This window comes from Natator depressus, chromosome 9 (assembly GCF_965152275.1).
Source record: "Natator depressus isolate rNatDep1 chromosome 9, rNatDep2.hap1, whole genome shotgun sequence".
NCBI classification, from domain to species: Eukaryota; Metazoa; Chordata; order Testudines; family Cheloniidae; genus Natator; species Natator depressus.
Window position 1 is genome coordinate 42,538,894 of NC_134242.1, and position 1,096,175 is coordinate 43,635,068.

Consider the following 1,096,175-nt stretch of genomic DNA (forward strand, 5'->3'; position numbering starts at 1 on the left):
GGAAGGTGGGCTGGGGCTCTACCTTGCTCACCCAACATCCACAGAGCCAGCCAGTCACATGTAAGAAAGTGAGCTGCATCTAGTAATGGAGTGTAGTTTTGTGGACACTACCTGTGCACCTCTCAGAGCTCCAGCAGACTTTCTACTAGACAGACAGGGATGTCAGCAAGAAAGATGGGAGTGGAATGGAGTTATCTGAAAGATTAATTCAACCAGATTCTGAAATAAGAACTTCAGCAGCGATGGAATTGGTAAACATTTGCCCATATATTTTTTTTTTTAAAAAGCCACCATGTTACAGGTACTCCCTTTCATACAAGGTCCAGTTTGAGACTGGAGTGCAAAGGCAGTGTAATGATCAGTGCAGGCAGTACCTCCACCAACAGGTGGTGCTGTATCTTTACCTTAGTGGTGTTGTCTTGTTTTGATACTATGTTGTCATCTTGGTTGGGGTGGAGGTGGCGCTAGGAGAAAATTGAATCCTGTCTGTGTGTGCTGAAGTTGTTACATAGTGTCCCAAAAAATCCTTGTTGACCTGGAGTTGTCAGCAAATATCGTGTAATAACCGTTATTCAAATTCCTTCTCCTATTCACTGAAGATGCAACTTGGCAGGCTGAACTGTCACACTATTTGCAGCATCCCAATACATCCTTTGATTTCTACAGTGAGTAATACAGTAGAGTGGTGAGGGAATGTTTGCTATGTCTCTTCTGAATTATTCCTTCTCTCAAACATAAATGGAAGGTAGGAAAAGGAGGGGGAGAAATTACACAACATTTAATATCGTGATGTTAGTTTAATTTAAAAATGACACAGAGACCATCTCTTTAAAAAAAAAAAGACACTATTACAAATTGTACATCTTCTTTGGATCCTTCAGTATTATTTCAAACTATTTTAAAAGATCAGTATTCAGAACATTTTTAAAAATGCTGAGTTTTGTACTTCCACTTAAAATTTAAAATACTGCTACAGAATTAATTCAAACAGCTTGATGGTTTCATTCTGTACAACAATGGAAATTGGTAATGAGTCACAGATCGGAACTCACTATTATCCCGACACAGCCTTTGCAGAGCTGTACACACATTTAAAAAAACATTCTTTAAATGTTGGACCAGATTCTGATTTCATATACATTGGTGTAAACCCACTGTAGTCCCTTTAGATTTACACTGGTTTATGGAGATCAGAATCTGAGCCAATGTCTTCAAAAGGTTTTATTAAAAACAACAGGAATTCTCATTTTACAAGTACCACGATGCAAATTTTCTCACTGGTACCTTATTCAGTTAAGCCCTGATCTCACAACTGGATCTGCACAGAGTCCCGCTAAAGTCAACTGGTCTCCACATGGAATGCAAGGGTTCCTCTGTAGATCCAGATCAGTGGTGGCCAAGCTCTCCCATGAATCCAGTGAGTCATACAATACAAGTTTAACAGAAGGCAGAATTTAACCCAGTGGGTTCTTCACAATGGAGACAAAGTCTGTTGCTGTGCAACTGTTTTCCTACCACAGGGATGCATATTATGGACAGCAAAATTAGCATCTACTTTCTGCAACTAAAACCATTAAAACCCATATCATTCAAAACCAGATATATGACATTACCGACTGAAAGTTAAATAATATCGACTTTGTCATATATGTAGGTAGGAGCAGCAAACATCATATTAATTGTTGAGCATTTGTACTTCCTATAAGGTGTTCCAGCACGGCACAATGCCACGGACCTGAGTAGGGTTACACCAGTGTACACAACAGAAGAGTCTGACCCAGTGGCTTCAGCTTGGAAGCGAAGATCCTATGAATCAGAATCATGAGAAAAGGGGTAGTGGATCTGGAATAGGTGAACAGAGGGAAGGGAGACAACCGAGGTGACCCCTCTGCACAGACGAAAGAAGAACTATGATTGGGGGAAATCTAAAAAACTACTCCTTTCATGAGCTCTGGGGACAAAAATCACATCAATGGGGCAGGAAGGAGTCAAAGCTCTGCCCCCCTCCCTTTTGCACTGGCTTGAAGAGCAGAGTGCAGCTCCCCATTCCCAGCTGCTATTTCAAGAGCTAGTGTAATGTGCTCATTCTCTGCACACTTGGAAAGGGTGTATGTGTGTGTGAGAGAGAGAGACTGACTGACTGACTGACTATCTAAATGTCAGGAATATCTAACAAAGGTCAACTTGAATAGCTCATGAAACCCAGAAGGGGAGAACTGGTTTGCACCTGGCTAGAAGCCCCATGGCTTATTTAGTCACCTGTGACTATGTGGTATTATTGTCCTAAATTACTAATCGGGAGACTTTCACAGGGCACAAATGGCAATTAGGCACCAACCCCCATTACAATTGCAAACTGCCATTTATGCCTTTCAAAAGTCTTCCCCAAAATGATTTGGAATTAAAATATCCTGTGTCCCCAAGAGGATGCTACATTGAACAAACAGTGCTGAGTGATCATCAGACATTTAAATTCAATTTAGTAATTCATTGAACATCATAACTTTTAAAAAGGTAAAAATTCCAAAACAAATCAACACTGAACACTTCCTCTTTGATTGGACACAATCACCATCACAATTCCAGGATATAAAGGACTGTTTCTCAAGGTTGGTAGGACAATAATGCAAGTCATAGATTTTAACTTGTTGAACTACTGCCTATCTTAGCAGGCAAACTTGACAGTGGGTCCATAATCATAGGCCTGTCTTTAAGGAATCAAGAACCATGGGATTATTTTTAGCCACTCTTTATTAAAAGGGGCCAAATTTTCTGCTGTTCATGGAGTTCAGCGGCGTGACACCAGCAGTACGTTGGTTTAACTGCACAGAAGAAAACTCAGGTGGCCAACTGCAGCTGAAGGATACTCAGCCCCTCAGACAATCAGACCTACTAATCTGACTGGAAGTTCACACAGTAGATATTGGATAATTGTGGTGGAGGATGTGTAATGCTTTCTGCTATTGTACAGATCGGAGAAGTTGCATCACAGGAATCCTTAATGTAAGGGGTGCATTATGGAAGAACTGTCAAGGCACATCAATGTTTAGGCCTAAAAATCTCAACAATATCCTTCTAAAACTGCTTTGAAAATCAACAGAAGTATCTATGCACAGTAGAAGTTGAGTTGCTAACAGTGCATGTTTCTGAAGCCGGGCAAAGTCACTTTCCCATGAGTGTAAATTAACTCATTTTGGCCTTGGTTAACACGCTTCACCAAGTTTTTCTCAAACAGCAGTGGATGGTAAGCACCCATGGTGCAGGCGTGGTCATGGTATCTCTGGTAATAGTGGCAGATGTCTGTCTGTCGTTTGGAAGGGAGGAATTCATAAATATTCACTTCATCACAGAGGGTCATCATGATCACAATGCCTGGCAGGGGAAGAGCAAGAACCAGTTAGTCAACCGGGGGGCAAAAAGGTTATGAAACCAACCATCTTCTTGCTTAAATGTGAGACAGGAGGTTTATGCGAAATATCCCCTTCTGTCTCCCAAGATGGGAGGCGGTGGGGTTTCCCTGCAAGAAGTGGTCTTCTTAAAGTTCAGACCACATGGAGAGGGAGAAAAGGCTGTGCTTGGAGGAGGCTACTTTCTGAAGCTCCTTGAAGTCTGCACAATTGTTGAGCCACTTGCTCATTCACACACAAATTGGTTACACCTCCAAAATCACAGATGCTGTGACTGGCAGCTGCATCCTGTCAGACACGGCACAGTCTGCCCCATTAAAGCCCCTCATGGAGATACTGTGTGACAGCAATATACCATGAGTTATAAGATCAGCATTAAAAAATGCTACTTCTTCTTGATAGCTGGGTGAAAACTTGCGGAGTAGCCAAGCATGCACTATATCAGTGGTTCTCAAACTGTGGGTCGGGACCCCAAAGCGGGTCGCAACCCTGTTTTAATGGGATCACTAGGGCTGGTTTAGACTTGCTGGGGTCCGGGGCTGAAGCTTGAGCCCAACCACCTGTGGCTGAAGCCAAAGCCTCAGGGCTTCAGCTTCGGCCATCGGTGGCGGGGCTCAGGTTACAGGCCCCCCACCCAGGGCAGCGGGGCTGGGGCTTTGGTCCCCTCACCCAGGGTGGTGGGACTGGGGCAGGCTCAGGCTTCAGTCCCCACTACTATTTAAGTTGGCAAAACTGGCCAGTCTCAAGTCTAGGGGAGGGTTTTGTGTTGTGGGGGAGGAGTGCAACACCTCACCTAATGAATGCACAGCCAGTAAAAATCACAAATCTAGAGAGGGCTTGTTTTGCAGTTCAACACCATTGCACAGTATGCTACTCTTCAAGCTCAAAGCAATTTCCCTTGATGGAACAGTGTTGCCCTCATGTGTCTTATGTGAAGTATACAAGCAATTCTAGAATGCAGTTAATAATGATGATCAGCCAGATTCCGTGGTATGTTCTGTGCAAAGCAACTGTTAAAGGGGGAACAATTAATCCAGGTTTACAGGCTGCTTTCACCTTGCTAAAGCAGCACAAAGCACCCAGGGCATACCAGGGAATCTGGATCAATATTTATTTTCTAGCATCCCGCTGAATTATGCCGAGTTTCAGATCTGAATGTATTTTGTGACATCTGGAAGGACGACTAGGGAATCTACTAAGGCTGCACAACAAATTCTTTTTAATTTTGTGACTACTTTGTCAAACTGTAGTCCCCATTTTTAAAAAAATATTTTGATCAGACTTTACCATAAGTAACTATTTCCACTTACATGGGGCTTTCCAAAGGTTCCCAGAGCATACTGAACAATTTAAGCTTCACATCATCACTGGGATACACAATGTAGTTGTAGCTGTGTTGGTCACAGGATATTAGAGAAACAAGGTGGGAGAGGTAAGCAGAGGCTACTTACTGCAACTGGAGGTTCTTTGAGATGCGTGGTCCCTATCTGTATTCCACACATGGGTACGCATGCACACCATGTGCCTGAGGTCCAGAAATTCTTCAAAGCAGTCTCCATTGACCTGCACATGCGCAGTAACTCTCCTCATGCTCCTGACAGAGACTGTAAGAGGCAGTGTGGGTTGACGCCATTCCAGTTCCTCTTCTTACTGCAATCCAACTAGATCCAAAGCAGAGGGGATAGAAGGTGGGTAGTGGAATACAGATAGGGACCACACATCTCAAGGAACCTCCAATTACAGCAAGTAATCTTCATTTCTTCTTCAAGTGCTGGTCCCTATGTGTATTCCATATCTGGGGGACTCTCAAACAGCACATTCAGACCGGAAGATGGTGTGAGGAAACTGGCAGCAGAGAGGTTTGTAGGACTGCTGTTCCTATAGCTGCATCCGCCATTGCTGCTTGAGTTAGAGCATAGTGTGATGTCAAAGTATGGATGGAACTCCAAGTTGGTGCCCTGTAGATGTCTTGTAGTGGAACATCCAATAAGGATGTCGGGGAGGCAGCTTGTGTCCACGTGAGGTGAGCTGTGATACGCCCAGGACGGGGGAGCTTCGCTGTTTTGTAGCATTCTGAGATGCATCCTGAAATCCACTCAGAAATCCTCTGTAATGATATAGCTTGTCCCTGTGACCTTTCTGCCATAACAACAAAGTATCTCGGAGATTTTCTAATGGATTTGGTTTTCTGCAGGTAGAATGTCAGGACAAGCCTGACGTTAAGGGAGTGAGGTCTCTTTCCTCAGAAGAAGCATGGGGTTTTGGGAAGAATACAGGTAAGTATTGATATGGAACTCAGACACAATTGTGGGAAGGAATCTGGGATGTAACCTAAGGGAAAACTTCTGCTTGTGAAATACTGTATAAGGAATGTCTGCCATTGTGGCTACCAGGTCACTGACCCTTCTTGCCAAAGTGATGGCTACTAAGAATGCCACCTTGATGGACGGGGGATCATGGCACTTGTTACCAGAGGTTTGAAGGGCAGGCCTGTAAATGTTGAGAGGACAAGGTTAAGGTCCCACTGAGGCACAGGTTTAATAACCAGTGGGAAGTGTCCTGATCAAGCTCTTCATAAATTGAACCATGGTTAGGTGTGTAAAGATAAAATGCCCTTCCACTGGGGGGAGAAAGACACTAAATCGCTGTTAGGTGTACTCACAGTGAACTGAGGGTGAACCCTGAGCTCTTCAAGAAGAGGAGATAGTCTAGGATAACTGGAATGCTCACAGTATTAAGTGACTCTCCTCATCCAGCCTCTCCTCATCCAGAAAGGACTAGAACTGGGCTCAGTCTTCCATGGGGAGTTTGTCTTTACATTCTGTAGGCCTGGTGTAGGTGTTAAAATTGTATTTTGCTAATAAAGCTTTGTAATCAGCTATACAAAACTGGAGGACTGCAGAGGAGAAAACGTTCCTACCAGGAGATCCACTCTCTTTGAGCCTTTATGGGCCAAGGTAGATTTTTGGTAGCATGGCTGAGCTCTCTCTGTAGTCACCTGTACCACCAACAAATTACGGGCAGGATGAGAAAACAAGAAGTCAGCATCCTTAGCGGGCACAAAATAGCATAGGGGCACAAGATGCTGGTGTGTGCTAAACCTCTCTGGCTGGTTCTAATATGGCCTGATTAGTTTGGAAGGGCCACCCTGGTCGGTCCCTGTGGTTGTAAAATGTCCAGTAGTTGATTCTGAGGGTCATGGACCTCCTCTAGATGAATTTGTAGATCATTAGCGACCTTGTGCAACAACTCCTGGTATTGCTAGTTGTCATCCAGAGGAGAGGGCAATGAAGGAGTGACAGTGGTGTCCAGAGATGATGATGAGGCCCCTATCGGAACCGGTTCTGGTTCTTCCTCCTCAGACACATATGGAACCAGCTGATGAGAGGAGGAGGAGTGGTATGACTCCTGAGAGGGGTCCAGGCACCTGCAATAAGGAAGGATCCATTGCTCATGGTGGCCCCCCTGGGAATCAATATTAGGTGTCCCTGGGAGGGTCATAACCAGACAGATAATATGTCTTGGCTGTCTGTTAGGGCTCCTGTGTCTCCACAGAGATACTGGTGCAGCTATCTCCTCCAACTCCTCTGATTCCATCAGTACTGGGGCTCTCCTGTGTGATGGATAGAGATGGGACTTCTCTTGAGACAATGGTAATGATTTCCCCTCCAGGATAAGGATGTCTCAGGAGGGCAGGGCCCAAAAGGAGTGGAGACTGCAGGTAGGGGAGGAAGACATCCTCTGGCATTACAAAGGTCTCCACACAGCCTGGAGTCCGAGCAGTTCCCATAGAAACTCCTGAAGGGCCCAGTTCATCTGATGCAGCCAGGCTTTGGATAGATGAGATGGTACCAATGAGGAATACTGTCGGAACCAGCGGCTCCTTCTTTTTCCTTGTTTCTTGAAACCCGGGACCCTGGGCATAGTCCAGGGACTGAGGACAATTTCGCCTGACTGGAGAGGGGGAGTATTCTATTCCATGCTAACTAGAATTCCTAAGCTAAGATATAAACTATTTACAAATAAATTTTACAGGCTGTGCAACAACAGAGGACATGATTCTGACTTAGGCCATGGGGCAGTAAGAAGAAACTGGAGAGGTGTTGATCTGCACTGCCTCTTATATCCTCAGTCAGGCACATGAGGGGTGTTATTGTGTATGTGTGGGTCAATGGACAGCGCTCTGAAGAAACTCCAGATTCAGGCATGTGGCATGCATGCGTACTCATGGCATGGCCTTAGCAGGTCAGATCACAGCCAGAGTGGTTATGAGGGTCACTGCACATAGGGCTTGGCCAGTGGGGCCATAGCGGGTATGCTGGTCCCTATGTGTATTCCACACAGGGGAAGAATATCTTTTATTGGACCAACTTCAACTCGTGACAGAGACAAGTTTTCAAGCTACAAAGAGCTCTTCTGTAGAGGTCACCTGAAGAAGAGCTCTGTGTAAGCTCAAAAGCTTGTGTCTCTCTCTCTATCGTCACTGGGAGACAGATTATACTCATTTTACAAATGGGGAAACTGAGGCATAAAAAGTCAAGAGACTGGGCTGTGCAGGAGTCCTGCCTTCTCAATCCCTTGCTCTAATCAATAACCATTTGCTTTGTCTTTTCCTTCTAAAATTAGCTGTCTCCCCCAGTACACATTAGTGTTGAACAGGAACCAGAAATAATTTAATAGCTTAGAAGGCAGAAATATGAGTTTGTAGAAAGAAAGAAGAATTCTGACCGGCAGAAATATGATCAGCTAACCTAACTTTGTTAAGGTCTAGTTCTGCGCCTACATGGGGTGGGGGGCAATATCTTACAGTATGAGTGCCCTCTTGCAAGCAGTAGGATGGTAACCAAAGCAGAACAATTTTGCCACCGACAAAGCAAACAAGACGACAACTCCACTGTAAGTGGTTTTCTTATAAATCGCTCCTTAGCGGTCGGTTCCTTTTCATTTTGTTGCTGATTAAATGAGGTTGTGAAGAGGAGAAAACCTGCCCACAATAGAATTTCTGTCTGGGAGGAAAATGGACCTCTTCACTAATGTTTTGAGATTAGCACAAGGTGATGAAACAAAAGGGCTTTAGAACAAGAGATAAGGCTGGCTGAGGGGGAATTATTTACCATTTTTATAGCTATTATGAAGTTCTGAAAACTTTTTCCCCTTATCAAATCTTTCTTTTTGAACTGTGCTTATCCCATAATAGGTAATGGCTCATCAATTTGAAAAATAAAACTATTTGTTGACTCCAATAGAGAGCTGATAAATTTATTCGCTTGTTAAAATAAAAAAGTAATGAAAAGGAATAGCAGTGAAAGCCCTGAAAGACTTCACTGTGCTTCAGATCAGACCAGATATGAGTTGCTCTTTTCCTATTGGCTAGAAATGCTGGTAACCAGTAAAAGGTGATTGCACCTTTTATTGACAATTGACATTGTTGCACCTAACATTCCTGCATGCACCTGTGTTTGATCTGAGTATAGCTATTTCTGGAGTCAGTGCTACACAGAACAGTTTGAGAGCCACTGCTGGGAAATGCTGATTTCTAACATAATTAAGCTGCTGTTTTGAGATGGGAAACGTTGCATTTTACAAAGTTGACCATTGTTAGGAAGCTCTAAAGGGCTGCTTTGAATCTGATAAACAGAAAGCACAACCATTATCAGCGCTTCAATAAACTGAAGAGCCCCATCCAAAATTAATAAAGTCAAATATTTACTGGGCAGATACATTACCAAGCATTCCAGAAGAAGGTGGATTGGGCTGAATATCCTCCAATGAGTTCTCCTGCAGGATATCCCAGAGCTCCCACTGCATTTTTGGGTTCAGGATATAAAAGGGCTGTTTCGGATGTCTGGTACGATACTCCTTGTAGTTTGCAAAGAAATTGTAGTCTGGTTTTCTGTACCACTAAAACAGAATTAACAAGTCAGATCCTTTCCCCCCTCCCCTTAGGACAAGATCTCTCATAAAACACCTAAAGAATCTACTATTGCTCTGCACTGCTGCGGGATCCAGTAACTTATTTTTCATGTAACAGGCTGCCCTTCAAAATTCCACCTGCATTCTAATTCAGAGGGCAAGGTGCTGATGGAAGAGCTAGCATGCACCAGACGGGTGAGCCCATGGCACCCATAATGGAATACAAAAGTCTACAACAATATCCACTGTGTAACTTTAAAGATGCTGTGAAAGAACTTTCTTTACAAGTGGAATGTAATTTGACATGCGTATCACACCAGGCTGTATTGCAATTCACAAAGCAATGTAGGCAAAAGGCACTTTTCCCTCCCTTCTTGCAGTCTCTATTATAAGATACCCTCATACTGAAGACTGATGGGGAACCATCTCATCTTTTAGTGGTCTGTTATGGAGTTCTAATCCTTCTAAGTTTCTCATCTCTAATGCATTAAGATCTTCACATGTCAGTGGTGGGTGTGTCAGTGATCCAGTTCATAAAAGTGTCTTACCAACTACTCCATTTTTATTTGCATTTAGGGTCTGATCCAAAATTCAGGGGAAAGAACCCCAAGGACTTCAATGGACTTTGGATCATTAATGGCTGCCGGATATTTAAATTGTGAGATTCAGGAGGAAGATTTTCAAAGTTCTTTCTTTGCTACATGAAAGCAAGCAGCCCACTAGCAATAAAATCTGGAAAAGATCCCATTTCTTCTCCTTTCCGTTCCCAAACGTTTTAGGAGATACTACCTCTCTCCTTCTAGAATACCCAGCTAGCAGGACTGTTCACGTGGCCTAGAAAGACACTGACAGGACAACCTTACGTGCAGCGCGTCATTTTTATACCATTCTCAATTGTTATATTTATCTCAGAGAACAAAAGGTCATATTCCAAGGCTAGCACACAAGCATCTTTGTCACAACATTGCACCAGAAGATGATAATGTACAGTACGTGCGGTGAACTGTAATTGTGTGTATTTGTGAGCTTACAAATTTATAAGCTTTCCTCTCACTACCTTACTTCAGTAAAAATACTGAAGGAGAGCTCATGTTTCTTTAAACTCTGGGACCATCTAGAAGAGAGGAGGTTTTACTAGGCAATAAGTACCAGCCTAGCTCATTAGAGGCTCTTAAGCATGCTACATACATACCCTTGCTTCGTTGGACTAGACAAAGGCTTGGACATTCAGATGACATTTTATAAGCAATGTCTCTGACCAAGGAAGTAGTTTATAAACACTCATTTATAGTTAATTTCCAAATGACTTCACTTAGATTCTAATACACTAGTACAATGCTGCGAAGTGGGCTTTAGGAACACTGCAGGGACTCCTTGTTTAGTCGTATCTGTATCCATTCAAAGTGAAGAATACATGGAAGTGTTTTTATAATCCTTGGCTTTCTAAAAGTTAAAAATGATTGTGAACGGGAACCAATCTGGTAGGTGACCTCTGAGCACACTTCCCGCATTGGGCTCCGCACATGAGATAGACATTTGCTCACCTATCTCCTCCTGGTTCGTGGATCACTCTGGGGCTTAGGTTGGGGATAGGTGTCCAGACACCTAGAGTGGGGTGCAGTGGGCATGCTTGAAGGCAGAAACTTATTCTGGAGGGAACTTTTAGGCTGAAAACATAAGTGTCAAGTTTAGGTGCCTACAGAATTCAGCAGGAGTTTTGTGGAGCCTAAAAATGGGATTTACGATCAGGACCTAAGTGACGTGTTCCAGGTGACACAGGAAGTCTGTGGCAGAGCAGGGAATTGAACCTGAACCTCCCAGTCTAGTACCCTAACCACTGGAGCAGCGTGCCTCTCTTTCCGAAAGATGACTTTCAATCACACAGTCCAGAGTTTTAGGCCCTGCGCCGGGAGAGGGAGGACAGTTGTTTCAGAGTCACGTCTTCTGTCTGCTAATTACACTGGACTAGCTTTTGAAGCTGTTGCAGTTTATCACTTTGCATGCTTTGCTTGCTGAGATTGTTTGATGTAGTGTAATCCTTAGCTTTGTTATTGTGCCGTTTGAGTGATGATCCTGTGCTTTCTGGCTCTGGCCTATTATGCTGAAGCTCCATAAAATAGCATATTGACAGAATATTAACTTATTATTGAAACTGTCAAGGTAACTTATTGTTTTTACAATGATGTAACTATTGCCTTCAACTGAGATATTCCAGTGCAAATCAGCAATGAGGAGACCTAACAGAAAAGGGAGAACAATGAGGTCTTGTACCCTAAGAAGGCTAAATCAAAGGATGGTGCAGTATCTCTGATATTGAAATTCTTCTTCAGTGCAAATGCTGAGAGGTATTTTTTATTATTTTTAAAATGGAACAAACTCTCTCCCATTTCTGACTATACAGACTGCACAGTCAAAAAACACACTGCAAAGCGAGAAGAACCGCCCTTGGTTTTATTTTCTTATAATTTAAAGGGAGAGAGATGGTTCAAAGCTTCTGACTTCTGATTGGATGAGGGGGGCATAACAGCATACAGTTCTGCGATAAAGTTCTGAAGATACTGCCCACATGGGTGATCTACCCAGTTATTGAGAGAGGGAGATGTGATGACTGCTAATGGAGCTATTGTGCAGCTACTTTGCAGTCACTACACAAGTAACTCCAGTTTATGAATCCAATACCTACAAAACTCCAGCTGACATGAGTAAGGGAATTTGCTGGCTTTTTAATAGAGCTTTCTTATCAATTATAAGCCATTAAAATATACCTAATGACAGACTGGTGCTTTCAAAACCAACATGGCCACTGTGGTCAGACTGTCCAGCCTAACTTTTGGGTTCTTGAGACAGTGAAGACTATTACTCTACGGCAAGCTTGAGAATGCTATGTACAATAGTGGTCACCCTGATGTGAGATCAGCCAATGGGAAACTTACTGTGGCAATAAAAGATAGACAACTCAGGGCCCTTCACCCTTGCCTGGAAAAGACACACATTTCCTTTGAGCAGGGCTATGATTTTGTCATGGAAATGTTTTGCCATGAAAAAGGGGCAAGCTGGGGACCTCAGGGGCAGGGGCGGAGAGGTGAGGAATGGACAGTGAGCCCACCCTGCACTCACCATGCACCAGCTGCTCCTGTCCTGTGGGGCTGGGCCTGGCTCCCCACTCTGGGCACTGCAACCTAGCACACAGGGTTGCAACATCACATGGGGGCATTTCATAAACTTTACTCAAATTCAGTTTCCCTGACTGCTGTGACAAAAATCATAAGAGCTGATCGCATGCAGGGATGGCAAAAGGCACTTGCGAACACATACACTGCTACATCGAGCACGCCAACTTTAAAAGGAATGATCCTCAGCATGCAGACATATATGGCAAGAAATGAGGTCACAGCTACCCTGTAAATCTCATTTACTACACTGTTCTTCACTTACCTGATGAATTTCTGCATGATAAGGTGCTGGATCCCAGACAATTAAGATTCCAGTATTGTACAATATATCTGTGAGGAACTTCTGCTCTTTGACAGTTACAAGCTTGAATGAGAAAAGGAAAGATGATTACTAACACAGCAGAATATGTACCAATCTGTGGAAGGTCAGGCAGTCAAGTATTACTAAGCATAGCTCTACCCATCGACTACTAAGGACAACAGGTAGGATTGATTGAAGTTCAAAAAGTGCTCCATTATCCTTGGATTATACATGCTATAGAAAAGGTATTTCCTTGTGTCAGCTAGCAACCATGCCCTGTCCTTTTAATTCTGCTGCTACTCCTGCCTCCAGCAGGTCAGGATGTAGTGGAGTGTCAAAGGAGCAATGGCTGCATATCTATGCATGTCACATCCCTCTTTCTACCTGTCTTTACGCAGAAAGGAGAGGATACGGGCCACTCACAGCAGCTTGAAGCATGTGTGGACTTCAGCCACTAAAATTGCAGTCACTCAAATTAGCTGGGAGAAGAGTAGTAGCAGTAACTGAGACATCTAATTCTACATGTATTTCTCCAACTTTGTGGAAATTACAGACACTCTGCCAAAAAGGAAAAACAGATGGATAAGGCAACAGGCTGCTCAGATCATATTTCGTTAAAAAAAAAAAAAAGCATGCATGGGGCAAGTTTTAACAATCCACACTTCACAGTCACGCTAAATACAAACTCATGGAGTTACACTCAGAATAATGGTCCAAGTGTCAATTTCCCCAAACAGCCACTAGCGCTAAGTTACAATGACAAAAATCAGCCGGGGGCAGCTTTATCCTTTTAGTAATCCAACAACTGCCACAGGGCAGGTGAGAGAGTTGAACTGGGGAAGTCCACTTTGGAGCACTGTTTACAGGAAATAAACAGGGGCTTGTCCTTTTATTCATAAGCACAATTCGAACAGACGCTTCTTGTTAACATCTGGTTAGGAAGAGGGCAGTCATAAAACCCTGACTATGCCAGACAGCCCCTCAGAAATCCAAGCCAAATGGGAGCTACTTCAGAATGAGTTGATTCATCTTTTTAAATATGCTATTTCCCCTCAGCCATCGCTAGCATCCAATCGCTATTCTGGCTGTCCCTGTCACTAGTACATCACAACCATGTCTGCCTGGCCATTCCAGATGCTTATTATTCTATAAATGAAAAAGAGTTTGCTGGTGTATGTTCTTAATTTTAAAAAGAGAGAGAGAACATTAGGTTTGAGGCCCAGAGTCCTGCCATGTGTACTGCATGGCTTCCTCAGCCTACGCCATTTAAAACATTTCGGTCACTTTTAAAAACGAGGCTGCCGAGTTTGAAAGTGCAGCTTGGTGCACACAGTCCTTTGCAGGTGCAAATGACAGGATTTAAGTTTTTAACTCCCAGGCTTGTGGGAGCTAAAAGCATTTGGAGAGGATGGGATTGCAGGGAGAGGGCGAGGAAGAGTGGCAGAGAGTAGCAGTGACCGTGGTGTCAGACTGGGGTGAAGGCAGGAAGGGGAGGAGGGACACAGCAGAACAGAGGGAGAGGGGATTCTTGCCAGATATTTTACAAAACAAAATGGGTCCTTTTTAGCACCATCCTGGGCAGAGGAGAAGGTGGGCTGAGAAGAGCGTTTCAGGAAAGAGTCCACGTGTCGGTAAGCGTAGGTAGGAAGTGCAAGACTCACAGTGCAGGGTCATGAAGTGAGACGTTATAAGCTGACAGGAGAGAGTTCTCCCATCGGCTTAATAACTCCACCTCCCTGAAAAGCAGTGACTATGTCGGTGGGAAAAGCTCTCCCACCAACATAGCGCTGTCTACACCGGCGTATAGGTCGACATAACTACATGGCTCAGGGGTGTGGATTATTCACACCCCTGAACCAAGTAGTTATACCAAAGTAATTTTGGAGTGTAGACCCGGACTCAGAGAGGGGAAGAAGAGCTGTTCAGAAAGGAAGGGGAAAGAATGTAAGTGTATGAATCAAGCAGTCACAGGCCTCTCTCTAGACTAGTGGTTCTCAAAGCCGGTCCGCCACTTGTTCACGGAAAGCCCCTGGTGAGCCGCGCCGGTTTGTTTACCTGCTGCGTCCTCAGGTTCGGCCGATCGTGGCTCCTGGCCAATGGGGGCTGCAGAAAGCGGAGTGGGCCAAGGGACATGCTGGCTGCCCTTCCTGCAGCCCCCATTGGCCTAGAGCAGTGAACTGTGGCCAGTGGGAGCCGCGATCGGCTGAACCTGGAGAATTACCTGTGGACACGGCAGGTAAACAAACTGGCCTGGCCTGCCACAGGCTTTCCCTGAACAAGCGGCGGACCAGCTTTGAGAACCACGGCTCTAGACTCACCCAGCAGCATGAATGCAGAGATGGAGCAAATGCGAGAGGACCTTTTCAAGGTCATAACTGTAGGGTTGTTGCCATCTTTCCTGCCTCCATTTTTAAGCAGGGCAGGTACTAGGAACAACTGAAGGCTAAGACATATGCACCAAATTTCTATTGCAGTTGTCACTGCCTCTTACTTCTGCAACTAATCTGATAACTTCCTGCCACCTCATTTACAGCCTGCTATTGTTTGCTCTGCATGACCTTAATTTGTTGACTGTCAGTTCTAGGTTCCACATTTAATCAATGGAGCTAACTGATCTCACCACTTATTGCCTTTAGTGCCTATCTGTTCTGCTTAATCAATTGATTGATTCTTTCCACTCAACCAACTGTCATTTAACTGCTAACACACTTACTTGTCTTGCCCAGCTGTTTTGCTAATTAACTGCCAGAGGCATTGATTATTGCCTATTTGATCTGGTCTTATTTAGCTGATTTCACGGTTTCCTGATTGCCTTGCTAATTCATCATATAACCCGCTAGTACACTTATCATCTATGTAATCTCTTTTGGATTAATTAACTTGTTTGATTAGAGCCTTTTAGACCATATTTGCTGACTTTTACCCTAAGAATGGTATCCCTTTACCTACCCCAGCCTCCTACCTCGTTCCTTTGTTGTGTCATTGTCTCCTCTCTACTTCTCCATCATCCATCTTCCCTTCCTTTTAACACTTATTATCCAGGAACACGTGTGTCCACATGGGGAGTTGTATTGGCATAACTACAGCTGCATAATTATATATCTATATCTATATATATAGTGTCGCAGAAGCAGGACAAATGTTTTCACTGGCACCGTTTGCATATCATAACTAGGCTGGCACTGGATATGTGGCCCCAGGAGATAGCTTCCAAAGTGGAGAACATACTATTGACCCAGTAACACAATTACACACAGACGAGTAAGGACATAAATTGCCTCCAGATTGCTGAACATGTCTGCTATGGGAAGATCAGTTTACAAAGGGACAAAGTCCAATTCTTAATTTATGTTGCATTCACTAGTCAGGAAGCAGAGACCACTGGGACGCAGCAGGCATCAAGATAACACAAATCATGGGAGAGGAGAATTCTGATGAGGAAGACAGATTAAGATTTATGAGCAACAAAAATTAATGTAAAGGAAGAGGAACAAACATGGATTAGAGAATTTGGTTACAATTTCCAAGGCAGTACAGGGGATTTACCCTTGAATTTTAATAGAATACATGTAGCTAAACCCCCTGTACTTCTCTGAAAAAAGTCAACCCTTATTCCAAAGCAGCAACCCAGAAGACTCAGGGCTAGTCTACTGTGGTAGTGCTTTTATGTGGCTTGTGTGGTCACAGCAAAGTGCTGGGAGACAGCTCTCCCAGCGCTCTAAAAAAACCCACCTCCTCGAGGGGCGTAGCTCCCAGCGCTGGTGCACTGTCTGTACTGGCACTTTACAGTGCTGAAACTTGCAGTGCTCAGGGGGGTGTTTTTTCACATCTCCGAGTGAGAAAGTCACGCTGAAAATTGCCGGTGTAGACAAGCCCTCATTCTCTGAGAGCAGATGACTGAACTTCAAGCCCGAAGAGCAAGGAGACAGAGTGAAGAGGTGAGCAGGTAGTGAACTGGCCTGTTCTGGAGTATGAAGCTCTGTTTTTCTTCCTACCTGGGTGGTTTCAACCTGTGCTCCCTTTCACTAGATTGTAACAAGCTCTTCCTGATTAATCCAGCTAAGAAGTGATGGCTTCAAAACACTTACTGGATGGATAGCTGGGGTGCTGTGACCATTGCTTATTTCACAACTCTCTCACTGTTTAATTGTATTCCCCTTGTCTGCCTGTTGTAACTACTTGTTGTCTGTTGTCAAATCAAATTTATTAATAGCAACTTAGCCGTAAGCCAATGCACCAAAAACAAAATATATTACAATATAACTTAAAAGTAAATCCAGGATTTTATAATATCACAATACATATAAATACAAATTTAAACGAACATAAATCAATTAAACCATATATAATCACCGTGCCATTTATCTTTTCCTGATTTTAGCTGCTGGCCATGCAAATAGGGCAGCCACTCAGATCACAGATATATTGTTAGTCCCTAATAAATATACTGTTCTCTGAGATGTTGTAGAAAAAGGCACCCAGGACAAAAAAAGCACGGAAAGCCATTCTGACCGCAATACAGTACAAATTACAGTATAATAAATAGGGTAGGCCTTCCATCTGCCCAGAGCTGCAGGGACAGAGGTGGTTATGTTTCTCAGTGCCAGTATATCAGCCTTCTGATTTAAGCTGTCTGCACAGATTGAAAACTGAGAGCTGTTAAGGCCCTCCTTAACTCATTATTAGACAAACTCTCTAGATATCCGTGAGTCTTTTTAATAAGGGGGAACCAAGGTGACACAGTTGTAATGGAAACAACAGCCTTGCTTAGTTGTTTATTAATATCCTCTAATCTCAAATTGATTAGGGATTTCACTTATTTAAACAAATCTAATCATTTTGAATTCTTGGAAGCCTAGAGAATGCAAAGAATTTTGAATATTCTGTCACCAAGGAAATGAACATGACAAAGCCCAACTGAGCTGTTCTTCTAAGCACAGCCTTGGCAAACATTGTGGGTATATTCAACAAATGCAAAACCAAAAGTTAATGTTAGTATTGCACTTTGGAAAAGATCAGAATTCATGTCTGTCTTGACTCTAAGAAGAGCAGCTGCAGTTCTATTTGGGACACCAAAAATCATCCTAAGGAATTTGTTTTGAAACACTTCCACTCCCATTTGATCATTCCACCCCCATGTTTCTGCACCATACAAATTCTGAGTGCATACCTTAGCCTCAAACACTCTTAGGGCTGATGCAATTAAATTCCTCCCATGAATCCAGGTGAAACATAACACAGCTTGCACTGAATTTGAGGCCTTCTCTTTGGTCACCTGAACATGTTTATCCCACAATCCATTTTGTGAGAACCAGACACCCAGATAGAGGAAAGAATTAACTTGTTCAATATATTGCCCATCAATCCTCCATTTATGCAACCTCCGTCTTTGACTAAAAACAATTACTTTAGTTTTGGAATAACTTATCAAAAGGCCCTCCCGTTGATAGTATAAACCAAACACATTTAATGAATGCTTCAGTCCCACTGATGTTTGTGACAATAGAATTATATCGTCTGCATATAATAAGACAGACAAAGGGTAATCCATGATTTGATGGGGAAAATACTGATCCCCTTTTAATGCCAAAATAACATCAGTAATATAAAGGTTAAAAAGGTTGACAGCCCTGTCAACCCCTCTTTGTTATCGGGACGGAATCAGTTAGTTGCCTATCCAGGCCTATCCTAAGATTGGCCTCTTTTTGCCTGGGAAGAGCTCTTAAAAGAATAAAGTAATGGGGGACCTATCTCCAATTTGTCCCACAGAAGCTATCAATAGAATCAAACGCCCATTTAGATCAACAAAGGCTGCATACAATTGTCCTCCCTTCAGGGAGACAAAAATTTGTAGATCAAATAAGAAAGAATAAAACCATAATCTGTAGTGGAGCAGCCATTTTGAAAATCAGCAAATTGTCTTCTATTTTCTGCCCAATCCTCTAGTCTCTCCAAAAGATATCTAGTATAAATTTTAAGACAGCATTCAATAGAAGGCTTGGGTGATAATTCCCTGGGTCTTTCCTATTCCCTTTTTTATAGACTGGAATAATAATATCAATAGCCCACCCTGAGGGTAAAATCCCTGTATTATTAATATTGGAGAAAAGTTTAACCAAAACAGCGGCTCACCAATCAATCTTCTTCTTAAATCATCCCACAGGGAAAAAATCCTCCCCTGATGTTTGAATACAATCTTGTTGCTTGATCGAAAAATTAACTTCCTCACTGATTACTGCAGACCATTCTTGAAACAAACAAGGAACAGGGGCTACCAGAGCTGATTGTGCCAAAAAGATAATACATGCCCTATCATTATAAAGTGCAGAAAAATATTTCTCCTAAGTATGCTTGGAGATCAGAGCTTCAGTATTACTCCTAACCTTCTTGGAGCCCAGTGCTATCAGTTTCTAAATATATACTGCCCAGTTTCCTGGTCCCGTGCAGGGAGCCTGGCTCCTGCTTGGCATGGACAATGAGAGAGGAGCCCCCAGCCAGGAGTAGCAGGGTAGCGCCGGCAGATTGTAGCAGGACAGGACCTGTGTGCTACTGGGTGCACATAGCAGCGAAGCAGCCCACAGAAGTGCCAGAAGCAGTAGGAGGCAGTAGGCCCTTGTCCCGAGAAAGCAGGGCACAGTTCTCCTGAGAAGATCAGGGTTCCTCCTATATGCGAACTAGGTCCTGGTAGTGGAGGCAATGGACCTGTTTGTTCCCGGTTGGAAGATATGGAACTAATGAGGAGGGGGGAGATTTAAAGAGTCAGTGCCTGGTATAAGGGTAAGATCCTAAATGCTGAGCGAGCACTCGGTCACGAACTCTGGTTACAGCAAAAGGTTGAAAGGACAACTTGAGAGCAGAAGGAGCCATGCTGAATTAACTAAATTTACCAGGTCTGGTTAAAACCCATCAGCAAGCCCATAAATCTTAGTTAGGAAGGCCTCTCTCCCATCTGCCTCCTAGCTCAATCTAAAATTACAGATTTTATAAACCCCCCAGTGACGAGGATGGATTTGGACAATATCTTCTAAGGAAATGGAGATCGGAGACTGCCTACCCTCTGGTCTGAGCCTTATACAAAGAGTGACATGGAAGTTGCTGTACACAGAAATCAGAGCTAGGTCAGTTCTCCCACGACTATGACCTGGATGGATTCCTGAACTCTCCTCTGAAAACTACCCTGAGATTGTCAGACCTTTTAAATGTATCTACAGAATCAAATATAAATTTTTCTACAGATTTTAAATCAGACCCTGCACCTGGTTATGAACAATGTATAAGGCTTGGAAAGCTTATTGATAGAATATTTACAGACATTTCTGAAATCAAGAATCTGTCTTTGATTTCAAGGTCATGCTGGGGAGTCTATGGCAGATATGGCAACAGTTTAAAGACCAGAAGAAAATTGTTTAACTATTTGTGTATCTTCTAGTTTCTACAAAGCCAAATAGTGGACTTGATCTGTCTCCTGCAGGTAATCAGTATGGTGGTTCTGAGGTAGGAGTTTTTGGCTAATGGTATTGAAAAGGGCTTTTCCCCGTATGTCATTTTATTCCTGTACCTCCTTCCGCCATACTCCCTTCCAGGCATATGTCCCATGAGCCTGTGCTCATGGCTCTAAATATTCATTCCTGCCCAGATAAAAACCCTAGTATTCTGATAACCGTAAGCATGCGTGGGTTGTGGCTTTGACTTTACAGGAAAGGTAGAGACTCTGGTTGATTTACGCTGCCAGATTTATACATTACTTGAGTAAGAGGTATTTGGCTCTTTAACCAGAGATAAGACTGTGAAGATTAAACACAGGTCTATGAGAATGTATGTTGGTAACATTTACGTTAAGAAGATCTGGGGCATGAAATATCTTCTGAGTTTTGGAGGATACAGGATAGAGCAGGTTAAAAGGAACCAGTTTGGGAATGATTAGTTGAACTGTTCCACTCTAGGTTAAGTGATAAAAGAAAGGGTAAGGACTAGGGCTGTTAATTAATTGCAGTTAACTCATGTGATTAACTCAAAAATTAATTGCAATTAAAAAAATTAATCATGATTAATCACAGTTTTAATTGCACTGTAAACAATACAATACCAATTGAAATTTATTAAATATTTTTGGATTTTTTTTACATTTTCAAATATATTGATTTCAATTACAACACAGAATACAAAGTGTACAGGGCTCACTTTATATTATTCTTTATTACAATATTTGCACTGTAAAAATGATAAAAGAAATTGTATTTTTCAATTCACCTCATACAAGTACTGTAGTGCAATCTCTTTATCGTGAGAGTGCAATTTACAAATATAGATTTTTTATTGTTACATAACTGCACTCCAAAACAAAACAATGTAAAACTTTAGAGCCTACAAGTCTACTCAGTCCTACTTCTTATTCAGCCAATCGCTAAGACAAACAAGTTTGTTTACATTTATAGGAGATATTGCTGCCCGCTTTTTATTTACAACGTCACCTGAAAGTGAGAACAAGCGTCCGCATGGCAATTTTGTAGCCAGCATTGCAAGGTATTTACATGCCAGATATGCTAAACATTCATATGCACCTTCATGCTTTGGCCACTATTCCAGAGGACATGCTTCCATGCTGATGACACTCATTAAAAAAAAAAAATTCGTTAATTAAATTTGTGACTGAACTCCTTGGGGAAGAATTATGTCTCCTGCTCTGTTTTACCCGCACTCTGCCATATATTTCATGTTATAGCAGTCTCGGATGATGACCCAGCACGTATTCATTTTAAGAACACTTTCATTGCAGATTTGCCAAAATGCAAAGAAGGTACCAATATGAGATTTCTAAAGATAGCTACAGCACTCGACCCAAGGTTTAAGAATCTGAAGTGCCTTCCAAAATCTGAGAGGGACAAGATGTAGAGCATCCAAAACTTAGAAGATATTTCATGTCCCAGATCTTCTTAACTTAAATGCTACCAACATACATTCTCATAGACCTAGGTTATAGAGTTGTTTAATCTTCACAGTCTTATCTCTGGTTAAAGAGCCAAATACCTCTTACTCAAGTAATGTATAAATCTGGCAGCGTAAATCAACCAGAGACTCTGCCCTTCCTGTAAAGTCAAAGCCACAACCCATGCATGCTTACGGTTATCAGAATACTAGGGCTTTTATCTGGACAGGAATGAATATTTAGAGCCATGAGCACAGGCTCATGGGACATATGCCTGGAAGGGAGTATGGCGGAAGGAGGTACAGGAATAAAATGACATACGGGGAAAAGCCATTTTCAGAAGTTATAAAAGTCTTAAAACACTCCGATGTGGAAACTACAGAACCCGAACTAAAGTAACTCCTCGCTTAACGTTGTAGTTATGTTCCTGAAAAATGCGACTTTTACCAAAACAATGTTAAGCGAATCCAATTTCCCCATAAGAATTAATGTAAATAGGGGGGTTAGGTTCCAGGGACATTTTTTTCACTAGACAAAAAACTATATTATATACTATGTATAGAATTTGTTTGCAGGCTCTACCTCAGAGGTGGGCAAACTATGGCCCAGGGGCTTCATCCGGCCCTCCAGACATTTTAATCCGGTCCTTGAGCTCCTGCCGGGGAGCGGGGTCCGAGGCTTGTCCCACTCCACACAGCTCCCACAAGCAGCGGCATGTCCCCCCTCCAGTTCCTACACGTAGGGCTCCACATGCTGCCCCCGCCCCAACCACTACCCCCCGCAGCTCCTATTGGTCGGAAACCATAGGCAATGGGACCTGCAGGGGTGGCACCTGCAGACAGGGAAGCGTGCAGAGCCGCCTGGCCTTGCCTCCGCATAGGAGCCAGAGAGGGGGACATGCTGCTGCTTCTGGGAGCTGCTTGAGGTAAGCACCACCAGGAGGCTGCACCCCTGACCCCCTCCTGTGCCCCAACCCCCTGCCCCAGCCCTGATCCCTCTCCCACCCTCCGAACCCCTGTCCCAGCTCAAAGCAACATCCTGCACCCCAACCCCTCATTCTCAGCTGCGCCCCAGAGCCCACACCCGCAGTCAGAGCCCTCATCCGCTCCCACACCCCAACCCCCAATTTCATGAGCATTAATGGCCTGTCATACAATTTTCATACCCATATGTGGCCCTTGGGCCAAAAAGTTTGCCCGCCCCTGCTCTACCTGTTTTCTCCCTCCAGAGAGAAATGACACCTCGAGGTGCTGCTACATAAAGGTCCCAAGAGTGTGAGGTAGAGATCTCATGTTCAAAGCCAGAGATGTGGCTCTATTCTTCCATAAATACCATAAGAAAAGCTGCCATTCACCATTGATCACTCTGCTGTTGGTGTTATTCCTACCTCAATCCTTGCAGTGAAGGAGAGACTGCGCAATAAGAGAGCTCAATTGGGCCCTCAGTCGCATACTCAATACACTTTCCCTCTCTGTCGTGTAGCACACTTGCCAGGCAGACTTACCTGTGAATTAACAAGGCGGATTGTTGTCTTTTCCCCCACATCACTCTGAAACCCTATGGTAGGAGCCCCATTAAATCTCAAAACTGCATCATGGGTGTCTGAAAGCAGCAAAGAGGGAAGAGTTATTAAAAGTTAACCAATGGCTATTATGTGTGAGTGGGGGAAAAGCATCTAACTCAGGTATGTTAAAAATATGGCAGGTATATAATCAATACAGTTGATAACTGTTTGTTAGAGATACAGAGCTGGATTCATCAGAAGTATTAAAAAGGTTGATTTTTTCATGCTGGCATTTAAATGATTACTATATGTGCTGTTTTCTCTGTCTCCTAATTTGGTTTAAATGAAACTAACCATTTCCAGCTGTATGTATTTTATTGTAAAAACTCAGCACACATGTAGAGAGCACAAGCTGACATCCAAAAAACCAGCTCAGTACAGGTCCCCAAAACACACTTGGGTAAACAATTCTCCTTGTGATTTATTACAAATCAGTGACTGGGAAATAATGAAGAGGAATGTCCTTTATTTCTCAGGGCCTGAAAAAACAGATGCTCAATAGCCTGTGGACTGAGCCTAGTGGCTAGGGTGAAAAATAACTATGCTACCTCACAGCTCAACATGATGCCTCCTGCACTTTAAAGGAATAAAACAGCTGTGTAATGTTAATAGCTACTTTGCCAAATGTAACTTACTATACTCTTAGTTGTGTTCTACTTTCCCTTCATGGCTTCACTCTCTTTTCTTTCCGATAACAGATGACAGCATAGATTTTCCTGAGTTTTGTTTCTGTGTCTTCCTTCATAGTCTCTCCTCCCTATTATTACTAATATTATCTATTTGGATTGCAGTAGCGCTTAAGAGCTCCAACTACAGCAAGGCTGTGGTAGGCCAGAGGTTCTCCTGTTACAGAGAACGGATACGTTAAATAATGAATAATAAAATAAATAATAGTACCACCTAAACTCTTCTACAGCATTTTTCATCAGCATATCTAAAAACACTTTAAAAAGGAAAACTGTGTCATTACTCATATTTTACAGATGGGAAACTGAGACACAGAGCGGCAAAGTGACATGCTCAAAGTCACCCAGCAGGCCAATGTTAGAGCCAGAAATAGAAATCAGGTCTCCTGAGTGACAGCCCAGTGATCTACCCACTAGGAAACACTGCCTCCTCCTCTCCTTCTTCCTTCTCCAGAACCAAAGGGCTTGTCTACATGGGAAAGTTTTATCAGTTATACTGGGATATGCTATCAGTGTAGTTAAACTGATACAGCGATAGCAGTGTAACTACCCCATATGGACACCCATTCCCATTTAAGAGTGGCTTTCCCCCGCCCCCCACCAGTTTAGCTTAAACTCTTTCCAAAGTGACATAAATTAAACCAAACAAAGGCACTCAAATGGGAATCTGAGTGTTCACCTGGGGAGTTATATCGATATCACTATAATGCTTCCTGCAGCTGCCATGGCCATCCCCTGTCCGCAGCCTGCCTTACCCATTCTCTTTAGGGCAGTGGTCTCCAAAGCGGGGTGCGCACACCCCAGGGGTTGCGCAAGACCATTCCTGGGGGTGCGCGGCAGGAGGCGCACCACCAAAGGCTCTCCCTGCTCCGTCTTCGGCAGCACGCTGGCGGCAGCTCTCTTTTTTTTTTCTTTTTGGTTCCCTAGAGCTGGCCCTGGGGGTGCGTGATCCAAAAAGTCTGGAGACCACTGCTTTAGGGGACTTCGGCTCCCTAGAGGTCTCCAGAGTGGAGCCTGCAGCTGCTTTGTACCGCTGCAACCCTTCCCTTGCAGTGGGAATTCTACCACTGGGGCCTCCATCATATTGTATGGTGCAGAAATCAGCACGGATCTTGAGCTGAATCCTGGCCCACACTTAGTTCAATTAAACCAATTGTGTTTTCAAGTGTTAAAGATTAATGTACACATTTTAAATGTGTACTAAGGGTACACACTAAGGGTACCTGCTCATTCTTTCTGCTCTCCACCACACACACCTTCAATCAATAAGAATCTTAATTGACTATTTCAAGATGGTTCAAGTGTCTTTGTGAATTCTCAGATTAATTTTACACGGAGAAAGTCCTATGGGTAAATCAAGTGTGACGGTGGATTGTTCCAGCCTCACAGAATTCAAAAGCCAGATGATGTGTTTTATCCTAACAGAGTAATACCAACCTATCTCTGGTCCCAGATGCGAGGACTTCAGAGCTCCTGCTGAGGACACGACAGCGCATTGACGGAAGTGGCCGACTTCTTGGCTGAGGTTTTTTTCTGGTAGATACTTCTGCCATTCAGAGGTATTGAACGGACCGTCTGACCCATGGATCATTGTCACATTCACTCTGTCCCGGAGCTCGCAGAGCAGTTTCTCTGGACTGAGTCTGGCAGTATTCCTTCGCCCTTTGTAAGTCACATTGTACTTGTTCATGGACTGGTAATTGTTTTTGACCTTTTGCAGCCTAGGTATGAGATTCTTTGATGAACTTTCCTCATTCCAGACATTCACAGAGAGCACTGATTTCTTGGACTTTACCACTGCATTGTTTCCTGGAGGGGTTGGAGAGATGCTGCCATTTACTTTATCCAGTTTGACCAGCAAAGCAACAGAAAACTGGCCCTTCTCACTGACAGGTTTGCTTGAAAGGAGTCGGGATGTAAATACGTCTCCTTTTCCCAGAGCTCTGAGAATCTGAAAACTTTTGCTTTCTGTTTTGAAGGGAACGTAGTAGCCTTTTCTTGTTTCCCTCCACAAGCAAATAGTCAGAACCACAATCAATAACAGGAGTCCATATATGAATTTTTTCAATAGATTGATGGCAACCATAATGTATGGTGCATCAGAATGAGGTGATTAACACAGGGCAGGATGCTGGGCCTGAAAAAGAGGGCAAGAAACAACTAATCAAAAGAAGCAGCGAGGGAACGAACTAGAAATTTTTTCCAGACTTCTCAATCCATCTAAAGGTCTGATCTAAAGCCACTAGCATCAATGGAAAGACTTTACTGGGCTTGGATGAGGTCCTAAATTCAATATCAACCCAGGCCCATGCTCCTTATTTGAGTTATATGGGAGACCTCCCCCAGCCCCAATTCCATATTTTTCCTTCTCCAAAGAGTGTATGGGTGCAGAACTTTCATGCCAGCCGGGTGAAAATCCCCACTTTGCTATTTCTTAAATAGATATTTAATATCTGAAACGACATCACCAGCTCAAGGCTCCCTGCCCAAATCTGTCCCTGGTTCTTGCATCTGGTCAGAAACTACCATTTCAATAACAAACCTTGTTTAAAGAACACTGTGGAGAACGCGGATTTTATAAACAACATGTGAGTTTCAAGATAGCTGCACTGAAACCTTAGTGAGCTCATAGGAAACTTCTGCAAATCTGTAAGTGACTGACCGCACTTCCAACACGTAGTCTCATTAAACAGCTGGCTGGAGCCAATAAGTCTATGTTAGTGTTTTGCTTTTTTTTTTTTTTATTCTCAAAATGCTCTTGATTTGATATTAATTTAGGGTACAATACAGAATATCTAGGGGAAGAGAGGAAGCTTTCTGCAGCACAGCGCTCCAACAAATGCAGAACACCCCACCTTCTGCAGAAAATAATTGAGCAGCTGCGTGGAGGAGACGGAGAGTTTGGGTTGTTAGGGGAAAGACCGTCTGTTGCTAGAGTGTTGTGATGCCGAGGCAGCAAATCAACAGCAGGAAAGCACAGAGGGCAGGTCATTATTCACCCTCTGTTCAAAGCACAGGGGAGCACACTGGGACAGGTGTAAACGAAAATATGCTGGCAGTCTAAAAGCAGCTGTGGCATTTACAGCAGTGCATGGTGCCTGGACATAGGTGGGCATTGAAGGTGACCAGAGCATGGTTGCCAGCTCTGTACATGCCAGTGCCGTCAGGTATGTTTTTCAAGCTATGTCGATACTTAGCTGTGCCACTGTATCACTTCAGTGTAGCCACTCGCTACAGCAACGGGAGGGCTTCTCCGATCACTTTAGTTCATCCACCTCCCCGAGAGGCGGTAGCTAGGCTGAGGGAAGAATTTGTCCATCAACCTAGTGCTGTCTACACTGGGATTAGGTCGGCTTAACTACGTAGCTCAGGGGTGTAGGTTTTTCACACCCCGAGCAACTTAAGCCGGTCAACTTAACTTTTTAGTGTAGACCTGCCCTCAGGATATGAGAGCGGCAAAGAGAGGGCAGATGTTTGAGTGGTGTGAGGCAGCCAAGAACAAGGAATTGGAAATGCTATGTGGAGGAGCCGGGCACTGGCTCCCCGCACCCTACGTGTCTGTATCTGACTATCTGTCTCCCAGGGTGAGGAGAGTAGTCCAGCCACCTTGCAATCCAACCAAGGGGGATGGTTTCCCGCTCCAGAAGTGCACAGGAGTTGGTGGGGAAACTAGCAACCATACGCACAGTGCCTGTTACTCAGGATCGACGCTGGAAGTAATTTTTCTGGCCCAGAGCCATAGGTAGGGCTTCTGTTCTTCGGGATGTATAAATTTTATTGTTCAGAGTTTATTTTTAAGTTCTATGTAAATGTCCAAAAACAGGTGGGGTTTAGGGTTTACTGTAATGAGTGTAGTATACACCATAATGAGTTATATTACTTATTACAGTAGTATATATTATAATGAGTACTCTCTTCTTAATGTTTCTTAGTGTACTTTAACATAGTGCTGTTTGAAACAGTACTACAATAAAGCACACTAGGGAACCTTTAGTGCACACCAGCATGGTACAGGGTATGGGGTACAGGCTCCATCTATACTAGTGTGAATAGATTCAGCACCTGAAATACAGGCAATCAAATTTTGACCTCTTGGAGCCAATCTTATACTTCTGATTGAACAAACCCAGTATCCCCAAGTTTCAGCCATTCATTCATAAGCACAGATGTCTGACCATATAAAGCTCCCTTTATTTTCTATTTCTATCATCCGTGAACTCTCAGAGAAAGGAATGGGGCCACTTAAAAGGCAGGTGATGGTACAGACTGAGCCATGGAAAATAGATCTGCAAAACTAGGGCCAAATATGCAAACCTTTCCTTGTGTTTGTCTTACGGCTGGTCTACCCTACAGAGTTAGGTGGCTTAACTACGTCCTTCAGAGCTGTGTAAAATTTCACACCCTGTGCAATGTAATTAAGATGACTTAAGTGCTGGTGTAGACATCACTAGGTCAATGGAAGAATTCTTCTGCAGGCCTAGCTACTGCCTCTTGGAGAGGTGGAATTTACTACAGTGACAGAAGAACCCCTTCTGTTACTCTAGTAAGTGTCTACACTACAGTGCTGCAGTTGTGCCGCTGTAGCATCTCTAGTGTAGACATAGCCCCAGCAACAGGAGCAGTCCCATTGAAATCAGCAGGACTCATGCGAGTGAAGACTACTCAAGTCCATATAGAGCTGATCCTGGGTCTACTAAAATTAACAGGAATTTTGTCAGCTTGCTAATAGGAGCAAGCCCCTGTGAACTTAACACTTAACCACTATCTAGCACTCTACATCCTCAAAGCACTGTCCAAATATTGACTGGCTAAAGGACTGTTATCCCAATAAAGACAATGCAATCTATTATTAGACTTCAAAACAAAGTCTCCTCTGTATTATTTGAACTGCTAATGTATTTGTTACCTGTTGTTGGCTAATACTTGAGTTAGAGCAACCACTACTCATTTTTAAGTATCTGCAGGTTTTCTAACAATGGTGAGAAGCTGTGTTCTCTTACAAATCCAACAAGCCAGAGTGATGAGCAGATTTCTAATGAAGTTCACAAGCCACCTGCAAAAAAAGAAAACTTTATTAGAGAAATACCAAATACCAACAAGGATTTTCTTAGGTATGTGCTGGAGTCTTGCAGAGAGAATTCTGATCGTCAGACCTGTCTACCGCCAGCAGCAAAAAAATGTTAATCAAGTAAAACCCTTCCAAGAGCTCAAACGTCTATTGAAATGAGCAGGAATTGTTTAAACTTTGTCTGTGACAAAGCAAAACATCTTCTATCTTTCTGACTTAAAAAAAAACCCTAGAGAGTCTTACACCAAAATTTAGAGCCACCTAGCAGTTTGCATGTTCCATCTGCAGCCTGGCTAGCAAGGATATTACAGTGCACCCTGGTATTATTTTAAACCCCTGGAGAGCAGTACGTTTTCAGCAAATTTAAAGTGAATATGTGATGTTATTTTTAGAATCATTTAGTTAAACAGTGTCTTTGCGAGTTTCTCCTGAGTCTGAGACGCTCTGTCTTCTGACTAGTCACTTTTTGCTCTGCAAATATCTTATTGTACGTTCTGCAAAATAAAGTGTTCTTCCTGTATTATTGTATTCCTTCAGCATAAAAGCCACACCACCAAACAAACATGAAGAGTTTTATCTGCTGGAGAGGCTTAGTATTGCTTTTCACAATAGCACTACAGTACTTTGCATTCAAGTCTCTTTCAGAGGCCCCATTAGATGAGGGCCCCACAGCACTGAGTGCTGCGCAAACAGTAGCCTAAAATAAATTATTTCCTGTTTTCAAAAAGGATGTGGAGGAAGGAAACCATTTACAAAGTAAGTGATGGAAGCAGACACAATGAAAGAGAGAGGGAGACTTTACAAACCATTATGAGCCTGCAAAAAGTTACACACATGCTTAACTTTATGTTAACACTGAAATTAGCAGAACTGTGCACATGAATTAGGTACACTTGTAACTGTTTGTAGGATAGGGGCCTAGATTATTAAAACTTCTTTTAGTGTCAGTAGTGAGATAACATTAAAAGAGTGCAAATAGGCAGATTTGCAACACACATGCATTCAACCCACAGAATCAGTTGTTAAAATTCAAATAGGTTCCCACTTTCATTAAGGAACTTTTAATCACAAGTGTTTGTTATAACATGCTTCAGTAGGACATAATGGTATTTGCCTTTATTGACAGTCGTACATTAAACTAGTCTTTTTATAAATCAGTTCCTGGAAAGAGTTGAAGGAAGTTGTGAACTTAAAAATTTCCCTTCAGTCAGGAGTTTGGGGGTTTGTTTTTAAACCTGTTATTGTTTCAAGTAACAAAATTACAACAACAGATTGGAGGAAAAAATATCAATTTCATCAGTTTGTTTACTTGGTGTACCGGACAGCACCCCTGCTGGAATTAGGAGTACCAAACCCCTTTGCTTGAAGTAGTAATAACAAACAGGAAATAAATTGGTTCCAACATCAGCACCCCCAATACAAAAATTGTTCCAGCACCCCTGCATTGTGCCTAATCAGCTTCATGGTTTCCCCTGTACTGTTGGTAGGCTCTAATTCTGCAATCAATTATGCATATACTTAATTGTTCACATTGGTAATCTCATTGGATCAAATCCCCTATTGTTTGTGTGGACCTTCTGCTCAGCAAGAAGGGAGCGAAAATCATTTACCAAGTAGGAAAAATGTGGCTGTGAAAACTAATGATTTGTCAGGGGGCTTCCCAGGTAGGAGTAGTACCTAAAACTATATGTAATGCCGACAGACCACAGTCGGTGGCGGGCGGGATCGAACCGGGGACCTCTGGAGCTTAGTGCATGAGCTAAAAGCCAACCAGCTGTTATGCAGACTCAGTTTATCTCTCTCTTTAAGCTGTCTTGGTGCCACTAGATGGGACAGAACACCGCACTCAGGAGGTGTATGGGTTACATACTTGCCTTTCCCCTAGTTGAGGAAGCGCGTCCCGAGCTTCAGAGTCTTCCCAGTTGAGCCCCCACTTGTAACACCAACAGACCCCGGTTGCTGGTGGGCAGGATTGAACCGGGGACCTTTGGAGCTTATTGCATGAGCTAAAAGCCAACTGGCTGTTAGCTAAGGCTGTAGAGCAGACACACACTCTCTCTCTCTCTCTCTCTCTCTTTGTCTCTCTCAGTGCCACTAGATGGGACACAACACCACACCCAGAAGGTACATATACGCTTTTTTTTTTAACTGATTAAATATCAAGCTGATGGTGTCCATTTAATACACAGAGAATAGCTTTTACCCTCCTCAACCTAATATGAACTGGCACAGTTCCGCTGACTTCAGTGGACCTATGCCAGTTTACACAAGCGGAGACTCTGGCTATTAGTTTTGTAAATTAGTACTAATTTACTATTCATCTTTTTGCATAAGGTGGGACACAGCATTAACACAATCCACGAAAGACGGAGCTCTGAAAATACCATGTCACTGGGCAAAAAGCAAGCCAGAGCATTGACAAGAATACAGTGCATTGTATACGAGGTCTGCCATGAAGTTGGTAGTATGAGATGTTCCCAGGCTGCTTTACAGTTTGGCTTGATGTGTCACATTGCCGTAGCTGAGCTCAGCAGAGGTGCTTGAGATGGACCCCCACTGATATAAGCTAGAGGGAGCTGCTGGCAGCATTCTCTGTGCGGGAGATTTTGACTTTGGAAATCCCTCCTTGCCGCAGCCCGGATATATTAGCTTTGCAGGCGTGCTGAAAAACCCGTCTTTCCTCCCCCATCTCTCAGACTTCTGGGCAGGTGGAGGGCTAAGAGGTTCAGTGGCTATTTATTAGTGGACAGTCTTTTATATTGTGTTAATATATGGGCATCTACAGGTGTTTTAATATACTTGGGGCGGGGGAATAAAATCTGCCTGGGGACTGACCCTTTCATTGCTAGGGCATTCTTTAAATCATTTATGTTTTCCATGCTTAACGTTTCCCAAATGTCTTCAATTTATTTAACCTAGGGACATCCTTCCCTCCCTTTTCAATTAACTGTGATTTCACATGGGACTGCAGCCAGGAAATATGAGAGTAGTTTGGCATTTAGCTCACATTTTCTCTTGACTGGTAGATCGGGAAGAGTAGCCAATCTCATATAGAAGCAGAGTCACTTCCAAAAAATTGATAGGCACCTTCAGAACTTGTCTGAACTCACTCAACAGCCTGTTCCCCACTAAGCAGTGTAACCATCAAGCCTGTGTGTGTTTGGGGCCTTCCCCAGCTATAGGTCTAACACTCTCCCCAATCTGTCCAGTAGGAGGTTGCCAATTCACGTTGATTGGAAACCAGGTGCTTAGCACTATATTATAGGGTCCTGATCCTTGAGGGGGGCCTTTAGGTACTTCTGTAGCACAAATAATACGTTGCTTCGTTTTATAAGTTTGAAAGAAAAGTGAGCAAAGAATTTAAAAATGGACTCTACTGAATCACAGAATGTCCTTTGTTCATTTATTTTCACAACCATGGGTTAGTATTAATAAGACTTCATGGTGTACTGAAGTAGCATATTCGTAAAACTTATGTCCTAACAACATGAGATTTCTCTAGATCATCCTGCTACTGAATCTGCTCTGGCAAGGGGGAAGAAAATCATTTTTCTACGTAAATGGAAAAAAAAAAAGGTACAAATTAGGGTAGTGCAGACAGGCGATGTTCTATTTACATAACTGTAGATAAAATATTTGTTATAGACAGACACATTCATTCATACACCACAGGGGTGAACATAAAATGTGCTCCTATAAGTGAAACTTCAGAAAGCCTTCAAATATCATAATTATACGTCTTATATCAGGAGTGCAGAGCTCAGATAGCAGTACAGTCAAATAGGTATTTACATCAATAATGCAATATGCTGTCTTCTTCAGATCTACTGACATCTGTCATGTGGGATTATCAAGAGTCAGTTTCTCCAGAGCAATAGCACACCAATTTGTCAGCCAACAATGACAAAAATATAAGTATTCTAGTGGCAAATCTTGGTCCTATGCACAAAGCCTGAGTCAAAAGATTTTGCAGACTTCCCTAGAGCATTCCAGGAGCGAAATCCTATTCACGGGCTCAAAGACAGGCAGGCATAAACATAAGTACCCTGCTGAACTCAACCAGCAGTTCTGTACCTGTACATACATTATTCACAAGCCCACCTCCTCCCACTCCCCAAACTCCTTCATGCAGCACAGGGACCGCTTCATCAAAGAGCCCACTGGGTTATAATGGTGGCCAATGCCACTGAGTGGAGTGAAAGGGCAGCTGACTCAATAGGGAGGCTGCCACTGGTGTTCCATCCCAGAGATGAAAAGACATTCCACAAAGTCGCTGCTGTCATGTGGGAGAGTCTCTGAGACAGGGTGTCCATGGCTAATGTTATTTTTACAGACTCTTGATAACATCTGGGTTTCCCAAAGGGAAAGGCTACACTATAGTGCTACATCGGCTGGTAAAGACACACTATGCCGATGGGAGAGTGCTCTCCTGTCGCCACAGTTACTCTACCTAGGCGAGAAGTGGAAGTTATGTCAGTGGGAGAGCGTCTCCTGCCAACATAGTGCCAGTGTGGACAGCAAGAAACTTGCATCGCTGGGGGGGGGGGGGGGGGAGGAGAAGTGGCTTTTTCACACCCCTGACCAATGTAAGTTATATCAACTTAGGCTGTAGCGTAGACCTGCCCTAAGGGAAGAATAAGGAGCATATTTAGTGTTACGGAGGCCTAAGCTAGGAAACCAAAAAGATGTGAACTAGACTTATTGGAAAAGGGGTTTGGAATTTGAAGGAGAAGACATAAGGGGTGAATAAATAGGAAGGCGTAGGTGAGAACCAAACCAACTTTCAAAGATGGAGGAAGAATTAGGCCTCCAGAAATAAATCACATTAAATCCATGCCTGCTCTTCTAAAAAGTCAGAATTCCTTCACAGGGGCCTGGGCAATGCGCTGGCAAATGCCCAGACCCTCTCTAGATAAGCCATGACTGTGTCACTCTTGCACAACTGATGAGGTAACTTTGGTTTTGTGATTAAACTATCTGATAAGGATAGAATGGAACATGGGCACACATTTGCCAATGCGTAGGAACTGTCCCTCTGAAACAGTCAAAGAGTCATGAACAGATCCTATTCTCAGCAGATCCAGCCGATCCCAATAGAAAACATGTACCCCTATTTCCCGTTCTCAGATCTGAACCTTGAAAATGCATAAACAAGGTGTGTCGGTTGCTTTAGTAGACTTACACTGCCTGTGAAAAGCTCAGTGTTGCATGAAAATAAACAGCTGTTAACAGCACGTTTAAGTAGGTGTTTCTAAAACTACCAAATAGAACCAAAACCAGAAGGAGAGGAGAGTGAGGGTGGGTGGGGGGAGCCCCTTCAGTTTACATAAAGAGCATGGCTTAATTTAAAATGAGACACATTAGACTGACAAGCCACAGGACACCAGCTTATCTGTTTTGATTTTAGGAGAGTAAGTTATTCCATTAGCTTTGCATAAATTGAAAAACAGGTGCCAGGAGAGATATGACAAAAAGTCCCAGCCAAAAAAAGAAACTTTTAGAGAGCATGAGAGAAAGATAACTGCTCGGCTGCAAAACAAGTAAGCGTTAAACTTAAGGGGGAGATAATGCTATCAGTGAGGCCCTCATTTCTGGTTGTGTCAGCTCTTCCTCAGCTCTATGCTCAGAAGTTTATGTCAACAGTACCTGGGTGCTCTGAAAGGGAACTTTGCATTCAATATGTCAGCATTCCCCCCCCCCTTTTTTTTTTGCCAAACTTTAAAAGAGTTTTGCTTTTGCTCTTTGTAAGCATTCAAATAACATCAGTAAACAAGCTTTGTCAGACACCTGTGAGGAGTCTTAATTTCAAAAAGTGACCACCAAAATGGCATGCACAAAATGAGCTACAGTGCACCCAATTTCCTACTTTTGGCCCAGATCCTCAGCTGCTGTAAATCAGGATTGCTGTGTAAAGACATTGGACAGTGTACACCATCTGAAGATCTTGTTCCAAATGTATAAATCCTGCATTTTCATTTACAGTTAAGCATAGGCATTAATTTTAAACATTCTGATTTGAGCTGGTTTGCACTAGCGTTACTGAAATAAAAAAATGTTGTGTGCTTCATGCAGAATCAATTCCAGACACAGGATTGAGAAATGAGTTCAATTAATAGCTATGGTACATACTAATAGCAACTAGTGGAAGAAAATAAAAGATCATTTGTCCAATAGTACTAGTCTATTTCTGTGGAATAGACACAGTTCTCCACAAGAGGAACTTGAGATTCCTGTTTCTATTTTTATCCAGCCAGAAACCCGCTTTCAAACATACATACATACATACAGGAAATTGAGAAAGAAAAGTGGAGAGACTTGCCAAGCCTCACACAAATAATCGGGGCTCAGGAATATCTGACTTTCAGTCATGTGCGCAGTGGACTAGGTCATGCTGCCTCTCTGACAGCTACCGAATCTAGACTGAACTGACTGCAACAACAAAGTTGTTCTCTCTCTCTTTTTACAGTACCTGAATATTGTTAAGTCGGAACTAGAATAGGAAGGACCTTATAGCATGTGGCTATGTACACATCAGGGTGGATAAAAATCAGTGATTTAAAAAAAAATTGATTTTTTATTTAAATCGAATTTTTTTTTATAAAATACTTTTTGAGGAAAAAACCTATCTAAAGATAGTTTTAATTAAGATACATTATAGCTCAAAGAGAAAAGGAGTACTTGTGGCACCTTAGAGACTAACCAATTTATTTGAGCATAAGCTTTCGTGAGCTACAGCTCACTGCTGTGGAAAAAGGCTAATGTAGTGCCAATCTTTAAAAAAGGGAAGAAGGAGGATCCTGGGAACTACAGGCCAGTCAGCCTCACCTCAGTCCCTGGAAAAATCATGGAGCAGGTCCTCAAAGAATCAATCCTGAAGCACTTACATGAGAGGAAAGTGATCAGGAACAGTCAGCATGGATTCACCAAGGGAAGGTCATGCCTGACTAATCTAATCGCCTTTTATGATGAGATTACTGGTTCTGTGGATGAAGGGAAAGCAGTGGATGTATTGTTTCTTGACTTTAGCAAAGCTTTTGACACGGTCTCCCACAGTATTCTTGTCAGCAAGTTAAGGAAGTATGGGCTAGATGAATGCACTATAAAGTGGGTAGAAAGCTGGCTAGATTGTCGGGCTCAACGGGTAGTGATCAATGGCTCCATGTCTAGTTGGCAGCCGGTGTCAAGTGGAGTGCCCCAGGGGTCGGTCCTGGGGCCGGTTTTGTTCAATATCTTCATAAATGATCTGGAGGATGGTGTGGATTGCACTCTCAGCAAATTTGCAGATGATACTAAACTGTGAGGAGTGGTAGATACGCTGGAGGGGAGGGATAGGATACAGAAGGACCTAGACAAATTGGAGGATTGGGCCAAAAGAAATCTGATGAGGTTCAATAAGGATAAGTGCAGGGTCCTGCACTTAGGATGGAAGAATCCAATGCACCGCTACAGACTAGGGACCGAATGGCTAGGCAGCAGTTCTGCGGAAAAGGACCTAGGGGTGACAGTGGACGAGAAGCTGGATATGAGTCAACAGTGTGCCCTTGTTGCCAAGAAGGCCAATGGCATTTTGGGATGTATAAGTAGGGGCATAGCGAGCAGATCGAGGGATGTGATCGTTCCCCTCTATTCGACACTGGTGAGGCCTCATCTGGAGTACTGTGTCCAGTTTTGGGCCCCACACTACAAGAAGGATGTGGATAAATTGGAGAGAGTCCAGCGAAGGGCAACAAAAATGATTAGGGGTCTAGAGCACATGACTTATGAAGAGAGGCTGAGGGAGCTGGGATTGTTTAGTCTGCAGAAGAGAAGAATGAGGGGGGATTTGATAGCTGCTTTCAACTACCTGAAAGGGGGTTCCAAAGAGGATGGCTCTAGACTGTTCTCAATGGTAGCAGATGACAGAACAAGGAGTAATGGTCTCAAGTTGCAATGGGGGAGGTTTAGATTGGATATTAGGAAAAACTTTTTCACTAAGAGGGTGGTGAAACACTGGAATGCGTTACCTAGGGAGGTGGTAGAATCTCCTTCCTTAGAGGTTTTTAAGGTCAGGCTTGACAAAGCCCTGGCTGGGATGATTTAACTGGGAATTGGTCCTGCTTCGAGCAGGGGGTTGGACTAGATGACCTTCTGGGGTCCCTTCCAACCCTGATATTCTATGATTCTATGATTCTATGGAACAGGGTTTATAAATTCTAATTCTATAGTATGAGACAATGTATTAATGTAATGTTTAAGAAAAGTTTGTAAATGAGTTCCAATAGTTCATGGATTAGGGACCCAATCTTATGGGGTTCCAGGGGCTTCTGTATAGATTATTTAGGTTAATCTATCCAATGGGACTCAGTGCTCAGTCTAGAACAGGGGCGGGCAAACTTTTTGGCCTGGGGGCCACATCGAGTTTCCAAAATTGTATGGAGAGCCGGTTAGGGGAGGCTGTGTCTCCCCAAACAGCCAGGCATGGCCCGGCCCCCACCTCCTATCTGACCCCCCCCCCCCACTTCTCCTCCCCGATGGCTCCCCCGGGACTCCTGACCTATCCAACCCCCCCATCCCCTGACAGCCTCCCCCCTGGAACTCCTCCCCCATCCACCACCCCCTGCTCCCTGTCCCCTGACCACCCCCGGACCCTCCATCCCTGAGTGCCCCCTGCCACCCCATCCCCCTGCTGCCCCATCCAACCCCCCCCCCCTCATTCCTGACTTGCCTCCCCAGGACTCCTGCCCCATCCAACCACCCCTTCTCCATGTCCCCTGACCACCCTGGGAACCCCTGCCCTTGACTGCCCCCCGCCACCCCATCCAACCTCACTCTCCTTCCTCACTGCCCCCCCCACCCCCCCCGCGGGACCTCTGCCCCATCCAACCCCCTTGTTCCCTGCCCTCTGACCACTCCGACCCCTATCCACACTCCTGCCCCCAACCAGCCCCTCAAACTCCCCTGCCCTCTTTCTGCGCTGCCTGGAGCACCGGTGGCTGGCGGCGCTACAGCCGCGCTGCCCAGAGCACCAGGTCAGGCCGCGCCTCTGCAACTGCGCTGCCCGGCTGCCCAGAGCATTGCACCGGCAGTGCAGCGTGCTGAGGCTGCGGAGGAGGTGGAACAGCAGGGGAGGGGCTGGGGACTAGCTTCCCGAACCAGGAGCTCAGGGGCCGGGCAGGAGGCTCTCGTGGGCTGGATGCGGCCCGCGGGCCATATTTTGCCCACCTCTGGTCTAGAAGATACCATCGGAGTTGCTTAGTTTTGCAGTTCTCAAACTGTAGATTTGTGTCTCCAGAGGTAACATGCTTGGTAACAGCAAAAATGTTTTAAAATAAATAAATAATATCGAGAGGTGAAAAATAACAGACCTCAGCTCTATTGTCCCTCTGCAAATTTGTGTATGCAGAGTCAATCTCTTACCTCTCTCTAAAAGTGCAAAGTTTCAAAAAGTTCAATGAATAGAAGATTGTTGGGGGTGGAATAGATCTGGACAAGGAGAAGAAGTCTGGAGATAAATGTGAAACGCGAGGGACATATGCTTGTTTTGTTAAAATATTGTATGTTTGCTCTTGAAGAAAAAAATCCAGAATACTTAACATTGTTGTTTTAAAAAAAAAAGGAGTACTTGTGGCACCTTAGAGACTAACCAATTTATTTGAGTATAAGCTTTCGTGAGCTACAGCTCACTTCATCGGATGCATAAAGTGGAAAGTACAGTGAGGAGATTTTATATACACACAGACCATGAAAAAATACCCATTGTAAGGAGAGTGATCACTTAAGATGAGCTATTACCAGCAGGAGAGTGGGGTTGGGGGAGAGAAAACCTTTTAACAAGAACGTCTGAGGAACAGTGGGTGGGGGGAGGGGAGGAATAAACAAAGGGAAATAGTTTTACTTAGTATAATGACTCAACCACTCCCAGTCTCTATTCAAGCCTAAGTTAATTGTATCCAATTTGCAAATTAATTCCAATTCAGCAGTCTCTCCTTGGAGTCTGTTTTCGAAGTTTTTTTGTTGAAGGATAGTCTCTTTGAGATCAGAAATTGAATGACCAGAGAGATTGAAGTGTTCTCCGACTGGTTTTTGAATGTTATAATTCTTGACATCTGATTTGTGTCCATTTATTCTTTTACGTAGAGACTGTCCAGTTTGGCCAATGTACATGGCAGAGGGGTATTGCTGGCACATGATGGCATATATCACAGTGGTAGATATGCAGGTGAACGAGCCTCTGATAGTGTGGCTGATGTGATTAGGCCCTATGATGGTGTCCTCTGAATAGATATGTGGGCACAGTTGGCAACGGGCTTTGTTGCAAGGATAGGTTCCTGGGTTAGTGGTTCTGTTGTGTGGTGTGTGGTTGCTGCTGCGTATTTGCTTCAGGCTGGGGGGCTGTCTGTAGGCAAGGACTGGCCTGTCTCCCAAGATCTGTGAGAGTGATGGGTCGTCCTTCAGGATAGGTTGTAGATCCTTGATAATACGTTGGAGAGGTTTTAGTTGGGGGCTGAAGGTGACGGCTAGTGGCGTTCTGTTATTTTCTTTGTTGGGCCTGTCCTGTAGTAGGTGACTCGATTTCTGATCTCAAAGTGACTATCCTTCAACAAAAAAACTTCGAAAACAGACTCCAAGGAGAGACTGCTGAATTGGAATTAATTTGCAGATTGGATACAATTAACTTAGGCTTGAATAGAGACTGGGAGTGGTTGAGTCATTATACTAAGTAAAACTATTTCCCCTTGTTTATTCCTCCCCTCCTTTCCCCCCCCCCCCCCCACTGTTCCTCAGACGTTCTTGTTAACTCCTGGAAATGTGCTGGAAATGGCCCACCTTGATTATCACTTCAAAAGGTTTTCTCTCCCCCCTCCCCACTCTCCTGCTGGTAATAGTTCATCTTAAGTGATCACTCTCCTTACAATGGGTATTTTTTCATGGTCTGTGTGTATATAAAATCTCCTCACTGTACTTTCCACTTTATGCATCCAATGAAGTGAGCTGTAGCTCACGAAAGCTTATGCTCAAATAAATTGGTTAGTCTCTAAGGTGCCACAAGTACTCCTTTTCTTTTGCGAATACAGACTAACACGGCTGTTACTCTGAAACCTGTCATTGTTGTTTTAGTTAAATAAAACAATTTAAATGTCTGTCTGGTGATGTTCTCCTCCTAATACAGCATGGCAAGAAAACCCTTAAAATATTAATGATTAATCTGTTGAACTGGAGATAGTTCACCTCCCATGACTTCATAAATATCTGCTTCAATTACCTTTTGTAAATGAAATAACCAAACCATCATTCATTTTCTGACATAGCTGTAAAACTAATCTGAAAAGTTTTCAAAATAAATCACTGTTTGAAGATGTATAGTGTATACCTTCTAAAAATGAAACCTACATCTATCTCTGACTTGTGAAGAATATGTATTAAGGTTATAACAACCAACAAGAATGTACTTTTATGTAGAAAACCATGATTAAATCAAGTCTTCTTGACTAGTGATTTAAACCATGATTTAAATCAAATACACCCTGGTACACATTACAGGTTACGCAGGTGTAAGTTATGTCACTCAGAGGTGTGAATAAACCACCCCCCGAGTGACACAGACCTCAGCGCTGGGGTGGACAGCACTATGCTGGCAGGAGAGCTTCTCCTGCTGACATAGCTACCACCGCTTGAAGCGGCTGGAGTAATTAAGAATTACTGTAAGCACCGTCGTGTGGCCATATCCTTTGTTTCTTGTGTGATACAGGCAGCTCAACTAATTTAATGTAAAGGAAAAACACTAAGATATTGAAAGTTTTGGTTTGTCTTTTTTTTTAAAAAAGGAGTTTGACCTTCATAGAGCAAGTGTAATCAGTAAGCTTGCTTAGTATGTACTCTTTGATCAGGACAACAAATGTCAGCTGATTAAGGTAAGCAGCTATCAGAGAAAATGATGTGCATTGTATTGATATATCTGCTGATAACTGATGGGATCTTTCATTTCATTTATTCCCTAAGTAACTGATGTTTAATATACTTTCACACACTGATGGACAGATAGAATCAGAGCATCCACCACTTAACGCAGAATTTCAGATGTATATTTTATACAGTGGGGCGTTAAACACATCAGAAGAAACGCTGATACGAGTAAATGGAATTTAACAGAGCCCCAGTTCACACTTAAAATTTAGAATGATCTAGCTATGCCGCTCAGCACTGTGAAAAACTCACACTCCTGAGCGCTGTAGTTAAGCTGACCAAACGCCTGGTGTAGACGCTGGAAGAATTCTCTCATCGACCTAGCTACCACGGCTCAGGAAGTGGATTACCTGCATCAAGGGAAAAACCCGTCCGTTGATTTAAAAGCTGTACCACTGCAGTGCCCAAAGTGCAGACACACCCTAAGTGAATTTCCAGCACAGCAGTAAGTTTTCATGGTGAGCTTTGGTATGGGCTGACATGGCAGTGCCCAGGCAGGGACACAGATCAGGTGGGGAGCTGGGTTCCAGGCTGGGAGCAGCGTAGAGGCAGCATGCTCATTGCCTTGCAGCGTTCAAGAACCTCTTGCATCATGCGGAGTTTAGTGGCTTAATAGAGCACCTACTGGAGGCTTTGGAAGGTTATGAGTAAAATGTGTAGCTCTTGGACTCTCAAAAGTGATTCTGGTGGGAGTGGTGGGTATTGGAATCGCATATCAACAGTGATATCAAAAGGCTTAGTACCTTATTTTTTAGGGAGCACGAATCAGTGTGCTTAGTCTTATACAAACCATACAAAAATATGGCTCCTGCCCCTAATTCTTTTACATTCAGAGGCCTACACTGTGGTTTAATTATGGCCTGTGTTCATACCCCCCACCAAGAAGAGAGGAGAAGCTGCTAGAGGAATTCTGGCCAAATCAGCCTGAATTCCTCCTAGGGCCAGGGAGCACTGCTTGACAGAGTGGCAGCTCTGCCATCATTTAAAGACTGTGCAATCATTTCCCCTCCACACTGGGTCTGCAGCATCTACCGATGTGGAGGATGGGAGAGGTCAGGTCCTGGCCCCCGCCTCACTCCATCACCTTTTGGGAGGCTGATGCTTATGTCTATGCTCCGCAATTGGTTTGTGACGGCTCCTGCTCAAGGATCAAGGTAAAGCTCTTCATCCTTCTGCTTTCATGGGCCAGCCTTAATCTAGTCCTTAATTAGAAAGAACTGTAGTTCGGACAAACAATGCACAGGAATACCAGAAAACTGCCTAATCGAAGTATGGCTCTCAGTTACACACATGCTTCTTTCATTGGTGGATTATCACTCCTATGTTATAACTGAGGCACAGTTATATAACCTTCACCTGGTATTGACTGGCACAGCTCAAATACAATGCAGCTTCATGATATGAAGACACTGGAGCCTGCAGAATATTTATTACTAGTGATGATGCATGAGAAGCAACAAGCTCAGCTTGATTCCCAGAGCCTGGCATGAGTTTGGAAGACTGGTAGTTCAAAAGTGTTCAGTTTACTTGCAACTATTAGGCTGAATCAGTGAGATGACAGATACATACCCCATGGGTTCACTTTTACAACAACTTCTCGAAGTGGCCTTGCATTTAAACAATACACTTCCTCTCTTAGGGTTCAAGCAAACCATGGAACTGCTTTCTTTTGTGGACTCAAAAGGAAATGATTGCTTGTTGTTTTAAAACCTCAGTTAAAGACTTATTTCCTTTTGAATGGAATGGAAAGTGAATGGAACATGCTGGAATAGCTTTTCAGAGGCTTTTCTCAGCTTCTCCTGGATTCAATCAATTTCAAATTGCCAGTAAAATGCTGCCAACTGCTAGGTATACGTTGTGAGGGGCTTTTAAAAATTCAAGGCAGAGCCACGCCTTAGCAATCATTTACTTTTCCTGGCAGTCTGTGAATCGGCCTTACGCACTAAATCATTCGATTATGTTATTAAATCTTTTCAATGCAGTAAATGCTTCATTGGTCATTTCATTTAATAATGTCTCCAATTTTTCTTACACTAGCAGTTTCGAGTTCAGCTAGAAAAAAATGACTCGTTCATGTGATGCATAAACATGACTGGGAAAAATTTTACTGCTTTCTCATTAAAACATAGAGCTGGGTTTTCAGAAGTGCTCAGTGTTAGCCTAATTCTCTTCCCACTGAAGTGCTGGTAGATCTCCCACTGACTTCAGTGATAACAGGGTTAGCTCAATGGTGGACTAAGTTATTTGGGACTTTTTTCCCCTCAAATATAACACTCCACCTAATTTTAAAAGATATTTCTTTGTCCTAGAATTATTTTCCTACATCCCTTTCAGTTGTGTGTGTTGATGACACATTCAACTTTTGGCCTCCTCCCTGCAACCCCAGGGAATATCATTACTAGATTACTCGCCACATCCTGGCAGATCTAATTACTTAAAATAAGAGATTGCTCAACGGGGAAATAAAACTGAGTGTGTTGGCCAATATAAGCTGGGCTAATATATATAGACACACAGACACATACTATCAATATGTATTATTCACACCACATATATTATACATGAAGGACACAATATCAGTATAACATTATATTATATAGAGTTCCAGCAGTTAGAAGGCTGGAATTGGCCTATGTCGTTCTATAATCCCGTTCATTTATGTTAAATATCCCAATAACACCCTGCATTAGCTGAAGTAAGGTTTGGCTTAAGTAGCTAGGAAAACTGGCAGGATTAGGATATATGAGTGTTTTGCACAGGATCTAGTCCAGGGGTGAATATAGCTGTACTGCTTGATAATAGTGACCATAACATAATAAAATTTAACAACCCTGGAGAGATGGGGGAACACCAAAGCAGCCCATCACGGTAACATTTAATTTCAGAAAGGGAAACTACACAAAAGTGAGGAAGATAGGTAAACGGAAATTAAAAGGTACAGTGCCAAAACTGAAATCCCTGCAAGCTGAATGGAAACTTTTTAAAGACACCATAATAGAGGCTCAATTTAAATGTATGCCCCCAAAATTAAAAAATATAGTAAGAGGACAAAAAAAGTGCCATTATGGCTAAAAAAACAAAGTAACAGAAGCAGTAAGAGGCAAAAAGGCATCCTTTAAAAAGTGGAAGTTAAATCCTTCTGAGGAAAACAGAAAAGAGCATAAACTCTGGCAAGTGAAGTGTAAAAATATAATTAGGAAAGCCAAAAAAGAATTTGAAGAGCAGCTAGCCAAAAACTCAAAATATAACAGCAAAACAAATTTTAAATACATCAGAAGCAGGAAGCCTGCTAAGCAACCACTGGACGATTGAGATGCTACAGGAGCACTCGAGAGAAGGCCATTGCGGAGAAACTAAATTTATTCTTTGCGTTGGTCTACACAGCTGAGAATATGAGGGAGATTCCCAAACCTGAACCATTCTTTTTAGGTGACAAATCTGAGGAACTGTCCCAGATTGAGGCGTTATTAGAGTAGGTTTTGAACAAATTGATGAATTAAACAGTAATAAATCACCAGGACCAGATGGTTCTGAAGGAACTCAAATGTAAATTGCAGAACTACTAACTGCGGTATGTAACCTATCATTTAAATCAGCTTCTGTACCAGATGACTGGAGGATAGCTAATGTGATGCCATTTTTTAAAAAAAGGCTCCAGAAGTGATCTTGGCAATTATAGGCCAGTAAGCCTAACTTCAGTGCCAGGCAAATTGGTTGAAACTATGGTTAAGAACAGAATTATCAGACACATAGATGAACACGATATGTTGGGGAAGAGTCAATATGTTTTTTGTAAAGGGAAATCACGCCTCACCAATCCACTAGAATTCTCTGAGGAGTCAACAAGCATGTGGACAAGAGGGATCCAGTGGTTATAGTGTATTTAGATTTTCAGAAAGCCTTTGACAAGGTCCCTCACCAAAGGCTCTTAAGCAAAGTAAGCAGTCATAGAATAAGAGGGAAGGTTCTCTCATGGATTGGTAATTGGTTAAAAGATAGGAAACAGAGGGTAGGAATAAATGGTCAGTTTTTAGAATGGAGAGAGGTAAATAGTGGTGTCCCCCAAGGGTCTGTACTGGGACCAGTACTGTTCAACATATTCATAAATGATCTGGAAAAAGGGGTAAACAGTGAGATGGAAAAATTTGCAGATGATGCAAAACTACTCAACATAGCTCAGTCCAAAGCAAACTGAAGAGTTACAAAGGGATCTCACAAAACTGGGTGACTGGGCAACAAAATGGCAAATGAAATTCAATGTTGATAAATGCAAAGGAATGCACATTGGAAAAACATAATCCCAACTCTACATATAAAATGGTGGGGTCTAAGTTAACTGTTACCACTCAAGAAAGAGATCGTGAGTCTTTGTGGATAGTTCTCTGAAAACATCCACTCAATGTGCAGCAGCAGTCAAAAAAGCAAACAGAATATTGGGACTCATTAAGAAAGGGACAGATAATAAGACAGAAAATATCATATTGCCTCTATATAAATCCATGGTACACCCACATCTTGAATACTGCATGCAGATGTGGTCGCCCCATCTCAAAAACCATATATTCTGATTGGAAAAGGCACAGAAAAGGGCAACAAAAATGATTAGGGGTATGGAACAACTTCCATATGAGAGATTTAATAAGACTGGGACTTTTCATCTTGGAAAAGAGACAGCTAAACGGGGATATGATAAATGTCTATAAAATCATGACTGGTGCAGAGAAAGTAAATAAGGAAGTGTTGTTTACTCCTTCTCATAACACAAGAACTAAGGGTCACCAAACGAAATTAATAGGCAGCAGGTTTAAAACAAAAAAAAGGAAGCATTTCTTCACACAACACTGTGTCAACCTGTGGAACTCTTTGCCAGAGGATGTTGTGAAGGCCAAGACTATAACAGGGTTAAAAAAAGAACCATGTGTGATGGGTGGGGTCACAGAAACCCCCTCGGAACTTCCACCTGATGTGCTGGGACTACCTCTGAGCCTGTTTTCCCCGGCAGCTTGGGACTCCAATATCTTGCCTTGTTTGAGCCAGACATGCTTGCCTGCTGCAAACACAGATCCAAGTCTGAACCATGTCCCCCACAAGCTGCAGGCTTAAATGAAAACAGCTTAAGAGGTGCTCCTGTCTCCAGCACCCAGATACCCAGCTCCCAATGGGGTCCAAACCCCAATAAATCCATTTTACTCTGTATAAAGCTTATACAGGGTAAACTCATAAATTGTTCGCCCTCTATAACACTGATAAGAGAGATACGCACAGCTCTTTGCTCCCCCAGGAATTAATTACTTATTCTGGGTCAATTAATAAGAAAAAAGTGATTTTATTAAGTATAAAAAGTAGGATTTAAGTGATTTCAAGTAATAACAGACGGGGTGGGGGTGGGGAGAAAACCTGGATTTGTGCTGGAAATGGCCCACCTTGATTATCATACACATTGTAAGGAGAGTGATCACTTTAGATAAGCTATTACCAGTAGGAGAGTGGGGTGGGGGGAGAGAAAACCTTTTGTAGTGATAAACACCCATTTTTTCATGGTCTGTGTGTATAAAAACATCTTCTGTATTTTCCACAGTATACATCCGATGAAGTGAGCTGTAGCTCACGAAAGCTTATGCTCAAATAAATTGGTTAGTCTCTAAGGTGCCACAAGTACTCCTTTTCTTTTTGCGAATACAGACTAACACGGCTGTTACTCCGAAACCAGACAGAACAAAGTAAGTTATCAAGCAAAATAAAATAAAACATGCAAGTCTACGCCTAATACAGTAGGAAACTAAATGCAGGTAAATATCACCCTCAGAGATGTTCCAATAAGCTTCTTTGACAGACTAGACTCCTTCTAGTCTGGGTCCAGCAATCACTCACACCCCTGTAGTTACTGTCCTTTGTTCCAGTTTCTTTCAGGCATTCTTTGGGGTGGAGAGGCTCTCTCTTGAGCCAGCTGAAGACAAAATGGAGGGGTTTCCAGGGGCTTATATGGTATCTCTCTTGTGGGTGGAACCCCCTTTTTCCCCCTGTGTAGAATCACAGCTACAAGATAGAGTTTTGGAGTCACATGGGCAAGTCAAATGTCCATGCATGACTCAGTTCTTTACAGGCCGACGCCATTGCCCACATGTTAGTCTGAATATTCCCAGGAAAGCTCAGATGTGGCTTGGCATCTATCAAGGTCCACTGTTAGCCAAATACTCCCAATTACTTGAATAACCCCTTCACACTATGTTGACCAAATCTGCCTTAGGTGCTTTCTGCAGCAAACACTTTAAATACAAGCATAGAGTCAACGCTCATAACTTCAGATATAAAAATGACACATGCATACGAATAGGATGAATACATGCAGTAGAACATAACCTTTGCAAAGATATGTTACATGGCATATCTGGCATAAAACATATTCCAGTTATGTCATATTTACACTTGTAAGCATATATCTATGGATCATTATGGGGTGCAACGTCAAACCATGCTCTGAAGTGTCCCTACCCTCTGTTTGCCAGAAGCTGGGAGAGGGCGACAGGGGATGGATCACGTCATGATTACCTGTTCTGTTCATTCCCTCTGAAGCACCTGACATTGGCCAGTGTTGGAAGACAGGACACTGGGCTAGATGGACTACTGGTCTGAACCAGGATGGCCGTTCTTATGTTCTTATTTACAAGCCTAGGAGGTGCCTTCATGCCTTCGGTATCTGGAATGTACGTGATCAAAACAAAGATAAGGGGTACACCATGATACCAGAAAAACAAGGCAGAAAGATTATTGGATAAATCTAGCCTCAGATGATGCATACAGTACCTTATTACTTTTAAACTGGTTGGGTCTCTAAAGGATAGCTTTAAGGGTATAACTTTGGAAACAAGCCTTCTTCCTAAAAAGAATTCAGCGGCACAGCAAGAGATTGCTATCTGGAAACTGGTATTGTATGGAACCTTTTTTCCCTGTGCTGTGCGATTACTGCCTTTTAGCTGCCAGCCTGACTGACACTGGTTATTCAGTTGCTTTAGTATATTCTGTAACGAAACAAACTGTGGTCAAGCAATTGACGATACAATTCACCAACAAGTGTCCTGGCAACCACCAAAGTAACTGCCAAGTCACGCACTGCTTTCTCCATAAGAGACTCTTGACACAATGCATTAATGCAAAGGAAAGTTGGAATAGTAGCTGCATCAGTATGTCCCTGGTCAACAGACACAGGCATGTCCCTTCAGAATTACTACACTGAAAGGAGGAATCCAGTTCTCTTCTCACAGCAGTTTTACACAAAGTATAACTTAGCTAGGAGCCTTACATTGGTCCTTAAATCGACTACTCGGCCAGACTATCTTATGTCCATCACTGCTGATCTTATCGTACCACTGCAGCTTTTGGTAACCACATGATTACCAGCCACATAGTGGCATTCCTTGGTAAACATTCTTTTGAATAACTTGGTCTTCCATTCTAATAATATGCCGATGCCAAGAAAGCTGCAAACCAAACCAGTGCTGATGGAGGCAATTACTGGTTTCTACTTCAAATATCTTCATTGCTGATCTTGTCCTGCCACTTAATACAGAGCAGCTGACAGACTATGAGAATCGAAAACAACAAATCAGTGTTCTTCAGCCTTCCTCAGTGCCCACGTTTCACTACCGTACAGTCGAGTTGGGATAAGTGTGGTTCTATAGATCCACAGCTTTGTAGCAAGCTTGATGTGACAACATTTCCAGAAAGGCCACTGAAAGACCCAAAACATGGCAGCAACTACTGCTATACAAGTGTCTGTATAATTTGAGCATCCTCCAGAACGGTCTATGAATCTTTCTACGTATTTGACATCAGCCACCTGCACAATATCCCATCTGGACAGGTTAAACCTAAGCTAGCTGTAACCAGGAGCTCAAGTCTGCTTGCTGGGAATGGCCAGGTTTTATCCAGTCTAATAACCAGACCAATGTGTGCTGCTTCCTGCCCAGCTACTGAAGCGCTTGACGTTAAACACATGCTCAAGTCTTTTTCGGGATTGGAGACTAGTTGAGAAAAGAATCAGGTTCATGATTTCCAAAGGATGACTAGTACCTTCTTTACAACCACTTCAGGTTCAAAGGACCACATGAAGTCAATGGAGCTAAGTCGATATACACTAGCTGAAGATTTGGCCCAAAGTGAGCTGTGTTTTCATTTGGCCTCTCTAATTGCACACACTCTATTTGTAGGTACATCTGTTTGTGTAAGCAAAAACCTCTACTGGCGCATACAAACTGATGTCCCCAGAGAGACTGAAAGTAAAATTATGAAAGACTAATGCAAGTTTGATGCAAAGTGTGCAGATAGCCTATAGTTACACCATCTCAGGCTGTGATTTTATCAGATCTCAAAAACTAACCAGATTCAGGCCTACTAAGTACTTATACAACAAAACAAAACCTCTCAGCTACAGCAGAAAGGGGTATTGGTAATTGCACAGGGGATATTCTTTCCTCCCAGTCAGCTCTGAACCAATGCCCATAGACTTTGTGAGGGGCATTGTGCTACTCACACTTCTGTCTTACGGATGAGGCATAAAATAGAGGTCCTAATTGGTTGTGATCATTAGTGATCCCATGGCATTTTTCACAAAACTCGTGTTTGCTAGCCCCAGCATACTGGCAAACTACCCACTTGGGTAGTTATGCTTTGCTTTTGTTTTAATACCACCATCACTTTGCCAAACTCAAATCCAGTTCACCTCAAATTCCTGCATGCTGCCTGTACTCTCAGAGGAGATTTTTTGTCTGCCTTGTTTATAAGCCACTTTGTAATGGAAGGCAGTACACAAAACATTAAATAATATTCTATCGCACCTCAGTACCAGTCCAATTATGAGGTGTTATCAATAAATCTTGCACCAATTGTCATTATTCTGCACACTACAACAATGTTTCCATATTTCAATGTCCAGACTTTTACAGATCATTTGCGTGGTACCTTTCCTCATCCTCAGGGGTTACTTAAGAGTTGTTATTCTTGGCTCATACTAATTGGGAGAAAAATCTAATTCCTTCTGTTTCAGCTAAAATAATTAAACGGAACAATAAAAATTGACACAGAACTCGACTTGATGAACACTACTTTGATGCCAGGTATGGATCTGTTATCTGAACTCCCTTTGCCCTAACTAGTAAAATGAAAATTGAAGTGAAAAATATGTCAAAGTTTGGAGTTACTGTACAAAAAACTCCTGAGCAACAACAAGGTGTATTACATGCAGGACTGTAACTGAAAAACCAAATGAAGTAGATATGCATGGATCCATATTAAATAAAGCCATAACATTAGTCAATGAATAGGGTATATCTCATCGGGATCATCCGCTCTTCCTACCTGGGTGATCTCATTCCTATTTTATAGCATCTCTCTGCCTGAGCAGCTCAGTTCTCAAATTATGAATATTTATGACTTCACCCACCATGGAAACTAACTCTTTGGCTCATGGAAAAACACTGATCTGCCCAATAACTACCAGCCCATGCTTCTGGATGGTTGTGGGCACTTCAAATAAATGGCCCTGTTCTCTGTTCTTCTCTGTGCACACAGAAATAAAAACAGAAATCCATCACTTTCTCAACCGCCTCCCTCTCTGTCTCTAAACAAATAAAATACTGCAGTGCAAAATGTGTGTGGGATACAGAACAACCATTAGAGTTTTTGTGTGGAGGAATGGGGAGTTAAGTAACAAGGGAGAAGGAGCAGTGTGCAACATGGACAGCAGGTACCATAGGCTGGGGGAGGCTGTGCCTCCCCAAACAGCCAGGCGTGGTGCTGCCCACGCTCAGCCTCCAGACCCCCTCTTCCTGCTTCCCGCTCTGTGTCTCTGTGTGCCGTGCGCCACCCACCCTCCCATTGCTACGGGTCTGGGGAGACTGCAGCTGCACGCCACCCACCCCGAGGTTTCCACCTGCCCTCCTGGTGCTCCAGGGCTAGGGCCACGCCACCCACCCTGCTGGCGCTCCCTTGGGAGGGGGCTAGCCTGGGGCAGAGGCTGATGGCTGTGGCAGGGGAGGGGTCTCCAGGCTCTACCAGGGGGGTGTCTTGGAAGGGGCAGGGCCTCGGGCAGATGGGGAATGTCTGAGGGCTGGTCTCCCCCAGCTGGCGGTTCATGCGCCGCCCATTGTGTGCAACCAGAAAGAAGCAACACTGGTGTCAAAGCAAGAGGACACTGTGGGAAGAATGAGCGACAGTCTTTAGAGAGCAGCCTTCTAGTGTTGATCTCAACATCTGGGAACTGGAGAAAACAAGTAATAAAAAAGACCCTATTTGAGAACCTTTTCAAGAAATTCCTGTACTCTGGGTAAAAACATGAACCTGTGCCAAGTGTTTTGCAACATTTTTATGGACTGTCTACCATGTCTTATTATGCTAGTAAATGATCACTTAGATTATTACCATATGTTTTCGGTGGATACTTTCTTCGGAATTTCAAAACGTTTGTGTTCAAAATATAATTTACATATTAGTTTGTTGTGGGAGTATTTATCACTTACTGTTTTACTGTTACTGCTAGATTTCTGAAATGATTTGTTTTTATTGCTCAATATAATCATGGAAGCATGGAATCATAGAACCACAGGCTTAGGAGGTACTGCAAAGATCATATAGTATAACCCCCTGCCAAGATGCAAACATCCTAGGTGAAGACTTCCTGTTTAAAAGTCAAGTTTTAATAGGCATTTGTGAATTTTAACATTTAATTTTTTCAAACTGTTTGGTATGTTGTCAGAGATAAGGATTTACACAGATTTAGATAATCCTTATGATTTATTAATTATTTCCCCTATAAACTGGGTTTAGAATAAATTATATCATTTAAACAATGGTACAAATAGCTGTAGGAAGTATCTTCCATTTACAATCTCATTTTTTCTAAAGCAGTGAACTCAGTAATACTCAGTGAGAGTGACTTTTTATACCATTTTGTTTCTGGGTCCAATCTAGTCAAAAAGGGTTATGAACATCCATCATCTGCAATGTCTACAACTTCAGTCATCCGTTGGTACTACCAGCAGTTTGCAACTAAACATACGTCAGACAGTAAATTACCTGTATCAAAAAAAAAAAAAAAAAAAAAAGCTTTCTTCCTTTTGCAGTAAACCCATGGATGAGTTTATAATCAGGATTAGCAAATTTCAGCACAACTCCACAGATTAAAAGATTACTTGGTTCATTTATGCAACAAATTCTCCCTTTCGTCTTGTTCCGAATGAACATTTCATTGAAATGGTTCAATCATTATGACCAGGCTGCACTCCATCCAGCAGACCAGACATTGTTGGAAGATTGCTGGATGCAGTATGAGAAGAAAATTGAACAGTGTGCAAAAAACATTTACAGGAAATTTGTTCATGTGAGACTTGATGATAAAGCAACGTACACTATGATCCAGTCATATGTGCTTGTGTGACAACAGAAAATGAGATTATCTCACAGAAACAATCACTACATCAGGAAATGCCCCTACAGCAGAATACTTAAAAGAAGCAGCAGTAAAAGCTATTAAAAAACTGAATGAAAATGTCAGTGTCGAGTAACAGGTTTCAGAGTAACAGCCGTGTTAGTCTGTATTCGCAAAAAGAAAAGAAGTACTTGTGGCACCTTAGAGACTAACCAATTTATTTGAGCATAAGCTTTCGTGAGCTACAGCTCACTTCATCGGATGCATACTGTGAAAAGTGTAGAAGATCTTTATATATACACACAAAGCATGAAAAAATACCTCCTCCCACCCCACTCTCCTGCTGGTAATAGCTTATCTAAAGTGATCACTCTCCTTACAATGTGTATGATAATCAAGGTGGGCCATTTCCAGCATAAATCCAGGGTTTAAGAAGAACGTCCGGGGGGGGGGGGGGGTTAGGAAAAAACAAGGGGAAATAGGTTACCTTGCATAATGACTTAGCCACTCCCAGTCTCTATTCAAGCCTAAATTAATTGTATCCAATTTGCAAATGAATTCCAATTCAACAGTTTCTCGCTGGAGTCTGGATTTGAAGTTTTTTTTTGTTGTAATATCACAACTTTCATGTCTGTAATCGCGTGACCAGAGAGATTGAAGTGTTCTCCGACTGGTTTATGAATGTTATAATTCTTGACATCTGATTTGTGTCCATTTATTCTTTTACGTAGAGACTGTCCAGTTTGACCAATGTACATGGCAGAGGGGCATTGCTGGCACATGATGGCATATATCACAGTGGTGGATGTGCAGGTGAACGAGCCTCTGATAGTGTGGCTGATGTTATTAGGCCCTGTGATGGTGTCCCCTGAATAGATATGTGGGCACAGTTGGCAACGGGCTTTGTTGCAAGGCTAGGTTCCTAGGTTAGTGGTTCTGTTGTGTGGTATCCAACACATTATTAAGGATCTACAACCTATCCTGAAGGATGACCCAACACTCTCACAAATCTTGGGAGACAGGCCAGTCCTTGCCTACAGACAGCCCCCCAACCTGAAGCAAATACTCACCAGCAACCACATACCACACAACAGAACCACTGTTCTGAGAAAACCTGGATTTGTGCTGGAAATGGCCCAACTTGATTATCATACACATTATAAGGAGAGTGATCACTTTAGATAAGCTATTACCAGCAGGAGAGTGGGGTGGGAGGAGGTATTTTTTCATGCTTTGTGTGTATATAAAAAGATCTTCTACACTTTCCACAGTATGCATCCGATGAAGTGAGCTGTAGCTCACGAAAGCTCATGCTCAAATAAATTGGTTAGTCTCTAAGGTGCCACAAATACTCCTTTTCTTTTAGTGTCAAGTAAGTAGCTTTGTCACAGACAATGCTGCCAAGATGAGAAGAAATCTAGTAGAAAATAATGGAGGGAACCTGATGCTTAGAACACATGGATTCAGTGCTCATTTGATGTATCTTTTAGCCAGCGACCTAAGTATAACTCCAGGAACTAAGGAAAATATTGCTAAAATTGCAAAATACTTCTGTGACAACCACTTTGCTTTAGCTTCAGCGAAGAGAGGAGAATCCAAGTTAATTCTCCCTCACAACGTAAGATGGAACTCAGTGGTTGACTGTTGTGATCTATTTATGAAGAACTGGCCATTTCTGATGATAATTTTGGAAGCAAATTGTGACAAAATACATGGAACTAATCAGCAGCAGGCTAAAGAGAAATGTATAAGCTATGCTGAATACACTGAAACCGATTGCCATAGCCTGAGACAAACTGCGGACAGATTGTTCTTGTATTGCTGCTGTTGTTGAAATTTGAAAAGAACTTCAAGAGACACTGAAGAAAGAAATAGTAAAGAACCAGATGGACCAAGTACTTACTCCACCCCATTTTCTTGCCACATTCACAACCCAAAGTACAAAATTAGTTGCCAAACTGTTGAAGAAGAAGATACTGTTAGGACATGAGCATCTAATTCAGTCCTGCCAACCATAATACATTTCAGGGCTGTACATGTTTGCTGATAATATTTTAAAGAAAGTCGCACCTCTGAACTGATGGAAGTCACTAGCTAAACACCTGGAACCAGACTTTGCTGAAAAAGTCTGAAGGCAGTCAACTTAGGAAATCGCTGTCTCATTTTCAAGAGACTTAGGCAAGTAGAAACTTAAAGCTCCAGTCACTTTACAGGCTGACCTGAAATAATCAGTTTAATACACTAACTCCAGTTGATCCCTCTGTTTAATAAATTGTTTAGTTGTAAATGTAAAACATATTTTTAAAAGAAAAGTTTATGTATCCAAAACATTTAAGTTTGTTTTGTTTAATAAAAATATATTCTGTGTGCTATTTTGTGTTTAATTAAATTCCTGTTACTATCCTAATGCGGCTTAACACAAATCATAAGCAAAAGGTTAAATATTCAGTTAATAAGCAATATATTATTCACAATTTTCTAACATACTAAAATGTATAATTAATAAGAATATGAAAATATTAACCTCTAAAATTTCTTAAATAAATGTATATTGTTATAGTGTACCCTCTTGGCTAACAAAAAGATGTACCAAATCTAGTCTAAAAGCTCTATTTAGCTTTAAATCAATATATTTAATGGTTATATCAACCAATGAGATTGCCCCTTTCTTTACAAAATAATTGAAGAACAAATGGAAAAGTTGATTAAAATTGATTATTTGAATTGAGGCTTTCCACTTGGTGATTTAAACCATGATTTAAATTGCCTTGATTTAAAAATCACCTTTACTGAAATCGATCCACTCAGCAATGAATGCTGTTGAACTGGCAGCCTTGGAAACCAAAATATTTTCAGTAGCACACACTGGACGCGCGTTTTGGCAAGTAATGTTAGTTGAGTCAAGCTCTAATGCAGTGTCTTCACAGAACTGGACATGATAATAGATTTAAGCAAATATTGTTCCACATTACTTCTACTCCTGGGCATTTCAAAGATATTACAAGGTGCTGAAGTTATAACAGATGATGGTTTAATTTGGATTTAGAAACTTTAAAAAACACAATGAAAGATTTAAGCAAGATTTTGCAGAAAGAGAACCCCTAGCACTGAATTTTAAAAGGCTATAATTGGCCTTACAGAAGTTATCTATATTAGACATAAACTGAACAGAGATGGCTTACTTGCTGACCCAGATACATTAATGCAATAGTTTAAATGCCCACTCTTAAATGTAAACCAGATTCACAGAGATTTACGGTCATGCCAAACTATTTTGTAAATCCATTCCAAATCTATCTGGTCAATAAAGCCCTAAGGGAGTTGCTGGAAAATGACCTTGCCTGGCACTGCGAAGGCAGACAGACATCAACAGGCATCTGAACAGCTAACAGAGAATGAGAACAAATCCCTGCTGGGCCAGATTCTCAGCTGCTATAAACTGGAATAGCTCCAACCAATGGGACTATACTAGTTTACACCAGCTGAAGATCTGGCCCACTGCGTTTTGACTCAACATGAGTCCCGAGAAACCCAGAAAGAGGCATAAAAGACTGGACTAAGCTATTTACTTATTTATTTAATTTCTATTTTATCCACCTACCTAAAACCCTCGGCATATTAAGCACCACAAAAATAGCTTGAAACATACAAAACACCTCTGAAAAGTCTTATATTTTAAAATCCACGCGTGAAAACTTCTTAAGCGTCAGCAACCCCTTTGCCATCACCACTCACTCCATGGGAAAACAGGTATGATGAACAGTGTCCCCAAAAACCAAGTCTGGGCCCTAATGAATCAAAAAAGGTAGGACGTTCAAGAGACTGGGACTGAGAATTCCTTACCCGCAGCTCCATCCTGAGTAAATCCCTGTCTGCCACGCACTGGAGTCAAGGGAGATTGACTTTAGTGGGCACTGGAGCTCAGAGTTTTATATTGCTCAGGATCTGAATGCCAATGCCTTGGACCAGCAACAGTATTGTGCAGGGAGGACTGATATCTCTCAGATATGTGGGACCAAAATCATTAGAGTTTTATATGTCAAAGTTAACATTCAACTGCATCCTGAAATTGACCGGTAGCCAGCACAGCGCACCAGTGTGATGGGACCTCTGTAAAATACTGCTTAATTAATGCATGGGCCATTACCTTCTGTACTAGCTGCAGTTTCTTGACGGATTGAAAGGGTGGCCCTCAAGAGGACTGTGTTGTAATAATCCAGCCTCCAGGAGGGAAATCACAGACAAGGCCCAACACCAACCAAAAAGGATGTGAGTTTCTTGCGAAGTGCAGCTGAGAGACGTGAGCGAGTCAGGGAGAGAAGGGGAATCAGTCAGCCGCTTGCCACTTCCTTTCTGTCTCTCCCTTCACTCCCCTTGCTCTGGGGGAGTAAAGCTGGTTGACAAGAAAAACTTTACAAATTTTTTTTTCTTCTCAAAATTTATGAAAAATTGTCTCAAGGTCTGCAAAGATTTGAGCAGACCTAGGTAGAAGGACTAGGGGAGAGGGAAGGGGGACCCCAGAGACCTAGGGCTGCTGCCAAGACTGATCTCCAAAGACAGGGATAGTTCCAAGGAAGGCAGCAGCCAGCAGAGCAAGGGGACATTTTTTGAAAAGTTGAGATTTTCGTCGAAATTGTTTTCCAACCAGCTCTAGTTGCCAGACCTGACAAAATGAAGAGAGAATGGTGAGCACAGGTAAGAGACAAAATTCAGGGAAGTTCAAAGAAAGAATCAGAAAAGAAAAATAACTCCAAGAGTGTACTGGCAGTGAAACCGAAAAAGGAAAAGTTCACTTTCCCGAAAACTCAGAGGAAAAATAGTGGTAGAAAGAAAGCTATTTTAGAGCCACCTGGAATAATCACATAAGATCATCTTCACCAACTGTCAGACTTTCCTCTTCCCCCCGCTGGCAGGCTGGGCACCAGCATAGAACTCACGAACATACACCCCCCAGGGATGGCTCCTTAGGCAACGAAACAGGTTTTGGGAAAAGTAATAAAAAGCTCGACCAACAGAGCGTGGCTGGGAAAGGTCAATGTAACAGCACGTGCAAGCGCTTGCAGTTCCATTCTTAAATAGGTGCCTCATTTCATAGTAGGCTGGTTTCCCCTTCAGTCACATAAACCCACTGATGCTTCACACACACACGCATCTGTCTTTGACTCTCACAAATACAGAACATTACTGGAAGTGGAGTTCTGCTCCCATAAAGGGGGCAGTGCCCTGGCAACTCGCACAGATGTGTACGTTCAATTTGTTGCAGGCAAGCAGCACTGGGAGCTCCCCACATTCCCAGGTTACTACCCTATATTCCCAGACTAGCCAGGGTACCACTACTGCTGCTCTATCTCCCATGTGCGTGCTTAAAACCAGAAGCGGCACCCATCTGTATCGTTTTTTGTTTGTACATGGCAATGCCTAGGAACCCCAACCAAGGATCAGGGATGACTGTGCTATGCATTGTACAGACAAGTAACAAAGACAGTCCCTGATGCCAACAGCTCAGGTTCCAGGTGTCATTGAGCACACAACAGAGAAATATGGTGGGTGGGAGAACAAAGTAACAGAACAAAGAGTTAAACAGGAAAATAGAAGTCTCAGCACATCGCTTGCCTAATCAATGCCAGATGGGAGGGACTTGCAGGCATCAGAGCAGAGTTTCAAGGAAGGATTTAGGACAAGGTAGCAGCTTTATGGAAGTGCATGGGCCTCCCACTTAGAGGGCCAGTTCTTCCCATCTCCCTCTTTCTATACAGGTTCTTCTTCTGCTCTCATCCTCCTAGTATCTGAGCACCCTCCAGGAGCATCTCTGGTGTGCTAATGCTCCCTACACCTCCCAGGGAAACAAAAGAGCTAAGGGGCTTCTCCAAGACAAACTGGATAAGACGAGCCACTTTATGGAAGATGGAGCCTGCCAAGAACTGTGTCCAGGCAAAACTCCTAAGCTACTCAAGAGAGGAGCCTTCACTCTTGCTGCTAAGATAAATAGCTCCACAAGCCTGCAGCTCCCTAGCAGTCCCCTCTCCCAGCCACCCGCTCCTTCCATCTGGTTAGGGGCCAACTGGCCCTGGAGAAGCCAGCCAGCTCTTCCTCCTTCTGCCACAGATATTATTTGTGTGCATAAAAAGGGACATGAAAGAGTCCCTGAAATATGGGAAGTCCTGTATAATAAATACAGCCCCTCCCACCACGCTTAGCTGATCAGTCTGAAAAGAGGCTGCCTTGCCTTATAGCCTCAGGGCTACAGTCAGATGATGACAAGGTTCTCTTCTTCTGCCACAAGAACAAGAGCAGGTATGCTGCAGTTGTTCAGTGGGGAGTAGCTAATGCTTCCACTCCCCACCATGAAGGGGATCAGCAGCTGGCGCAGGTTATATCAGCTGACTGCTGGGAGTTGTAGAAGGGACAGAAAGCCAGCAAGGAGGAGCAGCCACTGGAGCTCAGAGGGACAACACAGGGAAGCACAAAGCGTCACTGCTGGTATTTCAGTTCTGCCCAAGACTAGTGAAGCCAAACCCGTGAGGAAAAAAAAACAAAAAAAACTTTGATATGTCTCACTCTGCAGCAATTAGTAACTGATTCATTCCAAATGCACAGAGTAGCTCCCACTACGTAACTGCAACACACAAAGCCATTTCCTAGCAAATAAAATCTAGAGTTATCGCCGTCAAACACAGCTGCTACTCTGAAACACAGTACAATGCACATTTTAAAAACCGCGAAAAGCATAGCTGGATTTAACTGTTGTGTCCCTTCCACATCAGAAACTGGTCATATCTAGACATTAGCATACTTTAAATTTTATCAGTGTTTTGCAATTTTTGATCAGTTTTGGGCAAGGTAACAGAAAGCAGAGACCCTTTAATTTCAAACACTTGCCAAGGCAGATTCCACCCTCGTCCCACACCGGGGAACAGTGTAAAGGGAAGTTCAACAAAACATGTTGCACCATCAGATTGCAAAACAAAGTAAGTAAGATTTCCTAGTCATGAGAGCCTGCCTCCTTTGCTGTAATAAAGTTAATCGAGCACTGACCTAGTTACCAGCCAAATTACCATCAGTCATTAGAAACGCTTAACAGAAGCAACACCAAACTAAATACAGGCCAATTAATTTCTTTCTCTCACGTTCACTAGCTATAACGTTCAGAAACTATTTGTCTAGTAAACCTTGACATGAACACTTTACATGTTTACAGAGCTTAGAGCATGAAATCACAAGGTGAATCAAGTGTCCAAAAGTCACTGAAACAATTAGGCAGTTATTCTTTCCTCTAACACATAAGGTCTGCTTTATTTTCCAATTCCATTAGTCTGGAATCACCATAAAGCAGCAGCATCACCTTCTTCTGCCCAAATGTCAGACGCGTACACCACCATCACGTGACGGCAGATTCCAAAATTGATCTTAAATACCTAACAGACAAAGAGAAGGTTAACAGGTGACGATCACAGTCTGTTCGTGTCCACATGGGGAATAAATATACAATGATGGGCTCTTCGATCTAGCAGAGGAAGATATAACACGACCCAATGGCTGGAAGTTGAAGTTAGACAAAGTCAAACTGAATAAGGCATAAATTAAAGGAAAGGGAATTATTTTGGGGAAGTTCTATAGCCTGCGTTGTGAAGGAAGTCAGACTACCACAGTGGTCCCTTCTGGCCTTGCAATCTATGCATCTATTCAAAGACCTATCTGCAACGTCCAAGTAATTGCTGAAAAGCATCTCCCCAAACAAGAACAATTATACTTCAATTACCTTTTTCATGGGGTGGGGAGGAAAGGAGGAAGGGGAAAGAGAGTCTGAATGCCAACTGCTCAGCTTTCAATGAGCACCCCTGTATTCACAAATCAATGTGTGAGAGCGCTGGGGGAAAAAAAAAACTTGATATGGAGACAAAATCCAAAAGACATTTTAAGCAAGGAGTAATGTAAATATTATTTACAGTCCCCTTTAAATATTATTTACAGTCCTATTCTTTGCATGGTGCTTCTTAACATTTCTAGTTATTACCATGACACACCTATGTCTGAGCATTTCTGCTGTGGGTTTAAACATACACTAAAAAGAAACTGAGGCCCAGATTTAGAAAAGCATTTAAGCATGTGCCTAAGTCCCACTGAAGCCAAGTCACATGCAAAAGAGTGCTGCTGAATCGAAACCTAAAGTGCTAGTGATAGCTTACTGTGGCACAGCAGACTACAGATGTGTGACCAAAAAAAGTTTGATGGCTTGGGCTGGATGTTTGTCATCTCTAGCCTGAAAAATACTGAATAAAGTGTATCTCTGAAACAGGGCTGTATATATCACAGGCCAGTTCCAACACCTGCAGGTTTCACAACTAACAGCTTCTAGCCTAGACAATACCAGGAAGTACAAAGTGCCATGCTAGCTGCTATGCATTTAAACATCAGTCTACTTTAAACAAAGCTGAATTTTGGTATGGTTCAAGTTTTGGGTGAAGGTAAAGGTCACATTTTATTTAATTCCAACAGATTTCCCCATTACTTTGTTGACCCAGCATAAAAGGAAAGCATGATTCCACTACCACTTAGCTGAGATATGAAATCAGGGCCTGTATGTTGCCCAAGTAGGAACAGGTGTGTTTTTTTTGTTTTTTTTAACTCAGCTGCTTTTTTTAGGTTTAACAAACATCTGTCTGTACTGCTTCATGAGAGAGATGAGATAGGTGTGCTAATATCTTTTATTGGACGAACTTCTGTTGGTGAGAGAGGATATACACCTTAACAGACTCAAAACTGCCTTTACCTACCTGCTCCAGGTAAGCAGCGCCGGGCCGGAGCCCAAACCCCTCCTGCACCCGAACTCCCTGCCCTGAGCCCCCTGCCAGCACCCCTTCCTGCATCACTTCCCTGAGCCCCTCCCGCACTGTGCACCCCCTCCTGCACCCCAACCCCCTTCCCTGAGCCGCCTCCTACAACCAGCACCCCTCCACTGCCCCCAACCCCTTGCCCTGAGCCCATTCCTACATACTGCACACCGTCCCACACCCCCTCCCACACTCCAACCCCGTCCCCCAGCCCTACATACAATTTCCCCATCCAGATGTGGCCCTTGGGCCAAAAAGTTTGCCCTCCCTGCTCTAACTGGAACTCCCCTGTAGGGCTGGTCAGAAGTTTTCCTTCTCAACCATTTTTTGACTAGACAAAGTTTTTTGTGAGACATGTCTATTTTTCATGGAAAAATGCTTTATCCTGGAGGGGCAGTGGGAACAACCCACAAAATATTTCAATGTACAAATGCTGTCAGGGTACCTGTAATAGGGTGGCACCCACCTCTTGCGAGCACCTTCTGGCTGAATGCATGCGCCTGCAGTCATTCAGTTTACGGTGACCCCGTCAGTGGTTTCTCAGGCAGGTTTTCAGTGACTTACCCCTCCAAGCTCAGCCCCAAACACAGTCTGTATGTGACACAGAACGGACACCTTCCAGGGTATACAATCTACCAGGGGCCTATCCCGTACCCCTCTGTTGGTATCTCGGTGGCCCTATCTTTAACTAGTCTCCTCCCTAGAGACACTATTTTCCTTCAGTCCTCCCAGGTCTCCATCCTTACTCAGTTCCAACAGCCAAGAGCTCCTTTTCACTCCTCCAGTCCCTGCCAGCAACTGTCTTGGGCTCAATCCCACCAGCCAGCCAGTAGTGCTTTCTTGCTCCCCCAGTCCCTGCCAGCACTGAGCTGATCCTGCTGCTCTTTCAGTCAGCCAGGAACACAGTCCTCTCTCCTCCAGCTCCAAACAACAACTGACTGTTTTTGGCTCTGCATCTCCTTTTGATATCGCCCTTCTGGGCCCTGACTGGCTGCTCCCTGCAGCTCCTCTGATTGGCTGCTTCCCCGGCAGCCATTCTAGGCTGCTTGGAGGACCTCCATTCTGCTCCTCTCTGTGATGGAGCATGGCAGGTGGCCTCTGAGCCTAGTCAACCCCATCATAGTATCTCATAAGAGTTGTAGTTTGCGTGATTTATTTTCCAGTTCTTCTCTCCAAGCCAGGCTCCCCTGATGGACTACATCTCTCATGATGTACCATGGCCAGGGACTTCCATGCTATACCACCTCCCCTCTCCAAGAAGGGAAACCGTGATGGGAGATGTAGTACAACCAGGAAGCCCAGCCCACAGAGGAGAACTGGAACATAAAGCACCCAAACTGCAACTCCCATGATGCATCAAAGTGGCATTTCCATTTTCAGATTAAATTTTTCATTATTTGAAATTCCACTAGAAACTTTTTTTGAAGTTTTATCTTGGGAAAAACAAAACAAAGAACAAAACAAAAACCCATTTTTGACCAGATCTGCTTCACTCCAATTTAGCAACATATGGACAAAGTGATCAAGACCCTCAAGTTGAGAACCCCTGATTTAAAACAACATAGGGATAACATCCCAAAACTAAACCTTTTTCTGATTAAAAAAAATTACACTTTGTTGGCAAATTGAGCAGTCTGTTGAGCTTTCTGGAGTGTAGGCAGCAGAGATCGCGTTTTTAAACATTATTCATATGTTCAAGGACACTTGTATCAGTTCCTTATTAAAAGAAAATGGATCTCCAAAATATTATATTTAAATATATTTGGCATGGGGATGGGGTCAAAGTTAAAGAGTGTGTCAAAACTGGGTAGTTTTTAAAAAACGTATTTCCTATCCAGGAGTTTGTTTTCTCTACCTCTTTCAACGTAGTTAACAAGCTAAAAATATGAAACTGACTAACTTCCTATACTGGGGAACTGACAATACACAGTAAACAATTATAATAATAGAGATTATCTTCTTCTTGAAACTTCTTCAGTAACAGTAATTTTAATAAATAAATAAAGCCACTGCCCAGGCTCAACACACGATTTTCAAAGACTTATAAATCTCACTCAAACCCAATTTCCTCTGGAACAAAGCCATTTCGTAAGATTTGTTCCAATGTTCAGCTACCTTCTAGTTTGCCCACAGGGCCAGGTTGCAAGAATGTTTCCACAATGGAAAAGTGTGGGTTTTTTAATCTCCTCAGATTCAAGAATGGCTGAACAGTTTTTGCTCTTTTTTAAAAAGGTACTTTCCGCCAGAGGCTAAACTGGAGAATTTCAGCGGCAAGGGTGAAAATTGCAGTAAATTCTGAGTGAGGAAGCTAGAGAGTTCAATGGAAACTATCACATAGCCTTAGTTAGAGGAGCTAGTTCTGTTATAATCTCTTAGTGTTTATCTCTGTGAATTGCAATTATTGGGACGAGATTAAAGCCCTCATTTCAGGGCAACTCATCTCAATCAGTATGGCCTACACGCTTTTCTAGATTTACTTGAGCAGAACTAGAAAGAGGTGCCAGAGGGGACCGGTATTAGGAATATGATGCTCTCTGGAATAGTTCATGGTTGGACTTATCCCATAAGAAGTTAATGTTGCTTCACAGCCAATTCCCGCTGATGGAGATTCCTCTATAGCTGCTGGAAACCCCACCAGGATTCTGCCAAAGACATCATGGCTCCTTCTGGAGGAGAATACAGGACGGCCAGCCCTCCACTCAGCTGCCTCTGTGTACCTGCCATGTGGATATCTATACTGAAAGGTCAGAAGGCCACTGAACTCTCCCTGCTTGGGCACAATTTCACCAGATCCCTGTGCACTCCTTCCACAGGGTTCCGTTACAGGAGTGAATGCTGCAGCTCAGTGGCCATCCTAAGGATGGACTGGCAGATGGACACCCACCAAGACCTCCCACAACATATCTCGACCCAGTGGTTCTCTCTCACTTTGTCCATCTTTTCTCACATCCCTGCCTTTACTCTGCAATTCTTTGTGCCTTTTTATTTTTACGCTTTTACATGTCTCTCCTCTTCCTCTCCACTGCTCCCCACGTCCCCCCTGCTAATTCTGATCCCCCTCCCCATGCTCCCACTCACCAAAAGTCTACACTGCTTTAGTGTTCCAGGGGAGTGCAACACAAGGCTGAACCAAGTGCCACAGGAGCAAGGCAATGAAGCTTGGCCTGAGTTCACAGCTGTTTACATTGGGGCTACTCCTACTGCCACCCACCTGAGCATGCAGAGACAATGGGAATAGGAAGGGACGGCGCACCAACCCATTTACAGTGTGGTTCCTATAGTTTTTGTTAGTCACACTCTCATGACTCCCACCAACTAGTCTGATACACCAAAGGGGGCTCCACCCTCATGCTAGGAAACATTGCTCTACCTAGAAGGAAAGCAGCAAGTGATTAATTTAAAGAGTATTTTGTTCAGACAGAGATCCTGGAGTAGGAAGGAATCCCTAATGAACCTTTCAATCAAAACCTCAGCTAAGGAAGCTTGGTTACTTGAGAACGCAGTCATCCACGGCAGAGACTGATAATCCAATCTACAGCTGTATTACTTCTAACATTACACTGCTAAAACAAAACCAAAAAAACACAACTCCTGTAGCAGCAGCAAGCTTGGTCAGATCATCATGCAAGAGACGAGGCTCAATGTGCAGTTGGGGTATATGTCCAGGAAATGTACAGAGCTTACACTTTACATTACTTAACCCTGAGAGGTGAGTGGGATCAAAGCATACTGTAAAACCCATGTGAGAGTGAAAAAAAAACTGTTGAACTGAACTGTCTGAATTTACCAGCAACTGTTGCACACCATGAAAACATGTTTATTTCCTCTTGTTATCTTAAAGGGATACAGTCATCAAAAAAATCACACTGTGTTGGGTTGGATCACAGAAACCCCCTTGGAGACTGCCAACTGATGTGCCAAGACTACTTCTGCTCCTGCTTTCCTGCCCTGTCAGCTTAGGACTTCAGTGCCCTGCCTGGTTTGAGCCAGACCTGCTAGCCCAGTGGTTCTCAAACTAGGGCCGCCGCTTGTTCAGGGAAAGCTCCTTGCGGGCCAGGCCCGTTTGTTTACCTGCCATGTCCGCAGGTTCTGCCAATCACAGCTCCCACTGGCCACGGTTCGCCGCTCCAGGCCAATGGGGGCTGCGGGAAGCAGCGCGGGCCGACGGATGTGCTGGCTGCCCTTCCTGCAGCCCCCATTGGTCTGGAGCGCTGAACCGTGGCCAGTGGGAGCTGTGATTGGCAGAACCTGCGGACGCAGCAGGTAAACAAACTGGCCTGGCCCGCCTGGGGCTTTTCCTGAACAAGCGACAGCCCTAGTTTGAGAACCACTGCGCTAGCCTGCTGCAAACCCAGACCCAGGTTTGAACCACGTCCCCTAACAGCTGTAGGCTTAACTGAAAGCAGCTTACAAAAGTGTTCCTGTCTTTAACACTCAGGTGCCCAACTCCCAATGGGGTCCAAACCCGAAATAAATCCGTTTTACCCTGTATAAAGCTTATACAAGGTAAACTCATAAATTTTTCGCCCTCTATAACATTGATAGAGAGATATGCCCAGCTGTTTGCCCCCCACCCCCAGTATTAATACATACTCTGGGTTAATTAATAAGTAAAAAGTGATGTTATTAAATACAGAAAGTAGGATTTAAGTGGTTCCAAATAGTAACAGGCCGAACAAAGTGAATTACCAAGCAAAATAAAACAAAACACGCAAGTCTAAGTCTAGTACAGTAATAACAACTGAATGCAGATAAAATCTCACCCTTAGAGACGTTTCAATAAGTTTCTTTCACAGACCGGACACCTTTCCAGTCTGGGCACAATCCTTTCCCCTGGTACAGCCCTTGTTCCAGCTCAGGTGGTAGCTAGAGGATTTCTCATGACTGCAGCCCCCTTTGTTCTGTTCCACCCCCTTATATGGCTTTGGCACAAGGCGGGAGTCCTTTGTCTCTCTGGGTCCCCGCCCCCAGTGGAAAAGCACCAGGTTTAAGATGGATTTCAGTACCAGGTGACATGGTCACAATTCCTGTGAGACTCCAAGCCTTCATTCCTCCCAGCCTGACTCACAGGAAGGCCTGCCTGCAACCAGAGCCATCCACAGTCAATTGTCCTGGCTGATGGGAGCCATCAAGATCCAAACCACCATTAATGGCCCACACTTTGCATAATTACAATAGCCCCTCAGAATTATATTTCATATTTCTAGTTTCAGATACAAGAGTGATACATTTCTAAAACTAGGATGACCACACTTAGTAGATTATAAGCTTTGTAATGATACCTTACAAGAGACCTTTTGCATGAAGTCTATTCCAGTTACATTAAATTCACACTCATTAGCATATTTTTATAAAATAATATAGAGTGTGTCACACACACTTTGTTCTAGAACTTGTAGCTAGAAAAGGTTAAAGCAAGTTGAACTGTAAATCAGAGGCTGAGGGACAGATTTTCAAAAGAGCTCAGCTCCCAGCAGTTCCTGGATGAGTACTGGGAATATCTGAAAGTATGGCCACTTTGTTTTGCTGCCCAAACAGGAGCCAGGGCCCTCACTGAGCAAAGTGCTGATGCACCTGGATAACTTTACGCACACAAACAGAGGGCGGTGGGACTGACAACTCCTGTACTTAAAGTCAGGCACATGCTTATTTTGCTGAACTGGGGCCTCAGCTCTTTGGAAAGTCTGGTCTCAATCATGGTTGATGAGCACCTATGAAAATCTGCCCCTAAATGGGCCAGGATCCTCAGTCAATGTAGCTACTACACCAAGTTAGACCACCTGAGGAGTTCTTCCCTATTCTCTATATTTTCAGTCTGTTTACTGTGAGCATTTGGTGGCATTCCGTATATAGTCAGTCTCACTTTGCCCTTGTGAAGTCCTTTAGGACCTGACCCAAAGCCCACTGAAATCACTAGGTGTCTTTCCACTCACTTCAATGGGCTTTGTATCAGACCCTTACTCACTTCTCTCTCCTGTTTGCATGGGAATTTCACACAGCAACAAGGGAGAGAAAACCTTTTTTTAAAAGGTAGCTGTAAAACCACAAAAAATAGCAAAACTCCAGGGCTAATGCAGCACCTGACACTATTTTCCACTCGGTTATTTTTAAACTTACACAGTTCCAAATTGACTGTGTAACTTACTACTTCCCTTTTCTGCCCCCAGTGAACACCTCTGAGTAATTAATCTTGCAATACTAAAAGCGATCTGAAAAAGGAGGAAAGTGTGTGTCATTTCTGGCTTGTGATGTATAAAGGTGGTCAGAAAAGCATTTAACGTGTTTTTCTTTGCTTGCTTTTTATATTAGATATTCAGATCTTCTCTACTCTGGTTAAAACTGTTCACGAACACAACTCAGACTTCAGCAAATCAGGGAAAACCTTGACATTCTTGATATTCCTAAGGCAGAAAAACCTCTTTAAAGTAAAAGCACAACAAGAACCTTTCAGATATTTTCCGTGCAAGAAACAAGAAGGGAACAAAACGAAATATTCTTTTATTTGCTTTTACTTTGAAGGTCACCTTTAAAATTCTATTATGTTTCTCCCCGGGGTGCATTATGGTATAACTTGCTAATTAAGGCCCTGAACCTGAGAAGTTTTATGCAGGAGCTTTATCGACTGACTTCCTTGGAACTACTTGATTGAAGTCCAGAAAGTTAAGCTCTTGAGTAACCTTTTGTAGAATTGGAACCATAAGCCAGGACCCTACAGCGAGGTCTACGAAGGTGCAGAGTTCTGCCCATGTGATGCTCATTGCAGGACTGGGGCCTTTGTAACTTTATGCAGATTACTCACAAGAGTAGCCTCAGCAGAACCACCCATAAGTAACTTTACTCATTTAAGTAAGTGTTCGCAGAATCAGGGCCTCAAGTAAGGAACTCGAAGCATGCAACATGTTGAATTAACTGTGCTTGTCCTTTGAATAACTAAAAACAGCCTGAGGATGCTTAGTGTCATGACATATTTTGTAATATTAGAAATGAAACCTTACAAAGGGATTCTGTAAGGAAGGAAGGAAAGAAAGAACAGCCTGTAATCAACTACACAAAAAGCTCTCAGATGATTTTCAGCAGCATTGTCATGTGAGTGGGTTTAGAAAGCTGCCCATTAGATCCAATTCCAGGCCATCAGTGGCTGATATTTCTTAAAGGATTTCACGGGTCTCCCAACCCCTGCTTCAGAACCCATGTTCCCATACACATTGTATATACTTTGGGCCTTTGGGATGTAGTATAGGATTACAAAATGGAGCTCCTGTGCTCTCTTATCCTAAACCTGAGAAACCTTACCAAAACTTTTGTCAAAACCAATATACTTCCTCAAAAAGTTTTGGTTTTGACAAATCAGTTTTTTCCAACCAGTTCTATTCAAAACATTATGTAACAGAAGTTGGCTTTAACTCATCTCTGTCAGTACTTCCTCATTAGCAAGGTCTGTCCAAACTTAATTTGCCCCAGGAAAACCTGGTATTCTCTCTATTTGCTGCTGTAAGTTACGGACAATGAGAATGCAGCACATGTAAACCAAGGTTATACAAATTGATATTAGCAAATTCCACATCATATCAAGCTTCCTTCTCTGCTCTTCTGCCTACATTTTAGATTTTTGTCTCACTTTCTTCTTCTTTTCACTAAATTAGAATACTAGAAAACAAAAAACAAAACAGAAAAGGAAAGGAAATACATTGGGGCTGTGATGCCAGACTGGGATTTCTACAATGTAAATTCCACATGGAGTCTGACCCAGAGATCTAACAGCTGTAGGCTGGGCAAGCCGATCAACTGACCATTCCAATAATGTCAACTGACCACCTGTTATTTGACCATGGTCAAATAATGTCATATATTCGACCATGGTCAAATAATGTCATATATTCTAGCAAGAATGCTCTGATGTAGGCGCTGGGCTATCTGTTTGATTACATCATGATGCCATTTGTTAGCAAGCCTACTTAAATGTTTTGATCACTCACTTTACTACATGCTAATGCCACTTGTTAGGAAAAAGGTAAACGAACTGAAAGCTGAACATCTTGATTGGCTGGAATTTTCTAGAACATTATACGTATGCATATATATCTTCATTTGTGTACCTGGCTGGCTATCAATGTACATGGCAGTTTACAAAGCACATTAAAAAAAGTTAAAAGGCACAGTCCGTGCCCTGAACAGCTTGTCTAAACTGATTAGACAAACATACAGAAATTAACTCAGAAGAGAGTAGGGGAGGAAGAGGAGGGTTCACAGTCATTAAACCTCCTCCCTCAACACAAGAGAGGCTTTTGTATGTTACCATTCCTGATGTCTGATTGGTGTCCGTTTATTCTTTTACATAGAAACTGTCCGGTTTGGCCAATGTACATGGCAGAGGGGCATTGCTGGCACATGATGACACATCACACAATCCATTGTCTACAGCCAAGCCCTAAGATACAACCGCATTTGCTCCGATCCCTCAGACAGAGACAAACACCTACAAGATCTTTTTCAAGCATTCTTAAAAGTACAATACCCACCTGGGGAAGTGAGGAAACAGATTGACAGAGCGAGACAGGTACCCAGAAATCACCTACTACAGGACAGGCCCAACAAGGAAAATAACAGAACACCACTGGCCATCATGTACAGCCCCCAGCTTGAACCTCTCCAGTGCATCACCAATGAGCTACAACCTATCCTGGAAAACGATCCCTCACTCTCACAGACCTTGGGAGGCAGGCCAGTCCTCGTTTACAGACAGCCCCCCAACCTGAAGCAAATACTCACCAGCAACTACACACCACACCACAGAAACACTAACCCAGGAACCAATCCCTGTAGCAAACCTCGTTGCCTACTCTGTCTCCATATCTACTCTCGCGACACCATCAGGGACTCATTCACCTGCACATATACTAATGTGATATATGCCATCATGTGCCAGCAATGCCCCTCTGCCATGTACATTGGCCAAACTCGACAGAATAAATGGACACAAATCAGACATCAGCAATGGTAACATACAAAAGCCAGTAGGAGAACACTTCAATCTCCCTGGACATTCAATACCAGATTTAAAAGTAGCCATCCTTCAACAAAAAAAAACTTCAAAAACAGACTTCAAAGAGAAACTGCAGAGCTACAATTCATCTGCAAACTTAACACCATTAATTTGGGCTTGAATAGGGACTGGGAGTGGCTGGCTCACTACAAAAGCAATTTTCCCTCTCTTGGTATTGACACCTCCTCATCAACTACTGGGAGTGGACCACATCCATCCTGACTGAATTGGCCCTGTCAGCACTGGTTCTCCACTTGTAAGGAAACTCCCTTCTCTTCATGTGCCAATATATTTAGGCCTGTATCTGTAATTTTCACTTCATCCATCTGAAAAAGTGGGGTTTTTTTACCCACAAAAGCTTATGCCCAAATAAATCTGTTAGTCTTTAAGGTGCCACCGGACTCCTCGTTGTTTTTGTGGAGTCAGACTAACACGGCTACCCCTCTGATACTTACTCTTTTTTGTTACTGGTGTTACAATAAATTAGTAATCAGTTAATTAGTGCTTTAAAACATTTGGCCATTTTAGACATTATTTGACCAATAGCTAACCAATTATTTTTGGACTGATCAAGTGTCCATCAGCTGTATTTTCTGCTGCCAAGTGGGGACTCAAGGGTGCTTTTTTGGTTTGACCATTACAGACATAATGGCAGGGGTTGGGAACAACAGGGGAAGACTCCTCTTACCACATCTATGTCCTGTCAGCTCAGAGTACTCTCAGTGAGGGTGAGAGGTAAGAAAGGGCAACTTAAAATAAAAGTTAATAAAAAAAGGGGGGGAAAAGAAGGAAAGATGTTATGGTGGCTTTTCACAATGCTGCTAGGTAAAATAATCCAAGATCTCAGGTGAAACCCACCCCTCCAAAAAACTCAGACTAAGAACAAAATAATGAAGAATGCAACCATTCTTCGGACAGCCAGAGAGCTCATGCAAGAGGGATGGCCCTGAGAATGGAATGCTGCTACAGTGCTGAAGCTATTAACTCCTCGGAGATGGCAGGGCTGGAGCTCTAATGCATTCACAAGCCATGCTGGGAAATCCCAGTTAGTAGCATCAACGGATTAAGAGCACATGAAGAAGATTTCCTGCTTGTGGCTCTATTCACCGAAGACTTTATGGTCCCCCTAGTAAGTGCTCCTTTATGTGATCTAAACTGGGTGGGGAGGATGGAGTAGTGAAGAAACACATGTATATAGATTAGATTCCTTTTAGTCTGCATTCAACATAAATTAATTAACCAAACCAAAGAAGCAGACACTTGTCTGGTGGTACAAGCTGGAAAACAAGTGGAGAGGTTTGAGCAACATTTTACAGCACGGACAACATTCCACATCTGGTTCTCCCCACAACCACTTGTGTGAACTTCCCTTTATACGTGACTGCAAAGCAAACTAAGTATAGTGTATAGTATAGCATAGCATAGCATATACCGTTGTAATAAGTAATGTATATTATATACATTATTCATTACTGTATATTCCAGGGGTGGCAAGCTATCAAACCGGGGGGAGCTCAGGACCTCTGCCGTGCAGCAGGGAGGAGGAGTCTCAAAACTTCTGCCCAGTGGGGTGGGGTGGGGGGGGTCTCGGAGCTTCTGCCCAGCAGGAGCAGGGCTGAAGCCCTGATCCCTGGCAGGTGTGTCCCAGCTCTCGAACTTCTGAAGATTGTCATATGGAGCTCAGACGGTCAGTAAGATTGGCCACCCCTGCTATATACAAAGAGAAACCCCAAAACACCCTGATTTTTGGCCATCTACACAAAACTTAAAAATTGCTAAGGAAGCCAAGGAACCTCCTGTGAAGGATCCTCACAGTGCTAAACCAGCAATGAGTGCCACACCACTTCCTAAGGGGGCAGGGAACCGCCAGGCCTGATTCTCTGTTGCCCTGTTCAGTCATTTATACCCGTGCAAAGCCAGTGTAAAATGCCACCACACCAGAATGATAGCGTCTTACACTCACTCTGCACTGGTGCAAATGAACGCACAAGACACATGGCAACAGAAAACGTGTGGCTCCTCCTCCCCGGCAGACAGCAATGTGTCCATCATTGAGGCTGTGTTATGCTAGTCTTGAACAGTGCTGCAAAGTCTCAGAGGGGTGCATCAAAGAGACAGAAAGGATCTCTGCAGCACTCCCTTGAGTTCAGAGCCCATCCCTAAAAGAGGCTGGGCTTCTCTATAGCATGTAGAGACATCAGGAAAATTCCCCACTGGCAGAAGCCTGGGGAAACTCACTGGACTTAAGTGGAGTTGCATCATTTCACTCGACTGCTGAGTTCTGTCTGCCCTTATGATCAGCTTTCTGAGATTTTTCAAAATAAATGATGCTCTATTAATTCAAGTTGTGTTAAAGGGAATTAGCACCAGATCAGCCACTTTCTCTCCAGTCCCTTCCAGATTTTCTGATTTACCCCTATATACATCTCCATAAGGAAAGGCTCCAGATTTACTCTCAAAAGGCATACTATAGCCTGTTTAAAAAACAAACTTATCTAGTCATATCTCTCTTCCTTGGCCTCACCAGGCACCAGTTTCACAACTGTGACATTAGCCAACTTATTCCAGAGAATAACATGCCATTTCCCTGGAGAGAAAGCATTCAACAGTGAAGTAGTTCTCATACAGCAGTATTTCACGGCTCAGCCTACCCTACTGTTGCCCTGAAGGCCATTGGCAGCACCAGCAGAGAGGAGAAACCACTGAAATCTTTTCCAGATGAAGCCAGTTGCAGACTGAATCCTTGCAATCTCAGTCCATTTTATTCTACAGCTGGTCCCAGGGGTAAATTGATTCTGTGGGTCTCCTTACTCTGCTTTGAGAAGGAGAGAAGGAAAGGGGGAGAACACAAAGAAAATGAAAATAGAATGAAAAGAGAAAAAGACAGAGGGACAAAGAATAAATGGGGGGAAGGACAGAAAGGACACACTTCTGGTCGGAACACTGACATGCCACATGTCTTCTCAAAGAGGACTGTGAAAACAAAAATTTGTATGTGGGCTACCAAGAGTGAAGTATGAGTTGCACAATGCATTACCCTAGAACAAATCCATGTGTGCGTCCTTCTTAGAGATTTACTATCTTCTATTTACATAGCTCATCTCATCCTGAAAGAAATTATTTCATCTGCTTCAGACATGCAATCTCCTCTGGGATGGAATGCCACAGCTGTTCAGTACTATGCAATGGTTTAAGACAGGAAGTGAAGAAGAATATGGTATCCAGTTGAAAGTCTAGTGATTATTTCCAGCTTTCTGTCAGAATGTATTTAGCTAGCACTCCAGAGCTAATACCATTAACAAAGGTACCTCAAGCTTGTCTACACAGAGACTTAGTGCATGGCAAGCCAAGGTTAAATCTACCCCACACTAACTGACAATGTGAAGCCTCTGACCACCCAATAATAGTTCTGTGGTGTGTTCTTTGACAGAGCAGTAGCTCAAAATGCACTACAGAACTTTTAGTGCATGGTAGCAAGGTCCACATGGCCAGTAAGTGTGCGGCAAGCTATGCACTGTAGATTCACACCCCAGCTTGCCGTACACTAAGTCTCCATGTAGACAAGCCCTTAGTCTGAGATTATTAGATGCCATCTCCAGCAACACAGCCTCTGGGTTTGGAGGAATGAGCTAACTCTTTTTCTCATCCCCATAGCGAGAGGGAGACAAAGCAGATTCAAATTTAACAGACACTCGCTAGCCAGTCTAATGGAAAAGGTCATGGCCCCAGTTCTCTAGTGCTGCTCAAACAAAAAGGCTGGAAGACCACCAGATCCTCCCAGCTGAGAATTTCCTCACTATTGGGAAGTTCCACAAGTGGCACGGGCATGGCATAACAGCCCTCTGCCACCTCTTGAGCACAGATATACCGGGGTGGGCCCAGGAAGGGGACTGGTGGAGTGGGAGGGGCATAGTCAGAGTGCTTTGCATTCTGGCTATTCTGGGCTCAGAAACACCCATGGGTGGGAAGCAAGCATAAATTCATAGGCTGCCAGCTGAGGCCAGTATACAGGAGGCACAATGGGTGGTATGAAGCCACCTTTGCCACCCACATCCAGGTGTTCCTCCAGAGAGGTACAGCTCAGAATCTTGCCTGGATGGCCCAAGCCCGTTCAGGGATAGCATGCTGGAAGAATTCCAACACTCACTCTGCCTAGAACATCATGGTGCCCTTCTCTACATCTTTTTTATCAGTCTCTGGTTAGCAATTGCCGAGAAAAATTGTCAAGCCTTGCACACAGCTGTGGGCCATCCTGAGAGATCTCTCCCCAGGACAAGCATCCAGCAGCATTAGAAATAACAGCAAACTCCAGATAGAAAGGCAAGTGACTAGCTATGAAGTTAAAATCTGAAATCAGGAGGCAAAAAACAAAACAAAACAATGAAGACTTTCCAAAGTCTAACTAGGACTATTCTGGTTACCTCGAAAACTCCTAACCAGCTAGTGCAGCTCTTTGCATCTCCTGGAGGCAGGAAACAGGTGAATGTTATCAAACAAGAAGTCCTTTTACTGCCATTGTTTTCTTTCCTTTCCCCTCGGCCTGTAGAGGAAGATAACTAACTTGTCTGGGCTGGTGTAGGAGGATGTTAAAGTGGTTCCAACGTTTATCTTATGACATCACCACTGGCCTGGCAGATTATAGGCAACCAATAGGCAGGCACCATTTTTTCTACTTAGTTAATGGTGCCGCAAGTTCTAATGCCTGTTGGCTTAGGAAGGCAGATGGTTTACTTTAAACATGGTACATGTTCAGGCCACTGTTAATAGTTTATTGGGGGGGGGGGATTATTGATCAAAGAACCAACAGGGGAGGTAATACTCGCAATTTTCATTCCAATCCCCTCCTGTTTGTAGAAGGTGGAAATTCACTTGCCCCCATGGTTGAGAAAAAAATGGAAGGAAAGGAAATGATCAAGAGGTTACCCATTTTCTCTAGTATAGCACAAATATCTGCTCTGACAGGAAAAACCACCACCACCTTGTGGGTTACCCCAGAATTTGACACTCCTGTGTGTACCCCAGAACTTGACAGTACAGCAGTGATCCATTTTGTATGTTCAGCCACTGCCAGCTGAAAACCAATAGAGTTACACAGCTAGCTATAAAAGATAAGTAAATGGTGTCATCATCCTGCCTCGGAGCAGTCCAGGGGAGTTTTTCCTCGGGCAAGGAGATGACACCTAAACTCCGCATCAGCCGGACAGAAAGAGGGGCCCTGGAAGCCCAGCTGCTGATCACTCAAAACCATCTCAGACCATGAGAGCTAGGAGGATAGGTCCATCAATGGCTATTAGCCAGGATGGGCAGGGATGGTGTCCCTAGCCTCTGTTTGCCAGAAGCTGGGAATGGGCAACGGGGATGGATCACTTGGTGATTACCTGTTCTGTTCATTCCCTTTGGGGCACCTGGCATTGGCCACTGTCAGAAGACAGGATACTGGGCTAGATGGACCTTTGGTCTGACCCAGTCTGGCCGTACTTATGTTAGACTGTGGGTACCTATATCTGTGATGTCCTAAACCTATTGCCTATGTGTGTGTTTGCTTAAACTCTTATTGATAGTAGCTTTAGATAAAAACATGCTTGTTTGTATCAATAGTTTATCAGATGGATGCACTGTGTTCCCATTGATTTATTCCAGATACCGTCCAGACAGAAACAGTTAAGTTACCACTGCTTTTGGTTTTAAATCCCTGGGTAACGTGTACTGTTAAAAAACAATATTTTGGAGTAACTGAATTGTCATCCCAAAATTAAAAACCAAGCTACCACAATCCTCCTATACATAATCATCAAGCCCGGCAGGTTAGGTTAATTATCATTAAATAGAAAATCATTAAGCCATTCCTAGAACAGCAGCACACAATCTGAAAAGGCCCCAGCCCAAAAACAACAGCATTGCTACTCAGGCAGCTCTTTCCTTCTGATGCTCGTGGGCTGCCATGGGGGGAAACTAAGAAACTATTAATATAAACAACAAAGCAATTTGAAGCAAAGCATTTGACACCCAAACCTCAATAACAAACGAAAACCAGCTGCCAGCGATTAAACTAGAACCTGGTCCGTACAATCCCAGTGCTGCTGCTACTACAAAATCTGACTGGTTATGGTTGCTACAAAGTAGATACTTGCTTCACACAGCTGGTTAATCTATTGCAAAAAGGAATTGAGCCCTTAGGTTTTGTAAGGAAAAATAGTACAGTTGCAAGCGAATCATCCTAAACTCTTGTTTACAGTAGTTTACGGGTTTCAGAGTAGCAGCCGTGTTAGTCTGTATTCACAAAAAGAAACGGAGCACTTGTGGCACCTTAGAGACTAACAAATTTATTTGAGCATAAGATTTCGAGAGCTACAGCTCACTTCACTTCACTTCTGCCTGTCAGAGTTGGCAGCAACAAGGGCCGGGTTCAGTATCTAGGGGTTCCAATCCAATAACACAATGCAAAACCAGCTCGAGACCCCACCCAGTGACCTGGGACAAATATATACCACCCCCGCTGCGTGCCTCCAAGAGGCAATACTTCCCCTCTCGCAAGCACAGAGTCTGAGTGTAGCAAAAAGCCTTTTAATAACAGAGAGAAACAATGTGGCATTATGTTGGGGAAACACCACCAACAGGATTCATAACACAACCCATGAGCAAAAAAACCCACCCCAAGCAAATTGGGGCATCTCCTTTCCCTTTGGTTCTTGAGTCCAGCAACCCAAAATCACCCAAAGTCCCACAAGTCCAACGACCCAAAAGTCTCTGTCCCTGGTCAGGGCAGCCCCAGAGTTCGAAAGTTTATCTGCAGAGTTTTACCTCCCAACCTGGGTGGAGATGGGGGAGGGAGGGGCATTAAGGGGCACCTTACGTGGTCCAAAGCTGATGGCCCCACCTCTCCATGGGGCTCCGCTCTGCCCCATGAGCTGCTCTAGGCATCCGACAAACTGCTCTGCTCCACCAGCTGCTCTGCTCCACAAGCTGCTCTGCTCGCCGTCCCGCAAACTGCAATGCTCTGCTCTGCCAGCCGTCTCGCAAACTGCTCTGCTCCACAAGCTGCTCTGCTCGCCGTCCCACAAACTGCTCTGCTCCACGAGCCGCTCTGCTCTGCTCGCCGTCATGCAAACTGCTCCATCATATATCTTCAGGCTCCCCCACTACTTAACACAACACTCAGTGATTTCAGCTCTTAGTAAGTTTAGCTCTTTTGTGATTTCAGCTTGTAGTAGGGGAGCCTCAGTGCTGGTGCACCATTGGCCCAAAGTGTATTCAGCTCAGCAGCCTGTAACTAGACTCCTAATGGAATCAAAATTAGCTCTGATATTCCACAGTGGAGAGAGGAGGAAGTGCAATTAGCATGTAAGGCCCTCACCAGGGGGCCCATGCCACCAAGTATTAATGCATCCGATGAAGTGAGCTGTAGCGCACGAAATCTTATGCTCAAATAAATTTGTTAGTCTCTAAGGTGCCACAAGTACTCCTTTTCTTTTTGCAAATACAGACTAACACGGCTGCTACTCTGAAACCTGTCATTATGCAAGGCACTGAATTTAGCCGTATGGAGTAGTTTACGGTGCATCGGAGGAGGGTTCACAAATCAACGTGAAGTTAGGTCGGCAATGAAGATGATGGAAATCCAACCAGAACTGGCATCTTCTTGAAAAAAATCAGACCTTAGCAGAAACAAATATTTAACTCCCTTTATGTTCAAGCTGATCCTCCTTGCACTTGAGAAAGTCATACAAGGGGCGCCAATAAAGGACCAGCCACTCTGCTGTCTTCCAAAATTATGAAGTTGGCAAAGACTCAAAAATCTTTTCATTCCCCTCTTTCAAGTTTTGTCAGGGAACGTTCCACAAAAGCAGAGAAACTGGAGCTTGCTGGGATCCGTATGATCCCTTCAACAACAGAAACCTTCTTGGGATTCAGTCATCAGTGACGCCAGCAACCAGCATAACTGTGCCCATACAAACATCAGTTGTATACAAAGGAAAGCCATGATTTATATTTACCTATCTGAGGTTCTTCAGTGCCTCCATAACCACAGTATCTGAGCACTTCACAATCTTTTAATGTAATTATCTTCACCACACTCCTGTGATGTAAGACGCTTTATTCTCCTCATTTTACAGATGGGAAACTGAGGCACAGAGCAATTAACTGACTTGACAAAGGGCAGACTGGAAGTCTGAGGTGGAGCAGGGAACTGAAACTGGATCTCCTGAGTCCCAGGCTAGTACCCTAACCACTGGCCCATCTCTCCTTGAACCAAGAATATACTCAACCAGGGCCAATCATGCTTTCTTGGTCACTGGCTACCACGTGCAAAATCAGGGCTAATCCCCCACATGAACAAGGCCTTACTATCCATAACACCAACAGTGTTAGGCTGTGCTTAAGAGCTTGCATCTCCTTTCCCGTGTCCTACATCCAGTGACTAAAAAACACCGGTTTCTTCCTCCCCAGACAACGGTGACTTCAGCAATACTTACTGGGGCACCATCTCTAGCAGTGAGAGCAAAGAGGGGGAGTGAGTCCCAGCTGGTCTCAATCCCTCTTCACCATTGCCACTTCCTTCACAGCTGCATCATGCAGCTCCTCTACTGGGAAATAAACAGCTCCAGTAAGATTATCGGGGTTTATGAGGGAACATCTAGGAAAACAATCCCTGTATCTTGCCTTTTAAAACGATGCTGATGCGAATAGCCTATGGCCGTATATACCATAGGAAGAAAAACTCACCTGAGAAAGGCTTGGGACATTGGGCTATTCTAAACTTTGTTCTATCTAAAAAATCATTTTTAAAAAGGGATCATGTGGTCCTGGCCAGTATTCTGTCTCTAACTAAAACAGGGTCTAACGCTCAGGGCTACCATGGCCAGGATCAGCTTCTACAGTTACTACACCACAAGCACTTTATTTGCGTAGGACTCAGACATACAATATAACAACTGTTGTATTTGAAAAACAAATTCTGTAATCTACAAAAGCTGGCTGTATCTGAGTAAGATGCTGGGAAATGAAGAAATGGGACTGAGTTTTACTCTCCTTTATTTAGTGCAACCAAACAAAAACCCTGGGAGAGAGTGTGTGTAATTTTACTGTGGGGATATAGACCACACACCTACACGTACACCCACCACCATGGTATCTGAACATCTATTTGAAAAACTGCTAACCACAGGTTTTTCCCTGGGGTTCTCTCAGGCTTGGTCTACTCTAGGAAATTAGGTCAATATAACTATGACACTCAGGAGTGTGAAAAATCCATACCCCTGAACGATGCAGCTAAACCAACCTAACCCCCAGTATAGACAGCATTACATTGATGGGAGAATTCTTCTGTCGACCTGGCTACCACCTGTCGGGGAGATGGATTAACTCCAGCGAAAGGAGAGCCTCTCCTGTTGGCATAGGGAGTGTCTTCACTGAAGCACTGCAGCAGCGCCGCTGGAGTGGTTTATGGGTAGACAAGCCCTCAGCTAGAGTATTAAATACATCACTGCACAATAAAATGGTTACAGCACCACCGTAGCATTCCTTCGTACTGAAGAATCAGTCCCTGAAAAACAACCTTAATGTCCATGAAGAATTGGTTCAATGCAGCAATGGCTGGAAACTGGCCAACACAAAAGGGGAAGGAGTAGGTTCTGTGGTACACACCCTGCCTCTGCCTTTTTTCAAGAAATACTTCACTTTGGGCTTGATGCAAAGCCCACTGAAGTCAACAGAAAGACTCCCAGAGACTTCAGTGGGCTTTGGATGAGGCCCTATGTGTTTAAAAGTACGTAACTTGGAAAAGCAGGTAGATCCTTGTGTGTTGTTAAAGGCAGCAGAAGTTACCCTGTTTTCTTTGGGTGGCAATTTCATATCTGCTGGTCCAGCCGAGAACAATCTGTCTTTTCATCCTGGCCAAAACTTTGCCGTATCTTGGGACTCTAATGGTACATGCGGGATAAATTCTGCCTTCAGATATACCAGCGAATCCCACCTGACTTGCACTATAGTTTAAGCAATAGTGTGTTTACTATTCAGCTGAGGTGACGTCAAGAACGAACCTTTAGTTAGGATAGGCTTTTCAGAGAAGAAACACTATATGGGCCAAACCCTGATCCTCCCACTTAATGCAGATGGACCCTGACTAAAGCTCTACCAGTGCCCCCAAAGTCCAATTGGAATCAGAGTATGGCAGTGTCTCCACAGAGCCACCCAGCCATGGCTATTCTCCAGGAGGCAGAATCCCAAACTCCACACACACACAGCCATATGTATCAGTGGGGTCCTCATGGAGCAACAGCTGAGGGAAGTGGGGCCTGCCTCAAAGTCTCATTTGGGATGTGGGGTCCTAGCATAAGGGACAGCAGGGAAGGCAACATAATAGCCCTTTTCCCCACCACCAGGCTCCAGAGCAATCCGCCATGAATAGGGCCCATCGGCCTGAAGAGCCTTCCACCCCTCATCAGGCCGCTGAGGTGGGAAGACAGCAGCCAAGCCTCTGCAGCCCCACCCACAAGCATTAGTGTTTGGAAGGTGAAGCTGCACTGGGAACCATCACACAGGTCTGCAAGGATTCCTGCTGCCCCAGGGCTGTAGGCAGCTAGCACAGACTCTTGTGCAGAGATGACAGGGGCCAGGATCAGTAAAGAGCTACTGGGAAGATTTTTCCTGACCCTACCCCCGCTTCCTCCACACACACTTCTTGATTTGTAACCAACTGCAGTGAGTGCCTATTTGCACAACTTGTTCTGAGCCAAGCTTTCTGGCTATAAACTCCTGCTTGTTAAGAAAACTGGAGACAGTTTTAAGCCATCCTTTGCACCAGCAGTGAATGCACAATTTTTTTTAACACACTGAGATTTATAATTTGCAAACTGAAGAATAACATTAGTCACTTAGATTGTCAACTCTCTGGGGCAGGGACCGACTTTTAGTTCTCTGTTCGTACAGTGCTTAGCACAATTAATTAAGTTTATCTGCGCAACCTTACTATGGCCCCCTTTTGTGTGCATTATAATACGAACTATAATTACACGGGTATATACAATTTTTTCCACAGGACCCCTTCCACATTCAGCATGCTGGATGGGCCCACACTGGGGATGAATCAAAGCTGTGTAGTGAAGACAACAGTTGTCTGTAGAACCCCTGCTTCATTTTTTGTAGAAGTTGGAAAATGTGTCGTGAATGAGGCAAGGGATTGCAGAAAGGGAAAGGATGGTGTCATGGTTAAGGCAGTTGAATGCTGCCCTGGAAAACTGGATTCAATCCTGCCTTGCCGCAGAGTTCCTATGTGATGCCGGGCAAGTCACTTAAACCAAATTTTTAACTGTGTTCCTCATTTTCTACATGTCTGACTTTAGACCCTGGGATCTGATCTGCAGAAGTGCCGAGCGCTCACAGCTGCAACTGAAGACAATGGAAGCTGTGCTTTGAACATATAAACTGCTATATAATGCAAAGTACCCTGAAAAATCAGGTCCTAGACATCTCAAACAGGGCACCCCAAAACAGTTAACACTGTTTACCTTATTCCTCTGTGCCTTGGCTCCCATCCATAAAAAGGGATAACACCCCACCCCCTACACTTAAGGGGTGCCGGGAAAATAAATTCAACAGTGTCTGTGAAGCTGTCAGGTAGTATAATGTTGAGTGTCATAGAAAAGCCCCGGAAGAAATTAATATTTCTATCTTCAGAGCAAGGTTTGAATAGAGAGCGGTAAATAAGGCCTATGGCCACACATTGAACAGTGAGGATAAAAAATTATTTAAGAGCTGCTCCTTGAGAAAGCACCATCCATTATGTGCCCTGAATGAGGGAGGGGTTTTGTGGGAAAAAAATAGCAAGAGATTATGTAATTAAAGAATGTTATCGTGCATATGCACAAAGGGGCCAAAACTAAGGGTGCGCAGGCAATCTGAATTCTGGCATTTCTTAACTTTTGAGTGTTTGATTTTGCAACCTTAATGTTCTTTTAGCATAGGAGGCATTTGTGAATACTTACAGTATAAATTTAAACAGCTCAACTAATAATACACAGCTATGTCCTGCGGACAGGATACCGTTACTCGGAGAAGATAAACCTTTACATTTCCTTTTGTGTGTGCACACAGGCATTTAAATTCTCAGTTTTAACCAGACACTAATACAGTTAATGTTGTTAAGGTGCTGCCTGCTCTACAAAATGGAACCTTGTTATAGTCAGATCTGATATTGTGGTATTTGTAGGGTAGACTGGGCCTGTCTTTAAGCAAGCAAACTCCATGGATTGTGTTCACTTTTATGTATTTTTTTGAAATCCTCCACACGGTTCAGATGTACACCTTCATTACTTCTGGTTGTCTCAACAAAAGACTGCAGGGGAAGTGGTCTGTGGACACCAGGCACTGTAGCAAATAATAAAGCTACAAATGTCAAGAGCATCAAGGAAACTCTCCGCCCTTCATTACGGCAACTGCTAGGACAGAACAAGAAATGTTTCAGACTGCTATAATTCATTCCAGTGCAATCTCTCTCATGTAGCTTATCCTTACACAAAAGATGCTATCAACATCCAAGATATGTATTTTGGGGGAAATTAAACCATTTCAGCGGAATATGATGCAAAAACCTTAGATATCCAAATGCCATTCTATGAATATGAAAGGACTAAAAGGACGCATTCTTCAAGAGCACCAGTTTTTAGTGAAACAGCAGCGAGCCCTATAGCATTCTACCGTTGTGAAGAACAACATATGTAACAGTGCTGGATGGCAGCGTATGCAGATAAGACTAACAAAAACCTAACAAGCTTAGGAGAAACTGAAGGGTTCCCTGCTCCCCTTCAAGTGGAAAAGAGGCTTAAAATGAGATTAAAATACAACCAGCATGCTCCACAGTGCACTACAGATAAGTGTTCAATCTGCTGTGACAAGCAAGACAACATTACTTACTGCTAATTCCTTGCTTTGTACCCTGTGTCTCCCCATCCTCTGAACAGAGACATTCAAGTATCATGGCTCCACCTACCAAAAGCAAGCAAGCAGAATATCTGACAGTCAAGCACTGTATATAAGGCCCCAGCCCACTGCCTTCTTGACAGTTAGAAAACGTCCAGAGTGATAGGAAGAAAGGAGGATAGAGAAAATATAGGAGAGAGGAAGCCAGATGGGAAGAGAGCAGAATGTGTGATGTGAGGAAAGAATGAGAGAAAGATGACAAAAGGAATTACCGGTGAGTAATTTTCCCTTGTCATACATCCCTCTTCCATCCTATGATCAACCACTGTAAGGATACAAGACAGGCTTCAGCTCAGAGTCCCAGATTCATAGAGGAGGAGAGGAGTACAACTCCCTTCAGTCTGTTTATATAGTGTTGTATCACATTAATACAGACGTGTAGGAATGGGGGTCCCAAGTACACAGAGCCCAGTATTCTCAAAGTTTGATGCTTAGCCTCTGCATGGGAAAGGACCACTACTTGAGCTGAGAGGAGCCTGAGAGTGTGGGATTCATAGGGAGACATGTGGGGCAGGTGGGCCCATAAGGCTTGGAAGGACCGTACAAATGGAGGGATATTCTTTGAACAAGGGGACATACTGCTATTGGGCCAAGAAAAAAGGCTGTAGGGGTTGAAGATGCAGCCAGAGTATGAAGCCCATACAGGGTGCCCTTAAGGTGGATGATCTAAGCAACTCCTAAAGATAGCTTCAAGATTGTGATGCATACTATTCAAATGCTTTGTAGTCAGTAGGGTATTATTAAGTTGAAGGCAGTCAAACAACTGCCCCAGTACGCCTGTATGCACAAACTGAAGGACTTATCTTAGTTATGCAACCAGATGCTGAGGACAATTGCAATGAAAGATGCACAAACAAGGTTAGATTAAAAAGCCTGTGGTTACTGAAATCCAGTCAATTTAATTTACTGAAGGGATTGTGGAGGCAGGTTCTCCAAGAGTAATCAAAGATGTTCTGCATGCAGTTGCACTTTTACCCTTATGGCCAACTTCTGCTTTCAGAATCACATCCATGACTTGCACTAACTTTAACAGAAGCTGCCCAGTTCATATCTGACAAGAGAGTTTGGCCAGAACTACCATCTTAGGGCTTCCTGCAAAGAATTATGCACATGCTTACCTTTATGCATATGGGTAAGTCCCACGAAAGACAATGGGATACTCCCATGTGTACAGCTAATCACACACATGAGTCTTTGCAGGACCACTCAGGGCCTTTGATAAAAGTTATCGTTGCTCACTGTCATCATACAATGTAAAATCCAAGAGGCTGTGAAGGAAAAGAAATAGTGAAGCTCGCCATTTATTTTCTATCTGAACAAATTTCAAGATTTCTAAGCATCAAGCACATGATACTTTCTCTATTCATCTATCTAGATGAATGTGGGACCCCATTACCATCGTTATCAGTGTGCCTCACCATCTTTAATGTATTTATTCTCACAACACCCTGTGAGGAAGGTCAGTGATATTATCCTCATTGTACAGAGCTGAGGCACAGAGAGGCTAAGCACAGTCACACAGGAAGTCTGTGGTGGAGGTAGGAATTGCACCCAGGTGTCCCAAGTCCCAGGCTAGTGTGCTAACAACTGGACTCAATGTAAATTAGAGAAATGTGACCCTCAAAAGCACCAGATGCTCACAAGAACTCTGAACTAACAACTGGCCTGTACATTTCACTAGGGCAAGCTTTTTCCCACTGACAGAAAGACCAGATCACAGCAAGTCACAATATTTCAGTACTTCCACTTCTGATCCTGGCTAGGGTTGGAAAGATTAGAAGTGTCCTAAAATGACTGACCTTCCATTCAGACTCACCCTGACTTTTGAGATCCTGGCTTCTGTGAATGAAGTCCCTGATAAAGCATAAATTCATATAAACTCACTCAATTGATACTTGGCTGTAAGGAGCATACTGCTGAGGTTCATAAGTAAAACACTTTTCATTTCATTACCAGAAGCCAAATATCAATCTACATCTTTCAGGCTACCTGAGCAATAGATGCACTGCTCATCCTGCCAGAATCTAAGCTATTTATTCTCTGGAGGAGGAAGGCAGGGAGACAAAAACAAGACAAAAACCAAGCATCAACAGCATGAAGTTTAGGAATTTAAACCCTAAGAGTCAGGAAATTCCAAAGTGAAGGTTCTCACAGTAATCAGCTCATCTGCAGTGACATATTGTCCTGAGCAGTCTATGTAGTCAGCCCCCACTCACCCATGCATCGCTCTTAAAGTGGTGTCCTTCAAACACAGCTCTTTCTCCTACTCTGAGTTGCCATTCCCTCATCTCTCACTACTGCCCCTGCCTTACGCACATTCCACAGGCAAAAGGGAGGAGGCTAACTTCATTAAAATTATTCTCTGTAAATAATTTGCTTGGCTCTGGTAAAACAGATTTGGCTTCCTTTTCTCCTCCCCCATCCTAGAAACTTGGGCAAAAAAATAATAACAATAACATAATGTGAAACACCTTCCTTTTTCCCCACAGGAGTGAGGGTGCCAAGAAGAGAGATAATACTGCATTGTGCCAACTGAAAAAGAAATTTCAAGGGAAAATTCTGCCAATAAGCTATAAGTTAGTGGGAAGTAATTCTGGAGAATGTTAGGTTATTTTTATATGAATACTTTAATTATCAGAGACTGAAAAGTGACTGTTCAGGTTGACAGTGTCTCGTTAAGCAACTTGCCAAGGTCACAAAGCAAGTCTGTGGCACAGCCAGGAAAGAATACCAGATCTCCCAAGTCCTGTCCCAGTCCAGTACCTTGACCGCCACTTTTGCCTGTCAGTTCAGAAGTCTTGCACCAGATCCAACCAATAGTAATATGTGGTTTGTGGTATTCAGGCTGCTCTTCATTAATGCTTCTTCAGATATATTAAAGGTTAACGATCAGGGATGAAGAATTGCTTCTTTAAAATTAAAAAAAGATGCAAAGGTTGCCAAACATTTCGAACAATCCTGCACTATTTACACCAGGCATGGATTGCAAGGTTTAAAGCAGAACTCCCCAAAATGAATCCAACATAAGTATGCAAGACCCATCAAACACCAACCAGGTATCCTGCTGGGAAAACTAACATCATAAGGAGCCAGGCACAGTGCAGGCATTATATAAGTTTCTCCAGACAGCTCAGCCTCTGGCAATGTACCTCAGTTCTGACCTGCAGAACCCCTTGATGTCTATGTCATCCTGAGTCTCTACGGGGGAAAAAAAGAAGTTGCAGGCTAACAAATACAAAATAGGCCCCTGATCCTGCCAATCTTATCCCTGCAGCAACCCCCACCCCCCACACAGCCCCAAGACTTCTTGCAGGCACCAGGAGTAGGCCCACATTTCTTGGTTGCAGGATCAGGTATAAAAAGGAGTGCAAATAGGAGGTACCCACCAGTACGCAGAACTGGCAAGAGATTTTTTAGCAGGTACAAGGTACCAGAAAGACATGAGGCTAGCCCCCACACTCCGAAGGGGGAGGAATGGGGCTGCACTTTGCTCATTAAAGGAGCAGAACGCGGCTAGGGAGGGCATTAATTCTTTAAGTGGTTTTAACAGTACAATACATATGCTAACAAACTTAAACAAAGGTTTTGTTTAAGTTTGTTAGCATATGTATTGTGCTGTTATGTTGGTCAGGAGTCCTCAAGAGGGAAGAGGTGTAGGGGGGATGGAAGGTGTTTAAACAGTGTTTTTTATTCTGTTTCTCCCTATTGGTCTGAATTATCCATGACATCCATACAGCATCACATCAAGTCCAAATCATTAGAGGAATGCCTCTACTTGCACTAACCAGAGGATGTCTGGATTCTAATGTCAGCCCAGTTCTGCAGCCTAACAGGAATCAGGTGTTGTCCCCAGTGTAAACATAGAATTCTTCTTTGCAGCCAAACTAATCTAACATGCATTTTGTTAAATGGAACTGGAGCAGCAAAACAAAGAAAACAAATGCCTCATTTTCCAGTTTTGTGGGTGAGAGAACTGTAAATGAAGATTATAATGCCGGACACTGACGGCCTTAAACCAGCCGCCTCAGGAATCTGCCAAGGACTTTGCTGAAAATATGTTCCTGATCTTAGCAACGGAGCTAAGACTTATCACACATCTGCCCACCTTTATTTGAATGAAGCTCCTTCTGATCTGACAGCTCAGGCATTGTCAATTTCATCCAGAACAATTTATAAACTTGGAACCTAATCCTGTAAACCTGTAATCATTTGATCAATCCCACGGAAGACAATGGAACTATTTGCATAACTATGGACAACTTTTGTGGACTGGTGAGTGTTTCAGGAGTCTGTTCCTATAAAGGAAGTTGAATCCCCCATTGAAATGCAATGTTTGGGTACCATACCATAAAGCAATTTAGGATACAGTTCTACTTAAAATTTGTCTTTTAATAAGTCATACATAAGCTGAAATGGCTCCTCACCCAACTCCCATATTCCATATAAACAGACTTAATACTACATATGTGGGGGGAAAGTGAGTAGTTAAGCATGTTGATGTTTGTATATACAAAGGGGGATATCGGAGGGGACGGAAAGATGGTGGGGGCCCCGGACTGGGTGGAATCACATGGAAGGTCATGTGGGGAGGTCACGTGCCCCCCTTGTGGCCCTCCCATGAGTACCACACTGGCAAGAAAGGATTTCTACTCACACCTCTGGGTATAAAAGATAGTCAAGCATTAACTCATCAACTACCCATGTCAGGAACAAAACAACATCTCTTTTCATTCAAATTATATGGAACTACACTAGCTTCCTCCTGAAAAAGGATAAGGTCCCAAGTTGGGTAACACGAGACTGATCACTTCTGTAGAACCACAGAAAGGAACAACCATAAAACCTTCATCCACTGCACTGGACAACAGAAAGCACAAAACAGGACAGCTCTACGTTCAGAACAAAAACCTGATCAGTAAGGGGCTAAATATTTACTCCTTCTGGATAATATATTCCAAAACTCAGAGATGTAAAGCAACTCTGATATGTGCAATGCATTTCTAGAGAACTACTGTCTTGTACGCTGTCCAATCAGACTGCTGGGAATTACCTCCATATTCCATTCAGTGTATAGTAATATATTGTAATAGTTACAAAAGGCAAACATTAAAATACAGTACTGCATATTAAAATTTTATTCTTCTGTACCATATTATAGTTGAGAAATAATAGCTGCTTCACTAATTTGGGAGGAGGGAATTTCAGCCCTACTGATGAAGGATTTACAACATAAGTGTTAACTTGGGTTAATAATAGGAAAGCTGCCAACTAAAGATCATATATATAGACTAGTGCTCACCTCAAACTCAGTACCTCAGCCAATAAACTGTTTACCCTCCCTCCCATCTTCAGTGCTCCATTGTGTGGGGCAGAGTATGGTGGAATAATGACTCACTTGTTCCCTCCTGACTGGAGACCCCTTCTGTTAAGTGACAGAAGATTACAGGCAAGACTGATGTCACCAAAGCATCCACCCAGTTATGAAATTTGTAGATCAGACTCCCTCTCTCTGTTCCTAAGGAGAAAAAATGAGAAAAGTCAAATTATAAAAGAGAAACAGAGTTTCCCATTGTCTAGGTATTCTAGGCACTACGCACTTATGGGCTATACTTTAGGGGGTTATGGGTAGACTTCAGAATAACTCTGGGTACCCTGGGAAAAGGGAGCAGGACAGAGCAGCACTCGCACCACCCTATAACTGAGTATACCTCACACAGCACTTGCCTGACACCACTGGTTGATGCAGAAGAAGGTGCTCACCCCTACCCACTCTGGGAAGTCCAGCACCACTACAGTTATGCAAAAAGAAAAGGAGTAAATAAATTTGTTAGTCTCTAAGGTGCCACAAGTACTCCTTTTCTTTTGGCGAATACAGACTAACACTGCTGCTACTTTGTAACTACAGTTATGGACTCACTTTCCCTGGGCCTGCTCCAAAGCTAATTGAAGTCAATGAGAAGTCCTTCCATTGGATCAGCCCCCTGGTGCTCAAGGAGCACAAAGAATAAGACTCTGGTTGGCACCTACGCAGGTGCACAAGGCCATCTGACCTCGTATTCACCAGCACAATGCCAGCCACAGACTAGCACTGAACCAGCACCTACAATGTCTTCTGATACCCATGATCCAGAGCACACTTTCACAGGGATAACTGCATCCAAATAACAAGAACAGTTATCTCTATGGAGGTTATGGAGAGGATGGTTTTTAAAACCCCTGCAGAGGTAACATCAGCTCTATAGTTAGATTTATGTTCTGTGGTTGTCGCAGTGGCGTACAGGCATATTTTAGTTACTAGCTATTTGGCAGCTCCAGGTTCCCAAAAGAAATAAACATTGCCAGCATAATTTTGGCAGAGCACAATTTGGCAGAGCAATCAAATTCTGTATTTGCATATTTCCACTGTACCGAGACAAGTTCTCATTGCCTGTGGAGGAGAGAAGGAGAGAGGTTATGTCTCCTTTCCCCCTGCTGCCTCAGTGGGAGAGCAGTGGTGCCATCCTGCCATCTGCCAGTTTCTATTAGATAAAAAGATGAGAGAAACTAAACAAATGTTTGAAAAGCCAGTGGGCAATATGAGTAAACAAGGTACCATCTTGCCTGGAACCCTCACTGGTTTCTGTGCAGACTTTACTAATGAAAGAGAAAAGAATAAAGTGCAGCAGAGAATTAAATTCAAAACTTGATAAATTTGCTAACAGAGTTATAAACTTGGGAGACATCCAAGGCCTCTGCAACAGCTTGCCATGCAAGAGGCAACTATTGGAGAGGTGATGGCAAACCTGATTAGAGAAAATGAGCCACTTAGTAGCTACAAAGAATCAAACCACAAGTCACTGAATTAGATGAAGAAAATGAATCAGCAAACTCAATTGTTTCTTTTGAGAATGGGCTTCCTAGAGCTCACAGAGCCAAATTATATTTAATGTCTGAGATCTGCAGACAAAAATGCACGTTTGCACACCTACATGTGCAAGGGCAACTACCTACCACAACTGCACACATATATCCAGCATGCAGGTTTCTAAGTACCTATTTGCACACACAAGTGTACAAGTCATGGATGCAACTGTGGTAAGTGTACAAATTTGCACACCTGTCTGTGAGCACAAACATCATTTTTTTAAATCTGACCTTTAAACAAGAGGTGGAAAGTGTCCCTTTATCATGTATGTGGAGCAGAGCCTTCAAATGGATCCTGAAGGTGTCTGACAGCACTGTTAATAAAAAAAACCACAAGAACGGACTCATGTGCTGTCTGAAAACAATACACTGATATAGTCCCATAGGTTTGCATGGCACTTTACAGATACAAAAAAATATATTGACAGGCACCGAAAGATGTATCCAGCGGGACTTGAAAGAAACCAGTTGCCTACTCTCGAACATTTCCCTAGTGAGTGGGGAAGCCAATCCTACCAGCTTCTGCAGAATCTAGGCCTTTTGAAAAGCTCCGGTCCTAGCCTTTTTTGTTGCAATGCTAAACCTCAGAATATAAAGGAGTGTAGATCAAAGCAGTGCCGTCTTCCCAAAACTGTAGGCTAACAGCCGCAGCACTTGGAACAGTTCACAGCTTTCCCAAACTGCAGCAGAGAGAAAGCTGACCAGAAAGCTGTGAGGACGGGTTTGAGGCCTGTTGTGTTGGTCTCGCTCATTAGCTCAGTAACCTAAATCAGTGTTTCTTAAATGCATCACCAGATTTTTCTGACAGCCTCCGAAGTGCTGCAACAATCACTGCGCTGTTACATATTCATGTAGCTTTGTAAACAAAATAAATCATAATGCGCATTGATTCCCTTCAAAATATTACTGTTCAGTACAGACAGAGCTGAACTATAAAGGCATGGGGTTTTTTTTTCAAGTCACAAAGCATATTCACTTGCTAATCGCTATGTTTACATCTCACGCTACCGTAGCTCCGTAAACAGCTATTGGCCAAGGTCACTGTCAGGAAGATTACCGCATGGTGTTTGGGTAGGTTGAGACTGTTCGTGACAGAAGGTGGAAGAGTTAAAATTGCCAGTGGATATCGGAAAGTTTTTTTAAAAATCAGTGCCAGAAAATGACTCTGAATGTGATACAGAGATGGTACCCAAGGAGCCAACTGCTGCTAAGAAAAGCAGAACACAGAAAGAAGAAAAATGAACATTTCAGGACCAGTAGGAAATGCAGTTTTGTGATTCCATTTCTGAGCAAGTTGCCGTGTGCGCTGTTTGTACAAAAGAAATGCATCAAATTAAAATGTATGCAATGCAATGTCACTACAGCATTCACACAGGGAAGCTGAACAACACTTACCACGGTGAGTTTCAGAGGCACGAGCTGTTAAACAATGCAAAAAACAAGCTTGAAAAACAACAGTGTCAGCTCAGAGATTTTTTTTTTTCTAATAAAGCAGATGAGATACGGGTGGCTACTTTTAAAGTTGCACTACTTTTGGGGAAAGCAAGAAAACCATTCAGCAAGGGAGCATTCATGAAGAAAACTGTTCTGGCCGTACAACCAGAAAATACACCACTGAGCAACAACATGTTACAGAGGAGCACATGAGATCTGGCAAATTTTCTACAAAACAAACCAGCTGAAAAAGTCACAGTGAGCCCTTTCTACATCCTGCGCTTGGATCAGAGCCTTGATGTCCTGAGGAATCCCAAGGTAATCATATGTGTTCACTTTTTGGACTGTGATCACCATTGTTCTTCTGAAGGTATTTTACGTCAGGTGAGCCACAGTGATAGGCCAACTGGCAAACACATTTTTCAATGGGTCCAGGCAAGAATGGAGGAGTGCCGTGTTAGCTTTGACAATCTGTGTGGCTTGACAGTGGACAGGACAGCAGCTTTGTAAGTGCACAAGGTGGGTGCTGAACTGCTTCCAAGAAAGCTGCACTCAGCAGCTTTTTTTTTTTGTTTCACTGTTTTGCCCATCAAGAAGCTTCAATGAAAAGCATGGATGAGGTTGAATCCGTAGTGAAAAAGTGCATCACTGCTGTCAACATCAGTGATGTCAATGAAGGGAGATGAGCAACTTTGTGCGAAACGGGCTGTGAGACACATACGGTGCTGCTGAATTACAACCCGGTCTGCTGGCTTCGTTTTAACGACAGTGAACAGAGGTTATTTGAGCGCCAGGAAGAGCTCGTTGAGGTTCTGAACACAGTTTTGCCAGAACTGTCCCAAAAGCTACAAGATTCAGAAGCACATGGCTGTTTGCTCTTTTTGAAAGAGTTTTTACCCATGATTGCTTCCTTGAACCTGGAGCTTCAGAAACCTCAGATAACGATATCTGACAGCATTGAAGTAATTAATACATTCAGGAAGACAATCATTGACATCATCCAGCCCCTACAGGAGGAAAGAGACTTTTCAGTTTTTTAGAAGCTTAGTCAGTTTCTCAGCTGTCAGGATAATAATGTGCAGCAAAAGGTCAGTTTCACTGTCACTGAATACCTGAGTATCCTCTTGGAGGATCTTGAAAATCATTTAAGTGAGGGAAACTTTTTCAGTCAGTACCCCTTGGCGACCAACCCATTCAGGAATTCTGGTTGAGGCTTTTTGGCTGCAAACAAACTAACTGCCTTACAAAACAGGTTAGCTTCCTTTGACTCTTCAGATTTAAGCAGTCTCAAATACCTTATTCTGTAAATGCGCAATAATGCAAGAATGAAAACATATTTCAATCAGCCTGGTATTACAGTACAGGAGTTCTGTAGTAATGTGTACCCGTTTGAGGACATCTACAAACCCCGAGCTAAAGTTGCTTTTCTTTTCTTGTCCCTCTTTTCTACTACTGTGCTGTGTGCACTGCATTTTCTGAAGAACAAATACCAAAACTGCCTCACTGATGCTAAGCTGAAAGTTTCTCTTCTAGTTTCACAGGAGACCCAAGATCCTACAGACTTTCCATTCAAAGAGCTCCTGAACCTTTGCAAGTAGTCTGATCCACACAATGGATGTGTTAAAACCCAGAACTTTAATTTCATTGTCACACTGTATTAGTAAAGTACAATATAACAGGAATATGTTTGTAGTTACTACAGTATTACCATTTTTATTACTGGATTGGACTGATTTTTTTTACTGTGAAAGAGAAATTTTTTGACATATTTGCAGATATGTTTTTTTCATTATTATTTAGACTTTATTATGTAAAAGCATTTTTAAATTTAGATCAGAATTGTTGTACAGATATCCACCTTTTACCAAAAAAGCAAAGGAAACACAAAAAAGACAAGAATGTGCAAAGCACCTTATTTGTGTTTCTATTGTGTTTAGATGCAGTAAAGAATAGAGACAACTGTACATTATTTTTATTATTGAGTCTGCAAAAAACCAAACAATCACATAAATAAATTACCATGATTTGCACATGTAAATGTACATATTTATTTCTTTTCCCTAACGTTAATTAAGTATTTCAGGAAAAACTGTCAGAGTGGCCACCAAAAAATTTGCTGTGAGGACCCCTGAAAATAAAGTCACTGTTCTTGTAAGTAAGCACAAGGAGCTCAGACAAAAACCAGGGGATTCTGCCTAACTAGAGCAGACAGAGAATTCCACTTGATAATCAGCCTTCCTCTCCCATGATCTAAAACAGACTGTGCATTATTCAAGTATCTGCTGAGCTCCCCAGGGTAAGATGCAGACATTGCCATGAATCCACAGAAGCAGGGGTGAAAGTAGGCTGGTATGGGCTGGTACGATGTACCGGTAAGAAGAGGCCGCCGGTACCAGCCTGTACGCAGCAGATGTTAAGTGCTTTAACATTGTTGTCCCTATTCCCACACACACATACATCAGCGACCCTACCGGCAGGGCCACCAACTGGGGGGTAAAAGGGGCAGCTGCCCCGAGGGCTGGTGATTTAAAAGGACCCGGGGCTCCCGGCCACCGACGCCCCTACCGCAGCAGCAGCTAGAGCCCAGGCCCTTTTAAATCACTGCCAGAGCCCTGGACAGCATGAGCCAGACAGCGTGGATGGGCTGGCTGGGGAGGCTGACCCGCCCAGTCCCGCCCCGTCCCTTCCACCTGAGGCACCGGGCCCCCGTACTGGTAAGTCTTCTATGTTACTTTCACCCCTGCACAGAAGCCACTTTACCAGGTGATATGTGCAGTACCTAGTAGCCAACAGCCCATTCTCCATTGCATTTTCTACAGGAGAGTGAGAAATTAAAAGGAAAAAATCTAAGAATGAAAGGGTAGAAACCGCCTAATCTCCTTTCACTGGGACAGTATGACAAAGTCCATTCTGCTTCGAATTAGGCTAACAGCCTATCCTGAGGGAGAAAGACAATAAAAGCATAAGGAGATGGTATTAAGGAATTTAGATCCCCATACAGTTAGCATTTAAATGGTCCCAACTCAGCTCTGAAGTTAACACCTTGTGGAGTTAGTAACTTTAGGAGAGCGTCCACACATTTATTGCTGCTATAAACAGGTGGAGACAGCTGTCTATATAGCCATCTATGTACTTATATGGCTTTCTTTGCCATGGTATACTAAAGCCCTGCCTAAGTAGCTAAGAAAAACAAATATAAAAATAAACTCTTGCTTTGCCAGCTGTAGGGGAAAATTTGGATAGGTAGAGGACTTTTTTCAATATTATTTACAGATAGATACACACACACACACACACACACACACACACACAGATGGGTGGGTGTGCATGCACATGCAAGCTTGTGCACATGATATTCACAGACAGGCCAACAAGGAAAAGCTACCTGAAAAACCTGGGATTGCATTAGGTTCCTGAAGTCAGTGGTATTTTTATTTCTTGCAGGAGTGAATTCCTTAGTCTAGGTCCAGTTCCCACTGAAGTTCTGACTATCTCCAGTGCTCACATGTATTCCTGTATGTCTCAGCTGACCTAACCCAATGGGGTGCTCAATCTAACGAATATCAGGCAAGGTACCTTGAATGGCACTCAGTTTTCAATGGGGAGTCAGCAAAAAGAGTAGAGCACTGCGGTGCTGTATTCACAGCAACCAAGTTGCTGAGTAGATGGATTACTGCATTTTGTGCTATTGGGAGTCATTAGAGGGGGTGTGGTTTTATTCCCAGGTATACTGAATTGCAGTAAATAAGCCTAGCAGTCACAGACAAAAAGATCATCATGGCCATAACTGATAGGATGGGGTAACAGTCTTCTAGCCAGTCGCACGGTTAGTGGGCATTTTTCAAAGCCATGGATACTTGCATATTGAATAGCATTGAGAAATCCAAAAGTAACCTGCAGCAACATTATAACCAGTGGGCAGGTGCCCTCAACAGAGGAGAGTTCCTCAATGTGCTTCCTATCAGTATCACCTCTATCTTGCCTCTCTTGAGCTTTGGCCTGCTTCTCTCCATCCAGCTGCTGTCCTCTGCATGGCACTGGAAGATGGTGCTGTTTACACTGATGGTTTGTTATTGAGTGCTGAAATGTGTAGTGTTTCATGTTAAGAAAAACAGCTTTACATAACTGGTTTAAAGAGACACAGAATCACAGAGTTTCCAAAGTGAAATATTGAGAGAACTAGGTTCAGAGAAGGGTGATGAGAATGGTTTGAGGTCTGGAAATCACATCTTACAATGAGAGCCAAAGGTGCTAAAGAGAAAGTTAAGAGATGCACAGTCTATAATTACCTACGGGGGGAGAAGATGTGATGCTTTTTAATCTAGCAGACAAAGATGTTACAAGAGCCAAAGACTGGAAGTTGAAGTCAACAAGTTTCAAACTAAATACGATGTGCATGTTTAACAGTGAGGGCAATAAACCATTGGAACAGATTATCATAGGAAGTAGTGGACTCTCGATTACTTCTTAGAGTCTTTAAATCAATGTCCTTCTAAAGGACATTCTAGTTCACCTGCAAGTTGATGGGCTACACACAAGAATCACTGGGGAATTCTACAGTCTGTGTTATGCAGGAGATCAGACTATTAGATCAATGATCCCTTTTGGCCTTGAAGTCGATGAAAATTTTGGACCTACCAATCTTGACAGCATCCCTTTCACATTCTAGTTTTTAAACTGGCACATCTGAATGTACATAAAAGGCAAGTTCAAAAACAATCACATGCCCTTTACTATTGATTGGCATTGGAGCTAAATGATGCCAGCCAAGTGACACAACCTTTAAATACACATTTGGTGATGAAGACTTATATGTGGATGGAGATTAAGTAATACCAGATCTCATAAGTCTGCACTTTGTCAATGATTAGACGTAATCCATCTCTGTCTCACATTGGGAACCCTACTTTCCTCACACACATTTCCAAATTACATCATGCGATTTAATCAGTAACAGCTACAAGCGCTTTGCTAAAATTCAGGCATTTCTATCGTTCGTCCTGATACAACTCCACGTCTCAGTAAACAAGGCTAGGTTTAAATCTATGCACTGTTCCAAGGTTTGACTTAACCAAGTTAAAACAAGTTTCCAAAGAAATGGTAACCTCATACATTATTATACAAAGCATCCTTGTTGACACAGCCTTGTCACAAACTTTGGTTGCACAGGACTTTTTGTCTTATAGGAACATAAGGCCAACTCAAGAAAATGTTAGGTGATGTCTGAGAGATCCTAACAGACATTACAGGGAATTTGGTACATGTCCAAAGAGAGGATGGCTCTTCTTAGTCAAAGGAACAATTTTAAATTCACTTTCCTATTTAGCCAGAGAGGTACCTAGTTGGAACAATGCGTCATAAAGGCCTGTAAATAAAAGCTGCAATCCCTTGCGTCCACTGCCTGAAACGGAATTATTTCCTCAGGAAGATTGGGGGTATTTTGTCTATTAAAAAGGAGGTACTGTGAAGATATACAAAAATATGACTCTAGTTATCTCCTTCACTTCCATAAGGGTAGAAGAGTCAGAGTGGACAGATCTAGCTTGGGAGGCACAAAATGGGGGAGCACCATCTCTGTGACACTGTCCCTCCCTCTGGGACCCACCAAGGAGCCTCTCTGTTGGAGCTCTTCTTAGTTAGTCCACCCCAGGTTTTCAGGGCTATGAGGGGCTGATGCCAGGAAACTGCCATTCTCTGCAACATGCTGGCCTCCACAGACCAAGGATATATTCCTGGCAACACTTTGGGAGTCCTACATAAGTAAAAGGAAATAGGTTATTTAACTTAGGCTCAGCACATGTGTTTCCGGCAAAGCAGCAGCTTCTGATGGGCCAAGTAGCTGTGTTGCCAGTGAGGAGGAGAAGCCAGGAGAATAGCAGAGGGCTAGACTGGAGCTTCCCTTTCCTGTTTATTCCCAAAGTCTGCAGGGTAAGGAGATAAAACCCACTCCACAGCCCCCTAAACCCTCCCGCTTCTGAGGGAAAAGGAAGTTCACCTACCAAGAATTTCCTGGGACTTTCTCCCAAATATTTCCTTGGGAGGATACAAAATGACCCCATGTCTTTAAGAATTCCTTACCTCTTTTATTTAAGACCTTGGAAATACTATAGTTCCTGGAAAAGGCTACTGTATTAAGAACTGCTGTAGCACTGTAAGTATGGGGGTTTATTTCTTCCTGGACTAGAACAGATAAATCCCAATCCATTGGGACCCAGTAGCAGTTAAAGGAATTAAGCCCCCACCACATTTAAGGCATATCTACACATACAGTTCTCAACATATCTGGTAAAGAGGCTCTATATGCCAGTGGGAGAGAGCTCTCCCATGGGCATAATAAACCCACCTGCGCGAGCAGCAGAAGCTGTGTCGGCAGGAGAATGCCCTGTGCTGGGGCTGGGGGGGAGCGGTGGAGAGGCAGCAAGCAGCCCATGGAAATGCTGCTACCCAGAGCACAGAGGCACCTCAGGCAATTGCCATTCATCATACAGGGTTTGTAAAAGTAGCCTCTGCATAGCCAGGCAGGAAGCACATAAAGGCTGTCAAAATTAATGGCAAGGAACTCCTTGGGTGGAGGGATACAGTGCAGAAATTTCTGTAGTCAGGAGAAACCTTGTTTAGGAAAAAACTTACTGCCAGGGCAGATGGCAGAGCTTTTGTTAGTAGGAGGTCACAAAATCCTTGTGCCTTTGGCTAAAGTGCACATGGAAACTGAGGATTTGGAAGCTGAATTGATTGTGGCAGCTGTACCCAGTAACCCATCACAATTATTACTGGGGAATGACTTTTTCAATGTAGCTTGGGCTGTAAAAGGGTCTGCCAGCAAGAAGGAGGAATACCATGCTGAAACCCCAGAAGGAAAGGGTGAAGTCTCAGGAACTGCGGAGGGGAATGGGAGAGTGCCTCTTTAATTCCTCTGCAGCAACGGGAAACAGTCTGCTACCAGCGGTGGGTGTAGTTGAGACCAGTTCCTGCTGCCCGGTGGCTAAAGGCAGCATTTCCTCCCGGGAAGAGGGGAGCGTATTGCCAGTCAGTGAGAAAACTGTTCAGGTTGCGGGCTGCCAGCAGGTTGCAGCTGAGCAAGGGATAGACCTCACTCTAGGGGGCAGAGGAAGATGTGTCCTAGAGGGAACCCCAGAGGGTGATGGAATCCTCGAGACCACTGAGGTGCTTGAGGGTTCCATAGTGGCTGCCAGTGAAAGGACTGTTCTGGCTGTTAGCTGTGAGCCCTTCACAGCTGAACAAACGATAGATCCCACTCTAGAGAGCACAGAAGTATGTGTCTTAGAGGGAGGCGCAGAGGGGGGAGTTGAGAAGGAATTTGGGGAAGTACGGGAATATCTCCTCACTGATTACATGGGAGGGTTTGCCCAGGGCAGAACAGTTGTTCCAGCATCTGTGCTCCCAGGCACCCCACCTGTGGCTTAGGTTTTAAGAGGGAACTGTGTAACTGACCCCTGAGGGGAGCAGTCATACAACTGACTTCTTGGGGACAGAGAGAGGGGTGGCAGATGGTATCCCAATAAGGTCCCACTTTTGCAAAATGCTGTTCCTGATGTACTTGTGAAAACGAACTCTGTCTTTTTAGTAGGATTCTCATCCTGTCTTAAAGACTTGAGTGTCAGTGAAAATGCTAATGACCCACCGGAGAAAGGGGAGGAGGAAGCCATTTCCCGGGTGGGTAAGATTACTCCTGAGGGAATTATGCGCCACTGTGCGTGCACAGAATTCATATCCCCTGCAGATTTCTTTGCTTCCCTGCAGAAAAATGACTTTCTGACAGGGAAGCAAAGGGAAGATGCAAGAACTGTCATGCACCATTCCCTAGCTACGCAGGTACATCATTTCAGGCACCCTGAAGCAGCCAGCGGAGAGGTAAATCACCGCAGGGCTGGGGACACCCAGCCTGTGGCTCCTACCCTGAGCTGAGATCAGCTGCTAGTCCCGGCTAGGCTGGAGGAGGAGAGAATTGGACTTCCTCTTCCCGTACAAGGAGTGGCTGGGGCTGCATCAGACCCACCCCCGGAAACCTCCCACAGCAGCAGGAAGCTCAGCATCCTCCCCTGCTTCCTGTCCCCATAGCTCCTCAGCTGTGGGGGGAGGGGTCACTGTATGGGGAGCTGCTCCCCCATCCACCCAACCCCCGTGCATTCAAACCTCCCATACCCAGACACCCCTGCCAAGCCTTGCCCCATACGCCCAGAACCCCCTTAGCCCTCCATACCCAAACCCCACCGAATCTCAACCCCCTGCACCCAGAGCCCCTGCCCCCAGACCCCCAACCCTGCACCAAGACCACCCCCACTGAGCTCCCATCACTCAAACCCCCACCCTGACGAGTCCCACCGCCCTGGACCACCGAGCCCCACATCCAGACCCCCATGCCACTGACCCCCAACTAGCTGCACCAAGACCCCCACCCCACCAAGCCCCACTCCTCCAGCACCCAGACCCCCCGCTTCTGAGACCCCCATGCCAGACCCTCCGCTGAGCCCCAACCACCTTCTCCTGGAAGCCCTTGTAGAGTCCCATTGCCCCTGCACCTGGAACCCCCCCAATGAGCCTCTGCACATCCAGATCCCCCCAAACTTAGACCCCCCACTGAGCTGCCTGCACCCAGATTGTCCCACACAGAATACTCTCACCTCACACTTGGATCCTGCCTGGTTGAACCTGCCTGCCTGACATCTGGGTCTCCTGGTGCAGAGGGGCAGGGCCCCAGGGTGTTTCTGGGGCAGGCCCAGCCCTTGTACTGTGTCAGGGTCAGATGCGGCGGGAGGAGGGGGGGCCCGCAGGGTGATCTCCCGCCTTCATGCAGCCAGTGGCCTGTGCTTCCCACTGCCATGCTGGAGCCTCTGCATTTATCTACTGACAAATAAAGCTGTAGAATTATGCAGAATTTTAAAATATTGAGCACAGAATTTTAAATTCTTTGGCACAGAATGCCCTCAGGAATATAAGATCCACCAAGCAGCTAAGAAAAGCTCAAGGGCCAGGCAGGAGGGTCCCATGGGCCGGATGTGGCCCGTGGGCCATAGTTTGCCCACCTCTGATTTAGAGTGAGAATTTGATATTCATAACCGATCTATGTAGTATATTAAGCTTAGTTTGCGTGTTTTGTTTATTTACTAGGTAATCTGCTTTGATGCGTTTGCTATCTCTTATAATCACTTAATTATAGTTTATTATAGTTAATATAACTTAAACTTGCAGCACAAGATGGTATAATTTTGGATTTACATTCCAGAGAGGAGGTGCATGCCTTAGGAACTGGGAGGTGCCCTAGCTGTGCCTCCCCATACTGAGCTGATCACAGCATCTGTATGTAAATGCAGCTGGCTGTAAAGTGGTAGTGCAGGCTGGTCACAGCAGTACAGTGTAAAAGGAGCCCAGGCTGGTGGGTCAGGGGGGCTCAGTGGTACCCCAGTTCCACATGGCACTCCAGGGGGGACCCATCACACTGGGCATTTGTCCCATTTGTTCTTGCCAACTGATCAGCTGAAAAAGAGCAAACTGGACAAATGCACATTTTCCAAAAAAGAAAAAAAAATGGGGTTCGACCCCAACCGGGGTGCAGAGCAATGTGGGGGGGGCGGCGCGAGCAGCAATGCCAGCTCTGCACTAGACGAGGGCTCAGGAGAGCACCTCAGCCTGAGCCAGCCCTGTGGGCAAAGGGAGAGAGAGGGGGTCGGGCCAGCCCTGTGCAGGTAGACGTCAGGGAGCTTGGGCCAGCCCTGTGCATGGGAGGCCTGGGGGAGCAAGGAGGCCTTGGGCCAGCCCCACGGGCAGGAGGCATGGAGGACTTGGGGACCAGGTGAGGGCCTTGGGCTGGCCCCGTGTGGTGTCCCATTTTCCCTTGGGAAACATATCGTCACCCTACTTAGATGTCCCCCTTCCTAGTTAAGCTTGAGCTCTGGAAATAGCCAGTCCCTCTTTGCATTTGCTCCACTGTACTAATTTTCACTTAGCCCTGGGTCTACCCTGCACAAAGTTAGACAATAATCTGATAGATGTGGAAGGGGATGGGAAAAAGTGCTAGGGGAAAAAAACAGATATTTTTTGTAAAATAATAATTATATAATAATTGTGTAAAATAATCAATATGATTTCCTGCTCAATTTCTGAGGGATTCCTTTCATTGACTAACCTCCTCTTCTACTGTGCTAAGCAAAAGAGAAATGTCTGAGGGGAAACGAGAGAGTATAGCAGGTGTAGAGCATAATACTCCCAAATATTTAGTGCAGGTCCAGCAAAATGGGAAAGTTGGGTGTAGTTTTTTTGTAAACTGACTTGTGATATGCACACTACAGCACAGATAAGAGAGTGAGTAACTCCCCTTATTTAACCCTCTTTTAGCCATGAGTGTAACGCATGTGGAAGGACAGAAAAGGAATATGTGCATTAGAAGTTACATCTATTTTTCAGCTATCCAAACTCATTTTCTGTAATCTGCATCTTCCACCCTTGAATAATGCCGGTGAAACTCCACTGCTATTTTTGGACAAGATGAGACGGTGCTGAATTATTTAAACAAGCAAAGATTTAAGCTGCTGCTTAAATGTGTCTTAAATTATGAATATACGCAGTTTATGCAAGGATACTTATAAAATGGAGGGCATGAACCTTATGCTAGAAAATCTTATTTCAAGAGCAAGGAAGGCTTTTCACATTTAACAATAAGACCTTTTGAAATCCTCTTTTTCACCCAGAGCTCAGAAACAATCTTTCTTTCATTATGTTCAGCAGCCATGGGATTTTACTGACACTTGTCCCTATCAGATGCTTTGTTTTTAATGTTAGCAGTGATTATATCAGTTTACAGCAAACAGTTATGTGGGATAGGGTGGAACATTACAAATGGGCATATACAGAAGATAGAGGGGGAGGGAAAGAGAGAGGTAGCTGATCCACAGGAATAAATAAGCATAGCTCCATTTACAAGCTGACATTCTGCCCCTTCCTGTTTATGCTTTTACAAAGTGGGGGGGAGGGGAATGGAGAAAATTTAATATATAAAATTCATTGAAAATATTCTTTTCTGAAACTTAGAAAAAACACTTCAAGCTCCGACTACCATCTCTCTAGTACAGCCACTAAGAAAAACTAGTTCTTCTGGTGTTTTTTCCCATCAAAACACCATCGTTGTTGGATCATATAAAAGTAGTTCTGTATTAAAATCACAAATGAGTTTGATTCCCCATAGTTTAAATTCCAGGGTATTACTAATTAAGAGGTCTCTTGGTTTTTGGTACTGTTTCTCTCCCTCTATGTGTGAAACTTGAAAACTGCTAATTGTGTTAGTACATTCTAAGACAGAGTCTGTTCTCAAACCAATTCTTTGTAACAACAACTACTCACACAGAGAGAGACTCAGAGCAATACTCTGTAACAACAGAAACAGCAACCAGAGACTCCCCGCCCTTTTGTTGTATTCATCTCGCTTTGTTAACAATTGTGATTAAAATAGAGATAGAGGATGTATGTGGATGGATGCTTGGTGTGGATAATAACTGAATGATCAGGGAGGTGCCAGCCTAAGAATCCAGTGTCCATCAGCCGAAGAAGGCGTCAAGTGGATATAACCAGAGGACCCCCGGAGGGCAGACTGGAATCCACCCAACAGCCTCAAGAATAGGAGAACCAAAGAACAAGATAACATCTGGCAGCACGGAGCCATCAGGAATGTGCCATCTGCTGATTGATTCAGCAACAGCATGATGAAGCAATTCCCATAGACTGGCATAGGAAGAAATTCCTATAAAAATGGATTCTAGAAAGTGAGAACTTTGGGGTCTGATTCTGCAAACCAACTTCCAGGAGCATCAGATGTGCATCTGACGAGGCCCTGCTCCCTCCTCATGTCCAGGCCACCTGGCCAGTGACTTGGCATGAGCAACTCTAAGGCTGGTAACTATGATAACAACCTTGCAGAACGTGTGTGTGTGTGTGTGTGTGTGTGTGTGTGTGTGTGTGTGTGTGTGTGTGTGTGTGTGTGTGTGTGTGTGTGTGAATGAATGTGTGAATAAATATGAAATTGAATAGAATGTTATAGCTATAACTAACTGCTTACTGTGATTCTTTCTGTATTCACAATAAATGTGGCAGTTTGCCTTTACCCCTTTAATAAGATCCTGCTCGTTTTTATTTTATTGGTTTAACATCGTCACCCTCACATTATAGAGTATAGTTAAACCCAACCGTTCTTTTCATTAATGATAAAGCAGCAATTTAAACCAGGGCCAAAGTCTGTGCTCCTCACTTGAGCAGAAAGCCCATGGGACTTTTGCTTAACTAACGATAGGAGAATTTTGCCCTACAGGTGAATACTTTCAAAAATATACAAGCAGTAGCATATTTAAACCTGGACTGTCACCTTAAAGTTCAAAAAATTTACAAATTCAGTCCACCCGCTGTCTGGCAACATCAAATGTTCAATCTGTTAGTCTGAAAACAAAATATCTGGAATATACTTATGCAGTGAAGTATTTGTACACAGTATTCTACTAACGTGAAATCTGCAAACAAAATCCAAATCTTTATGTACAAGCTTCGTAGCTGAGACCTGTTAGCAATGCGTGCAATATGAAAATTAGAATCCCTATTAGTCTTCTTTAAAGAAAGGAAATTACTCCAGTACTAACAGCAGTACATACACCATTGACAGGTTTCAGAGTAACAGCCGTGTTAGTCTGTATTCGCAAAAAGAAAAGGAGTACTTGTGGCACCTTAGAGACTAACCAATTTATTTGAGCATAAGCTTTCGTGAGCTACAGCTCACTTCATCGGATGCATACTGTGGAAAGTATAGAAGATCTTTTTATACACACAAAGCATGAAAAAATGGGTGTTTACCACTACAAAAGGTTTTTTCTCCCCCCACCCCACTCTCCTGCTGATAATAGCTTATCTAAAGTGATCACTCTCCTTACAATGTGTATGATAATCAAGATGGGCCTTCTACCCCCCTCCCCCCCCCCCAAACCCACTCTCCTGTTGGTAATAGCTTATCTAAAGTGATCACTCTCCGTACAATGTGTATGATAATCAAGTTGGGCCATTTCCAGCATTATTAAGGATCTACAACCTATCCTGAAGGATGACCCAACACTCTCACAAATCTTGGGAGACAGGCCAGTCCTTGCCTACAGACAGGCCCCCAACCTGAAGCGAATACTCACCAGCAACCACATACCACACAACAGAACCACTAACCCAGGAAACCTATCCTTGCAACAAAGCCCGTTGCCAACTGTGCCCACATATCTATTCAGGGGACACCATCACAGGGCCTAATAACATCAGCCACGCTATCACAGGCTCGTTCACCTGCACATCCACCAATGTGATATATGCCATCATGTGCCAGCAATGCCCCTCTGCCACTGGACAGTCTCTACGTAAAAGAATAAATGGACACAAATCAGATGTCAAGAATTATAACGTTCATAAACCAGTCGGAGAACACTTTTATCTCTCTGGTCACGCGATTACAGACATGAAAGTTGCGATATTACAACAAAAAAACTTCAAAACCAGACTCCAGCGAGAGACTGTTGAATTGGAATTCATTTGCAAATTGGATACAATTAACTTAGGCTTGAATAGAGACTGGGAGTGGCTAAGTCATTATGCAAGGTAACCTATTTCCCCTTTTTTTCCTAACCCCCCCACACCCACACCCACACCCACCCCTACCCCTGTTCCTCAGACGTTCTTGTTAAACCCCTGGATTTGTGCTGGAAATGGCCCACCTTGATTATCATACACATTGTACGGAGAGTGATTACTTTAGATAAGCTATTACCAACAGGAGGGTGGGGTGGGGGGAGAGAAAACCTTTTGTAGTGGTAAACACCCATTTTTTCATGCTTTGTGTGTATAAAAAGATCTTCTGTACTTTCCACAGTATGCATCCGATGAAGTGAGCTGTAACTCACGAAAGTTTATGCTCAAATAAATTGGTTAGTCTCTAAGGTGCCACAAATACACCATTGAAGTGTTCTTCTCATATATATATGTGTGTATATATATAGTGATGGGGCAAGGCCAGATGGCTATAGAAAAGTACAGAGCAATAGATATATTAGCTCCAGGCTAACCAAATTCTTGGTACCAGGATAAGCGAAATGGCAGCTGCTCCAGGTCAATTAAGACACCTGGGGCCAATTAAGAACTTTCCAGAAGACAGGGAGAAGGCTAGGTTGATTGGGACACCTGAAGCCAATCAGGGGCTGGCTGAAACTAGTTAAAAGCCTCCCAGTCAGCCCAGAGTGTGTGTGTGTGTGTGTCTCAGGAGCTGTGGAAGGAAGTTGTGTTATTGGAGAGGCTGAGTAGTACACACCATATCAGGTACAAGGAAAGAGGCTCTGAGGTAAGGATGAAGTGGAGCTTGAGAAAGTGAGTGCTGCTGTGGGGGAAGTAGCCCAGGGAATTGTACATGTCATGTTTCTAAAAGGTCAGCTACCATAGCTGATACTATTAGGGTCCCTGAGCTGGAGCCTGGAGTAGAGGGTGGGCCTGGGCTTCCCCCTTCTTTTGCCCCCTGATTAATCACTGAGACTGGGAGGCAACAGAGACTGTGCAAGGAAGGATAATGTCTCCTCACCTCCCTTGCTGGCTTATGATGAAAATGGCTTAGTAGATTGTGACCCTTCTCCCTAGAGAGAAGGGTTACGTGGAGGGTCACAGTGAGCCTCTGAGGCTAGCGAAATCTGCCAGGAAACGCAGGACCCATGGAGGCAATATATAGTACATTTGTATTCAAAAGGGGAAAACTACATGGAGCATATAGAAATGCAGTATTGATTGTTACATTATCTCAGTGGGTTGCTCGTTCTACATGTTGAACTGATGGTCAACATTTGCCAACTTATTCAGCACATCAAAAATCAAGGGAGTTTTTGCAACAGGAACAGTAGTTTAATACCAAACCCCTTTATCTATGAAGTGTTTTGAGCAAAGTTTAAAAATTCAAAATCAAACATACATATCCAGAAAGACCAGGCTTTCACAGCAAAAATTCATAAGAAACCACTTTCTCTGGATGTGCAAGTTGAAATGTTTATCTCAACTCTTGAACACTATCGACAGTTAGCCCTTTCTTACTTTCCAAGTGGAAACTTGCAACTATACAACAAAGGGTATCTTCTGTTTCTTTTGTTTTCTTTTAATTCTTCATCTTTAAAAAAATAAACTAATTATATTGTTTTTAAAAAGCACAGATTTCTGCCACTAAAATCTACACTGAAAATAACTGCTGGTCTTTTGGAGAAGCAACAGTTGATTGATCATTTCTTTTTAGACTATGTTGCAGCCCAATTTCTGATAGAATGGATTTATTTATAGCAATATTTTATTTGAAAAGTACTTGATAACAGCTGGGATTTCTCTCTAGGGAACTGCATGAGCTTTAAGGGGGCGGGAGGGAGCAAGCAATGCAGTGTCCAGAGTTGAACTTGCGGTGCAATTAAAATTTTGCTTTAAAAAAATCCCTAGCAAGATCAGTGCCCTCCTTCCACCTCTGCAGAGAGCAAACAGCCCAGAATCAGACTCACGCCATGGTGCCCAGAGAAGTCGCCCACTCTCTCCCCCAGCCCCGGTACCCCGGAGCCCAGGTCGGGTTCCCTCGGGTGTGCCAATCACACGCCTGCCCGGTGCCTTGCAGCAGACCCAGAAGTTGCTGGTGCTACTCACTTGGGGTTGCAGCTGCTGCGCTCAGCACGGCCCGGGCAGCTCAGCCGCTGGTCTGCGGATCCCTTTGTTACCGCCCGGCCACTTGGCAGCTATTCGCAAGCCACTGTCCTCGCCGGTTGCTTGCCACCGAGGAGAGAAGCCAAGCTCATCCCCAAGCCGACAGCACGGCCCGGGCAGGAAGGGGGAGGATGTTATGCAAAACTTGGAGGCCAGGGTGCTGTACAGCGGCCCGGCGCTGAGCCTACCTGCTGCGGGGGGAGGTGCCGCACCGCTGCCCCCTCCCCACGAACCGGGCTGGCCGGGCTCCCCGGTTCCCCCGCCGCTCCCCTCCCTGAAGCCCCCCCAATCCCGGCTCCCCCACCGTGGGGAGGGGCACAACGGTCCCCACCGGGGGGCTGGCGGCAGCGGAGCCCCCACGTGTTTCCCTCCCCGCTCCGGGGGCGGGGGCAGAAATCAGGGAGAGTCCAAACGACCCCGGGGAGCCAGCGCCCAGCCACCCTCGGAGCCCCGGCCGTGTTCCTCGCCCCCTCCCCGGGCCAATGCAGGCGCGGAGAGACGGGCCGCGGGGCTCTGCCGCCTTTGTCTGAGCCGCGGCAGACGGCGCGTCTCGGGAGCCCGCCCGGCCGCCCCCCCGGAGTGGGCTGCCCCCCGGCCCCCCGCCCCGCGAGCACCGAGCCCCGCTCTCCCTGGAGCGCAACGCCTCCCGCCCCGCCGGGCGGGTTTCCACCGCCCAGCTGCAGCCTGAACCCTGACCTACCGCCTCAGTGGTGTGCGGTGGGGCTGCGTCTCCTCCTCCCCCAGCCACTGCCCCTGGGCTCTCCCCGCCGCACTGCCCAGCCAGTGCCTATGGGCTGGGCGGACAAGGCAAGCAGCGTGGTGCGGCTCCGCTCCTCCGGCATAGCGGAAACAACGGTGCGGAGGGCTGCCAGTGCTCCTGGGCCAGCAACAAGGCGAGGCTTTGTGTGTGTCCGAAAGTCCAGGGTCGTAGGAGAAGACGGTGGAGACCAGAAGCGAATAACAAGAGCTCAGAGTGTGCTGAGGAGCCTTGAATGAAACAGGTCCCCCTCAACTTCCCCTTTCAGCTCGAGCATAAACCCCTCCAGCCACGCTCTCATCATTCCCCCCACCCCACCCCCGGACTGTTCGGGTTGGCCGGGGGGGGTTGATTCTCCGCTGCCCTGGCCCGTACAGTCTTTGTCCTTTGGTGTCACAATGGCAGCCGAAGTGTAATGATTACACGAGGCGCGGGGGGAGCGGGGCCGACACTGGAGGACTGATAAAGCTTTTGTTACAAATGTACCTTCCAAGCCTTGCATGAAAGAAGCTGTATCATCTGAAAAGTACGGAAATTAGTACCGGTAATAAATAACTAATGAAACAAATAGCAGACGTGCACTACTTTTTATGAATCGCCGTTCTCACTTGGGGGGCGAGATACACACTGAATTGCACTGAGAATATTTTTTTAAAATTCATACTTTTGCCCCCTCTTAATATTGTCCTTCAGACTTTTGTACCACTACAGATACAGAAAGGGAACAGAACAGCAGGTTTTCTATTAGGTGCTTGGGGAGCAGGGAGTGTACTCATGCTATGAAATGGATTGTTATTGATAATGAAAGCCTTGGTCTACATTGCAGAGTTAGTTCAATATAAGACATCTTACATCAACCTAACTCTGTAAGTGTCTACACTAGGGCATGGCTACACTTGCGAGTTAGAACGCATTAAAGCAGCCCCAGGCACCCTAACTCACGATGCATCCACATTGGCAAGACACGTAGAGAGCCCTGACTCTGCAGCTGGAGAGCTCCTGGTAATCCACCTCTACAAGAGGCATAATGCTTGGTGCGCCCCGGCTGGAGTGCCGCAGCATCAGTATGGACACCCTGGTCTGTTAATGCGCTCTGATCGGCCTCCAGAAGTGTCCCACAATGCCTGTTCTGGCTACTTTGGTCATCACTTTGAACTCTACTGCTCTGCTCTCAGGTGACCAACCATCAGACCCGCCCTTTAAATTCTCTGGGAATTTTGAAAATCCCCTTCCTGTTTGCTCAGCAAGGAATGGAGTGCTCTCAGCGCATCTTTCCAGGTGATCATGCCTCCACGTGTCAGGCGATCCCCAGTATGGAGCAATGGCAAGGTGCTGGACCTCATCAGTGTTTGGGGGAGGAAGCTGTCCAGTCCCAGCTGTGCTCCTGCTGTAGGAATTACAATACCTTTGGGCAGATATCAAAGGACATGATGGAAAGGGGCCATGACCGGGACGCACTGCAGTGCAGGATTAAAGTGAAGGAACTGCAGAATGCCTACCGCAAAGCCCGCGAGGCAAACCACCGCTCCAGTTTTGCCCCTGCGCACAACCTGCCGTTTCTACAAAGAGCTGTATGCAATACTTGGGGTCGACCCCACCTCCACTCCAAGGACCACCATGGACACTTCAGAGCCCAGTTCAACAAGGCAGGAGAAGGAGGAAAGCAGGAGTGAGGGTGCTGAGGAGGAGGAAGACACCCTGGCATCCCTAGATGCATGCAGCAAGGAGCTGTTCTCAAGCCAGGAGGAAGGTAGCCAGTCGCAGAGGCCAGCGCTTGGGGGAAGGACAAACACCAGAGGACGTGCCCGGTAAGCGGCCTTTATTTTGGGAAGGAAGTTGGGGCGAGAAGGGTTAGGGCTGCATGCATGCTTAGATGCGGACTAGGGTGGTGATGTGCTCTCTCACATCGTGGTAATTGGCCTCAGTGATCTCTTCAAAGGTCTCATGCAGAAGCTGTGCAATGCACTTGCACAGGTTCCTTGGGAGTGCTACTGTGCTCCTTGTCCCAGTCAGGCTAACATGTCCGCGCCACTGTGCCATGAGGGGCGGGGGAGACCATTGCTGCACACAGGCAAGCTACGTATGGGCCAGGGCGGAAGCCGCATTGTAGCAGAAGACTCTCCCTTGCTTCCCAGGTCACCCTCAGCAGCGAGATATCTTCCAGGATGAAATCCTGTGGAAAATGTGGGGACAGTGTTCAGTGTAGGGGCCCCCTGCAGCTGCTGGCTCTCCCCAAGACACAGAACCTCAGAGGACAGTACGGCAGTGAAACAATCAGTCCCCCTCGACCCTGTGTTCTTACTCACCATTTTGGGGCTCCTGTGGGTTATGTGCGCTCAATTTGGGACAGGCAAATTCTACTATTGTTTAGACTGTGCTTGTCTTTAAGTACAGGGGAACTCTGCTTGCTCTGTCTGGTGTGAACAATACTGCCTCTGTTAAGTGTTGCATTTTTGCCTTTACAGATGCAACCTTGAGATCTCAGCCGTCCGTGTTATCACCGGCCGAAAGACTCCAAAGAATTAGGAAGAGGCCACGTAGAAGCAAAGAAGACATGCTGCATGAAGTAATGCAGCAGTCCCATCATGAAAATCGAAAAGCGCAGGAGTGGAGGGAGAGCGAAAGGAGGTTCCACAAGCAGAATGCGGAGCACTGGCACGAAAGCGCGGAGTGCCAGCACCAAAGCACGGAACAGCTGATAAGTACTGTGGAGCGCCAAGCGGACTCGATCCAGGCGCACGTAGCCATGCAGGCGGAGCACTACCCCCGCCCTGCAGCCCTTGTCCCAAAACTCTTTCCCTTGTGCCCCCATTTCACCTCCAACCCACTTTCCCCAACATCCGGGTTCTTACCACCACCAGTTGCCTCCAACACCTGTAGCTTTACCACCCAGCCCTGCAAACTGCGACCCTTACCCACTGCACTCAACCCCCATCACCATGCATTTTAGCCAGCCTGAAGTGCAGCACTCATTACTCAGCCTTCCTGTCTGGAGTGCTGTGCATGAGAACAGGACATACACAAATCTGTGATTGAACCATTCCCCACCCCCTTGTCCTTTCTGTTTCCCAAGTAGTTGTGTTTCTTTTCAATAAATGGATTTTCTTTTCAATAAATGGCTTTTTTGGCTTTGAAAACATGCTTTATTATTGCATTAAGTAAAACATACCTTAGCCCAGGAAAGCAACAGGCACTGCAAGTCAGTGTAGCAAACACAGATTCCTACTAACATTAGAACCACTGTGGAGGGCACCAAACGTTACTGGTGGCTTTCAGCCTCAAATTGCTCCCTCAAGACATCCCTAATCCTTGCAGCCCCGTGCTGGGCCCCTCTAATAGCCCTGGTCTCTGGCTGTTCAAATTCAGCCTCCAGGTGTTGAACCTCCGCGTTCCATGTCTGAGTGAATCTTTCACCCTTCCCTTCACAAATGTTATGGAGGGTACAGTATGGGGATGTTGTCATCAGCCAAGTCCAGCTTCCCATATAGAGAGCAACAGCGGCCCTTTAAACGGCCAAAATCACACTCCACAGTCATTCTGCACTGACTCAGTCTGTTGTTGAACCACTCCTTGCTGCTGTCAAGGCTCCCTGTGTAGGGTTTCATGAGCCATGGCGTTAAAGGGAAGCGGGGTCTCCAAGGATCACAGTGGGCACTTAGACTTCCCCTATGGTGATCTTCTGGTCTGGGAAAAAAGTCCCAGCTTGCAGCTTCCTGAACAGGCCAGTGTTCCAAAAGATGCATGCGTCATGCACCTTTCCGGACCAGCCTGCATTAAAGTCAATGAAACTCCCACGGTGATCCACAAGCGCCTGGAGAACCATCGAGAAATACCCTTTCCAATTAACGTACTCGGAGGCTAGGTGGGCTGGTGCCAGAATTGGAATATGCGTCCCATCTATCCCCCTTCCGCAGTTAGGGAAACCCATTTGTGCAAAGCCAGCCACAATGTCATGCACGTTACCCAAAGTAACGGTTCTTCTGAGCAGGATGTGATTAATAGCCTTGCAAACTTGCATCAACACGATTCCAGCTGTCGACTTTCCCACTCCAAACTAGTTAGTGACCGATCGGTAGCTGTCTGGAGTTGCCAGTTTCCAGATTGCAATAGCCACCCACTTCTCCACCAGCAGGCTAGCTCTCAATCTCGTGTCCTTGCACCACAGGGTCGGGACGAGCTCATCACACAGTCCCATGAAAGTGGCTTTTCTCATCTAAAGGTTCTGCAGCCACTGCTCGTCATCCCAGACTTGCATGATGATGTGATTCCCATCACTCAATGCTTGTTTCCCGAGCCCAAAAGCGGCATTCCATGGTGGTGAGCATGTCCGTGAATGCTACAAGCAATCTTGTGTCGGATGCATTACGCGAGTTGACATCATCGTCTGACTCCTCACTGTCAGTTTGTAGCTTAAGGAGTAACTCAACTGCCAAACGCGACATGCTGGCGAGACCCATCAGCATATTCTTCAGTAGTTCGGGCTCCATTCCCGCAGAACGAAAGGGAAGACAGAGCGCACAGTACAAAAAGTGTTGAAAGATGGCGCCAAATGTGGATGGAAGCACAGGGATTGCTGGGATGTGAAGCGATGCGTCATGGGGGGTTGGGACAGGACCCAGAATGCCCCACACCCAGTGTCCCCTTCCCACAAGCCACAGCGCCAGAATGGGAAGAGGTGCTCTGTGGAATAGCTGCCCATAATGCACCGCTCCCAATGCCACTGCAAGTGCCGCAAATGTGGCCACACCAGTGCGCTTGCAGCTGACTATGTGGACACACTGCAGCACTTTCCCTACTGCGCTCTCTGGGGGCTGGTTTAACTCACAGTGCTCTACAGCTGCAAGTGTAGCCATGCCCTAAAATGCAGCTCCCACCAGTGTAACTTGCCCACTACACCAACTCCATCTCCCCTAAAGGCATAGCACTTAAGTCAATGTGTTGCCAACTCTCATGATTTTGTCATGAGTCTCATGAGAATTATTGTTTTTCTTAAAGCCCCAGCTCCTGGACTCAAGTGGATATATGAGGATTTCAACCTTCATTCTTAAAGAAAAAGTAAGTTTCTAGCCCTCATGGCTGTGGAGAAAACTTCAAAATGAGACCCCAATGCACCCTAAAAACTCAAAAAGCAGATGGCAAATAAAAAGAACCCCAAATGTATTATTTTTACATCATAATCTCATGATTTTAAAGCCAAACTCATGATTTTTGGAGAGCCTGACTCATGCTTTCTGAACATTTGAGGTTGGTAATACTGTGTTTGCAGTTCTTGCATTGGTCTGACATTGCTTTTCACCCGTAGTTTTTGCAGAATCCTCAATCAGCCACATTAAAACAAGACTCCATCATCAACAGTAGATCTATGCTTAATAATAGATGCATTCATGCCAACAACACTCAGGCGCCTCTGACAAAAAGATCACACCCCTCCCTACCTTCTTTCTGATATCACACTAGAAAGTCATATGACCTGCTTCTATTCCACTATCCAAGACCTTCACTAAGGCCATGTCTACACTAGCAAGCTTACAGCAGCTGAGCTATACAGATACAGCTATGCCACTGTAAGATCGCTCATGTAGCCGTCTATGCTGACAGGAGAGAGCTTTCCTGTTAACACAATAAAACCACCTAAATGATCGGTGGTAGCTATATCAGCGGGAGAGTGTCTCCTGCCAGCATAGCACTGTGCACACGAGCACTTATGCCTGCAAAATTTATGTTGCTCAGGGGTGTATTTTTTCACACCCCTGAGCAAAAAAAGTTTTGCCAACATAGGGGGTAGTGTAGACATGGCCTGCCATTGTCCCTGCCAGCAGACATGGTTAGTAGAACTGGAATTTAAATATGAAGAGCCAGGCCATTCTACTTACTGTTCCAGCAATAAACTTAATTATTCCCTTGCAAGTATGTACTACAGTAGGGTCTTTCTCGATGATAATAAGGGCATTTAGGGTGTCTATTGTTGTACAAAAGTTTCTCCCTTCTCTCCCATAACAGCACTCTTGGATCAATCCATAAAGCCCCCACTCCTGTCCCCCACAGGAAGACTTTTTGGAAAAGACTCTGCACCTTTTCCCTAGTGCAAGTGACCTTGTGTATATGACAAAAATACAACCATGTCAGGGAAACTGGTTACAGCACAGTTGTCCTCTAACTTGATTACAACATGATTCTATTTTGAAGTGTATTGTAGACCTTAACAGTATTTTGTAATCAGGTTGCAGCCAAATAACTTTCCTTGGCTTGTTGGCTTACTGTGGACAGCCCCTTTTGGGGAGCTTTTCTGGCTCCCCTCTCTGCCAGCCGTGCTGGCTGTTTTGGCTGATGTTAGAACTGATGGTGCACTTTGTGGCGGAAGCTGTGGGAGAGGGGTGTACAACAGGCATCCAAGAGCAAAATATAGCCCATATATAGCATCATAAAGTGTGGCTCATGCTACTCTTTCTTCAGAAGCAGAGAGAGAGAACAAAGCTACTCAACTGCAGGTTTTTACTGCTCTGAATCACACTTCATATCTCTTCCTCTATCAAGGTTGATACAAACACAAGTAAATATGATTATCTGCATAAATACATTTTGTAAACTATATATAAATTATCCTCCAAACAAGCTGCTAATGGAGTAACTGTTGTCACAAAAACGTCAACTCTGGAACCCAAGAGATCCTTGGCACATGACCAAAATAATGCCCTCACTCAGGCCTGTGCAATTCTTTGGAAATCTGATTTTGCTGGGGACAGCATTTGACTTGCTCTATAGCATGGGTCACCTCTATTAGAGAAGTGCTAGAAAAGAGGTACAGAACCTATGACATCCCACTGCCAAAAGTGAATGGGAAGCGTTAACAACCAATCGGAACCTAAAAAATGGGATGATTGAAAGGCTGAGTTTGTGCAGTTCTTCTGGCAGAAGTGCTTTTGCTTGTGCCTAACTGTGTTGCAGATCCGCTAGGAAAGGATCGAGGTCAGAATGCGATCCTTAACTGAGTATTTTTCCAAACTTTTTTGTGCTTAAATCTCTGTGTTTTAGTAGCTCTGAGCCATAGCCTTCCTCCCATAGAATCATAGAATATCAGGGTTGGAAGGGACCCCAGAAGGTCATCTAGTCCAACCCCCTGCTCGAAGCAGGACCAATTCCCAGTTAAATCATCCCAGCCAGGGCTTTGTCAAGCCTGACCTTAAAAACCTCTAAGGAAGGAGATTCTACCACCTCCCTAGGTAACGCATTCCAGTGTTTCACCACCCTCTTAGTGAAAAAGTTTTTCCTAATATCCAATCTAAACCTCCCCCATTGCAACTTGAGACCATTACTCCTCGTTCTGTCATCTGCTACCATTGAGAACAGTCTAGAGCCATCCTCTTTGGAACCCCCTTTCAGGTAGTTGAAAGCAGCTATCAAATCCCCCCTCATTCTTCTCTTCCGCAGACTAAACAATCCCAGCTCCCTCAGCCTCTCCTCATAAGTCATGTGCTCTAGACCCCTAATCATTTTTGTTGCCCTTCGCTGGACTCTCTCCAATTTATCCACATCCTTCTTGTAGTGTGGGGCCCAAAACTGGACACAGTACTCCAGATGAGGCCTCACCAGTGTCGAATAGAGGGGAACGATCACGTCCCTCGATCTGCTCGCTATGCCCCTACTTATACATCCCAAAATGCCATTGGCCTTCTTGGCAACAAGGGCACACTGCTGACTCATATCCAGCTTCTCGTCCACTGTCACCCCTAGGTCCTTTTCCGCAGAACTGCTGCCTAGCCATTCGGTCCCTAGTCTGTAGCGGTGCATTGGATTCTTCCATCCTAAGTGCAGGACCCTGCACTTATCCTTATTGAACCTCATCAGATTTCTTTTGGCCCAATCCTCCAATTTGTCTAGGTCCTTCTGTATCCTATCCCTCCCCTCCAGCGTATCTACCACTCCTCCCAGTTTAGTATCATCCGCAAATTTGCTGAGAGTGCAATCCACACCATCCTCCAGATCATTTATGAAGATATTGAACAAAACCGGCCCCAGGACCGACCCCTGGGGCACTCCACTTGACACCGGCTGCCAACTAGACATGGAGCCATTGATCACTACCCGTTGAGCCCGACAATCTAGCCAGCTTTCTACCCACCTTATAGTGCATTCATCCAGCCCATACTTCCTTAACTTGCTGACAAGAATACTGTGGGAGACAGTGTCAAAAGCTTTGCTAAAGTCAAGAAACAATACATCCACTGCTTTCCCTTCATCCACAGAACCAGTAATCTCGTCATAGAAGGCGATTAGATTAGTCAGGCATGACCTTCCCTTGGTGAATCCATGCTGACTGTTCCTGATCACTTTCCTCTCATGTAAGTGCTTCAGGATTGATTCTTTGAGGACCTGCTCCATGATTTTTCCAGGGACTGAGGTGAGGCTGACTGGCCTGTAGTTCCCAGGATCCTCCTTCTTCCCTTTTTTAAAGATTGGCACTACATTAGCCTTTTTCCAGTCATCCGGGACTTCCCCCGTTCGCCACGAGTTTTCAAAGATAATGGCCAAGGGCTCTGCAATCACAGCCGCCAATTCCTTCAGCACTCTCAGATGCAACTCGTCCAGCCCCATGGACTTGTGCACGTCCAGCTTTTCTAAATAGTCCCTAACCACCTCTATCTCCACAGAGGGCTGGCCATCTCTTCCCCATTCTGTGATGCCCAGCGCAGCAGTCTGGGAGCTGACCTTGTTAGTGAAAACAGAGGCAAAAAAAGCATTGAGTACATTAGCTTTTTCCACATCCTCTGTCACTAGGTTGCCTCCCTCATTCAGTAAGGGGCCCACACTTTCCTTGGCTTTCTTCTTGTTGCCAACATACCTGAAGAAACCCTTCTTGTTACTCTTGACATCTCTTGCTAGCTGCAGCTCCAGGTGCGATTTGGCCCTCCTGATATCTTTCCTACATGCCCGAGCAATATTTTTATACTCTTCCCTAGTCATATGTCCAACCTTCCACTTCTTGTAAGCTTCTTTTTTATGTTTAAGATCCGCTAGGATTTCACCATTAAGCCAAGCTGGTCGCCTGCCATATTTACTATTCTTTCGACTCATCGGGATGGTTTGTCCCTGTAACCTCAACAGGGATTCCTTGAAATACAGCCAGCTCTCCTGGACTCCTTTCCCCTTCATGTTAGTCCCCCAGGGGATCCTGGCCATCTGTTCCCTGAGGGAGTCGAAGTCTGCTTTCCTGAAGTCCAGGGTCCGTATCCTGCTGCTTACCTTTCTTCCCTGCGTCAGGATCCTGAACTCAACCAACTCATGGTCACTGCCTCCCAGATTCCCATCCACTTTTGCTTCCCCCACTAATTCTACCCGGTTTGTGAGCAGCAGGTCAAGAAAAGCGCCCCCCCTAGTTGGCTCCCCTAGCACTTGCGCCAGGAAATTGTCCCCTACGCTTTCCAAAAACTTCCTGGATTGTCTATGCACCGCTGTATTGCTCTCCCAGCAGATATCAGGAAAATTAAAGTCACCCATGAGAATCAGGGCATGCGATCTAGTAGCTTCCGTGAGTTGCCGGAAGAAAGCCTCATCCACCTCATCCCCCTGGTCTGGTGGTCTATAGCAGACTCCCACCACTACATCACTCTTGTTGCACACACTTCTAAACTTAATCCAGAGACACTCAGGTTTTTCCACAGTTTCGTACCGGAGCTCTGAGCAGTCATACTGCTCCCTTACATACAGTGCTACTCCCCCACCTTTTCTGCCCTGCCTGTCCTTCCTGAACAGTTTATAACCATCCATGACTGTACTCCAGTCATGTGAGTTATCCCACCAAGTCTCTGTTATTCCAATGACGTCATAGTTCCTTGACATCACCAGGACCTCCAGTTCTCCCTGCTTGTTTCCAAGGCTTTGTGCATTTGTATATAAGCACTTGAGATAACCTGTTGATCGCCCCTCATTCCCAGTATGAGGCAGGAGCCCTCCCCTCACAACCATTCCTGCCTGTGCTTCCTCCCGGTATCCCGCTTTCCCACTTACCTCAGGGCTTTGGTCTCCTTCCCCCGGTGAACCTAGTTTAAAGCCCTCCTCACTAGGTTAGCCAGCCTGCTCGCAAAGATGCTCTTCCCTCTCTTCGTAAGATGGAGCCCGTCTCTGCCCAGCACTCCCCCTTCATGGAACACCATCCCATGGTCAAAGAATCCAAAGCCTTCTCTCCGACACCACCTGCGTAGCCATTCGTTGACTTCCATGATTCGATGGTCCCTACCCAGGCCTTTTCCTTCCACGGGGAGGATGGACGAGAACACCACTTGCGCCTCCAACTCCTTTATCCTTCTTCCCAGAGCCACGTAGTCCGCAGTGATCCGCTCAAGGTCATTCTTGGCAGTATCATTGGTGCCCACGTGGAGAAGCAGAGAAAAGAGATGAGATATGACACACAGTTAATAGATGGCTCTGCACAATTTCGATGTTCATTAGCTCTAGTCTCTCCTATGGCATCACTCACCATGCTCCACCAATGATGCCAGCCTCAATAATGCAGTTGCCTGTTTCTTCCACAATTATACCATGCATTTCCACTCGCCCGTACATGGAATGCTCTCCCATCTCCAGTCCACCACTACCTTTTCATCTTTCAAATTCCCCTCCTTCTATGCTGCCCAAAGAAAATGACACAACAGTTACAATTTTTAAAAAAAGTCTTGAAAAAGCTTTCATGGGTAAAAAACCCACTTCTTCAGATGCATGGAGATGTCCTACTTCTGACAGCAGAAATCTGTGCATGGGGTTTGTAGATGCGTCTATGGGTAGCCAGAATAAAAGCGAGTATGCATATTGATTTTGCAGAGTTAATTTGTGTATATTTTGTTGGTTTGGGGAAAAGTTCTGAACTATGATGTTGCCTCTTAGCAGGGTCACATGGTGTAGGGCAAAGCTACCTAAGCACACAATTCATTATGCATTTATATTTCCTGTTCGTGGTTTTAGTAAGCAATTAAAAACAAGATATTTTGCAGGTTGCAGTAGCAGTAACTGATAGATAGTAACCTGATGTCACTCTGGTGCTGAATTATTCACATTATACACTCAGCAACCTAAGAGGATTACATTATCTCTGATTGCAGTTACAGATAACACCGCCTGAAGGGGAGGCAGGAGAAACCGATCTATTTACAAAATCTGTGTCGGTGAGTTGCAGTATACTGGAGAAGAGTAAAGGTTTCCCTGAAAGCACTGACTTCCAGGAGCCAGACTATGCAAAGAATCATAAAGAAGTAGAAAGAGTCAAACCGTCCAGAGTTAAATGAAAAGAATGTAACAGCCCCTAGACTTTTGATCCTTAATGAAACTAGATCTTTACCTTGGTAAGGACTGCAGGATTAGCTCCAAATAAAACAAACCCAGAGGTCAGACTAGAGGGATTAGATGCTCCATAATCTGGTTTCTCACTTCTGGGATGTGTTTACACTAGGAAACATCTTTCTCATCTTTCAGCAACGGAGAGTTGCAACAGTGCTACCACTGGTGTGTAGTATACTGGCTGGAGGCATTTTTTAAATCCATGTCCTTTAACCCCACTCAGAGCCCAATCTACACTTTGTGCATATGCTGTCAGTAGCATCAGTAAAGCTCCATTGTTGCTGAGGAAATAACATATGTGACATTTTCTAACATAGACATAGCCCAGGAGTCCTGAGTTCAAGTCCTGCCATTGCTCTGAAATGAAAGTAGGTTAGATGGTCTCACCTTAGGTTTTGAGAACTTCTTTCCACATCACAAGGACGTTGCCCAGTGGTCTATTTTTACTCAGAGCAAAGTACTGGCACAGAAGAGGGATGCTGCAAGTCAGGCAACGTGTGTATGGGGAATCTTGCACAACTTTCTTCTATACTATGTTTTTGTCTACCCAAAAATATCAATTCCCCACCCTTAGGCACCACATTCACCATTTAACAGAGAGAGAGAGTGAAAGTGTGTGTTGGATTTTGATTGAATAAGGGGTTTGTCTGGTATGGTTTCTGCCAGCAGGATCGTAGCTGCATTATATATACGGCTTAAAGCTAACCTTCCCAGTCACATGCAAGTACCAAAACATATAAAATATGGGGAAGAGAGAGGTGTTTATTGTTAAATATACTTTTAACTCAGTGACAATCAATGCCCATGATATTGTTTAGACTAGACACGAACCAATATCTTTTAAGGGTTAACAGAACCTTGGCCTTTTGGGTGCTTTTCCATCCCTTCTTGTTAGCTAATTAGGATAGAAAATGTTCAATTAGCCTTTTATAATTAAGCAAACAAGTTGTGACAGGCCATGCATTTCTGGGAGGTTAGAAAATACATTACAGTAGAAAACCAGCAGTTAAAGTTACTTCAGTCAATTGAGATTAAGATCCCAGCTAATATTAGTACAAAATCTACTTTGTTCTCAGAACCAGTTAAAACATGTCAGTGTTACAATGTGACAGGACCAACCCATGTTTTAACCATGTTCCCAGATAAGGCGCTAGTCCTGCAAAGTAAAAAGGAGGTATCACAATTCTGGAACATAGTTTGGTCTCATCTATAGTGCAAGACCTAACCATATGAGGGGAATACTCTGAGGCAGTGGTTCTCAAACTAGGGCCACTGCTTGTTCAGGGAAAGCTCCTCGCGGGCCAGGCCCGTTTGTTTACCTGCCACGTCCGCAGGTTCTTCCAATCACAGCTCCCACTGGCCATGGTTCGCCGCTCCAGGCCAATAGGCCTGCGGGAAGTGGCGCAGGCCGAGGGATGTGCTGGCCGCCCTTCTCGCAGCCGCCATTGGCCTGGAGCAGCGAACCGCGGCCAGTGGGAGCCGCGATCGGCCAAACCTGCAGACAAGGCAGGTAAACAAACTGTCCCAGCCCGCCAGGGGCTTTCCCTGAACAAGCGGCGGCCCTAGTTTGAGAACCACTTCTCTAAGGTAAAATCTTCTTCCACAGTAGATGTTACAGTGCAGGTGGGATCTTAGACTAATTTGCCAGAAATACACTGCCTGAAGGGTTGCGATGCTACAACTGCAGGATTATCTCCACCCCAAGGAAGCTTTATTTGCTCAGTGGCAGCCAGGATATTTAGTCACAGCCAGGATAAGTCACAAAAATTTCACTGGGCTAGAGAGTACAGGACCTTTAAAGCCAGCAAGTCTGCAAAACTGGTAGGTGTCTCTTCACTGCGCAGATGACAAGAGCAGTCTCTCCTCAAGACAGGTCATTAAGACAGGAAGAGTGGATGCACAACTATCCCACATGGTGTTTGTTTAAATGGAGGTAGCAGGCAACCATAACATGACCAAAACTTTAAACACTTGGGATGGAGGTTATAAATCCACGGATTCCCAACTGAGCCAGAACAGCTGGCAGGTATAATGTATAAGAGGCAAAACAGCCACACTTGTCAAAGGGTTATACACTGTAGTTAGGAGAAATGAACAGTACCAGGTTAGGAATGAATACAAAAATTATGCTCCTACACCACAGTGACTCTTTGCATATACCATCATGCTCTAGTGCCATCTAACTCATGATGACTCACATCAACCCCTTCATTCCTCCCTCCCCATCACAAACGGGGGTATGTTAATACAAAACAGTCCCGAAGCATTTCCAGTTCTCTAGAAGTTTTGCCATTTCTTTCATCAAAGTCCTGTTTCTGAGCTAGAAACCTTAGAGAGCTTTTATGGTTGAACTTTATTTTTGCCCCCACAACTAGACTGAGGTGAGAGCATTCTTTCTTTTTATATTTGTTTTCAATTAGAAAGTCAACACAACCTCTAACCAAAAATGGTTTCAAAAGCTATAACTTTAAGAATCCATAAGGCAAAGTCAAACAAGCCAAGGCAATCAAAACATTCTGAATAGCAAATACAATAGTAAACCAACTTTATTTCACATGAGAAAGTATGGTCAGAGCACTGCACACATCCAGATTTTGAGCCTAAGCAAAACAAAACAAAAAAAAAACAGTTAAGTTTCGTGTACACAAGGAAATGGAATGGTTGAGTAAAAATGGTTTTATCCTATTTCAGAAAGGTGGAACCAAATTGCAGGTATGTTTGCTGAAGCTGTATTGGAAGTGATTTAGCCTGGTGTACAGTTGCACTTAAAGTATTTGAAATATTCCCAAAATAATTGCAGGGTTTAAGCAGATGGGGTACCCGAGCAGCACCAGTGGTACTCATGGTACACATATAACCATCCTATGCTCACCCTTTGAAGCAAATGAATACATTAACAGCAAAGAATACTACTCCATTATGCATGCCTTTGGGACACCACAACACATTCATGGATGTCTACATCAGATGAACAGGCAGGGTGTGTAATGCCAAGGTGTTCTGAAGGTCCCGTCTGTCTCAACATGGGCAAGTTGGTACATTGTCCCCCTCAATACAGTTATCAATGGGCTGACCTTTTCCACCGATTTTAGTTGACTCAGCATACCCTCTGCTGCCCTGGTTGACAAAGCATTATTCTGATTTACACTAACAGGACAAGAGGAAGTTCACTGCACACTGAGCAAGTGGTGGATTGTGCCATTCATTGGCCAATGGAAAGAAAGATGGCACTGCTTACACACTCATTTAACACCATACATGTGATTGGGGCAGGTTGTGTGCTTCACAATATGTATGAGGAGAAGGGGGAGTACTTGGGGAGGGAAGAGCTTGACAGCAATGATTCTTTGGGGTCTGCATACAGACAACCACCAAACATATCTCTTGCTGGTACAGAATCTGTTACAGCAATGGTCATGAAGGATGCCTTGTGTGGTCACATTCTCAAGCTGCATGGGAATACACTGGTTAATGGATGTGTCTGGCACATGAGGGCTGGTGCCTAGAGATAAAATATGTTTATGCATGCATTAAAGAAACAAACATTCCTTTCACTTTAAACTTTATTGAAGCTAATCATGGAGAGACCAGCTGGTCTAATATAGTTCAAAGATCATAGGCAGTATGTTTCCTGTATTTATCTTGTTAACTGTAGTTTATCAACCTGCACACTTAACGGGCCAGATCATTAGCTGGTGTAAAGCAGCACAGCTCAACTGCAAACAGTCAGTTGTCACCACATGAAGAGCTCATCTTATGTTTTTAAGTATATGCCAAAATGCCCAGATGTGCCAAGAGTTAACAGGGCTGTTGGAACTTTACATTTTATTTTCTTACTTTAAAACACCTGTTTGAGTTAAGCTTTTGTTTTAAAAAAAATTATCAGTTGAATAATATTGTGCAATACCATACCAGAAAAAATTGCAGAAATATCCAAAGACAGGACCCATGGTTCTTCTGTCTGATGGAAAGACAGTGGTTTTAGGGAGGATTTTATTATTTGTTTCAGTAAGACATTAGCAATCTCCCAAATGCTCTTTTAGTATTCAATAGCTAGCAGTTCAAACTTTACATTTCCAACACACTTGACAAATTCTAATATTGAATTCATATGTAAGATAGTCAAGTAGCTGAAACTTCATTTGTAAATTGCAAACTGTGAAAGTTTAGAGACAGATTCTGCAACCCTTACTCCTATTGAGTAACTTATCCATGCAAGTGTTCCCATTGAGGTACTGCTAAGCATTACGCAGTATCAGTAAATGAAGCAAAATATTGCCCTTAACATTTAGGATTCCCAAGGAAACAGTTTAAGAAATTAAGACTCATGTTTTACTAGAGCCTAATTAGAACTCAAACCTCAAGTACTTTACTTTTGTTCTAATTCTAGAATCCACCATTTGAGAGAGTCCTAAGTTTGGCCAAGTAAATTCTTCTCTCTCTGTCAGAGATGTTATCATTGGCACACAGAGGAATTATAATAGGAAGTGGACACTGATGTGGATCACCCTCAGTCTCTCCTATTGAAGTTGTTCCACTTTAATTAAATAATTGAATAATAAAATATGAATTGGGCCAGAGAGAGTGAGAATAACTGTATAGCCTAGTGGTTAGGGGACTTACCTGAGAGGTGGCTGGACCCTGTTCACATTCCTTCCCCTCAGAAGGAAGGGGGGCTTGAACCAGAGGTCTCTCATATCCAGAGTGAGTACCCTATCTACTAGGCTAACGGTTATAAGGGAGGTCCTCCCCCTCCCACCAACCCATTTTGTTTTGGGTCCCACATGCTAGTAAGGTGGTTGACTGCCTACCTTCCCCCAGTTTTTGGATTGCTAAACTGACATAGGCACCTCCCTGCACCCAGGCGCCCATCTCAGTGAGAGGGGCAGGACTTAGTACACCCTCTGGTCAAAAATCTCCTATTGACTGGCTTTGTGGACCACATTTTAAGATTCCTGTCTCTTCCAATTCACTCTGTAGGAGCCTATGCAGCTAACTTAGGCTTTGTGGATTCTAGCAGTCTAAAAGTTTGGCACCTCAACACAACACCTAAGTCCCTTCATGGATCTGGGCCTCCGTTCCTATTTAGCTTCCACTTGAAGCTAGGGAATGAGCAGACTTTTCTGGCCCAGTTCCAAATCTATGTGAACATTGCAAATTCAGGAGTAAACTTAAGTATTATTGGGCTTGTTTTCTATCATGCTTTCCCCTTGTGGCAGCGGGAGGAGCAGCCAAGCATTGGAGTTCTCTAACCACTCACAATAGCCAGAGCAGCACTGCATTACTGAGTTTCTCTCCTGCTGCAGGATTATGCCTCCTACTGTATTTGCATCTTAGAAGATGCCCATGTGCAGCTCCTATAAAAGATATGCATCTTTTAAAAAATCAGCTCTTGAGACTGATATTATACAGGAAACTCAGAAGGAACTTTTCCTTCTTCATGCTTCTGTGATAGATTCACCCATTATGCAACAGCTACATGTTGTGACTTATATGATTGCTGTGCTTCTAGGAATGAAGTGTTTGTACGAAGTTGGAAAGAGGAGGTAGGGTATTAGATAACAGAGTCTTTCAACCATCCTGTGTCTCAACTAATCTGGCTCCATTAATGCCTTGGAAATTCAAGCTGCATTCACCTGACAGATGATTCAGTATTTCCCTTTGAGACATCTGCATTTTAATTAGTTGAACTAAAGTCATAGAAATAAAATATTTTTTTAAATATACAGGTTGTGTTTGTAGTGGAGCGAGCACCCTGCTCCGGGGAGAAAAGGGTTAAAACAAGCTCTGGGAAAGGTCTGCCCTGAGGAGCCAATCAGGCAAAGGCAGGTAGCAGCCAATCCAGGCCGGTAGGGCTGGTATAAAAAGGGCTGTGAGCTAGGTAGGAGAGAGAGTCTCACTCCAGCCTTGGGGTGGGAAGGATGGGGTTGCCTGGGAGCACAGGGTATCTTCAATAGAGCAGTGCTGGGGAAGAGGCAGGCTGAGCTGGGGAGCCCAGGCCTGGCAACCTTCCAGACTGAGGCCTGACAGGAGGTACTGGGGCTGCAGGGAAAGGCAGCAGGTTCAACCCCCTAGCCAATGATGAGTGGCCACTTCAGACTGCAGTTTGCCCCTGAGGGATGGGGCTAGATGCAGACTGACAGTGCGTCATTGAGGCGAGATGGACTCAAGGGAGTGGGGTTCCCTGGTTGAGGGGCAACACCCCAAGGTAAGGGGCACCGTAGTCCAGGAGGTATGTGGGGCCTACACAAAGTGGAAATAAAGGGACTGCAGAGGGGCAGGTAAGGGCAGGGAGAAACCGGCCAGAGGAGGGTGCTCCTGAGCTGGATAAGCTAATTCCTGGACTGACCAGCAGGAGGAGTCACGCTGGTGAGTCAGCAGCCTTGCTACAGTGCTGCTTACGTTCTCATGCCAACGTATGGTTGTCATATCTAATGCACATTCTCATGTAAAAGTAAGGTCTGATACGCCGATACTGAGTACGTGCAGCTCCTACTGACTTTGAACAGACCACAATAGCTCTAAAAAGCAAGCCTTAAACCCCCTGATTTTTTTAGCAGGGGAAGGGGCAAACAACTTGTGTTGTTGTATGGTTACTTTCTAGTCCCACAAATGATAAACTGAATGCACTCAAGGTACAAAACAGAACTATTTGTCTTACTTTTCTGCCTTAGCAGCTGGCTCTAATGGAAGAATGTGTCAAGTGCTATTGACTAGTGTATGAAAGCAAAGTATGCTCTGTAGACTGAGCACCAGGAGCACTTACTATAAAACACTGCACGACTACAAGTACGATAATTACTTTTGAAACACATAGTACATTGGAAAAGCTTACAGCTGAGGCAAAAGATAAGAAATGTTTGTTGCTAAAGGAAAAGTGTTTAGGATTCTTGTGCTGGGATCCTGGATAAACAAATAAGTAAAGATAATTAAAAAGTTACCAACGGATAAATATATATTTAGGAATTTCTTGGCCAAATTCAATACTATTACATGGACTTTCAGTGGAAGTTTGCCTGAGTAACAATGGAGTTGTCACTCAACAATGGGCTCAGGATTTGGATGTATACCCCATATACATAGTTTGCTTTAATTGAGTTATAAGGGTTCAAATAATAGAGCCCATGCATGCCTACTGTTCTTAAACAATAAGTGTCTGTTTCAAGTAACAATCTCTCAATGACCAGATTGCTCTGTGAACAGCACTTAAGAAATCTGAGTAGAATTTTTCATTCCGTGTTCATAGGTTGGTCTAAAAGGAATATGCAATGAGGCAGGGCTCCAAAGGAAAAGCAACAGGCCTTAACCAAAAGCAAACCAAACTGCCATATTGATAATTGTGTTAAATGAAATGGGCGCGCGGAGAGAGCTCCCTTTTATGGACACCCAGCCAGTTAGCCATAAAATCCCCCGTTAGTAGTTGTTCTCTACTTGCTTTACCTGTAAAGGGTTAAAAAGTCTCCTTGCATAGGTAAAAGGAAGGGAGTGGGCACCTGACCAAAAGAGCCAATGGGAAGGCTAGAACTTTTTAAAATTGGGGGAAAAACTTCCCCTTTGTCTGTCTCTGTTCTCGGGAAGAAGAAGGGACAGAGCAACGATACTGTAAGAACTTGTGCCAGGTATGAAAAATCATCCAATCATACCTAGAAACTACTAATTTAAAACCCCAGATACTTAAGTAGATCAGGAAATGTCTAGGAAGACATGATTAGGTTTATCTCTGTTTTTTTCTTTATGGCTTATGGACTCCTCTGTGCTAACACCAAATGCTCTTGTTTTGCTTGTTTTTAATAAAATTTACCTTTTTCAAGAACAGGATTGGATTTTGTGTCCAAGAGGTTTGTGCACATGTTGTTTAATTAGCTGGTGGCAACAGCTGATTTCCTTTGTTTTCTTTCTCAGCTCTTCCCTGGAGCGGGGGTGAAAGGGCTTGAGGGTACCCCCACAGGAAGAAATTCCCAAGTACGCCTTCTTGATGTCTCAAAGGGGTTTTTGCACTTGGGTGGTGGCAGCATCTCCCATCCAAGGTCAGAGAAAAGCGGTAACTTTGGGAGTTTAATACAAGCCTGGAGTGGCCAGTATTAATTTTTAGAATCCTTGCAGGCCCCTACCTTCTGCACTCCACGTGCCAGAGTGGGGAATCAGCCTTGACAACAATATAGCCACAGCCTACCTTTCTGTCAGGGTAAGGCCGCCACACCTCAGTTTCCTTCTCTGGTAGGATAAACCACACATTCCAGGGTTTTAAGAGCCCCATAGTACAAGAGCTGCCCCCTCAGCAATCTTCCACCCAGTTCCTCACTCTGGGCCACCATCTTCCCTCCAAAGCTCTGTGCACCTTCACACTGAGTCACAGTCCTCTGTCAAGGATGTATCAGCCTTCTTCTCTCTCCAGGGTACAGCAGTAATACTCTGGCTCTTGTGTCTCTGTGGGTGACGCCCTTTCCTACATCAAGAATGAATCCTGGGTCTGCTGGCTCAACCAAAGCTAGAGTGAGTAGCAGACCTGCTGCAGTGACTGCCCCCAGCAGAAGGTGTTGAGTTTACTGTTAGACCTAAATGCCTGGCTAAGAACACAAACACATTAAACATCTAATAATAATAGTCACAATGAGTCTTGTGGGGGGGTTTGATGAGTGACTTCACTGTGTGGGTTCCTTAAAAAAGCTAAGTGAATGCAAACATAGGAATAAATTCAGCCACAAGATTGTTTATACCATATCTAGCACAACGAAGCCCCAATCCTGCTAAGACTCTCTGAGCATTACTCTTATACAAATGGTAAGTAAAGAACAACCTCAAAGCTCTGGCCAAGGGTCCTTCCATAGTCTGCTGGCAGCATGGGTCTACCCCTTTAAGAGTTGCATGGACTTTGAGGTCAATTTAGGTCCAAAACACAAAGAAAGCTTTACAAAAATGAATGGTAACTGAAATGTTTTCAAGACATGTATAAACTTTCAACTGAAACAGTTACTCTATAAAGGAGAAACTGCAGCATTGGCAACAAACATAGTGAAGCTTCCTACTTAAGTATAACAACAGGGAGTGAGCCTGATTAGAAACTTGCTCCAAACCAATGTTGAAATTGACTAGTCAGTTTTCTTGATCTGAGTGGAGTGAAATGCACAAAGCACTGTCTTGGTTTTTCAAAAACAGCAATTTATGAAATGTTAAATAGCATTCTACAACTTTTTGTCTCAGAAACCTGAGGATACCTTGTGTGATGGGCATGGAAGTGTGTGTCAGGGTTAGAACAATCTATTCATCCACCTCTACAGTACTAATGGTCACATTGAGAACTCTAATGATATTATTAATTGCCAGTTAAAACAAATGAGTCAACCCAGGCAAAGGGGAGAGTAGAATTTAGCAAAGCTAATCTAAGGTGTTACTATTCATGCGGGCCCTGAAGTCAATTCTGTATTTTGGATGTATGCATACTGATTAAAACCTAGGCATAAAATCACATCTTTGCAAAGATGTAATGTCTGATTAATGCCAACAAATAGTTATTGTTCTGTTAAAAGAAAATAACTGTCTTTATGGTATAAAAAATTAGAAAGAATCCTCTTCAGTTCTACTTTTTCAACAATAGATGGTGCTAACTTCTACATTCATTACAATATTCCCAAATTAAATGGTCAGGGTAGTCTCTGTATTGACTCTATGCTTGTCAGAGAAATTATCAGTGCATCTAATAGTATGGTGGCTTTTTGCAGGGCTTCATTCAGAAGACTAGGTGGCCTCAATAGATAAGGGTGCCATCAGTGATCAAATTGGTGCTCTTAATGAACATCCCCAGATGAAGGCAGAGGAGGAAAGACAGGTGAGGCCTCTACAACATTCGTTTCCCTAGGATCCCATTAGCCCAGTACAGCTCCTTATGCTGTCTCGATGGAAAACTCCTTGTCTAGGCTTCAGAGTAGCAGCCGTGTTAGTCTGTATCCGCAAAAAGAAAAGGAGTACTTGTGGCACCTTAGAGACTAACCAATTTATTTGAGCATAAGCTTTCGTGAGCTACAGCTCACTTCATCAGTCCTCCCTTTCTTCTTGTCTAGGCTATGATTCAACTTTGCATGAATTCCATGATAAGGCACTTTGAGGAGGAGAGAGAAGGGAGAACTGCACAACCCACAGGTATGCCACTAACCATGCAGATATCATTAACACTGCCGTCTCCTCTACAGCCTTAGAGGAGCTCCACTGCAGCTTTCTAACAGAGTCCCATATTCCACTACAGCTTCAGCGGCACCCTCTGATCTTCAGTTTTCTGGTCAGAGCCTCATCCTGGGGAACTGTCTCTGAGGGATTGTCATAGAGTGACTGGTCCCTTTTTAAGAGGGGGCAGGTCCAGTGCACGTGTGACTCATCAGCCACCTCTAACTGGATTTTCAGAGCACCTGAGCCAGGTAAGTGGGAGAGCACAGACTGGAAGGGCAAGGAAAAGGGCAGTTGAGAGGCTGGCAAGTGCCAGCTGACAAGACAGGGAGATTAAAGAAGGTCTCGGGGAAAGCTGCAGAGAGCAGGACAGGCTGTTGCTGCAGGAATCAGGGCCTGCTGCAGAGCTAGTCTCCCAACCACCTAGTAAGCACAGCTGGCCTGCAGCAGGCTTCCTGATGGACTGGGTGGGCCAGCAGACATGCTCTTAAGCCAGCAGCAGCTCGCTGGCTGCTCAGTGCTCACTCCCACCTCTGAGACTAGGGCTGTGTTGCCTTGTTCCTGCTGCCCCTGCTTTGCACCCAGCCTTGCCTCAGGCCTGTCTCTGACTGAGACCCCATCTTCTCTGTTACCCTGGTGATTCAGCCTCTGGCCCTCTGCTCTTCTCTCTGGTTCCTGTCTTCACCTTTGATTCTTGGCTCTGATCGCCGATTACTGACATACAGCTTGACTCTTAGCTCTGGCTTCTGGCTGGTGCCTCTAGCTCTTACCATAGCCCCTGGTTTCTGATGTCTGCTGGAAAGAAGGAGAAATTGTCAGGAAGCCAGTGGACGGCTTACCCTGCTGACCTTCCTGGGCTGGAGAGCTGGTGTCAGGAAGCTGGAAAAGGCTGAAGGCTGGGAGATCAGGGGAGGGGCTGACTTTGCAAAGCCAGTGCTGAGAGGTTGAAAAGGGATGATTTCATTGGACTATGTTTTGGGTAGAAGAGTCATGAGACTGGTTTTCCCCTACCCCGCACCAGTTGGATAGCCTGGAGAGTGAAGCCCTGGAACAAGGGCAGAAAGGAACTGGGAACCATGTGCTAATGGACTCAGGGAACTGGTGAACCAGAAGTGATGTCCCTGGAAAAGGGAGTGGAAAATTGCTGTGTCTTGCTCATATGTTCTAGAATTTTAATTAAAAAAACCAACAATGCTATCCCTTTTTGGTAAAATCCAGCATGGACCCAGGAGCATTCTGGTACAATTCTCACTCAGGAAATTCAATTATATTTTGGGTGGACACTCCCTGGTCTCTCTCAATGATTTCCCCCTATTATCTGAGGGGTTCTCCCATCCCCCATAAAGTATTCTGGCTTTCAATGGCAGGGATTTAGCTGTAGGGCAGTCCAGAAGGCTGTGTGTGGGCTGGAAAGCTCATTTGCTTCACTTTTGCAGGATTTTAGTATTAAACGGATGCTTCTATATGCCTCTCACTTGCTCCTTGCAGAATTTCATATGGAAGAGCCTGTGGACTGCTTAGAGACTCCACTTCTCAACAGGCCATGACTGTGGGGTGATGATCTATAATTACACATTAGTTGGCTTATGTCCTAACAGTTTAACCTCAGGGCAATGAACAAATGTCCCCTTAGTGAGATTCCTGCTAGCTCAGAGGTAGCTGGTGAAGTTCCTACCTTTTCTGATGTGACGCAAGCTGTTACAGGCTTCTTGGACTGGGACAATCAAGGACAGCTTTTTTTTAAAGAGCCACTAAACATGTATCCATTTGCTTTTCCAAAACCAACACTTGTGGATGTAAATGGACATTTGCACATGGAAATGGAATATCAGATGGATGGCATGTGACACAAGGCAGCTGGTCCTTTCCAGGAGATGGGTCTCAACCCCACTTGTGACATAGCCAGTTCTCCTCCCCAGGAGGGGAAAATGAAGGTCGAGTGACACAATCAGGCCCCTGGGGGTAGATGAAGAAGAGACACCAGGTTTCTGAATCTGTTGGGGCTCACATTTCTTTTCTTCCCCAATTACTAGGCCTCTCTCCGCTCTGTGCAAGATACTCAATCCCAAGAAGCTTCTCCTTGTCTGTTACCTCAGCCAGCCTCTAACTGACTGAGCTACTCTGCCTCTCCCTCTTTGACTGTTTTTTCCTACTGCACTTTTGGCAGTTTCCTGCCTCAAGCCAACTATCTACTTTCCTGCTTCAGTTATCAAAGAACCTTCAAGCTACAACATTCCTTCTTCTGCTTCTTTTAAAGGGATAGTACCCCCAAAATCCCACTTTCCTCACTACTGCCCCTCTTTGAAGCTCTTTGACTAACAAGGAATGTTAGCCCTATTGTCCCCTTCGACATGGCCACAAGTGCCTGGCTCAGAAAACATTCATCTGAGCTTATCCTCTTGTTTCAGACTCTGTACACTGGGGTCCTGGCTGCTCTGGATGAAATACTGATTAGGTTTACGGAGGCCCAGCCCACTCCCAAAGGGCTGCAGAGCATTTTCCAGGTATGATGGGAAGAGGGCATAGATGTTTTCCTTGGGTTGCTAAGGGAAGGTTTGAGCCTTCAGGCCAAATCCTGTTCTCGGGTGTTAAGTGCAATGAGGTAGAAATTCAGAGCAAGAAAATTGACCTCAGAGGATCATACTGTGGATTAGATACAATGGCAGAAATGACTCTGGCTATAGAGGCAAAAGGATTTTGCCACCAGTGAGCATTGCGGTTCTTGGTCTGTGCCCCATACTTCTTTGATATCCACTAGCCTTTAAACAGGAGATAAAACTGCTCATGACCTGTCAATTATTGATCCCTAAAGTAAATAATAGATGATTACCAGATTTCTTATTTCTCATGGTATTACCATAGTGCCTAGCAGCCCTGGTAATTGACGAAGACCCCATAATTGTAGGTGCTACACAAAAACAGGACAGTACAGACAGAGGCACTGGGTCTCCATCACTCCTGATAGAGAGAAGCTGCATAAAGCAACCCAGCAAGATCCTACCAACCAGCACAAGTGTTGGCAGCAAACAAGGGCCAATCTGTTTTTAGAGAGAGGGTGATTCTGTTCAGTGTTGCATCCCGGCTCTGCTCCAGGAAGTGGAATCCAGGCTTTGCACACTCCCCTCCCACCTGGTCCCAGGGTTGGGGCAGTAGGCAGCTGTGCAGTACCCATTCACTGCTGTGTACCAGGACCCAAGGCCCAGCTAGCTTGATATGTGTACACTAGTGCAAACGCAGGACCTTTAAGTTCACACCTGCAGCATCCACACAGAGGAGTTACAGCACAGCACTTTGTGCACAAAGCTGTTCACACCCTCATAATCCAAACTGCAGGGCAGTGTAGACACAACAGGTATTTCCAAGGGTATAACACCAAGCAGTAGGCTAACAAATTAGAATTTTCTTTTTGATATAGTCACAGAAATAATGAGAACACTTATGTATGTCTCTAAAATGATGGGGAGCATTAGTACAGTATTAAGAGCCCTCAGTTGCTTATTATGCCACGTCAATGGGGAAGTGTAGAAATGTAGGGTTGAAAGGGATTTCAAGAGGTTATCAAATCCATCAACCTGCACTGAGACAGGACCAAGTAAACCTAGACTATCCCTAACAGGTACTTGTCTAATCTGTTGTTAAAAACTTCCAATGATGGGGATTCTACAACCGCCTTTGGTAACCTGTTCCAGTGCTTAACTATCCTTAGAGTTAGGAATTTTTTCCTATTATCTAACCTAAATATCTCCATTACACTATGAAGCGCCATACATTCTCCATTGTGTGTTAAAGGTCAATTAATGTACATGAAGCCTGAAATTCTCAGAATTAGAGGCCCATGTTGCTAATTCCCTTCTGACCAGGCAGAGCCACACGGAGGAACAGGGAAATGCAGGGTGTTGGGTCAATATTTTCAAACTTGGGTACTGAAAGTCAAACACCCAAATCTAGTTTAATTCAGATGCCTAAATATGGATTTAAGAGCCTAACTTTAGACACCTAGGTTTGCAAGTGCTGACTGTAGAGTTTAAAGGCACAGTCAATATGGCCTTGGTATAATTGTTGGTGTTTTGTTTCCCAGGTTCAGGATTACACAATGAGCACCATCAACTACTCTTTGCCACTGCTGCCTCCTTATTAACATCAGGGCTGATGATATGTAGGCCTGGACTTTGGATGGTTCCATCTTTCCTGTCTCTTGTATTATCCATTCACTCTCTCCACCAGAGAGATCCTTTGTGAGGAAACAATGTATATTGCACACTGTTAATTGCACAGCCGTAGAGGTTGGCCTTGTCTACATGGAGCGTTGCACCAGCTTAAGTAAAGTGTGCATTTAAACCAGTTTAGTTAAACCAGTCTGTATACTCTTAATTTTGTTTGAGTGGCTTTTTTCACCTTACTTTGTCTGTTAGCTCAGGTTTAAGCTGAACTGAATTGTTTTCCCAGGTCTTTCATGCTGTATGGTGTGAACTGGAGAAGCACTGAGCTTTCTCGAAATAGTTTCCACAGTAGAAAATGGTGATTATTAAACTTATCCTCCTTTTGTGAAATGCTTTCACATGTAGGGATCTAAATACTATCTAGGTGTTAAGTGTTATGGTCTTTAATGGCCCTTTGGTGCACATTTCAGAGCCCTTATGAGGCAGGAGGGCAAAGGCATATTGTTGTACTTCAACCATCTTCCTTCCTGAATAGTCATTAGATCTCCATTAAATCTCCCCAGTCCTTCTTAAAAATAAGAATATTCAAACTTGGTTGACTAAAGACGGATCCTTCTTTCCTGGATCCTCCTTATGTTGCTTCTTGGACTATGTAACTGAGAAGCAGTGGATGACTGAGGATATAGAGCAGCTGCTCAGCTGTATGTCACTGGGCCAAATTCTGACCTTGGTTACACTCCTACAATTCCTCTGAAACCACCACATTACAGAGTAGAGTTAGCTTGTGTACTAATACTTTGTTCTCCTCGTGAATGGTTCTAGCTACTTAGGGAGGCACTGGGGGTCCTGGGGATGTTGATATTTAATATCTGTATAGAGGGAATATTGTTCTTTTCTGTGACTTCACATCTCTGGTGGCTGGGCAGACACTCGGTGGTGGCTGCCAGTCGTACCATCGTGGGACTGCTGGGGAGGGAAGTCACCTCTTGTTTCTTCAGGCACCATCCACATTCATCTCAGCAGTGCTCCCTGTGATGTGCACATCGAGATGCCTTAAAATCCAACTCTAGAACAGTCTGGCGAAAAGGAGGTGTGGGAAGAATCCCACTGAAGAGAATATCCAAATTGCCAAGGAAAAAGATGGAGACTGGATCTCCAATGCCCCAAGCTGCAACGTGAGCAAGGGCAACTAATGATTTTTAGACAAACTCTCTCCAGGAAATGTTAACAAGTGAATACTCACCTCTGGGAGACTGAGTCATGGACAATGTGCCTGTGATTTTAATTCATGGAGATAACTGAGACACTGGTCTGTATTTAAGAACTATTGCCCCTAGTGGTGCATGAGCTGACCAATGTGTGTACCTGACCAGAGGAAAATGGCTGTAATCTTGATATGGGGAAAGACCATGTTAGTCAAAGAGCCACTGGAGTCTTGCCCCTTAAGCCACAGATTTTAGCAAACTCCCAGTCAAGTTAATAAATATCCTTCAGCATTGACATTTTTTTTTTTAAATTAGTTCACATGAATACTAGAAAAATAGAGATTAGGCAGCAACATTTTCCAGAAAGTGAATGTGGTCGTCCCCACTCCGCCCCCCGCCCATATTCAAGATTGTCCACAGGCAGTGGTGTTAATTAAAATCTTCTTAACTACTTTTTAAAATAAATGAACTGCACCTGTCTCTAGTTCATCTTTATAGATGACCAAATCATAATTGTGTAATGCTGCTGAAACTTTGGAAACTTGTTCTGTACACTTTTGAGTTTGTTGATCCTCTTGCTAGTGGATGTGACTCTGAAGTGTTGTGTTCCAAATGTCATAGTTTATAGTGTATAGTCAAAAAGCTGATGACAGATCTTATTCATACAGCAGAGTTCCAAGTACATTATAGAGCAAATAGAAATGGAATTTGCTGCCAGGAAGTCCCAAAAATATCTAATGATTTCATCAGAGATTATAAATAACTATAGTGAACAGGCTTGATCATCTCACATATTGAGAATTCCCAATCTCGACAGCACAGCACCTAGAAGCCTGATCTCAAGGTGATTTGAGTGCAGAAGTAGGATGGGAGATGAACATTTTATTCAAAGATGCATTGTGATATAGCTCCTCAAGCTAAAGATCTTATCAAAGTTCCAGTCACATCAATAAATATCCTCAAAGTGTGGTACATTTTAATATATATATTTTTTCTGCATTTGAGCTCCACTTTAGGCCACAAGACTTTTCCAGAAGTTGAATATAACCTCTAAATTTTAAGATTAGCAGGTAAAGGTGCTAAAAAACTCCTTAACCCCCTTTTGAAAATAAACTAAGTGAACTGGTCTCTCGCTAAGTCTCTCCTTATAAATTACTGTATCATAGTTGTATAACACAGCTGCAAAACTCGGATCTGCTGCAATGGTCTCATGTATTGTATAACCTGATGCTGTTGAACTTGTACATGACTCTGTAGCTTTTAGTGAAGAATGTCCCAGGCAGTGCAAGAATAGGTGTCAAATTCTTTTTATTTTAAGGAGGAACATCTCCTTTCTAATGCTTCTTTTTCATTTACACTTGCAGTGTTCTAATGTACTAGGAAAAGAACATGATCAGCAGACCCTCCATAGCTCTTTGGACTCCTTTATCAACAGACCAAAAGATTCATTTCTTTTCTCTTTGTAAAGGGCAAGAAGCCGCTAGGTTTTCATCTCCAGGACAATGACCAAATAGTGGATAAAGTCAGATGAATTATTCATCAAAATACAGGGCTCATCACATGAGGGAAGGTGTTCTACAAAACCCTCCATCTTGACCTTCAGCCCTGGCTCCCGCACAACTTGATCTCTGGCTGGATCCTCTGTCCTCATCCCTAGCTCAGTAAAGCTAGTTCAATCCTGTTTCTACCACCCTTCATCCCATCCTCAAAGACAGTTTGGCCAATGCTCTGCCGTTCCTCTCCCTTATCCAGGGCATTTAATGATTAATAGAAATGTCTGTGACAGCTTCTGTAGTGCTTTATTGATTTGAACATGTGTGCACTGTACTAAGAGGAGACCATCCAAAGTATTTTCATGGTAAGATTTGACCCCAGACACCACAGCAAGGAAAGGCCCACAGAAAAGAAAATTCAGCTAAATCTTCTCTGAAAGCCTAATCCAATGAGGTCCCATGAGGGGCTGACCTCCACCCCTGTTAGCATCCCAGTTATTTTTAGTTTTAATGCTTCCATGCCAGAAAGCCTTTGGAAGCTTTAGTAAATGGTGAACGGGGGTATAATAAATCATTAAATTATTCATAACTAAGGGAACATGTCTAAATGCATACGAGAACAAGAGCAAATACTCAGCATCCCTTCCCCAACATGCACTGAACAATCCACCAAATACTCACATGAAAGAGAAAAACAATTATGCACGTAAGTACAGTTCTACTCTGTAAAAATGTCATGGTGCTGTCCCATGTCTCTAGTCTCTGATTTCCATATCTGATGTGCTCACTTTACCAATAAAACATGTATTTTCTAGCTGCTCTGAGAGTCAATCTGGGCTCATTCCTTGTCTTGGATCATTACCAGTAACTAATGATCTGCAGGGCAAATTAACTTATTGTTTTCAGTCGGTTTGCGCACATGCAACTGATTTGACATTTGTAAGCCAATTCTGTTGATTCACAAGAATCAATTCACTCAGCTCTAGTAAACAGTCTTCTGTGAGGCCCGTGGAATGCTGCAGTTCACCAGTCCCAGTGTGACACACTCCTTGGTAGCATGCCAGGCTCACCACGTCTAGGCAGGCACTTCTGCTGCTAAGGCTGTATGGGCACTAATGCCTGGTGGTCCCTACATGCATTCCCCAAGTGCCTTTAACACCATGGTCCTTCCAGAGCCCCACACACTCTACCCCTGTGGCCCACAACTGCCACAGAGCTTTTCTCTCTCGCTGAGCCTCCTGAGTGTTAGGAACAGAGCAGCCACAGATGGATTCACCACATTGCCCTCCCCTCTGAAAAGGATGTGTTCTTGCTTCTGTATGAAACTCACAAGGGGACCCACCATATTCAGATACCACCAGGGCTTGGCCGTGAAGTAACAGTCCAACAAGATCCACCTTAGTGGCCTCCTCTCAGCCTTTTATTGTTACAGCCCACTCAAATGATCCAGTTAGCCAGGTCTCTGCCATCCCAAGTACAGCTGGACAAAATTTTTCAGATGCAATTTTTGTGTGTGCCAAAAATGTAGATTTGGGGTCAACCAAAATATTTCACTGTTTGTGTCGAATGTGTCAAATTGTTTTGGTCAAAAAATCCAAAATTCCCAAAGAGTCAAAACATTTTGACTCTGACTTTTTGTTTCAGATTTAACTTCAGCTTTATTCAATTCTTTTACAAGGTTTAAAAGAAAACCCTCAGAAAATATGTGTAGCATATTAAGGTCTGGCCTGTGGTATACTGTGGGACATCAGTGACGTTTTCACAGAATGGGATTCTTCTGCATCTTAATTATGAAGAAGTAGTACTGGGCTGGGCATTGGCTGTGAAATTAAGCCATGTATGTTGTAGTTTGAGTCTGACACTTAATTTCCCAAGACTTTGAATGATTTTTACCCCCTAGGTAGTGTGAAGTTGAGGCTGTGATCTGTGGACAAGGGTGGTTAACTTAGCTATGTGGACATGTGTATCTTGTCAGGATTCTGCAAGAGCCACTACTAGGTTGGCCCGTATTACTCACTCCTTTATAGTGTAATAATCTGCTGACATGTCCCATTCGATGTATTTAAAACTTTACAAGCTGTGTCTAGAACCAAAAATCTTTGTTTCAAAAACCAAGTAAGCTGCTGAATGACAAACAGCTTCCTTATGGATGTCATCACGTACAAAACCCAACGGCTCAAACAAGGACATGAATAGTTAAAGGCATCATAAATCTTACACTGCCTACATAGTAAGTGGGCCCACATAGTAAGTAATTCTTATCAAGAATAAGGAATACATATTTAATGAAAAACAACTATCACTTTGACCCAAAAAGAATACTATATCATTTCTCCAGGAATTTCAAAATATAAACACAACCCATTTGATAAACATTTCTTTTTTGCTTAATAAGGCTGTGTTTATGGCTGTGGGTTGTGCAAGATTTATGATGCCCTTAAGTATTTATTTCCTTGTTTTTTAAGTGCTTGAGTTTTGTAATTTAGGCATTTAAATTACAAAGTTTTAGTTTCTGGAATTAAACTAACCTTCTTTATTGTGCCTGTGTTACAGAATTTCATACCAGGGGAGCCAATGGACTACCAATCCCACAACAGCCTATGCTAATATTGCATATCTGACTACTTTTGGAAAGCAGATTTTTCAGTCTCTCAGCAAGGCAGATAGCCAGACCACACCATCCGTATTTCTGACTGCTTCATAATCTCACTGTGGTCTGACAAAAAGATTTTTAATTAAAAGCTAAAGACTGGATTTTGCAAACCCTAACAAGCATAGGTTCTCGTCCAATCTCCTTTGGAATCCATGAAAGGGCTCCTATTGACTTCAAAGAGCATTGCATCAAGCTCATAGTGCTTGCCGTAATTGACCATTCCTGGCAGCAAGAGTTCGCAGGAAGGAGCCCTACTGAATCTTCTAGTGAGAAGTAGCAAAATGATCCATCTATGAGTTTCCAATTGGAAAAAATACAATTTTTACCAGTGGCGTTGCTCTCCTGTTGTTGCACACCATGTGCTTAAGGTTATTTCATTTAGGGTCCTATATTTAGAAAGCCCTCTAAAAATTCACCTACAAAACTTGCAGTTGCATCTGTTTGTGTTTGCAAAGGCCCTCTTTTATGGATGAGTGTATGTTTGCATGTAGGCGTTGGGTAAATGCATGTGCAACAGGCAGCTAAATGCAGTTACTCCATCTGCACATGACTGATACGTCCACAGATCTTGAAGGTGTAGTTGGGAAGGTCCTTTGAAATTATGTACCTATAACCATGTTTGGGAAGAGGGATAGCTCAGTGGTTTGAGCATTGGCCTGCTAAACCCAGGGTTGTGAGTTCAATCCTTGAGGGGGCCATTCAGGGGTCTGGGGCAAAAATTGGGGATTGGTCCTGCTTTGAGCAGGGGGTTGGACTAGATGACCTGAGGTCCCTTCCAACCCTGAGATTCTATGAAGTAGACAGTGTTTCACCCTATTAAAGACAAATCATTCTACCCAGGTTTTGATCACTATGCTATGCAGGTGCAGAGCATTGCATAGATAAATGCAAAGTCAAAAGGGATTAGCAGGACATGCTGCTCTGGGGACCCCAAATCTTAATGAGGATGCTACTCTAGGATCACCAAGTTGTTCCAGCGTAGTAGCATGAGGAAGGCTACAGAGAGGCACGTGGAGCTAAGGACATTATTAGCTATCGGCTCAGAGACACCAGTTCTATGCCTACAGCCCATGGTTTTGGTTTTTTAAACCTTGGGCTACTGACAATAAAGGCTACTGTGGATGGAGGTTGAGCCTTCCAACCACTCAGTGGAGAGTACACTGCTTACCAATAGTTAATCTTTGTGGCACCCATATGTACCCTCTACTCACCAAAACCTGCCCAGCTGCACATCTTGGGCTTCACTCTGCAAGTTGCTGCAGTCCCTGGCCCCAATCTAGCAAAGCACTTATGTTCTCATCAAAGTACTTATGCCCCCTGTAGCACTGAGTCCTAAAGGATCAAAACCACAGTGAGTGAAATGTCTCTGCGTCCACTGAACCATAATGCCATTAAACACAGCACTCTGGCCGCACTCCTTTCTCTGACATCTTCACCACCAGGGGCTGTGAGGGGAATGCCACAGAGCCAGCACTGCCAGTTCTGTGTCCCACAGGCCTTCCCACAATGTATGTCAGAGCAGCACTCTTATGTAGGTGAAAAGGGGTCAGAACCGCAGAGAGGATCTTCTTCAGTATCACCACAGAGCTCTCAGTTGGCACGAAGTAGCTCACTTGCCACAACTCACAGCACTGCAGTGTGATCAGTGACATCACCCTAGTGTTATCTGTTGTGGGTGAGAGTCCCTGGGACTAGGATGACCAGATGTCCCATTTTTATAGGGACAGTCCAGTTTTTGGGGACTTTTTCTTATATAGGTTCCTATTACCCCCCCCACCCCACCCCCGTCCCATTTTTTCAGTTGCCATCTGGTCATCCTACCTGGTACTCTCTGAGCAGTCACTGAGCAAGCTTGTCAGCCTTGTCGGAATTGCTTCCTCTGCACCCACTTCAGTCTGTGCACAACAATGCTGTGCAAACCGTCTCTTTCTCTTACTACTCCAACCATCTCCACTCCCTCTTGGAATCCCTCTGTTGGCTTCTGATGAGCTTGTCTTCCAAATCCTTTTCATGTTCCTTGTCCTGCAAGGCTCAGCTCATGCTAGCTTTTGTCGGCCCCTCTATGATCTTTGCTTCTTATGCCTCCTCGTCCTTTCTGCCCAGCCACATGCCAAACCACTGCCTTATTTGTTTACTCCCACTCATCTCTATGCCCATGCAGCCCCACTCCCTTCCAGACCACCACTGAGTGTCCAGTAAAATGCCCTCAAATCCTAGAAAGTCATCCTGGAAGTATATGATTCATTATTCACTATTATTCTCCCTGGTTTGGGTTTCAGTTATCCAATCAGGGATCAGCAATAATACCATCTGACTTCCTGCAGACAACCAACCATGCACCACTGAATAGTAAAAGGAAATAGTACATAAGCAAGCCCTGGAGCCAGACCCTACCAGCTGCTGTCAGTCAGCATTTCTCCATTGACTTCCATGGCAAAGATTGACAAATAGCAAATTATGAGGGCTGTGCAGGAGAGAATCTGGCTCCGAAATCACTGGTTGTTCGTTTCTTGTCATTTGCTTTGGCTCTCCAATTATCTTCATTAGACTTTGAAACATAAATAGTTGTTTAAGGATTTGTCTTTTCAATTTGTGATGAGCCTGCAAATATCAACATATGTTTGCAAAAGATAATGGGGAAGCTTTTGTGGTCACAGCCTTGTGTGTGTGTATGTGTGTGTGTGTGTCTCTCTCTCTCTCTCTCTCTCTCTCTCTCCTTTCATTTGTTTATTATTTTTGTTTTTATTGTTTCCCACTTTCCTCTCAAAGTGTGAACTTTTGTGAAATGGGGTTATGAAAAATAATTGTATTCAAGGTTTGATCACTCTTTATTTCTTTTGAACCAGAGAAAAGTGGTGGACTAGCCCCCTCCGCCTTTGCAGGTGTTTCATGGTTAGTATTGTGTTATGGTGCTATTCAATAAAGGATCCTCCTTCTGTCCCAACAAACTGTTTTCTCCCTTTATTAACAACTTACCAACCTTAACTTTAAAAAAAATAATCTTGATTGCAATGTATTAGTAACAGACATTCCCTTCAGAGACAGCACAATCAGTCTGCATCTTTAGTAACCTTCAAAGTTTAGCATATTTATCCCTTTTTCTCAATGACTTCACTCTAAAATCCAGAGTAGTTATAAGTTTAAGTGTTCATAACAGCCATTTCTCTCATATCTCCCATGCAGAGACACCTGCCATTACAGCTGTATACATAAATACAATTAAATTCACTCACTTAAAAATTGTGTATCTCTTCTTTATTGCCTCAGAACACCCTCAACATCTAAAGTGGCACATGTGTGTCCTTTATATATTGGTAGTTTAACTAAGTCTGATTCTCATCTTTCTTTCATTGGTGTTACACCAATGTGACTCTATTGTCTTCAGGGGAGTGATTTTTCATTTACACCAGTAGAATTGAGAGAATGACCCCACTGTATCTATTTTTACATTAAATTTGTTCTCCCCTTCGCTGCTCACTTTCCACAGCTTCTCTGTATTTGTTGTCATTCTTCTTGCAGTCTGCTACACTGTTCACCCTATAGTTACACTGATTTTCCCCTCTCTGCTTAGTCTTTTTCCTTTTTTTTTAAAATCAGAGTCTCTCCCAAGCAGAACATGAACCTAATAACAGTTAAGCAAGAATCCCGCTGTCAAACACATCGTTTTGTTAGGGGGAATGTAACATGAGTTCCCCTATACCAAGTTTCCTGTTAGAGCCATGGCAGCTGTACCGAGTAGCTGTCTGCTCAAAACAAATGCACTCTCATAACTTAGTTCTCTTAATTGTGTACCGTTGCTGCAACAAAGAAAATGAAGTGGGATATGTATCCCAAAGCAGACTTATAGATACAAACAGTAGTCACAATCCCAATAACACTTCAGTGTGTGTGTATATCTTTCCTTGTGGATGTAGTGCCAATGTATTTGTGTGAGTAAATTTATGTACATGCACAAATGCTTGAAGGAGTGACGTCAATAATTCCAGGTGGCCATTTGCCAATACATTATTAGGACAATGAGAAGAAGTTGAGATTTCCCTTTTATTTGCTGCTTCAACTTTAAAGGAGCCTCACAGGTTTGCTATGGAAGTGCCCTCATTTTGAACAGATCTGTTCAACGGGCTTGATTATTCAGCTCACAGTGGGCTTTCTGACCAAGTCAATTGATCTGAGATTCTCTAGCCGATAACGTTCACTTTTCCAGATATGATGAACATCCATGTGTAAAATAGTTTCTCGTATCTGTTGCCAAAGGCAAGCCGAAGATGCAATTCTTTTAACACAGGAAGTGGTGACATAGGGTTGTATATGAAGAAAATAAAAAGATGTCTCTGCTTCTCGTCATAGCTCACACTCCCTGGTTTTCTCTGTCATTTCTGTTTATACACAAATATGCCTCTCGAGCTAATCTCACTTCCTTTGCTTCTTGTTATAATCTGTCTTTTCCCCCTTTAGCAAGCTGCTTTTTAACTGCATCATGTTTCAAAAGATTTATTTGCCCAAAGTTAAAAGGAGGAGTAATAGGGCTGATTCTCTTTTCACAGTTGTCTGAATCCCGAGTAACTCCCTTGAAATCACTGGAGTCACAAGTGCCAAACCAGCGAGAGAGAGAGAGAGAAGAATCAAGCCCCAGTATAGATGTCAAAGATAATTAATATGTGAGATTTTGTAAGAGCTGTTAGTCTACTCAGATGTCTTTGGGGTTTGGATTTGACAGGTTTGGAGGCCGGAACGTCACCTGGTGTTAGTGTAACTCCAGTGAAGTTAATGGAGTGACATCAATTTATGGCAGCTGAGGATGCGGCCTACGATCATTAAAACTCTCTCTGTTGCCAATATAAGAAAGCTGTTGCTGGTGTCGTGGAGGGATACACTTAGTATGATGTGCTTCTGATGAACCCAGAGATTCCTGCTGGTTGGAGTGCTCAGTCGGTTGATGAGCTGTTCACTAGCATTAATAACGTGTGGTTTGATACAGGTGCTGTTCCATAATGGGTCGATACCAGCTCCTTTTCTGGCTGTGTATCTGAGCATTGAAGGTGAATTCTACTTTTTGCTAGGATGCTCAAGGACAAGGGCTAGAAAAGAGTCTAAGAAGCAGTACTTGTCAGAATGTTACCTTGTTCGACACAAGTTTTATCTTCAGAAAACAAATACCTTGTGGGTTGAGGAGACAAGCGGTATGGATCTTACCTTTTTTGTTTCTTCCCTGTCCATATTTACAGGTATCTTCTTGGCCTGTGTGTTTATTATATAAGGGACAAGGGAATTCTCCCTGGACTCTGGTTTTTAGGGTCCCTGGAACTGAAGAAGCTATGTTATCCATCCTTCAGTTAAGAGAAACTCCTGAGACTGATAAAACCAAGGATTTAGATAAAGCTCTGCTGCGTGGCCGTCTAGACACATGGAAATGAAGTCTTGTTTCTAAAAGCTGGGATGAAAAATAGATGGTTGTTTTGTAAAATGATATCAACCAAAAACATGGAGATTAGAAGAGTCAGATTAGAAAATGCTTGAGTGCTAGATAGGCTGAGTCTTATAAATGTATCTTTGAGATGAAAGATAATGTACCCAATACCCATCACTTAAGTAGGTTTTACCTTGGTAAATCTTGTGGGGTTTGTTTTGTTTAAAGATATGCTCTAGTTCAAACAGGAATTATTTGGGGGAAGTTCTATGGCCCATGTTATCCAGGAGTTCAGACTAGATGATTACAATAGTCCCTTCCGGCCTTCAAATCTATGCTCCTTTGAGCCAAATCCCCAACTGATGTAAAATGGCTCCATTGGCTTCAGCTAAGGATCTGGCCCAATGACTTCAAAATAGTTACTCATGTTTCTCACCAGTGTGAGGAGAATCAGCCCCGATGAATATCTGCACATCAAACGCAAATCCATGGAAAATATCTGAAGTAGAACTCTCAGGAATCTGGACTACCCAGGTGGTAGTGAAGGAATTGATCCTCATCAATTTCACAAATACAGGGCCAGAATCAATGAAGCTCTGCCATTTTACACCAGCTGAGCAGCTGGCCTACTGCGATTAGAGAATCTTTATGACTGATTGTTGATATGGCTACTGAGGTTTGATGCCCTCAAATTTTTACTCCAAGCCACAAAAGGAGAGGTTACATACATGTACAGCAACTGCAGTTCAACATCTTTTGTCCTTAGGGGTGCTCTGCCAGTATGAAGTGTGTACACCCATGCACTCCTGATCAGAGATTTTCATCAGTGGCCATGCCTGCATTGTACATATCATCATGCTCCACTGCAAAAGTATGTAGGGATGGGTGGATGGTAAGGAGCCCCTCCTTTTCCTTTGAGTTATTATCTCTATGAGAGCTTCATGGCAGGAGACACCCAAGCAGTATTTCAACATAAAGACAGGTGGTGAAGAATTGGATGCAGCACTGTTTAGAGAACAGCATCACCAAAGACCATGTCCATCTTGGAAGTAGGTAGGATAGCATAGTGCTTGGAGAACATGTGAACAGAGGACCAGTTCACAGCCCTGAGAATGTCTGTGATGGGTATGCCTTTAAGAAGGGCTGTAGAAGGGGACTAGCCCCTCGTGGAATGGACAGTTACTGTTGGAGGAGGATGCACCCCAGAAGCTTTGTAACAAGCTGAAATGCATCCAGAAATCCACTTAGACTCTTTGAAATCAGCTGACCCTTCATTCTGTCAGCAAAGGAGATAGAGTCTGGGGGAATCCCTGAAGGGTCTAGTTCCATTGAGGTGAGAGGCAAGGGTACGGAGGATAGCCTCTTCCCTTGAGGAATGAAGCTTGGGATAAAATGCTGGCAGTCGAATGTCCTGACTGAGATGGAATTCTAAGGAGACCTGAGGCAGGAAGAGAGGATGGGGATACCAGATCACCTTATCAATGCAGGTCATAAAGTGGGGGGAGGGTCAGCCATGAACACCCTCTAGCTCTTCTACCTTTCTGGCCAAAGATATGGATACGGGGAACAAAGTCTGGAAGGACAGATGGAGGAAAGAATAGCTACCCATAGGCTCAAATGGAGGATTCCTTAAGGGGTTAAGAGCTAGGTTAAGTTTCCAAGGAAGGGTAGTGTGACGGGGCAAGGCCAGATGGCTATAGAAAAGAAGTGGGAGATAGATATATTAGCTCCAGGTTAAACAAATCCCTGGTACCAGGATAAGTGAAATGGCAGCTGCTCCAGGTCAATTAAGACACCTGGGGCCAATTAAGAACTTTCCAGAAGGCAGGGAGAAGGCTAGGTTGATTGGGACACCTGAAGCCAATCAGGGGCTGGCTGAAACTAGTTAAAAGCCTCTCAGTTAGTCAGGTGGGTGTGCATGTCAGGAGCTGTGGGAGGAAGTTGTGCTGTTGGAGAGACTGAGTAGTATACACCATATCAGGCACAAGGAAGGAGGCCCTGAGGTAAGGGTGAAGTGGAGCTTGAGAAAGTGAGGGCTGCTGTGTGAGGGAAGTAGCTCAGGGAATTGTACATTAGGTTTAGTAAGGAGAGTTGTTTTTAAAGGACTAGTTTGGTATGTTATTAAAGAATAATAAATTTTGAGATAAATGTAAAAGGTGTATTAAATAAGGGTAGGTTAAGAAAAGAGCATTTAAAAACATTAAATGATATTGAAAAATAGGTTAAAAAAGAACACACATGGCCAAAAAAGGCAATTTACTAAAGCAGAGATTATTTAGTAAGCACATGGTAAAAAGTATAAAAGGAGGTGTCCTAGTTTACATTGGTATCCTCCAGAGCATTTCTATGACAGATGGACAGAGTGGGGCTAGTAAAATCTATCTCTGTCCTATTCATAACAGTGCAGGGGGACAATAATATGGAAGGTGGGTAGCAATAAATGCTATCTTGCTCCATGTAATTCTGTTGATTATATTTACTTGACATGTAAAGTCTAGATTGCGTCTCCAAGATGCAGCACATAGTAAGGGATGTCAGGTAGGTGCTCTGCCCTCAGAACTTCCTAGGAGAGGAACTGTAAATTAGATAAAATATTGTTTTGCTATTTTCCATGTTGCTAGCATGTCCTGACACATGATTGATATAGGAATGTTCAGACATGTTTCAGTATTCCAACTTCTTTAATAACATGCCAAGAAGTTCCCATAAGAACTTGGTTTGTTTACATGTTTGAATTGCAGTCCCTATTCAGACTGTATTCAGGTTCATTGTGATCCACTGACCTGTCAATAAGTGTAATTTTATATGGACACCATTGCAGAACAGAGTCTCAGTTCTTTGGAACCAAATATATAACCAAAATCAATCTGTTACCTATGGTTTCTCTTGAGTTAGCAAGCAGCTGCACTGAACTACCCTGAATTCTTGTCCCATGTCCCCAGCTTCATGTCACCACACAAGCTCCTACAGCCCAGGCTCCAGACTGATCCTGAATATCTACACTGCAATTAAACAGCCCCTTAGCCTGAGCCAACTGGCATGGGCCAGCTGTGGATTTTAATTGAAGTGTAGACATACCCTACAGAGGTATGGATTCCTTAGTGTCCAGACAAGTCTCCTCCAGCAGTGTAGATCTCCTTTCTAGGGGTCTCCAGCCTTTTGTTCCTTCATTTACTAAGAGTTGAACAATCCCAGACTGAAAAACACCACGTATATTTCTGTCGCTGGATTATCCTGCCCCATTATGGAGACCACACAAGCTTCCACATACAATAAATCAAAGCATGAACTAATGGGGCCCCCAACCCTTTTTTCTTATGTGAACAGTATAATGCAACAAAGATCTTACCAGACACAGCTGGTGTTCCCACTGTTCCTGGCTGAACTATTCCTTATTGGCTGGAATGACAGTTAATTTACTGCCTTTCTATTTGTTCAATCCTATTAACTTCTTTCCTTGGCAGTAGCCTGGAGCACAGCTCTATGTCTCTCAGTGGTACCAAGGGAAAGAGGTATATGGGGCATATGGGAGAAGCAATATCTTTGAGTGATTTGAACTGCCACATTCCTTGAGTGGTTCTTTTTCTCTCTGATCCTCACTGTATACCCAGCTCTCACCTGTGGCTCCAAGTAGCTGTAAATATGCGACAGCGGCCACACCCCGGTAAGCTGCATCGGCAGGCAGGCTAAACCAGATGAGGGTAACTGGAAGTGTGGAAACGGACAGTGATTTAGGGATTGCCCTACCAAGCATACAAAAACTTTTCTGATAGCCAAGGTGAAAGAGATCTCTGACAGCTGTGACTGGCTAGGCTCCTCCTGGGTAGAAAAGAGTTCCTGGCTCCATGCATCTCTGATGTCTGAGTCATCCTCTGCCTCTGGGTCCCCCTTCCATTCCCCCTCCTCATCCAAGATTTCCTCCACCTGGCTCGGTCCACTCTTGACTGGCACATGAGCCAACAAAGTATCTACAGGGGCCTTCGCAGTGGAGGTGGGGTCGCTGCCGAGTATTGCGTCTAGCTCTTTGTAGAACCAGCAGCTCCTGGGGGCAGCATCGGAGGAGCGGTTTGCCTCCCGCACCTTGTGGTAGGTGTTCCACAGCTCCTTCACTTTGACCCCACACTGCAGTGTGTCCTGGTCATGGCCCCTTTCTGTCATGCATCGTGAAATCTGTCTGTAGGCATCATAATTCCTATGACTGGAGTGCAGCTGGGACTGGACAGCCTCCTCTCCGCAAATGCTGATGAAGTCCAGCAGCTCGGCATTGCTCCAAGCGGGGGATCACCTGATGTGTGGAGCAGGTGTGGCCACTTCTAAACACGCGCTGAGACCTCTGCACACATCACCAAGCAAACAGGAAGGAGACTTTCAAATTTCGAAAGGAATTTACAGGTTGGGGATGACGGTTGGTTACCTGAGGGCAGGCTAGAAGAGTTCAAAACAATGACCAGAGAGGTGAGAACAGGCATTGTGGGAAACCACCTGGAGGCCAATTGCAGCACCGTAATTGCCACAGTGTCTACCCTGGCACAGCAGCGTGGTAGCCCTGGCGCAGAAAGCTGTATACCTCTCCTTGGAGTGTTTTTTTTTTAAAGCGCTACAACTGTGCAGTTTCTGTGCACTAAGTGGCTTGGCAGTGTGTACACCTTGGGAGTTACAGCACAAAAATCTGCTTTATTGCGCAGAAACTTGCCAGTGTAGACAGAGCCTAATTGATGTTACCAGAACCAAAGCAAAACAATTTAATCAGACTGTGCTAAGCTTTGCAATACTCAGAACATGGGGTGAGGTGGGGTGGGGGTCTGATCTTAGCCATTGTTCTTGCTCCTAGAGAGTAAATGGATCTTAAAGGGCTGTGTTAGTGTTCTGCTTTTGAACAAGCTACAATAATTAACAGGACGACAATGTACTGAATGTTCCTCACAAGAAAGTGATGCAGGGAAAGTCTGAGTTTCTTTTATGGTGTCAAGTATCAGGGGGTAGCTGTGTTAGTCTGTATCCACATAAACAACAAGGAGTCTAGTGGCACCCACTTCATTGGATGCATGGAGTGAAAATTACAGATGCAGTATTATTATACTGACACATGAAGAGAAGGGAGTTACGTCACAAGTGGAGAACCTGTGTTGACAGGGCCAATTTGATCAGGGTGAATGTAGTCAACTCCCAATAAAAGATGAGGAGGTGTCAATTCCAGGAGAGGCAAAGCTGCTTTTGTAAAAAGAAAAGGAGTACTTGTGGCACCTTAGAGACTAACCAATTTATTTGAGCATAAGCTTTCGTGAGCTACAGCTCACTTCATCGGATGCATACTGTGGAAAATACAGAAGATGTTTTTATACACAGAAATCATGAAAAAATGGGTGTTTATCACTACAAAATGTTTTCTCTCCCCCCACCCCACTCTCCTGCTGGTGATCACTCTCCTTACAATGTGTATGATAATCAAGGTGACCCATTTCCAGCACAAATCCAGGTTTTCTCCCCCCCCACACACAAACCCACTCTCTTGTTGGTAATAGCTTATCTAAAGTGAACGACCCTCTGATAGTGTGGCTGATGTTATTAGGCCCTGTGATGGTGTCCCCTGAATAGATATGTGGGCACAGTTGGCAACAGGCTTTGTTGCAAGGATAGGTTCCTGGGTTAGTGGTTCTGTTGTGTGGTATGTGGTTGCTGGTGAGTATTCGCTTCAGGTTGGGGGGATGTCTGTAGGCAAGGACTGGCCTGTCTCCCAAGATTTGTGAGAGTGTTGGGTCATCCTTCAGGATAGGTTGTAGATCCTTGATAATGTGTTGGAGGGGTTTTAGTTGGGGGCTGAAGGTGACGGCTAGTGGCGTTCTGTTATTTTCTTTGTTTGGCCCGTCCTGTAGTAGGTGACTTCTGGGAACTCTTCTGGCTCTATCAATCTGTTTCTTCAGTTCCGCAGGTGGGTATTGTACTTATAAGAATGCTTGATAGAGATCTTGTAGGTGTTTGTCTCTGTCTGAGGGGTTGGAGCAAATGCGGTTGTATCGCAGAGCTTGGCTGTAGACAATGGATCATGTGATGTGTCCTGGATGGAAGCTGGAGGCATGTAGGTAAGTACAGTGGTCAGTAGGTTTCCGGTATAGGGTGGTGTTTGTGACCGTCACTTATTTCCACTGTAGTGTCCAGGAAGTGGATTTTTTGTGAGGGCTGGTCCAGGCTGAGATTGATGGTGGGATGGAAATTGTTGAAATCATGGTGGAATTCCTCAAGGGCTTCTTTTCCATGGGTCCAGATGATGAAGATGTCATCAATATAGCACAAGTAGAGTAGGGGCGTTATGGGACGAGAGCTGAGGAAGCGTTGTTCTAAGTCAGCCATAAAAATGTTGGCATACTGTGGGGCCATGTAGGTACCCATAGCAGGGCCGCTGATTTGAAGGTATACATTGTCCTCAAACGTAAAATAGTTATGGGTAAGGACAAAGTCACAAAGTTCAGCCACCAGGTTAGCCGTGACATTATCAGAGATAGTGTTCTTGACGGCTTGTAGTCCATCTTTGTGTGGAATGTTGGTGTAGAAGGCAGCCTCTTGTTCATATTCCGACCTATTCATGATGACAACAGCACCTCCTTTGTCAGCCTTTTTGATTATGGTCAGAGTTGTTTCTGAGGCTGTGGATGGCATTGTGTTCTGCACGGCTGAGGACCACACAACAGAACCACTAACCCAGGAACTTATTCTTGCAACAAAGCCTGTTGCCAACTGTGCCCACATATCTATTCAGGGGACACCATCACAGGGCCTAATAACATCAGCCACACTATCAGAGGCTCTTTCACCTGCACATCTACCAATGTGATATATGCCATCATGTGCCAGCAATGCCCCTCTGCCACGTACATTGGTCAAACTGGACAGTCTCTATGTAAAAGAATAAATGGACACAAATCAGATGTCAAGAATTATAACATTCATAAACCAGTCGGAGAACACTTCAATCTCTCTGGTCACACGATTACAGACATGAAAGTTGAGATATTACAACAGAAAAACTTCAAATCCAGACTCCAGCGAGAGACTGCTGAATTGGAATTCATTTGCAAATTGGATACAATTAACTTAGGCTTGAATAGAGACTGGGAGTGACTAAGTCATTATGCAAGGTAACCTATTTCCCCTTGTTTTCCTAACACCCTCCCCCCCCCCCCCCCCGTTCCTCAGACGTTCTTGTTAAACCCCTGGATTTGTGCTGGAAATGGCCCACCTTGATTATCATACACATTGTAAGGAGAGTGATCACTTTACATAAACTATTACCAGCAGGAGAGTGGGGTGGGGGGAGAGAAAACCTTTTGATAAACACCCATTTTTTCATGATTTGTGTGTATAAAAACATCTTCTGTATTTTCCACAGTATGCATCCGATGAAGTGAGCTGTAGCTCACGAAAGCTTCTGCTCAAATAAATTGGTTAGTCTCTAAGGTGCCACAAGTACTCCTTTTCTTTTTGCGAATACAGACTAACACGGCTGTTACTCTGAAACCTGCTTTTATAATGAGCCAGCCACACCCAGTCTCTATTCAGGCCCAAATTAATCGTGTTAAATTTGCAAATGAATTTTAGTTCTGCTGTTTCTATAACAGATTTAAAAGTAGCTATACTTGAACAAAAAAACTTCAGGAACAGACTTCGAAGAGAATGTCCAGGAAGACTGAAGTGTTCTCCCTACTGGCTTTTGTATGTTACCATTGCTGATGTCTGATTTGTGTCCATTTATTCTTTTATGTAGGGACTGCCCGGTTTGGCCAATGTACATGGCAGAGGGGCATTGCTGGCACATGATGGCATATATAACATTAGTAGACGTGCAGATGAATGAGCCTCTGATGGTGTGGCTGATGTGGTTGGGTCCTCTGATGGTGTCGCTAGAGTAGATATGGGGACAGAGTAGGCAAAGAGGTTTGCTACAGGGATTGGTTCCTGGGTTAGTGTTTCTTTGGTGTGGTGTTTAGTTGCTGGTGAGTATTTGCTTCAGCTTGGGGGGCTGTCTGTAAGCGAGGACTGGCCTGCCTCCCAAGGTCTGGGAGAGTGAGGGAACGTTGTCCAGGATAGGTTGTAGATCATTGATAATGTGTTGGAGAAGTTTTAGCTGGGGGCTGTACTTGATGGCCAGTGGTGTTCTGCTATTTTCCTTGTTGTGCTTGTCCTATAGTAGGTGATTTCTGGGTACCTGTCTCGCTCTGTTAATCTGTTTTCTCACTTCCCCAGGTGGGTATTGTAGTTTTAAGACTGCTTGATAAAGATCTTGTAGGTGTTTGTCTCTGTCTGAGGGATTGGAGCAAATTCGATTGTATCTTAGGGCTTGGCTGTAGACAATGATCATGTGATGTGTCCTGGATGGAAGCTGGAGGCATGTAGGTAAGTACAGTGGTCAGTAGGTTTCCGGTATAGGGTGGTGTTTGTGACCATCACTTATTTCCACTGTAGTGTCCAGGAAGTGGATTTTTTGTGAGGGCTGGTCCAGGCTGAGATTGATGGTGGGGTGGAAGTTGTTGAAATCTAGGTGGAATTCCTCAAGGGCCTCCTTCCCGTGGGTCCATATGATGAAGATGTCATCAATATAGCGCAAGTAGAGGATGGGTGCTAGGGGACGAGAGCTGAGGAAGCGCTGTTCTAAGTCAGCCATAAAAATGTTGGCATACTATAGGGCCATGCTGGTACCCATAGCAGTGCCAGTGACTTGAAGGTATAAGTTGTCCCCAAATGTGAAATATTTGTGGGTGAGGACAAAGTCACAAAGTTCAGCCTCCAGGTTTGCCGTGACATTATCGGGGATACTGTTCCTGATAGCTTGTAGTCCATCTTTGTGTGGAATACTGGTGTAGAGGGCTTCTACCTCCATAGTGGCCCAGGATGGTGTTTTCTGGAAGATCACTGATGGATTGTAGTTTCCTCAGGAAGTCAGTGGTGTCTTGAAGATAGCTAGGAGTGCTGGTAGAGTAGGGCCTGAGGAGAGAGTCCACATACCCAGACAATCCTGCTGTTAGGGTGCCAATGCCTGAGATGATGGGGCGTCCAGGATTTCCAGGTTTATGGATCTTGGGTAGCAAATAGAATGCCCCTGGTCGGGGTTCTAGGCATGTGTCTGTACAGATCTGCTCCTGTAGGAGTCTTATCCCTCCCTGCAGGCTCACATGCTCTTCCCAGGCTGCCCTACCTGGCACTCCCAGGTGTGGCTAGCTAGAGTGTTCTCTCAGGTCACACCCCTTCTCCCAGTCAAAGGTCTCATTCAGGAGCCTTCTGCTCAGCTACCACGTCCAAGGCTTCTGGCCTACCGAGCACACCCAGCTTTCTCTAATTAGCACATTAAGCATTCCATTACCACAAGAGTGGTCCCCCTTTCTCCCTTATATCCCCAGGCCTGGTCTCAATTAATCACATGACCTCATTCATTATTAACCACCTGGAGAGGTGAACTGATCTTCTCACAGGTAGGGCTGAGACCCCACTTCCCCTTGAAGGGGCCAGCCATGCTGTGACACTCCCCAGTGAGCTGCTTCCATTGTCTCAGGCTCTGTAGAATTTGAGCCCCATCCAAGGTCCACAGAAATCAACAAGAGTCTTTCCATTGACTTCAATGAGCATTGGATCAGGTCCTACCTCAGGGATGAATTTACACTGTTTCTAAATTGGCCCAGGGAGGGGATTTGTTGCCATAACAGGCCTTGTTTACACTGGGTAGTGAAGTTGTGTGAGAACAGTATAAACTAATACTGTGCTAAATACTCAGCTTAGATAAGGACTGTCACATTCAAGAGCGTGTTGTTTGGTCGTGGGGCTACAAGGAGTGCTGGGTAAGGCTAAAAACTGTGCCACTTAATGTACGTTAATTATCATTAGTTATATAACCCAATGTCATCATCCCATGCAGACAAAGCAATAGTGAGAGCTAAAAGGTCATGCCAGTGAGCAGCAGGAATTTAGAAGCTGCGCATCCCAACTTTAGCTACACAAGGTGCCAACCCCTTTGCTCCCCCTAAGCATCTGCATTCCAGTTTATCAGACTGGGATGGGACACACCTGTTATTTTAGTTATAAACTACTGTAGCATTTCTGGCAGCAGCATCTCACCTTGGTACCAGAGGAGGTTTTTCCAGCATTCTGACATACATCCACTATCCATGGTATTGGGTCAGGAATATGTTCCTCCAATTGGTGAGATGGGATCCAGCGACCCATTGGTCCCAAAACTCTGACTACAACTAGGCTCACACCTTGTGGGGGGGAAGGTGCAGGAAGGGCGGCCTGCACATCCCTCGGCCCACGCCACTTCCCACAGCCCCCATTGGCCTGGAAGGGTGAACTGCGGCCAGTGAGAGCTGCAATCGGCTGAACCTGCGGACCCTGCAGGTAAACAAACTGTCCCAGCCCGCCAGAGGATTTCACTGATGGGCCGTGTGCCAAAGGTGCAGTGTCCATAGTGAAGAAAGTTGTAAGTTAATTTTACAATCCCCCACAGACCTGGTGTTGGCCCCAGGTTGGTAACAATGTCTCTCTCAGTTAACCTGGCAAACGGGCATGGTATAAACGGCAAGAATTGTGAAATCCTGGTATTCACATAAACCAACTCAACCCAATTCAGTCGTGCTACACCCAGGATCATTTGGGCCCCATGAGTCACAAAATCCAGTTGGGAGCAAAGTCAGGCCTAATATTCAACTCAATGGGATTTTTCTATTTGTCTGTCTGTCTGTAACATGAGACTTTGGGGGTTGGTTCAGATCAGGAACAATACTGGCTGAATAGCAGTGAGGTAGGAGATTTGCACTGTGGCTCCCTCCACTCTATGCCTGGCACAGGAAAGATCATTTACCTTTGCTCAATAGGGCAAGGACCATCTCTGAGGCTAAGGGCCTGAGCTGAAGCCCACTGAAATTGGTGGGAGTCTTTTCATTGATTTACAATGGACTTTGGATCTGGACCAAGTTTATACAGTGAGGGTCTAGCACATAGGGTCCCCAGCCTTGATTAGAGCCTGTAGATGATACTATAATACAAATAAATAATATTTATCTGTGGTTAATATAGCAATCTGACTGCTCAAGGTTTATCATAGATCTGTGATTTGTGGTCAGCCATAAAGCAATCTGATTGGTTGACCCAGATTCCATGTGGTATACATAGAATAGGATACTTGTGATCCTAAGAGCACCCAATGTCAGTTGCCACACTTGTCATGATATATACACAAAAGGTAGCATTTGACATATCTCTGGAAAACTAATAACTCACTAATGATTAATATTTTTGGTGTGATGTATGTACAATAAATCCACAAAGGACTTTGAAGAGATGTGCTGGAAAGATGTTCCTAAAATTTGTCCTAAATCACGCCTGCTCCAAACAAAGGCTTGTGGTTCCGCCTGCTTCGATGGGTCTCGATGTAAAATTAAGCAAGGTGTGACCAACAAAAGAAAAGCACATTTACATGCAAAGAAAACAAAGCCATCAGGAGAGCATGTGGGGAAAGATGACAACTCAATCTCAATGGGGGATGGAGACTCCGTCCCCAGCCCCCCAAAGCCTTCCTGCCTCTTGAAGTGGGGTCAGTGAACTTGGGGAAGATATAAGGAGAGAGAAAAAGCCATTTTGGTGTCCTTCACCAGAAGAGACAACGGATCCGAGCACGTGGAGCTCTATGAAGGGGCCTGGCCAGAGAGTCTGGTCAACCATGCTGGAAAAAAGACTTGGTAAGAAACACTTCTTTGAATAAGAGACTCTTGTTTCTGAACTCAGATGTTAGTCTTAGAAGAGTATTGTTACTTTTGTTCGCTTGGAACCCTTTCTATCTTCATTCCCTATCCTTGGTGTCACTTAAACCTATTACTTTTTGTTTAATAAACTTGTTTTGCCTGTACTACAAACAAGTTCAGAGCTTTGACTAAAACAGAGGGTTTGTTAAAGTAATAAACTGCTGGGTGCTGTCTCTTTAAGGGAGCAGCAAACTTAATAACATCTGTAAGTGTTCAGAAAGAGGGCTGGACACTACAGGGCAGATGGTGTTGGGGAAATTCAGGACTGGGAGGGTGCTCAGGTCACCCTGCAAAAAAGTACCTGGGCAGTGGAAGCCAGGGTGATACCTGTCTGCTTGCATGTTGGCTGTTGGTGTCAGAGCTGTGTGCCAGATCATTTAAGGCACCCAGAGTTGCAGAGCAGATGGTGACACAACCACTTACTGGTCTGGGCTGAACCCCACAGTGTCACAATACTTTCAAACATACACCCAATATTCCTGATATAACACGAGGGAATAGTTTCAGATGAGCATGGCTGGGTCTGAGAGAAGTGGAGGTTCCCTCAGAGGTGTTGCCTAGAGGAGTTAATATTGCAGTGGTACTTCAAAGGAAAGCTAACACTTTTTCTGCCACCTTAGCTATGGTGAAAGGTAACTCCAATCTCCCTATTAACTTGCCCCCCACCCATGAAACATCATGGGCCAAATACAGCCAGTGGAGCTGCATGTGCTCACATTAGAGCTGAATGTGGCCAACGGTCATTGGGGTTCTTCTCTTGTTTTCAGTGATGAGGACTGGGCACTAGTGGTGCGTGGTGATGTGTGGCTGTGACATGACCACAAGGGCCAGCGGTCCAGGCGGTATGTGGCAGGGCACGGTCATCAATCACAACCAGAACATGTCTCAGTTTGTTTCCATTTAAAGGTGGGTGAGGTAATATCTTTTGTTGGACCAACTTCTGTTGGTGAGAGAAACAAGCTTTCGAGCCACACAGAGCTCTTCTTCCAGTCTCTAATATCCTGGGACCAACACAGCTACAAGAAACAACACTTTGTTTCCATTGATCAGACTGGGTCATGAAACACCAATTATTCTAATTACAAACTACAGTGCTGTGTCCTTCAGCTCCAGTGTACCTGGGCTTTGTCTGAAGCAAGGATTGTGACAAGGAACACAAGAGCAAAGGGGGAAGGATTGTTTTGTGATTAGGGTGATAGACTAAGATTCAGAACATCTGAGTTCAATTCCTGGCCACAGACTTCTTGGGACAATGCATTTCCCCTCTCTGGTCCTCTGGCCCCCAGCTATAAAATGGAGATGATATTTCCCAACCTCAGAGGGCCATTGTAAAGATAAGCTCAATAATATGTGTGAGGCTTTCAGACACCATAGTGATGTGTGCACTGAAAAAACAAGTGTAAAACGAGTGGCTCTCTACTGAATTCCTCCTCAGCACTAGCTAGCATCTATCTACCCAAACCAAATGGTTCTGCATGTTCCCTTAGGCCAGATACTGGAAAAGAACAGGGTTCAGAACTGCAGCCACCTCCGTCTCTGTGGGCTCAAAGAAGATTAGAAGCGAGGTTCCTGCAGTGATGTTCACTGCAAGAATCTCCAAGCCAGAGCCTCAGCTGCTATAAATCAGCATGACTCCATTGACTTCAATAGAGCTATGCTGATTTACACCAGGTCAGACTATATATACTGTGTTGTAAAGTGTTTAACACTGTGTAATACATCCAAAATGCCACGAAGTGATGAGAAATTTCCAAGTGTAAGGCCATATGCCACATAATAATATAACACAGTGTGCATCAAAGTCTAATTAAATTAGACAATACTACACTCTGTGATTAAACATCCTCCCTGGTGAATCTCCACTGGAGCTCATAGAGTTACACCAGGGATGAACTTGACCTTTTGTAATGCAAATTAAACCAGAATGATACAATTAAATGCAATAGAGCACCATAACACACCTTCGATTCACTGCTCCCCTAAATGATGTCAGAGATTTCAAGTTCCTAAAATGATTTGTCTCCCTGATCAGTCCATCAGTGGACTTGCTCAGTTCCAGTCCTGCCCGATGGAAAATTCTACAGGAAGCTGCAGACATTTTGTGGCATAGTATGTCACAGATTCGGTGGAGTGCAAGAACTGAAGCAGTAAAACCACCAGTGAAGAGAGCCAGGGAAATTCTACAAGTTTTGGTGAAACTGAAAGAAGAAGTTGACTTGCTTGCAGATTTATGCAACGAAGTAGACTGTTTGTCTAAATGGTTAACATCTTTCAGATTCATTTTACTGGCCAGCGTCTGGTTTAAAACCCTACAAGCTATTGAAAATGTAAGACGTTTACTTCAAAGTTCTCAGATTACACTTAGTGAAGAATCAAAGTAGATGATTTCACTTCTAAGTAAAGTGGAGTATCTTTATGAATCTTGGCCTCTGCTTCTTGATGTGTCAACATTTGTAGTAGCTGGCTTGGGCTTGAACAAGATTTCAAGAAGAAAAGAGGCATACAGAGGAAAACATTGCATGATGAAGACAGGACTACCATATATGACCATGAAAACCAAAAAGCTGAGTTCAAAGCTGATGATTTTTTGGTAGCTCAGGACATGCTTATTTGCAAAATTACAAGATCTGAAACAAGCAAAAAAATCAACAGCACAGTTTTATTTATTTGGAACTCAGCTACAAATGATGCCAATTTCAGTATCACAAAGGCTTGAGAACTATCAAAATGCTACATGAGAGATTGATAGAAGAGAATTTTGTTGAAGAAACCTGCCTTTTAAACAAGCTGAGAGAGATTCGGAAAAGTGACTTTAATTAAGTTGTTAAACAAGGTTTACAAAAAAGGACTGCCGAATGTTTTCCCCACAGATCTGCATCACTCTAAGGATTTTTCTCTTGAGACTAATTTTGGTTTTCAAAGGGGAGTGCTCCTTTAGCAAGCTGGCCATGATAAAAAAAACCCTGCCTCCAATACACCATAGGTCACGTATTGGCCTTAGTGACACTATAAGAACATAAGAATAGCCATATTGAGTCAGACCAAAGGTCCATCTAGCCCAATACCCTGTCTTCAGACAGTGGCCGGTGCCAGGTGCCACAGAGGGAATGAACAGAACAGGTAATCATCAAGTGATCCATTCCCTGTCACCCATTTCCAGCTTCTGGCAAACAGAGGTTAGTGACACCATCCCTGCCCATCCTGTCTAATAGCCATTGATGGACCTATCCTCCATGAGTTTACCTAGCTCTTTTTTGAACCCTGTTATAGTCTTGGCCTTCACAACATCCTCTGGCAAAGAGTTCCACAGGTTGACTGTGCGTTGTATGAAGAATTACTTCCTTTTGTTTGTTTTAAACCTGCTACCTATTAATTTCATTTAGTGCCCCCTAGTTCTTGTGTTATGAGATGAAGTAAATAACGCTTCCTTATTTACTTTCGCCATACCAGTCATGATTTTATAGACCTCTATTATATCCCCCTTTAGTTGTCCCTTTTCCAAGCTGAAAAGTCCCATTCTTATTAATCTCTCCTCATACAGAAGCTGTTCCATACTCCTAATAATTTTTCTTGCCCTTTTCTGAACCATTTCCAATTTCAATACATCTTTTTTGAGATGGGGCAACCACATCTGCACGCAGTATCCAAGATGTGGGCGTACCATGTGTGACAGGTTAGACCCTCCTTCTGGGATCCCACTTGATGTTCTGGGGTTTCACGGAGCCCATCTGGAAATCTGAAGTCTCTGCAAACCTAGTTTAGATAGGTCTAGTGAAAAGGGACTGGCTGGATTCTCTGCTCCTTTGTCCCCATCTTCACAATCACAGTTAATTCCAGTGCAAAACAGCCACAACTGCCTGATTGCCGGGGAGAGTCAGCACAGGCCAAAAAGTGAGTGGTGTTAGCCAGAGGGGGGAATGGCTTGAGTGGCCAGGGTTGCATTGATTAAGCAAATCCCCTCAGCAGCTTCAGTGGGGTCCTATGGAGATTTTACATCTGCCCCAGACGGTGGAAATCCCAAGGAAGGGCAAGCAGTGCCCTCTGTAGAAGTGAATCCTCCCTGTTTGCTGGGACCAGCCCAGCCTGAGGAAGTATAATATAGTGTCTCCCACCAGAGTCAGTGACCCTGGAAAGTTTTGCCAATAACAATGTATTTCTAGCATACCGAAGTTAAAAGTCAAGGGCCAAATTCCCCCTTTCCTGATGTCAGTGGAACTACACCAATGATGATTTACTACAGGCCCCATGTAGACCAAGTATAGATGACATAGAAAGCAGTTTCAGTCCCACTATGTTTTTATTCATGTTCACACGACTTTAAAAATAACTTTCTGATTAGTTTTTGTTTGTAAGGAAAGCCCATGAAATCAATGGGCATCTTTCAATTATTGCCACTGAGCTTTGGATCAGGCACTAAGAGAGAAAATAGTGTTAGATCCATACTGGGATCCCTAGCTCTGTTACTATAGTGGGACCACTCTCCTGTGCTGCTGATCTGGTGAATACATTGAAAGCAGAAAGTGCACTGAAGGAATAGAATTGGCTCATGGGCTCTGCCATTATCTCTGCACTGAAAAGACACAGCAACCCCAACCAGACCAGCTGCCTCTGAATAACATCTTAACATATGACACCACTGTTCTAGTTCTAATTTGGTGGAGTGATTTTTGCTTGTCACCAGGCAGAATGCAGAGCATTTCAAGTGCTTTCGCATCATGTAGCCAAATATAACTTAATGGATCGTATAATATTTCACTTGGCTGACGAAAACAAGGGCTGGCTGTGTTAAGATCTGCACTGATTTGCAAATCAAGTGTATATAAAACATAAATAGCTGCAAATGTCAAAGGCTGCCGGAGGCTCGATCTGTTGATTGTTTCTCCAGATACAAAACAGTCATGCTGCTTCCTGCACATCTTCTGCAAATTGGTGATAATATTCTGCAAGCTGCTGATACTGTTTGATTTGTCACCACTGTATTTTGCAGACAGCTGAATCCAAATGCCATTCTTTAAAAGAAACACCAGCAACTAAACATATTGGGCCCACTTTTCAAGTATGGGCGCCTTAATAAGATGTCCAGAACTGGCATTTCAGAGTTGAGTTTGACTTGTAGGAACAGAAAACAGGCCTTACTGTCAAACTGACCCTCTAAAGGAAGGGGTTCAAAAACTGAGCTCCGGTTTGCCAAATTGTTTTTAGTTTCAATACAACTGGGTTGAATCCTGTATTGGTTACTCAGGCAAAACGCCCGCTGGAGTTACTGCAGATTTTGCCAAAGTAAGGAAGGACTGTGGACAAGTTCTGCTCCTCTCTCACATCCACCCTACAAACCTGTAGAGAGTGAAAGACATTCCATTGCACAGGTGGAAGTGGTTTCAGAAGCTATATATTTCTTCTGTATTGAGTACCTTGGTCATGTTCAGCTGTGTAGGATCTCAGGCCCAGATCCTCAAAGGTACTTAGTTGCCTAACTCCCATTGATTTTAGGTGCCTAAAGGGCTTTCAATTGAAGTTAGGCACTTTTGAGGTCCTGGACCTCGCTGTTCAGCTACATTCAGTTCCAACAGCACATGTTGTATAATATTTGTCCTCATTCATTTTTATCAGTCTCCTAATTTACATTCAAGGAAGTTTTGGGCTGCATTCTGATGATGATACAAGAAAGCCTAAGACCTCTTAGGTTTGAGATCTTTTAACTTCTCGTCCTTTAAGGAAGGCCACATAGGACAAAGACTTATTTTTACCTCTAAGGCTGGTAGCAAGTTTCTGATATGTTGACCCATAAGCAGCTGAACTGTAATTACTCTGGTGACTGATGATGGGTTGGGTTGCCATATAGCTCAGGGTCTTTTTGCTGTCAAATTCTTCTTAGCAACCCACACTGCTCTCTTCATCAGTACATTACCTCGTTGGTGGTGGGGGCTCCAAATAATAAATTTGACATCACAGTGTAAGTATTCCAGAAGATTTGAATGCCTTTTCTGTTAAAAAGCAAAAGAAACAAATGTCACACAGCCATTCATTAAGTAATACTAGTGAAAACATAGAATTCCCATTCAAGATATATTAATCAGAATCTATTAACATATTTTCTCCCAGACTACTAACAATGCTTCCTACTTCACATTATGTTGCAGATGTTGATAGTAGATTACAAAAGCCAAACCTTTGACAGCTAAAAACTTAAAATATAGACTTTTCTACCAAACAGTGACTTAATCAATATAAATTGCAGTTGGCTTGAAAATTCTCAACATCAGCTGATTTTTTTCAATAAAGCGTATCACTTTGTGATTAGAATTTAGAAAAGTGGCCCAAAATTGAGCTGCAGACAGGAAAACTGATGAGCAATACCATGCTTTAAATCAGCATGCTCAATAGCAAATAGAAAGGAGAGCATCTTAACTGACAGTTCCACATGCCCCCTGGAGATAATGATGTGGTGGCATGACTGTTCTCTCCACTGCATTTCTAAAGGGACTACAGCAAACCATCCAGGACTCTAAAGCAGCTGGTAAGACCCATTTTTGTTAAAGCTCTGGGGTTTTTTTCTTTTGGATTGAATCATTCATATAGATTTTCACGTTCTAAGGAAATTCCATTTATTATTATTAAGGTTAGGTATTGTTATCCTTGGTAAACCAAGTGATTATTTTAAAACCAGAATAACACATCTCTTTTAGGCAGTGGGTGATCTTTGCTTTCAAAAGCACTTCATTGAGTTAGCAATCAAAAAACTAATTCTAAACAGATCTGGAACAACAGAGAAAACAATGGAGCATTTAAGGTAATTAGTACATTTAGATTTCACTCCTTTTTCTTAGAAGAATCATGGAAAGCTTGATTTGGCTCAAATGATCTTTAAACTATGAGTAGTTCACATACTTACTTACCATACAGAAACGTAAAGCTTTACATAGCACAGCTTTGGGTAGTAAGGTCCTTGGGGCAGTCACTGCAAATGTAGTTGTGTCTTGTATAGCATTCATTCTGTCTGCATTTAATCCAAATAAACAATAATAATAATAGCCACATCATTGGTCAGACTCCTCTGAAAGAAAATATTTGAGTTATATATTATAAAATACATTATTTCTTGGCTTTGTGCAATATGCAACAAGGCTTTTGATATAGCTTTAGCACAGTGTTCAAAGATAATTCTTTAACCATGTAAGAATGGCATTGTTTCTATTAATGTTATACAGACCGATGCTGATAAACAAATGCACTTTATAAAATGTATTTTAATTTAAATTCTCTTGATAGCTACTAAATTAACTGAGACCCACTAAAATTAGCTCATCCATTAGTTACCAATATTTATCAGCTCAGCCTTTCAAACTGAACCCCCAATACATTTCTTATATCTCTGTATGGTTTTATATTACACTGATGAATGCTAGGATCAAAGAGGAATGGAAATGCAAACAATGTAAATGTGTTATACCTAGTGCAGAGTTCTGTTCTTCTTCACAACTGTTTGCAAATGTGCAACACACCCTAGAATTTTTTCTTTTGTGCAGCATAGGACATAGAAACAGAGGACACAGGATTGGAAGGAACCTCCTAGGTCATCAAATCGAGTGCATGCTATTGCACTGGATCCCATCACATAATCCCATTCATAAATGTATCATGCTCCATTTTCAAACTAGTTAGGTTGTTTGCCACCACAACAGAATCACTGATGTGTAGAAAGCTGTTTCTAATTTCCAGCCGAAATTTATTCATGGCCAGGTTATACCATTTGTTCTTGTGCCAACATTGCCCTTTAGCAACATATTTATGGCCAACGAATTGGCATCTTTGAGAAGTAATGTACAAAGGATTTGGGACTAGAGTCAAACATAGAATAGCTTTGTATCTGGTTGCCATGAATCCTCACTAACACACTGTGGCATAGTGTTGCTTTTCATATCAGAGAGGAGAAAAACATAAAAACTTAGCCAGCAAAAATAGTTTTAACTATAATTGACTCTCCATGCTGGCTGCCAAATGCATACCTAATGCTCTAATTTGTCCATTTTATTTTTATATACTCATCCTTCTAAGCTTCTACATGACTCAACAAGGATGTCATCTGCACTGTGATTTGCCTTTCTGACAAGGAAAATAGATACCATTCACTGGGTTCTGCGGTCCATGGTGTTTTGCTGTTAAATTATAGAACTTGCAACTGATTTCCTGTCCCCTCAATATAATCAGAAGCATCCTTGAAAGTCATTTGATTTCATTTATCTCAGAATCCCATTTTGGTGTAATTTCAACAAAAGGAGCCAGACCCTCCTGGAGCGGGTAAAAGTCAGTGTCACTCCATTAAAGTTAAATTGCACCCACTGAGGATATGGCCCAAGGCTTGTATAATATGACCAGCTTGTTAATATCACACAGAAATTTCAGACTCATGGGGCTTCTGTGATACCAGAATATGGCCCCAATAAGATCATCAAAATGCACTGCTTAAAATATTTAATTTTTTAAAATCTTGCTGTATTGAATTATATCACATTTTACAATAAAGCCGTACAATATAAGTGTCAACAAAGCCGTTACTGACAGCTTGGACAGAGTACTTAGTTGGCACACTGAAGATGCATGTGTTCTGAGCATAGCTGGATCCTGAATATGTATTCCTGAAATAGCAACCATACCAGCACTCCTCTGCTTATCTTAGTCCCCTGGGTACAGTGAAGAGGCATTGCTAGACCATGCCCAGATATGTACCCCACCGTTTGCCAAACATTCTCAGAGATGCCTTTACCCTGAAGATAATATTTTTTTGGCATTTACAGGCATTGATTTCACTTGTCCCGACCTGCTCAGAAACCATTGCTGCATCCCTTGTTCCAGTGGAGCAGCAGACTTCTCTGAGAGAGGGACAAAGACACTTCTTACAAATGTTTGTTTCTAATTCCTATAGACCTGTCTAGTCACTGAGGGTCAACTCATGTTGCGTAGTGCCTTACTCCTTGAACAGGCCCATAAAAATCAGTGGGATTGCTAGCAGAGTAAAATACTATTACTGTACTACTTCAGCATGGCAGGATCTGGCCTTGAGTAAAAAAGCTTTAGAGCTTGCAAGTCTTGTTTGGTTCTTACAGGCCTTCAGTATTTTATTATATAGAACTCTGAACGTTTGTTTAAACTCCCCAGTTCCTACAACTGGATTATCCATGGTTTCTTTTATTTTTTCCCACTTAAACATATTTGTATCATAGCTGATAACATGTCATTCAAAATGTGACATTTAAATTTCATAAGAAAATCCATCCTGAAACGTGGAAGCAACTTTTATTTTTAGCCAGGAGAAAATGAGATGATTTATTGTAATGACCATCTGTGATGGGGTGGACTGGCCCCGCACTGGAGCAGAAGGGGTTAAAGCAGCACTCTCAGCAGCCGAAGCCAGGCCCGGCTGGGCATGCTCCAACTGCTGCTGCAGTATAAAAGGGAGCAGCATAGCTCAGTCTGGGTGCTCTGCTGAAGAGGAAGGATGCTTGGTAGGGGCTCCATCCCAGGAGCCGTTACAGCCCTTACCTACGGGAGCTAAAAAGCCCAAGGCCTGCCACTATCGGAACCCCAGGGAGCGTCTGGCGCTGAGAAGCCTGGAGGCCCCTATACCCTATGGATCGCTGCTGCAGGAAAGCTGGTTGGAAGTGACCCAGGGAGGGTGAAGGAGTGGTACCTCCCACCCTCATGAGGTCAGTGTGTTTTGGTGGGATTCCCCGCTGACCCAGTAGTGGACTGCTCCACCGCTGTTAGGGCCCTGGGTCGGGACCCGGTGGAGTTGGGTGGGCCTGGGCCCCTCCCATTGCCTCCCCCTTGTGACGGCCCCCAGGAACCGGCCATTAGGCCACTCTACCATGCCTCCAAGAGTGGCTATATTGACTTTGGCCACTAGGCAACACTACCCTGCCTCCAAGGGTGATTATATTGACTCTGGCCACTAGGCCACGCTTCCCTGCAGACAAGGGGAGGCCTGTTGACTCTGGCCAGTGGGCCACGCTTCCCTGCAGACAAGGGGAGGCCTGTTGACTCTGGCCAGTGGGCCACGCTTCCCTGCAGACAAGGGGAGGCCTGTTGACTCTGGCCACTGGACTATGCAGCCCAGTTGCTGAGCGCAACCATATTGACTTAACCGCGGGGCTATCACACACGTACCCCACTCCAGGGTGACGGGGGGCGTACTGACTCTGGGACACGTGGTCGAGAATGCAGGCAACAGTCGGGACCTGCTAAGAGGCCCCGAGTGAGGAGGGACTACCCGAAGCAAGGTCAGAGTTCCCCTTGCTGGTTAACCACTGGAAAGCAAGATGGATACTGAGAAATTATTGGGATGATTTAGTTGGGGATTGGCCCTACTTTGAGCAGGGGGTTGGACTAGATGACCTCCTGAGGTCCGTTCCAACCCTGATATTCTATGATTCTAAGTGGTTGTTGGAGAACCAACAACTACAGGTGACCCTGCAGCAGCAGGGTCTAGCACAACTGATACAGCAGCTCACTACCCAGCAGGAACAGCTGATGCGCGAGCTGGCCAACCGGCACCAGGCTCAGCAGGAGTGGTTGGTACAGTAAATGGCACAATTGTTGCAACCCGGAGGGGCCTCCCTCCCGGACCACTAGGCCACACTACCCTAAAGTTGAGGGTGGTTGTATTGACTCCAGCCACTGGGCCACACTCCCCTGCAGTTAATGGGAGTCCTATTGACTCCGGAAATTGGGCCACACTCCCCTGCAGTTAAGGGGAGTCCTACTGACTCCAGCCATTGGACTACTCAGCTCAGTGGCTGAGCGCAACCATATTGACTTAACCACCTGGCTACCACACACCCCACCCCAGGGCGACGGGGGGTACTGGCCCTGCAACAGCATCCCTTTATTAAAATTTATTATCTGTCATGCCTCTTGTGATCATCAGATCAGGGATTACTTTTTGTTTCATTGCATAACCCAATGTCCCTCTGCATAGAGGTGAATTTGACCCTCAAATAGTGAATTTAGGATTTTTATTCTGTAAGCCTGATCTTAAATACTGCCCCAGGGGCTAATCTGGGAAGTCATACTAATTGCTTCTAATATAAAAGCAACCAGTTTGAAAGAGCAAAAATCTGGTAATACAACTCTCAGATACTTAGTGCATCAGATTCCTTCTCCCCATTGACAGATCTCAATGGAAAACAAAAAAAGCAATAAAATCTCATAGGATCACCTATGGGAGGCTGGAAATCTGAACGTAGATTGCTGACAGTAGATGCTCCAAGGTTAGTGTGCTGTATGTGTAACAATATATTGCATGTTCAGCATGGTGGCATATGAGATTTTGTTTTGAGTCCTGCCAGACTGTATTTTGCATCAGCTGTTCACTCAACCAAGCAGAAAGTTGGATTGTGTCATGATCTAATTGACTGGAACATTGCAAAAGAAGCAGACAACAGACATGGTGGCATCACCATATTCAACATAAAAATCTAAGGTCAAGATTCTGACCTCGCTACACGGGTGTTAATCCAAAAAAACGCCATTAATGTCAATAGAGTTACTGGAGACTCTGTTGATTTCAATGGCATTACTCTGTAGTTACACCAGTAGTAAACTCAGAATCTGTCCTGGAGGGTTTGGTTTTGGATTTCACAGTAGTTTTGCACCAGAAAAACTCCTTTGTCTAATTTAGAATAGGGTAAGAGAGGTCAGAATTAGGACTGTTTCTGATTAGTCATTGCTTTAAAACACTGAAAATACCATAAAGAGAGTGGGAAAATATATACAAGTTATTGGCACTCGGTAAGTGACAGAAGACAAGTGAAATTTCCTCTGATGTTCACAAAATGTTTGCAGTGTTGTTGTAGCTGTGTTGGCCCCAGAATATTAGAGGGACTAACTGGGTGAGGTAACATCTTCTCTTGCACCAACTCCTGTTGGCAAAAGACAAGCTTTTGAGTTGACCTGGAGCTTAGAGAGGTCATGTATTGAAGGGCAAATCCTGCTCACATCGCTCCCCACACTCCATCTCTGGGTGCAAAGAGCCCCTAGCAGGAAAAGAGTTCTGCAGTATAAAGCAGGAAAGGGCTTGGGAATGGCCATGCAAGGTCATCTGCTGTTCAGTGCAGAACGCAACTATGCAGGGGGCTCCGTGTGCAGCAGTGCATGGGAGTGGCGGTGGCTCAGAAGAGGAGCAGGGACCATAGCCAGCATCATTCCAGCACTTGATCAAGATACTCAACTAGGCATTGGTGGGTACATTTGCTTCTAAGGGCCTGATCCTGGGATTTCAATGGGAGCTGAGGGTGCCCAACTCTGAGTTGAGAAGAGGCATTTCAAGGAATAGAATTATACTCTGTTAATGTGTCAATCTCAAGTGGAATGGAGTTCCCCAGGGAAGGATTTATGCATTCAACTGCTTGTCTTCTGTCTCTGTTGGCTCAATGACCATCACCACTTTGGCATTCAGGTTCCTTGGACTAAACTGCTAATAGAATCATTGTCCATTTCAGAGTTCACAATGAAGCTGGTGCCAAACCTCCTCCTTTGCTTGCTGCTGGTGGTGAAACTGTATCACACTGAAACAGCAGATGATGAAGAACCACAGCCACCTAAAGGGCCTTGTGCAAACTGGATGGGAGGAGCACCAGGCTATCCAGGCCACAACGGTCTCCCTGGCAGAGATGGAAAGGATGGGAAAGACGGGCAAAAGGGAGAGAATGGAGAGCCAGGTCAGCGTGAGGCTTTAATATTCTATACCATTTCAATCAAACATGACCTGATTTCTGTGGGAAGGAAGCCTCAGTAGGTACAGGATTCAAAGTTCATGGAGGTGAATGGAAAGATTTCCAATGACTTCCATGGGCTTTGAATCAGGCCTAAAATTCTCAGAGGTATTTGGAGGTAAATGTGTCATCCCGTATTTAGCAAATGAGAGCACAAGGCACAGAATGTGTATATAGACGAGGGGACAAATATATGCTTTGCCTGGAAAGTTCTGAAATGTTAGGAGCCAGGTAACCGTTTAGAGGAAAGAATTTTCCTGGCTTCTTCCCTATAAAGAAAGCACTGATTCTGTGTAATTACCTGCTCCTGTTGGTGTCAGAGTGTTAAATGAATGTTTAAGGACCTGATTGTTGTTTTTATTTCAATGCAGTGTATAGTTATTTTGCAATACGGAGAAAGCTGGTCAAATTTGCCAATATTTGTTTGTATTTGAAGTCACTGTATTATTCAGTGGCATCAGATATCAATATTACCAACATTTCCATTTTAAGCAACTATTTTATGTCATTTATAAAATGTAGCTTTCACCTGAAATTTGGCTTAGAAGGTCTCTTCTCAAACAGCTGAAATAATTTTTGGGTTATGGTTGGTTAACTTTTTGGTTAGCTTTGGTTTTTTAGGTGAAAAACTTCAGTTTATGCTTTTGAGGATTCTAGAAATAAAATGAAAAATGACAATTATTTCAATTACTGTGCACGTGCATTAACATTTCTAACAGCTATCACTAATTCAAATCTTCGGATCAATATCTGCTTACAAAATAAAGTGGGAAAAATCAGAACTATTGGAACTCTCCTGGTTGGCAGCTAATGGGGCTTTCTCTCAATGGAATTTCCATAGGCAAATTGATGCAAGTGAGTACCTAGGTATAAAAGTACCAAGAAATATTAACAAACTAGTGAAAATAAATTTAGATTCTGTACTCTTCCAAATAGTTAGTGATATAAATAGGGGCCATCATTCATCCCTCAGGCTGTGAGGAAGGGTTCACAGAATAAAAATGTATATCCTGCCTAAGCTCCTCTATAGTTAAAGGGTATGGCTGTACTGTCTGGGCTCTAGGACCCTGCAATGTGGGAGGGTCCCAGAGCCCGGACAATGAAACAGCTCCACAGCCCAAGCCCCGCGAGCTTGAGTCAGCTGGCATGGGCCAGCCGTGGGTGTCTAATTGCCGATGACATACCCTAAGCAGTATACCTGTATATATCCCTCTGACTTATCTGTGTATATCCATCCAACTTATTTTAGAAAATTTAATAGCATTATTAGAGCCTTCCTGTGAGTCTCTGATCAGTGACCATGACTACCACCTCCAATCCTTAAAGCCAAGGGGGTTTGGTCCCCCAGACTTACAAAATTAATATTATGCTTTTATCATAGAAAATGTGGGGGGGGAGGGGGAGAAATGGCAGATGAAATTCAATGTTGATTAAATGCAAAGTAATGCACAGTGGAAAACATCATCCTAACTATCTATACAAAATGATGGAGTCTAAATTAGCTGTTACCACTCAAAGAGATCTTGGAATCATCATGGATAGTTCTCTGAAAAATTTGCTCAATGTGCAGCAGCAGTCAAAAAAGCTAATGGAATGTTAGGAACTATTAGGAAAGGGATAGATAATAAGACAGAAAATATCATAATGCCACTTTATAAATCCATGGGACACCCACACCTTGAATACTGGGTGCAGTTCTGGTCACCGCATCTCAAAAAAGATATATGAGAATAGGAAAAAGTACAGAGAGGGGCAACAAAAATGATTAGGAATATGGAACAGCTTCCATTTAAGGAGAAATTTAAAAGACTGTTCAGCTTCGGAAAGAGATGACTGATGGGGGATATGATAGAGATCTATAAAATCATGAATGGTGTAGAGAAAGTGAATAAGGAAATGTTATTTACCCATTCACATAACACACAAACCAAGGGTCACTCAATTAAATTAATAAGCAGCAGGTTTAAAACAAAAGGAAGTGCTTCATTATATAATGTGCAGTCAACCTGTGGAACACATTGCCAGGAGATGTTGTGAAGGCCAGAAGTATAACTTTTTTTTAAAAAAAGAATTACATAACTTCATGGAGGATAGGTCCATCAATGGCTATTAGCCAGGAGGGTGAGGGACACAACCCCATGCTCTAGATGTCCTGAAACCTATGACTTACAGAAGCTGGGACTGGCTGATAGGGAATGGATCATTTGATAAATTGCCCAGTTCTGTTACTTACCTCTGAAACATCTGGCATGGGCCATGGTCAGAAGACAGGATACTGAGCTAGATGAACCATTGGTCTGACCGAGTATGACCATTCTGATGTTCTTATGTCACAGATGCCAAAATGGTTCAGCATGTCAACTCCCTTATACTCACGTGGGTGGAAACTGAACAGGTATTAATGCACCTAATTCCCCCGCAGGTCTCCTCTTTTTGTCTGATGGAAAAAAAATAAGGTGCCTACAGCGGTGGCTGCATGAAGGGTCAGGGCTATCCTAGCTAAGAAGTTCCAATTTGCCATCATGCAAAAGCACCTATTTGGGACAAATTGGGAACAAACCTACAATTTGGAAGTACTAGCTGAAGAGGAGCATCATATGGATTTCCGAATTAGTCAGCTATGAGGGCTTTGTCCCTTTTCTAACACTAAAACAAAGTTATGATCTGCCAACCTCAGCGGCGTGGCAGTACTTTCAGTTCAGACATTTGCTAATGTATCAATTTGGTTCAGATGACCTGGACTGCCCGAGGTCCAGAAATACTGGCAAGTACTTAAAAACGCTCCAAAAACTCCTCAGGCCCATGTCCATTATGCATTCTTCGTTAACAAAGAGGAACTCGATTAGTCTAGAGTTCTTTGTGAAAGTGTGGGAAGGCAATTTAACACTGCCCTTAAAAGAACCCCAATGGCAGAGCATATTACAAAAAATTAAAAATGCTTCAGGATTGCAGGCTACCCTTGCTGCAACAAAACACCACAGGTTTCAGAGTAACAGCCGTGTTAGTCTGTATTCGCAAAAAGAAAAGGAGTACTTGTGGCACCTTAGAGACTAACCAATTTATTTGAGCATAAGCTTTCGTGAGCTACAGCTCACTTCATCGGATGCATACTGTGGAAAGTGTAGAAGATCTTTTTATATACACACAAAGCATGAAAAAATACCTCCTCCCACCCCACTCTCCTGCTGGTAATAGCTTATCTAAAGTGACCACTCTCCTTACAATGTGTATGATAATCAAGTTGGGCCATTTCCAGCACAAATCCAGGGTTTAACAAGAACGTCTGGGGGGAGGGGGGGTAGGAAAAAACAAGGGGAAATAGGTTACCTTGCATAATGACTTAGCCACTCCCAGTCTCTATTCAAGCCTAGGTTAATTGTATCAAATTTGCAAATGAATTCCAATTCAACAGTTTCTCGCTGGAGTCTGGATTTGAAGTTTTTTTTGTTGTAATATCACAACTTTCATGTCTGTAATCGCATGACTAGAGAGATTGAAGTGTTTTCCGACTGGTTTATGAATGTTATAATTCTTGACATCTGATTTGTGTCCATTTATTCTTTTACGTAGAGACTGTCCAGTTTGACCAATGTACATGGCAGAGGGGCATTGCTGGCACATGATGGCATATATCACATTGGTGGATGTGCAGGTGAACGAGCCTCTGATAGTGTGGCTGATGTTATTAGGCCCTGTGATGGTGTCCCCTGAATAGATATGTGGGCACAGTTGGCAACGGGCTTTGTTGCAAGGATAGGTTCCTGGGTTAGTGCCTATTTCCCCTTGTTTTTTCCTACCCCCCCTCCCCCAGACGTTCTTGTTAAACCCTGGATTTGTGCTGGAAATGGCCCACCTTGATTATCATACACATTGTAAGGAGAGTGGTCACTTTAGGTAAGCTATTACCAGCAGGAGAGTGGGGTGGGAGGAGGTATTTTTTCATGCTTTGTGTGTATATAAAAAGATCTTCTACACTTTCCACAGTATGCATCCGATGAAGTGAGCTGTAGCTCACGAAAGCTTATGCTCAAATAAATTGGTTAGTCTCTAAGGTGCCACAAGTACTCCTTTTCTTTTTGCGAAAACACCACAGAGGTTGCAAAAGGCCATATCCCCGGATGTTTGTGGGTGCTGTAACAAAGAAAAAGGAACTCTGATGCATACACAATGGGACTGTCCAAAAGTCAGGCAACTGTGAAAAGAGGCGGCCACAAGCGCTAAAATAATGTCCAGCTTCAGCTGAAAATGATATCCTAGGTTATTTATCTGCTAAGCTCGGTTTAACTGTGCCATAAAGACGTTAGATTTTGAGGGCAGCAGTGATCATCAAATACATGATTTTACAAAAATGGAAGAATAGGCTTATGCTCAACATAAAGCAGTGGTGTTTGGACCTGTCTGAGTTAGCAGCCAAAGAAAGAATAGCTTATGGCCGTAGACAGCAATTATATTGATTTGAAAAAATGTGGACCCCCCCACCTTTTTGGATAAAAAAGTTGAGATGGCTCAAAGAATGGCAGACCTTCATTCCACCTAATCCCTCCTCTCCTGTGTGCCCTGCCCTCAGCTGGTCTGCTCCTTCCCTCTCCCTATTTATGCTTGGCGTCTCCTGTATTATTATTGTTACCCCCACCCTAACACATTATGTCTATGCAGTATTGTCTGGTCAGATCTTGCAGCTTTGACAGCTTGTAAAACTGTGTAATTCCATCATTCTGTTGGAGATCCCATGAAGCATGTGGTATTTGGAAACATACACTAGCTGTAAGTCATTCCCTTTTAGTCCTTTTCATTGTCTGTTTCTTTATGAAAATCAGTAAAATAATTAATCATAAAAATTATAACTGCAAAAACTTCAAAGTGGATTTTATGATGGGGCCAAAAGTGTGCCATATATGTCCATGCAGGGTGCAAATGATAGTTCCAAAGAGCACCAAGGGACCATTGCAGCTGTATCCACTGCAACCAGAGGAAACGGCTCAATAAAGCTAAGCATCAGATTTGAAATAGTTACACTCCCTTGAAGTATGGGTGTGAATTCCAGCAGGGTTGAGTCAATCCTTTGTCCTCCTGAGATAAATTGAGCTCCATGCTGGAGTTTTTTTTTATGGAAGTCTTTTGAATAAGGATTTAAAATCTCATGGGCCTGTTTTCAATAGGCATTAGTGAGCCTATTAAATATCACCCAACTGGCCACTGGCCAATATCTCCCACTGTTCTCAAACAGGAACTGAGTTTACAGAACTATCATATCAGCACATATGCTGAAGTGAGTCTGATTTGGTTTATTGTTGGAAATTCCCAACACGATCACTCTAAACCATGGATGCCAGGTTTGTATAATTCTTGGTGGTGCCCAGAATGGGTCCAAGCAGAGCCATCCCATCCATAGGACAGACCGGGGCAACTGCCCCGGGCCCTGCGCTTTGAGGGGCCCCATGCATCAAGGGGATGTGGGGTCCAGGGTGGCTTGGGGAGTAAGAGGGGGGGCTCATGCTGGCAGCAGCAAGCAACCTGCCCCAGCCCGCCCCGCTCCATCGGCTCCCAGCGTCGCTCGGGGGAGGGGGCGGAAGCCAGAAAGAGGTGGGGCAGGGGTGGAGGCTTGGGGGAATGGGGGAGGGTCGGAGGAGCAGGGGTGGGAAGAGATGGGGCAGGGATGGGGGATTGAGGGAAGGGGTAGAATGGAGCCGGGGCGGGGGCGGAGCAGGGGTGGGTAGAGGTGGGATGGAGCAGAGTGGGGCAGGCTGGGGCCAGGCCCTCGCTGACCCCTCAGGCCGCCCAGGACTCAAGTCCTGCTTAAGCATGCGGCCCCTCAAAGCGCGGAGCCTGGGGCAGTTGCCCCAGTCCATCCTATGGACAGGAGGGCTCTGAAAATATAAGCCCAAACATTGGTGGAGCCGGGCCCATGTTCCTGAATATTGGTGGACCATGGGCCCATATAACTCGCCACCTGTGCTCTAATCAAAATAACTTTCCCCGTAGGTGAGCCAGGCCCCAAAGGGGATACTGGAGAGGGAGGAGCTCCTGGCACTGAAGGCCCAAGAGGATTTCCAGGAATCCCAGGGATGAAAGGGGAGAAGGGAGAAGGTGCTTACATTTACCAATCTGCCTTCAGCGTTGGGCTCACAAGCAGAGCCCCAGTCCCCAACATTCCCATCAGATTCACAAAAATCTTCTACAACGAACAAAATCACTACGATGAAACCACGGGGAAGTTCCACTGCAGCCTCCCAGGCCTGTACTATTTTGCGTACCACCTCACTGTGTATATAACAGATGTGAAAGTCAGTCTGTACAAGAAGGACAAGGCAGTGCTATTCACCTATGATCAGTTCCAGAAAAACAATGTTGACCAAGCTTCTGGGTCTGTTTTGCTTCACCTGAGTGCTGGAGAAGAAGTTTGGCTTCAAGTGTATGGAGAAGAAGAAAAAGAAAACAATGGAGTCTATGCTGATAATATCAATGATTCTACTTTCACAGGTTTCCTCCTTTATCCAGACGTGGATCTTCATTAAAGTGAGAATCCAGTACATGAGGGAGGAGAGGAAGGATTAGCCAAGGAATTGATTTGGGAACACTCTAGGTTTTCCTAAGCACTATTTCCACATTATGGTTGCTGGAAAACACAGTGTTTTGTAGGGCTTTAGACTAGGTATTATAATCACCATGGATGAAATCCTGGCCCCATTGAAATCAATGGGAGTTTTTCCATTGACTTCAGTGGGGCCATAATTTCACCCCACATCGCCACTTCTGCCCTCTTTCCAAATTCTGAGCCCAAATATCAATATATTAATGAAAGAAATAGACAGAGCTAACATAGTGCCTAGTCCACTGGGATCCTGTTCCATGACAGAGGCTCCCAAGTGCTATGATAATTCAAATAATAAATATAATCATAAATAATACAGCTCCTTGAAATATTTTTGAAGTTCATAATTTTGACAAAAAATTATCAAAATTTTGAATGTCAATGACAAAATTCACAATTTAGAGCTGGCTGAAATTTTTCAAAATGTTGGTGAATTTTTCAGTCAAAATTTCAAATTTTTACCAAAATAAGGAACAAAGTATTTCATGAAAATTATATGAAACTTGTTCCTGTTTTGCACCCAGCTCCAGTAAACACAACCCACTGGCATTGTAATCCTGCAATTTACTCAGGCCTTCTAACTCCTCCCATTGTTTAGTAACATTATGTCTAATTTAGATTGCAAGCTCTGTGGGCAGGTGTTGTGTCTTTTTATTTATCTGTAAAGCATTACATGCACCTATCACACTACATAAAGAACCATAAAAACAACTCAGGGCTATCTTGAATAGTAGATTGTTCCAGAAGCTTCACTTCTTTGGAGACCATATTTCTGTGACTGTTCTAAAATCATGGCATCCCCCTGCAAATCACATACCAGATATTTGGAGAATGGGAGGCACCACCAGGCAGCTGGGCAGGTATTTAAATATAAACACATCTCTAATTAAAACACTGGATCTGCATTGTATTTAAAGATGTAGCAATTCAGCACTCGTGCTGTAATGTGTGTTTGGTTTGACAGTATCTTATAGGTTTAATTTCAGCTGGAGGTCAGGAATGAATTGTTAATTCACCTAGAATCTTCTGTGCCTTCTTCTCTATGAAAAAGCCAGTAGTACCTTCAGTTTAGCAATCACCTTTCCATCCTATAAATATAGATCCATTAATGATTAGAACACCTATCGGGAGATCCTTATCTGGTGTAAATGAGCATAGCTCCATTGACATCAATAGAGCAACACTGATTCACATCAGCCCAGAAACTGGCCCACTTATCTGCAAGACTAGTTCTATGTTGCTATGATTATTAGGATTGGTGATCTTAGTAACATTCCTACCATGAGCTGATCTCTCTCATAGTTTCTTGTTTGATTTTATCTAAAAGAAAATCAGCTTCTCTGATAGATTTAGAGATGAAGAATCCAGTTTTGCTTTGATAGGTTGGTTGTTTTGGTTGGTTCCTAAACTGACACATTACTCTAAATGTAGAATAGTATCACTGCTTCCACTAAAAATTGTTTTCATACCAGTATTTTCTACACTCCAATGAATTAACATATTATAAATAAAAATATTTGGCTCTCTCACTAAATCTCTCTGTGGCTTTTTTGTTGTTGTTGTTTGTTGTTATTTTGGTCAAGGCTGACAAAGGACTTTTTTTCCTAACATAGATGGGCAGCTCAAAAGCCAGGTGCTGAGCCATTTAAAAAAATCTAGGAGGAAAACTGAAGGATTCTTAAGCTGTGTAAAAATAACATAAAGAAGGTCCTCAGTCCTTTTTTGATGCACACTTGTTTTCCCCAGGAATTGAAATGGGGGTTCGAATTTCCCGGGGAAGGGGGTATGAGGGCTAAGGGATGAGACCGTGAGGGCAAAGGTCAACTTTATGGCACAATAGTAAAAACAGAAAAATATTTCATGAGCATTTTATCAGATTTAACTCATATTTTAAAATCACACAAATTAAAGTTGGCTACTCAAGCCTTCTATGAAGTACTACACCTATCTCCTTCTTGGTTTCTTCTTGTAATTTTGCACACCTCTGTTAATGCAATGCAGTACTACCAAATGCAATGCAATACTTCTGGTCCTTCAATTGACATGCTCATTAGTTCATTCATATGATCAGGCAGAAGGTGACTTCTTTCAGAACACAAAAATATCTTCAATGATGAAAAAGAATGCTCAGCTGTAGCGGTTGTGACTGGGAGTAGCAAGAGAAGAATTCCTACTTCTTGCATCACAGGAAACATAGCACAAAGATCAGGTCGAGCCACTAGTAATGACAAAAAAGAAGTTGAAGTCAAATTCTAATTCACTCGTCGTGTGACATTCCACTGTGTGCTCAAATTCTCTATTCTGCCCTAATCATATGGCAGCCCCATATGCTGGTAGTACCTCCCTCCACTCAACTGTCGACGCTTTATAAGACAGGCATTTGTAAAAGATACATCCAGAAGTTGCTGTTGTAGATTTGTGAGTGTTGGTTTAACAAACGCTTCTTGTCCTCTTCACTTAAGGAATCAATATAAGTTTCTTCATAAGTCAACTTCTGGACTGAAGTCCTTGCTTCTTCCAGTATGTTTTCAATGGATCTCTCTCTGATTGATCCAAGTATGGCTTCTATTGCTGGACAAAGATCTACTACTATTGTAACAGATGCCTGGATGGCATTGTTTAATGACCCAAGTGGTTTCAACAGTAGACTTACAAGAGACAGAATGGTAATTGTCTTCTCTGAACATAGAAGCAAAAGTAGTCCACCAGCCTCACTACTTAGATCCACCCCATCTTGGTAGATACTTTCCAAAGCCAGTAATAATGGTTGCAGTAATTTTAAGACATCAGCCAAGGATCGCTCATGAGAAAGCCAGCGGGTATTCCCATGTTGGACTAATTTGAACTTCAGTCCCAGAGCACCTTTTATTTTTTCCCCAAGGTGTTCAATCTTTTTGGACTCTTGTTGAAAAAAAGAGTATAATGAAGACATTAAATTTATGAAAAAAGAAAAAAGAAAAGGAGTACTTGTGGCACCTTAGAGACTAACCAGTTTATTTGAGCATGAGCTTTCGTGAGCTACAGCTCACTTCATCGGATGCATAGCATATCGTGGAAACTGCAGAAGACATTATATACACACAGAGACCATGAAACAAAACTTCCTCCCACCCCACTGTCCTGCTGCTAACAGCTTATCTAAAGTGATCATCAAGTGATCATCAAGGAAGGCCATTTCCAGCACAAATCAAGGTTTTCTCACTCTTCCCCCCCCACACACACACACACAGACACACATACAAACTCACTCTCCTGCTGGTAATAGCCCATCCCTCTTTGAAACCTCTCTTTATAATGCGCATGATAATCAAGGTGGGTCATTTCCAGCACTAATCCAGGTTTTCTCACCACCCCCCCCCGACACACACACACACACCCTCCAAAAACCACACACACAAACTCACTCTCCTGCTGGCAATAGCTCATCTTACAATGTGCACAGCAATAATCCAAGTTTAACCAGAACGTCTTGGGGGGGGGGGGGGTTTGTAGGAAAAAAACAAGGGGAGATAGGCTACCTTGCATAATGACTTAGCCACTCCCAGTCTCTATTCAAGCCCAAATTAATAGTATCCAATTTGCAAATGAATTCCAATTCAGCAGTTTCTCGCTGGAGTCTGGATTTGAAGTTTTTTTGCTTTAAGATAGCGACCCTCATGTCTGTGATTGCGTGACCAGAGAGATTGAAGTGTTCTCCGACTGGTTTATGAATGTTATAATTCTTAACATCTGATTTGTGTCCATTTATTCTTTTACGTAGAGACTGTCCAGTTTGACCAATGTACATGGCAGAGGGGCATTGCTGGCACATGATGGCATATATCACATTGGTGGATGTGCAGGTGAACGAGCCTCTGATAGTGTGGCTGATGTTGTTAGGCCCTGTGATGGTGTTCCCTGAATAGATATGTGGGCACAGTTGGCAACGGGCTTTGTTGCAAGGATAGGTTCCTGGGTTAGTGGTTCTGTTGTGTGGTATGTGGTTGTTGGTGAGTATTCGCTTCAGGTTGGGGGGCTGTCTGTAGGCAAGGACTGGCCTTTCTCCCAAGATTTGTGAGAGTGTTGGGTCATCCTTCAGGATAGGTTGTAGATCCTTAATAATGCGTTGGAGGGGTTTTAGTTGGGGGCTGAAGGTGACGGCTAGTGGCGTTCTGTTATTTTCTTTGTTAGGCCTGTCCTGTAGTAGGTGACTTCTGGGAACTCTTCTGGCTCTATCAATCTGTTTCTTCACTTCCGCAGGTGGGTATTGTAGTTGTAAGAATGCTTGATAGAGATCAAACACCTACAAGATCTCTATCAAGCATTCTTACAACTACAATACCCACCTGCGGAAGTGAAGAAACAGATTGATAGAGCCAGAAGAGTTCCCAGAAGTCACCTACTACAGGACAGGCCTAACAAAGAAAATAACAGAACGCCACTAGCCGTCACCTTCAGCCCCCAACTAAAACCCCTCCAACGCATTATTAAGGATCTACAACCTATCCTGAAGGATGACCCAACACTCTCACAAATCTTGGGAGAAAGGCCAGTCCTTGCCTACAGACAGCCCCCCAACCTGAAGCGAATACTCACCAACAACCACATACCACACAACAGAACCACTAACCCAGGAACCTATCCTTGCAACAAAGCCCGTTGCCAACTGTGCCCACATATCTATTCAGGGAACACCATCACAGGGCCTAACAACATCAGCCACACTATCAGAGGCTCGTTCACCTGCACATCCACCAATGTGATATATGCCATCATGTGCCAGCAATGCCCCTCTGCCATGTACATTGGTCAAACTGGACAGTCTCTACGTAAAAGAATAAATGGACACAAATCAGATGTTAAGAATTATAACATTCATAAACCAGTCGGAGAACACTTCAATCTCTCTGGTCACACAATCACAGACATGAGGGTCGCTATCTTAAAGCAAAAAAACTTCAAATCCAGACTCCAGCGAGAAACTGCTGAATTGGAATTCATTTGCAAATTGGATACTATTAATTTGGGCTTGAATAGAGACTGGGAGTGGCTAAGTCATTATGCAAGGTAGCCTATCTCCCCTTGTTTTTTTCCTACAACCCCCCCCCCCCCCCAAGACGTTCTGGTTAAACTTGGATTATTGCTGTGCACATTGTAAGATGAGCTATTGCCAGCAGGAGAGTGAGTTTGTGTGTGTGGTTTTTGGAGGGGGTGTGTGTGTGTGTCGGGGGGGGGTGAGAAAACCTGGATTAGTGCTGGAAATGACCCACCTTGATTATCATGCGCATTATAAAGAGAGGTTTCAAAGAGGGATGGGCTATTACCAGCAGGAGAGTGAGTTTGTATGTGTGTCTGTGTGTGTGTGTGGGGGGGGGAAGAGTGAGAAAACCTTGATTTGTGCTGGAAATGGCCTTCCTTGATGATCACTTGATGATCACTTTAGATAAGCTGTTAGCAGCAGGACAGTGGGGTGGGAGGAAGTTTTGTTTCATGGTCTCTGTGTGTATATAATGTCTTCTGCAGTTTCCACGATATGCTATGCATCCGATGAAGTGAGCTGTAGCTCACGAAAGCTCATGCTCAAATAAACTGGTTAGTCTCTAAGGTGCCACAAGTACTCCTTTTCTTTTTTCTTTTTACGAATACAGACTAACACGGCTGTTACTCTGAAACCTGTCATTAAATTTATGGCTTTTTTAATGTCTTTTGAAGATTCTGCAGTTCGTACTAGTGCTAGTTGAGTCGATCATAGAATCGTAGGACTAGAAGGGACCTTGAGAGGTCTTCCAGTCCAGTCCTCTGCACTCAAAGCAGGACTAAATATTATTTAGACCATTCCTGACAGGTGATTTTCTAACCTGCTCTTAAAAACATTTAATGATGAAGATTTCACAATCTCCCTAGGCAATTTATTCCAGTGCTTAACTACCCTCACAGTTAGGAACTTTTTCCTTTTGTCCAACCTAAACCACCCTGGCTTCAATTTAAGCCCATTGCCTCTTGTCCTATCCTCAGAGGTTAATGAGAATTTTTCTCCCTCCTCCTTGTAAAAACCTCTTATGTACTTGAAAACAGTTATCATGTCACCGCTCAGTCTTCTCTTCTCCAGATTAAATAAACCCATTTTTTTCAATCTTTCCTCATAGGTCATGCTTTCTAGAACTTTAATCATCTGTGTTGCTCTCCTTTGGACTTTCTCCAATTTGTCCACATCTTTCCTGAATTGTGGTGCCCAGAACTGGATGCAATACTCTAGTTGAGGCCGTATCAGTGTGGACTAGAGTGGAAGAATTACTTCTCATGTTTTGCTTAAACCACTTCGGCTAATACCTCCCAGAATGATATTTGCTTTTTTTTTTTTTTTGCAATAGTGTGACACTGTTGACTCATATTAGTTTGTGATCCACTCTGACCCCCAGATCCCTTTCTGCAGTACCCTTTCTTAGGCAGTCATGTCCCATTTTGTATATGTGCAATTGATGTTCCTTCCTAAATGGAGTACTTTGCATTTGTCCTTTTTGAATTTCATCCTATTTACTTCAGACCATTTCTCCAGTTTGTCCAGATCATTTTGAATTTTAATCCTATCCTCCAAAGCACTTGCAACCCCTCCCAGCTCAGTATCATCTGCAAACTTTATAAGTGTATTCTCTATGCCATTATCTAAATCATTGATGAAGATATTGAACAGAACTGGACCCAGGACCAATCCCTACAGGACTTTACTCGATATGCCCTTCCAACTTGACTGTGAATCACTGATAACTACTCTCTGGGAATGATTTTCCAACCAGTTATGCACTCACTTTATAGTAGCTCCATCTAAGTTGTATTTCCCTAGTTTGTTTATGAGGCCATGCGAGACAGTATCAAAAGCCTTACTAAAGTCAAGATATACCGCGTCTACCGCTTCCCCCCTTTCCATCCACAAGGCTTGTTACCCTGTCCAAGAAAGCTATTAGTTTGATTTGACATGATTTGTTCTTCACAAATCCATGCTGACTGTTACTTATCATCTTATTATCTTTTAGTTGTTTGCAAACTGATTGCTTAATTATGTGCTCCATTATCTTTCCAGGTACTGAAATTAAGATGGTCTCTGCAATGTGTAGAGGAGAGATTAGGGTTACACTTTTCTCTGAGCAAAGCTTGTACTCCACCATGTCTTCCAGAGAAGTTTGCAGCTCCATCAAATGCACAAGCAGCCATCTTTTTGGGGTCCAATTTACAAGCATTTAACTCTTCTAAGATGTGGGTTGTCACAGATGCAGCCAATATGTCTTCTAAAACCTGAATATCTAGAAATGCATCTATTGGCCTACTTCTTAGGATTTACAGTGTCATAAATTAATAATTCATCACCTTCTTGCACTAACAAATTATAATGAAGGTGAGACACGTCCTAGGAGAGAGAATGGTCCTGCAGCAGACTGGACAACAGAGACCTGCCTCTCCTGTACCAGCAGCTGTAGGAAGTGGAGACTCTGATCAGGAGCCTCATGGGTCCAAGACAGTAGCTCTATCAGGTGAACTGAAAGGGTGACTCCTTTTCAATGAACCACTAAGAGGGGTGTTAAGCTGTGCCCATGGGAAGTTGCCAAGACAGGATTCTTCCCATCAAATCCAAAGGAGACTTATCTATCCATCTACCCACCCTATCTAACTCAACCATGCCTTACACCCATGTTTTTATATCTCATCCACCATTGTAGTCTCTGTGCACCTTACAATGTATTTCTTCTTCTCAAATGAGACAACCTTTAGCTGCCCTATGATATGTTGTCCTATGATTAGAGAATTCTTCCAATGCTTCACATGTGTTTCCACTAAGCACTTTTGTGTAGCATATGCAAAAAAAATTGGCTCTATCTCTCTGCGCTGCCACACACAGAGACCTCTGGTTACCTGCCTGACAGCCTTTCTGTAAGATAATGAGAACAACTCGTGGAAAGATTTATTTCCAGATTCTTTGCCCAACACTAACAATGAATCTAAATCCATCATGAATGGCCTCCCTAAGAGAGAATCCCCTAAGGGCCATGAGATTTAAACAAGGAAATGTCAATGATGGATTTCGTAACAATCAATCTGATCATGTTTAATGCAGCTAGCTTGAGAAGGTCCCCCTCCACTCCTTCCTGCCAGGCATATTAATATAAAGAGAATGGAAAAACAAACTGTATGCAAGAAAGGAGACAGAAATGTAGTGACTGCTGTATCTAATGGTGTAAGAGGCTTAGACCAAATGCACCTAGGTTAGACCTTTTATAGCATTATTAAATTTTGAGAATCTAAAGTTTCCAAAAGGCATGGAAGTAGAAATGAATACAGTGCTTACAAATAACTGGACTAAGCACTGGGAGTAAAACCAAATTTAAAGATTCCCAAGCTGGTTTCCTAGAAGGAAACCAATGTCAAAAACCACTTCAGAGCTGCCTACACAGCAGATACAAATGTACTTCTAGTGTTGCCCCATATACCAGGAATGGACTGCATGTACTTCCAATAAGGGAGATAGGATGTTGCTGCAGTTCAGGCAGTAGACTAGGACTCAGAATACCTGGGTCCAGTTCTTGACAGTGCCACAGACTACTTCTTTACATATTTTAATGTTGTATGCTTGAATCTGGGGGACAAAATTCCCAACTCCCAGCCACACGATAGATTTCTTATCCACGTTGTGAATGTTGATTGCATATTCTGCACTTGTTCCACCTGCAGAACTTTCACCGATGCCAATGGCAATTTGCATCCAAAACTACAGTAGCACATATGATAGATCAATGCTACAGTGTGGATCCAAGCATAATTTTGCCCCTAATCAAAGACTGATTCGAAAGCCTGAACCTTCCTATCAGCTACTTTCATCCTTTCATCTCTTCACTGCACTAGTCTGCAAGAATTTACATCATTACTCACTTTTAAACTGTAGGGAAGAGTGCAGGCTTGGGAGTCAGGAGGCACTGATTGTAATCCAGAGGTGGGCAAACTATGGCCCGAGGGCCACATCCGGCCCGCAGGATCGTCCTGCCTGGCCCTTGAGCTCACAGCCGGGGAGGCTAGCCCCCGGCTGCTCCCCTGCTGTCTCCCCTCCCCCGCAGCCTCAGGTTGCCACGGGGGCAGCGCAGCTTGCACCCGCCCACTTCCCAGGCTTTCCAATAAGCCTGTCCTGCCGTTCTGAGCGGCATGGTAAAGAGGCGGGGAGCGGGGGGGTGGAGGGTTAGATAAGGGGCAGGAGGTCCTGAGGGTCAGTCAGGCGACGGGGAGCAGGAGGCGGTTTGATAGGTGTGGGAGTCCCGGGGGGGCAGGGAGCAGGGAGTGGTTGGATGGGGCAGGGGTTCTGCGGGGGGGAAGTCAGGGGACGGGGAACAGGGGGAGTTGGATAGGCGTGGGAGTCCTGGTGGGGGAGGGGCTGTTGGGGGAGGAGGTGTGGATAGGGGTCGGGGCAGTCAGGGGACAGGGAGCAGGGGGGGTTGGATAGGGGGTCGGGTCCTGGGGGGGTAGTTAGGGGTGGGGGATCCTGGGAGGGGGCGGTCAGGGAACAAGGAGCAGGGGGCTTGGATGCGTCAAGGGTTCTGAGGGGGGCAGTCAGGGGGCGGGAAGTGGGAGGGGGTAGATAGGGGCAGGGGCCAGCCTGTATTGGGAGGCACAGCCTTCCCTACCCAGTCCTCCATACAGTTTTGCAACCCCGATGTGGCTCTCAGGCCAAAAACCCCTGTTTTAATCCTTGCTCAGCCACTGGCTCACTGTGTGTAGCCTTTCTGTTTCCTTATTTGTGTTCAGAAATATACATATCACAGGGGTACCGTGCGGGTTGATCAGTTAATGTCTCTGCAATGTTCTGAACATATCAAGCACTATAAGAATAATAAATTTTATTAAATATAATCTCTTTTTATCCATCACTGTATGTTTCATCGCTTTTCTAGTTTGTACATCCCTTGTCCATACTTCTCTCTGAGCTGCTGTTACCAACTTTGTAAAGTGTAAGGCTTTATTTTGCCTCATGATGAATTGTTTGAAAATAGTTAGTAATGAAGAGCATTATAGTTTGCATCATAATGAACACATGAAGGAACCACAGACAGCAGGCCCTAAGCATAGACTCCACAGCTGAGCTATCTGGGTTTTGTTGGGTCTGAGAAGGGAGGTGACAGGCAGAATCATTTGCTGTAAAGATGTGAGGAGCTCCCAAAAAGACAGATGACTTGGAGGCAAAATGTCGGCAATTCCAAAACAATTTGGAAAGTAAGCAGCAAAATAGAGAGACAGAGTCAAAAATCGATTGCCCACTAGATGGCACTGCTGCTGCACTGGAACTATTCGATGGACAAGGACCATCAGGACTCTGAGAGTGATATACCAGAACTATACTTTCAGAGACAGAAGGCCTGCTTAAACCTGGTGTAAATGGGTGCAACTTCATTGAGCACATCTGCTTACATAAAAGTTTGAATTTGGCCCTTAGGACAGAGAGGAATTACAAAGAAAATAAATTTGGACAACAGCACGCAGGGCAAAAATGACACGTGAATTCAGAGTTGTTGTAACTTTGGTGATCCTGGGGTATTAGAGAGACAAGGATGGTGAGGTAATATCTTTTATTGGACCAACTTCTGTTGGTGAAAGAGACAAGTTTTCAAGCTTTACACAGCTCGTCTTCAGGCTCGAGCTCTCTGTAAGCTCAAAAGCTTGTCTCTCTCACCAACACAAGTTGGTCCAATAAAAGATTACTGTGACCAAGAATTTGACTTCAGTTTCCTGAAGCACCTTGTAGCGCTTTAAATGAAATGTTTGCAGAAAAGCCTCAGGAGGGGTTTCAATTCAGAGAAATTATAACTTGTTTAATTGGACATAAAAAGAGTGATGATAGTGTCAGGACCCTTTGGAATGCTTAGAGTAGTAATTAGTTTTAAAAATAAAGACTTAATTTAATAATAATTTAAATTAGAAAATTCAGTAAGGATGGCCATAGGGTGATGTAATTTCACTTCCTGTGGGGAATGACTAAGCAAAACCCCATAGAAAGACGTTGGAGCCCTTAGGAGTATATGAGGATCTCAGACAAGAAGCAGCTAGGGGTCATCTACAGGTCAGCTAAGAGAAACCCCATAGGAATACATTGCAGCCCATAAAAATATGTGGGACTTCTGGTAAAGTCCTGGGACCGTCTAGAACCTTGTTGACAATACTAGACCCCAAGATGGTGGCAGAGGAGGAGTTAACTTTGATGGACATATGCTAATACTGGAAAGCTGATTGGCTGAATTACAATAATAAATTATGTTTATGGCTAAGCTTGAGCGAGCAAACAGTATATAAGAGTGAGAGCCAACAGGCTAAACCCTGTAGTTGGGGATAGTAGTGGGACCAGACGGTAAAGAAGAACAGAAGCTCTGGTAGCAGGGGATCGTAATGGGACCAAGGCCTGAAAGGAGAATAGAAGATACACAGAAGAAGCCATCCGAGAAGCACCAACAGAACCCTGCAAGGCAGAGAGCTGCTGGAAGAGTGGCCCTTGCAGCAGCTCAGGGTTACTGGGGCAACGGCCGCTTCTGCCACCCAGCCAGCAGAGGGCTGCCACAGCAGGCAGCCCAGCAGCTCACAGGCCTCTGTTTCTCTCTCACTCGAGGAGCCATTTTACCTCAGATGCAGCCAGCGACCGCAAGCAGTAGCGAACAGCAGATGGCGCTCACGAAATACTAATCTGACAGATCAGGAGGACTGATCCAGAGATGGGTCAGAGGGATTTCAGGAAGCCTCTGTAAGTTTAACCTTCTTCTGTTTAATACCCTGGAGTGTATGGGTTTCAAGTGTAAATAAAGCTGAATGTCTGTGGTCTGAGTGAGATCTTCCCCCTACCCGTCTAGTAATCGCCCGGCCAGCGCTTACTGGATGTGTAGTATTAAGTGTTTAGTGTTAAGTATTTAATGTTGAAAGCTTATATGTTTAATGGTTATCTTATTATATGTCATAAAGTGATAAGTTTAGCGGTTGTATTGTTGTAAGGTATAGAGTATTAAGTGAATAATTACATTGTGTTATGTGTCCCTTTATTTGATGCGCCGCTTCATTCTTTCATTGTAACCCTTGTCATTTCTCTCTCTATTCTTTCACTGTCACTATTTACTTCTTAATAAATATTATTCCTGTTTCAAAAAGTATTACTGCTTACTTGTCTATTCCTGATCCTGTATCTGTGTAATTGTAGTTGTAATTAAGTTACTGAATATTTTACTTTTCATCTTGGGCCTGGGGCTTAATAGTATTAGAGACATCAAGATTTTGTAACCTAATTCAAGGGCTATCATTTGCATCTGAAACTCTGCAGAATGCCCCTAATAGATGGTGCAGGTAGCCTGTAGTTCAGGTTGCCTGACACTTTGTCAGAAAACCCAGTTTTCAGTTGCTTATAACTTTGCCAAACTTTATCTGTTTGGACTGAAATCTTAACTATGTATATACTGAAGACTGTGAACAGAGAAAAATATATTTTTCTATTAAAAATTAATACAAAAATGTGACAAATTTAACTCCATTTAAAAGCACTCCACAATTACTCATCGGCTCTGCCTAAGCGAAAGTCTGTGCAGGTTAGAATGACACAATTAATTGGATTTGATTTGTTCCCATACTCCTCTTTTCTAATGGAATTACTTTATTCACATGTTCTCACAACACATTTCTGCTGACTTACTGTACAATGCATTGTTTCCAACTTGCAATGTGGTTCTTCTCTGTAGTCATATTAATAAAGGGCCCTCTGCCAGATAGTGTTACAAGACACTTAAAATACAATTGCAGCAAGTTACCATACTATTAAATATACTTCATACAACCAAAAATAGCTTTCCCAGAAATCTAACATAATTGCACGTGAGAAAAAGTGGTCTGAATGCTCTCCAGGACAATTGCTGTATTAACACACAGTCCATCCTATGAAAAGGTTCAAGAACCACTGCTCTGTGCAGAAGTTTGGAGTGCAATTACCATGTATGTCCACTAGATGGTGTAAAGAAATTAATCATTAGAGGGCCCGCTCCCATTTAAGCACCTAAAAGGGGTCACAAGTGTCACATTAAGAATTCCTGGGTGCTGCTGAGCTCATGTGAAAATATGGCTCATATAGTACACTATGCCAGGACTGTGGCATAGGGGAACTGGGAGATGGTGAAGCGGAGGTGTTCTTTTCCTAATGAATCAAGATGCTTCCGTTCTGACTAAATCTCTGCCTCCAGTCCCAAATTACCATGATTTTATATGTATATTACACTTGACACTGCAGATTGTGCATTCTGTATAGTAAGTATTTCAGATACACTATTGCCCTGTCACAGATCTCCACTCCTGTAGCAATGTATTTTGGTAGTTTGTCAAGAATAGGCCATTGGTCCCAATAATACTTTTATTTTATGTAGCACCTTTTTCATCCAAAGGCTTTATGAACACTGTGCCCAACTCATTGTTGCCCCCCAGCCGCTTTGTACAGGCTGTGCAGGCACAAAGAGGCTGTAGAGCAGACATAAGCCCCTCTTATGGAATAACAAGGTCTCAGGAGGCTTTTCTACTAAAGGAGCCACTAGTGCAGGGGCATGATAGGAAGTTTCTGGCTCAGTCAGAGGCTGACAAATAGTGAACAGAAGGCCAGAGATGTAGGAAAGGCATATCAGTGCATATCATATGACAGTGGGATCCCCTACTCTGCCGGGGTTGAAACACGTTCCAGCCACCCCTAATAGGAAAGATACAAGTCACCTCTGATCTGTCCTTGCACCGGCCCTAGCACCAGGGACTACAAAAGTGCTGCAACAGAGTATTCCTCAGATGTAGAACTACTTTTACTGGAACACTCACAGGCTTGAAACCCAGCACGTCCTTCGGTGCTTTGCTAAACTGGGGCCTCAGCAACTTGCCTGGACAGAGAGCCATTAGCAATGTATCTCCAGCTAGCAAAGATGCATAGAGACAGGCCACACCTGGAAACATTACACCCAGGTGGGGTCCATCCAGGATTTCTTTATAGATTTTTAAAATGGTGAAAAATAAACTATGAATCATTCACATATGTTTGCTGCACAATGATACAATGGTTCGTTAGCTAAGCGTAGGGCTTTATCCCAATCCCTTTGCTTTCTTTCATACCTACAGTCCCTTTCTAACAGTTTTAAATGGAACCAGCAGTGACTTTTCACTGTAGAGTATTTCCAAAGCAGCACAGCTCCTATTCCCATTCCAAATAACTACTGAGATCAGCGGTTGGCTGGGGCTGATTGGGGGACAGTACTGATCAGTGAAAAAGAGCTGCCCCTACAAGTGGCACAAGCACTTTCACAGGTGGTTTCCCCATTGGAATGAAGGAGCGATTTGTGGTGTTTTCCTTCCATCTCAGGCCCTGTGTGACCTTGCTACTTTTCAGTGGTTGCCACTGCAATAGCTTTAATCTTGCCCCGGCAGGTGTTCTTGCAAGAATTTTCTAATTGCTGCCCTAATCCCTATGTACTGTGGGCGTTGTACTCCTAATAAGCGTGCAGCTCAATGAATGGTTCCCCCCGGTCCTTAGGGTGCTTTTCAGGGCAGCTGCACCCATTCTTAAAAACAGCGACAGAAAAGTGCGGTGACCAAATGGGCAGTCAAGCTAAAGGGGAAAATTGCCACTTTTTACAAGCAGGGTGGGAAGCAGGGTCCCATGCCTGGTGTCTTCCCCTTTAGCTGTGACTTGTTCGGTAGTCGGAGCTGCTAGTAGGACATGGACCCAGGAGGCCCTGACTCCTGCTCCTGTAGCAATACATTAATTTCAACTGTAAGAGCATCCATTTTAAACCTGATACATCTGGAACTATAGAAAATGGGAGGGACTTATTTTTTATTGGCATCCATTATGAAGCAGAGTTTCAAATGGCCACACACGCAACCTTTCAATATGCAAACATCATTCACAAAATAATGCTTGGTTCTGATCTAGCACTTTCCATATTCAAAGCACTGGATCAACATGAACTAATTAACCCTCTGGCATAGGAAAGGGTTACCCTATTGTACAGATAGGGAAATGGAGACATAAACATGTCCCTAACTCGCCCTCCACTTCCTCTTCCAAATCCTCGGATGGATTGTGGCCTCCTGCAGTAAACCCCATGGGAGGGGAGCGAGGAGGGCAGAGGGCCCAGATCCTCAGAGGTATTTAGGTGCCTGACTCCCATAGAAATCAATGGGAGTTAGGCACTTAAATACCTTTGAGGATCTGGCCAAAATCTCTGAGATTCAGCTCAAAGAGTTTCTCCAAATTCTTCTACTTGGAGCTTGCCCCAAACCCCGTGGAAGAAACTAGGGGTTGGCGCCAAGCTCTGCCATTCCTCTAGGTCACATCTGACCCATGGCATCCACTGGAAGTACAAAGCTAGCCTAAGTGAAATGTATACTTCTGTACAGGATCCAGGCACCCACACAGCTTTCTCCAGCTCCCGGAGACTGCAGTTCCCATTAAGCCATGTTACTATGGTTTCCCCACCTTGGTGCAGCTGTTTTAATAAACAGGTTTGTGTTCTGTCTGTTAATGAAGTGTCACATCTCCACTAGCGCAAAGCAGCCCTATAGATGGCACAGGTGGCCAGGCATAGATCATCACCTCCATGTAGGAGCAAGTTCCAGGGGCTCCTACACTGCCCCCCTCACTGCAGCCTGTGTTGGAAGCATGGCCAGGGGGAAGTGAGCGTGACTTGGGATTCCCTGCGCCCAACAATTCCTGTATGGATCCCTTGGATCAATGCACAGCTGGCCAAGGTGAAGGTGGCTGAAAGGAGAGCTGGCTGGAAATTTTCTAAATGGGAAATTCAATACTTTAAAAAGGAACACGTTTTTCTCAAGAAAGGGGCCTATTTGCCAACCTGCTGGACTAAAATTTGCTTTTAAAATTTATTTTAAATTTTAAAATAATTTAAAATTTGATTTTAAAAACCACTGCCCTGTTGCCCCTAAGTCAGACTCTGCCCACCTTGTCTGTAGCTGGGGCCAAGGGCTACAGTGGTGTTTAGGGAATTTTCACAATGCTGCTTGGCAAAGGTGAGATAAATTATACAAACTACAACCTGGAAGATGAAAAATAGAAATACTCACATATTTTCTGCAAATCCTCCCCTGCTTAGAGAACTTCAGTCTGAACTGTACCTGTTTTTTTCCAGGGACAGTCCTGATTTTGCATGAACATTTCACCTCACTTTCCTGATAACTGGGATTTTCAAAGAATAGTGCCACTGTGTGTATTTTAATATGCTGAATAAATGTGTGTTTAGAATGTGTGAGAAGGTAATTACCAGATTCCTCACAGACTGAGGAAGCTAGATTAAGTCAATTGATATATTTAGGCTTGGAAGGGTTAGATTTTCATCAGCAGGAGTTGATAAACGTTCATTTCGCCATACCCACACATACTGATGAAAAAATATTTCAATCAATAGTAATCAAAATATACAAATTAAAATGCTGCTTGAGATCCTAGAGTTAAAATCCAGTGTTTTAGACTTTTGAATTAGGCTTGTTACAAATGGATTAGAGAATAAATAGTAAAAACAGGGTATAATTTGTTGATATAAGGATATTTACTTTATACCTTTTGACATACTGATAATGTATGTTAACGGTATATGAAGCTTTAACTTTCTGAATAGCAATGTGTACTGTCATTCAATAATTGGCTGGACAAACCCGCACCACCCCATAATTTCACACAACTATGAAAATTTAAAACTAAAATCTAAAAAAAATATGAAAAGTAAACACTGATATTATCCATCAAAATTATAAAGAAATAAAAATCAAATTCTGCCAAGCCTCAATATATTGATCCAGATCAATTCCTTCTTCACTGAGAAAATACTGTGGATTTCCATTATTCATATGCAATATTTATGGCACAGACTTTTCTTTTCAGCTTCAGAAATATTAACTCCAACACAAAAGAACCAACAAAACTAAAAACCATGCCAGATCTAAAATAGATCTTGTTGATTAATCTTATGAGAGCTTGTCTACAGCCCTGGAACTTTAGGTTCCCCTGCTAAGCTGGTAGTCAGTTCAGAAGAGGTACTGCAGAAATACTGTACACAGAGTAGAGCAAACTCCTTGTAGCCTTATAACTGCTGCTTTCAAGTAGATCCTCACAATTATTTGACAAGATGTTGCCTGGCTCTTTTGTCTCTGTAACAGAAATGGAATTGTAAAATTTGAAGTATACACATTTAAATTTTTTTCTAACACAACATGTATTAGGTGAAAAATCAGATTCCTGGGAAGGGGCATATCACAGGACAAGCTGAATTTAGTGCTTTGCAATGATTTGTTTTTATCTCTGCACTATACTATCCTGCAAAAGAACACGAGCACTTTGGACTCAATCCGACCTAGACTTATGTACATGATGAATGCGCCCCGTGCGTAGTTCCTTTGAAGTCAATAGGATAATTCACAGTTGTCATAAATATAAATATATATTAAACACCTTTAAATCCCTCCTGGCCAGAGGAAAAACCCTTTCATCTGTAAAGGGTTAAGAAGCTAGGATAACCTCGCTGGCACCTGACCAAAATGACCAATGAGAAGACAAGATACTTTCAAAAGCTGGGGGGAGGGAGAAACAAAGCCTCTCTCTCTGTCTGTGTGATGCTTTTGCCGGGGACAGAACAGGAATGGAGTCTTAGAACTTAGTAAGTAATCTAGCTAGATATGCGTTAGATTATGATTTCTTTAAATGGCTGAGAAAATAAGCTGTGCTGAATAGAATGGATATTCCTGTCTGTGTGTCTTTTTGTAACTTAAGGTTTTGCCTAGAGGGATTCTCTATGTTTTGAATCTGATTACCCTGTAAGGTATTTACCATCCTGATTTTACAGAGGTGATTCTTTTACTTTTTCTTCAATTAAAATTCTTCTTTTAAAAACCTGATTGCTTTTTCATTGTTCTTAAGATCCAAGGGTTTGGGTCTGTGTTCACCTATGCAAATTGGTGAGGATTTTTATCAAGCCTTCCCCAGGAAAGGGGGTGTAGGGTTTAGGAGGATTTTTTTGGGGGGAAAGACGTTTCCAAGCGGGCTCTTTCCCTGTTATATATTTGTTAGACGCTTGGTGGTGGCAGCAATAAAGTCCAAGGGAAAAAGGTAAAATAGTTTGTACCTTGGGGAAGTTTTAACCTAAGCTGGTAAAAATAAGCTTAGGGGGTTTTTCATGCAGGTCCCCACATCTGTACCCTAGAGTTCAGAGTGGGGAAGGACTTTGACAACAGTGCATAAAGTTTAGCACCTGCGTAAGTCTTTTGACGAGCAGGACATTTGTTTGGACGCTGAGGCCAAGATCCTCAAAGGTATGACGTCGCTTAACTCCCATTGAAATCGGTATCTCTGACTGGGCCCGAAAGCCTCACTTTCTACTGCCCTGCAGCCTGTAAAGTCATTTATACTGGTGCAAAATGAGTGTAAAATGCTAGCTGTGATTCCAAATCAGATTCACCCTTTCATTCAGATACAGTGTGTTTGTACTGCTGTAAATAACTTCACAAGATGCAAGACAGAGACTCAAACCTTAGGTAATGAAATGGTTGAGGCAGACAAAATGCCCTTTTAAAGCGACCTCTATTGGACAGGCTTGGACTATATGATTATTTCCTGCCAACAGGAAACTGCCTGTAGACTGACTAGACTGGGTTCACTTAGAGACAGTATGAAGATCAAGGGCATTCTGTGCTTAAGTTAACCAATGTTTTTTTAATATTATCCCCAAATGAACCAAACAATAGGTTATAGTTCCTGATGAGAAGTTTCACTGAAGAGTCTATAACTCTTTTAAAGAGCAGAAACTCCATTCCATTCTCACCCTAATAATAGAGAGAAATTTTCACTCTAAAGTCAACTTACAAAGGAGACTAGGTATAGATAGCATGTGTTTCAAGCCCTGGATAGCTTTAAGCCGGCTCTTTGATTTTAATCTTTGAACACGTTGTTCCACAGAGAAGGAGCTGGAAAGGACAGTGGACGATTCATGTGATTCAGATTAACTATTACTGGTATACTGACATAGTGGGATGCACTGCTTTTTGACAGCATGTGTGCAAATATGAGAATACCTAGACATGCCACAGCTCTTTGCTGATACAAAAAAGACAGAAAATAACCTCAGAAGCATCCCTATGAGAAATCAGGAAAAGTTTCACAACCTAGATGAAGCTGGTGCCAACAGTTCCCTAGGTGAAGCAAGTGGCTAAAATAGCTGGCCCAACAGCCGTATACATACATAGACAGACAGACACACACATAATCATCATCTCAATATTTGCTACCTCCTTACAACCCAGCAGCCATTTACTTTTACCATCCCCCTAATCAGACTTGGGATTAGTTACATTCTGTAAACTAACACTTGGACTATCAGTATAGTTGCAACAGCGGCTACTACTAACACACCTGCAGTTACTAAAGTCAATGAGAGTATGTCTACCCTGCACCCTAAGCCTGGGCTCTAACTCAAGTTTAAGCCTAAGCCCCCCCCCCCTTCCATCCACACACAAATCAGTCTGACTCGGGTCAGCAAATACTCAGGACTCAGATCCTAGGACCTTGCTGCAGGGAGTAAGTCAGACCCCAAGTCCTGATCGGACTCAGGTCCAAGCCCTGTCATTTTGCAGTGTGGATGTAGTTCAAGCTGCAGACCCAAGTCAAGTCTGTGTAGTGCAGCATGGACATGTTAGCACAGTTGCGAGACCCAGCTCCAGAATTTGTAAGCCCAAGTTTACAATGCAGTGTCGATGCTCAAGCGCAGGCTTGGAAACATTGAGTCCACAAGCTCGGGTCCTACTGCACAATAGTGTGCAGCGTAGACATACCCTGAGAGATTTGCTGTTGTCTTCAGTGAGGAGAGGATTTGACCCTTCATCTTTAACCAGCATGTGCAGGAGAGGAAGAAGAGAAGACACAATGTTAGCAACATCATTAGCTGGGAGAAACACTACAGTGACAGTGTGCAGAGCAGATGATGGAACGTTCCTGTCATGCAGCGCACGTAATAATCCAAAGGAACCTACTATGTCTGTGAGAGTATGACAGAAGTGGCAACCACATAAATTTCTTTCCCATTTTCATCACGTAAAACTTGTCTAAGGACAAGCTTTATTTTACAGTAGCTGACTTTACACATAAGCTAAGGAAAGGGAGAGAGACAGAGGGAGTATTTTATTCCTGAGGGCATTCTGCGCCAAAAAATTCAAGAGTCTGTGCACAGTATTTTAAAATTCTGAAAAATTCTGCAAGTTTTGTCAATAAATAAATGCAGAGGCTCCAGCATGGCAGTGGGGAGCACAGGCCACTGGCTGCACAAAGGTGGGAGATCACCCTGCAGACCCCCCACTCCCTAGACACAGACTCAGCAGTGAGGCTACACCTGACCTTGACAACACAAGGCCTAGGCCTGCCCCAGAAACACTGTGGGGCCCTGCCCCTCTTCGCCAGGTGCAGGGCAGGCAGGCTCAACCAGGCATGATCCAAGTGTGGATGGGCTCAGTTTGGGGGCGGGATTCAGGTGTGGGATCAGAGGATTCTATGTGGGACAATCTGAGTGCAGGCAGCTCAGTGGAGGGTTTAGATGTGGGGAGATCTTGCTGCACAGAGGCTCGGGGGTGGGGGAGGTGTACAGGGGCAATGGGACTCTGCAGGGGCTTCCAGGTGAAGTGGTTGGGGCTCAGCAGATGGGTCTGGGAGGCTCAGCAGATGGGCCTAGGTGCTGGGGAAGTGGGGCTTGGTGGGGGTATGGGGTCAGTGGCATGGAGGTCTGGATATGCAGGGGGTGGGGCATCAGGGTGGGGATTTGAGTGCAGGGAACTCAGTGAGGGGTGGTCTGCGTGCAGGGGTGAGAATCCGGAGGCAGGGAGTCTGAGTGAATGGGTGGGGGTCCGGAGGCAGGGGGCTGGGTGAATGGAGGTTCCAGATTCAAGGGTTGAGGTTCAGTGGGGTGGGGTCCAGGTATGGAGGGCTAGGGGGTTTTGGATGTACTGGGTGATGCTTGGCGGGGGTGTCGAGGTAGGAGGTCAGGATGTACAGGGGGTTGGATGGATGCGGGAGCATATCCCCGTACAGTGACGCCCTCTCCCCACAGCTGAGGAGCAATGGGGGCAGGAAGCAGGGGAAGATGCTGAGCTTCCTGTGGCTGCAGGAGATTTCTGGGGGTGGGTCTGATGCAGCCCCAGCCACTCTTTGCATGGGAAGAGGAAGTCCAATCCTCTCCTGCCTCCAGCCCCGACAAGAATAGCAGCTGATCCTTGCTCAGGGTAGGAGCCACAGGCTGGGGTGTCCCTACCCCCATGGTGATTTACCTCTCTGCTTGTTGCTCCAGGTTCCTGAAACTATGCACTTGCGCTGCTAGGGAATGGTGTGTGACAGCTCTTACAGCTTCCCTTTGCTTCCCTGTCAGAAAGTTATGTTTCTGCATGGAAGCAAAGAAATCTGTGGGATATATGGAATTCTGTGCACGTGCAGTGGTGCAGAATTCCCCCAGTAGTACTTCAAGATAAAAATCAAACTATGCACAGAATAATGTGTGAAAAGCTAGAAATACAGAGTTGAGTAAACTGAAGCTTTATTATACAGTGTGGTAAAATACCAGTACTTCTGAGTAGTATAGGTGAAATTTAGGAAGTGTGGGGCCTTTAGTTCAACCTCCTCAAATCTTTTAAACAGGAGTCACATGTGAAAAGGAAATGAAGGTCAATAGCTGTGTAGGGCCCCAAGGGTCCAGCTACAAAGGCCAGAAAGGAAATTACAGCTGGCATTAATACTGCTGTCAACTCAGAATGAAGAGAGTATAAAAGAAGAGATGCCAAAAGGAGAATTTGAACTTACATGGTTTAGAAATGCAAATGGAGCCAGGTAAGGCAAAGACACTAGCCCTTCACTTTTTTTTAAATGAAGACAGCATGCTCTGAGAGAGTTTTGCTCAAGTAAGGGCAAATATAAAGAGCAAGGTCTCACTGTAATAAAATAGGCACTGTCCTAGTCAGAGTATGGGAATGTGAAATACAACAATTTGGGTCAAAAATCATGGTTACAATTAGGCAATGGGCAGTTATAAAGGAGCAGCCTGTATATAATTTAGTCCAGAATAACGATCACAGTAAAGGTTAGTTTTTCTGATGAGAAATTATGGAATATAGTCAAACCTAAGATTAAACTGGGTAGCATTCCTGAATATGAAAACGTATATACCAGTTATAAACTTCCATTGTACCTTTTAATGGCAAAACTCAGTATGTGAACACTGGGAAGAAAGGCATGTGCCTGCTCCTAAGTATAAATTGTACTAAGAGGTGGGATATAAAATTTATGCCTGGTAACAGTCAGCTTTAGCATACTTGTACTCTTCAACACGGTTATGAGCACATCAACTGCTTCAAGAAACACAAAATATTAAAATATATTCTGGCAAATCAGTGAAGGAAGAATTTAGTTTCAAACATTAAAATAGATCTGGGTATTTTAAATCTTCCTAAAGTGTGATCTAGGATCACAAAGTATGTTTCATTTTTTGGCATTTTAAGAGTACATTATTGCTATATTTATTGTTATTGAAAATTAAATTTCCTGGATGGAAGATAAAATAGCTATAGAAATTGGATATTAAAACCTGAAATTGCAGAAAGCACATTCCCTTCATAGTGCTATGTGTAAATACATTCAGTGTTTTACTCAGAGAAAGACTGGATAGCTTAATCCCACACAATGAGAAACAAAACTCATCTAGCAGATGGTAAAGCCTGCAATTTGTCTTTGCCTAATAAATAAAGTAATGGTGAATGATTTTACAAAATTATGGCTCATCAGGGAATTTCAGTGCGTGACAACATCTATTAAACTGAAAGTACATCCCGGGGAGAGATTTTGTTCATATCTTATTCAACAAGCACATCAGCAAATACAATTGAAGAAAATCTACATGTAACCTCCTCGTGATAACAGTTCACAACTCCTTTCTTCTGTCATCTTTACCGATCTTCTAGTTTCCAGTGGCTCTTCAGAGATAACATACAGATTCTCTCTGGGGTTGTTTTTTTTTTTTAAACAAACAAAAAAGAGACAATCCTACAGGAGGATTCCACACCTTAGCATTGCATAGCTAGAAGAGTAATTTCACTGGATGTCATCATCATCAAAAAGATCTTCAAAATCTATTCCAAAAACAACAAAAGAAAATTAATACAGTGCCTATGCACATGATATTAGCACTCTGCCCCTATTCAGCAAAACAATTAAGTATTTAATTTTTAGCATGTAACTGGTCTCATGTTTGTACACTGTTGCAGGATTGGAGCGTTAGTTGATAATGTACCACACATTCAAGCTGAATTTGACACACATGCTTAAGAGTTTTGCAGATTCAGGACACTGGGTTGCAGATCATAGCTATGTCTGCTACTCCCACGTTTCTTTTTCTAAGAATACACTGTAATCTCACCACAATATGCTTATGATGAAGCCCTTAGCACCCTTTGTTCTATTAAGTAACTTTGGGGTTTTTCTGTGATGTGCATTGAAATCTGGGGTTTGTAATTTGTCAAGGTTTCATGTGCAGATGAGTCTTGTCATTGAAACCTAGTCCTTGTTGGACACTTGCTTATGTGAGAACATTACCATACAATTTGCTATTATTCACAGTTCCGGTTTGGGAGAGGTCCAAGGTTAGATCCCCTTGCTATTCAAATGTCTTGACTTAAATGCACTGGTGGAACTTTATGGAGATGCTTGCATGGCACTTATGCCTGGCTCTACTCTATACAGTCACTCTTTCAGTTGTAAGACACATGCACTAAAAAACTGGATCATTCCAAGTAAAACCACTTTAATTTATGGGTTTACTAACCAGATGTAAAAACAACAACCCTAAAACACTTTGAACACAGACAGAACCCCAAACAGTCTCAAGACATTTTTGAGATTAACCATTCTCCATAGTTTGTGACAATGATGCCTCAACCACAGTAAGTTTTAGTAATACCATGGGTTTGTCAGTTCTTTGCTGTATAGCTGTCAAAGCTATATTATTTACCAAACATGGAAAATGTGTATTGCCCAGGCATATGTTGTATTTCCAATCCAAAACTGGCCAAGAGCATCTTCGCAAGCAGGCTGGCTAACCTAGTGAGGAGGGCTTTAAACTAGGTTCACCGGGGGAAGGAGACCAAAGCCCGGAGGTAAGTGGGGAAGTGGGATACTAGGAGGAAGCACGATCAGGAGCGCGTGAGAGGGGAGGGCTCCTGCCTCATACTGAGAAAGAGGGGTGATCAGCGGGTTATCTCAAGTGCCTATACACAAATGCACGAAGCCTGGGAAACAATCAGGGAGAACTGGAAGTCCTGGCAAAGTCAAGGAATTATGATGTGATTGGAATAACAGAGACTTAGTGGGATAACTCACATGACTGGAGTACTGTCATGGATGGATATAAGCTGTTCAGGAAGGACAGGCAGGGCAGAAAAGGTGGGGGAGTTGCACTGTATGTAAGAGAGCAGTATGACTGCTCAGAGCTCAAGTATGAAACTGCAGAAAAACCTGAGAGTCTCTGGATTGAGTTTAGAAGTGTGAGCAACAAGGGTGATGTCGTGGTGGGAGTCTACTATAGACCACCGGACCAGGGGGATGAGGTGGACGAGGCTTTCTGCGGCAACTCGCAGAAGTTACTAGATTGCACGCCCTGGTTCTCATGGGAGACTTCAATCACCCTGATATCTGCTGGGAGAGCAATACAGCGGTGCACAGACAATCCAGGAAGTTTTTGGAAAATGTAGGGGACAATTTCCTGGTGCAAGTGCTGGAGGAACCAATAGGGGCAGAGCTCTTCTTGACCTGCTGCTCACAAACCGGGAAAAATTAGTAGGGGAAGCAAAACTGGATGGGAACCTGGGAGGCAGTGACCATGAGATGGTAGAGTTCAGGATCCTGACACAAGGAAGAAAGGAAAGCAGCAGAATACGGACCCTGGACTTCAGAAAAGCAGACTTTGACTCCCTCAGGGAACTGATGGGCAAGATCCCCTGGGAGAATAACATGAGGGGGAAAGGAGTCCAGGAGAGCTGGCTATATTTTAAAGAATCCTTATTGAGGTTACAGGGAGAAACCATCCCGATGTGTAGAAAGAATAGTAAATATGGCAGGCCACCAGCTTGGCTTAACAGTGAAATCCTTGCTGATCTTAAATACAAAAAAGAAGCTTACAAGAAGTGGAAGATTGGACAAATGACCAGGGATGAGTATAAAAATATTGCTTGAGCATGCAGGAGTGAAATCAGGAAGGCCAAATCACACCTGGAGTTGCAGCTAGCAAGAGATATTAAGAGTAACAAGAAGGGTTTCTTCAGGTATGTTAGCAACAAGAAGAAAGTCAAGGAAAGTGTGGGCCCTTACTGAAGGAGGGAGGCAACCTAGTGACAGAGGATGTGGAAAAAGCTAATGTACTCAATGCTTTTTTTGCCTCTGTCTTCACAAATAAGGTCAGCTCCCAGACTACTGCACTGGGCAGCACAGCATGGGGAGGAGGTGACCAGCCCTCTGCGGAGAAAGAAGTGGTTCGGGACTATTTAGAAAAGCTGGACGTGCACAAGTCCATGGGGCCGGATGCGTTGCATCCGAGAGTGCTAAAGGAGTTGGCGGATGTGATTGCAGAGCCATTGGCCATTATCTTTGAAAACTCATGGCGATCGGGGGAAGTCCCGGACGACTGGAAAAAGGCTAATGTAGTGCCCATCTTTAAAAAAGGGAAGAAGGAGGATCCTGGGAACTACAGACCAGTCAGCCTCACCTCAGTCCCTGGAAAAATCATGGAGTAGGTCCTCAAGGAATCAATTCTGAAGCACTTAGAGGAGAAGAAAGTGATCAGGAACAGTCAGCATGGATTCACCAAGGGCAAGTCATGCCTGACTAATCTAATTGCCTTCCATGATGAGATAACTGGTTCTGTGGATGAAGGGAAAGCAGTGGACGTGTTGTTCCTTGACTTTAGCAAAGCTTTTGACGTTGTCTCCCACAGTATTCTTGCCAGCAAGTTAAAGAAGTATGGGCTGGATGAATGGACTATAAGGTGGACAGAAAGCTGGCTAGATTGTCGGGCTCAACAGGTAGTGATCAATGGCTCCATGTCTAGTTGGCAGCCGGTATCAAGTGGACTGCCCCAAGGGTCGGTCCTCAGGCCGGTTTTGTTCAATATCTTCATTAATGATCTGGAGGATGGTGTGGATTGCACCCTCAGCAAGTTTGCAGATGACACTAAACTGGGAGGAGAGGTAGATACGCTGGAGGGTAGGGATAGGATACAGAGGGACCTAGACAAATTGGAGGATTGGGCCAAAAGAAATCTGATGAGGTTCAACAAGGACAAGTGCAGAGTCCTGCACTTAGGACGGAAGAATCCCATGCACCACTACAGACTAGGCACCGAATGGCTCGGCAGCCGTTCTGCAGAAAAGGACCTAGGGGTTACAGTGGACGAGAAGCTGGATATAAGTCAACAGTGTGCCCTTGTTGCCAAGAAGGCCAATGGCATTTTGGGATGTATAAGTAGGGGCATTGAAGGACGTGATCGTTCCCCTCTATTCGACACTGGTGAGGCCTCATCTGGAGTACTGTGTCCAGTTTTGGGCCCCACACTACAAGAAGGATGTGGAAAAACTGGAAAGAGTCCAGCGGAGGGCAACAAAATGATTAGGGGACTGGAACACATGAGTTATGAGGAGAGGTTGAGGGAACTGGGGATGTTTAGTCTACGGAAGAGATGAATGAGGGGGATTTGAAAGCTGCTTTCAACTACCTGAAAGGGGGTTCCAAAGAAGATGGCTCTAGACTGTTCACAGTGGTAGCAGATGACAGAACAAGGAGTAATGGTCTCAAGTTGCAGTGGGGGAGGTTTAGGTTGGATATTAGGAAAAACTTTTTCACTAGGACGGTGGTGAAACACTGGAATGCGTTACCTAGGGAGGTGGTGGAATCTTCTTCCTTAGAAGTTTTTAAGGTCAGGCTTGAGAAAGCCCTGGCTGGGATGATTTAATTGGGAATCGGTCCTGCTTTGAGCTGGGGGTTGGACTAGATGACCTCCTGAGGTCCCTTCCAACCCTGATATTCTATGATTCTATGAAATATGAAATTATCTTATTCCTCAATTATGCAACTGGCTATTCTTGAAAATAGTAACATCCAACCATTTTACCACGTTTCGGATTTGAGGTACTGATATGAGACAATCTCTTGTAAACAATAACTTGGTTCACAATTTCTATATGCTACTCGTCAGAGTTTACTAACACAGAGTCAGTCGTGCAACTATGACTGGGCAATTTCATTTGGAATGACCAAATCTGAGAAATAAATTCATTTTGAGATGGTGGAAGCGGGCAAGCAATTTTTATACATTACCCAGTTTTATATTTCATGTGATTTAATTATTACAAATGTGACAAAGTACAAACTGAAATATCACAAAATGTAATTTTTCCATTCAAAAACTGAAGTTCAAGACATGTAAAGAACAAAATAATCCAAAAGCAGGTTTACCTCAAATATGGCAGAAGGTGTCATGCTACATTACTCAAGATAAAATCTAAAATAGGCTTGTCTTGGCTATTCTTGCTTCCTAAACTAATGATTCTTGTTGTTAATTTCTAGCACCAAATACTGTAAACCTACTAAACTAAACTATAAAATAACTAAAATATAAAAATAAAGTAGCACAGGAACTGAAACATGTTGAATTGCCTTACCATTAAAGAAATCTGCATGAACTGCCTTTTCGTTAGCTGCTAAGTCCATCAATAATCCTGTACTTCCTCCTGCCTAAGAAAGAACAGTGTTTTGTCATCTACTGTGCGTAGTTTAGTGGCAAATCATAATATTAATTAATTATCTTGTTCATTCATACAAACATTTACATATCTAGCAAAATAACATGTGAGATAATAGTACATTGCCTCATCTTCTTCCCGCTTCTGTTGCCCTCTGTACAACTCATTTGAGTGGCGTGGCATGATTGTCTCTCCTGCTCCTGGAGCGCTTGGACTTAGCTTGTTTTATCGGTAGTAACCTTCATTTTATCCCAGCCTGTCATTTGCTAAATTTCTTAGTGGAACTGTGACAGAAATAACCAAGATCCCAATCCTGCAGTAAATTCTGTGCAAACGGACTGTGATAGAACACCACAGTAATGTACTGTTTGGGGGGGGGGGGGGAGAGAAAGGGCAAATAGCTTTCTGGAATGTATTAGCAGGAGTGTTGTAAGCAAGACTCAAGTAGTAATTCTTCCACTCTACTCAGCACTTTACATAAAAACAATTATGTAAAAGGTTGTTATAGAGAGGAAGGTGATAAATTTTTCTCCTTAACCACTGGCACACAGAAGGAATGGTCTTAAATTACAGCTAGAGAGATTTAGGTTAGAGATCAGGAAAAAATTACTAACTGTAAGGGTAGTTAAGCACTAGAACAAAGTGCTGTCTAATGACAAAATAAATATACTGAAAATAGATGGAGAAATGTTTTCTCTCCCAGTTGCAGGGATCTCTGAGGATCACCTAACATTGTAGATGTAACATTTCCCATCACACATGTGTAGTTTCAGTTGAGGGTCCAGTCTTAGGCCAGCTGACAGTGGCTGGGGCCAGATGCTTCAGAGGGAATGAACAGAACAGGGAAATTTTTCAGTTAACCATCCCCTGTTGTTCAGTCCCAGCTTCTGGCAGTCAAGAGGCTTAGGGATACAAAGAGCATGGGATTGCATCCCTGACCGTCTTGGCTAATAGCCATTAATCGACCTAGTCTTTTTTTAACCCATTTATAATTTGGCCTTCACAACATCTCCAGGCAAGGAGTTCAACAGGCTGACTGTGAATTGTGTGAAAACGTCTTTAATTTCATCATGTGACCCCTGGTTTGTATGTTTTGTGAAGGTATAAATAACATTTCCTTATTCACTTTCTCCACACTATTTATGATTTTATAGACCTCTATCATATACACCCGTTATCTCTTTTCTAAACTGAACAGTCCCAGTCTTTTTAATCTCTCCTCATAAAAACTGTTCCATACTCCTAATCATTTTTGTGCCCTTCTCTCTACTTTGTGTCCCTTTATTGAACATGTAACCAGCAGGTGGACAGGGCTGTCACTGGGCATCGCTTAACACTGGGGACATAAGGTTTCCCGCCAAAGACACATGGTGCCAGCTGAGGGCTCGGCCTTAGGCCAGGGAATAGGTGGGTCCTAGGAGCAGGGCCCTGTATTTAACTGTCGCTGGCTGGGGAGCCCCCACACCACACCCCAGCGGGGCGGGGCCGGGCCGGGCCTGGCCCCCCCAGCGGCCCAGGGAGACGCACGGGTCGCGCGCAGCTGGACGGGCCGCACCATGCACCAGGCCAGCACAGCCGCCAGACCCCGAGGGAGGGAGAAGTGGGGGGGAACTGCCCGCCCCCCAGGTGCCCCGCCCTATAGAAATCGCGAGGAACCAGCCAATCAGATCTGGGACCGCTGCCCAGACTCGCATCCTGTCAGCACGTGACGCAACGCGAGCTCCTAGTCCGCCCGCTCCCCCAGCGCGAGCCCGTAATTGCCAGCTCAACCCGCGGCATCCCTAACAGCGGGGGGCTGCGCGCGCCACCTCCCCCGCTAGCATCGTCACCTCGTCCAGGTCCACATAAGGCCCTGCGCCCTCAGGGAACATCTCGTCCACTGCTGGCTTCATCGCCTCGCTAGGTCCCCGGCTCGCGAATGGCTCCGGTCAGCGCCGCCTTCCCCCGGGAACCACTTCCGGTCTGAGCTCAACCCGGCAGCTTCCGGTGTCAGGAGAGTCTGCGCAGCTCCACTCTCATGGCCCTTCTGGAAGCCAGGAGGACCGATCGCTCTATGATGCCGGGGAGACCTGAGGCACCGCCCTGGTTGCCGCTGTAGCTCTCCCCGCCCCCTAGGACTACCTGGCTCTCCTGGGGAGAGCGGAGGGCTCCTACCCTCTGAGAGAAGCACAGCTCAGGGCTGCTGTTGGCCCGAGTTGGGGCAGAGTCACCCTGCTCCCTGCAAGGCACAAGCCATGACCAGTCCCGGCGCTTAGTGACTGCTTATGCTACACAAAATTTCCCATGACCCTTTGCAGCGGGGCTAGGGCGCCCCCTGCGCATCACGTGGCCCGGGAGAGGTGCTGGCAAGGGCAGCCCTTGCCAGATCCACACTTCCCTCCTGGGTCATCAGGCCAGAACCAGAGCCGAATTCCCGCCACTTCTTAGTTCTGTGATCATGTATAAGATTGGAAGCCATGTTGTGATCGGCTCAGTCTCAGCTGATGAAGGACCGACAGTCTACGCAGTCTTGGTTAATCCTCTGCCCACCAGCATCAGAGTTAGAAAAAATCCTCCTTTCACGTTAAGCAGAAGAGCAACGGCAACATTTTCAAAAGCACCAAAGTGATTTAGGCCTTCTTGGCACACCAAAGCTGTACCACTTTAACTGCCCTGGCATAATTAACACAGTACGATCTCTTGGCGTGGCTGCCATTAGACAAGAGCGCTATGTTGAAACCAGTCTAACTGTTCCCATACAGGAACAGGGATAAACTATGCTGGTCGCTTGCACCCTCATTAGGGGCTGTGCTGATATACCTATGCAGGGGAAAAGATCACATCCTTAACTGACATAGTTATATGGGTACAAAATCTGCATATAGACCAGACTTGAGGAGCTGGAGTCCCATTTTCAAAAGTGACTGAGACATTTAGGTCCCAAAGATGTTCAGTGACACATAGATTCCTTAAGTGCCTAGGTCACTTTTGAAAATGGGCCTTTATCTTCTAAGAGTACATCTACACTTGCTAAAGGGACAGAAGGGGTTTTTCCATCACTATACTAAATTCACGTCCTCAAAAGTCGGCAGCTAGGTCAATGGGCTGTCACAGACTTCCTGCGTGACGTTGAATGAAGTACTTAGTCTTTCTGTTCCTCGTCTGTAAAATGGGAATAATAGCACTTCACTACCTCATGCGGTTTAGTAGGGATACATACACTAATGATTGTGAGACACCAAGATGCTACAGTAATGGGTGCCGTATAAAGACCTAAAGTAGGTAGGATAAACCTTATTGTTGAACTACCCATAAGTAATTTGCTGTGCTAGGCAGCTTCTGTTTAGGGGAGACTTATACTGTGATATTCTGGTGACAGAGGTTCTGTTTCTCCATTGCCCTGTAACTTTGTCAAGTCATTTACACCTGTTCAGGATGGTTGTAAAAGGTAACCAAATCAGAATGGTAGCACTTTGTGTCCATTCTGCCCAGGTGTAAATGACTACACAAGGTGCAAAGCATTAGAGAACCAAGGCCTAAACTGTCTTTTGCCTCTAGAAAGGTTATTCTCAGTTTGTAGCTGCTAGAGTGAAGCACTAATGCAAAGATAAGCAGAAGACTGGTTCAACTAGTGATGAGACTGTCTTCAAAACAGCATTTATGAAAAAAAATACATTAATAGAAAAAGGAAGGGGATAAAGATGAATAAGAAATATAGTCAGAAGGCACTCAAAATCCCTTTGGGTTCCAGTCACCTGCAAGGCTGCCTCCCTCTCTAGCTGCCAATATGACATTTGAGATTAATGGAGGCTCTTGAACTAACAGTCCTAGACTGTCCATTCTGCTAAGGCCATTGCTATGCAGTACAAAGTGGCCTTGACTTGGCTCAAGATTCCTAGCAGATCATTTCCCCTGTGTAGGGGGGCTCTCTGCTTGTGTACAGCAAGTGAAGGAAGTGTATCTGTGTGACAAAGTGGGAATAGCCTTAGGCTAGCTCCCACTCTGCACACTTTATAAGCACTCTTGCAAGGGCCAAATTGGGAGATAATTTATTAGGATTGGGTGATTACCCAGTTAACAGCAATCAACTCATCAGCTGGGGACTGTTAAATAGGAGACAGGAAGGGTGACAGCGGGGCTGAAACTGGATGGAAGACAAAGAAGTTCAGAGAAATGAGATCTCTATCCCCACCCTCTCATGCTGTGCCTTGAGAATACACTGACTTGAGAAAAGCCTTATGGTGATGGGACATGAAGCTACCTAAAATGTTATCAAAAGTGTATACTGTGAATTTATGTAAGACTATGTGCCGACTGCTTGCAAAGAGAAATCTAGGGTGAGGAAACACAGCCTGTGAATATCCCTCCCACCTGTGCCAAGTGTTCCCTGCCCAACATTTGGTCCTCTGCTGGTGTAAAGGACTTTATGCCATTAGTAGCAACAGCATAAATTAGAGTGGAATCTCTTTTGCACTAACTTGCACTGAATGAGGGAGCCAAAATCAACTCTGCAGTGTTGCACTCAGACATAATGGAGAATTGGGACCACAAATTCTCAATTTAAAAGTCAGGGAGCAGGTGGCAAAGCATTGTCAGTGGAGGGCCCTTGGTGTGGAATTCTGTGTCCAAACTGGGTTATCAGAACCCAAATCTACTGGTCAACAATACTAAGGCTAATCTCTTCTCTTGGCTTTTGCAGAAAGTGAGTGATTATGGGGTTGGAGGATTCTTGTGGTGATTTGGGTCAACAAGTTTTTGATATATTTTGGTCAAAGTCCAGAGACTACCCAATGGGCACTTTTATACATTTTAAAATACAAACAGCCAAAACCAGGATTGAAATCAATGAATTATTTATTTTTGCACAAAAGAATACACTGTATGGAAAGGAAAAGCCGGACTAATTGTCTGCCATTTTACAAACATGGAAACGCTATACAATATAAGGATACTCGAATGTTTAAAAACATTGAAACAACATAACAGACTGAATGGGCAATTCTGGCAAGTTTACTGGCAGCAGTAAATTTCTTTAAAGGTCTCAGCACTAGCTTTAGCAAAATGAGCAAAATCATTAGTGCTCATGATAGGGAACATCATAACCAAGGTTATTTCCAAAAGGGTATTGAGCAAACAGGGTTCTGGCCATTTCGTTGATTCTGTTGTATGCTCCCAGAGTCCGGAAATACTCCACATACGACCAAAAATCACTGGACCAGAAAGGCCAGTATGGCAGGGCTGCAGGTTCCTGATACGGGTCTACAATAAAAATTGCAGAATTAGATTAACATAACATGAAATGTGTTGGTTAGAGCATGACCGGGAGCCTAGACTCCTGGGTTCTAGTGCTAGGCCTCACTATGGAGCAGGTCGCTCACCCTCACTCAGGCCCTGATTCTCTCTAGGGCTATGGCCCTTTATGCCCCCAAGTGGTTCTCTGGTTGGCAGACAGCCAATGTAAAAGCTCTACACTACCAACTCCTTTGCCCCTGGTGCAGGGGGGATGATAGGCAGAGCAGGGAGGGGGCAAAAGAAGGCATGGTCAAAGTACGCTATGATCTGGTATAATGGCCCACAGAGAGCTGTTAGAAGCTGGCACAACTTAGAACTGGGGCTGCTCTACTTTGTGCTGTGGGCTGGTTGGGGACTAGGCCTAGTCCAAAATTAGGTCAGCCAAAGGTGGCTTTAAGTCACCTTTGCCATCGTCCGCCACCACTTTTCGTCTGCCTGGGATAGGAAAGGAATACCATAGTTAAGGTATAATCCTTGTGAACTATTTTACAAGGGTGTTGAGGTGCTTACCCACTTCGTGATTGTAAAGTAAAGTACTGCTATTATTAAGCTAGCTAGAAGTACTCCAAATTGAGTAGGGTGTAACTGAAAATGCTGTGCTCAATATTAGGACATTTCATAGAGAAATGAAATCAGTGGGAGCTTTGCATGAAAATTGATGGCATTGTATAGCTTTATACAGCAAGGCCTTCCAAGACCCTCCCACCTTGAATAATTATTCTGCAAATAAATATGGCTTCTTCTATACACACTGCAAACGATTTCAGTGGAATATTTTTCAGTAGCCCTGTCCTTCCTGCTTGGATGCCAGCCAAGTTTGATTCTTGCTGTCAGCTAAGAGGATCCCAAACTGGAACCCTTTCCCCCTAAACGATGTAAATAGCAGATAACTCTTCTATACTTTTCCATGATAACATTATTAACATTTATTTGGCTGCAGCTTCCTGCATGGTACAGGCCACATCCTGAGACTTCTCAGACACAGTGGGAGTAGCAGCAGACCCACTCTGAGAGCTGATCGTGCAAGTGGATCCATGCAGGTTGACTCTTGCATCAATCAAGCTCTGCTGGGGAGGCATGAGGGGGAAGGCTTCAAATATCAGGATTGGGGTCTAAGGTGCCTTGCGGAAGTCTGAAGCCTCAGAATTATGTCTCTTCTCTGTAGACAGCAGAAACCAAAGGCTATAGAGATGGAAAAAGAGATCCAAACAGGAAATGTCCAACAGTCGCAGACACTCTGCACTTGGCAGACAGCCAGGTTTTGGCTTTGTTTTTAAAGAGGATGTAAAAAATAATCTGGATTTGAGTTGCCAATTCATTGAGCTCAGGGCCTGGTGCTGCCATGTTCTGAGCACCCTTGGGGCTTGATCCAGCAAATCACTTCTGCATATGTGGAACTTAGCTGAAGAAGTACTTACAAACGTAAAGTCACATGTGTGCTTCAGTGCTTTGCTGGATGAAGACCTCTGCTCCCCTAGTGTTTGGGCTACGTCCAAACCCCACTGAAGTCAGTGGTGAGTGTTTCTATTGACTTTGATGAACTTCAGATCAGACCCTTTAGTGGGAACTAGCGGTTCTCTGCAGTCCGGGATCAGGCCCTAATTTCGTAAGATAGAATTTGCAGTGCATAGTCACAGATGGTAACAAAACAAAATCAAACGAATTAGCCACTGTTGTCTGTGGAATAGAGTTCACTGCTTGTATTAGCTGATCTCCAGGTTCATGCTGCAGTCTGCTCCTTGGCACAATGTGAAACAAAAACACATCTGCTGATGAGAGCTGTAAAATATTACCCCAACTAGGTTTTTATATTGTAAAATACACACCAAGAAGAGATATGTGGTTATTTAATTGGGGTGTTGCATCAAAAATTATTTCCTGAGTTCAAATAAAATATTGCACACACCTTAAATTTGTTAAAGCACAGGAAAAATTATCAAAAAAATTGAGTTGTGAGGTGTAATTAAAGCAAGCCAATGAGGCTTGTTGCATGGAGTTAAAAAAAATGTTTGTTTTCAATTAACATACAGTCAAATTCTTTCCATGCCACCCCCACATTGTCCGCCTAGGTTCATGTTTTGATGGGCACTGCTGTTTCCAGTGGAATGTTACGTTACTGGATATCAGCAGATCCAAGACAGTCTTCACTCTCATGCCAACACACATCTCAATGAACACGGTGTGGTGTTTGTGTCCATCATTTTTCTAGCAGTGCTTGAAAAATTGTCTAGCATTGCTGCTCTTTACTCTCAATAAGAATTTAAGCAAATATATGGTCAACACAATTTCCCCATGCTGTTTTCAGAAATAACTAGCTAACATCCAAAGCACCAAAACCTATCAATAAGGCAATTGAAATGTTGTTAGGATGACTTTTTGAAAGCAAAGGCAAACATTGCATACTATGGGCCAGATCCTCAGCTGACGTAAATCTGCATAGCTCCATAGACTATACTGATATTTACCAGCTGAGGATGTGTTCCTATTTTTTTTTAATTGGCTTTCTGGTCATTTGTAGATTGAAAGCTTTTTGTCCTGGAAGTTGGGATTTTTTGCCAATAAGTAGACATGCATCCTGAGGTTCCTGCAAGCCCAATATATTTAAAAGTCTGGTATTTCTTAACTTATGATAGCACTGTTAAACACATAGTTTGGTGATCATCTAAGGACATGCCTTAGCTATCAGTTTTACTGTTTTTATTTTAACTTTGCTAACACATCCTCTCTCTTTGTAATATGCAAAAAAAAAGTTTATATTTTTAATCAATTGCCTAGCAGCACTTCATGTATTTATTTATTTACTTCTTATTTCATACTTTATCAGCAGCAGATGAAACCATTTATATCAGGGCCTGATCCAAAGCCCATTGAGTCAATGGGAGTCTCCCCACTGACTATAATGTATTTTGGATTGGGCCTGCCAGTTACAAGTGGCTCTTCCAATTTTTAGGAATGTAGGGGGCGGAGAGGGAGAAAAAGTCTGAAAAGCATTACCGTCTTCATCCTGCACTGGCCGGGCATCTGTAAATAAATAAGAAATAATCAGTAGCAGGTCTCAGAAGGGTTTGCAGCGTACAAAGAGGTGCTGTGTAGCCCAGAAGCTGACCAGCTCTGCAATGCATTGATAGGGAGCCTACTGACAGCTGAACTTCTGTGTTTGAAACAGCTGAATAAAGAATTCCCTGTTTCCAGTCACTCCGTGGTACAATTTGAATACTGTTTGCTAATAATGAAGGCAATTGTGACTGGTGTATGAATAACATTTGATATCAAATGCAAGTCAACAGATCTAGATTAAAATATTTAAGGCAGATGAAAAAAATAAAGGATAAATATAAAAGTTAACTTACCTGTTAATGGATTCATCAGCATGCAGAGGGAAATTAAGCCAATAAAGATAAACCTCATGGTCTCTGCAAATTATTATTCCTGTTTCTGAAATATAATCTATAAAATGAAATAGAGCAGAATATATCAAAATACCTTTTTTTCTTCTATACAAAAAAGGTTGGAATCATCTATTTTTCACTAAAGTAACAATAAGATTTTTATAACATTTCCAGGTGTCTCTAACCCTCCAACTGCTAGAAGCACCTGGCACTGGCCACTGCCAGAGACAGGATATTGGGTCTGAGGGACCATTGTTTTGACCGAGCATGGCTGTTCTTATAAAAATTGTTAATTGCAAAAAACTTTAAGTATATTAAAAGAACTGAAGTACTAAGGTTTGATGTTCTTCTGGATTAAAAAAATTAATAAAAGTTCACCCGCATTCACGTGAAATTAAATGTCTTGGAAATATTTTGTTTTGTAGCTACTTTAGTTTCATTTTAGAAATTACCCTTTTCCCCACCTTTCTCTTAAGTGAGTAGAGGTCTGTAGCTCTGAGTCAGCTGCAAACATCTGAATGGGCTTCTCTTGCTGTAAAATAAACAACCGTTTAGAGAAGGGTGGGGAATAAGGAAAGGAACGTCACTTACTTAATACACCAATCTGATTTTTTCAGCCTAATCTAAAAGTGTGTAGCTGCACACATCTATAATATATTGCAGCGCCATCCATGGTCAGAAATGTCTAGATAAACTGGGAATAAAATTCCTATAGTATAAAACTAGAGAAAAAAATCCAGCAGCTAATTCAATAATTGCTGCTTACAATATCTCTCTAATTTTTCTCTATAGGAAAAGGTCTTCTCCAAAATAGGTTATTTTGGTTGGCATTTGTTGTAAATTTTGAGGTAACAGTATGTGTGTGTGGGAAAATCTGCTTACAATTATTCAATAGTGCAAGCAAATAAAATCTGTAGTAGTGATTTAAAAATAAATGTAACACTACGGAAATTGTCTGTCACTTTCATAAGAGTAGGTTACTTGCTTAGCTCATGTTATCACTTAAAGAGACTGGTTGACTTCAGTCTTCTGAGTGGGACCCAAAGAAAACCAGGTGTCCAACAATTTGGACGTTGTACTGTTGGTTGTGGTCCCCAGGTAACTGTCCTAAAGGACTGGGTATTATGATCTTCAGACACGGCTCAGTGGGACCCATTAAAGTGCATTCAGCTATTTACATTTATTTCCCAAAGGAGAGGGGCTGGTTTCCATGGGCAAATGGGTACTGTGGATTCACTTCTATGCAGGCTGCTGAGCAATATGCCCAGGACTTTAAAATCCCTAGGAGGAGGAGACAGGTCATTAGCATTGGTCATTTGATTTGTACGTCACTTTCCCTTTTTTGTATATATAAAACTCATGCTGACAACAGGTGCCTCTGTGGGATAAACGCTAGCAAAAGGAGGGTGGGGAAGGCTACACACTCGATCTTGGGCCTAGTGTGTATGGGCACAATCAAATGGCTTTGCAGGGGGCCCCCGCTTTGCTCAGATGGATCTTGCTACTGGAACTCATCCCCGTCTATGCACAGCATTAAGTTATTCCTGCCGGGAATGATTCTGTGGTCTTTGCAACAGGGTGGCTTGCCCTGTAAGTAAGGGCTGGAGGGCCTGGGCCTAGCCGACATGGATTACTGAAAGAGGGCGCATCTCAGAGGATCAGGTAATTTCCCTTCTAAAGGGCAGCTGGAAGCGGCAGTGAGGGGGAATTTTCTTTGCAACATCTATCAAGAATCCAAGGAAAAGGTGCAAGACTCTAAGTCATAACCAAGACACAAAGCACAGTGCACGGCGGTCATAGACTGTATCTAGAAGTGAGTCTGCTATGCCACAAAGCCCAAGAAGAAGAAGAAGAAGGGTGCTCCAGAATGACCTCTGGCCATGAGAATGCGCATGGGTGCTGGCTGACCCTGTTACAGCCTTGACTCACAAAGGCACCTCTGAAAGGAAAAATCTCTGTGGCTTTAGAATACACCAAGCAGTTCCAAATATTGTGGATCTTGAAAAACAATCCTGAGGTAGCAGGCCCCCCAATACACCCTATAAAGACATTCATCCTCTTTTTCAGTGGCCCTAAACCCAGCAGATCCAGCCCTCAGGTGATCTCTCCTACATAGCAGCATCCTCAGGTGGCTGGGAGCTGCTGGAGTGGCTCCTGTGTCACTCACTTTCTCCCTGTGGCCAGCATAGAGGACATGACTGAAAAGGGAGTATGGCCAGAGCACTGTGGTTCGTTGTGATCCCTGATTCCCTCAATGGCACCTTCTGTGCAACAGTGCCCTTTCTCACTTGGTCAGCTCTGCAGATGTGGGTCCATAAATTCAACACATTCGGTAAACCCACAGATGATAATGCTTTTCCTTTTGCCACCCAGTCAATGTATTGCACTAGCAGAAGCCACTAGCAGCTCTGACATATACTAATGCACCCTTGGACTCAATAAGATTTGAAATTTGTAGTTCTAATTAAATAAATAGCATATTACTGCTTCTGCATATAGCCCTGTGATGGTGTATGTACCCCCACACCAGCGTGGAAGGGGTTAAACCCAGGAGGGAGCAGTGGAGGTGAGTCCTCTGAGCAGCCTAGAGTGGCTGCACGGTCTGCAACCTATCAGAGAGGGGTTGCAGGGACCAACCATTTCGGGCTCAGCAGAGCTCATGTGAAAAAAAGGAGCTGCGGGGGCAGAGCCAGGCAGTTGTGGCCTGGGGCTCCAGGGGTAAGGGCTGGCTTCCTAGCTGGTAAAAGAGATTCTAGCACCATGGACAGAGCAGTTGCTGGCAGGGATTAAGGGAACAGAGGCCTTGAAGTAAGGGTGAAGTAGGTGCTGGGCTTGTTGGGAAGTGGCCCAGGGAAATGTTCTGAACAGTTAGAAGGGATGGAGCATGAGGCTGCCCCTAGAGGGTGCCTGAGTTGGGACCTGGAGCAGTGTACAGGCTCAGGTCCTCCCCGCTTAGCCACTGAGGGAAGTGACTGGGCAAATGGACTGCCGTGTACTGACCCCCAGAAGTGGGAGAAACAGTCAGAGACATGGTTGAAGGACTGAGTCATGAAGAGTGTGTCGCGGTTCCTGGAGAGACTGCCAGTCGAGACAGAGCGATGGGGTGCAAACTGTGGATATGGGGCATTGTCCTTGAGCTAATACCCACAGCAACCAGGAGGAGGAGCCAGTCCAGCGGTGAGTGTTGTGCCTTGTGACAAGCCCAAAATATATCTTTTTATTCCAGAACACAATAAAAGGGTTTAGGTTAGGTGAGGAGATATAATTTGTATGGGATGATGAGAAGGCAGCATAAAGGCATAGCTGAAGTAGCCATATACCTTACCTGTTCCTTTCCAGATTCTCACTTTTGAGTTCTTTTTATTTTTGAGATAGAAGAATGATTATATGAAAATGGTAATACATTGTCTGGGTTGTAGGTAGACACCACAGTTACTGTGGAACTCATTGCCGCAGGATGTGGTTTGGGTTAAGATATTGGCAAGATTCAAAGAGGGATTGGGCACTTATATTGGTAACAAGAATATCCAGAGTTAAAAGAGTTAATGCTAACAAGAATAAGATTGGAAGAGTGACAAAAACACATTTCAGGTTTTAAACTAATCCCTAACTATTAGGGATTAGGATGAGACCTTCATTGGGGGCAGACTATCCCACATCTGCCTACTGTGGGGTTTCTCGTATCTTCCTCTGAAGCATCTTGTGCCCACCAATGTTGGAGACAGGATAGTGAACTAGATAGACCTGATAATTGTGTTCTAGTTGATACATGCTTTCAATCTTAACTATCTTATAAAGCTTTTCTCTTTACTAACAACAAATTGAAAATGCCAATAAATGTTAAGGATTTCCATTTTGTAACACTAAATGGAACCTGGGCAATTATAAACAGATAACTAAAAGGAAATTTTAAATAACTATATCTGCTGTAGATCAAACTGAACAAGTGCTCTGAGTTGCTATAATTACTGCTTCCCCATTGTGTCTGTCTCAGACTAAAAATGACATCGGAATACAGAAATATTGAGGAGTTTGATCTGACCTTTTAATTCAGAAGCTTTGGATGGGAGAGGTTGCTTACTTGCTGGGGTAGAATAAATTGCATTTTTAGCACTGTGTGCCAAACCAAATTCCACATTTTCTGGAATCTGCCCAACACATACACTGCGGACTATCTTGCAGCATTTTTAATATTTAGTTGTCCTCCCTTTGTCAGAGTTCATTCATGACAATACTGTGGAAGCAATGATGCACTATGCTCAATACAAATGCTTGTACAGAATCAGATCAATTAGCAGAACTTTTTATTAATGGTCACTGACTTGCATTTTTTCACACTACTGAGCAGTAATTGAAAATTCCATGTTGCCCACAAATGCAAATTTGTTAAAGCAGTAACTACCCTTTCCTGCAGATACCATAGCATTTAACAGCACAGCATCTGCTGAAAGAGCCCAGTGTTTCTTCTTCTGCTACTTTGGAATAAACAAGTCTTTTATTTTTAAGTTACTTGCAAATATTTGTGCTCCTTTGTCAGGGAAGGTCATTAATTCAAAGGGCTTGTGTGGTGCAAAGAGCAAGGCTCAGTTCTTCAAAGTCTACATTCCAAAGTTTGCTAAAGAATTTTTGCAGTAACAAAGCTTCTGCGAATTAATGGCCTTTTTATTGCATTATGGAAGGGGCATGTGCTAAAGAGTATATTCCACTAACCTATCCTAAGAAGGTTGAATCAATAAGTACTTTTTGTAAATATCTCTCTGGGAAGCAAAAGCAGGCATATCAGCCATCTCTGTCAGAGGCCAGAATCAAAAGTAGCATTCACAAGCTCCCCTTGGGAATAGGGGAAATACAGTTTGGACTGCATACTTGTTTATGTGACTTGTTCCCTGATGGGGAATAGTTCTGGAACTGGCAGTACCTGGTGCCTGTCCCAGGGTGGTCCCATTTCTAATGGCCAAGCAATCAATTTTGCACAGACCTAAGCACTGTGTGATGTTCTTTGGAGCAAACCAGGTCTCTTTCTATTACTGACTAGAAATAAAGGTACATGAATAAAAATAAACATGTGGATGCTTTTGCCTTAACAATAGCACTGTTTGGATGGAATTAGAATCCAAAACACACACAAAAATGGGATGATCCCCTAGGGCAAAGCAATAACCTGGGCAGTCTGTTTCTGAGAGAGAGAATGCTTCTCATTTAATAAATAGAGAAACATTCCCCCACATAGTCATGTAATATCTGTTTATTGAAAAATAAATTTGATTTGTACTTTTATCATCACATCTAATTTAAAGTTTCTTGTCCTTTTTGACAATCTGGGGAAACTGCTTATTTACAACTTATGAATTCCACTTTGGTTTTATGAACTGTCTGCATCTTTATATCTTGTGGCTGTCTTCTACTGTGTTCTTACCTCACGCTCCTTGTGCTAAGGGACCAGGGAATGGCACCTAAATGTCTGTCTATGAATAGGTTGGTTGTTAAAGAATATTAGCACCTGAACAGATCTTGATAAGACAGAACAGAGGGATGACTGCATCCTAGATAAACCCAGTTTTCTTCAACTTCTCTGCAGAGGGCTAGGGTTTGAAGGAATAGAATTTCCTCAGGAGAGAGAACAAAGGACATGAGATATTAGTGCCAGCCTTTAAAACCACAGAGGCTGAGCGAGAGAGAAATAAAAATGCACAGGCTTTTTGGGGAAAACATTTTTGCCAGGTGGACAAACTAGAGAGGGAGGAAGTTGACTGCAGAGGTCCAAGAGTGACTCCGTGATTTGGAGGAGAAACCATGTATAGGAAAGGAAGGAGCTGGGACTTCTTAGACACTGACCCAAATCCCAAAGAATGCTCAAGACTGATAAAGAAACTGGAGCAGGGAATGGTGTTTAGTTGCTTCTGATTTTACTTGGATCTGTATTTCTCTTGTGCTTAGTAATTGTTTTAAGAAACCCACTGCAAAGCATATGTCTGTTCACGTCAACTATCCCATGTCCCTGAAAAGGTAAACAGTAAACCAGAGAGCCCACAAGGTTGGAGCTCTAGAAATGATTGTGCTGGAGAGTCTGGGTGGAAGGAGGGAGTCTCAGGGCCTAGGCACTTGGATGGGGTCCCAGATCTCAGAACGGAGTGTTAGATGGAGAATATGCACCCTGAGAATGTGCCTAGAAAGCCAGAGGCAGTGCCTGCACTTGGCTCAAACTCAGTAAAGTTTGAAAGCACACTGGCCCAGTGCTGGAATCTGGACACAGCAACCTGGTGAGCATCCAACAAGGGAAGCCTGACTAGGACTGTGACACCCTGGGCTTAAATAGCCAAATCATTCTCCACAGGGTTTTTTGCACAGTAAAAACACATAACAAAGCTGCTATATACAGAACTATCACTGAAAGCATGGATATCTGAGTACCTCCACCAGGAATACAGCCCAAATGCTACAGATGTAAAGGATACACAGGTGAATAGAGTTGTAACTACACTTACAAGATCTGAATTTGGCCACAAGGAATTATATATACACTTTTTAAAAAATAGCTATTTCCTTTTCAGTAGTTGCACAGCTACATTTTCTTTGCTTTGGGGCTTTTCTTCCCTTTTGTGAAAATGTTGTACCTTTCCAGCTCATTGGAAATTGAGGTGACCTCTTTGTTGCTGGCAAATTGGTTACTGTACTCGAAATTTTCAAGCAATCAGGGCAGAGGAATTTTTACAGCCAGAGTGGATACATTTGCATACTTAGAGAAATAACTGCATAGCTATTAGAAATGACTGTATTGCAATTATTCAAATTCCTGTACGTTGGTTGGCTAATAATGGTCAGGGTGACCCCGTAATTTGTGACAGCTGTGTAATGATCATGAGCAGGACTCAATCAAAGGGCAGGGAAAGAAAGAACTGTGTGCTAGTTACTACGCAGTATCCCTGTGCCACTGTGGGGAGAAAAGTAGAGGATCTGGTTCTACTTTTAATTACAATGGTTTTACACTACATTACATGGAATTCAGGGGAGTTACTTGAATTTATACCATTTTAAGTGATTAGAGTCGAGCCTGGAATCTCTAGAGTATTACTCTCAGGACAAAATTTGTTCCTGTACAGAGGGCCCGCACAGGGCCTAAGAATAGGGCTGGTTGAAAAATTTTCTTTGAAGCTGTTTTTTGACAGAAAATTGGGATTTTGAGGTGCAAGTTTGTGGGGATTGTTTTTTGTTGTTGTTGTTGTTGTTTTGTTTTTAAGAAAAAATGCCTGATTTCTGTGGAAAATTTAGACTTTATATAAAAAATAATATCTCAAAACTGAAAACTTTTAACCAAAAAAAATAAAAATTTTGATTGGCAAATGTCATTGTGGTGCCTTATGGGAGGTGTAGTTTGGGTACCCCATGCCTTTATTCACCCTTTTGGGGCCAGGCTTCCCAGCTAAACTACATCTCCTATGAGTCCCCATGCCAAATCAGTGGTGGATCATGGTGCATCATGGGAAATGCATTCTGGTCCGAGAACCCAGCCCATAGAAGAGAATGAGGCCCCTGAACTACAACACCCATGAAGCACCATGGTGACATTTACCAACTGAAAGATTTCAGTCAAAATTTTTTTGGCTTCAGCTGAAAGTTCTTGGTTTATTTATTTATTTTTGGGGGTCAGAAGTTGTAATTTTCTGCAGGAAAAAAGTTAGTTTTCTGACCACTTTATCTATGTGTTGAACCAATCTAGAAGAATGTCCCGCTACCCACATCTATCATTGGGGGTTTGTTGTTAGCCCCTTAAAAAAAAAAGGTAAACCAAAAAGGATGTGTGGGTATAAACAGCCAAGGTATTTATTAAACCATCAACAGTTCTAAACAAGGTAAACCAGAGGTAAACCAAATGAATAGGAACACAGGTAAAGCAAGGACCCCCACAACAGGTGATATAAAGGTAAGTAAAGGACCGGTAGTATCATGACTGTGACTGAGGATAAATTACCTAGGACGGGACCTAGGTAAGAGGATGGAGGATCAATGGACTGCTACTGTGTCTTGCAGCTCTGAGGACCCTTACGACAACTGGACAGCTCTGGACTCCATCCAGATAGGTGGAACCCCAGGTAAGAAGTGGACCTCAGGATCAGGTGATGACAGCTCTGTCCCAGCGATGACTTGGCTTGAACTCCCCCCTGCAATGTCATGGGTGTGTGTTTGTCCTCACTGAAAGAGTGGCAGCTGGTGACGCACTCTCTGTATGTAAGTGAGAACTACGCTCCCGCAACCAGATGAATGAGCATGGTGTTCAGCATACTCCTCTGAGGCAATCTAGAGAGCTGAGGTGTCTGCTGTGCTTTCCATCAGTTGCATCAGCAGCACCTCCAGACTCTGTCACTCAGAAGGGCAGCCCCTTCCCTCTGCTGTGCAGGCCCTAATAGGTCCTGCTGTTACTGGGCATATCACAGGTCACATGATTTGCTTGGTTTCCCACCTTTCGGTAGAAAGGGCTGGAAACTACACCTGAGGAGGGGGAAGAAGGGCAGCCAAGATGGATTCCTAGTTGTTGTTTGGGCATTCCAAGATGTCGCACCTGTGATGTTAATCACCAAAGTTTTTCCCCTACATATGAAGCATGTAAATCCTACTTAAATGTTTAAGGGTTTAAGCCACCTTTGGCCTCTCCCTGATCCCAGGGCTATGCAGCACCAGTTTGGTCTTCAGGCTGAAGCTAGGGTAGCTTTGTGCTAGCAAGCAGTGAAGCCTAAAAAGCCACCAAGGATTGTATGGCACAGATTTACTTGACCACACTACTTTTTCCCCAGCCATGCCCCTTTCAATGACTACTGGAAATGCTATAGCGGCGCTATGCCACCCCAAGATCCTCTATGGGCTAGGTAAGCTGGTGTTAGGGAAGCTTTGTACCACAGATCAGTGCGAACTTTCCCTCATGTAATGCAGTGCAGGATCTGGCCCAGTATCATCAACCCTTGATTTGCCCACATGGAACAGAAGTGCCAAGGACAGTATTAACCCTGGCATCCAGCCTTCACAAAGTAATACCGCTTCCATTGTCCACAGGGATTGCAGCTCCCCCAGGAGAAGATAGTTTCTGTAACATCACAGTAAGTTCCTTGCAGCAAAAGCCAAATGAAACCGTATTCATTTGATGTTCAGCCATTTAGTGTCAACCATACCTAGTCTTATAGCTCCCTTCTGCCAGTGCACAGAGTACAGCTGGGTCCAGACTTTTCTCCTCATGTCACAATTTGGGAGACCACATATTGGCACTCTGTCTTGAATGTCAATGGGCCATAAAGGTGGGAGATACTAATGGTTCTGTGCTCTGTGCAATCCCCTCTGGCAAAGCCTTTCTAAAACCAGAGGACAAAGCAGAGTCATCTGCCATGCGGGTGGCCATTTTGGAAATACTCAGAATTGCCAGCATTGCACTTCCCACGTGTAGGTTCTGGGACTGGCAGCCAGCCTCCCAGAAATAGACACAGGTATCCAAAATCAAAACCTCACTTTTTGGATCTGACCTCTGTTTATCATGGGCCAAACCAAAACTCAAGATCTGAATATCCCATATTTTCAAGAGATTGAAATCCAGACAGTTTTGCAGTTCAGGTTCATCTCTACTTAGAATGCACCGTGCGTCAGGTATTGAGTTGGTGTCGGATAGCTGTCAGATTCTCATTGTTCACATTTGGACATGGCTTTGAAGCATCATGTGTGGACAGACTGGTCGATATTTACTAAACTCACATTAATACCTGGCAACAAATCATAGTTGAGCCTAGCCCAGATGCAGTTAGCTGAGTAGTCGAGATCAGGCTAAAGCATGGTTTTTAAATTGGATATAACATAGCCTATGTCTACACTAGCACTTTTGTTGGTAAAACTCTTGTTGATCAGGGGTGTGGAAAAAACACCCCCTGACCAACAGAAATTTCAGCGACATAAGTGCCAGTGTGGACAGCACTATGTTGGCTGGAGACGCTCTCCTGCCAACGTAGCTACCACCACTCGTTGTAGATGGTTTAATTATGCTAACGGGAGAGCTCTCTCCCGTCGGCATAGAACGGCTACACAGGAGACCTTACAGCGGCACAGCAAGGTCTGTAATGTAGACATAGCCATAGTTTGCCCTTTCTATGTAGGCCAAATAACATCACAACCCCGTTCGACACTAGAAGACATTGTGGGCCAGATCCCAAGCTGTGCCAATGTACACCAGCATCATCTCTTCAGCTCTTGCTAATTTTGGTTGTTTTGGATGTGTAGACAGGCCCCACATTGCTTTGATAGCTGTCATCACTGGTAGAATTTGCACACCTAAAGAATCTGCAGCAGATAAAACAAGAGGCAGTGGTATTTGGAATTCTGGTGGGAAAGCTCTCATGAGATGTTCCCTCCCTTCTGCATCTACATTAAAGCCTTAATCAAAGGTTTTTTTTAGTTGGGCAATCCTGCACCTCATCCCTACTTAGTTATTCATCGCAGCAATGTCCCAAGGTGAACTAAATCGATAATCTGAAAAACTGGCCACACAGCACTTTCAGACACTTTTGAGGGAAGATGTATTTCCATGTTCATATTACAGGTAAATGTGCCATAGCAATAATCTCCACTGCTTTGTAATATACTCCAATATGTTGTTTTTCAGATTGATTGAATGCCCCAGCTGCACTCTAGGTATTAAGCAATCAGCAGCTGTTCATTGTTTTCATGCCTCAAGACAATAGAGATCATCCTTTAAATATAAGACTTAATTACATCTTTGATGCTATCAAAGAGTGGACAGAGTTTAGCAGCATGAACAAAAGTTTGCAAATACTCCAGCGTCTCTTCTCCCCTTGATTCATGAACCTAGGTTCCTTCAATGTCAGTGGGATTTGTTCATCTCCATTGATAGCTCCATCTTTATACAGCAGCCAGCTACAATAAAATTGATCATAAAACGACTGGTAAAAATAGAACACATACAATGGCTTATATCTCAGAGGTCTGAGGAGGCAGTAGGTGTACTTAATATCAGCAATAGCACACTTCAGAGGAAAATGTATCTGTGAATGTGCCATGGATCAGTTTCAATATTGTGAGCCCTGGAGGTAAAATCCTGATTTGCCCAATGTTTACTCATGTTGAATAGCACCTTACTCCACTGGACTCAATGGGAGTACTCAGGCATTCAAGGTGAAAGAATTGTGGCCTGCGTTGTCAGCACGTGGGAAATGCTAGTATGGCAATCTAAAGCAGACTCCTAAAACGGTTTTGGCTCTTATCAAATCAACTGTTTTGTTCTAGGGTGGTATTTGTAAAAGTGCCTAGATGATTTAGGAGTACAAGCCCCATGGAGTTTAGTGCAGTAAGGACCACAGGGAACATAAGCGGGGATCTGTCAACAGACTTTCCTTTCAATAGGACTCATGCTCCTAAATCACTTAAGCACTTTTGTAAATCCCACTCCTTAACCTTTAAACATTTTTTCTTTTTAAAATACATGTAGATGTTGAGAAGTTTTTAATGAATTAATGAAATGGTAAAAAGCCCCTGTTAATGCAGAGTTAAGTTTGGTCAGGGGTATCTTTGTGCCCTTCCAGAATGCTGAGTTCAGCAAAACTCAAACTTGTGAAAACAACGAAATACAGAGCTAAGACACATGCCCACACAATCTTAACTCTTCTCTCCTGGAGCTGGCAATAACCACTGGGAATTAATAAAGTGAATGCAGCTGGAGTTCACGCAGACAAGTATAGCTGTACTGGATGGTGGAGGAATAAGTTGGCGCACTTGGAAGGCCTGCAATGAGATACCAGGTGGCCCTCTTGGTTGGGGTGTGTGTGTGTGTCCTCCTGACTCTTCTGTGTATGATCAAAGGAACAAGGTGCATGTGAATGTTGGGAAATCCAGTATGCCTCATGTCAGTGCTGCATTGCATAGGCTGTGTCACTAACAGAGTACGGGCCTTTTTGCCACAGGGATTGTCAGCAGTTAGGTGGGAGATGAGTGTGGTCTGTGAGTTTAATGAAGGGTAAGTGAAAGTATAATGTGAGTTGGCATCATACACATAAGGATGAAGGGTTTATAAAAGGGGAGGACAAGGTTGAAAAATTCAGCAGATGCGGTATGCTCTGTGTGGCACAGGCTACAGGCCTGATCAACGCTTAAAATTTCACACCCTGAGTGCCATAGTTAGGTTGACCTAACTCCTGGTGTTGACACGCCTAGGTCAACAGAAGAATTCTTCCATCAAGCTAGCCCCCTCCTCTCAGAGAGGTGGATTAACAACATTGATAGGGGCATGAGGGGAGCTGCAGTGCAGTAGTTGTGCCATTGCAGCAGCTGTAGTGTAGAAACACTGTTGCTAAGTGATTTCTAAGTGCCCTCCATCACTCCCTGTGTATTTTGTTGTAGTGAAATGAGAATAATGGCTGTGCTTTGAAATGTGTAGAGGGTATTGTTCCTAATGGAGCTGGTGAGAGAAATCTTAGCCATGGCCTATGTCCTGAGCACATGACAGTTTTGATGTCTGGTGGTTACAGTAATTCTAAGCATGAGAGAAGACTGGTGTGTCTCTCTCCTTTCCCCATATTCCCCCCCACAACATAAAGCTCTCCCCCCCACACACTCCATTTGCAGCCCACTCTCCTTTTCCCATCCCATGAAGCCATTCACATTTTAGAAACCAGGTGTGCACGAAGAAAAGTTGTGAATCTGTGACCCCTAAGAAAAGCTGTTTTTAAGGGGGGGAGGGTTGTATCCCAAACTTCTTGCACAAATGACCCCAAATTTGGATCACTGAGCCTGCCCACAATCCCATAAGACACAGCAAATTTCAAGACGCTTAGGCAATGGTAAGGATTTTGGAACACTTTGCAGATCATCCTTTACACATTTTTTTCTCAATCTTAACTGTAGCAGACCTGTTTTGCTGTAATATTGGTATTACATTAGCTATCCTCCAGTCATTTGGTACAAGTCTCCCCTTGTTGTAGCCCCAAACCTTATCTCCTACTTCCTCCTAACCCCCTTCCTCTCAGCAAGCATTTGCATATCTCTCCCCACCCTCTGCAAATACTTTGGTTAAATTCCCCCAAAATAACACACCCAACAGAGTTTTTAGCAACAGATCTTCAAAACTTTTCTTGATTTCTGAGTGGGGAGGGACTTGAAGTGACACTAGTTGGCTGCGTTCAGGATCAGGCTTACTGCTTATCCCCTTGTGCTATGCAGCTGCTATAAAAGCTTTCCACCTACAACTCCTCATGTCTCTCTCTCTCTCTGCAAAAGTTCTGTTTTTGGTGTTTGACCCGTAGTCCCTTCTTAGACCCTTAGCTGGAGAACCAAACTCTTTGCTAATAGCACTCTGAATTTTGCTCTCCCAAAGGGTAAGGGATGCTGTGCACTCTCTGGGACTAGAGCCATGGTTTGATCCCCAGGTCCTGGCAAAAAAAGACATTGCCAAAATATGTCAACCTTCAGAAAAGTTGTTTTTTCAGATGGCTGTGTTGAGGGAACCACTGTCCAAATGGGCTCAATTTGGAACACTGACCTACCCCATGAGGCACATCAAATTTCAAGGCAATCTGAGTAACCATGTAGATTTGAGAGTACTTAGAAGAGTTGAGCTATAAATAGAAAGCTGGTCATAACCCTAACTAAGGCAGAGCTGGTGCGCTGATATAATGTGCAAGAAAGGGGTCAGATTCAGATACGCTTGCTCATGTTAAGTAGCTCCACTGAAGTGACTGGGACGCCTATTCAGTGTGAGCAAGGGCATCAGAATCTGGCCAATAAGTTTCTATGCTCCCTGTTGACATGTGGTATGAAGGGAACAAAAACGATGGAAAAAGCTGTAATGGGGCTATGCAGAGGGGTAAGGTAGAGACTCAAGCTGTGCCCTCCCTCCCCCCCATTTTCTATAGTCCCTTTGCCTAATATATGAATGACCAATAAACTGTGGACATGGCTAGAGCTTGACACTTTCTAGCTAATATACTTGAAGGCACTAATTTTATTTAATTAGTATTTAATCCTTATTGAATCTATTTGCCTCACTGAGTTCCACATGCTGGCTATATGTTCAGTAATAAATTTCTTTTAATCCATTGAAAACATGTATCCTTTAATTCCTGGATTGGGTTGATTACAAATTAACATAAATATGGCCAGTTTGACTAACTACTTGGAAGTTTCATGTGTAAGTAGTTTGCAAAGGATTAATAAATAGTTACTCAATGGTTAGATTGTTGTAGAGTCCACCAGGTCAACAAGTGGCTTCTAACCATCTGTAACAGCACCTATTTATGTGCTTAAACAATCTACAACACATACAGTACTAAAGTATCTAATATATTGATAATATCAATTCTCGAAACCACTTATCACATTTTAAAATAAAGTTTGAGCATTAAACTATGTTTTGTAAATTATATAACTCTTTTGGCTAAATTATTTACACTCAAACCCCAAACAATATATTATGATAGGTATTGGTACTGTTTGCAGTAGCAAATTTCTTTGTTATATCAAGCTGAAAACCTAAGCCACGCCAGTATGTATATTAAATAGTAATCAGGTTTACCTCAGCAAAGCAATTGTACATACAGCACAGGGCCACTGAAGAATTTGTCTTATACCCATCTGAATAACTAGCTTTTCCCCTTCATGTTTGCTCAATAGTGCTTTCACTTTTGTTGTTATTCTGTTTGGTTAGATGGATGAGGTCTGTGCAGGAGATGGAACTTTCCTAATTGAATATGTTGCCTCCAAAAGACTACACTGATCAGCATTTTTGCAGTTTGAAACCAAGGTTGTTGATCACCCTGTTCAGTCAGTTTGTCTTCATGGAAAGAGAACTTGCTCCCTCTGCTGTCTGTGTCTGGCACACATTCTTACTCTGCTTTACCTGCCTTCAAGGTAACATTCTCTCAACCCTTATTAGTAGTTTAAGAAAGAACCGAGAAAAACATCAGACAAACCTACAATTCTGTTTGCCTAAAACCTGTATCTGAAGGGAGGAAGCTATTGGAAGTGGGCAAGGGGCCATTATCTCAAAATATTTGGGTTTTGTTCCCCCTTTAAAACTGATGCTTCTGTTTGGCCAGCAGAAGGAAAAAGACTGGCGCTCATGGTTTTCTTTATCTCAAAGCTACATTAACATATCCTTCTTGGTCATACAGGATGCTGCGGACTAGAATTCAGAACAGTTTTTCTTCCTGAGATATGCCACATCTTTATGTTTGTCTTCAGTGCAGCGTTAACTCAAAGTTATCTAAACTGGGTTAACTCATCTTAAGTTGGCCAAGCTCAAGTGAGAGCAATCACTCTGAAAAATAACACTCAATCTGCGAAGCATGATTGTATCAGCAGCAAAGGGCTTGTCTTCACTGCTAAAAAAAGGTGAGGTTTTTTTTAAACCTTGGGTGACTAATGCCTGTGAGCTATCGCAAGAGAAAAACACAGTGAAGACAGGCACTGCAGTTTTGCAATGAGTGACGTTTCAGGTCAACTTCGAGCAGAGGTATAGCGCTGACCATGACACATCTTCCTCATGGCAAGACTATAGTGCCTGGTCTTCATGTTATGGTTCTGGGGCTTTTTTAAGCAGTGAAGATGAGCTCTGAGCAAGGTTGTGAGTTCAATCCTTGAGGGGGCCATTTAGGGATTTGGGGCAAAAATTGGGGATTGGTCCTGCTTTGAGCAGGGGTTGGACTAGATGACCTCCTGAGGTCCCTTCCAATCCTGATATTCTGTGATTCTATGTTAGCAGCAGACAAGCTGTGCTAACTCAAGAATTGACCTGTATCCCTTGTCTGGCCAGCCAGCTTGAGATAAAAGCATCACCATGCTGAAGTTAAGGGTTTCTGTGTGTGGACAGAACTCAAGTTAGGAGCAACACTCAAGTTATAACTTGAGTTAACTCTGCCGTGAAGACAAGCCCAGTCATCCTGTGCCCATAACATGTAATTCACACCTGCATTCTCTGAAACTGACCCTGCACCACTGAAGTTACTGGGAGCTTTTGCCTTTGATTTCAGTGGATGAAGACTCAAACCCATTGGGTAGGAAGGGGAAGGTGTGCACATTTTAATGTATTGAAGAGGCTGCAGGAGAAAGGAAAAGAGCTCTGCAGTCCCTCTTTTGGCCACAGAGTGGTAAGACTGGCAGGGTCACAGAGAAAGCCCAGGGGGATAGTTGGCCTTGAGATCTTCTCCTGAGTAATGTCTGGCAAGAAGCCAGGAGCAACAGGGAACAGCCCACTGGGGTGGAGCAGGCTCTGTCTGATGAACCCTGATTAAAGGGCAGGATCTGGACTTCTAGGGAGAGAGTCCTGGGAAGTGTTCAACTGAGGAATGGAGCACAGGACACTTAAGAGGAAGGGCAGAAGTTGGTTTAAGTTTGTACTTTTTGGGGGGAATTTGTTGAGGGATTCCAGACAAGACCTGAAGGATGGGGGGAATTAGAGGTTGTGGGAAGGGAGCCTGAAAAAAGGCTACAGTAGGAAGAAATCTAAGGAGGCAGCAGCAGCAAGAAGATGGAAAGAGCAGGCCTTGGCTGCTGCTTATAGGTCCCTGGACTGGAACCTTATGTGGCAGGTGGTTCTGGATTCCCCTACCAGCCACTGACATAAAGGGAAGCCTCCTGACATAAAGGGTTGAGAAAGATTTAAAGCCCCGAGGGAAAAGGGTATAAGGACCTTGAGTTGGAGCAGAAGAGCAGGTGTTAGGACACTGGACTTGTTGGACTTAGTTACCCAAAAGGGACGGAACTAAAATCTGACTGGCTGGCAGGCTACGTTGTGGTAAGACCCCACCACAGGACCACAGTGACCATCCACAGGAGGTATTAGAGAGGAAACAGCTGCTACACCATCCCCAGGCATGCCAGCAGTGAGTTCACTTTTCTACAGGGAGCACTTTTAATATAAAGTCTTTAAAACATTTTCAGTGGGCTGCCCATATTTCTCGGATATAGACACTGTAGGGGAAGTCTAATGGATAGCAGGTCTTAAATGTGAGTAGGAACATGTCTGTGAAGGACTAGCTCAGAGCAGATGGAGTGTTAAGAATCTGAAATATCTGTAGAGGAAGGATTGTCAAGTCATTAGGGTGTTTAGTCTGGGACATAGAGGTTCAAATCTCTGCTCAACCACAGACCTGTTGAGTGAATCACTTAGTTTTTCTGGGCTTTAGTTCCCCATCTGTAAAATGGGGATAATATTTCCCTACCTCACAAGGATGTTGTGAGGCTAAATACACTAAAGGTGTGAGGTGTGCTGCTGCTACACTAAAGAGGGTCCTATAAATACCTCGCACAGATACACATACATGCTTACCTTGATATTATCAAGAAAAATAAAATCAGGCTTTGATCTGAGCAAACGAATAAGTTGCATACTATATAAATGAACTGATCCTGAAATCAACAGCCAAACTTGAAATGGCTTCCCTTAAGTCTGCACTGGGTGGTTTTGCTGGTCAATTAGAAGTAAGATTGTCTTTGCATTTCTATACCAGAACAAGCCCAGTGCTTGTAAAAACTTGTAAAACTTTTTTCAGTTGAGAAACTGGGATAAGCTGCATCTACACTAGGAGGGCCTGCAAATGCAGTTATACAGTTCCAGAAAACTTTTTCTAGCGTATGACTGGCTTTCAATAAAATAGGCTTCAATAAGAGCAGGAGTAGTCCCTATTAAGTGTGTAATTTGCATACAGCAGGGCCAGATTAACCTTTTGCGGGCCCTGGTTCCAAACATATTTGTGGGCCCCCATGTAGTCATTGTGGGCTCCAAGTGTGGGCCTGGTGTGGCAGTGCCATTGGTGCCACAGTATACCCGGTACTGAATCTCAGAGACGTTTTTCATTTTGATCACACACCTCTGCATGACTATATACATTGCCATACACAGCTCCCTCAGCCCCCAGTTTTTCTCATTAAGCTGTATATACATGTGGGTTTACCAGTGTCCACAGTGAGCAGTAATTTCACAGTGATCAGGGGAAACTCCCCCCAGATTTATCTCCTTCCTCATTCAGACCTTCTGTAGCCATGTCTCCAGTACCACCCTATGTCACCAGTCACTGTATGTGGTTCTGGTCTCAGCTCAGTAGACTTTCACAGCCAGCAGATACCTGATCAATTCTGACAAATCCCTCCTCAGCGCTCATCCTGCCATTTGAGCAAGCCACTTTGCAAACACCGTTTCCCCAAAGTGAGGACTTAGCCCCTGGGAACCTGAAGTCACCAGCCTTTCTCCCTCTGCTCCCATCTACATGCTAGTCTACTACTTGGTCACCACCACCTCTCCCTATGCTTGTTTCCCTTCTACTTGGACATGCTCCCTAGCCAGCTGGGGCTATTTCTCCCCCTGCAAGCCTGGTCTGCTTCCTCTTTCCCTGCTCCCCTTGAAATTCCTTTCCTACTGGTGACCTCTGTTCCTTGAGGTTAACTTCAGTTTCTTTATCTGCTCCTAGCTTAATGGCCCCCAGTAGTCACAGAGCCACCTGCAGCTTCTCTGGCTACAGCCATGGGGCCAATTGCCAGAGGCCAGCCTTAGATAGCAGCAGGTGCTAGCAAGGGAGGGGAGGCAATTCCAAGGCTGAGCATGCTTTAGACTTGCAATGGCAGCACTAGGGGTTCTAAATTCTCAGTGCTGGCCTTAGGCAGCTGCAGACTCTGGAGTTAGGTGCTTCCCTCCCTAGGCCATGGCTTTAAGTACCCAAGATGCCCATCACCTGCAGCAGAGGCCACCAATTCCCACATACCTCTCAGCTAGCACATATTCATGCAGAAAGTGCAGTCTGAATGATTTTGGAGGCTGGAATGCCAGGAGGTTCCCATCCCTGAGCAGCAGCTCTGCAACAAGCTCACATGCCCCACTCCCCTGTACGACCAGGACCCTGTGAAGACAGTGGAGTTACCCCGTGTGTAACCAGTTCTGTCCAAAACCTGTTGACGTAAGTGGGAGTCTTTTCATTGTCTTCAATGGGCTGTGTATAGAAACAAAGGACCGCATTCTAGACTCCAGGAGCAAAGTGCATTCTATACTGCACTGGTTTACTATTGTAACAGGAAGGTCTCACATTACCTAGTGAATAAGCAACACCTCCTACAGCACCTAACTTTTTCTGAGAGGCCTCCAGCCCAATTACTAAATATAAAGCTGCTTCACTTACCAGGGCTGAAAATATCAGGTAGTACGGTCACAAAAGCAAGGCACTTCTGAATTCACCAGGAATTTTGGATGTGCACAGAACACGGACAGGACTGGTTCCTGCGTGGTTACAGAACTGCGGTCAAGTGGAACAATTTTCAGCTTGTGTGATTGGAGGATATCTGATCCATATTGTAAGACTGTCGTACATAAATGAGGAAAAGTTGAAGTGCTTTTGTTATTCTTTTCTTCCATTCTTCATTTCTATGGGGAATTTGCCAATGTAATATCACGGTCTTCTTTTTAAACAAGCAAAACTAAAAAAAATGGCAATGGCTATTGAAAATAGCAATTCCAGTCCTTGTTAGCACTGGGAAGACCCCAGCATTTTTCCTCAATTTTATCCTACTTTTTCTACAGCAAATTACAGTGGATCAGTATATTTGATTTGGGAGAAATGAAGTAACCCAAATTGAGCTTGACCACTCCCAAATTTTGAGAGTGTTCAAATCTGGAAGGCATGTGCTAGATTCCCTTTCTGAATATTGGATAAATCTGGAAAGGAAAAGTCAATTTCTGCTTCCATGGCTCAGAAGTGGAAATCCTCCTGTGTGCCTGGTACTGTACCTAAAGCTGCCCAGGTCCTCTAGTAGAGCCTCCCCTCCCTTACTTTTCATTTTAACTTTTCCTGGAGGGGTCCACATACCTCCCCTGCTAGGCTTCAGATAGAGAGGTGCACTGTCCATTCATTCCACCCAGTTCCTTCTTTGGGGGCTGCCAGGCAAGGTCACACCAGCATCCCTAAGCCAATCTGGGGAAGTCTTCTGAGGGTGATATCTGGGCCAAAGCCTTCTACTCCTTGGGCATACTTGTTCCCCATTCACAGTGCCACCCCCTTCTAGCAGCCAGCTTTCCATTCACAGCAAGCTGCAGCACATGGGGTCTCAGCTTCCCCACTCTTTCCCCCCATTTCCTGTTGATAGCAGCGGAGGGAATGCTGGGAAATGTAGTTCCTTCCCTGCTTCAGGGCTGGCTCTCTAGGCAGGGAGCTGGCCAAGGAATTACAGCTCCCAGGACCCCTTGGGTTCTCAGCTCCCAGGCTGGATCCCTGCCGCTCCGAGGCTCTCTCTCAGATCCTCCGCTTCTGCAGCACTGCAAGAGGGGAGGAAGCGAGTGTTATGGCCCCCTTCTGAGCTTGGGCCCAGCCATTGGCACCACGGTGAATCCGGTACTGGCATACAGAATCTACTTTCTACATTCAAACTGAAAATCAAAGCTACATTCAGAATGTTAATCACCAACTGCTTTCATATGCATGGTGGGCTAGGTGTCTTTGAAACAGCTGGAATCAGAAATCCTTATTAATTGGAATGGCAGGTTTAAAAAAAAATCTGGAATTCCCAGGTTACCTTCCAAGACATGCTTTAGGCAAAAAAGATTGTTCAAAAGATGTGTTTCTATCACAGGAAAAAGATGGCAAGCAACTTACCGTGGTCTTTCTTCACCTAAGGAGCTGGAGAAGGTCTGAGGAGTGGCCATGAGCATATTAGAAGAAGATGGATGGTCTTGTGGCTACAGCCCTACATTGGCACCAGAAAACTTGACTTGAATTCCTGCCTCTGCCACAGGCTTCTTGTGTGACCTGGGGAAAGTTACTATGGCTTTGATACAGCTACACATGTTGAACTTAAATCCGGTTGATTTTGATGAGACTTCAACACATCCATAAATGCTTGGCTGAATCAAGGCCTATATCACTGGGACTTCTTCATGAGAATGAGGGCAAAATACAGCCACCAAAGCAGGTTTAGAGTAAGGGGAAAGAGTATTTCTATGCTGTTCAATAGCATCCATGTTTCCTGTTGTAAGCTTTTATAGGTAAACTGCCCATTTAGTCTAGTAAAAGACACAGGCTATAAATTAAGCACGGCTATCTATGTAAAGTACAATTACCACTGCAATCTCTCACACAAAGCCCCCTGAAGTTGGTGAGAATCTTTCCATTAACTTCAATGGGCTTGGAATCAGACCTTTACACTAAAACTACTTGTGGTGCCATTTTTATTTTCCATCTGCTGTTCAGAATTTTAAGGAGGGCTCATGGTGAGCCTCTTTCCTCGTTGCTGGGAAGAGATGGTCAGAATTTCCCTCTCTTGTTGCCTTCTTCTTTGTTCTTTGGCTTAACTGGTCTGTGTTATGAGGGGGAAGAGTCTGTGGCCAAGGCATGACAAGCCTCTTTGCCCTAAGATTTCCCACTGCCACTGTATGAGGCTTTCTCTCTCCACACCTGGTGCTAGGCAGCTCTAACTGGGGAAACTTTGTCTCCAATTTCCTTTGGCATCAAATGTTAAAGAAATAAGGGACTTCAAATTCTCTGACACAAAAAGCCAAGATTTGACGACAACAGGCTGGATTCACTCCTGCCTCTGCATGGGCAGCTGTGCTGAAGGAGGCATACACAAAAGCTAGGTACTACAACTGGCCTCCCCTGTGGGTTCTACCAGGGGGAGCAGTTTAATGTTCTAGACACAGATGGGGGATGCACTGGCCCAATTTCTCCTCATCTAACCTCATCATTTTCTGTCTTGGAAGCCTTCTCCCCACAATTACTCAGTGTGGCACTGTGTCCCCCTCTAGTGGTGGCTGCACTACCTATAGAGACTGAGGCCATGACAGCCTTCGCTAGCCTCATTGGGTCCTTCAGTTCAGGCAGTGGGGGCTTGTGTTTTAAGATCCCGAGCTCTCAGGTTCAATCCCAGCTGCCAATGACCCATCTAGGAGCACAGCATTACATGAGCAGTTGTTCAGCTGTACCTTCACTCTGAGCAGACTTTGCACTGCTGGTGCACCACCTGGGAATTACATATGCCACGTAAATGTCTTGTGACGCCGGCTACAACAGTGCCATGTGAACACCTGTTCTCACTTTCAGGTGACATTGCAAACCAGAAGCAGGCAGCATGATCGCCTGCAAATGTAAACAAACTGACTGAACAAGAAGCAGGACTGAGTGGACTTTAGGCTCTAAAGTTTTACATTGTTTTGTTTTCGAATGCAGGGGTTTTTTGTACATAATTCTACATTTGTAAGTTCAACTTTCATGACAGAGATTGTATTACAGTACTTGTATGAGGTGAATTGAAAAATACTATTTTTTTATAGCACAAATATTTGTAATAAAAATAAATATAAAGTGAGCACTGTAAACTTCGTGTTCTATGTTTTAATTGAAATCAATATATTTGAAAATGTAGAAAATATCCAAAAATATTTAAATAAATGGTATTCTATTGTTTAACATGCGATTAGTCACAATTAATTTTTTTTAATTGCCTGTGAGCCCTATTTAAGATCAATCACTAGATGGGGACTGTCCTGCCAAAATGTCAGTCTCCAAACATATTACTAAGTAGTTGATATATGCTTCAGCACCAAATCATAATTAAGACTGGATAATACCGTTTTAACCACATAGTGGGAAGGAAAAAAATATGAGAAGTCTGCACTGTTATCTGTATCCCAGTGGGAAGAATAAACACTTCTGGCTAAGGACTGTGTGGCAGTCCCTCCATGAGATTTGTCTAATAATCTTAAATGTCCATCAAGTCCTTTACTCTTAGATTGTTTTCTGAATGACAATTCCTCCCCCCTGGAAACTACATGGTTCTCAATGGATGTTCCTCAGGAAAGGTGAAAGGTTGAATTGATGATACTGGGATTTGAACCTTTAGCTCCACAGAGAATGGGGACCAAAATCTCTGTGGTGTTAACTGTCACATCTCCTTGAACTTCACCAACTTCCACCTGCAGAAAATTTTGACCCCAGGTTTTTCAAACCTTCTATTTAGACTATTAAACCATTTTCTTTGGCTTAATTCCAGTTTCTAATTGCAAATAGTAGTTTACTACTCCCCCTTAACAATGCATCAGAAAATTCCTCACCCTTATAAAAAATGTACTCACTTATCCCAGTCTGTTTATTACCTTGGCTCTGGCTTAGAGGCAAAGATCCATGCTTTCCCTTCCAACACAGTGTCATTTCTTTCCTCAATATGTGAATTGCATGTTCAGGAGATAACACAAGTCCCACAACACATTCTGAATGTTTAAGACAGCACAATTTCTCATCCCTTTGAAACTGACATAGAAACATAAGCCCGACATGCATAATCAACTAGAGGCCTAATCAAAACACAGTAAACATGATTTACTATTCCTATCAAGTACCTCCCTTCCATGTTCCCTTATAGGCAGCAATATTTCTTAACAAACAACTCCCATTTCTGTAACTGTCTGAGCCACTATCTCATTAATGTGAGATCACCCTCACATTAGTATTTCTCCTCTAGTCCCTTTCTCTCTTTCCCTCCCCTCATCTCTCGCATACTTCCAAGTGTCCCTATGGCAATGAGAAATTCGTATGGCTAATAGTGAATGCCCATTTTTATGTAGGTTACACAGGAGAGTCCTGATATAAAGGCTATAAATCCTTCTAGGTAACCCATTTTTCACTTTTTCCACCCAACCTGGAATGACCATAGCCAATGTTTTTATATCTGGGTCCCAAAGCATTTAATATTTTAAATATTTGTTAGGAAAATGACAAATACTTTTTCCCCGGGACTGAAGCATAATAGAATATCCATGTAGTCTTTCACAGTTACACTTTGAAGTTAGGGCCTCTGAAAATGAGTTCTTCTGTCATACATCTGCAAGGGCATGTGCTCAGGAATCTGTTTAATAAAAGTATTTATTTCTATTTTACATTTATATTCATGTAATGCAGTGCCTTTCATGGGGAGAGCTCAAAGCACTTTATAGGCAGCAGGGGCTCAATCCTTAAGGGGCTGAGTACTCTGACACCGATTCAGTAAAACATTTAGGCACGTGCCTAATTTTAAACTTATGCATAGGGAGTCCCATTGAAGTCAATGAGAATATTCCTAAGAATAGCCATACTGGGTAAGACCAATGGTCCATCTAGCCCAGTATCCTGTACACTGACAGTGAGTGGTGCCAGATGCTTCAGAGAAAATGAACAAAATAGGGCAATTAGCTTCTGCTAGTCAGAGGTTTAGGGATAACCAGAGCATGGGATTGTGTCTCTGACCCTCTTGGCTAATAGCCACTGATGGACCTATCCTCCATGAACTTATCTAGTTCTCTTGCAAACCCGGTTATACTTTTGGCCTTCACAACATAACCTGGCGATGAGTTCCATTCATAAGCTTACAGATAAACATGTGCTGAAGTGCTTTTGCTGGATTGGGGTCACAGAGTGGGTCAGAGAGTGTCTCCCATTATCTTTAATGGACTCTGGACCTTCATTGAGGCCCTGGTTCATCAAAGCTCTTAATCGTGTGCTTAATTATAAGCATATGAGCAATCTCCCTCCCTAATAAGCAAAGCACTTAAAGCGATGCTTAACTTGTTTTTGTACACTAGACAAGATCACTTCCCATTTGATGATGGAAATAGCTGTTGGCACCACAATTATCTGATTAAGAGGGTTTCTTGTGCTCTCCGCACTGCTGTAGGTAGTGCCGGTGCCATAAGTTATCACTGGCTTACTTCCATTTGAACAGTCACCATACATTTTTTTAACCCGCTTACTCAAGACACAAGAAAAGAAGAAAACGCCACTGGCCTGCTGGGTGACCATGGGCAAGTCATGTCACCTCCCGCGCCTCAGTTTCCCCATCTAGAAAAATGGAGATAATGATATTGACCTCCTTTTGTAAAATGCAAAGCACTACCTAAGAGCTAAGACTTATTAAGACAAACATACACTAAATGGGAGCAGGGGAAGGAGGTATCCAGACTATGCTAGTTCAAGGAAACCTTGCGGGATTGTTTTGCTTAGGACACAAAACTGATGAACTATTGAGGGAAGCTCCTCTGAAGTTATGCAAGGGCACAAAAAAAAAAACACTAAAGTGAGAAAAGGCCAAGGCAGGCCCAGTCTATGTCCAAGCACCTTGTTGGCTTTAAATGTCAACTCATCTATATAAAAATAAGGCTGTTTCCTTGTAAGCACAATATGCAGGAAGTTTATTTTTATAAGTAGAAAATAGAACCTTGTCTTAATGAAGAACACTTGTCCCTGGTCAAACATCTTGTCAGTGATAATAATTCTTTTGAACTCCTCAGTGCTTGAAACATCCCAAAAGAATTACCCTCTAAGAAACATGATCAAAAACTCCATAAAAATCATGCAAGGAATTTACTGGATGGGATTCGAAAAGTAGGAAATTGAAAAAATGAAAATACAGTAAAGAGAAACCAATCATAAACTCTGCTAAGATATAGCAGGAAAAGCAGTGTATTGATTCTGACATCAATTACTTAGGAAAGATTTGGAAAATTTTCACAATAGGAAGCCATATGCTTTTCATTATGTGGATCAGCCACTGGACAACTGGAATGCCACCATGATTGCTTCTGTCAATGCTGATGTGAGCCTCTTTTGGAAGGGATGTGAAATAACCTAAATGTATAACAAGCATTCAAAATGAAAGACCCCAGGCAGTGTGCTTCTCATTATGACCGGGGGACAGAAGGATGAAGTTTTCTTGACAAGTTTAGGATTTGATTATGAGTTTGTATCCTAAAATCTTTGTGCACCAAAGACTGTCACTGAAGTCAAATGGGAGGTTGGGATGCACAAGAAATGCAAGTCTGAAAGCTTGATCTGTAGTGGAATCACATCTCTCTCTAGGTACTTATATGATCCAATCACTGTATTATCTGAGCAACTCACAATCATTCAAGCATGTATCCTCACTACATCCCAGGGAGGGAGGGAAGTAGCATTATCCCCATTTTACAGATGAGATGAAGTGATTGACTTGCCTGAGGTCACAGCTGGAGTGTGTAGCAGAGCCAGAAATTGAACCCAGCGTTCTCAAGTCCCAGTGCAATAGCTCATCCAAAAGTTCTACTTTGTATTTCAGCAGATCTCCTAATTCAGCCTGATAAGCTGTCTTTCCCTTCAGCAGCTACGCAGCCAGGCTGTTTGGAAAAGAGAAGTTTCATCCCATCCAGTCAGTTTCTAGTTTCATTCTTCACTCAGCCTCAGGGCACCTCAGCATAGAGCATCCCATCTGCATGTGGTGCTTCTGCCCATTACAGACAGGCATTTAGACCACCCAGCTATGTTGGCGAATACTGTCACTGACCCCACAGCAGGGCGTTGCTGTGGCTCATCAGTCACCGGAGCACGCTGGCTGTGCTTCGTTCTCACAGGCAAGTGCTGTGGGCTCTCCAAGCACAAGGCTCTTCAGGATGTGGCCCTCAGGGGTTCCCAGGAACACTCACACACTTCATACGCAACAGAGGATTCCTTTGTTAGGGCTGCTAGAACACAAAATCTGCAAGCATGATGAACGTTTCTAACAAACATGAACCCAACCATTCCCATGCCAGCCCCTCAGGGCAGTGCAGTCCAGAGAGAATAGGTGACAATATTCCAGTGTAACCCTTCTGCATCATCCTCCTGCCTGCAGGTTACAGACCTCTATCTTCCAACTGCGGACACTGCTGCTCCCTGCCAGCAACAGGTGCATCTCAGCCCAGCTCCCAGGCCATGCAAACCCAGCTCTCAGTTGGCTTGCCATCAGGCCTCCCTTCTGCAGTCAGCTCCCAGGCTGCTGTCTCCCACCTGCTGCTCTGGTGTCTTCCTCAGTTAGGTGCCCTCTGAGCTCTGGCAGTACTATCCTTTCCTGTGCTGGAGGGATTATGGAGGCCTCTGCTGGCTGCATGTTGCACTGAGGGTTAAATATCAAGCCCAGTAAGGATCCAATGGGTTCTTTGCAATACAGGGGCAAAAGTACCTGCACCGTGGGCTCTTCTGTGGAGGGAGAGGGTAGAGGCACAGTTAGTAGGAAATTCCCCAGGTTTCCCGTTAGTGAATTCTCTCCAACTTCCCAGGGACCAGAAGGAGAGTTGCGGGCCTGCAGAACTGGCCCAAGTCACTACCTCCTAAGCCTATGGATGTCTGGAGATCTGCATAGATACAAGATACCCTTCATGTAGTCCCATGGCCACGATGCTGCCCCCTTGCCTCCCACACCCCCAATAGCTGCCTGGTTCCTAGACTCCACTGTCACAGGGCAGAGGTGTAAAACCTTTGGATGCCCTGCTAAAGACCTGGCTTCCCCCTGCTTCCCTGTACGGTGGCCGGGTACATGAGCCAAGACCCTTAGCCGGGAGCCCAGCTGCAGGCCCTAACAAGGGCAGGCTCAGTGTAATCTGCTGAGCCAAATGGAACCAGCTGGGTTGCTGACTGGGAAGAAATATAAACCCAGGTAAGAGCTCAGGGGGAGGCTAGCCAGGCAGGAGGATAGGAGGGGTGTGGCGCTGTCTCTGCTGGCTGACACAAGGCTCAAAGGCCAGGGGACCCAGTGAGGGGTCGGAGCGGGGACTGGTGTTGGGGGAAATTGGGACAGTACAGCCACCGTAAATAAAAGAGCATGGGTGAAGCACCTGCAAAAGGCATCTGAAACCCTTTCTTTTGCCAGCCCAAGCACAGGGCGCAGGGACAAGGGGAAGGAAACTTGTGCCACCCTGTGACACCACCATCAGCTCCAATGAAACACCCTCTCACGGTGGCTGCAACTGTGCAGAGGTTGTTACTGTGGGTTCAAACAGCAGTAACTCTGGAATAGATTTCTCCCCGAGGAGAAAATATTGTGGGGGCGGACCTGCTCCCTCTCTATTCTCCAAAGTGTGGAGCCCTAGTCTATGGGGTTGGAAACAGAATACAGTGAAGATGTTGCTCTACTCCCTCCACTGCTTCGGTCTCTACTGTATCTCATTATCATTCACTGCATAGCAGAGTGTAGCTATAACTCAACCTCGTAGCCATCTCCAGTCAGGTATTTTCTTGCACTCAAGTTGACCTGAGTGGGGTTTGAGGAAACAAAAGTGTTGAATGTCCCAATCAATGGCTCTTAAATAATAAAATGTCAGTTTAAAGTTAGCAGACAGTACGGAATCAGTTTTTAAGTCCTCCATTGATTAAGGCCAGTGACACAAGGCTGACGAAAAATTGGTTTGGCTAACTTAGCAGACAGCATCTGGTTCTGCAAAGGGGCTGGACTCAATAGGTCAGCAGATCAGACTAAAGGGAACCAGATGGAAAGTGCATCAGACTTGGAAAATTCTCCATTGGTTCATGCAGCTCCAGATGAGACATATATACAGGCATGTAGGACTACAAGGATAAGAGATGTTGGCACCCCATCATTTTCCCCTACAAGTTTTAGAGATAAGACAAGAACTGAGTCCATCACTGAAGTTTATATAGAATGGCAGAAGAACTAGAAGACTTGGGGGCTGGGAGGAAGGAGGATTTAGGTAACAGCTGATGGTCTAGGAATCAATTAATGACCCTTACTTGTGTGTTGCTTACTAGATTCCTGTAGATGCCAAAGATATTCCACTAAGCAAAGAGAAAAAATAGATCTTTTCTCTCCAGATAAAAGCCAGGGGCTTGTTTTTCAAAAGTACTGAGCCCTGACAGCCCCTGCTGATTTCAGCTAGAGAATTGGGCACCCAACACTCTGGAAAAAACTAGGCTCCATATTTTAAAAATAATGTTTTTATCTGTGTTGTTATTAATATCTTAGGGCTTCACCCTGCAAATGTATCCACATGAGCATATCCCTGTGCCTGTGAGGAGCCCCTTTACCTTCAGTGAATCACGATCGGGACCTTAGATTGTTAGAACTACAAGAATCTCCAAAATGGAATGTACAGTCCACCACTGGGATTGCTGCTACCACTTGGCTGACTACATTTGCAAATAGTGCACACAGCTAGTCTCTACTAAAACACCCAGTTAGGTTGTTGCCTCATCCTCCCTCCCTCTTGCCTGCTTGTATTTTCACTCACTGCTATGTTTTGTCTAGCTAAACTGTAAGCTATCTGGGACAGGGATACTAGGGGTGAAATCCTGGCCATATTTAGATGAGTGGGAATTTTGTCAGGATTTTACAAAGTATGTTTATGCAGTGCTTAACGCAGTGTGCCCCTCACCTGGTTAAGGCCTATGTGCTACCATATCCTCATAGTCTATATTTACATAAATTCATTACATAAGTAATGTAAATTAACTACACACATTAATGGAGGCGTGGGGGGATTGGGCAGCTCATTGGTTTAAAGTTTTCAGTAACTGTGATTTGGCTCAGCTATAGATATGTCAAATGGCCCCACCATGGTAGGACATGACTTGGAATGATAATGAAACTGCAGTTCCCGCTGTGTCGCAGTGGAGCAGCCTCATTATTATTTCATAACTTACTCTGCTACAGTGTCAATCAGTTTAGATAAACAAATACATGAAAATCAATCTGACTGCCTCTCAGACTCCTACGCTGTGAAACATTTTAAAACGTAAATATCAAAGGGTGGGAAAACCTCCAAAGGTTCTGACCTTTACTCCCAGGACCTGGGATCTGGCTAGTTCTGGTTAGACAGGGAGAAATGAGACACTTTGACAACATGGCTTGAAAAATATTTTAAAAATATACATCTCTTTCCTGTTATGAACTAGATCAGAAGAGAAGTGAACCTAAGCTGCAAAATATATATTAGAATAAAAAAACTCTCAAAGTCTGGGGGGTGGAGGGATATGGACCAAGATCTTGGTTTAGAACTAATAATAAAACATAGTAAGTATGTTTTCAGATCTTAGTTGGGGTCCAATACTTAAAACACTTCTGCACATAAATAACTTTACACAGGAACTTAAACTGGCTTCATTGAGTCCCTGTATTTTTCTGCATCCCACCACTCTCTCTCTCCATATGTCGTCATGCTTCTTTTTCCTATTTGACCCTCTGCTGCCCAGTTGAAGTGCTTGGTAGAAATAGAGCTATTACAGCTAGCTGCTGAAACACAGGAATGCAGTTGCTAAGTCATATCAAAGGCAAGAATTAGAGCTCCCTAGTTTCATAATAACAGGATTTCAGAAGAACAGTTTAAAATCACTTGTTTGCAACAGTTATAGGAAAAAGCTTCAGTGCCACGCAACAGGTAAACATATTGTAACATACATAGTGATTTGGAGCCTGCGGGCCAAATCCAGATATGTCCTAAACACCCACGTTATGCAGGACTTAAGTGCAATCCTGAATAGGAATGGACTTAACCACGTGCTTAAGTGTTTTCTTGAATCAGGACCTCATGCTGGGGTTGAATTTGGTTTCTGGTTTTAGCAGTATATTTAGGGTCCCTATGTGTCTCAAGTCATCATCTTTGTTTAAAAATTGAGGCCCTGATCCTGCAATGACTTAAGCATATGCTTAATATTATGAACTATGAATAAAACTGACTTTAATGGAAGTATTTGCAGTGCATAAATCTTCATAGGATCAGGCCCTGAATTATTATTCCATCCTGCAAGATGGATTTCTGAGTATTTCTCTTTGGATATTTCATCTTCTCTGTTTGGATATCTGATCTGCCCCGGTTTTTGTCATGAAACAGGCCAGTAATGTAAAGAGTCTTCCAGATGGTGAAAGGCTATTCATTGAAGAAGCCAGATAGCATGTTAATATATATCCATAGGCCTCTCTAGTTTCCAAATCTGTCATCTATTGAACTCATACGGGATGAACACGAGAGAGAAATGGGAGCTCTGCTGCAGTATAATGCTGAACAGCTGTGATCAGAGTCTGTAATTACTGGTCCATGTTAAGAAAATGATCAGTTACAGTCACTCACCTAAGCAGTTTTATTCCTTAGTGAAGATTATTTTATAGATGACAATATTCCAGAACAAATTCAGCTGATACCAGATAATAGCAGTGTGTAATCTTTGGTTTCAGTTTGTATGTGCTCCAGGTTGCAATGGGCTTCCAATAAGGTACCAAAGGGCAGTTGCTGAAAGTGCTTTTCTCTGTTTCATGCTGTTCGAAAACTTTACAGCTCTGTTACTTTAATTATGTTTGTACATGACAGTCCATGTATGCAACATATTGTACACATGAGTTGGAGGCTTGAGGCCTGATTCTCCTCTCACATACTCTGGCTTTTTACACCAGTGTTACTCCCATGGAGTGATTAAGCAGGCTGCTGCAAATCCTTGTTCTTCTGTGCAGTTCGGGTAACCAGTATTCTCCTCCTCAGGAGCAAGAAGGGACCGTCCGCTGTAGGCCACTCCACGTCTGCTGCTTTAGGGCCACAAGTGCCACCATATCTGTCACAGTCCTTCTTTGTGGAGGGAGTGATCTATAGATCTGCTAGTTTCCCCATCCCCCGCACTGCAGAACACTCCTCTAATGCAGAACAGGGCACACCACAAGGCACAGCTGTTTTGTGGTCACCCAGCATACTACCAGCGCTCTTATTTGTGCAGGTTCCACTGCTTTCTGGGCCTTCTGCAATCAGAGAATTTTCCCTATCGTGTACGTGCAAAGGTCAAGATCCTCAAAGATATTTAGGCACCTGATTCCCAACTGCTCCAGGCTGAGATCTTTCGAAAGCCTCTTAGCTTTTGGCACCTAACTCTCCTGGGGCCATTTGAAAATACCCTCCTAACTGTCCTTAGATAGAAAGAAATGTTGTGTCCATGTCCAAATACTTCCCCATTGCAACAAGACTGAAGTCAGCTGGCCTTCAGCTTCCGATGGCTCCGATCCCATGTGGAGCTCACTGCAGGATTGGTGACGCCCCTCCAATCCCTATTTCAGCATTAATATTGCTTTGATCATGAGACAAGAGCAATTAGATCAGCGCTGAACTATCAAAGCTGTAAAAAATAACTTTTAATAAGAACTTATTTAAAATATACTAATCTGATTTACTAGTGCAGTAAAAAGTATGTATCATTTTATTGCACTGCTAAATCAGATTAATTTAACAAACATAAAACTATAAAAAGTTCCTATTCAAAAATGTGCAAATCAGATACATTGTTTTAACATAAAGGTACTTGCAAAGGTTGCACCCATTGCCAGGCCCAAGTGATTTCAATGAGAATTTTGCCCAAGTGAAAACTGTAGGATGAAGCCATTTCAACGGACACTTCCTTGTTTAAAATCCTGTATTAACAAAACAAAACCAACAACAAATTTTCCAATGGAACTATTTACAAGCATAGAGAAAGGTGAGACTGTGTGTAAGTCTTTGCAGGATTGGGACCTTAGACCCGTCAGGTTTTTGGAGGAGGGATTTGACTTCAGTGGGATTACTTGAGTGTGTACAGTAAGGACTCTGCAGAAGTTTTTGTAGGATCCGGGCCTATATAAATAAAAGATAGAAAACAAAGTAGTGTTGTCCCCATTTCTTCCATGGGGAACTGGGATCAAGAGGAAGTGACTCATCCAAGGTCAACCAGGAAGCCTATGGTAGAGCTGGGAATCGGGCCCAGATCCTCCCAACCTCAGCCCCACTGCCTTGTTGACCACAAGAGGCAGGATAAGCTAGTAAACTTGGAACTAGCCTAGCACCTGAGACCTAGATTCACTTCCTTGCTCTACCAGAGACTTCCTGTGTGACCTTGGACTTAGCGTTTTTGTGCCTCAGTTCCCCATCGTAAAATGGTAGCACTTCCCTGTTCCTCTGGTGTGTTGTGGGGATAAATACATTACAGACAGTGGGACGCTGAGATGGGGGCCACCATAGAGAGACAAAACCATTCTTACTTACGTTTATTTCCTTTATTTATGACCTCTGTTCACTTTTTGCCCGATAAGGACCACTTTTCCAACCAGGTCTGCACATAAGTACCCATGTACTTTATGTGCCTGACTCTGGCTCTCAAGTCATTTAGGGCTCAGTGTCAAAGGGACAACTCACAAGCTTAAAACTAAGCACATGCCTAAGTGTTTGCAGGATCAGGGTCATCATTCAGCAAGAAAGGGATGAAGGACACAGATCATGCTGAAGTCTATTATATATAAAAATAGTATATTTTTAAAGTTTCGAACTAAATTAACTCCTGATTAAATATCTTTACATAACTTCAGGAAATATCAGTTCAGGTCAAAATTATCCCTTCCAAGGAGATCCAACCCTTAGAAGAGGCCTGAGGCCTGCTAAGGGTGCTGAAGACCAGGTCCACAATCTTGAAAATGGTTCCATGCATGCAGACAGACCCTTGTGTCTATGCAGAGCCCCACTGAGGTCAATAGGGGTGCACCCACATGGAGCAGTTTGCAAGCTCAGGGCTCCGATTTATAGCATCTTGACTATGTCTGCCTTTGATTTCAGCCAACCAGTCCTGTACATGCTGCCTTTTAACACCACCTTTTTCTTTTCATTTTCCTTTGTAGCATGTGTTTTTGGTTTTAACCATTAAAGCAATCTGCCACCTCAGCCCTCTCTGGCCAGTAGAAAGGAAAGAGGCCACCAACCCCAGCCACCTGTGTCAAGGCAACAACAACAAACAAAAGGCAAATAAAAATAAACCAGATTTTTGCTGTTCCTCCTCCCCCACTCAATTCAATGAGAAGCTACAATGCTGCATCTCTCCGTTGTATGCTGTTCTGTGATGCTATAAATTTAGCACTCCCGCCATGCAAGTGATTCCAACCTGGCATCTTTCAGGGAGTGCTGGTGATCTCTCTTGAGCCACTAGAAGCAGAACCCCATAGGGGAGAGGGGCCAGTCATAAGGGCAACAGAACTCTGCAATGTGTGGCTAGGCACTGCGTCCTTCTCCCTTTCTTCCACTGGGGTTTCTAAGTACCTTGCAGGGCAGGATGTTAATATACTTTGTTTACCTTTCAGGGTTAATCATTTTAATGTCTCTCTTCTGCTTGCCTTCTCATCATCTTTGGTGGATTGAAGGAACAATGGCCATGGCTTGCTTTTTTGATTGTTTATTATTTTGGTAGTCTCTGTCCAAACTGCAGGCAAACAAGAAGTGATGGGGCAACCACATCTGCATGCAGTATTCAAAATGTGAGTGTACCATGGATTTATATAGAGACAATATGATATTTTCTGTCTTATCTATCTATCGCTTTCTTAATGATTCCCAACATTCTGTTCGCTGTTTTAACTGCCACTGCACATTGAGTGGATGTTTTCAGAGAACTATCCACAATGACTCCAACATCTCTTTCTTGAGTGGTAACAGCTAATTTAGACCCTATCATTTTATATGTATAGTTGGGTTATGTTTTCCCATGTGCACTACTTTGCATTTATCAACATGGAATTTCATCTGCCATTTTGTTGCCCAGTCACCCACTTTTGTGACATCACTTTATAGCTCTTTGCAGTCTGTCTGCGTCTTAACTATCTGTAGTAATTTTGTATCATCTGCAAATTTTGCCACCTCACTGTTTATCCCTTTTCCCAGATAATTTATGAATATGTTGAATAGTACTGGTCCAAGTACAGACCCCTGGGGGACACCACTATTTACTCTCTCCATTCTGAAAACTGCCAATGTATTCCTAGCCTTTGTTTACTATCTTTCAACCAGTTACCAATCCATGGGAGGACCTTCCCTCTTTACCCATGACAGTTTACTTTACTTCAGAACCTCTGGTGAGGGACCTTGTCACAGTCTTTCTGAAAACTAAGTACACTATATCCACAGGATTCCTGCTTGTCCACATGCTCAAAGAATTCTAGTAGATTGATGAGGAATGATTTCTCTTTACAAAAAACATGTTGACTCTTCCCCAAAAATTTATGTTCATCTATGTGTTTGACAATTCTGTTTCAACCAGTTTGCCGAGGACTGAAGTTAAGCTTACTGACCTGTAATTGCCAGGATCATCTCTGGAGCCCTTTTAAAAAATTGGCATCACATTAGCTATCCTCCAGTCATTTGGTACAGAAGGTGATTTAAATGATAGGTTATAAATCACAGTTAGTAATTCTGCAATTTCACATTTGAGTTCCTTCAGAACTCTTGGGTGAATACCATCTGGTCCTGGTGACTTATTACTGTTTAATTTGTCAATTTGTTCCAAAAAAGCCTCTAATGACACCTCTATCTGGGACAGTTCCTCAGATTTGTCACCTAAAAAGCACGCTCAGGTTTGGGAATCTCCCTCACATCCTCAGCCGTGAAGATGGATGCAAAGAATTCATTTAGTTTCTCCACAATGGCCTTATTGTCTTTGAGTGCTCCTTTAGCATCTCGATCGTCCAGTGGCCTCAGTGGTTGTTTAGCAGGCTTCCTGCTTCTGATGCACTTAAAAATTTTTTTGCTATTACTTTTTGAGTGTTTGGCTAGCTGTTCTTTAAATTCTTTTTTGGCCTTCCTAACTATATTTTTACACTTCATTTGAGAACCAAGAGAAGAGAGACCAAAAGAGAACCAAGCCAGTTTTCTTCAAACCGAGCAACTGTGTGCTTACTAGGACTGATTAAGCACATGTAATTATGTAAAGGGTGCTGTGTGATGAATAACCTCTGAAAGAAATATTAGGAAAGTGATTTAGATTTTCATCTCCTAAAGACTCCATTTACATCCATGTAACTTCAGTAGAGTCAATGTAAGATTCATCTTAAAAGAGGGGAGTGGGGAGAGAAATAATTGAACAGCAAAAGGATCCAAAGCCTTTAATGTTCATTCCTTTGTTTTCTACTGTGGAAAAAGCCCCCATATTTATTACAAAGTCTGCAATGCCCACTCCCAGCTAGCAGCAACTCTCCAATATTTCTGCTGTCATTCCCTAAGAGATCCTGCTCTTTAAGTCAATTGAAATGTAAGGCTACAGTGTCACTTTAAATCTACCTAGTCTGACTGCAATTTTTTCCCCATTCTCAATGTCTTGAACAAAAGCAACATATAACAAGGAATTTGCCCATTTTCTGGGTGGGTCTCCATTAGTGAAAACTTGTGGGTGTGATTTAATTTTCATAATTCTTATCTGTGGATAAACAGCGTTTACATTGGTTTTACATGAACGAGACGCGGTTGACTTCACTGGAGTTGCTCTTGATTTATGCCAGGGTAAAAATCAGGCCCGCTATGAGGCAAATTGTGCAATCAGCTGGGTCAAACTACTGCTAATATTTGCTGTGATCCTATGTGTTTACTCCATAACTTGACTTTTAAAAAAAGGTAGTGGGAAGATTATTCTTAATTGTCATATCAGCCAGAATGTATCTGTTTTAAAAGGGAGAAGGAATTACTTTCATGGAAGTCGAATCTAATATTAGAGCAGCCAACTTTCTTTGACTTGCTGACTCACAAGAACTGAGCAGACAGGCTGAACAGAGGGAAAGCATAACATATGTAATGAAAGTACGCATACACATAACCTCACAGTTTGAAGAAACACAGAATGTTGGGTAAGATGTTGGAAGACCACTCCTCAGAGCAGTTAATAGAGCTGGTTGAAAATTTTCAGATGAAATTTTTTTCCTGTAAAAAATAGTCTTTTTTTCCAAAATCAGTTTTTTTCCAGCAATGTTCACTTTTTCAAAAATGTCTTCCCTTTTCCCAAAAAAATCACTATTTTGCTTTATTTTTCCTTTTCCTATTGTCTTGTTTGTTTGTTTTTTACTTTTTTTACCTTGTCCCCTCTTTTTCAGTGGCAAAACAGGGAGGTGGTAGGGAAAACTAGAACCCCCAAACTTACAGTCAAAAAAATTACAATATTTTTAAAAAAATAATTTTTTTTAGAAAACTCCAAAATTTAAAAAAATCAACATTTCTGAAAAATTACATGCTTGTTTTGTTGTTAACTCCACTCTAGTAGTTAAATTTAGAGTCTGCAAATACTTATACATGTGCCTAATTTTACTAGCTGTAGCAATTCCATTAATTCCAAAGGGACTTCTCGCAGTAGTAAATTTAAGCATGTGCATAAGTGCTTACCGTCATGGTTTTGGGGGAGCTGTTCGATGTTTTAAGATCACAGAGCCAGCTGAAAAGGTTACATTTGGGGCCTGTTAAAAATGACTGTGTCCCTTTAAGTATTGCTAATGGAGAAGAAGAAATATGTTTGCAATTAAACTGTATTTCAGAAGAACCTCAGAGTTACAAACACCAGAGTTACGAACTGACTGGTCAACCACACACCTCATTTGGAACCGGAAGTACACAATCAGCCAGCAGAGCCAAAAGCAAAACAAATACGGTACAGTACTGTGTTAAATGTGAATTACTAAAAAAAAAAAAAGGAAAGTTTAAAAACCACATATGACAAGGTAAAGAAACTGTGTTTGTTTCATTTAAATTCAGATTGTTAAAAGCAGCATTTTTCTTCTGCTTAGTAAAGTTTCAAAGCTGTATTAAGTCAATGTTCCATTGTAAACTTTCGAGAGAACAACCATAACATTTTGTTCAGAGTTACGAATAACCTCCATTTCTAAGGTGTTCATAACTCTGAGGTTCTACTATGATAAGAAATGTTTTCATTGATGACTTTCTATGCTTGATACCTTTTTGTTTAGTCATATGTGAAGTTAATACAAACCCTATGTACCACCTACTTAAATTCTAGCGTGATTGGTTTCCAGCGAGGATGTGTTGACAATTCTCTCAGATGTTGTTAAGTTTAGGGAAGTAAGTATACAGACAGAACTGTTTTTCAGTGGAGACTGACAGAGTAACTCATGTTATAGAAACATGGGAGGTCTGGCATTTCATATTCTCGGATCTGTGGCTATAACCCTCATTCTGATATTTTAATCTTTTCACCAAACTGCAGCTCTTGCTAGACTTACCATATTTCTTACTATTCTCTAATACATACCCCCAGGACTGTTGCTCAGGGAGGGTGGTCTTGGTAGGATCTGCAGGAATTTCAAGGTTTGTTTTGCAGGTTGGCTTCTTGGAAAATGGAGAACAGACGTTGTCTTCCAGCTGGCTCTCTGAATAGCAGTTCTTCTCCCTCACTCAGGAATTGCTACTGTATGACTGCTAGCTTAAATCTCTCCAGCCAGAAATGTTCCTTGCTCATGACCAAAGTCATCTCAGTTGGCATGCTGCCAGGTGCTCCTCTTGACTCCCCCCTGTGTTGTGTAGCATGTCGCCAGACTGCTGTGCCCATTCACTTCAGCTGGGCTCCATGTGGGAGCAGCAGGGCACCCAGGCACTGTACAATGCAGGAGCAGGGCCTGGAGCATTAGAGTATGAGCACACTTTGAGCTAGAGGTGTAATTCCCTGCACAAGGAGACACAGCCACACTACCTTTGAGATGCTTAAAGTAGTGTAGCTGCTGTGATCTGAGTGGTGGGAGGGGCCAACTGTCCAGAGTACATACCTATCTAAGATGCTAGGGGCCAACCACCCCGACTGAGTACCTATCCAAGATGCTAGGCATGTATTTAGGACAGCTAGCACCTCCTGATGCTTGCATCGCGGCTACACTATCTTTAGTGTTAGATCAGAGCTAGTGTGCGATATCTCCTCAAAGCTGGAATTTACACCTCCACCTCCAAGTGTAGACATGCCCTTCATGTCCATTGCTGATGACCAAATACTCTTGATTGATGCTGTCTGATGCTGTGCCTCTGTAGCCAGATCTAGACTAATGTCCTATGAAACCGTGTTCTTGGATTTGCCGTCTGCTAGTGGGTACTCAGCGCGGGACTGGGACCTCATTCTCTGGTTATGTCTCTACCGAAATCAGATGTGTGACTGCAGCACCTGTAGACATACCCAATCTAGCTTTGATCTCGCTAGCTCGAATATCAGTAGCAGTGAAGCTGCAGCAGCACAGGCTAGCCACTCAGGTATATACTCAGGATCTCAGGTGGGGTTGTACAACATGTGCGGCTGTGACTTTGCTGCTATTGTTAAGATAAAGTCCAGAGAAAGTCTGACCTCCACCTTCTAAATTTTGGGTGTGGGAGGGTTTTCATCCAAATACCTAGATATGAATTTACCCCTCCCCATCTACTCCTTTGAAATTTCTCCACTATCCCTCCTGAACTCAAACCCTAGCTCTATTCCAGTCTCAAACCTGAACCCCCAACCTTAGCCTAAGCCTAATAAGGATCTGAACGTTGCCTTCTCAGCTCATCCATGTATTTATTGTGCATCTAAACAGAAGATTCTCTTCTCCTTTGCTGTACTTTGCTATCATTAGTTCTGCATAGAAGGCAGACCTCACTGACCTTGAGTATAGTCAGTTTAATGTTGGAGCTCAGAGAAGGTCTGGATGTTTCATAAGGTGTCTTACATTTGTGACTTGTGAAACAACACCTTCCTAAACAAAGGCCAATTGTGATGTCTATAGGGCTGGCCAAGGTCCACTGAAATCAATAGAAAACTTTTTCATTCACTTCACCAGGCTTTGGATCAGGCCTTTCATGACACTGCATCAGCTAGACTTGGAGTGAGAATCTCGGATTTGATTCTATATGTGAACATAGGGTGACTCTTAATATTTCTGCGTCGTCAGAGGTGTGTGTGTATGGGGGTGGGGGTGGTTAGTGGGCAGAGGATTGGGAATTATAGGAGGATTCTTCCTTAAAATATTTCCTTCAGTTTTCTGCCAATGGGGAGATGTGGGTTTAGGAGCAAGCTCAGATTTCTAAACCCTCAGCGAGGCTGGACATAGCGAAGGGATGAGGCACTCAGTCACGCTACTCCAACAGTATAATCCACACAGCCAAAACTGGCGTCTACTTCAAAGGAGGGAGCTGCTCACGTATACTCTTGGCCACAGGAAAGGTATTTGAGTGGCAGTCGTGTCTGAGAGAAGAGGGGGGCCGGGAACCAGTGAAAACAGGAACAATATGTGAGAGGAGAAAGAGCACTCCAGTTCCAAACAAATACACTCCATGTATGAGATTTGTGGCTTGTCTTTAACAGTATTAACTGAAGGCAAGTAAGTGTTCACCATGATTACCTTATACACTTTGTCTAGGCTTTCTGGTCTGGCTACAAATGAAGGATTTGCTTCCAGTCTATCTTGGTGCCTTTGTGGGCCTCATCACCATAGCATCTGAGCTCATAATCATTTATAGAATTTATGCTTATAACACCCTTCTAGGGTAGGGCAATGTTCTTATCCCCATTGCACAAATGGAGAACCAAGGCACAGAGAGACTAAGTGACTTGCCCAGTGTCACACAGAAAGTCTGTGGCTTGGCCAGGATTTGAACCCTGAGTTCCATTTGACCACCATTCCTTTAGTTCCTCCGCACCTCAGCCCAGAGCTGTGTGAACTATAAAGGGGCAGAATTAATGGAGAGACTCTTCCAATTCTAGGAAAGAAAATGTGACCCAAACCCAATAGAAGAGAGAGGTACTGTTAAATATATTTCATTAGGGCCCAGTTCTGCTCCCACTGACATATAAAAATGCAACTAACAAAATGTCTACCAATGCCCCAAAACAGTGGTTTTCAACCTGTGGTCTGCAGACCCCTGGTGATCCGCAGACTATGTCTAAGATTTCCCAAGGGGTTCGCACCTCCATTCACAATTTTTTAGGGATCTGCAACTGAAAAGAGGTTGAAAGCCACTGTCCCAAAGCCTGAGCTTGTGTGTTATATCCCTTTCCTTCCCACCTCATCTGTCTTTGTCCCGATGAAACTCATGGTGTGTGTGTGGGGGCGGGGGGAATGGATTGTCTTCCTGTGTAGCTCTACAGTATTTTGCATAAGCTGGTCTCTAATGCAGTATCAATAGCAATAAGACTGAATACAGAAGCAGAGTAGAGGTGGATGGAAAAGAAAAATACTGTTGCAAACAATTCTGCAAGGGGTAGACTAGAGGACTGGATGGTAATAGGTCTTTTCCATCTCCATTTTTTGTGAAACAGAGGATCAAAGAGGAGAAAGATAATGCCTGCCCTGGTTTTGCGTTTTTATAGCATCTGGCATAATAGGGTCCTGGTCCAGGATTAGGGCTCCTAGGTGCTAATGCAACGCAAATAATAAATAATAGCCTGTAAGCTTAAGAAAAAAACATGAACTTGATTTCCCCAGGAATTGGCATACTGGATCAGACCCGAGGTCCACCGAGGGCAGTATCCTGTCTTGGACAGTAGCCCCCACCAGATGCTTCAGAGGATGAAACCATGCAGGTGGCCCTTTTAGAATAACCCATCCAGAAAAGGAAAAGTTTCTTCTTAAGCCCCTGTAGTTAGAAGTTGGCTCAGGCCCTGAAACAGGAAGGTTTATATCCCTTCCAAAACTCTTGCTGATGTCCTTAATAGTTACTATTATAACTCTGGATTTTTATGTTATCTTCATAAACATCTGATCCCTTCTGAGTCCTGGCAGGCTCTTGGCCTCAACGATATCTTGTGGCATTGAGTTCCACTGGCTAACTATGGGTTTGTGTGAAAAAATATTTCCTTGTATTAGTTTTGAATTCGCTTCCTTTCAGTTTCATAGAATGGCCTCTCATTCTTGTATTATATATTTTAAAGACAGTCACCATATAGTGGCTATTTAGAAAATTAGAATAGTTTTTGTAACACTTTCACAATTGAGTAATATTTAATGTTGAATTGCAGTGAAAACCTACCTATGATTTCCATGTTAATTATGGTTGTAGCATTCACTGTAACTGTGCCAGTCAGAGTTAATTGGTAATGAATGTTTGTACAGCTCGTACAAAAAGGACTAATGATGATTAAGCCAATTGTTTTGAAGTGTTGCCAAGTTTTAAAATGAGTTATTTTAAAATAAACCCAGATGTATCTATTTTTAAACAATCTATGCTTTATAATCAGTAGCTGGACGCATGAAGCAGAGTTGAATACAGCTCATGTCTGATTCCCTACCTTGCTGTCCAAAGCATGGCCAATTTTCAGGACATATTCTACCAATTATATCTTAATTTTACACTGTCAGAGTGCAGAACTTCATAATGGAAAATGAAGCTGTGAGGGGGGGAGGGGAAGGAGGAGGCTATGTGACTTAAAAAAACATATATTTTTTTAAATTCCACAGAATATCTTCTCTTTTGCACTTCTCTAATTTTGTAATATCCCAGTTGGTCAAGGTCTCTTGTCTCTGCCAATTTGGTTTAACAGCTATCCCCTCTAGGATCTTTTCAACACATTTTAGCATTGAGCGAATCTTTGGGGCTAAGTTTAGATGTCCTGATTGAGTGATTATATATGCACATTCTAAAGATGAACCCAATAGTGTTGCTATATTAATACCAGTAGAGGGCACCAAATATCAGTAACAACAACAACGCTGAGGGCATTGTTCTTTCATTGCAGAAATTATAGTTCCTCCTCGCCCATAATAACTTCTAAAAAGGAAAACAATAAACATACTTATTATAACATAACTTGGCAGAGAACAAGCTATGGTTCATTCAGAAGACCTCTCCTGTCGTGATATGTTATGTTTAAGCAATGGAACGTAGGAACTCAGTATTCACATACTAAGGGACAATATGTGCACCTTAGAATTTAAGGCTGGAATTTTCAGAGGCATCACAGATAGTTAAGAGCCAAGATCCTTGTGAAGTTCAATGAGAGTTGAGTGTCTAATTACTTTAGGCTCATTTGAAAATCCCAGGGATGCACAGGCACAATACTATGTTATAGGATCAATATTCATGTGGCATTAAAATGACTCCTGGGCAGATGCCTATATACCGCATAAGTGGTGCTGGCAACTTCTGTGCAGGGTTCAGTTTCACTCATTGATGATTTGAAACAATGGGAAACAACATGCCATGTATGAAATTGTGGAATAGTTTTCCAAAGGGGAATTGGGGGAAGCCCTGTATCTTGAGGCACTTAAAACTAGACTGAACAATGCTAGAATATCTACTGTAGGGAATGCTCTACTGTGGCAGAATGGAGGAGAACAAGATCTCTTGCACCTCTTGTTTGTTTGTTTTTTTAAAACTTTTTACTGTTCAGATGTGACCCTGCTCTGCAGTTCTCTCATTTAGCCTCAGTGAGGTACAGAAAATATAAATGTTTCTATACATGGTGATCAAGGGGTACTTTCGTTTGCATCATAGTTGGAGAAGAAGAATGATCCCAGGAACAAGGCATGGGGGACTCAGAAGATTTACACCAGCTTGGTAAATGTTTTGCATACTCCAATCAGTGTCTTTTTGGATGAGACAGAATGGATCTTAGAAACTTAATATTAAACTTTGTCATTCAGGATGCTCTTTCATTAATGAAGAAGGAGAGTGGCTCTCCTCAGAGACATATGCCATAATTAACCTTTAATTGTTGCATCTGAATATTTATCTCATATCCTTCTGATATTTTTTCTTCCAAGACATTATAAGCTGAAGCCTACTATTAACAATATTCACTAGGCTACAGAGACTGTCATAGAGTTTACAACACCTTCTACTTTTATTTTTAATCCCCACCACCAAGCTACTAAACAGCAGCATTCACTGCCCTCTCAACTTCCTGTGTGGTGTAGAAAGATGTATTTATCAGCTAACTGCAGTGGGAGTATTGCATTGCAGTAATGTTTCTTTCCATTTGTATAGATCCTGATCCTGTGAGTTTACAAATGCTCCAACTCTCATCAGTGTCACTGGGAATTTATAATGCTCAGCACTCCAAAGAATTGGCCCCAGAATTAATAGTTTATGCACTAAAATAATCACTTAGATCCTTAAAATAGGTACCTAGATGCCTAAATATGGAGTTAGGTGTCCAAGGCCCCGACCCTGTAATGGAGTGGTTCTCAAACTTTTTGTACTGGTGATCTCTTTCATACAGCAAGCCTCTGAGTGTGACCCCCCCCCATATATTAAAAACACATTGATATGAACACTCTTTTAAAGTGGTATTTGTATGTTTGTTAATATCACTTTTCACAGCAGACTTTTCACAGAGTCCCATTGCCACCTTTATTTCTGTGCTGCTGCTGGCTGGGCAGCTCTGCAAGGGAGGCATGTACTTGCGACCCACATGTAACAACCTCACGACTCCATGATGGGTCACGATCACCTGTTTGAGAACCCCTGCAAATGGCTTCTGCACAGGAACAGAGATCTGCTCACACTGAATCAGGTGCAGGCTGGGATCTGGACTTGAACATCCAAGTTCAGAAATTGCTCCCAAAAATATTTTGTACTTACGCAGAAGTTTTGCTCCAAAAATCTCAGCTCACACCTCATTGCCAGCTGCCAGGTTGCTCTTCTAAAGGTATTGGTATATTGCTGGCTATTTTGTTTGAATAGCAATAAATTTTTTATTGTATTTGTATTTGTCTTTATTAAATATTTTGAAATCTCCATGTTGCGCTTGTTGATAGGCTCAGATGTAACACACATTTCAGTTAGTTGCCTCATATTTACAAATGTTCTTCTGGGCTGGGTCTTTTGCAGCCAACAATCTCAAAGCACTCTACACACTACACAATTTCACTTTGTGGCAGGTTGTTGATGTTGTTTACCCATGTCTGCTAGAACTGGGCCTAAATCAAAGCCCTCATCCTGCACAAACTTAACATACTGAAGTTTACATAAGGAAATAGCCCCATTGAATCCTTGCCAGGGGATTATATCTTGTTGGGGTCCCCCCACCCTTCCTTGGTTCTTGTCCCGCAGCCAGAAAGTAGAAGGTCAGAGTGCGAAGTGCTGGCAATGGGATATTTATTGGGGTTAACAAGCAAGCATAACCACAGCTTTTTACACCAGTAGAGCTTCTTCCCTCTCTCCTCCTTCTTAGTGGGCTTAATTATACCTGTAGTACTCACCCCTGGTACCACCCATTACAATTTATGGTCATATTCCGTTTTGGAAGGTGTTGATTCTGGGGGCTTTGATGCCTCCTCTTTTGTACCCCATGAGAGGGGTAGGGAGTAAGGTTGTGTTTTTGCCAGGGTCACCTTTCCTTTGGCTTTTAGTGTTCTTATGCCTCCCCCACTATCCCTCTTGCCCCTCCCAACTGGTTGCTTGACCTTGTCTTGGGGAGAGGAGTTGGGGAAGAACTGTCCTTCAATTGTACATTCATATATTACAGTGGTTCCCAAACTTGTCCCGCCACTTGTGCAGGGAAAGCCCCTGGTGGGCCGGGCTGGTTTGTTTACCTGCCTTGTCCACAGGTTCGGCCGATTGTGGCTCCCAGTGGCCGTGGTTCTCTGCTCCAGGCCAATGGGAGCTGCTGGAAGCGGTGGCCAGTACGTCCCTCGGCCCGCGCCGCTTCCAGCAGCTTCCATTGGCCTGGAGCAGCGAACCGCGGCCACTGGAAGCTGCAATCGGCGGAACCTGTGGACGCAGCAGGTAAACAAACCAGCCTGCCCGCCAGGGGCTTTCCCTGCACAAGCGGCGGAACAAGTTTGGGAACCACTGATATATTAAACTCCCACTATATCCAGCAACACTTTAACTCTATTTCTTATCTTTTCTCATCGTACTAAAAAACCCATCTGGCTGTAGGCAGAAGCAACAAACAGTGTCTTTGTTCCTTGTTCACATATGTCAATAAGGATATAAGACACTAACTACTGTTTTTTTAAAAATCCTCAAAATTCAAATGGGCAAACAAAACCCAAAATTGTATCTCAGGCAAACAAACAGGCCTAAATATTATATTGCCATCACTAACACTCCTGAGTGTAAAATTAAGCATGTGTGTAAGTGGTTGCAGCAAACCCTGATTCCAAGCACCCCACAGCTCTGAGAGAAGCTGGGATCCAGATCTGAGCTGTGTACTTCAGGCCATCTTTTACTTTTCCAGCTGGGTAGGCAGCAGGATACCATTTTTTATGTTGCTGTAGAATCCTAACTTCTGTCTTCCCCCTTCTACATCTTAGAGGAGCCATGTGTCTGTGTCTTTGTGGCTGCTGTATCTTTAAGTGGGGACTTGACTTTTAGTCAACGTACTAAATGTATTTTGTGCCTGCTGAAATTAAGAACCTACATTTTCCCTCTGTTCTATACAAATTAAACTCAAATTTAGTGCAGGAGGCAGTATTTCTTGGCCACTGGAACTGTCCCATTCCCCAAAGACCAGTGGTAAATATCTAACCCTTTCCCTATTCCTCAAAACAACCAGGCAATTGTAAGGAGGCCCCCTACCCCACATACACAGGTATGGTTCTCCATCTCTCTGGCCCCGTGATTACAAAGTTGTGATGCCATCTTCCTTACCCTGAGAGGGCTCTGGCTACATACTGCCCCAGCTTTAAAACAAGAGATAACTACCCTGATTTTAAATGAGAGCTCTGTCTCCACTCACCTTCTGACACTAAAATAAAGGGGTGGACCTGTTCCTGCCCTCCGGCTTCTCCCTTTGAGCTGGGATTTGTCATGTAGCTTGATCTAACCTACACTAAATAATAGCATTAGCCCTGGATCCTCTAGTCTGCAACTAATAAAATATTCTTGGCTACAAGTTGCATGAAATACTGTAGAGCATCAGCCGAAGGAATTAAATGAGCCCCCTGATTTGAAGTCCCTCTGTGAGTCTTTACATCAGGCGCATATTTATAGAACATATAATTTATACATGGTGACAGAAATTGTTGGAAATGGGAGGCAAATTAGGATTTCAACTGTATAGAATTTTCCTAACGAGGAGTAGAGCCAGATTCTGGAAGTCACCTAGTCTCTGATGCAGGGCCAGAACTTGTATCAGTGAGATTTATGGTCCCCTTGACAAACCTGAGCCAGGTTTTGCCCCACTCTTGTTTCCCCGTGGGAACCCGCTTTCTCCAGCAGACCCCACACTCCCTCCTCCTCCCCCAGCTTTTGCTTGAGGTCTTCAGGAGAACACTAACATATTAGTGCCTTTTCCTTCCCCACCCGTATCGCTGCTGGGGAGGGTAGCTCCCTCCCCTGTCCCAGGATCTTTAGGAACAGCTGCTAGTGTTTTCTTCCATTGCTTCAGACCCTTCCATGCTTTTCCTGACCTTCCCCCGGCTTGCTCTCCATTATCTCTTTGGGAGATCATAAAGAATCCACCAAGTCCCAGTGTTGCCTCTGGACTGCATCTTTAGCCACTCGAGGGCTGAAGCACTCCAGAATGTACTGAGGTGGTGGGGGAGATCCCCTCATTGCTGTGTACTCTTTGGGGAAGGGGTTTTTCAGCCCCAGTGTAAGGCTAAAGGACCAGTCGAGAAGCAGCAGTAAGACCTGGCAGAACCTTTTTGGTGTTGCTGGATACATAAAGTGGGAGAAGGCAGGCTGTCTATCTCTAGCAAAAGAGATTGTATATGATCCAAACCCACTGAAGTCAATTGGAGGAGTCTTTCCATTAGATCCAGGGAGCATCAGAGGAGAACTGTGGAAGGTATTCAAAGTGACTGTGAATTAGGGTGTGTTGCTAGACAGCTAGGTTGTCACTGATGGGTTTTATGTCAGAATATCAACTACCCACTGTTTTAATACAGTAAGCCTATTTGAAATGGTAGATCACTGAAGTGTAGGAGAAAAATGGATGATGAAAAGAGAAAGTCATGCTAAGCCATGGGTCAGTGCATTATCCATCTAAGTGCTGATGTGGCCCTCGTCACTGTTACACAAGTGACTCACCGTCATTAATAGATTTATCCTCACAACATCTCTGTAAGGTAGACAAGTGCTATCCCCATTATACAGATGGGGAGCTGCGACAGAAGGTAGATTAAAATACACCATCCTTCTACATGAGGATAGTCATGGATCCTACCATGCCTCCGCATATGTGTCTGCAGTTTCATTTTTGTCCTCAAATGTTAAACTGTTTTGCACCGTCAGTTTAAAAATCTCCTTTCAACAAAAAAGAGGGATGCTCTCACTGTTTTTAATGTTATCCTGTGGGGAGGAAAGTCAGTTAAGCCATAAAAAAGTAAATGTGGAATACATTATCTGGGCCCTCTAGTTGAGCCCTCTGATGATAGGTCCAGCAGCATTGCACTAACAATGCATGGCACTATAGGCACCAGATATCAGGGTGGGCAGGGCAGGATAACGGTGTGTCAACAGCCAAGGCTTTAGTATCAAAGGCAGATTTGAAGAGTGACAAGAAAGACTGCTTTGCAGTTCCCTTCTCCTGACAGCAGTCCTGCAGCTTATACTCAGACAGTCTGCAGGCTCGTTGGAAGAATATTTTAAGTATGTTGCCCTTGGTATTAGTTTCATGGATAATTTTAGAAAGCATATGTCTGGATCTTTAATTTCCACACTCCTGCTGCTGTTCCATGCGTCAGACAGTATCTGACTCTTTCCCAGCAAAACCTTCTCGTCATCATTACTGACACTCAATACTTTTGTTCCAATGTTACTACATTTAGTTGACAGGAAAGTTACAGTACTTTGTATTACACCACTGATTCTGATATGTGCTTAGTAACTAACATGTCAGTTAAAGAGGAAGTATTTCTTGCTATGTTCATCACTTTCCTTGCCATTTCCACTCAACAAGAGCCAGGCCCAAACCTCAGAACCTAATAGCTGTGGACTTTTGGGGTTTTCCAAAATTGAACCCAGATTTGGATCCAAATTTTGCAAATGGTCCTCAGATTTATAATGGGCAAAACCAACACTTGAGAGCTCAATGCTATTGAACTTCCAGGCTGTTCCAAATCCACATCCAGCTGTCACAGTTTGAGCCTGTCTCTAATTTTCAATAATAATTAATCAAGCTGTTTGTTTGAACGGGGGGTTTCTTCCTTGCAATCCCATCTTTTTGCTGCCTTTCATCGTACATTAAAGTCGTAAGGTTGACATCATAATCACTTCCATAGTAACAGACCGTGGTGATGTAAACAAAGGCTTATGGCTCCCTTGTAAAAACGAACTGATGGAGAAAACTCTTTGCTAATAGTCATCTCTGATAATATGGGGAACAGCAAGAATGCAGTGAAAGCCTTTTCCTTTTAGTTACTCTTTCCAAATGTGATGCATATTAGGGGCTCTCTTTAAACCACTTTTCTTCAGAATTATAGGTGGAGCTGCTATTGCCGCCTATGGCTAAGCTTGCCCAAACTTCCCCTTATAAGACTTGTTTTCAGTTGCTTATGTCTTTGTCAAACTTGAACTTTTGGGGCTACATTTTCCATGGCAGGTGTCTGCCTTGGGCTGAATGTGTTTGGGAAGTTTCAGAAAAAATCAATTCAGCCAATTCAGCGAGGAACGAGACTGGGGAAGAGACATTGTTTTGTCCATGTTCAAAAAATTCTTGCAATCTTTTCTTTGAGGAGCCCTAGCACCTCCATGCTTTGGAGCAGGGACTTCAGATTTGGCAAGGGGTTGCCTTAGTGACAGTAGCCTCTTTCTGTCTCTGTGAAAAGTCACCCAAATTTTCCCAAGTTATAATCCTCGAAAAATCTAAGTTTGCACATGCTCAGTGGAGAGTTGTTAGTTTGGTAGCTAAATTTTCCAGTTAATCCATCTGCACTGGGCACATTGCAGGCTAGGGCTAAGCAGGACTTTCCCTGCAATTGCTGCTCCTGTCTGCAGCGAGCAGCAGTGATGCCAGGCACAGGAACTGAGAGCAGGGAGAGACTCTCTCCAGTGTTCCTTCTGCTGATGCCCAGGCAGCATAAAGGAGGAGGCTGCATGACTGAAATGCAGAGAGGTCAAGAGTTGGACCAGAAGATGGGGAAGGAATAGATTGGGACTAGGAGCCAGGGAGGAGAGACATTGGGACTAGCTGATCATGGATCTTGGACCTAGGAGGGAGGAAACTGGATTGGCACAGAGGACAGGCTGGAGGGGACACAGGTAGGGCTGGCAGAACTTGGGGCAGACAGGTCCGTGATCACTAGAGACACTCCTCCAGAAATTTAGAATTGAACCCAAGATTCCCAAGTCTCGCCATTCCTCTGCTGTCAGCAATTATCTGTGAAACCCTCTGGCAAAGTGCATCTCATTCCCCTCAACTGCTGGCCTGCCTGGAAGATGACAGCATACTATTGCCATCATTGCTCAAGTGGCAGAGGTCCGTGCTGAGGCTCTAAAGGTTCCAGCTCTGTAGGGAAGAAATCATATATGATCATGGAATGAAAGACTATATCCTAGCGCATGGTACAAGAAGGCTGAATGAAGGACTCAGTCCTAGTTTTGGCAGCTCCTACTTTTATAGAATGCTTGATTGTTGCACCCTTAACCTTTAAATCTAGTTTTATGTTTAATACTTTTTAGCTCTAGCTTTGAGATTCAATCTTTTTCATTTCTTAAAAGCCCCTGCATTAGTCAAATATCTGTTTTTTCTACAGAAAGATTAAAATAGATTAACAGGTTGTCAAAGGGTGTGCCTGCCCCCAGCACTCTCTTCTGGCCAACCAGCTTAGATGTACCCTGCCTCAGTTCCCCTTGTACTCCTTAAAAACTCTCTTCCAATAATATCCTGGTTTATCATAAACCTTTCCAATCAAAATAAAATAATCAAAGTCAAAATTTCATTCTTCCCAGTCCTACCTAACTGGAGTTGTTTTCTGCTTCCTTGGCATCTGCTCTCTGCTCCAGCCCCAACTCTCCTCCCTGGAGCTGGAGTTGTACTTTAGGCCAGCTGTAGAGCCTCAGCCAGCTTCCTCTCCAGATGGTCCTTTCCCTGAATCAGTCCTGTCATTCTCAAGACCTTCTGCTGGTGTCTCTCTTGTTCTCAGAGAAGAAATAGAATATGTATAGTCTTCTTCCCAAAGCTTGTCCTGTTTCTCTGGGAGAGAGGGCAATCCTACCTTGCCCACTCGACAAGGTTCCTGGTCCCAGGCCCTTAATGACAGGAGCTAGGTCTTTCTCCAAGCCTTAACTATTCCACTGGTACCATCTTCCTCTCTCCCTAGCTCTGCCTTCCTTAAGTCTTCAGTCACTGATAAAGTCCAAGGGATGCATCTTTAACACAGAACAGATATTGACTGACCACTAGTCCTTACTACCTTTAGCAACAATCATCCTGTTTACAGAGGGAATGTGACCGGATGCCTGGATGGGCAATAGGCGGTCGAGGTGTAGAGTCTGTTCAAGGTCTTCCATGAGAATTCTAGGGTAAATCTAGAGACCTCAGTCTTATGGCTTAGACCTTCCCTGTTAAAGTTTAAGGAGACCTGAGATGGCAGGATCAGGCTTGGGGCTTTCCTTTATGGCTCCCTAGCAAGCTGACAAGCCTCTTGTCACAGCAGGACCTCCCCCCAAGGAAGAGTTGGCAGTGCAGATTGTTGCTTTGACACTGATCTTCTATTTCCTATGCATACACTGGTAAACTAGTTGCATTCATTCCCACAAGGCAATTAGCTGGTACTTCATTGTAGCATAGATAATTAAGTTGAAGATAATATTGCTAACATGATTAGTTTCCTGCAATATCTTACATCTTTGATGTTAAGGTTAACTGAACCATCCACATACATAATATTAAGACATAAAAGGGAATTAGCATCTACAAGCTAATCTGGTTACATTGTTAAACTTCTAACAAGATATAGATAAATACAGACAAATACACTTAGCATCTACCCTTGATTTCTATTACTACATATAAGTGGGTTAATGATTGCTGGTCCAGTACATCTCTTTGAAATTCACATACAAGTAGATTGTCTTGATTACATTTCAATGCCAGTTGTTATGGATCACACCCAAGTTGGCTGTTCTGTCAGTGTCACAAGGATATTTTCAAAAAGGCTAAAGGGCATTAGGAACATAAATCCCATTGAAATTCAGTGGGACTTGTGCTCCTAAATCCCTGAATATCCCACCCTAAACTCCCTCTGTTTTCTGTTTGGGGTATCTATCAGGCCCTGTGGGTCTTGAGCGTGGGTTTGTGGGAGTCCTGAGAGTCATCATATGTGACCTGAGTCCATGAAGCCCAACTGGGGCACAAACTCTGCCCCATGCTCTGATTGGGAGAGATCCAAGGCTCGTATTAGGCTGCAGCCCCTATTTCAGCCAGGGGAGGCAACACCAAGCTCTCTGTTAAACTGAGCTGCACCCTGCTGGACTGGTGTTTACCTGCTCCTGTCTTTTGATCCTGACCTGTTGATATGGCCTGACCTTTGGTAACTAGCTACTGATTCCTGCCCTCCAGTTTGTCTGTTTATTCTGATCTCCTGGCATTCCAACCTGGCCTGATTCCTGGTAATTTGCTCCTGGACTCAGCCTGTGCCCAACACTAACCCATAGGCCCATTTCACTAGAAGGGTGGTGAAGCACTGGAATGGGTTTCCCAGGGAGGTGGTGGAATCTCCATCCTTAGAGGTTTTTAAGGCCCGGCTTCACAAAGCCTTGGCTGGATGATTTAGTTGGTGTTAATCCTGCTTTGAGCAGGGGGTTGGACTAGATGAGTTCCTGAGGTCTCTTCCAACCCTAATATTCTATGATTCTATGATAGGCCAAGCTGCCTGTGCTCCAGCCCTGACAGTATCCTAGTTCAACTCTATGCTATAGAATGATTAAGCACAAAGAACTACCCTGAAATAACAATTTATTTGAGCATAAGCATGCATCCGATGAAGTGAGCTTTAGCTCACGAAAGCTTATGCTGAAATAAATTGGTTAGTCTCTAAGGTGCCACTAGTACTCCTTTTCTTTTTATGAATACAGACTAACACGGCTGCTACTCTGAAACCTGAAATAACAGAGTGTCAGGATGAAAGCTGCTTGCCCTCTCCTTCAAGCAACCTGCTGTGGTTACAAGGACACCTTTACTGCCAGCCTGCCCGCCCTCCAGGGAGGGTAATGAAGGGCCTCTTGGCTAACAGACCCTGTGCACATGTCTCCACTGTCTCTGAACCAGAGTAAATCTGCCTTTCCCCCACCTCTTTCTCACTTATCAATAACTTGTGCAGCCCATATTGAGAAATGCCAAACCCCAAAATGACCCTCCCTGAGACTCCCAGGCCACCTCCTCATCTGGTCTCTGGCTAGTCTGTCTCTGTTCCTTTAATAGTGTTGTAGGTGTCTGAGAATATTTATACAGAAAGGGGAAGAAAACAGGATCACTTCTCTCAATACCCCCAAACTTAATGGGGATGCTACTCCTACTTTGGGTTTCGTAAAAACAAAAGCCCAAGTAAAGGAGGGTTTGCAATACCAGCCACTCTGCCAAATCAAGGAAATTTCTAAAGTTACATGGAATGTGCATAATTATTTTCCTTTTATTTAAACCAGCAACAACATGCTATTGAGTGGTGCATACATGTGTGCATATACACGATTAAATCTCCTCATGAAATAAAAAAATTACAGTAAAAATGAGCATTTTAAAGAAATGACACCAGCTGCTGCCTCCATTATAATTACAGAAAACCAATTTCACCATCCAGTCCCTTTGGTGAAATTGTATCTAATGTTGCATTCTAATACCATTTTCATTGTAATAGTTTCCTTTGCCTATCTGCCTCTCTTGAGAGACTCCGTGCTTCTTCCAGAGCAATAGATCTCAATGATGATGCTGAGCCATAATTAGCCTTACTGTAATGTTTGGTGATGGGATAAGTCATATTGCCTACTGTTTTGACTAAATGATGCAATTTGTCAGTGGTCTGCTACACTGACCACGGGACTGGGAATCAGCAACTCTTGAGATCTAGTTCAGCTTTGGGCAGATAACCTACTCTCGTTGGGCCTGATTATCATAGAATCATACAACTGGAAGGGACCTTGAGAAGTCATCTAGTCCTGTCCTTGCACTTGTGGCAGGACTAATTATCTAGACCAGTGGTTCTCAAAGCTGGTCCGCCGCTTGTTCAGGGAAAGCCCCTGGCGGGCCGGGCCGGTTTGTTTACCTTCCAGCAGCCCCCATTGGCCTGGAGCGGTGAACCGCGGCCAGTGGGAGCCGCAATCGGCCGAACCTGCGGACGCGGCAGGTAAACAAACCGGTCCGGCGCGCCAGGGGCTTTCCCTGAACAAGCGGCGGACCAGCTTTGAGAACCACTGGTCTAGACCATTCCTGATAGGCGTTTGCATAACCTGGTCTTAAAAATTTCCAATGATAGAGATTCCACAACCTCCCTAGGCAATTTATTCCCATGCTTAACCACCCTGACAGTTAGGAAGTTTTTCCTAATGTACAACCTAAACCTCCCTTGCTGCAATTTAAGCCCATTGCTTCTTGTCCTATTCTCAGAGGTTAAAGAGAACAATTTTTCTTCCTCTTCTTTGTAATAACCTTTTACATACTTGAAAACTGTTATCATGTCCCCTCTCAGTCTTCTCCAGACTAAACAAACTCATTTTTTTTCACTCTTCCCTCATAGCTCATGTTTTCTAGACCTTTAATAATTTTAGTTGCTCTTCTCTGGACTCTCTCCAATTTGTCCATATCCTTCCTGAAATGTGGCACCCAGAACTGAACACAATACTCCAGTTCAGGCCTAATCAGCACAGAGTAGAGCGGAAGAATTACTTCTTGTGTCTTACTTACAACGCTCCTGCTAATACATCCCAGAATGATGTTCGCTTTTTTGGCAACAGTGTTACACTGTTGACTCATATTTAGCTTGTGGTCCTCTATGACCCCAGATCCCTTTCTGCAGTACTCCTTACTATGCAGTCATTTCCCATTTTGTATGGGTGCAACTGATTGTTCTGTTCTAAATGGAGTACTTTGCATTTGTCCTTATTGAATTTCATCCTATTTATTTCATCCTATTTTTCCAGTGTGTCCAGATCATTTTGAATTATAATCCTATCCTCCAAAGCACTTGCCACTTGCAACTCCCAGCTTGGTATAGTCCGCAAACTTTATAAGTGTACTCTGTATGCCATATCTAAATCATTGGTGAAGATATTGAACAGAACCGGACCCAGAACTGATCCCTGCCGGACCCCTCTCTTTATGCCCTTCCAGCATGACTGTGAACCACTGATAACTACTCTCTGGGAACGGTTTTCCAACCAGTTTTGCATCCACCTGATAGTAGCTCCATATAGGTTGCATTTCCCTAGTTTGTTTATGAGAAGGTCATGCGAGAACATACGAAAAGCTTTCCTAAAGTCAAAATATACCATGTCTACCACTTCCCCCCATCCACAAGGCTTGTTACCCTGTCAAAGAAAGCTATCGAGTTGGTCTGACATTATTTGTTTTTGACAAATCCATGCTGAGTGTTACTTATTACCTTATTATCTTCTAGAACAGTGGTTCCCAAACTTGTTCCGCCGCTTGTGCAGGGAAAGCCCCTGGCAGGCCAGGCCAGTTTGTTTACCTGCTGCGTCTGCAGGTTCGGCTGATTGCGGCTCCCAGTGGCTGCAGTTCGCTGCTCCAGGCCAATGGGAGCTGCTGGAAGCGGCGTGGGCCGAGAGACGTACTGGCCGCTGGAGAGGGGAGACATCAAGGAAGAAGGGCCTGCAGGGAAGCAAGGTTCAGCTAAAGGAGTGAAGAAGGAACTCTGCGGTCCCTGGGTGGTCCGGTGAAGAGCAGGGAACTTTAGTGCAGCCCGAAAGGGGCAGAATGAGCATTTATTTGGATTTTTTAGTTGGATTTTTGTCACGCAGGAAGCAGGCTGGGCTGAACTGAAATGTGCCCAGGCCTGAGGGCTGGGCCACAGAAGATGTAAACAGAGACAGGCTATCGTGGGGCCAAAGAACTGGTCAACAGAGGGCAGTAGAGATGAAGACCTGTGTAACACCACGACCTGATGCCAGGGGGTGCAATGGCAGCCCATGGAACCACAGATAGCGCCTCTGCAGCCAGTATCAGGAGGGCACAAATGTGGCTTAAAGCCATCATAGCTGTCTTTCCCCTGGGCTGTCGGTTCTATGTTGCACTTCTGAGTGATAGCCCTGAATCTCACCTGGGAAATCCAGAATGAGAACAAATCATGCTGACAGCAAAAAGGGAAAAGTTGTTAAACCCTAGCAGTGCATGTGGTAAAAATGGCTAGGATGGGGGCTTACAGGCTTTAGCATTTATTGGCTAAAAATGTCACCGATCTTGTTAAGAAAATTACATATATAGCTTAAAAGGCCAATTTTTGTGCCTGTTTTTCTGTGCTGCTCCCAGTAAGAGAAGGTCTGGATATGAGAGCTAAACTGCTCTCCAGTGTGAAATTGTCTGAGTGGCATGAAGCTGACCTGGAGCGCAGAAACCCAGTGCATCAGGAAAAAAAGGGCTTCTTTTTTTCAATATGATGAATATTTGCCAGTCTTTTTCTGACAAGCTTTTATTACCAGTAAATATCAGTTTAAACCTCATACTGCAATCCCTGACTACAATAATATAAAGACATGAATATAAAAGCATCTGTAAGGTCCAAGTCCAGGTGCAATAAGTCCTTTAAAGTAATATGAAGTTGTATAATATAAGTAGTGTGTGCTGAGAATGGACTTAGCACTGTCTGGAGAATGATCATGTATATCTTTTATTTTGCAAGCTTGTATCTACTCAGGCACCTAAGTAAGACCAGTAACCAGCACACACTTACCATTAGCTGGTCAGTGGGATCAGAAGTATCTATCACTAGCACAGTGAATCAATCCCTTGGAAGTATATATCCAGGAATCTCAGCTCTGAATAATTACACCTCTACCCCGATATAATGCGACCTGATATAACATGAATTCGGATATAACACGGTAAAGCAGCTCTCCGGGGTTGGGGGGGGGGGAACTGCGTGCTCCGGTGGATCAAAGAAAGTTCGATATAACGCGGTTTCACCTATAAAGCGGTAAGATTTTTTGGCTCCCGAGGACAGCATTATATCAGGGTAGAGGTGTACTTGAACTGTTGTCACCTACCATGTACCTCTACTTTGCTCCTCACGCTTACCCCATTTCTCCACTTCTCCCCACTAATCCCCACCTAGTATGGCTCACTCCTCTGGGTAGTCTGAGGAAAACAGTAGTATCGGTATCAGGAAGAATGGTCTGGGGAGTGGGACTCAGGAGATCTGGGATCAAGTTCTAGGCTCTGCCACAGACTTCCTGGGCAACCTTGTTCAAGTCTACTCTTTTTGTGTCTCAGGTCACCAGTAGTAAAATGGGGATGATGATGCTTCCTTCCTCCCACTCTATGTCTGTGAGTACAGTGCCTAGCACTGAGGGTCTGTGATCTTGGCGGAGGCATTTAGGTGCTATTGTGATATGATGAATAATATCAAACTCCCTCATTCTGAAACACAGTGCAAAACAGCAAGTTAAAATGAGAGGCCTTTAAACACCACAACCCTTATAAATATGAACTGGGTGGGGCACAACAGCAATCCATTTTTGCGGAAGGAATACACTCATGTAATATCCTTTTCCTTAGCCTTATTTTATCACAGCTGCAACTGTATCTGCGTAACCTCTGCCTATGAAGGTTGCTGCCTGAGCAAAGATGAGCCTCGCTGTTTTAACATGGAAGAGTTCTCTGGAGTTTCTCTTCTGTCCATGTCTCAAGGTGATTACCAGTGAAATATAGCCAGCAGAAATAGATATCAGGGAGCAAAGAACAGTGCAAATAACCTGATTTTACTCTCTGTATCTGGTTTTGGACCACAGGGCATGCTCTAGTTAATGCTCAATATTCTGTGGCCACAAGTATTTCATTAAATATTAACTTTGAGCTGGCCTGGCTCATGAATCTAAAATATTTAGAAGGGAATATATTATTTTTAAAGACAAATTTCCAAAATCCAAGAGCTAAAAGAACATCAGTGATTTATTGAGCTTCATTGGTGTACAGCACAGAGAGAATTCCTGTCCCAAGGAGCTCACAATCTAAATCAAACGTGTACAGTTCAGTCTAGACACGAGAGAATAAAATTATTTATCATTTATATTACAATGGTGCCTATAGGCCAACCAGGCTGGTGCCCTATTGTGCTAGGTACTGTACAAACATATATAAAATGTCAATTCCTGTCCCATTGAGCCTACAATCTAAAAGACAAGACATAACAGGGGAAAATAATTAGTAATAAAAATAATAGGTTGTGTGCAATTCTTAGCCCATCAGGGGAGGAATTGCAATATATATTTTGAAAGATGAGTCTGCAAATGATGCAAGCTTGTTAGGTATTCTAAAAATAAAAATAAGAAAAATACCCCCTGATTCTGATCTCACAACATGTGAATTAAAATTTCTTCCAGGTTTACACTCAGAATTCAGCCTAATAGATTCACAGTGTTTTTACATCAGTGTTAATGTTATAGGAATCTGGCCTTTTATTTCTAGGATTGGGTCATTGCTGCAAGGCCTCCCAGGTGTGTTTTTAAGGGGGGGATTTTAATGAAGGGGAGGGGCTGATCTGGCACCCAAGTCCCAGAGCAAAGGGGAAGGCACGAGGCTGGGAGTGGGGCCTTATGGAGGGAGAGTGGGAAGGAGCACAGACAGGAGGAGGAGGCAATAGGGACAGAGGCTGGAGTCAGGGTAGGCAGGGATGGAGCAGTGGTGAGGAAAATACATTTGGAGTTGACACAGAAGGTGAGAGGACGTCACTGTCAGGATTTTAAGAAGGATGTGATCATTCAGAAAAATTGCCACTTTGAAAAGTAATGGTCCAATTAGTGCTGCCTTACAGTGGAAAGCACTTATGAGAGCTGGCATTGGCATTATTACCAATTAAGTTTATCAAGATTAATGATATTATGCTGGAGACCCAAGGAATTTAATATTAAGAGCCCAAAAAGCAACTAGTTCTTCTTAGCGTATGCACAATGTACCTCAGGTGGCATGTGACCAGGATTCCGCACCAAATTTGGTCTGCTGGTTGCATCATTAGCTTCCTCGGCCCAGGTCGGATACTGACAGGGAGCACAACATGAACACTGATCTATGCCCCCCAGCATCAAGTTGAGATCATGGATGAGTTTCTGTAAGAGTCATGTTTATCCTTAGATCCTCAAACCCTCTGTGAAATTTCAGAGCCAGGGACTCTCATAACCTCAGTCGGAACATTCTGTACGCACATATATTACTCATTTTTAAAAAAAAAATTCTGATGCAGTGAGGGAAAAATCCAGCTCAACATTTTACCATATAATCATTATTATTGTTGTTGTTAGAGGCCAACCAGACGAGGTGCCATTTGTGTTAGATGCTGTACAAACAGAAGGGAAGATCAAAGCTGCCATTGACTTTAATGAGACTAGGGTTTCACCCTTAGAATCTACATTTTGAGGAAACAAAGGAGAATCCAATGAAGAATATTGGACAAAGTTTGTTTTTAAGAGACTTCGGCCCACAGTATTTTATTTGTGATACAAAATTGTGTTTCAGAGTGGTAGTCGTGTTAGTCTGTATCAGCAAAAATAACGAGGAGTCCTTGCGGCACCTTAGAGACTAACCAATTTATTTGGGCATAAGCTTTCATGGGTTAGAACCCACTTCATCAGATGCATGGAGTGAAAATAAAGGAGCAGGTATAATACATGAAAGGATGGGGGTTGTTTTACCAAATGTGAAGTCAGTCTAACGAGATATTGTGTTTGTATCACAGCCTACAATCCTCTGCATAATTATTTCTGAACTATGGCACAAGGTGTCCTATACAGACCTGAAAGGAGCCATAGCCCACTGGGCACCAAGTCAGGGGCATGCCTGAAAATAAACGATGGACAAGCTCCTTGTGCTCAGCATTTCATTGTTATTTAGACTGCAACATGTTTGTATTTTGTAGGGGTTTCATGTTTCAGAAATTCATCACTTAGGGCCAGCCAAAATCTTAACAACCAGTTCCCTATAAAAAGTTCTGATTTAAGGGATGTGCCCCAGTATGTATTTTTTGTACCAACAGGGTTACCATACATCCGTATTTTCCCGGGAGGAATTTTTAACAATTAAAAATTCCTCCTGGATGGCGATTTAAGAACCAAAAAGCCTGACCTGTCCGGGAAAATACGGATGTATGTTAAACCTGCCTGAAGTTCTTTTTTAAAAAGATGAGCCTGAACTAGAAATGAGCTCCATTTCACATGTGTGGGTCCCCGCCACTCCCTGGGGGTGTGCTAGGGTGACCAGATGTCCCGATTTTATAGGGACAGTATCGATTTTGGGGTCTTTTTCTTATATAGGCTCCTATTACCCCCAACCCCCTGTCCTGATTTTTCACACTTGCTGTCTGGTCACCCTAGGGTGTGCACATGTGTGGGTCCCAGCTGCTCCATGCCCCCCTCATTGAAGCAGGTGTGCAGGGTTACTGCCTTGGGAACTGCAGGGCACCAGTGGACGTGGGGCCAGCTGCAGACAGGGGCGTGGGGCAGGGCTAGCTGGAGGCAGGGGGTACGGGGCTGGCTGCGGGCAGGGCAGAGGGTGCGGGGCTGGCTGGAGACAGGAGGGTGTGGGGCTGGCTGGAGGCAAGGGAGTGTGGGGCTGGCTGGAGACAGGGCAGGAGCTGGCTGGAGACAGGGCAGGAGCTGACTGGAGACAGGGGCTGGCTGCAGGCAGAGCAGGGGGGTGCAGGGCTGGCTGGAGACAGGGGATGGGTGCGGGCAGGGCAGGGGGTGCAGCAGGGGCTGGTGCGGGCAGGGCAGGGGATGCGCCAGGGGCCGGTGCGGGCAGGGCAGGGGGTGCAGGGGTGGCTGGAGACAGGGGCTGGTGCGGGCAGGGGGTGCGGGGGTGGCTGGAGACGGGAGCTGGTGTGGGCAGGGCAGGGGGTGTGGGGCTGGCTGCGGGCAGGGCAGGGGATGCGGCAGGGCTGGCTGAGGCAGGGGGTGCGGGGGCGGCTGGAGACAGGGGCTGGCTGTGGGCAGGGAGTGCGGGGTGGCTGGAGACGGGCTGGTGCGGGCAGGGGGTGCGGCAGGGGCTGGCTGCGAGCAGGGCAGGGGTGCGGCAGGGGTTGGCCAGTCAGTTAGCTGTAAAATCCCTCTTGGTAGCTGTTCTCTGCTTGCTTTACCTGTAAAGGGTTAAAAGTCCCGCAGGTAAAGAAAAGGCACCTGACCAAAAGAGCCAAGGGGAAAGTAGAACTTTTTAAAATTGGGAAAGAAACTTTCCCTTTGTCTGTTCTCCCTGGGTTGCAGGGACACAGAGCAGCAATGCTGTAAGCAGCTTTAAGCCAGGTATGATTATAGATTATCAAATCATACCTCAAACCTACTTATCTGAAGCCTCAGATATGTAAGTAAAATTAGGGAGTGTCTAAAAAGATGCAATTAGGTTGATTTCTGTTTATTTTTTAAGGCTTGTGGACTCCTCTGTGCTAACCCCAGATGCTTCTGTTTGCTTGTAACCTTTAAGCTAACCCCCAAGAAAGCTATTTTGGGTGCTTAATTTTTGGAATTGCTTTTTTAAAATCTAGCAAAAGACTAAGTTCCAGATGTATTTTCTTCCTTTTTGTTTTTAATAATATTTACCTTTTTTAAGAACAGGATTGGATTTTTGGTGTCCTGAGAGGTTTGTGCATTTTGTTTGATTAGCTGGTAGCAACAGCTAATTTCCTTTGTTTTCTTTCTCAGCTCTTCCTTGGTGGGGGTGGGGGTGTGAAAGGGCTTGAGGGTACCCCACAGGGAGGAATTCCCAAGTGCTTCTTCCTGGATCCAAGGGTTTTTTTGGCATTTGGGTGGTGGCAGCATTTACCAAGCCAAAGTCAGAGAAAAGCTGTAACCTTGGGAGTTTAATATAAGCCTGGAGAAGCAACTATTAATTTTTAAAATCCTTGCGGGTCCCCACCTTCTGTAGTCAAAGTGACAGAGTGGGGATTCAGCCTTGATGGGGCTTGATTATGTATTCTATGGCAAATTCTATAGCTCCTCTCCTGACTGCAGAAAGACCTGTCTGCAATGATGATGCACTGGTCCCTGCATAGGTAGGGCAGGCTTAGGTAAACCCAGAGGGACTGTGGTGCACACAACTTCTGTTTGTTGGAGCCCAGCTTTGGGGTAGAATGTGGGAGTTGTGACTTTCACTGTGAGCTACTGATTTCTTTCCCAAACCCCTGTGGACCTCCTGGCTACTCAGATAGTGAATTGAGGGAAAGCTTTGCCCCTCCTTGTATACCCAAAATTCTGACTGAAATGCCTAGGAGTTTTGGGAGCAGGGGGATTGCTGGATAAGACTCACAGCACCTCTTCTCAATAATCTGCTGAATGTATCCACAAATGTATTTGTTATACTGGGGATGAGGGGAGAGGAAGGGATTATTCCTCTGTTTAAGGGATTAAAAACATTACAAGTTTTCTTCACTGGATCTGAAAGTTTTTAAAAGATACATGATGTAATAGTCTGGGCGTCACTAGATGGCAATATTACAGCTGGAGTTCTGATTAACCAAATGTATAGGCAATTAGATCAAGAGAAATGCTTGTATTTGTTGTGATGCAGTTCTCATGTAAGATGTTAGTAAGTTGTTCACCGCCTGAAATTCCTCTAGCAATCTTTGTTTAGGTGCATGGATATGCCCATGTGAACTAAAACATTACATGATGCCACATTATTTCAGTTCAAAAAATGTAAGCATGAGCTGGAAGTGCTCTCTTCCTTCTGGTCGTGTGCTTTAAGGCATAATGCTGCTAGTGATGCTAGCCAGGAACAGAAACTGACTACAGTTGTAGCCAGCCTCTGCTTCGGGGTTCAAGAGGATCCTTGCACATCTGTCCAGGGTTAGGCCCAGTCTGGGTCTGAAGTCATTTAATCAATATATTAAAAACTGATTTATTTTCTCTTTTAAAAACACATACAAAAATGGTAACTTTAACTGAAACTTTGCCCTCATTCCTTCCATGTTAAATGCTACTATGTAATGGCACCAAGGATCTTTCACCTTCAGATCTCACATGTCTCTGAAAAATGGTTGAAGTGAGGTATTTTTGGGGAACTGAAATGCTTAATTTAGGCTCTGTGGGATTCTGTCATCCAATATCCCTGCTGCACAATGGATACCAGAGCTCAGAAATAATCCACTCTCTTTTCAAAATTGCACTGAAATAACATCTGTGAAAAAAATATACAGCTCGGAAGAAAAAAGCATTTTTTGCAAGCATATAATAATAGATAACATTAATATGTGACATTTGAATCCATACTGTTGTGTAGTTGTACATTTCATGGTATCTGGACTAAATGATAAAGCAACCAAACTGAATGTGGCTTGGAAGATTTTGTCTGCATCTGTAATTCATCTACAGTTTCCTTCTTCAGTATAAAGAAAGAAGGAAAAACAAATGCTACAGGAGCAGCCCACTAAGTATAGTAGGTCCGATCCTCAGCCGCTGTAAATTGGCATAACTCCAGCACTTCCAGCTCCAGTTCAGTCAATGGAGCTAGGCTGCTATACACTAGCTGAGGATATGGCCCAGACTGCTGATATCTAGAAAAACTCATTGCTTATTAGTAAATTACATTGAAGTTTCTTCCCAAGTTAACTGTAGAATCAGCTAACCTGTTTTTTGATATGTCAAAACTACCTGGAGGAAAAGAAATGACAATTCTCAATAGTATCTGAGAGGCATGAAGTAGTATAATGGGCAGTATTGAATTTTTGACATTTCCTGCACCACACTATTTACCTTTCCTATGCTATTTGTGGTGTTCAATTTACTTGGAGTGGGGAAATACCGCAAACCCCACTGTAAGTTTAATGACTGCCAATGGTAGATGTCAAGATTATAATGACACTAACCATATAGAAATGAGAACATGAAACAATGGGTGTTACCATACACACTGTAAAGAGAGTGATCACTTAAGGTGAGCTATTATCAGCAGGAGAGCAGGGGAGGGGGGGAAGCTTTTTGTAGTGAAAACACCATCCTGGCCACTATGGATGTAGAAGCCCTCTACACCAACATTCCACACAAAGATGGACTACAAGCCATCAGGAACAGTATCCCCGATAGTGTCACGGCAAACCTGGTGGCTGAACTTTGTGGCTTTGTCCTCACCCATAACTATTTCACATTTGGGGACAATGTATACCTTCAAATCAGCGGCTCTGCTATGGGTACCTGCATGGCCCCACAGTATGCCAACATTTTTATGGCTGACTTAGAACAATGCTTCCTCAGCTCTCATCCCCTAATGCTCCTACTCTACTTGCACTACATTGATGATATCTTCATCATCTGGACCCATGGAAAAGAAGCCCTTGAGGAATTCCACCATGATTTCAACAATTTCCAGCCCACCATCAACCTCAGCCTGGACCAGTCCACACAAGAGATCCACTTCCTGGACACTATGGTGCTAATAAGCGATGGTCACATAAACACCACCCTCTACCGGAAACCTACTGACCGCTATTCCTACCTACATGCCTCCAGCTTTCATCCAGACCACACCACACGATCCATTGTCTACAGCCAAGCTCTACGATACAACCGCATTTGCTCCAACCCCTCAGACAGAGACAAACGCCTACAAGATCTCTATCAAGCATTCTTACAACTACAATACCCACCTGCAGAAGTGAAGAAACAAATTGACAGAGCCAGAAGAGTACCCAGAAGTCACCTACTACAGGACAGGCCCAACAAAGAAAATAACAGAACGCCACTAGCCATCACCTTCAGCCCACAACTAACACCTCTCCAATGCCTCATCAAGGATCTACAACCTATCCTGAAGGACGACCCATCACTCTCACAGATCTTGGGAGACAGGCCAGTCCTTGCTTACAGACAGCCCCCCAACCTGAAGCAAATACTCACCAGCAACCACACATCACACAGCAGAACCACTAACCCAGGAACCTATCCTTGCAACAAAGCCTGTTGCCAACTGTGTCCACATATCTATTCAGGGGACATCATCATAGGGCCTAATCACATCAGCCACACTATCAGAGGCTCATTCACCTGCACATCTACCAATGTGATATATGCCATCATGTGCCAGCAATGCCCCTCTGCATGTACATTGGCCAAACTGGACAGTCTCTACGTAAAAGAATAAATGGACACAAATCAGATGTCAAGAATTATAACAGTTAAAAACCAGTTGGAGAACACTTCAATCTCTCTGGTCACTCGATTACAGACCTAAAAGTGGCAATACTTCAACAAAGAAACTTCAAAAACAGACTCCACTGAGAGACTGCTGAATTGGAATTAATTTGCAAGCTGGATACAATTAACTTAGGCTTGAATAGAGACTGGGAGTGGATGGGTCATTACACAAAGTAAAACTATTTCCCCATGTTTATCCCCCATCCCCACACCCCCCACTGTTCCTCAGACGTTCTTGTCAACTGCTGGAAATGGCCCACCTTGATTATCAGTGCAAAAAGCTCCCCCCTACCCCCGCTCTCCTGCTGATAATAGCTCACCTTAAGTGATCACTCTCTTTACAGTGTGTATGATAACACCCATTGTTTCATGTTCTCTGTGTATATAAATCTCCCCACTGTATTTTCCACCGAATGCATCCGATGAAGTGAGCTGTAGCTCACGAAAGCTTACGCTCAAATAAATTTGTTAGTCTCTAAGGTGCCACAAGTCCTCCTTTTCTTTTTGCGAATACAGACTAACACGGCTGCTACTTTGAAACCTGTATAGAAATGTAAATCCATCCAAACTGTAGCACTTGTCAAGTAGGGATTTCAGTTAAAGGACAACGTTGGAACTTCTGCTCTTCCACCTGTTGAAGTCTGATGCTAACCCACAGCTATTGGGCCTGAATAACAGTAATACAGAAAGTATCATTCATGTGTCAGAAGCTTAAGGAAGAGGACAGGACTATGTCTGCTTAAAACTTCAGATATACTGTTAGCTGGAATAAGTGGTGGAAACTGGACAATGTGAAGTCTTAGCATAATTCAGGACCACTGGTATTCAAGGCTCCTGTCATGGAAGTGAGCCGTACTTAGATATGTGTGGTTAGGGCAGGAAAAAGATGTGGATGGTTGCAGAAAATGATGTTTATATAATATTCCTTTTCAAATATTTCCTTTCCAATAGTTAAATTGCTCCAAGCACATAGGGTTCAGAAACCTGAACATTCCTTACGGTTTCTCCACAGCTATGTACTGGTGGCTCCAGATAGACTCAAGATCTGTGGATTTTCTTCAGTTCACTATGCTAAGGCAGGAAGTTTGATCATTCCCATAGTTCTGAGGACAGATTCAATGTATTGTAAATGACATTCTTCTCTTTGTTAGGCCCGTCTAGTCCCACTGAAGCTAATGGGGTTACACCAGTGTGACTGAGGGCAAAATTCATCTCATATGCCTTTGTACAACACATCCCAGGTAGTAGCTTAGGATACGGGAATCTAAGAAGCAAAATGTTGCTATGTTCATTTGCATACCAGTACCCAGAATGCTTCTCTAGCTTACTCAGGTGTGTTATGATGACTCTTCTGGATCTGTATTCTTGAAACAAACTAATGGACCTATTTGGGGTAGGTATTTAAATTCCTCCTGAAAAACTGCTTAATTTTCATTTTCACTGTGCCACTTCAGCTTCCCCCTAAAGCATTGAGCAGTATGCAAAATGTTGCATCCTTAAAATTGCAGAGCTTCAAATATTTTCTGAAGTTTCACTCTCTTCATAGTCCTATTAGGAATAAAGTGTTTATCCATTACATATGCTTTCAGCAGAAGCCCATTTTACTCCTTTTTTTTCTTCTTTTCACCGAGTGCACAATCCTTGCTATTTACACACAGCTGACTTTCAGCTCCTATGGTAACTGTTAAACGACGAGAAAGAAACTGACAGAGATGTTTGCGCTGGGAATACAGACTCCTGCTGCTTTTAGTTGCAGTCTTAGGCACACACAATGACAGTCAAAGACTGTATAATAATAAAAACTTACAAAAACAATAGTAATTTTTCAAAGGGAATTGTGCACACTTCCTTTTTTTTGGTCTATAAAATGCTGGTGTTAGGATCCTTCGTTGCTGGACAAAATTCCACCCCTTTGAACTAAAGGAAGGGTGGGGTGTGAGAAAACAGAGAATGCTGGTAACTATCTACTGGGAGTGAAGGATAAGTTAGTAATTATTTTCCCTGAGTGGCTGCCTGGATTGGTACACAGCATGCGGACATTTTCATGGTAGTTTAGATGGCATACTTCCTTAAAACTCCTGGTGCTTTTGCAACCTTGGTTAAGGGAACTAGGTTTACTAGCCATATCATCAGACCAAACACTTGACACTCTGGATATATGCCCTCCAAATGGCGCTGATGACTAACGATGCAGCTGTAGGACGCCTGGGATGAATTTACCACTGACTTAATGCTCAATCCGCCCAGCACAGAGTGAAATCCTAGGAATGAAAATACTGTCACAACATAGCAACATCCAATAATGACATTGAATAGCTTGCAAATGATTCCTGGAAGCTGTAGATAGGTTTAAGTTAGCGGCAGATGAACCACTTCTGAATCTGACCCCTTCTCCTTTATAAATAGTGCACCACTTATCAGGTATGGCTTCCAAATAAAACATTCAGTTTGAATTGCAAAATTCTGAGTGGTGCCCAGAACCTGCAGCTCCCATGCAAGCCAGTCCTGGTGGACAGCATCACTCACCATGGAATCACTCACAAATAATGGACAGGTCTTGATTAAGGTGTCTTCATAATGCTTTATTTTAAGACCTGGGGTCTGATAGTTGCATCCTTTCTGCAGTGTGCCCTGCCAATTAAAGAGACTAATGGGTCATGTAGCCAAAAAGGGTTTAAGCTGCTCAGAAGGGGCACTGGTGATACTGGGCACCTGCTATGCATAGAGAGCACATTCCTATGATATTCTAACAAACTGGGGAGCATGGTCATAGATAAAGTAAGCATGTGGAAAGAGGGCATGCCCACAGGAGCTGGGCCCTTGCCAGCATGCTCTTCTCATCATGCTGCATGTACCACAGGCCTGCAGTGAAGTAAATCCATGTCAGGAAATTCTAAAATACACATCACAATGCTGGGAGACAGGGGAGTATGTGCAGTACCAGCAAACCAGTTATGGTTCTGGCACACAGAGGGAGTCAGTTGGTTAGCTTGCATACTGCTGGACAGCCGTTTGTCTGAACTGTGCTGGCTCCTCTGTGCTTTTGCTTGCCCTAGCAACTCATTGCCCCTGCACTGCTGGGACCAGGGCCAGATGGACAGCAGCATCTTGTTATTTACGGAAGTAGTCAGATCTGTGTGGCCACTATGGAGATTTTTATTCTACTTGGCGATCAAGATGGGATTACCTATTCCGTCCAGTCACTGCAGAAACTACCCTCTCTACTGCAGTCATTGAACTGGAGAGGGACAGGGGCTGGTGTGTATGTGTCAGGGGGGAAGTCCAAGAGAAAAATTAGTATGTGAGGAGAAAGGCACTTTCCATGTAGGAGAGATTCAGAGGGTGGGGGCGGGGCGTGCATAGGGACTGAGCCAAAAGATCCCAGACAGCTAAATAGAATGGGACTTTGGAGAAGGACCTAGGGGATGGAGAGAAAAACGTTAGAGGGAGAGAAAATGGAGTGGAAATACAAGTAGATAATGAATAGGGGAAATGGAAAAAGCAAATAAGGAAATATTTATTGTAACATTGTATATTAAAGACATGTTACACTGATGTGTTTTATAGATTTCCCTTTTTTTGTTAGGGAAAAAAGACATACTGGGCAATTCTCCTCCAGATATACCAGCATCAGTTTCAGTGGAGTTAGCCTGGATTGACATTGGTGAAACAGGAAGCAGAATTTAGCCTATAGTGCTGAGCTATCAGTCACCTTTGATGTGAAGTCAGTGGTGTGTGTGTGTGTGTGTGTGTGTGTGTGTGTGTGTGTGTGTGAAAGTATCACCAAAATACCTAAGGCCAAACCTTCTTTTAGCCTGCCTCAATTGTGGAAAGTACAGAGGGCTACAATCTGAGTTATGCACCGTCTCTGTAAAATGGGGGAGCAGATATTCATGTTTATATTTCTCATAAAATGGTTGGCAAATGATGCTCACTAATGTATGAATTATTTTAGAAGTAGTTGCCATTTTTCTAGCACAATAACCAGCAGATTATTCATGGATATCTAACTTTAAATTGTCATAAAGCACTGTACCTCATCAATGGGAAAAATTCAGCCAGTCGCTTTTTGTACAATAATAAAGATTTAAAATCCTATTACATCAAGATATTATATGGAATGCATGCCAAGAAATTATATCAGTTCCTTGGGACTGCAAATATAGAGATTGGTATATATTTCCTAGTTTTAAATATCCTGTGAATTAAATACAAAAACCTAGATGAATGACATATTAAGGTTGCAAATTTAAACACTCAAGCCCAGGAATGAAAAGGTGAAGGTTCTTATTGTGTTGTTTTTAATAACTGTTTGTATTACAGTAGCACTTAGAGGCCTCAGCTGAGACTGGGGCTCAGTTGTGCTAGGTATACCGGCAGGATTTTAAAAGACAGGCTCTCCTCTGTAGAGTTTCTAATCTAAATAGATTAGACAGAGTGGGAGAAAGGAAGTAATATCCCCATTTCACAGATGGGGAAATGAGGCACAACAATTAGGGGCCAGGTTTTCAATTGCTCAGCACCACCATTTGGGGTCCGATTTTCAAAAGAGTTCAACTCCTGTTTAGGCACCGAAATATGAGCCAAATTTTAAAATGTTCTCAGCTCTCACTGTGATCTTTATAGTCAATTTCAAGAGCTCAGCACCCAAAACCAAGCTGTAAAGATATTTGAAAAAGGTATGAGTGACATTGAGATTATAACAGAAGTTGATAGCTTTGTTTACAGTTTATACGTAAACTGAGGTAAACCCACATTACTTTGTCTAGGACAGACTTTTTATAGTGTTTACCTAGGCTAGGCTGTCTTCTTAGCACTTGTTCTAATAACATTATACAGAAGGAATTCATAACTTCGCATATAAGTTTAACACATGCATTTTACAATGATATTAAATGACCAGTGTGCTATTTGTTTTCAAATGATACCTTACAAGGCAAATTTTGTACAACTATCATTGCAGTAGTGTGTCCTGTGAACTGTAGGGACGCTTAGGGTCACAGACCCCCTCCTTGCATGAAAAAATTATCGAAACAAACAAGGGACAGAATAATCTGGAATCAATTACAGATAAATGTATCATTCTGCTTTTTTATGTTTTTTTTACTGGGTGACACTGGATATGATAATGAGTTGAGAGGGGAAAGGGTAGCACAGACATTTGCTATCTTATATTTTCAGAAATGTAAGTCAGCTAAAGTAAATGTCTTTGTTCTCAAGTCCTTATCAAAGTTTTTTTCTAGTTAATATGGTGCGCATGTTAAATTGTCTATGAAGTTATTATACCAGAGTGCTCGTGTGCTAAGCAGTACAAGATAGCTGTGGAACATAATAGTCTCCCCGTAGTGCCTTTTGGTTTGAATTTTTGCCTTTATTTGTCTTTTACCTCCAAGAAGTTGGATGTATCCAATAAGAAATTAAGCCAGATTCCCCTAAGGAAAATTCCCACCCAGAAATAGTCCAGCTGCACTTGCTTTAGAGCTATGTCAAGAGGCTGCATTTTTGGGCAGGCAGTACAACATTGCCAAGAATATTTTCAATCCTTTTTTAAAAGATATGCAGTGGTTACAATAACCAAACAAATGGATAAGTATGTGGCAGATGCCGGTTGACGAGAATCTGCCAAATTTAAGAAAGGAAAAGATGATATGGTAATATTGAAAAGAGGTAGAGGGGGAATGACCTCTGAATTCTGGGGCTTGTCAAAGCACTTTGTTCCCTTCACTCAGATGACTTGTGTAGTGATTATTCTTTAGTTGGCTCTGGGCCTCCTCAAGCTGGACATGGAAAGTTCTTTGCAAAATGTAGATCATTGCAAAATTCCAGATTTAGGCCCCAACCCAGCAAACTGCTGAAGCATGAATATGAAATTAAGCATGTGGTTCTGTTGACTTTCATGAGAGTGACACCAGTGACTTCAGTGGGATTATTCACATGCTGAGGTGTTTTCCTGTAGCTGGGCTTTAATCAGGTGATAAATGGAAATTTAAAAAGCTCCTGGAGAGCAACTGCTTGGGAGGGGGATTCAACAGTGCTCCGTCCTCTGTCTTTCTCCCTAACCTTGTCCTGCAACAGTCTTGTTGTTACAGGTCCATCCCTTTAAGAGCTAGGGAGCCTGGGCCCAGCCGGTCCTGTTCATGTATCAGACTCAGCTGGGAAGGCAGCAAATGATTCGTATAAAGAACTGAAAGAGCTCCATGCAAAGGGGAGCTGTAACCAGGAGATTGACTGGCCCTGGAGCAGAGTGAAAGGCCTCTGGGCTCCTGCAGCCTGAACTGGTCAGGGAAAAGCTCTTGTGTTGTGTTATTTGTGAGTTTATTTGAATTAGCAAACCATGCCCTGAGGAAGGGCCCTAAAGAGACTTTGGGGGTGGTGGGGGTGGTAGTCCTTCCTAGGCTGAGGGATAGGCCAGCAGCCCAACACTCGCCCCCTCTCAACTTGCCTGTAGCAAGCTTTTGCAGCCTTATTAGCATCTTTTCCCCATCACTGATGCCTGCCAGGCTCCTCAGAATCAGAGCCCCCAGAGATCATGGAAGTTGAGAGCTAGCTGTTCTGCCCCTACTCAGTGGGGAATCTGTCTGGGCTAGGATATTATGAAGTACATCTTTGAGCACCAAACAGCCTACTTCCTGAGATGCTGCTCTGTTACCATGGAAAATGGCCTCACAAGCAATAGAAGTAATAGAAAATGATCTTTAGAAGTAAACCTCTGTGATTTAGTTTTAGGAAAAGGAGACATGTACAATGCAGAATAATAATTTGCATATTCCTGCAGAATGAGGTATAATTAGCATGAGCACCTAATACAGTTCTTATGGCTGGTATCCTTCTAGGTTCAGGGGTAAAACTCTGCTGCAGCACCTTGTCTACATAATTTATATGCTCAACTGGTGGATATTTCCATTGACTTCAGTGGGCTGACTATTTCATAAGGGTCCAACTGTGGAGTTTCTTGGAAACAAATTTAATGTGTATAAATATAGGAAGCAGGTTGATTTTATACCAGCTGAAGAGCTGGCCCTTTATATAAATTTAGAGAACATATACAGTAGTTGTCCAAAATAACATTGAGCTCTATCTAAGACATTTAAATTTTGTTTTACAGTATTTGTTCTAGAATAGAAATGGTTTATTCCATTTTCCTTATCTTTAAATTCTTTCTTCTTTTCTATTTACATTCTGGGTTCCTCCCAGAAAGGATGAAATCATCTCATTTTTCTTTAATGCTAAAAATTATGTAGCCTCGGAGTATATATTATTATTTTGTATTGTGGGAGCACCTGTGGGCTGTCGCTCCATTGTGCTAGACACATAATAAGAGACAGCCCCAGCTCCAAAGGACTCACAATCTAAGTAATAGGAAGTGTCAGTAGAGTCCCCATACAGAGAGCCTCCCAATAACTGGCCACAAGGTTCAGATGTTAATCCCGAGAAACAGTGGGAGGCTCAGCCAATTCAAAAAGAGACCCTTGTGTGTGTGTCTGCAGCAGCTCTGGCTCCAGCAGCCTGCAACCCTAGTGGTGTTGCCATGTTACCAGGCACTGTTCATGATCCTGGCTGACCATCAACACATGCCCCAGCTCCATTAAAAGGGATCCCTGCTGTGGAGGCGGCTCCACCTAAAAGATATTGCAGTCCCAGTCTGTGTTATCTTTCCTTGTAAGCTCTGCTGGGTACATGGAGGAAAGGGAGCATGGTTGGGGGCTTCTCTATGCCCTAGTCATCCCCAGCTGCTATATTTGTTCCTCAGGCTCATTGGCAGCTGGTGCAACATAGGGTAGTTGCCCGATGTAGGCTTGGGACCAGAGCAGCATACATCTATCCCAGAACTGAAGAAATGCAAAAGGGGTTTAAAGCCAACTTTGCACCCCTCACTCCTGAGATACTTTGTACACTTCTCAGCTGCAGCTCAGCATCTAGTGCCTGGTTGAAACTCTCAGACCCAGCAAGGTGTCTGTTGTTGTGAGTGCTTATCAGTGCTGGAAGGAAAGGAGAAGATTGAGTCAAGGAGAATCCCAAAGATCTATCCTCTATGTGTGTCCTACAGTTAATCCGAAATATCTTGGTTCATCAGATTGGGTTATCAGGGCCACATCTTCCAGGTTGCTGCTCAACTGCATTTGCATATTTTCATATATGTCCATGTAGATGTGATAAAAACATTTAATGATGTGTGTCAAGGTTCCTTCCCCACTCTGAACTATAAGGTACAGATGTGGGGACCTGCATGAAAGACCCCCTACGCTTATTCTTACCAGCTTAGGTTAAAACTTCCCCAAGGTACAAACTTTTACCTTTTGTCCTTGGACCTTATGCTGCCACCACCAAGCGTGTTAAACAAAGAACAGGGAAAGAGCCCACTTGGAGACGTCTTCCTCCCAAAATATCCCCCCAAGCCCTACACCCCCTTTCCTGGGGAAGGCTTGATAAAAATCCTCACCAATTTGTATAGGTGAACACAGACCCAAACCTTTGGATCTTAAGAACAATGAAAAAGCAATCAGGTTCTTAACAGAAGAATTTTAATTAAAGAAAAGGTAAAAGAATCACCTCTGTAATCAGGATGGTGAATACCTTACAGGGTAATTAGATTCAAAACATAGAGATTCCCTCTAGGCAAAACCTTAAGTTACAAAAAGACACAAAAACAGGAATATACATCCCATTCAGCACAACTTATTTACCAGCCATTTAAACAAAACAGAAATCTAACGCATATCTAGCTAGATTACTTATTAAGTTCTAAGACTCCATTCCTCTTCTGTTCCCGGCAAAAGCATCACACACACAGACAGACCCTTTGTTTCCCTGCCCCCCACAGATTTTAAAGTATCTTGTCTCCTCATTGGTCATTTTGGTGAGGTGCCAGCGAGGTTATCTTAGCTTCTTAACCCTTTACAGGTAAAAGGACTTTGCCACTGGCCCAGAGGGATTTTATAGCACTGTATGCAGAAAGGTGGTTACCCTTCCCTTTATATTTATGACAATGTGTAAATGGACTTTTTCTATTCTATTCAGACTCTTACACTGCATCCATCATCAGGGTATTCGAGCACATTCTCATTGCACATGCCTGTATTAACAATTGCATGTAGTAGCATGTACACATGCAAACTTTCATGTATTAACAGTTGCATTCACAAATACTGTGCATACCGTCAAGGAGACTCTCTGAAAATTTGGCCTTTGATAGCCAAAAATTGACTCAGCCTCAGTCTCCAAATGGTTTTATGGCATAGCCCCATATAGCGCACACTGTAGTAGTCTAAATCAGAGGTGACAAAAGCATAGGTGCACTCAAAGCAGATTGTGGAGAAAAGTCTGCTTCCATTTAAGAACCCTGGCCTGCACTGGTTTGGTCACTTGGCCTCTGGAGAGCTTGCTTTGCAATGTACATAATATCTCTTGCAACACCTGTTCACTTCAGGGCTTACAATAATATATCACCTTGGTGGGTTTTCTGTGTCTGGGCTTTGTCTGAATAAATTCATCTGTTTGGTCAGAGATTTGGTTGAAAGCCTCAACTGTGTGTGTTTAAAAAAAAAAGTGCACCACAGTACTCTGAATTGAACTCTTGTGCTTCCAAAATGGGGGCCGTTTGACCAGAGATGTCTAGGACAGAATGGCTTTGCTATGAGCAGAATTTCTAAGGACTCTGAACTGGTCTAGATTCTACTAGCAATGCTGTTGTTAATGGACCTCTAATCTGGTTCCAGAATGTTGGCAAACCTTGAACTGAATTGGATTACGAGTGGCAGAATGTGAAACATTAAAAATAAATTTTCATTTTTACCTCCACTTTCATGAGTAAGGACACTATGATCATATATATCTTACCTATGGGTCATGGGGCAGAGGAACATGATCCCAGAGTACAGAGGGTAGGCTGCACTGCAGAATTGGACCCCAGAGGGCTTCAAGGCATAGAAAGGTAGGAGCTGAAGGAGAGGGAGGTGTTCCTTCTGGATCTGAAAGATCACTCAGCAGCTGTAAGAGTGGACATTAGTGGATTTTCTCTAAGGTCCAATTCTGCTTTTAGTTACTCCAGCGTAAATACAATTAAATCAATAGATTTACATTGGTGTATCTGAATAGAATTCATCCCTTAGTGTATGCTGATGAATTCCAGTCAGTCACTGAACTATGCCATAGTCTCAAAGAATAGCTGTACTCTGGCCTCTGTGTGAGGTGTTGTGGTTAGAAGCCACTAAACTGTTTGGATGCCAGATAAGATAACCAACTGCTCAGAAGCACAACAAGGATATTTGACAAATAAACTGTTCAAGAAGTTACCTTTCATTGCCAATCAACTATCTGTAAGGGGAATGTTGCCCCCTTACGAACATTCAGTGGGGGTGTTTTAGTTGCTAGCTCCCAGTACTAAAAAGGGGGAAGCGTGGATGGGGAATCAGGACCCTGAGACTGACAGTCCCCAGGAACAATGGGGAGAGGCCAATGCTCCAGGTCAGCCTGAATGACAGGGCGGGCAGGCTAATCAGGGAGTCAGGAGGCCAGGGAGGTCCCATCCTCCCTGTGAGCTGGAATTGCCTGGGTCAGACAGAGTGGGGCCGAGCTAAGGAGAAAGCAGGGGCCCAGGCTGAGCTGGGGAGTAGACCTTGTGCCAGATCCAGAGAGAGCAGACCCTGTCCTGGGAGCAGAGCTGCAACCCCAAAGCCAGAGGCACAGCCCAGAGAGAGCAGACTTGCCCTGGGAGCAGAGCTGCAGCAACCAGAGCCAGAGGGGCCAGAAAAGCAGCCCAGGAAGTAGGTCAGTGCTGGGAGCAGAGTCACAGAAGCCGCCTGCAGAGCAGACCTGTCCTGGGAGCAGAGCTGTAGCAACCCGAGGCAAAGGAGCCAAAGAAGCAGCCCAGGGAACTGGAGGCAGAGCAGCAGCAGCAGTGCTGAGACAGAGTGGTGGAGCTGGGGCTGGAGCAGTCCGGAGCTGGGTGTGGTGAGCAGCTGGGAAGACTGAGGGGGACCCTGGGCAGCAGGCCCAGCACAGGGAGACGCCTCAGCCAAGAGGCTCTGCAGGCCAGGCTTGGATCGTAACCCCGACAGGGCGGGGGCAACACTGGGAAGAAGGATCCTACCACTTAGAGCCTGAGAGCGTGTGGCCACCACCAGAGCAAGTGTCCAACCCACAGCATCCCTGCAGCACAGCCAGGGCCTGAGAAGAAGGCCTGGGACTTACAAGGAACAGGGACTTACAAGGAACAGACTGTGAACTGCCCTGACATTCCAGAGACACTGTTTGTGATGTTCCCTGCCACAGAGCGGGGTGATGTGTTTCCTTTAACCTTTCCCATTTTTCCTTATTCTTTTTAAAATTAATTGTTGATTAAATAACTTGCATTTGCTTTAAATTGTATGTAATGGTCAGTGGGTCAGAGAAGTGCTCAGTGCAGAGAGAGTACCCCGGAGTGGGAACACCCTAGCCCCTGTCTTAGGTGACCATAGCAGGGTTGGTGGTTGAGCCCCCCAGGAATCCTGGGCCCAGCCTGTTGGGGTTACGAGGACTCTGCCAGACAGGAGAGTGGAAGGGGAGTCCTTAAGGGCAGGAAGACCACTGGGTAAAGGAAATGGGAGCGAAGATTCAGATCCTTTCGCTAGCCCACTTCACTGGGGTAGTGCAGAAACCAGGAAAGTTCCCCCGCTTACATATCCGTTTCCCAGAGAGATTCTGACATCCAGACTAGCTGATCCTAAAGACCTTTGGCCAAAACTTTTAATTTTAGTGTTCTAAAATTAGGCACTTAAATCTGTAAACCCTAACCCTAATCCTATGGATTATTAATCCTTCTGTGTAGATGCATAAATACAAGATTAGGAATTCACCCTTGGGAAACTTTGGCTTTTGTTTCCATCATTAGGAAAGGTAACCTATTATCCGGCCTCAAGGAGTCCACACGAGTCCAGACAAAAGCTGTCTGACTGGGATTCTTCTCCTCATTGCGATGTCAGAACACCTAAAACTCTCCCTCACTCTCTTTCCCCCGCCCCCCAAAAAGCATATAAGGACTTCACCCTCGTGGCAGAAGTGCCATCTTAAAATTCTATCTTTTGTGGTTTAGTTAGGGAGTCTGGCTAGAAGTTAAATGGATGCTTTCTTTAGGTGATTTTTAATAAAAGGTGGTTTTAGAATTCTCTAGTTGAAATAACCTGAGAACAGGCTTTAAAGGTTTCTAACAACAGATTTTTTTTTAAATTGTACACTGAATCCCTTTAAGGCAAATTACAATACCTTGTAATATTATAGCTTGCACTAAAATAGAAATGCGTGTTACTTGTTCACTTGAATGCTATTTGTTCCATTGATTATTGCTTAACAATTTTTCTTTCTTTCGAGAGCAAATGGTTCTTATGTTATTCCTGTAAATCTAGCTATTTATATACAGGTATTCAGCATCTTACATATAGAGAGAATACTCATTATTTCAACAATGGTAAAATAAATGGAATGGTATCTAGTGATGCTTTATCAGTATTTCTGGTGACATAGAATGTGTCATTTTATTTTGGTACAGATAGGCATGCCAACATTTTCAAAAATGACTAGTGGTTTTGAGTGAGCTTTTGGGTCCCCTAGCTGAGTCACCTTAAGGGGCCTGATTCCTTAGAGTGGGTGCTCAACACTTTCTGAAAATCAGCCCCCTTTTGAAAATCTTGCCCATAAGACTTTCTCCTGCTCCTATTGAAGTCAATGGCAAAACTCCCAGTAGCTTCAGTGGTTCAGGATTGAGCCACAGGAAAAGCTGGGGCAAGTGATCCACAGAGAAGTATGAAAGGTGTATTTTGTTGTTGTTCCTTATTTCTGGTTTAGTGTTTGCAGATGTTGACATGCTGAAGGCCCAGAGAAACTTTAGGTAGAGCATGCAGAAACCCAGAATGGTTCCTTTTGGTTGCAGGAGAATATCTCATATAAAATCAAAATACATGGCATTCCATACTCAAGATTTGAGTTTGCATAGTCAATACCTTTGTGAAGCTGGAGATATGATAACAGTAACAGAAATTCTATTATGATTTTTTTTTTGGTACACTGATAAATTAAATCTTGGCATGGGTCATTAAGTTCTCAGATGATTTCCTCAAATGGTTCCACAAAAGAATGTTTCCTGTGCCTGTCATGTGTATGCTTAGAGCCAAAGTTTATATGGGCAAAATTCCCATAGACACCAGTGGCAGTTTTGTCTGAATTGTAAGCTAAGGATGGCAAGATTTACCACTTGCTGTAAGGAACAGAGACTCTGAGCTGCAAAAAAAAAAAAAAAAAAAAGGTGCCATTGGGGAACTGTCTATGTGTTTCTGCTCTCATTTCCTCCCCATCTCTTTACACCTCCCACCCAAATATCCCTTTGTCTCTTTCTCCTGCTCTCATCTTCCTGTTCCCTTGCAGGGGCATTCCCCAGACTTCCATCCACCTCCCCTGGGCCTGTCAGCAATGATCCAGCCCTGGAGTTGGCCCCTTATCCTCTTCTCTCTTTTTACAGCATAGTGTTGACACTCATAACTTTAAAAAAGGGAAAATGTGTGTGCTGAGTATCTAACCAGGCTGACTTGAAGGAGCATTTTCTTTCATTCAAAAAGAACAAGGAAAATGTTTCTGTTTTGTTCTAAGATGATAAATGGGTTAGTTTGTGGTTCTTCATCTTAAATACGATCTATGCATCACAAATTCAGTCAGATAGCTCTTTCAGCAAAGGATGATCACGTCCTAAATCAGTGTCCCAAAAGGTTGAGCAGTGTCTGCATCCTAAATCTCAGTGCTTTAGGTAATCTGATTTCACTGATATGGCAGCAGTTACTGATATTTATAGGGGGAAATTTTCAAAATGCAGAGTCAAGCACATACTTTTCCAAAGAATGTTTTGAAACATGCCTTTCATTGCTTAATTTTTCAAGTTGAAAACTTTGGGGGTATTTTTCTTTAGTTCTGTGTAAGTCAAGTACATTTCCAAAATTGCTCTATTTTATATTCTTGCCAAAATGAAGTTGATTACATGGACTGATAAAAATGTTGCAGGAGTTTATCTGAAGAGGCCAGAAGTTGCTGAATATCTAGACATGCCAGATGATTAGCATTTGCCATTAGTTTGAGACAATTTATTGCCATTAAAATGAATACAACATTTTGAATCTGATTTTACATGGTTGGAATGACATGCTTGATTCCTTTATAAAGGGACATTAAGTAGGTGTCTATATTAGTCATTTGGTAATTTTGTAAGGAAACCCAAAGTGGAAAAGAAAACCTTGATTGATGTGTGTCATAAATATAAAGGGAAGGGTAACCACCTTTCTGTATACAGTGCTATAAAATCCCTCCTGGCCAGAAGCAACATCCTATTACCTGTGAAGGGTTAAGAAGCTCAGCTAACCTGGCTGGCACCTGACCCAAAGGACCAATAAGGGGACAAGATACTTTCAAATCTTGGGAGAAGGAGGGCTTTTTTTTGTGCCTTTTGTTTACGTGTTTGTTCTCTCTTGGGACTGAGAGAGGCCAGACAGAAATCCATCTTCTCCAACCCATCCTAATCCAAGTCTCCAATATTGCAACCAGTATAGGTAAGCCAGGCGAGGCAGATTAGTTTATTTTTTGTTTTATGTGAATTTTCCCTGTGTTAAGAGGGAGGTTTATTCCTGTTTTCTGTAACCTTAAGCTTTTGTCCAGAGGGGGATCCTCTGTATTTTGAATCTGAATACCCTGTAAAGTATTTTCCATCCTGATTTTACAGAGATGATTTTTACCTTTCTTTTTTTTTTTAATAAAATCCTTCTTTTAAGAACCTGGCTGATTTTTCCATTGTTACAAGATCCAGGGGTTTGGGTCTTTGATGATTTTGTAACAAATTGGTTAGGATATTATTCTCAAGCCTCCCCAGGAAAGGGGGTGTGTAGGGCTTGGGGGGATATTTTGGGGGAAGACGTCTCCAAGTGGTCTCTTTCCCTGTTCTTTGTTTAAAATGCTTGGTGGTGGCAGCATACTGTTCAAGGACAAGGCAAAGTTTGTACCTTGGGGAAGTTTTTAACCTAAGCTGGTAAGAATAAGCTTAGGGGGTCTTTTATACCCTAGAGTTCAGAGTGGGGAAGGAACCCTGACAATGTGTAAAGGATTTTTCTCATCACTGAATCCAAGAACTGTTTTTAAAGTGGAGGGTCTGATCCAGTGAAGCATTTTAAGTTGAAGCTTGGTTGACTTTAAGCATGAGTCTAGTGCCATTGAGCTCAAGTACCCCAAGGAGAACACAAATCTATTGAAAGTAGATGGTATTATTTCCATGATAGTACAGATATTATGCTATTGTCAGGGCTGGATTAAGACAGTCAAGGTGTACACCATGACACCAGTCCCCGTGGCCCTGACCCATCTTGGAGTAGCAATGGCAGGAAGGTGGTCCATCCCCAACAGAGAGTTAGGGGCAGCAGCATGGGTCCCCTTTCTTTCCACCAGGAATGGCAACAAAGAGGCTCATGGGAGTAGCGGAGGTGGCAACAGGGGTCTTCCTCACCCCTGGAGAGGAAAGGGTGGCAATTGGGCCCCCCCCAGTTCTTGCCCCAGTGTCTGCTTCTGTGACTGGGCCAGCCCTTGCTGGCACATTTCTCCTGCCGCAGTCAGCTGTAGTAGTGTTTACAGGGTTCCTCAGAGCCGCGGGCATCAATGTTAACACCCCATTGAGGCTCATGGGGCAGTTCTCCTTTCAGAGTTTTGTTTGAAGCTCTCTACAAACTCAGGCAGACACCACTGCACCAGTTACTCTCGGATCATGTGTTCAAGCTTTTTTTTTTTTTTTTTTTTTGCAGTCATGAGAGCTAGAAATGCATCTACTGTGAGCTGAGATTCTGATGTAATCAGATGACTCCAAGAGCTGGGTGTATGGACATAGGGCTATATTGTCTTTGCGTTAATCCGTCCCTGGCTATAGTTACTGTAACCCGACCAAAAGTCTAATGCAAGCAAATTAAATAAACCCCAATATTTTTCTATTTAATTTTTAACTTAGCAGACTGATTTTCCTTAAATGTGAAAGTTCAGCAGACTATAAAAGCTTTATTGCTCCCAATCAGAGTTTAAACTTTTGTCTAATATTCATGGTTGCTCCAGCTCATTGGAAGAGCAACAGAAGAAATGTTAATTGCGAATCCCCTGCAAGCTGTTCATCATTATCCTTATTCTCTTCTAATGGGACTTACTCCCAGTCATTCCATTTGAAGTCATGTGGTAATGGCTTCTTACAACCTTTTCTCTTTTAATAATGAGTAATGGCATAATAACAGAACACAGGTACATTGCAAATTCACCCAACATTAATCTTCTCCAGCTATCGTTCTTTTTTGACCTTTTTTCCTATCTTTATATTCAACTCAGTGAGCAGAGAGAATGCATTTGATCATTAAATGACATTGCCTGTTCAGACAATTTTGTCTACATGTTAGGTTAAACCCTAAAAATTACCTTGTGAAATCTACAGCTTCTACATTTGTTAGGCTTTCATTGGCCCTTCCTGGGACAAATTCATCCCTAGAGACCATGGCAATGCACCTTCTAACACCGGAGTGGAGTCTGAGCTCCTATATTTGTGTTCTTCAGTCTTACTGTGTGTTAATGGGGCATTATTAAAAGGCAATTTGAAATATTAAAATAAAGACTTATTTCAAGTAAATTATTGTTAATTTGTATATTTAATAGAAAAGAAATGTCAGAGTGTAAGCTTTACAGACTAAAGTCCTTAGAATCATAGAATATCAGGGTTGGGAAGGGACCTCAGGAGGTCATCTAGTCCAACCCCCTGCTCAAAGCAGGACCAATCCCCAACTAAACCATCCCAGCCAGGGCTTTGTCAAGCCTGACCTTAAAAACTTCTAAGGAAGGAGATTCCACCACCTCCCTAGGTAACACATTCCAGTGTTTCACCACCCTCCTAGTGAAAAAGTTTTTCCTAATATCCAACCTAAACCTCCCCCACTGCAACTTGAGACCATTACTCCTTTTTCTGTTATCTGCTACCACTGAGAACAGTCTAGAGCCATCCTCTTTCGAACCCCCTTTCAGGTAGTTGGAAGCAGCTATCAAATCCCCCCTCATTCTTCTCCTCCTCAGACTAAACAATCCCGGTTCCCTCAGCCTCTCCTCATAAATCATGTGTTCCAGTCCCCTAATCATTTTTGTTGCCCTCCGCTGGATGTTTTCCAATTTTTCCACATCCTTCTTGTAGTGTGGGGCCCAAAACTGGACACAGTACTCCAGATGAGGCCTCACCAATGTCCAATAGAGGGGAAGGATCACGTCCCTCGATCTGCTGGCAATGCCCCTACTTATACATCCTAAAATGCTATTGGCCTTCTTGGCAATAAGGGCACACTGTTGACTCATATCCAGCTTCTCGTCCACTGTAACCCCTAGGTCCTTTTCTGCAGAACTGCTACCTAGCCATTCGGTCCCTAGTCTGTAGTGGTGCATGGGATTCCTCCGTCCTAAGTGCAGGACTCTGCACTTGTCCTTGTTGAACCTCATCAGATTTCTTTTGGCCCAATCCTCTAATTTGTCTAGGTCCCTCTGTATCCTATTCCTACCCTCCAGCGTATCTACCTCTCCTCCCAGTTTAGTGTCATCTGCAAACTTGCTGAGGGTGCAATCCACACCATCCTTATCCACCTAATAAAACAAAACTGGCATATGTTCCTTTATATTGTCCTTCAACTCTGAGCTGGAGGGACCAGTTCTGGTGTCTATTTCCATTATGTTCTTGACCTTCTTATTGAGCTTGAAAACAAGCATGCCAGTTAGTGTCAAATGTAATGATACCTGCTCGTTAAGAATTGGATTGAGACAACCAACTTGTTTCTTAAGGAAGACCACCCAAACAGCCATCAAATGGCAATGAACATTATCACCCTGGGTCAAATTCAAATCAGTGACTCAGAAGTAAAACTCAGTGCCCTATTACCAATTCCTTGAGCTGGCTAGTGCTTTCCATTTAATTAATATTTGAGTTATGATGAGATACTATTCAGAAGATGGAATCATTTTCAATATTATTTTTTAATTTAGTACTAAACTCAGAATTATTTGATGGTTATTGTTGGCAAAGAAATAGGGGGCAGTGCTTTAACTGATATACCACACTGTTGGGTATTAAGGTCATACAGAGATACAAAGCTTCAGCAAGGTTGTCCAAGGGTTGAACATCTGAGCAAATCTCTCCAGTCTTGTGATGATCCTCAGCAAGAGTCCTTATTTGGTCCTGATCAAGGCATTTGAGGAAATGAATATAACAAAACAAACAACAAAAACTTCAGGCCAAATTCTGATTTTCATACTGCCCAAGTTTAACTCCATTAATTTTAATGGGCTTGCTCCTGATTTACTCCAGTGTGAGATGTGAATTGGAATCTTCATTATCTTGACTTGACTGATCAGCCTAAACAATCTTCTAAAAATAATGCCAACAAGGGGAGAGACTGGCAGCAGGTTGGTTGGCCTCCCTTATCTTCCTATGGGTGGAAATCCCTCTTCGCTTGATATTTTGATTGTTTTCTGCATGGTTTTTAGTCTTCATTTAGTTCTCCATAGAGGGGTTTGTTTTCAGTCTGGATTTTACAGCACTAGGTCATCTAGAAGATTAACAAGATAGATAAATCAAACTTTTAGAAGCTCCAGGTATAATCATCTAGCTTTTCTGTCATCTGCCACTTTAATCAGATGGCTTTGTAGACAACACCATCAATCTTGAGCTCTGAAAGTGCTATTTGGGGCCTGATTCTGATCTTTCACACATTGCTGTAAACCAGAATTAACTCCACTGAAGGCAGTGGATTTACAGATATAAATCCTGTGCCAGATCAAAATCAAGCCCATTATCTTCTACAGACCTTAACTAGATATTATCAGTGAGATTAATGAAGACTTGTTAGAGCTGCTTTTGCAGCAGATGGGCAATATGGAGGGCTGCTTGAGTCATCTAAAGAACAACAGGATGACATGATGGAAAATAAACTCCATAAGAACCTACTAATGGGAAAAAACCTTAACACAGGAAGTGGATAGGAAATAAATAATTAATTCCATTCATCACCCCTGAAAAAGAGAGAAATGAGAGAAAAGATATGCAAATGGTTTACACTTTGGCAGGTCACTGTCTAATTTACTATCACAGAGAAGCCTGTTTTCTGTCAAAATGTTAATTTTTGGCAAGTTTTTTCTCTTGTTTTTCTGTTTTCGCGATGAATTGAATTCCTCCCTGCTTATCATTTTCTGTGCTTTGGATCTTTCTGGCCGCTCTTATACCATATTTATTCTGCCAGCACTAGTGGTCTGAGTATTCACACAGAAGGGTGCTTATCCATTTTTCCAGCATTTTTTAGTCTATCAATAAACTTTTATTTTTCCTAGATTTTTTCTTAGTATTTGTTGATCGCAACAAAGAAATTTGAAACTCCATGAACATAACTTTTCTGAACTTAACATAAATCACACTAACACAGTGTCGCTTTGTCGCCCTCTAGTTGCTAGACCTTCAGAGTCAGTACAGTCACAGTGTGAGGGTATTTATAACAGAAGCTGATCACCTGAGACAATCTGCTTTTTTTTCTTTGTAGCTGAAACAGCTAAGAGTTTTTCTGCCCCTAGGGCAAAAATGACCAATGAAACTTTGTGAAATGTCCATTCCGGTATCCTGTGCATTGGTGGTAAACATAAAATAATTCGTGCCTGGAATGTTTGAACATTGTCCAAAACAGCTAAAGCTATCGCCTTTGTGAACCAGCCAGAACCAGCCTGAAAAGCGCTGGCCAGGAAGCGGTGAAAAGAAAGTTGGGGACCATATGCTTTCATTCTCAGACTGTCCTGACAGGTTACTCTAGAAAGAGGTGGCCATTGTACTTTCACCCGATGCTTGACAAGCGTTGCAAGGTTGGTGGGTGATTAATGAAGAACTTATTAGTGTCTGATTCTTTACTGACTGTGGACATTTTACTATCATCACAGTGTAAGGTCCCACCAAAACCAAGGCCAACAGTGCAGCTGTAGATAATTTTTACCAGCAACTTTTCAACTGCAATCGTTATTAAAGTGTGTGTACCAAGTAATGCCACTACATGCCAGCAATTGTGGGGGCACCAAAAGCTTCAGTGGCACAGTAAGATTGCCAGTGATGAACATAAACTGAATATACTGTCAGACCATCTTAAAAACCTAGCCAGAGAGAGGGAGAGATCAACTTCTCTGGCACTTGAACTGAAAGGAGGCCATGTCCTTTTGAGATTTCCCATGACCATGATCATGATGAGTAGCTAGATCACACATAGAGGTTTGAGTCTCCTACTGCCTTTGAGCTAATGGACCTGTGGCCAGCTTTTAAAGGTATTTAGGTGCATAAAGATGCAGATAGATACCTACTGAGATTTTTGAAAGTTAGACACCTAACTCCCATTGACTTTCAGTAGAAGTTAGGCTCCTAACTTAGTTAGGTGTTTTTGTAAATCCTACCAGGTACCTAAAGATCTTTGTAAATCTGGCCCCTGACCCTGGAGTTCAGGCAGTACATGTTCATCCTTTTCTGTCTAGAGGTAGTGGATTCAATCCTTGCTGATGACCCATCTGGAGACGTTGCTACAAGAGGGCCAGATTTTCAAAAAGAGCTCAGCATCCAACAGCTCCCATGTAGGTGCTTAAATTAATGTCCAGATTTTCTAAAGAGTTTCTTTTCCATTTAGTCACTTAATTGATGGAGTCAGATTTTCAAACATGCTCTGCATCCACCACATGCCACCGAGGACAATTATCTAAAGCACTTTTGAAAAAGTTGGCGTAAAGCATTTAAAGGAGTGTGTGGAAAAATGTGGAACCTTACTGGAAAACTTAGTCACTGACCTGGGGATTTTAGAGGTCTGAGCCGTATTGAATTGGTAGAGGAACTAAATGCAGAAATTCTGGATCTGGATGTGGTAGATCCCATCATACAACTGATAATACTCAGAATCCTGTGGCTGGAAGCCAACAGAAGAATAGTAATGATATTCCACTTATAATTTTATTATTGAGTTATAGGACCCAGGATCTTGTGAGGGAAAAGTAGGAGCAGAGGAACAAAAAGCTCAAGAACTATAACTAAGAGTAGGGTGACCAGATAGCAAGTGTGAAAAATCGGGATGGGGGCCGGGGGGGTAATAGGTGCCTATATAAGAAAAAGCTCCAAATATCAGGGCTGTCCTTATAAAATCAGGACCTCTGGTCACCCTAACTAAGGGAAAAGGTCTGGTTTGAACTAAGAAAGCATTTCTGTATGGCTGTATCACAGCAGCCATCTGTGATATATGGAATGCTAAGGTGTAAGCATATACAACTCATGACTGTACCTGTTATGGGACAGTATAACGTTATATTACCTTGCCAAGTTTTTGTCTCACATATAGAATAGGATAGACTTTCTGGAGGAAGGATTTTGCTAGTGATTTCTTGAGTAAATCAAGGTCATATAATTCTGGAAAGGACTCAGTATAGCAGACACCAAAGTATGCATGCAGTAATTATACAGAATATTATAGCAGTGGGCTCAATGTTTGGTAATAATAGCTGAGGCCTGGAATCTACATGTATATGTAAGGTAATATCTCATTAAAATTTGTGGCAAAGTTAAACATGAGTATTATGTTTCTGAGGTTTCTGAATGTTTTTATTGGTGGAATGTCCACATTATTTTCTTCTTGATGCAGTAGGTGAAATACAGATATAGACAAACTTAAATGGATCATAAATTGTGATGCTGACTCTTGTTTAAATTGGGGCATCTGTTTTCTTTCTTTTTGTTTGTAAAATACATTGGTTCATTTCTTGTTTTCAGATGTTAATGCTGTTTTTTATGCAGTATATTAGGTATATATCTGTATGAAATATAGTGCCAAATTCGCCTTAGTTTAGCTCTGTTCACTGCCCTGGAACTGCACCAAGGATTAATTTGGTCCAAAACTTTTGTTTTTTTGTTTTCTTTTCTTAAATTGGGCCACTGAGCTTCTGGAAAACTTAAACTGCTTTCAATGTGGGAGCCAACAAAACTTCTAAAACCATATGGTAATATTCAGACTGAGTCATTGTGACATGATCTCACCCTGAATATAATTTTTTGATGTTTGTATGTCAGCAAGAAAACAGAAAAGTAAGAGGAGGGAGAGAGGTGAAGATTCAGCATATTTTCCCAATTACTGACAATGGTTTGTACTGTGGAGAAACCCTGCAGCTCCTTCCTTTTCCCATCAGTGACATGCACAACAAAAAACAGATTCTGCATAAAATAAGCCTGTTCAGAATTTCTCAGTTATTGCTGGTGATAATCTACCTAAGACTGTGCAATCACCAAGCCTAGCCCTTCGAGAAGGCAAAGTAGAGAATTTATGAGTACAGGACAAATGCAGCATGTTCGAGTGCTTGGTTTTTTTGTTGTGTTTGGTCTCTATATGGGACAGGGACTTTTTCATTTTCTACATAAGTCACAACTTGCCACACTGATTCTAAACAGTCACAAAATTTTATACTTAACTCACATTAGCATGTTCATTCATTGACTGGGTTTAGCAGAGTGAAAGGCCATGGTCAGCTTTCTGCAGCAAGATTAATAGCTTCTTCCTAAGGTAATGTTCTCTCTCTTCGAGTTCCATCCTAGGTGGCTACCACATGACTTGTAGCCAACCTAGTGTTACCGTATCCAGCTGGTTTATACAGTATTACTTTTTTTCATTTCCTAGTGCTGTAAGTTGATTCCCACAACAGACCCTAGCTAATCTTTAGAGAGATGTTTGAAGGTTTAAGCATGACCTAGACCTGGCTTCAGTCATGTCCAAAGATATTTGCAGATTTTCTGTAACTCTCAAGTTACCTAAGCTTGTTGCAGAATTGCAGCTAGAGATACATATCACAAATCCAGCTTGTGCCTTACACCCGCCCTTCTGCTTTCTACACATCTTGCTAGTGTTCCTCAGGGTCCTTCTGTCAATGCTTTTTAGCTGCTCTTCTAGGCAATTCAACCGGGGACCACTATTTATAGCCTCCAGTTGGCTTTCCCTATTGGCCATTCCATTGCTTTAGCTCTGGATTCCTTAAGCAAATAGATTTTAAGCAAATACAGTATTCAGCAGCATTTGCATTCCCAATTGGCCATTCATCTATTTCCAATCTATTTGGGGAAGCATCATTTCTCTCCCTGCTTAGAGAGCTCCTCACCTACCACCTTGCTCCAGACCAGAATTTATGAGCTGACAGAAGAGTTAAGGGTTGGGCAGAGCTTGCATTTGACTCTCTCTGGAGCTACCTTAACTGGCAAAACACAGGATGTTCTGTTTTTGGCCCTTCTTGCCAGACTGTTTTGAAGTTTAAATAATGAGACAGGAATTTCGCCACTGCTAAAGGTTTGTGTCTTGGTGGAAGCTCAGAGCTCTACATTTTCATAAGCAAAACACCTCCTATTCTCGATGTTAACTGCTGTTGGAATAGTCCAGTCCCCACTTAACATACTTGAAAACCATTTTATTGTCTCATTCATTTTTATTTAAGTGACATGTAATGCTCATGGAAGGTGCTGGGGACAAATCCCACCTCCTCAATTACACTGGCACAACTTCAATGACTTCATTGGGGCTGCACCAGTGTTAATGAGAGGAGAATTTGGCACATGAGGGCTGATTATTACTCTAGTAGTGTAGCTCCACTGACTGTAAGCTGAGGATCTATCCCTTGGAGTTTAAAATCCTTTGCAGTTTAAGTCTATAGAATGGATAGAGCATGCCCGATGGCTCTTTCAGATGAATCCCTTTGTTGTTCCTTCTTTCTTTCAGCTGTTAATTTTTATTTACATTAGTTCTTCAGCAGGAGTGAGTAAAGGGAGGCCATTGGCATATCCAGCATCTGTTATCTTGGTGTCTTTTGTCCACTGTAGACCACAACTTCAATTCATTGCTTTTTTTTTCCATCATAAAAACCTAGTTGTGTGTAATCTCTCTAAGGCCGGTTTGTGCTGTCAGCGGCTAATTAACTTTATCTCTCTCAGTGAGACAGGCCACAACATGTCTCTGTTATTGGGTGGAAACCCAGTCCAAGTCCCTTCCCCAAAAACTGCAGCTAAAGTACTTTGGAAAACAATGCCGTACATCAGCTGTTTCAAAAGCCGAGAGTATTGATTCTGAGTATCAGGGAAATGTACCTTTACAAAGCTTTTAAACTATAGTGGATGCTAAAGCAAAGCGAAGGGAAATGGGGGTTATAATAAAACAAAATAAAGTTCCTAATCCTTAATTTAGTGTTTACTCATTGGATATTGTGGATATGGTCTTGTATGTATTGTGGGAGGGATTCTCGGAAGTCTAACTCTGCTCCCATTGAGGTCAAATGGGAGCTTTGCTAGTGATTTCAATGGGAGCAGAATTAGCCCAGTGCTGAGCATTTTGGAGGAATGCTTGTACTGATGGGCTCTTTTGAGTGTCTCCTCCCCCCCACAGCAGCACATGGATAAATAACAGGACAGTTGCAGACTAGCTATTCACCCTGGTGAGGAGTTACTTACATGAGAAACCCTGCTGCCTCCAATGGGCCTGTTTGCGTGGGAATAAGCCTTTCTCAGTATAGCCCTAACTCTGCAAGCTAGCTTGTTCCCCCTGTATCTTTTCAGTGATTTGCCATGCCTGGGGAAGCTCTTACAAAAAATGTTAGACATCACAACAACATACATAAGCATAACTAGGCAGAGAATCTCCAATTATACATGAAAGTGCACTGGAGAGTAAGGATAGCATGACCCCCATAGCACTCACACAAATAGCAACCTGGTTTTGTGCACCTGTAGGTAACACAAGCCATATGGTAGAATCATATTTCCCCTTTCATCCTTTTTCTGTTGTAATAAGGGGAAACGGAACCACAACACAAATCCAAAGTGACACTAAATGCTGAGTCATATTAATTGAGGTAACTACAGCTTTCAATTCAAATAATTTTTCAGCATATGTAGTACATAGCATCTGTCCAGATAGCAGTTAGCCTTACATTTGCTGATATGATCTGAGTCATGCGTTAAATCCAGGAACTCTGAACAAAGAAACTTAATATTAAATATTTAGCATCTTTCTCACTTCAGGAGTTGGTGTGTTGGGGTCAATCCGGGAGGAAAAGTGGTGTGGCTGGTGCACTGCTATGCTCCAATTATACCCATCTGCTTCAACTGCACCTTGGGGACTGTCACAGGGTGCAGCCCTCACCATCAGACTGGCACCTCCTTGTGGTAGCTCTGGTGATTATCTCGAGGCCGATGCCCACGTCTGTGGTCTGCACACTGTCACTCCGACTGCTTCCATCTACAGCTCTTCTCTCAGCTTCTGGAACCGCTGCATCCTCTTTGCGACTCAGCTCTGTGGTTAGGTCACCATCTGTGTTTCCCCTTTCCAAGGGTGCGTATCACAATCCTATTATCCAGCCACTTCCCCAGTGTTGAGTGGGGGGGACTGGACCCACCCACTAGTCCAAATCCCAACCCAGGAACCGCTAAATAGCACCTCCTGCTGGGTGTCTTTAACTTCTGTCAATTCTGCTATATTTCCATGGGCCACTTCCCCGCGGCCCCAGCATCTTTTTCGCCCTCACTTCAGGGCGCTCAGCAGCTCAGTCCTGCAGCCAGCCAGGAGCTCCCCTGGTCCTTGCCAGCAGCTGCTCTGTCCAAGATGCTTACAGTTCTCCCTGCCCTCCAGGTACACAGTCCTTACTCCCTGAGCTCCTAGCAGCAATGGATCCTGTGGCGCCTTGCAGCTCTCTTTTGTCTGAGCCTGTTGGGCCCAGATTGTTTGCTCCCTGCAACTCCTTCCTGATTGTTTCTGCTCCACATAGCCTCTCTGGGCTGCTCAGAGGACTCACCTCCATTGTTCCTTCCAGGGCAGGGCATGGTTAATCCCTTCTATGCCTGTGTGTGTTAGACACCCTCTCATAGGGCCATAGTTTTGTGCATGTTGGGCAGCCACCTGGCTCTATGTAAAGTCTTTGCAACTGCAACTCTCTCCACTGGCGTGATGGCAAATCAAGCTCAGGGCCATTGTGCAGATGAAACTGACCTCTTGCAGAGTCTTGGAGTTGCATTTTTAAAAGTAGTCACCCCTATTGGCTTAATTCTGCTCCCATTAAAGTGCATGGGAGTTTTACCATTTAATTTAATTCAGGCTGGATTATGGCAGTGCTGAAAATCGCAAACATGAACAGGGCTATATTCTGCTCTTATGTACCCTTGGGTAACTCTGATAAGTCAACGGAGTTACTCAGGATGCAGGACAGTCAGATCATCACCTCCCCCTGGAGCTTGAGAAATAGAGGCAACTTTATACATGGCACTTTGACTCTAAAATGCAAAAGCACAACTCAGAATGCCTTTATGCTGAGAGTTCTGCTGCACACTGTAAGCTGAAAGGGTTCAAATTCAGCCCTACATTTCTATCAGAGCTTATTATCCATGAAATTAAGTTTCATTGGGGCCCCAGTGTGTCTTGTAAAAGAGCTTGTGTTTGGACTCCTAGCTCTGGCAAACTGTGAAGTTGTGTTGTCACCCTCCCTATTTTTCTGCAGTCATCCTCGGTTAAACAAAAGCCAAAATCCCTTTGGCAATTCACCACCTGCTGCCCTGACAGCTTAATGTGACTATATATATATATATATATATATATACAAGAGAGAGATTTATTATTTCTGGACAAAGTCCCCTGCCAAGTACCACGCCTGAAAACAAACCCTGTTTCAATTAAAATAAAAAAGATTTAATATTCATTTTTTGTGCTCCATTTAGTGCACAATAAAACCTTAATTTGAAAGCAGGGTATACAACATACAATCAATCTAATCCGGAACTGCTGTTGAGAGAGAAAAGATCCTCACTAAAAAAGATGAGCCAATTTGATCTAGCCTGCCACTTCCACATTTAAATCTAAGTTAGCTAATTCCTTCTCAAGTAAAATGGACTATATTGACATAAAAGTGGAGAAAGTCAGTGGACATCAGTCTCTTAATTTTGATTTAATTAGTCCCCTGATTGTTTTTAGGCTACTTTCAGTGTACCCGCTCAGCTTCAACCAAAGGAAGAGTGATCAGATTTCAGACAGCTGCAGCATATGTCATATGGGAGACACTAAGTGACACTGGTTAGGGTTGGAATATTGATACGGTTGTGCTCTCAGATCTGCAGGGCTAACAATAAAGCCTAAAGCCAGGCAATTAGAGTTGGGCAAATACTTCAAAAAAACTCCAGAACATTGTTCATTCAAATAATCAGCATTAATTCACTTCAGTGATATTTGTAACATCATTCACTGCACCTTTGTTATCCCCAAGTGGAGATTCCCCTAACTGGAGAAGAGCTGAAAATTCCATAAAACCCACTGCAGAACTTGCTCTGCTGGTATAAACTGGGAACCTTCAGATGCCAGGGTGACAAGTGCTAGTATAAAACCCTAAGAATGACAGACTCTCTTTTCAAATGTTTAATAGTGAAATTTTGTCCAGAGGAATGTGTCACAAGTATTTGCACACACATGCTTGCGTGTATGTTTGTTCTCATGCGTTATTCATGCCAGAAGCATTCACTGGCCTATGTGGGGTTAGGAATCAACCAGTTAGGAAGCAGAAATAAAAGTGTATGTCACATGGGACCAATTACACAACAGGAAGAGCAAATAACAAATAGCAACTCCCCAGATCAATAGTCATGGCACATAGTTCTCTGTCAGCGCATTGGCAGGAATACCTTCTTCTTAAACAGTCAGCTAGCTTTAAATGACAAGAAGTTGGATAAGATGTTTGCTATGAATAATGCACTCAAGGTTTTCAGGCAATGAGCAAAACTCCAAGCTCTGCTAGCTTATTCCTGACAATGACAAAAAACCTTTGTGATCTTGCTCTCAGGAAAACATCAGTTGGCCCGAAGGACATAAACCTGATTGGGCAATGGCTTGATACAATATTTTTAGGATTCAGTACCCAACCTCTGCCAAGCCCAACTTTATATCCCTCTCCAAAGAAGGTGAACACTTTTATAAGGCCCCCTGCTTTCACAGGAATACAAGGCTGGCAAACTCCTTGCGCTCTCTATGCTTCCATCCATCGCTATCATTGCATGCAAAACCTGGCCTGTGTCTGCAAGGAGAACCACATGAGCCCTCCTGGTGCTCTGCTGAACACAATGGAGTTCCTTGTAGTCACAATGGTCTGCTCACATGGTTCTCTTTCAGAATTGGGGCCTACATCTAAGACTACTTTGTTGATCAGATGGGCAAGGAACATATGAGAGCTGTGTTACAGAAACCAGTTGAATCAAATCCTGAGGAATTTACTCAGTCCTTACTCAGGCAAATTCAGTGATGTCAGTTACACTGCCACCTCTTTAGATATGGGCAGGGGGATGTTTTCTCTCTCCTTTTCACACACTGTGAGAAAATAAGATCTAGTGGTTTTAGAAACCTTTCCATATACCTGTGAGGTGGACTCATAATTCCAATGCAGAACCTTTCACTTCTATTTTTATTTGTTCGTAGTACAGAGGTACCCAACTGAGGTGGGAGGGACCATATATCCATGGCACCATATATCAATAGTAAGAGACAATCCCCTGACCCAAAGAGCTTAACATTTAAACAGACAAGGCGGGCAATGGTTGGAGGAAATGGGAGTATTAGCCCCATGTTGCCGATGGAGAACTGAGGCATAGAGAGGAAGTCTGTGGCAGTTAGGAGTTGAACCCAGGCTGAGATTCAGCCTAGGGCCTTAACCTCAGAACCACCTTTCCCTTCAAGAACAGTAATTCAAATATGTATCATGTGGGAGCAGTGAGTGAACATTTGTACTGATAGCAGTATGGTGGACCCATGAAATTAGTTGAGTGGTTGCTGTCCAATACCTAGTGATTTCTTGTCCAGAGCCAGTCACCATCTGTGGAGTGCTGAGAAAGAAGCACAGGGGAGTTTGAATCATTGCTGCCTATGTGGTACTTGGTCTCTACAGATTGATAACCGCATTCTCTAGGGCTGACAATCTAGCACATTGCATAAAAGCTAATTTCCCTTAATAACCAAAACAACTTTTTACCAAATGAAATGAATCACTAATGCAGTTGTTTCCACTATTAGTGAATCAACACTTTTCTTTATATTGACTGATCTTCTTATACCTCTACAGAATTTTCAGAGGCTGCCTGAGTCAAATTTATTATTATTTATGTTAAGAAGCAAATAAAGGCCTCAAATGAGATCCCGGTCCCATTGTGCTAGGCATGGTACGTATACATATACATATATGTACACATACATAGTAAGAATCTAAAACAACAAGACAGTCAAAGGAAGTGTTAATATTATCCCCATTCTACAGATGGGGAATTTGGGTTCAGAGAGATTAAATGCTTTGCCAAAGGTCACATGGGGGATATGTCAACATGAACAAAAAAACGTGATTTTTTCAATTAAGTTAATTCAGTTGAAATCTCTGCCCCCCTTCCCCCCGCTTGTGTCAGTGCAGTTTAACATCTCTGAAATTGTTTTAGCTCATTGTCTGGTAGCCTAAGACTCCCACATAAGGGGAGAAGCACTCTTTTTACCCTTGTAGGCAAATCATGGGTGCCTGGGGCAGAGGCAGGAATTGAACCCACATCTCCTAACTGCCACCCTAGTACTTTAGCCTCAGATACTATCACTGAGCTGTAGCCAAAGGTGAGATTTTGACACACATGCTCCCTTTTTTGCTCATGAGCAGTTGCTACTCATGTGAGTAACTGTTCCCCAGGATGAGTAAGAAGGTCACAGTGTGGCCCATATCAATAGTAAAACAACCCACTTTTCTCACATTATTATGCAGCTCCATTATTTGCCAGGCCAGATTGCAGAGGCTCTAAAGCCTTCATTTGGGCGTTGACATAGAATCATAGGACTGGAAGGGACCTCAAGATGTCTTCTAGTCCAGTCCCCTACACTCAAGACAGGACCAAGCATTATCTTGACCATTCCTGACAGGTGTCTGTCCAACCTACTCTTAAAAATCTCCAGTGATAGAAGTTCCACCATTTCCCTAGGCAATTTATTCCAGAGCTCAACTACCCTGACAGTTAAGAAGTTTTTCCTCATATCCATCCTAAACTGTTCCTGCTGAAATGTAAGCCCATTGCCACTTGTCCTATCCTCAGAGGTTAATGAGAACATTTTTTCTCCCTCCTCCTTGTAAAAACCTTTTATGTACTTGAAAACTGTTATCATGTCCCCCTCAATCTTCTCGTCTCCAGACTAAACAAACCCAAACCCAATATTTTTAATCTTCCCTCATAGGACGTGTTTTCTAGACCTTTAATGATTTTTGTTGATCTTCTCCGGCTTTCTCCAATTTGCCCACATCTTTCCTGAAATGTGGTGCCCAGAAATGAACACAATACTCCAGTTCAGGCCTAATCAGCGCAGAGTAGAGCGAAAGAATTACTTCTTGTGTATTGTTTCATCCCAGAATGATGTTTGCTTTTTTTGCAACAGTGTTACACTGTTGACTCATATTTAGCTTGTGGTCCGCTATGACCCCCAGATCTCTTTCTGCAGTACTCCTTACTAGGTAGTCATTTCCCATTCTATATGCAACTGATGGTTCCTTCCTAAGTGGAGTACTTTGCATTTGTCCTTATTGAATTTCATTCTATTTACTTCAGACCATTTCTCCAGTTTCTCCAAATCATTTTGAATTATAATATTATCCTCCAAAGCACTTGTAACCCCTCCTAGCTTGGTATCATCAGCAAACTTTATAAGTGTACTCTCTATGCCATTAATTAAAGCATTGATGAAGATATTGAACAGAACCAGACCCAGAACAGATCCCTGCGGGACCCCACTTGTTATGTCCTTCCAGCATGACTGTGAACCACTGATAACTACTCCGTGGGAATGGTTTTCCAACCAGTTTTGCACCCACCTTATCGTAGCTCCATCTAGGTTGTATTTCCCTAGTTTGTTTATGAGAAGGTCATGCAAGACAGTATCAAAAGCCTTACTAAAGTCAAGATATACTATGTCTACCACTTCCTCCCATCCACAAGGCTTGTTACCCAGTCAAAGAAAGCTATTAAGTTGGTTTGACACGATTTAATGTTTACAAATCCATGCTGAATGTTACTTATCACCTTATTATCTTCTAGGTCAGGGGTGGGAAAACTACAGCCTGTAGGCCAGATCCAGCCCGTCTGGGCTCTGGATTCAGCCCATGCGATTGCCACCCCTCCAGGGCGGAGCAGGCCCAACACCTCTCCCAGAAGAGCCGGCACCACATCCTGCGGCCTCTGGGGGAGGTAGGGAGGCAGAGGGCTCCGTGCACTGCACTCACCTGCAGGCACCGCGCCCCGCAGCTCCCATTGGCTGGGAATGGGGAACCACGGCCAATGGGAGCTTTGAGGGAGGTACATGCAGGCGAGGGTAGCGCGCGGAGCCTTCTGTCCCCCCTCCCCCAGGGGCCACAGAGACGTGGTGCAGGCCACTTCCAGGAATGGCCCGGGGTCAGGGCAGGCAGGCTGGGAGCCTGCCCTGGCCCCAGTGTGCACCGCTGCCACCCTGGAGCTTCTCCAGGTAAGCAGCGCTGGGATGGAGCCTGCACCCCGAACCCCTCCTGCACCCCACACACCAACCCCCTGCCCAGAGCCCATTGCAACACCCCACACCTCTCCTGCACCCCAGCCCCCTGCCCTGAGCTCTCTCCTGCACACCGCACCCCCTCCCACTCACCGGACTCCCTCATGCACTCCAATCCTCTGCCCCATCCCTACATTCATGGTCCTGCATGCAATTTTCCCACACAGATGTGGCCCTCATGCCAAAAAGTTTGCCCACCCCTGTTCTACATGTTTGCAAATTGATTGCTTAATTATTTGCTCCATTATCTTTCTGGGTACTGAAGTTAGGATGACTGGTCTGTAATTCCCAGGGTTGTCCTTATTCTCCTTTTTATAGATAGGCAAATACAGTGCCATTTTCCAGTCCTATGGAGTCTCTCCCATCGTTCATGACTTTTCAGAGGTAATCACTAATGGCTCCGATATCTCCTCCGTCAGTTCCATGAGTATTCTAGAATGCATTTCCTCAGGCCCTGGTGACTTGAAGATTTCCTGAGCAATTTTATCTTTGAAGTGCCACTGTTAGACCCAATGCAGGCGTCGCCTTCCCAGGGATTCTCTGCTCAGACATACAGGTTCCTTAGTTCTGATCTTGCTGTAATTACAATTCTACTATACTTTGCCTATCAGAAAAAGAAAGCTAATTTATCCCTATTTCAAAGCCATTACCTACTTCCTCTTTTGTCATTATTCCTTTGGATTAATAACACAATGCCCCCTTTGATCTATTCCTATTATTCCTAAACTTCTGTCACTCCATTATTTTCAGCCCAGGCCTTAAATTGATGGCTATTTTCAAAGAAATTACAATAGACAATTGAAGGTACCACTATAACTGCATGAAGGGTCAAATTCAGACCTGGAATTCCATTAGTGGATGCAACTCCACTGAAGTTGGTTGCTCATGCTTATACAAGGGCTGGATTTGTCCCAGTGCAAGGCTAAACTGAATTATCTATATATGTTCTTATTCAAAGTACATTTAGTTGGTTGCTTTGTAGTACAGGTAGCTGGTATTTCAGTATGGCACCTCTTTTGCCTTTGCTTTTAGCTTGTTTTCCTCACAAAGGCTCATGCCTCCTTTTCTTTTCACAACTGGCACTTTTAGAGGATCTACCCCATCAGATGCAAGCTCCAAACGCTCACTAAGGGGCCCTGTGTAATCTTGCCATCACCACATCTCTGCTCTCATTTCTTCTGCGTCCCTGGACCTGCCTATAACTTCACCCAGTCCTTTTGCCTTTTGCAACCTTTGGACCTAGTTCTTTCTGATCTCACTGGCACCAGGGTGAGTGTGAAGTAGCTCCACTGGAATCAACGTAATTACAGCAATATAAGTGAGATCGGAATCAAGCCTCATTCCCACTTAGAGCTGGCCAAGAATTTTCCAATGACTGCTTTTGTCTGAACTCTTTGTGGGAAAGGGTCATTTTTGACAAACTTCCTGTTTTTTTTTTAAATTATCAAAACATCCCACTTCAATATTTTTGAAATGAAGGGTTTTGATTTGAATTGACTTTACATTTTGAAATTTAGTAAATTTATACTAAAAAATAAGTAAAAAGTAAAAATCGAACCAAAATATTTTGATTGGATTATCAGTTTGTAATTTTCTTTTCTTTTCTTTTCTTTTCTTTTCTTTTCTTTTCTTTTCTTTTCTTTCTTTCTTTTCTTTTCTTTTTTTTTTTTTTTGAGATTTTGACTTTCTGTCATGATTTCACATGGGAAATTGTTTTGAAATCTCAAAAATTCTCATGGGCTGGGAAAAACATTTCCCACCCTGCTCTGTTCCCATTCTTGGCTTCATGCTTTCTAACATCCTGCCTCCTATGCCTGCATCACTTTCCGTGGCCACATCCACTAAGCAGCCTTTCTGTCCTCCTTCAAATCACTCCTTTAAACTCTGCCTCCTCAAGTAGTCACGCAACCTCCTGCTCCTGGATGGTGCTCCTATGTCTTGTCATGTGTTTATTTGCCTCCTCTTATTTAGATAGAAAGCTCAAAGGGGAAGGACACAATAATAAATCACATTCTTTCTCCACAGTATGAACCACTAAACAATCCCTGCTTCTGATAACAAACCTTGGCTCCACTCCGTCCTTCTCACTCTTCCCTGACAAGATAAAACATGCTCACTATATTTTTCTCCAGCACAATGTAAATAAAGACAAAGGAATCTTGCTAATTTTCCACCACCTGATGCTTCAGGGGTGGATCCCTGCATGAACTGCTTTTCCCTGGTGAGTCTTAGTCAGCTGATCACATGGGTGACAATCAGCTCATGAAAGCATGTCCTGGTGAGCAGAATGTGCCCTTTTGACTTTCAGCTCATACTGTCGCCCTCCCTGCTGTGACACACACATCTTATTTTTGCCAAGCAAAGAGCAGTTTGCACTTAAGATGAAAACGAATGAAATTGCAATGGCGGAGAGCCAAAACTGGTTGTTTCTGCTTTTCCTGCAATAACACGGCATATAGTTGTGTTCTGGGGTCCGAGGAAACCAATGGGAACAATAGCACAACTGTATTCAGGAAGAGGTACATCTTGCTAAGTGATCAAAGAAGAGGAGGAAATCATTTATGCAAAACTTATCATAAAAGCAAATAAGTATTTTTAATATAGGCACATGAGAATTACACAGTTGCAAGAGGATAAATACATTGAAAGACTGGAATGCTTTGAGATCTATTAATGAAAAGCACTGTGTAAACTAGGTATGATTATTATAAAACTGAATTATAAAAATGGCAAAAATGTCAAATAGTACAGTTAGACTGTCTAGCACAGTCTAATAAATAATATATAGACTGTCTTTGTGGCTGGTGAACATAATAGTTAATACATTATTTAACATTTCTGAATACTACATTATTCTGCGTAGACACAGACAGCAGTGGTTAAAAACACGTTAGTTGGTCATGGTCAGACCTATTTTTAAAAACACACAAAAAATGTTTACATTCTCAGCTTTTACAAAAGCTTGTTTTGTTACCTAAATGTGTCAAGTTTTACCTAACAAGGTCTCTTCAGTCTCCATCTTCCCTACCTGCAGAACTCTCAATATAAATGTATGGGCCAAATTCTGCCCGGACACATACCTTATACACCCTCATTGATGTCAGTGTGTTCCTAGGGGCGCAATTTGGCCTTCTGGATAAAATTTTCAAAAGCACCAAAGGCCCAATCAGAGGTGTGACTGCAGCAGGTCACAAGCAGACATGAGCTCGCTTATAGCTAGCTGGCTGGATAACAGCAGCAGTGAAGCCACGTCAGCGTAGGCGGCAGCATAGGCTGTGCAAGCTTGCTCGGGACCCTGGGTACATAGTCATGCAGCTAGCTTGTGCTGTCACCCATGCTGCCGCAGATTCACTGACATCGTTATTCCAGCTAGCTCGGGTATGTCTCCACGTGCTGCAGTCACACCTCTGATTGCCATGTAGAAGTACCTTAGGCTCCTAAATCTGTTAGGTGCTTTTGAAAATTTACTGTATGCTTTCACCAGGGATTAATTCCCTGCAAAGGGCTAGACACATTGTATCTAAAAAACCTATTGACTAGAATATACATTGGGTGCCAGTATGTCAGCATTTACTTACAATCTCCCCCCAGAGATGTCTGAGATGCAATGGTTGTTTCCTATTCTATTTCCTATCCTATTTCCCTGCAGCCATGGACCAGGGATCTCTGGTGGGTTGGTGGGAGGTCCAGGGCTGCGGTGGATCATCAACCTCAAAGTGGCTGTTTGTCCTGGACCCATACCTGTGACGGAATAATTTGGTGAAGAGATCCTCCCATTCTTGTGATCAGCTCCAAGGTGACACTATAAGGCAGTTTTATAAGGGAAGGGATTCTACAGAAGAAAAAAAGTAAGATTGGCCAAAAAATTATTGATGGGAGTATCTCAAAAGGTTCAGATATGGACTGGATAAGGCCCAAATGGTGCCATTTCTGCCAGATGGGCACGGCCCCACTCAGGAAAATGAGAAGAAAATACCTTGGTCCCAATTCTATGTACTCTTCAGAGCTGTTACTAGAATATGGTTGTGGTTATACTCTTTGATCTACTTTTCTGTACTTTGCCCCACTAATCCATCTCCACCAGGACTACGTCTAACATTCGATATGTACCTAAGAAACTTTCAGACAGCTGCCATTTTGAAAAATCAACCTGCTCGAGAAATGTCTCCTTTCGCATCAGATGTCAATTTCTCTCCCAAAATTATCCTGGCCTGTGGCCTATGATAGACAGTGTACAGCACCAATCCAGTGACTGTTTTTAAAATCCAACATCTCATGATGTGTGAGGGCTAGAAATAGGAACCACTAGACAGGCTATTTGTGTATGTGTACATGCAAATGTGCAAGTGAGTGAATATGCATGTAGAGACAAACACACTCAGAATCACTTCATTCCCCACTGGAATACAGCAGTGAGCTGAATTTCCTTGGGTATAGTATAAAAGCCTCACTCTCTCTGTCTAGATGTGACCCCTTTAAATATTGCTTCTCATTTAGAACAATGGATTATTCCCTTCAAAAGTTCCGTCCTGAATTGCACAGGCAACCTGGAGAACTGTCACAAGTCAGATGAGGATATTAATCTAGTGCTCCCAGGTGTTCCTTCATATATGGGTTTCCTTCCCTCATTGTAAACCTGAGGTGGACCCTACATAGAGGGGGGGAAATCATCTTTAATGTTTAACTTAAGTTCTGTGGGAAGCATATTATCCATGAATGTGAGCAAATCAGAATTTCCTTGATTTTCTGGGATCTCAAATTTCATACACCATCCATGGGTTTTCCAAATATCCAGTATAATGATTCTCTGCCAATCCACCTTTCATCAGTTTTCTGATCTAAAGAGTTTGCTCACAACAATTATTCTTTGCGGCCTCTGGCGATTTCATGTGTTAATTTGTTTTCTCGAGTTTGCCTTCTAGCTTATTTCACTTGGAAGTGATACCTTTCGTTTTTGTTCTCCAGGGAAATGATTCTTATGTGTGATCACATTTGTATTACTGGGAATTTCAGACATCACCTTTCATGGAATCTCTTCTCTCGATGACAAAGAGGAAGCTGCAGGAAAGCCCCTTTTTTTTCCTCTGGGAGATATGGGGCTTAATAAAGTCTTCCTTCTCTGGTTTGTTATTTGCCTTGAGCATTCTATGGCTTATTTCAGGATATCCATGCTCTGTACATCATTACTATTGTTACTATGATGGATATTGAAAGAACTGCTTTGCCATCACAGCTGTAGCAAAGAGGAATGAATTTTCCATAGGCCTCAGCTTTGCTGAGGGTACCATAACAGGGCTCATACCTTTTAACCTACCCTGACCTCAACCTCAACTGGGATTCAAGGCCATTTGTGCTCAGTACTGTACTCAGAGATATAACAAAAAGTTACCCCACAAACTACCCCAAATAGTTTACAGCTTCAATAGAAGATGAGAGACAACGGGTGGATACAACAGGGCACAAGGTAACACAAGATTAGTGTAAAAAACACCAGTCATGGTGGGCCCAGCCATTGTCAAGTATTTTGACATCAGTGCTGCTTTGCTGTGTTAAATGACATATTGGTGGTGTGGTGCGTAGTCAGCGCTTGATCCAATTTTTACTGAAGTCAATGGGAAGACTCCCATTGACTTCACTGGGCTATGGCTCACACCTTTAGTTTGTAAAAACCAGACTCATAGCAAAGCTTCCAGAGAACAAGCCTTTCTGTGCCCAGGCCCCTCAAGCCCAACCCTCCTTTATTTTTTGGCTACATGAGAATGGTGTGTTGCTGACATTGGTCAGGCTTGGTTGATTTTCTATATCCTTTTGCTTATTTTTGGATCCAGCATCTCTGAACAGAGGATCCTGTGGATCCTTGGTTGATGGGAGCTTGGCAGAAGGAGCCACTTCTGCTGCATAATACTGTCCTTCAGCTCATTCCTGCAAAAGCCCCTTCGTGGGTGATTATAGCTTTGTGGGAGGTAGGGAGCAGAAGCAAGCCGGGACTGGTTGGAGGATGGACACACTCTGCTGGGTTCTGCCTCCCCCACTCTTGTTGACACCACAGTGCAAGTTGCTGCAGGAAGCATCTGTGGCAACTTGTGAGGGCTCCTTCTCCCTTCTGTGGACCCTCCCCACTCCACCCCCACATGGATTCTGGGAGAAACTACTCACTGGATTGTTTTAAAGTGACGCTGCCCCCTATTAAGGGGCAGCAGGAAATGGAGCAGCGTGGCTGTGTGGAGATAAAGCATCTCTGGGTGAAACCCAGTCACCTCTGGGGAAGTGCTCAAGATCTATGTGAATCTCAGGGATTCACAGAGTTTGTGTACATGCTGCCTGGAAGAATTAGGAGGAGCATGGAGAGCTGGGGTAATAACTTGAATGATGACAATAAAGATGTGCAGCTGATTTTAAGTGACAGTGAAGGAAATAGACCTGCATATGGGCTTGGAAAGCGTGAGACTCCTTTTGTGGAGTTTGGAGCATGAAGTTTGCTTCTCCCCAAACAGGGAGCTTGGATCCTGGATCCACTGTGTCCCCTAGATCAGTTTATTTGTGTTTTGGTGCTTCATCCTAGCCCCTTGCCTGTGAGGGCTTTCCACTGAGTGGCAGGGCTCCATTAGCTGCATTAACTCCTGAGTGAGTTCACCAGAAGGCAAGGGAGGGGGCAAGATCACTGTCCCTCCCCACTCTCTGATCTCCAGCCTCAATGAGGGTCATCTGCAGGGCCAAGGGAAGAAGGTACAGTCACAGAAGGAACTGACTAAGACACAGGCACTTGGAGAGCCATGGTTCGAGGATTCCCCTGTGTGTGAGGATTCTCAGGGGACAATCTGACCCCGAGTTATTTCAATGTGGAAGGTGATTGGTGATTAGACTGACAAAGGTATAGTTGTTTGTAGTGATGTTGTAGCCTTGCTGGTCCCAAGAGATGAGAGGGGCAACATGGGTGACATAATATCTTTTATTGGACCAATGGCTGTTGGTAAAAGAGACAAGCTCTCAAGCTTCAGAGAGTTCTTCTTCAGATCTGGGGAAGGTAACCATCATGTCCAAGCTAAGTACAAGTTGAGACAGTGGCATAAAGGGTTCACACATGCTGTAGGAGACCACTTAAAATTAAGTGGGCAATTAAGGGCTAGCAGGCAGTAGAATGTGTTACAAATTGTTGTAATTTGTAACGAGTGTCTCTGTTAAATCCATGGTTTTTAGTGTCTAACAAAGTTGTGAATGTAAGCTCCCAGACTCATCATTTGAAGGTGTTGTGCAGTTTTCCTTTGAGGATGAGGTCTGAAAAATCAGATATGTAATCAACACTTCGTGAAAAGTGTTTGTCCACAGGTGATATGGTGTTTTTGTCTTTTATCATTTTTCTGAGTGAGTTCATTCGAGAGCATATTGGTTGTGTAATTTCACTCACATAAAGGTACAGTTGTGTTAAAGGAACACAGAAAACATTTGAAATTTCAAAACATCTACATGTCTGCACCCCTTAAAAAAGAAAAAAATAATTCAATTTATAACAACTTCAGTTTTAAAAAAATATTGCTTGAGCACGTGTCAACTTTTAGTCCAAAGCCAATATTTATAACCAAGTTACTAATCTTGAAAGTAAGGTTTTATAACAAAAATACTGCTATAGCCCCTTAACCCCAGCAATGCTAGTGGTGGTTCCTGCTGTGGCATGTCTTGAAAAAATAATGTGTATAGACTATAAGAGGGGTAGATGTGTTAGTCTGTATCCACAAAAACAATGAGGAGTCCATGCATCTGAAGAAGTGGGTTTTCTACCCACGAAAGCTTATGCCCAAATAAATCTGTTAGTCTTTAAAGTGCCATCGGACTCCTCATTGTTTTTGTGTACAGAATAGTTTGTGTTAATTACTCTTAAACCTGTTAGTATGTTACGCCTGGCAAAATATTTAGAATTCAGCTTTCTGCAACAGAAAAATGGTGCTTAGTTTTTTGTCGGGGGTGGGTTTATGAAAAAAAAAAAGAAAGATTAGACAGTATAATGATTTCATGGTTTAAAATCTCTGTGCTAGAAACAACCCAATTAAATTCCTGACATCATCAGTTTTGTTAGTAAATAGTAACCATAGAAGCAGAAGAGTCTTGCATCTCATTATATCCAGCATAGGGTTTCAATGCAAGAGCCATTTGCCTTAGTGTGGAAGTCTAAAAACAAAGGAAAAGTATAGGACACAGATTTTTCCCCCCACTGAGTCAGAACATGGCACTGTAAGAATATCTTTAATTAATTAGCAGGACTTTAGTGGAGGGCAGTGGGTTTCCTTTACTGATTTTAATAAATAGCAGCATAGTACCCAGGAGAAATTTAACCAGGAAAAGGTGAGAGAATGTGTAAATATTAACATAGGACTCCAGGAAATATACTATTATACATTGTATCTAAACGCAAATGCATATTTGAGACGTAGTCTGATTTGTGACCCTGAATATTACATACAAATTGCAGGAACCGTGCGATCCAGCTGTGTAAATCATATGCTACACCTGTTTCAAACTGTAAAAAAATCCTAGATTTATTTGGGTACGTCCTGGCAGTGAAGCAGGTTTAGGAAAGTGTGGATTAGCATGCAGACAGCAAATATGGACATAAAGGAAACAGACTCTCTCTTGCAAAAGACTTTTCAAAATTACTCTATACCACTCTTTATTTAATATGAGATGTACAAGTTAGTTCTTTAAAAACAAACAGAATGCCAACAAATGAATCATATTCTGTTACATATAGAGATATATATGCATAAAATTTCTGTTTTTAAAGGAAACAGGAAAGAATCAATGAAATAAAGCAAAATCTGCTCTTAAGAGGAGAGCAACCAATTTTCGGATTTTGAATAATGCAGATAAATGTATTGCACGATAGATGTAAAATACACTGGAACCAGGTGTCCTTTGACTTAGATTCTGATTCTGCAAACACTTATGCATGTTCTTAACTTTTGCAAGTAGTGAGTTGGAATGATTCTAAAATTAAGTGCTTAAGTGTGTAAGGGCTTGCAGCATTGGGGCCTTACAATATTGATTTGAGTGCTGTTTCGTACATGCCACTAATAAATTTGAATTAATCAAATCATCATGAGCTTGTTTATAGTGACATAAACATGAAAATCCACCAGACTTGGCGTGGAGGTGGGGAGGAGGGGGGAAGTTATCCTTCAGTAATTAAGTCAAACAATAATTTTGGGTCATATTGTGGCCTCAGTTTCAACGGGGAGTTCAGCTGTAAAATCAATGGGACGGTATGGATCATTGTTTTTATTACATTACTCATAATGCTCTGTGAGTTGCATAATAATATAGTCTCTAGGGTACAGAGACATAGCACAGAGGGCTCAGAAACCTCAACAAATTTCAGTCAGCATTGAAGAAGATAATCATTCCACAGAGAAGTAAAATTAAGCCATTTTCTGATAAAGTGGCCTCCTCTAAATGATTTTCTTTAGCTGTATGGACCTGATCCAAAGCCCCTGGTTTTCAGTGGACTTTGGGTCAGAGGCTATATTTAGCAGTTCTTTGTATAAAGTGCAGTGGTTTCAGAGGACTTTACATTTAGGCTTTTCCCACTGGGCCAGATTCTGCTACACGGGGAAATACATGAATACAATATTACTTAATGTGAACATGGGTATCAGAATCTGGCTCTTATAATTTAGACAGCATTTTTAAAAGCAAGTATCCATGTTCTTAACTCCCTGCATGCAAAGAAAAAAAAAGCAAACAAACAAACCCCTTTAATGTGAAATATGTCAGGGAATAAAGGAGTCTGAACTGGAAGTTGCTATCAATCAGTGAGTACCTAGCAGCTAATACCGCTCTGGAGACCTCTTAACTGTGCTGTTTTGATGTGCAGTAAATCTACTGCTGCAACATGTTCATTCCTTTGTTACACGTTTTGGGGAAGGAGAGATTTCATTGCATATACTATTGATATATATGCTGATGCATAAAACATATTATATTCCAGCTGTATATATTCAACATGCTTAATCATCAGTACAATTATTTGTTTGGGGTTATTTTTCTTTTTAAAGGACTTTTTTTTCTTTACCAGTTGTTCATTTATCAAAAGTTGACGTGCCAATGGAGAATATATGAAACCGGTGTTTAGTAAATTTATTCTCCTGACTGATTTATTTGTGTATTGGATATCTATTTAGGTAATCTTGTTGGTATCCATGAAAGGATTATGGTTAGATCTAATGAAGAAATTATATTACTGTACTGTCAACATCAACTATTTGTGGTTTTATTAAAAAAAGAGAACCTTAAGAGAATTTTTTATAACGATTGTTTACTTGGGAAAACTGCATTTTTAACAGAAGAAATACTATCCAGTTTCTAGAATCTTAGCTAAACTATACCAAAATTCCTTTGATCAAAAATATGAAATTACACTTTCAGATAGAGCTGGTCTTTCTAATACATCATCATCAGTTCATTTGCTACAGTTGTGCCTCCATCTGGAGGAAAGCTTTTCTTTGAAAATAAAGCTCTGATTTACATCATATCTACCCAAATAAATAAATAAACCCAATCACCCTGCGGCCATAGTAATGTTTGGAGTGGAAAATAAAGAGATTTTCTGAATAAGAGATGCTCAAAAAAGTGCAGGTGACATTCCACTAGGACAGTGTTTTTCAAACTTTTTTCATTTGCGGACCCTTAAAAAATTTCAAATGGAGGTGTGGACCCCTCTTGAAATCTTAGACATAGCTTGTGGATCCCCTGGTTTCGACAGACCCCTGGCTGAAAACCACTGTTTTATGGTAATGACAACCTTTCATGGACCCCTTAGACATAGTCTGAGGACCCCCAGGGGTTCACGGATCACAGGTTAAAAACCACTGCACTAGGACAAAGTCATTCACCATTCTAAAATATTTAGGAACTGTTGTATAAACAATTTGGGGCGCAGATTTTGTTCTCCATTACACCAGCAAAAAGCCACATTTACATTTGCGGTGTTTCCCAGACAGGTAGGTGGGGGCTCTCTTATACTGTCAGTGCCTAGATAGCAAGGTGGCGAGTGACTATGACGGAGAGAAAAATGCCGCCTCTGCCATGAGAAGCCGTTCAAGAAGAAGAAATGTGGGAGGAAGACTCAGTAGCACAGGTTGCTTCCATCCATGTTTTCAGGGAGAGGTTTCTCCAAAGAGAATTTTCTGGGTTGAAGTTTACAGTATTACTCTTATATTCTCCATCACTCCCTTCCCCTATACTCCATGGCTCACTACTCCATTGTTTCTTTCCTCCAGAACAATCATATTAAACGACAAGTGCCCTATTGCTGATGTCCACCTAAAAGGAACAGAGTAAGCCTGGTGAAGTACCCTTCTGACCATGGGATTGACGCAGAATCGAAGTGTCTGGGGGAAAAGAAAGGATTTGTCAAGAGGCCATTTTTTTTCCTAGAGGATAGGTATTCTGCAGTGCATTTTTTAACCTAGAGGATAGGTATTCTGCAGTGCAGCCACAATTCCATTAAGAAATGGTTTCCTTAGGGCCATATTCTGGACCCCATGCATTTTTGTGGTGCTATTGCTTAGTGCTGTCTCACCTATCACCACGCTGGGTGCAGCATTCCATCCTCAGCTCCAAACCACTGTGCAGGCATCTGCTCAAAGCCTGTCTACTGAGTGACAGAGTGAGTTGCCGGAAAAACTCCTGGTAGAGGAGCACAGTGCACCATCCCCTGCTATACATTAGTAGTAGTCAGGTCAGTGGAAGATATGGGAATAAGACTCCTGCACTTGTGGCTTGCAGCTCTGTGCACAACAGATTTAGTTGGTGTTGGTCCTGCTTTGAGCAGGGGATTGGACTAGCTGACCTCCTGAGATCTCTTCCAACCCTAATATTCTGTGATTCTCCTAAACTAGAGGGCATTTTGTGGAGGCGGTTCTCTAATCCACCCTTATTCGATAGCTCTTGGTTAATGCTGGCTCACCAGGCACATCCCCCTCACTCCTGCAGCCCATTTCCATAGCTCCCTGGTTGCTATGGCAGAGCGGCCCTCCACAGCATATTTGAGGTTTAACTGCCCCTACTTGAAAGGGCGGGCAAGTCCCTTTGTGCAGCCCGTTCCCTGCATAGTGGAACTGTAAAAGTTCTTCTTTTGCTTTGCACAAAGCAGGGGGCAGGATCTGGCCCAGAAAGAGAGAGAGCTCTGGACTTACTTAGGTAAGGATTGCATGTGTCACAGGTAGATTACCCAAAATTTTGGGCTTAAGAAGAAGAAGAAATAGCATTCTCCTGTACTCAGGAGGAAATGAAATGTAGCAGCGTGAATGAATCATGCTCTTTTTAGTACGTCAACTTTCTTTCTTTTTCCAGAAAATGTACTGACCGCATTTCTTCTCTCTTCCCGAAGTAAAGATGTATTCATAAACTTGGACAAGGAGAGAGGCATAACATACCAGACTGAATAGGCTATAGATGGGGTTGTTCTCTCCAAACACTGAGCAGTACTACCTGGGATCATGTCTGTTCTCTGCATACCTTGGAGATCGCCTCTCCCTTCTTCTGGATCCTAATGTAAAGGAATCATCTGAACTTCGGGAGATAAAAATTAGAGCACAAGGTCATCTGGAATACAGTCAAAATAAGGCAGCTATTATTTTAGAAAATTACAGATCTGATTTCCCCCACACATGCCGATCTCCTCAAAAATGTTCCCTGACTGCTTATCCTGTTCTGAATGCTGCTCCATAGGAGGTCTTCAGGCTACCTGCATATTTTTAGTTAGGTCCTTCATTCCCTCATTGCATCTGCATCCCCCCTGGGTCCTACCATTTATTCCTGGGCCTTACCATTCTTTTCCTCCAGAGGCGAGAGGCCCCAGGTAAAAAAGTCCCACTTGCAACAGCTACTGCAAAGTCAAATCTGGCTGAGTACTTCCCATGGCCCCTGCCATCGCAGTATCTGAGCACCTCACAAATATTAGGGAATTTATCCTCACAGCATCCCTGTGAGGTAGGGAAGTGCTATTATCTCCATTTTACAGATGAAGAAACCGAGCCTGAGAGAGGTTAAGGCCAGATCTTCAAAAAAGCACTTGCAACTGGGACCAGGTTTCGCAAAGTGCCCAGTTCCCATTGAGAACAGTGCAGTGCTCCCATTAGTGTAAATGGGATCCTTTGGGTTTCCCCTGTAACTTTATTGGGGTTGGGTGGGAATTAAAGCCTGTGTTCATGGTGTAAAAACAGTCTCCAGAGAAGGAGGCACTGTGCTTTGTTTAATCTCACAGGAGACTTCTCCTCTGGGAGCCTCAGGCAGACCCAGGGCTCCATTCTGAGGACTATTACCCAAAGGCTAGTTAAGGCATCTTTCTCCTGTTGACTGTCAGTGGAAGTTCGGCACCTAGCTACCCTTTGAAAATCTCCCCCAAAAGTTTCAGCCCCCACTCCAAGCTGAAGCTGCACCAGACTAATTGCTGTCCTGCAACAGGCAAGTTAGGACAGATGCCTGAATAAACAGCCTACCCTTGAATATCCCCCAACATGACACGGTTTGATTAGAGTAGCTGATGTACCAATAAGGCTTTTCTTGCTGTACCAATAAGGCTTCTGGATTTTGGAGTTTATTAATTTCATTTTTCAGGGTGTATTTATAGCAATTTTTGAGTTTATGTGGACGTCCAAATATCTGGGGTTTTCAGGGCTTCCTCATTGTGTCCACACACAGAGTACTGTTTTAAACAGCATTACGTGAAAGCACACTTTGGAACTGTTAGTTCCCCCCAACAGGGTCTACACAGATCAATTATGTACAACACATTAGTGCACCTTAGAAACCACACCCCCATTGTCCTCATTACTGCTGCATGCAGACAAGCCCTTAGATACGAGCCAGGCAGCAGGGATGTTGCCTGTATGAACAAACTGCACCAGGAAAGGGGTGAAGTCAATGTGAACTGAGTAACCTTTTCTGATGTTTATTGGATAAACACCCATCCCCTTTTTTATGGTGGTGTTTGTATCTGTTAAAACCTAAAATCAGCATGCAACAGGTATCCCTATCTTGAAAGTAATGTATCAGGAAAACAGTTAATGAGCTCAGCATATTCCATTTCGTTGCTGGCATAAACAAAGTATGTGATGCCTGGTTATAGGAGATTTACATATGATCTTAGGCATCTTTCAGCCAGTGGACATATCCAAGTATAAAATCTGGCACACGGGGACATGAGATGGATTTGTAATGCTCTCCAAAGGCCTTTGACTCCATAAACCAGTTAATGGATTACACACAGCCATAGGCAGCATTTCCATTTCTTATGGCTATAGAGTAATAGTTTGCATTTAATAACTAACATGTCAAATTCTGCAACTCTAAGTGTAAAATGTTGCAATACTGGTCAGGCATATGGTAATACTAATTTATGTATTATGTGGGATTGTGATGAGGGAATATTTAACATAAAATTTATTGCTGACGTGGATATTGACTAATGCTTAGGGCCAGTAGTTTTTGACAAAGATTATTTATTCCTCAAGCAATCTTTACCTAAGGGTTGTATTCTGATATCCTTACTTAATGAACAGTCCCACTGAAGTCAGTGGGATTATTTGTGGTTCAAGATATTATTCAGTGTCAGCATGTGACTCAAAATCTGACCTTAAATTACTATTATGGTTGTTGTATGTTGATGTATATGTAATAAAAAATGGCTGGATTTGGACAGCTAGAACAAAGGCAGGTCCTAGGTACTTGCAGACCATGTAGACACTTCATTGGGGCCCAGCTGTGAAAGCAGGGCTATCATTCTCATGGGTCCCAGTTTGATATAGGAAAGTTCCATCTTTTAGCCACATTAAAGCATATGGGGCTTGATCCAAAGTCTAAGGGTATGTCTACACCACGAAATTATACAAATTTATAGAAGTTGGTTTTTTAGAAATCATTTTTATATAGTCGACTGTGTGTGTCCCCACACAAAATGCTCTAAGTGCATTAACTCGGCGGAGTGCTTCCACAGTACCGAGGCTAGCGTCGACTTCTGGAGCATTGCACTGTGGGTAGCTATCCCACAGTTCCTGCAGTCTCCACTGCCCATTGGAGTTCTGGGTTGAGATCCCAATACCTAATGGGGCAAAAACATTGTCACAGGTGGTTCTGGGAACATGTCGTCAGACCCTCCCTCCCTCCGTGAAAGCAATGGCAGACAATTGTTTCGCACCTTTTTTCCTGAGTTACCTGTGCAGACGCCATACCACGGCAAGCATGGAGCCCCCTCAGCTCACTGTCACCGTACGTCTCCTGGGTGCTGGCAGACGCGGTACTGCATTACTACACAGCAGCAACCCATTGCCTTCTGGCAGCAGATGGTGCAATAGGCCTGATAACCATCGTTGTCATGTCCGAGGTGCTCCTGGCTGCCTCGGTAAGGTTGGTCAGGAGCGCCTGGGCAGACATGGGCGCGGGGACTGAAATAGGAGTGACTCGACCAGGTCATTCTCTTTAGTCCTGCCAGCAGTCCTATTGTACTGTCTTATGGTGAGCAGGCAGGAGAGGAGGATGGCTAGCAGTACTACTGCACCGTCTGCTGGCAGCCAAAGGTGTAAAAGATAGATGGAGTGGATCAAAACAAGAAATACACCAGATTTGTTTTGTATTCATTTGCTCCCCCCTCCCTCCCTCCATGAAATCAACGGCCGACAATCGTTTCGGTGAAGTCTGTCAAGGGCACCTTGAAAAGTTTAATGGAGATTCAGTCCTGCCTGAAATACCAGGGGGAGGGATAGCTCAGTGGGTTGAGCATTGGGTTGAGCATTGGCCTGCCAAACCCAGGGTTTTGAGTTCAAACCTTGAGGGTTCCATTCTGTGTGACAGTTGTTTTTGTTTCTCCTTGATGTAAAGCCACCCCTTTTGTTGATTTTAATTCCCTGTAAGACAACTCTGTAAGCCATGTCATCAGTCGCCCCTCCCTCCGTCAGAGCAATGGCAAACAATCATTCCGCACCTTTTTTCTGTGCAGACGCCATACCACGGCAAGCATGGAGCCCGTTCAGATCACTGTGGCAATTAGGAGCACATTAAACACCACGCACATTATCCAGCAGTATATGCATCACCAGAACCTGGCAAAGCGAAACCGGGCGAGTAGGCAAAGTCAGCACGGTGATGAGAGTGATGAGGACATGGACACAGACTCAAAAGCAAAAGACTCAAAAGACTTCTCTCAAAGCACGGGCCCTGGCAATGTGGGCATCATGGTGTTAATGGGGCAGGTTCATGCGGTGGAACGCTGATTCTGGGCCTGGGAACCAAGCACAGATTGGTGGGACCGCATAGTGTTGCAGGTCTGGGACGATTCCCAATGGCTGTGAAACTTTCGCATGTGTAAGGGCACTTCCATGGAACTTTGTGACTTGCTTTCCCCTGCCCTGAGGCGCAAGAATACCAAGATGAGAGCAGCCCTGACAGTTGAGAAGCGAGTGGCAATAGCCCTGTGGAAGCTTGCAATGCCAGACAGCTACCGGTCAGTCGGGAATCAATTTGGAGTGGGCAAATCTACTGTGGGGGCTGCTGTGATGCAAGTAACAAACGCAATCAAAGATCTGCTGATATCAAGGGTAGTGACCATGGGAACTGTGCAGGTCATAGTGGATGGCTTTGCTGCAATGGGATTCCCTAACTGTGGTGGGGCCATAGACGGAACCCATACCCCTGTCCTGGCACTGGAGCACCAAGCTGGCGAGTACATAAACCGCAAGGGGTACTTTTCAATAGTGCTGCAAGCACTGGTGGATCACAAGGGACGTTTCACCAACATCAGCGTGGGATGGCCGGGAAAGGTACATGACGCTCGCACCTTCAGGAACTCTGGTCTGTTTCAAAAGCTGCAGGAAGGGACTTTATTCCCAGACCAGAAAATAACTGTTGGGGATGTTGAAATGCCTATAGTTATCCTTGGGGACCCAAACTACCCCTTAATGCCATGGCTCATGAAGCCATACACAGGCAGCTTGGACAGTAGTCAGGAGCTGTTCAACTATAGGCTAAGCAAGTGCAGAATGGTGGTAGAATGTGCATTTGGACATTTAAAAGCGTGCTGGCGTAGTTTACTGACTCGGTTAGACCTCAGCGAAACCAATATTCCCACTGTTATTACTGCTTGCTGTGTGCTCCACAATATCTGTGAGACTAAGGGGGAGATGTTTATGGTGGGGTGGGAGGTTGAGGCAAATCGCCTGGCCGCTGGTTATGCTCAGCCAGACACCAGGGCTGTTAGAAGAGCACAGGAGAGCGCGGTGCGCATCAGACAAGCTTTGAAAACCAGTTTCATGACTGGCCAGGCTATGGTGTGAAAGTTCTGTTTGTTTCTCCTTGATGAAACCTTCCCCCGCCCCTTGGTTCACTCAACTTCCCTGTCAGCTAACCACCCTCCCCACTTCCCTTCGATCACTGCTTGCAGAGGCAATAAAGTCATTGTTGCTTCACATTCATGCATTCTTTATTAATTCATCACACAAATAGGGGGATAACTGCCAACATAGCCCAGGAGGGGTGGTGGAGGAGGGAAGGACAAGGCCACACAGCAGTTTAAAAGTTTAAAACTTTAAAACTTATTGAATGCCAGCCTTCTGTTGCTTGGGCAATCCTCTGGGGTGGAGTGGCTGGGTGGCCAGAGGCCCCCCCACCACGTTCTTGGGCGTCTGGGTGAGGAGGCTATGGAACTTGGGGAGGAGGGCGGTTGGTTACACAGCGGCTGTAGTGGCGGTCTGTGCTCCTGCTGCCTTTCCTGCAGCTCAACCATATGCTGGAGCATATTAGTTTGATCCTCCAGCAGCCTCAGCATTGAATCCTGCCTCCTCTCATCACGCTGCCGCCACCTTTCAGCTTCAGTCCTCTCTTCAGCCCGCCACTTACTCTCTTCAGCCCGCCACCTCTCCTCCCGGTCATTTTGTGCTTTCCTGCACTCTGACATTGTCTGCCTCCATGCATTCGTCTGTACTCTGTCAGTGTGGGAGGACAGCATGCGCTCAGAGAACATTTCATTGCATTTTTTTCGCCTTCTAATCTTCGCTAGCCTCTGGGAAGGAGAAGATCCTGTGATCCTTGAAACACATGCAGCTGGTGGAGGAAAAAAAAAGAGACAGTGGTATTTAAAAAGACACATTTTATAGAACAATGGGTACACTCTTTCACGGTAAAGCTTGCTCTTAACATTACGTACATAGCACATATGCTTTCGTTACAAGGTCGCATTTTGCCTCCCCCCACCACATGACTAGTCCCTCCCCCCTCCCCGTGGCTAACAGCAGAGAATATTTCTGTTCAGCCACAGACAAACAGTCCAGCAGAAATGGCCACCTCTGAATGTCCCCTTAAGAAAAGCACCCTATTTCAACCTGGTGACAATGAATGATATCCCTCTCCTGAGGATAACACAGAGAGATAAAGAATAGATGTTATTTGAATGCCAGCAAACATAGACTGCAATGCTTTGCTCTGCAATGATTCCCGACTACGTGCTACTGGCCTGGCGTGGTAAAGTGTCCTACCATGGTGGACGGAATAAGGCTTCCCTCCCCAAAAACCTTTTGCAAAGGCTTTGGGAGTACATCCAGGAGAGCTTTATGGAGATGTCCATGGAGGATTTCCGCTCCATCCCCAGACATGTTAACAGACTTTTCCAGTAGCTGTACTGGCCTTGAATGCCAGGGCAAATTAATCATTAAACATGCTTGCTTTTAAACCATGTATTCTATTTTAAAAGGTACACTCACCAGAGGTCCCTTCTCCACCTGGCGGGTCCAGGAAGCAGCCTTGGGTGGGTCCGGGGGGTACTGGCTCCAGGTCCAGGGTGAGAAACAGTTCCTGGCTGTCAGGAAAAACGGTTTCTCCGCTTGCTTGCTGTGAGCTATCTACAACCTCATCATCACCATCTTCCTCGTCCCCAAAACCTGCTTCCATGTTGCCTCCATCTCCACTGAAGGAGTCAAACAACACGGTTGGGGTAGTGGTGGCTGAACCCCGCAAAATGGCATGCAGCTCATCATAGAAGTGGCATGTTTTGGGCTCTGACCCGGAGCGGCCGTTTGCCTCTCTGGTTTTCTGGTAGGTTTGCCTCAGCTCCTTAAGTTTCACGCGGCACTGCTTCGGGTCCCTGTTATGGCCTCTGTCCTTCATGCCCTGGGAGATTTTGACAAATGTTTTGGCATTTCGAAAACTGGAATGGAGTTCTGATAGACCAGATTCCTCTCCCTATACAGCGATCAGATCCCGTACCTCCCGTTCGGTCCATGCTGGAGCTCTTTTGCGATTCTGGGACTCCATCAAGGTCACCTCTTCTGATGAGCTCTGCATGGTCACCTCTGCTGATGAGCTCTGCACTCACCTGCAGCTTGCCTCTCTGGCCAAACAGGAAATTAAATTCAAAAGTTCGTGGGCCTTTTCCTGTCTACCTGGCCAGTGCATCTGAGTTGAGAGTGCTATCCAGAGCGGTCACAATGGAGCACTCTGGGATAGCTCCCAGAGGCCAATACCATCTAATTGCGTCCACAGTACCCCAAATTCGACCCGGTAAGGCCGATTCAGTGCTAATCCCCTTGTTGGGGGTGGAGTAAGGAAATCGATTTTAAGAGCCCTTTAAGTCGAAAAAAAGGGCTTCGTCGTGTGGACGGGTGCAGGGTTAAATCAATTTAACGCTGCTAAATTTGACCTCAACTCCTAGTGTACGCCAGGGCTAAGTCTTTCCATTGACTTTAATAGGACTTGGATCAAGCCCATAGTAGACATTAAAAAAAAGCACTCACAGAATTTCAGTTCTCCTGTGTAGGGAAGAATGGGGGAAAGATTTGTTGGTGTAAATTTTGGCCCCATGTCTAACTCCCCACCCTCAGGTAATTTCAGTGGTGTTGCATAGGGTGGATGCCAGCATGCAGTCTGTCCCATAGCATCCATTTTCAAAGAAAAGCCCAAACTTTGTGTAAGAATTGTACTGTTGCCACCACAGCGATCTGTACTTCAAAGTAAAACAAACCTCTGTTACATCAGGAAGTACTGGTAAAGGTTCCTCTCAGTTTGTCACTCTCCATTCTCTCTAAGAAGTCTTGCAAGTCAACAGGGAGAATAGATGGTGTGTAATCTGCTCATAGCTTTATGGCCCCATGGTCCTGCAGGGTGCATTGTAAATCTCAAGAATGTCTCCTGAGTGCTTGATTTGTGCAGTAGATGCTCTGATTTAGATATATATAAAAACTCACTTCACCAGGCAGCTCCCTATTGCCATCATAGATGTGACGGCTCATGTCAGCGTTAATTTACACTCACTAAGGGCCTTCACGTTTTCTTGCAGTGTCGGAGGAGAGGGGGTTACTTCCATACACTGGAAAAATTCTGTAGCTGGTAATAAGCCTTGTGTCTGTTCAAAATCCTGGACTGAAGAGTAAGCTCTGGAAGGAGTTAGAGAGGATTGTGAGAGGAGGACTTAGGCAAGAGGAGTTATCATATTTGTAATTTCTCCAGGGTCATAGACGTACCATGGAACTCTGGAGACAGATAGAGGAAATTAAGGTACTTGCTCCAATAAGCTTACAATTTAAGGCCCCGTTCCTAAGCCAAGATCTGCTTGCATAGACCCCTGCAATGGTGCAAAGTCTCATTAAAGTCAGGAGGACTCCATGGGAGTCTGTGATGAGATAGGTTTCAGAGTAGCAGCTGTGTTAGTCTGTATCCGCAAAAAGAAAAGGAGTACTTGTGGCACCTTAGAGACTAACAAATTTATTTGAGCATAAGCTTTCATGAGCTACAGCTCACTTCATCGGAGCTGTAGCTCACGAAAGCTTATGCTCAAATAAATTTGTTAGTCTCTAAGGTGCCACAAGTACTCCTTTTCTTTTTGTGATGAGATAGTGGATCCCAATGCAGGATTGGGGCTCAAGGGTCAAATCCCATTTACTTTACTTCTGTGAAAAATCCCATTGACATCTCTGGCTTTCCTATTGTGAGCAAGCCCTGCAGGAATATTTAGGTTGAGTACTTAGGTTTAAAAAAATCATGAGACTTGCATTTCAGGTTGGCTAACGTTTTTCAGTTCCAGGTTTTTAATGGTGGGTTTATAACACCATTTTGTGCTGTTTGTTTCATATTTGTGTGGAAGGCAAGAAAGCAGGAGATGATGGTTAGTAGAAGGCTAGCCAGAAGAAGTAAGTTGTAAAGTGCAATTCTTCTCAGTACAAATGGCATTATGGGGTTCCACATACACTGTTTCTCACTGATTTCTGGATCACATTTTCTCAGATTGCAAGTAAAAAAATACAGTTTTGAACCGGCAGTGGTGGAAACTCACCCCAGGGCTGTGACAGTCGTGCTGGAACGTTTCCATCTTGTGCATCATAAACAATAGTAAAGGTTCTGCAGGCCAAATCATGGCCTAAAATACGCAGATTTATCTGTATTACACCTATTGTCTTCAGGTTATGCTGTCAGTGACAGTTGTGCAAGCTCATTTAAGGCTAATGGGGTAAGCACTGGTGTGACTAGAGGAAAAATGTGAAGACAGTGAAGTTACACCAGTATCACAGAATTTGATTTTGAATTTTTCTTCGTTCAGTGGAAACAAAAGTATTCACTGGTTTCCCCGAAGGTGCAGATTTCTCCCCCAATAAGTTCTTTTGCAAATGTTGCGTGTTTTAGATGCAGCAGTACTTTGTTTAAAATCAACAAAATTGAATACTAATTAGAACAAACTCTTCCCTACATGTATATTTTATAAGGATTTTATTTTCGACAACTATGTGTTAATATTTGACTGGCACATTTCCTGGGCATTTTTCAGCATTTATTTGTACCAGTCCTGCTCTGAGACTCCAACCTCCAGGCCATCAGTCTGTCACTGTCCTTCATTATGTAATTAACTAGGGGTATCATGAAACAAACAGCTTGAAGTTTGATCAACTTTGTGAAGCTCTGCATGTTTCTACATGTGAATCAGTATGATTTAATTTTTTCAGCAGATTGTAACCAGTAAACACTGGTCTGAAACTCAAACTAGCATTCTTTATTGTAATGCAACCCACCACCCTAAAAGAATAAAACAATTCACAGGTCTCCCTACAATAAGCTTGGGTGTTTTGTCCAGGTGATCTCTGTGGAGTCAAGTTGAAACAGAATCATCCTCTACCCATGGAGCACAAACAAAGCTAGTACTCAGTGGGTATAGGCAAGATTTGACCCCTGGAAACTGGACTAGTGTAGAGTGTAAGGGATAACTTATAATGGCATGTCCTCATGCCAAAAAATGTAATCACTTAAGCAGATATAAGGTGTTTAAATGTATTGACTTGAGCCCGCAGCAATCCTAGAAACCTGGCTTTAAATCCTTTCCAGATGTGTAAGAAGAAAACTAGAAAGGAGAGCAAACTCATACCCACTAATGCTCATGCACTGATGTCGGCTTGTGATGGGATTCTGCCACTGCATACAAGAGTGCATTGGCAACTAACCTGGTAGTGTCATGACGTTCATTCTGTCTCTCTCTTTCTCTCTCTCTCTGTTTCCCTCTAGTGGTTGGATCACATCCATGCTGATAGATCTACTACTACTGTCCACAGACAGAGATCTACTTTAGCACAGGTCATATGCTAATTTGATGCACAACACACTACCATTCACTAAGTACATTCATTTGGAATGGTAGACAAGTACCGTTTTGCTAAGAATCAAAATGAGAGCCGAAAGTTGGTTTCTAGTGTGAGCAGGAATATGAAATTTCAAGTGTGCTCATTTATCTCAATAACCTAATTATCTCCTAGGAAGAGTTTCCATCATATGTTGATAATAAAGTGTTGATCCTAACTGTGAACCTTGCAGTACCAATGACCTTCTGCATAATGTAAAAAGCTAGAGGAAAGACAAACAACTCAAACAATACAACTAAGGCAAAAAAAGAATTCAGCATGGGAGCGACCAAGCACTGAGTAAATCCATCCCATGGTAACAGAGCTATTTGAAAATTCAGTGCATCACTTACAGTACACCAAGCAATTAGTTTTAATTAAATTCAAATTCTGACACATTGTGAAAAACCCCCTTTTCTGAGTGTCCAGCTTGACAAATGAAAGTTAGAGCATTTTGTTCTGCCCGAAAAAGCTATTACAAATATTATGAAGCTATTTGCACTTCTGTTGTGTTATGCCATCTTTTAATTTTTTTTAGGGATTAGTAATTTAGATGGTGAATTTCCTTAATGCAACAGGCACCTGGTTTAGGAGCAATATTTTCTTTAGAAAAATCAGTCGGTTTTACATGCTTAGCTACTTCATAAACAACTTCAAACAAACTAATCCCAATGTGCTGCAATTTCCCTGTAATAGGAACCAGTTATTTTACTACTTGGGGGAGGGGGGGCAGGGAATAAAAGGCCATTCATTTGTTTTATAGGCTATCAGAAATGTGAGACAGATTTTTATCATGTACATTTAGGGTTAAATTGTCCTGTGGTTAAAAATGACATATTCAATATGGTACCATATGTCAGTATGTGTGGAAGACCCTTCCTGAGATCAATGAACAACACAGATGTATATTTCCCTTTACATTTTTTAGTTCAGTTAAATATTGAATTTGGAGCTCACGGGAAGTGATTCCATCAAGAACTGTGTCTTGAGGGAGGATGTACTTAAAATGATAATACAGTATTCACTACTAATATACCAATTTGCCCCATCTATACCACCATTCTCAGTAGTGCTGTCTTTAGGAGGGGGAATTTCTGGAAGAATCACAGTGGGTCAGTGATTTATCTCCCTATGAGGACCATTCCTGTCTCCCTTATTCATATGATTAGTCCCATCGAAGTAAATGAAAATAAACATGGGTCAGATTCAGATACTTTTACTCATGTTGTATAGCCCCATATTCCACATGTACTCTCAGTGACTTCAGTGGGACTATTCAACCAATAAGGTGCTATTCAACAAGAGGAAAGGAATCAGCATCTAGCCCATGTGAATAAAAGGTGTAGGACAAGGCCCATGGTTTTATTAATGCTTATCGGTGCTCGGATACCACAGTACCAGGGGCAGCTTAAGAACCTGAATAGAACAGACCAATAACACTTGCGACTGAACTATTTATCTACTATGTTCCCTTCCCAAATCTACACATGCATTGCAGCTCAGCTCTGACTGACACCCATGTTTTGGCTGAGAAGGTGGCTCAGTGTCCATGGCCATTAAGTCCCTGGCATCTCTGGTGAGACTTCCAACCAGAGTACCACCTGGGACGGTGTTTCTGTGACATAAGCACTCTTCTGCTGGTGACTAGACTCAGATCCCCAACTTGTTTCACACAGACCACCCATGGACCGTCAGGTGATAATGTCCTTTGATCACTAGCAACAGGGGAGAGATAAGAAGTGGTGACCCAGAGATGAAGGACTTTGTAAACATACATTCTCCTCGTCTATCTCACCTTTGCCTGTTTGCAATCAAGACAATAAATCTTCATTGGCTGTCACAAACACTTCCCTCCACCATATGGAGTACCCAGTCCCTTTGCTTGTCTCAGTACATGCCAACCTAATGCAATTCAGACTGTTCCAGGAAAAGTCTTGTTCCCCTCTTGCTTTGTAGCCCTTCCTTCTTTCTCAGCATTCACCATCCAACTGCCCCAATTGCTTGGCACTGTGGGACCAGGGAGGAAATGTTCTGGCAGCTGGTCGGGGAATTTGGCACAGGAAAGCTGAATCTTCATGTTCACCTTGGAGGATGTGTGTGTGGAGGGTCACACAGAAGGAGATAATAGGTGAATGGTGACAAAGTGGAGCTCTGTGCAGCACCACCCATAGCATGTGCCTTGGGCCAACTCCACTGAGAAGAAATTTGGCCCTTAGTTTGGAGCACAAGGCCAGGCTTTTAGTCTTAAGCTTAATAAGAGGATGTCCTGGCTTTTGCTGGGTTTTTATACTGTTAGAATTTCTTTCATAGATTTTTGTTGGTGGTGGTCTAAATAGAACATATGAGCCTTACTGAATAGCTAAGACCTGTGCCTTTCAGGCACTGATTTTTCTTAACCTCAAAAAGGTGTAAGTGTAAAAGCTGCTCTTCATGCAAGCATTTGGACAGGTTGGTCTGGTAATGCCCAGTAAAGGGAAAATATCCCGTGAATAATATGAGAACAGAGTAACACTACGTTTTGACCATCAAAAAGGACTGTGCACATTTTTCCATGTGGAATTCATACAGCACAGGAAACAATTCATGTTATGGAAACACTTATTTCCATTATGCTCACAGAAGTATTGAAGGTAAATGAGAAGAGAAGGTAATGGAATCCCTAGCCAAAAGAGCACGACAGTTTTTCTGTTCTGTTAGAATTTCATGACGTTCATCATTTTTGACAGGATAGAAAACTTCTAGTAAATTACCAGACACAACATTTGAGCAGTGCTTGCTAGCCTTGATATAGTTAAGGATGATTTTACGATTGAGTGCTTTTAATATTGAAAAGTCCATTTTGAGAAGTTTAGAACTCAGTCTTAAAATTTATCCTTAATTGACACATGGCCCTCTGATTCACCTCCAGAAAATATATATAACTTTGGGGGGGTTTTCCCCTAAAAATCCTTGCTTACTGTAAATTATAGAAATGGAAAAAGAAAAATGTATCAAGCTTACTGCTGGTTACAAACGAAGTTTTAGTACTTCTTTGAGGTCAAAGGGCTTGTCTAAATGGGGACTTAGTGTGCAGCAAGCCGAGGTGTGTGCCTACATTGCACCAGCTTGCTTCACACTAACTGGCCGTATGGACCTTGCTCTGACTCACTAAAAGTTCCATAGTGAGCTTTGATGTATGCATATTTTAGTGTGGTTGCAGGGCCCACCGAGACTTACCATGCATTAACTCTCCACGTAGACAAGCCCAAAGACATCTTCGGCTGTTTTTATGTGAACATTTGCCTGTGGTGTTCGCTCTTTTGGTGTTCAGGCCCTGATTCAGCAAGTTACTTCTGCAGGTGCTTTACTTTTAGCGTCTCACTGAAGTCAGTGGGACCACTTCGATGCTCATCTTGTTGAACTGTGGGCCTCCAAAAATAAAATAAGTGGTTAGGTTATTCAGTTTTATGGACTGGCTAAGGGACATGCACATTAAGGGCCTGATCCCCCAACTAAACCAGCATGGACAGACTCCCATGCCCACTCAGAATCCATCCCACTGAAGATTCAGGGGTCCACCACAGTTGGAGCCTGTCTCAGAATTGATGCCTACCTTTAATGTTTTTAATGTATGGGAACTGATCCTGCTTTCACTGAAATCCTTGACAAAACTCCCAGTATCTTCAATAGGAGTATGACTGAGTCCATGGACATGCAGAACCTGATCCTGATCCTGTCTTGCATATTCAAAGTTCCCAATGAGATCACTAGTCATCTTAGATGCTCAGGCAATTCAGGATCAGGGCCAGAGTGGACTGTTTTCATATATTCATATTGCTGTTCTTTGTACTAAGGGTTGATCTGATACTCTGTGCTATAATGCTTTGTGGTTAACTTAGTAAATATGCATTACACAAAAAACAAGAATACCCATTGACAAGGTGAATTGTGATAGTTCCAAGCAAACGGCTGCAGAGTGCCAGAATGTCATGTAAATTGCTTGGTTAAAATCTGTTTATATTATCTATGGCTCTAACCCAAAAAAGCACCTAGCTTTAAGCGCCAGAGTACTCCCTGTGAGGCAGTGTCCCTACTCCTGTGCTCAAAGGTGATCACGCATGTAAGTGCTTTGCCAGATCAGAGCCAAAGTTATTTGGGCTCTATCCTGAAACACCTGTGAAGTGTTGAGCACCCTCAGTCCACCCACAGAGTCAGTGAGAACTGAGGTTCCTCAGCATCTCACAGGAATGATTAGCATATTGCAAAGACAAATCTATGATTTGTAAGGCATCAATCACTTCAGTATTTAAGCACCAATATGATAGACTATTGTTGTAAACACTCATTGAGACTTATTGTTAGACTATCAACGAAATAATATGACATGGAGCATATAATGCTGGCTGTTCCACTGACATAAATTCAGTGGTTTCAATGGCTCTGCATCAGTGTAAATGAGAGCAAAAATTAAAATATATCAGCACATATTACACAATAGTATTTATTAATGCTGATGATTATCACCATCCAACTAGTATGCACACAGACTAATGGCATTGTATATTTGTTTTCAATTTGTCAATTACATAGTTATATGTCTTCAGACAGTGAACCTAATGATGGTCTACGAGGTCTAAATATTGCCCAGGAAATGTTCATCTACTATAAAAATTGGCATACTATTTTATTATTTAAAAATACAATTTAAATCAGTGGCAAAAAGCTACATTCATATAATGTGTGTGGACTGTTTTTTATCTGCAGAGAAAAGAAATTCAGATGTAAAACTAAATATAGATATCCAAAATGGACCATCTTTAAATCACCTTATCCTGCTTGGTTATTACAAAGCTTTCAGAAACTTGAATGTGTATTCACGATTTATGTACTGTAATAACCCAGACGACATATAGTTGTAACTCCAGCTCTGAATTTTCTTTGTCTTTATGTGCGTAATTCAGGCTCTTAACAGTATTTTTTGTGGTTTAATAGTAATATGTTATGATGGGATGGCTTTATTATAACAAAATGAGAATGCATTTAGAAAATATATATCGAGACCAAGCTATTTGACACACCCAGAAAAAGACCAAAAACAGTCTCAGCATATGAATATGTGGCATCTTGATTAACAGCCACATTAGAAAACAGTTAGTCATTTCTGTCGCTGACCAGCTTGGAAGACAAAAGCAAAAATTCCATGGAATTAGATGCCTCAGGCTCTTAAATAGAAATGATCAGACACTATTCATAGAGTATGTATATGGCAAATAATGCTGTTATTTGTCAAGTAAATTATTGGACAGATCCATCATCCTGTCATCCTTTTTTTCTGGCAGAACTCCCATTGAAATCAATGTGAACATTGCCTGAATAAGGTTTCTAGGGATCAGTCCCAAAGTTAAACAAAATGTAACATTGGTTAACTCGTTGCTTTTTCCTTGGGTTCATAAACCCACACACTTGATAATAACCTGGTGGATGTGGTGGATGTGACCCCAGGTTATTATGCTAATAATTATTTCACTGTTACTTCCTGCTCTGCTGTCTGTTTTTTGTATCCACCTGTTGTCTCTCATCTTATATCTAGGCCTTGATCCTGCAAGCACTTAAGCATGAGAACAATTCCATTGAAGGCAATGGAACTACTCCCATGTTAAAACTAAGCATGTGCATATGTGTTTACAGCCCTGGGGCCTTAGATTGCAAATTCTTTTCATAATATGAGGTCCTGATCCCCAACTGGGGCCTCTTAGAGCTACTACAATTCAAATAAATAATAATTGGAGCTCAGAACTGAGAGGTAACTCAAGCTTTTCTCATGTGGCTAGGGTCATTTAAGTGGTTGAGCCATTCTTTTTCTTACTTGATTTTAGTTTGCATGATAAGGGTTTTAAATCAAATTGGTAAGAATTAATCTATAACTGACTTGATGGAAAAAGTTAATAAAGGCAAAAAACTCAGAGGATCTGCACTCCTCACCTTTGAAATATAACAAAGACAACTGATCTACGGTATTAAGCTGCTCAGTCTTTCATTACCACCTATGGGAATTTATAAAGGTTAAATTAGCTACAGGTGGGCTCCCCTATTGTTCCTTCAGAGCATTAAAAGCTTATTGAGAGTTACAAGTTATTTTAAAAAAAATCAAACATAATGGCCTCAAACAAAGCTAGTGCTTCTAGTTCATAACATGCTCTGCCTGCATGGTCATGCAAATTAGCTCAAATTACTGGCTTTTTTTTTTTTTTTGGTGCTTTGGGAATACCTAAACATTTTCATGGGTGCAGAGCACTGTGGGGCAACTCCTGCAACCTGAGCAAAGCCTGCAGAAAACCGCAATGGCAGTGGAACTTGCTACTGCACACTAGGGTCCCAGGCAAAGAGAAGTCATGTATGGGAAGGTAAAGCCCCAATACTCTCCAGTGATGCATAGAGGCTGCAAGGGGCTGGGGGAAAGTCCCCCAGACCAGGAGCAGCATAGGGATAACACAGGGTCTATGCTGCATCATCTTACAAGACCCAGACTAGGGGTTGAGAAGGGGAGTTGCTATAATGCTTTGCTAGGGCTTCTCTGACTTATGCTAGGGTCTCTTTCACACAGTAGCCACCTTCTCACTGCACTTGGGCTGCACCTTCAATAGCGCAGCTCTTCAGAAACACACAGAATCTTTCTCAGCGTGTCTGGCAAATAGCAAGTTTCTAAACACAGAGGGCCAGATTCTGATCTCAATTACTCCATATTTACAATGATCTAATTCCAGCGAAGTCAATAGTTACTCTGGATTCACTCCAGTAGGACCAATCCTATATTTGATACACTGGCAAAATTCCCAGGGAGATTGGAAGTTTTCTGCCTGTGTAGGTAATATGGGATCAGGACCCCAAACAGAAAAATAGTTTATTTTGGTAACACAGTCAGCATGTAAACTCCGTTTTAACAAATTTATAAATGGATATGTACCTTTAGCAGGAAAAGCCCTTCCTGACACTTGATACATTTGCAGGCAGATTTATTGGTTTATGTGTTTTTAATGCCTCCAGGAATCATCTAAAGCACCAAATGGGTTTGCAATGTACTCTCAATGTTGTTTTGCTTGAGAAACTATATAATTGCAATAGAATTTAAATGGCTGCTGAGTTATTGCAAGAACTGACTATTAGCAGTAGAGAGAAATGTATGGATTTCCTGAGTGTGAAATTAAAGGTACTCCTGTCTACAGTAGTGTCTATTGGTCATTATTATAAACTGTTTCCTGAGGACTCTCCTTTGGCATTCAATGTGCTCTACATGGATTTTTGGAATATAAAACAAGCAAACCCACCCAGGATTTTCCAGCCTACTGAGCTTAGGTTTTTGTTGTTGTTGTTTTTAAATCTAGTGATGTCATTAAACACTATTTCCTCCCTCTTCTTTACATCTATTTTCCTTGGGAACCAGGCATTACATTCCCCTGGGGAACGTGTTCCTTTTAGTATGGATTCCCCATCTCTGGAAACCCTGCTGTAAATTGATCCTACTCAAAGGTCCCTGATACCTGTATGGTATAGCTGGGGTTTTATAAGCCACAGAGACTGTCAGATGTTATTCCATGTATCACTTTGCAAATTTTTTTTAAAAGTTCCAGTGACTCTGAAGACAAGAAAACCTTCCTCCCGCCCCCCCATCCCTTTTGTCTGTTCAGGTGGATTTGTGCCCCCACCCCTGGAACTCTGAAGTTAAATTAAAGTGGAACTCAGGAGTCAGACTTTGGCCTGGTTTGAAGTGGAGCTATCTAGATGGTTATATAGCCCCATCCTTATATCTGAGTGCCATGCATTTTGCATGGGATCCAGCAAAACTTATACATAAACAATACTAAATATTTTGGTTTTTTTTCAGAGTTCCTTCCAGCTAAGGATCTCAGAGTGCTTGACATTTTAAATTTCAAGTCGATTATGGTAATTCTGGAAGCTGAGGCAGAAAGCGGTGAAGTGGCTGACTGAGGGCCACCCAGGAAGTCAGTGGCAGCGCCAGGACACGTGGGCTTCCTCAAAGTCCCATGCCTTACAGAAGACCAGGCTGCCTTGCCAAAGCGCTCCTTACTCCTGGGGTATCTCTCTACCCCGTGTACAGAGAGCTTTACAAGTCTGGCCTGAGTGCGTTTCCCTTTCTCCTGCTATTGGGTTTGGTGGCGTCCCTTTCGCACAGATTCTGCCCAGCTCCCAGCCCCCAGGAAGGATAACCCCGACGGTGGGATCTTTGCCGCACTGAAGCCCAGCAGATCTGCCGTGGGTTTCAGTGGGGCAGGAGTGCCTCTCTAGTGCTTTCTCTCCCCGTGGCCCGCGTTTGGGTACCCTGGCTTTCTGATAGACCTGGGCCAACTGGGCGTTGCAGTGCAGGGCGTGTCGCTCAGCCTCGAGTCGCCCGGCGGCCCATTGTGCACGCTCAGCGCGGGGTGGGGGTGTGGGCTCCCCGGGGTGGCTAACACAGCGAGCGGGCTGGGCTGGCGGCGAGCTTGCCCACTAGCTGCAGACAGTGCGGCTTTAAAGGAGACTCCCTCCAGATTTTTTTTTTAAAGTCTAATTATAGCACAAGCCAATGAGCAGATCGGCTGCTCCCCTCCCAGACCCTGCCTAGCGAGCGGGGCTGGGCTGCAACAGCAAGAGCGCCCGGCGCCCTCCCTGAAGGCAGGCGGCAGGAACGCGAGCGCAGCCGGTCGCGGGGTTCGGACGTGCGAGGCTGCTCAGCTGGTGCCGGCGTTCGGAGGCGGCAGCGCTCGGTGCCCGAGCGGACTAAGACCCTCCCAGTCTCCTGCAGCTCGCAACTTCGCCAGGGGCCGGTCCCGCTCCTGGGCACTGATTAGCGGGGCGCGCTGCGGTCCCTGGCTTGGCTCTGCCCCCGGGGGGAATGTGGAAATGGCCGGTGACAGGAGCCCTGGGGTCTTGAGCCGGCAGCGTTTCGGGCTCTTGCTGCTCGCTGCGGCGGCGGCTGCTGGGCTGTGCGGCGGGGTCTCTGCAGTCAAGTCTCCCAGCTGCCACGAAGTGAGGACGGCGTTTCAGATCCGGCAGATCGGCCCCCTCAAGCTGGTTCCCGATGTGCCCACTGCTGGTCAGTACTGTCCTCTTAATCCTTTCCCCCTCCCCAGTCACCCCGCGTTTGCACCAGGCTCCTTTGGGAGCAGGGGCTCTGAAGTTTTCCCGCCTGGACGCGCTTTAAAACCTAAAGGAAACTTCTTTGGAAATCTGGACAGAGGCTAACCAGCACCCAGATCAACATCAAGACAAGGGGGAGACCTAAAGACCCCAAGCCAGAGAGAAGGAGGGTGGGAGGATGCAATGGAGTTTAAATAGATGCGGACAACAGCAGATGAACTTTCCTGCAAATAGTTCAGAGACATGAACGCATTTGGGGATAGTGTCCCCTTTAAGAACTGGTTGAACTTTTCTCTTAGTTACCCCTGCACAGGTTAGGGGCAAAGTTGGGCAGATAATGCCAACCCCATGCATTTTTCTCAGTGGAGGAAAGGGCAGCGATCATAGGCCAAATGGGGGAAACAATGCCAACTAAAACTTAAATGTACATACGTTTTTGCGACAAAGTTTCATGACTCATTTTCACTGTGGAAATCTCTTTTCCGAGCTCCCTTAGAAAGTTCCCTTCAGAAAAGCATCTGAGAGTGTCTGACTGTTGTGGTCCATGTGGCTTTTAAATACAAAACAAAAACATCAACTTTTTTGGATGCCTGAGAAAGATTGAAGACAGGGAACAAAACAGAGAAATGTTTTCAACTTTCCCTCATAGCTAAGGATACTAGATACTCTTTATCCTTGACAAGTCTTAGTGCTCTGCTCTTTCCAGTTCCGTTTTACACTCCTGTGTTTACTTTCCAAGAAGTTGTTATTGCAACAAATCTCAGAACTCAGTAAATCACTGTGGCTCTCTGGATCTGAGAAGACTTCCAAAGTCTCTTGGGTCCCTGCCACAGAAGAGGACATAAATTGCACCATGCCGCATGGCTAGGAGCAGTTTAGGTTTATAGGGCCCAATTATCTCCTGACCTAACTTCACTGGAGAATTTGACCCATACAGTTTTGCGGCTACATTCATGTAAAGTGGAAAATTTTATAGCACCAGTTTTTAACTAGATCACAGGTAGGACAAAACTGGATACATTTGGCACATATTAAAATCAAAGGCAACTCTTTTTTTATAGTTAGAAGTAGTAGCTGTCCTTTTGCTAGTACTTTTTTTTTTTAAAAAAAGTGTGCTAATATAGTTCATTGATTGTCTCCATACATCTGATTTCACTAAAATGGTGTGAAAACAAGATCTGAGAATTTCCTATTCATCACCGCGGTTTTTAACTTACAAAAAAAATGTTGTGATGTCTGGGAAAGACTTAAGACTGCAACATTTTCCAGAATCCCTTACATAGAAAATGGATGAATAATGGAGTCAATAGGGAGCTCTTATCAAGTATAAAGTAAAGTTTGATTTTTTTTCTTTGCTTTCTCTAAACAGATGCACCATAATTTTCTAATTCAGAGGCAAGATGAATTGGGGAAAAGGTTAGGACTGTTTTGTTTAGAGAGGTGAATAAGAGGCAACATGGAGGTATAGAATAATAAACAGAACCTAGCTTTTACATCGCTAATATTGTATCTGTAATATTTATCCCATGTACATTAATGAATGGTATGGAAAAGATCGGTGAGGTGTTTCTATTTAGCTTTGCACACAATTAAAGAACAAACCTATTAAAAGATACCTCTTATACACAGTCCATAATTAATCTGTGGAACTCATCATCACCGGATATTGCAGAGGCAAAGAGTTTTGTCGCGTCAATGGTTAAACACTTATATGAATTATCATCTATCTATCTGGACACTTATATCTGACTATAGCATGCCTGTGTTTTAAGAATATAATACAAAGAGCTAGGATCAAAAGGCATAAGGACTGTCAACCCTGATATTTCAGGTCATAAGTCAACTATTAACTGCCTGTGGTAGGAAGTGATTAAGGCTATAGACATGCAATTGCATAAATGTCCACTTAGGTTGGGTTTTTTTGTTTTGTTTTTTATCCCTTTCTCTAAATCTTTTGGGGTCTGATCCAAAGCCCATTGAAGTTGAAAGACTCCCATAATCTTAACTGGGGTTTGGATCAGGCTCCTGGTGCTGGCCACTCTCATAGAGAGAATTCTAGACTAGATGGACTGTTCCGTTATTGCAACTCGTGAGTTTGTAACCCACTGTGTGGACTCAGTGCAGGGGGTCATTTCCTTCTCCTTGTAAAGCACTTTGAGATCTGTGGATAAAAGTTCTTGTGACACAAAGAGATTCATAGGAGCAGTGTTTTGAAAACCTGAGCTATTTTAGTAGTCTCTTGTGCTAAAAATAGTAGACACCAGGAGTAGGTAGGCATTACAAAAGGGTCTGAGGGATACGTATAAAAGCTAATGAAATGTGTGATGAGACTTGTCTGGACACAACCTGTTTTCTTGCTTCCTAAAATATGCCAGGTTATTTTTGCAAAAGAAGCATTTCTTATACCTCTGTTTCCCTAGTGCTAGATTGTGACTTTCCAGTCTGCCCCATATAAAGGGTGGCTCATATCTGCACCACCCCAGAAGCAGACCAATGAATTAATTGTGACCTGGAACACTCTGATTCTTTCCTTACTCCCTGTATGCTCTAGGGAGGAGAATAAGTTGCTTCACCCCATTTTGTGGAGCAGCTTCTTCCCCCTGTGTGATAGGAATCTACTCTTTGGCTGGTGGGCACAGAGTCAAGGCTCCTCACTCCCCTGCTCCCCTTCCCACCCAATTGTCTACAATGGGAAGTATCTGTCAAGTAGCATCTGTTCTTCATGCTGTGACCAGAGTTACAACCTGGAAAGGCCCAGAATGGTAAGGGGTGGGGTGTCTTACATCTCAGCTATGCATGGAACTATCTAACCCAGGGGTGGGCAAACTTTTTGGCCTGAGGGCCACATCGCGGTTCTGAAACTGTATGGAGGGCCGGGTAGGGAAGGCTGTGCCTCCCCGAACAGCCTGGCCCCGCCCCTCCCACTTCCTGCCCCTGATTGCCCCCTTCAGAATCCCCTACCCATGTCCCCTGACCATCCACTTCTGGGACCCCCTGCCCCTAATCATCCCCCAGGATGCCACCCTCTATCCAACCCCCCTGTCACCTGACTGCCCCAACCCCTATCCACACCCTTGCCCCCTGGGACTCCCACGCCTATCCAACCCCCCGTCCCCTTACTGCCCCCCCATGGAACCTCTGCCCCATCCAACCTCCCCCTGACTGCCCCCCGGGATCCCTTGCCCCTTATCCAACCCCCCCCCCACTTCCCGCCCCCTTACCATGCCGTTTAGAGCAGCAGGACTGGCAGCCATGCCACCCAGCCAGAGCCAGCCATGCCGCAGCGCTGCCCGGCAGGAGCTGGCAGCACGGTGAGCTGAGGCTGCGGGGGCAGGGGGACAGCAGGGGAGGGGCCTGGGGCTAGCTCAAGGACTGGGTAGGACGGTCCCGTGGGCTGGATGTGGCCCGTGGGCTGTAGTTTGCCCACCTCTGATCTAACCCCTAAGTATTTCAGAGAGTTTACAAGCTGGTGGATGACTGTCTCTGTGGGTAGAAATTAAAAAGCTGTTTCTGAAAGAAACTCTCCAAAATTAATGGAAAGCTTGCCTGCGTGTTTGTTTTCCATTCTCTTGCGAAACTCCTACTATCGTAGACAAAACGGGAGAAAGGGCATGTGTTCAGAAGGAAGAGATGGCCTGATGGTGTGCCTGTGCATGGTGAAGTTAGATTTCTCAGTGTAATGTCAAGTAGTAATCTGTCGTGATTTTTTAGAGGAAAGGTAGTCTTCATGGTGTGCTAGTTTCACGTAGAATGTTCGTATTGACTAGCAAACTCTCAAAAATAAATGACGTAAAGAAGAGAATAGTTACAGATGTTTAAAAGTTAATGTGCTTTTAAACTTTGGCTGACATGGAGGTTTCCCTTTAATTAAGTAGGGGGAGGGAAGAAGTGCACAAAGGGCAATATTGATCTTCTCTGTGCATTAAGTGTTCCCAACTCTACCGCTTAACAATATCTGTTGTCAGGCTATAATGCCTTCTATCTTGTGTCCTCTTAATTAAGTATTAGTGTTTTCCAATACATCAGTTCTTCATTTGGTTACCTTTATGGTTGTGGGGTTTTCTTCCCTCTGGCAGGAAACCACAAATTATTTTTATAGTGACCAGCTCTTTCTTTTATTGTTTGATGTTCATATTTTGGTAGCACTTTCAGGCCTCAGTCAGAATTGCAGGCCTCATTGTATTAGGCGCTGTATGAACACACAGGATGAAAAAGTCCCTTTTACAAAGAGTTTACAATCTAATTAGACTGTACACAGCAGAGGGTAATGCACACTAGGAGGGAAAGGGGTGAGGTGAGAGGAACAGTAAGAAGGTCATGCAGTTATAAAGGCTTGCTGAGGGCCTGATCCAACATGTATTGAAGCCAATGGAAAGAGTTCCCTCTGACTTCAATGGCTTTGGATCATGCCCTGTGTGCACAATTGGATAGTTCTGAATCATCTGAATGGCTTTTTTGTTTGTTTTTTGCTTTTTAAAATAAATTTTGTCTCCCTTTGACCTGGCCAGCTGTAGTTGGCTGATTTCTTGTAGGCATCACAGCAGAGATATGATGTGATGGACTTTACAGTTTAGTTGAGGGAAGGATCATCTCAAATCTCTTGTCTCAGTAAGAGGCAACTGTGTCACTTTTACTGTTACATGTTTTTTATGAAGCTTGTAAACAGATGTAATATATGGGCTCAGTCCTGCCATATTCGGGTTATCAAACATTCCCTACCAGTAGAAGGGAGAACACTACCTGCCCATAGAAGTGTGATGTCAACATTCCTCCTTTTCCCTCCAGATCCCACCACCAAAACAAAACCTTTCACTGTACACACAATTTACTCCCTGCGGGGAAGATAGGAGAAGGAATATGACCCATGTGACAGAGGTTAGTCACGTTGCTTAACATACTACAGGAAGGTGCTCAGATACTATAGTCCTGAGGGCAGTACAAGAACCCGAATAGACTAGAATAGCACTTAGAAATCTGAGATGCACCTTTGCATATCAGGCTGAGGGAGGGTGTAGGATGCCTAGGGGGAGCTATTTTCCTTCTACAAGTGGTGCCTGTTAAACTAATAATAAAACTAATTTTTTATATCCTAAAGCACTTTCCAGACTATGGGCCAGATCCTCAGGTAGTATAAGTGGGTGTAGCTCCACTGAAGTAATTAATCGTAGTCCCTGTTCAATGACTTCAGTGGAACTCCTCAGCTGGGTGTAAGTCTGCAGAGATGGTCTTATACAGTAAATGCAGTACACACACAAGTCGCTTCCTGACTGAAATTCAGTAACATGTAGATTAGAAGAAGAGAGCCTGCATGCTGCACAATAGTGTGGAGAAAGGAAATTTTTGGCCAGGGACATCTGAGCAAACCACTACCTTATGAAAAAATGTCTTGATCTCCCTAAGGGCCATTCACTGCAGAGAGGGCTTCTGTTTTTAAGATGTCATCTGAAAGACTCACTTGCAATGACCTGCACTAGTCATATTCTAAAGGGAGCTGTTAGGGATTTTCAGGAGCCTCTTATTCCAATTACTCCAAACTGAGGGAAGGTTGGGATGTTTTCCCTGCTACCAGTGGAATCCATTCAATTTGTGCTTCTAAAAATTTGAATGAAGAGCCTGTGATTCCAGGGAATCAAGATATTTCAAATCTGATACTTAGACACCACAAGGTACTCAAACCCTCCACATCTGGGGCTGCTAGTAAGTGATATATTGTGAGACTAGGAATTTATTTTTAAATTCCATTTGCACATATGCAGTGTTTTACATTCCCATATTTATAAGCTTTTCTGTGAAGCTAAGCATCATAGTATCTGCATCTCACCTGAACACTAATATCTTTAGCCTCACGGCACCCTTGTGAGGTGGTATTCTTCCAATTTTACAGGTTGGGAAACTGAGGCAAAAGGTAAGCAACATGCCTACTTTCACACAATGAGGTGGTGGCACAGTCAGAAACATTCCCTCTCAAAACCAATAGAAAAGCAAGTTCCTCATTCTTCTGCAGGTATACTTTGGGTTTTAAGAAAGGAGCACTTTCTGAATTTAAGCATGACTGTTCAGGGGATGATATCCATAGCATCTACCCATATCCTCATTAATATCTGGAGTTCATGATTAAAAATAGACCACCAGCCTGGACATTCAACCTGAGCAAGAGCAACTGAAAGAAAAAGGGGTAAGAAAACCAAGGAAGGCAGCTGAATGACTAGATAGTATTTCTCTTCAGGTTCAGAAAAGGGACTTTGTATCCCTTTATATTCAACACTTCAAGCAGATCTAGAAGCTGTGTGGGATTGCTCAGTTAGTAGGGAAACCCAGAGGTTCTAGTCAGTGCATGAAAGCTAATCAAGTGGTCTTTCTCTTTTACTAACCAGGGGGTGAGGTTGAGAGGTGCTGTTCTTACCTTTCTAATGAAAGATGTGATAGTCCCTTCTGTGGGACATTTCTAGCCAAAGAACCTAGGGGATGTGAGAATACATTTCTTAACGTAAAAATGCATGAGAGCACTGTAACTTACTGCTTTCACACCAGCAGTATGCCTCACAAGAGCCAATCTCTCATGCATAGATAAACTTGCACAGAAGGTCCACACCCATTTTGCAGAAATTATCAGTCTTTGTGCCCTTTGTTTCTGAAGCCTCTGTCTTTTCCAGTTTGCAGCTTGATTTTCTGCTTAGGCTCAAGTCATGGAAGGTTGACTCTCAAGCCAAGCAGTTAATGGCTGCACCTATCTACTGTGGAAGCAAGCCTCTGGTTAAGGCAGTTGTTGAAATGGTGGGAAAAGAACAGATTCCCTGCTCGCCTCCAGAAAGTTACAAAGGGAATGTAGACAGTTCTGTAGGAGCGGCTAGTCCTGTCAGGTTTGCATATTTCTTGAGCCAAATTTCTCTGCTTCTTCAGATGAAGATTGGACATATCTAGGCTTCATGTCTTTGATTAGATGGAACTTCTCTGTCAGATCCAGCTCCTTTTCCAGGAACAGTTACAGCAGATAACTTCAAGTCCATCCTGTCCAAGAATGACATATCTATAGGCACTGGACTCCAGTCCTTTGTTCTAGATGCTTAACAACTACTTAAAACAGGTAGGTACTGTATATTGTCCAGATGTTGGAAGAATTCCCACAGAGTCTTTAATAACAACTTAATAGGATCAGCTCAACCTATGAAGAAATCTATCTACCACCTATCGGAGATAGAAGCCACAGAGCCACTATCTCAGCTGGGAAGATTCTGTGGAGCTTATTTATTTTGATTCTCCTAAGATCTAGTGATTCCAATAGTGTACTATATCGCAGACTCGGAACAAGTTTACTGAAAACCAGGGTTGCACAACATGGTCCTTTAAAAAGCTGATGACTATCTAGAGTTCTTTCTACACTAGCATTCCCATGGCTGAAGTTGAACCGGTGGTAACAATGGTAGGAAATGTTAGGAGTGGGTTTTTTTTTTTTTTTTTTTTTTTTTTTTTTTATCTACAGACAGTACAATAAGACTTTAGCCCTCTTTCTATTTATAGTAATAGGTTTTCTCCAAAAGGGCAGAGCTAATAAAAAGGGATTAACATGATAAATGGAAACAAAGCTTCCATAGTAATAGGCGGTATGTAAATCAATAAAATCAAAATTAGTAAGAGCTTTTATAAGAATTAATCATGTAAGCTAGCATGAAGATGAGGATCATAGAAATGAAGATATATGTAAAATGTACTCTATACAATACAGCAGATTTTTCTCTTATCTGTAAAAATGTGTATAAAACCCATAGACAAAATTCAGTGTATTGCAAAGACTTTAATTAGATCCCCATTACATGAAAGCATAAAATGACATGAAAAAAGGCATATGCTAAATAATACTTCATTAGATACTCATAATTTATCAGTATATAGCTCCCTGCTTCTATGGGAAAATGTGTTTTGATAGATCAGAATTAATTTCTTAACAGCAGCCAAGTCTGTGACACACTGAGAATTTATGCCCAGTCTTTCAGTCTTGTCAGTCAGTTTGATTAGACATCCTCTTTTAATGTGATTGAATCATCCTGGTTTACATATTATATGTTCTCTAAATACCTCTTAAGATGTAATACGTTTCATTCATATTATATAGAGTACTTTCTGTAGGAAGCACCACTAGATGAAATTATATGTATGCCTCACCTAATATATAACAAATTTCAGAGTAACAGCCGTGTTAGTCTGTATTCGCAAAAAGAAAAGGCGTACTTGTGGCACCTTAGAGACTAACCAATTTACTGTATGCATCCGATGAAGTGAGCTGTAGCTCACGAAAGCTTATGCTCAATAAATTGGTTAGTCTCTAAGGTGCCACAAGTACTCCTTTTTCTTTTTGCGAATATATAACAAGTTATCTTTTCTGTGGATAAAGACAACTGAAGCAACAGATTGTCACCACTTCCTGCTAAGCACTTGTGGCCACATGCTGTTTTGGGAGTGGGGGAAATGCTTAAATTAAAATTGCAAGATGTTTCTGCATAATATTTTATGTTTGGATTTTTTTTAAAGCAGCTATAGCACCAGACCAAGAGCTCAATCCAGAAGGCTAGCTAATTCAGGCAGAAGTGTAATGAAACTTCTCTGATCAAGTGCCATTTACGAACATTGGTCTCTCACTGCAACTCCAGCAATGGAAGGGTTGAATGGTGGTTTGCAGATCATTTAGGAAAACATGGTCATTTTTCATCCAATAGTTAGGTTAACCTTGGGCTAGATTTAAACATTTTTTGTAATAATAATGGTACCCAGATTAGCACTTTACATGTCCTCAGTATTTAGCAACCATTAATCTTTAAAACACCCCTGCGAGGGAGGTAAGGAAAGTATTGTTGTTCCCATTTTACAGAGAAGGAAGTCGAGCCAGGGAGGTTAATGCTTGTTCAAGGCTACACAGTGAGTCACACAGTCCATTTACCTAACCATTACATCACAGAGCTATAAATTTTATAGCTCAGAGGTACAATATACTAGACTCTTACTGCAATGCAGTAATAGAGGTTTCAGCTTTTTGTGGCAAATGTATCATTAAAATGGGAAGCTTATCATTCTTATGCTTTTTGGCCATTGAAAGTCATATAGAGTGTTCCATGGCACTATTATTTTATGATTCAACATTGTAATATCACCCAAAGGCCCAATCAGTTGGAGACCCCATCGTGTTAGGTGCTATACAAACACACAAGATGACATGGTCCCTGATCCAGTGATCTTACACACGGTATGGCATGCAAAATTGAAGCTACTTGGGGCAGGAAGTGCCTTTATTTCCTGTATTGTACAGCACCAGGCTCATTGTCCATGTTTGACAAAGTAGTAATACAAAATGCTGCAACCCCATGTCAGATTTTGGGTAAGCACTGTCCACCGGATGTGTTAATTAAAATAAGATTGCATCTAATTTGCTTATTTTGGAAGATCAGTTTTAAAAGAGGGTGCCAAATGGATTATATTTTCAGTTTATTCATGCATGCATAATTCATGTATAGAGAAGCTTCTCATTTGAAATTTTAGAGTTCTTTTTTGAAGACTACACAAAGCACTCAAAATATTAGAAGAATTCTAGATTTCTCATAGATGATGCTAGTAAATATATTCATTATTTTATGGACTCTGAACCCTTCAGGAAGTGTCATTAATACCTGTAAGGTCCCCAGATGCTATGTTTTTTGCATTTTGATCTCTAATTTAGCTGACACCTGTAGTCAGGCAATTCCATAGTGACTCCTCGGCTGCAGCAGAGAGCAAGTTGTTCCAGCAAAAATCTTCATTAACGAACATTCTCACTTTACCGCTTGACCAACCGTTTTTCTGAGTGTACAGTATGACTTCTATTCAGTCTTTTTATATTTCCATGGGGCTTCTATTGAAATCAATGGAAACTGTATATATGCTTCTGAGGACTGAATTGGGCCCTTCTTGATGTTGTATTTCTCTAATTATTCCCCGACCACAGCTTTTCTAGGGTTCTTCCTGCACAAAATACATATGACAAACCATTCTGGAAAGCCATCCTTTTCAGGGAAGAGGAGTATAGCACAGGTCCCTCATTTTGGTGTACTTGTGTTGAGTCCGTTTAAAAACAAAAAACGAATTTCAGAAATCCACATTCACGATCTCAAAGTATCAGATAGGTCATGGTAGCTTTGCAGGATAGTTCAGCACATCCCTAAACATTAATGGTTAAATGTATTCATTATATCAACAAGGGCCCTATTCATGAAGGGTCTATTTTCCACTCATTATGCATGCATAATTCCCATTAGTGCTACTGGGGGTTAAGTGTGCATAGTGAGGAGGAGAATAAAACTTATGTTTACACATCCATGTTTGCAATTAGAAAATATGTTTTGTGTACTATGCACAAGAAATGGATCAAATTCTCACAAATTCCCTAACATCTACAATCCTTTTCTATTTAACTAAGTATTGGCTTATGGAAAACTTTGAAAGATACAGAATTCTAGAGGGTAGCTGGAGAGTCAATAAATATAAATATTACTATGCTGCTGTTAATATGAAACCCATGTGGGAGTTGTTGGATGTCCAACACTTTAAATAAGTGGCCTGAATTTCCAAATACCAAAATAAGGACCCAGGAGCCTAAGTTTAGGCTCCTAGGTTTGAAAAATCTTAGATAATATTAATAAAGGTAAAGAAGGGTAATTAGAAAATTACAACTTCAGGGTCATTGAAATCAATGGAGCTATGTTCATAGAATCATAGAATATCAGGGTTGGAAGGGACCTCAGGAGGTCATCTAGTCCAACCCCCTGCTCAAAGCAGGACCGATCCCTGACTAAATCATCCCAGCCAGGGCTTTGTCAAGTCTGACCTTAAACTGCTAGGGAAGGAGATTCCAGCACCTCCCTAGGTAACGCATTCCAGTGTTTCACCACCCTCCCAGTGAAAAAGTTTTTCCTAATATCCAACCTAAATCTCCCCCACTGCAACTTGAGACCATTACTCCTTGTTCTGTCATCTGCTACCACTGAGAACAGTCTAGATCCATCCTCTTTGGAACCCCCTTTCAGATAGTTGAAAGCAGCTATCAAATCCCCCCTCATTCTTCTCCTCTGGAGACTAAACATCCCCAGTTCCCTCAGCCTCTCCTCATAAATCATGTGTTCCAGTCCCCTAATCACTTTTGTTGCCCTCCGCTGGACTCTTTCCAATTTTTCCACATCCTTCTTGTAATGTGGGGCCCAAAACTGGACACACTACTCCAGATGAGGCCTCACCAGTGTCGAATAGAGGGGAAGGATCACGTCCCTCGATCTGCTGGCAATGCCCCTACTTATACATCCCAAAATGCCATTGGCCTTCTTGGCAACAAGGGCACACTGTTGACTCATATCCAATTTCTCATCCACTGTAACCCACAGGTCCTTTTCCACAGAACTGCTGCCGAGCCATTCGGTCCCTAGTCTGTAGCGGTGCATTGGATTCTTCTGTCCTAAGTGCAGGACTCTGCACTTGTCCTTGTTGAACCTCATGAGATTTCTTTTGGCCCAATCCTCCAATTTGTCTAGGTCCCTCTGTATCCTATCCCTGCCCTCCAGCGTATCTACCACTCCTCCCAGTTTAGTGTCATCTGCAAACTTGCTGAGGGTGCAATCCACACCATCCTCCAGATCATTTATGAAGATATTGAACAAAACCGGCCCCAGGACCGACCCCTGGGGCACTCCACTTGATACCGGCTGCCAATTAGACATGGAGCCGTTGATCACTACCAGTTGAGCCCGACAATCTAGCCAGCTTTCTGTCCACCTTATAGTGCATTCATCCAGCCCATACTTCTTTAACTTGCTGGCAAGAATACTGTGGGAGACCGTGTCAAAAGCTTTGCTAAAGTCAAGGAACAACATGTCCACTGCTTTCCTTTCATCCACAGAGCCAGTTATCTCATCATAGAAGGCAATTAGATTAGTCAGGCATGACTTGCCCTTGGTGAATCCATGCTGACTGTTCCTGATCACTTTCCTCTCCTCTAAGTGCTTCAGAATGGATTCCTTGAGGACCTGCTCCATGATTTTTTCCAGGGACTGAGGTGAGGCTGACTGGCCTATAGTTCCCAGGATCCTCCTTCTTCCCTTTTTTAAAGATGGGTACTACATTAGCCTTTTTCCAGTCATCTGGGACCTCCCCTGATTGCCATGAGTTTTCAAAGATAATGACCAATGGCTTTGCAATCACATCCGCCAGCTCCTTTAGCACTCTCAGATGCAACGCATCCGGCCCCATGGACTTGTGCTCGTCCAGCTTTTCTAAATAGTCCCGAACCACTTCTTTCTCCACAGAGGGCTGGTCACCTCCTCCCCATGCTGTGCTGCCCAGTGCAGTAGTCCGGGAGCTGACCTTGTTCGTGAAGACAGAGGCAAAAAAAGCATTGAGTACATTAGCTTTTTCCACATCCTCTGTTACTACCACATCCTCTGTCACTAGCTGTTAATTTACACTAGCTGAGGATCTGGCCCTAAGTCTTTTTTTTGATAAATGTTAATATTAGACGAAAGTTTTCTCCTCTTCATACCTTTTAACATTGTAGAGGGGGTATAGAACCATATACAAAAATGGTATAAAGAAATACCGTATTTATTAAAGCAAAACCAAACCCTTCCAAACCACTTTAATCCACCGTTTGTGGTACAATGAAAGAGAACAGGAAGAATCCACTAAAAAAACTATTCACAAAGGGCCAGATTCAGTCATGTCCCATTTGCAGTGATGCTAGTGAGAAGTGCAGAGCGATAACATGGAGCAGGAGTGCTACAGGTGCATGGACGTGGCCTAAGACATTGTTTGAACAGTAGTGAAGCAACCTTAACTACAACACTACTTACTGCTGGCTTGAAAGATGCTGGATATGCTCCCTCCTGGATTTTGGCCACCTGATGTGATCCTGTTCATCTCAGGTTCTTATGCCCCCCCTCACTGTAGTATCTGAACACCACTTTATCCTCCCAGCATCGCTTTGAAGCATGGAAATATTGTGTGACAGGTTAATGACCCCCCCACACACACATCTGGGATGCCACCTGGTGTACTGGGGTTTCACTGAGCCCCTCCTGCTCCACCAGCCTGGATTGCCTCTCCCTGTTTTGCTGAATTAGGCTTTCCAGCCTCTTGCAGCATATGCACACAGGTAGAGCCACACCCAGCTGCAGACACAGACTGAAGTCAGCTCTGTGTAAGAGGATTCATCCAGCACTCACGTGCAAACCCAAAATAATACTGTCTTGCAGTGTATAGAAAGATCTGCACAGCGCAATCTCCTAAAAATTCACCCTCTCCCTCAATGTGGAGAGAGAGATGCACAGCTTCTTGTCCCCCCTGCAGATATGAATTGCACAAAGTGGGTTATGTTATCAACAAGAAATACATTTATTAACTACAAAAGGCAGATTTTAAGTGATTATAAGGGATAGCAAACAGAACAAAGCAGATTACTAAGCAAATTTAAAAAAAAAACACGCAAACTAAGCTTGATTCACTAAAGAAACAGGTTACAAAATATAATTTCTCACCCTAAATGTTGAATTTAGGCAGGATGCAGAGTTTCTGTAGCTCAGAGTTTCTGTTGTTTTTCTTACAGACTGGATCCCTGTCTCAGTTTGGACTCACCCCTGCCTATCCCCTCGGGTTAATTCCTTTGTCCCTTCACGTTCTTTCAGCAGCCCTTCTTTTTGGGTAGGCAATGGAGGAGAATCCAGATCAACCCCCTCCACAGCCCTTAAAAAGGGTTTTCCTAAGGCGGGAATCCTTTGCTTGATTCCCCATCCCCCTACAGTGGAAAAGTGCCAGCAGTGTCCAAGGTGGTATTTTGTATCAGGTGACAGGACCACCTGACCTGGTAGTGTCAGAGCTACGTCCTATGTCGCCTCTCAGGCAGGAGAGTATCAGGCAGTATCTTCACAGTCTTTGTTTCTTCTTAATGGTCCATCAGCCCTGTCTGACATTTTCACTGTTGAACCTGAAGGGATAGTTGTGGGTATCACCCAAAGTAGCACATTTGAAATATGGATACATGGTCAATATTCCTAGCTTCAGATACAAAAAAGTTACATGCATACAAATTGGATAAACACATTCAGTAGATCATAACCTTTTCAATGATACCTCACATGACCCCTCTGGCATGACATATCTTAGTCATGCCATATTATATCATAACTATTTATATGAAGAATATGGGGTGTAACATCACAATATGTATCCCTGTTTCACAGAGAGGGAACTGAGGCACAGAGAGACTAATGCCTAGATCCTCAAAGCTATTTAGGTGCCTAACCCCTAGTGAGGGTCTGGGCTTAAGTGACGGGCCCAAGGCTAGTTCTAGGCCTAGCTCCTAGGCTAGTTCTGCTATCAGTGGAGCAGCTTTTCTCTCCACACTAGCAAAAATGAAAGATGGGGGTTCTATAGCTGGGGAGGCCATAGTGCCTCAGGTACATGGTGTGCTGGCAGCTGACTCTCCCTCCAGTGTTCAGCAAATGATAACTCGGGTTTTGTGTAGCTGAGCTAAGGGTTAGCAGTAGAGGTATCCCCTCACACAGTGTACTTTTGCAGGATGAGCCAGATTGTATCCCAAATGGAGCAACTTCACATTAAGGCTGCCCCCCTCCAGAGTGACACATGGTCCTAGAGATACATGACATTTATATGGGCAATCTAGAATAACTCTCTAATAAGTCTGAAGGCGAGAGCACCAAATGAAGAAATGGAACCGAACTCTGGAAGCTAAGAACTGTTAAAGATCATTGCCTTCAAATGAACCAATCAAAGGAGTGTCTTCAAATTAGTGTTCTCAGGTGTGTTAGACATTGGAGTCTAAAAGCTCTTAGTTTTATCGAAATCTAAGGAAATGTATTTATTGCCATTCCAAGTTTAGTGGGCTAAAATATCACCTCCTTAGTTTCAAGCTTTATGGATTCAAGCTTCAATAAATCAAATTTTCCTTTCCTAATCTGGGTTGCCCTAGATAAGTCAGGAAACATAAAAATATGCCTTCCCAAAAAAGGAACTGTGACTTGACTCTACCTATTTGTGAGTTTAAAGCTTCTGATATATTTTTCTGTCCCTGAACTCTGACCTACCATTCTCTGTATCCCTCCTTCACAGAAATAACTCCTCTGGGGAGGAATTAGTTAAAATGCTAATGTCCTTTCCTCTTAAAGGGCTATTGATTTAGACAAGAATCCAAAAGTTCATTCTAGGGTTACTATCAAAGATGCTGATATTTTAGATCAATAGCGGAGGTGGAATTAGGTCAATTTATGTCAATTTGTCACATTGGTACGCTTTTCTGGAGACTGCCATATTGTGTTTGAAATGGAAGCAGAGTACAAGTCTCTAGCCTTTATGGCTGTGAAGATACCTCCCAAATGGGAACTGAGTGTAACCAATACATCATCCTCTGCCTGAGTCTACAGCCAGCTTGAAACAACAGCACTGAGAGGTTTGAACTGTCCCATCTCCCTCCATGGTGTGTTAACTCTGAAGCATAATAACAATAATCTAAACGTCAGTGTTGTTGACTAGTTGACAGATGAGCAAAGCAGGCAAGAAAGGAGACATGATGATCTGAAGATCAGCACAATGTATTGTCAGTGGTGTTTTGTTTTGGTGTCTCAGGTGGGAGAAGCAAGGCTTATTATTATAAATTATTTATGTATATGATGCCTCAGGGCCTCATTGTGCTAAGCACTGTACAGAGACACACACAATAATGGACAGCCCCAGCTCTGAATTGATGGCAATCTACATAGTCAAAACAGATAGCAGAGAGGAAATACCCTCATTTTAAAGATGAGGAACCGAGGCCCAGAGGCATTGTGACTTGCTTGAGGGTAATGGAGTCTTTTCCATCAGCACACCTGAAAGTGCTTCACAGATTTCCATGTTGGACTCTACATTTTCCTGATCTGTAGTCAGGGTGTGAAGGCTTTTGAAACTGTCCCAAAAAACCCTTCATCTCTCCTATTCTTGGGATGAGAACATTTGTTAATTCAAGTAATCTCAGCAGACTCCCTATCTTCAGAAATAGACCCTACTGCTAAACTCACCCAGTAGGGGCAGGAACCTACATTGGATACAGTTAACTATGCTGGCTACACCTAGCCCTGACCTTTGGAAGTGGGCAAGAGGCCTCTTTTGATGTGATTTCACTGTGGGCTTTCTCTTACCCAGTGCATAATTACTATGTTCTCATTGCAACTGTTGTGAAGAAAATGCCAGTTTGTATCCAGAACAACCAAAGCATTATCCACGGTCAAGGTGTATAGAAGAAAGGAGTGGGGAAGGGGAAGTGCAAAGACCTCCTCCAGCATCACACATTCAAAGAGCACTGCCAGAGAAAGTCTACACTATGAAATTCGGTCGATTTTATAGAAGTCAATTTTTAGAAATTGATTTTATACAGTCGATTTTGTATGTCTACACTAAGCGCTAGAATTGATTTACGGAGCAGTGCACTGTGGGTATCTATCCCACAGTTCCCGCAGTCTCCGCCCCCCATTGGAATTCTGGGTTAAGCTCCCAATGCCTGATGGGGCAAAAACATTGTCACGGATGGTTTTGGATACATGTCAGTTGCCCTTCCCTCCGTGAAAGCAATGGCAGACAATCATTTCGCACCTTTTTTCCATGCAGACGCCATACCACGGCAAGCATGGAGCCCGCTCAGCTCGGCTCACCATCACCACTTCTGTTGTGTCCTGGGTGTCAGCAGATGGTGCAGTACAACTGATAACCGTCATCATCCACCAATTCTGCTGCAACTCTGTTCTCCTGCTCTTGTAAATGAATTCAGTCTCAATAGCAAATTTCTCCATGTTGTCGTCATCCACTGCTTCTGCTGCAGCTCTGCTCTCCTGCTGCCATGAATCCACCTCGCAGGTCCTCTCGTCTTTCTGTATTAATATCTATTCTCGTGGCATCCATCGTCATCCACCGCTTCCGCTGCAACTCTGCTCTCCTGCAGATGCCATACCATGGCAAGCATGGAGCCCGCTCAGCTCACCACTGCTGTTGTGAGCATTGTAAACACCTCACGCATTATCCTGGAGTATATGCAGAACCGGGCTAAGAGACACCAGCACGAGGACGATTTTGATGAGGACATGGACACAGATGTTCCTGAAAGCAGGAGCTGTGGCAATTGGGACATCATGGTGGCAGTGGAGCTGGTTGATACAGTGGAACGCCATTCTGGGCCCAGCAAAAAACACAGACTGGTGGGACCGCATAGTGTTGCAGGTATGGAATGATTCACAGTGACTGCGAAACTTTCGCATGCGTAAGGCCTGTTTCCTGGAACTCTGAGTTGCTTTCCCCTGCCCTGAAGCACAGAAATACCAAGATGAGAGCTGCCCTGACAGTTGAGAAGCGAGTGGCGATAGCCCTGTGGAAGCTTGCTACGCCTGAGAGCTACCAGTCAGTCGGGAATCAATTTGGAGTGGGCAAATCTACTGTGGGGGCTGCTGTGATCCAAGTAGCCAATGCAATCATTGATGTTCTGTTATCAAGGATAGTGACTCTGGGAAATGTGCACGTCATAGTGGATGGCTTTGCTGCAATGAGATTCCCTAACTGTGGTGGGGCGATAGACGGAATGCATATCCGTATCTTGGCACCGGACCACCTTGCCAACCAGTATGTAAACTGCAAGGGGTACTTCTCAATGGTGCTGCAATCGCTGGTGGGACATTTCACGGACATCAGTGTGGGATGGCTGGGAAAGGTGCGTGACGCTCACATCTTTAGGAACTCCAGGCTGTTCGAGCAGCTGCAAGAAGGGATTTACTTCCCAGAACAAAAAATTACCATTGGGGATGTTGAAATGCCAATAGTTATCCTTGGGGACCCAGCCTACCCTTGCTCCCATGGCTCATGAAGCTGTACACAGACAGCCTGGACAGTAGTAAGGAGCGTTCAACTATAGGCTGAGCAAGTACAGAATGGTGGTAGAATGTGCCTTTGGATGTTTAAAAGCTCGCTGGCACTGTTTGCTGACTAGGTCAGACCTTAGCACAACCAACATTCCCATTATTATTGCTGCTTGTTGTGTGCTCCATAATATCTGTGAGAGTAAGGGGGAGACGTTTATGGCGGAGTGGGAGGTTGAGGCAAATTGCCTGGTGTCTGATTTTGAGCAGCCAGACACCAGAGCGATTAGAAGAGCACAGCAAGGCGTGCTGCGCATCAGAGGGGCTTTGAAAACCAGTTTCATGACTGGCCAGGCTTCGGTGTGACAGTTGTGTGTATTTCAACTTGATGCAAACCTGCCCCCTTTGTTGATTTTAATTCTCTGTAAGCCAACCACCCTCCCCCCCTTCGAAATAAAGTAACTATTGTTTTGAAACCATGCATTCTTTCTTTATTTCTAAAAAAGGAAGATAACTGACAAGGTAACCAGGGTGGGGTGGGGGAGGAGGGAAGGGCAAGGCCACATTGATTTGTAGTGTGGCTACAATAAGCAAACTGTTTGTTTGAATGACAGCCTTCTGTTGCTTGGGCCATCCTCTGGAGTGGAGTGGCTGGGTGCCCGGAGCCCCTCTTCCCCCCCCCCCCCCGCATTCTTGGGCATCTGGGTGAGGAGGATATAGAACTTGGGGAGGAGGTCAGGCGGTCGTACAATGGATACAGCGGGGGGAGGGGGGGTCTATGCTCTTGTTGACTTTTCTGCAGCTGCACTAGACACTTGATCATGTCCGTTTGCTCCCCCATTAGCCTTAGCATCACCTCCTGCTTCCACTCTTTGCGCTCCTGCCTCTGCTCTTTGCGCTCACTTAATGCTTTCCTGGCCTCTGCCACTGAATGCCTCCATGCATTAAGCTGTGCCCTATCCGTGCAGGAGGACTGCATAAGTTCGGAAAACATGTCATCGCAAGTGCGGTTTTTTTGCCTTCTAATCTGCGATAACGTCAGAGATGGAGATGATAGGGGGAGCATAGAAACATTTGCACCTCGGGGGAGATAAAAAGGGAGAGTAAACTTTAAGGTGATACATTTCTGAGAACAAAAGGGAGACTCTTTCACAGAGAATCAAGCAGTTCACAGCAGACAGCACATGTGCTTTAGGTGCAAGGTTGCATTTTGCCTTTTATATTGAGCGTCTGCTGGTATGGTGACACATCACACATGGCTGGGCAACAGAATTTGGTTTCCGTGCAGCCATGGTAAGGCAAAGGGTACATGGGGTTGGCTTCTTACGCATAACATGTGGGAATGGTTTCAAACTGCAGCGCCCTCCTTTCCCATAGCAAGCAATGGGTTGGGTTTCACATTTAAAAGGAGGGGCTGCGGTTTTCAGGTGGATGTGCAGCACACACCTTCCCCCACCCCTCTATGTGGCTATTCTCTGGGATGATCCCTTTTAGCCAAGCGCAAACAGGCCAGCATGAACGGGGTCCTTTTACTGTTCCCTTAAAAAATTCCCCTATTTCAACCAGGTGACCATGAATGATATCACTCTCCTGAGGCTAACACAGAGAGATATAGACTGAATGTTGCTTGAATGCGACCAAAACCCAGGACCATTTGCTGCCATGCTTTGTGCTGCAATGATTCCAGAATACTTTCAGAGTACCTCCAGGAGAGCTTCATGGAGATGTCTCTGGAGGATTCCTGCTCCATCCCCAGACATGTGAACAGACTTTTCCAGTAGCTGTACTGGCTGCGAATGCATCCCAATTCTTCAGGCCAAATCAAACATTAAACACTATTGCTTTTAAACCCTGTACTGTAGTTACAAATGTGCACTCATCAGAGGTGCCTTCTCCAGCTTCAGGGTCGGGGATCCCGACTTTGGAGGGTATTGTCTCCAGGGTGATGAAAAGGTCCTGGCTGCCAGAGAGAACGGATTCACTGCTTGCCTGCTGCACATTCTCCTCCTCCTCTTCCTCATCCACAAAATCCTCCTCCCTGTTGCGAGAGACTCCCCCCTTGCAGGTGTCCACGGATAGTGGTGGGGTAGTGGTAGGGTCCCCTCCTAGAATGGCATGCAGCTGATCATAGAAGCGGCATGTATGGGGCTTGACCCAAAGGGACCGTTTGCCTCCTTTGTCTTTTGGTAGGCTTGCCTCAGCTCCTTAACTTTCATGTGGCACTGCTGTGTGTCCCTGTTGTAGCCTCTCTCCAACATGCCCTGTGAGATTTTGGCAAATATATTTGCATTTCTTCTTTTTGATTGGAGTTCTGCCTGCACAGATGCTTCTCTCCATACAACAATCAGATCCAGTGTCTCCCTTTCGGTCCATGCTGGAGCTCGTTTGCGATTCTGGGAGGACGGCATGGTCACCTGTGCTCCTGAGTTCACCATGCTGACCAAACAGGAAATGAAATTCAGAAGTTCCCGGGGCTTTTCCTGTGTATCTGGCTCCTGCACTGGAGTTCAAAGTACTGTCCAGAGAGGTCAGAATGGAGCATATACTGTTATGGAGCATATACCAGAATGGAGGCCAATACTGTTGATTTGCATCCGCACTACCCCAAATTCGACCCAGCAAGGTCAATTTTAGCGCTTCTCCCCTTGCCAGGGAGGAGTACAGAAGTCAATTTTAAGAGTCGTTTAATTCGACAGAACGGGGTTGGTTGTGTGGACGCATTCATTTTAAAATCGACCTAAGGCAGCTAAATTCGGCCTAACCCCTTAGTGTAGACCAGGGCTTAGTCTTCGTCTCATGGGTAATATGGTCTTCTAATGGGACCATGCTGTTTCTTGGACAGCTTGAAATGAGGTTAAATGAAAACTCTCCTCTGCCCATCAACACTCATCACTAGCCCCCAAAGCTACAATTTTGCATGGGGCCTTAGCCTATCTTCCATGATAAGCTAAGGTTCCCCATCTTTAAAAAGAGCTTGGCTTGTTCAGCCTAACAAAGTGAAGACTGAGAGGGGATGTGATTGCTCTCTGTGAATACATCTGGGGGATAAATGTAAGGGAGGGAGAATAGCTATTTAAACTAAAGGAAAATGCTGGTGCAAGAACATACAGGTATAAACTGGCCATGAATAAATTTAGGCTGGAAATTAGAAGAAGGTTTCTAAGCATCAGAGGATCTGGAACAGAGGATCTGGGGAGGGGAAGAGGCAAATAATCTAGCTAGTTTTAAGACCTAGCTTAATATGTTTATGAACAGCATTATATCACAGGGTTCCCTGTGATATCAGGGGACTGGACTTGACCCACAAGGTCTCTGCCAAGCCTATGTCTTATGTGACCTCTCAGTGATTTTAATGGGTTCCATGCAGCTAAAATCCCAATTAACTCTGTGAAAGTATGTGGGTGGATGTCCTGTATTGTATCTTCTAAGTGACTAAAGAGATACAGAATCATAATTCTTAGCAGATTTTTTAACAGTAACTTGGATTCTGCATGCCTAGGGTCTGCCCCATGGGTTTTCAGGGCCTTGATGATCTAATCCTCATTAACAGCCTGATCCAGACCCACTGAATTCAGGGACATAGTAACCTGAAGCTACCTCTTTCTTATGGTTATAACTCAGAATTGTATATAGCTAGAGGCAGAATTATGGGTCTGATATAATGACTAATGAATATCAAAGTCAATGAGTCTTTCCATTGACTTGAATTGTTGTTGAGTTGGGACCTGTGCCTCCAAAACCTTAGAAGATAAGGACATGCCTCCCTCCTGTCCTTCGTGCGAAATGTGTCTCATACAGTTGAAACAGCATAGAGGCAACTGATCACTGTGGTGGTTGTATAGTTACTTAGAAATGACTATCAGGGCTGTTAAATGGTATTTCCAGGCAGTGGTTCATGATATTGTAGCAAACTTTATGGCTTTGCTTACACAATAGTCTTTTTTGCATTTGTACAGCACCTTTCAACATAGCACAACCAAGAGCAAGGTGCTCTGCTCTGTCATCTGTATTTCTCATTTACCAATGCTCTACTCTAAGGTGTAGATTAAGGTGTCATGCCAAATTGCTGAGACAACATTTGCAAGCATTTATTTATGTATCGTGTAGCCATTTTGAATGCCATTAATCTCTAATCAACTCCACTAAGACTGTAAACTCTTGGGAGCAGAGAACATCTTTTTGTTCTGTGTTTGTAAAGCATCTAGCAGAAGGGAGGCATGGTCCACAACTGGGGCTCTTAAGAGTTGCGATATGAATAAATTTATGCATCATGAATGATGAACACATTTATGCATCTTTGGCTGTGTGTTCACCCATTTTGTCTGCTGTGGGCGTATGTTATCTTAGACACAATAGGCCCAATTCGCCACTGTGTTACTCTAGTTTTACATAAGTCATTCCATCTGATCTCAATGGAATTACACTGGCAAAAAAACTGGAGTAATGCAGTAGTAAACCAAGCCCAGAGAGTTTGCTACACTGGGCCATTGTTACCTGCTATTCTAAGTAGTTACAGTGGCATGATCAACTAATTTTCAGAATCAGCCACATACAGAGAGAGTCCTTGAAACTTGTTTGTAATCAGCTGTGGATTTTTAGTTCAGTATGGTGTGATTGCTGATGTTATTGGTGTAGAAAGGTCCTGATTTGGGTCATTGGAAATCTGTGGAAATTCCTCCAGATTTTGCAGAATTTCCTCCTCCTTCCCCTCTTCCAAAAAACCCCAACAAACAAACAGATGACCCCTGGAATTTAATTAACAACTTTGGAAAATCTGGATTTTTTTTTTTACAGTATATTCCTTCCAAATAAAACACTAATACATTGATAAACTGTTCAATACATTTATATTTATCTTTGGTGACTAGCTTCAAATAACAAATGGCCAAGGTCTTCAGAAGTGGCTAGTGATTTGGGGTGTCTCAAATTTTGGGTGTCAAACTTGATCCCTCTAGGTGCACAGCATTTTCTGAATATTATGCCTCTAAGGTTTTCACCAAAAACTGAGGCCCCCAAAATCACTAGCTAATTTTGAAAATCCTACCCTTAGACTTAACATCAGTGAGCTTTACCTTTTCTGGGGAAAATAGTCTTCCATCACTTCCCTGAGATCTGTCCTTTCCCCCTAGAGATCATTTCCTCCCACCCCCCACAAAAGCTTCCAATCCAACCCCAGAGATATTCCAGTTGCTTTAGAATATCTTCTGTGTTCACCTCCCTTTTAGCCCTGACTCTTCTCATATATTTCCTATGCTGAGGACCAAAAGGAGAAAAAATGACAAAAAAAAAAAAGAACTTTTACTCATATGTAGCTTGAAAATTATTTTCCACCTCTTGCCCCCTCAAATGAATCCTATCACAGCAAGTGATGTTATTAGCAGGGAGAACCTACTGAAATGATTGTCAGTGGTAAAAGAGTGTTAACATGTGAATTATTTGGCTTCAGAGTTGAAATGAATGAAGCAGTTCACACCTCTCAGAGCGATTTCATTTTGTCTCCCTGTTGCACTAGAAAGACCTACATTGATTTGCACTTGAGAATTTTCTTTGCAAGTAGAGGGGTTAGAAATAGGGTGACCAGATGTCCCATTTTTATAGGGACAGTCCCGTTTTTGGGGACTTTTTCTTACCCCCCACCCCCTGTTCCATTTTTTCACAGTTGCTATCTGGTCACCCTAGCTAGAAATTTACTTCTTTCATTTAAGAATTAAAGCTTCAACTCTGCTATAAACACTAATCCATGGAAAGAGACATATGTGTGCTTCAGTTTATAATTTCCACTGAATGTATTTCCTGTGGCACTTTTCTTGGTGCACTGTGACAGTGGTATGCCTCCCACACTGGAGAGATGAAATATAATGCCATTAGTTGACACTGGTCCTGAAAAGCACAGAGAGAAAGAGAGAGAGAGATTTATTGTGCCGCTGTAAGAAAGACTGTGTGCGCTTTTTAAATATGTCAAAGGATAGTATTTCTGCTGTGGATACAGAGGGACCTAGACTAGCAAGAATGAATTTAGACTTTTTCAGTTGATTTGTCACAGTTCTGGGAATTTGTCTCATGACAAATGTTATGGGAAACTTAAAGAAACATCTTAGTATTACAAGAAATAACATACTGCTTTTTCTGCTCACTTTGCACATGACTGCTGTTGCAATACACAGGAGTCTGCTCCTCAGCTGGAGTAAGTCACTGTAACTCCATCGAAGTCTCATGAAATCTAGGGTTGGTAAGCCCTTCACCATCCACAATCATCACTCATGAGTCGCTTGAATTGCTCTGCACCACAAACATTTGGCTGGCTGGCCCTGGTATTAGCTCGTTTCATCTAGCCAGGCTTAAGCTATTCAGCACCACTCGCTGGGAGGACAAATCTGGAGGTGGTCTAGACCTTCCATTCCCCCTCAGACTCACATGTAGGGAAAACTCTGGAATGAAAATCCTTTGACTCTATCTATAGGCAGCACTACGTATATTTCAAGGCCGTCCCACACTTCCCATTATGAAATATTCTTTTCAGAGGCTTATAACTTCATCAAATGTTAACCGTTCAATGTGAGATTTTCTATGCCAGGTGTCTGCCTCAGGCTGCTTGGTTGTTTGTTTGTTTTTGTTTTGTTTTGTTTTGTTTTTGTGTGGGGGCAGGATGGAATTTCCGCAGAAATGGTTCAGCCATTTCTGAGACCAAAGCTAAGGGAAAATACATTTTTTCCCATATTAAAAAAAATTCTTATAAACCACTTCCATGAACAGCTCTAGCTGCTCCATGCCTTGGAGCAGGGAATTGAAATTTGGCAGGGGGTACAAAAATCCCAGCTCTGCTGCTGACCCATGTGGGGGTCCAGATTCCACATGATATGGATTTTTTTTTTCAATTTTAAAGCTTTAGAGAAAACAGAAGAAATCACATCCAAAAATCTCCATTAGAAGAAAGTTAAAGTGTGTGAAGTCAAGTGCTCAAAAGTTAGAAATTCCAGAATTAATGTCACATAGAATGTGATAGGTCCTGTGCAAAAAATAGTATGTGATCATGTCCTTTCAGACTGTGTGATTAAAGCCTATGCACAAGGGTACCTGAATGGCACAGGAAACCTTAATTCTGGCATTTCACAACTCTCGAAGGCTGGCTTTTGCAACTTGTTTTTTTAACATAATTTATATAATCTTTATATTGATAGGGTTAATATAGGGATTGCTTTGGCACAATGGTGGAAACAGATCTGGGAGCTCTCTGTATTGGTCCAAGAGAAGGAGGATCCATGGAAGAGCAGGCAGAGTAGACCTCTTCCGCTGCTTTAGCAGAAGAGGGGAAATTGCACCCCATTCCAATTGCCCTTATTTTAGTCTCTGCTTTGCTCATATGTGTGAAATTTTACAGGTTTAGATCCATTTTGCTAATCACAGTAATCCACAATGGATTTTCCACTCATTTTTGCAAATGAGCAAGGTTGTCTGGTAATTATTCTGTTGTAATGATTGTTGAGTTCCCTGATTACTTGTGGCACAAATGATCCTCACAGAAATCACTGTATGCATTTTAAACATTGGTAAGTCAACTATTGACTGTTGGATAATGCAAACATGCCATTTGGCAGGCTTAATTTACTTTGAGAGCCTTGTCTACTTGAATATATAGTTAAAATCCTTTTAAAAATTCAGTGCTTCCAACTTTTGCAATTTGATTAAGAGTCTGATGATATTTGCTGGTTTTTCTTAGAGCCTCAGCTCCTGGAGTTGTGTGATTACATGAAAATCACAGCGTTCATCTTTTAAATATGTATGTTTCTAGCTTTTGTGGAGGAAAGCCTGAAAACATGAATGAGGCCTCAGAAATCAAAAGGCAAATAAAACTAACCCAAATTTATTATTTAAAAAATAATCTCATGATTTTTAAGTCAATATGCTATTTTGGGGAGTGGGCCCGACTCATGATTTTTGATTACTGGGGGTTGGCAATGCTGAAAGTTCTAAGAATCTTTAAGGCTGATAGAAGAGTCTACCAAGATTGCAAAAGTGTTTCCATTTGCTTCTCTCATCCACCTGCTAGGTGTACTCTTCAAATCAGCAGCACTCCTATGGGTACCTGCATGGCCCCACAGTATGCCAACATTTTTATGGCTGACTTAGAACAACACTTCCTCAGCTCTCGTCTCCTACTGCCCCTACTCTACTTGCTCTACATTGATGACGACTTCATCATCTGGACCCATGGAAAAGAAGCCCTTGAGGAATTCCACCATGATTTCAACAATTTCCACCCCACCATCAACCTCAGCCTGGACCAGTCCACACAAGAGATCCACTTCCTGGACAGTACAGTGCTAATAAGCGATGGTCACACACACACTACCCTATACTGGAAACATACTGACCACTATACTTACCTACATGCCTCCAACTTTCATCCAGACCACCCCACATGATCCATTGTCTACAGCCAAGCTCTACAATACAACCGCATTTGCTCCAACCCCTCAGACAGAGACAAACACCTACAAGATCTCTATCAAGCATTTTTACAACTACAATACCCACCTGCTGAAGTGAAGAAACAGATTGACAGAGCCAGAAGAGTACTCAGAAGTTACCAACAGGCCCAACAAGGAAAACAACAGAACGCCACTACCCATCACCTTCAGCCCCCAACTAAAACCTCTCCAGCGCATCATCAAGGATCTACAACCAATCCTGAAGGACGACTCTCACAGACCTTGGGAGACGGGCCAGTCCTTGCTTACAGACAGCCCCCCAACCTGAAGCAAATACTCACCAGCAACCATACACCACACAACAAAATCACTAATTCAGGAACCTATCCTTGCAACAAAGTCCGTTGCCAACTGTGTCCACATATCTATTCAGGGGACACCATCATAGGGCCTAATCACATCAGTCACACTATCAGAGGCTCGTTCACCTGCACATCTACCAATGTGATATATGCCATCATGTGCCAGCAATGCCCCTCTGCCATGTACATTGGCCAAACTGGACAGTCTCTACGTACAAGAATAAATGGACACAAATCAGACGTCAAGAATTATAACATTCAAAAACCAGTCGGAGAACACTTCAATCTCCTGGTCACTAGATTGCAGACCTAAAAGTGGTAATATTCCAACAAAAAAGCATCAGAAACAGACTCCAAGAAGAGACTGCTGAATTGGAATTAATTTGCAAACTGGACACCATTAAATTAGGCTTGAATAAAGACTGGGAGTGGATGGGTCATTACACAAAGTAAAACTATTTCCCCATGTTTATTTTCCCCCCCTACTGTTCCCCACACGTTCTTGTCAACTGCTGGAAATGGTCCACCTTGATTATCACTGCAAAAGGTTGTTTTTTCTCTCCTGCTGGTAATAGCTCACCTTACCTGATCTCTCGTTATAGTGTGGTAACACCCATTGTTTCATGTTCTCTGTGTATATAAATCTCCCCACTGTATTTTCCACTGCATGCATCCGATGAAGTGAGCTGTAGCTCACGAAAGCTTATGCTCAAATAAATTGGTTAGTCTCTAAGGTGCCACAAGTACTCCTTCTCATTTTGCTGATACAGACTAACACAGCTGCTACTCTGAAACTCTTCAGACTTTTAAGTTTTGAGGCAGGGACTGCCATTTTCTGTATATTTGTACAGTACTTCTCACAATGGATCCTGGACTTGGCTGGCTGGCTTGTAGGTCCTATCACAATACAAATGTTAAGGGCTTTGATTTAAGCGAGCTTTCCCTACAGTTCAGTCTGAAAAAGAATGGGCTGATCTCTCCACCTCCAGATTTGTTCTCCCTAAGTCTGTGTGTCTGACGAATATTCTGGGGGGCAAAGGGGAAGAGAGAGCGAGAGCACACTAACATCAGTCCTCAGTGTCAACCAACCAGGTTTATGTGATGCAGACCAGGTCAAGCAAGTTGTGGATGGCAAAGAGACTTACTGACTTTAGATCTTATATTGATCAGCATGAGATTGAGATCCTGGGGTGGTGGGTGTTTTGGGACCATCAGAGGTAGCTAGTGATGGGCTGGCATTTCCTGTTGGCTAGTAAGTGTATCCTATTTGTTTCTTATTGTTGTGACTAAATTGACCATGCATCCTGGTTTTTCCTGGGACAGACCCACTTTTTCATATGGTGTCCCAGGAATTTTTTCTAGGACATCTTAAATATCCCAGGTTTATAACTACAGAACATTTTGTTCTAGGCAGTTTGCTATACGAGTGGAATTTGTTTTGTGTTTACCAGGAACAAATAGTCCAGTGGAACGAGTGTCCAATGTAAAAATGTGTTTGGACTGAAGCAATAAGTCAAATGAGTATAGACGCTATCCAAGCTGTTTGGTTGCTCATAGTGACTACTAATGGTACTTGTTCAGTATTTCATAATAAACTGGGAGTAGTGACACTAGTACGCAGCTGGGGTTTTTTTTAATGTACTTTTATATGATTTTTTTCACAGCCCTAAAAAATACCTCCACAAAAGCCTCAAGACTGCTCAACTCCCCAAGGGACTTTGTGGTGGTTAGTTGTATGTGAGGTGCACCAGATGCCTGTCACAGGGCTGGTTCAGGGTCCTGTGCCTGAAAGGGTAAACCCTCTCCCTCCGTCAGGGAAGTTTAGGTAAAAAGGAACAGGACCCATGAAAGAACTGATGAAATGGAGAGGTTCTTTGTTAGGACAGCCTTGCAAAACCTGGGTAAGGGGTGTTTCTGGTCTTCTTTGGGATTGGCCTTGGTACACCTGGGAAAGAGAGCAGACTTATAAAGGAGGAAGCTCTCAGAGAGGAACAGACAGGCAGGCTGGGAAATGGGAGACCCGAGTGGCAGCACGCTGAGGCTCCTGGTTCAGTAGAAAGCCTGCAAAGCCTGAAGGGGGACAGGAGGAGGACTTGAAGCCCCAAAAAGAGCCAGGAAGGAACTGAGACACTCTCTCTGTGGGCAGCCTGAAATAGGTCCCTGGAAGGGACTAAGAGATGGGAACAGGACTTTGGTGGGGAGTTACTCAGAATGGGAAATAATTGAGCGAGTATTGAGTGAGGGGTTTATGTTGTGGGAAGCCCAAGAAAGAAATCCTGTAGACAGTGTGAGTACAGTGGTTGATGTATATATTTTGGATGTGGGACTTAGGTCCCCTGAAAGAGCTGCAATGGTGTGCAACCCGGCTGTAGGGCCAAGTCTTCAGAAGAAGGGGACCCCTGAACATTTAGAAGTGGCATTAGAGAGGCAGAAACTCTGCTTACTCACACCTGGGGGCTAGGGGGCGCTCTAACTGGTGGATGGCCCCATGACCTTGCCCCAGGTATGGTAAGTTTCCACCATACCTGTCCTGTTGCTATGCGCTGGGAAGGGACAAAGCTGGTAAAGTTCCACTCTAGGGTAATGGGAAGTGGGGTTGCAAATAGGGAGTCCTTTTCCCTGTCTTTTAAAGGCGTGTTATAATGTTTGGAGGCAGGGAGGTTCAGCCTATGTCTTGGAGCTTGTCTTCACGGCAGACTTAACTTGGGCTCAACCACGGGTTTGACCTTAACGTGATCCATGTTCACAATCTGCACGCCTCTGTCCATGCTACATGGAAAGGTAGCTACCGCTCTCTGAGCTATAGCTGATAGGGCAGACCCGGAGATCGCTGTTAAGGTATATTGCTATACCAAGGTACTTGTGAAGATGTGCGGTCACACCAGTCGAGACCTGTTGGTCCTCCAGTCACTTTCCATAGCTCTCTGACTGGAAGTGGACTTTAAGTGGCTCTTAGAGAGTTGGGGGGCTGACTGGGCTCTACCCTCACCACCACAGGCCTGTAGGGAAAAGAAGAAGAATATGGGAGAGGAAGGGACGTTCCCAGAGTTTTGCATCAATAACCTGGAATTTCCCAGGTACTAGTGTCTGGAAAATAAGGGGTACCATTGGTCCCTTGGCAGTCATGCATGGATGTGGGATTGGGGTGAGAACAGCAGTCAGAGTGTGGGTTTCCCCAGTAGGCAGAATGTTACAAATCAAACACCTTTGATCCAACTTAGAGAGGGAACGTAGGGACAGGAGCCAAGGGCCACTGAAAACGGGAAAGCAGAGGCACAGATCAGTGTTGTTGTGGCCAGGATCCCAGCCTGAAATTGGAGAAACTGAGGCATGACTTAGTGTCGCTTTGGCTCAGATCCCAGCTGAAAGTGGGAAAGCTGAGGAAGATAAGGAGTACTGCCCATGTATTCTTTAATTTCATACCCTGGGTAGTGCCCTCAAGATGAGTATTTTGCAATTTGCAGTCAGCTGCTGCCTCAGTCCTGGCCAGACCCAATTTATTGTTAACGGCAAAGTCTGAGATAGAGTCGTTGTTGTTGTGTGGGGCAATCCTTGAATCTCTGAAATAGGGTTTCTGTGAAAGGAAGAGAGTCAGATCTGAAAACTGATTTCAGTGCTTTGGTGAGGGGCATTGCATCTAGCATGAAAAAGAATCATTGTCTCCACAAAAGGCCACAGCTATCAATCCCAGTTATTGGGGTGAGTGGGATCTATCCCTAGGGCACATAACAGCATACCAGCTTGGGTCCTGTCAGGAAACCATTTCCTCCCACAGTTCCTAGAGTGAGCAGCTAAGCTGTCCCACAATACCCTGTGAATGTGAGCAGTGGCACAGTGCAGTATGGTGCTAGAAATCTTGGGATATGTGCCCAATTGCCTGTATTGTTTGTCGTAGCCGGGTACAGCACCAGTGTGGACATGAGGTGTGAGAGCACACTAATGTGGTCATGCTAGCATTGGTTAGGCTACCACGGGTTAGCTTACCCTGTGATTGCCTCACCTGTGCTTAGCATGCAATGAAGACACAGCCTTGATGTGTGCTGGTTCCTTGCAGCGGGGTTGGGGAGGCAACTGCTTTGCTTCTTCCTTTGGATGCAGGAGGAGTAGCAGAGAAAGTTAAGTCAGGGTTTCAAAGTTCCTAGACCCACAAAGTGCAGTGCCTGAGCTGGTGGCTGGGGCGGGATCCTGCTTCCTGCTGAGGGGAGACTTGTTTCTCTGTACGTTGGGTGCATCTCATGGGTGGAGTTGTAGTAGTTTGTGATGGCTCTGCCCATACCTTTGTGCAATTCCTTTGTCCAGTTTAACATCTTTGCAGGGTCCAGTATGGGATGGCGGGGGATGTACTCTCCATAGTGCTGCTGTATTAATTTAGGCTTTGTGTCTGCAGGAGGTAATCATTTGGGGAGCAGTGTTTGGAAACTATTTCTTTTTTCGTTTGGGTTTAGCCTCCTAATCTAAACTGGTTTTTCCTGATTGCTGACCTTTCCTGGAGCTGAGGCAACAGCTGCCCAACATGGATGAGTCCCAAGAAGGACACAACACTGGCTGTTGTTCAGCCCAGCCAGATTTGAATGCAAGGTACTTAGTTCACACCTTCCTGTATTACTAAGTCTAGGAGTCTTTGGGAAAGTTTGCACAATATTAAAAGTTGGGCTTTGGATTAGGGTTTTGTTTGGAAATACTGCTTAAAAAGCCTGTCAAAATATAGCAGAACAGAGAGATTACACTGAGCTGGCTTTTTGATAGTGCCAACACAGGACTACTTTAAACCATAAAAACTATAGCCTCAACTTGTGTAAATTGGCCTATCTCCATTGAAATCACTAGAGCTAGGGCAGTTTACACCAACTGAAGATCCGGCCTTTGACTTCAGAACATGGCTGTTGCAGTATCCTTAGGGGTTTGAAAACATCGCAGAGCACTGGCTGTTTCTGTCCTGTTGATGTTAATGAAAATTGTGTGGTTAAATGCTTGTGCACCAAAGCGAATATTATTTTACCTTTCAGTGGGGGTGTATTTTGATTTAGATTCATGGAGATTTCATTCCTAACACTCAGCCTTATTTTAGCATTCAGGGACCTATGCATATACCTCTAAAAACTGGTTCTCCTGATGCCAGTGGCAAAAATCTCTTTGAGTTCAGTTGACCTTTGGTCCAAGTCCTCAGCTGACATAAATAGTGTCAGCTCCTCCGGTTTCAATAAAACTATGGTGATTTATACCAACTGAAGATCTGGTCATATAGCTTTAGCCTGCTGCTGCTGGGGTGTATTTTATAATAGCAGTTGCACATTTGTGCATGCTAAGTATTTTTAAGATTGCAGAAAATGTCCAATAGGAGCCCTTGGTGTCATAAATTTCCAAAACATTCATATTTGGGGTTGAAATTTACCATAATTGGTCTCTGCCTGAAAGTGATTTGTTTTTCTTAAAGTTTGAGCAAAATCCTTTGAGCTATTTTTTTTTAGTTAAACAAATGTGAGAAAAATGCTTTTCCCTTCCAAAAAACAAAACAAAACAACCCGAAACACAATCTCACCACCCCTTTTTTTTTTACCCTGTATTGCTGCAAACCAGCTGTAGTTTGACATTTAAAGTATAGCATGTACATGGCACCCTGAGGATTAGTCACTCTGCTTGACTTGAAATACAAAATTGAGCCTTTGAAATCTGCAGCCTGCGCATGTGCAGTAGAACTGTCCTGTTCCATCAATAAGTGCACACCTCAGGAACTGAGCACTGTGCATGGTTTCCATTTACTGTGGTAGAGTCAAAGTCTGGCCGGGCACTTTCATCCACTCTCCTCCCACCCCGCAGTCTGTTCACAGTAGAGATGAAGAGACAGGAACAGGCATGTGACGGCCTGGCTGTTTCCTGTTCAGCAGGATTGTCATGGTGTTTGGAATGGACGTGGCCCTCAATGAGGGCCATGTGATATGCTTTAAATGAACGAAGTGTCTCAACGTTAAAATGTAAGGCAGTGATTAGAAAACAGTTCTACCAAGCTGGGAATGGTGCATATAAAGTGGAAGTACATGTATAGCTAGTAAGATGCTCAATTCCAAGAGCTGATCACAAGATACCAAGGTGCTCTGATACCATGATGATCAGTGACCTTACAGAAAAGTAGATGGTGTGACAAAGTTCCTCCTCTGCCTTGGTGGGTCCTGCGCTTATTGGCGGATTTTCTCGCCTCAGAGGTTCACAGCAGCCCTCAGTTTGGCCACTTTCATGGCTCAAATCTGCCATTCACTCAGTTAGCCTCATCACTGGCCAGCATGGGGAAAGGAAGAAGAACAATCCCCGCAGTCTCTGCTGATCCACCTAGTGGATCGGGGAACGGGCCAGAGACATTCCCTGCTGGTGGAACCCACAGTCCAGTTCAACTCCTTTGGTAGGGAGTTGTGGGGGGGGGGGGAGGATGGAGGGAACCCAGGCCCGCCCTCTACTCCAGGTTCCAGCCCAGGGTCCTGTCGATTGCAGCTGTCTACAGTGGCTCCTGTAACAGCTGTGTGACAGCTACAACTCCCAGGGCTACTTCCCCCATGGCCTCCTCCCAACCCCTTCTTTATTCTCACCACAGGACCTTCCTCCTGATGTCTGATGATGCTTGTACTTTTCAGTCTTCCAATAGTACACCTCACTCTCAACTTCTTGCTCCCAGCTCCTCGCACACATACCACAAACTGAAGTGAGCTCCTTTTTAAACCCAGGTGCACTGATTAGCCTGCTTTAATTGATTCTAACAGCTTCTTGATTGGCTGCAGGTGTTCTAATCAGCCTGTCTGCCTTAATTGTTTCTAGAAAGTTCCTGATTGTTCTGGAACCTTCCCTGTTACCTTACCCAGGGAAAAGGGACCTACTTAACCTGGGGCTAATATATGGGAGGTGTGCGAACAAAGACCGTGAAAAAGGTGGCCTGGGTCATCATTGAAAAGTACTACACCCGGCTAGGAATGACTTCCACACGAACAAAAGGGTGTGTGAAGAGAGTGCCATCATCCCTAGCAAGAAACTTCGCAACAAGATAGCTGGGTATGTCACCCATCTGATGAAGCGTATTCAGAGGGAGCTTGTCAGAGGTATCTCCATCAAACTGCAGGAAGAGGAGAGAGAGAGGAGGGATAACTATGTCCCTGAGGTCTCTGCCCTTGACCAGGAGATCACTGAAGTTGACCCAGATACTAGGGAAATGCTGAAGCTGCTGGACTTTGGCAGTCTGTCCAACCTGCAGGTCACGCAGCCCACTGTGGGAATGAACTTCAGAACACCAAGAGGAGCTATCTGAATCCATTGCTGTGCTGTCACTTTTCCAATAAACGTGGGAAACCAAAAAAAAAAAAAAATCAATCTCCCATAGCCATCTGGCCCGACCCTCTCACATAGGGTACGGAGATGAATCGCTATATTGCCAGCTCTGTAGCACTCCTATTGTCCCTCTCTCAAGTGCATTTTCAGAATGGTTTTTGTGGATTTTACTGATCAAAGGTCTGCTGGCTACTGCTCAGCTCCTCAGCATCCCCAGTCTCTGTCGAACAGCCTGACAGTGTACTGCCATGATGCGAGGGTAGCTCAAAGTCTCGTTGAAGGGGAATCTATATACTCAATGAACATGGTCACAGTGAATTTCAAAAATAGCTTTCAACAAATATTTTCTGATAAATGTTTCACATGGCTTTCCTGTGTCAGTGACTGTGCAGTATGCTTGCACCATGGTTGACTGACTGACAGACCATTTCAGTAGGACATTACAAACCATTGAGCAGCACTGAAGAATCCATGCCACAAGTGTAGCACAAGGCATGGTCTTTCCCTGTTCCACAGTGGTATACAAGATGGTACAGTAAATATGCAGCAGGTATAGAAAAAGCATATACACCATCTAGAGAGAATTTAATGGGTGCTAGTCACTGAAATGACATAACTGATCAATTTTCTTCCTTTCGTTTACCTCCGTAATTTGAAAAGAGTATCTTTATTTTAGTGACTGTTCACGATGGAGGAGATTTTTTTTTTAAGGGAAGCGTAGCCATCTCAGCTCTAGGAACAATCATGTGGTTGTGATGTCCTTATCAAACAGAACAGATTGCTGTGTTAGTAAGTCACCTGCCCAGCACTCTTGGCAGCTATGGATCTGAAATCTGATACGTATTCCTGAACCTGTCTCAGCAGTGTTAATGCAGTTTGCCACTCAGTGCTTTCTTCCCCCATCCGTATGCCTTACTGATGGAGACTGTGTTTTGCATTAAGATGTAATGGGATGAATTTATTATCATATTTCCAGCATTATTAAAGTCTTCAGGACAGTGCTAATCAGCTCTAATTAATCTCAGCACCAAGGAATGTAGAGTACAGAAAGCTTATATTAGAGTTCTATAATTGGGCTAAAGGTTCTCCCCCAAAGCTAATACTAAATAAGAGAGAGCTGCCAAGCTTGGTATATGATAACAATACTGACTTAAAAGTATCATTAGGAGACTAAGGATCATTTTGTTGATCTTTTAATGCTTTGTGTATTACATCAAGTTCTTAACTTTCAGGGTCTTTGTGCTGTTGCTTTTTTAAGGATGCCTTTTATATCCTTTCAGCTCTGAATCAGCAGACCTAATCATCAGCTTCCCGCAGCATTCATCCAGGGAGTTTACTGAGTGAGGAATTTCAGGAGAGCAGCTTCCCTTGGGGCTTCCTACGGCTTTCTTAAAGCTTTCTTAAGGAGACATTAGATTCTTCCAGATAGCTGCTTTGGTTCAAATCCTCTGGCCTTTTGCGTGGGCCTGTAAGGTGCATAACATACAGAAATATTATGTTTCAGTTTTACAGGATGGGCACGGAAGGGTTTTAGTTCCCAAACTCCATACACTGTGAATCTGAGCCCTTCCAGGGCTCTCAGAGCAGGGGTTCAGAACACCTCTGTGCAGAGGGGCTATGGGAGCTAAGGGGAAGAGTCCAGCATCCTGAGTAACAATAGCTTGGGGCTAAGGATGTTAGGTACAATTTTCAAAAGAGCCTAAGTCCTATTTTCAAAAGTGACTTAGTCACATAAGAACCTAAGTCCTATTGGCTTTCAATGAGTCTTCAAGCTTTTCTATACAAACACTTAGTGTGCAGCAAGTAGGGATGTAAATCTACCCCACACTAGCTGGCTGCACACTAACTGCATGGACATTGCTGCATGCACTAAAAGTTCCTTGATGCTTTTTGATCTACCCCACTTTGAAGTGGGCGGAGATTAAAGCCCACTATGGGATTTTTAATGCACAGTGGCAGGGTCCACATGGATGCTTACTGCGTGGCAGCTAGAGCGGGATAGATTTATACCCCAGCTTGCCACAAGCTAAGTGTTTGTATGGACAAGTCCTCGTGCTCCTAAGTAGTGCTGTGCAGCAAACACTTCTCTTGTCCCCCAAGAACTGTTGAGATTTTATAAAAAAAAAAAAATTCTCATCCCAAATGAGTACAAAAAGTCAAAATTTTAAACTTTTTTGCAAATCAATAATTCCCAAAACATTTAAGTTCTTGTCAATTGAAATGTTTAATTTCAATAATTTCCAAGCTTTTTGTTTCAATTTCAATTTTTTAATTTTATTTTACCTTTTTAGTATAGTCTAGACAATTTCAAAACAATCATTTCAGACAGAAAAAACAAAACTTTTCATTTTGAAAATGCAGTAATGAGTTCTTTCAACAGTTTCAAAATCTTTATTTCACTTTTTTTTTTTTCAATTTGAGGGAGTCCTCAAAACCAGTTCTTTCCTGGAAATGGTTTTGGTTTCAATGAACCAGCATTTTCTGATGGAAAAACATTGGAAAATTCCCAACCAGGTCTACTCCTATGTCACTTAGATACTTTGGAAAATGTTACCCACCCCTCATTCCTCAACCCTGCTTGCATTTACCTGTGTGCACTGCTGATTTTCTTGGCATCAGTGTGAAGAATTGGCCCATAGTGCTAAGTTAGTCATGTTGTCCATGAAATATATGTAATCCATGTGCGTGGGGGTGGAAAACAGTTGTATTTTCTAAAATGATGGTAGTCACGTAATGGACTTTGACTTTAAATGAGCAACAAACAAACATATTCCTGCAGACATACTTCTATATAGTGTGCACTTTTTATGTTTTCCATATTCATATTCATGCACTAATTAGTCTGTAAAAGCCAAACAAGCAGAAATACTAACAAGTATTGCTCTCGTTGGGCCTGATTCTCCAAATGGATCCAAATGCAAAGCATCCCACTTGAAATCTGTGCATATGGTTCCCTTTGGAGAATTGGAGTCCTATTCTTTCGTTATTTGTCAGAGATCAAATGTTAGTTACACAGGGTGGGATTTCGAAAAGTGTGTAAATGAATTAGAAGCAAAAGTCTTATTGCCTTTTGGCCAACAGTGGGTATGTCTACATCGCAAAGAGAAACCTGTGGTGCCAAGTCTCAGACCCTGGGTCAACTGACTTGCGTTGGTGAGGCTCGGACTACAGGGCTAAGTGTAGATGTTCTCACTCAGGCTGGAGCCTCGGCTCTGAAGCCCAGCAAGGGGTAAGGTCTCAGAGCCTGGGCTCCAGCCTGAGTGGGAATTTTTACACTGCTACTTTTAGCCCTGCAGCCCAAGCCAGAGTGAACTGACCTCGGCTCTGAGACTTGGTGCCCAAATTTTTCCTGGCAGGATTGACATACCCTTGGGCACTTTTGAAAATCCCTATTAACTGTAGTTAGTGACACAAATCTTCTTTTTTAATCTTTCTTTTTATTCACTTGCTGTACTTTTAAAGTTAAACCATATTTATATTTCTCAAACAAAGTATGTATTGAAAGGTTTCAGAGTAGCAGCCGTGTTAGTCTGTATTCGCAAAAAGAAAAGGAGTACTTGTGGCACCTTAGAGACTAACCAATTTATTTGAGCATAAGCTTTTGTGAGCTCACGAAAGCTTATGCTCAAATAAATTGGTTAGTCTCTAAGGTGCCACAAGTAATCCTTTTCTTTTTATGTATTGAAAAGAATGCAGATGTTAAAGATATCTGTCTTAAGGGTGTATCCTGCTGTCCACCACCATAGTAGCTAAGTACCTTCTGTCACAATTTCAGGCCAACTGCACCTGTATTCCTTCTCATGGTCCCTCAAGGGCACCCACGGTAGTTTCTGGCTTCCAGCTGTCTCCTGTCTTGTGCAGAAGCCTGCGTCTTGCTCCCTTCAGAGCAGGATTTTAAGGCCACACAGCTCCCTGAATTTACACTGTGGTGGCCCCCGCAAACCTGGCAACCTAAATGCTCATCTGCATTTTGCTTTCTCCCCAGAGGCTGTGACCACTGTATTGCCCACAGTTATAAGTTAACACAAGCACAGTTTTTCTTAGGTGAAAGTATATTTAAAACCTACATACATGCTAATAAACTTACGAGAGGTCATCCTAACTCCAATCTCAGGCTCTGAGAGGGATCTGGTTTTGAAAACCTACAACTGGGTTTTGCTCCTGGCTACAAGTTCGTGACTGTCTCAAAGTCAGAACCAGAACCCAAGCTGGGCAATTTGGCTGTCTCCTTATACTGCTTGAGCCTTTTATCTCCAGCGTAAATCCACAGACAATGACCCAGTCCTCCTCATGTAGCTGGAAAATGCTGGGTTTTTGCATAACTAGATGTGGGGACTTTGCATTCACCTGTCCCTAGGTATACCCCAGGAAATCCACTTCACATATATTTTCCCCAAAGTCCATTCTTGTCTGGAACATTTTCAATATAGTCCTTTGAACTCCCAGCGCTCACTTCACATCTCTCCCCTAGAGAGGTTACATGCGATCCTGGACCACAATATTACATAAACTTTACATTTTATACAACAGAGCCCAAAGGTACTTAATCTTAATTCAACAAAGTCTCCCAAGGATATGCAGGAAATTGCCATATCTATCACACCTTCCAAGTACAATCAATCGCAATAGCCAAGTCCCTGATGGAGTCTCTGGCACTTCTCCCTTTTGAGGTCAAAACTCTGCTTGGGAAACAGTGGTGTTGGGTTTTGTTTTTTTTTAAGTATTTGTATTAATTTCATTTTTTTTTGTTGGGGGTAAGATTAGGAAAGAGGAGTCACTGTTGTGAGTGTCTTTTTTTTTTTTTTTTTTAATGGTGGAAAGGTTTTTTTGAAAAGGGAAGATTCTGCAATATTTCCTAACGTTGGTCACACTCAGGATTTGCCTGATTTCCAGAAGTTTTTTATTTTTACATTTTTTTTTGTTAATTCCTAAAACCACTCATTTTAGGCAGTTTTTCTTCTAGGGACTTTCTTAACCTTTTCAATTTACTTAAAAATTGCACACTTGAGAGAGGGACTGTGTCTCTCTTTTTTTTTTAAAATGTTTTGTGTCTGCACCAGTATTTTCTCTTTGTGTTCAGTTATTCCTCTTTTCTCTGTCCCTTCTTGCTTTTCCTCTGGAAAATATATATTTTATGAATCACCAAGATATTTATATCTATATTCTATCACCATTCCTTTTATTGACCTTAATGGTGTCTGCTATCGCTATGAATACAATACATAACCCGTGAATATCCATCATGACTGTATATAGTGCAAATTCCATAATCAGGAATACTGAACTTGCATAAAGTACACATAAAAGGATTAAAACAAATTCAGACGGATCTCATCCAGAAGAACCTGTATTTTTATGCAAAATTTAATGAGCTACTTTCTCTGTGGTTGCAAAGCAAAATATGACTTCAGTTCTGTTGCATTGTAAGGCAGGGCCGAATTTGGCCCTCAATATTTAAAGTTACATTTGATTTAAATAAAACTCCCCCAAATTATTATTTTATTAGTAAGGAGGCTTCTCAGTATAAGGCTGGGAATAAAAATGGGCTGTTTTATTTGTATTACAGTAGCACCTATGGGCCACATAACTTCTACTTCAGCCTGGCAGAATTTGACACACACATTTCACACTTCTGGGCTGACACTTTGTGTTCTGTGGTTTCCAGCGGATATGCTGCTCCTTTAAATGTAGTGGGTTTAAGGTATCACTGTGCTATGATTTAGCTCTTAATATTTTAGTTCAGGTGATTTTTGTGCCTGTTGTGTGTGGTGTTCTGGCTTCTTGTGATTTTTAGTGTTTTATCATGATACTCAGCATCGACCAGCGATGGAATAACTGACAAGCTTTTAACAGTGATATGACATAGAATGGGAGCACATGACACTGTGAAGTTATTCAGATCTGGCTGACACTGACATATAGAAAATTAGAGCCCTTAAGGTGCTAACTCAGTTTCAATGTTTCATTTCTTATGGGTTTTGTCTGATGTAGGACAATCCACCTAGGTTGCTAATTTGACTGTAAGAAAAAGCATTTTCTTTTACTTGTATGGTATATATCTAGAAAGTAGTTTTAATTCTTCTATTTCTGGTTTTGTTTTTGTTTTCCAAAAGAATCGGATTTGCAGATCTGCCAGCACAGAGCACCAACCTGTTGCACTAAAAAGATGGAAGAAAACTACCAGACAGCTGTTCGGAGAGAGAGGACTCAAAACATCCAGGCCTTGAACTTTGAACTGAAATATATGATAGTTGGTCATATCACAGCTTTTCAAGGTAGGAAACACATGAAACTTCATGATCCCCACGAAATAAGCATGCTAATGTTGTAGAAGTTATATAATTTTTACTATATAATTTCAGGCAAGGTTCTCTCACTTGTGTTTTTATCATTTCTGCTAGACGTTGAGTCATGGTTTGTGCCTCAGCATTCTGTGGCCTTGATTCAGGAAGACATCCCTCTTCAGGAGAGCACCTGGGCATGTGTTACTTTATGCGCATGTTTAAATTCTCTACTAATTAGACATGGATTTAAGCAAATGCCTAAATGTTTAACTGAACTTGGGCCTACCTTCTAGGCTTGAAAAAGACTCAGACTCGTATTTTCAAAGGCACAAATGGTAGATGGACACTAAGACCTGAAAAAGAGCTCTCTAGCTCAAAGGCTTGTGTCTGTCAAGACATAGGTCCAGTAAAAGATATTGCCTCACCCACTTTGTCGCTCTAATATCCTGGGACCTACACGGCTACAACAACCCTGCAAACATTTGTATCTACATTCTCCCATTCAATGTCAAGGAACAGAAAGTAGAATAAAATGTTTTTCTTCCTGATCCCTGATATAGTTCACAGAGAGAACTATCATCTGACTAGCACCTTAAAATGTTTCACAAACTATTGAGTCACTTGAAGCCTGACTCCTTTTTGAAGAGTTGTGGCACCCAGTTAAATGTGAGTGCATGAAGGAATAGACATTTGAAAGATTATGCTCTGAGAGGAGTGACTGTTCTCTTAATAACAAGTAGAATTGTCTTTCATCTGGAGATTGCTATATTCGGGCTGGTGTCTTCTGGTCACAGTATTACTCAAGAAAATCAAATGCTTGTATAGGACTTTATATTGCAAAGTGCTGAACGCTCTGTCGGCAGTCCAGCAAAGAACTTACGCACAGGCTTAACTTTAAATGTGTGAGTGGTCCTATTGATTTCTGTGGGACTACTTGTGCTTACAAAGCACTTCAATACAGACTTCTTTTTTGTATCTGGGCCTGAGTGCTCAGCACCTTGCAGGATTAAGCCTTAAAATATGCTAAACTGGACCAGGATTCATTTGATTAATAGAATGCGCATCATCCTGTATACTCAGTGTTATCAGCAGATTTGTAGATCTCTTGTCTAGATGCTGCCTTTGGGGGGAAAAAAGATGACTTAAAATAAATAGAAATTAGTAAATGGTTTAAAGCAGTGTGTTTCAACCTGTGGTCCATGAACTCTGGGGTCAACAGACTATCTAAGATTTCCTAAGGGATCCACACTCCATGCAAAATTTTTGAGGAGTCCTTAAATGAAAAAAGGTTGAAAACTACTGGCTTAAAGTATGACCATAACAAATGCTGAAAGTTTAAGAAGACAGTCAAATTACAAACTAAAAGTTTTGCTTTTACTTTTGGATGTTACAAGCTGGAGGGAGGTGAGAGCAGGAGGGGGACAGCATGAGAGACATGGCATTTGCTTTATTTCACAGTTAGTCTTGGAAAATGCTTCAATATTCCACATGGCTTTAAAATCCGGTAGCAAGGCCCTTTCGAGCAGCACTGTGGTAAAGCTGGGAAATACACTGGCATTGTTGAATGCTGGTGAGTGATTGATTCAAGTGATCTTTCAGTATCGTTATAGAATAAAGATACGGTCAGAATAGATTAACCTCTCAACCCCTTAGGTCAAGCCAGCAGTTTTATTCCTTGATGCTGATGAAGACTTCGGAGGAAAGTCTTTGGACATTTCAAGTAGCTTAAATTTCCAGTCGTTTCTTAGAAATGGGCAAATAGGTTGTTTATTGTAAGTTATGGACTGTCTTCTGTCTAGGTTAGGTGAGAACTTTTGATAATGTAACTTTGCTTTGTTGCACTGAGAGCTTCATGTGTTCTTTAGGCTTTCCTTTGCACAAAACCAAAGTTCCTTTCTTCATGTGACATTCTGTTGCTAAGAGTGGTATGATACAGGACACTTACCAAGAGTGAGATCTTTGTATTGAATTAGTTCAGTCCTTTTTGTCCATTTTGTTTTGCTGCTGTTTTACATTATTATAAAAAGTCATGGCTGCAAATACGTGAATCAACTTAGTCTCAACAAACCTTGTTTTAAAGGGCCTCAGGTCTTCCTTAGCCTTGGTGCTGCAGAAGCAATACAGCATCATTCAAAAGTGAGTTGCCACTTCTCCAGTTGCTTATTTTTGAGGGTGTCTGCTGTCTGTGAAATTTTCTTTGCCTCCTTGAATGTTTTACAAGATCTTCCCCTTTTAGAGGGCAGCTCGCTAGTAGACCTTGTTGCCTACTCTTGGGAAACATATGCTCAGATGCTTTTATAGACTCCCACAATTCAAAACCATTGTATTACACACACTTTGTGAGTGTGTGATCCTTAAAACTACAATACAGCTTTTAGGATGGGATTTTCAAAAGGGCTCAGTGTTGGCCGAACTCTGCTCCTGTTGGAGTCCGTGGAAACTGGACTTTAATGCGAGACTAGTTCGGCCAGTGCTGAGCACGCATGAGAATTGGACCCAAAAGCGATGCACTGGGTTAAAACGATACATGAATTTTTAAAAACCCTCCCATTTGGGCAATGTTGTTTCTCATTTTCCTGTGTGGAGGCCAAATCCCATTTACTTAGTTGGGGCCATAATTGGGTTCTGAGAGTATTCGTGGGAAGGCTTGGATATTTGATTAGAGAGGAGATTTTGATGCAAGCAAGGCAATATGAAGAGGGTTCAACTGAATACTCTCCCTGACATGCATGTGAACCCCAAAAGGTTGTATCTATTTTGGACTGAGGAGACTTCATTTTATTTTTATTAAAAAAAAAAAACACACAGACACACACAGGTATTTGAATTATTCTGCAGTCAAAGCTGAACTAAACTATTTTTAACAGCTGCCTAAGTCACGCAACATGATTAGTGTGTAAAACTCAATTAAATGTATTACATCTGTGGACAGACTTGTTATTTTTGGATTAGTGCCCAGTTCAGACACATGGACAGCTTTAGCACTACTGCTGAATCCCTTTTTTTTTCTTTAAATTTTGCAATCTGAGCAAACCCGTGCTAGTGCAAACACTTAATAAATCAAACTTTCACATTCTGCAAACGTCTGAGCTTGTGTTTCTGCCTCTCATGTTGTTGCTGTAATACCTGAGTGGAATAGGAAAAGGGACCACTTGGCCTTGGCTACAGGTCTGGCAGGCACCTTTCCTGGTAATGTTGGGGATGGATGGATGCTGGTAGGCTGATGTCAACTAGCCAATTGGATCATGAGAGACACCACCAGCAATTGGATTCTACGGTGATGAAAGAGACAGACACTCTGTCATCTGAATCAGGCCCTGAGTATCTGAGATGATGCAAAATCAAGAAGTCGTTCTGTATATGACATATTGTAAAGGTTTCATGGGAAAATTCTTGGATTTACTATTATTTAACATGTTATATCATGGAAAAGTCTAAAAGCCATAACCACTGTGCAGACATATTGTTAATGATGGTCCCAGCCACAGTCCCTGGCTTATAGTCTAAAAGAGAAGATGTAGATGGGACAAGCAAGTGGGCCAGGGTGCAGAAAACAGTGTAACAAATAACTAGAATATAGAATGTTTACAGGTCTTAGTCAGCCGGGTATAGTGATCACAGTATGTCAACTTCCTAGCCACTATCAGGTTGTACTTTACCATATGCTGTATGGGAAAGTTCAAACTGTCCCATCCCTCAACCCGACTGTCCAGAAGATCCTCTGTCCCCAGCCTGGGATGACCAACTAATCCTTTTTTTACTTTTAAATTGAACAGAATCTAAAATGCAACCTTATCACTAACAAAGCCTTTCATTCTTTAATTCATTTTGAGAACAGAATATTCTTCCTTGAGCTAAGCATTCTTTTCTTAAAACTTTCTGCTTGCAAATAAACAGCTGAATTGCTGTAGGTTAGAGTGCAACAGGTTAATTTTGCTTGTGGTGATACTACACATTATTTGACACCTTCCCGGCCAGCCACTCCCTGCACTCCTCGTGGGGAGAGTTTCAAACAAGAGGACTTGGGTTCATTGTTAATGGATTAAAAGCCATGCGAGTGTGGAGACTGAAAGTTGCTGTCAGAAGAGGTATCATAGTCTGACAATAAAGCTTTGTTGTGTGCAGACAGCAGAGAGAAACCTGCCCTCCATCCTCAGTGCCTTTTCAATGGAGCACTAACAGGTGCTCTGTATGAGGCCACAGAAGGTTGGCTCTGCTCCTGTCATCTTATGGTGAGGCTAATTTGTGGTAATGAGAATCCAACTGCTAGTAATTTATTCATTTGGCTGATGATCTCTGGGGAGAGGTGGGACAATGTACTTTGAAACCTATGCCAATTTTCAGCCCCCAAATTAGCAGGTGTTAGAGCTGCCAGAAAATGCTTTGTAGAAGTTTGACTGTTTCTGACAAATTTGGTTTCTCACTGGTGTATTTCTCTCATAATTTATTTACTTTTCACAACAGACTACAGGAAATAGATGTTCGTGGGTGCTGAATAAAACACTGTTGTGTGAACAACAGGATATTGGCCATAAAGCAACGTTTTAATTCTGTGGGTCATAGAATCAAAGCAGCCCTACTACGTAACATTTGGGTTCCCCCCTCCAGATTTTGCGTGTTCCCATTAGGGCTCAGTTGTCCTATCAGACACAGCTGTAAGGAAGGAGCCGTTTGAGTCAACGAGTGTAGTTCTTCCCATGGTGCCCTGACATATGGGGATTTCACAGCTGGTGCCATTCCCTGGCCCTTCCTCCCCTTCACCCTTGAGGTGTCTGGAGGGGCTGTGAGGATGGCTTGCCCTGAACAAGGTAGAGAAATGCAAGATGGAGCGATTCCCTTTTACTGTTGTATTGTTAATAATAAGAGTGCCTAGATTCCTCACTGAGACTATATGCATATTAAGGGACACTCCCCCTTCCCCCCTCACCCAATTGTGTGATCTAAACAGGCAATAAGTGGGAGGGAAAATGGAGGCACAGACAGGTGGAGTGAGAGGTGGAGCCAGGCTCAGACCTAAGGACTCCTCACTACCAGGCTAGCGATCTGCCCACTAGACCGATCTGCCCACTAGACCACTCTGCCTCCCACTTTATGACCCCACTACAAAAGCCAGGTCCAGTCTGGCTTTTTCTCAGTGCAGACAGTAAAATGACTGACAGTGCAGTAATCAATGGGCGCTGGATCTTCATGTCACTGGCGTCCCTGCCTGCATGACATCTGGCGTCCTAAGAAAGAAGTAATGTAACTAGCCAGCACCGCCAGCCTCCTGGCTGGCCTATGAAATGAGCATTCTGCATATGAATTTGCTGAGTCACAGGGCTGCTGACACATATCTTACTGAACTTGGAAATATTTGCTTGAAATGTGGGCGACTGGTTAGCAAAGCTGACATGCAATGAAATTTACAAAACAAAAAAAAACTTGGCTGCAGAAATACATTCTGGTTTGTAGTTAATTACTATATGAAATGTAGGCACAGTGTGGTGAATGGATGGCATCCAAAATCAATGAGCTATTTAAAAAAAAAATCCTGCCTGTGGATTATTTACTGCTGGATAACAGAGAAGTAGGAGTCTTGTTTTTAAATAGTTTTTTTGTTATCTCATAATACTTGGTCTTTTATCCGGACAAACTGTTACACACCCCTTTCCACATGCATGACCCTGCTAAGTAGAGTCCTGTACTCTACTGACCTACTTTGCTGAAAGTTAGCCAAGGTGTATAATTTTGTTTTGGCTTGTTGAACAAAGGACTCCCTACAAAGAGAGACCCGGGAAAGGCTCCCTTGGAGTATTTCTCTTCCCCTCCTGCACATGGTTCAATCCCATTCAAATGGGCCAAATGATCTCTGTTTGTAGCTGTGAAAGTTCTGATTTCAGAAAAATATATTTGTCTAAAAGGAAGATTGGAATATCCCTTTTAGCCGTGGCATCTTATGCATGATGAGCATACGTAGTCTTTTGTCTCCTGTTGGTTTTGTGTTGTGTTCATGTTTACCAGTTGGGATGGCACTATATCTTCACAGGTATAAGATACATTTACTTACATCAAGCTCCATCATATTGCCACTGCTGTCTGTTTTATTATTAATAATAATAACACCTAGCTCTTTATAGCACTTTTAATTCATAGCTCTCCCTTGACAAATATTAGTATCATTTCCCCATTTTACAGATGAGGAGATAGGGAAACTGAGAGATGAAGTAACTTTCCCAGGGTCACCTGGAAAGTCAGTAGCAGAGCCAAGAATAGATTCTAGGTCTCCTGAGTCCCAGTCTTGTCCATCATGAGAGGCAGTGTAGAACAATGGATTAGACACTGGCTTGGGATTCTGAATGAAGGATCATCTTTGTTGAAGTTATTCATCTTCAGCGTTATGACGGGGTACCCCTCCTTTCTTCATTTCCTCCATTGGCTCCCTCTCACTCTGTGCATCAGGAAACAGACCGAGAATACATAAGCATTATGAACTTCCCATTACTGCTTCACTAACACTTTCAAGTTAGTCTACATATGGAGAGTAAAAGTTCAGACTTCTTTCTGATCAGTGTCCTTTTCTCAGCAACATATTGAATTATACCTTGCAGTGTCTAATATTCCCTGAAGTTCTAACCTTTTTATATTCTGAACATGTAAAATTAAAAAACCTTTGAGCTGTGCCAGGGAGCATGAATAAATATTAGCATCACATTGTGAACGAACGATTATTGAGCTTGCCCTGCAGTGTGCATCTTGTGTATACTTGACCTCCAAACTCTTCAAATGGAATGAGGTGTTTGTTTGGCTGTGGAATGCAATAGGGTTATTTTCTTGGAGCCAATGCAATACAGTACATTGTCAGAAGTTGTATGTGACTCTCTTTCTGAGTTTTTAAATTCAAACTGACAGGTTTTCATATGAAAAACAATTGTAACTTCTGATGCCATAGAAGAAAAAGTGTGGCTTGTCTACTCTGTGTTGCCTATTTTACAAAGGATGTTGTGTCAGTGTGGTAATTTACTACACACAAATGAATACAAGGAAAGTGTTTTAAACAGTGCATCCTGCACTACTGAATGTAGTGCTATAAATCTTCAAGTAATGGGGGAGGGGGGAAAGGGGAAATCGACAAAACTATAGTCCAGTACAGAGCAATAACATGTATTTAGAAGGCTTATATGTAGGCCAAACTGGTAGAATTTAATATTTCGTACGGCTTGGATGGTATTTTTTATTTATTTTTTTTTTTTTTAAAAAAGAATAAATTAATGCTACAAGTTAACACTCAGCCAGTCAGGTTATGTGTTGATAGTCCAGATCCAGAGAGCAGTGGTATTTCCAGAGCTCTCCTACAGTGGCTGGTAGAACTTTTATGTTTGGATAAAACAAATGAGCCTGGCTTTCCAACAAGGCATGCTTCTCCTGCAGTTTGGCCACTCATTTTCTACATGATTCAGCACAAGACTCCCTACGTATTTTAGCATGCAGTAAGGCTATCCTAACTAGGGTGACCAGATAGCCAGTGTGAAAAATTGGGACGAGGGTGCGGGGTAATAGGAACCTATATAGGAAAAAGCCTCAAATATCGGGACTGTCCTTTATAAAACCGGGACATCTGGTCACCCTAATCCTAACTGTGGCTAGAAGGTCACTTGTATTGCTGAGGTCCTGATCTTCTCTTGTGAATATGAAATTGAAACAAATTTTGGGAAATCCATGAGCACATATGTAAAGTGGAGGGAGGGCAGAGATCCTCAACTGATGTAAATTATCATAGCTCCACTGACTTTACTTATACCAGTTCTGAATTAGGCCCAACAAGCAGGACAAATGCCTGTATTAGTCATACCTGCTTCTTTTTGCTTTTCTAATTTATTTTCCCCAGGCTTCTAGCAGCTGGAAATCAGGTTCTCTTTTTAATTTTTCATTTACTACTTTCTAATTTTATGACTTTTTTAAACCTTTTTTCCCCTGAAGTTGTTGCCAGTCTGAAGAAGTTTTCTAGAATCTATCTAACAAATTCTACTTAATTTAAAAAACCCAGAAAACATCACCAAGTCTTCTCTTTTCTAATATGAACAATGACAGCTTTCCTAATAGTTCATGTCCGAGTGGGATCGAATGTATCACATTATCATCACCATACTGTCTCTTACTATGAAAAAGTTCCTCTTGAGTCAACCGTAAACATAAAATGGCACTGCAGGCAACTAGCGGCTTACATCCCAAAATGTATAGGATGATTAATTTGTAGAAATAGAACATTATAAAACTGCATGAAAAGTGATATTTTGAGTTAAACCAAGGAACATTCATAAAGTCAATTTTTTCATGTGATGCCTCAAAATAGTCTTTCACAGTAATATGTGCTTGGAAAGAAAGTATCTTGATCAGTTGAATAACTGTCAGGAGACCTGTGTTCTGTGTCTGACTCTATACCCCTGAGTTGCTGTATGACCTTAGACAAGAGCCTTTACCTTTCTGCCTCCATTTCCCCATCTGGACAATGGGGATAAAGATACCCCAATGCTTTGAGCTCTGTGGAGGAAAAACACGACACGACAGTTAAATATTATCAAGATGTCTCTTGGAACTTAAAGATCTAGATAGAGCAGGTGAGTAAGGATGTGCAATAAGGAAAGCATGATGACATCTTGTGGATGTGTAACCATCAGCTCAAGCTCACCATGGCTAAGAAAGAGTTCTTAAGTTTTCCCTCTACACCCTCCCCCAGCTCCTTTTTTGATCACTATGGACAATACCACCATCTTGGCCTGATGCTCAGCCCAGTAACCTGAGAGACTTCTTTGACTCTGAGCCCTCTCTAGGTCCTCACGTCCAGATTATGTCCAAATATTTCTGCTCTGTAATCATTGCATGCCTAAGATGCGACCTTTCCTATCCATTCACACAGCTAAAACTCTCGTCCAGGCTCTCACCTTGCGTCTTGATTTCTGCAACATCCTTTTCTCTGCCATAACAGATGCAGTCTTGCCCATCTCATATCCCTTCAGAACGGTGCTGCAAAGATCATTTCACTAGCCTGTTGTTTTCACCATGTCACCCATCTCTCAGAATCTTTGCACTGGCTCCCATTTCTTTATCAAACATAAGCTGCTTGTCTTCATTTTCAAGCCCTTCATGGTCTGTCCCCAGCCTACCTATCCTTTCTCATTCGCTATTGAAATGTTGACTCCTGATTCAGTTTGGCCATGATGATGCCACCCTCCACTGCCCACTGGTTAAATTTTCAAACAAGCACTTTTGTGTTTTCTCCTATGCTGCCTCTCACATTTGGGAGGCGTGCCCCATAAACATCTGGAAAGCTACCTCACTGTCGTCCTTCAGATCCCTCTTATAACTCTCATCTGCCTTGATGCCTACAAAACACTTGATACTGGTTTTGGTGCAAGTGTAGGGTGACCAGATGTCCTGATTTTAAAGGGACGGTCAAGATATTAGGGGCTTTGCCTTATAAAGGCGCCTATTACACCCCACCCCCGTTCCGATTTTTTACACTTGCTATCTGATCACCCTATATGGGTGTGCTGACACCAGTGCTGGTCATGCTGACCAATCTCATTGTTTCCTTATACTCCCCTTTTGTATCTGCCCATTGTCTTGTATTACACTTGGATTGTAAGCTCTTTAGTGCAGGGACCGTCTTTTTGTTCAGTGTTTGTACAGCACCTAACAGAATGGGGTCCTGGCCCATGACTATCCTAGTTGTTATGGTAATACTAATGCTAGTAATAATAGTTGTTAGCCTTGGTATTTTGTCTTCTGAGTTTTGTGGGTTTTCTGGATGTACTAGGAGAGCGCTTTTTTTTTCCCTTTGGCATTTTGTTATATTGACTGTGTGATTAAGATATATATATTTTTTAAAAATTGAAAAATCAAGAGGGGTAAAGGGAGGAAAAGGTATCCTAAAAATTCAGCTGATTTTCAGATAAGCATTCAAAATAGAGGCCTTAGATGAAAAATTGAACAAAAACCTAATGGGAACACTTAATCCTAGCTCTTGATTATAAATCACTGTCTTGCAAACCAGGTCCACTGACATAAATCATGTCCAAAGAAGTCATTACATGATCACTAAAACTGGTAACTGACTGCATTGCAAACATAATTTGTTTCCTTTTAAATGTAGAGAAGACCCTTGTATCAGGTCTTATAATTAATTACATTGAAATAGGCTTATCTCAGCCAATCAGGGTACAGGGATGCTGTAGCAGTACTAGTGGATAATAGTACAGTGAGTCCTCTGTTACACAGTTTCATGAATCCTGTGTGCAAGTCTGCTTTGTGTCATCACTATGTGGTTATTTTTCAACTGTATGGTTTGCAGATCCCTGTACTCTGGATGACTGACAACCATTGTAAGCCAAGCAGAATCCAGGGACTTACATAATAATTGCACTGCTATTTCTATAAAAATATTTCTCCTCTGATTACTAGAAATGTACTGATTGGACTCCTATACTGAGAGCTTTTGATTTTTAGAACATCTATGCGTATTGGTAGGCTTCTTTTAAATAGTCTAAATATAAGTATTTAGAAAGTACTCATTTAGGATCAGGAAACTTAATAGATGATTTGGTGACCTTGATTTTTAAAATTACATGTCAAAAGGTAAAACCTAATTACATTACATTACAAACTAATTTTGGTTTAAAGCCAAAACAAATAAGAAAAGATCAATTTAACCCATGTAGCCATCTGATTGTTCTTGGGCTTCCTTAGTCTGTCTGCCTGACTCCATATGTTGGTTCTCATCTGATACCTAGATTGTAAGCAATTTGGTACAGGGACTCTCTTCATTATCTACTTATCCGGTGCCTAACAAAATGGGGATGGGAGTGGGACGTTTGCATGCTACTGCAGAACAACTAATATGTGATGTAATGTGTCATGTATTTTTTCATTTTAAATGTTCGGGTTTCCCTATTTCAGCCACCTATCATCACAATTACCATCTTGATTCATATTTCTGTGGGAAAACAGGAAAGAGTTAAGACTTGAAATCTGCTGAGTGCTAAATTTGCAGAACAATTTAATGGGGATCTATTGATTAGTGTGTGTGCCAACATTTTTAATGTAACTGGCTTTAAATGACTGCAATGCATTTCTTCAACACCATGAAAGTGCCTTGGCTGGTCATTGCCTCCTCCCTAGTGTGTGAATGTAGAATGGAGGATTAAGTCGATAGATAATTGATGGATAAGTCCCAAAAGAAGGGAAGCATAAAGATAAATGAGCAAACTGTCTATTCATAAAAAGAAAATGTAGAAAAACCTACAAAGAGCAGAGCAAGCAAATAAGATTGAGGGCTTGTCTACGTGGGGAAATTGACTGGAATAGCTATTGCGAAGTAGGATAATCTGGAACAGTTCCCTGAATGGACATTCTATTCTGGAATAATTAATGCACTTTCAAAGCAGGTCAAAAATTTCTTCTAGAATAGTGTTTTTCTACATGGGAAGATAGTCTGGTCACTTTCCTCTTGTAGACCAGCCCTAAAACCTGTGGACTTCACTGGGATACTAGCAAGTGCTTGCTGAATTGGGGCCTTGGCAAACAAAGAACTTGTTCCTGAATGCTTTTATGAGTACATTAATAATAATAGGCCTAGTTTGCAATCGGCCTAATCGAAGTTTGTGTTCTGGTTGAAGACCTTAGGCCTGGCAGGATTTTAGTAGAGTCCAATTTTGATAATTGGAAAAAATCTCCTCCATGCCAAAGGTAGATAATTCATCCCAATAATGGAAACTGTGGGAAAAAATTTAAAAACAGGGCTTTAGGCAGCTGCCAAAGACAACCTGCAATATATGACTAATATTTTAATGATGATTCAGGATTAAATCCCCTTCCCTACCTCCTAAAGAATGATGAATTGGTAACTTGGTTTTGTTGTTTTATTAGTCTGTTATGAAATTGAAAACTGATTAAGCAAGCCCTTATGCTCCTTTTAGATGCAAAATTTAACATGTCCTTTGAGGAAGAATATATGTTATCGTTATGTATTATTACTGTTGGGCAATTCAATAAAAGTAGCCGTTGGAGGTAATCAACTAAAGATGAAAGGGTTGGTTTGTAGGCAATTGTCACTTTACTCTCATTGTCACATTTTTATGCTTTTAAAAGAAAGTGCGTAAGTGAGACTGACAGGGTTAAGAGAGCAGATATCTGAAAGGGAATGTGTTCTGCAGAAAACAATAGCGGCAAATCTTAGCCCTATGGCCCGGTAATAACAATGTTCCATTTCAGCTTGCGGCGTTATATCACCTGCCCACTGCAGAGTGTAGATGAATGACTTGTAAAAGAATAAAAACAACTTTTCCGGATAAAATGGCATTAGGAAGTATTTTTTCATCATACTGAATGTGTTCCAGGAGGGAAATGCCCAGTGGTGGTTTCGATACTTCTAAATCCTCTTAGAGGAAGAGTTTATTATTTTGTCATTCCTGCTCTTAAAAACAGATAAGCAACAAATGAATCCTTTCTAGGATGTTTTTGTACTTTTAAAATGTTTTTTATAGGTTTTACTGATTGGAAATATTGAGAGCATGTTCTCGGAGGATAGATTTTTTTTTTATTTGTTTGAAAAAACTGTTTTTAAATTACAAATTGTTAACATAAAATGGTTATTTATTTATTATGTTACTCCTTGTTATGGGACCCCCATCACAGTAGGCACTGTATACAAATGGAATAAAAAGATAGTCCCTGCCCCTAGATACTTTACAGTCTAAGTGTCACACAGGAGACATTGGGTACAGACAGATGGGAGACTACAAGGAAATAATGAGGCAATACAGGTCAGCATGCTAGGTAGTGGTCTCGGCACTTAAAATAAATTTTTTTCCCTAAATTTAAAACAAGGTAATGTTTACCTCCCCAGATCCAAGTTCAGGGTTCTGGGCTTGGGTTGCAACACTTAACATCATTTCCACAAAAGGCTTGTGCCCTTCAGGTCACACTGTTTGACCTGTTTGTTCCCAGGTTGGGGGTAGGATTGCAGAGATGAACATGCTTGGGAATGTTTTGCTTTAGAAAGGGACCAAGGCGGATCTGGGAACAGTCACACTTGTGGACACTGATCCCTAGATTGATGCATTTAAAAAGTTGTATGAAATAAAGGAAATGGTGAAGGTTGTTCTGAAAGGAAGGAAGGCAAAGCTGATTCTTCATTTACTTGATTTGTAATTGTATACCTTACATCCAAAGCTTGTACAACATGTTGGGATATATGTGCTTTATTATTATTATTACTTATTGTTTATTATGTCTCCTTATTCCTTCTACTTCTCTCTTCTTCTATGCTTGTCCTCGAGATGCTCCTCTTGGAGGTGATGGAGAGAGCATATCTGCCTAGAGGCGACCCCCACCCCCCAATCCTGTGGAGGATCAGCCCATTTTAGTGGTCATTGTGACACCAAAATAACCTAACTCCTCTGGGTCTTGCACTACTCCTGCGGCAGTGTAAATTGGGAGGAGCACTACTGATACCAGCTGAGTCAAACAGGAGTGAATGAGAGAGACTCAGTCCCTTTAAAATTTCCTGCCTTTGCTAACATTGGCATCATTTAACGAAGATATAAATATAAAATATTTTGAAGGTGTATTGTGGCACATCATGGACACCCGGGGCTAGCTGGTCAAACACAGGTTTGCCCAGGCCTGTTGCCAAATGAGCATGTTAATGTATATAAACACAGTTGTCAGCAAAAAGTTACTCTAGATCAGACTCCAAACCATTTTGCTCATTTTTCCCCAGGTACAAAAATGTCCATAAATGTATTCATGTGCAAGTTTGCACTAGTGTGAAACTAACATGGGCTTCTATTTCTGTGCCTGTCTATCTCTTGGATTGCATTTCCATGTTTTTAGCCTTGCATATGGAGTGCAAATTCTTGGAAATGTAACTATTTGAATGCAAGCCTTTTCTTTATTTCTGTTTGTTTCCTTTGGGAATTTGGATTTATTCAGTGTAATATTACATCCACAATTACCGCCATCCTTACATAAAGCTTAAGATGTGCACTGAAAAATCAGACGTTTCAGACTATACTTAGCAACTTGTTTTGTAGTTAATCTGAAATACTTTGTAATTTATATTAAACTATTTTTGGATAAGGGAATATCAAACTCTACACCAGCAGATGCAGAATGTGGCTCTCCATGTATTAAATGGAGCATACAACTGCTTCAAACTCTACCCTGGGTTCATGCTCATTGTCAGTGTACATCAGGGTGCCGGTGATTATCTACAGAGTTCTATTGGCTGTCTCTGAGATTGTCTCCTCCCCTATACTCCACCATGCCAGATATGATTGGCTGGAATACTTTTGCTGTCTGTCTCCAGGATGGAGCATACATCATATGTTTGAAGGAGTGGGTTGATTCCGTAGCCCTATTGATTGGGCTTTGAAATTTTGTGTCTATTTTATAAACATATAGATATTCTGATAGGCATATTGCAAATTAATATATAAATAAATATGGGACAGCTTTAATCTCTTTATCATCCTCTCTCTTAAATATCTCTTAAATTGTGCTGCAAGGAAGTTACATGGTGGTGTAGTTTAAGAGGGTTTGGGGTCTGGATGAGTTAGTAACACGTACTGCTGCTTCACTGCAAACTGCATTCCTTAACAGAGCTCTCTTGAGGCAATGCCCCCACAGAAGCTTTGCTGAGTGGAGAAGGCAGAGATGCACTAATGCATCCTTTTCTCTCGCCCACAACCTTCTCCTCTTGCACCCTGAGATGATGCTGAGTTCCCAGTCATCGGGTCTCTGGTGGAGGTGTTAGAGGGGTGGAGCAGTGGATGCCGGAGAAGAGCAATTCTATGGAGAAAGGACATGGTAAGAAAGAGGGACTTTTGGGGCAGAAGGGTAATGGGGGAGTAAGAGTTCTTGCTGAGGCCAGAGGAAGGATGACAGGAGCAGATAGCGTGCTCAGATGCAGTTCGGGGGTGCTGTAGGAGAAGCGAGAGAGAGGGGCACTGGTAAAACAGTGCTGCTTCTTCCTCACTTCTCCACCCAGTGTTCCCTTCTATGACTCAGCAGGAGGAGAGCACTCTGTGGTTTGTTGCAGAGGAAGTCCACAGGGAGTGGCAAGGCTGGTGAGACCAGGGTTTGGAGGTGAAGAATTTGGGGGTATTCCTCACCCCACTTCCTGTGACCTGCCTCCTATCTGCAGGAGAGGAAGGCCCCTAGCAAGTCGTAAGGGACTCATCAGCCCCCACACTTGTGAGGTTAGTAACTGAGGTTCGCATTTGGAAAGGAAAAGGGCTAGAGCGACTGACTGACTAATGAATGAAAGCTTATGTCTCTAGCAGTCACTTGACATGCCATGCTAAATTCAGAATCCAAAGATGTCTGCAGAAGCTCGTTTTATAGTTTAATTTAAGTCATTCTTTGGCTGAAATGGGGAAAATAATGCAAATCGATTACAGTGATCAGATAACATACATCAACAAGGATTTTTACTGGAAGCAATAGGCATCAAAGAGCCATTAATTTAGTATCCTTGGTATTGCTCCTTTGCATTCAACGGCTGTTATTTCTATTTTGTACTTAAAAACCCTTGGGCTAATTGTGTATGTCTACCAGAAACATGCTTACTGTAACTAATGGCAGGGAAGGGGAGTCATGGAATCTTTTAATTTCTCTGCCCATTCTTGTATTGGTGACTCTGAAGTCTCTGTTACTATACATAGCTTTCAGTTTACAAATAGTGGAGGTTTACTATAAAATCAACAGTCTCTACCTGCTTTGTGGATCTCAGAGGAGGGAGAGGCCAAACAAAGCAGGCTGCTTATCAGAGTCTCCTTTTTTCTGTCCCTGGCACTCTGTGCCATACATGAGGAGACAGGTGTTGCACCGATATTGATGGCTTATTCAAGATTTAGGGGGCTACAGATTTTGGAGGATATGCTCCCTCTTGAGCATGTAAATCTGTATGGATATTTGCTGCTGTTTCATTCGTCATACTACCTCCTGGCAGCAAAAACCCAGCAGGATCCATACTGTCCATCGACTGTGGCTGCTCAGTAGTAGTAGCAGCATAGGGACCTGGAGAGAGGTAATAATGAATTGTTACTCCAGTCTCCTGGCCCAGATTTGTGTGTGGAAAACATGGCAGAGAGTAGGGGAGACTGTCTTTTGGGAGAAGCATCCCCCTTCCTCTATTTGCTCCCACCCATCTGGACCCCCCTGGGGAAGGGGCATCAGCATGGGCAAGGGGAGAAGGTACTCTAAGGGAGTTGCTCCTTACTTCCCCTACTTAAGGGGGAGAGATACACATGGAGTCTCCTTCCATGTATGGCTCTGCAAGAGGATGATCCAGGCCATTCTGATAAGATACTCTCTTCATTCATGTAACAAAATAAGATGGATGATTTTCTGTCCAATAACTCAGAGGACCATCAGCAGTCATCCTGAGTGTACAGATTATTTTCTTTGAAAGAGGGCCTAAGAGTCGGACCCTCGGCTGGTGTAGCTCCGGGGTGATATGCCAATTTATACTAGTGGGGAAACCTATTAGACTCGAAGATTCTGATTCAGCAAGTCACTTATAAGGCCCAGATTTCTGAAGGTATTTGGGCATTGCTGTGCTCAGTGTTGCAACGCCTAACTGATTTTAAGAGTCTGTCTCATCTGCAAGAGGAGCTAAATACCATTCACTTTCACTGAGACTTAGGTTCCTAAATTGCTTTTGAAAATGAGATTTAGGCTCCTACTTCAGTTACGTGTTGCAATGGTGAGTGGATCAGCACCTAACAACCTCTATAAATCTGGACCATAAGCACTTGTTTAACTTTAAACATGTATTTAACAGCCATTGTCTTCATTGGGAATAAGCTCGTGCTTATGTGCTTTGCTGCACGGGGGCCAAAGGGCCCAGGACTGCAAGCCTTTACACATGTGAGTAATCCTTATGTACAGGTATTATCCCATCCGATTGCATGCTTGAGTTAGGATTTGTAGGATTGGGCCCTTTAATGGTATCTCTAGAAAAAGACATGTCTAGAACTCCCATCTCTCAATTGTACTTCTAAAATTCCAGGAAGCAAGGCATGTTTTGAATTTCTTTTTAGCTATTGCAACACAATGTACCTTCTTCAGACTTCTTTTTAATGGAAAAAAGAACAAATTGAATATATTTCTATATAGTAAAATTTTAACCCTGCAGCCAAAACACCAGTCCTCAAAAACAGAAGTGGATGTACATTTACAGATATTAAGCACATCTGAGGAATATTGCTTTTTACCTAATCCTTTAAATGCTACAAAAAGATCTCATTCAACTACAGTCATCTATAAAACAGTACTTAGAAAAGATAATCTTGCCTAAATTTAATGACCAACAAAGGGAAGTTTTAGGGGTACCACTAGATGAGTTTGAAATTAAAAAGACAATAAAACAACTGCAGGAAAAGAAATCCTTTAGCCCAAATTGCTTTGCTATTGATGTCTCCCAGACTTCTGCAGATCAATTCATTATCCCTCTAAATATGTATAAGGTCTCTTATGAAAGCAAAATACTTCCCTTGAGTAATTCATAAACTTGGAAAATAACTTCCTTTCTTCTCTTTTTCTGATGTGTGTGAAAGCTAATCTCAGTGATAAATTCACATGTAACATTTATCTAAAATATTGACTGTCGGGTTAGATAGTATGCGGAATGACCAAGCAGGCTTTGTGGAAGAGAGATGAGCCTCAGGAAATCCTGTTTATGCGGGAAAACCAAACACTGAAACAATGATGATTTTGATAGATACAGAGAAGGTGCTTGACAGTATGCCGTTGCTGTTTCAAGTTGTTTGCCAAATTTAGCCTAGGTACGGAATTTCATTGTGGCTCAAAATACTCCATTTGATGATGTCTGCTATTGCTATTAATGGAAATATTCCTTTTTTATTTAACATAACCAGAGTAACCAGACAGGGATGTCCCTTGTTGACCCTGTTTTTATTATGGTTCTAAAACCCTTCACTGCTCCCCTTGGAGCAAATAATGAGATGAAAGGGGAAAAGACAGCTACCAAAGAACACAAAACAGCTTTATATGCAGCTGACTTGGTGTCTTTATCTTTGATGGAGACAATTACTCCAGATTCTGATTGCATTAATAAAGGTGTTGGCACATAATCCGGAGGTAAAATAAGTTTAATAAATCAGAAATCGATTGCAGGAGAAGTGCCTTTTTAGCCCCAGTTTTCCTGTTTTGGATTTCGCTTGGGGATTCACATACAGGAATTAAAGTTCTTTCCAACCTTAAGAAAATATAAGCATTAAATATCAGATCCTCAGCAGTTGTAAATTGTTAGACCGACATTGAAGTCAATGGAGCTATTGCAATGACAGCAGCTGAGGGTCTTCCTTTAAATATCAAGCCACTGATTCATGGAATGAAGGCAGATACGGATAGATGGCTTGTCAGCATGGGTCAGAGTAGCTCTTACCAAGATGAATATTCTTCCTCACAGAGTATAACAAATGAACATGTTCCCCTGTGCTTTAAAACTATTAAAAATAGTCTTTACACAATTGAATGAAGTATTCACACAAGGCCTGAATCAAAGCCCATTAAAGCCAGTGGGAGTCTTTCCATGACTTTGCATTGGCCTTCTAGCTCCTCACCAGCATGAAACAAACATGTACCTCCTTTAAAAAGACTGTCTGTGCATAAGAAAATGAAAGGAGAGACTTTAATTTCCCCAAACGTAGATATGTTATTGGGAAGCTGAGTGGAATATATTGCTAAATGGCAAATGTGTGAATCATAGTTGGGATGGGTCCTAATAGGCCAGTATTACTAAGAAACCTCCTCTTGGTAACCTGCTACTTAGCCAAAAAAACCAGATTCTTGAGAGTAGAATTACTCACCCACTCATGCAGGGGACCTGCAAGAAAGCAAGAAGTATTAGAATAAAATGCAGCATGTTGATGGGACTTTTTTAATCCTTTTTGAAACTTCTGTTTCATTTGAGATTAATAATCATTTACAGGAACTGTAATTGTAGGAGGAACTAAAATCTAGCCTTGTGAAGGTTTAGTCCAAAATCAAATTGGATTATGATGCTATCTATTTTATTACATACAAGCTAGAAATATTAATTTAAAATACTTGTTTCACAATTCTAAGCCCATAGAGTTGGATCCTCACCTGGTGTAAATTGGTGTTGTTCCATGGAATGGCGCTATACTGATTTATAGTAGCTGAGGATCTGGCCCACATTGTCATTGACCAGGAAGCAATGATATGAAATACTGGGAGGAAACCAATACTACTTTGGTACCAAAATGTAAGGACAGAAATTTACAAAGACTTTTGCGTATTGAATGATACTAACAAGTGTTGTCATGAAACGATTAAGGTTGCAACACATGTGACATAAAACTGGTCTGCCCAAAGGCCCCACTTATTCATGGGGCCTTTGTGCAGAGAGGTCTGATCCGTAGCGCCCATCCACTTAAATGGGTGTAGTCATTGACTTAAATGGGCACAAGATCAGCCCCAAAGTGGCCTGGTTCCTGCAATGGAATACAATCGGAAGGAGCCACTTTTGCCTTTTCCCTCCATTGCACACCCAGGCAGGGGCCATGCATAACAATCTGGCCATTACAATTTACGTTCCAAATCTTGTAACCCTTATGTGAATATTGCTAACTTCAGTGCAGTTACAAGTTGAAAGTTTGCAGGACTGGACACTTTAACAAAACCTGCTTTTTGACACAGAGAAATTGAAATCTAACTGAGATGTTTCTGCCAGAATTTGTTGAAAAACATTGTTTAGAAATTTTTCAATTGGAAAAGAGCATATTTTTTGTGAAAATGTTACAAACTTTCCAGGTTTTTTTATTATTATTTTTTTACTGGCTCTGATTTTTTATTTCTGTACTGAATCTCCTTAATGCAAAGTTATCTTCAGCAATATTTTAATGAATTTGGTACTTCAAGTAGGAATACTTAGAAATTCAAGGACAAGAACCAGAGAAATATAGGAAAATGTTAAGTATTTGGGTGTTTGGTTTTTTTATCTACATATCTGAGAACAGCATGTTTTGAAATAGTCAGCTGATGCAGGGCAAAGATAAAATAAGCCCAGAATGGCATAGGTTGAAGGAAATCACAAAAGAAATTAATGAAGGTTCCTGAAACTTCTTAAAAGGAAAAGGAGGACTTGTGGCACCTTAGAGACTAACAAATTTATTTGGGCATAAGCTTTCGTGAGCTACAGCTCACTTCATCAGATGCTGTAGCTCACGAAAGCTTATGCTCAAATAAATTTGTTAGTCTGTATTCGCAAAAAGAAAAAGAGTACTTGTGGCACCTTAGAGACTAACATGGCTGCTACTCTGAAACCTGTCATTATGCATGAAACTTCTTAGTTATCTGTCATTCTCTAGAACAGTGGTTCCCAAACTTGTTCCGCCGCTTGTGCAGGGAAAGCCCCTGGCGGGCTGGGCCGGTTTGTTTACCTGCCACATCCGCAGGTTCGGCCGATCGCAGCTTCCAGTGGCCGCGGTTCGCTGCTCCAGGCCAATGGGAGCCGCTGGAAGCGGTGCGGGCCGAGGGACATACTGCCGGCGTCTTGTCTTTGTTTGTGTTTGATCTTGGTTTATGATGGTTGTGGGTTTTGTCCCCACGTTTTGTAGCTTATTTTGAAATCAGTGAAACATAAAAAGCCAGTTGCGGAGAGGCACAGAGCAGCTGGAAAATCCCTCTGCAATACTGCTGGGCTTGCTCCCACTGTAAGTGGCAAAGCACCCAATGGGCCTCAATGGGGCAGGAGTAGGAGTCGGTTTGAATGACAGGCAAAGGGGCACAACACCTTTCAGAGCTTGGCATGTGGTTAGAGGAAATGTAGCAATCTGACATTCCTGGGCGAGGTGGGAAATATTTACTAATAAATATTCATGTATCCATCTTTATTGCTTTGACAAATAGGTGTTTAAGCCAAAGCCTGAAAAGACCAAAATCATGGGAGAAGGATAGGGAGACCGCAAACTTTGTGCAAAGTGACCCATGCACACTGTTCTTTCAATCTTCCTTGTGGGGAGAGAGGATAGGGTGGAGGGTTGGGGTTCACTGGGATCCTCCGGCCCCAAGCAAGGCCTTCCCTTTTTGTGCCGCTGCCCTTCCCCTCCTCTCCCATGCTGATGTTGCTCAGCACTTCTGATAGAGGTACAGATGCCGACTCGCTTAATGCTGCTTCTGGGAGAGGTAACTTAGCCACAGCTGTTCACCTGGATGTCTGCTGCCACAGGAGTGGGTGGGGCATGTGTGCGTGGTGAAGAATGTGACTTCTCCAGACTACCCCCAAGCACCAGAGGAGCCTGATCCCTGGGAAATCCATCAGGGAATAAGGAACTATGCCTAGACGCCAACAGTCCCCTCCGTTCTATGCCCCTGCAGTTGAGAGCCATCCTTTTAGTTTCTCCTCAGCTCAAAGAAATGGGGAAGAGTCGTGTCTCTTTCCTTGAGTCACCTCCCGTTGCTGTCTTCCTGCTGATTTTGCAGAGAGGACAATGTGTTGGGTGTCTCAAATTTGAAGTAACACTCCAAAATACGGTATGAGGAACAATTATTCCTGATGTGTCTGAGAACCCCAAAGTGAAACAGAGCCATCTAATTTCAAGGCAGATCCTCAGCTGTGTTGATGGTGGGGACCAAAAGGGGAAGCAGTTACAACTCCTTGATCTTGGGATGGGAGGCAAAGGTCTACTCTCAGAGCTCTGACAGCATGATTGGGGCCAAAGTGAATAAGATTCTTAACTGCAGAACCATCTTTCCTTCCCTAGAGCATGTTCCTATACTTTTTAATTTATGAAGGGAACAGCCATTTTATAACTAATGTGTGTCCATTCCAATATATCACCAATCAGTTGTACATTCCTGCTGCATTTACTGCTGTCTAGTCAAACGCTAATATGACGAGTGTAACAGGTGTACTTCGGCCATGGTCTGTGGTGGTCCGGGCCACCACAACTTGGTAACAGCCAAATTTTTGCCTTCATGATTCATAGTAAGTAGTACCTTCCTCTGCAAGTAATCCCACTGTTTTCTGTGTAACTACTCCTGGAGTAAGCTACTACTCAGGATGGCAGAACTAGACCCTACATGTTTTCCACAGATTTTGCAGGTTAAACAGGAAAGCAATGTATTTATGAAATCGACAGAGCAGCTTATCTGCTGCCTATCTTCTGCAGTACAGTAATGCACTAAACTCTGTGTATATTTTAGCATTCTACTGTTTGAGTTCTTTGAACCCTCAGGTAAACAGTTCTAGGCTGGTTTCCTTCTGCAACAGAGCCTCCAGTTGGTGATTTTACACAGTTGGGGTGCAATCTTGGCTTCACCGGGGCTCCTCGTGTGCTTAAAGGTGTGGCTGAGTTGGAGTGAGATTGGTCCCTTTCCCCTTTCTTACACATTTTAGTTTATCCCCCAGGAAATGAATTTTAACTGTTTTAAGGCTCTCAAGATTTACAGATTAACCACTGGCTTTCCCAGATTCTTGTATATGATGATTTGTCTGATGAGTGATTTGGTTCAAAAAATGGAATGAAACCTTTATGGTGATGTTTAGAGTTATTTGGACAAGTTTTCATCTTGGTTTGTTGTTTCAAACCTATGAGTGGCTACCAACCCATGCTTCAGATAATGCCATTATGATATAGTGGTATCTGAGTCTGCTTTAATGTTTGGATCTTAATTGTGTAAAGGCCCTCCACTCATTAGTCCTATTTTTTGGCTTGCTTTTAACCCTGCTTGCAAGCATTAAGCACTGGGGGGGGCGGTGTGTGTGTGTGTGTGTGTGTGTGTGTGTGTTTAAACCTGATCTCATTCACATTCCATCTGCAGATGTGTCACCAGCCTTTGTCTGGAAATAAGGGGACTTTTCGCATTCTTATACATTTCCTCAAATTAAAATAAAATTAATTCATTAAATATCTGTTTTATATGTCAGGCAAAGAACAATTGTGAAGATTTCTTTTTTCCATTTTCCACAGAGGAAAAATAATTGTACCACTTGAAATACCACCCATTTATATAGTAATTGACACCATGTTTGTCACCATGGTATCTGAGCACCTTTGTTGATTGGTTAAGATACATTTAATTGAAGCACTCCTCTGTAGAGGTGGCACTTCAGAAGCAGCTGCTTAAAAGAAATATTCCCTTTATTATGGAGAGGTGTGTAGTTTCTCCGTGGCTGAAGCTAGCTTAGTACTATAAACCTGATTCTTTCTTTCTTTCTTTCTTTCTTTCTTTCACCTCGCCTCCCACTTCAGCAAAATCAAGACCATCCACCTCAAATTTTCACATGCTGAATTTCATTCTGGGATAGAGTTTGTTTTTCCTGGAAAGCTTGGAACAAATCACACAAGGGGTGAAATTCACCAGGGAGACTTAGGCCCCCGTGTCCCTCCTTTATGCACTACTGGCATTCACAAAACCACTGCTCAGCTGCCGCCTAACCCTGCAGGCACTTAAAGTTCCCTTGGGTGTCCAAGTTTCCACCATTAAAGTGCTCGAAGTGCCTACGTTCAGCAGCTGGACATGCCACAGCCATCTCATTCCTGCCACCATCTAGAAGCTCAGCACCTAAGTCCCAGCACGACTCTCAAATTAGGCATCCCACTACCTATCTTGCCTTTGGGGCCTGATCTGGTAGGAGTGTTCTGAGCATGCCTAAATCATACAAAAGTGGGGGTAGTCCCCTTATAATCTTTATCCCAGTGGTTAGGGCACTCACCTGGGAGATGGGAGACCCAGGTTCAATTCCCACCTCTGCTCTATGTGGAGAAAGGATTTTAAGTTGGGTCTCTCACCTTCCAGTCCCCTTACCACTGGGCTATTGTATGTTCTGGGGTGAGTCTCTCTCTCTCTCTCGCTCTCCCCCGCCTGTTGAAGCTGTTCTAGTGCACATAAATAATTAACTATTCATTGGGGCAGACAGAGTGAGAATGACTCTATAACCCAGTGGCCAGAGCACTCCACTGGGAAGTGGGGAGATAGGCACCTAACTCCCTTGGGCCATGCTCTTCTCCTTGGCATTTCTTATTAGCTAGCTAAGACAGCTCCCCATTCAGCATGCTGACTTTTGAGAGTCCCATTCTTAGGTGCCTAATTCTCCCCATGCATTGTACCGGGGGCCTAGGTCAGGGTGCTGAATTCCACTAGGTGACAGGGTGCCATCTTCCCCTTGTGAATCCTCAAGGATTTTTAGAGACAAGTGTATTTAAAATTTTCTCTCATTCACTTTTCATAGACTTTTTTTCTAAGCCATTTCAGCTTAGCATATTTTATTGATTAATTAGCAGCAATATGTCTCCAGTGTTCTGTTCTGTATAGGTTCTCATTCCACGTTCATCATGGTAGTACTTGAGCACCATCCAGGAGTCCATTTAGCAATGTGATTAACGTCTGTCATGTGGTTTGTTCTCTCCAATTACTCCCTAGAAGGAGGATTGTGTGTGTGCAGTGGAGTGTTTTGTTTCGGTAGGGTTTTATTTTGTGTGTGTGTGTGTGTGTGTGTTAGAGAAGGCAGGTAGAAGATGCACGCCTTACATTTGGAGTTGAAGGTGATGAGGTTTGTAATGGTCCTCAATTCCTTTAATCCATGGTCTCAGACAAGCTCCTAAACCAGCTCTGGCTCCTGCAATGCTTTATTTTTATTGTAGAGTTCCAATGGGCCAGAGGGGTGGAGTTGTTGATCCCAGTCTTCATCTTGTGGTTTAGGTTCTTTTAGATATCCTGGGCGCAGGCCACTGAGTATCTTGAAGATAAGGGTCAAGACTTTGAATTTGCCTCAATATTCTATTGTGTTGTGTGTGGATCCTCAAATTAAAAGCCAAGGTGCACCTTGGAATTATGTTTCCATGACTGATGAAGACAAGTGTTTGTTTACACTAGTTGTTTCGAAGTTTCAACACTCATATGAACATAACTAGCTCTTGACGTTAACACGTTTTAGAAAATGTGAGTGGGTCACATCTAAAGGGTTAACGAGTAAGGTCCCTGATCCTGAAAATCTTGAATTTCTATTCAGGTGCCTTAAGTTAAGCAGTTGTATAAGTGTTTGCAGGATCAGGGATAAATTGGTTTTTAAAATACTGTAACTGAGAAATGACATTTTGTTTGTTAAAATCTGAAAGTTGATAAATGGGAAATAGTTTTATATTTATTTATTTATCTGGATTTTGTATCTTTCTTTACAATGTAAAGATATCAGCATATAAAGCAGGATTACAACTACATTGTACAGTGGTAGGTCCAGATTCAGCTTGTGCTTAAGCATATGCTTAAATTTTATAAAAGTCAATGAGATTTAAGGTTGAGATTAAATGTTTCGTTTAATAGATGTGGACACAATGCTGTTAAAGTAAGCACATGCTTAAGCGATTTGTTGAATCTGGGTCTCACTGAATACATTAAGTTGAAAAAATGCATGTAGTTTTTCAATGCAAACCAAATGTCGATATGCACACTAAAACCAGAATGAAATGAAAAACCCAGACCTTAAATGCTTTTTGTATCACAGTTGTGGGAAATTATACAATAGCATTTCAGCAAAGTTTCTAGGACTGCTTAAGGAGATACAATGCAAGCAGAGATACTTTCGAAGTTTACCAAAGTGTTGGCATATCCCCTTTCCAGGCAAGTGAACCCATGATAAATACAGAGCAGAGAATATTAATCTCCATCCAGAGTATGTTAATAAGTACAAGTTTTATAACATCAGTGCAGCTCTGACTCTTTTCATCCCTTGCAAATTAGGTTGCTGGCATCAATCATCTGTGCAGATGTGAAGAGGGTTTTCATAGAGTTTAAGGCCAGCAGAGACCATTAGATCATCTAGTCTGACTTCCTGTATTTCACAGGCCATAAATTTCACCCAGTTACCCTTGTATTGAGTCCAATAACTTAATAGCTTGTGTTTGACTAAAGCATAACATGTGACTGGCTAAAGCATAACTTTCAGAAAGACATCTAGTCTTGATTTGAGGACATCAAGAGGTGAAGAATCCACCACTTCTTTCAATAGTTGGTTCCAGTCATTAATCACTCTCACTGTTAAAATATCTGTGCCTTATTTCCCATTTGAATTTGTCTGGCTTCAGCTTCCAACCATTGGTTCTTGTATTAACCTTTCTCTGCTAGATTAAAGAGTCCTTTAACTGTCAGTATTTTCTCTCTGAAGATACTTATACATTGAAATCAAGTCACCTGTTGTCACAGAGTGTGGAGGAGTCAAGGCCCTGCATCTCCCTCTTCCTGCGATTCCCCGTGACTCTCAGCCAACCAGTAAAATGGAAGGTTTATTAGATGACAGGAACACAGTTCCAAACAGAGCTTGTAGGTACAGGTCCCTCAGTCAGGTCTCTCTGGGGGCAGGGAGCTTAGACCCCAGCCTTGGGGGCTCCCTCCGATTTCCCAGACCACTCCAAACTGAAACTCCCTCCAGCCATCTCACCCAGCCTCCTCCTCCAGCCTTTGTCCAGTTTCCTGGGCAAAGGTGTCACCTGGTCCCAACCCCTCTCCTGGCTTAGGTATCATCCCTCAAGTGAAGTCACCCCCTGCTATCCCATCCCCAATGCAGACAGTCCCAGTAAAACTCCCCTGCAACATCCTCAGGTCAATCCTCCCCACTCCCTGTTCTGTCACACCTCTCTATCTTCTTTTTCATTCAGCTAAACAGGTTGAGCTCTTTAAATTTCTCACTGTAAAGGATTTTCTCCATCCATCAATCATTTCCGCACACTTTCCAATTTTTCAACATCCTTTTAAAAATGTGGCCATCAGAACTGTATGCGGTATTCTAGCATCGGTCTCACCAAGGCCACATGGAGCTAAAATGACTTCCCTGCTCATACTCCTTACTCCCCTGTTTATCTAGCTACAGATCGCATTAGCCTGTTTTACCACAGGATCGCACTGGGAGCTCATGGTGAGTTCTTTGCCCACTATGATCCCTGGATCCTTAGAGTTGTTGCTTGCCAGGATACAGTCCCCTGTTTGTAGTTCTGACCTGTATTCTTCATTCCTAAATATATGACGTTGCATTTGACACTATTAAAATGCATTTTGTTTGAATGGGCCCAGCTTACCAAGTGATCCAGATGACTCTGAATGACTGACCTGTCCCCATCATTATTTACTGTTCCGACAATCTTTGTGTCATCTGCAGATTTTATCAGCAGTTATTTACTTCCAGATCATTGATGAAAATGTTGAATAGTGTTGGGTCTAGTACCAGTCCCTGGAACCTGACTAGAAACACCCGCATTCAATGATGATTCCCCACTTTTTGAGATCTGTCAGTTAGTTGGTATGGTATGAAATTTGTTGACCTGCAATTGAATACTGCTATGTCACAGGAGTGCTGAAGTTAACACAGACAGAGTGGCTCTCCATCCTCACACACATCTTATCTTACCAACATACCTCAGAAGAGAAGCAGAAATAATACGTCGGTACGATTGTGCGATAATGAACACAACATAGATGAATATAATTTGTGGGGAAGAGTCAGTGTGGTTTTTGTAAAGGGAAATCATGCCTCACCAATCTCCTAGAATTCTTTGAGGGAGTCGTCAAGCATGTGGACAAAGGGGGATCCAGTGGATATGGTGTATTTATATTTTCAGAAAGCCTTTGACAAAGTCCCTTGCCATAGGCTCTTAAGCAAAGTAAGCTGTCATGGGATAAGAGGGAAGGTCCTCTCATGGACTGGTAATTGGTTAAAAGAGGAAACAAAGGGTAGGAATAAATGGTCAGTTTTCAGAGTGGAGAGAGGTAAATAGTGGTGTCCCCCAAAGATCTGTACTGGGACCAGTCCTATTCAACATATTCATAAATTATCTGGAAAAAGGTGTAAACATTGAGGTGGCAAAATTTACAGATGATACAAAACTACTCAAGATAGATAAGTCCCAAACAGACTGTGAAGAGCTACAAAGGGATCACACAAAACTGGGTGACTGGGCAACAAAATGGCAGATGAAATTCAATGCTGATAAATGCAAAGTAATGCACATTGGAAAACATAATCCCAACTATACATATGAAATGATGAGGTCTAAATTAGCTGTTACCACTCAAGAAAGAGATTGTGGAGTCTTTGTGGATAGTTCTCTGAAAACATCCACTCAATTTGCAGCAGCAATCAAAAAAGCAAACAGAATATTGGGACTCATTAAGAAAGGGATAGATAGTAAGACAGAAAATATCATATTGCCTCTATATAAATCCATGGTACACCCACATCTTGAATACTGCGTGCAGATGTGGTCGCCCCATGTCGAAAACCATATATGCTGATTGGAAAAGGCACAGAAAAGAGCAACAAAAATGATTAGGGGTATGGAACAGCTTCCGTATGAGGAGAGATTAAGAAGATGGGACTTTTCAGCTTGGAAAAGAGATGACTAAGGGGGGATATGATAAAGGTCTATAAAATAATGACTGGTGTGGAGAAAGTAAATAAGGAAGTGTTGTTTACTCCTCATAACACAAGAACTAGGGGTCACCAAATGAAATTAATAGGCAGCAGGTTTAAAACAAACAAAAGCAAGTATTTCGTCACACAATGCACAGTCAACCTATGGAATTCCTTGCCAGAGGATGTTGTGAAGGCCAAGACTATAACAGGGTTCAAAAAAGAAGTAGATGAATTCATGGAGTATAAGTCCTTCAATGGCTATTAGCCAGGATGGGCAGGGATAGTGTCCCTAGCCTCTGTTTGCCAGAAGCTGGTAATGGGTGACGGGATGGATCACTTGATGATTACCTGTTCCTTTCATTCCCTCTGGGGTACCTGGTATTCGCCACTGTCCGAAGGTAGGCTACTAGGCTAGATGGACCGTTGGTTTGACCCAGTATGGCCGTTATGTTCTTATGAACCCAGACTTGGTCATCTGTGAAGTTATCCCAAAACTGATGATGCCACCTTAAGTTCAGGAGCCCTGACTGATTAGCGGACAAAACTTTTAAAAGATCATGACTGTCACCAAAAGACAAGTGGCAGAGGCTATGGTAAAACAGCAGGGCCAAGAATCAAGACCTGATCACAGATCCTACAGACTAACCACCTGGCTTCACCTTGCCACTTAAGAGATGGATCGCAGTGAACCCCATTAGAACCTCGCACAGGCATTGCAATTACCTACTATGCAAATGGAGGACAGCTCAATATGTGAATGTATAGAAGACACCATGTCCACCCTATGCAGGACCAGAAGGGATTAAGGTGGTCAGGTAGGCCTATTAACTCCATAGGCTGCACCTGAGGCAAGAGCCAGGGGGCAGGGATTGATCGCAAGCAAGTTCAGGTGGGAAGTAAGAGGTGGGGCCTATAAAGCCAGAAAGTTATAACAGACAAGGGTTGCAGTCACTGCATGGGAGGAGGAGGGGGTTTGAAGTTGGTACACCCAGAGAAAGGGGTCGGAACCAGAAATTGTAGGAAGCTGTCCAGGACTGGGAGAGTAAAGCCCAGAACTGCTGGGTTGAAGGTCCCTGGACTGGAACCTGGAGTAGTGAGTGGGCCTGTGCTCCCCTACTGGCTACTGGGGAAGTGGCACCATCAGGGCAGTACTGGAGAAGACTGCCTAGGACTACTGGAGGAAGACTTAGGAACCCCGTAACGCGGAAACACAGATAGTGACTGGCCCAGAGGGTCAAGTCAAGCAGACAATGCCGCAGTTCCCAGAATGAGAAAGGGACTGCAGATGAGAGAGAGAGAGACAGAGTGCCTGCATGTGACCACAGGAGGGGTCTCGAGCTAATCCCCAGAGTGACCAGGAGGAGGCATCCTCCTAGCGGTGAGCGGAGCACCCCATCACACAGCCAAACCTTGGAACATCTTGAGAATTGCTACCTGTCCCCAGAGGGACAGCCTAGATTTACTCCAGGTCACCAGAAGCCATCAAGTAGATGACAAACTTGGACATCGACCTTTAATGTTGCTTTCAAGTTGTCATCTGAAAGAAGCAGTAGACAGTTCTTAACCCATTTAATAGATGCTTTATGATATTGTATAGTATTAATTTTTTAATCATAATGTTATGAGGTACTAAGTAAAATGCCTTGTAAAAGTCTAAGTATATTACATCTATGCAGTTTCCTTTGACAACCAAATTTGTAATCTCCTGACAAGACCTATTTTCCATGAAAGCCATGTTGACTGACATTAATTATATTCCATCCTTTAATTCTTTATTAATTGAATCCTGTGTCAGCGCTTCTTTTATTTGGCCTGGAACTGATGTAAAGGTAACTGGCCTATAATTAGTCAGGTCATCTAGCATGCCATTTTTGATATTGGTACATATTGGAACATTAGCAGTCACCAGAATAAATAACCCAAGGAATACTATACTGCTGGTATTATTCCTTTTTATATTTAATTTGGTAAAAACCTCCTGTGATATCAGTGGAGCTGCTTACATGAATACAATTATGCTTGGCTTGAGTTTGCAGGATCAAAGGCCTTGGTGCACAAACTCAGACTGGCTAATTATAGTCCTGATAGTTATATGTGAATTGAGTGAACTTGCAAAAATATCTATGGAAGTGTAACTGGTTAGAGATAGATAGACTATACTTTAAGTCTCCTTTGACATGTACAGCCCATGACCACATATTGCTTTGTTGGTTGTAAAAGTCTAGGGCAATTTTATTAACTATTTTCAGAGCTTGCTTTATAGTCCCTAATCCATTTTCTTAAATCCTGTTCCTCCAAATCTGATCTGTGCTTCAGGTAAATTCTACCAGGCAACATTTGTTAGTACTTTATTGGCTAGTTCTTCTGTTAGAGTTCTTGAGAGCCAGTCTTATCTTTCACCATTTAACATTGGAAAAAATCTTTTATTGATATTTGAGCCATTCTACTGCAGTGGGTGGGTTTTCCCTCCTTTCCTGTGGTCCCTCAGTGTTTTATCTTCAGTTCTTTTAAAATCTGGTCAGCCAGTTTGTTTACAAGATTCTTTATGCCTTTTAAATATCTTAATAGTATTGTTTTATGCCTGAGCCTAACAGGTCTGTTTTTGATACTTGCGTATTATCCTTGTAATATAGAACGAACCACAGGATTTATTTCAGAAATATGTTAATCTGGGATTATCTGCCACCAATACTAAAAGAAAAAAGGGGGGGGGGTGTAAAATGGAAATTTTAAAGGGTAATGGCCAAATCTGATGGGACAAAGACTTTGTAATGAAGTAAGGCTAATCACAGTAAAACACAAGCAACTCTAAGGAGAAGTGCTACCAGCAGAGATAATGAGTCACTCCTCCTAGAAGGGAACAGCACAAGGCTTATGAACCATTTATGTCCTGTTTGTTTGTTTTGAGGACTTAAGTGGGATTTAAGAGGTTCATAGGCTTTTGCGCTGGTCCTTTGCACAGGTCTGAATTTCACCCTAAGCTGCTTGAGGCCATGATTCAGGAAAGTATTCCTGTTCTGAAGGATGCTTAACTTTAAGCATGTGCTTAAGTGCTTTCCTGAGTTAAGATCTTCGTAAATTTCAATATGGCTCTGATTCAGCAAAGCGTGTGCTCAACTTTTAGTGCGTGAGTAATTTTTGTCTCTGGTTCAAGCGCCTTCTTCAGCACATGCCTATGTGCTTTGCTGAACCAGGGCCTTTGGGAGTCCTCTCGGCCCCAAGTCCTGCCCATGTTTGTGCTGGCCTTTTTACATTTTTGTATTACGCTTACATAAATAAATCATTCTGGAACTTTGTCTTCCTTGCATTTTTTCTTCCTTCTATTTTACCTTCACACTATTTTTTCTTTCCTTGCTGTATCTTTTCCTTTATCTTTTTCAGCATCCTATTCCCTTTGTTTCTCTTATTCTGTATTGTGTAATAATGGTTTCTGCTGTCCTCATCCAAGGTCTTCCCAGCCCTGTTTTCCTGAGTTCTACATTCCCACGGCCGCCAATCATGATGGACTAGATAGCATCCATTGGGTAAACATAGCTGAAACAGATTAGTATTTTCCAGAAATATGTAATTACTGACACACGTGGCAACTTGACTGTAAATGAATAGGGAGTGGACGGCTGTCTAATATGCAGAATGAATATGCCAACATATCCCTAGGGAAATGGAACATAGCTTTATTCTGACCAAGGTAAATGCAAAGAAATTTTGACGCCTAAGTAGAGCTTTGGAAATGCTAAGAGGTACATTGACTATGCAGCTTTAATTCAGCCCCCTTGTATGTATGCATTATGACACAGTCTTTGGTTACATGGTCACATACTATTTTTCCCCTGGGACCCCATCTCATTCACTGCACAGGATGAACCTGCTCCGGGGATGAATCTGGATTGTGCAGTGAATGATGCTGTTGTCTGTAGGACCATTTCCTCATTTGTTGCAGAATTTGGAAGGTACATAGTGACTCCGGGCAAAGGATTGCAGGAAGGGAAAGGATTGTGTCATGGTTTAGCTCATTGAATGCTGCCATGGAGAACTGGATTCTATCCCTGCCTCTGCCACAGAGTTCCTGTGCGATGCTGGGCAAGTCTCTGAACCAAGCTTTTTCCAGGTGGCCACTAACTATGTTCTTCATTTTCTGGGGGCCAACTTGATACCATGAGGGCTGGTTCATGTACAGAAGTGCTGATCACTGACATCTGCAATAGAAATCAATGAGAGGTCTGTGCTTTGAACATGTGAAGTGGCATATAATACTAGGTACTTTGAAAAATCAGGCCTTAAGTGTCCCGTATTGGGCCCCCAAAATTAGTGGATACTTTTGACCTTAATCTCTGTGTCTCAATTCTCCATTTGTAAAATGGGAATAAGACCCCCTCACCTCCCAGGATGTTGTGAAGATAAATTCATTAATGTTTGTGAAGCACTCAGATACTGAAGTCATGAGTGCCATGCAAAAGCCCATGAGGAAATTAATAATTCTGTCTTCAGAACAGGGTTTGAACAGTGATCAGAAATAAGGTCTGGGACCACACACTGAATGGTGAAGGGAAAACAAAATATTGATAGTTGCTGTTTAAATGAGCCCTGTCCATCCTATGCATTAAATTAGGCAGGAGTCCTATGGAAAAATAGTATGTGATTGTGTAATTGAAGACTGCATCATGATGCACATGCACAAGAGGGCCAAATTAAGGTTGCAGAGGCAACCTTAATTCCTACATTTCATTACTTTTGATTGCTTGACTCGCAACCTTAATGCTCTTTTAATGTAACTTTAGTGTGTAATAGAGTTAGAGCGGGTACTGTATATTGTATGTAATAGATGTTGCACCAGAAACAGAACAGAGATTAACTCAGTCCAAACTACTGCACCTGAGAAAACGTTGTTGCCTCAATGGGACAGGAGAATGAGATTAAGTCCTGGATACAGTCCCACTCTCTAAATTAAGCCTTATGTAACTTTCCCGTTGAATGCCTCTTTTCCTTACATACATAGAAAACTTTATTGATAGTATATGTTTTTAATCAAAACAAACATTATTATGTATTATTTGTATAATTGTAGTACCTGGGAGCCCTAGGCATGAATCATGACCCACTGTGCTAGGTGCTGTACAAACACAGAACAAAAAGATGGCACTAAACTCAGAATCCAAGCATAACACACAATCTGAGATTTTTTAAAAAAAATTATACAGACTAGATATAGAAAATAAAATTGAAGTGAAATATTGGGGAAGAGAGTAGGGAGCTATGATGAAATTTTTGATTCAAAAATCTTTCAAATAGGGAACCCCTATTGCTGCAGTTTAGTTTTGAGGCCTACAAACCAGTGTCTGACTTTTTTTTTTGTTTTTATTCCAAAGTTGTTAGTTGATTTTTGAAAGTTTTTCAAATTTAAAATACCTAAGGCTAGATTTTCAAAAGGCTCAGTCTCCCAGGTTCTGGTGCAATTTGCACCTATAAAATGTGAACCTGCAAAATGTATGCCCAAAATTAATGTGTTTTGGCACCAATATTTGAACGGTGGGTACAAACTGCAGGATGCAACACATTAACTACAGACACCCAACGGAAAAGTGTCCAACTTTTGATGATTTGTCCTACAGCTGGAAAAATACATCATTCTATGGCCTGTAGGTTGAAGAGCAGAACTGGTTGAAAAGTTTTCATCAAATGTTTATGCTTTCATCATAAAATGAAACACCAAAAATGTTCTTTTGTTGGTTTTTGATGAAAACCCAAAACATTTTATGACAAAATTTCATCAAAACTTTTTGGTGGAAGGTTCAGTATATTCTCTGACCAGCTTTCTTGAGAGTTTAATCCTTATGACAGATTCTACCTGACATGTCACAAGGGTATTGGGAGCTTCTTGTTGCTATGGTGTGGGATTAGGATGTTTACAGTTCATGGCCTAGAGTCAAATCTGGGAAAAATCAGTGCACTTTGCCATGAATCTCCAACTCTGTTTCTGCTCTGGAACACCACTGTCTCTGATTAGAATTGCATTCAGTGGGCCTGTTGTTCCCTGCGGTGAGAACAGCATTTAATACATTTATATCTCAGTTCGACAGTAACCCTTTGTTATGCCAGAATTACAGATTAATATAATTAAAGAACCCACATGAGTCAGTGCTGGCAAAACTCAGGAGAGATTCAGTGGTTCATTCCAGTTTCAAATAGAAATTTCTTTATTCTTTACAGTAACAAGTGGCAAGCATTGCTTGGTGGCTCATTATCAGAATAAATGCAGTAGCAACTACATGTCTCGGCACCCTTTCAACAAGGCCAAAAGACAAATGTAAAATGTCACAAACTTTAACAAAACTCCTCGCTTTAAGATGCAACCTTGCAGGTGAGACATATTTTTTCCCTGTCACATTATTTATTAAATCTCTCCCCCACCCACCCTGATGTGTCTGTCTAGAAGAGTATAAATTGACTCCAGCTATATAGCGTACCAGTGAACTGTGCTAAAAATGTTTGTTAGTACTAGCAAAGGAAGCCAGATGCTGACTTAATCATAATTATAAAAATAAGTGTAAATTCAATGCTTTCATTTAGTCCCATTGGTGTAACTGTATCCAGTGTTTTGATCCAATATGACTCTCATAGTAGATCACTCTTTTGGCTTGAGGGACTCCTTGCTCTTTCCAGACCAATAAATCTCAGTGATGCTCCTGAACTAGGTTAGCATTAATATAATATTTGGCAATAGGAAAAATCATATTGCCTACTGACAGTTGCTTTGTGTAGTCTAATACAGTTTGACAAAATGCTCTGTTTATTGGTTCAATGTGAATTCTAACGAAAACAAGGACAGAAGTTGGTGCTTGCTGATTTTAAACATTTGTACATTACTGATCTGCCTTTCTGCAAACTTTTAGGTCTCAATGAAATTTAGCATACAAGTCAAGCAGGAAGAAACTTGGCATAATTGTATTAAATTATAGGTCTTTGAAGTCAGTAAACTGGCAGTGAAAAGTGTGCATTTAGGGCCTGCTCCAAATCCCACTGAAGTCAATGGAGAAACTACTATTGACTCCAGTAGACTATGGATCTAGGCCTCAATCCTGCAAAGACTTTAGGGGTGTATGCCTTTATGCACATGAGTAATTCCATTTAAATTCAAAGCAAAGCACATGCATAAGTGGATGCAGGATCAAGCCCTTTGCTAGCTACACATGCAAATCTATTGCATGTATTCAGTATGCAATGTTTAAATGTTTGTAACTCAAACCATTTTTCCTCCTAATCAAACAAAGTGTCCAGACATCAGTGAGGATTCTGTCAATTCTTGGCCAGATGTCATACCTCTGCTTTTTTTTTTTTCCTTTTAGCCCTCTCCCTAGTGTGGGTGATTTGGCATTTTTTTTAAAAAAGCGTAGCCTTCACTCTTACTCAGCTCAGAAATAGCTGGTAGAACTTTGTCAGCATTTTCCACTCTTGTGGAAGAGTTGTCATATGATGTGTGGCTCTTAAGTGTGGTCCTGAGGATGGTGCCTTTAAGGGCTGAGCCGCATAACCAGTTGGAACAGGTCACAGAATAGAGCAGAGCTCTTACAAGCACCTTAAGCACTGAGTGATTGCTGAACACTGCAGTAAGCAGCTTTTGCCACAGCTCCACATCAGGACCAAATTTTCTGATGGTGAAAATGCATTAACTTCAAAGGAGTTACACCAGCAGGAAGTGTGGTCTTCTGTTCTTCATTGCCTTTGCTGAGGCTGGGTGGATACATTCTCTGGCAAATGGATGAGGAGAGCATCACAGTCCAGGCAGGATATTTGAAGTAATTTTTATCCTAGAAAACACCCAGCATTGGTAGTGGGTCTTAGCATTCACAGCCCTACAGGTAATGGCTACAAAGGAAGTGAACAATTAGAGGGTTTGGATCTGCTTAGTGAAAAATGTAGAAATCTACAGATCCCAAAGTGCAGTCTTGCATGAAATAGGTGAAATGAAATCTACAGTAGGCAATGATGGATGTCTTTAAAATCAGAATAGAGACTGTGGAGGACCCAGTATGAGAGCTAAGGAAGCTAGAGATCTTAGAAAACAGGCACAAATCTCCTTTTTCAGATGCAGGGATCTTGAAAAGGGAAGCAGGAGATCCAATATGTATGCTATTGGTGTCCCTGAACAGCAAGCAGGTGGCAAACCCACTCTCTTCATTCAGAAACTTATTACTAAGAAGTTGTTAGAGCTACCTGGCAAGGAGACAGAGCACTGGAATCAGCACCTAAAGAACTCTGAGACTGGGGTTTTCAAAGGTGCCTAAAGGAGTTAGGCACTCAACTCTCATTCACTTTCCATGGAAGTGGGACATTTAACTCCCCTAGGCCCCTTTTGAAAATCCCACCCTGATTTCAAGTCAAATAAAGTTGACTAGAACATATTCTTTCTGTAGTTCTGGATGACAAGGGCAAAATGTTAGCAGAAGCTATTTTCTTATTGTTGGCAAGCTCTACTCTCAAGTAATGGCCACTCAGGCAAACTGTCTTCAGTTTGATTAATCCTCCTTTAGTTTGTTGCTCATTTTATCATTTGGAATTTCTTGTATTCTTAATTTGACTGCTTTGCAGACCCCCTTGTATCATAAATTATCTGACTCTGCTTCTTCTCTTAGATTTATCCCTCTCTTATTGATTTGTCTGGAATTACTTATGGACAAGCTTCTAAAAAGAATAAGGAATAGCCACTAGTCTGTTGAAACAGTGATTTTTTTTCTTTGTATAATTTTTCATGTATCAGCATTAGAAATATCAAGTGATAAAGCTAAGAAAGCTGGTCTTATCAGCATGATCAATGCAACTGTGTGTGTTAAAGATACTTTAAGAGTTTGCAATAGGACTCCCTACCAAGGAAAGTGAAAATCACTATAAATAAGCATATTTCTTTATGTGAAACAGTTTCTGAAAATGACAGATGATCTTTGGTTATACAGCAGCAGATGGGAAACATTGATATTACTGTGGTAAACACTAATGCACCAAAATGTGAAAGCTAATGTTGTCTTTGATAATAAAGACCACCCCAAAACTTGCTGCTTGACATCATGAATTTGCTGTTAACTTACTTGACTTTGTGGTATCATCTGTAGCAGTGCCAGGAAATCCTGGCAGTGTGGCTGGAGCACTGTTCCATTTGTTCGATCACAGTAAATCCAAGCACTGCAGCAACCCTGAGAGATTGCTCAATTGTACCAACTTGGAAGAGTTTTGTCTAGTCTTAGCTCTTAGTTTATTGCCATGTTCAAACATGTTCAGAAGTACAAGGTGTTTGGGATTTGGATGAGGTTTGCAATATTGTATGAGTTTATCTTTTGAAGCTGATTGATTAACCAAGAGCTTTTCAACACACTATTCCTAAAACATGATAAATGTATTTACTTGACTACATAAACTGTGGGTTTGGTGGACAGATTCAGCCTTCAGATGCTTTGTTACAGTAGAAAGACACACAAATTTGTCACAAAAATGACTTTTTATTTAATGTTGCTAGGAATAAACCCTATTTAGAGAGTGGTAAGTTAATTTTGGCAATTTTAACCTGTAGTATCATGATAAATTGTTAAATATTTGACCTCCCAAGGACTGATCATGTCTTTGTTACAACTCTAAGGCCACGTCTACACTACCCACTGGATCGGCGGGTAGTGATCGATCTATTGGGGATCGATTTATCTCGTCTAGTGTTAGACACAATAAATCGATCCCCGATCGCTCTGCTGTTGACTCCGGAACTCCACCACTGCAAGAGGCAAAAGCGGAGTCGACGGGGGAGCAGTGGCCGTCGATCCTGCGCCGCGAGGACGCCAAGTAAGTGATTCTAAGTCAATCTAAGATATGTCGACTTCAGCTACGCTATTCTTGTAGCTGAAGTTGCGTATCTTAGATCAATCCCCACCCCCAGTGTAGACCGGGCCTTATGGCCCTTCAACATATCAGAGTAGTAATAGACACTGTCAGTGCTGTACTCTCTACTTTCCGCCTTACACTTGGGGTCAAAGTCTGAATCCCCTTACTCATATTGATTAGTACTTTACTCCATAAATTCTTACTCATTTTCAGGCAGGTTGCTCAAGGAGTAAAGGTGGCAGAATCTCTTTACTGGTGTCTCTTTTTATTTTTATATTTTGATGAGCATTTCAAAAGAGTTGAAAATAGAAAATGTATAAAGGGAAGCACTTTCTGGACCAACTTTCTCAAGCTGACTACAATCACCAGTACCCTTTGTCACCACAAGCTGTGTGTATCATGTAGAGAAGCCAACAACAGTTTTATTATTGACTCTAAGACTATTTGCTAGGGCTCCAATTCTGCTCTGGCAGACCCTTATGCTTATAAGTCTCAATGAATCATTTCAGACTATTGTCCATACCCTCCTATGAACATTGCCTACCTCACAACCAAAGATACTTATTGGAATATTTGGAGGGCAATATTTATACCCTTCAATACAGCCAGTATGCAATATCCAGTAGTATCACACTTTACTTTGTTACTGCAGCCCTCAAAGGCCAAAAATATTTGAGCTGAGGGAATTCTGCCAAACTTGCACTGAGGAGCTCAAATCATGATCTTGTTTGGAATAATATATTCAGTGAAGAAGAATTACAGGGAATTAATTTTTCTCTTTGTCTTTTCGCTAACAATTACCTGCCTGTGTTCGTATGGCCATTCTTGGTAATACTGTGAAATAGGAAAGCAGAGGTCAGGCAATTAAGACGTGCCTGTGCAGCACTAAATCTGATCCTGGGAGCAAACTAATTAGCAAATTGAGCAGCCATGAGATCGCATTAAAGCACAGAACTTGTTTCAAGATGCTGCACTATCCCACTTACCTCTCACCCTGTAGTTTAAATCCTGTGAAAGGTCATGAGTTTAAAAAAAAAAAAAAGGCAGCTTATCTCACCCTAATATTGAACAGCTAGTAGAGCGGTCATTGCGACATAACTTCCCAACATGACTGGCTACTACTAACGGTCCTGGCTCATGCCCAGGACTCTGTCTATGGTGACGATGGATTCTGTTTCTTGAAAGGGTTGTCTGTCAAACTCATTCTTGATGACTGGGTGGTGGCTCTTGTAGGATGCCTGGCCATGCACCAAGAACACTCTCTGAAGTCAATGGGGAAAGCAAAGAATGCCGGACTGAGCCTTCAATGTTAGCATTAACAATGAAAATTATTTCCACATTTCTCCATTGCAATAAATTTTCATTGAACAGAAAAACTATAGGTTTGTATTATTCCCTTCTTATTTACTCTCTTACATTATGAATGTGCTTAGAAAATCATAAGTGTCTGCATATTAGAAACCCCCAGTGTTACCTTTGTGTGATGTGTGAGGGGCTTTCTTTTCTTTTGGAGGGGAGAGGAGAGGAGGAGGGGGATTAGTTTAACTAGATCTGGTAAGATAACTGGGGGCTCTTTCCGTGGAAGATTTCAACTTTTGTTGAAAGACTAAAAAGTCAAAAGCCAAACAGTTTTGGATTTTTTGGCAGCTGAAAACTGGAGAGGGAAAAAACGGGGCCTCCAAATTGGCCCCAAAACAACACATTTCAGCTGAGAACATGAATATTTTTGGCTTTCAGGTTTTGGTTTTCCAACGAAAAATCAAAAATTTTCAAGGATAGCAGATATTCTTGAAGAAAATTTTTGTTTAGTTGAGAACCCGATTTTTTGACCAAAAAAAAAAAATCCCACAAATCAGCGCAAAGTTTTCAACCAGTTCTAGGACTAACACTGACACGAATGGAGTTTATATTAGCATGCACACAAAATTACAAGTTAAGTTCTTCTTCTACTTCCTCAGTGTTGGATTCAGAGTATAAGCATGATTATTCTTTGTGCTATTACGGACAAGTAGCTAGGACTTAGAATTTAACACAAAATGAACTACCTAATCTGGCATTTTCATTTTTAAGGAGTTCAATATTTTATATAGTTTGTTTATGAAAATTATTTCCCTTTCCTCACGATACTAAAATAAGAGGAAGGAGTCAGGTGGCACATTAAAGACTAACAGATTTATTTGAACATAAGCTTTCATGGGTAAAAACCCCACTACTTCAGATGCGTCTTTAAGGTGCCACCAGACTCCTGTTGTTTTTTGTGGATACAGACTAATATGGCTACCCCCTGATACTTGTCACTAAGATAAGAGGTTGTTCGATGATATTGAAAAACAACTAATTTAAAATAGAACAAAAGGAAATAGTTTTTACACAAAATAGTTAATCTGTGGAATTCACTGCTACAAGAAATGATGAAGGCCAGGAGCTTAGTACATTCAAGAAGGGATTTGACATTTTCTATAGTGAATGAGAACAGCCTCAGTTATATTAGTTAGGACTCTTAAAAGTTGGAGTTAACAAATTTCTAATTAATAGGGGTTCTCCTGTGGGTAGCTTATTGTGTAACTGTTTGCTGCAGGGTTTCCTGCACATTTTTCTAAAGCAGTTGGTACTGGCCACTCTCAGACTGTGTATAGCCACAGAGACAGGAGACTGGTATAAATGGATCATTGTTCTGAGGTGGTATGCATGATGGGTTGGACCCCTCCCCATCCAGGATGCCACCTAATATGCTGGGGTCCCACTGAGCCCGCCCATTCCACCAGCCTGGGCTTCCTCACCCTGTCCTTGCTGTGCCACGCCCTCAAGCCTTCTCTAACTAACACTAACACGCGCGCGCACACACACACACACACACACACAGAGGTAAGGCCACGCCCAGCTGCAGACACAGACTGAAATCAGCTCTGTGTGGGAGGATTCAGCTCAGGGATTTACCCAGCACTCACATGCACACCTCCTTTGGGGTGTAAACCCAAAATAATATCGTCTTGCATTGTATAGAGAGATCTGTACAGTGCAAGCTCATAAAAATCGCCCCCTCCCCCAAAGTGGAGGGAGATATGCATAGCTTTTTGCCCCCCAGATATGAATTGCACAAACTGGGTTTTGAAATAAACAAAAAATAAGTTTATTAACTACAAAAGATAAATGTTAAGTGATTATAAGGGATAGCAAACAGAACAAAGCAGATTACTGAGCAAATAAAACAAAACACGCAAACTAAACTTAATACACTAAATAAACAGGTTACAAATACTAATTTCTCAACCTAAATGTTGTTTTAGGCAGGTTGCAAAGTTTCCACAGCTCAGAATTCCAGTTATTTCTCTTCACAGTCTAGACCCCATCTCAGTCTGGACTCAGCCGTTGCCTTTCCCCAGCTTAGTTTCTTTGCTTCTTCAGGTGTTTTCAGCAATCTTCCTTCTTGGGTGGGGAGGCAGTGGAGAAGAGCCCTGATTGACTGAATTCCCAGCCTTAAATGGGATTTACATACGGTGGGAATCCTTTGTTTCCAGTGGAAAATACCAGCAGTGTCCAAGGTGGTACTTTGTACCATGTGACGTTATCACATAACCTTGCAGTGTTAAAGAACCATGAGACAAGGTTTATTTGTAACGTCCACAGGAAGGAACTCTGGGAAGACGAGAGATCAGCATATTCAAAGACCCAGTGTCTTTCCTAATGGCTTATCCATACTGTCTGGTGGGCATTGTCCAGGTGTAACCACAGGTGTAATTGTTACATAATCAATATTCCTAACTTCAGGTACAGAAATGATACATGTATCTTCGGCTATCCCTCGATGTGAGGATGAGGTCTGCAAGGAGGTTTATTGGTGAGTTTAAGTGGCTGAGGAGCCCAATTCTTGCCCTGCAGATTTTCCTACAGAAGTGACAGGTGTAATCTTGGAGGAGACATAGTTGTTGGCTGGAGTGTTGTGCTCTTTCTTTCCTCCTTTGTTTCTTCTCTGTTTCATGAGCACATCTGTTCTCCTCAAAGTGAGCTGTGGCTTGGTGTATGGTGTGGCGCCACTGTGTTCTCTTCCACTCCAAGTCCTCCCAGTTTGTTGGGTAATGCCTCCATTTTTAAGAGGTACTTTCAGTGCATCTTTGAAATGCTTCTGCTGCCCTCCACTCGCCCTTCTTCCCTGTCTTAGAGAACAGTACTTGCTTCAGGAGGCGAGTGTCAGGCATACATACATAGTAGCCAGCCCAGCAGAGTTGGTATTTCATGACCTGCACTTCTGTACTGGTGATATTGGCTGCAGAGAGAATGCTGATGTTAGGACGTCGGTCTTCCCAGCTGAAACTGAGAATCCTCCTGAGGCAGTGCTGCTGGAATCACTCCAGCTGCTTGAGACGTTGGTTTTAGGTTACCCAGGTCTCACACCCATAGAGAAGAGTGGGGATGACAACTGCCTTGTAAACCAAGATCTTGGTACCTGTTTGTAGATCCCTATCCATTGAAGACTCATTTGAGTAGCTTCCAAAAGATGTGCTAGCACAGCAGATCCTGTATTCAATTTCTATGTCAATGCTGGTTGTTTGGGAGAGGTGGCTGCCAAGGTACAGAAAATGGTCCACATTTTCCAGGGGTTCTCTGTTGATGGTGATTTGTGGCGTACGAAGAGTAGTGTGTGCAGGTGAGGGCTGGTAGAGTACCTTGGTTTTCCCGATGTTGAGAGAGAGGCCCAGGCTGTGATAGACATCTGCAAAAAAATTTAGGGGTGCTTTTTGGGTGTGTGTGTGTGTGTACGTGCAAGAATGACAGTCATCTGCATTCTGAAGGTCAGTGATGCCAATTCTCATGATCTTTGTTTTTGTTTGGAGATGTCGAAGATTGAGGAGTTGGCCATCCATATGATACTCAATCCTGATTCCGTCAGGAAGGTGGTTGTGAATGAGAGTCAGGCTCACGGCAAGGTAAATGGAGAAGAGTGTTGCAGCAGTGACACAGCCCTGCTTGACACCAGTGCGAAAGGTGAATGGTTTGGCCTCTGAGCCATTGCACAAAATGGTGGCAGTCGTCCCATCGTGGAGTAGTCTGATGATGTAAATGAATTTCTGTGGACAGCCAAACCTACACAGCACCTTCCATAGGGCATCATGGTTGATAGTCAAAGGCCTTGGTTATGTCGATGAATGCCATGGACAGTTCCTGGTGTTGCTCTCTGCAATTCTCCTGAATCTGTCGTGCCATGAAGATCACATCGGTTGAGCGTTGGGATGGTTTAAAGCCACACTGTGACTTCATGTGTATATACAAATAGGATAATCATATTCAGTAAAGCATAACCTTTCCAATGATACCTTACATTACCCATCTTGCATAAAACATCTGAGTTATGCTATATTCATATCATAACAATATTTCTATGAAGAATATGACATTTCTGTGTAATGTCACAGTATGGTAATTCTTTTTGTTCCCAAGTTTGTTTTAAAAACCTGTGGAAGTCGAACTGTTCTTCACTCTACATGTATTATTTAAATTATATGGTGAAAAGTCTGAACGCAAAGAATCCAAAGAGTAATGAGCCATTGAGGTGATTTTATTAAAATAAATGACTTCAGCATCATACTACTTAGCTTCCTGTGATAGTTACTTCAGTGCTTTCTGATTAGGACAACAGTGATGAAACAGTCAGGCAGGAAAAGGACAATGAAAATGCATAAATGTACTGGGGGAAGGAGCTGAAAGTAATATACCATCCTTCTGCAGACCTAATTGATCAGTAGATGAGTAATTATGGATGAATTCTTAAAGACATTGATAGACCGTCACTGCCAGTGTTCTCCAAGTGCACACCTTCTCATGTGAAAGCAAGTACTACTGGGTTAATAGGGATTGCATTACATGAAGAGATGTCTGAGATTTAGCAGAGATTATCAGTTGTACACATACATTTGGAAAGCTGCTGTCCTTAAAAGCTATGGCTTCTAACCAAGTCACATACAGTATTGATCAAGTGCAGAGAGAGTGCACAGGAAAGTGCTTGTCTTGCACAGTAATTCCAGTAGCCTTTAAGGGACGAAACATTTTTCAACAACGTTTTTTTAAAAGGCTGCCCCGGGCTGTCACAGAGAATGACTCTACCCCTGCAGGAGTTCATGCTGTACTCTGCATCTATTTAGGGCCTGGTCCTCCTCTCTTAAGTTAGTAGAAGTTTTGTCATTAACCAGTAATTCCAACCCCAAGTGCTTACAAAAAAGTTGAGACTTACATTTAATAAATGGGTACTGTGAATAATTAAGTATAATACTGGGTACTGTACATCTTCACAAACATAGACCTCAAGCATGCATACATTTTAATAGATGCTCAACATTAAACACACACATAGTCCCATGGACAACTTGAAATCTTAAAGTAAAGAATGAGTAAATGTTTGCAGGATTAGTGCGTTAGATATGTAGCAAGCCTATTCTGTAATACTACCAGTTTAAACTGGTATTTTTCAGATCTCAGGAAAGTTGAAAATCCCAGACTTAATATGTTAACAATAAAAAAAAAAGTGAAAACGAAGAGTGTGTGAACAGAGAAATTAATTTCCTCTTCATTTGAATTTAACATATTTGGATGGAAAGTGTTTTGCTTAATTCCGATTGGGTTCCAGCTCAGAAAGATCTTTGAAATATGGTCACTTTTTAGCACATATGTCAAAGTAACCTATCTTTTGGTTTCTGTTCAGATTTGACCAGCAGATAAACTGCATGAAGCCATTAATTGAGTGGATATAATATCTACAAGAATTTGCAATGATTTTACCATTTTAGTATGTGGATTATCATTATGACGGGGGTTATTTGATTAGCCTGATTGTTGAAAGGAAGCAGGAATAGTATCATCCTGTAGCAGAAAGTGGAATCAGGTAGCAAGGATTGTAGATACAGAGATGTACACATACAGACAGAGTTATGTACTGAATATATCAAAATGTCCTCTTAAAGCAATGTAGGGCTGAATTATTTGATTGCCAGGTGTCACCAATTCAGCAAGACCATCACAGGATTTATAGGATTCTATTTGATCTTTTCAGTAGGCAGAAAGTAAGTTTCCAAATATTTTATTTTTTTCCCTCGAAAAAGTCTCTAATGGGGTAGTGACTATTGCCTTGATCTTGCACAGTCTTCAGCACATGTTTAACTATACACTGTGAGTGGTTCCATTGATCTCAGTGGGACTATTCAGTCTGTAAACATAAGCGTATCTAAATCTCATCAGGATCAAGTCCTTATTTGAAAAGTTATTGGTAAATGTGAAATAACATCGGATCTAAAGGAATGACAATGAAATATTGATAGAATAGCCACTGGTCAACCTTTTAGTCATCTGAAGAACACCAAATTAATTCTTTGAAATAATCAGTGTGTAGCTGATGGCTCAGCCTGGCTTCTTTCATCAAGTTCCATTACCTTTTCTAAACCATATCAGTGCCTCTTGATACTGCTCTGTAAGCAGAGAAAACAGTAATTCAGAAACACTGTTATCTATAGTTCTATGGTACATGTGTTACAGTAGACATGGAAATATCCTGTTGCATAGAGAAGCTTCTAATGGTTGTAACAATCTGGTTCTGGAATGTGATTATATATATATAGACTCCTCATCTTGCTTGGCACTGTAAACTATGCAAATATAATTATTTATTTGTACTACTCACAAGATAGACTAGGCCCAGAGGCCCCCTGTTGGAGGCCTCAGGGTCCTGCCGTCCATCCCAGGAAAGGAGCAGTGAAGCTAAGTCCTCCAAGTGATCTAGAGAGATTGTGCAGGAAAGCAGCTAATCAGGGGGAGGCTGCAAGGGGCTAGCCAATCAAAGGGTTGCAGGCTAGTATAAAAAGGAGCTGCAGTGCAGAAGAGAGTCAGTTCCTTGTTGGAGCCAGAGAAGTGCAGTTGGTGCTCCTGGCTGGCCAAAAGGAACTGCAGTACCACGGACAGCTCAGCGTTGGCTGGGACCAGGGGAGCAAGGAAAAACTCCTGGCTGGCTGCTGGGCCTGAATGTAGAAGAGCCCTGATGTAAGAGTGAAGGACTTGTGAACGCTGAGGCCATGGAGAATTGGCCCAGGAAACTGAAAGCAGTTTCATTAAAGGGACATGGCAGCATGTTGCTGCTATTCTTAGGGTCCTGTACAGACTTAAAACTTTATAAACAAACAGCTGTTTACACTAGCCTATGTGGGGAGATAGGATGGCTCATGATGTTAGTAATGAGAGATTTATGTCAAATCTTTAAAAATGACTAGTGATTTTGAATATTTCAATTTCTAGATGTGCAGCCTGTGTGACACTTTGAAAGGGCCTGATTTGCAGAAGGAAGGCGCACAGCCCTATCTGGAAATCAGGTCTTTTTAAAGTTTTCTCAAAGTTGGGCATCCAGAATCACTGGCACTTTTGAAAATAGAGGCAGTTAATCTCTAGGTTTCTGATTCAAATACAGCTGAGCTAGATAGTGACCTAAATACATTACCATATGATGGCTTTTTGATGGCCTATGCAGAATGGCAAATATCATTGTGAGAATCGGGCCACATGGTTTGAGCCACAAGTCCCTGGCCTGTGCCCCATGTGCAGCTCAGAGAGAAACCTGCACCAGGCATTACAAGCTTTAATGCACTGCAAGTGTAATAAATGAAACAACATTGCGTGGAGGAAACTAATACAATTTTAAATTTAAAAATGAACGTTAAATAGTGATCTGAAGGAATTCAAGCTCTCTGTATTGTAGTAATAACACCCCACTGGTAGCATGCCTCTTAGAGTGCAAGAAGTAGCATTGCTTCAGACTAGGATACGGAGGAAGGGGAGGTTAACCAGTGAAATGTTTATGGTCTGACCCAGCGGCAGAATATGAATGTGCTGTAATCTACTCCTGTTTCAAAGCAGGGTAGATCAAAGTGCACTAGTGAGCATGTGGATAGCAGGGTTGTGGCAGGCTAGTGCACACCCCGGCTTGCCGTGAAGTAAACATTTGTATAAACAAGCCCTTAGTTGTCTAAGCCAAAATTATCCCTGACTATTGCCAGATGATGTGGTGGAGATCACATCCTGGCAATTGGATTACAAATAAATTAGAAATAGATACTATTGCAAGTCATTTTGACCTGTTTAATGGACAGATAATTTTGGAGGAAGCATCTGAAAAAGAAAGCCTTGAAGTTAAACTCTTTGCCTCAGTGCAGACTATGACAGAATAAGATCCAGAGTCTGGAAACTGAAGCCAGACAAAGCAAGACAAATTCAGACTGGGAATAAGGTACACAGCAAGGGTAGTTAATCATTGGAATAATTTATCTAGGTGTGGATTCTCCATCACTTGAAATCTTTAAATCAAGATTATATGTCTAAAAGATACATGGTCTAATTCAACTGCAAGTCATTGGATTTGATACAATTTCATCTAGTAATTCCTGTATAGCCTGTATTCTGGAACAAGTCCGAATATGTTATCGTAATTGCCCCTTAATTATGGCCTTAAATGTGTGAAGATGCTCAATTGATACAAGTCATCATCATGGCTCCATTAAAGTCTTCAATGAAGCTACATCAGTTTACACCTGCTGAGGATCTGGCCCTACTGAGCAAACAATATAGTGTAAAAAAGATGAATTACAGACATTAGCAATGTGAGGTAACTAATTTAATCAACAACAGAACAGAACATTAGTGGTAAATTGAGATGCTGAGGTGAAATTCCTTATCTTTCCATGGGTTTGAACATTCATGTTCTCTTTCTAAAATCTCTTCTGCAAAATTGGCCTTATGAAAGTACTGTATCCCAGCATCACTTTCTCGGGCTCATTAAATAGGAGGAAGTATTTTTTGTATTATCAAATGGGTCAATTGTATCAGATGAATATTGCAAACCAAATTCGGTCAAATTACCCTCGGAATCTGTCAGATCCTCAAACTTTTCCTTGCAGTCTCTCGTAATAAACTCACAAAAGATAAAGGTAAGAATCATTCAGAGTTTACTGAACCAAAGGGCATCATGTTCTTTACAGTTCCATGATAATGATGAATAGTCAACTCATCTTTGAGTTCCAGTGGATATATTTGTTTTATGTAAACTTAAAAAAAATGAAACCTATATAGTATAGCTCTTTTCACACTGGTTTTTTCCATTTGCAAGGAAAGAAGCCAACTATCACATGCTAGAAAGTCTGGCAATTCAAAATGTCTTTGAAAATGCCCTGTCAGTGAGTGTTCTACATTTTGGCTGGTTCTTGGTTTCATAAAGTGAATAAAAATAGTCTATCTTACAGTGTCCTCTTCTTTGATTGTATAAAAGGGACCGATTCAAGAAGGATTGATCTGATGAATGTTTGATCTCAGTCAAGCTAACAATGGAGCTAGTCAGTCACCTATATATCCTTTTATGTCTGTTTCAATGCTTTCCTTTGTACAATTTCAAACCTTGCCAAGCCAATGGTAGTGCTGTGCACTTGTCATAGGGGAGATCAGAGTTCAGGTTTGATGTTAGCTCTCTGGATGAGGATTTGCATATTGCATTGCACTTCAGTATAAATAGGAGGCTAACTGAGGAACTGCAGGTGTGTTGACAGGATCCTTCCTGGTCTCCCTGGCTGGGTAGATTAGCAAAGGTTGCAGTAATATTACTGGAAGCAGAGGCGACTAGCGGGAGGGACACACAGAGGGCATCAGCCAAAGGGTGGCACGTGACCTCCCCATGTGACTTGTCCCCGCCCCCATGTGACTCCCTCATGTGACCTTCCCATGTGACTCGTCCCCAGCCTGGGGGCCCCTCCCCATGCCACATTACCTGACACCTGGCAGCAGCTGCACTCTCCCAGGCAGCCACCGGCCACGCTGTGTGCTGCACCAGGCAGCATGGCCGGAAGAGGAGAGGCTCTGGCTCGCTTCTTCCCTTATGGCTCTGGCCATGCCCCTTCATCTCCCCAGCTGCCGGCCTTTCCCCACCCCTTGGTGTTTTGGGGAGGGTCATGTGACCCTTCGTGCCCTCTCCCCCCCCCCCCCCCCCGCAGGTCGCCATTGCTTGGAATGGAACCCCTTGGGATATCTTATGCTGTTAAGTGTCTGAGATTCAATCAAGACTAAAAAAAGGTGATGTTGGGGAAAACGATCGGAAGATATGGCAGAAATTATTTCCAACCCTTTGATTGAGGGTGTATTGCTCATGTTCATAACCGATTAGATTTCATTACGGCTGCATGCTCCCTTTTCAAGCACTAGCCAGTGTGGGTTTTTTTTCCCCAAATACGTCTGACCAGGAGCATGCGACTTGCTTGCTGATGTGGTCCTCCTATCCACCATGACTATTACTAAGTCACCTCTAGACTGAACTACCCAAAGACACTCTTCCCGAGGTTAGACCTTTCATCCATTTGGCAACTTAAGCTAGAGCAGAATGTGGAAGCCTTCTAGTTAAGCAAAATTTCCCACCATGAGTGTATTACACCATTGTTTGGTAATCTGTGTTGGCTACGTGTGGGCTTCTGAGTGAAGCATATGATGCTGATATTGATCTATAAAGTCCTAAATGGCCTGAGACGTCTCTAGTTGTGAGATCATCTCTCTCTCTCTGAGCCATGTTGCTATAGGTCAGATACCCTGCCCACAGCTCCATCTTTTATATCAAGGGGGCTATGCATTTCATGCAAGGGTCTCTGTCCTTTGGATTACTCCCTTCAGGGCACAAATCTTTTTAAGGGAGCTTTTTGGAAATGGAATTGCTGCTTGAAGGGTGGTGATTAGGAAGGGTGCAGTATTTCTTTTATGTTATCTGCACTCTGCAGTTTGTTTAACTACTGTTTTGTGGGGATGCTACTGGCTATCATCTTTTTTATTGCTTGTGATTTTAAATAATTGTCAGGGACACACAAAGGGTAACTAAAATAAACTCAAATAATACTGCTTAATATTGATACAGTATGAGGACATAATTAATCCTAATGCTGGTGAACAGGCTATTGGCAAGAGATATACCCTTCTCAACTGGTACCGAGGAGGTATGCACTGCTGCTAAATCTCAGGTGACAAAAATTGGTGAGTGCTTGCATATATGGGGACCAATATCCTAATTAAATCCTTGTGCCAGATTTTATATACAAGGATAATGGCAATTAACACAGCACTTCCTTAAACCCCCTGGTCAGAGCCCTGTCCCTCAGGCAGTTAACTAAAGGAGATGCACAAAGGTAAGTGACTGCATCTTTTGAAAAAGGGGACTGACAATGCAAATGTGACTACTACGTTGTTGGTGACTGGTAATGATTGTGGTGAAAGAAAATTGTAGACTCCAAATTCAATAGTGTGGGATGTGAAATATGGTTTGTGTGGGATGGGTTAATTTAACACAGCAGTAAGACAATGTTCCCAAGACCCCAGGAAGAGAAAGGAGTTGCACCAATATTGTCTGTACAATGGGCATATGACCACTTTCTTTGCACTAAGAACAAGCATGTACATGCAGTTAATGACTGTAGTGAATTGCTTGATACAAAATAGAGACCACTGGATTCAATCCACTGTTCTTTAGTCATGAAGAATCCCAGGTATTCTGAAAAATCTGGAGTCCATGTATGGAGCCAAATACAATGCAGAAAAGTACAGGAAAATGTTTTTAAAGTGCTATAAGTCCCTAAACCTATTCATCTTCTGCTCTCTCTCCCCCACACCCCCAAAACTATCCTCATCCTTTCCCTGAGAATATCAATGCCCAGTGATTCTTTAGGCACTTCTGTTTGTTCAGGTTAGGTGCAAAAGCAATCCATCGTGACATGAATGGCCAATCGCATAGCATGAGTTGGGAGCACTCTCATGCATATTCACACTGAATAGCATTCAAGCAATTCATAGGCTGAAAACTATCTGCCTCTAAAATAACAAATAAGAAAAACTACCAAGGTTCTGATACAGCAATATAGTTAAACATGTGAAGTGATCCACTGGCATTAGATACTCACATGCTTAAAATTGAGCATATGCTTAAGCACTCTGCTAAATGAAGGCTCAAATTAGGAAATTTCACAGGCTGTTGTTGGATAATTCATTAAAAGAAAAAAGGGCTAAATTCTCAGCATGAAAGATTCAGTCTGCAGTGTTCACTCAGCTTTGTGTGAGAGACTTGCCAGTTACAGTAGCTGAAATGAAGAAGTTTGTGTACATATGGGTTTGATAAAGGCACTTGAATAAACGAAGAATTCATTCCAAAGTATCTGTTCTCTATAATATTTCCCCAGTAAGTTTCAGACCATGATGTGACTTAGTTCAAACATCCAAAGTTTTGCCATAACAAATAAACATTTCCTCTTCCAAATGGTGGTCTTAGTGTTGTTTTCCATCACTGAGACTGGCACAGCAAATGTTTAACAAAATGACCTAAAAGTAGGCTTGGCGGAATTTTATTTTTATTTTTTTTATCATTTTAATGGGTACCAGTGATGTTTGGTTTTTAAGCATTTTGGTTTTTTTTACTTTTATCTATATAAATTTTCACAGTTGCAGGAACTTTATCGGGGAGGTTAGGCAATTATTTCATGACAGTAGATGCTGAGATTCAAAAAATTAAGGCTTTATACCTGTTTAAAACACACATTGTCAACCTCACTTCTCAAAATGTACAAAGTAAATGGCCTCTAATCAAATGCTGATAAGTTCTCAGGCAGCATTTTTCTTTCTTTGCTGAGCTTTAAAGTTTGATTATCATTAGTAGAAATATTTTTTTGTTGGTTTGTATGTGTATGGTATGTGACAAAGTTCCTCCTCTACCTCAGTGGGACCTGCACTTATTGGTAGATTTTGCTCGCCTCAGAGATTCACAGTATCTTTTGAGCCACACTTTTGTGGCTCAAATCTGCCGTTCACTCAAATAATCTCATCACTGGCCAGCATGGGGGAAAAAAGAATGAGAACAATCCCCACAGTTTCTGCTGACCCACCATGTGGGTCGGGGACCATCTCAGAGACCTTCACCTCTGGTGGAAGCTCCTGTGTTGGGTCAGGAGTTGGGAGGTTTGGGGGGAACCTGAGCCCACCCTCTACCCTGGGTTCCAGCCCAAGGCCCTATGGACTGCAGCTGTCTAGAGTGCCTTCTGGAACAGCTGCGCGACAGCTACAATTCCCTGGGCTACTTCCCCTTGGCCTCCTCCCAGCACCTTCTTTGTCCTCACCACAGGACCTTCCTCCTGATGTCTGTTAACGCTTGTACTCTTCAGTCCTCCAGCAGCACATCCTCTCGCTCCCAGCTCCTTACGCACACACCTCACTAACTGGAGTGAGAGCCTTTTTAAACCAGGTGTCCTCATTACCCTTAATTAATTCTAGCAGCTTCCCAATTGGCTACAGGAGTCCTAATTAGCCTGCCTGCCTTAATTAGTTCTAGAAAGTTCCTGAGTGTTCTGGAATAGTCCCTATTATCTTACCCAGGGAAAAGGGACCTGCTTAACCTGGAACTAATGTGTCTACCTTCGAGCCCTCTCTTGTAGCCATCTGGCCTGACCCTGTCACAGGTGAAATCGACATTTACCGATGAAAAATCTAACCCTTCCATGCCTACCTAAAAAGTAGCTCCTCACTCGCAATACTTTGCAAAGAAGTTTTGGTTAAAACAACTTAAACAACAGCTTATGCAAGTATAACTGAAAAACAAGGGAACATGACTCTTAATTGAGACTTTTGTTATTTGATCAAGGCTGAAGCATAAATCTATTAAAATATTTGTAGTGGTCCATTTAAAAACCAAATTGGAGGTAATCCCAAAAGGAGGGCCCACCTAGCAAATCCTTCTTTAATGTGATGCCTTGACCCTCTTGCTGTTCCTCGGTCTCTCTTTTGGGGAGAGAGTGGTACTGCCCGCATTATTCATAGACAGGCATAGAACTACCAACCATATTATGGCTGACCCCTGTGCTCAGCCTAGCGTGGGGGGGGAAGAGTCTTTGCAGACGTGGCATATGAGGATGAGTTTATTTCAGTGTGTTGTCTTGTGTGAATCTAAACCAATAAGGAATCCGCAGATGCGTGCATATATTGGGCGGTCGCGTTTTTGCCAGAGCCTGTTCACGCTTCTCTTTGGCTGTTTCTGTTTGGCTGTTTTCAATGGCTTCAGCTGCCGGCCAACAGGGCCACTGCCATTGTGATCTGTCGGCGGCATGTGGTTGACTTGGCTGGCTTTTAGTTGGTCTTTGAGAGTGTCCTTGTGTCGTTTCTGTGGGACTCTCAGTGTACATGCTCACATTTTCAGCTGTTCTTATAAAATATGGCTTTGGGGAGATGAACAACATCCATATGAACCAGGTGTCCAGCCCAGTGAAGTTGTTCCTTTATGATTAGGGATTCAACGCTAGTCATGCAGCACTGCTTCAGGACTCCGATGTTCGGTATCCCATCCGACCACTTGATGTACCAGAAATGTAATTCGACAAGTCCGTCCCTTCTAATACACTACTTCCGGGAGGCTGATAATTCCTCCCTCAGAGAGAGAGAAACACAATAGATAAGTGCAAATATTATTTCTTAAAAAATGAGGTGGCACATGTGAAAATTCTCTGGTTGCTTCAAGTGCCTGTTGTAGAGTGTCAATGTTCATGGATAGATTTGAACATATGGATCACTGGTGTTGGCAGGGCAATGAATAAGGTGAGAGTTTCTTTGGCATTGCATTCACCTAGGTATTTGTGAATGGAAAATCACCTGGCAAACTAATTCTAACTTGGCATCTACTCTAAAGAAAAACAAAATATGCTTTACTGTACTATAGTACATGTATATGTATTGTGAAATTACTATAGAGTTCTGGACACAATTAGAGCTTTCTGATTGGTTGCCAAAGATACACCGCATATGCATATGTTTGTCATATCTAGAGAACAACCAACTTTGTTTCCCTTTCGATGTATAATTAGCAAGAAGGGACCATAAACGGTGCATTCCAAGAAGATGAACTAAGGTTCTTGGGTGGTTGAAATGTCCGTCAGTGTTGCTTGCCTTTTGCCTCTTTTAGACACAAGCTGAGACTGTTTAAATCAACCATGAGCAGGGTGGATAAATATCATGATTTTTTTAAAGTTGTTTAAATGTAAATCACATTTACCTCTAAATCAGGCTTTTTATTTATATGTTGCTGGTTCTTTCCTTTCTTCCCCTTTAATAGTTGTAAAGTGCTGAAGTGGATGTTTTGAGGTTCACCCAGACCAGTAGAGTGTTCTGTCACCACCAGACCTGTAACTTCGGTGTCTTAATGCAGACCTGTTATGGCTCAGAGCCCTGGCACCAGTAGCCAGTCCTCAAGCACGCAAGTCTCACCCTGGCTTCCACCAGCCTAGTTATTCCTCTCAGGGTGATACCAAGAGCCCCTCCAGTCCAGAGTCTCCCGAAATCTGTCTACCCAAAAATCCTCACTACCAGACACTAAGACCCCTCCTCCCCGATTTGTCATCCCCGAAGGTGTGAAAACAGCTCCTGGTTATCGTTCACTGTGGCACATGCACTCTATACAGTTGCACACCAGAGATCTGCTTGGTGTAAAAATAAATGAAGTTCATTTAATAGTAAAATCACAGATTCAAAGATGAACTAGTAAGGAAGAGCAAACACAGACAAGTTACACAGAAAATAAACATAAAGACACAACTGCAGGTTCCAGCATGTCCCCAGTCATAGAGAGGATCCAGCATTTCCCAGACAGCTTCCTGCTTAGAGGCTGCCCCTCATTTTCTGGTTCCCTTCCACTTTGATCCCCTTCTCTTTTAACAAGGTTTGCAGGGTGTTTTTTTCTTTCTCGGGTTACGGTGATTCCTGGTTATTCAGTGTGTGTTGGCCGGGGCAGGACTCCTTCTGGGCTTGATAGCTGGGGCATCTCAGTGTCTTCTCATTCACTGTAATGGCTCATCATTGGTCTTTTCCTGGGTTGTACCATGGTGTTTCCTTGCATCTGTTTCTTTGTAAAACATCTGGCTTGGGAGGAGACCCTTGCTGTGAGGTGTATTTGAAATTGTAGTACAGGTCATGAGTGTAGTGTTCTAAACACAGAGATTCATAAGCACAGTCTGTATGCAGATATCCTAATGGCCATCAAGTTCAGAACATTACAACCTTTCATAAAAGACCTTACTCTACATATTTGTATACACAATAACATTGTTTACAACCAGTTGATTCAATTACTTACTCTTTGGGGGTCAGATCTCCTGTTCTCCCCTTGAGGTGTCTATACCCTGATTGTCACAATTTTGTTCTTTTTTTCTCTAATTAGTTTCCTCATTTTTAGTAGAATTTCATATCTGTTAGGTTTTTTAAAAGAAGTTTCACACTTGAAATTCACATCTTTGCTGAAAAAGACAAGTATAAGTCCTTGCTAACTTCCTTACTGTGAGAACAAGACAAAATGAAAATACAAGACTGATAAGCAAGTAGCCGGTACTATATTTGTATCTGACATTTGCTTCTCATATAGTGATCTTCCACAAATCTAGAAAACTGGAATGCTGTAGCCAGGTTGTATTTCTTCGTCAGCATTTGTCATCTGAAGTCAATGAAGCAATTTTGATTTGAATTGCCAAAGATTTTATGCCACAAAGAGAATGTTTTCAGTAAAAAGTAATTTTAACCCCTGATTTTTCAGACTTCATGTACATGCCTAACTTTAAGCACATGGGTGAGCACGGTGCCTGCTTACATGTTTGGGCGTTATTTTTTAATATTTTGTTAATTTACAGAAGTTTTATGAACTTCAGAGAAGATATCTTATCAATAGTGGCATTAAAAACAAGCTATTTAGTTCATTATAAATTTAAATAAAAAATCACAATAGTACAGATTTTCAAATCAGTTTTAAATCAATTATTTTAAAAAGTCAATGATTTGAAATTGATGTTTTACATCACCTTGATTTAACTCACGCCACCCTGACCAGGACGTGCATTGCTTATCCTGAGGTGACCTGCTTAACGTGCAAGTACAGTTACAATGGTTGTGGGGACCCCATAGTGTAGACAGATTATGGAGCAGGTATGCAGCTGCAGTCTGCAACCAATACACTATGTGCAGAAGTGTTATGGATGTTTTGAACTGAAACTTCATTGCTTAAGTCAGAGGTGTCACTCTTTTGGGGGAGAGAGTGGACTTCCATGTTGAATTGTAGTCCATGGGTTAGTGTATAAATTTATATATTAATTTATTAATGCACCCACAGTCAGTATAATGTTTGCACAGAGATCACAGGGAGAGTAAGGCCTTTATGTAGTAACTAAACACTGTTATTTATTAAGTGTGGTATTTTCTCATTCACCACTCAGTGAGAAAATATGCTCCACTTTAGACCATCATTATTTCTGTCCTTTATTTCTCTTCCTTCCCCAATCTTCTCTTGTTTTCTCCCCATTCTCTCTGTGTGAGTCTCCTCCATTGTCTTTTTCCCTGCATTTCTTTCCTGCTGCAATTCCCAACCCAGAGTGCTTCAGTCCTGCCTCTTACCCCTCCAACATGATCAGTGATTACATTGCTAATGTTGATATTGAAGTGTCATCACTGGGTTTATAGATTTGACATCAATCATTCGGGTGGTGGGGGAATCGCACTTCTGAGTCTTTGTTTCAGACATCAGTGCATCAGTTACATAGTTGAGGTTTGAAGGTTATTTCTGCAGTCATTAGTATTAGAAACTTACTTTAAAAATGCTTAGATTCTGGAGAATCTGAATATAAGGGCCATATACTTGACATCCCTCTTGAGTGACATGTCAGTAGACCGCAGGAATCCTCACAGAGATGCCAGCTTGGTCTATGCATTTCACCAGTTGTCTTCTTCAAAAGGCTCAGTTACTTGCAAGGCAGTCTCTGCTGCACTGCACCTAGGGCTCTGGGCTTCTTCGAAGGCCCTTTCCCTTAGATCACTGTGCTGTGATGTTTGAATGCTATGAGCAATATAGCATATGAGGAGATCCTCCACAGTCCATCTGCTGTGTATCCTGAGCTATATATTATAGCACTCCCTAGAAAATGGCTAATGCCTTGTGTTATACAGGGAGCTAAACTAATTTTTATGTATTAAAATGTTGAATTGAGCAATTAATGTCTCTTTATTTAACTTGAATATTACATCTATGAATCTTGTCCAGACAAATTACTTCTACCCCTCTCCCCCCCAAAAAAAGCCCTCTAAAATGAACTCTAAAAGGAAATATCATACTGTGCTGAGCTATTTTATGCCAAGCTAATGGGGCTGCTGGCAAAGAGCCAGATCTCAGCTGGTGTAGACCAGTATAGCTCCAGCAAAGTCAATGGAGCTACGCTGCTTTAGACCCGCTGAGGATCTGGACCAAAGATTCTAAATGCATTGTGTACATTTTGCTTCTGACTTAATTATAGAGTGAAAAGATAAAATTATGATGCATAATTAGGTCTCATATTTGAACAAAATATGGCTGAAATAACTTTGTATTATTAAACTAATCAATTTCATTTAAGACAACTGATTTGTTTTTAAAGAAATTTTTTAAAAACTGGACCTGTTTCCAATACATTTTTATTTCATAGTTTCATCTTCCAAATTTCCATCCGTATTTTGTTTAAAAACTACTTTTTACTGTCTTTAATACTTTTATTTGCAGTCTATATTAAGTGTTTGCTGAATTGTTCCCTTTATTACTATTTCTGTGCATCTTCCAGTCTAAGCAGTGGGGTGTGGAAAATCCCCTAAGAAATCCAAGTTAGACATTTTTAACCCTTTTTAAAAATAAATTTAATATACTGTTCTCCAGACACTTGTAAATTAAACATTTTTATTAAGTAATAAAGAACAAATGTTGTAGAACCCTATAGGTCACTTGTTATGGATTTCCTGTACCAGTGTTAGTGATGGGGAAAATGATATGATGCTGAGAAATGTTGGAGGAGGAAATTAAAAGTTTATTGTTTTATGTGAATCCTTTGGAAGTCTGAATTGGGTCATGCTAGTTTTGAGACTTTTGAAATCACTTTGGGAAATAGTTGCACGGTATTTCAGAAAGGAATATTTCTTTGTTTTTTCTCCAGTAACAAATGCATATCTATGCTAAGTCTGGATGCTCTGGATTAACCCAATGTTAAGTTTGCACAGATGATATTTCAGAAGGCAAGGAAATGCAAAAGCCAATGCTCCCACAAGAAGGTTAACGCAGCAATATCTGTGTGAGAAAGCAGAGGGAGTGAGGGAGGGAGTTCCTTGCAAGAGACTGGAAGCCTGGTGCAGGCTTACTAAATAAGTTAACTAGAGACAACTGGCACAGGGAAGGAACCTCAAGGAGCTGGTTCCCTATAAGAGCTGACTCTGGGAAATCTGCAAGGGAGTCAATTCTGAGCAGGGCAGCAGCAGCAAGCCAAACTCCAGAATGGGTCACATCCTAAGAATGAATAAAAGGACCCTGTGAGGGAACCCCTTCACTCATCTAGGCTCTGAGATAGGAGCCATGCCCTGGGACAGACCTTTGGGACATTGAGTTTACTTTTGAGGTCATTTTCTCTGAATAATCCCTGCCCAAATAAGGGTGGTGATTGGATGAGCAAGTGTGTGGACTCTGTCTGAAAGGGCTCAGAACAGGGAGAATAAAAAGCAGGGCAGTGCAGAGGCACCCCGGCCACAAGAGGGTGCAGGAGGGGCAGCCAGTTTATTTACAATCTGACATCCTGCATGTGTTGCTGTATTAACTTTGCAGCATACCCAGAAACATATCAAGCTACATATTTAAAGGATCGTGCAGTGTACACACTCCTCGAGCAACACCTGAGAGACTGTGTGGTTCTGCATTGTACAGCTGGTTGGAAAATGTTCATCGAGTTTTCTGTCAGCAAATACTGTTTTGATGGAACCACAAATTTTGTGAAGTGTGATTTTAATGAAACTCCAGCAAGATGAAAAAAAATCGAAACAAAAAAAATTTAGTTGGTTTACAGAAAAGTTTCAAATGAAATTTTCATTTTGAAATTTTATTCTATTTTGTGTTTGTCATCTTTATCATTATTTACATTATAATATGACCCTGCCATGTCATGAAATGAATGCCTACTACTGAAAAAAGAAAAGGAGTACTTGTGGCACCTTAGAGACTAACAAATTTATTTGAGCATAAGCTTTCGTGGGCTACAGCTCACTTCATCGGATGCATGCAGTGGAAAATACAGTGGGGAGATTTTATATACACAGAGAACATGAAACAATGGGTGTTACCATACACACTGTAACGAGAGAGACCAGATAAGGTGAGCTATTACCAGCAGAAGAGGGAAAAAAAAAAACCCAAACCTTTTGTAGTGATAATCAAGGTGGGCCATTTCCAGCAGTTGACAAGAATGTGCGAGGAACAGTAGGGGGGGAAATAAACATGGGGAAATAGTTTTACTTTGTGTAATGACACATCCACTCCCAGTCTAACACAAGTTTATTGAATACTGTCGCTCCTCTAAATTAGTACAGTGAATTCTTATTTCATATTCTTGTTCAAAGGGTCAGATTGTTTCATTACAACAGAAACAAAAGACACGTAGAACTAGAAAATAAGAGTATATGTTGAAATGCCTTATAAGTGGCAGCAGTGGCCCTTGAGTTTAAAAAAAATAAAATAAAATATTGGAATATTTTGGCTGTCATAATATGACATATTACATGTAATACTGACATGTCATGAAATAATATAAAAATCAAAACATTATAAACATTAAAAATAAAGTTTAAACAACAAATTCATTTGGAGATTAATTTTCAAAAATGTTCCTAAATGAAACATTCCAAATGGATTTTTTTCCCCCCAGAATTTCCATTTCATATGAAATTTTGAACATGTTTGTTTCCATTCTGGTTTGGAACAACAACAAATTTTGAAAATTCATGCAAAATGGAAATTCTGAGTTTTAACCAGCTTGACTGCATTGCCTCCCAACTTGGGACTCTGCCTAAGTGGCACAATAAAGTTCTCATAGAGGTCCTTGATTTTCCTCTGAATGTTGACTGGAGCCTTCAGGGCTCAGCTCTGCTGTGTTGTTCCACCCTGTACACCCGTGGGAGATCTACAGTAATCAGATAACTAACTCTCAGCCTGTTGCTAATAGGATAGAGACTCTGTATTGTCAAACAGGGCTCTGAGGCAATTCTGATGTACGTTGTGATTATATTTACAATGGAAAATGACAGTTCTCGGAGCAAAGGGGTCTCTGGAGTAAGGACCAGGGGACTGTGCCCAAAAATATGGGTTGGGCTGGGTTTTTATTTGTAAGTTTGGAATTTGCAGAAAAGGGGTGAAGTTACAAAAAAACCTTAAATGCCCAGATATGCTTATATTTTTAAAAATATCTATGATATTCCCCTATCTTTGATGCAATAGCTGGGGATTTTAGAGGATTTCCTCATGTGTATTTCAGTGATACATTTACAATTACATGCAAATAACTACATTAAAAGGATGATAAAGTTGCAAAATCAAGCACTGAAAGGTTAGGCAATACCAGAATTAAGTGGCCTGTGCAACCTTAATTAGCCCCCTTGTGCTTATGCATTATGATAAAGTCCTTAATTACATGATCAAAAGCTATTTTTTCCTCACAAACCTTGCCTCATTCAGTGCACAAGATGGATAGTGCTGACTGACAAAGCAGCTATTTACTATTTTGTAAAAAGAAAAGGAGTACTTCTGGCACCTTAGAGACTTACACATTTATTTGAGCATAAGCTTTCACGAGCTACAACTCACTTCATCGGATGCATGCAGTGGAAAATACAGTAGGGGGATTTTCTATACACAAAGAACATGAAACAATGGGTGTTACTATACACACTGTAATGAGAGTGATCAGGTAAGGTGAGCTATTACCAGCAGAAGAGGGGGAAAAAAACCCAAAAAACCTTTTGTAATGATAATCAAGGTGGGCCATTTCCAGCAGTTGACAAGAACGTCTGAGGAACAGTGGGGGGTGGGGGGGGGATAAACATGGGGAAATAGTTTTACTTTGTGTAATGACACATCCAATCCCAGTCTTTATTCAAGCCTAATTTAATGGTGTCCAGTTTGCAAATTAATTCCAATTCAGCAGTCTCTCGTCGGAGTCTGTTTTTGAAGTTTTTTTGTTGTAATATTGCCACTTTTAGGTCTGTAATCGAGTGACCAAAAAGATTGAAGTGTTCTCCGACTGGTTTTTGAATGTTATAATTCTTGACGTCTGATTTGTGTCCATTTATTCTTTTACGTAGAGACTGGCCGGTTTGGCCAATGTACATGGCAGAGGGACATTGCTGGCACATGATGGCATATATCACATTGGTAGATGTGCAGGTGAACGAGCCTTTGATAGTGTGGCTGATGTGATTACGCCCTATGATGGTGTCCCCTGAATAGATATGTGGACACAGTTGGCAACGGGCTTTGTTGCAAGGATAGGTTCCTGGGTTAGTGGTTCTGTTGTGTGGTGTGTGGTTGCTGGTGAGTATTTGCTTCAGGTTGGGGGGCTGTCTGTAAGCAAGGACTGGCCTGTCTCCCAAGATCTGTGAGAGTGATGGGTCGTCCTTCTGGATAGGTTGTAGATCCTTGATGATGCGTTGGAGAGGTTTTAGTTGGGGGCTGACGGTGATGGCTAGTGGCATTCTGTTATTTTCTTTGTTGGGCCTGTCCTGTAGTAGGTAACTTCTGGGTACTCTTCTGGCTCTATCAATCTGTTTCTTCACTTCAGCAGGTGGATACTGTAGTTGTAAGAACACTTGATAGAGATCTTGTAGGTGTTTGTCTCTGTCTGAGGGGTTGGAGCAAATGCTGTTGTATTTTGTGGTGTTGTCATTGTTCAAAGAGTGGCCCCATCCTTTATGTACTGCACCCCATCCAAACTCTACAATGAATACAGAATTCTTAATTTCCTCCTGGATTTTACCATGCCATTCATCACTATAATACAGTGTTTCACCACCATTCATGTATCTGTTTTCATAACACCTCTTTGAGGTGAGATGGTATAATTATCCTCATTTTATACATGATGATGCACAGAGACATTAGTGGTAAAAGTATATGCTAATTTTAGGTTCCCAGTATGAAATGTTTGTCACAATATTTTAGAAAACTTAGCATTTTAGAGCACTTCATATGTTCAGAGCAGAATTTTCATTGATTTCAGTTGCAGCAGTGAGCACTTACCACTTCTTCAAATGAGAAGCTGGCTCCCAGAAAATGAACACACATTAGTAGCTACCTTCCAGTGTTGTTTCCTATGGGAAGGAATACTGTATATCTTATGTAAATAATAGTTATTACAAAACTTGGAAATCTGTTATTCCAAAAGTCTCACTGAAAAATGCTGAAAACTGCCTGGCTGATTCTGTGTACTGTGAAAGAAGGAATGCAAGGGTTTTGTGTATGTCTGTAAGAGGCAGAAATAACAGGATTGCAGGCCTTTCGGGGACACCAATGTGATGTGTGGATGATTGTCCCACTGTGTGTGCATCCAAAGCTTGTTCCATAACAGAGGGACAGAGAAGGCATAGTGTGGGCAGAGAGTAGGGGTGACCATGGACAGGTGGTATTATGGCTTATTTCAGTTGTGCAATAACTATTTGGGGGACAAGTTGTTAGACCTGCTTACTTGCTCCTCATGCTGATCATTGCTGGTTGCTTGAAGTGCATGTATTTGTGTTTGACCAAAGCAAGATCTGGCCCTATAGTCAGAGGAGATGCATAACTGTTGATTGGGGATGGGGGGCATGTGACCAACCCCCATGCATTGCCTCTGGATCTAGAGGGTTGTGGAGGAACGTTAATGGGAGCAAGCAGCATCGCCAGCAGCTCAGGCCAGGCCCGCCCTGCATGGTGGGGTTTGGGGAGGTCACGCCTCCTCTACCTTCTGACTCATCTAGAAACTGTTGGTAAATGAAAGATAGGGCAAGCGCCGCTGCAGTGTGAGGGGAGCAGTTTCTCCTCAGCAGTGACCCTGCTGTAGGAGTGGAAGAGTGACCTCTGCCCTGGGAACAGGCATGGGGCGTTTGTCCCAGGGTGGTCTGCAAAGCCGGCAGTAGGAAGCGCTGGGACTCCAGCAGCAGGGAAAGAGAAGCAGCCCTGTGTAGCGGTTTGGGGGGGACATAAGAATGGCCAGACTGGGTCAGACCAAAGGTCTGTCTAGCCCAGTATCCTGGCTTCCGGCAGTGGCCAATGCCAGGTGCCCCAGAGGGAATGAACGGAACAGGTAATTATCAAATGATCCATCCCCTGTCACCCATTCCCAGCTTCTGGCAAACAAAGACTAGGGACACCATCCCTGCCCATCCTGGCTAATAGCCACTGATGGACCTGTCCTCCATGAATTTGATCTAGTTCTTTTTTGAACCCTGTTATAGTCAGTCCGCAGCCAGCCTCTTGCTGCTTCCTCCTTCCCTGCGCTGCACGGGCACACGGTGAGTGCCGCTGTCAGGGGGAGCTGTTGCCTCCTCGCTGCTGGGTGTCCCGTCGAGAGGCCTGAGGCCTTGCCTGCCCTCAGTGCCCTGTGGTGCAGAGTCTGGATTGGTCTCCTCTGAACATTTAGCTGTTGCTAAATGGAAGGCAGAAATCTGTGGGGGGGGAAGAGGGGGCATGTGACTCCACATACCCCCCTCTGCAGCATCGCCTCTGCCTGTAAAATGAATAGAAAACTTATAGGCCAAAAATGAGACTTTTATCCATCTAGGGATGGGATCTTAATGAGTTGAGCTGCTGAAAGTGCCCAAGGCTGTGGAACTAAGCACACAGACAAGTCAATCAGATGAAGTTATAACCTTTCCCGTTATAGAGAAGTGGGAGGCTGATTGACATCTGCAAAATGTGTTTACCCCACAAACCTGTGACTTGATATCCTTTTCATCTGAAGAAATATTTTGAAAAATAATGGTCCTGGAAACTAACTGCCTTTGCCTTAGTTTTTATTCTATTTTTCCTTCTTTCAATCTGTCTTTCACTTTTGGAATGGAGGAAACAGAACAATGACCTCAGAAAAATCATTGATACCCTATGATGGAACTTTTTAAATTGTATAGAACTATGCCCTATGGAAGGCAAAGTATAATACACTTAGTACTGTACTGTCCCTTTGATAGTGATCGGGTGACATTCACTATCACCTGATAGTGACATTCACAATGATAACAGCCAAACAATGATTCTGACCACTACTGCTAAGAGATGATGAACATGAGATGCTGCCAAAGAAAAAGGCTGCACAGGAGAAACAATTTAATGCTGGGTTTTACAATAAGTCCTAAGGGAGTTGGGTGCTTAACTCCCTCAGGCTTTTTTGAAGATCCCAGCTTAAAAGCTTAAATGATTCCCTGCCATTTGGTTTAAATTCCCGTTAAAGTTTTTTAATGCAATTGTAAAGTAATGTGCACTTTCAAAGGGTGACAGCTTCCCTTTATTCATGTCTTCCATTGCACTTACAGTGGAATGTTATTCTCAAGGAGCAGTTGGTTTGCTGAATAAAACATAATCTGATCATTATAAAGGCCTATATGCTTTTCTATGAATTTTCGTTGTGCAAATGGATCTTGTTAAAAGGGTTCTAAAAAGATAATACTTCCAAATTGGAAAGTAAGAATGATAAAGCCAGGTTGAAATGAAAAAAAATATTTTCACTGCCACAGATATTCTTTGTAGTGTGAAATAATCATACTCATTGGTGTGAAATCATGGATGACTTAAACTTTACTGAAGTCAATGAAGTTACACAAGCGGTGACTCTGGTGTGATATGTTAAATGCAAAAGAGTTAGGTGCAGATTTACTGTGTAGAATTTGAATGAATTCATGTGAATGAACCATGGACATTTAACAAATTCATGCATTCCCACAATCCAGCATGGACAACGGACTTTAAATGTTATGTAGCGTTTACTGAAGCAGTTTCAATTTCTGTATACGCAATTAATGCTGTGTACCATATGAACAGATTCAGCTTTTGGACTGTGCATTGTTCACTGCATTCCATTGATCAATTATTTTTCACGGTTCAGTATAAGAATAGTGTGCTTAGCTACAATAGCATATAACTTAAGATGCCTGCTTCCTGCTTGGTTGGCTTTTCTTTTATAAACTGTTGTCATTTCCTGCTATATTCATAAATTGAATTTTGTTTCATGATTAAATGCCTCTTGTCTCTGGACCCAGAATTCATGTTTTCTGAACATTCATATAAACTGACTTTCACTCAACCAGATGCTCACGAAAAAGTAAATTAAAAAAAATGTGAACATGGGCAAAGTCTGCTGAAAAATCATCTAAATGTGTACCAGTATCTTTCCTCACTGTTTCCCCAGTACTTTGTCCATGACAACTATTGAGCAGAGCAGCTACAGATGGAGGGGCTTTCCATCAGTCCACTTTGCAGGTTCTTTAGGGTTAAAGACCTCCCAGATTTGGGGAATCCATATGGTCCCATATAGTCAGACAGCAAGTACCAATAGGGGAATTAAGGACACCTACTGTACAATGTTAAAAGACTACATGGTGCTGCACAGCTGATGATAGATCCATTGTTATATATTGTGTACTCATTATATAAGTCTGTTATAGTCAACTCCCCCATATAAATATATTTAGAATTAGGTGCTCATGTTTCACAGGGGAGGAAACCTTGGATGCCATTTTTAATAAGTTTATGCATTGTTTCTGTTGCAAAGTGGATATAAGGTGGCAGTTAGTTTTAACCTTACTGCTCTTGAGCCAAATATTTCACTAGAAAGAGGGGAAAAGATGTGTTGTCTTACCAAAGAATTACATATTTAGTGATAAATATCCTTCTTTACTCGATAGTTGTTGTTCTACTTCGATAAGAGTGTGACAATTTTTGGAAAACTTTTTCTCCGTAAGGAATAAAAATGAAGTAATGAAAACACATATAGTATTGGTGTTTGGATTTTATTAGAACATCAGATACCTCCTGTTTAATTACTCCAGTCTAACCCAATAGTGCTTAGAAAAGATTAGACATTGTTTGGTTCCTCTAATGGATTAATCTGGCCAATGAAGGATGATCAAATTAGACACCTTCCTTCTAATTGGTTGTCCAGCTTCATAACAGATGGCTTATATTCACCTTAATTAGGAACACGGCCATTTATTTATTATTTTAGAGTTTCAGTGGCAGTTGTACTCTCGTCTACTTGTTCTCGGACAGAAAACATGATATTAAAAGCTATGTGAAGTTTTCATAACTGCAGACTTTCAAGTTTTCATGAGTGATAGACTACATTTAGTGTCCTATTTTTCTTTTTTGTGAGGGGGTGGGCATGACCCTAATTCTCTTACAACTTCCTTATCCTCAGAAAAACATACAGTGTTGATACGTGAAGATTTTTTGTTGACATTTTAACTAAAAGTGACCATATGTCTGTTTCATGTGATGTCCCAAAACTTACTTTTGGGATACCTGAGAGTTCCCAATTTTTCATTTAGCAGTCAAAATGTTGGGTCTTTTATAACTAAAAAATGTTTTGAATGCATATTGTTGTTCCAAATAGAATTTGCTACAAACAGTCCAGTGGAATGAGTGGTAAGTGTAATGAATGGTGTTTGGAGTGAGCAGTCAAATAAATACAGACACAATCAAAGCTGTTGTGTTCAAAGTGAATGTTAATGACCACTGCTGACCAGAAAATGGAAATCCCTCCTGTAAAAAAAAAAACATTTGTTTTTTGGTGGGGGAGGATTGGAAAAAAATTTCATCTGCAGGAAGGGTTCTCAAGAAAAATTCTGTGTTGGGGATTTTTCAGCTTCACCTCTGCCAGGCTGGAAGGGACTTGTTAGTGTCACATGTGAAACTGACAAGAGCCTTGCAGTTCCAGTGTTGGAGAGGCAAAGAGTCCAGCTGCTCCCCCGACCCCAAGTCAAGGACCTTGAGCATTCAGTCTCTGCACCTCCTCCCTCCCACAGTGTAACCCAGCTGCAGGAGCTGGAGAGGCAGAGAGCTGGGGTGCTGTGCCTTGGCAGCCCTCTGGGAAAGCTTTTGTCAATTTCACTGGTGGAAAGAGCTGTGAAGAAGTGAAAATTGAATCTCCTTGTGCCAGTATGGCCTGCTTTGTCCTGGGGAGGAGTCACCTGCCTGCCTGGTTTTCTACCCTGGGAGAGGACAGCTTTAATCTGCACGTGATCCCTGCTGATGGAATCTGCCTGCTGGTTGAACTGAGTAAGGGCATAGGTCCTGCCCCAGCCAGGACTGCTCTGTTTTTGTGCAATGCTGCTGACAGCTGTGGATCTCCCAGGAGAGGAGAGTGTTTGAGGATTCCTTGTTCCACTTCAGAACTCATTTCCAGATAGACTTTCTGTTCCTGGGGTCCCTCTGCTAGTGTCTGTCCTGGCTGAATCTAACCTATTGCGTTTAATACCTATGGGGCCAATTTCTGCTCTCACTTATACAGGTGTAAATCCATTGGGTTCAGAGAAGTTAGTGTGGATTTACAAAAGTGTAAGATTATTTAATTACCTGTCTTAGTGGTAGATGCTTATAAAGGTTTGCAGAATCCCTTTTATAACTCCCATATTGCACAAATTAAACCAGTAGTTTTTGCTAGGGACTAAAAATCTTATATACCCAGTGCCAATTTCAAAGTGACCTCAAGACTCCAAATAATGGTAACTTGGCACCCTTCACAGAGCTATGTCCGTGTGCTTCACAGTTAGTTTATGAATGTACCTACTGGTCTGAATTTCTTACTCTGTTCTTCCTTGGGCAGAACTTCCCACAGAAGTCAGTAGAAGGTGTTGCCTGAGTCAAGAGAGACCACGGACCACTTTAATCTGCTGCTGTTGTGGGGTGGAATAATTTTAGGTGACCTACATTCTGTAGTGAAATTAATCCAAGAATGTTACTTTAAAGCAAAAGATATTTATTTTCAATAGGGAGAGACAATTCAAAGACACTTAGTATTTACTGTATATACTTCCTACCAAAAGCTCTCTCCTTGCTAAATCGCCCAACTGATGACAATAAGCACAAACATTAAAAAAAAAATCACAGTCTATTATAAAGGTCTAACTGAATGCCATTAAATCAAAGGAAGATAAAATCTTAGACGTGGTCATTTTGATGATTGGTCTCAATGCCTTCAGAGGCCTCATGCAGCCTGGTGAACAGGGCAGAATAAGGAGCAGTAATGGGATGAATGTGATTTGTGGGTTGGGGAATGTGGATATGTTCCAAATACTTAATATATGATCAGGGTACAGGCAGAGAGAGAGAGAGGGTTGCATGTGAGAGAGATGTATAGAGTATGTATTGCAATAATTCAATATATGCTTTATTTTGCAATGGTTTAAAATCTATTGTAATTATAACTCACATGTTAATAGAGTTCACTTATTTGCTCTGCAACTCAGGCACTTCTGAAGAACCATTAATGCATCATTACCATACTATAAACCTTCAGTGTATTTTTTTTTTTGGACGGGGCTTAGTTTTTAGAATGCAGATAAATTAATTTAAAAGCTTTTTCTGTGCTTTTCCAAGTTTGTCACTGTCAAGGTTCCTCCCCCACTCTGAACTCTAGGGTACAGATGTGGGGACCTGCATGAAAATCCTCCAAAGCTTATCTTTACCAGCTTAGGTCAAAACTTCCCCAAGGTACAAAATATTCCACCCTTTGTCCTTGGATTGGCCGCTACCACCACCAAACAAATACTGGTTACTGGGGAAGAGCTGTTTGGACACGTCTTTCCCCCCAAAATACTTCCCAAAACCTTGCCCACTTTCTGGACAAGGTTTGGTAAAAAGCCTCACCAATTTGCCTAGGTGACTACAGACCCAGACCCTTGGATCCTAAGAACAATGAACAATCCTCCCAACACTTGCACCCCCCCTTTCCTGGGAAATGTTGGATAAAAAGCCTCACCAATTTGCATAGGTGACCACAGACCCAAACCCTTGGATCTGAGAACAATGAAAAAGCATTCAGTTTTCTTACAAGAAGACTTTTAATAAAAATAGAAGTAATTAGAAATAAGAAATCCCCCCTGTAAAATCAGGATGGTAGATACCTTACAGGGTAATTAGATTCAAAACATAGAGAACCCCTCTAGGCAAAACCTTAAGTTACAAAAAAGATACATAGACAGAAATAGTTATTCTATTCAGCACAATTCTTTTCTCAGCCATTTAAAGAAATCATAATCTAACACGTACCTAGCTAGATTACTTACTAAAAGTTCTAAGACTCCATTCCTGGTCTATCCCCAGCAAAGACAGAATATAGACAGACCCACATACCCTTTGTTTCTCTCCCTCCTCCCAGCTTTTGAAAGTATCTTGTCTCCTCATTGGTCATTTTGGTCAGGTGCCAGTGAGGTTACCTTTAGCTTCTTAACCCTTTACAGGTGAGGGAGATTTCCTCTGGCCAGGAGGGATTTTAAAGGGGTTTACCCTTCCCTTTATATTTATGACAGTCACTTTAGTAGTTTTTTTCTAGATAACGACAAGTGTAATTTCTTTTGTACAATTTGCTTAAGATTTTTTTCTTAATTTCCTCGAAACCTTTAAAAATGGTGAAAGATTTCAATTTCTGAGGACTAGGTGTGTTCATGCACACTAGCTATTCATCTTCGGAGACCTGAGATGAAAATGTTGACTTAAGTCACAACTGGGAATGATTTCAGTGATCTTCTCTTGTCTGTGCTGCAAAACTATCCCACAATTTGGTATTTATTTTGTATTTGTACAGATGCTAGAAAGAGAGTCTGTCCGCATGCTCTGGTAGTCTTGAAATAACTTTCAAATTCAACAAAAATAGTGCCCCAACATTAATTGGAGCTCAGTGGTACAACAGTTCCAGGTAACTCACCATCAACCAACCAGATAACTTAAAAGATCAAACCACCACCACCCTACAACTATTCCCCAGCCAGACAATTTTTCTCACCTCAGCCTCATTTTCACAACATGCTTTGAAAGTCGTCATATTTGGGCTATTTTGGACCAAGAGGAGGAAATTCCAAAGCCATCCATCTTCCTTTGCCTGCCAATAGCCCCTTCTCTTTAATACCAACAGAAGTGTGCTGATTTCATCTGTGGCAATATGGCCCCGGGGGAGAGAGGGTCCCTCATCTAAGTCGTAAATTTAAGTCCTAAAGACATTTTGGGGTATGGCTGCTGCAGAAAAACCCAAAATAGAAGAGAGGTGTTGCATATTATTTCAATTGCAGTAGAACCCAGAGGCCTCAGTCAGAATTAGAGCCCCATCGTGAAGGCGCTGTACACATGAAAAAGATAAATTGCTAAAGGAAAAATAATGTGACAAAACAAAGAAATTGGCCATGTATCAGTAACATTGAAGGAGATACCAGTTCAGCATGGGGAATGCTCACAGTGACTATTATGGAAACACATCTAGGGGCTAAAACGCAGGATGAGAACTTGAGAGATTTTGGGATCGCGTCCTGGGTTTGCCACAGACTTGCTGAATGGCCTTTGCCACCTCATTTATCTTCTCTTGATGCACCAGTTTCCTCACCTGTGAAGCAAGGATAACAATAGTTACAGTAGAACCTCAGAGTTACAAACTGACCGGTCAACCACACACCTCATTTGGAGTGAGAAGTACGCAGTTAGGCAGCATCAGTGACCAAAAAAAAAAAAAACCCAAATAAAGTACAGTATTGTGTTAAACCTAAATGACTTAAAAAAATAAAGGGAAAGTTTTTAAAATTTTTTGACAAGGTAAGGAAACTGTTTCTGTGCTTATTTCATTTAAATTCAGATGGTTAAAAGCATCATTTTTCTTCTACATAGTAAAGTTTCAAAGCTGTATTAAGTCAATGTTCAGTTGTAAACTTTTGAAAGAACAACCATAATGTTTTGTTCAGCGTTACGAACATTTCCGAATAACAAACCACCTCCATTCCTGAGGGGTTCATAACTCTGAGGTTCTACTGTACTTCAAAGTGTGTTGAATTCATTCACAGATCAATGTTTGGGATGTAGATGGGTGGAGTGTGAAGTGACTGGGAAAGTGAAATGCACCTGAACCACCCAGGGGAAGAGTACAGGCTGCTGCACGGAGCCCACCCGTAGGGCTCTAATAGTGGCCACACTATTTCCGTGGTTCACTTGATGTGTAGCCCCTGCCATTGCCCACCCTCATGGTGGTCTACCATGATGGTGTCTATGGGACCAGCACAGAGACCTCTTCCTCAGTCCGGGGAGTGGAGGGCTGTTTAGGCTCCTGTGCGTGGGGAGGGACTCTGCCACTGGTCACCTTGACCATCCCATGAAAGTCTTAAGTTGATATAGACAGCCTTGCATTCGTACCTCTGTACCATGGCAAATATTATCCTAATGTCAGGAATGTGCTTTATGACTTTTGGATAGCAAGCCCTATAAAATAACCTTGTCATTCCCAGAATTAGCATGTCTTGGAGAGTGTGATAAATGTTAGGATTGATGGTTTTGAGTACAGCTAGTAGAATTTTTCACTGAAATTTTTTTTCAATGAAAAACGACATTTTTATTTTTATTTTATTTTTTTTTTAAAGAGAATTTGAATGGAATTTTTTCATTTTGGTTAAAAATTTCTAGGGTTTTTTTTTTTGAGAAACTTTTTTCTGGTTTTCTTTTAATCAAACATTCTTACCAACGCCCCGAAATTTCTAGTATAAATAGTTGTAGAAAATGTTTCTGGTTTTGGTTTCCACTGAAGAACAAAAACATTTTAGTTGGCTGTTTAAAAAAAATAAAAATAAAAAAAAATATTGAAATTTTCTGTAAAAAATGTGACTACTGCAACCAGCTCTAGTTGTCAGTGTAATTTTTCCATTTGAGTATTAAGTGGTTTAAACTCTTGCAGCTCTAGATTAGGGTTATTTGCTTCATTAGATCTTTTAAAGCTAAGTAGAGATTTTCATGGTTATCTTTCTTTTTTAATTTTTCATTCTTTTTTGCTTTCCTTTTCTGTTTTCCCACCTCTCTAATGCCCAGGGGAAAATAAAATACTGAAGCTGAAATAATAACTGAAAAGTTGCATATTTTGAAATGAGAGACTACATGAGCGTGGGGAGAAGAATCCCAAACAGAAATTCTGCTGTTTCTAGCCTTGTCTCTGACACCAGGGATGAATCTTTCATATCTCACATTTTATTGTTTTATCCTTTGTTACTTTTTTATGGCAACAGGTTAATTGCTTGCCTGTCAGTTTAAAACAAAAACAATCTTAGCTGTCACTGTATATCAGAGGAACAGTCTTAGGAGGAAAGGACTGCAGAAAAGAAAAAGCTTAGAGTCCTTTCTCATAGCTATATGGAGATTTGAATGAAGGGTTACATTCTGCTCTAAGGTTTCAGAGTAGCAGCCGTGTTAGTCTGTATCCGCAAAAAGAAAAGGAGGACTTGTGGCACCTTAGAGACTAACCAATTTATTTGAGCATAAGCTTTCGTGAGCTACAGGCCAGTCCTTGCTTACAGACAGCCCCCCAACCTGAAGCAAATACTCGCCAGCAACCACACACCACACACCAAAACCACTAACCCGGAACCTATCCTTGCACAAAGCCCGCTGCCAACTGTGTCCACATATCTATTCAGGGGACACCATCATAGGGCGTAATCACATCAGCCACACTATCAGAGGCTCGTTCACCTGCAGATCTTCAATATGATATATGCCATCATGTGCCAGCAATGCCCCTCTGCCATGTACATTGGCCAAACCGGACAGTGTCTACGTAAAAGAATAAATGGACACAAATCAGACGTCAAGAATTATAACATTCAAAAACTAGTCGGAGAACACTTCAATCTCTTTGATCACTCGATTACAGACCTAAAAGTGGCAATTCTTCAACAAAAAAAACTTCAAAAACAGACTCCAACAAGAGACTGCTGAATTGGAATTAATTTGCAAACTGGATACAATTAACTTCGGCTTGAATAAAGACTGGGAGAGGATGTGTCATTACACAAAGTAAAACTATTTCCCCATGTTTATTCCCCCCCCCCCCCTTCCTCACACGTTCTTGTCAACTGCTGGAAATGGCCCACCTTGATTATCAATACAAAAGGTTCCCCCTCCCCTCCCTCCCCACCGCTCTCCTGCTGGTAATAGCTCACCCTACCTGATCACTCTTGTTACAGTGTGTATGGTAACACCCACTGTTTCACGTTCTCTGTGTATATAAAATCTCCCCACTTTATTTTCACGAAAGCTTATGCTCAAATAAATTTGTTAGTCTCTAAGGTGCCACAAGTACTCCTTTTCATTCTGCTCTAAGTTCCAGTAGTGTAAATGAGGTATGCTCCCTTGAGTTCAGTGGAGTGACTCTGGATTTGCATTGGTGTCAGAGGGCAGAAATTGGCCTCACAATTCCACATCACAGTGCAATGTTACAAATATAGCCTCAGACCTGCAAAGACTTAAAAATACATGCTTAACTTTGTGTCTATGGGACTAATCATGTGAAATTAAGCATGTGCTCGTATGTTTGCAAGACTGGGTCACAGGTGTTTTTCTGGAAAGTAAACATTATGCTATTTTAAGTTTTTAATTAAATTGGCAGGTGAGAAGCCCATATTTATGGCAAGACCCTCACTCAAGCACACAGCCTCAGTAAATTATGTGTGTGCTAGGAGGGTCCATGTTGCAGGATGGAAAAGAAATACATCTCTCCCAAATTGCAAAGTGGTAGTCATGTGAGGGGGGTGGTCAGGGAACAGTATTAGTCCTAGAATGAAAAATCTCAACTGTTGACCTAGTCAGTTTTCTATATATCCAAGGAAGTATACGCAAATAATAATAGAACAGTATACACAAGCAAACCAATATTATAACTGCATTTTCAGTTAGATTATTCAGAAGTATTATAGATATCAACAGTGTGTAATGCTGTTCAAATTCTAGATTATACAGGCCCAGAAAAGATAGCTAATGCTCGGTGTAGCACGGTTATTGAGTGATTGACATATGTTTTATATGCCTGTATGGCTAGATCTAAATTTCATGTTTGCTTTAAAAATCATCTATTCCACTACAGCTGGCTTTTGGAATCATATTTCAAGTAAATCAAGCTCCTTTCTGCATGTGCGGCTCCGCTAATCATAATCTATATGGATGCACACTCAGGGGCATCACCTTCTCTTGGTGCATTTACTTAACTCCCATTAATGTAAAAGGCGCTGTGAACTTGCATTGAGATGAGACTATACTCCTGAGTGGGCACTTAACTTTTGACTTATCTATATTACAGTTTCTCATCTGAGGATACTTGCTTTTCTTTCAGTGCCATTTGTAGGTATTTTGTCCTTCCCTGTTTTCATCATCGTAATCTCTTGCAGTCAGCAGATACTGAATAACTCATCTTTTCTGTTGGTTTGTGTTCCCAGTACTGCCTGTACCCTAAAAGGCAAGAAATTGTTAAAAGTCTCAAGGCTGCTAATGTTTGCATTTTGAGACCAACCTTGGCGAGCAGCTTTCATTTATGTTGTGCGGCAGCCCCAGTCTTGCTGCTTAGGAAGCCCTACAGGATAATGGCCCAATTAATCCCCAGTGCAACTGCTTTAACTTAAATCAGTGGTTCTCAACCAGGAGTACACATACCCCACTGAGTACGCAGAGGTCTTCCAGGGGATACATCAACTCATCTAGATATTTGCCTAGTTTTACAGCAGGCTACATAAAAAACGCTAGCAAAGTCAGTACAAATTAAAATTTCATACGGACATTGACTTGTTTATACTGCTCTATATAATATACACTGAAATGTAAGTACAATACTTATATTCCAATTGATTTATTTTAGAATCATACAGTAAAAATGAGAAAGTCAGCAATTTTTCCATAACACTGTGTTATGACACTTTTTTGTGTTTTTATGTCTGATTTGTAAGCAAGTAATTCTAAAGTGAGGTGAAACTTGGGGGTACACAAGACAAATCAGACTCCTATAAGAGGTACAGTAGTCTGGGAAGTTTGAGAGCCACTGACTTAAGTGTTTCATTGGAGGGTGAATTTTGTCCATTTTTCTTTTTAATTTAGATCTCAAGAGTTTGCAGGAACAACCTAGTGCCGATTTAGAAACCCCATTGAGACATTAGGAAGTCAATATATCTTTTCTCAAAGCTGATTTTAACCATGGCTATTCCTGAGAATAACATTTACTTGTGTGAAATAGGGGGCCAGACCCAAAGCCCATTGAAGTCAACAAGAATCTCTTCATTGGCTTCATGGACTTTGGATCAGACTCCTATAGAAAGCTGAGACACAGTGCTCTGTTGGTTAACTCATTTTTGTAAATGTGTTCGGTGGCTGCTCCTCCCAAAGGAAATGGAAGATGAAGGGTTGTGCCCTCCCTCTTTCCCCCGTGCACTTAACAGTCATGGAAAGAAGAGACCAGACAAGCACAGTGAGCACTTAGCCATGTGGAGCGATTTTCAGTTTTAAAGGGACCTTTATAATACTTCTCATTAACACTGAGCAATACACTGGATCAAAATGGAGCATACGTGTTTCAGATACTACAGTCACGAGTAGAGAACTTATAGGAGTCTGTTATGAAGTAGATGTGCACATTACCCTTGGAACATAAAACCGGCTTATGTAGATCCAGACATGAAGTAATAGGCTGCAGACAAAAGAAAGGCCTAAGCAAAACAAATAAATAGCTAGAATGTATAAAATAATTCTTAGGCTTGCATGGAGAGAGAGTAGATTTGAGGTCTGTTATGGAAGATTGAGTGGATCATGGAAAGGAATCATGTAATCTGTATTTACAGTGTTCCATCTTGAGTGATCAGTCTGAATATTTGCTCTGGTTCCACTTATACTGAATTGTTTTCATCACGGGTCTAAATTCGGCATTAGCTGGTGGCATACGTTACATGTGCTGGGTGCACGATCAGCGAGTGTGCACAAGTGCCAAAGTGCTCTCAAGTGTGCCAGTTTGGGGCTTATGGAAAAGTAATGTAATTCCACTTAAAATACCCAGCAGTTCAGAAGAGGAGTCCTCCTCATTAATCAAAAAGATGGGGTCCCAGGGATGTCAGTGGAGAGGTTGCATTAAGACACATCTGCAGCGGTGTAGGTAGTCAAAAGATGATAGCAGGAGGGAGTAAGATAAAGCAGCTTCTCCATGCTTATAGTCACACCAGCATTCCCACCAGCTTTTGTACACTGACCCACTTGAGCCTTTGAGTGTTCTGGGGATGTCTTTTGGACCAAATAGCACTGGAAATGATGTATTCTAAAAAAGTGCCTTTTAAAGTATGCAATATGCTATATATTGAAATTATAAGAGGCATATATTCATAGCCAGATATGATGTAATTTGTGTGTGTGTGTTCATTTACTTGTTTTACATCAATACCATGCAGTATTAATAGGCTGACAATACACTGTAACTCTTAATTATGGGGCAGATTTTCCAAAGCACCTGAACGATTCTGGAAGGTAAGTCCCAGTAACTTTCAGTGAGAACTGTATTCCTAAATCCCTTAGGCACTTTGGAAATCTACCCCTTGTATTCACAAGTCAAGGTGTATTTTACAAAACAGGTGGCTCTGACTATTACTTCCCATATTTTGACTATATTGGGTATTCATCACAGAGTCATCATCATAGAATATCAGGGTTGGAAGGGACCTCAGGAGGTCATCTAGTCCAACCCTCTGCTCAAGGTATTGCTTTGTGCCTTCAAAGATCAGGCCCACAATGAAACAACTTTAAATATGGCAGAAACAAGTCACATCCCCGAAACCCTGCAGCTGGGCATCTTGTCCATGGCATTCTCCACCTGCCTGGGGTGGCCTTGAGAATGATCTTAACAGCGCAGTTCAGACTGAGCTACATTTCCCGGGAGTTGAAGCTCGGGACCTCTGGGGTAGAGCTGGTGGAGTAACACAGGGCCTCTGGCGGATAGCTCTAGTCCTCCCACTGAACTGCCAGGTTTTCCATAGAGGGAACCCTGCTCCCTCCAACAGGACAACATGGGAGGGACTCCTTGTGCAGAAGACTTACTTGTCTCTAACAACTCTACTTTGGGTGTTTCCATGGCAGGGGCTCGGCCAGGCCAGGGGAGTTTCCCTTAATGCTTGTGTGTATATTAGGAATATTTTACAGAGAAGCACAGTTTTTCTTACCACCAAGGAACAAATCTGACTATTGTGATTTTTAGATTGAGATTTTTTTTTTAAAGCAGTAAGTCTTTGCCTGGTTTTAATAGCACAAATACACTGTAGTGGCAGTAGCTGGCATAGGTCCCAACAAGCCATACATAAGCTAGAAATAGCCAGAATACATCATGCTCCAGCCACTCCTCCTCCCCTGTACGAGGCACTCCAGAGAGGGAGCTATGGGAGCTAGCTATGCTGGCTCAATGCCTGCTCGTGTCTTCCCCCTGCCACAGCAATTGCCAGCAGGGGACATGTGGGTGATTTCTGGTCCTTTTGTGCACCTGAGTGTTCCAAAAGGAGGAGAACGGGACAGAGAATCTGCCCTACAGTATCAGTTGTGACCTTGTCCTTTAGGTATAATGCTTCTGCACGCAGCCTGAATAAGGCAGACACCAGTGCTGTGACCAGTCAGTCTTTACTGTGCGGTTTTACTTAGCAGAGATTTATGATGATATTTTATTAAGTTAATAGTCCTGAGTCACTGGAGAATTAAATTGTCAGAGGTGGTGTAAATGGATGTTGATGTTGATAAATGAATATAGAAAAAAGAAAATGTAAGGGGGGAAATTCTGCTTTCAGTTATGTCAGTGGAGCCTTGCTCACTTGAAGGGGTTCGGATGGGTGTGAGGAGAGCAGAACAGGACCCATTCTTTTTTAATTACATTTCCGAAACGGGCCACTGAAATCATTTGTTCTTCTATCACTGTGGTATTGAAACTGACTGAGTGTTAAGTGCTGCTTATTTTTATGTAAAATATCTGACAGTAATGTGAAGCAGAGAAGCTATTTTTAGGAAACACCCTGAAAGAAAATAGGATTCTACAAAATTTACAATTTGTAGCTATTTTTGTAAACATTTTTGCAGGCAGTTGCTGTCACTAAATGACATGTGAAACATCTGACACGTTGAGAATTCCTTTCAAAATGCTACTGGCATTCGAAGATAGCAACACAGTAAATTAAACTTATATTTGCATTTGTCATACAAAAATGCCTATGCCCTAACTAACCAGTCACAGTCTCCTATGGGCCAGATCCTCAGCTGATGTAAATAAGTGTCATTCCATTCACTGTGCTGATTTTCACCTGTGGAGTATCTGTCCCTAGAAATGAAAATCTGAGTTTGGAGTTTACATTATATTCATAAAGGTAGCATTGGTAAATACCATGGACTAGATGCGAAGGGAGTCAGACAATGACTACATTTAGGAACAATGAGGCAAGAAAAACCGAGGTACAGGGAGTAGGATTTAATTTTATTCCAAAGGGGATTTGAAATTGAATGCCAGAAAAAAGAGAGTTCTTGAGATGGGACTGAACAGAGTCAGGGAGGCTGTTCCAAATTGTGACTGCAGCAGAGATGAAAGATACCATGGGCTATGAAGAGAGTGGGAGGTAGAAGAGGAAGAAGTCGAGCTTTTGAGGAGCATGATGAAAGGGCTGGAACGCAGGAGGAGAATAATTCTGAGAGGTTGGATGAGGCAAATCCACAGAGGCTCTTGAAGGGGGATGATATACGGAGATTTACTTTTGTCATCAGTCAAGGGGTAATCCATCTATTGGTGAGGGAGACCTCTGATACTGAATGCAATGAATCTCGGGCCAGACTCTGATACCCTGACTCATGCTGAGGGGATACCTTACTTTTGGAGTAGCCCCACTTAAATGAATGGGACTGCTTGTCTAGTAAGGTCCTGCTCATTATGAGTAAGGGAATCAGAATCTGGCTTCTCCTTATTTTTTTATTGGGTTAGACAAAAGGGAAACAAGTCTGAGATTTCCAAGTACCTTGTATTTAGACATATTCAATGGTTTAATCAAACCATTTTTAGTGGGGTTCAACTTCTTTTATACAAATTCCTAGTATCCCAGTGGTTCCTGTATTCGAGTTCCTGGGCTTCCTCCTTTTATCAAAAAGTGTTTCTGAAAGTGTCACAAAGCTTTCCGCACTGACCCCTTTATAAAATTCCGTTTTGGGTTTCCTGTGTGCAGGTTTGTGGCTAAGACAATAAGTTGCTTATCTTCACAGTGCTGATAGCCTTTGCAGGAGCTCTCACTTGCTTTCAGCTCATAGCTCCAATACCTTTCTTTTTCTTTGGCTGGCTTGGTTAATTTGAGGCTGAACCTGGATTATGAAGAGTCCTATTTAAATGTGCAAATCCTCTCACACCCGCAGGACAGACAGCTCTTTTACACTTGAAGTATAAACTTTTCAAACACTTCTCATTCTACTTAGGCACCAGAGAAAACAACTGTGAGCCTATTTTTAGGGCACCCGCCTATTTAGCAGAGCGATATAAACCCTGCCAAAAATTCACAACATTTGCTTCAGTTTTAAATGAATTGTCTTTGGCCTAGCTGGAGCCCTGCCCAGATGACATTAACAGCCTATTGCCTTCTTCTGTCCAAATTTTATTTTTCTTTTGTTTTTCAAAACGGGAGAGACCCTTGCTGTCACATTATTGTTATACCTTCACAAAGACCCAGTCTTTTATAAAAATTAAGGAGTGGAAGACTGATCTTGGATCTAAGCTTTGGTCTCTTGCTTTCTGTCTGCCCATATGCAGATGCTTAGCTGCTGCTTTGAGGAGCTAATTTTGGTCTGAGTGGCCTGCTTAAGAAACTTCCAGGAGGTGGTATCTTCACAGAGATTTGGTTTAAATATATAACTGTGACTAAATCAAGAAATTAAAGTCCTTTAGATTTGGCATGGATGCTGCTTCAGCGTATACAGCAGAGTCAGAGCAGATAATAGAAGCAGAAAGGCAAGAAATGAATCCATATGGCTAAATGGCAAAGTTCAAGAGGTTATTTGAGCCAAAGAGGCATCCTTCAGAAAATGGACATCCAACCCTATTGAATCCAGTAGATAGGGACGTAATGTATGCTGATTGATGTGTGAAAAGAATATTAGGAGGGCTAACATGGAGTTTGAAGAGCAGATAGCCAAAGACACAAACATAAATAACAAGGAATTCTTGCAGTATATCAGAAACAGGAAGCCTGTGAGAAATTGGATAGGTCTCTATGAGCATGTTACTCTATACCCCAGAATTGCCTACTGCAGGGTTTTTTGCACCTTCTTCTGAGGCAGCTGGTGCAGGCCACTCTCTGCTCTAGGATGTTGGACTAGATGGATCACTGCTCTGATCCAATATGGTAATTCCTGTGTTTTGCATGGGACAATTACAATGGGCTGCAAAATCCCTATCCCCAAATCCTAATGCAAAGTGGTCAAATTCCCTGCAAATTTCATGACACTTCTGCAGTTTCAAGCTGAATCAAATCCCAAATTTCAGGCCCAGTGCTGCATGCTTTGTGCACCCCAAACTCTCGTTGCTGCCTCAGGCCTTCAGTCTCCACTGCTGTTGTCAACAGACTAATAACAGCAGCATGGTGCTTGCTTTTGCAAGCCTGAAAGGCTGCACATATACAGTATCCAAATAGAGTGTAACCTGGAATGGCAAATGGAAGGATCTGTCATTGCCAGTATTGTACGATGTTCCTGGACCTGCTGGAAGTTACCAGCATTACATAGAGAGATTAAACAAATCCTGGAACTTCATAAAGCTTTTAAATATTAACTCTTTCTGCACTGTTCAGAATCCAATTAATGGTTGAGATCAAATGTTTCTCTGCGATTCTCCCCACTCCGCTTCCTTCATCGGGATGAAATTCCCCAAGTACCAAATCTCTCCCCTACCCTCTGAAGAGGAAAAGATTCAGAACTAGTCCCCAAGGTGCCCCTCTCCATAAACATGGAAACATCCTCACCTGGTGCCACTTTCTTTTTTTAATGGCTTATGTCTCCGGCCTCGCTTTGTTAGTTTCTGCTCAGTTACTGTTTGGAGAATTCTCTCCAGCCCTGCTTCTCGAAATTTGCTTTTCAGCATTGATGAATTCCCATTTCAAGGCTGTTTTGACACTATCTTGAAATCGGAAGCTCTTGATTCTAAGAAAGCCTCTTTGCATGAAGGTGTAGAAAGGCAGGGAAGATTTCCAACTCGTATCTCTCTGAGCACATCAGGTAAAAGCTTGTGCTGAGGGGGACATCCGGCCTTCAACAGCACAGCCATTGCCCTGGCATCAGAACCTGTGTGGTTCTGTTGCTGGAGGGAAGGCAGGATTTGAAGGGATATGCATGGGGCATCCATAGTGCAGAGCTCCCGTTATGACAGAGCAATGGGAGGTGGAACAGGGACAGAGTCAGAGCAAGGGTTAAATTAAATTCCCTCTCCTCTCCTGGGCTTGGGGAAGCAACCTTCTGCCCTACAGCTCTTCCTCCTCCTTAGCTGGTTCAAAGGGAGCTCTCCCTCCCTGTTTCAGTCTACTATAATCACTGGGCAAGAGGATGTGTGTCTGAGGGGATCCTCCGGTCTCACAGATGTTGAAGGGCCACACAGCTACACCAGTCAATAGGTGAAGTAGCCTCTTCCAGAGTTTCCTTTTGTAGCTCTTCGCACCCTGACTGGGTCTTAACTATCTTTAGTAATTTTATATCATCTGCAAATTTTGCCACCTCACTGTTTACCCGTTTTCCCAGATCATTTATAAATATGTTGAATAGGACTGGTCCCAGAACAGACACCTTGGGGACACCACTATTTGCCTCTTTCCATTCTGAAAACTGACCATTTATACCTACCATTTGTTTCCTATCTTTTAACCAGTTACTAATCCATGAGAGCACCTTCCCTCTTCTTCTGTGGCATCTTACTTTGCATAAGAGCTTTTGGTGAGGAACCTTGTCAAAGGCTTTCTGAAAATCTAAGTACGCTATATCCACTGGATCCCCTTGGTCCACATGCTTGTCGACCCCCTCAAAGAATTCTAGTAGATTGGTGAAGCATGATTTCCTTTTACTAAAACCATGTTGACTCTTCCTCAATAAATTATGTTACTCTATATTTCTGACAATATTGTTCTTTATTATAGTTTCAACCAGTTTGCCTGGTACTGAAGTTAGGCTTACAGGCCTGTGATTGCCGGGATCGCCTCTGGAGCCCTTTTAAAAAATTGGTGTCACATTAGCTAGCCTCCAGTCATCTGGTACAGAAGCTAATTTACATGATAGATTACAGTTAGTTGTTCTGCAATTTCACATTTGAGTTCCTTCAGAACACTTGGGTGAATACCATCTGGTCCTGGTGACTTACTGCTGTTTAATTTATCAATTTGTTCCAAAACCACCTCTAATGATACTTCAATCTGGGACAGTTCCTCAGATCTGTCACCTAAAAAGAATAGCTCAGGTGTGGGAATCTCCCTTGCATCCTCAGCTGTGAAGACCAATGCAAAGAATTAATTTAGTTTCTCTGTAATGGCCTTATCATCCTTGAGTGCTCCTTTAGCACCTTGATCGTCCAGTGGCGCCACTGGTTGTTTAGCAGGCTTCCTGCTTCTGATGTAGGGTTTCTTCAGGTATGTTGGCAACAAGAAGAAAGTCAAGGAAAGTGTGGGCCCCTTTCTGAATGAGGGAGGCAACCTAGTGACAGAGGATGTGGAAAAAGCTAATGTACTCAATGCTTTTTTTGCCTCTGTCTTCACGAACAAGGTCATCTCCCAGACTACTGCACTGGGCAGCACAGCATGGGGAGGAGGTGACCAGCCCTCTGTGGAGAAAGAAGTGGTTCGGGACTATTTAGAAAAGCTGGACTGCACAAGTCCATGGGGCCTGATGCGTTGCATCTGAGAGTGCTAAAGGAGTTGGCGGATGTGATTGCAGAGCCATTGGCCATTATCTTTGAAAACTCATAGCGATCCGGGGAAGTCCCGGACGACTGGAAAAAGGCTAATGTAGTGCCCATCTTTTAAAAAAGGGAAGAAGGAGGATCCTGGGAACTACAGGCCAGTTAGCCTCACCTCAGTCCCCGGAAAAATCATGGAGCGGGCCATCAAGGAATCAATTCTGAAGCACTTAGACCAGAGGAAAGTGATCAGGAACAAGTCAGCATGGATTCACCAAGGGCACGTCATGCCTGACTAATCTAATTGCCTTCTATGATGAGATAACTGGCTCTGTGGATGAAGGAAAAGCAGTGGACGTGGTGTTCCTTGACTTTAGCAAAGCTTTTGACACTGTCTCCCACAGTATTCTTGTCAGCAAGTTAAGGAAGTATGGGGTGGATGAATGCACTATAAGGTGGGTAGAAAATTGGCTAGATTGTCGGGCTCAACGGGTGGTGATCAATGGTTCCATGTCTAGTTGGCAGCTGGTATCAAGTGGAGTGCCCCAAGGGTCGGTCCTGGGGCTGGTTTTGTTCAATATCTTCATAAATGATCTGGTGAATGGTGTGGATTGCACCCTCAGCAAGTTTGCAGATGACACTAAACTGGGAGGAGTGGTAGATACGCTGGAGGGCAGGGATAGGATACAGAGGGACCTAGACAAATTGGAGGATTGGGCCAAAAGAAATCTGAGGTTCAACAAGGACAAGTGCAGAGTCCTGCACTTAGGACGGAAGAATCCAATGCACCACTACAGACTAGGGACCGAATGGCTAGGCAGCAGTTCTGCAGAAACGGACCTATGGGTTACAGTGGATGAGAAGCTGGATATGAGTCAACAGTGTGCCCTTGTAGCCAAGAAGGCCAATGGCATTTTGGGATGTATAAGTAGGAGCATTGCCGCAGATCGAGGGACGTGATCCTTCCCCTCTATTCGACATTGGTGAGGCCTCATCTGGAGTACTGTGTCCAGTTTTGGGCCCCACACTACAAGAAGGATGTGGAAAAATTGGAGAGAGTCCAGCGGAGGGCAACAAAAATGATTAGGGGACTGGAACACATGACTTATGAGGAGAGGCTGAGGGAATTGGGATTGTTTAGTCTACAGAAGAGAAGAATGAGGGGAGATTTGATAGCTGCTTTCAACTACCTGAAAGGTGGTTCCAAAGAGGATGTATCTAGACTATTCTCAGTGGTAGCGGATGACAGGACAAGGAGTATTGGTCTCAGGTTGCAGTGGGGGAGATTTAAGTTGGATATTAGGAAAAACTTTTTCACTAGGAGGGTGGTGAAACATGGAATGCGTTACCTAGGGAGGTGGTAGAATCTCCTTCCTTAGAAGTTTTTAAGGACAGGCTTGAGAAAGCCCTGGCTGGGATGATTTAATTGGGGATTGGTCCTGCTTTGAGCAGGGGGTTGGACTAGATGACCTCCTGAGGTCCCTTCCCAACCCTGATATTCTGTGATTCTATGTACTTTAAAAAAATTGCTATTACTTTGAGTCTTTGGCTAACTGTTCCTCAAATTCTTTTTTGGCCTTTCTAATTGTACTTGTACACTTCATTTGCCAGTTTTTATGCTCCTTTCTATTTTCCTCACTAGGATTTAACTTCCACTTTTTAAAGGGTGCCTTTTTGCCTCTCACTGCTTCTTTTACTTTGTTGTTTAGCCATAGTGGCTCTTTTTTGGTTCTCTTACTATGTTTTTTAATTTGGGGGTATACATTTAAGCTGAGCCTTTATTATGGTGTCTTTAAAAAGTTTCCACGCAGCTTTCAGAGATTTCACTTTTGGCATTGTACCCTTTAATTTCTGTTTCACTAACCTCCTCATTTTTGTGTAGTTCCCCTTTCTGAAATTAAATGCTACAGTGTTGGGCCACTGTGGTGTTTTTCCTGCCACAGGGATATTAAATTTAATTATGTTATGGTCACTCTTTCCAAGAGGTCCAGCTATATTCACCTCTTGGACCAGATCCTGTGCTCCACTTAAGACTAAATCAAGAATTCCCTCTCCTCTTGTGGGTTCCAGGACCAGCTGCCCCAAGAAGCAGTCATTTAAGGTGTCAAGAAACTTTATCTCTGCATCCCGTCCTGAGGTGACAAGTCAAGTACCCAGTCAGTATGGGGATAATTGAAATCCCCCATTACTATTATTGAGTTTTTTTATTTTAGTAGCCTCTCTAGTCTCCCTGAGCATTTCACAGTCACTATCACCATCCTGGTCAGGTGGTTGGTAATATCCCTACCGCTTTATTCTTATTAGAGCATGGAATTTCAGACTTTTACTTCATTTGATTCTATGCTTTCCTTCACATATAAGGCCACTCCTCTACCAGTACGACCTGTTCTGTCCTTCCAATGTATTTTGTATCCTGGTATTACTGTATCCCATTGATTATCCTCATTCCACCAAGTTTCTGTGATGCCTATTATATCAATATCCTCATTTAATACAAGGCAGTCTAGTTCACCCATCTTATTATTTAGACTTCTAGCACTGGTATATAAGCACTTTAAGAACTTGTCTCCTTTTATCTGTCTGCCATTAGATCTCTTGCTTCATCTGATCATGTATATTTTTTTCTGGATAACCATTTGGTGTATTGAAGTATCCCCATTATCTTTCCCCCTTTCTTTTCCTTCTGCATCTTTTGAGACCTAAGAACCCAGAATTTCTTATCTATGGATTGTTTCTCTTGGTTTTGTAGTAGTAATTTCTTTATTTGGTTTGATGAAGGGGTTGTTCTCATTACAGGTTATGTGGATGAGATTTCACATTGACTGATCTCTAAGGTGAACAGCTGTCTCTGGGGCTGCAGCGAGTGAAATTTAAGCCATGTGAGATTTTTATTGAAATGAACTGAAAAATCCAAAAGGGGGAAAATATGAAGTTGACCACAAAAGAGTCTATACATTGTGACTTCTTTTGAAAGCAAAGCAATGTGATCGCTGCCAGGTGTTGTATGATTCCTCTCTTCCGTCCTCACCCCAAAAGAATAAACAAACAAACAAAACCCCAATCCCTACCCCTACTTGTGCTTGCTCTTTGGGATTTTATTAGGGGCTAAAAATGTGGTATCTAAATTACGTGTATAAAAGTCAGTATATTTTTATTGATGTAATATAGATAGAAAATCAAGCTAAAGCATTTTAGGAGGCTTAATTGCTACCTATAAAAGATGTTAAATATTTTAGCAGTGTATGCGCACTGTTGCACATTACACACAATTTAACATAATATAATGTTAGGTCAAAAAGAAATAGTCAAGTTCTTCTCCATGAAGTTGCTGTAGTGTTGAAAAGACATCTGTAATTGCCAGGCAACCCCACAGTGAGAATTAATCATTGTTTCTTTTAACAGTGAGAACAACTGTGATTCCCCATGACAGACTTTACCATGTTGAATCATTGCATATATTGAAGTTCACATTTGTATTGTCATGTGAAATTGGAAAGTTGGCATGTTTGAAACAATATCTTGGTTATCTACATCTTTGAGATGATGGACTAAGATTCCTCCACAGCTCAGAGCTGTCAGGAAAGTTTGGACTTCAGTGGTAGGTTATTTCCTGGCTGAGAAAGAAATGCGTTGGCACAGATGCAACATACTGTATCCTAGTGGTTTATCTGCAAGTATGTATATTATTAAACAGGGATAGTAGATGGCAAAATCAAAATACAGTTTATCAGTGAAAAATTAGGCACACCACCATTACAACTCCTGTTAATGGATCAGTCACATTTCAGCCAGGCTGCTGCTCCTCATATTTCTCACAAATCTGTTCCAACTCTTCTAGTTTTGAAAGATCCCCAAACTATTTGCAGATGAGGATACCTAATAACATCAGACCGGTGAGTAAAATAGGTCATTCACAAAGGGCATTCCCTAGAAACAGAGCATCTTTGTAGAAATCTGTTTTGGGAATCTCCCCGCAAACTAAACTCTAGAGAATCTCCAAAAGCCAATAAATATAAGAAAAGCAGTTTCTAACCTGCTAAGAATAGCACCAGAGAGGTTTTGCAGTTTATACTCCATTGTAGATTGTACCCCCTGCATCTACACTGTACGTGATATCTCTGGCAGACCAGATTGCAATATCTTCACTAAAGCAGTGCAAGTAATGGCCATTTTAGTTTGCTGGCCATTGCAAAACTTTGAAGAAAAATTCATGTTGGGTGGACACAAAAAAAGAGAAATATTGGCAAATAAGACATACATTGTTTTGTTTTGATTGCCAGCATTTTAAAAATAGTTTTCTTTATTCTTTAATAAAATGGAAGGAAATTTCAAAATGAAAAGTTGTTTGAATCAAAATGTTTTTTGTTTTAAAAATATTCAAGCGACATGTTTGGACTTTTTCTACATAAGCAATTTGGCGAAACAGACACAAATTTGCACAATGTTTTGGTGTAGCTGAATCTGCATTTTCCTCTCAAAGTTTCAGCCAAACCATTTCACCCAGCTCTCATTCTCACTCACTGTGAATACTACCTTACATTGGGGCATCCCATTGAGATCAATGGGACCACTGGTGGAAGAAGGTTCTACTTAAAGTGAGTGTCATGGTATCTGAATCTAGCTATCAACAGTTCAGTATGTTAATCTGTTTTGAATTCAGCCTCTCTGCCAATTTTAAAAATCTTTGCTCTTTTGCTGCCCTTTATTCATTTATTTACTTTTGGGGCTTGTTCAAGCCTGCATCCTCTAATCTAACCCTCATCGACCAATCCCTCTTCCTATATGGAGTGCTATTGACTTGTTAGGACAATTAGGGTACATCTACACTGGGATAAAAGGCCCATGGTATGACTGTGGCTGGCCTGGGTCAACTGACTCAGGCTCACAGGGCTCAGGCTGTGGGGCTAAAAATTGCTGTTTAGACATTCGGGCCCAGGCTGGAGCCTGAGCTATGGGATCCTCCACTCTCACAGGGTCCCAGAGCTCAGGCTCCCATGTGAGCCCAAACATCTACACGGCAATTTTTCATCCCTGGAGCCAGAGCCCGTGAGCCTAAGTCAGCTGACCTGGGTCTGCTGAGGGTTTCTTCTTTCTGTCTAGACGTACCCTAAGGGCCCACTTGCCAAGATCAGATTATGAAATTGGAGCTTTAATTATAAAGACTCATTAGCTTAAGTCTCATTAAAGCTACCTGCAAAAGAAGTTCTGAACCGTAATTAGAATACAGTATTATCTTTCTGCAGTCAATCACCCTCCAGTTCAATAATTCATGTTGGAAGTCTACTGAAACAAAATGGCTAATTTGCTTCTATTGTCTAATTGATTTATGAACAACTCTTATTTTTCATTAGATTGTTGATTAAGTGAACAGAAAACATTAAACATGAACATAAAAACTGCATACAAATGAGAGACTTTAAAACTTGCATATTAAAACCTCTGTTGTGACAGGTATATTTGATATAGCCTCAATTCATAGGAGTATAATAATAATTCTGTAATTGAGTCTCTGTCTCTGGTAATCCATAACTAACCTAAACAAACCAAATATAGGATGTGATCTGCAAAATGCTTCTGAGTAAAAGAGAAGAAATGCATGGGTGACTTCTACAACACAGCTTGAGAAAGAGGGAGAGGAAAATTGTGCCTCAGATAAGCTGTCGCCCCTAATACCAAAGCTATCTGCTGCTTATCTTTCTTTAGACGCAGATTCAGTGAGGTACGTAAGCACACGTCTAACTTTAAGCACATGAAGAGTCCCAGTGAAGTTAGGTGCATGCTGAAGTACCTTGCTGAATCAGGACCTTAAAAATAAAATAAAACAAAAAAAAAAAAGAAAATTGTTATTGAGAAGTGGGGGATCACTCCTTTCTGTGGGAAGAGGCTGGGAAGAAAGAAAAATTCATGAGGTTTTCCCTTATAGAGGTTGTCCCACCTTCCCAGAGTCCAGAGGAAGACAGAGAAATAGGTTCAGTGATGCCCCCTACCCAGCCTGCATGGAATCTGGAGATCGGAGCGTGGGTTTCAGGGAAGAAGAGTTTGGAGGAGGCACCAGAAAATCAGTCTGTGTGCAAATGCTATGCTGCAACTGGAGAAGCTCAGAGCTTCAAGCTCTGTCTAATAAAGAGTATGTTCTATTTAATGCAAATGGAGGGATCTCATGCTATTGCCCAGAATGCTGTACATGCCAGTGTGGTGGCTGCCCCTGGGGCTTCTTATACAGGGGCTTTCCACGGTGCAGAATGGGGGCTAAGAACAAGTAGTCTCAGGTTGGATTACCTTCCCTCTGGATTCTCTGCTGTGCTTCCTCCTCAGACTTCATTCAGATCTCCTGTTCCTGGAGAGGTCTGGGGGCGGAAGGGGGGGGAGTACCACAGAAACAGCTGACTCCCACCCTGTCCCTGCCTACACACACAATACAGCTTTTCACCTAGGAATGAAGAGGTAACACACAGGGAGGGTCCCCTCTGTGCCCATTCCTGGGAGAACAATCCTGCACTACTACTACTGTATCAGAAATGTCTATCACATTCTCTAGATGAATGTACATAGTAAAGCTACTTAAATGAAAACACATCATTGACTCGGTGGTATCTCAGGAGAACTCAAAAGCCTCCCCAAACAAAAGAATCTCCAGCTCCCCTTTATGCTGGCCCTTCAGCATACCCAGGAGGTCAACAAGCTTGAGCTCTGTTGGACTAATGGGAAAATTCCTGCATTAAGGGCCCTCCTCTGATATTGTTTTGCTGCTAGACTCCAGATGTACAAATCTAAGGACTACCAATGAGAACATCTCAACTGATCTCATTGGTCAAGATGGAGCGTGAATCGACTCGCTTAGACCTAAACCCTGGGAATTTGTTTTTGGCAGGGAAAAGTTAAACAAGAATTAATCAAAAGCCAGTTTTATATATCAAAACATTGACAAAGCTTTTCCTTACGCTCCTCTCCCACTGCTCTTTCAAAATTCATCCGCTGTGGTGGTCAGCTACTGAACTGTGGCAGCAACAACAGACTGTTGCTTAAGTTTATGACAAATGAATAAGCGTAGGCCTCGATCCTGCAACTTCTTACCTTTAGGCAAACTTCTGTGACTTTGTGGAACCCTGCTGGCTTCACTGGGGTGCTGGCTTGTTGTAGAAGTATATAGCGTGCTGCTGTGGTGATTTGATTTTTTAAAAATGTTGGAGGTTATTTTGTGTGTCTGAGACAAACCCTATAATTGTTTTTGACTGAGTTATTGTTGCTCTTGTCCTGTGCTATCCTCCAGTAGTCAGTGAGATTGGAAAAACTACTCTAAACTCATCTCTCTATATACATACATATATAGGCAAAATTACAATAGAGAAATATAGGGTTATTAATTTATTGGCACTAATGGACTGTGCATTCTCTCTGTGGAATAACTGTGGCTGATTTCCCCAAAACATCTGGCTAACTATAAAATCACCAACACCTGTACCTCTGCCAGTGCAGATCCATGTGCTGAACACATGCCAGTTGTTTTACTCAAAGGGAGTTGGGAAGATGAATTAAGAAGGAAATCTTTACCATAAGAAAGAACCACATAGGAAAACATGTTAAATTTATCTGCAACGTTGTTCAACTTTTAATCTCTCCACTGAGTTTAATTAAGTTCTCCCTAGGCTTGTGAACCTGTCAAGCTTTTAAAAAGCAAAACCAGCCATGCTTTCCCATATTCATGATGGACCTGATCCAACATCCATTTAAGTCAATCGGAGTCTTTCCATTGACTTCAGTGGCCACTGGATCAAGTCCTTAGGGCTGACTGAAAAGAAAATTAATGGATACCTGCTGTTTCTTAAAGCAGAGAAACCTGCTGGTGCTGGAAATTCCTTTTAACTTTCTTGTGGTAGTCTGATAGCAGACAAGTTCTGAGAAATGTGGGTGGGTGAACGTAGTGAACTCTCAGTAGGGAGCGTCCACTTCGTATTAACCAATTCAGAACCAGGAGAAACGGTTTAAAAGCATTTGTGGTCCATGCTTTGGAAGAAATTAGGAACACAGTTATTGTGAAAACTGCCATTCAGTGTCTAGCTGCCATGGTGAATGATGATCCCTTTTCCTTTTGCAACTGAGAGATGGAATCTTGGCATGTGGGCACAGGGAGTTCAGTTTCCAAGCCAGCTGGCAGTTCTGGGTTAGAAACTATCCATTGTGGAGCACACAGGGTTGCATTATTGCTGTTCCCTGCATAAAAGGCTGTTTTCTTCAGCTTAAAGTTGTTGATAAATGTGCACGTAATCTTTTTTTTTTTTTTAGTTGTGGGGTTTTTTAATCGTCCATCCCCATCATGGCCCCAGTAGTCAAACAGGATGCAAAAATATTTGGCATGTTTCTACTTTGGGAAATAAACAATAGCGCAAACCCTACTTTAAAAAACAAAACAAAACAACCTTTAGCTTGGTTAAACTTAGTACTGTCTCGGGTGGTTATTACTTTTCTCATAGATTTTAGGACCAGGTCAATGACCTAACCAATTCAGCTGGAAATCATGAAACAGTTCATGACCTTCTGAAGCAAACATATTAGTTTTCCTACTGCCAGTTGAACTGTCTAATCAGAGGGTCAAGAAAAGTCTCTCTCTAGAGACTCATGTCTGGTTGCTACTCTCTTAATGAAAAAGTTCCCAGAAGTATTTAGAAAGTCTTATATCTGAACAGATCAGATTTCTGCTTTGCCTTGATGGGCTTTACAAGAAAAAAAATCATTTTAACGAGCTATAACCTTTTAAAATACTTGCCATTCCTTTCTTAATAGCTTACAATACACCAGAGGTATACAAATAAAATACCTCATTTTCTGCTTTGCCCCAAAGTTAGTGGCAGATGTAAAGTATTTCCCTGCCAGAAAATACACAAATATGTCATGCTGCAATGTGTCAGACAGCAATTATATAATGATTACTCCAATACTGTGGAGGATGCGTTCAGATACTAAAGGAATCTAGAGGTATAATTTAGCCCCACTACTTCTCCTTTTATCCATTTGCAATCAATACAATGCTCAGCTCCTGAGGTTCATCATCTATGTCTTCTGTGAATCGGACAACAGAGAGCACTCTACAGTGCATCTGGAAATCCCAGCTTGCTCTCTCTCCAAGCCCAAATGTGTCAAATTTGCAATGCCTTTGAGCTTCAGCAGACCACCAACATTAAATGCCCTCTCTCTCTCTCAAGTGGTAGCATCTTTTTCCTGTCCAATATTAGTACCTGGCACTGTGTGTAGTTAGCATAATTTTTACTTTCTCCATGGTTTTCATTTGCATGAAAGCTGCAGAAGCAATTTCTGGCATTCTCTCCCCCCCCGACCCCCATTTTTGGAATATTGCCCACCGTGAGAATAGTATGGTGCAATAGTGCCATAATATGTTTACATTTTACCTACTTCTTGGTGCATTCCCAGCTTATCACATTTGTCTAGTATACTACCCCTTAAGTGTACTTGTATCATTAAGTTGTAGCTCACAGTTATTACAAATTGCCTGATCCTGGACACACGTGAGTGAATATAGGTGGGACTACCTATATACAGCCCTTTGAGGATAATGGGTCTGTTTCTGATCATATTTACATTGGTATAACTCCTGGTGAAGCTGGAATAGAATTAGACCCCGAATCTCCGTCAGTTCCCTCTGTTGCACTACAGAGCTCATGATTAACCATTAGGGACTTTGATAATGCACTGTCTTGTCTATAGAGATTGTAAGCACATCAGAGCAGGGACTGCCTTGTACTCTGTGAAGGGCCTAGCACAGTGGGGCCCAGACAGTGGTTGGGCTGTGAAGTGAGACTATAATGCAAACAATTAGGGATGCACAAAAGAGGCAAAATAAAAAATGGTTGAGATTTATTTTATTATGCACATTTCAAAGAACTAGGATGAATGACCAAACTACATCTGGTCTTCAGTGTGTGTCCTTATTGTACTGGCAAATATCTACAAAGGTTAGGGGTGAAGGATCCATGCTCTATCTTCAAAACATTTTAAAAACTCTGTTTGTGTATACTATATAGAGAGACAAGATAGGTGAGGAAGTATCTTTTATTGGACCAACTTCTGTTGGTCACCTGTATCCTCAAATCTAGCTCTCCCTTTTGGTTTCTCACCAAATGGAAATCCCCTAGAGCTGCACGTTTGGAAAGCGTTTTGGCAGCAACTGAGTAAAGTTCTTAAAAGTGTGTTAGAGTTTAATAATCAGACTGTTAGAGTATAGAAAAACAATGGGAAACCTGTTCAAAGCCACTGGAAACTGTGTTCACTCAAATGAATTATAGCTGCAGATATTGAAATTCACCATCAAGCCATCTTCGATGTGATGGCACAACAGCTCATTCTAACTTCAAAACACCGTGACCTTTAAGAAGAGCAGTCAGGACAGACTTAGTTCTTCTAAGGCCTGTTCTAATGCAATTAAATTCATTCCATGGTTGGATCAAGGACTTAATCTTTCTAACTAATTTTTAAACATTATACCCCACCGTACCTAGAATCTTAGCCAGGACCTGATTTAAAGAGTGACTGAGAATGATGTGCTGGTCTAATCCCATGGAGTAAAATTGTCTTGGGCTAATTTTTATCTTTATTTTTTAAAATATTCTGTAGGTTGTTGTGGGGTTTTTTTTTGTTTTTTTTGTTTTTTTACCAGAATGCATATTTCAAAAGAAGTCAATGGACAGTTTCTTCACTTCCCCATGCAAACATGTATCTGTGCGTATAGTTTTAGTCTTGGGGTCCAGTTAGCGCAAATGCTGCTCTTTGCAAAAACTTTCCTATCTCTGAAAATGTGCCACCTCGTGCTCCCATGTGATGGCAAAAAGGGAAGGATAGCAGAGTCCCTCCCCCAGTTCCCTTTTATTGCTGGTGGCAGAGAGACAAAACCCAGTGAAGGTTCAACTCATTAGTCTGTTAAGAGACCCTAAACTGGTTCTCTTTCAATCTATTAGATGAAATTTTATTTTCATACTTTTTTCTCATAATGGACATTCCTTAAAATAAAAACACATTGATAGTTTGACACCCCCCAATCCTTGGACAACTCTCTGTAAAACAGTGTTTTGCGCCATCCTCCAGGCCTCATGGTGGAGTCCAAACTTTCAGGGTTCAAATCCTGAAACAGACTGATCTCCACCAAGTATGGAGCTAGGTGAACTCTTTCAGCAAACTGTCTATTCAATGCATTTTGCCTGTTAGTTAATTTATCTGCAAACAGATTTTGATTGTTACAGATTTGCTCGTCAAAGTTATTTGACAAATGATTTGTGCAAATGTATTTCAGCCAGGGGATAGCTCACAGATTACTCATTTGGTGATGTTGCTTCAAGTATTCACTATCCATGTTATGTGGTTGGTCAGCTAAATCAAATGGTATTGTGTCCGCTTTCTGACTTGCATGGCTACCAAACCCACAAAGAACTTTCTAGCTAGCCACATGAACAGAACAGATACCTCTGGATACATATATACAGGATTATTTATGTGCAAATATGTATTTGCAGCATTTTCCTTTCCTTGTACGTTCTTGAGAACATATTTTCCGAACACAGATGTTCTCAAGAAGTAAATAATAGTGCTCGCAAATACTGTTGAAGCACATTCGTCGTTTTTATTTGAATACACTTGCCCAGCGCTTGTTAATACTAATGAGCTGAGAGCATAAAATAGTAGCTACCAGGCTCAAATTCAGCTGGTTTAGATCATGTGAATGATAGTAGAAGTATTTTAATTGATGAAATAATATGGATAGCTGCACCGTCCTCAAGGCTTTCAGCTCATCTAGCTCATCGTCCCATTGCAACGTTAGAAGTCCCTCTGTCTCCTCCTGCAATAGTAGAACTATTTGTTTTATTTTTCTGTCAGCGGAAGCCCACTAGTGTCACTAAAGGTTACACCACATCTGGACTCCAGCCTTTTCACCACTCACATGAACTAGCTGTACTCTAATCTGCTCACTTGAAAAGGAATAAACAATTGCCAGCTCCAATTACAGCATATAAGAATAATATATAATTATATAGAAATGCCTTATAGCAAAATAATAAACAGTTCCAATTTAATTGTTTAGATAAGTAATCTTGGTCAGTGCTTGTATTTTTCAGAAGAATGAAGATGGGCTCAATGGTGAACAGTAAAAAAACAAACAAACAAACAAAAAAAACTTTAAAAAACTCTGTAGCCAATTGTCCTAAGCGCATAATCTTGGAGAGGAGTTTTTGGATAAACTCTTCCATCCAGTGTTTTCTTTAGAAATGATGATCAAGACATCCCAAAGAACACTGGCAGATGCAGTTTGGCACTGAAGTATATGCGGGTCTCCATAGACTGTGTCTTTGATTCATATTTCTGCAGCCAACAGTGACTTCATTGCGTATTGCTGTTTTGTTAATCGTCAAGCAAGAGGACTCCTAAGATTGGCAGTGATGTATTATGATGGCTATATGCAGCAGTGCAGAAATATTTCCAAAATATGGACTGCAGAAATTACCATTCGATTTCACGTGGAAACGGCGAAGCTAGCACCAAGGAAGCTATATATCTGGATCTAAATTGTTTTTGTAACACGAGTGCCTCCTGTATCTATATGTCACTCAACCAGTTGTTTCTCAGTGTGCTGCCAGTCTGGAAGGCGATAGATCTGTCTTTGGCTGGGTGATATCACTTCTGTCACTGTTGTTACGTGCCAGCATTAAATACAGAAAAAACAAAATAATCTAGCACTAATTATTTCAAATGTTTGTCAGTTTCACCAAAAATTGAACCATGTGTTTTCCCCCAGCACCATTTAATCAGCTCCGTGATTAAAGTTAAAGAAAACCTGCAGATTGACTGACTCTGAAGAAGAGATTTTTGTGCCCCCATATCCAAACATATATGGAGATTTATATGCCTAAACTGGGCTTTTCAGTTGCCTAATGGAGTTTGGTATCCAACTCCTATTGAAAATCAGTCCCCTTACAAGCCTGCTGGAAACACATTTCAGCTGAAGAGCCTGGGCCTTCACTGGGGAATCATCAGGTATCATGGAGCCACTATAGCAGTGCCCCCACATCCAGCTGCTGGTGCAAGGGACATTCCTAGGGAAAGGGGACAAGACAGGGTGTGTCTATGCTCTGGCTATCCCTGGTTGCCAGAACCTTTAAAGACCTAGGGTAGCTTCTCATAAATCACAGCAGCCTTGGGGCTTGTCTAATTTAGGCTGGGGACCAACTGCAAGGTAAAGGGAGCATAGGAGTAGCTTTATTTATTTATTTATTTATTTTATTTTATTTAGTATTAAGCACTGTACAAACGTCCACCCCTTGGTGTTGTACTGAGCACAGATTGGCCAGACTAGAGAATCCAAGGGCCAATGTCTATTGAAAGGAGCTACCACATTCTTACACGCTCTTATGAAGAGCAATATCAGCCATTTCATCACAGGGACCGTGGCTGATGTTAGAGATAAAGATGGAATCCTAGAGGCAGTTGATGACATTATCTATAAATGCAATAGCAGGATCCTGGTTTGTTTGTTTTTTTCGCCTGGGTTGTCTGTAATTGAGTCATACGAGAGAGTCTGCTGTATAGGTTTATTAGCTCCTGCTGATTGAGCACTGGACTGCTGTTTTGTGCAATATATATGTTTATGGGCAGCTGTCACACGCTGGCTTTGTCTGTCTATGCAGAGTGTGGCTGTCATTAAAGTTCAGTGTTTTGCCCCCATTTAATCCCTTTTGCTATCTGATGCCAATATATTTTGGCTTTAGCTTTGCTCCTTTTGAACCAACTAGAGACTCCCAATATGGTAACGGCCTGTTTGGTAGGAGCAAGTTGGTACCAAAACACCAGGTTCATGGTAATTTAGTATCATATTAAAATCAGATAAGCCAGGGATGGACAACATTAAGGTACTAGAGGGACACAAAATCTACTAAAATCCTTTCGCCATCTGGGGTATGTGATGCCGCAGGGGGTCAGGTCCTGCCCCCAGGGGAGGGAGGTGATGCAGAGGAGGGGTCAGACCCTCCCCCCACCCCAACCTAACACAAGCTGGGCTGTCTGGAGCCAAATAAAATGATCTGGGGGCCAGATACAGTCACCAGTTGCCCATCCCTGAGAGAAGCAAGTGACCTTTTAAATGCCCAGACTGAACATCTGCAAACATTAAAAAAAAAAAAAAAAAAAACCTAGCTGCAGAGAATGATTCTGATCTCCCTTCTAATGATTTTATACCAGTGTAACTACTGACATCATTAAAATTACTCCTGATTTAGCCCAGTGTGTGAAAAGAATCAGACTGTCAGTATCCTGGATAAATAGCTGAACTGATTGTAAATTAATAGATGAATAATAGGATAAACTGCCCATGAACTCCTGTTTTCCTTGTACTCTCAAGGTATGTCTGCACTGTATTGTAAGCCCACGGTTCAAACTCAAGCCTAACCCCCCTTCCACCTACACACAAATTGCACTAACCCAGGGCTCAAACCCAAGGTCCCTGGACCCCATGAGGGTGGAGGATCCGAGCCTGAGTCAAACTAGGACCCAGGGTTCTAGCCTTGTAGCATAGATGCAGTCCCAGTGGACTCGTGATCTGGGATTCCTCCAAAAGTATTGTACAATCCCATTGGCCAATTGTCTTTGTCCTCCGGATAGTCAAGTTTCATGGACAGTCAAGTTTTCCACACTGCACCACTAACAAAAGGCTAGAGTAGCCACATTTTGGTGGGCATTAGGAAGTCTGGGATGTGAGCAGTGGGACTCAGGCCTGCATAATGCAGTGTAGAACCTGGAGTCCCAGGTTGGGACTGAAGGTTCAACAATTCCTAACCTGGGGTTACAAATGAGTGTGGACACTCAGGGTTAGCACACCCAAGGTCTGCTAACTTGAGTTATACTAACCCTGGGCTTACGCTACAGTGTGGACGTACCTGAGGGCTGGATTCTGCACTCTGTAACACTTTGATTTATGGCGGTGTAATTCCATTGTAATCATTACAGTATAGTTGCACTGATGTAAAACTGGTGTAAAAGAATGGCGAATAGAGGTACACGAGAAGATTGTCATATACCAAAATATCCATTTCCAAACTTGTGACCTTTGAAAAGAGACTTGTAACTATGCATTATCCAAGGGAAATTCTGACCTCTTTTAAAAAATAAAATAATTTGTGCTTTTTCAAACTATTATTAGAAGTACTAGGCCAGATCCTCAGCGCTGTAAACTACACAGTTCCAGAGGTTTCAGTAGAGCTACACTAATTTACACTAGCTGAGGATCTAGCCATTGGGCTTACGCCTCCTAGTTTATGCTATTAGAAAATTCAGGCTGACAACTAAACTTGTTTTAAATAAACAAAAATGAGGATATGATTTCTCTGCATTTTTTCTCTCCTATCTCGTTGAAGTCCCTATTTTCCCCACTTAAGTGACCTGAGTTGTGGTCACTTTCCCAGCAGCAGAAGAGGTCTGGATGTAGCACCCATTAGGGTATGTTTTATGCAGCAATTAAACAGCCTCAGCTGGCCTGTGCTGGCTGACTTGGATTTGCAGGGCTAGGGCTGCAGGCCTATAAAATCTCAGTGTAGATGTTAGGGCTTGTGCTGGAGCCCAGCCTTTGGGACTCTCCTTTCTCACAGGATCCCAAAGCTCAGGCTCTAACCCAAGATCACAATTTTACAATCCCGCAGCCTGAGCCCTGAAAGCCCAAGTCAACTGACCTAGGCTGGCCACAGGTGTTTAATTGCAGTGTACACATACCCTTAGAGTCTCTTAGCTCCATTCAATATATGCCAGAGGGAGTCACTAGAGAGCAACATGAGGGCCTTCCTCTTTCCGGGGGTGGGGGTGGGGGGCCTGAGTGTTTGCGGCTCCTATTGGCCTGAGGGCTTTGGGAGCACACTTGCAACTTGAATTTCCTGCCTTATGGGCATTTTGCTGTCACAAGATTGCTGATATAACCCTGTTCTTTACATATGTTAATTGTTTCTGCTGTCAGCTTCATCAAGAGCAACTACATCCATATGGTCCATATGGCCTGCCAGTGTAAAACCAATAACATACATGATGATTTAACATGAATAAAGAGCTTTCATCCTTCACTCAAGATAGAAAATCAGGCTAAACCTGAAATTAGAATTCCATTTCTTTTAGATTTATTGCTGTTAGCAGAAGTTCTGGAAGTCTCAAGTGAGAGCCTGATCTCTTGAGATTTCCAAATGATAGCTATCCATATACATTTAGATGACACCCCCGTGAACCTGGGTAGACTGATTTACAGCAAGGAGATTTAAATCATGATTTAAATTGCCAGGTAAAAAGCCTCAATTTAAATAATTGATTTTAATCAACTTTTCCATTTGCACTTCAGTTATTTTCTACAGGAAGACACATTCTCATTGGTTGATATAACCATTAAATCATTGATTTACAACTAAATAGAGCCTTTATACTAGATTTGGTACATCTTTTTGCTATCCAGGCGGATACACTGTAACTATGTACATTTATGTAAGCAATTATGGAGTTTAATATTTTCAGATTCTTATTAATTGTACATTTTTCTTATGTTAGGAAAAGATGAATGATCTATTGCTTATTTACTACATATTTAACTTTTTGCTCATAATCTGTGTCAAGCTTCATTAGAATGGTAACTGGAATTTACTTAAACACATAACAGCATATAAAATTTATTTTAATAAAACAAAACAAGCCCTTAGTACAGTACATGACCTGTTGTGCCATATTCATAAAGCTTGACCACAAAAGTTACACATTTGTCCCCTGATTCTTCCTTTCTGTAGAAAAGCCACCTTTAACTCAAAGGTTGTGTTAAAGACTCATGAATTCAGCATATTTATTGTTTGTTTGAATGTTTTAAGAGTTTATAATAAGTTTAGGCCTTAGCATATTTTGTATTAAATTCAGATTTAATTTTAAAGATGTTTATTTTTAAAAAGAAAAACATGTTGTTATAAATAACAAAATACAAAAATCTGATTTAAAAAACCCAAGATTTTTTTTAAAATGTCTACCCTGCTGTGAACCAAATCGAACATCCAAACTTTAAAAGATTGGCTTATCCTTTATTCTTATCAGTAATTCTCATTGCCAGACAACAGAGGGTTGAAGGTGTAACTCCACTAACTGTGAATTTGTCTTGCATACATAAAGATCTGTGTAAAATTGAGAACAAAATTTTGACTTGTAATCCTGTTGCTGAAGGACGTCTAGATGTTGTACTGTAACTTAGCAAACATTGTAAGAATCACAGAGAAAGCCTGAAGGACCTAAAAGCATTCAAAAGCACCAATGCCACATACTGTAGTTTCTGTCAGCTTGCAGCTTTGTAATCAGTGCAAGGAGTCAAAGGCCAAAAAGTCAAATATTAGTGTGGCTTTAAGAGACTGTATTAGAGCTAGACTGTATTAGAGCTACTTGAATTTGTCACGTTTGCTTCCTTATACTACACTGTATGTACATTTTACATTTATAAGTATTTCTGTATTCTGTTGCTTGTATTTTTGCTTCTGATGGCTACTACATGTGCTCACTAGAGTTAATATCATGGTGTGGTTGTTAAAAGGATTTTTTTAAATAACTTTGCTTAAATGCAACATCTGTTCAGTTATTGCATGGTATAATGAATTATTAGTGTTGTGGAGAGCAGCATACACTGAAACACTGATACATCAATTTAAAAATAACACGAGAAATCACAACAATGGGTCAGATCCCCAGCCTGAGTAAATCACCATAGGTCCATTGCATTCACTGGTGCAACACTGATTTATACCAAATAAGGATCTGGCTCAATTTGTGTAAGTGATATATTTTGTTTACATAGTTACTGAGGGCCCAATTGCCCCTTCCACAGGAAACTCACCGAAGAGGGTTAGGGTGTTCTTTGGAAGGTGGTAGCTCTGCAGTGACAGGTGAGTTGGTACACGTGTCCTGAATCTGCCTCAGCCACCCTGTGCAGATTCCAGGACTGGCAAGCACTCTCTGCACAAACAGCTGAACCCCTACAGCTCCCTTTGTACTTGAAGACTAAATAGAGATCCTGAGATATGTGGACCTGATTCTGATCTTGCTGTGGAAGAAATCAGTGGTAGCTCCACTAAAGTGAATGGAGTTACACCAGCTGGCTTGAGATCGGAGTCGGACCTACTCTTACTGCATTTGATGTGTGGAATCTACCCCAGTGCAGAAGACCCATGTGAGGTCCTTTGCATGTCTTAAATAGAGAATTTCATTCTATCAGAAAGAATGCAGCACTGTAGAATGCAGTGTTTATGGCTAAAGAATATTCATAGTAGCTATAAATGGGCCCCCGGGACGGACCCGCCTCTCCTGGTACCTAGCGCTGCGTGCTGCCGAGGCAACACGTGGGGGGGGGCATGCAGGGTCACATGCCCCCGTCCCCAGATTTCTGCTAGGGTTCACACCAGTGTGTGGCCAACAGCAGCCTTTCGACACTATGTAGGAGGGAAGGGATGGGAGCTGCTTCCAGCCGCAGGGGGGAAAGGGATGACTTGGCCCGTGTCTTTGCAGAGCTCATCTCTTTCCCCCCACTCTGTGGCTGGAAGCAGCTTTCCCTTCCTGCTTGCACAGTGTCAAAAGGCAGCTAATACCTCCAGGCTGCTGCTGGCCACTGAAATAACCCCAGTCACCTCCTCTCCCCCGACTACAGTGCGGGCAGTAAGGAGTTAAGCCCTAAGGGGGCATTGTGCACTAGGGCCCAGGGAACTTGACTGCAGGGGCTTCAGCGAACTTGGCCAGAGAGGTGGCTCAGCAGGGGAGGGTGCCTAGGAGATGGAGCAGCCCAGGGCAGGCGGGGGAAGAGGGTGCTAAGTCCCTGCCCAGGGGGCTGCTGTGGAGCCTGCAGGTTTGGGGCATGAACAGGCTAGAAATAGCTTCCCCACCACCACTCCAGAGCTTGGCGGAGAGGCTTCCCTATGCCAGCGCTGTGTGGGGCTTTGGCACATGCAGGGCTCAATCCTCCTGGCCAGCGCCCTGGGGCATCGGCCCAGCCAGAGGCAGTGGGGGAAGGAAGGAGCCTGCTGGCCAGGCTGTTGGTGAGCTGAGCACTTCAACCAGGGGCTGATTCTCTGCACATTGCTGGGAACGGGACGTGCCCTGCCTGGGGGGATATGTAGGAGCAGCAGGGCTGGAGGTGGTGAAGGGACAAAGCAGGGAGAGGACAGCAAGAGGGGGAGCACGTAAAGGGCTGGGTGGGCAGCAGAGGTGATATATTACCGGCCGCCGCCTGGCACCTGCCCACACTCACCAGCCACTGCAGCTCGCAGCACACAGCCACACCGGACAGAAACAGGATGGGGGTTGGGGCCCTGTTGGCCGAGAGCTGGCATGCAGAGGGGGCCAAGCTAATGGACCAGCAGGGGGAGCAGCTGGCCTTGTGCTCTGTGTCTTTGCCCCGCCACCAGTCTTCCACACCCACTCCTATCATCAGCCACTGGACCCCCCCACTCACCGCTGGTGGATGGGCAGCTGGCGAGCAGGGATCTAGCAGTACTGCCCGTACTGATCGGGGGGTGGGGAGACAGCAAATATGGGGAAATTTGCCTGTTTGTTTGGTTTTTTTTAAGTCAGGACACCTGCAGGAGGGCTTAAATAGGGGACTGTCCCTTTCAAAATGGGACATCTGGTCACCCTAGTATGCAGTGTAGTTGCAGCCATGTCAGTCCCAGGATATTAGAGAGACAAGGTGGGTGAGGGTGATGTGTGGCTTGAAAGCTTCTCTCTCTCACCAACTGAAGTTGTCCCCATAAAAGATATTACCTCACCCACCTTTTGTGTCTCAGTGAAAGTTTGTTCTTTTTTTGTGCCATGCATCAAGCATTATTTCTTATTGTGCATTAGCACTGGGAACGAGCGGAGAACCTTAGTGTACAAAATAATCAGCTGCTCAGCATTTGAATTTCTACACCTCCAGTGCACAAACAGAGACAGTCTGGAATCTGTAATGACTTGGCTGATCTCCAGAAGCTAATTTTAAAGGACCAGCAGTTCAGATGGGAAGTTTCCAGAGGTGAGCTGTGTTTGATCAGCTGTGTTGGGCCATCAGACACAACGTCAACCCCACTGTCAAGTATGCTCTGAGCATGATAAACAACTTGAGCAAAACTCTCCCCATGGAAGAAGTCATTGCTTGGCTTTCATTAAAAAGTCACCAGTGAGCTCATATAATTTTAAAATTCAAAAGTTGGCTGAAAACATCCCGAGTTTCACATGGGCTCAAATTGAAATGGGCAGGTAATGAACCTGAAAATAAAGCTAATTTCCCCTGCATATTTTAGAACAAGAGATAGGCCCAACGTACGAAATTTGAGTGAATTTGAATGTCCCCCAAATTCAGGGGCATTCCATTCCAGGAGTTTGTTTCAGGCTCATCTCTTTTCATAATAGAAACGACTTGTAAAATTGTGTTGAAATAGACATTGCTGTTAAAGGGCTGGATCCAAAGCTTGTCAGTGTCCATCTTTCTGTTGACTTGAATGAGCTCTGGATCAGGCTTAGAATGATCTTTTGCAAATCTATAAATGTCTCCAACACTTTCTATTAGACTCCACAAATGAGCACCTGCTGTTTCAGATAAGGGGAAAGCTTTGTAGTAATTTATAAACGTCATACAACATACTCCACAAAGTGAATTAAAAGTATATAATTAAAAACTTTTCAAACAAGATGGTCAGCTCGCTTCCTTTGTACAATCTGAGTGGAAACTGTCCATTGTTACAGAATCCATTCAACTGCATGAGGCCCCATTATTCTTAATTAGAGGGCTAAGGCTATTCAGCCAATTGAGTGATTTCATGGTATTTTATAACAATGGAAAAAAGCATGCAGATTTCCTTCCCTCAAGATTGTTGAGTGCCTAAAAGTGACAGTTTTCATTTTTTTTTTGTGGTTGAATCAAATGTAATTTAATATACTTACATCCCTTCACTGCAAATCTAAAATTAACAAAAATATTCTTTTCATACTGTGAATTTGGCACACTTCAGTTTAGTTTTCAGGAGGTATAATCTACAGTTGACTTTCTTCCCATCACACTAGGAAATAAGTGGCATTATCAGAAACATTTCTATTTTATTACATTTTTTAATTTTTGTTTTTATGGAGTACAGAATTTTCAGAACAAAAAGATTAGAAATAAAGTGTATTGTCATCTGCTAACAAGCTAATGTCCCAATAAAGCTGGTGAAAGCTATTTTACTAGTTGAGACCTTTGTGGCAGGCATTGTCATTTACTGTCTATACAGCGCCTTGTACAATGTGGCCTCTAGTCAACATGGTAATTTCAATGTTGAATAAGCTTATTTTCAGAAGAATGAGACTGTATGGCAGTAATGATGTGAACACTGGAAGCAGATTGATAGTCAAAGCACAATGCCAACATATTCCACTACTAACCTTGATCATAAACTTACCCTTAAAGTGCAGATTCAGGGGGAGATTTGAGGAGTTACGTGCTCAAATCCCATTTACTTTTAATGGGATTTAGATGCCATTTTGCCCTTTCTGCCTTTGAAAATCTCCTTCTACTTACTGCTGTCGTTTTTCATACATTGTTGTTTTAACAGAGCTTTAACCGCTTGAGCTACAAAAACTCCTAGATCTTAGTCCTAGATATTTTTAAAGCAACATTGTTGTGATCTGATAGCATAGTGGGTATGGCCTGGATCCTTCACTGTCTTAGACACTTAATTTTAAGCTCATGAGCAGTTCCTTTGATTTGAATGAGCCTGCTTACATACTTAGTTAGGGTTGCTGGGTCAGTACTTGTGTTGTGAAGTGTCCATGCTGGATGCTTGATTTTTGGTCTCAGTCCCTTGTTCCTAATGCTGAAAGGGCCAAGGGTATGGTATAGAGGTGAGGGGGCAGGAAAGGTGCTCTTTCATTCAACAGTAACTTCTTAAGGATGCCTTAGACTGGCTCTTAAGCATGTCTCATTCAGTCCTGTTTGGACAATGGTTGCAATACACAATTAAGGGTGAGATATATAAAGTGACAATGTGGGAATCTACAGGCGCTGATATGACATGGGAGAACAATCCTTTTTTCCTGTACTGCAGCTATAAGGTTCAATATCATGAATAGAAAAGAACACAAAAAGGGGTCTTAATGCTTTCCTCTTTGTCTTTTATTAACATATTTGTTTTGAATGGTTTCAGTGAAACAAAAACAGTGTTCAGATTTCCACTAGAATAAAATAAAGCAAACAAAAAAGATTAAATAGGGGTGTCTTGGCAAAGAAAATATATTTTATTAGCACAGTGCTATGTAGTTAACTATGTTAGAGTTAAGATTGTGTCCACTATATTTCCACCAGAAACCCCATTTGCAGAATTTTGTAACATAGCTGTAAAAATCTGCTTCAGGCTGAAATTTGGCAAATCAGGGCTCTGCCTGAGAGCGAACTTTTTCTTTTTAAACCAAATTCTAGCTGGATTCTTAAGTTCTAGGATTTAAAAACAACCACCACCTTCCATGGCATTAGTTGCTGTAGTACCATGAAGATGGCTGGAGTTATTCTGATGCACTTGTTTCAATCTGTCAGATGAAAGGCAAGCCTGGGTTTAAAAAATAGTGGCTAAAATACTGATTTACACAATGTACCATGGGGCACCTTGAGTTATCAGCTTAGTTAAATAGTACCCTTTGCTGTCATGAGCCTTCAAATCCAATCACCGAGGGAGTAGTAGCACAGGCAGCCATAATACAGAAAGGCACTGTGCAAGCTTTTCAACATAGTTCTGCCAATGCGTGTTAATCCTGGCCTATACCACCCCAGCTATGCCTCTGCTGGGCCCCCTATAAGAGAAAGTGCAGTTTGTTCCAAATGTTACCAGACTACATTGCGCTGCTGTGATGAGGCCAATAAACCTGTTCAGGCAAGAGCCTCAGCTGGTGTAAAGTGATGTCGAGAAAAGATCAACTATAGATTGTTTTAATTTGATGTAATTTTGTTTTCTTGTTTGTGATGTGAAGCAAACTTCTCTCCAAACCCTTCCCCATCCTCTGCCCAAACATCAGCTGAAAAGCAAGTCAAGCAGAGATTAATATTGAGAAAGTAATTGTCAGAGTGGTAGCTACACCTACATTACTCCATTACTCGTCTGCTGGGGCCCTCTATAAGAGCAGTTTGTGCTTTGATTTTATTCTTTAACCCTCCCCCGAAGCGCTTTCTGCAAGAAGCAGCGCCCGAGTCACAGCATTGTGAAATGGAAACTTTAACGTTTACCTCTCAAGCGTTCTTTGAGCTACTGCCCAGACTTATCCAAGGTTATTTTTTATATGTCAAGCTTTATTCAGTTTTCAGACTGGAGAGAGGTGAATAGTGGTGTCATAGAATCATAGAATATCAGGGTTGGAAGGGACCTCAGGAGGTCATCTAGTCCAACCCCCTGCTCAAAGCAGGACCAATCCCCAATTAAATCATCCCAGCCAGGGTTTTGTCAAGCCTGACCTTAAAAACTTCTAAGGAAGGAGATTCTACCACCTCCCTAGGTAACGCATTCCAGTGTTTCACCACCCTCCTAGTGAAAAAGTTTTTCCTAATATCCAACCTAAACCTCCCCCACTGCAACTTGAGACCATTACTCCTTGTTCTGTCCTCTTCTACCACTGAGAATAGTCTAGAACCATCCTCTCTGGAACCACCTCTCAGGTAGTTGAAAGCAGCTATCAAATCCCCCCTCATTCTTCTCTTCTGCAGACTAAGCAATCCCAGTTCCCTCAGCCTCTCCTCATAAGTCATGTGTTCCAGACCCCTAATCATTTTTGTTGCCCTCCGCTGGACTCTCTCCAATTTATCCACATCCTTCTTGTAGTGTGGGGCCCAAAACTGGACACAGTACTCCAGATGAGGCCTCACCAATGTCGAATAGAGGGGAACGATCACGTCCCTCGATCTGCTCGCTATGCCCCTACTTATACATCCCAAAATGCCATTGGCCTTCTTGGCAACAAGGGCACACTGCTGACTCATATCCAGCTTCTCGTCCACTGTAACCCCTAGGTCCTTTTCCGCAGAACTGCTGCCTAGCCATTCGGTCCCTAGTCTGTAGCTGTGCATTGGGTTCTTCCGTCCTAAGTGCAGGACTCTGCACTTATCCTTATTGAACCTCATCAGATTTCTTTTGGCCCAATCCTCCAATTTGTCTAGGTCCCTCTGTATCCTATCCCTGCCCTCCAGCGTATCTACCACTCCTCCCAGTTTAGTATCATCCGCAAATTTGCTGAGAGTGCAATCCACACCATCCTCCAGATCATTTATGAAGATATTGAACAAAACCGGCCCCAGGACCAACCCCTGGGGCACTCCACTTGACACCGGCTGCCAACTAGACATGGAGCCATTGATCACTACCTGTTGAGCCCGACAATCTAGCCAACTTTCTACCCACCTTATAGTGCATTCATCCAGCCCATACTTCTTTAACTTGCTGACAAGAATACTGTGGGAGACAGTGTCAAAAGCTTTGCTAAAGTCAAGAAACAATACATCCACTGCTTTCCCTTCATCCACAGAACCAGTAATCTCATCATAGAAGGCGATTACATTAGTCAGGCATGACCTACCCTTGGTGAATCCATGCTGACTGTTCCTGATCACTTTCCTCTCATGTAAGTGCTTCAGGATTGATTCTTTGAGGACCTGCTCCATGATTTTTCCGGGGACTGAGGTGAGGCTAACTGGCCTGTAGTTCCCAGGATCCTCCTTCTTCCCTTTTTTAAAGATTGGCACTACATTAGCCTTTTTCCAGTCATCTGGGACTTCCCCCGTTCGCCACGAGTTTTCAAAGATAATGGCCAATGGCTTTGCAATCACAGCCGCCAATTCTTTAGCACTCTCGGATGCAACTCATCCGGCCCCATGGACTTGTGCACGTCCAGCTTTTCTAAATAGTCCCTAACCACCTCTTTCTCCACAAAGGGCTGGCCATCTACTCCCCATGTTGTGATGCCCAGCGCAGCAGTCTGGGAGCTGTCCTTGTTAGTGAAGACAGAGGCAAAAAAAGCATTGAGCACATTAGCTTTTTCCACATCCTCTGTCACTAGGTTGCCTCCCTCATTCAGTAAGGGGCCCACACTTTCCTGGGCTTTCTTCTTGTTGCCAACATACCTGAAGAAACCCTTCTTGTTACTCTTGACATCTCTTGCTAGCTGCAGCTCCAGGTGTGATTTGGCCCTCCTGATTTCATTCCTACACGCCCGAGCAATATTTTTATACTCTTCCCTGGTCATATGTTCCACCTTCCACTTCTTGTAAGCTTCTTTTTTATGTTTAAGATCCGCTAGGATTTCACCATTAAGCCAAGCTGGTCGCCTGCCATATTTACTATTCTTTCGACTCATCAGGATGGTTTGTCCCTGTAACCTCAACAGGGATTCCTTGAAATACAGCCAGCTCTCCTGGACTCCTTTCCTCTTCATGTTAGTCCCCCAGGGGATCCTACCCATCCGTTCCCTGAGGGAGTTGAAGTCTGCTTTCCTGAAGTCCAGGGTCCGTATCCTGCTGCTTACCTTTCTTCCCTGTGTCAGGATCCTGAACTCAACCAACTCATGGTCACTGCCTCCCAGATTCCTGTCCACTTTTGCTTCCCCCACTAATTCTTCCCTGTTTGTGAGCAGCAGGTCAAGAAAAGCTCCCCCCGAAGTTGGCTCATCTAGCACTTGCACCAGGAAATTGTCCCCTACGCTTTCCAAAAACTTCCTGGATTGTCTATGCACCGCTGTATTGCTCTCCCAGCAGATATCAGGAAAATTAAAGTCACCCATGAGAACTAGGGCATGCGATCTAGTAGCTTCTGCGAGTTGCTGGAAGAAAGCCTCATCCACCTCATCCCCCTGGTCCGGTGGTCTATAGCAGACTCCCACCACTACATCACTCTTGTTGCTCACACTTCTAAACTTAATCCAGAGACACTCAGGTTTTTCTGCAGTTTCGTACCGGAGCTCTGAGCAGTCATACTGCTCCCTTACATACAGTGCTAGTCCCCCACCTTTTCTGCCCTGCCTGTCCTTCCTGAACAGTTTATAACCATCCATGACAGTACTCCAGTCATGTGAGTTATCCCACCAAGTCTCTGTTATTCCAATCACGTCATAATTCCTTGACATCACCAGGACCTCCAGTTCTCCCTGCTTGTTTCCAAGGCTTTGTGCATTCGTATATAAGCACTTGAGATAACCTGCTGATCACCCCTCATTCGCAGTATGAGGCAGGAGCCCTCCCCTCACAGACGTTCCTGCCTGTGCTTCCTCCCGGTATCCCGCTTTCCCACTTACCTCAGGGCTTTGGTCTCCTTCCCCCGGTGAACCTAGTTTAAAGCCCTCCTCACTAGTTTAGCCAGCCTGCTCACAAAGATGCTCTTCCCTCTCGTCGTAAGATGGAGCCCATCTCTGCCCAGCACTCCTCCTTCATGGAACACCATCCCATGGTCAAAGAATACAAAGCCTTCTCTCCGACACCACCTGCGTAGCCATTCATTGACTTCCACGATTCGACGGTCCCTGCCCCGGCCTTTTCCTTCCACGGGGAGGATGGACGAGAACACCACTTGCGCCTCCAACTCCTTTATCCTTCTTCCCAGAGCCACGTAGTCCGCAGTGATCCGCTCAAGGTCATTCTTGGCAGTATCATTGGTGCCCACGTGGAGAAGCAGGAACGGGTAGCGATCCGAGGGCTTGATGAGTCTCGGCAGTCTCTCCGTCACATCGCGAATCTTAGCCCCTGGCAAGCAGCAGACTTCTCGGTTTTCCCGGTCAGGGCGGCAGATAGATGACTCAGTCCCCCGGAGGAGAGAGTCCCCGACCACCACCACCCGCCTTCTTCTCTTGGGAGTGGTGGTCGTGGAACCCCCCATCTCAGGACAGTGCATCTCATGCCTTCCAACCAGCGGAGTCTCCTTCTGCTTTCTCCCCCCAGACATATCATCTGGTCCACTCTCCGCAAAGGTACCTGTGGAGAGAACATGAAAGCAGTTAGTTACAATAGCGGTTAGTAACATGAAAGCGGTTAGAATGGGTGTCCCCCAGGAATCTGTACTGGGATGAGTACTATTCAACATATTCATGAATGATCTGGAAAAAGGAGTCAACAGGGAGGTGGCAAAACTTGCAGTTGATACAAAACTACTCAAGATTATTAAGTCCAAAGCAGACTGTAAGTGTGTAGTTCTCTGAAAACATCCACTCAGTGTGCAGCAGCAGTCAAGAAAGGGAACAGAATGTTGGGAATCATTAAGAAAGGGATAGATAATAAGACAGAAAATATCATATTGCCTCTATATAAATCCATGGTATGCCCACATCTTGAATACTCGTGCAGATGTGGGCGCCCCATCTCAAAAAAGATATATTGGAATAGGAAAAGGTTCAGAAAAGGGCAACAAAAATTATTAAGGTATGGAACAACTTCCATATGAGGAGAGATTAATAAAATTGGGATTTTTCAGCTTGGAAAAGAGATGACTAAGGAGGGGTATGATAGAGGTCTATTAAAATCATGACTCGTGTGGAGAAAGGAAATAAGGAAGTGTTGTTTACTCCTCCTCATAACACAAGAACTAGGGGTCACCAAATGAAATTAATAGGCAGCAGGTTTAAAACAAACAAAAGGAAGTATTTCTTCACACAACGCACAGTCAACCTGTGGAACTCTTTGCCAGAGGATGTTGTGAAGGCCAAGACTATAAGAGGATTCCAAAAAGAACAAGATATATTCATGGAGGATAGGTCCATCAATGGCTATTAGCCAGGATGGGTAGGGGTGGTGTCCCTAGCCTCTGTTTGCCAGAAACTGGGAATGGGTGACAGGGGATGGATTAGTTAATGATTACCTGTTCTATTCATTCCCTCTGGAGCACTTGGCATTTGCCAGTCAGAAGACGGGATACTGGGCAAGATGGACCTTTGGTCTAACCCAGTATGGCTGTTCTTATGTTCTTATTTAATCTTCATTCTAGTACATATTCACTTTCCACATCAAAAGTCCAAATCATTACAAGTGTATGTTTTATAAACCTGAATAGTCTTTAGAGGGATGTAAATGGCTTGTTTTTCTGTCTTTTCCATGCATGATTTCAATAGTTCTATGGGGTAGCAGCTAGATTATGTGAGGTGGGAAGCAAATTAAACACTAGCCAGTGGTTATGGTATCAAGGAGTGTTTTAGTTACATGGCATGGAGTTTTTAAGTTATTCATCAAGTCATTTCAATATGATAATATTTGAGAAGTGCAGATGTGGTCTAAGATGGGAGTCTCTATTAACTGAAATATTTGGTCATTTAAGTGATTCTTACTGTCAACTGGGCTTTTTTAGACTTAATATTATAAAGCTTCATCGCTGATTCTGATAATGATACAGATTGCTGAATGACAAGACTGAGAGCAAAGCGTGAAAACAAAGATACTATACATTAGTGAACAAGAATATTCCCTCTTATTCAATGCAAATATTATAAAATTGCTTATACTGCATGGTAAAGCAATTTTTGTAGTACTGGGTTCTTACAATTGCAGTGCATTTCATCCTAAAGCAATCCTACCAGCTTGCCTTACTGCCACATAACAGCAAGACATAGGTTGCATTGAAAGGGTTTTTGCCGATTCAGGAATTTGATGCTTGATTTCTTGGTTCACTTGTACTTGTTACTAGAATGTCAGACTGTTCGTTGTAAACTGGAAATATGTCATTTATTGGTCAAAAAGAGTGTTGCTTTGGAAATGTACCAAATAGACCTGTCAACATACAATGGCAGCTACTAAAGCTGTGTGGATTTGCCCTGCCAAGTATTGCTCATGGGCCTGAACCAAAGCCCATTGAAACCAATGGGAATATTTCCATTGACTTCAGTTGGCTATGGATCAGGCACTAAATAGTCAGAATCTGGTAATCTTGTTGGGGCAATCTGCCAGAGTCATATAATTTTATTATCAGTGTCCCTGTGCATCAATAAGTTTTATAAACCACTTTTCTGTCAACCTTTAATGTATCTATGTTTTGCAGAGGCCTTTGAGTCATTGCTTCGCTTTGCAGAGAATCACACAACCTCCCTGTTTGAGACAGCTTACAGAGCCATGGCAAAAGAAGCTGCAGAGCCTGTCAAAGAACTTTTTACAGACCTCTCTCTATATATTTTGGGTGCTGAGACTACAGTGGAAAATGCAGTTTTACGGTTCTTCGACAGTCTCTTTCCTTTGGTTTACAGTCGGCTAATAAACCCTGGAATTATAGATTTATCAGAGGAATATACCGAGTGTCTACGACTAACAAGACAAGACATAAATCCCTTTGGACGTTATTCTAATGAAGTGGTTACAGAGCTGTCAAAATCTCTTTGGGCAAGTAGGATGCTAAACCAGGCCCTCAATATGGGCATTGAAGTGATAAACACAACTGAACATGCGGCTATTACAAAGGAATGTAGCAAAGCGCTAGTGAAGATGCAGTACTGTCCACATTGTCAAGGACTGACACTAATCAGACCTTGCGTGGGATATTGTCTAAATGTAATGAGGGGCTGTTTGGCCAGTGTGTCAGAGCTGGATACTCAATGGAGGGAGTATATCTCCGCACTGGAATATCTGACTAATGAAATGGCTGGGTCACATGATCTGGAACTTGCACTTCTGGGAATCAGGAATTCAATCAATGAAGCCATTCTGCATGCACAATTGAATGGGCCACAACTCTCTGCCACAGTAAGTACTCCTTAATTGTTTTGAAGTTCACTTTTTTGCTTTCGTTATTTGATGATCATTTGATGTTTTTGCATCAATTAGCAGCCAACAAGACCTTTGTCAATAGTGCATGCATATATCACAGATAATTACTATGGGATTCAGTAGCGACTGACTTAAAATGAAATGAAGAAAATTGTAGACTTTCTGTGGAATTTGCTAAATAGAGAATTTAGAGTACTTTACAAATCTGGTCAATGTGTGGACTTCAGTTGCACATTTGCATGTTAGAACTCCTAGCAACATTTTCAGAAATTATCTACCAACTGGGGATTTTTTAACAAAAGGGACAGGGAGATTCCAATGTGGGGTATTTAGGAAAGTGGGATTGTGAGTGTAAATATCTCTATTTGCTAAGAATTCCTAAAAGCACTTTCTTTAGTGCTAAATATCAAGCTATCAGGAGAAAAAAACCAAGAAAGATGTGGGGGAGAGGGAAACAGTAACATGATATGATGACAATGAATAGAAAATGGATGGAGAATGGAAGAGTAGTGAGATTATTAAAAGCGCTATTTAATGTACAACATTTACATGAGTGAAGGCTAAAAATATGCTGATAGCGGATCTATTTTGTATGGCTGGTGGGATTAGGGAGGCAGAGCTAGGGGTGTTAGAATTACACAGTAAATAATGGCAACATATAACTGACAAGCCTTCTGATAAATTGTTGAAAGCTGGGCCAGAAATTATTGAAATGACTAATGATGCAGCTGGCTAAACTTGTATGAAGTCCAACACCACCATCAATAAAGAATCATGGCAACTGTGCTCAAAACAGGGTTGAGACTAATCTAGGAAAATTCAAATTGATCCCCTTGACTTAGAAGAGAAGGAAACCATACTGAGAACAAGTGAGAAGGAAATGAGTTGCAGAACTTTAGAAGGTTAATTCCTGTGCTGACCTTGGCTTACCATATGATTTAGGGGGAAAATACTTGAGAGACTAAAGAAGGGGGAGGCATAAAGAATGCAATTCCAAACCAGGAAAATTTGTGCCAGATGGACATGCCAGCATGGCAAACCTAAGTGTTTATAGTTTAGAGCAATGGTAAAGATATCAAATTCATCAACACTTTCAATTTTGAACAAATAAGGCAAGACAATGAGAGCACAAATGAAAATGTAAAAAAAATAAGAATATACTATATGATTAAAATATTTGTTTAATGCATGCTTAGAGGCATTGTTATGGTCCATGTTGTCTCAGGCTCAAGAATGTTCTTTCGTCAATCATGCTTGAGTTTGTGGAGACATTTGCTGCTCTGTTTGGCATCCAAGGATAAACTCAGAACATTAGGACAAGGTTGTCTGTGTTCATGGAATGATCCATGATGGTGTTTTCACAGGGATCTTGTGCAGTGTGCGTGAGCCATGGAACTTCCTTCCATTTGATGATGAGTCCATGGTAGCACCATAGAGCTCTGTATGCTTAAAAAAACTCCACCCGTACCCCAGATACTTGAAGAACAAATTATCAGTGTTAGAGACCCATTCCACTCCTCCATCCTGATGCCATTGTTGTGATACATTAGAGGTAGATAAGGCGATCAAGATACTTTGTATATTTCTATGTACTGTATAAGAGGTGCATCTGGTCGCTAGGAGAATTACAGTACATAGACCAAAATCTCCCCTAAATCAGATCCATGCATCACCATTGACTTCCAAGGGGGTAAATGAGAGCAAACTTAGGCTTTCTAACTATTGCAGAAAAAATGACCTGACACATACATTGCATTTGTTGTAGGAACTATTATATTTTAGCATGCATTTTTATGTCATAATGCATTGCATTTGTCAGCACAATAATCAGCACACTGTGATTTTGACGTTTAATGTTGGGGAGGGGAAAATGCACAATGCAGGTGAATATCAGATAATCTAGGGTCTTATCCTGCACCTTGAAGTCAATGAGAATTTTGCCTTTGATTTCAGTGGAAGCACAGTTGGGCCTTGAAGTGTCTTTCAGGCTGAGAAAGTTTCTGCTAATCCTAATGTGAGTGTCTCATCTGAGTCATACATGATTCCCTTTCATTAAACTTAAACATTTTCCTTCAACTTTCCAGATGATCTCAACTAGATAACTACATGGAATTCTTTATTCTTCTTTTCAAAGATCTTCTCATTTGCTTTCACTAGGGGAATCTCAGTGTACGAAGAAGGCTGTATATTCTTTTTCTTTATTATTTTGTGGACTGATCTTTAGGCTGTGTGTTTTGAAGATGAAAAGTATACTGCGGTTCATGTTATCCTGTCTTCCACTCATTTTAGTTTTCAGGTTTCTGTAGGGTAAGATTATATTTGTGTGACAGAGCACATTCTGGTATTTTGAGTAAGCATGCAGTCTGATATTGGTTTAAAACTTTCATGATTAGTTACAGGAGATAACTGTTATTTAGAAGTGTGAGAGGGTCGGGCCAGATGGCTGTAGGAGAGTAACAAAAGGCAGATATATTAGCCCCAGGCTAAGTAGGTCCCCTTTCCCTGGGTAAGGTAACAGGGAAGGTTCCAGAACAATCAGGAACCTTCTGGAGACAATTAAGACAGGCTGATTAGAACACCTGGAGCCAATCAAGAAGCTGCTAGAATCAATTAAGGCAGGCTAATCAGGGCACCTGGGTTTTAAAAAGGAGCTCACTTCAGTTTGTGGTGTGCGTGTGAGGAGCTGGGAGTAAGAGGCACTAGGAGCTGAGAGTGAGAACGCGGACTGTTGGAGGACTGAGGTGTACCAGCATTCTCAGGCACCAGGAGGAAGGTCCTATGGTGAGGATAAAGAAGGTGTTGGGAGGAGGCCATGGGGAAGTAGCCCAGGGAGTTGTAGCTGTTGCACAGCTGTTCCAGGAGGCACTCTAGACAGCTGCATTCCACAGGGTCCTGGACTGGAACCCGGGGTAGTGGGCGGGCCCGGGTTCCCCCCAAATCCTCCCAACTCCTGGACTGTGGGTTGAGAAAAACGGCCAAGCTGAGTGCTGCCGTGACGCTCCAAGGCGAGCAAATCCATCAATAAGCGCAAGACCCACCAAGGTAGAGCAGGAACTTTGTCACAACTGGTGTCGGAAGTGGGATCTGGTGTCCACAGCGCGGCAGAAGAAGGAGGGTGTTTTGAAGAAAAAAAAAGGGAAGAGGGTCTATTTTTATTTTTTTCACCACAATGGAGGAGGTAGTGTGGGCACTGATACAAGCCAGGGCTGCCCAGCAGGAGGCTACTCATGTCCAGGCAGCCGCCCAACAGGAGGCAGTGCGGCTACAGCAAGAGACTAATCGCCTGCTGATGGACCAGGCTGCTCAAGACCGGGCTATGTTGCGGGAACTGGTAAACCAGGTAAAGGCCCTTATAGAGCTGAACCGCAGCCATGATGGGATGCAGATCATGTGGGCCAGCAATTGGCTGCAGAAAATGACGCGGGAGGATGATGTAGAGGCATACCTCCTGGCCTTTGAGAGGACAGACCTGCGGGAGACTTGGCCCCGAGAACAGTGGTCTGGCATCCTCGCTCCATTCCTGTGTGGGGAGGCCCAGAAGGCCTACTATGATTTGCCTGAGGAGGCTGCTGCAGACTACCCCCAGCTGAAAGCAGAGATCCTGGCCAGATCTGGGGTAATGACCGCAGTGTGGGCCCAGCGATATCATGAGCGGAGGTACCAGGAAAACAAAATCTCGCTGTCCCAATTATATGACCTCATCCATCTCGCACGAAAGTGGTTACGAACTGAGTCCCGGAGGAGATACTAGAGGTTCTGGTCAGCGGGGAGTGGGGACACATAGCTGCACAGTGTCCCAAGGCCGAGGAGCCTATGCAGTGTAACCTGGGGAACTGGGCAGACCCATGCTCCCTAATCTACCTTGTGGGGGTCTCACTAACCCCACATATGTACACTAGACCAGTGAAGCTAAATGGGGTAGAGACCACAGCACTGGTTGATTCGGGGAGTGCTATCACGCTTTTCTCGGGGAAGCTCGTGAAGCGTAGTCAGCTGCTTTGGGCTAAGCGTACGGGGATAACATGCGTCCATGGGACAGTTGATTATTACCCCACCATCCCAGTAAAAATCAAGATTTAGGGGAACACTACTGAGGTAGCAGCAGGTGTAGTCCCTAAACTCTCATACCCAGTGTTCATAGGGAGGGACTTCCCAGGGTTTGGAGACTTACTCCCAGTAGGGGAATTGGAGAAAGGGGGAACCACTGAAAGTAGTGATCCACAGTAGAGTGTCAACCCCCAACCTTCTCTGAAATATCCCCAGATTTGTTCTCCACTCCCAGACAGCATAGAAAGATGAAAAGGGAAAGAAGGGCAGCTAAGGCCTTGGGAACCCGAATACTGGCCCAAAGCCAGAGGCTCGCACTCGTAGGTAGGCAGACCCTAGCAGCTGAAAAGGAGGTCACCCAGGAGGGAGAAGCACCTGAGTCTGATCCACACCCTAACGCCTTTGAACCAGTAGAGGCAACAGAGACTGGCCCCCTAGATCTCAGGCAGATTAGCCCTGGGAGAGGAAATTTTGGACGGGACCAGGCTGAAGACCCATGGTACGACAACATTAGGAAGGAGGTGACCGAAATAGATGGGGTCCCCGTGGAAGGGAAAACCCAGGGACCAGGACCCTACTTCATAATGAAGAAGAATCTCTTATACCGGGTTTCACCAGTACAGGGGCAGAAGGTACAGCAGATCCTAGTACCTCAAAAACACCAGAATGCTGTATTAAGTCTGGCCCATAGTCATCTTTTTGGGGGGCATTTGGGGGTAGAGAATACCCTGGCACGGGTCCTGCAACGATTCTTCTGGCTCAGAGTACATGAAGAGGTGCAGAGGTACTGTGCGTCCTGCCCGAAGTGTCAGCTGCACAGTCCCCGTCCCCACTTGAGGGCCCCTTTAGTACCCCTTCCCATCATAGAGGTCCCCTTCGAGCGAATAGCCATGGATCTAGTGGGACCCCTGGAGAAGACAGCCCGGGGCCACCAATATATACTTGACAGGTTTCAGAGTAGCAGCCATGTTAGTCTGTGTTCGCAAAAAGAAAAGGAGTACTTGTGGCACCTTAGAGACTAACAAATTTATTTGAGCATAAGCTTTCGTGAGCTACAGCTCACTTCATCTTTATTTGAGCATAAGCTTTCATGAGCTACAACTTGTCGTTCTGGATTATGCTACTCGCTACCCAGAAGCCGTCCCCCTGAGGAACACGGCCTCTAAAACAATAGCTAAAGAGTTGGTGGTGATCTTTGCCTGAGTGGGGCTACCAAAGGAGATATTAACAGACCAAGGTACTCCATTTATGTCGAAGCTAATGAAGGACCTCTGTACGCTGCTCCATATACATACCCTGAGAACTTCAGTCTGTCATCCGCAGACCGATGGGCTGGTAGAAAGGTTTAACCGAACCCTCAAGGCAATGATAAGGAAAGTGGTAAGTCGAGACGGGAAGGATTGGGACATCCTACTACCCTACCTTATGTTTGCAATCCGGGAGGTACCTCAGGCCTCAACTGGGTTTTCCCCCTTTGAATTATATGGACGCCACCCCCGTGGCATACTAGATATTGCAAAAGAAATCTGGGAAGAGGAACCCAATGAGGGGAGAAATATAATTGACCATGTGTTGCAGATGCGAGAACGAATAGCCCGGGTCACCCCTATTGTACGGGAACATTTGGAAAAGGCGCAGGAGGCCCAGCGAACCCATTACAATTGCCAGGCAAAAGTCTGACAGTTCCAACCAGGGGATTGGGTGATGGTGTTGGTATTCACGGCATCAAGCAGGCTTTTGGCCCAATGGCAGGGGCCCTATGAGGTGGTTGAACCTGTGGGGGAAGTAATCTACAAGATGCGGCAGCCAGGACGCCGGAAACAAGAACAAATTTATCACATTAACCTCTTAAAGCCTTGGCACCAACGAGAGGCGTGTGTAGTGGCCCAAGAGACCCCGATCCAGGGAAATAACATGCAGGAGCAGATCAGGATATCCACTGATCTGACACCAAACCAGAAGAAGGAGGTAACTGAGATGATCAACTGATTCCAGGACGTGTTTTCAACCAAACCAGGCTGGACCACCGAAGCATATCACCACATTATCACAGACCCTGGGGCAAAGGTAACGTTAAGGCCCTATTGGGTCCCAGCAGCAAAAAGGGAGGAGATCAAAGCAGAGGTAAAAAGGATATTGGAGCTGGGAGTCATCAAAGAGTCCCACAGTCAGTGGTCAAGCCCGATTGTGTTGGTGCCCAAACCCAATGGCACCACTAGGTTTTGTAATGACTTTCGCCGGCTGAATGAGATATCCAAATTCGATGCATACCCCATACTCCGTGTCGATGAGTTAGTTGACTGCCTGGGCAATGTCCGATTTTTGACCACCCTTGGTGTAACAAAGGGATACTGGCAGATTCCCCTTGCCAAAGATGTGAAAGAAAAGATGCATTCTCTACACCAGAGGGTCTGTTTCAATATACTGTTCTTCCTTTTGGACTGCATGGGGCACCTGCCACCTTTCAGCGTCTTATGGACAAGCTCCTACAGCCCCACACCAGTTATGCAGCGGCATACCTGGATGATGTGATTATTCACACTCCCAACTGGGAAACCCACTTAGGAAAGGTGGAAGCGGTTCTGGACATGCTAAGACAGGCCTCACAGCCAACCTAGCCAAGTGTGCTATAGGGCTAGCCGAGGCTAAATACCTTGGCTACATTGTAGGAAGGGGCATGGTCAAGCCCCAACTAAACAAACTAGAGGCTATCCAAAATTGGCCGTGGCCGAATCGGAAAAAGCAAGTCCAGGCATTTCTGGGTGTGGTGGGGTACTACCGACGATTTATTCCCCATTTTGCTACCAGAGCGAGTCTCCTGACAAACCTGATAAAAGCCTGGGGTCCAGACATGGTGAAGTGGACAGATGCCGCAGAGAAAGCATTCATGGATCTACAGACAGCCCTCTGCAGTAACCCCATGCTTATAGCCCCAGACTTCAACAAAGAATTCATTTTACAAACAGATGCATCTGAAGTAGGATTGGGATCTGTCCTATCGCAGATGGTCGGAGATGAAGAACACCCAATCCTCTACCTCAGCAGGAAACTCCACCTGAGAGAGCAGAAGTATGCCGTGGTTGAAAGAGAGTGCCTAGCTGTGAAATGGGCCATGGGAACACAACGTTATTACCTTCTGGGACAATGGTTTACCCTTGTGACCGACCATGCACCCCTCCAGTGGATGCAGCAAAATAAAGAGAAGAACGCAAGGGTGACCAGATGGTTCCTGTCCCTAAAACCTTTCCAATTCACCATACAACACCGGGCTGGAAGTCACCATGGCAATGCAGATGGCTTGTCACGAGTTGCCCAATCCTGTAGTGTTGAGCGGGAAGGGGGGGGGAATATGTGACAGGGTCGGGCCAGATGGCTATAGGAGAGTAACAAAAGGCAGATATATTAGCCCCAGGCTAAGTAGGTCCCTTTTCCCTGGGTAAGGTAACAGGGAAGGTTCCAGAACAATCAGGAACCTTCTGGAGACAATTAAGACAGGCTGATTAGAACTCCTGCAGCCAATCAAGAAGCTGCTAGAATCAATTAAGGCAGGCTAATCAGGGCATCTGGGTTTTAAAAAGGAGCTCACTTCAGTTTGTGGTGTGCATGTGAGGAGCTGGGAGCAAGAGGCACTAGGAGCTGAGAGTGAGAATGTGGCCTGTTGGAGGATTGAGGTGTACCAGCATTCTCAGACACCAGGAGGAAGGTCCTATGGTGAGGATAAAGAAGGTGTTGGGAGGAGGCCATGGGGAAGTAGCCTAGGGAGTTGTAGCTGTCGCACAGCTGTTTCAGGAGGCACTCTAGACAGCTGCGTTCCACAGGGCCCGGGGCTGGAACCCGGAGTAGAGGGCAGGCCCAGGTTCCCCCCAAATCCTCCCAACTTCTGGTCAGACACAGGAGTCGTCGACCTGGACTGTGGGTTCAGAAAAACGGCCAAGCTGAGTGCTGCCGTGAAGCTCCAAGGCGAGCAAATCTGCCAAAAAGCGCAAGACCCATCAAGGTAGAGCAGGAACTTTGTCACAGAAGATTAAGCCCAGTTATGCTCTATTTCCTTTAGTCAGGCTAGTTTCTCAGAAGAAATGGACAAGAGTTCTGGCTACCATTTTAGAACTTCCAGCTGTGTGATCGCTGATTGGAATCCTAGGGCCTGTTCCTCAAATACACTCATTCCCCTTTATGCTGCTCTGACAGTATTTGTATCTATTTTATTTATTTGAAACATGCTTTCACATACATGAACTTCCCATTCCTTTTTATATCACTATGTAGTGATCATTTCATGTTTATGAAGTTTATTTTTCAGCTTCAGGAAACAAGGAGATGTATATCTTTTACAACAGCAATGTCTGTAAAAAACACTGTACTTCATTCAGTAGTAAATACTCTAACCATGGAAAACTCAATCCAGAAACAGAGCACTACTTGTCACTTTGTTATCCTAAGCCAACTTTAATTAATTCTCTTTTAGGAAACATTTACAATTTTTGAAATAGCCACATGGAGCTTACATGCTAAAAATTAAAGTTTCATATTAACTGATTGGCTAACTGAAATGAATAATGGAAAGCTGGCTATTTTTTACCATGTGGGGAAAGGGTTAAGTAAACCAATAAAGTGCTTACTATACTTTTTACTCAAGAGAAACTTATTTCGTATGTGTAAGCAAAAAAATCTATTTGCATGAATGGTGCTTAACTTCCTTGAGACTGGCCTATAGTGATCTGTTCCATTACAGCCAAAAGACTTGTCGGATTCACCTGGATGGCATGTGTGAAAGGTCACAGTTAAGCTATTAGTACTCTCTTTCTCTTCAGATTCCTATAGAACAGGCACTGCCATTTGTGCAATGAGGCTGGCATACACCCAGCTACTTAAACTAATGCGAGTCTGCTATGGGCTGCAGCATCAGCAATCATAATCATTATTTTCTGTTTCGTCTGCTGGAATCTAATTGTGTGTCATATTGAAAGGAATGCTGACTGCCTCCTGGTGCCAGATATGTAGACCTAGCTTGTTTACTCTTGATATCACTTTGAGTGAGGCTTTCCTCTTCTCCCTCCCCCTCCCTTTTGGGGGGGGGTTCATTCTAAAGCTAGACACTTAAAATCAACCTTCGTTGTCTGGTCCAGTCCGTGTATTTCATGCATCAATACTTTTTTATTATTTCCTGCAAGGTGGAAGAAAGGTACCCCTGAACAAAATGCTAATTGAGGTGAAGCAGGACTGAAATGCATGCTGCCCACTGGCAACTGTGGGAACTATACACAAATTTCTTATCCAGGGATAAGCCAGATTCCCACATTCACTGTCAATAAAAGGTCACTCTCCCTCAAAGATGATGATTAAGGAAATAAAGGCTTTCAACAAAGCATTTAAAATGTGCTTTTAGTCAATTCCTATTCAGCAAAGTGCATAAGCACATGCTTAACTTTAAGCACATGCATAGTTCTGTTTACTCCAGTGAAACTTAAGCAAATGTTTGTGCATTGATGAATGGATGCCACACTCGCTGCTGTTTGTCCATTTGGGGGTTAGTAATTCTTGGAAAGAAATCAAAGTAAGGTGGTATTGCAGCTGTTTGTGGGGGGCTGATAGGGGCTTGGTTGTGGAATCCTTCTTCACATTGGTGAACAGTTACTCATACAAATAGATAGGTACATTTCATAACTGCAAATGATGCCACCAGAATGATTCATGAGTAAGTACTCACCAAGGTGAGTGAGACTTCTGCGGCTCGGGCTAACGAGATTAAAATCTGATTGAACAAATTCATCCCTAGTGCATCTCCATTGATTTAGAGTGAATTTGACCTTATGCCTTTTTTGATCTTTCTGCACATCACCTTTGGAGTGTTCAGTCTGATATAATATTTTTGGCAGGGAAGAGAATATTTGCGAAAGGCCTATGAACTGAGTGTGTAAAGTAGTAAGGTAGTGGTAATTTAAAGGTTCTCCCCTTTTGGGAACATTAGCATTTGCTTTTCTCTTGAGTCTGCCTTTCACTTTCCTTCCAGATTACCACTACTTAACCCTGTCTCATTTGTAGCTGGTTCTGAAAGGAAGGATGGTCCAGTGGTTAGAGTACTAGCCTGGGGCACTTGTGAGAGCCAGGTTCAATTCCTTGCTCCTCTGTAGACTTCCTGTGTGACCTCACGCAAGCCACTTAGTTTCACTGTGCCTCAGTTTCCCATTTGTAAAAAGTGGATAATAGCACTTAATATCTCACAGGAATGCTGCGAGGCTAAATACCATGAGGATTGTGAGATGCTCAGGTACTACAGTAATGGAGACCATATAAGTATAATATAGATAGTTTTTTTTTCCCAGATGAATATGCTGTGCTTGACCACAGACCCTTGTGTATTTGCTTTCTGTAGAACCACTGGGAAAGGAGGAGGTTTGGGTGGGGCTGCCCAGGTGGGTCCCAGGACCAATCACTCATGAACCTCATGGGACTCAGATGGGGCCTACTACACACGGTCTCATACAAAGGGATTTTAGGGCTGGGATGGACTTAGGCTAAACAGGTTAAATGCAGCATTTGGACATAGAGGGAGAACTTGCCTAGATGGAGGTTTGACCTGGAGTTCTGAAGGATGGTACTCTCTTTCTCTGTCATTGCTCAAAGTTAATAGCATCTGTGTAGATTACGAACAAAAACAGATATATCCTTCATCTGCATCCATTCATGTACTGGCCAAGAAGGTATTAACTCTGACCAGGAGTCAGGCTCCCTCCTGCAGGTGCAGAGTGGTGTGTGATGTGGGGACCATTGGGCCAGGGGAGGTCAGGATTCTGTGGAGTTACGGCTCCTTGTATTCTTCGTCCCCCACATATGCCCTTGTACAAGGCTAAATGCAGTCTGGCCCTTTGAGTATGGCTGGACGGTTTAATGGAGAGTTCTGTTAATATTCAGGAGTTGAAAATAGAAGTAGAAAATATTTGACAGCCTTTAGAAATGTAAAATTTGTCTAGGGCAAAGTTCTGCAGTCTCTACGCAGGCAAAACTCCCACTGATCTCCAGCAAAACACCTATTGACTTCAATAGAAGCTTTGCCCGACAGCTTGATCCTGTGTGAATGCTGATAAGTAATGCATTGTAGCATTCATGGGTCAGGCTGCTGAGCCATGGTGGCTTTTCTGCTCACAATCCAATAAGGTGGGCATTGCAGGCTGGTGGGCTGGCAAGGACTCTGTGTCTCATCCATCTTGGGAAGTATCAAGCTGCTTGCTGTGAATATAATGTTTTCTTAGAGCCCTTGGACACATTTCTGTGCCAGTGGCTGGCTCTCATGGCTGACTGCCCATTTTTCAGATTTTTCTAAGTGCAGCCATTAAGCACATTTGAGTGAACCAGCCAAGCAAGTTAAAACAGGCGGGTCAGTGCATCATTTGCAATCACTGGATTGCATTTAAGCACTTAAGCTTGCAAAGTTGCCAACTGTTGTGTTTGGTGTTTTTCTTAAAGCTGCAACTGCTGGAGTCATGTGACTACATGAAAATATCAGCTCTCATTTAAAATAAAAAACCCCTATAACTTCTCATGCTGCTACTCATCACTGCTCAGTTCATTGGCACAAAGACACAAATGAGTTAGGAGCCCAACTTCCATTGGTTTTTAATGGGAATTGGACACCTAACTGCCCCTTATGCCTTTTGAGAAGCTTCCCAGTGAGGTCAACATGTTTGTTCACATTGCTGAGCACCAAGAATATTTCTCTATGCTATCTACAAACCTCTCTGCATAAGTGTTGGGCAAATGCTGAGTGCTGGTGTCACAGGATCCTTTCACCACTATGGGCACCTTCTCCGAGAATTAGCTAGTCCTTCACACGCCAGGGCTAGAGTGAGACTCCTCCAGCTTCTTGCCCACAGCCCTCTTATAAGGGCCAGCTGGGCCCTGATTGAGCTGGCCACAGCTGTGGGCCCCTACTCACTCAGCTTCCCCAGCTGTTCTTAATCCCTTTTACCCAGCCACAGCCCTCTCCAGGACTGCTTTTAACCCCTTCAGGGGAGGAGCAGGGTGACCACCCTGCTACAGTCCCAAACATAGCTCCCTTCACCTAGGGAGTGACTGCAAGCTACTTCCCTTCAGCCCTCAGCCACTTTCAGATACTGGGCTTTATATGGGCTCCTCCTGTTCCTGTCCAGCTGAGCCCCCTCTCTTTATTTAATCCCTGCTCCCTGGCTCCTCCTCCAGGTGCAGCCTGGGCAGTTAATTGGCCTACCTGGCTACCTTAACCCCTTCAGATCTTGTGCAGGGTGGTCACACCTCGGTGTTAGTGCTTTGGCTCTTCACTTCTTGCAGTAGCATTCAGCAGCATGGAAGACCAAACCCTTCATAAGAAGTGCAGGTTTTTGCTCATAGAATGTCATTGTAAAATTGAAATAATGTGGATTTATTGGCTCTAGTTATTAATTTCAGTAGGTCTGTGCATAGGCTCACTGGTCCACCCATAAATTTTTCTTTGTAGGATCAGGGTCTTAAAATCCAAGATTCAAAAGTGTTGATTTGTACAGCAATATTAGGTTTATTTTTAGAAAGAGGAAGTTGATAGAATGTGGGAAAGACACATATTCCTATGTCTGGATTGTTCTTTGTGCTTCATGAAGATTTTATATGGATACTTGGGTATTTTCTTCTTCTCATTTAATACCTGAAGTTGGTGTATAGGAGAGAGGTTGGAGGAGATTCGAAGGTGACACAAAGAGCCATAACTTCATTGGCTTCAGTGTAGCTCTACTGATTTACTCCCTCTGAGGATCTGCCAGATTGTATTTTCTGTGTTGTACTAAAGAAAACAACAGCTGACAGAAAGCCTGATGGAGTGTGATCATTATATCAAGAGCTGATCATAGGTCAAGTATTATGAGAAGGCAGAGGGATCTGTGACCTGAGTTAATTGAGAAGGACAGGCACAATTAGAGGGGCTGAGAGTGGCTAGGGAGGTTATGCCAGGAGAGTTGTGAGAAAAGAGCTAAGGGGGGGAAAAATGAGGATGGAGACAGGATAGTAGTTAGTAAGTGAGGGATTTTTCTGACATGTAAGTGGCAATTTTAAGGTGTTAGGGAAAGATCCAGTGGAAAATGGAGTAGTTGATGGGGTGATATAGGAGCCGTTCCAATGTCAAAGGGAATTTTTTCACCGACTTCAGTGGGAGTTAGGCTGGGTGCCTAGTGAACAAGAATAAGAAAGCAGGAGGGGTGGATAGTTGAGGTTGACAAGGGATCTGGTGAAGACTGGGTGTATTTTAGATGAGATTGGCTTGACTTCAGCAGTGACGGAAGGGGAGAAGTGAAGAGGTTGTAGTGAAACAAGCAGGGGTGAAAGTAAGTCCAGTGACTTACCGGTACTCTGGGGCCAGCTCTGGCCCCCGGAAGGGGCAGGGCCTAGGGCGGAAGGGGCGGGGCTGAGGGGGTCAGAGCCAGCCCCGACTCACCTTCTAAGGTAAGTGCCCCCCACCGGGGTAGCAGCAGCAGCCCGGGGCTCCAGGGACTATTTAAAGGGCCCGGGGCTCCCCTCTTCTACCACCCTGGCCCTTTAAATAGCCGCTGGAGCCCTGGGGAAGCGGTGGGGCTCCAGTGGCTATTTAAAGGACCGGGGCTATAGAGGCAGCTGGAGCCCCGGCCCTTTAAATAGCCTCTGGAGCCCCCGCTACCCCAGGGCTCTGGGGGCTATTTAAAGGGCCCGTGGCTCCCCTGCTTCTACCGCCCCGGTCCTTTAAATAGCCGCCGGAGCCCTGGAGTAGCGGTGGCGGGGCTCTAGCGGCTATTTAAAGGGCCCAGGCGGTAGAAGCAGGGGAGCCGCAGGCCCTTTAAATAGCTGCCGGAGCCCTGCAGCCGCTGCCCCAGGGCTCCAGCAGCGGGGCTCTGGAGGCAATTTAAAGGGCCTGTGGCTCCAGCCAGAGATTACCCCAGAGAATAGAAGCCAGATAGAACTTGTATAAGTGAGCAAGGCATTTAAGATCAGATTAATTACTTCCCAAAATATCTAAGGGAAAATAAAAAGGTCTTGTTAGATTGGAAACCGCTAGGGAGAATGCCTGATATACAGGGCTGTATGTGAAAGGTGATAATCATTTTTGGATTTTAATCCAGAAGTCACACACAAAAAAGAGAATTTGTCCATGGATGATCCTTCATCTGCTGTCTAAAAGAATTACATGGGATCTGGGTTAGGCACCCTTCAAGGAAGAATTTAGAAGTTCTAGAACATGCATGAAGTACATCATTGTGCCATTCCCCTTCTGGAGTTTGTGAAAGAAAGCTAGCACTGTGTAGATGCACATTTCATTTACTGCAGTGGTATAAGATTCCCATCCTGCAAACACTTATTAGTAGGTGTAATGTTTACCACCATTGTGACTTAACTTTGCATCATCGTTACCCATAGAAAAGAGAATGTAGACCAAGATATATTCTCACTGAAAGAAACTATATTGCTATTTGTACCCTTACAGCTCTGTAAGCTATGTCAATTTTCCCCCAATACCAATCATACTAAAGTTAATCAAGGAAAAAATAAGTATGTTTTAATAATGGCATACGCAAGTTTATATGTGGAGGCATTATTATTGATTTCAGTCAGTTAATTCTCCTCTTCTCGGCCAAATGAATATTTTGAAAGAGTTTCTTCTTGCAGGGTGACCTCAGCAGTCCCTTCTGGTCCTGTGTCTCCCCAAATCCATCTCGCTAAGTTCTTAACTACCAGCCACATGGACTCTTCCGCTATGGTTCATCACCCCTGAAGGTGTGAAACCTGCACCCAATTATGAGTTCACTTTGGTACACACACTCCACATAGTTTGCACAACAGACACATGCTTGAGATAAAAATAAACAAAAAGTTTATTTAATAAAAAAATCATGGATTCAAAGATGAACTAGTGACAAAAAGCAAACACAGACAAGTGACACAGAAAACAAACATAAAGATGACCTCTCAGGCTTAACACTTCTCCATTAGCTAAATTCCCTTCTCCAATGCAAGTTGCCTATTGCCTGTGAATAGTTTCCCAGCATGCCCTCTGTCTTAGAGGGGATCCAGTGCTTCATAGACAGCCCCCTCCTTAGATGCTGGCTCTCAGTTTCTGGATGGCTTTCACTTCGAACTCTTTCCCTTTTAACAGGGTTTGCAGGTTTTTTCCTTTTTCTCAGGCTATGACCTGGTCTGCGCTCCAGAGTTAGGTCAACGTAAGCTGCCTTGTGTCAGCCTCACTGTGGAAGAGTCGTCACTTAAATTTGATTCCTGCCGACATAAGTGCCTCTCTACGCTGATTAAATAAGGCCACCTCCCCGAGAGGCATAGAGTCAATGTCAATGTAGTTAGGTTGACACAGTGTCAGTATAGACACAGCATTGTTTACATTGACTGTTACTGGCTTTCAGGAGCTGTCCCACCCTGACTGTACAATCAATACAAGTGCTTCTGGTAAGGATGCAAACTGCTGGTGCAAGGAGCCAAGTATGTGCACACACAAGCAATTTAATAACTACACTGGCTGCATGCCGAAGTAAGTTAGGTCAACCTAATTTTTTAGTGTAGACATGGCCTATGGTAATTCATGGTTACATGGAGCAGGGGGCTTTCCCAAACTGGGTTTGTTTGTTTTTTCAGTTTCAAGTTGTTTCGGTGTTTTCCCATTAACTTGAATGGTCTACCATTGTCTCTTCCTGGTTGGACAATGCTAGTTGCTTCGGGCCGGTTTTGTGTGAACACCTGGCCTGGTAGGTGCCCTTACTACCTGATTTATTCACAACACTGCTGTGAGGTGATGGTGTAGTTAAAGTATAGATTCAATTACAATTTTCTGTACGTATACACATGCCTGTATTCATAACCATAACCTGTATACAAATCTCCTAGTGACCATCAAGTTCAGGCCATTACAAGCTGTCATAGAAGACCTTCCTTTTGACATATTTTTGTACACAATAACATTGTCTGCAGCCAGTTGATTCAACTGCTTATTTTGGGGGTTCAGACCCGCCTGTTCTCCCGTTGGGGTGTCTGGTCCTTGATTGTCACAGATCCACACCCAGGCTGCAGAGGAAGATGAAAAACTCCCATTGTCCCTGACAATGTGACCAGGGTGAAAATTCTTTCCCGACTCCAAATCTGGCAATCAATTAGACGTTGAGTATGTGAGCAGGGGACACCAGCCAGGCATCTAGAATGGATTCTCTGTACCACCTCAGAGCACTGGTCCATCCTGTCTGTTGTCCCACCTCCAGCAGTGGCCAATCTCTGATAATTCAGAGGAAGATGAAAAACACCTCAAGATATATCAAGCCAATAGTGCATCAGGGCAAAAATTCCTTCCTGACCCCTGCAGGTAATGGGCTAAAGCCTTGAAGTGTGAGACTTGCTTATAGTTATTAGCTTAATGCAGAGCTACATGTATTAAGAGCATGATGAAGGCAATACAGGCACTCTTGTTCTCCCCATGACTCATGAAGAAAGGGGATGAAGAGGGAGACTCGCAGACTCCAAGGCCAGAAGGGATCGCCATCATCACCCAGCCTGACTGCTTGCACATGTAGGCTGCAGAATTTCTCCCTAAAGATAGATTAAAGCATATCCATTAAAAAGAGATCTAATCTTATTTATCGACTCCAAGAGAAGGTGAGTCCACGGCCTCCCTTGGTAAGCTGGTTCAGTGTTTAGTCACCCTTAGAGCTAGGAAAGTGTGTCTTATTTGAAGGCTGAATTTGTCTAACTTCAACTTACCTGGATTCTACACCTGATACAGAGTTCTTATGTGATATTGGGAAAGTCTTTTAAACCAGACTTTTCACTAAGTATGTGTTCCTCATTTCTTGGTGCCTGACCTGAGATTCTGAGGTCTGATTTCCAGAAGTGCAGAGCATTCAACATCTTGAGGACTGTGCTTTTTGAATTATGTATACTGCTAAGTAGTCTGAAAAATCAAATTCTAGGTATGTCAAATTGGGCACCCAAATTAGTAGGTACTTTTGACTTTAATCCCTGTGCTTCAGTTCCCCATCTTTGAATTGGGAATAATACAACACCCTCATGTCACAGAGGCGTTGTGAAAATAAATTAATTACTATTTGTGAAGCACTCAGATACTATATTAATTAGCACCACAGAAAAGCCCATGAAGAAATTAATATTTCTGTTTTCAGAACAGGATTTGAATACTGTGCAGTAAATAAGGCCTGGGGCCACACATTGAACAATGAGAAGAAAATATATTGAATAGCTGCTCATTCACTGAGCACCATTCATCCTGTGTACTGAATGAGGTAAGCGTTATGTGGGGGAAAAGTCTCCAGTTACGCTTGTGTAAGTGTAATAAACCATATATCAAATCCAGCTGCAGCAGATAAAGTTCCTATCTCACAGACTGGGCACTATCCATCGTGCTATTGTAAGGTGTCACAGGGAAAAAAAAAGATGAGGAGAAATGGTGGCCCTTGCAGCTTTCTTAATGTTTAAAGAGATATGTAAACTGAAAGAAACTACAGAGAGAGCTGGCTTCATTGCAGTAGCACATAGCTAAGCGTATGAATTCCATTAAGTCTCCTTACTGCACATGGCCTGAGGATTATCATCTTGATAATATTTAGCATTTCCACACTCATTATTAGCAGTATAATAGCACCTTGAAGACTCCACCAAGATCAGGGCCCCATTGTGTAAGGCACTGTACAAACACACAGTCAGGGTACGTCTACACAACAGCTGGGAGGTGTAATTCCCAGGGAAGATACATGTACATGGGCTAACTGGTCAAGCTGGTGCCTAAAAACAGCAGTGTGACTGCGGAGGCACGGGCAGTGGCTTAGGCTAGCCACCTGTGTACAATCCCACCCAATCTCCTGGTGGCTTCACACCCTTTATAAGTACTTATTGTAGGTAGGTATTATCACTAGTTTACAGATGGAGAGACAAACCCAGAGGTAAAGTGACTTGTCCAAGGCCACACAGTGAAACAGCAGCAGAGGTGGAATTAGAACTCAGGAACGTTTCCTGGTTTCCAGCACTATCCTCAAAGGACATGGTCTTTTCAAAGAGACTGAAATGCCTGAATTAGAGAACTGGTATTAGTTTGGCTACAGAGTCAGAACTTGCTGGATGGCAGAAAGTTGGAGCGCAAAATGAAATAAGTTTCTTAAAGCAAATTCAGAAAAGGATCCAATGTTTTTGGAGACAATCATTTGGATGGTCTGAAAGCAATCGGGGCAGAAAAGAAGAAACAATTTTAGGAGAAGACAGTGTTGTCAAAATAGTCACTTTTAGGAAAATAACTGAGGGTAGAGAAAAAGCTAGCAAACATAGAGCAGCAGGAGATGACTGCACAGTACCTTTATAAATTTGAAGAGGAAATGGCAGTACTGTGAAATAACTTTTTGCCAAGTGAATTCATAGCAATGAAGGGTAACTCATGGTCAGTAACTAACTACTTGGGTAAATAGATTGAGCAGTGTCATAAAACAACTTGTGGAGACTGTGGAGAACACCAGGAACTGAACCTGGGTGCTTCCTTTCTGAAAGTTTACCAGTGTCATAGGATCAACATCAGCTGTCAACAAGTGTGAAACCACAGTTTATGTAGTTAAAATATCACATTTAATTTCTTGTAGCTAGATAGCTGAAAAGAACAATAGAAATGTACAGTGAATGATATGCTAATGCAATACCACAGGGAGGGCACCTGCTAGGGATACCGTGAAAGAACTAATGTTGCAATTCTTTGAGGCCTCTCTTTCTGAGGAACAACCTGAGAGCCCAGGAAATAGGTGCAATGGCCAGCTCCAAGTGAGGAACCCACATATGAGTTATGAGGAACAAGAATTTTTTCCCTGTAAGTTCTGCTTATTAAAACGAAATAACTTATTTAAATGAATTTGTAACAGCTACCAGCTTGGCTGACACACCAGGGATGTCCAGAACTGAAAGCATTAGCTGCTACATCTTGAGCTAAAGGGCCAAGACTAAATGAGCCTTTTACAGCCTGAAATTCTCTGCAGATCAGGCACAGAGGAGGGAAGTGTGAGACGCTCACCAGTGGGTTACACAGTGAAGTCTCTCTTGCACGGATATTGCACGAACCCCTCAGAATGGAATTACTGAGCTTTTTACTAAAGGTCAGGGATGGTATTCACCCTGGATGTAAACCAGTCTTCTAAATCAACATTAAGCTTTTTGTTTGTTTTTGTGTTACATACTTGATAAGACACTATTCTGCAGAGATAGTCAAATAATGAAGAGAGATTTTCAAAAGCGCCCAAGGGAATTAGGTGTCCAACACTCGTTGGGATTTGTTGGTAGCTATCATCTAACTGCCATTATTTTCTTGGTTTACAAGCATTTTGAACCCTGAATACTACAGAAACTTTTCTGGAAATTAGTCATCTGAATGGTTTGGTATATTTGCTTCATTCATTTCCCACTCCGTTTTCAGAAATCTTAATTGAATCAGGAGTTACTGCCACAAATGTTTGCAGAAAGTGAATTTCAGATAGGAATGTATGAGTTTTCACAAAAAAATAATTTTGAATTTGTAAGTGGGAGAGTTCTCATCAGAATTGCTTGAATGCTCATCCAGTAGGAAAATAGATGCAATTTTATTTAATTTACCTGACCAATCACAATTAAGCAGCATGACTCAAATATGCCTACTATTTCCACAAAACTGCATCTGCTCTGTTCTTTGTGTCCTTTCTTTTCTTCTGTATTTTGTTTGGTGTTATTGTCATAAAATTCACAGTCATTTTATATGTGGTCCACTGAAAATATATGCATGTTACTCTATATTACAGAGGATCAATTGGCACACACACACAAAAAGAAATATGCATCTTTTATGGAGCTGACTTTTTTTTCTTTTTAAGGCTGCTGTAGTTTATTAAAAATAATGGATTTCTGTAGCTGCAGTAGTTTGGAATTTTTGGCACTTCTGTTTGTTGTGGTTAATTGTTGGTCTTATAAATTAACAAGGCCTCAGACAATGAAGGTAGAGTGTTGCTGGGTTGGGGTCCAGTCCCTGGTGAAAAATGCAGTTCCAGCATATTGGCAGCTAGACTGCTTGTTATTCATTGTAAGGCGTCTAGCTATGGGAGTGTTAGATGTTTGACGGCATTGAATAGATTCCAGTCAGCCATACAAACTACCTCCACTGAAGTGGAAAGGACCATAAAATTGTTTTAGCAACAGCTAATTCTCGTGGGTCTTTTAGGGCTTTTTTTAACTGTTTGGTTGCCCATAGAAGATTTGCCAATTCAAATAGTAAACATTCTCAAGTTGTTTGTATGGGCTTGTCATTGAATTCACATCTAATTTATCTTAGATTTTTTGCAGGAGCAGAACCTATATTTAAGAACATTTTCCCCTCTTTCCTCCCTCCCCCATTCCTGATGCTCTAATTATGTAGCATTACAAACTAAAGCTTCTCTTTTTTTTAATTGACCTGGTATGAATAGTTTTCAATCTCATTGTCATCAAGGAAAGATTCAAGCAATGTGGATATGCTATTTTTCTCACTTGAAGGAATCTTACTTCCTGCCTCTGCTTGTTTCTTGGCCATTGAAAGTCCAACTAAGCCAGATGCCCCAAGACCTTTTAAAATCAGCCTTGGGGAGAAATTTTATCCTCTTCAACCACTGGCAAGAGGTATAGATGAGTCCTGACTTACTTGAGAGTCTAGAATCGTATAGACTCTAGATGTAAGGTAAAAGGAAGTCCTGGAAGGAGCAGCCTATCATAGACTGTGATAAAAGCTGGGGACAGCAAAATCTATAATAGCCCAGACTATAAGAAGGAGCGCTAGGGATAACCAGGGTGAAACAGCCTTGTGGCTGCAGGAGCAAACCAAACTAAGGTGGTAGTAGGGACCTTGGAGAGGACAAGCACGTGCTAGAAGCAAGGGAATCCAGGCCTTCGGGATGTTATTGCAGAGCTGGAGAATGAAAATGGTCCAGTCAGCCACCCAGATCCTCAACTGGTGTAAAATGGTGTAATCCACTGAAACACCAGCTGAGGATCTGGGTTAAGGAAGCAAAAGGAGCCAAAGGACAATAATGAATCTAAGGGTGCAGGATTTGCATCTGCTGGCATTAGGTGGCCAAGTGAGCTTGGGACCATAAGCAGCATGAGGTGATTCTTCCCCCACCTGCCCCAGCTAACATTGTTACCTGTACCAAATATTTCTTCCATGTAATGAAAAATATTTTAATTATTCTGTATAATTGGCCAGAAATTGGTTTCCCTCCTGTTTTTTATTTCACTGTCAAGTAATTATGTCAACATCAAGTTGATTAACTGCAATAAAAATGGTCTTTACCAGCAACTGGCCTGAAGGTAAAAATACCAGCTGCGCCAGTAAGACCTCAGCCAGCAGGCAGCATCACCCCATCGTCTGTGTGGTGCTGGAACTAAACTGAATCGGGACAAGGAGAACAGCCAGGCTGTAGAGAGACAGCCCAAGGGGCAGAGCTTGGGAACTCAGAGGAAGCCACTGGCTCATGTTATGCTTTCACGTAATCTATAGTGAAGTGGAGTGAAAGTGCCTAATGGCTTCAGTGCATTTCAGTGGTGCTTTATTCTTTATATAGTGAATTTCACTCCTCTGTAGTTAGGCTCCATCATGCTAATCCCCGTGAATGCAACACAAAATTCTTTACCTGGCAGGATTAGCCTCTCGCTCTCCTCCTTTGTCATAGCGGTGAACAGAGGAGGAGATGAGAAGCTTGCACTGCCCTGTGGGAGGAGGGGAAAAAGGAATCCCTGGCTCTTGGCCTTGCTGCAGCTGGTTTTAGAAGGGGATGAAGAGGAGAATCATCTAGATACAGATACACAGTGCTGGGAGTGAAGGCCAAGTCTTCGTACCTGCATACGCAGCTGCCAGGCCTCACTGCAATACAAGGTAAGTGGGTGGGGATCTTTCCCCAGGCAGTCTCTCTCTCCTGGTATAACAAAACTCTGCCCAGGCTGAAGTTGGGGGGGTGGTTGTAGAAAAACTATATGTATGTATATTTAAATACCTCCCCTTTGTACAAGGTTTTCACATATAACTAGTGATTTTGGTGCCTCAATTTTCAGAGGCCCCACTCGAACACCTGAGATGAGATTGATTCTCTGGAGATGGGTGCTTGGCACTTTGACAGTGAGGCCCCTTTAAACTGCCTCAAAAAATATCTTGCCTTTAAAATTGGAAGACCCTCATAACCTATATGCCAGCACCACATAAAGATTGCCTGCCTGCCTGCCCAGTTCTGGGTCTCGCAGCCGGCTCTGACCTTTCCTTTCAAGGCCAAAAGTTCTCAGGCATCTGAATGTAAAGTCTCACTTTTCCAGCAGAGACACCTTGCAGGCTTGAAATCCACTTGCCTATATTTTTTGACAGCAAAATCTTCCCAGACATAGGGCTAGTGGCCATTCTGTGCATTCCGAGGGGCATCTTTGTTATTAGAAAGGTAGTGGGGGAGGGAGTTAGTGAGGCTGTATACAGAGATAGATATTTTAAAATGTATTATCCATCCATACAGACATTCATGTTCATGCACATTCTGTTACTGAACCGTGTTTTATTTGTTTCTTCTGTGTAGTCTTAGGCAGTATATATAGTTATATAAATACATAGATTTCCCTAAGAGTTTGACATATACATAAAAGGGTGCCTAAAGTTAAGCTCCTGCGTCCATACTTCAGCATCTAGATGTCATTGGGAGTTGCTGGGTGCTCAGCATGTTTGACAAGCAGACCGTTTTGTGATCTTCGTTGAGGCTAGTAATAACAAAAGAGTACTTTTTGGTATATTAGAATTTTGTGGCACGGGAGCAGTGTTAAGTTTCTAGGAGGGAGGTTACATAGTCAGTGTAGGATGGGTACTGTGGTTGTCTGTAGACATCCTGGGAAACCCCACCCTGAGGAGTTTGCAGAGGCCAATTGACAGTAAAATCAGGTTGTGATGGGAGGCAGAGAGACAGATGGCGTGTGAGGAATCAGATGGAGCATGCAATGACATAGTGATGGCAGGAGAGGGTATTTCAGGAAATAGTTGAAAATTATGACTGGCAGGGAGCAAGAGTTGGAGGAGCAGGAAGCCATGGGGTGGATGAGGCCCTGGATCTGGGAGGAAATTGGAGGTTTTCACCAGGGAAGTGCCCCCCTGCTGTCCCCTCCTCTTGCTCATGTGGTGCCACAGCAGAAAGACACCAACACCCCTGTATTGACACAGAACAAAAAGAGGGAGCTGTAGGATCCTTGCAGGAATAGGAACTCTGGCACCAATGGGGTTATTGGCTCCTTATCCCATCCAGCTGGCCAGCCTGATTGTCTAGTTACCCCCGTCACCTTTTTCAAGGGGAACTAATTAACATCTGAGTGGTGAGAATGCAGGCTCACCTGTTCACCCCCTTCACTCTGTCACAAAATGTCATCCCCCCTTTTGGGGCCAATTAAACATGCTCTGTAAACAGGGTACATCTCTCAAAGATGGAATTCATTGTATTAAAGCACTAGGCAAAATGTAGGCAACACATTGACCAAGCGCCCTGTGACATACTGGGATACAATCCAGACCCACGGAGGGCTGTCACCCCTGCTCTGTAACTTGCAATGCCTTGCTGCTGTAGTGTCTAACCTGGATTGCACACAACTAGCTAGCAGGTCGTTCCCAGATGTGGTTGTGTAAATGCAGCCTGCCAGTGACATCCTGGCTGTCTCAGCCTTGGTTATAGTGCAGGGTGACCCTAACACACTCCCAGTCTCAGACTTTCCCCACAAATGTATGTTTTGTATTGCCCAGCCCTCTCCTAGACAGTCCAAATATATTAAGTCCATAATTCCTTTCAGGGAATAATATATGCTAGCCTTATTTTATCTTAGTTACCCAGGCACTTTAAATTACACACTGATTAGCTAAAACAAGTTTATTAACTACAAAGAGAGAGATTTTAAGTGAGTACAAGTAATGAGGCATAAAAGTCAGAAATGGTTACAAGAAAAATAAAGATGGGCACTAGGAAGCATTTTAACTTAACAAACTATATTACATTCAGGCAAAATTTCTCACCACATGCTTTCAGCAAGATGACTGACCAAACTCTTCAGGTCAGGAACTACACCCCCAGAGTCCAACAGCTGTTTCCTTTTGTTTTCTCAGGTGCAGTGAATGCAATGTGAATGCAAGGGAGGGAGTCTTGGGGTGTTTTCCTGCCTTTTTTATAGTTTCAGTCCCCCTCTTGAAAAACATTTCCAGCTGAAAACCAGGAGGCAGAGTCTATGTGGAAGGATGTTCCCAGCTGTCTTTTTATTCCACCTGTTTGAGCTTCCTTTGTTTTTCATTCCTGCTTCATGACTCTGTTTACTGCTTACATGCAAATTAAGGCACATATTCCTTTGTTTAGAACACACCTGTTTGCAGGCTTCTGCTTGGGCAGGGCTGTGGGATTTGGAACATGTGTTAATGACATCATACAGGGGAGTCTTATAACTTTACATACAAAGTTCCCACACATATTTTATCAGGACAATACTGACCAGCAAATTGAGTTTGCAAATGATACCTTACAAGGCCTACCTTGTTCAAAGATTATTACAATAGTGTGTAGGGTGTGAATACGGGCAGTGTATTCCATCACACATGCCCACTAAAGCATCCCCTTCTTGTTGCATAGAAATGGCATAAGGGTTATTCAAATATTATCCCCTAGCAACTTCCCTGAGATCTCACTTCAAAGCACAGCTATTCTCTCTGTTAAAACTCAATGGGATTTCATCAGCAGGACTTGCAGTGTGAGTAAATTAAGCTGGATTTGACCATTAGGGTGTGGCTACAGCTTTTTTGCTGTTCAGGTCTTCATTGTCAGCTACAGATTCTAAGATTACGAGAATCTGACTAAACAAAGACATTTCTTTCAGAATCTGTGCCAAATGCTGACTATTCTGATCTTTAGATTCCATGTCTGGTCAGGGATTCCTCCCCTGATTATGAGCAGATCTTCAAGTTGGTACTGCTGTGTCTTTCCTGTCTGAGAATGGGGTATCAGTCAAACAGAGGTGTAATAGGTTGGTTTCATCTGTGAGCTCTCCGGGAAGACTTAACAGTATCTCATTGAAGGTCTCGTGGAACTATGCACGCAAGCACATACAAACATTCAAGCAGCCATTAATAACACGGGTTGCCGAATTCACCTTTGTCAAAAATCCGAGTGTGGCACCGGAACCCACAGAGCAGTATTCAGCTGGCACAAATACCAGTGCTAATACAAATGTACAAAGGACTGAAGGGTATACTCCCCAGCAGGATCCCTACACTATTTGTATCAAGGTGGTATGGGGAAAAGATCTTCATTTTCAAGTGTTCCAGGTGAGGCTGGTATGTCAGGCTATGGTTAAATACTCCCAAGTACTGTATGTGACGACTGGTTGGAATGGCAGTAACAGTCATACATGGATAAAGATGGGACAATTGTCAAGACAATTGTTTAACTAGAAAGATTTGACACTGTCTTGGTTTCATTAAGAATTAATTCGTGCAATGGAGACTAAGTGGTCAAAAGTATGCATGTCTTGGCTGAGATTCCCTTCATTCCTATAGAAATAATTTTCAGTGTCAAAAATACAGATGTCGTCAGCACATACTTCTTGGACTGTATTTCAGGAAGGTCATGTGTGTATATATTGAACAAAAAGAGAGCCACTGTGGAGAGATTTAAGGTGACTGATTTTCTCCCAGCTTGCAGGATGAAGCCTCAGTTACTAATCACTTCTCAGATGAACCACATCACTGGCATTCAGCCCAGTGTGCCACTCAATGTTATAGGCTGCCATCAGGTCAATAAGGACTGCATCAATTTTCTTTCCGTACATTTTCTGTGTCTTGAATCGAGATACCTAATCTTGGGTTCATCATCCCATCCTGAATCCAGCCGAAATGTGAGGCAGCCAAGTATTGTATAGTATTATAGTATTGGCTGCCTCATTAATCTGCATCAGGACTGGTCTGTCCACCAGTTTATAGGTAATACACAGTAGGGAAATCTGGTCAGTAGCTCTTTGGGTCTGACAGTGGTTTCTCTGGCTTGGGAACAGCTAAGACCTTTGCTCTCACCAGATGGCTTTTGGAATGCAACAATCCTGGGTACAATGATTCAGAAATCAAAGCTGCCAGCGTTTGATGATTGGCCCAAAATGAGATACAAACTTTGTTGTGGATATTACCTAGATCAGGGGCCTTATTCAGTTTCAATTGATGTATAAATAGGTGAAGTTCTTGATCAGTAAAAGGAGCCATTAGATTCATGTACACCCTTTTTAATTGCCATCTCTCAGCAACAATCATTTTAACTTCATTGCTGAAAATTTTATCTCAATTAGGAGCTCTGCATTGGTTACCAGCTGGGATGTGATGGAGTTTGCTGTGACTGGGTATTCTCTCTTGCCCAGATTAGAATCTCTGCTCAACCTCTTAATTGTTTGTCAGACTTTGCAACTGGAATGTGTGAAACTCAATTTGGAGATAATTTCTTTCCATCATTCTTGCCTGGGATGATCTAGAAGGTGAAAAAGGTCTCTGTTTCTGTCAAAAACCTCCTGCTCATTCTTGGAGGATTTAAATTCCTGATTTTGTGTGGTTGCTTCAGATGGCCATTCAGAAATGAATATCTGATTCTGAGTCTTTACCCACAAGAGACTCTAACCTGGATTGGAAATCTAACCAGGAACTTCTGGAAATTCCATTGACATTTCTGGAAGCCTGCTATAGTTGTAATTTGCATGCCTGTTGTGATCAGGCATGGCCTATGCTGAGTTCAAGGAACTATATCAAACACTTTATGCTCTGTGATTACCCCACAGTGTAGTCCAGTTGGAAAAAAGGCAAGGTCAGAAAAAGAACCTAAGGTCCATCTTTGCTATGGAAAGTGGGTGGCTGCTTAAGATCATACGGAAGCTGCAGGTTGACTGTCAACACCCACTCCTCTAGTCTTACTTCGTTTACAACATCATCAGGGTATCACTAGTGAGAGTGGTGTGACCACAGTAAACTAAAGGTTCTGAGAAGATGGATAAGACAAGAATTGGCCAGTTGGTAGATGGAGCATTGTGAACATTGATCAGAGTCAGGTCCTTCACTTTTATAGCCTGCCATTCATTAACATCATTTAGACCAGATGATGAAACAGGAGTTGCTGAAATACCTTCTCTGAGGTAGGATGCCATCCTATATTGCCTGTGATGGAGGTTAGACACAACAGCAAAGCCAGAAATTGATTGTGGAGTGTTAGTAGTCAAGTGTGTTTCCTGAAGCACGATGATGTGCTTCATGTTTTACTCCTGTATGATGGAGGATATCTCTCTTGGCTGCTGACATGCCCTTGCTATTGAAGTGCAGCACCTTGAGAGCTAACCCCAGCACCAAGGTTTGTAATGTTGACCCTAATAGGAGAATGACTCCTTAGGGCTGTATTTATCTTTTGATTTTATGATGAGAACTTGAGCTCTGATTTTACATTTTGTCTACATGAGCTTCACTTTTGCTACTGACAGCCGGGGGGACGACTCCACTATGTGGTTAGAAGATGAGAAAAGGGATTTGACTTTAGACCCACCTTTCTTTTTTAAGGACCAAGGGAGTAAAGTGAGCAATAGGAAGTCCAGAGAAGAATTGTAGCTAGTAGCTTTGGCATGAGAATAGATGGAGGAGGAAAAAGTTTGGGGTATAGAAGATTTGGAGTCATCAGCATAGGGGTGGTGGTTGAAGCCATAATATTGCTGATGAGCTCATCTAAAATGTAGATGGGAAAGGGCAGAGGACCGTGGGCAAAAATCTGATGGGACATCAACAGCCTGAGGAAGAGAAGCCACTGAAGAAGATACTGAAGAGTAAATGGAGAGAGAGGAAGAAGAACCAGCAGAGCAGAGTCAGAAAAGCCCAAGGAGAGAAAGAAAAATGAAGTGAAGGTGTGGGTAGACTGAGGAGGATAAGAACACAGACATGATCCTTGGACATACCTAGGATGAGGTAACTGGTAGCCTTGGTGAGAGCAGTTTGCATGGAATGAAAAAGAAGGAAAACTGGATGGCAGATATGCAGGAGAGAGCAAGATAGAAAGGAAGTCAAGGCAATAAAGATGGATTGCACATTTTAATAAGCTGAGGGACAAAGGAGATGAGGGCCATAGGGAGGGTGTTAGAGAGACAGTGGGGGCAGAGAGAGAGTTGTTCTTTTAAGTAAAACCATAACATATATGAAGGAATGGAGCTTCGAGAGAGAGAGAGAGGTTCATTACCTCAACTAACTAAATTACACCATATTGTTATGGCTGATGTCATCAGATGGTACTATTACACACAATCTTCCAAGTTACTTTTCTTAGCTTGCAAGAATTTAGTCTTTGAAGAAAAGCTCTATGGTTGTTAGTTTAGTTATGCAACAGTCCTTTGTGGCAAACAATGGGAGAATTTGCTGTCTGTCTTAATCTCACTAACTAGAGTCAATTTATGGGGCAGAGTGGTTCTTGGGAACCAGTCATTGGTGTGTGGGCTGAGATTTATGAAAGAGGGGACTGCCCATGTGCTGTCTGTGATGACTTTTGCCCAGGACTAGTGTGTCTCTCTGACTGTTTCACTGATCTGCAATGCACCAGGATTTTGCTACTGCTCAGCAGTGTGGTGACACCGGTGCTAGGAGTGGAACACTAATGTTGGAAGAAAGGGAACCAAAATAAACATCTCGTTACTACAGTGTTACTCTTAATCCTTCTCCCAGCTCTCCCAAGACCAAGACCAAGCAAGTTGGTTGGGGCTTACTAATGAGAAAGTGTCGATTCGGTGTGTTTATGTTCAGATGACTGCAGTATAGGGTTTGCTGCACTACTCACTGTCACGGTTTTGTGCATCTTAATTGCAGCCACATTTGCTGTTTGAAGCCAGTTTACTCTAATGTCAGACAGATTCATTGAGGTATGGAAATTGGTTCTGCCACTAGTGCCATTCCATTTTCTGTGCATTTCTTGCCTATAATAAGGCCAGTGCAGGATCCTGCTCCTCTCAATTTCTGTTCTATTTCATTGGGAGTAAAGGGGGTAGTCATGTATCCAAACACCTGCCCTTTTGGGAAGATGTTGAAAAGAATGCATTACACATTTGTATTAGCACTTAATTTTTTTTTCTGGGGAAGCTGGGGAAATTTCTCCCAGTATGGTATTAATTGCTTATCTCTATATATTCAATAGCTTCCCAGCATCAGGAACTGCATATCTACTTCACCCATCCCTTTCCCTCCTATTTCTATATAGTTCTCTTTGGTTTGCATTATGTTATTTATTTAGTTAATAGATCACAACACACTACATGGTACAGTGGCAGCATGTTTGTGTGTCTTTGTTCTCTTCCCCTGTCTTACCTGGGGTTGTACAAATACATCACAGAGGAGGGATGTTTGTATTATTATTGTTGAAGTGCCATCAGTGCTCGCAGTGTACAGTCACAGAATCTAGAGACGCAGAAGACCTGATAGTTCCTCTCACTGCTAGTGCTGATTTCTACCTTACTATATGTTTACCTTATTTACTGCGGTTGTACTTTTATAGTTTTAACTGGTTTCAAGTGAGGCCACTTCCCATGGGGAGACTATTACACAGCTAACAGAGATCTCTCTCTCAGGACTGATAAAGACTTTTCTGCACTAACTGTATTTTTTCCCCAGCAATTGTATCCTTATTACCTCACACTATTCATTCGCTTCTCTGACTTACTCCCCCGCCCCCACTCCTTCCTGTCACTTGATCTTCACAATTTCCATGTCATTTTTTGACTCCTGACTCTTCCCTTCTGTACCTCCAGGGTGTTGCCATATCCTGTTACTCTCTAGCCTCGGTGACCGAATGCACCCCTGTATTCACAATTTACAAACTAGTGTAATAATCTTTATACAAGACGTGCTTTATCAAGTATCATCTGAAAACTAATAACTCACTGGTTGATAGTATCATGGTGAAATGTATGTGGCAACATTAATTAGCTATGATTTCCTCCTGTGTGATGTTAGTAGCGCATGTTCAAACCCACACAACCCTGACTAGGCAGGAGGTTAAACAGGTCTGTCTTAAACAAAGGAATGTGTATTTACCTCAATTTTCATATAAGTAGTAAATAGGGTCCTTGAGACAGCAAGAGGGAGACAAGGCAGCTCTGCATTTCAGCATATACAGGGGAGAAGAAAGAGCATGGGGGGACCTTCACCCTCGGACTCCATGTTGCCTTCTTCATTGTTTAAATAAACTTTGCATTGAGGGGTAATCCTCAGAAGAAGAACCCACTTCAAAGAGGGACTGGACTATAAAAGTGAGGGACAAAACCATCCCAGTCTACCTATCTCTATTTCTCTCTCTCTCTCTCTCTCACCGAAGAAGACAAAGAAACCAGCCTTTTTCAGTTTGAGGGCAGATCCTGACTTGAAAATTTAGTCAGCTATGTTGCTGGAAACATGTAGTAAGATTTTTACCTTGAACCAAATCTAGTTTAAATCTTAGCTACGAGGAAGTGTTTTATCTTTATTTCTCTTGTAACTATTTCTGACTTTAATACCTTGCACATGTACTCACTTAAAACCTATCTCCTTGTAGTTAAATAAACTTGTTTTATTCTTTAATCAAAACTGATGCAGTGGTCTGTTTAAACCAAACTGTTTGCTACTTTAACTGGAGTTACCCAAACTGTTGGATATTGACCACTGCCAGGGGCAATGGGCCTATAATATCTGAACTGTCCAGAACACAAGTTTTGGGGAAAATTCGGAACTGGGAGTGTGTTGGGATCATCCTGCAAGTAGTAACCCAGGCTGCTGGATGCCAGAGTGTGGCGGGGGTGTTGCTGACAGGCTGCTGGGGTCAGAGTTGCTGGACCAGGGCTGCAGCTATACACAGCTATACTCCTCCAGGGGAGGAGCTACAAGAGCAAAGCATTGTTAGGCACCCAAGGTTGCGGGGTAGGGAGTGACACACACCGTCACTGGTCTGGATTGTGCCCTGGAATATGATAGTCCCACCTCACTCCCCTCTAATCGGTCTAAAATCCTGCTGCAAAGATAATTTTACTTTTCTGTTACTCAGATTTTCCACTCATCTTTGCATCTCTCCATGTGTGAAGCAAAGTCACTGTATCTCTTTTGTCATCTAAAACTGTACCATATTTTGACCTACGTGGGGCTCCATCCTCAGTGGAATTTAGAGTACGTACTTAGCACCTAGCAGGGTCTGGCCATGACTACTGCATGTTGCTGCACTAGATATTTCAGTATTAACTCAATTCTTCATAAAGATTTAGACCTAATGTTCCTCCACAGTTTGAAAATAATACTGAATGACTTGTTAATGTTACTGAAATTTGAAAATATATAGTCAGTGAAGCAGCATTGAAACTACGTTTAGTGGCCCAGAATTCTTTTCTTGTAAGAAATGCAATGCATTTTAGAAGTCTTATAGGTGTGAGCCTCCTCCACCATGGCATACCCATTTACATGTGTATTGCTCATTGCTGTTCTACAGCATAACTAAGCTATATTTGGCCCTGCCAACTCAAGTGGATTTGTGTTACAAATAACACAGAAGTCAGCAGCTAAGCTTTTCATAGTAGGTTAACCTAAGTCTTCCATTGTGTCCATGCTGAAAGCTTTAGATTTTTTTAATATGGAAATTCATGGCAGCAGTGGGAACTAGTCAAATATATGCTATGAGGTAAATCCTCAGCTAGTATAAATCCTCTTCGCTTCACTGACTTCAATACAGCTATGCTGACTTAAACCACCTGAAGATCAGGCCCAATAATTTTATTTGTAACCTCTGATGTACATCCCCTGCCTTGTGAATCTTACAAAATAGATAATACCTGGGTTAAGTGAGGAATATCATTAGTAGATTCTGCTTTAGCATTGTGCGGTGGGCCTGTGAAACAATCATTTTTTTTTCAGTATAGGTATCCTGACTCAGCAATTTATCTGCCCATTTTTAATATATCTACCTTGTCTTCCAGTTCTTCTAAAGTCACTTGGATCACGAAACTGAAAACAAACAATGCCTGAGATGGTAAATGACCCCTACGTTTTTTGTTCTTGATCATTTTATGTATACAGTGTTCTAAATAGTGCTAGGTGTTTCTAATGTTTCTCTCTTGACATTTCCAATCTGGTAGGTCAGGAAGATGTTAAGAGATTTAAATAAACTGTCTTCAACTTCTTACTCTAAATACAACACTTCTCTCCACATTTATAGGAGACTGTGTTTATTGACCACATGATATTAATGGTACATTTTTAATGCAAGTTCAGAACAAGGCGTGTGGTGTCAAAGCTAGTGATTGTGGCAAGAAAGCAGGTTAAAAAGGGTGGAAGGAAAGTGAACCCTAGCTGGGGATTTTGCTTTTTTAGGTAGGGATGGCTTTAAGGATGGCAAGAGATGGCAGTGGAGGAGAAGGGAGTATTTCCAATTTTTCGATCAGACATGAAGAAAAATTATGTGAAAAATGTAGAATTATCACCATCCTCAGTTTTTTTCATGTTTTGCTGAAAATACTTCCCCACTTTCCATCTGACTCTTCTCTAGAGAATACATTCTCCTTATCCCAGATTTATGATGAGGTTAGTTAAAAAAGGGTGAGTTGCATTAATGTGGTGCACAGTACTCAACCCTTTAGATCTATGCACAGGGAGTGTCTCTGCGGGTCTCTGGTCCATGCTAGGGCACAGATGAGAGACTGGGAAGAAGCAGAACTACTGAGGGAACAGAGCTACAAACACCATCCACTCCCCACGCGTGGCCCCACAGAGACCAGCAGAAAAAGAAAATGCAGCCCATTGGCGTTGCGCTGCTGAGAACTAGAAGGAGCAGAGCCACTGCCAAGGGTTTAGTGGACAGCCCCAACAGCCTATTCCATGGGATTGCCCATCTCTCTCCCCAGCACCAACAGAACTGAGTGCAAGCATTGTTATGGAGATTTCTTCCCCTAAAACTCCTCCTCCCATGAGTTCCCTCAGGAGGCGAGTGGAGGGGGTAATCCAGCCCCACATTATGACGTATTTACAGTAATATGACCAAGGCTTTACTGAACAAAGAAAGATATTATAGCAGATGAAATCTACAGGGACAGTAATTTGGTGCTAAGAATAAAGAGTTTCAATGCAGTAAATAATAACTGAAGGAAAAGTGTATTTTAAGAATACCTAATTTTAAGTAGTGTGGACAACATTAACCCAAGTCTCAGTTTTCATCTTCTTTTATATCATAGGGATGAAAAGATATAAATGGTGATTACATAAAAACAGTCTATGAATAGAGAAGATGATGTACTTGTTCATGTGAGAATTATGAATGTTTTATAGCATACAAGGCAAAAGGAGTTTATGTGAGAACCTGAGTCATTGTAAATGTAGTTGTAGAATACCAATAGAATTTTGATACACTTGTATAATAATAAATCGTAACTGTACTTTACGTGTTCACATATTTTAACACTGTTTATTTTCAGATGTGTTCTGAGTGAGTTCCCAAAAGCAGTTGGTGCTTTGGGTATATATTAGTCAAGCTGGGTACAGCCTCCTAGTCAGTAATGAATTCTATTTCTTGTCTTGGGGTAGACTTCAGGTACAATTGCCTTTTGGTATTGTTGCTATTTTATTCCATATGGGGAGCATGGAATAAATAATGTGTGAAAACGTGACTATTGTTTAGATAGCCCAGTTACATTCACTCTTGTTGGTTTAGATTTATTGGAAAGTTCCTATGCATCCTTCATCTCTATGACCCTCTCTGCTTTAAGTTCTCTTCACTCACAACTATTCAGCTATCTTGATCGACAAAGAAACGAAAGAAAGAAATGATTAAAAAGCACACCTTAAAGTAGGATTCAAGTTGGAAATTTTGTCAAAGACCATATTGTATCTCTTTATCATGATCCTAATATTAGGATCATTGATTGGTTAGATCCCACTTTGACACTTCCTTGCTTTTTTCCTGATGAGTGAATTCTATGAGTGGACTAAAGACAGCAGCCTTCCTTAATCTGCCATAAAACACATAAATCACAAATGATTTGAGTAGAATTCTTATGGCTTTTTCCTGATTATCTTCATGAAGTGCCTAGTCCTTGGACTTATACAAACATATTTTAAAGTTTTAAGTTTATTAAAGTCCAAAAATACCTGAAGATTTTGGGACTACAAAGGAACAAGTTAATCCGTCCCCTGAGATTTCTAAAATATGAACAGATTGAAGGGCACCTGTGTTCAGGACATGAACGACTTCTCAGTGGAATACTTTCTGGGAGTCCTGATTTAAATACAACTTTTTTGGACTTATTGCCTGTGGAGGATTTCCACTGGCAGCTTTATCCTCCTTAACCCTGTTCTAAAACTCATTCTGTAGGATTGATTATCCTCCAAGTATCTAAACTATGTTGAATTGTCATTGCCTCTTTTAGAGATGGATCAGGGATCTGCCTTGCAAACAAGTGGGTTAGAATAAAACTGATTATTGGAATATAATTGAACAGGTTTTACCCAGAGAGTCTACATGACACTCACCTCTGGACGTACTTGAACTGTATCTTCGTCCTATGAACAAAAGGAGGGTTTGATTTTGCATTCTTGTTTTAGATGAAGACCTGCCTGCTGAATAGATTAACAGATGTGAAGACAAGAAAGGACCAGTGGTGAGCTGGAGCCGGTTTGCACCGGTTCACGTGAACTGGTTGCTAAATTTTGAAGCAGTTTTTAGAACCGGTTGTTAACCCGCTTCCTTGCAGGGGGCGCTGAGGCTTTGATGGGCTCCGGCCAGGAAGTGATGTAATTCCTCCCGCGGCCGCCGGGGGCGCTGCGCTGCGGGAGCCATGTGGGCTGCCGCCTGGCCCTGGGCACGAGCCCTGTTGCTGCTGCTGCTGTTCCCCTGGCCCTGGGGCTCCCGCTGTTGCCTGGTGGGTCCCCGGCTGCTCTGCTGGGCCTGGGCTGCGTCCTGCTGCTCTCCCCGTGAGTAGCCACCACCCTGCCTCCAGCCACCCCCTGCCTCCAGCCACTGCCTGCAGCCAGCCCCTGCCTCCAGCCACCCCGCACCCCCTGCCTGCAGCCAGCCCCTGCCGCACCCCCTGCCCTGCCTCCAGCCACCCCCGCACCCCCTGCCCGCAGCCAGCCCCCATCTCCAGCCACCCCGCACCCCCTGCCCGCAGCCAGCCCTCGGTCTCCAGCCACCCCGCACCCCCTGCCCGCAGCCAGCCCCCGGTCTCCAGCCACCCCGCTACCCCCTGCCCACAGCCAGCCCCTGCCGCACCCCCTGCCCGCAGTCAGCCCCTGTCTCCAGCCACCCCCGCACCCCCTGCCCTGCCTGCAGCCAGCCCCTGCCGTACACACCCCCTGCCCTGCCCGCAGCCAGCCCCTGTCTCCAGCTACCCCCGCACCCCGTGCCCTGCCCTGCAGCCAGCCCCTGCTGCACCCCCTGCCCTGCCTGTGCCAGCCCCGGCGCACCCCCTGCCTGCAGCCAGCCCCTGTCTCCAGCCCCTGCCGCACCCCCTGCCCTGCCCGCAGCCAGCCCCTGCAGCACGCACCCCCTGCCCTGTCTCCAGCCAGCCCTGCACCCCCTGCCTGCAGCCAGCCCCTGCCACATGCAGCCCCTGCCCTGCCGGCAGGCAGCCCCTGTCTCCAGCCACCCCCGCACCCTCTGCCCTGCCCGCACAAGCCCCTGCCGCACCCCCTGCCCTGTCTGCAGCCAGCCCATCTCCAGTCACCCCCACACCCCCTGCCCTGCCCTAAGCCAGCCCCTGTCTCCAGCCAGCCCTGCACCCCCCTGCCCTGCCTGCAGCCAGCCCCTACCTCCAGTCAGCCCCTGCCCTGTCTCCAGCCAGCCCCACACCTCCTTGCCTCCAGCCAACCCCACACCCTCCTGTCTCCAGCCAGCTCCGCACCCCCTGCCCTGCCCGCAGCCAGCCCTGCACCCCCTGCCTCCAGCTAGCCCTGCCCCACACCCCTGTCTGCAGCTGGCCCCATGTCCACTGGTGCCCTGCAGTTCCCAGGGCAATAACCCTGCACACCTGCTTCAATGAGGGGGGCAGGGAGCAGCTGGGACCCACACATGTGCACACCCTAGGGTGACCAGACAGCAAGTGTGAAAAATCAGGACGGGGGTGGGGGGTAATAGGAGCCTATATAAGAAAAAGACCCCAAAATCAGGACTGTCCCTATAAAATCGGGACATCTGGTCACCCTAGCACACCCCCAGGGAGTGGCGGGGACCCACACATGTGAAACGGAGCTCATTTCTAGTTCAGGCCCATGTTTTTAAAAAAGAACTTCAGGCAGGGTTAACATACATCTGTATTTTCCTGGACAGGTCAGGCTTTTTGGTTCTTAAATCGCCATCCGGGAGGAATTTTTAAATTCTAAAAATTCCTCCTGGGGAAAATATGGATGTATGGTAACCCTGTTGGTACAAAAAATACATACTGGGGCACATCCCTTAAATCAGAACTTTTTATAGGGAACCGGTTGTTAAGATTTTGGCAGCTCATCACTGGAAAGGACCATTATGATTATCTAGTTTGACCTACATAACACAGGTCAGATAACTTCACTGGATAATTTCTGCATGACGGGCAAATGGGGAGAGAGCAAAGAGATGCAATTACTTGCCCATGGTCATGTAGCAGAGAATAGAATCCAAGTCTCCTGATTTCCAATCCAGTGCCCTAGCCACTCGACTGTTCGACTTGGATTAAGCGTATATCTACATTGCAGCTACAAGCATGCTTTCTATCTCAAGTAGACAGACAGATGCTAACTCTGCTTGAGCTAGTGGGCCAAAATTTAGCAGAGCTAAAAATAGGTTCAGTCATGGAAAGTGCTGAGCAGCTTCTGGAGAGGCTGAGCACCTCCAACTTTCACTGCAGCTTCTCCTATTCCTTTCAGTGTCTACCTAGGTGTTCAGACTAATTGTTTCAGTAGGATTTCTTCTGTCCAAAACCTTGTGTCTATTTCCTAGCGATCCGTTTTGAAGATGAAAGGGATGTAATCTTATGAGAAGCTCAGTGTCAAATAATTAGTATCTCAGTTTGGTTTCTGAGTGTTGAAAAAGTTTTCTGCGGCTGCAATTCTAAAGGTGCATTGTTTTATGCTGGGCGGAAGAAATGCAGCTGTTTAAAATATAAAAAGAAGCAGTTTCTAATGAGATCAATTTTAAACATTTATAGCAACAATGGTTCTGCTCTGAATAGTGGCTGTGTAAAAATGGTGACATTTTACTCTACAGTGTCCGGTTTACTGACATTAATTACAAAATAAGTTTTTGCTCCTTTTAGTTTTTAAAACTCTTTTGGCCCTGCTGGAGCCAACACAGATGTGGCAGAATGAGCTGAAATCTATTCTTCTTGTAAATCAGCAGTGAAATTTTTTCTAACTTCCAGTCAGTTACACATGTGCAAAACCAATTAAGTCAAGTGTAGTACAGATGCCACTGAGACAATGGCTTGTAGACTATGGTGTTGTACAGATGTTACTGACTGGACTTGAAAGATCTTTGTTACTGGCTATGGGTAGGAAAGAGGTCTAGTGGATTAGGCAATAGATTGTGATTTAGTTCAATTCCCAGCTTTGCCAGACTTTGTGGCCTTGGGAAATTGCCTAATCTACTCTATCCCTTAGTTTACTGTCTGTAAAATGGGGATAATGCCTCCCTTCCTCACAGGGGTATTGAGGATAAAAATCCATTAATGATGGACTGCATAGGTACTCCAGTGATGAGGGCTATATAAGTACCTAGATAGATGAATATAATGAATGAGCAGGAAACAAACCAACTTGACTTTTAGAGCCTAGATTGAATCTCCTGAAATGAAAGTTAGGAAAAGAGAGCTTTCTTTTAACATGTAAACTGAGCTCACTTGGTCTGGAAATCATTTCGAGATGATAAACATAGAAACTAGTGCTGGCTGAAATTTTTAAATTTTTTCATGGAAAAAATGTCTAGATCCAGTAACCACTCGCAAACACACCAATAAATTGTTATCTACAGCCAGGCACTCAGACATCACAGAATATGCACTGAGAAGGAAGTCAAGGATATATACTTTTAACACATTCAAAACCACTTTCACTAAACAAAGACACTCAACCAGAGAGGTAGATTACATCACGGAACAGGCCTCCTAAATGCCCTGAAAACCTGCTTCAATACAGAAATAAAGCCCTTTCCGACTATACACCCCCTAGTTGTCACCTATCACCTCACGCTGGGACCTCTGTGGGGTATCATCAAACTACTACAGCCCATACTCAATGGGGACCCCATCAGGAAAGAAATATTTCCTGAACCCCCCTTTCTGGCCTTCAAACAACCCTCCAGCTTCTCCAAGCTCATCATCAGAAGCAAGATCCCCACAGACCAGGACACCAACTGAAAGTCACGCCAGACTCTGCCAGAAAAACAGATGCAAAACCTGCAAATATATCTCCACTGCTACAATGGTCAACACTCCTAACACACTTTTCAAGATCCATGAGTCCTACACATGGCTAACACAACAGGTCGTGTACCTCATCCAGTGCACTCAGTGCGCCAGTGGCAACCATGTGGGTGAAACCAGACAATCTCTACGCTTGCAAATTAACTCACATAAAGATAAAAGATAAAACCCATATCACCTGGGGGTGCAGACTTTTCACAAAGCGATCGCTCGGTATCTGACCTCTCTGTCCTCATCCTCAAAGGAAACCTCCATGACACTTTAAAAACATGAGCTTTGGAGCTTAAATTCATAACTTTTCTAGACACTAAAAATCATGGTCTTAATCAAGACACTGGATTTATGGCTTATTACAACAATCTGTAACCCGCTAGCCCTCCTTTTTTCCCCCTTTGACTACAGGGGTGCTAACAGGTCACTTCACCTTGAATAGTCCCTGAAGTAGGAAAGCCTTCTGTCGTGCCCTTTACATGAGGAAAAACAACAGATGCCTGACTGAAACCTTGCTGAGCTTTTAAAGCTCATCTTCAGCATGAGGGATGTTGGCGGAGGGAGGAGAGATTTGTTGACCACAATGAGCAATATCATATCCTTTTCGATATACCCATAACGTCTGAATTTTCAGCAGAGCTTCATTGAGCTCAGTTAGGTGTACTTGTCTTAGCAGGTGAACATACAAAAGTTTTGAGTCTGTAGCTTCTGGTCTCAAAAGATTTGTACGTCAGTGTTACTCCATTGATTTCAGTGGCATTGCTTCAAATATACACTAGTATGGATGAGATCAGAATCAGACACACTATTAGATGTTCTGCAAAACAAAGCAAAGCAATCATTACTTCTCAGTTCAGATCCCTAAATCCTATTCTTTGTTCCCTGCTGAAATGTACTGTGGTCTGTTCGCTGATGTAGTAGCAAATAATTTAATGAGACTCCTCTTTGGATCAAAGTTCCCTTTTCATAGGAAAGTACAGAGGAAAGTGATATACACAGAAATCACAGGCTTGAGAGCAAAACAGAAGTAGCTGAAGAACATACCAGTACAAGAAACGTCTTATCCATCAGTGGGTGTGGTTAACTCACTATATGTCACTACCAACAGCAGCAGAGAAATACTGCTAGGAAGGACATATAGCAATGTGTAAAGCACAACACCACATCCCTATACAAAAGGAGCAGGAGGGCACACGTGCAGAGCTAGAGAGTGACTTGTGGCCATGCAGCATCACCCCTCACTGAGTACTAATCCTGCTGTAACCCAGCCGCTGGGCTTCTTTGTTGTGATATGCAGGTGAGAATAATTTACTTTTGTTACATTCCCAAGTCAGTGCTCTTTGTGTGGGGAAATGTTGAACAAGGCTGGTGCATAGGCTGCATGGACACTGGCCTAACAATTACTGTACAAAGCTGCAGGAGAAAGCAGAAGGGAGACATCATCCATGCTGTGGAGCAGCAGCAGAGCCTTGAATATCCTCTCTAAACAAGTAGCCTTCCTGCCCTCTATGAGAGGGAAGGAACAGAGAATCCATGTAGTAGCAGTTCCTGTGGCCCTGCCTTTTGCCTGTGTCCAGACTTCTTGGATTACAATTAATATAGAATTATGTAGAAAAGGAGAGCATAATTTTAAGGCATATGCAGAAAGGGGCAGAGTTAAAGCTATGTGTTCAACCATGACTTGGTCTCTCAAACTGAATGTGATGCCAGGTTTGTGAGGGCTTTTATGGCACGTAATTTCCCACTGCAAGTTTATCTGAAGCTGACTCTTAGTTGTTTCACTTCATAGTATTTGAACCGTTTAGAGACATGCCCAAAGACAGTACATTTCTTCTATTATTGCTTAATAGTTTCTCATCATTTTCCTGAATTCAATTTCTGAGAGCAATCCTTCAAGGATATGTGTATGTTTTAATACAAGAAGGGGACCAATCATTTTTAAGTTTATTTATGCCATGGCAATCTTTTATATACCCCTCATAGCCATGGGAGGGGTGGAGTTGGGGAGGGAGAATTAAAGATAAGATGGCTTATTGATTAAATTTCACAAAATAGAATAACTTGTCTACTTGGTTACTTCTAAAGTGATAGTGTTTGTGGTATAAAGGTGACAGAAAAGTCACATTGGCTTTTGGCATATTTCTCATATTTCATTTTTATTTGGATACATAAATAAGCTAATGCTTTTTTCCCTTTTATCCCAACATTTCTGAAATATTTGTTCACTGAGGATTTGTGTCCATTGCATTTTAATTTTAGTAAAGAATATAAAAAAATTAAACAGCACAACACAATCTCTCAATTCCTGTTACGTCTATTACAGAGGTAAGTGTCTGTCATTCCAGTTATGATTATGGCCCATTCAGTCAGAAACAGAGGACCTGATTCTCATGTACATCAATGCAGCTTTGCATTACTCGGACAGTGAAAAGGGACCTTAAAGTGGATGTAAGTTACATTTATACCCACTTGATAGACCCTTTGCTGGCAGAGCAGTGTAAAATGGCCTCCGCATATAGGAGAATCCAACCCAGCGTGTATAGCCTTTAAAAGAAATGGGCTCAATCCTGAAAAAGTAAGCACAGCTCAAGTTAAAGTGCTTTGCTTGCATGAAAGTCTCAGTTAACACTGTGGGCATGGGGAGGCAGGGCCCAGTCTGTATAGTGCTGATCACTCTGGCCCTGATCCAGCAGAGCACTTACACACATGCTTAGCTTTACAGCATGAGAGTCATTCCATTGGCACCCAGCAGGCTTGAGCTCATAATCCTCTGCACTACAATGGGAGTCAGATATAGGTCACTTGCCCTGCTGGGCCTCAGCTAGCCATTACTTCTGGCTGGCGAAGGCAAGGATAGCAGCCCTCAGGGCTGCTCTAAGTCACAGAGGCTAGACTGGTCCCCTCGTGACTGTCCAACTGGCAGGAGATTGCTGAAGTACAGTGCAATCCAGCTATGCACCTCAGTGCCCTCAGCTGGCCTAGGGAACACCCTATATATGTGGAGGCAAAGGGGAAAATGAGTGGCAATGGCGTTTTTACATGACGCAGGCATTTCTCTTCAACTGGAGAATCCCCACATGCCCTGTTGGGGCAGTTTTCTATTCCCTTTATGGCAGATGCGGCCCTACATTTCCCTAGTTAAAGTCCAGTCAATAACCACTTTGTGTAGATATTTGCCCATGGGGAATAACCATGTTGTATCAAAGAGTTTCTCCCACAAGGGGAGAGGGAGCAAGTAGAAGGGCTAGCCTGTCAATCAGCTGTCAGACACCCAGGCATTTTCATGATGAATTCGGCTCTGTGGATGCTTTGTGGCTTGGCTGATGAAAAAGCAGATTTTTTTTTTCTTTACCAGATTCCCCAGTGTCGCTGTTCCAGTACACCACTTTACGAGTTGTTGTTTTTTAATTAAATAAAAAAATCATATGAAACCTTTTTGGAAAAAACAAAGTTTGAAGCTTAATTTATGCAAAGTTTTAAAATGTTTAGTTCAAAATTATAAAAATTATACTCTTGTTATAGAAACAAAGTTTGATTTTTTTTCACTTATATGCCTAGTGTTGTGTGTGATTTCTATTCAGAGACCAAGATGTAGCAGTGGTTTTTTGCTTTACATAGTAATTGCACATGTATTTTATGGTTTCATATGTATATGCAATAGAGAGAGAACAAAACTTAATTCTCTGTCCTATACATTATGGATGCTCATCCCCCAGGAAATCTTTCTTTTTCATAGAGTAAAACTAGTAGCCTGATCTTCAGTCTTTCTTTGTGTCTCTTCATATGTTTTGAGCTATCATGAATAGGTTGATGTTTAATATGTTAATTTTTTAGAAATTGATTTAGTTTTGGCATCTACTGTAGTTGTGCCATGCTGCTATATTTATAAGCAATGGGAATCTGTCTTCTAGTCTGTGATTTTATACTAGTCTGCAGTATAATTTTTCAATTACATTATCTTAGATGCTTCGTTTTGTTTACCTATACTGTACATCTAGCACTCATAAAATATATGTGACAAAAGAAAGCTACATTGTTGTGCCTTACATGATAAGTCCTGAACCATCTTCCATAAAATGATGAATCTTTGTTGTCATTGAACCAGCACGGAAGTGAATTATCTAAAAGACACCAAGGCTTCAATTGTAAAAAAGTATATTTTCCTGGAGTGTGTCCCAATGGCCAAAAGTTGCAAAGAAAATATTTGGAACAAAAGGTTAGTTCTGATTCGATAGACATGTTTAGCATTGCAAGTACACTTACCTCCCACACTGCATAGCAATGAGAAGAGAACTTGGTGAGAAAGTTCAAATCGCTGAAGATTATCCTTTCACAGATAAACTTTTCTTATAGGTCACTGCTGAAAATTGTCAGATTATACCTCTGAGGAGAAGTGCTTTTTCCACTTAGACATTTTGAAAACTTCTAAATTCTCTCAAATAAAAGTAATCACCTTTTAAATAAGATATACATTTTATGTCAAGATAATGCCTTCTAATGTAAATTAGAGAAATAATAGCCTTTGGAAAAGGCAAACGACATTACTGTGAGTCGTATAGCAAAATATCAGCTTTTCTTTTTTCTATTGTTATCGTTAGTGTTGATGTTTCCTTTCCCCTCCAATCTTGAATTTTCTACAGCTTCTAACCCACAATCTAGAATCTCTTTTGTATTCTCCCTACATCTTTTGTAAATAAACTTGCAGGCTGCATTCCTGTGTCAAAAAAACATGTGGTGTTATGTAGTTCAAATTGTCAACAACTTTCTCATTTGGAATTTCCAAAATAAATTGCATTAGCTCATGAAGATCTGCTAATCCAATGTAAATGTATACACTTTTTATTTGGCTTCTCTTTCTGAACAAATTAAAAACACATGTAGTTTTTCAGGATTGTTAACATATCAGTTACTACAATAACAAGATCCAAAAAAATCACAAAACGTGGTGATGTTTTGTAATCCTCCATCTTTGGCTTAATGTGAACACAATATTGAAAGTAATTAGTAGATTTTTTCAGAAAACATTCTAGATGGTTCTTGTTAAAATAGGGCCCAGTTCTGCTCCAAATGATGTCAGTAGCAAAAGTCCCATTAACTTTGGTGGCTCAGAATTTGGATCCTTAGGGCTTGTCTACACTACCGCTTAAGTTGATGCAACTTCCATAGCTCATGGGTGTGAAAACACAACCCCCCTGAGCGATGTAAGTTACATCGACTTAAAGTGGTGGGAGAGCATCTAGCTTCCACCTCTTATTGACGCGGAGTAATTATGTTGATAGGAGAGTGCTCTCCCGTTGGCATGGTGCATCTTCACCAGACGCGCTACATCGGCACAGTTGTGCTGATGTAGTGCGGTAGTGAAGACAAGCAGTTGGAGGGGAACATACTTCCTAATACATTCAATACTGAAAGGAACTTGCATTTTTCCCTGTAGGTATGTTATGGGTGTTAAGGAGTGTATAGGGGGTCAAAGAGCAGCTATATTTGTAAGTACCCAATCATTTGTGACTTTTTCATGTCCATGTTTATAAAACAGTGTCTTTAGGAGATATGACACTAATTCGCTATAGATGTGTAGATGGTTGAGAGGTTTCCATAAAACAATTTTTTTTGTTGTTGAAAAGTTACCTCTTTTCAACAATGAATTTTTATTACGAGAAACTGTCGACATTTAATCTTTTACGAAAGATTTGTGTGCCTTTAAAAAAATGGTATTGAAAACATTATCAATATGGTTTTCAAATTGTTTTATTTACTGAAACCTGTGTTGCGCAGGCTTTTCTTACAAGACCTACAGCCTCTCAAAAAGTTCCCAAGCCAGATTCCTGGAAGCTTTGACATTGTTTTGAAATAATTTAGTAAATAAGCCCTGACAAAGCAAGTTAAATAAAGTTTCCATAAACCTTTTTTAATGAAAACTGTTGAAAAACCTGGGAAAGCCCTGCTGAATATTCCATTAACCAAACTGCTTCAGAGTCAAGAATGCTTCCCACATGTCTGCAAAGAGTAAAGCAATAATCAGTCAAGAACCACTGTTACCTCTGTGGGGATCAGGGAACACTGATTACATTATGATTATCTTGGGTCTAATTGCCTACGTTTCTTTTTAATGATACTCAATTTGCAAGTGAAATGGATGCAAGTCATGGGTGGCAGAGATGGAGGGGGTGAATTTTCTTCAGTATAATGAAGGAATAACTCTACTGTTAAATGGTATCGATGAGGAAGAACAGGAAATCTTTGAGAGTCGCCCGTCTGGATCCTTAACTGGATGTTCATTCTTATAGCCAGTGAATTCTCTCCTCTCCTGGCTTTCTTTCCAAAACCAAAAATCAGTGAAGAACACTGATCCTCTAGCATTTATCCTCTTTCATCTTTGTAATTTATTTAGACCATATTAAAAAAGGGTATCTTACATTATATTTTTGCCTTGTTTTGTTTTTAATCCGGCTTTGAGCATATTTCTCACATGTTGATCTTCTCATTTTGTTTCATACAGAATAGTAACTAAGGACCTAGTTTTAAATGGGCAATTTGTCAGCTCTACCATAAATAACTATTTTGCTTTCTCCAGCTGAAAACTGATCTACTATTTTTCCAGTATTAGCCATCATCTTAGCTGTCTATGTTCTGGGTCAGATAGCTAGGAGAGTTAAGGTGAATGGCCCATCTTTTGTCAATAACTGCATCCCCCCTCATTGACAAATCTCTGTCTTTCCATTGCAAAGTGTTGCAGTGATGTCCCAGACGTGCAGATGTTAAGATGACATTAAAACAGAAAGCAGGAAGTGTGTGATTTGATGGTAATAATCCTTACAAATGTTGAAGGGAACAAATACCAAACCTGTTCAGCAAATGTAATGATGATAAGGTAGCTTTCATTCATTTGCAGAATAGCATTCCCTATTTGAAAACAATTGTATTGCAGCAATATTTGTACATTATAAACATAACAGGCCATGTCCTCTGCTGATGCAAATCTCTGTAATTCCAGAGACTTCGAAAGAACTCAACCGATTTACACCACCTGAGGATCTGACCCCATAAATCTTCCTTCCGTGTTTTTACAAGACATCGTTTCAAGTTACATTTTGCTGCTTCTACAGCTGGTGTCACTCTGCATACATGCCTAAAAGAAGCTCCCTTAACATGGGATGAAGGATGACTTTTAGCCATGTATTCCACAAAGGAATGTTTTAAATTTTGGGCTGTCACTCAAGCAACTACAAAAGAATCACTCAGAATGATGATTTAATATTTTTGATAGCTACAAAAACATTACAGGAATGAAAATTATTGCAAGACCAAAACTCTGTAGAGCACATTCTGTTTCACATCTCTTGTTGAATTTCTCCTTAATCCTGCAGTAGTGTTGGACCAGAGAATATTAGGTCAGACTCCCAAAGAAACAGCATTTAAAAGTTTATTCAGTTATAAGCATTTCCACCAGAGTGGATAAAAATCAATGATTTTTTAAAAAAATATCAGATTTTTTTTATTTAAATTGGATCTTTTTGATAAAATGCTTTTTGAGGAAAAAAACGATCTAAAGATATGTTATAGCTCAAAGATATCTCATCATGGAATAGGGTTTATAAATTCTAATTCTATAGTATCAGACAGTATATTCATGTAATGTTTAAGAAAAGTTTTGTAAGTGAGTTCCAATAGTTCATGGATTGGGGCCCAATTTTATGGTGTTCCAGAGGCTTCTATACAGATTATTTAGGTTAATCTTTCTATCTACCCAGTGGGACTCAGTGCTCAGTCTAGAACAGTGGTTCCCAAAGTAGGGGTGCCGCTTTTTCAGGGAAAGCCCCTGGCGGGCCGGGCTGGTTTCTTTACCTGCCGCATCCGCAGGTTCGGCCGATCGCAGCTCCCACTGACCACGGTTCGCAGTTCCAGGCCAATGGGGGCTGCGGGAAGCGGTGTGGGCCGAGGAACGTGCTGGCCACCCTTCCCGCAGCCCTCATTGGCCTGGAGCGGCGAACCGCAGCTAGTGGGAGCCACGATCAGCTGAACCTGCGGACGCGGCAGGTAAACAAACTGGCCCAGCCCACCAGGGGCTTTCCCTGAACAAGCAGTGCCCCTAGTTTGGGAACCACTGGTCTAGAAGATACATGTTGACAGCAAAAATGTTTTTAAATAAATAAATAAATAATATATAGAGGTGAGAAATAACAGACCTCAATTCTATTGTCCCTCTTCAAATTTGTGTACACAGAGCCAATCTCTTACCTCTCTCTAAAAGTGCAAAGTTTCAAAAAGTTCAATGAATAGAAGATTATTGGGGGCGGAATAGATCTGGACAAGGAGAAGAAGTCTGGAGATAAATGTGAGAAGTGAGGGACATATGCTTGTTTTGTTAAAATATTGTATGTTTGCTGTTGAAGAAAAAAATCCAGAATACTTAACTTTGTTGTTTTAGTTAAATAAACAATTTAAATGTCTGTCTGGTGATGTTCTCTTCTGAATACAGCATGGCAAGAAAATCCTCCAAATTTTAATGATTAACCTGTTGAATTGGAGATAGTTCACCTCCCAATGACTTCATAAATGTCTGTTTCAATTACCTTTGGTAAATGAAATAACCAAACAGTCATTCATTTTCTGACATAGCTGTAAAACTAATCTGAAAAGTTTTCAAAATAAATCACTGTTTTAAAAATGTATAGTGTGTACCTTCTAAAAATGAAACCTACATCTATCTCTGACTTGAGAAGAATATGTATTAAGGTTATAACAACCAACAAGAATGCACTTTTATGCTGAAAATCATGATTAAATCGAGTCTTCCTGACTAGTGATTTAAATCAATTTGATTAAATTAAATCCACCCTGATTTCCACCCTGCCATTGACAGCCTTTGCCCCGTAATCTCCACTTGCACTCCTGCATATTTCTCCTGACCATTAAATGCATCATGACTGTTTCCATGCTACTTGTTGAAGCGATGTGCATGAATCCTTCAAAGTGGGAGAATTCAGTTTTAGGGTCCAACACGTTTTGTACTTTCAGATTGATCCTGCGCTATGGGAAGAATACTGTGCATCTTGGTTAATGAATCCTTCTTCCCTTGGTGGTTAGGTACAGGGAGTGGATTAACCTAGTTAACCTAAGTGACTACTGCATGTCTCTAGGCTCCATTTTATCGCACAAATACAGCTACAACAAACAAAGCATTTAGTGGGCAGTATAAACCTTGACGTTGGTGGAATTGGCAGTCTGATGGCATAGTTTTGAGTTGTTTGACAAACGTCTATAAAATCACGTTGGCTTAGCTGAACACCAATAAGAGCTACTGTAAATTGCTTTATATTGAAATTAAATTTACTGAATGCTAAGGAAGTTTTAGAAGAAGCTAAAACAAAATAGCCAAAAGCAGCACATATTCAGATGGAATTTTTTCATGCATGTTTTCCAACAGCTGTTTTTATTTTGGGTTTAATTTAAAATATAGTCAACTTAATTCCATGTTCAGTTTCATCAAAGCCCGCCAAAAATCCTCAGATTTTGTTTCACAAAGATCATTATCAGGTTCTGAGCAATTGTATGCTTATTACTTTCATATTTTACATTTCTGGGGTTTCATATACTACCCAAGGGCATGTCTTTACTCAAAAAGTAACATGGGTTGGCATGCTTTTCATTTACCCTTTTTCGTTATTACAGACATACTGTCCTAAGACCTGTTTTAGAAATGAGCCTATTTTATTATTTAACCAACTGTGTTTTATGTTTGTCCGCTGAAAGAAAAAACAGGCTTTTCGGTTAAGGGGTGTGTGTCTATATATAATACGTGTGTGTGTGTGTGCGTGCATGTATATGTGTATCTAATATAATTTTGAGCCAGGTTCTCACTTTTACGAAGGCCCTTTTCCAGTGTTCTGTCAGCGTAAAGGGAGACTTTAAAGTCGGTATAAACAGGTCCCTTTACGTGGCTGGAGCACCGTAAATCAGAATCTGGCCCTTTGTGTCTGAATATATACCTTAAACTTGTAATTTTCTTTTGAGGGTGCTGGGCACTTTCTGTAAACAGCTATCTATACACCTTCAACTCACGTTGATTTCAGCACTCGTTCATGGCACACAGTGCATCTCATTGATCATTCAATATCTTGTATGATAAGGATTTTATTGCTCTGAATTGACAGCATAGGATACTGAAGACCATATGGACAGCACATGTGTAGTGGCAGTACACGTTTTACATGACAGTCTACCCTCATTCTATTCTCAAATATTCCTTAACTCTGAACAGGAGGGATCACATCTAGGATACAGAAAAGTGTTCAGTCTTCATAACCATTCAGTACGTGGTCTCTCTGAAAAGGCTGAGTTTGATGGTGATGGATTTTGTAATGCCAATACATACCTCTTGGGGACTAGGCTAACATCACCTCCTTTCATATAGATAACTGAATAGCCATCTAATAGTATCCATTTCCAGTCACTATTGCTGGATTTGAATGGATGACCTAGGTGAAAGTCTCTGTATCTCATTACCAGTCCAGTGGGCCAGCCAGTCCCTGCACTGAAATATTTAACCTCTGGTTACTCGCTGAATATCCATTTCAATATTTGCAACACTTAGGCCTATTCTGTATATTTTAACATTCAGCCCCAAATTCATGAAGATAAACTGAGTTCTGTTGCATTGGCATCAATGGGGTGGCAGCAGTGGAAATGCAGGATTTGCCCCAGTATCTAGAAGAAATTAACAAACTCATACAGATAGCAATAAAAATAAATTAAATTTGAATGCAGGGAATTGAAAATGGGAAATAAATAGTATTTTATTATTATTATTGCTAGAACATTACGTGGTTTTACAACAAAGCTACTTGCTTATGTCTAGTACTGCCTTGCAGGATGCTGACATTGAAAATGGAATTAAAATGACAGTGTCGTCTTTATACAGCGGTGAGAGGTTTAAGATGTATGTATCTTGTGGTTATGTTTTGTTTACATTCAGGTGACCATATGTTAATGTAACAGATCTGCTCAGTGCTTCTTTCAGTAATTTGCCCACCTGCCATACCTTAGATTTCCTAAGGTTATTGCAAATGAGCCTGATTCAAAATGAGCCTCTGCAGGATCCACAGTGACATAGGTTGTTGCATAGGTTATGGATATCCCACTCCGTAATGTGGATAAAAATTAGGCACTCCATGGGCACCTCTTTCTCGGGGTTAGATATGGTCTCTCAGGAGAAGCAGAACACCTGCTCTTTACGATGGCAGGGTCGTGCTGGCTTTGCACTGTCTTGGGTGAAGAAATGAATGCTGCTGAGAATTGGGGGGTGCGGGCTTGGGATTGCTGGGTGTGAGAGCCTGCAAGTTCACTCAGTCCTACTTCTTGTTCAGCCAATCACTCAGACAAAAACAAATTTGTTTACATTTGCAGGAGATAATGCTGCCCGCTTCTTGTTTACAATGTCACCTGACAATGAGAACAGGCGTTCGCATGGCACTCTTGTAGCCGGCGTAGCAAGATATTTACATGCCAGATGCGCAAAAGCTTCATGTGTCCCTTCATGCTTCCACCACCATTCCAGGGGACATGCATCTATGCTAATGGTGGCTTTTTCTCGATAACAATCCAAAGCAGTGCAGACTGATGCATGTTCATTTTCATTTTCTGAAATGATGAAATGATGCCACCAGCAGAAGGTTGATTTTCTTTTTTGGTGGTTTGGATTCTGTAGTGTCTGCATCAGAGTGTTGCTCTTTTAAGACTTCTGAAAGCATGCTCCACACCTCATCCCTCAGATTTTGGAAGGCACTTCAGATTCTTAAACCTTGGGCTGAGTGCTGTTTAGATCTTTAGAAATCTCACATCGGTGCCTTCTTTGCATTTTGTGAAATCTGCAGTGAATGTGTTCTTAAAATGAACAACATGTTCTGGGTCATCATCCAAGACTGCTATAACATGAAATATATGGCAGAATGTGGGTAAAACAGAGCAGGAGACATACAATTCTCCCCCAAGGAGTTCAGTCACAAATATAATTAACACATTTTTTTAACAAGTGTCATCAGCATGGAAGCATATCCTCTAGAATGGTAGCCGAGGCATGAAGGGGCATACACATGTTTAGCATATCTGGCACATAAATACCTTACAATGCCGGCTACAAAAGTGCCATGCATATGCCTGTTCTCAATTTCTGGTGACATTGTAAATAAGAAGAGGGCAGCATTATCTCGTGCAAATGTAAACAAACTTGTTTGTCTTAGTTATTGGCTGAACTAGAAGTAGGACTGAGTGGATGTGTAGGCTCTGAAGTTTTACATTGTTTTTGAGTGCAGTTATGTAACAAAACAAAATCTACATTTGTAAGTTGCACTTTCACGACAAAGAGATTGCACTACAGTACTTGTATGAGGTGAATTGAAAAATACTATTTCTTTTGTTTATCATTTTTACAGTGCAAATATTGATAAAAAATAATACATACTTTGATTTCAATTACACAGAATACAATATATATGAAAATGTAGAAAAACATCCAAAATATTTAATAAATTTCAATTGGTATTCCATTGTTTAATAGTGCGATTAAAACTATGATTAATCACGATTAATTTTTTGAGTTAATCGCATGAGTTAACTGCGATTAATCGACAGCCCTAGTTATTAGTGGTTTATACTTAATCATATAAAGCACGAGAGAGAGAGAGAGAAAGTACAAAACAATAAACTCTACATACATTTCCTGCCTCAGTTTCCTTACCACTCCAGGGCATTTGATGTGGTGGGGTCAGAGTCCCTTGGGAGTCCTTGCGGCCATCTCTCTAGGAAGTCAGGTAGGGACCCTTCCTCATGCAGGCGTTACATGCTGAGTGGCTTCTCCCTCATGGAATGTCCTCTCCAGTTTGTGTGACCTTGCTTTCTCCAACCCAATGCTGCTTCTCCTACCTGGGTCTTTATTTAAATCCCTCCTGGTCACCTGGCTGCTTTTTGTTCTGGCTTTTGGTAACTTTCCACTGCTCTCCCCTTCCTTGCTCCCCACTCTCTCCAGGAGGGTAAGAGAAAACTGGTTTTCCAAGGATGCAGGGACTCTGGGGATCCAGGAACCCAGAGGCTTGGATTCCCCTCAGAGCATTCTGGTGGGTAGCCATCGAGAGGGCACCTGACCAGATCTGTGACAGACTCCTGCTCTAACCACTAGACACAACCAGCTACATCATAATCTGTGACAGCAGATGGTCAGAATGCTTTTCTATTAGCACCATGTGCCAGCAATAAATTGACTTGTCAATGGATTCTATCATAGGGTGGTATATATAGGAGTGAGGTGTAGCTGATGATCTGGCCCGAGTTGCAAGATCGGAACCTCAGGTAGGAATGACACCAGTCAAGGATATTAATGCCCCATCAAGGAAAGAGTTAGTTGAAATAAATGGTCAAAAGATCCTCATAACATCCACTGTTGTGAGATTACAAACAGGGCATAACACAGCAATGCATATCAACAGACATGAGACAAGATATCTGCTCTGTAAGTGGTGTTCCGAGCACGCTTAAACACCTGCCCATGCTTTTGACTGTCATATTGTAAAGAAAGTGTTACTCTTTGGGTTTGACAGCTTGGATTGAGGCCTTACAAAAAGGACCTTATAAGAGTCACCAAATTCATTCTCAAACTTCATGGCCTGGCCTGATCTGATCTGATTATCATGGGATAAGGTGACAAAAACAACATTAACATTGGGGTGAAGAAGAATGGTATTCTTTCTATTTTTAATAAAATGTCATTTTTGTACTTAGCAACAAACTACAAATGGCCTTCAGGTTGGATATGTTTTGAATCTCTCATGAAGCAAAACAAACCACAGACAGGATTATAAAAAAGCAAGAAATACAAAACCCAGAGTGAAATCACAGCATGTATTTATTGAGCTTGAATGGCTCTTACCACAGCCACAAAATAAAATAAAACCTTCCCCCCACCCACCCCTAATTCTTGGTTAGTGTGAGAGCCAGTTTGTCAACGTAGGGAGGGGATCACAGACTGGAGATCAGGGTTTCACGATAAGCCAGGGAACAATAAATTGTTCTTTGTTTGCCTGTGTTTTACATTACTGGGGACCTGCACTTTGAGAGCAGGAACTCTTGGCATTGGTGGCAAAAGGGCCAGTGGTTTAGTTAGCATAAGTTTGAGGCAGTGGGGTGTTTCTGCTGCTGGCGAGAAAGAGAGAAATTAAACCCTTCTCTTGTGTGTTGTTGCTGGAGGAAGTGTAGGGATATCTGTTATACATGAAGAATTCCACTTATATGTTTAACAAAGTAGAATGGCTGCAAAGCATATAAAGGTGCTTGGGGAGGCTCTTCTAAAATGGATCACTTTTAAATCCATGAAGTGTTTGCAATTCCTATTTCACCGCAAGGAAAACAATTACTGAGGAAAAACAAGTTTGTGTATTCAGAAAACTTTAATTACAGCCTTAAACAGTGACAATGTTTGCTGTTACGCTATGCTGATGCGTGGCCATGGTCATTAATTGGGTACATTATGCCTTGAGAGGGAGGTTGGTGTTTGGAAGGAGAGCTTGTGCTGGAAATGGCCTACCTTGATTATCATGCACATTGTAGGGAGAGTGGTCACTTTGGATGAGCTATTACCAGCAGGAGAGTGAGTTTGTGTGTGTATGGGGGTGGGGGGGTGAGAAAACCTGGATTTGTGCTGGAAATGGCCCACCTTGATTATCATGCACATTGTAGGGAGAGTGGTCACTTTGGATAAGCTATTACCAGCAGGAGAGTGAATTTGTGTGTGTGGTTTTTGGAGGGGGGTGGGGGGGTGAGAAAACCTGGATTTGTGCTGGAAATGGCCCACCTTGATTATCATACACATTGTGAAGAGAGTGGTCACTTTGGATGGGCTATTACCAGCAGGAGAGTGAGTTTGTGTGTGGGGGGGTGGGGGTGTGTGAGAAAACCTGGATTTGTGCTGGAAATGGCCCAACTTGATGATCACTTTAGATAAGCTATTACCAGCAGGAGAGTGGGGTGGGAGGAGGTATTGTTTCGTGGTCTCTGTGTATATAATGTCTTCTGCAGTTTCCACAGTATGCATCCGATGAAGTGAGCTGTAGCTCACGAAAGCTCATGCTCAAATAAATTGGTTAGTCTGTAAGGTGCCACAAGTCCTCCTTTTCTTTTTGCGAATACAGACTAACACGGCTGTTACTCTGAAACAAGAAATTTCTGAGCACTTTTTGTTGTGAGATTTGTTCTGACTCTGTTTCCCTATCTGTAAAATGGGGATGATATAAATGCTTACCTATCTGATATGGGGTGTGAGAGGTAGTTATAATTAATGTTCTTGTAAACCACTGAGAGATCTTTCCATGAAGACCATAGGACTGCAAAGTAGTGGTATTACTAGTTGCCACTGAAGATTGTTACAAAAAGAGGTGAGAAGTGGGCTCCTTCCCCCTCCCCCACCCCAAAAAGATACACCAGGAGCCTAATTATCCTATAATGAAATTAGATAATGCATACCTGTGAGGGGATAATAAAGTTCAGACTGGGAACCTGAACTGAGCATTTCCTGGACTCTCTGTTTTTAAATGAGCCACCTTAACTTTACATTAACCAAGTTTTTTTGCTCTGGGAATTTTCTTCTTTGTTTTAGTTATGCATATTAACACTGTATAAATATATTAAACAATAGCACATGGGGACTGCATTTGTTTACTAGGGAATATAAAATATTTACTAGCTACAGTGATTATAACAGAGTGATGCAAAATTTTCGTTGATCTAGGTACTTTGATGACCTTGGAGCCATATCTGGTACCTGAGCACCTCACTAACATGAACAGATTTTAGGTAGGAAACACATCCCCATTTTACAGATGGGGAATTGAGGCACAGAGGGCTTGATCCTGCACCATTGACTTCAATGGGAGCTGAATCAGGCTCTTAGAGGTTAAGTGGTGTGCTTTAAGGTCACACAGAATGGCTGTGGTTAAGCCAGGAAGTGGAAATAAGATCTTCTTCTAAGTCCCAATCTATACCCACAAGAGCATTCTTCCTTGCAAGTCTATGTTCCCCTCTACGCAGTACATATCTGACATATATCTTGTTCTCCACAGTTTGCTGGGGGCCTATCTAGCTCTTCTGTAGGCTCAACACGTTTACTTTGCCTCTTTGTAAATGATTGTGCTTTGTGTAATGTGTTTACTGCATGCCTGGTTGCTGATGCATAATCAATGCCTCTCAAAACTATTGACACACATTTAACATGTTACCAGAGCTGGTGGCTCATACCCTGTCAATTTTCACTGAAATGTTCTAATAATTATTGAATTTTTATACCTTTTTTGGGGGGGCGGGGGAACTATCACTAGTTCTTGGGAAGGACTGAGACACGCATGTAACTTTAACATACTTTCACTATTGACTTGGTGCCTGATTTCAATAGGACTATTCACATGTTTAAAGTTATGCAAGTGCTTTGCTGGATTGGGGTCTAAAAGCATTTTTCTGAGGTATGATTTACTCCCAAAGATATACATCTAATTTTTAAGTCCAACATTAATTTTTTTTATAACCTCTAACTCCGAAACAGCCTGTCTGATTTGCATCACATTTTCCGCAACAGTTTTTCTCGGCTTTTTGACTAAGCATGAGAATTTTCAGGTCAAAAGGAAGAGTCTCCCTTCCCCCAACCCCTGTGCACAACTTTACCAGAAATTGGCCAGACAAGTACATGAATGGACTTAAGAAATGTCACAGTGTGCTACCAGTGAAGAAATGGTTTATAGACCGAGAAATAATGACAGGACTTCTTGGCTAGATACAATGGTGTGAAGTGGACCCTTTTGTTGTTTTTGTTTTAACAAAGAATGGGTCAGAGATAGAGCTTGGAATGGAATAGACCTGACAGTCACAACTATGGAGCCACAGTCATGGCTCCATAATAAACATTTTCCTTCCTTGTTTCCTGCTCTGTTGGTTTTCATACTATTTCTTTCTTCTGCCACCAAACTTTGCCATACTAATAGCAGTGCCTTATAGCACTTCCAGCACAATCAATCAGAGTTCTGCAGGAAGCAGACAATTTAACAAGACACCTCTGTTAGCCTGTTTTTTTTTAACCCTGGGTTTCTAAGATTAAAGTAGGAAAAATACACAAAAATGCCTTTTGCTTAATATATTACCAGGGCGAGCTTTTGCATGACAAAGTCTAAAGGTACACTATTACAAATTAAAGGTCTGATCTATAGTTCAGGTTTTAACAGCAATATTATATCCCTTTTTGTTCATTTGTCTAGCAAGTGTATCAACTATTAAAGAGAAGGTCAAGCAAGATAAGGTAGACGATCAGAGATCCCTAAACAACAGCAGAAGCTGGGAGGAGAAGACAGGGATGGATCTTTCCACAGTTGCCCTAATCTGTACACTGCCCCTGTCCATGATGGGATACAGGGCTAGATGGACCATTTGTCTGACTCAGGATGGCTGTTCATATGTTCTTACCAGATTATTTAACAAACAATAACAATCCCAAACTAGAAGAATTCTCTCACCACATATAGAGTTATGACTTCCGGTTAGGAATGGGAGCTGCCAGGACACGTACATTTGGAAACCAGAAGACTGATCCAAAGCCAATGTTTTCATTGACTTTATTCCAAAAGAGGTAAGGCTTTATTTTTTGTGCCATGGCCCAAACCTCTTCTAATGAAGTCAATGACACAACTCCCATTGACAACAATGGGAGTAGGATCAGGCTGGCAGTAAAGAAAGTAAAAGAGTGCTTTCTTTGCTCCTTTGTCGCCAATACAAGGACAGTACATTGGAAGAGAAACAGTACATTTTGTTTAGGAGAAACTAGAGGAATCTTAGAATTAGCTTTAGAATACATTAAAAACAACGAGGAGTCCTTGTGGCACCTTAGAGACTAACAAATAAGTTGCCTTACCAAGTGTGAGGTCAGTCTACCGAGACAATTCAATTAACAGTAAGATACCAAGGGAGGAAACTCTGCCGTGTACATTGGCCAAACCGGTCAGTCTCTATGCAAAAGAATAAATGGACACAAATCTGACATCAGGAATTATAACATTCAAAACCAGTAGGAGAACACTTCAATCTCCCTGGTCACTCAGTAACACCTAAAAGTGGCAATTCTTCAACAAAAAAACCTTCAAAAACAGACTCCAACATGAAACTGCAGAACTGGAATTAATTTGCAAACTGGACACCATCAAATTAGGCCTGAATAAAGACAGGGAGTGGTTGGTCATTACAAAACCTAAACCTAATTCCCCCTATACTAATTTCCCCTTACTGTTACTCACACCTTTTTGTCAACTGTTTGAAATAGGCCACTCTCATTACCACTACGAAACTGATATTTCCTCCCTTGGTATCGTACTGTTAATTGAATTGTCTCATTAGACTGACCTCACACTTAGTAAGGCAACTCCCATCTTTTCGTGTATTTATACCTGCTCCTGTATTTTCCACTCCATGCATCTGATGAAGTGGGTTCTAGCCCATGAAAGCTTATGCCCAAATACATTTGTTAGTCTCTAAGGTGCCACAAGGACTCCTCGTTGTTTTTGCTGATACAGACTAACACAGCTACCACTCTGAAACCTTTAGAATACATTGTATCTTGTCACCACTTTAGAAATAGCTTGTAAGTATATTCACCACCAGCTGTATTTCAGCTGTGCTCTGCTTCTCCACATTAATGTTGTATGTTGTTATAATACCTCTGACAGTTCTTGAGTAAGTTCTGCTGTCAATAGTGTTACCCTAAAATTGCTTAATTTGTGTTCAAACAAAATAAAAGCAGGAAGAAACTTGCTAAATATGTCGCCTGCTGTCAGCAAGGAGTAGTAATTGAAAAAAAAAAATGATTTCATAGAAAAAAAAACCTAACAAATGTCTCAATAGTTCTTTTTTATTGTGTTTCCAAGTTTTCTATGAAAGAGGAATCACACTGACATTCTTTTGAGGGAGCTGAGAACTTATTGTTATTGACATGTTTATTTAGCAATAGCAAAATGTTCTAGGTTTATTTCAGCTAATTTGGTGTCTAAGCTTAATATCGCAGCTTCTTTACCTCCTGCACAAATTGTTTTTACTAGGCAGTGTTCATGACACCTGGTGGAACAGAGGGTTTAGGGATTGGTACTTTGTGTCTTTCAGTGGCTCTCAACCAGCGGTACACATACCCCAGGGGGAACGTAGAGGTCTTCCAACGGGGACATCAACTCATCTAGATATTTGCCTGGTTTTGCAACAAGCTACATAAAAAGCACTAGTGCAGTCAGTACAAACTAAAATTTCTCACTGACAATCACTTGTTTATACTGCACTATATACTATACACTGAAATGTAAATATATTTATATTCCAATCAATGTATTTTATAGTGGTATGGTAAAAACGAGAAAGTCAGCAATTTTTCAGTAATAGTGTACTGTGACACTTGTATTTTTATGTCTGATTTTGTAAGCAAGTAGTTTTTAAGTGAAGTGAAACTTGGGGGGTAGGCAAGAAAAATCAGACTCCTGAAAGGGTTCCAGTGTGAGAGCTGAAAGGTGCCTTATTTGAGCTCATCAGCAGACCAATGTATAATTCCTCTTGCAAATATGGCAATCACGGGAGGATTGTAGGTGCTCACAATAGTGCTGTTCTGTCTTCAGTTGGCTTAAGGAAAAAGGGTTATGTCAAACAAAAGAAAGGTCAGAGTCTGCCTTTTAATGTGTACCACGTGGTGAGGCCTTTCTTGGGACATTTATAGTAGGACGCTTTGATCTGATTTCTGTGGAGAAGGTTGCAGCACCCTTTTAACAGGTTACTGTATTGGCTTCCAGGGTGTCATTTGACCCCACTGGGGATGACGAGGGCAGTTCTTTCCTTGTGAGACTCCCTCTCATCAGAGTTTAGCTCCCATTTCCTCTGACCAGTAGACATGACTAGCATCTCTTCTGTTGATCCTGAGGGAGATTTCCTTCTGCCAGGAATCTCGTTAATCTGTGGTCGGCTATTTAAGAGAGATGATCTGGCCGCACTTAGCTCAAGTAAGTTGATTTATAGAGTGAATTGTATTATAATAACATAATTTACTTCATAGGATGTACTATGTTTATTCATTTGCGTCAGTGCATCAATATAGAGATAAAGTATTATCAAAGTTTTTTTACTGCATTATCTGATATGTTGGCCTTAAATGTAGGGCCAGATCCTCAGCTGGAGATCAATTGACGTGGTTTACGTGGAGTTCTGCTGATTTACACCAGGTGAAGACTTGGCCAAAGTGGACATTTTGAATATGATGTTGTATAATTCAGCACAGATTTATGATGATCTGATTCTGGGCAAAGTTAGGAATGTAGAAATGCCTTGTAAACCTTTGCATTGTATATCTTCACTGGGGATACACAACTGGATTTCATTCTCTAGAGGCACCTGTGATTTAATCTTGAGAAACACAAATAGTCATTTCAAATCAAACCAGAAGGGAGTCCCTTGCAGGTTATACAAACCATTCTGAGAGGTGTGACAGGTCGGACCCCCCTTCTGGGATGACAGCTGGGTTTTCACTGATCCTCTCCTGCTCGACCAGCCTGGGTTCCCTCTCCCTGCTTTGCTGAATTAGGCTCTCTGGCCTCTTGTAGCACACATACAGGTAGGGCCACACCCCGCTGCAGACACAGACTGAAGTCCGCTCTGTGTGAGAGGACTCTCCCAGCACTCACGTGCACACCCCTTTTCGGAGATAAACCCAAAATAATGTGTCTTGCACTGTATAGAAAAATCTGCACAGCGCGATCTCCTAAAAATCTGTCCTCTTCCTCAATGTGAAGAGATATGTGCATGACCTCTTGCCCTCCTCCCCCAGTTAGAAATTACATAAACTGGGTTTAATAATAAACAAAATAAGTTTATTAACTACAAAAGGTAGATTTTAAGTGATTAAAGGGATAGCAAACAGAACACAGCAGATTACCTTAGTAAATAAACAAAAGCCACAAATTGATCTTAACACACTAGATAGGTAGGTTACAAATTAACAAATTCTCAACCTGAGTGATAGACAGGCTGCAAGATTCTTAAGGCACAAGTTGCCTTGGCTTTCCCAGGTTTTCTTACACAGGCTAAAAATCCTTATAGCCTGGGTCCATCACTTCCCACAGTTCAGTCTTTGTTCCTCAGGTGATTTCAGGTGTGTTGTTGTAGGGAGAGTGAGGTCCCCTCATGTTATCATTGTCCCTCTTTTATATCTTCCCCTCACTTGCTGGAAAGCTTTTTTGCTGTGATCTGGGTCCAACAGTTTCCATTGGGTAGTGCTATCTCTGAGAGGTTTCTGTTGCACACAGTTCCTGGGGTAATCCTTGTGCTTGTGTGCATTTCTTCAATAAGCCACTAACATTGTTTGGCCTCATCCAATGTAGCACATTTGAAATACAGAGACATGGTCGCTATTCCCAGCTTCAGATACAAAAATGATACATGCATACAAATTAGATAAACACATTCAGTAAACTATAACCTTTCCAATGATATCTTACAAGTCCCATCTTGCAGAAAGTATATCTTAGTTATGTCATATTCATATCATAACCATATTTCCATACAGAATGTGAGGTGTAACATCACAAGGGGCATTTTCAGTTATCTATAGTTTTACAAAACAAGAAAAAGTACAGGGTGATAGTGTTGTTACAGTGACACTAATGTAACGAATGAGCAGTAGTTCTCATTATAAGCTCCACTGGGTGCAGTGTGTGTAGAGAGAGACATACATTCAGCTAAACCAATTTCAAAGCTTGAAGGTGATAGCAAGTTGTACAAAAGCAGATAACAATTAACACAGTAATATGCAGACAGTGAAAGTAATGCAAGTCAAGGAGTGAGCTAGCAAACCCCGCTCCAAGTGCCATTGCTTATCGCCTTCAGTTAGGTGTATTGTATAGCACTGAGCATGTTGCTGATGCTTAATGAATAATTCTCACGAGGACGTTCTGGATGCCAGACCTAAAAAGTGGTGACAAGGTGCATTAATTTAGAGGCATCTTTGGACTAACTGGTGTAACACCATTGGCATCAGTCTTGCCAGTGAAATAACGGGCTTGTCTACCCTCATAACCAAATGCAAATTGGCATAGGCTTTGATGGCATCCACAATGTGTGGGTGTGTTTCGCACAGAAAATTAAGCAAATATTGAAACTTTCGCTTCTAAATCACCTTTGGGTCAAATCCAGATCAGGTTCACAATGAGCCGTTATAAATGGTTAACTGTTTATGTGCGAAGTTGGTGGCTGCAGTCCACTTATCTGATTCACAGAAATCACAACTGCAATTGTCACTAATTGGCACCCTTGTTGGTGGTCCCAGAAAGGCCAAGAAATGAACAACAGTGAAGACTCAACCATAAAGGTTTCACATTCAAATTAGTGTTTCTGAGACCATGTGGGTAAGCTTTTACTGGTACTGTCCAAGCTGCAGCTGTTCTGTAGATAAATACAGGAATTTAAGTCTCCAGGTCTCATTGAAAGAGCTACCAAAAACAAGCCTCAGGGAAAGGGAAATATAAGTGTATTTTAATATCAGAAAACATCTTGCATGTAAATAAACTGCCCAGCTTCCCAGTGGTGATTTCTGGGTCAAATCAATAAGGTATTAGTATGACAGGGCTCTAACCCCAGCATAATTGCAGGAAACCATCCTTAATATACTTATACTCTATCAGTAACAAGGAGCCTAAATTTAGAACCAGATTCTCTCTGAATTAGTCACTTTTGAGGGGTATCTTACTCTTCAAGTGGGTCCATTGTTTTCCATGGACTAGATTGGAAACGCTTTGCTCACATCGATGGGCAGTTAGTACCATGACTAGTCCATTGAAGTTAATGGGACTGATCACGTGGGTGTGGGATCAGACATTTGATGGAGGAGTTCACAGTCTGACTCACTGAAATCAATGGACCTACTTGAGAACTAAGATACTATGCAACATGAGTAAGTGTGGTAGAACCAGAGGCTTATCTATATGGGGAATTATAGCAGTGTAGTTAAACTAGGTAGGTACACTGATATAACTTCTTTGTGTGGGCACTTTTATTCTGGAATAAGAGTGGCTTTTTTCATTTTCACTTAAACCCCTTCCAAAGTCACAGAATCTAAACTGGGAAGAGATACTGAATTAGAACTGTCCATGTGGGGAATTATACTGATTTAACCATAGCAGTTTCAATTCATACCTTTTTATACCTGTATAACTTTCCAAGCAGACAAGCCCTATGAGTATGTGCGTGTGTTTCTGATTTTAGTTTTTAAAAGTTCTGCAGTATGCATTTTATTTTTCTTGAGAGCACTTTACTCTAATACAGTTACTAGACTGGCCTGTTGGAAGAACAAGCTTTTATGAATTTTTATCATATTAATATTTAAGTTTGGCATGCTAGGAGAAACTTCAGTAATATTTTTTAAAAGCTTTTCATTTCACAATGAAAATGAATAATAAAAACACCATGTACCATTACATTTCTGGTTTAATGAAATTAATTTCAAAAGTGATAAAAGGAAATCAAATTAAACTGAAATCTCTTAATAGATTTATTCTTATGTTAACTTTAGAAAATTATCTAATTTTTTGGAGAGCTTTTAAAGTGATTCACTTGGATTGATTCCCAATAGAATTCCCTTTCATTACTAGATTATTGTAATTAATAATAAAATTAGGCTTATCCTTTCCAGGTTGTCAATATCTAAGCACAAATGTCACCACTAACAAGGACTGACTGTCAGAAATGATCAGTACGTGATCTTAGGTGTATTAGTAGGGGGAAATCAATCATTGTCCTCTTCTGGTACTGGCATATTGTTTTATTTTTATAATAGATAACTATTTATCAGTCAGGGTTAGTGAATAGCAATGTGGGTTTTTTTTTAAATCACTAAAGATATGCTGAAAAGCTAACCAGTGAAATGTGTGCATTCAGATTGCTTTGTAAGTTGTTTGATACACTGATCTATGTGCAATTTGAAAAGCAAATGAAGAAAAAAAGAATTGACTGTCAGATTACATGAAGTGCCATAAAAATATTTTTGTTTAGATGAATGTGCCTTTACCAGCCCACAGTTTTGCTGTTGAAAAGGCAGAATAATATACAGCTGGTTTCTTAAATGTTCATATAAATAGGTGTCTCAGTGACTTTACATGAAATTTCCAAAATATATGCTCCCGTCTAAGGCCCAATTCAGCAAACTATCCCTACTCAATGAAGAATACGAGTATGAGCTGCACTTTCAGTATATGTTTTTAAATCCGAAATCAATGGGACTTCAGTTGCATTCAAGCATGTCCAAAACTGCTTTGCTTAAATTCTCTCCCAAATCACTATGGGGTAAATTTTGCATTCCTTATTTGAGCAAAATACCTGTGGAAGATGTTGGGAATTTTGCTAAAGTAGCAACTGCAGAATCTGACCCACTGTTTGTGTATGAAAGGCCAGCATGTCATGGAGCATGTGTCTGTTCTGCCATAGAAAAGACATGCAAAGGAAAACAATATATATTCACATAAGCCTAAAAAGCCCAGCAGGGCATTTACTTTTAATAAGCAATTTCATGGCTGATTTGCAAACTATGCTTTGCTGTCATACTTTGCAAAGTGCTCATCTTTTCCAATAAATAGACTAGCTTCAAAGCTTGACCCTTTTGTTCAAAAAGGAAGATATATTAAACCTTTTTGCATAGATGGACAGAGTCATTACATGATACTTTCCACATAGATATCCAGAAACATAACTTGACCTCAAAATGCATCAGGTTAAACTGTTATATATACTGTTTATATATATATACACTGTAATAGAGTTCATTAAAGTTTTCACTTTTCATTAGAGTTCATTAAATAATTATTCACAGAGAAGTTCTAAATATTTGAAACCAGTCCCTTTGGAGTTCATGGAGCTTGCATTTCTTGTGCAAGGTTTCATATTCGTGAATATTGCAACTAAACTGGGCACTGACTTTTCTCCCCATTATCTCTATATCTGTAAAAATTTCAGTGCCACTTTTTGCAAAACATTTTTGAGTTTCAAGATGGATTAGTTAGCACTGGTCACAATGCTATTGGTTCTGATTCCCTGACTGGCTGAGCCTGTCCCATGCAGTTAGGAGCATCACCGGAGGTTATTTTGGCTCTGTTTTGCTAACGGAGAGGCAATAGTTAGTTTACAGTTTGTGAACTTGAAATAATAATAAGACTTTGTCTTTTAATTTTTCTAATTCAAACAGTTTAGGAAATGCTCAATTATTGTTTGATAGGCTAGATTTGCCCAGTCTATTACTGGATCCTACAAGGCAATTTCCTTCCTAATGTCTCTTCTCTTGAATCTGTGTAATTAATAGTTTCCTAGTACATCTGTCATAGGGTTGAGGTCTAACTAGCCACTGCTTTCATTTAATCTTCCCATAACCTTAAAGGAAATGACTGCCTGAAGTTACTGCCCTGTTTTTAGCTAGAGAAGTTAGTTGTGCTTTCTTGATTTACTGATAATGTTCCAGTATTTTGAGATTGTAAATAACACACATTTATTATGATTTCATTTTATATATTGGACATAGTCCCTTGAGAGGAAGACAAGGAGCTTGGATTGTAAGCCTGGGGCATCTTTGTGACCCTAACAGCATCCCAGTGCAAGAGGGCAAGGGGCTCACTGGCATCTGCTAGTGAGTTTCAGCTGGCCTGACCAGTTCATTAATGTCATAAACTGTATCAGATATATAACATGTAAGGAATCATTGGAAAACTAACAACACGCTGATCATTAATATTCTTGCATGGTGTGTGTATGCTAAATGCCCAAGGGACCATACAAATATGAAGGAAATGCAGAATTAAAATGTGTTTACCAGACAAGCCTGGGTAGTGGGTAAACAGGTTTCTCCCAGACAAAGGACAAGCCAATGCCTCCCGCCACATGTCATCAGAGTTGATTAGCAATCACATGTCAAGTGGCAATTTATTTACATCGGAGATGGCAGGAACAGATCAATTTGCATTCAGCAGACCCCAGGGAAGAAGAAACCAACATGGAACTTCCTTCACTACCAGACTCCATGTCTCCTTCTTCGCAGCTTGAATTAACTTTATTTTGGGGGGTAACTTCCAGAAGAATCCATTTTAAAGGTTCCCTGGACTATAGAAGAGGTCCCTCGTTTTCTTTGACCTAGGAAGAAAAGGGGAACCGGCACCCTGTACTTTGGTGGTAGACTGAGAGACAATTGGCCATGCTGGGCAAAGTTTGATTGATGAGAGAAACCATTTTAAAGGCTTGTACCTTGCTAGATTTGGACTTTTAGATGCATGTTTTCACTTTTATTTGCTTGCAGCCATCTCCACCTTTATTTTTTTTTATTTGGCATCACTTAGCCTAGTTCCTGTTGTTAATAAACTTGTTTTATTTTATTCTAAACCAACCTAGTGCTGTGTTTGAATCGAAATGATTGTTAACTCCAGTTAATGTGGCAAGCTGCTGGATGCTGACTCTTTAAAGGAGCAAAGGAACCTTAGTATTCCTCTGAATGGCCCAGGAAAGGGCTGGATATGGCAGAGATCATGGTTTTGGGGCAATTTGGACAGGGAGTATGTTGGGGTCACTTGGTCAGTAGTAACCAAGGCTAGTGGGTACCAGAGTGTGGCTGGGGTGTAACAAGCCAGCTGCTAGCTCCATGCTGTGAGCCACAGCAGCACAGCATTGAAGGCACTTAGGGTTACAGAGCACGCAATGACATGGGCCCTCACTGGTCTGGATTGCATTCCAGAATGTGACAGCCTCCCAAGACATTTTGCCTTCACACCTTAGACACCTGACACCCAAAAGCTTACAGTAGATCTCACTTGCCAAACATTAGTAAGAGGACTGAGGACCAAACAGGGAGCTAGAGCCTAAGGCAAAAGTTTCCCTGAGCAGCAAGGTACTGACTGAAGAGCAGTCTGCCAGTCTGTTAGCAGCCAGGAGGAGACTTTGGGTGATGGGAAAAGTATCTTATGCCTCTGGATTTTCTCAGGGTCAGTGGTTCTGTTGCTCTGAGTACAGAGCACCAAAATATTGCTGTCACCCATACAGGCCCTTTTCAGTGAATGGGGTTCAGTGAGTATGAGTCAGGGGAGGATTTAGCATCAAATAATCCAATTATTGTGAGATTTAAAACAGCCTCTGGTTGGTGTTAGCCCTCTCAGTAATATGGCATTTTGTTGTTGTTTGCTAGGAAGGAAGGGAAATTAATAGAAGAGTATCACGTACAAAGGACTGTTTCAAGAGCATAATCATCTCTTTTGTCTTGATTTCCCCCATCTGTTTATTGTATCCACCAATTATCTCTTCTCTTAAAATTAGATTGTAAGCTTTTCAGTGGAGGGACTTTGTTGTTTGCTAGCGCAATGGGGCCCTGATCCCTGACTGCAGCCTCTAGACACTACCACAATGCAAATAATTAACAATTAAAATAATCCCACAGTAAACATATACATTAACAGCCAATTTCTTCCCTGTAAAATTTATAGATATGCTTTTCTTTTTTTCAAAAACGGACTGATTGTTTTTAATGACTTGTTGATAATGGATCAAATTTAAAGGGCACATTTGTTCTGTAGAATTTTAAATGTCTGCTTCTGTGTTGTTTAAATCTTTGCAATGTAGAAAAAAGCTAGATGATAGGGAAAAAGTTGTTTTCGTTTTTACTTCAATTTTTTTCCACAGTGAAACTCAGGATGAAAAATGTTAAGCACTTTGTTACAGTTGTTACTATTATGTATTTCTATTACAATAGCACCCATAGGCTCCAACAGAGGTTTTGAGAGGCATTGCACAGACACATACTAAGAGGCTGTCTCTGCCCCAAAGAGTTTACATGCTAAATAAACAAGGCAGAGAGATTGACTTGACCAAGGTCACATAATTGGTCAGTAGCACAGGTGGGAATGGCTTCTGACTCCCAGCCCATTGCCGTACCTATAGGACCCTGCTGCCTCCTGAGAGATATAATAATAGAACTACGTTATTACCTCCAGATCAACAGTTACCCTTCAGGGGAGCTGGCAGGTCATTTACTGAATGAGCTTTTGTTATAGAAGTGCAGTCATTTAATTTAATTAAAATAATTTCCTCATACAAACTGTGGACTAAATATTGTTCTTACTCGGGCAAAATTTCCATAGAGGTGAATGACCATATTGCATAGGAACATAGGAATTGCCATAGTTGATCAGACCCGTGATCTATCTAGTCTAATATCCTAGTGGCCAGAACCAGATGTTACCAAAAAAAGTGAAAGAAACTCTATAATGGACTATTATGGAATAATTTGCCAGAGGGGAAGTTGCTTCTGCTGGCTTATGCCTTGGAGCATATGGGTTTGTATCCCTTATTTTAAAAAAAAGAAATTCTATCTAATATAACAGTCGATGTTCTCATTATCCATATAGATGTATAATGCTTTTTAGTTCTAAGCTCTTGACCTCAATGATATCTAGTGGCAATGAGTTCCACAATTAAATTATGCATTTAGTTACGACATGTCACCTCTCCCCTGGGTTCAGTTTTGCCATCTGTAAAATAGGGATAATGATACCAACCTCCTTTGTAAAGTGCTTTGAGATTTACTTATGAAAAACATTATTGAAGAGGTAGGTGTTATCATTATTACTGCATAAAAATACATTTTGTTTTATAAGTTTTAAATGTTACTTTCAGTTTCATTGCATGTCTTCCTGTTCTTGTATTAGGAGAAAAGCACTGGCTCATCTGTCTCCTCCTATTCATCTTCTCTGTAGACTAAACAGCTGCAATATTTTCAATCTCTCTTTATCTGGAAGTCTTTTTTTGTACCTCTAATATCTTTTGTCACTCATTTCAGAAATCCCCTCTGTTTTTGCCTATATCCTTAATTAAAACTAGTCCTCAATTTTTTGGTTCCCCAACCTAGATGCTCTAAAAGGCTCTGATTTTCAGAGAGTTCTGAGCAACCACCCTGTGAAACTCAAGCTGTTTTAAAGTGCCTCAAATTCAGCTTGAAAAAAATTGAAGTACTCAAAATCATGACTCATATTTGCAAATCTTGGCTAGTGGGATCAGAGCCGATTACAGTATTCCTGGTGAGGGCATACCAATAATTTATATAAACCATTGTAATTTTCAATATTATTTTCTATCCCATTCCTTATCCACCCTACATTTCGTTTGCTTCTTACATTTTTTTTATCTCCGCTTCATATTGAGCGGTGGTTTTCATTAGCTGAGCTGTCCACAATGTCCTGTTCCTGAGAAGTCATAATGAGTAAAGGCTTGCAGGATTTGGCTCTAGCTTACCTAAAGTCAAAATGGATCTCACACATCACTTTTGAAGGGAGAATAATATTTTAACCTGCAATTCAGATAAAGCTGAATGTCTTTATGAATTGTTAGCACATGTGGGGTGGGGCACTCGCTGTTGTTTCTGAGACAAGTTTAGGATTCTGTGTCAGGCACCATCGGAGTAGCAGAGAGAGAAATAGATATAGTGATTGGGTGTGGGCAAGACAAGCAAGGCAATGTTTAGGTGGAAAAAAACAACTGAGGGTCTTGAGCCAATCAATAACCTCTGAGTCAGCTTGGGAAGAGGTGGTGGAATCTCCATCCTTAGAGGTTTTTAAGGCTTGACAAAGCCTTGGCTGGGATGATTTAGTTGGTGCTGGTCCTGCTTTGAGCAGGTGTTTGGACTAGGTCAGTGGTTCTCAAACTAGGGCTGCCGCTTGTTCAGGGAAAGCCCCTGGCAGGCCGAGCCGGTTTGTTTACTGGCCGCGTCCGCAGGTTCGGCCGATCGCGGCTCCCACTGGCCATGGTTCACCGCTCCAAGCCAGTGGGGGCTGCAGAAATGGTGGCCAGCACATCCTTCGGCCCGTGCCACTTCCCACAGCCCCTATTGGCCTGGAGCGGCGAACCGCGGTCAGTGGGAGCCACGATCGGCCAAACCTGCGGACGTGGCAGGTAAACAAACCGGTCCGGCCCACCAGGGGCTTTCCCTGAACAAGCAGCGGCTCTAGTTTGATAACCACTGGACTAGATGACCTCCTGAGGTCTCTTCCAACCCTAATCTTCTATGATTCTATGACCTCCGAGGAGCCCAATGTGAAAAGAGTAACTCTACCCTTAGTTTACCCATGTGGCCATACTAGACAAAACTGCTCTTGTTTACACCTGGGTAACCCCCTGGAAGTTTTGAAGTTTGTCAGGGTAGGTGCTGGACTTGATTTCGCTGGGGCTGCGTGGCTACAGATAAAGGCAGAAAGTTGTTTGAAGGGACACAAGGGCTTTAATAGTAACTCCAGTACTAACCACATGACAATCTCGTATTTTAAAATTTCAAACCTTCCCTCTGTAGAATCAGAGAACATTGTGTTCTGAAATGGGGAAAAGGTCTCCTGATTTAGGGAAATAATATTCCCTCCAAGTCTAGAATGGCATGACATTTTCTCCTTGTTTGATTATATTAAGTATATTAAATATGACCTAAATTTTTAAGGTTGCTCAAGCTGAGAGAGTTCAAAGGATTTTGAATGACATTTTTTTTCAATTTATTTTTGTTAAGCCTTTGCAATAATTGTAAATAATCACTCTTATAAAGGACAAATGGCAGGGGTCAAGTAATCCTTCATGTACATGAGTGTATGTTTCTGTGCTAAGGAAAATCCACAAAAGAAAACGCAAGAGAGACACTTAGATCAAAATTTAGCTAACATTTATCAGAGAAACTAGGATTTAACAGTCCTTGGCATTTAAAGCAAAAAGCCCAAGAAAAATACATGGCATCATAAAACATTATTGATATTCAGGTGGCAACAGCTTATCAGGAATACCAGCTTCTCAATGTAGTTCTTCACCTTTAGAAAATAGGGTTCGGTTTTTATTTTTATTATTATTAAAATGAGACAATAGGAACGGCTTAGCACTATCATAGGTGATAAAGAGACATAACCTTTCATCTATTAGTAACCGAAGTTTGGCTGGCTTAATGCTGAGGCCTGGAAATTTAAAGAAGCAAATTTGAAAGATTAGGTTGTTAATAGTCTGTGTTGATTATGGGATTATTTTAGAAATATCTGAGGTAACTGAAAAATTAGTTGTGCAAAATCCCAAACTTGCTTTATTCTCCAGCCTTACTGATGATTGATTTTTATTGTAAGTGTTGCCAACTCTTGCGATTTTATCCCATCCCACAAAATTTGATGTTTTCTTTAAAGATCCTGCTCCTAGAGTCAGGTAATTAGTGGGTTTGGGGTTTTTTTAAGCATACAAGCTCTCCCAATCCCCTCCATGTTTCTAGCCCTCATAGTGGAAGAGAAGAGCCTGAAATTATGAAACCTAAAGTCTTAAAAACCAGAAAGCAAATATAAAGATTTTTTATTTGTTTTAGAATCTAATTTTTAAGCCAATCTCATGATATTTTATAAATTGAGTTTGGCAATAATGTTGTGTGTTGTGAAACTGACAACAGAGAATTAAGCTCTCAACTTTTTTAGCCTCTTTAACAGAAAAAATCATCTCTAGCAGTAAATTTCAGGTATCCTAAAACCTGAATATGTCTGTTTTTAAATTTTTTTTAATGTTTAAATTTTTAAATTTTTTTTAATGGTTTTTTATTTACACTTGTTATCTTAGAGTTAGAGCAGGGGTCGGCAACCTTTTAGAAGTGGTGTGCTGAGTCTTCATTTATTCACTTTAATTTAAGGTTTCGCGTGCCAATAATACTTTTTACAGAAAACCTCAAAGAAAGATTTTTTTTTCAACTGAAATTTCACAGGGGAAAAATTTCAGTTTTCCCATGAATTCTGCTCATTAGTTAAGAAGTGCCTTAAAACTAATCCACATCAGAGACTTGATTTGGAAGGTCTAATTTTTAAAGCCAGTGGCTCCTAGCTCTTCTGATGTAGTATAATTAGAGAGGTGTTTGCAGTAGCTTGTACTGGGATGTTGGAATATTGCAATGTGTGAGACATATGAGGTGCAGAGCAAAGGATGCAAGAAACACTTTGCCAGAATGTGACTCAGCTGCTTTTACACCCATCTGCCCAGTCTCCTATAGGTTTAAATGGGATTTTTGGTTTATGTTTTCAATTATGTGGTTTTAATCATGGGTGGTGTGGACAAAGTGAATAAGGAAAAGTTATTTACTTGTTCCCATAATATAAGAAGTAGGGGCCACCAAATGAAATTAATGGGCAGCAGGTTTAAAACAAATAAAAGGAAGTTCTTCTTCACACAGCGCACAGTCAACCTCTGGAACTCCTTGCCTGGGGAGGTTGTGAAGGCTAGGACTATAACAGGGTTTAAAAGAGAACTGGATAAATTCATGGAGGTTAAGTCCATTAATGGCTAGGATGGGTAGGGAATGGTGTCCCTAGCCTCTGTTTGTCAGAGGGTGGAGATGGATGGCAGGAGAGAGATCACTTGATCATTACCTGTTAGGTTCACGCCCTCTGGGGCACCTGGCATTGGCCACTGTCAGTAGACAGGATACTGGGCTGGATGGACCTTTGGTCTGACCCAGTATGGCCATTCTTATGTTCTTATGTGCTCTCAAAGGTTTGGAAGAGACTGAAATAAAATATTTCATTCACAAAGCTCTGCCTTGAGCGTATTTAAAGATATGCCCCTCGTGCGGTGAGACCAAAGCATATGCCACTGCTGAGCCGGGTGCATGGCTCCACCTCCCGCTACCGTGTGAAATGTTAGGATTAATCCAATGCATTTAAATCAGATTGCCATAATATAAATTCACTGCGATACGTTACACTGGAATAGGCAGTAACTCGTATTCCTAGCACTGTTGGTCAGCATCTTGCATGTGGCCTCCCAAGTGTTCATTTTCAATATCTACAGTGTGCCTACTTCTCAATTGAAAGTGTCCCTTTGGCTTACGTAGGAGTAACTTTCCTGGAGTGAGTAAACGGAGGTGGATTTATCTGTACTGCACCTGTGCTGAGGAGAGAGAGAGACATAGCTCACTGGAGTGAAGAGATGAAAGAGAGAATATTTGAAGTCATCCATGTTCAGGAATGCTCAGCAAGTGGCAGAAAGAAAGACATGGCTCAGTAGGGTTTTTATAAGTGCAGTAGAATGCACAGTACAGCAAGAATCCAAATACTCAAATGGCATAAGCAAGGAGACAGAGGCAGTGGCTCCCAATATCAAATTAAATACTATGCTGGATGATGGATTTTTTTGTATTGCTTTTGATGTATTTTTAAAGTTTTTAATGTAGAAATAAATATTGAATGATGATAATTTTCACCTTATAAAATGAGGACTGTTGCCCTATTATTAATAGTTATCTGTACTACAGTATTGAAGGGTATTAGTGTGCTAACATGCAGGGGCAGTACCTGGACCCCAGTACACAAGGAGTTAACACCAACTTCACTTTCCCCTCCCCTTGGAAAATCCTCCTGGGGAGGGCTGCTGAAAAAAGAGCAGAGGTGAATGTTTATGGGTCTGCCTGGGAGCTGAGTGATTCCATTTTGCTTATGGAAACATGCACTGAATTTTATCAACAGAGATTTTCTTCTGCTGATTCCTACTTGTTCAGTCCTCCTGTGACACCCCCAGCATACACTGGTGTTGTGTTCACAGCATATACACAGATAAGTTAGTTAAAAACAGAAATATTCTTGCTGGAAGGCTACAATGTAATACTGCTTTTTTTCTTAGAAATCAGAACAATATTGCACAAGAACCCCAAACAGAGGACAAAAACAGGCTGCTCCCTAAGGCAGAGAGACACAAGTCACCCCATCTTGCTTTAATTGGCTCTCTTCAAACTGACTCTGCTTGCATGCACCACACTTTGCAAGCAGGACTGGTATCTGCCCCTGCTTCCCCTTCCACACTCTTAAAGTGATAGCTTCCAATTCCAACACAGTCCTCCTTCCTGGAAGAAGCTAGTTCACAATAAGCAGTTTAATTTGCGTGAAATTCAGATGTTGGCTATTTTAATTAGGAGGGAATAATTTAGGGACCAAAAAATATATGCAGACTAAAACTTTGAAACTCGAGTGCCCAATAGAGCCTAGGCACTGAACTGAGAACCTGTGGCAGCTGTGAGGGCTCACTAAAAGTAAGGCTGCCTTTACTTAAGTCTCTAAATGTGGATTTAGGTGTCTAACTTTAGGTACCCAGATTTGGAAATTTGTCCATAAATCCCAGACAAACCTTAGTTAAGACTGAGTTACTATTAGAAATAGCGCCCTTAAAAATTATGTTAACAGAACGCTGTGCAGCAGTTAAAAGAAACAAAATGTTTAAAAGTCAGGAAATTCAGTGAAGGTTCATTACCACCCTTAACTCTGACCCCTGTATCTCACCCTATGCCAGTTGCATTTTCTTTATGGGCCACAGGCATTGCTAGACCCACCTACATCCCGTGTCTTGACTGGTAAACGACATCTGTGTATGGACTAGATGCTCAATCCTCCCCCAGTTCAACCAGCAGTTCTGAACACAGACACCAACATCCTACTTCTTATGATCTCATACAGGCCAGAGGCACAACCCACCCTCCACACATCCTTCTGCTACAGACTAGAGCCAACATAATTTTGCACCTTAAATTTTAAAGCCCAATAAGGTCTGAAGACCCCAATTTTACCCCATCCGCCCTCCTGATTCAGGCTAGAAAAGCTTCTGTAACTAGCCTGTTCACCCTCCAAATAAGGGTCTGAGCATCCAGATACAGGCCAGAGATCCACCTTACTCCATACACCTTATAACTTCTGGCCAGATTGCCAGGTAAAGACAAGTGGGTGTGGAAACACTTTCTTCAGCCCCTGTCCTATAGAAAGGCCCCACACCAATGTGTAGTTCCTGCTAGGCAGCTTTCTTATGCCCGCTGTCCACACACATTGCACTTCAGGTTGGTCACCAAGTGAAGTGAAATTGTGATGTACGAAAAGGGGATTGAGGCTCACTCTTGGAGTCCATCTCCAGGTGTGGCACAGTTGGGACACTGCATGATGTCCTAGTAGCTGGTAAATTGTCGGTAGCAATCATCTATGTCATGCCTGTTGACATTAACACTCTAGTGCAGGGGTTTGATCCCAAGAAAACAAGGATCCATCTGCCCCGGACAGCCTGCCCCAGACAGCCTCTTGTGATGTGGTGCAGAGATTCCCTCATACGCAACGTGAGCCAAAAGGGACAAACTTGCTTCTGTGCTATTTAGTCTGCTTTTTACTTCAAACAACACAATTACATTTGTTTTTTCTCCTCCTTCTTTGTTACAGGTTGACAAAGTGTGTGGACAGCCCCAAGAAAGAGAAGCAAAACCTTCACCAGATAATATAGTGCAAGCAAAGGACATGGCTGAAACCCAGGCTCTCACGATGGCTCACTCTGCTAATCTAAACAATAAAAGGAGGTAACCCTACGTGAAAGATATCTCTAAGTGCATTGAAATAAACCTTATTCCTCATAGTTTGCATTAACTATTTCTCATGCAGGAGTGTTTAAACCCAATTCTGTCCTCTGATATCCACCCACAACAGTCTTAGGCTTTCCTCGGAGGTGGTGCTAGTCCATTGGGGGCCCTAAACTGGAATCTTGTTGGGATTCCCCACACAAAACACATAATAAAAAGCAAATAAGGGTGCCCCTTGAGCTGCTTGGGGGCCTAAGGAATTGCTTAGTCTGTTTAGGCCTAGCGCTGGCTCTAGCTTTCCTGGTAGTTGCGTAGATGTATTTGAGGGAATAACTGGTCCCTGTAGTGCTTTCCAGTTGAAGCCTGACAGTATTTCTTGCAGGCCAGTCCTGATGTCATTAATCAGTATTGACTCAGTCTTTAATTTGGCAAACTCTTATCGTAAACAATGGGAGCTTTGCCAGAGTAAAAACTGGGTTACTTCAGGACATTGCCCTGTAGGAGTCCATTTGCTCCTGGCCTTTAAGGACAATTGATATTGGGATGGATCATCCATGGGATGGGCTGCATGTGGGGAGAAGGGGGGGATTTCCATGATGCAGCCTTACTCCCCTTTTCTGTAGTGGAGGAAAGAATTTGGCATACACATTCCTCTCCCAGTTGATTAGGCAGTGGGCTTCTGGTGAATTTTCAGGGATTGAGCAAGGCCAGGTCCATCTGCGTGTAGGCCCTGTGCCTCCACGTTGGCTCCAGCCTTCCAGCCACCTGTCAGTGCAGCTACAAAGTAGCTGTGCTACCAAGGTGTCCCTCTGCCATGGTTCTCGTGTGCCTAAATTATGTGGTGGGGAAGAGGGAATTTTGTGATGTGCATCCTCTCTGGCCCCTCACCGGCCTACACACTACTGCCCCCGAGTTGCCTGGTCTTCACCCCCTTGCCGACGTGAACCTTAGATTAGGGTTTGGGTGGGGACGGAGGATGTGCCACAGAAGGGGGCGTGTCTCTCTGTGGAGTGTCTCTTCCATGTGTGGCTTAGGGAAGCTGATCCTACCCAGGGTACGTTTAAGTGAATTTCAGTGCCAGTTTACAAGAGAATTCCAATTACTTATTACTGGCTAAATTAAATCCTGCTATGTCAGTATAAATCGGGAATAATTTCGCTGAAGTTAGTGGAGATGGGTCTGGATTTACACTGGTGTAACTGAGAGCAGAGTTTGGCTTTATTCCACTTGAGTGCCTGCCTAGATGAGTTCAGGCTGTAAGATTTGTACCCATATCTATTTTGATTTTTTCCAAACCTATGTGCATTATGAAACCCAAATACACTGTCTTAAAAAAGAAAAAAGAAAAAAAGTTGTGACTACAGCATACTTATCTATCACATTCTTCTTCAGATTGAAACCAAAGCACAACAACTTGTGCTGGTGTTTGGGGCTAACTGATTTTCATTGTGCAAGCTGCATGAGATGTAAAAAAGCAAGCAGCATGGCTGGTAAAAAGTAAATTAGATTTTAAAAATTCCGTGGTAATAATCTGAAGTATAAACTGAAATACAGTTAACAGAATTTGTTTTTTAAATGTACTGGTCTGGTTCTGTCCCTGACGAGATCTATCTCACTATCTTCACTCAGAATTGCATTTTTAGCAGAATTGGCCTATGAGCCAGATCCTGAGCTGGTATAAATGAGCAATGGGTCACACCAATTTATACAGCTGAGGATCTGGCCCTGAGACTTTTAATTAATCAGAGAACAGCCCTTTGATATTTATTACTATAGATACAAAAGAAAATATAATAAAACTAATATGCTACTAATTATAAAATGTTGCCAAAAGCTGGTGTATGCATCATAACATCAGCTGAGCTGAGCACATCCTTACATTTCGCTGATTAGTGTGATGTGTTATGGAAATGTAGTGAGAAAGGTGTGATGAAGAACCAGCATACTAGGAGTTAACGTATGAGCTGGTGTTGGTAAATATATGGGGGATGGACTTCATCTTTCCAAGACCTGTGGGAAAACAGGTTGCGTAAAGTTTTTGCTTTGCTTTTGGAAATAACTGGAGAGCTATAAATATTGAGAAATATACAGTGATGGACTTACTATTCTTCATCTGTCATTTAATCGCATATGTTATCAATAAAAAGCAATTTTAGCTCATATAAAATTTTATAACTGATGTATGAAATCCTGAGTGCAGTGAGTTATGTTAAAATATATTTAGACAGGCAGATATCTTAACTGTTATGGAGAATCTAGTTTATGAGATTCATTAATCATAATGCTATGTGGTGCCATGACTTCTGGAAATTTAAAATACAAGGAGCAAGATTTTCAGTTGTGTATCTAGGTACTAACATGGCCCCAGAACAGGCCACAGTAAATAGTGGATTTTATCAAGACCCTGGGAGGTGGGGAAGTATTAGCCCTACTTTACAGAAAGGAAACTGAAGAACTGGCTAGATAGAGTGATTTGCTGAGCCAGGAATAGGACCCAGGTCTCCCAAGTCCCAGTCTATTGCTCAGCAAACGAGACTATCCTTCCTACTCATCCTGAATTCAATGGAGATACACCAGTGTACATCAGCTGTAGATCAGGCCTTTGCAGAATGATTCCAAGTTCAAAGAGAAGAATTAGTGTGGTTTACCATGTTTCTTTTCCCAATACACTGAGGGAATCACAGTGATCTGTGCTACAGCTCCTAATCAGACAGCCTGTATTTAAAAAAAATAGAGAGAGAGCGCATCGAGCAGTTGTTTGCCTAGCCCACTATTCTGTAGTAAGCTCCACATGGGCACAGGGCTCCATCTACGCAGAGCCATATAAAGAATCATGGCCGGAATCATGAACATCTTGATTTTCAAAAGATGCTGTGCAGCTGCACCACACACTCACTTCAGTGGGAGCTGAGGGTGCTCAGCACCTTTGAAAATCAGGCCATACAATGATGAATGACTAGCGGATTGAATGAACCTTTTTCCCCCTCTGCGTTCCTCTGAGACAATTACTTATCAGCCTAGCTGCTCTGCTTTTCCATTCTCGTTCTGATAGGATCTGGTTGGGAGCAGGACCTTCTCAGTTCAGCGTTCCTTTTCATGGAACTCCCAGGCCTCGGGTGCTGTCCTCTCCTTGCTGCTTTATGATCCCCGAAGGGGCCCTCTTGTCCAGTGAAATCCCTTGCTACGCTGTTCAGTGAATCTGTGACCATTTAAATTTAAGTTCCCTTTCCCCAGCTCTGGATATTTTCTCCCTCTTTCCCCATAAACTCCTCTTTTGTTTTTGTGTGCCCCATCTTCTTTCGTTTGTTCAGGGGAGTGACTCTCTCTGCTTTGTTCTGTCTCTAGCTCCTCCTTTCTCATGCTCTACAGAGCTAGAAGCAGAACAGTGAGTTACCCTGCTCATCAGCCATGACCGGTTGCTTATTGGTTGTCCCCGTAACTTGCTCATGTTGAGAGAAGAGGGTCAGTGGGGATTCTGTGCTGCCGTGGCTCTCTTAATTCAAACACATGCTGGTCCATGATTCTTCCCTCTCTCCACTGCAGCCCAGGGCCTGTTCCCGCTCTCTCCCTCCCACAGGGACTAATTCTGTGTAGCCTGTAACCTGCACACATCCTCTGTACTGATTCTTTTGCTTTCAATCCCACCACGACCTAAGCCTCGGCATGCAGACACACACACACAGCCACTTCCTCTTCCTTGGGATTTCCCTATGACCAGTAAAGCAATCTACATTACATCAGTATGATACCTCTGGCTAAATAATAGGGGCCACACCACTTACACTATGTCAAGGTGAAAATAGCAAGTTTTATTGATATGGGTTTGACTTAGTGTTCCAAAGAGAGGTTTTCCAACAGAGTATCTACTGAAACTGCCTCAGATGCATAGAAAGTCCTGAAGACAAATATGTACAATGTGGCAATCAAGAGCTTTGGAAAGAATACTAAAAAAAGTCTGGTGGTTTGTAGACCACTTGGAGATACTGCTGCCACTCGATGAGAGGAAAAGATCACCTGCAAAAGTCTGCTCCTACTACTGATTCACTCAACAACACAAAAGAAGCTCGTAAGGTTGTTGAAATAGTTTCTAGGAGGTGTGCTCAAGAATTTTGGCTGGGTCTCTATGACGGCATCCAACAGGCGGCTGATGCAGGTGACAGTAGATGGTTATATGAGGGCATTAGAAAGTCCATTTGTCCGATAAAGAGCAAGACAGCTCCGCTGAAAGATCTGGACGGCAATAGCTTAGCTGATAAAGGGAAGCAACTGGAGAGGTGGATTGAGCACCATGGAATGATATACTCAAGGGAGTCTGTAGTAGACCAACGTGTGTTAGCGGAAGTGCCTGGCTTTGAAGTTATGACTTTGCTGGATGCCAAATCTACTCTAGAGGAACTTGAACAAAACATCAAAAAGATTCCCAGCCACAAAGCTTCAGGATCTGACTTGTTTACCTGCTGAAATCTATAAATGTGCAAACAAATACTTGCTGCAAAGATTGCACAAGGTACTGCTACTCTATTGGAAGGAAGAAACTGTTCTGCAAGATTTTAAGGATGCTCGCTTCATCCAACTCTATAAAATTAAAGGAGCCAGAAGTTATTGTAATAACCACAGAGGTATATCTCTTCTTAACATTGTGGGGAAAATCTTAAGCTGTATTCTTTTACCTAGACTTCAAACTTTAGCTGAGAGAATCTCTCCTGAGAGCCAGTGTGGCTTCAGTTTGGGAAGGTCCACCATAGACATGGTCGTCTCTGTAAGACAACTGCAAGAAAAGTTCAGAGAGAAGCGCATTCCACTGTACAGGGCTTTTATAGATTTAACAAAAGCCTTTGACATGGTTAGTTGGTTAGGGCTTCAGAGTGTTCTGACGAAGCTTATATAATGAAATCCTTACACAGTGGCATGAAGGCAACTTTAATGTATGAAAACCAAAAGTCTGACTCGTTTAACATCAATAATGGAGTGAAGCAGGGTTGAATATGAGCTTCTACGTTGTTTAATATTTACTTTTCTTTCCTGCTTCCACATGCATTCTGTGACGCTCAAGAGGGTGTCTATCTTAGCACTAGACATGATGGAGGTTTGTGGCTCACAATGTTTATGCCCTACAACATCTTATTACCAAGTTCTCTGATTCATGCAAAATCTTTGGGCTAGCACTAAGCTTGTAGAAGGCTATCATACACCAAAGCTCTTCAGAACGAGTTCCAGATATCACCTTCGATGTTATTCATCTGAATGTTATTTACCAGTTTTGCTACTTTGACACTACTGTTACCAGCAATGTAGATCTTGATGCTGAGCTCACTAGTAGAATCAGCAAAGCATCCAAGAACTTTGATCTTTTGCAAGACAAGAGCCTAGAACAATAACAAATTGTCAACTAAAGTGAAAATCTGTATTTATGACTGATGACAAATATGCCGTAAGACTAAACAGCTTTGATATAGATGCTTGCATAAAATTCTTTGAATAAGATGGCAAGACAGGGTGACAAATGTGAAAGTGTTAAATCATGGTGGTATGTCATTCATGGGAACATTGATTTGTAAGAAAAGACTCAGGAAGCTTGGACGTGTCAAGTTAATGCTGGATTACTGGATCCCAAAGAGTGTGCTGTACTCTGAAGCTCACAAAGTGACTAGAAAGAGAGACGGAGTGCTGCATAGATTTTGAGATGCATGCAAAGATCACTTCGTATCTGCGGATGATTCGAAAAGGAATGCAGAATGCTGCTCTGTTTGCTAGAGTCAGCTTGTAGATGGAGCAAGGCATTCTGAGGTGGACTGGATCAAGCTTTTGTGATGACCAGGGACAGAGGAGGAAAGAATCTGCTGCTCAGATTCAGATCATTGCTAGTGCATGGATGTGCCCTACCTGTGGATGGGAGTGTCACTCACACATCGGACTCAGCAGTCATCAAAGAAGTCATCAGCACATACACCGTGCTCTGTAAAGAGCAACAGTACCATTGATCTACTGAGGGATTCCAGAATACTATAAGATAGAGTAGATGTTACTCAGTAAACTAATTAAAAATGCTGATACTCCATCCCTGACCTGGCAACCTACTCAAGTACATACTTAAATTCATCCCAGGACTTCAGTAGGTGCCTAGCTATAAGCACATGCTTTAATCCCTTTGAGTGCAATGGGATTTAAAGATGTGTTTCAAGTTAAGCACATGTCTAAGTCCTGTGCTGAATAGGGATGGGATTCTGAATTGAATCTTTTAATCACATGCTTAGCTCTGGGACATCTCATGCACTTAAAATTAAGCTCATGTGTTAAGTGATCTCCTGATATAACATGTTTGTATTTTGCTGAACTTTTTCTCTCACTAAAATAGATTCCCTAATTCATCTCCGTGTAAATTCAGTTCCTGCACCTTTTTTTCTTAATTCTGCTAAATCTGTTTCCTTTGAGACAATGCACGATGACTGAAATTTGTACAAATACTGCATGGTCTTAGTAAATTTCTAACTCTGAATGTATTTACAACACTACAGCATGAAGAAGATTTATAGATTTAATTACCTTTTTTTTAATTGCACAACACTCTTCAGAGATTAACTGAAACTGGCAACATTGCTGTTGTAGTCATTTTTTAACCTGGAGGTTACTGTAATGTATAGCAGGGATGTCAGGAAAAGTGAAGCTACATGATGATGTAGGAATACACAGAGCCTATATCTCAATCAGTAAATTGGGATTTTATAGTTTATTTCAGCACAAAACACTCTTTGGGCTTGCATCAGAACACTTGGCAAAACGAAAATACCCTCCTTTAATATCTGTTATGTATTTAATATATTTTTCACGCCACTAAACACAGACTGGATACAGATCTACCTACAAATATAGAAATATATTCTGCTTAGCAAAGAAATAAAACATGGCATTTGGTCTCTAATTAGAGAAGGCAGCATTTGAAATCTTACTATGTCAGGGTTTCATTGTTATTTTGTGACCCGGGAGTCTTTTATTTTTATTAAAATAACTAATTTTGAGTTTCTTAAGAAATGTATGAAATCAATTCCACCTATTTGATTTGAATTAAATGTATCTGTTGGCTCTAAGTGTAGGTGTGTTTAATGCTCGAATTTTATCAAAGAGGAAGTACAAAACACATTGTTAATGCCAACTGCAAATCAAATGGCTATGGAGAAGATTAAAACATTTCAGAACAAGTGTTGGTAGTCTGACCCATGCACATAGTGCCCATTGGCCATTTTTTTCCCCAGCATAAGGGCTGCTTTGTGTTTAGCTGGCCTGCTAGGAGCATTACCCCAGTGCAAAGGGGACCCTCTAGTGGCACAGCATGGAACTGGTGTAGCAGTACTCCCATGCCACCATCCCTCCATGTGGTCAGTATGGGAACATGGTGGGTTAATGAGAAAGTGGTCAGGGCATCTCTGCACACTGGCCATCCATGGATGTTATAATGGCTTCTCAGGGCCATTAGCAGTCTCAGTAATTTAGAGCAACCTTCCTTTGCCACCTTATCTCCCAACTCTCTGACTTCCGCTTTGTGCTGCTCAGTGCTGTTGAAAATATAGTCCATTTTCTTCAGTAAAGCTTCACTGGGTATCTAAGGTGCACAAGGGTCTGTGTTGCCTTTTATGTGCATGTATAGCTCCCAACAAAGCCATTGCATTATGCAGAAGTATTGAGGGGTGATTAGACATCCAGAGCCTGATCTCACACTGACTACTCCTGATTTATTCTGGTGTAAATGAGAGCGTCATCAGGCTCCCCACCATATGTGAAATAGTTAATCCAAATATTTCTATACAGCTCAGGATGGCAGAACCACAAAACACATATGTATGCTTGAATCTGGACTGCTAAAAGAGCCATTATCTTGTGGAAATGTGGCCTTTCCTAGAGAGATCCATTTTAGCTGTTTCCTCTGGCATGATCTTGTGAGCTGGCTTTTCTACTTTGGAGGGTGGTTCTTATGCACATGAAGCCCTGTCTCATTCAATGCTATCAGTTGTTGAGTCCCAGAACTGAACAGCACAAAAATCTGTACGTGCATAACCATGAAAAGATTAAACAAATTGCTCATTACCCTGAAAAACGAAGAGTTTCCACTTGTACTTCCTTTTGTGTGGTGCACATTCAAAGCCATTTTTTCCTATCGTTTTCTCATATACATAAGAGCTGACCTGTATTTACAACTTATTCATTCCATATATGGATATGGTAGATTTCAAGTGCATAGAATTTATTTTTAGCATGTTGTTGTATTTGCTGCATTTGTAATTGTAATTTTTGTTTGAAGCTATCTTAGGAAAAAGCTCTTCAGCCACCAGCCTTGATGTTTTTCAGTAATGCATTGACATATTTTTAATTGTATCTATACTTTGGAAAATCTCATGATAGTTTTCCTCATTTGTTTTCGGAGATAATCCTATGCATGTGCTTGATGACCCTTTCTTTCAAATAATTTTTACTTTTTTCTTTGTTTCTCATTTCTTTTCCTCATTTGCCTGAATTCCTGCTTCTCCCCCACCCCCAACCTCTTCTGATTGATGCTTATTCTCCCCGGCCTATTCCAGTTCTCTGCCTCTGAAAGCTTCAAAGAATGACAAATCCAGAAGTTTGAAAAAAATCTCTCGGTAAGAATGAAAACAAGGTGACATATTTTGTTGTCTCTTTGTGTAGCTCATCCAAATTATAAGGCTCTTGGTTCCATTACCAACTCTGATCTAGGAAAGACAGATGTTTGAATACAGCTACTTTAGAAATCAATAATGGTTTATTACCATGTGAACCGTTGGAAAATACAATTTTCCTATTAAAATTTAAATAGCTTATCTTTGTAAGAAATGAAAACAGTAGAAATCAACACATAATTTTATATTTGCTAAGATATTATTTTGAGACTTTGTGTTTATGTATGTGCAACATAACTGAAATCTTTCAAGAATACCAAAGGACTTTACAGCTTTGGGAAAACAGGGTAAGATGAACAGCACACTCTTAGAAGAGTGCACTTTGAGAGAGCAGTGTGTTTGGTAGACTGACCAACCTTCAAGCTAGGCATCTCTGCAACCTTCATACAATGGATAGCCCTTAAGGCGATCCTATGGGGGCAGGTAGTGATGTATCTAAGTCATAGGTTTACTACTTAATTAATTACTGCACCAAGCAGAGAGAAAATGTGTGAGGGGGCGGAAAGGGAGAGGCAGAGGTGCTCATTCCATGCTTGTGAACCCAGAGTGACTGCACAGTTCTGCTAAAATGACATGAATAGGCTCAGATCATGCCTTCCTTAGAACCAAATGATTGCCCTCATGTTAAAACTACAACAGCTGTGTCCCTTCTAGGCTTTAACCATGTGTTAGTTACCCCATAGTAGCTAAAACTTGGTTGTAAAACCTCTTATTACCTAGTGAAAACTAGGCCTAAGAAGGGCTAGAGGAAAAGGAATCCATCCCCCAAACCCATGGTTTGGCAGGAGTGGGTGTCTAGCGACTCTGCTGTGTTTGCTACATCCTGGGGAGTTGAGTATTGCTAAAGGCCCCCTTTGTCCCCAACATAGTAACAAATACCTTGACAACCCCCGTGCAGTGCAACCCACCATATCACCAAACCCCTTGTCCATGGAATGTCCCCCTATACAGCCTGCCCCCTGGAAGCAATTGAACCAGAATGGTTTTGTTGTCTTTCCATACTGCAGTGTTGATGGCATGGGAGAGCAGGAATAGCAACAACTGACCTTTAGAGCGCTAGTTTCAGTCTTTGTGCATGGCTTTGCATCATGTCCAGAATAGTATTTTCATAGCACCAAGGCTTAGACATGAAGGGTACCAGTTAGGAGTACCTAAGGTTACAGAAATACTTCCCATAATCTCACTCCTTGGAATTCTAAATACAGAGAAATACTCTGGTATCTGAGGTAAAGCTGTGGTCATGTTGGTAAATATTTATTTTATATGGTTACCTCAGTAAGACAGGTATAATCATGTATTAGGACATCAGCTGGTTGCCCCGGGAAGGAATTTTTCCCTCCATTCAACATCAGACAACAGGCTATTTGCACTATCCAGACTTTTTGTTTTTCCTCCAAAACATGAAGCACAGGCCACTACTACTGGCAGGGCACCAGACTTGATGAGAGGGAGCATCCTATTTAAGACAAAGCTGACATGGAAGCCAATGGTGGGGTGGTGCTAACCCCCTCTCAACAAGGTTGGGTTTTCTACACTTGAATTGTATGCTCAAGTCACCTAATGGAGGATTGCATGGTTGGTTATAGGTAGCCTTTTCCATCCAGTAATAGCACTGACAGCATCTTAATTAATCACCCCCTGTCTGGGGGGAAGGGTAAAAATATTGACTTTTAGTTATAGACAGAACACATCCATTTAACAGAAAACAAATAATGTTTTCTCTGTTGATACAAAAGCTTTAAATTAAGAATTTTTCAATCCATGTGGGATGCACTAATGCTGTTTGTTAACACTACCTTTTAAACACAATGTAATCTATTAATGCTGTGGTAAATAGGGATGGAGGATACATCAACACCAGGAATACACTTTAAACAAGAGCAAATTAACTTTGCTAGATTTTTTTCTTTTTGAAAGGGATGCAAACTTTTAATTTTACAGAACCATGAACCAAAGATTTAACTTACCCCAGGAATTCACTGCTCTGCTGTTAATTTCTTCTCTTCCTAATTTGTAGAGAGTTCATCAACTACATGAAACGATCCCGAACCTTTTATGCCTCTATAGCAGAAAGGCTGTGTGATGGGGACCTGGTGATGCGGGACAGCTCGACTTGCTGGAATGGAGAGGATGTTGTGGAAAGGTAATTGAGAGAGTCAAATTTTGTACTGAAGATGGACATATTTGCGTAAACAAAACTGGCTTTCCAGATCCTCCTAGTGCTTTAAAAAGCTCTGTATTAGATATGATGCATTGTCTTGAAATGACATATTACTTTATATACTATAAGCAGTTTAATGACCTTCATGATCCTTAAATATCTGATCATTTTATTAACCCAGGAGATCAGGCTAATGGGGTCTTCAAATAGTGTTGTATAATCTCTATGAGGAAAAAAAGCATTTTGAATTATAATGAATTATACAGTGAACTGAAACACTTTCCAAAGAAGACTGAATAACACTGATTTTGGGCCCACTTTTCACACACTGAAGCCCTACAATAACTTGCTGATCCAGTTGCAGATCTTCCTTGCTGGGAGAATAAAGGTCATGCTTTTAACAAAAGTAAGGGCGGAGGGCACGCTAGGTCCAGAAATACCAGATCATGCTGTCTTGATCTTTTTTTAACCCGCATACCAGTAAAGTTTTTCAATGAGGTTAAGTTGTTTGCTTTGAGTTTTGAAAGTAAGAAGAAAGAAGGAAATGGTGCAGCTGTGGTACGTAGATCATTCTGAGTGTGCAGACTACTTTGTTTTATAAGCAAAATGGGAGGGCAAAGAGTATGTACCGCAATTGTTAATTAGACTCCTAAAGTATGCCTATACTGCAATAAACCCCTCACAACTGGCTCAGGTCAGGTGTCTAGGACTCACAGGGCTCAGGCTACAGGGGGGTGAAATTGCATTGTAAATGTTCAGGCTTGAAGTGGAGCCTGAGTTCTGGGACCCTCTGCCTTCATAGGATCCCAGGGTTCCAGAATGTCTACACTGCCATTTTATAGCCCCACAGCCCAAGCCCCACAAGCCTTAGTCCACTGACATGGGCCAGCTGTGGGTGTTTCACTGCAGTGTAGACATACCCCTAGAGTTTAATGAAGTTGGTAGGGTAGGAATGGAACTTTCAGTTGGATGCTCTATTTCTCACCTTGGAGCCTTTCATACCCAGTCTGCCCCCTTCTGGTGGCATAAGTATGTGCTTCTTTGACCTCTTAAACACTATGGCCCCATGTGTTTGTGTAAAACAAAACAAAACAAAAAGCCTTGTCAGCAGACAACAATATTTCATTTCCTAGGCACAATAATTGCTATAATTGCTGAAGTCCGCACTGGCTTCTAGGTAATGGTGGATCCAAGACTTTTGTTTACACTACAGAGAGGACATGAACACTTTTAAAGCTAATGAGGGTCCAGATGGAGGCCCCAACCCTGCAACATGTTGTGCCTAGTCAGATTGCTGCACCCCTGTACACCATGTTGAAGCCAGTCATAAAAGTCAACTCATCCATGTGCTTCACATTACGGGATTGGGGTTCACAGGCTCTATTGTGCCCCTGTACTGTGGAGGTAGTGCAGCTCCAGGTCCTGTGCGCCATCTTCCCTCTGCCCCTTCCAGTCCATGCAGGGCTGGGTGTAAACTTGCCCTCACATTTAGTGAAAAAACTTCCAAACTGAGGAAAGCAAATAACCGGAGCATTACAGAGACTGGCTGATTGAAAGCATAACACCAGTTTCATTTTGTGTACTCTCTGAGCAACTGTGGAACTACAGTAAGATGAGGCCATGCTATGTTTCAGATGAAGCTGAGATACTGGTATCAGCAGCTACCGTCAGGGGACAGGCAGACTAATGTAGATGGATTATTTGTTTCTTTGGAGAATTTGACATTGCATGAAATGGTTTGGTTTTAATCTGAAATATGAGTGGTTCAACCTGCAACATGACAAATGTGACAAATTCAGTTACAGAAATCTAACAAGCACCTCCCACTGAAAAATGACTTGCTATGGTTGTAAAGCGCTTTTCTGTGCTGCGTGCTGATGGCATTACAGTACACACACACATTCAGCATGTTGATGTGCGGCATCTTAAAGACGTGTTTTCTTGCAGCTGGTTCCGATGTTTAGAGCCTTTTGGAATTCTTTGCTGATATTGTTAGTCGGAGTGCTGCTAGAGGAGCACCGCTAGAGCAAAGCCTCTGAAATAATTACGGATGGATAGTCAAGGAGCAGGAATAATGTCTTGGATTGCTGAAGGGAATGCCCTGTGCTGCAAGAGTGGCTTGTACTCCACCAGGTTTGTTCTGATGCTAGGCTACTGTTCAGAGATGGAGAGGGGGCAGGGCTATGGCCTCAGAAACATCCTGGCCTGGCTTGTCCTCTTGGACCCTGAAGTGCCATGATCTGTACAAGATGGTCTCCTGCTTTCCAGTGCTCAGGGAGCACTAGCAACAAAACTATGTTTCTCTCTTTTTTAGTAGCCCAATCCTGCCCTCAACTCTTGTTGGAGGGGCATGTGGTGTAGGTAAAGAGATGCAGAGGGCACTCTTGGGCAGGCAAGCAGTGTGGCATCAACAAGAGAGCAGCCTAAAACCTATTCTGAATTATGCCAGCTACCAACAGCCCTGACAGGTCATAATGGGATTCAGCAGGCAGGAAAGCATAGGGAAGCTCTGGTAGTGCCTGTTCACCCCAGACATCCCCTCTATTCCAGCAGCAGCCGGGAGAGGGTGAGTGCTGGGAAGACTGGCTCCTATGCCACTGGATGATCCATGCAAACCAGAACTGCTGGGCTCTCCCTGCAATGGGAGCTGCTCAGGGTGCAGCACCAACTTTAGGCTCCTATTTTTGAAAACCTTGGCCTCAATCCCAAATGAAATACATTAGGTGAGAAAAATAATTTAGGAATTTGTAGTTCTTTAATATTCTTCATTTGTTCCTCAGGTAATATGAACCAGCTGAAGTCTTTGTACTGAAATTCAGAGTTGGAGATTTAGTTGAATACTGCGTGCAATTGTGGTCGCCCCATCTCAAAAAAGATATATTGGAATTGGAAAAGGTTCAGAAAAGGACAATAAAAATGATTAGGGGTATGGAACGGCTTCCATATGAAGAGAGATTAATAAGACTGGGACTTTTCAGCTTGGAAAAGAAATGACTAAGGGGGGATATGACAGAGGTCTATAAAATCATAACTGGTGTGGAGAAAGTAAATCATCATCATCATGTTCCTATTACGCCTCTGGCATTTAGGGCAGCGACGAAGCTCCTCCACTCCTGTCTGTTTCTGGCAATGGTTCCCCAGCTGTGCCCCAGGTTTTTCAGCTCGACTTCCACAGCTCTTTGCCATGTTGTTTTCGTGTGACCTCATTTTTGCTTGCCTTCAGGTTTCCATCTTATTGCTACTCTGGTGATGGAATCAGTTTCCATCCGAAGCACATGACCAATCCATCTTCAACGCCTCCTGGCAATGATGATGCTCAGACCCTCTTGGCTGCACTGTGTCAATAGATCTTGGTGTTCTGGGCCAAAATATGTGGAGGATTTTTCTGAGGCAGGTTGTATGGAATGAAAACAGTTTGGACATGTCATACTTTCTCATTCCCCAGCATTCTTCACTATAAAGTAGTGTTGAAAGTATACAGCGCTGACAAATCTTGAGTTTGTTTTTGGTGTTGTATTTTGATGATTTTCAGATTGTATTTAAGCTCCTGAAGGTGTTCCTGGCTTTATTGATTTTGTTGGGGATGTCCTGGCTTGTTCCACCATCAGGGTGCTACCCAACTATGTGAATGTTTCTACATTGGTGAGAACATAATCCTCTATGCATACTGGTGATGGTGAGGCAATATTAAGGGCCATGATGTCTGTCTTATTGTGGTTGATTTTCAGTCCAATTTGCTGGCTGAATGCATTGAGTCGAGTTGTTTTTTCTTGTATATGGTGTTGGATATGTGGTAGGAGAGCGACATCATCTGCAAAGTCCAGGTCTTCAAGGGATGAGAAGTGTGTCCATTTAATGCCTCTTGGCATGTCTTCTGTTGTACGCTGCATTACCCAGTTGATGGCAATGTTGAAGAGGATTGCAGACATGACACACCCCTGATGAACTCCTGTTTTGACTTCAAAACTGAGCTCACTGTGATCAACACTGCATGTAAAGTTGAAATAGGAGCTTTTGATGACGTTGATTGTATGGAAAGGAATTCCATATGCCTGCAGAATGCACCATAGGCTGGTCCTGTAAATGCTACCAAAAGCGTTGCCATTGCCATTCTAAGCACTGTTTTATTACGTTTTGTAGAGTGAAGATGTGGTCTGTGCATCCACACACTTTCCAAAAATCAGCTTGCTCTTTTCTGAGAACGCTATCAAATAAGGAGGTGTTATTTATTCCTTCTCATAACACAAGAACTAGGGGGTCACCAAATGAAATGAATAGGCAGCAGGTTTAAAACAAACCAAAGGAAGAATTTCTTCACAAACACACAGTCAACCTGTGGAATTCTTTGCCAGAGGATGTTGTGAAGGCCAAGACTATAACAGGGTTAAAAAAAGAACTAGAAACATTCACAGAGAATAGGTCCATCAAGGGCTGTCCCTAGCCTCTGTCCCTGGCCTCTGTTTGCCAGAAGCTGGGAATGGGCAACCAGGGAAAGGATCACTTGATGATTACCCATTCTGTTCATTCCCTCTGGGGCACCTGGCACTGGCCACTGTTGGAAGACAGGATACTGGGATAGGTGGACCTTTCGTCTGACCCAGTGTGGCCATTCTTATGTTCTAGTTTGGTTTTTGCACTGCTCAGCCATTACTAGAAATATGCAAGTCTGCACACAAAAGTGTCATAAAAGTAAAGTGATTGGGATACAGTTTTTAAAGGAGCTCATGAAAGCGCTTTTTAATCCCAGAAAGAAAGACTCAGGAGAGCCCATATAAAGAGATCATCCAGCATGGAAACAGGCAGAGAGCTATGTCATGTGACAGTATATTTACTTTTGTTAACTGTAAAAGCAATGGGAAAAAACAGTTATTTTAGTCTCTCCCCTCTCATCCCAGCCCAGTGAAATCAATGCTGTAGAATGTGCTTCGCTCTCTCTGTGGGACTCTTTCCAATGTCATTTCTGGTGCTCTGCGTATGAAGATTTTACAGAATAAGATAACATCTACTCTAGGGACAGAAGAGGGTCTTTGAGTCTAGCCATGTCCAGTACTGTTATTGACAAAATGTGTTTCAGTGCATTATAACTCAAGCGGATCGAAAATTTTCCAGATGAATGTTTCTTCCATCGGAAAATGCCAGTTCCTTAAAATCACAAATTCAGTGGGAATGTGTAGATTATGACGAAATTATGTTTTGAGCTGCGTTTTATTTTATATTAGATCATAAATTACAGTGATATATTGTTTCAAAATGTTTTATCAAAACAATACAATTCAGTTGATCTGAAACAATTTTTTTGTGTGGACATTTCATTTCACTGGAAATTTCAAAATGAGATATTTTTGATCCAATCTGAAATTTTGAAATCACCACGTTTCCCATGAAACAGACATTCCAGGTCCCCAACAGCTCTATTTATAACACTATGTGTAAATAGCTTCAATGTAATTGAATAAAAGACTATGGTATCTGGAGATAACTTGGAAATTTAAAATTTAAAGAGCTAAGTGTATGACAAATGATTTGCATGCAGGCTAATTTTGGAGATGTCAGCAATAGTGTAATATTCTAAATAGTAGTTTATAGTGATATAAAAAGAGTCAGGCCCTTCACTGATTAGCACTGGTAGGGTTATAGAAACAGAAATGTAGGGCTGGAAGAGAACTCAAGAAGTCAACCACTCAAGACAGTCTATCCCTCTGTGAGTCTGGTCAGTGCTTCTGTTCCAGGATCCTGCAGTGCAAGAGGCATACTGCAGGATGCACATTAAGTGCTTGTAAAAAATTTTCAAACAAAATAATTTTCTGCCCCCAAAGTCGGGCCTCATAGAAAATTATTACAGGAAAACTTTGTGTTCAATGAATTTTTTTCCATTTTTTAGTGGAAGGCTTCTAAAATAAATTAATTGTTTTGTTTGATTCCAAATCTGAATTTTTCCTTTGGTTTTTGATAACCCCCAAAATATTCCAAATACTGGAAGCTAAGAACATTTGGAAAAGTTATATGGTGGTAAAGTTGCAGTGATTCATTTTTCCTCTTGACAATCGGTAAGTTTTGAAAAGTTGATAGAGAGAGGGAGGGAGAGAAAAGAGGAACAAGTGGGGGTTGAAAGGGGAAAAGAAAAATCTGAAATGTTGAAAACATTTCCCTTTCCAAAGCCCAAGTACAATGGAAATTTTGATTCATATCTAAAATGTCCACTCCAAAATGGAAAAAATTTCAAATGAAAATTGTTCATTCAAAATTTTTGGCAGGAAAAAAAATGTGTTTTTCAACCAGCCCTGTGCACATGGCAGTAAAAGAGGAGAATGTACCTCAGGTCATGTGTGTTGCTGACAATGCTACATGTAATAGCTGGTTGGGGAGGTTGATGTGCCCCCTTGCTGGCAAATATAGCTTCTTTCAGAACCTAACAGGCTGGCATAGTAGCCAGTTCTTCCTCCTCATGCCCTCTTCAGCCATGAGTAGAAATATTGCCTTACTACTTGCCTGAAGATTCATTTCATTAATGCTCTTTCTCCCTTCCCAGTACACCAGAACTGCCAGGGTAAGATTTCTTCGATAATAAATAGCACTGATCCCAAAATATAGACTTACTGCTGTATCAGATAATAGAGCTCCAGTATTAATATGGTGGGATCTCTTTTGAACCTTAGCTTGACGTTACTCAGCCTATGAAACTGGCAGCCATCCCAGTTTTTATTTCCTTGTCCCTTCTTGTATTTCATATGGATATCTGGAAACTGAGCAATATTTATTTATGGCATACACTAATTGACATTCAGGCTCTTTGGGAAAAATAAATACAATGCTTACATTATTTATAACACACAAATGCAACATAAAACACCACGAGACGGTCTTCAAAAATGGGCTGGTACATCAATCAGCAGATATAGCTGACTGTTAAGTTCTACCAAATGATCTGGTGTGCAACATTCACACTGTAATGTCTCATTCTATTGTAGCTTTCTAGATCATGTCTGAGACTTGAAATGACCATACCATGATGTAATATGATGGCAATGTAAAAAAGTTAGCGTTGTGTCAATATATTTTTTTATGAATTTCTATGAAGAAAAAATGTTTGAGACTGAGTGTTTTGTGCAGATTTGTGACTAGGCAAGGGCATGCTGTTCAGATGAGCAACAAAAGACAGCCCCACCAATGACCTCCAAGCCGATGCACTAGGGCCTTCATAGGTTATGGAATGACACCAGTAGGAGTAAGCTTTCTCTCCCCCACTTGCCACTAACACTATCCTGCCTGCAAATAGAGGTGTTTCTTGTGGGAAGGAAGGTTTCACGATTATTTCATGAAACCTTGTGGGAAAAAAGTCTGTCTATAATAATCACAGGGTATTTGTATGCCCCCAACCCTTAGTGTAGTACCTCACAACACCCCTATGAGGAACTTTCTGTGATTTGCAAATACTTCTTCCTTGCTGCTGTTTGAAACTCAATCCCTTTATTCTTTTTAGGTAGGGTCTCTCATCAATCACTAGAGGATTCTGCCTCTCTTTGCCCCACTTACCAACCAGCAGGGTAAAAAGTCTCAATACATTTTGAAGTGGACTGTAAAGGCCCAGTCCTACAAGGGGCTGGCTTCACTGGGAGCTGAGAACGTAGATTATCAGGCTGTGTGTATAGGCCTAGTTATTGTTAGTGAAGAGAGGGATCAGAGACTGGCGCGATGATTTTCAGCACTGGGTGCCTAAAGTTCAGCTCTTGAGTCCATGGGCATTCAGAGGGAACTACAATGTGCTAATCTGTTATGAAAATTGTACTTATGTAGGTCCCTAAGGGCCTTATCCAAAGCCTCAGTAGGAGGTTTTCCATCGGCCTCATTTGGATCAGATCCCAAAAGAAAAACATAGGAACCTAACTTCCTATGGTCTTGGTATATAGTTGAACTATCTTTTCTGATGCAGTCCTTTTTATGTGGCTGGAGAAAGCAAAAGTAGCCCAGCTGGTACACTCTTGGTCCAGGTGCACTGTAGAGATTCTCTGGTGATACTCTCTGAGGAATTCAGCATTTTAGTAGGATGTACAGGTACTTAGAATAGGTACACTATGCTGAAATTAGACAGTCTGTAACCTGATCTTAGATTATGTATTAATTATATTGATTACTTAAGAATCTCCAGTTATCACTTGGAGGGTAGACAGGTTCTTGCCCCAAGATCAGGCCCAGTATTATTTAAATTATTATATAGTTGGGAACCCTGATTGCACAGTTGCAACACTCACAATATAGGAACTCTTTTATATTTACGAGTACAGTTTATCATATACTCACACCATCCCTTGTAGAACAACCTGAAACATTAGCCATCATCTTCCTCATCACCTTCCCCATCATCACCAGTAGCCATCATTCTGGCACCTCCCAAGGACTACATCTCTTTTTCCTACTGCCCCTAGGCTGGGACGCCACTTTTATAATATGTTACAGTGACGCCATGATGTTCAATGTATACAGTGTTCAGTAGGGGATTTTTCCCTTCTCCTTATTTGTATTTCCTCACCTCACTAATGTTGGAGTGTCTTTTTCCTATAGGTTAGTATTTCAATTATCTCAATTTATTATATACATCAGTTCGTTATCATAGCCCTTTTGTGGTTGGATATCACATTAGTTATTTCTGTCCTAACTGGTTATTTCAGTTCTTTCCAAGTTCTAAGTTGTGGCATACCTGTTAAGTTTAAAAGGGTATGAACTTAGGAAAGCCCCTATGCCAATCTGCTTTAATGCATACTCTATGTTAAACGTCACAGTCATGCATGGACCTTATGCTTTAGCTCCATTTATCTAGGTGAAAGGCCCCAGACATATGAATTACTGCTGAATATAATGCAAAGCAGAATATAATGCAAAGCAGTAAATATAATGAAGGCAAGCTAGCCCACTGGGCCACAGTAGCAGTGAATATAATAAAGCAAACTCGCCCACTGGGCTACAAGTTATTTTAGCAATGTTTGTGCAGTTTCCATTTCAAGGCAGAAGATGCAGTAATATATATTAATCAAACACAATTAATCTAAATCTAAAACAGTTGAACAATTGTGAATAAATTTGGTGTTCATTAAAGTGAAGTACTAGTGCAGCTGACTGAGCCAGGCATAATACAGACAGGCATTATGCACATTTCCCCCTGTCGCTGTGCCAGCGGGCCTCAAAGTCTCTCTGATTCTAGAGCCAGACCTATCTAGAATAATGAATCATGCCACATTGTAACTACTCATGCCATGTCTTTGCAGTATGGCTAAATAGTTCCTAGGAGGACACAACCTCCCTCTTTTTCACATGTGACCTAAACTGATGAATACACTGTGGAAAGGCATCGTTATTACTTAAATGTTGCAGTCTTGTGGATTCCAATGCAGGGTTTGGCACGAACCAATGAGAACTGTGAAATTACTGCTGACATATTGGATCTGATGCCTTTACTGATCAAGTCCTCGTGGCTGCTTTTACAATTAAAAAAACCACCACATAATTACCATTTTCTTATAGTGACATTGCAATAAGCTAAAGAACAGTGTTGCTGTTCCTACACAGAGAGAAAACACGAGTAGGGGAAAATCCTAGTGTAATTGGCTTCAATGGGAGCTGCAGATAATCAGCACTTCTGAAAATTAGGCCACTTGTATTTAGGTGCCTAAATATGTCTTTAAATCCCTAACTTAGGCACCCAAATTTGAAAATTTTGGCTTTACTTGCTTCATGCTTCAGATAATACAGATCTCACAAGGGTGTTGTGAAGCTATAATTAGTGTTTGCAAGGCATACAGAAATCCTGTATCAGATGCTGTGTAAATTAGTTCATATTATACCCCGGTAGAATTCTAGCAGCACAGTGCCCTCTAACACCCTGCTTGTGCAATGGCTCCATGGCACTCTGCCTCTGAGACAGCAAGGCATCATGAACAGCCCTCCTGGCAGCCCCTGTCTACTCTCTGGAAATCTCCCATCCCGGTACTGATGCATGTTGACACTGCTCAGTTTGTGAGCTCTAGTGGGATCGCAGCATGTATTGGCATGGCTGCAGGTGGTAACCCAAATCTAGACTACCTCTGTGGCTGCTTTTGAAGCTACTTTTTCAATTACACAGGCGTATTAGAGCATAGTGAACCTTCAGATAGGTCTGGGTAGTGGAAATGAAAGCTTTCAAGTTCTACAGGGAATTGTTCCTCAGATGGAGAAAATCCATAATCATGGGCAGGATGTAGAGTCGTTTTGTATGGTCTTTACTGATCAAAGTGATGTGGTATTTCTGTGTCAACCCCACTTTTAAACTAATGTCCCAGTAGAAGAGTCACGATTGTTAAGGTGTATAAGATTAAAATTCAAAATGATCTGGGCAAACTGGAGAAATTGTCTGAAGTAAATTGGATGAAATTCAATAAGGAGAAATGCAAAGTATTACACTTAGGAAGGAACAATTAGTTGCACACGTACAGAATGGGAAAAGACTGCCTAGGAATGAGTGCTGTGGAAAGGTATCTGGGGCTCAGAGTGGATCACAAGCTAAATATGAGTGAACAGTATAACAACACTGTTGCAAAAAAAGCAAACATCATTCTCAGATGTATTAGCAGGAGTGTTGTAAGCAAGACACTTGGACATTTTGCAAAAGTCTCAAGCAATCTAAGACCATTCATTCCATCATAACATTTCAGTAGTGCTAAGATGAGTGCTTTAGTTTACTGGAGACATAATGGGCTTTGGTGGAGTGAATCTCTAGAGAGGAGAGCAACTGAAGTGGTTATTGTAGTGCATTGAGCTACAGTATGTATTAGCAATGACTAATCTAATGGAGTGAAAAAATAGTAGACTGTATCAAGAAGAACTGAATGTTACTTAGGGCTTGGCTACACTTACATTTTACAGCGCTCTAACTTGCTGGCTCAGGGGTGTGAAAAATCACCCCCCTGAGTGCAGCAAGTCAGAGTGCTTTAAGGCGCTAGTGTAAACAGGATCAGAGCGCTTGGAGCTAATCCCCTCATGGAGGTGGATTACCAGGAGCGCTTTGAAGTTTCCAGTGTAGCCATGCCCTGAGATTTTTCTGGTTTTCCACAGTCATCTAAATATTTCCAAAGTAAATGAAATGCTGCCCTAAAATCTGGATAATTATTCAGGATTTCACAGTGCTCCCTTCTGGCCAGTCCATCCAAAAATATTTTCAAACTTTTATTTGTGGTTCAAAACCTAATATCTTGGACCCGCAGTCTTGCTTCCATTTAAATAAATTAGAATTTTCCCATGGGAACAAGAGCAGGACACTAATCATTAAATAAAATAAAAAGCACTGCTCAATTTAGGACCAAAAATGAAAGCATTCATAATATTAATCGAATTACACTTAAATCAGAAATTACTAGGAAAAATCCTCACTCTAAAACATTAATATTTGACTTTGAGGTAATTTTTGTTGCTTTTATCTTCCCGGAAAGAGCAACAGTTGCAGTAAAACACTTTCCTGGTCATATTTTTATCAATTGTAAAATGTCAGGACTGAAACTTACAAACCTTACTCTGTCATATGGTTTTGACACCTGCTTATATGAAACTGCTACATTTTGAACATTGCAAGTCAGCACTTGCAGTCATAACATTGTGTTATCACAGTCTCTGTGCATTTGATGGATGTCACAGACACTACAGTTTTCAATAAGTAGAATGTTATAAGTTTGTAGTTGATTTTCAAGAGATCTAGAGTAAAAAGCCATTGGAAAAGTAAATGGAGTTACAAATTATATAATATAATCAAACACTGAGCATGTGCTTCTTATTTTAAATGAAAAGGGAATTTTATGGCTTTACTAAAGTTTATGTTCTTAATTAAAGATTAAGAGCAATTATGATCCTGGATCCTGCGATTGTTTCCACTAAGGCAGACCAGGTATCTGCCTGCACTCTGTGCTAGTGGCTCCAACTGCAGGATCAGGGCCATAATTCAACTTGGGATATAAAGTCCCACTATCTCTGAATCATGCAAAACTCCCATTAATTTCAATAGGAGTAGGCATGGCCTTCATTTAGGAAAATGTGCTGTTTAGCTTGTTGAACCCTTTTGCTGATGTCAGATCTTGTTTAAATTAGCGAGGAATGAAACTCAAAAGATCCCAGCAACTTGATTCAATTTGCTTCTTCTTTTTTTTTTTCTTTGGTCTGGAAATTGGGTTGGAAAAAAACAGGTTCACTCAAGATTTTTCAGGGCTTCCAGGTTTCAACAAGGTCAGAAATACCCAAAGAATCACCTTTCGATATTTTCATGTGTCTGGCTCTAGGTCCAGAGAAGACAAGGAAGTGCAGAGGGGTTTTGTTTTGTGTTTTTGTTTTTTAATGATAAATTACTGAGTCTCTTTATATCAACTTTACATATGGTTTGATTTTGGACAAAACTTAGGCCAGTTCTCTCTCAATTTGAACCAGTTTGCCCACATCATGAGGTGTATGAACCCCACACTGGCAGTGACACGGTAAAGGGGAGCCAGAGAGCCAGAGGCAAAAGTAAGAAACAGCCCTGGGAAGGATCATAAGAAACAGGCCCTACTTGCTTATCACAAGGGCCTCAGGCTGGAACCCGAGGAGAAGGCGGGCCTGGGTTCCCCTTATGACCCTCCTAACAATGGGTGGTATAAGCCTCTGGAGTGAGGGAACAAGGACTATGGAGCCCAGATCAGGGCTGAAGTCCAGGTGCAGAAGAACTAAGACATCCTGCTCCGTTTGGAGTTTTTGCTACCCTGGAGGGGATGAGGCTCGCTGTCTGTAGTAAGAAGGAAGCTCTGGAGTGAGGGAACAAGGACTATGGAGCCCAGATCAGGGCTGAAGTCCAGGTGCAGAAGAACTAAGACATCCTGCTCCGTTTGGAGTTTTTGCTACCCTGGAGGGGATGAGGCTCGCTGTCTGTAGTAAGAAGGAACAGAGTAGCTGCCAGCAGGGGCGACAGACACAGAAGGGCTGCTACACTATGCCTAGCCACAAGAGAGCACACTAGCTAGTGAGTAAACCTTCTACAGTCCATCTCTAATTTAACGGGACACTGTCAACTTGACATGTAGTCAATTAAAAAGAGCATTTAAAGCATACTATTTTCTAGGTAGTGCACCCGCCTGCAGTCTCCTTGCCAATCATATTTTCCTAATATTTTTTAAATTCTCTCCCCTGTTGCTGTGTGAAAGACAGATACCAGCAACACAAACAGTGAAACCGACTATATTCAAAGGGTGGTCAAATACACAAAGAGAATCAAATGAAAAAGTGAAGATAATGTGGGTATTTCTCCCACCCCCTGTCCCATCCCCTGGTAATCTCTTTCTGTTCTAGGGATCTTAGGTGTTACTCATAACAATAGCAGGTAAAATCCTTTCAGACGTGATTTTTGAGTTGCCCACTACCAGTTAAATCCACCAGGAACCACTAGCTTCATTACTATTTTTATCCTGAGATCAGTTCATGTATATGCTACAGAGCTCAGTAATGTGCCTAAGGTATAAATAACCTTTGTAAAAATGCTTAAAGCTTGTAATTTTTTTGGTTATTTTTCTGTCTATTTCTCCAGGCTCCTTTCGTCTGCCAGGCTCAACAGAAGTTTCACATTGAAGCATCTGTTTAAATAGCTAAATCAGGAATTTAAAGTTTGGCTCTACTCAGAAAAGTGATTATTAAATAATGGCTTGGGGGTAGGGGAAATCTACATTTGTTGCCTCTCAGTGATTTCAAGGTGAAATTTCCTGAGTTCACAATTTAAGTCTTTTCTAACAGCCAAGCCCATGCACGCTCAGCCTGGAATCTAAAAGTTAAGTTGAGTTCTTACTAAATTATGTTTCATCACCAGTCATAGAGATTCTGCAAGCCAAATTCTGTGTTTACTTAAAACATATGTCAATGCAACTACGTCTCTCCGGGGTGTGAAAAAATCACACCCCAGAGAGACATACTTATGCCAACCTAAGACCCAGTGTAAACACTGCTAGGTAGATGGAAGAATTCTTCTGTCAACCTAGCTGCTACCTCTTGAGGGGGTGGATTTACTACAGCGACTGAGAAACTCCCTCCATCACTGTAACAAGTATCTACATTACAGCGGTGCAGCTGCAGCCCTTGTAGTGTAGAAATGCTCTTAGTTACACCTGTGCAACCCTATTAACCTTCAGTAAGATTATGCAGATGTAGTAACCCTGTCACTGGAAATTAATTAACAACGTACAAGCCAGGCTAGTATCCTGCTTCTCACTCTTCCATCTCTGTATCAGCTCTGTAGTGCGATCAGGAATGAAAAGTAGTAAAAATCTATTTGTCACTTCAGTCAGCAGTTTTGTCTCTTAATACCTCTGATTTCTAGGCAGAAAAGAGGCTATTTCTACATCACCACTTTTCAGAGTAGACCCACCTTCAGTGTGCTCCAGATGTAACCACTGGAATTAAAATTCACAGAAAAACAGCCATGCTGCCCAGTCACTGGTGATAAGTGGGGGGAAGCAATATACCATCATGATGGCTTCTGTATCACTCCTTCCTTCTCACATACTCCTTCCCCCCACTTTATTACCTCTCTTTGGAATTTTGTATGTCATGGAGCCCTTGAGGTGCTCCTGATTCCAGCTGTCTATGGATCATTGCATGGGTCATTAGAACCCCTGTGGGGGAAGAGGGCATGATGCATGCCACAGAAGGAACTGATAAATCAGGGTGACTTGCTTTTCAAAGATTCTGCTTTTAAAAATGCTGTGTTTTTTTGTGATCTGAGAACTTGCCTTGTCCCTTCTGTAATTTTTCTAAGGCACTAGCAAGCATAGAGAAAAGGGAGACAAAATCCTTTTAAGCCTCCGTAGCATCACGATATTTAAAATGTGTTAAGCCTGTTCTGCTCTTCAATGCTAGCAATTTTTGGAGATTACCCATTGCTGGAAGCTGCAAAATACTTTATTCATAAGAAACAACCCAAACTTTATATTGTTACTTCCTAGTATAGCAGAAAAAACGTACTGCACGCCTTGTGTTGGAAATGGACACTGAGAAATACATTTGCCTAATCTGACTGATAGAATGATGCAGAGCTGTGTAATTCCAATATTCCTTGGACAGAATGCTATGCAACTTCTATACTAATCCTTCCATAGAGATAAAGAAGGAGCTGGAGAAAATGTATGCACTTTATTTTAAATCGCCAAAATTGGATGGGAGATATAGTATACCATGGTTTAACCACATTTTCAATGTAGTTAGGGGACATCACAGTTTTGCCACTGCCATTTAGTCAGCCTTTATTGGCTTCAAGAGGCAAATCCTCAACTAGTGTAAATCAGTGGACTTCCATTGGCTTCAATGGACCTGAACCAGTTTACACTAACTGAGGATCTGGCCCTGAAATTCCAAAGAAACTGAAGAGAGTGGCTAATAGTATTTTGTGCTACTGTGCTGGTCTTTAAGCAGTATGGTGCAGAGCATGGCTGGGACCAGGGCAGGAACTGTTACTGAATTGCAGTTTGTTCTCTGGCCTGCTCCTGGAGTAGTGGAACTGTGCGCTGCTCCTGAATCAAGGAAGATGATACATTTACAATCTAGCCCTTTTTGTGTATTATTGTACCCTTTAAAATGTACAGTCAGTCCCAGTTGGGTTATGCTGAATAATTAACACAGTTTACGTGACTATGACAACCTCTGACTTATTACAGCTTTTTGAATATAGCTTTGCATTCTCTTCGGGCAGGCCAAGTTCAGACCTGATGCTAGTGAGAGAAACTCCAGTGAAGTCAAACCCGCTCATGCCAAATCTGAATTGGACCCTGTTTTCCCCCAAACTCTGTTAAAAATGAATCTTCCTTGACGGGTTTTAAATATGTAATTTCATAGAATCATAGAATATCAGGGTTGGAAGGGACCTCAGGAGGTCATCTAGTCCAACCCCCTGCTCAAAGCAGGATCAATCCCCAATCAAATCATCCCAGCCAAGGCTTTGTCAAGCCTGACCTTAAAAACTTCCAAGGAAGGAGATTCTACCACCTCCCTAGGTAACGCATTCCAGTGTTTCACCACCCTCCTAGTGAAAAAGTTTTTCCTAATATCCAACCTAAACCTCCCCCACTGCAACTTGAGACCATTACTCCTTGTCCTGTCCTCTTCTACCACTGAGAATAGTCTAGAACCATCCTCTCTGGAACCACCTCTCAGGTAGTTGAAAGCAGCTATCAAATCCCCCCTCATTCTTCTCTTCCGCAGACTAAACAATCCCAGTTCCCTCAGCCTCTCCTCATAAGTCATGTGTTCCAGACCCCTAATCATTTTTGTTGCCCTTCGCTGGACTCTCTCCAATTTATCCACATCCTTCTTGTAGTGTGGAGCCCAAAACTGGACACAGTACTCCAGATGAGGCCTCACCAATGTCGAATAGAGGGGAACGATCACGTCCCTCGATCTGCTCGCTATGCCCCTACTTATACATCCCAAAATGCCATTGGCCTTCTTGGCAACAAGGGCACACTGCTGACTCATATCCAGCTTCTCGTCCACTGTAACCCCTAGGTCCTTTTCCGCAGAACTGCTGCCTAGCCATTCGGTCCCCAGTCTGTAGCTGTGCATTGGGTTCTTCCGTCCTAAGTGCAGGACCCTGCACTTATCCTTATTGAACCTCATCAGGTTTCTTTTGGCCCAATCCTCCAATTTGTCTATGTATATAAAGAAGTTTTTAGTCATGGGCACTTATATTATTTGAAGAGAGAATGTGATAATTTCCTCTTGGCAAAATAGATCTTTTGGAATAAGGGATCAGATGCTGTGTGTCTTGGCTCTGGCGGGCAGCTTGTCAGTGGAGGCATATTAGAATTGTCAGGGCCACTTAAGTATCTAGAGAATACTGCTTTCTCTTCTTCCTGAACTGATTTTTTCACTGATTACTGCAGTAGATCATTTAAGTAGCAAAAGACAACAAAAGGCCCTGTTCTTTCTTTCTCTGCATAAGTAATGAATGAATACAGTATTTCACTTATAATTTGATTGTATTTTCTGTTTTTAAGTGTTAATATTTGTTCCGTGATTGTACAGTGCCTAGCACAATGTGGTCCTCCTCCATGGCGGGGGCTGCTAGATGCTACCACAGTGCGAATAATTAATAATCATAATCATAAAAATAAATAATTATCCTGTCAATTCGAATGAGAATTGCTATACAAAAAATATTGGAGCTTTCAGATGGCCTATTTGTTGTCAAAATATAACTTGAAAAATTAAGAGCCGTGTCCTAAAGATTGTCCCACCGAGATTTTCAGGCAAGTGTATGTGTGGGAATGTACTGTCTGCACTATAGTTCAATCTGTTTGGCCCTCTACTCCCTGCAATGATGTGTGTCCTTAAGGGCACATGGAGAGAGCACAAGGACTGCAATTGCCCCTGGTCCTTGCTTGGGGTGCACTAAAGGTAGTAGTGGAAAGCTCCTTGTGGCCTTTCCCTCTGTGCATCTGCATAAGAGAAAGGGAGAATCTGACCCCAAATTAGCCAGATATATCATGTCTATATAGGAAAGTTGCACCAGTTTAACTTGAATTGGTTTTTAAATCAATATAATGAAACCAGGGCAAACCACTGTGTGGACAGTATTATTCCAGTTTGAGAGGCTTTGTTTTTCAGTTTAGTTTAAACCTGTTCCCAACTGACTTAAGCTATGTTGAAAAACCCCACTCATAAACCAAAAGAAGAGCATCCACACAGGGTTTGCACTGCTTTATCGAAATGGGTTTAAATTACAGACACCTAAGATTAAATTACAGACATCTAAGACTGTACCAGTGAACTTTCCTATGAAGACAAGACCCTACAATATGAAGAAAACAGAGAAAGGAACAGGGTTGAGAAGACAGTTTTTTAAAACAAATATAAAGAATGTGTCATATTACACAGGGAAGAAACCTCCTGAGTTGTGCTATGTGCACATGGAGACTGAGGTAATACAAGAGGAACTGGGAATCAGTACAGAGATGGAAGCTATTGGCGGAAAGCAAACGATTAAGGTGGGTTTTGAGGTAGTCTTGAGCAGTTCATGCTGAGATACCATATACTGGGAGCCAGCTCATCTGGACACAAGAGGCCAAATTCTGATGTCAGTTACACTGGGGGTAAATCCACAATTACTCCAGTGAAGTTACTCTGGATTTACACTGGTGTAACTGAGATCAGAAATCCAGCTTTGGGAGTCTAGGATCATTTTGACAAGATGGTAAGGGTTAAATTAAGGATATGTTGAATGTCCCTCTGACCCTCGTTATGTCAGGCATTTGGCAAATTATTCCAAAATGGCATGCTTTTAAATGATATATATTTTCTGGTGACCTTTAAGCTTTTGAGGATCATGCTACCAGCAAGCTAACAAGTTTCAGTGCATAGCTGAATTACTTAATAGCTGTCAGATGCACTGGAAAAAGGAGAAGCCTGCATTATATGCCATTTTTACAAGGCAAGAGACTTCATTGATGCCAGAAAGGGACAATTACATTTTAAACCCAGAGCTTTATGCACAGTATGGGATTAGTCCTATTCCTTACTTTGGATTAATAAACTACAGTACTTTCATTAAAATACATGTGGTGTACATAGTGCCTTCACAGAGTGCTGTTTTAATTTGCATCTACTTTTAAAAGAAGGTACTTACAAAAGTCATCACTCATCTGAAATATAGCATTTCCAAATAATTGTATCAACACTAGGAAATAGATATGTGGACAGTGTGATATATTTGTCTGTACTTTTTTCCAATACAATAGAATGTGCCAAGTCCAAACCGAAACAGGATTTAAAAAGGCATGTTGCAGCTTCAGGTTAGGAACAGAAAGTATGGTCCAAAATATTATTTTAAAATCACAAAAAAGAAACTGTTCCTATCCATTTCACTTATACAAACATATAAAGAAAACAATCAATTAAAGGAGGATATTTATATATAGCACCTACAGTAAATAAGTATCAGAGGGTTAGCCATGTTAGTCTGGATCTGTAAAAGCGGCAAAGAGTCCTGTGGCAACTTATAGACTAACAGACATATTGGATCTTCACCAAGCGTTCTCAAAACTATGATACCCACACGAGGAAATAAGGAAACAGATCAACAGAGCCAGACGTGTACCCAGAAGCCTCCTGCTGCAAGACAAGCCCAAGAAAGAAACCAACAGAACTCCACTGGCCATCACATACAGTTCTCAGCTAAAACCTCTCCAGTGCATCATCAGTGATCTCCAACCCATCCTGGACAACGATCCCACACTTTCACAGGCCTTGGGAGGCAGGCCAGTCCTCACCCACAGACAACCCGCCAACCTGAAGCATATTCTCACCAGCAACTATACACCGCACCGTAGTAACTCTAACTCAGGAACCAATCCAGGCAACAAACCTCGATGCCAACTCTGCCCACAAATCTACACCAGCGACACCATCACAGGACCTAACCAGATCAGCCACACCATCACCAGTTCATTCACCTGCACATCCACCAATGTAATATACGCCATCATGTGCCAGCAATGCCCCTTGCTATGTACATCGGCCAAACTGGACAGTCCCTACGTAAAAGGATAAATGGACACAAATCAGATATTAGGAATAGCAATATACAAAAACCTGTAGGAGAACACTTCAATCTCCCTGGACACACAATAGCAGATTTAAAGGTAGCCATCCTGCAGCAAAAAAACTTCAGGACCAGACTTCAAAGAGAAACTGCTGAGCTTCAGTTCATTTGCAAATTTGACACCATCAGCTCAGGATTAAACAAAGACTATGAATGGCTAGCCAACTACAAAAGCAGTTTCTCCTCCCTTGATGTTCACACCTCAACTGCTAGAAGAGGGCCTCATCCTCCCTGACTGAACTAACCTCATTATCCCTAGCCTGATTCTTGCTTTCATATTTATACCTGCCTCTGGAAATTTCCACTACATGCATCCGACAAAGTGGGCATTCACCCACGAAAGCTTATGATCCAATACGTCTGTTAGTCTATAAGGTGCCACAGGACTCTTTGCTGCTTTTACAGTAAATAAGGTCTTTCTTATAAAAAGAAAGCATAGTGACTTCAACTAACAAACCACATTCAACATACAAGTTATTAAAAATCCATGTACTTACTCCAAAGCTGTTGTCCCCTCCACAAGCTCAGAAACACAAATACAATAGATGGATGTAAACTGAAGGGTTTAGGAATTTGTGCTTAAAAGAGAGTATACTGAGAAATGCGGTCTGAAATCTCCCAGAGGATTGTATTGAACTTTGGACAACTATGTAAGGTGAAAGGTCTTCTCTGGTCTTTTGAGCTTTATGTCAAGGTAGGGATCTGTTATATTTGCTTATAGGAATAAATAGGTTTATTAGGACACTGCAAGTAACAACTCCAATACACAGGAAGGACTCAATTTTTTTCCTAGCTCCCCTCCCCCAACCAAGACAACAACATGGTATCAAAACAAAGCAATCACTTAACACTAAGATAAAGATACAGCACCACCTATTGGTGGATGAGCTGCCTGCTTTGATTACTAGAGATCCCCACTTTAACTGTGTTTTGATAGCTCTGTTGCCTGTAGTTAAAAGCCTTTACAATGAATAAAACCATGTGTAACTATGATAAGAAATTTTGTGTGGTTTTGACATCTGAGTTTTGCTACAAGAGTTTAGGTTCATTTGAACTCCAAATCATAAGAAAACTTGGGGGACATAACTCCGTAAGCACCCAAGCAGAAAAAAGGCTTAAATGAAACCCTTGATAATGTTAAGCCATTGAGTTTTGTGCAAATCTAATTAACAGCCACAGCAACTCCTTTTGGCTGGATCAGGCTTGAAAATATTATTTCGGGCTGGTATCTTAAGACTAGATAAATATATGAAGGAAAGGGATTAGGGTGGGGAGTTATGTCAGTATGAATTAATACAAAAAGATGTTGCAGACATTGGCAAGAATACTCCAGAAAAATATGCCCTAAGATCTGTACTGGTTTCTTTTGAGTTCTGCTTTTGAAGTTCTGATTTACATTTAAGACCAGATGTTCCAAAGTGCACCCACAATTGGGGCCAGATTTTCAGAAGAGCTCAGCCCATTGGGTTGCAGTGGGAGCTGCTCGGTACTGAGCGCTTTTGCAAATCTAGTCCTGAGCTCTGTTAAAAATCTGTCCCTTATTGATAAGAATGTGTGTCTAAATCATGCTCTGCATTTGTTCCTGGTTTTTCATTTAAAACCTCTTTTCCTTCATCTTTATCATTATTTTATTTCATTTGTTTATTTGCTGTTTAACATATTTATAATACTGAGAGTGTCCCAGAGGTTCACTGTGGGAGTGGGAAAGACATTTGTGGCCAGGTCCTCTGCTGAAAAGCAACTGCTTTGCACCAAACACAACCACCCTCTACTTCTGGCCCTAACACCGGCACCTCTAGCACTCGTAAGATCATTCCAGTACAAGGGGACACAAAGCCAGCATAGAGGTTCCTATGTCACTATCTCCCAACTTGCTGCGGGCACATGTGAATGGCCAGATGGGGCATTGCAGAGCATGTGCTTCTCAGTACATCAGTTCTCCTGGCAACGGGAGGGGAGGATAACAACAGTTTTGGCTTGTTGGGCTGTTAGCGGACACCATCATCCAGAGTAGCTCTTAGCCTTACAGTGAGGATGCAGTCAGCTCTACATGCAACAGCCTCAGGATCAGGTGAGTGCAAAGGAGGTGAGGGGGCTTTATCTTGGCTCTGCGCCCTGTCCCCTGATCTGTGTTGGGTGCAGTTTGAAACTGACCCAAGGAACTTTACCTTTTAACCCTCAAGGCTTCAGAAAAAGAAGTTTCTATGAACTGCATGAAAGTAATCGGAAGCTTCAAGCTATAACCAATTTTCAGTGCAAGTAGAGACAGCATTAGACATATAAGGAGCATTTATCATATTGTTCAAACTTCTGAGTTGAAGAAAGCAGGTTCTCTTTGAAGAATGTTATTCTTCCAAGAAAAGTACTTCATCCAGACATCTATAGCTACAGTCTCCCTATAACTACTTCCTAGCCAACATCTGCTCCTGATCAAAAGAGTGTACAGGTTCACAGTATGTGCTCCTGGCCACGGGCATGCATAAGATTACTTGAGATCTAGTTTCCTCTTCTCACAGAGGCAACAGTTTTCATGAGCAGAATGTCTCATGCAATTGAGATCCAGAAACTTACTGTGATAACATTGTCATTTACTGCCTGCCGGGACTTGAGCTAACTGAAGTGAAAGCAAAGGCTTGACGTTCTAGCACAAGGGTGCATTGAGCCAGTGTGCTAGTCTGCCTACACGGCTTTCATTGGCTAGTTCTTGTCTGGGAACAAGCTGTGCCCCAAAGTCAAACCTAGTGGAGGGCACTATTGTACATTCAAGAAGAATGATCAGCAAAGTTAAAACAGGACTATGTGTTATAGTTTTGGACTAGCTATTTCTTTCCTTTGTTTGGTAATTAACTGGGGAGAGAAATCTGAGGGGTTGCAAGGCTGGAAAATGTAGATAGAATAGAATTGTCTTCTGTGAAAGGGATTTTAATTTTTTTTACCAGAATTTCTTGCCAGTACTTGAGAGAGAAGACTAGTGGAGAGAAGACGTGAAATGCTTAATTACCCTTTGCCAGGTGTAAAGTGGCATTAGCAGGAGAGATGCAGTTTGCATGATGTGTCATTCAGAAGGTTTGCAAACAGAATACCAAAGCTCTGATTCTGCAAACACTGAAGCACATCAGTAACTTTACCCAACTGAATAGTGCCTCTGAGGTGAGGTGAGCAGAATTACTTGTGGGCACATATATTTGCCGGATCAGTCCACAAGAAGGTGCAAGGGAATAGGTTGTTGCCTTGGGCACTGAGGGAGAGAGATGGCATCTGCTACTCCATTCATTATGTGCATGATCCCTGCATGAGTGACCAACTGCTGCACTCCTCAGTCTGGTATTGGGTCACTTGAGGGAATGGCTTGGCAGCCTCACTAAGCCACTTGGATCTCATCTTCTGCAGGCAGTTGGGTAGTCTCCTCCCAAGGTTTAATAATCCCACCAAAGGGTCTTTCTCATCCGCCACTTTAGGATTTAAAAGTGTGATGTAGCTTACACTGCACAATGCAATGTAAAATGATGAAATCCATCCTTGCACATTAGTTGGGGGTGCTATGTATGGACAGTTGAGCTAGTATCCACTATTAAGGAGTGCTCCGTTCTTTGACTAAAAATGATCTAGCTGTTGACAGCAGGCCATTCTTTTGTAGAAACACATCTATCATTCATGTAGTGCTGTAGAAAGCTTTTATCCTGCTTTATGAATATTACTATCATGAGATGCCTACATAGTATATGCTGATGGCACAAATCAATAATTGTAATGTGTGCTCTTTCTCCTAACTCCGAATCAGGCTTCAAGTAGCAAAGGCCTCCTTAAGACAATTTTTGAGTACATCAGTGCTTGCCATTTTTATGAAGTTGTGAGGATTCACTAAGCCATGGGATGGGGTTTGAAAACTGTGTGGAGAAAAGTAAACCTATATGGGCAAATCCCAAATCCACTAAGTCCATAGAATGGCTCCCATTGATTTCAGTGTTGTGTGGGTCAGGTCCATGCTGAACAGAATGTATGACAAAATAAGCCTTGCTGTACAATTCTGTACATAGTTGCAGTGCAGGAATATAATATAGATGCAACTGTAATAGGTGCTATTTTGATATTGCTGTGTGATACACCTCGTTCTGACCACTGAAGGGCCATCTCTACTGAAGGGTGGTGAAGAGGAATGACTAGCAGGTTTGTTTTATTTTATATAACATTTTTCCTACACAGTCTTTTGTTCAGAAGAAATAAAGAACAGCCCTTGTTTTGTCATAAAAATGAAACTTCCCAATTAAAACAATGCAGTAATAATATAGCAATGTTCCAGTCATTGAGACTCCTCTAAGAAAAACAACGTAGGCATGGCTAAAGTCGACATTTTATTTTTCAGTGGAAAACATTCAAGCTAAAGTTTATTTTCTTGCTCTTTATCCAGCATAATGACTTTCCACTCATTCCCGTTAGAAAGGTCACAGTCAAATTTCCATTAGAAAGGTGCATGGAAAGGGAGAGCATTACTTGATTTCTGAGGCTGCCTAGTGTATTTGCTTTCTTAATCAATGACTTTTCCAGCCAGGAGATTTAATTTTATTTTCATTTATTTGCAATAGCTATGTGTGTATGGTGGTATCAACAAGAAAAGGCAAATCTTACTTTAATCCAGGGCTGTGGAGTTGAAAACTCATAAAATCCGCAGCATATCAGTCAAGTTAAGCAAGCATATTAAAATCAGGTTTAATATTCTACCTAATTCTCATACCTAATTCACCAGTCTGCTCCAGTTTGCCAATTAAAATGGGCTTACTGCTGCTCTGCATCACCTGAAAGGTCCAAAGCAGCTGGAACATACAGATTAATTAGTCATATTATTTTATCATGCAATTGAAATGGCAAGAATATCTCCAGAAACTTTAGAATCATTCTTATGATGATTTTGTTCTAAGCGAAGAATCCATGAATTAGAATCCTGGTTAAACAATGCAAATTTGACAAATTAGAATGAGTCCTTACCTCTTCAGGTGATAGCTGGATACTGTGCCCAGGGATGCAACCTGTGTTACCAGCCATACTACCTTGGAGTGAAATTCCATCAGATTCTCAAGAATGTGTGACATCCCCAACTAATCACCCAGAAAGATGTTAGGTGTGCCTGTACCTTTGAAGAGGCTCTGATGGCAGAAGTAACTGTGGTATCTGCCTACACAGGGGAATAGAATTTCCAGTTTTATGCACACATCTGGTAGGAACAAATATTAGAAGAGTGAATGTATGATGTATGACCAGGAATGCTTGTTAAGTAACTTTCAGGTGGGTTTCCTTTCTTGGGAAGCCACATCTTTGTTCTAGTCTGACTAGGGTGACCTTCTATGTTTTCAGCTTTGCATCAAAATATGACCTAAACTAAAGCAATTTAGCTGAATCTCTATGTGTGTAAAACCAGAACTGAATATGTACTTGCCTATAATATTATACTTGGGTTTGCCACAGTTGGGAAAAGTTACTTGGAAGGAAGGAAAAGCAGGGGATGTTTATTAAAGTTTTGCTGTAGCAATGCAAGGTATTAAGACAATGAGAAAAAAAATCACCAAGTAAGTGAAAGAAGCTGTGTCTTAAGCCATGTTTTTCAAACAAAAGCAGCAAGTATACAAGTGCCATTTCACAGAAAGAACTAAGTTCTTGGAAGAGTGTGCTCACGCTCTCTTTTTTTCAAAACTATGATTGAAAAAGCATCTGAGCCCAGATCCTTGAAGTATGTAGCCCCGTAACTCCCAATACCTTTGAGGGTCTGGGCCTCAGCCCATCCAGGTCAATGAAAAGGAGTTCATTGGGCTTTGGGTCATGACCTCAGAGAGCATCCAGGCAACATTTTAGTATGACCTGCCAAGTAAAATCAAAGATAATCAGTTTGACATTTTTCAAAATAAGGAAAGATATCATCCAAAAGAAGACCTATTGGGTCAAGTTTCATTTCAATGCAAATTAAATATGGTTATTTATAAGTGCATAAATAAAGTCATGTTAATAGAAATGCCAGTACTCTCACTAATCACTAAGCCAGCAAATGCTACCTAAAACATTTCCACTGATTTTATAAATTGTAATTGTGTTCTTGACAGTCTCATTTTGGTGCTTGGCTCAGGTAGTCAGTTCCACGTTTGTCACAGCATACTGAGCTGGTTTCCATTCAATCTCCTCCAAAACACACACTATAAAGCAGCATGTGCCACTTGCTATTTAAGGCCTGATTCAACAACCTGCTTGAGCATGTGCCTGACTTTAAGAACATGAGTCGTCCCACTGAAGTCAGTAGAACTGCTCACATTTCCTGAAGTTAGGCTTTTGATTGAGACCTCACATACCATCCTTTGGTGAACTCTTCCTAGGGATACCCGAGGTGATGAGCCACATGGCTGCCACCTGCCTTTAGAATGAGGAAGCCTTGTCTGTGCCTGCCTTGGGTAGGGTGACCAGATAGCAAGTGTGAAAAATCGAGACAGGGAATGGGGGGTTATAGGTGCCTATATAAGAAAAAGCCCCAAATATCGGGACTGTCCCTATAAAATTGGGACATTTGGTCACCCTAGACCTGGGTCAGCTCCCCATCTCCACTGCTAGGCCTGTGTGGACCCCACTTTCTCTCTATACGTCAGCTAGTAGCACCCTGCAACCGCTTAGCCCCCCCAAGCATATCCTGGAACATCCAGCCCCTATTCCACTGGACACTCACAGTATTTATAGATTCTCTGCTTCCAAAGTGGTAAATACCAGTTTACCAGTTCTCCCTCAGATCACCGCTCTGCTCAACACGCCACACATAGATAAGGTTATGGTGAAAGCAAGTAAAAGTTTATTTAACAAAGAATAGAGATTCCAATGATAGCAAGTAGAAGTATTGGAAACAAATGGGATCAACATATAAAATTCTAGAGCCCAGTCTTAATTAGCAACAATCTATCCCATGTGGTATTTAGCTGTGATGCTCTGGTTACCTTTACCAGACCTGAAAAAGAGTTCTGTGAAGCTTGAAAGCTTCTCTTCCACCAACGGAAGTTGGTGCAATAAAAGATATTATCTCACCCTCCTTGTCTCTCTAATATCCTGGAACCAATATGGCTACAACAACACTGCAAACAAGACACTCTCACGTCCAGTGTCTTCCAGCCAAGGATGCTGGGATCCCTTTTTCAGGAGACAAGATGTATTGTCAGCACCTCTTCTAGGTGAAGTGCTGCACCCTCAGATATACCTTTACAATCCCATGTCTTTACTTATAAACAGGATCCCCTCTTGCTGTTCATTTCTTCCTGTACATTTCCTCTCTTGGAGATTTCACAGTCTTTCGACTGGTATCAGGCTCAGTATGCAAACAGGAGTCCATTGTGAGACATATCATTCCCAATACACAAGTGAACGGACAGAAATAAGCATCTGTTACCTTCTTCTTGAAAGGAACCTGTCTAGGACATGTCACCTCCTGGTGACCTGCCTTAACTCCAAGGCTTTGAGAACATGATTTCTAGGATAGATATAGCTCCTTAAATATTAGCCATACATACATTTTGAAGTGATTATGACGGCCATTGGGCTACTGGCTTTTGATTGAGACCTCACATGCCATCCTTTGGTGAACTATTATGTACATATCTGACCCAGGGGATCCCCTGTAAAACTCTGTATGTGCCCTGTGCCCTCTGTCAGTTGGCACTAAGAGGACCCTGGAGCATAAGTAGATTGCTGAATTAGGGTCAAAATGATTAGAAAGAGGCCTCTTGATATTCAAATATCCTCAGTCAATTTGACCCAAGTCCTACTGCCTCAGAAATCTGATGGAGGGACTATTATTTTTCTGTATAGTAAGCCCATTATACAGCTTCATCAGGCATTCACACACTGCTTTGATTTGTTCATCAGGTATTGTAGTTTCCAGGGTAGGCTGGAAATCTGTCTTTCCAATCTAGAGGACAAAATATAGTGGTTTTTTTCTCATTTTGCTGCTTCATTCCCTCTGTACGTTTATTTTCATTTTCATGCCATGGCAGTGGCTTTAGATTAAAAGCTTGCTTTGATTGACGTCGTTGACAAAACTCAGCATCGCTATATTTGAGACTGAACCATGGAAGATTAAAGCATTTTTTTTCATTCATTTTCTGTTGTCAACCTTGAATCCTATCAGGTGAAAGTTTCAAGAGGCGTAGGTGCTATTTGAATCCTAGTGGTAATTTAGCAAAGTGGTTACATTGATGGCACTGGGCAATTATTTCACAGCACAATTGTGGGCAGATGCATGTATTTTTGCTTACTATAATGAATCTGTGGTTGCCCATCACAGTCATGAGCTAAATTGAACATTTGCAACATCAGGGGTAGAACCCAGGCTATTCCATTCCAAATACTCAGTCCTCTTTTATTTGAACTTAAGAGAATTTCTGTTAGCTGTCATAGTATTCAAGTTCATATCCTCTATAGCTCAGCCAATAGAAGATGACGCACCCACATACAGATATGTGGGTCTAACATTCCATCCACTAGAAGGCAGGGATGACACAATGCTGGACAAGCAAGTACATTAAACATCAGTAAAATAAACTTAAGCTATATGTTGTTTATTCTACAACCTCAGTAAACTACTGCTGTACAAACATCTTGTTTTAACTTTGCATATCTGCTGTGTACTTTTACTGACCTCTTTTTTGTTTGATTTTTTTTTAAACCAGATCTGTTTTGTTCTGGAACCACTCAGTTTGAAATGCAAACATTTCAATATAGCTATTTAAACTACCATATGGATTCCCAATGAAGACCTGAACTCTGATGTTAAAGGGGTGAGAAAATGCAAGATATGTTTTTATTTTCAGTTCTATGGAATTAAGCCAATGCCTCCAACGAACTGATGTGAAATATTAGGTGGATATGCTAGATTCCATAGTACTTCAAGATTGCACAACAGATTCTCCCCTCCCCCCACTTTGCATTGCACAGGTGATGAAAAGGGGCTTGAATTTGGTCTTGACTGCCCATCTGAGAACAACCCTGTCATGGTGGGAGTTCTCAGCTCTCATGTAGCTGGCAAACTCAGGGGAACGTGTCAAAGGTGGGAGGAGGTGAATCGAGGAGAAGGCGGGGTACAGTTGCCCTTGTGTATGATCCCTTGGGTTTGACTGGCAGAATGATTTAACTTTGTCGGAGGTCTGTGATCCAACTTCACTGGAGGAGACCAAGTTTTGGTGACTTGCATAGAGTTGCAACTGTGTGAGCCCCTGATGGGTTTGTCCCTCTGTCTCTATTAAAAAGGTGTAATAATGGGCTTTTATCTTCTTAAAAGGAACAAGGAGTACTTGTGGCACCTTAGAGACTAACAAATTTATTTGAGCATAAGCTTTCGTGGGCTAAAACCCACCTCATCGGATGCATGCAGTGGAAAATACAGTAGGAAGATAGATATACACAGAGAACATGAAAAAATGGGTGTTGCCCTCCACACTATAACGAGAGTGATCAATTAAGGTGAGCTATTATCAGCAGGAGAAAAAACAAAAACAAAAACCTTTTGTAGTGATAATCAGGATGGCCCAATTCCAACAGTTGACAAGAAGGTGTGAGTAACAGTATGGGGAGGAGGTGGAAATAAGCATGGGGAAATAATTTTACTTTGTATAGTGACCCATCCACTCCCAGTCTTTATTCAAGCCTAATTTAATGGTGTCCAGTTTGCAAATTAATTCCAATTCAGCAGTCTCTCCTTGGAGTCTGTTTCTGATGTTTTTTTGTTGTAATATTACCACTTTTAGGTCTGCAATCTAGTGACCAGGAGACTGAAGTGTTCTCCGACTGGTTTTTGAATGTTATAATTCTTGACATCTGATTTGTGTCCATTTATTCTTTTATGTAGAGACTGTCCGGTTTGGCCCATGTACATGGCAGAGGGGCATTGCTGGCACATGATGGCATATATCACATTGGTAGATGTGCAGGTGAATGAGCCTCTGATAGTGTGGCTGATGTGATTAGGTCCTATGATGGTGTCCCCTGAATAGATATGTGGACACAGTTGGCAACAGGTTTTGTTGCAAGGATAGGTTCCTGGGTTAGTGGTTTTGTTGTGTGGTATGTGGTTGCTGTGAGTATTTGCTTCAGGTTGGAGGGCTGTCTGTAAGCAAGGACTGGCCTGTCTCCCAAGATCTGTGAGAGTGAGGGATTGTCCTTCAGGATAGGTTGTAGATCCTTGATGATGCAGTGGAGAGGTTTTAGTTGGGGACTGAAGGTGACGGCTAGTTACTTTCTTTGTTGGGCCTGTCCTGGAGTAGGTGACTTCTGGGTACTCTTCTGGCTCTGTCAATTAGTTTATCTTCTTAGTAACTCTTTATTTAGGGAGGGATAACAGCTGCGGGTATATCCAGATAGACATGCATGTTTGTGTGTAGCTAGAGCTGGACTGAGCTTCAAAGTGAACGCTTAGTTGCTACTGGAGGGAAGGCTGTTCAAGTGTGTCTACACTGTGGAGGGAGAAATGTCTTTTTGTGAGCTTCTCTAGAGGGCAATTGCTGTGTTTATATATAGAACTTCATAAATGCTTTTCTCTTAATTATAAAGGACACTGGCTGACGAATAACTCAAGGGGAAAAGAGGAAGATATAGGGCTTTTTATAGGTTGTTTTTTCATTCCATTTAAGTATCCCGTATAATAATGACCTCCCTGCCTCATAATGAGATTTGTTTACCGCCTGTGTTTTTGTTATCTTATCTCTGTAGTACTTCTTAGAGATGCAAAACCAGCAGGGAACATTATTCCTGAGTAGCCATGACTGCTGGCTATTGTACCAAACATGATCACTTCAGTTCTACTTTGTCATCTCCGTTTCCTTATTTGTTATACTCCACATGTTGCATCTAATCATATCTTTAGATTGTAAGCACTTTGGTGCAGGGGACTATCTTCTGTAGTATATGTGAATGCAATGGCTAGCCCAATGGGGCCCTGAGCTGAGCCGCTCTCTGTGCTATCACAATATAAATAATAATAATAATAATAAAAATAACACCAACACCAACACCATTTGGGGTAATTAGAAGATACATTGGGGATAGAGCATACATACAAAGTAAAGCAAAATGATGAAGAAGATTACCCAAAACAACTAAAACATGGCACTAATAAGTGGCAGTCATCACCCTGATCATTCTGCTTGTGTGTTGAATCCTGTTCCCCACCCTTTATAGAAATGTGTCTTCTAGATTGTACTTTATTCTGCTCAGGGGCTACATTTTTCTGTGTGTCTGTACAGTCCTGGGACGGGTCTGGGATTGGGGGAGAGAGGACAGGATTTCCCAGCTATCAGGTGTTAGAACCCTGTAGAGAGCTTCACATTGATTATTGCTACTCACGGGAGCAGATGTGGCTCCTCAGACTCCACCCTGAATATAAGGAAAGTGGGAGTAGCCTTCTGGAGAGATGGCTCTGGGACAGATAAGTCCATAGAGAAAGGAACCCTGGGAACAACAAAGCACAAGGGAAAAGATTTATACTGCAAGCTCTTAGGAGCAGCCAGGCATGGAGAAAAGAACCTTCAGGGTATCCACACCTGGGGACAAGACCCAGGCCAGGATTCATGTTTATTCACATGGAATTACCCTTTTTCATCAGTAAAATGAAGCCCAAGAAGTGGGTGACTTTTTGACCAACTCTTTACAAGAAGTGCCTAGTTTCCTGGAATTACCTGGGGGCTCCTGTCACATGACAAGCACGCTGCCCATTTTGACCAGGTCCTAGGGTAACTAGATGTCCCGTTTTTAAAGGGACAGTCCTGTTTTTTGGGACTTTTTCTTATATAGGCGCCTACTACCCCCCACCCCCTGTCCTGTTTTTTCACAGTTGCTATCCAGTAACCCTATCAGGTCCTAACAGAAATAAATTGGAGTAATCAAACTTATTTCTGGCCAGTGGCTGACAGGCTGTTTGTAACTGAATAAAGTAGTCAGGTTATGGGAGGGTGGGAGATGTAGGCTTCCTACCTTTTGGTATTCAGTTTTTGCAAAGACTATTTATCTTTCTTTGCTGTACATCTCCCTGGTTGGCTATTAGCCAAAATGCCTGGAGTAACAATGAAGCTGTTAATGGTGCCCCAGTTGAGACTGCCCCCCAACATCTACACAAGGCTTATTGCACAGCCATTTCTCCAGCCACTGCCACCTCTCTTGTTCATTGTCTATGCTGATATCCATCAAAATCTGTTACAAATACACCAGTGCTTCATTAGCCCTACAGAGCAATGCTTTCCAAGATGTTCCCCAATCCCCTGCCCAGCATGCTGACAAAGGGCTTTCTTTAGAAGGAAACTTAATCATGTTCAGACGTGATTTTTAACAGTCGAGTTAGCTGACACAGTGATGATTGCTCAGTGCTGTCAAGGACAGGTTATGTCAGCTAGCTGTGATTAAACCTTGTTCTCAGTGGGTTTGCTCCATGACTGCCTGGCCTGATGTAGAACATGACCTGCCTGTGGCCTGGTGTCGAACATGACCAGTCAGCATCATGTCAGCTAACTCAAATGTTAAAAGTGGAACTGAAAAATTATTACATTTCCTGGCGAAGACAAGGCTTTAGAGGCTACAAGAAACATTTAACATATAACAAAGAGAACTTCTCAGGGCCAAATTTTTGAAGGTATTTAGGTGTTGCTGCACATAGCATTGCAATACCTAAATCCTAATTTTCAAAAGGGATCTAGGTGCTTAGGAGCCAAAATACCGCTGGCAGTCACGACATACCTAAATCACTTTTGAAAATGATTCCTAGGCTCCTAAATCACTTAGGTGATGCAATGCTGACCACAGGAACACCTAAATACCTTCAAAAATCTGGGCCTTAGAGAGCAATTCATGAAAAGAAAAAGAGTCTCATTTGTCAACTTGTTTACTGCAAATAGTTCACCTGCTCTAGCAATTATCCAGTTCACATACTAATGTTGACCATTTAAATATATATGGGTTTCAAGTGTTTTGAATGGATGCTAAAAACTTCAAAATATATAAGTGCTCTGATCCTTTTTATTGGCCATATTCAGTCTTTTATCTGATTTGGATGCTACTAAAGAGTATATTAAATCTTCTTTTCTTTTGCATTTTTTGATTAAATTTGTTGCCTTTTGACATAGATTTATGTTTATTTTTAAGCATAATTGCAAAGCTCAATTTAGAATAGATTGAATTTTGTGAGGTATTCTTGGCAGCCCTTCCAATTTCTGTGTGTGAGAATTATGATTAGATCAGGAAAAGGGGACCTTGAGCTTACAAATGTTCCAGAACTTATTCTCTTGGCAGCTGTGGGTGCAGTAGCCGTTGAAACACTGTTGAAAGCTGTTCCAGTGCTGGAAAAAAGTCGAGTGCAGGAACAAAATTTACTGAACAGCAGTTCCATCCATGTGGTTGTGCTGATACTAGAGCTGGATTTTAAAACAAACAAAACAGACAAACAAGAAAAGGTAGCTTCCTTTCCAAGCCACAGTAGCTGGACATCCACCTTTTTGAATACGACCCAGAGAAATTTTAGTGCTGTTCATAAAAGCATTTCACTCTTTGGTCAGAATGATGATGTCAAGTAATGTTTGTGTTTTTTAATTAAGGGATAATGTTTATGTCATGAGAATGTACAAAGTAGTAAACTGCCTTTTGCGAATGATTAAACGCTGAAGTGAAACTTTGATAACTGCAAAAGCCATTCAAGGCAAGTATTTTCCAATGCTGTGAACATTAGTCATATGTTATAGAAGACTTATGAAGATCCAACAAACTGCAGTAATTGAATATATGTACACACATATATAGCCATTAGATCAGATCTATTATTATCTCTGCTGTATTTTCTCTCACATTCCATCGGTGCTTTTTAAGACAGTTTAGTTGAATAATTTGTGTTTGAGGATTGATCTAAAAAGTGAGTAACTGATAGAGTCCCTGTATAGAGAAGGAAGTGATGCTCTTGGATGTAGACAGAGCCTGCATGGGGGGGATGTAACCTGACAGTAGTATAGCCCAGTAGCTGACTACTTTCCTCTTGGAGTGTTAATAATAAAAATCCTACATGTGATTTTAAAGTTCCATTTCTGAGAATACTTGCACATACAATGTTGAAATTCACTTTTGCTGGAACATTTGGGCCAGTAAAAGTTGATTGCATGAATGTTTGTGGGATGTTAAGACAAAGGGGGCAAGAAGCATATTCATTTTTTTTAAAGTGTGTGACTATCCCTATAAGTAGTGTGTACTATGCACCCAATCCAGTGGGATTCTCAAACGACATGCATTCAGCTGCGAGGAAATAGCAGGACATTTAATAAGTTAACATAACACTGGGCTGAATTCAGCTTTGTCTTGTATTGTCTGAAACTCCATCGACTGCATGTAGAATTTGACCCAGTGAATTTCAGACATAGGAAGAAATATACATGTGGTCTTGATTTCTCAGAATCCATACAGTAGATCAACAGTCCCAGGGTAAGAAAACACACTTAAAACATTTTCTGTGCACTGTCATTTTAAAGACTTGTTCTCATATTGAGTGTGCACAAGTAAACTCAGCTTCACTAAGAAAAGCCAACACTCTCTGTAGTGTCTTAAATACCTGAAGTTGATTCGTGATGGTAAAGTCCTCATTAGCTAATTTGAAAGTGTCCAAGTTAAAGCAAGATAATAAATGATTTGCTGCTGCAACAACACCTGAGGCCAGAACAAAAAATACAAGGGGGGGCGAGGTCTCTATATAGAGTCAAACATAAGAGAAGTTGGCAAAGGGATGTGTTATCATTTCAGGTGTCATGAAACGTGAAATACTAAACTGCAAGTGTGGCCTAGATCCTGAGCTGCTGTCAATTGGCCTAGTTCCAATGATGACACCAACTGAAGATCTTGTCCTTAATGTTTATTATTTGCTATAGCCTTGTTCTCAAAGAGGGAGTTTTAGGAGGAAAAGCTCGCGGTGTGGCAAAACTACAAGAGAGTCAGAGGACATGTTAATAACAAGTAGGAAAATACAGATCCACTGACGGTATTATTTATGGTAGAGTTAATTTTGGGAAAGGTATTTTGTAGAGTATGAGACAGTGAAGAATGCTTCTGCCAGGGCAGAACCAATCCTTACAGAACATTCTCAAGTGCTCTGGCCAGTGTAATTTTAAATGACGCAAATGGCGGTGTTGGTGTTTTTGTATCCCGGAATAGTAGGAACAAGATCTGGGGGTGTTTTAGTGCTCTTTCACCCTGTGTATATAAAAGGTAGGCAACTTGTAGGTGTCACAAACCGAGAAACAAAAATGTTTAATGGGCATAAGGTGTTAACCACAAATTAATTTCACAAAGGGAGAGAGAATAAAAGGGAAGATTGCTGTTTTGCAGTTTCTCTGTGTAGTAAATGAAGAGATAATGGATTCCTGCAAATCCTGTATATGCTGTAGTGCAATGCCACCTAGCAGCATATGAGCATTACACACCTCTCCATAGCTTGATCAGCTGAAGACTCAGAGTCAAATGGATCCCTGCAGTAATATACAAAGGTCCTTTGTATAATCATTAGGGGCAAATTCTGCCTTCAGATACGCAAGTACAGCTCAGATTGAGGTCAACATCTCTTGTATCCATGTAGCTGAGGGCAGAAGGTGGCCCTCACCCAGGACAAGCTAGTGAAAGTACTGGTACCATACTGCTGCTGCTAGAGCCCAGTGTTCAGCTCTTACTGCCAGAAAGTCTGCTGTAAGTAGTAGGGAATTTCAGAGGGCTGTTGCAGAACATGGAACCAGTCTTAAAAGAAGGGGAGAAGAGTTGCGAGGGTGTGGTTTGTGCCTGCAGGACCTATCCAGTTTCTGGCATTCTCTTGGAATTAGGAATCTAACATCCTTTCCTGCTCCAGAGAATCTTTGAAGCAGTCTTATATTGGTCCCAGAGGTAAATTCTAGCAAAAGAGACCATTTCTGTTAGTGTTTTCTAACATAAAAATAAGACTTAACTTCAGGGACTTTTGAGGTCCAGCACCATCATGCCAGAACCACTGGCCTCCTGAAATAATGAGGGTTAGCAAAATTACTGCCCTAAATACAGCAGAGCATCTTCTTACTTGAAGAACGTGCTCTAATAATGCAAAACTTTGAAGTCAGTAGTCTTTTTAAGCTTAAGAGTAAGTCTGTTCAGTGTTATGTTGATACCATTAGCCTCTGACTGCCTTTGGGAAGAAAGCTGCATCCCTTCCCATCTTGGAAGCATCCATATTTCAAGGGAAGGCTGTCACTTTCCTTTGGGAAACCACCATGTTTCGACTTGTTCCAACTCCAACCCACTCTAACCCCTTCTATTTGAACCTGCATTCCATAGAGTTGGGTAGTAGGTGGGATATTTATGCCTGGAGGGTCCCTCGTGCAAGTGACCAAGCCAATCCCCAAATGTGTGATGTAATATATAGTTAATGTACATAAAGAAGACGTTTGTTGTGTGACTCTGGGTGCGTGGTACGCCCTATACACACCTCCTATGCTTGAGTCTGATCAATTTAGCATAGCTTTGCTGTATGCCAAATAAAGGAGCCTGAGTGACGACACTGGAGTTGGAGTGAGTTCTTGGGAAACCAAATGGAAGAGGTTCAGAGAAACCCCAGCGTAGTTGTGCCGTGACATAGATTTGCTCATCTGGAGCAGGTAATATATAGAATCGTAGGGTTAGAAGGGACCACAAGAGTAATCTAGTCTAATCCCCTGTCAAGGTGCAGGATTTGTTGTGTCTAAACCATCCAAGACAAATGGCTATCTGGCCTCCTTTTGAAAACCTCCAGTGAAGGAGCTTCCACAACCTCCCTAGGCAGTCTGGTCCATTGTCCTACTGTTGTTACAGTTAGGAAGTTTTTCCTGAGATTTAACCTAAATCTGTTGCGCCGTAGTTTGAACCCGTTGCCTCTTGTCTTGCCCTCTGTGGCAAGAGAGATCATTTCTCCATCTTTTTTTATGGCAGTCTTTCAAGTATTTGAAGACCGCTATCATGTCCCCTCCTCAATCTCCTCTTTTCCAAGCTAAACAGCCCCAGTGCCAGGTTTCAGAGTAGCAGCCGTGTTAGTCTGTATCCGCAAAAAGAAAAGGAGTACTTGTGGCACCTTAGAGACTAACCAATATATTTGAGCATAAGCTTTCCTGAGCTACAGCTCACTTCATCGGATGCATTCAGTGGAAAATACAGTGGGGAGATTTATATACATAGAGAACATGAAACAATGGGTGTTACCATACACACTGTAACTAGAGTGATCACTTAAGGTGAGCTATTACCAGCAGGAGAGCGGGGGTAGGGGGGACCTTTTGGAGTGATAATCAAGGTGGTCCATTTCCAGCAGTTGACAAGAACATCTGAGGAACAGTATGTGTGTGGGGGGGGAATAAACATGGGGAACTAGTTTTGTAATGACCCATCCACTCCCTGTCTCTATTCAAGCCTAAGTTAATTGTATCCAGTTTGCAAATTAATTCCAATTCAGCAGTCTCTCGTTGGAGTCTGTTTTTGAAGTTTTTTTTTGTTGAAGAATTGCCACTTTTAGGTCTGTAATCGAGTGATCAAAGAGATTGAAGTGTTCTCCGACTGGTTTTTGAATGTTATAATTCTTGACGTCTGATTTGTGTCCATTTATTCTTTTACGTAGAGACTGTCCAGTTTGGCCAATGTACATGGCAGAGGGGCATTGCTGGCACATGTTGGCATATATCACATTGGTAGATGTGCAGGTGAACGAGCCTCTGATAGTGTGGCTGATATGATTAGGCCCTATGATGGTGTCCCCTGAACAGATATGTGGACACAGTTGGCAACGGGCTTTGTTGCAAGGATAGGTTCCTGGGTTAGTGGTTCTGTTGTGTGGTGTGTGGTTGCTGGTGAGTATTTGCTTCAGGTTGGGGGGCTGTCTGTAAGCAAGGACTGGCCAGTCTCCCAAGATCTGTGAGAGTGATGGGTCGTCCTTCAGGATAGGATGTAGATCCTTGATGATGCAGTGGAGAAGTTTTAGTTGGGGGCTGAAGGTGATGGATAGTGGCATTCTGTTATTTTCTTTGTTGGGCCTGTCCTGTAGTAGGTAACTTCTGGGTACTCTTCTGGCTCTGTCAATCTGTTTCTTCACTTCAGCAGGTGGGTATTATAGTTCTTAGAACGCTTGATAGAGATCTTGTAGGTGTTTGTCTCTGTCTGAGGGGTTGGAGGAAATGCAGTTGTATCGTAGAGCTTGGCTGTAGACAATGGATTGTGTGGTGTGGTCTGCACTGGGCCCAGAACAGATCCCTGTGGAACCCCACTTCAGACCTCCCTCCAATCCGAAATTGTTCCATTAATAGTTACTCTTAGTTTGCGGTTGTTTTAATGGTTTATGTATCCACCTAATGGTAGTTCTGCTGAACCAACATTTCTCCATCTTACTTATCAGAATGTACACTCCTTAGTGCAAGGGTCACAACCTAGCATTAAGATAAATGGCATTGGAAGGGATTAATTAGGAGGAATTTAGTACCATGTTGGAGAAGTGGGTTAAATCTAAGGGCAGACCGTATGGACTCCCCAGAGAAGTATTAGGTGGAGTCTGAGATCAGGTGAAAAAGGAACTCCACAAAGTAGTATTAGATTTTTTTAAAAATCCCCCTTACTACACCCTCACCTCCTAAATCAAAACCAAAGAATTCTTGGCAGAGCACAGCAAGGTCCATTGAATGTTATAAATAAATAGTGTTGGCAAAACTCAGTAAAAGTCTGTTGAATGCCACTGAAATATTCAAAAAATAGGACCCATTGTCAGCCATGGAAAAAATAGTATCTATTTGTTTTTATTCTAAGGCAAAGAAAGCCCAGATCAAAGCAGCAGTTTTACAAGGATTGTTTCTGGTGGCTAAAACTTTACAAACAAAATGTGCCACCTTAAGAAATGAATTAAAAAAAAAACATAAAAAGCAAATCAGAGTTGTAGAGGAGAAAACAGAGTAAATTGAAAAGATTCCTGAAAGATCAGGGAGAACAAAATATCTGTTACCTATTTGCATAAATCAAAAGTAAAAAACCAACCATCCTTCAAGTGCAGTTTTCCAGGCAAAGTGTACTAAGTTAAAAAATAAGTCCCAAAAACAAGTTAGAGCCGCCAAAAAAGGTGGCTAAAAATGTGTTACTCTTAAAAAAATAAAGGAAGAGTTACAGTCCCAGAATATAGTAGCTAGTGAGGTCTTTAAAAAGTGTCTTATTAAACAGTGAAAAACTAAAGTAAATGATTTAAGAGAAAGGCTTGTGCAGTTAAAAAGAGCTTTTGCACTGCAAAGCTCAAAAAAAATACCCTAAAAATTCAAAAGTAGTAAGTAAAATGTTAAAAAGTTAAAATATTAAAAAAGAACATTAAAGTATCTAAAAGAAAAAAGAATGCTTACTTTCATAATGAAACCCAGTTATAGCAGTATAGTTCTGCTGTTGTACCTAATGAAATCCTTCGTAATTAAACAAATTATGCAAAAGGAAGTCAGGTGGTAACAACTACCACGACTATACTTTTTTCCCTAAAAAAGTCTTAACAGCCATTCTGGAAAAAAATGGGCTTGTCACAATAAATGTGTTTGTAAATAACAAATTGTGCTGGCTGCTGCATCTAATTTAAGTTAACTATAAATAATTTAATTTAAATCGCTTTAAAAATAAAAATTTCTATATAAATTAACTACATCTAAATATACTAGCAAAAATATAATCTAAACACACACAAATAATAAATTATAATGGTAAGTTACAAAAAATAAACAGTGAAAACTGCCTATCAAAAAAAAGGGCAACAGTAAATTGACTAAAATCTGAAATAGCTAAAATACAAAACAAAAAAAACTGGAGAAAAAAAACAGTAAAACAAAATGTTACTAAAATACAATAATTATCAACGCCCATGGCAAAAAAGTTCTCTCTTCTATAAAAAAAACTTATTCAAAGCTTAAATATAAAAATTAAAAATTGCAGTTTAAAAATGTAAACAACTGAAATATGTCATCTGCTCATAACTTGCAATTTACCAAAACAAAAACAAACAAAAAAATGACTTCAAAAGTTTAAATTCTTTTTTTTTTTAAAGTTCAAAGGCTCAGCTGGCAAGGCTAAGCCAAGCAAGCTAAAAAATATTTTTTGGTCTCTCGTAATAAACTGTTTACAGCATAGCAAGAAACCGCAGCATTTAAAGCAAATATCAACCCAGCACCAAGGAAAATCAGTAAATATAAGGAGTGAAGCCCAACCACCAAAATCATGTTCAAATGTTCAAATTTACGTTTCGTAAATCAAAAAAATAAACAATATCATAGACTAAAAACAAGTCTAAATAATTTAGAGTTAAAACCTATTAAAAATTATACAAAAATGGTCAGTTTATTTGTATCAGTTACTAAATTTACTAAATTGTATCAGTTACTAAATACCATCTGCAGTTACCTAAAAAATTGTGCCAATTAAATTTAGCAAAATGTGGTTAAAACGGTTTAAAAACCTTTCTAAGCAATATTTTAAAATGTGTAAGACTACCAAGGTAGGAGCCAACTATACGAAAAGAAGCTTAATAGGATCGGCACAAAAGCTACACTACTGCAACTTCTGTGGTGTGGAAGAAGTTTGTTTTCCCGCCTCAAAAACTGTTGCAAGAGAATGCAAGATTTGGAAAGTCCCAGACTTTGCTGTTTGCACCTGGCCAGGGACACTTACATGTGCAGGTGTAACGTGTTATAGATAGAATTGCCGGCATGTGGATTCACTGTTGGGTAACAGTATCCAAATTGCATGGTACGTTGAGACAGTGGGACATTGGTAAAGGGAAAACTGCCTATGCTGGTGATAAGTATAGTGTGGTGGCTGAAAAGGACTACTTCTGGTATGGACCCAGGAAATGTTATTTTAACTGGCCTATATTCTGTTTTCACCTAAATTTCCTGTGGTGATAAATGGGAAGATTTTTATCTTTTCTGCCAGTTTTTTATAATGTAACTAAAATAAAAGCAAAGTTAAAATTGCAGACAGATGCTTTAAGGCAGAGCAAGTTTATAATGTGGGATTATACCCTGGTGAGCTATATCAGAGGAGGTGAGTTTGCACTCTGTGGTTTGTACTTTGAGCCTAATATTAATGGTGATTCAAATGATTACAGCTACCATGGTCTTGGGACCGTGTTGTTCAGTAGCACTTTTTTTTTAAAAAAAAGCACAGCAAGATAGGAATATAATGCCAATGAATTGAACGCTAATATAAAAAAGAAAAATAAAAGCAGCGGTATGTAGGCCTGGCTTGACATGATTTAGTGGACATGGGTGCGTCCTTACTTCTTGGGAGACTGGAATATGGAGGTAAATGGATCAGCACTGGAAACAGAATGTCCGTACTAGGTAAAATAAGGGGAGACACCCAGGGAACCATTTACGATGGACAAGATAACAGTTTTCAGAGTAACAGCCGTGTTAGTCTGTATTCGCAAGAAGAAAAGGAGTACTTGTGGCACCTTAGAGACTAACCAATTTATTTGAGCATAAGCTTTCGTGAGCTACAGCTCACTTCACTGGATGCATACAGTATGCATCCGATGAAGATAACAGTGGAGAAGATAAAATTAAAGAGTAAACTGTGTATGGACAGTGCATGCAGTACAGGGATTGGTCCCTACAAATGACTAAGCCAATTTCAAAACATGTAATTCCACATATAATAAATGCAGTGTAATGTGTAAATGTATATAAAGGAAGAGGTTTTTTATGTAACTTTGTATGTGCGGTGCACCCTAGACACATACCCTATGCTTGAGTCTGATCAATTCAGCATAGCATTGCTGTATGCCAAATAAAGGAACCTGAGCGACGAGGCTGGACTCAGACTGAGTCCATAGGGAACCGAGTGTAAGAGGTGTCTGGGGAACCCCAAAAGGTAGGGTCCCCAGGCCCCTGAGGGTCCACTGTAGGTTATGCATGAGTCTGTGCCTCAAACCAGGGCCAGAACAGCCCTTCTGGCGCTTTCGCCACAAGGAGGATACCATTTTTTCTCAATACGTAATGTGCTTAGTGCACTGTATGCGAGAGGTCATGCTGGCCAGGGTATTCCCATGCTGGAGAGAGTGTTCCTGTAATACTGGAAGTGAAAGGAGTCCGGACGTCTAGTCAGATGCCAAAGGAGACCTTGGGGGGGAAAAGTTTGAGAACCAGTGCCCTATTGTATCATCTTGGCCTGTGGGATCTCCAGTACCCACTGCACAGTAACAGTTGGCAAGTGCTGCCTTTTAATTGTTAGCACTGTATCTAGCATTAATGAGAATACAGGGCTGTCTTCATGGTAATATCTTTTTTAAAATGTGTCTGCTCTACTAATTCAAACTAGACGTGGAACTCATATAACTTTTATCAAAAGCATTGAAAAAATCTTTGTTCCTGACTTGGTACAGCTATACTTATAAGAAGACTGTCTCATATTTTTCAACATGAAGATAAAGGAATGTTCAAGCGATTTTTCAGTTTTGATAAGCAGGCTTTTGCAAGTAAGAATTCAAGTTTAATTACAAACTACACTGGGCTATATCCGTGCTTTAATCCCTTCATTTTTAATTCTGGGGACTTCATTAAACAGTGTAGTCTCTTGGATTTCTTTGTTACTTTTTTTCCTCAGCAATAAGTAATGTGCATAAAGCCTTTCAAATAGGATTCAAAATAATATGCAGTGTGCTTCCAAAATACAAAGTGAGGGGACTGTATAATGAATGAACTCCTCAAAATCCCCAAGATTTTGGAAGCTGGAGTGATGGTGTTCACCACATAGCAAAATGTAAAAGGAAGCTGCTCTTTGATGTAATATAATGTAACTTTAAGGAACTTGAACATCAGTAACCTTTTAAAATAAATGCAAAATAGCACAGAATCAATGGATACATTTTAGTAAAGTGATGGTTTCCCATCATCCCTTTATCTTTTGCATTTGTTAAGATTGGGATTTCTAAAGGAGCCTAAGAGAGTTAGGTGCTCTGATCTCAGTTCAATTCAATGGGAGTTGGGTGCCAAAATGCCAACCTAAATTAAATGGTGTTCATATGATTATATATTATTTGTATCACAGTAGCACATAGAGCCCCTAACTGCATTGTGCTAGTGGCTATACAAACACTGAGCAAGGCATAGCCCCTGCCCTAAAAAACTTACATTTAAGATAGACAAGACAGACAAAGCATTATACCACAGAAACTGAGGCACGGAGAGATTAGCAGAGTTGGGAGCTGAATCTAGATCACCTCAGTCCCAGCTCTTTGCTCTAACCACAATATCAACCTTCTTCATCCATTAACATTATGAGAAGCTGAATGTTATCTGAAATTCGTATAATTTATCTTTAATTTTGTTAAGTGCATTTAATGCTGCTGAGCCAGAGGCAGGAGGGCTAGCAGTGTTTCCCTCCAAACAGGTGTTTTGCATAGGCAGTGGTTCCCAAACTTGTTATGCCACTTGTGCGGGGAAAGCCCCTGCTGGGCCGGGCCGGTTTGTTTACCGGCCATGCCCGTGCCGGTTTGTTTACCTGCCGTGTCTGCAGGTTCGGCCGATCGTGGTTCCCACTGGCTGCGGTTCGCTGCTCCAGGCCAATGGGAGTGGCTGGAAGCAGCGCGGGCTGAGGGACGTGCTGGCCGCCGCTTCCAGCCGCTCCCACTGGCCTGGAGCAGCGAACCGCGGCCACTGGGAGCCGCGATCGGCCGAACCTGCAGATGCGGCAGGTAAACAAACCGGCCCGCCCCGGCAGGGGCTTTCCCTGCACAAGCGGCGGAACAAGTTTGGGAACCACTGCCATAGGGGCCTGGATTGGGTGTATGAGGAGTCAGAGATGCATAGAATGTGGAGAATGCAACCAGGCAGAGGACTGGGAGAGTTTTGTGGGTTAAAATTATGTGGGTCTCCTCTTTCCCCTGGCAGCACCCTTCCAGGTCCACCCTATGGGCTAGGGGGTCCAATTCCCATGCTCGTGTACACATAGTCGTGCCAGCTCTCATCGACCTGGGGTGAGCGTAAATAGCAGTGTAGCTGCAGTACTCAAGATAGCGGTGGCGGAGGCATGGATGAGCTGTCGTGGGTAGATACCCACTGGTTTCAGCTGAGTTTGTCCTCAGTACAGCTCAGTGATGCCTCTGCTGCTGCTGCCAGTGCTACCCCAGTTACTCAGCTATTTTATATGTGTGCTGGCTCGATGAGAGCTAGGGCAAATGTGTGAACACAAGCAGGGGAATCACCCCCTGGCTAGTAGTGTAGACAGAGCCTTAGCATGTCTAGTACTGCTGAGAGTACCAGCGCTCCCCTCTTGTACAAGGTCCAGGACTCTAAGTATCAGGGGTTTGCCCATCCCTCTGTGCAGGCAGGGCCAGCCCTAGACCAAATGCACCCCAGGCAAGGAGCATCTTCAGCACCCCCCTCCATTTGTTAAACTTCTGAACACCTTACAACACCCCAAGCCCAGTGCCCCCCAGTCCCGGCACTGCAGGCGGTTGCCTGGGTCACCTGCTCCTAAAACCGACCCAATGTGCAGGTGCACCAAAGAGGTAAGGAAAAGGGCTTTCAAAAGCCTTAACAGGCAGCAAAATAAACTGACTAGTATTTGCAATAGATTCCATATGAACTGAGCAGAGTGTCAAAAGCTACTGACTGATCCTAATCAGTTTAGCCCTGCAGCATGGCCAGAATGGAAGGAATTAGAAGTTAGATTCTTAGGGCCTATCTACATTAGGGATTTTTGTACTGGTCTAGCTGCATCAGTGTAGCTACCCTGGTCCAAAGTCCCTGAGCATAAGTGCTGCACCAGTGTAAAGGGTGGTTGCACAAGTACCATTTTCCCCAGCCAGTTCAAGCTCCACTTTACACCATTGAGGTACATCTGCAAAGAGGGGTTGGGATGGTTCTAGCTATGCTATCAGGCCCTTCATTTACAGTTTAATTAATTTTTTTAATTGAAAAATTCCCAGGTTTTACAAAAGCTGCTATTTGTTTTTTGCTGATTTTTTTCATCTGAATTTTGAACCAGTCAAGTACATGAAAATACTCATTATGTTAGGAAAATCCAATATGTTTTATTAGGTAGGTTTGTTTGTGTTAATAACAAATTAGCCTAATATAAATACAAGGCTGTCTGTTAAATAAAGGCAATATACTGGAAGATAGACACACGTGTGTATGTAACATATGTGTACCTACTGTTAATGTACAGTGTGACGGGATCCCCGGGGTGCAGCTTGGGACTGTGGGACCACTGTGCTCCTCAGAACTCTCTCCTGGGCTGTCTCTCACAATGCCTTGCTAGTGACAAGCAGCAAGCCCCTCCAGGAGCTGTGATCACTCAGCACAACCGCATGTGGAGCCCCACAACCAGCTAGATTGCATGAATGCTCCCAGAGCCACTCATGAATCACACAGAGAAAGGCACCAGCCAAATCCCCCCAGCTCCCAGCCTTGTACCTCAGGAATATACCATCTTGCACTGCTCAAGATGGGCAGTGCAAATTTATTAATTGGTTCACCACTTCATCAATGGAAAGTGGACATACACCATATATGCCTTTGCAAAACCTGAGCAGATTTACCACACGCTTCAACAAACTCACTGGTAAAGATAAACAGTTAAACATATTTACTGACTACAAAAGATAGATTTTAAGTGATGTTAAGTGATAGGCAAAAAGTCAGAGTTAGTTACCAAAATAAAATAAAATGTAAGCATGCAATCTAAACTCTCAACCCTATTAGACTGGGCAACAACTAGACTAAGTAATTTTTCTCACCCCGCTGGATATTGTAGTTCATAGTACACAGATTTCACCCTTGAAATCTGGGCCAGTTCCCTCAGTTGGAGTCTTCAGAGTGTCCTTGTTGCTTGCAGCATGGGTGAGTGAAGGAGAAAGGCCCAGCATGTGGCCACTGTGTCTGTTTTATACCTTCAGTCCTACATACTTGGGGAAAACAAGTCCAGGTATGTCTGGGGGGCATTGCTGAGTCCCCAGGCAAAGATGAGCAAATCCCCTGATGTGGCCTCATGCAAGTGAATCATTGAATTGTAGCTCCCTTGCTGGACAATGGTTGTTGATGGGTTGTTTGAAACCCCTCCCTGGTTTTTGTTACATTCCTTGCTGTTGCCTCTGGGGAGCTAATATCTGGCTGATTCCCCAACTTACAGCATGTTTTAGTGACAACCATACAACACAATTCTCATAACTTCATATGCATTGATGATATACATATATGGATAGAGAAATAACTTTCAGCAGATCATAACCTTTCCCCTGATACCTTACAAGGCATGCTTTATATTTAAGATCACAATTATATGAAAATGAGGAATATGGGGGTTACAGTATGCTCCCCAAAGGTATAAAATGTCACATACAGTTCCTGCAATCAACCACAGCATTAAACTGCTTTTTCGTTCACTACTCTTATTTTTCTCTATTTGCTGCTTTTTTCTGTCCTCTCACCTTCTAATATTAACCCCAATATTTATCCAGGAAACTGAGTTAATTTTTTGCACTGATTTTAATCCAGTTTTAATTTTTTGTAATAAACACTGATACATTCATGGGAAATTTTAAACAAAAGAACTGAAAAAGAAGGGTCCTACTATGCTGGTACAAAATTTCCGAGTCTAGACAACCCCCGGAGTGTGTGATTTCTGGAAGCTGTATTCTTTGCATATTTTAAAATGCATCTGGTGCTGACCCCATGCAGTCTATGAAAGAAAAGTAGGATGTGCAAAAAAAACCCCCACCCCAAATGGCACAAACAGGGTAAACATAGCTAAAAATGCAACAACTGCAAAAAAAGAGAAAAAGAAAAGAGAGGAAAACTAGCAAAAGGAGAAACAGTCATGGAAGGAGATCAAAAGAAGAACAGTGCAAAGAAGGAAAGAAACATTGAAACAATGATGGAGGAGCAGGAAAGACAAACTCAGATTCACTTCAGAATCCTTTTTGCTGGCTGCAATGGCACACACCGGCCATCGTGTAGTGTATTTGGGTAGGGGGCACAAAATCCTGTTTTCACCTAGGGCACTAGCGTACCATGTGTGGGCAAGGTGCAAAACTGGTAGTTCAGAACCCAAAGTACTCTGCTGTTCCACTGCACAGGTACGGCGAGCTTCTTGGAGTGCCAGGTTCCACAGAGTACCCACCAGTGTGCCTCAACCTCGACTCCCCTACTTCATTCTCCATAGACATCCAGTCCTTCGCTTGTCTGAGGTTGACTACAGTGCCCATTGTGATGTGGTCACCAGTCCACTAGGAGCTCGATGGAGAAGATGTCAGCTGCTCAAATGCTGAAAAACACCTTTTTGAATTGAACCCGTGTTGATTCACTCTTTGTGAACCTGCATTCAAAGAGGCTTGTGTCTGTATGAATGTTTGGTGAATGGCTGTTTTGACTAAGATGAGTTCACATACAAAAACATACGTAGGTGCTGGAACTACAGGTGCTGGGGGTGCAGTAGCACCCCCTGGCTTGAAGTGGTTTCCATCGTTGGCAGGGTTTACCATTTGGTTCAATGGCTCTCAGCACCCCGGAAAAAGTATATTTGTTTGTGAACATGCATGTTTCTTATTCACTATTTGTTATACTTGTATTTGAAAAGTTTCAGGGAGCAGAAGCAAAGCGATGTAACTTACATGGCTACTCACACATCCCAAGTAGAAAATTGTCTGCAAGCAGTCCCTGGGATGCAAATTCTTTGATCTAAATGTTTGACAGTTACTTACAGCTGCCAACTACATGCACATTCACAGAAATCCAGGTCAGTTAGCAAACAATTCTTAGAAGAAAAGAACACTGCATTTGTCAGACAGTTACAGAAAGTAACTTGACTAGTGGTGTTTTTCTCATAAACCACTTAGCAGCCTCCAGATAATAACTTTTAGCCATTACAAGTTGTACTAGATTTGAAGCAGAGATTTGATTATTTTATGCAGGTAAAAAGAAAAGGAGTACTTGTGGCACCTTAGAGACTGAAGTGAGCTGTAGCTCACGAAAGCTTATGCTCAAAAAAATGTGTTAGTCTCTAAGGTGCCACAAGTCCTCCTTTTCTTTCTGCGGATACAGACTAACATGGCTGCTACTCTGAAACCAGTCTTTATGCAGGTAGTTTCCTTTCATAACTGGTGATGGAATTAACACTGAGCAAAATTGTCTCTCAGGAGTTAAATGTGAATTGAATTAAATTAAATTAAATCTATAATCCAAGAGAAGGGTAAATTAATGTGACAGGTTTCTTTAAAAACTTTGTTTCCTTATCCAACAAGTTCCTTGGAAAACGAGGCATCTTGTGAATTCCAAGTGCACTGAATTAGTCAGTTTGATCCACTGGCCACACATTGAGATTTGGCAAAGGATGCTAAGCCTTGTGCCTATAGAGGACTGCTGATTGCAAACAGACTTAGAACATAAAAAGGATTCCTATCTAATAGGAAGAATTTTTCCAGTCACATCGTCACACACTGACTTGAACTGTTAACAAAGCTTATATATCCTATACGTACAAGGACTTGCATCAATAACAGGCGCTTATTCAGCTAAAAAATAAAAACATCCCCCAATTCCTATACTACAGAAACCTTGGCATTTTGTGTGTGTGGTTTCTACAGATTTACAAAGGGGTCTACAATATCTAAATCAATTTTTTAAATTAATTGAATGTCTCCCTTTATATTTGCAGACTGTTTTTACAATGCTACTGTAAATACTGTATGGTATTTTTTGTTAATTTACAAGAAAGTTAGCAATAAAATACGCATAAGATATTAATTTTCTATGAATTTTCCGTCTAGATAGTAGTATTTGTGTCAGTAATAAAAGAGAAGAGAATTTGGGATTTTGTGGGGGCTCAGTTCTGGGAATAAGCAATGCCACATTCGAGCAGAACACTCACAGGGATAAAAAGGGTTAAGTACTTCAGGTGCTTCATACTGACTGGCTGTGACGCAAAGTGGGAGTGTGAAATTTCATTGTTCGGTTGTGGCAATGGAAAATTGAACTTCTATTATGCTATACCAAAAATAAATACCATGCTATTTAAATGCCATGACTTGGGTGTGAGTTTTGATGTACTAATTAACTCCTAAGTTTTTGACAGGCATGAGGTTGCACACTACCATTTAGAACATTGTGTGATCCAGGACATCAACTGGTTCGTGATGATTTAGGCCACAATTTAGTAAGGTACTTAAGCATGTGCTGAACTTCAAGCTACTACTTAAAGGAATAAATCATGTGCTTAAAGTTAGACACATGCTTAAGTGTCTTTACTGAATTGGTGCCTTAGTGACTTGTAATATTTGTGAATATCTGGGGAAAATGACCATTTATATAACCAGCCAATTAGAATTTGTCGAAAGCAGGCTAAAGGTTTGTCTTCACATGGAGTTATTCAGGAATAGCTGTTTGTGTCGATTAAGCTACACAGGGACAAAGCACTGTCATTCCAGAATAATAAGAGTGTCTACATGTGGAATGGCTATTGTGCTTTTAATACCCACCATACCTTCATCTGAATCTTAATCTGAAAAACAGAAAACTCAGTAATAATGAGGGATTTCAACTATCCCCATATTGACTTAGGTATAGGTCACTTCAGGACAGGGTGCAGATATAAAATTTCTAGGTACAATTTATGACTGCTTCTTGGTGCAGCTAGTCCTGGAACCCACAAAGGAAGAGGCAATTCTTGATTTAGTACAAAGTGGCACACAGTATCTGGTCCAAGAGGTGAATATAACTGAACTGCTTGGTAATAGCAACCATAATATAACTAAATTTAACATCCTCGTAGGGGGGAAATACCAAAGAAGCCCACCACAGTAGCATCTAATTTCAAAAAGGGGAACTACACAAAAATGAAGAAGCTAGTTAAACAGAAATTAAAAGGAACAGTTACAAGAGGGAAATGCCTGCAAGGTGCATAAAAAATATTTTTAAACATCTTGATAGAGGCTCAAATTAAATATATACCACAAATAAAAGAAAACAGTAAGAGGACCCAAAAAATGCCACCATAGCTAAATAACAGAGTAAAAGAGGCAGTTAGAGGCAAAAAAGCATCTTTTGAAAATTTGAAGTGAAATCCTAGTGATGAAAATAGAAAGGAGCATAAACTCTGGCAAGTCAAGAGTAACAGTATAATTAGGTAGGCCAAAAAAGAATTTGAAGAGCAACTAGCAAAAGACACACAAACTAACAGCAAAAAAAAATTTAAGTGCGTGAGAAGCAAGAAGCCTGCCAAAACATCAGTGGGGCCACTGGACAATCAATGTGCTAAATGGGCACTCAAGGAAGACAAGGTTGTTGTGAAGAAGCTAAATAAATTCTTTGGGTTGGTCTTCACTACAGAGAATGTGAGGGAGATTCCTACACCTGAACCATCCTTTTTAGGTGACAAATCTCAGGAACTGTCCCAGATTAAGGTGTCAATAGAGGAGGTTTTGGAACAAATCAATAAATAAAACAACAATAAGTCACCAGGATGAGAAGGTATTCACACAGGAGCTCTGAAGGAAATGAGATATGAAATTGCAGTACTACTAACTGTGGTATGTAACCTATCACTTAAATCAGCCTCTGTATCAGATGACTGGGGGATAGCTAATGTAACACCAATTTTTTTAAAAGGCTCCCAAGGTTATCTTGGCAGTTACTGGCTCGTAAACCTAACTTCAGGACCAGGCAAATTTGTTGAAACTAAAGTAAAAAAACAGAATTATCAGACACCTAGATGAGCACTATTTGTTGAGGAAGAGTCAACACAGCTTTTGTAAAGGGAAATCATCTCTCACCAATCTATTAGAATACTTTGAGGTGGGTCAACAACCATGTGGACAAGGGTCAATCCATGGATATAGTGTGCTTGGGCTTTCAGAAAGCCTTTGACAAGGTCCCTCACCAAAGACTCTTAAACAAAGTAAGAAGTCATGGGATAGGAAGAAAGGATCTCTCAAGGATTAGTACCTGGTTAAAAGATAGCAAACAAAGGGTAGGAATAAATGGTAAATTTTCACAATACAAAGAGGTAATTAGCGGGCCAGGTTCTCATCTGAGTTACATTGGTATAAACCCAGAGTATCTTCTCATTTTTTATCTCCTCTCCATGCACCACTCACTTTTGGTCATCACCACTTATAACTCCATAATCCTTCCTGTCTCTGAAACTTGCAGATTTAAGGTTATAGTTGATTCCTCCCCCTCCAGGTACTCATTCATAGAATTTAGTTACTTCTCCCTGTATACCATTTCTAAAATCCATCTTCTTGTCTCCATCCCCATTCCTAACACTCTGCTTCACACTGTGGTTATATCTCACCTGGAGTATTGCTACCTTGATCTCAATGGAGCTGCACTAGTTCACACTAGGAGATAATATGCCCTTTTTAATAAGTGATTATAGTTACTTAGTAACTGTTTATTTGACAAAATGTAGCTTGTTTCATTCCCCACCTCCCAAGTATTCCGATGTCTATAGTTCACTACAAATGCTCATGGCCTAAAATTTTTCATTTCGATAACCTAAACACTTCACGTTAAAAGAGTTCTGAAATGCACCTGAAACCCCAAACATCTCTTTTTAGTGTTTTGGCACTCCTCATAAATTAAAAATGTCCAAACCAAAAGCTTTCTTCAGATGCGCTCATTTCCAACTCCCACATAAATCTCTGCTGTATGCTATTTGGAGTCACCCTCTGAATGTTTCCAGGTTACCTGCCTCTGTTCTTGAACCTTACAGTGAAGCTACAAAAAGTAGCAGTCTGGTAAATGGCTTTTAATTTCTTGTCTCTAGACACCACCAAACAATACATAGTAAACTTTGAGAAGTTTTTGGTCAAGTCACACACAAAGTAAACTCATGGTTAGATTTGTGGAGCAGTTTGTTGGGGAGTATAAACATAGCTGAAATGGTGCTATTATCCTAACTTCAGTGGTACCAGTTAAACTTCTCAAAATGTTTTTTAAAGAAGTGAAACAAACTCAAAGTCTGCATCAATTTATCTAAAATGTAAAATGGCCCAGCGTTTGATGGAAACATTGTGACAAAGAGGAGGGGGGCTTATTTTTCATAACCTCAAGTTATATCTTTGCGCTGCCACACTGAAAGAAATACCGTACTGTCACAGCATGCCCTTCACACCAAGCACACAGGGAAGCAATGGAAGAAAATTGGCTAGAATTATCACCACAGAATAATGCATAGCTGAATGATTCAGTGAAGCCCTCATAGATAACCACTGGCTCACAAGGCAGTGATACTTTGAAATAAAATTTGCTAGAAAGGGGATATATGAGGCCTATTATTTGCACCCAACCCTACCCTCACCACCGCCCAGTCTTGGACTTCAATGAAGGAGGGCTACGGTCTAAAGGGGAGCAGCTCCTTCTCCCTGCCTCCTGCAGCTTAAGTGGCTGACGCAAAGTTGCTGGGTGCTGTAGCCCAAACGGGGACCTGGGTTCCAGCAATCAGTCCTGCCGCTCCATGCTGACAGCTTTGCTGTGATTGAGGTATTAGGGTTTTAAAATAGCGGCAGGAGCCAATGACAGGATTCCCTCCTGCAGAGATCTCATATGTTAGGGTGAGATTGGGGCTGCCATGTGGGGGAGAATGTCAGGATGTTATCCTAATGGCTATGCAGTCGTCTCAGAGAGGATGGGAAACCTTGCTTCTCAAAGATTTTCACAAATACCAAAATGATTATGATTGTGATACTTGCTGGATAAAGCCTTTTCTATAAGTGTTTGCAGCAAGAATCCACTGGCGTAGTCAGTCTTTAATATTACTTTTCCGAGCTAAGTGTCAGCTTCTTTAATCTCTTATCAGGTTCTCAGAATTATTTACCTGGCTAACATTTCTGGGTCTAACTACAGACACTGTCTTCTAAACAAAAGTTGGTTTGACTTGTTTTTGCTTCGCTATATTTTACCTGCATTGGACTCTGTCAAAATTATGTAAACCTGTCTTTTTCATTGTCCCTTCTTTCCTTGCTACCAGATTCACCGTGTAAAACATGGTGAAATCTATGTGTACTCTTTCTCTACAAATTGCTTTGTTGTCAGAGAAACCCAAAAGCTCATTCTGTAGTGCACATAACAAATGTTTTAATGCTTAATTTACAAATTGTTAATCGGTGCCTATTCCCTTATCGTCAGTTCTGTGATTGCAGCAATAATGCTCAGCCAGACATCGATCTAAGAGGGAGCTAGTCAAATTGAGTGTCTGGGGTACAGACACTAAGATTTGAAGTTAACATTGGCTGATTGGGATTTCCTAGATTTAAAACCCTGTGCCTCAATATAGACCATACAGTCTTCCCTGGGCCCTCTTTACAATGGTGTTCAGAAACCAGTATTACCCAATTACAGTGTTCAGCATTTTTAATGTTTGCAATGCTGTGATCTTTCCAAACAGAAAAATGGCAACCCCGGCCTGTGGGGACTTACAATCTAAAGATAGACAAATACAGAAACACAAACATTGTCAGCCAGTGAGACTGCGTGACAGAGATGGCTCCTTGGAAGGGATCTGAATGTGAAGAGGGTTGGGAGCTTGTGGATGAACTCAGAAAGAACATCTCATGGCTAGGGGAACAGCATGGAAGAAAGCAACAGAGAGGCTTGTGTGAGAAGCTGATGGACGAGGCTGGAATCAATGAAGTACCAGAGCCAGTGGAGGTCGACACAGGGGGGTGAGGGGTAGAGTTATGCAGAGCTGTGAGGCTGTGCACAATGTTCTTAGAGGAAGGAGAGCCCGTGGAGGAATTCCAGTGTGGGAGAGGCAACGTGGCCAAAATAAGGGCATGGGCAAGGAAGATTATCTTAATGGTAGTTTTTTGTATGAACTGGAGGGGGGCATATGGGTGTCAGGGAAGTCAGAGAGGAAGAAGTTGCAGCTGTCAAGCAGGGCTTGGGAGAAAGCTTCCACAGGATGGAGAGAGAAAATCAAATCCTAGAGCTGTTGAGATGGAAGAAAAGGAAGGATTTGGATGTGCTGTGTGTCCTGGGGCAAGGGGGAGAGAGAGGAATCTAAGATGACCCCCACATTACAGGCCTGGGGAATAGGGAGGATGTTGATGGTCTTGAGGGTGAGGGCTTGAGAAAGAAGATAGGAACTTAGTTTTGGCCGTGTTGAGTTCAAGCTGGCAGTAAGACATCCAGGAGGAAATGTCAGAGTCTCCAAAAGACAGGCCAGGATATGGGACTGGATATATGGAAACAAGACAGGAGTACAGAGATTTGTAAGTCATTGTAAACATGATAGTTGGAACCAGGAAAGTATATTAGATCATCCAAATAAAGTGTGTAGAATGGTAGGAAAAGGGAGCCAAGGTAGAGTAGTTTGGGACATCAGTGGTCATTGCCAGAAAAAAAGGATTTTCAGACCTTCCTAAATGCGCTTATCTTACCTCCTATTCATTTTTCCTGTCATCTGTAAAGCATCCACATATACCTAGTTAAGTGTCAACAGTGACAATGTTATTTTTAACGAGATTTTGGAGTGTTTGATTTTCATTTATAAGATGACAGATGCATAGCAGTCTTCACAAGAACTCCTAGCTGTGACTATGCTATGCTAAAGTTTATTCTGTGTTTGTTACAACTTCAGCAACTCCATGTAGTTAATTGGCCCCCACAGTCATTGATTTTCACTTGCTCAAATAACAGTGAAGCTGAACACTGTTGTAGGTTCTTGCACTGCACGAAATCTATAGCTGCTTCTATCTAGCATTTCCTACCCCAGCAAGGGCCCCTAAATCTCATCCTTTGCTGGCGACCCTTGCCCTGTACTCCTCAAAAAGAAACTATTGAAAAAGATACATTTCCTTACCCCACTCCCCACCCCAGCACAGATTTACTTCCTATGGGAACTACTGACTGTAGATCGTGAATAGCTGGTTAAAATGATCAATGGTTTCCTTCATTGAAAAGAAAATCTAGTTATAGGATGAAGTGTATTATTGTTAGATTTACTATGGTGATAACCCACAGAAATGTTTAAGAGATTGTTGCGCCAATTCATTTTCCTTTAAAGCACAACCTTGTGTAAGTTGACGGTTACCATGGCTTCACATTGCTCAACATTAGTTCCCCTGGAAAAAAAAATACTTGTCTTGTTTTTTTCACTCTAAAAGAAGTATTGTTGTGTAAATTGAAATCTGCACAGACAAAGGAATTTGAATTTAAAAGGAATTTCAATCAAAGCATTAAAAACCCCAAGAAGGAAGAAAACATGTCAATTTGTAGAAACAAACTGACTCTGAGGGAACTGAGAAATCTGAACATCAATAAATTCCTCAGAGTAGCACAGATGTGTTTACAATGATGGGGCTTTCTCTCCCACTAGCTGTCAGGTTTGAGAGAGCTTCTGACTGAGGTATGACATTCGAGGGGAAATTAGTGCCAGGAGGAATTACTTCATTGAAAAGACTACAGTGTGTTTGATGTCTTCATTGGAACTTTCTTCCATAAGAGAATAGATGTTCCACCACATACAGATATGTTATTATTTATAAACTTAAAAAAAAAAAACCTACTCAGAGAGAAAATGCTTTACTATGTGTGGGGTCCATTACCTGGCTAGCCAGTACTTTATGCAGGTGGTTTGTTGCTGTTTATCTTGTATCATCTGATCTAGAAGTCTCAGAGCCTGTCCTGTAATTTCATAGAGAGATGTGGATGCTCACCATTGTATTGGATAAGGCCCTTCATAAGTTCATAAAGTTCAGATCTGCTGAGAAGAAAACATGTCTTCCTCTGTTTTATCCAGCACTGAACATGTTGATAGCTGGCAGGGAGCGGATGAGGCCTTGGCTCTGTTCCCAGTGCACACATATGTTGGGGTGGAGGGGAGTTAGTAATCTGCTACTGGCAATAGTCAAGTTTTCCTTGTACTGACGTCCTTGATAGATACAGTTTATCACTTGGGGCAAGAGATAGCTCTACTAATACAATTGGGCTCACTTAGGGAGATGGGTGATATGTGCAATGTTCTAATGAGGTCACTGATGGCTCAGCCAGAGGGATTGAAATGCACCCCACCTTAAAGAATCACCTGTCCCCCCCCACCCTCTTTAGACATTGCTTTCTTTACAGGCTATACTTCACAGAACCTTACAGCAGGCTTTTGCTGTCAAATGATAACGTTGAACTGACAAGAACGTCTCATGATCCATCCGCCACGATGAATAGCCCAATTCCCCTTCCCAACCTTATTAAAATATTATATTAAATACAGTTTATTTTCATTTATATATTAGATTTAGATGCACATTAATGTTAAAGGCCTGATTTTTGTGTGGACAAATATATGTGGGCACTGTTTTGATGACATTTACACATAACCGTGATTGCAAATTGGGTAGTTAAAAGTCTAAATGACATCAGATGTGCTTGTATACAGTGTAGTTTTAGCGATGTCGGTCCCAGGATATTAATGAGACAAGATGGGTGAAGTAATATCTTTTGTTGGACCAACTTCAGTTGGTGAGACAAGCTTGTCTTATTCGTATGGCCTCCTTATTCACCTTCACTACTTTAATAAAATATATTATCTCACCCACCTCATCTATCAAATGTGCTTGTAATTATGGGAGGGCAGGGGAAGCGCCTTTCAAAATCAGGCCTCTAGTCTATTTATTGAGTCATTCATTCAGATGGTTTTTACTGTACATTTCCTAAACATAGGTAGCTAATTCAGTTTAATTATTGGACTAAATTACCGTGTGTATGGGTTCTATTTTTTATCTGTGCTAGTTTTTCCAAGGGATTTTAAAATCCATTTATTTATTTTAAAGGAGCATAGGTAGATAGATACACAAGTTAGCTTACATGTCGCTAGGTAGGTCAATGTAAACATACATTCTGGGTACTGATTTGTTAAATATCAGTTGGTTCACAACAACAGTAGTTGGTAGTAGAATTTGTAACTGAAACAGTAATATCATTTGCAAGCATATGTGCAATTATTGATGTACCATTATACATGGCTCTAGGTGTCTTAGGGTTGATATACGTTTGCTGTAGCATGGTCATGCATGAGTTGGATGGCTTATGTATGGATTCATGTTTCTTTGTATAGGTATTGGCAAAGCAGGATACAGTAACAGACAGCAACACGTGTGTATTCAGTGTGATTTCCATTTACTGTTAAGTCCCTAGTTGCTGCAATTGTTTTGTAGGAGTGTTCTAGTTCAGACCTGAAATTGTTTGGTTTGTTTTTCACACACTATCAGTGTCCTAAGGCCCATGTTTAATGCCTCAGGAAGCAGTATTTTAGACTGAAGTAATACAGTATTTCAGCTCCTAGAGATTAGAAATACCTTCTGAAAACCAGCTCTTACATTATTTCAGCCCCATAAACTCTTCCTGAAGGCCAAAAAGACCATAAGAAATAAAAACACAAATATAGACACATATTGTGGTATTTACATATCCTTGAATAGGGGCTGTTCAGGTTCTCATAGCCCAGTCCTAAGGCTAATGTTAATTTAGAGGACAACTACTTTGTCTTGATAATCTTTGTGAAAACATAGGCTGAAAATGTGCTGTCTTTACTCATTACTACCCACATCATCTCAGTGCAACAGTAGAACAGGGATTGCACAAATATATTGTAAATGTAAAAGAACTAAAATACTGTACTGGGTCTGTGTCCTCTCATTTCTCTCCAAAAAGGAATAAATTCATTTCTTGGTTAAGCACATCCTTGAATGATGTTCTGAACAGAAATGATGTACTGAGTCAGGGCCTCTGTCAGTATGAACAGATCCTGAGAAAGAAGTTCTCTCTTTCCCAGGAACACTCTTCTATGAAACTAATCAGCTCTTGTCCAATTATGAAGGCTGTGCTGTTCCCCCAGGTGGTCACAAAAGAGGTCTGTTTGTCAATATTTTAAATCTGCGTTCAGGATACAATCTGGATGGCTAAATGCTGCCAAGATACAAGTGACCGATCACATATTTTGAAGGCCATCCGGCATCCATCCTTGTGCTCTTAAATCAGTCTAGAAAAATTCTTCTCACCTGGCAGGAGTTTTGTTGTTTGTTGTTTTGAAAAGTGAGTACAATATTATTAGGGTTTTTTTCTTTTTTTTTCATTTATTAAATGTTGTATCTGGGACGGTAAACTTTGGTATTCATTTTACAAGACTGGCTAAACTAAAAGCTAGAAGAGAGTTTTGACAGTTTTCTACTGCAGACAGATGATATCCACAAGACACCTACAGAAGCATTTGTTCTGCAAGTCTATTTGCAAATTCTTTCAGGTTCTGTAATTCTTTTAATCCTTGTTAAGATTCTTGTCTTTTTCGGTCCCGCTAGGAGCCAGTTATTGACAGCTTTGTTGGTTTACTTTGTTGGCTTTAACTGATGCCATGTAGATCCAGATTTTCACTCCAGCATTTTATTTATGTAAACACACACATGGACGCACACTTCTGCCTGAAGAGGTCCTAATAGTACCTGTGTATGGGACAACCAACAGGTTCTCTCATTAAAGTTCTGGTCCTCCTTCAGAAAATGCAATGCCTCAAACGCAGCCTCTCCCACTGTGCATTCAACTTGCTTGCTCCATCCCAATGTTAGAGTCACTACATCCAGGCTAGACTGCAATGTCTGCCTTGTATAGATTGTAAATTCTTTGAGGCAGGGACTGTATTATTATGTGTGTGTGCAGGGCCTAGAACAATGAGGCCCTGATCCCAGCTTGGGGTCTTTAGGTGCTATAATAGTATAAATGTCAATCTCAGACATAAAGTTAGCTGTGTTCCTTTCTTTTCTTCTTAAGACTAAATATTGAATTAATGTTTCAAACTGTGTGTCTATAATACTCTGGAGAGTATGGTAACAGTATTAAAAATCTAAAGTTTGTTATCAACTGTAGCATATTTACACAGAGAAAATTTATGCAAACAAACACAGCTGAGTATAAAATTGATGAATTTGAAGTAATATGCTTTATTGACCCTATGCACTTTGAAAGTAGGCATGCATTTTCCTTTCTTTATTTTCCTTAGGGAGAACTGTAAAATATAGTACTCAGTGTTTCCAAGGCTGACTTCTCTTAAAATTTAATTGAGGAAACAGTGACCCTGTAAAAGAATTTCCCGCCTTAGTCGGTCATTAAAACTAAATTTTATACATCTGGAGAGTACTATTCAGTTTTTGTGTTCCACAAAATTAACACATCATCTTGTTGGAAAAGAAAACAAGGGGTGACACATTCTGTCAATCATATTTTTATTTTACTACTTGTATCAAATATAAGGAAAAGAATTTGTACGAATATGACAAATGCAAAAGTAATAGCCCATTAAATCTACTCTAACTGCATTCATTGCTGGAATCTGTTCTGGAATATATCAGATTTCCCAGCAAAAGGGTATTCCCTTTCTGCCTCACATTCCTTCAGAAGTTATGGCTATTTGTGTGTAAATCTTTTCACATGTCCCACCCAACAGGTGCGTGTTGCTGTGGAGGCATTTATAACATGATTTCCATTAAGTGAGCATCATCTGCTTGTGTTGCCTATTGTTTATTTTAATGTAGTGAAGCTGAATAAGAAGACCAGTATGAATAAGCCCAGCATGAGAATTACTCAGCACAATCGCAGCATCTGCAATTCCTGTTATATTGTTAAAAAAGGAGAGCAATTTTTTCATCTAGCTAATTCCATATAGATAATTTAAAATAATTAAGCCAGACCCTCAGCTAGCCCAAATTAGTTTCAATGAAGTGATGCCAGTTTACACTAGCTGAAATTCTGTGCCACATGTGTATAAAAATATCATAAAATTGAAGTCACATTCCTATAACTTAGGTTAGACTAAGTTAGACTTTAGTGGGTGGTGGCACAGCTCACCAGGGGCTTTCATCTTTGTGCCTTTGTGCAAAAGCCAACTGCATCTTGGTCCATGGGCTCTTGGGACACTCAGACTCTGACAGCAGTGATAGAAACCTCATGCAGAGCAGTTGCTGCCTTTGCATGTGCTCCCCCATTGCTCCTAGACGCCTCAGGCACACCACCTCCTGAAGCTGGAGTTAGCAGATAGCTGCTTCTTACCCAACTTCCGCATGGGCAGTGGCACACAGAATGCCACAGTCTAGCAGTGTAGATTGAAGCAGTGGTTTAAAACAAATGTAGTTTCCTCTAGAGAGGAGAAAACAAAACAAAAAAATGAATGAGCAATTGGTTCTGTTGGTTTCTGCAGTTCCTAAATCTAATTGCAATATGAGCAGAGGTGGAGTCAGGCTAAATGAGTCTCCAATCCAATGCTCTTTACTGGGTGCCTTCCTGCAAAAGTGCTCCTGATGCTTCTGCCTTGTCAAAACTACTAGACTTGGGAGACCTGGGTTTCTATTTCAGGCTCTGCCACAGACCTGCTGTGTGACCTTGGACAAATCGGTCATCTTTGGGCCTCTTTCCCTCCCAACTTTTGTCTGTTTAAATTGTAAGCTTTTCCAAGGACTGTTTGTGTGTGTGTGTGTGTGTGTGTGTGTGTGTGTGTGTGTGTGTGTAGCACAACTAGGGGTTGGAGCCTCTTGGTGCTGCCATAATTCAAATCCTATTGCTGTTAGTTCTTCTAATAATAGTGTTCCAGGATCGCAGAAGTTTAGCTATTTTTTCCATCCTCGCTTCTAAATCAGAAACTGCAAAAATGTCAGTCAGCTGCTTAAATGAATGTTTCCTGCTCCTATGATGAATAGTAATTTCAAAATTATCAAAGAAATTATCACAAACCCGCATCAGAAGGTCATCATAAATCTCTCAAGATGCCACAAGGTAAATGCTATTCCTATGACCGTATGACATCCCTGTATTTGCAGCAGTGATATTTCAAAGAAAAAAAAATTATACAAAAGAGAAGTACTTAATTTTCTATTAAAATTGTTGAATTTCAAAGGAATAAAATAGGAGCTTTAAGAATTGGTAATGGTGTTTAATATCTCGTTTTACTGTAACATAAGGAATATGAGAGAGCTTGAGGGTAAAATTTAATAAAATATTGTAAGTATCAGTCTTTCATTCAAATTTGTGATTGCCTTGAAGAAAAGAAATGTGTGCTGCTTTGTGACACTTCAGCCCATATCTAAAACCACCCTTTGTGTCAACGGATGAGAAAAACATAATTATATTGGTGGAATTGTTGTGTAACAGAATAGGCTTCTCAAAGGATGGGGTGTTCTGAGTTCCAGCAGGGATCCTGCTGAGTGATTTTAGGAACCCTGCTGGTCCTTTGCTACTCAACAAATGTTGACAGTGAGAAGGGAGTCAGCATGGCATAATTAAAAGACTTCTCAGTCCTTTAGCAAAAGCTGAGAATACTAGACTTACTGTAACACAAGAACAGTGCAGAAAGATGTTTGCCATTCTGTTGCACTTCAGCTGTGTCAATTTGTAAGAGATTAACTTTATTTCACACAGTGAGGCCTCATGAATGTTTCTATTATTTTTTCATTTTATTGGAGCACCTGCAAGGGAGGCATAATTTATAATGCAATCCATAATGAAATGTAAGAATGAATGCCTGGGAACGTTTGGCAGGAAATGTTTGAACTCATATCTTTTCATATACATTATGCTAAGAGTTTACTCTCTCTCTCCCGCTCTCTCCCTCCCCTCTCTCTCTCCCACTTTGTTCCTTACCACTAGTGTAGTTTCTCCTGTATCAGTCTAATCCCAGTTGAGGAAAGAGGATGTTGAAATGACAGAGTAAACCCGGTTCATCTCTTAAAGGCAGTATGCTCTTGTCCTGTAGCTAAGGCTAAGGTACTTTAGTGCAGTGTCTGGCATCATGTTCCTCAAAGACCAAGCAGGTCACCCCTATGTCTACCTAGGAGTTACAGGGCATGAATCTCTGCTGTCACACTACCAACCCAACAAAAACGGGTCAAACAGATGAGAGCATTTCAGCAAAAGAGAAGATGTACTATGTGTTCTTCTTATGTCAGTCAAATCCCCCTATGTATGTAAAAAGTAGTGCTAGTATAATGAAAGCCTGGGGCAAAATGCCACAAAAGCCAAGAAATGTGGAATTAAGGTATATCTGACAGTATTGTCTAGTATAGATAGAGTACTGATTAAATGTTATCACTGAGGCATTATTCATTGGGAAAAATAATTTTTAATTAAATTTGCTCGTTTCCAAGCCTATGAAATGTCTGCAAAATGCAGCATCTTTGTAAAATATTTTGTATTTCCAGTTTTTGTTTTCAGTAAAATAGTTTTCAAGTGTCTGGATGTTTCTGAAATGCCAAAAGTTCCTTTGGCTCAAAAACCCACACTTAGGGTGTGCCTACATAGCTACTAGGAGTGAGTTTCACAGCCAGGTCAAGAGACTTGTGCTAGCGCACTAAAAATAGCAGTGTGGACGTTCCAGCCTGGAGGTCTGAAGCCTAGGCAAAGGGGTGGGCTTCAGAAGCTGAGCTCCAGCCTAAGCCCAAACGTCAAAGCAATGTCTACAGAGCTATTTTTAGGTCGCTAGTGTGAGCCCCATTAGCATAAGGCTGTGAGACTTGCTCCCTGTAGCTGTGTAGACATACCCTATAAGTAAGTTTGTGTGTGTGTACCTGGTGTATCCTCAGCAGGAAATCTGCCCCCTCTCTTGCACCTGTGCACCTGACTAGTCTTGTTAATACTTAGCACTTTTACTATAAACTTTAAGAATTCACCTCAAGAGTCCTATGAAGTAAATAACTATAATTTGCCCCCGTTTTATAGATGGGAAAACTGAGGCTTAGAGATGTGTGTATTAAGGACTGTTGTCTAGTAGTATGCCTTGGTCTAATCCTATTTCCAGCAATGACTTTTATATGGCCCTGTTGAGTCTGTTTCCCTATAAACTCAGTTAATTATGTTTACCTACCTCATGGATGTGTTGTGAAGCATAATTAAATAGTCTCCATGCAAAGCTAATTAAGGGCACAGTGTTAAGAACAGTCAATGGCAGTCATGGGACTAGAATTCAGAAATGCCTGGCCCACAATTTAATCCACTAGAATTCATTGCCGCTCCAGGAATGTCTCCACCACCAAAAAAGATTGCTTTCACTTCAGGTGTTTAAACACAACCAGCAAAACCAGTGTGAAAAAAAAATCCTATTCTCTTAAAATTTCATGAAAAATAGAAACTTCCTGGATGCAAAAATCTGGTAATATGAACTGGCGAAAATGTGTGCAATTTTTTTCATCAGTTTCGTACAGCTAATGAACAACTACTGTTCTTCAATTTCATGGTTGGTCTGGGATGGGTTCACATGAACTACAACTCCCACCAGCCACTAGTGCTGTCCTTACCCAGGAGTACGTCTCAAACCAACCAGAAAATCTTTGGCTTCTGAAAGGACAAGATAAAATTAGTTAGTTGAACTCTACATTAGTTTTAAAGACATTGGAAAGACTTGAATATTTTATTTTTTCATTATAACTTGGTGTTTTATCAATGCATGTGACTACTGTAGGGTTAAGCCTTTTTAATAAAAGTCTGCTTCAGGAAATATATTTTACCAGAAATTTTTTAGGCATGATATGGGTGCTAATAATGTGCTAAGTTCAACAAGAAAAAAAACTGAACTTGGACTTCAGGAGGAAGGTGAGATCTGCCAGGGAAAAGACTGACAGTTTATTTGTTGCTAATGAGAAGTCCCTTGGGATATCCTAGCCAAAATAGTGGAGCGAAGTTTTGAAATTGTAGCTGTGCAAACTTTGCGTCTAATTATCAACCTGAAGTTGCAATGGTTATTTAACATGCTGGAAAGCCCAGCAACACAATCCTGCTGCAGCTTGTCAAATTCCCACAGTAGGAAAGAAAAAGCTCTCTTCCAGCAAACACCAGTTTATTTGCTTCCTGTCTCCTATGGGCTTTACTCAGTGGAACCTTTCCTTCTCAACTGCATCCTCATGGAGTTGGGACTTGCACTGCAAAAAAAAAAAAAAAAAGTAGTGCTACTATGGCATTGGGGCCCATCAGAGAATCCTTTTTGAAATTAGACGAAGGTTTCTAACCATCCGAGGAGTGACGTTCTGGAACAGCCTCCCAAGGGGAGCAGGGGGGGCAAAAGACCTATCTGGCTTCAAGATTAAACTCGATAAGTTTATGGAGGAGATGGTATGATGGGATAACGTGATTTTGGCAATTAATAGATCTTTAACTATTCATGGTAAACAGGCCCAATGGCCTGTGATGGGATGTTAGATGGGGTGGGATCTGAGTTACTACAGAGAATTCTTTCCTGGGTATCTGGCTGGTGAATCTCGCCCACATGCTCAGGGTTCAGCTGATCGCCATATTTGGGGTCAGGAAGGAATTTTCCTCCAGGGCAGATTGGAAGAGGCCCTGGAGGTTTTTCGCCTTCCTCTGTAGCATGGGGCATGGGTCACTTGCTGGAGGATTCTCTGCACCTAGAAGTCTTTAAACCATGATTTGAGGACTTCAATAGCTCAGACATAGGTGAGAGGTTTATTGCAGGAGTGGGTGGGTGAGATTCTGTGGCCTGCATTATGCAGGAGGTCAGACTAGATGATCATAATGGTCCCTTCTGACCTTAATATCTATGAGTCAGCACCACCATCTTCCCATGTTCATTCTCAATTAAATACACTTTTTATTTTGAGCAATGTGCACTACATGTTTCTGTGCTAAAGCTCTGAAGAAGAAATCCCGTCACTGTGAAAGCTCAGCTCCTTCCTTACGAACAGTAGTTCCAAAAATTCTGCTCTCGCTTTTTAAATGCCAAGTAACTTCACTGGCTTCAGCTACTTTGATTGATATCAGTGACGTTGTGGCTTTACGCCACTGTAAGCTGGAGCAGCATTTTGGACTGTTGGGGACATTAACACTTGATTTGTTGACCATCTTACTGATTCTCCTTTTCTCAATGAAGATTTTGCTTCATGGTATCCTTTGATCATTTCCGTGCTGAATGGTGTACTGGGTACAGCTATCAAATGTGCTTGTCCAGGGCTGCTGGTGATAAGAAGTACATCCTGCTGCCCTCTTCATTTCAATAGATGCTCAATTTAAGACTTAAAACGTGTATTTTTCAGTGGCAGTGAAAAGGTTAAATGACACAATTATGTCTCATGTGAGGTAGGATTTGCTATGTGAAAGGCAAATGTTCTTCTTCATCTAGGGACATACACAGGTACTAATAGACATACAGACTTATTTCACCATTCACTATTCTCTGTTAGCAGCTGCCTCTTGCAACTTCGAAGGACAGCAACTGGCTAGCGCCAAAGATAGTTCCTTGAACTTCTTAGTCATTTAATCCTCATCTGAAAACTTTGGAAGTTGGCCATAAGAATGACGATACCAAAGGTCCATCTAGCCCAGTATCCTGTCTTCCATCAGTGGCCAATGCCAGGTGCCCAAAAGGGAATGAACAGAACAGGTAATCATCAAGTGATCCATCCCATGTCACCCATTCCCAGCTTCTGGCAAACAGAGGCTAGGGACACCATTTGGCTAACGCTGTAATTAACCACCCTCCAACAATTGAGATGAATTTTACAGACACTGTGAAATAACATTCTCCAGGTCAGCTTCTACACATCACACATGAGCAATAAGGTCCTTATCCAGAAGTGAGTGGACCTTCTCTTCTAATTATTAGTTAGATATTACGTATAAGTGCTATGGATATGAAAAAGCATTATATATGTAGTCCACTATAATGCAGTGTGGCTATCTGGCCCTCACAATGCCACACGTGCATAGATCCAATAGAAATTCAATCTTGTATATTCACCAGACCACCAAAGGGCACATCTGTGGTCTAGGGACTCTGCTCAGTTACTCTGAGCTGTAAACTCAGAGTAATCAGTTCAAGTCAATAGTGTTACTCTGAATTTACACTAATGTAATTGGTTGCAGAATGTAACACTATCTCTGCCAAATTTCCAGTTTCTACAGCCTTCCACTGAACCACTAAAGATCTTAATTAAAAAGTTGCAAAAATAGTTAATAGTATATATGTGTTAGAGAGTTGGACCAATTTTTCTTATGCTTTCCAGAAATATAAGCTTTTAGTCTGACAACCCCTGGGCAAAATTTTAGTCCTCAAGGTAATATTTGAGAAAATCCTAAGCCACTGAAAAAGGCCCTTTAACATGGAAATACTTTTGAAACTTCAACTCTCTCTGCATTTATTAAGTTGCAACCTATTGACCAATGTACTGAAACAGAGTAATTTCTTATGAGCCAAGGAATGTATTTGACACTCATATATCTGCAGTACAGGATTTCTACTAAAGGAGGGTATATAAGAGCCATGAATTTTTCTGTATCTTTAGTTTCAACGGTGCCCAACTTGTTCAACATGATAGACTACACAATTGACTTGCCAGAAGCCAGAGGGCCACTTTGGTTTATTACAACACAAACGGCACGACAGTGTGATGTGAGCAAAATTAGAAAATGTCAGTTGACTTCTCCTGTATGAATACAAGAGAAGTCTTTGTTTTGTTTTGTTTTCCTTTCGTATTTCTGGTATGTGTTGATTTTTGTCTCTATTACCATTCATGAAAGGGAAAGTTTACACGGAAACACTGTTGAGGAACACAAGAACAGAGAAAATGCAACATGGTTTGATTTCGTTAGAGCTTGTTCTCCACCTTTGTTTGCCAGCATCCACTCTTGACTCTCTCTGAAAGGGGTGAGGTGGTTAAAAGAAAGGCCCTTGAATCTTTTCCACCCTTCTACACCTGGTATTTCCCCCCTGAAGGCTGGATTATTGTTAACATTCCATATATTAGCTCCCTGGCTCTCATTGGTACCTACAGGAACATTTTACTGTAATATCTATATAAACAAACAAAAACATACTGATGACAGAAATCAATTTATTTAATCAGCTCCAAAGGGATCTTCAAAACACATAACTGGCCCGAATGTGATTTTTTTTTTATTGTGACACATATTTTCAAGTGTCTTAGTTGTGTAATGCAATTGGACTGTGTCATATTACCATTTACAGTTTTCTTGTGTATTTGGAAAATAAATCAATGTCTTGTTCATGGTTTTCGCTTTCTTATAACCTTTAAACACGTTATCTTTGGATTTTCTTCACCTCCTTTTTTTCCTCACCTCATCTTAATTCCCTTTCCTTCATCAGAATCTATTATGCTCTTTGATTTCAGCACATATTAAAAAGACGCTATCCAGTTAAAAGGCATATTATATATTTATTAAACCATATTTTTTCCTGTTTTTAGCAACATCCAGATTTTTAAGAGTGACAACTAAATCTGAACTATACTTTATTGTATATATTAACATTTTCCAATTCACTCCGGTTGCACAATGAGGAGTGGAGCTGGGCAAATACCACAAAAGTATTATGCTGAATATCCACTGAAGTTTTAAAATTTACTTTGACCATGTACTTTGCCTCTTTTGTGAGCATTCTCTTAGAAGAGATTTACTGACACAATGCTGCAGAAAGCAAATTTCAAAGTGCCATACGCTTATGTAAACCAAACTTTAGATGCTTCATTCATTCTTATCCAGTCCAGGAACAGAAACCTACCATGTGACACATCTGACCAATCATAAGTAACTTATACAGCACAGTTGCCAACTTTCACACAGTAAATAAGCACCCCAACTTTCACAATAAGCAAAAAATAAAGCTAATCCCATTTCAAAATAAGTCCAAAACAAGCCAATCCCTAAGAACCCCAGTACTCTATGTGACTAGATCCCCCCCAGCATGCAGACTGGGTCTGTGGTGGGCCCCTGCTTGCCCCTTGCCCCCGCTTGCTAGGAGCCGATCAAGAAAAAAAGAAGCAACAAGCTACAAGCAACTCACAAGCCAATTGAGCCAAAAACAAGCCCAATTTCTGCGTTTTTTTAATGGGTTTGGCATGTCTGTTATGCACTTAGAAGACAAACACTCTTAGAGAATTATTATTCTGAGTTAATCCACAGAGTTTTTTTAAAAATGTAAAATAGTTCTCTATTGTAGTGAATACATTTGAGAAAGCTGTGATCTGCTGGTGGATATTCCACAAAATAGAAGAGGCTCAATTCATCAAATTATTAGTTTTTAATTATTTGGTCAGCTCTACAAAAAGAGATTATTCCAATTTACTTTCATCACAGTCAGTTGCATTTGATGGTTTTCATGCACTAGGACAGTGTTGCAATGTTGAATTGTAAACCACAGAAGACTGTTTAATTCTGAATCAAAAACTGTTTTCATTCATTTAAAAAATTAATGTTTACAACAAAATTTCTATGATTATTACATAATAGAGGAAGGATGGTTCAGTGGTTATGGCTCTACCCTAGAATTTGGGAGACCTGCGTTCAATTCCCTGCTCTACCACACATTTCCCCTGTGACCTTGGGCAAGTCACTTAGCCCTTTCTATGTCTCAGTCCACTATCTGTAAAACAAAGATAATACCACTGCAATACCCCAGATTGATTTTGGGAGGTTAAATACATTAAAGCTTGAGAAGCACTTTGAGATGTACTCATGAAAAGTGCTATGTAATAGCTAGGCATTTTTATTTATTAGGTTTTATTACTGTTACGTTTTCCATCCACAAATTTAAAACATATCCTTCAGAGTCAATTACTTTTAGTTTAGGGAAAAGATGGCAAAACAGGAACAACAATATAGCCCTTATGGAAGAGCATAAATGTTCTTTGGTAACATGTTGAATCAGATCTAGCTTACAAAATGGCAACTGCAGCTGTCGATTGGAGACTCCATCGAAATGCAAAGGCACAGTGCATGGAAAGCAAAATGTTAAGATGCAGCACGCCTTGACATTATTTTCAAGTCAGCATCTACAGTTTACTACCTGAAAGGAAATATTTAACTGTACCTAAGCTCTTAAAAACTCCCCATGCACACCTGTAAACTCCTCAGTTTGAATACCTTTTGCTGCTGTCAGAGTGTGTTGGCTTTATTCTTCCTGCTTCTGCAAAATATCATGGTCATGTGCATGATGGAGAGGACTGGACTCCATGACCCAGGAGGTCCCTTCCCCTCCTATGCTCTTATATGTTAAATTCCCCCTACAGAAATGTTTTGGGGGACTTTGAGGAAGAGGAACTTGGGCAGGTGAGACATCAGTGACTGCAGTCAACAATGGGAGAAATAATCATGTAACGCTGTAGGTATACTATCAGCATAGCACATTTCTCAGTTCCAGAAATGGGACAGATTTTCAGAAACACATGGAAGAAGCTTGAATAGAAACATTCAGTTCTCTTTTGTCTTTTAACCTTATTTTCTTTCTGTTCAGTTCAATTCCCATAAGTATGGTAAAGAGAGAAATAGATAGTTCTTTATAGCACCAAATCAATGTGTTCAGAGGAAAAAGGTGCCAAGGCATCAGCATGTCCAAAATATTATTTAACAGATTAAAAATAAAGTTATAAATTTAATACAGTATTTCATCGTGTTTTGCTGAGTTTTCCATAGAAAATATGAATAGAGGCAAAGCCTTTTTAAATAAGAGAATATGAAAGTAGGTTCTTGTTTTAGTTTACACAGTATATGCTAATTCTGCAAAAGATGCAAAATTGTCATTTTCTACATGTGTATAATATGAGGTTATCATAGAATCATAGAATATCAGGGTTGGAAGGGACCCCAGAAGGTCATCTAGTCCAACCCCCTGCTCGAAGCAGGACCAATTCCCAGTTAAATCATCCCAGCCAGGGCTTTGTCAAGCCTGACCTTAAAAACCTCTAAGGAAGGAGATTCTACCACCTCCCTAGGTAACGCATTCCAGTGTTTCACCACCCTCTTAGTGAAAAAGTTTTTCCTAATATCCAATCTAAACCTCCCCCATTGCAACTTGAGACCATTACTCCTCGTTCTGTCATCTGCTACCATTGAGAACAGTCTAGAGCCATCCTCTTTGGAACCCCCTTTCAGGTAGTTGAAAGCAGCTATCAAATCCCCCCTCATTCTTCTCTTCTGCAGACTAAACAATCCCAGCTCCCTCAGCCTCTCCTCATAAGTCATGTGCTCTAGACCCCTAATCATTTTTGTTGCCCTTCGCTGGACTCTCTCCAATTTATCCACATCCTTCTTGTAGTGTGGGGCCCAAAACTGGACACAGTACTCCAGATGAGGCCTCACCAGTGTCGAATAGAGGGGAACGATCACATCCCTCGATCTGCTCGCTATGCCCCTACTTATACATCCCAAAATGCCATTGGCCTTCTTGGCAACAAGGGCACACTGTTGACTCATATCCAGCTTCTCGTCCACTGTCACCCCTAGGTCCTTTTCCGCAGAACTGCTGCCTAGCCATTCGGTCCCTAGTCTGTAGCGGTGCATTGGATTCTTCCATCCTAAGTGCAGGACCCTGCACTTATCCTTATTGAACCTCATCAGATTTCTTTTGGCCCAATCCTCCAATTTGTCTAGGTCCTTCTGTATCCTATCCCTCCCCTCCAGCGTATCTACCACTCCTCCCAGTTTAGTATCATCTGCAAATTTGCTGAGAGTGCAATCCACACCATCCTCCAGATCATTTATGAAGATATTGAACAAAACCGGCCCCAGGACCGACCCCTGGGGCACTCCACTTGACACCGGCTGCCAACTAGACATGGAGCCATTTATCACTACCCGTTGAGCCCGACAATCTAGCCAGCTTTCTACCCACCTTAACCAGGTTATCATCTGGTTTAAAGATTTTTATCAACAGAGGTTGAGATGATTGCATTATTCACTAGTGGAGAAGCCAAATGAGTGTTGAATAAACCTTTATTCCACACCACTATTTGCCTCTTGCAAAAAACAATAGAAAAGAGTGTTTCAGAGAATTCTAATGAGGCTGTATCTTGTACTGCCTTTAAAGCCTGATGCTTTCGTTTTCCTAGACCAGATCCCGAGCTGGTGTAAATTAGCATAGCTCTGCTGACTGCAAGCTGAGAACCTGGCCCAGTTAGCCCAATTAGGCAGAGAGCAGGTGGAGCTAGAAATGAAAATTAAGTCTATATCACTTTTAAATAAGGACATTAAACAACTTTTCCATCTATGAGAATGATATGATATTTTTCAAAGTCTAATATCATGGGCCCTTCCAGGGCTGAGAGTCCATTCTGGTTACAGTAGGAAGTCAAGGAATCACCTTTCCTGACAGAATCAAACTTAGATTTTTAACCATGCAGAGCCATGGGGTTTTGGACTTCAAGGTCGTGATATTTTTCTAAATAAGCTGGCAGTGGGCTTGGACTAAATCTTTTCCCTTGACTGAAGTCCAGGATGGAAATTTGGGGAGAAATCCCACATTTTTGCAGGGGAAAGGCAGACGTTTATTTGGCAGCTTAGTTACTATTAGGAAAAAACGTTGGCTATTTAAAGCTACTCCAGGCTTGGAATGTTGGAATGAATCAGTGGGAGATGTATTAATGGGCATGTGATGCAGTCATAGGCATGTGATAAATTACCTGTGCAATTTATCACATGATTATCACCTCCAGATATGGAGTGTATGTACCGAATATATTACTGAAGCTTGCTAGTCAGTCTGTAGGTATGGTTGCATTGAGATTTGCACTTTAAGCAGGACTGACATGTCTCTGTTAACTTCCACTTTATTCATTTAATTTAGTATCAGAGTTTGACTCAAAAACTCTTTAGAGGACAGAAGGGGGAGGGAAGGGCTGTGTGGGAGGGGGGACCAGCAATATGTGGGGAGGTGGCAGGCATGGTACCGGTGGAGATAGGGGGCTAAGTTGAGAGAGATTGCTCTTGAAGAGCTCCACCCTTACATACTGTTTTGCAGGGCGATATATAATGTGTGTCTGTGATACATGCATATAATATACATGTATGTATATATTGTACATGTATATATCTCCTGGATCTTGCTTTAGAAACCTGAATCTGACATATTTCAGTGCTTAGCACTGCAGCCTATTTCGTGATAGATAAAAGATAGACCTATTCAAATTGCTTATTTGGAACTCTCCAAATGGCAGGTTCTTGGCAATTAGTTTATAAAATATAGATGATCAGGACTGAAAATGTGCTGTCTTTTCAACTTCATTTATCAGTTTTTCTACTGGTAAAGTATATTTCAAAAGTAAGAAAAAAATTAAAAATTGTAAACTGGTATATTTTTTGTAAAAGAAGGACACAATAGAAGGACACTACTCATAAAACGCTTCCAGTTGACAGACCACTGCCTCATGCAACTTTTTAATGTATTCCCCGGGTTTCCAGAAAAGTTTTGATAGACCTTTAGTTAAAGAGCACATCTGCTAGGTAAATGATTTTTGCTGGGCCATTGAATGGTTGCTTTAGACAGATTTCACTGTGTAAGAAAACAGCAATACTCATAGCTCTCAGGTTTCTATCCAAAGTTATCTCATACTTGTAACAGATTTATTTTTTAGTTAGACTGTTTTGGTCTATAGGGACCATTCACTTGTTGAGTGAATGCTGACCCTTTCAGAAAACTTCAATAGAGTGGTTGAATTTTTTAATCAGACCCGGGAATTGCTTTTTTCAAAACTGAGATGCTTTATGGACTTGAATACTTGGCTAGAAATCCACTGGATTTTGCTCTCATACCAAATGGTGTTTTACATCAGAATGGTACCTCCTTCTAACTGAGGGTAATGAATTCCCCACACAGAAGGTGAGTTGGCCAAACAGGGTACTGGTAGCTCACTGCACCATTGAATCAGATTCTGCCTGGTTTAAAGGAAAGAACAATTTAAGTGGAAAAAGTCATTTTAGCTTTCAGGTAGAATAATTGGTGCATGGCAGCCTGTAGAGATGGAGCTACTAGTGAGATATAAAACTTACAAATATTTTCACATATACTTGCAAAGTGGGACTGAGGGATATTAGAGGGGAACCCTCTGTTATTAATGTCATGGAAGGCACCTACAAGTCTCAGGAAAGTTAGACACCCATCTCCAATTGACATTCATTGGGGTTTGAGCACCTAACTCCCTTAGGCCTCTTTGAAAATACCACCCTTCGTGACTACCCCAAACAAGGCAGCTCAGCAGAGGAAAGCAAAGAGAGCTCTCTCCTCCTATACTCAATTGATCCTGATCACAGGACTGCAGCTTTACTCCTGCTTTGGAACCCTTAAGCTTCATGGTATCAGAGCTGCAGAAAAGCTTTGCACTGAAGCTCTGCAGTCCTCTGTTTTCCAGAGGTGGCCAACCTCGGTGAAGCCCCACCTAGCTGGCAATCTCGCTGCACTTTTGTGGCACTGCCACCAGAAAGCTCTTCAGAAGTAAAACTGCAGTCACACTGCTATCCTATGGTTTGTAAGTGACTGTTGAGTTTTATCTCCCACTACATGTACAAGAGCAGAATGCAAATGATTTAACCATCATGTGAGGGAAAGGTGCAGAATGTTGTGGTTTCCGTGCCAAAGAAAAGCAAAACAACTGTCATGTTTTTCTGGCGTGTAGCACGACAAAAAGCAAATGTGTGACATGCCTTTTCCTTCACTGACATGTATGCCAAATGAGGCAAAATTCTAAAATCTTTTCCACTTTCTGTTGTATTTAAACTCTTCCTGAGTCAACGGAATGTGATAGCGAATCCATTCGCGGGGGTTGCATGCTCTGATTTTTTCTTGTCAATTTTTGGAAGGTAATTAATTTACATTTATTTGGGGGGAGGGGTTAATCCATTTTGGAACAGGCTTTCAGATAATCTCCTATGAGTTTAGGTCTTCCAACAGAAGCACAAATGTACTTCAAGCAACATTAGTCCGACTATGAAAATATTATGTATAAATTTAGATAAGAAAATAATAAAAATTCTGCTCTGTGTTGAGCAGCAACAAGACATGGTTAAACTTAACAATACGAGACCAAAGCCCAGTGAAATCTCTTTTAGAAATTAGTCACAGGCCCATCCTTGGATTTAGATTTAAATATGGCTATTTGGAAATTGGTCATATCTGGATCAGACCAGTGGTCCACCCAATCCAATGTTCTATCATTCACAGTGATAGGGGAAGATGCAGGAAGCAATCATGAGGGAGACTCTCAAACTCCTAAGTGCTGTAGCAAACATTTTGAGATGTAGACAATTTTTGCAGTGCTCATGAAGAGACCTTCACTTTAACCATGTAAAGCTTGGTAATTAACTTTCTAATAATTGTTCTCAATGCTAGAGGAGACTTCTGTTGTGTGCTAGTTAAACGACAGGCATTTGATTTTAAAATAGCCAAAACAGACTTGTAAAATGGTTATACAATTGCAGAGCATAGTCTAAGCGTAAACCATGCTTTCTTTTAGAATGGTCTTTGCATACACAATATGTATAACCACCACACCCTGATGTGCATCTAATTGTACTGGGTAGAAAAAGAGGGCTGCAATTTCAGGGTGTTGGTGTTTTGTTGTTGCTTCCATGGTTGTTTCCAACTAAAAAAAATATTGTAAAAGTGGATTGATGTGACAGTCTTGAACTCTTATTTAGGAGCCTAACCTCACACACTGAGGTTTGAAAGTTGTGGTATGCAAGTATTTTGTGTAAGTGCAGTAAAGTAATTGTGTTGAAACCAGGAGGAAAGGGAATATTGCTAAGATCCAGTTTGTGGATTTTCAATTGCTTCATAACTTCTACTCCCACTCAACCCCTCCGCTTCCCAAAAAATAACGAATTCCCCTGCCCCAGCCCTAAGCCCCCTCCTGGAGCCAGCACCCCGTACCCCCTTCTGCACCCAAAACTCTGCCACAGCCTGGAGCCCACTCCTGCACCCAAACTCCCTTCCAGAGCCTGCACTCAGTACCCCCTCCTGCACCCCAACTCTCTGCCCCAGGCTCAGCCTGGAGCCCCCCCCCAACCCCAACCCGGTGAAAATGAGTGAGGGTGGGAGAGAGTGAGCGACGGAGGGAGGGGGAGGATGGAGTGAGCAGGGAGGGGCCTTGTGGAAGGCCCCTGGGTTGCACTTAAATTCAAAAAGTGATCTTGTGTGTAAAAAGGTTGGAGACCACTGTGCTAGTGTATTCCACTGACACACTTGAGTCCTGGTTAAAAAAAGTTTTTTGTTTCGGCATAACAGCTTAAGAGTTATATACGAAGCAGTTCTTTAAATTAAGGGCAAGTTAGGATTTGAGCTACGTTCCTTACAGAAATGTTAATCAGGATTTTGTATTCCTAGTTCTAACACAGAAACAGAGAAATTACAGCTTTTCTTTGTGAGAAACCCAGAAGAAGAACTGCCTGCAAACTCCTACAGGAAAGAAAAAGATTACATATTAGTCCTGTGCTTATTGCCTCTGTAGCAACTCGACAATCCCACAAGGACTGCTAGGTATGAAAATGATATGGAAATTAGGCAGCCAGCAATATTTCACAGAGATATTAAGCGCTAGTTTAATAGTAAGTATTCAGACCTGAAGTGTGTGAATGTGCCATCTCAAATCAAGTAAACTGTTTCTGAAGTGTTAAAGTGGAAGACATTTGGAGGGGTTAATTAAATGTTCTGCAGCAGTTCCCCCCCCTCCCAATTTTACTCCCTCCAGTAAGCTTGCCATTTGGCATTAGCGGTGTTGCTTCTTGCCAAGGGAATGCACAAATGAGGACAGACCATCTGAAGTTTCAGATATCAGTTGGAAAAAATTCTCAACTCTGTTGACCAAAAGAATGGTCTCTAAAGAGTCATGGGAGATGTTGCAGGCAGGGAGGTGATGGCCTGCCCCTTTACTTGTCACATCCTTCATGCTTTTTCCATACCAGTGATCGGTCCCCTCGGCCACATGGGGCTCAGCTAATTGAAGTTCATTGGAGACGATGGCGCTACACACCTGACAGAAATGCCCATCATCCATACTCCAGGTGCTGCCAAGGTTTGAATATGGAACCACAGTCCTGGTGCCAGATGTTACACCAACATATCACTTTCGCATGTAGCCTGGTTTATGGATTGGGCAGCAGCACTTCTTATTAGTCCCTCATCCTGATAAGGCTGTGTGGAATTGCCTTGCGAAAAGGCTGGGAGAACACCCTGACTACCTGGAAGCTGTCTGGCTCTCTCTGCAGACCCTGCAAGCCACAGGCTTGAAGGCTGAAGAAAATTCTGTTAAATTTTCTTGTGCTTTGTTGGAAAAATGACAGTGTATTTAAACAGAAGGCATAGTGCTGAAGTGCATCTCCCTATGGCCTCTTTGAATATTGCAATGTAAATCCGAAGGCAGCATTTCCTTCTATCAAGTGCTCCAAAGAATAAAAATACACATCAGGCATATAACAATGGCCGAGAAATGGCAATGGAAATAATTTATGAATAGCCTCCATCTTATTTTTCTTTTTGGTAATTTAAGATTAATATCTTTGGCAGATTGACTTAATATGCATTTTTTTTTGGTAAACGGATGTTAGTTAGCACCAATGGATCTTTCATCCATGATGCACAGTTAAGGTCAGGTTTTCATAAGAGCTCAGTATCCACCTTTAGTTGGTTGCATTGCAGAGCTCTCCTTTCTGTTTCATTTCCAGGTTTCTGCCTATCTGTGAAAAGCTTAGACCAGGATTTAAGAGCCAATATTCAGTTGTGGTGGGGTGTACAGATCCCACACCAAGCAAGAAGGGGTTAAGGAGCAGCTTTGGGCTCAGGCAGCCCCACCCACCACACTTGTGAGGCGTGCCAGTCTTGGAGGGAGAGCCTTAAAAAAGGGAGAAGCTCAGTTCAGAAGGCTCCAGCCTGAGGAGGTGGACAGACCTCTCATCCTCAGCTCCCAGAGAGGAGAATAGCAGAGAGCCAGGCTACCTTCAGATGTCTGTGAGCACAGAGAAGGAGGACAGACAGCTGGAGGATCCTGCTAGGAACGAGAAGTTCTCATGCCACTCTTTATTTCTCTTAATTCCCTTTCCTTTGTTATGTTGAGAACTGGAACAAGGGTCTTGACCCTAGGGCAGAACCATGCTGAGAATACAAGCCCCCTGAGGAGGAGCTCGACCAACATAGGAAGTAATCCAGGGAAGAAAACAAGCGGTCCGACCAGACAGACCTTAACCACTTGGGTTTAAGCCCAGGGACCCTTGGTATGACAGGAACTACATCATCAAGACATTAGAACTCAAGGCAGTCCCCAGAGCCCTGTTAGTTTTCACAGATAAAATTTCCAGCCTTGTAATCTGAACAGACCATTCTGCAGTCGTGACCTACATCAACAAACGGGGACGGACACAAAGCAAGAGCCTGGCATGGGAAAACAATGAAACAGGGCTTTCTCATGCATCCTAATATCTTATTTGCTTTTCTGACCACAACTGCACACTGAACAGAGGTGTACACTGAGTCTATCCACAGCAGTGCCAGCAATGTCTCTTTCCCGTCAATACAGTTAGTACAGAACTCTGCAAGGTATATGAGCAGTTCAGTTGGTCCCCTTCAGTGTGCATGACTTTGCATTTATCATCATTGAACCCCATCTGCCATCATAGTCCCATTCACCGAGCCGAGTACACTTCCTTACACTCTTCCTGGCCTGAATAGGAATTTGCTTCAGTTCTAAAACCTTCCCGGGAAGCACATGCGACATTCAGTTCCTATTTTCTCAAGACACTAAAAGGGCCTCCTCCAACACTGCTTTCTGTCAAAGGATCTAGCGTGCCGTGGTCTGTTGCAAATGAAATTAAGGGTGTTTAGCTAGTTGTCATGGGCCTGTCCGGTGTTGCTAGACAGAGCTCATTAGTTCTAGATTAGGGCATCTTTCCCAGAAATGGAAATGTTGTTCCTTGCTATTGTTTTAACAATACCTCAAAATATGCTACACTCCTCCACGAAAAATGTAAGAACACTTGGTTCTTACCCTTATCTGTGAGAGGTTGGAACATACTATTTGGTTTTTCAGCAAGAAAATCTGTCTGAACAGTTAAGATGTATCCAGTTACTAGTTTTTTTTAGAGGGTCATTTTATTTTAAGTTTAGCAAGAAAGAGTCATTTGTTGCTCTGAAGTAGTGGTCCTCAACTGCAGGCCACTTGCAGCCCAATCAGCACACATCTGCAGCCCATAGGACATCCTCAGGGCCATACAGGTAGTATCTGTATCATGTGGATGTGGCCCACATAACACACAGAGAGCTGCATATGCAGCCCACAGTGTTTAATGGGTTGAGAACCACTGGTCTGAAGGGTGAGCTGCTCCCAATGTGGATGATTCTGCTACCAAATCCTTCTCTCTGGAGGGCTCCAGCTACATTTAGAGGACAGAGCAAAAACAGTCATTAATTTTGCACACTTGAAGTCTCTTGCATGAATCCAAGGAACTCCATCTTTTTCTTTAACTATATCCTTTTTCATGTAAAATAAATGGGTAGGTGTCATACACAGCATCCTACTTCACAAGCAAACTATATAAATATGCAGACTAAGCTATTGGTAGCTAATTATACAGTATATATAAATGACACATACGGGAATTTTGGACAGTTTTAACACTTTTCTTAAGCAATTTATATTGGTAGTTTGCAGATCTCTCTTTCTATATGAATTGCTTCAGACATCTAACACCACTGTAAATGTGAAGGCTCCAGTATTTCATCACTGTGAGTGTCTTTGAATGGTCATTAAATAAATGAAACAAATTGCCCATCTTTCATGTGAAAAATTCATGTCCCACACTCTTCAACTGTGCCTTGAAATGATGACTACACTCTTGCCATTTATATAAAGTCTTCTCCCTTGGCCTCTCCCCATCTTTGCCTGATGTACAGCAAAAATGCAGTGTAGAAACCATTCCACTAGGGTTTGTAACTCTTGTTGCACTAAATTCATTAAGTATTCCAAAACAGCAACTCATTTCAAAACCCATAGACTCCATCTGACGCTTGGCTGTCCAGGTCATTAGGTTACTGCTGAATCAGAAATTCCATATTACTGTTATGGTAGGAAATTCAGACATCCCTGAACAGGGCTTTGGTCTGACAAATTGGCAAACAGCCTGCTGTTTTTACTTCTTGAGATACATTCCACTCCCCTCTCAGAGGAATGGGAGCCCAATATCTTGTCAGTGATTTGATTTATGATTAATTGTTAAAGGACCAAATTTTCTGCAATAACATAAAACCTGGGGGAGAGTTATAAATTGCTGTATTGTTTTCTTTGACAGAAATAGCTGCTTTGACTTCAGAGAGTTATATCTTGCAGTGTTTTACGCCTTTTAATGATACCAGCAGGGTTTTTTTTTTCTTCAGAAGAATTATTATTTTCTCAACGATGTAAAAGATGACAAAAGTATTAAAGGAAAAGAAAACCTCACTTCTGTTTTCGTTGGGGCTTCAAGCGTTATTTCAAAGAATACTCTGGAAGTCTGCATTGAGGAGCTGTAAAAGCTGATGCCGCTGTTGCAGTTTTACACACGAACTACTGTGATAACAGTTTTAAGTGACTTCCATTTTAAAGATTAGCATCCTCTAATTGACAGTGATTTCTTGTTTTACTTATGCAACCAAATGGTGGAAATGCACAGTGAAATGCTGCATTGGATAGATGGAGAAATTGCTACAAGATTCTCTTTCTCACACTGAGTAACATTTTACTCAGCAAGTAGTGAATAGAATAAGGTCCTACTCAGAAGGGTATCAGAATCAGCCCACAAACAAGAACTGACCCAGACTTCTTTTGACATTCAGAAAAATGAATATAAATGTTTTGCACCCTTCTTGGGAACTTTCAGTTATTTCAATGGATGCTGTACCTGGGCCTCTGCTATTTCTTTTAACTTATTGCCATTGCATATGAGATACTTTTGCAGTGTCAATAGTAAGAACCATGGTTGTTAATATTAAGAAGGCTTCATTTTGAAGAAAGCCTGGAAGGCCGTGCCGAAGGGCATGTCCAGACAGATAATGGAAAGTGCTATTGACAGAGCTAAATTACTGTTTGTGCCCGTTTTCAGCATGTCTCGCTATTTGACATCATCTTAAGGAATTTTGTTCAGCTTCATGCATTGAAGAATTATTAATAATTGTCCTCTATGGAAAATGTCAGAATGTAGCAAAATTCAGTGCCTTCTGGATGTGCCATGAGTAAAAATGTGAGGAGGAAAATTTACCAAATGCAAGGATGAAGCTGATTCATTTTACCTGATGAAACAGGACCATTTTGATAAACTAATCAGGTGTGACAGACTCCTTCCTCAGGGATATTCATAATCCAAGTCCTGTATAACTTCTTTGAAACAATCCCAGAAAATGTTTGGCTGTCGGCTTCATCACACTTCCTGCCAATCAGCAGATTTCATTCCAATACATTAATTCCAAACACTCCTCATTGGCTAGGCTGCTCTCTTTGAAGCATGAAGCTAAGATCAGGATTTGAATTTTAAGAAGCTTTCAAATGTGCAAATCTCTGTTCAGTATGGACAGATGTGCTGGATTTTAAGTTTATTTGGTTGTGTTTGAGTTCATGCACGTTCCTTTTTAAGAGGACCTTTCTTTATCATATTTGTAAACTGCTGAACATTTTAAAACTTAAGAAGGATGCTTACTTAGATGCTCTTTCATGACCAAATATTATTCCACGATACTGTGTAATGTAGTTTCTTTTCTATGTGTTAACGGATAGAGAATGAACAACTCCCAGCAAACTAAAATGTCCTTCGAACACTCAAGCAAAGCAGAGATGGGGTGTGTTTTTATCATCTTCTGTTAAATATTTAGTTACTTCCTCACATAATGGTATCTTCAGTTTTATGTGGTCCCGAACATGGATTTAAACAGAATTCCACATTTAGCCAAAGAAATCAGTTTTACATACTTATGGGAAAATTGGCCTGGTTTATATGCTTTGTTCAGACTAGTGAAGAGAGCACCTCGAAAGGTTTACCTTTATGATGTGCCATAGGCATAGGTGTTCTTTTCACCGCCAATGCTCAACTTCTCATGCTGCATCCATTTTCTGTCACAGGCTGTCAAAGAACCCTAATAATTTGTGGGGGCAGTGGCACTGGATGATTAGATAGTTGAGTCACGTGTCTCTACAGCAGTTATCAGGGACAGGACATGGTGGTTCATTAATTCTTCTCCTTTACCTACTGGTTGGATAAAATTTGTTGTAAGTAATTTTTGGATTTTGGCAGGGCATGAGGTTTTATGTCCAGTTACAGGGAGAAAGTGGTCTGACCAGGATTGGAGGTATATGACTAGCTCTGTGTGTGAGTCCAGAGATTACCTATGGGGAACCTAAAATAGAGAGTTCATATTTTGGGCTATCATATCACAGCTGTCATTCATGTGAATGATCTTATATCAGACCGTGTCTCACATAGTTACTCTGAGAAGACTTTGGTGTCCATGGTTTTATGGATTAGCAGGGCAAGAAAGATGATCTAGTGCACTGCTTCTCAACTGGTGGATCACAAAAGGCAATCGGGGGTTGTGAGGAATTGAAAATATTATTACAGTCTAAGCAAAAAGAAAAAAGAAAAGGAGTACTTGTGGCACCTTAGAGACTAACCAGTTTATTTGAGCATGAGCTTTCGTGAGCTACAGCTCACTTCATCGGATGCATAGCATATCGTGGAAACTGCAGAAGACATTATATACACACAGAGACCATGAAACAAAACTTCCTCCCACCCCACTGTCCTGCTGGTAACAGCTCATCTAAAGTGATCATCAAGGAGGGCCATTTCCAGCACAAATCCAGGTTTTCTCACCCTCCCCCCCCCCCACAGACACACATACAAACTCACTCTCCTGCTGGTAATAGCCCATCCCTCTTTGAAACCTCTCTTTATAATGCGCATGATAATCAAGGTGGGTCATTTCCAGCACTGGAAATGACCCACCTTGATTATCATGCGCATTATAAAGAGAGGTTTCAAAGAGGGATGGGCTATTACCAGCAGGAGAGTGAGTTTGTATGTGTGTCTGTGGGGGGGGGGAGGGTGAGAAAACCTGGATTTGTGCTGGAAATGGCCCACCTTGATGATCACTTTAGATGAGCTGTTACCAGCAGGACAGTGGGGTGGGAGGAAGTTTTGTTTCATGGTCTCTGTGTGTATATAATGTCTTCTGCAGTTTCCACGATATGCTATGCATCCGATGAAGTGAGCTGTAGCTCACGAAAGCTCATGCTCAAATAAACTGGTTAGTCTCTAAGGTGCCACAAGTACTCCTTTTCTTTTTTCTTTTTACGAATACAGACTAACACGGCTGTTACTCTGAAACCAGTCTAAGCAAAGAAAATCTTGCTCCCGCGCACACACATGCCCTTCAAGGTCAGGTATTCTCTCAACCTTTCACAATACACACACCAAAAATTATTATAGACTTACCACTGATACTGTAAAAGTAAGAGTAAGAAAATGTGCATGTCAGGGGGCCACCAAAGAGTTTGTCTTTAAATAAGGGGTCACCAATATGAATAGGTTGAGAAACACTGGTGTAGAGTGGACGGGGCACTAGGCTTGCAGTCTGGAGAGCTGTGTTCAGCTCCTGGCTCAATCACAAGCTTCATGTGTGACTTTGGACAAGTGACTTGATCTGCCCTGTGCCTCAGCTTCCCATCTGTAACATGGTGATAATAGTTCCCTACCTCACAGGGTTTTTGTGACGATCAAATCCATTAACCGTTCAGAAGAGCTCAGATGCCAGGTTGCTCTTCCCTCTGCTTTCTGCTCAGTTAGGCAACCCTACCTTTACACAAAGTATTTTATACTAATTGCCTTCCAGGCTTTTGACATTTAAAATAAGCTGAATTATGTTTTTCTTTCTAGATGATAGTAACGATCAATTCCTTTGAATGTTACAGATCCTAACAATATTTCTAGATCGAAGTATAGGTGTTAAAATCCCATCACCAAATTCTTATTAAAAGATGTTAACTGTAATTAGGACCAACAGGCCAGAAAAGGGATGATATGGTCTGCCTGATTTATGCAATTGATTCCATAATGGTGGATGACCTGATTATCCGGTATAAGGGTCTGATTCTGCTCCCACTGACAGCAGTGATGCAGAAGCAAACCCTACACCAGGAATGGCATCACTGAAGTCAATGAAGTAAGCTAACGGAGAATAAGGCCCATAAAGCCAGATCTCCCACAGGTGTAAATCAGCATAGCTCCATGAAAGTCATTTGAGCTACACCACTATTCAAGAACTGAGGATCTGGTTCATAAGCTCAAGATTTTAAGCAAAACTATAGATTAAATAATGACAATTTTAAAGAACCTAATGTTTTCTTTCTTCTTACTATTATAGTAAGAAATGATGACTTATTATATTGAAGTGAATCTCTCAATTAAAAATTAAAACCTGGATTTTCTTTTGTATATATAAGGGACATTTCTGAGCTCTTCATGATTTTATTGGACTGTCCAATGACTTATTGAAGGGAAAATGCTATTCCTCCTCTATAGCTGTAAATGTGCCCAGATGTAGCAGAACTTACTTTAATTGTTTCAGAACACTGTGTCTGAGATCAGACCACAAGAAGAAGGTTGATTAGACATAATGGGTTAATTGAATTACACTGTCTCACAGTGAATAACACCTTAATCCACAAGCAGTCCCATTGGCCTCAGTGGAACTACTTGAGCTACTTGGGCGAGTAATAACAGAAAGGCTTAGCACAGGAAATAACTGGGGTATTATAGACACTCAAGAAAAAGGTCTTGGAGTCATTGAGGATAGTTCTCTGAAAATATCCACTCAATGTGCAGCGGTGGTCAAAAAAGTTAATGGAATATTAGGAACCATTAAAAAGGGATAAATAATAAGACATAAAATATCATAATGCCACTATATAAAGCTATGGTAAGCCCACACCTTGAATACCTCATGCAGTTCTGGTCACCCCATCTCAAAAAAGGTATATTAGAATTGGAAAAAGCACAGAGAAGGGCAACAAAAATGATTAGGTATATGGAACAGCTTCCATATCAGAAGAGATTAAAGAAGACTGTGACTGTTCATTTTAGAAAAGAGATGATGAAGGGGGAATATGATAGAGGTCTATAGAATCATGCATGCTGTGGAGAAAGTGAATAAGGAAGTGTTATTTACCCTTTCACATAATGCAAGAACCAGGGGTCACCCAATTATATTAATAGGCAGCAGGTTTCAAACAATAGGAAGTACTTCTTCACAGATCTCACAGTCAACCTGTAGAACTCATTGCCAGGGAATGTTGTGAAGACCAAAAAGAAGGAGATAAGTTCATGGAGGATAGGTCCATCAATGGCTACTAGCCAAGATGGTCAGGGATGCAACCCCACGCTCTGGGTGTCCCTAAACCTCCAATTGCCAGAAGCTGGGACTGGACAACAGGAGATGGATCACTCAATAATTTCCCTGTTCTGTTCATTCCCTCTGAAGCATCTGGCACCAGCCATTTTCAGAAGACAGGCCCCGGGCTAAATGGACCATTGGTATCACCCAGTATGGCCGTTCTTTTGTTATCACTGTATCATATCTGTTTGTAACCATTGGCTTTTTAATGGCAAACTCTGTGCATTAGCTACTTTTAGTTCATCCCTACCCAAAAAGATTTCAGCATAAATATTCAAAAAGCAGAGTGTTACCTGATAACAGGTTATCTACACTTAGATAATTATCTGAATCAGCACATGCTTGCTACATATCTTATAGTTTAATCCCAAAAGCAAAGATTTTTCTAAAAGGGAATTTGTCTTTGAAACCAGTAAGTTTGTTTTGCTTAGTTGCAAACGTGGACAGTTTTTGCAGTTAGTAACATAGTATTATTTATATTCTGTGAAGGTTAATTTGTCACCATTTATTGTCCCCTAATATAGAAGTAGAGAGACAGTATATTTTTGGATAGACAGAGTTTGAAATTATGATGTTTGCCTTTTCTAAGGTCAGTTAAAACATTATAGTGACGCTGCCTTCTGGAACAAGCAGTAGAAAAATAAATGGTGCCTGATAATGGCCTATATCTTTGATCCTATTAAAATATCTACAGGGCAGAGGAGCAAGAGAACCAAAACTCTTACTACATTGCCTTACTGGCAATAGTTCTGTCCCCAACTCTGTGTATCCCTGGGAATCCACAAGCAAATCAAAACCATGTGGGCCCTGTGCTTCTGCACCAACTCTAGCCCCACCCCAGGCAGCATGATTCTATCAGAGCCAGGTGTCAGAGGCTCTCAAGTCAGGAGCTCATGCTGCCAGAGATGCTCGAGCTGGCTCTGGCCCCAAAACCACCCCATACATGGGTGTCCAAAAGCAGAGGGGGCACGTTACTAAAGGAATATACCAGAAAGCTGTACTTTCGGTGGTGTGCATTCCTCACAGGGCTGCAGGGAAGAGGATATGATGCACTTCACCAGCCTCTCTCAGCCAGTGGTCCTCTCCAGCTGTGCTCTGCACGTGCAGCCCTTGGGTACTTCATTGAAGGCTTTCCTTGAGGTGCTGGCAGGGTAATGTTGAGTTGGTGGCTGATCCACCTCTACTTCCTTGAGTGATTGCCTAAACTATGTGCACTGGGTCCCCTCCAAACATGGATCAGAGGAGCTTCCATGTGTGGTTTACTTTAACAAAGAGAGCTGGCATAGAAGAGTAATGGAAAGATAATAACAGCGTATAAACTGCAGGGAGGACAATGGGCTTAAGCTGCCGCAAGGGAGATTTAGATTCGATATTAGAAAAAAAAATTCTAACTGTAAGGATAGTTAAGCACTGGAATAGGCTAAGAGAGATAATGGAATCCCCATCACTGGAGGTTTTAAAGAATAGCTTAGATCAACACCTGTCAGGTAGGGTCTAAGTATACTTGGTCCTGCCTCAGTGCAGGGAGCTGGACTACATGACCTCTCAAAGTCCCTTCCAGCCCTACTCTTGTATGATTTATTGTTCCCTCCAAGGACCTGAGAGACCAGTGCTGCTTTCTGAAGTTAGGTGGAAATTTCAGCTGCACACATGGAAAATATTATTCAAGTGGTGTAGAGAATAACAGAACACGAAAATAACTGATTATTCTTGCAAAACCAGATCAAGTGCTCTGGTTACACATACTTATCTTCATGGGCTGGTTTGCACTTGTTTTATAATGATGTCTAAACACTGCTCTTTTGTCAAACTTAACAGGTAAAAGCAATAGCCCGTTAATAATCTGCCATTTATCAGTTGTATAAAGTACTAACACATGTCACTGTTCCTCAGCCTGATCTGCATCTTCATGCTGAACATTTAGTTTAAAACAAATCCTCCCATAGGAAAAGATGGGCTCTCCACAACCCCTTGAAAACGGATATGAGAACATTTCCCAAAACTCCTCTTAATGAGTTATAAAAATGTTTTTTATTTACCAAATCCCAGCAACCTAACCACAGACTGAACAATGTAACCAACTCCCTTCTCTCTAGAGCTTTGATGTTTGCAATGTATGTAGGAAACAGGTTCTTCAGAGAGAACTTTTCACCCGCTGTTTACTCAGGGCTAAACCCTTCTCCTGCCCCTAATGCTATGCAAATGCAACTATCTGGGCTTTAGTGCAGAGGGGTCTGTAGGGTCGGAAGAGGGAGAATGTGTTACCTTGGTCACTGAGCAGTAGTGGATCTGTTGTGCGGTTGCTACTTTGACCTTGAGCCAAGATATTTAACTGAGCTAAACAAGAGTTGATCCCTCACTTTGATTCCAAGCTCCTACTTACAGCTTTAGGAAGATTTTTGCAACAAATTGTGCCTTGATATACACCTGTGTCTCATGAGTTGCATGACTGTAAGTCACAATGGAATTGAACCCTTGTTTCTGTCTTAACTTGGCCATTCACCTGAGCAGCTCTTTCTTAATGCCACTCTTTTGGAGTATATGATTATCCCCTGCTCTGCTTCTTGTGTAGTCATTTAAACCTGTGTAAAATGGGTGTGGAAGATTACCCACTTCATACCAGTGTAAATGACCATAAGGCAGTGGAGAAGCAGACCCATCACCTTGATGTATCAGAACTGTTCTGTTTCTAACTTGGCTATATATTTTTATACATGAAATGTTTTATCAGACGCTTCAGGGTCTGGTGCTTCTTCATAAAGATGCTGTATAAATACATGGTGTTACTTTTATGGATCATGAAGGTTGCTCTGTTGGTGAGATGTTTATGCCAGATGCAAATATGTTTTCTTTCTTCTCAAAACATAAGTGATCTTCTAGTTCTCACAAGTCTACTTGAAATTCAAGATACCTTCTTTCCCACCCTCCCCCTGCCCAGCATCTCTTGAAGATTGTCTGATTTGAACTGTTTATTTAATACAATCTTCAAACTAAAATGCTGAAAACAAATGATTTTTCAGTGAAACAATAGGGCTGAGGAAGCTTGCAGCTCTTGTGGCTCTGTTCGGTCTAGGGGGGAAAAAGTCCCATTGTTAAGCTGGAAAGAGTTCAATTTATAATGAAGTATAAAAGGGTTTAGACTAAAAAGACTCTTTAATACCACTGTGTTTGTGATTTCGCAGTTGCTCACCTGCTTTTGGCTTTAGTTCATAATGTGCAACTGCCTATGAATTGCTAAACTTCTAATCACTGACGATTCATTTGTATCCATTGACACCTTCTTCCTCACGCCCTCTACCCAACAATCTGTTTGAAATGGTTATGACAAGCTGTCACTTTGAGGATGGTGGCAGCACTAAGGAGCATGTACAAGTGGGAAGCAGAGAGAGGAGGTGAGGGAAAACTGTTTTGCATTTGTGGCTTGTCATGGGTAAAGATGGGAAAGCAGTGGTAAAAATCTGCATTCCTGTGGCAAAGTCCTTCCCTGGAGGCACAGAACAAAACAAAAAGGGGTGGAGGCTTTTTTTTCCTCCCTCCTATTTTTCTTATTCTCAAAGCTGGTCCGCCGCTTGTTCAGGGAAAGCCCCTGGCGAGCCAGGCCAGTTTGTTTACCTGCCGCGTCCGCAGGTTCGGCCGATCGTGGCTCCCAATGGCCGCGGTTCACCGCTCCAGGCCAATGGGGGCTGCGGGAAGGGCGGCCAGCACATCCCTCGGCCCGCACCACTTCCCGCAGCCCCCATTGGCCTGGAGCGGCAAAACGCGTCCAAAGGGAACCGCAATCGGCCAAACCTGCGGACGCGGCTGGTAAACAAACCGGCCCGGCCCGCCAGGGGCTTTCCCTGAACAAGCGGCGGACCAGCTTTGAGAACCACTGAGCTAGATGGATGGACAGATGGAAAGAAGAGGCGCTGACTTCTGTTTTTGCCAGGGGGTGCTCTTCTCTGCCCCCTTCCCCGCCCTGTGTGAGTGGCAGGTGGGGCCTCAGAGGGAAGAGACTGAGCAGAGGCGGGGCCTCGTGGCAGAGCTTGGATGGAGCCACAATCTGAGCACCGGGGCCCACACAAGATTAATCTGACCCTGCAAGTGCTGAGCACCCCCTATTTTTTTTTCCGTGGGGTGCTTGAGCCCCGGAGCTCCCATGGAGTCAGTGCCTATGGATGGAAACTTTAGAGAGGGAATGAAAGGCAGCCAACCCAGAAACTTCTCTCTAGCTGTTTTCTTTGTTTGCAAAGCCTCCCCAGACACTTCTGGTTCCTGAGTCCTAAAAGAGCCTCAGTTTGGTGCTGCCAGTCCTGAGAGCTGTGTATTTTTTTTCCCTACACAGGAATACATTTCTGGAGTAAAACTATCTCTGCTGTCTGAGCCATTACACAGCACACATTAGCCAGTAGACTTGCTCCAGCAATTCACACTTCTTTTGAATTGCTTTAAATGACTCTGTTCATCATTTAAGGGATTTTTTTCTCGGAACTAACAGATGGCCTCTTCCTAATTTAGTAGAGGGCTGAATTAGCAGCTCTGAGCTTTGTTGTAATTTTCTTTCTTTCTTTCTTTCTTTCTTTGAGTCTTGCCATCAGTTAATTTTTCTCCTGTGCATTTGAGTGAGTTGAACTGCTCACTCTTTCTGGTGTGAACTCTGCCAATATAATCAACAAATGTTTTCAAACAGTCACTCCTGCACCTTCACTTTGGAAAAGAGCCACAGCGTGATCCACTTAAGAGAGTGGAGTACCCCAGGGCATCTCACGTCTCCTGTGAACACTCTCTTCATGCCAGCCATTCATCTGTGCTTGAGCAAGAGACTGTGAAGTATTTGCATTTGGATCACTGATCTTGCCTGTCTCTGACTGGGGAGACAGTTTTTTTCAAGGAGAAATAGGATGTTAAAGTTCTGAGAATAAGAGCTAGTTCTACAGTACAATATAATGGGGGCTAATTTTGCTACAACTAATCAGGAGAAAGATCTTGGAGTCATCGTGGATAGTTCTCTGAAGACGTCCACGCAGTGTGCAGCGGCAGTCAAAAAAGCAAATGGGATGTTAGGAATCATTAAAAAAGGGATAGAGAATAAGATGGAGAATATCTTATTGCCCTTATATAAATCCATGGTAAGCCCACATCTTGAATACTGCATACGGATGTGGTCCCCTCATCTCAAAAAAGATATACAGGCATTAGAAAAGGTTCAGAAAAGGGCAACTAAAATGATTAGGGGTTTGGAACGGGTCCCATATGAGGAGAGATTAAAGAGGCTAGGAATTTTTAGCCTGGAAAAGAGGAGACTAAGGTGGGATAAGAGAGGAATATAAAATCATGAGTGGTGTGGAGAAAGTGAATAAGGAAAAGTTATTTACTTATTCCCATAATATAAGAAGTAGGGGCCACCAAATGAAATTAATGGGCAGCAGGTTTAAAGCAAATAAAAGGAAGTTCTTCTTCACTCAGCGCACAGTCAACCTGTGGAACTCCTTGCCTGAGGAGGTTGTGAAGGCTAGGACTATAAGAGGGTTTAAAAGAAAACTGGATAAATTCATGGAGGTTAAGTCCATTAATAGCTATTAGCCAGGATGGGTAAGGAATGGAGTCCCTAGCCTCTGTTTGTCAGAGGGTGGAGATGGATGGCAGGAGAGAAATCACTAGATCATTACCTGTTAGGTTCACTCCCTCTGGGGCATCTGGTATTGCCCACTGTCAGTAGACAGGATACTGGGCTGGATAGACCTTTGGTCTGACCCAGTATGGCCATTCTTATGTTCCTAGAGTCTAGGGGCCAAATTCCTTTTCTCTCGGTGCCATTTCAAAACAAAGACATTGACATCTGGAGGGCTCAATTATCTGTTGTAATACAGTCATTTCTGCCAGTGTAATGTGGGTGTACGGTGCTGCTATTCTGCTTTACACTTTTTCCTCACTTAGGACCAGAATAAATTACTAAATGTGGTACAGGCCAATGGAGAATTGGGCCCAGGATTTACCCTGGTGTAACTGAGTCTTCAAACTTCATCTTTTAACTGATGCCTCCTAAAAGTCAATGTCACCAGTTCAGAAATTCGCAATTGCAGAACAATAAGGAAAGACAGGGGTTCTTCGTTTTGTAATACCAAGGGTACAGGCAGATTGAGGCTACCCTAGGTGTGGATCAACCAAATGTTTGCACCCTGAATATTCAGGCCCCTCAAGCAGACATTTTCTCCCAGGTCAGCCCCCTTGCCCTCCCACAGAGACAGGGCCAGTTCCTCAGTAAAGTTCCATTGAAGCTAATTTACTCCACCTCAGGAGCTGACCCGATAACTTTCCCTACCAAACCCATAAGCCCCCTCTCCTCATCAACTTTGGTCCATGCTTCTCTTTCAGACCCCTTTTGTCTTCCTAGAGCCCCCACAGTGCCCATCAACCTCCCCCATCATCCTTCCAAGTGAGTGGGAGCAAAATCAATGGGCTTTAAAGTCACTTCCCTCCATTTTGTCTGCTCCTTGCTGCTGCCTCTGCTCACATCAACTAAATGAGGGATGTCTTGTGTGTGAAGGGAAGTGAAAGGCTCAGTGCCTGCACTTGGCCACTAAGGAGTGAGGGGTCTGGAGAGTGTAGGAGGAGTTGGGGGGGGCAGGCGGTGAAAGATAGGAGGAGGGAGGGAAGTTGTGACAAGGGAGGGCTGGGCTTTACTTTGGGAGTTGGGGCTTTTCCCCTCTTATTCTATAGCTGTTTTTCTTTTTCCCTCTCTGCTGTCAGCGCCTCCTCTCTTTATGTTGCACATACAACTTAGTAACAATTGATGGTGTGGCACATTAGTAGTACTTAAATGGATTACATTATAGGGGCATTTCCATCTTATTAAGATGCCCTTCTCCTGGGAAAAGTTCTCTTCCTTTTGTCTTCATAAACTGAATGTTAGTTAATGTCCCAATTGATGACGTGATGGAGAAACTTTTTCAAAAATTCGAATTCACTCCTGCTGTTACTAAATGTATGGAACAACCATACGTAAAAGTAGAAGTGGAAGCAGCCACATGTGTGAAGTGCCCACAGAGTGGTCTAGACTTTGCCTCCATTAAATGGTCCCACAGGAAGAAACATGTTTCTGTATTAAACGTTGTCTGTTAGCTATTACGAGTTTCTGTGCCTAGCTATGATGCAGCTGCACAGGGAAGTAGGAAAGAGTAAGGATCTGATTGGTACATTCACACAGCCTGGATTACATCTCCTGGGCTCAGGAAGTGCAGGGGCTGCACTGGAAATGCCTCCCCTTTCCCCGCAGGAGCTAGTGAATGGGGAATGGGCAGAGCCAGGGCTCCATACTCCCTTTGCACTGACCAGAAGTGCTTGAAAGACATACAAGGAGCTGCACCCTGCAAATTACCCCCTTTTCCTCCTCATAACAGGAGATTCCTGGAAGGAATTGGATCTCTCAGTCATCATGATGCTTTCTGGTGCACTTTCTTGGCAGGAGGGTCTATTCATCACCACCTACTGAAGCCTGTGCCCAATGGCCTCATCTGGTTCTCAGTTTGGAACAGGATCTGCCACCTTTCCTCATATTGAGTCCCACCCTATTGCTCAAGTCCTTGCAGAGTAACCTTTTCCTATTTTCTCAATCAAAGTACCTCCTGTTTGCATTGGAATAAAATAGTCTGATACTTCATAAAATCTAGAAAAGAGAAGATGGTTGAGTCAGTACTATGTAGCAGCTGCCTGAACAATTTTAAAAATAATAGACTATTTCAGCTATTATATAATGTCACATTATGCACCACATGTCATGAATAAGAGGAAAACAAACAAACAAAAATTAAATAAAATTTAAAGGGAATTTGAAAACACAATTTAAAAATTTTCAAAACCATTTTTTTTCCAAAGCGTACATTTTTTTCCTCTATAAAATATTTTTTTTGCCATGGGAATTTTTGTCAAAACAGACGTTTTTCAAAACATTTCAATTTAGACAAAAATGGCATTTTTCATTGTGAAAGGATTTAAATGAAAAATTTCCAAACAGCACTATTAACAGTGATGATAACCGTATCCATTTATACTGATAAATCTTAACCCCAAATGTATATTGCCCTCTTATTTGTAACTGCAGCTCTCGTGATCCAAGACATTTAGGTTAGCTTGCATCTGGATAGAAAGACATTCTTTATTAGTGCCTCTCTAGTTCTGGGAAGAGCCCTTCAGTCTTCATGATCCTTCTCTGTGGACCTGTGTAGCAGACAGCAGACATGCTCAACTTGGGAAAGGAGCTTTATTTTATTTTGCTGTTTACTTATAAAGTATTTCCCTCTGCCCAGGGACCATACAGCATAATCAAAACATCATTAAGAAAACAACCACGTAAAATACAAGGGAAAGGGACTTGGGGAAGATGATAAATACGGGTTAGCCAACAATGTTCTTGAGTTACAAAAAATAAAACTTTGAAAAAATAAAGTCCTCGGCTAAGATTTTCAGTGCTTACTAAAGTATTTGGAATCTCAGTTCCCGTAAAATTAGCAGAAATTGTGTGTCCAATATTCATAGGTGGCTTTGAAAATCCTACCCAGAAAGTGTTTGAAGAAGGGAGATGGATACAGGGGAGCAAGGTCCACACTCAAGAAGCCATCACAGAAAAAAATACACACAAGGCCCTCAGTTTAATTGGATTTGATTAAAAGAATGAACTAGAATTTTATTACTTAGCCAGCTTCTTGTATGGAGAGATGGCTTTAAATTGCATGGAGTTGTCAACTGAATATCTAATCAATAACTTTTAATAGGATGTTCCTGTGGAGACAGTTAAGTATAGAATTCCTGTCAATCAAAAATTCATAGATCCTGTATAGTTCTGCAGAGAGCCAAGGAAAACCTACATTCGCAAAGCATTATTTCTTGACTACAGCAGGGTATGGTGCAGTGCATGTTGCTACATTATGTTCTCCACGAAGAAGCAGGTCAGCAGGTGTTCTGACTGAATCCAGCCAGCACCCGAGTAGTGCAGGATTCTTGGTGCTGTTATAAGTTCCTGTCGCTTCCAAATTTGCTCTCTTTAACACCCTTGGAATGCCATTGATTTCATTGGGGGCAGGTATAAACAAGAGCAGAATTTAGCCCAGAATAGCAAATGGAAATGCTGCTATTTTTTCCATTTGCCAGAAACAAGCTCAACACAGGATTATATTTACACACCCAAATAAATGGGATCACCATTGTTGTTTTTATTGTGTTATTCTCTGAGGCTGCAGTCAGATAGTGATGCAAAGAGCCATCATAATTCAGTGTAGGTCAGCTGCTTGATGTTTGACATTTGAGGGGTCAGCATTGCAGTCCTTCCTCAGGCAGAACTCCTGTTGACTTCAGTGGGAGTTCTGCCTGAGGAAGGACTGCAGAACCTGACCCTAGGACAATACAACTGGAAAAACATCTGAAAGAAAATGTGGAATCTCCTCTTTTAAAATTCCTATAAATTACATAATTTTTTTATTTCCTTTGTCAGGGGTAAGTGCCTGAAGGGTGAAATCCATACACACTGCACAGGCTGAGTTTGGCCCTCTGACCCTAAAATACTCCCAATCACATCACTAGGTTGCAGGCCAAGTTCCTGGGTGGCTGTCTCCTCCTTTCTGGAACAAGAGACTTCCTTTGATTCATCAGGGATCTCCCACACAGTTTTTTATTTTTCAACCTCGTTCCCTCTGACTGGCTTTTGACCATAGCTAAGCAAGTGCCTTTTGAAGCACATGAAACAATTTTCTATGTGTTATCAAGATTTGTATATTTTGTGATTTTTTTTCTCCTGTGTATCATGCCCTACAGAAATATTTTTCCCCAGAAGGGATCTTTCCCTTTTAATAGTACAAAGGTTTTTTAGATTAGTTTTAAGGCTTCACAGATCACATCAGAATAAGACAGGAGTATTGTTTTTGGTTCCCAGGGTGCCTTAGTGGAAACCTTTTTTCGAAGTACTTGAAGGCTCCTTCTGTAAAACTTGTATGTCTTAAAGACACAGGAAAGAAATGAAAACACAAGTAGCCATGAGAAAATTCTTCTACATTCTAAATTCTATTATTGAATGCTATTATGTGCATCTATTTTGAGTGACAGGGTTTTTTTCTTCTTTTACTGGTAGGTAGACAGATGTATTATAAAGAAAGAAGGAAGAGCATAACTAACCATCAAAGTGAGTTTAATTGTGCTAAAGTATAATCAGGGTTCCCAGTGTGTGAGAATCTACTAGTAAAATGAGAGACTCCAGATAATGCCTCCATGCCCAGAAGTTTTCTTATAATACCAGGTTTGCTGGCATTCCCTTGGTAGTTGGGTAAATATAATAGATCAGATCCTGAGAGCCTCACTCAGTTTTTATTTAGCTTTTTCTCAGACAAATTCCACGAGGACCTGATCTACACATGGAGGGGATCCTTTGTGACAATGTTCCCCAAGACTCCATGGAAGGATCGTATGGGTCTTAGGGCTCTTAGGTTCTTTATGTGATAATGGGAGGAGCCCCATCGGCCCTGTGGAAATTTCTCCCGAAACGTAACACAACCAGGTTTTTTGTTAAATTTCTGCCTTCTCCTCCCCACATATGGTGGGTTTCCTCTTTAGGAAGAGTCCTGGGGTCAGATGCCCAATACAGAAGCCAGTGAATGGGGTGGGAAGGTTCCTGCTGGAGGCACAGATGTGAGGCACAGCACTTGTCTCCATTTATCTCCTGGCACGCTGATCCTCCCCCAACAGAATAATTGGCGAGATTAGACCCAGAGTACAGTGCTAGGATTTGGTCATTACTTCTAAGGAGGTTGAATATGATAGGCCATGTTACTACAATGCTTGTACTTTAGAGTTTCTTTGGTAACATATAAAGTAAGTTAACACAATTGAAATGGCCAGTCTTCCCCACCAGCTCTCTTCTGCCTGTCCTAAGTGCTCCAATAAAGTCTATGTAAACAGTCAAAAAGTGTACATTAAAGCTGCCACTTCTGTGCCTTGTATCCAATGATAAACATATTCAATTTAAGTTATTTGGTTGGAACATCTCTTTTTTTTCTTCTATAAGCAAATCTTTGTACTAACCATGTCTGGTCTAAGCAACGTTCACTATATTTATGTGACTAGGGCAATTTTGCCCTGTTCCTAAGATTTTCAGCAGTTTGTTCATTTTTGAGCAAAAATGCTCAAAATACTTTTGTTGACTTTTATGTGGGAATGGCTTTTGTTTAGGATACCTTGAGAGATATTATGAGATTGTAAACCCAGGCTTGTGTTTTAAAGTGGGCCAGACTCATTCTTTGGCACCCTCCTTTAGCTACAGATCCCAACTGAAATCAAATTTATTCTCATTAGAGAATTATTTCTTGAAACTTTGCTGAAACCAACATTTAAAGAATCTTAGACCTTAAAGGGGTGGTCATTTAAATTAAGAGACTAGGCCTGTGGTGTTCCTCTAGAGACCTCAGTTCTCATGACCTCCAATGTTTTCACTCATTTTGCAGATTCCAGAAAAATCATTGGTGTTCTGTATAATGTAAGGCAACCTCACATGGCAGGCAGGTATTAATACACCTTCCCTAGAATGCATTATCTTGAATAACAGCACTGCAGCGTGTTTTCCTGTCCCTCAGATACCCTAGTCACTAGATTATAGTGTAGTATTGCTGCTGACTTGTAATTCTAATGAATACAATAATATAGCACTAGCAGGCATCCAAGCAGCATAAACCAGCTAGTATCTCTTTATAAATAATATTAATATTTTGAAATTCTGCCATCTTCTGTCTGTTAGGGGAGAGAATATTCAGACCTATTCTTGGTGAGAGGCATTATTGGAGATCTATGGTATGAAAAAGACCACTCTTGCAAGTTATTTTTGAAATTCACTTTCAAGTCCTTGTCTACAGCGACTTTGATTTCAAAGAATCATAGCTACAGTTTCCTAGCCATGTGTTCACATCACAGAATATTTGTTTTGTGCTGGCTCCATTTCATTTTCCAGCTTTCCACCCAAGTCATTTGGTTTAACAGCTGCCCTGAGTTCTCACCAGTTTAATTTGGAAGATATATCCTCCTGTCCAATGCTATAAAGACAGATATCATTCACGTATATAATCTTTTAAATGTAGCCTGAGCTCAAGTATTAGCCGTTATAACTCCTTTCCAATTATACCAGTCTATCAACTTGAATTAAGTAACAATATAGTCATCCATTAGTTTAAATCCTAAAATCATCCCTGAGACATGTTTCCAGTTGTTAGATGTCTTCAAGGTGCAGACTGACTGGCCGTTGCACAGGTGTGCAAAGAAGTAAGGGGTGAGGATTCAGTGTTAATGTCTCCTCCCTGTTCTTCTGCTACCACATGCAAGTACTTCATCCAACTTGTTACTCCCTAAAGGGGGTCTGTTGCCTTATGGGTGCTAGCTGCCCCAAAGTGGGTGGAAAGGAGGTGGAGCCATAGCTCTCTTCCCCCCCACCCCAGTGGCCAGTTAGAACATGCTGCACCACCTGAATAGGAGTGGCAGTGTTTGCACTTCCCATGCACTGGCAAGCTCTGGGGTAGATTGCACTCTGCATTGCCCCTAATACAGGATAACGCCTACTGGCACAATTGAACCCTTAATTTTTATTTTATACTTAACATTTTTCTTGGCTTACAAACCTATAGTTAAGGAAAAGGATAAGATTTCTCTTCTCAGGTCTACAGCAACATTCTGAGGTTCATTCATGTGGTTAGGTTGGTGACCTTTCACTAGATATATAGTAAATAAACAGAGCTGGCTGAAAATGTTTAAATTTGATGCAATAACTAAACAAACATTTTAGCAAAAGTTCCTCTTTTTTTTTTTTGACCAGAACAGCTCTATAAATAAAACACTTTCATGCTCTTTTGATCAAAGTTCATACTCTAATGAAGGATTATGTTGGAGGAAAGCTAACACAAAAACTCTCTGTATCGCAGTATATCGTAGTAATGTTAATATTTAGCCCTTAAATAGCTACCTTTTCTCCACAGAGTTCAAAGTGCGTCATTATCCCAATTCACAACAAGGAACCTGAGATACATAGAAGTTAAGTAACATGCCCTAGGTCATATAGAAAGTCCCTGGCAGAGGTGACAATAAAACAGGTGTTCTGATTCCCAGCCTGACACTCTATACACAGTGCCATATGGTCTCTGTGTAGTTTAGTATTAGTTCAGTACAGTAATAATATGTCTGCTCAAAACAGAGTGGTATCTTATATTCTTATATTTTAATAAAATATGGAAGTATCCGTACATGGAATGCACAGTTACTTTCCTAACTATTTAAATACAGAGATTTTTCTAATTCTGAAAGATTGTGCAACATTTTAACATTAATTGGACAGGGGAATTTGCCTACACACTTGAACATGAATGTTGTAGCAGTCTGCTGCATTTTAATAATCTTGCTGTCATCATCACCACATAATAATATATCCACTGAATTAATAAAATTTGGATGATTAAGTTAACTTTCAATGCTGTTTAGGCATCTTATCAAAGATGTTTAATATTTTCTCAGAGAGAGATTGAGTAATGACATTTGGATGCTGTAAATGTGCTGACTCTGTAAAAGGCAGAGGTCCCTACATGGATAATTAACAGCTAAAGAAAAAGACATACAGTAGGAAACTAATTATCTTTATTCTTCTCTGACAATGATTAATTCATAGTTGTACACATGCTACACAACATTAAACTGGAATAAATTCTGTCTTGAGCTGAGGGCCAGCAAGTGACGGAGACAGATACAAAGTGAGTCCAAGTAAAAAAGGAGTTTGGTCTCTTTTAAAATCCAGTTGCTGTGAATTTGTGAGAGTCACAGGTCAAGCAAGCTGAGATTCAGCACTAGACAGAAACTCCCAAATGTGGCTCCATTAGCTGGCTCAAATACACAAAAAGCAGAAGGGCTTATTTTAGCCAAAAGGCCAAATTCTGCCCTTGCTTATACTGGTGTAACTTCTGAATGACTCTATGTGCAGAGGCTGAATTTACACCAGTGGGACCAAGAGCAGAATCATTCCCACTATCTCTCCTTATCCCAGAATCAGTCTGGTCCCTAGATTCTTCCAAACCCCCAAAAGAAGAGAGTGAGTGAATTACAGACACATTCCCTCTTTGTAATTCTTGGTTTTCCTTCCCTTCTTAATTGAGCAGTTAGCCCCAGTTGAACCCAGACACATACAACCATCAGCAGTCATAGGTTTTGATTTGATTTTGAATAGATTTTTTTCTTATTCAGACTCTGGCCACAATTCAACAAAATACTTAAGCATGTGCCTAACTTTTAGCACATTAATAGTCTCACTGAAGTCAGTGTGACTATTCACAGGCATGTGATGAAGTGTCTTGCTGAAATGGGGTCTGTCGGAACAGTTCAAATGAACAGTTTAAATGAGACTCGCTGTACTGTACACATGGGTGAGTTCTGAATTAGTTATAACTTCCCAAAAACAGGTCTTGTAAATAGCTATTAGTATTTAGTTGAGGTTGTTTACATAGCACTATACATTTACAATGTGTCTTGTTCTGTTTGCAAAAGCACATTCTTTGGGTGAAGAGCTTCTAGTTTAAGAAGGATCAGACAAGCCAACACAAGAGGTGAAAGAAGGTGGGTAAGGCAAGGGAGAGGTTATTGTTGAGGGGTGCGAGGTTGGAAGAGATGGCTAAAGCTGAGGTAAGAGTTGCAGAAAGATCCAGAGGAATAAGAATGGTAATGCTCTTGTGGTGCTGAGCAGAGCAAATGTAGCCATAGTCAAAGTGGACACCAACACCACAATCAGGTACTCAATGGTTTCCCTAGAATTTGTCTCTGAGTGAGGGTTTGACCCAGGCACATCTCACTTGCAGGTAGGGTCCTCCCTAATTTTTCTCATTCCAGCTGTGCAGGCCCTTTGAAACACCATCAAACAAGAACAAATCTGTGAGCAGCATCTGCCATCCTTGCTCTGAACCCAGGCCCCATCAGAGTGAAAGATTCCTTCTGAAGGTGGCTGAGGAGAGGCAGGGAAGAGAGTAAAACAGACTTGGACCATCTCTGTGTGGGTAGAATAGGTTATAAATTGGGTTTTGTGAAATAGTTCAATATCTCAAGAACAACAGATTTCCAGAAAGAAAAGCATCCTATCATTCATATGTAATGGAAACATGAGATACTATATGCATGGCCCTCAGTTGAGCATCCCCTTCATTTGTTAATCCACTGTTCACTGCTGCCCTGTTACATCGGTTTTGTTTATATAGAGTGACCAGAAAAGAGGGGTGGAGAGCACATGGTTTTTCAGTACTGAAATGAAAACAAAAATCTAATGATAAAAAAGACTCTTGCGAATGAAATCTGTCTGAAACCCCCTCCTCCTTTTTTAATAAAACTCTGCCCTTGGGACAAAGGGGAAGGCTTATTCTTCTTTTGATAGATTGACTTTTAGGGATTGTCCGTAAGTGAGATTGCATTATTGAGCCAACATACCAGTTGCTAGCAGAACTCTACTTTATCACTGCCTGCAATTATCAACAGATATCACTGAGAGCAACAGTAGAGAGGAGCTCAGAAATGGGAGAGAGAGATAGACAAGAACAATACAGGAGAAGGCTTAAAGAAGATTAATAAATCATGGCAAGAATATTTTATTTTAAGTTTGAATTTTTCAGATATCAATTTCCTACTGGACTTTTGTCCTTTTTACCTGCTGTTCCCATAACAACTTTGTCACTTCATTCTAAAACCGTTTATAGTACTGCCTAGCACAGAACAACAGGACATCATGTAAAGAGGCATACAAACCTTAGACTCCATACTCTCCATTCATTCATTATTAAAGTGTGCACCGTAGAGATTCTGTTCAAACTTCTCTCTCCATTTTCCATTTATTTTTACTGTAGATGCTGGCTTTGCTTAGACAAACCGGGGGATTAGCTACCCAAGAGTAAGCATTCTGCGCACTTGCAGTTTAAACTGATCAATAATTGTTTTCTGAGACAGTGAGCACCTAATAAATTCAGACATTCACCAGCTGCAGTAGATTTAATGTAGAATTGGTGGTATTTTCCCTTTTGAAGTATAAGGAACACTCTGATAAAAGGTGAAAGTATCATGGAGCAGTAAAAAAAACATATTTTAGTAGCACCCGCTGTATGACTGCATGTTAAAAACAAACAAACCCAAAAACCATGTCACAGTCTCAGCTACAAAATGTAAAATACTGTATGTAAACATAAGAGTGAGCTACCAAACTTACATTTGAAAGGAATATTCTCTGCCCAGCATTGTGGGATTTAACAATGTGACTTTCATTATTCTTCCTTTGAAATCTACAACTAGAGCTGTGTGCACTGAGCTGAGAATATATTTCATAAGTCATATTTTTGGTAGTGATCTCCCACAATCAAGCGTTGGGAGATATATTCTTTTACTTAACAAGAATGAAGAAATTGATTTTCCAGCTGCTCTATTTGTGTGGTAAATTGTGGCGTTCAGTCGAAGTGGGTTAGCAAAATTAAGAGAGATGACAATAGATCCACTCTGCTTTATTACAACATGTACTTTTCTCTTGCACACGCTCAAAAGAAAGTTTCCCCAATTTAATTTTCCTGCAGTTCATTCACAGGTGATATACTGATCAAGTTTTGCAATTTTCTGTTCAGAATGCCAGACCAGTCACCTTTTAATGTATTTTTATAAATCAAAATAGACTTTCAAAAATATTGCCGTAAATTAAACATAGCAGCACTAAGATTCATCTTGTTTAACAGAACAATTAGAGCTGATCCAAAAATGGTAGGAATTGTCTCATGATTCCACACATAAATCAAAATTTGCATTCTGCCAGTTTCAAAAAGGAACTTTTTTTGTTTATTTGGCATTTTTTTGAAAAATAAATTGAATTTTTTAGTTTTTAGTTTTTTCCCTTTCCCATTTTTGTTCATTTTCTCCCTTTTTTCCTTTTCCATTTTACCATTTTTTGTTTGTTTGTTTTCAAGATTTTGTCTCCCAGTTATTTGGCTAGCTCGATACAGTCTCAAAACACTGATTCTCAATCAATATATTCCCAGTTACGAAAAGAAAAAGCAAGCTTTAAAAAACAATATTAACAAACATAAAGATGACACTATAACAATATGATATTCTCATCTCTGTATTTACTCGAATATAAAGATAAAATCACAGTGCTGTGAATGTAATTCAGGTTCACTTTGGCCTTGGTAGACTAGCACCCTCCCACTGCTCCTCTTGGAGAGGTTCAGCTCCACCACTGGTAGCAACAACAGAAATGCTAGTGGGCTCAGAGCACAGGGCTCCTGACTTCTTGTTGTTTTTGCCTCTCTCCCCTGCTCTGATGTCTGATTCTCTTAGGTGACTGAAGCAGGGTAGAGCTGCCCTGAACCAGCTGTGTCTGCTCCAGTGGGAGAAGTCCTGAAAATTGCCAGTGTACACATAAACTACAAGAATTTTGGCTCCAGTCTTCTCCCATCTTGCACTGTCCATCCCAACTGACTACTTCCCTTGCTGTCAGAACTTCTTTCCTCCCCCTTTACTGCTACTGGTTCTCAATACATCTAGCTTTCCAGAAACAGAACATGAGATCTGGGTTCTGGTTGGCTAAGGGAGAAGGGAAAGGGTATTCTTGGACCAAGAGAACTAGTGCTGGAGGGAGTAGAAGGAGACTCTTTGGCAGAGGAAACTGGGACGAGGAAGAAGAGAAGAGTGCTTGTCTCTGGAGAGGGGGAGGAAGAGGTTAGTAGGCCGAAGCCAGAGATGGAAGGCCATGCGAAGACGAGTGGGGTTGGGAACTCAGGAGATGTAGAGAGGAAAGGGACACCCAGGAAGGAATTGGTACTTAAGGATCAAGGAGAGGGTGGAAGAGGAGGAATTGACTGCAAGAGGGAAAAGGGGAACAGACAAGAATTGAACACAAGAGCAGGAATGTACAAACCAGCAAGAGAGAGAGGATAACAAGAAAAAACAGGAGGGGAAAAAAGAGAAATGAGAGAACAACTAGATAAAAAGAACTGAAACATGGTAGGAATGTTTCAATTTATTTAAAATATTTTGTACAATTCCCCAAAACCCTGTTATTCCTCTTTTATTCTTTTCATCTGTACCTTCTGGCTTGCTGTTGCTTCTTTTCATCTCCATTTCTGTTCCTTTGGAGGTGAAGGAGTGCAGGGGTGTGTGACTGTGACCCATCAGTCAGGCTTACTTTTATCATTTACAGATACGTACAGCAGGGTCAAAGGGTCCTTAAATCTGCACCATGATTCAGATGGACCCCAAATTAATCAAGTTTTGTTTTAAAAATTCTGTCAACGTGTTTGACAAGAGCTTTTTCCCAAAGCATCACCCCATAAAGGTGTGTTTGTCCACTTTGAAATGTTGGTACATTCATGTACACTGGAGGTGCCCAGACACCTGAGGACCATATCATCTTTATGGTTCCTAGGGACCCCAAGTGAGAGAGAGGCTGCATTGTGCTAGGCACTGTACAAACATGGAATAGGAGACAATCCTGCTCCAAAACAATTGTTTGGGTTATTTTTATGTTTTGGGTGGAATTGTGTTGGGAGGGGAGGAGCTAAACAGAGGGAGGGAGAGGAGACAGTGAAGGAAGGGGCTAAGGGTAAAGGAGGGACATGAGGGGAGACGGGGACAGGTGGAGTGAGGGCGAAGTGATGAGACTGCTAGGAGGGGGCAGGAAGGAACAGCAGGGGAGACAATGTCCAGGATAAAAAATTGTAGAAAGTCACAGGGAACTGATGATATAATCAGAGGCTGAAGATCCCTGCTGCAGCTGCTTCTCACCACTCAAACTGGCTGAGTTTCTGGCTGGCTGCTCCCAGGAGTTTTTCTTTCTCTATCTTACGTGGCTGGGAACAGGGCTGAGGCCACATGAGCTCTGGTGCCCCTACAGGGGAGCTCTCCCCTGCAAGGTTCTGCGCCCAGCGGAGAGAGAACTCTGGCTGGGTCTCAGTTTCCCCTTTCCCTTGAAATACCTAAATAGCTGTTGCAAGCCAGTATTGATGGCTGCGTCTATTGGTCATGTGTATCGATAGAATTGGTTTCAGAACTTCCCAATCAATTACATCTGTGTGAACCCACTGAACACAGTGGGGGCCCAGGGTCACTGAGGGCCTAATTTAGCTCCCAAAACCTTTATTATTGGTAAAGATGTGTGAGAAGGAATGAATTCAGCACTGCTTATAGATCCCAGTCATATTTTCAGGGCTTGCCAGTTCAAGCATCACCTTTTTACTTGCAAGTGGAATGCATTTACTAGAGAAATCATGAGCAAGACAATAAACATGAAACCCCCAAATGACAGTTTTAGAGAGTCACTTTTCAGAGTAGAACTGAACTGTAAGGTACTAAGGAATGTCATGACAGTTTTTAATGACATGTTTTATTATAAATACAATTTAGAAAAAAATTAAAGGGGCTTATCCCATTAATGGATCTTCCAAAATGCCTGCACCTTTAATATATGTGATACATGCCCGTTTGTCATGCTATATTTTAGATGCTGCATCTTAAAACACTTATGCATATCACTGCGATTCTGTGGAGGGGTACAAACTTTTGGTCCTATCTTGCTCTCATTGAAGTCAAATCTCTCATTGGCTTCAATAGGAACAGTACTGGCCACAACATAGCCTATGTCCATGTGCAGGAGTGATTACTAATACGTTTTGTGGGATTTTGTCATGAAATTTTGTGCACACAGTCATTAGATTTCAAAGAGGTCATTTTTAGCAGGCTTTTATTTGCATATGAGCAAAATTCAGTTACCTATGTAGATTTTCTTTGTGGGAATTTTGTCTTCCTTTCTCCAGGGGAAATTTTATTTATTTTTCAGAAATGTTTGTTTCTCTGTTAACCAAATAGAAAGCTGCCATTTCTGCAATGCTCAGCTATCCATTTTAATAGACCCCTGTGTTCTAGTCACAGTGCTGACCAAATTCCTTCATTGAGACTTTATACGTGGGCTAGTTCGATAGGATCAAGCACACCGAAATGCCTGCTATTTTGGTATGGAAGGGGAAGGCCTGAAAGATGGAATACAATAGCTGAAATGAAACACCCTTCTTAGAACTGGCTTAGCTTAGTGACCAGAAAATTTGGTCTACAGTTTTTGCTGCATGTAGAGCACGCAATATATATTCTGTATTGTAATATGTATTCTGTATTGTAATATATAATTATCCCTTTGGGACTGCAGCAGCAGATTATGTTGCATTTCCATTTTTGTGAGGAAAAAAAATTTTTTTTAAATGGTGCCTATCAATATAAATCAAACCAGGAAGATGTTGAGGTCTTGATCCTACAACTCTGTGTGGAATGTGCAGTCTGAACCCCAAGGACAATATGTTCTAATGGAAGTGTGAATGGTAGATTCACAAGAGAGCCAGTAAAGTTGATCTCTAGTTAAAATTCATACTGAGCATAAGGAAAACCCCATGTGCTCCAGTTGCCTTAAACTCAAGAACAAAGGGAAATGGGGAAATGGGACAAGTGCAGGCATGTCTAAAGAGACAGAGATTTGATTCATTCTTCAGCATGTGAATGAAGACAGTGTTGCCAACTCTTGCAATTTTATTGAAAGTCTCACGGTATTTGGTGTTTTCTTATAGCCACAGCTTCTGGATTATATCAGGATCTCATCTTTTGTTTTTAAAAAAGTAAGTTTCTAGCACTCATAGGAGCAGAGAAAAGCCTGAAAACATGAATCCTAAAGTCTCAGAAACCAGAAGGCAAAGAAAAAGAATACAATGTATTATTTATAACAAATCTCATGATTTTAAGGCAATCCCATGTGGTATTTTGTTTGGGGGAGGGGAGCTGCTAATTCATTGGTTTTGAACGCTTGGGTTTAGCAATACTATGCATCGATTAGTTACGTGCTCCCCTCTTTGGTCTGATTTCTGCTTTTGTATGGGAGTAACATTGGGCCACACAGCAGGGGTCTAATTAATGCAGTTTGGTCCCACTGTGTTTCCTATTTGGCTCATCAATTTTTACTTTGTACTGACACACACAATGCTCCACAGTTGCACTGGATAGAACCAGCTACAGAAATGAATGCTTGCATCAACTGACTCACAGCAAATCCAGTAAACTTATTGGACACAAGGGGGAGCTCAAGGTTCAAAAAGTTGCTAAATACTCATTGCAATAGTTTATTTGTCAAACTCAGTTTTGTAAACTGTTTAGTGCATTAGACTCCACTGTAAATGAAGATTTTCCTAGAATCTGGTACTTGAAATATTATAAGTTAGTGTTATTGAGTGTAACTATAAGGCTACTTTGTTCTTTCAACATAAATGGCCCTAAAATAGGTTTTTCAATCATGCGTTCTGTCGTTATATATACATTTTTTGTATGCACGTTTTGCCAATTGTGACATCAAAACAGAGTTACTAACCACACTACAATATCTACATTGCAGTATCCTTTGAGAATCAGTAGTAGCACCCTTAGAAGCTTTGTAATACAAGTGAGCTGATACAATGCTTCTTCTGTGGCGACAGTTCTGAATTGTACCACGAACTTTTCATGGTGACTTGGCAGTAATTGTGCTTTCACAATGGATGTGCCATTATCCTCAATTATATTAAAATTGAAGCACAGTTCTTACAGGATCACCTTTGTGACTGCAGTGTCCTATCAGCACATTGAAATGATAGAAAATGACTGCACATTCTTTTAAATTAGAAATGAAAATTCTTAAGCTCATTTTCTACAGAAAGTCAGAATTTAATAAAAATATAATCAAGACCTACACTGGTCTCAGCGTGTTAAAATAACTCCCCCACACTTGTGGTACCTCAGATACCATGGTGATGGGCATGGTATAAGAACCTAATAGAACAGAATCATGGACGCACATGTTCAAAGTTCTGTCCATGCAGTTTTCAAAATTATGCTGATGCCCTGCCAGAACTTGGTAGAGGTGGCTGTGCCTTTTATTTCAAATGTTTGCCAAATTTCCTCATTGATTTGTGATGCTCAGAAACAGGAATGAGCAAGCTTTTTGCTGCCTGTACTAAAAATAAAAATATAATACACACTTAAGGAATAAAAAAGGTTGAAGTCAAGTCTTCAGTAGATAATGACAGTGCTATGCCTCTGCTTTGAGTCAGTGCATGGCTCTTGGGGTGAAATCCTGGCCCCAGCGAAGTCAATGGAATGACCAGTGGATTTCACCGCTGGTTCTGATTTGGGTAATTCTCTCTCCCTTTTATAGGGTGAGAGGTTGCCTTCCCCTCTTGGAGTGAAAGTATGTTTGTAGGAGTGGGATGGGATAAGAAACCCTCCTTTACAAATAAATCTTAGATGATGATAGGCCACTTGAAGTAAAGGCATAAAGATGCAAACTAAAATAATCTCATGTTTGAGGCTACAGGTTGGTAACTGTGATTGAGGACAGCACTTTTTGCTTTTCTTTATTTATTTTGCTTTCATGTGAAGCATCTAGTATTGGCTTGCTGCAGAGGCGGGAATCCAGGATAACTGCTCTGGTGAGATATGGCAATTCTTATGTGCCTCCTGTGATTTCAGAAACTGGAAATGAGGCAGCTAGAGCTGCGGGAGACCAGCACTGAAAAATTGCAAGAACAAGTTAGGCAGTTAAAACCTCACACATTTTGTATGTAAGAAATTGCTTTTTCCCTGTGTTATAGGGACACTGCTATGCCATTTCAGCATTTCCAGCTTCCTATTCATTTGGGGTCTGATTTAACAGATTTTAAGACAGCTGTAGGAAAAGCAATGAATTTGCCTCCTATTCGTAAAATAAAAATTGGGGGCAGTTATGTCACACTCAGGCCTAATTATCATTAAACAATGAGGATGTCAGTAAAAGGCTTTTCATTTCCGCTCCCTCTAGTGTACAGCTGTGAGATTAATTACTCCTCTTATTGAACATACAGCACTCTTAGTCCTGAGGTCCTCCATGGGAACAACGGGATGAAAGCAAGCACTGATATTCACTGTGGGGGAAATTCATGTTGCCATGGAGAGCCTACATGCAGACACGTAACCCTTGTGTTTGTCCTGCAGAAGATGGTCTTGGCCAAGCAGCCACCATTGGGTGTTTTTGTACCACTTATCTGCCAGCGTGGGTGGGTTCTTCACTACCCCAAACAAGTGGCACAAGGAAAGGGTAGGGGATATTGGCCATGTCTTTACATGGCTCTATTGGCCTCAACAACCTACACAAGTAGAGCAGAGAGGCTGTGGCCACTATTCCAGCTAGGATGCCGGTGTAGCAGACACAGAAGGGGATTATATTGGTACAGCTGGGGGTGGACTGTTTTAATACAAGCATAATTTTTGCCACAAAGGAGAACTGAACTGCACAGCTGCTAATATCTCCTTGCAATAATGCCCCACACATACACCTTGGAGCCATTGTTAACACTGCCCCACAAAAGGAAATAATATGGGAAGGCAGTGATCATTGCATTACTGGGGATGCACTTCCAGCTGAGGTTTAGAAAAAAAACTCAGATTTCTAGGGTGAGATTCTCACCTCTACTCCGGCCTCTGTATGTTGGGTAAAGGGACAGGAGCAGCATAAAGGGCCAATAAACGCACCAGTTCTTTCTGGGGAAGCAGTCCCCACCCACAGGAAATGAGAGAGGTAGCTGCAGGCCATCCGCCAAAGGCCCCTTTTTGTAGGGGCATGCCAGGGGCTGGGCTGGTGGTAGAAGGGGTTGGAACTGCAGCACATTGAGCTATGGAGATTCTGGGAAATGCTGCTGCCCCAAGGCAGCTGGAGACAGGCTGCCGTAACTTTGGAAATAATCCAGAGCTGTCTACATTATGCCTGGAGCATCCCAGAAGTGGCAGGCGGTGCTTCTCACAGGCACAGCACAGATCCTCAGCAGCTTGGCTGCTTATTAATGTGGACCATGAGCTGAAAGTCTGTGCTTTATAATGAACTCTGATCATTTCTGGTCGCTATGTATTCATCAATAGTGTTTACTGGATTACTGTGCTAATGGATTTTATGTAACTCTGACTGCTTGCTAACTAAGATTCCAATCTTGCAAACACTTATGTATGTGCAACTTTAAACACATGAGTAGCCCCATTGATTTATGTAGTCCCAAGCATAATTGTTTGCAGGATTGGGGCCTAAGGCATCCTCTAGCATGGACACCTGCATCTGTGTGAAGCCCCAAAACTGAACTGCAGACCTCTCCTGGAAACCGCAGCGGCGAAAGGAGCAGATTGTGGGGCCGCTGTCCCAGGAGGCAGCGCCCCACGCCAGCAGCAACTCTGGCATGGCTCTACCGGTACCACCCTGAGCCCTGTCCTCTGGTGGGGCTTCTGTACAGATCCCACCCCAGACAGGAGACGCAGCTGCGTGGAAGGGCTGGGGGCGGTACCGCTGCGCCAGAGGAGCTGCCGGCATGGGGCTGCTTGGTGGCCCCATGCTCTTCTCCTTTCTCCGCTGCATTTCCCACATAGCAGGAGGACAGAGCCCCCCGCGCCCCTCAGTAATGTGGGATGGGGAGAGCACAGGGTCCCTGGGCTGGGGGCAGGGCGAGGAGGAGTCACATGGGGGGGTCATGTAGGGAGGTCACGTGCCCCCCTTTAGCTGGTGCCCCCCTTCGTGTCCCTCCCATGAGTCGCCCAAGTGGGCTAGTGATTCTGATTGCAGGATTAGAGCCTGCATACATTCTAATAAATGGGCTAACTTGAATACATAGGTGAATGCAGTTAAGGAAATATGATTGGCTTTAATTCTTGGTGAAAAATTGAAAGTTTGGATGCAGTTATAGTTTTTGTGCAAGACTCGTATGGACTTATTCTCACTTCTCTGCAGAAGGAGCACAGACATTCAGCAACGTAGTTTTGATCGTCTTGCCTGCTGAAGTTTTGTACTGGGTATAAGTAATCATCCAGTAATTTCTTCTATTTCTGTACCTTTCCTTTTGATGGGGGTACTGTATTGCTCCTTTCAAAATGAAAACTAATAAAAAATTGATTAAATGTTTTTTTCCACAAGCAGTTCCCTCTGCTTGCACTATATGCCTGAAGTAGAGCTGTCATGAAGGTTTTCAGCAATGCTTTGGAGGAATGTTTTTAGAGATCATTATTGCTGACCACAGGTGTCTACATGGAGGCTATTAATTTTTGATAATAATTACTCTCATGCAGGGCAAGATCCAACTCAGGAGTTTCTAATGTATCTAAAGCTATATGGATGCAAATGTGCTGACCTCAAAATTAATGATGCAAACTCTGCATTCTGTGCATTTTTAAAAATATCTGGATCCCAATGGTTGGATTTAAAAGCTGAGTTCCTAATGCATAGGCATCAGTGTAGAAGTTATTTTTCTGTCCTGATTAAGCTCAGGAACTTTTGGCAGCCTGGCAGCCCAACCTAAAGGCTGCAGGTAAAAAATTCAAAAATACTTAATTAGCATAGGAGCCTCATTGACTTTCAGTGGGACTTAGGTTCCTAAATCACTAACGTGCTTTTGAATATTTTACCATAAGTCCCAAATGGAATAGGAACAATCAAGGACAAAAAGTATTTTTTCTTCTCTTCTTTAAGCAGAGCTGTCTAGCTAGGAGTTTAAAGAAGAGATATTCCAATAGTAATACCACCTGTATCTTCATTTTAACAAGACCTAAGATAAAAGGCAGCACAACATGAAGTGGGACCATATTCTGCTCCCAGAAACATTTCATGAAATCTGAAGTAGCTTCTTTCACTTTAGCAGAGTGAATTTAAGTCAGTGTAACTGAGAGCAGAAATTAGCCCAGTATAATGTATAGATTTCCTACCTTCTTTTTCCTTGCCATTTAAGTGAACGGACTGTTGAGGACTGTCACCAAAGTTGATAAACAGCATGCTGGTCCTTCCCTTCCCCCTCTTCTTATTTCTGCATAGCTGTGCAGGTAGTGGGACTGGTGTGCAGAGATTTTTTTTTCTTCCCGTGAATCAGAGCAAAACAGCTTCAGACATCAGTTCCTGGCCACATCTCCAAAGAAGAGTCCTCAACCAGGGAAAATGTTTTATTAATGGTAGCAACCCTGTTAGACTCCTCAATTTCAGCTACGTGCTGAAGAAAATATCATTGGCTGTGCCACTGCCATACACCATTTGGAGGTCCTTTGCTGTCAGCTTTGGTAGGAAAACCATAGTGGTTAATGTGTTGTTGTTTTTTCACCAGCCAAATGTTATTCAAATAAGAATAGTGATTGATGATTTGTTAGTCTGTAAGGTGCCACAAGTACTCCTTTTCTTTTTATGATACAGGGGCGACTCTTAAAAAATTGCCAATTTGCCTTAGATAACTAAATAATGTTGCCACAGTACTTAGAGTATTCCTCATAGTAAATATATGGAAGCACAGGCCATGTCTACACTACCGGCTAAACCAGCACCACTGCAATCGTGGTTGATTTAGCAGGTCTGGTGAAGACATGCTAAGTCGATGGGAGAGCGCTCTCCTGTCAACATAGCACAGTGTAGACATCGCTGTAAGTTGACCGAAGTTACATCTACTTCCGTTACATAGCTTACATAACTGAACAATTGTAACTTAGATCAACTTACAACGTTAGTGTAGACCTGCCCATAGATATTAAATGGGACTTGATTCAAAGCCTACTGAAGTCAGCGGAGAGATTCCCTTTGACTTCAGTGAGCTTTGGGTCAGACTCTTATTGAGTTAACTTTATTTATCTAAGGTGGTGATGATGGATTGGGGAAGCAGCCCGAGGAGAGGGTGGGGATAATGTCAGTCTCCTTGATGCAGGCAGCATGTCTTTTGGTTACCAAGGGGTGATTCTAGACCCCCCAGCTATGTGGGGTCAATCATATTACAACAATGACCAGTCAGTTAGTTACCATCTGAACTTGACCAGAAGATTGCAACCTTTTCTCTTAGTCATTGTTATCCATGCCTGTGTCACCCAGGGTATGTCTACATCGTACAAACTCTCACAGGATAACCTATCCAAGCTAGCCTGAAGCCAGCTAGCGTGGGTAACAGTAACAGTGAAGACAGAAAAGTCAGGCTTCTAAGTGGACCTGAAAACTAAGTATGTACCCAGGGTCTGTGCCTGGCTTATGCTATCTTGTGCTGCATGCCTTCACTGCTATTGTTACCCATGTTAGCTGGATTCAAACTAGCCTGGGTACACTAGGCCATGCACAGGTTTTGCTGTATAGACATCACATACCCTAAAACTGCAGTGTGATCTACATGGCGCTGCACTTTAAGGCCATTTAGAGACTGAAACAGGTGCTGAATGCAATAGCTTGCTTACTATTGCTTACTGAGTGGGGCATCTCACTAGTAGCACATGACACCAGTGCTCTAGAATCTGCATGAGCTTCCTGTTGGTCTCTTGGTGGGTTTAAGGTATTGATTGTGACCTATAGAGCCACAAATGTCCTGGGATTGGCTTACCTGAGGAATGGTCTCTCTCTCCCTGTGCCATACTGCCATAGCAGCAGTCAGAGTGGGCTGCTGGCAGGCCATTCTCTCTGAGCGTATGTCTACACTACCTGAGCGTATGTCTATAAACCTGTGGCTGGCCCATGCCAGCTGACTCAGGCCTGGGCTAAGGAGCCGCTTAATTGTGGTGTAGCTGTTGGGGCTTGGGCTGCAGCCTGAGCTCTGGGACCCTCCCACGTTGCAGAATCCTGGAGCCCATGCTCCAGCCCAAGCCCCAACGGCTACGCCACAAATAAACAGCCCCCTTAGGCTGAGCCCCATACGCCTGAGTCAGCTGGCATGGGCCAGTCATGGGTTTTTAATTGTTGTGTGGACATACACTAAGACTCTGGGACTCTGGAGCTTGCTTTGCCCAATATCGTCCAAAATAGCCCATTTGTCTGAAAGGGTTTTTTTGCAGAGGAGTCTTTTTGGCTGGCTGGCCAAGTTGAGTTATTTGTTCCTGTTGGGAAGTTTGTTTTTAATGTTGCTGCAAGTGTTTTACGATTGCGACACTGAGTGAACGTCAGGTGCCTACTGCTCATGGATAGGTGTTGTTTTTACTATTTACATCTAAATAAATAAATAAGGCAAAACCAGCACATTTCGCGGACGACCAGTGTAGGCTTCAATAAGATAATTTCACCATTTAACACAAGGCAGTTTACTACATTTAGGCTTATGACTTTTATCATATAAGAATCATAATGTGAATCCATATCATTATCAGTGGGTCAGCAAAGGAAGCGTCATAGATGCCTGTCACTGCTATTACTTGAATTGTTGCTGCTGGCCACGTCTCTCTCTCAGAACAAGGTGCAGAGCTGGTAGCACTTTTCCCTCAGAGCCAGAAAGGGATGGGTTCAAAGACCACATCACATCCAAACAACTTACATCCACTGCTGACAGAGTACAGCACTCATAGCTGCTGCTCTGTCAGGGATACCATCCTTTGAACAAAAGTTTTTTGTCTCTCAGTAGTTGCCATTTAAGTTTATTTTTAAATTAATTTAGTTTCCTGAAGGAAACAATAGTGCTCTGTTTGTCTGTCAAAAGTTACAAACTTCCCCACAGAACTACATCACTGCCCTACCAGGCTGCTTGAGGAATGGTGAGGCAGCTCACTGACCATACCCATTCAGTCGCTAGGCTTTTAGCTGCGACTGCCAATAATAATATCACTTATGGACAGGACCTAAATCTTCAAAAGTGACTCGTGATTTTGGCTGCCTCAATGTTTGGCTGCTGCGATGGGGTGTCTATCCCACACAAGGCTTGAATAGGTTGAAAGGGCCAATTAACCTGGTGACAGGTTCCACCTGGAGGAGAGTCAGGGCTGCTAAGCTCTAATTGATGATGATGTGCAGCTGGGCAGGGGATGGCTGAACAGGTAGAAAACCAGGAAGTGGTGATGAAGAAGGGGCAGTAGAAAGAAAGGTTGTAGTCATTCTCTGGAGAGGAAGGGCCTGAGTAAGAGGTGAAGAGGAGTCATCCTAGGGAGTAAACTCTCTGGCAGGAACCCAAGAGAGGGTGAAATAGGCATAGGGAATGGAGGATGTTCCAGTGGTAACCCAGAAGTGGGCCGGAAGATAGAGAAAGGAAGGCAGGAAAGAGCCCAGGGAAACAGTGACAGTGTCTGGGATTTCTTAGATTATATTGTCTGGACATAGAGTCCCTGGACTGGAATTCAAAGTAGAGGGCAGGCCCAGGTTTCCCTTCCAGTCACTGGGGAAGTGGCATAGTCTGGGCAGTGGTATGGCAGACTGCCGGAGACAGTTTGTCCAGTGGGACTTTGATACCCCAGAAGGGGAAAACTACAGTGACCTGGTTGGAGAGCCAAGCCATGATGAGGGAGCACCTTGAGTTACAAAGAGGGAGCAATCAAATCCAGAGAAGGGAAGAGGCAGGGTGAGAAACCAAAGGCGAAGGCACCAGATTGGTCAAGAGCTAATCCCCAGACATGGCCACAAGGCGGTTCCTCAGCGGTGAGTAGCAAACACCATGACAGGTGCCCAACCTGAGACACCTTAAAGAGTCTTGATATTTAGGAAATGTCTCTTTCAGATGTCTCCAGTTGGGCACCCAAAAAATGGGACTCCTAAAATCACTAGTCTGTTTTGAAAAGTTTAACTCAAGATGTTCACAAGGAAATGAAACCTTTAACATGGACTGCTGAATAACCATTGAGCAGTGTCGGTACTCTAACTTTGATATAGGAAAATTTGAACCAATGACTTCAAAGAGAATAGTAGCCTATTCCCAACTTCCTTGTACCATCCAGTCACACTTGTTCAAGGTGGCAATTAAAGATCCTGTGGCACCTCTGGGAGGAATTATGTGACAGCTGCAGAACATGCAAGTTTTTTTCTTTATATTGAAAACCGATTCTGTTGTCTTCGGCTGTTTGTGGGCAGCTGCTTCGGGAACAGTGGTTGCTCCAGCAGCCTGTGTAGTCACTGCACTACCAGACTTCAACACATTGCTTTGTAAAGCGCTTCAAGATCTCTCCAAGATGAATGATGCTATAGAAAACCAAAGTCAGTTTAAATCCTATTGTAAATGTTGAAATGTCAAAAGTTTTCTATTTTTGTTTTAGTGTCTCTACATCATTCATTCTCTCATCTATTATTTCATTTTTCCTTCTTCCTTGACATTAATCATAAATTGTTTTTTTCTGAGTGGATAACAAATACTGCTTTGTAGCTGACTACTGTGGCACAACAAACTGCCTGCTATTCTTTCATTCCTTTTGTCTTGTGTTTGGAAAGATTTCAGTTTGCTGTGTGCATTTATTATCACACGCATTAGAAATCTGACTTCCTGTCAGTGTCAAAGTGGCCTCTTTATTGCTGGTTTTAGCAGAAAAACAGATTCACTCCTCCAGTTGGTTTCTTTTCTTTCTGATGCTTACAGACCTTTCCTTACAGCTGAGTGCAGCCACATACATGTTCACTGTCCTGAGTCCCATGGCCTCCAGTGTGTGTTTTGGTGTTAACAATTCTCCGAATCTCTAGAAAGGCTTGGAACAATCCTCTTCCTCCAGACAGCAGCTGTGATCTGTGAAAGGATCCTGTTGCCCCCTAGAGCATCAGAGCACCTTAAAACTGCCAGTTCCTTCTTGATATACATGGCTATCTTCAATTTGTGAAATACTCTGGATTGCACCTTAAAATTAAATATCTAACAATGAGATGTTACTTGATAGTTTCAGGCAAGATTATGGTCTAAAGCTACCACTTGCGTTGGAGAAAGGCAGCCAGGGCTAAACTCCTACGTGTACCCCCATTTCTGTGTGGCGTGCCAGTGCAGGAAAGCCCTGTGCTGCACTTTAGCAGGTTATTGGGTGTGGTTTTTTTGCCCCATTCAGCTCCGCTCCCTACCAGAAGGGCATGCTCTGTTTGGGCAACCTATCGCTACTATCCGTGGCCTTGTGAGCTGGGAGTGTGCAGACAGAGAATTTTCCTGGAACCTGCACAAGGGTGTAAATGTCGAGGAAAGAAAGCTTGAATCTGAGCCTACTCCCGTGGAAGTAAATAACAAAAATTCCATTGACTTCAGTGGAGGCAGGAAGGTAGTAGGCCTTTTGTGCCTGCTCCCCTGGGGTGAAATTGTGGTGCCATTGCCATGAATGGGAATTTTGTCATTGGCTTTAAGCAGGGCCAGGATTTCACTCTTAATGGTCACCCATGCAGGGCTGTCCACCAGGTAGCCCCATATATTTGAGAACACTTTTTTCCTCTCTATTTGCTGTCTTTAGTCTGTTTAGTGGTATTTCTTGCTAGGGTTTTTTCTTTTTTCCTATTGCATTGTTCAGGTTGTTTCCCCATCTGCTTCCAGATGTGTTTTCTGGGGGCAGAGGCTGTATGTATGCTCTGTGAGAAGTTCCTTTTAGTTTATTTTTTGTTGAGACAGTTGAGCTGCTTGGTAGTTTATTTACTTGTCAGTACTTGGGGACTGTTGTCAGAGCATTTTGACTATATCTAAAGTGAAACTGACAAAGATCTTAATGCCCTTATGGTGGGCACAAAGAAGTCAATTAAAAAACTGGAGAAACACTATGCATTGGAAGTCAGGGCTATGAGGAAGTGTACCATAAGGGTTAACACTATATGTGATTATAAACTGAGGCTATCAAGGAACCAGCAAGTAAAGCCTGTGAATACCAGGAGACACCAATGGGTAATAGCAGTCCAACCCAACAATATTCTGGTCAGAAATACCAGTTAAGAACCACATTCTGCCAGTCCTGCTCATGTTGAATAGGATCTTCTTCACTGAGTAAGGCTGGTGGAACTTAGCCCTAAACTACATGAATCTTAAAGAGGATTTTCAGAGTGAAAAAACTAGCCTTCATTATACTTCAATCTATTTTCTTCTACGTGTTTTTCTTAATCTTTCCTGTAAATATGTTAACGATTGATGGCATTGTGTTTTAAATAAGAGTTTTCTCCCTAGCAATCCAAATCTTACCCTACTTAATCCTGCAATGAAATTATAGTGTTGAATTTGTGACACCAATCATGTTGTGCCAGCAGACTGTGAAATCATAAACCCAGGATTATGACATGACTTCACTTCAGGTAGAAGCAGAAGCTGAATTGTGAGGGAAAACAAACTTAATCAGACATAAATCTTCAACAATATCAGCAGGAGAACTGAAAAACTGCTTTAGGCCAAGTAAATTGATGTTTGTATAAATGTTCTCGCTTTCAAATTTGTCATAGCACAAAAGTCACTTTGTCAGACCTCTTTTTTTTTTTAATTTTTTTTTTGTAAATTTAGTGCTTGTGAATGAAGTCCTTTAGTTACACAAAACAGCTGGAGGCTGGACAGGGCAAGCTTCCTCTAAAGTAGTGATACTCAGACTGAGGCTTGCAAGTGGGTCTTTAATATGTCCCCTCCTCTTTGCAGCACATGATATTAAAACACTGTGTGCTTTAATTATTAACCAATCATGATGCTTTTACTAAGTTATTAACCAATTGTAGTTGATAAAATGATAACACTGGGTCAGTCCTTTTGCTGTGAGAATATGAATATATATATATATATCATAACTGAAACAATGAATTCACACTACTGTGGCTCTTTTGGGTAATGTTGATCGCTAATTTGGCTCCTGAACCACTGAGGTCAGTATCACTGCTCTGAAGTATTTCAGCCTTGTTCTGGATGGTCACCCACTTGAGAGAGAATCCTTGCCCAAAGGAGGTAAGAACAACCTTTTCCTAGACGCTGGACAGAGGATAGTTTATTTCACGTAGGATATCAGACATCACCTGGCTACGAATTTCAGTTACGGCTAACCTGAGCTGGACCTAAACCTTTAAACTAATCCAGAAATATCCATATTCAGTCCCTCTGAGGCTTGTTATGGAAAAGGCTGGGATGTCTGTAAGGAATTCTAGCAACACAGGATGCCTATGGGACTATTCTAATTGCCATGGGCCTGATCCAAAGCCCATTGAAACCAACCAAAGATTGTTGAGTACCATAACTGAATTTTTTCTGTTTTTGATCTACTATTTGAGAGATCAACAAATGCTGAATTTTTTCCTGATCTATGCCCAGTAAAAGAAGGAATCAGATGTATTCTCCTGCTTTCCCAGCAAAGTGTCACTTTTTCTACATTGATAGAACTTCATTGCTTTAGGGTGATGTTGCTCAATGTCTGTTGAAAAAGATTTAGGAAGAGTAAGAGGTTGAAGAACTGTAACTCAAGAGATTTTGAAGTTAGAATGTCTGATCTTTTGTTTTGTTTTTTGGACAACCTTTAATTGTCTTGTTTTAAGCATTTGCTTTTTTTTGCTTATTATAAAAGTGTGCAACCATCTTGATAAGAATACATTTGACCAAAATCTAATGAATTTTCAGCTTAAATATGGCATATGGAAAATACACACCAGTTTTGAATACAAATGCTCTTTTTAATTAACTTACTTTAAGCTTTTGTTGATATGAATGAAAAGGCTATACATTTTTGATTCAGGCCTTTATCATTATTATAATAGCTACGTGTTGTATAACCAAAAGGCTTCCCGCTAATGTTATAGCTGGTCCTGTCAGACTTCCAGTATTTGGATTTTTTTAATGTATTTCTTCAAATTTGTTACAAAATGTGGGAAAATATAAAAAAGATAAAGATTATAGTCAGAACCTTAACTAATACCTTAAGTCTAAAAGGCCCATCTTGGTAAAAGTAGTAGTAATAATTAAGGTTCCTTTCACAGTTAATGAACTAGTTCATTGAGTGGTAAAACCTCCACTGCCCATGGCTGTTTTTCATTAGGTAACTCGGGTCATATGGTCTTAGTTTCATTGGTAGAACTGAACCTGAGTGATGGGAAAATAGATGAATTCAGAGAGATTATTTTATAAGTCTCACTTACTTATAAGTGTACTAATATCTTGTTAAAATTCTCTCATCATTTAATTATGGTGAAAACTTGCCTTGTAACTCCACAGAAGTCTCTTACTTTTAGCTATTCTAAAGTGTTGATCCTGTGAAGGTACCTAGCACAATGAGTTCACAGTTTAAGTCAAGCAATGCAGGTGGATGAAGAAAAAGGATAAAACATAAAATTGTTTCCCTCTAAGTATCAACTATTCCCATCAGCTCATCACAAATCATTATTAATTGGCAATTTTTGTCCGGACATCGTAAGAGAAGAAGGTCTTCTGAGTGATCTGGAGGAGGTGGTCATGACTGATCTTAGAGACTTGGCCAGGGAGGGTATTTTGTGAGTGTGAGATGGAGTGGAAGAAAGCAAGGAGGTGTCTGTGAGAGAAGTAGACAGAAGCACAGCTGAGGGCATAAATGGCAGAGTGGAGGGGGTAACACAGTAAGAGAGCGAAGCGGAAAAGTAGGGTTGGTCATCGTTGTGAAGAGCATAGACGAGGAGAACAAGAGGCTTGAACTTGATGCAGCAGAGAGATTTTAGGCCTTTATCCTACCCCATTTAGAATAGCGGGAGCTTTGCCTGCAATGAGCAGAGGATCCAGCCCAACTGAGGGTGATACAACATGAGCAATGGGCAAGAAAGATAATCAGCTGTGTTTGTGTTGGTTAGAGGGAGATGGGGATGATGTGAGAGTTGTGGAGGCTAGAGCATGTATGACGGGCCCAATCCAAAGCTCACTGAAATCAATGGGATCAATCCCTGAGTGCATATAATATTGCAGTTCATATAGTCCCTGTTGATAGCCGTTCCTTAATTCCAAAAGTTTAACTGTGTGTGTTTTGAGCAACTGACTTCTGGAAAAAGCAGGTGTTTTGACCTCTCAAAATAAATGTCTGTTTTGTTTTGTTTCTGTATGAAGTGTAGCCAATATCCTATCCCTACAACATATGTCTGATATAAAAATTATGATGGTCCCCATTATGCTTCCTAACAGATTCTGCATTGGGATCATAAAATATCTTTCTGTACATCATGGGTCACCTTTAAAGCTTATTTTTAAAATTTCTGCAACTAGGGCTTTCTATAAAGGGAGTTGGATGCCTGCCCTTGTTCCGTGCCAAAAGTCCTATCAGCCAAGTATTATGCAATCTCGCTTGATTTTTCAGTATGTCTCCATTGCTGTGAAGTTTATTGCTAATTTGTTTTTGTTTTCAGAGAGTTCAAGAACTCTAGTCTCCTGAGATTCAATCTTCTTTTATATTGAGTCAATCCTGTTTTCTACCATTGTTATCCAGCTGCCCAGGTTAAAAAGTTAGGCTGTCAGGTGTTCCAGTCTGTGTCCAACATTCCACATTTTTGTCTGCAACCGTTGAGGAGGTTTACATGGTGTCAGGCTTCAAGAGTCTCCTGGAGATTTTGAATAGAATTCTGTGTCTAGTTTTAGATCTCTTGTGATCTCACTTGTGCCTGTACTTGAAGAATCCCATCTCGTGGTCTAGGAAACCAGTGGGATCTTTGAGGAAAAAGGGATTCCTTATCTGTTTTGCACTGTCCCTTAGCCATTGCTGCAAATGTTTCCTTGACAGATGTGTGCTGTGTTTTTTTGTTTGTCCTGTTTCCTGGCTTATTTTTCAATAAACTTTTAAAAGGGAAGCATGTCTGAGCCAGAGCTCCAAGTCAGTGCATTGTCCTTCCATTTTGTATCACACTTGTATCCTGACCCCATTATTTTGGTTTTGACGCACTAAATGTGTATATGGAAGTATCAGAAATCATTTTCAGTCCCCTTGAAAGGGCCATATAACTTTAAATGGAAGATGCATTCCAACTGATGTTGTTCTAAGCAAATACATTCCTTCACTTAACACAATACAACCTGCTTGGTTAACATCTACAGTTCTCTTTGGCAATCTACCTGGCAGCAGTTTTTCACATACCTAGAAGAAGATAAGCCAGTATTTTCAGTCTCAATTAGCATTATTAAGGGCACATCTCAAGCATTTTTCAGATGCATTTCATAGCTCAGATCAATGCACTATCAATATGCTCCTAGTAAAACCAATGAATTGATTTGGCGGATGGTAGAATACTTGGCGGATAGTAGAATACTTGGTTTGCTTTAATCAGTCTGCATCCAGAATGTCTTTAGAAGGTGGTGTCATCAAACCACTCAAGTCTATCTGCCAACCTGCCCTTATGCCAATATTTGGGAGGCCTTCCATTATAAACTAGACTGTAAAAGGTCCCTTGAGTTCTACATGAAGTGGACAAAGATAATTAAAAAGGATATTTAGTTTTGTGTTCCTTTTGACACCATCAACTTAGTCCTGTCAAAGAACATTAGCAAACTATATTTCTCCCTGCATTTCCCATTGTTATTATTGGGTAAGGCAATTTTGTGAAAGTCAAAGCCTATTATAGCAGTTCTGCCAGAGACAGTATCCACCAAGTCATTTCTGCCTCATGAGATCTGTAGGGCAACCGCATGTGCCTCACTCACTTTTATTTTCATTTACAAGATGTGGTTCCCTAGACATTGCATTATGAGCTGAATCTAGAATTGGGCTGTTTGTGCTGCAGTCTCTCAGGCATATCACTTAAATTCAAAGTTCTCTTTTTTTAAATATAGCTATTTAATAAATGTTGCTCTTAAAGAATATTTTCAAGGGTTTTTGCCTAGTTGTGTTAAATATTTAGCCCATGTTAAGATTTCCTTTGGTGCCCAATGGTCTGAATGTCTTATCACACACTCTACTTTTACCCCCGGAATAACTCCACTGATTTCAGTGTAATTATGACTGATTCACAAGGGTATAACAGAGAGAATTGGGGTCAGAGGGCTTGGTCTTCTATATACTCCTCTAGCACTAGTGTCAGGGATGATATTATAGTCCTTTTCTTCCAGAGAAAGTGTAAATTATGTGTAAATACCTAATTAGAGTGTCCACCATTCTTTCTATTTTATATTTCATTATTTTGCAGGTACTCAGCAGCATGCGAGGTGCCTTGCCAAACAAATGAAAAAAATACATTCCTTGCCCTGAACAGTGCCGCCTAGACTCAACATGACACAGTGAAAGTCATAAACAGACAGCAAGTGTGTCCACACTAGGCTAACAGATGGTAATGAATACATAGTAAAATCCTAGGATGGACAAGGCAGTTGTAGTTTTAATATGTTAACGGGTAAACACCTTTTTCTTGGTCAAGTCTGCCAAAGGGGAGGTAGGGAAGGACAGAGTAGGGGAAACTGCAACTCTGGCAAGATCTGGAGGGTGAGTACAAATCCTGAAGGTACCATTAAGTTTTACTGTGTTACCACCTTTCCGTGCCTATTAATTCTCTTAGGCGGGATGGCAAATGTGAGCTTTAAAGAAGGGATGTGAATACACTGAGAGTGGCAGCTCTACAGAAAGGTTTAGAGAAGGCCATCCTAACAGTAAGGAGTAAAACAATATGTGTGAAAGCATGAGAGTTTTCTGACATGAAGGCATAAAAAGGGTATGGGGCTGGAATCATTACCACAGCAGAGAGGGCTGGGTTGCACCCTGCTCTGAAATGCAATCGGGCTGCATAATGTAGGGCCTTGGGGAAAAAAAGAACAGGGCTTTTTGAGCTTGCAATGCAGTGGAGAGACAATGAAATGGCTTGAAGGTGGAGGTGCCATGCACAGATCCACACCCACTCACTTGAGAACTGAGGCATGTTAGGCTAGCTCACTTAGTACCATAAGCCACAAGGAGGCTGTGGAATGTGGTTTATTCCTTTCCATGCACACACAATGGCTACTGTGACATTCTAAAAATGTCTGGCACTTTTCAGCCTTACAAGTGCCATGTACCAGTATGTGTACAAACTAAGACCATGAATCGTCGCAGGAAGGTCCCTCTAGAGAACAACTTTGCCAGCTAATTATTGGAATTATTGGACTCTTCTCATTGCAAGTTTCGTATTACAAATGTGGGGTTTGGATGTCCTTTCATTTTTACACTGGCATAAATCAGGTAGATCTTAATTTTAAGTCAGTGGAGTTACACTGGTGTAAGTGAGAGGAGAACCAGGCCCAACTAATAAAATGTACAGTCTGAAGATCTAAAAAAAATGTACTTTAGCAAGGATTTGTATTATGGGAAGTGTTAGAGTTTGGCAAAAGAGAATAGGTTGGTTAAATATATACAAACTGGTGCATTATTTTATATCTCTGTTTACTGGACCACAGACAACAAATTTATCAAGATGTTTTTATTATTTTTTGAATAAATGTTTATTGAACGTTGCATCTTAATGAAAGGCGATACAGCTACTTGCTAAGTGTCAGTAGATTAATCATTCCTCTCTTGGAGACTTCTCAGTTGCCTTGCACAATGACTCACTAATCCAGATAATAAAGAACTAGGACAGATCTTTTCACAAATAAAAAAATATAACACAAGGCAAAAAAAGTACATACTAGGTTTCACTGGGTAATGTTATTGATGGAATTGCTATTGAATGAAGCACAGTTCTGTCAGTCACAGTCATGAATCTGTCATTCCAAAGGGATCACTGGGGGGCCAGTAGATGGTAGCCAAGGAATTGGTGTTTTAGAAATTGATACAACATTAAGCAAAAGGTCTTCATTGTGACTCCATGAAGTTGGTTGGTGAATAGCCAGTAGAATACTATGATCACCATCCAGGTGCTATAAAACTCCTTTCCATTTGGTATTCATGCCCATTTTTCAAAGGCAAGTATTCAGGGTTGTTAAGAAGTAAGTTGATAAGGCTGAAGGCTTATTTCAATCCACTCTTTAGCAATACAGTTTTCTTGCTATTGAGCATATGGTACTGTTTACCAACTTCATGACATCTGCCTGGGAAAAAATCATTCATTATACTGCCCTATAGGTCATAAGGCCAGATGTGCTGAGATTTGCATTGATAAAACACAGAAGAGATGGTTAAAATGATGAATTTGGGGCATAACATAATGGTGTGGGTTAATGGTTAAGGGTAATTGTATTTTAGGCTAGTCACAGGAGAAATGACAGGGAAATGAGTGAGGGAATTTGTTCAGAATATTAGCTGTCTATATTCAAATTGAAGGAGTATAGGGAATAAACAGGAAAAACTGGAAGTATTAGTACACAAGCTACATTATAACTTAATTTGCATCACAGAGACTTGGTGGGATAAGTCTCATGAATGGAATATTGTTATAGATGGGTATAGCTTGTTCAGGAAGGACAGGGTAAAATGGGAGGAGGGATGCATTATACATCAAGAATATATACACTTGTTCTGAGGGCCAGAAAAAGGTAGGAGGCAGACCAGCTGGGAAACTCTGGGTAAAGGTAAAAGGGGTAAAAGTTAGGAGTGATGTAGGAGAGGGTCTATTATAGACCATGACATCGGGAAGAGGAGACGGAGGAGGCATTTCTAGAACAAATGACAGACATATCCAAAACACAAGACCTGATAGTAATGAGGAACTTTACTCAGACATCTGCTGGAAAACTAATATGGTAAAACACAAAATTTCCAATACATTCTTGGAACATATAGGAGACAACATTTTGTTCCAGAAAGTGGAAGAAATAACCAGCCATTTTAGACTTGATTCTTACCATGAGGAAGGAATTGGTAACGAATCTGAAGGTGGAAGGCAATTGAGGTGAAGGTGATCATGAAACGATAGTTTTCATGATCCTAAGGAAAGGAAGGAGTTAGAGCAGTAGAAGAAGGACAATAGACTTCAAAAACACAGACTTTAACACACTCAGATAACTGCTAGGTAAGGTGCCATGGGAAGAATATCTAAGGGGAAAAGGATTTAAGGAGAGCTGGCAGTTTCTCAAGGATATGCGATTAAAGGCATACCTGCAAACTATTCCAATGCAAAAGAAAGAATAGTAAGACGTCAAGATGGCTCCATCAGGACCTGAAAATCAAAAAGGAATCCTGTAAAAAAAAAAAAAAGTGGAGACATGGACAAATTGGTAAGAAGAGTACAAAAGAATAGCACAAACATCCAGGAACAAAATCAGAAGGGCTAATGCACAAAATGAGTTACTCCTAGCAAGGGACATAAAAGGCAAGAACAAGAGGTCCCTTAAATAAATTAGGAGCAAGAGAAAGGTGAAGGAAAATGTAGGTCTTCTACTTAGCGGGTAAGCCAATAACTGATGGCATCAAGAAAGCTGAACTGTTTAATGCCTAGTTTGGTTCAGTCTTCACTAAGAAAGGTTAATGGTGACTAGATACTCAATATTAACAACAAGGGGGAAGGAATGCAAGCCAAAGTAGGGAAATATCAGGTTAAACAATATTTAGATAAGTTAGATACATATTCAAGTCAGCAAAGTCTTATGAAATTCATTGTAGGGTATTTAAGGAACTAGCTGGCGCAATCTTGAAAATTTTGCTATTAGCTTTGAGAACTCTTGGAGGATGGGTGAAGTCCCAGAAGACTAGAGAATGGCAAACATAGTACCTATCTTTAAAAGGGGAGCAAAGAGACCCATGGAATTATAGACCACTCAGTCTAACTTAAATAGTGGGAAAGATACTGGAACAAATTATTAAACAATCAATTTGTAAGTAGCTGAGGACAAAAAGGTTATAGGGAGTAGCCAGCTTGTATTTGTCAAGAACAAATCATGCCAAATCAACCTGCATTCCTTCTTTGACAGGGTTACAGGCCTGGTGGTTAGGGGGAAGCAGTAGATGTGATGTACCTTGATTTTAGTAAGGCTCTTGACACACTCCCACATGACATTCTCATAAGCAAACTAGGGCAATGTGGTCAAGATGAAATTACTATAAGGTGGGTGCAGTGCATGATTGGTTGAAAGAGCAAACTCAAAGAGTAGTTACCAATGGTTTGCTATCAAACCGGGGTATGGGGGGGGAGGCGTATCTAGTGCAGTCCCACAGGGTCAGTCCTGGGCCCAGTAGTGTTCAATATTTTCTTTAATGACTTGGATAGTGGAGTGGGGAGTATGCTTATAAATTTGCAGATGACACCAGGCTGGGAGAGGTTGCAAGCACTTTGGAGGACAAGCTTAGAATTCAATTGACCTTGACAAATTGGAGAAGTCAATAAAGACAAGTGCAAAGTACTTCACTTAGGAAGGAAAAATCAAATGCCCAACTGCAGAACTACTTTTGAGAAGAAAATGAGGGCTCAGAATTTCAACGTGGTTAAAGCAGTGGTTCTCAACCTGGGGTACATGTACCCATGGGGTTATGTAGAGGTCTTCCAGGGGGTACATCAACTCATCTAGATATTTGCCTAGTTTTATAACAGACTACATAAAATGCACTACCGAAGTCAGTACAAACTAAAATTTCGTATAGACGATCACTTGTTTTATATTGCTCTATATACAATACACTGAAATGTAAGTACAATATTTATATTCCAATTGATTTATTGTATAATTTTGATTAAAAATGAGAGTAAGCAATTTTTCAGTAATAGTGTGATGTGACACTTTTGTACTTTTATGTCTGATTTCGTAAGCAAGTAGTTTTTAAGTGAGGTGAAACTTGGGCATATGCAAGACAAATCAGACTCCTGAAAGGGGTACAGTAGTCTGGAAATGTTGAGAGCCACTGGCCTAAAGAATGTAGACATCCAATTTCCACATAAATTAATAAGAATTGGGCCCCTGAATACTATAAGCAGCTTTGAAAGTCCTAACATAGATAGTTTACATCAACTTCTGAGGTTTAGCTATATTTAGCCAGATCCTCACACAGAGTAAAATAGGATTAAAGTCAACAGAACTACACTGATTTACATCAGATGAGTTCAGTGTATTCCTTGAAAAGACCTTGCTATAATATCAAGTATGCAGTACACTAATATTATTTTTAAAAGAAATTGAGAAATTCAGTGTACGAGACCATGCATATGAATTTTGGTGGGGTTTTCATGTTGCTCTCTAATCCCCACTTTGAGTATATGCGGAAGCTGACTTCCTTATTCAGACTGAGTTCATTCAGGCTGGTCATCTGAGTTCAGAGTTTCTTTCTGATCCTGGGAAGAGCATAGACCATTAGCCACCACAGATCAGAGCACTGGGGAGCTTAATGGCATATAGTGGCCCTGCTCAGAGTAATAGCATCCTGAGGGAAATGGAGCCATGGAAATGGTCTCCCAGCTGGACACTGATCAATAATACATGGAACTGCTGCCTGTAAAAGCTTTGATCAGATGCTTGTAACCAAACTGGTACTGTCTCCTGTAGGGAACAGGGAAGGGAATGGTGTGATAATGCCACCCCCATTTCCTAGTCTCATGTGGCTAAATATCATTACTACTGTATCTAATGCAGCTCCTGCAGCTATCTGTCTGGCATCTTTCAGTTTTAAGGTTTGTTCTCTGAACTCTGTAGCTATCTAAAGAGCCAGTGGAAACACTGGGTTCGTTTTGGACATTGTATAGGCAGCACTTTTCATCTCCTTTTTTCTTCAGTAGTTTGGGATCATCTTATATTTTGTCCCCTTTCTGATGACAAATGAAAAATAATACAGTGTTTCAAAATCACTGGTATAGTTCTGACTTTGAAAAGAACTTCTAAAGCCAAAATCTTTTTTCAAAAATAAGGAAAGAAATGTATATTTATGTTCAAAATATTATCCATGCCAGTGTCTAGGCAACAGTTTGCTTCTGACCCATTTCAAGCTTAGGATAATTTTGTGAGCTAAAAATCACCTAAACTGTATTTCTGGAAAGCTGTTAAGATTTTATTAAATAACGTTTTTAGCTTTTCCCAGTAGATCAGTCGAATAATGTTACTATTAAACTCACAGTTTTGAAACCGATTAGTAATTCTTCCTGTATTTGCTATTCATTGCATGCTAGCAGAATGGTTAGTTCAGAATTGCTGCATATAGATGATGTTTTTATACACATCTCCTGGTCTTTTTAACCTGTAGGTTGTTGATAAAGACATTTCAGGGTCTAGTATGAATAAACTACTAAAGGAAATAGGGCGTGTTTTTTTAATAATTAGAGTAATTAACCATTGGAACAACAAGAGTCATGGTGGATTCTCCATCACTGACAATTTTTAAATCAAGATTGGAAGTTTTTCTAAAAGATCTGCTCTAGGAATTATTTTTGGGTAAGTTCTTTGGCCTGTATTACACAGGAGGTCAGACTAGATTATCACAATGGTCCCTTCTGGCCTTGGAATCTATGAATCACTGGCATTAGCAATTCTGCACTACTATTTTTCAGTTAGATTACAGATTATTAGATAAAGTCAACCAATTTCTGACGGTTCTTAATGTACATTCTCAGTAATTCAGTAATTGTGTTGTCAGCACAAAAAAAATGTGTTACATAGTGCAAAGAAGTAAACAAATCAAATTACCTTTCAGGAAATGTATGTTGTTTATTCCAAGGTATATCAGACCTGATGCAGAGCCAGCAGGTTAATTCTGTGCTTACAGGATAGGAGTTCAAGTCAGATAGATGTGTAGCTGTCTCCTGGAACAATCCTGATCTCCAATTGTAGTCCTCCCTCCTCAGTGGCTCTGTGACTCACCTTGGGTTGTTAGTGTGCCTTCTCTTCGTTATGTTTGACAGCATACATAGAGAAGTTAGATAAAAGTACACAATACTCTTGCTGGAAGGTTTGTTACGAATTATACCCAATAGGTCACGCACAGGAACTGCTGCGAATTATACCCTATAGGTCATGCACAGTTTGAGTCTAGGCTGAGGCACACGAACAAAGTCCACAACTGCAGAGTTTCCAAAGATACTAAGTTTATTACGCTCGAGCGTGGTGCCCCCCTGCTAATTAGGAGGGGACCCCGAATGCAGGTTATGCAGAGATTATATATCTTTTAGAAAAGCATGTTGCCCTCGTGCATCGGAAACTTTAGCCAATAGACAAACCCTTTTTTAATTTATTATTTATTTTTGCTAAGTGCATTTTTTGTGCTAAACCATTATTTTAACTACACAACATGGTCCTAAAGCAATGCACCAGTAGCCTTTTTTTATTAGGATGGGAGGCTTAGATCAAGCCCAGGAGGCAGGGAGTTAGGAACAGACAAAGAACAGAAACCGGGAGTCGAGACAGGCTGGAAACAAGCGGGGGGTTTTCACAGGAATGCAGTATCTAAGGAACACTCCTCCTGGTGAATGATGTGTTTGCTTTTAGACAATGGTGGGCCCCAAACCAAAATGGAGTCACATATGCACATACGCTAACTTTTCCTTAACAGGTTGCAATGTAACACTGTTGAGAACAATAGTGCACAAGAACCGAGAGAGAGACAGCAAGTTGCTCCTTAAAACAGAGGCACAACTCAACCCGCAGCATTCTAGGCTGGTGCTCTGCACTCTGACTCTGATCACACGCATTTCTACTTAGCCTCTTCACCTGCAAGCAGGTCCAGAAAACCCCTTACAAGTTCAAGTGATCGTTTATCATGTTAGCATGGTTTTCAATACCCTTCATTCTCCTTCCCCTCAAGAGCAACTGAGGGGCCATATCTCCTCTTATTGCTGGAACCCACCACCCTACAGCAAATGGACTGGACTCAGTCCATACTCTCTGGACTGAGACTCTCTGGACTCAGTGTTGTTGTAGCCTTGTCAGTCCCAGGATAAGAGAGACAGAAGGTGGGTGAAATAATGACCAACTTCTCTGGGTGAGAGACAAGAATTCACAGCTCTTCTTCAGGTCAGATGTGTGTAAGCTTGAAAACTTGTCTCTCTCACCAACAGAAGTTGGCCCAATAAAAGATATTACCTCACCCACCTTGTCTCTCTGGACTCAGTTTGTTAGAGAAGTGTTCTATATGTAAATAGTTAATGGATGAGATCCCAGTAAGTGGCACCCAAGAAGATGGACTAAAGTTCTTGGGTTTTCTAGGACCAATAATTATTGTGCTCTGCAAATGGCTTCCTCTGGCTGCACTTAACAGCAGCTCCTGTCACAGTTCATATGTCTGGGCAGTCCCAGCCACATCTGGGGTCTGCAGTTGGCTGCCCAGGCATGTGAGTCATGCTGTTTGTACGGCCCCTATAGACTATTCATGTCTCAAGCAATGAGTAAGCAGACCCTTGAGGTCCTGTGGGTCCTAACCCTCTCTGTAGCTTCCAGAGAGCAGTTGGCTATAGGTGTAATGGCACAAATATGAACATAATTAACATACAAATAAATAGCTCTAGAAGATAGAGCCACCAGATTTGATATATGCTTTCCCTGACATCCCAAGATTAGATGATGGGAAATGACAAAATGGGAAATGACTGCCTAGGAAGGAGTACTGCGGAAAGGGATCTGGCGGTCATAGTGGATCACAAGCTAAATATGAGTCAGCAGTGTAACACTGTTGCAAAAAAAGCAAACATCCTTCTGTGATGTATCAGCAGGAGTATTGTAAGCAAGACACAAGAAGTAATTCTTCCACTATACTCCGCGCTGATTAGGCCTGAACTGGAGTATTGTGTTCAGTTCTGGGCACCACATTTCAGGAGATATGTGGACAAATTGGAGAAAGTTCAGAGAAGAGTGACAAAAATTATTAAAGGTCTAGAAAACATGATCTATGAGGGAAGATTGAAAAAAAGTGGGTTTGTTTAGTCTGGAGAAGAGAAGACTGAGAGAGGACATGATAACAGTTTTCAAGTACATAAAAGGTTGTTACAAGGAGGAAGGAGAAGAATTGTTCCCGTTAAGCTCTGAGGATAGGAGAAGAGGCAATGGGCTTAAATTGCAGCAAGGGCGGTTTAGGTTGGACATAAGGAAAAACTTCCTAACTGTAAGGGTAGTTAAGCACTGGAATAAATTGCGTAGGGAGGTTGTGGAATCTCCATCACTGGGTATTTTTAAGAGCAGGTTGGACAAACAACTGTCAGGTATTGTCTAGATAATACATAGTCCTGCCTTAAGTGCAGGGGACTGGACTAGATGACCTCTCGAGGTCCTTCCAGTTCTATGATTCTATGATATCTAAATATCAAACACTAACAATGACTTGGGCAGCAGACTGATTTGAACATTGTCTTGGAGTCTAGGGCCTCAGTCCTGCAAACACTTACATGCTTATATTTAAGCACACAAATAGCCCCACTGATCTGAATGGACTTTGGATTCAACCAAATATAGATAATCAAAGTTATGCCATTTTTCTTGATCTAAATTAAGTAAAAGAGCGTGCCCATTTAGCAACAAGCAGTATAATAACATTGCGTGAGATTTGTACCTCCAGGCATTGGAATCCCTCAGGGGATCATTGGCATGGAAAATGAATGAGGCTCAATGGATGGGGTGGATAAAGGCATTGCTTTTGGTTGGATCATATTTACACAAAATCTGTATAATGCTGCTGAAAAGCATTGAATGGAGGCTTGAGATTTGCAGAGTTAAAACAATTTCATTTGCAGGCAGAAAAAAAGCTTTTTTACATTCTTTATCATTGTGATGCCCTGAATATCTGGAGAAACTTTGATAGCTATAGCAAGTGATAAAAAGCATAGAGCAATGAGAATAGGTAGCAAAGCATTCCCTTGCCTTGTGCTGCTGTTTATGGAGATAGTTTATGATGGGAAGATGTTCAGACAAAGGAATGCACGTGGAGAATTGTAGAATTGTAGAACAGTTTGATGGAGGCTATAAATTGCTGTCCATAACTAAATTCCTCCTGTACTGCAACAGAATGATCCCAAAGAGCTGCATCAAATACCTTTTCTGTGTCTAATACTAGGATACAGGCTGCTATTGGTTGGGTATTTTAACATGACAAATGTTTTGTTTTTTTAAATTTCCATTATTTTGCACACTTTATTCTTCCTTGCTCTCATTCATGATTGTCATCTTTCCTTTCTCTGCGAGGTTAAAGTCATTGATAATTTTCCTTAACTGACCATGCCACCTCCTCTAGTCTTCACCAGAATTTTAAGCAGACCCTTGAACTCAAATGTTAAACGGCATTATGTAATGTTTTTACTGTCAGATTTACTTGAAGTCTAACTTTATTCATCTTGTTTGGTTTTAATTAAGACAGGACAAACATCCTAGTAAAAGTCCAATTATAATTTGCAATTCTGTTAGTCACTGAGAGAAGAGATAATTTATGCTGGCATTTTCAAAGGGTATTAGGTGCCCGGCTCTAATTGAAAGCCAATACAAGTTGAATGCCTAATTCTCTTAGCCCCCTGTGAAAGCCCGATCCTAAGTTTTCCAGTCTTAAAAAGCTATCAAAGGAAGATTGCTGACAGACTGAAAGAACATCTGAGTTATCATGTAGAGCAATGCTTCTCAAGCTATCTGATGTGGGGGACCAGCAATTTTTTTTCCCAATGTGCGCGCAGACTGGCAGCCGATGGCTCGCGGACTGGCAGCGGTCCACGGACCACCACTTTGAGTAGCCACAGCTACATTCTCTACATCAGTGCTAAGGAGACAATTGTAACAGGACCTTTCTCTTTGAGTTCCAATTTGGAAGAATGCAACCTCCTTCTGCTTGAGTTTACAAAGGTGTACATTTGGCATGATGATTCACAGTTCCCAAGCAGATATGGATACATAGGGGAAGCCAGTTGTTGAGTGACCTTCCCCATCAGTCCCAATGCCTAACTGGGCCATGAATATCTCCTTGTCCAGTTTTGCTGCAGGAGGTGCAGGGAAATCAAAGTAGTTTGCACAGATTCCCCAGACGCATGGGGTCCCAGTTTGTTCCTTGTACTTAAGGATGCAAAAACAAGAACTACAGAAATGACTGAATGATTAGTCTGTCTGTGTCTATAACTTTGTCCATGGTGATAGGATGAGGATGCTGGTGGAGGCAGGCATTTACTGTGTGAGAACAGCTGATGTTTTTCAGATCCAAAGGTCTAAGGTGAGATTGCCCAGAGCCGGGCCCTACGTATGTATATATCTGAACTGCTCCTAACAAAGTCATAATGACAAAAATAATGCATGACTGAGATGAAGACCGCTGATGTATCAGATTGTGCTGCTGGAAGGAGTTCTCACAGTACATCTAAGGCTGAAGCCTAGCAGGCAATCGGATCTTCTGAGTTGCTAACCTCTCCTGAGAAGCCTCATTTCACTGAGTGGAACATTCCCCTGCTGATCGAGAAAATGTACAGTGTTGCCGACTCTTGCGATTTTACTGCAAGTCTCGCGATATTTGGTGTCTTCCTGAAAGCCCCAGGATCCCACTGATTATGTGAAAATCTCAAATTTGATTTTTAAAGCAAGTTTCCAGCCCTTAGAGTTGCGCAGAAAAGCTTGAAGCATAAACCTGAAAGGTTCAAACACCAAAATACAAATAAGAAACCTGAAATGTTGGGTTTTTTTGGTTTTGTTTTTTTTTAAATCTCTCATGATCTTTTTGGGGGCTGACTTGTGATATTGGAAGGGTTGGAGTTGATAATACTGCAAGAAATCATGTCATTTTATGCAGATTTGGGGTGATGAAAGAATTGTTTGCACTAATTACACTATTTACAACCATGTTTGCTTTGTAATATGTTTATTGACCCTGACTCATTACGGAAAATCTGTGCATGTTCATTATTCTAATGAAAATAGTCTGTAAAATGTTACCCTCTCATTTTCAGTGTAAATATTTTCTCTCTGGTTGATCTTTTGTTTCTTTTTTTTTAGTTACACCAGCAGAGTTGTTTCCAATGGACTTAAGGCACAAATTAATAACCCAGAATTGAAAGTCAAAGGATTAGACCCTCTCATCAGTCATTTAATTGACAGACTTCATCATTTTAACCAGGTAAGTAAGTCTCTCATTTAAAAGTTTTTCCACATTGGGTCTTAGAAGGGATCTGAAGGTAAAAACACTGGGGTATATTGTATGCTATACTGAAGCACAGAACCAAAAGAACAGCACAGTGGAATGGTGGTAAACTGGTCTATAAACTACTTTTGTGCCTTGGGAGCTGGTCTAATTTATGGCACCCTTCCCACAGCTGTCAATGGGCTGCTCTGTAATCCAGAATCCCTGTAGTGCTGAGGGCTGGGGAGATGCCTCCTTATCTGCAGCCCCATTCATTACACAGGGGCCTGTGACAAGTGTGAAGTTGCCTATGCCATCCTGTGGTGTTCCTAGGCTGGTGGAATTTTCCTCCAGCCTGGAGCAGACTTGTTTGCTGCCAGAGTGAATCCCCAAATCCGTGGTGACTGAATTCCATAGAATACCGTAGTCAGGATACAGAGTGTGACTAGGTCAATTAACCTCGTGTGCAACTTTCAAAATGTTTCCTTGCCTGAGTGTGATTTCTAACCTTTCCAACCATTAAAGGAAAGATGATCTGCCAATGGCTTTACCAGAAACATGATTAACCTAGTCTGCATAGGTTTCAGAGTAACAGCCGTGTTAGTCTGTATTCGTAAAAAGAAAAAAGAAAAGGAGTACTTGTGGCACCTTAGAGACTAACCAGTTTATTTGAGCATGAGCTTTCGTGAGCTACAGCTCACTTCATCGGATGCATAGCATATCGTGGAAACTGCAGAAGACATTATATACACACACAGACCATGAAACAAAACTTCCTCCCACCCCACTGTCCTGCTGCTAACAGCTTATCTAAAGTAGTCTGCATAAACTTTCAGCTCATGCTTCCTTGGTTGTGCTTGCTGTCCAACCTGAACTGCTGTGTTTCAGTGCTGAATCCATCATGATTCTATTGTACTATTTCTTCAGCACAGCTCTTTGCAAGTTGCAGAAATAGTGTCAGTCTAAATGAGCTAGAGCTAACAGATTTAACAGCAATTGATTTTCATTTAAAGTAGACGTGTTTTCTTGTCCAGTTGAAAGAATATTTACAGCTTGGATCTTCAAAGTCTGCAGTGTTTATACATGAACTCTTCCCTAATTTTTCACCATAAGAGAGTGGTATAGCACGAGACTGAAAATAGGCAGTTTATAGGCAATGGTTATTGGACCTGACCTCATCTGCTCTGGAAGGTATGGAAGAGAAAGTAATCTGCACCAGATAATGTGCTAGAGTGAATTATTTTCTTCCTGGGTCTGGGAGGAAGCAAGGAACTGAGTAGCTATGACTCTGTGACTGAGTAGCTATGACTCTGTGTCATAAGTTGGTCCTGGAGAAGCACAACTTTGTACTGCTCCTTACCCAGGGTTTGTGGCAAATCCACAATCTAGCCATCAATTAGTACTGCTATTAAATTTAAGCTGGTTCTAATATTTATCTAGGCTGAAGATTTAGGGATTCTTTGTATTATGCTGTTTGATTTAACTTGCCATTGGGAATTATAACTTCCAGAAGGATGTGGTATTTAATATTGCAGTGAAATAAGTATTATTAAGCTAGATTGGGTAAAGTGAGTATTCATTATTTATTGGCTTTTGCATGTTATCAAATAGTGTTAATTTACTTTATAAATAGTAATTATAATTGATCTGTGTAATAGTTTTCTATAAACTCTGACAATCAAATGTAATTAGAAATAGATTGTCTGTCTGAATGTCTGTATAACCACTATGCTGGTCACGCAGCTCTGACCCCAGCAGCCTGTCAGCAAACACCAGCCATGCTCTGGCTTCCAACAGCCTTGGTTACTACTTGCAGAGTAATCCCAATACACCGCCAGTCCTAGATTTCCCCCGCGCTGTGCAGCTCTTTCAGGTCCATTGCCCCTTTAAGGAGATCAACATAGAAACATAAAATCGTAGGATTGGAAGAGACCTCGGGAGGTCATCTGGTCCAGTCCCCTACATTCATGACAGGAGTAAGTATTATCTGCACCATCCCTGACAGGTGTTTGTCTAACCTGCTCTTAAAAATCTCTAATGATGAAGATTCTACAAACTCCCTAAGTAATTTATTCCAGTGCTTAACCACCCTGACTGTTAGGAAGTTTTTCCTAATGGCCAACTTAAACTGCCCCTGCTGTAATTTAAGCCCGTTGCTTCTTGCCCTATCCTCAGAGGTTAAAGAGAACAATTTTTGTCCCTCCTCCTTGTAACAGCTATTTATGTACTTGAAAATGGTTGTCATGTCCCCCCTCAGTCTTTTCTTCTCCAGACTAAACAAACCCAGTTTTTTTTCAATCTTTCCTCATAGGTCATGTTTTCTAGACCTTTAATCATTTTTGTCTCTCTTCTCTGGACTCTCTCCAGTTGTCCACATCCTTCCTGAAATGTGACACCCAGAACTGGACACAGTACTCCAGTTGAGACCTAATCAGTGCAGAGTAAAGCGGAAGAATTACTTCTTGTGTCTTGCTTACAACACTCCTGCTAATACATCAGAAGGATGTTTGCTTTTTTTTTGCAACAGTGTTACATTGTTCACTCCTATTTAGCTTGAGATTCACTATGACCCCCCAGATCCCTTTCCGCAGTGCTCCTTCCTAGGCAGCCATTTCCCATTTTATATGAGTGCAACTGATTTTTCCTTCCTAAGTGGGGTACTTTGCATTTGTTCCAATTGAATTTCATCCTATTTACTTCAGACCATTTCTCCAGTTTGTCCAGATCATTTTGAATTGTAATCCACCAAAGTACCTGCAACCCCTCCCAGCGTGGTATTGTCTGCAAACTTTATAACTGTACTCTCTATGCCATTATCTAAATCATTGATGAAGATATTGACCAGAACCAGACCCAGAACTGATCCCTGTAGGACCCTACTCATTATGCCGTTCCAGTTTCACTGTGAACCAGTGATAACTACTCTCTGTAAATGATTTTCCAACCATTTATGCACCCACCTTATAATAGCTCCATCAAGGTCGTATTTCCCTAGTTGGTTTATGAGAAAGTCATGGAAAACAGTATCAAAAGCCTTACAAAATTCAAGACATACCACATTTACCCCCCACCTCCTGCCCCTCCCACCACAAGGCTTGTTACCCTGTCAAAGAAAGCTATAAGATTGTTATGACATGATTTCTTGGCAAATCCATGCTGATTGTCACTTATCTTATTGTCTTCCAGGTGTATGCAAATTGATTACTTAATTATTCGCTCCATTATCTTTCCAGGTACCGAAGTTAAGCTGACTGGTCTATAATTCCCCAGGTTGTCCTTATTTCCCTTTTTATAGATTGGCACTATATTTGTCCTTTTCCAGTCCTCTGGAATCTCTCCCATCTTCCATGACTTTTCAGAGATGCTCGCTAGTGGCTCAGATATCTCCTCAGTCAGCTCCTTGAGTATTCTAGGATGTATTTAGGCCCTGGTGACTTGAAGACATCTAACTTGTCTAAGTAATTTTTAACTTGTTCTTTCCCTATTTTAGCCTCTGATCCTTTCTCATTTTCACTGGAATTCATTATGTTAGATGTCCAATTTCACTAACCTTTTTTGTGAAAACTGAAACAAAAAATCATTTAGCATTTCTTCCATTTCCACATTTTCTGTTATTGTGTAATGGGCCTACCCTGTCCTTGGTCTTCCTCTTGCTTCTAATGTATTTGTAGAATGTTTTCTTGTTACCCTTTGTCTCTAGCTAGTTTAATCTCATTTTGTGCCCTGGCCTTTCTAATTTTGTCCCTACATACTTGTGTTATTTATTTATATTCATCCTTTGTAATTTTACCTAGTTTCCATTTTTTGTAGGACTCCTTTTTGAGTTTCAGATCATTGAAGATTTCCTGGGTGGTCTCTTGCCATTCTTCTGATCTTTCTTATACATTGGGATAGTTTGCTCTTGTGCCCTTAATAATGTCTCTTTGAAAAACTGCCGACTCTTTTGAACTGTTTTTCCCCTTGGACTTGCTTCCCATGGGATCTGACCCACCAACTCCCTGAGTTTGCTGAAGTCTGCCTGCTTGAAATCCACTATCTTTATTGTGCTCTTTTCCCTCCTACCATTCCTTAGAATCATGAACTCTACCATTTCATGATCACTTTCACCTAAGCTGCCTTCCACTTTCAAATTCTCAACCAGTTCCTCCCTATTTGGCAAAATCAAATCTAGATCAGCCTCTTCACCTTCTGAAATAAGGTGCCTTAAATGGAGTTACCCAAACAATTCACAGCTCTGGATTAGTTTTAATTAAAGAACAAAATAAATGTATTTAACTCCAAAGAGAGAGGTTAAGTGAATACAAGTAATGGGTCATTAAAGTCAGAAATGGTTACAAAAGAAATAAAGATAAAACATTTTCTAAATTTAACAAGTTAGACTTGCTTCAAGGAGAAGTTTTACCACAGGTTCCCAATATCATTGCTAACCAACTTTCAGGTCAGGATCTGCTCCCAAAGTCTATAGGCTGTTTCTTTTCTCTCCTTAGGTGGAAAAAGAGAGAGATGGATAGGGAGAGATACTTGAGGTGCTTTTGTCCTACTTTAATAGTTCAGTCACCCTTTGAAATATATTGTCCTGAGAGTTACCCCTAAATAAAGTGCCTTTCAGCTGTGAGGCTTGAGACATGAGACTGTGAAAGAGATTTCATGCTGTTTTCTTGAATGTGGATGTTTTCTTGTCTCCTGTCTTCCCTCTTGTTTCAGGACCCTGTTTACAACTTATATGTGAATTGAGGTAAACATACATTCCTTTGTTTAGGAGCTGCTTGACCAGTCCTGCCTAATCAGGGCTACGTGGGTCTGAACATGTGTCACCAACATCATGCAGGGAAAATTCATAACTTCACATATAACGTTTTCCCATGGTATTACTAACCAGCAAGTTACTCAGTTTCAAATGATACCTCACAAGGCATATTTTGTACAAAGATTATTACAATGGTGTATAGGGTGTGAATATAAGGGTGCATTCAGTCACACAGGTGAATTGAATTTAAAGAATAATAATTCTCTTTTATTTCCCCCCTAGATAATATAAAGGGTGGAATTTAATATATGTGACAAATAATGTTTTATCTTTGTTTATTCTTAACTATTTGAAATTTGCTACCTTGCTGTGTGTAGTAACTTCAGGTTTTCTTTACAGAATGGATTCTGGAGAAGGATGGGGTTCAGAGGGTAAAGGGGTAAGGAGGAATGTGTTTTCTCATGAGTGATTTGAAACAATGACACTAGTAAGCGAGCATCTCTTTGACTGATGTTGCTTAACTGTAGAAACACAAGTCCCTCCCTGGAAGGGAGAGAAACATGGATTTTAAGAGTGCCAAAGAAGCTGACTGTGAGTCTGAAGGATCAGTTAGGGATGTAGGGGAGAGAGAATAAGCTCTGACATGTAAGACCTAAATTGGGCAATGAACGAGATTTTTACCCTCTATAGAGAAAGAAAAAGTAGATTGAATCTGCTGACCAAGTGATGCCCACGGTCACCAATGGAGTTGAGGGGCTAAAGTCCCTGACCTAAACAGCATCACATAGAGATTTGCCTCGGTGCTGTGTCATAAGTCTGTGTTCACGCAGAATGTCTGGACGTCTATCTATAACTCTCTGATTCTGCTTTGTTAAGGTGCAAATTTTTAACAGTGAGGGTAATCAACCTTTGGAACAACTACCCAAGAATTGTGGTGGATTTTTCATAAGTGGAAATATTTAAATCAAGAGAGGATGTTTTTGTAAAAGATATGCTGTAGTTGAAATAAGAATTAATTCAGGGAAGTTCTGTGGGCTGTGTTATGTAGCGGGGTCTGGGGTGGCGGGGGAAGTCACACTAGATGATCAAGGTGGTCTCTTCTGGCCTTAAATTCTCGCACTGTGAACAGCTGAGGATCTTTTGTATAAAGTAGTTATTCCTTTGTGTAACTCCGTGAGGGGTGATTTTACCTCCAAAGCTAAAGAGGCGGCCAGTGTTAATATCCTCTTGGTTCCTAAACCCTTCATGTTTGGTATCAGTTTCAGGAATGGAAGTTGGGCTCATTGTAAAACTGCAGTGGCTGGTATTTCTCAGCTGGTACTTCACAAACAATCTGTACTTGTTCACTTGTAACATGCATGTAGGGTGAAAGCCTGCCCACACTGAAGTCAAGGGAAGCTTGTCCATTGTCTTCAGGTGGAGCGAGTATTTCACCCCTAATATTTTTGAATATCAAATAGATTTGCAAATAAAACTGGCTCATAAATGCTTCTCAGAACCAAGATTCACTAAATTTTGCATTCGGCCCATTCTATTGTTTGCATCACTGACATATATATTTTAATACTCTTTACTCCAGTTATAGAAGCCGCCTCACATATCAACAGAATTATTAATTGAGTTACAATCGCAAAATCCTTATTACTCTTGATAATGCACAAGCATCAGATCAGATGGAATCCCAGGTTGATTTGAAGAAATAGCAGTGAGAAATAACGTTTTCTACTCTTTTGTAAACAAAGTTGATGTGATCTGGGATTCACTGAGAAATGATAAATATGAAATTCCACACTGCCTCTTTTTAGAGGCACTTTTCAGCAAAAGCCATGCTTAGGTATTTTTAATGTATTTTTTCATTTGCCAAGTTCAAACATGACAGACTTTGAGACTGAGGTTAGAAATCCTAAAGGATCAATTACATTGGAAATTTGATGAGAATGTTAGGAAACTGACAAAGCATTTACTGCAGGCATTCTCTAAGATTATATGTTCTCCAATTTAACTCTCCACTTTGTCACACTTGTGTGTAATAAAACATAACCTAAGTCCTCTGACATTTCTGAGACTACAAAGATTGTAAGTGTTGCCAGGAAAAGACGTGAATGTTCAAAAGTCTGGTCCTAATTCAGCAAGGCAATGGGACTTAAATGCACAGGTTAACTAAGAAATGCATAGACTGCAAATGAGACAATTTTAGCAAAGATTGAAGTAATGAAAGATTTGTTACAAGTACTGTGAGCCAGCAATAGTTGAATCTTCAAAATGGATTAAATCAGGTTAAGTATAGGACAATTCAGTAAAGTAGCTTACCTAGTGCTTAACTGAAATGTAGGTACTGTATATGCAACATTTTCAGGCTGATATAAAATTGACCACCTAAGCATATGTGTTCTGAGACTTTTTCTATTATAAATAAGTGTAGAATTGCATGGCAGTCTGAAGATTGTGGAATTTACTCCCATAGAAACTGAGGGTGACATAACAAACCTCATCACTTTCAGATCCAAATATAAACTACAGAGGAAATGATATACAGAAACTATATGCATGCAAATCTCACTGGTAGTTTCATAAATACTAGCAGGAAATGTACATTGCCAGTGAGAGCTAAAGACAGACTTAATGAAATCTAACATCTATTCTTTAAAGTTCTCATAACATCAGGAAGCTTGAAAGAGATTATGTGACTTTTTCTGTTTATTCTTTTTATGCTCATTTTCACTACTACCACAGGGTGTAATGATGGCTGATCTCTCACTCCAGAAAAACCAATAGATGGATTACCAAATTACCTAATCAATTTTGCATAGTTGTTTCCCCCCACACACACCTTCTCCTCCCCTCCTTCTGTTTTGTTTTTATAGTGTGCATCTTAATTATATCTATAGACAGTTTCTTCCCCCCCACAGCCACCCTCCCATGCTGGGAGTCAGACATCTCTCTCTTAATGGGATGGAAACTTAATGCTCCCAGCCCTGAGATAATGTATGGCCCTTTTCCATAACCCACTTGAAATGAAGAGATTCATCTCAGCACTTAACACAGTCCAGCCCACTGAGAGACAAAGACCCCAGGATCACATGTAATTTTCAGTTTCTCAAGAAATATACAGGCACAAGTATAATTAATATTTCATAACACATACTTGAGGAATCCGATCTTGTCATATCTGTCACAGAAAAGATGCCACCATCGGTTTGACCCCAGTATAAAAAAAGTCTAGCTGTAATTTAGCACTCTTTGGTTTCTTTGTGAAAGCAAGCACGTATCTGTCATATACAGTTCTTGGTGAGGCATCTTTGTTTTCATTGCTTTTGGCTTTTCTAATGTATTGTTACATTGCCTTGTCAATCAAAGATGAGACAAAGTGCCCTGCATTCTGTTGTTGGATATCTTTGACTACCCCAAAGGAATTTTCTTTAAACACTCTTTCTCTGTTAAGCAGTGCATTGTATAGCAGTGCTGCCTTGAAGTGGAAGACTTGAGGCTAAGTGATGTCACTTCACTGTAAAATACTGCCCATATATGAGCAGTAATGCCTGTAGATTTCAGATGAGAGTACTCACTGTTTAGCTTTCAGTTTTACTTAGGACCTTATATTTAACTCAATTGCTCCAGTTGGAAGAGAAAATAAAATCACAGGAAACCTGCTGCATACATTGGGTTGGGGCGACACAGGGACCTATCCATACAACATAGTTATGTTCCTCTCTGAGGGCATTGTAAGCTACTGCTGCCCTGAGAAGAGTAATTCCCTAGGCCAATTTGGAGCATCTGTTTTTACAACTTATGAATTATGCTCAGACTCCACAGGCTTAAAACTAGAGCTGAGAAAATTATTATTTTTGGATTCAGTGGCCAAACCAAAAAAACCACTCCAAAAATTTGATTAGTTTCAAACCAGAACTGATTTTTTATCCAGTTTTCCCTCACAGAAACACGAAACTGAAAAAAAATATATTTTGGGTCAAACAAAACAGATTCAAAAACATTTTCTAATAAAAATATTGATTCAAAAGGACATTTTGAATCAACATTTCATTTTGAAATGACACGGTTCATTTAGAGACCAAATGTTAACACTCCCCAGCTGGGATTTTTCCATACCTCAGGTAGGTTACAAATGGGCTACAGGTGGGAGACCCAACAATGGTAGGAGACAGTGTTACTGGGGTCCTGCAATGGACAGAACATGGAGAGATTTAGATCATCAGGAATAAGGAACTGGCCCCAGGCCCCCTGCAGATCTCTGCCTTCCATAAGAACTGGTGGTCCTGACCATTGTTCTCTGCTACACGTCCAGCCCACCTCAGAGGTAGAGCAGCAGCTGACCGTGGGTTGAATTCCTCCTTTAGTGAGTCCTCCTTTTTATGGCTTTTAATGTCAGAAGGGGGTGTCTTTATTCTCTGACAGCCTGAACCCAACTTGTCAAATTTTTAATCACTATGATATCTATATTCATGATTTCTGCTGCTGTATGTCTCCCCTGACCCTTACAGCTACTTTAAACAATTGAGCTATGCTGTATGAAAATGACCTATCTTCATTTTATCATTAATGAATTTCAACAAAAAGTATTATCTGTGACCCTCCTTTCCTGGAGCCATTGAATGTAATCATTAGCAATACAGAAAGCCAGCAGCTTTGTTCAGCAAAAAATATCTGGTCTTCTTTGAAATGAACAAAAAATGATTATGTAGATTTAGAAATATACTATTACAGATTCTTATGCAACTTCAGTGCACTGTGTACCGGGAAGAAGGAAACTATAAGAAGGAATTTTTATATAAAAGAAGGGATGGTTTGCCCCATAACTGCTATTTCAACACTGTATATGGGACCCAGTCTTCCCCTGTTGACGTTAATGGATGTCTTTCCACTGGTTCATTAGAACTTGGATTGATTCATAATTATGGTTTGTAAATCTGATAGCTCTACATCAAAACCATAGGTTTCCATATAGCTCTCTGGAGATGTAACAGTAGGAGGTTTTAGTGATAGTCATGTGTGCTGATCCCTTTTGCTGATATTATTATATTACTAAAACCATTTATTAGAAGCCCATCATCGTGGTATCTGGATGCCTTGCAAGTTTTAAGTTGAGACAATCAGCATCTCACTAATAGAGACTATCCTGCCCGCTGCTTTGCCAGTCAGGTAGGAAACCAGGAGTTAATCAATTGGGAAGACCTGTGCAATCGAGGTGCTTCTGGTGACTAGGTTTAATAGTGACACTTTAATAGTGACTAGGTTTGCACTTAGTTTGTAGTCCCACAGAGAGGAAATTCTAAGTATGTATTTTGCTTTTAACTTCCTTTCTATGTAACCAAAGTTTAGGGCTGCTGAAGCGAAATTCCCATTGTGTTCATTCTCATGCATTTAAGAGAGAATTTTATTTTCCTTTTTCCCACGAGTCCATAAAAAAGGAGTCCATATTGAACTGAGTTTTGATGGTTATTTGTTTGAGTAATTTAATTATTGATGCCCTTTAAAAGACGTTAATCTCTCCAGATGAGAGGCAGAAAACTGGGAATGTGGCAGCCTATTTATTCATCAAAGGCATTGTCAAGGCTTTTGTCTTTTCTGTTTGGGCACAGCAGCAAACAACTTTAAAAGTACAAGCCACAGTAGCTTTTAAAGAAGTCCAAATTAGCTAGAATAAGTTAGAAATGTTGCTGGTTTTAAATGTATTAAGATTGCTGTGTGTACAGTATTTTGGTATAACCAACAGTCTCTACAGGGATCACCACTCCCACTCCCACTCCAAAACCTGTGCAGGGGGTCATGAAGGGAGGAAAACTCCATGAGAAGTAACCCAGAAGTAATTCAAAAGTAAAACCCCAGCAAAAGTGGTCAGTGTACACGACTATCACTGAAACCTCCTAATGTAGTGTCTCCAGGGGTATCCATCAAGGAGACACTCTCTAGAAATGTCAGCAGTTTGCCCTCCAAATCCAGATTTCTCACATTCCCTTTGAATCTTGATCAGTCTTCTAGGGACAAGAGCCGTTCACATGGTTGTGCACAGATAGTATCCAGTAGTATCCAAATTCACCAAGGAGCTGTACTAGTGACATAAATTAATTAATTAGACCAGTGTAAACCCCTATGCAGGCACAGAATGTGACTTCTACAGGTGTAGCTAAATTTAGAATGTACAAAAATAAGCTACAAGTGCAGCCCATCCCATCAATTGAGTGAAACCGGTGCAAATTTCCTTAAAGTAAACAGACCTCAGAAGACATGAGTAGTAAAAACATAGTTGAATTGTATGGAGATTTATTTAATCTCTTTTTCATGTCCCACTGGTGCAGTTATAATTGGTTACTTTTTAAGCTTTTTCTAAACATTTTCAAAGGTTGCCCAGTTTTTCCCCCCAGAGATGTGCTCAGTTGCAAAAACACCCCTGGAGCAAAATTTTAGGGAGAGTATCTGATAACATTATAATTTACTATTAATTTAGGACCTGAGCCAACAGGTATTCACAACTCCCACTGAAATCAATGAAGTTTTGTTTACTTTAGGACTGCAGCTTCAAGGCCACCGTTTTTTGTAAAATGTATTGACTTGAGATATAATTACACAGGTAATTATGAATTGGGAACATTCTTCAGAATTAAAATAGCATAAAGATTTACCAGAGACAGAGATCATGTAAAATGCTGACTCAATTAAACACAAATAAAACAGGGTTAAATAAGACAACTCTGAATCTCTACTAAATCCTACATATCTTATGTGTTGTCAAATATATAATGCAAAAATGCCCATTTATTATTCATATGTGGTGTCTTAGAGTATAGTATACCATTTGTCTCAAGTATTGTCAAGAAATTATTTGCCCAGACGGGTCATTGTGTATGTTTTGTTTTGTTTTTGTTCATTATGGAAAATTAATTGTAAATCAAAATCACATATTGGCTTATTGCAGTGACTTGAGCCAAATGAGGAAAAAAAATACTACTGTTTCCATTTATAGCTGAGCCGAAACATTTCACATGTGTGAGAAACACAGAAAAGGAATATCACATCCTTTAAAGAGACAGTCTGCCCTAGGATGTGAATATGTGGCACTAGTCAACACTAATTAGCTGGATCCTGAGCTGCTGTTAGTTGGCATAGCTCCATTGAAATGAATTGTGTATCTTGTTGTGTGATGAGTGGAAGTGGAGAGGGAGGGGCAGGTTTCAGAAGGGATCTAATTTGTTGTGTCACCAGCAGCCCAGGTATGCAAAACAGGCCTGGGCTGGTATCTCTGGAGCTCTAGGACCTCATATGTAACAGTGGGGCCACTCAGGATGGTTACTAATGATTGCTTTCCTATAAATCTGCCTTCCACTTCGCTTATAGACAATGAAACAGATCTGGCCTGCAGAGAGCTGTGCAGAAGCATTCTAGGGCAGAATTTGTCATGTCGATATCATTTGTATTAAAACAAATGTTAGGAAAGGGTTAGAAATGCACTCATTGAGTTAAGCAAGGCCTGCAATTAGGGACAATTCTTTAAGGGGCTCATAAGCCTCCACTTGGGAGCTCTGAATTAAGTCAGACTAACCCAGAGAGTGGAACAGGTAATTGAGTTAGCTCTAATTGAGACTGACCATGTAACTTCTAACCTTCTTCTAGTACGTCTGCTCTTATGGGTATCACATTTGTGTAAAGAATCAGCATTCACTTTCTCAAGGGTGCTTTAACTTGTGAGCTATTTTCAGTAAAATTTGTATGGCCAAAGGCTTTTTCCTTTCCTTTGATACTGCTGCTGTTCCGCTCCTGCAGCAGCACAATACTCCCCCTGTCTCCAGGAGTGGACCCAGAAGTGAAGACACAACCTTTATGAGGCGATGAAAGGGATGTGGCCCTGCTCTCTCTGTCCCAACTTATTACCATCATGCTGTTGACTCCCTCAAAACAGATGTATGCATTTGCACTCCTGTTTTGTTTCCAAAAATGGTTTGTGGCTGCATTTCTGACAGGGAGCTCTGGTCCTGTGTACCAAAGGAAGCTATTTGCTACTATGGAAGAATGGGCAGAGGCAGGAGCCAGGAGGGAGGAAACTGCTGTAGGATGAGTGAGTGATGGAGACCAGAGGTTGCCTTGTGGATAAGGGGGAAGGGAACTTGTTGTGGGAAACCTGGCTGTGGGTATCCGAGGATAGCTAGCTCTTTGTGTTGAGGGGAACTGTCTGTATGAGGAGGAAAGAGCTAGGGAGAACCTTCATTCACTAAGGGCCAGATTGTGACACCTTGCCCACACTGACTATTACTCCATAAGCAGTCCTTTGTGATGTAAGGTACTATCCAACCTGTGTTAAGGATTGTCAAACTGGACATGTCGGAGGACATCATTGTCCTTGACCAAAAATGTCAAATGAGGTGAAAAAGGAGTGCATATCTTTGACAGAGGCATTAATTTATTTTTAATTGTCATTAATTTTTTTATTTTAATTTTTTAATATGTAGAGTATGGAACAATTATAATTTACATAGGGACATGTGGAGGTTTATTTAAAGTTACAAAGTATTTCATTATTTTTATTTCATGGTTGAAATTGCATTAACCCAGGGTAATGTTCTCATCACTTTAACACATGACAGTGGTATGTGACATACTGGAATATTGCCACTTCTTGGGTGGTTGTGGCAGCCAGTATTTGATCTCATTCTGAGCAATGCATCCAAGGTATGGCCATATGTTTATATTGGGAGTTGACTTAAATCAGAGTATTAGCATGGAAAAGAGGACAGGAGAATTTTGTAGAAGATCGTGGTTCATTTGAGGCAGAGAAAGGGCCATCAGACTGATCTTGGTCCAAATGTGGAGTTGGGGCAAAGCTAGCAATTTTCTTGTTCCCAGTTCAAGCGCTGAATGAAGAAGATAGATAACCCCTCTCCACAAGCACTATCCAAGTATTTGGTTATTTCATACGCTTTCAAGAAAAGATGTTCTAAGCAAACAATTTAAAACACATTTTAATGAAAACAAATCTACAAGTTATTCAGAGCCCAACATTTTAGCGTCCAAAGCTCAAACCATTAGGTATTAGCTATGTATAGTGAATAGATTATGATTTATCATTTGTATTCCAGTAGCACCCGGAGCCTCCAACTGAGATCAAGACCTCCTTATGAAAAATGCTGCACACATATAGAGTGAGAGATGGTCCCTGCCGAGAAAGGCTTACAAACTAAAGCCCTAATCCTGCAAACTGTAATGGTCTGCCTCTGCAGCGTCCCACTGAAGCCAGTTACAGGCATTACAACTTGCAGGATCTCCACCTAAATAGATAAAACTGACACGGTGTGGTGGAAAGGGATGTATCATACAAACAGAGCAGCAGTTTGCAAGACTCAGCGCAGTTCCATGATAATCTTTGGGTGGGTTTTATTTTAATGTATTTGTATTTATTTATTATACATTAAATGTATTACAGGGCAGAGTGGGTGAGGAGAGGGAATGATAGAGAGGACCATGGGGGTCATTGTACTCTACAAGACTGGAATACAAATAATTATTATCTGGATAAACCTAGCTACATCATAATGAGTACTTTTCACTTTTTACTATTTCTGATCCAGGAGTGGAACTAGAAACTGAGCACCAGATCTGATACTCTATATTTTCACAGGCTTACCCCACAATAGTCCCATTGATATCAGTGTGACTACTCTTTAAGTAAGATGCTACTGAACATGAGCAAGGGTGTCTGAATGTGGCTGTGAATGAGTGAATTTCAGGAGGTTTATATGTGCCAGGAATGCAGGATCCAGCCCCAAACTGGCATTGATACCAGCAGATTGAGGAAGTCATAGTGCCATTTAGCAGAGACTCCTCTATGACAATATAATATAAAATAAGTCAGAGTTCCCTACCTACCCAAATATCCTTTTTAAATGTCTCCTAACTGTAGCTAGAGGATGTAGAGAAGCTAAAAGCTATTAATCAGTTTCATGCAATTTGTATTTCGGTAATAAATCATGCATTCCTTTTTTAAAAAGCATATGAGGTAGGTGCAAGAAAAGGTCAGACAGACATCCTGATATCATAGCCTAAAATCTCTAAAGGAGAAACTAAGGTCCAAGAGCAGGCATCAGAGGAGTGCTTGATCTGCATGCTTTTTATCAGTTACTTATCTTTGGATTTCAAAAAGAAAAGCCTGATTTTGAAGACAAGTAGTACCTGGAACAAACCTTGCAGTCTTTCATTTCCACTTCAGGAAATAGTCACATATTGTTCTTATAAGGTAGGAGCAATTCCTCTTGTTTATTAGAGACAGAATTACTCCAGTGCACTTGCATCATTTGTCAGTTCAGCAAATACCATCCTATAACAGAGAGACATTAGTTTCTCACCATATTATGCTCCTCTACAATATTGTTCATATGCTAAGTGCAAGGCAACTTAACATATTACTTATGTCTCACAACCATCCTGACTGGGTAAACTTAAACACAAAGACTAGCCTAAAATCATGCAGTGAGTCAGTAGTAGAACCAGGAATGGATCCCAAGACTCCTTACTTGCATTCTGTGCTCTATTAGTTCTTTCGCTAAACTGGATTCAGGTAAGAACAATATATTTAGCTGTATTAATCTCATGAGCAAGAATTACCCAAATTGGTGTTCTAAAAATTGTGGTTAAAACTCCTAATTTTATGAAAGCATCATGGGATCTTTTATGACCACAAATGGTCATGACATCAGTTTTACATCTTATCCAAAAGATAGTACTTCCCGCAGCACAGTGCCCCGGTGGATGCTGGGGCATTTGATTAGAGCTGATTCAGTGTACCCGCCACCTATTTAATCCCCCTTCCTCTTCTCTGCTTTCTCGCTCTCTCTCGCTCTCCTCAAAAGCCTCCCAGATCCTGGAACAGAGCCCTCTTCACCTGACTGCAAACTTCTAAATACATCCATTAAGCTGGGAACTGGTCTGTGTTAATAGGGTGTGAAGGTTCCTCCCCCACTCTGAACTCTAGGGTACAGATGTGGGGACCTACATGAAAAACCTCCTAAGCTTATCTTTACCAGCTTAGGTCAAAACTTCCCCAAGGTACAAAATATTCCACCCTTTTGTCCTTGGATTGGCCGCTACCACCACCAAACAAATACTGGTTACTGGGGAAGAGCTGTTTGGACACGTCTTTCCCCCCAAAATACTTCCCAAAACCTTGCACCCCACTTCCTGGACAAGGTTTGGTAAAAAGCCTCACCAATTTGCCTAGGTGACTACAGACCCAGACGCTTGGATCTTAAGAACAATGAACAATCCTCCCAACACTTGCACCCCCCCTTTCCAGGGAAATGTTGGATAAAAAGCCTCACCAATTTGCATAGGTGACCACAGACCCAAACCCTTGGATCTGAGAACAATGAAAAAGCATTCAGTTTTCTTACAAAAAGACTTTTAATAGAAATAGAAGTAAATAGAAATTAAAAAAAAAAATCCCCCCTGTAAAGTCAGGATGGTAGATACCTTACAGGGTAATTAGATTCAAAACATAGAGAACCCCTCTAGGCAAAAACCTTAAGTTACAAAAAAGATACACAGACAGAAATAGTTATTCTATTCAGCACAATTCTTTTCTCAGCCATTTAAAGAAATCATAATCTAACACGTACCTAGCTAGATTACTTACTAAAAGTTCTAAGGCTTCATTCCTGGTCTATCCCCGGCAAAGACAAAATATAGACAGACCCACATACCCTTTGTTTCTCTCCCTCCTCCCAGCTTTTGAAAGTATCTTGTCTCCTCATTGGTCATTTTGGTCAGGTGCCAGCGAGGTTACCTTTAGCTTCTTAACCCTTTACAGGTGAGAGGAGATTTCCTCTGGCCAGGAGGGATTTTAAAGGGGTTTACCCTTCCCTTTATATTTATGACATAGGGTTAATATGCTAAAGTGCTGTTTTCTCCTTAATGTCTTGTAAGAATTTCCCACAATAAACTTGCAGTAAGCAGTGGGTGACTGACTTTGCCAATTCTGTCCACATATCTATTCAGGGGACACGATCATAGGACCTAATCACATCAGCCACACTATCAGAGGCTCATTCACCTGCGCATCTACCAATGTGATATATGCCAACATGTACCAGCAGTGCCCCTCTGCCATGTACATTGGCCAAACTGGACAGTCTCTACGTAAAAGAATAAATGGACACAAATTAGATGTCAAGAATTATAACATTCAAAAACCAGTCGGAGAGCACTTCAATTTCCCTGGTCACTCAATTACAGACCTAAAAGTCACAATACTACAAAAAAAACCCTTCAAAAACAGACTCCAGCGAGAAACTGCTGAATTGGACTTAATTTGCAAACCAGACACCATTAAATTAGGCTTGAATAAAGACTGGGAGTGGATGGGTCATTACACAAAGTAAAACTATTTCCCCTTGCTAATTTTTCCCCCTACTGTTACTCACACCTTCTTGTCAACTGTTGGAAATGGGCCATCCTGATTATCACTACAAAAGGTTTTTTTTTCTCCTGCTGATAATAACTTCCCTTAACTGATTACTCTCATTACAGTTGGTATGGCAACACCCATTTTTTCATGTTCTCTGTGTATATATATCTTCCTACTGTATTTTTCACTGAATGCATCCGATTAAGTGGGTTTTAGCCCATAAAAGCTTATTCTCAAATAAATTTGTTAGTCTCTAAGGTGCCACAAGTACTCTTCGTTCTTTTTGCTGATAGAGACTAACACGACTACCACTCGGAAAAATAGAACAGCTGGTTTTAGTTATATTAATTATTTTCTCCTCTTGCATCAAGGCATAGCGATATGTTGACAGTGTGGCTTCAACTCTCTCACTAATGCCAGAAGATTGAGTAGAAATTTTACAAACCCCCTTGCTTTAATCTTAACTGTTACTTTTTACTAGCATTTGGCTGTTTACATTTTTTTAAAAAATACTTTATTTACTGACCTTTCTTACCCAAATTAAAATATTTTGTTTCCAGCTATGAGCCTATCTGAAGCCCATTTTGAAATAATCAAACACAGTATTTAAAGGCACCATAAAAGCTCGTTGACCAATGGCTGCTGATTTCACCAAGTACCACACAGTCTATGCAGTTTGCTCCTAATTCAATTCACCTTTGTGAAGATATGAGGTCAGCATGCAGCCTTGTAAGAAAAAACATAGTAGGGAATAGAAAGGAAAACTTTAACTTGGTGTTATGGGACCAGCACACAGATTCCCATAAGCATCATCCAGTTTGTCTTACTGGAAGACAGCACTAAAATGACTAACAGATTAAATGGACCAGCATTTGGTGTTGGTGTTTTGAACAGCAGGAGTATGTGCATATCAGACTGGACCCCATGGTTCTGATGCATTTACAAATATGGCCAGCTTCTGAGCATACACGAAACACCTGCCACATTTATCTGTGACTGTATGCATGAAAGTGCCCAGTGAGGTGTAGTGTGAGGTGATTAACACAAAGAGCCATGCTTTCAGGTGCAATTACAAAGCTCTCTAACCAGGAAGCTCCCCGCTGCAACACATCATGGCCCTTTTGGTAACTGTGAAACTCTATAGCCACTCCTCATCTGCCTTTCTTTATAGTAGAAGATTAAAACTTAAATTATAAATCAAAGTACATACACACAACAGTTCAAAACAAACTTCAGATTCCTTAAAAATATTTACACTACTCTGTCCCCTTATCAAGTGCATTTAAATAGTCCCAAGAAGTATGCTAACGATCAAGGCTGATCAGTCTTCCAGACCATGTTCTCACTTCTGTTGAGCTTGCGTGTGTTTCCTTTGGAGGGTGGCCTCACTTCCTGACAGCGTACCTGCAGGTTCCAGATCCTCTCTTTGTTGTATTGGGAAATATTGAAAATAAACAGAGTTCCTCCAGAGAAGTCCATTTGTGGTATCCACTAGGTAGGATCTGGGAGTTGCTGCCAAGTTCCAAACAGTTCCAAACGTCTGGAAGCTTTTGAGCTAAATTTTGTTTCCTGGTCTCAGTTCAGGTAGTACGTCTGTTCGGTGCTGAACACGGAGATTTTATTCCAGATGAATTTTCTAAATACCTTCAGGTCTGGCCACTTACGGTTAAGCTGTATTGGTGCCACAGGTAAAGCTGTCCTTAGTCATCTTCCCATCAGAAGTTCTGCTGGAGATAGTTCAGATGCAAGCAGTGTTGGACTATATGCCAGGAGTGCTTTATGTAGGTCCACTGATGTTTTGCAGAAGTCTTTTTAAACTCTGCATTGCTCTCTCCACCCCTCTGGGGGTAATGTAGACTACTACAATGATGATCAAAATCAAAGTCCTTTGCAACAACTAGAAATGTTTCAGAGGTAAATTGAGACTCATTGTCAGATATAAGGACTTCAGGACTCCATGTCTTGCAAATGCTGACATTAGTTTCTGGATGACCTTTGCCAGCAAAGTGTGTGTGTGTGTGTGTGTGTGTACATATAGCTGAGTCAATATATCTGGAGAAATAATGGACTACAGTAATGTATGTGTGTCCTTTCCAGAAAAAAGAAATCTGTGGCTACCCACTACCAGGATCTGACAGGTAGCTTTGTAGAGAGTAATGGTCCTGGTGATTGTTTGTTTGTTTTTTTTCCCTTGTTACATATCTTGCAGCCTATTAAGGTCTGAATTTGCCTATTCAGACCAGACCACCATACAGTTTGTTGGGCTCATGCCCTGCATTTGTATATACCTTGGCATCCCTCGTGGATTTTGGAGACCATCCCTTTCTGAAGAACTGCAGGAATAAGAATGCGTCATCCTTTCAGAATTAGGCCATCGGCCATATGAAGGTCATTTTGGTCCTGCCAATATGGTAGCAGGTCTGTTGGAAGTTGACTCCTTTGACTCCACCCTCTTTGGCAAAGCTGAGTCAGTTTCTGACAAGTCTCATCCTTTAGTTGTTTGTCTCTAATTTGCTGAAATCAGCTGGCAGATGCTGGAATTGTTGCCAGAACAAGGTCGTTGTAGATTTTGACATCTTTATCTAAAATCTTTTCTTCTTCCATTGGTGGCTACTCAACTGGTGCTCTATACAGAGTGTCTGTTACTATAGGTTCTTTCCCTAGTATGCATTCAGTGTTGGAAGAAAATCACATCAGGTGTTGTCCAAATCTGTGAATCCTGGGTGGAAGGTCATCCTGTGGTTTTGAAGCCAATAATGCCACTAAGGCCTTGTGTTCTGTTTCTGTGTTAAAATTCAAGCCAAATATGCACTGAGGCATTCACAGACTCAGGTGACTGCTGGAGCTTCATTTTCCACATGAGCATACCACTGTTTAGTTTCTGAGAGACCTCTTGATATGAATGCAATAGATCTCTGGTCTCCTTCTGGCTGCCTTTATGTGAACACTGCTCCTGAACCATATAAAGATGTATCTGCTAATACTGTTGTTGGATAAAATAATGAGGAGTCCTTGTGGCGCCTTAGAGACTAACAAATTTATTTGGGCATAAATACAGTAGGCAGGTATAAATGCTGTATTTCCACTCCATGCATCTGATGAAGTGGGTTTTAGCCCACAAAAGCTTATGCCCAAATAAATTTGTTAGTCTCTCAGGTGCCATAAGGACTCCTTGTTGTTTTTGCTGATACAGACTAACATGACTACCACTCTGAAACCTGTTGTTGGATAGTTTACTGAAGAGTGGTTCAAAGGTGGAGATGTCAGTAGTTCTTTTATTAAATGTGTGTTGTTGTGAGCTACCCCGGATCCATGTATTGTGACCACTAAGGAAATCTCTAAGGGTTTTGTTAGATGAGCTAACTTTCGTAAAAATTTCCCAAAATGTTTTGTTATGCCCAAGAATCTTTTTACAGCACAGAAATCTCTGGGTTTCTGTAAAGTGACTAATGCCTTGAGTTTGCATCCAGCTGAATTCCTTGTTTGCTAATTATGTATCCTACAGATTTTATCTGTTCCTTTCCAAATTCACATTTCTCTTTCAGAGTGAGGTCAGTCTGTAGGAAGCATATCTAAACTGCATGTGGTCACTCATCATGTTCATTTGTATTTCTACCATATAGCAACACAACATCCGCACGGCAAAGGATGCCAGGCAAATCTGACATGATCTGAGAGATTCTCTTTTGACAATGTTCTGGTGCTGAAGATATACTGAGTAGAAGCTGACTGAAACAGTACCTTCCAAATGGTGTGATGAATGTAGTTAATGGTATAGTTTCTTTAGCAAGGAGGGTTTGCTAGAAGCCTGCTGTAACTTTAAGTAGTCTTTGGCTTCTGATAATTGAGCTAATGTTCAGTCAGCTGCAGGAAGCATGTGTCTTTCTCTGCACACACTTTTATTAAGTTGTGTCAGGTCCACACAAATCCAGAGCAAGGGGCTGTGAGAGCAAAGAGGATCGCTGATGGCACTAACCTATTTTGTACTCCCTGAGAGCTCTTATATTGCCATTTCTTCACAGGGCTAGATCTCATGTATAAGTTGTTTTTTGCTATTAATGCTTTCCAGTATCTCAATTAGGTGCAGTCCTTATATTACTGGCAACTCTACTTAGGGGAGTTGTCAGTCCTTGCATTACATATATTATTTGTTGAAGAACTTTCCATCCTTTCTCCAGTTTCCCAAGGAACTGGCCACAAACATCCAGTGTATTGTTACTAGCTCCGTGTAGGAGTTTATTATGTCTTTTTTTTTTTTGGAGTTGTAGTGATTGCCGCCCCAATATCAGTTTTAAATTTAAGGTGTTTTGACCATTTAGATTCATGCTTGTGTACCAAGGTGTTGTCTGTTCTGTTGAGGTTAACATCCCTAGAAGTATGGACTCATTGTTATCTGATGTTAACACTCCCTCTTAGATTGTTTCCACTACTCTTGGTGACCTGCACGCGATTGCAAAATATCCCATTTTGTGGTGTTTCCTACACTCTGCTTCTTCATTGGTGCCAGCTGTGGCTAGGTGTCTTGCTACATCTTCCACAGCTTTTCCAAGCTTCCCTCCTTTTAAGGTTGTTTGGTCTCCCACTCTCTAGTTGTGCACTGCTCTTATGTTAGAAACTTTGTCTGACTGCTTCTGTCACATTTGTGTCTTTTCTTTTCATTGTGTCGGTATCGTCTGATGCAGTCTCCCTTATTCTGCAACATGTAAGTCACACTGCTGTTACCTTATGGTTGCTTGCATTCTTACATTTCCTATAGCTTTTGTTACTGTGAGATCTGGGTCTAACTGATGCTGTGCTGATAAATTGGTGTCTCTTATGCCAACAACTGTCCTCTCTCTTATTAGTTCTTCTTTTAGTGTTCCATATTTGTAATGTTCAGCAAAACTGTGAATTCCAGTGATAAAAGTTTGTTGTTTCCCCTTGTTCCTGTACCTCTTATTACATTTCATCCTTTTATACCTGTCTGCCTATTACATGGGATCAAAAGCCTCTTTCACTTTGGAGTATTCTGCCATTTCCTTAGTAGTTTGGGGTTACGGTCTATAGAATGTTAGCAGCAGCATCACCCATGGCACGTATCATGGCAAGTATCTGGTATTCTTGTGCTTTCTCTGTTAAATCAGAAGGCATCCAGAATCCTCAAATCTATGGATCCAGCAAGGCCAGCTGTCTGAGTTAACAAAATCAAACTTCTTTAACAGAGACAGTGGTGCTATGAGCTCCGTTGCTGCACTGAGACACGGCTCTGCCGCTGCATATTTCACTGGTCTCCTTCCTGATTTTCCACTTTCCCTCACTCACTCATCACTCTGGCAGTCTGGGGGTCTCCTTTCTTTCCTTGACTCCTTATTTAGAAAGAGGGATCCACTCACTTCTGACCCAATGTAGTGTGAGGACACAAACACAAAGAACAAGGCACGCCTTAAGGAGTAATTAGAGACCTCCCCGTCCCTATCCAGGAAGTTCCTATATTTATTACATCCCGGTTATCTCTGGTGTCTGTAGAAACCCAAGAATGCACTCCACATGAGGGCTTGGGATCTGTCTCCATGAAAACACCTAGGCCCTAGCCTCATGTTCCCAAAACACCTCTGTGGTTATTATAGTTGATGGTCCCTTCCTGTTGCCAGCACTGCAAATATCAGGTGTTTACAATGGACTGTTTAGTGACACCTACAAGCCATTCTGCATCCTGGGGTTGCATGCATGTAAATAAGATGATGCCGAATTTATTCGTCTTGCCCTTTCATGTGCATCTGAAGTCAAAGGCTCCTTCAATGCGGTCGTTTGGGGAAGGGAGACTATTTGGGTTTGAGCGCACAGGGATCCAGAAACAAAGGGTGCCCTTTAAATTATGCAAAACATAATTTTGCCCAGAAACTAATAGATTTTGCATTACATCAAAACTAATAGCTAAAGTGAAAAAATGAGAGGTAGTCAGTAACAACAGGGCTGCTTCATGTACAGAGATTTTAGGTTTTCGTTGCAGCTTTTCCTACTTCACCTTAGAACTGTGCAAAAATGCCAGTGTTCACACAGGATGAAAGTCATCTCAGTGCTATGGATCTATGCACCATTTAAGTCCCACTAACATCCCTTAAGTGCTGACCCTCTGTACAGAATGAATTTCACTCAATGTCAATAGTTAAGTGTGATATCTGAGCTTTTCACAAGTTGTTCCAGATGGAATTTCACTACTGTATAATTTTAACATTTCTTCAGAAAAAAGATTTTTTTGGTTAGGAAAGTGATCAAAACTGGTTTTTGTCTCCTCCAAAAATCCAAACAGTTCACACAAAACTATTCATATATTCACAGAAACGTCATCTCTTCCCCTATTTGGTTCTGAGTGAGGCCTTGATTCAGCAAGGTACTTAAACATGTGCTTAACCATAAGCGTGTGAGTAGCCAATGAGACTATGTGTGTATTTAAAATTATGCACATACTTATGTGCATTGCTGATTCTGAGTGCACACGCACAATAGAATTCAATGTCAAAGCAACCACACACACACACACACACACAAAACACTTTCACATGCCACAGTGGCATCTGAGAGGGTGAATTTTGGGGGTATCTTCAAATCTTTTAGTATGTTAAATTTAAAATAGGAAATCAAATGCTAATGAACACATTCAATTATTTCCACCTTTTAAAAACTGTTTCCCAGATCTCATCTGAGGCTGTGGACACTTCTCTATACAATCAGCATTCTTCTAATAACTAATTCAAATGTATTCAGTTTAAATGCAGCTTTTTTAATGGCCAGAAGTAAATAGATTCCAGTATAGACTTTTGATAGATAGCATACAGTGTTTCAGGTGCAGCCATATGTCCCATTCCATCTCAGACTTGCAGACATGACCAAAGGGTGTTCAATGTCATTTCAGTCGTCTGTGCCTTACTTTGTTTGTTCCTCCTGGTATCTCTTAGACGAGCCTCTCTCGATAGAGTTTTTCAAAATGACATGTTTATGGGAGTGAACTGGCAGACAAACAATGTACTGATTGGATAATATAACGAAATATGATTTGTGCTTCATTGCAGTAAAATGATGCAGGACCATATTTGATGTGGCATTTGAAATAGGAGAATCTAATCATATAAAATGGATTTCAGAATGGTAATTGGAAAGTTTTAGAGTTGGCTTTCTTAGACGATATAATTGGGCCTGGATGAAGTCATAAAGTGAGGGCTCGGTGCCTTGTGGAGTTGAAGCCTCTTTGAAATTCTCTATAAAAATGACCATTGTGCCAGGGACTTGAATAAAACTTTAATATTAAGGCGCTTTGTTCCATGAAGTTTTAGTCTCAAAGGTAATGTTGAGTCATGCAGCATGATAAAGGAATTTTAACTGAGGTGCTTAAAAATGAATCTCTTTAAGTATAAAAATCCAATTTTGGACTTCATTTAGAATGTTTATGAACCATACAAAATGATATTATACTTTCTTATCATAAGAAGTATGTCAGTTATTGGTTTGAACACTTTTTTTTCAAGGATTTTTTTCCATTTAATTTTACTAATCACTTCCAATTAGTTAGTATACTGAAAAATTACAAAATGTCTATCACACGTGGAATTTACCTTTGGCCTGGTAATTTGATATATTACTGAATAATCCAAGCGACAGATGACAAATGGCTATTCAGTTCTGAGGTGCTCAAGCACAGCTAATATACTTAGTTTATATTGGAAAACTGAATAATTACAGTTTGCAATAGGAGGTCTTAATTTAGCACTGCAATGTGCTAATAATTAAAGATACAAACTAAGTTTGAAGGCCCAGAATTGGAACTATAATACATCAAAATAGCAATAATTTGATAGGGAAAAGTCCCTTTGGATTTTGAATATCTAACGGATGCCTTAAAAAGCTGCTTCTTATTTTTGTACAACCTATAACTTTTTATTTTGTGCTCTTTTTACTTTGCATCATCTAGTGGCACTTCCAGTACTGTGCTAAGAACAATGTCAGTGCATTCATTTGTGTGTGTGTGTGTGTGTGTGTGTGTGTGTGTGCGCGCAATTTGGTGCAACTATAATTGAAATAATTTAATGATCAATAGAAAGCTAACTTCAATATCGTACAAAATGTCACGCTTTGCACAAGGGTAAGGTACTGTCAGTCTCATAAGAGGAAAAGAGAGAATCAAAAAACCTGTCTCTCAGATGGCAGGTTCAGGTTCCTGGTGCAACCCACTGAGGTGGTGGGGGGTGTTAGCTAGACATCTCCTGTAACCCACTGGGGTGTGTGTGGGTGTGTGTGTGTGTGTGTGTGTGTGTGTTACTGATCCACAGGGGATATGAGTCTGTTACATCCCCAGCTGGAGAATTTTGCCTCTTCAAGCTGGAGCAGCTCATGCTTTTAGCTCTGGAGTTGCTGGGCTCTTTCTGTGCCTTCCTCCCCTCTTGTGAAAATAATATTGATCGCTTCCTCTCCCCCGTCCTCCCCTACAATTTCTCTGGCTTTTGAGAAGACGGGGAAGAGCTGGGCCTGATTCCTGCAGCCACCTTGATGGGCTGCTTTTCTCCAGGTGACACATAGGAAAGACATCCAATCAGAGAGGGGTTTCTCCTGGGCAAGGCTAATAACCATGTGCCATCTCCAGCAGAGCTGAGTTGGCAGCACTGGTCCCATCCATGTTATGTCTACTTCCCCAAGCTGCCTATGGGCCAGAGCACTATATGGAACCTCTGCAGCATGTGTACCATGGCCCACTCCATCTCTGCCCCTCCTGATCCCAGCTCTGTTTCCTGCCTGTCCCCTGCACAAGGTTTGCAAAGAGGTCCTTGGGAGCTATCATAGCATTCCATCATGTCTGTGCTGGAGAGATCTTCCCCCGGCTGGATATGGGGCTTTTAGGGCCCTTTTACATGGTGAAAATAGCTGGATTCAGGGTAAGGATCTCATCCTGAGTGATTTACGTAGGCTGCACAGCCGTCACATGGATGGGCACAGATTAAGGGCCACGTGCACTCTGCTTTTGCACACTGAGGGGAGCTGAAACCTATGGGTCTGGCAGGGGGAGAGCGGGAGAAGCAGGGTGAGCTGGGTAATGCACACTTAGCCCCTTACTCCAACCCAAACTCAGTCTCTTCAGGGATTCTGATCCATGAGTGGAGCTGGCTATGCTTTGACAGACACTCAATTCATCTCCCTGTGCAAATTAGTATATGTTACTGCAGTGATTCACACGTGTTTCCTCTACCGTACCATGAGCACCCCAAAGATGAGCTGTAGGAGAGATGGCAGCTGATATGGGAGGTCTCTTGTCAGGGCAGCTCCTGTGGGGGAAAATGCTGTCAAGGCCGAGAGGGAGGCAGATGGCAGCGATTCTCCAATAAAGAGGAAATGTGGTGGGTTTAAACTCTCTGCATTTCCACTTCCCAACACAGGAATAACCAGTGAGCAATAGCATAGGGCGCAAGGGACAGTGAGCTGAGGAATAAGGGGTTTGGTGAACTCATTTTCATGAACTCTCTGCCACCCCCACCTCCAGGTAGCTCTGCAGCATCGGTGCACACAGGGCTCTCTGGCTGCAGTTTGGCTTCTCGGTGTGATGTTTCTCAAGATATTTGGTCTGCATATGCTGTTCTGAGTATGGCTTAAAGAGCAAAGTAATATTACAAAATGACTTGAGAGTGTGCTTTTAATAATTGTGATTCCCACTTTATCTAAATTTTAGTGTCCTTCAGAAAATGTATCAACTGAAGCTCTGTATGGTGGGGGGGGGGGCTGGGGGAAGGGTTGGGTGGCTAATTACCATCATTACCATTTCCACCTAATGCATCTGTAGACATCAGATTCAAAGGCTGTGAATCTGTCAGAGATAACCATCTGCCTCTCTCAGCTATTTCAACTGATTATTCTGCTGTGCTTGTCATATTAGGACTTGTTCCCCCTCCCCCATCTGTCATGATGGACTAACATTTTGGTGGCCATCCATAAAATGAAAATATTCTAATCCTCCTCATTACCAATGGCATCAGCTTCCTACATGGAGGATTTATTCCTGATAGCAGCATTTTCATCATGAATTTTAAGGGACAGATGGACTCTCTGAACTGAAATTCAAGTAAAGGATTCCTCCTATGGATGAGGTCTGTCTAATCGATTATCATTCCCCATGTCCAGACTAGCAATGCCCTTCTCTTCAAACTTTGAATGGAACATTCTCTCTGGCATGGAAGAGCTCATCCAGATGTTTTCACTGGACACCAGCTTTTGGAGCAGCAGGGTTGTCATTCAGGGATAAGGAGCTGTGACTAATGTCTTTCCCTGTGTCCATTACCTGTCAGACTGCAGATGAGGGCTATGTCCTGGCTCTTACTCTGAGACAGCGGCAAGATTGTCAGTCTGAGGTTTGGATTAAATCATAATTGGCCTAGTGGTATTTTATTTAATACTGATGATGCTTACTGTCTGTCTGCAGGCAGTGAGTCTGAGTACTCTGTATTTGTGTTGCTCTATGTTTCCAGGATGAGGGTTTCTAAATTCACCTATTCCTTCAATTTGTCCTTGGTTCAGGATGAGCGTTTCAGGGAGGCAGATGTGAAAGAGTTTTGTGTCCTTGAGGTTTCGTTGCTTCATGTCTCTGAGAAGTTTTTAGACACCTATGTCTTTTGGGGGTTTAGGCATAGAGGGACCATTATTCTTTGTTGGCTTGCTCTTTTCACGGTTTATTCCACAATAGGATTGCACTCTTTAAATTCTGTTTTATACTGTGTCCTTCAAGTTTTCCCCTCTCCAAAAGCAGACATCTTAGGAGCAGGGAGGTATCTAAACAATGTCTGTCTTGTCATTTATCTTTTTTGAAGATCTCCATGCACAGGATTCCCACCCACCTCTCTTCAAAAGTTAAGGCACTATCTTTTGCTGTGTGTTGCTTTCAGAATTGAGGGTAGGGAGAGTTCCTCGCGCCATTGGAGAATACCTGGAGATTCTGTGGATTTTAGAAAATTGACAGTTTTGGGTGTTAGGGGAGCTTTTGCTTGCTGCTCATTCAGGAACTGACGGAGAAGGTTCTAAAAGGAGCTGAGGTAGAGGCATTTGGATTGAAAGATGGGGGAAGGACATTTTTTTTCAACTGCTAATCCCTCAAGGGACCAAAAAATTCTAAGAGTTTTGGGTCGTTCTTATGTGTTTTATGCTAGGTAGATGAAATTCAGGAATGGAAATCCTATATAATGATACCTTCAATGAAGCAGATTTACAGATGATTTTCCAACCTTTCCTTCATAAGGTTTTGTAATTAATTGGAATAAATGTGGTGTTTCCATATATTGTCAAGCGAAGGATAATTACAGGCCCTGTGCTCCCTCATTTCTACTAACAGCGCTCTGTCTGCTTTTCCTGTCTAAAGTGGATATCAGATTGCCACTGTAATGATTTAGGCACCTCTGATTGTTGATACCTGCACTCCACACTTGTCTAACTGTTTTGGGGGCTACCAGGATTTTAGCCTCACTTCTGGAAGTTCTGCCTCTCAAGGCCCAGTGCCTTGAATAATGGCATTTCATCACAGTTTGTGCACTACATAGTTAGTACCAGCATTGAAACACATAGATGCGAATACAAGGTAGTACAATGATAGCCAGCTCAGCTGTCAGTAATGAAACAAGTTAATCAAAGATTCAGTAAATTTTAACATACTCCTCTTAAATGGCTTATGATGTATCTGGGTTTAATATATGCTGTAATGATAGTGCTGTAATCCACAGTAATACTAAAATTAAGGCTGCTGTGTGTGGAGTGGAGCAAAACTGAGCAATATATGGTTGAGAGGCCCCTGAATCCATGGAAGGGGGGACCTGGGGAGCAGAGCCAACATAGTATGTTCCCCCTTTCTGGGGCCTGCAGAGTTGGGTGAGGCATGACATGGCTAAGAGGAGGCCCAGGGAGGGAGAACAGCCATTTTATGCTCCAGGCTCACCACATGACCCAACAGAAATACGACCAGGAGAACAGAGTAGTCTCCAGTGCCTTCTCAGTAGACTTCTGCCCTGTAGATTGGCCGCAGCGCAGGAGGACAGAGGAGACATTCATCTCCTAGCACTCCCAGGTGCCACCTTTGTCCTATTTTATCCTCCTGCCTTTTTTCACCTCTGTTCACTTTGTATTTATTTTTACTGTGTATTCTGGTTTGTTTTCCCACCCCCTAGCCTCTCCCTGTTCCTACTGGGTTGGCCCTTGGGAGTGTAGGTCATACTGAAGCCCAAAGGATGGAAGATAAAATCAAACTTATCTTTTTAAGACATTTGCATAATCAGCTAACATAATTATGAGCGAGAAGCAGGATAGATTGAAGACCATTGTTTTATTTTAAAGAAAAGAGAGGATGAGCATTAACACACTGCAGTTCTCTTTCACCCACTCCCTACCCCTGAGAAGAAAGAACAGAATTTAAGCTAGGTTCATGCACAGTACACAGCAGCCAGTATGTAATCTCAGCTCAGTACTGTGGTTAATAACTAGTTGCTGAAAGTTAGTGCCATTTCAGACAGGCCTTGCTGTACTAAGAACTGCAAATACCCCATGCTTCCAGAGAGTATAAATTAAGCACTCAGGAGTGACATTTATACTGGATGTCACCATTAAGTTTCAGGGTTAATTTCATCTTGGTTGTTTACTTTATTACTGAACACTTCATTAAATCATAAACAATTAAATTGTATAATTGAGCGGTAAATCAGAGTTGACAGCTGTCAATCACATTATGTGTGTTTGGAATGAATAACTCCAAATAAATGTCAGACATATGAAGTAGCTTTGTTTTTAAAAAAAACCTAAAATCTCCAACGATAGCTGCTATATCTGGAACAGGTCAACAGTGTGACCATGACTAACTATGCCTAATTGGTACTATAGCTACTTAAGTAAGACCTACAAAGCAGCCGCTGAGTAATTGTGGGATTGTAATAAACCAGAGCCAAAGTGTTAAGAAGGAAAAAAATGTCTCTAGTTAAAGCATGCTGTTGAAAACATTGTGTAGCTAAATAGGCCCAGACACTGAGCTGAGCTTCTGCTCCAGGAGTCAATTATTATGGTTCCCTGATTCTCAGGATAGATTCGTACTACAATGAGCCACAACAAATTTTAGATCAGCCTGGGGGCTGCTCTATCTTCTGCCATCTGGCTATGGTCACCAAGAGGCCATATACCAGCTGAGCATATCTGGAGTGCAAAGTGTTCCAGCTACATCCTTGCCCTGATATGCCTTTTGCAACAACCCCAAGTAGGGAGATGGTACACAGGCTAGCTATATTGACTCTGTGCCGACTGAGAGCTCCCCCATGCTGAATAAATTTTCAGCCAGGCAGATCTGGCTGCTTTTCAGCCCCTTTGTGCCATTCAGGCAGCACAAAGGGGCCGGAATTTAAATGGGAATCTGGCATATAGATTTGAAAGAGAGGGCACAGATCTCTGCTCCCAACTTTTGCCAGAGGAAGTGGCAAGTACACTGAGACTGAGTTACAGGCACAGATGCAGGGTGACTATATTTTAAGCAAATCTCAAAAACCAAGCAGACACTTTTATAGTTGGGCTTTCCAATCATTTTTGCAACTGGAAACACAAAGATTTGTTTTTATAAGTTTACCAGGTAGCTGAAGATAGTCCTCTAAGATATTGATTTAATTATAGATTTTCCTGCACAGTAAAAACTCATTGCTTCTGTTAGTAAGATCATCATGGAACTTTCCTCCCCACAGACGTGCTGAGAGAGGTAATGAGTGCCATATACGTATCTAGCTATTTGGGTAGAGGGATCACTCTCATTGACATGCTAGCTCTTCCATTGCTCACTGAGAGTCCAATTTCAAACTAGTGTGAGTATTGCCTGAGTAAGGGTGGATGGTTCAGTCCCTGTATACTTGATTTGGGAAGCCTGTTGTACTTTTGGCCTGTGAAATCAGGGTATGTATAAATGAAGCATAGTGGAATTTCATCAGTTAGATATTATTTTGAGTGTGGTAACTAACACTTGCTTTCACAGGCCTCAGTCCTGCATGTGACTGTGCCCGCAGATGGATGGATGCCTGTTGAAGTCAGCAGAGCTCAGCACAGGTGCAGACACCCAGGCAGAATCACTTGCAGGACTTGGGGCCACAATCACTATACTAATGTGGCTTAAATATCCTGTTTGGTTTTCAATTAATGTATATGGAATATGGTATATTTATACCATATTCATCACACTTGTATCTAGTTTACCTTATCATGGGATGTTACTTCAGAGTTATGGCATATTGAAAAGCTTGCAATTCACAAGTATGATCTCATGGCTGTGCCTTATAGTTTTACTGAATGTGCTTATAATTCGTCTTCGAGTGCTGGTCCCTATGTGTATTCCATGCATGGGTGCACCTGCACACCATGCTCTCGAGTCCGGAAATTCTGAGCAGTGTCCCTCAGCCTGCATGCACAGTAGTTCTCCTCATGCTCCAGACCAAGGGCATAAGAGGCAGCTCAGGCCAACCTCTCTCCAGTTCCTTCTTACTGCCACATGGCTGAGTCGGAATCCGCACGTCCACTGATTTCTCTTTGATAGCCTATGAAGAGATATTGTAAATAATTGTATAGCTATTATATTAATGTAGTTATAGCTTTGTCTTTCCCCATAGCAGGGACTTCCTCTGCACAGTCTGGGACGATGCCCAGAATCCCGGGGTTCAAGGACTGTGTCTCCTGCCCTCACTCCTTTTTTGTGAGCAACAATCACCGATGCTCTCTCTACTGTTTTGAGATGCATATTGCTGCAGAGTGCAGCATCGGCCGCTTGTTTCCACCAAGAATACACAAACCTCATGAGCTTTGATTAAGGAAACACCTTATGGAGAAGGTTATGAGGCCTCACTCTGATCCTGGCCAGGGAGATTCGCCTGTATATCAGTCCCGTCAGATAAGCAGAACCCCTGCAAGCATGAGCTTAAGAGCAGAGTCCACAGCTGCTAAGCCTAAGGACTCCTTTTCTTGGGCTTCCCATGAGAGAAGGGGGCACTCTAATTGTTGCAAGGACAGATTCCCATCCAGATCTGCCCATAGAAGAAGAGATCCCTCCTGAGCCCATCCAGGCCAGGTGAGCCTTCATGTATGGATCCTATTGGTGCAGGACCACTAAAAAAAAACCCATGCTGGAGGGTAAAGTGTGCAAGAAAAAGGATGTTGGTTCCATTGGTGGCACCCCAAATGAGACATCAGGGCTACACAGTTTTCCCATATCTTGATGATTGGCTCCCAGAAGGAGGTTAGAGAGGCAACTTTGTTCTTGCACCATCTTCTAGCAGTGCTGGGTGTTTGCATGAACAAAGAAAAGTCCATTTTAACACTCACACAGATGATGAACTTTATCAGAACAGCACTGGACTCCCTTTCAGCAAGAGCTTTCCTCCCCGGGGAAAGATTTCAGATAATGAGCAATCTGATAGCACAAGTTACTCATAAACCAAGAACTATGGTCAAGGTGTGCCTTTTTCTTCTAGGTCACATGGCTTCATGCACTGATGTGACACCATTCATACAGGCCTGGTCTGGTCTGACTACTCACCAGGCAAGGATCACATCAACACCAGAGTGACCGTTCCCACCAGGGCCATCACGTCTCTTATCTGGTGGTTGAACCCAGATCAAGTAAGAGTTGGTGTCCCCTTCATTACTCCCACCCTTAGTGCCACCATTGTAACAGATTCATCCCTTATGGGCTGGGGTGCTCACCTGAACTTCTATACCAAAGAAGCTACCTGGACCTCACGGAAGGCCAGACTGCACATCAATCTACTAGAACTAAGGGCTGTCCGCCAGGCATGCAGGGCTTTTCTCCCACTCATTCATTCTTTCCATGTCCAACTGATGTCAGAAAATATCACCAATGATCTTTTACATAAACAAACAGGGTGAAACAAGATCTCTTCCCCTATGCCTAGAATCAGTCAGGCTTTGGACCTGGTGCATCAGAAACCGCATCACTGTCCAAGACGCAACTTTCCAGGTGCTCAAAACTCTTCAGCAGACAACCTCAGCAAACACTTCTCTGCAGACCACAAGTGGGAGATACACAGCTCTGTCCCAAATGAGATGTTCATTCAGTGAAGAATATTTCAATGGGATTGTGACAGGCTGGACCCCCTGGGATGTCTCCTGGTGTGCTGGGATGCCACTCAGCCAGACTATTCTGCCAGCCTGGGTCCCCTTTACCTGGCCTTTCTGGGTTAGGCTCCCCATCCTTTTCCAGCCAAGCACACAGGCAGGGTCACACCCAGCTGCACAGAGAGACAGAGATCCGCTCTGGGAAGGCTCAGCTTAAGGGGCTTGCCACAGCACCCAGGTGTCCACCCCCTCCTCCTCGGAGTACAAACCCAAAACTATACGAAATTCGCCTCTTCCCTCAATGTGGAGGAGGGTGTACGCAACTTCTCGTCCCCCCCACCCTCACCTAGAAATCACGTAAACTGGGCTATATTGTAAACCAGAAATACGTTTATTAACTATAAAAAGTGTATTTTAGGTGGTTAACAAGGTAGGAAACAGAGCAAAGCAGATTACTAGGAAAATAATACAAAGCAGGCAATCTAAGACAGATTCACTAAAAAACTGGTTACAAATAATAATTTCTCACCCTAGTTCTTGTTTCAGGTAGAGTCCTTCACTCCATGTAACTCTTAGCCTGGGTCCAGGTGTTCTTTCCCCCCAGTTCAGTTTTAGTTGTCTCCAACAGTCATCTTGGGTGAGATAGCAGGGGAGAACTGATGACCTGGATTACCTCACTCCCCACCCTCAAATAGGATTTGCATAAGGCGGAAGTCATTTGTTTCCCTAGTTTGCCCCCCCTTCCCTTACAGTGGAAAGTTACAAGAAGTCCCAAGTAATGTTTTAGTATCAGGTGACAAGACCACCTGTCTCTATAGGATTACAGCGTCCAGGAGTCAGAGGCAGTATGGAGCTTCCACAGGAAGGCCAAGCTTTTCACAGTCCATTGTCCTCACTGATGGGCCATCACCCTGTCTGGCTTTTCCATTGTTGTACCTGAAGTGTTAGCAGTGGGCGTCACCCAAAATAGCATTGTTGAAATACAGATACCTAGTCAATATTCCTAACTTCAGATACAGAAATGATACAGGCATACAAATAGGATAATCGCATCTGGTAAATCATAACCTTTCCAATGATATCTTACATGAGCCATCTGGCATACAGTATATCTCAGTTATGTCATATTCATATCATAAGCATATTTTTATAAAGAATATGGAATGACACATCACAGGGATCTCTTCGTTTCCCATTTCTGGGTGGATCATTATGTGCTACCATGTAATGCCTATCCCTCCACCTGACAGGGTGAGGGCACATTCCTTAGCGCATAAGCTACCTCTACAGCATCTCTGCAGGAAGTACCAATACTGATCACATACAGAACGGATATCTTGAGTTCCATTCAGACAATCACAAACCATTGCGCGCTAGGTCAGGATGCAGCAATGGGAACTGCAGTACTTCAAGCATCTTTGCTGCCGGCATCCTCGCACCCCACTACAGTCTGAATATTGCTTGTCAGTCACCTCCCTGTGGAATACACATAAGGACTAGCATTTGAAGAAGACAGTTCTTTGAAGTGTGTGGTCCCTATCTGTATTCCATTACACATCCTGCATCCCCTCTTCTTCAAGCCTACCGGATATGTGGTAAGAAGAAGAACTGGCGAGGCATTGGGCCACACTGCCTCCTATGCCTTCGGTCTGCAACACTAGGACAACTACTGCACATGTGCAGACCAGCGGACACTACTTGCTAGAATTTCCAGGCTTGATCGCATGCTACGCATGTGCAGCCACCTGTGGAATACAGCTAGGGACCACTCATCTCAAAGAACTGCCAGTTACAGGTGTGTAAGCTCCATTTATTAAACCTGGCATGCGAGACTGACTGTAGGCACTTGAAGACACTGCAAAAAGCAGAATGCTGACAGTTCAACTATTTTTAGGTTTAAATTGTATTTATTTAGAAAAGAAATGTTTTCAATCAAGCTGGAAGTCAGAGCCCTGTATTCCATGAAATAAAATAAAATTTAAAAAGGAAAACTGAACTCAGCTATAATTACATTTTAGGGTGCCTGGCATTTGACAAGGCTGCCTACCAGAGCCTAATGGCAAAGATAAAGAGTCATAGAACTAGAACATAGATGAAATAGAGATAGAAAACTGGCTTAGAAGTAGGAGGCAAAAGGTTACCCATAAAAAAAAAAAAGCAAGCCTTTTCATGTTGCGGGGTGGAGTTCTGAGTTCTGAAGAATGAAAATTTCAGGAGTTCAGTTAACATAAACATTCCCATTTTGCAAGTGTATCTAAGGTTTCTAACCCTTTTGAATCTAAAAGATTTAATTCAAAATCTTGCAAGAATAGATGTCTTTGTGCTTCTGCCAGCACTAGGAATTGTGAGGCATGTAATGATGATATATACATTCATACATTTTTAACCTTTAAGAAAAGTTTTCACTGTGGTTTGGCCTGAGTTTTAGATGACTTTGGTCTGCCTTTAAAAAAAAAAAAAAACAGTCTGGCCATGTTTGCCCATCTTTTGTTCTGAATGGAATAGGGATCAATTTTAGGACCAACAGTTCTGAAACCTTAGAACTGAATCTGTCCCACAGGAGACATTCTTCTTCCACGGTGCATACTATTGACTAACATTGAATAATATTTTTAAAGGAGGGGGTAAGGAGGTTCCCCATTTCTTTCCCAGGTCATTGCTACTTAAAGTGTTAATCTAGCCATGGTGTGGAGCACAGGGAAATACTTGCCAGATAAATCCCCCCTGGCGGGAAGAGATTAGGGGCAGGAAGGACCCAATTCTGCTTTCCCTTACTGACTAGTCAGCACAAGGGGGAGTGAGCCGCTATGGTGGGACATGCCCCATCCCACTGATAGGAAGGCTAATGAGTGTTCCAGCACTCAGGCATTGCCAATTAGCTGCACCTGCAGAACAGGCTCCACCTGGAGAAGGGGAGCTTGAAAAGGCGATGTTGGCTGCCCAAAATGGTGAGGAGGTCGCTAGGGACTGCCAGTGAGCTCCAGCAGCCAGGAGAGCCCAGCCCCTGGGTAGTGGTTTGCGTTTCCTCCCCGCCCTTGTTTATGGAGCAGACTGACACTGCAGCCTGATATGGGTGACGAGCCAAGGAGGACTACTCCCAACCAACAACCAGGGAGTAGAAGCAATTGGACTCAAAAGGGACCCCCTGGAGTGATCTGAATCCCTGCCAGGACCACTGAGATTCACCAGGTGCAGGAGACTGAAAGAGACCAGTGGTGCTGGAACAATTTGTGTAGTGGGGGTGCTGAGAGAGCCATTGAACCAGAGTGTAAACCCTGTGTATAATGGAAACTACTTCAAGACAGGGGGTGCGGCAGTACCCCTTGTTCCAGCACCTTTGAAAGGGACTATGACTGAGCCCAAGTTGAGGATCAGCTGATGACAGCTACTCCACAAAAAAGGATGAAGTAATTTACCCACAACACCTTGCGCAAGAGAAATTGGGAAGCAGGTGCGGGAATTGTGACTCAGTATTTGTTGTCAGTTCTGCTGCCGAGGCAGTGCAGCTATGGGCTATCCTTCCTCAAGGCAGACTGTAACAGTACATTCTAGCCCTAAATATATGGACATAAAGATGTTATAAACAGAGGCTCCAAGCTTGTGCATAATACTAAAACTGAAGGCAGAGCAAAGACTGAGCAAGTATACAGCCAGATTCAAACCCTGGAGACTGTGCCATTAGATGGTAAAGTGATCTGAATGTGAAATAATTACAGTGAAATCCCTAATCACCATTTTGCTAATCTGCAATTGTTGGGTTCTCCTACCTTCTGAGCAAACCCAGAACAGCAGAGCTCCCTCAGTGGCAAGAGTACTCCTTTATTTTTTCATAAGATACTACAATATTGGTTATGGGAGTGCTTGTAATAGTTTGTACACTAGACATCTCAAAATGAATGAGAAAAGTGTGTTCACTCACCCAGGGGAAATCATTTAGCCTGGGGAAATCAGTCAGGTGCTGGGGAAGTCCCACAGAGGTAGAGTTTTCAGGTGCAGGGGGAGGATGGCCCATTGGGTAAGGCACTGGCCTAAGAGTCAGGAAACCCAGGTTCAGTTCCTGTCTAACCTTGGGCAAGTGACTTAATATACCCTGTACCTCAGTTCCCCATCTGTGAAATGAGGATAATACTTCCCTATCTCACAGGGTGTTGTGAGGATAAATTTGTTACTGAGTGTGAGGTCCTCAGACACTACCACCATGTAAGTAGATTCATGGCTATTTTCCACAGGCCACGGAAGGGCAGGAAAGTCACTATGGATGTTACTCCAGTCTAATGGCTGGAGTAACCACTTCAGGAAAAGATCCCATGATCCATCTGCTGATCTCGTGCCTCCAGTACAATAAAATTCAGAGAGTCCCTGTTGTGCTGATCTCTAAACTGTGCTGAGTGCATGCCTCCGTGTTGCCTCCCCAAATCACTTGTCACATGCACAACAGAACCATGCCAGTGTTGCTGCAGAAAGGCCCTCTGCACCACAGAGAAAGGGAGCACTAATTCAAAAAATTCACCTATTTCCAATGTGTCTCCCAGTCATTAGTATAAATTAATGAAGCTCTGTTGTCATCTAGGAGCAAGGGATAGCTGGCACCAGTGTTACTCCATCTGGAATATTGAGTGCAAGTCTATTTACCATTTGATAGGAAAGGTGCTTTTGCAACAAAACAATACAAGGTTTAAGGGCTAAATCCTGAAGTGCACTGAGCACTGACCTCATGGGAATTAGTTTCTCAGCAACCGCAATTGTGAGGCCAAGGCTGTTTTTTTTCACTGGAAAAGTTTGAGGTGGCAAAACAGAACTTTACAGGGGACCAATGAAATAAATACGTTTGTACTACTAAGGTGGGTAAAATCTATAGATGGTGAAACTGGGAGTAAATAGAGAATTAAGGGTTACATTCTTCATACTAAGGACATATGGAATAAGTGTGAAAAAGCACAGCATTTTAGCTCTAAAATGTAGTGGATCACCACATCTTTAAAAGCAGGCAGTGAATATAGAATCTTAGCATTATAAGGCTGGAGAAGGGATCTGGAGAGGGCATCTAGCCCATCCCCTGCACTGAGGCAGCACCAAGCTACGCCTAGATCCCCCCAACAAGTCTTTGTCTAAGCTGTTCTTAAAAACCTTCGATGACACGGATTCCACAGCTGCTCTTGGAGGCCTATTCCCGTGCTTAACTATCCTTATAGTTAAAAAGTATTTCCTAATGTCTAACCTAAATCTCCCTTGCTGAAGATTGACCATTATTTCTTGTCCTTCTTCAGTGGATATGGAGAACAACTGATCACAGCCTTTATATTTGAAGACTGTTGTCAGTCTTCTTTTCTCAAGTCTAAACAAGTCCAGTTTTTTTAACCTTTCCTCATAGGTCATATTTTTGTTGCTCTCCTCTGGACTCTCTCCAGTTTGTCCACGTCTTAAATTGTGGCACCCCGAACTGGACACAGTATTCCAGCTGAGGCCTCACCAGTGTTGAGTAAAGAGGGAAAATTACCTCACATGTATTATGTACAACAATCTTATTAATACACCCCAAAATGATATTAGCCATTTTTGCAACTCTGTTGTGCTGTTGGCTCATTCAATTTGTAATCCATTATAAGCCCCAGATCCTTTTCAGCAGTACTGCTGCCTGGACAGTTATTCACCATTTTGTAGTTGTGCATTTAAGTTTTCCTTCCTATCTGTAGCACTTTGCACTTGTCTTTATTAAATTTCATCTTGTTGATTTCAGAGCAATTTTCGAGTTTGTCAAGGCCATTTTGAATGCTAAGCCTGTCCTCCAAAGTGCTTTCAACCTCCCTAGCTTGATATCATCCGCAAAGTTTATAAGCGTACTCCACCCCCTTATCCAAGTCATTAATGAAAATATTGAATAGTCCCAGACCTAGGACTGACCCCTGCGGGACCCCACTAGATACGTCCTCCCAACTTGACAGCAAACCACTGGTAACTACTATCTGAGTACAATCTTTCAACCAATTGTGCATCCACCTTATAGAAATTTCATCAGGACTGCATTTCACTAGTTTACCTATAGGAATGTCATGTGGTAGTGAGTCAAACGCTTTACTATAATCAAGATACATCACATCTGCTGCTTCTCCTAACCGCGAGGCCAGTAACCTTGTCAAAGAAGGAAACTAGGTTGGTTAGGCATGATTTGTTCTTGACAATTCCATGTTGGTTATTACTTATTACCCTCTTATTCTCTAGGGGCTTACAAATTGATTGTTTAATCACTTGTCCCAATATCTTTGCAAATGTTAAAATTAGGCTGACTGGTGTATAATTCCCTGGATCCTCTTTGTTCCCCATTTTTAAAGATAGGTGCTAAGTTTGCTCTTCTTCGGTCCTCTGGGACCTCACCCATCCTCCTCAATGAGTTCTCAACTTTTACATGTAATTTTAGTACAAGCAAACAAATTAAACTAAAGGGCATCTCTCAGCATGGTCTAATATAGAAAACAGTCAGAGTTGATGAAAATGATTGCTTTTTTACAAGAAATTGTAAGGTAAAGAATTTTGAAGTAAAACCTTTTGATATTTTTCTGTTATAGGCAGAAAGAAACTGTTGCTAAATAGTGATGTCTTTGAAACCACCATTCAAAGCTGCTTGTCTTTGTAAAATGTGCTGTGTATAAGCGAAAAACCAGTTAGATATCTGGACTTTGAGAATATAAGTTAGCAAACACATTTTGTTAGTGAAAAAAATCTTATTTAGCCAAAAAAACTGAGCCTTGATAATGTTAACTGAGGACACTACATACAACATTTTTGTCTATCTTAAAATTTTCTCCTGATTTACTTTTTCTCAATCAGCCTTATCCATGGTGGTCATAATACGGTACTTAGCATTTATATAGTGCTTTTTATGTTCAAAGCACTTCGTATAGGCAAATATTATAGTCTTCACAACAGCCTGGTAAGGTATCTATTCTTCTTCAGTGCTACGGCAATCATCCTCTTCAGAAAACATGTGATTTAAATGGGCAGGGCATAAAAGGTTCTGATTAGTTCTCTCTAAAGTGTTGTACTAGATGATTTAGGGCCTCATCCAAAGCCCACTGAAGTCAGTCAATAAGACTCTTCCCATTTACTTCAGGGAGCTTTGGATCAGGCCCTTGCAGAGAATTCACCCTTTGGTTGGGAATGAATTAAGTTTGTCAGCAATTCCAGCATCGTAGGTTAATCCCATTTGACATTCATGTGCTCCTCCAGACAGTATAATTGTAGCTGAGAAACTGGAGCTATCTCACATTGCTTCCTTTAATCAAGACCAGTTTCATCATAATTGTTCCTGTAATAGGCAGCTTAATTCTAAGAGATTTTTTTTCCTGATGGACTGATCCTGCTTCTACTGAAAGCAGTGGCAAAGCTCTCACTGACTTCGGTGGTGGAGGATCAGGGCCTGAAACCACATATCTTTTTAAATCAACCATGCTGTGACTGATAATACCAGCTAAGGAAATTTTGATTGACAGACTTGATTGAAATGTGCTGCAGAATATGTGGTGCTTGCCCTTCAGTCTAATCTATTACAGCAGCGCCCAGTCAGTCACCTTGGAGTCAAAATGCTAAATTTAATGGCATTCACATTGAAAAAGCCAGGGCCATCAGCCATTACATTGTTATCTGGACATAGTCAACATTTTTCTAGATCAAAGGAACTTAATTACGTATGGTTAGTAGAATTAAAAGGAACATGAATTTTATATATATATATATATATATATATATATATATATATATATATATATATATATATATATTAGAATACAATTAATATTATTGTAGTACCCACAGGTAGAGATGGGCAAAAAAAAATGTGAATGCAGATTTAGGTAGACCAAAATGTTTTGCAAATTTGTATCAAATTTGATGAATTGTTATTGTGGGAGGGGGGAAGGGACAATAATAGGGAGAAAAAAAGTCAGAACATTTTGTTTTGGCGTTTTCAAAATGAACTGTTTCCATTTTTTATTCAGAATGACTTTTTGTTTTGAATTTTACTTCAATTTTATTTTTAAAAGTTTAAAAGTCCTGGGAAACTAAACCAGGTCAAACAAAGAAAACATTTCATTTCACCTGAAATTAAATTTATTGATAATTTTGGTTTGCAAAAAAATTTGAAAAAAACATTGTTTCAGGTTGAACCCCAATCCCCTCATTTTTTGGTTTGGCCAGCAAACTGAAAAATAAGTTGTTCACACAACTCTAACTAGAGTCCCTAGTCAGGATCGGGACTCCATTTTGGAAGTTGCCTTTTAAACAGGCATGAAGATGTAGTCCTTGAAATGATGAAATCTAAAACAATTTTCACTGTGTGTTTTTAATTTTTATCCATACATAATTGTGCTCTTAAAAATATTAAATGTAAGATCATCACATACAAACATGATTAGAGGTATGTTTCAGGTTCCCAAAAAGAGGACACTGCCAGAGGGTGGGGAGCTGAAGTGTGCGTACAGTTGGGGGGTGATGGAGGGATATGTGTAAACTGGTGGGTATTTGGGGAGTGCTGGAGGGGGTACCTGGGAGTGCTGGAGGGGTGTGTGTACTGGAAGGGAGTATAAGAAGGTATTTAGGGGGTACTGGAGAGGTGTGTGTTTCCTGGGAGGGGTGCCTGGGGGGTGAAGGAGGGGGTACCTAGGGCCTCACTCTCGATGTGAGGGGTCAGTTTTTCTCCCTGTCCCGGTAGCAAGCGGCTGGCACAGACCCAGGGATGCAGCACCAGCATCAGTCAGCACCTCCATGCAGGGTTCTCCCGCTCCCCAGGACTGATAGCCAGGACCTGGATGGGTGGGATCCCACAGCTGCGAGGGACCAATCAGATGTGGATGCAGGGGAGGGACTGAGCTGCACCATCTGCTAAGCAAAAACTCAGACATTGTCTCTTATTTGAAAAATCTTCCCTGACAGAGGATCAAAAAATAGGCAATATCTGGGAAAACCTGGACTATGGTAACCCTGGAAATACAGCACTCTGAGAAATTCAACCTATAAGATAATAAAACCATTGGTTGAGTATTTTCTGGGGCCCTGATTTAGTGAACACATGCTTAAGTTTAAAAGTTTAAACACATGCTTAAATTTAACCACATGCATAAGTGCTTTGCTAAATAGAGGCAGACTTAAGCATGTGCTTAAAAGTTAAACAGACAGCTAGGTGCTTTGCTAAATTACAGCTGTTCACTAACAGCCTCATACAAAATGCATTGAAGTCAATGGAAAAATATTGACTTCAAAGGGCATTGAATCACATCCTTTACCTGCAAAGATGAAAGTGAGCCTAACGTCAAATGCATAAACCAGATCGGTGAATATAATGAATGGAAGAAAAATTATTTAAGTTTGAAGCTCTGCATAATATTTTAGAATTTAAATTTTAATTGATATTAAGGAGCTAATGTAATTAAAAATGTTTCCTAACTCAAAAAATTGACTAATCTTTTAAAGTTTCTAACAAAACATAAATGTAGCCTAGGAGTAAACAGTTTCCCTCTGTTATAAACCTAGTTTGTTAGCTAATACTTTCTATTACATTCCATGCTATCAGTCTTACAAGTTGCCTGCACTTGACCTGAAAGGAAGTTACTTCTCTATTCATCTTCCTGAATGACTTCTCTGTGTCTTTAAAAAAAAAAAAAAAAAAGTCAGTCTGCAAAGATTTCATGTTTCAAATAAATTAATTTGGGAAAACAGCTCTAATATCTTTCAGGGATATTCTCTTTATGTCAATTACCATCAGCCATGGTTTGCATCACTTTGAACTGTTACCTTGATAAAATTGAAGCATTTATCATTCTTCTGTGAGGTTCAAGTTCATTTTTCATATAGCAGTTTTAGTTAACTTAAATGCTAATATTTGTTACATCCAGTTTCATTCTTCCCATCCATACAATGGGAATAATATTTACTTAGAGTGCCTACCTCACAGGGATAGTTTTTGGATTGATTGATTAATTAATATTTGTAAAACACTTAAACAGATAGGGCCTAATTCAATTTTCAGCTTTTATTGTATTGGTATAAACTGGGGAAGAGACAGACCATAAGAATATGTAACATAAGAATGGCCATACTGGGTCAAAACAATAGTCCATGTAGCCCAGTATCCTGTCTTCCGACAGCAGCAAATAGCACATGCTTCAGAGGGAATGAAGGGAATAGGCAATTAGCTACTGATCCATTCCCTGTCATCCATTCCCAGCTTCAGGCAGTCAGAGGCTAGGGACAGCAAGAGCATGGGGTTGCATCCCTGACCATCTTGGCGAATAGCCATTGATGGACCTATCCTCCATGAACTTATGTAGTTCTTTTTGGAACTCATTTATACTTCTGGCCTTCACAACATTCTCTGGCAATGAGTTTCACAGGTTGAATGTGTTGGATGAAGAAGTACTTCCTTCTGTTTGTTCTAAATATGCTGCCTGTTAATTTCATTGGGTGACCCCTAGATCTTGTGTTATGTGAAGGAGTAAATAACACTTCCTTATTCACTTCCTCCACACCATTCATGATTTTATAGACCTCTGTCATATCCCCCCTTTGTCGTCTCTTTTCCAAGATGAAAAGTCCCAGTCTTTTTAATCTCTCCTAATATGGAAGCTGTTCCATACCCTTAATCATTTTTGTTTTCCTTTTCGTACCTATTCCAATTCTAACATCTTTTTTGAGATGGGGCCACCACAACACAGCATGCAGTATTCAAGGTGTGGGTATACCGTGGATTTAGATAGTGGTATTATGATATCTTCTGTCTTATTTATCTCTTTCCTAATGGTTCCTAAATTCTGTTAGCTTTTTTGATTGCTGCTGCAAATTGAGTGATTGTTTTCAGAGAACTATCCACGATGACTTCAAGATCTCTTTCTTGAGTGGTAACAGCTAATTTAGATCCTATCATTTTGTATGTATAGTTGGGATTATGTTTTCCAATGTGCATTACTTTGCATTTATTAACATTGAATTTCATCTGCCATTTTGTTGCCCAGTCACCCAGTTTTATGAGATCCCTTTGTAATTCTTCGTAGTCTGCGTTGGACTTAACTATCTTGAGTAATTTTGTATCCTCTGCAACTTTTGCCACCTCACTGTTCACTCCTTTTTTCCAGATCGTTTATGAATATGTTGAATAGCACTGGTCCCAGTACAGATCCCTGAGTTACACCCCTATTTACCTCTGTCCATTCTGAAAACTGACCATTTATTCCTGTCTTTCAACCAGTTACTGATCCTTAAAAGAGCCTCCCTCTTATCCCAGTGTGGCCTATTAGAAAGAGTGCTAGCCTGGAACTTGGGAGACCTGGGTTCTGTTCCCAACTCTGCCACCGGCTTGTTGGATAACCTTGGGCAAGTCACTTCCCCACTCCATGCCTCAGTCTCTCTGTCTGTAAAATGACCTCCTTTGTAAAGCACTTTGAGATATGCAGATGAAGAGTGCTGCATAACAGCTAGGTGGTATTAATATTATTATTCAGATGTGTTTGTACAGCTCCTAACACCACAATGGGTCCTGATCCTGACTGAGGCCTCTGGGCATTTCTATAATGCAAAATATTTATAATGTTCAGAAATTGGGGGGGGGGGGGAGGAGAACAAAACCAGAAAACCCTAGGTTAGGTTCTTTTCCTGAAAAAAACAACAGCTTACTTTTCTTAACCCATTGGGGAAGCTACATTAATTAGAATGTGCTAAAACCAGACTGGAGACATGTGAGGGACAGATGGATTATGTAAGTGAATAAAGGCATTCAGAATCCAGATTTAAAAAAAAAAGTAAGGGCAAAGCACATCTGTGTCACATAATATTTAAAGGGAAACAGTATTTCTGCAGAATGCTGAGTAGTGTTCTGATTCCTACAAGTGTGTGATAATTAATTGATTTCCTTGGGACTCCTCCAGGAATAAGCTACCACAGAATCTTATGTGCAGAATCTGGCCCTAACTGATTTGGGGCATTTATCCTACAACAGAGCAGATTTTAAAATGTAATTTTAGTGTTATAAAACTACCATGATGCTTTCCAACTGCAGAAGCATGAAAAGGTATCTTGAGGAAGTTATTTAGAAACAGTTCATTTGGCTATATGAAAGCTGGGTATTATTATTGTATTATAAATTATGTTTACAATACGTTGTCTACTGACACAACATTCCCTGAAATTATGTGGTGTTAGTCTTCCGTTTAATGAAATGAAATACACTTCTTGTAGAGCAAATAAATTAGGAGCCTAATTTTCAAACTAACAAAAATCTGTATCCCACATTTGACAGTTAGATACAGAAATGCCCGTTTATGTGCCTGAATTTTGATATGAGCAACCTGAAGTCCTATCTAGGCACCAGTGATTTCAAATTGGGCCTTAACATTGATTATTGAATTAAGCAGAATATCAAAGTTTAAGTCTTTGCATTGTACACTCAGTCCTATGCAGTTTGCCTCTTATTTCAGTGGGTCCAGGATTTCACCCATAATTGCTTATTTTTCATCTTGTGACTCTTGGACTCAAATATTGATAGGCCATAATTGAAAACTAGCCAAATGGGCTCATTGTAGTTTGTAATGGACATTTGTTCCCATCACAGAACTTCCATACAATTTGATACAATTGCTGGTGTCATCTAAAGAGAAGATCAGGATGGAGATGCATCGGCAAAACAGTGTGGGAAAGTTTGCACAATGCCTACCCCATGATATGTTTAGATCTACCCAGTGCTATTAATTCTTGAGGTTCAGGAACTGAAACTACAGAAAAATTGAAAAATTAATAATTTAGCTTCTGAGAACAGACTTCCGTAACTTTCTCACAGTTCTAGATTGGAATTAGGAAGCATTTACTTTGGAGATTGGATTAGCTCAACATATCAAAAATGCCCCCTCTCTGTTTTTCTTTCTTCCTCTATCAAGATCCTTATGCTGAATTGTCACATTTTTTTCTTCCCTCCAAGGGCTGCATGCATTTAAAAAAAATAGTGAACACCAATTAATTTGTCTAATTTACATGAAAAAGTGCAGAAGATGTCTTTTTCCATAATTAACTATATTTTGCAATTCATTACAATTCTGCAGCCCTTCACATAATAGAGCCCTATTCACTACATGGGAGATAAGTGCTTAATTCCAAAGGGGCAGACGGAGAAGGCAGAAAGGAAATGGAGGAGGGCAAGATTAGCATTTTATACATTAGTTATGCATATTCATGAGGGAAAATGAAGCAGTGCCAATTCATGTTGGTTTTCAGGTTATTTCAGAGTAATTCACAACAGTTACCTCAGCAAATGGTTTATATGGACCTTTGCTATTTTAATTGAGCAGGAACCAGGTCCTTAACAGACCAAGAGCACTGAGAAAAGGCTGAAGTTCCATATCAAGGCTTGGACTGCTCCCCAGTGCTGAAGCTATAGTTCTGTACTACAGTGATGCTGCACTCTTACATGTGCCATCAGACAGGTGAACCCTACAGAGCACTTTGGTAGAATGCCACATGCAGATGAAGACCAACCATTTTCTGGAAAAAACGTTCTGTCAGATTAGCAGTGGCTTTAACATAGGCTTTTGTAGCTCATTTACAATATACTACAAGCAAAATTTAAATAGGCATAGATCCTATTTTTTTCTCACAAAACTGTCAGATAAGTATTTCCTTTTTTCTGGGGAAAGTGATCTTTATTTAATTAAGAATCTACAACCTCTGCAAAATGAAACATCTATTGGTTCCACCTCTAAGGTTTGTGTGTTCCCAGAAAAGGTAGAGAAGCCAACAGATAATTCATGTGACCTGTTTGATTCCTAAAATATACAAATTCCAGGGAAAATAGGTATCACTCATTTAAAGGAAGATGCATATGCTAAAATTTGAACAATATTAAAGACACATGTCATTTGTTTTAATCATAGGGTCAGCAACATGTTTGCATTAACATATATCCATTTCACGCAAGTCAAGATAGTATCTGATGTCTCATACAGGAGTTCCCAAACTTTTTCCTTGTGTGGGCCACATCTTAGATAGACAGATTGTCTCAGTGAACCTCCCTTGCTACTGGGGAGGTGTGTGTGTGGAGGGGGTGTCAATCAAAAATTCAACCACTTGTTGATGAATTTGCAAAATTCAGAAAATTGTAACCAACAAATCAGATTTTTTTAATTTAATTTTTGCAAAAAAAAATCATCTTTTGGGTGGGGGTGGGAGTGAGAGAGAATGGGGGAGGGTTATTAAAAGCCCTGTGTTTCTATGATTCTATTATTCTAAATGGCAAAGTATTTGTCCTTTTGGCTGGTTTTGGTGTAATAACAGTCTTGTTGTGTTTGAAAAAGTTAGTCTATTTCAGCTGTTCCCTTCACATCTGTTCTGTTTTTTCATTTGGAAACCAAGAGGAGAGCCAGTACTATGGACACCAGTTTGGGAACCACAGATATAATTGATCTATATTAGTTATTTGTTTTGTTTCCAGAACCAGAGTTTCTACATTCTGATATCAAAGTGTTAATATAAAAGAGAGTCCATATGAAACAATATGAAATATAAAAGAGAGTCCAATATGAAACAATTCTGATTATCTTCAAAACATAAAACTTGGATTATAGAAGTTCATACTTTGACCTTACAAGGAATCATAAAGCCACATATTACTGCACATCCACCCTACAACATCTGCAGGCATGATCGCATGTGGCAGTGAATGCATCGTTCTTTGTCATTAACACAAACACTTAAAAGCTATAATTAAAAAATTCTCCCTCGAGACACCCGGGTTCAGAAGGGTCAATATGTAAATAGAGATGTGCCTGAGCTACAAAGTTCTGCTCTAAGAAATGAAAGTTTCCTGTGTTTGGGGTTGTATGGAGCCAGGGTTTTGGTTCAGGGCCATTTCTAATGGAAAACAAGACATCACAAACACACTAATTAGAAAACATAGGTTTAATCCTGAGTCCCACTTAGAGCTCTAGAAAGGAACTAGAAAATTTCCCAGCTGGAGTTTGCCCGGCGTGAGGGAGTCTGGATGGTGCAGAACTGGCATAGCCAGCTCCTAGGCCACCCCTTTCTCAGCAAACAATATAGGGTGTTTGCTGGGATCATTCCCATTGGGAGGGGGCATGCTCAGAGCACTGCTTCACTAGGGTTGTCCCCAGCTGGCAGACAGAACCTTGGGAGCATTAGCCAATCAGGTATAGTTTAGAGGAATCTTGAGGCTGCTCTAAATTACATTGGGATTGAGCTGGTTCCCAGTTGGCCCCAAGGTTGAGAAGCTGTGAATATCTGCTTTGTGACTCCTCCCATCTTGGCTGCAACCCAGCAGATACTTGGAGCTCCTGAGGACAAAGCCCAATGTAAACCACTCTTATGTAGTTCTTTTGTCCCAGTGTTCCTTGTTCCCTCTTAGAACCTTGAAAGTAATGCTGACTTCCCTGTGTGTTTTTCCTGTCTGCATAGCCAACATTTATTTCCCCCCACCTGTTTCTTATGGAGCACAAACCAGCAAGACTGTGTGTTCACTTCCTCCTTCCTGTAGAAAGCACGGATGTCATTAACAGTGCTAGTACAGTCCTGGACATAGGGTTTCTTCTTTAACTTGTGCTCACTCCATTGGTGAGGAGGTAGAATTTCCTGTATGGATCACTGAAGTGCCAAAGATCAAATGTACATACATTTACGCAGTCATCTGCAAGTACAAAATTACAAGCACTTAAGTCTTTAAAGTTTGATTTGAGCTGGTTTGGACCCTGATCCTGTAGCCATTTCCACACATGGATACCCAGGCATACACAAATAATCCCTCTTGGTCCCTGAGACTACTCCCATGCACTGAAAATTGCTTACAGGCAAAGTTGCAACTCTCTTAGCCCTGGTCTACACTAAGAGTTTAGGTCAAATTTAGCAGCATTAGATTGATTTAACCCTGCACCCATCCACACAAAGCCATTTTTGTTGACTTAAAGGGCCCTTAAAATCGATTTCTGTACTCCTCCCCGACGAGGGGATTAGCGCTGAAATCGACATTGCTGGGTCGAATTTGGGGTAGTGTGGACGCAATTTGACGGTATTGGCCTCCAGGAGCTATCCCAGAGTGCTCCATTGTGACAGCTCTGGACAGCACTTTCAACTCAGATGCACTAACCAGGTACACAGGAAAAGCACCAGGAACTTCTGAATTTCATTTCTTGTTTGGCCAGCGTGGCGAGGTCATCAGCAGAGGTGACCATGCAGACCTCATCAACACAAGTGACCATGCAATCCCAGAATTGCAAAAGAGCTCCAGCATGGACCGAATGGGAGATACTGGATCTGATCACTATATGGGGAGATGAATCCGTGCTATCAGAACTCCGTTCCAAAAGACGAAATGCTAAAATATTTGAAAAAAATCTCCAAGGGCATGAAGGACAGAGGCTATAACAGGGACCCACAGCAGTGCCACGTGAAACTTAAGGAGCTCAGGCAAGCCTACCAAAAAACCAAAGAGGCAAATGGCCACTCAGGGTCAGACCCCCAGACATGCCACTTCTATGATGCAATTCTAGGTGGTGCCCCTACCATTAACCCACCCCTGTACATGGACTCCTGCAAGGGGGGAGTCTCACGCAACAGGGATGAAGATTTTGAGGACGAGGAAGATGAGGAGGAGGAGGAGGAGGAGGAGGATGAAACCGTTCTCCCCAACAGCCAGGAACTGTTTATCACCCTGGAGCCAATTCCCCTCCAAGGTGGGCTCCCGGACCCTGAAGGTGGAGAAGGCACCTCTGGTGAGTGTACCTTTGTAAATATAATACAGGGTTTAAAAGCAAGCGTGTTTAATGATTAATTTGCCCTGAAGACTTGGAATGCATTCACGGCCAGTACAGCTACTGGAAAAGTCTGTTAACGTGTCTGGGGATGGAGCAGAAATCCTCCAGGGGCATCTCAATGAAGCTCTCCTGGAGGTACTCCCAAAGCCTTTGCAAAAGGTTTCTGGGGAGGGCAGCCTTATTCCATCCTCCATGGTAGGACACTAGGCCAGTAGCACCAGGCCAGTAGCATGTAGTCTGGAATCATTGCATAACAAAGCATGGCAGCATATGGTCCCGGTGTTTGCTGACGTTCAAACAACATCCATTCTTTATCTCTCTGTGTTATCCTCAGGAGAGCGATGTCATTCATGGTCATCTGGTTGAAATAGGGGAATTTTATTAATGCGACATTCAGAGGTGGCCATTAGGCTATTTGCCGGTGGCTGAAAAGAAATCATCCCTGCTGTTAGCCACGTGGTGGGGGGGAGGGGTGAAGCGATCATCCCAGAGAATTGGGGGGGAGGGGACTTGTACTGAAAGCACATGTGCTATGTAATGTTAACAGCTTGGTTCACCATGAAAGAGTCTACCCATTGTTCTCTAAAATGTCTTTTTAAATACTACTCTCCCTTTTTTTCCTCCCGCAGCTGCAAATGTTTCAACGCTCCCGCTATCATCTCCGTCCCAGAGGCTAGCGCAAATAAGAAGGTGGAAAAAAATGCATTCATGATGAAATTTTCTCTGAGCTCATGCAGTCCTCCCGCACTGAAAGAGCTCAGCAGAATCCGTGGAGGCAAGCAATGTCAGAGCCCAGGAAAGCACAAAATGAATGCAAGGACAGAGGGACATGTGAGAGGAGAGGTGGAGGGATCAAGATGATAGGTGGCGGCAGTGTGATGAGAGGAGGCAGGATGCAAATCTGAGACTACTGGAGGATCAAACTGATATGCTCCGGCATATGGTTGAGCTGCAGGAAAGGCAGAAGGAGCACAGACTGCCGCTGCAGCCCCTGTGTAACCAACCGCCCTCCTCCTCAAGTTCCATAGCCTCCTCACCCAGACGCCCAAGCACGTGTTGGGGACGGGGATGGGACTCCAGGCACCCAATCACTCCACCCCAGAGGACTGCCCAAGCAACAGAAGGCTGGCATTCAGTAAGTTTTGAAGTGCAGTGTGGCCTTGTCCTGCTCTCCTCCCCTCTCCCACCCCTCCTGGGCTACCTTGGCAGTTATCCCCCTATTTCTGTGATGAATTAATAAAGAATGCATGAATTTGAAACAATAATGACTTTATTGCCTCTGCAAGCGGTGATCAAAGGCGGCAGGTTGGTTGGCTTACATGGAAGTAGAGTGAACCAAGGGGGAGGCTTTTCATCAAGGAGAAACAAACAGAACTGTCACAACGTAGCCTGGCCAGTCATGAAACTGGTTTTCAAAGCTTCTCTGATGTGCAGCACACCCTGCTGTGCTCTTCTAACCGCCCTGGTGTCTGGCTGCACATAATCAGCAGCCAGGCGATTTGCCTCAACTTCCCACCCCGCAATAAACATCTCCCCATTACTCTCACAGATATTGTGGAGCACACAGCAAGCAGTAATAACAATGGGAATATTGGTTTTGCTGAGGTCTAACTGAGTCAATAAAGTGCGCCAGCGCGCTTTTAAACGTCCAAATGCACATTCTACCACCATTCTGCACTTGCTCAGCCTACAGTTGAACAGCTCCTGACTACTGTTCAGGGTGCCTGTGTATGGCTTCATGAGCCATGGCATTAAGGGGTACGCTGGGTCCCCAAAGATAACAATAGGCATTTCAACATACTCGACAGTTATTTTCTGGTCTGGAAAGTAAGTCCCTTCCTGCAGCTGTTCAAACAGACCAGAGTTCCTGAAGATGTGAGCGTCATGCACCTTTCCTGGCCATCCCATGTTGATGTTGGTGAAACGTCCCTTGTGATCCACCAGTGCTTGCAGCACCATTGAAAAGTACCCCTTTCAGATTATGTACTGGCTGCCAAGGTGGTCCGGTCCCAAGATAGGGATATGCTTTCCGTCTATCACCCCAGCACAGTTAGGGAATCTCATTGCAGCAAAGCCATCCACTATGACCTGCACATTTCCCAGAGTCACTACCCTTGAAAGCAGCAGCTCAGTGATTGCTTTGGCTACTTGGATCACAGCAGCCCCACAGTAGATTTGCCTACTCCAAATTGATTCCCGACTGACCGGTAGCTGTCTGGCATTGCAAGCTTCCAGAGGGCTATCGCCACTCGCTTGTGAACTGTGAGGGCTGCTCTCATCTTGGTATTCCTGCGCTTCAGGACAGGGGAAAGCAAGTCACAAAGTTCCATGAAAGTGCCCTTACACATGCAAAAGTTTCGCAGCCCTGGGAATCATCCCAGACCTGTAACACTATGTGGTCCCACCAGTCTGTGCTTGTTTCCCGGGCCCAGAATCAGCGTTCCACGACATGAGCCTGCCCCATTGCCACCAGGATGTCCAAATTGCCGGGGCCTGTACTTTGAGAGAAGTCTGTGTCCATGTCCTCAGCACTCTCGTCACTGCGCTGCCGTCGCCTCCTCGCCTGCTTTTGCAGGTTCTGGTTCTGAACATACTGCAGGATAATGCACAAGGTGTTTACAATGCTCATAACTGCCGCAGTGATCTGAGCGGGCTCCATGCTTGCTGTGGTATGGCATCTGCAGGACAGCAGAGTTGCAGCGGAAGCGGTGGATGACAACGGATGCCACAAGAATAGATATTTATAGATAATGACAAGAGGACCTGCAAGGTGGATTCAAGAGAGCAGGAGAGCAGAGTTGCAGCAGAAGCAGGAGCCCCTGACAGCCAACATGGAGAAATTTGCTATTGAGACAAGAGCAGGAGAGCAGAGTTGCAGCGGAAGCGGTGTTTTGATGATGACGGTTAGCAGTCCTACTACACTGTCTGCTGAAAGCAGTATGGAGTCCGCATGGAAAAAAGGCATGAAACAATTGTCTGCCGTTGCTTTCAAGGAGGGAGGGGCGACTGATGACATGTACCCAAAACCAGCCGCAACAATGTTTTTGCCCCATCAGACATTGGGAGCTTAACCCAGAATTCCAATGGGCAGCGGAGACTGCAGGAGCTCTGGGATAGGTACCCACAGTGTAATGCTCCAAAAGTCGACGCTAGCCATGGTACTGTGGACACACTCCGCCGACTTAATGCACTTAGTGGGGACACACACAATCGACTGTATAAAATCACTTCCTAAAAAATCGACTTCTATAAATTCGACCTAATTTTGTAGTGTAGACATACCCTTAGTAAACATGGCAAAGAGTCTTGTGGCACCTTATAGACTAACAGACGTAACTGGAGCATAAGCTTTTGTGGGTGAATACCCGCTTTTTCAGATTCATGTAGTGGAAATTTCCAGAGGCAGGTATAAATATGCAAGCAAAAATCAGGCTAGGGATAATGAGGTTAATTCAGTCAGGGAGGATGAGGCCGTCTTCTAGCAGTTGAGGTGTAAACACCAAGGGAGGAGAAACTGCTTTTGTAGTTGGCTAGCCATTCACTGTCTTTGTTTAATCCTGAGCTGATGGTGTCAAATTGAACTGAAGCTCAGCAATTTCTCTTTGAAGTCTGGTCCTGAAGTTTTTTTGCTGCAGGATGGCTACCTTTAAATCTGCTATTGTGTGTCCAGGGAGGTTGAAGTGTTCTCCTACAGGTTTTTGTATATTGCCATTTCCTAATATCTGATTTGTGTCCATTTATCCTTTTACATAGGGACTGTCCAGTTTGGCCAATGTACATAGCAGACGGGCATTGCTGGCATATGATGGCGTATATTACATTGGTGGATGTGCAGGTGAATGAACCGGTGATGGTGTGGCTGATCTGGTTAGGTCCTGTGATGGTGTCGCTGGTGTAGATATGTGGGCAGAGTTGGCATTGAGGTTTGTTGCATGCATTGGTTCCTGAGTTAGAGTTACTATGGTGCGGTGTGTAGTTGCTGGTGAGAATATGCTTCAGGTTGGCGGGTTGTCTGTGGGCGAGGACTGGCCTGCCTCCCAAGGCCGGTGAAAGTGAGGGATCGTTGTCCAGGATGGGTTGTAGATCACTGATGATGCGTTGGAGAGTTTTTAGCTGAGGACTGTATGTGATGGCCAGTGGAGTTCTGTTGCTTTCTTTCTTGGGCTTGTCTCTCAGCACGAGGCTTCTGGGTACACGTCTGGCTCTGTTGATCTGTTTCCTTATTTCCTCATGCAGGTATCGTAGTTTTGAGAGTGCTTGGTGAAGATCTTGTAGGTGTTGGTCTCTGTCTGAGGGGTTGGAGCAAATGTGTTGTACCACAGCACTTGGCTGTAGACAATGGATTGTGTGGTGTGTCCGGGATGGAAGCTGGAGGCATGAAGGTAGGCATAGCGGTTGGTGGGTTTTCGGTATAGAGTGCTGTTAACGTGACCATCACTTATTTGCACTGTGGTGTCTAGGAAGTGGACCTCCCATGTAGATTGGTCCAGGCTGAGGTTGATGGTGGGGTGGAAGCTGTTGAAATCTTGGTGGAATTCTTCCAGGGTTTCCTTCCCATGAGTCCAGATGATGAAGATGTCATCAATGTAGCGTAGGTAGAGAAGGGGTGTGAGTGGACGAGAGCTGAGGAAGCGTTGTTCCAGGTCAGCCGTAAAAATGTTGGCATATTGTGGGGCCATGTGGGTGCCCATAGCAGTGCCACTGGTCTGGAGATATATATTGTCCCCAAATTTGAAATAATTGTGCGTGAGGATAAAGTCACAGAGCTCAGCAACCAGTTGTGCTGTAGCATCATCAGGGATACTGTTCCTGACAGCTTGTATTCCATCTGTGTGTGGGATGTTTGTGTAGAGAGCCTCTACATCCATGGTGGCTAGGATGGTGATTTCTGGAAGATCACCGATGCATTGTAGTTTTCTCAGGAAATTGGTGGTGTCACGGAGATAGCTGGAAGTGCTGGTGGCATAGGGTCTGAGTAGAGTCTCCACATAACCGGACAGTCCTTCAATGAGAGTGCCAATGCCCGATTAGTAAACACGTGATCTAACGTGCCCCCTTAGTAAACATGTGATCTAAAATTGATTTTAGTTAAATCCATGCAAATAGACCTCATATCAATTTAGCTCAAGTCAGTTAGGAACTAATTTAAGCTAAACCCAAATGAGACACTCCTAAGACAAAATAAAGAGTGTCTGTGCAGGGTTAGGCACATATTTAACTAAATTGGCTTTGAAATAGATTTACGTTAAACTAGTGTAACTTCTATGTGTAGACAAGGCCTGAATGTTTGTGGAAAGGTGGCTTTATGGTAGCAACATGAACATTATTTAATTTGTGCCCAAAGTGGATGTCTGCTGCAAAATTGTGGGGGGCAAAATTAAAGAACCCTCCAAAAATGTAGCAGTCAGTGTTGCTCAACGTATCCACTGCAAGAGAAACAGTTTATTCATGGAAAGTTACTAGAGCTCTCATAATTTCACTGTTTGTTTTACTGTATATTTTGCAATAAAACCAAAGTAAATTAAAAAAAAAAATTGCAAGCCCAGGAACTGACTTAGGAAAGTGTTAACTACTGAAAAGGCTAATTGCCATTTTTTTAAAAAAAAGGCAGCTACCATTCTCTATTAGTTGGAGCTGATGGATGACACTGTAGGGAGTTCTGCATAAATTAATTGCAATAATGAAATAACATGACAAAGGGACCCACCAAAATGTCCTGTCAAACAGTGTTCTCAGTCTAGCCAATTACTCAAAGGAAGGGTGGTCCAGGGATCAGGACACAAGTCTATGACTTAGCAGACCTGGCTTCAATTCCCTGCTTTGCTGCAGACTTCCTGTGTGAAACCAGGCAAATGACTTAAACTCAGAGCCTCACATTTTGGCACCTAACTCCCATTGATTTCAGTGGAAGTTAGCACCCTAAATACCTCTAAGTATCTGGGCCTGAGTCTTTCTGGGCCTCAATTTCCCTGTAAAAGGGGGATAATCGCACTTCCCTATGTCACAGGCGTGTTGTGAAGATAAATACGTGAAAGACTTGGAGGTGCTCAGCTGCTACAGTAGTGGAGGCCATATAAGCACCTAAGATAGGTAGAGTTGTGGCTTCAAGCACATCCTTAAACTGCACAACGAGAGTGGCCTGGGAGGTAACTCTAGACACAGTTCCCTTTGCTTGGAGGAGGAATACCAGGAAGAGTTACTTCACCTCCTTTTATGGAGCAGCGTACTTCTCTGTCTGGACCCAGCCAGCTGCTCTCGCTAGTGGGTGGGGAGGGAGCAGGGGAGTTGTGGAGCAAAGGTTGTTCCTCCTCCCACCGCCTCACAGTAGGAAATACCAGACAAGTAGTTCCTGCTTTCTCTAGTGTAACCTGAGGGCAGTACTCCCTCTTACTTCCCTACACAGGCAAGTAAAGGCTGTGACAACCTAGCCCTATGTGATGAAAATCTGTGATTATATTAGACAGGGACAATCTTCAGAAAAGTGATCTGACTTCAAAAAACATCAAGATTTCTAATAACCTGGACAGATATGACTAGTATCAAGAGACATGTGGATTGAACCAATAGCACATCCATAGCATTAGGTTACAGTCTGAGGCTGAATGTCTGAGGCACTCAAATAGAAGAAACATTGCACACTGATCTTTGGTAGGAATCTGGCAGGCCTGGGTATCAATCACCTGCTTATCAGTGAAAACACAGGCTGTTCTGACCTAAAGTGATTCCAAATTGCAGCATGTAGACACAACAAGATAAACAGAAATAAAATGGTAACCTGTACCATTACACAGAACAAACTATGGGGAAATCAAAATGTTCTCTCAGAGATCTGTACAGATCATTTGGATTACCCATGTTCATTTCCCACAGCATAAGGAAGCAGATTTATTTGTTGCTCACTGGTTAGCTCCATCACGAAATATTAACCAGATATTGACTTGCATTGAGGAGAACATCAAGACTTGTTGATCCAAGAATTAAATACTGACTGAGACAGAAGCAAGTTCAATACTTATGACATGGGGCAGTGTTTTGACCACAGAAACATTAATTTAGTGCATGTATTGTGGCCTACATTCTGAATATCTTCAGAATTAAATATCTTAAGAGCTCTCCACTACAGCCAGCAATTTAAAGGTATTTAAAAAGCACTGCCACACACACACACAAACACACACACACACACAGAGTAGCACTGGTGCTGGGGGTGCTGCTGCACCCCCTGCCTTGAAGTGATTTACAGTTTGGTTCAATGGCTCTCAGCACCCCCACTATACAAATTGTTCCAGAACCCCTGCAGTGAGGGTAAAATGACATTGATGGTTTTGAAAAAAATCTATTGTTCCATAAACATAAGGGCACAAGAAGAAAAATAGTGGATTCCATCATATGAAGATGTCTCTGGAATTTTTGCTGTGTTCTGAAATGATACATTCTAAACTGCTGATTTTTTTAAAAATAGCCTTTTTCATTGAGAAGGTACACCTGATGTATTGGTTGCTTTTGAGGCCAGAAAGCGGTCATTATAGTCATCTAGTCTGACCTCCTGTATAACACAAATCAAAGAACTTCACTCAGTAAATCCTGCATCAAGTCCATAACTTCTGGGTGAGCTAGAGCATCTTGCTTAGAAAGGCATTAAGTCTTGATTATAGACTTCGAGAGATGGACAATCCACTACAGCCCTTGAGATATCCCAGCTGTCCCAATGCACTGTGCAGGGAGGAAGGGGGACCAGGATCTATGGGGCACGGCAGGGGGAGAGGGAACAAGGATCTCATACAAAGTTGTGAAGCTCCTTTGGTTCTTTCTGCACCAGCTGGGGTGACCTTCGTGAAAGCAGAAATAGAACAGAAAGAAGCTAATGTGCCACTGTCTCCCGCATAACGTGGACCCGAAGTTTGATCTCAGTTAATAGAAAGTGGTAACTATTTATTAAGGAAATGATAATGTGTGGGAGCTTTTAGCTTTGCCACCACCCCCAGCCATAGAGATTTTTAAAAATACAGTTTTTGAAATGGCAATGTATATTTTTTAAATTTGCATTTGCTTTCCATGGACTCAATACCACAATAACACCAAGTACAGCAAAGCTTCACATAAGGCAAGTCATTGTACAGCTACATCACGAGTATTAATGAAACACTGTAAAGGAAGACACTATTTTTGTAAGTACTATAAAGTTTGTGGATTCTTTGTTCTCAGTGACTCTTTGTAACTCAGTTTTCCAGATACTCAATTCAAAGGGGTTCCATCACAGTCATTTAAATGGCCTTGTGACTTACACTTGGTTATTTTCTCTCTGGTATAGCCTTCTTTATGTTTTAGTTCAGGCCAGAACGATTGGTAGAATCTTTGTCTCTAGGTAATAATACATATTTTGTTTTGCTAAGGAATGAGCCATATTTACAATGTACTAAAGTAGATATCCGTTTTGCTGTTTTTTAACGAATGCTCAATACATTACACATGATCTCATGCTTTATCATCTGTGATGAAGGGTATGCATTAATGGCTCAAGCCAGCATTCTGTGAATTTTGAACATGCTCAGAGCACATCCAACAGTTATTTCTGTGTGGCATCTGTAGCACTGATAAATGTGGCTTGTATTTGTGACGACAAATTACTTTCCATTCGGCTTGCCCTGAAAACGAGAAGTAGCAGTGCCTTTTCCATGTAGAACTTCCTGCTCCAAGTGGTTTACAATTCAACTGTAAAATGTAACTCAGAGCAGAAACTAAAGATACCAGGTATTAACAAAATCTGAGGTGGTTATTTCTCATCAGCAATCCTATTTCTTAAGTAGAGTAATTTTCCCTTGGAATATGGCTTTCATTTCCACAAATTCTGAGACACTGCTTAAAAATCCCAACCTTTGTTACCTTAAAGGCACATCCACTAGTCTCCTACATTAATACAAAATCATACTGTACTTGCCCTATTCTAACTCTTCATATTTGTTCTTTGTCTTCATTTAGGGATACATTCAGACTAACCCTTATATGGCTGCATTAGGGCTGCCTGGACGATCACTTCCTGCAGCACCCAGAACTAATAAGCTCCTCCCAGATGCTCTCTACAGGGAGAAATTGGGCAAGGAGTAGGTGGAATCTTGCCTGCATGCCCCTCTTTGCCAAGGGTGCCAATTGGGGGGGGGGTAGGGAAGGGGGGGAGTCCCCCCTCCCCCAAGTTTCATACAGGAGGTGTGCAAGCTTCCCAGGTGGAGCTCTTAACTACAGCCCAGCATTAGTGTGAAATGTAAGTTCTGCAGAGGAGAGGTGCCCCTGGGGCAGGGAGTCAGTATTTTGTTTGGTTTCAGAGTAGCAGCTGTGTTAGTCTATATTCGCAAAAAGAAAAGGAGTACTTGTGGCACCTTAGAGACTAACAAATTTATTTGAGCATAAGCTTCGAAAGCATCCGATGAAGTGAGCTGTAGCTCATGAAAGCTTATGCTCAAATAAATTGGTTAGTCGCTAAGGTGCCACAAGTACTCCTTTTCTTTTTGAGTATTTTGTTTACAGACAGAGGCAGGGTGATTAAGATAAGAAAGGGCTGGTGTTTAAATTAAGGATATGGAACTTTAGCCTGTAAAAGAGGAATCCCTCTGTGGAGGGGGGGAGAGGGAGAAGGAGTTGTTTTAGAGAGAACACACAGGGGACTCAGAAAAAATACAGCAAAGCACTGAGCCTAGGTTACATTCAGAAAAGGGGGAGAATTGGGGGGGTAGGTGAAAAGAAGGGGTCAAACCCAGGGAGGGTTATAGAGAAGTTCCCACTCTACCTGTGGTACTTATGTGGTCCAATCACCATGGTATCTGAGACTGTGCCTCACAATGTCTAACCTATTTCTCCTCCCAGCCCCGCAGTGAGGTAGAGCAATGCTGTTAACCCCATTGTACAGCTGGGGCACTGAGGCATACGCAGACTAAAGGCCAGATTTTCAATGGTATTTAGGTACCTAGTGAGATTTTCAAATGCACTTAGAAGGTTTGTTGCTTTGTAAACCTCACTAGATATCTAGCTGCATCTTTGGGTGCCTAAAAACCTTTGAAATTCTGTCCTTAAAGCACTGGCCTGGGGTCAGACAGGAAGTCCATGGGGGGAGTATTAAACCCAGGTCTTTCAGGGATAGCTCCCTATCCAGCAGACCAGCTTCTCTCTCTCTCTCTCTCTCTCTCTGCTGCATGCTGCAAAAAAGAGGATTCTGATAGATGGGAACAAAACCAAGGTGGCCAGTTCTCTGAGACTTCAGCAAATGGTTCCAGGATGGATGTTATGGTTGACAGCATGAAAAGCAGCACAGAGATTAGGAAGGATGGAGAATGAGAGTCAGATGAGAGGAGATTATTGTCATGATTTGCATTATTCACTGGGCGCCATCTGTGTGCTCAGCACTGTTCAGAATATGCCAGAAAATCCAGTCCCTGAGCCAATGCATATAAGATGTGTAACTCTGGATAAGGTGGCACAGATATTGAAGTATGAAGTGTACAGTTACTGACCACACATGTTATCACATGTTCACTGTGATGTTTATATCTGAGTGGAGGCACTGATGGCAATAGAAGTTTTAGTTGACTAAGGATTAGAAGATTTGACCCTCCAACTTTCTTTCTAAAGGAAGAGCTGCCCAGAGCTCCTGTGCCTGTTTATTTTCCTTTCCTGTCTGCAGTGGCCCTGATACATCTTAGAAGTCTCCATTTTTTTCTCAACTTTAAAATATAGAATTTTCTTGGTGTTTGGTTTTAAATATTCTCCTCTGACAACTGCAACTCAGTCACTGTAGTGTTGTGTTTAAGAGCCTTTAAACAGTAACTAGCCTTTAAACAGAAGTAAAAGCAGTGTTGCCAACTCTCCTGATTTTGTCATGAGGCTCATGATAATTGTTTTCCTTTCCTGGAGTCAAGTGGATATGTGATGATTTCAGCCTTCATTCTTAAAGAAAAATGAAGTTTCTAGCCCTTGTGGCTGTGGAGAAAGCTTCAAAATGTGACCCCAGTGCACCCTGAAGGCTCAAAAAGCAGAAGGCAAATAAGAAGAACCCCAAATCTATTGTTTTTACATAATCTCATGATTTTTGGTGAGCCTGATTCATGATTTTTGAACATTTGGGATTGGCAGTACTGTGAAAGTGACTTGAAAGTGTCAGTTTCACTCCTGTTTAATAACCTTTCTAGTCTATTATTTGTAGTGAGGTAACACCTCTAGAGCCCCAGGCAGGTGCAGTATAAACTCATGGGGCCTTGCCTCAGTAGGATGTTTCCAAAGTTAAATGATCTATGCCAAGCTTGGTGAACTGCAAAAAAGTGATAGAAAGTAATCTAGATTTTTCTACAATTGTTTTAATTGTTGTAATCAAGCATTAGTAACAAAGAAGATATATTAAAATCTTAAACCTAACCAGTGTTCCTTAAGTGACTTGACACAAGATGTGAGAACATGTTACTATTAGAGCTGAGTGGGTCTAATATTTATTAAATCCTCTTTTTCTGTATAGGAATTAGATACAGTGCTCCTGTCAGCTAATTTCTAAGTTAAGGGGGAGGGATAGCTCAGTGGTTTGAGCATTGGCCTGCTAAACCCAGCGTTGTGAGTTCAATCCTTGAGGGGGCTATTTGGGATCTGGGGCAAAAATTGGGGATTGGTCCTGCTTTGAGCAGGGGGTTGGACTAGATGATCTCCTGACGTCCCTTCTAACCCTGGTATTCTATGATTCTATCTGCAAAAATCCCCCAAGAGTTTTCAGGTGTCTAAGTAGCCATTGGAATTACAGTTAAAGTTGCACCCCCCCTACCAAAATCTGAAATGGTGCCCTGCTTTTTACCCCCCTCCCCTGTGCACAAGGGAATAAATTACCCCCAGAAAAGGACAGTAGCAAGTTATTATCTTCCCTAGTGTACTCTGAGTGCCTCAGCCTCTTTATGTTTCTCTAAAGCCCAGTGCCTCCTGGGGTGGTGCAGCTACGCAGTGCCCCTGACTCAGGGCTGTGCAACCACTCAAACATATGTTTTGACTTCAGTAGGACTACTCACGTGCTTAAAACGAAGCGCATGCGGACTTTGCTGGAACAGAGCAAAAATACACAATCTCGCCCTTATTACATACCGTCTCTGGGACAGGAAATCCAGCTTCATTTATTATGCATATTTATGGCACCATAAAAATAATAATAATACGAACCATCTTTGCTCCATTTGAAAATGTTGTTACTATGACCATTGTAACCATAGGCTGCAAAATTCCTGTTTAGAGCATGGAGGTAACCAGAGAAGCTATATTGCTATATTGCTCAAACAGAGGTAATTCGTCCTTTCTGCTGTTTATCTTGTATATGCTCCATAGATCTGATTGGAATATTTTACACTGAGAGAAATCACTGTTAATATAATTAAAATTGATTTAAATTTTAAAAAGTAACCCAATTATATGTATACATAACAGTACCATGCGATAGCAGCATAAACCCTGCAGAAGGCCCAAAAGAGCGAGTTGAAAAGAAACCCTATACATCAGAAAGGAAAAACTCGCTTAATGCCCCATGAATAGGTTTCATCTTACAGGAGCTATAGTATGTGGAAATTCTCATGATAATTCTAAATAGATGCAGACAGCTTTGAGGCTTATAGATGCTCACATCAATCGAAAATTACACCATTATTTCTCAGCACAATGAAATCTTAAATCTGGATGTATCCTGCATGCCAAACTTTCCCTGCTGTAAACCACCTTTCTCCTTCATAACACTCACGCTGCTGAGCATGTGAACATAGATATCCAGCTAGTACATTATTTTCTACCATACTAGAATATAAGTGAAGGCCCACTCAGTGATGTTCACCCAGAAGGGTGCTTACAGGAAATTTTCATTCTGTCTTGATGATGCATTCCGCACTCAGGATTCTTTTCATGCACTCTGGTTTAGAATTTCCTCCCACTTTGTTACAGCTTACTGTGGAAATCAGATGGGTGGTCCCACAAATACAGATTAAAATGAGATTTGGGGGAGAAACAGAAAAGCAACAAAATCTCACACTTGCTTTTAACAATCAGCTGTATTCCAGTGAGGTCCAGTGGGAAAAAAAATGTGTATGGTTAAGATTTAGCCACTCAGCAACTGAGAAAGGCAACTCTTTAAATATTTAATGCTTACAGCTGTTCTGCAGCTGGCAAAGCATCTAGTTGTAAAATATATTTAATATTTAGAGTCACTCAGCAACTTGTTAAGTAACTTCACATTAGAGCCCTGAGAACCTTGAAATACCTTCTTTGGTGAGCGTGCGCTTCCTACTTAGAAAAAGAATCCTGCAGGCTCACAAGCCTAGGACAGTTTAAAAGAACACTCAAGGTTTTCAGACCCAAATGTTGTACTTCCTTATGGAAAAATCCTGTAGAATATAATAGGGATGAAATTTACAGGGTGCTATGGTATAGGATTCTATAGGAATTGTTCTGAGCAAACTGTATAACTCAGGAGAGAATTATAACCTTGCTATAGAATTGCATAGGCTGGTTTAAGGATCCTGTAGAAAGGTTATCATTCTGTATTAAATTGTTTGATTTTTCCATGAGGAGTACTGTAAAAGATGTTATAAACTTATGGGGAAGGGGATCTGGATTGTAAATATGTAGGGCTTGATCATAAATATGTAGGGCTGGATCATGTGCTGGTGAAATAAATGGTGCTATATTGATACCAGCTAAGGTTCTGGGCCCTAGTTTTCTCTTTATTCTAATCTACTATTTCATCTTTGAAAGATTAAAGCTATATTTTTTTTATCAGAAGGGGGGGAAAAAGGAGGCTCACCCAAACCAACACTGTTTTGATCTCTGTCAGCAGCCAACATGTTGTTTTGTGCTATCTTTGCACCAGTGACCGTTGTTAACCATCACCATTCCTATAACTGGCCCAACAGCGAGTGATACTGGTGCGAAAAAGGTAGTTTTGCCATCAGAAATTACTCCAGATCAGCTGAGACTATTAAATAAAACAGCCATTCAAATACAGGGAGGCTCCTCAGCAATTTCCAAATGCTCAGGGGAAAAATCAGAAAGTAGGGAGGCCAATTCTGTACCTTCATATGTACCTGCATGCAATGGATATTAAGTTAGACTCACAGTGGTTCTCAATTTTTTTGTATTGGCAACCCCTTTCACATAACAAGCCTCTGAGTGCATCCCCCCCTTATAAATAAAAAGACATTTTCTATATTTAACAGTATTTTAAATGCTAAATTTATAATCCTATTGTTTTAAATGAATTTATCTTTTCACGCCGCTCTTAAATTAAGACTAAAACAAATTTTTATCAAATTGTTGTTATAAGCAGAAAAGTTATTTTATTAAAAAGTTACCGGGGGAGGAGGAGCACAAGAAGAAACTTTGTCAATATCACTTTTCACAGGCGACCTAGCACCCCATTGCCACCCTTACTTCTGCACTGCTGCTGGCTGCGCCTCTGCCTTCATAGCTGGGTGGCCAGAGAGCCACCCTTACATCTGCATAAGGTTTGATCTTTGCACTGGAAGGGTTGACAACAGGGGGTGTTAAGGCAAATTTTGGGGTGGCTGTAGCCCCCGCGATCTCTCCCTTAGTGCCACCCCTGCCTGTGTGTCTGACTGTTAAACTATAAATTACTTTTTTGGGGGGGGCCGACCTCAGTGTTCTGATTGGTCTGCAGTTTAATGCAGCTCTTCAGCTGCTGAGCAATCAAGCCCTCTAATGTTGTCTCTGTCCCACGGCCAGCCTTAGGGAAAATGGCACTTTGGGCAAACTTCTATTTTGGCACCCTTTCTTTGGAGGCAAAGTGGGCTGGACTGGCTCAGGCTTCCAGCCCCACCAGGCGCGGAGCCCTGCCATTCACGGGGCTGACCGCTCATGACCCCCAGGTAATAACCTCACGATCTCCTCAGTTGATCGTAGACCAGATTAAAACCTGTTCCACAGCAATTTTCAAAGTGGCAAAACTATTTGCAGCATATTGTTTGCCAGTAGTGAAATTTTATATGCTTCCTCACTCTCTCATTTACCAAACTGCCTCTTCAATCTTCAAATGACGATGATAAGAAAAAACTAAAGCTGATCCTGTAAAACTAAATGATCCTTTCGACCCACAAAAGCTTGAAAGTGCTGCCATTTTTTCCCCCTGAAAGAGCTAGACATGAAGTTTATGAGCAAATCATTTTGACCAACAAATGTGCACTTCAAACACAGCTGCAAACACCCAGGAAAGTGCCATATCTTCAAATGATGTAACCAGCATGAAGTGAATGATGCCAGCCTGCACAAATTTACATGACCGCTTACCCTATCATCCAGGCATTTCCTGCGCTACTATTTTTTGTTTAAATGGGAACCATCAAGGGTTACTAATGGACAGTGTCAGTTGAACTCAGCTCATAGCTGCATGCTCCCTAAGAAGTCATTAGCATATCTAAGGAATCCCTTTCACTGGTGCTCTCAGTGAGTGCTCACAGTGTACTGTGGAGGGTTCTTTGTAAGGTCATACATGGGGTTATTTATGTGTAATGAATTTACAGAACTGTGGTGCGGGGGTGGGGGGGTTGTTTTCCCCCATGATGATTGCTCATGGCACTATTATTCGCACATTCAGAGTGTGACATTTAAAATCACACGTTTCAGAGTAGCAGCCGTGTTAGTCTGTATCCGCAAAAAGAACAGAAGGACTTGTGGCACCTTAGAGACTAACCAATTTATTTGAGCATAAGCTTTCGTGAGCTACAGCTCACTTCATCGGATGTCTTATCTGGACGTGTTTATCCTTTCAGGGTTGAGCAAGTTATCCAAGACCTCACAGTGCAGCTCCTAGGACTCATAGCGTATTACCCTGTCCTCTGAAATCCACCCAGGGAGGACGTGGTATTGCAAGTGTAAATCAAAAGATGCTTCTGGTTTTCCTTGGAAGCTGATGTCGTGTTGAATAAGCTTCCTACCTGAAAAGTTATGTATTGTGTGACTTTTTCCCCCTCCCTAGGTGCAGATAATATTTCTCCTATGTGTTTTACAGTTCCAGTCACTTACTGTGATCCGAACTGGGTTTTGTGTTGTACGCTTCGGGCCAGATCCTAGGCTCTACAAAGGTCACTTTGCACTACTGGAAAGTGATCTTAAAGGTGCCATACAGGGGCTTCCGAGGGATTCCCTCAGGCACTATGCTTTCCTCATCGATCCCTCCTCCCAGTGCTTAAATTATGTGGGGAGGGGCTTGAAGGGTTCAGCCTCTTTACTATTTTTAGGGGCTACCTCACTTCTGTTTTTATTCAACGTGGGGAAGGGAGTGTTTTTTTCCCTTATATTTACGTAGTGTCATTAAGCACCCCCACCCCCACCCTTTTCCCCATAATTCAAGCACTGCCTGCTCCCCTGCAACACAGGAGCTTGTCCAGGCTGCTGGGGCCAGGGAAGGGGCATTCTAGGGCAGGGAGGGTACATTACAGGGGCTGGAGTGGGTGGTGGTGGAGCAAAATGTTATCTGCTAAAACCCGACTGGTGGACCAGTCCATAGAGAGCTGGTCTAGACAGAGTAAGTTAGAGCAGCACCCTGGCTATGGGGAAGGAGAAGGGAGAAGAGGACACAGAGGAGAGGTGTGGTACATTCATCTGGGTGGTTTATAAGATTGTCTAAGAAAGAACAACTAAACCTTTGGGCCCTGCCAGAGCCATTCTGTGTGGCAGTGTAAAATAAACCATTTACTTATGTTACATCATGGTTAGACTTTGAAACTGTCAGACACTGATGGCAGGAGTAGAGGCCAATGGTGTTCTGCAGTACATTAGTCCCTCTCAGAGTAATATGAAATATTAATCTTATTAAGTCCTGTATCAAAAGTGCAAAGATTAATGCTGTAATGAGGATCCAAGTGCTTGTAAAGGTAATTCACTGAACAGCAATGCATCTTTTGTATTATAGTAGAGTCCCCTAAGAGTGGTTCTTTCCTAATATCCTCCTTGGTTGCCTTATTAAATCTTTGTTACCAATTTATGATCTATAAATGTAGAACATATTTTAAAATGAAATGTTAATTTTTTTCAGAATTGTCTCATAAGCTTGACTAACGTCTTGCATCAATGTATATTGTCAGCAAGATACCAGTGCTCTGATACCACAAATAAAAATAAATACTGTTACATATATGTTTCATTGGAAGATTATGGCTGTAAATTATAGAGTAAAGGAGTCTCTTTGTTTCTTTTTAATAGAGATCCTACTAACCCACTCTCTAATTGTGACATGCTACACAGTCCATGTGAGCTTGCTCAGTACAAGCCAAGCAGCAAATCTGGGGGGCATCCCACATCTCCCCTGCATGCATCATCTCTGATCCTTATATGTAACTAGCACGCTATTTACCCCAATCCCGCTTTATGGAATCCTGGCAGGAGAGTTGCAGAAGATAAAGTCTGACTGGGCTTTTGCCGCACCAGCCACAGCAGTATCTATAACAAAGACTTAATATTCATATAACTCACAAGTGTCTTTGATATGTTTGAAGATAAAGGCCTGGACTCATTGGAGTCAATGGCCTATTGATTTCAGAAAATGCAGGATTGAGCCCCAAATGGAGTGATTGAAAATGACATGCTGGCAACATACCAGCCATCTAATGATGTTCAAGCCTTGTATATCTACTAGCTGAAAATTATCTGGAACATTTAAATGACATATTGTATGTGGTTTTAACCAGTCTTACATTCTTGACTGATCAAATGTTTAGAAATTTCATGTGAAGAGTTTTCGTTCGCATTGGAAATGTGTTATCCAAATGTCAAGTGTTAACAAGGTCCCCATAATCCAATCAAGAGGGCCCATCTCTTTGTAGACAGCAAGTTGGGCTCCATGACCTTTTTACAGATTCGTCATTTTGCATATGTTTGTTACAGTCCATAATGTAATTTATTCTTAAGAACTGCAGTTGGACGTCAGAAGGAAGCCATGCCTGAATGTGGTGCTAGCATATATTAATTGCTTTTGATGGGAAGAACAGAGTTAAATATAATGTGCAAAACTGTGAGAGACAAATCTGACATCTCAATAGAGGATTGAATGGTTCCTATTAAGCTTGCTAAATCTGTCTCTCTCAAAATACCCAACATAACCTCATGCATTTTTCATATTAACAGACTCTATATTCCATCCCAGCTCTGTAAATATAAAGCTAAAATATTTAAAATATTTAACAGATGTGGAACAGTAGAGAGAGACCTCTATTGCATGCAGTATGGGATCGCTCTAAATTAAATACTGATCAGAGGTTTTTAAATATTAACCACAGATCTGGAGGGAGACCATTATCCCTCATCCTGTACTGGGCATCCTGGCAATTCTATCAGAAACATAAAGATGAGGAATTCTTGACTAAAATAATTGCATATGGTCATGGGAGTGGTATACAATTTATCTTTGGAGCACCCAATTCTCATCTTGCGAACAGTAGTTAATGCCATTGTGTGAGATCAGAATCATGCTCCAAATATCAATAAATATCTATGCAAATATCAGGCATACCTCCATTTTGAGGAGATTAGAAGGGGCACAAAATGCTTTCTTTTTTTATTATTTATATAGCAGAATAAAAGGACAGGAGACTTCCAGTTAATATAGCAATTAAACTGCAGTAGTGGAGGGTTTTCAGAGTGCCTGACCTAAGTAACCACCCATGTTTGAGTTTGGATAGGCTAAGGGATTTGTATGAGATCGGTCCGAGTAAGGATACCAACATCAGCCCCAGGAGATACGGGGCAGGTAGAGATGTTAGGGGAAGAGATCTAGGGAAGGAGTCATTGGACCTTACTGGGATATGGGAGTCAATGGTCAGCAGAATGAAGAAGAATCTGGTTGGGAAGAGGTAGGGAGAAGGATGAGCGAGAGGAGAAGGGAGATTTCATAAGGGTTACATAAGCATTCTAATTATGAAGCTGCTGAATTTCACCCACTACTACTTACAAACAATGAGTAGTATATAATAAGTACTTGCTGATCTGGACTTGCAACTTTATGTGATTATTGCTACTGCTATGAAAATAAAAATAGATAATTTCATTAATATCAAAGTATAGTTTTCACAGTGGAGTTCTGTGCTCCAAAGATATTCACATCCATATGGAGAGATGATTGGTGATTTTCGGTAGTGGATTTTAAAAGAATAGAATAGCTACATTTGGAAAGAAAATCAAAGAGAGTAGACCATTATTACTGAACATCCTACTGTATTTACAACCTTTAGAGAAATGTTAGAAAAAGGCCACTAATATAAAACATCTATTGCAGAGCTAAAGAATATACCTGTCTATATCTAGAGAGAGTTAAAAATAACACCTGCATGCATGCACACACGCATACACACAGCACAGTTTACTTGGCTGCTGTCATAAACTGACTTTATCCTTGAAAACTGTTATACTGGTAATTCCTAAAAGACAAATTCCTGAGTCCCAGTTATTGTAAGGAAAAGAGTTAAATAAAAGAATGTAACATCACATATTAACACATCTAACAGCCATTGTCTCATCTGCTTTTCTTCTTTTGTTAGTATTCAGACTTCTTCCTTTCATGTCCCATTCTTAAACATTTAAATATCAGCAACTCTACCATCTGACACAAGACAAAACATTTCTGCGTTAGAAGACATAGAAAAGCTCATCAGGAAAACGTCTACCATGCCAAACACCTTCACAAATAGATCTAAGAGGCACAACAGATTGTGACAATTAAAAGAGTCTCTCAAGCACTTCAAAACACAGATACCTCAGCTGTGTTTCATGTTAATTCAAGTCTCCGAGAAGATAAATTTGACACGGAGATCCTTTATTACGGTTCCATATTACCATCTCTCCTAGCAAAAAATACCTGAAGCAAATGAGAATTAGTGGGTAGCTATATTTAAATATTCATGATAAGATTCTCCTTGTGTATAGTCATGATATAACTCTTCTGGAGTAAAACCTTTCAAATTAGAAGGAGTAGGAGAAGGCTTCACTATAAAATGGGCAGAATTTTAAGCATTGTTCCCTTGTGAAAATAGAGTGATTCATTAACTGCTGTATATACACTGTAATGTAGGAGTGGTTAGATCAGACTTTTAAAATAAAACTCTACCATCTGTACTATATGGAAAGAACAAGAAGGAAGGGAGATTAATAATAATAAAAATAATCATGTTTATTACAGGACTTAGGGACTGACCCAGAACAGGACCCCATTATACTAGGCATTGCACAAACACAGGTTATGTCTACACTGCAATCAAATGTGGCAGTGTGGACTGTACAAGTGCACCTGAACCTTTCGTAGGTACTCTCATTCCTAGCCCATGCTGGGGTCTGTGCAGCCTTGTCTTCACTGCTATTTTTAGGCGCGCTAGCTAGATTAAAGCTAGTGTGCGTGTGCCTAGCTGAGTGCAAATCACACCTCCAATTACAGTGCAGACATCCCCACAGAGTACTAGATAGTCCCTGCCTCAGAGTTTACAATCTAAATAGACATAGCCATACAAAGAGTAGGGGAAAGGGATATAACACACAAGCAGTGAGGTCAATGTAATGGTGGTAAAATTCATATAGTGCCACAATTTTTTTAAAGGGTACTCTGGACTGTGCATTCGGTGGACAGTCCATGTTTCAGATTGGGATGGGAGTGAGGAGTGAGGCTTGTCTACATTACCCGCTGGATCGATGGGCAGCGATTAATCCAGCAGGGGTCGATTTATTGCCTATAGTCCAGATGTGATAAATCGACCACCGACTCTGGTACTCCACCAGGGCGAGAGGCACAGGTGCATTTGACGGGAGAGTGTCAGCCGTTGACTTACCGCAGTGAAGACCCCATGGGAAGTAGATCTAAGTACGCTGACTTCAGCTACGTTATTCACATAGCTGAAGTTGCTTAACTTAGATTGATCACCCCCCCAGTGTAGACCAGGCCAAAGTTAGATATAACTTATTCCATTCCTATGACTTCAACAAGTATCAATACCCTACCCCCCTCTCCATGAAATCCAGACTTCCCTTTTCTTTAAGACGACTTTATCATGTGTCTTTACTGGGCCAGGGCTAATCTATTCCAATAACACATATCTGAAACTTCCCAGTGAGATGCATAATTCATTTTGTGGGGACTTCGTAAGGAAATCCCACAGTAGCCCATGGGTTGAATAGATTGGTAGTCCCAGGCAGAAGACCTACCGCTGAAGTCCTGACCATACTGAAGTGAATGGCAAAACTCCCATTAACTGTGGTAGTGTCAGAATTTCACCCCAGATGTTTAACATTGAAGCCATTGACCACAACAGCAAAATAATCTGAATGAGTTAGCAACAGCCTGTCACCTAGAGGCCATTAGAGGGGAAATAAGGAAGCTAAACGTTGGCATTCTTGATCCTTGCTGCTGTCTTAGATTTCCCATGGTAAATGTAATGCTGCTGTAATAGCTGTAATCACAGAAATGTGTCTTCCATTACCAAAACTGTGATGAAATCTTAATTGCAAAGAGAGGCTATGCTACCCTAGCTGTTATCCTGAAGACTGATTACTTCTTTTCATTGGTTAATATACAATTAGTGTCAGATGACAATATCTGAGGGCAGTGTTATTGCTGTTGATCATGTTATGTTACAGCTGTAATACCTCAAGAATTCCTAAAAACAGAAGTAGCAATCGTGCCAATGGTTCTTTAACAGACTTCAGCACCTTCCATTTCTAGGATAAAAGAAAAGGAGTACTTGTGGCACCTTAGAGACTAACCAATTTATTTGAGCATGAGCTTTCGTGAGCTACAGCTCACTTCATCAGGATGAAGTGAGCTGTAGCTCACGAAAGCTCATGCTCAAATAAATTGGTTAGTCTCTGAGCTGTAGCTCACGAAAGCTCATGCTCAAATAAATTGGTTAGTCTCTAAGGTGCCACAAGTACTCCTTTTCTTTTTGCAAATACAGACTAACATGGCTGTTACTCTGAAACCTGTCATTTCTAGGATAGTCAGAGCTTCTATGCTTGGCTACAGTGAGAATGGAGTCTCACTCATGGGCACCAGGTTTGTATAACTTTTGGTGGTGCTCAGAACGGGTCCAAGCAGAGCCATCCCGTCCATGGGATAGACCAGGGCAATCGCATTGGGCCCCGCACTTTGGGGGGCCCTGAGCTTCAGGGGGACTACAGGGTCCAGGGCAGCCTGGGGGGTTAGTGGGGGGCCTGGCGCCGGCAGCAGCAAGCAACCTGGTCCCAGCCTGCCCCTGCTCTGCCTCATCCCCACCCACATTCCATCCCTTTCCCCAAGTCCCCACCCCCACCCTGCCTCTTTCTGGCTTCCGCCCCCTCCCCCAACCGACCCTCCTGCCCTGGACTCCATGCCCCCATGAAGCGCGAGGCCCCCCAAAGCGCAGTAAACCCAAACATTGGTGGAGCCTGGCCCACGTTCCTAAATATTGGTGGAGCATGGGTACCACAGGCCCATATAACTTGCAGCCTATGGTCTCACTCAGGACTCTGCAGGATAAGAACTTAAGCTATGGGAGAGGACAGTAATACATTAGAAATTTAAACCCAACTTTTATAATCTTCATGTGCCATTTCTTCCTTGTTATTTAGTGACTAATGTGAGGAAAGTGCCCAAGCCAAAATCAAAGCTGCCTCATGTAGTGATAGGTCATTAATAATACTGACAAGTCAACTACATTGGGGCCCATGGCTTTTTTCCCCCTTAAATTATTCTTTGTTATAACTTCCAGTAATCCATGTGGAGCATGACATGCACATTTGAAGAGTTAGATACTCATTTAGAAATAACTCTGTACATGAGTATGTAAAAGAGATGGGCCAAATCATGTAGTGCTTAATTTCAGTGGTAGCTTTGCCTGAGTCAGAGCTGCTGATTTTGTATGTTGGTTTGGTTTTTTCCAAAAAAATATCATCTGCATTTGTATCTTCACGTCATGTTAAACTTAATGCCAGCAGAGCAAGAGAGAGAAATTTCTGGTGCCTGCTGCAGTTTTAGGCAATGATTAAGCAATAACAAAGAACAAAGACATTTGTACAAAACCCTACCGCTTCCTCCTAATCCTCCCCCTCCTACTACCCCAAAAAACCTGTGGTCGTCACCATGCCAGATTCTAGCAAGGCTATAGTCCAACACGGACCTATTTACAGCCAGAGAGTGAGTTCTCCCTGTATAATGTACGCATCCAAGGAAATATCAGTGCCCCTCAGGTCATATTTCTTGCCTACAACAGTATGATATTGAGTAGCCTAGGAAATGACAAACTGTGATCCATGAAGCACTTGCTAATGGAGCATGGAGAGCTGGCTGGTCTCATGGTGCTTGCTGCTCCTCCTTGTTTCCAGGTGCCTGCCGAAGCTACTCAGTATAAAGCAGAGGCAGGAAGTGTGTGAAAGCAGCTACAAACAAGGAAGGGGAAACAGCTGAGCTTCCTTCGTTAGAGGCCTCACCTATATAAGAGAACTGAGTGAAATTCCGTGACCTGTATTGTGCATGATCATAATCGTGTCTTCACACTTTAAAAACTATTAATCTATGAAAGAATGAGTGGAGTCCCCCTAAGGCCTGGCCCACAAGTGGTACTGGAACTGCCAGCCACCAACAGAAGAGGAACGTACACAAGTAATAGCTAACTGTCCAGGAGAGCAGGGGAAGGAGAAGATCAGGTGGCTGTGCAACATCTCCAGGGGTGTAGAGGACCAGGGAACTATGCTCAGGAGGGGAACAGGGTGGAGCAACAGAAGCATGAGACAGGTCACAGAGGAGCAGGATGGGAAAAACAGACAGAGGGGAGGGGAGATGAAATGAAGAGCAGAAGTATCTTGCTGAGAAGAGGAAAAATTGACTATCAATCTAATATTTTATATCTAAATTGAGTAACACTAAATTGAGTGTTAGTATCAGAGCCTTTTGCAGGGAACACTTGCAATTGTTGTCATTCGCCCATTCCGAACTAAATCTCATTATCCTAACAGAAAGTGTCTCAAATGGGAATCTCTCTCCTGTCACTAATAGAATTGGCCACTATTCTTTGTTCTTCTCCAGCATTGCTCGTAACTTAGTTAAAATCTGCAACACTATTCAAGCATGGAATCTAACTTAGACACATCATCAGAGAGGAGTGGGGATTTGTTTTAAATGTGATGACAGGTAAAAATACAGAAATGGAGAAAACTTCAGAAGTCTCAATAAGCATGTTTTGGTGAAGGTATCGATTTATTTAATGGGAACTTTAACTGTAGAGCAAATGATCTGAAATAAAATATACAGCAGTAGACAAAACAGCAGAACAAATGAATCTTGCGGACACTAAGGCTGCTTGAATGAGTTTCCTGTGCTAAAGTGCTGGTAGTGCAGCCAGTGCACTGTACTGGAGGTTTCAATCCTCTTCTTTAGTACAATAGCTCAATTAAGCAGCCTGAATGAGATACAAAGATGGTAATTGTTGGCTTTCAAAACATTTTATATATATTCCAATTTGGGCCAATTTCCATCTACTGCTGTATAGCCACATTCTGCCTTGTACAGTATATGGCTGTCATTTTTCTTGAGTACGTCATCTGACAGCTTTCAATCTTTGTGACCAGATAATCTTGTTAGTGGTTTTCTGAAAAGGTAATAGGATAGGATGATAGTCTGTGTGCTAAAAGAAAGATTGAAGCATCAGAGCTCATTTCACATACTGTGCTTGTTTTAGGCAAGAAGAGAACCCAAATCTTTGATGTGAAAGGCAAAAGTGGTAACTAGTTCAACACTTACTCTTGCTCTCTATAATGATCTATTACGGGAGTGTGTGGTTGTGCCCTCAACCTGCCTGTTCTTTCTCCAGACCCACACACGTGTATTATTTTAATGAAACTGATCAGGCAAAGAAGTTCTTTGTCATGCATCCTGGAAAGTTAGAATGCAGTCATGATGGTACAACACAGAGAAAATATGTGTTTTTTTATATATCAAACCCATACCAAATTAGAGAGACTTCTCTGTTGTACCAAATCCTCTGTGATTTAGCCAACTAAATATTCTGGGCACAGTCTTCAGCTGGTGACAATTGGAGTAGCTCCATTGAAGTCAATATACTGATTTACGTCAGTGGAGGATTGGGCCTTCTGATCTGACACACTAGTATGATGGAATCATAGAAGGCTGGGTTGAAAGGGACCTTGAGAATTCATTAAGTCCAGCCCCCTACACTGAGGCAGGACCAAGTAAACCTAGATCATCCCTGATAGGTGTTTATTCAACCTGATCTTAAAAACCTCTAATGACGAGGATTCCACAGACTCCATTAGAAGCGTATTCCAGAGCTTAACTACCCGTATAGTTAGATAGTGTTTCCTAATATCTAACCTAAATCTCCCTTGCTGCAGATTAAGCCCATTACTTTTTGTCCTACCTTTGGTAGACATGGAGAATAATAGATCACCATTCTCTTTGTAGCCGCGCTTACCATATTTGAAGATGTATCACTTCCACTCTCAGTCTTTTCTCAAGACTAAACATGAATAGCCTTTTTAATTTTTCCTCATAGGTCAGGTTTTCTAAAACACTTGTCTATTTTTGTTGCTCTCCTCTGGACTCTCTCCAATTTATCCACATCTTTCCTAAAGTGTGGTACACAGAATTGGACATGTTCTGCTCTTCTCAAATCGCCAGTGTTGAGAAGAGCAGAACAATTATCTCTCCACATCTTACATACGACACGCCTGTTGGTGCACCCCAGAATGATAATCTTTTTCACAATTGTATCACATTGTTGATTCATTCAAATTTGTTATCCACTATACACACCCCTGATCCTTTTCAGCAGTACTACTGCCTAGCCAGTCATTCCCCATTTTGTAGTTGTGTAACTGATTTTTTGCCTTCCTATGTGTAGTACTTTGCACTTGCCTTTATTGCATTTAATCATGTTGATTTCAGACCAATTCTCTAATTTGTCAATGTTGTTTTGAATTCTAACCCTATCCTCCCAAAGTGCGTGCAGCTTGGTGTTATATGCTAATTTTATAAGTATACTCTGCACTCCATTATCCAAATCATTAATGAAAATATTGAATAGTACCAGACCCAGGATTGACCCCTGAAGGAGCCTACTAGATATGCTCTCCCATTTGACAATGAACCATTGATAACTATTCTTTGAATACAGATTTTCAACCAGTTTTGCAACCACTAATAATTTCATGTAAAGCACATTTCCCTAGTTTGCTTATAAGAATGTTCTGGGGGGACTGTGTGAAATCCCATAGTGGATTTATGCACCAGAGAACTTATTTGTAAACCTGTTTCTTTAGATGCCTTAGCAGCCAAGTGACACAGGGATGTCATGATTGATTTTAGATTTTTCCTTAAGTGCAATTATAATGCCGACAGACCCCGGTCATCGGTGGGCGGGATTGAACCTGGGGCCTCTGGAGCTTAGCATGTGAGCCTCTACAGCATGAGCTAAAAGCCAGGTGGCTCGTAGCTAAGGCTGTAGAGCAGACGCATTAATTGCTCTCTCTAAGTGGTCTTGGTGCCACTAGATGGGACACAACACTACACCCAGAAGGTATGTTGGTTACATACTTCCCCTAGCTGAGGAAATGCATCCCGAGCTTCAGAGACTTCCCAGTTGAAATCCCAAACGAGCCCACACTTGGAACGGCGACAGACTCCAGTCGTTGCCAGGTTGGATCGAACCAGGGATCTCTGTAGCTTAGTCCATGAGCCTCTACAGCAGTGTTTCCCAAACTTACAACAGTTGCGTACCCCTTTTGAGACATTTGTCCTACCGGCATACCCCTTCTCCAGTGAAGATAATTTGGGGGGGTGCATAGCCACATTTTTATAACACACTCCTAATTTGTTTCATTCTGGATTAAATGTTTATTAGAAATAAATACAAAATTATATTACATACAGTTGAAACAAAAATTTTAATAGAAATAATAGTTACATATAGAAATAGTACTAGAAATAATTAAAATAATAGAAGTGAATCAACAGTCTGGCAGAACAGCGTGTATATATATATATATATATATATATATATGTATTTTGCTCAAATTTTGTTTTCAGGAAGCTATCTGAAGCCAGCTCCAAGAGCTGTTCTTCTTCTGAAGCAGAGAGGTTATTTGGCAATGTTTGAACATTGATGATAAAAGGGTTCCTTATCCATTCAAAGGTGCCATCCAGTTCAGGGAAATTCTTACGAAGATCTTTCTGCAAGCTTTCCAAATGCTGCTTCACATTTTGCAACACATCACTATCAAGTTCTTTAGTTGAGCTTATTACTAAGTTATGAAGAGATGGAAAGGAATCCAGTTCACAACGACTTAAGACGTTTATGCCACACTTTCAATTTTGTGACCATGGCACTCGCTTTGTCTTGAATATGGATATGAGTTTCCCTTGCAAGGATAGATTGAGGTTGTCTAAATGAGCAAAGATATCAGCAATATATGCTAATTTGCATAGCCATTTCCAGTCGTGTATATGGTCTCACAGGTTAAAGGTTTCATCTAAAAAAACTTGCAGTTCTTCTCGCAGCTCAAACAGGCGATTCAGAATTGTTCCATGCGAAAGCCAACACACTTTAGTGTGAAATAGGAGTTGTGTGTAATCACTGCCCATCTCATCACAAAGCTGAGAAAACAGCCGGGCATTCAGAGGGCGGCCTTTCACAAAATTGATTATTTTCACAGCTTCATCCACTACTTGCTTTAGATCTGCCTGCATGTTCCGGGTGGCGAATGCTTCCCTGTGAATGCAACAATTTGTTGATTTTGCTTCTGGAGCAACAGCTTGAATATGTGCAACAACTCCTTTCTTCGAACCAATCATGACTCTGGCACCACCCGTGCTTATTCCAACACAACGACTCCAATCCAAGTCATTTTTTTGATAAAGTCATCAATAACTTTAAAAATAGATTCTCCAGTTGTATGTGTTGGCATACGTTGGCAGAACAAAATATCATCGTGGACTTCATTATTCAGCTCGTATCTGACAAACAACAAAAGATTAGCTAAATTCACAATATCAGTGGATTCATCTGCTTGCAGTGCATAGTAGCAACTCTTTTGTACTCTTGACAATAATTGCTGCTTTATGTTTTCGGACATATCTGTGATTCTACGATGAACAGTGTTATTTGAGATATTGATATCTATAGCTTTGCTAGCCTTGTCTCCAATTATCACTTGCACCATTACTTTGGCTGCAGGTTTTACTAATGTCTTGCCAATCACTTCAGCAGCTCCGGACTTTGCAATTAAGTACGCCACACTATATGAAGCTTCCAAAGCTTTCATATTTTCATCTCCCGTCACATTACAAATTGTTTTCTGGGACTTTTGGAGATCTTTGCACCTATTTTCGAAAAATTCTACAGGTTTTCCCTCATATTTTTTATGTTTGCTATCGAAATGGCGTTTTAGGTTGGATGGTTTCATACTTTCATTTATGAGAGTCTCGTAACAAATCACACATTGTGGAACAGGCTCCACCTCATTGCCAGTCCACGAAAATCCCAGTTTAAGCTATTCTTCAACATATTTGCGGGCTTTTTTCATTTTCTTTGCCGTTGATACGTTCAATAAATTTATAGATGGTTCACACGGTTCACTAATTTTGTCATCACAATTGTCTGATGTAGCCATATCACTGCATTTTTCGGCATAATTATCACTAACATTTGTATTTCCTTCATAATTTTCTTTTCTACATTTCATACTTCCCGTTTTTAGCCACCGACCCATTGTAAATAGGTTTAACAAAAACAAAAAGAGAAATTTTGTATATTAATACACACCAAGTATGTACTTGCTACGATCTTTAGATTACTACGAGTCATTATTGACTTTTATCTTTTATCCGTCAGTATGACTTCTGCACATGCCACAAAGGCAAGTGTATTGCCCGAGCTGCGGTAACACGCACGCGTGGTTTGCGTTGGCTCTGCTATGCTATTAGATGTTACTGAACACGTTATCATATTAGTTACAATGTAAACCTGTCTGTATTTCTACTGTACAAGCGTACACCATTCTTATATATTAAATTTTAGTAAATTGTTTTTTGCTGCTAAAAAAAACCCTATGATAAAGTAAAATAAAAAATTCTTCCGCGTACCCCTTGAAACCCTTTCACGTACCACCAGGGGTACGCGTACCACACTTTGGGAAACACTGCTCTACAGCAGGAGCTAAAAGTCAACTGACTCTTAGCTAAGGCTGTAGAGCAGACTCATTTTCTCTCTCTCTCTAAGTAGTCTCAGTGCCACTAGATGGGACAGAACACCACACCCGGAAGGTGTGTGGGTTACACAGTGCTAACCCTTTGTACTTCACTTGAAGTGAGTGCTACCTGTATTACAGCTAGTTAGCTTGGCTAATTAATACATAAGGTTGTTTATGTGAAAAACCACAAACACTTATCTTTCTTACTGCTATTTTTTCCACATTCATATCCATAGAATGAGATGAATATTGCAACTGAAGAGCTCAGTTGATGGCATTTATTTTGAGGAAGCTAAACAGAGCCCTATGTGTGTTTTAACATTTGAGACATCACATTCAAAACCTGAGCACAGTGAATGGCAGCTTGTCGTGTGATGTTTGGATTGTTCTCTAGTCTTCCCAATGAAGCGTCCAGGTTTTCATACTGCGATGAAAATGATCTTCACTAACAGAGAGCTTGAAAACAGATAATTATCCAAGAACATGAAACAGAATTAACATGCAGTGGAGCATGGCATGAACATTTCCTTCAGCAAATAGAAAAGGTAATTGCTGTCTGTGTACAAAGCAACAAGAAAGGTTTGGCTCAGTTCCTTCAGCCAATTTGGAGAGGCCACTGTTTACTTACTTAACCCATAAAAACATGCAGCTTATCAAAAGGGTGCCATTCAAGGACTGATGGAGTGCAACCAGCCTGCTGATTGCAGGCACTTCTCATTTCACACTTCCTAAATCTGATCAAATAGAATGTTCTGGTCCTATTATTAGAACTCTAAAACCTAACAAGTCTGAGCTTTTAGTTAAACAGGGCAACCATATCCCAGGTTAAATGTGAACAATAATTAATAAATGCTGAGTCAAATTCTGACCTCGTGTGACACCCCACTCATTGCAATAGGATTACACAGATGTAACTGTGGACATACTTTGGTCCTGCCCATGCAGAAATTAGGCAGTCTTGAAAATAATGTTCCAGTAGATTAAGCTAATCTGAGTGGTTCTGGTTTGTGATTTTTAGAGGTTAAAAACAGTTGCAGAATAATAAAATCTAGTAAAATATGAAACAGATGTTAAAGAAAATGAAAATTGTAAAATAAACATAAAAATCCAGTTCAGTCAGGAACAAGGAATTGGCAAGTGTCACCTTCGAGGATGACATAAAATAAATACACGACATCTGTCCCTGTACTGAAGTTCTCAGTTTACAATTTTATCATAAATGTTACCTGAACATAACAGCTGATACCCAGCTGCAGTAAGTTCCTGCAGTTTTCTCTCAATCAATGTAGGGTAGAGTGTCTCTGTGCCCCAATCATCCAACACGATACGCTGATCTGTCATTCTGTGGGGTGCCTGACTAGGGTTGCCAGATGTCCAGTTTTCAACCGGACTTTCCAGTCGAAAGGGGACCTGTAAGGTGTCTGGTCAGAAGTACTGACCGGACATCAAAAGTCCAGTTGACACCTGGAGGGGCACTGGAATGGGGGTTGCTGCCTGCAAACGCCCCTGCCAGCATGGCTCGGGGCGTGGGGACCGGGAAGCACCAGGGCAGGAGGCAGAGGAGCAGGAGGCAGAGCACCAGAACCCCCATCAGCCCCTTCTCAGCCAAAGCTACTTCCCACCTGCATCTCGTGGGCAGGCAGCTTCCGCATCAGCTCCGAGCCCGGCTCTGAAGGTGGCAGGTGAGTCCTGAGGGAGTGGGGAGTGGGCGACCGGCAGGGGCATGGGGGGCGTGGGGGGGCGGAAATGTAGTGTTCAGTTTTAAGAAATTGGAAATTTGGCAACCTTATGCCTCACACTTGTACCCAGGAATAAGAGTTACCTCGGCCAGTGATATCAACAACATCTGTCTAGCATACACGGGCATTCTCTCTCTCTTACACACGCACACACACACACAAATTGGAGATGCTAACACCCTAGTTTTGAAGTCTTTAATCCCGTGATGCACTTATGTATGACCTATAGCAGTCTGAGCACCATCCACCAGTAGCCTGGATATTGGTACACTGTCACGGGGACCTCTGCTCACCACTTGGCGGTGCCTCCCCTTGGCCACTCTGGGGATTGGCTCTTTCAGTCTGATGCCCTTCTTGTGGTTCCTCATCCCGTCGTCTCACTCTCCTGATCTGTGGCCCCCTTTCTTGCTCCTCAGGAGCTGCAGTGTCTCATCTTCATGGGTTAGTCCTCCGGCCAAGTCACAAGAGTCCTCCCCTTCCAGGGTAATATCAACAACTTCCTTGCCATCCCAGGCAGTCCTTAAGTCCACTGCCCTGGCTGGGTCACTCCCTCAGTGGCTAGAACGCATTTTCCCAGACAGCCTTCAAGTTCACTGCCCAGATTGTGCCACTCACCCAGTGGCTGGTAGGGGAACCCAGGCCCACCCTCTACTCTCGGTTCCAGTCCAAGGCCCTATTTCCAGCAGCAAAGGTCTGGGCAACCACAAACCTCCCTGCCACTCTCCTGGACTACTTCCTACCTTGCCTATCCCAGGCTCACATTCTCCACCCTTCTAACCAAACCCTTTTCCTCTGGGTCTGCTAGACAAACCCTTTCTCTTGGGTCCAAATCTCTTTCTCTCCCTTGTCCCAGGGAGAGTGACTGCAGCTGTACTCCATGCAGCCTCCTTTCTGCTACCAGCTTACATTGTTCCTGCACAGGTGAGCTTTCCTTGATTAAGGTTTTCCTCTCTGCCTAAATGTCCTCGGGTTTGCAGCCTAATAGGTTAATTGGCCCATCTGGTCTATGTTAACCCTTTCAGGGGGTGTTTGGGGAGCATGCCCCATCACATACATGCACCCCTATCATCACTACTGAGGTGGCAGCATTGATCCTAAAGAAACATGCTCAGTCCATCCCCTTTGCTCCCTTCAGAGGTCTCCTTGGTACAGGGCACACTCTTCTGCCAACACAGCTCAAACACCTTGATGACCCAGAACGCCCAATAAAAATGCTATTGTGAATATGGCCCCCAAAATGGGGCACATATGCAGAACCCGACACATAAGTATCAGCATTTGTACTTCAAGGGACCTAGCGGAATTATCACTTGGGGTAGAGCTCTTAGCCCACCCAACTAGCATCTTCTCACCAGCATCCCTTGCCAGGATCAGGAGAGCAGGCTAGCTGTCATCAAAATGTGTCTGTGAGGTGAATCAAGGCCACTGAGTGGGACAGCCACAGCTAAAAGCAAATACTGAACAATCTCCTCTTGGAAGGAAGAAGGATATGTCTCATTAGTGACGTGACAGTGTATGTTGTTTCTTTTCTAAGAGTCCCCATTCTCATTTCCCCAACACTCTGGTTCTTTTCCCAAACTCTGTCACACTTATAGAAAAGTGGAAACACAAAATCATAGTTTTCTGTGTCTTTTAATACAGGATGAATTTCATCCTCTAGAGGTGTAATGTATGAGTAGCTAAGATGTAAAAAAGTATGTCAGGTACTTATTTCTTCTTTTGAGACATGACTATTAAACTACTAACCAAATCAACCAAAATATGTCAGGTCTTTTCAAACCATTTTTCCTGCTCAGATAGAACTAGTGATTGTTTAGAGTTAATAGTAAAGTAATAGGAGATAAAATGTTCACTTCAGATCATTCAGAATTAGTGAATTACAGCTGATGGTTTGTAGGAATGGGGAGCGCAGCTATTATAGAGCTTCTGTTAATAACTCAAGAGATTCACAGAATTCACATTCCTATTTGTACATTTGAGTACAGTGTACATCTGTACAGTGTAAATCTGAGTAAAAATATTTGAGTAAAAATATTTCAAGGGCATCCCAAGATTTTTAGCTCATTAAACTAATCATACTATAAGCACTCTGCAAAAACATAGCATAAACATAGCCACTTTTAATAATGATCTGAGAGGAAAAAATTATAAAGCTAACCTCAAAAATAGAGCTATCCTGAACTGTAGAACAAGGTAAAACTCCTAAAGCCAATTTAGATTCCTGATGAAATAAGCCTATTACATCAGATAGAAAAAGTAATTTTTATTTAACCTGTTTACTCTGGGATGTAGATCTCCCATTGACTATGCACATTCTAGAAGACTTTGGGAAGTGAAGTAGAATGAGTGGGCAAAAAGCAAGATTAGAGGAAGGAAACACAGGGTAAATGGAAAGTATTCAAAGATAAATTAATGTTGCCATAGTTGTAAGTGTTTTCTCTAGCAATCAACATACTAGAAAGTCCATTTGCATAAACCAGGAAGTGCAAAAAACTAATCACAGGTAAGAAAGACATGAAAGTCCAAAACCTCAAGTACGAAGGACTGAATAGATTACAAAGTGAAGTTAAAGATGTAAAACAGCAAGGAAGCAGTTATTTGTGGAGAATGAAAGAAAGATTACAAGAGAGATTTGAAAAATGATTAGGAGCTAAAATTAGTTGAAGGAATCAGAATGTCCTGTAAAACATGAGAAGAGTAATTTAATGACTTATGATAGACACAGTTAAACAAAAACAAGAACAACTTCAAAAAAACACCACCAACTAACTAAATCCATTATTTGTCCTGAGAATGGGGAGAGAAATGCAAGAAAGATAACAAATTTCCCAGGAGATGAATAAGTAGTGTTGAAGGGGCTCAGAATCACAGCAGAAGAGTTGATCAAGTAACGAAAACACTTAACATTGACAAAAATTCGTAGAACAGATTGAACCCTTTCTAGAATTCTTATAAGGGAGTAAGCAAAAAGATGGGAAGAAGAAACACACAATATACTGTAGAAACAGGTCTTGTGGTGTTTCACTGGTAATTAAGAGACAGGCAAGAGAGAAATAATTTCAGGCCCGTAACCTTCACTTAAGCACTGAGAAAAATACTGGTTTCACAAATCAAGACAAAAATGCCAATATACTGTAAAATAATGAATGTATTTACAAAAGGGCCGAGACCGAGCCTTCCTTTTTCACAGATATCATTTACCTCTGCATTTATGTTCCTGCAATATCAAATGTAGGTGTAAATGTAGGAGTCATTTGGTCATCTAACTTGCAGATTGTACCTACAATTAGGTAAAGATACAGAATTGCCACCGTAATTCAACTGAGGGTGCAGGTTGGATTCCCTTTTGAAAGTTTATCCTTAATTCCTAAAATTCATTACCATCGATTTACAGAAGGACAACCATTGACATAAAATTCTTTAGAATTGTTTAAAGCAATAATGAAAACATGAATTGGTGGGAGCCAAAATTATGAATTATCTATATCTTAGTAAAATGTGGTCACATGCAATGTTAGTAAATGGGTGTAGGAGAAAAGATAAGATAAGAATATAAGAACGGCCATACTGTGTCAGACCAAAGGTCCATCTAGCCCAGTAGCCTGTCTTCCGACAGTGGCCAATGCCAGGTGCCCCAGAGGGAATGAACAGAACAGGTAATTAGCAAATGATCCATCCCCTGTCACCCATTCCCAGCTTCTGGCAAACAGAGGCTAGGGACACCATCCCTGCCCATCCTGGCTAATAGCCATTGATAGACCTATGCTCCATGAATTTATCTAGTTCTTTTTTGAACCATGTTATAGTGTTGGCCATCACAACATCCCTCTGGCAAGGAGTTCCACAGGTTTACTGTGCATTGTGTGAAGAAATACTTGCTTTTGTTTGTTTTAAACCTGCTGCCTATTAATTTTATTTGGTGGCCCCTAGTTCTTGTGTTATGAGAAGGAGTAAATAGCGCTTCCTTATTTACTTTCTCCCCACCAGTCATGATTTTATAAACCTCTATCATATCCCCCTTAGTTGTCTCTTTTCCAAGATGAAAAGTACCAGTCTTATTAATCTCTCCTCACGCGACAGCCATTCATACACCTAATCATTTTTATTGCCCTTTTCTGAACCTTTTCCAGTTCTTTTTTGAGATGGAGCGACCACATCTGCACAAAGTATTCAAGATGTGGGCATACTATGGATCTATATAGAGGCAATATGATATTTTCTGCCGTATTGTCTATCCCTGTCTTAAAGATTCCCAACATTCTGTTCGCTTTTTTGGCTGCCGCTACACATTGAGTCAATGTTTTCAGAGAACTATCCACAATGACTCCAAGATCTCTGTCTTGAGTGGTAACAGCTAATTTAGACCCTATCATTTTATATGTATAGTTGGGTTATGTTTTCCCATGTGCACTACTTTGCATTTATCAACATGGAATTTCATCTGCCATTTTGTTGCCCAGTCACCCAGTTTTGAGAGATCCTTTTGTAGCTCTTCGCAGTCTGCCTGGGCCTTCACTATCTTGAGTAGTTTTGTATCATCTGCAAATTTTGCCGCCTGACTGTTTAGCCCTTTTTCCAGATCATTTATGAATATGTTAAATAGGACTGGGCCCAATACAGACCCTTGAGGGACACCACTATTTACCTCTCTCCATTCTGAAAACTGACCATTTATTCCTGCCCTTTGTTTCTTATCTTTTAACAATCCATGAGAGAACCTTCCCTCTTATCCCATGACTGCTTACTTTGCCTAAGAGCCATTGGTGACAGACTTTGTCAAAAGCTTTCTGAAAATCTAAATCTAAAAATGCTTGAATAGATAAAGAATTGTGTTGGTTATTGTAGACTTAGGTCAACTTGTAAGTGGAGCAATTCAGGGTAAATTGAGGTGGATAATGGAGTCCACAAAGATCAGCACTAGAACCAATTTTGTTCACATTTATCATCCTAAATTGTCTAGAAGAGAGAACATTTGATGAAATTTGCTGATGAAACAAAACTAGTGGGAAAAAAGTTAAGTAGAAAGGAAAAGGCATCAAAATGCAAAATTACTTGCATGACCTAGGGACACTGGCAGAGAAGTGACTTACAAAATTCACCATAAACAAATGAAGGTGATTAGACTGGGATAAAACTTGACCTTAGCAAAGCTTTTGATACGGTCTCCCATAGTATTCTTGCCAGCAAGTTAAAAAAGTATGGATTGGCTGAATGGACTATAAGGTGGATAGAAAGCTGGCTAGATTGTCAGGCTCAATGGGTAGTGATCAACGGCTCGATGTCTAGTTGGCAGCTGGTATCAAGCGGAGTGCCCCAGGGGTCAGTCCTGGGGCCAGTTTCATTCAACATCTTTATTAATGATCTGGATGATGGGTTAATTGCACCCTCAGCAAGTTAGGTAAACTGACTTTTAAATTGAAGGTAGAGGTAGATGCGATGGAGGGTAGGGATAGGGCCCAGAGTGACCTAGACAAATTGGAGGATTGGGCTAAAAGAAATCTGATGAGGTTCAACAAGGACAAGTGCAGAGTTTTGTACTTAGGAAGGAAGAATCCCATGCACTGCTACAGGCTGGGGACCGACTGGCTAAGCAGAAGTTCTGCAGAAAAGGACCTGGGGATTAGAGTGGACGAAAAGCTGGAGATGAGGCAGCAGTGTGCACTTGTTGCCAAGAAGGCCAATGGCATATTGGGCTGTATTGCCAGCAGATGAGGGAAATGATTATTCCCCTCTATTAGGCACTGGTGAGGCCACACCTGAAATATTGCATCCAGTTTTAGACCCCACACTACAGAAGGGATGTGGACAAATTGGACAGAATCCAGCGGAGGGCAACAAAAATTATTAGGGGGCTGGGGCACATGACTTATGAGGAGAGGCTGAGGGAACTGGGGTTATTTAGTCTTCAGAAGAGAAGAGTGAGTGAGGGGGGATTTAATAGCAGCCAATTACCTGAAGGGGGGTTCCAAAGAGGATGGAACTAGTTCTCAGTGGTGGCAGATGAGAGAACAGGAAGCAATGGTCTCAAGTTGCAGTGGGGGAGGTCTATATTGGATATTAGGAAACACTATTTCACTAGAAGAATGGTGAAGCACTGGAATGGGTTACCTAGGGAGGTGGTGGAATCTCCATCCTTAGAGGTTTTTCAGGCCCGGTTTGACAAAGCCTTGGCTGGGATGATTTAGTTGGGGTTGGCCCTGCTTTGGCGGTTGGCGTAGGACTATATGACCTCCTGAGGTCTCTTTCAATTGTAATATTATATGATTCAATGATTCTAAAACCTAAGAAAAGTATATCTACCCATAGTGGTCAAAACACTAAGCAGAAAGGCTTTGTGGGGAGTGGGGAGAAGACATGAATGAAATTCTAAAACCATTGAAAGCGCTCAACCAAATTTAATGAAGTATGCATAACAATTTGATTAGATTATTTTAGTATTGTATAGGTGAAACCCGATTTGTTATGCCAGTGTTACTGTGAGGAATTGGGTAAATAGAGCAGAAGGAAACCAGAATGATACCTAGGAGTCTCTGTTGTTCAAAAAGGTTATGCATTTTTATTCTTTTAGGTAAAAATTAACGTAAGAGGGCCCCTTATTGAGGTATTCTCATCTCTGAAGGGACTAGAGAAGGGAAGTGCAACAAGTCTTTTGGAGTTAGTGTGAGATACAAGCATGAGGGAGAGCAGACTGAAGAAAATGCCTGACTAGAGATTGAAGAAAAAGAAGAGTTTTGCTTCTTTATGCCGAAAGAAAGAAAAGGACTGCACGGAGTAAATGTGAATGGCAGAAACAAGAGCAAACAGTTTTATGAGGGGATTAAGTGCACATATGGAGGGAAATTGACTATACATGTCATCTCAAAGGAGAGGATGCACTTAGAATAAGTATATGTGGCTGTTATGTCCTAAAATTTCTTATGTTCCTATTGTTTTGTGAATTGACAGAGCATCTGCTCAGTCACCAGGCATCAGTAAAATCCAGCCCTTTATGTACAGCACTAATTTTGTCAGTTCTTATAAAAAATACAGACAATTGGCTAAGAAAGCAGCGTATTGTTTCATTCTGCTGTAGTCATTTCTGACCTAATAAGCATTTAGAAAGGACTTTTTTTAATGAAACACTGAGCAGACTGAGAAAAAATACTTATATTCTAACAGGAAGGATTGAGTCATTTGTGACTTTATTTTCCAGAGTAGGCTTTTCTACATTGTTCGTGCAAAATTCATTGTCTCTGAAGATAATGATATGTATTTCATCAGAACAGTTTTGAAAAAAAATTGTTTGTCAGCCTCTTTAGACAGGATCATGTTTTGCCTTCAGTTACTAAATGATGTATATCTTATGTCTGTCTTGATGTCTATGAAAACATCGCAAGTGAGAGATGTCTCGACTCATACTCTTTGTAATTGACTAACAGGTGGACTACTGTCAAGTTTATTCAGTTCATAGCAATGGCCATCTTTTTGGAATATAAAAATATTCATACTGAAGTACATCATAGAGGAAACAGACCACTTGGGAAACAATTAACATGTAGGAGTCATCTTTGAATATTCCAAGCACTCACCTTTAGGAGACGTTATCCTATGGTATCCATATGGTATCCTCATAGCTTTTCCATTGCCATGTTCACTGATCTGATAAACTTGAAAGTATGGTGCAAAATATAATCTTAAAAAAATCTATTTTCTAATTAAATGAGCCCTTGTTATTCTATTTTGCTGAATTCTTACCTCAGATACAAATACAATAGTTACACTTTTACAGAATCGTATCTCAAGGAGCTATACAGCTATTAATTAATTAATCAGGAGGGGCATTCACAAAATTGATGCTCGAGTGGGAATGCTGCCATTGTACAAAAAGCGTTTGAGAATAAATCTGTATTCGACCATGCCCTGTGGCCAAAGATCAAGAGAATGAATTAAGGTTTGGCCCATAGTGGGAGATTTGGGCCCTTTGTGTCACATAACATTTGGAACAAGCATGGTGAACCACATTTCCTGCATATAATATTCTCCAGGCATTTGCTGGAATAAACAGTATGCATGCACCTTGTCAGCAGTGTATTTAATTCAGAGCTTCCTGGTTACATATGATTTTACACACATTTCAGCTAAATCAAATGCAAAGCAATCTATTCAGGAATATTGTGTAGGTTCTCAACACTCTTTAGAGGACTATGGGCTTGATCCAAAGCCCATAGTCAGTGGAAAGACTGCAGTGGAAAGACTCCCATTAACGTCAAGGGGTTTTAGATTAGGCCTTATTCATGTTGCCTTTTAATGAGCAAAAGATATAATATGGATACTTCATACCCACCTGCTGGTGGTCAGTCTGCCAATTCTCATAAAGCAAGCAGGACTGGAGCTGTTCATTACAGGGTTGGTCTTTTAATTAAGTCAGTACGGAACCAGTGGCCCAGAATAGCATTAGAAAGCACTATGCTTTTGGAAGTGCTATCTTTTGGATGAAAAAATTGAAGTCATAAAGTCTATGCTCCTGTTAAAACTCCTGTGATGTTTTCTACAAGGGTAGAGATATTAGATCCTGTGCCCTGGCACAAATCCAAAGGGGTTATTGCATTTCTTCTACCAAAAATCCAGTTCTGCTGTTTCAGTTGGATAAGGTACTGCATTCTTCACTTCTGGTCCTGAACTACTGTGCAGGGCTCCTGCTCACTGTTTAAGCGGCCAGAGGTGGCGGTGGTTGGGTTTCAGTGATGGATTAATTGATCTGCATGTGTATTGATAGATAGCTAGTACGGTCAGTAAAATTATACCACATTGAACTATTTTGTTGAAAGTGTGAAATAAATGCCAGTTATTGATCCAGATCAGTCTCTTCCATGGTAACATATGGGGAGGAGACTATGGCGGAGAATCCATTTGGAGAGGTTCTCTCCATGTTGGTCCATTAGGGAGTGGAATTTGTCCCTCCTCCACCTCACAGAAAAGACCATGGGGGTTGATGCCTCCAAATTTTCAGGATTCCTCGGGCTCCATTGCATGTCAGGACCATCAGGGCAAACTACATATTAGCTCTAGCTAATATTGGTACTACATATTAGCTCTAGCCCCTAGTGGAAGCTCCTCTCACAGCCTGGCAGCACGGCTCCATTGGAACAAAGCACAAGTGACCACCCCTGACCTGGCTGCCTCCAGGACCTACAAAAAACACACAAAAAGATAATAAGACTGCATAATCCTTTTTGCATAAGATCCACAAGGAGGATAATGTCTATTGCCACCCCCATCCCTGCCTGCCAGTTCCCTCCCCAGACTGCCTCCTTCCATTTCTCTTTGCATATTCTCAAACCTCTGGAGGAGATGGGCTGGCCCTGCAGAAGCAGCTAAGTCCACTTCTGTGCAGTAGGGGAGATCTGCATGCAGAAGAGGCCCAACATGCATACATCTGGGGGACATAATCTGAGTCTTTATTATGCAATAAGTATTTCAGGAGTAATAAAGTTGCTACTCCTGTACATGTTAAATCTATTTTTCATTTTGGTTAACTGCACCAGTACACCAACCATAGTCCAGCAATAGTCAATATTTTCATTAATGACTTGGATAATGGAGTGGGAAGAGTATGTGTATAATATTTGTGGATGATATCAGGATGAGAGAGATTGTAAGCACTTTGGAAGACAGACTTAGAATTCATAGGCGGCACGTGGCTCTGGCATTTGGGGAGGCTGGTGTGAGCAATGGAAGCTCCCCCGGCATCCAGACTCTGGCCCCACCCCCTCTCGGCCTCCTCCCCCTGAGGCACCACCCATCCTTCGCCCCAGGCCCCACCTCCGCTCTACCCCAGGTCCCGGTCCCATTCGGCCCCTCCCCAGTCAGCCCCGCCGCTGTTGCTCGCTCCTCTCCTCTGCCGCAGATGGGGCCATGGGGGAAAAGTGTGGGTGGGGCCATGGCCTAGGCATTCCCTCCATGCTCTCAAAGGCAGTGGGTCGGAGGCTGTTTGCGGAGGCTTTGCCTCCCCAGCCTATTATACCCATGTTAGAATTCAAGAAGACCTTGTTACATTGGAGAATTGGTCTGAAATCAATAAGATAAATATGGTACTTTGCATTTGTCTTTACTGAATTGTAGGAAAGAAAAAACAATTGCTCAACCTCAACATGGGGAATAACTGGCTTGGGAGTAGTCCTGCTGAAGAGGATCTGGGGTTATGGTAGATCACAAATTGAATGTGAGCCAACAATATGATGCAGTTGCACAAAAGGCTAATGTCATTGTAGGGTGTATTAAGAGAAGTGTAATTGTTCCACTCCACTTGACACTGGTGACATAATTGTTCTGCTGTACTTGACACTGGTGAGGCCTCAGATGGAGTATAGTGTCCAGCTTTGTGTGCCACTCTTTAAGAAAGAGGTGGACAAATTGGAGAGAATCCAGAGGAGAGCAACACAAATGGTAAAAGGTTTGGAAACCTGACGTATGAGAAAAAATTAAAAAAACAACAACTGTCATGTGTAGTCTTGAGAGAAGAAGACTGAGGGGGGATCTGATGACAGGCTTCAAGTTTGTTAAGGGCTGTTATACAGAGGTTGATGATCAATTGATCTCTGTGCCCACTGAAGGTAGGACAAGAAGTAATGGATTTAATTTGCAGCAAAAAGATTTAGGTTAGATAGTATGAAAAAATTATGTATAAGCTAGTTAAGCTCTGGAATAGGCTTCTAAGGGAGTCTGTGGAATCCTCATCATTGGAGGCGTTTAAGAACCGGCTGGACAAACACCTGCCAGGGATGGTCTAGGTTTCTTTGGTCCTCTTTTAGCATTTGGGGCTGGACTAGATGACCTCTCAAAGTCCCTTCCAACCTTATATTTCTATTATTTCTATGATTTCCCAAAGCACGGGACATGCAATTGATAGGTAGGGGCAAAGGACATGAAAATGTCCTTGGGTATATGCATCTTTCCTGTGCCCTGTTTCAAGGCACTGAGTCAGGGGACCAAAGGTCACATGGTAACAGCCCAGAGGTGGGGCTTACTATAACAGGGAGCCTTTTCAGCCAAAGGAGAAGGAGACGTGGCTGGGGTCCTTGCTACACCAGCTGGGAGATACTGTAGGTGTAGACGTCTCTGCTGAAAAAGACTTTAGGAAAGAGGAGGTTTGGGGGAGGAACTGTAGAATGTGGGGAGGAGGGCTAATAGATGTGTATATAAGTTGCCATTGAGCTGTTTTCCTGAAGGGAAGGCAGGACATCGCATTCAGTAGTCTGGGAAATGCGGCAGTGCACCCATGGTTGAACACAGAGCTCATTTCTCTGCCCTTTTCCAGGACAGCTGAGCACACATCATTCGGTTATTCACTTTTGAGTCATGAGTGCTGAATGAAATCAATTTGAAAAAGAGTTATTACCTTAACAGGCAGTAAACCTTTCTGCCTTGACTGCAAACAATCATTAAAAGCCTTTATTAAATTTTGCATCTGTTCTGTTCACCACTTAGCCATTTCTTTTCATTCTGAAGGATTATAACCAAGAATGAATGAGTCTCCTCCAAGATGGTCAGGACACAATAAATCTATGAAGTAACTGAATAATCCTTTCCTCCACATACACAGATTTATTTTTTACATTTGCTGAAAATATTTGCTCTCTTACTTCCCCATGACATCAGGCTTTCAGCCTGTGAATAATGATGCTCGACATCAGGCAGCTTGTTAAAAAAAAAATCCGACAACAATTGGACAGTGTTCAATGCCTTTCCCAACTAAAATCCATATTCCTCTCCCTCACAAACTCATCTTCCCACTGCAGTGCAGTGATGTGTGTATCTTCAGAATAACCAAAATGGACAATTTCAGGTAAAGGGTAAATTAGCCAGGTTCTCCCCAGTACAAGGTAGCAACTATTGTTCACTAGAACAGGACCCCTAGGCACAGTGAGACATGCATTTGTCAGACTGCATTATTATGGAAGCTTGAAGAGGAATGTGAAAACAATTCAAGAGTTCCTGGTGGTGGAAAATGCTGCGGCCTTCCTCTTCTGCCATTTAGGTCTCCGTTAGTGTGTCAAGCCTGAGCTCTAGTTTCTCGGCTGGCTCCCACGCCATTTCCACTGCCAGATTGATCTGTCCTGATCTTCAAAGCTGTAAATAGATCAGATCAGGTCCCAGCTATATTAGAGACCTCGTTTCCATCTTCAGACTGCCAAAACCACAGCCCGGAATGACGTATGTGAGGGCTAAGGACAAGGCATTCTCAGTTGAGGGGACCCGACCATGGAATTAACTAACTTCCAAGAGGAGATTAGAGAAATCCAGAGTGGCCAAGTTTAGGAAACACTGCCAAACTTCCTTATTGTGAGAGCTTTTCCAGCATAACCAGAATGACATTCACAGCATCAGCTACAACCTTCTTCCCTTCTAATTACCAAAGAAAAAGCCTTACCCCAAACAGGGAGAAGAGCCGGCCACTTAGGCTGCCATTGAAAACAAGTTTTAATGGTGGTCTAGACCTTTGTGATGACACATTTGTGTTTCTTACATTGTAAAGTATGACAAATGGGGATGGCATATAAAGCTCAAAAAAGGTTTGTTGTATAGCAAATACAGTACTTCAGCTAGCATGAGCTAATGCCGTGAATTCAGAGTGACTCCAGAAACAGCTTGTTCTTATTCTATAGTAATTCCAAGAAATTTGTTTCAGTCAAATGTTTTGCTGATTCAAGTTAAAGTGAAGTGCATAACTTGCAGTCTGCACAGGCTTTGGACCTGATCTTGTTAACTGCTCAATGCCCTAAAAATCCTACCTTAAGGCCCAATCCTGTAAGATACTAGGGCCCTCATGTATGAGGTATTAAATGCCTGCAACACCTCTGTGATGACCCTGCCCTCATCCAGGAAGCTTTACTGTTGACTTCATATGAAAATAACCCAAAACATTGCACTAACCGTATGGTGAAATATAACATTGTTAATATAACATTTTTAATATAAAAGGGTGAAATATAACATTTTTAACAATAGAATCAGACCCACAGTATTTCAGAACCAAGGGTCCTCGGCCCCTTATAGAATCAGGCTCTTTGTCACTTGCACCTTGAATTGTGTGAAGACACTAAATTTCATTGTGACTTGTTTTCTTGTCTTTTAGCTGGATACAGAGAAGACAAAATTGAAGTTGGAACGATGGGCTTCCAGGGAAAGTGGCAGTGGGGGCTGGAAAAGTGAAGCAATGGAATCAAGCGGGGACTGTGATGATGAGGATGGATGTCAAGGATCTGGTGACAGAATTCACACAGCAGGTAAATGCAGGGAAAATGTTCTCTGAATATTCATTCACATTTTAAAGCAGGTTTCAACTGAGTAGTGTGTTGGAGCCTTTCCATGAACATGGGTAAAGAAAAACAAGATGCTTGTGGAAAGTGAATTTAAACTTATAACTCAAATATTTGCTGAAAGTGAATTTCAAAATTCCATATTGGATTGTAAATCTGAAATTTTCATTGTGTTGGTGACTTACATAATCAAGTTTTTAACAAAAGAAGAGGCACTAGACAACTAACCAAAACAACATAACTTACACAGTTGAAATACCGAACATTTGCAACTGCAGCAGGTTGAAAAAATGTCAACTTTTTTTCTGTGGAAACTGAAACCTTTAGCAGAAATGTATTGATTTTGAGAAAAAAAAAAGGGGGTTTTCATGACCCCCCACCGAATGGTCAATAACCTAGCATTTAGAAAACTCACCTGAGATGTAGAAGACCCAGGTTCAAGTCCTTGCTCTGGTGGGTTGGTTGTGTGTGTGTGTGTTTCTCATGTCTTTTCACAAAGAAATTTCAAAAGGTCTCATTTTTGTTCGTCAGAATGAAAAAAAATGTCAAAACCTTTAAATTTTTCCTGATACAAAAATTGCTGCTTTTAGCCAGCCCTATTTCCAACAAATGTTTGGTGAGGTATTCAGATGTGGAGAAAAGTGTGTTTATTAAAATCAGAAATAATTTGAATAACAAATAAATGTAGAGATTTTCCATATTCTTCTCACAAATATTTTATAAACAAAGGTTGGGAAACATAGATGAATACATTATCAATTAAAAATTATTTGCTCATTGATTAATAATTTACTGTTTTTTTATTGTATCTGACTTGTGAAAAGACTTCTTCTAGATGCCCCAGATGCAAGAGATTATAGCGATTAAAGTTTTAAGTGATATGTTTTTTTGTCTTCATGTGGTACATTATAAACAATAGCCAGGTGCTAAATCATTTTCAATTGATAATTAAACTATTTATGTATTGTAGTACTGCCAAAATATACAATGGCTCTTTTGTAGTTAGAGTTCAAAAATGAAAAAATAGAAGCTTTTGAAATTTGGTTTATTGTTAACTTTAGTAATGTGAAATAAGGAAGCAACATAATGTCTCCTCCTTCCTTTTTGCAATCGGTTGAAATAAAATTATTTATGATGAGATGGTTGTGGATTAAAAAGAATTACATTTGCATAATTAGCTCTCCCATTGATTTGGCTGGGATTATATCAACTAAAAATATAATTACAATTAATTTGACCAAATGCTTTGGATTCAGAACAGTAAGAGTAACTATTCCTTCTTGTGAAAACTGTAATAGTGTTTTATAATTAATATATTATATTGTATGCAGGTTACTAGCAGTAAATTTGTTTGGCATATCTAGATGCAATTAAGCGATAAAATGAGATTAGTCTCATTACAAAACGCCTTTGCTTTAGTAGAATGTTAAAATATAAAAACACTTCAATTTCATTTAATTTCCTCTTGGTATGTGTCTGTAAACTATGGTGCTTTTTAATTGCAAAGCTACATTACACAACTTGAGATCTACCAAGAGTGCTCTGATTATTGCTTTGTAGATATGCAGTGCAAGAAATTTAGCTCACTTGAGAACTTCTAGTGGCAAAGCACTGAGTAGGAGTCTGATCCAGAGCCCACTGAACTCAATGGGGGACCTTCCCATTGACTTCAGTGGGCTTTGGATCAGGCCTTAAATGACAACTCTAAAGTATCAGTCTCAATGAATGCTGTTGCATGTGATTAAATGTAATAAAAAGGGCTTTCAAAGGGTAAACGTCTTTGGCAGAGCAATAATAATAATGATGATGATTTTAACACCAGGTCTATGCAGAAGTCTCCCTAAAGAGGATATATCTAAGTATCTGACTCTGAAATGATGAAACCAGAATCCAGCACAGTACACTAAAATAGTCATCATTTATTTAAAATCGATATGAAAATAATTTACAAACGTGCTTACAGTCATGCTCTATAGATTGAGAAGCATTGCTGCTGTGAAGCATAGTGTATGGATTACTTACAAATATTTTTTTGCAATACTATTGAACCATCCTTCTCTACCTTCCTACCAACAAAAACAATAAATCCCCAAAGCACATGGATTTCACCAGCATCTAGATTACCTGCTTCAACATATTCAACTGTAGGCCGACTAAAAGTCTCCCTGCCCAAATGTCATTATCTTCCCCAGTTCCCACTTTCTCTAGAAAGCGAGTTAGAGACCAGATCCTGATCTGGTTTAAATTTTTGTATTTATATTGATTTTGATTTACACCATCTGAGGATCTGATCCTATGCTTATATATTCCAATTCTGCACTCAGATATTCGTAGACAGCTCCTCAAGCTTTTATGCATAACCAACCAATATCAATATATTTCACAGTTGTCTGTCTGCACTTTTCAAATCCTGAAGTTTTGTTTGCCATTTTTCTGCTATCTAGAATCTTTTCTGAATGTCGGTTAAATTCCCCAGTTCCCTTCATCTCTTCCATTAAGATTTGTACCTGAATACAGTATTATGTAGTGCTCGTGTTTTGTTTTTGGCAGTTGCATATAAGCCTTTTATAGTCAAATCCATTATTAGCTCTAAAGACCACTACTTATACATTTAAACATACTATATTTAATTATATAGCCCGTACCACATGTGTTTACTCAGATGACTTCAGACCACTGAGATAAACAAGTTCTGAAGAATTATATATGGTTATGAAGCAGATCACTGACCACAGGTGCCGCCTAGTGGTCAGGCAGGGTGTGGCAGGTTCTCGCTATTAACATATTAACATCTGCTTTGGTCCTGCGGTGTCCTGCCTCTTCTGTAACTCATCCCTCTGAGCAGGTCCCATGGTTATGTCCACCCCTTTCAGGGTATATAAAAAGTCCAGCAACAGGGTAGCCCTTTGGGTTAGGCAAGGGGTCTCTGGATCTCTGCCTAGGTTGGGTCTGAGGATCTTGAACCTTCTGCCTTCAGGGCCTTCTCTCCTCTAGACTCCCAGTATTAGGGGTAGGCTTCTGCCTTCGGCACCTCCTAAGGGTTATTAGGGGAACCCGGTCCCACCCTCTCCATTGGGTATCCGCCAAAGTGCCGTACTTCTGCCTTCCTGGAGCACTTCCTGCCAGACCCTCTTTCCCAACAGGAAAAATAAAGACATTAAATCAAAGAAAGTCTCAGACCTTCTGAGACTCACCAGTCTCTTCTCTGGGGTTTGGCAACATCATGACAGCCAGGACTCCAGAGCTCAGGGTGCAAGTCAGTTCATCTCCATTGTCTGATGCCCTGCCACATTGGCCTGTTCTTCTTTTTAGCTCTTCCTCCAAGCCATGCATGCTTTGCAAGTGGGTGGGGTAGGGCTGGCTGGGTCCAGACTAGTTGCTTAACCCCTTCCTTACTGGTGCGGGGTCACAATGATGAAATCCATTAAAAAGTTAACATTTTCCAACCATTACCACTTACCACAGGTATCTCACGTTCCAAGTATAGGGGAACGCTGTGGAAATAGCACTGTGACTCAGATAGCACCATATAGTAACTGTTGGCATGTACTGACACTTTAAAGACAATGCCTATTGATTGTTTGTGACCAAGGCTTTGCAAAGAAAGAATTAGAAAGAAGAAAGTAATCCAAGTAAATGTCTAATAGGGAGGGGAAAACTTACTGTCAGGTCTGAGACCATTCAGATCATGTAGGTTTCTACGTGTAGGTGTAAACCAACATCCGTCCAACAGGTGTTCGGCACTCTGTCCCCAGTCCAGCAGCACAGTCAGGGACCTGCTTAGCTTTAAGCATGTGAGTAGTCCTATTGATTTGAATGCAACTACTCATAAGCTTGTAGTTAGTATGTCTTTAAGTGCTTTGCTGCACTGGGGAGAGTGCTTGGCACCTTGCAGAAATGAGCCACAAAAGTGCATATCAGAGGCTGGATTGGCCCCTGGCAATCCAGCCCAAGTAAGGGACACAAGAGTGACTGTAAGTCGCAGTCGGGTCCTTCTTTTCCCTTACTTTGGGGAGAAAGAAAGATGTGTCTGTCCTTGTGCTAGTGCAGCTGTGCTGGCCAGCACATTCTGGGGATCAGTCAGCCAAGGCCCCAACTAGTATCTGCACACCTGCATGGATGGGGAGTAACAGCTGGTGGTGGTTGCTCTCCCCTGTGTGCAGGGTCTAGCAATGCAGGTAGCCCATGCAGGGCACTGAGGGGGCATAAGGAGACCCTGTTACTCCCCCAAACAGGAACATTAGCAGGCTCACAATTGAGCCTTACAGGAGCATAGAAACTCTAGTCAGGGTATTCATCATCTTGTTACCCATGAACTAAAACTAACCTGTTCAGTACCTGCACATTGGAGCCTTTGGGTCAGATTGGTCCCTGCATGAAAATAACCCACATCAGGGACTAGGAATGCTGCTCCCAAACAGAACAAGCTAGGTGTTCACCTTCCGCCTCCCAAAAAGCCTTGAAACACTGGATCTCAGAAATGAAGACATATTGTGCCTTTTCACTAGCTGTTTGCACCCCACGGACCCTCTTCCAGAACTGTGCTCCCCATCAATTGCTACTCCTGCAGCTCCACCCCAAAAAGGAGGGAGTCATGAAGTGCAAGGGGAGGAAGAGCCTGAATAATGCTGCCTCTTAGGAATGACAAACGTTCATCAATAAGCCAAAATTGTATCTGATACAGTAAGCATTGAACAAATGAGCAAATGCTGCAATATCTGGATGGTCAGCAGGCTTTCAACAGTGATAGAGAGTGTTCAATGAGTTTCTTCACCCAGCTGTCTATTCAGATACATGATTTTGACAAACATTTATCAATACAATACTAACCATTTTCTTTCACAACTCTTTTTTCTAACTACTTGTAATACTGCTAAGCTTCTCTTCTTTGATAAGCCTTCTCCTGATGGTATATCCTTCCTGTTGTCACATTTCTTCTCATCATCTTAAAGATACCTGGCATTTTACTTCATTATAGCATTCAGGCTGAGTTATTATCTTGGGACGTAATTCCAATCCTTGCTTCCTACATGACTGTTTAGATGGAGGACCCCTGCTCCCCCCACTCCCCTGCCCCTGTCTGCTCCAAGTATTATAACCAGGTAGTTTATCCGGTTATACATTTTCTCTTGAGGGCACATGAGCAGGTTTTTCCCCCTGAGAACATCCTTTCTTTTTAAATGCAAAGAAAATAACTTGTTTTTTCTCTTGATAACTTCTGCCTGATTTGTATAAGATCTCAACAGCTATTGAAGGTTAATGTATTTTTCTCATTGTTCATGAATTCTCTCATCATCAGATTTTCTTTTGCATATCAGGATCCTTTTGTCCTTTATGATGTCCTTATCCTCCTCATTTCTCTGTCTTTTCTAAATATCAGTGTACTGTACAAATTGTCATCTTAACCATACTTCATTCCCATTCACCACGTTATACTTGTATTTATCTAAATATGTAATTCTACAGCTGCTGATTTGTGTAATTATTATTATCGTCTCAGAATATTGATGGAATATCTGCTGGCAGCCAGCCCACACATCAAATTTTCATCTCCACATGTCTTCAGTTCCATTGCTGATTATCCCAGATGGTGTCAATATTGCATTTTCTCAGCTCTTCTGTTCTCCTGTCCTTTGAATCCTCTACATCACACACCATCCCTGTGTTACTGGCTTTCTTTATTCATTTTAGGTATCCTTTATTCCATGAGATATTGTGTTTCCTACTGAGTTTTTACTACACTCACTATTTCCTTTATTGTTATACCATTGTAAGTGGCTCATCCTGTTCAAAAAACTGCAAAACAATTTAATTCTCTACTTAATATTTATTTTGAGGAAGGCTCACTGGTTTCAAACTTTAATTTTTGTCATCTCCGTTTGTTGGTGAAGAGGGTTACCTGTTTCCAACTACAGCATAAACATGGCCTACCAGTTGCCCTTTAACACTATGGACTGAAACATTTGTCTCAAAGTCAGACGCAACTGAGTCTGTATTCTGCTTAGGAGAGACTTGAGAGAAGGGGGAGGAACAAGAAGGGGCAGAGAAAAAAATGCATTAAAAATCAGTGTGAAAAAAATGGAGCCAAGATGGAGGGAAATAAACAAATACAGAAGATCAGATTCTGATTCCAAGTACTTCAGATTGACGCTGCTATAACTTCATTATCTCAGTGGTGTTAATCAGGAGATGTCCAGAGAGCAATTCAGAGAAAAGGAACAGAAAAGAGAAATGAAAATTCTAATGAAAAATCATTTTTGCACACAAGATTTTCCCAGGCCTATTTGTGAAGTCTATGTTAAAGTCTGCTAAGTTACAGTAAAGATAATGTGTTGTCATTAGGGAAACATTCATAGGAGCCTGATTTACACTGAAAAGCATGAGAACGGGGGTGATCATTCTTAACTCCTTTTCCTTTCTTACCATTCACATAACTAGGGATTTGGAGACATTGGGAAATGAAAGTAATAGTGTCTGATTCACTTACTTTGGATTTACAATGGTGTAACTGAGATCAGAGTTTGCCCCATAATAGTCACTTTCATATCTGGACAAATAAGAGAGACATGAATAGTTGCCAGGCCAAATAATTGAGTTACTGAGTGATGTAGATCTTCGTCTCTAATAATATACAGCTGATTGAGTGCCCATGTCCTCTCATAGGAGTTTTCTCCTAACTTTAGTTCTAACAGTGGGAAGAATGAGCTGAGCCAAAGAAGACTAAAGCTACTACTGTTAAATAACTTTGGCATCATCTCTGTTCAAAAAGGAGCAAAGGTAATTCATGAAGTTTAATTTTCCCTCTCATAAGATGTATGTAAATTGCAACAAATTTGTGTTCACTTTAGCTGGGCTTAGGAATAATTAAAAGGTAAGAACATTTCAGGTACTTATAGTGTAAACCTTCAAATGCACTGTAGAACAAGGGTGAAGTAAGCACAGGGGAGATTGAGGTCAGGACATTTGGGGTTTGTCTATTTGGAATAAACCTATATAAACAAACAGTGATCAGAGACACTACAGTAGATCATTTTGAAGACTTTCTGTCTGAAATAGTACCATTAATCCTGAGTCCGCTGAAGACTTTATATTGCAATACATTTTACTAACTTTAGCTTGTCACTGATATTTGATTTGATTACTTTACACAGAAATGATTATTTAAATACATACATGTCAGGGGTTTGTTTTGTAAATAGCCCTGTGTTGGAAGCTCCCCAAACTATTTTTCTGCTCAACTCCCTGTCAGACATTTTTTACAGTGCTATGTCACAAATACTCATTTTTAAAAGAAAAATCATCTTGGCATGGAGCTATGAAGCTACTGATAGAAATGAGGGAGCCAGAATGAGAAGGTGCATGCACTGAGAAGGCGTAGCCTGATGGTATGTGGTAGCTAGAGATGCGTGGAATCCAAACTCTATAGAAAACTAATCTTACTAAACATCAGAAGCTGTATTCATAGAATCATAGAATATCAGGGTTGGAAGGGACCTCAGGAGCTCATCTAGTCCAACCCCCTGCTCAAAGCAGGACCAATCCCCAACTAAATTATCCCAGCCAGGGCTTTGTCAAGCCTGACCTTAAAAACCTCAAAAGAAGGAGATTCTACCACCTCCCTGGGTAATGCATTCCAGTGCTTCACCACTATCCTAGTGAAAAAGAAATCAAACTAGTGAAAGAAATCAAAGAGGCAATAGCCTGTAAAGAAATGAGAGTTGGCAAGCTCACCAGGGTATGGGCACAGGTCAAAGTATTGTGTTGAGTTTTGGGGCCCCCCACTACAGAAGGGATGTGGACAAATTGGAGAGAGTCCAGCGGAGGACAACGAAAATGATTAGGGGGCTGGGGCACATGACTTATGAGGAGAGGCTGAAGGAACTGGGCTTCTTTAGTCTGCAGAAGAGAAGAGTGAGGGGGTATTTGATAGCAGCCTTCAACTACCTGAAGTGCGGTTCCAATGAGAATGGAGCTAGGCTGTTCTCAGTGGTGCCGATGACAAAACAAAGAGCATGGTCTCAAGTTGCAGTTCGGGAGGTCTAGGTTGGATATTAGGAAACACTATTTCACTAGGAGGGTGGTGAAGCACTGAAATGGGTTATCTAGGGAGGTGGTGGAATCTCCTTCCTTTGAGGTTTTTAAGGTCCAAAGCCCTGGCTGGGATGATTTAGTTGGGATTGGTCCTGCTTTGAGCAGGGGGTTGGACTAGATGACCTCCTGAGGTCCCTTCCAACCCTGATATTCTATGATTCTATGAAAGGGACTGGTACAAATGCAGTTGGAAAGGGCATGTCTCCTACCAGAAAAGGTTGGGAGACTCTAGTATGAAGAGAAAGGATGTTTGCGAGAAGAACATTCATATAGAAGGAGCCTGTGGTGGCTCATGCTGGCAAATACATTGACAAATACATGACAGCATGGCTGGATTTCTGATCTGAATTGTAGTTGGTATTGGTACCGGGTACATCCAACTCATTTGGCAATAAGTTAGTGTGAATCGATCCAGTTTACAGGTATCCTGGTGTATATGCAGCTCTATATAATTGAGTAGGAAAGTGCAGACTGTTCTAAGATCTTTGACTCTCTCTCACCTGATATCAACTGTGTTGGTATATTAAGATAGGGCAGGGTTTAATTAAAAAAACCTCTTTAATCATATTCTGTGATCTTGTGACATCTCAACAGGCGCTTGACAGGCTGTCAGTAAATTATAAAGATGCATGACAGTAATGGGGACATACTATGGTTCAGCGGCATCATACCCAAATACATCACCAAGAAATGCCCAGTGGGAATCTCCTTAGTAGCCCCTAACAAAGAGATATCAATGCTTGTAAATAGGAATTTTTAAAAAATCAAAATTCTTTTGATTTAATGCACAGAACTAGATACAGTCAGCTACACTTTGTAGCTAAATTCCTATTTTATAATCAGCTTCCATATACTCTTTTGTCAAGACAATTTGCATAATCTGTGTCACAACAAAAATTGGAAGTACTTGGTACTCAAGAAGACTTGAAATTAATTCTTATAAATTATAGATAGAGCAAACTTATTTTGCAAAATATATGAAAATATACAGCCAACTAGGAAGAAGTCTGTGCTGCAAAAGAGCAAATATGCAACCAACAATAAATATTTATTTACACACACATACACACACACACACACACACACACAGAAAAGCTATCAATCTACAGAATGTCAAATGAACGTTTTTAAGAGAGATGCAAATTATAAATTGCTAGAACAATTTTCTCCAAAAGATTATGCAAACATAATGCATATGGCTTGAGTGCAGTTGCATTTTTAATAAAATGCAACTTTTGATAAAAGGAGAAAAAATGAATTGAACTAGCACAAGTGTACTCAATATGCATGAAATTTCTACTTAGTCTGTAAAATGCAGAACAGATAGATAATAACCATTTGCTGGAATTGTAATTACTGTGTCACCATTTGTAAAGCATTTATGTAAAGTACTACACTATTGACTAGCCATGTGCGAACTCTCTGCATCATGTTAAAAATCAAATCATCAATTTTAAATTCTTCACATAGTGCTAGTCATGAAGGCTACCTTAACCCGTTACTGCATTTCTTATTTATGTTTGTTCTTCTTGCATAGATTTGTATCAAATGTACACTACCTAGATTTTGCAGTTTCCTTAAAGATGATTTGCAAATATTTTTTTATTAGAATTTTGCTTATTTTTGTTTCTTTATGACTTAAAGGAGGCCTGAAACTTGTAGTGTATGTTTGTTTGCTTAAAGCTTAGAAGTATCAGTAATGTAAAGTCTCTGCTTCTCTGGATATCTTTCTAGATGTTTATTGAGCACCGCAAAAGAGCCAGGGTGTTGGATTTTAACAAAGAAGTCCCTTATCCAAAATGTTCATTAGTTATTGAAGTTAGGTAGGTGTTAACAAAAACCAGAATCCTTTCCTCTCCCAATGAGCTTTCAGTCTTTTTTCCCTTGTGTGTTTGCCATGTCTCCCTTCAGTGGTACAGGATCTGGCCCTAAAAGAACTTCTAAGGCATAGGGCCCTGTTCTGCAAACCATCACCATGTGAGTGGTCCCATTGGTTTGCAGAATCAGGCCATTAGTTTGGTTGGGAAGGTTTACTTTGTTTCTCTATATTTATAACAATCTGCAGTTCTCAGCGCAGATGCTGCAGGCAGGCCTTTGTGTCCACACACAGCCTCAGTGAAGTCAATGAGCACATGCTATAAGGAGTAGCTCAAAGACTCACGGCAAAATACACATTAATGGTAATTCCCACATCACTTCTCAAATGTATAAAAGTGTTTTCTCTTGGGGTCATGTACAATATGCAGTAATAATAGATGTGTTACATGTAGAGTATGCTAACGTTAAAGTTTCATGATGTAAGGTCTTTATTCTTGCAAAGTTTTAAGACATTATGTGCTTAAGGAGATTGGTACTGAAAAAAAATTAGAGAAAATTGTCAGTGTTAATGCCTTTAAATGCCTGTCATCTGCATGACTGCTAAATTCTCAAGTAATATAAGTAATAACTGATGAACCAGTAGGAAGCCCACACCTTTTTTCTAAAGTTATCTTTTAATTTTATTTATATATATAAAATTGCTTCAGTAGCCTGTGATAATGCATGCATAGTATACGCTGCTAAGCAAAACTCATTTCCATATCTTAAAGTATGATTTTAAGTATTATGTTAATTTAGTATCTTTTGATACAGAAACAAACATTCAAATTAAATGACTACAAGCTAATATGCAGCGCCACAAATATTTTGTTGGGCTTTTTTTTGCTTATATTTATCATTTTGTGATGTAAATAACTAGCTGATCTAAACAAATGTATCATATCAAAACAGACAATAAGATTTCTTTTGCAAAAATCTTAATGGTGTCTATAAATAAACAAAGCTCCAACATGAATAGAATCACAATCAGATATCTTTCATATGCTTTAGATGCTAAAACAATCTGTGATATAGCTAATGGATTTCTTTATTACTTTCCAATCTAAATATGGCCTGTGAAGTTACTCTGGGCAAAATCCTAAAAACTGCAGAGGTGTGTTGTTTAATGGGGCTCTTGGGGAAACTTGGATTAGGGAGTTTTATTTTTTCCGTAGGAGGAGCAGAATTTGGGATCTGTTGCTATTTTTCTTTTCCTTTATTGTATTGAGACCAACTGAACATTGAATATTTTCCTCAAGGCACAGAAAGCTCTTTGTATATCTTAAATTAAAACAAGTCTGCTCCCGGGAGTGAGTGAGTGAGTGAGTGAGTGAGTGAGTGAGTGAGTTAGTTAGTTCTCCATGGGAGTTGCAGGTGCTAAGCATGGCTCAGGAATTGGCCCCAGGGCCCAATTCTGATCCAGTGTCAAAATGATCCAGTGCTAGTCTGATCCAGTGTCTGATCCACAATCAAAGGTTCAGAGGGCTAGCACCAGCCATATGCATAGTCCCTTAATGTATGATCCCTTCCCAAAATTACCCCCCTATTCCCGCACAGCATTTGCCACAGAGGGCCTGTGGCGCAGTCTCTCTGTGGATTTTGGAGGGTGCTAGAATTAGGATGGAAAACTTCTCCAGGTGCTTCTCTTCTTCCTGCCAGAACACAATCCTGTACTGTGTATTGTCAATAAAAACAGAGTCCATATCCTCAACTAGTGTATATCCACAAAGTTCACCCATGCAAATTTACATCCACAGAGTACCTGCTCCTTAGTATTCACTTCATCTATTTCTTCTGCACATATATTACAAAGAATCACCATGTTAGATTGTGGACTTAGTACTGTAACTTAGCAATAAAACTATTTACAGTGTGCAACTGAGAATCCCCCTTTTCTTTAAATGCTGTATTAAATTGAAAAAAAATTGTTAACTCCAATTTTAAAATAAATATTTGTAAAGGAAAAACAGGCAGGTTTGGCCATGAACAGAAAATAGTCTCCTGCCAAAAGAATAATTGGGTTTATGTTATAGAATATGTTTCAAACTATAACAAATTTGTTAATAATTAATTAACACTGCTAGAGGGGGGTCTCCCTGGTATCTCAGCTGTTCTGAGATTAACAAATTGCATTGCATCCTCTGATTAAAATGTGAAACCTTCAGACTTGCTGAAATTAAAATATAATTCTATTTCAAAAAATAGAGACAATTTTAACAGGCCTAATTTCTTTCATTGCTGAGGAAGTATATGGTAATATTTTCTACATTAAAATCTAACTTTAAAATAATTTTATTACCATAAAAGTTCAACTTTCAATGTCATTTCTCAGACTACATGAATAAATGCAGTTATAGATTTGCTGTTCTCCCCACTGCTCTAGTCTGTTCATCTTCTCTCAGAATTAAGGTGATTAGCTTTAGATAAATTTCACATTCTATTTGTAATAAATGTATTTAAATGATCCTTTTTTACATTTTGTAGTAAACCCATCACCTGCACATTCAGACCTATTTTATTGTTTCTTGCCACTTCAGGCCACCTAAGGGTATGATCTTATCAGATCTTAAGAATCATAGAATATCAGGGTTGGAAGGGACCTCAGGAGCTCATCTAGTCCAACCCCCTGCTCAAAGCAGGACCAACTCCAACTAAATCATCCCAGCCAGGGCTTTGTCAAGCCTGACCTTAAAAACTTCTAAGGAAGGAGATTCCACCACCTCCCTAGGTAACGCATTCCAGTGTTTCACCACCCTCCTAGTGAAAAAGTTTTTCCTAATATCCAACCTAAACCTCCCCCACTGCAACTTGAGATCATTACTCCTTGTTCTGTCATCTGCTACCACTGAGAACAGTCTAGAGCCATCCTCTTTGGAACCCCCTTTCAGGTAGTTGAAAGCAGCTATCAAATCCCCCCTCATTCTTCTCCTCCGCAGACTAAACAATCCCAGTTCCCTCAGCCTCTCCTCATAAGTCATGTGTTCCAGTCCCCTAATCATTTTTGTTGCCCTCCGCTGGACGCTTTCCAATTTTTCCACATCCTTCTTGTAGTGTGGGGCCCAAAATTGGACACAGTACTCCAGATAAGGCCTCACCAATGTCGAATAGAGGGGAACGATCATGTCCCTCGATCTGCTGGCAATGCTCCTACTTATACAGCCCAAAATGCCATTGGCCTTCTTGGCAACAAGGGCACACTGTTGACTCATATCCAGCTTCTCGTCCACTGTAACCCCTAGGTCCTTTTCTGCAGAACTGCTGCCGAGCCTTTCGGTCCCTAGTCTGTAGCGGTGCATGGGATTCTTCTGTCCTAAGTGCAGGACTCTGCACTTGTCCTTGTTGAACCTCATCAGATTTATTTTGGCCCAATCCTCTAATTTGTCTAGGGCCCTCTGTATCCTATCCGTACCCTCCAGTGTATCTACCTCTCCTCCCAGTTTAGTGTCATCTGCAAACTTGCTGAGGGTGCAATCCACACCATCCTCCAGATCATTAATGAAGATATTGAACAAAACCAGCCCGAGGATCGACCCTTGGGGCACTCTACTTGATTCCAGCTGCCAGCTAGACATGGAGCCATTGATCATTACCCGTTGAGCCCGACAATCTAGCCAGCTTTCTATCCACCTTATAGTCCATTCATCCAGCCTATACTTCTTTAACTTGCTCGCAAGAATACTGTGGGAGACAGTGTCAAAAGCTTTGCTAAAGTCAAGGAACAACATGTCCTGCTTTCCCTTCATCCACAGAGCCAGTTATCTCATCATGGAATGCAATTAGATTAGTCAGGCATGACTTGCCCTTGGTGAATCCATGCTGACTGTTCCTGATCACTTTCCTCTCCTCTAAGTGCTTCAGAATTGATTCCTGGAGGACCTGCTCCATGATTTTTCCAGGGACTGAGGTGAGGCTGACTGGCCTGTAGTTTCCAGGATTCTCCTTCTTCCCTTTTTTAAAGATGGGCACTACATTAGCCTTTTTCCAGTCGTCCGGGACTTCCCCCGATCGCCATGAGTTTTCAAAGATAATGGCCAATGGCTCTGCAATCACATCCGCCAACTCCTTTAGCACTCTCGGATGCAGCGCTCAGTAGCATCAAGCCCTGTTTCTCTTGTGTTAGAGACTTCTGAGGAAAACAGGGGTGATGCAGGGAGCACTGTTGGTGAATCAGTAGGCGCAATATTTTCTTTCCAGTCAGCACTTGGCTAATGTTCTATCATGATATTGGCTCTAGCATTGCACTTAGTCAGAAGGGCTCTCTTTTGATTGGGAAATGTAAAACCAAAATCTCAATCCCTCTTGCTCATTGAAGATCCCATGGCACTTTTTTACAACAATAGATCTGTTAATCTTAGTGTCCTGGCCATATGTTAGAAGCCATGAGTCTCACATGGTTTTTAATGCTGGTGCATGCAGCAAGCCGGCAAACTATTGTCAATCAGGGCACAAAATGAGGACGGGGTGGGGAAATGACTAGCATGCTTCTGTCCATCCTCAGAAGTATGAAGAAATACTATTGCCCCCCTCCCCTTCCCTCCCCCCCACCACACACACACACACACACACATACCCTTATTTAGGCCATCATCAGCTTGGCAATTCTGCCCTTTCCCTTCCTGATTTTCCCAAAGTTCCTTTCTGCTCCCCTTCCATTCAAAGTTGCTCTGCAGCTCACATGCCTTCCCCCTCCTTTCTCCACCTGACACATCAGCTGAACTTTCCCAGTTTCCTGAGAGTCTGCCCATTCTTCCAAGTAAACCAGTGGTGGGATTCTGTCCCTTGGGTTTGCTAAGAACCCTTTCGTGGTTTAGTCACTTTCTTGGCAATTTCTACATGATCACAAATAGGACCATTTACAACTGTAGCACAGTTCTATTTAATCCTACATTTCAAGTGGCTATTTATATGCTTCTAGTCCCGATCAGAAATACCTTCCAAATGTCCTCAGTTTGAGAGATGTTAGCAATTTAAAAATACCTAACATGTCAGCAGCAAATCAAACCCTCCCATCAGCAATGTTGCATTCCAACTCCACCATTTTCTACCAGGCTGGCTTGTTCTGCAGCTATGCCTGCCAAAGCCCAGTTGTAGAGAGCACTGTCAAAGGAATCTGACTAGCATAGCAGACTTAGATTGATACAGGTTTAATCCCTCTAACATAAATAGTATTGTATCATTTTCTCATCATGATGGCAATATAAAATAAGAGTAATGGCAGCAAATTTTTGTGGGGAGAAGATAAGGAGCCAGTCTTGCAATGGATGAGATGGATCAGAATAGCTCAGTGGGATGAAGCATACGTGTTTATAGACTCAGAGTCTACATCTGGACATAAATGGGGGGTGGCCTTCAAAGGCCGACTCCAGGAAAACACTTAAGCAGATGCTTAATTACATTAGAGCAACTCATGTTTAAAGTTAAGCATGTGCTAAAGTGCTTTGCTGGAGGAGGACCATCATTAGGGATTATCCTCTTCTATTCTGGTCTTTCCCGGCCTTCAGATTTTCAAAACATCTCTCTTTCGTTCAATGAACACAACCTAGGTTGTTTTCTCCAGCTCCCACCTTCCTCCAGTCCCTGGCACTATGCCAGGTCTTCTAGAACATATTGTCCACCACAGACCTGATTCTTCTCTCACTCACACTGGCTTAAATCAGGATTAAGGATGGGGGAGAGAGAGAAGTTATTTTATTCAAGATTTCGGAAGCACTCAGGATCATACAACTATAAGTAGAGTCTCTTAGTCCGTGCCAATCTGGTGTGCATCTGTTATGGTCCACGTATAAGACCTGAAATCAAATGATCCGTGCAAACACTCTGTTTTTCTGACTTCGAGTGAAGCTGCTCCACTTTGGTGACTTCAGCTGCAGCGACAAGCTTCTTAGGTTGCAGCCCCACAACTCTGACTCTCCTCCCCTTTTATTCAAAAACTTCCATTCCTAAGAAAATAAAATCCATCCCCCACTTATATTCAGCTTGGTGCCCCATTTGGCCATTTCTACCAACTACTCCCAGCTGTGTCCTCCAGCTGAATCACCTCATCCTTGCTTTCCTAAACTCACGCCATGCCCTCTGGCTTCTGTAACTTTAAAATAAAAAGTTACACTTGTTTCAGTTACAGAAAGCTTCCAAACTCTAAACTTTAAGAGCCAGAAATTCTTAAAACCTCCTTGACAACCAATCTCTATAGATGCAGTAATCTATATAAGAGAGTCACATCTCTTTTCTTTCTTCTTCTGTAAAAGCATCCAACAGTGACCAAGAAAAATATTAGAAACAATAAGCCTGTGGGGGGGAAAAAGTCAGAGAAAAGCAGCGTTGACAAATATGTCAGCCTCCATAGGAGATGGCATAAAAAGTCATAAGTATAACTGTAAACCAGGTGGATATAAGTGCTGTCATATTTATTGCTCTGTCATATTTGAGACTATTATTAATATTGAGAAAGCTATCATAAAAGCCATTTCAGTACACAGCAACCAAGGCAAAATACTTAAACATGACTATGAAAGTCAAAAATTGATTTTCCATAAAAGTTGATTCTCAGAGGAATTATGGCCCTTGTGAAAATGGAATACATTTCAGCATACTAAAAGCGTATTACCTGGTAATGTGCTAATATCGTATTTAGAATGCATTTTCTTCAAGCAGTGGACAGAAGCCTTTAGGCAAGCAGGTATCAGACTGCCATATATAAGAAATATCCCTCGTGTAGCCTTCCGTATAGTAGGATAAAATAGACTCACTTCACTAAATTCAATTTATCTGCTTATCCCAACACAAAAGTAGTAGCAGGCATCCTTTGGTCTCAAGATACCATGGCTATGCACCCCGAGAGGTAAAGAATTTACTCAGCTGGTTTTACGGCACCCGCAGCTGTGGCTGAAGAGATCCACTCGAAAGAGACAATCTCTGCCGCATCTGTCACTTTTAAAGGTGATGTTTCGCCCCTTTGGGCTCTGCCTTCTGTGAGCTCTTTTCTCCTCTGCTAAGTTGAACTGCTTCCTCTCGGAACTCCAGAGATCTTTGTTAAGCTCTTGTTTCCAAAGCCTGTAGTCCTGAGTGTGATCTTTCCAGTTATCCACATCCAGGTCCATTTATTTGGGGTTGCGCTTGTACTCATCCTTGAAATGCAATTTTGGGCATCCTTTGGGTCTTTTTCCAGATGCCAATTCACCTTAGAAGATGTCCTTTGGGAAGCACCATTACTCATTCAGCACACATGCCCAAGCCAGTGGAAATGTCTCTGTTTGAGGAGCGTTTGCATGCTGGGTATGCTGGCCCACTTGAGCACCTCGGTGTTGTTGACTCTTTTCCTGATGAGAGTATAAGGTCTCACTCCTGTACAAAAGTGTGCTGATAACACATGCACAATACGCACCGATCTTTGTGTGTTCTGTCAGTTTGTTGTTTGGCCACGCCCTCTTGCTCAGTCTAGAGATTGTTGTGGAGGCTCTTTGGATGCAGATGTTGAGTTCCATTTCAAGTGAGAGGTTGACTGTGATAGTGGACCCTAGGTATGTGAACTCATTCACCACTTCGAGTTCATAGCTGCTGATCTTGACGGAGGGTGCTTCCTCAACTCCTTGGCATATTATGTTTGTCTTTTTTAGGCTTATGGTAAGTCTGTAGTCTTGAGAGGCTTTGGAAAAACTGTCCATTAGACTTTGGAAATGGGTTTCTGTGTGCGTTGTCACTGCTACATCATCAGCAAAGAGGAGGTGTTGGATAAGGGCCTCCCAAGTCTCGGTTTTAGATCTGAGTTTTGCAACATTGGTCTTTTGTGCAAGTAGATTCCTTCAGTTGAGGAACCAAAAGTTTGTTTCGGTAGCAGGGAGAAGAAGATTCCAAACAGAGTAGGGGCAAGTATACAGCTTTGCTTAACTCCACTATGAATCTGGAAAGCCTCAGAGACCAAGCTGTTGTATTGAACTAGGCTGTACATCAGTGGTTCTCAATCTATTGTACTGGTGACCCCTTTCACACAGCAAGCCTCTGAGTGTCACCCCCTTATAAATTAAAAAAGCTTGTTTGTATATTTATCACCATTATAAATGCTGGAGGCAAAGCGGGGTTTGGAGTGGAGGCTGACCGCTCGCGACCGCCCATGTAATAACCTCGCGACCCCCTGGGGGGTCCCAACCCCCAGTTTGAGAACTCCTGCTGTACATGTTTTCATGGAAGGATAGCATCATGCTTAAGAGCTTGGAGGGAACATCCAATCTTTACTAGAAGCACATATAGTCCACTTCTACTGACAAGGTCAAAAGCCTTTGTGAGATTGATGAAGGCCATGTGAAGGCTATGCATTTTACCTGGTCAACTAATATTTCAACTTCTTTGCATCAAATTCAGCACAACAGATGTCTAGTATTGGTACAGCATGAGGCAAGTTTGGGGGCGATTCCAGGACCCAGCACAGCAACTCACCATGGTTTTGTTGTATGTCTCTCCTCATCGAAGTTGAGCAAGGGAAGAGACAGACGCTAAGAAAAAGTAGCAGTCGTATTGCTGTGGGGGGGGCAGGACCCCATTGTGTGAGGTACAGTATAAAAGGGACATGGTAGTTCTGGGCATTAGCTCTGTCACTACCCTGTAATTCATACACACTGTTAGTTGTGTCTTGAATAAGCTCTTGTTGGCCAAATATAAATTGACATTTAACCTTTTGTGTTAATTGGGCTTGGGATGCTGTAATTATAGGTTTCAGAGTAGCCGCCGTGTTAGTCTGTGTTCGCAAAAAGAAAAGGAGGACTCTAAGGTGCCACAAGTACTCCTTTTTATTTGTAATTATAGTGAGGACCTGAAAAAAGAAATTTCTACACTGCTTAGATCCACCTGAAAAAAGCACCCTCCTGTACTGGAAATTACTTCATCTTATCCCTCTATCAATCTGGCAGGGGGTGGCATTAGAGTTGCGTGCAGCAGCATTCCTGGCATACAAAAAGTGACTCAAACCAGAGAAATACGTAGCAATATGATCTGTCTCTAGTGACCTGACCTCTCGAGAAACCCATTTAAACAAATCCGATTCTTAGAGCTGTATACTCTCCTTGGTCTACAGCAGAAATCCCTCTGGTATCTACCAGAGTTTTGCCATTAGCTTAAATTCAAGTGGGATCAGGCTGATAGTTTGAATTCTTTTGGTTTGTCATTCAGTTAGCAAATACATTAGTATAGATTGCCATTGATGGGAATCACTATCTCCTAATGTTCCCAGTAGACAGGGCATGTTACTTCGAGCCTTTCCATTGCATGCTGCCTACTAACACATTTCCATCCCAATTACTCAATCATGCATACGTACTGGAGTTACAGCAGCATAAACTTGGTGTAACAAGAGTGAAGTATCAGGCTCCATGAGTGCAAACATAGGTTGATATCCTGATTCCATTGAAGTCAATGGTAAATGATCCCACTGATTTCAGTAGGGCCAGGATTTCATCCATGATTGTCTGAGGGTCATTGTGGGAAGGATGATTAAGGTACTGGTCGGGGACACAGGAACTAAGGGGGTCAGTTGCTTGCTCTGCCACAGACTTTCCTGTGTGACCTTGGGCAAGTCACTTAATCTCTCTGAGCCTCATTTCCCTGTTTTTAAAATGAGGATGATAACACTTACCCGCCTCACAGGAGTCTTGTGAGGATAAATCCACTAATGTTTGTGGAACTCAGATACTACGTTTATCGGTGCATATACGTAGAGGAGTATACATTGCTTCTTTAGCCCTTCTAACACTGTGAGAATTCCAGCCCCAGCTTAAACAAAATTCATATACAGTGCTAGACATTGTCCTGGAACTCTGCTCCTTGCTGTCCAGAAGCCAATAAAAACAATCCTCTAGGGAACCAAGGGATTAAGAATTTGGGTGAAATTCCAGCATATTTCTTCTCCAGACTCTGACTCCCTTACCACACCTAGAAAAAGGGTTATTGAATCATAGGTCTGGAAGATTTCATTTCAGTCCAGTTTAGGTCTTATAAAATCTTCCCCCTCTCCCATTGGACAGAGAGATTTTTCCCCTCTGAAAAAACTGCATTTGTTTTCATGAACATAATTTGAGTCTTATTTGAAAACACTTCGCATTTCACAAAGCTGCTGGAAGAAAAGCGGGGGGCGGGGTGAGAGATGGGAATTTGCTAAGTTTGCCAGTGGTGAGATTTCCCCCCCCTTCCCACCTCCTGCTGCTGTCAATTAGATAGTTATTATTACGGAAGTATATTTATGATGCTAAAAGCATAATAGCCTTAAAAGCAAAACTTTTTGGTTCTCTTAAAAAGGCTGTTTCAACATAATGATGACAGCAGTGGAGTTTTAGCGCATTTGAGAAACAAGGAAGTGCAGTACTGTATCAAAGAGAAAAAAACAAAAATAATTTTCTGATTTTGTAGACAATGGGAGACTTTCCTTTGTAAAGTTGCAGAATGTGATCTAGCCCTGCAAAGGAATCCTGCATCTGAGATGCACTGAATCAAAAAAACCCAGAATAATTTAATAGCTCTTTGGCAGAGGAGAACATGTTGGTCTATTTAATAGAGCAGACTGGAAAACTGTTTTCCTAACTTGTGAAACATTTTGAGATATCAAAAAAATTTCCTGAATTGATATGGAAAGTCAAAATTTCAAAAATTTTCACCAATCAAAAATCTGAAAGTTTGGTTTAGGTCAATCAAAAATATTTTGTATTGATTTCAACCATTTTTTCCTTTTCCCTTTTGTTTTTACTATTATAAGTTTAAATTTCAAAAAGAAAAGTTATTCTGAACTGGAAAACTGGATTTTTTGTTGTGAAAATGGCAAAATGAAAGGTCAACTTAAAAGAAATCAAGTAACCCTTTCAGTTTTGACAAATCAGCTTTCTGACAGAGAAATATTTTGTTCAAGACTTCCCAGCTAGCTCTTGTATTTAACCATCTTTGTTTCTTTTTTTCTTTTTTGTTGCCATTGGTGATAGAGACCTAAGAAATAGTATAGTTCACCTCAAGCTACAGTGCTTTCAGTCCTTGCAAGCAGTATCTGTCAGTGGCACATTCTTTCATAAGAATGAATTTCAGGAGAGAAATGCACCTTGATTCCTGCAGGGTGTCCCATCAATCTAATAGTTTCTCCTGTTGTAAACTAAAGATGAGCCAAGTGCTGTAATGGACTGTATTTATGTAGCGTAGCTGACAGTAAACAATGACAGCCTCTCTTGTTGGCACTGAGAACCAGCAGTCACCTGCCAAGTTTTACCCCATTATATCTGAAAAAGTCTTTGATTCATATGCGTTTCAGAGCCATACTGCAGTAAAGAACCTAGCCAGCTTGCTTGATAAAATGTGTACAAAATGTTTGCAAGGGTGATCCTTCCAACAATTTGATAGGCTTCAGGATCTGAACACTGATGAAAATGGCCTCTCAAATTACCTTGCAAAACAGTACGACTCAGAAATATGTCACTGCCTTGCTATTAAAAATTGTTTAGCAAACACAATGCTTGCAGTTTATAACGAGCATAGCAATCATGAATAACCTATATTTGTTGGTATAGCTATACATTTATAGATATAAAATATACAATGTACTCCCTTATTAGGTTTCAAACTTCGCTCCCAGCCATTGTGGCATTTCTTTTCAAACCACAACAACATCCTGTTATCTCGACTGTCTATCTGTCTAAGGTACTTATATAGCCCCCATTATGTGGTATCTGAGTGCCTCACAGTCTTCAATTTATCCTTACAAAACCCCTGTGAGGTATGGCAGCGCTATTATCCCCATTTTACAGATGGGGAACTGAGGCAGGGAGACACTAACTGACTTGACGAAGGTCACACAGAAAGTCTGTGGCAGAAAAGGGAATTGAACCCAGGTGTCCAGAGTTGCACACTAACCACTGCACCATCTGGTGGACATAGTATACCTTGATGTTACTGTGCTGTAAGGAGACCTCGGTGCCAATTTGAGCTCACACCACAGCCCTTTTAAAGTTAACAGCGCTGTTTGTATGTGTAACCAGTGTATTTTTAACCTAACTTCAGTAGCTACACTCATTCATATAAATGTGTAATCCTTTTTTAAATTTACTAAATTGCTTGACTCAGTGAGTTCCATAGGTATCATATTACATAACAGTGTGCTTGTATCTGTTTTAAATTCATAGCTTTTTAATATAAATAGGTGCTATATTATTCCTAGATTAATTTTTCCATTTATTTATATAATGGTTTTTACCTGTATTATTGCCTACCCCAGCGGTTCTCAAACTTCATTGCACTGCAACCCCCTTTTGACAACTAAAATGGCTACACAACTCTAAGAGTGGGGGGACCGAAGCCTGAGCCCACCCAAGCCCTGCCACCCTGGGCAGGGGAGGCCAAAGCCAAAACCTGAGCTGCACCACCCAGGGCTTTAGCTCTCAGGCTTCAGCTTTGGCCCCACGCAATGTGGCTTGGGCTTCGGCCCCAGGCCGCAGCAATTCCAGCCCTGGTGACCCCATTAAAATGGGGTTGTGACCCACTTTGGAGTCCTGACCCACAGTTTGAGAACCCCTGGCAACCCCTTTCTGACTACACCTTTCTATTGTATTTATTTTGTAACTACTGCTGGACACTGAGCATGTGTCTTCATTGAGCTCTTCAGTTATTTACTATTTATATTACAGTTGCTTCTAGAGGCCCCAACCAAGATTGGGGCCTCTTTATCCTGGGCTTCGTACAGTTGAGAGAGAATCCCTGCCCTAAAGAACTTCCAGTCTAAACAGACACGGGAGAAGATGGGAACCAGAGGCACAGAGGGGGTCACCCAGCAGATCAGCACCTGAGTCAGCAATAGAACCCAGGTCACCTGACTTCGTGTACACTGTGCCCTGTCTATTAGACCATGATGCCTCCCCTAGGTATCTAGATTTTGGGGGGCAGGAGGGAGTGGCAGAGAGGTTAAAGTTTGCAGAGGACAAGGGCATAACAGGGAGCCAGAGTGTGCCAACTCCTGAGGCTGTTAGGATTCCATGGAAGAGGAGAAGGTGGTCAGGAGGTGTGAATGTGCTAATTCAGTCTCACAGAACTCTGATTACAAGTGAGTAACCTCCATGTATGCTTGTGTAGGGTACAACTACCTAAACTACCTTGCTCTGGCAATGGTTGCCCAGTTTTAGGATTTGTTAAATTCTTTGGGAGTTCGTCACACAATCCTCCCTTGTTTTAATCAAGCCAAGTAAGCAATTTTGCCCATCTTGTTATTCAGCCTCCCTGATAAATTACTGATTCATGGGATTGTGTCTCAGCCAGTTGGACTGTGTTTAGCAATCTACAGTGGTAATAGATCTATTTTTAAAGTACATTTACACTGTACTTTAAATAAATATATATCAGTTTGAATTAACAGAAATAAATGTGAATACTAATACACATTTCGCGCTAGGATTTCATCTGATGTAAACTGGCATGGCTCCACTGGAGTCAATGACCAATTGTGAATCTTGTCCGTATACTGTAGCTGAAAGGTTATACTGTACTGTGTAAACACTGATTTAGGTGTACATACATACAGTAGATGTCAGGTGACATTGCACTACTGTTTCTGGATAATAGCCAACATATGGAGCACTCTGTGCCTTCGTGACTCTTATTTTAAACTTGATGTACCTGTTTTTGTGTGAGGGGGTTGATTTTGGTGTACATTTGGTGAGTGAGGGTTTAACTACTAGGTAAAGATGCTGACGAACAGGTTGGTTTCCTCTATAGATTCTTTCTGTAAACCTTAGGTTCTGACCCCCAAAACAAAGAACCCTAACATAACTGCTTCATCTGTTTGGAGCAGGGGATAGGAGAGCAGTCTGAAGGGTTGGACACATGTAGCTATTAAGGATCTTTTAAAGAACAGACTAAACAAATCACTTTTCCCCTAAGATACTCCATGTCCCATCATTTTCCCCCCAGCAACCACGGTTTTTTATATTTCCTCCTCTTCACACTGTTTTAATAGGCTGTGCACTAACTTGTGGCATTAGCATGAGCCCTGTATATGGGGAACCACGTAGCTGCACAGCCCCCGAGGTAGCTGTGAAGTCAATTATAACTGCTCCCAAGGTGAACTCTCCACCAGCCTGCCATGTGGCACTGTGTAGGTCCCCCAGCATGCAGGCACAGCTGGGCCAGCTAGTGCATTTTGGAGGCGGAGCCAACTCCGTCCATTCTCCACCCACTTTGTGGGGAGGAATGTAGAGGTTCCACAGAGTCTATTCTCCCCTCTAGGCAGGTACAGCACTTTACATTAATTAATACTTCTTTCCTGCTTGAGTAACACAGTTACAGTGGTTTACAGTGCACACACTCAATATAACTTTATACCATGGGAGACAGAGATTGTAAGTGAGATCAATACATGCAGCATCCTACAAGTATTTCATGAAGTCTAAACACATTTTTATAAACTTAACATCTATTTTGACAATGCTAACACACAGGTGAGCCGGACTGGTTTCCAGCTATGCATTTGTCAGTGTCCAATGAGACCTAGGGGGTTTGGCATGAGCTGGCATCTGGTCTACCAACATCACAGGGAGTGTCAAAATAATGTGTTCAAAAATGAAAATAGGGCATCAGGTTGTGGCAATTTATCATCACCATGAATGGCAGAAGTGTGTACCTTGCCCCTTATTGCTTTATTTCTCTAGCCTGTGTCAGAGAAAGTGTGGAGAGATTCCTTAGCAATTATGAGATCTGAATAGACAAGGACCACCAATGCTTTGTAGACATAAGTGGAAAATGTTGCACTAGGTTAAAAGCTGCATTCATTTGCATGCCTGCAGCTCTTTGCTGACAGTTGGGTTGTGGAGGGTTAATGAGGGTACCATGTGAACTTTTGATTTATTATAAAAGGGTTGTAGAACCCAGTGGGTATCTTTTTAATGTGCTGTTTTGTTCAGAACACTTCTGTCTGGACTCAACTGCTGTGAAGTAACAGCAGCACTAAAACTGTTATATGTGTAAATATTTTCCAGATATCAAATAACCCCTGATGTCTGAGAGAAGGTGTTTTTCTTTTTTTAAACTGACATCCTGGAGATAATGTGATAAAGTGCATATCAGAGTCTTTTTTGTTGATGATGATCCACTGAAACCATCCCTTTGAAACCAGTTCCAAAATATTAACTGACCTAACCATTCAAGGCTCTTTTCCTAACAACTCTTAAATAATTCCTTGTATTGGATTTGAATAAAATCTCAGCTGAACTGCCATTTAAGATTAGCGTTGTGCAAAGGATCTTGCTAAAGCAGAAGTATCAGTTAATTTTAAGCAATATAGGGGAGAAGATTCTAATTTCTGTTTTCAAATGGCTTTTGATGCTACTTGCATTTGTTACTAATTGCTGGGCATTGAGTTGTTTTTAGCAGCTGTGAATGTTATCTTTTATTTTTGATTCATTCTGTGGTACATGCACCCACTTTCTTGGCTTGTGTTGCAGTTTTTCTGGGGATTTGTCAATACAGGAATTTAAGCTACTGTGTTTTGGATGCTATAGATGGGGATTGAACATGCAACCAGTCAGGACTGGAGTCCTTATCTCTGACTCAGACAATGAATGAGAGTACTTTTTCCATGCATCCACATGCTCAATTTGGCTATCAATCATTGATGGGTTGCATGCTCAGTCTTCAGTCTAAATTTCTAGTTAGAGAGACAGAACTTTACTGACTCAGGAAAGAAAATACACACAGACAGCTTCAGAGAGAGCTTGGAGGAAAGAAACAGACTCAGAGTAAGCTGGAGAAGTAACTCCAAGTTATCGCAACTGCTCAGTTAATTTCTGACTAATGTATAAACCTATATATAGAGTTACAGAGGGTGCCATTTAAAACTGGATGTTTACCGCCAGAAATAGTTTAAGTTGCTATAATATTTCCCATTCTACATATGGAGGAAATTGCAAATACCTCACTAAAGCTAAATACCACAGCAAGCTGAATATGCATTTAGGCATTGAGGGCAAACTTTTATCAGATCTCCAAAGCAGCACTCGTCTTTGATATTCTGTTCTTCCTAGATGTGCAGGTCACCCATTGACATCAAACAAAATCATTCACATGGAATATTCCCTTTTCCCTGTGGAGTGTATCTATAGTTGAGAGTTGTTGGGCAGGTCTGGGGGAAGAATCTTGCCCCATGTAATTTGAGTACTGGTAATTGGAATGTAATGAATAACTATATACAGAAGCTCAGTATTTATTCTATATGTAGTACAGTATATTCTACCCTATTTTATTCTCCATGTCTGAGGTTTCCAAAGTGTGATCTGTGGTCCACAGAACACTTAGTGGCCATGGAGAACTGGCTAGCCATGTGGTGCTGGCTCCAAGTTTCCAGCTGCTGAATTACATTTTGAGAAGCTAAAAATACATTAGATAATTTAATATTCTTTGGCATGCTGAAGTTACCAGAGGGATGTCATATGACTGTTAGTGGGAAGGGAAGGGATTCATGCAATTGTGAATCAGTGGGGTGAAGGTCTCCAAGATAACTTCTCTATTGAAGCTGTGGTCCATCTTATTATGAGAACCAATGTGTGTGTTATACTTACATTAGTAAATTACTCTTCAACTGCAGCAATCCAGTACCCTGCCTACAGTGTGGATTGGAGAGAGCTCTGGTGTACCCAGTGGTGCTCTAATTTAGTGTTAAACCGATATTCAGCCCTGCCAATATATCACTGTTTAAAGAATAGGTCCTTGGTGATTTTTAAAGTTGTAACTTTTATTGATTTTAATGGGAGGCAGAATTGTGCCCTTTGAAATTAGAGTACCAATAAAACAAGGGACTTTTAAGTGGGAGTTGAAATCAAGGTCCATGGTACCAGAAGCCACAGTCCTGAAAGACACAACAGTAAGATAGATGCAGCCTCAGAATCCTCTTGGGATTCAGATGGGAAAGGAAGAACAATTAGGGACAGAGGATGTGTTTTCAAAAGCACCTGAGTGAGGTAGGAGTGAATGCAAGTCCCATTGCCTTAAATTGGTGAGTGAAAGGAAACAGTATAAATGCATCATGTGATGCAACCTTTGGGGAGATTCCTAACCAAACAAACATACATAGAAAAATGGTTAATTTCACACTGCTAAGATATTTTGAATGCTGGCAAAGGTCGCTCTGGAAATGGGCTATTCTTGCATAGTCTTCCATATGATGTTCCTTATATGGCCCTTTGTACTGAACAAGTTTGATTATTACCTGAGGAAACATTTGGTCTTATTAGCTTAGGTCTGTTAGTTGAAATTATACATTATGATGCAGCTCAGTCCCGGTCCTGGTCTAAGGCATTAAATTACATCTCATCTTTTAACCCATGAAGTGCTTTTTAGATGCACAATAGACATGACAGGAAAAAGGCACTCATAACCAGGTGGGCTTAAAATATACAGCGAAGGAGAGACTGGAACATGCAATAGCCACACAGATGCCTTATCGTGAATCTTACATCAGTGGAGAATATTGTTGCTGTGCAGCCTGGTCAGCTTGCCAAAGGGTGGGATTTTTGTAAGGGTATGAACAGGGCCAGATTAAGGGCACGTGCCTCAGGCCCCAGCTCCTAGGGCAGGGGTGGGCAAACTTTTTGGCCCAAGGGCCACATCGGGGTTGTGAAACTGTATGGAGGCTGTGCCTCCCCAAACAGCCTGGGCCCCACCCCCTCCCACTTCCTGCCCACTGACTGCCCCCCTCAGAACTCCCGACCCATCCAACCCCCCCTGCTCCTTGTCCCTGGACCACCCCCTCCTGGGACCCCCCCCCCCCGCCCCTAACCGCCCCGAGTTTCCCACCCCCTATCCAAACCCCCCCGCGCCTTGCCTCCTGACTGCCCCAACCCCTATCCACCCTCCCCCTGCTCCCCGACGGGCCCCCGGGACTCCCACACCTATCCAACCCCCCCCATTCCCCGTCCCCTGACTGTCCCCCACCCAGAACCTCTACCTCATCCAACTGCCCCCTGCTCCCTGTCCCCTGACTGCCCCTCTGGACCCCATGCCCCTTATCCAACCCCCCACTCCCCACCGCCTTGCCCTGCCACGGCCCGGTGGGAGTCAGCCACGCCACCCAGAGCACTGACGTCGCGTCGCACTGAGGCTGCGCGAGAGGGAGAACAGCAGGGGAGTGGCCGGGGACTAGCCTCCCCGGCTGGGAGCTCAGGGGCTGGGCAGGATGGTCCCGCGGGCGGGATGTGGCCCGCAGGCCGTGGTTTGCCCACCTCTGTCCTAGGATGACCAGACGTCTCTATATTAGGGGCTTTGTCATACATATTAAACTAAATCCACCCCTCCCCACCCCCAAAAAAAGTCCTGATTTTTCACACTTGCCATCTGGTCACCCTACCATCTCCTGGAGTGAAGTGATGACCTCAAAATCTCAGCTTTCGTGGTTGTTTCTAGCTCTCCTGTTTGTGAAATTAACCTTGGAAACATGAATCAAGTAATGCAGTCATATCCACCTGAGTCTGCAGACATCTTGAAACAGTAACTGAGAGGTTTGAATGGTCCCATTCATCTCAGTGTGCTGTTAACTCTGAGACCCCCTATTCTGGTACGGTCTGCACCAAGACCATCCCAGGAGAGCACTCTGTGGGTGAATTTCTGGCACCGTTGCAGTCAATAGCAAAACTCCCCTTGATTTAAATGGGCTATGATTTCATCCTGGGGTGGGTTTGTGCAAGGGACCTCTGCTTCCACAGCTCCATTGTGGCTCTGCTGAGGTGGTGCTGTAATGCCCCTTCCCCCACATACAGAGGCCTATGCTCAGTTGGGTGGGGGCTAAGTATTCTCTTCTGTGGGCAGACTCTGAAAACAGGTCTAGGGAGGGGGGTAGACCTGTGTGTGCCCGAAAGGGAATGATACTGGCTCACAGAAGCAGCCGAGCAGGCAACTCTTCTGTGGATGGCCTCTGCCACTTCCACTTCAAGGATGCGGTGTGGAGGGGGAGAGACACCTTGGGGTGCCCATGTGTAGCGCTCCGTACTTAAAGCAGTATGATCTCCCTAGTATGGATGCAGTTATACCAGGATAAAGGTGCTTCTGTTAGGATCACTGTTCCAGCACAGGATGGGGAATAAGATAGACCAGTCTAAGGCACTTTTATACCATATAACTGCATCCACACTGGAGCTGCAAAAGTGTAGATATTTTGGTATAAACAAAATCACCCACAACTAACATAGTTATACCAGTACAAAAACCCTATCAAGACCAGACCTGAGAAACTCCCAAAGCCAATAGACAGAATCTTCCCTTCCCGATGCAATATGTGCACTGGGGGAGGGGGGGAGAATCTCCATTCTGTCACAATTACTGCATTTTACAATAATTTAAAAGCTCAAATTACTTACATGTGGAGCTAAAATCGCTCTAAGTGCATTTTTATTGCCTGACTCTGCAGCTGCCATTTACAGGTTAACAGCCCTAATGGTTTTACATAATAAGAGAAGGCGTATACGCACCACACACTGTTAGAAAAATGATATATGCCCTGTTATTTGGACACAAATAAAGCACTAAAAGCCCTGTTCTGTTTTGTACCTGATGTTTTATTTTGAAGTAGTTTAGTTGTTTTTTTAAGAAACAGCCTGTTGGACTAGTCAGCATTAAAAGGCTGTCAATGTGTAAAAAGGCTGTCATTGAAATTTTATAATGAAGAAAATCAAGCTCATTCCAAGTGGTTATATTTACAGTGGTTTGGCAGGTGGGTATGGTGGATTATAATGTCCAGTGTCACAATTTTTACACAGTATTACTCTTCTCCCTTTTCTTCCTCCCAGAAAATACCCAGCTGTTTTAGGATTTAAGTATGTATTGAAGCCTTGCAGTAAAATGTACACCTGACGAGGTGAACAGAAAGTGCTCTTTAGGGGATGTTCTAAAAGAGCATAGGTGGCAGAGTGACAGGAACAGCTTTTCAGATCATTGAGCAAATAGAGAGCAAAGTCATACCGGTGAAATCCATCCTCACATGAAGAAACAGTGTCCTCTGCGAATAAGCTTTTCCACAGCCCTTTTTACTCAGAGATCTCAAAGTGCTTTATAAAGAGGCTCACCCATCTTTCCTTAGAACTTTCCATCTGTATTTTTCAATTGCAAGCATCGCTTCATACCTAACGTTGATCAGAAAAATCAGTGGGGAAAAGGGGTTTCCATGGAAAGTTCTGATGAAGAATCAAAAATTGGAATATTTCTGCCAAACCCCAAGATATTTCAGCCCCAAACTTTGTTTATACCTGAACATTTTGATGTGGACGTGTTTCTGTAATGCCTCGTGGCTGTTGTAGCTTGATGGCCCACAGCATCCCAACATTGCCCTTCTATTGACTTGAGAGCATTTAAATGAGTTAGAGGGTCATCTGGCATCTCTACCCATTCAGTCCTTGCTGAGATTATCAGGTAGTGTGTCAGTGGCAGAGAGTGGAATCATTTCTGTCAAATAGTGACTTTTGATTTCCAAACCATTTAGGAAAATGCAGTTACATGTCATAAGGGCACGCACAAACTCTACCCCCCTAGTAGATGCTGGAATCCTTGTAGTTTGATATTATATTATTGTGGCACTGAGGGGCCTCAATCAGACATAGGTCCCATTGCATTAGGTGCTCATTAATACGTACAAAGATACAGATTCCAATTCTCCATTACATCTGAGTTGCACTTAGAGTGGTGACCTCAGGCAACCAACAGCTCCCTCCTCTGCAGTCACCCAGCCCCATGGGACCTATTTTAACTTACGCTGAGAGCAACTGGGTGTATTAGAGCTCAGTTTCACTATGTCCTCACCACCTGCAAAGCAACTCCTTCCCCCCTCCTCCCGACACTGCAGGAAATCTATGAAAGCTTCAGATTGTGCTTTGCGCACACATGCACTTGAGTCCATGTCCTCCCTTTTACTTTTAATTCTTTATTGGATACAGCTTTGTCAAATGTTGCTGCTTAGCAAGTATGCCAAGACCGAAACATATTTGCTCTCAACTGTAGGTTCTTTCTCAGTTTATAATAGATCAAATTTGAGAAAATTCAAGGCCAAATATTCTACTCGCTTACATCCTTTGCAACTCTAATGGAGTCAGTGAGTTTAATCTGTTCCTGTTGATTTTGGTGGGAGCCAATGAGATTGCACTAGGTGTAAGTCAGAAAATAACTTGACTCCTGGTGTTTAATATTTAATACCTATGAGCATTTCCTAGTATACTCAGAGAGAGAGAGAGAGAGAGAGAGAGCACCCATCCGCTCAAGCTAAAACTAGCATTATGTGTGCAATCACTTTTGACCAAAGAGAGGAAGAGGCTTCCAAAATCTCTGATTTTTTCCAGACCAGCTTCAAACTATTCACAACATTGAAGAACAAAAAAATAGATACATTTAGTGAAAGTCTCAGCTCCCCAAAACAAATGGTATTTTCACTTTCTGAGGGGAAGAAGCAGTGGCAAATCAGGTATCAAGGTTACCTGTAAGAAACTATATCAGTACAAACAGAAGTGGTTGGAAAGAGTCTTATTTCATCTCTACTCTCTTCACTCTGTGATCCACCCCCAACGTACCACACACACACACCCTTAACCCTAGGAACTCTCACAAATATAATTCCCCACAACTCTAGGATGTACCACCAACATACCTCCAATTTCAGTATGGCTATCAGGCATTTATTAGCAAATTCTTTTGTTTTCAGACAAGAAAGTGATCTGAATCCAACTGTTAATTTTTAAAATTGTAAGCCACTGTGCGAGAATACACATTTGCATTTCATAGACTTGTACAGAGAGGATATGTGAGGGGCTAAATTAAGACATCATATTCATGCCTTAAGTGAACACAGATAAGAATTCACAAGGGGCAAAGCCCACACAGTGTATATTTTATTTATGCATGACCTATGCTGGCTGAGCAGAACAGATTGGAATTCTATTCTCTACCTTGTACTTTTAAATCTTATTGCAGCCATTACTGTGCAATGAAATAGTGTAGCGATCACAAGCTAGGCCAAATTTATGTCGAGTGTAAGCAGGTGCAATTTAGTTAGCTTCAGTTAAATTTCACCTGTTCATGCCAGGTTTGAACTTAGTTTATTTTCCATTAGGTTTCTTCATTAACCCCTTTTTTTTTCTGAGACCTAATTTTTCAGGCCTTGACCATTTCCCAAAGCCTATTTTTTTCTGGCCCTCCTGCCTTCCACTCACTAGTCAGTATTTTTAAAATCGTTTCTTCCCTCCTTGCCTCTGTCTGTATTATGACAGCAATTAAGTTCAACAACCATTAAAAGCAGAGAGAGATAATTTTGACCTGCGTAGAGTGAGCAGAATGAATGATAACATGGTTGAGCCACAATCATATTTCACAGCCATGTTAAACTCAGTTTTTATAGTGCTGATGGGACCTTCAAGAACTGATTTTCTTGGTTCCCCCTTAAGCAGCCAGTTTTTTAGGTTCTCCTCAGCATTCCCCCCATCCCACTCCTGACAGGTGATTTCTGAAGATTCCTCTGCCATGGAATGCCGATTCCGCAACATTTTATTCTCTGCTTCTCTTTGTCTCCCCTGCTACTCACGTAGATAACAACTCAGGCTCTCACCCATCACCTCCAACAGTCATTTCTGAACCTCACCTTTGTCTTAATCAGGTAACTACTTCCTTTGCATGACACACCTTGCCCCAGTTCACATCTTCACAGATGGTAGAAGGAAACCTCCTATAAAACAGTCCTCTTTTCATCCCTCAGGTTGTGGGCTGTTGCTTGTGTATGGAGCTCTTACTCTGGCAAAACACTGACTTCAGTAGGTGAGCTGTCTAAGTTAAAGGGAAGAACGTGCAGGAATTTAATGTTGGTTTATGAGCAGCAGCATTAAACAGCAGGAGGAGCACACACCTAGTTTATATGCATATATTAAACACAAAATGAACTCTCATTCCAATAATCCCAAAGTTTTCATCTGTACAAATGTAAACTCTCAGGGTGTTATAACACCCGGGAAAATAAGACTATAATGTGGAAAGTGGAACAAACCTTTCTCTCTGTAGCACAGATCGTATTTGCTGTCTGTGATTTAAGACAGCAGCAGGCTTTTTGTTTTCCAGTCTCGGTTTTTAAATGTTAAAAAAACAAATGCTGAATTTTCTTTACCTCGGGATTACCTGCAACTTCAGTTAATTCTGTGTTCTGTTGTAATAAATGTACAGTGTGGAATACCTTAAAAATGTGCACTAAGTTTTGCAAGGTGTTTTAAAAATTCCATAAAGAGCACAGTGATGGAGAGGCAATCCTTACTGTACCACGTGCTATAAAAATGTAATCACCGGACTGATTACAAAGTAGTATTTGTAATGTACAAAGATGTTCTTTTCAGTCCACTTTTGAATGGAAAATGCTAGGATTATGTCCTGTGCTTCAGCAGAGCCACAGACATTGTGTCCTCAGCCTATAGCACCTTCTCCCACTTCCATAGGCTCTAATCCATTCAAGACTGTTGGTTCACAGAGCAGAATAAAAATCATTCACAAATACTCTGTGACCTTAGCACTCATTTTATTTGAGCTATTGTACAGGAAAGCAAATATTCTCACCACTTCACATCCTGTGGCCAAAACAGATGATGCAAATTGAACTGAATATTTTCTGTTCTATAACTATATGGGTTTATAATGATATAAGAGTCTGCCCAGAAAAGTTCTTTCCAAGAACTTAATTTAGACTTTCAAGAGCTTAACATTTGTTTCACTGTGGTCAGTAGCAGTTGTAAAAGAACTCCATGGAAGATTCAGATATTCATTGTTCAGTCAAGTTTCGCACGGCTTCTTTCCCTTGTAGCTGTTGCCTTGAGACAACAGGAAAGGATACTCAGGGTACTTGGCCGCAGGATCGAGCAGCAGCAGTGATGAGCTGCCAAAATCTTAACAACGGGTTCCCTGGTCACCCCACGAGGGGGTGGTTGCCCACCCCCACCCCCCGGGACTCCTGCCCCATCGAACCCCCCGCGTTCCTTGATGCCCCTCCAGGACCCCTGCCCCATCCACCCCCCTCCCCTGTCCCCTGACTGCCCCCAGAACCGGGCAGGTGGGTCTCGTGGGCCACCATAGTGGGTGCCCACTCCACCCCAAAGAGCCAGAGGCACCTGCCGGGGGGCAAGGTGGGGAGTCCCGGCAGTGCTTACCTGGCGCAGCTCCCAGGAAGCATCCGGCAGGTCCCTCTGGCTCCTAGGGGCGGGGGAGCATAGCTAGGGGGAGAGCAGCTGCTCCCCCCACTGATCACATCAAAAGTGGCGCCTTAGGCACCAACTCCCTGGGTGCTCCGGGGCTGGAGCACCCACGGGGAAAATTTGGTGGGTGCAGAGCACACACCGGCAGCTCCCTGCCCCGCGCCCGGCCCCAGCTCACCTCCGCTCCACCTCCGCCTCCTCCCCTGAACACACAGCCCTGCTCTGCTTCTCCGCGCCCCCCCCCACCCCCACCCCCCACGCCAGCTTCCAGTGAATCAGTTGTTCAGTGGGAAGCCGGGGAGGGCTGAAAAGCAGGCCGCGGCTTCCCGCTCAGGCCGAGGTGAGCTGGGGCGGGGAGCGGTTCCCCTGTGCTCCCCCCCCGGGTTACCTGCTGCGGCGCGGGCGGCCCTCCTCACGCCCCCCCACCCCAGCTCACCTCCGCTCTGTCTCCCTGGGCCTGAGCGGGAAGCCACTGCTTGCTTCTCAGCCTGCCCCGGCTTCCTGCGCGAACAGCTGATTCGCGGGAAGCTGGGGGTGGGGGCAGAGAAGCAGAGCGGACCGGCGAGGAGGCGGAGTGGAGGTGTGCTGGGGCCGGGGGTAGGGCAGGAAGCTGCCCTTGGGTGCTCCAGGACTGGATCACCCGTGGAGTCGGCGCCACTTTTGGCCGGTTAAATTTAGAAGCCCTTTTAGAACCGGTTGTCCCTTGCGGAACAACCGGTTCTAAAAGGGCTTCTAAATTTAACAACCGGTTTTAGTGAACTGGTGCGAACCGGCTCCAGCTCACCCCTGAGCAGCAGGGTAGAAAGGCAGCAACATGCTGCCTGTGGCCCTCTGCGGCTGCAGCCCACCTGAAGATCTGGTCCACAGACCCTGATTCTTCTCTCACATGCACTGTGTAAATTAGACTAACTCCATTTAAACCAATGGAATTATACAGGTGTAAAACCACTGTTTAAAAAAACAAACACATACACAGAGACCCACAGTATTTGAATGCAGCAGATTCAACAAGCAAAACAATCCATTCCTTCACAGGGTCTCATTTTTAATGTCTTCAGAATTCGGGTGAGGGGGCAGTTTTTGGTGGCTGACATGAAGGCAGTGCTATGCACATCCTTGCAGCTAGTTTTTTTGTATTTTGGAAACTGGAGCATTTGCAGAACTTAAGTGATATTGCACTTGAAAACTATCTCCAAAAAGCTTTCATTTCTGGAAACCCTATTTCACATGGAAAGTTCTGTGTATATTTCAGCAACTATCACTCTCAGAAATCCTGTAGTTCTTTCATATACACATTCAACTGTGGGCTTGTGAATACTCTGAAATAAAGGGTTCTGGGTAAATTTTTTCATCTTTGAAGTGGCTCACTACTGCTGAGTCCTCTGGGGAAATTGAACATATAATTTTCATGCTATTTTAAACCACATGAGGGCTAAGCAAGATAATGATTCATTTATTTTGCAATAAGTTGACTAACTAGCAATTAAAGTTTTATAGCATTTTCTCTTTCATGGAGTAACAAAGGCGAATTTAACCCTTTTACATTAGTATATGTTCAGTGGGCCAGATTCATCCTTGGCATAGGCAGGTATAATGCTGTTGAAGGATAGAGTTGTACCTGAATATGCCAGGGCTGTGTTTAGCCCAAATAGCTCAAAGATTGGAGCTACACACATGTTGGAAGGTTGGAATAATTCAGAACAGCTGGCTCCATTACAGTCAATCCAATCAGACTAATAGGAAATTAAAAGTTGGATAAAATTCAGTGTTAATTTCCAAGTATTTTACCAATATATATTTAAATGATTCTGATCATGATAGCTGTGTATGACTTGTAGCAGAATCTGAAGAGAAATACTACAGTAAGCATTTGTTCAGGACAGGAGGATATTTGTTGAGTATAAACCTATGCAAAATGCCCTTAAATTATTCCATATAAAAGAGTGGATGCATTTGAAAATGGACTTGGAACCATTTCATTTATCTAAAGTGTATTTCCTTTTCCGTTTAGAAACTACCATAGGTCTATAAAATTGTATTTGCTGAACTGCAAAATACCCTGAAGAAAAAGAGCCCATCATACCAATTAAATCATGAAGAAAACTATACTGAAGGAACTTGAAAAGCACTACAATATAGGTCACAAATGGGAGATGCCTTATTTTCTTTTCCAGCATTTTATATTTTGGGCCTGGACCGAGCTGCCATTCCACAAGGTACACGCGGGCTTATTTGTGACAGAATGTGGGGGTATTTGAACCAGTACAGGAACTTCACCTGCAATGCAAAGGTGAACACCATGTTTTCTACATTGCACATTTTATTTAATATCCCGAGGATATAATTGACGACTGCCCTGTGTTTGTAACTCCTTTAAGATTACTAAACGCATCTGCACACATGTATTTATTGTGACTAGCCTTGCGTAGGTGCACAAAGCAGAGGAGAGCGAGCAAGATGTCTTTCCTCTCCCTTTCTGCAGCAGTTAGTTACAAACATATTGCAGTTGGATCTGATGGGCTCTTCTGCACGAGGGCACGTCTCCACAGTAGGTCGGTGGTGTCTTTCTCAGCTCAGGTAGACATACATGAGCTAGTTCTTCTCAAGCTAGTGGCTAACTATAGCAGAGTGGCCATGGCAGCATGGGAAGTGGCTCAGGCTAGCTGCCAGAGAGGATACACAGTGGGTTGGCTGGGACTGTCCTCAGCTAACCCAAGCCACCACCTGTGCTGCTGTGGGCACACTGCTATTTTTAGGCACTAGCTTGGTCAGAACCTACCACATGTATGTCTACCAGAGCTGAGAATTGCATCTCCCCGCTCCTGTGTAGATATCCCCTATCAGGAAGTCCATTTACAATGTTTTTTCCATGAATGTATGCCTGCACATGTATGAGTTCATCACCATGATCAGTCCAAGGCCCATGACCATATCTAGCTTCCTCCACAGGAGAGGACCAAATGCCGGACCATGGCTAGGCCAGCATGATGAGCGGCACATAGTGCATCCCATGGTTATATCGCTGCTTCAGTTTCCCTTAGTGTGCTTTCAATAAGTTCAGTGAGACAGAGAGAGAGAGAGAATGAGAACTGTACCACTTCAGGCTTCCTTCACACAAATAAGCCTCCACCCCCAAATCCTAGCTGGAGTGCAGTCGGAGGGCAGATGGGGGCCAAGTTAACCTTAGTCCATCAACCGCACTGAAGTCCATCTACCTCCTCCATCCAGGCTCCTTACCAGGACCAGAGGAGACAGGGCCTTTTGTCATTAGGTGAGGAAGGATTCCTCATCTGGGTTCAAGGTGCCCGCAGAGTTTAAACTGTGGCAACCTTTCTCAGAAACATCATACAATTTCTCTGTGATCTGGAGCTCTTGCTGCTACCCAGTGAGGGCCTCCCACAGGGACCAGGTTTCACTAGAGCTTGGCATTCACAGCTCTTCCTCCATTTCCTTTCCTTGTGAGCTCCCCTGAGAAGCCCTCACCTTTAGAAGCTCTCTTTATGTCTGAGTCCTCATCACCCTTTCTAACACCCTTTCTAATGAGTTCCTTAACTCATTCACTGCCAGGCAATTAATCATCCACAGTTGGCTCTGAATTGGCTCATTCTCTTTAGTGGAGTATGTCAAACGTAGGCTGGGTGCCTGACCTCTCCCACAGAGGCCAGCTACCCTGTGGCAAACTATCTTGGTTAGTGCCCCTGGCAGCATTACTGATATAGGATGGCTCTTTGCTCCTCTGCACCTTCTTTCTCACCTGCCTGCAGCCAATGACAGCTCAGAAATTTTCCAGGGAAACATGTCAGAAAATGTTTGTTGGAAAATGCTGATTCATCAAGCCCAAAATGTGTCACCTGAAACATCAGAGTGTAATGAACTTTGGGTGAATCCAAAGCAGGGTTCCTGGTGGGCTTCTGTGGATATTGGTGCTTCCAGGGTCTGCAGCTCAGGGGCAGAAAACATGCCAGGGTTTCCAGGCTCCCTGCTGTGGAGCTGGGAGCCTGGAAAAGCTGTGAGCCCTAACCCTACCTGGGGCTCAGCTCCTGGCTCTGAGGCAGGGAGTCTGGAAACCTTGCGAACCCTGACAGGAGAATTCAGGCACTCAGGGTCTGCACCTCTGAGGCTGCCACGCCATGCAGATCTCCCCAGGGCCGCTGCTGGGTAAAATTGGCTTTCTTCTGGTCTTCACCTAGCAGCTGCTCATCTCCAGGCAGCAAGTTTCATTTTGGAAACATCATGCCAAAACAAAGTTTGTGTTTTCAGATTTCTCATTTCAACAAGAAAACCTGAAACATTTTAATTTTGGTTTGATCCTAAACTGATCCTAAGCACATTTTTGTTGCTGTTCACCCAGCTCCTGAACAAAACCACACCAATTATTCACTCATTCTGGCCCTATTCTGCATGTGCACAATTTACAGAATTTGCACAGAAAAGGGTGGATTCTAACGCCTGTTGACCTGGTTCATGCCAACATATAGCTCAAGGTGCAAATAGGCTAGCAGATATATTTAAACCTACTTGTTTATCTATACCAAACACTGTAGCATAGAATCTGGCTAGAAATATTTCACACCAGTACCAGATGCATGATGTGCTTTTTACTAAGCAATAGGTTGACTATAGGTCTTTAATAAATGAGTTTCTTTTGTGCCATCATTATTTTCATCTTTATCTCCATTCCATGTGAAGTATAAACTTGGCAGTGCAACATATGCAGTAGTTTAACATAACCTCTATAAAGTAATATAACTGTTTAGGTACTTTTTCAATTCTGTTTAGGTGATAGGCCACCGACAGTTTAATTACCACTTTATGTATCCACTACAACTTCTCACTTGTATTTTCTTTAATATGCATTCAGTTTCCTAGATGGAAGCTATGAGATACAAGCTTAGTACAACTTCTATTGCTCTCACTAGAGGGAAAGTTTCTGGTTCAAGGATTAGCTGGGATGATGCGGATATATTAGCAGGAGTGTCATAAGCAAGACACGAAAAGTAATTCTTCCGCTCTACTCCGCGCTGATTAGGCCTCAACTGGAGTACTGTGTCCAGTTCTGGGCGCCACATTTCAGGAAAGATGTGGACAAATTGGAGAAAGTCCAGAGAAGAGCAACAAAAATGATTAAAGGTCTAGAAAACATGACCTTCGAGGGAAGATTGAAAAAAATGGGTTCGTTTAGTCTGGAAAAGAAAAGACTGAGGGGGGACATGATAATAGTTTTCAAGTACATAAAGGTTATTAAAAGGAGGAGGGAGAAGAATTGTTCTTCTTAACCTCTGAGGATAGGACAAGAAGCACTGGGCTTAAATTGCAGCAAAGGAGGTTTAGATTGGACATTAGAAAAAAGCTTCCTAACTGTCAGGGTGGTTAAGCACTGGAATAAATTGCCTAGGGAGGTTGTGGAATCTCCCTCACTGGCAATTTTTAAGAGCAGGTTAGTCAAAGACCTGTCAGGGATAGTCAGGATAATACTTAGTCCTGGCATGAGTGCAGGAGATTGGACTAGATGACCTCTCAAGGTCCCTTCCAGTCCTATGATTCTATGAGTATTAATACTTTGTCTTTCAATAACATCTAGCACAGCACTTTATTTATGTAGTCTCTTAACAAAGTCTCTAACCATAGTCTCTTTATAAACAAGTCTATTAGCACATGTATAAAACAGATCTGAGCTCTTAGACCTATTTTACAGATGTCAAGCTGAAAGACAATGTTAGCTGATTTTACTAAATGTACACAGCAAATCAGCAGATGACCCAGGAATGGGACCTAGATCTACTAATCCCCAGTCTTATTTGTAAACCACTAGGACACAGGTATGTTAAGTCTGGCCATTGGATGGGGAGCGCAAGGTAGGTAAACCTGTGCATACTTTGACCATTTCATGGAAGCTGAAACATGAAGTGGTCAAAATACACTAGTAGGAGCTAGGGAACCTGGCTTCTCTTTCTGCTGTGCCACTTCTGTCATGACTTTGGGCAAGTCACTTAACATCTCTCTGCCTCAATTTCCATCACCACCCCCATTCAGTAAAAGAGAATAATACATCCCTGTCTCCCAGATATGTTTTTGAGATGCTCAGCGATTCCAGTGATGAGCACCACAGAAATGCATATGAATAAATAAAGGCCCATTAAGAAAATACAATGCCAAACCATCAGCTCAAGCAATCTGCTTGTGAGGCCTCAAGAACAAAAAGTGGGCAAATCAGACTTTTGCTAAGCAAAACGGGAAATGTATGTTCTCACTGATGTTTGTGCAGTGCATTCTTATTGCTAGTGTAAGGTCTGATTCAAAGCCCATTGAAGACTATCTTTCCACTGGTTTCAGTAGGCTTGGAATCAGGCCCTCTACGCATTTGAATGAGCCACTTGGGAAGTCTTCAGCAGTAACGTACACTTGAAACTTGTGCTGCTCTTGTATTATTTCTATAAGAGGGAAAAAACTTTTTAAAATATTTAAAATAGTAATTTGAAGCATTGTACAGTATGCTACTGCAGTCCCATTGATTTTAAAAAAAGTTTCTAAAGAGTTTCTTCATACTTCACAACCACAGAAATGTTTGAATATGTCTATTGCCAACTGTGCTTGAGCCATCTATCAAAGCAGAAATAGCCCCATCCCACAGAGGTCTAGACCCCTGAGTGGATATTCCTGTTAGTAAGGGTATGTCTACACTGCAGCTGGGAGATTTGATTCCCAGTGCAAGTAGATAGACTCAGCTCAAGCTAGCACACTAAAAATAGCAGTGTGGTTGTTAGAGCACTGGCAGCAGCTCAGATTAGCTGCCCCAGCTGCAACCCAGGGAAGCTTGGACTTGGGGGTCTAGCCCAAACTGCCACCCATGCCACAATGTCCACACTGCAATTTGTAGTGTTGTAGCTCAAGTCTGTCTACCTGCCCTGGGAATCATACCTCCAAGTGGCTGTGTAGACCTACCCTAAAGGACTAGACAGCCATTGTCTTCCACTTTCTCATAGTAGGTTCCAGATCAAGCACAGGTTATGAAAATAGATGTCTTCTGGGAATGTTAGGTGTGCAAAAAAGACTGGTGAAACTCTAAGGACACTGATGAGCCTAACAGCAATGCAAGCAAAAACTATTAGGATACCAATACCATTTCTGAGGCTAGAAAGCATACAGCCGTCATTCTTCAGAGGTACCGATAATACTTTGCAGATGTGTGACACTTTTTCATCCATAGTTTCAAAGCATTTTTACAGAGCGGGGGAGGTATTTGTAGCTGCATTTTAGAGACAAGGTAACTGAAGCACAGGTAAGTTAAGCAACTTGCCCAAGATAGGCCTGCAAGTCAGTGACAGAGTCTGGGAGCAAATCCAGGTCTCTTTCCCCATGTTCAACCCCCTACAACTATTGCAGCACAGAAAAAGCACTCTACTTGATTTGTTTAAATCATTCATTTGTTTTAATTATAAACTACACTACTCATCATTTGCACTGATCACCAGGACCCACACCCATTGCAATTCCTATTTATACTTAGTCATTAATTATTCACCTGCAGTGGTTTTATCCTCACACAACTCCTCTGTAGCTTTTAACCAACTCCCTAGGGCTTTTACAACAGTAAGGGTAGGGAATGGTTGTACCATTATTACCGCAGGCCTTTTCTCAGCAGCCATGGATTAGCTGGTAGATTTGCTGCTATCTGATCCTGGATGTAGCATTCTTCCGGGACGGTCAGGCAGCCCACTCACTCCTTTCCACAGCAGTAGAGCTCTCACCACGCACCCTGAAAGCACTCCGGATATGAAGTGCCCCAGAGTATATAGAATTCCTTGATGTTCTCCCCCCAGTTTATGGAGGCCAAGGACAGCCTTGTTGAATCAGGGCCTGAGTAGAAACGTTACACTGTTATAATAAATGAAGAAAGGATTTCAGCAAGTAGGAGAGCAAGACAATGGTTGCAGGAATGTCTCTCAAGATGGTTGGTTGGGCTTCTTCCTTTTGGTAACGGTAGTTGGTTCTGAGTGCATTAGAACACACTATTTATTTTTCTAGGTTAGTTGGTAAGATCCGATGCAAATTGCACATGAGAATATGCATGCATTCTCCATCCAGGAACAGAGTGCTTTTTCATTTCTATATTTAGCTTTCTTACAAACGCAGGCAGTTCCTAAAGCCCAGCATCTTTCTCTTTATACAGTCAGTGCTGCTGGTAAAGAGTCCAGAGAAAGCACTTTCATTTACCACAGCATTTCTCTATTGATAATATTTCTAGAGACATTTTTAACGGCAAATGCACAGAAAGCCATAGCTACTTCAGACAGTCCCATTTTTAAAAAGGTTCAGTAATGTGAGTTCAAGAATGAATTTTACAGTATACTACTTTTACTGTCACACCTAAAATGAACAATTGAACTGAGGACTATAATTTAAATCAAAATATTGCAGGCATCATTTAGAAAAAGTTGGATGAAATTTAAATTAGAAATAAATCTAGATTAAAACTCTGAACCTTATGTTCCAATGCTAATTTTCAAAATAATGAACATATTTCATCTTGTTATGCATGTTACACAACATTAATCCCCAAGGCAGAGTACATTGTCAGCACTGCTCTGCTAATTCTGACAAGGCTACCTCTTCTGTCATTTTTATAGATAATGGGCGCTTTTCCAATGCAGATTTCCATGTGAATGTAATCTACCCTCTATGTATACATAATTAAATAGGCCTTTTCTCATATGCATAACTACCTGTGCAGTTAAGAGAGAGACTGGGGCTCTGAGACTAGATCAACAAAATAATAAGACATGGGGGAAAGAAGCTAGAATGTAGTTTGTATATCAGTAATAACTGTGCAGAGGAACACTGGAGACAAAACATACAGCTGCTACCCATGGCTATTTCTTACACAAAAAACCAACACAGGAACGCTGATTGAATTATTTGTTGAATTAAGGCAAAAATAATCTTGTCATGGTGATTTGTCCCTGTTGGTATGGTTCTCTCTATGGCAGCAGATGGCATTTCCAGTCCTCCTTTGCTTGCCAAGAACATCTCAGTGGCCTGGATCTCTCTGAGAGGGATTTTCCAGTTTCACAATCACCGCGCACATGATTGATGCCTGTAGCCAGCATCACAGCTGCTGTTAGACTGGAGTTTCTTCTTGATTCGAAGTGTCCTGTAGTGACTGGCAAATGCAGATCTCATGTCACTCACCCTAATGACCTGTTCACTGACTAGTCATGTTTATGTTTGGTTAGGTAGACTTGAGCCACAAGAATTAACCTGAAATATTGTTCTGCAGTGAATTATTCATGACAGTGTTTTCCCAAGAATGTTTTAAATAACATCCATGCAAACAAATCATGTAACTCATTCATTGGCCCCTCTGTCAAATCGTGTTTACTCTCACTTGGTTCCCAAAGAAAACAGTATGAAGTGCAGCATTTTGGGTTGTGTTGCATATTCATGTGAGTGAAGTGTGAAGAATGTAATACAGGGGATGTGTGTTTGTGATTTGGCAACCAGTTGTAGTGTGCCTGGGAAGGGGGACTCACTCGCCACGGGCACCTGTGGTCAGGCGAGGTTGTAGTAGGCTCTCCTTTTCAAGCTTCCGCTGTTGACAGTTGCTCCAGCCCGGAAGTGGTCTGCCCCTTCAGTGACTCGGCCCTCCAGCCAGGCCACAAATTGTGTCAACCCCTTTTGGGTTATAGAGAGTAGCCTCACTGTCAGGCAAGGGGTTCCAGGCCTCACCAGGCCACGGTCCCAGAGTCCAGGCCCCTGGTCTTCCTGGTCCATGTTGCCCATATCTGGCATAGGTTTTCCACCTTCTGCCCCCATCTAGGAGGTGGTAGGGGAACACAGGTTCCAGTACAGGGACCTGTGGTAGGCAGCAAGTTTCTGCACCCCCAAAGGTACTGCGGAGCTGTTCCCGTGGATTGTTTCCTATCAGCTTCGTTACACAAAAGGGCAAAGCAAAGACATATAAATAAAATAATTAAAGAATAAAGCCCAGACCTTGAAAGTCCAGAATCCTTTTTCTCTCAGCAGATCAGGTAGGTTCTCAATAGTCAGGGGCCCCAGGCAGCTAGACCTCCCAGAGCACTCCCTCCAAGGAGCTAAGTGTTGTAGGTCCATTCACCTTCACTGTCTCCTCCTTAGTTGCTCTCCTCTCCCTTTTACAATCCTCCTCTAGCCCATCCAAGCTTTGCAGGTGTGGCAGGGTGGGGCTGACTGGGCCCAAAGTATGTCTTTAACCCCTTCCTTTCCAGTGGATGGTACACTCCATCACAGTGCCACAGGGTGACTATAACTTGGTGAGTGTAAAAACTAGTTTCATGTGGAAGTCACAGATCAGTTATTTTTTCTTTCACTTCCCCATATACCTGCCGCATTTCCCAGCAGTGTGTCAGGGAGTGGTCCCAGCTTGGATGAACTTTGAAATTAGGTGGTTTCCTTCACAGATAACTTTTGACCATGGTTATTCACGATGGAGATTTGGCTCATCATTGAAGCCTACATTTGTAAAGGATGAGAAGTCATTTCACTCTATGTTTCTAAGTCTCTTCATGCTGACAGAGGAGACTTAGATCTTTCCTGAGTTCTGCTTTGGGGAACAAGGGTATTATTTCCTATGGTTCTACATGACCTAGGGCTTGTCTGCATGGGGAAATTGCTACAGCTGTGTTTGATTACTCCTCTTTGGAAATCATTTTTATTCCAGAATAGTGTGTCCACAGTGGGAGTTGTCTGGCATAGCTATATCTGAATAGATTATTCTGCTATAGCTATGCTGGTCAATTTCCCCATGTACAAGATCCCTCAGGTGGGAGTACATCACCTCTTCATAAGCATCACTCTGGTTTTTAGGGTAGCAGATCACATGTCTGCATGCAGATAGCATCAACAAGCAATCTGATATATTTGTATGGCTAATGTTAGCATTGTGGCTTTTACATTAACAGATCATTATGTGTGGATGCGCATATGTCCATTCATCTACTAATTGTCTTGCGTCTTAGGCTACTACTGTGATCAACCTAAGGGGTGGAATATTTTTTCAGCCTCATAAATCAGAAGGGCTGCTGTCCTTGTGCTGTCTGGAAGCTGTTAGAGACAGAGGTTATATAAAGGATTGCCATGCTCTGTTCTGTGATTCTTTGACTTGATTAAAAGAACAATGTTGATTTAGTTAGGATCAGTCTTGTCAGATGCTGTACAGGTTAAATTGTCAATAGTTCTCAGTTGCTGTTTTACAGAGGGTATTGGGCAGGCTCACGGAGAACTCAGCTTGGGGGCTCAATGCTTTGGCTAGAATTTGTGGCTCTCGCTCCCTTTGGTTATGAAGGGGAAGGCAGGGGTAGAAGGAAAATGTTTTTTTGGCATTGTCCTGGGTGACATGCTGGAAAAAGAGAAACTGACGATTACTGGATGGATTTTTAAGTACTCCTGATCATTGGGGGCTACACAGGAGGGTCTGATTTCTCATCAGAAAGTGCCATGCCAGTGGGATTGGTATTACAGAGAGCAGGAGAGGCTTGCTGGGTTTCAAAATGCAAAAATAATGTTTGGTAGAAAGAGCCAAATTGAGGCCAGCTTCTGCCGGGAGGGAACCAGGATGCTCTTCCCCTGTGTATCCCTGCACAGCAGTGACACACAGTTGCAGCCCATATGCTCCTTAGAGTGCAGGGATTGCTCCATTCTGCACCCTTCTCCAAGAGAGTGAGGAGAGAAAGGTTGGAACAGCTTGAAGGGGCCGAGCAGCTGGGGAGCTCAGGCAGAATTCCTCCCTGAGCTGGCTCCACATCACCCGCAAATTCTGGACTGGGCCTTAAAGGCACAACTGTCCCCTCAATCAGTGCAAGGAGGGAAAGGGATGACATGTGTCCTGGGACGCAAAAGGGATCAAGAATCCTGCAAAGTCTGACAAGCTGAGCTGCAAAAAAGCCTGGCGAGTCACCCAAGTGAAACAAACAAAGCAACTGTCCAAGCCAATGGGTGAGTCAGGCCCTAACAGCATCATCTAATGGTAAATCAGAAGGGGTTGGCTACCATAAGCTGCTAACAAAACACCATGCCTTTCAGTTTAATTTCAGTGGAGGTTTTTAAAGTAGCCATATTGGCAGTGCTATGTCCTTGTTTCACCTGCTAGTGTCGATGCAGCAGTTAGCCAGTTTTATTATGCAAAGCCCTGGATGGAAGTGTGAGTCCTACCTTCAAAATGAAAGCCTGTTTATTTTAGGGGGGAAATATATACAGTGAGATTAACCCTGAATAAGCTGAGAGAAATCTTAAACTGGTAGGATGAGGCTCCCAAACAACAGACTTTTAAAAAAGGCTAAAATCTATTACTTTAATTTGTCATTTAAAATGTATCGAAATCAAAAGCACATTTGTTTCCCTTGGGCTATGCAGCAGCATTATGAAAAAGGAAAGAAGGCTGGAACACAGCTAGGACAGAAAACTTGGCAACATCACAAAACCCCAGTAATTTCAAATATAAAGTCTCCCCTGTGGGAAAGATAACTAAGGATCCAAAAGAGATCAAACAGACTTTCATGGACTTTGGTAAAAAGCTGCATGCCTCATTCTCTCCTTATAACCCATAGGTGATTAGGAAGTTCTTGTAAGATATCAAATTGCTGCACTTGGATGATACAGAGAGACATGAAAAACCCAGTCCCAGAAGAACGTGAGCTTGCTCTAAAAGGCTGGTAAAGGCAGATTTGGAGATCATGGGTACAGGTATGAATTCTATTGCCAGGATTAGCAGCCGGACCCTATGTTCCTAAAACTCTCTAATTGTTCCCTGGAAACAAGATCTCTGCTGCAACAATTAATTCAGAAAGCTGCTAGAAGACTCAGAGACCTGTTGGGGTTAGGCTGGTGTCCTTGCTTAATGCTGACCGCAGGTGTGTGGCCACACTGCAGGCTAGCAGGGGAAGCTTCAGAAATTAGTTAACCCTGGCCACGTGGGCTTTGTCAAGGGGCACCTATTAATGGACAACACAAGAAAAATTTGAAATACGCCGTAATTCAACAAGTAACTCTTCACGTCTCCAAGGGCTGCTTTTGTTCTCGATGCAGGAAATGTATTGGCTATGATTGAAGGCACTCTGCTTACTCCAGATCTGTGGTGAATCAAAATTCATTCATCGGATTGATCAGATAGTAGTGTCCCACAGCAGCTGTAGACTTGAGCCACAAGAGTTGTAAATGGTTCCTCCTAGGCAACTTTTCAGCTGTGGAAGGAGATGTGGCAGAGCTGCCTGCCGGCACTGCCTCTTTATCCTCTTATGTTTTCCTTAGATATTGCTACATCGGAAAATTCAAGAGTGCAGAGGAACTCCAGGGACCCTGTGCAGGGATAAACCAATCGCTCATGTATATAACCTGTACTGACCCATCCAGTGTTTGTTAAAGAAATGATTGGGTTTAAAACAAACACTGAGCTATCTGAAGATTTCAGTGAAGTGCGGAAAGGTGTTGTCTTGAGAGCTGCAATTTAAAGTATTGAAACACTCCTGCAATATTTGGGGGCTAATATAGATCATAATTTCAAAAAAGTGCACTTCCCCCATGTTGCTCCTTTGGCCCCTGGTTCAGCTGTCCATCCCTGGGCAGCAAAGCACTGAAATACATGCTTGATTCTCATTGACTTCAGTGGGAGTTAAGCACATGCTGAATTGGAGCCTTTTTGAAAAATCTCAAAGGGGAATAGAATCATAGACTATCAGGGTTGGAAGGGACCTCAGAGGTCATCTAGTCCAACCCCCTGCTCAAAGCAGGACCAATCCCCAATTTTTGCCCCGATCCCTAAATGGCCCCCTCAAGGATTGAACTCTCAACCCTGGGTTTAGCAGGCCAATGCTCAAACCACTGAGCTATCCCTCCCCCCAATATAGACCCATATATCCTCTTCTCCACTTGATCTAATAGAAATGGGAGTTTTTGCAAAGATGTGATTGTTACCCAGATTACCATCAAAACGGTTTGAAGATTGAGTGTGTTTCCACCCCACATTTAGGGTCTGGGGTTCCAGGGTGCTGTACACTCTCAACTACCAATTGAACTGGAAGTTAAAGGCACTGGGGGACAGATTTTTAAAGATATTTAGACACCTAAAGATGCAGATAGGCATCTGGTGGTATTCTCAAAAGTACCAGGTGCCTAATTCCCAACAGGAGTTAGGTGCCTACATGATTTTCAAAATCCCACTGGGCACCTAAAAATCTGGCCTTTGGTACTTTGCAAGATCAGGCCCTTATTTGATAATATGAAAAAAAAAGTTTGAACAAGTTTGCTAAAGAGCTCTGGTAGTGTGGAGAGGAGTAGGATTAAATTGTCAGACCAGGAACACTGTTACCTGGGATCCAGCTGGAAATTTCCCATGGAGTTAGATCTTTAGTACTGATGCAGAGCTTTTCCCATGGTTGCTGTATCCTTCCATACTCCAAGTGTAACCACGAAGTTACGGTTTGAATGACTCGTATTTTTTAGATGAATGAAAAACAAGAAAAAAAGAACAAAATCAAATCTCTGTGAGGTAGCACAGTCTGTGTGTCCCCCTGTGGCAGGCTGCATCCAGCAGAAAGCAAAATGGTTGCTTGCCTCTTTCGAGAGCACCCATTGTTTCATGTTCTCTGTGTATATAAAATCTCCGCACTGTATTTTCCACTACATGCATCCGATGAAGTGAGCTATAGCTCAGGAAAGCTTATGCTCAAATAGAATTGTTAGTCTCTAAGGTGCCACAAGTACTCCTTTTCTTTTTGTGGATACAGACTAACATGGCTGCTACTCTGAAACCTAGAAATTTAAAGGCATCATTGATAGAGAGGTGGTAGGGAATATTCAGACAAATCATTTTTCATCCAGAAATGGTGATTTGTCATAAACAAAACTGCTCATGAAACTAATTACCCAACTTGAAAAAATGCAGAGAAAAAATGTTTTGAAATTGTAGAAACATTTCAGTTTGTCGCTTTTGAAAAGAAAAAACTCTTTTCTGGTTTGAAATGACTGTTTTGAAATTTAAGCTAATGAGACTGACAAAAGGTTAAAAAAAAAGAAAAAGGCTGAAATTGAAACAAAACATTTCAGAATTACCAAAATGAAACGTTTCAATTGACCTGAATGAAAAAAAAGGGAGGGGTTTCAGTTTGTTTTTGTTCTTATTCCAATTTGAGATGGGGAAAAATACAAACTCTTGAAAATATTTGCAGGAAGGGAAAACTATTTCCCACCCAACCCTAAGTATATAGTACAATGGTCTGAAAGGGATAGATATGTATTGATTGAGTAGTTAAATATTTGACAAGGGATATTTAAAAAAGCTTAAACACACTGTGCAAATTGAGAAACATAGTCAGAGACTGATCTTGATTTTTTTCAATTTTGTTAATAAAATAAGAACAAGCACCCTTCTGTGTTTATTATATTTTTTACACAAAATTGTGATAACGGAACACAGCCCTTTTTATTCTATCTAACATCAGGAGTATCATACAGTTTATAATCTTACACATGAATATTAGGGAAACATTCATTTTTAAAACCATCAGCAAAGAAAAAGCTTGTTTTCTAATCAAGCTATTATATGTGCCTCTGAATTTATGGCTGCTAAAACAATTCCATTACATTGCAGATTAGATTAGAATTGCAAAAATGAAATAAAATGACCTCTAGGTAAATGATCCATTACCACAGGTATTGAAAAACAATCCTGAGCAAAAATGGGTTTGGCACCAAATAAATTAAATTACAGTGATAGAGGAGAGTTTAATAAGGTGATACTTATGAGGTTCCTCTGTAGCTTGCAATTTAGAGTATTTGCTGGCAACGTTTTGAGGGAGACGATTGATATGTAGGAGGTAAAATGTGACTTTCACTGGGCTGCTGTCATTAGTCCATGTCAAATAGTGTCATTTGCTTTCTGTGATATACTGTATGAAGTCATCTGGTTTATCTGTCTTTATTTATTTTATGATTTCTTTATAATCTGCAATCTTAGTTTTTGCAAACTGTCATTGTTGCTTGTGAGGGAGATGGGGGGGAGTTAACATTGTCGGAGGTTTAATAATAACTTATTTTATCCTTCATCGGCATTCAGATTTTAATATGTAGAAAGGCCCATGCTGGGAAATCAAAACCTGATTCAGACTCTCATTTTGGGTGTCTCTGGAAGTTGGCAGATTGACAACTTTAGAGACTGATCCAAAGTCCACTGAAGGACTGCGTGGAAAGACTACATTCCTTTATTTATGCCCAGAAACACTCCTGTTAAATTACTGGCATAGTCAGCATCCCATGCTGTCCCTTTAACTCTAAACTGGAGGATCTGGTGTAAAAGTAAGAGAGTGATCCAGTTATTGGCCTTGGGGCTGGGAAGGGTACCCTGCCAACAGGGGCCAATTATGGTGATGGAAGTTTTGTGGCGCGAATACTTGTTCCCTAGAAATTGGGTTTAGACTAGAGTACCAATCCATTTTACATAGGGTTCTGAATACCCATCAGATAGTAACAGCCTTCAGACACTAGCAATCTGGGCCAAAATCAGACTGACAATCTGGAAGAGAAAGATTCCCTGACCCACCACAGGTCCCTGAACTGAGTTCTCTCCAGTTGCTGTATGAGACCACGTGGCCGGGGAAATAAAGAGGCTTATTTTCAACACAGGAGACGTTGGTCATGTGATTTTCTATTGGAAAAAGGCCAATATTTTCAAAAGTGACTTATGATTTGTGGTCCCTGACATTTATGTCCAAAGCAATACCTATAGTCATGGATGTTGGTTTGTGTGAATGGGTGAGAACATGATATAGCGGAGACAGTTGTGTTTGCATGAATTAGTCATAACACTGGCCTTAGGAGTCACAAGTGGTTTTCAGATGATGGTGAGTTAGAGACATCACAGCAGAGGTAGGTTTGTGTTTGTGAAACATGGCTTTGTTGCTTTGGTATACTTTTAGAGGAGAATTTCTCTGGGCTGACATATGGCTTTGCTTGATATGATTCTAAGAGGCAGAAGCACACAGCCCTGAACATTAAGGCAAATGTTGCAAGCACCAAGAGCCCTCTGTAAGGAGATACAGTAATTATCACTGATTTTCATGAGGTATATCGACTCAAGTACTGAAAGTATCACTAGGTATCTCAAGCACACTGGATGTTAAAATATATCAATACAGGTCTCAAATGCCAATATGTAATAGCAGCTGCTGCTGCTGCTGCTGCTATAATTTTGGGAATCTTTATTATTTCTATTTAGTAAATCAGCCACATAGTGAGGTGGTGTGGCGCCCCACCACCCCGCTGAGGGAAGAACCTTCCCAGACACCAAAGTGGGTGGAGCCAGTGGATCCTGCGCCCGCCCCACAGAGGTCAAGGCGCAGGACAGGAAGTAGAAAAGCCCAACCCCGGAGCTCAGTTGGGCGACAGCAGCTGGAGAGGCCAGACGCCCATGGCCTGGCTCCGGCTTGGGAGACCCCGGCAAGCCGCGGCCGACGCAAGGACTGGCCGGACCGGCCAATGCCTGATGCTGACCGATGCCCAGAGGAGCGGCCGAGCCTACCCCTCGCCAGCTACCCAGAGGAGCAGCCAAGCCTACCCCTCACCAGCTACCCAGAGGACCCCATGGTGCTGGAACCCTCCAAGGACAACACCTGACCCAGGTACCCTATGAGGGGGAGTCCGGAAGTAGCCCGGGGGCAGCCGACCCCAGTCTGGCTGCAGCACTGCCAGAGCCAATGTCAGTGTGTTGCGGCCAGGATCCCCACTGACACAGCAGCGGGTCTTCGGCCGCTGCTAGGGCCCCGGGCTGGGACGCAGTGGAGTGGGTGGGCCTGCGTCCCCCCTGCCATCCACCTCGCGGGTGGCAGTCTCCCCCTCCCCCTGGTTGCTAAAGCTAAGAGCCTGGGCTTATATTGACTATTTGCTCAGCCCCTGCCTGAGGGCCTGAGCCCCGGGCTGTTTGTTTGCTGCCTCGCCCTGACCCAGGGCCTGGGCTTATATCGAACTTCTTGCGGGACCCAGCCTGAAGGTCTGGGCCATAGACTGGGTATTCCCCAACCCAGCCGAGAGTGTAGTGAGGCGAGGTGGTGCCCTGCCAAGGGACGAGCCCCGGCTGAGTTCCCTTACAGGCCGCCATCAGTGTTAATGTTTAATAGGTAAATTAGTGCATCCATCATCAGTAAAAGGGAAGTGAGGCAGCAAGGTACAAGTTCAGTAAATATGATGTAAATACCTTGAAGCCTGCAATTCAAAACATCCCCTATGCTAGCGGTTGATTACTATGGGTTTTCTATAAATATAAAATTGGGCCCTGACTTTTTAGATGATGGGATGTAAAATAGGGAAATTCATCATGACAAATAATTTTGGGGGAAAAAAGTAAAAGGGATAGGAGTGGATGACAGCAGGGGAGACTATGGACAAACCTGTGTTTCTCCTAATGCTGTAGTCCACCGAGATGCTACAGTAATGAATACTTTGGAAATATACATAGATTAATTAAGCAGAAAATTCTAAATCATGAGCATGCAGTGGTAACACCTATGGATATTTTTGACTTTGGCCAAAAATTTCAATGTTTAAGCACCTAAAGGTGGGAATTTCAAAAGCACCTGAGTGTAACCGGGGGAATAGTCACACTCTTGTGAGGAACTTTCCTGGCTTCTGCACTACCCCGGTGAAGTGGGCTAGTGAAAAGATCTGAGTCCTCACTCCCACTTCCTTTACCCAGCGGCCTCCCTGCCCTTGAGGACTCCCCTTCCACTCTCCTGTCTGGCAGAGTCCTCGTAACCCCAACAAGGCTGGGCCCAGGATTCATGGGGGGCTCGACCCCCAACCCTGCTGTGATCACCTAGCACAGGGGCTACGATGTCCCCACTCCGGAGTACTCTCTCTGCAATGGGCACTTTTCTGACCCACTGACCATTACATACAAGTTAAAGCAAATGCAAGTTATTTAATCAACAATTAATTTTAAAAAGAATAAGGAATAATGGGAAAGGTTAAAGGAAACACATCACCCGCTCTGTGGCAGGGAACATCACAAACAGTGTCTCTGGAATGTCAGGGCAGTTCACAGTCTGTTCCTTGTAAGTCCCTGTTCCTTGTAAGTCCCAGGCCTTCTTCTCAGGCCCTGGCTGTGCTGCAGGGATGCTGTGGGTTGGACACTGGCTCTGGTGGTGGCCACACACTCTCAGACTCTAAGTGGTAGGACCCTTCTTCCCAGTGTCGCCCCCGCCCTGTCAGGGTTACGATCCAAGCCTGGCCTGCAGAGCCTCTTGTCTGAGGTGTCTCCCTGTGCTGGGCCTGCTGCCCAGGGTCCCCCTCACTCTCCCCAGCTGCTCACCACACCCAGCTCTAGACTGCTCCAGACCCAGCTCCACCACTCTGTCTCAGCACTGCTTCTGCTGCTGCTCTGCTTCCAGCTCCATGGGCTTCTTCTCTGGCCGCTCTGGTTGCTACAGCTCTGCTCCCAGGACAGGTCTGCTCTGCAGGCTGCTTCTGTGACTCTGCTCCCAGCACTGACCTGCTTCCTGGGCTGCTTTTCTGGCCCCTCTGGCTCTGGTTGCTGCAGCCCTCCTCCCAGGACAGGTCTGCTCTCTCTGTGGTGTGCCTCTGGCTTTGGGGCTGCAGCTCTGCTCCCAGGACAGGGTCTGCTCTCTCTGGGCTACTTTTCTGGTCCCTCTGCATCTGGCACAGCTCTGCTCCCCAGCTCAGCTTGGGCCCCTGCTTTCTCCTTAGCTCAGCCCCCACTCTGTCTGACCCAGGCAAATCCAGCTCACATGGAAGACGGGACCTCCCTGGCCTCCTGACTCTCTGATTAGCCTGCCCGCCCTGTCATTCAGGCCGATCTGGAGCATTGGCCTCTCCCCATTGTTCCTGGGGGCTGTCAGTCTCAGGGTCTTCATTCCCCATCGACCCTTCCCCCTTTTTAGTACTGGGAGCTAGTCAACCAAAACACCCCCACTGAATGTTAATAAGGGGGCAACAGTCCCCTTATATAAGTCCTATTTTAATAGTGACATAAGCAATGCCTCTTTGTGCTCACCATGCTGGTGTTCAGAGATCATTAGCTCCTCTTTCAGGGTTTGCTCTAGTTGTTCCAGTTACTGCCATGAGATAGCAGTGATGAGGGCCAACACCTGCTCCTATTCGGCAGCAACAATTTCCTGCTGCTCTTCTCCCCAGTTCTGTTGCTGACACTCACATCAGTGGCTCAGCTTGGCCCACTGCCTTTCCAAGACTGCAGGATGCGGGATCTAGTGGCTGTGGGAGCGTTGCCGGTCCAAAAGTTGGGATGAGGCAGTGTCTTCCTTTCCCTGCATGGCTAGGATACCAAGTTCTCAGACACAGTCCCACTACCATGGCCTCTCCAGGGAAGTGTCACCAGGCAAGAGGCCAATTATAATTTTTTGCACTCCCCTATACCTCTTTCTTCTGCCAAAACTACCAAAAATGTCTGCCACAATGTTTCCACATGACATCTGGCAAGTACAAGATTTCAGACTGGAAGTGGAATTGCCACACTAATAATTTGGGGAAAATATGAGCAAAAGGAATTGGCAAAAGATGAATGAACAATGTTGCACCTATTTTGAACAATTCTAAGATAAGTATTCTTCTTCCCTTAACACACAGCAGAAGGGATTGTTGAAGATGATCAGAAAAGAAAAAACATGCCCAAAATGTTGTTAATAAAACGACTGATTATGCTTCTTTTGGCCTCTGTAGTATTCAGCTTCCCTTCTTCCCAATCTTCATTTAAACTGGCCTCCTGAAATAGAACTATCTTATTATAGAAGTCTGGTAGCTCAGGTGAAAATCCTGGTGTAGATTCTATGGCCCTGTCTCCTCTAGGGACATTTTCTAAACTATTCCCTGCCATTTCTGACTGGTGGTGGTGATGTTAGCTGCATTGGGAACCCTAGTGTAAATGGAACACCAATGTTTGGAGCAGGTCAGTACTGTGTTAAAAATGGCTACTGCAGCCTGTCAATGCTAGGGCTCGCACCCAGCAGCGTATTAACGCCTAGGCCGACAAATTTGCAGGGGCAGCAAATTTATAATAGTAGCCAGAGGCTGCTTCCCCCGGTGCCAGTTCGCGACCTCCGCCCCCGGCCTTGCCCCAACTCCACCCCTTCTCTGCCCCCGTTCCCCACCCGCTCCCTGCCCCTATTGGTCCCCTTTTCCAAATCTCCGCCCCGACCCCACCTCCTCTCCTGAGCGTGCCGCTTTCCTCCCACTTCCCCCCTCCTTCACGAGTGCTTTTTCACACACAAGCACTGGCAGGGAACAGGGAGAAGCAGGACCTGGCGGCACACTCAGGGGAAGAGGCAGATTCGGAGCAGAGGTGAGCTGCGGTGGGGGGGCCTGGAGCTGCTGGGGGGGGCGACAATTATTTCAGGGCCTAGGGGCGGCAAAATCATTAATCCACCACTGCTCGCAACATTGCTAAAAGATCGGTGGATCTAAACCAGTGTAAGCAATGGGTAGACGGAGTTTATCTTGTTGTGAAATTAAACAGTACCAAGATATCTACTGAATGCTACAGGTGAGAAAATGCAGATCCACATAAACTCCTTTGAAAACTCCATCCTCAAGGCTTTGAGCTTCAGTCAATAAAAACAGTTGTAACTATTAGCTCTGTGGTTAGGCACTTTGAGTGTTTCCTCTAAAGTCGTTTGTTAACCGAAAGGTCAGAGATTTTGAAGATACTCATCTGAGTGAAAAAACAAAACAAAACCCTCAATACAATGAAAGTTTCTCTGTCTGGTGTAGAGGTCATAATTACTAACATCTTGCCACTTCCGAGTGTCAACAATTTCCAAAAGCAAAACCTTTGTTTGGATGAAATCTGAAATGTAGAAAATCTGTGGTTTGTAAGAAGCTGAAATAATGTTTCCCTGAGTACTAACCCACCTTTTCTCATTGTTAATACTTGTTTTGCTTGCCTGGCACGTGTAGTGGATGTGTGTAGATTTTTCCCCTCTGTTAAAGTCACAGTACAGGGACTCCCACTCTTTCATCAAGACAGAGACAAGCATCATTTTGACTAAGTTTTGCCAAACATGCTTACTATATCACATGGGAAGCCAAGCAATTTACCAGACCTTTAGTCACTCACGAAGTAACTGTCGTTCAGTTTTCAGGCAGAGGTCAAGGGGCTTGCAAAACTTATTCATGTACTCTCATGAAAGACTCAAAACATCTACCCTGTTATTATAGGCAATGTTTCTTTCTTTTTTTAAGAAGCACTGACATTTAAACCAAGCCATTTTGTTGAGCCACTGCATCATAGACATATAGACTTTAAGGGCAAAAGGGACCATCATGATCATCTCATCTGGCCTCCTGCACATTTCAGGTCAGAGAACCTCACCCATCCACTCCTGTAATAAACCATAACCTCTGGCTGAGTTACAGAAGTCCTCAAATTATGATTTAAGAACTTCAAGTTACAGAGAATCCACCATTTACTCAACTTAAAACTTGCAGGTGACCCAGGCCCCACACTGCAGAGGAAGGTGAAAAACTCCCAGGGTGCCAGTCTGATCTTGGGAAAAAATTCCATCCAGAGCCCAGATATGGCAGTCAGTTGGACCCTGCGCATGTGGGCAAGACCCAACAGCCAGACACTGGGAAAGAATTCTCAGTAGTAACTCAGAGCCCTCCCCCATCTAGTGTCCCATCACAAGAAGTTGGGGATATTTGCTTCTAGCAGTCGCAGATTGGCTACCTGCCATTATAGGCAGTCTCCCCATACTACCCCCTCCATAAACTTATCGAGCTCAGTCTTGAAGCCAGTTAAGTTTTTTGTCCCACTGCTCCACTTGGAAGGCTGTCCAAAAACTTTACTCCTCTGATGGTTAGAAACCTTTGTCTAATTTCAAACGTAAACTTGTTGATGGACAGTTTATATCCATTTGTTCTTGTGTCCACGTTGGCACTTAATTTAAATAACTCCTCTCCCTCCCTGGTATTTGTCCCTATGATGTTTTTATAAAAAGCAATCATATCTCCCCTCAGCCTTCTTTTGGTTAGGCTAAACAAGCCAATGTATTTGAGTCTCCTCACATAAAGTAGGTTTTCCATTCCTCTGATCACCCTAGCAGGCCTTCTCTGCACCTGTCCCAGTTTCAGTTCATCTCTCTTAAACATGTGAGGCCAGAATTTCACACAGTATTCAAGATGAGGGCTCACCAATGCCTTGTACACTTCCCACTCTCTATGGAAATACCTTACCTGATGCATCCTAGGTTTGCATTAGTCTTTTTTCACAGCCACATGACATTGACAGTTCATAGCATCAGTTCAACTGCAATATGTACAGTATTCTGTATGTCCCTGAGTCATTTAGGTATGATGCACTCTACTATAGTTTCTGCCATCCTAATCTTTTACCAGTCTCTCCCATAAAAAGACTGGCATAGCATAGGTTCTGTCTCTTCCAAACAAATACACAGTGCTAAGAATAATTCAATGTATCTAGCTTTTTCTGTTATTTGAAAATAGCAGTGTGATATGTCCACTCGTTGGGCCTTCCTGCTACTGTTTCTATTATTTCTTTTAATGTAAGAGAAAATATATACACTGGCTATAGGATGTCACTCAGTTTGCACAAACGTATTTGTGCAAGAGGCTTGGTTGCAGTAAAAGGTGTCCCCCAGTCAAGAATTAAAGTATGTCTCAATCTTTTCCACACCTTGACCCCCAGTTACAATGGAAGAATATTTCAGGACCCTTCACCCTCCTCACATCCAACCATAACGAAAAGGAAGGTGGTCATGTCTTCCTGAAAATTGGTTGTGACACACACACACCCCCGCCCCCAGGTTGAGAACCCAAGGCTTAAATGGCCTTCTGCTCATCTTCAAGTGGACCTCTCCATATTCCCATTAATGAAATAGATGTCAGTGGTTGGTACATATCCCATTAATATTATGTACAGAGGCTCATCCCAAAGAACTCTGGCTACTTATATGTAACCTTCATCTACCTACCTTTAGCCCTACCCCAAAAAAACCTGTTTCAAAGAAATTGAGTGACACGCCATTCTTTTCTTGCAAAGTAGTTGTTTATAGTCCTTTATATTGCAGCAGCATCACCAAAATTATTCGTACTAAATTGGAACCTAAAAGTACTTTAGCGAATGTATTTCCCCAAAGTGCTTGAAAAGATCATTGCATTGAACAGCCAAAGAAGTGCTAAAGGGTCTTATCATCATTGATTAATTTCCAAATACCCTGTTTCTAACATATCTTTTGAAGTGTAGACTCGTCTGTATAATTATGTAAAATTCAATTGAGAAAAAAAACATTCCTTTCTTTTATTTAATTCTTCTTCAAGAAAAAGTGTAAGCATGTGCCCCTGAGGCAAAATCACTGCATATTATGTGGAAATGCTCATTCAAGTGACATATTTTATACTGGTAAACAATCTAGTTATAATTTTAATATGAGCATCATGTTAATAAGTGTTTTGCTTCCAAAAATATCTGTTCTGTTAATTAAATATAGACCCTTAAAACTCTCATAACAATTCAAGTATCTGTAGTTCTCTCTCTTTCTCCCCCTCCTCCATTCTGTTTGTCCACCCCGTTGGCAGCCTTTCCTTTGTTCTCTGGTGACTAAACTTTCTGTAAGTGGTATGAAATGACTGTAGCTCTGTCTGTTTTCTTCTCATCCCTGAAGGTTGGGAGGGACATCTCACATTGTGACTAAGTGACATTTACCACATCACGTATAATCCATCCTAGCTTTTTGAGTATCACTAGAGATAAGAAGTCCCCATTGTACAAAGTGTCTTTCCCACAACAACATGCTACTTAGAAACATCGAATTGGGCTTTATTTAATATATCTGCTTTAAAATGACATTGTTAGTAAATGAGATTCTTGTTTGACTTGCAGGTTGTGTAAAAAGTCTTTGTCGGTTCTGCTCCATGGCACTGCAGATTTGTGTTACGGGTACGGCAGGAATAATGTTATTACTGGCAGCTCACACATCTCAAAGGAAATAGAGTGGGCTGTGCTCTCATGAGACCTTTAACAGTGCTTCCCACACCCTGCAGGCGCCAATCAATACCTACTTCTCTACTCTTGGTAGAGGATACTGCACAGGATATTGGCAGCTTTTCTTACAGCAGGTGCTCATTAAGGAGATATACAACCCTTTCCTAATCAGACATCCATTGACACAGCATATTGTGCTCTGATTAATTCCTCCTACTTAGCATTTTCTCGGAGGGAAAATATGGTTGCAGTATCAGTCAGATGGACCTGTGTACTCACCAGTAAATTTACCCAGGAGACATAGGTATCAACTAAACCCAACTCATATCACAAGTGATGTTTATGATTTATTATTCACATAGTGCATATGTGTAAACATCCCTTTCCAGCTGGTAAAATATACAACAGAGAATGAAATGAAGCTCTTCTTCAAAGGTACAGCTAGGGCAGTACAAGCTAATGGACTAGGGGTGGCATGTGTGGATTAGTGGGATTTCAGAAGTTATTTAGAGGAGAAGGAGATGGTAGAATCAAGCGCATCCTCTGTATCTCAAAACATTTTGAGCCCTGTACTGCTCTCAGTTACACCAGTTTCAATCCAGTAAACTCCACTGAAGTCAACTGAGAGAAGCTTGTAACCTTCTACAGTGATAAACCATCCAGTTGGAGAGCTAAAATAATAACAGACGGTATGAGTCTTCATTCGCTGATAGAGCTAGAAATGGGTAGATCTTTGCTATCAAAGTGTCTATGTCCACTCCTAAGTGAGTTACCAGTATTTTGGTGGACAGAATCAAGGAACTTTTCTTGACATTTACAATAAAGCCTTGTGCTGGCAGGAGATTCAGCATCAAGGACATGGTTGTTGCCGGGGTTGAACCTCTGATCAAGATGTCATCATGTGGCAGGACATGATCAGAAATTAAGATATTTGTTGCCGAACCCACCAATAGCCTCCATCAGCACTGGTTCAAGTTTGGCAACTTTCTCTGTATGGACCTATTAGCCTGGAAGACCAATGAATTCTGAAGCATGTTTACCAAGTAATGCCACTACGCAGCTGCATCAAAACTTCATTGGTGTGATAAGTTCACCAAAGGGGGACATAATCCAAATAGCCAGTCAGACCATCTTACGGACCTCACTAGAGATCTATCTGGGAGGTACTCACTATGCAAGGAGGCTATAGGATTTGCCATGATGATGAAGAAGGAATAAAGAACTGTGCGTGGGGGAAAAACACATTTTCAGGTAAAATTTTAATGAGGATGGAGAATCACTGAGGCTGACAAGAAGGTTCTTCCACGTGGTTCAGAACCTCGCAGTCACAATGTGTAATTTAGCACAGTGCGGCTTTCCGTGACTTGTAATCCTAAAAATAAGCTGAATTGTGCTCTTGGTGTTAGGAGCTGGCATAATCCCTGATATTCAGAGATTTCTAAATAAGTCAGGAACACGTCATGTTGGGATCAAGAGATATTAAAACATGTTCAAAGTCAGATCACAAACTATTTTTCTGCAGCCCAGCAACCCCCACAATTCTGCAGGTCTGAGCTCTTCCCCTTGTCTCGGTAGCTCATGGAGGTGGATCCAAGTCTTGATGCTGCAAGTTCTGTACTTGCCTCTGCTCCCACTTGCTACCAGACTCTCTGCCTCCACAGCAGCATGTGGAAAGGGATTTCGTTGCTTCCAACTGTTTTCTTCATTTCAACAAGTTATGGGCTATTTGGGTGGGAGCAATTGTGAGCAGTGTTCGCCCTCTCTAGCCCTTTTATCCTTCCTGGATTGGATTTAACCCATATGAGCCTCTGCTACAGAATATCCCTGCTGACTTCTCTGCACCTCCCAGGCAAGGGAGAGCAGCCTAAAAAGCAGCAAAGAAAATCTATGAGGTGCTCCATCTGTGAGAGAACCCTCGCGTGTTTGGCAGACAGTGAGTTGTACCAAGCCTGCACCCAGCCTTCTGTCCCTAGCTCTGTTAGGTACTGGGGCCATGAGTCAAATAGGCAAGCAAAGTTCCCTACCCACTGCAGCAGCCATGACTCCAACATGGAAAACATGGACCAGGAGTCTCTGAGCAGCACAGAGGCTCTAAAGACAAAGAGGACCCCAGTCAGCCAAGTCAGGGGGTAAATCCTAAGGAGTCCCTGGAGAACAGAGACTTGTGGGGCCACAAATCCACACACACACCCCACCATGTCATGAAGTGGGTCCTGAGTGCCCTGGGGAAAGAAACAGGGCTCATAAACAGCCCACTTTCTTCCCAATTCAACTGTGAGTTCTCTGGAATCCTGTTGCCTTCCTCCCTCCCACGGGAATGGGACCCATCAGAGGAGGATTCATTGAGAAATCTCTCCAGAGGGCTTCCGGCCGTAAGGAAGACTAGCCGCACAAGCCCTTACCAAAGTGGCAACAGAGCTCACACAATCTCAAAGAGTGCGAAAAAAATCAGAGAAAGGAAAAAACCAGAAGAAAAAGCACAACAAATCTAAGACGTATGAATCCTCCTCCTCCTCCTCTCCCTCCTCCACTAAGGACGGTGCATTGTGGACTCTGAATCCATACAAGACTGGGAAAAACTCTGTAAAGCTTTTTTTTCCCCTGAGAAATTTGAGAGCATGTGCAGCAAGGTTGTCTCCACAATTCAGATTCAACACGACCATACCCCTGAGAGTAAGCCCTAGAGTAAATTCTCTCCCTTCAAATCATCCCCTGAGGTTGCAGTTCCCCTACAGTCCTTCAAGTGGGCACACTTAGTGCCGTCAGGAGAGAGAGTACAGACCAGCCTTCAGAGATTGGCGCTCTTTTCAGCTTTCCTTTTCGCAATGATACCAGCTACGAGGCAGCAGACTCTCCAAAGGTAAGCCATGGAACAGAGGTTTGGTGGGGAAGTCCAGAGGGAACCCTGCCCCTCTCAAAGCCTCTTCCTGACAAAGACCGCATGGGCCTCCATCTAGAGTTGAAGATAGGGGGCAGAATTTCCCATTTCCTGGAAGAGAGGGTTGCATTGTCCATGGATAAGTGGGTCAGGGAGATGGTGAGTCAGGGATACACCCTCAAATGACAGGCTCGGCCCTATCTATTCTTCATCTTGTCCCCTGTCTCCAACAACCCTGTGAAGTGCAATCTGATCTAAAATGAAAGGATCTCATCTTTTAGATATGGGAGTAGTAGAGAGAAGATTCTCAGGATTCCATTTCATCTTCTTCCTTGTTCAGAAATGCAAGGAGTGAATCTGAACCATTCTCTGCCTCAGAAGATTCAACAAGTGGATGAAGAAAGCAAAGTTTTAGATGAAGACCCTGGCCTCTATGGTGTTGTCCTTGTCACAGGGGATTTTATGACATCAGTGGATCTGGCAGATGCATACCTCCATATCCTCCTCATACCGTGCCATCGCAAATTTCTAAGGTTTGCTTACATCAGGAAGCAACATAGTACTGAATGTTCCCATTTGGTTTGCTCTTGGCCCCCAGGGTCTTTACAGAGACGTTGGTGGTAATCACAGCCAGACTCAGGTAGAGGGTATCCACCTGTATCCCTTCCCAGATGACATCTTGATCAGAGGTTCAGTCCCGGCAACAGCCACATCCTTGATGCTGAATCTTCTGCCGGCACATGGATTTATTGTATATGTCAAGAAAAGTTCCTTGATTCTGTCCACCAAAATAAGTCACTTAGGAGTGGACATAGACACTTCAATAGCAAAGATCTATCCATTGCTAGCTCAGACTTTGGGTCCCAAACAGCTCAAGGCATCTGGAGCCCAGAGGAAAGGATTCACAGCATAAACCTCCTGGAGCTAAGAGTGGTCAAGCGGGTGCTATGATGTTCTAGTCCAGTTTAGAGAGGAAGTATATGCTGATTCAATCAGACAACATGAACAACCAAGGGTGAACAAGGAGCCCAGCACTGCGCATGAAGCAATAGAAATCATGCAGTGGACGGATCATTCTCCTATTCTTCAGAGTGAGTCAAATAAAAGAAGACCTGAACCGAAAAGTGAACTGGCTCAGCAGGTGCAAGGCCAGCAACAACTTCTGAGTGATGCCTGAATCAACCAAACATTCAGCCTTCTTTCAACTGACCTATTAATGAACCATAAGAATGCAAAGAGACCAAAATACTTTGCCAGGGAGGTGGGCCCCTAGATCTGTGGAGACAGATGTCCTATTGCACAGATGGCTGCAGGGTCTCCTCTGCACGTTTCCACTCTTCCTATTATGAAAGACGATGGTCCAGAACATAAAGCGAAAGCAGGCAACAGTGATGCTGATAATTCTATATTGGTCAAGGAGACCCCATTTATTCACAACCCTATTCTCTTCGAAAGCAACAGGACAGTCTCTTGTACGGTACTCTTCATCATCTGGACCCAAACCAGCTGAATCTAACAGCCTGGCTATTGAAAGGGAAGCACTAGTATCTCTGGGTCTGTCCTCCAAAGTATCAAGACTTCTTTCATCTGTAAGAATATCAACACTAAAAGCGTACTCCTCTATTTTGGACCAGATTCGGTAGCTGATGCCTGGAACACAAGGCAAATCCCAGGAAACCAGGGTTTCTGGCTATTTTGGACTTTCTCCAAGAAGGCTTTGACAAAGGTCTCTAGCCCAGCACCATAGCACATCAGGTGTCTGCCTTTAGTGGTATGATGTTCACAGAATCCTTGGGTTCCCTGGCAGAGAAACCCCAGATAGCCAGATTTATTAGAGCAATCTGATTAGCCAAACTGGCAGTTGGGCCAGTTTTTTCCAAAATGGGACCCACTGCTCTCGTTGAGTCATCCCTTTTGAACCACTGATGTTAGTGTCAGCATTCTGTTTGCCCACCTAAACTTACTTTTGGGTAGCCATCATGTCTGCCAGGCGCTGGCAGCCTTACTGTGCAGGAGCATTACTGTATGTTCCTCAAGGACAAGGTAGAGCTCAGAACTATTTATTCCTAAGGTGAACTCTTCCTCGCTTCTTCCTTCATTCTCTCCAAGACTACAACACCCCACTGAGAAGTGCTGACAGAACTTAGATATCATAAGAGCTGTGAAAATCTACCTCAAACATACAGAATCCATGAGAAGATTGGCACCCTATTCATATCTTTTCACCCAAAATGACAAGGACTCAGAGCGTCCAGGTACTCCATTGCTACATGGATTAGGCTATGCATTGTGGCGGTATACACGGCTTTGGAGATGCCGATACAAGAAGGCATCAAGGCACGCTCCCCTTATATATCTGCACAAGAGAGTAAGGGGGAGTAAGACCACCCCTTTTCTCTCTTGTCCAGGCTGCATCACAGGTAGCAGGGTTGCAGGGGTGGGAGAACAGCCTTCTCAAAGCTGATACTCTCCTTCTTGCACCTTGGCTCATTCCCTCCCATCCCTGCCATAGTGTCGGCCTGCTGTTTTGTCCAGTGCCCCAGGGGATGCAATCTGCCCCAGGTAGAGGGCTGTTGCAAATTACTTCACCCTCCTCCAGGAGTGGGGGGAAAACAACTTTAACATTTTGATCTGGAGACTTTGAACTCCCTCTTGGCACTGTGGTGTGAGACCCTATACAAGGAGCAAGGCACTGGAGAATCAAGGCCCACGATATTTAAGCAAGTGAACCTCCACCCATGGAGTCTCATTCTATTGTCTTTCCATGAGCAGAATTCTCTTCAGAATCAATGGGATTATCATGTGGAATGTCCCCTAATTAAGTGCAATCAAGAGAGCCATCCACATATTGCCACAAGATATATAAAACAATTTGGGAGCCCTTCTGAGAGTAAGGAAATCCCACATTCCAGACATATAAACCCATACTCTTACACAAATAATCCCTACTCACAAATTGAGTTCCACTGAAGTCACTATTATTCACCTCAATAAGGCATACTCCTATGAGATGAGGATTTTCAAGATCAGGCTCCTTATATGATTATGAAACACCTGAGTCAAAACTTCACATGTTATTAGTAGGCTATCTGAGAAAAGCAGGTGGTTCACTACCTATGCATTTCTAATATTAGTCTAAGATAGGTGTGTAAATCACAAACAAATCCGATGTGAAAAAATAAATAAATAAAAAGCAGTATAAATAACAACTCTTCATACTTGCAAAACTAGTAGATTTTTTGTGTGTGATTTCCAAAAAAGCTCCAAACAATTTTTCATCTCATCTCAATTTTTTTTTTCTTTGCTTGTGTTGGAGAAAACAACTGGTAACTTCTGCAGGTGGAAATGTGCCATTTGGTACACAAAAAGGAAGTTTGTTTCACTGTGAAATTGTTCCTTTAATCTCTGAGGCAAATTTCTGATTAGCAACTTCCAGAACATACTGTACTCACAGCTATAGCTGTGTCCGGTGATGAAATGTGATCATAGATCAGTGGTTTTCAACCTGTGGTTTGCGGCTCCCTGGGGGTTTGCAGACTAAGATTTCCAAAGAGGTCTGCACGTCCATTCAAATTTTTTAGGGGTCCACACATGAAAAAAGATTGAAAACCGCTGGCCCAGATCATTAGCAAAGTATTTAATTTTTCACACGTGCATACAGGCAAAACAAAAAATAGTTGGTTTGCACAGTTCTGTTTCAAAACTTCCTCTGTGTTTCCAAAGGTAGTAGAGTGCAGTTAAGTGTCAAAGTATTGGACTAGACCTCTCATTATGTCTTATTCCTGCTATTTTGTATTCTGACCGAGCAGTGGGTAACATGTTACTGTGCTGTATTTCACACTTCATTGTTGACCATATTAACATGTTTTTAATACTCTTTAATTCCTTAGTGAATATTAACGTATAGTATTCAGCATTATCTATCCTTTTTCATTTACTTGCTCAGTTTTTCTCCTTATAATTCAGCTGCTTCCCTTTGTCATGTGGTGTTATAATCAGAGGCAAATCCAGTTGTTTTAATAATCAGTTTATTATTCCTCCAGGCAAACTGCACTGCAGAGATTTGTCATTTGAGCCAAATATTAATATGCTTCTATAGCAATGATTAATTTAACCTTTTTATAGATTGCAAGAATTAAAAACCTATAATAAATCAGCAGAGGTTTATTATACTGACTGATGTATGTAACCATTAGCTCCTTCAGTTTGTTTTATTTGTAAAGTATTTGCCACCATTTCTTTAAGTCATTATTTAAGGGCTTGATCCTAAATCAATGGATAAGAACCTATGAGTTGTATAACAGACCAGAGTGGATAAAAAATAATGGTTTTTAATGGAATTTTATTTAAATCAAATAATAATTATTATGTAATCCTTATTGTTATAATTATTTAATGACATCAAGGACATCCTCCAAGGAAAGATCAGCAAAACAACTCATGCAAATCTTTTTAACTCAACCGTGCTTCCAGCAATGTTATATGGCAGCAAAACATGGTCGCTGACAAAGATTGAAGAACATCAACTGTCTGTCATACAAAGGGTGATGGAACGAACAGTTTTGGGCATTTCGCTCCACGATCACATCCCCAACGAAATAATTAGGCAGCAGTCTGGAGTGCAAGACTGTGCTGATTCCATCAAAAGTTTTGATAGAAACTAGGCAGGGAGGTTGGCTAACTAGGCTGCCTGGTTTCCTGCCGGTCAGTAAGTGGGCTGCCTGGTTCCTCAGGCTCCCCAGGCTCCCTGGCTTCCCAATTCTCCATCTGGTGGACTCCTGCTCTCCCTGGCTAGCCAGCTCCCCAGCTGCCAGGCTTCCCAGGTTGCTCACCTGGCAGGCAGGTGGTTGGGTTTTGTTGCTGCCCAGATAAATTGCTGCCTGTCTTGCCTCCTGCTCAGAATTTTTTTTTTTAAGTCTGTTCCATGGAAAAATTCACATTTCTGACCCTTTGTTCCAACTCAGAAAATACCAACCTTCCGAATTGTGAAATTTTCCACAGAATGGATATTCCAATTCATGTACAACTCAATAAGTGTAGGACCAAGGACCACTCCTTGTGGGACCCCATAGTAATGATTCCCCAGTTTGTGATCTGGCAGTTAGCCAGTTTGTGATCCAGTTAATTTGTGCCATACTGATTTTATATTGTTCCAGTTTCTGTATCAAAATGTCATGCAGTACCAAGTTAATGCCATACAGAAGTCTGTTACATCAACACTATTACCTTAATGAATCAAACTTGTAGTCTCATAAAAATATCAAGTTAGTTTGACAATATCTACTTTCCATAAACCCACGTTATCTGGCATTAATTATATTACCATATCTTAATTCTTTGTTAATGAAGCCCTATATCAGCCATTCCTTCATTGTGCCCAGGATATCCATCAGGTTGACAGGCCGATAATTACTCTGGTCATCTCATTTATCCTTTTAAAATATTAGCACAATGTTAGCTGTTTTCCAATCCTCAGGAACATCTCCAGTTTTTCGTAACTTTTTAAAGATCAGCATTAATGATCCAGAGGGCTTCTTGGCCAGCTCTTTTAGAACTCTGGGATGCAAGTTATCTGGACCCACTGATTTAGCAGTGTCTACCTTTAGTAGCTTGCGTTTAACATCTGAGAGTTACTTTTGGAACATCATCGTATGTTATGAGTACATCGTCTGGCTTTTTCCCAAATACAGAGCAGAAATATTTATGTAACACATCTGCCTTTTCTGTATTACTATTGACAATTCTACCATTTCCACCTAGTAATGGACATCTAGACATGCACGTACATACACACAAGCACTTGGTGTGAATGTGACAAGAGAACACCGAATGTAAATTTTCCTAGACAGACAGTATGACATTTCTCTCTCTCTCTCTCTCTCTCTCTCTCTCTCTCTCTCTCTCTCTCTAAGAATCCAACTATTTTCAAATCTGGGATTCACTTATGTGGCCAACCTAATATTCCTCTTTGTCCAAATGAGAATAGAAGAAGATGCTAAATATTTCCTTAAGCCTGGTTATTATCATCTGTCTCTCTCTGGCCAAATTTCTCCATTTCCCAGTCCCTGCTCTGTCTGAGAGAATCAAAGTCCCAATTATTTGTTCATGCTCATTTCCTGTTTGAGATCTTGTTCTTCCAGCCTGGAATGAGAAACAATACCAAGTTACTTATGTGACTGGTCCCATATCTTGAATAGCAAATAATGATATGTTACTGTGCATATTCATAGGATACATTTGTTCATAGAAATGGTTCACCAATCAACTTCAGCTTTGGACAGATCATGGCCTGAGCACAGATAATTTGCAAACAGAAAAAAGGACAAAATTTACCAAACACAGTAGTTGTTGTGAATTGTTTTCCCATTTCTGAGTATGTCAAAAAGAGTGATTGCAAAAAGAATGCATTTTTTTTCTGAAATAATGAAGGCTTCTCTCGACCTCCAATTTCTAAAGCCTCACTTTATTTCCTCTTTATATTAGTCTCAAGATGTCCAAAAGAGGCCAGGCAAGTGTAAAATATGCCCACAATAATTACTCTAAATTACATTGCCACAGATGTCACAGGAGTTCCTACTGGTTTGCTTAAAAATCCATTCCCCAGGTTCTTTACTATGTTGGGAAAAAAAGAAGGGGGGTTAGGTTTGTTTAGGGTTTTCTTCAGTTAGGGGGTGCTAGGCGTGGGGAGGAGAGGGAGTTTGATGTTTGAAAATTTAGGTTAAGAGGTAATTGTAATAGATATTGATTTCTATACTAGTGTTCTTGCTCCTTGTATTGTATTTTCTGCTTCCATCTGCTAAAACAGAATGGAATTTTTCATTTTATTGACTAACACTGATTTGAAATCCTGTATTCCTGCACTCTCTGGATCTCTGAAATTATTATAAGCTTACAGGGAAAAGGAAGGTTCAGAACAACATAGATCTTGTGAGCTGTGTGGTTTTTAAAGTAATATATGTCAATTATTAGACATGTAGAATGACTCGGGGAAAAAGTAGGGGCTCTTGAACATGAAGCTCTGAAGTTACCTATGGGAGATAAAGTTTCACTAATTATGTTGCAGGCATCCCAGGCTTCCTCAGAGGACACTCCTTATTTTAAAAGAAAATAAATAAATACCTACAGTATTCTGCACTCATGGTCAAAACAGTACGGGTGGGATTTTCAGAAGTACTCAGCACTGGTGTAACTCTGCCCGTACTGAAGTCAATGGGAGTTTTACTCTCTGCATCATCTCATCCACTAGCACAAATTCAGCTACCATCCCTGTACTGACTCACAGATCTATCTCTGTACTCTAGATCTGTCTCCTTCTTCCCAAACTAAAATTCTGGCCTGTCTCTCTGACATCTCCTCATGGATGTCACCTCACCAGCTCAAGCTCAGCATAGCTAAAACAGAGCTCTTAATCTTTCCTCCCAAAGCCTCCCCTACGCCACCCTTCCTGATTACTGTGGAAAACACCACCATCCTGCCAGTCACTCAGGCCCATAACCTGGGTGTCACCTTCAACTCAGACTTCTCTCAAGGTCCTCAAATCCAGGCTATGTCTAAATCTTGGCAGATTCTTTCTGCATATTAACCTAAGATATGGCCTTTTCTATCCATCCATCTAGCTAAAACTCTCATTCAGGCTGTCCTCATCTTGCCTCTTGATATCCTATAATATCCTTCTCTCTGGCCTTGACAAATGCAAACTTGCCCAGCTCATGACTACTCAGAATGCTGCTGCAAAGATCTTTCTCCTAGCCCGTCACTTTGATCATCACCTATCTCTTTCCATCCCTCCACTGGCTGCCCCTTCTCTTATCAAACATAAGTTACTTCTCTTCACATTCACAGTCTATCCCCTCCCCGCCTATCATCTCCCATTCACTACTGAAGTGCCGACTCCCACCTTCAGTTGACCCATGGTGCCAGCCTCCATTGCCCACTTGTTAAATTTTCAAGTAAGCACCGTCATGCTTTCTCCCATGCATAGGTGCTAGAAATAGGGGTGCTGGGGTGCAGCACTAGGTAGGGTTTCCAGGTGTCCATTTTTCAACCAGAACACCTGGTCGAAAAAGGATCCTGGTGGCTCCAGTCAGCGCTGCTGACCAGGCTGTTAAAAGTCCAGTTGGCGCAGGGCTGGCAGGCTTCCTACTCAGCTACATATGGCTCCCCGGAAGTGGCAACATGTCTCTCAGCTTCTAGGCGGATGGATGGCTGAGGGGCTCCATGTGCTGCCCTCGCTCCGAGCACCAGCTTCGCAGTGCTCATTGACCGAGAACTGCGGCCAATGGGAGCAGAGGCGGTGAGTACGCACCGCGCAGAACTGCCTGGCTGCCCCTACACCTAGGAGATGAGGGACATGTTACTGCTTCTGGGGAGCCCCCCCCCCCTCCCCAAAGGTAAGTGCCACCCAGAGTCTGCATCCCCTCTCGTGCCCCAACCCCCTCCCGAAGCCCGCATCCTGCACTCCCACCTGCACCCCAACACCCTGCCCAGCTTGGAGCTCCCTCCCACACCCTGAATCTCTCTTTTCTGGCCCCACCCCAGAACCCACACCCCCAGCCCTGAGCCTGCACCCTCTCTCGTGCCCCAACCCCCTGCCTCAGCCCAGAGCCCCCTCCCACACACTGAACCCTTTGGCTCCAGCCATAGCCCAGAGCCCCCTCCTGCACCCCAACCCTCTACCCTAGACTGGTGAGCAAGTGAATGAGGATGGGGGAGAGCGAGCGACAGAGGAAGGGGAGATGCAGTGAGCAGGGGTGGGGCCTCAGAAAAGAGGCAGGGGAGGGGCAAGAGTGTTTGGTTTTGTGTGATTAGAAAGTTGGCAACCTTAGCACTAGTGTTGCCAGGTGTCTGTTTTTTTACCGGAATGCGCAGTTGAAAAGGGACCCTGGCGGCTCTGGTCAGCACCACTGACTGGGCCATTAAAAGTCCGGTCGATGGTGCAGTGGGGCTAAGGCAGGCTCCCTGCCTGCCCTGGCTCCGCACGGCTTCCAGAAGCAGCGACATGTCCCTGCCACCTCTAAGGTGCAGGGGCGGCCAGGGAGGCTCTGCGCACTGCTCCCGCCCCGAGCACCAGCTCCGCAGTTCCCATTGGCTGGGAACCACGGCCAATGCAGGCGAGGACAGTGTGCAGAGCCTCCCTGGCCGCTCCTCTGCCTAGGAGCCAGAGGACATGTCGCTGCTTCCGGGAGCTGCCTCAGGTAAGCACTGCCCGGAGCCTGCCCCAAGCCCTCTGCCCTGAGCCCCTCCTGCACCCCAACTCCCTCCCAGAGCCCATACCTCGCACCCTCTCCCACACTCCCTCCCACACCCCAACTCCCTGCCCCAGCCCAGAGCCCCCTCCTACACTCTGAACCCCTCATCCCCATCCCCAAACCCCTTTCTGCACCCCAAACCCCTCATCCCTGGCCCCACCCCAGAGCCCACACCCTCAGCCAGAGCCCTCCCACACCTCTGCCCCAGCCCAGTGAAAAATGAGCACGTGAGCGAGGGTCGGGGAGAGTGAGCAATGGAGGGAGGGGAATGGAGTGAGTGGGGGCAGTGGCGGGCCCCAGAGAAGGGGTGGGGCAGGGCAAGGGTGTTCAGTTTTCTGAAATCAGAAAGTTGGCAACCCTATGCAGCAACACCCCCTAGCTTGAAGTGCTTTCCATCATATACAGGATCTACAGTTTGGTTCAAAGTCTCTCAGCACCCCCTACTATACAAATTGCTTCAGCACCCTGCTCCTGTGCTGCCCCTCATGCTAGCGAGGAGCTCCCCATAAACATCCACAAAGCTACTTCATTCTCCTCCTTCAAATTCCTCCTTAAAATTCACCTTTGCTGTGATGCCTGCCAAACACTTGACAGTTAGGCCACTGGTGCTCTGATATCCCTGCCTATTATGCTGACCAATATTGTCTCATTGTTTCCTTGTGCTCCCCTCTGTAAGTCTTTATCCATGTGTTGTCTCTTCTCTAATAATTAGATTGTAAACTGTCTGGGATGGAACTATCTTTTTGTGATTCTACAGTGTCGAGCACAATGGCCCATGATTCAGATTGCTGGGTGCTAGGGTTATACAAATGATTAATAATAATAATGGACAATGCTCAGTGCTTTTGAAAATCCCACACTACATCTGTCTCGTTTTTCTTGTTTTCTTTCCTTTTAGTTCCTTCGTTCTGTTCTGCCTCCTTCGTCTCCCTCTTTCTTTTCTTTTATCTCTGTTTCATTTCCTTTTTCTCTGCCCTTTTTTCAGTGTATATAAGTTAAGACGCATGGACGGGAATGATCAGCAGAAGCACTTTCTGCAGAGAAGCAGATTTTAAAAAGAAAGAGAAACAAAATGCAAACAGTAGCCCTTGAGCTTTTAGACTCTGCTTGAGGTGTAACTCGGGATATGTCTTCTCTGCAATTAAAAACCTGCAGCTGGCCCATGCCAGCTGACTCGGGCTTGCAGGGCTTGGGCTAAGGGGCTGTTTGATTGCAGTGTAGACATTCGGGCTTGGGCCAGAGCCCGGGCTCCAGGACCCTATGAGGTAGGAAGGTTCCAGAGATTGGGCTGCAGCCTGGCCAAAACATCTACAATGCAATTAAACAGCCCCTTAGCCCAAAGCCCACGACCCCGAGGCACTGGTGTAGACCAGCCAAGGGTGTCTAACTGTAGTGTAGACATACCCTTTGTAGTCTAAGCATCAGGTTTGAAATGTTTAGGCTTCCTGGATTCACATGTTCGAATCTGGTCAGGGGCAGCTGAGCTCTTTAACGTGACAGTAGCTAAACTGAGATCAGTGTAGTTTACTGGGTTTTTCCAACCAAAACCTTACGAAATGAAGCTCTTTGATTTTTAAGTTCCTGTAATGCATTTTGTAAAAGTAGGTGTTTACACCCATAAGCGTCCTTTTCTTCCTGTCACTGTTACGCAGCAACCTGTGTGTTGGTTGGCTTCTTCCCTCCATCCCGGAGGCTGCACTTGTCCATTGGTGCTGTACATGTGTCATTGGTAAAATGCTTGGAGGTGAAAGAGGCGCTATATAAATGTGCATTATTGCTGTATACTCTACAAAACTGGGATATGCTGAATGGAGGTGACCTCTTTATTGGATTTTTTTCTAGAAAACTGTATTAGCCTAATGGTAGTGAATGATAATGACTGCTAATTAGCATAAATTCAGTTTATTAACAACAATTTAGCTAGTGCCAAATAGTTAAGTGGTGTTAAACAGAAGTTAAATTCTAAGAGTTGGTCTTTTAATGCATAAGTTGCCCAGTAAAATATAAGGGGAATATTTTCCTGGATAGTCAGGCAGCCTGTCAAGAGCAGCTAGCTTTTGATGACCTCTGTTAAGGTAAATCAGGTCCCAGTATGCAACAATCTAAATACTTGTTGTTCATGAATCTTACTCATTGCATTTGTAGTATTATTCCTTCTTTTTCTTTAAATAATTGTTTTGAAAAAGAGCACAGAAATTCCATGCAAAACATAGTGTTTATATGACATGAAAACTGAGAAATCAAGCACTGAAAAGTCAGAAATGCTCAAACCACAAACTTAAACCTGCCTCTTGTGTTTGTGCTTTAAAATATAGCCGAAATAAACTGATTTTCTTCACAGTAGCTTTGTTTTATTGATCTCATTGAGGATTAAAAATCAAGCAAAGTCTCAATCATGCACCATTTGTACTGTACATAAGATTAGATGAGAAACTCTAGTTCATAGTGAATTAATTGACAAAGAATGTATAAAATATAAAGAAAGAGAACAATTTACAGCAAAAGCACAAAAAGGAAGAGTTAAGGTTGAGCTTTCCACCTTGACTCTGACTTCCCTGATTTTTGAGGATTTGATTTCTCAAGCTTAATGTTGCATTATTGCTATTTATTGGGTGGAATTAATTAATAAGATGAAATGTGTCAGTTTTTTCTTTAGTATTATGTGTAGTGAGATTGGTTAATAAGATTTGTTCTTCATTGTTGAAGACTGGCTTTAGGGATATTTTATTATTCACAGGTGGAATATAAACTAACAAGTTTGCCAAGTTTGCCCCCGCATCTGAACTATCCATACACTCAGGGACATACGGTATGTCACGTTGACATTATGCTCCGTATGAGTATGCTCCTGGACACAGATGTTATGAAAGACAGTAACCAATAGGAAAACAAACAGATAACTGATTCAGCCTAAAATACAGAGCAAAGAGGTTCAAAGTGGTCATATTCCATGGGTCATCTTGCACCTGGCTCCAAGGAAATCCCGAAAGTAAGGGCCAGATTCTCAGCTGGTGTAAATGAGCATAACTTTTTAGAAATCAGTGGCGCTATGTCAATTTACAGCAATTCAGATTCTGGCCTAAATTTCCAAGTGGCTGTTTTTTCTTTCCTCATTTCATAATCTGACATTAGGATTAATAAGGATTTAGTAGACAACAAAGGCTTTTTCACATGAATTTCATTCTGCTAGGTCACTAAAAGGTTAATTGTTACATTCCAGTGGAAGTCACTATAATCTATCAAATGGCAAAAAAGTACATTAACACAGTCATCCCCTTGCAGAACATTGATTTAAGCAAAACTCAAACTTCTGAAACTCCAAAATGCACAGTTAAGGTTGCATGGGCAACCTTAACTCTGCCATCTTTCACCAGTATCCCAATACACCCTGACCACACAAACCTTTACACTGCCAACCCCACAGTTGCTGAAATATACAAGTTCTTCACCTGCTTTTACAACCCATTCACTCTGCCACAGGATTCCATCTTAACTATTAAAGATAAAGTAACTTTCTATTGCCATTACTTCCCCCCTCCTGTAACCCGACTTTCCATGCAGTGCCTAGAGCGAAAGACAACTGTGTTACAGTGGAATAGTGTTGGGGTACAGGATGGTTGGAGTACCTTGGCAGAGCTGGGGGTGTACAGTGGTTGGGGTGCACTGGCAGAGCTGTGGAGTGCATGAGGGTTGGGGTACATTTGCAGTGCTGGGAGTGCAGAGGGGTTGGAGTACCCTGGCAGAGCTCAGTGTGTAGGGTTGGGTGTAGGAAGCTTGGGGAGCATTGGCAGAGCTGTGGCATGCATGGGAGTTGGGATGCTCTGGCAGAGCTGAGGCTGCAGGGTGGTTGCGGTGCAGGGGGTTGGGGTACTCTGGCAGAGCTCAGTATGCAGGGTCGGGTACAGGGTTGGGGTGGAGGAAGGTTCTAGTGCAGGGGGTTAGGTTCAGGGTTAGGGTACATTTTGAGAGCTGGGGATGCCGAGGGGTTGGGGAGCACTGACAGTGCTGTGGAGTGCATGGGTGTTGGGATGTTCCAGCGGAGCTGAGGTTGCAGGGTGCTTGGGGTGCACTGGCAGAGCTGGGGAGTGCAATGCCTCCCTCACCTGAGCCCCTAACCTCTCTTGCGTCCCCTACTATCCGTCTCTATTTATCCCCCTCCCCTAAACCCTCCTCCCCTCACTGCAGCCCCAACCCCCTTTTCCCCTCTTTGCCCCTTCCTCCGCCCATTATACTCATCCTCTTCTGTGAAACATTCATGACTAATTTTTCCCAAAAAATACTTGGATTACATTTCCCCCAAAATAAAATTTCCACCCATGACTCACAAATTGTAGCAACCTTCAGCTTCTCAGTCCAAAATCCTTCTGTTTTAGGTGGAGGATTGTGATGCTCTTATCCCTTGTTATGATAATTGAAGGGTGAGTTCACAGCCATCAGTCTCAAGAAGGTCTGTGATTCATCCAGTCATTCGTACCTCTCAGTGTAACAGTACAAAGCAGCAGAAAAAAACTGTTTTTGGAGGGGCTGTAACTTGGGAACTTCTTGGTCAAATGACCTCAAGTTGGATCATGAGTGCAACCCTATACTCCCCATGAGGCATATCAAATTCCACAACAATCCAATTAATGGTTTGGATTTCATAGTATAAGAACGGCCATACTGGCTCAGACCAAAGGTCCATCTAGCCCAGTATCCTGTCTTCCAACAGTGGCCAATGCCAGGTGCCCCAGAGGGAATGAACAGAACAGGTAATCAAGTGATTCATCCCCTGTTGCCCATTCCCAGCATCTAGCAGACAGAGGCTAGGGACACATCAGAGCACTTATACCAATCATTCTTTAAAGCATGTAAAATGGCAGGAAGGGAAACCCTCTAGCCATTTTTCTGTATTGGCAAATGTGCAGTGTAAACATGTACATTTTCTTTAATACTGTTCTCAGTTTGGGTCCCCAAATATTTAGTGGGTGCTGTGCACAATCTTGGATAAAACTCGACAGATTGAGACCATTTGGACCCAAAACACATCAATAGTTTGATCTCTAGCTCTGCGGGGGAAAAAATTAAAATAGAAACTTTTTTAAAAATAGCTATTTTTTCAGGGCTTATATCTCCAGAAGGCCTGGCTCAGATGGCTCCATATTTGGGTCACTAACCCTATGCTGCACCCTCCTGAGGCAAATTTCTAAGAAATCCCACTAAGCATGTTGATTTTAGAGGTCTTAGAAAAGTTGACTTGTAAACAGATTTCGTGATGCAACCTTAATTATAATGGCAACCGAGAGTACTTACACACCAACCATTCATGTAGTATCTCTTTGCCTCATAATCTTTCAGTATTTTTATCCTCAGAGCACCCCTCTGAGGTAGGGCAGTACTGATGGCTCCATTGCACAGATGGGGAACCAAGGCACAAAGTTGGGTGACCAGATGTCCCGATTTTATAGGGACAGTCCCAATATTTGAGGCTTTTTCTTATATAGAAGCCTATTACCCTCCCACTCCTTGTCCCAATTTTTCGCACTTGCTGTCTGGACACCCTTGCACAAAGAGACTAAGTGGTTTGCTACGCAGTGGAGCAGGGAATTGAACCCAGGACGCCTAAATCCCAGGCTAGCACAATAAGCACCCTGGACCATCCTTCCTCCTGGAAGGTAATCTTGTGTGTGCTGTTGTGAAAGAAACACAGTAGAAAAGAGGCTGTGTTGCTGCTGAACTTTATTTTTGTTTTATGTAGATGCTCCTGCAATAGAATACACGGTTAGAATGTGCATCAGCCCACTCATAATGGAACCATTATTCTGTCGTCAGAGTTCTGAATTGCAGCTAATAGATTTTCATTTTGTTTTCACCGTAAAGTCATATTTGATACATGCGGAAATGTGCATATTTCAAGTAGATCATTTTTTAAATGTGTGATTTAAATAAGTTTTGCGTAAGGACCTTTGGAAAAAAAAGAGAAGACCATATAATCAACAGTTACTGAAGTTAGGTGGTAAACTAAAAGCATCCAAGTACATTAGTACACTTTTTAGGAATCTGCTTAAGAGTTAATTTTATATGATGTCAAAGAAAATCATTAAATGTTTCTTTATATGTATACATATGTGTGTGGAAGTATGTGCGTATATCTATGTATAGAACAGGGAGAACATTTTAAAGCTCAGGCTATTTAATTATTTTTAATGTCTTCTGTGTTATTTTAAAGAATGGCTTAAATGAATCTATATTAATCTAATGAATCTTCTATTATTGCACCCAGGCAGAATCCCATTATAGAACTTGGATATCTAGGGCTTTTTGGACAACTGCATAAAGATTCATTTTATCTCTAGTTTATTCTAATTTCCTTCTGTTTTAAGGTGAAAGAATGATATTCTTTATTGGTGGATGGACTAATAGTAGCGTAGATCATACAACTGTTGCCTGGGTTATCCTTTGCAGCATAACATACATTTTTTTCAAACAATGTGGCAGGGGGGAAGTCAGTGATTGTGTGAAATTTTTAAGCTAAACCAACCTTTTTATAAATAATATTTCAGGGACTTTTAGGCTGATGTTTTCAAACTTGGATGCCTAAAGTAGGACAGCTGAATCCATATTTATAGCCAGATTTTTAAAGGTGTTTAGATGATCAGTGGAATTTTCAAATGCACCCAGGCATCTAAAGCATTTGTGCAATCCCACTACTATGTGCCTATCTGCATCATAGGTGCCTAGGGTATGACTACACAGGAAAGAAAACCCCGCAGCTGGCCTGTGTCAGTCAACTCAGGCTTGTGGGGCTTGGGCTGAGGGGCTGTTTCATTGTTGTGTAGACTTCCGGGCTCGGGCTGGAGCCCTGGGACCCTCCCACTTTGCAGGGTCCTAGAACTCAAGCTCCAGCCCAAGCTTGGAATTCTACACAGCAATGAAACAGCCCCACAGCCCAAGTTGGCTGGTGTGATACATGAAGGGAAGGGTAGCTCTCTTTTATGGACACCCAGCCAGCCAGTTAGCTATAAAATCCCTCTTAGTAGCTGTCTCTACTTGCTTTACCTGTAAAGTGTTCAAAAGTCTCACTGCAGCCATAGGTAAAAGGAAGTGAGTGGGCACCTGGCCAACGGAGCCAATGGGAAGGCTAGAACTTTTTAAAATTGAAACAAGACTCCCCTTTTGTCTGTCTGTGTTGTTCTCCCGGAGAGAAGGGACAGAGCAGCAATGCTGTAAGAAGCTTTGGGCCAGGTATGAAAAACCATCAGATCATACCTAGAAACTCCTCATTTAAAACCCCAGATATGTAAGTGGATCAGGAAATGTCTAGGAAGACATGATTAGGTTTATTTCTTTTATTTCTTTATGGCTTGTGTATTCCTCTGTGCTACCCCCAGGTGCTTTTGTTTTGCTTGTAACCTTAAAGCTGGACCTCAAGAAAGTTATTCTTGATGCTTCATCCTTGTAAGTGTTTGTTGTTGTTTTTTTAAATCTAGCAATAGCCTGAGTTTCCAGATGTATATTCTTTCTTTCTCGGGCCGCGGCTTAATCTCAGGCTGAAGAGCTCGCTCCACAAGGAGCAGATTCAGTTTCAGTTCCTGTTTTTTCCAGGGTCTACACTTCAGCTGCTGACAGAAGGTACACTTCTATGGCCCTCGCTGAGGCAACAGACACAGTGGGAATGCCTGTCCGTTAGTGGAATGGCCTCCCTGCAGGAGAGGCACCTCTTAAACCCAGGAGAACCAGGCATGCCCCTTACTGGGGACAATCCCCAGAATAGGGGGGGAAAGGGTTAAAGACCTTTTTTTAAAAAATACAGGGCAAGAAAAACACAAAGGAATCTCTGAGACTAAGAAAAGAACAAAAGCACTAAAAACAGCTAAGAATGCATTTCTAAAGAAGTGAAGTATCCATGAAGGGACTGCTAATCACTATCTCTAGCCAGGGGCAGTTAAGAAGAAACTGAGAGTGGTTTGCGGGCCCAGCACTAATTAGCCTCAAGGCAGAGCATAAAGAGGGGAGAGCACATGTGTGGGCCAAACAGACACTGCTACCAAAGATCTCTGATCAGAAGCACAGGGATGCATGTACACCTACAATGGAGTACCCACAGGGACATGACTCGAAGAAGAATCTCAGTGTGCTCAGCCATAGGGCAGTTTGCATGGTGGTGCTACCCTGGAGCCATGGATCCTGGAAGTCCTAGGGTCTCCTACACAGTTCACATGTGAAGCTGACCCAAAGCCACAGACCCTGGAAGATCACCGAAACTTGCCTGTGGTTTGTTGAAAGTTTGTTGAACAGGTATATTTTCATGAAAGATTGTCACAAAAATCCCTGACTGTGACATTCGTGTGGACATCACTTGGCTTTGGACCCAGCCCTTTATGTTGCTGCAAGATGGAATTATCTGGTACCAGGTACTTGAGCAAGCTTCCTTTTCAGAAAAGGGCACCCCCTCTTTGCCCCATTGAATCATAGAAATGCCAGGTTGGGAGGGATTTTGAGAGGTCACCTAGCCGAGCCCTCTACGAGGAAGGACCACATATACCTATCCTTATAGTTAGAAAGATTTTCCTAATATCAAACCTAAATCTCCCTTGCTGCAGATTAAGCCCATTATTTCTTGTCCTATCTTCAGTAGACATGGAGAACACTGTCTTTGTAACAGCCCTTCACATATTTGGAAATTGTTACCAGGTCCCTGCCCCAGTCATCTTTTCTCAAGGCTAAACATACCCAGTTTTTTAAACCTTTCCTCATAGGTCAGGTTTTGTAAACCTCTTATCATTTTTGTTGCTCTCCTCTAGTTTGTCCATGTCTTTCTTAAAGTGTGGATCCTAAAACTGAACACAATTACCTCCTGTGTCTTAAATACAACACTCCTGTTAATACACCTCAGAATGATATTAGCCTTTTTGGCAACAGGATCACATTGTTGGCTTATGTTCAATTTGTGATCCACTGTAACCTCGAGATTCTTTCCAGCAGAACGGTCACCTAGCCAGTTATTCCCCATTTTGTAGTTAGTTATTTTATTTTTGCTTCCAAAGTGCAGTACTGTGCACTTGTCTTTACTGAATTCCATCTTGTTGATTTCAGCTCAATTCTACAAAGCATCGAGGTTTCTAATTGTGTCTGCCAAAGTGCTTGCAACCCCTCCCAGCTTGGTGTCGTCTGCAAATCTTATAAGCATACTGTCCATTCCATTATCCAAGTCATTAATGAAAATATTGACTAGTACTGAACCCAGGACAGACCTCTGCAGGACCCCACTAGATACATCCTCCCTGTTGGGCAGCAAATCAGTGATAACTACTTTGAATATAGTTTTGTAATTCAAGCAAGAAATGCATCCGATGAAGTGAGCTGTAGCTCACAAAAGCTTATGCTCAAATAAATTGGTTAGTCTCTAAGGTGCCACAAGTACTCCTTTTCTTTCAGTGTAGTCAGTTGGAGTTGCAGGAACTTAGCAACTGTCAGGATCAGGCCCCTTCTCTGCGGAGGGGAATGCCCCTGAAACATCAGCAACGTCACCCTTTTTTGTCAGTCTCTACTGACCTAGGAAGCAGGAGTTCAGAGTTCACTCAGAAACCTGACAGAATAAGCAGATGCTGACTGACCAGACTGTTTTAGGAAATAGATAGGTTGTTAAGCCCATGATAGCAATGGTGAAGAATACATTTCGCCTAGAAGACAAAAAAGCCATTGTTGCTTATTTATGTAACCTATATTAAAATAGAAATGTAGCCTCAGTTGAAAAGAATCTACTGAAAACGCCCACCACAATTTCTTTATCATTTATCTTCAGTCTGAATGCATTCTTCTGCATTCAGCTGTATTGCACAGTGTGAACTAATTTTCCGTTACTGTAAAAGCCTTCAGATAAGGAAAAGTTATCTCAGATTCATAGCGCTGTCCTTGTCTTGGTATTTTGGAAAGGACTATCTTGTGTACGTCTCACTGTGGTAAAATACTAGACAGAATGGCTTACTAAAGATTAATTGCATTCTTCTTGACGGCGGGTTCTTCACCAAATGTGTTTTTCCCATCATTTTGTCTTGCTGAAATGACAGTATTCTGATAAACATACAGACTTTGTATAATTCATCAGAAATTTAAATAAACATTGTCTCAAACTTCTAATTCCCTCTTCTTAACCCCAGTGGCATGTTCCAAAATAATAACTTCTGGCATATGGAAACACAAGACCAAGTTTTTTGCTACACTAAGCTCTAATGAAGTCCCTCTGCACATTTATATACAAACTTTTAAACAAACACAGAGTATCTGAGTTTTCTAGTCTGAGGTCATATTATTGTAGGACCACAGCTCACAGTTTACATAATCTGCTAGTTTATCAAAGTATGTGACAGCGACTAATTTTGTTTTACATGCTGGGAGAAGTCGAGGTGGGGTAAAGTCAGCTGGAGAAGAAGGCATAGGGATGGGGATACAGTCTATACTGGCAGTCAGGAGGTGGGGAGGGGAGATGGAGTAGCCTGGGAAAGGTGCAGCTCAAAAGCTTGGGGAAGGGGAAAGGCCAGATGGGGGAGACAGTCTGAAAGCAGGGTTGTGTGTGTGCAAGTGCGCACGTTCACATGCTACTACACAATAGCATGAGCCTGGGGAGAGAGCTGGATGCTGTGGAAGAGGACGAGGAGCAGAGAGAGAGAACCATGGGAAAGCACAGGGAGGCTGCACTGGAGAGAGTGGAGACCCAGAAGACAAAAGCAGGGAGGAGCAAAAAAATAGACAATTAGCCAAGTGAGGAGAGAAAGGGGCAGCTAACAATAAGGCAGCTATCATCAAAGGGTGACAGCAACATTTCAGCCTTTTGATCTAATAAGCAGCAAGGCAATCAAAGGAGTTTTAAGAGAGGCTTACTCGCTAGGGGTGTGATTCCCTGCTTGTGTACACATACTCATGCTAGCTCTCACTGAGCTAGCGCAAGTACAAAGGGCAGTGTAGTCGCTGGTAGGTACATTCGATGAGAGCTAGCATGAGTATGTGTACACAAGCAGGAGAATCACACCCCTAGCTCATAGCGCAGAGTTAGCCTAAAAGAATCACAGTGGAACAGATAGAAATAGGCCAAGGGCTGATACAGAAACACGGTGGTCTGTTTTTCAGATATGCTGAGCATCTGCATTGAGAATGAAACTCAGCCCACTGCAGAGGGTCAGGAAAAGCCTCAGGCACCACTTAAGTCTCACTTAAGCCCTGTTCTGAGGGCCTGAGTGGCACATAGCCCTGGTGTTTGTCTCTGCACCCTAACCCTGCCAGAGGTCGCCTGTGGAGGGAGCTGTGGGTGCTTAGCACCTCTAGAAATCAGGCTGATTATTTAGGGCCAGATTTTTAAAGCTACCTAAGGTTATATTTACACAGCAACATAAAACCTAGGACTTGCCCATGTCAGCTGTCAAGGCTGAATCCCCATTCTGGCACTTCGAGTGCAGAAGGTGGGGGCCCGCAAAGATTCTAAAAAATAAAAAATGGCCACTCCAGGCTTGTATTAAACTCCCAAGGTTACAGCGTTTCTCTGACCTTGGCTTGGTAAATGCTGCCAGCACCCAAGTGCAAAACCCCTTTGAGAACCCAGGAAGGCATACTTGGGAATTCCTTCCTGTGGGGTGCCCTCAAGCCCTTTCTCACACACACCCCCCACTCCGGAGAAGAGCTGAGAAAGAAAAACAAAGGAAATCAGCTGTTGCCACCAGCTAATTAAACAACATGTACACAAACCTCTTAGGACACAGTCTCCAAGGCGACGTTAGTCATTTCCGTCGCTTTCCACCTCCAAGGACTGTGAACTGAGGAAGAAATCTTGGGATTTCCCATGTAAGACCTCTAAGAAGAGAGATTTGAGCCCTCACAGTGAGCCCCAAACCAGCCAGAGGAGATACCTGCCACGTTTGGTCTCCTCAGTACCAATGGTACAAAGGTGTCTAAGCACGGTGCCCACAGGTTGCATGGGCCCTCTGCAGCAGACACCGCTGGTAAGCCTACGGACCCTATTGGCACAGGCAGTGAAGCACTGCTACTGCAGGTCAGGGAAGGCGCATAGACCGTACCACCTCTGGGCAGATGGCACTGGTATGGATGCCCCCGGCAAAATATTGAAATTTTCCACCAACTGGAAATTCCATAAATCTTGAAATTTTCCACAAACCAGAAATTCCAAGTATCAGACAGCTTTAAACAGGAATCCTTTCACTGACTTCAGTGGTCTTTGATCATGCCCAAAGTGAATAAAAGTTGAGCAACATAAAGCTGCTCATGGCTTCTTTTCCTCTCCAAATAAAAAAAAATAGACTAACATTTGGAACAAATTTCAGAGTAACAGCCGTGATAGTCTGTATTCGCAAAAAGAAAAGGAGGACTTGTGGCACCTTAGAGACTAACCAATTTATTTGAGCATGAGCTTTCGTGAGCTACAGCTCACTTCATCGGATGCATACTGTGGAAATTGCAGAATACATTATTATATACACAGACACCATGAAACAATACCTGCTCCCACCCCACTCTCCTGCTGGTAATAGCTTATCTAAAGTGATCATCAAGATGGGCCATTTCCAGCACAAATCCAGGTTTTCTCACCCTCCGCCCCCCCACAGACAAACTCACTCTCTTGCTGGTAATAGCCCATCCAAAGTGACCACTCTCTTCACAATGTGTATGATAATCAAGGTGGGCCATTTCCTGCAGGAATCCAGGTTCTCTCACCCCCTCACCCCCCTCCAAAAACCACACACACATGCTGACAGCTTGTGCCACACGCTCTCAAAGAAACTGTGGAATCACCTGATCAACATCCTCTACAGCAAACAGGGAAAGATTAAGAATGAGCTCTTAAAACTGGATATTCTCATAAAAAACCAACCTTCCACACAAACTTCCTCGTGGCTGGATTTTACTAAAACTAGACAAGCCATTTACAACGCACACTTTGCTTCTCTACAAAAGAAAAAGGACACTAAACTTTCTAAACTACTACATGGTACAAGGGGCCACAGCAATGGTTCCCTCAACCCACCCAGCAATATTGTTAACCTATCCAACTATACTCTCAGCCCAGCAGAAGCAGCTGTCCTATCTCGGGGCCTCTCCTTCTGCCCCTCCACCCCCACGAACATGATACAGTTCTGTGGTGACCTAGAATCCTATTTTCGACGTCTCCGACTCAAGGAATATTTCCAAAATACCTCTGAACAACATACTAATCCACAGAGGCCTCCCAACCAACATTACAAAAAGAAGGATTCTAGGTGGACTCCTCCTGAAGGTCGAAACAGCAGACTGGACTTCTACATAGAGTGCTTCCGCCGACGTGCACGGGCTGAAATTGTGGAAAAGCAGCATCACTTGCCCCAAAACCTCAGCCGTGCGGAACACAATGCCATCCACAGCCTCAGAAACAACTCTGACATCATAATCAAAAAGGCTGACAAAGGAGGTGCTGTTGTCATCATGAATAGGTCGGAATATGAACGAGAGGCTGCTCGGCAGCTCTCCAACACCACTTTCTACAAGCCATTACCCTCTGATCCCACTGAGAGTTACCAAAAGCAACTACAGCATTTGCTCAAGAAACTTCCTGAAAAAGCACAAGATCAAATCCGCACAGACACACCCCTGGAACCCCGACCTGGGATATTCTATCTACTACCCAAGATCCATAAACCTGGAAATCCTGGGCGCCCCATCATCTCAGGCATTGGCACCCTGACAGCAGGATTGTCTGGCTATGTAGACTCCCTCCTCAGGCCCTACACTACCAGCACTCCCAGCTACCTTCGAGACACCACTGACTTCCTGAGGAAACTACAATCCATCGGTGATCTTCCTGAAAACACCATCCTGGCCACTATGGATGTAGAAGCCCTCTACACCAACATTCCACACCAAGATGGACTACAAGCCGTCAAGAACACTATCCCCGATAATGTCACGGCTAACGTGGTGGCTGAACTTTGTGACTTTGTCCTTACTCATAACTATTTTACATTTGGGGACAATGTATACCTTCAGATCAGCGGCACTGCTATGGGTACCCGCATGGCCCCACAGTATGCCAACATTTTTATGGCTGATTTAGAACAACGCTTCCTCAGCTCTCGTCCCCTAACGTCCCTACTCTACTTGCGCTATATTGATGACATCTTCATCATCTGGACCCATGGAAAAGAAGCCCTTGAGGAATTCCACCATGATTTCAACAATTTCCATCCCACCATCAACCTCAGCCTGGTCCAGTCCACACAAGAGATCCACTTCCTGGACACTACAGTGCTAATAAACAATGGTCACATAGACACCACCCTATACCGGAAACCTACTGACCGCTATTCCTACCTACATGCCTCCAGCTTTCACCCTGACCACACCACACGATCCATCGTCTACAGCCAAGCTCTGCGATACAACCGCATGTGCTCCAACCCCTCAGACAGAGACAAACACCTACAAGATCTCTATCAAGCATTCTTACAACTACAATACCCACCTGCGGAAGTGAAGAAACAGATTGATAGAGCCAGAAGAGTTCCCAGAAGTCACCTACTACAGGACAGGCCTAACAAAGAAAATAACAGAACGCCACTAGCCGTCACCTTCAGCCCCCAACTAAAACCCCTCCAACGCATTATTAAGGATCTACAACCTATCCCGAAGGATGACCCAACTCTCTCACAAATCTTGGGAGACAGGCCAGTCCTTGCCTACAGACAGCCCCCCAACCTGAAGCGAATACTCACCAACAACCACATACCACACAACAGAACCACTAACCCAGGAACCTATCCTTGCAACAAAGCCCGTTGCCCACTGTGCCCACATATCTATTCAGGGGACACCATCACAGGGCCTAATAACATCAGCCACACTATCAGAGGCTCGTTCACCTGCACATCCACCAATGTGATATATGCCATCATGTGCCAGCAATGCCCCTCTGCCATGTACATTGGTCAAACTGGACAGTCTCTACATAAAAGAATAAATGGACACAAATCAGATGTCAAGAATTATAACATTCATAAGCCAGTCGGAGAACACTTCAATCTCTCTGGTCACGCAATCAGAGACATGAAGGTCGCTATCTTACAACAAAAAAACTTCAAATCCAGAGTCCAGCGAGAAACTGCTGAATTGGAGTTCATTTGCAAATTGGATACTATTAATTTAGGCTTAAATAGAGACTGGGAGTGGCTAAGTCATTATGCAAGGTAGCCTATTTCCCCTTGTTTTTTCCTACCCCCCCCCCCCCGCTTTCTGGTTAAACTTGGATTTATGCTGGAAGTGGCCCACCTTGATTGTCATGCACATTGTGGGGAGAGTGGTCAGTTTGGATGAGCTATTGCCAGCAGGAGAGTGAGTTTGTGTGTGTGTGGGGGGGGGGGGTTTAAAAACCTGGATTTGTGCTGGAAATGGCCCACCTTGATTTTCATGCACGTTGTAAGGAGAGTGGTCACTTTGGATAGGCTATTACCAGCAGGAGAGTGAGTTTGTGTGTGTATGGGGGTGGGGGGGGGGTGAGAAAACCTGTATTTGTGCTGGAAATGGCCCACCTTGATTTTCATGCACGTTGTAAGGAGAGTTTGTGTGTGTGGTTTTTGGAGGGGGGTGAGGGGGTGAGAGAACCTGGATTCCTGCAGGAAATGGCCCACCTTGATTATCATACACATTGTGAAGAGAGTGGTCACTTTGGATGGGCTATTACCAGCAAGAGAGTGAGTTTGTCTGTGGGGGGGCGGAGGGTAAGAAAACCTGGATTTGTGCTGGAAATGGCCCATCTTGATGATCACTTTAGATAAGCTATTACCAGCAGGAGAGTGGGTTTGGAACAAATAAATCTAAATGCCTTTTATTTTTGAGTAACAGTCACTTTGCATAGTAAAAAAGTTTATTCTTATGTGTGCAAACAGTTGAGATTGAAGGATGTTAATACTGCCAGTCTCCTGCCCTTCTGGGAGACTGAACTTTTTGTGTGTGTCCATAGACACAATTGCCAATGCTTTCCACTTCTTTTTCCAATTGAAGCACCTCTGTTTAAAGGTCTTGCCTGGCTATGCTGCAGGGTTTCCTATTAGAAATCTAGCAGTGACACAAGAGCCGATGTCTGCCAGTATTTTCTCATCATTAACAAAACCAAAGTGAACTTTTCTCTGAATTTACTGTTTACTCAGATTTAATCAAACCTCATGTTGCCAATGGCTACCTGAAGATAAATAACTGGGATAAACCATGAGGAGTTTTCAACTGGCTTGGTAGCAGTTGTTCCCTTTCAAATATGGCCCTGATTCACTGAACCATCCCTATTTAGCAAAGCACTTACGCATATCCCATTGGCATTACAGTAGAACCTCAGAGTTGTGGACACCTCAGGAATGTTCGTAACTCTGAACAAGACATTATGGGATGCTCCTCAGGGCGGACTGTTCGGAGCGAGGGCTCACAGCTATGCCTGCAAACTTCAATTTCTTTATCTCCTACCTGTAAGTGGCTGCCCAGTGAGTGGGTGTGGTGATAGGCAGCTGCAAGGGTGATGAGTGAGGCACCCTGGGGCTGTGGCCCTTTAACACTGAGCTGCTCCTCCAGTGCTCAGCATGCAGGCAGGAGCTTGGGCTCTAGCTCCAGCATCAAATACTCCAGGCCAGATTCCAGCAGGAGCTCAGGAAGTTTCTTTCCCGGATGGGAATGCACATGCAAGCTTGTCCCAATCCCGGCCAAAGGGAAGGGTGCGAGGACTGTGCCTGTGGCTTACAGGAAATCAGCGCAGACCCCAGCTCTCTTCCTGCTCTCCCTGCTTGGGGGCTCACAGCTGTGCCTGTGAAACTAACTCAGCGTCTTCATCTCCTACCTGGAAGTGGCTGCCCCCCTGTGTGGTGAGTAAGGAGTGGGGGTGGTGACAGGCAGCCCAGATGTGCCTACCTTTAAGATGCAATACAGGCACAGGACAGTATTTGCTGGTTGTTGTTTTTTGTCTCCGCTGCTGCCTGACTGGTTACTTCCGGTTCCACATGGTGTCCGGTTGACCGGTCAGTCCGTAACTCTGGTGTTCGTATCTTTGAGGTTCTACTGTAATAGGATTTAAGTATGGGCTTCACAAGAGGTTGTTTGGTGCAGTTTGGGTTTTTAATTAATCACTCTTTCTTTAGAGATACAGGCCAGATAAAACTGAACTGTCAGACAACCTCAGCGGAGAAACGTTACCCACAATATTTATATATATTTGTCAGACTTTGCTTTAATTTATTGTAGGTTTGACTGCTTGCTTATTTATTTATTTACTTATTTTCATTACACCAATGAAAGCGTGACAAATTTATCTTAGAACTGTCTTCTATTGCCTTAGTTTATTTATGCATGTTTATCACTGCTTTGAGGTCTGTAAAAGTAATTATTCCATAGATAAGATTCTTTTAAGTTAGCGGGTCTACTTATTTGTACTAAATAGGCTGCCGCAATAATTTCCTGCATAATGTGAGGTTAGGTAGATCAAGAAAAGCTCTAAGGTACCACAGAATTTCCATGTTCCCTTGAAGTTCCTTAAATTGCTAGAAACTATGATTTTTTTACCTCGCAAGTTAGATACAGTGCTGAAAGACCACAGCATAAATTTCCTCATTCCTTAAAGTACTATATCCATGGCATTAGCCTTGAAGAAGAAAGATAAGGGAGTCATTCTCCCATTTTCTCCAGCCACTGAGATACTGAACCCTTTGATTAACTGATAACATACAAACTTGTGAGCTGTGCAGGTGTTTCAATAAGAGACTTGTCTCATCAATGGTATTCCAAAAGCATCTCACTATCTTTTCCTATTTTTTTTTTAAAAGGAGAGAAGGTAACATTTCTCAGATGCATTTGTAATTTCTCTTTTCCATGGATGTGGGATCTAGCTATCTATTTAGGTACTTTTATGGCCTCACAGTCATAAATAGATGATGGCAAAACCCCTGTGAAGGAGGGAAGTACTATCCCCATTTTACTGATGGAGAACTGAGGCTTGGGGAAGATTAAACATGCCCAAGGTCACACAGGAAGTCTGTGGCTGAGCTGGGCATTGAATCCAGGTCTCTTGAATCCCTGCGCACTAGAGCATTCTTCCTACCCTGCCTGGAAATTCCTGAGCACAGTGAAACCAGTGTACTTCTATTAAATGGGAAGAGGTAAGGTGTGGAGAGATCACAGAGGAGATCTCTGTGCCCCCTGTGTGCTGCAGAGGCCTCCACAGTTGGCCTCTGATGGAAGGGTGATAGGACTGAGCGGAGGGCACTGATGCAATCACTGGATCGACAGCTACATGGATTTTCTGGCCTAACTCCACATAGAATGGGTGTGTAAAGAGCCTGGGTTACTATTGCAGTCCTAAAGCTCTAGTAGCATCGACAGAAGGAATGCTCAGATGCACTGTACCTTCCCCATGTGTTCAGAGGAGGATTTCAAACACTCAGTCATCTGCATGGTTTCCCCCACACATAGCCCATGTAGTCTAGCTATATAAGCATGGCTCAGGATTTGGCCTTGAATTTCCAGTGATATTCCTTCAACTGCAGCTAAACAGTACTATCTGTAATGCCTCAAATTACATCTCAGCAAGAACCCTGTGAGTGCAGCCATAAAAGAATTATCAAAATAACCTGTCACTCTGTGATGAGGTGCTAATGGGAATTTAAGGTGCAAGAATCTGTCTTTTCAGTAGGATTTTTAGATGTGTAACTTTTATGATGAAGATAGTGCTAATTTCATGCAGATTCAGATAAACCAGGTACAAATGATCTCTGTAACCCATGACTTAGATGGTAGCCTGTCACTATGTGGAACAATTTCATATTACAGTGACTTATAAATTGAAATTTGTTCTTTTGCATCACTGTTTCTATGCAGAGCATTTTAGAAATACATGGTATCTGTTGTGGTGGGGCTGTTCTGCATCCTTGGAACACAAATGCCCCTTTGATGTGCACACAACTGAATTTATTTATGGTCAAATTCTGGCATCTTTAACATGCTGAACGTAGCCTTCTTCCATGAATCGGGCTGCACGTTTGTGTCGGTGCTGAAAATGAGCTCTCGCAGGAGCACCCTCCACCCTGGCACGACAAGCCTAATCCCAGCCCAGTGAGGAGGGAAGGTTGAGGGAGGGGCTGGAAAGAGAGTTCACCCAGCTGTCACCCCGCAGCGGTGACTCCTGTTCTGCAGGGCTGGGCCTGTCTTCCTGCCCCACATGTTGCAACCTGGCGCATGGAGGTGCGGTGCCACTCAATTTTGGCCCAGCCATGCCCTCCATGGCAGAGGGATAGCCAGGCCAAACCTGAGTGGAGCTGCATGGAGGCAGAGGAGGACCCTGGCCTATGATTCTAAAGAGGTATCGTTGATTTTGTTTGTCAAGGCATTTTTTTTAATCAAAAATCACAAAGCAGGAAAAGGCACAGGTTTAGGGAGAAATGGTGTGTGGTCTTACCCACGGCTTTTTACATGCCATCTCCCTCTGACTCTGACTCTTGCTAAATTTACAGTGCCTGCTCTGTGATTTTTGATAAAAAAAAAAAAAAATCACATGACAAATCCACATCCCTATATGTGAATAACAACACTAACTTCAATGGTATTATATCTGGAGTAAGATACTGTTTAATGTGAGTGAGCATTTGAAATTCTAGCCCTCATAGATTTTTAAAGTCCTTTTTAAAATATGTATTTTGCATTATTTCTTTAACATATTTGCTGTGAAATCAATGAGAGATACCAACAAACTATTTAGAAAAAAATGGAGGCACTATGATTTAATATGGAGGTGGTGCATAGACAGCTGTGTAAAACCAGGAGTTGAGTCAGACCTTTTTGCTTGTTCTAAAATTTCATCCAATAATTTGAAATAGTTTTGCATTTACTTTACTGATCATGTACATCTTAAAGAGACTCTCTAAGGTAAAGTAGCAAGGAGTTCAGTGGCACCTTAAAGACTAAGACTAAGGTTGATAGATTTCCACTCCATACGGCTAAATTCAGTGCCTTGCATGGTGTCAAGTATCAGGGGTAGCCGTGTTAGTCTGTATCCACAAAAACAACAAGGAGTCCAGTGGCACCTTAAAGACTAACAGATTTATTTGGGCATAAGCTTTCATGGGTAACAAACCCACTTCACATGCACGGAGTGAAAATTACAGATGCAGGCATTATAAAACTGACACATGAAGAGAAGGGAGTTACCTCACAAGGGGAGAACCAGTGTTGACAGGGCCAATTTGATCAGGGTGGATGTAGTCCACTCCCAATAATTGATGAGGAGGTGTCAATTCCAGGAGAGGCAAAGCTGCTTTTGTAGTGAGCCAGCCACTCCTGGTCCCTATTCAAGCCCAAATTAATGGTGTTAAATTAGCAAATGAATTTTAGTTCTGCAGTTTCCCTTTGAAGTGTGTTTGACGTTTTTTTGTTCAAGTATGGCTACTTTTAAATCTGTTATAGAATGTCCAGGAAGATTGAAGTGTTCACCTACTGGCTTTTGTAGGTTACCATTCCTGATGTCCAATTTGTGTCCATTTATTCTTTTACGTAGAGAGTATAAGGTAAAGTAAACCAACAAGAAGATCTGTGTCTCTCCCTGAGCCAGGCGGCCACAGTTAGGATCAACATAAACTCTTGAGCTGCATCCCTCTTGGTTTCAAGGAAAGATCCATGTGGACCATTTGCTATGAGGGGCCTTTAGCTTTTTGAAGCTCTTTTCCCCAGCTTTGGTCTAAACTAGCTCAAACTACACAGCAAGGCCTATTAACTCAGGATCTAGGGGTGGGAGGTGTTGTTGGGGAGAGCAGTTCCATTAGTGGGACGCTGTGTTCTGGTTTTAGAGGCTGAGTTTTGTAGGGCGCTGCTGGTAGTTTCACTGCTCTGATAGGGCTTTGCCATGAGCCCAGTGACCAGAAGTGTATAGTTGCATTGCCCTAGGAGCAGAGACCAGGTTGGGATGGCTGCTGTTCTCATGGCTGCTGCATAGAGGTGTGGTAAAGCTTCCTAAAGTGAGGGTGTTACGTATAAATCTTTCCTCCCTCCACTGGTCCTCTGCAGTGCTTATTGCTTCTTCTTCTTGCTGCTCTATCCCATCCCAAAGAGAGACAGGGGGTGGGTGGGAGACTGCACTTGGAGACAGTCTTCTTTATGCAGCAGGAACAGCTTGTTGAGGGACCCCTGAATAAGTGTGTCCTCAAACACGCTTGGGCAGGATATATGGCTATGTTTCTATTGAAAAGCAGGCCTTCTTTAATACCTATTCATGTCTTACATGAAATATTATTTTTCAAGCTTGGATCTTGGATGCCATAAATTCAGGGATCTTTAGCAGTCAACACTTCTGCCATTCCCAGATAAGATTAGTGAAAGTAAGTGTTGAGAGGTGCTGCTACCCAAATTTCTCTGAGAGCTCTAGCCTGTCCTCCTCTCCACCCACAGACAGGGAACCCAGAGTGCACCTCTTTGAACAAAATCAAATCATACTAATAGTAATAAATAATGAATGGTGCAGGGGGGGCTCAGCTGCAGCTGTAGTCCTGTTATCTGTTTCATTTTCTCTATTGATGTTTATGTGGTATTGATGTTAATACCATTTCCTGTTTATGGATCAAGCATACACTTTTTTGCTAAGCAGCAATTTGCAATGTGTATCCCATGTTCTGCTACTGCAACATAACTCATGTCCCTTTAATCTCTGGGGAATGGTGACAGTACTGTGTAGAATGCCAGTGTGAATCATACCATATCAGATGAAAAGGTCCATTTGAACTGCCAGGGAGGGAACAACTGGTGTCACGTCGAAATGCTGATGAGTTCGTTTCTAATGAATGCTACTCATCCAACCAAATTTGCACTAGAGGGAAATGGCAGATCCAGGACAGAATATAATCCCTGCTATCAAATGGTAATTATTATAGCAAATACCTGTCCATACTCATTTTGAGTAACCGTAGGGTGCAGAATAGAAAATATCACAGTGCAGAATGTGCTCTAGGATATATTTGCAAATTCAGTACGTGACAGCCTCTTTACTTGGGGTGGGGATAAAAATGAGAGGTGATATTCTATTTGCTGTTACAAAAATTGTTACATTTAAACTAGGCCAGCTAATGAGCACATCACAATTAATCAACATACCTGGTCAAGGCAGATAAGAAGTTAGCCATAACACTTCTAAATATTTGCTTTCCCTGGGGGAGGGGAGCGGTTCAATCATTCGGTGTTTTAATAGATCAAAGCCAAACATAGGCCTGGGTATTCCTACAGAGCAGTCGAACTCACTCATTTTTGCTTGAAGACCAATGTTGGAGTATCACTAGCAGCTGTAGTCAATGGCCCCTTCGTGTGCTGTTTTGCCCTGTTCTCTCCCCAGTGTTTCTCCACTCTGGTGTTTCAAGTCATTTGCAGGGAGAGGTAGAGGGAGGAAAGCCCTTGTCGGGTGGTTTTGGAGGATTATTCCGCCCCACAGTAACTATTGCATTTCAAGGGCAAAAAATATTCCCCTCAACATTATTTTTATGTAGTTATATTGCAGAACCCAGTCAGGTATCCAGGCCCCATTGGTCTAGGCACTCTGTACATGGGTAATGAAAAGCCAGTCCCTGCCCCAAAGAACTTACAATTGAATTACAATAGTTTGACTAGAGAAGTAACATGGTCCGGTGGATAGGGCACTAGACTAAGAGCAGCGAGACCTGGGTGTGGTTCCCAGCTGCGCTGCTGACCTGCTGTGACACCTTGGGCAAACCACTTTGCCTCAGTTTTCCTCCAGAACATTTCTCTGTCTTGTCCATTGAGATGGTAGATTGGTGTGACCATAATACAACTAATAGTAAGTAAATAGGATCTTGATAAGTCAGAAATATCCAGAGAGAGAGTGAGGAGCTCCATCAGAGGCAGTGAAATCTTCTTCCCCACTGAGCTCCTTGCTGGGTTCAAACATGGCGCCCTCCATTCTTCCCTTCTCTTGAGTTTGCCTCTTTGTCCCTGTAGCGGGGTCATCACCCTGCTCCAGCCCTGGAGGGGTTAAAACAGCCCTGTGTAGTAACCAGGCAAGGTACTAACAAACTTCACCAGGACTTTATTTTTTAAAGTGGAAACCTCTTTTCCAAGCTGCTGCTGCAGCCTCAGTAGCTCTCCCTCAGCCTCTTCAACTCCTCCCTGTCCTCTCAGACTCCCAACAGCCAGTGCTCCCAATTCTAATAATTACAAGCAACATCTAAACACCACATTCCCTCCTCTCTTAAGAAACCCTCCCAATTACAATAAACATTATTGTTCTAACTACCTGAACAAATAGGAAACAAGGCACTATACTGTTGACAGAATTATTACACTAAAAACACTATAGATACTACATAATATAGTCTCTAGTCCAGACAGGTGGTCGTCTGGGTCTGACAGGCCGTCTCTCAGGCCCCGGTTCCAGTGCAATGTCTTGTTGTGTTGATACTACGGTGAAGTCATCCAATGCAGACTGGGTGTTGGCATAATCTCCTCTTGGTGCATAGGCAGGTGTAAGATAAGAAGCATTCCATACCCGCCTATCAGAAAGTCGATAGGTGTAAGGTCCCTTCTTCTCTATGATTTTAAGAGGAGCTGTGAGTGTATGGTCCCCTTTGTGTAAAATTCCAGGTTTTCATATTCTAATGAAGGAACCACACTGAAACTTTGGTTCCTTAGCACCCCGCTGCTTGTCTGTGAAAGCCTTAGACTTTGCTTGGTTCTGTTCAACATCAACATTTTCTCACATCATGCTCAGTTGGGGCCTCAGGTCATGCCTTTAACAATCCAACAGTGTTCAGTTTAGTATTCATCTGTTTCCCATGCAGTAACTCTGCGGGTGATCTTTGCATTGTAGCATGTCGTGTAGCTCAGTATGCTTGCAAGAAATCAGTAGTGAAGGTTATCCACAATCGCCCTTCCAGTTTAAGCCATTTGCAAACTCTCTTTCAAACATCTGTTAAACCGTTCTATTTCCCCACTCGCTTGAGGGTAGTATAGGGATGACCTTCTGTGTAAAATGTTCCTCTCTGCTAGAAAAGTTTCAAACTCCAGGGAAGTAAATTGACTGCCATTATCTGAAACCAGTTCTTTGGGGTTACCTTCCCTGCTAAAAACTGAAGAGAGGAACTTAATTACTGTAGCAGAAGAGATTTGTGATGTAAACACTACCTGAGGCCATTTACTGAAATAGTCTATTAAGGTGATGGCATAACGACAGTCAGTTGGAGCAGTATCAAGGGGTCCTACAATGTCAATTGCCACTTTTCCCCATGCAGATTCAGGAAGAGGAACAGGCTGTAATGGAGGGGTACATGTCACTGCTGTCTTATCATGCATTTGGCAAGTGACCCAGAATTTTATGAGTGCTTCAGTTTGAGAGTCCATCCCTGGCCACCAATACAGATCCTGTAGTCGTTGTTTGGTTCGGACAATTCCTTGATGAGTATCGTGTGCCAGGTGTATGAGTTTTGACTGTAATTATTCTGGCACAAGTAGCCGGTGTGTACCTCGTAGCACACAGCCATCGAGCAAAGAAAGTTCATCCCAAACTCTAAAATAGGGCAGCAAAACTGGGTCAAGGATTTTAGGGTTATTGGGCCATCTCTTGGTCAGAAATTCCCATAGTTTTTGTTGAATTGGACACGCTGAACAAGCAGCTTGAAATTGTTCTCTTGTAACTGCAGTAAGAGCGCTTGTAATACGCGCAACTATTAAATCCTCATCCTCCGGTGGACCATCTGGTGAAGGCAAAGGCAGGCAAGAAAGGCAATCAGCTACCACATTTTGGTTTCCAGGCTTATATTCCAGTTCATAATTGCAAGAGAGTAGTCTTGCAGACCATCTAGCAATACAATATCCTGCTCTTCCCAGTCCTTTCGTGGTGAGCAGCGTCGTCAAAGGGCTGTGGTCTGTGCACAACTTGAACGTGCGGCCCCACAGGTAAGTTCTCCATTTTTCAGTAACCCAGACACAAGCAAGTGCTTATTTTTCAACTGTAGAATATTTTCTCTCAGCATTACTTAGTGTCTTTGAGGCAAATGCAACAGTCCTCTCTGTGTTGTCCTCATGAAGTTGTGTAAGGACAGCCCCAAGTTCATAATCAGAAGCATCAATAGTTATAACTGTGGGCAATGCAGGACTGAATAGTGCAAGTACTGGACTATGTACAATCAAGTCTTTCACCGTTTTGAAACTAGCTTGTGCATCCATGGTCCACACTAAGGTTGAACTTCCCCATAGCAATTCTCGTAACGGTTCAATGACAGAAGCATAATTGGGAATGAATTTTGCATACTAGGAGGTAAGACCCAAGAAGGAACGTAAGGTTTGCAAATCTGTTGGAGGAGGAGCATTTGAAATTGCCAGGATATGATCCAGATCAGGTTTTAGTCCAGCCTGTGAAATTGTATGCCCCAGAAAGGAGAGTTCAGTTTGTCTAAATTTGCATTTGGCCCTATTGAGCTGGAGGCCTGCTTTGCTGATGCAGTTTAGTACAGACTGCAGGTTATTGTCATACTCCTCCGAAGTATTTCCAAACATGATAATATCATCCAAATAGAACTGAACTGCATGTTGATTCTTCAAAATCAATTACATCATTTTTTGGAAGGCAGTTGGGGCTGATGCGAGACTGTATGGAACACATTTAAAATGGAATAGTCCCTCATGTGTAATAAATGCTGTGAGGTCTCTGCTATCTTCATGCAACATAACCTGGTGGTATGCGCTCTGCAAATCAAGAGTAGAAAACATCTTTGCTCCATGGAGTTCTGCAAATACTTCTTCTATGTGAGGAAGAGGATGGCTGTCAATCACAATAGCTTTATTAGGCTCCCTTAAGTCCACACAAAGGCGAATGCCTCCACCCTTCTTCTGCATCACTACTATGGGTGAAACCCATTCCGAGGAGTTAATCTCTTCAATAATGTCCTCTTGAACAAGTTTTCTAAGTTCTTCTGAAACAGCTTCCCTGACTGAAAATGGTAAGCACTGTAATTTCTGTTGTTCAGGCATCACACTATTCTGCATTTTAACTTTATGCAGAAACCCATAAGCACAGCCAAGTGTCTCCTCAACCTGGTGTTGGGTCCCAGCTGAAACTGGTGTGTGTACTGCAAGAGTGCTTTGCTGAGGAAGAGCAATTCATCCATTAACTACCCTGAGATTTAAAGCAGCCAATTAATTTCTGCCAAAGATAGGAGTGCCTTTGTGGACAATGTAGAACTCTGCAGTTATACAGCAATCACCAAAAGTAACTATTACTGGCAGGCAGCCATGTAGTGGAATATGGTTTTTCAAATAGCACACCAAGTGAAGCTTGGATTCAGTAAGAGGCACATCTTTAAAGTAATGCAAATAGATGGAATCAGGTAGTATAGATACTGATGAGCCAGTGTCCAACATTAGCTGAATACAGTGTGATTTGCCTGAGGGTATGGCGGAAACATTTACTGTGCACTTTATTTGTTCTGGAATATGTGCAGTCGTGATTTTGCCCATGCTCAACACAGTAACATCTGGTATTGTAACTGCATGCACCTGTTGATTGAACAGGCTGCTGCGACATACTTTAGCAAAATGCCCAAAATTTTGGAATGATTGCACTGAGCTACTTTTGCCGGACATCCTGTGTAGCTTGCAAGGTGTTGTGCGTGCTTTTACTGTATTTTGAATTTGTTGATTTGGTGGTTTTTTCCATTAGTTTTCCTCTTGTAATTGTTTGTCGGCAGCAATAGTGAACTTTTCTGCAAAGGAGTCACAGCCTGGACTGTGCCTCCTGTATCCATGTTCATTATTTTCGCTTCAGCTGTAGCTGACTCAATCTGGGTAGCAATGGTTATTGCTTTTTCTAGTGTAAGTTGTAAACATACATAAGAAGTAAACATTCTCTTACATGAAGCATGGTTGTTTTCTTAATGAGCTGGTCTCTAATCATCTGATCGCCATATTCCCAAAGTCACAAGTTATAATCAGACTCTTCAGGGAAGCAATATACTGCATTATAGTCTCCGCTGGTTTCTGCTCATGCTCGTGAAATCTATAGTGTTTAGCTACTACATTCACTTTTGGTACAAAAAAGTTCTTTAGTGAGTGCAGTCTCATGTTTATCGTCTGCAAGGGGAAAAGTGTAAAATATACACTGCCTTTCTGCTCCAAGGCAGTGGATTAGTAGAGCACACTTTCTTATTTCAGAAATCTCTGTAGCACTGATTGCAAGCAGATAAGTCTCAAACATATGGATACAGGCAGTAAAAGCAATTGGAGGCTCACCTGGGCTTTGTAGAAAGGGTGCAAGTGGGTTCAGAGGCAGAAGATCCATCCTCATTGCTAAAATGTTGTAGTAGCCACGCAAGGTACTAACAAACTTCACCAGGACTTTATTTTTTAAAGTGGAAACCTCTTTTCCAAGGTGCTGCTGCAGCCTTAGTAGCTCTCCCTCAGCCTCTTCAACTCCTCCCCCTCCTTCCTGTTTCCTGTCTTTTCAGACTCCCAACAGCCAGTGCTCCCAATTCTAATAATAAGCAATATCTAAACACCACACCCTGGGAGAGGGCTGCCTGGGGGAACCAATAGTAAAAGCAGCCTTGGAGAGGGCTGCAGCTGGGAAAAGGGATTAAGAACAGCTGGGGGAAGCTGACTATGTAGCTGACCACAGGTGTGGCTGGCTTAACCAGGACACAGCTGGCCCTATAAGAGGGCTGTGGGCCAGAAGCTGGAGGAGTCTTACTCTATCCCTGGAATGGGAAGGGCTAGCTGCCTGGGACAAAGTACCCAAGGTAGAGCAGTGCTGGGGAATAGGGTAAGGGAGCTGGGGAGCTCCAGCCTGGTAAACCCCCAGGCTGCAGGCTTTGGTGAAGGCCTACACAGGTACTGGGGTTGCAGAGGTGCAGCCTGGGGTTAGGCAGAGGTAGCTGGTCCAACCTCCTTGCCGATGATGAGTGCAAGTCTGTCCCAGTGAGCAGGGGCTAGATGATGAGTGGCAGTAGCCACTGAGGCAAGGTGGGTTTAGAGGGTTGGGGGTTAGCCTGGGTGGGGAGACCCAGATTGTGGGTTACTGCTGGGGGCAGAACCTGATGTAGAGGGGCACCAGCATCCGGGAGGGACACCAGCCTGCAGAGGGCACTCTGGGCTGGAAGAGCTAATTCCCAAGACAACCAGCAGGAGGCACCATGCCGGTGAGTTGTCGTGTTGCTACAGTCCCCAAAAAGGAAGAGGATTATTTCCCCCTCTTGTCTGCTGGGAGACCATGAGGTTGCCGGAAAAGTTCACTTCAGCTTCTGGTCTCTGTGGTTGTTGGATGGGAAAGAATGTTGGGCTGTTTGTAGCAGCACAAGTAGCCCTTGCAATGCCTGTGTCCAGTCAGAGACAGCACAGCTCACTTTGTGAAAGCACAGGGGTGGTGTTGCTGTGATAGTAAGGTCATTAACCATGGCTAACCCTGGAGCGTAGCCTGGAGGAATGGAGAGAGGCACTTCCCCACTGTTCTGCGAACAATGGTTTGGAGACACTGGGTGCAGACCTGGCTCTACGGAAATCAATGGCAAAACTCTCCTTGACCTCAATGGAATGAGGATTTTCACCCATTCTCCAGGACCTCAAGCCAGTGTAGCAGCCTGGAGCTGAGTGTTGCATTTTCACCACCCCTTAGCCCGGCTAGCCGGGTGTTCAGGACAGTGGGCCCAGAGCTCCAGCCTTTCCCTCCCCGCACCTCCTTGGGAGTCAAGCTCTGGCAGAGGTGCTAGTCTTGAGCACTCATTTACTCTGGAGAACACAAACTAGCACTGAGACTGAGCTCTGCACAGATATGCTCTTCACACACCCACTTCATCTCCCAGCCGACATAGGGGTCAGTCACCATCAGGCCCTAAATCTTCCCCATTAATATTGCAGTCACAGATTTACAGGGAAGGATATTAATAATTTTACACCTGATAATAGTAAGAAGCCCAGTTACCAAAGAAGCCAGACCAAAAGAGACCACAATAATGCAGTGCTTTCCCTATTTGATCTACATTAGAATGGGTTCATAATGACTGTCAATGATTATTGTTACAAGAGGTATATTAACAAGTAAACCTGAAATTACTGCTCTGCATGCCTAGGCAAATTCCTAATGCTGTACTGATGTACGTACAAATGAATTCCCTTCACTTCCACTAGCCAATTAGAACCATAAAGTGCCTGTGGCACTGAGGGGAAATGACAATCCCTCCTATAGTATTTATGTATGGAGGAGCCCATTCCTTTCACTTATACGGAAAGTAGTTATTGATGCGAGGTTCTCCCTCCCTAAATCTTAACCACCTTTTCCCTGTTAAAACAGATGGTGCTTATTTTTTCTGCATAAACCAAAATCAGCCCACAAATTCTCTCTTGTTCTGGATGCAAGACAACCACAAAAGTATCAAATGGAAGCATTTCACTGAGAGCCACCTCACAATTATACCTGCCTGCTCAGTTTGTGTCACGCTCTAATGTCCCTGTGTCCTGTAGAAACACACACTGAATTTTGTTATGATTCCATACCAGTTTATCACTTGAATCGTGTCACCATATAGAGCAGGTCAGCATCACACCACGTCCACCCTATTGGTGAACTGGTGCTTTTCCACTCAGGATGTGGCATAACCAGCAATGCTCTGAGGAAGCAGGATAAGCTAGTGCCAGGATTCTAGTAAGCAAGTAGGGAGTTGGAGGAGAATCAGAGATGTGGGAAGAGAAAGCAGACTACCTACAGAAATATTCTGGAAAGTCAGTAGGTTTTCTTTCCATTTGCATTTCATTTGAGGCTGGAGGAGGATTCCTACCTTCAACCTCTCATGGAAAATCTTCCATAATTTCATCCGCAGGAAAGATGAAACAGCTCCATCTGAACAGGAACAAAAAGAAGCAAGGCTAACAGTTGATGGCTAGACTGAGTCTGAGGCTTGAGTGGGGGCACACAGAGCCTTCTCTCCCCACCCCCCTCACTGTATGGGGCTAGCACAACTTGCAGTCCCTATTTGTGCCTAGAGTCCAAGCCTCTCTACAGGGGCTAGCGAGAAGGTGACATTCTATCATCTTAGGCTACATCTACACTGCACACCACCTGCAGCCCTGTGTAGGGTATGTGTAGAGCCTTGTAAATCCACAGATATCCACTTCAGATCTGTGAATCATTTTGCAGACAGTGGATCGGATGCAGATACAACCGCAGGGTTCTACTCACCGGCGGCGCCTGGCCCACGGAGTCCGGCACCTTGGGGGGCACAGTGCACTTGGGGCCGGCGGCCAGCAGCAAGTGGCTGGAGCTGGGCGGCAGGTCGGAGTCGGTGCTGTCCAGCAGCCACTCGCCACACCGCTTCCTGTCCAGCAGCTTGGGCCCCTCAAGCAGCACCAGCATCCCCACCATGGCCTGGCCCAGCAGCACTGGCTGCGCTCCCAGACCCGGGCCTGGCCCACCAGCTCCTGGGCAGCAGGGTCCGCTCCCGGACACAGGGATTGGAGCAGGCGGGGCCCCAGCGCCCCACCCCTCCACCCCACTGTGAGGCAAGACGCATTGCTGCTGCTGTGTGCCATCACTCGCGAGCCCCTGGGAGTAGCACGTAATGCGATGCCCCTTCCTCCCAGCCCCCCCTTCCGTGCCACTCCTTCTCGAGACCCCACCTCAATGCTGCACCTTAGCCCCAGTCCCCACCCTCGCGCTGCCTCTTCCCTGCAAGACCCTGCCCCTCGCCCTGCTCCTCCCACCCCCATCACTAGCCCTTGTGAGACGGCTTGCTGCTGCGGATGTGGATACAGGCAAAAGACGGGTAGTGGGTCAGATCACAGGTTGAGCCTATTGGATGCAGATCCACATTTCTGTATCCGCGCAGGGCTCTAGGTAGGTGTAGCTACATGCCACAAGGAAAAGCAGGCTGGGCCCACGCTGCGGTGTGAGCCTATACATGTCAGTGAAAGGCTCTGGCAGTGGGACCCTACGCTGCTAAAAGAAGCAGTGTAGCCAGGCCATGTAGAGAGCTGGTATGGCATACACCTTAGGGTTCAGGAGTGTATTTACTGGACTTGCCTAAGCCATGTCTCCCGTCTACGCTGCTGTTTAGACCCAAACTAGGGGTGTGTGCAGCATATGCATGCTATACAGCATGTAAGGAGTATTCAGTGTAGATGTAGCCTTAGGTACTTATATGGCCCTTCATCTCAGTATCTCGGCCCCTCACAATCCACTGCATAAAAGACCTGTGGCATGGCTGGCCCAGGTCAGCTGACTTGGGCTCGTGGGGCTTGGGCTGCAGAGCTAAAAATTGCTGGGTAGATGTTCCAGCTTGGGCTAGAACCCAGACTCTGAGATCCTGCAACAGGAGGGGGTCTTAGAGCCCAGCTTTAGCACAAGTCTGAACATCTACACTTCTATTTTTAGCCCCTCAGCCTGAGCCCCGCGAGACCAAGTCAATTGACCCAGGCTCTGTGACATACCTTTAGCAACCCACCCAAGGTCACACAGGAAAACTGTAGCAGAGCTGGGAATTTAATCCTTCTGAGACCACTAAGCAGAAGACCAACCTTCCTCAGCAGCCCAGAGCATTAGTACAATAATTATGGACCTAATTTCTATATTCATTGCTAACATGCTTTTCATAAGAATATATTTACTGGTTCCAAATGGCCTTTCACTTACATCAGGCTGACTCAATTTACTTCAATGGAATTACTCTGGATTTATGCTGATCTGAGAGAAGGTTCACTCTGTATTTCAGTGCAGATCCACAACAAAAACGAATACTGAAAAATACAAGGGAAAAAAAGTGCAAAGACAACAATAATAATGGATATGCGCCAAATGGTTTAAAAATGTGAATTACATTTCACACTTGACCAAGAATGCAGTTATCTTTCCATGGTAACTCATTATGTATCAGTAATGATATAATAATAAAGCAGGACTAAATTGATGGGCAAAAAGCAAGTTGTCCCCTCTACCAGCCTTTGAAAATCAGCTTTACTGCATATGTCCCACATTCATCTAAGAAGTAAGTTGTCATTGGGTAACTTCATTTCTTAGCAGGGAGGTGCTGTTGCCTGGCAACATTTAATAGAGGTTGGGAATTTCCTAATGAACTGATAGCTGTCTGGAACAGGACTGTCAAACCATGCTCCAGGCAGCAATGTTATTTTATTACAAAAGAAAACTGTAATTTTCTTCCCATCCAATTTAGTTTAACAAGTATCCAGTTAAAAAAAAACACACAAAAGAGCATCCCATGTCTTATAATGGTGTCAAGTTTTGCTGCAGAAGAGCCTAACACAAAACAATGAGTGCCTGCAATCACTACCAATAATGATATAATAGAACATGGGATTCCACAGATATCGCTGCCATATGTAGCAGCAACTGCTCAGGGACGCTGCCGCAGCTGCTGGCATTCCCTGACAACTGATCCCCTGGCAATGTCTATGTGATCAGCCAGTAGCATTTGTTTCCATGGACTCAGTAGGACTTGGGATCATAGGAGGGAGGGGTCAAATAAAATGATAAGGTCAGACTTTCTCCCCACACTCATGTCACCCAAACATGAAACTTTTGTGAGGTTGCATATTGTTTTGTTGTTCAATATACTTATTTCTAGGCATTCGTGTTTGCTGGTGTGGGTCAGGACTGTAAGATGAAATCTCATGATAAGGGAGCTCTATTTTTTTGGCCGTGTCAAAACCAGGAAATCCCATGAGAGTTATTTATCACCAGATTTCTCAACCAGTTTCTAGCCCAAAGAGGTTCAGAAAAGCTTGAGATAATACTGATCTGAATTGCATCAAGAGTCAAACCTGCCAACCTTATTGGCATAAATAATCCCCTTGGCCTCATGTTTGCAAGATCAAGACATAGATCTCCAAACCGCCTGGGGTTTTCCTGTCTCTAGCTGGCACTCTCTCCTGAAGCTGCAGTGCAATAGTAGGGGTTACTTCATTTGAGGTGCTTCTCTTGAGGGAAGAAATTAAACTGTCTCTGTCTCTGTTTACTGTGCGGGTGGAAGCAAGTGCCAGGATGACAATTCTCTAAGAGTAGAATCCACCCCTGGGCAGAAGATGTCTATACCACTTAATGCACTCAAGTCCTATTTTGCTATAAACTTAATCAAGTCAAAATAGAATTTGCAGGATTGGGGCAAAAAGCTGGAGCTGATCCTATAGTATAGTGATTGCTACATTTATTTACATCACTGCATTACCTATGAGTATCTTACACCTTGTTTTGGGGACATCTTGGTAAGAGGGGCATCAAGGTATACAAAATCAAATTCTTTTCAACTTAGATTAAACCTGTATGTATCCCAGTGATAACGGGTGTTTGTTCATCTGCTATTTTACATTCTAATCTGTGGAAGGCAGGTACTGCTAAAATGAGAAAGGGGGTTGCTAACAAATTTAACAAAAGCTGCACTAATAAATAAAAGATTTTCCATAGACCATTTCAGTGGCTTGTAACAGACACTTCTTCCTAGATTTCTACCCTTGCCTGTAAAGATAAGAAAGTAGCATTTTATCCCGAGCCTCATTGTAACTTCATTTATAAATCATGAATTAATTTGCTATTGGATGGAGTTCTCCTGGAAATGAATGTGAATTAAATAGTGTTACATATAGTGTGTGCTTTGCATGCAAGGGGTAGTGGGGTCAATGCCCAAATTCTCCAAGCACTTGCCTGAGGGCTCCTGGTAAGCAGGCTCGGGCAGCCTCCTCTTCACTCGACCACGCAAGTGAGCTGGCTGCATTTGCTGGTGGGACAGTCAGCAGGGATTTGATACAAGTAACCGGGGCTACTGAGTCTGAGGTGGTTTCCACAGCATTACACGCCATACAAAGTGTAATAGGTCACCCAGATCCAGGACATTCCACTCAGGTGATTGCAGGAGAGGAGGGAGATGCTGAGGGCAGAAGATCAGGAAGGCCAGCCAACAACATGGCCCATTACAGAGGAACAGGTGGTGTGGTACATGCTATTGTTGGCAACCCATCAACTGGCATCCTCCACAATCTCGAATTACCTTTCTGCCATTACATTCGTCAGTAGGCTAAATGGTTATCCAGATCCTTGCAGTATTTTTTTTAGTTTGAAGGTTTTTAACAGAGTGGTTGCATATCAGTGACCCCAGAGAGGATTCCCATCATCCCATCACAGTTTACATGTTCAGGGATCTCGTGCAGATCCTTGGCGCCATATATCATAGTGGACAGGAGGTGGCCTTGTTCAGGGCAGCATTCTTGATAGCATTTTTTGGTGCTTTCAGGACCAGCGAGCTAATACCTGGGTCCATTAGGGACTCTACAGGAAGGGCTTTGGAATGGGTGATATACAATGGCATGAGCATTCAGTGATATTACACTTGCAAAGGTCGAAGACGGATCAACTCAACCAGGGTGAATTTGTTATCCTCCAGGTGGGTGGTGAGCCTGAGGTCTGCCCCGTTCAGGCTTTGAAGGCCTACATGGCGATACGGGAAAAGGGGGAAGGGCCCTTTTTTATGCACAGTGATAGGAGTCCCCTTACAAGATACCAATTTGTTACCATGTTGAGACAGGGGCTGATGAGGTTGGGGCTGCCAGCCCATGAATTTGGTTCCACTCCTTCAGAATCAAGGCAGCAACACAGCTAGGTAGGGGAGCAGAGGCTATTCAGGCAATCAGGAGTTGGCATTCAGACACGTACCGAATGTATGTAAGACCTCAGACGGTAAATGAGCATTAATTTGTTGTAATCTCATTACAGATGTTAGACAACCGGCCATGCAGACAGTGGTGTGGATCTGGGAGAACAGTATTGTCTTTTGGGCACATAGGCACATGTCCAAGTAGCCTGAGGGTTTGCAGCTGGGCTTGTGGTGAAGCAGTACTCAGTTGGTATGCAAAGAGGGGCATGTTATGGCATCAACTGATACCGCTGCTGTATGCTGTGCAGGCCCATCAGCGGCCATGAGATATAAGTGTGGTACACCTTGGAGAAAATGATTTGGGAATGCTTAAAGGGGTGGAACTAATGTTCAGAGCAAGGAAGGACTTGAAGCTGATCCTTGAAATTTTTCCAAGAGTTAACATTGTATGGTCAGACATGCTTCAGCACAGGGTCTGGCGGGGACCCATGAATTCCTGCCCCTCCAGGGTGGACAAGGCAAATTCCTTGGGACCAAATTCCTTGGGACTCTAGGAGAGGCAGTAATTTCACATCCTGGCATACTATGTGGGGCACCAGAGTTGTTTCAGTAGAAGATTTTTGACTGATATAAAAGAGGACATTAGGAGATGTCTGGGAACCAGACTGGGTTTTGGGAGGAGGTAGTCAAGCTAATGGCTGGCGCCTCCTTGTGGCGGATGTCCAGTGTAGGTACTCCATAGAAAAGGTATACAGTGACCAGATAAATGGCTTGGGAAAGGACTTAAAAAGAGGTGTTTGGTAAAGGAGTGAACGTGGAGTGGTTGGGGACTCCTATGATTGGTACATCAGGGAGCCGCCCCACATTATTATAGCCCACCTGAAGCCTCCTGCGAGGGGGAGGGTGGATGTAAGTTCCCGGCAATGGATTTGCTGGAGGGACCTGGATGGAAAAAGAGGGGGAGCTGGTAAAAGCCCCCTGGTAATTATGGAATAAACATGGGGTTACCTGCACTGTACACTTTTATCTGCTGGGTAGTCCCAGACATCTACTAGTCAAGTTGTGGCCTGATTAAACCCATCTCAAATGTCTCCTGTCTTTCTTTCAGTATAGTCAGACAGTGAGAAGGGGGGTTGCTAACAAATTTAACAAAAGCTGCACTAATAATTAAGAGATTTTCCATAGACCATTTCAGTGGCTTGTAACATACGCTTCTTACTAGATTTCTACCCTTGCTTGTAAAGATAAGAAAGTAGCATTTTATCCTGAGCCCCATTGTAACTTCAGTTATAAATCATGAATTAATTTGCTATTGGACGGAGTTCCCCTGGAAATGAATGTGAATTAAATAGTGTTAAATATGAGAACAGGGAAAAAAATTTCAGGTGAGCCATTAGATACATTATCACTGGCCTTTTTAGAGTGGACTCTTCGGGAGTGGGGGTGTATATATATACACATACATGCTAGGGCCTTTCACTGCAACAAGGAAAGGCTCTGGCAGAGGAGAGGCAGCAAGGAAAGGCTCCAGTAGTGGGGAACTGCTGGAGCCTTTCCCCATGTAGAGTGCAAATATGGCACTGCCAGAACCTTTCACTGTGGTAGAGGAAAGCCTTTGACAGCAGGACACTCCACTGCTAAAAATAGCAGTGCTTGATCCTATAGAGAGCCATGTAGAATATATACCCTGAGGGTTCAGTCATGTAGGGCACTCTCCTGACCTGAGCTATGCCTCACCCTCTATATTATTGTTTATACCTGTGCTAGTTGTGCGTGCCATGTCTGTACTCTACATGCTGCCATAACGGTAGATGTACCCTATAGGTACCAGAACTACTCATCAAGGAGATTCCAATACTACTGTTTATTCCTGAACAAAGACATACATTTTTGCAGTGTTCTCTTAAGGTGGCCAGTGTCAGGTCTAGAGGGATTATGGGCTGGAGTTCCAGAGGTAGCAAATCACCACTAAGAATGTACTAAGGATCTGAGGAGAAAGTCTTAGGGGTTTGAGTCACCTGAAGTCAGTGGGTTGTACCTTAATTGAGGGGTCTAAAGAGAAGAGTGATGAGCTGCTAGCTACACAAGGCTCTGATATTATACATGTGTATAATTAATCCTTTGTGCTCTTAGCCAAACCAGAATGCCTACAGCAAATGACTAAGCAGAAGTCCATTCTGAATTAGAAATGGTCTGAAGTTAAAGTACAAGGCTAGAAGTCAAAGATATGGGCTGTGTTCTTAATTCCATCACAGGCTTCAGTGTGAGCTTTGCCAAATCACTCTAACCTCTCTCTGCCTCAGTTTCCTCTTGTGAAAAATAAGGAAAATATCTCACAATGGCATTTTCAGATTCAGTATTTGTAAAGGCTTTGAGAGCTTTACATGGAAAATGCTATAGGAATGCAGAGCATGATCAGCTCTTCCACTGGACATTTTGATTATTAGAACAACGAGGAGTCCGGTGGCACCTTAAAGACTAACAGATTCATTTGGGCATAAACTTTCATGGGTAAAAAACCCACTTCTTCAGATGCACGGAACGCCCGGTCGAAAAGGGACCCTGGCGGCTCCAGTCAGCACTGCTGACCAGGCCATTAAAAGTCCAGTCGGTGGCGCAGTGGGGCTAAGGCAGGCTGCTTGCCTGCCTTGGCTCCGCGCGGCTCCCAGAAGCAGCAGCATGTCCCTCCTCCGGCTCCTAGGCCTAGGAGGAGCCATGGGGCTGCAGGTGCTACCCCCACCCTAAGCACCAGTTCCACAGCTCCCATTGGCCATAGTCGCAGCCAATGGGAGCTACAGGGCAGCGCACAGAACCGCCTGGCCGTGCCTCTGTGTAGGAGCCAGAAGGGAGACATGCCGCTGCTTCCGGGAGCTGCTTGAGGTAAGCGCAGCCCGGAGCCTGCACCCCGATCCTCTCTCATGCCCCAATACCCTCTCCCAGCCCTGATCCCCCTCCTGCCCTCTGAACCCCTCGGTCCCAGCCTGGAGCACCCTCCTGCACCCCAAACCTCTCATCCCCAACCCCACCCCAGAGTCTGCACCCCCAGCCAGAGCCCTCACACACCCCCACAGCCCAAGCCCCTGAACCAGCCTGATGAAAATGAGCAAATGAGTGAGGTTGGGGAGAGTGAGCGACAGAGGGAGGGGGGATGGAGTGAGCAGGGGCCTCGGAGAATGGGTGGGGCCTCAGAGGAGGGGCGGGAAGGGGCAGGGCAAGGCTGTTGGGCTTTGTGCGAGTAGAAACTTGGCAACCCTATTCCAAGATGAGATCCAGGTAGTGCTGGAAACCAGTGGAAAGCAAAGAGAATGGTGAAGGCAATGTCTGTCCCCTGTACTGAAGGGTTTCTCAGTTCAGTGGTCCTGTTGGATTCTAAGATGATTCTTCATGTTCAGTGATTAGTGTGTTTTTCTAATCTGCACTTAAGCGACATTTTTTTCAGGCATTGGCTTTGACACAGTTAGTGATTTTTTTTTTATCATCTCCATGTTGGATTGCTAGAAAGTACTATACTTGAGGCTACACCTAAAATACCATTTGGAAACCAGTTAATGCAGAGTGCAGCTGCATGCTTAATTTTGTGCTGTATCTTCTAGAGGTGCTCTGAATATCGTAATCATTTTGGCCCTCACATTTGAAAATGCTGGCCTTCCATTTCAAACGGGATGTTGTCAATGATTTCTACCTTAGACCAGTGAAGAAACAAAGCTGAATAAACTAAAATCTGAAACACCCATGCATATTTTATTATGTCTGTTACAGTAATATCCACAGGCCCCAGTCAGATCAGCTGTGTATATAACTTTAAGGGGTTTGCTTTCTTATTTTAATATGTTCACGAATGAAGTTTAAGTGAATTTCTGAGCAGCTACCTCTGCCTGGCCCTTGCTTTTATTTACAGCGGATTCTCTTAAAAGAGTAAGAATCAAAACTCTTGCTGATCTTTAGATGGGCAAACTTTTGGTCAGGTTGGCAGCTTTTTGCCAAACCTAGCAATTTACCCCAACTGAAGCACAACGTAATCTCCCTGCCCCTCTACGAAATCATATGCAGTGGGTCAAATTCAGCTCTCGGACATACTGGCGTAAATAGTTCCAAAGAAGTTATTCCATCTGCACACCAGAGCAGAATTTGACCTGGTGCTTAAATGATACATCGTTTCTGATTCAAAGTAAAAAAGGAGGGTGCTTAGTTATAACAGATGTTCTCCTTTTGAACAAATCTAGGCCCAATTAGAGTGCTCTGGCTTTTCTAATTTGGTTGTTTTTCAGTTAGAGGGTTAAAGGGGAAGGCTTCCGTATAATTAAGTAGAAGGAAATAGGATATCTTGAGAAAAACAGTAAAGAGAAAACTAGCTAAATAACAGACTTCTGCAGAGGAACAGAAACAATTGTCCATGGCCTTGGGAATGCTGATGACTAATACTCCTGATGCACATTACAAATGTATTGCTATGTACTCAATGTTCAGAAAGTAAAACTACAACAGAAGAGACTCCAAATGTCAGACATTTAATGTGATAGTGACACATAGCACATCCACCCACAATCCCAGTTGTCCTATGCTAAGGAATGCTGGAGCTGGGCTGCTCAAATCTCACTCTTTAAAATTTCATTCAAGATTACTGAGGTTTTTAAAGGAATTATTGCCCTGAAACAGTTATGGCAGCTCACGATGACATTCCAAATCAGCCATCACTATACAACTTTTCACCATTATGGACTCTTGGATCACAGAAAATGTTCTCTTTACTAGCTGAGCTGCTGGAATGGATGCCTGAAAATTAACAGAAACTTGGCTAGCCTTTGAGCTTCCTGCACAGGGACTCCTTAATCAGCACCCTGTACACAATGTCTATGTTTTTGTCATTTGCTTTGCTTCACATACCCTCCATGCATCGTACATATTGGATTTTTACACTATGCAGCAATTTCTGTCACTGCTAACACCGTGCCATATGTGGCTTTCTTCCATGCAGCTAGCTCTTCTGCAGCAGTAGCTCCCAATGTATATTCCACCTACAAGAGGTTCACACTCAGTTTTTAGAGATTATTACAAATTTAGTCACACAAACTAATCAGATATTTCATTTTTCGTTTGCCTTTTCAGACTGCAAGTACATGGGGCGTGCACACGCATGCACATACCAGATAGCCAGTTTTTGCCATTTCTCAGATTTAGAATCAGAAGAGTATTCAGGGTTTCAAATGTCCAGTTTTCTAATTAGAAACCCTAAAAAATTTGTGGATGAAACTGAAACCCTCTTCACTACCCACCTGTAATACTTGACTGTTCCATTGTGATTACTCAGTATATGCGTATGCTGAGTTATGGCTAAGTGGGTCTCCTGTCAGATGCCTGTTGCTTTGCCTGTGTAACCTGGGGCGTGAGTGGGTGGTTGTGCGTAATATATCCCCCTCTGTGCTGCTTGTCAGAGAATATGAGTTGTTACAGCCCACAGAGAGGGAGTGTTTGCTTTTTATGTCAAGCTGTCATAGCACCCCTTTCAGCTCTGGAGGTTCCCAGTTCAAGCCCCGGTGTGTCAGTCAAGATGGCTGCTCACACATGTATGTGACAATTAATTTTTCTTGTGGAGGTAAGTAGCCAGACCTTCCCCTGTATGCTGCTGTCACAAAGCAGGGAGTTTCTGGGTGGAATAGAGCTAGGGAGCTCTCACCACCCTCCCTCCCATTCCCCAACATAAGGGGTGGTCCCTACAGAAATGGGTTACGAAGCCCAAATGAAAACTACAGGAGAGTTTACAAAGGAGGAAGTATAGAAGACAGAGAGAGAAAAAGGTGGTCAGGAGGTAGGGAGAATTGCCTGGTGACCTGGGTGACTGGGTGGTTTCTTGTTGGAAGGGTACTTCCTTAGCCTAACTGATTTAAACTTCTGAGAAGGCTCATATTTAGACCAATCCCAATTTATGAGCTAGTTCATTCTGTCTCTGTGTTGAATTTATACTGACTCCCATCACCATCATATCTGACCACGTTCCACATAAAATTAATAGCTAAGGCCCAAGTGGGCTTCATGGAGTCTCTGGCACTTCTCCCTTTTCAGGTTCAAAACTCTTCCTGGGGTAGGGTATTTGATTTTTTTAAGGGTTTATTAATTTCCTCTCTCTCTCTCTTTTTTGGTAGAGGGCTTAGGTATAGAAGGAGCCGTGGCAGTGTTGTGAGTGGAAAAGTTTTCTCAAAGAGGAAGGTATTGCAGCATTTCCTAGACTTCTGTCTCTACTAGAGGTGTCTTCCTGTTGGAAAAGCAAATTCAGGGCTGCAGAGTTGCTTTTAAAGACACTGGCCTCACCCAGGCACATCCACCTCGTGATATTTGTCTCTGATGGTGCAGCTTTTCCCTCCCCTCTTGATCTCACTAAGGAACAGGATTCTGGCATGGAGAGATAAGGGTGAGATGCTCTCCCTATGTGTTCTTGTAGGAACATTGAGTGTTGCCATATCTCAGTTTTATTGCAAATCTCATGATATTTGATATGTGATGTGTCAGAGTAGAAGACATTTACACTTCCTATCATAGCAAGCTGTCCCATAATAGAGAGTGTTAACATCCTTGTAAACTCTGAAGATTTAGTAATCATATATTACTGAGTCTATAAAATTTGGGATTGTAGAGAGTTTATTGTATTACTTTAGTGCATATTAATTATAATTCAGTTTAGATGCAGATTGGTTCAGCGAAATGAACAGCCCGATTGCATTTTATAATTATTTTGTAATTCTTTAATTTAAATTCATAATTAAATGGCAGCAGATTTATGGAGGCTTCTGGTTTGAGTTTTGATGCTAATGGATGGTTGATAATTGTGATGTGCACATCAGTAAATGGTTAGTTTGAAATGAAAGCAAAAATTGTGAATTTTACCTTTTTGCTCTTTCCTAAATCCTCACAGTGCCTATCTTTGATTCACTGTACTTATGTATATTACAGTGATTCCTGGCTGTCTCAATCAGGATGAGGGCCACATTGTAATAGGTGCTGTAAATCCATGTAAATTACAGTCTCTGCCCTAAAAAGTTTAGAATCTGTACTGAAAAGGAAAGCTGTAGGGTTCAGTGAAAGCAATACAATGTAACAGTAGAGAAATCAGAGTGGTAGTCTGCAAATGTCTTGCTGGTTCCATGATTTTTTGGGAGAGTGGTTCATTTGCCAGTTCACACATCCCAGCAAATGTACCAAGACCAGCAGTGGTTAGAACTCTTCCACTGTGCCCTGCACTACCTCTGTCATTCTAGAAAATGATTACCTCCTCTTTGTAACACATCCATCTTTACTAACTTTTGTCTTAGATCTCCAATCTCTTCTCAAATTAAATGTTTTCTTCTTTTTTTTCATAAGTTGGTCTGCAGCTCCTTCACTGTAGGCTGGCTCCAATTAAGTGGTGCTCACATGCTATCTCTGAATAAATTTTCTTTGAGGTTATAAAATGGAATGATGCCCTTTGATTCAATTGCTTCAAAAAGAAGAGCACTATTGGGATATAAAGGTTAATTTCACCTATCTCCATTTAAGTTAAACAAGGATTTCATAAAGTTCAACAAATGCTGCTTTTACTACTCCTGAAAGACCAATTCTCCTGTACTCTTTATCAAGCTAGATTCTCTGGAATCTTTTCTAGCAAACTACAATAGTATTTGGACAAGATTTTCAAAAGAGCTCAGTGCCCAGCAGTTCCCACTGAGAACAATGGAAGATGGTTGGTGCCTCAGAACTTGTGAAAACCTAGTCAGTTCAGCTAAATGCCTAAATGGCAGCTGAGCTCTTTTGAAAATCTGGCTCTTACATGATTAAACAAGAAGCAAGTGCCAGTTAGAAATAGGGTACCAACATTTTTGTGTTTATTAGATTCCATACATCAGGAAAGTTGATATCTGGCTTTTTAGGAATCACCTCTGGTGGATCACTGTACAATCCATTTTTAAGCTCAAGAGCAGCTTGCTCTTATACAATTAGCAATTATCTTTAACTGAACTATGAACATAACACTTTCCCGGCTTCCGTAGATGTGTAATAATAGTAAAGTCATAAAGACTCAGCTGTTTCATTAAGACCTATTATTTTTCAGTTGCAAAAGCAACAGTTCACGTCTCAGAATCTTGCTGTATCTTGACTTTCCATGCTGATTTTTTTGGTCTTCAGGGCTAATCCTTCACATCTTGGTCTACCTATTATAGGTAGTTCTTCTGTGTCTTTGTCACTCTTAGATAGTGCTGGCCATTTATACTAGTGTTAATAGCTTCCTTCACTCTTTCCTGCCATGTCTTAAGCACACCTTTTTTTCCCTTGAGCCTGATTCTCCTTTCACACCAATTTCACATGGTGAACAAAAGTCACTTACATTTGATTTGTGGAGTGTAAAATTTTGATTTACAAAAAATACGAAGTCTAGTCCTGGGTCAGTGGTAGGCCAGATTTGACATAGTTAGTGCAGGTTAAATGCTCTGTACACCATTCCCAATCTGCTGCGCTATATGGTGTAGCCACTATAGTTTGAAAACCTGTACATGGGCCCAGTCTTTCCCATCTCCAAGGAATTTTGCCTTTGACTTCAGTGGCTATAGGGTTGGGCCCAGTTTTTTAAAAATACCATAATTACTGCACAGTAACTTTGGCTCTGAATCCCCTACCCCCACAGACGTTTCGATGTTCCTAAAAATATGGGGGGTTAGTATTTAAAAAATTGAAATCTCCTCAGCCCTAAATGAATGACTATCCAAGCTGCATATCTGAAGTCAATACCAGGCCCTTAAAGCACTGGTACAGCAGCTGAATTGGAGGAGCCAGTTACAACCTAAAGTGTCAATGATATGTGCCGTCAGTCGGTCATGACATCATCGAATTTAACAGCATAATTCCATCATGGCAAGATTGAATCTGCACGTTGAGAAGGGTTTGTTAGGCCTTGTCATCCAGAGACTGTAACGTAGCAATCCCTAAGTGCAGATTTACATGATATACATTATTTGTCTCTAAATATCAGGTGAGCAATATGCATTTTTAAAAGTCCCTAAATAGGTATTTACATAATTTGTTTTACGAAATCTATTGATGCATATTTACATAATAGACCTCAACAGTGCCAAAAGATCTATTGAAGCACATTTTGTCAGCACTCATGAAGTTCTAGCAGATTTTTTCCCCCTGATTTAAGCAATTATGAAAAAGAAAATTGGCAATAACAGATAAGTTTCAGAGATGAGACTGAGCATATGTCAAAGCCTCTTTGCACTGACCAAAACATTCACAAATCAAGTACCATACTTAGTCACTGAACTAACCACTTTGCATATGTACATGTTAGTTTTGCATACACAAACAAGCATTGCTGGTCTCCCATCTTTTTAGAGAGCCTGCAAGGATCATCTAGTAGATCAGCAGCTTCTTCAATTCCCTGACCAGGAGACTCCAGCTACTTTCTCCTTGCCTCCATTGAGGCTCTTGCTTTTCTCCGTCCCTCCAGCTTCTTCCTATTTAAAAACAAAAACACTTTACACTCTCAGCCCCTGGGCATCAGCTATTGGTGGGGTGCTGCAGGTAAGCTGAGCTTGTGGGGAAGCGCACAGGTTTTATATCACTAAGACCGCCTGCGCAAATACATGAACACACTTAGAGGCCTGCTGAAAGTTTGACCCATTGGGGTCCTCAGTTTTGATTCTTAATGTGATGTTCATCGATCACAGGAGTTGTCAACATGGGAGTTACAACCCTCAGCTCTTCACTAACAGGTCAGAGGGTGGGACCACCCTGCCCTTCTAATATTGCTGAATGGAGGGATGGGGAGTCTCAGACAGCTGCTGTCTAACCCAGAGTGAGTTTAGGGGGCTCCTGCTATGAAAAAGGAGGTCTCAGACAAGTTTAGAACCCATTGATCTAATATCACATGTGCCACAATACCTCAGCACAAGAGGAATTGCCAAATTCAACCCCTCGGCGGGCCAAATTCAACTCAGAAGTGGAGTTGGGCCATTAGAAGGCAGTATCTGCTTTGAATGTGAATTCCCTTCCTCTTGTTTGCTGCACAGCCATGTATTGCCTGCAGGTAATTTTCTTACATGCTAATATATTGCAAATGCACTTCATTTTGTGAGACATTTTATTAGAAAAGTTTACTTTTCATCCTTAGTTGTTTGTCTCCTTTATACTTACATTGATTTGAATATTCATCCTGTTGAATGAGAAAAGGTTCATCAGTTTCACAGTATGCTATTCATACAATAATGTTTCTAAACCTTTTGGTATTTCTACATGAAACATGTTCTTCTTGCTACTAATATTCAGTAGTGTGATGGCTCTAACCAACCTCTCCATCAATAACTGTCAGCTGTGATAGAACTGAGATTCTGGTTGCCAGATAAGCCTATCAGTGTGAAATAGAGGGTATGCATGCTGAATATTGCCAGACTAGAGCATGAGAAAAGGGTAATGTAAACTTTCCAGAGCAGAGGAGAAACCAGTCTAATACTATGATGTTTTCTCTTTACTGCATCTGTTAATATGTCTAAAATGTTTAATTCAGAATAATACCTTGCTATAGTTTCTTTTTATTTCACTTCCCACTGAAGGTGAACGGTATCAAAATTCAATGAACAAATGTTTCCTATGAATTTATCTATGGACCTGAACTTTCCCTTTACATTATGACTAACCTCCACTGTCATTTAATTTAACAGGTGCAATAAAAAACTCAGCTAATGTTTGCTTAAATGTGGTTCTGGTGTGTTTATTCTGTAACTGAACATAAATCGTGACTCCATAGTACCAGGACTTAAAGTCTTTTTTTAATATGACGATTTATTTGCAATAAACCCCCCAAAAACAGAAATGCAGGAAACATTTCATTTCCTCATTGCTGTAATGACTAGTGTGGAGGAAACCTGAATTTGGTGAACTGTAGAGCATGTTGCAAGAATCAGGCTTCTTAAATTTGGGGGGTGAGCTGATGGGAGCAATTGATTGAGGTTTGACTCTTTAGTTGTGAGAGAATTTGATTTACAGTTAGGCCCCAGTCCTGCAAAGACTTACATGTGCTTTAAGCACGTGAGTAGTTGCGTTTACTTCAGTGACACCACTGAAGTGCTTTAAGATAAGCACAGGGGACCAGATCCTTGCTGTCGGTTGGACTTACTTACTACTGGTGCAGTATCATAAATACGATCTGTTTTTAGCAAGATGGGGCTTCATCTGCCTCAGAATTTGCCAAGCTTAATTAAAAATGGCATTTATAATTGCAGCTTTGTAAATGCTGTTAACTGTTTATAAATGGGCTGAAACCATTCTTACTATGTAAACTTTTGAGTGAAGTAAGTGCAGTTTCCCTTTAAGCAAATGATTACCCTCAATACAAGCTCTTTTTAGTCTGAAGAAAATGAGGAGTGTGTGGGGGAGAGGAATAAGATGACTTGAAATGGTTTCTCATTCCCCCATCCAAAATAAGTTTATCGTTTCCCTGTATTCAATTTAATTAAGTCTTTGGTTTGACCTTTGCATTGAGCAATAAAATTTAACTGGGAAAGATGGGGGTAGAATGAGAACACAAACAAAGCACACCCTATGTCAGCCAATTGTGAGTAGTTTCTTTAACCAGAATGAATGAGATCATCAGGATGAATGCAACAGCCAAAGCATTTTCAATTATTACTAATATTTTTCTTCCTTGAGTCTGTTTATGTTTTTTTTTTAATTACAGCTTTTAGCTGTGGCATGACATTTAGCAGATGCCTTCAGTGCTTGGTGCTGTGATCGTGTGCACCCCCTAGACTGGCAGGAATACCTAACCTTTGAAGTTGGGAGCACGCATTTGTCTTTAGCCATAAAGGCAAATCCGGCATTCCTTGCATCCCGCAACTCCAATTAACTTTAATGGGAGTCTTGAGCGTGCAAAGCATGCAGGATCAGTCACTCTTTGGCTTTTGTAGGTTACTAGTGACGTATGTACAGAATTTCTAGGCATAATTAATTAATGGTACCATACAGTGAGGCTGTCACAGAGCTTTTTAATGGCTTCTTTCATTAGAAGAAAAGTTACAACAAAAGATAAGCAGATATACCAGAAACATCATGTTTTACAGTTACTTCCATATTATGTACCAGAATATAATGTCAGCTGTGCTTCATACACTTGGGGTACCAGGCAAGCTAATTAAGCCTAAACATGAAACCATGATAAACGCGTCTCTGCTACTGTAATAAAAACAGATGTTTCAGAGAAATGTAAAACATGCTTGGCATGTTTTGAACACATGCTTTCAGCTTGTCTGCATTTGAATAAGTCCTATATTAATACACACAACATTGTGAAACCTTTTGTTGTGGATGACTGACTGATTACTGAGCTACCACTGATACACCCAGGTTGGATGTTTTAGACGATTTCTTCCCAAGGAAAGGAATGAAGATTGGCCTCTCTTGACATTTTTATCATTGTGGAGGCTGAAGCAGTTATCTCTGTGGGTTTACTTTTTAGCTCTTGGAACTAATAGAATTTTATTGTGCCTCATGAAAATCATGCCTGGCTTACTGTAGCAGCTGTATATCAAAAGCAAAACAAATATAGGAACAGACTTCCTTACTACTGTATGGCTCAGTCAATGGGATACTGAATACCTTGCTTGCACATAAGTTTATATAGAGTACTGATTGCTGGGAGTGGTGGACGGAGGCTGCCATTACAGTTTAAGTATGACTTCTGTGTGCCAGACATCTCAACTTGTCCTGCAGTTATCCCACACTCTCGCCTTTCTCTCACACATTTTATTTTTATTACAGTAGTGCCTAGAAGCTCCTGCAAACTTTGGAGCCCCGAGATGCTAGGCACAGTCCCTGTCCTGAAGAGCTTACATTCAAAGTTCACAAAGGGTGGGGATAGGAAGAAATATTGTCTCCATTGTACCCAGAATAAGTGATTTGCCCACAGGCACACAGGAAGTCTGTTGAAGAATAAGGTTTTAAACCCAGGTATTCTGAGCCCCCATCCAATCCTGTACTTACAAGTTCATCCTTCCTCCCATCTAGTTTTTCTAGAATTTGTCCCTCACCTGAGGTCCCAGATGGAATAGATTCATAAATTCCAAGGCCAAAAGGAACCACTGTGATCATCTCTTCTGTCTTCCTTACAACACATGGCATAGAATTTCCCACAAATAATTCCTAGAGCAGATCTTTTAGAAAAACATCCAATCTTAATTTAAAAATTGTCAGTGATGGAGAATTTGCCTTTTGTTGAATGACTTTTGTTAAATTGTTCCAATGGTTAATAACCCTCTGTTAAAAATTTACACCTTATTTCCAGTCTGGATTTGCTTAGCTTCAGCTTCCAGCTATTAGATCATGTTATGCCTCTCTCTGCTGGATTAAAGAGCCCCTTATCTAGTATCTTTTCCCCATGTGGATAGTTATAGACTGATCAAGTCATCCCTTAACTTTCTCTTTGTTAAGCTAAATAGATTGAGTTCCTTGAGTCTATTGCTCTAAGGCATGTTTTCTAATCTTTAATGATTCTCCTGGCTCTTCTCTGAACCCTCTCCAGTTTATCAGCATCCTTCTTGAATTGTGGGCATCAGAACTGGTCATGGTATTCCAGCGGTGGTTGCACCAGTGCCAACTATAGAGGTCAGCTAGCCCTTACAATGTTGTGTCCCAAGGTATCTTCCTCTCCCTGACCTAAACCCATTGAGATAACTATTTAAATGAGTAAATTGAGGGAAGTCAGCTGTCATCAATTCAGTTCTGGGTAGTCAAGGATTTCACACATCAAAGTTTCCAGAATGGAAAGGAAGGTATCCTTAGAAACTTGTTTTGAAGTTTTCATTTGTGCATCTACTATGTATTGTATTAACTTCAGGGGGCTTCCTTAGCATTTCTATAGCTCCTCATTCACTACTACCTCAAGCCACAATCCTACAAAGAGCTTTGTGTGGAAACAGCCTATCAGGTACACATTTCTCAGATTCATATGAAGAATTTGATAGACTAAGAACATTACATAAATTCAGAGACCAAAAAGGTATTACTATTTATCTAATTCAGAGGTCATTTTGGCTCCAAAGCTTGTGTACTAAACTTACTTCTGACTGCTTCAATAAACATCACATTATCTACCACATCCTTTTTTTCTGCAGAAAAATCTACGCTCAAAAATTCAACGTTTTTGGAATTGCAAATTATGAATTCTCCAATCTTGATGGGAGGGTCTTTTTGACAGTTGGAGAGTTCTCAAATTCCCCTCTAAGAGGGATAATCTTTCATTTCTCCTATTTGTCTGCCGCAGCTACATTTGAAAATAATTAGTATTGTCACGATGTCAGAATAATACATCATTTGGAGATTGTTGGTGCTGTTGAATAATTATGCATTTTAGGGATATTACATTGTTTTGAGATTTCAGGGCTCCTTCCTTGGGATATGTAAAAGTAATTTCAGCTTGTGCTCCCGAAGGTGATAAAAAGCTAATAATAATACTGCAGCACCCACTGTAATTTAAGAGCCTGTTCCAGCAGGTTGCACCTTGCTTTAATTTTCTCACTAAGCTAGAAGTAAAACTCACCAAGTGACTGAGCACCAACGTCAAGAATCACTGCATGTCCTGATACCTCACTTGAAACATATGTTATAACTCTCATTCCAACCATGATAATTCACTCAGGACCAAGGCACAAATTGCCCAATATATACACTGACACCTTTTGTCTTTTCAAAGTACAGTGCTTGCAGGAAAGCCTGGGGAGACCCTGTCAGGTTTGACTTTGTGCAATTCATGGCGGGGGGAGAACCAAACCCAGGAAAGGTCACAGATTTCAGTACAGTGAAAGTTCTCCCCAAAAGCTGACATTCCTTAAGGTGTTTGGGAACTGGCTCAAGTTCCGTATTTCGTTTTGTCCTAGCCTAGAGGTGTAGTGGTAGTAGCTGGTCCCTCCAGCTCTCTCCGCAATGCACTAAGCCCATATCCTTATGAGTAGACTGGTAAATATCTCTGCATTTGGTTTTATTCAAAACAAACTCTGTGACTCTCTTCAAAGCAAACCCCACAGGGGTTGTATGTTCGTCTCGCATAATGATCCCGAGCCTCCTATGTGCACACACTCCACAGCTGTCAGCTGATCACATGCAGGCTGCATGAGGAATAGTACTCATGAGCCCATGGCTCACTTCCCATTCCACAAACGTCACTGTTTTACCTCTTGCACTAAAGTAGAAACGGTTGCCTGTCAGTAATATTCTCCTCACAGTGCAGCCACCAGATGGTGAGACTAAGAAGAGATGGACTTGTCAATATCCAGTTCAAATGGTCATCTGAAGCTTATCCAAGTACCCCATACTTTGAGAAGATCACCCTTCTTACCTCTTCTCTTTGCTGCCCCTCTTCATTGACAACAGCACCACTGGCAGTCAAAGGGGACTTGGCAGTCTCTCCTTTGCCTCAGTGGAAGCATTATTTTGTCAGGGATTGAGGGAGGCAAGTACAGCAGTTTCTGTGAGGGGAGGCACCACAGCACACTAATTTTTTGGTAACGTCAGAGAAAGGTTCGAGCTCAGCTCACTCCGACAGAAGAGCAAAAATTAATAGTTCTCATTTGAATTAAATTTGCTTGCCCATCCCTCAGAGCGTCGATAAAAAATCCTAACACACACTTAAGCAGGACTTCCTGGTTGTGTTCAGTAGAGGGCAGTAGTATTTGTACACACTAGTAAAGAATTTGATGATCTTTAATTGGCCATGTCAGGGCCAGGACCAGGGCAACACACTGCAGAACAATTACATGAAAGCTACGGGGACACAATACAAGGCCTCACATGTTCAACTTCCCCTAGCATGCTGGCTAGCCTCTCCAAAGGAATGTATTGATTGGTGTGAGTATTTATGAGACTCTCAGTCCCATCTGAGAGGCAGTTACATTACTGTATAGCAATCTGTGGTTAGATCTTTGAGCTGAAGATAACACTAAATGCTCTAAACATCAATGTCAAGTAATTTTCATTAAGTGTTTTGTTTGTGTTGTCAAGAGGCAACTTTAACAGCAGCTAACAAGGATGCAAGATCAATTAAACAGTGGCCCAGATCCTCTGGTCTAGATGAGCTGTACTCAGTGCAAAATGGGGGGATCTTAGCGGATTTTGAGCCATCTTTACTGATTAGGGACAGGTCTAGTCCTCAGCAGGAGTCAGAGCAGCTTCAAGGCTGCTCTAATTGACATTCAATTGTCCCGACCCCAAACAGCTGTTCCAGCAGCTGGGGTCACTGGGATGTATGGATGTTCCAGCCATACCCTTTACACAGGGGATCAAGATGAGGGGATGGCATACAAGCCACTACAGTGGCTATATGCCACCACATATTAACATCACAAGCAGAGGGAATCCTCCACTGCCCATTTAAACTGGCTTTATGGTTGCTTTGTGTCTCATGAGAGCAGAGCAGGGTCCAGGATCTGGCCCATCTCAGCTGTGTGTTACTGTTTTACCATAATAAACCCTGAATGTATTGACTCAGTTTTGAATTATATTTTCCACACTTTAAACTTTCTTAATCACCCCAGTGAATTTGAATGTACCACCTTTGCTTGCTGTAGGCAGCAGCTAAGACCTAAGAATGAGGTTTAGGTTCTGTTGTTAGAATGGTCAGTTTCTAAGAGAAAAGCAGGCCAGAGACTGTCTTCAAGATCTACCTCAAGTAAATTCAGAGAAACAACTAGCAAGAGCATCTGCAATAGTGTCATCTGGTGACTTCCCAAAATGTTACATCCTCTGCTTACATAAGAAAAAAAATCTTATCAAGTTCACTGATGATTAGTACTAACAAAGACCTGAATTTATTCTCTGCCAAATAGTTCATAACCTAATGTTTGAATATTCATAACAAATCAATGTTTCAGTCTCTCAGGCAGTTTTACAACACAGCCAGCATCATAAATGTAATGATTGTCCCTGTCTTAGGGTTTCTCTGAGGATCTGGCAACAAATTACTAGGTTTGATCATCAACAGTGTTAGAAAATTGGCATCTGATCTGGAAATAGAGCTTTGCAATTAATCAGAATCCCCCGACTGCAACTTGAGCAAAGGTCTATGGGTACAGCTGAACATTCCTCCACTATTCATCTCTATCTTGGTTAGTGTCATTAGGCTTTGACAGGTTATCACTGATCATCCAGAATCTGTATGCACACCACTCTGTTTCCTGGCAAAGAGGTGAGGCTTTAACATTCCTGTTGTAATATCTGGATGTGTTTTAGCTGCAAGCTTTTCTTGAGCGATAGTTCACCTGATGAGTTAGCTTTAACTGCTGATTTATGACAGACAAAATCAAATGTAACCAATAACTCAGTAGTAGTTGAGCACTGTCACCGGTTAGTGTATTTATGTTCTCCAGCATGAAACAGTAGAGGTCTACTCCACTGCGCTTAGCTTTTTACAAACAGGTGTTTCACAATCTGTTCTCTTTTTCTGTTGGCCATTGGGTTGCACGTAGTGCAGGGTAAGTGTTATGTGAAGGAAAACATAGCTGTGTGCTAATTGTTGAAATTCTTGTGACAAATCATGAACTTTTCTTTTTGTACCTACCCAAGGAAATCATAGGGCTTGTCTTCACTGCAGAGATCATTTGATCACACAAAAACCCTTAATTGGAGTCCTTGTGGCACCTTAGAGACTTATTTGGGCATAAGCTTTCGTGGGCTAGTGGGTTCTAGCTGATACAGACTAACATGGCTACCACTCTGTAACCTTAATTGGAGTGTGGGGGTATGAGCTAAAGCTCACTTGAGCACAACTGGTTGGCTGCTAACATGAGCACTCTGCAGTGGAGATGCAGGCTGTGTCCTTTGAGTGCCACTAGTCCTCCAATGTCTTCCCACAATTCCACTCATATGTCCGGAAAGGACAGACATGTTCTCCCACAAGTCACTGGGAAAGAAATCCTAGAGTAGCTCAACTTACTGCAGTGCAAATAATCATGGGCTGGGCCCCCAGAAGTCTTCGTGCTTCTCACAAGTGAGTGCAGTGTCAGTGTGAACACAGCAGCTCAAGTGTCATTTCACAGTGTGCCTGCTCTCACTCCAGTGAGGCTAAATTGAGAGGAGTAACTTGAGTGTAGATAACTTGAGTAAGTTCTGCAATGAAGACATTGCCGTACGTTCTTGGCATGTGTCTTCCTTGCGAATGCTCTTTCAAATCTGTTATACCCAATAGTTCGGTCAGATATAGGGATGACAGATTTTGGAAAGGCTATCTTTCTTACAGGCACATTTAGCAACATGAATGTACATCCATCTATTGTTTATTATTTTATTTTAAACTTTTGAATGAAGTCTTTATTTGGATTGTATCTAACAACTGGTTATGTTTCAAAGTAGGCATTTAACATCCTTGGTACTATGTCAGTTGTCAACCTTAAACCATGAGAGAATACTCTGATTAAAGTATAGTGTGATTGGATACAATGTTTGGAGGGGAAGGGGGACAAGGTGATACCAAATATCTCTGGAAACTGCTACAGTTTATAAAGGAATGATTAGATTTTATTTGGAATTCTTCAGATGCAAGTATATGTAGAAGACATAAATTGAAAAAATTACATAATGCTTCCCTTCAATAAAATTAATTCAGTGAACTTTGGCAAAAAGGCAAAGAATCTGTAAACAGGTAACATGGATTGAGCTTTTATATATTATTCTGATACATTTGGCCTTGTATTATCAATAAATGTTTGAAAAAGTAGAAATAAATATACTTGCATACCTTAAATGTTTATGATGTGCAAGGCAACTGAGCTGGCTGAATGCTGGGAAATTGTTCACAAATATTTTCACAAGATCAGAATTGGAATTTGATCTGACCATGCTCATAAACTTTCTTCCACCTTTCCACCAACTCTTGTGGAATCATTTATTGTTTGTACAAATGTTTGGGGAGGAGCTCTTCTTTGTGTAAACACAGGAATGCATGCCCACCCACGCCTCCATTCCCCTAAAAAGTGTGCACAAATAAACGTATATTCCCTAGAATCCTATATTCACATTCAAACACTCAATCAAAGTGTAAGGTGATCACCCAGCAATACTTTGTGTATTGACATGGTATGTTTGGGAGGAAGAAAGTAACAGTGTTTTACAACTCACGGCTTTTTCCAACAAAATTAATAAATACAACTTTAAATTAGAGGGAAGACAGACACTCAGAGTCTCGCCACTCTTGGCTTTTGGCCCTCTTTCACCACAAAATCCATTTCACAAACATCCAACCCTGGCTTGCTCAGTTCCTGGTCCTATGACTGTACAATCTTCCTCTGCTATAAATTAATTCTTCCTCCAGTTCTTTCATCTTCCTAGCCACACAGCACTACTTTCCCACCCTCAGATCTCACACCACCTATTTCTCACCATGTAACATCTTGCTGACATCAAAGTGATTGCCAAAGTTCAACCATGATCTCCCAACTCCTCCTCTTCCCCTTCTATCACTTGTCACCTCCTCTGCCATATAACCACCACCACCACCAAGTTTTCTCACTTGTCTCATTTCCAGCTCCTCCCTTTTCCTTGTTCCTTAAATTTATTCATTCTCTTTTGGCTATGACACTGAAACTATTCTTGCCAACATCTCCAATGACGTCTTCCAAGCCATATTTCGCATCCACTACTCCATTCTCATCCTCCTTGATTTGTCTGCTGTGCTTCATACTTCACACCCTCATTCTGGAAATCTTGTTCTCCACTGTTCTTTTTTGTTCCTTCATTGTCTCTCTTGGTGGGTCTTCCCCTGAATGACTACTTACCATGGACAGCACACAAATAATCCATGGGCTCAACTTTGTTCATAAAATAATACTATTTGAGTGACAAATTAGTAAAAAAATCATGATGTGTTCAGATAACTTACCAACAGAAAACGGGGCATATCTGACTAACAAATCAGATTATTCACAACAAATAATTCTAAAAGAAAGTAAAACACTGAAATTCACCTTGCTATCCTAGTGCCTCTGTCAAAGCATTTAGTCCCCTGAAGATCACCTCATGACAGCTGGAACTACTCAAATCCTCCCGTTCATATGCACTTGTCACATTTTAAAACTTTAAAATTTTGCCTAAGACAACATTAATTCAGCATTATTTGTATTGTGGTTGCACCTGGAGCCCCAGTCATGGACTAGGACCACATTGTCCTAGGTGCTATACAAACACAGAACACAAAGATGGTCCTGCTCCAAAGAACTTACAAACTACATTTCCTAATGCTGCACTTCACAGGTATTCCCTGTATTAAATACAGTGAAGTTACTAAAAAGATATAATTAATTAATTAACTGAAATATAATAAATAAAACATAACATCAAGATCCAGTGTTGCCAATTCTCTCAATTTTATCACAAGTCTCATGTTATTTGGAATCTTCTTAAAGCCCGAGCTCCTGGAGCCATGTGATTACACAAGACTCTCAGCTTTCAATTTTTTAAAAGTCATGGTTGTGGAGAAAAGCTTTAAAGCATGAACCCTAAAGTCTCAAAAAACAGAAGAATAATGTAAAAAGAATCCAAAGTTTATTTTTAAAAGAAATATTATGACTTTTTGGGGCTTGACTCTTGGTTTTTGAAGGTTTGGGGTTGGCAGTACTAGGATTGGGATTTTGTTTAGCCAGTGGTAACACTGACACATGTTTAAGTACAACCACTATTCTTTCCTATGGGAATGTCAATGCGAAACGGAACATAAGCAGACCCAATTATGATGAGATGAGAGACATGAGTAAGCAAACACCAAAAACAAAACACGTGAGTAAGCAATGGAAACACTCATCAAAGTGCAATAAAATGTTAAATACTTATAAGAGTTAAGTTTGTAGAATAAAAAGTAAATACATGTTTGAAAAAGAATTTAAACCACGGTAGGTCCTTTTTAAAACGGTGCATCTTAAAATATCAGTTGTGCACAGTTAAACCCCAAATTAGAAATGCATCAGCGAATACCCTTTGCTATAAAGGCAGAGAGAGAGGATTAAAATGTTAGTCCTTCCCCTGGAAATGTTAAAGGGAGAATTTTCTAATGTATTATTTAGCACTTGTTATGTAGTGCATTAAGCAGTCACTGCTGAGACAAAGGCTTTTAAAAACCAACAGCCTCCCTGATAGCATTAAATCTTACCTTAGGTTTTTGGTTAAGTCAATATAAAAAAAAATAAATGAATTAATACAGTTTCAGCCCTGCCTGATTTATAGAGGCCAATCAAGTTACAATGCTGGGCATGGCCAAGTGAAAGAGGGGGATAGATTTACCTGAGTGAGGTCTTAATTTAATCAGCTGGCCCAAGAGAGCTGAAGTCAGCAGGCTGGGATGATATAAACCGCAGTAGAGAAACAGAAGTAGAGCTGCCTTTACCACAGTTGAAAAGGAGAATGACAGTGATGGAAGGGGAAGCTAAGCACTGTCAGAACACACCTATTTCAGTGATTTATTCTTAATTTACTTTAATGACCCTTTGAAGGTTGTCTGTTTTTCCTTGTGTTCTCAGAATACTGATATTTTCTAAATGTTTACCACATGTTTTTCCCCCTCCTTCTATGAACTCTACCACAAAATTATTACTGAAGAGAAACTATAGCTATATGCTCCATAGTGGAACTGTGAGAGCAGCTGGAGGGGCTAATCTGTTTCCACTGTGTATCTGCCAAATCCCTTCCCTGCATTCAACCTTGTTTCAGTTCTAGAAAGTATTAGTTCCTCCCAGATTAATGTTGATATTTTGAGACATATGAAGGAATGCCTTGCATTTATTTTACAGTTTAGGTTGGTGAAAGAACAATGCATATTTTATAATACAATAGCTCATTTTTATTATGAAGTGAGTTTATTGATGTTGTTGAAAACTACTGACTTGCAGACAATGATCTCAGTTTGCATTTACATTTCTGGAATCTGTTCCACGAATTTGCTCCTATAATTCGGAGTTACCTTAAAATCGGGCTGTTGCTTAATCCATATTACAAATCTAGGCATTTGCTCTCTGTGCCAATATACATTGCATTCATTGTTTTCACAAAGTATGGACATGAACAATGGCTACTAATTAGTACGCTCTTTTGGGTTTTGCTAGACACTTGGGTGTTTTCAAATGAATTGCACTCGATATTGGATGAAATGGAAATTTTTCTAACAGTGCTAATAAAAAAACTCAAGGACAGCAGGATTTCGGTACTACACACAAGTAGATGTCTTTATTTACTTGGACTTTCCAAAACTACCATCATTAGTCATCTCATTGTTTTAAAAGTCCACATTTTGTATAGGAATCCACTAAGGAAATATTTTTTAACAAGTTCCATGCAAGAAGAAAATGGTTTCAAATTGACTTCATTTGCACTTATCCTTAGAGATGTTGGGTCAGATTCTTGGTTTCCACCAGCCTCCATTGATGAATTGGATATATTATGCCTCAGGCTCCACTTGTGCATGCTTCAAAACTGAACACGCACACATGCATACGTGTTAATGTGCACCCGTTACAAATTAAGACGAGCACATCATCTAATACTTATTAATCCAAGTACACTCATCTCCACACGGAGAGACCAGGCATCAAACGTACTCCAAAGCATGTTTGAATAATCCTAATGGAAACAAATAGGACAGCGTGCAAGCAGCACAGTAGAGCTAATAAGAATGAAATATCAAAAAACATGCCCTAAGGCAAGATCTGCAGGAAGAAACGGAGCCACAGACTCTCACAAAGTAACTTCAGGAATGAAAAAGAATTAATGGGTTTGGGTCCTAATAGGAAATTTGTATGGGGGAAAATAACATTGCTAAATTGTTAATATTTCATCCTTTAAAAAACCAAACTGATTAATGGCCAGGAAATGTAGTTAAATGAGAACTGACCCTGCTAAACAAGCTATTTGCTTCAATAGGGGAATATTTGTAGATTTATCTGATTGGTTTGAGGGGAAAAGATATTTCAGGTTTACCTTCTGATTATTTTTTCTCATTGAGCCTGATTATGCACTCATAATGGGGAGCAAAGGGACATCTCTTTATTGCCTGTGTCATCTACCCATTCAATGGGGAGATGCATCAGGGAGAAAGCAGCTTATGTCAGGCTGCTACATCCCCACCCACTTCATCTGGGCAGAAAGGTTGGGGAATAGTAGAGCCTTGGCTCTACCTAATAGCACACTGGTCAGCACAGCTATATCAGTATGTCAAAGGACACACATGGCATTAGGTAAAGGGATGGTGCTGGGTACATTCCCAGGCTCCAGAGAGCAAGGGGAAACCAGGAAGCAGACTGTGAGTGAGTCAGTCTGCTCCCAGGGCAGCCCACCAACACAGTGCCCCATACAAAACCAGACCTGACCCCTAAAATTATGATTTAAAGCATGATTAACCTTACATAGTGCCATCAATTGCTAATCCAATACCACAGGAGAAAAACATCATTGGCCTATGGCCAGATCCCATTGCACTTCACATTGTGAAGTTGGATGAGGGCACTAGAAGGAAACAAAGTTTTGGAACCTTCCACTAGAAGGTACTATACATTAAAACTAGTTGTGAAGTGTTTTGTGGCAACAGTCTCAGTTTCAATGAACTTCCACTGAAACACAATTGTGTTGGAAGTGTGCCTCGTTTCCTGCCAGCGAGCTCAGGCTCTTGGGGCTTCCAGGCTCCGTGCTGTGCAAAGAGGAGGCTGGTAGCCCTGGAAGTCAGGGCTGGAGCAAGGGCTCTCAGGACCTCTAGGCTCTCAGCTCTGCGGCAGGGGACCCCATCTCCTGGGGGACTTCCCAGGCTGCTCCTGCATTTCAACCAGCTCTGCTATATGTACTTTTAGTCTTATTCCCCACACGCTCAGATGAGAGCATCTGTGATACAAGTTAGAGCGATTACTTCACAAGGTATTCTAGTAATAGACATTGTACTGAGCTTCCCCTTAAAATGGGCAATTGACATCATGTTCTCTTTTCTTTTTTTTTTTTTCTGTCAGATGTACTCAAAGAAAAGAAGGCCTATTCAGGAGATAGGAATGAACCAAAACCAACTGTGAAAAAGATTGACACCACGGCCACCACAACCACAACCAAGTCATCTTCTAAACATGATCTAGCCGGAAATGTGGGCAATCTAGCCTCAAGTTCCTCACTCTCCATTGTAACAGCACTAGCGATTTTGTGGCACTGTCTGTCATAGCTGCGTTGTATTGCAACAACTGTCCAAGAATTTCTGTCCATTGTCATTTATACCTACAGCCTTACCCAATGGAAAACAAAATTAAATGGCTCTCTACGATTAGATGGGGTATGTTAGAATGAATGCTAAAGAAAAGGCTGAGATTGGCTGATTGTGATTGTCAGCCCTGACACTGTGTCTGAAGAAGGTCCTTGATCATATCTTATCAACTCAAGATATAAAGGGAATGATGACAGGGGATCTGAGTAGTTTAAGTTATTGGGGTAGAAATAATCAACACTAAAATTGTAAATTACTGTGTTGGCATTTTTACCATTTTTCTCACTGGGTAATCTCACCGGTTGTTTCTGTTTGTTAAATTCTTGCGATAAATTCAAATGAATGATCATTCTTCTGGTGCAAGTTAATACATACGGTATTTCTCTAGTGAACAGCTAATAACCTACATCTACAGTGGTGAACCATGTCAAGTGAAGTACTCTTTACTAGTTTCATAAAGTTCCTAAGTGGCCAAGAAGATAAGAGCATGTTTGACCCTTTTGTTTTCGCTCTTACTGTTTAGATTTTAGGACACAATATAAAAAAGCATATGATATGTCTGTAATGTATCAGTATAGTTGCCTTTACCATTTAAAAATTTTTTTAGAAACACTTAACGTTTCCCTGCTGCACAAAACTTCATTACCATATGCTCAAAGCTTACTGGATGAATGTCTGACAAAAGGAACCATAAGTAAACACTATAACGTTTTAATCAGCTGAATGCAGTTATATATGAAAAAAGCTAATTTAGTTCAAACATATTTTACCTGTTTCCTGTTGGAGAGGACCTTGTTTCCATCTAGGTGTCAGAGATATAAAGTGTTTGGATTCCTCTTACCCAAAAAGTGGTCTCCATGAATTATAGACCTCTATAGTACAATATGCTTCATAAACCGTGTATTATTTAATTATGTTTACTATTTTAAATTGTGCTATCACAGTAGAAGTAAATGTAAAACAATCTGAAATCTAGAACAACGTTCTCAGTCATTTCTCACTTTGATTTTCTATACTAGACAGTGTCACAATCTTCATTTTATTCTGATGAGAGTTTTTGATTTAAATCAAGGAAACACTGATGTGTTTTAAAACTATGATGGAAAGGTACTAGGATGTCATTAGATGCATTGAGAACTAATATGTGTATTTTCTGACAACTGTATTTATAGTGCCATTGAAAATATATACATACGATACAGTATGAGTACAGTGATTACTGATAAATATATGAAGTATTGGGATTGTTATCGCATCTACTTAATTTCATAACCATTTCCACCATTTAATGGCCATTTTCATGCTGCAGACTATGATGATAATTATGACGTACTGTTTTTATAAGATTTAATGTAAAGACATTTGCCTTTAATTTTTTTTGGGGGGGGGGGGGGGGGTAAAACATCTCTTTCAGCGCTTAGATTTATACAAGCACTGACATTGATTCAAGAGACGAACCATGTATCATATCAACCAAGTTCTGGGTGTGATAGTATAGAATAGGAGGGCAAGATGTCATTGTACTTGTGTGTGTTCATGTGGTATTAGCAAAAATTACTAATTAGCTACATATTTGCATAGGAGGGATTTGATATTTTTGCATTTGGTCTTTAAAAATGTGTAAGTGCATAACTGTATAAGCAAAAGCAGGGGTAGGCAACCTCTGGCACGCGTGCCAAAGGTGGCACGTGAGCTGATTTTCAGTGGCACTCACACTGCCGGGGTCCTGGGGGGGCTCTGCATTTTAATTTAATTTTACATGAAGCTTCTTAAACATTTTTAAAACCTTATTTACTTTACATACAACAATAGTTTAGTTATATATTATAGACATATAGAAAGAGAGCTTCTAAAAACGTCAAAATGTATTACTGGCACGCGAAAACTTAAATTAGAGTGAATAAATGAAGACTCGGCCCACCACTTCTGAAAGGTTGCTGACCCCTGAGCAAAAGCATACACATATAGAAACTGAAAGTGGTCAAGACAAGCAGAATAGCATTCCAGTTTTTTTAATGCTGGAAAAACAATCTGGCACCACCAAGACAAAAAGGAACAAGATGCTTAGAGCATTATCATGAAACATTTAGTGTTAGAATTCTGACTTTTCAACATGTTAATGAGTTAATACCATTAAGTAGTGAGTTCACACTGTATTAATGAGAATGAATCTTGCAAACATAGTATGAAAGTTGCTGTAACACAATTTTTCAGAGTTCACTGATACAGTAAGTGAACAGCACCAGCCTATCCAGGCATACAGTAAAATTGCCATTTATGCACATTTTTACAGCCCTTGAGTGCTTTTAGAAAAGCGTACTTTCACAGGGGCACTTATGCAAGTTGTTCCTTTTGTACCTTGAAGTGATTTTCTAATTCTTTACAGTTTCACAGGACTAGATGGGATACCTGCCTTTACACAGCTGTATCTGTGATTAGGCACCTAAATATGAGCAATGGGTACCCAAATGCTGATTTAGACACCTAGGGTGAGATCCTCTGCTGGTGTAAATCAGCAAAGCTCCACTGAAGTCATTCACAGATGTACACCAGAAGAGGATCCGGCTGTTAAGTCAGTATTTTCATAGTTGGGACCCTAAAATCAACATTTAGGTGAGTACATCAGCACTTGAATATCTCAAATATGTATTTAGGTGCCAAAATATGGATCTGAGTGTCTGTGTTTTGAAATTGGCTCTCCCAAATTCCAGATGTGCAACTTCTAGTTTGTGAGAGTTTGAACATCCACAGCATACCAGAATCTGCTTTTTGAGAATTGCTGTAAGAGTCATTGTACTACTGGATCAGACCACAGCGATCCATCTAACCTAGTATCATATAACCAAGAGTGGCCAGTAGCAGTGCATCAGAGGAAGGTGCAAGACACCCTGCAGTAGGCAGTTATGAAATAACCTGCCCAAAGAGAAATTTTCTTCCTAATCCCCATTAGCTAGAGGTTGGTGTAGACCCTGAATCATGAAGATAAAATAATACTGCACAAACTGTAGGGAGAGAGAGTCATCAACTCACTTCATTGGATTCAACCCATATTTTAATAAATACAGATGGGTACAGGGGAGGAAAGGGAGAAAAAGATACTATGGAAAGCTCAACATCAATACTTTTCACATTAACATAACTAGAAAATCTCCCACTGCATTTAACACTTTAAAGAGAGTAAAGGTCAAACTAGCATGTAACATGTTCGTAGTGTACATCAGAAATATGCGGCAGCTCTAAAGACATAATAGGATCTTGTATCTAACACATTATGAAGCATTTTTCTTCACAGGTGAGTTGGAGCTGAGTAGAGGAATATTCTTCATTAGGTATCAAATTCACATCCAAATAAGGCAAAAACAACTGACCATGTCCTACAAAGGAAGTATATCTTTTCAGATAAAAAATGAGATGTAAACATAGTTTTGCCAAGCAATTAGGAATTTTATTTAGCCAGTGCTCTTTTATGTGTGTTGTTTTGATATCTATTTTTAGTATTTTGCAATATTCTGTGTTTGTGAATGCAAAAACTGGCACATCCAGAACTTGCTCATTTGTGGGTTAAAGTGAGTCTGCTGAGGGTTTTGTTTCTTTTGTTGGAGGTTTTTTTCCATAGTGATGTGTACTTCTGAACATACAGAGCAAAATTGTCCTATGTGGTGTCACCACTTTGCACTGCACCACTAACCTATCTTGGGCCAGGGAGCGTCACCCGAATGTAAAGGTTATTCTCCTGTTAGGGAGGATCATCCCTGTATAAGGGAGATGCTCCTGATAGCATTGAGCCAGCAGAGAGGTTTGTATGTCATTCTCCCTCCGGGCAGAGAGAAAAGTGGTTGGGGTTGTTGGAGGAAATGGTACGTGGCTGAGATGCCTTGCTGATCCCCAGCTGTGTTCTCAACCTCGCTGGGGCTACTCAAGCCCTGCTGAAGTGAGAGCAGCCTGAAGGTACGGGGAGAGTGGCCCTGCGAACAGTTGCAGCAGGATTTGAAGATTGCAAAGGTACATATTAAGGGAACTTTATGCTTATATGCCATTAATTGCACTCTGTGCAATTTATTGCACCCCAGGATCTGGTCCATAGTTTCTAGCCTACATATTGCAACAGTGAGCCCTATTTTCAAGTACACAAGCTATTGTGTCATTGCATAGAGAAATTTAGGACTGGCTCAGTAATGAATCTTTATAGGTACAAATAGTATCTGTCTGAGCTCTATAAGGGCTGCACAGCAATAATTATCTACTGCCACATTTGTTTCAAAAGATTTGTGTATGGGGATCGGGTAAGATTTCCATTTCTCTCCATACGCTACATCTGGTCTGTCGTTAACAAAAGTTCATTTTCCCCATGTGTGTCACTACATGAAACCTATTTTAACAATGTATTTTGATTTGATTCTCCAATCTAGAATGCGTTTCCTTGTCATTTCTCTTCTGAAAGTTTATAGAGCCTTATTTTAACTGTTACAAGCATTATAACCCTGGTTCAGCAAGCCATCCTTATTTAGCACAGCACATGCTTACCTTTAAGTAAGTCCCATTCATATCAATGGAACTTAAGCACTTGTTTAAGTGTGGTAACTGAATAGGAATGGACATCAATAAGCAAAGCTTAGAGTTGGGCTGAAATTGGCTGAATTGCACATAACTAATACGTGGGTAAAATTTCACTCCTGTACAGAGAGCCTCCGTAAGGCTTATGCATTGTTCAAATAGCACTCAAGCTGTGCATAAGCCTTTGTTCATCCTCTAGGCACAGAGGCAGATTTCACTCTGAATAGGAAATACAATCTGCAGTATAGTATATTTGCCATCCTCTTTCACAATATCATTGTTTAAATTTCAAATAATCTAGGAATAGTAGATGCTTGAGCCACATAGTGTCTACTGCAACATTGTGCTCTTAGGGTTGCTGCTTTTAGTGGCACATGGCATGTCTATCAATGAGCCGTGAAAGGTGGATCAAAAGTTGGCTTTTTTAGATGTGACGTGCTCTCATCAAAAAGAGAAACAAACAAAAAACCCCACACCTGCCACAATGATAATGTTAGATTAGCTATTCCATCTCCACAAAAGTCCAGAATTCTTCCCAATCATGCATTCTCCAGCATTTTCTCCTGTGAATTTCTAATGATTAAATTTTAATTTGGATTAAATATTAAGACAGCAAAAAAGTTTTTAAAAAAATGCCCAAGATAGAAAGTGGGCACACTTAAAATTCATTCTGGTTTTAGAGATTATAGATTTCAGAATGGTTTCCTGGACTTCAAATGGGGAACACCGCTAGACTCACTAATATCTGGAGAACTGTACCAAATTTTTTAAATGCACCGAGAGTATACCACAACATAATGTGTACGTGAGAGTCTAATTCACTGGACTCAGAAAGAAGTATAGAAATAATGGGTACATTAGATTTCTTACTTATGAAAGCTAATATTTCTTACTTCTGATCAAAGTGTGCCCCCTTTTTTGGATTTTATGGCTTGTATTCACATCCAACTTGCTCAAATGTCTTTTGAAAGACAGCCTTGCCCCAATGCTGCTCCAGTTCTGAGAGGAGACTCCAGGACACAGCTGATAAGCCACATTTTTGTGCCTGAGATTATTATCAAGTCCTTACAATGGCACAGTATTCAACATTCTGAGCTTTATTAACATATCAGAATGGCTGTTACACTACAGCAGTATGATTTTCATTTATATATGGACATACACTAACTGAAATCTATTGGTGCTTTTTATGCAATACAGAAAGTACTTCATTAGATAGCAGGTATCAACTGCTAATGTTCTCATATCTGTGCAAAATGCATTAGTACTGCCTTGCACAAGTTCTACAGTTTGCACTTTATCATAATAGTTAATCTTTAGTAAATTGCCCAATACTTTGTAATTATAATATTAGCATCTAATTTAACACCATCTTTAAAAAATCATTTGTTGCATAATATAAGCAATTAACATTTATTCACTTTGTCTGTAACAGGGGGATATATAATTTATCCATAATGGCCTTTCTGTGCACCTAATTAGTACATGATTGAATTATTCTACAAGCTATGGATATTTAATTTAACCAGTAATATACTGCTAGCTTTGTAAATTCCTTGCAAATATACACTTTTAAAATTACTTTGCAGCTAAGTAGAAAACAATGTTTTCTTATATCTTCTGGGTTTACATGGTAGGCTTTTAGGCTGCAATTCCAAGAATAGGTACTGACATTTTTCATGCACTTTAAAAATGGAATTAGTCAGATACCTCTTTTCCATAATTCATTATAGTATATCAGATTTATAGCCTGCTTTATTCTGTAATGAAAAAGAAAGCAATGAGACATCAAGAAGATATCTCCTAATGAAATTCTGTATCTGCATATGCATATGTTAGGAAGCTCTGCTGATCAGAGACTATATCAAAAGTGTTGCAATACTGTAGTGTCAAGGATATGATGTTAAATTTGTGGAAACTGGATCAGGCTGATTAAGTGACATAAGTTTTTAGCTAGCTATATTTTCTATTTAAATGTGCAGTAAATTGAGCAAAATCACTTGGTCTTTCAAGAAAGGAGATTTGAGACAAACTTTCCAGCAAGAATGCCAACATCAGACATTTGATTTACTTATTTCATAAATGTCGTGGTAGCAGAAGTTCTGAGGCTTTTCCTCAGAGCAGAAGTTTGTGAGGCCGACTGTTAGGAAGGAGCCAGATCCCCTCTACTAGCTTCAGTGGAGCTATGCCAGTTTACACTGGCAAAGGATCTGACCCAAGAACATAAAATCCTTCCCAAAGAGCAGAATCTTATTTCACTTACAATTCTGATCTTATATTATGGAAATTCAGAGTAACTCCATTGACTACAAGTCTGGCTGTTTTCGGGTTTTATACTGCCATCCATCACTAGAGTATATCAGCATCTTCCCCATAGAATCAATAGCAATAGCCACATGGGGATACTTAGAAAAATTAATCTGAATTATCTAACAGTGTGAATTTAAAATGGATTCAATTTTCTTGCATTAAATCCCTGTTTAGAACCTAAACCAAATTAAGACCTAAAGAACCTGTTTAGAACCTAAACCAAATTAAAAGAAATTTATTTCTGAATGAGAGTACCCACACAAGGTTTTAATGCAGTTTAACTAAGCCACTTTAAATTCATACCTTTAGTCAATTCAGATTACCTTTCCTGAGTGTCCTCTTGTAGACAAATCCATAGAATCTCTGATACTTCTCCCTTTTTGGGGTTAAAACTCAGCTTGGGATAGGAGAAGTAGAGTATTCAAATTGTGAGCGTCACTCATACCAGAAAGGTTCTCTCAAAGAAGATTTTGCAGCATTGCCTAAAGACAGTCAGACTGAATTTGCTTGATCGCCTCTGGAAGATTGTTCCATAGCCAGATCTACTCAACAAAGAATATTTTGTCCCCAGCGTTCATATACTTCATCCTGGACTTTGTGACCTACATTGTCCCATAGGAGCACAGTGGTCACAGATCCAAATCTGGTGTAGCTGGGGTTTGCTCTATTATTGCTTTGAAAAGTAGGACCAAGGCCTGATGTGCTCACAGCAGCCTAAACCATGGAGATGGTGGGTACCCGCATTCTGTACCAGTTGGAACTTGCTTATCTTCACATTGAACTTCAGATACAAGGAGTTACAGTTATCCAGCCAGGTTACAGTAATCGAGCCTCAAGGTAACAAATGCACAGATCGCTGTGGCCTGCTCCTCATCTGGGAGGGAAAGACAAATTTTCCTAGCAAGCTGGAGGTGAAAAAAAGGCATTTTTGGAAACTGATAATACCTGGTCCTCCAAGCTTAATGAGGAGTCAAACAGGACCCTGGGGCGTGCACTACTTCAACATGGATTCCACTGGCTACAATGATTTACACTGGTACAACCTGTGATCAGAATCTGGCCTGAAAGAAGACTGTGCATTTGGGGAAGGGTTTCATTTTAATATGAAACTGAGTCAAATTCTGCCCACTTGACAGGAGAGGGAATGACTGTCAGGAAGGGGCCAGATCCCCTCCACTGGCTACATGGGCTATTTTCTGTTTTTGAAAAGAGCGATGAGACAGCTCATGCCCAATGGATGATGAAACACCTACAGGCAAAACACTTAGACAAGTTTCATAAACAGTACCCAAGAGAAGCAGTAATAAGACTTTTCTTCTTGTTCTCTAATTGGAAAATAAAAACATTCATTTGACTGGAACTTTGGTAATTTCATGTTAGCAATGAAGAATGGATGGAACATGTTCCCCTACTTTCCAGATGTTTACTGGAAAAGGCTGTTGTAGCACCAATACTATATAAAACATTTATTGTACCTCATTTATTATATGGGACAGTACTAGAATAAAAAATAGAAACCAGTATACTAAACCTGCAATATACAACCTTTTATTGTATTTACTGTACTTAAATATATCAAAACTAATATAGTATTAATGTTTACAATACATCAGGAGTAGAAGTTACAATAAAAATTCCTGCTTTGTTATTTAGGCCTTTAAAAATTAGTTTATGGTTTCTTGGTCTTCTTTAGTTCACCTTCTTTTATGGAAACTAATAGGCCATTTACGTTTTTATTTTACATTAATTGTATTGTGTGTATTTTAAGCTCCAAAGTAGATTGTTTTGGCCCTAAGCTGCATTCAAACCCTAATAAGTATTCATATCAGCTGAGCACTTGTTTTATTTTCAAAATTTTTGCTTGTATTTGATTGAATAAACTCATCAACTTTCTTCAGTTTGTTTTCAGTACTGAACCTGATAAAGAGTTTTTAAAAAGCAGTCCAGAATCATTGGCTTAATAACACTCAGCAAAGATACTTTGAGAAATTGTAATAAATGGTGTGATTTGTAAAGGACAGTGAACTGTGAATGGTAATAAAAATAAATAATCCACAACAGGATCTTGCGTCCTCTATTTGAATTGTTTGTAACTTTTTTCTGGATACTTTTCATCATCTTTACTGTAAGTTACAAAATTGATAAAATCTAAAATAAAAAGATTTTAACCTTTTTATATTGTGCTTTGAATGATGGATACAGAACTTTAGGATTGCTGAGGAAGCCTGTTGGGTCACACTTAGAGTATGTCTGGAGGCATGACTGCAGTTCATGTAGGCATTCCCGAGTAAACTTTGATCAAGTTTGTTTGGGAATGCCTACAAGTGCTGTTCTGACTGCAGCGTACACATACCCATAGGTTACGTCATGACCATTTTCTTTAGTATATAGTAGTTTTCTCACTTTCTTGCCATTTATACCACTAAAGAGATGTACAGGTGCCCATCTCCTATTCTGGGATTGTTTAACATAACAAAAAGCTGGCAACAACTGCTCAGGAATCTCTACCCCGGATGCAACCAATAGACAGGACTCTTCACCAAACCTCCATAAACAGTCACCCCCACCATATCCCAACCACTTCATTCACCTCAGCAAAAAGACAGGCTGTCAAGGTTCCTTCCCCACTCTGAACTCTAGGGTACAGATGTGGGGACCTGCATGAAAGACCCCCTAAGCTTATTCTCACCAGCTTCGGTTAAAAACTTCCTCAAGGTACAAACTTTGCCTTGTCCTTGAACCCTATGCTGCCACCACCAAGCGTGTTAAACAAAGAACAGGGAAAGAGCCCACGTGGAGACGTCTTTCCCCAAAATATCCCCCCCCCCCAAGCCCTACACCCCCTTTCCTGGGGAAGGCTTGATAAAAATCCTCACCAATTTGTACAGGTGAACACAGACCCAAACCCTTGGATCTTAAGAACAATGAAAAAGCAATCAGGTTCTTACAAGAAGAATTTTAATTAAAGAATCACCTCTGTAAAAATCAGGATGGTAAATACCTTACAGGGTAATCAGATTCAAAACATAGAGAATCCCTCTAGGCAAAACATTAAGTTACAAAAAGACACAAAAACAGGAATATACATTCCATTCAGCACAGCTATTTTACCAGCCATTAAACAAAAGGAAATCTAACACATTTCTAGCTAGATTACTTACTAACTTTTTGCAGGAGATCTGAGCTGCATTCCTGATCTGTTCCCAGCAAAATCATCACAGACAGACAGACCCTTTGTTCCCCCCTCCTCCCCCCACCAGCTTTGACAGTGTCTTGTCTCCTCATTGGTCATTTTGGCCAGGTGCCAGCGAGGTTATCTTAGCTTCTTAACCCTTTACAGGTGAAAGGGTTTTGCCTCTGGCCAGGAGGGATTTTATAGCACTGTGGACAGAAAGGTGGTTACCCTTCCCTTGATATTTATGACACAGGCCTTGGAATATCTGTGCCCTTTGCCAAATACTGAATTTAGGTTTATGAAATGTAGTCCCCAAATATTTGCTAGGACCAAGCCCTTGTCCTATCCTATCCTACTATCAGCCTGTGTATGTCCAGAGATTAGAAACATCCCACTTTTGGCTTAGTGTTGTCACTAGTAGGCACTATGGTGATATCTCTCCACATTGGAAAATGAAACCAATCCTAGATTTTTCCCACCATGTGGCTAACTATTATTGATCTATGTCAGTCATTGCTTTGCCACACAAGTGATGACAAAGGCAGACACCCCTATTTTGGAACACAGTTTTAAATTCCTTTAAAGAGCTTCTTTTTTACCCCTATGTCAGAACAGTCAGTCTTCTTCTGTTAAAGTAGCTGGCTAGACATCAAATCTGTTTAATTTATTTACCTTTATTTTAGTATCTCCATGCTTCCTCTTGTAGTAATTCTTAAATGTGTTGTATGGGAGAACAGACAAATGAGCCACAACACACTTTTGAGCCTAGTGCTTCTGATACTGTATATAAATGACTCCTCCTCCTCCGCCTATCCGTCCAAGTCTTTTTGTTCTTATTCAGATTGTTTTCCCAGTCTAAGGTGCTCTGAGTGGTACCTTTTAAAGCATCCCTTGCCTCCATGCATACTTGGTTAAAAATGCTTCCCATTCCAGGTCCTGCATTATAGGTAAAAGCCTCAGCTCAAAGTCCACACAGCACGGTCTCTGTTAAGCTGAAGGTTTTTGACAACATTCCCAGGCAAGAGTGGCTTCTCCTCTGCTGAGGAAAGAAGCTTCCTTGTTCTTTGAAGCACTGGTTTGTAAAAGGCCTTTTAATTTGAAAGCTCTCACATTCATCCTCCAGTTAAGCAGGTGTCTAAATCTGTGGCACTGCCTCATTCTGAAGTCCAGACTCGTTTCACTTCAAAGGACTTTTTTTCCTGATTACATTAAAAATATGTTTCCTTTTACATTTCAAGATAGGAACGTTATTTTAAAAGCCTGATTCTCTTCTGATTCAATATTCATTTCCCCCAAAAATATACAATCCCCTTGCAAGTGTGATCAGAAGGCTAGTTCTTCTTAATGGTGGGCCCAAACTGTCCAACACTACAGAGAAACATACCCTCCTGCTATTCTAGTGACAGAAATTATTGTAACACTGTATGAACAGCGTGAGGCCTTTGTCACAGTCCCTGCAGGGGCTCGAATAATTTCTTTTTAACAGAATAGCGACATTTGTCTGCATGTTTCATACACCAACTTTTGCGCAGGAAACCCCCCCCCCAAAGGTGCTGTTTTAGCCTCCCTCACCCTGGAAATTCCACTGTGATACAACTCTAGACGCGGTGAAGGGCCTTACCCGAATAAGGCAAGTAATAGAGGAGTAGTCTGGCTTCTTTTCTGTACAAAGATTTTCCTTCAAACTGTGCTTGCCAGCTTCACATTTTGAAACAAATAGACGCTTTGGAAAGAATGCTCATCACATCCTAACGATCTGGAAACCAGAAATTATCTCCTGCCCTCCCCCAAGGACTAAACCAAAAGACTTTCTGCTTCCATGAGCAGAGACTGATTTTATTTACATTTATTGGCTCTCCAGGGAGAGTCCAAGTTAACTTTAGAGGACACAAATAAGAAGGTTTTGAACTCCAATGGCAACAATAACCCACACACTAAATTTGCATCTAAAGCCACAAATTACCACCATCACTTCTTGCAGCCCCATTTTGAAGAAACGCCATCTCTATGAAAGGATTTATTTTTCCAAATAAAGGAGGAGGAGATTAACCTGGACAAGTGTAGTCTGTCCATTGCCAGTGGCTACTCAGTAACTATTTAAAGGCTTCTCCCACATGCCTCAGTTGGGCCCAGATCATATCCTGAAGGAGAAAATATTCACACAGGAGAGAGAAAGCAACTTCCCCTACACTAGGTTACCACTCAGTTGTTCCACTGGGGTTGTCCAGGCTTGTTCCACTGTGGAAATGGCTGGGGTTCATGCAAGTGGCTGGAGTTTGGTTTCACAGATCTTGGGAGATCCAAGGGACTATGTAACTGGTTTCCAGACCCTCTAGCTAGCCTTGCTGCTAGTGTTTCCCCAGTCAGTGTGACCTGCACTGAGGATTGGGGAATGCCACATGGCACAACGCTATTGCTGCCCTGTGAGCCGCCATCCCCAATCCCTGCACTGGAACTAGTGTTCTATGGGATTAAGAGGAACGGGAATGCTGTTGCCATGGGACCTGCACTTCCCACACTACTGTTGAGTCCCCTACACCCAGAAGTGGATGGGATCTAGCTCCTTGGAGACTCCACAGCATTACAATAATCCTTTAGAAAAGGGGGGGGGGCTTTTTTCAGACATCCCAGCACTTGATGGAGATTTGAACCACATCCCCAGTTCTGAAGCAGCAAGATAACTCCAGAGTCTGCTCCCTTTATTTTGTTACACAAAATGCTAAGGAGTCTGCCTCCATTTCCCCAATCTGAAGTGGTCAGATTTTCCATGTTGAAAATTAACATTTTGTTATAGAGCAATTCAGATCTGCACAACCAGAAAGTGTCTTAGTCTTGTTGGATTTAAATGTGGATTTCTACTCACCTATCAATAACTAGCCCCCTGCTACACCAACACTGTACATTGCTCGCTTTCACTGTATATCACCAAAAGTTGATACAAGGTACTAGTAATAGTTAGCGGTTCTGCCAAAGCACAAGGGCCTTCCCACCTTCATGACTGGTTGATCACAGCTTTTCCCTCCAGTGGATTCAGCTAGCAGTCAGTCATCTCAATTCTTTCAACTCTTGGTTCCATCTTAAAGTGAATGTAAAGCTTTTGAGCCACTTTTAGTGCCTCAGTTACATTATGGCCTTTCTTTAAATACAAAGAAAGCTACAGTGGTGACACCACCTGGGGAAAAAGTAACCAGCTTCAGAGAAGTGACCACAGGTCATTGTTTGACTGGGAAAATGGATCTCAGAGAGTTGTACTCTCACCAAGGTCACATAAATTAGTGTCAGAACCACAATCTGAACTGAATTCCAGCTTCTAGTCCTGTGCATAATTCACAGAACACAATGTTCACAGACAAGTTCATTAACTTCTCTGAAACTTTGGTTTCCTGCTTTGTAAAGTGGAAATAATATTTACCATAGTTACTATCTGGAAACAGACTAGGAATTAAAGAGACAGCATGTGCCAAGTTACTATCCAGTGGTAGCTGACCACTTGTACTCCAAACAGGAAATCTCAGTGGTAACTGTGTTGGCAAATGTTGACGTTCTAATAACATCTACATATTATGTCCACAGCCACAGATATGCAAGTAAGTTGTAATAGCCCCTTTTTTACAGAATAGAAAATTTAAATGCAAAACAACCCTGGCACTGGCAGCAGTCATAGATATATAACAGGAAAGTATTTGTTCCAGTTCTCCTTGATGCTGCCATATACCCCCCACCCTATGGCAAAATAAGAACGTGAAATATGTTTCAGTCCTACCTAAATACCAGCCAGCCACGCAGCCACAGGAACAAGGCAAACAATGCTTCCAAGCAATGCCCTTTTCACATACTCCATTTTCATCTTGGCTTAGGCAAATCATTGCCACTTCTGCAGGAGCAAATTAGGGAACCCTTTTGCTGTTGAATACGGAATATCAAACTTCAAATATAAGAGTATGTGGGGCAAACTTCCCTCTCTAACTTAAATATGCAGGTATGGCTACTGTGATCTCTGCTGAATGCCAGGACTACAGAATTGATGTAGAAGGGACAGGGTTCAAGAGTCTTTTCTTAATAGGACAGGAACTATTTCTCATGAGGTTTAGGGTTTCTCTGTGAATCTAATTGGCATAGCAGGGGGACATGTAATTGGTCCAGACAATCAACTGAAATGTGCCAAACACTTTCTCATGGCAATAACTCATCTCATGGTGATCAAATTTGCAGGGTTAAATAAATGAGTTATAACTACAGCAGAACGCAAGAATGCTCTTAGGAGATGGCTCTGACTGGGAAACCATCACTAGTATCAGCAAACATAGGACAGGGTCTGGGATTCTATTCTGAGGGGGTAGGGTGACCAGATGTCCTGATTTTTATAGGGACAGTCCCGATTTTTGGGTCTTTTTCTTATATAGGCTCTTATTACCCCCGTCACAATTTTTCACACTTGCTGTCTGATCACCCTATGAGGGGGTGAGGAGCGGGAGACAACTGTTAAGGTATCCTCAAACCCCATAGTACTTAGTCCTGCCTCAGTGCAGGGAACTGGACTAGCTGAACTATGGATGTATATGGGGGCAAATATAGTACAGCTGCTGTTGGTTGGAGGCAATTCCTCCAAATAGGTATAAAGCGTCAACAAAGCAGAATCTACAGCATTTTGGAATCACGACAAATTATCTACATGCAGTATGTTAATGTTAAATATGAGCGTAAAGCAATAATGAGTGTTATTTCTATTGATAAACACATCTTCAAATTTTTGATAATACTAAAATAGCTGACAACTAGCATGTAATTTACAAAATATTTTGATCACACTGATTTTTCAGAAATTAGGGATAACATTGCACCACACGTGCACCCAGAGCATTGTACTGTAACGTTTAACTTGTCATCCTCTGGATGCAATGCCAAATGGCGCTGGTGGAGCCCAGTGAAAACGTGTCTGTTTGGTTCATAGCTCTGTTTCAGGGATGCTAAGCGGAGGCACACAGAGCAAAAACTCTTGACTCCTGTTCAAGCAGAACATTTCCTATATACACTTGCAGATTCTTCCCCACTGGGAGAAATAAAGTAGGGTGATTAAGTTAACTAAGAGGCCATTTAAGCATCTCTTCTACTTAATTCTGGAAGGATGAGAGAAAGAATTGTCTGGTGGCTAAGGCACAGCTACTCTGGATTTACCCCATATGAAGTTAGAATCTGACTACTTATATTCACAAGCAAAAGTATCAAGGGAGAACCCATTCTGCGAACACAACGGAAGAGTATAAGACACTCATCAATACATATGTAAGGAGACTGTTGCCCCCTTACTAACATTCAGTGGGGGTGTTTTAGTTGCTAGCTCCCAGTACTAAAAGGGGAAGGGTCTATGGGAAATCAGGACCCTGAGACTGACAGTCCCCAGGAACAATGGGGAGAGGCCAATGCTCCAGGTCAGCCTGAATGACAGGGTGGGCAGGCTAATCAGGGAGTCAGGAGGCCAGGGAGGTCCCGTCCTCCGTGTGAGCTAGAATTGCCTGGGTCAGACAGAGTGGGGCTGAGCTAAGGAGAAAGCAGGGGCCTACGCTGAGCTGTGCCAGATCCAGAGAGAGCAGACCCTGTCCTGGAAGCAGAGCTGCAGCCCCAAAGCCAGAGGCACAGCTCAGAGAGAGCAGACTTGCCCTGGGAGCAGAGCTGCAGCAACCAGAGCCAGAGGGGCCAGAAAAGCAGCCCACAAAGCAGGTCAGTGCTGGGAGCAGAGTCACAGAAGCAGCCCGGAGAGCAGACCTGTCCTGGGAGCAGAGCTGTAGCAACCCGAGGCAGAGGGGCCAAAGAAGCAGCCCAGGGAGCTGGAGGCAGAGCAGCAGAGACAGAGTGGTGGAGCTGGGGCTGGAGCAGTCCGGAGCTGGGTGCGGTGAGCAGCTGGGAAGACTGAGGGGGACCCTGGGCAGTGGGCCCAGCACAGGGAGACGCCTCTGCCAAGAGGCTCTGCAGGCCAGGCTTGGCTCGTAACCCCGACAGGGCGGGGGCGACACTGGGAAGAAGGGCCCTGCCACCTAGAGCCTGAGAGCGTGTGGCCACCACCAGAGCCAGTGTCCAACCCTCAGCATCCCTGCAGCACAGCCAGGGCCTGAGAAGGAGGCCTGTGACTTACAAGGAACAGACTGTGAAGTGCCCTGACATTCCAGAGACGCTGTTTGTGATGTTCCCTGCCACAGAGCGGGGTGATGTTTCCTTTAACCTTTCTCATTTTCCCTTATTCTTTTTAAATTTAATTGTTGATTAAATAACTTGCATTTGCTTTAACTTGTATGTAATGGTCAGTGGGTCAGAGAAGTGCCCATTGCAGAGAGAGTACTCCGGAGTGGGAACACCGTAGCCCCTGTCCTAGGTGACCACAGCAGGGTTCGGGGTCGAGCCCCCCAGGAATCCCGGGCCCAGCCTTGTTGGGGTTACGAAGACTCTGCCAGACAGGAGAGTGGAAGGGGAGTCTTCAAGGGCAGGGAGGCCACTGGGTAAAGGAAGTGGGAGCGAGGACGCAGATCCTTTCGCTAGCCCACTTCACCGGGGTAGTGCAGAAGCCAGGAAAGTTCCCCACAAGAGTGGGACTGTTCCCCCTACACATGGAATGCTTGAAATATCAGAAGAGGAAGCCACTTTTCCTTTGAGATACCTTTAATTTATAGAAACAACCATTCAAACATCAAGCATCCAAGGAAATCAAGGACAATTTCTCAGGAAATACTCTAGGGAAGAAGAAAATGACTTGCCAGAAAATTTCTTCAGCTGTGCTGAAGGGAAAACTGTGTCCTGAAGGATTTTATTTTCTACATTGAGTGTTTTATTTTCTTGCTGGAGTGTGAGCTCTAATTTCTTTTGTGCTTACTCCCCATCCCATTTGTATTTGGTTTTCTATTGGAGAAGGGGAAGAGCGTACACGATGGCTTTTTAAAAAATTTTAAGCCAAACTACTCCTCACTTAAAGCTGCTAAATGAAAATGCATCTCTGTGCTTTGCAAGCAAGCTGCGCTCTATGGTCCACCGTCTGTGTTTTCAGAAAGGGCATTATGACTAGGGATGGGCAAACTTTGTGATGGATGCCTGGGGTTTTGAGAACCTCACTAGTTAGTTCACAAAGCAAGTCTGAGTTTGCAAGCCTTTCTTCCTGTAAGTGAAACTGGAGTTGTAGTTAGTTGTCTTTTAAGTGAGTGAAAGAAGAACAAAACAGTTTTTTTCTAGCTAAAGCCTAGTGTTAAGTGTACAATTTTAAGGATCGAAGAGCCCACCATGAAGTAGCTCAAGCCCCTTGACTGGGACTTCAAAGAGGCCTAGAGGAGTTCGGTGGTCAAAGGAGCTGTGTGGAAAAACAGATTTTTAGCCATATTATATATAACAAATATATATAACAAAACCCCACCTTGTTTCAGGTCAACATGAAACAATTTTGTTAAAAAAAATTCAGCGAAGTTTAAAAAAATCATTTTGGGTCAAACAGTGTTTTCTCATTTTTGAGCTTTTTAAAAAACCTAAAATAAAATTTAGTACAGTTTGAAACAAAGTACTTTCAAATCAAACTGTTTTCTTTAGAAAATGTCAAAGTGAAGAGTTTCAATTGTCAGAAGTTTAGTGTTTTTGTTTTCTAACAACCAGTTCAGTGAACCTGAATTCACAAATGTTTCAGTCAATCCCAATCCTCATTTTTGGTGAAAAAGGTTTTGGCTGAAATATTATATCCAGCACTAGTGCCTAACTCTTATTGGAAATTTATAGAGCATTTAATTTCTTTTCCCTTTTAGAAGGCCTTTATAATTTTTGGAGAGGGATTTTCAAATATGCTTCTCCCACCCGTATCCATACTAATATATATATAGTTTTACATTATTTTCTCTCCCTCACCTCATTCTTTTCCTCATGGGCTCTCTATATTGTTCTTCATTCTGTCCAATCTCTACTCTATTGTTCATCCTGTTGGATTTCTGCTCTCTGCCCATCTTTGCTCCTGCTTCATTGCCTTCTGCTCAGGAGGGGAGGTTAACTCAATATAGTGCTTAAATCTGAGCTGCACCCATGCTGCTGCCAAAGTGTCCAAAATGAAGGCAAACATTCTCGTCTATCACAATATTTACTTAACCCTCTGCTGCCTCTTTTCCTTTAGGTCTTAGTTCTCTTGGGTTAAATTCCGCCCTATCGTGATTGCCCCCCGCCCCAAAAAAATCCATGTAGCCAGTTTTTACTAGCACATACAGTTGGATGAACATGGGAGATAGAATTCCAGTAACACTCCATGTATATATAGGCTACTTTTCTTTTTACTAGATCTCCAGAGAGCAGCTAGCTTTGTCCAGTTGTCTGGCCCCAGCACTATCTCTAGTACATATTGCTAGGTATTGATGTCTCTGTAAAAGAAGGACCCTCACTCCAACAGGAGTGTTTTAAAAAGGGGGTGGGCTACAGGGAGACCATAAAGACTTGGAGGGGAGATGAAAGACCTTAAACCTTCCTCAAAAAGAACTGATCAAATAAGTCTCTTTCCCCCTTGTCTGTCATTCCCAACAGAGCATGGGTTGTTACCAAAAGGAAGTTCTTCAGGAGGACAATTTCAAAGGGCATGTATGGATGTTTTTAAAAAACAAATTGAGTGTGTATTGGGTTCACATTACCATAGTGTATGTGCACTGCTTAGCTCTTTCCCCATGGATAGGTCTCCTTAGGTTCCAGACAGGAATAAATCACTCATTCATTAACTAGAGGGCTGTGTATCCTGTTCTTTCATTGGTCAATTAGTCATCATTCACAAAGACCATAAGCTCCAGCAGACACAGCTTTTCCATTTCCCATGGACACATGCTCTTCGGATAAAGAATTGTCACTTTCTACTGAGTCTGGATTTCTTTTACTTTAAAGAAACGTGGGGTAGTTTCGCAGCTTCCTCAAAAGCCTCAGGCCCTCTGTACTATGGTGGCAATTTTTCTTCTCCGGTGCACTGAGTAACAAATTTGTTCCTTGGTACAGTTTGTGTTGGGCTGAATTTAGGAAAGAAAAGGGTAAAGCCTACCAGAAAAGGGTAGAAGCCCCAAACCAGCCTTAAATACCATAGTCAGTACTCTTAGTAGACAATATTTTCCCTCAGCTAACATCAATTTGTCCATATTAATCAATATGGACAAAGAATTGAGCTTCTGTTCTTTGGGGTCTCATTACATTTTCTTTAAGGGTTGTGAATTTCCCTGTGTAGGTAATATGAGCTTTGTGCATTTCTCACCCCTCCAACACGGAATGAGGGAGTTCAGCCACTTCCACGGTCTTGTTTCTCCTTTCTCCAGACCCCACAGAGATCTCTACATAGGACAAGGATTGAGTGGGTTGAGGAGCAAATAGTGCTGTGCTGAGCGGGGGTGGGGCCAGTGGATGGACACGTTTCCTCCACTTGATCCATGGTAATTCTTTCCCACAGAGCACCCTCCACAGAGGGAATCTCCATTTAATTCGGGTCTTGGGATAGCTGTGGCCAAGATTGTTGCTGTTAGGAGCAGGATGTTGATGGCACTGGAGGGTAGAGACTCTGCAACTGATTCCACAGAGATACAAACACCACGCCATCCAAAACTTAGGTGCGGGAAACTGAGAAAAGACCCTTCCCCTAGCTCCTGCTGCCTATTAGAAGGAATATTTTGGACTACTCCCATGTGTAGCTGGGTCCTACAGTAACTAACCACTCAGGAAACAGACCTGGGCATCATTGGTGTACAGAGCTAGTAAGAACCATTCAATTGTTAGCTAGCTCAACAAGTGGAATGAAAACTACTACTAAATATATAATGCCAAGACAGAAATCAATGGGACACCTTCAACTGGATTGCAGTAATAATTCGTGGTCACCTCTTCTGAAAATGGTGTCTAGAAACCGGAGACAAAAATTGAATCAGAGGCATGGGATAGAGACTTTTGTGTTAGGGGAGACTGAAAAAAAATCAGGACAGTTTCCTTTATATGATAGAAGTATAAAAATTAATGTATGGTGTGCAAAAGGTTAGTCAGGTACACCTGTTTACCCTTTCTCTTAATACAAGAAGAATGGGATGTCCAGTGAAAGTGAAAGGCAACAAATTTAAAAGTGATAAGAGTATTTCTGCCCTCCTCCCCAACACACAATGCACAATTAACTTGTGGAACTTACTGCCACAAGGTATCTTGGAGTCTATGAGGTTGGCAGGATTCAAAATAAGTGGACACTTTTATGTGGCTAATCATCACATCATTTACATTGCATATTTGAAAAAAGCCACCTCATTCTTCAAGACTTAAGACAAGAACCCGCTCACAGGGGTAGAAAGAAGAATACCCTATGGGTGGGTTATTCCACAATTCTCCACTCATGAATTTATTCCACTTTCCTCCAAAGCATCTGGTGCTGGGCTACTGTCAGAGAGATGCCTTGGAGTAAAATAGATATTTGGGGTTGGGTAGGACCCCTCTTGTTAGCCACTAGTAGGCTCTGCCAGTCATTCAGAAAGGAGGTGGAGATGAACCTACAGATATAAACATAAGCAGAACCTAATCCACTTAGCAGTTCCTTGAGTCTGAGCTGCCACATGAGCAATTCAGGACAGAGGCCATCCCTTGTTTACTGACAGATATTAGTTAGCTGTATTTTTAACTGTGAACTTAAATAAAAGACACCATTTGAAGTCTGGGGGTGCTGGGAACAGATTAACAGGAGTTTCACATCCCATGTATTCAGGTCTGAGTAATGAACAATCAGATTCATGCCCATTTTAGCTGCAACTAGCTCAATCTACAATTGATCCAAGTGGCTTATATGCTATACATTGAACTCATCATCGGCAGTTCCTTGAGGTTGAGGATGATCTCTTTCACAGATTTTATTTTTCATGGGTCCTTTGGTGACTGAGGACTCTGATCCTTGAGCCACAGGCTCATTGGCAGACATTGCAGGTGGTGTTGGAAGACAGGGTTGGGCCACGATTGCTGTATGACCGTAGTCTTTCCTTTCTTTTCTGGCATTTTTCTGTGACCAGGGCAAGGCAATTTTCCTCAAAAGTGGACATTCCCTCTCTGACAAAAAGAAAAGGAGTACTAGTGGCACCTTAGAGACTAACCAATTTATTTGAGCATAAGCTTTTGTGAGCTACAGCTCATCCGATGAAGTGAGCTGTAGCTCACGAAAGCTTATGCTCAAATAAATTGGTTAGTCTCTAAGGTGCCACTAGTACTCCTTTTTCTTTTTGCGAATACAGACTAACACGGCTGCTATGCTGAAACCTCTCTGACAAGTTTTTGCCAGTTATCCCTATCCTGGGCGGCTGTCTCCCAGTGTCTGGTGTCAATGCCACGTCTCTTGATGTTTATCTTGAGGATGTCTTTAAAGTGTTTCTTTTGGCCTCCACATTTCCTTTCTCCTTTGGTGAACTGGGCATTCAGCAGTTGTTTTGGTAAGCATACATCAGGCATGCGCACACAGTGTCCGCTCCACCTCAGCTGGTGCTGAATAATTAGGGCCTCAACGCTGAAGATGTTGGCCTCTGTGAGGACACTGACATTAGTGCGACGATTCTCCCACTTTCTGTTGAGGATCTTCCGAAGAAAATGCTGGCGCTGGTGTTCCAGGTTTTTCAGGTGTTTTCTATAGGTCACCCAAGTGTCACAGCTGTAGAGGAGAGTTGGGATTACCACTGTTTATAAACTAAAAGGCTAGCATGTGTTCTGATGTTGTGATTGTTGAACACCTGGTGAGACAGTCTGTCAAAGGCAAGGCTGATGCAGTGGATTCTGTGCTGAATCTCGATCTCTGTGTTTGCCCTCTGTGAGAAATGGCTGCCAAGATAGCAAGAACTGCATTTTCCAGTTCTTCTTTGTCAATGTAGATCATCCTTGCTGGGTCTGATGATTGACCAGGGACTGGCTGGTGGAGAACTTTTGTTTTGCCGAAGTTCAGAGTTAGCCCTAGGCTTTTGTAAGCTTCACAGAAGCAATTAAGGGCTGTTTGTAGATCCTCCTTTGAGTGTGCAACTACAGCACAATCATCTGCGTACTGGAGTTTGGTTATTGTTGCTGATATTACTTTAGTTCTGTCACGGAGACAGGAAAGGTTGAAGAAGTTGCCGTCAGTCCGATATTGGATGCCAGTGCCCTGTGGTGGACGGTCTTGTGTTAATGTTTTAATAGCTGCTAGGAAAATGGAGAAAAGAGTGGATACCAGTACACAGCCTTGTTTTATGCCAGTTCGGATGACAAAAGGCTCAGAGGTAAAACCAGTGCACAGGATAGAGGCAGTCATCTGGTCGTGAAGGAGTCTTACAATGGTGATAAATTTGCTTCGGCAGCCAAATTTTGACATGATTTTCCACAGACCCTCACGGCTGACAGAGTCAAAGGCTTTGGTCAGATCGATAAAGGCCATATACAGCTCCTGGTGGTGTTCTTGACATTTTTCCTGAATCTGCCTGGCTGTGAAAATCACATCGGTTGTGCCTCGTGATGGTCTGAAGCCACACTGGGACTCTGCAAGAGGGAGCAGGCGATTCGGTAAGATTCTAGCAAGAATATTCCCAGCAATGGAGAGGAGGACAATGCCTCAATAGTTACCACAGTCAGCCCGGTCTCCCTTTTTGAAAATGGTGATGATGGTAACATTAGTAAGTCAGCAGGGATTTCTTTGGTGCACCAGATTTTGAGGAGCAGCAAATGAAGCTTGTTAGTCAGTGTTTCTCCCCCCACTTTCAGTACTTCAACTGGTATGATGTCAGAACCTGGTGCTTTATTGTTCTTCATTTGTTTAATTGCTTTGCAGACCCCCTCAGGTGTCAGTTGGTTGGCAAGAGTTTCCCAGATTGTGTGCTGAGGGATGGAGTCGATGGTGTCACCAGTCAATTCTCGATTTAGATACTTTTGGTAGTGTTCCAGCACTCTTTGATGGATTCATTATCTTTAAGAAGGGCACTACCATGTTCCGATCTCAGAGGTGTGCGGCCACATAGCTTGGTCCGTACAGGGTCTTTGTCTCTCAAAAGAAAAGCTCCGCATATCATGTCTGTCAGAAATGTTTGGATTTCTTTTGCTTTGTCCTCTCACCATTTGTTTTTGATTTCTCAGATCCTCCTTTGAACTTCAGCTTTGAGCTGATGGAAAGAGCTCTGCTTCTCACTGGATAGTGGTTGTTTTTGCCAGTCGCAGAAAGCTTTTCTCTTCTGGTCCAAAAGGGCTGTAGTCTCAATGTTGTTGTTGTTAAACCAGTCCTGATGGTGGCGGATGGCAAGGCCAATGGATTCCTCGCAAGCCTCACAGATGGTCAATTTTAGGGCTTCCCAGTCTTCTTCAACACTTGTGTTGTCATTTCCAGGTGTGTATATGGACAGTTTTTCACTGTGGAGTGTTTGGAAGTTCTCTTGGTGCACTGAGGATTGAAGTGTTTGGATGCGGTATTGCCATCTGTGTGATTTAGATTGTGTTCTATATTTCGGTGCAATCCTGATCGACATGACTGACTTCACCAGGTGGTGGTCAGTCCAGCAATCGTTGGCTCCTCTCATGATACAGGTGATTTGGACATCTCTTAGATCCTGTGATCTTACAATGACATAGTCTAGGAGGTGCCACACTGTTTTGAGTGGGAGTGTTGCAAGTTTTTTTGCACCTGTTGCTTTGTCTGAAGATTGTATTTGTGATCACAAGGTTGTGCTCTGCATATTTGCTGAGTAGGAGAATGCCACTGGAATTGGTCTTGTCCACTCCTTCCTTCCCAATGGTGCTATTCCATACGTTAGAATCTCGGCCAACTCTTGTGTTAAAGTCCCCTAAAAGGATTATCTTATCTGGTTTTGGAATGGATGGCAAAATTTTATCAATATTCCTCAGGAATGAGCCTTAAACGATCCAGCCCTCTACGGCCAGGTTCATATTAATCTTAGGAAGAATAAAAAAAAGTCACCATGGTAGCTAAATTCTGCCATCAACACTGTATCATGAAATCCTCGATTCTAAAGCCTTTAAAAATGTGAAACCTGCTCTCCCAACACTATGTATGTATTTTCAGTTTATTTTTAATCTTACAATAATTCTGTTTGGTGCAAGCACTACTCAAGCAAGAAACTACTGCTGTAGGACCCCTAAGTTCATAACTTATTTCCATCTCCTTATCCTGTTAAAATAAAGAGAATTGAATTGTACCAGTTGAACATCTGCTTCAAGCAAATCTGCCCATTGTAAAGGGAAACAGAATATTAGTAAAAAGGAAGCAGAAGGCAGAATTTCAAAATGATATCCTCAAAGCACTTTCTATGGATGTCTCACAGGTTTACAGGATATTATGAAGCATAAGACATCTGGTTGCATTTATATAATCTCATCAGTGCATACATGAAATCTTCTCCCTGTTTACTTCCACTTGTCAAGCCACTGAAGGGATTATATGTTTTTATTTGCTTGTTTGTTAGTTTTATTGCATGTTTATTGTGGTGCAAGTGCACCCACTGATTCTTAACTATCCAAATCAGCTTAATGTAATATTAAATCACCAACATTTCCCACTAGATTGCTTGTGTGACTCTGTCCTGCTTGTTTATAGCTCATCATTCAATCGCTTGTAAAATACTAACGTGGGTTGTTTTTTTTTTTTTTTTGGAAAGCTGTATTATGGGAATATGTTGTCGTTCACCTCCAGCTGCTGTGAAATCTCTGGTTTTATAATCAAGATGACTACAGTGCTTTGATTTGATGTTAACTACACTTCATTTTGGTCTATGGACATACTTTCTATCTCCCCATAAGGCTGACTACTAAATTGACTTTACCCCTGCGGGCACAAATATAGTTTCCAGAATTTCAGCATGATGAACTGTTCCTAATGGCATGTTCCTAAGCTTATCACACATTGCCCAGCAAGATTCATACATGATTTTGGAATCCTGCATATTCCAAAATGTGCCAAAGAGTCAGTTTTGATCAGCCATCACAGCAGGCTTTATCTACATTGATGTGTCATCCTTACCTAGTTTGTGGCCATTTCTTTCACCAGAATTAACTAAAGCAGAAATATGGGGAAACATTCTGGCATTTCTTTTGCCAAGAGGACAAGATATTCTTCTATATAATTATTGCACCATTGAACTATATTTCTTGATGCAGGTTTTTCACTTAGATTGCCAAGCTATTGCCTGATTTATTTTATTCACATCATCATACATCTGTACACAGAATGATCCACATTGGTAGCTCAAGACACTTTTGCTCTTTTAACAAAGTCTACTCCTAGAAGTCACATATTGTCTCTCATATATTTTATATCTGATTTCTCCTTCCTTCAACTTATCCCTCTAGCCTTGGACCAGCCTTTGGCTTCCTGTGTGCCAAGCCCTCTCTCCCTTCCCCTTCAACTCCCCTCCTGAAAATCTTTCCCACACAGAACCGTCTCTTGCAATTTTTTGTACTAGCAGCATCCCCATACAGTGACAGGTCTCATTCATCTTATTTGCGTGAGTCAAGCCAAGTGCTAGATATTTAAAGATACTCAAGCTCCTAACTCCCACTGGTTTCAATAGTGCTAAAAATCTGGCGCTATGCTCTGTAGGCAGCAACTCCATCTTCCTATTTGCAGTATTGCTGATCTCAATAGACCAAACACATGAGATGGACCCCTGCAAGATATCAAAAATCCTGAGATTGACACCACAAATCATGAGTGTTTAAAAACATCAAACCATGTTTTTTAGTCTCTTACCTTTTTAACTCCCTCCTTTGTGAATGTGTGTGATAATTTCAGGTTCAAAAGTTAACCTTACAAGCATGCATCTCCCATTTATCCTCTCCTCACCCCCAGGTTAGGAAATGGCTGGCAGTTCCCTTATTACTGTCTTGACTCCCCCACCACCACCTTACTATCTCTGGTTTTCTCCCTGACTTCCCACGCACACACGCGTGCCTTGCTGTCCCTGGAATTCACCCCCTCCCCGGACCTGGCAGCATCATCTCCCCTACTCTCCTCCCCTTGCCTTGCTGCCCATCTGGGGTTCTCCCCTTCCTTGCACCTGGGTCTGCCACTTCCCTGACTCCCCTCCTCCCTTGCTGCAACCCATAGCTTCTCCTCTGCCCAGATCCCATGTAGAGGAGAAGTTCCAAGGCACGGAAGTGTTGCCCTGGGTCTGGGGCTCTGAACCCAGCAGCAACTTTCTCCTCACTCCATTGCCTCCTCTTGCCCTGGGACCCTCTCACTGCTATAGGGCAATACATAAAAAGCAGGACTCAGTGACAAGGCAGAGCTGTGATATTAGTCTCAAACTTTTGCACATAGCTCTGTCCAGGCCCAAAAAATCGCAGAATTGGAGGAGCTTCTCACATCATCATGACAGCTCCTGCTGCAGGCTCCAAAATCCCAGGATTCATGGTCAATTCAGGTATTGCAATATGGTCAAAATGCCTTCCCCTGGCTGCTTGGAGATTTCCCCACCACTACCCCCAGGCTGGGGAAGCTGCCATTCTATCCCCTTTATCTCCCACCCCATCACCATCCTCTGCACCCTTTCAGCCTCCCTCCTGCCCCCAATTGCCCTGTAATCCCGAAATCTGCCTCCTGCTCCCCTTCACTCTCCCCAAGTGTCTCTTCTGCTCCTCACAGTCCCTGTGTCCTATCTAGCTCCTGAGCCACAGAGTGGCAGCCACTTTGTCTGTGGTCGTGGCTTCAATCTCCTTGAAAACAATGGGACACAGCAGCCAATTTTATTAAGGACAACGTGACATTCACATGCAGAAAGACTGTGGGGAAATAGTGGCTATCTTGCTGGTTCCAGCCTCACTGACCATAGTAGGAGATTCAAAACAGGTGCCCATTTTGAATAAGGGAAAATTGGTGAGTTGGCAGCAGCCTTTCAGCATGCTCTCAAGATGCAGGTATATTTGGCAGTATTGTATTTGCTTGGTACAGCTCTGTGTACATAGAAAAAAAATTAATGCCTTTAATTACAGTTCATTGGCGCTCAGAATTTCCTCATGTTCTTTCCAGCCTAACTCTACCTGTCTACATGTGGAAAGATAGCATCCACAGCGTGTTGCTCAAGGTAAACCAGCCTGCATTGTTCTCTCAAAATCTAAACCACCCCTCTTCCAAGTTTTATAAAGAAACGGGTTTTTTTGCAACTCTGAATAGGCACAGGGGCCCACAGAAACGGGGATGAGGTTGGGTCAAGATCAATTCCTGAGCAGAGAATGTTTGCCCCCCTTATGGAATGGGCTGTAGCTCCACCCCCCCCCACCCAAAAGTTCCCTTGTCTGGTTTTCTGTAGGGTGTGGTAGAAGGACAGAGCGTGTCACTCCAGCACTCCCCCTATTGACTCCATTTGTGCTGCAGATCCTTGACCTCCAAGGAGGGGACTTGACTAGGGCAGGGGTGAGGAAACAGTGGTATGGAAGTAAAAACCTGACCCCCCCTACGCGTGTTCCCATTTTGGGGGAAAACCCTGCAAGCTTGATAGGGGACAGATGAGCTGGCCTAAGAGAAGCATCTGTGTCCCTTTGTGTCAAAGCAGCAGCACTAAAGCAGCTTTGGTGAGCTTTATAACTTTTATTGAGTTGTTTGAAACACCAGTAAAAATCCTATTGTGGGCACTTGAATTACTGGGTTAGATAGCTTGAGAATGCACTGAAGTGACCGGAGAAACTGGAGAAAGCAGATTTTGTTTTTTAATGCTTAAAATAAAAGTAATGCCTCCACTTTCAGTCATGGGATTTATCCTCTTAACAGCCGGCGACTTTAATCCCAGATACTTCCTTGAAAACATGGCGTTTAACCTCTCACTTGAAAAGCCAAAAGCAAGAAGATTCATTTGGCACTGTCACTCTATCCTTAATTCATCCTATTGTGCCTAGAGTATTGCAGGGGCCTGAGAGCCAGCTGAGTTTATATAGTATACGTGCCACAATCTTCAGCCACAAAGACTGAACTATGGCAGAGACAGCAACAGTCAAATCAGAATGATCCTGCTTTTTGCCGGCAGTGGTTGGCGTATGAAACTTATAGATGCTTAAATGAGCTGCCCTGCTACAGCAGAGATTTCAGAGCTCTGTTACAATGCAAGGCTTTGTTGACTGCCCCGCAGCACAGATAACTAATTTAAGCAGCCTTGGAGATACCAGCAGAGAATGTGCTGCTTTTGGGGTTTGTAAAGCTTCTAACTATTGCCTTCATACTCTCTGTGGTGAATGGGATGGTGCAACTGCAGATTCAACCCCAAGGGTGGTGATGTCTTCATCTGCAGAGTGTTTTATTACTAAATGGAAAATAATGACCCATGTCTCCCTGCCCCACCGTGGTTCTTCACGTCTGTGCTTTCACTTTCATCTCAAAGGTGTAGTGACCTACTTTAGTCAGGGTGCCCAGTGGGACTGGTGTCCATTCCCGGAAGGACGAATGCTGGAACCAACCCAAGATGAAATATTGATATTAGACTTATACTGTATGCATGTTTTGTCTTGGGGGTTTTCATGTTATTGCTTGAAAAACATATTATACCGGAGTAGTGCCATCTGCAACTCCCAAAAGACCCAGCTCCTTTCCAAAACAGTGCGAGCATGCCAGCCCCACCTGTGCAAACAGAACGCGAGATGGCAAACAAGGTCTTTGATATTTTGTTAAATGTTGGATATAAAACAGGCCACCTCACCTTCTCGGAGTGTATGAATTTGGAGGCTGCATATATTTTTGTCCTTGTGCCGATTTACAGATTCCACAAAGTCTGTTTTTCTAAGACAATGCACTTTAATGAGCAATCAGCCCGAGTTTATCTGGTTTCCAGTGTGCGGTAGCAGTAAACTTCCCTTTCTGGCTTAGCAGTATGCAGTAAGAATTGTGATTCACATGACCCCTATGAGTGCTTTTATTGACACTCACGTACCTAGAGCTGTTAGTTATATTTCCCAACACTTCATACAGAGTGACTCTAATCTTGTTTCAACTTGAAACAACACCCATTATTTTCCATTCCTTTCAGGAAGGGGTGGGCCAACTTTTTGGCCCAAGGGCCACATCGGGGTGCAAAACTGTATGGCGGGCCAGGTAGGGAAGACTGTGCCTCCCCAAACAGCCTGGTCCCTGCCCCCATTCACCCCCTCCCACTTCCTGCCCCCAACTGCCCCCCTCAGAACCCCTCACCCATCCAATCTCCCCTGCTCCTTGTCCCCGACCACCCCCTCCCGGGACTCCCGCCCCAACCACCCCCTGGGATCCTACCCCCTATCCAACCCCCCATCGTTCCCCATCCCCTGACTCTCTCCGACCCCCCCCCCCAGAACCTCCGCCCCATCCAACCACTCCCTGTACCCTGACTGCCCCCTGGGATGCCCTGGCCCTTATCCAACGCCCCAGCCCCGGCCCCCTTGCCATGCTGCTCAGAGGAACATGTCTGGCTGCCACGCCGCCTGGCCAGAGCCAGACGCGCTGCCCTGCATGAGCATGCAGCCCCGCCACCCAGAGCACTGCCCGCACGGCAGCGTGGCTGCGGGGGAGGAGGAACAGCAGGGGAGGGGCAGGGGGCTACCCTCCTGGGCCAGGGGCTCAGGGGCCAGGTAGGATGGTCCCGGGGACCAGCTGTGGCCCAGGGGCCGTAGTTTTGCCCTTAAAGCAGAGGTGGGCAGTCTTCCCTGCCCAACTCCCTGCCAAGTCACTTAGCACAGGGAGGGAGTTTGTCTTGTAGAGTCGGCAGAGGACAGGACCCACCCCTGCTTCCCCAGGCTGTGGAGTTCTAGCTGAGCTACTGCATCCTTAACATTGCACAGCATTATGGCCCTTCGATAAGGGGGGACCTTCTGATGGGTCTGTTTAGTTGTGGATCTACTAACCCAAACCTACTCCAAGCTTCCTGCAGGCTGAGGTGTCAGGAATCCCAGGGGAACATTTCCAAGCAAAAGAGCCTAGAGCTGCCCAGGAAAACGTCTTCCCCTTCCTTCCCCCCACAGTGAAATTTGATGAAGAATCTTTCATGTACATTTAAATTCTTCTGTGAGAAGTTTTGAGTTTTCACTGAGAAACCAAAATCCATTTTTATTTTTTTGTTGCCGAAATTTTTTTTGTTCAAGCAAACCCCATGTATTTTCTTCAAAAAAGAAGTTTTTGCATGGAAAAGAAAAACTAGTTAGACAAAATTCACTTTTCAGCACAAAAAACCACTCTCATTTCAAACAGCTCTAATGGAGCCCATCTGTGGAAGCCCCATACATACCAGTTCTCCCATATATAATCCTTCCCTCTAGTGGATTTGCCCTTAAGTGCCTCCCGGGCGCGCACACACAGCTATTGGACACACCTTATGTTCCCTGATATAAAGAGTTTCCTGTACAATGTAAGTACCTAATCTGCTACAATGTACAAAGAAGGTACCTTCACACACAACTACATACAGCAGTTTCACAAAGGGCAGCCTTCTAAAGAGCAGCACTTCTTTCCACCTATGCTAGTCACTGGCAACCACAGAGTATTTGACTGTTTAACATGTTTGTAAGTGCTGTTGAGATATTTTGCAACTGTGTTAAATAGCAGCCTTTTAAAGCACAATCCACTCCCTTCTCCCCCACCACCAAGTCCTCTTTTGGCAGGTTCCTGTGGGCATAGGGGATTGTCCTTTAACAGGCTGATTTAATGATATGATTAAAATTACAGGCAATGCATTTTAAAGACCCCTGCAATAATAGCTAAGCCCCCTTCTCTGCCTATTTTACTGTGCATAATGTATTTCACATCTCTTGCTGATTGCAGACTTTATCCTGTCGGGCATCTTTGGGGGAAGGTGTAAAGCCAGGTTGCTGAATGCTGACTACCGGTGTGGCAAATAAACTCCAGTGGCATGTTTTGCAAAAGTGGGTGTTAGCCCTGGCACCTGGACCAAAAGGGATTGTTATCATGTCATTGCCAAAATTCTCCCTGCAATTTCAGTTGGGCACAGCAGTTTTCACTCTGTCCTACATTGTTGTGAAGAGTCATCATGCACTGTTAAGCAGTTGCTATGTTTCACCCAGTAATTCTCATCCTGAGAGAGAGAGAGAAATATGGACTGGGAGACTGATCCTCAGATGTAGGTGATCTATACCTGGTGAGGGTATGTACACACATAGATGAATTAAAGCTCACCTTCACAATGCCCTGATCCTGCTGCAGTTCTAGTAGCAGAATTGGGGAATTGTAAAATAAATAAATAAATAATTTTGTGCCGCATGTAGGCCTTGCCAGAGGCATCATTTCTAAGAAACTTAGGCTATGTGATGCGGTATACACCCCCACACTGGCCCTGCAAGAGCTGAATTAGGCCAGGTGGGCCCAATCAGCTAATGAGGCTGCCAGCAGGGGAGCTTTTGGCTGAAGGCAACTAATTAGAGAGAGACTCACCTGTGCAGGAACAGGCAGAGCCTATAAAGCCAGGTAACAGGCCACAGAGTGGCTGCTGGGGGAAGCCTACTAGGAAATTGGGGAGCTGCTAGAAAAGGCTGCAAGCCCCAGCTATCACCACTCCCAGGGAAGAGGGTTCTAGGAGCTGGTGCACCCAGAGAGAGATGGGGGAACCAGAGTGGTAGGAAGCAGTCCTGGAAAGGAGCAGTGTGGGCAGAGGGGGGAAGCCTAGAACTTCTGAGCTGAGGGCCCCTGGACTGGAACCTGGAGCAGAGGGCAGGCCTCAGTTCCCCTACCAGCCACTGAAGGAATAGCATAGAACTAAGGCAATGAATGGGAAGACTGCCTAGCACTGCTGATGGACTGAACCCTGGAATGGGGCATGCTGAATTACCTAGCTGCAGGGCTAAGTCACGAAGAAGATACTGCGGGTCCTGGAGCAAGAGGAGCTGCAGACCAGAGTTGGCATGATGATGTGTAATCTGCAGAAGTGGACATCTACCTCAGAGTTAATTCCCAGAAAGACCAGGAGGAGGTGCGAGAACAGCAGTGAGTGCTGTGCCCTGTGACAGGCTACTAGGTTCATTGGCTGTGTGGAGAGTTTAAATTGACTTTTCTCTCATCACGGTCACATACAAGTGGGGAGTGGAAGGGTGTCAGAGAGAGAGAGAGAGAATCCTTCCCTTCCTATTTGACAGCCTTGATACTGGGGCTTTGGTGTGGGGATTTGGGAACACTCTGCCCTCCCCACCCCTGCCTCCATGAAATAGTGTCTCTTCGCATACTTAAGGTATTCACTACGGTAGTTTTCTACTGTGTTGAATAATCTCTCATCCTGTGTATTTCATGCATGTACTGGTCTAATTTACTGTCATCAGTACATCCCAACACAATAACTGGGAGCATGTTCGCTGTGAAGGGTGTGGTTCTATCCTTGTCTGTCTGTGTGGGAGGGGGATTGTTTCTTGATTGCTTCTCTGCCTGGTCTCTGGAATCTCTGCTGTACTGTTCCAACCCAATTAATATATACCACTTCTGACAGGAATACTCATGTACAGAAGCTTTAAAACTCCCTTTCCATGGACCATTCAACCTGAATAGAACTAGGTTGTTTCAATACCTATGGAAAGTGAACACAACACACAACCATAGTGAATGCATTTTGAAATCAGAGTGAACACCTAGACAACCCCCAGGATTGACCCAGCCCAAATCCTGAATATACTATGCAGTGGTCCAGTTATTTTAGCATGCCTACCATGGCATTAGCTAGCTATTGTATTACTTTTTGACAAGTACTCACATTTGTTCATGTTCAGTTTATGCTGCTACAGATTTGATTCTTTGGCCAGCCCCAGGGTTTAGTGGGAGTGCACTGCACTGCCAACAGCAAATGCCAGTGTAAGCAGGGTCTGAATGAATGCTTTGCTCCTGCTGTTTTCATATTCATCAGCTACAGTAGTGTCAAAATGATCAAGTTTGGCTGGCGTTAGGTACAAATCACCTTAGTACTGAATGCAGAGGTATATGAAATATGGTTACCAATGTTGTAATTATTGTAGGAATACAGGAAAGCAGGACTGTGCTTAACCTGTCCCAAATGAGGGGGCCACCCTCAGTTGAAAGAACCTCATTAAGCCAGGGGCTCAAATGTCAGAGTCCTATGAAAGTAAGAGGGCTGTGGACAGGTATCCCCAGCCAGGAGGCTGCACATCCCCAGGGGTCCTCCTAAACTGATTTATCCTATTCCTCCCCATTATTAAAAGAATAGCGCTAAACAGGCTTCACTAGGAGCCTCTTTGTTATGTTAAATGCCCAATCAGAGTTGAAATCAGTTGTAGTAAGGCTGTGTTTCTGCCCAGCCTGCAAAGAGCTAAAATCACTTGAGATGGGGCAGTGTTTGTTCCCAGCCTGCAAAGAGCTGAAAATTACTAAGACTGATATGCAGAGGTGGCAGTAGAAGGCGACTGACAGTCAGATGGTGAATGAGTGGCTGGTGCAGTAGAGAGGCATGATGAGTGGCCAACAGGTTGGCTGGTGGAGAGACGCAGTGAGAGCAGGCTGCCGGCAGAAGCAATGAGCAGGTGGCTGGCAGGAGCAGCTGGTGAGCAGCCAGTAGGGTGGGTGGCAGAGAGGGGCAGCAAGCAAGTGCCTGAGCAGCAGAGCGAGTAAGGTACCTCTTTACTCCACCCGGGGGGAGGTGAACTCTGCAGATGCACCTCTGAATGCTGGGTCTGCACTGACCAAGGACAGCAACTGTGAGTGGGGTGCAGAGAAGTGTCGAGCATGTGAAAGGGACTTTTGGGTCGCTGGACTTAAGAATCTGAGGGGAAAAGGACACTGCCCAACCTACTTGGTGGTGGGTCTTTTACTCATGGTTTGTTTATGAACCCTGTTTGCAGTGTTTTCCAAAATTAACACCCAGTTACTTCCCTCCTTTTAGTAAAAATTTCTTTTCTACGCTCAGACTCTGTGTTTACGAGTGGGGAAGTATTTCCCCACAGAGGTGCCCAGGAGTGGTGTATAAATTTCCCAGATTACTGGGTGGGGGCTCAAGCCAGTTCTGTGTTGTGTCAATGGAAAGGACCTCCTAGATATTGAACCCGGCCCTGGTTGCTGTTGTCTCCACCTGGCAGAAGGATTACACCAGGTTCAGTAACGAATCATAGTCTTGTGTTTTGGATAAGCTATAGGTTAAACTAGATTAGATTTGAACCCATAGTGGTGATTGTGACATGGAGTTTTGCAAGTGGGCAAGATGAAGGACAGGAAGGTCTGCAGGACTCTGTAGCTATGTCCTCACCAGACTGTATGGAGAGTAAACTGGTCAGGAAATTTTTGACAAGTTTTTTCGTTGGAAAATGAAGATTCATTAAAACTGGAACTTTTCAGGAACCTTCCAGTTTTGACTAAACTAATTATCAGGAAAGGTTTTTGAGGTCCAGGATGAAATTTCTGGTCTAAACTGGTGTGTGTTTTTTTTCCCCTCCCTTTTCCGCCAAGAGTCCATTCATTAGGGCACTCAGCAGAGATATGGAAACTCAAGTTCAAATTTCTGCTCCAATAAATCTTTATAAGAGGTGGAATAGCTCTACCATGAGTGATTCACAGCAGGGATTTGAACTTAGATCTCCTACATTACAGGTGAGTGCCCTAACCACCAGGCTATTGACTATTTTGGGAGGGGGTGCTCTAGTTTTCTGCAGAAAACTTTGGAAGGTCTGGTTTTGTCCTGATGCAAATCAGGACAAGTTTCAAAATCTTGAAAACATTCATGGGACAGAATTTTTCACCCAGAGCTCCCACACTGTTCCACTATCAGTGGGACAGCTCCATCAGTAGGAGCACTGCATAGACAGGATGCTGGTTTTACTTCTCTGCCATCTATCCCTGTTCAGATCAGGTACAGACAACGATTAAAGCAGCCACCTACGCTGTCAGGTGTCAAAATGTAATGCAGGCAAGGCCTGTATGGAGCTAAATCACTCATCACTTCACCTTATTATAGCTCCAGGGCCAAAACCATGCTGCTTCCATTACTCACAGATCATAGATGATGTAGAATCTACCGTCAGTGATATTATCTGTGGATAAGAGTACAGTTTTCCTCTGAAATGCTGGTAGTCCACTGTTCTCCTGACCTGTAGCTATTGCTGCTCCCTAACCTTTTTCAAAGCTTACTGGTATAATTGCCAATTCTGTCTTACATTTTGAGAAATCATTTCCCTGTTACTAAAATAGCAGTTCTTCCTCATAAAAATTATAAAACCTGGTCACAACGTTCGTTAGGTTAAAGAGGCAGTTGTTGAATGGCAGGTCATGATTCAGGAAGATGTCACTCCTGCCCATTATGTACTGATGAACAAAACTGAAAGAGACCAGAGTTCACTGTTGACTCTTAGTAATTCAGCTACTGCACTTCATTTGATTGCAAAGGTGTCATGTGCAGTTTAATCATTAGGTCATTAACCTTAACAATATCTTCTCGGTATGCAATTCAAGTAGATTACTGCCTGAGGAAAATGTGTTAATGCATTTCTAACTCGAAATGAATGCTACTGCACCCCATAGCACTCAGAAATTTAGAAAGGAGGTGTGATCTAGTGGGGAGAGTATGAAAGTGAGGGCAAATGTGTAAGCAATTTTAGTTTTAAAAAGTTAGCTGTCCCAGACACAAGCTTCACTAATTTAATCTTAAATATTTTGAGGGAAACTAATATAAGCAAGCTATGATTGTGTGCAACACACACAAGTTTGTGTTTCACAGAGCAGTCTGGAGGTACTGTAATGTCAAGCTGTGAATGAGAATGTGTTCTCACAAAGGAAGGTAGCATGGTCTAATTCACAGACACAAATGAGGTGGTAAGGTGAGATTTCAGTGAGGAAAAAGATGGTCAGATGCAGAGACCGTGATGTGCACAAACAAGATATACTATACTTTTAAGAGAGACTGAATCACAGGGGGATATTGCGTACAATTAGATACATCAATTCATACAATTAGACTCATTATTTTTGTAGGGATCACACCAGTTAAACTTGGAAAGGTAGCTGATCAAAATGGCATAGTGTGGTCCTATTTTTGTAGTTTAATCTCACAAGCCCTTTGTTTGTGACTCTGTTTTTCAAAGATATGCGTTTGGCCATCACAGTCATGGCTGTGAGTAACATCTATTAAGATCTACTTATCTGCATTAATAGACAGTATCTGTTCCTCTGGACTATATGCTCAAGTGCTTTTACGGCTTACTATTTATTTGCCCAAGATTTAAGCCTGAGCATTTAGTCTGAAGCTTAATATTGGAAAAAATATTTTCTTTTTATTGGTTCTTCCTAGTTGCTGGAGCTTCTTCATATTGGCTAATTTTTTTGTCATTCAAGTCAATGGTGGTTTTGTTGAAATCGTCGTCAGAACAAAGATTTGCCCCTACATCTTCTGAGCCAAATTTGGCTCCACTGATGGGAGCCAGTTAGAAATGTATGTTTTGGTTGGCTTGTTTCTGGGTTTTTCCCCCTCAAAATTATCTCAAAAAAACCACCATGAAACACTCAATCTACTTCACATTACCATTTGACAAGCACCTCTACATCTGATTCATACCTTGGTCTCACCTAGACTTGACTATTAGAGCACACTAACTGCTACTTCTCCTCACTCTTCAAATCACCTTCAGCATGCGTAGAATTCATGGAGACAAAATTGTAACCGTCTAAATTTCTTCATCACAGGACATCTAGTCTAGCCAATCTTTCTTTGGCTTCCAGTTGCTATAGGCTGATCTGGAAGTGATACCTATACCTAAGGTTATGTATAGGACACTGCGCAAAGTCTTGCCTATTATGTAACTAAAAAGTTGGTCTTCTACATCCTGGAAGATCCTTGGTCTCAATTTTGCCTGGACTGTTGGATTCCATGCATTTCAACTGCATTATTGATATTGAATTCAGTCTTTATTTATGCCACACAAATTCCTGTGAGTAATATAGAGGCCCTGAAAAATAAAGCACACTCTTGATGGGGGAAGAGGGATTGTATAGTGTCCATCTCAAAAACTTTGTATTTCACCAAAATTTAAAACCACAAAAGTGTCCCCAGCATGTGGCATAAAGATCAGCATTCTCAATGTCCTAGCTATGTATGCTAGGTGCCCAGAGCACATTTAGATTTTGAAATGTTGTCCCCTAGCTTTGAGTGGCCATTGGCAAATATGTCCTATATGGGAGAATAAATACTCAATGTATGCAACATTAATTGTTTCTGGTAAGTGAGGTTTAAAAATGTAATGTTGCCTGTATTACCATTGATTGACACTGCTACACTTCAAATTATGAATTGATAGCCTCCTTTTCAAATCCACATAATCCAGCACAAGAAAAAGATGAGTCTCTCTAAAACCATCAGTCACTGATTAAAAATTCCTTTGGTCTCTAGAAATTGAGGACCAGGTACCTGAAGTATGTGGATTCCTCCTTATAAAGTCTGTCAGGTGTCTGTAGTTGTAAAAGATAGCCCATTATGCCCAAGATATTCAAAAGTGACCAGTGATTTTGATTGCCTCTGTTTTGGGGGCCCACTTTTCAGAAAGTGCTGAGCACCTGCTCACTGAAAGTCAGGCCCTTTTAAGGCATCTCAAGTTGGGCACCAAGAACTAAAGCTGCCAAATCACTTTGAAAATCTTAGCCTAATTGGTTCTACCTACAGGGGGAAAGATTCAGAAGTGTAGATAGGTAGAAAAATAAACGGAAGCAGTGCAAGGAGAAGATACCTAAATCATGTAGTCTAAACTAGTAGTTCTCAACTAGGGGTATGTGTACTTGGAGGTCTTCCAGGGGTACATCAACTCATCTCAATATTTGCCTAGTTTTACAACAGGCTACATAAAAAGCACTAGCGAAGACACTACAAACTAAAATTTCACACATACAATGACTTGTTTATACTGCTCTATATACTATACATTGAAATGTAAGTATGATATTTATAGTCCCATCAATTTATTTTATAATATTGTAAAAATGAGAAGGTAAGCAATTTTTCAGTAATAATGTGCTGTGACACTTCTGTATTTTTAGGTCTGATTTTGTAAGCAAGTAGCTTATATGTGAGGGGAAACTTGGGGGTAGGCAAGACAAATCCTGAAAGGAGTCTGGGTAAACAGCTAGTTCTTAAACTTTTAACACTTGCAGGTTATGTTGGATTCTTGTGTTCTATATAGCCTTTGTTTTAGGATCTGCTAGCTAACTGCTTGCCACAGCTTTCCCTTTACTCTTTATCCAACAGATTCCCTGGTGATGAGCACATTATAAAATGTTGGCCTTATAGGTAGATACTTTGTATTTCTGCACTCTAAATTATCTTTATCTTTTATGTATAACTCTCTAGCATACTTCTTGCTTTTTATTTCTCCACTTTGCCTAATTTCTCATCTTTCCTTCATAATTCTTTCAGTCTCTTCTCTTTTCCAGCATGATTAGCATTGCAATATTAATTGCTGTATGTTTAAGTATACTTAACAGGCAGCGTATACAGTGTTGGCAAATAACGCCAGAAGTTCAATTCTCAGTTTATTTACCTAAAGCTCAAAAGAGAAAATGCAACTTACGCTTTCAGGTTAAGCTAATTTTCATTTGCTTGCTTATTTTTGGAAAGAATGATTTTTGTGTCTCAAGTCCTGTTTTGCATACAGTATATTTTAATTGCTGAAACTTTTACAGAAATGTTGAATAGGTTTTTCAAATCATACTATTTTGGCTAAGAAAATATGTGGATGATAATAAACCAATCTTTGATGTTGCTTGGGCTTCCGTTCTGTTGCTCAAGGGAGTTTTCATAACTAAACCGTATAACCTAAACGATCCTGACCAAACTATCTCGTTCTGCCCTGGGAAATACTTCTTGCTGTTTGGTAGTTGGTTCTATAAATGTCATAAGCGTTAACCTACCCATCTGGTAGGTTTATTGTTCTAACCAGTTATTTTTTACCCCCATTTCTTTTTGGCTCTCTGGCTGTGCTGCCACTTTGATAAGTAGATTAAAATGTGCAATTCTGCTCCGTTTTAAAGTCAATGACAAAAATCTTACTGACTTCAGTGGGACCAAGGTTAGAGACAACTAGGGCCACACTCCTGCAAATACTTATGCATCTGTTTAACTTTGCACACTGAGTAGTTCCACTGAAGTCTTGCATAAAGTTCAGCACATACAACTTTTCAGGATCAAGACTTATTGGAGAGGGCACTGCTGCAATATAATGGTGCTTTGTCAATCTATTGTTTTGTTTAATTTACTCCATATAATTGTAACCTTGATTCAAAAAATCTGTTAAATATGGCAGGCTGGAATGACTATGGTATATGACGTACTAAACCAATGACATTCTGATTTGCTCATTTCATGGGTTCTCTCTCCACTGGCAATAACTAAATGTACTGAACAATTTTAGGAAGGCTGATTTTATGTGGGCACTTTGTGCTTCATGAGCAGTACATAATGTTTAGAAACTATATGGTGGCTGGCTAGCAGTAGTGGAGGGGACTTAAGAGATTTGGAGCAGAGATCAGAAACAGAAGAGACCAAAGAGGTGGGCTGAAAAAGGAGGAAAATGTCCATTTCCGTTCTATAAACTACCTACAAGAGTCTGAGGTGAGAGGGGTGTATTGGTAAGGACAGTTTGCTGCTCTTGAGTGAACACCATTTGAAAAACCCATCACCTAGGACTAGGCAAAAGTGATCAGTAAGCCAGCTAGGTTATCAAAGCAATGTTTGATTCACAAAGGTTAGCTTTTACTTGTTGGAGGAAGCAGAGAAGGATGCACTGGGTAATTCAAATCATTTTAATCTATTCACATTAGATAAAATACATGGCATTTATATTTGCAGAGCCCAATCCAACTCCCAGTCCAGTCAATGGAAATCTGTACCTTTCAGGATCAGGCTGTGTTGAGGGGCTGTATGGGGTTGGGGGTACAGGATGATGACTGGTGCCAGCTTGATTTCTTGAGAGACTGTGCCAGCATGAAAATGGAAATCCCCACAGTGCAGCCCTGCCAGAAGAGTCAGTTCACACCAGGCTCCCAAGCTGCCACTGCCATTGGCTCACATAGGAGCCCCACTCCACTAGGGACAGCTTGAAACACTAGTGTAGTGTTTACAGCTGATGCTGCAGAGCCTCATGAGGAGGACTGTGAGCTGTTTTGTGTCAGAGATTGCTGTGGTGATAACCTAAGCCACCCCTCAGATGGGGGGAGTCTGGATCATTTCTCCCCCCACCCCCTTTATCACAGCCCTGTCCGGGCCATATGGCAGATTCCTCCCACCTGCTGATTATCAGGAAGCTGCCAACCACTGTTCCTTTAGCTCCCTCCACAAACACACCCCCCAGGTCAGGAGAAGGGACCTGTTCACCATTGTAGGGTAGGAGAGACTCTTCCCCCCTCCCCCCCACCCCCCGCGCGCACGCGCACACACACATCTGCATAGTGTTTGGGGGGAGGTGGTGATGGAAAACACCCGCATTGAGCATGTAGATTTATGCTAGAGCCCTGAATCAAAAGGCTTAGCAGCACTCAGTGTGGAAAATCCCAGTGACAGAGCAAGTCCACGAAGATCACATCCTCATCTTTTGTTTGCATTCAGTGAATGCCAATAGTAGACCAGACTATACAGTAACTGACCAAAATGTCAAGAGAGTCACATCCTGACTCAGTGCAGCCATAGATACTCTTGACTTTGCTCTCAGATACAAACATAGGCAAGCACAGAAAAGGCCTACAGCTGTGTATTCTCAAAAGCTCTCAGTCTTGGCCAAACTCTGGTCCCATTGCAGTTTTTACAGCTGAGTTGGGCCAGTGCTAAGTGTTCTGAAACTCTCACCCCAAAGGCCTGACCCTGGCCACTCCAATGTGGAAGTGCTACATAGGTAGAGGATGATCATAATTAGACTGCAGGGAGGAAAAAGCTTCAGGACAAGATGGTTTATGCTGTTGCTACCATCAGGTCCCTGTGGCAACATATTCCAGTAAAGGGTGCATGCTCACTGCTCCCAACATGCTAACAGCAACACTTGGAAAGCTCTGCTCCAGCCTGTTATACCAGCTTAGCCAGTGTGCTCGTACAGTGCCCAGGAGGCATCATTCCTTGTGTGGAAATAATGCCTTGAGGCACCCTTGCTTGGGCTGCATATCTTCATTGCTCACTCTGTCTTGTAAGATGCATAATTGAGGCCAAAGCTGCTGTCTTGATCATTCATCTTTTCTCTCATTTTCTATCAAAAGACATTACCAGTTACCCACTGTATTACATCATAAAAGAAGCAAAGTATTATACATCAGTCTCTCTGAGGCTACAGTTGTGTTTTATTAACAGGAATATTGCAGTTTCATAAATCCTTAATGAAATGGCAGCCTATAACAGAAATAGTCACTTCAAAGTTGAGCCTTGCTATAGTCAAACCACCAAGCTATTTCATGTTAACTGCTTCCATCTTCACATCACTGTGACTATAGCTGACAAACTTGTTAGTAAACTATTGGAAACATGTCTTCCAAAGTAATGATTGCTTCATTTGTAAGCAATATTATTCCATAGATAATGGATTTGTCAACAGATTGTATTAAAATGTTCCATAATGGAAGAAGCAGCATAATGAGCCCATTATATGTTGTGAAGGCTGAGCCTACATAGGCTTGTGTGAAATGTTCATGATGTTTCATTTTTATCTGTTTAATCTAATGATAGTGAGAGAAATATACAAATCTTAACCATTCATATTGTGCTAGCACCTAGAGGCCTCAACCGTTGTGGGTTCTCATTGTGCTAGGCACTGTACATTCAGGAAGCGACAGCCCCTTCTCCAAAGAGCTTATGTTTTAAATACCGGTGACAAATTTCTACAGTGTGTTTTCTGCCAAAGGATCAAGCAGTAGACCACCCCTCAGTTTATGCTCAGTTGTTACTCAAGTAAACTATCATTAAAAAGTCAATGTGAATTTGAGTAAGGATGTCAGGGTTTGTCCTACATTTTAAGAGTCACTTCACCCAGCAGTAAAATGCAGCCCTATACAGTGCTTTAGCAGTACACAGAAATACCTCAACAGTTTAGGATGGAAAGTGGGGAGTAAATATGAGCTGTGCTTCGTTTGACTCTGTAAATTCATGCCCAAACTACTTCTGTTTCCAATTAAATCACTGGGAGTTTTGTCATTATCTTCAATGGCAGCAGGATCGATCCCTTTGTCAGGAACTTTTTTGGTAAAAATTGTGATATGTGGTAACCAGTCCTAATACACAAAATGAAACATCTCTGCCTCAATTTTAGTTGTCCAAACAACCTCAAAGCCTAATGGGAAGACATCTTGCTTGGGTCTACTAAATATCAGCTAGTCTCCTACAACCCTTTCTGAATGTGGAACCGAATGATAAAACAAGCTTTGCAATATTTTGCAAATATCCACATCCTGTGTAATTCCAAAAATGCAGCTTCTGAAGAAACATTGCTATTTGTAATTCAGTTAGCTAAAATCGTGTTTTTGAGGGAACAGATTAAGAGGGGTAATGAAATTCCGTGCTCTTAGATTCAGGATTCTGTATTGGACTAGGAACTCCAAGTTACATGTATTCACCATGTCAATGTGGGTGCTTGCTTAGCTCATTGAGATGAGGATGGAGACTGGTTGAGTTAAACATTCATTATTTCAGATAGATCCTTTGGATCTGAATGCACTTGATTTATGGTCATAGTTGCTGCCTCCTATATGGGCTCTAAGCAAAGGAAGGGGAAAGCCATCAAACATAAGCACAAGTAGAGCTTTCTACAGAGGAGGATATACTGGTTCGGAAATGAGCAAATAAGATGGAATGAGTTGGAACTGGAAGGAGGGAAAGGTTCCTATCCACAGAAAAAGCATCTTATGCTCAAAGCTATGAACGCACAAGTAAATTAACGTATGAAAGAATGGAATGAAATGCTGTACAGTCAGGGCCTGGTTCCCAGAGTTGCTGAGCACCCACAACTCCAGAGTAAGTTAGTGGGAGATATGCGTGCTAAGGAGGGTGCCGGATATTAAAAGGTAGGTAAAGTGGTTTACATTTCACAACTTAAATATCTGGGAAGGGGAACTATAAAAAGTCATCCAGATACACTGAAGATACCTAAAAACATGAACCATAAGCCAGACCCTTGGCCCCACTCCATCTTTGTGCCACTTAAACAGCCAGCTAGGGATCCCCCTTATGTAGGGGAATGGCAGATGGCACAAAGCTGATGGAAGCAACTGTATACACTATCTACGCCTAGACTCCCTGATGCAGGCAGTGTAATCGGAGGCAGGAAGGGTGTGTGCACAGAATGCCTTGTGCTGTAGTGATCCTGGCTGGTGCAATTGCCCTAAGAAGCGCTTACCAGTTGGTGTAAAGAGCAGCCCTGACACTGCTCCAAATTGTTTTGGGATCAGTTCCAGGTTTATGCCCAGGATAGAGGAGGCATAAATGTGACTTGACCATCCTCAGGTCCTGGAGTTGAGCACAGCCTGGCCATACCCCAAATCCTGTCCCTAGGAGTCTAGCAAGAAATGAGTAGTAGATTCCAGCCTGTCTGGGTGCAAAGTCTCAGCTATGCAAACTATTAGCATATGTTTAATTTCCTCTTTTTTTTTTTTTTTTTTTTTATTCTCGTGTGTCTGGTAGTCTCACTGGAGGGGGGTGAAATCCAGATGCTGTGAATCACTATGAGGATGTTGCTCTAGGTGTTGCTGCTGGATTTCTTGCTACTTCAATCATTTCTTTTCCATGCTACCCTGCACCGTGCATAAGGGTGCATGAGTAAAACAACTCAAGAATCACACTGCAAAGTCACTCCTAGAAACCCATAAGTTCATTTTTGCTTTCAGACAGTTTTGCTGACCATCCACTGCTGCCACAAGGTACAATGCCAAGTAAATCAACAACCTGACAGGGTTGTTTTAAACACTGATCCAAAAAAATATATGCTGAGTTAGGCAAAGGCGGGGGGAGTGGACTCCTGGAGACCTCAGTGTTGAAAAGCTATTTAGAAAAAAACATAAATGCCAATAGAAACAGGCCATGTAAAGAAAAGAGCTGGACAGCCAGGAGGCTGTGGCTAACAATGTCAGACACTCACCTAGAACAGGTACCCTTTACAAATGCTGGATCTCAACGCCAACCCTGTTCCATGCAGAAAATGCTCTTGAATGTATGAAAGTTGTTAGAAAATGTAAAATAGCAACATAGGAATCTCCTATGGCAGTGAAATGCATATGGCTAGTTCAAGGAAAAGTATGCTCCATTAAATGCAGGCATGCACCAAATCACCTGGGAATAAGAACACAGAAGAGGAGATAGCTTTTCTGAAACTGTATTAAAAGGAATCGTCAGCTTATGCATCACATATGTGCATTCAGTTAGTGTGTTGCTTAACTCAGTCTCAGAAAAGGTAATTATTGGGAGTGAAATCGTGTCTGAAAAGAGCAGTTTTAAATGTATGAACATAAACACAGTAGAGAGGGTTATGTTCACATTATTACAGTTCATTGGGAAATCTTCATGTAATCCAGCTCTGCCCTTCCCTGTCTAGTTCTGTATACACACATGTAATAGTATGTGTTACTACTGTGGGAAAAGACCATGGTATAGTCAATTCTCTGCTTGGATTACAGCTCCTTAGTTTCTGGTTTCTAAAGCTTTTTCTTAAATACTTTTTTTGTTAACCTTAGTAAGGTCAGTCTTGGTTTTGCTGAAAGACCTTCCAGTTTTTTTGGAGGATATGAATTGGGTGTGCTCGCCTAAATGTAGAATTTGGTGAAACTTTAACACAATGTCCTTTCTCCAAAATGTTAAGCTGCCATTGATGTAAAATAGCCATAAAAGTCCATGAAAAAGTTTGATTATAGTCTTTATTAAAAATCCCTTCCCTATTTTACTTGTTCCTCCTTCACTGTCAACTGTTATGATGAAGTCAATCACTAGGTTTCCAGGCATCAGTCTCCTAGGATAAGAGGACTGAATTTTCAGTATGTAAACTCACAAAGGCTTTAAACACTTTTCAGGTGGTCTTTTTATAGCAAAGTTGCAAAATGTTACAAACTCAGTTTTTCCCATTTGAAGATCACCTTGAATCATCTGAAGGTCATTCCAAGATATTTGAATCTCTCAGACAGTACACAGAGAGAACCTTAACTCTACTCTTTACAAAGATTATAATACAATGCATGGACTCAGAACATCCACATTGCTAAATGACCATAGCTCCACTGAAGTTGGGGAGCGCCGCCTCTTTACATGAGCTAATGCTCTGCCCCCTAGTTCCAAGAACCTAACATTCTATCTGTGCAGTTTTTCAGTTGCAGCCAAAAATGGTCTGATTAAAAACCAGTCAAATCAAGCTCTAAAGTGCAGAACTTGATTCAGGTGGGACTACACATGTGCTTTCCTGAATTGGGGAATACACCTTGATGGCTTCAAAATAATTTTAAAACAAACACAGCTTCCTGGGCCATCCTTTAGTTGATGCGTTCTTACAGCTCTTGCAGTAGAGGTGGGCCTAGGTCACAGACTTACGAAAGCACAAAATACATTTGTGAAGCCTAGGAAAGCAAGATCAATGCAATAGAAATGTTGGACAGAATCAACAGCTTCACTTCAATGCTTTTCTGCCTGTTACTAGTCAAGATCACTAAGCTGTGCATGTTTTAATGAATGAATACTGGAGGATGTAAATCACTGACTTTTAATTCTTGGAAATGCAGAGTAAAAAGAAGTTTGTGTAAACCACAGGCTGATTGAATATAGTAATCCATGTAAGAAGCACTTGTAAGCTGAACTGCCCTTTGCTTTGTATCTTTCTTCGACCACTTAGAAACAAAGACAGAACCCAAAATCACAGAGCATTAGACTAGGACTTGGGAGCCTGGTGCTAGTCTACCTCAGCCACAGGATTAGTGAGCGACCTTGGGCAGGGGACTTCACCCCTCTGTGCCCCAGCTGCCGTAGCTGCACAATGGTAATAATACTGACCACCTTTGCAAAGTGCTCTGAGGTTTATGCGTGAAAGAACTAGATTTCATTATAAAAGGATCACTACTACAGTGCTGAGTTTAAGAGGCTTTTCTGCAAGGAAAAGCTTCATATCTTTTCTGTAAAGTCACTGCATCATCACTCCTGTTTTCTTCTTTGCTGGCTTATGTGGGACTAATCATTCTGTGCACTTCGCTACCTCAGGTGAGACAGAGCCCCTTGGGGCTAGAGAGGTGCAATGCAGAAGGAAGTGTAGCTGCTGCTACATCTGCTTGTGTTAATTCTGAAGGAAAACTTGGGGGTTTGGGGAGTAAGGGCTATTTTACTTTCCTTACCCCATTTCCCATATTTTTCCACAATGAACAGGGAGTGGAGTAGTGTCAGTAATAGCCAGCCACAAAGCAGCAAGGTTGTTATAGGTAACCCAATAGGCTAATGCACCTAAATGGGTTCCTTAATACAATTCATGATAAACAGCACATTCAAAAGAATTCAGAAAAAAGTTACAATATGCTTTTTAAGGATGGTGTCAGGGGCTGGCTAGTCCTTTAATGGCAGTTGGGTTCAGCTTTGCCTGTGAGACTGCTGCTATCTCCCAGTGATCCTGATTGGGTGGCTTAATTGACGTTAATTGGACACAGCTGGGAAAAGATCTAGGCAAAAGGACCCAGGACAAAGACACAGCAGGGAGATTGTTAGAGTTCTCACTCTGGGAAAGGAACCATGGGCAGCTGTAAGAGAGGAGGTGCCCAGTGGTATCCCCTGGGAAAGAGGCAAGGTTTTGGGGAAGTAGCCCTGGGCAGAGGGAGTCGATGTTCTGGAACAGGGAGCTGGGGAGAACCCAGAAGGACTAGAAGCTCAAACTCTGACATGCAGGAGGTTGCTTTTGTTTTGTCTAGGGGGGTTTTGCATTCTGTGGGGGAGAGCCTGAAAACCTACTACCAAGAGAAGAGTGGGAATGCTGCAGAGGAGCCCAGGATGGGTGGAAGATGCTGTTGATCATTAGAGTTGTGTGGGACGCTGTTTGTACAGCACCCTGGAAGGGGTGACACCTTAAAGTGAGCTGGCTGGAGGGCTACGAGGCAGAAGAAGCAGCAGACCACTGTATAACCAGAGTGACTGTTGGCAGGGGGACCAGGTTAATAGGCTGCTATGGCATGCCCCACCAACAAGGGGTGCATTGGCTGGTGAGTTTCTCATCTACAGATTACTACATTTCTCTGATCTTCAAAGACCTAATTTTGCCTGTAATTAATGCTACTAGAAAACTGCCCACTGGATAGTTGTTAAAAACGCTGTATACGGACTTCATATTGTTTCATGTTTCACAATTAGTATCCCTTTAGCTTTTTCCAGTGTGTGTTTATAATTAACTTTTTCTGTCTCACGTTAGGGGTAGTTCTCCTCAGAGGCATGTTAACCAAGAGGTTACTAGTTCATTATAAATTGTTTCTCTGATCTTATTAGTTGGGTGGAGAGGAGAATGTATTTAGGGGTATGTCTATGCAGCAACCACCAAAAAACCCTCTCGCCAGAACAAGAAGTCTCAGTGACCGGGTCAATTGACTCTGGCTTGCAGGGCTCATGCTGCAGAGCTAAAAATGGCTGAGTAAAGGTTTGGGCTCAAGCAGAGCCCAGTCTATGAAATGCAGCAAGCGGGGAGGATCTTGGAGCCTGGGTTCCAGCCTGAGCATCTACACTGCTATTCTTAGCCCTGTAGCATGAGCTCTCTGAGCCCAAGTCAGTTGACCTGGGCTCTGAGACTTGCTGCCATGGTGTTTTGCAGACACAGATGTGCCAAAAATAGGATAATCCCCAGAACAAAGCGGTCTGTGTGTGTGTTAGAGCTTCAGCTGCATCCTATGGGTGGGTGCTGAATGGACATTCTCAAGACCAATAGGGGGCATGTCTGCACTGCATCTGGGAGCAAGCCTCCTAGCTCTGGTCCTAAGATTTGCATTAGCGGGGCTCAGGCTAGTGCTCTAAAAGTAGCTGTGTAGACTTTTGCAGCGCAGGCTGGAGCTTGGGCTCTGAGGCCTTGCAGGGGTGGTAGGTGAGCTTGAGTGTCTGACCCACAACATCAAAGCACTGCCTACGTGGCTATTTTTAGAGCGCAGCTGAAGCCCTGCTAAACACACGTCTATGGATCCAGAGTGAGAGGCTTTTTCCCAGAAGCAGTGTAGACTGGCGAGTAGTTTGTTGCATTGCAACTAAATTCATTAACCCGGTCCCTGGTGGTACAAGTTGCATCTCAAAAATGTTGTTTGTCAAGCCAAATCTTTAAGTACAAACAATAGGCATGACCTGAGGAAATCTGCTTGTTAAACAAACTGAACGCACCACAGAGAATGTCTTGTCAAGCTCCAGCATTAAACACACAAAAGGTAAGACAAAAACACCCACCCATTGATTTTAAGATGGAAAACATAAAATATACTGTGTATTAAGAGCTTTTGTTCAAGAAATAGTGCCTTTCCTGTACTTCAATAATCTGCACCTGGAAAAGTTTCATTGTTGTGCTCAGTTATTCAGAGGGTTCTCAGAGTATAGAAAAATGTCAAAGCTTTTGTTTAATTTCGTTTTTCTCTGCTCCATCCTGCGAATGACTTAAGTCAAACACCCCCCCCTCTGGGTTTAAAACATGATAAATTATAAGAAGCCTCTTACTGGTGGTCAGGATGGCTTGAAACTGTACACATAAAAGTCTGGTGCTTTGAGGCAGGAAAACTGTGGACACCACACTATAGAAAAATGATTGATGGCCTCTCTGTGAAGAAAGAGGAAGGAGCCACATGCCACCCATGGAGAAATTTGTGGTTTTAATGACTTAAACAAGAGCAATGCATGTTTTCCTTAATAGCTAGCGTCTTTTTGAAGAAAGCTATTTTCTTATCTGCAGACTAGTAAACAGCAATTGAAGACAGGTGTTGCACTCTTTAATAATGGAATTATTTCCTCTTGTTTTCACTTTCCCCATCCCTGACACATGTATATAGATATTCTTGAAACAGGCTAGGAAAGTGGTCTTTGCAGCAGTAGTCTGAATGGATATGACCAAGGCAAGATTTTCTCTGGCCTTGACACATACAAGATTGTTGAGTAATAGGGATTTGAGATGATGAAAGCTTGGTCAAGCATTTTAGCTGTGTATGGATAGAAAAGGTCATCTCAGAGATGTGATGCAGAAAGGACAGATGAGTTTTAGTCACTGCCTGGATATGAGGACCTAGAGAGAGGTCCAAGTCAAAGATGATGCCCAGGTTGAGTCGGGGTGACAGACAGGATGGTGGCAGTAGTTCAATCCATTTACGATTATGGGCCACATCTGTAGGTCTGTGTGTTATGTGGGCCGCATCCCCATAATATTTATGCTACCTGTATGGGCTTGATGATGTCAATGGGCCACAGCTGTGTTCTGATTGCTCCACAAGCGGCCCACAGGTTGAGGACCACTGGTCCACAGTGACTGAAAAAGGAGGTGGGGAGGAGAGTGTAGACTGAGCTCTGTTTTGGTTATGTAGAGCTTGACTAATTGGTAGACATCCATGAGGAGAGGTCAGAGAAACAGGCTTGAGATGTTAGTTTGGACGAAAGGCCTAGAGTAGAGATCGATCTGAGAGTTGTTAGCACAGAGACAGTAGTTGAATGTCTTTCTGTGTGAGAGACAGAGACAAGGTGTAGAAGGAACAGAGAAGGGGAGATCTGTGGAGCCCTCACAGAAAGCAGGAGGGCTGGATCCTCAGCAGAAGCTATTAAAGAGATAGGAGAAGGCAGGCACAGAAATCAAGGGATGACAAAATGTCAACGAGAAGAGCATGGTGAATTGAAGGTGGTTGAGAGGTCAAGGTGGATGAAGATAGAGTTTTGGCTAGAAAAAGGTTGCTAGAGACTTTGACAAGCAGTTTCAGTTGACTGCAAGGGATGGAAGCTGGGTTGGAGAGGGTCTAGCATGGAATTGGAAGAGAAACTCCAGAGAGATTGACTGCACTGTCTCCAATGAGCTGAGGGGTGAGTGGGTGCCAGATGGGCTCAGTGTAGCAAATGGAGTGATTTTTAGAGGAAGAGAAGATGAGCAACTTCTTGGTTTGACTGTGAAGGAAGGAGTTGTAAGAAGAGGAAGGGAGAGGGGAAGGTCTTGTCATATATTTGGTCAGTTTTCTCTCAAAGGAAATCGGCAAGATCCTATGAAGAGAGAAGTGGAAGCAGGAGGGTTTGAGAGATGGGCAAAGGTGGCTATGATTGAGGATGTGGGGTTCACTTAAATTGGAGAAGCAGAGTTGCCTAGCTAGAAAGATGGTACAACTGAAGAAGGGGAGAACAAGTTTGTAGTGGAGGAGGTCAGCCTGGTCATGGGATTTTCACCAAAGATGCTCTGTAGCCTGAGCACAGAAGCTGATGTTGGGGCTGAGCCAGGGCAGTTCTTGAAGGCTGGGGGCGGGGGCAGGAGGAGAAGTCAGAGTGGAGAAAAGTGAAGCATGGAGATTGTCAACAATGGTAGAAAGGAAAGAGGGCTGAGAGAAGATGAGAAGTAGCCAACACTGATGGACTAGAATTTGTGGATTCTGAATGGGGTGGGAGGGAGGGGCTGATGGATGTTGCCAAAAGATGTTGCCAGGTGATGGTCACAAAGGGGGAACTTGGCAACAGAGGGATCCCAGAGAGTAGCGCTTGGCAAAGATTCTTATTTTGGAGCAAGTTATACTCAAAATATGTGTTTTATTTTGATGTTTAAAAGCTAGTGGTTAGAACTTCTGGATTTCCATTCCATAATGTATTTTACCTTACTCAATATGTGCTCTATATTTCCATGTCTCTTCTTCAGACCTATTAGGATGATTCAAATGTGTATTGCCCTCCTTGGTTTCCCCAGCTTGGAATACATTATTCTTCCATTTTGTCATTTAGAGTTCTCTCTCTCTCTCTCCTTCTCTCCTCCTGCCCCCAACCCCCTTGGGCAATAGATATACTGTGAACACATCCTTAACCAGTGGACCATCTTTTCTTCCTATTTATACTTGTATATCTGCATTAATTTATTTTAAAAACTAACCTACAATTTGTCAGTGTGTTTAGACCAGACTTCTGTACCCCTTTCTGGAGTCTGGGGATTTCTGTAGTAGCCTGTGAACATCCATAATTACCTATCGGGGGACCCCCACTCCTAGAACAGAGCCTGTGAAACAAGGGAGTAGAGGGAGGAGTGCCCTCAGTTAAAAGTTCTAAGTGAGAAGCTTGGTGGTGGCAGCAGATATCTGAGACTGGGTTCAAGGAGACCCAGGATTGTGACAAGAAGCTTTGCTGTTTTTGGAGGGTAGGGGTGCAAGTGTCAGGTTGCTCTTTTTGTACATCTCTTGGAGCTCTTCATACTCTAAACTTCCCCCTCTTTTTGAGTCCCCCAGGTCTTGCCTACCACCTCCCTTTTACACCTATGTTATGTGACCTCATCAACCCACATGGGTTCAAACAGCAACTCTATGCAGACGATTCAGCTATGCTTTTCCATTCATAACCGGTCTCTTGCAATTCATTCTGGCATAGTCTCTCACACTTGGGTGGCTCGCCTCCAGTGGAAGTGACAGCTGCCATCTTGGCTGACCCCCCACAGATTGAAGAGGGGCCCTCCAGAGCTAAAAGCGTCTCTGCAGCTTGAGCTAAAGCTGTGGATCAGGCGGGGGAAGAAGAGAGACAACACACTAACCAGTGGGTTAGACAAGCTTAATGTAGCCTAGAAAACTGAACTCAGTTTTTCCCCCCCAAATCTTCTCAGTTTTCCATTAATTGATAGCACTACCTTTCTTCCTGTCTCCAAATCCTTAAGGCTTACATTTACTACAGATAGCCAATAAGTATCAGCTGCACCTTGCCTGGTAACTACAAGTGGGGGAAATAATTGGCATAAAGAATATGGAAAGAAAAAATAAAATGCAATTAAATAATTTTATTAGTACCTATAAAATTTTTAATAAGCTTAATTTTAATGTTGGGGTGGGTTGTGGTTAGCTATAAATATTGGATCACTTTCTGGCTAGGAGTAATGAGATTTTAAGAGTAGCGTTTGTAATATCTGCTAATGGAAGATAAAGATCTTTTGTTGAAATCAGTTGCTAAATGTGTTCTTGCTGAAGAAGAATTGCAGTAATACCAATGAGTGTCTTTTGTTGAAGGAAAACTTAATCAGATGTTACATCTTGCAAGGAATGGTGCAATGGCAAAAGTTCACTTGGGGAGAGGGTGTATGATTAAATGAAAGGCAGTATTGTCTAGTGGTATAAGCAGGCAAATGAGAGAAAGGAAATCTTGAGTCCCAGTGTCAGATTTGCTACTATTAGCTGTGCAGTCTTGGAAAGTCCAACTCTCCAACCTGAATTTTTAGAAGTCACTAATGACTGTGAAATCCTGACCCCATTAAAGTCAATTGTGTTTTTTTTAAAATGCCATTGACAACAGTGGGGCCAAGATTTCAGAGACTCAAGCAGTTGCAGCAGGTACAGAAGTATCAAGGGATGTGGAGATGCGATGATACCCCCTCCCATGCACACAGCACCCTTTTATGGGTTCAAGGAGCAAAAGAAATTCCAGAGCAGAATCAAAGCTTTGAATCAGCAGAAGCCATAAGAGAGAGGCACCTTTGGTCACTGATTGTAATCAGCCTGTGTTCTCTGAGAATTTACTCTGGGCATTCTCTTCCCCAGTACCAGCCTCTTCCTCCCCTCCACTGCCTCCAAGTTTCTTCATGTCAGCCTCACTCCACCTGTCTTTCAAGTTCCTCTCCTGCCTTCCCTTCCAATTCTCTCCGCCCCGGGGTCTCACCTCCCTCCCTTCAATGTCCTCTCCCTTCCTTTACCTTCTCATTTAGCTCATCCTCACCAAACAAAATTCCTTTCACATTGTTCACAGGCTGCCTCTGTTTTGGGAACCCTTCTTGAAGCACTTTAAAGGGGCCTGATTTTCAGAAAGTGCTAGGCACCCACCCTCAATCTCAGGCCCCTACAAGGTGTCAAGTTGAGCACCAAAAAATTGAGGCACTTAGAAGCACTAGTCACATCTAAACAATGTAGGATAGTGGAAAATTTAGTTAAAATTTGTAGAGCTCTCAGTGGTAAATATCACTAATATATGTTTCCCTGTCCACAATCTGAGTGTTCTCTCATCAGACTATGGAAACGTGACTATTTTATAATATTACTGGAAAAATCATCTCCTGTGTTTTAATACTGTTTTACTTTAGCTCAAATAAGCAACTATTACTTAATATTTCCAACGAACATCCTCCAACCTGCCGTCCTCAAGAATGTGGTGATAATGAAAATGTTAAGTGATTACATTAGCGGATCGAATTATCCTAGATAAATATTAGATGCTAATATAAGATAATTTATTTCTTTTTAATCTCTTAGAAGATATTTGCTGCAATCAGATTCTTTAAAAATTTACCAAGCATTTTAGATGTCATGTACCTGATACAGTTATTCTGAAGTGACATTTTGCTAGCACTGTAATAAGTTCCCTTTGTGAATATTTACTAAAGCTGTGCAAAATACTTCTGACAAACCACAAAGCCACTTGAACTGAGCCTTACGTGTGATGTTTGAGGCATTCACAAACCTCATCCCATGCTCACAGAAAGTCAGAGATTAATGGCTGAAGTTTCTTGCGCCAATGAAAAGCTAACAGACTGTCCTCTACCACAACTGCCCTTCCTTGTGCGTGTCAAAATTTCCCAGGATCTCCCTAAAGGCGGGGGTGGGGGGAAGGGATGGGGGCATTGGGGAAGGAGTGAATGGCTAAATGGGGGAAGGAAACAGCCCTCCATTGGGGGAGGGTGAAGTGGGAGGTATTGGCAGGACCAGTGTGGTAGAGATTACTGAGTGATTCAAGTTCAAAGTCTGATCAAATTTTGGTTCAGCTGCTCTGTCCTTGACTCCAGTTTTTCATTGCATTTGTACTGTTTTCCATCAACACAAAGGAAAAACCAAAGTATTGTGTATTCAAGTTGTATTGTATTTTAGTGCAGTTAATGTTTCTTTAAAAAGAAATGTTGACTGCTGTGAAGAGTGACATAATTTTCTCAAATGGTTCAGTCCGTTACAAAACTATTATGTCAAAATGCTACAGAATTCTATAAACTTTCTAATTACCAGGAAACCTATATAAATCCATCTGGCTTATATAACTCTTGAACACACTGCCACTGGAAACCATTTAGAAATGTCAAACAGGGTCCTTTAATTATAATGCAGCTCTGTATTTCTTAGGATTTGTCCAGAGGTGGCCAAAATATTGATGACTAAATTGAAAATTTCAAAGGCTGTTACCCAGAGTTTTCAGAACCCAAAGCAGTGGTAACTTAACTGTTTCACTCCAGGCAGTGTCAGTAATAAATCAATGGGAACACAGCACTTCCAGTTGATGAAAGATTGATACAAGTAAGCGTGCTCTTATCTAAAGCTACTGTTTATTAGATTTAAGCACACACAGATTAAGCAATAGGTTTAGAAAATAATTTAACTAAAATCTGAGATAGTTTTGAGTAATCAGCAGCATGTTAGGAATGGCCAGTCACCTCCCGCTGGGGAGTCTGGTGTCAGGAAAATGTCTTTGGAGCAGTTCTCTGAAGCTATCCTGAAAGTGCTCTATATCTAGTCATCTTGTAACTAATTTTTACAAAACACATAGCTCATAATGACCCCTACTGGGTCATCACTTCTCCTAACTACACCTACTTATCAACAAAACATTCAGAACAATCTTAGCCATAATAAGCTTCTATATCAAAGGTGCCCAAACTCAAGGTCTCCATCCACTTTTCTTTGTCTCATAATTTGTTTTCTCCCCTCCTCCTATGCTGATTAGCTGCAGGCTTGCAGTTTCTGCTGGTATTTGACCTTGCCTCCAAAAGCCCTGCTTGTCCAAATTAACCCTTAACTATGTGGTGGTCTCCTTTATTAATTCATGGTGGCTGAATGCACACAATATGGCTGCAATTCTAGGGTAACTCACCCCTCAATTCCAGGGTAATGGGGGCAGTTGTTCTTGACTTCACTGGAAGCTTCAGGATCAGGCCCATTCTGTGAGCAGAATTAATGATTAAAGTCAAAGAAAATACTTGACACCATTTGAATTTGAAGACCAGACTGTCTGTGCCACTCAGCTTCCCTAAGTGGCAGCTGCTTGTTTGAAGAGCTGTTCTGAAAATATGGCCACATTTGGTGCCTATGGGAACAGAGCTCAGTTTAAAATATAGACCCAAGTGTGGCCGCTGAGCAATTGAAAAATTGACTTGAATGAAATAAACAGTGGAAATACAGAGCCTGTTACAAGAAGGTGTGGGTGAAATTCTGTGGTCTGTGATGTGCAGGCAATAAACTGTTCAGACAGCTCCATGAGTGGACAGAGGCAAGAAATGCCCAAAACTAGAGAAGACAAGCTGCGTCAACTGATTCAGCCTATAAAGCTGCAATATGAGCAATTTGAAAATCCATATCGGTCTAATAGCATTGTCTTCGCATGGCCACTCTACCAAGCATTTTAAAATCTGTACCATATGATTGATAGTTGGGATTGGGAGGATAGAACAACATGCTGTATAATTGCTGCTGCAAAATGCATTCTGTAATTCTTGAGGATGCCTGAGCATCTTGTGTGTAAAAAAAAAAAAAAAAAGTCAGAAAGTGATCAGATTAGTCCCTACTGATGTGTAGAAGAATAGCAAAAATGCTTGGGAGAATGCCAAGACTGGTTGAACATCATGCTATTCTATCTACTTCGCCCCAGTGCTCAGTTCTGAAAAATGTGCAACAAGTTATTGTGAAGAACTCTCTGCAATCTACTATTCTAAGCCTTAAACCAATAGCAGGGGAATGGGGGGTTTCACGTCATATCAAATGGCTATTTCTTAGTCCTAAATAACAATGGCCATAAGCCCAAGCTCATTGTTTATAGCTTAGCATTATAATTATTGATGTTTAGAGCACTTCTTGGGAGCATCAAGGTTCTTTACATAATTACAAACTCTATAAACCCAGCGATCGTGCCATCCCTCACGAAACAAAATCCACAGCTGAAATGGGATGCAGCAGCCCCGGTTCTGTTATAAAGGTATCATCAATACTTCACAACACTTTCTAGGGCAGGAAGCAAGGTGAAATACCTTATCCAGTTAAAATATGAGAATTTCAGCAGGCAGGATGTATTCACACATTAATCTAGTGTGACAAAGTTCCTGCTGTACCTTGGTGGGTCTTGTGCTTATTGGCAGATTTGCTCACCTTGGAGCTTCACGGCAGCCCTCAGCTTGGCCATTTTTCTGAATTCACAATCCAGGTCAACTCCTCCTGTGTCTGAGCAGGAGTTGGGAGGATTTGGGGGAACCCAGGCCTGCCCTCTACTCCGAGTTCCAGCCCAGGGCCCTGTGGAATGCAGCTGTCTAGAGTGCCTCCTGGAACAGCTGTGCGACAGCTACAACTCCCTGGGCTACTTCCCCATGGCCTCCTCCCAAAACCTTCTTTATCCTCACCATAGGACCTTCCTCCTGGTGTCTGAGAATGCTGGTACACCTCAATCGTCCAACAGGCCGCGTTCTCACTCTCAGCTCCTAGTGCCTCTTGCTCCCAGCTCCTCACATGCACACCACAAACTGAAGTGAGTGTCTCTTTAAAACCCACGTGCCCTGATTAGCCTGTCTTAATTGATTCTAGCAGCTTCTTGATTGGCTGCAGGTGTTCTAATCAGCCTGTCTTAATTGTCTCCAGAAGGTTCCTGATTGTTCTGGAACCTTCCCTGTTGGGAAACGGGACCGTCCCTCACTTGCTCCTTAGCTATCTGCTTTCTATTCTTTCCTAAAGCCCCCTGGCCTGGATTTTTCTTACTTTTGGATCCTGCCTTAGTTTCCCCCCCCCCCCCCCGACTGGGCCAGACGCTTTTTTGTTTTGTTTTGATTTTTTGCCGTTTTTTTCTTGTTGCCGTTTAAGTGCTGGTCGGCCTCCAGCTTGCCACCAGCACCCGCCCCCCCCCCAGCCTGCTTTCGGGCGCAGCTATTTGCCTTAGCTGAACCCCCTGGCGGAGGGGGGGGAAGATTGTTGATTTTGCTATCCAGAGGGGGGAGTGGAAGCCCCCAGACCCAGCCGTTTTGCTGACTGTTTGGAATTCCTTTCTTATCTCGGCCTGCCGGAAGCCTTGATACACAGCCAACAAGCTGGAGAAGAAATCACCCAGGGAAACTACAAATCATCGTGAAGGGGGCCATAAGACTGAGTAATTTTTTTGAATTATACTCTCGTGGGGGGGAGTTTGACTGTGGTTTAATTGCGTTTGTGGCGGCACAGGGGGTGTGGCACGGAGCTGCCCCCCGATCCATCGGTGCCCCCCCACCAACGTTACTACAACTGTCACGGCCCCCCGCCATCTGTCCCTGCTGGCAACCTGCCATCTGCCTTCGGATCCAGCTGTTTGCTTTGAACTTTGCCTTTTGGACCGGACATAACAGCCGACCAAACGAGACTCTTTGGACAAACGTGCATGGGTCCACACCCCCCCCCCGGACTGTTTATCCCACAGCTTGCCCCTATTACCGGACCCTGATTTCTGTTTTTTCCCCCCTCCCAGTCCAACCCATTTGGCATATCCCCCCCCCCCCCGCCTGCAGCCCAGCAGGGAGGAGTGGTTAATCTGCTTCCCCCTCCCCCCTCCTCCTTCTGGTGTGTCCCTGTCTCTCCCTGCTCACAATGTCGGGGAATGAGAGGGGCGAGGCCCCTCTAAAATATCAGTTGTCCTTCCCCCACCTACCCCCCTGCCCAAGCCCCCCCACCACCACTGTCAAAATACCTGCCACCGCCCCCGCTGGGGCACCGGCAGCAGGAGGCACCGGGGCGATTACTGCCGCTGCTACGTCCACCGCCCCCCCAGATTCTAGGAACCCCCCCCAAGTTGGCCGGAAAGGCCAGGGCGGGAAGAAAGGAAAGGGCCCCACTAAAACCACTAGGCCCTCCATGGCAGGGGCTGCCCCCACCACTGTGGCCTCGTCATCGACCATGGCGTCCCTCCCTGCTGGTCCCTCTACCAGCTCTGCGAACGTCCCTCCCCCGGCCCCCAGGACGTATGCCCGGGCGGTGGCAGGCTCCCCCCTGCCTGCTGCCTCGTCATCTCACCCACCCACTGCCTCCGCTACCATCACCGGCGGCCAGGGCCCCTTCCCCACCTTGACCAGGAGGCACGGTGTCCGTTGCCTCCTGGTGCCCGCCTCGCCCCACGTGGAGACATACGTGCAGGCGTTGGCGAAGGTGGTAGGACCCACGGCTATTGTGGCGGCCTCCAAAATGTATGGGAAGGTCGTTCTTTTCTTAGCTTCGGAGGCTGCTGCCCAGGAGGCGGTGGAGAAGGGCTTGGCGGTGGGGGGGGTGTTTGTCCCCCTAGAGCCGGTAGAAGACCTGGGCGTTCGCCTCGTCCTCACCTCCGTTCCTCCCTTTTTACCCAATGCTGCCCTGTTACCCGCTCTCTCCACCCTGGGGAAACTTGTCTCTGTCATCAGCCCTCTCCCATTGGGCTGCAAGGACCCCACCCTCCGTCACGTCTTTTCGTTCCGCTGGCAAGTGCAGCTTCTGCCGCCGGCGGCGGCGCGTGACGGAGGGGCGCTCGAGGGGTCCTTCCTAGTCCCTTACCAAGGAGCCCGCTATCGGGTCTTTTACTCCACTGGAGAGGCCCGGTGCTACCTCTGCTGCTCAGCGGGGCATGTCCGCAGAGACTGCCCTTTGGCCCGGGGGGACGGACACCCGAGACCCCTGAGACCCGGCAGGACATTGGCCCCGTCGTTGCCGACGCCCCTGGCCGCCCGGCACCTGAAACCAATCCTCCTCCTACTCAACCCGCCGCTGCTCCCGTCCGGGCCCAAGAAACACCTTTCCTACAACGCCCAGGCGAGCAAGGGAGTCCCACCCTTGCTATTACCAATCCGGCGGAGCCTATGGAGGAGGGTGCGGCAAAGATATTGCCGGGTATAGGAGAGGGCCCGCCCCTCATGCTGCCTCACCGTTACCCCCCTGAACCATCACCTCCGCCCCCCGACATGACCCCTGCTAACCAACACCCAGACGATGCTATGGAGGGCTGGACCCTAGTCCAGGGGAAACGAGGCAAGCGGAAGGCTCGAGCTCCGCTGCACCCATCCGATGCGGAAGCCCCCAAGAAGACCAGGAAGGGAGGCACTGATATTGAGCCTTCCGCTACGGCCACGAGTGAGATCCATCCGCTGGTGTCGGGAGGGGAAGACAGACTGGCATTGGAGGGCAGAATCCCCCCTCCACGGGAGACCCTCCCCTCCGAGACCCCTGAGGAAGCTCCTCCTGCCCGCATACCACCCGAACCCCCCACGAACCGCGAAGCGACCGTTGAAGCGGGCCCTAGAGGAGAGGCCCTCGGGGTAGCAGGAGTTGGCCTCTCCTCCGTGTATGCGGAGATTGAGGCCCTAGGTTTGACCCCGGTCACCCAGGGAGAGGATGATCTACTGCCGGCTGGCCTCGATCTGGGCAACCTCACCCCAGCCCCCCTTTCCCCATGCTCCCTCCCCCTAATTGCCTTCCCGGGCAAGCACCCTGCAGAAGGTGGTCCACCACCTGATGCCATGGCCACCAAGACCACCACGGAGCCAGCGCCTAGCGCCACTGGGAGCCCCCTCCCTTACCCCTTAACCCTCGACCCTGCTCAGGAGGCACCTTCTTTTAGCTGCTCGCCTCCTGAAGCCCAGAGCCTTACCTCTGCCCCTGCCCCCACCCCTGTCCCTGCCCAGTATACCTCCTCCTGCAATGCTATTGCCGCCCCTGGGGTTATTTCTTTCCCGCCTTTCGTAGATTCCCCCTAGGGAGCAGTCTTTGCACTTTCTAGTCGCGCCCCGCCATCCCCTTCCACCCCAACGCGTGAAATGGATTTAATAACCCCAGCCTGTCAGACGCTCGGTGGTCCGCACCCTGCCTACCTGCCTTAGCGGACCACGAGGCTCCATTAAGAGCCCCACCAGGGAATACCCCGGAAATTGTAACCCCACCCCCCCATGAGCTGCGGCATGCACTACGGAAGTTCCTAGAACACACCCGTGGTGCCCGCAATAGGGTACAGCTGGCTCTTCAGCTATGGGGGGACTTTGATCAAATTCTTCAGGCCACAAGGGCCCTTATACAGGAGAGCAGGGGGCAAGGAAAGCACGGTGCTGTGGCCTACGAGCGGGCCCGTGGCTTCCGAAAAGATCTACTCATCCACGGGATGGGTCACGGGTTGCTGTGCAACCCGCCGGGGGCCACGAACATCCTCACCAATAAGAAACCCCCACCCCCCCAGCCCTCCGCATGACGCCTCTCATTATTGCAACCCTGAACACCAGGGGCTGTAGGATGGCTCTCCACAGGTCCCAGGTGCTCTCTTACCTTCGGGAAGGGGGGTACTCTGTAGTTTTCCTGCAGGAGACCCATACGGACCGACCGTCGAGGACAGGTGGCGGCTGGAGTGGGGGGACGGGGTATGCTTTAGCCACTTCACGACTTGGCAAGCTGGAGTGGCAACCCTGTTCTCCCCCACCCTACGGCCCGAGGTGCTAGGGGTCACTGAGGCTGTGCCGGGCCACCTGCTGCACCTTCGAGTCCGTATGGAGGGGCTCGTGGTCAAACTTGTTAACATCTATGCCCCGCAAACGAGCCCAAAGCGGCCACAATTCTATCAGCGGGTGTCCGACTTTCTCGGCACCCTAGATTCGCACGAGTGCCTGGTCCTGGGAGGGGACTTTAACACCACCCTCGCGGAACAGGACCGCTCAGGGGCCGAGCCGAGCCCAGCTGCCGCGAACATTCTCCGAGGAATAGTCGAACATCATTCCCTAGTGGACGTCTGGCGTGACCATCACCCAGATGACACTTCCACGTTCACTTTGGTCTGGGTGGAGGCCCATCGGTCACACCACTCTCGGTTGGACCGTATTTACTTATCCCGTTTCCATCTTTCACAGGCCCACTCCTCCACCATTCGGCCGGCCCCATTCTCCGACCATCATTTAGTCACCATAACGGTCTCCCTCCGTGCAGAGAGACCGGGGCCGGCCTATTGGCACTTTAACAACAGCCTGTTGAGGACGAGAGCTTCGTGACGTCCTTCCGGGAGTTTTGGCTGGCCTGGAGAGAGCAGTGGCGTGCCTTTCCCTCGGTGCGGCGATGGTGGGATCTAGGGAAGGTACGCGCCAAGCTCTTCTGCCATGACTACACTCGGGGCACCAGCCGACGGAGAAATGCAGCGATAGAGCAGTTGGAACGGGAGGTCTTAGAGATGGAGAGGCGCCTGGCTGCCGACCCCGAGGACCCGTCCCTCTGTGGAGCGTGCCGGGAGAAGCGGGAGGAGCTTCGGGCCCTTGAGGACCACCGGGCCCGAGGTGCCTTTGTTCGGTCCCGCATTCGCCTCCTTCGGGAGATGGACCGCGGCTCCCGCTTCTTCTATGCCCTGGAGAAAACGAGGGGGGCCAAGAAACACGTCACCTGCCTTCTAGCGGAAGACGGCACCCCCCTCACGGATCCGGAGGAGATGTGTGGGAGGGCCCGTGACTTCTACACAAGCCTTTTCTCCCCGGATCCGACCAATCCTGGTGCTTGCAGGGTGCTCTGGGAGGAACTCCCCACGGTCAGCGTGGGTGACCAAGACCGACTAGAGCTGCCTCTCACCGTGGCCGAGTTCTTGGAAGCCCTCCGTCGCATGCCCACCAATAAATCTCCGGGCATGGACTACAAAATCGTAGCGAAAGCAATCTCGCTGCGGCTAGGGTCCGTGATGGCGGACGTGATCCACCCGGAACAGACCTACACTGTCCCGGGCCGCAGCATTTTTGACAACCTATTTCTAGTCCGAGACCCTTTGGAACTCGGGCGGAGAGACGGTCTGTCGTTCGCCCTCCTGTCTCTTGATCAGGAGAAGGCGTTCGATAGAGTGGACCATGGGTACCTCCTGGGCACTCTGCAGGCATTTGGATTCGGACCTCAGTTTGTGAGTTTTCTCCAGGTGCTGTACGCTTCCGCGGAGTGTCTGGTTAGGCTCAACTGGACCCTGATCAAATCGGTCAGCTTCGGGCAAGGAGTACAGTGGGGTGCCCCCTCTCGGGCCAGCTGTACGCTCTGGTGATCGAGCCCTTCCTCTGTCTCCTCCGCAGAAGGTTGACAGGGTTGGTGCTGCGGGAGCCAGAGCTGCGGCTGGTCCTGTCGGCGTACGCCGATGACGTGCTCCTCATGGTCCAGGACCCGGGCGATGTGGCATGGGTGGAGGCTTGCCAGGCCATCTATTCGGCAGCCTCCTCCGCCCGAGTCAACTGGGTCAAGAGCTCTGGCTTGGTGGTAGGGAACTGGTGGCAGGTGAGCTCCCTCCCATCCGCGCTTCAAACCATCTGGTGGAGCGCGGGTCCGCTGCTCTACCTAGGCGTTTACCTTTCTGCCACGCACCCTTCTCCACCGGAGAACTGGCAAAATTTAGAAGGCGGGGTGATAGAGCGGCTCCGGAAATGGACGAGGCTACTCCGATGTCTCTCCCTCCGAGGGAGAGCACTGGTGCTTAACCAACTAGTCCTGTCCACGCTCTGGTACCGGCTCAATACTCGGGTCCCGGCCCCGGGTTTCCTGACCAACCTCCGTACATCGATTCTAGAGTTCTTTTGGTCAGGAATGCACTGGGCCCCTGTTGGGGTTCTTCATCTACCTCTGAAGGAAGGAGGGCAGGGCCTGAAGTGTCTGCACACTCAGGTCTGTATCTTCCGCCTCCAGGCCCTACAGAGGCTCCTCTATAGTGCAGGTAGTTCGACATGGAGCATACTGGCGCACGCCTTCCTGTGCCACTTCCAAAGGCTCCAATACGACCGGCAGCTCCTTTATCTCTGCCCGAGAGGTTTTCTGCGAGACCTCTCCGGCTGCCGGTCTTCTACCAGGATCTCCTCCGGACCTGGAAACTGTTTTCAAAGACCAGGTCCGCGGCGGCCACCATGGGAGCAGATCTCCTTGCGGAGCCCCTGCTACACAACCCCCAACTCCGTGTGCAGGTGGCGGAGTCCCGCTCGGTGCGCCAGAGTTTGGTCCTGGCGGAAGTCACGAGAGTCGGAGACCTCCTGGACTACGACCGGGGAGACTGGCTGAATCCCCTGATGCTCGCTTGGCGCATGGGGCTCTCCAGACCTCGTACCACCCCGGCGCGTACTTCAGGAGGTGAAGGCCGCTTTGACACCCGCTGCTCAGGCTTATCTCAGCCGAGCCCTGCGCGAGGGCACACCCCGCCCACCCTCTACCCCAGGCCCGCCTGACCTTTCAATTGGGCCGCTACCCCGTAGATCCCAACAAACCCCTCACCCTTTCACTGCGAGCCAGCTGCATGAACTGCAGCCAGTCAGCTTCCAAACCGTGCCAAGGAAACATCTGTACACACTCACGCTTCCCGCCCCGATACAAAGTGGCAGGACCCCTGCCACCTTTTGGAGGGTGAGCAGCCCCGGTGGGCCAGTCTCTATTCCACGTTGGTCCTGAGGCCCATCGGGGAGATCAGTTGGTGGCTCCTTCATGGAGCTGTGAGCACGGGCGTGTTTTTGACACGGTTCACCCCCATCCCAGATACTTGTCCTTTTTGCAATGTGAGGGAAACCCTGGCACACGTATATTTAGAGTGTGCCAGGCTGCAGCCCCTTTTTCGGCTCCTCATGAATATTTTATTACGCTTTTGGCTGCACTTTTCCCTTCACCTTTTTATTTACACACTCCCCATCCGTGGCCCCACAAAGTCATGGGATCTCCTGGTTAACCTCCTCCTAGCCCTAGCTAAAACAGCCATCTATAAAACCAGAGAGAGGAGGTAGTCCAATGAAGCTTCCTGCAACTGTAGGGCCGTTTTCCGATCCTCAGTACATTCACGTATCCGGGCGGAGTTCCTCTGGGCGGCGTCCACCAACTCCCTTGATGCCTTCGAGGAACGATGGGCGCTGTCCGAGGTTCTCTGCTCAGTGACCCCGTCCGGTTCCCTCCGTCTGACCCTTTGATTGAGGGGAAGAGCGAGAGACCCAAGCCCCAGCCATTGCCGCTGTGGATACCATCATCACCGTCACCTAGGAGGGGTCCTATCACCCGTGGGTGTACGTCCCTCCTCCCTCCCCCAAACTGCCCACCCCGCAGCCTTGCCCATCTTGTCGGGCACTCTCAGGAGAGGAATAGTTGGTGACACTGGGCGTGGCACTAGGTAACTTGAGGGGGTGGAAGACCATGAGTGTCGAGGAAGCCCCCCCGCTCTAGGCCACCAGGTAACTCAGGAGGGTGGAAGACCATGAGTGTCAAGGAAGCCCCCCTGCTCTGGGCCCAGGCTAGCCTGAACACTTTCTCCCTCCTGAAGGCTGCTGTGTTATACCTTGCGTTTGCTTTGTTTTGTTTTTGTTTTATTCTTTTTGGTGATTTTTTTGTAAGTGTGTTATACAAATAAAATTTCGTTCTGCTTCAAAAAAAAAAATGACTCTCCTATACCATCTGGCCCGACCCTGTCACACTAGCTTTCTGCATCATAACAAATGCACTGAAAATATATTCAGGAATGACACATTCAACCAGTGCCCTGACTGAGGTATTGAATAAATCTAATTTAGGGCTAACCTACTTTTTGTAGGTATTTCAAATTCATCCTTCATCAGAGGTGTCAAGGTTCCTTCCCCACTCTGAACTCTAGGGTACAGATGCAGGGACCTGTATGAAAGACCCCCAAGCTTATTCTTACCAGTTTAGGTTAAAAACTTCCTCAAGGTACACACTTTGCCTTGTCCTTGAACCCTATGCTGCCACCACCAAGCGTGTTAAACAAAGAACAGGGAAAGAGCCCACGTGGAGACATCTTTCCCCAAAATATCCCCCCCCCAAGCCCTACACCCCCTTTCCTGGGGAAGGCTTGATAAAAATCCTCACCAATTTGTACAAGTGAACACAGACCCAAGCCCTTGGATCTTAAGAACAATGAAAAAGAAATCAGGATCTTAGAAGAATTTTAATTAAAGAAAAAGTAAAAGAATCACCTCTGTAATTTCAGGATGGTAAATACCTTACAGGGTAATCCGATTCAAAACACAGAGAATCCCTCTAGGCAAAACCTTAAGTTACAAAAAGACACAAAAACAGGAATATACATTCCATTCAGCACAGCTTATTTACCAGCCATTTAAACAAAAGGAAATCTAACGCATTTCTAGCTAGATTACTTAGTAACTTAACAGAAGTTCTGAAGAGCATTCCTGACCTGGTTCCAGCAAAAGCATCACACAGACAGACCCTTTGTTTCCCCCTCTCCTCCAGCTTTGAAAGTAACTTGTCTCCTCATTGGTCATTTTGGTCAGGTGCCAGCGAGGTTATCCTAGCTTCTTAATGCTTTACAGGTGAAAGGGTTTTGCCTCTGGCCAGGAGGGATTTTATAGTTCTGTATACAGAAAGGTGGTTACCCTTCCCTTTATATTTATGACAAGAGGATACAAGTTCCAACTCTGTGTAAAGCCTAAGTACATGGTATGGTTTAAAACCATGACCCAGGTCCTGGTCTGCTGCATTATTTGAACATTTTTACTCCATTTATACACATTGCTGGTCAGAAGCACAAAGCTTTGTTGAAGCCTTCATACTTTGGTGGCCAATAAATATGAACTCAACCCCAAAACTTAACTTTGAGATATTAGCTTTAGATGCAACTCTAGATTTTAATGGGCATTTAGACTGTGTTTAACCTGACATGTCATAGTCACTCTTGTAATTGGGTCCTTCATGTTAATACAAGCAAACCCCAGCTATCCAAATTTCATTTCTGCCCAGTGTCCAAAATTAATATAGGAAATTCCTTTTATCCTAAACTCTGATTGGCTAAAGGTTTCAGCTATCTTCCCCCCTCTCTCTCCCCCCCCCCCAGAGGAGGAGCATAATCCGAGTTTACCTGTATTGAGAATTGCAAGCTCCATTTGTAGTGAAGTGACAGGAATTGAAAATGTATCCTATACAAATTGGGAAGCATGTATTTTCAGTCTAAATGGAATTTATTCCAGACTAAAGAAAATAAGAGTTTCCATAAGAGAGAAAGTGAGCACACATTCTGTTTCCTTTCAGACACAGTATGTTACATAAAGTGACAGCTGCCTCTCAGCAGGCAGGGCAACGTCTACATTTAAAAGGTGAAGTATGTAGCTAATGAAATGATGACATCCTTGGTGGACGCTACTGGATGCAAAGCACCATCAAAAATTGACTCCTTTAATTAGATGCCTAAATGCATTAGTCTATATTAAGGAACTCTCTTTTGAAAATGTTGGCCTTAATCTTTTACCTGCAAAACCTGCCCTTAATGGGAATTTTTCTTTGGAGCGGATAAGGATGCTAAAATCACCTACTTAATAGCATTTTCAGGCTAACAGTGGCAGCACTGCCATTGATGTCTATATATTACTACTTCCCAGAATGTTAGCACATGAACATTTATGACTAGCTAAATACTCCATGAAAAAAAGGAATAAAATACTTGGCTAAATCTGCCTCATGTCCAATATTCCAGGCCACATCAGCCCTGCAGAAATTGTCTTCTAAAAACGTCAATGGTCCTCAGGCTCGTGGAAGCTGGGCAGAAGTTCTTAGGTTTTCAAGTGCTTGACACTTTTATTAGAAAGATGCACAATTTGTTGTAACCTTTTCAGAAAAACAACCCCAGAAGGTTGATTTTAATTGATGTGCTGTTTCTTGTACTAATCTAATTAAGATGACAGATGCAATTCTGGACTATTACTTTTTACTCAAAAATCACACTGTAACTATTTTCTTCCTAAATTTGTACGATGGCATTAATAAAGGATATCTTTATTGGGCTTTGCTTATCTTGGAGATAATTATTCATCCAGGATCTTAATTTATGATGTATATTCTACATTGCCACTCAGCTTTCAGATAAGCCATCTGGGATATTACAAGCTTCCTAAAATAATTCTTTAGAGACATACTGTGCACTCAGTTACACTAGTGTAACTCCAATAACTTCAGTGAAGTCACCCCAGATTTACAGCATTGTAAATGTCACTTTATTTGAGCCTCTGCCAAAATATGTCCTGTAGAAATGTTTAGAATATGACTAGCATTTTGTGTAGGAAATCTGTACCTATATCAGTTTTGAATCTGGATAATTTATGTGCCTTTGGCACATATAAAACAGAGTGGAGAGTATATTTACAACATACATGTCGTCTACAGTATTTTCATTTAGAAAGGAGAGGGCCATTGTTTAGCCAAAGTAGTAACATTGTTTCACTTCATCTACAAATTCACTGATTCCCATGTATTTCAATGAGGCATATCCCTACTGCTCCTGTGAATTGCCCAATTTACAGCTTTCAGATATTGTCTGTCCAACAGCTTGAGGTTGATTAAGACACCTTAATCTATTAACCCGTCTCTGTAGAAGTAATAGCACTTGACAACATGTGGTCCAGGCTTAATATGGTAACAGTGTGTGTATTTTGTGGGGCTACTCTTGAAGTTTATAACTGTCCCAGCATGAACTAAAGATTCCGGTCTTCTTTCAAAAAGAAAAGGAGTACTTGTGGCACCTTAGAGACTAACAGATTTATTTGAGCATAAGCTTTCGTGAGCTACAGCTCACTTCATTCTAAGGATATTTTTTGAAAAATCAAGATTCCAGTTTTTCATCTCTGCTTCATGGATTCAACAGTAGTTTAAAAAGAAAAACTCCATTACAATTTCAAGCGTCTATTATAAAGCTTAATATTTTTCTGATTTTTCTACATATTGCCAGGTGTTTCTTTCACTGGCAGATTTGCATGGAACCTCATGCCTCAAACCTACACTCCTTTGCAGCCCTCCATTCTCACATTGATTGGAGACCAAGCAGAGCTTGGTATTAGTTCTGTAAGAACAACATTAAGGGTGGGATTTTCAAAGCCTAAGTGATTTAGATGCTGCATTCACAATACAAGGACTGGGAGCTGGGCATCCAAATCCTCTAGGCAGCTTTGAAAATCCCACCCTCAATGTTCTTACAGAACTAATACCAATATAATTCCATGGACTACATCAGAACTCCTGAAGTGTTTATCAATATGTTCACAGGCTTAACTCATGGGGCTGCCTACTAACTGTGTTTATAAAGCTGAAGTTCATGAGTTCTATACTCCAAGCTGCGTTGTAATGTGCCTGGCCATCATCATGTCTGTATGTGCTGTGTAGCCATGAAACATTACAAGGTAAGCTGTGAAAATGTAATGGCATCTCGCCTTCCAGATTAAGAGTATGCCTCTGTGAGCCTGCAAGTCAATATTAGGCAAAGATTTGAAATGCCCAAGGTTCTTCTCCCTTGACTTCAGTGTGAACAGCTGGGTTGGGACCCAACTCACTACTAAAGTAGACTCTTAAAATTGGAAACTTACTGTTTTTAGAACCTACAATTACTGGCTAAACATAAAAACCATCTAACCCACCATTTAAAAGTACATGCCTTTAATATACTTTTCTTAGGACATACTCTTTCTGCTGCTTGAATGACCATAGTCTTTTTATCTCAACTATGCTGCCCAGTGAGTTAAGGCAATGTAAATTATTCAGCTGTTTCTTAGCTGTGAATTTTTAATGAACTTTTGTTGCAAAGTAAAAAAATCTAAACACGTGACCTTGTCCATCTGCATCGATCTTCCCCAAATAATCAATACATTTTATTAAAACAAGGAAACAGTTAAACTAATATCTCATTTCATTAGATGCTGTATATTTCACAAACATTGGAAGCATCCATGACCAAAAATTATCGTTCAGATAATTCTAATAATTGGAACTCCTTATTACTACGCATGGGACTTATTTTTTTAAATAGAAGAAATTCCATTTGAAGTGCAGCAAATTCCTCTGGGGTAGGGAATAATTTTACACACACACACTCACCCCAAGGATCATACTATTTTCAAACTTGAAGAAAGAATGTAAAGGATGCACAATCTAAAATTACAAACCAATATATTTTGCTTTCACATGCATTAAACACCTTAGGTGGGATAACTTGTGATTTTGCTTTTACATTTTTTGCTGCAAACATTCAGTTAGGAGGTAATTAAGATCATGTTTTTAGAGAAAGCCAATGAATATAAATACTTAAAAGATAAAAGGTACTGAAAGTTTTAAAAAGTTTAATGGCTACGTTTTATGAAATGTTTAAAATCATTTATTATTCAACACTACTGGTTAAATTATTTAGAATACAAAAAATATATATGTTCGCTTGCCAGCTCTGTAGTACTGTGCTGGAGAGCTCCATACACAAGCTGGTCTCTTTCTGTTCAACATTTCAATGCAAATTATGTAGCACATGCGTTCAATGGTGGCTATTATACTGTGTATGGAGGTTCTATGTATAGGGCACTCTGTTCTGTCTCTAGCTATGCCACTGTCTTGCTGTGAGTTTGGACAAATCAGTTAACCTCTCTAACTCCATATTCCCATGGGGATAATTAATATGTAATCACTTTTTGTAAGGGACTTTAAAATTCTGTGGATGAAACATGCTGCTTGAGCACTGAGAATTGTTTGGGCCAGTGGAATCCGTCTTATAGCATCAGTGGCTATATTGGCAATGTCTAAGGAGCCCAAGATATGCACCCAATGTGCTTATAATTGTTCATAAGATTTTAATCAGAGAGAAACTCAGCCATCGTTACTATTTCTGTATGTTTACATTGTATGTGTCTTGTAAAAAAACAAAGACAAGGTTTGTTCAGAAACAGAAGTGCTTCCAACAAGGCTTCCACAAATAGCAGCCCTCTTATTAACTCTGAATATCTAGCTCAGCAGCATTTATGGCAATTCAGGATGTTTTCTTGATAACTCAGTTCAAAGCAAAATAGAATATTGTAGAGTCATACCGTGGCCCATAGCGTCTCTGGATTCTGCTCTGCATAAGGTGTGGATTGTATTTTTTTTTCCAGAACTGGGAGGCTAAACTGAGACATCTATGCCCAGATTTTAGGTACCTACATAGTGGCCTGGTTTTCAAAAGTGCTGAGCCACCCAAGGATTCCTGCTTCTGGGCACTTCACAATTTTGAAAATCAGGCTACTTATTCAAGTGCCGAAATATGGCATTAGGTCTCTAAACTGTTGGTTCCCCTCAAATTTCTAAGATTCAATTGATCAACACAAGCCCAAGTGTCATACTCAGGTTTCTAGAGCATTTGCTGCCAAATCAGAATGCGGAAAAGATCGCTCCTGAAGCAGCCTATGGAATAGCTTGCAGTTCTAAGCAAACACTAAATATTTTTCCATCTTTAACTTTCAGCCAAATTAGTAGATAATGTTTCTATCTGGATGCTTCTGTTTGTTTGTGTGGAACAAAATCAGAGTTACAACTGGAATAACTTTGACCTGTGCTACATCAGTACGGTGACACAAGCAGCTGAACTAATTAGGGTGAGGCAGCAATCATATGTTTTAAGGCTTTTCTGTTCAGATGGTCCCTTAAAATAGTTTGCTTTGGGAGAAGCCTCCTGCTGCCAATAAGAAGATACCCTGATCCAGCAAAGCAGTTAAGCATGTGCTTAACTTTAAGCCCGAGTAGCCCTATTAAAAGCAATGGGATGGACCCAAAGCTCACTGAAGTCCGTGGGAGTCCTTAAAGTTATTCATGTGCTTAAATGCTTTGCTGGATCAGGGCCTACCAGGAGACAGTAATTGTCTCCAGTGTAGAAATCAAATGGAGGAGAGGCAAGAGAATGGTAATGACTAGTTGATTCCCACAGTAGAGTGAGTGAAGCAAAGCTGATGCGATTGTAAATTATTACTTCACTGGAATAAGGGCAATTGATCTTCACCATGGAAGGTGATGAAGAATGGTGACAATGTGAGGAATGAGAGAGACTTTCTAAGGCAGCTCAGACTTCTGTGAACAAAGGCTGCTGCATTGGATACCACCTTTCCCCCACACTCCCCCCAAAATAGGCAAAGCATTGGGGATTTATTATATGAATTACAGCTATGCAGTGGCTAGATACAGTAGAACATTAGCAATGGCTGGCTGAGCGATACATAACATTTAAAAATCATTTGCAAACATTTAATTAAATGGAATTTTATGGCTGGGCTTAAGCTGTTATTCCAGAAGTTAAATGCCAGTTACCAATGCATTACGATGCACTCTAACCACTGCATGCCTAAATGTATCCATTGGCTTAATCTGTAACTATTTTATGCAGACAGTAATATCATGCTTAGGGCCTTGGCTTCCAAATACTGTTGCGAGAGCTGTCATCTATAAGGTTTTCCCTGAGATGGTCAGGGTTTCAAACGCTGTGGTTCAATGGCAAATAAGCCATTTATCAGGTTTTCTGAGCCGTTGGGAAGGGGGATCAATTTTTCAAAGTTCTTGTGGATAATTTCTGCTCCATTTCCACATTAGAGTCTAAGACTAAGGAATAGTCTACATTAACAGCACTACAGTGGTGCAGCTGTACAGTGCACTGATGTAGATGTGCCACTATAGCACGTCTGGTGAAGACACTCCTAGCCGACAGGAGAGAACTCTCCCGTCAACTTAATTACTCCTACCTCCACGAGAGGTGGTAGCTGTGTTGGCTGGAGAAGCTCTCTGTCTACACTGATGCTTAGGTCGGTGTAACTTACATCGCTCAGGGATGTGGACTATCTGTATTCTTGGTTCAAGGAGATCATTTTTAGTCTGACCATTTTTATTGTAACAAAACAACTTTGGCTGACTGTACGGTTGTGGAATTCACTGCAGGCCAGAAGGCAGAACTCAGCAGAATGATGCTTTGTTTCCTGGCACCATAGAAACATAGGAACCACCATACTGGATTAGAACCATGATCTGTCTAGTCCTGTATCCTGCCTCTAACAGTGGCCAGTACCAGATTTAATTTTTTTTAAATTTTTAATATGGAGATATACCTATCTCATAGAACTGGAAGGGACCTTGAAAGGTCGAGTCCAGTCCCCTGCCTTCACAGCAGGACCAAGTACCGTCCCTTATGCTTCAGATGAAAGTGCATGAAACCTTCCTGGTAGGCAGATGCGGATAATGTGTCCCCTAAGGGAAGATTTGATTTATAGTCAGGTGAAGGGAAGAGATGCACCAAACTCCTGTGCAGAATGCCCCGATTATAACATACTGAACTGAGTTCCTGGAAGGACAGCATCAAGACTTGTGGGATGAAGAAACTTTGGCCTCCTTAACTGCTGAGACCACTGCCTATCATGCTGACCAATATTGTCTCATTTCTTTATACTCCCCCTGTTTGTATCCATCTGTTGTAGAATCATAGAAATGTAAGGCTGGAATGAACTTTGAGAGGTCATTAAGTCCAGCACCCTGCACTGAGGCAGGACCAAGTATCCCTGACAGGTGTTTGTCCAACCTGTTATAAGGTTGGTTTGGCATGATTTGTTCTGGACAAATCCATGTTGGCTATTTACTTAGCACGCTATTATCCTTTAGGTGCCTAGGTGAGCTTATCCTCCAGTCCTTTGGGGTACTGCACAAGTGGGTAGGACCCACTAATGTCTTTATTTTGCTTAATCCTCCTGCTGTGTCCTGTGTTTTCTTTGCATAGCTCAGTTAAGTTTGCTGAGACAGTCTTTGAAATGGACGTAGGAAATATGCTGAACGAATCAGAAATTCTTATCATTGAGACAAATGTTCATTCTACTTACAAAGTGATTAACATGCAAATCTTCTCGTTGTTGCTGACTGACTATTCTTCTGAATCATGATATCTTAAATTGCCTGAAAGGTGGTAGGAAGGACATAACCTCTAAACATGACCTGTAAAGTGGTTGAGAGAAAGCACAGAATGGGACCAAAGGTGATCTAAAAAATTTGTCTGAATAAAATAAAATCTTGATTGGATAAATAAGGAGGAGTTGAAGGCTTCTGGAGAGGTTACAAAATTGTTTTGTCAGTCTTTTAAGATGAAAGGGGGGGTGTTTGTGGGCCACTGGACATTTGTCTTGACTGGAAAGTTTGATGGGACAAGGTTGCCAACTCTATTGGACATTTCCTTTCTGGAGAAAGTGTGGCAGTGAACTCTGAACATGACAAGGAAACTGCAGCAACATCGCCACCACTGCTACCACGTACCTAGTGTTCTTTACTTCCCCACAGTGACCCACCTTTTTCCTGATCCTCAAAGGTGTTCTGCCCAGACAAGTGGAGGGGAAGGAAACGGATGATCTCACTATCTTCCTGGCTGTATCCTGAGTAACTGCTGAGGTGTATCTCCAGAACAGGAAAAGCTGAAATCCTCATCACTTGTGAGAACTACAGATTCCAAGGCACTTTGTGCAAGGGCAGGATTATGAACTCGAGTACCCCAGCCATATTCCAACTCAGTATTACACCGTTCCCAGCTAAATTCCTGAAGGTTTTTTTGCATGTGGTATTCTATAGATCCTGCCATAAACTGTCATGCAGCATTGCCGTGTGTTAAACACTCGTTGCATTTCAATGTAGAGCTGACTGTGCTGCAGTCCTAGACGAAACAGCACAATATATAGTTGGGTTTTAAAAAATCCTTCAAAATAGAAGGGACTGTATACATGCTAGTTATTATGTATGGATGCCACATTTATGCATCTCTTAATTTTACCCTGTCATCAGCTCAAGATTTTATATATTAAAAATAGTGCTCAGGACAGAGAAAATTAACAGCTGCTGGTATGAACATGGTCCAGGTTGGACCCCAGGCAGAACTTCTGGCACTGCTTATCCTTGCGTTGTAAGGAAGCCTTCCTTGTAGAAAGCACCGTAGGCTATAATTATGGTGAGTCTCATGTCAGAAAAAGGGCTGTGCCTGCTGAATTTCTGCCGCCTTTAAACCAAGTCTTGCACTGTCATACAGACCTAGAGACAGAAGAATTCATGGGAGGAAATGTAAGCAGCTTGCTCTGGATACCTTTCAGAAAGCTGCTGGAGTTAGAGAATGAAGAAAGTGAATAGCTTTAAAGCAATTCATTATTATTCCTTAGGCGCATTCAAGACTTTGCAAGTGACTAGCCAAGCTTAATGGCATTAACTGACATTCTGACAACAGGGAATGCTCCACAGACTCCGATGAGAATTAGAGATGCTAGGTTAACTGAAATAAATGTTGGTAGTAAATAAACCACTGCAGATCGCCTGTCATTCATTCTTTCCTTCCACTTCTGGGTCTTGATTATCCTGACACATGCAACTCTCATCAACTTCAGGCAGAGAGAGGGGTGTAAGAGAGACGGATGGCATGGCCAGGCCCCTGTATATTTATATAAAATATACTAAATATCATAACTTTTTGGATTTGACATGCCACAGATATTATTAATATAACTTATGTCATGGCATATCATTTTCCTGCTGAACAATGTGAGATATAATTTAATGTAACGTGAACTGACACTAGCTGCAAGTGCTATCCATGGTAGAAAGATAAGTTGAAAGAGGGATATGAGTGATCCAGAACACACACTGACTTTGTAGCCAGTCTGCCTGTGCTTAGTTATAATTAGCCATTGAACTCCTCCATCTGACACCATCCCTTCACCGCCTTTTGGATTTCTTGTGACTGAAGGTTACTGCTTCATTTCACCAGCCTTTGAAAGTGACCAGGCAACAGACTGCCTGGGAAAGTAGTAAGGGCACAGATCAGCAAGGCCACAGGTGATCAGAAATCATGATTAAACTTGTGTGCTCAGAGCATTCTCTCCTGCCATAGAATTTTCTTCCTTTCCTGTCCAAGGAAAGCTTGACAAAAATAAGATACTGGATAATCCTGTCCTGAGGAATCAGTCCTGCCTCTTCCCTGCCAAGAATGACCCCTCTCTTCTGTACAGCCTTCTCCTGAATCTCCTTCTGATGCTTTCACCCTGCTCTACACTGGGAAGCAGATTGGTGCATGTGGCCTAGAGCAGCAGCAACAGCCACAGACAGAGCAGAATGAGCATAAAGCCAGGTCGTATCTTCATGTTCAGACACCAGCCAGCATGGCAGCATGAGGTGGGGAGATAGAAGCTTTCTGCCTGGTAGGTTGGCTTTTTTCAATGCTCCTGGAGGAATCAGGGAAGGTCTGTACAGGGGGAGGTTCAGTAAGGTGCGGGGTGGGGGAGGGGGAAGGTTGTTTCAGATGGGAGCTTTTTCAGATAATGTTCTGCATGTTTGAACCCCAAAGACAAGGGAAAGCTTGTTACTTAGGATTCTAAGAGTTAACCCTCATTTTAATCAGTTATTGTTAGCAGCAGCAAATAGTATCTCTGAAGAATAATTGCCATCTCTGCTTTGTGGTCAATGTCATTCATTGCCAGGTACTATCTCCTGGTCTAGTCTTTCACTCCACCAGCTGTCTAGAAGTGCATGCATTGCAGATGCTCTATCTCAAATGAGGGAGCACATCATGTTCTGAATCAACCCTGATAAGAAGCAAGGTGGTGTGTTCTAAAAGGAATCCAATCCAGGCCTCCAGCAATAAGCAATATCATGGAAATAGGGTTGGGTGCAGCTTTTTCTGGGGCTTAAAGAACAATTCTGGCATATAGGATAAGGTGCAGGGCTTCTGATGTTGCAGGACTTTGGCAGCTTGGTGGGAATCAGATGAGTATGGGAAGATTAAGAGATTTAATTCCTGGAGATGTGAGTTTTGGAAGCCAAGGTCTTGTCTTGGAAGCATAGCAGGGTTTGCGCTCACCTGTTCTATGAAGGAGAGAACTTGGCAGGTAGGAGGGGGTATATGGTCATGTGTTCTTATTACCATAGAAGGGACTTACCAATTCCCCCACTGACTCCCTCGTCCCATTGCCTCTTCCATCCTCTCCATTGCTGTATACAATGATAAGAATAGAATAGTAGCACCATGCCCCTGGCAATTTCTTTTTTTAGAAACACCTACCCAACATCAGGATTAGTCTCTCTCTCTCTCTCGACCCATTAGAATACCAAGCCATCAGTATGCTCTAGTGCCAGCTCACTCACTCCCCAAGGAATTTCCCCCACTCTGTGACTCTTAGAGAACGTAATAGAATTCTGTAATAGTGACTCATTTATTGGTTACAGGGCCAAAATCATTAATATAGGTACAAATGGAAGTAGCACAAGTTCAGAATTTGTTGTTCCTGATCAGACCAGTGAGGTATGGAAACATAACACTGTAAACACAACACAACACAAATTCATACACTTATTACTTGTTTTAGGGGAAGGCCTCCACATCAGGGTTGTACTGCACTTGGCAGTGTGCAACAGCAGAACAAAGCAACAGTCCCTACCCCAAAAATCTTGCATTCTAATGTCACAATCTCTGATTCATAATGGTGCTCCTTGTTCTGTAGTTGCTGATGTTATTACTGCTTGCACTGTAAGCTCTGTGAAGCAAGGGCCATCTTTTTGTTTTGTGTTTGTACAGCCCTTGTCCATGACTGGGGGTCCTACAGAAGTACAAATAATAGTTAATGAATAGTGTCCTGGTGCCTAGAGATCCGGATCCAGGCATTATACATAGAGAGTGAGACAGTCCCTGCCCAGGGCAGCCTGCAATCTATATAGACAAGGCAAACAAAGAGAAATAGACAGATGGAAAGCAATAACCAAGCAATAGCTTACTGGTTTGGCACAACTTGATTGCACAGGGGAACACCTGTGCTGTAAGTAGTAACATTGACAATAAAACTAATAAGACCCTTATAGTGCATTAAGTAAACAGCATAGTGTGCGGAACTTTCCCATCATATAGCTTTGTTATGTAGAGAACCATTGTGTCCTTCAGTTTGGGAAGAATCACTAAACGACTGTCCTGTTTTTTTAAAAAAATCCAGATTTGCTACTTGGCTTATATTGAGCATGCTCAGTGACACCGCTGAAGCCAGCTGCCCTCACTTTGCTGCCCTCCACACTCCCCATCAGCAGTATTCAGTGTTTACAAAAATACCACCAGGGAACTTAGAATACTTTGCACTATAACGCATGTGTTAGAAAACTATCCGTGATCAGCTTATAGTAAAGATGGGGAACGTTTGACCAATTTCAAATCCCCTCAAATAGCCTGGGAGGAAAAGTTATACTCCAGCTTAAATACTAGCAGCTTCACATTCTGCTTGAGAGAGAGGAAGGGGAGCAGGAAAAAATGACAATAAGAAAGCGTGCAAAATAGAGTTTAGGGTTGGGCAACCATTTAAGACAAGTGATTTCTGTGACCTTGTTTTTGTTTTTTGGTTTGAAACTTGTGCAGCTTGATACCTGTGATACAGCAAGGAAGATGATGGAAAGAAATCATTGAGTTGTGTGTTTTGAAACTCCTTACTAAGCTGTATACAAAATGACACTAGAAAATAAAAATGGAGACTCTATCTACAGAGCTGGCTTCCACTAATTGCCCTTAACCTTCTTACATACGCACACAACACCACACCGCTCTCACTTCTGGCATTTTCTGCAGAAGCAGTATTTGCTGCTGGCTGTTAGGCTCCAGGCTGGGTCATGGGGGAGCGTTTTTAAGTGATGCTCTGGTGTTAGAAATGCAGCATTGTAAGGGAGGCAGCACGGCAGCTTTCCGTTTAACCTGGAGGGAGGTGTGGGAGCGGCTGATTGGTTAAAACTGGTAAGGGGGAGGAGCTGAAGGCCTATAAAGCTGATATCCAGAGGTAGGAATTAATTTTAGCTTGAAGTTTACCTAGTAGAGCAGCTTGCCCCAGTATTAGAAGCTACCCCAGAGCTGCTTAGACTTCAGCTGGAAACCTCCTTGTCCTTAAAGATCGATTTTCTAAAAGGGTGTTTATTTTGCAGGAGTGTTGTTACTGGAATCTTGTAAGTTAAACTAAAATGTTTTTATGGGACATTTGACCAAAAACAATTTTATTTTGTTATTTAAAATGCCATCTTCTTCTGTTCATCTCTTCACTCCTTCTGGTTATAGCCCATGTTTCCCATGCAGCACCTGGAAGGTGACACCCTCTATAGCTAACAGTCTTTCAAACAACCCAGTGAGTGTTTGGTATCATGCTATGGTCCCTGATTCCTCCTCTGACCACAGTACTGATGTCTGTTAAAACAAAACTGGGCAAAAAGTGCCTGAAATATTCCAAACCAGACACCCAAAAGTAGTATCTCTAGAGTATATTTGTGACCCAGTAACCCCTAGTAGCTGTATCGGCAGAGGCATTGGTCATTCTGAGGCTAATGAAAGAGAGGGCTTTCAATGAAGGTTGGGGTGGGGAAATCCTAAAACTATAGGCTTCCGCACTAACTACTGTGCATTAGTCACTGCCTAGGATAAGTGAGGGTCGCCGTTGTTGGAGTCAATGGAGCGAGAGAGAGAGAGAGTTCTTGCATGGACACCCGTGCTGTGAAGATAAGAACAGTAAAGCAAGAGAGTAGTTCTCAAGCTATATAATGATGCTTTACATCCAGTTCTCCAATATCTGAATGATGTAGGGAGCCTGACAGACTTTGCTCTTAAATTCCTGGCAACTGGCACGCAGCTAATTATCTGACAACGATAACTATCATTTAATTTAACTTGCTGTAATTTATCAGCCAAAACCATTAGTCTACAGAAACAATCATGCCGTATGCTTTCTGATCAGTTAGTTGCAATGGCAGCCCCTTAGAAGAAACTATGCAGTAAGTCTGAGATGTGAAGTGATGTCAGATTATTCAAGGTTCAAAACAAATAGAAATTGTACTTTATTCCTGAGAAGAACCTTTCAAGTGTGTCCAAGAATTCCATAGAGCAATGCCAAGTTTATGCATCTGTGTCTCTAATCTATAGCCTCAATTCTCTCTCCCTCCCCTTCCTTTTTGCCTTCAGGGATCCATCAGCTATTGTGTATCTGAACTGATTGTTTACAACCTGAATCGTCTGCATCTTGGGACATCTTTGATACCTGTGGATCATCCCTTGCAGCAATGTCTGAGGTAAGGCACTCATTAAGGACTACTGTTTTCCCTCCTGAAAGCTGATACTCTCATTTTGCTCTGAGACTTACTGGCTGATGTCAAGGACCGGGCAAACTGTTCAAAACTTCTTGTCGGCAGCATTTCTTTTTGGAAGTTTAACTAGCAGTTACAGAAGATGAACACAGTTCTGAAATAACTCTAGACAAACTATCAGCCTGATCCCACAAGATGTTTAGCTAGTTAGTAGTTAGACTCTTCGGCCTTACTTCTCCTAGATTGGAACAGGCTTAAGACAGCAGAACTCTGTAATAAATAGGTCCCTCCTCCCCAAATCTGCTTTTTGCATATGTATACATAGTCATGCATAAGATGTGGATATAGAATATACAATGTGCACAGCATATGCTTCTATTATGTGTCTTTTTTACCTGGGCACTGCTATATGGGTAAAATCACTATAATTTTAATAGTGTGCTTTATATGAAAACAAAGCAAAAGGAAAACTGCTTTATTATTGTACTTCCAGATGCCTCTTACAATCCATACTATGGAGCTAGTGTTGTAATTCTTAAGACATGAATAGGTTCCTCCGATGCATTTCGACTCCCTTCTGCGTTTGAACTGCCGGAGCCCCTCAGCATTTGTATGTAATAGCATAACTACAGCAATGCAAGCTGCTCATCTAGACACATCTTTAACCCGATGGCTTCCATCTTTTATTCAATCCAAAAGCAGAAACAGAGACTGAGTTCAGAAGACAAGATTAAACTGTTGCTTCGCCTTTCTCTTTTCTCCCTTCCCCCACAGTGCTTTTTCCTCTTTCCCTAGCTGTCACTAACGCCGATGCGCTCTTAATATGCTGAGCTCTTTTGCAGCACAGGATAAAGATGACACTGCTGAGTTGGAAGAGTATTAGGCATTAATGAGTCTGCTAAAGCTTGTATATTAACATTTTTAATATAGAACATTCCAGAAGAGAGTTAAGGCCCATTGGCTGGTAATCGTAGAGATACTTAGAGTGCCCTTGCCCATACTGTGTGTATTCTGTGGATAATACTTCTGGACTGCAGTGCTATCGATCCAGCACCTTTCATGAGCACTAATTCCTTTAAATTTTTAAATTGGAAAGGGTCCCCTCCCCTGCATAGTATTACATCAGGTTTACAGGCTGCATTCTGCCCTCAGTTATATGCATGCCACTCTCTATTGTCCAGTTTGTCTGAGCCCCATGCTACAAAACAGGGGGCCTTTCAGCTGTAGTAAAGATCTGCAAATTAACCACTGGATTGAGAAGAGAGTGTAGAATGAGGAGAAGAGCGAGAAAAGAGGGTAAAACATAAAGCAGCAGCTCTCTCCCCTTCCTTCACACACAGGACTGGATTCTGTTTACATAAGTGGATGAGGCCAGGCATTTTACCCCTTGTGCGCCTGCAATGAATGCTGTCAGAATCCCAGTGCTTGTGCCCCTTGGCTGAAAGACATGCTGGAATGTCTAGCATCCATAGTGGTGCTACACGTACCAAAGGGCCTATGGTAAAGGGGAGAGATGAGCCATCTACCTACAGACTCCGTACAGGCAGGGTTTGGCCATGAGTCTGACTACTACCTGGTGAATGGACACAGGAGTAGCAGAGTCCAGCCCTTTTAATTCTGTACCTTCAAAGAAGAACTGTAAGAGCCATTCCTCAGTATGCTATCCCATGAGCCTCTGGAAGCATTTTGCTTGCTTCTGTCCTACACTACTCGTATACTTCCTACCACTGCTCTAGTAGACTTCCACAAGTCTGCCCCCACCCACATCTTTATCAAAGCCCTCAGCCTCAGGCCTTAGGCTTCAGTTCAAGGCGTGCACACACGCAACTGAGCATAGAATTTGACCTGTATGCTCTGACATGTCCAATGCACAGCAAAAAGCATTTGTAAATCACGAGCTATTTCTGCAGTGGCTGTTTTTTCTGGAATTAAAGGAACAATGTCAAGGCCAGTAAACCCTAAAGCAGAGCAGGTTATTTCCTTAACACTTGTAGATAAAGCATATGTTGAGTCTTTTTTTTGGGGGGGGGGGGTTTGTTTTCATTTTGTTTTGTTTTTTTACATTACTATTTAACAATACAATGCAAAAAAGCAATAGTAGATCAGTGTCTCCAAACCACCATGGTGAAAATCAGTCCATTTTTAGTAATGTCCTCTCTTGCCTGTCACCACGTCAGAATGCATTTGATCAGGGACACCAGTCCTTCCAGACTATTGTACCCCAGTAAAATTCTCACAGGCCCTATGTTCAAAAAAGATTTAGATAAGTTAATGGAGGATAGGTCCATCAATGGCTATTAGCCAGGATGGGCAGGGATGGTGTCCCTAGCCTCTGTTTGCCAGAAGCTGGGAATGGGCAACGGGATGGACTCGATTACCTGTTCTGTTTGTTCCTTCTGGGGCACCTGGCACTGGCCACTGTTGGAAGGCAGGATACTGAGCTAGATGGACCTTTGGTCTGACCCAGTCTGGCCATTATGTTCCATTAGCTTTCTTACTGATGGAATCATTTGTAAGGTGCAAATCGAAGGCATCTACGCAGCACACTGAACATGCAGTACAAACCATTAAAAATTGTAAACGAAAAGCCAGCCAGCTCACATGCAAACCCCATACACCACCTCAAGACAATCGATCAGGGAAGCCATCTTGCTAGTTACAAGGGTGGCTTGGGATATTTGGGAAGTGCTGTCCCAGATGCCTGCAAATTCAGGCACAAAATATTCTTGTTTCATGGCAGCTATGGCTAGAGATTATTTGATTGTAAAAGTGTTTTCTGGTATTTATCAGTGGGTCATTAACCTTAACAACATCAACATGTCAATTGTCAGTAAGATAAAAAAGGCCATTATAGCAAAACGAGCACACTGTACATACAGAAATGGATTCCTGGTGAGTTATTAGGTCTGTACAAGCACAGCCATCAGTGTAGTGAGGAATTAGGAAGGAATTAATTGCTGTATTACAAGTAATGATGAAGAGCTAGAAGCAAACTAAATTAGATGGTTAAGCACACGCAGAGACCTAGAGGTTTGGTTCATAAAAAGAATAATGTACATCAACTTTTATTTTCTGACTTGTGCCCACCCACTGTGTGAGTGGGAGGAGGGAGCTTAGGTCAATGAAAGACCTACAAACTTGTGTCATGCAGTCTGGGTGGGATCTAGGCACTTATCCATTTAAATATGGGGAAAGGGAAGGGAACCCATCCTTCGCTACGAGATAAAACACATGGAATTCCACATACAGAATGAGTAGCTGAAAGGAACTAGAGAGACATGGCAATGACTATGAAACAAGAGTAGGAAGAATTTGACTACCAATGCCACATCCACACACCCTCTGTTTTGTCACTTGACACACAGGTAGTTCCAGGGAAGGGGAACCAAAATAGCAACGGTGCCACTGAATTTTGGCAATGAAATTCAGTGAGAAGTACAGAAATTAGAGTCTGTGTGGCAGACCTGTTGTGACCTAGCAATAAATTCTGTGTATGACACGAGGGCTGATATTTGTCATACAAGGATCAATAAAGATGCAAATCGTGACAGGGCAAAGAAGACTGGAGGGTTGCTCTGTCTCAAAGTACAATGGGAGAAGGTGCCAGTGACTTCAACTGGTTATAACATAAAGGAAAGCTGTGTCCAGAGCATGAGTTTGCTGAGTGGTGGCGTTTGAGACATGAGATGTGTATGGAAGATGCAGCATGCTGAAATCTGAGGCTTTAGGAAGTCAAGGTAGAAAGGGGAAGCTTGAAACTCCCGGTGACAGGACTATTAAATTGATCTGGGAGATTATGGGACAATGTCAGGTTGGATAGAAAGGAAAAAAACTTGGGACAAGGCTTGAAACAAACTGCCTGTTGTGTGTCCCAGAGTCCATCAGCACTTGCATCTTGTTATCCCAAGGGGTGTCCTGTTTTAGAAAAACATTAAACATCTGCACAGAATTCAAAAAGTATCATTTTGCTACCCTCCCCCCCCCCAAAAAAAAACAAAAAAAACCCAGACTGCCTGGATGTTCTAGTAAGTGGCGGCAACATAGGGGTGGCGAGAGAGCCTCTTCTCCAGTAGCTTGGCGTCTGCTACTGGGTGTCCTGCTCTTTAACACTGCTTTTCTAAACATAAAAATTAAGCTAAAACTAGAGTATTAAAGGAGCTTTATGTAGCCCTCCTTCTCTCTGAGCTTATGTCTCGAGTGTGTCTGAACTGCTAGAAGATTCATTTATTCCTGTCAAATGATGTTCATTACTCTAGTGAAATGCTGCAATCCAGAAGCTTTTATGAACAGTGTGTCTGAATTCTGAATTGCCTTGCTTTTCTGAGGTTCATTTCTGACCCATAACACATTTCAGGTGGGTGGGAGGGTCATCTATCATTTGTGCATGTCTCAGAACAGTGGAATTCAAAAAGCCTGGCAATTCCCATCTGGTAAATCTAATTTCAAGCCCTAGTAAGATGATGGAGAGTTTGGTATATCAGCCTCTGGGGCAGAACAAGCAGCAGGCTGTTGCTACTTTACACTACAACATCAGTCCAAATAAGAAAGTTGGGGAGTGGTGCTCTACCCAGGATAAATGGAAAGGTGAAGGAACTGGCCTGTTTAAGAAGGTTGGGATAAGAACTGCCTTGGGGAGGGGGGTGAAAACAAGGAGGAAGTGGCCTGTTGGGGGGTGAGGGTGCAGCTGGCAGAATGAAGCCCCCTTCCAAACTGCCTCCCACTTCTCCAACAGAGATTGTAGCCTCTGACTCACCAGTCTACTTTTCTCTCCTGTGTGGCCCTTTGGACTGCTACCAACAAATGCCCCACTCTGTCTCATGCAAGTGTGGGGACAGACACCTGCTCTGATAAGGGAGCTTAGAGCAGTGGTTTTCAACCAGGGGTCCAGGGCCCCATGAGGGACTGCAAGCAGGTTTCAGAGGTCCCACCAAGCGGGGCCAGCATTAGACTCAGTGGGGCCCAGGGCAGAAAGCCAAAGCCCCACAGCATGGGGCTGAAGCCCGGGGCCCTGAGCCCCGCTGCCCGGGGCTGAAGCCAAAGCCTGAGCAATATAGCTTCGCAGGGGCCCCTGTGACATGGGGCCCCAGGCAACTGCCCTGCTTGCCACCCCCCAATGCTGGCCCTGGCTTTTATATATAGAAAACCAGTTATTGTGGCACAGGTGGGCTGTGGTGTTTTTATAGCATGTTTGGAGGGCAGGAGGTTCAGAAAGAAAAAGGTTGAGAATCTTTGGCTTAGGGAAAGGATAGTGGGGCTGTCCCTCCTGGCAGACCATCAAAGGGCTGCCCTGAGGGGATGTCATACAGGGAAGCTGCTACAGTCTGCACAGGGGAGTAAAGGGGAGGACCGTGGCCAGGAAGATTCACTCTCTGCCAGTTGCCCCGTTCCTAACAAGTCTCCTTGTCTATCATGTGTAAACCCACGTGCCTGTGTGTGCGGCCTCGTATGTCTAACATGAATTGTATCTGACAGTGAGTGCAATATTTCAGTGTTCTATAGGTTGCTATGCAACAATTAGCCTGAAAGGGGGAGTTACCTTCATTTGCATGGCAATTAAGCATTCAGGGGAGTCAGCCCAGGGTTTGGACCTTCCAGGCTTTGAGGAATTAAACAAAGAACGTTATTGTGGCACAAACAAGCAGGAGAACACCTGATGGATTCAACTAGGCAATGAGGCAGATAAAAAGGTCAAGGCAATTCTCTATGTAATCAGCGGCATCATATCCAAGCAAGGAGGTGATAGTCCCTTTCCAGAAGTGAGAATAGCTGTCCTAGGCATATTAATACAAGAAAGATTCAAGCAAATTGGAGTAATGCCAGAGACCAGAAACAGCAATGGAAAGATTTCTTTGTGTGTGGGGGGGATATTAAAATAGAGTGTGGCTAAGCATCACTATCTTCTCCAAAAATGTGGTGACTGCAACCTTCTAGGAGGGAGAGGAATTACTAGGTTGAGGCAAGAGAGGTATACCAAGGTGTAATGGGATGCAATAAAGGAAAATAAATCTTAGACTAAACATCAGAACATAAAATAAGAACGGTCATACTGGTCAGATCAATGGGCCATCTAGCCCAGTTTCCTGTCTTCCAACAGTAGCCAGTGCCAGATGCTCAGAGGGAATGAATTGAACAGGGCAATTATCAGTGATCCCTGTTATCTAGTCCAAGCTTCTGGCAGTCAGAGGCTTAGGGACACCCAGAGTATGGGGTTGCATCCCTGACCATTTTACCTAATGGCCACTAATGGACCTATCCTCCATGAACTTACCTAATTCTTTTGTGAACCCAGTTAGTTTTAGCCGTCACAATATTCCCTGGCAATGAGTTCCACAGATTGACAGTACATTCTGTGAAGAAGTACTTCCTTTTTTGTTTGTTTTTAAACCTTTGCCTATTAATTTCCTTGGGTAACCCCAGGTTCTTGTGTTAAGTGAAGGAGTAATTCACTTTTTACCCACACCAGGCATGATTTTATAGACCTCTATTATATCAAGCCTTAATAGTGTCTTTTCCAAGCTGAACAGTCCCAGTCTTTTTGATCTCTCCTCATATGGAAACTGTTCCATACTCCTAATCATCTTTGTGGCCCTCCTCTAACTTTTCAAATGCTAATATATTGGGGGGTTTTATATGGGGCAACCAGAACTGCACACAGTATTCAAGGCATGGGAGTACAATGGATTTATATAGCGGTGTTATATTTACTGTCTCATATATCCCTTTCCTCATGGATCCTAACATTCTATTAGCTTTTTTGACTGCTGGTGCACATTGAGCAAACTAGCCAAAATGACTCCAAGATCTCTTTCCTGATCGGCAACAGTTTATTTAGACCCCATCATTTTGCATGTATAGTTGGGATTGTTTGCCAATGTACATGTCTTTGCACTTATCAACATTGAATTTCATCTGCCATTTGGTTGCCATTGCCCAGTCACCTAGTTTTGTGAGATCCCTTTGCAACTCTTTGCATTTTGCGTTGGACTTAACTGCCTTGAGTAATTTTGTATCATCTGCAGACTTTGCCACTTCGCTGCTTAACCCTTTTTCTAAATGCTTTGAGTATGTTGAACAGCACTGGTCCCAATACAGATCCCCGGGGGACCTTGCTGTTTACCTCTCTCCATTCTGAAAACTGACCATTTAATCCTACCCTTTGTTTCGAATCTTTTAACCAGTTACTGATCATAGAATCATAGAATACCAGGGTTGGAAGGGACCTCAGGAGGTCATCTAGTCCAACCCCCTGCTCAAAGCAGGACCAATCCCCAATTTTTGCCCCAGATCCCAAATGGCCCCCTCAAGGATTGAACTCACAACCCTGGGTTTAGCAGGCCAATGCTCAAACCACTGAGCTATCCCTCCCCCCAACCCATGAGAAGACCTTCCCTCTGATCCCATGACTGCTTACTTTGCTTAATAACCTTTGCTGAGGGACCTTGTCAAAAGCTTTCTGAAAGTCCAGATTCACTATATCAATTGGATCACCCATGTTTGACCCCCCTTCAAAGGATTCTAATAGGTTTGAGGCATGACATTCATCTTTGTGTCTGATCATTCTGTTCTTTAGTGTCATTTTCAACCAAATTTCCTGGTACTGCCTGGTACTAGTTAGGCTTATGCCCAGCCTTTAATTCCACGGTTGCTTCTGGAGCCTCTTTTTAAAAAATTATCACATTAGCTAACCTCCTGTCATCTGATACAGAAGCTGGTAGGTTACGTACCACAGTTAACAGTTCTGCAATTTCATATTTGAGTTCCTTCAGAACTCTTGCTTGAATACCATCTGGTCTTGGGGACTTGTTACTGTTTAATTTATCAATTTGTTCCAAAACCTCATCTAATCACACCTCAATATGAGACAGTTCCTCAGATTTGTCACCTAAAGAAAATGGCTCAGGTGTAGGAATCTCCCTCACATCCTCTTCAGTGAAGGCTGATGCAAAGACTTCATTTAGCTTCTCCTCAATGGCCTTGTCTTCCCTAAGTGATCCTTTAGAACCTCAGTCATTCAGTGGCCCCACTGATTGTTTGGCAGGCTTCCTGCTTCTGATGTACCTAAACAAAATTATTAGTTTCTGAGCCTTTGAATTCTAATTGCTCTTTGAATTCTTTTTTGGCTTGCTCTTTTCTGTTTTCCTCAGTAGGAGTTCACTTCCATTTTTTAAAGAATGCCTTTTTGCTTCTTTTACTCTGTTTAGCCAGGGTGGCATTTTTTTGGTCCTCTTACCATGTTTTTTAATTTAGGGGTATATATTTAATTTGAGCCTCTATTATGGTTTTTAAACATTTCCATGCAGTTTGCAGGCATTTCACTTTTGTGATTCTTCTTTTTAATTTAGCTTCCTCATTTTTGTGTAGTTCCCCTTTCTGAAGTTAAATGCTACTTTGGTGTGCTTCTTTGGTATTCTCCCCCCCTCCCCCGGCAAGGATGTTAAATTGATTATATTATGATTGCTATTACTGAGCAGTTCAGCTGTATCCACCACTTGGACCAGATCCTGTGCTCCACTTAGGACTAAATCAAGAATTGCCTCTACCTTTGTGGGTTCCAGGACTAGCTGCCCAAAAAGTAGTCATTAATGGTGTCTAGAAACTTTTTCTCTGCATCCTTTCCTTAGGTGACCTGTACCCAGCCAATATGGGGATAGCTGATATCCACCATTACTGAGTTTTCTATTTTTATAGTCTCTAAGCTCCTGGAGCATTCCACCATCATCCTGGTCAAGTGCTTGGTAGTATATCCCTACTGCTATACTTTTATTACTAAAGCATGGAATTTCTGTACCATAGAATCTCTATGGATAGTTTGAGTCATTTAAGGTTTTTACTATCTTTGCCTCTATCCCTTCTTTCACATATAGTGCCTCTCCCCCATCAGCATGATCTACTCTACAGGCCTATATATTTTGTACACTGTTATTACCATATCCCACTGATATCATCATTCCAACAAGTTACTGTGATGCCTATTATATCAATATTCTCATTTAATACCAGACACTCTAGTTTGCCCATCTTAATATTTAGACTTCAAGCATTTGTATACAAGCACTTTATATAATTTCTCAATATTTAGTTGTCTGCCTTCATGTGATTGTAATTGAATGGGATTCTTTTCATTTTACTATTTCTCTTAACAATGTTTCAAAACAATGAGTATTTTTAGTCTCCCAGAGGAAATGATGACAGTGCCATTACTTCAGATATTTAACACAAAGCTGGAGAAAACACTATAAAATATACTGTAGAGAGCAGTTTAACTAGGTAGATCTCTACCATCTCTGAATTGTATAGAACAAATTCTTCCCTATTTACACCTGTGCAGTCCTACTGAAGTAAATTTGTCCAGGTGGACATTTCAATATAATATAGAAGGCACCTGCTCTAGACCTCTCTTCCCTCAATTAAAACATAGTCACATAAAAAGAGATCAAGCCAACAGTAATATTGCAATGGATTGTTTCCTTTATGGCAACCTCTGTATAGGTGATAATTGAGAAATTCATATCTGACTGCTTTGTGTGTAAATATAATATTTTATGCTTAGGAGTATAATATACATGGTACAACCTCAGCAAACTACGTGCTATCCAAAACAGATTCAACGTTGAAAATATTATTCAGTCTCCTCCATGATGTTTAGATAACAAAGTTGGATTCAAATATATTTTACCCTCATGGCTCTGGGAGATAAGTCAGAATTATTATAATAAGGCTGCTTTGTAGTAGAGACACACGTTTTCAAAACCCGTTTTCTGAAAGCAAAAACTACCTTAAGGAATGCATTTAACGAGACAGTGACTTGGGAGAAGACTCATTCTCATAATTTTTCTTGCTATCTTTAGTTGACTGGAAACAAAGAGGGACAAAATATCAGAACAAAGATAACTCAGAGGTGTGAATATGAGTTGCTCTGTTACTGTGTGTTTGATACCACCTTCTGAATAAATGGGTCTTTGTTTTGAGGATTCAAACAGCAAATGTTTGGCATTATCTGATATCTACTTTGGCAACATGTTTCACGTCCCTCCTTCATTTTACATGGCACTGAATCCATGTTTTATATTTCATCAAGGGTCTTTGAGGAATATGGACCTGATCCAAGGCCCATAGGAGGTGATGGAAAGACTCCCGTTGATTTCGGTGGGCTTTCGATCAGGCCTTTTCACTGAAATAAGATCAGCTTCAGGGATAGAGAGTAGATACTGGTGGCTGAAAGGGACAAATGTTAGCTATTCTGGCTTGTCAAAGTTAAACACATGGTGCTTCTAATCTTTAGCTTTCAAATTATAAATAATTATTCTAGCTATAATTACTGAATTTCTATATTTAGAGTAAAAAGCTTCAGAAATGCTGAACTGCACTATTATCAGTTTGTGATTTTTTTTTTAATATACAGAGAGAGATGAGCGCTCTGACTAGAATTATCCTTATAGTGAATATTATTTGGATAGCTTTAGCAAACAGAAGCATCACATCAGGGATCAGGGCCCTGCTGTGCTTGGCATTGTACATGCATAATGAAGAAATGGTCTCAACCACAAAAAGCTCTGTAATTTACAAGGTCACTTAGCATGAATATGCTCGTGCCCACAAAGCGTTAGGTGCTGATATTGATATATGGTGGTCCCTATTCAGGGGACCTTAAAATCTAGAAATTTCTTCCTGTTATCCAAATGCATCTGGGCCAAAGTGTTCACATTTTTTATGGGCTCCTTTCTCTTTTTTGGTGGGGGGGATATTTCAATACACCAAATGCATCATGGGACAATTTCAATGCACTAATTTGTATCAACAGAGAAGCTGGAGCTATCAGTTCACATCAGTCGCAAACTTGACCATCATACTTCTATAGACTTACCATTCTCCCATACAGAATATTGTACTAAAGTGAGTATGCTAATATGAGGATGGTAATAGAAGTACCTCCTACGGTAGCAACTCTTTCTTGACGCGTCTTAGTCTTCTTAAGACCTCCCCAGGCTACTTCAGTGAGAATTTACTTAAAAGGGGAGAGCTGGCAGCAAATGAGGCAGTCACTTGCCGCTTTTCTCTCCTGACCTTGAAAAGTCCTAAAGCTACATTATCCATGAAAAATAACTCTTGCTTAGTGCTGAGCATGTGTATTTCTACCCTGACAAATAACAATGTGAGCACATGCCCTGCTCATTTATTCTCCTCAGAGGCCCATAAACCACCGGCAAATGTAACAAAAGCAGAAGATTAACTAGGGTCGTATAAAGCTTTACATTTTTCATAATGTTTTCTCTACACAGAGAATTAGTAAATGTCACTAATTGCTAAACATTCTGTAAGAGATGGGGGCAGGGGGAGGGAATTGTGCCTCCACTGAAGTCAGAGGCAAATCTACCATTGACTTCAGTGAAAGCAGGAGTGGCCTGTTTGGAAATGATTCAGTAAGGCTGGTATCTAACAAACCCATCATTCAGACGAAGGCTGTATATGCTGCAGAGAACTCGTGCAGTCTGCAAAGACAGTACCAGAAAGCATGCCTGGTGTAGGGGCAGAACTCTCAGCAGTTCCATAGGTAGTTATCCATCCTCCAGGATAAATGGAGGAAAAAACCTGTTCTCCCCAAAGAGAGGCACAAGCCAACAACTAAATTTAATACATCCTTAGCTAAACAACTAGGCTTGAATAATAATACTGCAGTGTGCTGTTGATGTCTTTGTATATCTCCACCTTGGTCTGTGGCTTGCAGCACAGGGTCACTGCTGATGCTATACCTTGTGTACACAATACTACAGAACAGGAAATTGGGCGAAAACCCACAGACCCATTAGCCTGTCCAGGAGTAGCAAATATTCTCTGCACTGCTTCAAAAAGCACTATTTGTCCACAAGTTGTGTCCTCATAGGGGAAAGGAACCACGTGAATCTTTTTAGAGTCCTTCACTGATCACATCCAGTTCCCCAAATGAGTTTTTTTTTAAAAGGTGTACGAAGAGGAAGACCAAAAGTCCATGGTTACTTGTCCAGTACTCAGACTCTGAAAATCCATTCTCTGAGACTGGAATTACATTTAGGTGATGAGAGAGGCAGTGAGATACAACCCCAGACATTCCAAGATTATGAGTTAGACAACGAGATTGACCCAAAAACAATTTCTTTCTTTAAGTGCTTTTTGGTGTCTTTCCATTTCTTCCCTCCCCGCCACCCTGGGATGGGGGTGGGGGATGTGCGCGCGCACAGTTAGTACTGCCAACACTGCAGAAGTTCTCACTAGGTGACCCAACTGAGATCCAATTACACAGGTTTGCATGAAATGCTGCCCGTTGGTGTGGAGCATCTAGCTTCTCGCCAAACCTCTAACTTTTTTAATTCATTGTGGTCCCTTCCCCTCCCCCAGTCTCATCATTCAGCCCCATATCTACCTATTGCCCTCACCACACCTCTGCTCCTCCTGCAGCTCCAGGAGTTCTTCACTCTTTCTCCCAGGCCTGGGGGAACAACTGCAGTGAGGTGGTAGTCTTCCAAGTGGCAGGGATGGAGAGAGGAGTTGGAGGAGGAGCAGACTGACCCATTTTAAACCGAAGGAGGCTGTACAGCCACCCTGAGCTGGTGGACACTTTCTGTTCCCTTTTTTATGCACTTTCCTCCTGCAAAAATGTTTTTGTCCACTTCCTCTCCCACTCTCCTACCTAAAAACTCCTCTTGGCTTCTGAAGGAAGCAGGGAGAGCTCTGTTTGCTTCCTGGGGCAGCCCTGGTTGGCTGCTCTTCCCCTGAAGGTGGAAAAGAGAGAGTCAACCTGTCAGTGGGGCAGGGCTGCAAACAGCACAAGGACTGGAGCTTACCCCCTCATTGCCAGATGACCTCCAGCAGCGGCCAAAATCCTCTTATACAAGAGTGGCTAGAGCACTAGACTGGGATCCAAGATAGCGGGATTCTATTCCTGGCTCTTCTACTGGCCTGTGCTGAGAGCCTGGGCAAGTTTCTTCCTCTTTTGGTATCTTTCCCCTTTGTCTATTTTGATTTCAAGCTCTATTTGTACAATGCCATGAGCACCATGAGATTTCTTTCTCAGATTTGGTTACAATAATAAAAATACAACTGCTTCTTTTCGAACAATCAGACGGAATCCATGTGAGGAATGATGTGAGGGAGAACACTTGTAGCCAATTTCAGCCAAAAACCAAAATAGTGGCTTCATCCGTCTGACTTACAGCTCGTCAATTAGTGCCAAAAATCTATATCCTGTCAGCATATATGACTGACTCCAGGATGCTTTTTAAAAGCATCCAAGATCCATAGAGTATCTGTTGACATGATATGGATTTTCATACAGTGTTTACACTGCAGTTTTCAAGAGAGGCTGATGAGTTCCAAATTGACTAACTTAATTAACTTTATCTGCTATGGTAATGCATCGTCACCAGCAAGGCTATGTTCCTAGTGTGAAATGAAGCTTTGAGAGAATAACACAAAAGATCATGAAATCCTATTCGCTAAAGTTTAACACTCTTTCAGCTTTATATACACTATAGCTATATCAGGGCTAAATTATGGCACAGGTGCCCTTCAGCAGTTCTTGACTCCCTTCTAGGATCTCTAGGAGGTTCTCTGCCTTGAAAGAGAAACTGCTTCCCAGAGCAACCAAGCACTTGCAGGGAATGAAGCCCCTCTACTGCCCATTGAGGGGGCACAGCATACTCTTCTCCATGGCTCAATATGGAGAGGTGGCAGAGCTTTTCATGCCTCTGACTACAAGGACAGCCTTCATAGCTGGAGTCTGAGCATGTGACACAAAGGGAGGACAGACTTGCGACCATCTAGCTCATAATTCTGCTAATGAGCATCTTAAACATACAGATGAGTGGAAAATGTTTATTTTTGCCTTGTCTGCCATATATAATGTGGGGCCAAATGGATATAAAATTTTTATTAAAAATATGTGTAAATGGCACATAGGTATAAATTTTGGGAGTGGTCTGATGCTGCTGAGGAAGAGCTGCACTTCTATGGACATCCACAAAGAGGTTATTCTTTAATGTCAGGTCAGCAACACCCTCTGAAGCAAGAGAGTTTGAGCCCACTTCTACAACAGCAAATGCTCAACTTGCATATCTGGTGTTCCAAAATAGACACTATGTGCCAGATCCTGCAGACCTTCATGCTCACACACTGACTATAACAGGCACTATTCAGGTGTTTAAGGATTACTCATGTGAATAAGTCTTTGCAGCATCAAACTCTGAAATAGAAGCCTGATTTTTACTGGTATACTCAACTTAAAGATGTATCTAACATTATTCATTCTTTAGTATCTTTTTTGTTTTTCTGGCTTGCTGGCAAATCTACACTTTATTTCACGGTAGGACTTGCTGAGAATCAAAGGAATGTGACTGAAGCAGAGCTCAGCTGGTTTACCTAATCTGTATAAAATTCCTTGATATGAGGTTCAGATAATCTTAAGCTTAGGTATGCCTTCAACCATAGGCTGGTTTTTGAATATTAAAAACAGTAATTGTTTCACATAGCTTTCAGAGCTTTGATTTTTTTTTTTTTGACAATTCTGGTCACTGAAGTTGCCCTATTCTATACATGTCCCTTGAGGCTCTAGTATGGGCCCCTGCTTGGAAACAGGATACTGGGGAAGATGGACCATCGTCTGACCCAGGATAGCAGCTCCTATGTTTTTAAACTTCTGCTTACTTTACTTTTTAAAAGAGCATATGTCCCCATTGAAAATGAATAGGATTTATTCCCATTTGTCTCGTAGGTGCTTTTGAAAATGTTACACTTCTGCAATCACAAAACCATTAATTATGGTTAGGATTTTCAAAAACATGCAAGGAAGATAAGCACCTAACTCCCATGGTCTTTCAGTGGGAATTAGGGTTTCTAATTCCATTAGATGCTTTTGAAAATCCAACGCTAAAACATTAATCTTGACTCATGAGGAAATTAACTGAGCAATAAATACAAAGTAATGTACAGCCAAACAGATCATGTGATAAAATACAACAAGGTTGTACAAAAGTTAGATCATGCCAAACCAACCTGAGCTCTTTCTTTGAGAACATAACCAATTTTCTTAGACAAAGGAAATGCAGTAGATCTAATCTACCTGGATTTCAGTAAGAAAGACAAGGTCGGTGAGGTAATATTTTTTTTTTTAATTGGGCCAACTTCTGTTGGTGAGAGAGAAGTTTTCAAGCCACACACAGCTCTTCTTCAGGTCTGGGAAAGGTGTTCCAAGTGTCACAGCTAAATGCAAGGTGGAAGAGATTGTTTAGCATAAGCAGGTTTGAGTAGCAGCTGTGTTAGCCTGTATCCGCAAAAAGAAAAGGAGTACTTGTGGCACCTTGCATCTGATGAAGTGAACTGTAGCTCATGAAAGCTTATGCTCAAATAAATTTTAGTCTCAGGTGCCACAAGTACTCCTTTTCTTTTAGCATAAGCAGTTAGCACACATTCTAAGGCAGAGTGGGCCGTTAACACCTCTGCAGTCATAGGACAAAAAGAGGTTAGTGGGTTACAGAAAGTTGAATTTATGGCTTATTACAACAATCTGAAGGGGGCAGAGAGGTTCCAAAGAGGATGGAGCAAGGCTGTTCTCAGTGGTGGCAGATGACAGAACAAGGAGCTATGGTCTCAAGTTGTAGTGGGGGAGGTCTAGGTTGGATCCTGGGAAACACTATTTCACTTGGAGGGTGGTGAAACACTGGAATGGATTACCTAGGGAGGGGGTGGAATCTCCATCCTTAGAGGTTTTTAAGGCCTGGCTTGACAAAGCCCTGGCTGGGATGATTTAGTTGGGATTGGTCCTGCTTTGAACAGGGGGTTGGACTAGATGACCTCCTGAGGTCTCTTCCAACTCTAATCTTCTATGATACTAAATCTGAACAGTGTCTCTGTTCAGTCCATGATTTTTAGTGTCTAGCAGAGTTATGAATTTAAGCTCCCAGGCTTGTCTTTTTGAAAGCATTGTGCAGATTTCCTTTTGAGGATGAGGACTGAGAGTCAGATATAGAGTGATTGCTTTGTGGAAAATGTTCACCCACAGGTGACAGGGTTTTTTTTGTCTCATCATTTTCCTGTATGAATTCATTTGAGAGTGTAGTGATTGCCTTGTTTCACTCACATAGCTGTTACTGGGGCATTTAGTGCACTGGATGAGGTACACCGCATGTTGTGAGAGGCATTGTAGGACCCATAGATCTAGAAAGGTGCATTTTGGGGGGTGCTGATTATTGTAGCAGTGGTAATATGTCTGCAGGTTTTCCATCTATTGTTCTGGCAGGGTCTGGTGCTGCTTTGAGTTGGTGTCTCCTGGTCTGCAGGGAGTTTGCTTCTGATGATGAGCTTGGAGAGGTTGGGCGGGGTTGTTTGAAGGCCAGAAGAGAGGGTTCTGGAAAGATTTTTCAGGGAAGGGTCCCTATTGAGTAGGGGTTGTAGTTGTTTAATGATGCCCTGTATGGTTCCAGTGTAGAGAAGTAGGTGACAACTAGGGATGTGCAGTCAGAAAGTTTTATTTCTGTATTGAAGCAGGTTCTCTCGGCTTATTTGGGTGGCCTTTTCCAAGATGCAATTTTCTCTGGTGCAGTGTTCTTGTTTGAAGGTGGTTTTAAGCGTGTTAAGGTGTATATCCCGGTCTTTCTCCTCAGAGCATATTCTGTGGTATCTGACTGCTGGGCTGTAGACAGATTTCTTGGTGTGTTTGGGGCAGTTACTGGGCCAATGAAGGTAGGTGTGGTGACCTTGTATATGGTTGTCTGTAGGGTTCCATTGTTGAAGTTGATTGTGGTGTCCTGGAAGTTGATACTAATATGGGAATATTCCAGAGTGACTTTAATGGATGGGTGGTAGTTGTTGACGTTGTGGTGGAAATCTGATGGAGTTTGATACCAAGAAATCTGTTATCTACAGCCAGGCAGAAATTTGTTATTTACAGCTGGGGATACATCAGTTGGACACAACAGAGGAGGTGAAAGACCTGGGTATATTGGCTGATAACAGGATGACTCTGAGCCATCAAAAAGGTCAATGCAATCCTAGGATACACCAGGCAAGGCATTTCCAGTGAAGATAGGGACCTGTTGTTGCCATTATACAAGGCACTGATGAGACCTCACCTGGAATACTGTGTGCAAATTTAGTCTCCAATGTTTAAGAAAGATGAATTCAAATTGGGACAGGTGCAGAGAAGGGATACTAGGATGATCAGAGGAATGGAGAACATACCTTACAAGAGGAGACATAAGGAGGTTGGCTTGTTTAGCTTAACCAAAGAGAGGCTGGGGGGAGATATGATTATTCTCTATAAATATATCAGAGGGATAAACACCAAGCTGGGAGGGGAGTTATTTATTTTAAGGGCGAGTCCTGACAGAAGAACAAATGGATGTAAACTGGCCATCAATAAATTTAGGCTTGAAATTAGACAATGATTTCTAACCATCAGAGTGAAGTTCTGGAGCAGCCTTCCAAGGGGAGCAGTGGGAGCAAAAAACCGAACATGTTTCAAGACTGAGCTTGATAAGTTTGTGGAGGGGATGGTATGATGAGACTGCTGAGCTCTCTCTGCTATTAACAAATATCCCCAATGGCCAGAGATGGAACCCTAAATAGGGAGGGCTCTGAGTTACTACAGAGAATTCTTTCCCAGGCATAGGCACCAACTCCATGGGTGTTTTTTTTCACTTTCCTCTGTCGGAGGGGGCACCGGTCACTTGCTGGTTTGAACTAGAGTAAACGATGAATTCTCTGTAACTTAAAGTCTTTAAATCAAGATTTGAGGACTTCAAAACCCCTGGCAGAGTTACTGGGTCTATTATACTAGTGGCGGGTGAAGTTCTGTGCTCTGCAATGTGAAGAAGGTCAGACTAGATGATCATGATGGTCCCTTCTGGCCTTAAAATCTGAGTCTACATGATAGGCTGAACATTTCCATCCTAATACTGCTCAAGAAGTGCTGCCCTGTGCAATGGAATGGGTTCTGTAATAGTGTCTTTATGCTGTAATTCTGATGTGAAACCAGAGTTAAACATCTGCTTTGTAACAGGATCTATCACATTTATGGATTAGGAATCCCAAAGTGTTGGCTCACAATGACTGTCCTCTAGCACAATATCCAAACTAGTCACAAGCACTCTTCAACCACAAAGTATAATTTAATAACTAGGAAAATTTCAGGTCACAAACTGATGTTCCAAACACTAGGAAAAGTTTATCGTTTTGTTTCCAGTAGAAAAGTAGATGTACTATATGAAATCAGTAGGGGTTCTACAAGCTAAATGGAGAGCAAAATTTGCCCCTCACTATTTATATAAAATCTAGGAAATAGTGTGAATGCTGTATGGAGAGCCTCCACAAAAAGTAAATAAGGTGATGTCTTAAAGAGAACTTAATTCCTTTTACTAAATCATTTGATCGTACACATCTTCACGCAGATTTGTTTGGTCTTTAAATCTGTAGCAGGAAGTCAGGTGAATAGGACAGCTTGGCAAGAGTTCTACAATGAAGCAGAGACAGACATAGTAAGTTTAGGAATTATAAAATTTTCTTCATTCATTGTTAGGAACAAAGTGACTGAGTCTGTAGTCACAAAGTCCCTTGCAGGTTGATGCAATGGAAAGGGTACATGAGGGGCTTCAGTGGTTCCCAAGATGAGTGAGCCAGAATGCGGGTATGGTGAGGCAATGGGAGGCAAGAGCTGAAATGAAAGGTGGAGTCCTATAAAATGACCAAAAAGACACAACTCAGCTTCATAATGCAAGTGAATCAACTAAACGAAACCGGCCTCGAGGCAAGACATTGACCAGGCTTTCTGGGATTCTTTACTACTATCACATGACCGACTCCACATGTACACCTAGAACAGGAAAGTGAGGCAAGTGTTATAGCCTGTCCAAGTAGGATGAGCAAGACCTGTAACAATAGATCTAGATTTTATACCACTCACAATCTGGCTGAGTTTGGATTGAGTGTTTCAGCCCATTATAGAGAAAGAAATGCTAGCTGTGAAACTGGGATGTTTCCAATCTATCCCCCAATTCAGAGGCTCTGGAAATGGGTCTTTTATTTCAGACCCATCTCTTTACTCTTAGGAATATGGCTTATAAAAACAAGTATCGTAAAGACTTTTGTGGGAAAGTACGCGACATAATATTGAAGGTTTTTTCTTTCTGAAGAGGGCTTTTCTTGAATATTGTTACATCTAAAACTAATAACTTTGAAAATGAATTATTAGAAGTACAATTAGAATGAAAAGTTAGTGAGAATTTTATTAAGTAACTAGCACTGCATTCATAAACCCGTGGCCGTATTAAAAATGCAGTTTGAAAAAAGCACAGCTGCAGGAGTTTTTTTCATTGAACACATTGATGTTTGCAAGCTGAACATTGGGCAAGTGATGTGATTTGCCCTAGTAGCAGGAAGGAGTGGAGCAGAGCTGCACAAAACCTGTTGGTTTCAGGTCAGAGAGGTGCCCACATATTTTGGGTTGGTTTGCGCTACTCAAAATTTTGCTTTGAGTTTAGCATTCAAGTGAACCCATAAAGTCAAAGCAAGGTTGAGTCAAAACTACCACCTACTGAAATTCCAACAGTCCCTCACCTGGGTTCAGGTTCACCCCAAATTTACCCAAGATTCTCACCATATTCCCAAAAGAGCTCTGAATCTGAGCCAAGTTTCAGGTTTGTTTTGAAAATCACGTCTGTCACCACTCTAAAACAGTCTTCTGCAAGGGAGAAACTAGTGATGGTGCTAACCAAATAGGGATAATGGGTGTCCTCACCCATGCGCATCTTTATGATGCATTCAGTCTTTCATAGTTACAGGTCCAAATTTTGTCCTTTGCAGGTGATGGAAGCATTTCCTATTGCTCTGTAACAACTCCTCTGGCATGACAAGGGAATTGCATTGACAGGATCTGGAAGGAGCTATCTTCAGCCCTTCTAAGGGTATGTCTACACTACGAAATTAGGTCGAATTTATAGAAGTCGGTTTTGTAGAAAGCGTTTTTATACAGTCGATTGTGTGTGTCCCCACACAAATGCTCTGAGTGCATGTAGTCGGCGGAGTGTGTCCACAGTACCAAGGCAACTGTCGACTTCCAGAGCGTCGCGCTGTGGGTAGCTATCCCGCAGTTCCCGCAGTCTCCGCTGCCCATTTGAATTCTGGGTAGAAATCCCAGTGCCTGATGGGGCTAAAACATTGTCGTGGGTGGTTCTGGGTACATATCGTCAGGCCCCCTTCCCTCCCTCCTTCTGTGAAAGCAAGGGCAGACAATCGTTTTGCGCCTTTTTTCTTGAGTTACCTGTGCAGACGCCATACCATGGCAAGCATGGAGCCCGCTCAGCTAACCATCACCGTATATCTCCTGGGTGCTGGCAGACGTGGTACTGCATTGCTACACAGCAGCAGTTTATTGCCTTTTGGCAGCAGACAGTGCAGTATGATTGGTAGCCATCATCGACGTAGTCCTGGGTGCTCTTTTAACCGACCTCGATGAGGTCAGGGGTGCCTGGGCAAACATGAGAGTGACTCAGCCAGGTCATTTCCCTTTTAAGTTTCGTCTTATGGCGATTGAGTCCTACCAGCAGTGCACCGTCTTTTAAACAGCAGCCAGCAGAAGATGATGACCAGCAGTCATACTGCACCGTCTTCTGCCGAGCACCCAGGAGATGACGATGGCTAGCGGTCGTACTGCACAGTCTGCTGCCAGCAAGATATATATAAAGATAGATGAAGTGGCTCAAAACAAGAAGTAGACCAGATTTGTTTTGTATTCATTTTCTCCTCCCTCCCTCCGTGAAATCAACGGCCTGCTAAACCCAGTTTTGAGTTCTATCCTTGAGGTTTTGAGTTCTATCCTTGAGGGGGCCATTCAGCTTCTCGCAAAGCCACCCCCTTTGTTGATTTTAATTCCCTGTAAGCCTTGTCGTCAGTCGCCCCTCCCTCCGTCAGGGCAATGGCAGACAATCGTTCCGCTCCTTTTTTCTGTGCAGATGCCATACCACGGCAAGCATGGAGCCCACTCAGATCACTTTGGCAATTAGGAGCACATTAAACACCACATGCATTATCCAGCAGTATATGCTGCACCAGAACCTGGCAAAGCGAAACCGGGCGAGTAGGCGACGTCAGCGCGGTGATGAGGGCATGGACACAGACTTCTCTCAAAGCACAGGCCCTGGCAATCTGGGCATCATGGTGCTAATGGGGCAGGTTCATGCGGTGGAACGCCGATTCTGGGCTCGGGAAACAAGCACAGACTGGTGGGACCGCATAGTGTTGTAGGTGTGGGACGATTCCCAGTGCTGCGAAACGTTCACATGTGTAAGGGCACGTTCATAGAACTTTGACTTGCTTTCCTCTGCCCTGAGGCGCAAGACTACCAAGATGAGAGCAGCTCTCACAGTTGAGAAGCGAGTGGCAATAGCCCTGTGGAAGCTTGCAATGCCAGACAGCTACCGGTCAGTCGGGAATCAATTTGGAGTGGGCAAATCTACTGTGGGGGCTGCTGTGATGCAAGTAGCCCACGCAATCAAAGATCTGCTGATATCAAGGGTAGTGACCCTGGGAAATGTGCAGGTCATAGTGGATGGCTTTCCTGCAACGGGATTCCCTAACTGTGGTGGGGCCATAGACGGAACCCATATCCCTATCTTGGCACCGGAGCACCAAGCCGGCGAGTATATAAACTGCAAGGGGTACTTTTCAATAGTGCTGCAAGCACTGGTGGATCACAAGGGACGTTTCATCAACATCAACGTGGGATGGCCGGGAAAGGTACATGACGCTCGCATCTTCAGGAACTCCGGTCTGTTTCAAAAGCTGCAGGAAGGGACTTTATTCCCAGACCAGAAAATAACTGTTGGGGATGTTGAAATGCCTATAGTTATCCTTGGGGACCCAGCCTACCCCTTAATGCCACGGTTCATGAAGCCATACACAGGCAGCCTGGTCAGTAGTCAGGAGCTGTTCAACAGCGGGCTGAGCAAGTGCAGGATGGTGGTAGAATGTGCATTTGGATGTTTAAAAGCGCGCTGGCGCAGTTTACTGACTCGGTTAGACCTCAGTGAAACCAATATTCCCACTGTTATTACTGCTTGCTGTGTGCTCCACAATATCTGTGAGAGTAAGGGGGAGACGTTTATGGCGGGATGGGAGGTTGAGGCAATTCGCCTGGCTGCTGGTTATGCACAGCCAGACACCAGGGTGGTTAGAAGAGCACAGGAATGCGTGGTGCGCATCAGAGAAGCTTTGAAAACCGGTTTCATGACTGGCCAGGCTACGGTGTGAAAGTTCTGTTTGTTTCTCCTTGATGAAACCCCCCGCCCCTTGGTTCACTGTACTTCCCTGTAAGCTAACCACCCTCCTCTCCTCCCGTGTTCTTGGGCGTCTGGGTGAGCAGGCTATGGGACTTGGGGAGGAGGGCGGTTGGTTACACAGGGGCTGTAGCAGTGGTCTGTGCTCCTGCTGCCTTCCCTGCAGCTCAACCATAAGCTGGAGCATATTAGTTTGATCCTCCAGAAGCCTCAGCATTGAATCCTGCCTTCTCTCATCACGCTGCCACCACCTTTCAGCTTCAGCCCTCTCTTCAGCCCGCCACCTCTCCTCATGGTCATTTTGTGCTTTCCTGCACTCTGACATTGTCTGCCTCCATGCATTCATCTGTGCTCTGTCAGTGTGGGAAGACAGCATGAGCTCAGAGAACATTTCATCACGAGTGCGTTTTTTTTGCCTTTTGATCTTCGCTAGCCTCTGGAAAGGAGAAGATCCTGTGATCCTTGAAACACATGCAGCTGGTGGAGGAAAAAAGGGGGACAGTGGTATTTAATAAGACACATTTTATAGAACAATGGGTACACTCTCTTTCACGGTAAACCTTGCTGTTAACATTACCTGCATGGCACATGTGCTTTCGTTCCAAGGTCGCATTTTGCCTCCCCCCAGCGCATGGCTAACCCCTCCACCCTCCCTGTGGCTAACAGCAGGGAACATTTCTGTTCAGCCACAGGCAAACAGCCCAGCAGGAACGGGCACCTCTGAATGTCCCCTTAAAAAAAGCACCCTATTTCAACCAGGTGACCATGAATGATATCACTCTCCTGAGGATAACACAGAGAGATAAAGAACAGATGTTGTTTGAATGCCAGCAAACATACACTGCAATGCTTTGTTCTACAATTATTCCCGAGTACATGCTACTGGCCTGGAGTGGTAAAGTGTCCTACCATGGTGGATGGAATTAGGCGGCTCTCCCCAGAAACCTTTTGCAAAGGCTTTGGGAGTACATCCAGGAGAGCCACGAATGCCAGGGCAAATTAATCATTAAACATGCTTGCTTTTAAACCATGTATAGTATTTTAAAAGGTACACTCACCAGAGGTCCCTTCTCTGCCTGGCGGGTCCGGGAGGCAGCCTTGGGTGGGTTCGGGGGGTACTGGCTCCAGGTCCAGGGTGAGAAACAGTTCCTGGCTGTCAGGAAAAACGGTTTCTCTGCTTGCTTGCTGTGAGCTATCTACAACCTCATCATCATCTTTCTCGTCCCCAAAACCTGCTTCCGTGTTGCCTCCATCTCCACTGAAGGAGTCAAACAACATGGCTGGGGTAGTGGTGGCTGAACCCCCTAAAATGGCATGCTGCTCATCATAGAAGCGGCATGTTTTGGGCTCTGACCTGGAGCAGCCATTCGCCTCTCTGGTTTTCTGGTAGACTTGCTTCAGCTCCTTAAGTTTCATGCGGCACTGCTTCAGGTCCCTGTTATGGCCTCTGTCCTTCATGCCCTGGGAGATTTTGACAAATGTTTTGCATTTCAAAAACTGGAACATAGTTCTGATAGCACGGATTCCTCTCCCCATACAGCGATCAGATCCCTTACCTCCCGTTCGGTCCATGCTAGAGCTCTTTTGCGATTCTGGGACTCCATCATGGTCACCTCTGCTGATGGGCTCTGCATGGTCACCTGCAGCTTGCCATGCTGGCCAAACAGGAAATGAAATTCAAAAGTTCGTGGGCCTTTTCCTGTCTACCTGGCCAGTGCATCTGAGTTGAGAGTGCTGTCCAGAGCGGTCACAATGAAGCACTCTGAGATAGCTCACAGAGGCCAATACCGTCTAATTGTGTCCATAGTACCGCAAATTCGACCCAGCAAGGCCGATTTCAGCGCTAATCCCCTTGTCGGGGGTGGAGTAAGGAAATCGATTTTAAGAGCCCTTTAAGTCGAAAAAAAGGGCTTCGTCGTGTGGATGGGTGCAGGGTTAAATCGATTTAACACTGCTAAATTTGACCTCAACTTCTAGTGTAGACCAGGGCTTAGATGAAGGGAAGGCCCTTGTGATTTGAAGCCTTTGGAAGGGAGGCACAAAAATGGGGCTAAAGATACCTGTGACTCTGCAGAATCCCAATGGGTGCTAAGAGGATCCACCCCAGAAAAATAAAGCATCTTCAACTTAACGCTTGACAGATGGTGGTCTGCATCTCCTGACCCTGGTCTGCTTTCTTGACTTCAGTTAAACTGCCACCTGGCTAGCAGTTTAATCATTAACTAACATATGGGAGCTCTACTTTGGGGCTGTTTGTCATCCACCAAGCCAGTCTCAGCATGTGATGAGCAAGAGGGAATTCTGTAGCACAGATACAGAGGAGAGCCTAGTAAGAGCAGTACAACACTAATCACCAGCAGAAAGTTTAAAAAAAAAAATCAAGAAAAAAAAAGTTGTTTTTTTTTTTTTGAAAAAAACTCCTCAGAAGTGGAGAGTGTTAAAACAAATGCATAGGCCCTGATCCTTATCCAACAATCAATATCTTCCTCTAAAAGGGCAAAGTGAGAAGTAGCTCTGAATGTCTTTCTTACAAGTAAGACACGTAGGCCCAACCTTTTGAAAGTGCACACACAGGACTTGTTCATGCAAATATCCCAGTGCACATGCACTAGTTACCTGTATTACAGTCATGGCTAGATGCTCCAGCCAGGGCCCAGGCCTGGGCAGTGTATGTGCACATCATAAGACAGTCTCTGATCCAAGCAACATACGATCCAAATAGACAAGGCGGGAGAGTGTTCATTCCCTTTCTGTTAAATGGGGATAATGTAGCACAGAGATTACAGGGCTACCACAAGATCACACAGTCTGGATAGAACTAGGAATTTAGCCTAGATCATCTAAATCCAATAGTGTCTTAACCACAAGACCACCTTTTGTCTTTAGTTGAAGCTGCATAAATAGATCCTAACTTGTGTGCTCACCGGGGCAGGGCGAGTGGGGCAGCTGCCCAGGGCATAAAGCCACAGGTGGAAAAATGGTCATGTGCCCCCTAAATGTCTGCCTTCCATTTAGCACAGAAGTTTTCAAACTGTTTGATGCTCTGGGGTGTATTGCTGGCTGGCACCAGGCTCCTTCGGGGGAGAGGCAAAAGCATGTCAGGGGCACAGCTCAGAGCTGTGCTGCCCACCCTGCCTGGGGAACACCTAGCCATGCAGATGCAGCCTGGTTTGGGGAGCAGGGCAGAGAGTGCTGCTGGGCAGGCATCCAGCCAGCACCCCAGCTCCCACGGCGTGGAGAGCCAGGGGCCAAGTGGGCTGGACGGCTCCCACTAGCTTCTGACCCACCAGTACCTGGCAGGAGGCGATGGTTTTTAAACTGTGGGGTTTGCCTCCCTATGGGGAATGCCCCACAGTTTGAAAACCTCTGTGCTAAATGGAAGGCAGAAATCTAGAGGGCCTCATGAGCCCACATGCCCCCCCATGCATAGTCTCTAGGGGGTGTAAATATGCTTGCTTGTCCCGGGTGCTAAACTCCCTAAACTCCTCCCGGCTCTGGTGTTCTCCACAAATTTCAGCTATCTCCAGCCTCCCTCCCCTCTGACATCTTAGCATGTGCACTAGTCAGGGCCCCAATGAGAAGTTAGCTACTGACATACTCTTAAAAAATCATCAGCTTAGATTACACCATTTATACTTTATACTAATACACCATGCCCCAATAAATGGGGATACGCTTCATATAGATTCTAATGCCTCAGATTAGAGAGAGCTGACAATTAATTGCCTTCTCTAACTTCCTCCTACACGTAGGGCTGGTTTCCTAATGCAAAAAGTTAACTTTCAGGGGGCTTTGTCCCCTATAATATGTTTTGTTTATGAAGCAGCAGGAAACAGTAAAGTTGGTATGGCTCATATGGGCAGTCACCCTAAATTGTCATGTGAAGAGGATGATTCTCTGTCCCTTGGTCTCCCTCATCCTGCACTTATGCTTAAACTGAGACCCTTTAAAGAGGCCTGACTTTCCAAAAGGACTGCAAACACACCTTCTGAAAATCAGGCCTCTTTAAGATGTTTTCAGTGGTGGGCATTCAGAAATTGAAGCACTCAAAATCGCTAGTCACTTTTGAGAATATAGCCTTGTATCTTTTCCTTCTTGATGGATAGTTTCCAGCAGCAAGACCCATATTTATAAAAACAACACAGGATAGAAGTCTACAAGGTGTCAACAAATGTTATTCCTTGTAATGAGGTATGTTTTTGCTAATGTGGCATTGAAAACAGGAAGGGTTATTGACTCACTTTCTGTTCTCTAGGCTTTCCTTCTAAAGTTGTCCACTTGGCTTTCCATGGAAATGGGGAGCAGTTGTCTAGCTGAGTGTTTATCTAGCCATTGGAGATCATAGTTCTTAGACAAAAACATTCCTCACCTTTTATCAAGTTTTCAAGGTTGCAGAAACCAGATCTACAGCCTGGAAATCACATTACTTCTGCACAACACAGCTTGCAGCTGGCTGAAGTTGAGAGGGAGAAAGTTCCACAGCTTAAAGACTCAGAAGAAAATTCAGGGCGTTTTAAATACTTTAGGTTTTTTGGTTACCATTACATTTTCATCTACAACCACCCACTGCAGAAAATTGCTTCTCTTATGCTCAAACCCAAAGGAGGATGTTATTGTTCAGTATGCATGCACCATAGAAATGGCTTCTCAAGCAATAATAATCTTCTGAAAGTAGATGGATGCTTTCATGTTTTAGTGTTAATTTTCTGCAGTGCAAATACTGTTAGTCCAAGTGTGTAATGTACTGCGACCCAAAGTGATAGCAGCAGGTAATCAAAAGGGGGCAAAGAGGTATGTTTTTATCCACACTATGAGCTAGATTGTGGTTTTAGTCACTGAGTGGATTGAGGGAGTTGGGGAACTCTATAAAGGAAGGATGGTCTTGTGGTCAAGACACTAGATGGGGTCTCAGCAGATGTGGTTTCAGTTCCCTGTTCTGGTACAGATTTCCTATGCGACTTTGACCAAGTCCTTAAATCTTTTTGTACCTAGGTTCCCCATCTTCTTGTATTGTAGGTTGTATCCCACCCTGCCAGCTTTGGCTAACATGTAATCTATTCATGGCTGGGACAGTCTCTTACTCTATATGTACAGTACCAAGCAAAATGGGGTCCTGTACTTGGTTGAGGCTTCCACCTGGTAAGATAGGGACAGCACAGCTATCTACTTCCAAACCACCAAACATGTGGTGGTTGTCTCCTAATAATTGACACCCAACCAGCCATTAGAGAATTTCTTTACCTTGCATACAAACTCTGTTAATCTGAGTAACTACACTTGTTTGATGACATGAATGAGCAAATGAAAGGTTTAAAGGGGTGTAAATAATTCTGTTAAGGGAAAGACAAGTCTTTTATATATGATAGAAAATTCGTCAGTGATAGAATCACCACTCAAGAGCCTATGATGATCTAAATAGATTGGTTGGTTGGTTGTTTTTTAACTCCATCACTTTTAGCCTGTGTATGTGTGGGGAAAATATCAATGTCCCAAAATATTAATTGACTAACTCCTTCTTGAATCCCATTTCTAAGTCCTGCAGATCTCACTGGGATGGCTTTAGATCATCTTCAATCATTCGGGCTGTGAATGAAAAGAAAACAGTAGAATGAGGACAGCTCTTTTCTTGACTCAAAAATGACTTCACATGGGTTTCATTACCACAAAACATCAGGAAAGCAGGGGAGAATGTGGCTCTGTTTCAAACTGTGTTCCAAACACATCAGCAGTGTCTGTTAAACTGCAACATGACCACAGCACTATTGATCAAGGTTTGATTTGTTTTGCCATCAGAGCAGTGCTTTTTCATGCCTCCCTTAACATTTTTTTCTCTCTTAAAAAAAATAAAATAAAAATCATGGAGTAACTCCATGTAAACTACCATCTTGAATTATTAAACCCCTTACCTGTCCCCAGTTCTTCCCATCAAAAATTAATAAAATGTAGAATTAACCAGGGCTCATCCAACAGCTTTTCTGAGGCAATCCACTTTTTAAGTCGCTTATTTCTACCACAATATATATGTATTTTTCAGTGGAGGGAGGAGTTGGTGGATCTATACAAACAAAGAGGAATTCTGTGCAAAGCTAAAATCTTTTTGGTTTCATCAAAGCATTATAGGTATAATGTTTATGCAGCAATGCTAAGCCTGCATACTATATTGAGACTCACCAGGTTCCTATGCTAACATAGCTCTTCTAGATCATCAGTGCAAAATAAATTAATGTGGAATACATCTTTCAGGTTTATAGAGAATATATAATGAAATGGAAGAGGTAGCGGAGAAACGGCAAGCCATTATGCTGTCTCTGCAACTGCTTAAATAAACCGAGCTGCAGAAACTCATGGAAGCTGTTTATCTCTTGTTCTGTTTGTTCTTTTATCAAAAACTTTCACGGCATATTCACAGGTAATATGTTATATACCAGTCATGCTGACAGTACTGCACTGTATGTTAAATTATTCTTATATATGCAGAGATAGATACCTTTAGGGTAGTCACTGTATATTAAGACTTTATTTAACATCTGGAAGCAACTCAGGCTTAGGATGGCATGGCTTGCCTACAGGGTTCTCAGTAACATTAATTCTACTGGGAAATATTTATCAGCTGTAAAATAAACTACAATTTATAATTTGAGTGAAAAAGAACCTACCTGATTCATATAAATTAAAAGTTACCATCTTTCTTGTTAACTAGGATTTTGTTAATTGGAATTTTTATATAAAAGGGATTACACTTTGCACTTGCATTGTGCCTTTCATCAGGAGCTCCAAAAATTGGGCAAATAAGATCCCTATTTTACAGGTGAGAAAACTGAGGCATGGGGCCAACTTTGCAAAGGTATTTAGGCATCTATTGAGGATTTACAAATGTGCCTAAACAGATTAGGCACCTAATTCCCACTGATGGCAATGGGATTTAGACTCCTAAATCCTTATTTCACTTTTAAAAGGGGATTTAGAAACTAGAGTAATTTAGGAGGTTTTGCAAATCCTACCCATGTGCCCCATTACTCAATGTCATACAGTGAGACGGGGCAGTCGTGGGAATAGAATCCAAGGCCCTTGACTCCCAAATACCTACACTGTCCATGAGACCATGCAGCCTCTACATTTTATATATCTTACACACACACACGAATGTATATGATGTGACGCAGTGTGCCTGAGTCAGTCGTCACTGGAAATGTCAAAGTCAGCGCAGGCTGCAAAAGGGAGAGCAGATACTCCCAAGACAGGTGAGTAACACTGAAGTTAAACTCCCCAACCAGTCAAACTGTGCTTCTGATTCCCCCACAGTGGTTATCAAGAAGCAAAAAAGGAAATCTCACAGCCCCCTTATTGCATTCCAGTTCTCTGGCTCCCAATTAGCACATAGGTCCAGAACATTGAGAAGTTATTTAAAATAACTTTGCTCACATATACAAAATATTCTTCAGACCCCAAAGGGTCAGCCACATTACCAGGTCAGTATAGGTTTGGATCTTACCCAAAATACCACGCTGCGAGTCAATCCTTTAGTGTCTAAAACTAAAGCTTTATTATAAAGAAAGAACAAGAAGAGAGATGCTAAATGGTAAAACAGCCACATACCTACAATGATTTCAAAGTCCATATATCAGGTTTCTAGCAGTAGTGGTGAGTTTGCTGGCTTGAAAGGCCCTCTGGAATATATCCACAGCTTGGATGGGTCATTCAGTCCTTTGTTCAGAGTTTCAGTTTGTAGTAAAGTTCCTCCAGCTGTGAGAAGCAGGATTGAAGACAAAATGGAGAAGATGCAGCTGCCTTTTATCGTCTTTTGCCATATAGCCTGTGCTTCCTTTGTTCCCAACACAAGCTCCCCAGCACAGGGCTTAGAAACCTTTTCTGTCCATAGCCATGCCCATGCATGCCTTGCTGAGTCATAAGGTGTATCCTCTGCCTTCTCTCAATGGGTTCATTGTATAGCTGATGGTCCTTAATGGGCCACCAAGCAGGCTAGGCAGAGCTGATGCCAAACTGTCTGGAGCTGTCACCCAGAAGCATAACACAAGTTTCAAATACAGACATATCTATAACTCATAATACAAATGTGATACAAACACATACATGAGATTATCACATCTGGCAAATTATAACATTTTTGTAGATCTCTTACATGGCATATGTCAAGGCTGATTCTCCACTCTGGCACTTTGAGTGCAGAAGGTAGGGGCCCGCAAGGATTCTAAAAATTAATACTGGCCACTACAGGCTTGTGTTAAGCTGTAACCTTGGGAGTTTCTCTCTGACCTTGGATGGGTAGATACTGCCACCACCCAAGTGCGAAAACCCCCTTTTGAGAACCCAGAAAGGGCACACTTGGGAATTCCTTCCTGTGGGGTACCCTCAAGCCCTTTCACACACACACACACACCCCTGGGGAAGAGCTGAGAAAGAAAAACAAAGGAAATCAGCTGTTGCCACCAGCTAATTAAACAACATATGCACAAACCTCTTAGGACACAAAAAGCTCACTCCTGTTCTTAAAAAAGGTAAATTTTATTAAAAACAAAAAGAAAATTCATCTAGAACTTAGGTTTTTCTTAGTTTAAAAACCCACTTACAAAAATTAAACATCAAGAATAACCTTCCTGAGGTCCAGCTTAATGGTTACAAGCAAAACAAAAGAATTTGGGGGTTAGCACAGAGGCATCCACAAGCCAATAAGAAATAAAAGAAATAAGCCTTATCACATCTTCCTAGACATTCCGTGATTTACTTACATATCTGGGGTTTCAGATAAGTACTCTCTAGGCATGATTGGATGGTTTTTCGTTCCTGGCTTAAAGCTTTCTCTGGCATAGTTTAGCTGTTCCTGCTCTGCGTCTCCTCTCTCCGGAGAACAACAGACAGACAAACAAAGGGGAGTCTTGTTTCAATTTTAAAAAGTTCTAGCCTTCCCATTGGCTTTTTTGGCCAGGTGCCCACTCGCTTCCTTTTACCTATGCCTGCAGTGCAACTTTTTAACACTTTACAGGTAAAGTAAGTAGAGAACAGCTACCAAGAGGGATTTTATAGTTAAATGGCTGGATGGGTGTCCCCCGCTTCATTTATCACGCATTTATCATCGCAATTTTACAATATTGATATTCCTAATATCCTCAAGTGTCCCCCAGATTCCATACAGTGTCACATAGTTTTGCATCTTTTCTACTGTACCCTATGTTAATGCACGGTTAAGACTGATGCTTTCATTACACTAAAGTTGGAATAATCAGAGTTCTGGCTTCCCCACAGTAGCCTTAATTCTACCACCTGCTTCCTTTTTCCCGACCTCTAGTTAGTATTCGTTGTATAATGGCAAAAGTCACATGCACAAGGGGCAAGGTTAAGACCATTGAGGGAACTTAATCTCTGAATTTGCTGGCCTTTGTGTTATTCATATCTTAGCCTCCATGTGGTACTAATGTATTTCTTTACATTTAATTCATTTACATTTTTAATTAAGTTAAAAGAGAAACGTAAAGCTTTAAGCTAACAAACAGGGCCAGATTCACCACCACCACCCCCAATGCAGGGAGGTGTAAATCTCGTCCCTGAAACCAGAGATGCCCACTGCTTTCCAAGGGGATTTAACTGCTAAAAGGAGCATTCCACTGTCTTCTTCAAGAATTGTGCCCGGTGCAACTTTAGTTTTTGCTTGGGGATCCAAAAATGCTCAACTGGGGGAGAGACTCCAACAAGGACATGCTGAATCATCCCATCCTCTGACTGCCTTGGTCACACCTGCCACGTCACACCTGCCACAGGGCTCAAACTGGCCCAGATTACACCAGGTTGAGGACTTAGTTCTTCATCTTTGAGTCTCTCGAGGACCCAAGCTTGAGTTAAGTCTCTAGCCATGGGGTTTGTGAAGATAACCTTGAAAATATGAGCCAAATGCAAACAAGTATCTTGACTCATGTACCATATGGGTGCAAGTGTCCACCTGAACAGAACAAATTGTACAGTCAGGGTTTACATTTAAAAATGAACTTACACAGATTTATGGCCCAGTAATGCTCTCATGGAAGGCAATGGTGAAACTCCCACTGATTTAAATCAGGAGGGGGCTTGTGCTCTCTGTATTTTATAGATTTGTTTGGATTTCTGCTGTAATAAAGGAGCACCTATCCAGAGCTCTGGATAAAATAAAACCAAAATGATTAGCCTCTTAAATCACCCCTGACAGCCAGCGGAACTGAACTGTCTATAAACTGCCCTCCCTGTGCTGCTGTAACCCACATCAAAACCCACTATGCACATGTGCAAAGTGTGAGTGTTTACCTGTATATGAAAGCACCTTGCATGTAATTAAAGTTCATATTGTAAACTACTTGCTACTCATTGGTAGCATTTCATTAGCTCTTTAAACAGCCAAAAATGATTTATGGAAAATATAAAACTATGCTGAGGAATACTGTTCAATCATATTATTTCTACGACAAGCAGACGTTTCTAAATGTCCTCGCTATGGGCATTCACGCAGGCCAGATGACTGCTGCTGACCCAATTCTCTTCCTGCATTCCATGTCCATTTCAAGCACATGGAACACAAGGTCTCCCCCATGCTTGCACCCCATTGGCTGCCAGACATAAACATAAACTGTACATTTACAGTAATATTAAATATTAATGCTGGTCCAAATTTTTCATTTGAGCCTTGTTTAGACAAAGCCCCCACTACCCACCCCCGAGAATTTTCATGGAAACGTTTTCAATTTTGACACAATATGTAAAAATCTTTCCCTTTTCAGTTTTCCCCTCAGTTGTATTCTCCCACCCTTTTTTTTTTCTTTCTCCATTTTTCCACTGAAAAAAAGAAAAATCTCTGACAACCCAACTTTTTCAGTTTTGTCAAAGTATTTCAAAAACACTTTTCAAAAAATTCTGGCCTTCTTCAGCTAAGTATTCCTTCTGTGATTTCACTAGACAGTCTCCTTTCTAGTAATCTATTTTAGTCTTTTAAAATGCATGCCTGTACTCTTGACGTAGGCACAATAAAATAAGCCCTAATCTTACCAAAGCTTTTTGTATTTTTAAACAAATAAAATATTTGTCTAGTCCTTACTGATAACCAACTCATTGAGACTATCAATACTCAACCAGACTGTTAAGACCCACTCCCCTCAAAAATCACACACCTTCCAGCTTGTCCCTTCTCCTCCAAGACTGCAGGATAACAGATGGGCCTTACAGCATGACCTGAAGATCCAAAGACTTGGCAGGTCATTTGCTAGCATAAACTGCCATAGCTCTATTAAAGTCAGTGGAGTTATGCAATTTACACCAGTTGAGGATCTGGCCCCTCGGTTCTGTTGGACCAAGGGAGAAGCAAATCAGAGATTTTGGGTATGGAATTGTATGTCTGGGCATGACTTTCTAAACAGCACATTCTTGCTTGGGAAGGAAGTTTTTCAATGTTTTCTTTCTGGGGAAGAGCTTCCACTCAGCAAATCATGGCAAACATCTCAGCATCTGGAAGTTTAACAGCAAGTAAAACAAAAAGACTGAAATTGACAGACATCTGGAAATCCAAAAATAGCCTTCCGATAGCTGTTTGTTGGTATGCAACAAACACATTATGCTTGGTTAACTTGACCGCATGAGCCCCTAGATTTCATAATACACAGTGAATTTTCTGGTCACAAAACATGGTTCTGCACATCTGGGCTGTCCTAGCCACTCACTCCATGTTTATGAGTTTGTTGTAATCAACGGCAGATTTGGGGTTGTTTTTGTGTCTCTTGTTGTTTTTGTGTCTCTCAGAGAACAATGGTGGTAGGAAGAAAGTGTTGGTGCATCCTTTCTGGTTTTAGAAAAATGATGGGTGAGCTGGCTGGCTAAAATAAGAGCCAGCCCAAACTCATTGTTGCCAATACTTGGAAAAAATTCCCAGGAACCAAATCCAAATAAGCCAGAGTTTGTGGGCTACCAGAGGGCTGCACGTACTCTAGTGAGGGGTATCAATATCCTCAGGCTAAAGATGCAGCATTCAGCCTCTTCATAAAGATCTCATTTCTGAACTGACTGCCCACCACTCCTCCTTCTTCAGGGGCATCTTCTCCATCCAACATGGTTGTGGGACATCTCTTTCCTCTTCCTCTCCTAAGCTTCCCCACACCCCTTCTGCCAGTTGTCATGTCTTCCCAAGGGTATCTCCTATCCCAGTGCCCTCTCTCTCATTACCCACTTCCCTGAAGGGAGAAGAAGCAGCTTCTACTGCAAAGGGTGACAGATGAGCAAAGCAGCTTCCTCCTCTCCCTCCCTCAGTGAAGTTGGTGGGAGGGCAACAAACGCGGCAGTGAAGCACCAAGAGCTGCAGGCTCCGATAGCCATAGTGACAGGTTCTACTAACGAGTCCAAGGCAAGAACTGTGAATAAAGTGCTTTCCCACCCAGGTCCCAGCTTCCTAAGACATACAGGAAGATCTAGGACCAAGGGCAAAAACTTGGTATTGTCTGAGCTAAATTGGGATCATTAGCAGCCCAGTCTGTGATCAGATTCAAACCCACGTCTCTTTAGGGTTCAGACCATTTCACGTAAAGGAAGTACCCTTCATCGAAGTCCCCAGTACTGTTGTAAAGTGTCAGTGAAGCTGCAGCAGTCTGCTGGTAAACTGTACTCTTTATGAAGGGCAACGTGCTTTGTGTGCCCAGGATAGGAGAGACCCTGATACATGGAAAATCTGAAGAGAGATTCATCAGCTCGAGGAGAAAGGCTGCTCCGACAGCTGAGCCTTCAGCTTCATTAACAATGGCTGGGATGCCTGAGTGCGAGGAGCTAGGAATTTGGAGTTTGTCATGGAGGTAGAGAGCGAGCTGGCCAGGACTCAGACACTGATGGAAAGAGATTAGTAGGTGTTGGGGATCCATCTGGGAGATCAAAGAAGTTTTCAGGTGTCTTGGCAGCAGAATTAAGGGGCTTATTATGGGATGTCAGGTAGTAGTTAGTGGCTACAAGCTCCAAAAGAAGTCCAAGAAGTAACAGAGAGCCTCAATATTTCAGGTTTGTGTTAGCAGTCAAACCGTTCACTGCTTGTTGCAACCAAACTTTTGACCTTTTTGTGGTCTGCTCATTAGCACAGCAGACCTAGCTGCTAGCAGCTCCAGATGCATGCAAAGCATTGGTCTCCTCCGACATCTGCATTTTTCCAGCTAATTCTTCTGAGCAGCCTTTTTCCTTATATGTTTGATGCACATGCTGCCATGTCAAAGTAAACATAGGATCTAAATAAAGAATCCCTTCTGGAACAATTTTCCACAGACTGCATAAGTGGCAACAAAGCTGAACTGGAGAGACTGGTAATAATTTCATTGGCACTTAGACATGGAAGAAACGACTGTGAAGAGGACCGAGATGCCTTTCCACTATGCTAAGCAGTCTATATACATGATATACTTGGAAGAACTCCCTTAGAGCATTTGGTATAACATTGTGTGGGTTTGTTTCATGCCTTGTCATGTAAGGATATATGAAATAGATTATCAGCGTAACTATCTTCCAGGTATGCAGACTTGCTGAAACATTATAGTAAATGATCAAAAAAGCTAGTCTAGCGCACCAAAAAAGATTTAAATAATCAGCAGTCACACAAACAGTGATGAAATCATATCACAATTATTATTTATATGGCTGTAGCACCTAAGAGCCCTAGTCATGGACCAGGATCCCATTGTGCTAGGTGCTGTGCAAACACAGACCTGGCCCAAGTTTTCCATTAGAAAGCAAGTCAGTGCAAATGCTGGTATTTTGTTGGAGTACAATAGTAAACCTACCCAGTGTCTTCCCTTGTGCTTTGTTAAATCAGGCTTTGAGTTAGCCTCCTCATCACCACCAATGACTCAGCCCTGTTCCCTGGGGTTGTAGTCAGTCTCGAATCCTGTGTCATAAAATCACTGTCTGAATCGGACCCTTTCAGGAGCTCAGAAGCACTCAACCATCTGGAAACTTCCTATAAAATCTACAGCCCTAATCTAATGCTGATAGATTTATACTGTGTGCTGAATGCCTACATCCTCTGCTTAACTACCTGGTAACCCTTCACCAAGAAATGCTACATACATTATTGCATACCTTAAATTTTATTTTATGATATTAGTATAATATATTAGGATACCAAGTCAATTATTAGCTGTAGGGTTTTCTAATTTAATGTGTACATACACACGTGCATATTTTTAAATCTCTACATTCTAATTTAAAACCTACACAAATATTTTATATACACATATATATCATACATATAGTTTATATGTAAATATGTGTGTGCCTATAATGAATGTATTGTAAAACTGAAATTAGAACATAGTACAGATGTTTTCTTTTGTAGTATAGGTAAGGATTAAGTAAGTATACAACAAAAAAGAAATTAAGGTATAAATTAATATATAGCGTATACAGAGATTTTTTCTTTAGATTTGAAAGTACCCTATCTAGAGCCTTTAGGTGCCTCTGACACACAAGCAGCAATCTCATACCAATACTAAAGAGCCAGACAGCACAAAAAATAAATCAAAATCTCCATGTTCCTTTAAATTGTAAGTTTATGTGGCTATATACACACACATGCTTATCTAAATCTAATCCTAAAACTCTAAGTAACTATGTAGGCGAAACGACCCCATTTTTGTGTCAGGCTTGTTCTGAATGGAGGCAGGTAATAAAAGAATATTTATCTAAGTTATTTGTAATCAATATGCTTTTTCCTCTGATAGCCCGAGATGGCTTCAGCCAACAAACTGACACATCTTCCTGCATGAGGGTTGTCAGAGAGGGCAAATGGAGGTTGCATTACTTTCATGCAAAATAACCTAGTCTGACTCATGCTGCCCCTCAGACTGGAAACTTGTCAAGCAAAGGAGACCCCCTACCCCCATTAATCATTCGTACTGGCCACACTGGGGAGGCAACAAAATAAAAACTACCTCAATCTAAAAGGTGGATCCACACTAATGAAAGTAAGAGGATTGAGGGAATGCCGATGCTTTTGTACAAGAGCAATGAGCTGAGATAGTCAGAAAATGGACTGTTTCTGCCAAAAAATGAGAGAGAAATTATTTTTTCTTTGTTTTTCTTGAGAACATTTTAAAAACCAGAACCTTTCAAAAGAAATGAAACATTCTGTCTTTCACACCCTGTCATCCTTTTTCTCCAGCAAAACATTTTGACCAACTCTGATCGTGGGCATGGGAATTCAAATATTCCCTTTGCTATATTTCCAGATGGGCTAAATTCACTAATGTTAGGTAATGCTGGAGGAAAATAAACAATAATTCTCTCTGAAAGATAAACTCTAACCACTGGTTACATTAGCAAACATCAAGGCTCCAGTGTTCAAACAGCAATTAAGTTTGTTGTAACCAGTTCTTATTTCATATGAGATCCACAAGATAGTCATGGGGAAAGAAATTGAGATATGGTCTTAATGACTGGGGTAGTGTAACTCTGCATTAAATTAAAGGACATATTTGCATATGTTCATTTTTGCTGTAATTAACAGTGCAGCATAAGCAAGTTTGTTCTATGTGGGAAAGAACAGAGGCTTTTGTTATAAGCTGTCAAAGAAAATCTCTCTGAATAATTTTTACTACTTGCAGTTACTGCATGACTGTCAGAGAACTGGGACAAATAAGTACTTGCTGAACGTTTCCCAAGAGGAACTGACAGAAAATTGACACCATTTAACCAGAGGTGCAAAACGCAGGCAGATAGGGACAAAGGCTGTCAAGAGACAATAAAAGGACAGACAGACTAGAAGATAAAATAGATGTAGTGTATGGCTAAATGTATGAAGTGGCAGAGTAGCTTTTAAGCACCAACGTAGGAAAGACTTCCTGCTACTAATTTTAAAGAGAGAGAGGTGACAAAAGCCAAAATAAGAGAACTGAAACAACTCACTGGAGGAAGAAGAGAGCATTTTACAGGTGTTTTATTTTGTTTCAACTAGAGATGGGAGGCACTGAAATAAGACAGAGGGAGGGGACCTCAAATGGAGAATTCAGTTCAGTTTGGACAAGCACCTAAAGTTCAGTTGCTTACCAAACTCTTCCATCCTAATGGGTCCACAAAACTGGGCTGGTGACCTCTTCAAACTGGGGTTTGTTGAAGACTTATATCCCGCTTCCAGCTGGACTGCCAATGTCCTGAGACCAGCCTTTTGCTAAGTGCGATACTTTGGCACTTCTGCTTCCTGCCCTGGTTGGAACCATTAATTCAATGGACTAAACACCGAGACTGTTTTGAAAATCTCCACCTGTATCTTCCATTGGAAACCATGGATACCTGAAGGTGCTCTGCATTTTTATTCCTCTTAGAAGCACAGCCCTTAGCAGGTGAATTGCATTTACTACATACACTGAAATGGAAATGGTGGGCTTGAAGTCATCCCTCTGTTGGTGTAGGGAGGTGAAATTTGCACCCTTCTTGTGCCCAAGTAAGGAATTGCCCTGAGGTACAGCAGCTATCCTCCATTAGGGGAGGGTAGTTTTAAGCTCTCACTGGGCATCCATTACACAGAAGATGATCACTGCCAGCTCCAGAAACCACATGAACAGCATCACTAGAGGGCCAGAGTTAAAGTTTTTTAGGGATTGTTGCCTGTCCTGTTCCATACTTTCAAATATTTGAGCTTCTGGTACATTAAACTTAAGTCTGAATTTCTTGAATTTCTGAGTTTTTCTAATGCTCACTACACTCTGGTAACATTTTTACTCTAAAGTTACTTATACTTATTTTCAGTTTTCCCTCCAGTTAAAAATCTGCGTCTAAACTAGTTGGCTGCCAATATCATATCTAATATGATGCCCTTCCTTGGAATGATATGGGGAAATGCAAAACAAATACCACACAAATGTTTGCAATACCAGAATCACTGATCAGTTTGGACAGGCCCGAGTTATTTTTAGATCTGGGGAAATACAGAGCCTCAAATATGTTTCCACAAATACTCCCTTGGATAAAGAATGTTCCAATATATGGAGGAATATTTTTAATATGATATTTAGGATTAGTTTATACCCTTAACAGGGTAGTTTCTTTTAACCTTGTTTTCTTGGGCCTTCTTGCAACTAAGACAATTTAGTAACATCCAGTTTTTTTCTACATTTCAGTCGCTCGTCACTTAATCATGTACAGCAGGATACAAAAAATCCAAGAACTATTGCAATTCTGCTATTCCCAACCACCTAATTAGATCTTTATATGAATACTTAAAGTCTTAAGTAGATAATCAATTAATTATGCCTTTTAGTTTTGCTGTGTAAAGTGTAGCATGAAGCAAAATTACTTTCCCAGAAATTCCACATACAAAATTTCTACATTACTGTCCTTACAGAGAAGCAAAATAGATGAGCGGGTCTTTCGGAATAGCCTTAGCAATTTGCAGTGGAGAATACGACCCTACAAGGAGCTGAACTATATAGTGGCCAAGCGAAAACTGACGATGTGTGAGTAACAAACCTCACCACTGGAATCTCTATTTAACAACTGTAATTGATGACACAATGGGTCTGATCCTACAAAGCTTACTCTGGCCAAAAGAGTTTTGCCTGAGTGAGGACTGCAGTGTTAGACCCATTGTGTGTAATGCTCGTCTCTAAACTGCTCCCACATCAATATATTATCAATGTATTAATTATGGCTGGCTAAGAAATATGGTCTTGAGCCTGCAGTTCCTTTTGTGGTGCACAAAGACTGTGCACTGGGGAAATAACATTGAGCATAGATTTGCTCCTTCACAATGCGTGGAAGTCAGTCTCAAGTTCATTGCACTCCCATTCACTTAATCTCAAGGAAATGTAGAGATATAGGTGGCAAATAGACAAGTGTCAGGAGACATGGGCTTCAGTGTGATCCTCAGTATCCTAGTGCAATGCATAGCTGCATGTTCTTGTCTTTGATCTGCTCAATAGCAACCTCTCGTCAGCTTTCCCAGTACACAGTATCACCACTCTTTACCTTGCACTGATGTGCACAACAGTTCACCCCTGCACTGTGCAGGATCAAGCCGTTAGTGTCCAGGCCAGATTCCTCCATGGTGTATGGTTTCGGTGGAGTTCTAACAGAGATACGTTCCACCCTGGTTTTGTTGTTGTACACCTTCATCAAGGTAGGGCAACTTAATGGCCCAAGACTTTGAAAGGACATGTTTTCTCTCTCATTCATATTCTTTTCCAGGGCTGGAAAAAAAATTAAAAATGGCATTCCATTGTACTAATGGATATAAATAGCCTTGGCAGACTGACATGGCCAAAGCTTATAATGAGCCATTGGCTGTCATCCTGAAGTCAGTTAACAAAATATACTTTCTTCCAGTGTGTTGTAAGGAGACCCAAGCCTCCTTCTAGAAGTAACATTCTCATGGTATATAAGAGTTGCAGGGACTGATGTTTCCCTCATAACTGTTTGCATTCAATTGTATGCATTGCATATAGTGTCCCTATAATTCATTCCCATGGTGAATAACTTAGAGGTGGAAGAAACCTATGAGGTTATATATTCTGTGTCCTTGCCAGCATTGAACATATGACCATAATTATCCTGCTCTTCAGTTTTTACCTCATGCTTATACGTGCAACATTTCAAACCTTTGCTAGGCAGAGTCAAGCCCTTTCATCTATGGCATCTGATTTAATTGGTGTTATACCAGCTCCATCCCAGGTGGGATATATTGGTACATGTTGGGAACATACTTGTTTTCACTATGGAAGTTCAAAACTAGCCTTTTAGTTTTGCCATTCACATTATGTCTGTTCCAGTTCCCACCACTCTTGATACTTGTGAGTGGTGGAACTATTTTACAGATTAATGCTTATTTGCTCCTGCTTCTACAGATGTAAAATTGTGATCTGAAACAGTGTGATAAGTAACTGTTTTTTTTAACACAATCACAATTTTAGGCCAAATTGACTTGATAATGTCCCTTTACATTGTAAGTAACAAATTATTTACAGTACAACATACACATCTGAATTTAATAGAATGAAACTCCCTTCAAAACTTCCCTGTTGGTCATATAGCCAGAATATATGTAGAGTAGCTTCCAGGGTATTTACTGTGGCTCATTCATCCTTGATGTAATTCCATTATATGCAGGCAAATACATTAAAAAAGTGATCTTTTCACACTATAATAAGCCTAACTGGTTGTTGTAGTGAGCAGGCCTTTTCAAATCCTCTTCCCTCTTGCCTTTCTTGACTGTGCACCTTTACATGCAAAGTTGTCATTATTGCAAATGAACAGACAAGTTTTCTGTTAGCAAGAACTCATGGAGTTTGTTACTTTTTCATGTGCCAGATGCTTTCAGAGTCAATGTAAGGGAACTAACATACCACTCCAGTGACCCAGGCTGACTGACTCCAGTGTCTTCATTGTCATCTCAGGTGGCTCAGGAGGAGACAATGGCATTTGTGAGACTCCATTGAGATGTTCAGATACTGCAGGAGGTGTTCCAGTTCTCTGACAGTGGCTACATACGCAGGGCCGGATTAACTCTCTTGAGGGCCCGAGGCTATTCGATTTTGTGGGGCCCCTCTATGTACGTCCTTTTCCTGGGGAGGGAGTTTGGTGCAGGAGCGGGCTGGGGCAGGAGGATTGGGGTGCAGGATGGGGTGCAGGGTCTGGGAGGGAGTTTGGGTGCAGGGGGGGATTCTGATCTGGAGCAGGGGGTTGGGATGGAGGAGGGGGTGTGAGGTGCAGGCTCCAGCCAGGAGGCGCTTACCACAGGTGGCTCCCGGCCGGCGGCGCAGCAGGGCTCAGGCAGGCTGCCTGCATGCCATGGCCCCACGCTGCTCCCGGAAGTGGCTGGCTGCTAGCACGTCTCTGCAGCCCCTGGGGAGGAGGGGGACAGCGTGTCTCCATGTGCTGCCCACGCCTGCAAGCTGTGGGGAAGGTGCTGAGGGCAGGGGCAGCACACGGAGCCGGCTGCTTCTGGGAGCAGTGTGGGGGCATGGCATGCAGGCAGCCTGCCTGAGCGCCCCACTGCACCGCAGGACTTTTAGCAGCCCAGAGTTGGAGATCGCTGCCTGTAACTTATTTTTGCAGGGCCCCCCTTGAGCTGGGGCCCTGGGCTGAAGCCCCTAAAGCTCCTGCCTTAATCTGGCCCTGTACTTAGGTACCTAAACAGACAGACCATAGGTTTCATTGGCAAGGTACAGCCCAGAATTTGAAATATGGGCAATAAATTGTGCTAGGGAAATGATTGTGGACCTTTTTTGCAGAATCTCAGCTGTAGGAGGCTGAAGTAGTACAATAAAAGGAGGGTAAATTAGGGGACCTAAATAACGCAATTACTCTTAAGAGCACTGACTGCAGCCACTATTGTTTTCTCTCTCTCAGTCCTAGCGAGGGATAGGAAGCTTTGCAATTAAAATCCAAAATGCAAGTTACTTTACTAACAGTGGCACAGTTTGTACTGCTCTGGTTATTGAGTCTGGCATCATTATCTTTTATTATGAATTCCTATTCAGAGGGTTTATGTGTACCTCAGTCAGAAAGACTTCAAGGCTCAGCTCAAGCCTGGGGCAAATATGTTCTTTTTTCTTGTTTTACACATGTTGAACAAAAAGTACTGGCCTGGCTAGGTCTTTCTGTAAATTACATGAGAGCAAAAAATTGCCTAAATAAATAAACATCAGCACAATTTTAGGGTTCTGGGTTTTACAATTACATTTTAATGAAATTTTGCAAGTTGTTAGACTAGTAATCTCTAGCCTCCTCTCTCGCTCTCTCTAGGTCTTTATAAGGCATGTATCACCATCCTCCGTTCTGCAATAGGTTCCACGCAGACAAACTCCAGCAACCATATGGAGTCTCAGTGAAGTCAATCGTACTTGTGGGGTCACAGCCACATAGAGCTCATTGCAGGCCTGGAACCTTAAGGATGTCATTGAGGCCAAGAATTTAGCAACATTCAAAGGAGGATCAGGTATTTATATGAAAAGCAATATCCAGAGTTATAAAAGTTATAAAAGCTAACAAATTTTGGAAGGGATATAAAACCTCATGGTAGTGAGCCATGTAAGTACCTCATAGATTAGCCCACATCTGCTGGCTGTGGGGTTTCTTGTATTGTCTTCTGAAGCATCTGGTGCTGGCCCCTGTTGGGGGCAGGATACTGGACTAGATGGACCATGGGTCTGATCCAGTTTGGCAATTGCTATGTTCTTAAGTGCTCTGTCATGTACAGGCAGTCAGATCAGATCTCCATTAAGTTCTACATGTAATGCAGGTTCCTGACTTTGAATGCAATGTAAGTTCTTGTTCCTACTCCAGGTTCAATCCTGTGTTGTTACTAAGCACAATCGTCTGGTTTTCTTCCATTCTGGCTTTTGGGGGAATTTATAGAGCAAAGAGGTGTGTCGTGCTGATAGCATCAGTGGTTGTGAGTAAATCAGACTTCAGCCACCACTATTCAATCTAGCACTAAATTCACTATAAAGCCTTTTCAAGACATGTCTAAGGGTATGTCTATACTACCCGCCGGATCAGCGGGCAGCTATCGATCCAGCGATCTAGTCTAGATGCAATAAATCAACCCCCAAGCACTCTCCCGTCGACTTCTGTACTCCACCGCCGCGAGAGGTGCAGGCAGAGTTGACGGGGGAGTGGCTGCAGTTGACTCACCTCAGTGAAGACACCGCTGTGAGTAGGTCTAATTATGTCAACTTCAGCTACTTTATTCACGTAGCTGAAGTTGCACAAATTAGATCTATCCCTGCCCCTCCCCCCCAGTGTAGACCAGGCCTGAGTTAAGTGGCCAATAAGACTGAGGCCTGGTCTACACTAGGGGGAGGATCGATCTAAGTTCTGCAACTTCAGCTACATGAATAACCTAGCTGAAGTCGACGTACTTAGATCGACTTACCGTGGTGTCTTCACCGCAGTGAGTCGACTGCTGCCACTCCCCCGTTGACTCTGCCTGTGCCTCTCACGGCGGTGGAGTACAGGAGTCGACAGGAGAGCGCTCGGGGGGGGTGTCGATTTATCGCGTCTAGATGAGACGCGATAAATCGATCCCCGCTGGATCGATCGCTGCCCGCCGATCCAGCGGTTAGTGAAGACATACCTGAGAAGCTTGTACCTTAGCTTTGATCTGCACTCTACTAGCTGCCTCTTTACTAAGTGTCCTGGCAGTGGGGGACTCTTAATTCCTTTCAAACATCATTTCCTGAAAACATGTGAACAACACATGGATGGCAACTTAAACAGGCCATTTATTAAGTGTTCCCAGCAAAGAATTACTTGACTCCAGGCGCTGTTGAATCAGGCCTGTAGTGCTGTGTGACATGACAGACGTTCATGAAAGGGATGAATGAGGATATAGAAATGTACCAGCATGGGGAAAACATGGATACAGTGTGAGGATGGAGTGTGAGTGCCTAGCTTGGCCATGTTTTGGAGAAACAAGTTAAAGAGTAAGAAGAAGGACTTAACCACATTCAAACAATGTCAACTTCAAATATTTTGATTGACTTACCATGTGTATTTCATGGGAAGTTGCAAGACACATCTTTGCCACGCTTGCTTTTTCCTAAGGTAATTTAAGTGATTTTTTTACAAAAAGAAAAGGAGTACTTGTGGCACCTTAGAGACTAACCAATTTATTTGAGCATAAGCTTTCGTGAGCTACAGCTCACTTCATCGGATGCATACTGTGGAAAGTATAGAAGATCTTATTATATACACACAAAAAGCATGAAAAAATACCTCCTCCCACCCCACTCTCCTGCTGGTAATAGCTTATCTAAAGTGATCACTCTCCTTACAATGTGTATGATAATCAAGTTGGGCCATTTCCAGCACAAATCCAGGTTTTCTCACAGCAGGAGAGTGGGGTGGGAGGAGGTATTTTTTCATGCTTTTTGTGTGTATATAATAAGATCTTCTATACTTTCCACAGTGTGCATCCGATGAAGTGAGCTGTAGCTCACGAAAGCTTATGCTCAAATAAATTGGTTAGTCTCTAAGGTGCCACAAGTACTCCTTTTCTTTTTGCGAATACAGACTAACACGGCTGTTACTCTGAAACCTGATTTTTTAACCTTAAACCCTATATTGAATGTTTACCTTAAACTCAGTGGTCTTCAAAGACTTAAGCCTAGATCACCACCTTCCTCAGAAAGACCTGCAGGAGAGGAGGATGAGGGTGCGGGGAGGAAAACACTGAGATTTATGATGTGAGGTTTCCCTGGTATCATCCTCCATCATTTACTGATATGAAATCAAATTATCACCCGGTGTTATGAAAGGTACCCATAAAATTAAAACATCAATACTAACTGGCACCCCTTGGCAGAAAAGACAGGGAGTGAAGGGACATGGAGATGGATCAACTCTGGCTGCTGCAGTTGGACATTGAGGCAACATTCAAAGAGCAGGGTGGGGACACATGCACTGCCTCTGGCTGGGAATCACCTGTTCTGTGGACAGAGGATTTCAAGTATCCAGTGATATCACTCCAGTCCCTTCTATTAACCCTAAATTCACTGTGGTTAAAAGAAATAAATGATGATCCAGCACCTGATATGGCAGCCATAACCTGGTTTTCCATGATTAGCACTGAGGGTATGTCTACACTGCAAAGTTGTTGATAAAACTTTTGTCTTTCACAGGTACTTAAAAAGCCCCCCCACGAAAGACAAAAGTTTTGCCGACGCAAGTGGCAGTGTAAACAGCCTTGTCACTAAAAGCTGCGTGGTATAGACAAGTCCACAATAGCTATAGCTTCATAACTGATTGTAATTGGCATTTAATTAAGAAATATGACTCACCTATGGCCATTTCATAATTTACACTATTCTCAGGTATGCCATCAGTCTTTTCCTCTGTGACATCCTGGTCTCAGCTTATATAAGACAGAATTACTCATCTTTCACAGCTGGTCTTTTCTGGTCTCACCTATACTGATCATATGAAGTTAATCTGTTACCAACTCTGTGAGCTGTAAAACCCTAGGAGTCACCAGCAGCTGTCTTGGTGAAGGCCCCCGTTTCCTACCTCAGCTCTCCTGCTGAAGTGGATTTATTTTAGATGCCAAAACACTGCATAGACCAATGCACTGGTCTTGCCTGTGTCACCACTGTAGGACTGTTTCCTAAAATAGCACTTCAAAGGATTCTGGAGTTTGTCTAAGGAGAATTGGTTGCAAGAAGCTGAATGAAAGATGTATGCAAAAGAATGTGAATACCTATGAGCCTGTATACTGAAAGGACAATTAAAGACACCAAAAGAAGTGCTTTTTTTGTTCCAGCCCTGGAAAGGAAGACTCAAAATAGGAAGGAAAGGTTATTCCACTACCTACATGAATAATAAAAAGAAATCCCTGGACTAGCATGATATGAAAGTCTTACTGCATTCAGGGTTTTCAATCATACTGTATTAAACCATATTAATATTTGGTTTTTCTAGGACAATCAAAAATCTTTGGTACATGATGATGAATTTTTCATTTTCATGAGCACCAGACAATCAGCCTTAGACTCCAAGGTCAGTAAATCACTCAGCTCTGGTGGAAAGTTTCTGCCTTAAAGGCAAATGAAACTTTTCCCTCTACACCTCAAGTGCTTAATGCATATTGGGCCAAATTCATCCTCCACCAATTTCATGGAGTTACACCAGGAATGAATCATCTTATGATGTGCATCAATGCTAGAGCTGTATGATCCATCAGTGTGTCTAATATTAAGAATTATTTCCATTGGAGGGGTGGAGAAGAAGTGTGAATAGCATTATGATGTGTTGAATGCAGGTTCTGTAATAAACTGCGCTAAGGTCTCTCTCTAGCCTGAAACCTCTCTGTCCCTTGCTAGCTGATAAACGTACCATTGGGAGCCTGATCCAAAGCTCACTGGAGTCAGTGGAAAGATTCTTTCTGTGGCTTGGGAACAGGCACTAGCGTTGATTTAAAAAACAAAACATGGATTTGGATGTTCCGGTGAAAATTATGTAGCCAGCCCTTTTTGCAACCATTGCAAATGTACTGGTTTGGCAAGATTGCAATGTAGGCTGTTTTCAGCCCTTAATCGTGGCTTTACACTGGAAAGTGTTCAGAGTGGTATTATTTCCACCAATGTATGAGTAGCCATTGAGTCATCATCTGAGTTCATCACTATGTTGCTTTAATGCATAATCAGAATAGCACTTAACCAAGTCTCCTCTTAGAAATTAATTCTAGTTAATTTTGTAATACAAGCATAAGACTTTATTGCCTAAATTGCGGTTTTGCCACAAGCCCTGTGTATGGGACGGATTTCTCAGAGAAATTTGCCCAAGGATAGTACTGGGGTATCTGACCCTAAGGAAGTAACTACCAGTAAACTCCTCTGTTTACAATGTTTGTGAAGAAGAGAGTCTGAGCTTTTAGTGTCTAGCTTGTGTTCAGCAGAGAAGAACAACTCCAGGAATTTTTCAACAATATTCACTCATTTGATTTCATTCTTGTAATATCACCTTGCTGTGATTCGTCATAGGCTGTAGCTTCATTAATGATTTTCATCACCATAGTGTATTTAGACTTACAATACAATATTCCTTTCTTTGCTCTTTTTTTATTGCTTGTGTTCTGAAGTCTTTGCATTCTGCCCTGAGACTCAAGACTGACGGCTGTTAGTTTCTAAAAGGTAAAAAGACTAGACACTAAATCAACACATTTGTTTGCAAATCAGAAAGAATTTGGTTACGTTAGGAAGCTCCCATTTTCCTTTCTGCTTCACAACCATTCTTCCACTCTGAACCTTTACTAATCCTCCACTTCTCTTCTTTCTTTAACACGCTTCTCTTTTTCTGCTTCTTCCTTCTCACCACACCTTCTTTTGCATCTGTTTTAACTATCCTTCACTTTCTACCTTTCGCTTGGCCTCATACATCTCATTTCTATGATTCTTCCCAAGGTATCTGCCACCTTGAAGATGGTCACTTCTGAGGGGATGTACCCACATACAAACAAAAGACTTTAAAAAACAATGGGCCTTACTCTCATTGGCTAGTATCTTACATCTTGAGCAGTCCCATTGATTTCAGTCATTTTCTGTGTCTGTGGTAGATACCAGATCCCACCAAAAGCTCCTCAAGTATCCCATTGCAATCCATAGTCCAGGAATAAGGCACTACTCAAAGTAAATTAAGGTATTAGAATTTGGACCTGTAGCATTTTGTAAAGGGGAATACAATAAGCCTTTCCCATGTGTTGGCTGTCTGGCCTTTCACAATAAGGTACCAGACAGTATGATATACTTTTTGTGCCCACCCTTTCTCCCAAGCTTTTGCGGAGCTGGGGTTGTCTGAATGTGTACAGAGTTTTATTTGCTATGTTAAGATGTCTTTAGATTTTATTTACTGTGGCAGAATGAGAAATCTTATTATATTGGTACAAATTACCAAGGGTCATGGTAGATTCTCCATCATGGACAATTTTTAAATTAAGGTTGGAAGTTTTTCTAAAATCTGCTCTAGGAATTATTTCGGGGAGATTCAGTGGGCTGTGTTACACATGAGGTCAGACTAGATGATCACTGAGAAGTCCCTTCTGGTCATGGATTTTATGAATCTGTCTCTCTATGAAGGTGTGCAAAGTCACACATCATTGGCCGAAAATGGGTCCTACTAAAGTCAAGAGTAAAACTTCCATTGACAATGCGTCCGTGGGAGCAGAGTTAGGCCAATGCTGAGCACTTTTGAAAATCCTGCCCGAAGTGTTCGAGGGTTATTTGGATCCTGGTACAGCTGTCTACTGAGAGGTTAGCATTCCCCTTTAATCTGGAAATCTTTATTTTTAAAGATGTAAAAGCACTACTTCAACAATCACTTTCAATTTTTCTCCTCCCATAGTGATGGTTATTGCTAGTGTCCAAAGTCATGGCTGGAGAACAAGCATTACATAGGACACATGCTAAATAATCTACCTCAGCAAGGCTTTGGGTACAATTTAATCTGAAAATATCTTTTGATGTATAAGTAGCATGGGTGTTAATGTTACTGAGCCATTACTGAGCCATGGGAAACATCAATAATTCTAACTCATGGGCCAAGTATGTGTAAATGTAGGTCCTAATCCTCCACTCCTTATTCAGGTAAAAAAGTTCTTGGCATCAGTGGATCTTTTGCTTGATTAAGGAGTGCAAGATGCTGGCTCATAAAACATATGAGCTGAGATCATCGGCTGGTGTAAATCAGCATGGCTCCATTGAAATCAGGATAGAGACACCAGTTTACACCAGCTGAAGACCTGGCACATACTGTTTAGAAACAGAACTTAAGTAGTTTGGTTGTAAAAAGGGCACCCCTTATAAATACAATTCTATGGTGCATCCACACCAGGAAAGGTTAGAATGCTACATACACAGAAGTCTTTAAATTAAAGAGGAACGGATGCTCGAAGCACATGGGGGAGTCAAAAAGAAATGGACTGACTGAATCTGATATTGTGACAAACTTTTACAGAGCATTGCTCACCTCACTAACAAAAAATCTATGTACTTTACAAACCCAAGGTAGGAGAAACATATTATGTTTTCATGTAATAAAATATACCAGTGCTTTTCTTTGAAAATATCTATTTATAGGCCTTGCCGATGGCAGCAGTCAGCCCACTGACTAACTGCAAAATTGCCAATTTTTTCCTTTACACTTCTATTAACTGGAGCTTCGGGATTCACAGTTTCCTTTCATTTGTTCTTAATGCTAGTAAGCCAAAGTCTCTTGTGTCATTATTTGTAGGATGCACTGAAGTGCTGAATGCATCCGATGAAGTGAGCTGTAGCTCACCAAAGCTTATACTCAAATAAATTTGTTAGTCTCTGAGGTGCCACAAGTACTCCTTTTCTTTTTGCGAATACAGACTAACACGGCTGCTATTCTGAAACCTGAAGTGCTGCAGTCTGTCTCCTTACTGATATAGCTTGTATATGAGTAGATAAGTTTGATTTTGTACAGCGTTGCAGTCAAGATTCTTCAGTACAGTGTGATCAGTATAGAAGTGCTTTAATTCTAGTTGCCTTGGAGCACTGTGAAACTTTTTTGTTATGATTAACTTCTTTTGGCCTCAGGGCCCTATTCCCTTAATCTGTTCAGTTTTAGGTTAAAGATATGGCAACATACATTTTACCAAAGGTCACCAGAGGTGACAATATGCAGTTCTGTTTGTTAAACTCGCAGCCATTTCCTTTTGTATTTCAGAGTCTGGAGTCCAGAAATGTTATAGACAAACATGTTCTGTGCCATGTGTCTTTAAATGAAATGTCATTATGATGACCTGTATGTCATTTGCACACCATTTGCCTCCCCAGGGTTGTCTGTATATCTGTTCTGAACTGAATCTAGGGCCTGATGTGGAGTCCATTTAGATCAATGGACAGACTGCAAATGACTTCAGAGGGCTTTGGCCAGACTTTTAGTGTTCACATGGGACAGGAACACATTGCTACTGAAATGGCATTTTCCATCACCTGTCCACTAGCCAGTGCGCTCACCTATTTCCCGTATGGTTTTCATTAGATTGTTTTATTCATGCCAGTTCTAGTTTATTCCAGCCTTTTTAACAAACTTGACCACAATTCCTCCAAAAAGTCAAGATACAAAAACTGTAACAAGATGCAGCCAGCCATCATTTTCTAAGTCTAAATTTGGGGGGAGATGCAAATCGTGAGATGACTAAGACCTGAGAATCAGTGTTATTGACCCAATTGAGCAGAACAATGAAATGAAGGTTCAAAATGAACAAATTAATATATGTTATCACAGCAGGATCTGATGTCTAGCCCTCTTATTTGTCTTATAAATTAACTAAGGATGTAGGGCATTGATGTCGACAATGTAGGGTCAAATTTAGCCCTGGCATAACTGGATGCAACTTGCATTGATTTCAGTGAGAGTTGTATCTAATTCTGCCAGGACTGATTTAAATACATAATCTTTTTAGTGGGTTGTGCAAGTGTACAGATAAACATAATAATACAAGATTGGAAGAGAATTTACAGTACAATTATCTGTAAATATCAAGACCACGCAATCTCTCCTGTACGGAATGCATAACTCTAGACTAGCCAGAGAAATATGAAAACCGTAAAGCAAACATACAGCTGCTGGAATAATGACTATGATAATATCCATCTTCTGTTTGTGAGAGATTTGTGCAAATTACTAAATATTCATAAGACCTAGAAAAGCACCACTTCACATTGCCCCCAGTGAACAGATACAATCACAAGAAGAAAACATGAAGGGCTCAAACACTTAGAGATATTGAATTGAGGGTCTGGAAAATAAACCTAGATTAAGGAATCACTGACTGATGAGCATCCCGGAAGACAGAAAATGTTCAACACTTCTTTTCCAAATAGATAAAGAAGGCACTGGGAATGGGATAGATTTTTGGGGTGGCGGGGGAGGGAGAGGGTGGCATTATTCTGCAGTGTCGTGCAGGGATAAAATGGGACAGCAACAAAAATACGTTAAGTGTAATGGAGAGACTGATTAATGAGGGCAAATTATCTATTTTAGGGTTTTATACTCCCACCCATCACCATTATATCTGAGCCCCTTCCATGTGACATCTATAACAACAGCAAAGTCACAAGTTATAGTTATCAGAGTAGCATCTGTGTTAGTCTGTATCCGCAAAAAGAAAAGGAGGACTTGTGGCACCTTAGAGACTAACAAATTTATTTGAGCATAAGCTACAGCTCACTGCATCGGATGCATACAGTGGAAAATACAGTGCGGAGATTTTATATACACACAGCACATGAAACAATGGGTGTTACCATACAGACTGTAACAAGAGTGATCAGGAAAGGTGAGCTATTACCAGCAGGAGAGTGGGGTGGGGGGACCTTTTGTAGTGACAATCAAAGTGGGCCATTTCCAGCAGTTGACAAGAACATGTGAGGAACAGTGGGAGGGGGGAAATAAACAAGGAGAAATAGTTTTACTTTGTGTAATGACCCCTCCCAGTCTTTATTCAAGCCTAAGTTAATTGTATCCAGTTTGCAAATTAATTCCAATTCAGCAGTCTCTCATTGGAGTCTGTTTTTGAAGTTTTTTGTTGAAGAATTGCCACTTTTAGGTCTGTAATCGAGTGACCAAAGAGATTGAAGTGTTCTCCGACTGGTTTTTGAATGTTATAATTCTTGACGTCTGATTTGTGTCCATTTATTCTTTTACGTAGAGACTATCCAGTTTGGCCAATGTACATGGCAGAGGGGCATTGCTGGCACATGATGGCATATATCACATTGGAAGGTGTGCAGGTGAATGAGCCTCTGGTAGTGTGGCTGATGTGATTAGGCCCTGTGATGGTGTCCCCTGAATAGATATGTGGACACAGTTGGCAACGGGCTTTGTTGCAAGGATAGGTTCCTGGGTTAGTGGTTCTGTTGTGTGGTGTGTGGTTGCTGGTGAGTATTTGCTTCCGACTGGGGGGCTGTGTGTAAGCAAGGACTGGCCTGCTTCCCAAGATCTGTGAGAGTGATGGGTCGTCCTTCAGGATAGGTTGTAGATCCTTGATGATGCGTTGGAGAGGTTTTAGTTGGGGGCTGAAGGTGATGGCTAGTGGCGTTCTGTTATTTTCTTTGTTGGGCCTGTCCTGTAGTAGGTAACTTCTGGGTACTCTTCTGGCTCTGTCAATCTGTTTCTTCACTTCAGCAGGTGGGTATTGTAGTTGTAAAAACACTTGATAGAGATCGTGTAGGCGTTTGTCTCTGTCTGAGGGGTTGGAGCAAATGCGGTTGTATCATAGAGCTTGGCTGTAGACAGTGGATCATGTGGTGTGGTCTGGATGAAAGCTGGAGGCGTGTAGGTAGGAACAGCGGTCAGTAGGTTTCCAGTATAGGGTGGTGTTTATGTGACCATCGCTTATTAGCACCGTAGTGCCCAGGAAGTGGATATCTTGTGTGGACTGGTCCAGGCTGAGGTTGATGGTGGGATGGAAGTGGTTGAAATCATGGTGGAATTCCTCAAGGGTTTCTTTTCCATGGGTCCAGATGATGAAGATGTCATCAATGTAGCGCAAGTAGAGTAGGGGCATTAGGGGACGAGAGCTGAGGAAGCGTTGTTCTAAATCAGCCATAAAAAGGTTGGCATACTGTGGGGCCATGCGGGTACCCATAGCAGTGCCGCTGATTTGAAGGTATACATTGTCCCCAAATGTGAAATAGTTATGGGTGAGGACAAAGTCACAGGGTTCAGCCACCAGGTTTTCCGTGACATTATCGGGGATACTGTTCCTGACGGCTTGTAGTCCATCTTTGTGTGGAATGTTGGTGTAGAGCGCTTCTAGATCCATAGTGGCCAGGATGGTGTTTTCAGGAAGATCACCGATGGATTGTAGTTTCCTCAGGAAGTTAGTGGTATCTTGAAGATAGCTGGGAGTGTTGGTAGCATAGGGCCTGAGGAGGGAGTCTACATAGCCAGACAATCCTGCTGTCAGGGTGCCAATGCCTGAGAAGATGGGGCTTCCAGGATTTCCAGGTTTATGGATCTTGGGTAGCAGATAGAATACCCCTGGTCGAGGTTCTAGGGGTGTGTCTGTGCGGATTTGTTCTTGTGCTTTTTCAGGGAGTTTCTTGAGCAAATGCTGTAGTTTCTTTTGGTAACCCTCAGTGGGATCAGAGGGTAATGGCTTGTAGAAAGTGGTGTTGGAGAGCTGCCTAGCAGCTTCTTGTTCATATTCCGACCTATTCATGATGACAACAGCACCTCCTTTGTCAGCCTTTTTGATTATGATGTCAGAGTTGTTTCTGAGGCTGTGGATGGCATTGTGTTCCGCACGGCTGAGGTTATGGGGCAAGTGATGCTGCTTTTCCACAATTTCAGCCCATGTACGTCGGCGAAAGCACTCTATGTAGAAATCCAGTCTGTTGTTTCGACCTTCAGGAGTCCACCCAGAATCCTACTTTTTGTAGTGTTGGTAGGAAGGTCTCTGTGGGTTAGTATGTTGTTCAGAGGCGTGTTGGAAATATTCCTTGAGTCAGAGATGTCGAAAATAGGATTCTAGGTCACCACAGAACTGTATCATGTTCTTGGGGGTGGAAGTGCAGAAGGAGAGGCCCCAAGATAGGACAGATTCTTCTGCTGGGCTAAGAGTATAGTTGGATAGATTAACGATATTGCTAGGTGGGTTAATGGAACCACTGTTGTGGCCCCTTGTGGCATGTAGTATTTTAGATAGTTTAGTGTCCTTTTTGTTTTGTAGAGAAGCAAAGTGTGTGTTGTAAATGGCTTGTCTAGTTTTTGTAAAGTCCAGCCACGAGGAAGCTTGTGTGGAAGGTTGGTTTTTTTATGAGAGTATCCAGTTTTGAGAGCTCATTCTTAATCTTTCCCTGTTTGCTGTAGAGGATGTTGATCAGGTGGTTCCGCAGTTTCTTTGAGAGTGTGTGGCACAAGCTGTCAGCATAGTCACATCAGCCTAATCACATCAGCCACACTATCAGAGGCTCGTTCACCTGCGCATCTACCGATGTGATATATGCCATCATGTGCCAGCAGTGCCCCTCTGCCATGTACATTGGCCAAACTGGACAGTCTCTACGTAAAAGAATAAATGGACACAAATCAGACGTCAAGAATTATAACATTCAAAAACCAGTCGGGGAACACTTCAATCTCTTTGGTCACTCGATTACAGATCTAAAAGTGGCAATTCTTCAACAGAAAAACTTCAAAAACAGACTCCAATGAGAGACTGCTAAATTGGAATTAATTTGCAAACTGGACACCATTAAATTAGGCTTGAATGAAGACTGGGAGTGGATGGGTCATTACACAAAGTAAAACTATTTCCCCTTGTTTATTTCCCCCCCTACTCTTCCTCACACGTTCTTGTCAACTGCTGGAAATGGCCCACCTTGATTATCACTACAAAAGGTCCCCCTACCCCACTCTCCTGCTGGTAATAGCTCACCTTTCCTGATCACTCTTGTTACAGTCTGTATGGTAACACCCATTGTTTCATGTTCTCTGTGTATATAAAATCTCCACACTGTATTTTCCACTGTATGCATCCGATGAAGTGAGCTGTAGCTCACGAAAGCTTATGCTCAAATAAATTTGTTAGTCTCTAAGGTGCCACAAGTACTCCTTTTCTTTTTTTGAAGTTACAGTTAATAGCCTTAATGGTGATCCTATTTTGGAGTGTGTAAACTGAGATGCCTTGAAATGACCTGATTGTCAGAGGGTCGGTGCTCAGCATTTGAGAATCATGTCCTTTCAGCTGTCACTAGCTAGGCACCCAAGTTGATTTTGGGTTAATGCAAGCAACATTTGCAAACTTGGGGGCCAGGAGTTGAGTACCCCAGGCCCCAATCCTGCAAAGATGTATGCACACTTAACTTGAGTTCTGCAAGTTACTCATAAGTTAAATTATATCAAATTTGTTTTAATCAGTTTTAAATGTGTTGTCATTTAATTTCTTTGTATGTCCCCCGTTCTTGTGTTTTGAGACAGTAAATAAGCAAAGTGGTTTACCTTCTCTGCACCTTTCATTATTTTATATACCTCTACAATATCAGATTCCTCTCTGTCTCAACTATATAGGCATGGTTCCCTATATGGGTTCCACTATACATCAAATAGATTAGATAGCTAGAGCTGTAAATTCTATTTTTACTTTTTTCTGTTCATGTTTGTGTTGGGGTGTACAACCCCCACACTGAGCAACAAGGAGTTAAGGAACTACTCTGGACTCAGCCAGCCCCACCATGCCATGCCTGTAGCAAATGTAGCCACTGGAGAAGGAGCTAAAAGGTAGGAGAGCAGCTCATTTGGGGGTAGACCAGGCAGGAGAGCAGACCTGCAACCTGCAGCTTCAAGGAGATGAGCTGAGGGAAGACAGAATCTCTCCCAAAACGGTAGCCCAAAGGCCCTTCCCTGAGGGAAGGAGGGGCCTGCTGCAGAGGCACACTGAGAGGGAAGCACTGCCCTCTCCTGTGAACTCTGAACTGGATTGATCCCCTTTATTTTTGTTTGGACTGCCCCAGCAGGGGAAAGCCTTGGACTGAGCTGCCCTAGGAGGAGGCAGTTGCCCTCATGCTGCCTTACCCCCAGATGGCAGCCTTGGGACAATTGCCAGGAGGTGGTAGGATGTGGCCCAGGGAGGGCTGCCTAAAGCCTCCCCAGCTATCAGAGCACTGATAGCCCTCAAAGAGCCCTGGGTTGGAACCTGGTGGAGTGGGAGGATCTGGGCTCCTTGCACGTCACCAGCCTAAGCCCTAAGCATTAGGCAGCGCTCCCCTACCAACCCTGAATGAGGGCTGTCACAAGTTACATACTATGGACCAGATTCTCAGCTGATGCAAATTGGTATAGCTCCATTTCAGTCAATGGAGGTGTCTCAATTTAAATTAGCTGAGGATCTGACCCATATATTTTTCATGAAAGCATTGGTAAACAACTGTGTGCAAGAATACACACTGAAGAGTTGTTGTGAAGAAGAATGGCTAGAATAATTTGCAGTAGAATAATTTGAAGAAACAGGTCTATTTTTTGGTATTTAAAAAAAAAATACTCCAAATCAGAGCTGAAGTAACTTGTGGGGTCATCAGAGTAACAATAAATGGCAGACCAGAAATTGTATGCATCCATCCTTAAGAAAGCCATGTCTTCTGGTAACCAGTCTTCCCATCTAAAGAGCAGTGAGGGCAATAAGAAATGAGTTTTCTTGAGTGTATGTGTGTACTGAATTGGATATAGAGTATGTACAACAAATGGGTCTTGTAAAAGGTAACAAGCAGAGGTTATGAATGAGATTTGTTAGTACATGTTAAAAGTTCACGTATATTCATGATAAAACCGTGAATCTTCTCTTATATACAGTAAAAGCTGTTTTATCTGGCACATTGGGGGAATGGAGGGTGCTGGTACGTAGAAAAATGCCAGTTAACTAAGAGGGAGGGAGTTTGGGTGCAGGAGGGGGTGCAGGGATGGAGGTTGGGGCACAGGAGGGGTTGCGGGCTCTGGGAGGGAGTTTGGGTGTGGGATGGGGCTTGGGCTGCAAGAAGGGGTGGGAGGTGCCAGGTGCTGGATCCAGGGCTGGGGGGGTGGCTCACCTCGGGCGGCTCCTCGCAAGCGGCCACCTGTCCCAGCTGCTCCTAGGTGTAGGCGCAGCAGGTGGCTCTGCACGCTGCCCACGTCTCAAGTGCTGGTTCTGCAGCTCGCATTGGCCAGGAACAGCAGCCAATGGGAGCTGCAGGGGCAGCGCTTGTGGGCAGATGCAGCACAGAAAGTAGCCTGCCTCACCTCCACCTGAGAGCAGCCAGGACAGGTCGCTGCTTGCGGGGAACCGCCCAAGGTGAGCGCCCTCTGGATCCAGCACCCCACACCTCCTCCTGTGCCACAAGCGCCCTTCCGCACCCAAACTCCCTCTCACAGCATGCACTCTGCACCCCCTCCCATGCCCCAACCCACTGCCGGCCCCACGCCAATCAGACTATAAACCAGACTTTCAATGAAGAGCAGAAATGCCAGTTTATAGAGCTGTCCAGTTGGTGACTTGCGGGATAAAACCGTTTTTACTGTATTTGACTGTCAAAACAAAATCATATCAACTCAACAATACACAGGACTATACAAAAATATTAAAAATATACACAAACATATTAAATAGTATATATTCATGATGTGCTATATAACAAAATAAATGAACAGGTCAGAGTTTTGAAACTTTGACTTATATATTGTACTATATCAATATTCACCAGCTTTATTTTTCTCTCCTATATGATGTAAATTTTACAGTCTGACATAACCAAAAGTCCCTCAGCAGGGATTTTAGGGAGGCTGTGCTGCTGTTCCTTCCTTAGCCATGCACGGAGTGGAAATATATTGGAAATGCAGCAAACAATGTTTTCAAAGCCATGTTTTCATTTCCTATACTGGAATGCTGTCCGATTTTTATGCCTTTGAGTGCATCAGACCAGCATAAGAGGTAATCTACCCAGTATCACACAATACCTGCTGAAAGAAATTACAAGAGAGCATTCATTGACTCAAGCACTGGTATTTAATACGTGAGATATATCGGACTACAGCCGAGATCTTCATCGGATCTTTATTTTATTATGTAAATTGGCAAGGCTCCATTGGCACTATAACAATTTACACCTGTTGAGTATCTGGCCCTGTGACTTAACTTGATCAACTATTTACACTCTGAACCGTATTTTAAAACCTAGATGAACGTTTATATCAGTAGATATCTTCCTTTCCATTTTGTGATGTGCAGAACATGATTCAGGCTTTTCCTAAAAGAAGAAAAGTCAGGTCAGCATTTCTGGTTTGCAGTTGTTCTGTTGAAAGTAATTGCAGTTTTCATGATAGAATGCTGCACGTAGCAATATAGTACCATATTAAATCTCTATTATAGTCTCATCCTAGCAACACTGTAGTTAAGGATCTACCAAATTTCCATTAAAAAACAACCACCTATTTTCAAGAGTTTATAACATAGCCTTAAAAGCGAATTATGTATTGAAACTTAGTGTGCAAAAAGATCTGAGAGAGTCTTTCTTTAGAAGATGTGAAAGATATCTGTATATAATGGGTTATAAGTGTCTTCCTTCAAAAACTGATAATACGAAAGGGAAACTACAAAGAAAGTACTCAAGAATCCACTTAACTGATATGCCGAATACCCTCAATAGCTTAGCTTAAAGGATCACATAAAAACAAGTTTAAAATATTCTTGGGGGGGGGGGGGGGAAGCGGGAGTAATCACAGCTGTAAGAAAACCCTGCCATTTCAGTCCAGCTTTAACGAAAACAGCATTTTTAAAGTTTATTTTATTATGTTTATAATGCCATACTGCATGGGATGAATATTTCCACCATTTTGCATACATGAATTTTCTTTCTGTGCATTTGTTACATGCCAGCTGGTAGTCGGATATCACAGAAGTAGGCAGCATATAGCAGAAACCATATGATGGCAGGATTCAATTGACAGGCAATGTGTGAAGGTGACATAAATTAGGTCTAGCCTCCCTGAGAGTGATGTGTATAAACCCCACACTGGAACTGAAGGGGTTCAGATCAGTGCTTGCCCCAGGTGACCCCACCTGCACAGCATGCTCCAGTTGGAGGGGAAGCTTACAGGGAGCCAGACAGCTCAGAACGGGCCTGACAGGGCAGGGAGAGAGACCTACCCTGCAAGATCCTGAAGAAGGGCTCTGCAGAAGCCTTTTTCCTGAGAGATAACTTCAGAGGTGAGATAACTCAGCCTGCCTGCTGAACCCACAGGGGGTGAAGGTTCAATTATTCTTTTTCTTTTAGTACTTTGAGGCAAACTGTAAAACTGCACCCAACCCTAACACAGTGCAAGGCCTTCCCCAGAAACCAGGTGTGGGCAGGTAGGCTCAGCCTGGCAGGATCCAAGTGTAGGGGCATCCAGGTGTGGGGCGAGAGGGTTCTGTGTGGGGCAATCTGGGTGTGGGCAGCTCAGTGCGGGGGTTGAGTGTGGGGAGATATGGAAGAACAGGGAGTCATTGGGGGGTTCCAGGAGCAGGGGCAATGGGACTCTGCAGGGGGAGGTCCAGGTGGAGGTGGTTGGAGCTCAGTGGTGAGGTCTGGATGTGGGGGGACTTAATAGGAGGTGTCAAGGTTCCTCCCCCACTCTGAACTTTAGGGTACAGATGTGGGGACCTGCATGAAAAACCTCCTAAGCTTATCTTTACCAGCTTAGGTCAAAACTTCCCCAAGGTACAAAATATTCCACCCTTTTGTCCTTGGATTGGCCGCTACCACCACCAAACAAATACTGGTTACTGGGGAAGAGCTGTTTGGACACGTCTTTCCCCCCAAAATACTTCCCAAAACCTTGCACCCCACTTCCTGGACAAGGTTTGGTAAAAAGCCTCACCAATTTGCCTAGGTGACCACAGACCCAAACCCTTGGATCTTAAGAACAATGAACAATCCTCCCAACACTTGCACCCCCCTTTCCAGGGAAATGTTGGATAAAAAGCCTCACCAATTTGCATAGGTGACCACAGACCCAAACCCTTGGATCTGAGAACAATGAAAAAGCATTCAGTTTTCTTACAAAAAGACTTTTAATAGAAATAGAAGTAAATAGAAATAAAAAAAAATCCCCCCTGTAAAGTCAGGATGGTAGATACCTTACAGGGTAATTAGATTCAAAACATAGAGAACCCCTCTAGGCAAAAACCTTAAGTTACAAAAAAGATACACAGACAGAAATAGTTATTCTATTCAGCACAATTCTTTTCTCAGCCATTTAAAGAAATCATAATCTAACACATACCTAGCTAGATTACTTACTAAAAGTTCTAAGGCTTCATTCCTGGTCTATCCCCGGCAAAGACAAAATATAGACAGACACACATACCCTTTGATTCTCTCCCTCCTCCCAGCTTTTGAAAGTATCTTGTCTCCTCATTGGTCATTTTGGTCAGGTGCCAGCGAGGTTACCTTTAGCTTCTTAACCCTTTACAGGTGAGAGGAGATTTCCTCTGGCCAGGAGGGATTTTAAAGGGGTTTACCCTTCCCTTTATATTTATGACAGGAGGTCAAGTGCTTTGGGAGTGGGGCTTGGTGTGGTGGGGGTCTGGGTGCACTTAATTGGGGTTCAGTGGAGAGGGGGTCTGGGTACAGTGGGGGTGCAGCTTCTCAGGGTGGGGTTTGAGTGCAGGGGGCTCAGTAGGGGTGTCTGGGTGCAAGGGGGAGTGAGGCTCAGGGGGTAGGTCTGGGTAAGGGAGGTCCAGATGCACGGGGGTTGAGCGGACAGGGGAGCAGATCCCCACACAGTGAACCCTCCCCCCATGGCTGAGAGCGATGGGGGCAGGAAACGGGGGCAGGGATGTGGAGCTGGGGTGGGTCTGACCTATCCTGGCCTATCCTTGCAGGAGATGAGCAAGTTCTATCCTCCCGAACCCAGCTGGGACTAGTAGCTAAGCTCGAGACAGGGTAAGAGCCACCAGCTGCAGGGTCCCCAGCCCTGGCCCTCCCTGCTCCCCATGGTGATTTACCTCTCTGCTGGCTGCTCCAGGCACCTAGATTTGGAACTGGAAAAGGTTCAGAAAAGGGCAACAAAAATGATTAGGGGTATGGAACAGCTTCCATGTGAGGAGAGAATAATAAGACTGGGACTTTTCAGCTAAGAAAAGAGACAACTAACGGGGGATATGATTGAGATCGCTAAAATTATGGCTGGTGTGGAGAATGTAAATAAGGAAGAGTTATTTACTCCTTCTCATAACACAAGAACTAGGGGTCACCAAATGAAATTAATAGGCAGCAGGTTTAAAAGAAAGAAACAAAAGGAAGTATGTCTTCACACAATGCACAGTCAACCTGTGGAACTCTTTGCCAGAGGATGTTGTGAAGGCCAAGACTATAACAGGGTTCACAAAAGAACTAGATAAATTCATGGAGGATAGGTCCATCAATAGCATTTAGCCAGGATGGGCAGGGATGGTGTCCCTAGCCTCTGTTTTCCAGAAGCTGGGAATGGGTGACAAACTGGGATTGGATCACTTGATCACCTGTCCTGTTCATTCCCTCTGGGGCACCTGGCACTGGCCACAATTGGAAGACAGGATACTGGGCTAGACAGACGTTTTTTCTGACCCAGTATTGCTATTCTTATGAAACAAAGCAACCACAGTGTTGTAGAGGGGCATGGGACCACTCTTGTGGCTTCCCTGTCAGAAAGTCATTTTCTGTGGGGAAGCAAAGAAATCTGCAGTTGACATGAATTCTGCACATGTGCAGTGGCACAGAATTCCCCCAGGAATATAAGTTTGATTCTGGTTGTTAATTTTGAGCTTGATGTCAGTTTCTTTTTCTCTCACTCTTTGAGGAATGTCAGTAATGGTTTGATTTGGGAACACAACTGTACTAATTATGCATGTAAATTAGGCCTGCTTTTAAAAAAAATCAGATCCTTTGTTTCCTTTTCATGTAGGATTCACTGGGAGAATTAAGGAATATTTCAGAATATTGACAAGAGAAAACAATAGATGGTTTCAGTTGTAAAACTTAGCTCATTAATTCTCTTTATTGGGGGGAGTAGAGTCGCAAAATACAATAATTGCTTTATGATTCTGAGCACACTGATAATTTTCCACCACTATTAATTTAACACTACTTTGTGAGAGGACTCATTAAGTATATTGTAGTTGTGGCTGAAGAGCCAAACGGGGCTCCATTGTTCTAGGTAATGTACAAACACACAGTAAAAGACAGTCCCTTCCCTGAAGAACTTACCATCTGAATGGACAGGACAGAGAGAGGGAGGCAGAAAGAATATAGTTATCCCCAGGTAACAGCTGGGGAACCAAGAGGCAGAGCTAGAATGACTTGCCCAAGGTCACACAAGCGTCTGTGGCAGAACCAGGAATTGAAGCCAAAGTCTCCTCAGTGCCAGTCCTGATGGATTAACCAGTGTTAAGGATACATTTCCATAGCCTTTATATTCCATACATGCTATTTTATTTTATCCTGGGCTCCAAGCCCCCTAACAATGGCAGCGAAAGTCTCCATTCAGAGAACATTTTCCTCTGTAAGGGGTAATCAGAGACAACACCCCAATTAACAAACAATACAAAGAAATTGCAGTATGTCCTTGTTTAACCAAATCCATTGCTAAACTTCAGCTTTGTGGAATCCTTGCTTCTTAGTTGTTAATGATTTAGATCAGGCTGACAGCATTCACTTAGTTACCATAGTTGTCTCAGGGCATATCTCTGGTGCTGTTAAAAACCAACCAAACACCAGAACTGCAAATAGCAATATTCTACCTGCTTTAGCATTAGGAATAAGCCTGTACCCAGTGACAGAAAATCTAAAATATACTAGATTTAAGTTACTGATTGATTGATTTTTGTCATTTGTACCTTATTGTTGGGTAATGAAAGTACTCCCTAGTACAGAACAGGTCCCAGCTACGGTTGTGATAGGGTATATAAACACTGCACCAGCATGGACGGGGTTAAAGGGAGCCGCTTTGGGCTGGAGTGGCCTCACCTCTCCGCACCTGCAAATCATGCCAGGAAAGGCATGTGCTGTTGAGTCCTCTCAGGGAGGGCTGGCAGCCAACATAGCTTCTACCTTAGCAGAGTCAGGAAAAAGATCCCCTGGGCTAAGAAGGGGAAAGAGACTGAGAGTTGTTATACTAGAGACCCAGCAAACTGTGGGGCATACGGTGATACTGCCATGGCCCTCAGAAGTGAGAGAGGCTAATATCCTCATGGAAGCTGCCTACAGATTTCCTTTGTACTTTTACTGAACCTTGCCTGCTGACGGTGGGCTGTTGCGTTTGTTTCCTCTGGGACCCTGAGAGGGGAAGGAACAGCTGGAAGGGCTCAGCTGGAGGGCTGAGCTTTGGCCCTGCCAGACTGCCACACCCCATAGTGCATGCAACTGGATGGGGCAACTGGACCCACACACTTGTGCTCCCCTTGTTGCTCCTAAAGAGCGTCCTCTGTGAAGGACAGATGTGTAACGACACTTAGTACTCTGGTATAGAGGCCTTTCAGTCTCCGGGACTAGATGCTTTTGGCATAGCCCACAGACACTGAGGCACAATTACCCTTCACTATTCCAGAACGGTTTTGTAATTGTCATTGTAGAATGGTCACTTAAAAAAAAAAATCTATGTTTGAAAGACAAGTGTAGCAAAATATCTCCTCTTGATCTGATACACTAAGTGAAGGTTAAAAGCGCACACCTTGCTAATAGTGGGGTCAGTCGCAGTCAGGTCTAATGCAGCCACACTGGGGAGTAAATGGGAGTAAACCCTCTGTTGTGTTAGTGCTTTGTGATTCTGGGCTCAGTGGGGGAGAACAGTGGGGCCTACAGTACTCCTTCAAGCAGATGGGTGGAAGGACAGACAAGGAGTAGCTGTAGCTTCACCCCTGGCACACAGCCCAGCAGAGCTGGCCAGGCAAGAGGACAAGTGGAGGAGAGGAGGAGTCTGCTGTGCCCTGAAAAAGGCTGTAGCAAAGTACTTTTACCTCCTGGAGCAGTGGAGAGGGATTATGCTTGCCTTAGCTTCCTCCTCCAGCTACTCCTGAGGGGCAGCAGAGGAGCGACATCACCATCCAGGGGCCTGAGCCTAAAGGCTCCAATCCCGCGCAAAGCAATCACAGTTCTTGGAATACAGTAGCTCTCCCTGGTTCTTGTTACTATGCACTTTGTCTTATTTTATTTATTGTGATATTCATCCCAGCAGAAAGGGCCCACACAATGGTGTATCCACCACTTCAACCCAATTTATGTTAACCTGCTTTGATGACTTAAATGGAGCTTGTTTAGTCCCTCTGCATTGGGGTGAATTTTACACCTGGGCCCCAGTCCTACCAACCAATTGCCATGGGAAGATGCCTACACCAATATGAAATCCCACAGACTTTCATAAGGATCTGATGTAGATCAGAATGCAGGACTGGGGATTTAATAAGCAAGATACTGAAGGGGAAAATGTTTTAATTTCTCAGTGAGCTAAAGGCATAACAGAAATTCCATTCCAGTGAAACTAACGGTATGGTTGTGACAGGTTGGGTCAGAGAGACCCCCTGGGCCTCTCACCTGATGTGCTGGAATTACCTCTGAGCCTGTTTTCTCTGCCAGTTTGGGCCTCCAGAACTCTGCCTTGTTGAGCCAGACACGCCAGTCTGCTCTAACACAAACCCAGGGTCTGAACCATGCACACCAAAGCTGCAGACTTAACTGAAAACAGTTTAAGAAGTGCTCCTGTCTCTAGCACCCAGACACCCAGCTCCCAATGGGATCCAAACCTCAAATAAATCCATTTTACTGTGTATAAAGCTTATACAGGGTAAACTCATAAATTGTCTGCCCTCTATAACACTGATAGAGAGATATGCACAGCTGTTTGCTCCCCCAGGTATTAATTACTCACTCTGGGTCAATTAATAAGCAAAAGTTATTTTATTAAGTATAAAAAGTAGGATTTAAGTGATTCGAAGTAATAACAGACAGAACAAAGTAAGTTACCAAGCAAAATCAAACAAAACATGCAAGTCTAAGCCTAATACATTAAGAAACTGATTACAGATGAAATCTCACCCACAGAGATGTTCCAATAAGTTCTTTCACAGACTGGACTCCTTCCTACTCTGGGTCCAGCAATCACTCACACCCCCAATGTTACTGTCCTTTGTTCCAGTTTCTTTCAGGCATCTCTTGGGGTGGAGAGGCCATCTCTTGAGCCAGCTGAAGACAAAATGGTGGGGTTTCCTAGCCCTTTTATATTCCCTCTCTTATGAGCAGAAACTCCTTTGTTCTCCTGTGCAAAATCACAGCCACAAGATGGAGTTTGTAGCCACCTGGGCAAGTCACCTGTCCATGAATGATTCAGCTTTTTGCAGGCCAACGCCATTGTTTACATCTTAGTTTGATCGTTCCCAGGAAAGCTCAGATGGGGACTGGCGTCTCCCAAAGTCCATTGTCAGTTAAGTGTTTCTTGATTGGGCACTTACTGAGAATAGCCCTTTCTCAGGAAGCTGACCAAATGCTTCACTGAGGCGCCTTAGAATCAAACACATTGAGATACAAGTACATAGCCAATATTCATAACTTCAAATACAAAAATGATACACACATACAGACTGCATAATCATAACCAGCAAACTACAACCTTTCCATAGACACCCCACTTGACCTCCTCAGTACAAGACCTGGTACAACCGCAGGACCCTGGTTGCAAGAATGATCTATATGGTCACAGTTCATGTCAATAACATCACAATGGTGTTATCTGTATATGGTACAACTTTATTGTCTAAGTGTCATGGGGAACATGGGATAAATTCAGGTAGATGAGGTTTAAGATGATTGAGGGAATTTCTAGCATAATTTACCAATGTGCAATCCTCCTGTTAAAATAGAGGAGAGAATTGTTTGGTGGTTCTTAATTAGTATTCCATTAATACCACCGGGCTATACTAAGCTAGGCCAGTGGATATTTCCTTATAACATTTAAACTGAAAAATATCGGTGTATTAGACTTTGCTCTACATGAAGGATAAAAAGGTTTTCCTAACACAACTGTGTTTCTAGATGTTGATTTTAGATTTAAATCAAATTTCAAAAATTACATCTCCCAGATTCACTCTAGCCCCCTTCTCTGACGATTAGACTCTAATTTCCATTTTAATTTGTTTAATAGACAACTAGATTGGCTGTTAACTTTATCTAAAGTGGATGTTAATTAATGCTAAATTATAGTTCTTAAAGAAAGAAAAGGAGTACTTGTGGCACCTTAGAGACTAACAAATTTATTTGAGCATGAGCTTTCGTGAGCTACAGCTCACTTCATCGGATGCAGCTGTAGCTGACGAAAGCTTATGCTCAAATAAATTTCTTAGTCTCTAAGGTGCCACAAGTACTCCTTTTCTTTTTGCGAATACAGACTAACACGGCTGCTACTCTGAAACCAGTTCTTAAAGAGCTACATATTGCATCTATTTGAATGCTAATAAATTAACCACCAATCACCTTATTACAAAGAATAAGTAAGAAATACAGGAAGGTCAATTTACCATCAGATGTGAAGTCGTGGCTACTTACTGTAACTGAAGTTACTGAGTTTTTAAATTTGGGCTCTAATTTTTCAACAGATGCATAATTTAGCTTTTAAAAGCATATTTAGAGTGATATGACCTTAAATCCTCTGGGGAATTAATATATAATGATACTGTAGTTTGAGGCTAGAGCTTAGTGTTAAGAAGGGAAATTTTGTTTAGCTCATGATTTCTCTGAAATGAATGTGACATGGAACAAATCTCTCTGAACAGTGCTTGAATTCTGCTGTTCTCTGAAGTATCATTTTTCTAATCCATGTATACAAAATACACTGCTTGCCTTGGGTGACAGGCAATGGAACCTCATGGTGATTGTTGTTTGGATTTCATTAGTGCCTAATGACTCCAACAAAGATCAGGTCCTTATTGTGCTAGGTGCTGTACAGATGCATAGTAAGAGGAAAATTCCTGCCCCAAAAAGCTTACAATCCAAGGGCCTGATTCAAAGCAAACTGGAGTCAAGGGAAAGACTCTCACTGATTTTTCTGGGCTTTGGATCAGGCCTTAAGTACACTTTGCATGCTCTTTTTTTAAAACAAGACTTTAGCTTCTGTATGGTACAGCCTTGTAGAGCCATCTACATGTTAATAATTTAAATTCCCTTCTGACTTTTCTTCATACATTTCCCTCTCTCCCCTCTTTGACTTCTGTTTGCTGTAAGAAAAATACAGTACCTCCCACTATCCAAACCAAAATCTTGGAAGAAATCTTCCCGTGGCTTTAAGGATTCACCATACAAGAATCTTTAAGAGTAAGCTAGTGCTAATAACAATGCTAATACAAGAAGTAATAATAAAGCTACTAAATGGTGAATCACCCCAAACCTGATTTTAGGTTAATATTGGACTAGGCCCTCCCCCTCAAAAAAACTTAACTGTTCACAACAGTAAGATCTCTTTGGTGCAATCTCACACAATTGTCCTGCATAGGTAACTCCTGGATACAGCACTTCTGCTTCTCCAGGCATAATATGAGCATTTATGCCTAGTTCCTACATATTGTGCCACAATCAGTACTTTGATTAAGCCCCTGGAATATGGTTTCTGAGCCATTCTTAAAAATAAATGTAATCCTGGCATTTCTAAAGTGCAAGTTACTGAGAAATATCCATTGATTTTTTTTCAGTAAATATAGTTTAACTCTTCCATGTAACTTTTTTTTGTGATGTTTGTATCTTCATAAAGGCAAGTAATCCTGTTTAGTTCCCAATATCCATTGGGAAGTATATTTGCAGTTTCCTTCATTTTTACAGGATAAAGAATAAAACTAAAGGTTAAATAATTGCCAAACTTTTATAGCTGGGCAGAAGATATTACGGTGAGCAAAACAAGATACCTGTCCTGTTTTCATGGGATTTATACAGTGTTTTATGATGAGAAAGGGTGGAATGAAGACTTTTGTGCAGTTTCTACACAAATCACTTTAAAAAATGTGTTCTATCCTTTTCTTTCTTGCGTCAGTTCTCATTCTGACACAAGGGGATACACAGAGCTCCAAAGAGGGACTGATCTCTGTTGCAAATATGGGTGGACTGCACAGTTCAACAAGTTCTATACACACTGACAACAGCAATTCATATATTCACAATACTTGTGCATATTTTGTAAGTGGACTTCCAGCCCACTGCCATTCATTTAAAAAATGTCACCATACCAGCATAATTTGGACTGAAACACCTTAGGCATCACCAATACAAAATCTCTTCTGAATACAGAGGCTACTGCACAGATAACAGCTGTAAGCCTTTAGAAACTGGGCATTTTGTTAACTTGTGCTTTTAAGCTGTTAACCATACGCTGCTTGTAACATACACTTCTGCAGTTATCTGTGTCAGACACAAAAGCTAACTATCCAACTGTCTAGTAAGGATAGGAAGTATGGCAAGAGACCACTCTGGTTTATCCAGGAAATCTTCAATGATCTGAAACTCAAAAAAGAGCCCTACAAAAAGTGGAAACTAGGTCAAATTTTGAAGGATAAATATAAAAAACCCACAAGAATATAGGGACAAAATTAGAAAGGCCAAGGCACATGTTAGACTAAACTAGGGTTGGAAATAATTCCCAGAGAGTAGTTATCAGTGGTTCACAGGCAAGCTGGAAGCTTGTACCGAGTGGGTCCCCCAGAGATCTGTCCTGGGTCTGGTTCTGTTCAGTATCTTCATAAATGATTTAGATAATGGCATAGAGAGAACATTTATAAAGTATGTGGACGATACCAAGCTGGGTGAGGTTGCAAGTGTTTTGGAGGATAGGATTCAAATTCAAATGATCTGGACAATCTGAAGAAATGAAGATGAAATTCAATAAGAATAAATGCAAAGTATCATAGATTATCAGGGTTGGAAGGGACCTCAGGCGGTCATCTAGTCCAACCCCCTCCTCAAAGCAGGACCAATCCCCAGTTTTTGCCCCAGATCCCTAAACGGCCCCCTGAAGGATTGAACTCACAACCCTGGGTTTAACAGGCCAATGCGCAAACCACTGAGCTATCCCTCCCCCCAGTACTCCACTTAGCAAAGAAAAATCATTTGTATACATAGTAAATGGGAAACAACTGCCTAGGAAGGAGCACTGCGAAAAGGGATCTGGAGGTTATAGTGGATCACAAGTTAAATATGAGTGAGCAGTGTAACACCGTTGCAGAAAAAGCGAACATCATTCTGGGATGTATCAGCCGGAGTGTTGTAAGCAAGACATGAGACATTCTTCTATTCTAGTCCGTGCAGATAAGGTGTCAGCTGGAGTACTGTGTCCAGTTCTGGGCAACACATTTCAGGAAAGGTGTGGACAAATTGGAGAAAGTCCAGAGGAGAAAAACAAAAGTGATTAAAGGTCTAGAAAACATGACCTATGAAGGAAGATTGAAAAAATTGGATTTGTTTAGCCTGGAGAAGAGAAGACTAAGGGGTGACATAAGTTTTCAAGTACATAAAAGGTAGTTACAAGGAGGAGGGTAAAAAATTGTTCTTGTTAATCTCTGAGCACAGGACAAGAAGCAATGGGCTTAAATTGCAGCAAGTGAGGTTTAGGTTGGACATTAGGAAAAACTTCCTAACTCTCAGAGTGGTTAAGCACTGGAACAAATTGCCTAGGGAGGTTGTGGAATCTCCACCATTGGAAGTTTTTGAGAACAGGTTAGACAAACACCTGTCAGGAATGGTCTAGTTATTATTTAATCCTGCCTTGAGTGCAGGGACTGGACTAGATGAACCATCAAAGTCCCTTCCCATCCTGCACTTCTGTGATTCTATATCCAAACCCACATGCGCACACATAGAGATAGGTGTGTCCACATGTACATAAAACAGAGCTTTACAAAAGCACCACACACAGCTGCGTGTGCTTGTGTAACGTGATGTTGTCACACACAGTTTCCTGGTTGAGCTCCCCCAGCTGGACACTCACCAAGCTGGTGTTTGGAGTCACCTCCCTGGCCCCCTGTGGGCTTAAAGAACCCCTTGCTCCAAGTAGGCTGCAGCACTCTTTCTTCCTGTGATGACTCTGGCACATGAGCGCTGTCTGTCACTCCTTCACCAAAATGGGACCACACAGCCCAGCTGCCCCGAGGCCTCCAGAACCAGTACTGACCCTCCTCCCACACCCACCCCTCAGACTTCCATGCTGGGGAGCTCTGGGAAAGGGTGTGCAGCAGCTGGGGTTTACTCTTCAGGGGCATGTGATAGTGAGAAGCAGAGACACACGGGCTTTGTCAGGGTTTCTAAACACAGTTACTTAGAGCCAGACACAAATAAAACACACACACATGCATTTCCTTGCTTCTGTTGCATCATCACTCTACAGCAGTGGTTCTTAATCTTTACTGCAGCCTTTGGTTCTCAAAATATGTTCTCACACCCCTTATCAAAAATCGTTGGAAGTAGGTCAGTTCTTTAAACCTAGATATATTTTTGTTTGTATATTACAGTAATCGTTAAAAAATGTATAATGTTAATAAATACATAGGTTTGATGAAACAAAGTAGTTGTACTTACGTGCCTGTGCTTAATTTGTGTTTTCGATGATTTACCTTCTAAAAAAATCTGGCATGTCTCACACCCCCAGAAAGGGCATCTTGCACCCCCAGGGGGTGTGTGCACCCCAGGTTAAGAACCACTGCTCTACAGCATTCTTTGGGCTTAGGGCAGAGCCTGCTGGAGTCCAGGTACTCCCTCCTGCATGTGGCTGCTTCTCTGAATCATGGGTGTCTCACTCTCTCTCTCTCTTCCCCTCCCCCAACCCTCCACATGCTCCCCCAATCTTCCATTCTACCCAAAAGCTTCCTGTGCATGCTCTGGGAGTTTATATGACCCATCACCAACACCTGCTGCTGCTTGTTTTCCACTCTATAAGAACATAAGAATGGCCATACTGGGTCAGACCAAAGGTCCATCCATCCCAGTATCTTGTCTACCGACAGTGGCCAATACCAGGTGCCCCAGAGGGAGTGAACTTAACAGGTAATGATCTAGTGATCTCTCTCCTGCCATCCATCTCCACCCTCTGACAAACAGAGGCTAGGGGCACCATTCCTTACCCACCCTGGCTAATAGCCATTAATGGACTTAACCTCCATGAATTTATCCAGTTCTCTTTTAAACCCTGTTATAGTCCTAGCCTTCACAACCTCCTCAGGCAAACAGTTCCACAGGTTGACTGTGCGCTGAGTGAAGAAGAACTTCCTTTTATTTGCTTTAAACCTGCTGCCCATTAATTTCATTTGGTGGCCCCCTAGTTCTTATAGGAACAAGTAAATAACTTTTTCTTATTAACTTTCTCCACACCACTCATGATTTTATATACCTCTATCATATCCCCCTTTAGTCTCCTCTTTTCCAAGCTGACAAGTCCTAGCCTCTTTAATCTCTCCTCATATGGGACCCGTTCCACACCCCTAATAATTTTAGTTGCCCTTTTCTGAATCTTTTCTAATGCCAGTATATCTTTTTTTGAGATGAGGGGACCACATCTGTATGCAGTATTCAAGATGTGGGCGTACCATGGATTTATATAAGGGCAATAAAATATTCTCCGTCTTATTCTCTATCCCTTTTTTAATGATTCCTAACATCCCATTTGCTTTTTTGACTGCCGCTGCACACTGCATGGACGTCTTCAGAGAACTATTCACGATGACTCCAAGATCTTTCTTCTGATTAGTTGTAGCTAAATTAGCTCCCATCATATTGTATGTATAGTTGGGGTTATTTTTTCCAGTGTGCATTACTTTACATTTATCTATATTAAATTGTTGCCCAGTCACTTAGTTTTGTGAGATCTTTTTCAAGTTCTTCACAGTCTGCTTTGGTCTTAACTATCTTGAGCAGTTTAGTATCATCTGCAAACTTTGCCACCTCGCTGTTTACCCCTTTCTACAGATCATTTATGAATAAGTTGAATAGGATTGGTCCTAGGACTGACCCTTGGGGAACACCACTAGTTACCCCTCTCCATTCTGAAAATTTACCATTTATTCCTATCCTTTGTTCCCTGTCTTTTAACCAGTTCTCAGTCCATGAAAGGATCTTCCCTCTTATCCCATGACAACTTAATTTACATAAGAGCCTTTGGTGAGGGACCTTGTTGAAAGTTTTCTGGAAATCTAAGTACACGATGTCCACTGGATCCCCCTTGTCCATATGTTTGTTGACCCCCTAAAAGAACTCTAATAGATTAGTAAGACATGATTTCTCTTTACAGAAACAATGTTGACTTTTGCACAACAATTTATGTTCTTCTATGTGTCTGACAATTTTATTCTTTACTATTGTTTCAACTCATTTGCCTGGTACTGATGTTAGACTTACTAGTCTGTAATTGCGAGGATCACCTCTAGAGCCCTTCTTAAATATTGGTGTTACATTAGCTATTTTCCAGGCATTTGGATACAGTAGCTGATTTAAAGGACAGGTTACAAACCATAGGTAATAGTTCCGCAATTTCACATTTGAGTTCTTTCAGAACTCTTGGGTGAATGCCATCTGGTCCCAGTTACTTGTTACTGTTAAGTTTCTCAATTCATTCCAAAACCTCCTCTAGTGACACTTCAATCTGTGACAATTCCTCAGATCTGTCACCTAAAAATCTGGTTTGGGAATCTCCCTAACATCCTCAGCCGTGAAGACTGAAGCAAAGAATTCATTTAGTTTCCCCGCAATGACTTTATCGTCTTTAAGTGCTCGTTTTGTATCTCGATCATCCAGGGGCCCCACTGGTTGTTTAGCAGGCTTCCTGCTTCTGATGCACTTAAAAAACAGTTTGTTATTACCTTTTGAGTTTTTGTCTAGCTGGTCTTCAAACTCCTTTTTGGCTTTTCTTATTACATTTTTACATTTAATTTGGCAGTGTTTATGCTCCTTTCTATTTACCTCACTAGGATTTGACTTCCACTTTTTAAAAGATGCCTTTTTATATCTCACAGCTTCTTTTACATGGTTGTTAAGCCACAGTGGCTCTTCTTTAGTTCTTTTACTGTGTTTTTTAATTTGGGGTATACATTTAAGTTGAGCCTCTATTATGGGGTCTTTGAAAAGTGTCCATGCAGCTTGCAGGGATTTCACTCTAGTCACTGTACCTTTTAATTTCTGTTTAACTAATCTCCTCATTTTTGCATAGTTCCTCTTTCTGAAATTAAATGCCACAGTGTTGGGCTGTTGGGGTGTTCTTCCCACCACAGGAATGTTAAATGTTATTATATTATGGTCACTGTTTCCAAGCGGTCCTGTTATAGTTACCTCTTGGACCTGCACATGGACCTGCACCTCTTGGACCTGCACTCTGCACTTCCCTCTCTCTGTAGAGTATTTGGAGGAACTAGTTCTCCTAGCTTCTGCCACCCCTGAGTCCCAAGCTGTTGCCACTTGAATAGGTAACCCTTAAAATGTAACGGCCAACCATTGTCCCTGGCCTGGCAGGTATGTGACACAGCCCCTGTCAGCAAATGGTGGGTTCCATACACACGGAGGCATTTGTTTTACTGCAGTTCCAAGACCTCAACCAGAATGCATAAGCTGCATACAGATCCCCACTTGTGACAGATGCACATACACATACAGCATACTGTCCATATACATATATGTAATTCCTATGCAAAAACTTCCCTAACTGAGAATTTAAGCGCTCTGACTGGCTGCCTGCTCCACTTGCCCACCTTCTGGGGCAGAACTACCAATTAGAGCAGTGTGGACAGCTCTCTCCCCCTCTTTATGTTGCTGAGAGGCCATTCTTGCAAGAGGGAGATAGAATCCACCAGCAAACTGCTCCTTCACTCCCCTCTGGTGAGCAACAGAGACAGCTCCTCTGTTTCTCCTCCTCCCCCTGCAGCACTTGAGCTGGGAAGAGGGAGGGGGTAAAGATCCCCTGGAGCTGCCTCCCAGCCTGGAAGAGGGAGAATGTGGCCCTGCTGCAGTCCCCCCGAGAGGGGGTGAAGAACAGAGATGAGGCTGGGGGCGGGGGCTGAACTGAGCGGGAGTTGTAGAGGGTAAGGGGGCTGAATTGCTGGTGGGCTGAGCTCATGTGGGGGTGGGGTGCAACAACCAGAACTGATGTGGGAGCAGAAATGATGTGAGGTCTGGGGGGAGGAGAAATGATGTGAGGTCTCAGGGGGAAGAATTGATGCAGGGGAGAGGACAGGGGAGGAGGATTAATTGCTGAGGAAGCGACAGGCAGGTGTGGGGGGTGACAGACCTTGCAGCAGTGGCCACACACACTCTCTCTGGGGATGGGCAGGGTCTCTGTGCTGAGAAACTCTGGTTAGTCAGAATGACCATGTCAGAAGAGAGAAATAGCCTAGAGGTCTGGACAGTTCCATCTGCTGATCTTAGTGAAACTCAGGTTATTCTGAATAATGGGCATGATGTAAGAGGGGCCTCAGTCTTGGATATTATCAGGGCATAGGTGGTGTGTGAGTTTTTTGAGGACTATGATTCTATAACTCGCGAAATGCAAGGAAATCTGAGGAAATAGGGCAACGTTTCCAAAAAGAAGAAAATATTAAAATTCTGCAGAGGACGCTAAACAAATATTTTGTTAAAATAACATCAAAAATTCTATTGTCCCAGTTATGGTGCCAAATTTGGATGTTAAATTATACGGTGAAATTGTAGAACAGAGGTGGCTTAGTCCAAACCTTAAGGCAGTCTTAGCTCTGGAGTTGCTACTCACCCTTCATAATATACATCACAAAAGAGGAAAACTGTAATACCTGTTTATTCAGACACAGTTTCATAGAACATTAAATGTGAAATGAGATCTCAGGGTTAAAACCTGGTCACTGCTGCTTGTCCCACTGCCACTTGTCAATTTCATACCACTCATGCATGATCTCTGTGCCTCTTCATGTCACTTTTACTGTGCTCCTTGTCAATTTCACGCCAAGGAGTGGGAGGAAATTGGCAACCAGTACACAGAGATCAGAAACAGAAATTGACAAGGAGTGGCGGAAAACTGTGAGCGCCTTCGAACTCAAGAATGCTGAAAACCTAGAGAGAGGTAAAAAAACCATCAAGAGTGTTGTTAAACTGACACAAGACTCTGAATCAGGAGTTGTACTAAATTATAGTGAGAGGTGAAGAGATCAGGAATCATGTCAAATTACAGTGAGAGACCAGGCATGGGGCTAAACTGCAGCAAAAGGAGGAAGTAAAAGGAGTTCAAAATTGGGAGAGGCAAAGATGACTTTATTAAAATTGAGAACAAATTAGAATAGAGCTTGTAAACCAGCAACACTGATTCATACTTGAATATGTGCGATGTGAAGGTGTGCGGTGTAATAGAACTATTCCTGCAGCCTAGTGATAGTGATGCAGAGAGATGAGCATCGGTTTCCAAAGTCATTGTTGGTACCTGTTAAAAGGATGAGGCACTCTAAAAGGGGGCCTGATTGTAGGTGCCTCTTATCCATTCTAGATCCATTTCTGGATCTTTGGTCAGCTGCTGGTATGAAAGCACCCCCAAGGGCAAGAGAGGTTTGGCATAATTTAATAATGATTCCTCTGGTTAATTAATGAGCAGCACCAAAGGGCTCCAAAGAGTCCCATCCAGTCCTTGTCCCAAACGATGATGGCTGTGATACAGGGTATTGAGTCCTCTGCTTTGAGAATTTTTCTCCCCATGTAGGTACTTGTAGACGGTGCCCAAGACATCTCTTAATCTTCTCTTGGATAAACTAAATAAACTTAGTCTTTTTTTTCTCTCACTGCAAGGCAGGTTTTCCAGACCTTGAATCATTCTTGGTTTTCTGAATCCTTTCCAACGTATCAACTTCCTACTTAGAGACTGGATGCCAGAACTGGTCATCGTATTCCAGTAACAGTCTCAATAATGATATATACCTCTGGGGTGGCAGCTACCATGGCTCCACCAGCACATTTTGTCAGGAAAAAAGTACCTTTAAGGCCCAATCCTGCAAGATGTTGAGCCCCTTCTGAGATGTTCTGAGCATCCAGTGGCTCCATTGACTTCAGTTGGAGTTGAGAACACTGATCACCTTTCAGGAGTGAGCACTTCATACATTACACAAGCAACATTTTATGTAAACTAGATATCGAGATGTGATCAGGCTGGTTTTAATTTCCTCTCCCCTAGGACCCCTCTTTAGAAACAACCCTCTGCTTCATAAAATCCACATCTTCAAACAAGAGGCAAAAAGCTAAAATGGACTGTCACTGAGCTGGCTTCTTGACTGAACAAACCTCCCTTCTTTTGTCTTAGTTACCTTAGTAGCATATTAAATCTTAGACAACTTTAATAAATAAGATTTTCCTTCTTGTTTGTGTCAAAATATCCAGCATCAGTTTCGTGGAGATAATTATATTATCTAAAAATGTGGGCTATTCTCACATTTTAGAATAGAGATGTTGGGATCTTACTACCTGGCTAGAATCACAACTACAGTAAGACTACATAAAATGCAGCCTTTTAATGACTGCTGATGGGCTAGTCTGTCCACAAAAATAAGCAAGCTGTATATTTTGGAAGGTGTGAAGCTTAGTTTTGTAAAAGATAGTTCACCTTCAGTACAGTTACAGGACAGGACATTGTTCTGCTCTGGAACCCTTCACTCACGTGAGCTGTTCCTTTATGTTCAGTTGCATTAGTCATGTGAGTAAGAGCTGCAGGATTGGGTCCCATGCTTGAAACTGTCAACTGGCTGTCGGATTTTGAGCATCTAAACAAATGCAATGAAGAAAAAGAAAACGAAGGTTACTTACTTGTCACTGGAGTTATTCACGATGGGCTCTGCATATTCATACTCACGGGATGTGCCAGCTGGGTGCAGCTGACATGGAGGAACTCTTATTAGCAGTGAACTTAAGACCACCTTATCTTTATGAAAAACCGTAAGTAGGAGATCTGTCATTAAAGCCTGTAACTCGCTATCGCTTTTTGCTGAGGTAAAGGTTACAAGAAAAAAACTTTCTGAGAGTGAGGTGAAACAGTGAACATTTGACCAGTGGTTCAAATGGTGGCAACATGAGCTTTAAAAGAGCCAGGTTAAGATCCCAGGTCGGTATGGAGAGCTAACCAACAGATTATAAATTAGTTAATCTTTTGAGAAACTTTTTAACCAAATCATACACAAACAATGATTTGCCATTAATCCATGAATGACAGGCAGATATCGCTGCTACATGAACTCTTATAGGTGACGATGGCCCAGTTGATTTAAAAAACAATAGATATTACAAAACCTGAAGAACCTGAGCAGTACAGGGAGTATAGTTCTGATTTGACCACATTAAGTATCTTTTCCAAACTTCAGAGCTCCAGATCTGAGGAGTTTGGATATGAGAATAGAAGCTGTTGTTTAGGGCAAGACCCCTTCTATTGTGCATGATACTTTTTCTGAAAAAGAGGAACCAGAGCTGACTGAAACTGAGCAAGAAGTAGAGCCTGATTCAGAATGATAAACATTTCCTGCTAATGTTGGGGTGAACTCGGGTCTGTCTTCTTCAGAGGATGTGGATGTGTTTCAAGATCTGTTTAAGAAAATGGTGAAAACTGTAGGGTTGCCTTCAGTTCCAGTCTCTCACCCAGTCTTTCACAAATTGAGCTCCTCAGCTAGAGTGACAGTGATTTACCATCGTTGGATGGCTTATCACAGCCAGCAAAGTCAATCTGGTCCACAGCATCATCCACTCAACCCATATCTAGAAAGCCTAACAAACTATATCAGTTCCCTCAGGAGGGTTTGGGGATGTTTCATAATCACTGAGTCCCAAATTCATTGGTAGTTGTAGCATCAATTCATTGATCAAAGAGTGGTTCTGTATACGCTATGCCCACTGATAAAGAAGGTAAAACAATGGATGTGCGGGGAAGAATATCTTTTCCTCAGCAACCTCAGGAATGAGGATAGTCAATTACCAAGCTGTCATGCCACCTTATCATTATCATCTTTGGAATAGGGTGACTTCCCTCATTAAGGTGATCAGAGGAAGTTGGCTACTACCGTTCTGATGGAGGGCCAAAATGTGGCCAGACATAAACATAGGACAGCATTTGATGCCTCAGATACTTCTGCTAGAGCAATAGCTTTGGCTATATCCCTTTGACGTCATGCATGACTGTGGTTTCTGTAATGCTTCCTGATACGAGAGCAAAATTTGATCTTCCAATTGAGGGAGATGGATTGTTTAAACTCTTCCACTGGAGGTACTGGAGACTTACTCCTGGAATAGTCTTGTAGGAAAATGGCTAGGAGAGGCCAATAAGGCTGTCTTATCTATGGAAGAATTTGCCAGTCTTGCCAGCATAGAAATCTCAGATCCGGAGGATCCCTCATAGATTTCCACCTGTTACGAATTACACCTGGTAGGACACGCACACAACTGCTGCGAATTATACCTTGTAGGACACGCACACAAATGCTACGAATTACACCTGGTAGGACACGCACACAAATGCTGCGAATTATACCTGATAGGACACGCACCCCAGTGCTGCGAATTATACCTGATAGGACATGCACACCAGTGCTGCGAATTATACCTGATAGGACACGCACACTAATGTTGCGAATTATACCTGATAGGTCACGCACAGTTCGAATCTAGGCTGAGGCACAGAAACAAAGTCCACAACTGCAGAGTTCCCAAAAGACACTTTATTACGCTCGAGCGTGGTGCCCCCCTGCTAGCCAGGAGGGGACCCTGAATACAGATTATACAAAGGTTATATACTTTTTAGCAAAGCATGTTGCCCTCGTGCATCGGAAACCTTAGCTAATAAACAAACCCTTGTCTTATCTACCACCTATCCCTGCTTGGTGCATTCCTCGTGCTATACCAGTATGTTAATTACACAGCATGGTCCTAAAGCCATGCATCAGTAACTTTTATTATCAGGATGGGAGGCCTCACATCAAGGCCAAGAGACAGGGAGTTAAAGACTAACAAAAAGCAGATACTGGGAGTCAAGGCAGGCTGGAGACAAGGAGGAGGATTTTCACAGGGATTCAGTATCTAAGGATCACTCCTCCTGGTGTATGATGTGCTGGCATTTAAACAATGGTGGGCCCCAAACCAAAATGGAGTCACATGTGCTAACTTTTCCTTAACAGTCCTCCCTTTCTTTTTGTACGTCAGTAAGCTATATTGGGGCTGAGTAACCGCGCTGCAGGGTTAGCAACTGCCGACAGCACATACTGCAGCATTGTAGGCATACAAAAAATAATGCAAAAACAATAACAGTCAAAAAAAGTAAATACAAAATACGCTGTCCCCAAGTCCCCACATCCGGTAGCCATGAGGTGAGCCAGTCCCAGACCTCCTGGAATCCGGCGCTGGTAGTGTCGAGGCTGACGTGATGGAATAGGGCTGCCTGTTGCTTGAGGATGTGGATGTCAGTTTCCACCCTATGGTGCTGATTTACAAATACACAACAGCTTGAGTTGACCAGAGCACAAACCCCGCCTTGATTTGCAAGGAGATAATCCAGGGCTAGGCGGTTTTGCAATGTAGTTTGGGATAGCTGGGTGACTTCAATTTGAAGGGCAGATAGAGCATCTGCAGTAGCATTTGCCATTAGTTCCAAAGCAGCTGAAATATTAACTATAGCTTTTTCCAGCTCGCTTACTCCCAACCATGGCAGAAACCAACGCACAAAGGAGTGAAAGCCTTTGGGCCGTTGAGAAAGGGGGTTTAAAGGAATACTTCGTCGGTCCCTCCATACTAGATTGCGGATCTCTCCCCGGGTCAGGGTCTGGTGTACTGTCACGGCGGGTACTATAGCCCCTAAGGTACATGTACCACACCATTCTGCTGGGAGAACCTTATAGGCTGTGTGATTGCATAACCAATACCAGCCAGACCCCTCAGGGACTGGCCACGGGGTTCTGGAGTAGGTAGAGGGACCTCCTGCACCAGAGCTGATTTGGGTGGTGTCCTTGCATCCCACAAAATTCCCTACAAAAACTGTATTTTCTATGCCCTTACGTCGTGACACACATAAAGCATAATTACCCTGAGCCACCATATTAATAGACTATCTTTGGATTGTAACATTCCAGTTAAATGTAGTGTTTGCCCATAGCTTAGCTTGGAGTGTTCGATTAAGGGGGATAGGTACCCCTACCAACGGGACCCCCTGACCTAAATATGTGGGGGTATGAATACCAATCCAACACTGCGTTCGATTTACACCCTGTTTGATAGCACGGGTTAAATTCAAGAAGCTATTGCCCTCCCATCCTTGTACTGGACTTGGGAATAGGGAGAGGAACCCCCAGGCAAACCATACCAATGTCGACATCCTCCCCTGTACCATACAAAAAACACTACCCCCAATGTAAGTCCAATAAACAGGAACACAAAAAGTCCTGGTGGGCTGTGAAGGTCCCAGTAGCTGGAAAGCTCAGTCCATGGGTTGGTTGTAGTGTTCATTCGTGAAGTGGCTCGTCCAATGGCTTGTCAGGGTCAGGTGGGGGTCCCAGCGCCAACTTAATGTAGCTATGATGGATCCAGGAACCTTTACCTGCAAAGGAGTGGTGGCAGATGGTGGGAGTAATGTTCGTGGCTGTAAGGCGTTTTTGGTATTTATACTTGCCTACAAGCACAGGTTCCAGCCTCTGGAATAAACCCACCCCACCACTTCACTTCACATTCCCAAGAATACATCCTGCAACTTCCTCCCTGCCAATGTACAATGCTCCGTTTTTGCCATTAAGGCCAATTCTCAGTGTCTTTTGCAGTCAGGAATCCTTGGGTTTTGGTGGTTTTAGCAGAGCAGGTGTTTTTTCTTTTTTCTTGGAACAGTCATGGTTTTGCATTATACAGGGGAGAGGTTACTAGCACGTCACCCTGTAGTGCTTTGGTTTCTTTAGCAAATACTGAATGCAGGTTAGCTTTGTCAGTGGACAAGGGAGAGCTTACTAGCACTTCACCTTGTTTTTTTTTTTTCTGCTGTTTAAAAGGAGGAAAGAAAAAAAACCCAGAAGGAGGGACAGGCTGATCAATAGTCGAAGTGAAGTCATCTCGAGGTGGAGGGGTCTTTTTGCAGTAAGAGGCATGGGTCCAGGAAGTCAGTCTTTGGCACTTCACAGCGGTGTTGGTAGTTAGCAGGACTTAATAAGGGCCTTTCCAGCATGGGGCCAGAGTAGTCTTTTGTTGATGGACCTTTATTTAGACCCAGTCACCTGGTTTTAACAAATGGCAGGTTTGCTCAGGATTCTTGAAGCAGGACTTCTTTTACCTGTAAATACAGAGACCTAACACATTTCATTAATGTCTGGCAGTGTGTTGCAGATCTCACAGCTGCTTGGGCACATTCAAGCCCCCCTCTTTCTTGGCTATTAGCCAAATCCTAGCTGTGAGTAGTGTCCTTGGGCAGGCCAGTGTCTTATCTTTGGACCGAGCCTGCCAGCTGCAGCGTTGAATTAGCTCATCCTCCGTTTTATTTCTTTTCCCCTTCTTGGCTTTTATTAACCTGCAAAGGGAACTTTTACTTTTTACTTATACACCTTTGTTTAAAAAGGAACACATGTACAGTGCCCGTTATACAGCACTTTAGTTCTTATTGTTTAATGTATGCCACATACACCCTTCTAGGAAAATGACTTTATTACAGAGCTTTAGAGCAACAAGCCAGGACAAGCACACCCACTTTTGAGGAGTCCACTTGATACAACCTCTGGTGTCCAATAGCTTTCCTCCCTCCCCAGCCCTCTGGCTAGAAATGTGAGGTAGCCAGAAGGATCTCATGTATAATATGGGGAGTGGGTTAACCTTTCATGTCCTTGCTTCCAAAGACTGTTGGTGTGCAAATTTTAACAACAATTTTTTTTAATTAAAAGATCTGGCCAATGAATTTTTTTTTTTTACTTAAGCAAATGTATTAAACTTTAGTATATCACATTTTTTGATATTATCTAAACACTTTGTATTCCAAG

General features: G+C 42.5%; 5 protein-coding genes, 2 long non-coding RNA genes and 1 pseudogene across 14 annotated transcripts; 4 read left to right on the forward strand and 4 right to left on the reverse strand.

The window, feature by feature from the left end:
- Positions 1-302: 302 nt before the first annotated feature.
- ST6GAL1 (ST6 beta-galactoside alpha-2,6-sialyltransferase 1) lies at positions 303-108,356 on the reverse strand. 3 transcript variants are annotated; one of them, XM_074963981.1, is made up of 8 exons: positions 108,040-108,356; positions 88,651-88,770; positions 28,877-29,023; positions 25,408-26,107; positions 23,225-23,322; positions 12,756-12,857; positions 9,134-9,308; positions 303-3,372 (listed from the first exon to the last, which is right to left on the reverse strand). In XM_074963981.1, the coding sequence occupies exons 4-8, from the start codon at positions 26,054-26,056 to the stop codon at positions 3,131-3,133; spliced, it is 1,266 nt and encodes a 421-aa protein (XP_074820082.1). In that variant the 5' UTR covers positions 26,057-26,107; positions 28,877-29,023; positions 88,651-88,770; positions 108,040-108,356; the 3' UTR covers positions 303-3,130. The 3 variants fall into 3 exon arrangements, with proteins under 3 accessions (XP_074820082.1, XP_074820081.1, XP_074820083.1); XM_074963980.1 differs by lacking the exon at positions 108,040-108,356 and adding an exon at positions 107,283-107,566; XM_074963982.1 differs by lacking the exons at positions 88,651-88,770; positions 108,040-108,356 and adding an exon at positions 107,283-107,566.
- LOC141994030 (uncharacterized) lies at positions 105,864-132,086 on the forward strand. Of its 2 annotated transcripts, XR_012641005.1 has the most exons (6): positions 105,866-105,960; positions 113,092-113,151; positions 129,144-129,250; positions 129,483-129,561; positions 129,665-129,833; positions 131,991-132,086. It is a non-coding gene; the product is annotated as an uncharacterized LOC141994030 (long non-coding RNA). The 2 variants fall into 2 exon arrangements; XR_012641004.1 differs by lacking the exon at positions 113,092-113,151 and having other exon boundaries at positions 105,864-105,960.
- Positions 132,087-160,287: 28,201 nt separating this feature from the next.
- LOC141994032 (uncharacterized) lies at positions 160,288-163,984 on the reverse strand. Its single transcript, XR_012641006.1, has 3 exons — positions 163,734-163,984; positions 163,180-163,337; positions 160,288-162,267 (listed from the first exon to the last, which is right to left on the reverse strand). It is a non-coding gene; the product is annotated as an uncharacterized LOC141994032 (long non-coding RNA).
- On the forward strand, positions 162,660-177,179 carry LOC141994031 (adiponectin-like). Of its 2 annotated transcripts, none has more exons than XM_074963983.1 (3): positions 162,660-162,800; positions 168,781-168,999; positions 175,036-177,179. In XM_074963983.1, the coding sequence occupies exons 1-3, from the start codon at positions 162,734-162,736 to the stop codon at positions 175,566-175,568; spliced, it is 819 nt and encodes a 272-aa protein (XP_074820084.1). In that variant the 5' UTR covers positions 162,660-162,733; the 3' UTR covers positions 175,569-177,179. The 2 variants fall into 2 exon arrangements, with proteins under 2 accessions (XP_074820084.1, XP_074820085.1); XM_074963984.1 differs by lacking the exon at positions 162,660-162,800 and adding an exon at positions 165,760-165,987.
- A 19,235-nt stretch (positions 177,180-196,414) lies between these two features.
- On the reverse strand, positions 196,415-205,707 carry COPS9 (COP9 signalosome subunit 9). Its single transcript, XM_074963986.1, has 3 exons — positions 205,309-205,707; positions 203,399-203,471; positions 196,415-198,820 (listed from the first exon to the last, which is right to left on the reverse strand). Exons 1-3 carry the CDS (start codon positions 205,369-205,371, stop codon positions 198,783-198,785), a joined length of 174 nt encoding a protein of 57 aa, XP_074820087.1. The 5' UTR covers positions 205,372-205,707; the 3' UTR covers positions 196,415-198,782.
- A 2,631-nt stretch (positions 205,708-208,338) lies between these two features.
- OTOS (otospiralin) lies at positions 208,339-235,369 on the reverse strand. 2 transcript variants are annotated; one of them, XM_074962993.1, is made up of 4 exons: positions 235,250-235,369; positions 212,101-212,197; positions 211,745-211,771; positions 208,339-208,717 (listed from the first exon to the last, which is right to left on the reverse strand). In XM_074962993.1, exons 2-4 carry the CDS (start codon positions 212,156-212,158, stop codon positions 208,533-208,535), a joined length of 270 nt encoding a protein of 89 aa, XP_074819094.1. In that variant the 5' UTR covers positions 212,159-212,197; positions 235,250-235,369; the 3' UTR covers positions 208,339-208,532. The 2 variants fall into 2 exon arrangements, with proteins under 2 accessions (XP_074819094.1, XP_074819093.1); XM_074962992.1 differs by lacking the exon at positions 235,250-235,369 and adding an exon at positions 212,604-212,675.
- A 104,385-nt stretch (positions 235,370-339,754) lies between these two features.
- Positions 339,755-936,427, forward strand: LOC141994034 (glypican-5-like). 3 transcript variants are annotated; one of them, XM_074963988.1, is made up of 9 exons: positions 339,755-340,245; positions 380,402-380,563; positions 492,700-493,394; positions 567,227-567,360; positions 575,931-575,990; positions 578,065-578,190; positions 710,506-710,626; positions 804,750-804,900; positions 811,617-811,707. In XM_074963988.1, exons 1-9 carry the CDS (start codon positions 340,053-340,055, stop codon positions 811,640-811,642), a joined length of 1,668 nt encoding a protein of 555 aa, XP_074820089.1. In that variant the 5' UTR covers positions 339,755-340,052; the 3' UTR covers positions 811,643-811,707. The 3 variants fall into 3 exon arrangements, with proteins under 3 accessions (XP_074820089.1, XP_074820088.1, XP_074820090.1); XM_074963989.1 differs by lacking the exon at positions 811,617-811,707 and adding an exon at positions 934,802-936,427 and having other exon boundaries at positions 339,757-340,245; XM_074963987.1 differs by lacking the exons at positions 575,931-575,990; positions 811,617-811,707 and adding an exon at positions 934,802-936,427 and having other exon boundaries at positions 339,756-340,245.
- On the forward strand, positions 373,847-374,326 carry LOC141993453 (small ribosomal subunit protein eS17-like; annotated as a pseudogene).
- Positions 936,428-1,096,175: the final 159,748 nt, after the last annotated feature.

Coding starts and splice junctions, on each gene's coding strand:
- ST6GAL1 (XM_074963981.1), bottom strand. CDS start 26,056: ATGGTTGCCATCAATCTATTGAAAAAATTCATATATGGACTCCTGTTA. Junction 9,309..12,755: donor ATCATGCAGAAATTCATCAG/GTAAGTGAAGAA, acceptor ATTCTGTTTTAG/TGGTACAGAAAACCAGACTA. Junction 3,373..9,133: donor ACCTTCTTCTGGAATGCTTG/GTAATGTATCTG, acceptor TTCCCCTGCCAG/GCATTGTGATCATGATGACC.
- OTOS (XM_074962993.1), bottom strand. CDS start 212,158: ATGAGGTTTATCTTTATTGGCTTAATTTCCCTCTGCATGCTGATGAAT. Junction 211,772..212,100: donor GCTGATGAATCCATTAACAG/GTAAGTTAACTT, acceptor ATTTATTTACAG/ATGCCCGGCCAGTGCAGGAT. Junction 208,718..211,744: donor GCCAGTGCAGGATGAAGACG/GTAATGCTTTTC, acceptor TTTTTATTGTAG/ACCCGTATCAGGAACCTGCA.
- LOC141994034 (XM_074963989.1), top strand. CDS start 340,053: ATGGCCGGTGACAGGAGCCCTGGGGTCTTGAGCCGGCAGCGTTTCGGG. Junction 380,564..492,699: donor TCATATCACAGCTTTTCAAG/GTAGGAAACACA, acceptor TATGTTTTGCAG/AGGCCTTTGAGTCATTGCTT. Junction 493,395..567,226: donor GGCCACAACTCTCTGCCACA/GTAAGTACTCCT, acceptor TCTTTGTTACAG/GTTGACAAAGTGTGTGGACA.
- LOC141994031 (XM_074963983.1), top strand. CDS start 162,734: ATGACTGTTCTCTCCACTGCATTTCTAAAGGGACTACAGCAAACCATC. Junction 162,801..168,780: donor CCAGGACTCTAAAGCAGCTG/GTAAGACCCATT, acceptor TGTCCATTTCAG/AGTTCACAATGAAGCTGGTG. Junction 169,000..175,035: donor GGGAGAGAATGGAGAGCCAG/GTCAGCGTGAGG, acceptor CTTTCCCCGTAG/GTGAGCCAGGCCCCAAAGGG.
- COPS9 (XM_074963986.1), bottom strand. CDS start 205,371: ATGAAGCCAGCAGTGGACGAGATGTTCCCTGAGGGCGCAGGGCCTTAT. Junction 203,472..205,308: donor CTTATGTGGACCTGGACGAG/GTGACGATGCTA, acceptor GTTCTTTCTTAG/GCAGGAGGAAGTACAGGATT. Junction 198,821..203,398: donor TCATGCAGATTTCTTTAATG/GTAAGGCAATTC, acceptor TTTTTGGAATAG/ATTTTGAAGATCTTTTTGAT.